We start from the raw sequence: 1153433 nt of genomic DNA, 5'->3' as shown, positions 1-1153433 counted from the left end.
GTGATTCTAGATTTTAGTGATTCCAAATTTGAAGTAGGGATAGAAGAATGTAAGACAGGAGGTCTGGGAGGAAAGGGGCTGTGGCACACAAGGCAAGCACTAAGTGGTGTGAGATGCTGGATGCAGTGTGTGATGAAGAGAGGGGAGAATACGTAAGAAGCTTTTAAGCAGTGATTATTGAAAAATACATAAATAAAGCAAAGGAATTTTAAAAAGTAATAGCATGGATTACAAATTGGATCTTTTAAACAGTGTTCTCTAAGAGAGAAGACTAAAGGTGGATATATGTTTTAAAACTATTAACCTTGCCACCTGTCCTGTTTGTTTAATGAGAAACCGCACTAGTACTAGATTGTATGTGACTAGGGAATTATTCTGGTTACAACAAGTAACATATTTTTACTTCAAAACACACACTCTTTGTTATACCAGTCATAATTACTCACGTAGTGAATTAGGAAATTATACAACCAGGGAAAAGTAGAGCAAAACTCTTCATGCATTACTTCAATTGAAAAAATAAAAAAATAATTTCAAAGCCTAAAAAGCAATAAATGTCGTGAGTCAGCTCAAAGAGCAATGAGACCCTGTTTTCACCTAACAAATTAGTAAATATTTTGGAAAGTATTGACATGTGTTAAGTGAATTTATTACAAGTTTTTAATGTCTGATATGGTTTGGCTGTGTCCCCACCCAAATCTCATCTTGAATTGTAGCTCCCATAATTCCCACATGTTGCAGGAGGGACCCAGTGAAAGATAATTGAATCATGGAGGTGGTTTCCCCCATACTGTTCTCATGGTAGTAAGTCTCACGAGATCTGATGGTTTTATAAGGGGAAACTCTTTTGCTTGGTCCTAATTTTCATTCTTGCCTGCTGCCATGTAAGATGTGCCTTTTGCCTTCCACCGTGATTGTGAGACCTCCCCAGCCACATGGAACTGTAAGTCCATTAAACCTCTTTTTCTTTATAAATTACTCAGTCTTGGGTATGTCTTTGTCAGCAGTGTGAAAACAGACTAATACAATGCCCAGCCCAAAAAAGAAAATTAAAAGTCCATATATTACTGGCAGGATTACTAATTGAATCAAAATTTATGGAAAATAATCTGGTAATGTATAGTAAGCTACTTAAAACTATTTGTACCCTTTGGTGGAATAAGTATACTAAAGCAGTAATCAAAAATTGAAACAGAATATGAAATATTATACAGCCATTAAGAATCAGGTTTTAATGAATATATAAATATTCATATATATGTGTATATATGTGTATCTACATATTATATGACTTCAATTCTGTAGAAATATGCATACTCATACAACAACATGCCTGAAAGGAGATGCTCTAAATGTCAGGTTTTATTGGACTGTTAGAATTATGGGTGAATTTTTTTCTTGCTTTTAAAAACAAAATTTGTATGGGTGGGTATGGCTTTAATATTATAACACAAATAAACATTTTTTGGAAAAAAAAAAAAAAAACTAGTTCATGACCTAAGCCAGTCTCATTTACTTTGCCTAACAAAGGATTCTGTTAAATTTTCTAAAATCAAAAACAAAAACAAAACCCCTTGACATGCAGACCTAGCAAAGAGATTTGTCACTGTCTCTTCAAAGCAGGAAATTCTGTTTCAAATTCATCCTTAACTCAAAGTAGCTAATTTGATTTTATCAGTCATCAGCAAAGCCCTTAGATTACATAATTTATGAATTTCTAGGCTCCATCCCTACAGGGCAAAATTCAATATTTAATGGAAACCATTACACTGTTAGATTTCTAGAGCTCCTCTAACATGTTGGCTTGGAGAAGCCTCCAGTCTGAAGTATTGAGTGGTCATCTAGAGCATATCTGTTTGGTCTAACAGCACTAGAGAGAAATGCAGAGGTGGAAACAAGATGAGGAAGTTAGGGTGCACACGTTAGCCCTGGGACAGGACGCCTGGAGAAATGACCCCAGGACACAGGTGGCAAAAGTAGGTGCAAAGATGATTCTACAATGAACTTCTAGGGATTGATGTTTTCATGAAAAATTATCTAGTTGTCAGAAGCAGAGGGACCTCTCCTGGCTGTAAGACATTCCCAGACCAGCCTCCTTTTCCTGGGCATCTGCTGTCTGAAAAAGCTTTGCATATCTGTTTTGCATTAACAGTGTAACTCATCTTCAGCCTTATCCAAAATTGGACCTGGACTTGCTCTTCTGCACCTCTTCACTTTGCTTTCCTTCTGTTGCCGGTGTTAGAACAGAATTTAATTTGTTCATCCTTAAAGGCTTTTCCATCACTAGATTTCTCAGGAAGTTCTGACACTGGTATTTATTCCCCTGACAAGTAGGCTTTGAGGATGAATCGCATGTAACTTGTCAGGTGCATTGAAAACAAATCTGGCAATAAGGGAGTTGCTATGAATGGTGTTCTGGCTCTGTTTCAGGAGGTAGTGTGATTCTGGGACAAGTAGTGCAATTGTGGAGCCATTTTATTTTTAGAAATATCATTCTCAGTCTCATGTCTGTTGGCAAGAGTAATAACAGTGAACACATTGCAAGGATGCCTTTGGAAGTAGAGGGGCTACAAGTATTCAGGTAACGGTCTGTAGTAAGAGAGATTGTGGGATGCTGGGATAAAATGCCTTTCTCCAGAGATGACAGAAAGGAAAAGGATTCCATAGTCATCTCTTGGGTTCATGTGCAGTCTGCTTTTTGCCCTTTCACAAGAAAGCATAAAAGTAGAGGGTGAAGTCCAATGTTCCATGCCTTTGGTCTAGCTGAGAGATGCAGAGAAGGTAGGCCACAACCTCCTGAGCAGCCCACCTCTGACATTCTTTCCAGAAGTCATGCTGTATGCAGAACAACCTGAATACAGATCCTGAGAATATAGATCTTTTGGTTACAGAAATTCTCAAATTTCTGGCATCTTACAGGTGTTCCCCAAATTGACGGTCCATTCAGACTTCCCTTTGTCTTGGTCACTGGTGATGCGTTATCCTCCATCAGCCATGTTCCTGCTCTAGCTGTAGACACTTGGCAGCGCTGATGTTGTGCTCACCCCTACTCACTACAGCTTCATCCAGGGAGACCAGGCCAGGTGCATATGTTGTCAACTTATAGCATGTCCCATCCATTCCTTCATTCATTTGTTTAGGGTAGGAATGAAAGGATAGGTGATGTCAACTTATTCCTCTCTTCCTTCTACTTCTCCTTCTCCTTCTTCCCCTCCTCCCTCCTTCTTCTCTCTCCTCATCCTCCTTGTTCTACTCCTCCTTCTTCTTCCTCTTTACTTTACCTGTGCCACGGATTTAGATCAGGTAAATATGTGATTTGGGTTCCCCAGTGAGCTAAGCTTCCTATCAGTGTTACTAAAACATACCCCATTACTATGGCCATCACTCCTAGTAAGTAGCATTCCTCAGCTTACATACCAGTGCAGAATCTTTCTCTAGCTTTAGTGTGTATCCAGGTCAATGCTTGTTAAAAAGGATCTGAATCAGGGTGCAGGGATCTCACTTTTAATAAAGTTCCCAGGTGATTCTTCTGCAGGTCATCTCTTTGGTTAGCTAGATGAAACGTGGTGCCGTGCATGACCCATTTTATGGCTAGATGGGGTCAAAATGCACCCAGTTCATGATACGCAGTTGAGGTCACATGGTGACTTGATGGCCCATAGTCAAACGTTCAGTTTCCACAAAAGCCCAGTAATAGGACAAGAGCTGTCTCTCAAAGGGAGAGTAGTTATCTGCAGAGGATGGCAGGGCCTTTCTCCAAAATCCTTGTGGCCTCCACTGTGATTTACCTATGGGAGCCTGCCAAAGGCTCGAAACAGCATCCCTATCTGCCACTGACACCTCAAGCACCATTGGATCTGCTGGGTCATATGGCCCAAGTGGCAGAGCAGCTTGCACAGCAGCCTGAACTTGTTGCAGAGCTTTCTCCTGTTCTGGACCACACTCAAAACTGGCAGCCTTTCAGGTCACTCAGTAAATGGGCCAGAGTAACACATCCAAATGAGGAATGTGTTGCCTTCAAAATCCAAATAGGCCCACTAGGCATTGTGCCTCTTTCTTGGTTGTAGGAGGAGCCAAACGCAGCAACTTAGCCTTTACCTTAGAGGGACTATCTCAACAGGCCTCACACCACTGGACCCCTAGAAATTTTACTGAGGTAGAAGCTCCCTGAATTTTTGTCAGACTTATTTCCCATCCTCTGGCATGCAAATGTCTCACCAATAAGTCCGGTGTGTTTGCTACTTCTTGCTCACTGAATCCAATCAGCATAATGTCATCAACGTAATGGACCAGTGTGATATCTTAGGGAAGTGAAAAAGCAATCAAGGTCTCTCTGAATAAGATTATGACACAAAGTTGGAGAGTTGATATACCCCTGAGGTAGGACAGTAAAGGTATATTGCTGGCCTTGCCAGCTGAAGGCAATTGCTTCTGGTGAGCCTTATGGACAGGAATGAAGAAAAAGGCACTCGTCAAGTCAATGGCTGCATAGTAGGTACCAGGAGATGTGTTAATTTGCTCAAGCAATGAAACCACATTTGGTATAGCAGCTGCAATTGTAGTCACCACTTGGTTAAGCTTATGATAATCCACTGTCATTCTCCAAGATTCACAAGCCAAATAGGAGAGTTGAATCGGGATATGGTGGGAATCACCGCCCCTGCATCTTTCAAGTCCTTGATGGTGGCACTAGTCCCTGCAATCCCTCCAGGGATGTGATACTGTTTTCAGTTGATTATTGTTCTAGGTAGAGTCAGCTCTAATGTCTTCCATTTGGCCTTTCCTACTATCATAGCCATCACCCTGCCAATCAGGGAGCCAATGTGAGGTTCTGCCAGCTGCTAAGTATGTCTATGCCAATTATCCATTCTGGCACTGAGGAAGTGACCACAGGATGAGTCCAGGGACCCACTGTAAGTCAGATCTGAGCTAAAACTCCATTAATTACCTGACCCCCATAAACCCCTACTTTAATTGGAGGACCACAATGACATTTTGTGTCCCCTGGAATCAACGTCAGCTCAGAGCCAGTGTCCGGTAGTCCCTGAAATGTCAGATCATTTCCCTTTCCTCAATGCACAGTTACCCTGGTAAAAGGCTGGAGGTCTTCTTGGGGAAGGATGGGGGAAAGATTCACTGCATAAATTGTCAGTAATGTAGTGGGGTCCTTCCTCAAGGGTATCTGGCCTCCTCTTCATTCAAGGGGTTCTGGGTCTGTAAACTGGCTCAAGTCCAGAAATTGATTGAAGGGCTGTGATTCTCTGTTTTTATAATTCAAATTAGTCTTTTGTCCATTCGACCTAGAAGTTTTCTGTTTGTATAATTTAAGTAGGAATGCTGTAGGCTTCTATCAATTTCACTTCTAGAAACACCATGATTAATTAGCCAATGCCAAAGCTCTACACAAGTCAGACTATTCTGATTGCCACTTTGCCTCTGCTGTCCATTATGGTAGCTACACCCACCTTGCCTTTGATGGTTGAGCGATGCCACTTGGCCCCTGCCACCTCAGGATCCAATTATTCCCATTGTATTTAAATTGTGTGGTTGAGTGACTGCGGTTCCCACCATTAGATCTGACATTTCTCTACAGGAGAAGAGCAATTACAGGGCCCTTCAAAGATGCAGATGCTGCCCTCACAAATCTATTTAACAAGACATTGGTCAAGGGTATATCTTCTGGACCCTCCCAGCTGGGATGAGTAGGTCTAATGTGACTAATCCACTCCACCATCCCAATCTCCCTAAGCCTTTTGATCCCTTCCTCTACATTCAACTAAGGGAGATAAGGCATTTCCAGCTTGCTCACAGTGGGCCATCTTTTAATCCATATTTCAGCTAACCAAGCAAATAAACTATTAGAACATGCTGCAACATTAAATGCAGAGTCCCAACTTAGTAGGCACAAATCAGTAAATTCAGCCTGATCCAACTCAATGTTCCTTCCACCATTGTCCCATACCCTTAATACCCATTCCCATGGCTGTTCTCCAGATTGCTATTTATATAAATTAGAAAACTCAAACAGTTATTTTCAAGTGTAGTGCACCTCCTCATGGGTCACACTATCAACCTCACCTCCAGGGGCCCACCAGGACTTTAGTCTAGTTATAGGTCTAGAAGCAAATGGGGGTGTTAGAGGTAGCTTCTGAGGAGAATCAACATTATCTTGCCTGGCAAGTGCCTCAGGGGAGGCCATCACTGTTGCCTCAGGCAGCACAGGGTTTATCTCCTCAGACAAAGGTGGAAAGGCTGATGGCACCATGGGTCAGGGAAGGGAAGTTGCCACTACTGGGGATTGGGAAGCTGTTCCTTCTGGCAAAAAAGGTTCATCAGAATTTACAAACTCAGTGTCCCCAGCTTCTTCAGGGTCCTCCCACATGTCCCCAGTCCAAGTTTCAGGGTCCCATTCTTTTCCAATCAATGCCCTCACTTTAGCAGTAGACACCTGGCGAGGCTGTGCATACATCTTTCATTGCAGATCAGCCACTCGCATAAGAGTTTGTGTCTGTTTTTCCACAATTTCAGCTCTTTCTTTACAGGAGGTAAGACTCTCGCTCAGGGGCAATCTTAGCAGATTTGAGACTCAGTATCTACTTCTAAAGCTAAGAGACAGAATCCCTGAGTTTATCATTTTCTTTCATCACTTTATCCACCAAACTTAGGAGCAACCAAACAGCTTCATTATGTTCCTTGGTTCTCCACATATGGTCAAAGGTAGCATAGAGTCATTAAACTCCTTGCCTTTCACAACAGGTGAATCAGGAGTGTCAAATGCATTTATTTTGCATAACTCTCTAAACAGCTCATGCCAAGGACTATCAGTGTTTTCTATACTATTAGAAGTAGAGTCCTTAGCATTTTTGGGTCTAATCATATTAAGCAGCAAACTCCAGAAACCCCAAAATCAATTAAAAACCCTGTGCTTAATATTCTGTTCCTCTAGAACCACTCCTGGCACCAAAATCTGCATTAGTCAGAGTTCTCTTAGAGGTATAGAACTAATAGATAGATAGATAGATAGAATGTATTATATATATATATATATATATATAATATATATGAAGGGGAGTTTATTAAGTATTAACTTACACAATCACAAGGCCCCACAATAGGTTGTCTGCAAGCTGAGGAGCAAGGAGAGCCAGTCCGAGTCCCCAGACTGAAGAACTTGGAGTCCAGTATTCGAGGGCAGGAAGCATCCAGCATGGGAGAAAGATGTAGGCTGGTAGGCTAGACCCATCTCCCTTTTCACGTTTTTCTGCCTGCTTTATGATTGCGAGAAGCCAATTAGATTGTGCCCAGCAGATTAAGGGTGGATCTGCCTTCCCCAGCCCACAGACTCAAATATTAATCTCTTTTGGCAACACTCTCACAGACACACCCAGGATTAATATTGCATCCTTCATTCCAATCAAGTTGATGCTCAGTATTAATCATCGCAGATGTGATGGTTACAAAAAGTAGTTTTTAAATCAAAGAACAAGGGATCTGTTTTCCACTATTCTATTTTATTCCAAGAGCATTTCTCCCATTCATGTCTTGGGTGCCTTTGTTCTACTCATCTCTCAGGGATATTGCCATGCACCCCTTAGCCCCCAGGAATAACTCGTTACATAAATGATCGGAATCAGGGTGCAGGGATCTCACTTTTAACAAAGTTCTCAGGTGATTCTGCCACAGGCCATCTCTTTGATTCACTATATGAAACATTGGCACAATGGTTAGAAAAGTAATTTTTAAGTCAAAGAACAAGGGATCCATTTTCCACTATTCTGACTATTTTATTCCTGCTCATGTCTTGGGTGCCTCTGTTCTTCTCATCTCACAGGGACACTTTTCTGCAGTCGCCGGCACCTCAGCCCCCAGGAATAACTCATTACGTTTCTTCCCATTTGCACATGGGTATTTCTTAACATAGACAGTGCCCTGCATTTTCTTTCTATTATACCATAGAACTTGAGATTTCTTGCATTAAATGTGAGAAAACTAGGATCAGAGACTTCTGACTTCAAAACTCAGCTCTTCTACTTTCTATCCATGTGACTTATACAAGTTAACCTCTTTCAGTCTTATCTGTAAAATGGGAATTAATAACATTATTTACCTTCTACGGTTGGAAGGAACTATAAAAGCTAGTGTATGCTAATATAGGTTAAATGAATGAAAACTTAGCTCAGTGAAGAAGCCAATATAATATTTTAATTAGGGACGGTTTTGCTCTGTCATCCAGGTTGGAGTGCAGTGGCACAATAATAGCTCATTGCAGCCTTAAACTCCTGGTCTCAAGTGATCCTTCCACCTCAGCCTCCCTAGTAGCTAGGACTACAGGTGTGTGCCACCATGCCTGGGTAATTTATTTTTATTTATTTATTTTTTTGTAGAGTTGGTATCTTGCTGTGTTGACCAGGCTGGTCTTGAACTCCTGTGCTTAAGCAAGCTTCTGCCTTGGCCTCCCAAAATGCTGGGATTACAGGTGTGAGCCACCATGCCAGGCCAATATGTTAATAAATTATCTTCAATATTCTTGCTTAATTCTGCTGGTGTTTTCTTTAACTATTATTATCCTCATGATTGTTTTTGAATCACCCATTAGGGGAATTTTTTCATTTTCTTGCCAGACTTGTCTTTAGCCTGCATTAACATTTCCTCTTTGCCTTAATGCCTCCCTTTGGATCATTGTAAGCTGTTTTCATCTTGTCTTATAGCTTTCCCTTTAAGCTATTTTGCTAGTATTTTGCTGTTTCTCTTCCAATCCAGAACGTCCCACTTCTTGCTACAGGTGCTGGAAAGAGAACAGGAACCTTTAATAAGCAAGTGGCTGGCGTGTACAGTGTACACGCTATCCTTTCAACGAAAAGGCACTCAGCTAGGACCTCCTAATAGGAAGGTAAATCAGCACATTTCTAGGAGAAAAAAGAATAGTTCCCCCTAAATTCTAGTTGCATTTTCTCTCTCCCAGGTTCATATATGTTGACTGCCACTTTCTTTTGTGCTATCCTGTGCTTAGGTAATTTTTTTCCCCTTTTATCACTGTTACCTTCTCTATTGATTTAAATTAAGCTTGGTTTGTATTTCTTTGAAAAGAAAACACAACCTTGCTGGGTTGGGAGGTTTTTCTAAGGCCTCTGTGCTCTAGTAAAACCCTACGTATGTAGGTCCTGCAAACCAACATTATTTTTGCTGTAAAAACACCACGTGCATGTTCTGAGACATGGGCCCTCTGTGTAAGATCCCTTCACACATGCAAACACAGCTGACATTTCAACACTTCCATAGAGTGAGAGCAAAAGGATCCTGGTTCAGAAAGGTCAAGGCTGTCCTACAGGGCAGGGGGCATGGCTTCCTTTGACCTTCATCTCTAGCATGAGCAATACACTGGCAAATGTTCCAATTTTATACCTTCTCATACAAAGCTTGTTTCCAGAGATGTGCCTCAAATTTGAATTCCCTCAATGGAACAATGTTTAGTTTTCTATTTTTATGTAGTGATATTACTACAAACTTCGTGGCTTAAAACAAAAAAAACAACATACATTTATTATCTCACAATTTCATTGGGTCGGGAGTTCAATCATGGCTCAACTGGGTCCTCTGCTTAGAGTCTCACATGTCTATCAAAGCTTTGGCTGGGGTTGTAGTCTCACTTGAGGCTTGAATGGGTAAGGATTTATTTCTAAACTCACTTAGGTTGTTGGCAGAAGTCAGTTTCTTGCAAGTAGGATGAGGGCTTCTTTCTGACTGTCATCAGATGCTACAGGCTGCCTCATAGTTCTGTGCCACTGTGGGGGTTCCCCAGCATGGTTTCTTGACTCCTCAAAGTTAGCAAAGATGGGAGAGAGGAAGGGGGAGGGAAAGAAAAAGAGAATGCATGTGCAATACAGGTGCTGCAATCTAATGTAACATAATCACATAATCATGTACACATAGTGACTTACATCTTGCCATCATTACCACATTCTGTAGGTTAGAAGCAAGTCGTGAATCCTTCCTTCCCACAGTCAAGGATAAGGAATTATACAGGGCATGAACACCAGGAGACAGAGATTGTGGGGTTGCTACCATAAGAATCTATCTGCCACAAAAATGTACATGTACTTTCTTCCTTAATTTCTTCCTTTTTTTGTTTTGTTTTGTTTTTGGAACAGTCTTGGTCTGTTACATAAGCTGGAGTGCAGTGGCACAATTGTAGCTCACTGCAGCCTGGAACCCCTGGGCTGAAATGATCCTCCCACCTCAGCCTCCCTAGTAGCTAGGACTACAGGTGTGCACCACCATGCCCTGCTATGTTTAATTTCTTTTTTTTTTTTTTTGAGACAGAGTCTCACAATGTTGCACAGGCTTGTCTCAAACTTCTGGCCTCAATGCTCCTCCTACCTCAGCCTCTCAAAGTCCTGGGATCACTGGAATGAGTCTTACTATTTTTTATTTTAAAAGATGGAGAAAAAGTTTACCATGAACTTGACCTTTCTTAGAGGTGGCCCAATGATTTTGATGAAATGTTAGGTCTTATTGATTTCTTTTCCCTGTTAACATGCAGCACAAAAACCTTCTTCTCAGATTCTTACTTACCTAATTCTCATGAATTGGTTAGAATAACATCTCAAGATGTTATTTCTATTCCATGTGTCCAAGGTCATTTTAGAATGATTGAGTTTCAGACCTACAGTTACTTCCTAAGGAAGAGAATTGTAAGTGACCCTAAGGAAGGGTTTCTAGATGAGTTCCCAAAAGTGTATACCAATGAGATCATTAGTTCACCCATTATCATAGCATTTCTGCTTTCTCTGGATTTTGCACATTCATGAGTGACTTGATACTCAATTTTTTCCATAGAATCAGTCAATAAGCAATTTTCAGCATATATTAGGAGTATAGCATTCTGTTAAGTGTGTTGCAGCTGTCTCAAACAGTAGAATGCATACTTACTGCCTTTACAGAATTTATATGAGTTTCATGAGATGCAACATCAATGGCAGATGGGGACCACGAAGCAGAATAGCTCTGGAGTCAGACCACCTACGTTAAAAATGCTTTCACTACTTGCCTGCTGCAAAATCTGTTATATAACCTTGGGCAAGTAACCTAAGCTCACCTAGTCTCAGTTTCTCTTTAAAGTGGGGACATTCATAATATCTACACCCTGGGTTGCCATAAGGATTCCATGAGACGATCCATGTCAAGTGCTTAGCAGAACGTTCAACAATACTGCCATGTGACAAAGCTGCGGGGACCCTCACTCATATCAGTACAGGACAAGTGGCATCCCCGGGGGTTGTCAATTGGGCAGCCCTGAGCAGGTGCTTAGTAAACATTCTTGCCTGCCTCTACTGTTAAAATTATTAAATGTGAAATAGCAAACACAAATACTTAACAGGTCATGGTATGATCAATTTCCATCTGAATTATGTACAATTATTGTCACTACTTTTTTTTTCCTGGTCACTTGAATCCATGAGCTCCTCTCTGCGTTCTAGTCTTCATGCTCCCTACTTCTGTATTACACCACCTATGCCCACGTCTGTCCTCATGCCTGGCTCTTTCTAATCCTTCAGTCTCTGCTCAAATGACCCTTTCTTAGAAAGCCTGCTCTAACCGTGTTATCTAAAGTCATTCTCCCAGCAATTCACCACTTTCTAACACATCACTCTAGTTTATATTCTTCATTGCACTAATTTTCATTCAGTTTATATTTCTAACTTTTGTTTTCTGCTTCCCTAAAGAGAATGCATGCCACACAAAGGAAAGCAGGGATTTTGTCTGTCTTGAATATACAGTATTTTCATCTCTTAGCATGAGGTCTGGAACATAATAAGCACTCCAAAAAGACATGAGTGAGGGAGGGAATGAATGGAGATCCATTTGGGTTGTGTCTTCAGGGACAGCCCTGTGGAGAAGGTGGGTGTTTTTCTCAAAAAAAAAAAAAAAAAAGGAAGAGAGACATAAGTTGTATGGTAACAGAAGAGGGGAGGCTTTTAGAAAACAAGGTTTGGCCATTTTCTTGAATATCAGGCTCTACAGCAGAAGGAAGTTTGAGAATTTAACTTATACTGTCTAAGGTGTATGTCTGCATTACAGATTGAAAGATAATAATGCCTGGCTTACAGGGATTCTGTGATAAATAATAAGATAGTTGAAAGTCTTTTGTCAACTATGTAAATCACCTTAAGATATGAGTAGTTATTTCCATGCTTAGAGGCTAGAGGGAATAAGGTTTATTCATTTAAAAGAGAGATCTATGTAAAGAAATAAATATTTTAAATTACATAACATAGCAATTCAATTCATTCTGTTTGTAAAACGTTCAAATATTCTAGACAAAGTTAAAGTTCTCTTGACGACCATCTCTAGTCCTAGGCCTTCTGCAGAGGTAAACATTGTGGTCAATGAGCTGTAAGTTTTTTTACATTTAAAAATCTGCGCATTTATTTCCAGATTACCATAAAAGTGCTTTAAGAATATTTCTAAAATCTGCACTAAAAAGTAAGCCCTATTAGTCCCTGGATATGTTTTTCTATGCTTTCCATTATCAAAATCTGAGTTAATTTAATTAATTAGCTCTTTGGATATTTCTTATTTCTTTCTGCTAACATAGCATATTTTGTCCTTTAATAAAATACTAATTTAAGAATTCTTATAAACTTCTGGGGTTATATCATAAGGAAATAATTACCAAAATAGCAACAATTTATGTATAAAGATATGTATCACAGCATTGTTTATGATATTGAATGATTGAAGCAATGCACCTGTCCAACAAAGAAATTTATCTTTAAATAATCACACAACCACAAAACTGGAATATTATAAAGACATCAAAACTGGTATCTATAAAATGTGTTTTAATGTATAGGAATATGTTAATGTGTTAGTAATATAATGTCAAATAGTAAAAGGAGCCTACAAAACTTAAATGCTGTGAGCTCATCAAAGTGTGTTTAGCCAGAAAGAAAATAAGACTAGAAGATCATATGTGTGAGTACTAACAGTGGTTATGTCTCGGTGGTAGATTACAAATGATTTTTGTTTTCATCTTTATACTTTATTTTCCAAATGTTTCTAATAAACGTGCAATAGATTTGCATTTTAGTTTAATTTTTTAAAAATCAAAGTAATAGACATACACAGTTTAAAAAGGCAAATAGCAGCAAGGCTTTCAGATAAGGGTTTCAGATAAAAGCAGCAGTTCTCTGCAGCTCCCCTCCTCACCCCTGCATCCCCTTCCCACAAAGATGATTTCTTCTGGTGTTCTACATAATATACATATACTGCTATTGCTTGACTTTTTTAGTTTTACATATTATTGATTGACTTTCTATAACAGAAAAAGAATTCGTTCACCTTCCATTTTCACCCCATTCTATACATGAACTTTTTCCTCTCTCCAATGTCCCAATATAGTAATGTAATAATGTATGGTTAAATATTTTTAAAGTTATAATTGTAAGTGCTGTTCATTCATGACATTTATAGTACTACGAATATACAATGTTTTCTTTTCTTTTTTTGTTTCTGTTTTGTTTGTTTGTTTGTTTGTTTGAGATAGAGTCTCCCAGGCTGGAGTGTGGAGTGCAGCAGCATGTTCTCGGCTCACTGTAAACTCCACCTTCTGGGTTCAAGTGATTCTCCTGCGTCAGCCTCCTGAGTAGCTGGGATTACAGGTGTGCGCCATCATGCCTGGCTAATTTTTGTTTTGTAGTAGAGAGGGGGTTTCACCATGTTGGCCGGGCTGGTCTTGAACTCCTAACCTCAGGTGATGGGCTGCCTGGGCTTCCCAACGTGCTGGGATTACAGGTGTGAGTCACCATACCCTGTCAATTATATGACTTTTTCTATACAACTTTTCAGTTTTCTTGAAATTGATAATTGCCTCACATTTTCCTATCTTTAGACTTCCATCTACCAAGCAATAATTTATTCCCAAACTTTCCAAGAGAACTATTTACCTTATCTCAACGTGGTCACATATGTCAGCAACGCTAAATTGTTGTCTAATCTCCCAGTGCTGCTTTTGGAAGACCAATGCCATTTTGAACCCCAATCCTTTATAAAATACTCATTTTTCTCTCCACAGGCTTTTGGGAAATTGTTTTTTGTTTGTTTGTTTTGTTTTATTTTGTTTTGTTTTGTTTTATATAGTGGTGTTCTGAAACTTTTTATGATAATATACCTAGTTTTGGGTAATTTTGTACTCATTTTGCTGGAAGCTTGATGCCTCCTTCAATCTGAAAACTCATGACCTACTGAACTAAGATATTTTTCTTATTATATCCTTGAAAATTTTGTCCTCTAATTTCTCTTATCAATAGACCTTTAAGAATTTTTGTTTGGTTGGTTGACTTAGCTTAGTTGGTTGGTTTTTCTGTTTTTCACTCTTGCAGAAATGCTACCACAAAAGTCTTTGAGTATACTATCTTATGCTCATTCGTAAGTCTTTCTGCACCATAAATACTTTGCACTAAATACTGAGATGCAAAATAGAATTGCTACATCATAGTATATGTGTATTTTCAAACTTTATGCATGAAATACATGCTTCCAGTATGGACAAAAGCCCCACCATCATTGGATAATTGTTTTCAGTGCTCAATCACAATTTATCTACATTCCTGTTTCACATTTGCTCTTCATAGTGTTCACAACTTTATTTTTAACACCCCACTACCACCCAGCCAATCTCTGACTCTCTCTTCCACGAAGAGAGATCCAATCTCTGACTCTCTCTTCTACGAAGGATCCAGTTCCACTCCCTAGCAGCAAGAACCTGTCTGAACTTCAATGTTTTCCTATGTAAAATGGAAATAACATCTACTTCCCAGGGCTATTGAAGGATTAAATGAGATACATCTAGCATAGTGTCTAGCAAACAAAAGATATTTAAAATATACTAGCTCATTTTCCTTAATTATCAAAGCTCTGCATTTGAGGATAACATAATTAACACGTATGGTTCAGAGATACAACTTAATTTCACACAATAACTGTAATTGGGATCTACAATGATCCTTACTACAGCCAAATCTACATGTGAAAATCCAGATATTCCCCATAGATCAACTAAGACCCACACCCAAACCTCTCCCAAAGAATAGGGCCTGGACAAGTCCCTTTAGAATGAACATTCCACTTTGCATGTTCTGTCACCCTCCTTCTTCCCCAGAGGGGTTTAGGATTGTTCCTCTTTTACCCTGACAAAGTTTCATATATTTTAGATGCAGAATAGGGGCCCATGGTAAGGGAGAATAGCTTCTATTCCATAATGCCTTTCTCTGTCTCATTATCCAATCCAGTTTTATGAAACCTCATGGCATAAAATGACAATTAGCTCAATAATTATTGCTTATTTGAATGTATCACAACTCAGATAACAATTACCTATTAAGCACCTGCTATTTTGAAAGTACTGTGACAGGCTCTCGGGGGACACATCTCTCAGTAAGGAATGGTCCTCGCCTTCAAAGAGTTTATGGCATACAAAGTGTTAAAAACTTGGTTGATAACAATCAGCCAAAACTATAAGGTCATATGACTAAGTGTGCCTCATAAGTATGAGACAGTGAGAGGCAGGGTCACAGATGAGTGGGGAGAAAAGTGTGGGAGAAAGAGTGACTACCCAGGTGAGGGTGTCAGTATCACTGAACTTTCTATGAGAGCAACACAGAGCAATGAGAGAGCCCTGGCTTTGGGAACAGGTAGACATGAGTTGAACCCAACGCTTGTCTGACTTGGGCTTCTTGTGCAGTCTCCATTTACTCACGCGTTTGGAGTGGGACAATACCTTCCTGACAACTGAGTGTGTAGGACATACAACAGGTGCATAAAAATGTTTTAGTGATAGCCTGGCTTTGTAAAGGTAAGTTTGTTTCCTCCCTCTTCCCTTCCCTTCTTTCTGGTATTGAATGGTGTGCAAATTTATCTTCATGGTCTTCTAAAGAGTAGCCCTTGCTTTACCTCTGGCTGCTGTCCCATGCCAGTGGCAGGGGATGGCGTGGAGAACATGGTGGCATCTTGCCTCTGTTTATTGCTTATACCTCTACATCTTTCCCTTGACCTTATCATCCCAGAATGTTCACATGGGATCTGGAAAGGAAACCAGCTACCCTAGCTGCATGCCATACTTTCATTCATGACTGTTACAGATCCTCCTGTGCTGATGGGGTGCCCTCTGACATAAACAGGCCAAACCAAAGCAGTATCTGTAGGGGTTCTAGGCAAGGGTACAGGTCAGGTACGAATTAAGAGGCATGTATAGTGACAATCTAGAATCAATCTGATTATATCCTGTATTCTAGAATGTCTATTTATATATCTTGGCCTAACAGACCCAGAGAGATAATCAAATTATTTCTACTCGGTATTTCAGAAAATGGTTGGAAAAATGGCTTGGTAAGTGAAGCTGAGTCCCAGCTCACTATATTAAGGAGCTGTTCTGCATGATTTATAACTTGGGAAAAATTTATTGAGTATCTACTATATATCAGGCACTGTGTGTGGGATAGGAGACCCTTGTCTTCTCCCTAACTCCCTTCTCAAGTCCCACAGTCATGCCTATTTCTGTTGTAGTGGTAAAGATTTAAATTCTATTAACTTCTATTACAAAATAATAAAAGTTATTGAGCATTTCTGACATTCTGGATACTATGCCAAATGCTTTGCCTATTTAATATGTATTACCTCATTTAAGCCTCATTTAAACCTCTTGAGGTACATACTTATATCATCTCCATTTTAACAGATGCAGAAACTGGGGTAGAGAGGTTAGATGACTTGCCCACAGCCTCATGGGTAGGAAGCAGTGATGTCAGGATGCGGGCTAGGAAATCTGCCTCTAGTCTGTGCCTGTAACAACCACCTGCCTCTCTCCTGCCTCATAAACACCCAGCATCAGGCATCCTATTTCCCTTGCACACTGAAACTATGAGGATCCTACTTAACCTTATGGATTCTCACCTTTTTCCAGGTTCCACTTGAGAGATACATTTCTCTCAGAATCTCTACTTCCCTTTTTCATGTGGCAGCCAACTTTGCCCAGGTTACTTTTCTTCTCCCACCTACTATTCCCCCAAACATGAAGCCAGGCCCATCTCTCATTTCCCTGACACACAGCTAAGTTCAGACCATGTCATTTAACAAGAGATTACTAAAGCCTTTGGAAAACAGAAGGGGATTAAAGTGCACACAGCACAACCCATCCACAGACTTCCTAGGGTCCCCCGTCACTGACTTCCTGCAAGTCACCATGTTGAATGAGCCAGCACATCTCAGCTATTGGGAGGCACCTCTACCCTGAACCCGTACTCTGCTAAAACCCATGTCAAACAAAATCACGCCAAAATCTTCTTCTAAAAGGAAGCATAATCTGTTCCTATAACTTCATCTCCAAAGGAAGTTTGACATTGTTATGCACAGGCCCCATGCGGTCTCTAAACATCCTACATCTGATGCAGAGCTCAGTTTTTTTTTGCGGAACCAAAATGCCCTTTAGAAGGCTTATACACTGTTAGTGAGAGTGTAAATGAGTACAACCTTTGTGGAAGACAGTGTGGTGATTCCTCAAAGACCTAAAGACAGAAATACCATTTGACCCAGCAATCTCATTACTGTGTATATACCCAAAGGAATATAAATCATTCTATCATAAAGATCCATGCATGTGTATGTTCACTGCAACACTATTCATAATAGCAAGGACATAGAATCAACCTAAATGCCCATCAATGATAGACTGGATAAAGAAAATGTGGTACATACACACAATGGAGTATGATGCAGCCAAACAAAGAAATGAGATCATGTCCTGTGCAGGGACATGGATGGAGCTGGAGGCCATTATCCTCAGCAAACTAATGCAGGAACAGAAAAACAAATACCGCATGTTCTCACTTAAAGGTGAGAGCTAAATGATGAGAACACATGGACACACAGAGGATAAAAACACACACTGGGACCTGTTGGAGAGCAGAGGGTGGGAGGAGGGAAAGGATCAAGAAAAATAACTAATGGGTACTAGGCTTAATACGTGGGTGATGAAATAATCTGTACAACAAACCCCGATGACACGTTTACCTATGTCACGAAACCTGCACATGTACCCCCGAACTTAAAATTTTTAAAAAGTGCCCTTTAAACAATTGTTCATGCTACCTCCTATACCCAGACAAAGATGAATTTAAGCCTACTGTCTGTGAACTTGGGGATAGTAACAGGGATCCAGCGTGAAGCTTTAAAAAGGCCACTTTCCCCCATTTCTACCCATCAAGCTTTGAAAAATATCAGGGCTGAGTCTTATTTAGGCTGCCTAGTTTGCAGTCATAAAGCATCTCAGTTTTTTTTTTTTTTTCTTCCTGCTGTTGTTTTTTTTTTTTTTTTTTTTGGAGATGGAGTCTTGCTCTGTTGCCCAGGCTGGAGTGCAGTGACGAGATCTTGGCTCACTGCAACCTCTGCCTCCCAGGTTCAAGTGATTCTCCTGCCTCAGACTCCCAAGTAGCTGGGATTGCAGATGCGTGCCACCACACCTGGCTGATTTTTGTATTTTTAGTAGAGATGGGGTTTCACCATGCTGAGCAGGCTGGTCTCAAACTCCTGACCTCAGGTCATCTGCCCACCTTGGCGTCCCAAAGTGCTGGGATTACAGGTGTGAGCCACTGCACCTGGCTGCATCTCAGTTTTTAAAACCATCTCCCACCTTCATTATCTTCTTGTACCTGAGACATCAGCTCTCATTCCTGGGGAGAACATTCAGAGTTTTCTCATGCCCTAACCCTACACTGATACTAAGCTCAGAGTACAGTCTTGGGCCTGACCTTGCTTCCCTGTGTTCCTGGGTATTTTCCTGAACTCTTTTCCTGTCTTGAGTTCTTTCTCTTCCAAACCTCCTTGCTGAAGCTGGATGTTGGACTGGTTTTGGTAACTAAAGGGAAACCATATTCTTTTTTTTTTTTTTTTTGAGACAGAGTCTTGCTCTGTCGCCCAGGCTGGAGTGCAGTGGTGCTATCTCAGCTCACTGCAAGCTCCGTCTCCCAGGTTCATGCCATTTTCCTGCCTCAGCCTCCCGAGTAGCTGGGACCACAGGTGCCCGCCACCACACCCAGCTAATTTTTTGTATTTTTAGTAGAGATGGGGTTTCACCACGTTAGCCAGGATGGTCTCGCTCTCCTGACCTTGTGATCCACCTGTTTTGGCCTCCCAAAGTGTTGGGATTACAGGGGTGACCCACCGTGCCCGGCCTGGGGAATCACATTCTTAACAAAAACCATGACGCTTCTTGATACAGGATTTCCAGGAACTGACCAACATTCTTTGCTAATAAACTTTTCAACCACAACTGGTTCTGTGCAGGTGTGCATTTTTAAACAATGAACCAGTAGTTCAAAACAAGTTTAAACCAAATCCCACACAAACAAGCACAGTTTTACAGACCAAGATCATTCTGTTGTTTGCCCTCGTTGCCTTGTGTAGAGCAAAAAGGCATTCAGAACCTCAAGCTTGGAGTGTTTCAATAAATCACCCTCACACAAAAGGATCACAATTAAAAATCACTCCTGTTCTTCTTGATCTTCTCCATCCTTTCAAGATAAAGATAAGGAAAAAGGAGGAGGAAACAAATCATTGTTGATTCATTGACCTGTTTCAAGGCATGCAAGCAGAAAGGCCAAGCTAGTCTCATTGCTACGTGTGGGACATAGTAAATCTGAAGCATTAAAATGCTGATAAATCTGCATTAAATCTGATGAAGTGTCACATGTGAGCCTCTCAGCCATTCATGAAGAACATGGCCCATCTAGATATGCCCCAGAAGGTGCATAAACTCAGGCCAAAAGCAACAGGAAGTATTTTATAAAGATCTAATTTTTTCTTCTTAAACATGAATATAACCTAAACAAAAAAAGGAAAAGAAACAGAAACCATACAGACAACAATAACAACAAAGCTAGCAATTGTTTACTCTATGGTCCCAGCTTCATTAATCTGTGGGACAGTTTGAAGATGAGGGCAGGTTTTGCCTCATCATTCATATACAAGCCACTGTGTTTATTATGTTCATTATTAATCCAGTTTTAATGTATTTGTCCATGGCCACAGAGCCTGTCACTGTCTCTAATAACCCTTGTTGATCTGAGATCAGGCATCTCATTTCAAACCTTAGCATTATCCTCTACATACTATATAGGAAGAATAGATGTAGTCTTTGGGAGTTAGCAGCATAATAAAGTTTCCAAAGAGAATGTGAGTGAACACACACACACACACACACACACACACACACACACATACACGTATGAATAAAGTGATTCTCTCCATCCAATAGCATAACATCTTGGTTTAATGTTACCCATGTAGAGAAACAGGAAAGAAATTAATGGATGAATTTATTATCACAGTTATTATCAAGTAACCGCAAGCCAGGTCTCATTTCATGACCAGCACTAAATCTACACTTGGCAGGATTTCATCACCAATGGGAAATCTGACAAGCAGGCAGAGAAACCAATAGGATTTTAAAATGTTTTTTGAATTACCCTTTCAATAATCAAAAACCAGTTTATCTAAAACATAGCAAATCTTATCTTCTGTGCAAACTTGTACTCACAGCTTATTTCCCATACACGTGGTAAATTACCAAAGCAGCTCTAAATTTGCTGACCTTTGATAAAGATAAATTCTCCAGGGAGATGGGAACCAGCTTTCCTTTTAAAATCCATTCCTGGATTTCTTCTGGTCTGAAATCCAAACTGGGTGCCTCTCACGTTTACATGTAATTGTGTGTGAGGACCTCTAATCAAGAAAATAAATCAAAGAAGGCAGTCTTAAATCTGTGTAAAGAGAGCCTCAAATTTGAATAATACAGTACTGGTTAGAAAAGAAAAACATATTTTTCATAATTTTCTTCATATATATATATATATATATATATATATATATATTTTTTTTTTTTTTTTTTTTTTTTCCTTCCCCAGCAAAGTCTGGCTAAAAGATCTTCTTACACATTAAGTGAATCCAGTGGGGAATTAGTCTGGCTGGAATGCTTGCTGGAGTTTTGATAATGAAACCACTGCTGTGGCTGCATTTTGTGAGTTTCATGTTGAGTCTTCAAACTTACAACAAGCGAATTCACCTAGAGAAAGAACCATAGTGCTATTACAGCTCAATAAGTGAAGGGCTCCCAAAAGGACTCAGCTTGAAATGGGCAGGATATATTTGCATTCATTTATTTCAGTTTCATGTCAGTTCTGTGATGTAGATGCCACAGGAATCGATCTCTATGTTTTACAAGGGGCAGGGGGCTTGGGGGGAACTGCTGGAAAGAGGGAGGGTGACTTGCTCCGGACTAACTGTGTACGTCACTGCTAGGACCTTGATCTCACCTCACCGATGCTTCAGACACACACAAGAGGTCTTTGGAATCCAGCAAGAAGAAACAGTCATTTGTCTAATTCATCTCAGCATCCCCAGCTTTTAGTCTGGAATGGGAGCTAAGAAAATAGCTATGAAATAAATTAAAGCACCAACAAGTTGCAAAGAGGAGAATAAACAAGTTATGGCTATGGTGTGTCACATTCTTAGGTCTCTCCCCAACCTACCGCAGCCTCACCCATTGTCACCCACATGGCCAGTTGTGGGAAAGCTTGACATGTGATGGTCTTTGTCATAAGACACAGACCTGCTGTTTGGAAACTCTCTTCCATGGAGTCCAGTTCTCAGGCTTCAGGCATCTGCTCATTCGTGTGTACTATATGTGAACCGACAGTGACATGATCCAAGCTGGAAGCTGTAATACTCATTAGCGGTTACTTCCACAGCATTTGCATTCAGCCAAACAGAAGTGCTAAAACACATTTGCACCTCAGTGACTATAGGTCCATCAGTTAAACATCAACAGGAAGTATCAGACAGGGATTAACGTATTATAGACTCTAAGCAAAAAATCATTCAGATTTCATGAGGCTTCAAGATGGGAGAGACAAGAGCTATACCCTGTTCTTATTTATTGCTCAACAATGTACACTCTGTGGTGCCATTTCTCAAAAGGGCCACAGTCAAACAGTCTAGAAACTGAACTGTGTGCTGTAGGTACTATATTGGGCTGGTATTTTCATTGTTCATATATTTCACATGGCAGGATGGAAGTTTGAAGGTCTTTACCTGACGCTGGTTCCATTTTCATTTAGTGCATTGCTAACCCCATTACCCAAAGGTAATACTATTAGGTAATGAACCATATGTTTAAGGTGGGTTGTACAAATAAAGAAAGCCGTCTAAGATGATTTAGTCCCCTACTGAAATACAAAATGAAACAATCCATTTCTTTTGTTTAACCTCTAGACCATAGTAAAAAATGTTTTTAAGTGACTTGTGACAAGGATTATTTTAAATAGACATGTCCTTGCTCGATAGTCTGAAGCTTTGGCTATGCCACCCATGCATGCCATGCCCCAAATTCCAAGCATGAGCTAAGCATATTATAACACACACAAACCTCTGCCTTGCCCACCATTAGAATTTTAAGTCCCAGGTTGAGACTAGGTCTCTAGTTGCGTACAAATTTCAGTGGGATTTGGAAAAATCCTTTAAATAGATTTTTACTAGTTTTTAAGAACAGGGTTATTTTGTGTTAATAATGGGCATACATTAGGCTTTAGATAATTGCTTTATGTAACTTAGAGTTTTGGCTTTCAGCTAAATAAACACTCTGTGTGTTCACAGGTGTATTGTCCTCAAGGGCACTCTGCTTTTAAGGGTGGCAGCTGTTGCCAAGGTGTTGCTGATACAGTTCTGCGTATAATTTATTGGAAACAGGTGCTGGCTCATGATGAAGATAGACAGGAAACTAAAGCAGACAACATGTTTAACCACCATTTAAGAAGTTCAGGTTCAGAGAGACAATGTGTCTGAGATGTTTGGGGGATGTTGCCAGCATCCCAGTGCAAGTTTAAAAACTCCTGCAGATCACCATAAGGAAGAAATTGTACATGAATTTCAAGCAGCCCAGCCTAATGAGTGCCTGATGCTATGCTGCCAGATTTAATTGATTATATGAGAAATTTCTAGTTTGTGTAAGGCTAGCAAAAAATTATAAAATACTTTCCTAAGCTAATTGTTAAAAATTACTTTCAAATGAGGTAATAACTGCTAGTTTTCAGTGATCTGAACAGTGGATTCAGCTCTAATGTGTTTTCTTACATGCTCAAAGTATTTGCTACAGATTCTGTCCGTAGGTCGTTCAGTGTAGGGAAGAGCCCAGGATTAGTGTTCACAGGGCATCGGTACAAGTTAAGGTACTGAGACAAAGATGAGAGGCCTGGATGTTCACCCTTTCCCTTTCAATGTTGCCCTGCTAGGGAACTGGCCAGCAGGTTCGGCGACGGCTGTCATGGTCAGGGTTTTCTGGCACTAAGGAGGAGTGAAAATGGGCTGGTGCCTCCGCACTCACTGATCCCTCAGCCCGACTCCTTAGTCCCCAGTAAAAACAAGGAGACATATCAGCTCAGACTCCTCGAAGAAGTCCTCCCTGTGAACAGGCGTTTGTATATTTTCCCAACTAATCTTGAGTCTAATCGGCATACCACATACTACATGTGTGCAGTAAATATGCATACTAAATACAGCTGAAAAAGTTGTGAAAAGTGCATGCACAGTTTTTCAACCTCAAAAACCTAAATATCTTGGCCATTTACATGTTGAAAAAAAAATACCCAAAGGCATTAGACCACATTATGGACTAATGGCCTGCCAAATTTCATTTTTTTGGGGAAAGAATGCACATTTGAGTTATAACACACGAGTGTAAAAAAAGCAACTGAAACAACAAAATTTGGTTAAAAGCACTTTTTGACCCCCAGGCTCAGACCCCATGTGCCAAAAATGTTGACAAAACTTTCTATCAACACCAGCAGGCATGCACAGTTTAATATCTGCTTTATGTGAAAAATCATTGACAATTTAATGCTTGCATTAATTTGAAAGAATTTTATGCAGTAGGTAGAAACCTTTACATTACCATTCCTAATCTCTACCAGCCGTCTTGTTCCCTTCTCAAAGAGAAAGTGACTGACAGGGCTGAAAAAAACCAAATCTACTGAAGGGCCCGTGCAGCTGCTTTTATCACCCTTCCAATAGCCCCATCCTGGCCTGAAAGGCAGGAATTTGGTTTGCATGCGGCTCAGAGCCTTCAGCGGAGGTTTAGCATAGGAAAGCAAATAGCTGATGTAAAAATAAACCTTTTATTTGAAAAAAAAAACTTTATAAGGCCCCTTTCTTTAGAGGGAGACTCACTCAAATAAATACACCGTTAACAAACTTATATAATGAATAATAATATATACTGTAGCAAGTGATGAAATGGAATCCCACAAAACAAGTGCTGAAATCTGATGACTGATTATCAAACCTATAGGATAAATAAACCTTCTCCAATTAATAGCTAGTCTTGGGGATGGGTTTCTATAGAAATACCCCATGAGGAAAAACATCAACTGCAGAGGTTCAGGGGGATTCAAATTGTGAATTTAGCAGGACTGGGCTTAAACACAACACTCTTTCCAGTGTAGTTATGGGTTAGTTATGAGTCTGGAGGTCATGGCAAGATGAGTCCAACTTACTGATGGAGAAATGTGCTTTCTCCATCTGAGCTAATGAATTATCCTGGCCATTTGGGGCCCACGTGTCTAAGTATCAGAAGAAGCTATTTTTAATTTATTAAAAAGGGAATTGAGAACCAACCTGGTTTCCTTGAATGTGTTTCTTGCCAACAGACGAATGAAAGCACCCATTCAGAGATTTTTATTTTCTAGCTTTGGTTAGCATCCTTATTCTTTTCTCTGAGTCAATGCGGATCCCTGGTCAAAAGTTTCTTATTGATTTTGGAAAAGAACTGACTTTGTGTTTATAACCAGCAGTGCTCTGATGTCTGGGAGGCAGACTTATGGGGAATAACGACTAATGGGCAATCCTAGAGGGGCAGCTGCATGCTGACAACTCTCCCCGCACATCATTTAGCAGGGTCTTCGTTTTGGAGCAATGGATGAAATGCCTGTCCTGCATCCCATGAAGGCTGCTTTGTGACTGTGTTTTATCCCTCATCTTGAAATAGGAGGTGCTCTCTGAAACAATCATACCTGTTAAACTTGTGATGAACATCAGGGACGATAAACCTTTATAGTTGTTGGTGCATTGATCCATCCATCCATCCATCCATCCATCCATCCATCCATCCATCCATGCATCCATCCATCCATCTATGCATCCATCCATCCATCCTTATTGTGTACTCTCTGCTTGTTTCTTCTTATAAGGACACCCATAATTCTACTCTCTTCAAGGGTGGTGCATTAAGCATGTATTTTATTTTGATATTTTGACATCTTGGGGCCTTGTTGAAACTGGAAAAAACTGCACCTCTCAGGGTTAGTTAATTCCTACAGATAGCAAACATCACCCCCAGGAGAACATCTTCCATACACGAACCAACCTAACACAACCACTTCCTTTATCAGGCTGTCACTGAGTTCTCAAACTTGGGCCATTACCCTGTTACCCTAATCTCCCTAGGTCCAGGTACCAGGGTACCAAGAGATAGTCCCCAGAGCCTATCAAAATTATTTAAGTCAGCCAGTGCTAAACCTGCTTAACCTGCCTCCCACATTCCTTCCTCCAAAAGCCACACTAGAGATTCTTGCCCATATTTTCCGCTTGCTCCTTCTGCCTCTTGATGGACCCTGGTGCTTCCTGTGTGGCCCTGTGTGGTGTAGCATGTCCCACCTCTTAAGAACTGTGAGTAACAAACTATCTTTTCAATGGCTGTCCACTTGTGTTCTGTTGGCCCCTCCATACCAATAATAATAAAACCTACCTTTAAAAACAGGTGGAATAAATATACCTTCCTTCAGAGCCTCAACACAGATCTGGTAGAATGGACGTGGCCCTGAGATTGGAGGTCAAGAAACCCAGTCCTGACTGTACCAGATGCATAATGAGTGGTTTTGTCCAAACCATTTGATGTTGCTAGGGTTACCTTTCCACTTCCATCAACATGGACAATTTTCATTTCGAGGTTTTGCAATAAAAGTTACATGGGTTTGCATACATGAAATACTTAGCATGTGTTAGGAAGGAAATTAAATCTGATGTTACTTCCCTTAAGCATCTTGTTCTTCCTTACTCGAGTTTTATAAATCCCACTCGAGTTTTATAAATCCCACCAAGGGCCTTGGTTTCCTGATTTGTAAAATGGGGATAACTCCCTTCTTCATAGGATTGTTCTGAAGATGAAGTAGGACACTTAGAAAGTCGTGCGTGTTCTGTGGATGTCAATGAGTAGGGGTACTCAAGGAGTACTTCAAGGAGTGTTCAAGGAACACTGCAAGGAGACTTCCTGTATCACTACAGACTCACTCCTGCACCTCTCATGATTGTAAATCCCAAGGAACCATCATAATATACCTCTACTGTTTTTTTTTTTTAACTTTTAAGTTCAAAGGTACATATACAGGATGTGCAGGTTTGTTACACAGGTAAACATGCGTTATGGGGGTTTGTTGTATAGATTCTTTCATCACCCAGGTATTAACCCTAGTATCCATTCGTTATTTTTCCTGGTCCCTCCCTCCTCCCACCCTCTACCCTCCAACAGGCCCCAGTGTGTGTTGTTCCCCTCTATGTGTCCATGTGTTCTCATCATTTAGCTCTCACTTATACCTAAGAACATGTGGTATTTGGTTTTCTGTTCCTGTGTTAGTTTGCTAAGGATAATGGCCTCCAGCTACATCCACATCCCTTAAAAGGAAATGATCTTGTTCTTTGTTGTGGCTGCATAGTATCCCATGTTGTATATGTACCACATTTTCTTTATTCAGTCTATCATTGATGAGCATTTGGGTTGATTCCTTGTCATTACTGTTGTGAACAGTGCTGTAATGAACATACACTTGCATGTGTCTTTATCATAGAATGATTTATATTCCTTTGGGTATATACCCAGCAGTGGGATTGCTGGGTTGAATGATATTTCTGTCTTTTGGTCTTTGAGGAATTGCCACACTGTGTTCCACAAAGGTTGAACTGATTTACACTCCCACCAAGAGTGTATAGCATTCCTTTTTCTCCACAACCTCACCAGCATCTGTTATTAATAATAACCATTCTGACTTGTGTTAGATAGTATCTCATTGTGGTTTGATTTGCATTTCTCTAATGATCAGTGATGTTGAACTTTCTGTCATGTGCTTGTTGGCCACATGTATGTCTTCTTTTGAGAAGTATCTGTTCATGTCCTTTGCCTACTTTTTAATGGGGTTGTGTGGTTTTTTTTTTTTTTTTTTGTAAATTTCTTTAGGTTCCTTATAGATGCTGGATATTAGACCTTTGTCAGATACATAGTTTGCAAAAATTTTCTCCTATTCCATAGGCTGCTCGTTTACTCTGTTGATAGTTTCTTTCATGCGCAGAAGCTCTTTAGTTTAGATTCCACTTGTCAATTTTGCTTTTGTTCTAATTGCTTTTGGCATCTGTATCATGAAATCTTTGCTCATGCCTATGTCCAGAATGGTATTGCCTAGGTTGCCTTCCAGGACTTTTATAGTTTTAGAACATCACCCTACTGTCAACAAGATGCCATTTCTCTGATCAACTACTTTCTAGAGAATGGAGCAGCTGGTTTAACCAGGCTACTTTTGACCTAAACATGACATACCTTAGCTAAATCTCAAGCAAGAACTCAAATATTATATGTTGATAGATCTTCAAGCCAAAACAATTTTACTGTTACAAATGAGATTTTTACTACCAATACCCAATCCTGCAGGTTTATGAAATGACTACACTGGAATATCTGAACTGATTTTAAACAACCTGATTTCAACTGATGCCACTTAAGTATCCTGCCAGCCAATCAGAGATGAGCAGCTTCTTTACTGCCTGCAGCTTAATTCCTTTTCCCCTCAAGAAGCCTTCTCCTGATGATTGTTTTCAAAGTATGATGGACAATCGGGCCATGTGTGGTGGCTCACACCTGTGATCCCAGCACTTTGGGAGGCTGAGACCAGAAGTTCAAGACCAACTGGCCAACATAGTGAGACTCCCCCAACTCTAAAAAACAAGAAAAGAAAGGCTGGGTGCAGTGACTCATGCCTGTAATCCCAGCACTTTGGGAGGCTGAGGTCAGCGGATCACAAGGTCAGGAGATTGAGACCATCCTGGTCAACATGGTGAAACCCTGTCTCTACTAAAATACAAAAAAATTAGCCAGGCAAGGTGGCACGCACCTGTAGTCCCAGCTACTTGGGAGACTGAGGCAGGGGAATCACTTGAACCCAGGAGGCGGAGGTTGCAGTGAGCTGAGATCGTGCCACTGCACTCCAGCCTGGCAACAGAGCAAGACTCTGTCTCAAAAAAAAAAAAAAAAAAAATGATGGAAAATAATGATAAATAGATCTCATTAGTACTGAAATAATAACTAATGGATAAATGATTAAAACATGTAAGCACAGAGTCAGTCCAACCCTCATTGGAATTTAAACTCTAGTACTTGTACAAGACATTTACCTTCTCAGAATCTTGTTTGTTCAACTGTAGAATGCTAGTGGTAAATTGACCTTGCAGGGTTAAAAATGCTGGTAACGCAGTAATAGCAACCATGACCGTTAGTATCTATAGAGCACTTACCACTTGCTAGGCATTATATTAATTCATTTTTGACTCAAGCAATAGCCCTACAAGGTGGTTATTATGATCACAGTTTATAGTTGAAGATTCTCTGAGGCACAGAGAAGTAATTTGATACTTGGATAGTTGGAGCCAGCACTGGCACCCAGGATGCCTGATTTGGAGGCTGTGGCCTTAACTGCTACATTATGTGGTCTCCCCGTAATATTTCAGCAGTTATCAACGCACATTTTTCTTGATTTCAGGTTGCTTTGAGGCCTCTGGGACAAGGAATGTCAAGACCCCTCTCACAGCTCAACTGCCCACCCACTCTCACTGCCAAGCCCCTTCTGTCACCAGCTCATATCTCTCAAAACGCAACACTCCCTCCACTGCCAAATTCAGGCTTCGGGAGCTGGTAGGAATGGGGGAGTCCAAAAGGCCAGGGTGGGGGCCAGGCTGCCTCGAGAAGGGGCCCAAGGAAACTTGGAAGCAGGGCCAGAATGAGTCAATCAGTCAGCAAGTATTTATTTAGTGCTAGGCAGCTTGGGGGATACAGAGAATTATAAGACGCCATCCAGTCCCTGGCTGGATTTCTGGCGAGATTTCCCCACGTAAGAACCAAGCCTGGAGCTGGGGCCCGCCCAGCCTGTGGAAGGCTGCCATGGCTGTGAAAGTGGCTGCCTGGCCTCTGCGGAGCAGCAGGGAGAGGCAGGGAGGCAAAGGAGCTGGGAATGGGCAGGCCGAGCTCATGTCCCAGCAATGCCACATGCCACAAGTGAGTCACATCACCATTCTGAGCCTCGGTGTCCATGGATGTACAATGGGAATAATAGCAGTGCTTGCCCAGGTATTGACTTGCTCAGTGTGGAAAGTGTTTAGTCCGGGCTTGGTATGCTTAAAAAATGCAGGTGCTTTTTAAAACGCAATGATTTTGTTAGACAGTAAAGAAAGGTGTGTTCTGGAAGCCCTTTGTGTCCAGCCCCAGATCCTTTTGACCACACAATAATCCAGTCACTGCTGTGGCAGCCATGCAACACAGGTGTAGTTGAGACCACTCTCACATGCTGCCTGCTGGGAGCTCCTGCACACAGCCTTCATGGACGCTCCCTTCACTGGGAGGAAGTTAACACCGATGGGTAACCTATGGGTATCCCTTAACCAGCAGAAGACAGAGCTGGAGGATAAATACTCCCCTCCTTTGTCCTTCAGGCATACAATTCTGAGATGCTGTCTACACACTCCTCAGAAGCCCCGGCTACATGTGGGCAAGCCCCACTGTGGAGGCCAGCTTGAACCTACCCTCTCCCTGTGGCACTCTCCCCACTCCTCCTACCTGTTTCCTGGGACCACTCCCCACAATAACCACACTCTTGGTATGTGTGTGGAAGGAAGTTCCCCAGGGAAAACGTGGTACAACAAAATGCCCAAGAGCTTGCTCAGACTTGGGTTGGAACCCAAGATCTCCCGGGTGTTGGCTGTGAGATGGAAATGTTACCAAATGTCTCTGAACCTGTGTTTCACCATCAGTAAAGTGAGGATACTTTGTGGTATAGGCTATATGCGATGGAGAAAATAATGCCTAGAAAGTGTTTCATCTCCTAGATTTGATAAACAAATTTGGTAAAGTCTCAGGTTACAAAATCAGTGTACACAAACCAGCAGCACTGCTGTACACCAATAATGATTAAGCTGAGAATCAAATCAAGAGCTCAGTTCCTTTTACAACAGCTACAAGAGAAAAAGAAAGAAAGAAAAAAGAAACCTAGGAATAAACTTAACCAAGGAGATGAAAGATCTCTACAAGGAGAACTATAAAACACTGCTGAAAGAAATCATAGGAGGCACAAATGGAAGCACATCCCATGCTCATGGATTGGAAGAATCAATCTTGTGAAAATGACCATACTGCCCAAAGCAATGTACAGATTCAATGCAATTCCTATCAAAATACCAACATTGTTTTTCACAGAATGAGAAAAAACAATCCCGAAATTCATATGAAAGCAAAAAAGAACCTCAATAGCTAAAGAAATCCTAAGCAAAAAGAACAAATCTGAAGGCATTACATTATCAGACTTCAGGTTATACTACAAGGCTATGGTTACCAAAACAGCATGGTACTGGTATAAAAGTAGGTACACAGACCAATGGAACAGAATAGGGAACCCAAAAATAAAACCAAATATTTATGACCAACTGATCTTTGACAAAGCATACAAAGTATAAACTGGGGAAAGGAAAATCTATTTAATAAATGGTGCTGGGAAAACCGACTAGCCACATGAAGAAAGAAACTGGATATCTCTCACATTTTTGTTTATACAAAAATAAACTCAAGATGGATCAAAGTCTTAAATCTGAGACCCAAAAACCATAAAAATTCTAGAAGATAACCTTGGAAAAATGCTTCTGACATTGGCCCAGGCAAAGAATTCCAGAATTCATGACTAAGACCCCAAAAGCCAATGCAACAGAAACAAAAATAAATAAATGGGACCTGATCAAATTAAAAAGCTTCTGCACAGCAAAAGAAATAATCACAAGTAAACAGACAACCCACAGAATGGGAGAAAATATTTGCAAACTGTGCATCTAACAAAAGACTAGTATCCAGCATCTACAAGGAATTGAAGCAAATCAGCAAGAAAGAAACAATCCCATCAAAAAGTAGGCAACTGACATAAGTAGATATTTCTCAAAAGAAAATATACAAATAGCCAACAAATATATGAAAAAATGCTCAACATCACTAATCATCAGGGAAATGCAAATTAAAACCACAATGAGACACCACGTTAGTCTTCCAAGAATGGCTATTACTAAAAGTCAAAAAACAATAGATGTTAGCATGGGTATGGTGAAAGCGAAACACTTAAGTACTGCTGGTGGGAATGCAAATTAGTACAACCCCTGTGAAAAGTAGTAAGGCTATTCCTTAAAGAATTAAAACTAGATCTATCATTCAATCCAGCAACCCCACTACTGGGTATCTACCGAAGGGGAAAGAAGTCATTATATGAAAAAGATACCTGCAGAAGCATGTTTATAGCAGCACAATTTGCAATTGCAAAGATATGGAATCAACCTAAGTGCCCATTGACCAATGAGTAGATAAAGACTATGTGGTATATATACACCAGGGAATACTACTCAGCCATAAAAAGGAACAAGATAATGTCTTTTGTGGCAACTTGGATAGAGCTGGAGGCCATTATTCTAAGGGAAGTATATTATTCAAGGATGGAAAACCAAACACGGTATGTTCTTACTTATAAGTGGGAGCTAAGCTATGAATATGTAAAAGCATACATAGTGATATAATGGACTTTGAAGACTCAGGAGGGGGATAGTGGGAGGAGGATGTGGGATAAAAAAAAACTACATATTTGGTACAACATGCACTACTTCGGTAACAAATGCCCTAAAATCTCAGCATTCGCCACTATCCCCCATGTAATTCTTCCGTGTAATCAAAAACCACTTATACCCCAAAAGCCATTGAAATTTTTAAAATTCTAAAAATTAAAAGACTTTAAAAAAAAAATAGAAAGTGCTTAATCTGTGCCTGGTGCCCAGAGCTGAGTTCTCCAGAAGAAGAACCTGAGGCCAGGATTCATGGGAAAGAGATTTATTGGGAATTGATCCCAGGAAAAGCCAGAGGAAGGGAAGCCAGAAATAAGGGAAGCAAAGATATCAAGAAAGTCACACCAAAAATGACTTTGGCTGAATCCCCCAGGGAGCTCTGGAAACAATGCAGACCCAGCTCAGGGGGAGGTGGCTCGTTAAGGGCTGTCCCTGGGGGATATAAACTCCCAGACACCTTGGCTCTTAGTACATTCAGGCAAGGTAGACTCCAGCAGGCTCACCTATAAAGACATTCAGGTTCAGGTTGCTTGGAGTGAATGCACACTGGGAATGGAGTGTGAGAAAATGATGAGCAGAGATAACAGGCCCTGAGAAATCCAGGCACGGCACTGACCTTCTCTGCCACAGCATGTTAGTGTTGTTGTTCACAGTTAGTGTGCTATTTTTTAAGAGGCTTCTGGAATAATAGAAAAGCAAGGCTCTAGAGCATTCAAAGCACCCGTTTCCCCAGTTCCCTTGAGACTTTCCTTCTTAGAACTCATCTTCACTAAACATCATGTGATGATCACCTCTCCTCTGAAAACCAGCCTCCTGAGTGGGCCTGCTGCCATTTGTCAACAGCCAGTCAAGGGTTTTCCCAGTCCCCCAAGGCACCCTGAGGGGAGCAGTAGTAATGTGCTCTCACTGTTTTTCTCCCTCCCTCTTCACCCTCATCCCCCTCTTTCTCTCTGAAGGTTCACATACCCAAGATCCCTCCAGATCTCTGGTGGAGACTAGCCTGGAGATGGGGGAGCCACAGGCACCACAGAGAGGCCTGGTTGGGAGCAGAGGTGATTGGAGTCTTCCAGGTGAGGGGAGGTAGTGTTCTCAACGCAGGAAGAGGAAGAGGCAGGGCGTCAAGCGGGCAGTTTGGAAGTTATTTGGTGACAGTTGGATACGGGGAGGTGAGGCAGACAGGAGGCACTGAGGATCCCTGGCCAGGTTTCCCACTTGGGCAAATGGGTAGATGGTGGAGACATTTACTGGAATGGCAAAGCAGAGGAGAAGCAGGCTTAGTGGTGAAAGACAAGCCCAATGTAATATCTTTTCTATTTGAAATCTACAAAAGACAGGCAAATAAAACTGTCATTAGGCAGAAGGCTGTTTGAGTCTGCAGCCCAGGAAAGCTAGCTTGGTGAAGCTATAAATTGAAGATCTAGCAAAATGAAGCGAGTGAGGACCTATCATTGATGAAGAGCGGGCCTGTGCTGTCCTGTGGCCTATCGGCTGGGACTTGGAGATGAACACATGGAAAAGGCACGTCTGGCTCCTGTCTCTGTAGCAGAGAGCACAGGCTTGCTCTCATGCCACTTCCCCTCATGTTCTTCCATCAACCTCGATGCTCCTGGCAATGCAGTGTTTAAAATGTTTTGTTGAAAAAACATATTTTTGGAGAATGTGCTGAGCGGGATTGGGGCTATTATTCTCCTGACTACGCGGTTTCTCCCACTCCAGCCTCTGCACTGACACTGCTGGGGGAGTGGCCCTTTCTGGATCTCTCTGGCAAAGAGGGCTAAGGTACTGCTGCTGCCCTCAGCTCTGGCCTGCCTCTTTTTTCTAACACTCCTGGCCCTGTCCCATCCCTGTCAGAGCAGGTGCATCACTGTCTGTCAAGGAAATGCATTCTGGAAAAAAGCTCCAGGTTGCAGAAGCTCTGCCACCTGACATAGAACTATTGCAGGGACCATACAGGCACAACTGCAATGGGCCCCTGTGTTAGTCAGGGTTCTTTTGAGGGACAAAAATGATAGGATAGATGTGCGTGTGAAAGGGAGTTTATTAAGGAGAATTGACTCACACGATCACAAGATGAAGTCCCACAATAGGCCGTCTGTAAGCTGAGGAGCAAGGAAGGCAATAGTGGCTCGGTCTGAGTCCTAAAGCTTTAAAAGTAGGGAAGCCAATGGTGCAGCCTCCATTCTGTGACCAAAGACCTGAGAACCCCTGGCAGACCACTGGTGTAAGTCCAAGAGTCCAAAGGCCAAAGAATCTGGAGTCTGATATTCAAGAGCAGGAAGCAGCTAGCACAGAAAAAGATAAAAGCCAGAAAACTCTGCAGTCCAGCTTATTTCACCCTCTTCTGCCTGCTTTTTCTAGCCACACTGGCAGCCAAATGGATGATGCCCACCTACATTGAAGGTGGGTCTTCCTCTCCCAGTCCACTGAGTCAAATGTCAATCTCCTCTGGCGATACTGTCACAACACTTTGCATCCTTCAATCCAATCAGGTTAACACCTAATATTAACCATCACAGCACCTTCTTCCCTTTCCTGGAGAGGAATCTGTAGCTCCTCAATCAGCACCCCAGGCCTCCTCCCTGCTTTGAGAACATCTCAGAGCTGACCCTACCCTCAGTTGGCTCCCTTACTCTCAGGTGTATGCCACAGACCTCTCTCTGGGTTGAGGACACTGGAGGTCTTGGGCATCAGGAAATGAGCTCCCTAGGGAGAATCTGGTGGTCTCTTTTGTTCATCAGAGTCCACACTCAATAGATATGTGAAAGGGACAAGGGACACCTTACCCGGAACTGGGGATCAGTGAAATCCTCCTGAAGGAAGTGATGTCCCTTGTGAGTTTTGACCAGGTGAGTAGGATTACCCAGATTCAGAGAGGCTGGGGAAAAAAGACCATTCCAGGCAGAGGGAATTGCATAAACCAGGTCCAGAGGACAGAAGGAAGGAGCCCATCCAGGGATTCCCTTTGGTTGTAGCATGAATTCACAAAGAAGAAAATGAGATGTCTGTCCCAGGAAGTTAAGGCAGGCCAGGTCATGCAGACCCCTCATACAAGGGAGGTGGGTGCTGGGGAGGAAAGGTGGGTTCTGGAAAGGCAGGGATGCAGACTTTGAAGGGGTTTGAGCAAGGAACTAATCTGATCATATTTGAACGTTAGAAGGTAGTTTTGGCTACCAAGTGGAGAATGGATTGAGGCTCACTTTCGGAAACAGAGCAATGGGGATGGAAGAAGAGGAGTCAGCTATTGATGTCCAAGTGAGAGATGAGTGCAATCTCACCAGGGTGGTGGACAGGGATGAAGAGAAGTGGATGGATTTCAAAAGTGTTCAAGAACTATAGTCTATTGAATCTGGCAACTGAATAGATGTGAGTGGCAAGTTACAGGGAGGAGTCAAGGACGTCACCGAGAGTTTTGATCTGGATTACTGTGAGGGGGTGGGACTATCCACTGCAATAGAAAGTCAGGAAGCAGGTGAGAGTGGGGTGGGACATGACCTTGCATTTCTACCAACTGAGTTAGCCATCTGATCTTCATGTGTGCCGATAGCCAGTTGGTGCTTGCAGCTTGCAGTTTGCAGCTTGCTCTCATGCTGCTTCCTCCAGTGTCCTTTCATCTGTCTGAGTGTTCCTGTTTAAAACATTTGGTTGAAAGGGCTGGAGTGAATTTGTTCAGCCCAACCCACACTCTCCCATCCTCATCACTCAAGGCACATAGACTCAACTCAACTCTCAATAGCCAACACCTGTATTGCCGTGCCTGATGCTTTCCTCTTGCTGGAATTAACATATTCCAGGAGCACCTCCTAACCAATGATGTCTAATGGTCTGTAGTTGTGTTTAAATACCCCGGTTCCCTCACCTCTCAGGCAGGATCACTCTGAAGGGTGTGTTCTCCACCCTATCCCAGAGATCCTCAGCAGAATTAACTCTACTCACTTACTGGGAAGCCGGCCTAGAATGTACTAGTTATTGACTATCTTCCCTTCCCAGCTCTCTTCTCCACAGTCATGTTGTCTTCATTTCCTGATCAGGGCCTATTTGGGGAATAATTCAAACCAAGACATTAGCCCATGGATGAGAACAACTGTGGGACAGAGTGGGGTTGTCCCACTGTCTCCAATGGACACAGTGGAGTACATAAAGAAAAAGAGAATCTATTAAACAGGGTGCAAGAGAAGGTCAACAACTAAAGGTTGGGCTGAGACACTCCTTGAAAGGAACCCAAGAAGACTCAGTCTAGGAAGTGGGAGAAGGGAATCTCAGGAGGTGACGGTGGGCAGCATTGTCTGATTCCACCCAGCCATGCAGTCACGTGAGATAAGAACTGAACTGCTCCTACCAAGGTAAGCATTATGGAGGTCACTGATGAACTGGGTGGCAGCAGTCTCAGAAAAGCGATGTAGAAGAATTCAAGCTGTGGTAAGTTGAGGGATGTGAGCAAATATAGATGCTCACCTTGTTTTCTCCTCCTCTCACTACTCATCAACTCCTTCCCCTCTTTGACCCCAGAGAGAACTCCCTTTTCCTCCCAGTTCTTTGTGCCCTTCCACCACAGGGCCTTTGCACATTTTTGTTCCTCTGCCTGGAATGACTTCTCCATCCCACTGCTCTTCCTTCAAATTCTTTAGAATTTTCCTGATGCCCAAGACATGATTAGCTTCCTTTACTAGTTCTCTAAAGTTATTACTTTTCTTAAAAGCGTTTATCTCAGATTGCACTTTCCTTCTTCTCATTCTTTATCCATCTTGTCCTCTCAATTTTAAGCTCTGCTATGCTCACCATTACATCCCCCAGTGCCTTGCCTGGTGCTCTCTGACATAATGGAAATTCAATAAATATTTATTGAATGAATGAGTCCTCCTCCTGGTTGACATCCCCAATCTTGATAACCCTGGACCCTGAACTGAAAACAAGGATCTTCAACAATATGCACCATCCTTTTTTATTCTTCTAATTATTAGATTGGTGCAAATGTAATTGCAGTTTTTGCCATTAAAAGTAATTGCAAAAACTGCAATCACATTTGCACTAACCCAGTAGAATCATATGCAAAGCCTGTAATGATTCTCTCCCCAGTCTCCCTGCTTTTATGTGCCATTTTATTGTGGTTTCCAGCATGTCCAGTTTCCTGTTGGACAAGGTCTACCTCTCCTTGGCTAGGATTATGAAGCCAGTGGGCTCTCTTAGTAGATTTGGCTATGGATAGTCGAAACCAATCTACTGCTCAGCTGTCAGAATCTGAGGAAACTTTAATTACAGAAAACATGGATATCACAGGAGACATTTCTAAGCTTTTCAAACTGTAGGACCCATCTGGACAATTTAAAAAAGATTAGCCACGTGGTATGTTCCATGTTACATAACCCATGCTTAATACTCCTGCTTGTGTTCCCAGACATTACCAAAAAAAATGTCAGGACACTTTTACCCCAACATATCTAGAGACCTTATAGAAAGCTCCTCAAAATGTTCATGTTTATGCCCAGGTTCAACATGTGAATCCTTCCATCACTTTCCTCTTTGAACACTCATGAGGGAATAGGGTCTTGTGCTCTCTTAAGATTCCTTTTAGTCTTTGGCCTGCCCCCATGTCAGGTGGTAATTGCCACTTTAAAACATTGAGATTAGTGCAGTAAAAAAGATTTATGAATATTAATTCTTTTTATAGCAGGTCATAATGTGAGCCGGAGAACAAACAGAGTATGGTTTCATTCCAATGCCTTGCTGCAAACAAGAATGGGGGTTGCACACTGTGGAAAATATTAGTTGGAGATGCTAGTTTGAAAACCAATTTATTGAGAATGGCTTTGGCCATAACTCGCCAGACACCCTGAATTTGTGAAGAATCTGTTCTGGAGAGTAAGGATCAGGAATTTTATAACTGTTATATTGTTCATAATCAATAGCATTATCTAAAAAATTTTAAAAATATACTATTACAATGCAAACCCCAAAACACTACAGTGGCTTATATTAAGAAGAAAGATGCCCGTCTCTACTAAAAATACAAAAAATTAGCCGGGCGTGGTGGCGGGTGCCTGTAGTCCCAGCTACTCGGGAGGCTGAGGCAGGAGAATGGCGTGAACCTGGGAGGCAGAGCTTGCAGTGAGCCGAGATCATGCCACTGCACTACAGCCTGGGTGACAGAGCAAGACTCCATCTCAAAAAAAAAAAAAAAAAAAGAAAAGAAAAAGATGAGTCCTTTTTAAACTTTCTACAGTTGGAGTTTACAAGGCTGAGTATTGGGGGAACCTGCCCCCAATATTTCAACATAGGTTCTTTCTATTTTCCAAAAGTATTGGCCGGCTGAGAAAGAGAGACAGTACAAAGAGAGGAATTTTACAACTGGGCCGCAGGGGTGACATCACATATCAGTAGGACCGTGATGCCCACCTGAGCCTCAAAACCAGCAAGTTTTTATTAAAGGTTTCAAAGGGGGAGGGAGTGTAAGAACAAGAAGTAGGTACAAAGATCACATGCTTCAAAGGCAAAAGCAGAACTAACAAAGACCACACGCTTCTGAGGGAACAGGACAAAAGACAAAAGCAGAACTACTGATAAGGGTCCAATAAAGATCACAAGGCAAAGGGCAAAAGCAGAACTGCTGATAAGGGTCTATGTTCAGCGGTGCACATATTGTGTTAATAAACATCTTAAACAACAGAAAACGGTTCGAGAGCAGAGAACTGGTCTGACCACAAATTTACCAGGGAGGAGTTTTTCCCCACCCTAGTAAGCCTGAGGGTACTGCAGGAGACCAGGACGTATCTTAGTCCTTATCTCAACCACATAAGACAGACATTCCCACACTGGCTGTTTGTAGACCTCCCCCCAGGAATGCATTCCTTTCCAAGGGTATTAATATTAATATCCCTTGCTAGGAAAATAATTTAGTGATATCTCTCCTACTTGCACATCCGTTTATAGGCTCTCTGCAAGAAGAAAAATATGGTTCTTTTTTCCCGACCATGTAGGCAGTCAGACCTTATGGTTGTCTTCCCTAAAAATCACTGTTATTCTGTTCTTTTTTAAGGTGCACTGATTTCATATTGTTCAAACACACATGTTTTACAATCAATTTGTACAGTTAACACAATTATCACAGTGGTACTGAGGTGACGTACATCCTCAGCTTATGAACATAACAAGATTAAGAGATTAAAGTAAAGATGGGCATAAGAAATTATAAAAGTATTATTTGGGAACTGATAAGTGTCCATGAAATCTTCACAATTTATGTTCCTCTGCCACAGCTCCAGCTGGTCCCTCCATTTGGGGTCCCTGACTTCCCACAACAGTTGAGTTTTCTCACTGGCTGATCATTTCCCTACAAGCCCAGTATAGCCTTCATCTTTGCCCCTCCCTGAAACGATGTTTTCAGAAATCACTGGAGTATTCAATTCAATAGCCTCTCCTTGCTATCTTTGCAGTATTCTAACATCGTTGACCCTTTCTTCCCTGACATTGTCTCTTCCTTTGACCTCAGCAAGAAAAATCCCAGAATCCCAGAAGGTTATGTAACTAGAGTTAAGGGCACAGATTGGATTCAGCCAGGTTATCAGGGTTCCAATCTCAGCGCTATACTTAACTAGCAGTGGGACTTTGGGAGAGTTAATTAACTTCATTGTCCTCATCTATAAAGTGGGAGCAAGGGTAGTACTCACCTCCTGGAGTGGCTGTCTGTCCCCTGGCTGTTAACTTGGTTACCTTTGAGAGCCAATGTTTAATTTTGATGCCTGAGCTAAGTCATTGGTTTCTCTCTTTAGAATTTATATTTTGGAGTCTTAAGAAATCCTTTCCTATTCCAAAGTCATGAAGATATTGTCTACACTTTCTTCATTAATTCTATACTTTTAACTTTTACATTTAATTCTTATTCCATATAGAGTTTATTTTTTATTTGAAGGGAGGTAGCAATTAAATTTTATTTTGCCATAGAGTGAAGTTATTTACCAAATAATCAGTTCTTTCTCTCATTGATTTGTGATGCCATTTTTGTAATATGCCAAGTTCCTGGAGGTACCCAGGAGTCCACATGATATTCTGATCTGCTCTTTTTGTCTTTCATCCTGCCCTTATTTTATTGCCATACTATCCTAATTACTACTGCTTTTTAATATTTCTTAATACCTGGCAGGAAAAATCTTTGTGCTCTTCTCTTTCAAAGCATTATTTAATATCTATAGACCTTTATTTAGCCATACATATTTTATAATCTATTTTAAAAAAAAAAACCTTGAATTTTAATTGAGATTGATTTAATTTTCAACTTAGTTTGGGACATACTGATAACATTCTAATGTTGAATTAACCCAACCCTGGGCATGATCATTATGTAGGCCTTCTTTTATGTCCTAGAATAAAATGTAACATTTTTCATAAAGATCCTGTGTAGTCTTTATTAAGTTAGCTAAGAGATAATTCCAGTTTAGTTGATAATTCAAGGTAGATTTTTTTTTTTTTTTGAGACAGAGTCTCATTCTGTTGCCCAGGCTGGAGTGCAGTGGCACAATCTTAGCTAACTGCAACCCCTGTCTCCTGGGTTCAAGTGATTCTCCTGCCTCAGCCTCCCAAGTAGCTGGGATTACAGGTGCCACCACCATGCCCAGCTAAATTTGTTTGTATTTTATTTTAGTAGAGACAGAGTTTCACAATGTTGGTCAGACTGGGCTTGAACTCCTGACTCAGGTGATCCACCTGCATCAGTCTCCCAAAGTGCTGGGATTACAGACATGAGCCACTGGACCCAGCCACAAGGTAGAAAATTTGACAATTCATATTTTCTTATTATACTTTTGAATAGAAATTTGCTTTAGTAGGTGCACATTAGTGGTTTTTATAACTTATTCTTGTTTGTGTCAAGCTTGCCAAACTCCTTTATTAATTCTAAGGGTTTTCTCCTGATTCCTGTGGATTTCTATGTAATGAATATTTTTGCTATTGATTTTTATTCTCTTATTGCTTTCCAAATTTTTTTGTTTTTTTTTTGTTTTTGTTTTTGTTTTTGTTTTGAGACAGAGTCTCACTGACTTTGTCACCCAGGCTGGAGTGCAGTGGCATGATGATCTTGGCTCACTGTAACCTTAGCCTTCCTGGTTCAGGCAATTCTCCTGCTTCAGCCTCCCTAGTAGCTGGGATTACAGGTGTGTACCACCACTAACAGCTAAATTTTATATTTTTAGTAGAGACGGGATTTCACCACATTGGCTGGGTTGGTCCCAAACTTCTGACCTCAAGTGATTCACCCACTTTGACCTCCCAAACTGCTGGGATTAAAGGCATGAGCCACCATGCAGCCCCAGATGTTTTGAATAATTGTTGTTATGGTGGTAATTCTTTTCTTGGTCCTGACCTGAAAAGAAATGCTTCTAAAATCTTCTAAATCTTATTCATTAAAATGATGTTTTCAATGAATTTTGATAGATAAACTTTATTAGATTAAGGAAATTCCTTTACAATCTAGTTTTCTAAAGTTTTTTTTTTTTTCCAGAAATGGATGTTGAACTTATTTTTTACTTTTTTAAATTTTTTAAGTTTTAATTTTAACTTGTATGGGTACATAGTAGGTGTATATTTTTATGGGGGACATGAGATGTTTTGATATAGGTATGCAATGTGAAAGAATCACATCATATAACATGGTGTATCCATCCCCTCAAGTATTTATCCTTTGTGTTACAAACAATCCATTTATACTCTTTTAGTTATTTTTAAATGTATAATTAAATTATTATTTACCATAGTCACCCTGTTGTGCTATCAAATACTAGGTATTATACATTCTTTCTAACTATTAATATTTTTTGTACCCATTAACCATCCTCATTTCCCCATGTTGAAATTTACCACATGCTTTCTCTATCACTATTGTGACCTTAAACTCTATTAGTCTATTAAAAAGAAGCTGAATTATATTGCTAGGTTTTCTTATTTTAAGTCATCCTTGAGTCATGATCATTTTAATATACTTTCAGAAATAAATAGGATGTATTTTATTGAAGATTTTAAAAATTAAGTTTAGAAGTTGACTTGTACTATTATTTTTGTCAAGTACTTGTTTCATGTAACTTGGCTATTAGAATTATACTAGCCTCAGTCAGGTGCTGTGGCTCACACCTATAATCCTATCACCTTGGGAGGCCGAGGCAGCTGGATTGTCTGAGCTCCGGAGTTCAAGACCAGCCTCGGCAACACAGCAAAATCCCGTCTCTACTAAAATACAAAAAGTTAGCCGGGCATGGCAGTGTGCACCTGTAATCCCAGCTACTCGGGAGGCTGAGGCAGGAAAATTGCTAGAAGTCTGGAGGCGGAGGTTGCAATGAACCGATATTGTGCCACTGCACTCCAGCCTGGGCAACAGAGTGAGACTCTGTCTCTTGAAAACAAACAAAAAAAAAGAATTATACTATCCTCACAAAATAATCTGTCTGGACTTCATCATTTTTTACTTTTTAGGACAATATGTATAACAACTGCATATTCCTTACTTCATCTCTAAAACCCTCTATGCGTGTCATTTTGGAGTATAAGTGAATTGATTATCACTTTAATTTATTTAAATCATACAGGTTTATGTACATTTTAACATTTTTATAAGCTTTTTTTTCTAGGTTTGCAAATATATTAGAATATGACTGATATTATTTAACTTGCCCCTATTTTTATTCTGTATTCTTTATTTCATCTCCTTTTTTCCCTATTTTTTGAAAAAAACTGATACCAGAGAGGGTTATTTATTAGTCATCTAAAAAGTCTGACTTTTATTTGTTAATATCTGTATTTGCTTATTGTTATACTCATCTCCATTTTATCAATTTATGTCTTTATCTTCATATTGCCGTATTTCTTATTTGGGGAAGCTTGCTCTATTTTCCTTTTTCTACCATCTTTAAATAACCACTTAGCTTATTAATTTTCAATCTTTATTTTAAGAATATATTCAAAGCTATAAACTGTCCTCTGAGAACTGTGTTAGCTACATCCCACAAATGCTGACACAAACGGCTTTCATTGTCATGAAGCGAGAAGTCTGCTGCAATTCCTCCTTTTGTTTTCTATTTTACCCAAGGTCTACCTGGTAGTGGATTTTGTTTTGTTTTGCTTTTTCTTAGTTTTCAGGCACATAAATCTTTTTTTCAGTTAACTCTATTAATTTTAGATTGTATTACATTGAAGTTAGAGAATATTGTCTAGAAATCAGACAATAGGAATATATTGAGACTTTCCTTGGTCTGTAGCATATGATCTGTTTCTGTGACTGATAAATTTATTCTAGAACAAAAATGTATATTCTGTGTTTGGCTGCAAAGTTCTATATAAATTTGTGTGTAGGATTTAGTAATTATTTTATTGTCATCTCCATTTTAGTTTATGTTGATTGGATATAGTATATCAGTTTCTGAGAGCAATGATTTAAAATCTCCAATAACTTTTTACTTCTTGGCCGGGCGCGGTGGCTCAAGCCTGTAATCCCAGCACTTTGGGAGGCCGAGACGGGCGGATCACGAGGTCAGGAGATCGAGACCATCCTGGCTAACACGGTGAAACCCCGTCTCTACTAAAAAATACAAAAAACTAGCCGGGCGAGGTGGCGGGCACCTGTAGTCCCAGCTACTCGGGAGGCTGAGGCAGGAGAATGGCGGGAACCCAGGAGGCGGAGCTTGCAGTGAGCTGAGATCCGGCCACTGCACTCCAGCCTGGGCGACAGAGCGAGACTCCGTCTCAAAAACAAAACAAAGAAAAAAACTTTTTACTTCTCTCTCTTGTTTCTGTCATACATTGCTTTATGTATTTTGCTCTCAAAACTGTGAATGCTTGTAGATTGTTTTTTAAATTTAAATGCAGCATCTCTCTTCATTCCTTGAAATTTTTTAAATTTTGCATATCTGAAATGCTCTTTTGATTCATATTTGTGTGGCATGTCTTCTTCTATCCTTTATTTTTCTTGATTCTCTGTCCTTTTACTTGAAGTGTATCTTTTTCCAACATTATATAGCTGGGTCGTATTTTGATTTTTGTTTTAATTTAATTTAAGAATCTCTGTCTTCTGAACAGTATGTTTATTTTATTTGTATTATTTATAATATTGAATTAATTGAGGCACATTTCTTCCATTTAACATGATTCTTAAATGTATCTTTTTAAATTTTTATTTTAAAGATCATTTCTTATTTTTCATTAGAAGCTTATTTATTAAGTTGCTAACTATATTTCTGTAAGCCTCAAACATTTTAGGACTCATACTTTTACTTATTTTTTCTCACAATGCTTCAAGCTTATAAATATTTATATCTTCTCCTTTACAAATGACTAATATCCCCTTACCTACTTTAATCTCCCTCAATTCCTATTTTTATATCACCCCTGTAGGAAATTTCGACTTAAGAATTTTGTTAATTTTCAATTTATAAGGTACAATATATCCCTTTAGACTCATCTAAGTATATAAGAGAAAAGATCTTCTCTTTAATATTCCTTTACAGTTTATTCATTTATTATATCTGCTTAATAAAATTTCCTATGAGGATAAAGTAAGAAAATTCATATAAATTGTTTAGAACAACTCCTGAATTCCAGCAAGTTTTCTTATAATTGCTTTCTGGTCTCAAGAAATTTGTATAATATTTAAAAGCATAAAATGATATAATTCAAAGGTCTCTTGGACAACAAATAATAGAGAAGTTTCTAACCTAATGATTCACTATGAATCCTGCAAAATTTTATGTAACACTATGTGTACATGTTATATATTTGGACAGGCATGCAACATATTTCTGAAGAACATGGCTTTAATCATACTCTCAATGGATTTAATAACCCAAAACAGATTCTAGTTTAACCCATCAACCTCATTTTAAAGATTTTAAACTGGAAGAAAAAGAAAAAAAAAAAGACAGATTTATCTAGGATGTCACAGGAAGTTGTTGGCAGAGCTCAAAAGTACACAGTGCTAGACTTTTAGGTACAGAAGAGCAGTGACTATCTGGCCATCTCAAAGTTGAATCTCAAGAATCTACCATAGAGCTGAGCACAAAATGGACGCTCAGTACATACTGGTTTGAGGAAGATATATTCAAATGAAAGACTAGCACCAGAATCACGATATAGCTGAATTACTTAAATCCCAGGATGTATTTTTATCTCAGCACTAAAAACTGCCCTTTTAAATTTAGCCATCAGAACTCAGAAAAAAGATTCTAGAATAAAAAGTAAGTCCTTCGTTGCATGTTAAAATTAAAGAAATTAGAGACATAGCATTTAAGTTTACAAAATCATCTTACAGCTAAGTTTTTATTCAAATTGGTTTTGTTTTCCAGTTTAGTTTCACCATGTGCATTTAAGTGACCCATCCATTTGGCAAAGCAAATATTTATTTTAGAACAAACCAGGAGACTTTCACTTCCAGGAAAAAAGAATAGACATACTTTTCATTATTTCCCCAATTAAGTCAAATAAAAACTGAATATAAAATAAGCATAAGGTGAAGATAAGAAGACAAACCAGCTGGAGACCTTGGGTCTCAAATGGCAGTGAGTTCCCTGGGTTTTCTCTTTGTCTCATTTATCCTGGAGTTGAAGCTGAAGAAACTAGCAGCATAGAAACATCAATAATCAATAGACACAGATCAAAATTAAAAAATAAAAAATTCTAAACAGAAGCCCCATTTTCTAACCAAGATATCACAAAAGGGACAGCCAGCCTACCAAGACAGAATACTTTAAGACAATAACTGTTCTACTCTAGCCAAACATCAGAGTAAAAACAGAGACCCCAACCCCACTCTTGCTAGGAAAGACTGAGTAGGGACTCCAGATGTTTACCAGGATGTGACAAGGCATCTCAACACCCTTGCTGAAGTGAAGTCAGAGAAGAGTGAGTAGGAAGCCAGAACTCATGCCAGTGACACCTTCCTTCTTCCCTGCTATGATGTCAAAGAAAACATTGTAATGAAGCACCTCTACTTTTCCACTAGAGTGGTATCAGAGAAGGCCTAGGGGGGAATCAGGACATTCACCATCACTCAGCAGCAAGGAGGTCACTCTCCCATAATGTCAGTGGAGGGCACATGGGGAGCAATAGTGAAGCACTCTTGCTCCTTTCACCAGGATGGCCTGGTGAGGAGCCAGGAGCAGTCATAAGGGGACCTTACTTCCTCAGGTGACAACAGAGGCTAAGTAGGAAATCTTGATGCCTACCCAACCTTGCACAAAGAAGACAGTCCCTTTCTACCTCTGCTGAAGTGGCATCACACACACACACACCACACAGCTAAAACAGAAGGTTTAAATAAAGTCCAGAATCATAATACCCAAAATGACCTTGTTTCAATAAAATATTATTCAGCATACTAAGAACTGAGAAAATCTCAACTATAATGAAGAAAGACAATCAATAGAGATATGAATATGACAGAAATATTAGAATTATTATCTGACAAGGATTTTAAAGCAGTCATAATAAAAATGCTTCAAAGAGCAATTAAAAATGCTCTTAAAACAATTTTTTAAAGTAAAATGAAAAGTCCCAGTGAAGAAATAGAAAAGTCTCAGAAAAGAAATATAAAGAAGAACCAAATGGAACTTCTGGAACTGAAAAATACAATAACTGAAATTTTCAAACAACAAAAATTTCAATGGATGGGCTTAATAGCAAAATAGGGGGCACAGAAGAAAGAATCAGCAAATTTAAGGATAGAACAATATAAGTCACTTAATCTGGACAATGGAGAAAAAATAAGCTTAAAACAAATGAACTTCAGGAACCTGTGAGACTGTAACAAAAGATCTATTTGTGTCATCAGAGTCCCAGAAGGACAAGACAATAGAGCAAGACTTAAAAAGTACTCCAAGAAATTATGATCAATAACTTTCTAATTTGGCATTAGACATATGCCTATAGTTTCAAAAATTAAGAGAATCCCACAGAGAATGAACCCAAAGAAATCCAAGACACATCAAACTTCTGAAAACTAAGACCAAAAAAACTGTAGAAGCTGCAATAAAGAAACACCATCTTACCTACAGAGTAAAAACCATTTAGATGACTGTAAATTCTATCAGAAACTATGGAGGATGTTAGGATGTGGCACCAAATATTCCAAGTGCTGGAAGAAAATAAATACCAATATAGATTTATATATCCAGCAAAAATACTCTTCCAGGAATGGAAAGGAAATCATGTCATTTTCATAGGAAGGCAGAATTAAGAGAATTTTGTCACCAAAAGACCTAGTCTAAAATAATAACTAGAGAAAATTCTCTTAACAGAAAGGAAATGATAAGAGACGTTTCCAAACATGAAGAAAAAAGAAAGAACAACTGCATGAGTAAAAATATGGATAAATTTTCCTTCTCCTCTTGGATTTATGAATTATGCTTTGACAGAAAAGCAAAAATTCTAACAGTATTCAATGCAGTTCTAAATGTATGTATAGGAAATATTTAAGACATTTTATATTAAGACAATTTTATTATAAAAGAGGAGGTAAAGGGGGTAGGATTTCTATATTCCACTAGAACTGTTACAATGATTGCAATAAGTTATGTACATATAATGTAAAACTTCAGGAAACCACTCAAAGCTATACAAAAATATACATTTAAAACAAAGATAAATCATCATGTTATTTTAAAAATGTCAACTAATCCACAGGAAGGCATTTTAGAAAAAGAGAAATGAAATACAGAACAAACAGAAAACAAAAAATTAAATAGCAGACTTAGACTCTAACATATCAATAATTACATTAAATGTGAATAGCCTGCAAAACAGAAACTGAAAGACAGAAATTGTCAGGGTGGATTAAAAATGATAACATATCTGAATGATTAAAGAACAAGACCCAAGTATATGCTGCCAACAAGAGACTCACCTCACCTGAAGGACACATAGACTGAAACTAAAGGGATGGAAAAAGATACCTCATGCAAATGGAAAACAAAAGAGAGTAGCAGTAATTATGTTTATATCAGATAAAATAGGCTTTAAGTCAAAAACTGTAGAAAGAGACAAAGAAGGTATTTATATAATAATCATAAATTGGTCAATCCAGCAAAAGGATACAATTGTAAATATATATGCACCCAACACTGAAGCATCAAATATATAAAGCAAATAGTAATAGATGTAAAGGGAGAAATAGATTGCAATACAATATTAGTTGGGGACTTTAACACCCACACTTTCAGCAATCAACAAATCATCCAGGCAGAAAACCAACAAAGAAACATCAGAGTTAAATTACATTCTAGACCAAATGGACCTAACCAACATTTACTGAACATTTAATCCAACAGCTGCAGAAAACACATTCTACTAATTAGCACATGGAACATTCTCCTGAATACAGCATATGTCAGACCACAAAGCAAGTCTTAACAAATTTTTAAAAATCAGTTGTATCAAGTATCCTTTCTGATCAAGTTAGAATAAACTAAAAATATGTAACAAAAGGAATTTTGGAAACTGTACAAACACATGGAAATTTAACAGCATGTTCTTGAACAACCAATGGGCAATAAATTAAGAAGGAAATTTAAATAATTTCTTGAAACAAATAAAAATGAAAACACAGCATACCAAGACCTATGGGATATAGCAAAAGCAGTACTAAGAGGGAAGTTATAGCAATGAATGCCTGCATCAAAAAAAGTATTGGAAATAAACAACCGAACAATGCAACTCAAGAAATGAAAAAAGTAAGAACAAACCAGACTCAAGCTAAATAGAAGGAGAAAACAAAATAAAGATCAGAGCAGAACTAAACAAAATAGAGACTAACACAACCCCAAAGAATCAGTGATATGAAAGTTGGTTTTCTTAAAAGATAAACAAGATTGACAAACCTTTAGGTAGACTAAGATAAAAAAGTGGACCTAAATAAATAAGATCAGAGACTATAATGGAGACTTTACAATCAATACCACAGAAATACAAATGATTGTTAGAGACTATTATGAACAACTATATGCAAAAAATTAGAACACATAGAAGAAAAGGACAAATTCCTGTATGCATACAACCTGAACAGACTAATAACGAGTTATGAGATTGAATCAGTAATAAAAAGACTCCCAACAAAGAAAAGTTCAGGACTGGATGGTGTTGCTACTGAATTCCACCAAATTTTAGAATTAATATTAATTCTTCTCAAACTTTTCCAAAAAATGAAAGGAAGGAAATTCTAAGCACACTCTGTGAGGCCAGCATTACCCTGATCTCAAAACCAGAGAAGGACAAACAAAGGTAGCCACAGGCCAATATCACTGATGAACATAGACACAAAAGTTCTAAAAAAAAATACTAGCAAATCAAATCCAACAGACATCAAAAAGATTATACACCATGATAAAATATGATTTATTCCAGGGATGGAAGGATGATTTAACATACATAAGTCAATAAATGTGATAGATCATATCAACAGAATGAAGGACAATAATCATATGATCTTCTCAATAGACAAAGGAAAAGCATTTAATAAAATTCAAAACCTTTTCTTGATAAAAACTGAACAAATTAAGCGTAGAACAAACATACCTCAAAACAATAAAAGTCACAAATGGCAAACCCACAGCTAACATCATACTGAAAGAGGAAATTTTGAAAGCCTTTCCTCTGAGATCTGGAAGAAGACAAGAATGCCCACTTTTGCCACTTTTATTCAATATAGTACTGAAACTCCTATTCAGAGCAATTAGGCAAGAGAAATAAATTAGGGTCATTCAAATAGAAAATGAGGAAATAAACTTATCCCTGTTTGCAGACAACATAATCTTATGTTTAGAAAAACCTAAAGACTCCACCAAAATCTGTTTGACCTGATAAACAAATTCAGTAAAGCTACAGAATAGAAAATCAACACACAAAAGTCAGTAGCAATTCTATACACCAATTGCAAACCATCTGAAAAAAAAATCAAGAAAGCCATCCCATTTACAATAGGTGCAAAAAATTTACCTATGTATAAATTTAACCAAAGAGGTGAAAGATCTCTTCAGTGAAAACTATAAGACACTGATGAAAGAAATTGAAGAGGACACCAAAAATTGAAAGCTATCCTATGGTCAAGGATTGGAAGAATTAATATTGTTAAAATATCCATACTAGCCAAAGAAAACTACACATTTAATGCAATCACTATCAAAATAACAATAATATTCTTCACAGAAATAGAAAAAACAATCCTAAAATTTATATGAAATCAGAAGAGACCCCAAATAGACAAAGCAATTTGAGCTAAAAGGACAAAGCTGTAGGCACCACACACAAAATGTACTACAAAGCTATAGTAACCAAACCAGCATGATACTGGTATAAAAACAGACACATAGCCCAACTGAACAGAATAGAGAACCCAGAAATGAATTTACATATTTACAGCCAAATGATTTTTTGACAAAGCCACCAAGAACATACAATGGAGAAAGGACAGTTTCTTCAATAAGTGGTGCTGGGGAAACTGGATATTCATATGCAGAAGAAGGAAACTAGATCCCTATTTCTCACCATTACAAAAATCAACTTGATGTGATTAAAGACTTAAATGTAAGACCCCAAACTATGAAATTATAAGAAGAAAATATAAGGAAAATGCTTTAGGACATTGGTCTAGGCCAAGACTTTCTAGATGAGATCTCAAAAGCACAGGCATCAAAAGCAAAATTAGACAAATGGGGTTATGTCAAACTAAAATGCTTCTTCATGGCAAAGGAAACAACAAAGTGAAGAGACAACCTACAGGATGGGAGAAAATATTTACAAACTACCCATCCAACAGGGGATTAGCATTCAGAATGTATAAGGAACTCAAATAACTCAACAACAGCAACAAAAAAATCCAATTTTAAAACAGACAAATGATATGAATAGATATTTCTCAAAGAAGACATACAAACGGCAACAAATACATGAAAAAATGCCCAACATCACTAATTATCATGGAAATGCGAATCAACACCACAATGAGATATCATAGCATCCCAGTTAAAATGACTATTATGAAAACATAAAAGTTTGCAAGTGCTGGTGATGGAGAGAAAGCAGAAGTCTTATACACCATTGATGGGAATGTAAACTAGTACAACCATTATGGAAAACAGTATGGAAGTTACTCAAGCAACTAAAAATATAAATACCATGTCACCCAGCAATTCTACCACTGGGCATATATCCAAAGGAAAGGATATTAATATGTCAAAAAGATATCATGTTTATTGCAGCAGTACTCATAATAATCAAGATATGGAATCAACCTAGTTGCCCATCAATAGAACAATGAACAAATGAAATGTGGTATGTATACACAATGGAATATTATCCAACCGTAAAAAAGAATGAAATCTTGTCATTTGTGGTAACATGGATGAGCCTGAAGGACATTATGTTAAGTGAAATAAATTAGACACAGAAAGACAAATACCATGTGTTCTAACATATGTGGGAGCCAAAAAGGGTTGATCTGCTAGAAGCATAGAGTGAAATAGTAGTTATAAGAAGCTGGGAAGTATAGAGGGATAAGTAGGTGTAGGGAGGGGTTGGTTAATGGGTTCAAAATTGCAGTTAGGAGGAAAAGTTCTAGTGTTCTGTAGCACAGCAGGGTTGACTACAATTAACAATAATTTACTCTATATTTCAGAATAGCTAGAAGAGAATTTTTAATGTTTTCACACAAAGAAATAGTATTTGAGGCTGAGTACAGTGACTCACGCCTATAATCCCAGCACTTTGGGAGGCCAAGACAGGTGGATCACCTGAGGTCAGGAGTTCGAGACCAGCCTGATCAACATGGAGAAACCCTATCTCTACTAAAAATACAAAATTAGCTGGGCCTGGTGGTGCATGTCTATAATCTCAGCTACTCGGGAGGGTGAGGCAGGAGAATCACTTGAACCCAGGAGGCAGAGGTTGCTGTGAGCCGAGATTGCACTCCAGCCTGGACAACAAGAGCAAAACTCCATCTCAAAAGAAAAAGAAAAAGAAATAGTATTTGAGATAATGAATATATCAATTATCCTAGTTGTATTATTACACATTATCTGTATGTATTAAAATATCACATACTCCACAAATATGTATAATTATCTTAAAATTAAACATGAAAAATTATGACCCAGTTATATGCTCTCTACAAAAAACTTCAAACATAACAATCTAAGTAGGTTGAAATTAAAAGGATGAAAAAAGATATTATGAAAACGTTTATCAAAAGAAGCAGAAGTATCTTCTTCAATTCTATTAATATCTGATAGAGTATTTATCAGATATTAACATCTGATAAAGTAGCCTTCAGGGCAAATAAAATTACCAGAGACAAAGAAGAATGTTATATGATAATAAAGGAGTTAGCCCACAAAGAAGACATAGCAATTCTAATTGTGCATCCACCAAACAACATAGCTGCAATATGTGAGCAAGAAACTGACAGAGCTGAAAGGAGAAATAGACACATCTACAATTATGGTTGGAAACTTCAACACCTCCTCTGTCAGCATTTAATAGAACACTAGACCAAAAATCAGCAGAGATATAGAATAATTTAGCAACAATCAGTTAATACGACCTAATTGACATGTATAGAACACCCCACCCATTAACAATAGAATACACATTCTTTTTAAACACTTATGGAATATATACCAAGAGACATCATACTGTGGAAGATAAAACAAGCTTTAACAATTTGAAGATAATTGAAACAATACATAGTTTATTTTCTGGCCACAATGGACTAAAACTAAAAATCAATAACAGAAGGATAACAGGAAAATCTCCAAACACTTGGAAACTAACCAACTTACTTCTAAATAATTCATGGGTCAAAGAGGAAGTCTCAAGGGAATTTTTTTAAAACACTAAATAAAAATGAAAACACAACACATCAAAATTTGTATATCACAGCTAAAACAGTGCTGAGAAGAAAATTTATAGAACTAGATACTTAATTTAGAAAACAAGAAACCTCTAAACAATTTGAACTCCCAAATGTAAAAATTGAAGAGCAAAACAACCCAGAGCAAACAGAAAGAGAGAAATAATATAGATAAGAGCAGAAATCAATGAACTAAAAAACACTGATGAAATAAATCAAAAAAATTTAAATAAAAGAGGAGAGAGATCATGCTCATGAATTAAAAAACTAAATAGTAAAAATGTCAATACTCTCCAAAGTTATATGCATGTTTAATTCATATTTAATGAATTTAAATATGTTTAATGTTAAGCTTAATTCAAAATCCCAACAAGATTTTCTGTAGATAATAGACAATATTACTCTAATATTTACATGAAAAGGCAAAGGAGCTAGAATATCCAAAACAATTTTGAGCAGATAGAGTACAGTAGGAAGTATCAGTCTACTCAATTTCAAAACTTATAGATATAGGAATCAAGACTGGTAGTATTCATAAAGGAATAAACATATAGATTGATGGAACAGAATAGAGAACCCAGAAATAGATCCATATAAGTACAATGTACTCATTTTTAAGAAAGATGTAAATACAATTCAATGGAGGAGGAATCGTCTTGTCAACAAATGGTACTGGAGCAATTGAATATCCACAGGCAAACAACAAAAACAAAACCTTGATGTAAACCACACACATTATGCAAAAGTTTATTCAAAATGGATCACAGACTTAAATGTAAAATGTAAAACTGTAAAACTTTCAGAATAGAAGCATAGGAGAAAATCTTCAAGATCTAGGACTAGGCAAAACATTTTTAGATTGAACACTGAAAGCATAATATATAAAAGGAAAATATTGATAAATTGAGCTTCATCACTTTCTTTCTTCAAAAGACCCTCTTAAAAGAATGAAAATACAAGATATGGATTTGGATAAAATATTTGCAATCTACATATCCACTAAATGACTGGCATCCAGAATATATTAAAAACGCTAAAAACATAAAATTCAATTAGAAAATGGGCAAAATATATTCAAAGACACTTTATTGAAGAATATATGCAAATGTCACATAAGCCCATAAAACAATGGTCAGCATCATTTGCCATAAGGAAAACACAAAACCACAACGAAATATCACAACCTACCTATCAGAATCGGCAAAATAAAAAATAGTGCTGAAATCAAATGCTGTTGAATATATAGACAAACTGAGTCACATATAGACGACTGGAGGGAATGTAAAATGTTACCACCACCTGGGAAACAGTTGTCAGTTTTTTTAGAAACTAAACATGTAACTGCCATTGACCCACGAATTGTACTCCTGGGCTTTTATCCCAGAATAATCAAAACTTAAGTTGACACTAAAACCTGTGCATGAATGTTTATAGCATTCTTATTCATAGTAAAAATCCCAAACTGGAAATAACCCCAATGTCCTTCAATGGTTTAAACAAACTAGGGCATATCCATATCATACCAGCAATTAAAAGGAATTAACTATCAACACACAGAACTTGGATGACTCCCCAGAGAATTATGCTGAGTAGAAGGAAAAAAAAAGCCAATCTCAAAAGTTTACAAATTGTATGACTCCATTTCTATAACATTCATAAAATGACAAAATGGTAGAAATAGAGAACAGATTAGTAGTTGCCAGGGAATAGCAAAGAAGGAAGTGAGGCTAGGAAAAGGACAATGTGAGGGATTCTTGTAGTGATGTAAGTATTCTACATCTAGTCTGTATCAATGTCAGTATCCTGCTTTTTTGTACTGCTGTTTTGCAAGATGTCACCAGTGGGGGAAACTGGGCAAAGGGTACTAAAATAACTGTGTATTATTTCTTACAACTACTTGTGAATCTATAATTATTTCGAAATTAAAAGCTTGAAACAACAAAAAACACAATAGACACTTCACATCAAAATATTAATAGAACTTTTATTGCTTGTTTTCCTAAATTAGTGTTACTAAATAATTTCTCTGAACTGAGTTGGTCAGTGAAGACATCTGGTTTCCTCCAGATTTGCTGCATTTCCCCCTATCCCTCCATCCTCACCCTAGACCCTTTCAGGAAAAACTTACCTGAGCACTTTCAGTCCTCCCCTGCTCAGTAGGCCTGGTCAGACTTCCAGACTCAGTTCTCAGAGCCTTCTTCCCTTATCATTCAGCCCTGGAGGGCATTCTTGAGACCACCTGTCTACTAAAATTAAGGGAATTAAGGAAACAGACATAATCCAGTTTCATTCATTTGAAATGGTGACACAGTCAGCAGTCATACATTCTCAATAGAGATGAAATACCACAAATAGAGAAGTATTAATTTAGCAGAGACGGATATGGAAGACTAGTAAAATTAAGAGAAAATGCAAAAGCAGTAATAATTTCTTAAAAACTGTTGTTTGGTGAGATATCAATGTCTGGGGCTCACCATTAGAGTGGAGAACCTTCAGCCGCATCTATACAGAGCAGCCACTTGTGGCTGGAAGGGGTGGGCTCCATGAAATGTGCCATATATTCCTTGGGTGTCTGGTTGCTGCCTCCTGAAGTTAGCCTTTCATAGTACCCTGGACCTTATATCCCTTCTTAATTGTTTCAGATTCATTTTGCTGTAAGCGTGAGACCCATTTCATGCAGAGTTTTTATTGAAACCTTACTGGTGCACAACTAGCCATTTACTGGTAGATCTAGTGGGCAGATTTTCTCAACCACAGCACAAAGTTAGCTTTGAAGGGCTGCAAAGATAACTCCAAGCGAATTTTAATATATTAATATATTAGTATTTATTGCCAGTGTTTTGTTTGTAAAAATTAAATAGGTTTCCCAAAGCACCTACCTTCTGACCCCACTCCATTAACAGAGGCTTAATTATTTACATGTGTCTAAAGTTTGATATTACAAAAAGGAATTTTTATATATTTTTAAATACTAAGATGTAATATCAATTGATGATAATTTCAATACATACACAAATTATTTATTGACCTAGTATCTGTATTTCCTTATAAAGACAAACTGAGTTCTAATAAATGCTATACCTTGACCTTGTTATCATCATAATTTGTTTTTATTGTTAGGAAAACCTATATATCACATGACATGTGTAAGAAAGGGAGGAGGGAAGAAGCTGATTTATGTGCTCTCCAACAAATCATATTCACCTTCTTCCTTGGAGGCCACTTGACCTCTGCAAACCCATATGTTATCCATCTCTCTGTCCTCTAAGCATGTGGTCACTGGTTGTGGGTGGGTTCTACACTCTGGGTTTGTTTTGATAAATGAAGAGCTGACTCAAATACCATGTGTGACCTGCCCAAGACTGAGTCTCAGGTTTCTGACATGTAAAGCCGCCACGGAGGTTTTGGTGAGTGTAGAGAGAAATGGCCACGAATTTGAAGAAGTTGTCTATCCTGAGAGCTGGTGTTATTCAGTCACGTTGGGCAGATTTTGTTTTCTGAAGGGTGAAGAATGATGGAGATGGGGTTATTCTTGAATGCTGCTGATTCTTTGGAGTTTGCTGAGTTGCTTTAGGAAACAAGAAATGAATTGGAGGCCCAGGTAGTTCCTCACTGCCTCCAGGACCCAGCACCACTGGGTCACCCTAGGGAGCAACGATAAAGAGAACATTAGGGACAACATCCCTGGCCTGGACTCTGGTCACCTAAGAAGGGGCACCCTTGACAGTGACGATGAAAGAGAGAAAAATGTGGCGGATACTGCCTGATGAGGATCCCACCTGCAGATGTTCTCAGATCATTTTGTGAACACACAGGAGAGAGCAATTAGGGAAATACAGAGAAAACTTTATGGTATTTGGAAAGGTAGAACTACCACACTACTCAGAATTAGGATCCTGGACATTTGGGAGTTAAACATAAACATGACCCCATTTTATCATCACTGGCCGAGGAGGCTTACTAATTTGGTATATGACTATATCTGCATTTATTACTTTTCAGTAACTACTGTATTTCCCGAACTTTACATGCGGTAACTTAGTTCTTTAAAAAGCCTTGCCAGGCAGATATTGTCCCCATTTGACTTATAGGATTAGTGAGGCTCAGAGTGTTGAGTAATTTGCACAGTGTCACTCAACTGCTTGAATGGTAGGTATGTCTGTTCTCAAAGGCTGGGCTACATTTCCTCACTAGCTGTATCCCCAATTTCCAATCCTGAGCTTGATCCCAAAGAATACAGGAGTCCTGTGGAAGGATAGGCAGGCTACACCTTGAATCCCATTTAGAAGTTCACCTGAGGGATGGCTCTTGACCATGACTGGGCCAGTCATCACACCTCATCCTGTAGGGAGAAGGGGTAGAGCACATGGATAGAGGGAAGGAGGAGGAGTTTCCTAAGGGCAGTTGTGTTCCAGCCCAACAAATCCACAGTGTCCACTATATCTCCCTATCTGAGGAAGCGATGTATCACTTGCGGGGAGGGAGATCAAATGGGTGAGGAAGGTTGCATCACACAGAACAGAAGCTTCAAGGGCTTGCCTCACAAATGATTCATTGCAATTATCTCCAGAGCCTGAACCCCTGGGATCCAGGCCATCATCTCCCTGACAGGAACAGATAACAAACTTGTTTCTCCCCAAACCGGATGCCTGAAACCAGACTGCTCACCTCTTCCCTGGAAAACAGTCCTCATAGATGAGTAACAAGATTGTCAATTCTGAGGGCACCAATTCTAATCTGTCTTGTCAGGTCAACCCAAACAGATTTCTTTCTCAGAAAATTGATTTATTCAAACAATTATATGGCAAGCATTTGCTGTTCCCTTAAGAGATGGACACAATAACAGAAAAGAAGCTAGAACATAGTATCCATATAATTTTTATACCCTGTGTTGCAGACTGAGACAGAGATTAGGCTGGGTGACATGCAGTGTGTATCACCCACATAGAAGTGGCAAAATTTATTTAGCTTGAAATAAACGGTTACCATGTATAATTAAAACTTTCAAAGAGTTGCCCATTGATCGAAAAACATTATCCCTTGCTCTTGTTTCCAGCTGTATGTGGAGCTGATTGGCTCATTGAGGGGCAATATGCCTTTGATATTTGAGTCCGTTGTTCACTTTAACTTTAAACAGACAGGCTGGAGAGAGGAAGCTGGGCTGGTGATGTGCTAATTCTTGTTTGTGATTTACCCCGGAGGAACTATAAGAAACCTGCAACTTATTGTACATTAACAACTGAAACTGGAGACAACCACATCTGGTTTGTTGGTTGGTCCTCCCCCACCCCTCCCTCTGCTTTTTTTAAAAAAAATAACACAGCAACCCAAAATGCTTGAGCTAGATAGTTTGATTATAATGGTTAATTTATCAGGGATAAAAGGTTGGAGGATAAATTGCCCCAGAGAGAAAGGTTGAGTCATTTTGCAAGACGGGTTATAAGCATCAGTAAATAAAAGCAATTTTTTTAGCCTATTATGGAATTTCTCAAAAACATTGTGTAAAGAATGTGTGGTAAAGCTTTTAAAATGCCTTCAAGTTTTGCAGTTGGAGGGCCAAGTGGCTCTGACCCACTGGAGTACTTTGTCTGGTACCAGTTTTGGTCTATCATGGAGGCCTATAGTCCTGAGGAAGAAGATGGGGTGTGGGTTGGTTTGAGGTAGGAAGCAATCAGCTTAATAAGGGGTGCCTTTGTCCATTAAAAATATTAAAAATGTATTTTATGATTGCATTGGTGTGAAGAAAAATATATTAATATTATATATGAAAACATTTTAAACTCTCCCCCCAACTCCTCCTCTCCCCTTCCCTCTTCTCTGCTTCCCTCTTCCCCCACTCTGCCCCTCTATTTCCGCCTGCTTTCCTGTCCATTCCTTTCCTTGTTTCTGGGTTTGCCTGTCCACAACTCTCTCCATAGTCTCTTATCCCGGCCACTGCAATGTCTCGCCTGCTGTTTTTCTGACTCACCTTTGAAATATTCCTTTGACTTTAATTAAACTCAAGGGCCTGGAAAACTTATTCAATCCTGTCTTTTAAAAAAAAAATAGACAAGCATAATTTCCAGGCTGTTTTCTTCATTTTGAGTTCCTACACTTTTTTCAGCTCTCAACAACTGTAATCTCCTCTTTCACACAATACTTTCTTTTCCCAGAGTCAACCAACTTGGCCTCATGTCAACTGAGCATTGATTTTTTTTTTTTTTTTTTTTTTAAGAAAAGGCTACAATAAAGAGGCTAGCACAATGAAAAAGATCCAGTGGCAATTGGAATGAATGGCCCTATATTTTTAAGACTTATGAAAATGATTTTTCATTTAAGAAATGCTTTTGACTCTAGTCCAGACCAAAACAAAGAAGGGTCAAATTTTCCTGAGAATCACAATGTAGTGACGCCTGGGATTTATCAAGAAAATCTTTCATGATGAGATTTCCAGTTCATATTTCCAGGTGTGGAAAGTGTTTTCCCAGAAGTTTAATGAGAGCACCAACAGGGTAGGTACTTGCCTGATTCAAACAGGTAAATAGATTCGTGGTCTTCCCATCACAAGTGGGTTTTATCGATTCCACCGCTGTTAGTTACATGGGATTAAGATGATGTTGAAATGAACTCACCATGCTCAGGTCCTAGAGAGAAAATCCGTGACTCACATGGATGAGTCTTAGTGAATGAGCTTGACTAGAGGATTGTGTGTCTCTTGGGAACTTCAAAGCTCAGAAAAGAAGCTGTTTCTTAAAACTAGACAGTAAAACCATTTATGAAAACTCCAACCATGATTTCAGAGTACATGAGAGGATGGTGAGGAAATGAGAAACCAAATGAAATGCCAAGGAAAGAAGTTACCATTTTCTGAGCTTCCACTGTGTTCTGGACACATCACAGACAACATCTCATTTCATCCCTCTCAAGAGACCCAGCAGGAAAGTATTCTCTGTGAGGAACCCCACTGCAACCACCACCCATTTCACCGGTGAAGAAACAAAGGTGGAGGGTCTAAACAACTTGCCCAGGTTTACGTACGGTTGGTGTATAAGCCCTTTTGTGATTCTTTTGTCTTTGAAGAAGCCATTCTTCAAGCATCTTCCAGTATCTCCAGCCATTCTTCCAGCATATTCCAGTATCTCCAGCCATTCTTCTAGCATCTCTTCTTGGAGACTTAAGAGTAGAAGCCATTTTTATTAGGGCTTCCAGAAAAGTGATGTTGTTATTTATAAAGAAAATATTAGCATGTTGTTGGAAGCTCCAAAGCTCCTATGGTAGGACAGGAATCCAGCTGGGGGTGAGGAACTTGGGGGCTGGGGAGAGTGGGCATGCACCAGCGAGGAGCCAGCCATCAGCCAGCTGCTCTGGGCACTTTATGTGGTTCCTTCACCCTTTCAGGCACCACATTACACCTGTCACAGCAAAGTCCTTCAGGGCGATGTGATACAAAGATGACATTCCCATTTATCACTCCTTAAACGAAAATAAACAGAGGGAGATTATTAAATATTGCAATATCGCATATGTTGTGTCTAATTTAGAATTCACCATAGACTAAAATCATCACTGTTTACAAAAATACTGTCTGAGTGCTGGGTACTTTCAACGAGATTCCCTACGTGCAAGGAAAGCACAATAAGCATGTTTTCTATTTGAATGCCAAACTCGGAGAGGTTACCTTACTAAAAACCCTAGTTCCTTTGTTTATATAAATGCCAGCTGTTTTTAGAAAATATCGTAGTTCATAAATACTGCATCCCCTCAGATCATCTCCTCCTCAGCCTCTGTCTTCAACATGGTACCAGGAAAAGTGTCAGAACTTGCAAAACCACTTTGAATCCACAAATAAAGTGTGGGTATTAAACAAAAATTCAATGCATAAACCCCTGGGAATAACGGAGACAAGCCAAAGAAATGGACTTGTCTTTTTAGGAGCTCCCAGAAAGGAGAAAAATCCTCCAGAGAGGCTCCTAACTGGGTGGAAAAAGGCTCAAAATGGAACCAAAGTTTAATTGCCTCTCCAGGAGCCAAGCCAGGCCTGGAGGGAAAATGGGAGACAGGTCTTTGATTCAGTGCATCTGTACCGAAAAAGCCTCACCATGTGCAGGCCGGCATGATCCTCCCCCTCCTGGAATATGTTCACACTTCCTGTGTCCTTCCCCATACACACTAATGCACCTATGGGGTGGGGAAGGGGTGAGGAAGGGGCCAAGACAAGCTTGGGCCCCAAGAAAGAAATTACATAACATGAAAGTCATTCTGGGTTTGTCTCATTAACCTATAAATTAAGCTGATCCTGTAGGCCAGAGTAGAAAGGAGTTTGCAGATATTTTGAACATCAATCTAGTCCAGTGGTTCTCAAAGTGTGGTCCCTGGACCAGCAGCAGCCATCAACATCATCTGGGAATTTGTTAGAAGTGCAAATTCTCAGACCCCACCTCAGGCTCACTGTATCAGAAGGTCTTGGGGAGGGCCTAGCATCCTGTGCTGTAACATGTCCTCCAAAGGATGCTGGTGCTGATGTGGGTGCATCCTGTATTTTCAAAACCATTGGCCTGGTTTACTGGGTAATGGTAACCCCCAGGGCTATGCCTTCCTGATTTTATGCTTCTGATAATTGAATGCTTACTATCCTTTAATTTAAGCATTCCCACAACCTTTTGTGGTTGGTACTAATGTTTTTCCCATTTTACAAATGAGGAAACAGATATTCATAGACATTGAAGAGTACTCAAAACACTGACCTAGTCAGTGTGAGAATAAGGTTTAAATCCACAGACAACACTGTTGACATGCATTAGGATTCTCCACATTGGAACTCCTCTCCTATCAGAAATATCTGACTTGTGAAAGGAGACTGTAAGAATCAATAAGACCTAACACAGAACTTCAGACTGTAGGCTTGCAAGAAATGTTAGAATCCACCTTTCAACTTACATATAAATTCTCTACAGTAATGTTCCCTGAAGGGTGTTCCAGGGACCACTAGTTTCACAGAATATCAACAGGCAGGTACACATTGAGTTCCACAGCCACATAAGTTTGGAAAGTGCTGGCTTAAACTTTGCTGAGTTAATTTCCTAGCAGCAGGACTTCTCAGTGCTGTTGATGAACGTGATGAGGCATGAGGCGACCCCCCACAGGTACTGAGCATACCATATGTCTCAAGTTTAATTGACTACAGAACTGTTTGCTCCCAGAGCATTTCTGGATTTTGTAAGACTGTAGAATAAGATTTTGGAAGCCCTCACCTGCAATTTGCTTTGGAAGGCAGGATCCAGACTGTGGGTGAAGATCTCCAGTCTTAGCACACTTCCTGCTCTCCAGGCAGCCCAAGCTGTGAGCAGATATGCCTGCCTGCTTGGAAGTTCTGTGTGTTGAGTGGAAACCTCCTCAATAGCTTCCTGCCACTGCCACTTATTCTTTCCTGGGCAAGACTGAGGGTAAGTCTAGTAAGTCCCTCTTTCACATCCAAGCTCCTTGGAGATGAGAACGCAAGCACGCTATTCCTTCCTAAGACTTGTTTCTCCAGGACTCAGCTCTCCAGGCCTTCCAGCCTTTGCTCAGTGCTATTGTCATCCCCTTTCATCTGGATTATTGCAGTAGCCTCATAGCTGGCCTTCGATATTTTGACTCCTCTAATGCCCATGGCAGCCAAAGCAGAAAATATAAATAATTCTATCTTGTCCCTTCTTGAAACACTTCAGTGGTTCTTCATTGAACTTGGATTGAAACCCAACTCTCTAAACTGGCCTAATGCCCTGCGACATCCTCCTCCTCCCTACCTGAAAATTTAACAGTGCCTTTTCTTCACGAAGCTCCGGCTACACTCTCCTTTCCATTCCCAACTGGCTCTTTCCCACCTCCAGGCCTCTGTCCTTGCTGTTCCCTCTTCCTGAAATGCTCTTCCTCCACTTACTGAGAGGCTGCCTCCCACTGACCTCTTAGGTCTTAGTTTAAACTGTCCCCTTCTCAGAGGCCTTTCCAGACAACCAATCTCTCTTAGGGTTCCTATTACCCCCTGCCTCAGCACTCTGCCCCTTCCCTTATTATACAGCCCATGCTTCCTAATTCTATGCTTGTGTGAGGATTGGTTTAATATCTGTATCCCCTGCTCAAAAGGAAAATCGTTTGCATATCCAATAAAGACCCTTATGCCTTGCATATAGCCTGCTCTCAAAATTTTGGGATGAATGGACAATTGTTGGTCTCCAGACCCCTCACATCCTTCACCTCCACCTTCTCAACTGCTAATTCCTAGAACTTACACACACAATAGGTGTGCTCTGCCTCATGAAGTTATTGTCTCCTATGCCCTGGATACCATATCTCAATTCACACCAGAGACCAAATTACCTTTTCCAGTGGCTCACACTAGACTAACATTAAGTCTTCAAACACTCTCAGCTCTTTCCACATGTGCTGCCCTGCAGTATGACTTGCCTGGGCTAAAAATATGCTACAAATTCCCAGGCCTCAGCACAGATCTTCTGTCTTAACATCTGTTGACTGCTTCTCTTTTTTCAAGCATGAAGTCATCTCATTCTTATCGTAGTCACTGATATCTTGCACGGAGCTAGGGTGAGGAGTGAAGACTAAGTCCTGTGACTCAGACCCGCAGCGGCTTCCCACTAGATTGGCACCCTCCTTTGTTGACAGTGTGTCCTTCAGTTGAAGGGCTAATGGTGGCACTTCAGGTGCTGTGTCACCCAGGGAAAGGCACGCTATTTGGGGAGCCCATGCACCTGAACTGACAGTGAAGGTAGCCCTGTTGGAGCAGAGAAATCGATCCCTCCATTCTCACAAGTACTTTTATTCCCCCCATTTGGGATCCCATATCTCTTTTTCTTCTCCCCACCTTTGGGGGCACCTACCCTTCTATGTTGTGGACCTGTCTGAGCTAAGTAAATTTCCTTCTTCCACAGAGTCATTTTGAAATTTAAAATGCTCTCTGGCTGGCCAGGCATGGTGGCTCACACCTGTAATCCCAGCGCTTTGGGTTACCGAGGCAGGTGGATCACTTGAGGTCAGGAGTTCGAGACCAGCCTGGCCAACATGGTGAAACCCCATCTCTACTAAAAATACAAAAAATTAGCTGGGTGTAGTGGCAGGTGCCTATAATCCCAGCTGCTCGGGAGGCTGAGGCAGGAGAATTTCTTGAACCTGGGAGGCAGAGGTTGCAGTGAGCTGAGATCACACCAGTGAACTCCAACCTGGGTGACAGAGCAAGACTCTGTCTCAAACATACATACATACATGCTCTCTGTTTTCACCTTCAGTATTTACTGTAGAGATTGAATTAAGCTTAAGAGGAGGAATATAATGTAATGATTAAGGATTAATAATTAAAATCATGGTCTTCAGATGCAGACGGAATTGGGTTATAATCTTGGCTTCATCAATCACTAAATGTCACCTCAGGAAAGTTGTTAAGGGCCCTCAGGATCCTCACAAAACAGACCATTCAAATGCACCTTCCAGAATGTAGCAAGAATCTAATTGGCACTATGGCTGCCATGGGTAAAAGGGGGCTGGAGTTGTCATTTCTTCTTGTTGTTCAGTCTCTGTCATGTCTGTTTTCCATATCTAGTTGCTCTAAAGGTGGAGATTAGCAAACTTTTTCTGTGGAGATCAAGACAGTAAAGATTTTAGGTCTCATGCTGTATAGTCTCTGTTGAAACCACTCAGCTCTGTCATTGTAGTGCAAAGACATACACAAACAACCTAGGAACAAATGAGCATGTCTGTGTTTAAAAAAAAAAAAAAAAAAAACCTTAATTTGTAGATGACTGTTTGATGGCTTTGGAAACTCTGAGCTCCTGGCTTCCATGCGACTTGACTTCTGGCCTGAAAGATAAGCAGGAATCTGTGCCACTATGATCATGTAAGTTTTAGTTTTGCCAGATGAATCTCTGTGCTATTTGTGGGAAATTCTGCAGGTCGTCCAGGAAGAATGACCTCAGTCAGCCAAGAAAATCTGTCTCCTTGGGAAATGTCTTGGTGGTGACAAAATCAGTTTGTACAAAGAGGAAAAGATACTTGTCCAATCTATGGAAATGACAAAGCTAAGTTCCTGCATCAAATGCCACATTAGAAGAGATTCTAATAAGTAGTAATCTGTGAAGAGGAAGGAATCAAATGTAGCCTGATGGGTTTCCTGGTTGGCTCTAAATTCTCTTTATTAACTAGAATTGCATTTGGCTGCTTGCAGCTAAAATCTGACTGTAGTGGCTGAATCAAATAGATTTAATATTGGTAACCTAATAGGAAGTCTTTCAAAGACCATGGTTCCTCCCAGCTCCCTGTCCTGTTATCCTTCTAGGGTCTCTCTTGACTTCACAGCCACAAGATGGCTGCTCTGAGTCCAGGCATCGGGTGCGAAATTTAGGCTAGAACAAGAAAAAAATGATAAGCAACAAAGCCCTCTCCAGAGTCATCTGCCCCGGGAGCCTTTCACAGTGGACTTTGCACTTACATTTCACTGGCCAGATGAGGGTCACATGACTACTCTGAGCTTCAGGGGAGTCTGGGGAAATGAGTTTCTTTAACTGGGCACATTGATACCTCAAACAAATCTGGAGTTCTCTTATTGAGAAAAAAAGGAGACTGGATTTTGAGGTAGGCAATAGCAAGGTCTGTCACATTATCCAAAATGGCAAGTGTGTGCTGCACAGTGGTTGGAAACGGGACTCTAAAATTGGACTGACTCGGCCAGGGTTCCTCATTTCTGAAGGAGAATCATGCAACCTCTCTCAGGGTTGTTGCTATGATTGGATAAAATAATCCATGTAAAGTGCCAGACATTAACAGACATCGCTACTGTTTACTATTGCTACTCTTCTTCCTCCTCGCCCCTTGAAAACTGCGTGGGTTTTTTTTTTTGTTTGTTTGTTTTGTTTTTTATGAAGTAAATTCCATTTCTTTGAAGTATATAAATGAGAGAATGCTTGGAAGATTTGAATAATTCTGTTTGAAGGAGTCCCAAGAGGGTCTTTGAACTAGGTTCTGAAAAATGAGTAGGAATTTGCCAGGCAAAAAAGAGGGAACCACGAAGGGCATTCCAGGAAAAGGGAACAGCAAATGCAAAAGGGTGTCAAAAAAGAGCATTTAGCCTCATCACATCACCTAGTAGTGATTCTCTCTAACTGCAGAGATATCGGGGGAACGTTTCCTAGGGTCTAAGGAGCATGACTAGAGATTAAGAGGCAATTGCTGTGGCTCCTCTATCAAGCACAAGCTCTTCATAAAGTGTTTATGTTCGTTAAATGGAAACAACCAAAAATGTAGAATTGTCTGTTCAGAAACTGTTGGACTACATTTTATTCTGCACTTGCTATGCCTGTCCTGGACTCAGTACTTTACATTCAGTAGCATGTGCACCATTCTGGTAACTTTATGAAGTAATTGTTATAATCCCCATTTCATGCATGAGCAAACTGGAGTTCAGGCAGGTTAAACAAGATGTTCAGCCAAGTTCACCCAAGCAAGGGCCAGAGCTCTTAATGGCGACTCTGTCATCTCTCCAGGCAAGCCATCTACCTCCTCCATTATCATCCTTATTATATATTTTTTTGAAATAGAGTCTTGCTCTGTCACCCAGGCTAGAGTGCAGTGGCGCGATCTTGGCTCACTGCAACCTCCGCCTCCCAGGTTCAAGCGATTCTCCTGCCTCAGCCTCCCGAGTGGTTGGGATTATAGGCATGCGCCACTGCACCTGGCTAATTTTGTATTTTTAGTAGAGACGAGGTTTCACCATGTTGGCCAGGCTGGCCTCGAACTCCTGACCTCAGGTGATCCGCCTGCCTCAACCTCCCAAATCGTTGGGATTACAAGTGTGAGCTACCACACCCAGCCTCCATCACCGTCTTTAGATCATCTTTATGTAGGAGACTATAGCAATGTTCCTCAAGGCTTAGAATCTTAGGGTTGGAAGAGATTAGAGCTGTGTGTTCCAATACAGCAACTACTAGTCACATGTGACTATCAAGCCTTTGAAACGTAGCCATACAAATGTAGCCTTGAAATGTAAGGCTAGTGAAACTGATGAATTGAATTTTAAATTTTATTTAACATTAATTTTAGTTCAAAAATTAATACTAAATTATATATTGGAAAGCTTTAAATATGTTTGGAATAACTTGGGTATGGGGATATATCTTTTTGCCTGTAAATTTTCTGAAATCTAAATACAGATCAGATGTCTGATGAAAACTTAGCATCTGAATTGAGAGGTACTTTAAGAGTAAGACACTCTCTGGATTTCAAAGATGGAGTACAAAAATAATGTGTAATATGTCATCAATAAATGTTGTATTGATTATATGTTGAAATGGTAGTATTTTAGGTATATTGGATTTAATAGAACATATTTTTACACTTCATTTCACCTGTTTCTTTTTACATTTTAAAATATGACTACTAGAGAATTTAAAATTACTTATGTAACTCACACTGTATTTCTACTGAACTGTACTGCTGTAGAGAACACATTTTACTTTTCAGATGGGAAAAGCTGGCTTCTCTCTGTCTTGAAGAGAAGTTGATTGCTGGATGGGGACAGATCCCATTCACACTTTTGTCTCAAATGGCACAAACTTGGACAAGTCACCACGTTTCCATGGATCAAGTTCTAAAAAACTGTAAAACTGTGAAACTACTACAAGAAAACATTGGAGAAACTCTCTAGGCCATTGGTATGGGCCAAAAAATTCTTGAGCAATACCCTACAAACACAGGCAACCAAAGCAAAAATGAACAAATGGAATCACATCAAGTTAAAAAGCTTCTGCATAACCAAGGAAACAAAAAACAGAGTGAAGAGACAACCCGCAAAATAGGAGAAAATATTTACAAACTACCTATCTGACAAGGGATTAATAACCAGAATATATAAGAAACTCAACAACTCTATAGTAAAAAATCTAATAATTCAATTTGAAAAGGGGAAAGATATTTGAATAGACATTTCTCAAAAGAAGACATAAGTAGCCAATAGACACATGAAAAGATGCTCAACGTCACTGATCATCAGAGAAATGCAAATCAAAACTACAAAGAGATATCATCTAACCCCAGTTAAAATGGCTTATATCCAAAAGCCAGGCAATAACAAATGCTGATGAGGATGTGGAGAAGGGGGAACCCTCGTACACTGTTGGTGGGAATGTAAATTAGTACAACCACTATAGAGAACAGTTTGGAGGTTCCTCAAAAAACTGAAAACAGAGCTACCATATGATTCAGCATTCCCACTGCTGGGTATGTACCCCAGAGAAAGGAAATCAGTGTATTGAAGAGACATCTGTACTCCCACGTTTGTTGCAGCACTGTTGGCAATAGCCAAGATTTGGAAGCAACCTAAGTGTCCATCAACAGATGAATGGATAAAGAAAATATCATGCTTACACACAATGGAGTACTATTCAGTCATAAAAAAGGAATGAGATCTTGTCATTTGCAACAACATGGATGGAACTGGAAGTCATTATGCTAACTGAAATAAGCCCGGCATAGAAAGACATTGCTTGTCCTCATTTATTTGTGGGATCTAAACATCACAACAACTGAACTCATGGAAACAGAGAGTAGAAGAATGGTTACCAGAGGCTGGGAAGGGTGGTGAGAGGATGCCAGGGAGATGGAGATGGTTAATGGGTACAAAAAAAAAAAAAAATAGAAAGAATAAGCTCTAGTATTTGATAGCACAACAGGGTGACTATAGCCAATAGTAATTTAATTGTACATTTTCAGATAGCTAAAATAGTATAATTGGATTGATGGTAACACAAAGAATAAATGCTTGAGAAGATTGATACCCTATTTTACATAATATGATTATTGTGCATTACATGCCCATATCAAAACACCTCATGTACCCCATAAATATACACAGCTACTATGTACCCACAAAAATTAAAATATAGAAATTATTACTAAATGCCCCAAAAAAAACAGGTAAACTTCTTTTACATTCCAGGTTTCTATGATCCTGTTGAAATCTCCAGTTTCAAATACATTAATTATCATAGTTTCATATCAAGAGGAAAACTGGAGTTTTGTTTTGTTTTTTTTTTTCAGACGGAGTCTCACTCTGTTGCCCAGGCTGGAGTGTAATGGCGTGATTTTGGCTCACTGCAACCCCTGCCTCCCAGGTTCAAGCGATTCTCCTGCCTCAGCCTCCTGAGTAGCTGGGATTACAGGCGCACGCCACCACATCTGGCTCATTTTTGTATTTTTAGTAGAGATGGGGTTTCACCACATTGGAAAACTGGAGTTTTACATCTAGTGTAGGAAACTATCTGGTAATGAGTTATGCTTCTGTAATGGTATTTTAGACTTGATTCAAAAGCATAACAGATTAATAATTATCCTTACTGGATAATGTGTAGTATATGTGTGTGTGGTTATATATATATGTATATATATGCACGAACACACACACACATATATATACATACACACATACACATACTTGTATATACACACACACAAGTTACTATTCTTATTTCAATATTTCAGACAGGAAAACTGATTAAATAACTCATCCAAATTCACTTTGCTAGTAGTAAAGGGTAGAACTGGGACTCACGTTGTAGTCTGTGCGATCCCAATGTCTACACAAATATCCACTTCCCTATAATATCAGTGCCCATGCCCAGCCCCTTCAGAGTGCCCTCTCCTTTTAGTCATCAGCTGTATACCCAGGAGCCACAACTGAGTCTGTGCTGAAATGGGAAGGAGTTCAGAGTCTGGGTGCCCTGAAATCTATAAAAGGTTCAGGGAACTTTGAGGTGGGAGGTTATGAATTAGCCTCCCAGACCAAAGGGAGTGCTGCTCATTTGTTAATTTGGTTTTGTTTAGGTTACTGAGCCATGATTCATCCTTAATTGCATTGTTTCAAATGACTAAATGGTCTAAGTATTAACAGACTGCTGAGTGGTTGCCCAGCTTTGATTTAACTGGGACATCTTCAGCTTAGGAGTCATTAAAATCAAAACACTGTTGGGCTTCCAGTGGGGTATTGGGTCATCTGCTCACTAAAAGATGGTCCTGGTGCCTGGTGGAACTCCAGAAAATGGAGAATGTACCCCTTTTGTCCCTGTTGCCTGTGTGGGAATTGGACCTCCCACTTCATGTGGGGTTGAAAGTTCCCATAGATGGAATGCTAGAGGACAGACTAATCTGATTCAATAGACAGACCTTCCTCCTGACTGTGGACCTTAGCAAGGCACTCCACCAGAAAGGTTTTGAATTTTTTTTTTTTTTAAGATGGAGTTTCACTCTTGTTGCCCAGGCTGGATTGCAGTGGTGCGATCTCAGCTCACTGCAGCCTCCGCCTCCCGGGTTCAAGTGATTCTCCTGCCTCAGCCTTCCAAGTAGCTGGGATTACAGGCATGTGCCACCACGTCCGGCTAATTTTTGTATTTTTATATTTATTTTTTTTTAGTAGAGACAGGGTTTCATCATGTTGGCCAGGCTGGTCTTGAATTCCTGACCTCAGGTGATCCACCCGCCATACCCAGTCTGAAGTCTGATAATGCATAGGAAGGTTTCCAGATTAAAATTATTATTCTCAGAACATGTTCTACTGAGCCTCAGATTCCTTTTATATCAAATGGGAGCAATGTCAGCTCTACCCTTTACTCCACTGAGTGAGCAGAGAAAATGACATGATCTGTTATAATAAGCTTTAGAAACATTTTTCAAACAGCTTATCAAAATGTAAAATACTGTTGGTTGAAAATAAATCTTTTTCAGCACATTTGTGGGTGTCATGAGTCTTTGACTATGGAATGTATTTACGTTTAATTCCATACCATATTCCCAGCCCTATATTTTAAACTAGTAATTCTGAAGTATCCCGGCAGCTTGTAAAAGACTGTCAGGAGCTGAGAAAGGATGTGAACTTGGGCTTCATTCATGGTTAAGTTTCTAAAACATACAGGTTGGACGTGAAAGAGGCTGTCATGGCCATGACTGTATCAGGGCGATGGGCAAGTTTGGTTTGAACCATAGTTTGAGGGTATGACAAACTCCACATTCTAGATTGATGCTTCTCACACTTTAGCATTCATAAAACCACCTGGAGAGCTTGTTAAAAATACAGATTCCTGGGTCTGATGCTTGAAGACTCTGATTCAGGGGATCTGGGATGAAACCAGAGACGACATTTCTATCCTAGTCCTGGTTGATGCTGGTGCTGCTGGTCCACAGTCCATAGTTCGGGTACAGCTGTTCTAGGTGAATCCTGTGTAGGATTGCAGCTGCTAGGACAGGTCTAACCAGTCCCAGACCCTTCATCTACCAGGACAGCTGGCGAATGCCCCCGAGGAACTCTCCCATCTCAGGAACTGCCAAGCCAAACTGCCCCACTTTCCATTCATTCTGAGAGAGTGAATGGCTCCGGGAGTAATCTCACTGTCTCAGAACACTCTTGTGACCACACATAAATTTACTTTAAAATAAGCAAGGCGTGAACATATAAGAATCCACTTAACATGAAGACTGACAGATTTCAGAATAATGTCCTTGTACTACAAATACCCCCACCCCAGAATGGATTGCAGAGGGCTTAGAAAAGAAAGCCTAGACAGATATCCACATCTGTGAGTGAGACAGAGAGACAGGCTCAGTCACTCTATCCTCCTCATAGCCTTTCCCTGTTCTTTGGGAAAGGGGCAGTGAACAATGGATCTATGAAAAGAGACCTTTTGACTCTCTCTACATACTAAGCTCCTGAATCAGGCTGGTGTGCTTCAGACATAGCAACACTCTTTAAGGCGGAACATCTGGACAGGGCAAGAAAGGGATTGGCCACATGGACTGTTGGCCAGCTCCAGATGTCTCAAAGGAATAAAGACATTCCCTTGTACAACATCAGAACCATCTGAGCATGCTACAAAATGTGTTTAATTTTGAATCTGAATATAGATTAAAATGTCCATGATTTAAGTCAACAGCAGGAAGACCTGACACTGAGGGACTATGACAATAAAAATTCCTAAGGACACTGACTTGGAGGAGACATTTGCAGTAAATTACAACCATGTTAGGAACATCAGGCTCATAGTTGGTGGAGCATTTGGCTGTGGGTTGTATTAATTTAGCTAAATACTAATATGCATATCTAAGTTCATTCACTCTCCAGATCAGCACAGTATTGTAACAGCCTAATATAGCATTAGCCTAATTTGATATGCAAGTATTAACATCAAAGGGGATCCCTTTCGTGACAAGGTATTATTTCTATAGCAATTTAATATTTTATTGGTTTGAGACAATCCAGTGCCAATTTGCTTCCCTCCCCAAATACAGCCTAATAAACATGGGCTTCTTTGTTGTAGCTGTGGTTTAAGGACAGCCACAGTACGGACAGGGCATGAAGTTTTATTCCCCTGCTCCCCACATCAAACCTCTGTGTCTTCCTCACCATCAGAGGCCCATCGGCACTGTTGATGGTCTGTTTGCATACTTTTCTTTCTTGCCCAAGGGAAGTCAGATGGGATGTTTAAGATCCTCCCCAACTTCCAGATTCTAGGATTGAAAACAGAGCAATAATGTGCCTGCTGTATCCTAAGGCGGGAGATGACTTCACCTTTCCAGACTCCCTGGAATCCCCATGGAGCTGGGCTTGCATCTTATTTAAATGGAAAAGTACAGCCATGACTAAAAAGGAAAATGTCGGTCAGGGTCATGTTGGTGTCAAGGTGCTAGGAAAAAGATAAAGGTCAGCATATTTTTCTCAGAACAGAAGCCTGCTGACCTGTTCCCCCAGAGCAAGATCGCTTGCCCTCCTGCCCCCTACTGAAGCACAGTGTAGGTCTGGGACTGAGAGAGAGACCCTGCTGGCCTGGAACACAAGAGGTGTTCTAGGGCTGCCACTGCTGCCCTAGCTTCCTGTCCCACAGGGGCATGTGCCCAACCTCCTCTTTCTAGAGCCTCTGACCCTGACCTTGTTCAAGCCCTCCTTACCTCTTGCAGTAGACTTTAAATTGAATTTCCTTGTCTCCAGGGTTTCTCCTGCTAATCCAGCTTCCACCCCGCTGCACAATAATCATTTAATAGAACAGTTCTGAGTAAGACACTCCTCTGCTTCAAAGATTTCCATAGGTCCCCATTGCCTAGAGCGTAAAATTCAAATTCTTGTAGTTCTTAAGGTTCTGGCTATGTTTGCAGCTCCCTCTTCCACCTTCGTCGTCCCTCCAAGACTTCACTCTTTTCTTCTGCTGCTTCAGCAAATTCAGGACTCCAAATGTACCATGACCTTCTCCATCTCAGGGCCTTTGCTCATCTGGGTTCCTGCTGCTCCTTCCCTTATGCCTTTTGGACCACTATTCAACCTTTAAAGCCAAGTTCTGATTCCCTCCTTTCCAGAACATTTTCCCCATGCCACCTTAGTCCATTTTTGTTACTATAACACGAAATGTAAGACTGTATAATCTCTAAAGAAAAGAGGCTTATTTCATTCATGGTTCTGGAGGTTGGGAAGTCCAAGATCTGGCAGCCCATCTGGTGAGGGCCTCAAGCTGCTTCAACTCATGGCAGAAAGCAGAAGAAAGGAGAAGCTCTGTCTTTCATGAGAACAAATCAATTCCCAGGAAAACTAACCCAGCCTCTCAAGAAATCCATCTTAAAAACCTAATCACTGGCTGGGCTTGGTGGTTCATGCCTGTAATTCCAGTACTTTGGGAGGTCGAGGTGGGCGGATCATGAGGTCAAGAGATTGAGAACATCCTGGCCAACATGGTGAAACCCTGTCTCTACTAAAAATACAAAAATTAGCCAGGTGTGGTGGCATGCACCTGCAGTCCCAGCTATTTGGGAGGCTGAGGCCAGAGAATCGCTTGAACCCGGGAGGCAGAGGCTGCAGTGAGCTGAGATCACACCACTGCACTCCAGCCTGGAGACAGAGACTCTGTCTCAAAAAAACAAATAAAACAAAAAACAAAAACCAAACCAAAACAAAAAAAACCTAATCACCTCTTAAAGGTACCACCTCCCAACAGCACTACATGGGCCATTAAATTTCAACATGAGTTTTGGCAGGGACAAACCACATCCAAACCTACTTAGAATTAGTCACTTTTGGACCCCTGTATTTGGTCTTCTAGTCTATTTAGTTATGTGCCTTATTGGCCTCCGCAGTAGACTCAGCAGTCTTAAAGAAAGGGCTTGGTCACTAATTTTCTATAATCTGCCATCTTTGATATCCTTATATCTTTGAAAAAGTATCTATTATTTCTAGATGAAAATTCTGTCTATGTAGACTCATAGGACGTGTGAGTCAGAGGGATGTTATCAACTATTGGTGAGGGCAAGTCATTGCATCCGGGCCTATATCCCGCTCTGTAGCTAAGTCAGACAGTGATCATCAATCATGGTGCTCTTTCCAATGACCCCAGATGCAACTTTCTGATCCTTCCCACCCAGTGCTCCTAGCAGCAACCATTAATCAATCAGAGTTGATATTTACTTGCCATCCCCTATCTAGTTTCTTAGCCCTTATTTTCCAATTTCCTTCCTCTTCTCCTTTATAGCTGGTATTGCACAGAAGTCTTACTGGAAGCCCTAAAGGAAATTCATGCTGTAAAAGTTGAAATTTTCTATTCTTTTAAAAGCCTCCAGCAATGAGGTAGGTCAGAGTTTGGGCAGAAATCTGAGATGCTCTTCTCTTGGGAAGATTCGCCCGGCTCTCCTTTAACTCAAAGGAAACTCAGTGCAAAGTCTAGTTCAGCCAATTAGCTACACTGGTTGGTTAAAGCTAAAAGAAGACGATCAGGGTTCATGTTTAACTTTATAATATTGATCTAGAACCCATAAATGCCACCTCAGTTGTTCAACATTGAAGAATAGGCAACAGAGTTTTCTCCTTTGAAATGAAACTACTATATTTCTAATAAAGAAAGGAGCCACATTTAGGCGAATTTTACAAAAACGTTTCTTATCTTTTTCAACAAGTCTCTCTCCATTGGAGGAAAAGCCTGGTGATATTAAAGAACCCACTGACACCTCCACAGGTGTGTTCACCCACCTAAGGCAGGGCCACCAACAGGACTGGATACACTCATTGGCCTGTGGCCTCTGAAATTCATCCTGATGCCAAACTCTTTTTAGGCAACATGACAAGATCAAGGCCAAAAACAGACATTCCCCTCAAGTAGGGGTTTTAATTACTTCCTGTGGTACCAGAATAGAAAATTGTAGAGAATTCTTTCCCTTTACTTCAGTAAACTCGGCAACAATGAATTCAAACTAAAGGAAATCACATTTTGACTGTACTCGGTGGATAAACTTCCACATTTATATTTACTGACACCCATTCAGAGCCAGATGTGGTTGTCTATCCTGGAGTTATAGCAGTGATTTACCTTGGAGAAAGCCTGGTCCATGGAGAACTTCCATCCACTATACAAATGCATGCTGCAAATGACATTCACCTTCACAATTTCCAGAAAAGGACAAAGAAGTACAACTTATGCTGTGCAAGCAAACAAAACAATAACACTGGTCACAACTGGTCAAACATTATTTCCCATTGATGTGACTATTGGACTTCCTCTACATGTGCCCCAGCTTAGCTCCTCCCCTTGTCCCTTCCCTTGATAACTCCTGTCCACCTGTAAGAGTTCCTGCACTTACTGCCATGTTCGAGTGTCCCCCTCTGTTACCTTCTGCCTCCCAAACTTGATGAGTGAGCCCTCTCCATCTCTGTACTGCCCTCTTATTTTCAAACTCCCCTGCAACACTGATAATGCCTAGGAAGATTTCCAGATTAAAATTATTATTGTCAGAACATGTTATTCTGGGCCTCATATTCCTTTTCTATCAAATGTCCTTCAAACTGTACCTGTCCTATTGATTATTGTTACTTCTCTCACCAATATATTGCTGGAGCATTACAATTGTTGAAGAAATGCTTATTGAGGGAATGTGTTTAATGAAGCTGTTAATATTTAGAGAAACCTTTCTTTAAAATAAGAAAAATGGCTGAGTTGAAAATCACTGAACTATCACTCAATTCCATTTTCCTGTTAAAGATGGACAGACAGCACAACACACACACACACACACACACACACACACACACACACACACACACAACATAGAAATAGTTCTTTCCATGAAGTTTCTTTAGAACTTTACTGTATGAATCTCATTCTATTGACTGTGGTCAGAATTATGTTTTCATCTTATGCAATTTATCTAGTCTTCTGTACCAGGCTGTGTATTCTTCATGGGCGAGGACTGGGTATTTCATTTCACCCACAGCACCCTCTAAGTAGAATTACCATGTGTCTTCTTGCTACAGAGTTCTCTCTCTTTTCTCTCTCTCTCTCTCTGGATCTCATTTAAAACACACACACACACACAACAAATAAAACGTGAGCTTTCCATACTTTGGCTGGGTTAGTTGACTATGTGGTGCCAAGGAAATGGCTTGGTGGTTTTTTTAGTTTTGTTTGTCCTTTGTTCTCTGAATTTAGCATCATGCAAAGACAGAGTATAGCCTAAAGGTGTATTTAAAATGTCGTCCTGTTTCTAAGCTTACTCAGACAGGCAACAGAAAATGGAATTCTTGATAATTAATGCCCTTACAGAAATTCAGCACAGGCTAGCAACTGTAAACAATAAGTTATTAGTCAGGGGAGGTGCTTGCAACATGAGCACGGAAATTCCCATGGATCTTCATAGGACAGACATGAAAGGGAAGATTCAAGATGCTCTGGATAATTTCATTACTGTGTTTGCTTGATCATTTTATACTTAAGTATACTGTTCATTACCATCATCTCAACCTCTTTTGCTATCTTAAATTCCTCTTAATTCATTTATAAAACAAAATTAGAACGTTTGCAACCTATAAAATAAGTCCACATCTTTGTTTAATTATAGATGCTATATACACTATTTTAGCATTACTGAAGGTATGTAAAGAAGGAATAAAAGAAGATTATTATTCTGTTAAATTGCCAGCTAAAAACAAACAACAATTTTTTAAATGTGCATTTATATCATGGCAAGAGACTGTGTTTAAAATCCCCAAACTCCTGAAGCTGTTTGAGAATTATGCCAATGCACTGCAGAAAAAAAAAAAAAAAAAAAAAAAAAGACAAAACTGGTTGAACATAAGACATGAGTAGTTGAAATATGGTTTAATTTTTTTCCTTCTGATTCTTTTTCCCTCCTTTGGAAACTGATAAAATATTTTGTATTTTTTTAAAAATCGACCTCATTTTTAGTTTATTTTCTAAAAGTGGAGATGTCTTTACATGTGTTCAAAAGTATGTCTGTCAAACCTTTGGAGGACTTCTCAGAATGAAGAAATCTACAATGCATATCTTACCAAATTGTTTGGGGATTTTCCACTTTTATGTGTTTGGGCATTTTTCCCTCTTAAACATCAAAACCTAATAATCGTGGCAGAAGGTTAAATATTTTCCATACTTTGTTTTTGAAATTTGTTCCTTTCAAAGAACGAACATATGGGGGAAAGAAATCTACACACCCAATCTATTATGATGGCTACCTCTGGGGTTAGGGAGTAGAACCACAAAGTGGGGGCAATGAGGGGGCTCTCACTTCTTTCACCATTTTATTTACAATGAAAATGTATCCATGTGCCACTTGTACAATGTTCATAGTTACTTAAAGAAAAAAATCATATTTAGAGAAGAAAAATATCGATTTGAGTAACTATAAATGTTTTATGGTATCCCAAGTGTGAAGATTACACATAGGATTGCAAAAAGGAAGAAATAGGGAGGAATTCCTGTTTGCTTGGCTGGTAGCATCCACTCTTTAAAGCATTTCTGTACAGAAAGAGAAATAAAAGAATTGGTACTTTGATTAGTTACATCAAGATTACGTTGAATTCATTTTCTCTAAAGCCAGTTTGCTTTAACTTAATATCCCTTAAAAAAATCCATGCCCTCATGACATCATCAGTTCATGCATTATTTCTTGGGGCATTAAAATAGAAACTTAAAGTTTACGTGTAACAACCGAATTCAATAGAGTACCTTATTTAAATTTCCAAATCTCTTAGGGGCTAGGAATGAAATATAATGCTAATCTAATTTAGTAATTTGTTCTCTTTTCACCAAAATGCACAATCACTGCTTGTGAAAGTCTCAATCCCATCCCCATCCCCAACTTTCTTTTTCCATAAGGCTGGGATGGAATTGTAGGCTGATTTGGAGCACAAAGTCCAGTTGCATCCCAGACCCCGGTCTCTAAACATCCAGTGCCACGGGATGTTTCATGACCACAGCATGTCCATCATGTTACTCTCCAAATGCAGGGATGAGGGTTGAATGGAGTGGAGCTTTTTAGTCTTCAAGGATTTAAAACTATGTACACACAATGCAAGCAGCTGGCAGGAGTCCTTTGTAAGAGTGTGTGTGTGTGTGTGTGTGTGTGTGTGTGTGTGTGTGTGTGTGTGTGTTGGAGAAAGAGTTGGATCAAATGAGTGGTTTCCTGTTCAGAGCAGGACATAAGTTTCCTTCCATGAAAGGAGATATAATTAATTCCACTTCCATCAGCACATCAAGAGGATGATGGGTAACTCAGCTCCTACCAGCCCTGGCTGCAAGGGAGATGTAGCCCAAGGGAAGTGACCCTTTATTAGGCCTGGGCTGGTCTCTGGCTTGTCAGGGAAAGCACACACCTCCACACTCCCAGACCCCTCCAGGTCCCCCTGGAGACTGTCAAGTGTTTGAGTTCTGTCCTTTTTCCACTCTTGGGAGAACAACAATGTGTCTCCAGGTCCTGCAGTCTGGGTTTGATTAAATAATTATAAACTCCCAGCAGCAGGTCTATCATTTATGTCCTGAAACATGCCAGCATGTGTCTTTTGTGGCCATGCCAGCCAATCATAAAGCCACTCTCCTTATTGTCACTGAGAACACAGTGGTTCAATGTTTGTGCTTGTTCCTGGATTTTGGCTATAGAATGTTGCCCAGCAGTTTGCTGTTGGTGCCAACATCACTACAGAACTTCATAATAAATCCTTTCTATATTTATTCAGTCCACTGGTCTGACACTGAAATTGCCTTTTATGAGCATATGATCAGAGGCTTCCATTTTCCACTTCTAACTCTGGGCGATTATATATTCTAACAGAAAAGACCTCAAGGCCTGTTGTCCATACATGCAACATGGCATGGGGACTGCCGACTGGCTGGGGGAAGGTAGGAGATTGGAAGTGAGTGAGAGATTGACCTTTTACCCCAGGCAAAGGAAGCACAGAGGTGGTCTCTTTAATCCGTTTGGTTAGAATGTTTAAAATTTTCCACTTCCTCCACAACTAAAGCCCAAAATAAAGTTGCCAAAGCAAGGCAGTAATATTTCATAGTAACATGCCATCTCCCACAAAAGGGCAAGGGGAGAAGGAGGAGATAGGAATACCCTTTAATTGAGTTCAAGGAACTTTTAAAGAAATGTTTTTCATTCTTGCCTTAATTGAGTCACAAGTGATCTCTAAATGGCTCCAATGTTAAGTATATCATATCAACTAAAACTAGGAAAGCGACTGAAATACCTGAATGGGAAGCCTTTTTCTATTTTTTGCGTACATGAAAAATCTCACAATAATTCAAATGGCCAGAATGACCTTCTGCTAATGACAATTTAAGAAGAGGTCTCTAGAAATTATGATGTATAAAAATTTAGCAATGAAACACAGCTATGTTTCGGAAAGAGAAAGATGTGTTCTCTTTTCTTTGGCATAGTTCTGTCCAGGTTCAGAAAAATATGAGTATACATGGCCTATGTACATTTTCATTTTTGAAAAATGATCAAAACCACTCATTTATTGAAGGGAATACAATACGCAAAACGAGGTAACAAAGCTTAGTGAAAATAAGCTGCGTAAACTGGAGGAAGAGTACTAGAATAACAAAATAAAACCCAGCAGTCGCTCATTTTTCATTACTATCTTTTGTTTGTGTTTACATTTCCTGAAATGCCGTGGCATCATATCAGTCTGCAGATGAAATGTGAATCTCAAAAGAAGAGTTACTTTATACAAAGGTGGAATCAGTTGAAGGTTGCGTGTTTTGTTTTTACTGCATCCTTCAAAAGGATCATTAAAATGTTTCCACTCAATGCAGAAAACAATAATTATCATTACAGCAAAGGCTTCAGATATTACATTTCATTTTTAAGAAAATGGATTTTAGAATAAATATTAATTAAATATATTTAAAATGTATACAGTTTGACATTATTTTTCAAAATAAAAATATCATATATTTTTAAAAACTGTAAGTTGAGTTTTTGTTGCTTTGTTTTTAAGATTTGAGAACTAACTTCTTTCAGTATTATAATTCCTGGTGACATCACATTTGCTCCAACAGTATTCAAATTGTACATGTATTTTTGAAAATGAAGCCAGTTATTGTTTTAAATAAACATATATTCAAATAAATTATTTTCAAATGTATCAACTTAAAGCTATACTACTATTCTAGTGAGACTAACTTAAGTTGGAGAAAAGTTATTAATAAAGACATTTCAGCATGAAATATGTAGTAATATACTGTGCCTACACATTTCTTTGGGTGACTATTACTGGGGAAAATAGTTAGAAAAAAGAAAAAGTTTAAAATAGACCAAGTAGTCAAGAAGATAGACAGAGAAATACAGTTTTGCCCTCCTTTAGCTTTATCTAGGAACTACTTATGCTTGTAAACATGAGAAAGACGAAGAATTCTTAGACTAAATGTTTCAAATGTAGAACTTTTTAGACATTTGTGAGAAAAACTGGTTTCTTAAAAAAAGGGTGCTTTTAACAAATACTGCTTAAACAGAAATGCAGCCGTGTATAGGATTGTTTTTAGTTAAAAATTTTCAACGTGCCAACCAAAAAGCGATGTAATCGGTAACTCACCACTAGGGGGCCTTCCTATTGGTTCCTTCTTATAAGGACAGTAATTAATAAACAAACTGCAAAGATGTACTCCAATATTTTCTATCATACACATAGAAATAGCTGATTAGGAAGCGACAAGAGTCTAGTTATCCTGTCATTTGGTTATTTAGATAGTATAAAACCACTGATCAATTTTTTGCTTCTTCACTAAAACAGACTTTAAAAAAAATCAACTGCTATTATTTTGGGGTTTTAGTTCAATAATGGTTGTTTTATCTGCTTCTCATAATCTTCTTTTGTTTTATTGATTTTCCCCAGAGATGAAAATAAGGAACTTAATTTAATCCAACCAGTACATTGATTCAGTCTGTTTACTCAGATTAACCTAAACAGATATGCCAGCTTGTCAGAGCCTGTGTTCGTCATCTCTTTTGACAGCTCTCCAAACTGTGGTCATGTTGAGAGCCAGTGGCGCCATGGTGTGGTCTTCAATCAGCAAACCTTCGTTGAGCATTTACTATATACCGGATGCTGTGCTTGGCGCTGGGCTACAGGTGGAAACCAAGTTGGTGTCATGGTCCTCACAGACACAGCAAGGAACAAGGTGAGAAAGGAAAGGGGTTTTGAGGAGATTCCATTTGGACAGAATCCTGAATGGTACCAGGGAGAAAGCCATGGGAGTGTGATAGTCCAGAAGGGGGGATTTGGGATTTATTATTAGGAGGTCTGGGGTCAGGTCCTGTCTCCTTTACTCAACAGCTGATTATGAACCTGGACACTTTGTGTCCAAGTGACACTTCATGGGCACTCTCTGACTTTGCTGTCTCACCAAGAATGTTAACAGTTCTGGCTCTATTCCCTGCAACTGTGTCTGCACCTCCTCCCTCACCAGATTTTGGGAGGATCAAATGAAGTGAGTGATTTGAGATTACAAATGATTTTTATTGAGTGAATTTTCAACTAGAGAACTTTGATAAACAGGATGCCTTCTTGTCTCCAAGTTTTAAAATATTTGATAATCAATAACACGAAAAATGTTCCAATACATTAAGTTAAAATTGTTTCTGAAAAATATCATTTTTATTGTGAATACATACATGCATAAGAGGGTTAGCAAAAACATAATCCAAAATAATTATTTCTGGTTAAATTATGAATACTTTCATTTTTTCCTCTTTGCTTTTTGTACTTTCTGATTTTCTGCAGTGGCCATGAAATGTTTCACAATAAAATAATATTATACTAATTAAACAAAATCATAAAGAAAAAAGATATTGATAGAGTGGGTGGAAAAATTCCAGTTTCAACCAAGACAAAATTTCTCTTTGTAGATGTTTTGTTAAGTATTCATGGGGAGAGATTTTCATCAAAATCTTTTGACAATTTTCAAATCCCCACAAAAACCATTAACATCAAATTTTTTAACACTTAAGTTGAATTTTCCTTTTATAGTCTAAATCTCTTTCACCTGCTTATTAAATTCCAAAAAGGAAATGTATTTCAAAAATGAAAATTATTTTTCAATATAAATACACATCTATGTTAACTTCTGTTTAAACGTGTTCCTTTAAGATTTGTTTTTAAAATAAGTGACTCCTTCAAATGCCACTACTTTTGCATTTGCTGTGCATTAGGGTGACTTCTGCTAATTTATACCACCTTTCAGAGTACATTAGAACAAGATGCATTTGAAAAATGCCCCAACATTATCCTTTCCACGGCACTCTGATTTTATGCATTTCCACCTTGCTTTCATAAACTGTGTAACATTGACCTATCTACTTATTTTTTCTGAATTCTCTTAGTGATAAGAAATTTGTTATACCTCCTTTTTTCGTTTTGCTTACTTTTAGGAACACAAGTCCTGAATTAATAAATTTTGGTTGTTAAAAACACAAAGGCCAGATGAAGTTCAAAGTCCGTCCTCTCCTAGAGGCTGCCGTCAGTGCGTTGGATAGCATTCCTGTTGTTGCTGCTTTTCTAATACATCTGCATCCAGAGATACAGACCTAAGGAACAAATAGTTTGGCGTTGCTTCTCTTTTAAACAACATAATCCAAATCATATGATGAAAGTATCATTCCATACTTTCTTTTCCTCAAGAGCTCTTAGAGATCTATCTGCATCAGGATGCATAGATCTACGTCGTTTAAAAGTAATCTATTTCAAAGATGTATCCTCAGCCCTCTTTGGATGCTTAAGGTTTGTAAGGAACTTAACTATTAAGTGATCCAAATGTGTGATTTCAAGTCAGATCAGAATATGCTAGACCCCTACTTTAAGCCTAGCACTGTGGATCCTGAGAGGAATGAGATTATTACCCCTGCTCTGAAAGAGAATGTCAGATATTTCTTGAAAGGGGGAAGGAGGTAATAAATTCAAGGACTATTAACTCTTCTGCTGTATCACACATTTAATGTTTTAGAAATAAGCTGTTCCACTTTAAGAACAAAATAATTTAAACTCTAGAACCAAGATCTAGAAGCTGGAAGGAACCTCGGGAAGTCATCTCTTTGTCTGTCTTCTACCTTTAGACATTTAACTCAGGATGCAAAATTGAGTTGCAGGGAAAATGAACACTCAATTGAAACTGCGTACATGCCCAGAAAGAATCTAATGCTGCCTCAGAATCTGTTATTCTGATGTAGCTATTTCATTCCTCGGTGTGTGTTTGGTATCTTGAATTTTCTTTATTATTTAACTAAGGAGTTGTCGCCTCATGTTTTCAAATAAAAGGCTTGATCAGTTTACTAACCTGTAACAGGGAGGTGGACAGTGAGTTTGTGGAAATATCTGTTAAGAGGTAGAAGCTTTTTCATTGAGGAGCCAGGCAGGGCAGATGTTTGCACAGTTCTGAGACCGGCCTTATCAGTGATGCTGCTAAATACTGCCACAGTTTTAGGGATGGTGAAGAGGAACCCCCACTCATTCCTTTGTACCCATCTTCCCTTCATACAGGTGCTCACATTTCTCTGAACTCTATGCTTGAGTTTCTAAGATTGCCAAAAAGGGTCGAACTGTGGGGGTATGTTTGGTGTTCTACACTGGTTTGGTAGGAATGGGATAGGATACACGTAGGATTCCAGCTGAGGCAGAAGATGCAGAGCAGAACTAAACTCTCCCAGACATTGAAAACCAGCCTGTAAGAAGCAGGCAGTCTTCTCTGTGCAGTTACAGCTCTACCGGCCCTAGGTCCCAGCAGACAGGCAAGAGCCTGCACTGCAAGGTACAAGCCGGGTTGATCTATCAGAATCCTTATCCTGTCTCCAACAAACACTGAGCTGTCACAGAACAGTTGTTGGAATGTAAGGAGAAAGAGTTTTCTCTCTGAGACAAGGAAGGCAATTTTAAAAATAGATTGAACTATCAGAGATGTAGAGAAATAATTGTTGATAATGCAACGTTTGACTGAAAACACCCAAAGTACATAAGCTTAAGCAGGACATTTGTGTCTTAAATAAGTTTATTTTAGATACAAGAAAATGAGTTTTAAAAAAATCACAATATATATCAGAAACTAATGATTAACCTCACAGAAAGATCTGCCATGGCTAGCTTTAACATACAATATCCCAATGATGCACTTGGATATTTATCTATTTATTCTTAAAACATGCTCTTTTTTGGTTGTTTTTAGGAAACAAATTGTTTTTGGATTCTTGAATCATAAAATGTTAGAGCTTCATGTTCACGTAGCTGAGTTCTCCCAGCTAATGTCACAGGCATGTGAAAAGATATCTTAATAGTACTAGGAATTTTAAATGGTTTGTTAAAACCTGCATCAACTGATAAAAATAAGGCAGAATCCATCTATGACTGAGAAAATTGTCTGCAAATTCAACTTGTTTTCTTTTGTTTTAATTTGGACTTTTTAATATGCAAGCAATATTTTAGGTCAATGCAATTCGATTTGTAGGCATAAGTGTATTTTCCTCTTACACCACAGACATAGGAAATACTAATAAAAACGTGCTGTGGAGCTTGCCAAGGTGATCTTCTTTATGATGGCCCTGATTTCTGAGTGCAGAAATCACGTAGATATATTCCTAGCCTCTAGACAAAGTATACATTACATGTCTTGTCAAAATCAAATACTCTGATCTAGTAACAGCAGTATTTTTCGTTTTAATTGACGAAGAGATGGTATTTATTAATTAATTATTAATAATTTATTAATAATTTTATGCAAATAGAGTGTCACTGAAATTTTACTCCATGGAAAAAACAATTCTCTGAGTCAGAAAACTTTTACCAAAATAATGTCAGATAACTTTGTTGGACACTATGGCCATTCTTTCTGATATTACAGTTGGAGAAACAAAGGTTTGGTGGGTTTTTTTGTTGTTTTTTTGTTTGTTTTGTTTTTTGTTTTTTGGTTTTGGTTTTGGTTTTGGTTTTGGTTTTGAGATGGAGTCTTGCTCTGTCACCCAGGTTGGAGTGCAGTGGCACAATCTAGGCTCACTGCAACCTCTGCCTCCCGGGGTCAAGCTATTCTTGTGCCTCAGCCTCCCAAGTAGCTGAGACTTTCAGGTGCATGCCACCACACCCAGCTAATTTTTGTATTTTAGTCAAGAGACAGGGTTTCACCATGTTGGCCAGGCAGGTCTTGAACTCCTGACCTCAAGCGATCCACTCACCTTGGCCTCTCAGAGTGCTGGGATTACAGGCGTGAGCCACCATGCCCAGTCAAGCTGAGGAAACTAAGGTTTGAATGAGTTAAGTAAGCAGCCCCAGCTCATGTAGCTAGAAATGCAGAGTCAAATGTCAGGTCAAAATGTCTAGATCCAAGAAATGTGTTCTGACCCACAACACCATGAGAGACAGGCTAACATTAGCTGAGACCAGGGACTGTGAGCTGGACTGGATCCCCAAAAGCTTCCATCACTTGCACACTGCAAACGTGCCAAGCAACAGAGCTTCTCTGTGCTTGTCCCACATGGAAAATCAGAGATGATAATGGGATCTGTCTCATGGTGCTTCTGTGAGGATCAAATGGTAATATTTGTTAACTCAGAACAGCGCTTGGTAAGAATTAGGTAACTATTTAAGAGTGCTCTTAGTATTATCTTAGAACTTATACTCTGCAATGATATGGACTGAAGCAAAATTTAATCAATACATATAAATTACTTACCTCTACATAGTAACTACCCAACAAATAATTCCTTCTAGGAGATTTTGTGCTAAGTATGAGGCATGGTTTAGGTCCTAGTGAGGTGCAGATCACAGGGCCCAGGACCACCTACTGTGGAGCTCACAGTCTAATGGAAGGAAAAGAACAGTTTTAGTTTTCTTTTCTCCAGGGGATCAGAAAGTTCTGTCTTTAAGCAGGCAGATTTCTCACCTGCCTGTAATAATACTCATGCGATAGGATAAATGGATTAAGGAGTATTCCCAGGCTCATCTTTTCTCCCCTAGCCTAGTAGAGAGAATCCTACGGGTACAGGCTCCATTTCTACCTCTTAGCCACCATCGGCAGGATGACTGAATCTGACATAAAGGGTGGGAGAAACTGAGTCAATCTCCACAATAAGACATCAAGTGAAAAAGGAGGGGGGAAAGCAAAGTGCCATCTTCAGAACACAGCAAGGGCATGCAAATATGTGCATGTAGGGTGTGTATGTTGGATATACATGCATGTGTGTGTTTTGTGAGTGTGTGCTGTGTGCGTGTAAGTGTATGTATTGGGGGCTGGGGTGGTTCCAGTGTAACTTCAGGGTTTAGGGAAGGTCTAAGACAAGAAATGAGATTGAAGTAAGTATTGCAAGGATCTGTATCTTCTTTCTTATTGCCAAAATACAGGAGTAAAAGAACTCTATTCCTCTAGTATTACTTTTGGCTCACTGATTGTGTTTGTGTAAATCATGCTCCTTGGAGACCAAACAACCATGTGGTTTTATGGGGTATGGAACACCTATTTGCCAGGAGCCTTCCTGGCCCATTTGTTCAAGAGAGACTGTCAAGTTCTGTCTGTCCTTGATCATGACCCTAAAGCAAATAAGATTTCAAGGTTGCTTCAATCTTGGAGAGCCCAACCACATGATTACTTGGGCATCAGTGGTTTCTTTGTCTAGTCTCAGAGCCTTCAATGCAGAGTATGCAGGTATGCATCATTTTCCAATCTTAGACCACCATGGCCTCTCTAACATTAGCAAGAACTATTGCAATCACAGGGGACAGATTCCATAAACACTAATGTACGGCAGTTTTCCAAACTTCCCTGATGGTGAAAAAATTGATTCCTGGGATCAACCTAGTGATACTGAAGCAGAAATTCTAGAGGAAAGGTCCAGAAATCTGGAATTTTGACCAATATCACAGGCAACTTTTAGCAGTAAAGTCTAGAACAATGGTGTGGATGTTTCCAGCACTGCCAAAACTCCCTACTCCATGAAGAAGAAGCCAGGTGTCTTTCATGACTGGTGTACTAGCCACCTACGGTAACTAAAGTTGAGGATGAGAGATGAGGACCCATTTCCCCACACCCAACTTACTTAGCAGCACCAAAGATCATTATCTTTTTTTTTTTTTTTTTTTTTTTTTTGAGATGGAGTCTCACTCTGTCGCCCAGGCTGGAGTGCAGTGGCGCAATCTCAGCTCACTGCAAGCTCCGCCTCCTGGGTTCACGCCATTCTCCTGCCTCAGCCTCCCGAGTAGCTGGGACTACAGGTGCCCGCCACCTCGCCCGGCTAGTTTTTTGTATTTTTTAGTAGAGACAGGGTTTCACCGGGTTAGCCAGGATGGTCTCGATCTCCTGACCTTGTGATCCGCCCGCCTTGGCCTCCCAAAGTGCTGGGATTACAGGCTTGAGCCACCGCGCCCGGCCCAAAGATCATTATCTTTAAGGGCACAATTAGTTCAGGTAGAGCAAAGCTACACTGTAGACACAGTTGTAGATGTCTGCTTGCCCTTCCTCACCTGCTCTTCTCACATTCCTCTCTGAGCCACTCACCTGCTGTCTCTGGGCTCACTACTCTTGAATTCCTGAGGTCAACATCTTAAATATGATACCTTAAAGCCCCCAGATGAGCTCACCTCTAGATCTTCTGAGAGTAAGTTTCTCAATAGAATATATCAGTATCCTGGCAGCAGCTGGAGGATCAAAGTTAAATATCCTAAACTGTATAAGTGGAGATTCCCTGCCTAGGGCTTGGGACACCCCTTCAACTGCTGTTGGGTATAGCTACCATGCCTTCCTTTGACCATCTAGAACAGTGTGACCTGGATTCAGAGGTTGCCATACAAGTTTTTACTGAGAACCTGTGAATCTTCTCAGAGTATTTTTATTTGAAAAGTATTGTGGAATTGTATTAGTTTTCTATTATTGTGTAACAGTATTACCACAGACTTGACCACTCAAAGCAGCACACATTTATTATCTCACAATTTCTGTAAGTCAGAAGTCCAGAAACTGTTTAACTGGGTCCACTGCCTAGAGTCTCATAAAACTGCAATCAAGGAATTGGCTGGGGCTATGGTCTCATCTGAGTCTTGACTGGGGAAGAATCTGTTTTCTAACTAATTGAGGTTGTTGAGAGAATTTAGTTTCTTGAAGCTGTAGAACTGAGAACTTCCATTTTTTATGGCTGTTGACCGGAGGCCACCCTTAATTTCTTGACATGGAGGGTCTTCCAACATGATCACCTGGCACATCAAAGCAAGCAAGTTGGGGAAAGACCCCAGCAAGACTGGTGCTACAATCTTATATAATTATATACATGTAATCATATATATTTTGTCCCCTTTGTCATGCTCTATTGATTAAAAGAAAATCACAGGGCTGGGCGTGGTGGCTCATGCCTGTAATCCCAGCACTTTGGGAGGCCAAGGTGGGCAGATTGCCTGAGGTCAGGAGTTCGAGACCAGTCTGGCCAACATGGTAAAATCCCGTCTATACTAAAAATACAAAAATAATTATCCAGGTGTGGTGGCATGCACCTGTAATCCCAGCTGTTGGGAGGCTGAGGCAGGGGAATTGCTTGAATCAGGGAGGCGGAGGTTGCAGTGACCTGAGATCGTGCCACTGCACTCCAGCAACAGAGCAAGGCTCCATCTCAAAAAAAAAAAAAAAAAAAAAAAAATCACAGGTCTTGCCTACATTCAAGGGCATGAACACCAGCAGATGACCCTGAGGGGGATTACCTTAATGAGTTTGTCTGTGAAAGCAGTGATCACTAATTAGAGTGTCTGCTCAACCCCAAAAACAACACTACTTCTCTAAGACATGGGTTAACTATGACAGCCATGTGTGTGCTGTGGGACTCCACACCTTGACCAAAGTTGATTGATGGGCAGGCAAAGACCCAACCCAAAGTGAAGCAATCAGATTCTGCCTTCCAGGATTTGGGCACTGGAATTTACAAACAGCTGATTAGTCTGGGCTATTTTCCTTCACAGAAGAGAAGACAACTATTTGTTGGGTGATCTTTTTCCAAAATGTACATGTGGGACAGAGAGAACAAAACTGGGGCACAGAGAACAATGAAGGTGATCTGCAGGGGAAAAAAAATGAAAATTACGGATGGAGAAAACAATTCACTTGGGTTTCCAGGGGCGATCTACTTTATGGTTCCAGGTTCTTTGGTAACACATTGATGATTTAGTTCCAGAGCTCTTTCAATATCCTGTCAGTAAATCTTCCATTTTGCTTAAGCTTGCTCAAGTTGGCTCCTGTTCCTTATCAAGGTAAAGAATTCTGATTAAGTTGAGATGTCAAAGCGGGCCTTATCTGTTCCTCACTTATAACCTCTCCAACCTTCATTCACCTGCCCACACGTCCATCCACCTAATAGACATTTCTCTACTCCCTCATATGGCCCCTGCACTGTCCTGGATGCTAGGATACAACAGCAAACAAGACTTTAGCTCCCCACCCTCACCACCTCACAGTCTATGGACATGCCAGGCAGGTAAACAGAGTCCCAGGTGGGAGGTGCTGAGGAGCACAGAAGAGAAGCAGGAACCTGAGCCTGGGGAGGAGGTCTCTAGGAAGGCTTCCAAGAGGAAGTGGCTAAGCTGAGATATAGGAAGCAAGTCAGGACTAACCAAATGAAGGGGATGGCAGAGACAATTGTGCCAGACAATGGGAACAGCATATGAGGAGGGGACGAGGTAAATCTTAAAAATTAGCTTTCCATTAAGGATTTATTAATTTAAAAGTATGTGTTAGGGAATCTTATTTACTTTTTCACTTGTATAAATTAAAATTCACTCTTTTCAATGTAGAGATCTATGATCTCTGACAATGCATGCAGCTATATAACCACCCCCCTTACCAAGATAGAGGATAGTTTCTTCACTCAAAAAACTTCCCTCAAGCTGCTGTTTTATGGTCAACCCCTCTCCCCACTCCCTGCCCTTGCTAATATTCTATATGGTCAGTATTTTATTTAATCTTCATATCCACCTATGCAATATAGATAGTAGTATTGTTGTCTTCCTTCTTTCCCTGGCTTCATTCTAGAATCGAGTGACTGCTGTATCTGTGAAGATAAGGGGCCTGTTCCCTCAGATCACGAAGTAAGGCACTCTCATTTGTCAGGTCACACACAAGAAAACATCACATCAGTTCAGAAAATTGCACCTTGTTTTCTAAGACTTGAGCTCTGTGCTGAAAGGATATAAGAACAGAAAACTGGCATTATCTCTGGGTCAGATCTGCGTTTCCTGGCCTTCTGCTGTGGGGCTGAAGGCATGCATTTCATGAAGTCGATAAAATGCACCTTATTCTCAAGAAATGTTACGACAGCTGGCTTCCAGATCCTCTGATTGTTATGTCTTTTTTGAGAAGTATCCGTTAATTACTTTTAATCATCTCTTGATTTTACCAGGAAGGTCATTATTTCTACAGGGAGCTTACGGATAGATTTGGGAGTGTTTTCATGTTGTTTTTTTCCTGTGGTGTGGTGTAACTTTCTTTGTCATCAATACATACGTCAAAGCAGGCTAACCAGAGTATTTCCCCAGCCACAGCATATGGTTGGGTCATGCAAACAACCATCGTAAATCCTTCTTGACAATGGCCTAAAATGATATCGTGACCTGGTCCCGGTGGAATCCAGATTTATGAAGATCTGAATGTGAGAACTGAGTGTTAGGAGCGTGGGTTTTTGAAAATGTGCCACATGAATACGTCCGTCTATTTATATGGCTACTTGCCTCCATATGTGGCCAGTGAATGAAAAATATGTGCAGAGGTATTTGAAAAATTCTTGAGGTGCCTGAATAAGCTTGCCTGGTCCCTGGCGCAGAATCAGCACCCAATAAATATTTCCTGAGTGAGTGAGTGAATGGATGGATGAAGGAAGTGGAATTTGGTGAATTACAAGGCATCTCATTTTTCTAGAAAGTAGCTCACTACTATAAGGGTATACTTGATTACCTTTTCTACTTCTGAATGCACCCAATTTTGTTCAGGAAACCTCTGTATCCCCAGTCCCAGCGGTAACTCTTAGTCTAAGCCAATCAGAACACGGCATTTTCTCATGGTGCTGTGATTGGTCTGGGAAGATGCAATGTGACCTCTGTTGGCCCAGTCAGATGGAAAGGGATGAGTTTTAAGTTCATGGCATGGGAAGAAGTTTTTCATTTTTTTCTCTGGGGAAAGACAAGGGATGTCACCCTATTTGCTGCTCTGGGGCTTTTCCTTTCCATGCCAAGATCCTGCCGGGGCTGCCCTATTTACCTTATGACCTTGAGGGGAACCAGTTTGGGTTTGAGCCTAGTACGGTGCAAAACAGAGAGCAGAAAACAGTTTTATTCTTGATGACATAGTTGAGCTCCCGGACATTCCTGGAGAAGACCAGGATGCTGGACCAGATTTCACTCTTGTTGTTTGACAGAGCAATTTCCTTCTGGTTACCTTATGTTGGAATTTTTGTTGCTTTCTCCTGAAAACAAAAAGCTAAGGTGAAAGTCTGAAGTTGAGAAGAGAATAAGGAAGAAAGAGCTCAGTTATTTTGTGTTGTTTCGATCAACAATAAGAGCAACTTCTGCATGTAGTATACCCATGAAGATCAGTGTTAGATCCTGTCTTTCATCGTATGTATACACACCCCTGGGAGATGAGTACTGTTATGCTGGTTTTACTCACCTCCTTCAGGTAAGATTTGCCCACCTGGAAAAGAAGTTTTCCTCCTTTTCTAGTGAAATTGTGAGTCTATTTCTTTCCCCTTATTAGTTTTTGCACTGGTTTCCCTGGCAACAAAGAGAAAAAGAGGTTTCCATTATTATGTTCTCTGCAATCTGTTATGTCTTCATCCATTCATACTGTTGTCCCTCTCACTGGTTCATGAAATTTAGAAAATGGCTTAGCAGTTATTCCTTTTGCAGTTACTATAAGCAGGGTGTAGGCACAGAAGAAAGAGAAGAGGAATAGCATGGTCTGATTTGCTTAGGTAAGTTTTACAAAGAAACATGAAAACATTCTTGCCTACAAAGATCTTATCCTCTAATTGGGGCACCAGGGCAGGGCATTTCAGATGGTCATAGGAGACTTGAATAAATAGAAATACAAAACTGTGTTAGCCATCAAAAACTAGCATGTCATTAATTCTTGGATAAGAGGAACATAATAATAACTTTCAAATCCAGACTTTGTTTTTTTTTTTTTTGGTCTCTTCCTCCACCATCGTCTTTTGCCTGGAGAGCTGCGGTGGCTTCCAGATCTGCTTCCACCCTGTCTACTCTCTGATTGATTCTTCACACAGAAACTAGAGAGATTTTGCGGAGAAGCAAAGCAGACCATGTCATTCCTCTGCTCTTTCTTGCATGCCTACAAGATTCTGCCCGGGGCATTCCTCCAACCACTACAGCCTGGTCTTATGCCATGCCCCATCCAATTCTTTCTGTTGCTTTCCTTTTGGGAAATTTCCAGCCCCATCAAGCAAAGGCCTTTGCATATGCTGTTCCCTCTGTCTGGAACACCTTTTTCTCTTCTCTTCAGTTAATCAACACCTATTTATCTTCCTTCCAATCTCACTTCAAACATGCCACCCTCAGCAAAGCCTTCTTTGATCTCCTTGTGTCAGATAAAACCTAAAACAGGCTCTCATAGCACTAAGGATCTTTCCTTTGGACTTGTCCCAGTTGTAGCTCTACAGTTTGTGTCACCATTTAAGATACACCTCCAGACAGGGAGGGATCTTATCCATGTTTAGTCACTATTGGATCTCCAGAGCTTGACAAAGCAGCTGGCATATGGTAGATTCTCAGTAAATATTTATTGAAGAAAGAATGAGTAAATAAACATGCAATCCATGCTCACTTTGTGCCAGAAACCATGCTATGAACCTAACCATATTGTCATTTACTTATTAGAATTCTTCAGTTACTTTCTATGAGAGAAGCACTATTGTTGTCATTTCCATTTTATACTTAAGAGCACTGCGGCTTAGAGAGATGAAAGGTGTCCAAGGTTACACACCAAGTAAGTGAGAGAGCTGGGATTCCAGCTAGGCACACGGCTTCACATACTGAACTCTTAACTACTGGCCTCTGCCACATCTCATAGAGGAAAGAAAGTTCTGGAAGGTCAGAGGAAGGAGAAGCTTTGTAAGCAAGCAGGAACTTGGGCTAGTCCCAAAAGGCATGCTGGCTTCATCCAGAGAGGGGATAAGAAGGAGGGGTGGTACAGAGGCACACTGCTATCCTAAAGGCACCTTAGAGCAAGTTTCCCTTCTGGGTGGGTGAATTAGAAAAAGATGCCTTGTCCTTCCTGCAAGAGCTGGCTTAATTTCAACTTCCACTTTCTGGCTCTCTGGGCCACCCCCACCACTTTTTTTTTTTTTTTTTTTTTTTTGCAATGCACAAACCACTCAGCCGTATGCAGCACTCTGCAGGCATGAAGACTTACAGGCAAAAAAGCAAGAAGTGAAAAACTCCATTTGGCTAGAGTGGAGGCTTTCTGAAGCAGATATAGAAGTCTAAGCCTTGTGCTGTCCGATATAGTAGCCACTAACCACACGTGGCTATTAAATTTCAATGAATTAAAATTCAATGCAATTAAAACACCTGTTCCTCTATTATATTATCTACTTTTTAAGTACTCAATAGCTACCTGCAGTTGATGGCTGCCAGAGTGGAAATCATAGATAAAAAACATTTCCATTGTTGTGGAGAGTTCTATTGGACAGCTCTGGTCTAGAAAGCAAGGTGGAGCCATTGACTGTAAAAAGTTGCTCACCCTTTATGCATGCCATGGGCTGTGAGGAGTCACAAAAAGGGTTTTAAGCAGGGAAGTGGTGTGAAAGAAGTCTAGTGCTAAGAGAAGTAATAATATCGTTTATTGAGGGGTAAGTTGTTAAGTACCTCACAAGCATGATTGCATTTCAGGCAGGTAGTATCATATCCCCATTCTACAGACGAGGAAATTGTGGCACAGTGAAGTTAAATAACTTGTACAGCTCCAGGTCTGTCTGATCCCAAAAGGTTCTACCTTATACCATGCTCCTAGTCTGTACTCTAATCAACATGACGATGAGAGTGTATTCTTCAAAAAAGCAGAGCTCAAGTTTAGAGAGGCCTGTTTGGCAGCCCTAGTAGGCATGAAATAATAATGACTTCAACTAGGGGGTCAAGAGCTCCCTTTGTAGCAAGCTTCAGAGGTTTCTTCTTCTTTGTTCCTGCCCTATAGTTTCCTCCCTTCCTCCCTAACCATTAATCGCAATCGCTTTCATTTTCTTTGGAATCATCTTTGCTTATTCTTTTGCTCCTCTTGTTGGTGTTTCCAGAGAAAATTGTGTTTGCATTAGGTTTTATCCTAATAAATTTTTATCCCTGGGAGGACGTCTCCTGCCTCATCCTGCTGCTAGGCCTCTTCCTAGAGATCCCAGGACACAGCTGGAGAGCTTGTGTGGGCCCCACCATGAGCCAAGCCCACAAATCCCATCTGGAAATATGCGTGGAAGAAGCTTTCCCTCTCCTTCCAGTTCTCCTGGCAAATGGAAATGCACCAGTGTGTCCCATTTCCTGCTGGGACATGGGGCCTTTTTCTTTCTTTAGCCTCCCGGTGCTGAAGGTAAACTTTCCTGGGGAGTACTTCTAGCTTCATTATATGGTCCAGCAAACTTTAGTTTGTGACTATTTCAGCTTTAGGTGAGGTCTGTCAAGCAATGGAGGTGGATTGGCCTTCCCTGGATCTTACAAAGAGAACTGGTTTCTAGTATTTGGTTTCTTAGAATATGGACAAACAGATCCCCATTACTCTCCCCAATACCCCCAAGGAAGTCTGTGAGAGAAACCCTTGAATGCTGATCTATGTGTGACAGCTGGGGAAATTGAGGCATCGAAGGAGGAGAGAATTCCACATGCATCAAAATCAAAGAACTAGAAAGAAAACTATGACATCCAGGTTGCCTGGTCATGCTTTAACCACAAACCGCACTTGCCTATTTAGTTACAACAAACACAAAAGAGATAAACATAGATGTAAGTTAGTCTAAACACCAAATTTTAGAAGTTTTTCCTCTGATGTCTAGTCAGCCATCCTGACCTTTATTGGAGGATAAACCAACTTGCAACAGCTGTGGATAATTATTTACCGTAAAAGACCAAAGGGCTTGGATAATGAAGTGAATTCAGCATTAGAAGGAGAGAGATGTGCTTTAGCACCAGAAAGTTACCTTTTAAGTTGATTCCTGAATTTCAAAGATCAAGAGGTACCAAGTTCACTATCTAAGAGATGCTGGAAAAGCCCAGGATGTGCCGGGCGGTGGACTTTGTTCACATGTGAGGGGTTTTACAAAAATGTACAGCCACACCTGGCCCTTCCTCAACCTGGAATCATCCAAGAAGATACTTTGTGCAGATGCTACTGAGATGACACATCCCTTGCCGTCCATAAAAGTGATCTACAACTGGCTGTGGAGTTACCCAGCCATCTTGGCTACTCAATGAGAAACAGATTTGGATTCCCTCACTCAGGCTGTCAGATTTTACAGCTGTCTGAGGGTCTCTGGCAGTGTGGCCTCTCAACAAGACACTGCTGAAGGGGGGCTCAAACATTTGGCAGTCAAGAGAGGGACAAAAGCTTTGCATAATTTGGGAGTGAGTTCAAAGCCAATAACATTTACACTCCAGGACAAGAAAGCATTGTAAAGCCAGTGAGGTGTCTCTAAGCCAATAAGGTGTTATTACCTTTAAGCACATCCTTTTTGCCTTTGATAATAAGTGTTGTTTTAAAGTATTTGGAAATACCATTCACAATGTAAAACAGGATATATCACCTCCACACTTTGAACATCCAAAAAGAAAAAGAAGCCTTGATTGACGTTTATGGACTTCCATTATGGACAATCCTCCAAACACAAGACAAGATATACACACACATGCACACTTCCTCATCCTCACCTGTGCTGCAAAAGAATAGAATCTGGCCACCCCACATGTGGCAAGAGGAGTAGTGAGGCCAATCAAGTTCCTCTCCAGGAGCCCCATTCCTGAAGGCCAGCCTATGGTACAGGGAAATATTTGCTGCAAGCGTTCCCATGCCTTGCATAAGGTTCAGTCCCCAGGATGCTTTCCAGAGCAAGACCTCTGCTGAGAACTCTGTGTTCTAGAATTTTAATTAAACAGACCACAAAACCCACTTGCTCCCAAGTTAAATTCTAAGTCTAAACTTGAAAACAACAGAAAGTAGGGAAATGTGATCACTGGCCTGGGCAAAATGGTTGAGCACAGAATAGAGACAGTATAAGGCAAAAACTAAGAGTACAGAGTCTAGAGCTAGACAGCTTAGGCTCAAATCCTGGTTCTGCTACTCCTTGGCTGTGTGACCTTGGGCCCATTACTTATCTTATGAGGTTAGTGAATCCCTGTAACTTGGAATCATGACTCACAACTGGGGGTAACCTTGAAGACCCTTTTGTTCAACTGTTATCCCATTAGACTCAGCTGTGATGATGAATGAGGAGACCCAAGAATTCCCAGTTCTCAGCCCTTCACCATCAGAATGGACCAGTGGCAGAAGAAGAGGAAGGCAGATGGTCTTCCAAATCTTTTGCCAAACACCTTAGCCTAAACTGGAAAATATCTGAGGGTTGCTGGATGGACAACAGAGCTGAAAGCTCTATGTGAACCTTAGGAGGCTGATGGATAGCTAAGAAACTGCTTCTTATCCATCTCCCTCCTTCCAGGATTCAGTCTCTAGTTTCTGGAGTGAGAACTACCATGCTACATTCCATTATTTCCTGTCTGAAGCATATAGTTAACCATGGAATACACAGTCCTTTTCCAGCTGTCCTACTCGTCCAGTCTCAATTCCCATCCCACACATCCCCTCTGTCTGACCACACTGACCATCTGCTGCCTAACACGTCACACATATGCATGACTCCAGGCCTAGACATGGTTTTCCCTCTACTTATAATGTTCTTCTCCCTTTTCAAGTTCCTACTCATTCTTCAAGATTAAGATCAATGTTACTTCTTCTGTAAGGTTTTCCTAGACAGAATCACTAATTCTAATCATAGAGAAGTTAAGTACTGCGCTGAACCCTTTTTGTGATTAACTCATTTGTTCACTGAATCCTCACTACAATCCAATGAAGCAGATTCTACTATAATCCCCATTTTATTTTATTTTATTTTATTTTATTTTATTTTATTTTTATTTATTTAATTTTTTGGTTAATATGTGTGTGTGTGTGTGTGTGTGTGTGTGTGTGTGTGTGTGTGTGTGTATATATATATATATATTTTTTTTTTTTTTTTTTTTTTTGAGATGGAGTCTTTGCTCTGTCACCCAGGCTGGAGTGCAGTGGCGCGATCTCGGCTCCCTGCAAGCTCTGCCTCCTGGGTTCACGCCATTCTCACGCCTCAGCCTCCCAAGTAGCTGGAACTACAGGTGCCCGCTACCACGCCCGGCTAGTTTTTTGTATTTTTAGTAGAGACGGGGTTTCACCGTGTTAGCCAGGATAGTCTCGATCTCCTGACCTTGTGATCCACCCATCTCGGCCTCCCAAAGTGCTGGGATTACAGGCGTGAGCTGCCGAGCCCGGCCGTATGTATATTTTTAATTATACTTTAAGTTCTAGGATACATGTGCACAACGTGCAAGTTTGTTACATATGTATATATGTGCCATGTTGGTGTGCCACACCCACAAACTCATCATTTACATTAGGTATATCTCCTAATGCTATCCCTCCCCACTCCCCCCACCCCACGACAGGCCCCGGTGTGTGATGTTCCCCACCCTGTGTCCAAGTGTTCTCATTGTTCAATTCCCACCTATGAGTGAGAACATGTGGTGTTTGGTTTTCTGTCCTTGTGATAGTTTACTGAGAATGATGGTTTCCAGCTTCATCCATGTCCCTGCAAAGGACATTAACTCACCCTTTTTTATGGCTGCATGGTATTCCATGGTATATATGTGCCACATTTTCTTAATCCAGTCTGTCACTGATGGACATTTGGGTTGGTTCCAAGTCTTTGCTATTGTGAATAGTGCCGCAATAAACATACGTGTGCATGTGTCTTTATAGCAGCATGATTTATAATCCTTTGGGTATATACCCAGTAATTATAATCCCTATTTTAAGATGAGGAAACCAAGGCTCACAGGAGTTAAGTAATGCCCAAGGTCACACAGCTAGTTAGGGAGACAGCCAGTTTCAAGCCCAGCTCTAATTATTCTAGAAGCAAATTCTTCCCCCATGTGTCTCCCAGTGAACTTTATTGACTCTCCCAGTGAACTTTACTTATACTTTGGTTACATCATTTTCCCAGTTTAACTTTCTCTCCCCTACAAGATTAAAAATCAAGTTGGATGTTAGACTTATTTTTATCTCTAATACTTAGCTCACTGCTTGGCCCACAGTAGATACTTGACATAAATGTGAAAAATGTGTTAATGGAGAAATGAATGAATAGATGAAAGGATAGAAGAGTAGAAGGAAGGAAGGAAGGAAGAAAGGAAGGAAGGAAGAAAGGAATCAAGGAATAAATATATTTGACTTGCTCGGAGGTACATATTATAAAACAAAGTAGCCTTTTCCAAGTACATCAAACATTATGTTCCATAGAGAATAATTTTAATATTGCCTGAAAAAATGTGCCTAGATATTCAATACATATTTTATATTGACCCTGGGCCTTATTAATGGCAGGAAATTCAAAGGAAGCCAAGTCTATACGGTATGCATCTAAGGCTAGAGATGAGGAGCCTACAAATGTTGGACAAAGAGAAAAACATCTGGGCCTGGCCATGACCTTGAAGAATGGAGATATTATGCTCTCTGAGCTTAGTCTTTTTGCTTGGAATAAAACCAAAACTAAAACCAAAAACCCCACCTTTATGTACTTCTCATGATTTGAATGCCTTGCCTTTTGCTATGTCCTCCCTGGGAGAAGTCTCATCAACAGACTTCCAACAGGTAAGCTTGCAGCTGCTACACATTCAAGTGTTTAGACTACATCTAAACTTGCTTTTTTACAACATCTTGCTTATTAGGGATGCATAAATAGATCTAGAGAAAATGAGAACAGATCTTATCTTTGGGTAAAAATATGTAAGGCACCAAACAGACTCATTAGAGAAGGTTCAGAAGTCAGTGCCTGTGGCTCAGAGTTCAAATTGGCCTAGCCAGAGCAAGCCTCCTCCCAGAACAGAGGAGTCAGTGTGTTTATCACTCAGTGTTTTCAAAGTGTAAAGGATGCAACCTGAGAGGCAAATGTGAGTTTTCAGATAGGGAGAGAGGGAGAATCAGGATTATGAGTGACACGTTAAAATATAATCTCGTGGTCTCCAAGGCCTAAATGCTTTGGGCAGTGTTGTGTCTGGAATTTCTGTGGGACAAGCCGTGTCCAGCTATGAAGTCATTCCTAGTGGGTTTGTGACAGGAGTGTAACCCAGGGCCTTGCCTTGGTGTGCCCTAAATGTGGAGAGGCTGACCACTTGCCTAACTGGAGGCAGATGGGAGGTTGCAAAGCTGGGTAAAGAAGAAGCTTTCTGACAATTGTCTTTGACCCAAAAGGGGATAAACTCAGACCACATTTTAAAAAGACCCCCTGAATGATTTACGTTTAGCAATTCCTATAGATATCTTAGCAAAGATTTTGCTTCAGTTCTAAGTACACATCCTTGCTTTGAGTGGATATCTGAAACTGTTTTCTGTCTTAACTTTGTCTAGTTCCTTTTTGGAAGAAGAGACATTTATAAAGTAGACAATGTCCTGTACATGCCCCCACATCCTAAATACGAGAAATAATCACAGCTTCCACTTACAGAGTGTTAATTACATGTGAGAGACTCTGACAAGTGCTTGATATGACATTGTCTCATTTGGTCTTCACAAGCAGCCCTGAGAGGCAGAGGTGCTTGTTCATCCGTTTTATGGATGCACATAAGGAGACATCCAGTTATTCAGTAGCAGAAAGGAGACTTGTATTCAGGACTTGGTTTAAGGCTAAGCTCCAGTCATTCTTACCATAATGCAATTCTCCCCAGCTTTTCATATATTTGTTGAAATCTCCCCTAGGTTCTAGATGCCCTTCTATGGGCATCACACAGTGCAATGTACATACTGACAGCTAAATGCATTGATGAAACCTTTTCTTTTTCTTAATGAAAAAGACAGATACTAAATTTTTCAGATGGTGAGTGTGATCCATGCATGAAGTGGGACAGAAATGGATCAAGAAAGAAGTTATGTCAACACATATCTTGTCACACATCTTGTCAACACAAGAATGAAAGACTCCTGGTTGGGTTTGTTGTTGAAGGTACCATCTTACATCACAGAGGTCGTGAAACTGGGAGCCAAACAAAAGGGCATTTGTTGCTGGACGATAGATGTTCTGCTCACTCAGGAACCAAGACCACTTCAAAGTTTGCTTGGCTTGGTGGGAAGCTGTTGCCAAGGAGAAGAGTCCCTGTGTCCCAACTGCCCATAAATATGTCTTCAAACAGCAGGAAGGAGTTGTATAAAATGGCTGTAGTAGCTGGAGCAGGGGGGTGGAGACTTGGGAAACGGATGTGTCTCCTTCCACAGCACTGACTGAGCCAGGAAGGATTCCACATTCCAACTGGCCAAGACAAACACAGTCCATATCTGGTGGGAAGGCAGCTATCGGGGAACAGCTGAACCACCATGGTCATCCAGCCTCTCAAAGACTGTCACCGCAAGAGTGGAGCCAGAGCCTGCGGTTTCCTGTCATCCTCTCTGGGACACAGCTCAGTCTTCCAATGACTCATGGCCAGTGGCGTGCAAAGATTTCATGTCCCATCTCCAACAGAGCCCAACCTGTGCAGAGCCACGGCCATTCCCACTGCTTCTTCCTCATGGGTTGCTTAATGAGGGGATTAACGATGACTAGGAGGTGAGTGGACGTCTTCACATGAGCAGCCCGGCTGTAAAATTGGCCGTGCACAAGCAAGCAGAAACAAAGCAGGGGGTGGGTAACGCTCAGCAGCACTGCACCAAGGCTTCTGTGTCTCAAGTCTTCTGGTCATATGGGGAGAGGAGAGGAAACTGAAATTTATTAACTTCAGGCCTCTAGAGAGATGGTGAGGCTCAGTGGTTAAGAGTGTGGGTGTCAAATTGCATCCGGCCGCATCACTTCCTAGTGGCTTAGTGATCTTGGGAAGTTCCTCAACCCCTCTGAACCTCAATATTTTCATTCATTCTGAATGAAAATCATTTCATTCAGAAAATGATAGTAGTATCTATTGCACTAGGTGGTTTTGAAGATCAAACGGAGATTTATAAATTTAAACTTTGGTAGATGTAAGCTTTTGTCATTGTTATTTTCACCACCGTTGATACTCAAGTTTAGTTGGTGGGGAGCTGAAGAACAGTGGAAATTATTTCTGAGGGAATTAAAAGCAGTTATAGAGTAGACACTTTGTGGAAGTTGAACACTGGACTTCAGTTATTAATTGGAAGAGAACCTTGCTCCTAATACCAGCTGTGTTCTGTGAATGATTAAGCCTAAAGACCTTTTGGGATCTGTGATAACTCAGGAATAGACTGGCCAGGGTGACATTCTCACTTCCCACTTGTAAACACTATGAATAATCCAACCCCCAACCATACCCAAGCTTGCTGTTCAGTTCTACTAAAATTTGTTGAAGGCTTGTCACGTGCCAGGCACTACTGGCATAGTGCGGAGGTGGGGACATGAATATAACAGAGAGGTGTAACACATGGGCCCTGTATTCAAGATGTGAACAGGTGAGATGAATACATGTACACTCAAGTGACACCGTGCAATAAATCATCTCTACAGTACTGAGACAAACTACATGCAGAGCACATGGGGAGAGACTGATTCTGAGTGGGGATAAGGAGACACTGATTCTGAGTGGGAATATCTGTGAAGTCTTCTTGGAGGATGTGTGTTTTGAGATGAACCTCAAATGTCGATGTGAAGAGGAGGTAAACAATGTAGATAAAGGGATCATCTTTTGCAATAGTAGTAGCCTAGAGTAGACTAAAGGGATAAACTGGAAGAGAAAGTTGGGGGGAAGGTTGGAGAAGACCATATTCTGTAGAGTTTTGATGGTCAGTCTGAAAGATGTGGATTTTGTTATTTATATTGGGAGACAATATGCCTTGGGAATAGAAGCTCAGGCATTGACTCTGAAATGTATTTGAGTCATGGCTCTACTTTGTGCACATGGCGTGACCTGAGAAAAACATTTCACCCTCTGGACCGCAGTCTCCCTACTAGAAAGAGGGGCTCACAGCAGTGGTTCACTCACAGGGCTGTGGATGTGCACAGGCTGCTCAGCACTGTTCCTCAACATGGTACAGTCTTTTAAATATTAGCCATTGCTGTCATCATCAGCAATCAAGAGGCTGTTGCAATAGCTTAGGGAGAAATGATGAGCATCTGGGGTAGGACAGTGCCAAGCAAAAAGGAGGAATGCATGTACCTTTCAGAGGCAGAATAGGGAAGTGAATAGGGGGCTATTGGGCATGAGAAGTGAGAAGGGAGCAAGGATGACTTAAGGATTTGAACCTGGTGACCAGCAGTTTTGAAATGGTGTTACCAAGTTCAGGTTATGGAAAATGTCTCAATTTGGGCGGTATTGAACCAAAGGTGGCTGGTAAATCCTTCAGGTTGGTCTTTTGCCTGGGGATTTCATAGGCAAAGGTCCAAATTTCAGTAGAATTTTTAGGATAAGAGACTTAGACTGGCGGGTCAGGCATTTAGAAGTGAAAGTCAAGCCTTGGGAATGAAAGGGTCTTTATGGGCAATAATGTTGCTGAGGAATGGACATTATTAAATGTCTATTTATATGAGAGGACAGAGGGAAAAAAATGGAAGAACCAGGCAGTTACTATGTTTCTAAAACCAAGTGATGGATGTGTCAAACAGGCTGTGGTAGTCAGCTCAGCAGACAAAAATGATGTCATTAGCTTGATTATGCCTTCCATGAACATCTCAGGAGAGTATAGGGAAGAAGCTAGTTTGTAAGGCATTAAAGAGAAAATAATGGGGAAATGTGGTGTGTGCTTCATTGTGAAGAAGTTCGGAAGTTAAAGGAATGTAAGAGAGAAAGGTAAGGACGTTGAAACAAACGTGACACAAGGCAGGAGTAATTTTGAGGTGGAAACGATTTGAACAGTTTTGTAGAATAGAGGAAACATCCGCTGGAGAAAAATTAAAGATGCACCGAGGAAAGAGGTTATTGTTGATCTAAGGAGAGTCAGGAAAGTGTGTGAATTACAGATTTATAAGGATGTTCGTTTCAGAGCAAACAAAGACCTCATCTTATGTGGATTCCAGAGCAAGGAAGAAAGATTAGGTTTAAAAGCAAACAAAAAAAATTATTTTGGTAGCCGATGGAGTTCATGTTGGCATACCTTTGTCTTCTAATAAACTATGGATTTTCCTTTAATAATTTAATGAGATTTCATGTTTTTATAAGTGTAGAGGAATTTTTCTCCCTTAATTCTCTTGAGAGGTGGAGTAGTGGAGCAGGAATAACCACAAGAGTGGTTTAGAAGTCAGAAGTTCAGACTAGTCATAACCTCATTAAATCTCAGTGATCTCACCCACAAACGGAGAATGCCCACCAAGAGGATGAACTGTGGTTTAAATGAGATAATACATGTGTCTGCCTTTGTAAAATTGATCTGTAACTAACTATACTTTATTTTTATTTGTCATATTTATCATATTTTGTTCTTAAAGCTGTTTTGTTTTTTGTTTTTTGTTTTCGTTTTTAGAATTGGTTCAATACTTGAAGAGAATGATGCCTGGGACATGAGCAAAATGGAAAGTTTGTGCGTGCCTGATTTATGCTGTAGATAGTGTGTGATGCAGAGGAAAGCGAGGCATATTTAGAAGCCAATTCCTGTCAAATACTCAGAGAAGTGCCACTACAACGCTGTGGGGGGACTTCACAGATTTTCCACTAAAAGAGTCCCCTTCTCCCCCAACGTTTTTCCAGTGATGTCTCCAACATGGTTTTGAATGACTCAAGCTTTGGGATGCATACCACTTCCTTGGTTATACACGTTTGCCATTTCCCAGATTTCATCATTAGGGCATTTCCTGAAATTCAGCCCAACATGTTCCTTTTTTCTGATTTCAAAAAGGATTCTGTTTCAAGCCTCTGCTGTCAAATGGGGAACCCAACTGTGAAGGGTAGCGCATTTGACTGTGACATCAGAGTTTCCAATGGGAATGCCTCTTTCCACCCGGATATCAAATTCTCCCTTTGATTCAGGGTTTGAGAATAATGCACGAGTTTATACAGACCACACCGAGGTGCTACTGTGGGACCAATAGCAGCAGGACCCCAAATTGCCTTTGCGGTTGGCAGCCCACAAGAACCGTCTGCCAAGAACCCCCTTGGAAACTCATCACCTTTCCAAGACCCTGTTTTCAAGTAGATCAAAGTATTTTCCTCATCCTGGTGAAAGCCAGAGGTTCAGGTCAAAGTGAATGAGTGTGGGATTCTGAAGGAAGCTGGCAGAACATCAAAGACAATTGGGTGGGACCTATCTTTTCTTTGAAAACTCTTTTCTATTGTTTCCCAGACTTTTTCAGTCTGACACATCATTGAACTTGCCCCTCTGCTCCCACCCCAATCTCTACAACCCCTATTCAACTTCCATTAGTTCCATCATCTGATCCTGAAATTCCTTACGTGTTTATGTGTTCCAAAAGCAAGTGACCATGCATAGGTACTGACCTATACATATGAATAAGTGCCCGTATCCACCTGCACTTACCTTATCCTAAGCAATAAACCCATAATTAAATTTTATTTTCTTTTATTCTGAAAGTGCTTTTTTGTAACCAGAACACTTAATACACAGTTCTGTGTCTCCCCATTAGACTGCACACTCCCTGAGGACAGCAGTCTTCTCTGTGCCCTTTCTCAGACCAGCACAGAGCCTGCCACACTTTAAAAATTTGATAAACGGTTAACCATCACTCTAGGTAATCTTAACCTTCCTCCTAATTTTAATAATTATCCATTTATGCTACAGCAAGGAATTTGGGGGATCTGAATTGTCACTCTTGTTGCTCCTGAAAAAATATATTTGAGATCATCGTTTTCTAATTTAGGTCGTAACAAAACAAGCAGTCCTTACGGATATAATAAATACCATAATAATTATAGCCATCCTAGGTCATATTCATTGAACACTGACTCTGTGTCATGCATATGCAACATGTGCTCTGCCATGTGTTATTTCCTTTGGCTCTTAATGTTGGAGTGCCCTGGGCTCAGCCCTTGGTCTTCACCTCTTCTCCCCCTATACTCTTCTTGATGGTCCCATGTCAGCTATATACCACCAACCCCCGTTTTCACAAGACCAGAGTTCTTTCCCAAACTCCAAACTTATATATCCACTGCCTCCACTTGGAAGTCTAATAGACTTCACAAGTTCAATATGTCCAATACTTACTCTTGATCTTTCTGAAAAAGCTGCTCTACCTGCTGTCTTTCCCAGCTCAGTTGATGGCAACACCCTCATTCCAGCAGCTCAGGCCAAAATCCTTACAATCTTCTACATTCTACTTCTTCTCTCCTACATCCAACCCATAAAAAATCCTGCTGACTTTATCTTCAAAATATATCCAGCATTCAGCCATTTCTCACCACTTCCCTTGCTCCAATTCCAGTCTAATCCATGCTCACCTCATTCCTAAGTTAGAGCTGTACCCTCCTGATAGAGCTCTGTGCTGCTTCTGCTCATGCCTTATGGAATGGTCTCAGGAAAACAACACAAAATACATAGTATATATATAATTTATTTTTTGAGACAGAGTCTCACTCAGTTGCCCAGGCTGGAGTGTTTGTTTCGAGGAGGGGAGATGTAAGAGAATTCCAGAGTCTGTATAAACCAGAGTAGCTGGGACTACAGGCATACACCACCACGCCCGGCTAATTTTTGTATTTTGGTAGAGATGGTGTTTCACCATATTGGCCAGGCTGATATTGAACCCCTGACCTCAAATGATCTGCCCCCCTTGGCCTCCCAAAATACTGGGATTACAGGCAAGAGCCACCATGCCTGACTTCAGGATACATATTTTATCAGATTTTGACCCTCCGTTGATTCCCAGTTTCACTACAAGGAAAAGCCAGATTCTTTCCAAGGCCTGGCATGATTTGGGGTCCACTTGTCCTCTGACTTTATGTGTTGGTACTCCTCCCATTACTCCCTGTCCTCCTTGCTATTCAGTGAACGTGCCAGGCAGGCTCCCACCTTCGAATCTTGGCTTCAGCACTTCTCTCTGCCTACTGTGTTTCTCCTGCAAATGCTACTTGGCTAATTCGTCACCCTTCCAAGTCTCAATGAGGTTTGCTCAAACCATCTTCCTCATGCCACCACTTGCCCACCTGCCAACACCCCTCTTCTACTCAGTCTGCACTGCATTTTTGTTTTTTCATAGTGTTTCTCACCTCTTAGCATAGTGTAGAAAGTTACTTGTATATTATACTATTTGGTTATCTTTCTTTCCCTTGTATAATGCAAGCTACATGAGGATACAATTTTTGTCTCTTTTGTTTGGAAAAGTGTCTGGCTCACGTTGTAGATACTCAGTAAACATTGTTGAATGAGTGGGTAAGAAATGACAGATGCTCCTAGAATCAAGATACTCAGGTCTCAGAGCTCCAAGTGGCCTCAATGCCCTGAGCATCAGCACATTCTTACACTCTTCATGCTCCATCTCACACTCAAAAGCCCGACACACACCCCACACCCTAAATCCCCTAAATTCACTTCTGCAGCCTGAATTTCTATCTGGAGAAACTACTTCTGTCTGCCAGAGAGTGGCAAGGCTTCATTTCATTTGCCTGGAACCAAATTCAGTGAAGGACAGGAGCTTCTTTGTCACAAGTGACTGCTTGGTGGGTGAAAACTAACAAAATGTAACCAACATGGGCAGCTCCCTTGGCAAATTGTTCCTTGAAGAGAGACTTGCAGCCTGCACAATTCCTGCTAAGTGATTATCTTCTTCTGCTCTTGATGCTTACTGAGAAGAGTGCTAGGCATGGACTGTCAAATCTACAAGGGTAGTGATGGGAAAAGAGGCTTATTTTCAAGGCAAACAGGAATGTCTTCCATCTCTCTAGAAGAGAGACTATCTCCTGTTTTATTAACTATAGTTCCATTACTTGGCTACCGTCTTTTACAGGGTACAGGTTAAGGAATACAAACTCAACTCAAAGGCTTTCAATTCATTCAGGAGCAGAGTCTGGGAAATTTTCCATGAGCATCAGTAGAAATTAGCAGCCAAATTTTAGGATGAGGAAGTGCCAGGCTGCAGGTAGCAAACTTCCCAGGCATCTTCTTCTTCTTTTTCTTCTTCCTTTAAGACACCCAAGCACTGGGTGTTATCATCCCAGTATTTTTCCTGAGCTTTGATAAAAAAAGAGACTTGTTTAGGCTTTCTGAAGCATTCTGAGGCAGAAATAACATAGAATCCCAGAGAGAATATACCTGATCCTTGACATTTCCATGAGAAACACCAAAGAGAAAGTGATTGACAAAGTAAGTTCATTGAACAAGGGGGCCATAAGGCCACCTTTCCCATACAAACACACCCAGACATTCATCTTTTCTATTTCTTCATATTCAACTCATTGTCTTAGCTCGAGTGTGATTTTTTTTAAACTACAAACTGCATAGCTTTTAAACAATGTAACTTTATTTCTCACAGATCTGGGAGCTGAGAAGTCCAAGGTCAAGGCACTGGCAGTTTTAATTTCATGTCTGGAGAGGGCCCGCTTTCTGGTTCATACATGGCACTTTCTTGCTGTGTCCTCACCTAACAGAAGGGAGGAAGTGAGCTCTTTCGGAACTCTTATAAAGATAGTAATCTCATTCATGTGGCCTCAACCCTCATGACCTCATCTATTCCTAATTACCTCCCAAAGACCCCACCTCTTAACATCACATTAGGGCATAAGATTTCAACATAAGAATCTGGAGAGCACACAACATTCAGTCCACAATACTCATTATGTGCTCTACAGTGTATAGGATAAGCATTGGTTCCATTAAATCTCTTCCACCTAAGATCAGTTGTTCATTGCAATCCTACTATTATTTTACATGTCTCTCCCAGACTCCACATTTTTTTTTTTTCATGCTTAATGTACTTAGCAACAGACTCAGGTCTATTCTATAAGGCATTTTATCTCTCCCTTGATCATCTCCTGTTCATTATCATCTTATTTTTATCATATTACATTCTCAATTTATTATCTATTATATTACATGCCTGGAGGGTGGGATTTGTTTCGAGGAGGGGAAGTGTGAGAGAATTCCATACTGATTTCTCTTCTGTCTTTATGGCACCCTGTAATTTCAGGCACTTGCCATTTCTACGCATCCACCCCGGCCTCCCATACATCTCCTCTCCACACAATAACCAGAGTGACATTTTGAAAGCTCAGATATGCTTACATTACCCTCATTGCTAAAAATTCTTCCGAGATTCCCATTGCTCTGACGCTCAAGCTCCATATCTCCAGTGTGGCCTCTGTGGTCCTGGGCACTCTGACTTCTGTGGGTTGCTGGTCTCCTCTTACCCTTCTCCAATGCATGTTCTCACTGCTCCAGCCACCTTCATACTTACATTCATGAATAATCCAGACTCTGGACCCCAAAAAGCTTTTATTGGGTATTCCATTTGTCTAGGATGCTCCCTCTGCCTTCACCTCCACATCTGCCTCCTCTACCTAGCTAACTCACCTTAAGATTTCAGCTCAGCCATTGCCTACTCAGGAAACTCCTTTGCTGGCCAAAACTCTGTCTTCCCAACCTGGCCCCTGCATCGGTGCCGCTGTATTGCCATCATGGTGTTGTGTGCTGCTCCTGTGTAGCACCACTTCCCTTGTCTTTTCTTCTGCTTTCTTTGTCTACATTTCATCCTCTTTTCCTAGTAGACACTGAGCTATATCAAAAGTTTTTACCGCTATTGTATCCTCAGTACATAGCATGTTCCCAAGAATAGTATGTATTTAATAAACAACCCATTCATTGAATAAACAAGTAAATGAGTAAATGAATAAAAGAAAATCTAATTAAGGCACCTCTTATTTCGTAATTGAAATTAAATGTGATTAGATATTGACCTTGCAGAGAACATGATCTAGTAATATATTAGTCAGGCTAGGTTATGCTGCAGTAACAAAAAACCGCAAAATTTTGGGACTCAAACAACAAAGCTTCTGTTGGGAATGTAAAATGGCACAGCAAGGCAATTTCTTACTAAAAACTAAACCTGTGCTTACCATATGACCCAGCAATTGCACTCCTGGGCATTTATCCCAGAGAAGTGAAAACTTATGTTCATGCAAAATTCTGTGCATAAATGTTCATAGCAGCTTCATTCATAATAGTCCTAAACTGGAAACAACTCAGATGTCTTTCAGTGGGCAGATGGTTAAACAAACTGTGATGTATCTGTACCATGGAACACTACTAAACAAGAAAAATGGATGAACTATCTATACACACAACAACTTCAATTTATCTCAAGGGAATTGTGCCAAGTGGAAAAAAAGGTTACATATTTTATTGCACAACATTGTGAATATAATTAATGCCACTGAACAGTATCCTTAAAAATGGTTAGAATGATGACCGGGTGTGGTGGCTCACGCCAGTAATCCCAGCACTTTGGGAGGCCGAGGCAGGCAGATCACCTAAGGTCAGGACCAGCCTGGCCAACATAGTAAAACCCGTCTCTACTAAAACTACAAAAAATTAGCTGGGCATGGTGGCGGGTACCTGTAATCTCAGATACTTCGGAAGCTGAGGCAAGAGAATCGCTCGAACCCGGAAAGTGGTGGTAGCAGCAAGCTGAGATCATGCCATTGCACTCCAGCCTGGGCAATAAGAGTGAAACCCCGCCTCAAAAAAAAAAAAGTTAGTTTTTTTTGTTGTATATATTTTACTACAATAAAAAATTTCAAAGTCACATACTGTATGATTCTATTGATCTGTTCTTGAAATGGCAAACAGGTAGCTATGGAGAACAGATTAGTTGTTGCCAGGAGTCGGGGAGAGGGAAGAAGGGAGGCAGGTGGCTGTGACTACTAAAGGGTAGCACTTGGGATCCTGTGGGGGGACTGCTTTGCTCTTTATTACACATGTGATAACATTTCAGGGAACTAAGTACACACAAGCTCACATGCACAAAAGAGTACATGTAAAACTTGTGACATGTGAATAAAGTCAGTGGGTTTTATCAACGTCTATTTTCTGTTTGCTGTTTTATAGTTATGCAAGATGTTATCATTGAGGAAAACGGGATAAAAAGTAATAGGATCTCCTTGCATATGATCATATAAGTATCTCACAAAAGAAGTTAAGCAACAACAACAATACAGATTTACTCCCTACTCAAGCTCCATGTCCTCCTTGGTGTGGCTGGGGGTCCAGCCCATGAAAATAACACAGCCATTGGAGCTTCTGCCATCTGGAACTTCACCAGTCACCTTGTCAGGGGAAGGAGATTTGGCAAATCTCAGTCAGCCCTCTATATCTACGGGTTCCACATCCACCAACTCAACCAACCACAGATGGAAAATATTAAAAAATGATAACAGCAATGGAAATAATACAAATTTTAAAATAAGATAGGGTAGACACAGTGGCTCACGCCTGTAATCCCAGCACTTTGGGAGGCCGAGGCGGGCAGATCACCTGAGGTCAGGAGTTTGACACCAGCCTGGCCAACGTGGTGAAACCCTGTCTCTACTAAAAATACAAAAATTAGCCGGGTGTGGTGGTACATGCCTGTAATCCCAGCTACTAGGAAGACTGAGGCAGGAGAATCGCTTGAACCTGGGAGATGTGGGTTGCAATGAGCTGAGATCACATCTTTGTACTCCAGCCTGGGTGACAGAGTGAGACTCTGTGTCAAAATAAATAAATAAATAAATAAATAAAATAAGATAAGATAACACCTACTTACATACCATTTACATTGTATTAGGTATTATAGGTAATCTAGAGTTGATTTTAAATATTGGGGAGGATATGCATGCGTTATATGCAAATACAGCCCCATTTCATATGAGCACCTTAACCATTCATGGATTTTGGTTTCAGCAGGGGTTTCTGGAATCAATCCTCTGTGGATACTGAAGGACGACTGCATTCCCTGACTCTTAAAGGCTTCCAGCCATAAGCAACATACATCATTTCCACTCATGTTTCATTGGCCAAAGCAAATCCTCTGACTTTACTAACGTCTAGGAAGCAGGGAAGTTTGGCCTTGCCATGTGTCTGAAAATAAAATAATCAAAATATTGATAAAAGCACCACAGTCACAGCTTTTGATTAAGATTATATAAATGGTTAAAATACTTACAAAGCATTTAACATTTATGCCATTATCGTGTGACCAATTAAATAAGCATCTTCCATTTAGCCATAAATTAAATGTAGGGAAATACAAAAATAAATTACACTGGTCACAGTGAATAAAACTTCACACTGGGCCTGAGTTTCACTCTTCAGAAAAAATGAAATGCTAAAATATAAGTTAAAATGCACCTGTGTAACAAAGACAGTTTCTCCTTTTGCCCATTAAATTTTCATGGAAGTAGTGCTTACATGTGGCTTTTCTACCTGAAGGCATAAGTAGTCAAAGCTTACCTGTAGCCCTTCTATCTGAAGGCATAAGTAGTCAATTTAAAATGAAACTGATGGGTGTGAAAAAGTCTGTGCATGTTCAGGGAGGCTGTGTAGAAGGCGTTGGGATGGGTGAGCATACATGGATCAGATTGATAAATTTGGAAGATCATAGGTGCAGGACAAACAACAGACAAGCCAGGAGTTTGCTAAGAAAAGAAACATAATACCACTAATCAAGAAATAACCAGAAAACTCTGAGAATAACCAACTGCATGTTGTAGTTGTAAGAAATTAAATCAAATATTTTGCTATGTAGAAACATATCTAGGATGTATTTTTAACATGCACCTTGTATGTATTTAATAAACACCATGTATGTATTTAAGAACACAATTATATTGATCAGAGTTGCTTAGGATAGGAACAACAGGAAACTCATGCTTAATGAGCATCCAGTGAGTGTCGTCACTGTCTGTGGCACCCAATTTTAACCTGCACGATGCTCTCACATCTTTACTAGCACCCTATTTTACAAGTGCATCAAGAGTCAGAAAAATGATAGTATGTCTCCAGAGCTGCCATTTGCATCTAGGACTGCCTGCCCACTGAGTCTGGTAGACTATGCTGTACCCCCTTACTCATCATCAGTTCCCTGGGATGGCACCACATACAAGGGCTGCTGTGACTGATTTCAGCCTCCTTTTCCAAACTCTGTTCACTGCTTCTTTCTGTGGTCTCCAATTTCCAGCCGAAGGACATCTCTCACATTTCCTCAAGACCAGCCTTCAAAATGTAGCCTCTGCCTCTGCAAATGCGGTTCCCCCTGCCCTTTCTTTCTTACCTCTTTATCCCAAATTTTATCAATTTTGCAGATCCTAGCTCATATGCTACCTCCTCCAAGTCTTTCATCATCATGCCTTAAAACCTTTCAGATACAAAGCAAGAAATTAATGAATGGATGAATGAATGAAGAGATAGACAAATGGTGCTTTCCCCTAAAAGCCATGTTCTGTCCCCCAATTCTTTCCCAAGCATTTTGTGGTTGTTATATTCTATTGGCTATTAAGTAGCTATTTGAATTCAACTCAGAAGACATTAATCGGGATTTTATTATTGCAAAGTTCCGTGCTGAGTAGGGAGGGGAACACAACAGGGGATAAGACCCAGTCCAGTCTCTGCACTTTACGTTTTCACAAACCCTTTTGGTGAAATCACCTCTAATGCATTCGAGCTCCCTTGTCAGACTCGCAGATCCTGGAAAGAGAAAGTACATTTACAGAGTGGGAATGCTACTTCATGCTTTTTCTAAGAGAATTCTGACTTACATCAACATCCTTCATCAAGAGCAAAGCTCAATGTAGAATAACTCCATTCCTGGCCAAGTCAAGACCCGCCAGGCTCTGGGATGCATGGCCTCATCGCTCAGGATCGCAAATAGCCTATTGCGGCTTCAGCTGGTTTGAAATGATAAGGTTAGGAAAACCAAACAGTATTGCCCCGAGTGTTCATAAAAATAAGCAGAAATTAGAGAAGCCTTAGCATTCTTAAGAGTTATCATTTATTATGATAACCTTGCTTATTTCAAGAGTGATCCCGGAATAGTAAAAAGAGATTAAAATAAGATGGCAACATAATACTACTACTTAAAATAAAATCATAGATTAATACCAGAAAACTTCAGACAATTCCATTTAACTTCATGTAGGGGAGTCTGCAAAATTAAGTTAAGTGACTCCGGCTTTTTATTTACAGGAACAACTTGGATGTTGCTCTGAGAAGTGAGATAAAGTTTTCAAATAAGCTCAAGTCATTGAATTGTAAATAATGAAGAACAATGTGGATGGAAAATAAATATTTTAAGTACCCTAATTGATAGGAGAAGCATTTCATATTAGATAAAACCTAATAAAAATATTTAAAGACAGGATGCAAAAGTTATACACACACACACACACACACACACACACACACACACACACACACACATATAATCATGAAACCTGCATCACCATTTCGTACCCCGAGGGAAAACAAGAAGAAAAAAATAAAATGGAAAAATTGTATTGCTATTAAAAAAAAAAAAGTAAATTTCCTCCTGCTCGTTCCACAAGAATCTTGGAACTAAAGTGTGGGGCACAGACTGGCTGAGGACCCAGCTGGCCAACAGCAGTCCCTAGTCTGCATTAGCAAAAGGCACACCCTCTGGGTGGATTCAGCACTTTGAACGTGTGGTTTGACATCCGAAGGGTCGGTTTCAGCTAAGGAAAGGTGTCTGCCTCCCAGGAAATGCAGCCCTGCATAAATGCTGGACTGTAGCTCCCAGGTCCCCTTGCAGTAGGACATAAATTTCACAAGGGACCCCACCAGCCCCCCTAGAATTCTGCATAAAATGTCTGGGAGAAAGGCATTGGATTGTAGTCCCCATTCTAATTTTTGAACTAAACTACACCTCTCTGAGCTCAGTTTCTTCCCCTGCAAATTGAGAAGGTGGTGCCCGTCAGACCTACTCCAATGGGAAGGGTCAGATGAGCTTACTCATGGGGAAAGGCTGGGTTAATTGCCCACCATCATGCAGGAGTAAAACCCTCCATGTTGAATCAGCCATCCCTCATTTATGTTTCAGAGAATAAAATGTTTTCCCATTTTACATCCTAATGTATTCTTCTTTTGACATTTTAAAGTGCATTTATTTTCCTATTTTGTTCATTTGGATTTGTTTCTTCAAGTAAATTAATAATTATAATAAATTGAAACATGATAATGATTACCATTTACTGACCACGTTTCCATGCACCAGGCATTGTATCAAGCACTTCTAACATCTTTGTGGTCTCATGTCATCCTCCCAAGGTGGGAGTGTTACTCCCTCCATTATACAGATGCAAAAACTAAGACACAAAAATTAAGTAACAAAAAAAAAAGCACATATAGGGTTTAAATGAACATCTTTGTGATCCACAGCTTTTCCTCCCAAAATTTCATTATGGAAAATTTGAAACAGAGATAAACAGTAATCACTCTACGCTATCACCTCACTTTTGGAGTAATGCTGTTCATCCTCCTTATATTATTCTAATATTGTAGGAGGATTTCTTTTCATTAAAGGGTGGATAGAATAGACAGAGGATTTTTTATACAGTTGAGGTACAGCTATTAATAGTTGGCCTCCACCGCCAGTTCAGGAAGATGGGAGAAAAACTAATGTTGTCTGCATTGTAATAGTTTTCTTTTTTTTAAGCTTCTGCAAGTGCTAATTTAATTCCTAACATCATTCCTAGAATCATTTATTATTGCTAATAATTACAGCAAAAACAATTCAGAATCTCTGCAGCTTTGGCAAAGGTGGTCAAGAAAATAAACATTGTATTTGATTAAGTCTCTGTTGAGAGTAAGTGGAAGGTGCTTAATTATGTTCAGTGAGCCTCTAACTACACTCTCTTATCAGGACTCCACTCAGGACACTCTGCAGCTTCTTACAACTGACAGGCCACAAATCATGCCCTGGACCGCACCACTGATTCCTTTGAAAAATATCACCTGCAACTTGTGCACGTCATGCCTCCAAATATTAGACTCTATTTATGGAACCCATCCTGTACAAATCATCCTGACTTTAGAAAACCTTCCCAGTATCAAAACATAGGCATCCCTATTGGGCTCAAAATATCTGATTCCCATAGGCTTGAGCAATGCAGAGTTGCTCATTCAAAAGCCCAGCTGCTTCCCCAGGTTTCTGGTTTGGTGATAATCAAGAGAACTTTTGAGCAATTACTGTGTGTCAAATAGTGAACTGGGCACTTAAGAATTATCTCTTTTAACGTTAAGAACAATCCTATGAGGTAGTTAACATTCTCATTTTATAAATACGGAACCAATCTTAAGGTGATTATTTGTCCAGGGTTCTCTTTTTTCTGAGCACATGAGAATCCTAGTTGGCTTGACACTAGCTCAGTTTTAACCACACATGATAATAACTCCCAGGCTAGGCATGGCTCCAAGGAGACTATGAGGCTCTATCTCATTTCTCTCCATTGTAAGCCCTCCAGCTGCAGTGAGTCAAAAAACAGCACTCTCTCATATAGAACCAGGATTAGTCTACCGGTCGAGTCCACGTATTAATATTTTACCATTCCAGATCTGAGCCACAATCCACTCCTCCATGCCATGCTCTGGAAGCAATTCAGGAAGTAAAAGAAGATTCACAGAGCCATTGCGATCAACCCAACATGGTTCGTTGAAGAATTTAAGGACCTGGAAATCACAGTTCCTTTGCTTACCCTCTTTTATGGTTATATGCTCCTTAGGAACAACACCAGAGAGTAGGTGTCCCCCAGGCATACGTTTTCACCCACACACATCAGAATAAGCTTCTGTTGCATCCTCACTTGAGCTAATCTCAAAGGAGACAATTTGGGGAATTTCGATCATGCTCGCCTGGTGTCACAGCCCTCCCAGCAGCAAGCAATGCTTGGATCCTTGTGGGAAATTTAAGTGCTCACAATTCCAGCTGTGCAACGGATGTCATTCTCACTTTGTCTTCCACTGGTGTGGGGCAGCTGCGGAAATGCTACATTTGTCAGCCTTACTTTCAAGAAAAAAATGTCTCTATTACAAGGCTATCTATAGTTTTTCCAATGTTTTTGCAAAGAAGGGGAAAAGAGGATGTGTTGAAAGACATGGCTGCCTGTGGACACTGCTGAGTAAATTTTGGCTAGTGTGGTGTAGTCATGATGCTCCAAAAATATATTTTTTTTCCTGGTTCGAAAGGGAAGGGAACAGTTCCCCGCTGCACTAGAAAAGTGCTAGGACTTGACAGACAAAGACAAAACCTACTCTTGCCGCTTTTCTCTAAAGTGTTTCCATAAGCCCAAATTTCTGGGTGGTTACAAGTAATTTGCTTCAACTTAATTTCTTTCATTCAAGTTTTTGGGAAAAAAAAAAAAAAATCTGTCACAGGCAATGGAAAATAATTAAGACATTAGCCCAGTGTTGGATGTTCAGACAGCAAGCTGCATTAGCCTACATGTCAATGTTGAATTACAATGTTACCAAACATACAGAGGGGACAGAAAGTCAAGGAATGAGAGAAACAAATGAGCCCTGGTCATATTCCACTTGTTAAGTTCCTTGCCTTTCTGCTCTGGCCATCATCTTCTCCAGTCCTCTGCTGCTATCTCTTGAACGAATTGACTCTGCCAACTTCGAGGATCCTCCTTAGTAATCCATTCAATATGTGCATTCCCTTTGGAAGGAATACAGTAGTCTGGTGTGCGTTTCCTATCTGCTCCTAATTTCCTATCCCGTGAATTATGTCATCTAGTTTTTGTGCTTTTGCCAGTGGGAAAAGGCTGTCTAGATCAATTTGGTCGGACCACCTCATATCCCTAGGAACACCAATTAGATCACCACAAAGCTGACTCATGCTTAGGAAGACCACCCTCAGGTTCCTCTACTGTCCCTTAGTTTAAACAGCCTCAGGAAGGCTCTCGGAGATGTCATCTGACACACAGTGCTTCTGCCCAATCCAGTCCTATAGTGGGTCAGGTTTGTACACATCTTGCAAAAGCCACAGACATATGCTGAGATATTCAATCTACAAAGAGACGTATTCTGGCTATGGAGGGTAGATTTTGATCCAGGAAGTGAGATTTTTTTTTTCCCGCCCTCCTGAATTTCATCAGAGCAGCTACAGAGGATGTGGGAAGCTCTTATGATTTCCAGATTGACGTTATTAGATTAGAATGTAAGGGGTAATGCAATGCTGACGTCTACACAAACGGCAAAGAATGAAAAGAACTTCACATCAAATTACCTGGATCATTGTTTCCATTGTTTAGTTTGATGTCCATGGCAAAACACATAATCGGAAAATTTTGTTAAGTATTTTAACCCAATCTTGTCTTCTTGGCCGAATCCATTTAAAGGGATGGAAGATTGATCTCCATGTCATCCTCTGAACCTAAGATCCCAAGACGTGTCACCCATAATCTGGTCACACCATCCAAAAGAAACCCTGAAGGCACAGGTAATTAACATGAAATGTTCAAACGTACTTTGAAGACAAAGCGTATTTCTTCTTGTTGTCTTCTCTACTCTGTGTTAATCATTTGGTTAATGGATACAGGTCCACTAAAAATTGGACTTGTATTTAGAAGTCATTAAAGGGAAAAAGGGAGAAATTTGTTTGGCTGTCCAGCAGGACTCTGAAAGCTGGCACCTGCCAGGTCTGTCTGGAAAGAAGAGGCATGAATGTGACCTTTTGGGTAGAACACAAATAGCCAGCATTCCTTATGCTTGTGGCTCCAAGGGCCCCAGGGCTGAGAACCAGTCAATTTCTGTCCCTGGAAATTGATTATAAAAGCTCTTGTCAGTGTCCTGGCCTCTGAAGCCAAATCTAATTAGAGATGAGCAACCACAGCCCCATTCTTTCGTGGCTAGAATCTGCTTTCCTCTGAACCAATCAGACTGTAGCTGTACCTGCATGGAGGAGAAAAGAACTTGTTCCTGGACTATGTTCCTGTGTTATAATGAATAAGACCAAGGGCTGGGTTATTTTGCTTGGTTGTCCCAAATACTTGACTCTATGCACCCTCTGCTCTGGCTGTCATAGTCCCTTTGCTGCCACCAGTGATAAAAACACTTGTTGGTTAAAATAGAATAATTCCAGAACCATCACAGATAACTAGCTACATATTCCAGATGCCCGTAAGATGGGAGGTGTCCTCAATCAGAAACATCACAACCACAGGTTTTGTTTGTTCGTTTTACATAAATAAGCAGCTGGTTTCTCAATTTCCTCCACCAAAGTCAATACTCACAAGGAAACATTTTTATAGATCACAGAAGTATTAATTGCCTGGAAATCCCTAAGTTGGAATAAGATTCTTTTTAGAGCAAGATCTGATATTGTATTATTTTATTATAATCGTATTACATGACTATTCTATTGTTTCAAGTCATACAGGGGTACAGGAAATATAATAAAAAGATTCCCTTCAAACACTGCCATTCTCCGTATACACAAACATGGAGCCCCTCTATTTCCATGAAGACATTGCTGTTGGCAGTTTTTGACATACCCTTCCAGAATGTTTTCAATTAAACTAAATATTTATGTTTTTATTTTTCTGTTTCATATAGTTATAGCTTACATATATCAGGTTGACTTTTTAAAAAATTTAATATGCCTTGAAGTCTTTTCCATGTAAGCATATATAAATTTTATTGCATTCCTTTTAATTGGGAATCTATCTCCTGGTCTCTTTCCCAATATTAGGGGAAATGTTTCCAATATCTCACCATTTAGCATGATGACTCCCGCAGGTCTTTGTAGATTTTTTTCTATCCAGTCAAGGAAGTTCCTTCTATTCTTAGTTTGCAGAGAGTTTTTCATGTTGAATAGATGTTAAACTTTGTCAAATGTTTTTCCATACATTCCATACATCTATGGAGATGATGATTAAATTAGTTTTTACTTTCTGTTTATGTGCTGAACTACATTGATTTATTTTCAAATGTTAAAATACTCTTGCATATGTGGAATAAACCCCACTTGGTCATGCTATATTATCCTTTCATATACTGCTAGATTCTATTTGCTAATATTTTGTAACATTTTTATATTTATATGAAGGAAAGAGTTTGTCGTTTTTCTTTCTTACAACTCCTTAGGTTTTGGAATCAGTTTATGCTGGCCTCACAAAAAGAATTAGGCAAGAGTCTCTTTTTTTCTACTTTCTAGAAACCTTTGTGCAAGATTAGTTTACCTTTTCCTGAAATTTGGAAAAAGGCACCAATGAAGTCTTCTGTGCCTGGAGTTTTGTTGGTGGAGAGGTTTTTTAATAATGAATTCCATTTCTTTAGTAGATACCAAACCGTTCATATTTCTGTTTCTTCTTTTGTCAGTTTACATAATTTGCATATCTCATGGCATGGGTCCATTTCAACCAAATTTCCAAATGTATTGGCCCAAGGCTGTTTGTTGTATCATACTATTTGCTTTTTAATATCTGTAGGGTCTGTGGTGAAATTTTTCTCTTTCTTGTTAGTTTCCCTTTCTTTTTCAAAGCTCTTCTTAGTAGCAGTTTATCAATCTTCTGAAGGAAATATTTTAGGATTTTAAAATTCTATTGTGCTTGTTGTTTTTCTATTTAATTCATTTATCATATAGTACAAGAAAATTCTGGTCTCTGCCTGTGATAGGCAGAATAAGGGTCCCTCAAAAATATCCACATCCTAATCCCCGGAATCTGTGAATATGTTACCATACATGGCAAACAGAACTTTGCAGATGCGATTACGGTTTTGGTCCTTTAGATGAGGAGATTATCCTGGATTTTCCAAGTGGGCTGAATCTAATCACAATGCCCTTAAGAGTAGAGAACCTGTCTCAGCTTCACACAGGGAAACAGAACATGAAAAGGATTCAACCTGCTATTTCTGGCATTGAAATGCGAGAATGGGACCACCAGCCAAGGAATTTGGTCGTCTCTAAAAACTGAGAATAGGCCCGGGCATAGTGGCTCGTGCCTATAATCCCAGTGCTTTGGCAAGCCAAGGTAGGAGGACTGCTTGAGGCCAAGAGTTTGAGGCCAGCCTGAGCAACATGGTAAGGCTCTTTCTCTACAAAAATATAAATAAAATTAGCCAGGCATGGTGGTGTGGGTCTGTAGTCCTAGCTACTTGGGAAGCTGAGGCAGGAGAATCACTTGAGCCCAGGAGGTCGAGGCTGCAGTGAGCCATAATTGTGCTCCTGCCTGAATGACAGGAAGGGACCCTGTGTATAGGAAAAAAAAAAAAAAAAAAACTGAGAATGCCCTTCAATTTATAGCCAGCAACTGATCCTACAACCTCAAGGAACTGGATTCTGCCAACAACCCAAATGAGTAAGAGACAGACTGAGCCTCCAGAAAATAAGGCAACCCTGCTTCCACCTTGATTTTAGCCCAGTGAGATCCATGCAAACTTTCTGACCTGCAGAACTATAAGATAGTAGATTTATGTTGTTTTAAACCACTAAGTCTGTGGTAATTTATTACAACAGCAATAGAAAATGAATACGCCACCCTGCATAGCTTAGAGTCCAAAGAGGGAGCAAGAACATACATCGCCCACGACAAATTAGCAGGGTATGACTGTGGGATGGGGGAGGAGGAGTAAGTGATTTAACCCTGGCTTCACCCTCAAAAAGAGCCTCAAATTTAAATTTGACCTTACTGGCAAATGCCCATATATGTACATATGATCATTGTAATATGAGTACATCCGTGTGTATGAAATAATCCAACTTGTTAAATTAAACATTTAAATGCTGTGATTTTTGTCACCCTTTTGAAACATTTCTTCATTTTTCCATGTATTGTAGATCTCAAAGACAGTGGTGGTCTGAGCCTCTTTCACGTGAAAGAAGGCAGGACTGAGTAGAGCTGGGTGGAGCTGCATTGATAGTGTGTTCTGTAAGGAAGGAACTATGTGTGCAAAACCCAGTAATGAAGATAGAAATCATGGGCACAGAGAACCTGAGAGGAAACCACAGAGTCTGACACAATGATGGGGCTGCAGGTGGCATAAGGTGGTAATGGAGAAGCAGGCAGGACCTGCTAGTGTAGAGTACATAGGGCTGTGCTGGGAGTTTGGACTTCATCCAAAGGGCAATGATGAGCTATGAAAGGTTTGAAGGTGAAGGGAGCTCACACTTAACTGTGTTCTCTCTGACAGCATTCCCTGGTTATAACACAGATATAATAGGTTCCCCATCCCACTCTACATCTTGACCTTCTTCTGGGAAGAAGAGCACCCAGCCAAGGTGGAATGGTGGGTAGGAGATTCATGTGGCCCTAAGGTTACAAGCAAGGAAGGAAGTTCTAATTTGGGACTCCAGAGTTTGCTCATGGCAATTGTAAATATTTCCTGTGAAAGGCAAAAGAAAAGCTGAACTGACAGATGATCCCCCTTCTTCATGGACTCTGCACCCAGTCAATGTCACTACCTCCTCCTCTGTGAGGAAGACTCTTGGCAGAGCTGCCCGCACTTTTCTTATACTTTTCTCTTACACTTTTCCACACTTTTTTTTTTTTTTTACTTCTGATACATTTTCTCAAACAGAAAAGTTGAGCATGATATTGCTCGCACTCACAGACCATTTCCTCTAACAATTGTTAACATTTTACCATGTTTGATTCATCTAATTTTTGTTCCGTAGTATGTTGCAGTAAATTACAGACATCAAGATATTTTATCCTAAAACGGTTAAGTATGAATCCTGGAGGATTGTTCAATATGCCACAGATCAGTATAATTCCTAAGAAGATTAACAGTTGCCTAATATCATCTAAGCCAAGTCTATCTTCCCATTTCCCCCACTGTCCCCAAATGTCTTTGCAACTGCTTTGTTCCATTTAAGACTCAGTCAAAGTCGTATATTTTATTAGATTATTGTTTCTCTTGAGTTTCTTTTAATGGCAACAGATCCTCACCACCACCCTTATTTATTTATTTATTTATTTATTTATTTATTTATTTATTTATTTATTTATTTGACATGGAGTCTCGCTCTGTCACCCAGGCTGGAGTACAGTGGTGTGATCTCGGCTCACTGCAACCTCCACCTCCTGAGTTCAAGAGATTCTCCTGCCTCAGCTTCCTGAGTAGCTGGTATTACAGGTGTCTGCCACCAAGCCTGGCTAATTTTTGTAATTTTTAGTAGAGACGGGGTTTTGCCATGTTGGCCAGGCTAGTCTCGAACTCCTGACCTCAGGTGATCCACACACCTCGGCCTCCCAAAGTGCTAGGATTACAGGCATGAGCCACCGCACCTGGCTCTTTACTTCATTTTTCCAAGACATTTTAATTTGTTAAAGGGGCCAGGCCAACTGTCCTATAGACCAGTGGTCCCCAACCTTTGTGGCACCAGGAACAGTTTTTGTAGAAGGCAATTTTTCCAGGGATAGGGGCGGGTAGAGGGGTTGGAGGGACAAGGTGTTGAGGGGGATGGTTTTAGGATGAAACTTCTACCTCACATTGTCAGACATTAGTTAGATTCTCATAAGAAACACACAACCTAGATCCCTGGCACGCACAGTTCACAATAGGGTTCCTGCTCCTATGAGAATCTAGTGCTATGGCTGATCTGGCAGGAGGTGGAACTCAGCTGGTAATGCTAGCTGGCCCATCACTCACCTCCTGCTGTGCAACCCAGTTCCTAACAGGCCACGGACTGGTATCAGGCCACAGCTCAGGGGTTGGGGACCCCTGCTGTAGACTGTCCCACCTTCTGGATTTGTTTAATTCCTCATGGTATTGATAAACTTGTTCCTCTGCCCCCTTATCTCTATTTCCAATAAGCTGGAGGTTAAATATAAAGGCTTGATTAGAATCCCTTTAGCATTTTCAGTATGCTCATTTTATAAGTGATGTCAGGTACTTCATACTGCATCTTGCTGGAGCATGTCATATTTGGTGGCCCCACCATGACATATGTCAAGATTAATCTCTACTTAAGACAGTGACAGTGAGAGGTTTTCTTCTTATGAGATGCAAGTCTATGGAATAATTCATTGGCGCCATGTGTATACCTAGTTCTCCACTAATGGTTTGCCTAAAGGTTTTTATGTCTATTTTTATTTGTATTTGAACAGGGTTATTTCACAGATTGCAAAATGATCGTGTGCTTTTTGATCCAGAGATGGGCTAAACCATGAGAATGATCCTACTCTTTTGTTTGGAGGGCCAGCTAACCTCTACTGTCCCCTGTTTTCTTACAGTCCTGCTTCTCTGGGTGTTGTCTGGAAGGGGCATACTCGAGGCTGTCAGACCTCTGTTCTCTGCAGCCCATGCATATGCACACATGTACCTAGCCAACAACTGAGGTTGTCTTTCAGCTATTGACAGAATTGTAGCCAGACAGCCAACTGGTGTCCGAGGTGGCAGGAAACATAAGGCCTCCATGGGGTCCCCTTTCACATGCATGGCCTTGTCACAAGGGCAGTCAATTGCGCATCTCCTGTTTGTTTTATGGGGAGCACCCAGCTGAGGAGGAATGGTGGGTAGAAGATTCATGTGGCCCTAAGGTTACGGGCAAGGAAGGAAGTTCTAATTTGGGACTCCAGAGTTTGCTTGTGGCAACTGAAAATATTTCCCGTGAAAGGCAAAAATAAAAGCTGAACTGACAGATGATCCCTCTTCTTTATGGACTCTGCACCCAGTCAATGTCACTGCCTCCTCCTCTGTGAGGAAGACTTTTGGCAGAGCTGCCCCACACTATCCTTTTGAATGAAGACTCTATTAATTAAATACCACTGTGCTTCCAGGAGACATTTTCTTTTTTTTTTTTTTCTTTTTAGATGGAGTCTCGCTCTCTCGCCCAGGCTGGAGTGCAGTGGCACAATCTTGGCTCACTGCAAGCTCCGCTCCAGGAGACATTTTCTAGGCAATTATTGATTCCGATTCAACTCGATGGAAATGTTTCCCACATTCTTGGGAGGATTCCTTGAGATGGTAACCTTTCCCCAATCTTTTTTTTTTTTTTTTTAAATTTACTATTTTTGAAGATTCCTTGTACATTTGGAAATTATATAATCCTCTAATAAAACCAAAATGAATATAATTTGGTTCTTCAGTGGATTCAAGTATTTGTTCATTTCCAAAAGTGGAGAGATTTTATCATTTTGGTTGCTTTTATCCCCTCTGTAAATTTAGCTTGGATACCTATTGGCTGTTATTTTCTCCACTTTCCCAACCACAAAACAGTTAGAAATACGGGGGATGCAGCTCAGGGGGCTTTCATGTGGCTCTTTTCTCTGGAAAACCACTGGCTTGGCATCCCTTGGCTTAGTATGTTAGTCTAATATTCTGCCTGCAAAGGTAACATTGTGGTTTAGCAAAGGGAAGGAAAAAAAACACAGGGAAAGTGGAGTACCAAACTATGGTGTAAAAGACTTGTTTTGAAAATCATTAAAGATACATCAGAGTCTACAGGGTCATTGATTTCAGGACCATGAATGGGGGTCAGATGGCTCACACACTCCTTGACATCATAAGCACCGTTTTGTGGGTCTCTGCACTTGTGCATTTTCCTGGGGAGAAGGGTCACGACTTTCACCAGATCCGTAAAGAGTTCAGTGACCCAACAAACTAATGTGATTTTCAGTGCCCAGGAAGGCACAGCCAGACACACTAAATGGAAAGGAACCGAAACACAAAATAAACCTCACCATGTGACCTCCTCAGATGACAGCCTTGGTTTAGCCTCCTGTCCCAGTGGAATGAATAACACATTATTTTACCCTCCAAAAGGTACTCATTTGGATGGGTTCCCTGTTTATAACCCTGGTTCCTACTCTGTTGGGATAAGGTTCCCACTCCTCTCTGCAAATCACCAATAGCATCCTTTTCCCAGTCCATCTGCTTAATGGGACTTTCTACTAAAACAGATCATGTCTTTTTGGCTAAAGCTGTCCTAGAAATGGTGATAATGCTCCAGATTATCAGATCATAAAACCCTGCGGGGTACATCAGGCACAGGGCCTGGGTCAAAGGCAGGCCTCTGGGAAGACTGTTCTATAGGATTGAGCTGCTCTAAAACTCCCTTTAGGTGGAGTCCAAGTCAGTCTCCCTACCTCTGTCATGGGGCAGGTCAGGGGCAGTGGGAGAACAGAGAGGGATGAGGACTTGGGCTCACATCTCATAGTCATAAAGCATAATGCATTTAGAGTTTTGCCACCATAGACACATACAACCTCACAGCTAGGGAGGAGGATGCAGGAGATTTTATGAAAAGTTCTTGGGTACCATGACATCTTCTCAACCTTTTCACTATTTAAGGAATCTGAAAAAAAAATGAAAACACTCCAGCTCACTCTCAATCTCGGGAAAGCCTTGGACCCAAGGTATTTATTCAGTCCATCATTCAACAAATATTATTAAACACGTACAACGTGCCAGGCAAAAGGATTCACTGTATACAAAGCAGATGTTGGTCCTTGCCCTCCCAGAACTCCCAGTTTGGGCTAGCACAGGGTGTAAAGAGGTGCTTTGGAGATGCTGCCAGCTGCCAAGCCCCCAGCACATTGTAGTCATTCAAAAAAAATGGTCATTATTAATGTTATTCATTTCTGACATTAGTACAGACTGGCTCTTGATTTTGAACAAACTGGTTAATATTGTTTCTCTTTTTTTTTTCTTATGACCAGTAAATAATTGGTATTTGACTACTGATGCTCATTTATAAGATGAGAATCATTAGGCTATCATTTTTTTTTATTTGCTGTTGCTACGCTGATACATTTAACAGGCTAGTTTTCATCCTATGAATATTTGATAGATAAATTAAGGAATTACTCATTCTGTTCTATAATTTTATTCATTCCTAATAGATAGGAATTAAGGAATTAAATTTAATTAATTTAATTGGTTTTGGGAGTCTTGTTACATACATACATATACATCCAAAAGTCAGCTACACATACATAAAGCCATAGAAAAGAAGAAAAGATAAATATCCATACACCTTTGTTAAAAAATATATTAATAATGGAGATTGTTTTTTTCTTTACTTTTATTTATTTATTTATTTGAAACGGAGTCTTGCTCTGTCACCCAGGCTGGAGTGCAATGGCGCTATCTCGGCTCACTGCAAGCTCTGCCTCCTGGGTTCAAGTGATTCTTTTGCCTCAGCCTCCCAAGTAGCTGGGATTACAGGCATGCTCCACCACGCCCAGCTAATTTTTTATATTTTCAGTAGAGACAGGGTTTCACCACATTGGCTAGGCTGGTCTCAAACCCCTGACCTCAGGTGACCTGCCCACCTCAGCCTCCCAAACTGCTGGGACTACAGGTGTGAGCCACTATGCCCAGCCTGTTTGTTCTTTTAAAAAGTTAGCATTACTTAAAGAACTTAACAATTACTATCATTACATAAAATAATTCATGCATTTTCTTTTTTTTCTCTCTAATTTTTTTTTTTTTTTTTTATACTTTAAGTTCTAGGGTACATGTGCATAACGTGCAGGTTTGTTACATATATACTTGTGCCTGGACTCAGGAAGGGGAACATCACACACCGGGGCCTATCATGGGGAGCGGGGAGGGTGAAGGGATTGCATTGGGAATTCATGCATTTTCATTTGATTTTATTAGCAGTAACAGGAGTTGCTTCATTAGCTCTTCCCTTTAAACCAGAGTGTCATTTTGGAAAATGGATGGAAAATGTTTTTGAGAGTGTTATTCCCTGCAATTTGTCTTTCTCTTTGGAAATAGTCACTTCAATAATAAACCCGATCTGAAATGCACTGTCTGCACTTGGTGAAAGCACTTGGGGGTCATGGATTTCACAACTCTCTAATCTCTGCAAACTGCAAGATCTTTCCCAGCCCAGTGTGATAAATCAAATTAATGTGTCCAATTACAGTCCAGGAAAACAAGAGACAATTGGTTCAGAATGAGCTGGCCACTTTGCAAATCATGACCTTTTTATTTATTGTGTATATCATGCCCGCCTTTTAGGCATTTTTATTTGAGGTATCTGTAGTTAATGATATGGTTCATTAGCTGGAGGATGGCTCATGCAGCTTAGCAACACAGTAGTTCACAGCATTGTGGGGCTTAACTGATTCCATATGGCCCGGAATAGTTTCCTAATAGGGCTTTAGCAGGAATATTTTGATGTGTACATAGCAAATGACATATTTCCAACCAAGAGTACACAGCGGAGGTGTGGCACACTGAACAATGTTATTTTTGGCTGGTACACAATTAATATCGCTGGCTGTTTCTATTACTCAGATGTTTTTCCCCCTTCGACTTCCATCAGACTAAAGTGATTGCATTTTTGGGCATTGATTAGAATGTTTTTGTGGTTGAATTACTCAGCGTAAACTGAACACCCACATCAGTGTGAGAAGTTTAAGTTAATTGTTTTTCTTTGTACTAAATGCAGCCCAGCCAGCAGAGGAGGCAACAACAACAACCACAACAACAACAAAAAACAGTTCCTGTGCTGTGGGAGATCCACTTTTTCTCATGCATAAAATCAGTGGATCCAGCACTGGCTATATGTGAGAAACACCTGGGTATTGATCTAAGAACACTGGCCCTATCTCAGAGATCCCAATTTAATCGGTTAAGGGAAGGTCCCAGGCATCAGTATTTTTTAAAAAATCTCCCCAAAGTTGAGAGCCTCTGATAGTTCTTGTCCTCTGAGCCATCTTTTTAAACTATCAGTTGGATTAACCCTTGGTGGCTTTCCATTGTGTTTACAGGGCATCTAAGCCTCTTATGCTCTTGAGACCCTGAATGACCCAGCGCCTGACCTCTCTCCCACTCTTCCCTTCCGCCCCTACTGCCCTGGCTGCATGGTTTCCATTGTTACTTCAACTCACAGAACTCTAGTCTGCCTAAGACCTCCCTCCGCTCCTGCCATTGCCTCACCCTCAGTGTTCTCCCACCCTCTCTTTGCCAGACTTGTTCTTGTTCATGGCTCAAGTCCCAGCCAAAATATCACCTGGGACCTGGGCAACCTCTCCTCAAATTTAAACTCTGTCCCTGTGATTCTCTCTGCAGCCTGGGACTTTCCTCCTTAGCTGCTAGCACTGCTGGTCCTCGGGCATCTGTTTGTGTAACTCTTGGTATAACATTGTCTCTCTTGGGAGAATGTAGACTCTGTAGGGCCAGTGCTTGGATTTGCCTGGCGTCTGCTCTGCTCCTCTAATCATTACTTCACATGACAAAGAGAAGATGCTTGCTTAGCACTGATGGAATGAATTAATGCCTGAATGAATGGCTAATAAAATTGCATCAGATAACATAGGATTTAGAGAGATTGAACCTATGCCATTGAAAAAAGTACACACTTAGCACGAGTAGTGACAACATGGCTTAAATGGTGACTCATTTACAAACATCCTGCTTTCTCTAGAGTAAGATTTACTCTCAGAGACCCGAATGGAAGGAAAACTCTGATAGCTTAGAAAATTAATTGAATGTTAACATCTCAAAGTTTGGAGAAATTTGAATGTAGTTGTTAGAGTCTCAGCATTTCAAACATGAGAAAGAAAAACAAAGCTTTTGGGGAGAATGGTGTTTTCAGTGTATTTATCTTTCAGGAACCTCCCAAATCAAAAAACACGTCAAAACATCTGTCTGAGTAGTTAGTTGTCCCTCCCAGTGATCTTGCTGAGCATTCTACGTTTCAACCTTAACCGTCCTCCATCCTCCAAATGGAAATATAATGATAAAGCACCCACAAGAAGAAAGAAGAATTAATTTAATGCAAACCAAAAACATCTAACTCTAAGGCTTTGGCACTTCATTGGGAACAAGTTTACTTATTTTCCATTTTTATTTTAGATTCGGGGGTACATGTGTGAGGTTTGAGATACAAATGATCCCATCACCCAGGTACTGAATTAGAAGTTTTCAACCCTTCCCCTCTTCCTCCCTTCCCCGCTAGTAGTCTCCAGTTTCTTTTTTTTGTTTGTTTGTTTTCTTTTTTCTTTCTTTTTTTTTTTTTTCTGAGACAGAGTCTAGCTCCGTCGCCAGGCTGGAGTGCTGTGGTGCCATCTCGGCTCACTGCAACCTCCGCCTCCCTGGTTCAAAGGATTCTCCTGCCTCAGCCTCCCAAGTAGCTGGGATTACAGGCACGTGTCACCACGCCCAACTAATTTTTGTATTTTTAGTAGAGACGGGGTTTCACCATGTTGGCCAGGATGGTCTTGATCTCCTGACTTCGTGATCCACCCACTTTGGCCTCCCAAAGTGCTGGGATTACAGGCATGAGCCACCGTGCCCAACCTCCAGTTTCTGTTGTTGCCATTTTTATGTCCATGAGAACCTGATGTTTAGATCCCACTTAGAAGTGAGAACATGTGGTATTTGGTATTCTGTTTCTGAATTAATTTGCTTAGGATAATGGCCTTCAGCTGCATCTAAGTTGCTGCAAAGGACATGATTTTGTTCTTTTATTGACTGCATAGTATTCTATGGTGTATATGTACCACATCTTCTTTATCCAGTCCACCATTGATGAGCACCTTGGTTGAGTCTGTGTCTTTGCTATTGTGAATAGTGCTGTGAGGAACATGCAAGTGCGTGTGTCTTCTTGGTAGAATGATTTCCGTTCTTTTGAGTACATACCCAGTAAGAGATTGCAGGGTCAAATGGTAGTTCTGTTTTAAGTTCTTTGAGACATCTCCAAACAGCTTTCCACAGTGGCTGAACTAATTTATATTCCCACCAACAGCGTATAAGTGTTCCCTTTTCCTCACAGCCTTGCCAGCATCTTTTTTTTTTTTTTTTTTTTTTTTTTTTTTTTTTTTTTGAGACGGAGTCTTGCTCTGTCGTCCAGGCTGGAGTGCAGTGGCCGGATCTCAGCTCACTGCAAGCTCCGCCTCCTGGGTTTACGCCATTCTCCTGCCTCAGCCTCCCAAGTAGCTGGGACTACAGGCGCCCACCACCTCGCCCGGCTAGTTTTTTTTTTGTATTTTTTAGTAGAGACGGGGTTTCACCATATTCTCCAGGATGGTCTCGATCTCCTGACCTCGTGATCTGCCCGTCTCAGCCTCCCAAAGTGCTGGGATTACAGGCTTGAGCTACCGCGCCCGGCCGCATCTATTGTTTTATGACTTTTTAGTAACAGTCTGACTGATGTGAGACAGTATCTCATTGTGGTTTTGATTCACATTTCTCTGATAATTAGTGAGGTCCAGTATTTTTTCATGTTTATTGGTTGCTTGTATGTCTTCTTTTGAGAAGTGTCTGGGGAACACGTTTTTTAAAATGAATGCTTATACTTGTTACAGTAAGATATAATAGCTGTACCTTTCATGTGAATTCTGGAGAAGGCTGATAATTTCGTAGAGATTCTGCATTCTAGTCTGGGATCTGTTAGTGAACAGATACATATTTGGACCAGTGTTTTTTGTCCTACCACGGATGAAGGGAGGTAGACATAGTGACTATCAAATCTATTTCTGCATCATGAAGTTCGTGTTATTCTTTGAGATAATTGGCCTACCATGAGAAAAGAAGAAATCTCAGCTCTTCTGTTTCTAATAAACGTCAAGAATAGACCAGAATAGGATGAGGAGAGGGAAGTCCTTGTCCTAGAACCAGTCCTTGTCCTAGAACCAGTCCTTGTTTAGCCCCTGGTTAGCATGCACTCAAGTCAACCATCTGCTGAGACCCACGGGGGTCGACCCATCAGGGAAATGTCCTTCTGTATCACTTGGTGGCAAAATGCCTTCAAGAGCTAGCCCCTCCTTGCATGCCTGTCCCCAGTGAGCCTAAAGGAAACACTGGAATTATTTTGTTGAAGTCAAAACTGAACATTTTTCACATCATGGGAAGGCCATTGAATCTCATGTTGTATGCACATATTTTGGCTGTACCAAATGCACCTTCTAGAATTTTAGAAAAATAAAAATGATTGATATCAGCTATCCCAGCGATTTCAGACTTGATTCCTTATTGTTAAATTTACTTACATAATTTCCTTAATCTCCACAAACAAGCATGAAAGGCTGCAGACAGAATATTCTTCTAATTTATATTTGAGGAAACTGAAATCTCAGCTTACTAGTCACCCCTTCAGGAAGACCAGCCTCTCTAGAGTATCCCTATCCATCCCCACCAATGATTCCCCTTTTCAGACCCTTGTTTTTCCATATTGGCATAACTCACTACATGCACTTGTTTTGAAAGTGTCCTTATTTTTTGTCCATATTCTCTCTAGACCTGTGTTGTGCAATGTGGCTATTGAGCATTGGGAATGTGCCTGGTCTACATTGGGATGTGCTATAAGTGCAAAATGCAAACTGGACTTTGAAGAGCTACTAGCAAAATATATAATATACTATATTAAACATTCTTATATTGATTATATATTGAAATGATAGTATTTTGTACATTTGGAGGTAAATAAAATATATTCTTAAAATTAATTTATCTTGTTTGTTTTTGCTTTTTAACTTAAAATTGCCTGGTAGGAGGCTTGCATTTGTGGCCTGCAGTTTATTTCTATTGGACAGTGCTGGTTTGGAAGGCAAGCTTTATGAAGTCAGGGACCAAGTCTGCATTATTTATGCCAGTTCTTGCACACCAGTTCTTACACACTTGTTATACACCAGTTCTAAGCACAAAGTGTGATACACACCTGATTCCCTCCACTGCCAAAACAAAATACTGCAGAATTAAATAAACGATGTGAGGCCAGGCACCTTGGCTCACATGTGTAACCCCAGCATTTTGGGACACCGAGGCGGAAGTATGGCTTGAGCACAGAAGTTTGAGACTGGCCTGGGCAACGTGGTGAAACCCATCTCTACAAAAAATATAAAAATTAGCTGGGCATTGTGGTGCACCTGTGGTCCCAGCTGCTCAGGAGGCTGAGGTGGGAGAATCACCTGAGTCTGGGAGGTGTAGGCTAGAGTGAGCCATGATCACACAACTGCATTCCAGCCTGGGCTACAAAGTGAGACTCTGCCTCAATGAATCAATCCATCAATCAAGTAAGCAAGCAAGCAAGCACAACCATGTCAAAAACTTTGTAGAAATTCCAACATGAATCTGAATCTAAAATGTGCAAGCAGTTCATTTAAGACAGAAAACCTTTATACTATTTTTTGAGTTCATTTGGAAGTCCGGCTATCAGATCAGATCACCAATTGTTTGAAGCCTGTTCCATGGCATCTCAGAGCATCCATCTATGGTGGTGTTCAAAGAATGCAGCCAGAAAACAAATGGTTTCCAGGCTCTCTGTGCATTTCTCTGTGCTCTTCTGAAAGTAGCCACAGGTGACTGAGAACGTTAAGAGTCTAAGAGTCTCACTGTAGCCTGATTATAGTCTGGGAGTCTTGATGGGTCATTGCTGTGCCAGTATCATAAACTACTAGCCAGAAGGCTCGATTCTTTTACTAATTTTTTGTCCCTTGGGCTCGAAACCTCAGCAAGCCACGGACCCTTGGTATGCTCTGCTTTCTTCCACTGTAAAGGATGTATACAAATTTTTTTTTTTTTTTTGAGACGGAGTCTTGCTGTGTTGCCCAGGCTGGAGTGCAGTGCGCGATCTCGGCTCACTGCAAGCTCCGCCTCCCGGGTTCACGCCATTCTCCCGCCTCAGCCTCCGAGTAGCTGGGACTACAGGCTCCCGCCACCACGCCCGGCTAGTTTTTTGTATTTTTAGTAGAGACGGGGTTTCACCATGTTGACCGGATGGTCTTGATCTCCTGACCTCGTGATCCACCTGCCTCGGCCTCTCAAAGTGCTGGGATTACAGGCTTGAGCCACCGCGCCCGGCCGTATACAAATATTTGAGCTAGGTTCTTCATTGGGTTACTGTAAAACTCTCATGAAATGATGACCAGGATAAGGATTTCTAGAAATAATTGACATTTGTAGGAAAGCAACAAAAAAGGCAGAGAAAATAAATGTACCTCATTTTTTTCAATAGTAACCCAGAACCTTTGCGCATACAGGGAGAGTGTTTGGAAACTTTTTCTCAGAGATAAAAGCACAACTCCTTCCTTTAAGGGAGTCTCACTCCCTTAAAGCATGTGGTTTCTTTCCCCATGCTTTCAAGAAAATGCCTTTGAAGTTAGTAGTGTCAGAAATGCTCACCAGACAACTCTTGAGGGACACTGGCAAGGAAGGGAGTTGGCTAGTGTTGATCTAGATGAGACTGTGGGAGAACCGTTCATCCCAGCAGCCCCTTCAACCAATGACCACCCTGCAGGGAAAGTCACCCAGGCGATTTAGACTTGGAGTTCTCCACCTTCAGCCCATTATATTTATTTTAAATATAACTCAGCAATGTTTAATAAACAAGACTGTTCATTGCCTCGATGTTTGTTCTTTACAATTCATTTAAAATACATCAAGATATAAATTCATGAAGAAATATTGGGTATAATTTGAAGTACCCAGATTTTTCAAGCAAAATTGCAAACGTAAAGATTGGTGTGCTTTGCCTATGTACACAAGTTCAATTTGGCAATAGAGGCTGTTTCCAAGATCTTCAACATGTGTGGCAATCTTTTTCTAGTCTTAAAGCCAAATAAAAAATCAGGAAGGGAGGATATATATAATATATATATATAAATAATATATGTTTTTATAATATATATTCTATATTACCTCCCTGATTTTTATAATATATATAATATATAATTTATATATTATAAATAATTTATATATTATATATTATATATAATATATATGTGTATATATATATAATTTTCCCATCATGTAGATTTTTTTTGGGGGTCAGGTTGTTTGTTAGTGTAGATGTAATCTTCCCAGGTCTTCCACAAAAGAAAATACTTGATTTATATCGCTATAGCTTTGAAGAAATGTTTGCCCTCCACCCAGGTATCTGTGCAGTCTTAAGTCTACCTAACTTACTCCAGTAAGAATAGGAATTATTTTTCCTAAGAATCCACAGCTAGGTTAGAAAGAAAGTTTAGACACTTTTCATTTGTGGATTTCAGATGTTTTAATTAGTTGGTTTGTTCTGGTTTGTTCTGGTGGATTTCACCTAAAGTGCTTGAGTAACTAGCAATGTTATCTTTGTCAGCTAATGATGTTGGAGTAGCGCTGATGTTGTGTTGCAATATCCCAGCCTTTATCTGGGCCACCTAACACATGTGACTATGACTATTTTGATGGTTTTAGATCCCTGCCTGGACCTTTTTCTTTAGCAAAGGTCTTAAAGAAAACCTAAATGATTCTAAAATAATTGAGATGATAAAAAGGGTCCATTCCAAGTCAGATGAGCAGGCATGTGGATTAGACTCGAGGATTTTCCAAGCCCCAGTGGCAAAAAGATTGTGAATGAACGTTTTTAATACAAATATTACTGTTCATTGGGTGGTATGTCAGTAATGTGCACTAGGAAATATGACAGGAGTGAATGTTTGGGGGTTATATAAAGCTCCAATCAAACTGACTTCAGATTCTCAGCCCTTTATTTCTATGATTGCGTTGTTCTTAATATAAAACTTTATATAAAGACAAGAAATATCTCAGTGAATATTTATTCTGTGGGTGAATATAAATGCATTATTTTTCCTCTGAGCTGGTACCCAGAGGCCAATACAATACTGACTTCATGTGAGCCATTCACTACTTTCTAGTCATGTTGTGAACAAGTGATAAACAGACTTTGAGCTTGCCCAACTGGGAAGGAATGAGCATCCCTAAATCTGATCTTTTCTTTTAGGCAGCTGACTCAACCATTGATTCTTATGTAATGTTTATTTTCCAGATTTGAAATCTGGAATGCCTCTGAATTCTTGTCCTTGGCATGGTAAACAAGATTTTTTTTCTCACATACCCCAGTTTGTATGATGTGCCTAGACCTAGACCTACATAGACTCCTATTTCATGTTTTCTCTTGGCTTATTCCATGATACTTCCAGAGCTGCTTCCCAGGCGTTGTTAACGTCAATTAACTGCCATGGTTCCTGCGTCATTTTGGATCCATTGGCCCTAGCTGAATCCCTCATTAATTCTTGGCCCTGTCTTTTTAGAGAACAGTTCTGCCTCTATTGTCCCCTTGGGCATGGCTTTATGAACTTGTGAGAAAACTAGTTTTCTCTTAACCCTTATACTGAAGACTTTCTCTTGGGGTGACTGCAATCCTATGATGAATATCTTCCTTTTGCTGAAGAAAGCTGGCTTCTGGGCATGTAACATTTGTCTCTGTTTCAATGTTTCACACCCCCTTTGCAGTCGTCTTTTCCAACTGAATTGGCAATGCTCTTATCGTCAATGAAAACAATCAAGATTAATTATTGGCCCCTTCATGGGCTTTGGTAGATCATTAATCAACTGAGCCTCTGCATTGTGTAGCATCATTGGACCCAATCTACCTATTTCCATGGGACAGATCAATCATTACTGCTTAGTGAGGGTACACTCACCCTTCCCTAACAGCAAGATGCACTGAGCCATCTGCTTGGGGCCTGACCCTAATCTGAACAATTTCTTTCATATAATCCTTTAATTGCTATGTGATATGGAAAGTTCATGCTTTAGGAATGAATTAATGAGACGCATTCAATAGTGCCTGGCACATACTGATCTAATGTGGATCTGAATTAGAGTATGTGTCATCTATGCTTAGGGTTGAAGTCTACTTAACTTTAGGCTAATTATATTATTTCTAATAATAAGAGTTAAAAGAGCTTGTATTAAAGGGGGGTTTGTGACTTGCTTTTTCTGTAATTATGCATATTACATTCACTTTGTTTCCCCTCCCCCCCACCCCTTTTTGAGATGGAGACTCACTCTGTCACCCAGGTGGGAGTGCAGTGGCGCAATCTCAGCTCCCTGCAACCTCCACCTTCCGAGTTCAAGTTATTCTCCTGCCTCAGCCTTCTGAATAGCTGGGATTACAGGCACATACCACCATGCCCGGCTAAGTTTTTGTATGTTTAGTAGAAACAGGGTTTCACCATGTTGCTCAGGCTGGTCTTGATCTCCTGACCTCAAGTGATCTGCCCGCCTCAGCCTCCCAAAGTGCTGGGTTTACAGATGTGTGCCACCGTGCCCGGCCTACATTCACATTTTTGTCTGTGCTTCACAGTGGTTCTCTGAGGTATTAGTACCATCACTGTGTCCATTTTGCAGACGAAGAAGTTAAAATGATGAAGAGGCAAAGTGATTTGCTCAAAATCATAGAATTAACAGTGCTGTATCTGAGTGTTATTGAAGCAGTAGTAATTCCCAAGACATTTACAATGGAACATGGACCTTCCATGGATTAAACTATCTGGTTATGGCAGTCATATTTTTCTCACATGCTCCCGCCCTCCAGGCCCTCCTTCCTTTCTGAAACTCATCAAATTGGCTCTTTAGTCTTCCCATTGGTCTTGATGGATATCACCTTTCTCAGATAACAATACTAAGGCAGTTAACTCCAAGCCATCTGCTCTTCAAATTGTATGTATTACAGTGGCCACTAACTTATGCACACCATTTCTCAGTACTCAGCGAATGTAGAAATGTTTCTTGTTTCATAGGATATAATCAGTTTTGAGGGCCATCTAGAGCATCTTAGACCAAATCATTTATGTACAACTAACACTTGAAATAGCCAGCCCATGAGTGCAGAAAAGTCACAAAGATGCTTGTGTGGGTTTCTTTATCCCTTTTCCACCAATAAAAGTTTTCGTCTCTGATTAGTTTAATACCGTATTTTTTGGCTTGTTTTCAAAGTAAAACTGGTAATAAAAAGCTGAAATGTCATCCGGACAGTATACTCTGTGGGCAGTCTTCAAAATCACCCAATAAGTTACAGAAGCAGTTCATGTACTAAACAGACTGTAGGAAGTCGACATAAATGAAGCTTCAGCATTTTGTTTTAACTTTAAACAATATTACTCAGGCTGTGAGCACCCAGGAAAGAAAACAGCCTGGTAGGGTCCGTTCTTTACCGGCTCTTATACAGACCCCGCCTCCCAGGATAACTTAATTAAAGTCTCCTGTGTTACTTTCACCTATGCCGCCTCCACTCTGGCTCTGTTGAAAGAAGTCCTGCCCCAGCGATGGATCAAGGCATGAGTAGGCATGAATTAAATGGTAAGCCAGCAGCTCCAGGTCAGAATGGGGGACCTTGGCCCCCACATGCCTTTCACCTCTGAGAATCCTGAGAGGCACCCTTAGCCTTTCTTTTTTTCTAGTTCAGAAACCAAAGCCAGCTGTGATGGCAAGAAGGGCATGAGAAGTGGTGTGTAAAGCTGAGAACTGTGGCTCAGCTGGCCACTTCTATGTCACCCCAGGAGCCACGTGTGGGGGAGGAGAGACATCCTTCTCCATGATATTCCCTTAAAGCTGGGGATGGCACCCGGGAACCCTGCTGGAAAGCCAAAGTTGTCCTTCCTTGTTCATTTCGAAGGCATCTTGAAATTGCATTAGAAAACTGGCTGGGACCAACTACTGAGGATCTGTATTTTTGATTTAATATTTACTGTATTTCACAAATAATTCCTTCATTGTTGAAAAACTAGAAAGCTCAGTAGTACCTCAAGTCCTGGCTCCCTACTCTCCTCACCACTGAGAGATAACCTCTATCCTCATTTTGTTGAATGCTTTCAGATCTGTTTGCTTTTAAATGGGGAGCAAATACACATTCCCCCAAATATATCTGTACTCATTTTCATACTCCTCTCCCCACACAAATTGGATCACATGTTTTAGATCCTTTTCCCTTCGATATAACTTAAAAGCTCTTTCCATGTCAATTAGTATACTTTGCTACTAACCTTTGTTAAAATGGAATTGGGATGAGCAGGCCTACCCTTAACATTTGTGAATCTGCAACCTGGTCGAAGAGTACAAGTGAAGGCTGACATAGCATGGGTCTAAATATTTTAAAGTTACAAAGTCACCTATAAGCCATTAAGTGAAAAAACATTTTATTGTCCAACCATGATAATCATGACTCTATTCTCGGGAGGGCTGGGTTCAAATTTAGACTCTTTGGACCCCTTGAGCTCTGTGCCAGAACATGGCAAGGTGGCCCTGACCCCTGCACCTGCTTCCCAGCCTCAGCTCATCCGGTGCAATGAGGGGCCTCTCAAGGACATGTGTGAATCTCCAGGCCACAGGTTCAAATTCTGTCTACACAGCCTCCTAACAGCTACCTCATAGGCTGAATGCCCTCGGGAGATGGATCTGGGAGCTCAGAGACAATTCCAGGCCCTGCGAACTTGAAGTGTGGTCTCTAGAGGGAGGGGTACAGGCTCTAGGCAGGCACAACTCCTTGATATGAGGCTTCCTCACCCTGACAAGAAGGGCAAGGCTGCTGGAGGAGGGCCAGGAGAGCCCCTAATGTATGAAGCCATGTCAGGGTGGTCCTGGTGATCAGCATCCTTGTGTGTGTATATTTGTACACTTAGCCAATTTTTTCTGCAGCTTAAAAGTCCATTGGTTGAATCCAAAACCAATGAGCATTGTAAGGCTTTGGAGTCATATTTGTGAAAGATCTTTCTGAAAGCAGGCTCCGTGTTACATCCCCCAACAGTGCAGGAAAGTGCCTGTAAGCAAATGCCAAGTGCACACCTACACTGAATAACAGGAAATCTTTTCCATTGTCACCAATCCAATAAATAAAAATGATATATTACAATTGAACTCATATCTCATTGTTTAATGAGAGGAACCCTTTTTCATATAGGTTTGATTATTTGTATTTCATATTCTGTGAATTAATTAATTATATCTTTTTTATTAGGTGGTTTAATTTCTTCTATTTGGTCTCTTGGTTCCTTGAATATTGATCCTTTGGCATATCCAGAAACAAACTTTATTCTTGAATTAGGTAAATTCTTTTTGTTCCCATTATTCTGTTATGAATCTATCACTCCTCAAGAGTGAGTTCTAAAAACAAACCATTTTAAGAATTTAATAATGCTAAATTCAGTGGTCTGATTATATGGATCAATTCAATTGACCATATTATTCACCTATTCATCACCTACATGTGCTAAGCAAAATGACAGAACTCTACAATTGCATCAAAAATGTTTGAGGGTCAATATTAAAACAGGATAGAGTGCGAACACTTCTGAATTCTCCACAACCCCTCACTCACCACTAAGGAGAAGATGTTGTCTAGAGGCAGAGAGTCATCCGTATAGATGCCTAGATACACAAAATAATTATACTTCCTGTTTGGTACCCAAAGCCATGTGTGCTACAGCTTCTTGGGGATCTAAAATATTTTAAAAGATAGTTTCAATTACATGCATGATTCACTTTGTACAATGGGGTGAGCTCTGGGCTGTTGCAACACCACCCAACAAAAATCATTTTGAGAAAAGCAATAATAATAGAGACAATGTCATCACATTCGAGGACACAGAAAAGAAATGTATTGACTCTTATTTACAGGGAAACACAGAGTCCCCGTGAGAAGCTCTGTCTTGAGAGAAAGGTATTCAGGCAGTTAGAAAATAATGAATATTTATTCAGTGTGATTGGGATACTGTTCACCATGCTAAGTGAATTGTACTGCATTGTTTAATCTTTGCAACACTTCTTTTATGAGGTTGGTGCCTTTATAGAATGTGATCCTCCCTGTTCTACCAATGAGGAAACAGGCAAGGAAAGATTAAGTAACTTGTAAGAGGTGGCATATTTATAGCAAGAGGTTGACCAAGGATTTGTTCTCCTGGGCTCCGGGTCTCATCTCTATTACCTCCCGTGAGAGCGCATGACGTTCTAGGTAAAGTAGGCACCTGGAGGGAAGGTGTAGAGATGAGGGGATGCAGAGTGTGTTTGAGAAATGAGCCTATGAATCTAGAAGATGATGTCAGATACCTGGCACTGAGCTGCCACAAGCCCTTTCAAGGCACATGCTGTTCCTTCTGACAAGCAAGAGCCTTCAAGTCCCTCTCAGAATTGCCCTCCATATAGCCAGTGCCAATCAGGAGACGTTATGATGTCTTAGCACTACAACAGAAGTTCTTTACCAGAGGCCCAAGGATTTCCTGGGTCCATGTTTACAGGTCTTGAAAGAGTGTGTACCTGTACAAATGTGTACCTTCTCTGGGTAGGCAGTTCATAGCTTTCATCAGATTATCAATAGGATCTTTGACTCAAGAAAGACCAAAAACTGCTGGTTAAGATAGAAGAAAATCCAAGAGTATATCAACAGACAGCTGCAACTAAAGGTGGGAAACAAATGCTGGGGGTGTTTAATTCAACAAATAGTTATTAAACATATGCCATGTGATAATCCTTGTGCAGGACACTGGTTGTTGCCAACACTTGGGGAACATTTGAGTAGCTCAAAGTTTACTGGAGGCTGAGAAATTGGAGTTTTATTCACATGCAGAAAAAAGGATGGTTTTGTTGTATGGTTTTGCTATGTTGTGTGATGTTGTTATGTTATGCTGTATAGTTTCTGTGTGTCTCTGCTATGTAAGATACATTAGCAATGGCCCATTCCCATAAAAACATTTTCCAAAAGTTCAGGGCATATGTTTTGATTTACATCTAGGACATAGCAATGGTTTTTTTTTTTTTTTTTTTTTTCTTTTCTTTTCTTTGAGATGGAGTCTCGCTCTGTCACCCAGGCTGGAGTGCAGTGGCACGATCTCAGCTCACTGCAACCTCCGCCTCCTGAGTATAAGCAACTCTCTTGCCTCAGCCTCCTGAGTAGCTGGGACTACAGACATGTGCCACCACTCCTGGCTAATTTTTATTTATTTATTTATTTATTTTTATTTTTATTTTTAGTAGAGACGGGGTTTCACCATGTTGCTCAGGCTGATCTCGAACTCCTTACCTCAAGTGATCTGCCCACCTCGGCCTCCCAGAGTGCTGGGATTACAGATGTGAGCCACCGCACCTGGCCCCAATGGTTTCGTTAAATGGGATAAGGAACCACCCCACATTGAACCTAAGTAAGGACTATAGAGGCAGAGAACTCTCTACTTCCTGAGCCAAAGTGGTCTCTCATTCTTATCTGTAGCGAGGTATTTGAACCCATATTCATCTGGGCTTATCAAAGAGAATGGAGACACAGTTATCTGTAAATAAATCAGCTATTGTCTAACTCTTTTATTGTCTACATTGAGAAACTGGGGGGAAAAGTGGGGTAGAAGCATAAGGAAGTCAACAATCAGGCTGGGACTGTAACCTGGAGCTCTTAATTCTCATCACAATAATAAGAATCCCTTTTATAATTTATAAATTATATTCACATTCTTAGAGTCCGTTAATACAGATGCTATCTTCTTGTAAAGGCCTATGATCAGTGCTTTCAAAGCAGGAGGGCATGGAATTGCCCCTTATCCAGAGGTATGAATCTCTGTGACTTCAAACTGGGTTCTGTGCACCCTTGAAGTACACAAGTTTTTCCCAAGTGGTATGTATATGCGCAGCGAGTTTTAGGAGAATCTACTTCCCCAGCTTCCACTGTACTCTTTGCTAAAAGTGATACACTTGATCACTGCTATGGAGGCAGGTGAGCTCTCAAGTTCTCCCGTCAATGGATGCAGAAACCAAGATTCTAGTGCAAGTAGTCAATTTGGACGGCGATCCTGGGAAACACTGTATTGGAGTGGGACCTGAGATGGAGAAGGAAGAGGAAGCATATGAAAGGTGTGTTCTTGATCTCTCATTCTGTTGGGGGGACTCTGGGATCCCATGTAGGGTGTGTATGGGGAAGGAAATGCAAATGTGGGCTGTGTGGCCTAGCAGGCTCCAGGCGAAGAGAAAGCATCAGGTGAAGCCATGGAGCCATGGAGGGCAGTTCTCATAAAAGACACCATACCAGTGTACCTTTCCCAGCTGCCCCTGTGCAGTAATTCTTCTGCTCCATTACAAAGAAAGGGCCTGTCTTTTGCCAGCATCTGTTCCTGCCATGGTGCACCAACCAAGGTGTAGTGTTCCAGGGTGCCAAAGGAACAGCTCAAGGTGCTCTAATTTCATGCCCATAGAGTCTTCTTTAATGAATGTCCCATAAACCTACCCCTATGCGTTTCATTAAGAGATGAAATGACCATAAAATTTTACATTTTTGTCTGATAATGTACTGAAATTTATATTTATGTTTGTATCAATTATGTATTAGTAATTCATAATGATAATTCAACCCAGAAGAATTTTATTTTTAAGTTTAAGGTCACAGGAAATCCAGGAAATTCTGAATTCTAGTTTATATGCATATTTACGTCACGAATTATGATAGGTCAGTAAGAGCATTTTAAACACAGAAACATAGTACATTAGTGTAAAATTTCATAGGAAGGTGAGTAGAATGCAATTTCAAGGAAAAATACAAAATTTCTTGTTCATATTTCTATTCCATTGGATGTATTTTAGAATGATAAAACATCTTTATGCTAAAATGTTAATAGTTCTAATATGCTGAAACTATTTTAACATGTTGAGAAATGTTAGTTGTCAGATTAAGAAGGTAAAAGATTATATGTAGGCTTTCAAAGTTCTTGCCGGGAGGGGTATAAGAGCAAGTTAAGAAATCTCTTGGTCTAGAACACTTTTCAAATTCTTTGTGTCAATTTAGGCCAATGGTTCTCATCCATACGATATTGGTGACTTATTTGTAACATTTTCATAGTGAAATGTAATAAATACAGAAGAGTGTCTAATTGGAAATGCCAGATTGCTGATTTATCACTAAGCACAATCCCAGGTAGCCATTACCACACCTAAAAACAGAACATTTCAAGCTCCCAGAGGCCCACCTCATGCCTTCCTTCTTCCTGTCCCAGGGGAAACTTCTATCTTGGCCTTTATGGAAATCTTTTCCTTTTCTCCCTTTATGGTTTTATCAGTTAAACATGCATTGCTAAATGATGTAATTTTTCCTGTTGTTCCACCTTTAAATAAGCTCACCCACACAGTATATATTCTCTTGGGTCAAGCTTCTTTCACTCATCATTGTGTTTCAGATAGTCATTCGTGTTGATTCATTTTAATTGATATAGGTAATTGCTTGTGTTTGTTCTAAGCCAGTATTTCATTTTAGAAATACACCACAGTTTGTTTATGCATCTTAATGTTGATCTACTTTCTTGGGTTGTTTCTATCTCTGAGCATACATGAAATACTTCTGTGAGCATTCCTGCACGTGCCTCAGGTGCACACTCACACTTTTATGGAGTGTATGCTGAGGGATGGAATTACTGGGTCATATAGTAAGTGTATGATAAAGTATAGTAATCAATGCCAAATGGTTTTTCAAAATTGTTGTATTAATTTATACTCCCACAGACAGCACCTGAGAGTTCCCATTGGTTATCATCCATTCTAACACTTGCTACTATATGAATTCTGAATTTTAGCCATTGTGATGGATTGTGTCATGGAAACTTATTGTGATTTTAATTAATATTTTCCTGTTTACAAAGAAGGTTGAGCACATCTCTGTGTGTTTGTTGACCACTTTGATATTCTCTTTGATGAGGTAGAGGTTTTGGGCTATTTTTCTATCAGGCAATCTTATTCTTTTTAAAGATTTCTTTATGTATTGTCAAAACATACATTGTCAATTATATGTTGTTAATACTTTGTATTTTGTTACATTTTCATTCTTATAAGGGTGGCTTTTGATGGACTACATTTTATCATTTTTTGTCTTTGTGATTAATGCCTTTTGTGTCCTGTTTAAATAACTTTTCCCTACTCCAGGGTCATGAAGACATTCTATATATAGAATGTCTGTGTATACTGTATTTTAGAAGCTATATTGTGTTGTTTACTGTTTTACTTTTTGCTTTACAATCCACCTAATATTGATTTTTGTGTATGATGTTTTATAGTGTTTAATTTCTTTTTTTTTTTAAATAAGGAAAGCAAACCGACCCAGCACAACTTATTGGACAACGTATAACTTTTTATGTAGAAAACAAAGTTGACCCAGCACAAATGATTGAACTGACTCTCTGCACTGATTTGCAGTGCCACTATGTCATGAGTCAAGTGTCCACACATGTAGGGCTCTGTTTCTGCACTCTCTTTTCTGCTGTTGGCCAATTTGGCTGTCCTAGTGCCATTGCCACCCTGTCTTGTGGACTGTACACTTAACTTTTGTAGAGCAAATCTTCCCACTTTTTTCATCAGCATTGTCTTAGCTTATCTTTGCCCTTTGCATTTCCACATAAATTTTAGAATCAGTTTGTCAATTTTCACAAAAGTGGATGGGATTTTGATTAGGATTGCATTGACTGTATGGATCACTGGAATCAATCTCTGTAAATATTAAGTCTTCTGATCTATGAAGACTACACATGTTTGTGTAGTCCTCAAGTTATTTAGATCTCCTTTAATTTAACTCCCAACGTTTTATGATTTTCTGCATGGATGTCTTACACATGATTTGTTTGAATTTTTTTTCCCCCTAGGTATTTGATGCTTTAAATTCTATTATAAATGGTAAAGTTTTGAATTATGTTGGGTAACTGTCAATTGTTGATAGAAAAGCAAGAAATTCCTTCCATATTATCCTTGCATCTAGGAATCTTGATAAATTCATTCTAATAGTTTATAGATTCTTTTGGATTCCATACATGTATATCTATTTTACCTATAAATAATAATAAAATCGCCTTTTATTTCCTTTTACTCATTTAAATTGCATTTATTTACCTTTCCTCTTTGTGCTGACTATGATACTTAGGACAATGTAGAATTAAGTGGTACTAACGGGTCTTCCTGTCTCTTTTCCCATCGCAGAAGGAAAGCTTTTAACATTTTGCCATTGATGATAATATATCTTATATGTTTCATGTAGATACTTTGATTAGATGACAGTAGTTACATTCTATTCCTAGATTACTAAGAGTTGTTAATCATGAATGGGTGCTGAAATTTATTAAGCACTTTAGAAATATATATTGAGGTGCTTATTTTTTCCCTTTTATACTGCTAATACAATGACTTACATTGATTGATTTTTTTTAAGCTCTGTCACCCTGGCTGGAGTGCAGAGGTGCAATCTCAACTCACTGCAACCTCTGCCTCCCAGGTTCAAGCAATTCTCCTGCCTCAGCCCCCTGAGTAGCTGGGACTACAGGTGTGTGTCACCATAGCCAGCTAATTTTCATACTTTTTGTAGAGATGGGGTTTTGCCATGTTGGCCAGGCTGGTCTTGAACTCCTGGGCTCAAGTGGTCTGCCAGCTTCAGCCTCCTAAAGTGCTGGGATTATACACGTGAGTCACTGTGCCTGGCCTGATTTTCAAATGTTAAAACACCCATAAATCCCTAGAACAAACCCAAGTTGGCTGTGATGTGTTATCCTTCCCATAACTCAGTAGATTTGGTTTACTTAAGATTTCTGCATCTATGTTCAGGAGAAAGACTGGCTTATAATTTTCTTTCCAATAATGCTCTTGTTGGGTATTGATATTAAGACTATTTTAGCCTCACAGAATGCACTAGTAAACATTCTCTCTTTCTGTTCTCTGGTGGAATTTACATTCCATTTTTCTATCTCTCCAGGCATCATTGTAGTTATCTTGCTTAGATCTTCCACTTCACTTTTCAGTTGTGTCTAAAACGCAGTTTAACTGTTCATTTCAGTTACTTTATAGTTGAGTTTTAGAGTTTCCATTTGATTCTATTTTATAATTTCCTGTTGCCTGCTAAAATTTTTGATATTATCTTTTTGAATAAAAGCCCATGTCTAAGAATCCCATTATCTAATGCTCTCTGGATTTGTTTTTATTGTCTATTATTTCTCCTGGATATTGGTTCCATAGTCCTGTCTCTTTGCCTGGGAATTAGAGTCAGAGTAAGTTACAAGATTAGCCCAGATTCATGAAATGGAGAACTAGGCTCTACTGCTTGATGAGAAGGCTGCAAGCACATTATACAGGACAAGGATAAGATAGATATAAAGGGATGGGAAAGATACAATCAATCTACCTCTTTGCCTGATTAATTCCTAGTCACCTTATCACTGGGTCACATTTCCCAATTATCCACTGTCATATTACCTTTTTTCTCTTCTTTACAACACTTATCACTGTTAGAAATTTTAGATGTATATGGGTGATTCATTGATTAATATGCATGTTCAGTATGATCTTGATGCATTAATAGCATTCTTAAAAAGTTTCAAGGTATAAGGAGGCAGAAGCTGGACCATGTGGCCTACTCTGTACCCCTTCTCCTAGATCAGTGCATGACACATGCTGGGTATAGTAAGTATCAACAAAGCATAAAATAGAAATGGATATACAGCCAACTAAGTGAGGAAGGTACTTCTTTCTTTTTTTTTTTTTTTTATACCTTAAGTTCTAGGGTACATGTGCACAACATGCAGGTTTGTTACATATGTATACTTGTGCCATGTTGGTGTGCTGCACCCATCAACTCATCAGCACCCATCAACTCATCATTTACATCAGGTATAACTCCCAATGCAATCCCTCCCCCCTCCCCCCTCCCCATGATAGGCCCCGGTGTGTGATGTTCCCCTTCCCAAGTCCAAGTGATCTCATTGTTTAGTTCCCACCTATGAGTGAGAACATGCGGTGTTTGGTTTTCTCTTCTTGTGATAGTTTGCTAAGAATGATGGTTTCCAGCTGCATCCGTGTCCCTACAAAGGACACAAACTCATCCTTTTTTATGGCTGCATAGTATTCCATGGTGTATATGTGCCACATTTTCTTAATCCAGTCTGTCACAGATGGACATTTGGGTTGATTCCAAGTCTTTGCTATTGTGAATAGTGCCGCAATAAACATACGTGTGCACGTGTCTTTATAGCAGCATGATTTATTATCCTTTGGGTATATACCCAGTAATGGGATGGCTGGGTCATATGGGTCATATGGTACATCTAGTTCTAGATCCTTGAGGAATCGCCATACTGTTTTCCATAATGGTTGAACTAGTTTACAATCCCACTAACAGTGTAAAAGGGTTCCTATTTCTCCACATCCTCTCCAGAACCTATTGTTTCCTGACTTTTGAATGATTGCCATTCTAACTGGTGTGAGATGGTATCTCATTGTGGTTTTGATTTGCATTTCTCTGATGGCGAGTGATGATGAGCATTTTTTCATGTGTCTGTTGGCTGCATGAATGTCTTCTTTTGAGAAATGTCTGTTCATATCCTTTGCCCACTTTTTGATGGGGTTGTTTGTTTTTCTCTTGTAAATTTGTTTGAGTTCTTTGTAGGTTCTGGATATTAGCCCTTTGTCAGATGAGTAGGTTGCAAAAATTTTCTCCCATTCTGTAGGTTGCCTGTTCACTCTGATGGTAGTTTCTTTTGCTGTGCAGAAGCTCTTTAGTTTAATTAGATCCCATTTAATCAATTTTGGCTTTTGCTGCCATTGCTTTTGGTGTTTTAGACATGAAGTCCTTGCCCATGCCTATGTCCTGAATGGTACTACCTAGGTTTTCTTCTAGGGTTTTTATGGTATTAGGTCTAACATTTAAGTCTCTAATCCATCTTGAATTAATCTTCGTATAAGGGGTAAGGAAAGGATCCAGTTTCAGCTTTCTACTTATGGCTAGCCACTTTTCCCAGCACCATTTATTAAATAGGGAATCCTTTCCCCATTTCTTGTTTCTCTCAGGTTTGTCAAAGATCAGATGGCTGTAGATGTGTGGTATTATTTCTGAGGACTCTGTTCTGTTCCATTGGTCTATATCTCTGTTTTGGTACCAGTACCATGCTGTTTTGGCTACTGTAGCCTTGTAGTATAGTTTGAAGTCAGGTAGCGTGATGCCTCCAGCTTTGTTCTTTTGACGTAGGATTGTCTTGGCAATGCGGGCTCTTTTTTGGTTCCATATGAACTTTAAAGCAGTTTTTTCCAATTCTGTGAAGAAACTCATTGGTAGCTTGATGGGGATGGCATTGAATCTATAAATAACCTTGGGCAGTATGGCCATTTTCATGATATTGATTCTTCCTATCCATGAGCATGGTATGTTCTTCCATTTGTTTGTGTCCTCTTTGATTTCACTGAGCAGTGGTTTGTAGTTCTCCTTGAAGAGGTCCTTGACATCCCTTGTAAGTTGGATTCCTAGGTATTTTATTCTCTTTGAAGCAATTGTGAATGGAAGTTCATTCCTGATTTGGCTCTCTGTTTGTCTGTTACTGGTGTATAAGAATGCTTGTGATTTTTGCACATTAATTTTGTATCCTGAGACTTTGCTGAAGTTGCTTATCAGCTTAAGGAGATTTTGGGCTGAGACAATGGGGTTTTCTAAATATACAATCATGTCATCTGCAAACAGGGACAATTTGACTTCCTCTTTTCCTAACTGAATACCCTTGATTTCTTTCTCTTGCCTGATTGCCCTAGTCAGAACTTCCAACGCTATGTTGAATAGGAGTGGTGAGAGAGGGCATCCCTGTCTTGTGCCAGATTTCAAAGGGAATTTTTCCAGTTTTTGCCCATTCAGTATGATATTAGCTGTGGGTTTGTCATAAATAGCTCTTATTATTTTGAGGTACGTTCCCTCAATACCGAATTTATTGAGTGTTTTTAGCATGAAGGGCTGTTGAATTTTGTCAAAAGCCTTTTCTGCATCTATTGAGATAATCATGTGGTTCTTGTCTTTGGTTCTGTTTATATGCTGGATTACGTTTATTGATTTGTAAATGTTGAACCAGCCTTGCATCCCAGGGATGAAGCCCACTTGATCATGGTGGATAAGCTTTTTGATGTGCTGCTGAATCCAGTTTGCCAGTATTTTATTGAGGATTTCTGCATCCATGTTCATCAGGGATATTGGTCTAAAATTCTCTTTTTTGTTGTGTCTCTGCCAGGCTTTGGTATCAGGATGATGTTGGCCTCATAAAATGAGTTAGGGAGGATTCCCTCTTTTTCTATTGATTGGAATAGTTTCAGAAGGAATGGTACCAGCTCCTCCTTGTACCTCTGATAGAATTCAGCTGTGAATCCATCTGGTCCTGGACTTTTTTTGGTTGGTAGGCTATTAATTATTGCCTCAATTACAGAGCCTGCTATCGGTCTATTAAGGGATTCAACTTCTTCCTGGTTTAGTCTTGGAAGAGTGTAAGTGTCCAGGAAATTATCCATTTCTTCTAGATTTTCCAGTTTATTTGCGTAGAGGTGTTTATAGTATTCTCTGATGGTAGTTTGTATTTCTGTGGGGTCGGTGGTGATATCCCCTTTATCATTTTTTATTGCGTCTATTTGATTCCTCTCTCTTTTCTTCTTTATTAGTCTTGCTAGCGGTCTGTCAATTTTGTTGATCTTTTCAAAAAACCAACTCCTGGATTCATTGATTTTTTGGAGGGTTTTTTGTGTCTCTATCTCCTTCAGTTCTGCTCTGATCTTAGTTATTTCTTGCCTTCTGCTAGCTTTTGAATGTGTTTGCTCTTGCCTCTCTAGTTCTTTTAATTGTGATGTTAGAGTGTCAATTTTAGATCTTTCCAGCTTTCTCTTGTGGGCATTTAGTGCTATAAATTTCCCTCTACACACTGCTTAAATGTGTCCCAGAGATTCTGGTATGTTGTATCTTTGTTCTCATTGATTTCAAAGAACATCTTTATTTCTGCTTTCATTTCGTTATGTACCCAGTAGTCATTCAGGAGCAGGTTGTTCAGTTTCCATGTAGTTGAGCGGTTTTGATTGGGTTTCTTAGTCGTGAGTTCTAGTTTGATTGCACTGTGGTCTGAGAGACAGTTTGTTATAATTTCTGTTCTTGTACATTTGCTGAGGAGTGCTTTACTTCCAATTATGTGGTCAGTTTTGGAATAAGTGTGATGTGGTGCTGAGATGAATGTATATTCTGTTGATTTGGGGTGGAGAGTTCTATAGATGTCTATTAGGTCTGCTTGCTGCAGAGATGAGTTCAATTCCTGGATATCCTTGTTAACTTTCTGTCTCGTTGATCTGTCTAATGTTGACAGTGGGGTGTTGAAGTCTCCCATTATTATTGTATGGGAGTCTAAGTCTCTTTGTGAGTCTCTAAGGACTTGCTTTATGAATCTGGGTGCTCCTGTATTGGGTGCATATATATTTAGGATAGTTAGCTCTTCCTATTGAATTAATCCCTTTACCATTATGTAATGGCCTTCTTTGTCTCTTTTGATCTTTGATGGTTTAAAGTCTCTTTTATGAGAGACTAAGATTGCAACCCCTGCTTTTTTTGTTCTCCATTTGCTTGGTAGATCTTTCTCCATCCCTTTATTTTGAGCCTATGTATGTCTCTGCATGTGAGATGGGTCTCCTGAATACAGCAGACTGATGGGTCTTGACTCTTTGTCCAGTTTGCCAGTCTGTGTCTTTTAATTGGAGCATTTAGTCCATTTACATTTAAGGTTAATATTGTTATGTGTGAACTTGATCCTGCCATTATGATATTAACTGGTTATTTTGCTCGTTAGTTGATGCAGTTTCTTCTTAGCCTCGATGGTCTTTACATTTTGACATGTTTTTGCAATGGCTGGTACCGGTCGTTCCTTTCCATGTTTAGTGCTTCCTTCAGGGTCTCTTGTAAGGCAGGCCTGGTGGTGACAAAATCTCTAAGCATTTGCTTATCTGTAAAGGATTTTATTTCTCCTTCACTTATGAAACTTAGTTTGGCTGGATATGAAATTCTGGGTTTAAAATTCTTTTCTTTAAGAATGTTGAATATTGGCCCCCACTCTCTTCTGGCTTGTAGAGTTTCTGCTGAGAGATCTGCTGTTAGTCTGATGGGCTTCCCTTTGTGGGTAACCCAACCTTTCTCTCTGGCTGCCCTTAAGATTATTTCCTTCATTTCAACTTTGGTGAATCTGGCAATTATGTGTCTTGGAGTTGCTCTTCTGGGGGAGTATCTTTGTGGCGTTCTCTGTATTTCCTGAATTTGAATGTTGGCCTGCCCTACTAGGTTGGGGAAGTTCTCCTGGATGATATCCTGAAGAGTGTTTTCCAACTTGGTTCCATTTTCCCCCTCACTTTCAGGCACCCCAATCAGACATAGATTTGGTCTTTTTACATAATCCCATACTTCTTGCAGGCTTTGTTCATTTCTTTTTCTTCTTTTTTCTTTTGGTTTCTCTTCTCGCTTCATTTCATTCATTTCATCCTCAGTCGCTGATACTCTTTCTTCCAGTTGATCGAGTCAGTTACTGAAGCTTGTGGATTTGTCACGTATTTCTCGTGTCATGGTTTTCATCTCTGTCATTTCGTTTATGACCTTCTCTGCATTAATTATTCTAGCTATCAATTCTTCTACTCTTTTTTCAAGATTTTTAGTTTCCTTGCGCTGGGTACGTAATTCCTCCTTTAGCTCTGAGAAGTTTGATGGACTGAAGCCTTCTTCTCTCATCTCGTCAAAGTCATTCTCCATCCAGCTTTGATCCGTTGCTGGCGATGAGCTGCGCTCCTTTGCAGGGGGAGATGCGCTCTTATTTTTTGAATTTCCAGCTTTTCTGCCCTGCTTTTTCCCCATCTTTGTGGTTTTATCTGCCTTTGGTTTATCTACCTTTATCTGTCTTTGATGATGGTGACATACTGATGGGGTTTTGGTATAGGTGTCCTTCCTGTTTGATAGTTTTCCTTCTAACAGTCAGGACCCTCAGCTGTAGGTCTGTTGGAGATTGCTTGAGGTCCACTCCAGACCCTGTTTGCCTGGGTATCAGCAGCAGAGGCTGCAGAAGATAGAATATTGCTGAACAGCGAGTGTACCTGTCTGATTCTTACTTTGAAGCTTCCTCTCAGGGGTGTACTCCACCCTGTGAGGTGTTGGGTGTCAGACTGCCCCTAGTGGGGGATGTCTCCCAGTTAGGCTACTCAGGGGTCAGGGATCCACTTGAGCAGGCAGTCTGTCCCTTCTCAGATCTCAACCTCCTTGTTGGGAGATCCACTGCTCTCTTCAAAGCTGTCAGACAGGGTCGTTTGCATCTGCAGAGGTTTCTGCTCCTTTTTTGTTGTTGTTGTTGTTGTTGTTGTTGTTGTTCAGCTGTGCCCTGTCCCCAGAGGTGGAGTCTACAGAGACAGGCAGGTTTCCTTGAGCTGCTGTGAGCTCCACCCAGTTCGAACTTCCCAGCAGCTTTGTTTACCTACTTAAGCCTCAGCAATGGTGGGCGCCCCTCCCCCAGCCTCACTGCTGCCTTGCTGTTAGATTGCAGACTCCTGTGCTAGCAATGAGGGAGGCTCCATGGGCATGGGACCCTCCCGGCCAGGTGTGGGATATAATCTCCTGGTGTGCCCTTTTGCTTAAAGTGCAGTATTGGTGTGGGAGTTACCCGATTTTCCAGGTGTTGTGTGTCTCAGTTCCCCTGGCTAGGAAAAGGTATTCCCTTCCCCCTTGTGCTTCCCAGGTGAGGCGATGCCTCGCCCTGCTTCAGCTCTCACTGGTCGGGCTGCAGCAGCTGACCAGCACTGATTGTCCGGCACTCCCTAGTGAGATGACCCCAGTACCTCAGTTGAAAATGCAGAAATCACCGGTCTTCTGTGTCGCTCGCACTGGGAGTTGGAGACTGGAGCTGTTCCTATTCAGCTGGAAGGTACTTCTACCTATGTCCATTTTACAGATGATGAATTGGAGGCCCAGGGAGATCACAGAGCTGGTGAGTGATAGCTCTGCAGTCTATCTGATTGTAAAATCAGTGCTCTTGACCACTGTACCCTGCTGCCATGAAAGTAACTATGGGCTGTCTATTTGGTAACACTAAGGTCCCACCACCCATAGTAGGTTCAAATGTGAATTGGATCTTTTTGGAAAACAAGAGTTTTGAACTTCTACTGGCCTAACAACCATTACACAAGCCGTTGAAATACTTAGTCTTGTCTCTAGCAGGCAACACCAACTGAGAGATCAACTGGATTTATTACCTTTGTGACACAGGAGCAAAAATGGCTAAGATGACAAATCTTTGTTCATTTTGACTCCTGAATAGATTGCCAGCAGCAGAAGGCAGTACATTTAGAAATGTCCCTTTTATACCTGTCCGGTCAGTTTCTCAGAGTCATTAATCCCTACAGACCCCCAGTAGACACAGAGCTGGCTGCTCATTCAGTCTGTCCTCAGGATAGTCAGAGGGGGTCAGAGTGAAGATGACCACAGTATGTCCCAGTCAGCCAGTCAGACATTGACACAGCAGCTGCCTGACACAGGCTTGATCCTAAAGAAGACTGGTATAGAAAGCAGCCTTGGCTATGTTTTCACTGAGGTTTTCTTTGGAGTTGAAAGAACAAGTGTGACCTGTGGCCATGGTTTTTATCAACTGGGAGAACTTGGGGAAATGTAATATTTCTGAACCTTCATTTTGTCATCTGTAATGTGGGGATAGATGATACCTAATACATCAACTGTAGAGGGTTAAGTACAGAATCAAAAAAATTAAGCTTCCTGATCTAAAGGAGTGTTGTTTTAGCCTGATCAGCATAGATTCCCTTTCTTCTTTAGGGAACAGTAGCCCACATTTCCTTTGGAGAAACACTATTCCTTGACACTCAGGTTATGCGTTTTGGGTTGGCCTCCATCATGGCTCCAGGAATGGAACTCATGATCCAGGCCTGGCGAATCAGGATATTCTATCACCCTGACCACAGTACCACAGGGATTGACTTGCAGATGGGCATATGTCCCAATATAATCAGAGTAGTTCCTGGAGTTAAACCCAAAAAGATGTAGGTAGGGAGCTGCTATTTGTTTACTTTGCCATCACATGGAGCCAGAACATGAAACCAGCAGAGATGACACAGAACCTGAAGATGAATAGCATGAGGTCTTGCTGATATCATTTAAATTCCCTGATTAAGCCATACCGGAAGGCTATACCTGGCCTGTTCTATTAGTTAAATCAATGAACACCCTTTTCATTTTTTATTAAGTAATACTAGCTGAAATTTTTAAAGGGAAACTCTTCATATAGTTTCCCCATTTTACAGAAAATTGAGGTTCAGAAACAAGTAGTAAAACCTGTCTAAACATTGAGTAAAATGTAAACTCCCTGCAGGCCAGGCACAGTGGCTCACACCTGTAATCCTAGCACTTTGGGAGGCCAAGGCAGACAGATTACCTGAGGTCAAGAGTTCAAGACTAGCCTGGCCAACATAGCAAAACCCTGTCTCTACTGAAAATACAAAAATTAGCCAGGCCTGGTGATGCACGCCTGTAATCCCAGCTACTTGGGAGTCTGAGGCAAGAGAATTGCTTGAACCCAAGAGGTGGAGGTTGCAGTGAGCGGAGATCATGCTACTGCATTGCAGCCAGGGTGACAGAGCAAGACTTTGTCACAAAAACAAAACAAAACAAACAGTAAACTCTCTTCAGGATCACGGACGTTGTCATTGTCAGGCTCTCTTCTCTGCATCTTCGGTTACTCTGGTTTCCTGCCTGATTTCCTTTTCCCTTCATTCCACCCAATGACATCCACCCAATCTTCCAAGTTCTGCTCAAGTCCTTTCGTCTCAGGATGTCCTCGCTGAGTTTACTTCATCACATGTCCAACACAGGTCAGCCTATTCCACAAATGCACAGCTTTCTCTCTGACCCGTTCATGTCTCAAGAAGACTGCTCAGAGGTATGAAAGGTGTCTGAACACTGTAACTCTTTGCTCTTCATGTTCACAGGGACACCCTTTCTTGCTGATGGATCAAATTGTGTCAATCCCCATTGCTGAAGTGATTTTTAGCAAGACAATGAATTAACAGTTAATTCATTCAGGGCACAACATCTTAGTACAATACAGAAGACATTTTCGGTCTAGTCTCTTTTGCATTTGTATCATGATAGGTTGTCTTTTTGCTGCCAGAAAAAGAGAGATTTGAACACTATCTTACCTTTCTTGATCAATAGTTTTATAAATTATAAGATATCTTGCCTTTTTTACTCTTTAAAAATATAAATGACAAAAATAAGATCCAACTGATTAGTATAAAGTGTAAAAAAGGAAACATTTTAAAAATTGGAAGTAATTAAAGCTACCCTCTGCCTCTGGGATGGAGAAAACCTTTCTCAGCATAGGAGCAAACACAAAAACCATGAAGAAATGTAGAATTATAAAGATATATTTATATAAACTTGGTACATAAAAAATCACTACAAGCAGAAACAAATGACAATGACAAATGTATGTGATGGGTGAATACTATAATTTTCCATGCAACAACTTATTTTCCCAATAGAAAATAAACAAAACCTTGAATAAGAACTTTTCAATAAGGAGACTATTGATGGCTAATCCACACAGTTAAAGCATGTTTATCTTCATGTGGAATCGGATAAGCCAGTTAGAAAAACAGTATCATTTCGCTTCCAAAATTGAAAAAAAAAACATGAAAATTGCATATTGTGTGTATCAGAATGCAAAAAAGAAAGAACCCAGATATATTCCTGGTACCAAGTGTGAGTGACTGCTGACGGAACAGTAAATGTCAAATCAGAAACGTGTATTCCCTTTACAAATTTATCCGGAGGAAATACTCAGAAAAGATTACTGTACAGGAATTTTTTTGAATTAGCCCCTTTGTAATACTGTAAAATTGAAAACAACTTACATGTCGAATGATTGTACATTAGTTAATTAAATTAAAATAAATAATATATCCACATGATAGAATTACCAAAAATGATGATATAGATCTATATTTATTGATTTAGAAAAATGTTCCCAATATATAGACAAGTGAAAAAAATCAAAGCCACAAAGTCTTCAAGGTCACTTTTTTTTTTTTTTTTATTATACGTTAAGTTCTAGGGTACATGTGCATAACGTGCAGGTTTGTTACATATGTATACTTGTGCCATGTTGGTGTGCTGCACCCATCAACTCGTCAGCACCCATCAAGTCATCATTTATATCATGTATAACTCCCCAATGCAATTCCTCCCCCCTCCCCCCTCCCCATGATAGGCCCCAATGTGTGATGTTCCCCTTCCCGAGTCCAAGTTTCCTCATTGTTCAGTTCCCACCTATGAGTGAGAACATGCGGTGTTTGGTTTTCTCTTCTTGTGATAGTTTGCTAAGAATGATGGTTTCCAGCTGCATCCATGTCCCTACAAAGGACGCAAACTCATCCTTTTTTATGGCTGCATAGTATTCCATGGTGTATATGTGCCACATTTTCTTAATCCAGTCTGTCACAGATGGACATTTGGGTTGATTCCAAGTCTTTGCTATTGTGAATAGTGCTGCAATAAACATACGTGTGCATGTGTCTTTGTAGTAGAATAATTTATAATCCTTTGGGTATATACCCAGTAGTGGGATGGCTGGGTCATATGGTACATCTAGTTCTAGATCCTTGAGGAATTGCCATACTGTTTTCCATAATGGTTGAACTAGTTTACAATCCCACCAACAGTGTAAAAGTGTTCCTATTTCTCCACATCCTCTCCAACACCTGTTGTTTCCTGATTTTTTAATGATTGCCATTCTAACTGGTGTGAGATGGTATCTCATTGTAGTTTTGATTTGCATTTCTCTGATGGCGAGTGATGATGAGCATTTTTTCATGTGTCTGTTGGCTGTATGAATGTCTTCTTTTGAGAAATGCTTGTTCATATCCTTTGCCCACTTTTTGATGGGGTTGTTTGTTTTTTTCTTGTATATTTTTTTGAGTTCTTTGTAGATTCTGGATATTAGCCCTTTGTCAGATGAGTAGGTTGCAAAAATTTTCTCCCATTCTGTAGGTTGCCTGTTCACTCTGATGGTAGTTTCTTTTGCTGTGCAGAAGCTCTTTAGTTTAATGAGATCCAATTTGTCAATTTTGGCTTTTGCTGCCGTTGCTTTTGGTGTTTTAGACATGAAGTCCTTGCCCATGCCTATGTCCTGAATGGTACTACCTAGGTTTTCTTCTAGGGTTTTTATGGTATTAGGTCTAACATTTAAGTCTCTAATCCATCTTGAATTAATCTTCGTATAAGGAGTAAGGAAAGGATCCAGTTTCAGCTTTCTACTTATGGCTAGCCAATTTTCCCAGCACCATTTATTAAATAGGGAATCCTTTCCCCATTTCTTGTTTCTCTCAGGTTTGTCAAAGATCAGATGGCTGTAGATGTGTGGTATTATTTCTGAGGACTCTGTTCTGTTCCATTGGTCTATATCTCTGTTTTGGTACCAGTACCATGCTGTTTTGGCTACTGTAGCCTTGTAGTATAGTTTGAAGTCAGGTAGCGTGACACCTCCAGCTTTGTCCTTTTGACTTAGGATTGTCTTGGCAATGCGGGCTCTTTTTTGGTTCCATATGATCTTTAAAGCCGTTTTTTCCAATTCTGTGAAGAAACTCATTGGTAGCTTGATGGGGATGGCATTGAATCTATAAATAACCTTGGGCAGTATGGCCATTTTCATGATATTGATTCTTCCTATCCATGAGCATGGTATGTTCTTCCATTTGTTTGTGTCCTCTTTGATTTCACTGAGCAGTGGTTTGTAGTTCTCCTTGAAGAGGTCCTTGACATCCCTTGTAAGTTGGATTCCTAGGTATTTTATTCTCTTTGAAGCAATTGTGAATGGAAGTTCATTCCTGATTTGGCTCTCTGTTTGTCTGTTACTGGTGTATAAGAATGCTTGTGATTTTTGCACATTAATTTTGTATCCTGAGACTTTGCTGAAGTTGCTTATCAGCTTAAGGAGATTTTGGGCTGAGACAATGGGGTTTTCTAAATATACAATCATGTCATCTGCAAACAGGGACAATTTGACTTCTTCTTTTCCTAATTGGATACCCTTGATTTCTTTCTCTTGCCTGATTGCCCTAGCCAGAACTTCCAACGCTATGTTGAATAGGAGTGGTGAGAGAGGGCATCCCTGTCTTGTGCCAGATTTCAAAGGGAATTTTTCCAGTTTTTGCCCATTCAGTATGATATTAGCTGTGGGTTTGTCATAAATAGCTCTTATTATTTTGAGGTACGTTCCCTCAATACCGAATTTATTGAGTGTTTTTAGCATGAAGGGCTGTTGAATTTTGTCAAAAGCCTTTTCTGCATCTATTGAGATAATCATGTGGTTCTTGTCTTTGGTTCTGTTTATATGCTGGATTACGTTTATTGATTTGCAAATGTTGAACCAGCCTTGCATCCCAGGGATGAAGCCCACTTGATCATGGTGGATAAGCTTTTTGATGTGCTGCTGAATCCAGTTTGCTAGTATTTTATTGAGGATTTTTGCATCGATGTTCATCAGGGATATCGGTCTAAAATTCTCTTTTTTGTTGTGTCTCTGCCAGGCTTTGGTATCAGGATGATGTTGGCCTCATAAAATGAGTTAGGGAGGATTCCCTCTTTTTCAATTGATTGGAATAGTTTCAGAAGGAATGGTACCAGCTCCTCCTTGTACCTCTGGTAGAATTCAGCTGTGAATCCATCTGGTCCTGCACTTTTTTTTGGTGGGTAGGCTATTAATTGGTTCCTCAATTTCAGAGCCTACTATTGGTCTATTCAGGGATTCAACTTCTTCCTGGTTTAGTCTTGGAAGAGTGTAAGTGTCCAGGAAATTATCCATTTCTTCTAGATTTTCTAGTTGATTTGCGTAGAGGTGTTTATAGTATTCTCTGATGGTAGTTTGTATTTCTGTGGCGTCGGTGGTGATATCCCCTTTATCATTTTTTATTGCGTCTATTTGATTCCTCTCTCTTTTCTTCTTTATTAGTCTTGCTAGCGGTCTGTCAATTTTGTTGATCTTTTCAAAAAACCAACTCCTGGATTCATTGATTTTTTGGAGGGTTTTTTGTGTCTCTATCTCCTTCAGTTCTGCTCTGATCTTAGTTATTTCTTGCCTTCTGCTAGCTTTTGAATGTGTTTGCTCTTGCCTCTCTAGTTCTTTTAATTGTGATGTTAGAGTGTCAATTTCAGATCTTTCCAGCTTTCTCTTGTGGGCATTTAGTGCTATAAATTTCCCTCTACACACTGCTTTAAATGTGTCCCAGAGATTCTGGTATGTTGTATCTTTGTTCTCATTGGTTTCAAAGAACATCTTTATTTCTGCTTTCATTTCGTTATGTACCCAGTAGTCATTCAGGAGCAGGTTGTTCAGTTTCCATGTAGTTGAGCGGTTTTGATTGGGTTTCTTAGTCGTGAGTTCTAGTTTGATTGCACTGTGGTCTGAGAGACAGTTTGTTATAATTTCTGTTCTTGTACATTTGTTGAGGAGTGCTTTACTTCCAATTATGTGGTCAATTTTGGAATAAGTGTGATGTGGTGCTGAGAAGAATGTATATTCTGTTGATTTGGGGTGGAGAGTTCTATAGATGTCTTTTAGGTCCACTTGGTGCAGAGATGAGTTCAATTCCTGGATATCCTTGTTAACTTTCTGTCTTGTTGATCTGTCTAATGTTGACAGTGGAGTGTTGAAGTCTCCCATTATTATTGTATGGGAGTCTAAGTCCCTTTGTAAGTCTCTAAGGACTTGCTTTATGAATCTGGGTGCTCCTGTATTGGGTGCATATATATTTAAGATAGTTAGCTCTTCCTGTTGAATTGATCCCTTTACCATTATGTAATGGCCTTCTTTGTCTCTTTTGATCTTTGATGGTTTAAAGTCTGTTTTATCAGAGACTAGGATTGCAACCCTGCTTTTTTTTTTGTTCTCCATTTGCTTGGTAGATCTTTCTCCATCCCTTTATTTTGAGCCTATGTGTGTCTCTGCGTGTGAGATGGGTCTCCTGAATACAGCAGACTGATGGGTCTTGACTCTTTATCCAGTTTGCCAGTCTGTGTCTTTTAATTGGAGCATTTAGTCCATTAACATTTAAGGTTAATATTGTTATGTGTGAACTTGATCCTGCCATTATGATATTAACTGGTTATTTTGCTCGTTAGTTGATGCAGTTTCTTCTTAGCCTCGATGGTCTTTACATTTTGACATGTTTTTGCAATGGCTGGTACCGGTTGTTCCTTTCCATGTTTAGGGCTTCCTTCAGGGTCTCTTGTAAGGCAGGCCTGGTGGTGACAAAATCTCTAAGCATTTGCTTATCTGTAAAGGATTTTATTTCTCCTTCACTTATGAAACTTAGTTTGGCTGGATATGAAATTCTGGGTTTAAAATTCTTTTCTTTAAGAACGTTGAATATTGGCCCCCACTCTCCTCTGGCTTGTAGAGTTTCTGCTGAGAGATCTGCTGTTAGTCTGATGGGCTTCCCTTTGTGGGTAACCCAACCTTTCTCTCTGGCTGCCCTTAAGATTATTTCCTTCATTTCAACTTTGGTGAATCTGGCAATTATGTGTCTTGGAGTTGCTCTTCTGGAGGAGTATCTTTGTGGCGTTCTCTGTATTTCCTGAATTTGAATGTTGGCCTGCCCTACTAGGTTGGGGAAGTTCTCCTGGATGATATCCTCAAGAGTGTTTTCCAACTTGGTTCCATTTTCCCCCTCACTTTCAGGCACCCCAATCAGACATAGATTTGGTCTTTTTACATAATCCCATACTTCTTGCAGGCTTTGTTCTTTTCTTTTTCTTCTTTTTTCTTTTGGTTTCTCTTCTCGCTTCATTTCATCCATTTGATCCTCAATCGCTCATACTCTTTCTTCCAGTTGATCGAGTCAGTTACTGAAGCTTGTGCATTTGTCACGTATTTCTCGTGTCATGGTTTTCATCTCTGTCATTTCGTTTATGACCTTCTCTGCATTAATTAGTCCAGCTGTCAATTCTTCCACTCTTTTTTCAAGATTTTTAGTTTCTTTGCACTGGGTACGTAACTCCTCCTTTAGCTCTGAGAAGTTTGATGGACTGAAGCCTTCTTCTCTCATCTCGTCAAAGTCATTCTCTGACCAGCTTCGATCCATTGCTGGCGATGGGCTGCGCTCCTTTGCAGGGGGAGATGCGCTCTTATTTTTTGAATTTCCAGCTTTTCTGCCCTGCTTTTTCCCCATTTTTGTGGTTTTATCTGTCTCTGGTCTTTGATGATGGTGACGTACTGATGGGGTTTTGGTATAGGTGTCCTTCCTGTTTGATAGTTTTCCTTCTGACAGTCAGGACCCTCAGCTATAGGTCTGTTGGAGATTGCTTGAGGTTCACTCCAGACCCTGTTTGCCTGGGTATCAGCAGCAGAGTTTGCAGAAGATAGAATATTGCTGAACAGCGAGTGTACCTGTCTGATTCTTACTTTGGACGCTTCCTCTCAGGGGTGTACTCCACCCTGTGAAGTGTGGGGTGTCAGACTGCCCCTAGTGGGGGATGTCTCCCAGTTAGGCTACTCAGGGGTCAGGGACCCACTTCAGCAAGCAGTCTGTCCATTCTTAGATCTCAACCTCCGTGTTGGGAGATCCACTGCTCTCTTCAAAGCTGTCAGACAGAGTCGTTCGCGTCTGCACAGGCCTCTGCTGCTTCCCCTGTTGTGCCCTGTCCCCAGAGGTGGAGTCTACAGAGACAGGCAGGTTTCCTTGAGCTGCTGTGAGCTCCACCCAGTTCGAGCTTCCCAGCAGCTTTGTTTCCCTTCTTAAGCCTCAGCAATGGTGGGCGCCCCTCCCCCTGTCTCCCTGTTGCCTTGGGGATAGATCCCCGCAGACTGCTGTGTTAGCAATGAGGGAGGCTCCGTGGGCGTGGGACCCTCCCGGCCACTTGTGGGATATATTCTCCTGGTGTGCCAATTGGCTTAAAGTGCAGTATTGGGGTGGGAGTTACCCGATTTTCCAGGTGTTGTGTGTCTCAGTTCCCCTGGCTAGGAAAAGGGATTCCCTTCCCCCTTGCGCTTCTCAGGTGAGGCGATGCCTCGCCCTGCTTCAGCTCTCGCTGGTCAGGCTGCAGCCGCTGACCAGCACCGATTGTCCGACACTCCCTAGTGAGATGACCCCAGTACCTCAGTTGAAAATGCAGAAATCACTGGTCTTCTGTGTCGCTCGCGCTGGGAGTTGGAGACGAGCTGTTCCTATTCGGCCATCTTGCTCCGCCCCCCAAGGTCACATTTTTTTAAATGCTTGTATTAAACACTTGGAGAATAATACAAACATATATAACAAGACGATAATAGGTTGATCCCTGGATTCCAAGATAGCGGGTGATTTTTCTTGGTTTCGTTTTTCTGTAGTTTTCAAATTTCTGTAATAAACATGTTACTTATTAAAATTAGAAATATTTTTAAAATACAAGCAGCATGCCTTTGCATTTATTTTTGCTCATGCAACTGGTGCCTGTGCCTGATAGATAGCACCTAATAAGGCAATAAGGATTTACATGTCATTGGGCTTCCATCATATGGAAGAGTCAGGGGCGATTTGCCCAGCATATGGGCCAGTGGACCTCTTCTTTTTCTCTTTTTAACCAAGACTGGTATTTTCAGGCACAGAGAGAGATTTGCTCATTACCCACTCCGTCCATCCACCAACTGGGCACAGGAGCCATAAACATTGTCATTTCCCAAATGGAAGAAGGTATGACTTTGAAGAGCAGAGCCTTTAATCAGACAAAACATCTCACTTTGCCCTAGTCATTAAACTGACTTCAGAGACAAAGGCCCAAGGCCCTGCATATGTTCAGTTTGTGTAAAGACAGTCAGCTGATGCCGAACACTGGGCATACCGGGTGTTTATATCAGAAGTAATGAACTAAAAGCCGGGCATCTAATCCTTTCCCTAGCCAGGAGGTACTTCCAAAATTTTAAAAGTCTTTTTTTTAAAGAGTAATAGAACTTTATAAGCATATTGGTCCTTTCATCTCCCTGAAAGTATATTCAAGGCATAATTTAGACCTTCACATTAGATCATATTAAGCCTAATTTGGTTCTTCAGCTCAGCAAAGAGCCTGAGGGCCTTTAGGAAGTTGTAAGAGTCATAGAAGTTAAAGAACCTGACTTTTTAAACAAACATGCATCTTTCCCATATGATAGTGAATGCGTTTGAATGTATAGCCTGGGGGTCTTGCCAACATATTGGAGGATTTACCTCAATGAAGGGTGGGTCACTCCAGCAACAAAGGGATGTGGGGACAAGAGTACAACCCTGCTGGTAACTCCCTACTCTCATCCCATCGTCCTCCTTTTAAGTTTCTAAGCAGCAGTCATGCTGAGGCTGTTTTTGGTGAGCCAAGGGTATGTGGCAACTGATGGCCTCCAAATTCCCTACTGGCTTGCTCCAGGGACCTCACATTTGACTTCCACATTAGGATGACTTTCATAATTTTGTTTTTCAGCCACATCTGAGATCTCAGGTGGTGGTAGTGATTCAATTCTTTTTTTAAAAAACTGACAGCATTAACCTCACTAATTGAGGTATGACGCTTGTGGCATAATAGAGAGGGCATGGACTCTGGTGATAGACCCGGATTCAAATCGTAGCTCTCCCATTACCTATCTATGTGTTCTGGGGCTCATCACTTAGCCTCTCTGAGCCTCAATTTCTTAGTCTCTGAGGGGACAGAGAGATAGCAATACATGGTCATTCTACCTCACAGAGTTGGGACAGATGAAATCATGAATATGGAAACACTTTGTGAACTGTAAAAAGCTTGTATCAGAGCTGTAATGCCAAATTTTGCTGTTTTGCTAGCTTCACGTGGAGTCAGGTCTCAGGTGTCAGAGGCTGGAAGCGTAGCCATGGGTGAGTGACAGAGGTGCTCAGATCTGAGTCGGGGAGCCTTCAAGAAGTGTCTCTCAGTCCAATGCAAACCCAAATCCTTGTTGTGTGGAGTTAGAAGTCACTTTCCACGGCAGCAAGCTCTAGGACCATATGCCTGCTTTGATAACCTAGAGTTTTGTTATGATGACTATTGCTCAAGTTCACAAAAGTTGGCTGCTCTCTGGGACAAGAAAATCTTTTCAAGGAGACTCTGTTGGCTAGTGGGATCTTCTGAAGGGGACTTGGCCAGCAGCCACCCTCATTCACTCCCCCTTCCCAGGCTGACTCTGCATCTATTAGCATGAAAAATGAGGAACTGATTGGGTTTATATCATCTGTAAGTTAGCTTAGCTGAATCAAGATCATTTGTCTAGTGCACATATTCCCAAGGCTGAGGAGGGTTGTCATTCTGTTTTCCAGTGAGGTCATCCTCCATGTCTGCAGCGTTGACATCCAGCTAACCACAGGCTGCATGTTAGCAGACGACTTAGCCTTTCATCCAGGAGTGACAGGCCAACTTTGGAGTTTCCTTTCTTTGCTATGTTCCATTCTTTTCTGTTTTCTTGTGTTACCATCTCTTCTTCGTCTAGTTGATAAGACCCTTAAACATCAAACAGAGGTGTCTAGCTTGACCATGAAATGTTCTTCCCATGCCATCCAGGAACACATTTTCCTTTACAACTCATTTTGAAGCTATTTTTCATGTGGCGTGGCATGCAGAATGCTTTTCTTTCATTGATGGGGCCTGCTTATGGCTCTCAAATGCAAACACGAAAGGGATGGTCAGCCGTGGGCCCTCTGGTTGCACCACATTCAGGAAACCAAATGTGCCTAAAGTAACAGTAAAGCTCATGATGTCGGAAAACTTTGAAAATCTCAGGTGCTGATCTCACTGTGCCAGCTCCCATGTTGGAGGGGAGATTTATGATCTTCTAACTAGGTGCCATGGTATGCTGATGCCCATTTGTAATCTTTACAATAACCCTCTTGTGGGCACTGCCATTCCCACTTTGGAGGTGAGGAATCTAAAGCCCAGAGAAGTGAAGTAGCTCACCTAGGAACACACAGCCAGGAAATGCAAAGCCAGACAGGCAGAGCCTCACAGCACACACTCTTTGCACAGCTCTCAAATATTGTCAAGGAAAGGTTGACAATGAAAGTCAAGGAAAGATTGAGCAACTTTTCCAGACTAAAGAAACGTGACAACTAAATCTAATATGTGATTCTGAAATGGATCAGTTTGTCATAATTGGCATTATTGGGACTACTGGTGAAACTTGAATGGGATCTGAGGATTAGATGGTAGTGAGATATCCTTGTTAGTTTCCTGCTTTCAATGGTTTTGTTGTAGTTATGTAAGAGAGCATCCTTAATACTAGGAAAGCCACTGCATGGCAACAGGACATCAGACAACTTACTCACAAATGGTTCAGAGAAAAAACTCTTTGTACCTTATTTGTAACTCTGTAACTTGTGATTGCTTCCAAATTTCAAAACAATAAATTAAGAAAAAACATTAAAAATATAGCTCTCATGTCCTCAGATCCAGAATCAAGTTGAATCTTAAATTCAAATCAATTAGAGTTTGAATGTCCTTTTCCCTTCTTTGTAGGCTGGTGGGATTTGTCTTTTGATGGCAGAATCGTCACTTCAGGAGGCTGGGCGTGGTGGCTCATGCTTGTAATCCCAGCATTTTGGGAGGCTGAGGCGGGCAGATTATAAGGTCAAGAGGTCAAGACCAGTCTGGCCAACATGGTGAAACCCCATCTCTACTAAAAATACAAAAATTAGCTTGGCATGTTGGCACATGCCTGTAATCCCAGCTACTCTGGAGGCTGAGGCAGGAGAATCTCTTGACCTGGGAGATGGAGGTTGCAGTGAGTGGAGATCCCGCCACTGCACTCCAGCCTGGTGACAGAGCAAGACTCCATCTCAAAAAACAAAACAAAACAAAAAAAAAACATTGTCACTTCAGGAGTACCTGCTTGCCATCTTTCCATGATTTTTATCTTATCCCCTAGATTGGAGTTTCCCTTACCTCCAAAGTAAGCTAAAATTTAAAAGGAGTTGCTTATGAAGTCATGATTTGATGAGGATTGTGAGCTGTGGATAAAGGCTGAGAAATATATTAGTAAATCTTAACATTCAGACAATTATCTCAGGGAAACAGAAAAAGATTTATAACTTTCTAAACCAGCTTTCTAAAACTCACTCCAGGAATGTGGAATAAAGCCCCTAGAGAAGTAGATAATGATTTTGTAGCTGTGGAGAGGATTTCCTCTGAGAAGAAAAAATAGTCAACTATTGTCTTGGGACAACTGTATAAAAATGAGAATTAGATTCTCAGTCTTTTGATAATTGTGGATTTTAAAGAATTACAAAGGAAGAACTTTTGACAACATTTACAGTATCTACACCTAAATGAAAAAGAAAATAAGCACAACACAACCAACCCCTTCCTTCCTTAAGTTAAAAAAAAAAAGAAAAATCCTTCCACAGGGAATGGTTCTTTGACATTTGTATCTTCAGTATCCAGATAACTACGGTTAACTTTAAGTATTTTATAATTACTTTTTAAATTGCATTGAATTCTGTTAAATTATTTACATGTGTTGAATACATATCCCTATAAAATAGAAAAGTTATTGAATCTAAAAAAATATTTAGAGGTTTCCTTAGAATATTATCTGGCCCAGGGATCTCCAGATTTTGAGATTTCATGAAGGAGAAACAATTGGATGACTTAAATCGGAAAGAACTATAGAAAGTTTATGATTTCTACTTTAATCAATTAAGAGCATAAAATACAAATAAAATAAACATTATCCTTATACTTTTATAGTCTCATAATAAAGGGTGGTCCTTTAAATAAAATACATTTAACTTTATGAAAACTTACAGCCATTCCTTATGTTTCTTTCAAAACTGAGGACTGGTAGACATGTTTTCATTGACCAGCCTGGTCTGCCTGACTAGAGTTTAGCAAATCCTGTTCTACTCCAGCTACTTCATTTGCAAGTGCTGGGTTCAGAGTAGAGAAGGGACTTCCCTAACTAATGCTGCCATTTAAGGGAAGGGTGAGACCTTGCACTCGGGTTTCTGGAGTCTTAAGTCAGCGTGCTTGTCACTGCACCCAGCAGTTAGCTTTATATAGGTCTATCAGCTAGATTTCTTTAGGCTATAATCAACAGAAAACTAAGTTAAATTGGATTAAACAATAAAAGGATTTATTGGCTCAGGTAATGGAAAAGTTCAAAGTATAGCTTCAGGCAAGGCTTAATCCAGGTGGCCAAAGCATGTCATTCCCAGGATCTGATTTCCTTTATAGAGTCATTAGCCACAGTCACCCTCCTAGCCGTTATAGGGAGTCCATATGTAGCAGCAAAAACTTCTGACCTCATGTCCTTAAACCATGAACTTCATAGGAACAGACATTGTTGCTGCATAACTACTGCACATCCTGGAAGTAATTCTCTCACTCATCAGGTGAGTCTGGGCTGCACAGCCTTACATAATTGCATTCAACTGGCTTCTTAAGTCACAGGCTTCTCCTTAAATCTATCATTGTTGCTACTATAAGTTGGGGAGATTGATGGCTTAAGCCAATCAGGGCTTGAACCTGTCTCAGTCTGCTCAGGCTGCTATAACAAAATACACTAAACTGGGTAGGTTTTAAACAACAGAAATTTATTTCTTACAGTTTTAGACACTGGTAAGTCTAAGATCAAGGTGCTGTCAAAATCAGTGTCTGGCGAATCCCCGATCTCTGATTCACAGGTGGCACCTTCTCTCTGGTTCCTCACATAGTAGAAGGGAAGGCAGCTCTCTGGGGCCTCTTTTATAAGAGTACTAATCTGTTCATCTAATCAGCCACCAAAGGCTGCACTTCCTTAAACTATCACATTGGGAATTAGATTTCAACATTTTAGGTGGAAACAAACATTCAGACATCACTTCTTGGAGCTTGGAGTGGGTCAATTCCCCATAAACTACCCAGCTGATGATGAGAAAGAAGTGGTTTCTGAGTGAGGAGTGAGAAATCACAATAGTGTTTTATTAGAAGAAGGGTGAATAAAAGCTGGGCAAAAAGATAAACACAGGTGTATATTACTACTCTCAAAGAGTTTATTGCAGAGCCAAGTCTGGGCCGCATGGCCTTACACAGTTGGATTCAACTATTTTTATTTCCTTGGGACATTTTGGATGGTTTTCTTTAGAAGAACCACATCAAAGCCGCATCGGGGAGGTTTTTCCAAGAATACAGCATGGATATGTTCTGCCATCTGTTCCCATAGGAAGGCCAGAGGAAGACGTCTATGGGGGAAAGCGTCCACCTGTTCTTCCAGGAACTCAGAAATACCTTCTTTTGAGTATGCTGGTGCTGAAGAATAGGGCACATCTTTGAAGCAAAGGGAAACACAGAGACATGTTGAACAGTTCACCTGGACTTATTTTTCTGTCGCTTCCATCACCTGATCATCAGGAAACTCCAACACAACCCAACAGGCCAATGAGGCCCACATATCCTCATGCTTTTGGACAGGGCCAAGCAAGACAATGTGTTCCACTTTGCTGCCTAGGACATCTGAGTCATTAAACCTTCTTCTTAAGTAAAACCCCAACGAGGAATGTATGCCCCTTCTAATCTGAAACAGCTTTGCCTCAAGGCTTCCATCTTGAGAAGAAATGTTTTGGTGCTCCCAGCATCCTTGGCTGGGGCTAGTCTTCTTGAGAGTGCTTTTGAGCCTCACTGCTGCTAAGTGCTTCTTGTAAAATATGGTAAATGTAGGGCTTCAGAAATGCTTTCCTTGGGGGAGGGAAGAAGAAAGAGTTGTGCAAGATAGACAGCTGAGCACACGTAATGATTGCCATATGTCAAAGGATTTTGGGACTTTAAAATGGACTTGGGCAGTGCTTTGCTAAGTGTTCCCATAAAACAACGGTTTTTATAGGTTTCTGAGGTCTTAGCAATGGAAAATACGGATTTCTGATCTTTCTGTATCTTGTTTAGTTTTACCATTCCTTTGTTCCACGGACTTAGAGACTATCTCCCTTTGGCACCAACCAGAACTTGATTTGGATCACCCAGTATGGCTCATGAATTACTTTTCTCATGATATTCCCAATGTTCATTAGCCTTTAGAAAAGTAGGAAAAATTGCCCTTGAAGTAAACCTTACAAACCTTGGAGCAGAAGTTGACAAAAATCATGACCCATGAGTCCCATACCGCTTCTCCTATCCCTCTTCTCCTTCAGTGGCAAAATAAGATAATTAATTTGATAATAAGGGAAAAATTCTTAGGTCAAAGGAATGTACATAAATTAATAACTTCCTTTGTATTTAATCTCTAATATTTGAAATCTTTCTGTGAAGCTCTCCCCATAGTCTAAAATATCTCAGTTGGTTTCTATATAGGAGGAAGAAGCAAAGATTCTTCCAATGGACCCAAGGAAAAGATTTGATTAAATTCTTCAAATCAGGGAGTCTGGGTGCTCTGCTCCTAAGCTCTTCCCATACAGCTCTTTGCAAATTGTAAATTGCATCTTTCCACTTAGCAAAGTTTAAGATGGGCTTTGCGTGTTTGAAGGAGGATTCAACAAAGCTCTTGCTTTTCTGAAACATACCCTGGACTCAGAGACAGAAATAAAAAAGTAAACAAGATCTCTATTTATTTTATTAAATGCTGTTAAGGAGATAAGCAGAAGAGTGTGCAAAAGAGTGACTGAGGGGAATATTGCCTTTTGAAGTGCAGCGGTCCGCAGAAGTCTTCCAAGAAGTTGATAGTGAACTGCACCTGAAGGATGAGAGTTGATGATGGGAAAGGTGTTCAAGATAGAAGGAACAGGCCAGATGCGGTGGCTCAGACCTGTAATCCCAGCACTTTGGGAGGCCAAGGGGGGTGGATCGCGAGGTCAGGAGATGGAGACCATCCTGGCTAACACGGTGAAACCCCGACTCTACTAAAAATATAAAAATTAGCTGGGTGTGGTGGTGCACACCTGCAGTCCCAGCTACTCAGGAGGCTGAGGCAAGAGAATCACTTGAACCTGGGAGGCAGAGGTTTCAGTGAGAGAGAAGGAACAAACAGGGTGGAAGTCTAGAGGCCAGAAAGGGCTTAGCAAGGAATAAAGAAGACCAGTGTGGCTGCAGCAGAGTGAGCAAGGGGCAAAGCATGTGATGAGGATAAAGATGCAGAATCGAGGGGCTGTGAAACCCAGCTGGGCCTTGTTGGTCATGGAAACAAGCTTGGATTTCAGCAAACTCTACGTAATATGAAGGCCTTCAGGGTAACCTGAGTTCAGAATGGATCTTTGTGCCTGGGATTTGGAAAGCCATATGCCATTAAAGGGAGAGTCACGTCAGAAGTGCCAAAAGTATGAGTTCGCATAAGAAAGCAAAGGCATAGCACATTTAAAATACTAATCATTAAAATGGTCCCCTCTCACACAGCCCTCTCCATTCAACACCGTTTCCTGTCTCAACCCATCGGTCAACATCTTTGTTGGTTTGTCTCATGGTGGTGATTGTATAATGTAAGTATCAGACAACACAATGTAAATACAAGGCAAATTCAAAAATTGAATTGCCAACTTTGACGCTGTAGATCTCGGAGTCCCTCAGAGTTGAAGAATCAAATTAGCTATACCCAAAGCCATGCACCAAGGAAGATTAGTTAGGGTTAAACCAAAAGAGAAAATCAACCAGATTTGAGGATATAATTGGGGCTTTAAAGGAGAATGATTTGAATACCAAAGGTTAAGATTAAGAGAAGCCTTCAGGAAAATTTATGAAATCTTTGAATAATTTTGGAAAAGAGAGAGAGAGGGAGACAGAGAGAGAGAAGGAGACTGATGGAGAGACAGAGACTTTATGATAATATCACAAAAGTTCAAGGCAAATTGAATTTTCCTGTTATAAAATTTTGTCAGAAAACGGGAAAAAAAAAAAAAAACACTCAATTCTTGTGTATTTTCTAAGACAGCAGAATTATAATCTAGCCCTGTATTTTGTTAAATAAATAAACTTGTTTTCATAATTGCCAGCTTTGTGTTTCAAGTTAAAGTCCCAAGTAACTGTCTTTTACCATTTATTTTGGAAATGTAGTCCCAAGTTTTGATGGACTCATGTTAATTCGCAGTTTTCCAGCACCAATTATCTTCAGATAATGAAGACCTCCTGTGCTCACAGTTAAGAATGTGCTGCCTCGGCATGTGAAGATGGTGGCCCTGAGTTACTCATCAATTCCTGAATACCTAGTTACGTCTCAAAGAGAAAGACGGCTCTTCTGACTGCTCATACCCTCCCCTAGTCCCTCACCATATGTAAGGAGCTGTCTGGGAAAAGAAGAAAGTTGGGTCTAAGACCCATTGACTTCAGCCAAATGAGTTAATCAACTGTAGTCTAGCCAGCAAAGGAAGACACTTACCCCCAAGAAGAATTATATTTCTGTTAAGCAAGAACTTTCAGAAGCTACATTTACAATTTAATAGTCCCAGGAATTTTCAGATGTCTGGATAATAGTGTAAAGACTTCCCAGATGGAAGATGTATTCTTCTGTTCAGGAATTATAAACATGAAACAAGCACTGGAAATTCTTTCCCACACTGCTTTTGAGAATGTCTGTCTGTGGATACCTCTTCAGAAATTTCCCGAGGCAGGGCCAAGAGCTTAGGACTTGGAAAGCAAGAGAACTGGGGACCATTTCCAGGGTTCTCCTCTTCCTCATTGTATGATCTTGGACAACAGGCTTACCCTCTCATTTTTCTCAACTCTGAAGCTGGGCATAGCAATTCAGAGAATCAAGAATTAAGGTGGCAGTACATAGAAAATGCTTGCTACTCTAACCCATTAGCACATGTTCACTAGTGGTAGTAGTACAACAGTACCTGGAAAGCAGTTAGACCTGACAATTCTAAACTCAGTGTTACATTTTGAAAAGGGAAGATATAAAACTGCTCTAAGGATTTTGTTAGTCATGGTAACTTCTTCTTAGCTCATACTGCAAATCATGGAAGGTTCACAATGCCTTATGTACCAAGCAAAACATTCCAACTTTATTCTGTAGGTTAGAAAAAAAAAAAAAAGAAAACTTTGGAAAATATTTAATTCATAGTTTTTTTTTTTTAAAAAAAAACTAATTATTATAATAATATTAGCTCACATTTACATGTTTATTTCACACAAAGCACTGTTCATAGCATTTTCATATAATAATTCATTTAATCCTAACACAACCCTGTATTATCATTTCTCATTTTACAGATGGGAAATTGAGATACAGAGAAGTTAAATAGTAGAGCCAAGACTTAAAGTAAGGAAGTATGACTTCAGACCCCATGCTTGTAACTGTTAGCCTATAGTGTGCCACTGAAGTATCATCTTTGTATTTGCATTTAGAAGGGGCCCAAATGGAGACAAAGCTGTGAATGAGGCTGTTGAAAAAGTTCGGAAGAACGATGATGAAAACATGACCTACTTTCACAGTAGATGTAGCAGAATGCACAATTTCAAAGACATGAATGCAGGCAGAAATTAAACAACACTACTTGGTGTTTGACAGAATTTGGGGGGGTTGGGGGTGGGAGGCTATTTGAAGGGGAGAGATGAAAAGAAAGAAGAATTAGGAGGAATTAGTGTCTGTCTTGGTTGGCCAATTGGCTGAATAGATAAGATTTACAAGAAAGTAGTTCTAGAAATAGAAAGGAGGATAAGAAGTTCAGTTATGGACACCAGAGGTTTGAAGTTCTTGAAAACATCCACAGAGAAACATTAAAGGGTTATTTAAGCCAGAGAGTTGCTAGAAATCCTAAGAAGGAAGCAACAGAGTTTAATATTTTTAAAAAATTAAGTAAATCCACAGAATGGGAGAAAATATTTATAAATTTTAAATCTGAGAAGGGACTTATATCTAGGATATATAAAGAACTGCTACAACTCAACAGTAAAAAGAAAAATAGCCCTTTTTTTTAAGTGGGCAATGAGTCTGAACAGACCTTACTCCAAAGAAAATAAACAATGGCCAATGAGCACATGAAAAGGTGCCCAACATCATTAGCCATTAGGGAAACGCGAATCAAAACCACAATAAAATGCCACTTGATGCCTCCTAGGATGGCTATAATGAAAATGATATCGATAATAACAAGTAACAGCAAGGATGTGAAGAAATTGAAAAACTCACACAATGCTAGTGGGAATGTAAAATGGTGCAGCCGCTTTGAAAAACAGTTTGGCAGTTTCTCAAAATGTTAAATATGGTGTTGCCATATGATCTTGCAATTCTATTCCTAAGCATCTGTCCAAGAGAAATGAAAACATGTCTGCACAAAAACTTGTACACAAATGTTCATAGCAGCATTGTTCATAATAGTCAAAAAGCAGCAACTCAAATTTCCATGAACTGATGGATAAATGGATAAATGGGGTTGAGTCACACAATAGAATATTATTCAACAATAACAAAAGGAAAGAAATACAGTTACATGCTTCAACATGAATGAACCTGGGAAACATTATGCTAAGTGAAAGATACCAGACATTTCAGAACAGGCAAATCTATAGAGGCAAGAAGTTGATTAGTGGCTGTCTAGGGCTGGGGATCGGGGGTGGAGAGGAGGAGGGAAATGGGAGTGACTGCTAACGGATATGGGGTTTCTTTTTGGGAACATACAACAACTATTGAACTGTACACTTTAAATGAGTGAATTGTGTGGTATGTGAATTGTATCTTAATAAAGCTATTTTCAAAAATTAGGTACAATAATATAACTAAATACAGCAGTCTACATCTATAAATTATGGTGTTTAGACTGAAAAGTTTAGGCCAGGCGTGGTAGCTCATGCCTATAATCACAGCATTTTGGGAGGCCGAGGTGGGTGGATCACCTGAGGTCAGGAGTTTGAGACCAGCCTAGGTAGTATGGTGGAACCCTGTCTCTACTAAAAATACAAAAATTAGCCGGGTGTGGTGGTGCGCGACTATAGTCCCGGCTACTCGGGAGGCTGAGGCAGAAGAATCACTTGAACCCAGGAGGTGGAGGTTGCAGTGAGCCGAGATTGTGCCACTGTACTCTAGCCTGGGTGACAGAATGAGGCTCTATCTCAAAAAAAAAAAGGCTGGGAAGTTTACCTGACACAACAGGAGCATATTTTATTGTGTCTTTTTTTCCCCCTTTCTCTATTATTATTTACTAATAATATTTTCAGCAGTGGATTCACCAAGTTCCTCTCTATTTTTTTCCAAATGAATTCTATAAAAGACTCATGAGTGATATATATGATTACAGAAAAACTCCAACTCTCATAAGTTACACCCAACCAGCAAACAAATGAATCAAATTAATCTTAAACTGGCAATTTCAAATATTTATAAAGTCTGTCTTTTAATTCCTACCGTGTTTGAAAGTGGCATTCTGAAGGACATACTGAGTCATGATTGCATAATGGGCCCAAGCATTAGGTTACTGGTAACTGGAAAGGATTCAACTCAAATTAATTCTAAACCCATAATCTTATGAGTTTACAAACAAAGGCTGCACTTTAATTCTGGTGGGTTTAGAAGTTTTCTTCCAAAACGTTATCCTTTCATATTCTTGTTATTCTACAGCACCTATCACCTCCCGACACCAGACGGTTTTCCATCATCAGACCTTGGAATAATTTCATTCTTTCTAAAACCAAAAAGCAGTCCCAGTTTCAAACTGCAATTCATTAGGTGAGTTCCGTGGTGTTTGTCAGGCCTCCTGCCACATGCTTTCACCAAAACGGTTTTCATACATGTCCATGGGGCAATGGTCTGCATCCACTTATGATGCCTACCATGTGGTTGGGAATTTTTATTGCTGATTTGGAAAGGGGCAGTGTGAGGCTCAGACAAGAACCTCGCTGCTCAAACTGGAGTCTGTGGGCGACACGGAGGGGATGCACGAGAGCTGGTTCTGCAGGAGTTCTGGGAGGGTAAGATGAGTCAGAGTCAGAACATGGCTACAAGCTAAGGTCTTGAGGCTTTTTTTTTTTTTTTTTTTTTTTTTTTTTTGAAACAGAGTTTCACTCTTTTGCCCAGGCTGGAGTGCAGTAAGGCGATCTTGGCTCACAGCAACCTCTGTGCCCCGGGTTCAAGCGATTCTCCTGCCTCAGCCTCCCGAATAGCTGGGACTACAGGCATGCATCACCACACCTGGCTAATTTTTTGTATTTTTGGTAGAGACAGAGGTCTCGCTATGTTTCCCAGGCTGGTCTCAAACTCCTGGCCTCAAGCGATCCGTCTGCTTTGGCCTCCCAAAGTGCTAGGATTACAGGAGTAAGCCACCACGCCCAGGGGACTTTGAGCTTTATTTGTTAGACACAGGGAACCCTTTGAGGTTTTTAACAGGAACACGAGATAATCTAAGATGTCTGTGAGTAAAACGTATTTCTATTGCATAGTATCCATACCTCGGCTGCAAATAATGGGTTGTGTTAGCGAGTGCTTCCTGTGTGTCAGACACCATCTTTACACTTGACCTACTTTCTGTCCTTTACTCTTCGCAATCATCCTGTAGTGAGGCCTTCTGTTAACCCTGTTTATAGGTGAGAAGACAGCAGTATCTCAGGTAGGTTAAGGAATTGAGCCAAAGCTACACTGTTTATGAATCACAAAGCCAGGGCTCAAATTCCCATCTATCTAACTTAAAGATTTATTCCCACCTCTGAGGGCGGGGTATGGCACTGGAGGCTGTCCCTTCAGTGAGGAGGTGGGGGGATGGTAAGGGAGGAGCTGGACAGGGGAGGTGGGCAAGGGAGGGATGGATTTGAGTGGGTGGTTGCCTGAAGATCTTTCTGTCCCAGCCACTGTGTAAGTCACAGGAATACGGAAGCAAGGGTCTTCCCCTCACCTCAAGGGACTTCCTCTCTAGCATAGTCAGGCAACATCAGTGCTGCATTCACTGCACTGGAGAGATGACACAGGCTGGAAGGGCAGGGCTCTGAGTTCCTGCTGCAAAGCTGGTGTTGGAGGTGAGTAAGGTGCTGGGTTTTGAAATAAGGCTAACTGCTTCACACCCTGCCGGGCCATTACATTGGCCACTGGGCACAGTCAGACTGTTTAGTGACATCCTGGATACATTAGAAGCACATAACAAACATCACTTCCTGTTATTCTTCTTACTCCTGTCACCATTATTCTTTCCAGGCCTGGGCAGATTTTCTTTTCCTTCACGCTAATCCAGGGCTGTCCTTCTAAACGTTCAGATTTACTGGATCCTGAACGCTCTTAGGAAAGAGTCTTCATTTCACACAAAACATTGATGACTTTGCAGAAGGTGTTTTGGATGTTTCCTATTGCTGAGCCCCAATGGCGTGTGTTGTATAGATAGGTTAAAGCAAGAGTCAAGATGCAATGGCTCATGCCTGTAATCCCAGCACTTTAGGAGACTGAGGCGGGAGGATCACTTGAGCCCGGGAGTTTGAAACCAATCTGAGCAACATGGCAAAATGCTGTCTCTACAAAAGATACAAAATTAACCTGGCCTGGTGGTATGTGCCTGTCGTCCCAGCTACTTGGGAGGCTGAGGTGGGAGGATCACTTGAGCCCAGCAGGTCAAGGCTGCAGTGAGCTGAGATCACACCACGGCACTCCAGCCTGGGTGGCAGGGCAAGACCTTGTCTTAAAAAAAAAAAAAAAAAAAAGGAGTATTTCCAAGAAAGGAATGAACAGGCCAGGCAAAGGCAATCAGTGGAGGACCCTGAGATGGTGTAGCTAAAACCAGGGAAGAAGGAAATGGTGTGTATGCCTTGGCATCCACACTTCCATGCTTGGTAGCAGATCACAGTGGGAAGCTGAGTGTAGAGGTTACCAAGACGAACAGCAGGATATGAACACTGCTCTGCTGCTGACTGGCTCTGGGACCTTGGGCCCCGGATTTTATCTCCACATGCCTTAACTTTCTCTTCAGTAAAATGGGAACAATATCAACCTCACAGGGACCTTTTGAGGCTAAATTAAATGTTGGCATGGTGCCTGGCATATGATAAACTGTGTAACAAATGGAAATGACCAAATAAACTATTTCGAATGCAAGCCCTGGAATTTCTCAGTAATGATGTAGGTACTGACATCCTTGCTTTGCAAACAAGGAGACTGGGGTTTACGTCTCCTTGTTTGAGGTTACGCTTCTTGTGTAAAACGAGGATGTTTATACTTGCTTCATAGTGGCAGCTGTTGTGACAATTACTTATTCACAGACATATAGTGAGTACTGGGGCACAAGAGTAATTAAAGACCAAACTCTTGTTTTTCGTCTTTTAATAGAACTTATATTTTCATTGTTAAAGACAGATGATGAAGATAGGAAAAGGCAGGGAATGGTAAGTGCTCCAATGAAAATAAAATAGTCATGTGATAGGAAGAAACCGGGGAGATACTGAGCTTCGGCGGCCAAGAAAGTGCTTCTTTACAAGGTGACATATCAGTTGAGACCTGAACAACAAAAGGTGCCATCCAGGATGAGGCCCTGGGGAAGAGCGTTCCAGGCAGAAGAACAGCCAGTGCCAAGGACCTGGGGCAGGAACAAGGCTGGCGTGGTGAAGGCTGGAACAAAGCCCGCTGCAGATGAAGGGCGGTGGCTGCTGGGGGGTTGGACAGGAAGGCAGGAGAAGCGCCTACAGATTTTCAAAGTCCAGGGAAACAACTTGTATTTTTTTTTTTTTCTTAAGTACAATGGGAAGATTTGTTTTAAAGTTTGTTTACTCAGAATTTTATTATGAAAAATTTTCAAATATACAAAAGAATTGAAATAATTTTACAATTGAACTCCCGTATATTTATCACCTAAATTCACAACATTTGACTGAATTTTCTTTACCATATACCCAGCCATCTTTTGACTCACCCATTGATCCATCTTATGTTTTTTTCCTCTTTTCAAAGCACAAAGCTGGAAGATGTGCCAAGTGACACAGCATATCTGTTATTCATGAGGAAGATGACTTCAGGGACAAAAGTGGGGCAGTGAGAGCAGCCCAGAGAACCTTGATTAGGCTGCTGGGGTTGGGGGGAATCTCATGGCTTCTACTAAGGCTAGTGGTGGAGTTAGAATGTAGCAGAACAATTCTGAATGTGTTCTGGAGGTCAGTAGGACTTTCTGGGAGTTTGGATGTGGGGTGAGGAAGAGAGGAGTCAAAGGTGATTCATAATCATTTGGCTTATTCTACGAGGTGATGGTGCTGGGGCTGGTGGAGCTGTTTACTGAGATGAGAAAATAGGGAGAAGCTGGATAGGAGGAGAAAATACAGAAAACAGGAGTGTGTTAAGCTTGAGACACCTCTGGCTGGGTGCAGTGGCTCACACCTGTAATCCTAGCACTTTGGGAGGCTGAGGCAGGCAGATCATGAGGTCAGGAGCTCAAGACCAGCCTGGCCAAAATGATGAAACCCCATCTCTACTAAAAATACAAAAATTAACTGGGCATGGTGATGTGCATCTGTAATCCCAGCTACTTGGGAGGCTGAGGCAGGAGAATCGCTTGAACGCGGGAGGCAGATGTTTCAGTGAGCCAAGATCACACCACTGCACTCCAGCCTGGGCAACAAAGCAAGACTCCATCTAAAAAAAAAAAAAAAAAAAGGATTGAGACACCTCTAGTATATGCATGTGGGTAAGTAAAGTAACAGCAGGATCTGTGACTCTGGAGCTCAGTGGAGGAGTTTGGCTGCAGTGGTAAACTTGGGAGTCATCAGCACGTAGGTGACTTACGAAGGGAGGGCAGTGGAGAGAGAAGGGGGTCTCAGGACCAAGTGCTAGGGCATGCCAAGATGGAAGATGGTGGGGAGAGGAGGAATCACCAGCTAGGAGGGAGAAGGAGCACCCATGAGGTAATAGGAAACCGAGGGAGCCAGGGGTGCAGGAGAGCTAAGAGAATGGGTTTCAAGAACTCATGGTTGGGATAATCAGTAAGATGAGAGTGGGAGGGCAGACATCTGACTTGGCCTCACGAAGGCTCCTGGTGGCCTCAAGAAGAGCCCTCTTGTGGTGGGGAAGGAATCCACCCTGGTGTCTGTTTAGGAAAGAATGTCACTAGAAAGCATAATCTGGGAGCACTGGAGAGTAACTGAAGGAGTTTTACTGTGCAGGACAGGAGGAAAAAAGTGAGTGATGTTCAGAGGATGAGACTCGAGAGAGAGGGTCTTTTAAAATAAAAGCATTAAGGATTTCCTGTGTGCTCAGCAATGATCCCATAGAGGGGAAAGGACTACTGATGCAAGAGAGGGAGGTATCAACTCTATAAACTTGGGAGCAAAGTCCTTGAGGAGCTGAGAGGGGGCAGGAGGGGGCACATGGAGAAGGACTGCCTTTGACAGCACAGGGACACTGCCTGAGGGCATCAGAGGAGGGGACTGAGAGAGGAAGTACAGATGAGGCAGGTCAGTAGGTTTTGTGGGAAGATGGCGGCACCCCTGTGTGATGCTGGTGAAGCTATGAGTGCATGCACTGAAGAGATAGGGTCATGAGCTGAAGAGGTGGAGAGGGAAGGTATAACGTAGGTGTTTTGGAGATTAAGAAAGTGACATACAGTGGAAGTGGAGTGAGAGCATCAGGTCGTGGGTAGTGCCCATTTGAAACAGATGTGCCATCATGAATTCAAATGTGACTAGTGAGCTAGTTGTGTGTTTTGCTCCAACCATGTTTAGCTGCTTGGAGGGAGGCAGAGAGTAAACAAAAATCTGCCTTTAACCAGAAGTTGAGGCTTAGTCAGCTGGGTGTGATTAAGGGCGGAAGGGAGTTTGTACATGATTTTAATATTGTAAGGATGAGCAGTGGAAAAGGCAGTGCCGCGGGATCCCAGTCCACAAGTGGCTAAGCGCAAAGGAGGGTTGAGAGGCATACTTGGGGTGTCACTTCCTTAGGCTATTAGCACCTGTGCTGGCCAAACCTGGTGTGAGGGGATCACTGGCTTGACCTTTTTACATCACCACCCTGGCAAACGAAAAGACACTTGCAGCCACTTAGAAATCTACCCAAATTATGCTGCCCAAGTAACTACAGCAAGGAAGCTCCTTTCCCCTCTACAGCTAAGACAGGTGGAAAGATCGATCTAGTCCAAATCAGACTCTGTTTCACTGTACAGCAGGAAAGATGTAGCATTCTTTTTAAGGTCATGGAAGCTTCCTAGATCTCCACCTGACACACTCAGCCCAGCCTTGAGTTGAAGAAGTCAGTACCCAACTCAGGATCCAGTTAGTAAACTTCATAAGTGAGCAGAGGGCTCCTCAAGAATTATATACTCTCTGAAGAAGAAAACTATGGAATGCACATATCCTAGCGGGCTGGAACATCATTTGGCCTTTGAAGGCTGCAACGCTATTTTTTTTTTTTTTTTTTTTTTTTTTTGAGACGGAGTCTCGCTCTGTCGCCCAGGCTGGAGTGCAGTGGCCGGATCTTAGCTCACTGCAAGCTCCGCCTCCTGGGTTCCTGCCATTCTCCTGCCTCAGCCTCCCGAGTAGCTGGGAATACAGGCGCCCGCCACCTCGCCCGGCTAGTTTTTTGTATTGTTAGTAGAGACGGGGGTTTCACCGTGTTAACCAGGATGGTCTCGATCTCCTGACCTCGTGATCTGCCCGTCTCGGCCTCCCAAAGTGCTGGGATTACAGGCTTGAGCCACCGCGCCCGGCCAACCCTATTTCAATTGACAAATTTGTAAGGAGCTAGTTGGATTGAGGCATCATTTATTTATGTACTTCTTGTCCAAAATGGGAATTAGTCTGGCTCAGCAGGAAGGAATAGTGGCAGTGTAAGTATGGTACGAGATGCAGTTGTTCAGAGCAAGGGCCGCTGGAACAGGTTCAGCCTTTTGACTTCCAACAACTTGCTTATCCTCTGTGTGCCTTGGCACCCTTTGTGAAATGGAAAGAATTGTAGTGTCTTTCTCAAAGACTTGTGATGATTATGTGTGTTAAGTACTTAGCACTGTGTTTAGCACATATTAAGCTCTGTGCTTAATAGCATTGTTTCTTCAACCTCCTCCCACTCCTCATTATTATCATTATTACTGTTATTTTGACTACCATTGAATTGTTACTACATGAATATCAAAGTAACTCTGATAAAAGTGCAATTCACTGATGCACATGCATGATCACTCTAGGGGACAGACATGTTGACTGATGGGACTGATCTTCCAGAACGGGGTTTGGGAAGGTTTCTGAGTGTGTAGAGAGAAGAGAATTCTCAAGGAATGGCTCTTGCTAATGAAAGGTGTTATGAACTGAATGTAGCCCCTCCTTCAATTTATATGTTGAAGCCCTAACCCCCATGTGTATTGGAGATTGGGCATTCAAGGAAGTGATTAAAGTGAAGTGAGGTCTTAAGTTTGGAGCCCTGATCTGATAGAACTGAGCTGAAAGTGGCCTTATACAGGAGCAAGAGACACTAGATGTGGTTTGCTCTCTCCACCATGTGAGGACACTGCGAGAAAGCGGCCATCTGCAAACCAGGAAGAGAGCCCTTATCAGAAATGGACACTGTTGGACCTGAATCTGGAGCTTCTTGCCTCCAGAAGTGTGAGAAACTCATCTACTGTTTAAGCCACCCAGTTTATAGCATTTTGTTGTAGCAGCCCCAGCAGAATAATCCAGGGCTCCCCTCAGTGCCCATCCCAGGTACTCTGCACCCTCACAAGATGGATGACCAAATAAGGAAAGGAAGCGTGTGGTTATGTTGTGTAAATGTCATGTTGGCACTGGAAGAGAGCACTTGCAGATTATTGCCTTTAGTATGTCTTAACTGGGTCTGTATTATTAATTGAGTTAATTAATCCCCATCACCCTTACTGACCTGTCACATTTTGAGAGAGGTGAATTAAGGTCTCTCCATGCTGTGATCTTTATAATCTGCTTTATTCCCTATACTTATGCTTTAGACATTTTGATGGCTTTCTTTGCTAATAAGTTGTGCCCATTTTGCTGCTTTTGCTTTGAATTCAATCTTGTATATTTTTAACATTATGCACCAGCCTTCTTCTCTCTCACTCTCTCCCTCACACTCTCACTTTCCTGGCATGTTTTTTGGTTGCTGAAATAAGAGCTTTCTGTCATAGCTCCCTGCAGCTGAGGATCATCATGATATAACTTTAAGCATGTACTTTATGCCACAAAGAGCACAGGTGACCTGAGGAGGTATCTTGGCTCCAGACTCACCAGCTGTGCAACCTTTTCCAGTTACTTAACTCTTTAGCTTCAATTTTGTTTTTGATTTCGTTTGTTTTGAATCTGTGAAATGGAGCAACGTCTGTGTCACAAGTTCACTGTGAGAACTTGTGCGATCACAGATGTAGAGCCCCAGTTTAGTGGTCAATAGTAGCGACTGGTATTGTGTGGTCTTGAGAAAACACCTACCCATCTGGGAAGCATGCATGCCTTTATTATCAGAAATATTATTTTACCTAATTCATTTGCATATATACATTATTTTTACCTATCATCCATCATTAAATAAATTAAGAAAATGTGGGAAATTTGAAATTATATGTCAACTTGGGAGTACTTATAAGAAAAAATAATTGCTTTAAAGAATTCAACAGTTTATAAAATGAAGAGACAAAATGTTTTGTCCAGTATCGATTGTGTCATGAATTAACCGAGAACTTTGTAAGTGAAGTGTATTTCCTCCGCACCTCCCACTGCCTTTTCAACTCTAATTGTAATCACCCCTCCACCTCCTACGTACTAAACTCTTACTGCACTGAGACTGTTAGCAAGCCCAGGGACAGGTTTCATTCAGTAGATCGAGGGTGAGGCTTAGAAATGGAACAGCCCAGGCCGTGCGCGGTGGCTCACACCTGTCATTCCAGCACTTTGGGAGGCCGAGGCAGGTGGATCACCTGAAGTCAGGAGTTTGAGACCAACCTGGCCAATATGGTGAAACCCTGTCTCTACTAAAAATAAAAAAGCCAGGTGTGGTGGCATACTCCTGTAAACCCAGCTACTCGGGAGGCTGAGGCAGGAGAATCGCTTGAACCTGGGATGGGAAGATTGCAGTGAGCCGAAATTTTGCCATTACACTCCAGCCTGGACAACAAGAGTGAAACTCTGTCCAAAAAAAAAGAAATGGAACAGCCCAGACTTCATCACTGTGCAATATAACCATGTAACAAAAATGTACTCATATCCTCTACATTTATACAAAAAAAGAGAAATGTATATTCTTAGAAGGTTCTTCAAATGTTCTTGAAATCCCTGAAATGTTAGTGCAAAGTATGATGTGTCTCATGTCTCCAGGGAGCTGTAGCTTTCTTTAGATTCTCAAAGGGGTTCTTGACCCCAAAAAGGTTAAGAACACTTGTTATAAGCCACTGGTTCTCCAACTTTACAGCTATCTTAGTAGTTTTAAAGCAGAAGAGAGGAGGGGAGTTCAGTATAGCATAAGAGGATATAGTAACTTTGTTTTTAAAAAATTGGTCCAAATACCTGTAATTGGATATATATGTGTGTGTGTGTCTGTGTTTAGTGATATTGTTTCTAAGTAATTTGGTAGTAATATTATTACCAGAATGAGTATGAGGTATTAAAATAATAGTAAAAATGATTAAAAGAGTACCAGCTAAAAATTATTGAACTTACTGTATACCACATCCTGGTATCTTGTGCAACTAGAACTGCTACCTGATTTAGATATATTGTTCCATTTAAACCTCAGAACGAGATGAGTTCTGTTATTAACCCCATAATACAGATGAGAAAACTGAAGGTTAAATCTACCAGATATTTTGACAAAATCATTCAAGGAGTAAGTCGTGAAGCTGTGACTGAAACAAGACTTTGCATTTATATAATATTCATTATATTCTTTTTGGCAGTGTTAGAGCAGTATGTCGAACATGACATATTGTAGTATAACAACACTAAAACTAAAAATAATACTAATACGAACTAAAATAACACCAAAATTATTAGCAGATCTATTGTTGTTATTGCTACAAGTTAAGGAAAGGTGTACGTTATATTTTAGTATATATTGTCTAGCAGCAAGCAGATGATGAATAATTACAATATAGCTAGCTCCATTAATGTAATTGTTGCCATCCATTTTGGAGATCTCAATTCTTTATGGCATCACTGTTGTGTCTAAAATGATAAAAATAAAATGTTGTTCACATCACTCTTTACCTTGGTATTAGAGAAAGCATATTATAATGGAGCATGATAATATTCCTGCTAATAATGCAAACAATGTAGATTGCTCTGCACAGCACACTATTCATGTATTATTGCACTTGTCTATATGCATTATATTTTTTGCGCTATATTATGGTAAAAAATAATAACATGTTTGATGACAAATACAGACAGCAGAGCATACAATACTGGTATAAATCTATAAATTATAAATATTGGGACTCTTATGTGTATTCAATCAGAAACTAAACTAAAATGCATTATCATTTCAGTATATATTGGAATAGTACCAATTCAGTACATACTTGAGTAGTATCTCTCTTCAGAAAATACTTGCTATGTAAGTATTAGCATGGTTGTGTTAGTATTTTTGCTGAAATTATAGATACGACACACTGGTTATTATACTGACAGAACTGCTTCCATTTTGAAAGTAAGTATGACGTGGCTTAGAGGTAATATCATCACAAATGCTAACATCATAGGACCATCATATAGAATGGTATAGCAAAAGGATTGCTTCTACTATCAGAGATGGCACAGAACCTGAGAGATTCCTGTGTGTCTGGCCATTTGCATGTAAAAATGGAGAAATCTCAGTCCAAAGTCCTACTTTTGAAGAGTAATGATGCTTCTTTATTTCCCTGTAAAACTGCAGTCACAAAGGTGGTTTCTCAGATCCAATATACACTGAGTATAGACCAGTGGGCTCCATAATTGCACTTTTGTTGTTGCTACTAAAACTACAGGTGGCATTAGCATAGCAGCTGTATTGTTCTCATAACTAGAAGTAAGGTAGGATTATGTACAAGGGAGGGTAGTGTTATTGTTTAAAAATGTATATGGAATATAATAATGCTATTGCTGCAGAAATAGATGATAGAGTGGCATTGGGGCACTATGTTGTGGATTGGCAATATTGCTGATCTATCTGTTAAAACAGTATATGGAATAATACACTAGTAATGATGGTACAGGTTGAGTATTCCCTGTCAGAAATGCTTAGGACCAGAAGTGCTTCAGATTTCACATTAAAAAAAAAAAATTTGGAATATTTACATTATACTTACCAGTTCAGCATCCCTATTCCAAAAATCTGAAACCCGAAATGCTCCAGTGAGGATTTCCTTTGAGCATCATGACACCACTCAAAAATTTTCGGATTTTGGAGTTTGGATTTTTGGATTTGGAATTCTTAATCTGGACCAGTATTATAGACAGTACACTTGAATATGACTGAATGGAATTGCTGTTTCCTGAGTCTTGATGACAGCACATGGCATGAAAAGAAAGTGATGTAGAGAAAGTTGACAGGTGGCTAACTGAATAGAACACATGCTCTGGGACCAGTAGGCTGGCTTCAAATTCTAGCTTTGTCCATCACCGCCTCTGTGACTTGGCCAAGTTGGGTAACCTCTCGGAACCTTAGACCTATCATCTGCAACGCATGCCTTCTCATGGCTTGAGCCAGCTTTGACTGTGAGGAATTATGTCACATAATGATTGTGAAGTGCTTTCCACAGTCAGCACTCAACAAATGCCCCCATCTCTGCCTTGCAATGATTGCTAGAGCTTGAAGATTGTGTGGTGGCATAACTAAATAGCATGCTCAAGGACAATATCGAATCGTTTCTCAATATAAGGACAATATGACTGTAATTTAGGACTCTTCTTGATGCTCTGGCTAGTAGGGGCATATTACACCATGGGTGACAGTATCTTATTTATTTATTTATTTATTTATTTATTTATTTATTTATTTTTGAGACGGAGTCTCGCTCTGTCGCCCAGGCTGGAGTGCAGTGGCCGGATCTCAGCTCACTGCAAGCTCCGCCTCCTGGGTTCCCACCATTCTCCTGCCTCAGCCTCCCTAGTAGCTGGGACTACAGGCACCCGCCACCTCGCCCGGCTAGTTTTTTTTTGTATTTTTTTAGTAGAGATGGGGTGTCACCGTGTTAGCCAGGATGGTCTTGATCTCCTGACCTCGTGATCCGCCCGTCTCGGCCTCCTAAATTGCTGGGATTACAGGCTTGAGCCACCGCGCCTGGCTGACAGTATCTTATTTAAAAGATGCCAAATATTCCTCTCTCTTTACTAGTTTATTGCTGACCATTTGGAGCTAGGATAATTAAAACATGGGTTGTTTAGTATAGGATCTTGTGGTAGAATTTTTATAACAAGATTTTGACAACCTACCCATTGTAGGATATAGCGGTAATATTACACACAATACTATGGTTTAGGACCACACGTTACAGCATAGTCTAAAGAAAGTAAGTGCTTTGAGGTGGCCAATGCTGGCAGAAGCACTGTGATTTTATGCTTCACTTTATTATATATAATTGTGGGAACAGAAATAAGATACTGTACTGAACTGCATTATGTCAACCTATACCTTTTGCCCTACAATTCAAGTAGCAGTAACACTAGCACACTATAGTGAATTATGTTGTTTATATTAAAAATTATATGAATATAAGTCATTAGATTATACTAGGGTACTTTCAGCGTTTGAAATAATGCTACTTTTTATGATGTTAAAGTACTACATTTGTAGTACAGTACTTCCAATATCCATAGTACTGACACTATTCTAGTGTACACATCTGTAATGTTGCAAGGATGTTCCTAACTCATCATGAGAGCTTCAAAAATTGGCAGCAGCGATATTCTAAATCAGGAGATTGACAGATTAGGCCTCACATATCAGATCTGTCCTGCTGCCTCTTTTCTATAGCTCACAGAATAACAGTGGTGTTTACATTTTTGAATACTTGCAAAAGAAAAAAAACAACCTCAAAGGAATAATAGTTTTGGCATATAAAAATATATGAAATTTGAATTTCAGTGTCCTTAAGTATAGTTTTATTAGAACATAGCTGCTTTGGAGCTGTAATGGCAGAGTTAAATAGTTGCATCAGAGACAATAAGGCCCACCAAGTCGAAACCAGTTACTCTGGTTTTTTAAGAAAAATGTTTGCTGATCCCTGGTTTAAACAACCCTACATTGCCTGTAATGTGCATAAGAGTGGAAAGTATTGTATTTTGAATGTAGTAAAAATGAAGCCATCATGTCATATTACAATATGCTGTTTCTAATAATAGGCAACACAAGTATTGATATAATCTACTATTTTATATGCCTTTACAATGTCCAAATGCTGCTGAATTATTCCTGAGTCTTGATGATAGCACGTCACATGAAAAGAAAGTGATGTGGGGAAGCTGACAGGTGGCTAAGTGAATAGAACACATGCTCTGGGACCATTAGCAGTATATTAGCATTAGTGCATAGTATAATATCCTAAACTAGAAAGTACTGGTATCTTGACTTACTACCTAGAAGAGGGAACTGGTGTCTGATAAAAGACGGGACTATGGTACCCAGCTGCATATTGTTATGGTTAAGGGTAAAAGTGTGGAGTAAGGCCCTGTTTCTCATCGGCCCTAGTATCTTTGGGTAACTTGCTTGTTGAGACTGAGTGCATCCAAGATTTAGTGGTCCCAAGATTTACATGAAATGTTGTAAAGGGCTCTGCATAGTACCTTGTAAACAGAAGGTTTTGATAAATAATATCGTGTGGATGGTTTATTCATTCACTCAGCTAATGCTTTCTGGGTGTCACTGAAGTTGGGAAGTTACTCCAAGCATTGAGGATACAACAGTCAACACAGATGAGTCCCTGCCACATAGGGTATGAGGAGGGGACTCTGGCAGTAAATGAGAAAATGACAGATCCGAGTGAGTACTGTGGTGTGAATGAAACAGCAGGCAGTGAGAGAGCATTCCTGGGTGTTCGGTGGAAAACTGCTGAGGCCTGGATAACAAGGAGGCTGCCACCTGAATAGTTTAAGATATAATGTAGCTAGATTGCTATTTTATTGAATCTGTAGTTTACTCTCTTACACTATGGAAGAGATTCCCAACATTGATACAGTCAACCTCCACAATTTAGATGTCAATGGGGATCCTGAAGGTTAATGGCCTCTATTAATTTGTAAAGACAAAATCCCTGATAATCCTTAAGGATTAGAGTAGGGTTCCTCAACATTGGCACTGTTGAAATATTTGGCCGAACAATTCTTTGTTGTCGGGGGCTGTCCTGGGCTTTGTAGGATGTTAGCAGCATCCCTGGCCTCTGTCCACTAGAAGCCAGTAGCACTGCCCCTTCCCCTACAATGTGTCTTCTGCCATTGCCAAATGACCCCCACGGGGCAATGTTGTCTAGGTCTGTAACCACTGGATTAAGGGAAACGATGCCTGCAAAGTCCCCAGCAGGAATTTTGGTCACTAGAAGCTGCATGTGTGTGATGAAGTCATATTAGTAGAAATGCCTCCAGCGGACTCTCCAGCAAATATGTGCCAATTAGAGACATCTTTGCAAAGCTTCCAAATTGCAGACACTGCAAATGGCCCTCAGGGGCCTCTTAAATTATTATGACCTCCAATATTGATAGTAATAAAGCTGTGTTCTTTCTGCCTATAATTTTAATATTTTACTAAACTATACAGTCTCCTATAACAAGAGCTATATTATTATCCTCTACAGTGCTGCTGTACTGTTCATAATTTAAATAATAATGTACATTTCCTCATCCTAAACTACTTCACACATGAAATAGCAGTTTTTACCAACACCATTACAATCCTATTTTAGTGTGCTACGTTATTCTAATTCTGTGTTCCTTTCGATACTGCTCCTAAAAGGACAGCACATGGAGCTGGCCAGTCTTTAATTTTAGGACACATGGAGGTATCATTGCATTGTCTTGTCTATGCTGCATTTTAGTATTCTACCCTCAATAAATATTGCAATTGTTCTACTATAATTTTATGAATTTTACCTAGTATATACATACAATGACTTTTATAATTATACATGTATATACATACATATATGAAATATTTCTATATTTTAGGAAGAATGTCGCTACACTATGATTAGCTATAGATGCCTTCTGAATCTGTTACAAACTATATTGAATATCACAGCCTATAACTTTAGTAACTGTGCTATATAATGCTCTATTACACTATATCGCATTAATTAGTGGTACACTGTACATTTTAATACAAAGTTCTCTGATAAGTTACCTTTGGATATGTTTGGTATCAATCATATTAATATTGCATACAGAAATCTCCTACTGCAAATTTTAGCAAGACAACATACTCTAGAATAGCCTAAAGAGAGGGAAGAAACTATGAAATATTTGTTGGGGACAGTGGGATAGAAGTCGACTCAGGAAAGAATATGTCTCAGGGTGCTTACTGGTCTGACCAGGTATGCTAGGCAGCCCACATGTGCCCAGGTAGCCATAAAAGTGCCATTGTGGCTTGTGTGTTCTAAGTGAGATTATGTGGAGAAATGAAGACAGGGGAGGGCTGCTGGGCAGCAGACAATGGCCTGGAAGTGGGAGGACAGGAATAGCTGCCGCACTCAGGGAGGTGAGTTGGCAGGCTGGTATTAGAGAGCAGGGAGTTGAGGCCAAGCAGTTTGGAGAGACGGCAATAAGATCAGTGGGTAGGAGATGCGGATATGTCATAGTACAAAGTTATTGGCAATTCATTCATCCATTCAAAGTGGTTGAGTGCCTTGACTTGGAAGCAAAATTGCCTGGTTTCTAATCCCAATTCTGCTCCTTTCCAACCATGTGACCTTTGGGAGCATTACTTTCCCCCTTGTGCCTCCATTTCTCCATCTGTATATTGAGGATCAGAATCACATCTACTTCCTAAGTGTGCTGTGAAAATCCCATGAGTTAAACAAGGAAGTCACTTCAAATGGCACCAGGCAGAGAGTGAGATCACAGTAAACAGTAAGTGCTAGCTTTTGCCATTGTTATTGGTGGTTTTAGTTGTATTATAGGCCAGGCACTGTTCTGGGAGTTGGAGATGAAATCACAAATGACAGAGGAGTCCTTGACCTTACGGAGCTGGAATACAGTAGTTGAAACTGAAAACAAAATGATTCCAGATACTGATATAAAGGAAAAGTAAAACCAGAAGAGTGGGGCTAGGGGAGAAGAGCAGCTGTACCAGGGGTCTCTGAGGAAGGAATTTTTGACGGGATCATGGATGTTGGGACGGAGCAGCTGCATGAAGACCAGGGTCTAGAGCCCTCCAGGCAGAGGGCACAGGAAGAACAAAAGTGCTGAGTGGGGACCATGCTGGCATTTTCAAAGGCTTGGAGGTAGAGCCGTGGAGCACAGTGGGTCTGGGGCAGAGCGGCACAGGATGGCATGGGAAAGGGAGGAAGAGTCCAGAGCCAAGGCCCTGTAGGCCCCATAGCTCAGTGGATGCAAACCTGGCTTCATATTAACATCACCTGGGGAGTTTTAACAAAAACTGAAATGCCTGGGTTCTGCCCCAGAGTTTTTGTTTGTTTGAGATGGAGTCTCACTCTGTCACCCAGGCTGGAGTGCAGTGGCACGATCTCGGCTCACTGCTACCTCCTCCTCCCAGGTTCAAGCGATTCTCCTGCCTCAGCCTCCCGAGTAGCTGGGATTACAGGCACCCGCCACCATGCCCGGCTAATTTTTTACTTTTAGTAGAGACAGGGTTTCACCATATTGGCCAGGCTGGTCTCCAACTCCTGACCTCAGGTGATCTGCCCACCTCAGCTTCCCAAAGTGCTGGGATTACAGGCATGAGCCACCATGCCCAGCCTGCCCCAGAGATTTTTGAAAGGTCCCTGAGTCATTCAAACACGCAGAAGACTTGGAGAGCCCCTGCTGTGGACTACAGTAAGGGATGTGCATGTTTTTCTAATTGCACTGGGCAAGGCTAGGATCAGATATTTGTTTCCGAAAAACTACTCTGGTTGTTGTGTGGAGAACCAACCGTGGAGTGGGACTGGGTGTTCGCTGACAGTGGAAGACAGGATACCAATGAGGACATAGGTCTTCAGAGACCCAGGACAGAGGGTAGTGACTGGGAAGAGGATGGCAGCAGTGAAGGGCTGGGAAAAGTGGTGGTCAGGTTTGGTGTTTGAAGGGCAGAGCTCGTGAGACTTGATGCAAGGCGGGCTGTGGGGGAAAGCGCAAATAGGGTGGCCCCAAGGTTTGGGGTTGGAGTTGAGTCAGTGGGAAGAAAAAACTTTAATGGAGGGGGATCATGAGTTGTGCTTAGGACACATTAAGTTGGAGAAAATTATTCAATTTCCAAGTAGATAAATAGAATGTCCAGTTGCTTGGAGCTCTTGTGAGAACAGCAAACAGAGGTGCCTGGTGGGTCAGTTACACGAATGTAATCCCTGATAAGGGCATGAGGCACAGTGTGACTCAAGGATGCTATATTTATGCCATAAACAGTTTAACAAAAATGATGTTACTCCATCGTTTAAAATGAGACTGGGAGTGGAATTATACGCAATTATATTACACGTATTTTGCATCATTTGCATTAAATTATGAGCATTATATCACAATACACTTGACTTATTGTTGCCAGTTTTTAAGAACTGTAATGGAGAATCATAGGTTATGTCATGTTATTTTTGTTAAAATTTAATTAGAATATGATTTCTCTCTCTTATAAATCCCCGAACTTGCTCTTTTTTAAAATCACCTAAATTTTTCTATAAATCACCTAGATCTGTGATAAATTCATCTTTCTTAGTATTAAGCGCAATTTTCCTCTGGCCATCACCTTAGGCATAAATAGAATGTCTTTATACGTGTGACTTTATAGGTTTAGAGTCTTATCATTCCAGTTTAATAAATTGTGGCTCTTTATCTGATATCAATATATCAGTGTAAATGTAATATATCTTTATATTTGTATGAGCAACAAATGAATTTATTCATTTACCACATGCACTGATTGAATAATATCAATTGTCACAATTCCATAGCCCCACGGCTGTTGAAAGTTTGGCAAGTTTGCCTGTTACAGTATTGTTATGTTAAGAACAAACAGCACTGGAGGCATAGTGATTTTAAAAGTTACAACAATGTTGTGGAATCCTTTTAGTATAAAGCAGTACAGTGACATCAGTTTTTCTAAACTGTCAAGAGGATAATGTGCCCCTTTTAAAAAGAATTTAAGTAGGATTCTCTGGATAACTTTTAGATGTCTGTCCTATAAAGTAAGGCATTCTCTACTCTGCCTAGGCATGGAAATTATTCCATTTTATTTAGTAATCATGATCCAGTGAAATCTGTTTTCTTTGGGTCAAGAGCCAGTGTTTAGAAATGCTTACATGTCTGGGTAGTTTCATCTCTTATAATACTTGAGATCTAATTTCATATCTTGTTTATGGGGAAAGCCAGAAGCCAAATTTATAATCATTGTACTTTTCCTCCTTCAAGTCTCCTCAGACCGAATTCCTAGGATTTATGACTTCTTTATTTCTATTCCCAAATAATTCACCACTTGAATATGATGAAAGCTTGTGTTCGCATCCAAATTATGATTTTCATTGAAGTTTAGTTCAACAAAATTCAGGGTTCTATGTAATAAACTCTTCCCATGTAGATGATATTTTGATTTACTTCTATAAATATTTTTATAACTGAGAGTGAAGCATCTAAACAATTGTTAAATATGTGCCTAGAATCTGCTTTAGAACGAAGGCTCTGCCAACAGCCATCATTTCCTGGTTTCTAGAATGGGGACCTTTTTCCCCATGCATTGTTTTCAGTTGGTATTCTTAGCAATAAAGTGATGATCAAATCCAAACATGGAGACTATGATTTTCATATACTTTATTTAAAAAGTACACGGTTTTAAATTGGTTTCAATAGGTTTCAAGCAGAAGGGACACTGCCTATCACTTGCGGTCCCATTTCTGATGAAGGGTGATTATCATGTGGCAAACTCACATTTGCATGACTGGCAAAGTAAAAAGATAACTTTTGTCAACATATCTTAAGAGTTTATATCACGCACAGTTTAAAATCATGATGAGATGCTGATGGTTGGACTATATTCATGTCTCGTATGTTGCACCATATTTTGGTTCACAGTTTATCCATGATTTAGCATGCCAAGAGAACATCTCAGTCAGTGTCACCTTGAGAAGAGCATCAAAAGCAGAGGGAGCAGAAGAAGGACTGTCTGGGCCCGGAGACTCGGCGCACCCCCACACTCCCTTGCATTCTCCTACAGGGAAAGGCAGGGGTTGGTTAGACGCAAATGGACTCCAGGACACCTTCAACTTTCCAACCATGTGGATTCCCCAGACCTCTCTCCCCTCTCTAATGTAAGAACAAAGTCTTCTGGGACCTAGATGATGTGCGGACTCAGTTTACTGAAAAGGATTATTTTCTCATGAGTACACTTTTCAGCTGTAGTTCTTTGACCAGTGTGAGACTCTCATGGTGATTCTGATGGGAAAAGGAAACAGGAACAGTTCTCAGACTTACCTCAGGATGGAAGCCATGACAAGATTCTGGGCGTCTTCTGATCTTCTGGGCCTTTAGACGTTCACACTTAAGGGATTCATTATGTTGACTGTAGTCAAGGCATGTTTCCAAGGATTGCTTTTTTCTACTCTGCATTTCAGAGGTCAAAACTTGGTAATGACAACTCTCTTAACTACTCTCTCTCTCCAACAGTGGAAAGGATGTAATTTTCCTTCTCTAATATTTCTCCCCCAGGTTTCCTTACTATTGATCCCCCTTACTGGTTTCTGTGGTAGTGACTGGACCTGCACACAAAAGGATATACCTGATTTCAATGGGCGCCATGGTGATGGGGGCCACAGATTCACAGAGGCAGCTGCTGTCCACCACCACCATGAACAGGTTGCTGCTTGGGATTTGCTGGATGACAAAGGATCTGTTGGAACAAGAGGTAGTGAGACAGTCATCTACTATCCGTCAATTAAAGAGTCAAGAGGAAGACTTCTCTCCTGGGTGGTAGCAACTACCATATTTTGTAAAGCAAATTTTGGAGACTGTTTTACTACTAATGTTACCTTTTTCCATGAGGCTCTTCACTTATAAATACCTAGCTTCACTAGGAAAACAATAGCTATAATGACATGCGGCTCATACAACTCACCTTGGAAAGATTGAAATGCTGTATGTACAAAACACAAGAGTCAGAGTTGGCTGAATCACCTGTTTCCAAAGTTTAAGAGGTCAGACTTTCAAAGACTGATTTCCTTCTCCCAGAGCCTACACATTACCCCAAGTTACATTTGATGTTCCTCTAAGTGGCATTTTCTCTCCTCTTTCCCTCAAGGATAGAGTGAAACTATGTCATACCAATGGCAAAAGAGGTAGTGAACTTCTTAGAGCCTTCCTTATACTGCTTTGCACAATGTCTGCCCAGGATACAGGAACAGTGTTTCGAATGAGATTAATGCTGGTCATTTATGAGGTCCCACACTTCCCAGAGCACAAGTTCTGTAAGAACCAAGGCTGTATCGCTGCTCTGACCTTCTGATCCATCAGTACAGTTAGTCCAATTTAAGCAAGCTTGGCAGTGGCTCCTTCTCACACTGCCCAACGTGGTGAAGTGACAAAGACACTATAAAATAATCCTTTAACACAAAACACTACTGACTCTTTGGAGGAACAAATGAGGGATCAAAATCTCATATTCTTCCAGAACCAACAGATTAGCTAAATAATTTTAACTCCAGGCTTAGAACCCCTATCACATAACTTTTCATAATATTTCATTAAATTCAGTTTAATAGATTTTAACTTAACAAATGGACATTGACAAAATTGTCAGTCTCTCCAAAGGTTTTATCTTCATTTGCCTTTCTCGCAATAAATGTGTTCCATTCTTTTGAGTATATCACCATGGTGAACTAAAATCATGCAATGAAGAAAAGTTCTTCTGCTTTACGGGACATTATAAAGAAGGGAAAGGAACTCCCCCCTTTTTAACCTGTTGTCACCTCCTATGTTGAATGATCCATGAATGCCTCTGAGACTGCAACACAATTGACTTCTTTTCTATAAATGCCCAATGCCCATCTAATATCCCACAGTTATGTTCATTTTCTTCATCTGTAGTAGGGAACAGGGCTTGCCACGGTGCAAAGATGTCTCCTCAATGCCTTAACCACTATCTACACTGGGACACCTACTCTCTGCCCTTCCCACTCTTGTCTAGAACTATATCTGGCTTCAGAAAAATATTCGATCTTGATGACTGTTTTGCTAATTAATTCCATCTATATCCATATCTATCTATATCTATATCTGCTTTATCTTCCCTCTTTAACACTAGACTCTCGCCTATGCAAGAATGTTACTCCAGCAATTGGCCTCTTCTGAATGGATTTTACCCATCAACATAAATATATTCTACCTGAGATACCTCTCTTCAGAGAGCTCACAATTTCTACCCTGGAGGTGGCAGGTTAATAGAGTCTCAAAGAAAACCACAAAACCAAGATCACAAAACACTCAGAAGAACAAATGGCTGACTAGAAGATTAAGCCAAGTGTGTCTGCCAGATGAACAATAAGGGAGAAGAGATGAAAATATGACGTAAAAGATCCAAAGGGAGAAAATATTTTTTGCACTGAAAAAACAAATCCAATTCTTTTCAATGAATGGCCCCACTGAAACATGAGTAAAACACTTCCTATCCTCAAAGATACAGACCAATTCTAAAAGCTTCCCTAGAAACAAATTACTTAGAATGAGAATAAAACCAGTTTCTCAGTGGGAGTACTGAAGATGAAGAAACAGAGTAATATACTTAAAGTTTTGAGGAAAAAAGAGAGTCAAAGGTATGTCATGTCCAGAGAAAAATAGATTCTAAATTTCCGTAGACATTTATAGAAAATTATATTTTCAAATTAGGAATAATCATTGAAAAAATATTTAAAAGTATTTAAAACCTGATAAATCTGGATAGCACGAGAAATTAAACACCCCCCTACACACACATGACTGCTAGTATAAACCTAAAATTATTACCAATCACAATAACTGTGAGGTTGTTAGATTCACATATTAAAAGGCAAAGACTCTTAAATTGGGTTTACAAACATGATGCTGTTTGCCACAAACACTCCAAAAACAGAATGACATAGGAGGAGGGAAAAATATATCAAAAATATGCTAACAAAAAAGAAACAGGTTCAGGTTTAGTAGTAATATACAAATATTCAGAGTAAAAAATCATTAAAATGTAATAAATAAAACAGTTCATACCAAAAAGAATTATAATCCACTAGCAAGATAAAACATGATTATTTATTCACATAATGATAATAGTATACAAAGTGAAAGAAATAACGAAAGGGCTTTCTGAAAGCATGACCTATTAAAAATATGGACCCAAAACTCTTCAGATATAAACACAGAATACAAATTATTTTCAAACACAGGGAACTGCAACACATTCCCAAGAACCTATAGTATTGATTACACCCTCTTCTTTTATGGTAGAGTACAATTAGAAATTAATACCAAAAAGATACAAACAGTGAAAATTAAAAGTTAAAAAATACCTTTCATCAATCCTTGAGATTTGATAATAGCCCAGATTCAAATTTGTGCAGTATAATCTTAGACATTTTCATCAGAAAAAATAAAGGTTGCAAAAATTGACTAAGTTTTCAAATCAAGAAGCTGGAAAAATAAGAAAATAAACCTGCACCTGTGCCCTATACATTGTCTTCCTCCTTGTCCACTGGATTGAGTATTAATGTCCCTCTGCAAAGCCTATCTCTCAGGCTTCTTCAAGGATGTGACTGGTGGAAAAGAAGAGACAAGTGACGGCTGCACAAATAGTTCCCCTCATCTACTAGCCCTTCCTGGAGGTTGGCAAACATGCTGTCACATCTCCCAGCTCAGGAAAAACAAAACTGTCTCTTAACCCTCCCTCCTGTGACCATCCCGTTTCTCTATCTTTCCTTATACCGTAAGTCCTAAAAATAATTATCTATTATCCTTCTCTCTCTCCCCGCAACTCTCTCTCTTCATACCTCTCTCTCCTTCACAAATTGTATTCCAACAAGGTTGTAGTCCTCACCACTCCAACTGAATCAGTTCTTGCCAAGGACACCAATGACCTCAAAACTTTCCTTCTGTATCTTTCTCCTTTCTTGTTTACTGTCTGCCCCTCATAAAAGACTGTAGTTTCCAAAGTAACAAGTCTGCATCTAACTGCCTGAGGTTATTAGTTACCTCTAGCACCTAGAGTTGTGCCTGGGACACAGCAACTTCTCAGTAAATATTTGTTGAATCAATGACAGAACTTGAAATGATAAAGGCAGAAGAATAAAATAAAAATTAAAATGTGAAGATAACCAACAGAATCAAACTCTGGTTTAAAAGCTTACTGACATAAATCAACTTTGGCACTCCTGATCAAGAAATTAAGTCACAAAGTATCATTATAACCTGAAAGATACGCGAGCATTTTAAACATTTTTTGGTGACTATTCTGTATAGCACTGTAAACAATCTGAGAACTCAGAGGAAACACGCCTTTGGGGATAAAGCATAAATTATCTACATTTGGCCAAGCTATAAAAATCATGAGCAGACCAATTGCCATGAACCAAACTGAAATGCTCATTGAGAATCTACCCCCAGGTGAATTCGACCCAATCACCCAAAGAACAGATATTGCTGTGTTCGTAGAAAACCCACATGAACCCAATGACCAACTATTAGAACTAATAAAAGAACTCAGCAAGCTGGCTAGTTCCATAATCAGCATATAAAACCACAGCCTGACACTGGCAATAACCAATGAAAAATATTTGTGAAATAAAGAACCATTGATAGTATCAATAATCACTATAAAATGCCCAAGAATAAATCGAGTAAAACATACGCCTTTATGAAGAAAATGATGCAAATTTACTGAGGAACATAAAAACACAAGCTAAAAATTGGAGGGAAGTACAATGGTGGTGGAAAGGAACACTCATACTTTAAATATGTCACTTCTCTCTTAATTAAGTTTTTAATTCAAAGCAATTTCAATAAAAATGTCAATAGGTTTTTTTATGGAATTTGAGAACATGATTCTAAGATTCTTTCAGAAGAGTAAATATAGAGAATAGTCTGGACAATTATAAAAAATTGAATTTTATAAAAAAGGGAAGGGCAGTTGCTTGCCATACTCAATATCGAAATTCTGAGACAATTCATAGAAGAGAAAACACAGATGAGTAACAAATAGGTAAAAGGGGGTTCAATCTCACTAAAAATTAGAGAAGTATAAGTGAAAGTAATGATTTGATTAGGACACAGGTAAAAATTAAAATCTATGATAATATCAAATAATGGAGAAAGTCTGAAGAAATGAATACTGTTCTATACCACGGGTGGGAAAGTGAACTTTTATAGCTACTATGAGGACAATTTGTTATTATTATAGTGGAAATCTTTTACACCTATTTTCTCTGTAGTTTTACTTCTCATTAAAATAAACTCTTGTTCAGAACCCAAGAAGTCATGTACAAAGATGCTCTTGGTAGCAATGTTCACTGAAATGGAAAAAAAGCAAAACAAACAAACAAACAAAAAAAACCCCAAAACAAACAAACAAACTCCACCTAAATGTCCAACAATGGGGCAATGATTGAATAAGCAAGAATATGTCCACTCGGTGGTCTTCTTGGCACCAGGTGGCAGGGTAAAGAGGATCTCTATTTACTGTCATGAAAGGAGACCCAAGATGGTGAGTGGGAAAATAATGTGAAACTATACATGAAGTACAAGTATTTAAGAATATTTAGGACTATTTATTTAAGAACATTTAATTCTGCTACAGAGAAACAAGAAAAATAAATGAGACGGATAAAACTTATAAGATGTGTTAGGTATAGATAGCACATAAGTGACCCATGACTCATGTTAGATTAGAGTAAATGGACTCAACAAGTAGAGCGTATGCAAGTTGAACAGAAATAGTAAAGGAAGAACATATGAAGTATCTTCCTATAGAGAAGAAGGAAGGGAAGGACCACGTAAAATTAAATGCACTCAATTCTTAAGGCACAGACCTTGTCATCTCTAGGTTGATAGCTCTCTCCTGGGTCATCCTTAAATTAACTCACTGGCAACATCCATTCTCTGCCTGAGACACACTGATAAATGCCGTGGCTGCTCAGGAGGTTACAGGCAAGCTACACACTTGTCCTTGTACCTCTCCAATAAGGCAAGTGTGTGTTGGCTGCAGGCACCTTCTGCCTGCTGAGGCCCTGTTCCAGACTGAGAATCCTCAAGTGTGGTCCTCCTCGCTACACCATCAGTGGGAGAGAGAGCAGGAGAGGGTGGAGACAAGGGAAGGGAAAGGAAGGGAAGATGGGAGAGAGAAGAGGAGAACAGAGGAACAGTGCATAACACAGGATACAGGGAGGGAGGTCTTCTGCCCTCTTTCCCCTTGCTTCTAGCCATATGCTTTAAATGAATTCAATCAGCCAAGGGATTTGAGCATCTTAATTTTTTGGTAAGCCTTTTTGTTTTGTAACCTCTAGGATTACTTGCCTGGTAAGTACTTGGCATTTATACATAAAGTGAGTACAAAAAAAAGATACATTTCTATAAATTCTTTATATGTCTGTCTGTCTATCTATCTATCTATCTATCTATCTATCTATCTATCTATCTATCTATCTATCTATCTACCTACCTACCTACCTACCTATCTACCTACCTACCTACCTACCTACCTAATGCATGGATGTATAAATAAAGGTCAGGAAGGTTACACACCACACCAGCAACAGTGGTTACCTCTGAAGAAAGGACCATGACAGGGAGTAACTGTCAAGAGAGGCTTGAACTCCATTTGTAACCCTGAAGTTCTCTACAAGGAGAATGTATTAATGTCTTCTTAAAACAATTATAAAGTGAACTGTGAGGGTCAAGCCCATTTTACAAAAGAGAAAACTGAAACTCAACGAGGATAAGTAAACTTTTACCACAGCTATATGAATAAGACAAAATTATGCCCATTTTACAGATGGGGAAACAAAAAATTAAGTACCTAGAGTAACTGGGGCAGAGCAGAGGTTCAAGCACAATGCTGCAGCCCTCCAGAGCCCAGGCTAGTGCGGTTCTTCTGCCATAGGCAGCAGACTTGTCTGTCTCGTGCTGGAATGATTAGAGCTCAAACTCCTTGAGGACAGACCCAGAGTGATCCCTCAATGCAGATGCTTGCTTAATGACAGCAAATGCAAGATATTATTGTTTTTAAAGCCCCACAGCCAACTTTGCTTCTTTCCTTCCCAAATCCTAGGAGTTGAAAAGCCCTGCAAGCAGCTACACTGAGAGGAGAAAAGACACCCCCTACAAAAGATTTGCCAGCGGAAAGATTAACTACTTTTCCATATTTTAAAGACTTACTGTCTGCTTATTAACATGGTGCTTCGGAGGGGCCTGGGCAATGTTAGCTGTACATTTATGTGTACAATGTGTATTTATGGCCAAGGGTGCAGGGTTGAACTTCATAAAACACACCTCCATCCAGCTGGGCCCAGCAGCCAGGCTGACATCATAGTCAGAGGGGCTGTGGCCTGGTGGGTTTGCCTGGGGGCCAAAAAAGGCGAGGAGGGAAATGCCTCAGCAGAGAATCACAGCGGTTGTTTCTAAGCAGGGATAGGTCAAAATGCGTGAAATAAATTAGGTCCTCCAGGGAAAGGGAGTTGGGAGAGGGAAGCAATTTTGATGTATCCATTGCCAGAACTGAAATAATCCAGTCCTCCCTTTCCCATTCACTACAGACCGAGAAAGAACTGGAGGGAAAAAGATGATGCGATTTCAAGACAGCCTACCCCGACAAGACAGAGTATTTGCCGCACACTATCTTCCTAGAGGGGCTTTCCTGACCAAATGATGAAAGTGATCACCATGCCTCCCTCGTACTCCCTCCGAACAAGCAGGCAGGATGGGGAGGAACGCAGGGATAAGATCCCCCGAGGACCACAGGATTGCACATGTGGAGAGCTTGTTTGGCTTGCCTTTCATTAAATGGGTACAAAACTGTGGCTTGAAAAATATTTGGTCAGGATAGAATCTTAAAACGTTTTGACCCTAGACTGATGTATTTCACCCTTTATAGATTTTTACCCTTTATATAGATTCTCCAGATTTTATCCAAAGATAAAATGAAAGTCAATGAGTCGGTCCCAGGGAGCTAATGAATTTGGCACTGCCCTGTTCATAGTGTCCTGTTCCCCAGCTGAATGCAGCACGTGACTGTGGCTCTCCATCAGGATCCTGTTCTCCTTGGAGGTGGAAAGTGGCCCTATCCCCCACCTGCCCTGTCCCAGCAAGCACCAGGTTTCTCTACATGGGCCCGGGCCCGTAAGTTGAAAGCAAACATTTGGTGACTGTTTAAATTCAAAGGAAAACTTAATTATTTTGTAAGTGTTCTAGCATAACTTGATAGCCATATTATGAGACAGTAGGAGGGAGGTGGACAGGAAGAGAAATACACAAATAATTTCTCCTTATGATTATTGATGCAATGATGTTAAATGAAATGTAGTAACTAAACTTCAGAGGGACATTGAAAAAGCAATATAGCATGCTGCGGTGAGGATTGGCCTAGAAATGCAAATGAACAAGATTATTGAGTGGTCCCAGCTTAATAAAAATAGAAACAAGAGACAGTTCTTTTTTTTCTCTTTCTTCTCTCTTTCCTTTCCTTCCTTTCCTTCCCTTCCCTTCTTTCCCTTCCTTCCCCTCCCTTCCCTTCCTTCTCCCTCTCCCTCTCCCTCTCTCTCTCCCTCTCCCTCCCTCTTCCTCTCTCTCTCTTTCTCTCTTCTTTCTTTCAACATGGTCTTGCTCTGTCGTCTAGGCTGGAGTGTAGTGGTGTGATCATAGCTAACTGCAGCCTTGAATTCCTGGGCTCAAGCAATCCTTCCCACTCAGTCTCCTGAGGAGCTGGGACCACAGGAACATAACCCATGCCTAAGGGTAAAAGTACCTGGTGGAGGGAAATACCTCTTTCCATGAATACTGACATTCTTGTTGGATAGGCCCTGATCAGTGTCCACATGGTAGACAAAAGGCAGGCCCATGTTCTAACCCAAATAAGCTTGGAGTGGGAGTAGGGGGTTGGGGGAGGATTTCCAACTCTAAATTAGTGCCAACCAACTCTAGAACTTGTGGCACATGGTGTCACCTTGTCCTCCCCTAAATCTGGGACTACAAAAATTCCCCACTTGACATCCAGTTCACATTCCGGAAAATCTATTAATGTAAGACACCCTATACAGCATTGGAAAACAGCCAGTGCTGTGGGATCTGTTCAATAGGTGCCTAAAAGACACTGGACACAAATCCCATCCCTGAAAAAAATTCTTAAAAGAACAGAAGAAAGCACCCATTTGTGAATCAAATTTAGCATCATGCTTAGGATAAAACACTCAGAGCAGGCTAATTAGAGTCAGAAGAAGGCAAGGAGGCTCACTTTCCTCTCTTATTTATTCTTGTTCTAAAAGTGCCCGCCTATGCAATTAAATCAGAGAAAAGACAGATGATTCTCTGTTGGAACAAAGGAAGTGCTCTCCGGTCCCTAAAGCTTGCCCCTGTCCCCATTCCCATAATCATTTCTCCCGTTTCCCTATATATCTTAATGGTGTCACCCTCTATGCAGTCATACAGCCAGAGATCTCCAATGAACTCTCAACATGTTCCTCCCTGAACATTGCCATGCCCTGGTTTGATTATGTCCTTAATGTCTCTCAAATCCATCCTTCCATCTCCATCCTGCGGGGCCAGCTTTACGGGTGCAACCAGTGTAGTTGCAGAGGGGCCTACTAACAGAAGGGCTGGTCACTTGGAGTTGAGTGTTCTGCAGGCATGGCTGTCTTAAAATTCTTAATTTTATCTCTGAATTTGTGTTATATAAGTAAAGTCCAGAGGCCAATGGGGCATGCATAGGATTAGAGAGAGGAGGGCTGTGAGGAGGGGGTGGTTGAGGCTTTGCTCATATACAGTTACACTCTCCTCCATCTCCCCAGGGTGTTCCCAGCTACCTATTCCCCTCCTGCACTCAGCCCAGCAACTAGAGCCCTGCCCCCCACCTCACCTGCACCTGGCTGGGCCTGGGCCAGGCATACAGAGGGTCAAGGCTTCGGAGTGACTGGCAGTGCCACAGCATGTTCAGTGGGTGACTTAGCAGGGGCAAACCTCCTGCCCACCCTGATCCAGGTACCCAAGTATTTGGTATCTGATGCAAAGATTGAAATCCCTTGGGGACTGGCTGTCCCGCATGAGTAAGGACAGCGAGCCCCTGGCAAGGGGAGATTCAGTCCCCTCCTCCAGCCAGGACATGGCACCTCCGTCCTGTGGCTAGTGGGAGGGAGAAGCCCTGCGGCCGCTGAGCCGCACACCCTGTCAGGTAACTGGGCAGGACTCCTTAAGCATTTGGCCAATGAGCAGCCCTGTGTCTGAAGGAGCACAATATTAAAATGGCAAATTAAAAAATATCATGAGCAGTCAAGAGAGACCAGAGAAAGAAGAAAAAGTTTTAACCTTTCATACCTTTAAGAACACATTTTTCTTGCTTTCTAAACAAGCAGCCCACACTTTTATTTGCACTTGGCCTGGCCAATTATGAAGCCAACCCTGCTAATCCGCAAAATGTTAGGTTCATCTTCCATCCGGTCTCCCTGCCATGACCCATTCTTGAGGTGGTCCTTCCCAAGTGCAAGGCTGACACCCTATCCCTCTTTTCTCACCTTTCTACAGCCCCTGTCATCTACCCGATGGTCTGCATTGAGTGAAGCAAACAGGCCCTTTATGTTCTACCTGGCTCTCTCTCCAGCCTGATGTGTTCAAGCATCCCAGCCCCAAAGCCACCTTCCTGTCCAACATCCAGGCTGCTGACCTACCCACGGGCCCCTGAGTGCACCATGCTGCTTCTCTCACAGTGCTGAGACCCAGACGGAGCTCTAATTCTTACCTTGGTTGCTCGCTGGAATCACCTGAAGAACATTTTGTTTTCTTTCATTTTGCATTTTTTTCCTACTGATGGCCACACCTAAAATAAATTATATTGGAATCCCTGCAAAGACCAAGGCATGCATATATATATGTATGTATTTTTTTTTCTTCTTTAAGCTCCTGGAGTGATTCCAACGTCCTTCAAGGCTGAGACTGACTGGTCTAGAATTGTGCTTCTCAAGCTGAGAATGCTTATAGATGACCTGAGAATCTTGCTGAAATACCAGTTTCTGTTCAGTGGGTCTAGGGTAGGGCCCATGATTCTGCCTTTCTCACCTTCTACTAGGCAATGCTGATGCTGCTGGTTCAGGGACCAGCAAAGCCTCTGACTGTTGAAGCCACCTCCTCCCATACCTCTGGAGAACCCCAATTCAGTTCTAAAAGTCTTATTAAATGTCACTTTCTCCATGAAGCCCTCCTTCTCAAAGGGAAGTATATCCTCCTCCATTCTCCCATGACATGGTGTAGGTACCTGTATCACCCACATAAAATCCACAGCCTTCTATATGCGTGTGGAATTAAATGCTCACAGTGATTTTGCCATCCTTGTACTGCTACATTGGAAATGACTAGGACAGACACCAGCACTCTAGGCTACATAAAGGATAGTCTCAAAACTGTAAGCTTTGGAGTGTGTAGAAAATTCTCTTTTGGTAACTCAGGAAAACAAATGGAAGAGTTACCTTCTAGGGCAGTTAAAAGTGAGATCAACAAGAGGCTTCTGTAAATGTCAGATGGGAGGCAGAGGTCACACACATTAAGAAGCCATAAATGAAACAAATAAGAAAACAAATGGTTTCCCAATAGGAACTCAAATCAAAAGTCAGAAGGAAAGATGCCTCCAATTCTACAGGTTGGTGGCAGTAGGAATTGATTTAATCATCAATACAGTATATTGAGTAGGCCAGCTAGTATCTTCCTTCCCTCCATCTTTCTCTAGGTAACCAGGCAGACAGCTATTAATATTTTGTTTTTTAATTTGGGTAATTTTGTTTCCTACTAGACTTCTGAGAACAAAGCAGAGATCTCCTTTATTTTTGCTTTCTACATGTCATTGAATAACAATGGAAAATGAGTAAAAGATATAGCCAGGTGTGGTGGCTCATGCTTGTAATCCCGGCACTTTGAGAGGCCAAGGAAGGAGGGTCGCTTAACCCCAGGAGTTTGAGACCAGCCTGGGAAACCCATAGTGAGGCTCTGTGTTAAAAAAAAAAAAAAAAAAAAAAAAAAAAGACAGGTATGATGATGTGTGCCTATAGTCCCAGCTACTCAGAAGGCTACGGCAGGAGGATCACTTGAGCCTAGGAGTTTGAGGCTGCACTGAGCTATGATCATGCCACTGCACTCCAGCCTGGGCAACAGAGCAAGACACTGTCTCAAAAAACAAACAAACAAAAAATGAAAGATAAAAATATAATTCAAAGTAGCACAAGCTCTTTGGCAAACGAGTTTCACAGAATATAGTACGAGGTTTAAGCAGCCCAGAATTTTTGTTTATTCTCACCACTCTTCAAGGTCCACAACCACTTTCAGAAAACAAAGAGCCTTGTCTGACCTTCTATAGAAGTTTCTCTTTGATATCCAATCTCCCTTCTTTTGGTAAAAATATCTTCCTCCTGGGAAGGACTGCACCCTTCCCTCAGGCAGCCCAGGTGCTTCTGAGGAGCCAGCCCTGTCCAGGCATGCTGTCTAGACCTAAGCGGATTGGTACAATTCCTTCTCCTGGAGAAAGCAATGGATTCAGAGTTGGGTACTGAACCTAAGTTATTTCAATCAGTCTGAAATGCAGAGTTCTTATCTGTACTCCAAACACATGAAAACAAAGACATTTTCAGCCTCAGGAGCCACTGGCAGCTTTCCTGTGCTCATGAATGGAAGTGCCGGCTGGGAAATGCATACAGAAAACCTGGATCTTGGTCTTAACCTTTGGGAAACTTAAGTAAGCCCTACCTGAAGCTTACATCTCAACTTTTCCCTGTATTGTTTAAGCTTGTCTGAGTTGAGCCTCCGTCATTTGTAAACAAAAGGATATTAAGTGGTAAGCTCTTAAATTCCGTATCATCGCCACTACATCGCCTAATCACCCTGCAGTTGGAAAATCTAGGCTTTAGGGAGCTGCCCTAGAAGCCATAAGCATGGCTCACACCAGGTTTACCCTGGATGGCCTGCCAAGAACCAAGCTGGTATAGGCCTCTTCTGCTCCATTTCACGAGTGTGGGAAATGTGCTGTGTTTTCATAGTTAAGTGCTAAGATTAAATTGGACCAGCATATTCTCTTTGTTATACTTATTTATTCAAAAATGTATACAATAGATACATTATGGCATTCCATTTGTGACTTGCTGATGGGGAAGGCACACAAAAAGCCAGAAAGATGCTTTGCCTGAAGGGTGGTGTCCCATGGTGGTATTTATTCTATTGTAGACAGAACGCATCAGTAAGAGCCATGATAATGACTTCCACTCATCCTCAGCCCACCGAGGATTTATTGAGATTTATGGTGCCTATCCACATCTTGAAAACAACCTGGGCAGGAGGTTCTTTGGCATTGTCAGCCCAAGACAGATGGCAAGGAATGGTATTTTGTGTTTGAAATATGGGGGAGAAAGCCCCATGGAATGAAAGGAGAGGGGCCCAGTTTTCTTTTCTTATCCCAGAGGAAGGGAATCTCAAAAGAGCTAACAACAAAGGATATTTTTAAAACTTGGTTATCATTTTAGCTTTTCAAATTTTTTTTTTTTTCTTTGTACTAGGGTCTTCAGTAAATCTTCTTAATTATGACATGAACCATTTTTCTTCTAATCCGCTTAAGAAGAGTAAGGAGTTTGTTAACTATTTTCACTGAAACAATGTCTTTTCTTATAAATAATGACAATAATAGCTAACATTTATGGAGTGTTTACTTAATGCCAAATGCTTTTCTAAGCAGTTCCCCTTTAATCTTCACACCAACTCAAAGAAATATCATTTTCTCCATTTTATAGATGAAGACATTCAAGCATTGAGAAGTTAAACAACTTTACCAAATCCTAAAAAAACATCAAATCTCAAAGTATTGAAACTCTACAAAGCTAGGCCTGCTTGCTGCTAACCTTTGTTTCATCCCTTACACTCTATATAACTAATCAGCACCATCATCACGATCCTCATCACCTAAAAAAACATCAAATCTCAAAGTATCGAAAACTCTACAAAGCTAGGCCTGCTTGATGCTAACCTTTGTTTCATCCCTTACACTCTACATAACTAATCACCACCATCATCACGATCCTCATCACCATCACCATCACCACCAACATCATCTACCACTTACTGAGCACTTACCCTATATAGGCACTGTGTGATGGTCTTTACCTAAAATGGACTCATTTCACAACTCTGCAAGGAACTTCAATAATTAGACCTCATTTTGCTTTAAGATAGCACAGGTAATAGGTATGATCTGGATTCCAGCTATCAGACAATAGAGCTTGCCATCTCACCCATCACACGGATATGGACAGGAGGCAAGGAAATACTGGGAAGGAAATGGCAGGTCCCTGGCAAAGGCCCCACCCTCAAGCTTGGAAACTGGCAACTCTAAATGGGAACAGTTATTCCTGTTTTTGCACCCAAATGTTGCCTTTTGATCCACCATGCCCCCCCTATTCTGTACCCATATAAACCCCAAGCCCCAGGCTCCACAAGCAGATGAGCAGATAAACAGAAGAGCAGCCTGGCAGAGGAGAGAAGAAAAGGAGCATCTGAATGTTGAGAGGATTATGGCTGAGGACAGCTGGAGAGGAGAGTGGGTGTGGGACACCTGAACTCCAGGGGAAGATCATCTTCCCACTCCATCCCCTTTCCAGCTCCCCATCCATCCCACTAAGCGCCACTTCTATCACCAAATAAAATCCCCATATCCACCATCCTTCAAGTCTGTATGTGACCTGATTCTTCCTGGATGCTGGACAAGAATCTGGGTACCAAGAGGGCACTAAGCTGGTTAATACTTAAGCCGTCTGTGGACAGCAGAGCTAAAAGAGCACTATAGCATGCCCACTGGGGCTTTCAGAGTCACAGGCACACAACCTTAGATGCCACCGTGGGGCTGGAGCCTAAAAGCACTCACCCCAGCTCCTGCATCTGCTTGTCAGAATGCTCCCTGTCCCATAAGGGGTTTGAGCAGCAGCTGCAGCCAGAACAGACAAGCCACAACCCTGCTGCACTTCCTGCGAGGGGGGGGGGTCAGAGAACTCTCCTGTTTCAATACAACAACATCTCATGTGGAAATGTGTTTGGGCAATAGTAATGTAATGATTCTCTGGTAAACAGAGAAAAGAGAATCTGTCCCTACATCGAAGGGATAATTTAACATTACCTAGAACTCTCAGTTCTAATCTTTTATTTTATATCTTTATACTGTCTTTCACAATCTCCATGTGAATTGTAGGGTTCATTTAGCAAAACAGAATAGCCTCAGAATGAATCATCAGGAAGCCTGAATAACAGTGTACACTTTAAAAGTATAAAGAATTCACTGGGAAGTTAAACATCTCCCTTTAAGTGATCTGGCAAAGTCAAATTGTGATCATTGAGAATTACTTTATAAAAGGTTGGATATAAATGTAATGGTTCAGTGTACTATGTTAACGGTAAGAAAACAATGGAACTAAATATGAAGCCAGTTTTGCATATAAAAAAAGAGCGGGGGGAAATATCACATCATTTAAATCCTTCTACTTATCCTGATTTTACAGATGAGGGAACAGCTCAAAGTTACGGAGCTAATAAGATGTGGAGCTGGGACTCAAACCCCAGCCATTTGGCCTCAGAGCCTGAGCATGCAACTTAGTTTTGAGTAATGAGCTGGCATGTGATTTTTGCTTTATTTTTTACACTATTCTCTATTTTTCAATTTTCTGCAATGAGTAGGAATCACATTTTAATAAGAACCAAGAACCATGTATAGTCTCAGTTGCTGACCACCAGGAAAACTAAAACCAGGGTGACACTTTTCCAGGATCATTAATTGAAAGAACAATGAAATCCCTCCTTAGTGGCCCTGCTGTCTTCTTCTACGTACTCATTTTTACCATATATCCTTGGGGTGAGTTCTCCCCAGAACAAATCCTCTTTGAATCTCTCTATAACATCAGCTGTATCACTGCCTGGTCTACGATTGGAGCTTGATAAACTTTTGCTGATTAAAATAAAAGCTGAATTCATGCCTTCCTACTTTGACTCTATCTAAGGTTTCTGAATAATATATCTTGTAGCTTTGAATTAATATCCCATGGAAATAACTAAACAAATCATGTAGTCTGCTATACTTTGGGTTCTGACTTCTGAAGTCAATGCTGCCAAAAATTCCCATCCCTATTCAACTGTCCCTTATCACAATATGGCATGATTATTCACTTTGAATAGTGTAAGCACCGTGGTAGAGACCTATAGCCAGGGAAAAGTTTGAAGAGAGACAGATGTATTCCAGAAACAGTGGATGAAAGGCAATGTTTTAGACTTTTAAATTAGTGTTCCTAAGGTGTTTTTTTTTTTTTTTTTTTTTTTTTTTTGTGATTTGTCAAAATTTTGGTCATTGAGAATTGCTTTATAAAAGATTGGACATCTTTCATTACATGAACAAAGGATTTTGTTCATTTTGCATGACATGAACAAAGCATTTTGTATTCTAAATATGAAAAAAAATCTTACAAGAAAAATGAGAACTATTCTCTCATTCAGTGTATACTTGATCCACACAGCATGGAATAAAGGGGAAGAAAAAAATGGAGGTGGGAGATAGCCTCCCAGAAAGCCGACTGGTTCAGAAGCTAATGGACTTGAATTGAACTCCCATTGTGAAATTAATAGGCAAATCACCATGAGAAGTGTTTTGTTCCTTCCCTCTTCTTAGTTTTCCTACCTCAAAAGTGATTTCCAAGATCCCTTCCCAATATAACACTAAAATATTTGGCTTTCACATCACTGCTTCCACCTTACAAAAAAAGCCTCACATTTCTCCAGGTTGTTAACAGACTTTAGTTAGTTATTGCCATTATCTTCTTCCACAAGCTCTCTCTATTGCTAACCCTCTTTTTTGGCGGGGTGGGGGGAATCTTGACCTTATAATTTAAAAAATTATTTTATTGTAAATTGACAATTTATAATGGCATATATTCATGGGACATGAAGTGATGTTATAATTTATGAATAAAATGTGGAATGATTAAGATTATCTACATATCTGTATTATTCTCATGCTGCTAGTAAAGATATACCTGAGACTGGGAAATTTATAAAAGAAAAAGGTTTAATTGACTCACAGTTCCACGTGGCTGGGGAGGCCTCACAATCATGGCAGAAGACAAAGGAGGAGCAAAGGGACGTCTTACATAGCGGCTATTCACTATCATGACAGCGGCACAGGAAAGACCCACCCCTATGATTCAATTATCTCCCACCGGGTCCCTCACATGACACACGGAAATTATGGGAGCTACAATTCAAGATGAGATTTGGGCAGGGACACAGCCAAATCATATCAAAATCCATCACCTCAAATACCATGTTTCATGGTAAGAGCATTCGAGATTTATTATCTTAGCAATTTTGAAATGTACAATACACTATTATTAACTATACTCACCATGCTGTGCAACAGAACTCCAGAAAAAATCCTCATTCTTCCTGTGTGAGATTTTGTTCCCTTCAAACATCATCTCCCCATTCCTCCCTCTACCTCAGCCTCTGTTCCTACCATGCTACTCTGTTTCTATGAGTTCAGTTGTTTCAGATTCCACATATAAGTGGGATCATGCAGTATTTGTCTTCCTGTGTCTAGCTTATTTCATATAGTATAATGTTTTCCCATTCCATCCAGGATGTTGTAAATGACAGAATTTTCTTCTTTTTTAATGCCAAATAGTATTCCATTGGGCATTTATTCTGCAATTTCCTTACCCATTCATCTATTGATGAACACTTAGGTTGATTACATAACTTAGCTATTATGAAAGTGCTGCAATAAAGATGGGAGTGCAGACATCTCTTTAAAAAAATTGATTTCAAATCTTTTGGGTAAATATCCAGAAGTAGGATGGCTACATCTTACGGTAATTCTATTTTCAGTTTTTAAGGAAACTCCATATACAGTTTTCTATAATAGCTATACTAATTTACATTCCCACCAATAGTGTACAAAGGTTTGCTTTTCTCCACATCCTTGTCAACACTTGTTATCTTTCATCTTTTTAATAAGAGCTAGTCTGGCAGGTGTGAAATGATATCTCATTGTTGTTTTAATTTGTTTATCCCTGATGATTACTGATATTGAACATGTTTTTCATAGATTTATTGGCCATTTCTATGTCTTCATTTGAAAAGTGTTGATTCAGGTCCCTTGTCCACTTTTTAACTGGGTTTTTTTGTATTGTTTTGCTTTCTTGCTGTTGAGTTGTTTGAATTCCTTATAATATTTTGATACTGACCCTTTTTCTGGTATATGGCTTACAAATATTTTCTCTCAATCTGTAGATTGTCTATTCACACTGTTAATTGTTTCCTTTGCTGTGAAGAAGCTTTTCAGTTTGATATAATCTCATTTGTCTATTTTTGCTTTTGCTGCCTATGCTTTTGGGGTTAAACTCAAAAAACCATTGCCCAGACCAATGTGTAGTTTTTAGCATTTCTGTACACTAACAATGAACTATACAAAAAAGAAATCAGGAGAACAATTCCATTTATAATAGCTACAAAAAAAGCTTAGGAGTGAATTTAACCAAGGAGGTCAAAGACCTGTACACTTAAAACTATTAAACATTGATGAAAGAAACTAAAGCTACAAAAAATTGAAAATATCCTGTATTTGTAGATTGGAAAAATCAATATTGCTAAGACGTCCATCCAACCCAAAGTGATCCACAGATTAAATGCAATCTCTATCACAATTCCAATTTCATTTTCCAAAGAAATAGAAAAAAATTCCAAAATTCATATGAAATCACCACAAGTCCCTAATAGCCAAGGCCATCATAAGTAAAAATCAATGAAGCTGGAGACACCATACTACATAATTTCAAACTATACTACAAAGCTATAGTAATTTAAACAGCATGATTCTGGCAAAAAAATAAACACGTCTATTAATGGAACAGAATAAAGAGCCCAGAAATGAACCTACACATACATGGCCAATTGATTTTTACTGGAATACACACTGAGAAAAGGATAGTCTGTTCAATACATGGTGTGGGATAACTGGATATCCACTTGCAAGAGAATGAAACTGGACTTTATCTCACATCATGTACAAAAATCAACCCAAAACAGATTAAAGACTTACATGTAAGACCAGAAACTATAAAACTACTAGCAGAAAACACAGGCGAAAAATTATGCAGCATTGGTTTGAGCAATGATTCTTTTGGATTGACACCAACTCTCTTTAATCAGCATGTTTCTTAAATAAAAAAGAGTTATTTAAAAGTTAAAATTCAAAAATTCAGAAATGTATCACCTGTATGTCATTACTAATTAGTACAGATAAATTCTGTACATGATAAAGGAGAAAAGTTTTAAGAACTAAATACCATATTCCAGAGCTAGAGGCAAAAATGAAACAAAATCACCGTCTGAAGCCTAAAAACAGGCCACCAAAAGAGCAAGGAGATATACTGGTAATTTAAATGCATGCTACAATAAAACTCAACATTCTCTAGAGGAATATAACAGAATCCAGGACATCTACAATGTACCATCCACAATATTCAAAGTACAAAACTGACTATACATGTGAAGAAACTTGTACAGTAATTGTGTCACATAGTAAAATGTGACAAAATAGTCAACAGAAAAAATCAATCTAAAGATAGACCAACATCTCGCCCAGGTATTAGAGCTAGTAGATAATGGTAATATATTATATTTTATAATATATTAATATATTTATATGTTAATTAAACTTTAAAAAGTGGATATATTGAGGTATGAAATGGGTGAATTCCAGCAGAAACATGGAAACTATATAAAGAAACCAAATGCAAATCTTAAAACAGGATGAAATATTTTAAATCCAAAATTCACTGAATGGTATTCAAGGCAGACTGAATACAACAGAAGATAGGATCAGTACACTTGAAGTCAAGTCAATAGAAATCATTCAAATTGGAGAACAAAGAGAAAAACAAGGTTAAAACACAAATGAACAGAAGCTTAATAAGCAGTAAAGTAGTACCAAGCAGTCTAACAAAGTATTTAGAATCCCAGAGTTGAGTCAAGAGAAAATGAGTCAAAAAATAGATTGAAGAAATACTGACTGGGCTAAAATGACAGACAGGAATTGGGATTATATTATCCTAAGGTAAGAGCAGTTTAATATTATTTGAAGACAGACAATGAGCAATTAAAGATGTATATCGTAAACCTTAGTACAATCAATACAAAAAAAAAGCTTAAAAGTATATAAATAATAAGCCAATAGCAGGAAAAAAACTGGAATCATAAAATAGTCAATATAAAAGGAGATAGAAAAAAAAGAGGACGAACAAGCAGAAATCAACTAGAAAAGTGCTAGATTTCAAGCCAATAATATCAGTAACTGCATTAAAAATAAATGGCCTATATGGAAGACCAAATGCTTTTACCTTAAGGTCAGAAACAGAAAAGCATGTCTGATTTTACCATTTCTCCTTAACATTATACTTTAAGTTACAGCCTGTGCAGTAAGGCAAGAAAGGAAATAAAATTCATCCAGATTTTAAAGAAAGGAAGAAATTATCTTTATTTGATGACTGTATGTTCATATTTGTAGGAAATGTAATCAAACCAACCAAAAACTACTAGAAATGATAAGGAAGCTTAGAAAGGTTGCAGGATATAACATTCAGTATAGATAAGCAAATTGGATTTTTTGGTAGCAAAAAGCAGTTTGAAAATGAAGTAATACTACTTAAATAGCAAAAAATATTACAGATTTAGAGGTAAATCTTACAACAGATGTGCAGGAACTATATACTACCAAAAACCGTGAATCATTGCTATTAGAATTTGAAGGAAGCTTGAGTATGAGCTTAGGCTAGAAGTCCCAGTGTTGTTAAGATGTCAGTTCTCTCTATATTGATTTCTATATTTTATATACAAAAGGCAATATTAATCAAATCCTATCAGAGTAAGGAATAAACTGTTAACTATATAACACAGTGAATCTCAAAATAATTAAATGGTATTTAAGAAGCTGGACCAAAAAAGAATACGTACTGTATGATTCCATTTACATAACATTATAGAAAATACAAGCTCATCGATAGTGATAAAAAGAAAATCAGTAATAACTTGGGATAGAATTAGGTGGAGAGAAACCAGTGGGAGGGATTACAAAGAGGAAGAAAAAAATTTTTAGAGATAATGGATATACTCATCTTGTTTGTGGTGATAGTTTCATGGATATAGACATTGGTTAAAAATTTTCTAAATGTACATTTTAAATATGGTCAGTATATTCTACATTAAATATATGGCAAGTTGTTTAAAAATAAATGGCCCAAATGTACCAATTGAAAGGTAGATTGATATACTGGATTAAAAAGTGAAACCCAATTATGTCCTATCTATAAGAACATACATTAACTATAAGCATATTGAAAAGACTAAAGCTAAAAGATGGGGAAAGATTCCATGAAAATGTTAGTCACAAGGAACTTGCAGTAGTCATATTAATATTAGACAAAGTGTACTTCAGAACAAGGAATATTACAAGTGTAAAAAGCGACATCACAAAATGACAGAGGAGTCAATTCACTAAAAAGGCATAACAATCCTAAATATGTATGTATCTAATGACCAAACCTCAAATAAATGAGAACAAAAATGAATACACATTGAAAGAGAAATAAGCTCATCTACAATTACAGTTGGAGACTTCAACACTCCTCTCTTGGTAATGAATAGAAAAAGTAGAATAGGTAGAAAATCTGTAAGAATAGGGGCGGAGCAAGATGGCCGAATAGGAACAGCTCCAGTCTCCAACTCCCAGCGTGAGCGACACAGAAGACCGGTGATTTCTGCATTTTCAACTGAGGTACTGGGGTCATCTCACTAGGGAGTGCCGGACAATTGGTGCTGGTCAGCTGCTGCAGCCTGACCAGCGAGAGCTGAAGCAGGGCGAGGCATCGCCTCACCTGGAAGCGCAAGGGGGAAGGGGATCCGTTTTCCTAGCCAGGGGAACTGAGACACACAACACCTGGAAAATCGGGTAACTCCCACCCCAATACTGTGCTGTAAGCATACAGGCACACCAGGAGAACATATCCCACACCTGGCCGGGAGGGTCCCACGCCCACGAAGCCTCCCTCACTGCTAACACAGCAGTCTGCCGCGATCTATCCGCAAGGCAGCAGCGAGGCTGGGGGAGGGGCGCCCGCCATTGCTGAGGCTTAAGTAGGTAAACAAAGCCCCTGGGAAGCTCGAACTGGGTGGAGCTCACAGCAGCTCAAGGAAGCCTGCCTGTCTCTGTAGTCTCCACCTCTGGGGACAGCGCACAGCTGAAGACCAACAGGGGAAGTAGCGGGAGCCTGTGCAGACGCGAACGACTCTGTCTGACAGCTTTGGGGAGAGCCGTGGATCTCCCAACGCGGAGGTTGAGATCTGAGAACGGACAGACTGCCTGCTCAGGTGTGTCCCTGACCCCTGAGTAGCCTAGCTGGGAGAAATCCCCCACTAGGGGCAGTCTGACACCCCACACCTCACAGGGTGGAGTACACCCCTGAGAGGAAACTTCCAAAGGAAGAATCAGACAGGTACACTCGCTGTTCAGCAATATTCTATCTTCGGCAACCTCTGCTGCTGATACCCAGGCAAACAGGGTCTGGAGTGGACCTCAAGCAATCTCCAACAGACCAACAGACAGTCCTTCTGACTGTCAGAAGGAAAACTATCAAACAGGAAGGACACCTATACCAAAACCCCATCAGTACGTCACCACCATCAAAGACCAGAGACAGATAAAACCACAAAGATGGGGAAGAAGCAGGGCAGAAAAGCTGGAAATTCAAAAAATAAGAGTGCATCTCCCCCTGCAAAGGAGCGCAGCCCATCGCCAGCAACGGATCAAAGCTGGTCAGAGAATGACTTGGACGAGAGGAGAGAAGAAGGCTTCAGTCCATCAAACTTCTCAGAGCTAAAGGAGGAATTACGTACCCAGCGCAAAGAAACTAAAAATCTTGAAAAAAGAGTGGAAGAATTGACAGCTAGACTAATTAATGCAGAGAAGATCATAAACGAAATGACAGAGATGAAAACCATGACACGAGAAATACGTGACAAATGCACAAGCTTCAGTAACCGACTCGATCAACTGGAAGAAAGAGTATCAGCGATTGAAGATCAAATGAATGAAATGAAGCGAGAAGAGAAACCAAAAGAAAAAAGAAGAAAAAGAAATGAGCAAAGCCTGCAAGAAGTATGGGATTACGTAAAAAGACCAAATCTACGTCTGATTGGGGTGCCTGAAAGTGAGGGGGAAAATGGAACGAAGTTGGAAAACACTCTTCAGGATATCATCCAGGAGAACTTCCCCAACCTAGTAGGGCAGGCCAACATTCAAATTCAGGAAATACAGAGAACGCCACAAAGATACTCCTCCAGAAGAGCAACTCCAAGACACATAATTGCCAGATTCACCAAAGTTGAAATGAAGGAAAAAATCTTAAGGGCAGCCAGAGAGAAAGGTCGGGTTACCCACAAAGGGAAGCCCATCAGACTAACAGCAGATCTCTCGGCAGAAACTCTACAAGCCAGAAGAGAGTGGGGGCCAATATTCAACGTTCTTAAAGAAAAGAATTTTAAACCCAGAATTTCATATCCAGCCAAACTAAGTTTCATAAGTGAAGGAGAAATAAAATCCTTTACAGATAAGCAAATGCTTAGAGATTTTGTCACCACCAGGCCTGCCTTACAAGAGACCCTGAAGGAAGCCCTAAACATGGAAAGGAACAACCGGTACCAGCCATCGCAAAAACATGCCAAAATGTAAAGACCATCGAGGCTAGGAAGAAACTGCATCAACTAACGAGCAAAATAACCAGTTAATATCATAATGGCAGGATCAAGTTCACACATAACAATATTAACCTTAAATGTTAATGGACTAAATGCTCCAATTAAAAGACACAGACTGGCAAACTGGATAAAGAGTCAAGACCCATCAGTCTGCTGTATTCAGGAGACCCATCTCACATGCAGAGACATACATAGGCTCAAAATAAAGGGATGGAGGAAGATCTACCAAGCAAATGGAGAACAAAAAAAAGCAGGGGTTGCAATCCTTGTCTCTGATAAAACAGACTTTAAACCATCAAAGATCAAAAGAGACAAAGAAGGCCATTACATAATGGTAAAGGGATCAATTCAACAGGAAGAGCTAACTCTCCTAAATATATATGCACCCAATACAGGAGCACCCAGATTCATAAAGCAAGTCCTTAGAGACTTACAAAGAGACTTAGACTCCCATACAATAATAATGGGAGACTTCAACACCCCACTGTCAACATTAGACAGATCAACGAGACAGAAAGTTAACAAGGATATCCAGGAATTGAACTCATCTCTGCACCAAGCGGACCTAATAGACATCTATAGAACTCTCCACCCCAAATCAACAGAATATACATTCTTCTCAGCACCACATCGCATTTATTCCAAAATTGACCACATAATTGGAAGTAAAGCACTCCTCAGCAAATGTACAAGAACAGAAATTATAACAAACTGTCTCTCAGACCACAATGCAATCAAACTAGAACTCAGGACTAAGAAACTCAATCAAAACCGCTCAACTACATGGAAACTGAACAACCTGCTCCTGAATGACTACTGGGTACATAACGAAATGAAAGCAGAAATAAAGATGTTCTTTGAAACCAATGAGAACAAAGATACAACATACCAGAATCTCTGGGACACATTTAAAGCAGTGTGTAGAGGGAAATTTATAGCACTAAATGCCCACAAGAGAAAGCAGGAAAGATCTAAAATTGACACTCTAACATCACAATTAAAAGAACTAGAGAGGCAAGAGCAAACACATTCAAAAGCTAGCAGAAGGCAAGAAATAACTAAGATCAGAGCCGAACTGAAGGAGATAGAGACACAAAAAACCCTCCAAAAAATCAATGAATCCAGGAGTTGGTTTTTTGAAAAGATCAACAAAATTGACAGACCGCTAGCAAGACTAATAAAGAAGAAAAGAGAGAGGAATCAAATAGATGCAATAAAAAATGATAAAGGGGATATCACCACTGACCCCACAGAAATACAAACTACCATCAGAGAATACTATAAACGCCTCTACCCAAATCAACTAGAAAATCTAGAAGAAATGGATAATTTCCTGGACACTTACACTCTCCCAAGGCTAAACCAGGAAGAAGTTGAATCCCTGAATAGACCAATAGCAGGCTCTGAAATTGAGGCAACAATTAATAGCCTACCCACCAAAAAAAGTCCAGGACCAGATGGATTCACAGCTGAATTCTACCAGAGGTACAAGGAGGAGCTGGTACTATTCCTTCTGAAACTATTCCAATCAACAGAAAAAGAGGGAATCCTCCCTAACTCATTTTATGAGGCCAACATCATCTTGATACCAAAGCCTGGCAGGGACACAACAAAAAAAGAGAATTTTAGACCAATATCCCTGATGAACATTGATGCAAAAATTCTCAATAAAATACTGGCAAACCGGATTCAGCAGCACATCAAAAAGCTTATCCACCATGATCAAGTGGGCTTCATCCCTGGGATGCAAGGCTGGTTCAACATTCGCAAATCAATAAACGTAATCCAGCATATAAAAAGAACCAAAGACAAGAACCACATGATTGTCTCAATAGATGCAGAAAAGGCTTTTGACAAAATTCAACAGCCCTTCATGCTAAAAACGCTCAATAAATTCGGTATTGATGGAACGTACCTCAAAATAATAAGAGCTATTTATGACAAACCCACAGCTAATATCATACTGAATGGGCAAAAACTGGAAAAATTCCCTTTGAAAACTGGCACAAGACAGGGATGCCCTCTCTCACCACTCCTATTCAACATAGTGTTGGAAGTTCTGGCTAGGGCAATCAGGCAAGAGAAAGAAATCAAGGGTATCCAGTTAGGAAAAGAAGAAGTCAAATTGTCCCTGTTTGCAGATGACATGATTGTATATTTAGAAAACCCCATCGTCTCAGCCCAAAATCTCCTTAAGCTGATAAGCAACTTCAGCAAAGTCTCAGGATACAAAATTAATGTGCAAAAATCACAAGCATTCTTATACACCAGTAACAGACAAGCAGAGAGCCAAATCAGGAATGAACTTCCATTCACAATTGCTTCAAAGAGAATAAAATACCTAGGAATCCAGCTTACAAGGGATGTCAAGGACCTCTTCAAGGAGAACTACAAACCACTGCTCAGTGAAATCAAAGAGGACACAAACAAATGGAAGAACATACCATGCTCATGGATAGGAAGAATCAATATCGTGAAAATGGCCATACTGCCCAAGGTTATTTATAGATTCAATGCCATCCCCATCAAGCTACCAATGAGTTTCTTCACAGAATTGGAAAAAACTGCTTTAAAGTTCATATGGAACCAAAAAAGAGCCCGCATTGCCAAGACAATCCTAAGTCAAAAGGACAAAGCTGGAGGCGTCACGCTACCTGACTTCAAACTATACTACAAGGCTACAGTAACCAAAACAGCATGGTACTGGTACCAAAACAGAGATATAGACCAATGGAACAGAACAGAGTCCTCAGAAATAATACCGCACATCTACAGCCATCTGATCTTTGACAAACCTGAGAGAAACAAGAAATGGGGAAACGATTCCCTATTTAATAAATGGTGCTGGGAAAATTGGCTAGACATAAGTAGAAAGCTGAAACTGGATCCTTTCCTTACCCCTTATACGAAGATTAATTCAAGATGGATTAGAGACTTAAATGTTAGACCTAATACCATAAAAACCCTAGAAGAAAACCTAGGTAGTACCATTCAGGACATAGGCATGGGCAAGGACTTCATGTCTAAAACACCAAAAGCAACGGCAGCAAAAGCCAAAATTGACAAATGGGATCTAATTAAAATAAAGAGCTTTTGCACAGCAAAAGAAACTACCATCAGAGTGAACAGGCAACCTACAGAATGGGAGAAAATTTTTGCAACCTACTCATCTGACAAAGGGCTAATATCCAGAATCTACAAAGAACTCAAACAAATATACAAGAAAAAAACAAACAACCCCATCAAAAATTGGGCAAAGGATATGAACAGACATTTCTCAAAAGAAGATATTCATACAGCCAACAGATACATGAAAAAATGCTCATCATCACTCGCCATCAGAGAAATGCAAATCAAAACCACAATGAGATACCATCTCACACCAGTTAGAATGGCAATCATTAAGAAGTCAGGAAACAACAGGTGTTGGAGAGGATGTGGAGAAATAGGAACACTTTTACACTGTTGGTGGGATTGTAAACTAGTTCAACCATTATGGAAAACAGTATGGCAATTCCTCAAGGATCTAGAACTAGATGTACCATATGACCCAGCCATCCCACTACTGGGTATATACCCAAAGGATTATAAATTATTCTACTACAAAGACACATGTACTCATATGTTTATTGCGGCACTATTCACAATAGCAAAGACTTGGAATCAACCGAAATGTCCATCTGTGACAGACTGGATTAAGAAAATGTGGCATATATACACCATGGAATACTATGCAGCCATAAAAAAGGATGAGTTTGCGTCCTTTGTAGGGACATGGATGCAGCTGGAAACCATCATTCTTAGCAAACTATCACAAGAAGAGAAAACCAAACACCGCATGTTCTCACTCATAGGTGGGAACTGAACAATGAGATCACTTGGACTCGGGAAGGGGAACATCACGCAATGGGGCCTATCATGGGGAGGGGGGAGGGGGGAGGAGGGAGGGATTGCATTGGGGAGTTATACATGATATAAATGATGAATTGATGGGTGCTGACGAGTTGATGGGTGCAGCACACCAACATGGCATAGGTATACATATGTAACAAACCTGCACGTTATGCACATGTACCCTAGAACTTAAAGTATAATAAAAAAAAAAAAAAAAAGAAAATCTGTAAGAATATAGAAACCAACTTTACCTAATTAACATTTATAGAAAACTTTGACAACACCATATACATATACACACACATGTATATACATATATGTGTATATATATATACACACACACATATATGGAACATATATATATGTTCGTATGGAATATTCACAAAGTTAGATCATGCTTTGGATCACAAAGCAAATTTTTACAATAAAAAAATTAAAATTATACAAAGAACGCGCCCAAACCATAATAAATTTGAACTCCAAATCAATAACAGAAAAGTTTCTGGAAAACTCTCAAATATTTTGAAATGAACTATACAGCTTTAAATAACCTCAAGGTCAAAGAGGAAGCCACAAGGAAAATGAGAAAATATTTTGAATTTAATGAAAAGTGTGACATAAAACATATCAAAATTTTTAGGATACAGTTAAAGAAGTACTTCAGAGAAAATTTCTAATATTAAATGTTTATATTAGAAATAATAAAGGCCTCAAATCAATATTCTGAGTTTCTACTATAAGAAATTAGAAAAAAGAAGAGTAGAATTCAAAGCAAGGAGGACAAAGAAAACAATGAAGAAGAGAATACTAAAATTAAGAATAGAAAACAATAGAGAAATCAAACTAACAGCTGGTTCTTTTAAATGATCACTAAAACTAACAAACCTTTAGACTGTTTTATCTATTACAAAGTAAAAAGAGAAAAGACATAAACTAAAACTATTAGTAAGAAAGAAAGGACATTACTACAGATTCTACAGACACTAAAAAGCAATAAGGAAATACAAAACAATCAACTCTATGCTCAGAAATTCATAACTTAGATTAACTAAAGAAATTCCTTGAAAGACACAAACTACCAAAGCTCACTCAAGAAAAAATAGCTAATTTCAATGATCATAAATAAAGGTATTGAATTCACAGTTAAAACTTTTTCTACAATGAAATCTCTAAGTTCAGATGTCTTCACTGGGGAATTCTACTAAACATTTAAGGAAGAAATAGTACAGATTTGACACAAAATCTTCTAGAATACAAAAGAGGAGAGAACACTTCACAAGTGTTTTTATAAGGCTAGCATCATCCTGACATCAAAACCAGATGACAGCATTATAAAAAGAACACTATAGGCTGGGCGCGGTGGCTGCCGCCTGTAATCCCAGCACTTTGGGAGGCCAAGGCGGGTGGATCACCTGAGGTCAGGAGTTCAAGACCAGCCTGGCCAACATGGTGAAACTCCATCTCTACTAAAAATACAAAAAGTTAGCCGGGCATGGTGGCAGACGCCTGTAATCCCAGCTACTTGGGAGGCTGAAGCAAGAGAATCACTTGAACCCAGGAGGCGGAGGCTGCAGTGAGCCGAGATCATTCCACTGCATGCCAGCCTGGGCAACAAGAATGAAACTCTGTCTCAAAAACAAAAAGCACAAAACACTATACATCAATAGACCAAAAAAGCCACAACATAATATTAGCAATTTGAATATAGTAATATAAAATAGAACAATATATCATGACCAAGTATGGTTTACCCCAAGAATCCAAGACAAGTTCAAGATACAAAAATTATCTAAAGACTAAAGAAGTCCATATGATTATTTCAAATGATGAGAAAAAATATTTGACAAACTTTAGCAATCTTTCATGATAAGAGAAAAATAAATCTCCAGAAACTAGGAACAGAAGGAACTCCCCTAACTTGATAAAGGATGTCAAAATAAACAAACAGCTAACATTAGACTTAATGATAAAATTTTAACAGCTTTCCCCCTCTAAAATCGGGAACATGGCCAGAGTGTCTGCTGGCACTCTCCTCCTATTCACCATCACACCCTGGAGGTTCCAGTCAGTGCAATAAGACAGAAAAAAAAAGAAAAGAAAAGAAAAGAAAAGAAAAGAAAAGAAATAAAAGGCATACAGATTGGAAAGGAAGAAATATAACCATCTCAATGCACATACAATATAATTTGTCTACATAGAATAGTCTAAGAAGCTATAAAAAAGCAAGTGTTAATACATTAGAAAAGTTCAGAAACAAATATAGAAAAACCAACCATGTTTCTAAATACTAGCAATGAACAGTTCGTAATTGAAATGAGAAAGTATCATTTATAATAGTACCAAAGGTACAAGAAATAAGTATCACTTTTTTAAAAACTGGAAAAATTGTTATATTGAAAACTATACAATACTGATGAAAAAACAAAGAAGACCTAAATAAATGGACAGTTATGCCATGATTATGGATTGGAAGACCTGGTTGTGTTAAGATGTCAGGTCTCCCCAGCTAAGCTATATAATTAACCCAGTTTCAAACAAAATCCCAGCAGACTTCTCAAAATATTTCTAGACAAGCTTATTCTAAAATTTACATGGAAAGGCAAATGTACTAGAATAGCGAAAGGCATTTTGAAAAAGAAAGGATTCTTCTTACTTGATTTCAAGACTTAATATAATGCTATAATAATCAAGACAGTTTTATATTAGAGAAAAGATAGACACATAGACAAATTAAAATGTGTTCAATCAGATGTAAACATACACAGTCACTGGAATTTCAACAAAGGTTTAAAGGCAATTCAGTGGAGAAATGACAGTCTTTTCAACAAATGATAATGGAATAATCGGATATCCATAATGTTAAATAAATAAAAATCTTAATCTGTACCTCACACCATGTATAAAAATTAATTCCAAATGAATCACAGACCTAAATATAAAGCTGATGAGTATAAAATTTATAGAAGAAAGCATAGAAGAAAAACTTTTGTGACCTTGGGTGAGGCAAAGATTTCTTAGATATGAAACAAAAGCATAATCCATTAAAAAGTCAAACAGTGGGATTTCAATGAAATAAAATACTTTCTGCCCTGTGCAAGATACTATTAAGAGAATGAAAAGACAAGCTGCAGGCCATGTTTTTACAAAGGATATTTTGTATATAGAATATACAAAAAATTTGCAACAGTAAAAAACTCAATAAAAAGAAAACAAACTACCTATTTTTTTTTAAATGAGCAAAACATTTGAACAGATATTTTATTGAATAAGATGTAGATCACAAGAAATTACATGAAAAGATTCTTAAAATCATTATTCATCATGGAAGTGCAAAACCACAATGAGATGCCACTATGGTACCCTTAAGAATGGCAACAAAGAATGAAAGAAAGAGAGAGAGAGAGGGAGGGAGGGAGGGAAGGAGGAAAGAAGGAAGGGAGGGAGGGAGGGAGGAATGAAGGAAGGAAGGAAGGAAAGAAGGAAGGAAGGAAGCAAGGAAGGAAGGAAAGGAGGGAGGGAGGGAGGGAGGGAGGAAGGAAGGAAGGAAGGAAGGAAGGAAGGAAGGAAGGAAGGAAGGAAGAAAGAAAGGAAAGAAGGAAGGAAATGATAATACCAAGAGCTGGCAAGGATAAGGAGCACCTGGAACTCCCCTACAGCACTGACAAGAAGGCAAAATGGTACAGATACTATTAAAACAGTTTGGAGGTTAGTTTCTTCTACAATTAAACACACATTTCCCACACAATCCAACAACCCCACTCCCAGGTTCATTCAGGTGAAATGACAACCTATGTTCATACAAACACCTATATGTGACTCCAAAGGGTCCAAATGTCCTTCTACTGGATAATGGATAAACAAAATATGATACATCTATACAGCGAATACCAGCAATAATATGAATAAATCTCAAATGCATTATGCTGATATAAGAAGTCAGATTTTAAAGGCTATATTCTGTATGATTCTACTTATATGACATTCTGGAAAAGGCCAAATTGTAGGGTCACAAAAACATCATGGTTTCCGATGAGCTGTGGTTGGGGGAATTGATTGACTGGGAATAGACTGACCTCGAATGCACGTAAGGATAATTTTCTCAGATGATAAAACTGCTATATCTTGACTGTGTTGGCAAATATACAACTGTAAGTATTTGTCAAAACTCAGAAGTCTATATCAAAAGGAGCCAATTTTATAACAAGTACATTAAAAATGTAAATAAAAATACAGTAAAATATACCATAATCAATAACAACTAAAAAGAAAGACCAAAACATATGCTGTTTCAAAGAGGTGAACTTAAATATAAAGACACAGATAAGTGGAAGGTAAAAAGATGGCAAAAGATGTAACATGCACATTCTAAGCAGAAGAAAGTTGATTTGGCTAAATTAAGATCAGACAAAGACAAAGGATGTCACCAGAGATAAAGATGGCCATATTCTAACAGTGAAAATAAGATAGAAAATAAGATAATCAAGAAGACATAAAAATTCTAGGTGTGTATGCACCTAATAACAGAATTTCAAAATAATGAAACAAAAATTTACAGACTAAAGGGAGAGATATGAAGATCCACAATTGTAGTTGGAGATTTTAACAAATCTCTCTTGGTACTTTATCAAACATTTAGGCCATAAATAAATTAGAATATAGAAGATTTCAACAATGCTATGTCTTGACCTAATTGACATTTATAGACTATTTCAACTAACAACTAGCAAATATACATTCTTTTAAAATGCACATGGAATATTTACCAAAATAGCAATATTCTTGACTATAAAATTAATCTAAAAAACATTAAAATACTGACATCATGCAGAATGTGATTTCCAACCACAATAGAGTTGAAGTAGGAATAAAATATATTAAGGTATCTAGAAATTCTTCAAAAATATTTAGAAAATTAAGCAATATACTTATAAATAACACATGTCAAAAGAAATCACAAAGCAGATTAGAAAATATTTAAACTACAAGACAGTAAAAGGCAACATATCAAAACCTGTGGAATATCACCATTCCTAGAGGGAACTGTATAGATTTAAATGTTTATTAGAGAATAAAAATGATCTAAAAATAATGATCAAAGCTTTTACCTTAAGAAACTAGAAAAAAGCAAATAAAACCAAAGAAAATAGAAGAAATTATAAAGATCAAAACAATAGGCAATGAAATAGAAAATGAACAATAAAGACATACTTTTTAAACACCAAAGAATGATTTTTTGAAAAAAGCAAAGCTTTAGAAAATCATTTGCAACACATTTCATTACAAAGAATTATTTCTAATACATGTAAAAACAACTGCACTCTCACTTCTAATAAGATAAATGAAAATTGGAACTACAATAACTTAGCATTTTTTTTAATCTACTGTAGATTGGAAAAAAAATCCAAGGGTTTGATAATGCTCCCACTGCTAAGTCTAAAGAGTAACAGGTACTTGCATACATTACCAGAAGAAATGCAAAATGATACAACTTCCATGGAGGAGAATTTGGCAATATCCAGAACAAGTATATATGTGTTTACCCTTTCACCCAGCAATCCCATGTCTACGAATCTATTCCAAAATGTTAAATTATATAAGCATTAAGCTATTCATTGCAAGATCATGTGTAATAAGACAAGGCTGGAAATAACCTGAATGTCAATGAGTAGGAGACTGAGTAAGCAATTGTATATCTATACAATGGAGTACTATGCAGCTGTTAAATAGAATGAGGGAAATCTCATTTGTAAAACCTGTAAGGAGAGATCAGTGGCATATAATATAATATGAAGAAAGGCATGGTGCTGAAGAGTGTATGATCTGCTTTATTTTGTGAAAGAAATGAAAAAAATGGATACATTTCAATTTTTCTTATATTTTAACAACAGCTAAATAAAAGGCTAAACCAACTAACACAACTGATTACCTATTAGGAGAGAGAGAACATAGGATGAAGGATTGGGAAATGGAAGTGATGCTGCTCTAAATTACCTCATTCTGTGGTTGTGGCATTGATACCATGTGTATGCACATTTTAAATAACTGAAAAAGCACTCCTCAAATCCAAAATAACAACAAAGAACCCGCCTGTATAAGAAATTGTTGGAGTAACCCCACAAAGCAAAAGTATTTCAAATGGCTTTTTTATTATTAGAGATGAGGTCTCACTATGTTGCCCAGGTTGGAGCACAGTGGCATGATCATTGCTCACTGCAGCCTCAAACTCCTGGGCTCAAGTCATCCTCCCACCTTAGTTAGCCTCCTGAGTAGCTGGGACTACGGGTGTGTGCCACTGTACTCAGCTTTACATTACTTTAAAACACAGTTGTTTTTTTTTTTTTTCAAACTATTTCCATCGTGCGATTTAGCCTAGAAATAAAAAAGACCACAAAGAATTCTTAAACAATACTGAGTATTTTTGCTACTGTTAGCAACAACATTGATATTGACATTTGAAAATTATTTTTGTATGTTGTAGCTTAAATAATTATTATGCTAATATGGTTAGGAACTGAGATTTTTAGTGTAAGAGAAAAAAGAGATATACTATGGGTTGAATTGTATTCCACCCAGTCATATGTTGAAACTCTTACCGGCAATGTGATGGGCTTTAGAGACAGGGCCTTTGGGAGGTAATTAGCTTTAGACGAGGTCATAAGGGTAGAGCCCTGGTGGTGGAACTCACGTTCTCCTAAGAAGAGACCAGAGATGAACCTGTTCCCTCTATCATGGGAGGATGCAGCAAGAAGGCCATTCACTAACTAAAGAAGAGAGCCCTTACCTGAACCTGACCATGCTGGCACCCTGATCTAGGACCTCCCAGCCTCCAAAAATGTGGGAAATAAATGTCTACTATTTAATCCATCCAGCCTATGGTATGTTTTTAAAAATAGCAGCCAGAGTAGACGTAAACAAGGTACAAGTGTGAATCAAAGAAGCTGATTAAAAATCACACAATTTTGATTTGGAGTAGAACTATTAGCATGAGCACTTGATTGATTGTCTCTTTCTAAACAAAAATATTATTTCCCAGCTTTGACTCCTAAAAAGACTTAAAAGATTTTGGCAAAGCCATTAGCAATGAATACTTAGGCCCAGATTGTGGTCTCTAAGTAACATTTCCCAATAAACAAAACCAAGGCTCCCTTGAAAATGGCTGATTCCAGATCTGAGGCAGAAAATGTACAAAACAAGCCTGTAATATCGTGTTATGCAGAACCCAAGGAAATTATAAAGACTAGTATCAAAGACTAATGAGGTACTGTCAAAAGGTCACAAGGACCAAGTTGAAGTGGCTTCCACAGGCCAAAGACGAGAAAGTTATCAAATAAATTATATCTTCAAGATAAAACACTGACAATTGTTGAAGCTGCATATGGGTACACAGGTTCATTTCACTGTTCTTCCTAATTTTGTATGTCTGCCACACTACCACAGAAAACTTTTCACAATTAATCTTTTCCAATGACCATTAAAAAGTCAAAAAGAGATCTGTGCATCAATTTGTTTTTTCTGAATTCTCACTCTTCTGCATCTTTTCCCTGTAGTCAATTTCTGAATTATCATTTGGGATAAGACAATAGCATAGTGCTGCAGGCTGGGGGCATTTTCTGAAGATGAACATCATAAAGTCCTGGCATGGGACTCGCTGTTCGTTGGTTTCCACAGGTGGAGAAATGAGTGCTTCTGCCTCTTTTAAGTTTTTCTATTTCAAGAAATATGTTTTGTGAAGATGCTAGAATGATCTTTCAGGGTAGCCAACATGTACTTCCTTTCTGGTTCTTGTAACCAAAGTTGCAGGGCAGCATCTCTGCTTCACAATCCCAGTTCCATGGCTGATGACGCCCTTCTTTTTGGCACACAGCTCTAGTCTAGCCCATCCCCCCAACCTCCTAGCTTAATAATCACACCAATAGGTTAATATTTATATCTTCAGTATATACATACAGCATCCTGGCTACTTCACTTATCTTAGCATTATTTCCAAGGCATTTACTATCTTATAACTATCTCAAGAGCCATGACTGACTTTTATCTCATCCATTCTATATTATTCGCCTGAGTGCCTCTCAAGGTGGGTTTTATGGAACTATTCCGCGTTTTATATTGATTACATGTTTGGTGAATTCCTGGTTAAAAAGAGTTCAACATGTTTCTTCACTGCAGGACTTCTCAGAGTCTTCAATAGGCTACCATCAATTGTAACTTTCTAAGAAGAATAAGGAATAACAGTGTTATGTATCTGTCAGTGCATATTAATATGTGCATATACCACATTTCATGCTTTTATATGTATATATAGCACTTACGTTCAAAGCTGTAGATGCAACTTCAAAGGTGCATCTACAGCATTTGATGCCTGTGAATGCATGTTCATACATTGATATACAACACATTTCAAATGTGTTTGGCTCCATGGCCCTAACTACTTCAGGCATTTGGTGATGCTATTATTCCATAGAAAACCCATTGGAAAAATGGGTCTCCTGCGTGAAAACTGCAGGATGAAATATGCTAACTGTTATGTTCACCTTAATAATCTAAGGAGGAGAAAATAAAAGGTTTAAATGAAAATAGACACATGCATGGGCCTTAGCATGGATTTCAATCTGCTTGTTCTAGGTACCACAACCAAATTTTCCAACTATTACAGACTTTGGTTGCTTGAGGATTTCATGTCTATCTGAATAAAATAGCACAACTTTTAGAAGCAATTGCTTTATCATGGATGTTAGCGAAAGAGACAGAGAGTCCTAAATTTAAGGCAAAATAAGTTGTTAGGAAAATACAGTGACTTCTCAGGAAGGTTATACAACTAGATTGCAGACTCAAGGGCAAGACCCCGATTTATCTGATTTTGAATCCCTGGTGCTTACTGCAGTATTTGTCTTCACATGTGTTCACAGGGAGCAGAAACCTGCATAAATGAATACATTTAATAAAATATATTTACTTTCATCTAAAAGCAGCAGGGTTGTACCTTACACTTTTTTGCTTTTAAAAATATGGTTAATGCCAGGGAAAGCAAACGAACTTATTGCTTCAGAGGGGAGAAGTGACATCACAGAGGGCAATTTATAAAAAGAAATAAAACATACACTAAAATGAGAGGGAAGATGTATGTCGTGATACCGTAAACCATTAATTTGTCTCATCCTTTAAAAATCACAGAGGTGGTGATCTGGAGAAATCCATTGCTGTTTACTCTCTACCCTCTCTAAATTGATGGTGATGGCAGACTTCTGCAACTTGGCTTTGGTTTATCTTGGGCCCACTGTCTTGCAGGGAGGTATTATCTGCTTTCTCCAAGACCCTAGGACAAAAGTTCTGAAATTCGTCCTCTCAAAAGTACCACTGATGTCTGAGGGAGTTGGTTGAGGTTTTCCTGAAGCCCTGATTCCCAGCTCAATTATGATTACTCATCCCATTTTAACTGCCACTCATTTTCCATACATTCAACTTTAAGCTCTAGGTTCGCCATCTTTCTTTCAGCCAGTTGTGTTTTAACCACATCTCCTAATTGTGGCCCAGAACACGCCACGGTGGTGCATCACTTCAAACAACTTTTAGATCTCTGAAGAGGGTGGGGAGAAAATAAAACTTTTAGTATAACTTTATCCTTAGTTTCTTCTTCTTTTGTCTGATTTGTTCACTTTTTCCTAGTTTATGCAAAAGAGAAAGAGTCTAGCTTTAGGTAATGAAATCCAGGAAATTACTGTCATGCCCTGTTGTGCTACACACGAGGAGATCCTGCAGAGGTTTCCCAGCCTGGCCATGCATCAGAATCACCTGGGAAACCTGGCCAAAGTGCAGATTCCCAGACTCTCCTCCTGGCCAATGGGAATCAGGTGGTCCGGGCTGAGACCCAGGATCACACACTTCTATAGGCACCCCAGATGATTCTGGGGAGCCTAGTCATGTATTTAGGAACTACTGCTAAATATTCTGAAAGAAAAAAATAAAAAAAGTATCATTTTTTAAAGTGAAAAGTCAAATTCCTTTGCTCATAGTGACTGTCTTAAAAATAAAACATGGCTGGGTGCAGTGGCTCACATCTGTAATCCCAGCACTTTGGGAGGCCAAGGTGGGTGGATCACAAAGTCAGGAGTTCAAGACCAGCCTGGCCAATATGGTGAAACCCTGTCTCTACTAAAAATACAAAAATTAGCTGGGCTTAGTGGCACACGCCTGTAATCCCACCTACTCGGGAGGCTGAAGCAGGAGAATTGTTTGAACCCAGGAGGCGCAGGTTGCAGTGAGAGGAGATGGTGCCACTACACTCCAGCCTGGGTGACAGAGTGACTCCGTATCAAAAAAATAAAAAATAGGCTGGGCGCGGTGGCTCACGCCTGTAATCCCAGCACTTTGGGAGGCTGAGGTGGGCAGATCACGAGGTCAGGCGATCGAGACCATCCCGGCTAACACAGTGAAACCCTGTCTCTACCAAAAATACAAAAAAAAATTAGCTGGCCATGGTGGCAGGTGCCTGTAGTCCCAGCTACTCGGGAGGTTGAGGCAGGAGAATGGCATGAACCCAGGGGGCGAAGGTTGCAGTGAGCCAAGATCATGCCACTGTACTTCAGCCTGGGCAACAGAGTACGACTCCGTCTCAGAAAAATAATAATAAAAATAAAAATAAAAAATAAATAAAATAAATAAAAATAAAAATAAAACACAAGGGTTTTGTGTGTGTGGCTTGGTGCTATCTCAACTCACTGCAACCTCCGTCTCCCAGGTTCAAGTGATTCTCCTGCGTCAGCCACCCAAGTAGCTGGGATTACAGGTGCGTGCCATCATGTCCGGCTAATTTTGGTATTTTTAGTAGAGAGAGAGTTTCACCATGTTGGCCAGGCTGGTCTCAAACTCCTGACCTTAAGTGATCTACCCACCCTGGCCTCCCAAAATGCTGAGATTACAGGCGTGAGCCACCGCAGCTGGTCAAGGGTGTTTTCATTTTATGGTTAATAGTCTATGCCAAGTGTTTTAATGAAGTCACCCACAGGTACAGGTGCCCTTGGCACAGTCATTAACTTTACCCTGTCGAACTTTACTTGTTAACACAACATCAGACCACTGTACAGGCAACACCCGGTGGAACTGATGTTGTTTCTACACAGTAAAGGGCATAGAGCATCCAAGTTAACGTGTATTCAAGACCTTTCTCTTGAATCATCTACATCGCTGGGGCTACCACATTTTAATATCCATCCTCATTCATGAATTACTAGACAGTCTGTCTGAATTCACCACTTCACATAACATATAGAACCACAGCCTGAAAGCATTTTTAGAATTAACCTAAATACCCTGACCATTCAACTCTTTTTATTTCCTACCCTGCTCAGTTTCCAAACACAGCAAACAAGATTGTCTATTACTTGTTTTGCCTCCTTTCTTAAATACTAATTCAATTTTCGGAGCTTGATAAGCATGCATTTGAAGCCCATATCCTTTATAATGGAGAAATGACATAAAAAAAGATAAACAGGCCAGTCAGGAAATGGTTAGAATCAACAGTATTAGCATAATTCATTTGAGAGATTTACTGTGAACTGGAATACGCATTCTGGAACACATGGACCTGCTCAGAGAACTGTGTGACTTTATATGTCCTGAGCACTTTATCCTGTTTTAATCAGGGTCCATTAATCTCAACAATTTTTCATGTTGCTTTAATTTTCCTGATTAGTTGTACTTATAGCCATGCTCACACATTCACAACGTATTTCTGAAGCTCGTTTTTCTGCAACTCCCTCCACGGGCCTGTGTAATGTCATTTCAATGTTGCTCATTATTAAGCTGAAATAATTAACTCGGCACCCTGCTAGAAAAGTCAATACCTTTTCTTTTATAGTATCAGGAGGTTTGTAAATAATTACTAACAAAAGCATTACATGTATAAACATGTCTATCACTACTGTATTTTCTGTTTTTCTTACAATTTAAATTACAAACAAGCTTCTCCTAGCACCTTAATATGAGAAATAAAAGCTGAGGCCTTTTAGGCGCCATTCTCGGTTGGCACTACATCTTCCTGGAGAAGGGTTCTGGCAAATAATCTCCACCTAATACCTGTTCTTTATAAAAGTTATATCTTATGTCCCCAAATAGGTAACAGAGAAAGAAATTAAAAAAAAAAAAAAAAATGACATTCATGTCTGTACTTTGTAACTAACTCTGATGGAGATTTATCTTAATAAAGAATGGTTCCAAACTATTTTACTTCTAGGAATTGATACTTGAAGGAGTCACTACATAAATATACAGAGTTTTCAGAGTAAAGACATTCATCTATGATGGCATTGCTTACATTGCCAAATACTAAGAGCCTAAGTGGTGTTGGTTAAAGAAACTAGTAAATCCACATACTGTGTGGTTATTTTTTGAAGAAATTATGTTGCAGAAATATTTAGAGGCAATGAAATATGCTTATGACATTTCAAGTTTAGAAAGGCTTGTTACAAAATAGTATTTACAATATTGTTCTATTTCTGAAAAAAATCCCAGAAAACATGAATGGAAGCAAGTACACCAAAATTTTATCAGTAGTTTTACTGCTGAATGATGAGACTAGAGATAATTCTCTAACACTATCATAAGCCAGTACTACTTTTGTATTTGGAAAATAATTATGATGAGCTATGCTTTTAATGCAATATATAGGAAAAATGGTTAATTTTCTTACGATATAAACCCAATAGAAAAGTCTAGCACCTTAAAAGAAAAGACTAACAACTTAAGACTTAACAACTTAAGGGACAAAGAGAGGTAAGAACATAATCAGAGAGTACACAGAAATGGAAATATAAATAATCTTAAAACATATGACATGTGTTCAAATCTGGTCATAAAAAGAAAAGTGAAGACAACAATGATATTCCATCTTTCATCTATCAGACTGGAAAAAAGCAAAACATTTCGTAACACACCACGTTGGTATGAGTATTCTCATAAATTCTCATAAATCGGTAGAAGAACAATTTGGTTTCACACCTCCAGGGTGCATTTTTTCCCCAAGGATCTATCAAAATTATAAACATGCATACCCTTTGACTCATCAATTCTTCTAGTAATTTAATGCATAGATAAATTGCATCTTATACAAAGATATTCCCTTCTGCTTAGAGTTAAGTAGCCAATGCTTTGGAACAACATAAAGTCCAATCTGGATTAAATGAAAACATTCCCCAAAATGGAACCTCATACAACCTTAAATATATATATATATAGTTTTTATATAATATTAAATATGTATATACACTTTTTATATAATATTAAATATATATATTATATATTTTAAGGGTATATATACACATTTCAGGTACTTCAAAGATAGATATATATATACACACACACACACATATAAATGACATGATAGTTTCAGAAAAATCAAGGGAAATAAAAGGTAAGGTACAATACATACACAATGTTATCATTCCTATAAAAAAGTTAGTTGCAAAACATTTAATATACCTAAGCGCCTGTATGTGCATAAGCCATCTATGCAAGGAGAGCATACACCAGGTCTTGCAAACAATGGTTACTCCTCTAGAGGAGAGAACTCAGGGGGTTATGGGTGGCAGAGACTTAATTCTTATTGCATATCCTATGTACTGTATTAGTTACTTACCATGTTTATCCTACTTCATACAAATATTTATTTACATATTTTGTTAGTTAACAGTTATTTGAAAATTATCAGCTATGGAGATGCAATGATGTGAAGAAAGATTCGTAAGCATCGGGACTATCTACTGGGCTTCGAGTCTGGTAACATCAGGAGCTTCCTCCCTATAGGACCTCAGGCAAGCCCCCTCCCTTCTCTGGACCACCTTCTCTTTTCCTAAGGAAAATCACAAAGTTGCCTTTCAGCTCTTGGGAATCTGAGCTTCTAGTTGTTTTCAAAACAGATACTTGTTTTTAAATATCACACAAAATAACAGGTGTCTCAGCTACTAGAATTACAACCCCTCCCTACCTCCCCCGCTCACCCCCCATCACACTTTACAAGGTTATTCTCTTGGGAAACCTCGTCTCAATCAACAGCTTTCTGAGCACTACTTTATACACAAGGTCCTATGTTAAGTGCTAGGAATACAGGAATTAACATGACATGTTCCTGTCTACAATGAATTAAATATAAGACCTCTCAGCTATTGAGCGCCAAATAATGCCAGGCACCAGTTTTTCTGTAACACCTTGTAATATTTACATCAAGCCAATCCCCTGTTGGTGCTATTAGCATCTTCATTTTACAGAGGCGCAGATGGCAACTAACAGGGGAAATGATTTGCTGACAAAGGTTGCCCAATTAGGAACTGATGGCACTGAGATCTGAAACCCAGGTCTTCATGATGCCAAAGCCAGTATTTTTTGCTACTATTTCAACATACCTCATTTGGTTTGATGGGGGAGGAAGACTAAGAAAGAGATGATTAAATAGTAATGTGGAAAGTGTTGTGAGAGAACCCCGGGTACACCTAATGGAGATTTGCATGAAACTGGGATTGAGAAGTGTATGGCTCCTGTCAAACTGGATGCTTGTAGATTTCTTCCCTTAGATCAAGTGGATCAGAGAATTTTCAGTTTCCAAAGCAAACCCTGATTTTGAGATGAACTCAATCTGAGATGTGGCTACATAGATGACTAGTATCATGACAGAGAGGCATTCACGTGGATGCCAACAGGAATTCTTTGTCAGCTTTCAGTCAGGCAGATCCAGACTTAATTCAACTCCAGCATGTATTGGCTCTGTTATATTGGTCAGGAGAGTTTACTCCTCTGGGCCTCAAGTTCCTCCTTGGTGAAAGGCAGATGAAGTGGAAAAAATGGAAAAAACAATAAATGTGGAAATGAACACAAAACTCTTTGTGAAAAGTAGGCATTCGATAAACAGTAATCACACATGAATTCTCATATAGGCTTAGATCTACTGAAATAATCCAAGATTGCAGGGGCAACCTACTTCAATAGAAATGGAATCACCCATGAAATATATAATTTGTTTTCTAAAAGTCAGTACAGCAATGTTTTCAGATACATCTGATATAATGATTTTATCCTGATAATTTCTCCCACATCCTACTGACTTTGATCATCTACACCTCTAATTATTCTGGATCATAGGTGATTCTGATCCTCATCTTGTACCCTCTCCACCCATTTTCTTTCAGATGCACTAAGAAGCTTCATCATTAGCCGGTTAAGCATCTTGGGCTACATCTTCCAAGGCATGAACAAAATACTGAAATTAATGACTGTCTCCACCCTGGGGTGCCAAGTGGTCTTCTTGTCAAAATCATGAGAGATGCTCCAAAAGGTGGGCGGTCACTAAAGAGAAAGAAAAAATTCAAGTCCCAAAGAAGAGTTGATCATCAAAAAATGAATTTTCTTTTTGAGTATACAGGATGTCCCTTGAAAAAGTAGTTTGTGTCTAGAAACTTCGTATCTATATTCAACATGCTGCATTTCAGACAGCATTTCTGCTTTGATCCTTTGAGCTCCTTTAATACATCAGATGGGTCTTTAATACCCATAGGAATATATAAACTCTTTCCAAGCTAAACAAATGGAGGGCAAGCTGGAGAGTTAATAAACACACATCTATAGGCTTTTGGCAACTTGCTAAGCCACTTCAGGTGCAGTACTGGGCAGAGCAAGGGGGGAACACAGACTGCTCTTTGAGGTAGGGATGGAGGGAGTCACAGCACAAACAACCACCAGGATGCAGACAATGCACCGCAGAAATGCAACTTGCAAATGTCAATAGTGTGGATACAGCTCTGCACGCTTCTATTCCCCATGCAAATAAACATTCTAAAAATATTCCTTGGCTCTGCTGGTCTCCTACCCTCCGGCATGGAAGAGGAAAGCCTCACTGTGTTGTGAGCCCAGCCAAACTTCCATGTGCTCCCACCCCTCTTCCCCACACATTAAGAAATGTACAAATGAGAAATTGTTTGTGAGACTAATTCATGTCAGGTAGAAACCTGCCTAGTCATTATAGACATGCGCCCCTCTCATTTTATATCATGGACTCAGGAGGGAAAACAGTAATTTATAACATTTCCTGTACTAAAACCCTCCAAACACTGCTTATCAAAGAGCAAGTAAAGATAGCAACACCTACACAACAACATCCATTCTATCTGGATCCTCAAAGTTGTAATCATCCTTGAGTCTGGAAAGAGGGCACTTTTTCCTCTGAGCATCTGAGAAAAAAAATCAGGGAAACCCTGTCCCCAGTAAAATGCTTCATTGAACTGAGATTTGGAAGGATAGGTAGAAAAACTGATCAGAGGTTTTAATCCCAATTATTATAGTACCTTTGGACCCCACTTTCATCTTATGGCACTTTTTCAACAATTCAAAATAAAGTGCCCAGGATAAGCATTTACCTCTTCCTCCCCTTTTTAAAATTTAAAGCCAAGATGATTTTAGCAACCATAAACATATAGCACTCATTGGGATATTCATTGTAAGAGCTAGCATTGAATTATTCAAACCTGGCCCCGTACCCATAATATAAAAAGAAGGCAGACTTGTATTAAAGAGTGATTAGCACAGCCTCAAGATTATATGACAAATCATTGAAAAACTTTTGAATGTGATAGTCATGTTTTAAATTTTTAATGCTGGAAAGAAATTGTTTTTAGGATGCAGAAGTTACTTCTACCATGTTTCTGAGATGCAGAAAAGGAGGCAAGAAAATACAGGGAGGATGCGGCTGGTTTTCCTCTACTGCTGCTTGGGCGTGACTGTGTAGAATTGACATAGGAACTATTTTGACTTGGGTAATTCACAGTTTTGTGCATTACCACCCAACGTGGCAAGATATAAAGAAGTAAAGACACAAGGGAAACTTGGGAAAAATAAGATGCAGAGCCCTCAACCTCCAAAGGGAAGAATATGACCATTGGCGCTACTCTCACTGTAGAGTGGAAAGTTTTCATGGGAAACCGAATCATATTGATTCACATGTTTTAAACAAGATGGGAGTATGGTAGTTTGGCAAGAATCTATAGAGCAGGAGATACAAAAATATTTCAACAAATTAGCATATGCTTGCAAGTTAAGTGGTTAAAAAACTTACATTTTAACGCCTACAAATTATATTATTCATGACACTAATGTACTCCCACTGGCAAAGTCTGTATCTAATTTGTGTAATGAAGGATCTGGTCACTGTTGAGTATGTGTATTCCCAGATCCAGAATTCCAAATTTCTTGTCAACCAAGAGCTCAAGTAGACCCAGGAAGTGGAAAAAATCCAAGAGCTATTTTATCTAGGACAGTCTCATCAGAGCAAAAAAACCTCACCATCTACTTTTCCTGACTGAAACTATTAGTTTTACCTTCAAGGCTGAGAAGGAGTCCTGTGGTTTTCCTGCATCCCTGTCAACACAGATGGGTTTGTGGACTGTGCTAAGTATGAAAGTAATACATCTTCTTTTAAACCCACACATAGATCCTAAGAGGCATGGACTATGCTTATACCCCTCTTGGAGATGAGCTAACTGAGGGTCAGGGCATTTAAATAATATGTTAAGATCTTTGCACTAGTAAGTGTGGTAGCCCAGACCATAGTTCAGTCCCAGAGGCCACCTTCTTAGCCTTTACTCAAGGAAAACGCGGTGTCCCTATTGTGCAATGGATCCATTATACAGGTCATTTCCAGAAGCCTCACTTGGTAGAAACACCTGCAGGGCACTCACTGAGAACAGTCTAAAGACTTGTGGTAAATCGCCCACCCAGCTTGAGGCCTCAACAGGAAATTGGAGTCGTTCGTTGGAAAATGGAATCCCTGAACTATGGTTTTCTGAACTGTAGCCCACGAAACATGTCAACACAGCTTCGAGACCAATTACTTTCTTTCAGCTTAGCGGATAAATGAAAGGCGCGTGGGGAGAAGCGATGAGAGAAGAAAACTGTAGCCACAGCTTTTGGGGTTTCCAGGAAGATGAGCAAAGCTTGTATACAGATCTCAAAGCAAAACCGATGGCAATATAATTTTTATGAGAAGTGATGAGTGATACTAACAAAAAAAGCACACACTAAAAAACAAAAACAAAAATCTAATTTACCTTAGAAATTAATATTTTGCCAACATTGAAATGTTGAAATGAAAATGTTACACGTGTTTAAAGTTTTATTTTTGGTTAATTATTTTTCTTAACCAGTTCTAACTATTTATTTTGCAACTGATTCTAAGCAAATCTTTGTGAATCTCTTTCTTGGCAAAGGGGGCTGGGTAATCAAGAAGGAAAGAAACATACTGGAAAATAGTAAAACATTACATCCTTTCTAGATTCCAATTTTGTCCAACTTGTTGACAGTCACAAATGCCCAGAAAATATGGGCTGAGTTGTTTTCGATTGCTGTTTGAATAACAGATTAATTTAATAATCAGTGGGGTATTGGATGACAAAAATTATTGGTTAGAGCGGCCAAACCACCAACCCTAATGACATTCTTATGTAAATTCTTATTTTCTTTTAGGCTCCTGCATTCTTAATAAACCCTATATTTTTGAAAATCCCTTTAAAAACACTACATACTGTCCCTCTATGTTATAATAGATCTGTCTATGCTATAGACACATAAATGTCCACTTGCGGAGTTGCCAATTTGAAGGTTTCTATTTAGAGCAACTGAGTCACCTCTTGATGTATTTTCCATACGAAACCATCTAATGATTCTGGAAACAGGACACAGAAATGGAGTAGGACGCAGCTCAACTTTGCTCTTCAAAGATTTCTGAAGACCGAAAAGACTTCTGCTATATGGGTAGAACCACCTGACATGATTTACTTAGTTCTAGCACAATGTTTAGATACCAGGATCAGTGGATCTCTTCTAAGAGATGGGCAGATTGTTAATGACAGTCCAAAAGCAAACTGCAGCTGAGGCCTGTTCCCGTGGGAAGTGCTCAGTTCTTTGGGATTGTTGCTCTATGGTTTGCCATTGCTTGTGGAGGAAAGTAATCGCTGCCTTGAGACTAGTTTGTAATGGACACGGTTCTGTATGTTCCACTGCGGAAGGCGAGATGTTTTCCTATGAAAAAGATCTTACTGCATAATTTCTGAAATACTATAATTTTCACCAAACTCAATTTCCAGCGCACTCCTGGCCAAACGCTACAGAATTGTGTTATTTTTGAACGTCATTGCCCCTGACCTGAAGTTACCTACAAAGTTGGTCAAAAATTAGTAATTGTCTTAGAGAACTAGACCTGAAAAATTTCATTCCTTCCAGGGAAAGGTTGATAAATTTATTTGCAAATTAGATATAAAGCAGAGGTACAGATTCAGCTTTCTGGATACCATCAATCATGCTGGCTATTGTACATCTATGGGTCATCAAGAAGAGGAAGACAACAAAAATCAAATACCATTATTTTCCTCTTTAATAGATTGCATTCTGAGAATACAAAGCTCAAATAAAATGCCAAACAATAGCTTCATAAATACTTTGATAAATACTCAACTATATCTTCTAATAAACTGTATTTCATAAAATGGAGCAAGGAGGGATAAAGAGAAAAGAATATGCAAAAGACAAGAATAAAAGGTTCCACTCTTCAAAAGCACTCAACAAAACTGGTTATGGCTCCTTTTTTATATTGTATAAACATTAAATCATAATTTTATAATAAAGATTCACAAAGATTTTTGGATTAGGAAAAAAAGTAGTCTTGAATTGATTTCTCATCCAACTAGCTACCCCAGTGATCTGTCAATTTCTAATCTCTAAAAAGAAGAGGAGGAGGAAGAGAAACAAGTGAGTTGTTTGCTGTTAGGAGCAGTGTGTGCGTGTGTGTGCGCGCATGTGCGTGCTTAGTGGTGAGAGAGAAGGAAGTGACAAAGGGGTAGCAAATGGCTGTCTGAATGAGGAGTTTCTGTTTCAAGAGGCCACCATGTCATTTTTCCCATCATCTGGAATCTGATCATTTTTACTCTTTTCCTTGAAACCTTTCGGTGGTTCCATACTGGTGTCAGGGTAGTTAGCATTTGAAGTCCTTCAAAGGGCTAGTTCTCTTCGACAGGATCAAAAGGGCAACAAGCCTTAGGCCTTGATCAGCCCTTGACCCCTCTGTCATCTGTCCTTACCCACAATTCTCTATTCAGCTTCCTGGAACGTCTAACAATGTGTTGACCAAACCACAAGTTCTCTCATCTCCACAATGCTCCCCTCTCTGCCTGGGTGTGCGTACTCAACTCCTCCTCACCCTGGTGGCGTTGTGTTAGGTGCTATTTCTTCCAGGAAGCTTTTCTTGACTACCTAAGCCTTCCTTCTGTGACCCCATGTAACATTTACTCTCTAATCATGGCACTAACCATGGAGTATTGGCATTGCCTGGTTACTCGTCTGCAAACTCCGTGAGGGCAAGAATTTTGTGTGTCTCATTCACCACTGCCTCCTCAAAGTGCATCCCAGTGTCTGGGATGCAACCAGATGATCAAGAAATGTTTACTGAAGTCCTCAGCTATCTTTACATTTTCTTCCTATGACCCTATTTTGTTTTCTGAGTGAATTCCTTAGAGACTTCCTTCAAGATCATTAATAAATCAGCCCTCATATCTTATCTACCAAATTGCCATCTCACAAGTTAGCAATATAAGAAACAGGCAAAACCAATCCATGATGTTAGAAATCAAGAGAGTGGTTATCCTGTGGTCAGTGAGGTTACCCTTAGAGGAGGGCAGGTGTGGGGGTCGGTGCTTCTGAGGAGCTTGTAATGTTATTTCACTTCCTAACCAGGGTGCTGGTTACACAGGAATACTCACTTTATGCAAATTAATCAAGCTGCAAAGTTACAGGTCGGACACTTTCCTGTAGGTGTTATGCTTCAATCAAATGTTTACTAAAAAAAAAAAAAAAAAAAAAAAGGAAAAATAGGAAAAGCCCAAGTCCTCATTTCTCTCCCCACCCAGACTCCTGGGGCTTTATTGTTATGCTTCTGCAGTATGTGACTGAGCTGCCAGGTGGTGGTCTTGAAATAAAGCTTAGAAAGGAAAATCCTCCAATGCCTACAGTGTCTTTTCACTGCTGCTAGCACACTGTGTAAGGCCTTACTCCATTTACTACCCAATCTCCTGTGAGTCTTCAACTCAGCGTGTTATTAGAGAGTTGAAACAAACTAGTCATGACTGATATAAATCTCTTCAACTTCAACTTTTTTTCTTTTTCTTTTTTTTTTTTTTTTTGACATAGAGTCTCATTCTGTCACCCAGACTGGAGTGCAGTGGTGCAATCTGAGCTCACTGCAACCTCCGTCTCCTGTGTTCAAGCAATTCTTGGGCCTCAGCTCCCGAGCAGTCGGGATTACAGGCGTGCACCACCCTGCCTGGCTAATTTTTGTATTGTTAGTAGAGACAGAGTTTCACCATATTGGCCAGGCTGGTCTCGAACTCCTGACCTCAAGTGATACGCCCACCTCAGCCTCCCAAAGTGCTGGGATTACAGACATGAGCCACTGCACCCAGCCTTCACTTTTGTATCTTATCCATCTTGGCATTCCCCAAAGCACCAGCACAGTTTCTAGATCACAGCAGGAATGCAATGACCTCCTATTCCTACTGAATGAAAGGTAGTCATTTCTTTAGTTTGAAATCTTTTGGTCACTTTCTTTAATCCAGCTGCATCTATTTCTTTATTTTCTAATTATGATTTCTAACAAGGAAAAATACTGCTGGCTCTAGCAACGTCCTATCTTAGTTCTATTGGTTTTCTCACTTAGAATAGAAATAAGAACCCTAACTTGCTCTACTAAATATGATTGTGCTCATGATTCACTAAGGGATACTGGCTACCTCATAGAGTTTGTAGTTATGATGACTGAGGGTATAGTATCCATTTGGTCAAAAAGGTTCTCAATCATTATAAAACCAGCGGCATCTACCTCACAAAACCATAGAGTTATGAATTGTCAACAACCCTTGCATCACACATGGCCTGTGATCATATCTGAGACATATATGTTATACCTTTTTATACAGAGAATTCTACGGTAGTGAAATAACATTAGACAGTGGAAAGAAATATTCACATTTTAGTAGAATGGTTTACAGGTGTTAAAACCTTTTTATATATTTGGTGTTATGCGTTTCCACCTATTCAGGCTGCTATAACAAAATACCTCAGAGTGGGTAATTTATAAACAACAGAAATTTATTGCTCACAGTTTTGGAGGCTGGGAATCCCAAGACCAAGACACCAGTAGACTTACTGTTTAGTGAGGGCTTGTTTTCTGACTCAATGATAACACCTTTTTAGCTGTGTCTTTACATGATGGAAGGTCAAACAGACCCTCTCAAACTTATTTTATAAGGGCACTAATACTATTCATAAGGGCAGAGACCTCATGATCTAATCATCTCCTAAAGGCCTCACTTCTTAATACTATCACATCGGGGATTAGGTTCCAACATGTAGATTTTGGAGGTCACCAACATTCAGACCATAGCTTTACGCACATGTTACATGTGACTGTTTACTGAGTACTTAATCTGATTCAGGCATTATGCTAAATTCACAACATACATTTTCTCACTTTACCTCCTATAACAAGCCATGATATGCTTACTACTCTAATCCCCCCAAATCACCCAGGAATAAGCAGAACTTCATGGAGTTAAGGTTTTCGTCCAAGGTCACAGAGTTAGTCATTAGTGAAGTCAGAACTCACATTCTGAACCCATTGCTTCCACGGCTCCTGCACTGAACTATACACTTCAGTACTTTCTTGTGGTGGATCTAGAATGCCCCCAGTCAGAAGAATAAACTATAACATGGTAGACTGGGCAAATGTGGAAGCCATCCTGCTCTAAACACTCAGACACACTAGATGAAATAGTACAACAAAACAAACATGTTTAAATACAAAAGATCTTACAAGAGAAGACAGTAAAAGCTAACTTGTAAATTTACTGCTAAGTGAAAAAACATGGATAATCTGGTACTCTCTGAGGCTCTGAATAAGAAAACCAATATTGCCCATGAGAAATCAAACGTCAAGTCTAAACTACATGCTGCTTAGGAAAAATATGTGCTCTAATTATATGGTACACAAATTCCTAAATACAAAAAACTTACACAACAATTATTCCCAGGCCGTCATTACTAATAGGATACATGATAGAAGCCAAAATGCAAATATATAGTGAAGAGAAACTCAAATTCTATTCTGTTCCCAGATAAATAATACTTAATAGTAAAGATCAATTCACAGTTAAAAATGACAAAATACACGAGCCAATAATCTAACATGGAAAAACGCAGAAAGAAGAAAAAAGAGGATTGATACTCCTAAAATTTAAACTATTAGAACAATCTTAAAAGGTTTTTTATAATTTGGTACCGATAACCTAAGACTAAGACTGTATAAAAGAAACATATAGTTTTAAGAGAAGCAAATGAAACGTCTAGAAATGAAAAGCTCAATAGATTGTTTCAGCGGCAGACCAGACAGGATCAAAAGGAAATTAGTGAACTGGAATATAAGTTTAAAGAAATTATCCAGAATAAAGCACATAAAAAATAGAAATGAATTTATATCTGGAATCACGTCAGTGAAACCTCAGAACATTCGAGAGAGACTGAACACTATAAAAGCCATCAGAGAAGGGGAAGAGGTTAGACTACCTACAAAGGTACAAGGATAAAAGTGAGAAGACAATGGAATATCTTCAAAATATTTTAATTTTGATGCTATGGAGATAAATCATCACTGTTGAGTACGTACTAAATTAGGGATTTTAGACAAAGAATGAGATAATTTATCACTCTCAGATCATTCTTGGAAAAACTTCTAAAGCACTGTAAAACAAAAAGCAATTTTTTTTAAAAATCAAAAAGTGACTATAAACATATAAAAATGCAGGTAAACATGTTATTTACTATAGGCAGCAACAACAGTAATAGTTATTTCATGGGTTAAAAACATAGTAGAACTAGAAGGTTAGAAAATATTATATGAAAGAGATGGGAGGTAATTCAACTTAACAAAATCTAAGCTTTTGTTTGCTCTGGAGGAGGGAGGAGAGCCTCACCAATTGAAACATGTTAAAAAGGCAAAGAGTAACTACTAAAGGAATAGTGTGTACTTTACATAGAATACAAAAAAAGAAGGAGAAAACCCAATCAATCCAACTGAAAGGAAAGAAAGGAAGAAAAGAGAGAGAGAGAAGGAGAGAGAGGAAGGAAGGAGGGAAGGAAGGAGGAAGGAGGAAGGGAGGGAGGGAGGGAGGGAAGGAAGGAAGGAAAGAAGGAAAAGAAGGAAGGAAGGAAAGAAAGAAGGAAGAAAGGAACAAAGAAAAAACATGAGGAATACAGAGCATATAAAATGATGGTAGAAATATTCCAAACTTATTGGTAAGCACCATAAATTTTAAAAGATTAAACTATCAGATAACAGAAATAATAGAAACTTTGAATCCAGCTATATTCTGTTTATAAAACAAAATCTTAGTGCAAAATAATGAAAAAGGGTTGAAAATGGAGGGAAAGGGGAAAATATGGCTAGCAATTATTACCAAAATAGAGCTAATGTACCTCTGCTATTAACAAAACAAATAGACATTAAGGCATAAAGCACTTTCATGTATAAAGAGGGTTATTACATAGTGATAACAGGAATGATTTCTTAGGCAGCTATAATAATCATGAACAGGGATGTCCATGGTAACATAACTTCAAAATATAGAAAGCAAAATGAATTGAATGGCACAAAAACGTCCATAAGCCTGGTGAGAAATTAACTGACATCTAAAATAGACTGAAAATAAAGATAAGTTTGAAACACAATTGTATACTTTGTCCAAAGGACACACATTGATCCCTAAGCCCAGCTATTAGATAATGTAACTTGCTTTCAAAAACATGTGGACAAGGACTGGAAATACAAAGCAAGTTTCCACAAATACTAAAATAGATGTGTTATACAGACCACAAGGCCATTTAATTAGACTTCAATAATAAAAAGGATGGCCTCAAATCGCATATATTCAGACATTTTAAAACATGATTTAAGCATTGACAGATCAAAAAATGGTAAAAACTAGAAACTTGTTAGAGATGAGTAAGAATGAAGGCCTTATATACATATTAAATTTAGAGATGCACTGGAATGCAGAGAGAAATGTATACCTAGACATATATATGCTTATAGGTATATCTATATACATATAAAATGAACCTGAAAAGCTAAGCATCAAATACAAAATATTAGAAAATAAAAAACAATGTAAACTCAAGAATCCTAGAAGAAAGATAGAACAAACATCTCTGGCAGTATGAAAAGGGAGAGAGAGAGGGAAGGAGGCAAGAGGAAAGGGAGCAAGAGGGAGGATCAATTAAAAGCTTTAAAAGGGGGCAAAATCACAAACATAGTAACAGTTTTAATCAAAAGAAAACACTATCAACAATGCCTGCAATAATCTGGAAAAATGAGGTGAAATAGGCAGTTTTCTAAGAAATATAATCACCAAAACCATTTCAAAAGGAAAAAGAAAATCCAGAAATATCTAACCACAAAAGAAACTAATTTCATAGTTGTAAATTTATACACACACAAAAAAACACACACATACAAATCCCACCAGTCACTAATAGTTTTATAAGTTTTACCAAATCTTCAAGAAACAGATACTGGATTTCATCTTATATAAAATGCTACAGGTATTACAGAAAGAGGGAAACTGTAAGTAATTTTGTGGCAATAAAATGACCTTAATAGGAAAGCCAAATGACAGTGCAAGGAAGAAAAAGTATTGCCACTCTCCTTTTTGAGCATAAAAACAAAAAGTTCACGGTGTAAGTAAATTGAATTCAGCAATATGTGTGAAATATTATTACTTTTTTTTTTTCTGAGACGGAGTCTAGCTCTGTTGCCAGGCTGGAGTGCAGTGCCAAGGTAACGGCTTACTGCAACCTTCACCTCCCGAGTTTAAGCAATTCTCTTGCCTCAACCTCCCGAGTAGCTGGGATTGCAGGTGCCCACCACCACGCCTGGCTAATTTTTGTATTTTTTAGTAGAGGCAGGGTTTCACCATGTTGGCCAGGCTGGTCTCCAACTCCCGACCTCAGGTGATAACACCCGCCTTGGCCTCCCAAAGTGCTGAGATTACAGGCATGAGCCACCGCGCCTGGCCTGTTTATGACAATGAAGGTCCATCCTGAAAAAGCAAGTATATTTTCACATTACACATTCTATATACTATTAATATATAATATACACTACATATAAAGTATGTAATATATACATACTATACATATGTAATATATACTACATATATTATGTATAATACATACACATATGCATTATATATTTATTTCATGAAAATAAAATCATGACATATACACGATCATAGATATCATGAAATATACAAACAATACATATATATGATATGTACATATAATACATATATTATACATATCAAAACCCTATCAGAATTCATAGAAATTAATAGCTATTTCCAAAATTAATATGCAAGAGTAGAGTCAAGAATAACCAAGAAAACTTAGAAGTATTTTATATGTATATATATATATTTCATGATTTAAAATTTTAAAAATATTAATGTAACTTAACATGTTAACAAATTAAGGAAAATTTTTTTGTAATGGATGTAGAACTTTCTTATGAAATTCAACATCCATTTAGATTTCAACAATAACAATGGCAACAAAAACTCTTACAAAAGTTTTCTTTAGCCTCATAAATTGTTACTACTAAAAATCTACAGCAATTATGGAATTAACAGTGATGGTTGCACAACATTGTGAATATACTTAATGATCCTGAATTATACACTTTAAAATGGTTCAATGGTAAATTTTATATTCTTTATATTGTATGACAATAAAAAAGTCCTTTAGCAAACATATTTAACATGTAATTATTGGAGGCACTTCCTTTAAATCAGGAATGAGACATGGTTGCCTAATCTCATTGCTTCTATTTAACGATGTGTCAGAAGTATAGTGCAATAAAACAGAAAACAATAATTAAGTATGGAGATTAGAAAGCAAACGTTTCACAAATGATATTACGGTCTATGCAAAAAGTCCAATCCAAGAGCATCCATACACAAACAAGTCGATCTCAAACAGCATTTAGCAGTGTGTTGGATACAATATTCAATATACAGAAATCAGTGATATGTTCATATACTAGTACTTACAAATTAGAAAAGTAGTTTTAAATATATACTATTTATGACAGAAGAAAAACTATGGGGTATGTAGGTATAAATATATAGTTATAAAATTGTATTAAAAGGCATAGAAAAGGCATATAACTAAAGAGATATACTTAGTTTATTAATGGGAAGTCCAATTATTATAAAAAATAGCAATTATCTTTAAATTGACCTATCACTTACAGAAATTTTAATCAAAACCTTATCAAAATTCATGGAAATGAGCCAGGCGCGGTGGCTCATGGCTGTAATCCCAGGACTTTGGGAGGCCGAGACAGGTGGATCATGACGTCAGGAGATCGAGACCATCCTGGCTAACAAGGTGAAACCCCGTCTCTACTAAAAAATACAAAAAAAATTAACCAGGCGTGGTGGCGGGTGTCTGTAATCCCAGCTACCCAGGAGGCTGAGGCCAGAGAATGGCGAGAACCCAGGAGGCGGAGCTTGCAGTGAGCTGAGATTGCGCCACTGTGCTCCCAGCCTGGGCAACTGAGCGAGACTCTGTCTCAAAAAAAAAAAAAAAAAATTTGTGGAAATTAACAAGCTAGTTCCAAAATAAGTATGCAAGAGTAAAGAGCCAAGAATAATTAAGAAAACTTATAAGAAGAATAAGGAAAGGAGCTTGTTCTCCTAAATACCAAGTCATATTATAAAGCTTTAATAATTTAAAAGATATGGTATTATATATAGGTATTAACAAACCATAAGATCTGGAAACAGATCTGCATATAGATGGGAACTCAGCCCATGACTAGACTTATTTAAACAAAAAAGAAAGAAAGAAAATTTCTGTGCATTGTGTGCCTGTAGTCCCAGCTACTTGGGAGGCTGAGATAGGAGGATTTCTTGAGCCCAGGAGTTTGAGATTAGCCCAGGCAACATAGTAAGACCTGTCTCAAAAAAAAAAGAAAAATAAAAAAGGCATCTGTAAAGAGTCAAACCACGGAATAGGAAGACCCACATACAATGCATACGATTGTAAAGAAATAGTATCCGAAAGAGAAAGAACACCCAAATCAATAAGAACAGATCTAACCACCCATTCGGGAACTGCCCAGTTGGAATAAAGAGGTCAGAAACCTGAAATAACCAATAAAACCATTAAAAGAGGCTCAATCTTATTAGCAATCAGGGAAATGCATACTCAATCACCAAGAAACATTTCCAAATTATCAGGTTTGGGTAAATCCTGAAGGCTTGTGCCTTCAGTAAAGATACGTAAGGACATTCTCGAACACACAGTTCAAACTGCCAACTGTCAATTGAGAAAGCACCAACAAGAACTTTCCCAAAACATGAACAAACTGACTACACATCTCCTATACTGCAGGATGTATTTTCATGCATTCTGAATGCTTCCCAGCGTCTAGAATATCTTATAAAGCCAAGTGGTGTTTCTTCTAAGCTGATAGAAATACTTCCTTACACAAGAGGGCAGCCATGTTTTCTATTGGTGTAACTGTGCCTGCAAGTCACACAGACCTATCTGGGAAAGTTCTGTGCTGAGCAGAAAGGTGTAGGGGGTTAGAGGGTCGGGGGATGGCTTACTTGGAGCAGTCTTCACAAGCAATATTCCCTGTGGTCTCCTTGATGGTGCGCTCAGAGACAAATGCTGGATATTCAGTATCACAAGGCTCCAGGGTCTGTTTCAATTTCTGGGCTGTAGGGATAGGGGGAAAAAAAAAGGTAAAGAATGCAAGGCACAGGCTCAATATTGTGACTGGCAGCCCACAGCAACCCAGAACACAGTTCCGCTTCTGCTGCTCTGTGATTTTTCTAGCACAGCATAATGCATTATTTTCTAATTAGTCAAGTGATTTCATCTGCCAAGCAACTCTATAAGCTATAATTCCTCCAACAGTTGTGTTGGCTTGATCAGCTATCATTTATGCATCACAAGAATTCAAATTTCTGGGACAACATCAGTCACAGGGTCTGTGACCTCAGACTTACTCAAACTCAGCAACAACACATATGTATATCTGAATAAATGTATAAAATATAAGTTATACCATATTATTCAGGGTGAGACAAAGGTCATGATACAATTGCATGGTTTTATTATAGAAAGAAAATTGAAATATGAAATAGTAAAATACGTAATGTCTTTGAAGCACAGCCATGAACCAAATCCTACTATTATGAAGCTCTTTGTCCAATAATATACCATGTCAATTTTAAAGCACTAAATAACCCTGGTACGTGGATGAGCACACAGTAGGCACTCGGTAGAGGCTTGGCAGTTGATTGTCCAGTGGGCAAGATCCAAAACCTCACTAGGTCTCAATTTTCTTATTTGTAAATCGAGGATAATCAAGTTCTATCAGAGGTTGATGTGAGAAGTACATAAAACAATGTTATGTTGAAACATAATGAGTGTTCAGTAAATGTCAAATAATGATAATAATAATAGCAACAATAACAAAGATAACAGTATCATTCTAATGAAGCCATTGTGACATTATAACGATGACAATAATGATAGACACTACAGCATAGTGGTTAAGGGTGAAGGCTCTGAAGTAAGAGAAGTTTGGAGTACGAATCCCTGCTCTGCTACTTCTAGTGAATCCTCACTGTTCTCATCTGTAAAATGGGGATGCTAGTAGTACAGGTACTCTTCACAGGAGGTCTACTTGTTAGCATTTCCCCCAAGAGAATGCTTACAGATTTCCAATACCACAGTTTGTACAAAGCCTTCAGTTATTGTTTTCGTAGGAAAAAAAATCGTATTTACATTTACAATTCCAAAATTCAATAGGATTTTAACAAAACTGTGTGTGAACAAAGTCTCATGTTACATTCCAAATATAACTGGTTGGTGGGCAGAACTACAGGGAGATGTTTTGTCCACTGTCCATGTGGGATGCTGCTGGCACTAAGTGAGCCGTCAGTGCTACTGCACAAAAAAACAACTGTTGGGTAACAACCAAACACTTGTGGGGTGATCAGGAAGCGATTCTAAGCATCTGTAGTATCCTAACATGATGCTTTCTTATATGTAGGCTTTTCACTGAGGTTTAACTATTTTGAGGAAATTGGTTGAGGGTTTGGGGTTGGAGCACAATGCATTTAATCTTTATTATTTAAAACAAAAGGAAGTAGACTCTTCATCAGCTCTTTCACTCAGAATATAGAATTTTCAGTAACTGATCGCTGACCTTAAGGGGAAATGTCTATAGTAACCTCACAGGATCGTTCTGAGGAATAAATGAACAAAAGCATGTACAGCTCTTAGCAGAGTGAAGCATGCATGCACTTTTGCCCACCTACATGCATACACACAGCCTTCATGAAATGCTACTCATTAGCAAGTGTTACCATCCATAGGCCAGAGGCTGGCTAGTTATGCAGTAGCTAAAAGCACCAATTCCAGGCAATGAATCCTGCCACTGCTGTGTGACAGCAGGTGAGCTTTTAACCGTTTTACACCTTAGTGTCCTCATCAGCTAAATGGGAATAGCAGTACCAAGCTTGTGTGGTTGTTTGAGAATCAAATGAATTACATGGACAGTAGCTGTCATGCTGTGAGTGCTGCTCAAGTGTATGTTTTTACCACCATCGTGACTCCTGCTGTACTTGTGCTATTTCATGGAGTCAGGCGTTTTTGGTAGAAAAGGCAAGTAAATGGCTGCCTCTCTGACTCCTGACTCCACTGATTGTACAGTGCTGGTAGTCATTCTCAAGAAAGGCCAGGTTCCAAACACTATCCCTTTGTCCCCAAGATGCTAGCTCATTGGAGGGAACATTAAATGCCTGCTGAATACAAGAATGACTCTCCTGAATAGTGTTTTCAAACATAAAATAGGATACAATGGGCCAAAAAATGTGAGACTCTCCGTCCCTTATGACACATTTCTTTCTTGCCTTTGGAGGGTAAGGTGAATTTTAGGTGTTCCAGGCCCAATAGTAACAACACAGAAGAGCCACGTGGTGGTAACATCATTCTCTTTCCTAATCTTTTTCGGTGCCTCTGTTTTGTAAGGAGGACATCTTTGTTTGACAGTAGGGAGTTTCCACCACCTTTCTATCTTTTACACTCCTTTCTTTCATTTGCTCTCCTCTCCCTTTAAGCTGAAGAGACCAAACACAAAGCTCATAGGATCTGGCTAAAATTTGGTAACACTTTTTATTTTCATGGTTCTTATTTTTACAACTGATTTCTCTGTATGGCAAATCATTCCGGTTTTCAGTTTATAAAACTTTCTTTTCATAGTTAAATTATTTGAATTTAAAAAACTGAGTCCCTTGAAATGAAATAAAGATTTAAGTATACAATAGCTTAGGTTATAAGTGGAAGCGGCACAAGCATGCAGATGGAATATAAAAACCTAATGATGGCATAACAGCTAAATTTATGGAGAAATTGCTGTGTTCCAGATGCTGTCCTGCTTAATATGTATTAATTTATTTCATAGTAAAACATGACAAAATTAAAAAATAAACTATGAGGTATGAACAGTTGTTATCTGTTTTGCAGATTGTGAATGGAGGAAAAAGAACGAGGGTAAATTGCCCAAATTCATCCACTGAGTATGTGGCAGAACCAAAATTTGACCTTGGGCTGTCTGGCTCCAGCATGTATATGTTTCACTGCTCTGTGAAGTTCGGCCAATGAAAAAAAATAAGAAAGGTCTTTGGGTCAGGCTGAGATAGGCAGCACACATGATTTGAATAAGCCTGATAATTGCACCATCTCTAATTCTAATTGTCTGGGCCCAGTTACAATGGAATGAGTCCAGTACTCTCAATGGTGAGACTCATTTGGCTCTGATCCTTTCTGGAGATGAAATTCTTTTTCCTTTGACAATTGTAGGGCACTCCATCCTGATATAGTGATAAACCGTTGGGTCTATTTGCAGCACGACTATTGGCTGGAAGTTGCTTGATGTGCAAACGTGAATTATCGTATAAAGCCATGGCCACATTTAATTTAAATAACATGGCTAGAACTTACTTTGTCTAGAGTGCTATGGAAAACACCACATATATGTGCAGTCACTATTATTTATCTATGGAGTTTCAAACCAGTAACTGGGGCTGCTTGCAATCTACTGGATACTGTTTTTGTTGTTGTTGTTGGAGACAGAGTCTCACTCTGTCGCCCAGTCTGGAGTACAGTGGTGTGATCTCGGCTCACTGTAACCTCTGCCTCCCGGGTTCAAATGATTGTCTTGCCTTAGCCTCCCAAGTAGCTGGGATTACAGGCATGCAGCACCATGCTTGGCTAGTTTTTTTGTATTTTTAGTAGAGATGGGGGTTTCACCATCTTGGCCAGGCTGGTCTCGAACTCCTGGCCTCAGTGATCCGCCCACCTTGGCCTCCCAAAGTGCTGGGATTACAGGTGTGAGCCACCGTGCCTGGCCCTATTGGATACTGTTTTAACTCTTAGGCACTCAGAACTCTCATCTTACAAAGCTGTAGGTAGTCAAGGATCACTGAGCTTAGTTTGGCTGACTCCTTCTTTTTCCAGAAGGGAAGAATGAGGTTCCAGAAGCAGACACTGCCTGCCGTGGGTCCCACAGAGAGTGACTCATCACAATCATCATTAACTCACACAGCAAACCACCAACACCTTCACCATCAATCTTAACTATGTACTTACCACATGCCAAACCCTGTGCCAGGCCCTTAGCACGGGCAGAATCCTCATCACCACAGAATAAGCAAGCCCTTGCTACTGTCCCATTCTGCAGATGAAGAAACTAAAGCTCAGAAATGAAGATACTTGCCCAAGGTCACACTGCAATGAGTGATGGGGTCCAGATGTGAGCCTGGCCCTCACATCCCGGAGCCCACACTGCTGTGCCTCCTGTCCCAGTTACGCCGATGTCACCACCACCTAGCACCCACTCACAATGAAGCACCCAAGGGAGCATCCGCACAATTGAATTTCTTTACTTTTCCCTTAGCAACAAATGTCCCTGATGAGAATAACTGACTTGGGTTCACAGTAATTATGTGCAGACAATTGGGAATGAATAGATTTGCCATTTGAAAAGCCTTCCTCTTCTTTTGTTTCTGTGAATGCACCCCTGTTCACAACCGGGTGCCAGCAAGCTCTGTTCTCTTTGTGCAACTTCACCAAAATGATACCTTTGTGATAATCAAGCAGAAATGGGCTTCCACAGTCCCCTTCATTAAGGAAATGGAGCAGATAAACAGTGTAATTATGGATTCCATTTTTAGCTAAAACAAAGATGTATGTCTCAGCTCAGGGTCTTTATCTAGTGAGGAAATGGTAAATTTAGAATGAAGAAACCTTGCAAGCCAATAGCATATGGTGCCTGAAACGTTTCCCTCCTTATGCCGGGTCTGGGATTTATATTTACATTTAATAAGATATCCCAATGACAGCAATCCTGTGGATGAATGAGTTCACCTTTACTTCTTTTCATTTCTTCATCCATAAAATGGAAAAAGTCATATGATGCCCAGCAGAGGGCTGTCGGCTGGAATGAGACAATTCCAGTGCAGTAGCTGCGGCTCTCGCTGTCATCATTAGCTGAGGGAGGTCTTGGCTTAGGTCTGAGTCCATTGCCTCTTAGCTGTCTGACTTAGGTGCTTCAGAGAGGCTTGGCAGGAAATTCTAGCAGTCCCCACCTCTCAGGTATGTTGAACAGATCTGAAGATAATCTATGTGCCAGCTCTCTGGAAATGGCAAAGCACTTATGTAGCAGCACACCATGCATCAACGATGCAATTATGTGACAAGGTCTCTCTGTAGTCTGTGGAAAGGAGGTCTCACAGTCTGGCAGTGGAGTCAGAGGACATGCTGAAATGATCTATTCAGGGTCCTTTCTACAAAGCTCCTTAAGACAGAAAATAGAGAACTAAAGCACCATATTATTCCTTTCAGCTGAAAATTGGACCACTTTTGGTCCAGCTGGGGTGGGGGTGGCGAAAATGCAGAATGGGAGCCTTCACAAGTATCTCTCAACATCGTGGGTGCAGAGATCATAGCCTGCTCCCTCAGTCACTGTCCCCTACTCTGCACCCCTCAGTCGGGGCCAGGGTTTCTCAACAGTGGCACTATTGATATTTTGAGTGGGATATTTCTTTGTTATGGGGGCTGTCTTGTGTGTTGCAGGATATTTAGCTGCATCCCTGGCCTCTAGCTACCAGATTCTAATAAAAACCCTCCCTCCCATGCTGTGACAGCAAACATGTCTCCAGTCATTCCCCTGGGAGGCAAAACTGCCCCCATTTGAAAACCACTGTTCTAGGCAAAGATCATAGTGAATGGCATTCAGTAAAACTCTAGAATCCATAGGACCAAAATAACAGTATGGCTAGATGTCTGTGGTGGTCGGTCACGGAAAAGGGAAACAGGTCAAGGTGAGGATGAGGGAAGTGGGAGTGAACACAGACATGAAGAGAAGGGAACGTCCTCACTAGGTATGAAGAAGAATGCCAAAAAGTGAACCACTGAAAACAAGCTTGCTGCCCTCAGCCCTGTGTAAACTCCTAAGAAATAACCAGACATCTCAGTTAAAAAAAACCACCGCCACCACCCAAAGCATGAGCGCCCACCCACCAGGCATGGAGTACTTGCACAAGGGCTTGGCATACATTGCTTAATTCACTTCTCACAGCCACATTATGTCTATTGTTTTCTCTGCTGACAAATGGAACCAAAGCCGAGAGAGACCAAGTGACTTGCCCAGAACCTCACAGCAAGCAAGAAGCAGAGAAAGGCTACCCAGAGTTCCTAACCACTAAGTTCAAAAGCTGCTCTGGCCTCTGAGAGCTCATAGTCTGATTCAGAGGGAGAGGGGATTTGTCTCCAGGTCACTGGTGCCACAGAGAGAGCAGCCATTTAACCAACTTGCAACCCATTTTCTTGGCCTCTATTAATTTTCTTATTTTTAAAAAATATCATTTATCTCTCTTCACTCCTATTAGTAAGACTGTGGAAAAGTGAGTCCAATAAGAAAAGCAAATGGTAAAAATAGCCAAGTGCCCATTTAGTAGGTCCCTCCTCGTCTTTCAAATCATGTGCAATTTCAACAAAAGCAAGTTGACACTACAGGTAAAATTTCCTTTCGGGGACAAGACAGTCCTCTTCGCCTAGCTCATACGTTGGTGTTTGTTTATTGACTCCCTATTTCCCATACCAACTGCTGACCCCAATTAGCTCCCTATCTCCTTCCTCCCACCATTTTATGTGTTTTTGTGTATATACGGTTTTGTATCTTGGGTTTTGTCTTGTTTTGTTATAATTTCATGAGCATTTCTTAATTTCATCAAAAAGTTTTCAGAAACAGAAAAAATGCTCTTTCTGTGGATGGGTTGCAATTTATTTTAAAATGGCCTTTATTGTTAGACATTTAAAGAGTTACCAGTATTTATAATTATAAATTCCCTGGTGATGATCATCCTATCATAGAAACCTTTGTTCCCATCCAGGTTTATGTCCTCAGGCTAATTTATACAAGTGGGATTTGGGGCAGTCACTGTCACTCAGTACCCAACCCAGCAGGGAGGAGCAAGAACTGAGTCCAAGCCCTGGGGGTCACCAGACCAATGTGTGTGTGTGGGGATGCAAGCAGAGCACAGGGGCCCTGCTCCACTGGGCTGTCAGTGTCCCAGGGCAGAGCCAAGCCTGGACAGGCATGGATTAGGCTCCCAGTTATCAGAGAGTGAACTATGCGGGCATCAGCAGGGGCAGGACTCACTCAGCAGATTCTGCTCCATCTCATGTTCTAAGCAGAAATCAGAGAGTTCTTGGATTCCAGCAAAATGAGCCTATTTGTAAGTTACAAAGCCATGACTATAGTGACCCTAATGGTCATGCTTAGCACCAGAAAGATTTGTTAGGATATTGAATCAGCAAAGATAAAGCACCTACTGTGTGCTCAGCACCAGTTAGGTGTTAAGAGAGAACAATATTTAAAACATAGCTCCTACCATCAAGAAATGCTAGGTTAGCGTAAAACACACACAGTGAGGCAATAATGTTAAAGAAGAGATAGGATAACGCATGAGCTGACTGGGGCAGGAACAAGAAGAAAATGTTCATTCTGCCTGAGGGAACTGAGGGAATCCTCACAGGCTGGGATCTTAAGAGAAAGGAAAGGGAATGTTAGATTAAAATAGATCTAGCATCTGGGGAAATGCTGATACGTGACTAATCAATCTCTTTTTTAAAAGACAGATAGTTAGAAATAATAAGAATGGTAATAGCCTGCTAGTCCCTGGCCTCCCAGGTGGGAAAATGAACATGAATGCATGAAGGCAAGAAAGAACAGAGTGTATCTGAGAAATAGCATGTGAGTGGGCAGGCCTGGGGCAGACTGCTGGAGCCAGCATTCATTAAGGATCACTGGATTTGTAGGCAATCATCATCACTGTCATGGTCATAGTGTCACCACCGTTATAATTACAGATACGTTCTTTTATATATTGATTTTCCTTCCAACTTTTATTGTAGGTGTGGAGGGTACATGTGCAGGTTTTTTATATGGGTCAACTGCATGTCTCGAGGGTTTGGTGTACAGATTATTTCAGCATCCTGGTAGTCAGCGTAGTACCCAATGGGTAGCTTTTTCCATCCTCACCCTCCTCCCACCCTCCACCTCAATTAGGCCTCAGTGTCTGTTTTCCCTTCTTTGTATCCATGTTTACTCAATGTTTACCTTACTTATACGTGAGAACATGCGGTATTGCTACTATTTTTTGAGGACTTCTGTTTCAGTCACTGTGGTCAGCACGTAACATGATTTCTCATAGCATTAAACACACATGCACACAGACACACAGACACACAGACTCACTTCCTAAGATAAATATTATTTTCCCCCCTGTGCTTAGCAAAGGGAAACTGAGCCTTGGAGACAGATCAGCTGACATGCCCAAGGTCAACCCTGAGCCGGGACTGAAACCTATTCTGATCTAACTCCACAACCCATGCCTCCAAGAGTCTCTACTAATTACACCCTCCTTAAATCATCAAAGATATTTGAGAAGGAAGAGGAATGTCATCAGATTTATGTTCTATGAGGGTAACTGTGAAAATGAAAATAGAATGGCTAATCATTCATTTAGCCTGAGACACAGGCAGTGTGTCTGTCTCTCTTCTATTTCCGCATTGCCCATGAGCTTTCTGAAGAATTTACCTGTGCAATGTATGACCTCAAAGCCTTAGTTAAGGAAACAGGTCAAGATATACATTCAAAATGGGCTGAATGAAGCCTGTGGAATTCTGCGTCAGACTAGATAGCACAGCACTTAGCATAAAGGGTGTCTTTTTGTTGACAGAGCTGAAAAATCATCACTTTGTCCTGGGGAATTTTCTGAGCCAGCACATCCCTGATGAAAAGTAGCCAGTGAACCCAGCGCTCATCCCTCCAAGCTGGGAAACAGAAACCAGTTGCTGCTCACCTTTAGCTGTCATATCGGAGTGCCACCAACTGCAGAGGTTAAACTCCACCAGGAACCTAAACAGATCGTGGAAAAGCCCAATGTTACTTTGTCATCCATGCCTGTATCACAGAACAGTGACTTTCTGTATTCTTCAGCATCGCTTACCTCATTTGAGAACATCACAATTTGCAGATATCAACACAGCTGGCTGAGTTATCACTGAATATTCACTGGGGTTTATCTTTCTTGTGAAAGGCTATTTTATCCCCAAAGCCAGGTTCACCTGGACTCAAAGATTCCTAGATGAGGAATAACCTGCTGTATAGGCTGAAATACTTTCCTCGTTATTGTTCACCAGTTATTCAATCTTAATATCATCTAATTTGATTCCACAGTAAAAAGCCAATTTCTAATGAGCTTCTCCTCCCTTAGTTCAGAAATACAGATAGAATATTCTCCTCTGCCAAGACTATGATCTGTAGTAATGAAAGATGCTTTCAAAATGAATACTGCTACTTGAACTTGTTTAAGCCCCCTCCACGTGTGTGTGTATAGAGGGAGGTAGAACAGACTTCTCTCTATGAAATTATGTCACAATGCAACTTCATAAAAATCAACATTTCTCAATGGCTGGTAAAGAATACAAAAATAATATAAATTATCCTCCAAATAGATGAAGAGAGATCAAAATTTGGTCATTTGTTTTTCAGGCTTATGACTACTATTCCTAGCAGCTGTCTCTCAATCTAAATCCCACTATTATCTGTTAATGTTCTTTCTCTGCCTCATGTGTATATGGAGAATTTACTTCCCATTTGAATTCACAAACTGTATTAAATTAATAGAGGTTACATTAAATTAAGAGGACAGTGACTATCCATCAAATGGCATGAAATTTGCCTCAAATCCACAGAAGTGGAGTCTAAGCAGGGGAAATAAGAATGAGAGAGTTTGGTGCAACTTACACAATCTTGTTTACATGTTCATCTATGAACTTCTTCCCTTTTGTGTGACACAGTGTTTCTGTAATGTGTCTAATATCTAGTCCGAAAGTCAAGACTTTCATCTTTGTGCCATTTCAAGTGTTACTTAAGTCATAGATGCAACGAGCACCTCCAAACAAGACCATAGTTTGACAGGAAAAACAATGAAATCACACCTGAGGAAGCCCCCAGCCCTAGCTGACAATCTCACACATCTACCATTCCTGCACAGGCCAAGGCAGCCAAAGTAGCATGGTAGACAGTCACAGCAGTGTGCTCTTCTGACCACAGCCCACCCAGGCTGCAGTCACATCAGCCAGACATCCATGTGAAATTGAACAGTAACCACAATAAGTAAATTTAGTTGTATATTGCAAACTGTTAATCTGCTAAAGTATGACATAATAGCCAAAGGAGTGATCATGAATCACTTAATAAAAGATCATTTTTGGTCTCTGTGTTCAATATTTTGAGATGTTCAATGAAGGTATCTCAGAGCACTAGGAATCTAACGGTTATTGAAAGCATGACTCACAATCTCTAAGTTCACTTTATGATACAAAAAGGAAAATATTAATCCTTTTCAAAAATGCAGCAGATTTTACTTACAAGACAAGTTCTGTCATGATCCATTTTACTGCAGAGAGGAAGGCATTATAAGGCTGAAGAGAAGAATTCAGTACATTAAAAACAATGTATTGCACACAAAATTTGTAGCTTAATTTAGGGCTTTACATAAGGACAATGTTATTCTTCTAGAGAGATTGATATCATGTTAAAAAACAGTGGCGTTCTAGCTAAGGGAAGAAAATTGTTGGATACTGTATCCTAAAACTAACATTTTAAAACTTTGAACTCCACTCCAGTGAGATGTGATTTACAAGTAAAATAAACCTGATCTAATACAAGGGTTATCAGTAGGAGGAAAAAGGAAGTTCAGCACCCGATGCTTAAACCTTTACCCTCTAGAGGCTAATATTTTGAAGCTTAATGCTGAGGGGGCTGGAATCATATAACCAATTTCAAATGGTAATTTACAGGGCAGCCTCTTGGAAAGGTGATTCCCTGTTCTCCATCACTGTATGTCATTCATTCAAATAAGCAAAATTGCATACACCTGATTTTAATGCCGTCCATGAATTATGTAGGATTTAAGCTGCCTTTTTTCACACTTACATATTTGGACTTGAAAAAAATGATAACCATATAAATATGTGATTTTATCCTTGCTGAAAATCCCCTTCACCCTATAAAAGAAGGCATTGAAAGCCTAATCTTTATTTCAGAATATTTTAATTAAAAAAAGCAGTTGGATTGCTTACACTGTGATATTTCCTATGTGGATAATTCAATTTCCTGAATTCTGGAAAATACCAAGTCTCCCCCTCAGTTGGTTCTTTGTACCTAGCTATGCCAGTTATGTGACTGGGGCGTGGACTTGAGAGACAGGCAATGACACTAGTAAATCCCGGGCTCTGGGCCCCAGATGTCAGGTCCAGAAGAATCTCAGAACCTTCTGTGGTTGCCTTTAGATATCAGAGAATTGAAATGCATGCCAAATCCTGGCTCTGCAGCTAGAGCTGCTTAATCCCACCTTCTGAGCATTTTAATTATAAGAACTAGAAGTGAGAATGGAGGAATTATCCAGTTTTAAACGAAACAAGAACAAATTTACATGCCCCCAATCATTTTCAAAACTTTCCCAGTCCGGCCAGAAAGTAAATGTGCAGAACAACAACAACAACAATGCTGAGGCTCTTCCAAGCCCACCCAGATTTCAGACTTGGTGTCTCTCTTGCTCTGATTCGACTGAGTGCTTCCATATCATTCCTTGAACCACAGGGTTCTGGGCCGCCAGGATTAGGGTCAGATAAGGATGTGAACTTTCAACAGTTTCCTGAAACCACACTTTGCAGTCCTGCGGTTCTGCCATTACATTTTATGGCTTGAAAAATAATCATCTTGCTTTCAAAAAGACCGGGGTGGTCAGACTATGGGACAATGTTGTGTCTTTGTACCTGCTGGGATGGGTAATGTGGGTCAGGGGGAGGAGAGAGTAAATAAAAGGATTAAGGAAGCTTTGGAGGTTGAGGGGAAAGAGGGCAGTAGCAGTGGCAGCTCGCTCTGAGGCCAGGGAAAGGCACTCAGGCATTCCGTGCCAGGCATTGGCTCAATATATGAGTAAACAAAGGCATTATGCAAATACGGGATTAAAAAAATTTAAATGCACATTATCATTTAAAAGCAAAAAGCCACTAAGCTTCTAAATCTAATGATGAAAACACACCTTGGGAACGTTTAACGTCTGGAACTATTCATGCTAAGGTTAGGGGAGTTGGGTTTAGAAAGACATAGTGAGTCTCACTAAAAAGCTGTATTTTTCAAAATATTCATCCCTTTAGCTGCCTCTCACAAATTTGCCAGCTCTGAATCATTTCTTGCTCCCTCAGTGTAGGAGAACTGTGTTAATTATTCGGTTTTTAAATAACCCCCTTGTAACATCTTACATCTGCAAATTAGAAAGTATATATATTTTAAAGCCAAAATAGCTTTTAAATGTTGTGTTTCAAACAAAATTTTAGGTTAATTTTTGGTATTTACAAAACAATAGCATTGTAAGGGTTATATTTAAACACATATGACAGACTATCCAGAGGTACACTATATCTTTTTTTTTCTGTGTTTTTAGGTGTTGCTGGCCAAATTTACATTGTCTATGCATTGTAAATTACATTTTTAATTTGGGAGTAAGTGATAACAGTTAATTTCTGGCCATCTGAAAGCCAGTTTCTAATGGCACAATAGCTATGCTGATTGATCCTCATCTGTGATATCACCAAGGAATCAGCTCCAGGGAAAACGATGCCGAAACCCGGTGGTATGATTAGCGGAGAGGGAGTCGTATCTGTGATCAAAATGGGAATTAGAACACAAGCTCACAACTCCATTACAAACTAAAAGGACAAGTTCTGTTGAACAAAACCAAGTTATTTTATATACAAATGGGAGAATTAACAAAACTTCTCCCTTTTTCTGTCCATCACAAGGGGGTTGCTGCATTAATCCATCAAAGGCTTTAGATCCATTTTTCATTCATATAATCACTGGATTTGAGTTGAAATAGCAGTGACTTTTTTAATTTTAATTTTTTTTTTTTTTTTTTTTTTTTTTTTGAGAGGCAGGCTTGCTCTGTTGCCCAGGCTGGAGTGCAGTGGCATGATCTTGCCTCACTGCAACCTCTGCCTCCTGGGTTCAAGCAGTTCTCCTGCCTCAGCCTCCTGAGTAGCTGGGATTATAAGTGCATGCCACCATGCCTGGCTAATTTTTGTATTTGTAGTAGAGACAGGGTTTCACTATGTTGGCAAAGGTGGTCTCAAACTCCTGACCCCAAGTGATTCGGCCACCTCAGCCTCCCAAAGTGCTGGGATAGCAGGCGTTAGCTACTGTGGCTGGGCCTGAAGTGTTTTTTTTTTTTTTTTAAATGAGTAAAGTCAAAATGTTCATGATTTTGCAAAAAGATAAACTTGATTACTCCAAAGAGGAAGATAACACTCAGATAACACTCAAACAGGGAGAAAGACAGAAATGTGCAGCTGTTTTCTGGGTGACAGCATAGTACTTACATCCAGGAGGCCATGGGCGCCATCGCTGCTTTCCTTGTTGGCTCTACACATGGCTTGGTAGTCATAAAGGGTAATTCTACAGGAGAAAAATGGAAGGGAGCTTTGCTAAATGAGAAAACATGGGAACCAATTGATGCTATGTACTACAAGGTGAGCAGTCACTATCATCAAGGGCAACAGTGACAAACACCACGCAGCTCTAACATGGATAACGAATAAGGAGCCCAGAAAAGGCCAGTGCTGGAGGCACAGTCACATTATCACTTGGAATTTGAAGAACAAAGGGAACGAAGGTGTCGGGAAGGGTAGAAGGGGATGAGGACCCACCTAACTTGATGTAACAGTCATTTGGTCTGAAGAAGGATGGTCTGCATTGAGCAAGATATTCCAAAGGGAATGTGCTATTCTGAACTGGATTCTAAGACCCGGATGGAATTTACTTGGGCCATGTCTCCAAGGGACAGGAGAACTAAGAAGAGCCACTTTGGGATAAAACATGGCAGGATTCTGTGTTTCTCAAGCACCAGGAAGCAGGTTTGGACCAGGATAAGCCCTGCACATTGACAATGTGTGGGAAACCAGTGGCTTACTAATTGTAATCCCTACTCCTTGTTGTCACCACCATAAGAGTGAATGTATCTTATTTTGAAAACAGCATAGCTTATGAAACAAAAACAAAGTGGACATTTTTTTCCTACATTAGTGATAAAAGTAAAGCTTTCCTCCCAATTATGACCTTTACACAGTTGCAAAAATGTTTTACTTTAACATTATTCAACGTACTTTAATTCCCCCACCAACAACTCTACAAAGGAAAGGTGAATGGCAATTTCTGGTAGCATGTGTTGGGACTCAGAAACCATTACCCTAAAATATGGTGCTTCGACATGAAGCAGTCCCAAGGTTTCTCCGACCTTGCTCCCTGTCTCCCTTACTCCACAGTCTCTTAATCCTCTGTCTCTCCCAAACCACAGGATGAAGCTGTTCTCTGAAGTTCCCTTATCTACCTAAAAGCCAGATCTGCCAAAGAGGGATACAATTGCCTTTCCTGACATTTCATTCACCAGAGAAGAGAAGATCACAACTCGTATTACAGAGGAAGAGACTGAAAATTAAACACCACACCTAGAGCCCAGACCAACTTCTCCCCAACCATTGTCAGCTCTCCATCCCATTCAACTTCCATTGAAATTATTTACTAACCATTGTCTGAGCAGTAGGCCCACTCGTTTCCCCCTCAAAATCATTTATTATCCCTCAAGTAGCCATATTTCCCCCTCTCCCCTCCCTCTATGAAGATGGGCATTTAAGCATCTGTACCCCACTGGGTTACTGGGTAACCATTCTACTATGATTCCCTGTGTTGTCCATATTAAAATACATTTTGTGTGCCTTTTTATCCTATTCACCTGCCCTTTGTCAGTTCATTTTCAGCAAACTTTCGGGGGGTGATGGGGCAAGCTCTCCCTCTTTGCCCCTACACATGTTCCAGTATTTAGATGGCGTGAACACCTTATCCCATGCTTGAAAGGTATAGCCAAAGGAGTCTGGCATTCCCACCCTTCCCTTCGGCATCCCCTCCCACCATGCCTAGCAGCCCGAAGGAGAGACACGTAAAGTCCAGCCTGAGTTACATAACAACTGCCAGATGAGATTTTAAACACTTTAATACATGTGCTTCTACATGACCGGATGAAATTCTCCCCACAGGAATTCCTTCCTAGAATAGTACAATGGTTAATGTTGAGTGCCCTTACTGCTGTGTTGGAAAGACCTCTAGATGTAAAAGCTCCATGCAGCAGGATTGGTGTTGGCTCTGTTTCACACCTACCTCTGGCACCTAGTACAGCACCCAGCATACAGAAGGCATTCAGTTTTAAAAGGGTGAATGCATAAATGATTGCTTGATTGCACGAATGTTACACAGATGACGACACAACTGAGAACAAAGGGGCCAACTGCAAAATGTGATCTGGAGGCCTCCTTATCTCGACAGTAAGTTACGGATATTCCTGATAAATGGATTAAATACAGTCGTTTGTGGCTAATTAATACAAATTAGCCACAAATGTGGCCAAGCAGAAAACCAGCCACATTTGACCAAATGGAAGATGAAAGCCAGCTCCTAACCAGCAGCAGCACACAGCACTCCTTGGGCAGCAAAGCCCAAGGGGATACCAGTGGTCACGTAGCCAGTCCTCAAGGTCTTTTCTTCATCAGAGTATTTCTTCACCGTCCTCTGGCTTTTTTCCTTACACAGATGCAAGCAAGAAGCTTTGAAGCTTTGTTTATACAAATAGAAACGAAGACCACAAATCAGCCAAAAATTAGGCTTGGGGATGTTCCCACACAAACTTCTCACAGAAATCCTCTCACCATTGACACAGCCCTAGCACTAACCCAGACACCGGGATATGTCACAGAATCAACTGCAGACCACAATGGACAACTCTAATTGGTCCCTGACTGGCCCGCCATGCCACGATCTCCATCCTCACTCAGGAGATTTCCACAGGTACCCCTGCAAGGACTTTCTAGCATTTGGCAAGAATTGGTATTGACTTATCCTTTTTCCATTGCCCAGCGCTGTCTCTACAGCTAAAACATGTGCCAGAGCCAGGTGAGAGGCAGCATGGGGTTGAGAGGAACATGCATGTGCTTGGAGTCTCATAGCCACGGATGCAGAATGGCCATCAAAAGTTGGCCCTGCCGTACATTCAGGGTGCATTCTCTCTCTCTTTTTTTTTTTTTTTGAGATGAAGTCTCACTCTCTGTCACCCAGGTTGGAGTGCATTGGTGTGGTTTCGACTCACTGCAACCTCTGCCTCCCAGGTTCAAGCGATTCTCCCACCTCAGCCTCCGGAGTAGTTGGGATTACAGGCACATGCCACCACACCCAGCTAATTTTGTAGTTTTAGTAGAGATGGGGTTTCACTATGTTGGCCAGGCTGGTCTCGAACTCCTGACCTTGTGATCCGCCTGCCTCGGCCTCCCAGAATGCTGGGATTACAGGCATGAGCCACCACACTCGGTCACCAGGGTGCATTGTTGAGCAGCTTGCTGATACTCTTCAAAGGCTTCGTTTCCTGACTTATTCAACAGTTACAGAGACATTCTGAGATCTAAATAACCAGCTGTGTAGAAGTACACTGAAAAATGCTCTAAGTATGCCAACTTTGTTAAGATTCTTACAACAGAGACTGATTTTATTCTTTGTTAGAGTTTGGGCTCTTAAAGCTGCGCTGTTCCCAAAGGCTCAAAGGAAGGCAGTGTGACACAGTGAAAATGCCATCTTTGAAGTCAGTAATACCTGAGCTCAAATCCTAACTCATCCACTTATAACAATGTCCTTTTAACCCTCTTGGTGCCTCAGTTTCCTATCTGTGAAATGGTGAGAATAATGTCTACCTTATAGGGTGGTCATAGGGTTAAAGAAAGTTATCTATGTGTTACATTCAGCACAGTGCCTGCTAGACAGGAAGTATTCAACAGGAAGCACAGCTATAGCTGCTGTTATAATTACTGGTATCTTTTCATTGCCACTACTAATTAATGGGCTGGTGTTTAATGCAATGGGAATTGACGCAGGCACTACCCAGCTGGCTGAAAAATGAACAAGGCTCCTGGTGTTCTTAGCTCACTGGCACAGACAATGCAGAGTAAAATCCATGCTTGCTACTGCAATACAAGGACACCATCAGAAGCTGTGCTGGTGTTACCAAGAGATGATGCAGGAACTTCTGTCCATGGGTTTCTTAGCGGAGGGCAGTGATAGCAACAGCTGATGTCTACTGAACTCTGTTTAGCAACCAAAAGCCAGGTACTCCTCTATATACATCCCTACGAGATAGATTATAATCATCTCCGTTTTACAGAGGGGAAAACCAAGTCTTAGCCAGCCTAAATAAATATGCCCAAGTTCACATAGATCACTGGTGACACAGCCAGATTTAGTAGGGGGCCAAGCTGAGTCTACTTCCTTTTGCTCTCTGCTCAGAAGCTGGCTCTGGTAGAGTCTAAGAAATGCTTAGACTTCAGACCTGTTCCCCAGCCCAGGGTCTTGTTGGAATGTCACAAGAAACGCTGCCCAAGATAAGGTCTCATAACCAATGTCCAGAATCAACTTTCAACCCAAGCTGAAGGGTTGATGAGGAGTCACCAGGCCAGACTGGACCAGTTGGCTGCGCTTGTGAATACCTCTTACCATGGTAACTACTCTGACACATGGCAGGAAACTCAGGATTCTCCTTGGATCATTTTCAAAGGCTCTAGTTTACATGTTGGGGCTAAACTAAATTGCTCCGGGGCAGCCCCCAGGCCAAGGTTCCTGTCTTTTATTTATTTATTTATTTTTAAATATTACTTTAAGTTATAGGATACCTGTGCAGAACGTGCAGGTTTGTTACACAGGAATACATGTGCCATGGTGGTTTGCTGCACCTATCAACCCATCATCTAGGTTTTAAGCCCCATGTGCATTAGGTATTTGTCCTAAGGCTCTCCCTCCCCTTGTCCCCCACTCTTCTATTTCAAAAGGAGGCTTTCCCGATACTATTGCCATTGACGAGGTTACAAAATAAGCCTTCCCTGTCTTCTCCACACTTGGACACTTTAACTAGATGTTGCAGAAAGAGACTTCCAGATTATTACCCTTTTTGAAGTGATTTTGTTACTGTTTTAAATAACTCCATTTTGCGGCTACCTGTATCCTGTTCGGCTGATTATAGTTAAAGAACATGATAATTGCCTGCTTTCATTTGACTCTAAAATCAGCTCGGAGAATCATGCCCAGCCCAAGGCTGGTGCTGTGTGCAGCTACACTCAGCAGTGGGGGTGTATTCTTATTACAGATAACATGCCTTAATCCCCATGACATCACCACCAGGCCACTCCAACCGACCTTATCATTAGCATCACTGTGTGCCCACACGGATGGGTGGAACTTTGAAACTTTAAACTTTCACAGAAGGCAGATACGGCCTCTGAAGAAGCAGCTCAAAGCAACGCAAACAAAGCCTGGTAGCCCTGCACCCATGCTGGGTAGAGCCTTGGATGACAAACTCTTGACATTAAGACATGTTTAAAGCCATTTTGCTGATCCTGTTCTTTTCCAACTAGACAAAAATCCTGACCAAGAAAAATATTTGCTCTAAGAATTAGCAGGCTGCATTTTAACAGCATAAGCTCAGCTAATTTAGGCTGGCTAATTTAGGCTGGTTAGCAACTGTGGGGCTCAACATTTATTAAACACCTACTATGTACCATGAGGCCAGGTAATTTTCCTGTAATGATTCATCAAATTAGTTCACTTTGGCTAAACAACTGGCCTAAAAACAATCTTGAAACAGCTTAATGTCTGCAAATACAGCCCTAAAAACAGGACAAGGGAGGCATTTGACATAGAGATCCATCATGGGACATAATTAAGCAATTCCGAATTGAAAAGTCTGAGAAGCACAATGACTCACTAAGGTAGCATGTAAAAATATATCTTCTTTTTTTGCGCTATAAAATGTGTCCTCTGGGGGCAGCTTTCAACTTGCAATTGAAAAGGCATGGGGCAGGAACATAGGAAATTCTTCACAAACAGACTGTCGCCATGGGAAGCCCTTACTCATTCTTACATCTCAGAAAGCCAGGAAAGTAGAAAGCTCAACCTGTTGATAGGAATGCAAATAGAAGATCCAAAATGTGCTCTCCCTTCTCTCCTGCTTGTATCAGTCATCATCTCATCCCACAGCAACTTCTTGCAGAGATGGCACTGTTCTTTAAGATCAGTGCAGTGTCTCTAACGCAGCAGAGGCAGTGAATCTACAAAACCCCGGTCTTACTGCCTTTGACCCTCCAACTGGAAATAAGTTAAACAACTTTAGCTAATGAGCACCCATCATTAGCCAAGAATAAACCTCACACAGGCTATCAGGACCTCTCAAGGTTCACTGCTGAACACTGAATGGGGAGCAACAAGAAAGCGTCACTCATTTGGTAGATTAAGCAGAGGATCTGTTGGCACCAAATCAATACCTTTTATCAATGGGAGTTGATAAAGAGAAACAAAGTTGTAGATACTGAGATATTAATCCCATCAGCATTTTACCCAGGTAATAAGAACAGTAACCATAAGAATTAATTGATTAAAGGCCAGGTGTGGTGGCTTATGCCTGTAATCCCAGAACTTTGGGAAGCCAAGGTGGGCCAATCACTTGAGGTCAGGAGTTCAAGACCAGCCTGGCCAACATGGTGAAACCCCATCTCTATTAAAAATACAAATTAGCCTGGCGTGGTGGCACACACCTATAGTCCCAGCTACTCAGCAGATATCTTGCTCCTTAGGCATCTCATGGGGATGAGGCCTCATCAGAAGAATCTGGAAAATGGGATGTAAACTCGCTCTCAATTCCTAAGGCATACATATTGGCATTTGTTTAAAACAGTGATTCTCAACTTTGGCTGCCTTTTAGAATCACCTGGGAAACTTCAAATACATTTTCTTTTCTTTTCTCTTTTGAGATGGGGTATTGTTCTGTCACCCAGGCTTCAGTGCAGTGGCATGATCATAGCTCACTGTAGCCTCCAACTCCTCAGTTCAAGCGATCCTCCTGCCTCAGCCTCCTGGATACCTACGACTATAGGTGCATGTCACCACACCTAGCTAATTCTTTTTTTTTTTAAAGAGATGAGGTCTCATGTGCTGGAGGTGGTTGCCCAAGCCGCTCTCGAACTCCTGAGCTCAAGCACTTCCCCCACCTCGGCCTCCCAAAGTGCTAGGATTACAGGCATCTGTCATTGAGCTGGGCCAAAGTAATTTTTTATACATGATGATACCTGAGCATCTCACCTATCTGCAATATTTCATTAGTCTGGGTTGGGGATCTGGTATAAGTTATTTTTTAAGCTCCCCAAGGAATTCTAATGTGCAAACAGGTTTGCCAGCCATGAATTTTAGAATGTGATATATCTCACTGGCATTTTCTTGTGTTGTTTCTTCCTCTCTCACCTTAACTGTAAGTAGTTTGTAGGCAGGAACTGGACTTTATTTATTTTATTTTTTGTTTTACTATACTTTAAGTTCTGGGATACATGTGCAGAATGCACAGGTTTGTTACCTAGGTATATATGTGCCATGGTGGTTTGCTGCACCCATCAACCCATCATCTACATTAGGTATTTCTCCTAATGCTACCCCTCCCCTAGTTCCCCACACCCTGACAGGCCCTGGTGTGTAATGTTCCCCTCCCTGTATCCATGTATTCTCATTGTTCAACTCTCAATTATGAGTGAGAACACGCGGTGTTTGGTTTTCTGTTCTTGTGTTAGTTTGCTGAGAATGACGGTTTCCAGCTTCATCCATGTCCCTGCAAAGGACATGAACTCATCCTTTTATATGACTGCATAGTATTCCATGGTGTATATGTGCCACATTTTCTTTATCCAGTCTGTCATTGATGGACATTTGGGTTGGTTCCACTTTAAAACCCAGACACATCCTCCCAGGGCTTAGTACCAGTCTGGACATATTCAGGGGTACTTCCTTGACTCACCAAATAGGAGGTGCCACCTGCAAACCTTAAGGATGAACAGAGTTTTCCATTGTCCTGGAGAGCAGCACTGATTTGATAAACAAGTATAAGTGCTCCAGAGCCAAGAAGAGAGGGTCCTCTGAAAGAAGGGGGCTCTGGGGAGACTAACAACCTTCCAGCATCAAGATAGTCCCTGACCCCAGTCAGAGCGGAGTTGTTCTACCAACCGCATTTGCTTTGCTCCTGGTGCAAGGAATCAAATTCATGGGTGCCCAGGAAATGTACCCAGCTGCCAGCTGGTTTGCCCATTCACACAGCCCCTCCCATGGAAATTAGCTTCACTTATTAAACTGATGGGGAAAATGGAATCACAATTAATTCAATATTGAAAATATTAAATTTCTTTTGCCTTCTTAGAAGGAAAAAGCTGAATTCTGCTTTGGGAATGAGTTAATGCAAAACCCATTTGAAGCAAGAGAGCTAATTCTGAGGGACCACCCTTGGGCTCTGCCACATTGGTGAAGCCAGGTCTACATTTCATAGCAACTACACTATAATGATGCCTGTACTGCACTTGGCAGTGTGGGGCATGTCATTGAGGCTTAATAAATGTCAGTACCTCTGAGTATTGGTATTGCTGCTGTCATGATTATTATTAGTAAAACCCAACAGGTATTATTGAGTGTTCCTACTTCTATTGTCTGGGGTTAGGCAGGCACATGGACAGGTGGTTAGAGGGTGGCTATGATAATTTGTGTTCAGGACTGCATTGGGCATGTGGGTTTGGGGTGGGGGAGACTAAGAGTTATGAATACTGCCCCATCACTCAAGGATTTCCAAAGGGGTTATCAGAGGAAGCCAGAGGACTCGTATGGTTTGAAGCAAACTGGGGCCTGCTGGATGTGGTAGAGACTATCAGTAGTTTCACAATAACTACTCTCCTCTTCTGGTGAGCAGAACTCTAACTTTTCAATACACACATTACCCAGGTTCTTTTGGAGTGAGGTGAGGCCAAGTGATTAAGCACAAGTATTATCCTGGAGGCTGCTTAATACATTAAAAATCTTATTTAAAGCATTTATTAAAATAAATGTTAATTAAGTAATTTGAAACTTGGCCTTCTGGACCTTTTGGAACTCCCTGAACTCTTCTTTTGCAAGCCTGAATTGCAGATGTGATGTCTGGGGCTCAGCAGCTACACTGAACCATGAGGTAACCTTGAGCTTAAAAGCCATCTTGGAGAAAGGTAGAAGAAAAAGTTGTGGTCCTGAGTCTATAACATGAGGGTCCCAAATTAGTATTTTCAGACTTCCTTACCATAAGAGATGAAAACAACCTCCTATGTTCTTTAAGTCCCTGTTAATTTGGATTTTCCTGTTATTTGTGGCTGGACCAATTCCTAACTAATACACTGGACTCCAAGTTTGATTAAAAGACTTTCTTCGGCACAATGGCTCAAACCTGTAATCCCAGCACTTTGGGAGGCTGAGGCAGTTGGATCACCTGAGGTCAGGAGTTCAAGACCAGCCTGACCAACATGGCAAAACCCCGTCTCTACTAAAAATACAGAAATTATCTGGGCATGGTGGTGGGCACCTGTAATCCCAGCTACTTGGGAGGTGGAGGCAGGAAAATTGCTTGAACCCGGGAGGCGGAGGTTGCAGTAAGCCAAGATCGCACCATTGCACTCTAGCCTGGGTGACAAGAGTGAAACTCCGTCTCAAGGAAAAAAAAAAAAGAAAGAGAGAAAGAAAGACTTTCTTTTACTATCTCTTAAGGCAGAGCAAATATGAACGTAAAAAGAAAAATCTCTGTAGAAGATACGCTAGTCTGCTCCAACTATGGAGTAGTTATTTCATGGAATTGTGATGGGGATTAATTAAGGTAATGCATGTTAACTGCTTGGAATAATGCCTTGCCTATAGTTAACATCCAACAAATGAGACGGACTGCATGATGAAGATGAGGGCAGTTAATGTTATTGCTATAATTGGGGATGCTTGAGCAGCAGCTTTTGGATTTTAAAGAGTGGTTGATTGGAAACTCCATGTTTCTGCATTCCAGAAAGTTTGGCCCAGAAATACACTTGTCCAAGCCAATCTGTCTCCTTGTTCCTTTCAATGACAAAGCATAATTCTGAGGACATGGTCAGGTCAGCAGGAAGCCAAGAAGCCATTACACTCATTACATGAGTTGTTTTTTTTTTTTTTTTTTTTTTTGAGGCGGAGTCTCGCTCTGTCGCCCGGACTGGAGTGCAGTGGCCGGATCTCAGCTCACTGCAAGCTCCGCCTCCCGGGTTTACGCCATTCTCCTGCCTCAGCCTCCCGAGTAGCTGGGACTACAGGCGCCCGCCACCTCGCCCGGCTAGTTTTTTGTATTTTTAGTAGAGACGGGGTTTCACTGTGTTAGCCAGGATGGTCTCGATCTCCTGACCTCGTGATCCGCCCGTCTCGGCCTCCCAAAGTGCTGGGATTACAGGCTTGAGCCACCGCGCCCGGCCTACATGAGTTGTTGAGTATTAGACATCAGTGGGGCAGTTGGCCTTAAAGGTGAGCAGCCATCCAAACATAACAGAATTCTCCTTTAACACTCTCTACACTCCAAGGCCAGGGCACTCGCCGAAGTGTAATGTGATTACCAAAGACAGGGAAAAGCTCCCAAGTCCCACTACACAGAGACAGGAGTAGAAATGATAAGAAATGATATGGGTCTTGGATTCTACCTGGATGTGTCACCTTTTAGAAAGGTGATTTAAATAGCAGAAGAAGCTGCCACAGGGAATTCCATACAAGCCAGCCATATTAATGAACATTTGTGGGGTGGAGTGACAAGGACATTTGCCAGATCCCTTAGGGAAAATATGAATGGCCTTGGAGGGGTAAAAGCTGAAGTGTGTTGCACCAAGCACAGCAGAAAAACAAACAAGAAAAACTATGCAAAACAATACACACACACACACACACACACACACACACTAGCAGTTGCAACCAAAAAAAAAAAAAAAAAAAAAAGGGGGGAGAGACAGGTAAGACAATGGCCATGAAAGACAGGTACTACTGGTGGCTCAAAAGCAAAAACGAAAACAAGTTATTCGAGAGCAGTCCATTTTCCAGCAAGCCAAGGGCCAGGTATGCTCCACTGGACTTTCTGACCTTGAGCATAATCAGATAGACAAAGAACAAGGGAAGAGTCTTTGGTCTTTCCAGAAATCACAAGGATGTTGGTAAAAGCAAAAAACCCAGGGTAAACCCTCAAGTTCTGGATATTTGATAACAGCCACATTTTCATCCTTCAGTGAAGATTTCTTTCTTTACCTGTTTTTTGAAGGCTCTTGCTCTTTCCTTGGGCTCCATATTGAACTCATTCCAACTTTCCCTTCAGTCTCCCTGGCTCAAATGTCCTAAAAGTCATATTTGTGCCTCTTATCTAACAAATGGCACTTCATATCCAGGTTGGTGCCCAGCTATGTGGAACTCAGGCAAGACGTATTACATTACTTACAGGGGGAAGGGAGGAGAGGAATTGGACAACAGTGGAAGAGCCTTTGTTTTTTCATGTCTTACTAGCAATCTACTAGATATTTTGCTGGAGCAAGGTGCCCTACCTGAGATTAACCCAGAGTGTTATCCTTGCTGTCTATATGCTTAGTGTTTTGCCCTAGCATCAGTAGTTCCAGTCCCCGCCTTGGGCCTCTAGGAAGAGATGGATTCAGACATTGCTTAGAAGTCTAGAAAGAGGAGAAAGAACAGAGGAAACAGAGAAAGGTGGAAGTCGTGGATCAGAGAGGACCCCCAGGAGCTCTCACTTTGTTGCAGAGATCAGGTGACTCCTAAGAGCATAGTAGCTAGACTGGTGCCATGCTTTTAACCTGGTGTCTTAATGCTGGCTGTACATGAGAATCACAGAGAAGCTTTTAAAGAGCACAAGTGCCTGGGCACTATCCCCAAATCAACTTAATATATAATTTCTTGGGCTGCAGCTTGAACTTAGGGGTGTTTTTAAAGGTTCCCAGGGGATGCTAACGCACAAGATAGTTCAGGTCCATGAATTCACTCCAATGCTGTGCTGTAAAGGTAACTGCTATGTAGTAACTATCCTTTGGGGATTATTCATGATAAAATAAGACAAACAAAACAAAACAGGAGAAAATTGGAAAATAAGAATAACGCAGACATATGGAACTCTACTCAAAAGATATTCTTATCTCCTGTTTGCAATGGCTTTGCAATTTGAAAAGTATTTTAACATATTGTATTTTAGTTAATTCTCAGAAAATCCATTGAGGTCCCTATTTTGGTAATGAAGAAACAGCTCAGAAAGGCTGAAGACACTGTCCATGAACACAGAGTGGAGAATCTTGTGCTCAACCTGAAGTCTTCTTATTTCAAGTCCAGAGTATGACAAAGGCCCCGTCAGGAACCTTGAAAGAAGAAGACTCCTATGGCAGGCTGTATTTTCCCCCTTTTCCCTGGATACATGACAACACTGAATTTGCATTACCGGGGGTAAACAAGTTCTAATGAAAGGATTTTGAGACTAGATTTTCTCTTAATAGTTGCAAGAGGCCAGGCATGGTGACTCATGGGATTACAGCAAGCAAAGTGCTGTAATCCCAGCACTTTGGGAGGCCAAGTTGGGGGGATCACCTGAGGTCAGGAGTTCAAGACCAGTCTAGCCAACATGGTGAAACCCATCTCTACTAAAAATACAAAAATTAGCTGGGCATGGTGGCGCACGCCTATAGCCCCAGCTACTCGGGAGGCTGAGGCAGGAGAATCGCTTGAACCCAGAAGGCGGTGGTTGCAGTGAGCCAAGATTACACCACTGCACTCCAGCCTGGGCAACAGAGCGAGCGAGACTGTCTCAAAAAAAAAAACAAAAAAACTCTTGACAGTTTTTGAACATGAGGCCCCACATTTTTATTTTGCACTGGGCCCTGCAAATTATGCAACTGGTCCTATTTATGCCTGTCTCAGAGTTACTGGAAAGCTCGCAAAGAGGTAAGATCTGTCAAGGACAGCCCAAGCCTGGAGTCTGGTGGGTGCTCAGGAAGGCAGCCATGATTATTACTGTCATGCTGCTGAAGCTATTGTTCTGTGAGTTGGCTCCTGGATACTAGGTCATATGTAAGCTGGCTAGATAGACTCAGGTCAAAGAGTCAACTAAAGTGCCCAAGAGCAGCCAGTTTTGCCTCTTAGATGGTTTCACACGCTGCTGTGAGACTTTCTCAAAATTCTTTCAAGTTGTTAATTTGTTCACATAAATCAGTGGTTTTCCTTCCGCCTGCACTACAGACCCAGAAGTGGACGTTTTTTCCCTCTAATGGCACTTTCAGGTAGAACAGCCAATGGGTCACGAGGTGAGTGGTCAGAGTAGTCAGGGGAAAGGTCTGCTGTCACCTAGGCTTGCTTCCCAAGCATCGCCTTGCTTCCCTGGAGAGAGGCAGCAAAGTGACCAAGGGAGAGAAACAAAGGGGAGGTTATGAAGGGTGGTAGTGCTCTCCTCTTGGAGCTCTGTCTTTCTGGAGAAGATGGTTTGTGGGGCTCTTGTGCATTAAACTTATTTCTTTCTTTTTTTTTTTTTCTTTTAGATGGAGTCTCGCTCTGTCACCCAGGCTGAAGTGCAGCAGCATGACCTCGGCTTATTGCAATCTCTGCCTCCCAGGTTCAAGCAATTCTCCTGCCTCAGCCTCCCAATTAGCTACGATTATGGGCACACATCACCACGCCCAAAAAATTTTTGTGTTTTTAGTAGAGACAGTGTTTCACCTTGTTGGCCAGGCTGGTCTTGAACTCCTGACCTCAAGTGATCCACCCACCTCTGCCTCCCAAAGTCCTGGGGGATTACAGGTGTGAGTCACTGCATCCGGCCTGAAATTTGTTTCTTTAGGACTGGGTACAAGCCTAAGATAAAGAAACTGAGGGCCAGCCCAATACTGTCCAAGATGCTGAGATGAGGGGTCAGCACAGTAAACTGATCTCGAGTTTCACCTGGTCTAACCACAGCACCAAAGCAACGCAGCCTCATGTAACCCATGTTTGGGGGTGGGTACATGACTTCTGACCCAGAGTGCTGTCAGTTACAGCCAACTATATCCTTTCACTGCTTCTGAAATATAGATCTTCTCTGAATGACAGGACTGTCAACCTTATGCCCTGAGCAAGCACTGCGTACTGGGAAGGGCAAGGGCACGAATGTGTGATTGCAAGGACTATGGTCCTCCGACACTAGAGACCCATCATACAGTGTCACAGGAAGCCGTTAGGGAGAGAAATGTAGATGAAGCAATATTTGGTGCCAAGTGGAAAGCAAATTCAAGACAGAGCAAGGTTCTACAACAAAAATCACGGCTGCAGTTCACAACTAACTGAGCTCTTCATACGTGCCAAGTTCTGTGCTAAGAACTTTATGCTTATTATGATATTACTAGCTCTGACAGCAACTCTTGGAAGTAATTATTGTCATCTTCATTTTCCATGTAGAGAAACCAGTGTTTGGAGAGGCAATCTGACTAAATCAAGCAGCTGGTAATGTCAGAGCCTAGATTTGACCCCAGTGTGTCTGACTCCAAAACTCAAAGTCTCAACGCTCTACTGGCCCCAGTGAGGAGGTCCTTCAAAGAAGCCCAGGAGGTTTGTCAGCTAGCTCCTGGATGACAGCAGTTGCTGTAACGAGTTCCCAATCCTTCCTTTTTCTCAAATATGTTGGCTACTCTTATTGTAAAAGGAAGTTCTAGATGCATGCCAACTGTACTTCACCCACATGAAGGAGAAGACCAGAGGTTCAAAATTCCATTACAGCCTTTCTCTTTCTCCCACCGAACAGTTTGAAAGGAGTATCCAAAAGGAAGAGGAAAAAATAGGTTTGTTAAAGAAGCTGAAAAATGTGCTTTCAAATGAGAAACACGTGTGCGATTATTCTTCATCTTTTGTCTCCTCCCCCCACCAAGTTGAAAACAAGTTAATATGATACAAATGCACACATCCACATAAAGATAGGAAGAGTGAGCGGTGCCCTGGATGGCAGGCCAGGAGCTGCTGCAGGAAGCTTGAAGAAGTGGTGGAAAACTCCACAGCCACTCCAGCCCAGATCCAAGCAGAGTTTTCAAGCATGTGTACAATGACTCCTGGCAAAGAGGAAAACTGTACTTGAATTTTTTTTTAAAGGGAGGGGAGCAGGAGGGGACGATCTGCTACAGGCAGGCCTGAGAGCAAGCAAGTGTGTCAAAATTGCAGAAGTGCTGGCGCTAGGCCAGTTTTTTATATCATTTCTTTTTTTTTTTCCCTCCCTTCTGGCACAAACAAGCTATGGAATTTCAAAAACTGGGTCATCATTTTTGAATTCCCTGCTTTCAGCAAAGTGCTCAGTTGGTCTTGTTGACTAGCTTAAACATCTGATTTCCTGAGCTAACACTTCCTAGCCATTCAGCTGCAGGGGACTAATAAACCAGGGGCCGATGTGCAATGGATCTCTCAGGGAAGCTGGAGGGCCATCCTTGGATTTCCTGCCATTACATATTTAATAGCATCAAATATGCCCATTAAAGCACCACTTCAAAGGCTAACATTCTTCCCGGTAGGCCAAGGGAAGGGAGACAGCACAAACTCCCAGGGAGACATTCTAACACCTGATCTCATGGGATGATGGCTTTTCCCAGAAGTTTAGGTGTTCCCAAAAGCATGGCTGGCCTGCCCATGAGGGACATGGGGCTGTAAGGAAGCTGTTCTACACAAGTTTTATTCAGGATCAGTGAGAGTTCTTACACCTGGATGAGTAGTCAGTATCTGCCACCTATGGAATTTGGCACCATCTAGGTTTTCTTGCAGAAGCAGACTTAAACTTACCTCCATCAAGAGCAGGTTTTGACAATTTTCACTTGATTTTCTAAAACAACATCAAGAAGTCTCTAAATACCACCTTTCATACCCAAGTTCCAGATTTCTAGGAAGCTTCCCAGGTTCATCAATGGGAGACAAAATACACTCCACCCTTCTGGCCAGGTGAAAACCTTTCCTACTTCTTCGCAGTGACTTGCTTCAGACTGACACAATCACATCACAGTGCAGCCTCCTACTTCAATATTGGCCTCCAATAAATGCTCTGCTGGGTGAACAGGAAACTCATTGTGAGCTGAGTTTCTAAGACTCTAACACTTGTGCAAGAGGCATCGAATTTCGGCGAGATCTTTTGGAGCATGAACACAAGTAAAAACCAGCTACGGGGTCAAGTCTGGGCTTGCTTATTTGACCTTGGTTTGTTTGATTTTATTTAGGAAAACTTTTGGGGGGAATGCAGTGGACCATAAAACCCTTACCTTTTAAAGGAGCCCATTGTTAGCAATTTGTTCATCACAGCTCCCTCGATCTCACCAAAAAAGTCTCCAGTCTATGGGGAAGAAGACATAGGAGGAGGTGTAGATAAATAATGTGCCCAAACAGGAGAGAAGAAATGAAAAGGGACACAGTCTGTGTCCTGGAACTGACAGAAGCAAAAGGCAGGTTTTCAGGACAGTGGAAACGGTTTTAACAGTCATGAGAAGTTAGGGGATTATACAGCAAACGAGTGAGCAGATGTGAATGCTTCCATGATACATGGGAGGGGGCTGCATAACCCATGCGGAATGCTGAAATTAAAACATGCATGCACACACATGTGCACACACACACACCCACTACCCTTGGATGGAGTAGGTAGTAATCTGCACATAATCCCTTGTGATTAAAATACTACTTCATATAGGCAGAAACAGGCTATGAGAGGGCTTCCTACGCACTAATAAAAAGAATTGTTTATAATTCCTGGATGACCTGTTTAGGGAAATACAGCAGTCCACTTCATTAGCCCTATAAATTTCCTGCAGTTGAGAATCCGTCCTTTCTCAGAATCACTTTTTGAGGATCACTTTCATTTTGTCATAGGCAGTTGACATGTTGACCAAGAGTAAGACTATCCAGTCCCTTGAGGAGACGGCATGGCCAATCAGACTTCTAATGGCTTACCCCCATACCTGAGGCTGTCTTAAGGTCATTCGAAGCTTTGCAGTCATTCCCCACCACCAGGCTGATGTTTTTGTAAGTCTACTTCTTGGTGCTGGCCAAGATTTGCAAACTTAGAATGGTGGAATGAAGAATTAACATCCTCATGCATGCCCTCTGAACTTCTGGAGCCACTATCATGCAAGGTGTCCCATGGGGGAGGGCGTATGCAGTGCATGGAACAGAGCCTGCAGCAACGGCCTTCTGTCAACACGCTGAAATGAGCCAGTGTTGACCAGCAGAGAAGTCCCATCTCTACTCTGCGTGCTCTGAAGATTTGTAGCTTGTGAGTGGGTGGGTGGGTGGAGGGCACTGCAATAAGAATCCAAATGACATAAATTCCTTAGGCTTTGTATTAACTAAACGCCAATTCCATTGCAACTAACTGAATGACCTCAGCCACACTCCTGGGAGTTTTCAGGCAGCAAGACATATATATATAAACTTTGGCAAAATGTAAAGGGGGAGAAAAGGAGGAAGAAGGAAACAACATTTCTCTGACTGAATATTGAGCACTTCCTTTTTCACTACAGGGAAACTTGGAAACTTTTGCAAACTCTGTGGGCGTGTACTACTGCTAGGAGCAAGAAGGACATTTGTATTTTGTGCGTGTAATATGCCAGTTTCAATGAAACTGGTTGTTAGATGAAGAAGAATTATCCTAATTGGGGCGCAGGAAGTCAGACAACATCAAACAAGTCCAGGCTGAGCAGGCTGGCAGGCTCACTGGGTCTATTGCAGGTCTATTCCATGGAGAGAAAGAGCAGAGAATCTGTAGTGGCCGTGGCTGCTCATGGCTGAAACAGGGTCACTGTTTCCTTCATTTGTTGACTGGTCCAGGACTCACCCCTGGAAGACATCCACTGCATCCTTCCTGAGCCCCGGGATCATTCCTATCTCAGCCCTACATGAGTAGAGCAGAAGATGAGAGCTCCTCCTTCCAGGCAACTAATTTGCATTCTTGCTCCATAGATTCTTGAAAGCCTATGTTCCTCCTCCCAGTCAAAAGGGCATATAACTATGGGTCAAAGGACTTTCCTGCTGTCTCAGGGACTGGCCTTGGTTCATGGGCCCATTCATCCTATCTAATGTCCATCGACTGTCCCATGTCTAGTGATGTTCAGCATCAGCAGAGACCGGGAATGGGCATTTTGAGTCTCAATAGTGCAACCAAGGTGCATTGAAAACTCCTACAACATTCTCGTAAAATAAGACAGGAAATGAAAGCACAATTCCTCAAGTTTCCTGGAGCCCCTGTTTATAAATCACCAAACCATTCATTTCAGACCCTAAGAAGCCACACTTAAGGACAATTAACTAATTGATAAGCAGTGAACCTATCATACTGCTGACTACTAAAGAATTTTAAATGATTTAAAAGAGACTTCATTATAATGTATTAGTATACTCAAATATTTGAGTTAGAAGAAATCTTACATAGTCAACCATCCTCATTGTACAGAGTCTATCTAGAGGTCTAGACAAGTTAAGGAACTTGCTGATGATCCCAAAACTAGTTAAGGAAGAGAGCTAACATCAGAAACCACCTTCTTCCTCTGATGGTGTTACTTTATTATATGCACTGTTGAACTTGTTTATATTCTACCTTTTTCTATATGTTAATGTAATTTCTAATTGCAGGAAAAGTTTTAATGCAGAAAATTTGAATGGAAAAACCTGTTTGTTTTTCTATTAGAGTACCATTGACTTTAACTCTTATTTTGAGTTCCAGGTAGATTGGAGATTTCTGTGCTCAAGCCCACAGCTTGGTTTCTTTTCATCTCTCTCCCTCCCACCCCTACACTGCACGTGGTGCAGTCAAATGAACAATATTCCTCTTCCATCTCTGGATCCTTGTCCCTTGGTGTTCAGAGCCCAACTTGTTAATCCTTGAACTCAGATAACTGATTTTTAAAAAGCAAAAAACCAGAAAGAAAGCCATAAGCAATAATTATGTAGAAACATACGTGTATGTGTGTGCACACATATGAAGATGAAATATCGGAAGGAAAAAAACCTTACAGTTGCCCAAACTATTTAAGGCACCCCACCCTCGAGGCAAAAGTTCTTTATGTGGCACAGACAACTCTTTGGCTAAGAGTTCTATAAATTGAACATTTTATGAGTGAGAGAACAGACCCTGGCACTGTCACCCCCCTTCGCCCCCCACTGGGAGGTAAAAACTCTTTGGGGCCTGCTGAGAAGCAGACTGTGGCATTCTTAGAGGGATGGAAATAAGGTTTTATAATCTCCTGCTATTACCTCCTAAATAAAGATCATTGTCTCAAGGTTTTAACACCATAATTTGTTCCCCCTGACCCAAGCACATTCTGAGCTCCTTACTTTGAGTTGGTAGAAAATTTTCACTCACCTGTGTGTAGTCTTCAGACACCAAAATAAATCCATTATTGTCTATGAGGTAACAGTTCACAGTCTAGAACATTAAAAAAAAAAAAACAGCTTCAACTTCGGGCCATCACACTGCTTTTAAACAGAATGACACACTTCCAACCTGAGATACACTTATTTTTTTTGGAAGACAATTGTTTTTAGGCAATTGCAAAAGCCTGCTGGCTCTAGGCGTTAAGGCCATGGTTAAGATAACCCTGGTGTTTACTTTGCAAAACTAACAAACAAAAATAAAACACTGAACAAGTCTTGAATGATCCAGATTCGGATAAAAAGCATATGCATTAAAAAATGATGAATTACAGTTTGTCTTCCTTTTTTTTTTTCTTTATATGACCTGAATAGTATTTCCCAGGAACAAAGTGCTCAGAAGCCCCTGAGCCTGTATTGGCAGTTGAAGTGCAGGCTGCTTTGAAAGCAAAACGCCAGCACAATGTCATTACTCTAATGATGTATTAATGAAAACACCGTGTCAGCTCAGAGGACCATCAGGGGACCAGGTAATATTTTTTAATTTGTTCATAGACTGAGGCAGGGGGGAAGGGGCAGACTTCTGTTAAAGGGGCCCCTCAGGCCTCCTAAAGGTTTTTAAACTGTGTTTTTAATTGGGAGCTGGATTTGGGGGCAGGGCTGTTAGCTTTTGGTAGCTCAGACTTATAAATTGTAGAAAGCAAGGTAAGCCCAAACCTCTGCTTCCCCCACACTACTTTAATCTCAAGTGAATGATTTGCTACAGGCTAAGTTTTAATTACAGTGCTGTGGAGTTTAAACTTAAGGTTTAATTCCGTCCTTGATGTAACTCAGTTTCTATTTATTGCAGCTTTACATACCAACTGCAACATTTAATTTGTAACATATCTTTACTCTGAGCTAAATTCCGCCCAGCTCCAGGCCACCACGGGGCTGATGTTTTCTGGGACATTTGCCTATCCACAGGGGTGGTTTTGGTTAGGCACAAAAGGGCAGCAGTGAGTTGGTCAGAAAAGTCTGTCCTTTATTACTAGACAGTGACTGTGCAAAATCAACAGAAAATTAAAAGCCCTGCTAGCACCTTTTATAAAAGAGTTGGCTGCTCTGGTGAACAGCAGAGTTTCTCACGGTTATACAAAGGGATCAGATGAATTACTTGAGTAACCTGTTCACAGCCTTGCTATTTGAAGAAGCTCTTGGCCTCAGGGACACTACCTTGGTCCTGGAGGGAGTCTTGATAAACCTTCTCCATTGTCAGGAGATAGCATTATGGAAGCAATCTCATAGAGCTGTGTTTCCAATATGGTAGCCACCAGCCTTATATAAATTTAAATTTAATTTCAACTTAATTAAAATTAATGCAACTAAAAATTCAGTTCCTTAGTCACACAAGTCACATTTCAAGGGTTCCACAGCTACTTCTGGTTAGTGACTACACTTCTGGACATTTCCATCATGGTGGAAAGTTCTTTTGGACAGCAATGCCTTAGATTATACTAGTACTACAATGAGTTTTAACCTAGTCTACACTGGGTCATAACAGACCACTCTGTAACCTTGCTGATCTGAATGTCATTGTCAGAAGCATTTGAACCAGAGCAATTCCATCTTTAGGGGCTGGAGAAAATGAGGCTGAGACCTACTGGGCTGCATTCCCAGAAAGTTAAGGCATTCTAAGTCACAGGCTGAGATAGGATGTTGGCATAAGATACAGGTCATAAAGACCTTGCTGATACAACAGGTTGCAGTAAAGAAGCTGGCTAAAACCCACGGAAACCAAAATGGCAATGAGTGTGACCTCTGGTCGTCTTCACTGCCATACTCCCACAAGCGCCATGACAGTGTATAAATGTCATGGCAATGTCAAGAAGTTACCCTATTGGTCTAAAAAAGGGAGGCATGAATAATCCACCCATTGTTTACCTTATAATTTTAAAACACCATGAAAATGGGCAACCAGCAGCCCTTAGGGATGCTCTGCCTACGGCGTAGCCATTCTTGGTCCCTTTACTTTCCTAATAAACTTGTTTTCACTTTACTCTATATACTTGCCCTGAATTCTTTCTTACATGAGATCCAAGAACCCTCTCTTGGGGTCTGGATCAGGACCCCTTTCCAGCAACATCTTTCTGGTGAATCTCAAAGGGATGATACTGAAGAGACCCCCGACCCAAAGGAAAATCATCTGCATGCACCAATTGACTGACTTTGGGTAAGTGGGGTGCATGTAACTGGATAAAGGATGGGACTGGGTTAGAGGCCCAACTTAGGGGAGTTAGAGTCTCTCCCACGGCAGGGTGGGTTAAAGGCTCCTATTAATGAAAGGCAACGACGCTTGATCAAACTTGGGTTCAAGGCTCAACTTAGGAAGGTTAGAGTCATTCCTAGGATTTAGGGGTTAGAGGTCCCTCTCAGTAAAGTCTCACTCAGCTAAGAATGGGTTTGGCACTATGGAATGTTAACTACTATTCTCTTTGGATTAATCTGTCTTGCACTTGTTGCTAAGGGCTATGGGTGACAGGATTAGGCATGTACAGGACCACAGGACGTGGGGAGATTTTTCCTCCCCACAAAAAGGGAAACTTGAGAGCTGATGGGACTGCCAGAAAAGATGTCTTCACTACTGACAAGTAGCCACCTGAACTTTTCAACTTCGCTGCAATAGGCGGGTCTTTCTCTGGCCTCCCTGAGCTCTTCACTTTCCCCACCCTGCCACAGGCAATGCTTTGCTCTCTGTGCTTTCCCTTTCTTATCTTTTCTGTTACCCAGGGCCATCATCTTGCCCAGAGCCAACAAGTTGAAACTCCTTGTCAGAGACTGGATTAACAATGATGGCGTCCAATGGGGGACAAGTATGAGCCTTGCCAGTTTGATACTGGGTGCTAAGCAGAGGGGCTAATGTCTGTGTTTTGTCACATGTATTTTGCTCTGGTCAGAATGGAAAATCATTTTCCTTTGTGTTGCAGCTTGGCTCCCAAGGCTGTGGTCCAGCCAGCCCAGTCACTAGGGCCGCTCAGGGAAAGGAAACCTAGAATCCTGGGATGCCAAGAAAATGGTAAAAATTTCTTACCAGTCAGACTTCTATCCTCTTTTTCTCTCTCTCCCCACCCTACTTTCTCTCTCTCGCCTTCTCCCAACAAGTTGAATGAATGGTAAAAAATCACTGTTTAGGTACAAATCCTCTGTAAAGGATTTATCCTCTGTTAGGTAAAAATCCTCTGTAAAGTTTTGATTAGTGGGAAAAAGGATTTGTGAGGCTAGTCTTAAACTGTGGTGAATCTGGTGTGTTGTGTGTGTCTTCCTATATTGTTCTGTCACAAAAGAGGGAAAGAGGGGTACTCTAGGATAGAGTGCGAGCCTAGGACTCCTATAAGCCCACTGTTTAAGAGGGCGCAGCAAACTGGTCAGTTAAAACTTTGCTGCACATCCCTGAAAAAAAAATAAAACAAAACTGGATGACATTTCCGTATTGTCTTGCATATCCTTGGAAACATGACTTCATAATCATGTGACTGTGCTTCTCTTTTCCCAGTGGCAGCATGGGTTCAAGGTTCAATTCCTGCTTTAGGAAATGAGTTCTTTATCTTCTGCCTGTCTGTGTATTTATATGTGTTGTATGTGTAATACAAAAGAGCTTTGATTCATTGGCTTACAAATAATAGGTGCTTAAATCAAGTATTGTCCAAAAAGTAAAAAGTGTAATGTCTTTTAGTTCAGGTGACTTTAGTAATCTTTGGAAAATAAAGACAGTTTTGAAGATTATTGATAAAATAAAAATATCTTCAAAAATACAAACATCTGGTCTAAATTATGCAAGTCAGATACTAGCTTTGCTAAATATTTTGAGGTCATAAACTGCTTCCTTGACTTTTGAAAATTGTTCAGCTTACCAATTTTGGAGCATGAGATTCTAGATAAGTCCTGGGGACATGTGGAGAGTCATGCCCTCCAGCTATGCTGGAAACAGTCAGACCTTCTGGTGTCCTAGGCTCAGCACCTAGTACATAATTAAAATCCCTTGCTTACCAAGGTTTTTACCGAAAGTAAAAGTTGCTAAGAGTTAACACTGTAACGTGTATTTGAGACTACCAAGGAAACAGTTCTACACGCAAGGTGTGTAAGAAAAGTAGAATATACTTTTGGTAAAAAGATTGTAAGAAGTCATAGGAATGTGGATCTTTCTGCCTAGATTAAAGGGTTAAAGGACTGTTTTAAGTTAGGATAAAGCTAAAAGTTTGAATGACTTGTGGAAGGTTTGTAAAAAATTAATTGTAAAAGAAATTCTGTGTGTGGACATTGACTAAAGTTAAAGAGGTATTATTCAGTTTTTCTGTAAATTAAACATTGGAACAAAAGCACAACAGGTTTTTCTCAGAACACTAAACTGCTCTTTCACAAAAAAAGTAAAGGGTTATACAAGGTTTATGAAAATCTTACCTTATGGTCAAACTGATTAAGATTGAATACATTTGTCTATAAAGTTTTATTAAGAATTGGATTTAACATTAATAGTACACTAATGCAAAGGTAAAACTTGGCTTATTTGGTATAAAAATCATCCAGGAAGCATTATCAAATGTGAAATAGTGTTTGGCTTTCTTTGGGATATATTTGTATAGTTGTGTTATTGGTATGTGTTCCAAAATTATAAGAAGCTCCTATAATTCTAACATAGCTTAGGGTATGTTGTTAATAGTTACAATTGTTATGTAAAATTTGGATGCCACAGAAGTAATCAAATTTCCTTATCAACTGTGACTTTAATGGTGGCTGTCCTAAGACTTTTTATCATCCACAGACAATTGTTGTCTTGTTTTAATCTTCTTCAAAAGATGGTTTATAATCAACTATAGAACTCTGACAGGTGCTATTGAATGCAGGTTTCTGATAACGTTGGGGATTGTGACATTAGAGGAAGAAACTTTCAGGACTCTCACAAAGAGCTGAAATGTTCATGACAGAACAGGAGTTCTGTTCAATCAGTACAGGAGTCAACTGCATGAACTGAACTAATAAAAAACTGAAGTAATATTTTTTCTTTTACTTTTTTGCTTAAAATATTGTTGATCCTTTTTGTTTTCCAGGGCCAAGAAAACTTTTCTTTTGAGTTATTTACAGCTTTTAACAATTGAGTAAACTATACTTCTGTGAAAAAAATTTAGAGCATATTTGTTTCTCTCTACCTGGTTTCACCAGAATTTGGCAACTATTTGAGAGTATCTTAACTTATGGCAATATAGTTATTTGCATAAGTGCAGTAAGAATCTGTTTTCTTTTCTAATAGAATACAACTGGAGAAACTGGTTATTTTACCAAGGCTTTGACGGGAATGGTGTGTTTACCAAGGAATCAAACTTGACTTAAAGAGCCAAGAAAAGCCCCTTGAAAAAAACTAGCCTTATACCTTGTCTACACAGTCCCTGTACAGGGTTCCTGACCTGTGGTAAGAAAAGAATGTCACCTTCTGAAAGGTCCAGGAGCCTCAAGTTATCTTGGGACCTCAAAAGGAGAGGAATTTACTCAACTCATAGGTATTTGGGGTACAAACCCATGGCTAGGCTTGGCTTTAAAAAAGTCTTATCTGAGATCCCCTCTGTGGAACAAAATTTCGTCAAAGACAAATTTAAAAGCCTATGTGAAAAATAATTATTCTTGCTGTACTTTATACAAATAATCAGGCCAAGTATAATAAAGCAAATTAGTCTTACCATGATTTGCCTCTAGTAAAAATGGGAAACTAAAGAGAGAAAAATTACGTTTCAAGAATTGTGGTGGGCCGGGCGCGGTGGCTCACGCCTGTAATCTCAGCACTTTGGGAGGCCGAGGCGGGCGGATCACAAGTCAGGACATCGAGACCACGGTGAAACCCCGTCTCTACTAAAAATACAAAAAATTAGCTGGGCGCGGTGGCGGGTGCCTGTAGTCCCAGCTACTCAGGAGGCTGAGGCAGGAGAATGGCCTGAACCTGGGAGGCGGAGCTTGCAGTGTGCCAAGATCGCGCCACTGCACTCCAGCCTGGGCGACAGAGTGAGACTCCGTCTCAAAAAAAAAAAAAAAAAAAAAAAAAAAAAAAAAAAAAAAATTGTGGTATACCTGTTATTAAGTTCTAGTCTCATCAGTTGATTTTAAGTTTTTTTCCATAATTTAGGCTAACCCTGTTCATTCTTGTGAACTAACCAGTGATCTCTTGACTGCTGCTCAGAAGAAACAAGAGGGATGGGTAATGTAAAAATTTGGATCAATATTCTAATTCTGGGCATGTATTGGAATCAACTAGCAACCCCGTATCAGCTTGGTTCCAATATTTGCCCAGTTCATGGAATGCCTTATTTAGTTTACTTGGGATAATTTTACTTATTTTGTTTTACTGTTTTGGAATACATTGCTATTGTACTCTTTGTGTAGAAATGCTGGACAAGCTTACTAAATGTTTGCTTAGACTGAGCACTTTTTAGTCTTCTAGATATCATCTTTTGTCAGAACTCAGAGTTATGAACGGCCCTTGCCATACCAATGCTTTCTGATTGAGCTCCTCTCTACTCTGAAGGCAAGAGACCCAATAGTTAGGCAGGAATGGTATTGCCCCTATTCAGCATGAAGAAGTTACAGAAGATGCATCTTTATCCCTCTGCAACCCTTAGGATTAAGGGTTTTCTTATAAAGGGGTGGGGGGAATGTTAGAGGTGTTTGAACCAGAGCAACTCCATCTTGAATAGGGGCTGGGTAAAATGAGGCTGAGACCTACTGGGCTGCATTCCCAGATGGTTAGGGCATTCTGTGTCACAGGATGAGTTAGGAGGTCAGCACAAGATACAGGTCATAAAGATCTTGCTGATAAACAGGTTGCAGTAAAGAAGCTGGCTAAAACCCACCCAAACCAAGATGGTGATGAGAGTGACCTCTGGTCATTCTCACTGCTACACTCCCACCAGTGCCACGACAGTTTACAAATGCCATGGCAACGTCAGGAAGATACCTTATATGGTCTAAAAAGGAGAGGCACGAATAATCCACCCATTGTTTAGCATATCATCAAGAAATAACGACAAAAATGGGCAACCAGCAGCCCTCAGGGCTGCTCTGCCTATGGAGTAGCCATTCTTTTATTCCTTTATGTTCTTAATAAACTTGTTTTCACTTTACTCTGTGGACTTTCCCTGAATTCTTTCTTGTGTGAGGTCCAAGAACCCTCTCTTGGGATCTGGACTGGGATCCCTTTCCAGTAACATCATGATGCTCATTCTGCGGATACAGACACTGAGGCAAGGGGAGGCTAACCTCTGTTGAATCAGTAAATACTGTTGAGTACAGAAGTTGCCTCCATATTCAGATATTGTCAATATTCAAATCCCCACAGTTGCATATAATGCCACAAATCATCAATCATCATAACCTCTACTCCTAATTATAAACTTAGTCCCTATTCCAACATCTCTAACTAATTAATACTCTTGCTATTAGACCTACATCTTTGGTCAGTATCTTTCTGTTTGCCTAATATTGTAAATATTGAGCAATGCAATACAGGTACAAGGCAAATAGATTATAAAGTCAATTGAACATCTTGAGAAAGAGGCAAGATTTCATGAAGTCCATAAAAGTAATGTTGAACAGCTCCAATCACACAGGAAGCCATTGGTACATCAGAATTTGTCAGAGGCAGAAAGATGAAAAAATACTTGCCACAAAGAAGACATAAGACGTACTTCCAAAGAGAATAATTTCAACAGCAAAGGACTAAGAAAAGTACCTGGGAAAATTGATCAAATTCTTTACTGTATTTGACCCTTTTTGTGCTCATTCCAAGAAAAATCAAATGTAAAGTGAAGGACTTCATACTGTGGTATTTTATCATCTTATCAGAAACACTAAACTCTTGGCCCCTAAACCCCATTTGTTTCTGTGGAAAATTAGAGTACAGTTGCAAATATAATCTAAATTTATTTAGAAAATAAGCCCAGTTTCATACTTTCCACTTTATTTAGAGAAAAATATTCAAAATAATGTTTTATTATTTTCTGTAAATATTTGGTTCTTTTTCTGACCTTTCTTCTTAGAACGAGGCCCTCCTTATGATGCTCCTCATAACAGCCAGCAGCAGTAGAAGGGAGATCAGAAGATTCACTTCTCAGGCGTCTGCCCTGCTCCCTCCCACTCCTGCTTCTGGTGTGGAAGCAACAGAGCTGAGAGCTCTGGAGCAGCGGCAAACACTGTTTTAACTCAGAACTTGGAAAACCAAGCTGCAAAAATAGGGGAGTGGCCACCTTGGGAGAATACCAGATGAAAACTATCACACAAAGAGGTTTTTCATAAAACATGACTGTCACTAATAATAATAACAATAAGAATGTAAGAAGAAGAATAGGAGGATGGCAGCTACAGGAGGACATCAACTCATGAAAACCTCACTTCACAGTGTCAAGCAGGGGATTTTTCTCTTGGAAAGAAGAGAAAACTGAGCCCCAGAGGTGTTCTCTTCTCCAAGGTCACATACACACAAGTGAGACTTGAGTCCATTACTATGGGACTCCAAAGCCCACACTCCTTCTACTGGCTGACCCCCACCCTTACTTTCTAAAAGACAGCAGGACACAGTTAGGGTCTAGGGATGCTGCCTGCTCAAGAAAGGCTTTCCTTGTTTGAAAAAAGCAATCCCTTTATATAATGTGTATGTGTGTATCTATATCTATATCTATATCTATATCTATATCTATATCTATATCTATATCTAAACTCTATGGATATCTAAGACAGACTTTGGCTGACACCTGCTACCAAAGGAAACCACAACAAATGGCAGAAAAATCAATGTACCAAATATCTGGGGTGTTATTATTGTGGCTGAAAGCAAGTAAAAACAATAAAAGAGACTGACATCTGGGTCAGTTAGGTCAAGTGGTATCAACCCCAATTATAGGTTCCTAGACTCCCTAGGCATAGCAATTCTTAAGCTAATATCTGAACCAAGACAAAGCTTAGGGGGATTTTTCTATCCGTATCTGCAACTTGCTATGGAATAATCTATGGAAGAAAAAAATAAGTCCATTATAGGCTAGAGTCTAAAAATACACTTAACGAACCACTCATTTTGGTAAGATTGCTCTACATCGTAGCAGACAATGATGGGAAGAGGAACAAGGCGGAGAACTGGCCAGGGCTCCTGAAGGACAACATGCCCAAGCTTCCATTTCCACCAAAGGGGGCCACTTACTTTTTTCTTTTTCTTTTTCTTTTTTTGAGACCGAGTCTTACTCTGTTGCCCAGGCTGGAGTGCAATGGTGTGATCTTAGCTCACTGCAACCTCTGCCTCCCGGGTTCAAGTGATTCTCCTGCCTCAGCCTCCTGAGTAGCTGGGATTACAGGCATATGCTGCCACATCCAGCTATTTTTTGTGTATTTTTAAAATAGAGACAGGGTTTCACCATGTTGCCCAGGCTGGTCTTGAACTCTTGGCCTCAAGTGATCCTCCTGCCTTGGCCTCCCAAAGTGCTGGGATTACAGGCGTGAGCCACTGTGCCTGGCCTGGGCCTCACATCTTCCCCAGCAAAGTAGCCACATTTCCTGTGCATGGGCTGGGGAACAGCATTTATTTCTTCTACACTGAGTACCAGTTGGTATTTATTTCTTGTATCATGCTTCTATTTAACACTATTTTAAGTCAACTTTTCCCTCTTATATTAAGATTCCAGGACAGAAATTTGGCAGCAGAGAAGATGCCTTACCATACTTGTTTATGGCTAACTTGGAATTTCAAGGTCACACTGAGTATAAAAAGACTTGTACACCATATCAAGCAAGAAACAGGTACTGCCGACATTGGGATTTACAAATCACTGAGGAAAATTACACGTCCAAGGCAGGGTGCTGTGTCATCGACATAGACCTTGGTCACTGAATCTGAAAGGTGCCACTGCAATTTTTTTTTGAGATGGAGTCTCACTCTGTCACCCAGGCTGGAGTGCAGTGGCGTGATCTCAGCTCACTGCAACCTCTGCCTCCCAAGTTCAAGTGATTCTCCTGCCTCAGCCTCCTCAGTAGCTGAGACTACAGGTGTACACCCCAATGCCTGGCTAATTTTTGTATGTTTAGTAAAGATGGGATTTCATCATGTTGGCCAGGCTGCTCTCAAACTCCTGACCTCAAGTGATCCACCTGCCTTGACCTCCCAAAGTGCTGGGATTACAGGTGTGAGCCACATTTTCTTTATAGACACTGCTGTTACTTTGTCTAACTGTAAACATTAAAAGGCAAATTGAGTGACAAGATGACTTTCTAAACAGACCTCCCTGTCAATGACCACTTGGATTAAAATATTATTGAGAAGTAGAGTGGAGTGGAGTAAGCCCATTGGAGTTAGGGAGTCAGAGTGCTGGGTTTATGGATAAATCAGGACAGAATTAGCTAGAATCCAGTCTGATCAATTGTTTTTTCCATGTCACTTTACAATAAATAATATTCACTTGCCATCTCCATATGACCTGTCCAATAAAAGGAAACAGGGGAACTATTTTCTCAGCTTTCCCTCACTGTGCTACCCTTTTCTCCCAAATTAAGCCCAACATCTTAGAAGATGTCTATCTGTCACCCTGCCCCAAGGGTGCACTAAGAAGTTGAAGAGCCTGGAGAAATTAGGAGCTCAAACAGACACATGTAAGCACCTACTCCACAAATACCTTTGGCAAAACATCTGGGGATGAGGTTGTTTTAAAAATGCAGCACTAAAGGCTGGGGTGGAGAGCACAGAGGGAAGTTGATGTTTTAAAAAAGGCATCTTCCTGCAACTATTCGGATGGCTCAGTATTACTCAGAGAAGTCTGATTCTTAGTCACAGAGGTGGATCAGGTAGATACCTGAAGTTAAAGCCTAAACCCAGGCCATGGCAATTGGGCAGTCACAGATTGGAAGGGTAGGGTGCCTGGGAGTGACAAATGGCAGTACTAACCTTGCGTACCTGGAAGGGGTACTAGCCTAACGGCTAAGACAACAGTTTGAGAATCAGAGACTATGACATTTGCTATGGGTGTGACCTCGAACAAAGTCTTTCTAACACTTGGAATCTGTTTTCTGATCTGAAAGATGGAGATAGCAGCAACTATTTCATAATGTTGCTGAGAAGATTAAATGGGAGGGTGCATGTGAAGTACGGAGCATAGTACCTAGTGCATAGTAAGTCCTCCAAGAACACAGGCTTCCATCTGCTCAGCAAATGTTTATTGGTCACCTACGATGTATCATTTTTACAAGTATCCTAATGCTACAACTTCACAGTTTTTCAGAAAGGGAAGTTGTTACATAGTTTATAGCAGGAGGTCCTGGTCATGGGCTGATCTTTGTTGCTTTTTGCCTTCTGTTTGGAAGGATGCCTTTTGTTTGTTTTGATTGGTGAAACAACTCACTTAGAAACCTGGTATTGTCCTGCCTGCTGTCTTCATTTGTGGTGAGAGACGGTGAGAGAAACACACACACACACATTAGGTTCTTGCATCTGAGAGTGGGACCTGAATCTCTGTACCTCAGGCACAGGAAGGTGCCGCTCCTTGCTACTTTTCTCCAGGTCTCATGATCCAATCCCTAATATTTCCATTGTGGAATACGCTTGACACTTATTTCACATCATTTGCTCTATCTTTGCATTAACTAATGATCATATCAAAAACACTGTCTTTTGAAAAAATGTATTGCAGAGGGATCACTTGGGAAAGATGTGCTTGGTAGGGGCCACCTGTGCCCCCCTGTCCTCTGTCGCTATTCAAATGATCCTCAAACCCACCCTCTGGTTGAGCTGGGCGGTCCAACATGCAGGCAGGCGCCTGGCTGCCTGGAGGCAGCCCTTCTCGTCGCCCTGTCACATAATTCAAGCCGGTTTTCTGATGCCAGAGGAAATGCCTACAAGGCCTCAAAAAGTCTTAGAGATTTTTTAATAGGGGTTATTAGCTTCTATTCCTTTGGAACAAGAAAGGGTAGAGCTGATTTTGATCATGAAGTTTTCGATCCTCTCACTGCCCTCACACCTCTTCCAATGCCTCAGTAGGAGACACCTTCTCACCTTCCACCGTCTTTGCCAACTCCTGGTACTCTCATCAGGCGATGAGAAGTGTTGCACAGGTGAGTGGAAGAAGATACTGGATGCAGTGAGGAAACACTAGCACCTACAGGTCACACTGAGATCAGAGATGAACATGACCCTCATTCCTCCCTTCTGTCCCGAATGCTAACTGTGTTTTCCTTGACCACAGTGACCCTTTGCCACTTTGGTGCCTCTACAGTGGTGTTCTCTGCTTGCAAAGCTCTTCTCAGGCTTCAGGAATTGTCTTCAATGTCATCTCCTTCTTCATTTGACTTAAATGTTACCCCCTCAGAGAAGCCTTCTCTGACTACTGCATGTCGGTTTACTCTGCAGGACTTATCACAATTGCTGATCATATAAGTTTATCTCTTCTGCTAACCAGTAAGCTCCAGGAGAGCAGGGCATTTTCTGACTTTGCTTCCCGTTGCCTGCCCAGTGCTCAGCCAGGCACCAGGTGCCTAAGAAGGGCTTGGTAAAGATGCCTTGAAGGAAGGAGTGAGTGTGTAAACTGTTGCCTCGATGGCTCAGAAGTTAACATTCACCCTGGGTGAAATGGAGCTCCTTAAAAGTCAGCCCCATAGCCAGGCCCTCCAAGTCACATGGCTCAGGTTCTGACTGGACCAACCAAAGATGCACCTCTACAAGATGGCAGAGCATCTGGCACACTGGCTCCACCTACCAGCCAGGGCACTCCTGCCAAGGCCCAGAGAGCGCATTGATGGGGGAGACAAAGGGGTTGGAGTGGATCTAAGGCTATGCCTGTCTGATAAGCCTGAGGGAGTTGGGCAGGTCATAAGTGCAATGGAGAAGCCAGAAGCACTGAACTTAATGAGCCCCCACAGCTGTTTTTAATGGGGACCTGATCATTCGAGGGCAGTTGGGGGAGAGGAGGAATATGGTCTCATATGCCTAATTAAAAGTTACAAAAAAGAGAATAAAACATGGCAAGAGTCTGCTGAAACAATGGAGAGGGGCCTTGCTGAGAAGGCAGGGCTGACTTTTCTATTTAAAACAGTATCAATTGGTTGCCTGGAGCCAAAATTTAAGAGTCAAACAGGACAATGGATGACAGCTTCAAAGTACAAACTCAGGACATTTGAGCATCAGATCAAGTTCAGAAATCAGGGCAACTTCAAGGCTTCATTTTCAAAGCATGTGAACCTTTAAATGACATTTGAATTGGGGTTTATCCCAACGGTTGCTAAAAAGAATATTGTTAGTAGTGAGCAAGAGGTCACAGCCCGTGCTCACTATGCCCAGGGGAAATTGTCACTTGCCTAAAGTGTATATACCATTGCTGTCTGAGGTTTTAAATCCAGCAACCTGAAACCACAACATGGAAGAAAACATCTTCAGAGTTTTTTTTTTTTTTTTTTTTAAATTTATAACCAACGTTTATTGAATGCTTATCATTTCCAGGAGCCATACCATGCATTGTTCATATCTTATCTCTTCATTCTTCACCATTACTCTGTGAGGTGGATATTGCTATTCCCATTGTATAGCTGAGAAAACTGAGGCATGGAAAGATTTGGAAACTTGCCCAAGGTCACTTATTTTATTACTGTCAGACTCACAACTCGAAGCTAGTCAGTGTAAATAGTTTTGCCTTTAACCACCAGGTTAGACCACCTGTGAAAGCAGTCATTGAATAATGGACATATATTAGATATTTCCAACTCTAAGCGGAAATCCATTTCTACTTGTTTTTATATGAGGATGCACTGAGGCAGTGTGGGTTCTGGGAAGATTACTGTCTCTGGCTTTAATTATAAAATTGTTTAACCAACTATCCAACTGTCTATCCAATCAACCAACCAACTACCTAACCAACCAACCAATGAGCCAACCAACCATCCAAGCTACTGCCCTAACCATCAGCCACTTGTCCAACCATCTGTACAATCAGCCAACTAACCAACTAACCATCCTCATTCCTCTTACTGTAAAATTGGATTCATAATTATACCCACTGTGCAAGTGAAGAGCTTAACATAGGGCCTCAAGACACTGATCAATCACTATTACTATTGAGTTGTGTTGTTCTTGAGCTGAGCATTCCAGTAAGACAATAAATGTCTCAAAGACATGGGAGAGGCTTGAGGCCCACTCCACTATCCTACGAAAATTATCCCTGAACTTGCTGAAAAGGGTGTGGACCATACAACTTTACAGAGTGTTCTTTCCTAAGGGGAAATTAGTTTTGATCTGATGATCACAAAAACTTGGGCTTCTGCAGAAAACTTTGCTGACTGGCCTCTTTTTTTTTTTTTTTTTTTTTTTTTTTTTTTTTTTTTTTTTTTTTTTTTTGATACTGTGACTCATACAATGATTATGATTTTCTAACCAGCAGCCAGATCTTCTGGGACCTAGCATTTTGTTTTAACTTCATCCTGGACTTCCTTTTATATTTCCTTACTTGTTTTTCCTTTGTCCACTTTTTTGAAATCTACTTCCTAATCTATGTTTTCTGGGTTGAAATTGTTTGGTTAGGATTTCTTAAGTCCTCGTGATAACCAGAAGGAATATAAATATGTGACTATTTATAAGGTCTGGTTTACATATTGACTGCTGTTTCGCTGATGCAGAGAGAGAAAGGCTACCTCAGGAGAAGTGAAGTGAAAAGGCCACCATGCTTCTGCCTGCTCCATGGGGCAGAGGGTATGGGATGGGATGGTACAAAAACACAAGGCAGATGGAAGCACTTTGGGTAGTGGCACAGGTTCTTCTTCCATTGTGCATGTGTAGGATTAAAATCCCTCCTCCTAAAAGACAGAGAGAGAAAGAAGAGAGGAGAGAAGAGGGGAGGGGAGAAGAGGGGAGGGAAGAGGAAGGGTGGGGAGAGGAGGGGAAGGGAGAGGAGGGGAGGGGAGGAGAGGGGTGTGGAGGAGAGGAGAGGAGAAGAGAAGAGGAGACAGAGAGAGAGAGGACAGGAGAGGAGAAAGAAAGAGAGAAAAGAAAACAGGAGAAAAGCGTTGTAGGAGAGAAGCAGTATACTAGAAAGAAAAATTCTGAGTTTCAAAGTTTTTAACTCCTAGATTTTTTGTTTGCTTATTACATGAAGTTAGCTGAGTCACTTAATTTCTCTGATCCTCAGTTTTTCTTATCTGTAAGATGGGTCAACAAGTCCTACCTATTTCACGGGTTGTTACAAGGATGGAAAGAGATTAAGGCATGTAGAAAAAGGTCTGAGAAGTGTAATGTGAGCTTCAAACAGTAGGAGTTTGTATTATTTCCTACAAAATGTCAAAATTCCAATAGTGCTGTCCATGAGACATTTAAAGCACATTTCCAGCTGTCATAAACTGCTGGGAGGTGGGGAATGACAACAAAAAAGAAACAAAGCAAATAAAGCAAATGATTATTTTTTTTAGATTGGCCCAGTGCAATGTGTCAACCTGGCCCTGTTTATAAGGGCATTCCCTCAGTCATAAAGCACCATCTGTCACCTTCTCTCCACAGGGGTAGAAACAGGACCAGGAGGCCATCTTACCTCATCATCGCAGCTGATGGAGCATTTGCCATCCAGGGAGGCACACTGTGAAGGCAAAAAGCAGAGGGAAATGTGTTACTATGTTCCTTGGGCATCCCAGTGTCTGCTGTGGCTGCCACTGAGCTACTTAAGGACAAGCTATCCAAGTCATGGGCTAGAATTCAAATACCCAATTTCATTGAAAAGGAATGCTCCATGATGTGTCTGGTCTACCATCTCTGGAATCAATATCAATTCCAAATAGTAATGTAAAATAAAAGATGTATGAAACAGTTGGTGGGGGGGGGGCAGGCGCTCACACCTGTAATCCCTGCACTTTGGGAGGCAAAGGCGGGCGGATCACTTGAGGTCAGGAGTTTGAGACCAGCCTGGCCAACATGGTGAAACCCCGTCTCTACTAAAACATACAAAAACTACCCTAGTGTGGTGGCAGGTGCCTGTAATCCCAGCTACTTAGGAGGCTGAGGCAGGAGAATCACTTGAACCAGGGAGGTGGAGGGTGCAGTGAGCTGAGATCGCACCAGTGCACTCCAGCCTGGGCAACAGAGCAGGACTGTCTCAAAAAAAAAAAAAAAAAAAAAAAAAAATTGAGGGGGAAGTTGGCTCTTTTTTATCTACTTTATGTTGTCATTAAATAGTAATGACATCTTTTGAAGATCTCAAATCTTTTGGTAACTAAAAATATAATTATGTAATTATTTAATATAAATTCATTAATTCTCAATGACTTTAAAAAACCCCTGTCTGTCTGCTTAGTTTATAGTTTCCTAAAGTATTTTAATTTAAGGGATGATAAACGATTCTAACATTTATTCTTGGGCAGATGGAAGCAACTTATCAGTGGCCCTTTCTACCAAATTACTCAACAAATACCACCGAGATGACTTAGCACAGAGAGCACAGCAAAAAGAAAAAAATGTTCCCAGGTTCTCCAAGGTAGACCCTGTGAACAAAGAAGTCAGATATATGTTTTGGAGAAACTAGTTATGTAAAGGGTTTCACAATTTTGATAATGAGATTCATAAGTAAGTAACCAGGCACGACCATACGATTAGGAGAAAGTCAGTATGAAAATCACACAAAAGGCCCCAATACTTAAAAGAAAAACTCCTTTGGAAGGTCACTATCTTGATCCCACAATTAAAGCTGTTCCTAGGAGCAAATTCCCTGCTTTGCTCAGCATGTGGTGTCTAACATGCTGACAGCCCTTTATTTTGCAGTGAAATGAAAGGTAATCTGAGCAGCCGGCAGTTCTTTTTACAAACATTCATCGGAAATCTGGCACTTTTAGGCTCCAGGTACCCAAATGTGAACACCTGTATAATAACAGTGTCACTAATGCTTCAAGATGCCGATTATAACTTACCTGTCTGCTGGCAGTCCAGAACTTCCTTTGGAAAAATTCAAGTTTCATCTGAATGCCTACAGCTGGGACAAGTTATAAATAAAACAAGGCATTAGTGATCCCTTTACACAATTATTTAAGATTATCATTGAAAATTATCCATCATGGCAAGAAGCTGATATAAGCATATAAAATAAAATGTACAGTGAAGCATACAACTAAAACATTTTATCTCTCAGGTAAAGAATTCTCAAGTTTACCTGCACTCATAGAACTCTCGATACAAAACAAACAGCACAGTGTAGATGGCTCTAAGGAGACATGTTACTTTGGCGTTTCTAAAATTCATATACTTGCACCCCTGCCCCATCCCCACCCCAACACAACCTGAGAAGAGGAAAGAAAAAAATTCAAAAGATCACTATTACGTCAGTTCCTGTATCAGCTATTACTGTTTGAACTTGCATGTCTAAAATGTGTACTCTGCATGTATTTTTGAGACGTAACATTTGAAAAGCAGTTGTCATGAGGCTGGTATTCAGAAGTGAGTCACTTCACTATAATGTGACTTAGTTTAACTGGCCTCCTAGAGTCCACATCTCAAGGTTCTTCTCTCCCATGGAACTTTGGTAAAATTATGTAATTTTTTCTTTGTCTGTGAAAAGCTTCCTAAAGCAACAGCGAATGCTAGTTCTAGTGACAGAAACAGCCAAAAAGAGAAGAGGTTAAGAATGTGACTTGGAACTTAGGGAAGTGAAATTTAGTGGAACCTCAAAACTATAACATGAGGAAGTTCATCTTATTTTTCTCCACGAAGCCCAAACCACTTGAAAGACTTGAAACCATCTCAGGAGGTAAAATGGAAAAACGGCAAAATGCTCCTCAGTTGGTGGGAAAACTTGAGAGGCGTTCGGCAGAGTGAGACTACAGGAAATACTGAATTCCCTGGAGCACGTCATTTACCCCAGCGCAGTTTTGCAAACTTTAGTCTGCTGCACATAACCTCCCAATTTTTGCCATATCTGCATACCACCAATACTCTTATCTATTTTTCCACATTTCTTTCTTTTGCTTAAAGACCTACAGTAATTCAACCTAAATAACACTGGAACACCCATCAAAAGAAATACACAATTGTAAGGAAAAAAATCACTTAAATACTCTTAAAATTTTGCGTGCCACTATATTGGACCTCCTATTTGGGTAATCATAGTTGTGCTGGCTTCAGGAACTTGGAGATTCATAAAGGTCTCGGGCTGTTGTTACCCTGATAACTATCAAGGGCATTTCTACTTCCTAAAGAAATTGTTGAAGCAAGCCCTGAGAGTAAAGGTTAACTGGGTGTGTACCTTGGGAGAGATTTGCCATCTGTGTTTGGACTTAGAATTTCAGACTCTAGGATAAAGACTAGAGCAGTGCATGGCTGTAATGTGCAGAATATGAAAAGCTTCTGAAATGCACCATGTCGGTGTCCCAGGATCATTCTGCTCTGCCCTTAGTGTCCTTTGTTCTCTGGAACACAACTTCCCCAAGAATGAGGATCTGTTCTTGCTCCCTGCTGGACCCCTGCCCCCAGCAAGATGCTGACTACACAGATGACCCATCAGTATATGCTTGCTTTTTAAAAAAGCTTCCAAGTGATATTATAGTCAGCAGTTAGAGAGAAATATAGAAGAATAACAGCTGTGTGAATTGTTTGTTTGTTTGAGACAGAGTCTCACTCTGTTGTCCAGGCTAGGGTGCAGTGGTATGATCTCAGCTCACCACTGAGAAAATTTTTCTTTTGTTTTCATGGAGAAAAATAAGATGAACCTCTGCTTCCTGGATTCAAGTGATTCTCATGACTCAGCCTCCCTAGTAGCTGGGATTACAGGCGTGCACCACCACACCTGGCTAATTTTTGTATTTTTTGTAGAGATGAAGTTTCACCATGTTGGCCAGGCTGATCTCTAACTCCTGGGCTCAAGTGACCTGCCTGCCTCAAACTCCCAAAGTGCTGGGATTACAGGTGTGAGCCATGTGGCTAGCTTGGGTACGTTTCATAAGTGTCCCAGATGATTCCCACGCACAGCCAAGGTGGAGGATGGCTTTAGTAAATCAGCTGTTGGGGATCTACTGTGATGCAGGCCACTTGGCCAGACTATACAACACAAGCTGTTCTTCCCGGCATTGGAGGACGTTTCAGAGAATGCCTGAAGGAAGCTGATCTTCACTCTGATGGCGGTTGGCTGCATTTCAAATAAATCTCATCTTCCAAATGCCTGACAGGCCAGGGTGCAGGATGCGAAACAGGGTCCGGGCTGAACTCTGATCAGATGCACTGGCAGGCGGGGGTGAGTGCTGGGCTTGGAACAAGTATCTCCGGTTTCACCAAAGACAGGCAGGGGCTGGCTGAAAACTGACTTCAGAGGAGAGGCCTCGAAATTGTTGTGACAACCAATAACTGGTATCTAAGAGGAGGGTGGGAAATGAGTTCATGTGTCCTCCTCTGTGTGCCTCTTTACAGCTCCCCTCCCGCAGTGCTCCCCGGCCAGCCCCCACCAGGCTGTCAGGCAGAGAGTAAGGCTAAGGCCACATCTCAGAGCCAAGGGCAAGCTGCAAGGCCTTACAGGGTAGAGCATCAGGACTGCATGAAAGAGTCACTCCAGGGTAGCCTTTCCATGGTGCTTCTCCCTCCAACAGCCCAGAGCTATCTTGGGCCCACCTGTCATCTCTTGAGCTTCCATGAGTCTCCCGATGCCCTTTTGGAGACCCCCACCCCTGTTCTCTGGTTGAGCCCTCATCTTCACCTCCCTGATGAAGCCAGCTGCTCCCCTCTGGGTGTTTATCCATCTCACATACTTGCAGCCTGCTCTCATCTGCCCCTGTCGGTCACTCTACCCCAGCTCCTTGGGGTGCTTTCATCTTTTCTCATGAGTCAGTCCCTCCATCCCATTAATCATGCAGGCTGCTTCTCTCTGATCTCTCTCCAGCAGGCTGCATCCTCGTCCTGGTCCTGATGCCCTGAACTAGACACTGCTTCCCTCCCTCCTCACTCACACCCCCGCCTGTGCCATGAAGTTGTTGCCCAAAGGCTCCTGGATAGTCCCGGCTGCAATTGTTCTGCTAGTTTTGACCTAGCTGTGCTCCTGCTGGCTGACCTCATCCCCTTTCCAGTAACACTGGCCCCTGGCTTCCTGTGGCATATCTGGGGTTTGCAGTGTTTTACCCATAAGTTAACATACTCTCCTATGATTAAGAGACTCACAATTTCATTGATGGATCAACTTCACGACCATTTGTTCAGTGGGTACTAACCTCTACACTGGGTACTAAGCTCCCTCCCTGTCCAGTTGAGGAGTAGATCCATTGTAAAAGCTACACTAGAGGCATAAAGAACCAGAGCATGCAAAGAATGGGGCTGACTTGGCCTGGGGGGCACTGGTGAGAGCTTTGTGTAAGGTGAGGCATGGAGAGCCCACTCACAGAACAGTAGGAAGCTAGGGAAGATGGCAATCCAAATGGAGGAAACACGAAGGGAGGGAAAGGGAGAGAACCTTTTTAAAGACCATCATTTGTTCAGAGGCTTGAGAAGAATGGGAACGGGACCCAGTTGCTCAGGCTGAGGTCAAATGGCAAAAGGTCTTGAATGTCAGGCCAAAGCTTCAAGAGTATCATGTAGGCCAGAGATTGGTCCAATGGGCAAATCCAGCCTCTTTTTGTAAATAAAGTTTTCTTGCAGCACAGTCACACTAATTGGTTTGCATACTGTCTATGACTCCAATGGCAGAGCTGAGTAGTTTTAATTGAGACTGCATGGCCCACAAAACCTCAGTTATTTACTATTGGTCCTTTACAGAAAAAGTATTCTGACATCTGCTATTGGTGCCATTGAAGGTCTTTAGTATCGAAGTGGCAGGACCAGGTTTATATTTTTAGAAAGTCCACTCTGAAAGCTTGCAGAGGAAGTGCTAGGGAAAGGGTCTGTAAAATGGGAAATGGGAGAATGAGTGTAAGGGATCGAGAGTAATGGGATTGAGCTAATTATTTCTTAAGAGTGAAAATGATTTAAAGTGCAAAAAACAAGGCAACAAAAAAATAAGAATACCCCTCTCCCCCAACAGACAAGCAAATAAACAAAAATACTTAAGGGAATCCTATGGCCAGCTATATTTAGAAAAACAAATATATCACCTGCCACAAACAGAAGTGTAGCTTCCTTTCACTATTTTCCTTTGTTTTGGTCCACATTTTTCTTTTTCGACCTTTATCAGAGAAAACACGACTACTTCAGTGAGTCCCACTCTCTCCTTTCAGCTCCCACATAACCTAAATGGAACCTGAGACATTTGTCAAGCCCATCTATTTTGTTCTTTCAGCAACATTTCAAGCCGTAACAGTACATTGATTTAAGTTATCCTTGCTAATTTAATAAGGAAAACAAAGACAGCAAATGCTTTTGTGAAACTCAAGTCCCAAGGAGAGTTACAGAAAATAAAATCACCATTCCTGAGGTTTGTAATATTTTAGACAGTCTAGAAAATCATCAACATATTTCCCTGGAGGTCACAGTGCTCCTTCAATCTGATTACAGATGCCCCAGGGCTCCCTCCCTGCTGGGAATCTTCATCACATAGATAGAGACAAAGTCCCTTTACACAACTGCATCTGTTGATATCTTACACACCACCCAGGAACACAACCAATCCAGAAAATATTATCCCATAGGATCCTTCCCAATGTGTCAGTATGGGGTGAGCCTCCTAGGACAGTGACCCCAAGATGCTGGGAAGGTCTTTGGAAATCAACAAAACAGCAAAATTATTGTTATAAGAATTGTCATCTCAAAGAGCCCAGAATCTTTTCATATGAAATATTCAGGCATCTGAAGCACTGACGTCTCTTTTGAACTATCCATGTGACTGTTCTCACAACTCCTCTCAATACTCTAAGAAGGCTTGACTACAGATATCGAAACTTCAATAAAGGATCTTCCTTCCAGACTTCCTCTTTTCCCAACTGTTTAACTTCCTTCCTATCTACTTTTACCCTCCCTTCTTCCAGTCCTTTCTCTCATGTTTATCAGAAACCCAGTATATGCTGGGTGATAGGTGTATTGACAAAAAGATGTGAGAGACACAACCGCCAGGGGTAGAGGCCTGGGGAGAGCAGTGAAATCACCGAAGAGAGATTCACACTTCAGCATCCCCAGAGCTGACAGAAATGAACGCAGGGCATCATCCAAGCTCCAAAATACATAGACCATTTGATTTGTAGAATGCCAGTGATCAGCATATTTGAATCTAGGGACAGGCTAGAATGCTCTGATCCTGTGCTGTCCAAATTGGTGGCCGTTAGTTACATGTGGCTATTTAAATAAAAATTAATTAAAATTAAATAATAGTCATAATTCAGTTCCTTAGTTAACACTAGTTAGATGTCAAGTGCTCAACAGCCACAGGGGGCTAGAGGCTATGGTACTGGACCATGCAGATCTAGAACATTTCCATCATTGCAGAGACTTTTATTGGATGATGACCAGTGATCCTAGAAGGAACCATAGAAAAGAACTGGACCATAGCACTCCTTAAGGATAGAAGGTACAGTTCTCCACAAACCTGTTCATACTACCACTCCCCAGAGGTAGAAGAAATGAGATGACTTAGGTATAGGGGGTTTAGAGCAAACAGGACTGCCAGCATGAGACAACCTGGACTTACAAGGGGAAGTTGGTAATGAGTTTGAACGAACCCTAAAGAAATCAATGCAACAACCACCCTCAAGATTTATTTATTTTGCTTTATAAAACTTGAGACTACAAATTACATTTGCAGTGCTATTATGTTTAATGCATTCAAGATGAAATCATGCATGCATCTCATATCATGTTAATAGACATGCATTCAAGTGTAATCTGAAACTCACGAAATAACAATGTTACATATAAAATTAGAAATAAAACAACTTTTTTCATATTGTATTCATTTAGAAATAATTTTCCCTGGGGTTGGCCTCAACTTGCAACATACTGGAGGGGCACAGATCCGGTTTGTAAAATAGTGCTCACTATACCTGGCACACAAGCTCACCCAAACACCCCTATTTCCATTTGTCCAGCCCTCCAAGTCCATACAGTATATTCACATACACACAGAGAGCTCATCCAAAAGGCAGAAAAACAATCCTGCCACCATCAGTGAACTCCAATCAGGAATTGTTTTGCTGGGAGAACTGATTGCAAACCCTATTTTTAAGATCACTGCTGTGTCCCCTTGGGTATGTCACTTTACCTCTCTGTCTCCACCAATAGAGTTGCACCAGCTCTAGCTTCTGAGCAGAACTTTTGTGGGACAAAAATCAATGAGAGTAAATAAAATCATGGGTATTAAAACACTCTAACTAGTTGATAGCGTTGTCATCATTCATGTTGTGATTTGCTCCTAGAGCTTTTATTCTTTATTCTTGTGTTTCATGGCTAATATATCTTTCATGCCAATCATGTTGAGAGTGAGCAGAAAATTCACCTATGACCAAGGCAAACTGTCCACTACTAGAAATGTTCCTTAGAGTGTTGTATCAGTGAGTAAATGCATTACAAAGTCATGCTATCAGCCAAGCAGGCTCTTACAGAATGAATCTTTTTCCTTCAGGATTAAGGAAAAGTGTGCTACACCATTCAAAACCTGTGCTATGGTTTGAATGCTGCTCTTCTCTGAAACTCACGTTGAAATTTGACCCCTAATGCAGCAGTATTACGAGGTGGCACCTTTAAGAGGTGATTGGGTCCTGAGGACTCTGCCCTCATGAAAGGATTAATCTATTAATAGATTAATGGGTTAACAGATTAATGAGTCATTATGAGAGTGAGACTGGTGGCTTTACAGGAAGAGGGAGAGAGACCTGAGTGAGCACACTCAGTCCCCTCACCATGCGATGCCCTGTGCCTCTCTGGGACTCTGCAGAGCCCCCACCAGCAAGGCCCTCACCACGGGGGGCCCCTTGAACTTGGACTTCTCAGCCTCTGAGAAGAGGCTTTAAGAAGTGAATTCCCTTTCTTTACAAGTTACCCTGTTTCTACCACTCTGTTAAAAGCAAATGAAAACAGAAGAAGACGCCCTGTCACTCACCCCTTCTGGAATTGTGATCACTCATGCATACTCAGGACAAGGTTAGAAAGGTCGGGGTACAGAACTCAAGAAGACTGCTGTCCATGATACTGGTGCCATCAGCTTCCTGTGCACATCAATCAGACCACCTGCCCACAAAACTTCTCAATGACCTGGCTACTGCTGGACAATTGCAAATGTGGACAATTATTTCACTGTGGTGTCCAGGCAGAGAAACAGATTCAAGAGCTGCCTTGCATTGCCTTGTTCTACAAACAGGATATTTTCTTCCAACAGATTCCATGGGTAGGAATATAGTAGAAAATTGTAGCTTCATTAGAGGAAATACAACTACAACAAGTTAATAATACATAAAATACCTGCTAAGGATTTCCCATGTATTTCAGCTCTTAGGAGTCAAGTGACTTTTCCCAAAACCCGAATTATACAAATAAATGCTCATCCAGATCATCAGCCTCCTAGGTGGTCATATTTCTTAATCAGGGCACTGGGTATTTTTACATGTCTTGGTTAATATCTCTTACCCAGTCTCACCCCCACTTTGACAGTCTCTAAATTTTTATTTCTTTGTGCACCATGGCAAAGATTGCTAGCAGTGATAGTAACAAGGCCTGGCATGTTTGGATTCCAACTTGTCTTAGTTAACGGTCAATGGTAATAGCCATTACCCAAGCCACGTTTGCTTAAATGTTTTCTTCTGTTTGTTTTCAAAACAGTTAATTGCGAATAGAACTAACAATGAATCTGAATGTCATTTTTTGGGAATATTTCACTATTAACCCAGGGTTTGGAATAAGGCCACTGTTCTGGAGCATCAAGGAAAATAACTCCAACCTTCTTTACATCAAATATGAGCCCACTCCAGAGGTCTGTTGGTGTCCAAGATAAATGACTTACCACATGAATAACAATTTAAAACTGCAATGTGAATTAGGACATAACTCATCTGTTAAATATTTCATGTGAAGATGTTAATGAATTGCATGATGGAATGTTGGACAAAAAAGACAACTGAAATCCTGGGACTAATTTGGGCAAAACTGAGAACAGAGTATCCTCGGGAAGATGAGGGGGAAGGAAGGGAAGGCAGCTACACTCTTTTCCCCCTGGGGATCAGGCTGGCAAATTCAAAAGCTTTCTTAGAATATTATAGGCAAGGGAGAATGATCAGCAACAACCTTTGGAGAAATATTTAGATCAAAGCAATATGCATTTGTTGTAATCTTGGTAAAGCCTGAACATTAATCTCCAAGCTACGGTATTATTTCAGAAATTAGAAAAAAAAAAATTCTCAGAGCAGCAGAAACACCTCATTATTTTAGCCTAGTCTAAGTGAAGAAATATAATGATAAAAGGGGAGGAGGTATTTTAAATGTAACCCCTAAAAGATTGCATATTTCACTTCTGAAGCATTCCCTGTGGTATGAGGGGTTGGTAATCTTTCTTATACATGCTTTTAAATAACAAAGAGCTCCATGATATATGTCTGTGGTGACAGAGATGGAGGAGAAATAGCTCACATTATCACTCCATTGACAAGGCTATAGCAGAAGATTTTCTCTGCTGAGGAGGCCTATTTTAATCTGTAACCATCCCTACCTGCTGCCTGTGACTGGCTTCTGGGAATGTGTGTAGGAAGGCCTGATCCATTTGGCCACACATTTCTTTCATAATCACTTTATTTTTTTTTTTTTCTGTCCTGTCAGAGCTTCTCAAAACAGTCACCTTTGGTAAGTGGAGTAAATGACAATTATAAATGTTTCCTCCATTTGGGTTCTAATTACTTGACTGGATTGATGTTGAAAAGAATTAGCAGGGTTGTGGAATGGAATAATAATTTTCTTTTCACCCCTGAGGTAATCTGGAAGCATTTTTCCAGACTTCATCTGAAGAAACCTATATTCCCTCAGCTTTCCCAGGCTGCCGGAGCTAGCATCAAATAGTTTTTGTCAAATCATTCTATGCTCACAAAGCTTTTCAAATAATATTATTTCAATAAAATTTTCAAGCCAATACATTTTTAGAGTCAATTCCCACCCTTTCAACCTTTCAGAACAAAACATTTAAGCCTCAGGCTTCATTGTATTTTAATCAGGGCTGCACAAATCAATGTCCTTTAAAAAATTATAAGCTTCCAAGTTATAGCTCCCTAGTTAATAATTTCTTATTAGGTCACCACCTAATAACAGTTACCAAAGAGACCATAACAAAATTGGGGGTCAAGTTTCTAAACATTTCCAAACCAATAATAGAACAGCCACATATAGTTGCCAAACATCTCTGAGTTGGATGTTTATGACTGTATTTAATATAAAATAGCACTAAAATCTCCACGTGGGCAGTCCACAGAGCTGGAGGGATGCCTGCAAACCCTCTGATTGTCAGGCTCATGTTACAGGGCACGGAGATGGAGAAGAACTTGTCCAAGCACACCCAGCTCCCTGGAGGGACCTGAGTCCCCTGTGGAGCTCCCAAACTCAAATTCCCTCCAGAGCTGAGAGGGAACTGTGGTGAACTGAACACCACCCTGTGTCGCAGTCTCCAGGGAACTGCAGAGCTCAGCTTGGCTCAACTAGTACCTTGTGAAACACAAGACTCAATATATAGACAGTTCATTTGAAAAACTGACAACACTCTAATAGGATTGCCAGATAAAGAGTTTTTTTGTTGATGCAAGATCTTGCTCTGTTGCCCAGGCTGGAGTGCAGTGGCGTGATCATGGCTCACTGCAGCCTCGACCTCCCAGGCTCAGGCGATTATCCCACCATAGTCTCCCAAGTAGCTAGGACTACAGGCATGTCGATTAATTTTTGTGTTTTTTGTAAAGACAGGGTTTTGCCATGTTGCCTAGGCAGGTCTCTAACTCCTGGGTTCAAGCAATCCTCCCACCTTGGCCTCCCAAAGTGCTGAGATTACAAGTGTGAGCCACCATGCCAGGCAGATAAAATATTTTTGGTTTACTAAATCTGGCAGCTCCAGGCTGGGGGTCATACAGAACATCCCCAGGCAATGACCTGGGGTGATCTCTGTTGTGTACTTAGCCCTGAGAGAATTGAGACAGTTTGCGTCCTGCAGCTTAACTGTTAGGACTGGGGACCAAAGCCACCTCCATCAACATGACTTTCATGACTTTGCTATTAGTTCTAGAAAATTCTTGCCCAGAAAGATAATAACTATTGCTTTACTCAGGAGAGGTCCCAATCCCAACAAGATCCCTACATTGGAAGACCTGCCCATCCAGACTCCAAAATGCTGTAAATATCCACCTGGCTTCCCCTTTCTGAGACACTTCTACGACTATCAAGGTTGTATTCTCCCTTACTGCTGTAGGGAATAAACTGACTTTGAGCTAAAAATATTCTTTAAAAAAATAGAGGTAGGGTCTTGCTCTGTCACCCAGGCTGGAATGCAGCAGCACAACCATAGCTCCAACTGCAGCCTCCAACTCCTGGGCTCAGGCAGTCCTCCTGCCTCAGCCTCCCGAGCAGCTGGGATTATAGGTTGGAGCCACCACACCCATCCGATACATGGAATACTCTGCTGGTTTTCTTGTCAGCAGTTAAACCTGCTTCTTCATAGTATTTATCAATATTTGACATAAAGTGATATTTTATATTATTTATTTATTGTGTTTCATCCCCATCCAACTAGAGGTTGAGGCTCTTTGTTTACTGCTGTATTCCCTGTACCTAGAGAAGCTCCCAGCGTAGGCAGGCACTTGTGAAACACACGGGGTGGTTGCATGTGATGTGGATGGAGATATCAATTATTCTCAGGGAGTTTGGTCTCTCCAGAGATCTACCTCTGCCATCCATGTGGTCTGGACTCTGTCCCAAGAGCAAGAGAGAGCAATGAAAAAGTTCTCATCAGGGGAAGGAAGGATTTGAGACAAAAACAGATTTGTGCTTTGGGAAAATCTACAGGGGAAGTTGCTGGGATGCATGGTTTGTGTCTGGGAGACTGCATAGGGGTCAAGAGTGCTCATCCTACCAGGTGAGAGATGACAGATGGACTTGCATGGAGCAATGGGTACTGGGGATGGAGAAGTATGATCTTGTTTCTAACCCCTCCTGACTGGGTGAAGCCTGGAACCCCTGAGTTTGCCAAAGACCCATCAGTTGCATCTGAATCTGGCCAGATACAGCACTTCCCCACCAGCCCTTCCTAACACACACACCAGACCTCAAGGCTCTGTCATATTAATTTGATAAATTTGAACATGCTTTTGCTTCCAAATAAATTATTTAATGAAGCATACTTCTCTGCTCACCAGGTATGTCTCGAAATTACCTAAGACTTATTCCATGATGAAAATCATTTTAGGGTTGGGTGTGGCAGTTCACACCTGTAATCCCAGCACTTTAGGAGGCTGAGATGGGAGGATTGCTTGAAGTTAGGAGTTCAAGACCAGCCTGAGCAACAGAATGAGACCACATCTCTACAAAAAAATTTTTTAAAATTAGCTGGGTGCAGTGGCGTACACCTATCGTCTAAGTTCCGCAGGAAGAATACCTGAGCCCAGGAGTTTGAGGCTGCATTGAGCTATGATTGTGCCACTGAATTCCAGTCTGGGGTATAGAAACCCTGTCTCTCTAAAAAAAAAAAAAGAAAATTATTTTATAACGTGATTCATAGGAATATCACATAGTAATAATAGCAGTAGTAATAATAATTATTAATCCCATTTATGAAGCCCTCTAGTATGTGCCAGGTGTCTGCTAGAAGCTTAAAAAACTTTATTGCTAATCCTAATAACACCCTGCAAACTTGATATTGGAGAAGAGCAAGGGTCATAGAAGAAAGTTATGGGCCTCAAGTCTCCTACTAAGAAGTTACCTTCACCCCTGTTTTCAACCTATACAGCAAAGGCAAAGAGGTTTCCATAACTGTAAGATGTAGTGTGCTCCCGGTGTTCTTTTCTGTCAGATAAAATGCAAACTGGAGGTATCAGGGTAAGTCATTTACTACCTAAACACTGTAGAATATTTGCACCAATTAATGCATCTAAATATTCAAATTGGTTCTGTCTTCCCCTAGGTAATGATGACTGATTTGCTTACGTGATTAGGCTATTACCTTAAGATTACTCTGAGAACTAATTACCTAAACTGGAGGTAGAGTTAAAGAACTCTCCACTAAGAAATAGGAACACTTTTACACTGTTGGTGGGATTGTAAACTATTTCAACCATTATGGAAAACAGTATGGCGATTCCTCAGGGATCTAGAACTAGAAGTACCATATGACCCAGCCATCCCACTACTGGGCATATACCCAAAGGATTGTAAATCATGCTGCTATAAAGACACATGTACATGTATGTTCATTGCGGCACTATTCACAATAGCAAAGACTTGGAATCAACCCAAATGTCCATCAGTGACAGACTGGATTAAGAAAATGTGGCACATACACACCGTGGAATACTATGCAGCCATAAAAAAGGATGAGTTTGTGTCCTTTGTAGGGACATGGATGCAGCTGGAAACCATCATTCTTAGCAAACTATCACAAGAACAGAAAACCAAATACCGCATGTTCTCACTCATAGGTGGGAACTGAACAATGAGATCACTTGGACTCGGGAAGGGGAACATCACACAATGGGGCCCATTATGGGGAGGGGGGAGTGGGGAGGGATTGCATTGGGAGTTATACCTGATGTAAATGACGAGTTGATGGGTGCTGACGAGTTGATGGGTGCAGCACACCAACATGGCACAAGTATACATATGTAACAAACCTGCACGTTATGCACATGTACCCTAGAACTTAAAGTATAAAAAAAAAACAACTCTCTACTAAAGAGACAGGGTCTGTAGGATGAGCAGGAATTTATGACAGCCTAAGACCAGTTGAAGAGGGAGGGTGGAGAAAGCATTTTTAGCTGTGCACAAAATCCTAGGTTGGTAATGAGTTTGAAGAGGTTGAGAACATTAAGACCATGTGGCCCATGCAAGTTAGGAAGCTGAACTTCCTGGCCTTTAAAAGACAAAGACAGGAAGGTTAAAACAAAAACTGGTGATTATTCTGGGGATAGCCTGCCACAGCAAAATTGTCCCCTTGGTGGTGGGTCAACAAGACCATCACTTTCTTTTCCGACAATCTCCAACTCATTGAACATGGAAAGGATGGCTACACCAGGAACAGCCAAGGGAAGACCATGCACTTATGAGTCTGCTCATGCAGTAAAACAGCCTGGCAAGGCAAGCCACTGGGCTTGGTTCCCTCTGGCCAGGGAGATACCCACTTCAAAGTCAAACACCTGGGTGGCAGATGTTACCAGCTGTAGCAGACCTGGCCCAATGCAGATCCTCTCAGAAGAGCTGCACACGAGGTGATTATGAGTAGGGAGGGGAGGGAGGAGACAGGGAAACATTAAGGAGGGGCAGATGGCACTCCGGAGTAATCAAACGCTTTTCCCCTCTCATTTCCTGGAATCTCAGGACCTTAGAATATGTGGAAGTCAGCCCTAGAGTGAAGAATACCAATTTTGTCCCTTCATCAGGCAGATGGTGAGGCTGGAAAAGCCATCTTCTGTTGTTAAGCGACTGCTCCTTGACTCTCATCTGGTTTCGTGAGCGGGTTGAGCTGGTCAGGTCTCCTGAGGGTGGGCTGCGAGGTGGGGCTGGCACTTTCCTGTCTGATTTGGCAGGCCAAGTCCAACTCCTTCTCAGCAGGGCCAACACCCAAAAGAGCCCCCTCAGTAGACAGAGGCCTCAGGGGAGAGCCAGGCTGTCTGATCTCAGTGTCCCTCAATTTACACATTTCTCCATTCCACCAACATTCTGTTAGGACTCAAAGAATGATATCCCAAAGACTGGAGCTTTGACATGCTGAAAGACCTTAGAAGCTTCCTCAGAATCAAGGTTCCTCTAGCTTAGTCTTGTTCCCCCTCTTATCCTAAGTGCAGGGAGGGACTCTCTTTGGAATATCCTCATCTGACCAAGAGAGCTTTTTTTTTTCTTTTTTTTTTCCAAAAGAAATGTAATTGTCTTAAACCCCTGCCCTAGAAATCTCATCAAATAACCAGGAAAGACCAATGACCAGAGAAGAGAGTGGGAGTCATCACCGGCCCAGACAGACTTTTCAGCTATTCTTCTCAGAGCAGCTCCAAGAGATTACCTGGGGGACATTATCTGCATAATAAGACAACCTTGGTTCCTGTGCAGCTCTGCCCCTCACCTTCCCTAATGTCCACCCGTCTCCTCCAGTGTGGGTCCCCATCTCCCCTGTCCCCATGAAAAATGTATATTCAATATGTAAGCTTCTGTACCACACTGGGTTGGTTATTGGATAATCATTCTCCTGTGATTCCCCACGTTACATACGTTCGAATATATTTTGTATGTCTTTTCTCCTACTAATCTGTCTTTTGTCAGTTGATTTTCAGCAAAACTTCAGAAGGTGAAGGGGAAGTTTTCTCTTCACCTCTCATATTCCCTAAGCATAGGTGGTGCCCAGAAAGCATTCAATAAAAGCTAGATGAGTAAATGAATGAGCAAATGCACTGTGGTCCAGACACAAGGAGGTTAATCAGCGCCTCTCATGCTCTCTGAGAAATAAGTCTGAAACCCAGTTGTACTTCTTCCCGGAGATTCCTGGCACCCCCTGGCTTTTCTCCATTCCCTCAGCTAAAGCATTCCATGCTTAAGGCCTCAGGGAAGGGAGGACACATAGGAATCCAGAGAACAAAGAAGCAGATTCTGGATTTTTGACTCTCAAAAGCTGAGGCCTGGGGAATCTCAGGGTAGGAAGAAAAACAGGGGAACTGCCTGGGCCAGTTTGTCCTATCTGTACCCTGTCTTCTCCACACCCTACCTCCAGCCCCCTGAATAAGCTGCCCAGGAAAGATGATTTGGATGGGAAAGGGAAGAGAATCAAAGGGAAGCCGAGGGGCTGGTAGACCCCAAGAGAAAGAGGTACACCATGATGTCCGGGCAGGCATCAGCCTTCCTACCTTGGGTCTAACTCTGGAAACTCCCAGAGCAGACAGGAGTATTCTGCTCCACACAGTCCTTTTTCTCCTACTGCTGGGAAGAATCCGAGAGCATCCCTGCTCTAAGCCTTGCTACTGCCAGAAAGGAGACAGCCTCCCAGAGGCCACAGACAGACAACTCAGCGGGGGAAGGGTTCCCTGCTCCCGCAGGCTCTTCAGAGTGAGGCCCAGGGAGCTGCCGACTGACTCCAAAGTGACCTTCTCTTGGAATGAGGAGGCCATAGCACTGACCTGTGCCTGGACTGATGATAGAAGACCAGATGGGACTGGGTGACTCAGGAAATGCCTGCATGATGACATGCTTAAATAACCCCCTCTCTCTTCAGCCTCAGGTAAACCCTGGGAATAGGCAGAGAGACACTGAATTCAGGGAAAGTTCTTGCCTACTAGGATAATGAAGACTTCTGAAGGAAATTAGGTTGAATTCAAATAAAACCGCATTGATGGCACTCCTGAAATCTGTGGGCTGAAATCTGTGGCCTCTGCTTGTTCATGACACAAAAACATAAACAATGGAGCACTTAGCAAAAGGGGGTGACCTCAAGAGGCTGCTCAGACTCCAAGTCCCAGGCCTTTCCTCAGGTCTGCTTGGGGCTGATCCTGGAAGAGAACCTAGGGTTGTGGGCACTGAGTTCCAGTGCACCCCCACTCCCAGTGATTCCCACAGCCTGTCAAGCTGGTAGGGGCAGGAGCCCGAGGCTGCCCCAAGTGTTCATGGTCGGGGGGAAACAACCAGCACAACGGCTTAATCCTCACCTTCTTCCCAGCTCCTGGGCAAGTGGACCTTTTAGCACAGACAAAAGCCTTTAAAATAGAAAGGATCGTGGACGTCCAAGTATTGCAAGAAGTGGCTTTGAGAGAATGAGGACTTCTGAGGCCCCGTTGTAATGACTGGTACTTTTTCTCTATGCATAGCATAGGCCATCTGACCACCACGCGTGAGGGCTTCAGTTGTGTCCCATGATCTTGGCCCAGTGTTCTCTGTACTGAGGGTGGGGAATTTCGCGAGTCTCACCTCTATAGGTAATAAGCCATAGTGTTACTGAGAGACAGGACTAGCTGGATTTCCTAGGCCAACTAAGAATCCCTAAGCCTAGCTGAGAAGGTGACCGCATCCACCTTTAAACACCGGGCTTGCAACTTAGCTCACACCCAACCAATCAGAGAGCTCACTAAAATGCTAATTAGGCAAAAACAGGAGGTAAAGAAATAGCCAATCATCTATTGCCTGAGAGCACAGCGAGAGGGACAAGGATCGGGATATAAACCCAGGCATTTGAACTGGCAATGGCAACCCCCTTTGGGTCCCCTCCCTTGCTATGGGAGCTCTGTTTTCACTCTATTAAATCTTGCAACTGCACTCTTCTGGTCCATGTTTGTTACGGCTCAAGCTGAGCTTTCGCTTGCAGTCCATCACTACTGTTTGCCTCCGTCGCAGACCCTCCGCTGACTTCCATCTCTCCAGAACCAGCAGGGTGTCCACTGTGCTCCTGACCCAGCGAGGCGCCCATTGCCACTCCTGATCAGGCTAGAGGCTTGCCATTGTTCCTGCACGGCTACGTGTCTGGGTTCGTCCTAATCGAGCTGAACACTAGTCACTGGGTTCCATGGTTCTCTTCCGTGACCCACGGCTTCTAGCAGAGCTGTAACACTCACCACATGGCCCCAGATTCCATTCCTTGGAATCTATGAGGCCAAGAACCCCAGGTCAGAGAACACAAGGCTTGCCACTATCTTGGAAGCGGCTCGCCACCATCTAGGGAGCTCTGTGAGCGAGGATCCCCTGGTAACATAACCAGGCCCCACCACTTTAGCAGTTTCTTAGTTACTATCTGTGTCTGCTTCCTTCCCAGATTGGAAAATTTCAAACAAACTTAGGTCAGAGTCCTGCCTGTTTCATGTACATGCAGCATGCCTTCAGAGTCAGTTTTCTCGTCTGCACAATGGGAACAGGAGTGATGCACATCTTATAGGTTTGGGCCTTAACTGAGCTAATGTATGTCATGAGCCTAGCACAGTGCCAGGTACATAGTAAATATTCAATAAATGTCACCCATACATACACACAGCAACGGGTATGTACATTAAATACATGCATTAATCCATATCCTGGTTTCCTCCCCTGTAGGTGAGTCTCCATACAGTTTTTCCAAGACTGGAGAATGACCCCTGCTCAACAATCCATCCACTAAAGAGCTAAGATCCCTCCACCAGAGGTCCCAGATCCATTTCATCAACCGGCCTGTTTCTCAGGTTCCTTCTAAGTCTCGCAGACTCCATATCACCTTCAAAAACATTAGGCTTCAAATCCCTGTGAAAAGTTTCCTCCTTTATTGCTGGAAGACAGGTAAGCCAGACCTAGTGTCATCTCAACCACCCAGAACATTCCCAACTCTTCTGAGTTTGTAAAACATCCAAAGAGCACGTGGAATCCTCACAGACAGATACTGTCATTGTCCCTTTGTTCTACAGTTGAGCGCATGGAGGTTTCGGAGTGGCTGGGCTGGAAAACAGATGATAGAGGTTTCCCATCTGGAAGCTGGGGGGAACTATGCTGGCACCAGAATTTGAACCCAGATCTTTCTGACTTCAGAATAGAAGCAGAAAATAAACCACTATAATGAATGAGCCAAAGGGACTCACCTAAAATTACTTCAAAAATGAATGACCCTGCCCTGTAGAAAAGATGGACATTCCATCTGCTTAATATGAGATTGTTAAGTCCACGTGTTTTCTGGCAAGTTTTTGCCTCATGTTTTATTTTTTCTTTCCTATATCTGTGAACTGATCTGTTTCTGAGAGCCCAAAAAGAGCTCCTAAGATGCTCACCACATCTTCTAGAGCTTCCAGACCCTTCATGTTTGTGGCCTCACTCTGAAGAAATAAGACAATTAGGGAGGCTCCTGGGAAACTAGGCAGGGCCCCAAAGAGATCAGAGCCCTGGGGGGCTTAGTTTCTGGGAAACCCATGCCCACAGGGATGCTGCAGAGTGCAAAGCCAACATCCTTTGTCTCTAAGGAGGTGGTTACAGAGGGAAGAAATAGTATAGGACCTACAGGGGTGCAGGAGGCAGTTTATAAATACAGCTGGCCAGCTGGGCCCAGTGGCTCACATGTGTAATCCCAGCACTTTGTGAGGCTGAGGCAGGCAGGTCACTTGAGGCCATGAGTTTGTGACCAGCTGGCCAACATGGTGAAATGCCATCTCTACTAAAAACACAAAAATTAGCCGGGTATGGTGGCAGGTGCCTGTAGTCCCAGCTACTTGGGAGGCTGAGGCAGGAGAATCACTTGAACTTGGATGGGGAGGTTGCAGTGAGCTGAGATCGCGTCACTGCACTCCAGCCTGGGTAATGGAGTGAGACTCTGTCTCCAAAAAATTGAAATTAAAATAAAATAATAACCACAGCTGATCCTAAGAAGACAGAAAATAGAACTACTGAGGGCCCACTCTGGGCCAGGTACCCACCCTGTGTTATCTTAACTCTTCAGCCATCCTGCGAGGGAGAAGATGTTTTCTCCATTAAAGAAAAGGTACAGGGCGGTTAGTAACTTAACCAGGGCTGTGCAGTTGCTAGGACGTCTTGGAGCTGGGACTGGAGCCCTGCATGCCTGACTCAGAGCCAGCCGCCCTGTGGCTCCCAGGCTCTCCCATGGTTCTCAGTGGGGCTGCGTCACCCCCTAGGGGTCTGTTCTGGAAGTCTGTAGAGATGCTTCGAAGTTCCACAGGACAGCAACTCCCGCCCACCTCCCCCGCCCCTGGGCCCCGCACCAAAGAACAGTTCCGTGTCCCTAATGGTATCGCTTGCTTGGGAAGCATAATCCATATCTGGTCTTGAGCCGAATTCTGTTTTATATGCAAATACAAAGTATGTCTTGCACATGGAATTTTCTAGAAACATTACTATAGTTCTGTGAAAGAGAGAGATGGGTCTCCTTTATCTTGTCTGCCGCCTGGCTATTTCAGAGGTATCCCCCAACTAAGGGGGCAGGATTTGTGGGTGAGATATCTACACAGTGGCCACTGCATTGACAGATCTTGTACCAAAGTGCAGCACAAGCATCTAGCTACTTTACTCTGTATTATCTTGTAGTTGTGCCCCAAAATTTATGTATTACAATATATATTTTCCTATTATAAACAACTCTCAACTAGTTCTTGATATTATCGTTGGAACGCTCTGTAGATTTTTTTGGCAGCATATAGGAAAACAAGTTACATTTTCTATGAATTTCATTTGGAGAAAGTAAAGGGGATATTACAAATGATTATTAAAAAGGAGCCTTGGGTGTGAGAGGACTGAGGACTGTTCTGGCTTCAGCTTCCCCTCTGCCACTGAGCGCAGTGAGTATCCTCTTTTTTCTCCCTCTCACCCCATCTTGTCTGTGGCTCTCCTCCCCTGCTCTTGCCTTGAAAGCACAGACTTGGCTCAGGCAAAGCTCACATGTCACCATGCTTCCTCTGTGCGGCCCTTCCCGTTTATTTTGGCCCCAATCAAGGTGCAAGATATTGGTATCTGAGGCTCAGCTCAACTGATGGATTTCCCATCTCACAGCCGAGCAGTAAAAGAATGGGCTTCTTTCGTGAGTAGAGAACTCAGATCCCAGATAAGGTAAAGCTTCTCTTGAGGCTGCCCTGCCACAGCCTGGAGCTGTGCAGGTCCACTCTCCTGTTGGCATATTTTCTTTGATCAAGCAGCATTGTCTTTGAATTGCTGGTAGGCTGGGAAACAGGATGAAGCATTGCAAACTGCTTCTTCTTGCACAAAGCATCTTAATTATAATTATTGTCAGCATTATATCGCTGCCTTGCAAGATGAAGAGGGAAGGAAGGAACACTGCAATTTCACAGCATATACAGGTTCCCTAAAATGAGGAGGGGGTTGCAAAGAGTAAAAGAGCAGGGAACAGAGCCCTCAGTAGATTAAAAGGGGCCTTTGTAGTGGCTGCATCTGTACATTAAAATAAATCTCTTCCAGCACTAAAATAACATCTACATTCATTTGGGCCAGTGCCACATTCAGCATTTAAGAAATTTGACAAAACATTGCTTGAGCATGTTGAAGTTTGCCAGTTCAGAACAAAACAAGAAAGCTACCTCAGCTGTATGGAAATAGTTCTCCCAGTTCCCTACTTTCACTTGACTCCCATTTTCCAGCTGCACTTAAAAGAAAAAGACTTTGCCCTTTTTTCAGGTGCCAACCACTTAGCGTGGCCCTGAAATGCGCAGCAAATTGCCATTGGAGGTGGTAGACTTCAAGAGGAATCTTTTTCTTTTCCCCTAAAGGAAACTACTAGAGACTCTGCATGCCTGATGAAGCCTTTAATAGCTAGAGAAACATTATTTGGGGTGGCCCTCAGGTAGACCAGACATGAATAATGCCTCATAAAAATAATTACTTCTACCCAGAGCACAGCATGCCAGATGAGCTTGGCAGGGGCCCAGTTTGCAGAAAGAATCACAGGCTAAAAAAAGCTTCCATCCAGGAGCCTAAGGATGCATCTATCTGTGGCAGAGACCAGTCACTTCTGTGGAGCATGCCCCTGCAAAACCAGTTCTGAATTTTTCTGAGACTGTGACCAGCAATATTGGGAGGTTTTTCAGGCTACTGTTTGCAACACAATGAGGCCTGAAATAAGTGACCAATGCGCCTGAGAATGTTGATAATGTGCCCTGATTCCAGTGCTGCCCCTTGGGTATGGCATCAATGGGCAGATGTACACAAGCTCAGAGCCAGAATGGTGGAGTGGGCCATTGAACCCAACCTACTTATTTCATAAACCAATAATGAGCGGTCCAAAGAGGCTAGCAACTTGCCTGACATGATTCATAGATGGCTCAAACTAATTTGAACTCCAGCTGAGCTGGAATAATGGACAGCTGTTACTCTTGCCAGTTGAGCATGCATGTCCCCTTTTTCCAGCAGCAGAAACCCTCCCTCCTTATCCACACACACACCATTCCCTTTGTGGAGCTGTCATGACTCCAATTCCAGTCTATGTGGTTTGTGTAGGCTTATCCCTCCACCCACTAGGCATAGGGATGCATCCTATGCTCCTGTGCCAAAGTGATAGGCAATGACCTAAACTATACCAAGGAGAGCAAGTCCCAGGACATTGAACTGAAACTTTTAGGAAAGAGGGGGTTTATTTCCATTGAGTTTGTCAATCTGCTCAGATGAATACTGGGGGCACTGGATGAGGAAGGTCTGCTTGAGAACAGGGTTGACACACAAAAAAAATAAAACAGGAGACTGAGAAACTTGGGGATTTCAGCTGAACCCCTGATTCAACTGTACCTAAAGCCAGTTATAACTATGGAGTTTTTACTTACGAGACAATGAATTTCCAACCATCCCAACTAATCAAATAATCAACTTCTTTAATTTACTGATTTTGCTTAAGCTAATTTGATTGTTGCCTGCATTAAACAGCTCCTGACAGATGCAACTGTAGTCTAGGTTGGTAGGAGATGTGCAAATTATCTTCATGTATAGAGATCCATCACATAAGCACCTCCATGCAGACAGTCAAATACAATAGCTGACAACAGCATGGGCATGAAAGGCAAATCTGTGGCATGAATGGTGCCCTTCCCTACTTCATGTCAAGTGTCTCTCATGAAGCCTAGTATTCCTTTCAAGGACCCTCATCATCCTTCCAGCATAGTGTGCCTTGCAACCATAACCATCATCCAGTTGTACCAAGTTACCTGATCATGCAGAGATGCTCATGGTGAAACCATTGCAGGAAGATGCTACCTTTGCCCATACTAGTTAAATGTACATAGGCCCTTGAACTGCTCTTAGTAATCAAGTTCTGGACAATGAAGAAGGCAAACACATGTATGTCCATGAAGAGCCTAGTTGCTAACCTCTTGGGAGTGTTTTAATTTCTTTCTAATGACAATTAACAAGAATCTTCCAGTTTTTACTGAGGTCGGGTGTGAGGTGATATAGTGAGAGAATTACTCATCTGGATGGGCTCTTAAGAAGTCACCTGGAATAGACCTTGGGCTCACACCACACATACTTTCCCAGGCAAAAAGTTTCCTATCTCATTCCCTAGTCAAGATAACCAGGCGGAAGTGGGCTGGGGGTGAAAGGAGAAGTAGAAATAGAATGTCATTGTAATTTGAGGTCATAGGAAGGCCAAAAGCACTTGATGGGTGATATTCAACTACATCACCACCTCCAGTCAAGACAACCAGGTGGAAGTGGGCTGGGGGTGAAAGGAGAAATAGAATGTCATGTAATTTGAGGTCATAGGAAGGCTGAGAGCACTTGATGGGTGATATTCAACTGTACATCACCACCTCCTCCTTAGAAGGTCTGCCCTGTATTGAAGGAGAGAGGCCAAGATTGCATTTCCTGGAAACTCCCCCATGTGTGGTTCCAGATGAGCATTTGCCAATAAGGAGCTAGCGCTAGATTTAGAAGGCAGCAAAGAGACAGAGGCCATGTTGCTCTGGAGGCAGTTGCAGGCAAATTTGTTGGCAGATGTGAGGTTTGAAGCAGCTCCCAAGTGAGTGCTAGAGAACCATTTACATGGATGCTTCCTGACCCACATCTCCCCATATTGCAATGATTATAAAAGCTTCTAGTTCCCATAGGGCTAGCATCCAAGCCCTTAATATTTGGAATACATAGGGTAACTTCTGTTCCCAAGACCAAGTCCTGACTGATAGAGTCAGGACCTCTTATTTTCATGGGGTATAGCCAGAGCAAAAATTTCCTTTGCATGCTACTAAGTCTCCACTATCTCCATACTATAGTCAGGCCTATTCCCAGGGCACCAGGCCATTGTGGGGACATCTAGCACTCAAAATGTTGTGGATATATGCTGTTAACCCACAGACTCAACAGTATAGGTTCTCCTGCTGGTACACAGGAGAATGCTTCACTGCCTCCTGAGAAGTCCTATCCTGCACTAGCAGATGCTAGCTGAGATCACCTGGAATCCTGGTATTCTTTTTCTTTCTCCCTGCTCAGCAAGTCCTAACTACAGCCTCTTATATACTTTGTTTTCTGTCTCTTAGGTTTGCATTAGCATGGCTTGGAAGATTATTCCACCCTTTCCTTCTGTTTATCGGTCTACTGAAAAAGTCAACAGGCAGCATAGAGTAAAGGTGGGCTCAGAGTTAGGATCCAGTGATCCCACTTACCTGCTGTGGCAGGGATTTAGGCAAGTTACTTAACCTGTCTCTGCTCAGTCTTTAAGATTATGATGATGAACATTAGATCAAGCAGAGTGTCTGGGACACAGTAAGAGCTCAATAATTGTTAGTTTTGGTATTATGGTATTTTCCTAGAATGGAACATCACTTTCACTATGGGGTTCCAGAAAAGATTAATGATGACCCGATTCCTTGCCTAAGGCTCTCCAGGTAATTCTAATAATCTTAAATGCACTATGGTCACAGGCAGATTAATTTTTCACAATACTTAACTATTTTTTATCGACACAGTGCTATAATCACAGATAAAGATCATTCACACTACAGCTCCATGCCTTAAGAGTACTCTCAGTTAGGGACTAAATGGTCCCATGATTTTTTTTTTTTTTTTATAAACCACATCTACTTCAAAAGTTGTATGTCTTACCTTTCATTTCTTCCATGACTTCGGGTGTTTAAGAAAGGACTGGATTCTTTTCATCCAGTGGAGAAGAGAGCAAAGCAACATACTTTTCCAAGATTGGGCAAAATGCTAGCTCCCCCCAGGTTTGCAGCCAGCTCCCATGAAAGGATGGTTCTCCTGTCATTATTTGGCATTTTGGAACAAGGCCGTGGTGAAAGCAAACCTACTCTTGTTCTTCGTTAAGTCAAACTTTTAGTTTTTCTTATCCACTGGAAGGGCTGTTCCTAACAGGCTTTCTCTTCTTTCCTGCTGGTAATGGCCCTCACATCCCCTCTCCTTTCATTTTCTTCCCCTTTCTATATTCTCTTCATCCAACAAATACTGACTGAGGATCTCTGTGCTGGGGACACAGTGAAGGATGCGACAGCTCAGGTGTTTCCTGGCTAAAATCTCTGAAGGCACACAGATATTATGCAACCAATAACCACTGTGGTGGTCTGAAGACATGTACAGGATGGTACAGGAGTATAGGAGGGGATACTCAACCAAGTCCTGGGGATCGGGGGAGAAAAGGTTTTTAATCTGCAGCCTGAAGCTAGGGGTGGGAGGTAAGCATTAACAAGCAAAGTGAGGGGCAGGGAAAGAACACGAGAGGCTAAGATATTGATGTGGAATTCCACAGAACTGAGAGGCTTTCAGTACAGGCACATCAATGCATACTGCTTTTTATTCCTTTAGAAGCTTCCACTTCTACTGATGGCATCTTAGAACCAAGGAAATGTGATCATTGAGACAGGGTACCTGTTTTCCTGCTGTTTGGAAGGAGCTGGGCAAATAAGTGTGGCAAAGAACTCTTGTGAAGAGCAGGAGCTGGGGCAGAGGTCAGGCCTCCTCCTTCATTCCAATGAGGATGGCCCCCGCCATCTACCACCCTACCTACACCTGGCATTACCCCAGCTTTGCTGTATTGCCCACTGACTACCTGGCAGAAGTAACTTCTCTGCATGCTGCAAACCCTGCCTGGTCCCTGCCTGACTCCCAACATACAATGTCCCAGGACACCTATAATCTTGAGAAAAGCAAGGGTGCCTATAGACACCTAATGGGGTAGTGATAGGGAACCAATGTCAAACCTGCACTTGGTGGGGATGGGGAGTGATTGCACTAGATAAGCCTGAGATTCCATTGGGTGGGCTAAGAGGCAGTGACACTAAAGTTTGAAGAACTTACATAACTTGCCCCAGGTTATGGTGCTAATAAGTGGGAGGGCATGGAAAGAAGTCCAGGCCTCCTCAAAGTCTGTATTTCCTATGGGTAGGCACCCAAAGGACATTGTTCTTGCTCTGGAGACATTCATAGGCACCTAGGGAAAAAGAGATACATGCCTGGGCTGGATACAGGAGACAGAGGTCAAAAAAGATATGGCATTTGATGACAGGGACAACTGGCCCTACTTGGCCACTTTCAAGGCCAAGATACTACAGAGTAAGGCTCGGAGAGCCAGATCCCCTGGCAATTCTAATCACTGCCACAGGCAGACTGGAGGGCAGAATACTAGCAGGTATCAACACCATGTATTCTGCTGCACATGCCACAGATACCAACTTATATATTCCTGAAAAAGTGCTAATGTTCAGATGAGGTAGGGAGGAGGGGCTGAACTGGGAAAATGAATACCTGCGTGCTAATTGATGGAAATTCCTAACCTTCCTTTCCCTGACCAGCTCTCAGATGCTGACAAACAAGCTTATATCCCCTAAACAAGCCCTAGAATTACTGTCATCTTCCCCATTCTCCAGTTTGGCTGAGTTTTCATTGATTCACCCAACAGTAAAGTCTATTTGTGGAGAAACTTTTAATCTGCATTTTAGTGCCTCACTCTTAAATGTGAACTAGGCTACAGATATTTGGGGAGAGCCTTAACCTTGAAAAAAGAAAGAAAAACTAACAGACAAATAAATGAGTTAGTGTTACAGCAGAGACAGCAAACACACACACACACACACACACACACACACACACACACACACACACACACACACACACACACATATACACCCAGCTCTAGCTACAGTCAATATACTCAGAGATAGAAGAAGTTATTGTGTCTTTGAAACAAGAAAAGGCTGCTGTAAAAAATAACTCTGGGAGGCTGGGTACAGTGGCTCAGGCCTGTAATCCCAGCACTTTGGGAGGCCGAGGAGGGTGGGTCACGAGGTCAGGAGATCAGGACCATCCGGGCTAACATGGTGAAACCCTGTCTCTACTAAAAACACAAAAAAATTATCCAAGCAGGGTGGCGGGCACCTGTAGTCCCAGCTACTCGGGAGGCTGAGGCAGGAGAATGGCGTGAATCCAGGAGGCAGAGCTTGCAGTGAGCCGAGATCACGACACTGCACTCCAGCCTGGGCAACACAGCGAGACTCTGTCTCAAATAAATAAATAAATAAATACTCCAGGAAATTTAAAATAAAAGTCAAAATATACAAATGAATTTAAAAGTAGAAAGATATATCTTGGGAAAAGAAAACCTGGCAGATAATAAAACAAAAAGACCTAAAAAGTAATCTAAGAAAATTTCCTAGAACTGAAGGATATGCACTTCTAAAGCAAGAGTTCGTAGCTCCTCAGCACAATGAATGAAGTGAACTCACAGCCTCTTGGCATAATGAACATGCAGAAAGCTTCTAGGGTGGAGGTTGGGCAAATCTGTTCCTACCAAAGGATGTGGAAATGGTATGATACCAGACTTCCTAAACAACACAGGAAGTCAAAAGAAAACGGAGCAATGCCTTCAAAATTCAAAATGATTTTCAGCCAGGAATTCTATGTCCAGTCAAATGGTTAGTTAGGAAATGAAGGCATGGAATCAAGACCTTTTCAGAGTTACAAGGTCGGAGGAAATTTCACTACCCTTTCTTAGTAAACTACTGGTAAATGTTCATCACCTAAATGAGAAATTAAGTTAAAAAAGGAAGGCATGAGGGTTTAGGAGGAAGGGGAAGATTATAGAGAAAAACAGGGAGGAGAAGTATTAGGTGCCTGCATGCCCAGCAGACCTAGAGAGCTATTAGTCTGGACTGAAATAGGATGACACAGAGAGGGAGTTCTCACCAAAGCAAGAGGAAATAGGCAGAAACACCAAACATTTAGAAAATAGTAATAATACATATTTGAGATATCTGATTAAATACATGGGGGAAAAATTTGAGATGGGTAGAAAGAAAAACTAAGCATAAGAAGACAAGGGGATTTTCTAATCCAGGGAAAAATATCATAAAAAAGAAAACACATACCATGCTATTAACCCAATAGAGAATGTACATAGATGGTCCTAATAATATATTCACTGACTAATTAATCACAAACAATGAAATGGGCATACAACCACGTTAATGGAATAGGGAGAGGGCAGGATGAGCTGGTGTAAAAAGTCCAAAGCACCATTTTTAAAGGAAGTAAATACACAATGTCTAAAATTAACTAAAAAACAGCAATCTTAACTTGCCAGTGACAAATAGAGACACTAAGAGAGTTGGAAGTGGTGGCCTCTAGGAAGTGAGACTAGGGGTTGGGAATGATGGATCAGGGTGATTGTTTTTGTTTTTAAAAAACACTGTTATTATTCTCATTTACTTTTTAGAGAGAGAGCATGTTGCTATTGCCCAGGCTGGAGTCAAGTGGCATGATCATAGTCCACTGTAGCCTCGAACTCCTGGGTTCAAGTGATCCTCTTGCCTCAGTCTCCCTAGTAACTGGGACCACAGGCACCTACTACCACACCTGGTTAATTTTGAATTTTTATTTTATTATTATTTTTGAGATGGAGTGTCACTCTGTCACCTAGGCTGCAGTGCAGTGGCACAATCTCAGCTCACTGCAACCTCCGCCTCCCGGGTTCAAGCGATTCTCCTGCCTCAGCCTCCTGAGTAGCTGGGACTACAGGTGTGTGCCACCAAGCCTGGCTAATTTTTTGTATTTTTAGTGGAGACAGGGTTTCACCGTGTTAGCGAGGATGGTCTCGATCTTCTGACCTCATGATCCGCCTGCCTCGGCCTCCCAAAGTGCTGGGATTACATGCGTGAGCCACTGCACCTGGCCTGATGTTTTATTTTTTAAGAGATGGAGCCTCACTATGCTGCCCGGGCTGGTCTCAAACTCCTGTCCTCAAATGATCCTCCTGGCTTAGTCTCCCAAATTGCTGGGATTACAGGCGTGAACCACTATGCCTGGCTTCTGGTTTTTTTTTTTTTTTGCTTTTCAAAACATCTTTAGCACGACTTAAATTTTAGAAACTGCATTCATATATTAGTTCGCTCTAAAACCGAGTTACTTAGAAATAGAGATGCATTAAGAGGAGCATATAATCATCACATTCAAGGTCCCAGCACCAAGATTCAGGCCTAAAACTATTTCCCTCTTTGCTTATTCCTCCCTGTGCCCACATCAGAAGGTGTGCATGCACTTGTGGAGGCTGCTGCCACTGTGGGAGGGGATGGCAGAACTCAGGGGAGAGGTCAGCCCCTATTTCTTGGGCCAGACTCTGAATCTTTGAGCTTTGACTGACTCTGCCTGTCCAGAAGGTGAGTCTTAGCTATGCTGGGACCTTCAAGGGACCATGGACTGGTATGAAAAGCACTGACACACCTGTGCAGAGATACACGGTTGTATCACTTCCCTGTTGCAGAAGTCATTCTGCAGATGCTCTGGGATGCCATGGCTAAGGTACAAAGGATTGCCAGGCTCTAGCCAATACTGGCTTGGTAAATCCTATTTGAAGTTCCTGCGTGACTGAGGACACATTTCTGCAAGAAGGAAACTGATCCCAAGAATACCACTTGTGATGATCTCTGGATGGAATGATTTTCAAATAAATCAAGTAGGTTTACTGAAAGGCAGCTGTCTTTGCCATTTTACCAGGCTGAAGTTTACCCCATGGCGAGCAGTTTCCATTTTTACTACAGCTGAGACAGGTGCACACAAAGCTGCACCATTGAGTGGCAGGGAGAAGGCCAATGAACGTCCCTGAAGCCTCTCCCCAGACCCAAGGGACTCACCCTAGCCTTTGACTTAATGTCCCATGTGAACCACCGCGGTTAGGATTCTACCAAGATCCCATTAGCAGGAAGAAATTATTACTTTAATAAAACTTAAACTTGTAACATCCCACAAACCATTAAATATTATGGGTTGTCTTGTCACAAAAGACAATGAAAACAATATGGGGCATTGTGAGGGGAGCAATGATAGATATTGAAAAACCCAAATGTCGTTAAGATTTTATTTACTGCTCACCCACATAATCCTGGCATTATAAAAACGATGAACAATGAATGGAGGGGAAGAAAACGACAGACAAAACTAGAGTCTTAAAGCCCCATCCCTGGGCCAGTAAGAAGTTTGAAAATAGCGTCCGTCAGGACCCATATGTTTTCTGCATGTGTAAGAATACTCTCACACAGGGGGCTTACTTCATAACTGAGATTCTTTTTCATTTAATTCAGTCATATTAGATTATGGGGTTGATTATGATCATATCCACAAATCAGTATTTTAACAGAGTTTCCATGGAAACACTATATGCCCCTGTTTTTTTACTTTTTGGACAAGGCTTTGCCTGTTTAACAACTTGAACAAGTTTGACGAAGACAACATGTTTTGTTTAAGTTACACTAACTGGGGCCAATATTTCCTAATTGCATTACCAGGAGAAACATTCACGGCATTACTCGTACCATGGAAAACCTCCCCTAGTCCAGTGTTCGATTTGCTTTAATCACTGGAGAACAGGAAACATACCAGGATTGCCTTGTCTTATCAAGTTTTAAATGTGTTAACTGGTTTTAAATCTATGAAATCATCTCCCTTATTAAATGACAAAGTTAGTCTTGTTAAAAGGATCGGCATTTATGGCTATATCTATTTATTTTTCAAGATGCAAACGTACAGATACCTTTGGCTCCATGCTAGGGAGGTGAGCTCATTGTCCATAAACATAAACCCTTTTTTGCATATGGGTTTCAGAAAAATTCCACCAAAAAAAGCCCCCTTCCCCTGCAAAAATAAACTGAATAATATCAAGCACAGAATAAATGCAAAGGAAATGTCCAGAGTACAAAGACTTTTCATACAACAGTCTTTTTTTTTGTGGGGGGAAGCTTGTTTTTGGTCCTTTTGGGCATTCACACCCAGAAAACTAGAGATGTTTACTTCCAATAGTGACAATTTGGGAGTAGCCTGTAGCAAGGTTTTTGAAAATGCTGCATTATATGAAGACATGGGGAGAGGAGGGCTTTACGGACTGGTGTCAGAGTTCACCCTGACAGCAAATAAAACATATGGCCCGAAGCTCTGTGAAATGTCTGTGTCTGAACTGTTGGTGGAGCTTAATAAAATATCAGTGAGGAATAGTTTAATTTTACAGCATTAGGCACCGAGGCAGTAACTTGAGTGGGATGAGCTGTATTTTAATACATCAAAGTATACTATACTACAGGGAAGTTGAATATATTTTTAGAAGACAGTTGCTCCCTATTCAGAATTACTTGACTCGAAAGCCTTCCTTTCTCAAGGAGGATAAGTAGAAAACAGTTGCAGTCTCCCAAGAGCTACCCATCTTACTTTTAAAACTGTGCACATATCTCAAAAGTTAGCTAATCTGTCTCCAGGCAAACGCTTCTTATTGGGAGTGTGGGGCTGTGGTCTGAGACTGGACACCAATGTGGTGAGTGTGTGGTTCTTTCCTGATTACAGAAGTTTGAGCTGTCCAGTGGGAAGGCTGTAAGGTCAGCTCCACCTTCTCCATCTTCCGCCCCTCTTTTTGAGATGCTCATCTGCTCAGATGGGAGTCCTAGAGACATCCTGTCCTCTGCATTATGACCTAGAATTCCAGCATGGAAAGGGAGCGGTCCTTCCACTTCCACTTTCTTACAGGGCATGCTCTATCTTCAGACTCTGGATTCTCTAAAGCAAGCATGGCCCAGCGGCTTTTGTTCATGTGGTTGTCCAAACAATCGTGTGGGCCAAGGGGCAGGAGCAGGCCCACGAAATGCCATGCTTCTCCTGCTACTGGTCCATAGATCAAAGGGAGTTCTCTCCCTCCTGCCCAGCAATGAAGAGAGGGTGGGCCTGCAGGGGTGGCTTCTGAATAGGGAAACAGCCATGACAAATGTGTCCCAGATCTGACTGATAGCTCCGCTCTGGGGGATGGACCAGATTATTGCTAGCTCTCTGCACAACATGCCTTGCTTTCCCCACCTCTGGCCCCAGCACACTTTGCCCAATCCCTGGCCACAGCAGACAGACAGCAGGCTCCCCTCTTCCCTTTGGCCCTGCCCCCCTGAAGAAATGGGCAGCAGAAACCTACAAGGGCGAATGTCTTGACCCTTCTTTCGTTTTTCTCCACATGCCAGGGGAAGGGACTGGGAAGAATAAGATGAGATAAAAACGCAGAGTAGTTCAAAGGCTTTGAAGTCAGGCAGATGAGGGTTCAAGTTCCAGCTCTGCCCCTTAGAAATTGAGTCTCAGGCAAGTGAGTCAGTCTCATCAATTTCAATTTTCTCTTTAGTAAGATGTAGAAGATAATAGTTCCTACCTTGCAATGGTGGAGAAATAACATGATCATTTCCACATAAAGCACCCTGTGTCTGAGACCTTCTGGAATTTAAGGATGCACTGTGTCCAACAAATTGGATTTCTAGACAGAGGAAAAACTAACCAAATAATAAGCTGCTAAATAACAGTGCCTCATTATCCCAAATGGAGAGGTAGCATCACAGTCTCCTCTTGGTCTCAGTTTGCTGTCGAATGTGTGCTACCCTTTTCAGATCAACTTCCTTTGGACTAAGCACTTCAATTCTGCAGGCCAATGCACATACTCTCCTGGGACAGCTTTGGTGGGACAGCATATCCACTGCCCATGGCACACTAATGGGGATCGTCCATGTGCCCAAACTCAACCCCGACTTCTCTAGAATCATATTTCTAGCACAAGCCATGGGTTTCCTGTGCAAATGCAGACCATAACAACTTTTTCAAATGCTCTCAAATTATGTGTTTCACTTGAAAGACATTTTAAAAAATAAAAACTTATTTTTATCACTGTAGAAAAATTACCATGGTCACAGGACAAGGAAAAGGACACTGAGTCTACATCAAGATGTAGAATTTGGGGGTGGGGGTAAGTAAGGGGGCTTGGTCAATAGCTTCCCAGGGAATGATTAAAATTTTCCCCTCAGCAAAATGACACTTGGCTTTGTATTATATACTTTAGGGGCATTTGGGCTAGTCAAACTTGCAAATGGCAAGGATCTATACCACAGGAACACCAACTAGGATTACGTTAGCATGGTACCACCAGTTGGCTATCTAATCCTGTCTGCTTCAAGCACTGGACTAGAAAGGATTCTGAGGCCATGGATGGCCCCATGGGCTGCTGAGCAAGTCTGCCATGAGACCACAAAGCAGGTAGCTGCAGGACATAAATACTCATTTGCCACTTCTGGTCTGCTGGAGTGTTTGCATCTGCACTAACATATACACAAACTCACAGGAGGAAATGTTATGTCCCATCCAGGCAGCATCGGAGCCCCAGCAGGGCTGCTTCTTCCTTGACCGCACTGGGCCCAGGCGCTGATGTGATGAGAATGCAACTCTTCCATTCTGCTGCCCCTTAGACACATGCAGAAAGGATTTGCCCACAACTGCAAACTCTACATCAAAGCTCAGGATCTGAGAAATGTGTACGAGGATTTCATAATGCTTGTGAAATCAACATCCTCTCTACATCCTCCAAGAAGCATACAGAAAACAGCAAGAGGCATTTCTCTGGTTATGGTCAGATGGTGGAGCTGCCAAAGAATATTACCTCTGAATGACAATGCCTCCCAAAGCACATCGCAAGGTGCACTTCAGGGCTCTAATCGTGACCTGAACAGCAGACAGTGGTAGTCTTGCGAAAGTGTATGTGTGTGTGAGACAAGGCTTTTCAATATTAATAATAAAGTGACTGAGAGATGAGATGGGGGACAGCAACCAGCCTCTCACCCCTTCTCCAGCACCTGCTTGCCCAAGCTCCTCCCTCACCCTCTGTGCTGTGACCATGTCCGCCTTCTGCTAGCCCCTAAGGTGCTGTGCCATCTCACTGGCCTCTCAGCATAACACATGCCATGTCTTTACCTGGAATGGCCCTTGTCCCTTCCCCTCTCTGCGGTAAATTCTGGGTCGTACTTCAGATTTCAGCCTGGTTATAACATCCATTGGGGATGCCTGCCCTAACCTCTCAGGCTGAATTGCCAGACTGCATTCTCTTACGGAACCATGTACCTCTTTTTCCTTGCACTTTTAATGGCTGTACTTTTTCATATACAGCTGACCCTTGCACAACACGAGTCTGAACTGCACAGGTCCACTAATACACAGATTGGAAAATACATAATTTACGGAATGTGAAACCTGGATACTTGGAAGGTTGACGTTTCCTATAAGCGGGTTCCACAGGGCCAGTTGCAGGACTGGTGCAAGCACAGATTTTGGTATATGTGGGGGTGCTGGAACCAATCCCCATCTCATACTGAGGGACGACTGTATTTGCATAGCGGTATAATGAGTTTCTGTCCCTTTCTACACTGTAGTGGCCATTTGGACTGTAGGTCCATTCATTGAGCTGTGTCTTATTTTGATGCCCATGACACTCCCAAACACAGAGTTTTGTAGGTAGGGAACACTCAGTAGCTACTTCTTTCATAAAGAAAGAATACACACAAAGGGGTCCAGAATGAGAGTCCCTTGAGCACACCTTATTTTTAAGTAAGGGTGTTTTCACCTTCAGGAGAAGTGGAAAGCACCAAAAATAGAGAAACACCAGTCTCTAAGGGGTGAACACGGGTACTGCTCTCACTCAGCAAACCTAACCACCTTAGCACCTCCTCACACACAGCGGCACTCAGCTGTCTTTCCAGATGCCTTCGTGGTAGGAGCAACTAGAGGCCATGGATAGGAACTTATAAACATCAGCCATAGCAGTGAGAGCCTTACACGAAGTTTATTTTCTCCTCAGCCCTCATTAGAATCACAAATGAAATGTTGACAACACATGAAGGAGCTTGCTTGTTGAACACAATGTTTCCACTCCTATCAACCTCAAAACTCTGATAGTCATGCTTCATGATGAAAGCTAAGCAGCCCTGGGGAGATGACTACATGCTTTCTCTAATTATGCAAGGATGGGAAAGAGGGCCTCCTACCAGCGACAGGCTGACTAGAGACAAGGTCCACAGGGAAGCCTTAAACAATTACAGCACGAGCATGCAGCAGGTAGCCCAAAATGGGACTTTTGAAATAAAAAGAAAAGATGAGAACATCACTATTGCACCAGAAGGGGAAGTTGCCCATTATAAACCTGAACGGAGGCTGCAGTAAAGTCAAGGCAGGACCTTTATTTTGCTAACAAACATCCCACATGAAAGTGGTAGTTGCATGATACTAACAACCAACTTTCCTTTGTGGAGCGATTTTGATGACAAGCAGAGATATGTAGAGCACAAATTCACTGAGATTGCACTTGATTCTAGGCACACATACAAAGGCTTTATAATATGAAAAGATGGGAGCTCTGTCCACAGGCAGAATACTCCTTTGCATTTAACTTGCCTGTTTTTGTGCCAAGCAGATTAGTACAAGCAGATACAATCTAAGTACCTAGTTGATACCTATAGACACAATAATAGAAGATACTAGCTAATGTATATTACTATGTGCAAAGCATTTTTTTTTGCTATGATTCTCGTGATAAAAAAAACTGTTTAACTCTTCCTGTAAATCTGCAAGCTGAGTTCCTTTGCACAGATGACAAAGTTGAAGACCAGAGAGGTTAAGTAACTCATTCAAGGTCACACAGCCAGTAAATGTTGGAGGCAGCATTTGAGCCTAGATGATTTCACTTCAGATTCCATGTGTTTAGCAGGAACACTGTTCTAAAATGAAATGATTGGACTCACAAAGGGGATTCCTGAAGTTCAGGATGTGTAATGTGGGCTACAATCTAAGTCCTCCTTAAGACAAACTGTTTTCCAGAGTATTTCCAAGCTATATATCAAAGAACTCATATAGAACAAACCTTAAAGAGAAAAAAACATAACACAGACTTGTTATTGCTTCGTGATATACATACAGTAAGTTATAATTTAAAAATATGAAACGTGCATTGGAATCTATTACAGAAACTGAACTATCATGTTATAGTAAAAGTACAAAAGCAAAGAAAAATCCAACAAGAACTGCAAAAAACACTCATTTTCTGTGTTAACATGAGCAAACAATCAAACATGAAAATGAATTTGATTCCAATTTATATTCTTGGGGCACAGACAAAAGTAGCCAATCAAAAGATTTAAGTAAAACAACATGTCAGTGTGAGGCTTTGGCCAGGCTTCCTAAGCTGCCATGTTTCTTGATCCATTTGTTTCTTTCATTAACTTTATGTCAACCAGCATCTGCCTATGTTTATTCCACCAGCCGCATGAGCTCACTAATTACCTTTAATCATACTTATCTGAAATGCATCTTTATCTTCACACATGTCCCAAGTGCAGGAAAACTGAACACTGGAAGGCTGACATTGGGAAGATACTGGAATGGCAAGTCTGTATTTCCTCTAACCCTGACAGTGTAGGGAGGATTAACCCCCAAAATGCAAGTCTACCCCAGAGGTAGACTTAGATAGCTGAACTGGTTCCCTGAGAGTTAGACAGCGACAGGGAAATCCTACCTTGTTCAAACAAAATCATGTGCAGTCTTCTCATGGAAAACAGGTTCAAGGTGATGAGAAAACTGCTAAATAGCACCCTCCAGACTTGGGTGCTGCGGCTCATGCCTGTAGTCCCAGCACTTTGGGAGGCCAAGACGGGTGGATCACGCGGGTGGATCACTTGAGGTCAGGAGTTTGAGACCAGCCTGGCCAACATTGTGAAACCCCTGTCTCTACTAAAAAATAAATACAGAAATCAGCTGGGCATGGTGGTGCTTGCCTGTAATCCCAGCTACTCGGGAGGCTGAGGCACGAGAATCGCTTGAACAGGCGTGAGCCACCGTGCCCATCCAAGACGTTACTATTACTTTTAATATAAATTACAAAACAGGGACAGAGAAGGTAAAAACTTGCTCAAAGTTTCCCACGTATTTGTTGCGAACACATGGATTGTGAGTACCAATGATGGAACTCACATCATTGGTTGTGAGTTGCAACTTGCAGTGAGCTATGATAGCACCACTGCATTCCAGCCTGGGCAACAGAGCGACACTGTTAAAAACAAAAACAAAAAAACAAAACAAAACAGACTGGTAAGCTCTATGAAGACCAGGAACCAGTATGTTATGCCTTTTCTAGTCCACACAGAACCGGGCTAAGTCTTAGGCTCTGTGGACATGTGAATGCTGAAAAGAAACATTTTGGCCACTGTCTTTCTTAGCTTTAGGGAGGCTGGAGGCATACATATCAAACCCACTACTCTACTAATTTTATCAGGCAACTCAAGGCCTGCTAAAGGGAGTTCAAACTCCACTGATATTCATATGCAGTAAACGGAATAACCCTAGGCGTTCCTTGAACCTGAATTCTTACCTTATCAAAAGGGCAAGAAAAACAAGGAGATGAACATATCCTCCCCACTTTCTTACTAGAGAAAACATATGGTAGCCTTGGTTCTCCACTGAACGGCGCAAGAGGGAACTGTGTCCTCACCTCCTGAATCAGAGCTTCCAGACAATTAAATTTGACATCTTAATGTCAAAACAACGGGTTGTATAAAAAATGACCTTAGGGCATAAAACAAATACAACTATAGGTTCCCTTAATGTTGTACCAAACGTTGGTACTCACAATCCATGTGTTTGCAACAAATACGTGGGAAACTTTGGGCAAGTTTTTACCTTCTCTGTCCCTGTTTTGTAATTTATATTAAAAGTAATAGTAACATCTTGGATGGGCACGGTGGCTCACGCCTGTTATTCCAGCACTTTGGGAAGTCGAGGCAGGTGGACCACCCGAGGTCAGGAGTTAGAGACCAGCCTGACCAACATGGCGAAACCCCGTCTCTACCAAAAATACAAAATAATTAGCTGGGCATGGTGGTGTGTGCCTATAATCCCAGCTACTTCAGAGGCTGAGGCAGGAGAATTGCTTGAACTCAGGAGGTAGAGGTTGCAGTAAGCCGAGACCAGGCCACTGCAATTCAGCCTGGATGACAAAGTGAGACTTGGTCTCAAAAAAAAAAAAAAAAAAATAGTAACATCTTAATTCATTCATTCACCATTTACTTAATAAACCTATTATGTGGGTTTTGAAGAAAGTATGGGAAACAAAGAGGTCATTTGAAACTTAATGTCTAGTGAGTTGTTTGTTACTTTAAAGTGAGATAATGCAATAAAGTGTGCAGGCAGAAACTACTATGATCTTCAACAGCTATGCCTCCTCTTCTTCCAAGACACACTGCTAGACAACATTTCCCAGCATCTCTTGCTGTTAGACATGGTCATGTGATTTAATTCTGGCTAACAGAATGTGAGCAGAAGTGGTAAGTACCTTTTCCAACTGATGGAGAGGGCTCTGAGAGCCAAGAAGAGGTCACAGCCACAAGATGGAAGACGCCTGGGTTCCTGAATGACAGCATGGAGCCCAGGTCCCTGTCAACCTGAACTAGACTGTGATAAGAGAAATAAATGAGCTATTCTGTTAAACCACTGAGATTTCGGTGTTATTTGTTAAAATAGCATAATTTTAATACAAATTATTAGCCATATGTGCCCCATTGTAAGCACTAAATACGTGATTGATAGGATTGTCATTTTAAAATATATTCCTAGTTTTCTATGTTTCTTATTTGTATATGTCTTATAGGATAGTAAATCCAAAGGCAGAGGTCCAGGAAGAAGGGAGGGAGGAAGGGAGAGAGGGAGGGATGGAAGACAATAATAAAACTCTAAAATAGCTCTGTATAAACTGTGTACCTGGGTGCCATCTGGTCATCCACAATTCCTAGGAAACTATTTTCACTATTATCTATGTGCCTCCAAAGTCAAACTTTCTTCCTAACCAAATGAAATTTCTGCATGGATTTGTGGTGCCAAGGGCCTCCTCCCCACTATTCCTGGCTGCAGCTGTCACTAGGCCTGGCTGCTTTCCCCGGCATTAGATCACCATACCACATGGTTTGGATGGGGAGCCTGTTGACAGGGATGGAGGAGCACTTGGCCATGACTTTACCAAGGCAGACCTTACAACTGGGAGAAATGCTCATATTTGTTATAAGGGCTCATCACACATAGAGGCCCTTGGCAGAGAAAGACAGATGTTACTTCTGGGGCTAACCCTTTTGATGAGAGAGGAGGCAAACTCTAGGCATGCTATATTTATACAGATAATTCAGCTAGTCACTGGAAGATAAGACATCTCAAATATTCCAGTAAAGGAAATGTGCCTTTACTTGCTTCTTAGACATAATTTTTATTGTAGCGAGTTGAATATACAGAAGTATAAGCAGAAAATGTTTATTTTCCCCTCTTTTTCTTTAGTCTCCCCTCCAAGTAATCAGCATTATCAGTCTGGTGACTGACCTTTCCCACTTATTCCATTTTCAGACAAACCAATGCATATTTATAGGGTTAATTCCTCCATCTCTAATACTTTTTTGAATATAAATGGGATTATACAATATGCTTCCTATTCCAATTGCTTTATTTTGCCTCACATTTTATTATGAATATTCTCCCAGATGGGTATATTTAGTTGTAATTGTTCTTATTTGTTTATTATTATTATTTGTTGAGATAGGGTCTCACTCTGTTGCCCAGGCTAGTGTACTGGTGTGATCTCGGCTCACCGCAGTTTTCACCTCCTGGGCTCAGGTGATCCCCCTACCTCAGCCTCCCAAGTAGCTCAGACTATAGGTGCTCACCACTATGCCTGGCTAATTTTTTGTATTTTTGGTAGAGATGGAGTTTTACCATGTTACTCAGGTTGGCTTTGAACTCGTGGACTCAAGTGATCCACCCACCTAAGCCTCCCAAAGTGCTAGGATTTTAGCGTGAACCACTAAGCCTGGCCTTTATTCTTTAAATATCTATATAAGGTTGCCTGGGAGAAAGAGCTATTACATACTGGATTTCAAGACACTGTCAATTTTATTTCAGGGTTAATAATCATTGATTTGTCATTTCAGGGAAATTAAATGGTAAATAGACTAACATATTAGAAACATTCTGGTTTAAAAAGGGCAAAAGAATATGTCTCAGAAGCTTGGAAATTCTTGAAATCTCAGTGTGATCATAAACACAGTTTTACTCTAAGGGTGCATCTGCAGCTAGCTCCCATGTGGGAAACTGGGGTTCTGGTAGGTCTTGGGGCCAGGAGCCCCTCATAGTACAGTTCTCCTCTTTAGGGAGTGGCTCTGGCCTGAGCTGACATTCAGCATCTCTCCTTGGTTCCTCTTTTTGCAAGCATGGCTGTCTTGCCACCTCTTGGATTTGCTCACCACGGGAGGGAGGGAGGGAGGGAGAGAGAGAAGGCACTGCCCAGTATTAGCATGCATATCACACACCCTCCCTTTGTTCTCTTGGCTGAGGTCAGATGGAATAAATTAATCAGCCTCCACATCCAAGTGTCCCAGGGGGCAGTGCAGGCCATGTGTGCATTGTCCATCTTTTAACCCCCAATTGGGGTCAGCATGAATAAACCAGAACCAAAAAACCCCCTGGGCAGTAAGCAGATGTTGCCAGGAACCCATCAACTCCGGGGCTTCTCTACGAGTTTCCTGGATATTTGTGTTTTAGGTGGGAGCAGCCAGCTCAGACTCTTTGAGGTCTATAAATCCATCCTGCTAATAGGAGATGCCACTTTGTTTTTTGTTTTGTTTCGAGAAGGAGTCTCACTCTGTCATCCAGGCTGGAGTGAAGTGGCATGATCTTGGCTCACTGCAACCTCTGCCTCCTGTGTTCAAGCGATTCTCCTGCCTCAGCCTCCTGAGTAGCTGAAATTACAGAAGGCCGCCATAATGTCCAGCTAATTTTTGTATTTTAGTAGAGATGGGGTTTCACCTTGTTGGCCAGGCTGGTCTCGAAGTCCTGTCCTCAATTTATCCACGCGCCTCAGCCTCTCAAAGTATTGTGATTACAGCCATGAGCCACCATGCCTGGCCAAGATGCCACTTTGGATCTCTTGCTGTACCAGATATGTGTTAGGCACTTAAGTATCACTTGATCCTCCCTGCCTCCGGTGAGGTAGGTATTATCTACATTCTCAGATAGAATGCTGATGCTCAGAGAGCCTGGGATTTTCCCAGGACCACACAACTTTAGGGAATAAACAGCACGAAAATGTGCTTCTTCATTTAGCTTTTAACCAGAAGTGGCCTTGACTGCCTTTGGTTCTCTGTCAGGGTCTTGACCACCAACATCCAATTGTGCTGTCAATAGATTCATCTTTTTCAGGCCCCCAAGTCTAAGATATCTGGATCCCAGTTGGGCCTTATACACACAGCTAAATATCTCCACTATAACCTAAAGAGGTATTTAAATTCTCTGCCCAAGCCCCCTTAAAGTTGGTAAGTATAGTGCCTTTCAATCCCATTCATGCTTTTTGACCAGAATGACAAGGTTCTGGACATAAGAAGGCCTTAAAGATCATCTTACCCAATTCTCTCATTTGATAGATGAGGCAACAGGAGAGTGGATAAGTTTGCCTGGGTGGTGGGAGTTGGGGGTGGGTGACAGGTGGGGCAGTGGACTAGTGAGAGCAGTGGCCAGAGGATGGGATAACCAGAGTTTGCAGATCACAGCCTGTGGGCCATCTATGCCTCTACCTGTTTTTGTAAATAAAGTTTTATTGGAATGCAGGCACACCCATTGATTTATGTATTGTCTTTGGCTGTTTCCAAACTATAACAGCAGAGTCCAATAACTGCAATGGAGACTGATGGCCCTTTAGGTCTAAAATATTTACTATCTGACCTTCATAAAAAAATGTTTCTGATCCCAGGGAAAGACAGAGGCACACAGGTAGATATGAGTTATTATTAACTTCCTAGTTCTTAGAGGGAGCGTTAAGTTCACAAGTGTTTGTTGTGTTATGAATTAATGATTGAATGCTAATGGGGGCCATTGATGGTTATGTATTTATTTCCATTAATAATGGAAATTATTATCATTAAATGCTGTGCACTTGAAACAGATAGATAGGAAGGAGGGACTGGAAAGAAGGAGGGAAGACTATCATTGAGTTCTTAAGATTTAAGTGGCTCTTCATCACCTGACTTGCTTTGTCACCTACACCTGACTTTTCCCCTTTGTATCTCCGATGCTCAAAAACATGCTGGAGAGAAGGACAAAAGATGGCAGGTTGGGTAAAGTGGGCTTTCTGGAAGAGGCAGGATGAATATACTGGGTTCTATGGGGTCAGAAGGGGCTTGGCCAAATGATGGAAGAGTCCACAAAGTACAGGTTGTTGAAAATCATCAAAATTTGATTTTTTCATCTTCCATTCACAACGGGCCTCTTTCCTCTGTACCTGCAGAGTGGCATGAGGGGCCAGGTTCCATGGCCCTCTGTCAGGACCTCCCTCAGGACATCCCTCCTGCTGACCAGTCCAGGTTGTCCTCAGATGCTAGCAGCATGCAAGTCCTGGAAGCGTTTCTCACGGGAAATTGTGAACACTTATGAAGACAACTTGGGGCCATGATGTGTACTGCCATATTTAATCCCGGGCATGGCCTGGCAAAGTAAGGGCTATTGTTGTCCCCATGTCAGAGATGGGGCTCTGGGTAGGCAAGTCACTTGCCTGGAGATAGACAGCTGGTGATGGTGGAGCCAAACTGACTCTGGACCCACCTGATTCCAGAGCCCAAACCCAATGGCTCAATTATACTTCCTGGAGCCCAGGATTGCGCTTCATGCTGCCTCCATAAAAGCGTACACACAGTGACACACAGTTAGAACATTTTGTTTTATCTAGAAGAGCAGCTTCAGGCATTGAAACCCCACCTCAGCAAATGGCAGGGGATTTGCACATTCAGTGAAACGGTTCCAGGCCCCGGTGGGAAAGTTCCCTGCAGCTTCAATTAGAGAACAGTCACAGCTGACTGACGCCTGATGCTCACAGGGGCGGCTTTATTGTTTCCTATGTGAAAAATGAGGGCAGGGCCAGGACCTCAGCATCAGGGAAACGAAGAAAGATTAAGAAGTATTTGTAAAGTCACACTAACCAAAAGGTCAATTCAACTGGGGGGCTGGGGAATGGGCGGGCTGTGGGGGCAGCGAACAAGCAAGCAAGCAGCTGAGAAGTATTTGTGGCACCAGAAGGAAGGTTGTGATGTCCACTAAAGGAAACCATGGCTATGAATTTCAGGGCATCAAGACCCTGTCAACACAGCTAATCCCCACAGATGTTGGCTGAATAAGCCTTCGATGACCAAAGAAGTGCACTGTGCAAACCGTGTCAGCCTCTAGCAGGCCAATTTGTCCTCATATTACACACTCTGCGGGCTCTGCTGCTTGACCCCCAGGTCGAGGGTCCCATCCGGCTCCCCCAACCCAATGAGGGGTGACCCAGCATGGTTAATAAGTCAACAGAATTCAGAAGCCACGGCCGGATTAAGAAGGCAGCTTTATTTTGGTGCCCTGTACTTCAAGCAGATTAAATAATCAAAAAGGTCGAGCCATTGGGGTCAGTTTGAATGCTACAGCTGTTCACCAAGGTTTGACAAACATTCTTTATGCGGCTCATCATCTGAATGGGAAAGGCAGGGATGATCCTGGGGAGGCCAACATTTTAAGAAAGAAGAGGGGCATGATCCCAAGATCCTCTTATGGAAACTGATCCCAGCCAGATGGAGACAAGGGGAAGGGCTGCTTAAATAAGTGGGCTTTTGAAAGCAACAACTGTTTTCTGCATTGAAGGAAAGCAAGGGTAGGGTTCAGAAAGACTGAATGTAAAGCTCCAAGTCTGCCATGCCCTTCGTGTGTTGCTCTGCACATTAATTAAGGGGTCTACGAGGTCAGCAAGGACGCCCGAGAAGACTCAGTCATGAAAGGTGAGCCCTGATCAATTCCCATTGGAAAAGTTCTTGTCTGGGAGAAAGACGGGATCCCCTCACAAAGGTATCTACGGGAAATCTATTTTCAAGTCGTCTGTCTTAAAAGACTGGACAGATATGAAAAATGTCTCTGCATGGGAGGATTTATGTTTGTGCATGTTGGGTGCAGAGGAAGAGGGTGGAAAGAAATGTATGCAGCCATGACATGAATATGCAGTTGGCATGTCACGGGCCATTTCATAGAAAACATGGTGCTTGGAGTTGGAGTTCATATATTATTCCTTTGAGGGGAACAGTGGAACCAAAGAAAGAATGAACAAATTGGCTACAATCTCAGAGAGGCAAGCCTTTCATTAATAGATTAGTGGATCCTGCGGCAAACATATTCTCTGGTTTAAGAATTAATTTCCTGCAACTAATTAATACCTGAGCCCTACAGCTAAAAGTGAGGGGTGTCCGTTCATTACTGAGGGGAAGACGTTTTGGCTTTGAAAGGAGTCATTTAGATTATTTGCAAAATTATAGAAAGGAAAACAGTGGTTTTGCTCTTTGATATTCTGGAAAGGGGAAGGAGACTGTGATGTTCTGCATCCCTTGAACTAAATTAAACTGAGAAGAATCTCTTTCAGAAGGCTCTCTAAACATCTTCCCTATTGCCCTAGAGCACTGTTAACCTCACTAGAGAATTTAAGGAAGAAAGGGGAAAAGGCTCAAGTGCATGACAGCCACACTGTGTTTCCCCAGTTAAGACCCAAAGCAAGCAAGCAAGCAAACATGCAAGCAAGCAAGCGAGCAAACAAAGCCCCTTTCAAGAGCTTCAACTATGAGTAGATAACTATTTTGAGTTTTGAATATTATTGTGTGGCCTAACGAATTCCTCTACCGCTTTATAATAAAATGCCCTTGACAGATGTTTGCCATATTTTCAAATTCAAGTCTCAGAAAAAAAAAGCAGAAGGGAGTGTTATAGCTACTTTGGTGAATGACAGAGCAGTATCTAAGAAAATGTGAACTTAACCTCCTCTCTGAGCCCTGCAAGAAGATTTCTTTGGATTCCAGAGACCCTCTCCCAGTTCCTGCACAGCCAAGGCAGTCTGAACAAGGATGCTATTTTGCAGCATCATTTAGAATGAAGAAAAAAACTGCAAGAGCTCAACTACCCCTCATAAGAGTGGGGGTAAATATTAATACTAAATGTGGCATGGTCTCACCATGGAATATGCTACAGCAGTTAAAAGGAATGAATTAGCTTTCCACGTATCAATGTGGATAGATCAGTTTTGAGCGAACAGAGCAAATTGCAGACCGAGACATGTTGATGATTACATTTATTTGGATTTTTAAAAAGTTATGCAAAACAGTGTGTGTGTGTGTGTGTGTGTGTGTGTGTGTGTGTGTGTATTTGACAGGCAGTAGAACACAGCAGATAAGAACTCTGACAGACTCTGGAGGGAGGAAGATAGCCCTGGTCCTTATCACAGCTCTGCTATAATATTTATTCTCCGTGTGAACTTGGGCAAGTGATTCAGCTTTTCTGTGCCTAGCTTCCTCATCTTTCAAAAGGGGGTAATAATGGAACCATATTTACAAGGTTATGAGGATTAATTAATATACATATTTATAAAGCACTTAGAATGGTAGTTGCATGCTATATAGTTATTTGCTATTTTTGTCATTACTAACGATTGTTTTTAAACTGTCTGGAGAGATACATCAGTAATGGTATGAGGAAAGGGGCTTATGCTGGAAAATAGAAATTAGGCATGAATCAAAGTAAGTTCAACTGCATAAGTCATGCATTGCTCTTTTGAGTTAAAAGGAAAAAGAATCAAGGAAGTATGATAACCCATGAATGACTTGCAGAACTATTATAGAAAAGGGGTATTTATTAATTATTCTTAATGCTTTTCTATATTTTTATAATCTTGAATAAAAAAGCAGCAGACACTATCCTTGTTCACGGAATTACAATGGCAAAAATGGATATCAATATGTAGCAGTGTTTTAGATCTGCCTTATCCAATACAGTAACCATTAGCCACATGTGGCTATTTTTGTTTAAAATAGTTAAAATGAAATACAAATAAAAATTCAGTCTCTTGGTTGCAGTAGTGCCATCTCAAGAGCTCGATAGCCACACATGGCTATTGGCTCCCATACTGGACAGCAGATGCAGGACACTTCTATCATCACAGAACGTTGTATTAGACAGCACTGTTCTGCCGCCTACTTTACAGCAATGTGGATATCTGAAATCCTCTATCACTCTTTTACATATCTGGCCCCACATAATTCTGCTGTGGCCTACAAAGGGCATATATCCCCCAAATATTTTTTTCACTCTTCTAGTTGATATCACTAAGTCCTCCATCTTCTGAATCAGGAGACACTGAGAGAGTACTTTTCTCAAGGCTTCCAACAATAGTTGGCACAAAGATTGCAGTAGTTACTGACACTGGGGATGTACTCTGTCCAGCCCGGCTCTACTAAAGATGGTGAGTGACAGAACCTCTCTTCCAGGTTGTAGAAGGTCTTACCTGGCTGGAAAGCACATTACCTGTAAATTCAAAGGCGAAAAAGTGTTGATACCACACCTCACAAACTGGTTCCTATCCCAATTTCTTTCTGTTTGTTGTAGGTGAACTGCTCCTGTTTTCCGGTGTGATTGTCCTGCTCCAGGTGGTATATGGCTGCCCAGACAAGTGCCGATGTCACTCATCTACAAATTTTGTAGACTGCAGCCAGCAGGGTCTGGCTGAAATTCCTTCCCATTTACCTCGTCAGACTCGAACACTGCATTTACAAGATAATCAGATACACCATCTTCCTGCTTTTGCATTTAGGTCAGTCCCATGGCTCACGGCCTTAAATTTGTCCAACAATTCCCTTTCAGATCTGGCCCCTGGAGCTTTCCATGGGCTTCAGCACTTGCAGGTTTTAAACCTAACCCAGAATTCACTTATTTCCCTGGAAAGCAGACTTTTCCATTCCCTCCCTCAGCTGAGGGAGCTTGATTTGTCATCAAACAACATAAGCCACCTTCCCACATCCCTGGGAGAGACGTGGGAGAACCTAACTATACTTGCGGTTCAACAAAACCAGCTTCAGCAGCTTGATCGAGCGCTCCTGGAATCCATGCCCAGTGTGAGGCTTTTATTTCTCAAGGACAACCTCTGGAAATGCAATTGCCACTTGCTTGGCCTTAAACTCTGGTTGGAGAAATTTATCTATAAAGGTGAGTCATGTCTATTTGGAACCCCCCCCCCATCTGTGTGTTACCAGCCTAGGATGAATCTCATCTGTTCTCTGCATTAGAAAGAATGTGGAGGAGTGTGTAAGGGGTGGATTTGGGCTTTTACACATCGGTGCCATTTCACAGTATGGCAAAAGAGTCAAGTGAGTCATCAGAAGGTGTTTAAATTCAGGATCTAAATTAATCTACAAATATGTTACATGGAGATAACTTTCACTTGTTTAATTAATACAACATGAAGTTACTTATCTGGGGGTATGCTGTTAGAAGGAGGACATTCAATCACCACCTGAATAACTGCTCAACCCCAAATAGCACTAAACTCTTATTTTCAAGTGTGTTCCAATTATGGGTATGGTTCTCTCTCTCTGGGATATTTTTCTCTCTTTGTCTGCTTCTACCCATTTGACAACTGTAATTCTCTAAAATTATCCTTTCTGCTTTAGCAAACACCACTGTCACTGAAATTGGGTGCAACAGGGCCTCTCTCTAAAGTTACTCACAATTTCTTTAACACGATGACAAGAGTAAAGCAAGAGATCTCAGACTATTAAAGATGAGGGGCTCTGGAAACCACCCAGGGTTAGCAAACTACAGCCCCAGGGCCACAGTCCATCTCCTGTTTCTATAAATAAAGTTTTATTGGTACACAGCCATGCCCATTCATTATATACTAAGTGAGTGGTTGCTTTGCACTATAAAAGCAGAGTAGTTGTGACAGGGGCTGTGCTGTCTATCTGGCTCTTTACAGAAAAGTTTGCCAATCCTTGTTGTCAATAGGCAACAGAGTCCCAGAGAGGTTCAGTGACTTGCCCAAGATCACAGAGCGGAAGCCCAGGTGAGAACAGAATGCACGGCTTTTGGGTCTTGACCCGACATTCTTTCCTCCACTTCACAGTGCTTCTTTCCTCCTAGCTCTCAGCATGATTCATTCATTCCTATATTTGCATGCCTTTTGTACGTCAGGCACTGAGAAGATGGCAGTGCCTAACCATCATAGAGATTTCATGCTGGTAGTAGAAACAGATGTTAAATAAGATGATAAATGAAGATACATGTTTAGAATAGTAATTAGTGCTAAGAAACAATGAGGCAGGGGAAGGGGACAGTGATAGAATGGGTCTCATTTTTGATAGGATGGATGGGAAGATGTCTCCAAGGAGGTGACATGGCTGAGCAGAGCCCAAAGACTGCGGAGGAATGAGCCATGAGGTAATTGGGGGAAGGAATAGTGAGCACAAAGGGCTTGATGAGGGGGAAAACTTGGCTTGGCTGTGGGACAAAAAGAGAGACAAGACAGTGGCTAGTGCAGAGGAAGGGAGTGAGTGGACACAGACAAGACAACACCAGTACTTGCGGGCCAGATCATGCAGAAGTGTGCAGAGAAGTCCAAGATGCCTGGACTTTAAGTGAGATGGAAAGCTCTTGAAGAGTTTTAGTCAAGGGAACAATATGATCTGATTACAATGTAAAAGGTCACTCTGTAGACTCTTGGGAGAACTGACCAAAGGCTGCAGAAGAAGAACCAGGGAGATGAGGGAGAAGGTGATTTCAGTCAGCCAGCGAAGATGATGGTGGCCCAAACCAGGGTGGCGAGACATGATCAATGCTGGGAGATACTTGGAATACTGAACTGACAGACATTGCTAATGGGTTGGAGTGGGTAATTAAGAGAAGACCCTAATTATGGGAACGTCTATTTTGATTTGTCCTGCAGTGATAACCAGGTAAATGGTGATGCCTTCAGCTGACAAGGGGCAAAGAGGAGACTGGGGGGAGCGAGTGAGTGTGTTGGGGAGTGAGTGAGTGTGTTGGGGAGGTATTCAATTAGGACTTCAGCTTGGGGCATGTCAAGTTTGAGATGTCCTGTACATATCCATGGGGAATGGTTGAGTTGGAGGTTATATATTTAAGCCTGAAGCTCAGGAAGATGTTGGAGCTACAGACATGAATTAGGGAATCAACAGTGTCTGCATGGTTGCAGCGGTTCTCGGCAGGAATGAGGTTAGGGTGAATACAACATAGGTTCAAACGTATGATATTGAATAAATCCTTCTCAACAATGTAACAGCAAACTACATAATCAATAACCAGTCGGCATTCAAGCCAACCAGCAACAGGAGCCACATACTATGGCAACATCTTTCTTATAAGAGGTTGCAAATAAAATTGTTTACATCTACAGGTAAAGTGGCTAAAGTTCCCAGGACTAGGGCACTGGAAGCAACCTGGGATGGGATGCATTCTGCCCTACTCTGCCACAAACTTGCTGCTGGTCTTTGGGAAAATTAGGACACTTCACTAGCACTCAGTGTCACCAGAGGGAAACTGACAGTTTTAAGCCAGGGAGTTCCTACGGCCCACTCCAGTCCTCAGATTCTGTGATGCAGTTCAACACTCCCTCACAACAGAGCTGCATGAGCACAGATCACAGCTTTTCTTCAGAGAGAAGCAAAAATTGATTTGGGGTAATAAGACCTGGATGTCTCAACATAACTAGGAAAAATCCAAATACGTGCCAAACACGGGAGGCAGTCGGATTATAGACATATTGAATACAGGCAAAATAAGGGAACAGGTATTAGTCAAGATCTTCTTTTTAAAAAAGATATATAAACAAATGCAAACACTACAGGTATTAGACAGGGCAGGCTAATTGACATAGCAGACTAGCCCAGACTTTAGTTATATATGCAATAAAATCTGTTGCTCATTCATGTCATAGTTCAAGGGAAATGGAGGCAGAGTCTGCATTCCATGCAGCCATTTAGGGATATAAGCCCCCTCCAGCTTGTGATGCCACCAACTTTATCACGTGGCCTCTAAGGTCATCCCCAAGTGGCAACAAAATGCATGGCGGATTACACTGGGGTTTTATGGCCTGGAGGTGGCATTAATTGGTTCCATTGTTCAGAATTCAATCACATGGCCCCAAATGGACCACAAAAAGTGGGAAAATTTAGTCTTTCTGCTGGCCTAAGAGCAAAAAGATGTGCTTTGGTGAATACATAATAATATCTCCTCCACAGAAATATGCACACAGATTGTATGATTCCTCTCTATTTATCTATTCCTCTCTATTTACTAGTAAACAAGTCATCTTCACTTCATTAAACATTTACTCTGAGCTAGGTATTATGCTAAATACTTGACATATTTTATCCAACTGAGTCCTCAGAGCAATCTTGGGAAGTGAATTTTAATTATCCTCGTCTCCCACTCTCCAGATGAGCAAGCAGAGGCACGATGTGGTCAAGGAAGGTTTTCAGGGCTGCACAGCTAAGTAATGTTCAGACTCAAGATTTGAATCTAGTTTCTCCCAGGACAGAGGTGAAGAGCTACTAGTGATCAGATAGAGAACAATGAGCGCTTGGCAAGCTGGAGCTTCCTGCATTGTCAGTTACATGCATCTAGAAGGACGTGGGACCCTCCGGCTGTAATCAGCAGATTTGGCTAGGAGGTCACGGCCCATGACATGGTGGGGAGTGGGAGTTGCATCCTGGCTGAGGATCACCTGCACAGGAGAAGACCATAGAGCATTCGGCAGCCATAGCCCCTGCCTTCCAGCTATGTCCCAGGCTCTAGTCTGGGTATTTCCTTGGCTCTGGGTCCAGAGGCTGTGGCTCCCACCCTAATACTGAACAGCAGAAAGTCTGGAACTGGAGAGAAACAGTTCTTAAGTCTGGGGTGATTGGGTAAATCACCCTAGTCAAGGTGGAAGTCAGCTGATGAACCTGTCCATCCCCCTGGCAGGTGGCCTTGCTTCCCCTGATAGAAGTCTCCATGCTCTCTGGCTGGATTAAATATCATGACTACTTCTCAATGCCTCATCACTTCATTTCTGTCTCTCTGACCTTTTTGTCCTGCAACCAACTTCCTCGAAGAGGCTCTTATGGTCAGGTGCAGAGGAATGAAATGGTCCATGAGGTAAGAATCCTTAATCTCAATGGCACTTTGGACTCATCTGGAGCAGCTGCTCTGAACCTCTGGCCTCATGAAAATCAGGGGCTCAAAAAAGGAAGAAATTCCCTTTTTATCTTTCTGCTTTAGGGTGGGGACTGTTACCTCAGAGGATTGCTAGAGAAGCCAGGAGGAATCCAAGAGACTCTGGTGGTAGGTGATTCAGTTTTAAGCAGTGGCAGCAAAAAGGACATGGGTTGAATTTTGCCACTGCCACTCACCCTGGTGTGTTGGGGCCACCTGATAATCCTTGCACTGCAAGATAGGCCCTATGTACTTACAGGGCCACTTAGAACTTATCTTGTAGGCTTAGAGAGAATACATGTGAAAGCATTCCTAGAACTCTGAAGTGCTATGCAATGGAGGGTGCTAATAATGTTGAAGTGATGCCCTCTGCATATGTCTTTCTGGTATAATTTCATATTTCATTTAATGTGTGTACTGAGAATCTCCTCCAATCTAACTTTGCTAACGGCGTGCCAATCTTTTCAGCTGGCTTAGGGGAGGCGCTTATGGCAGCCTGAAAGGGCCGACGCACAGGTTATGGGGCAGTTCTGTCCAGTCAAAGGCTTCCTAGTAGACAGTGCCGAGGGCCATCCTGCCCACTCCTCTGACCTCACAACGCTCCTGAGAGGAGGAAGTGGCGAGGCAGTGAGTGCAGTGGAAAAAACTTGGACGGAGCATGGAGAATTGCATTTGGGTGTTGTTTCATCCACTCATGACCTCTGTGAGTCTGGACAAGAGTTACCTACAAGAGCGGAGTATTACGACTTATCTAACAGGGCTTTGTAAACCATCAAGTTGGATACAAATAGGATGTTTTCATGGCAGAAAATTTAGTCAGCGAAGTGCATTTTCCCAAAGTCAAAGAGAAAATCAGTGGTCACACTAGACTAGACTTCAGTCTGCTACCTCAGCGCTCAGAGGAAAGAATGCCTGACCACCCAAATTCCCCCTGACCAACAGCAGTCTACACACCTGAGGATATCCATCACCTTGCAGGGAATGGACACTGGGTTTAATAACCCATTAGAAAGTTCAGTACTCAAAGCCGTAAACGTTCTGAGGCCTGAGGAGACACATTCATGATACCTAATTCCAGGAACTAAATTTCCAGTATTGTCAAATCCACAGGTCACTCCAAGACCACTCCATCTCTCCATCTGGCATCACTGAACAGTGTTGAGACACATAGGATCTTTGTAATAAACACCTAACAGCACAACAATGCACATTTGTTTTATTTTTTCCTTAGATTTTCAATAGGAATCTGGTACACGAAAGATTTCTCGTCTGCGGGGCTCACTGGGGCCGTGAGTGGCAGGAATGCAGTGGGCAGCTGTGCTCACCACTGGCCCCCAGCGTGCCTTCTTGTCAGCTTTTGCATTGTTTTCTCTGAGCATTTGCAGAACACGAAGGTTACTGGGCTTCTAACGAATTCTTGGTCATAAGTAATTGCCAATTTAGTGTGTGGCATTTTTAGTATTTAGCCAATTTAGGAATCTTAAAATCATAAAATATGGTTGTTAAATTCTTTGACTCCAGGATTTAAAAAAAAAATGGTACTTCATAAATTCCATCTGCCTAAGTTTTTGTAGGCAGAGGATTTTGGAACTCTGTTGTATCAAGGTTCTGTTATTGTCCTTTGCTTTTGTCTTTTAAAGGGGGAATAACAGACGGTGTCATCTGTGGATCACCAGACACCTGGAAGGGAAAGGACCTCCTTAGGATCCCTCATGAGCTGTACCAGCCCTGCCCTCTTGCTGCTCCTGATCCAGAGTCCTCGCAGCCTCAGCGGCCCGGCTCTACCCATGGTGTGGTCCTGAGGCCTCCTGAGAACCACAACTCGGGGGAGCGAGACCTCTTGGAGTGCGAGCTCAAACCCAAGCCAAGGCCTGCCAACCTGCGTCATGCTATTGCCACCGTCATCATCACTGGGGTTGTGTGTGGGATTGTGTGTCTCATGATGTTGGCAGCTGCCATCTATGGCTGCACCTATGCGGCAATCACAGCCCAGTACCATGGGGGACCCTTGGCGCAAACCAATGATCCTGGGAAGGTGGAAGAAAAAGAGCGACTTGACAGCTCACCAGCCTGAGAGCTTTTGTCTCAAATAGGATTGGTTCATTGCAGGCCAGAAGATAGTGTCTGAGTAGGGCTGATGTGTTTATTGTTAGTCTCATTTTGCTTTTGCCAAAAGAAAAAAAAAAAAAAAAAGATGTGTCTGTAAAAAATATTTCTGGGGAGGAATTTATGTTGTGATTTAAAAAATAACATGATGATACTTGTGCTCTGGGCCTGAGAAGTTATTATGGTGATTCTATGTGGGGGTAAAACACACAGAGAAAGGGAAGATGCCATCTCTTCCAGGTACTCTTCTATGGATTAAGTTCCTTTTACAGAGCAACAGAAATTCAAACACACATGCCAGTCAGCATTCCTGGGAGCTTTATGGTCCACTGGAAAACTGCCCGATTTTGAGTGCCTGGGAAGAGGCTGCTGATCTTACCCGAGGGGCATTGAATGCCTCTATAATTCAAGTTCATGCTAGATCAGTGATACTTTCAGATGTTGTATATGTTATATATTTAATGGGAGCGTCTATTGGTTGGGAATTTCATAGCTTGCCCCAAGAGTCAAAGTCTATTTCATTTTCTAAATCAGAAAATCATTTGGGGCTTTGTAGGCCTCAGAGGAAGAGGAAGATTGCATGTCTGGATAATAGGACTCAGGCCCCGAGTCTCGGGAATTTTTCTGATGCAAGGGTAAATAACATATAAACAAACACAAAGAGGATGGGGAGCCAGAATTTGGGGCAGATATTACCCAAAGGCCATATCCACCAAGGGATTGGAACCTTCCATTTAGAACTCTTACAGCAGGAATGAATTTAGGTTGGGCTGAGAGCAAGATAATGACTTTTGTGTATCTGTATCTGCATACATAGCACACAGAGTGCACAGAGTTGTACAACCACACCCACATATAAACATACTCAGAGCAATCAGTTTACCCACTAATGAAATGCAGCCGTGTCAGGGTGGAAGCCAGCAGCTGTTGTCCACCACCCAGATTGTCTACTCCCCACGCTGGGATAGGAGTAAGAAGGAAGACTGCAGAGAGTGGGAATTACCAAGAGACTCAAGATAGGTGGCGGCAGCTATCTTCAATGTTATTTAGGCCATGGTTTTAAAAAATCAGGTGTGGCTGTCTTTACTCCACAGACATGGTCTTGAAGAGTTGCATGCAAAGTGAATTTTTGTAAACTGAATCATCATTTTAATGCAGTAGGGGAGCTGGCTATTTAAAGGAACCTTTCATGGAATCTTTCTGTAATAGAAATAATTGGCTCCAGATTTATCCATTTTGTAAATTTGCATTTTTTCATGCTAGGTTTTCTTAAAGTGGAATCTACCTGTTCTCTCTCATGATGCTCACAGTCACCTGTTAGTATTAAAATCGTTTTACACAAGAAGAGAGGACAGAGGAGTTATGGACATGTTAAAAGCAGAGAATGGCAAATATAGGGCCAGTTTTTTCTCCAGAGGCCATGACAGACATTGCTAATCAATCCCAGCACTCCTTCTAGCTCAGCCTCACAGATGCCTTCTTAAGACAGTACTGTAGGCAACCAGAACTAATCAACTGGAGTTGGTTCAAAGGATAAAACACATTTGCCATTCAGGGTACTGGCTCTACATTCACTCCGTAAGGCCACGTAATGATTGGTTTGGATCCTAACTCAGTAGTCCATTCTCTAACTGAAATGTGAATGGAAGGTTCACATGTATCTATCACATCTATCATATGGGACAGACGCAGGGAAACGGGTGAACCTACCACATCCTACTGTGCAGGTCTACACTGACGCACCTCTAATAATCGCAGAGACAATCTACACCTGCCATGGTGCTTCATAGCTAGTGTAGGCCCCACACACTCAAGGCTAAAGATGGACCACCTTTCTGGAGCAGCAATTTTGCTAGATGATTTTTCTAGGGGACGAAGTTTAAATTTTGATGGTGATTTTTTTTCCTGAATATCAAAAGAAACTGAAATACCTTAGACTGTAGATCAAAGAAAGACCCCAAGGAAAGCCTGCCGATCCATCAGCTCTGTCCCAGGCCCTGGCACCTCCTCTCCATGGGTCACTCAGTGGACATGGCTCAACATCCTTCTTTATGGAAGTAGTGACTACTTTCCAAGTGAAAAAAAACCTTTCTTTCCATGGCTCTGGACTGAGGATGGTTGGCCAAGAAGGCAGTGTGAGAAAGGAATTGTATATGTTTTTATACGCCGTCCCAGTTTCACCAGATGTTTCTAGAGCTCACACTGTGCACCGTGTACCAGGCATGGTGCAAGGCATTCTTGTGTAATGCTAACACCCATGAGCCACTTGAACAGATACTACATTAGCTGAGAGCTACTAAGGCCAATAACGCATGCTTCCTTTTACTGCAGTGATTTCAATCTGCAGGTGCACTGGGCCCTGCCAGAGGTTTGGTGACAGCAGAGGTCAACCCAGTCCCCCTACCCACAGAGATTACATGAGGGAGTTTCTGATCCACCACAGAAAACCCTGAATGTGACTAGAATCCTTGCTTGTCAACATTCATATCCTTTTAGATTTCTAAGTACAGATGATAACTCAGGCAAACAGACTTCCTGCTTTATGGGCGGTCTTTAAGGAAAATGATTAAAATGATGCATACTTATATTCAGATTTCTATCTTTTGCCTACAGTCACCACAAACAGCAGTTGGCAATGAAAATAATTACTTACCCTGAAATGTCAACAGCTTCTCAGCACAGAAAAAAATATAAATCAAATTGTTTAGATTAACAAATGCAGAGTTATCATTTGTTAATATGAGAAATGAAATGTTTTAACTGTGAAAAACATTGCAGATGAAAGACCCAATTTGCAGGGTATTCTGTGAGAACCACAAATTATCTTTCACAACCACTACAGCTCATGAGGGGTAATTTGCAAACGCCTCATAGATTATTTTCAGCTGTTTATTGCTGCTGTCATATTCATAGAGTCCCTTATAAAAATGTCCTTCTGTCATAGAGCCTGGCTGAGGGCACACTATGGACAAAAATCACGTTTAGTGTTGATTGTTTCTGAGAAAACTAAAAATATAGTTCTTTCATCATATTTAGTAGAACAGTATGATTCCAGATGGGTGATTTTTGCCTTGCCAGGGATCATAAACTCACAAACAGATATTGTTGCTGTCTGTAGTGAGGCATAATAAAAGGGGGCATGAAAAATGTACTCTGACATAGAAATTTTGGAGAAAGAAGACCCAGAATCAACTCTATATCTGAAAAGCTTTTACAAATACGGCAAATATCCCTGACCCTACAGGTAGAATCTTTTGCTTAAGATTATAAAATGCCAGTGCATCACTAAGGGTTTCATTTTTCCTTACAAAGATAGCAAGGCTAAAAAGTGATGCACACACAGATTTCTTCCTGAAGGTTCGTGCAAATTGAATCTCCTTGCTTGAGTTAATTAAGTACCCCTGAAACAAGATACCTTTATCTTAGATCCTAAATATCAAAGGAAGTGGTTAAATCAATTTCTAAAATAATCTATCTGTAGCATACATTCACATAATTATCCAACAACTGTTAGAAACCTATAGCTTTCTATTACAGGTCAGGAAATTACTGTTTCCAGTTTGGGAAAACCCATCCGTGTATCCATTGCTAAATGCTATTGACAGAAACCTACACAAAATGATATTCCAACTCCACCTGGCATCGCTGGGCTATGATTTGCATGCATGACTTTAGGGAACCATCCTGTTTGTTCTTTCGATTAAAATGCTTTATTTTTTAGACTCAAATTGCAATGCAGTCTCAAAGAAACCCCTACCCCATTCAGAGAAGCAGCTGCCTAATCAACCACTTCCATTTCAGATTCTTTTTTAAAAATTTTTATTTGTTTTTACTGATATATGATCCCTTTCAGATTCTTAACTGAACTACTTGTATCTACGTTTTACTCCAATGACACTGAATATTCATTTGGGTGGACAGGATAGGATGTCAGCCAACTACAACGGCCCATCAAGAAGATCTTGATAATGAATCAGAGGACTGGGGATCTGAGAAGGGTCTTAGAGAGCATTTAGTCCAGGTCTGGAGAATTTCAGAATAGTTGCCACCAGCCTTTCTATCCATTGCAGACATTGCTAATAGATTATGACAAAGTTATCTGCTGAGCCCAGACAAGACCACAGAATTTTTTTTTTTTAATATGCTTTCCAGGTACCCACTACTGATCAACTGGAGTTGACATAAGAGATTAAACCTATTTGCTACTCTGATATAGTTTCATGTCCTTATTTTACAGAGGAAATGGAAGCATGGAAAGGAAAGCAACATTACAAAAGTCATGCACAGTATTAATTGCAAGCTTATAAATGCAGTTGCAGGAGATGGGGTTAGCATAGATAACACAACCTGATCCTCACCATTCTTTGTTCATTTTGTGGTGAACCACAATATCAAAACTACGACATTATTACTCTAAGTATTTGGATAATGACAATTACGGCACCATTATCAGCATTTACTGAGCACTCAATTTCATGCCAGGTATTTTCCAAGCATAATACTTAATTTTCTCTAAGCCTTACAGTAACCAAAACATGTGGGTATTGTACTGCCACATTACATACGAAGACACAGACGGCTTAGGTCATTTGCTTAACGTCACACCACTAGTAAATGGTGGAGTGGGAATCTGGATGCAAGGCTTCCCAAGGCCAACACCCAAGCACTTCTCAGGACCTGACAGGTTCGAAGAATTCAGAGTTAGGATCCTTTCCTGGCGCTGCCAACACTTACCTTAAAGCATGGCAGGAAAAAGAAACCCAACCACCAACCAGTACGACACTGCCAGAGCTCTGGTCCCACCAAAACCAGAAGGACAGCTGAAGGAGCCAAGGCAAAATGGGGAAATAAGAACCCTTTCATCATCTATGGCTCTGCTGGGCTGGAAAAGACAGTCTCCGAATGAGAGGGAAAGAAACTCAGTCACACTCTCTTGAAAGTATTTGAGAAAAATGAGAAATTCAGAGTCCAGATTAAGATGCTAGCCATTAAGTGTTTCCCATTGAAATACAAATTAATGCACAGAAGATGAGAAAAGTTATGAGGGCCCCAGAAATTAGGAATACTGTTCAAGGATAGCTAAGTCTCCAGGAGGAATATCTACTATCTAAAGCAGAGGTGCAGCCTTGGCAACATGGTAAAACCCCGTTTCTAGAAAAAATGCAAAAATCAATCAGATGTGGTGGTGCATGCCTATGATCCCAGCTACATGGGAGCCTGAGAAGGGAGGATTGCTTGAGTTCCGGAGATTAAGGCTGCGGTGATTCACTCCAGTCACTGCACTCCAGTCTGAGTGACTAAGTGAGATCCTGTCTCAAAAAAACAAAACAAAACAAAACAAAACAAAACAGAGCAGAGGTATGACCTTGAAACAGATGAGTGGGGTGTCAAGGACGAGAGCAATAGTCTGCACTGCCCATCCTATGCTGATATGCCTTCCACTGAGACACTGAGTTTAAAAAAAAATGAGAGAGAAATCACCCTTTCCTGTATGTAGTGTATCTGAGGACATTTAACTTCTACAATACCTCCCATTGAGACCCCACTGTCTTCATTCATTAAAGATGAAGACTGTCTACAATGTAGCATATAGTAGGATGTTCTCCTTTTCCAAGTATTAAGGATAAAGGAGTGAACAAGAAATATAAAATGTCTGTCCCATGAAACTTAACATCTAGCAGAGGGAGAAGATAAAGAAATACAAATCATATCAGGTGGTGAACAAGCAGATGTGAGGAGGAGAAAACACTGGGGATATGGAGGAGGAAGAGTTTTTATTTTACAGGTGGTGATCAGGAAAGTCCCTGCTGAGAAAATACTTGAGCAGAGACCTGAAGGAAATGATGGATCCAGTGGTGAAGGTATCTAGAGGAAAAACGTCCCATGGAAAAGGCATGGCAGGTGCAAAGGCCCTGAGGTAGCAGCAAGGTTGGTGTGACTGAAGAACAAGGAGGCAGTGTGGCTGTGGTTGAGTGGGTAAAGGGGAAGTAGAAGGAGTTGAGGTTAGAGAGTAATAGGGGTCAAATCATGTAGGACTTACAGGTTGTGGCAGGTGCTTTTAGGATAACTCTCAATGAGTCCTGCCTCCTGGTACTCATGCTCTCTCCTTGACTGTGGGCTGGACCTAGTGACTTGCTTCAAACAGAATATGGGAAAAGTTATAAGATATCCATTCCAAGATTAAGTTACAAAAAACTCTGGCTTCTATCTTGCTCGCTCTCTCTTGCTTGTCCTGTTCGAAGTGAACTAGCTCACTATGAGCTCCCCTGTGGAGAAGCCTATGTGGCAAGGAGGTAAGAGAGGTCTCTGACCAACAATGAGTGAAGAACTGAGTCTCTCTGCCCAACAAACCACGAGGAGCTAACTGAATCCTGCTAATGATCTCATGAGTGAGTGACGGTGAAAGCATTTCCTCTGTTGAGCCTTCAGATGAGTCTGCAACCCTCAACAACACTTTCATTTCAGCCTCATGGAAGATCCTGAGCCAGAGGACTCAGCTAAGCTGCACCCAGAGTCCTGACTCACAGATGCTGTACAATAGTAAATGTTGGTAGCTACAAGGTCTATAGCTTTAAGGCATTAAGCTTTGGCATAAGGTAACTAATACCTGGACCTCTGTGAGAATTTTGGTTTTTAACTCTGAGTAAATTAGGAAGTCGACAGAGAGTTTTGGATAGAAGAGTGATGTGATATTACTTATGTTTAACATGATTTCTGTGGCTCCTATGAAGAATAAAATGAAGGGGCGAAGGTTGGGAGAAGACAGGGGAAGCAGTAGAAACTGCTGCATCTACAACAATCCATGGCAGAGATGAAAGTGGAGCGGCCCACTGAGGGAGCAGTGGAAGTGCTGAGAAGTGGTCAGACTCTGTACATAACTGAAAGAAATAACAGGATTTATAGGCAGATTGGTTGTAGGCAGGAGGAAAAGGAAAGAGTCAAAAATGACTTCGAGATCCTGGTTCAAAGCCAGGCACAGGGGCACATGCATGTAGTTCCAGCTGCTCAAGAGGCTGAGGCAGGAGGATCACTCGAGCCCAGGAGTTCAAGACCAGTCTGGGGAAAAATGCGTGACCCCATCTCAAAAAAAAAAAAAAAAGGACGATGACGGAGGAGGAGGAGGAGGAGACAGGGAGGGGGAGACAGAGGGAGAAGAGGAAGAGGAAGAAGAGAAAAAGAAGAAGAGGAAGAAGATCCTGATTCAAACAAATTGTAAAAAGTAAATAGCATTTTTGAGACAACTAGAATTTACATTCTGACTAGGTAACAGATTTAGGAATTATTATTTTTAGGTACAGTAATTGTATTACTATATTAAAATACAAAGAAGTCCTTATCTTTTAAAGATGTAGGCTGACATATTTATGAATGAAACGATGTAATGACTAAGATTTGATTTAAAATAATATGGGAGGGGTGGTTGTGGATTGGCAAATTGAAGGACACAGTGGCCAAGGGTTGATGGCTACTGGGATTGGGCACAAGATATGTGGAATTTCATTACATTTTTTTCTGTCTACTTTTGAGTACATTCAATATTATCCATGATGACATGCATTTTTAAAAAAAGAAATGAATGACTCCAAAGTTTTTGGACTAATTAGATAATGAGAATTATTGAGTTGGATTTTAAATTATCAGGGATATGGAGAAAAGGTGGAGGGGGAGGGTGTGAATGCAATCAGGACTTCAGCCTGGAATCTATTGAATTTGATAGACCTATTAGTGAAAGAGTAAGGACACTGAATAAGCAAGTGTGGTCAAGTAAGAGAAGTCTAGCTTGGGAATTACCAGTTTATGAATAGTGTTCAAAGCCTTGAGAGTAAATAGGAGCACAGGTGGAGAACCCTGGGGCCCTCCAACATTTCCTAGTCAGGGAGATGAGTGAATCAGCTAACGAGACCTAGGAGGGTTGGACAGTGAGGTCAGCTAAGAACCAAGTAAAGGAAGACTTCAAGGAGAAGTGATCAACATGGTGAAGCACTGCTAATAGGCTAAGACAAAAGAACAATGGAAGTTACTGAAATTACTGGTGACCTTCATGAGGAATATTTCCTTGTGGAGTAGGTTCCAGAGAAAATGGGAAACAGCAAGGGAGAGGAGCATATAGCATAAAAGAATGAGTAATGCATCACACAAATAAAATAATGTAACAAAATACTTTTCACGTAAAAACCTGACTATATCACATAAAATCTGAAAGTTGGTGGAAAAATAGTAAAGCATATACTATGACCATACACTATGTTTTCATTCTGAAATTTTATTTTGAAAGACAATTACCTACTACCATCTGCCTGAGCTGTGTCACGTATAACTGTGTATTTTGGCCTCGAGGTAAGAATGACATTCAGGCATTTATCCTAACTTCATGCAGATCTTCTCACCCAGAAGAGAACCCAGGAGTTGTTGGTAAGTGCAAACTTTGGGAGACATTGGGAATAAAAAGCTTTGATCAGCACTGTCCCTTTTCCACCAGAGACTGATCAAAGCATTTTCCTTAGGCAAGAAAGTCCATGTACTGGACTTTCAGTCAAGTCAAAGGGTTTAGCCAGGGGTGTCCAATCTTTTGGCTACCATGGGCCACACTGGAAGAAGAAGAATTGTCTTCTTCACCACCTTTATCACTTTCTCCTTGAAGTCTCCCTTTACTTGGTTCTCAGCTGACCTCACTGTTCAACCCTCCTAGGTCTCATTTGCTGATTCACTCATCTCCCTGACTTGTAAATGCTGGAGGGCCCCAGGGTTCTCCACCTGTGCCGCACATAAAATACACTAACACTAATGATAGCTGATGAGCTAAAACACACACACACACACACACACACACACACACACACACACACACACAAATAAAAACTCATAATGTTTTAAGAAAGTTTATGAATTTGTGCCGAGCTACATTTGAAGCTGCACAGCCCGTGGGCCACAAGTTGGACAAGCTTGGACTCTTCTGCTGCAGATTCTGCTCATGCCCGTCCCTTTCTTCCCAGGCGAGGGAAATTCATGGCAGCTTGTCTATCCTCTGTGGGCCCTTTACTTAGCATGAGTCATATATATTCTAGTCTTAACTGAGATCAAAATCCCAACAGGGTCACTAGGAGATTTGCTTGGATAAAGGTGGTTAAATAAATCCCCAAATCTCTCATGAGCCATGTTGGGAAAAAAAAAAAATCCCATAAACTGTTTTCCACCAAAGCATGTGAGGGCATTTTCAATGTTCCACCAAGCATTATGCTGATTGCACTGTTCAGAGATTTATAAGCTAGAGTGAAGATTAACTAAATCACTGTCTTGACTTATAATGAAAACATATATTTTTAGAAAGCTTAGGATCTTTGATTGGAATTTCTGTGTAACCACATAGACAAAAACATTAGGCACAACCAATGGACAACCTCTGATACACGAAGCTCTGTCTTCAGCATCCACTTACATAACCTCTGATTTAAATATCAACTTAATTTGTATAGAAACATGTTGAAAAAGGTGAGTGAACAAATCAGCCTTTTTCGTTGTTCTTTTAAATAGACAGTGTGACATATTTTCATGTGAAGTTGAGTTTGGCAGGCTTTTTCTGTAAAGGAGCAGGTAGAGGATATTTTTGGCTTTGTAGTTTCCATGGTCTCTACCCCTCCATCTACTCAGCTCTGCCATTTTAGCAAGAAGGTATTCACAGACAATATGGGCATGGCTGCATTTCAATACTACTTCACCTACAAAAACAGGCACTGGAGAGCTCACAAGATTTTTTGCTTTTTCTTTTTTGTTTTGAGACAGGGTGTCACTCTGTCACCCAGGGCTGAAGTATAATGGCATGATCTCAGCTCACTGCTGCCTCGACCTACCTGGCTCAAGCTATCCTCCCACTTTAGCTTCCTGAGTAACTGCGACTACAGGTGGCTGCCAGGCTGCCCAGCTAATTTTTGTATTTTTTTGTAGAGGTGGTGTTTCACCATGTTGCCCAGGCTGGTCTTGAACTCCTAGGTTCAAGCAATCCACCTGACTCAGCCTCCCAAAGCACTGGGATTACAGGCGTGAGCCACCACACCCGGCCTGACAAGGTATTTATACCCAGAATATATGAACAACTCTTACAGCTCAACAATATGAAGACAACCTAATTTAATTTAAATATGGGCAAAGGATCTGAATAGACCTTTCTCTAAAGAAAATATACACATGGTAAACAACACATGAAAAGATGCTCGGTCATTAGGAAAGTGGAAATCACTTCACACCCACTAGGATGGCTAACATAGAAAAAGACAGATGGTAAGTATTAGAAAGGATGCAGAAAAACTGGAATGTTCATACGTTGCTGGTGGTGTTGTAAAATGGTGCAGGCGCTTTAGAAAACAGTCTTGCAGTTCTTCAAAATACCAAACGTAGAGTCACCATATGACCCAACAATTCTACTTTTAGGTGTGTACCCAAGAGAATATAAAAACATAGGTCTGCAAAAAAACATGTACATCGATGCTTGTATCAACATTACTAACAGCTAAAAAAGCATCCATCAACTTATGAATGGATATGCTAAATGTTGTCTATTCATACAAGGGAATATTATATGGCAATTTAAAAATGAAGTACTAATACAGGCTACAATGTGGATGGATCATAAAAACATTAAGTGAAGGAAGCTGGTCACAAAAGGGCACATATTATATTATTCCATTTATCTGGAACATCCAAAAATAGACAAATCCATAGAGAAAGTACATGAGTGGTTTCCTAGAGCTGTAGTTTGCGAACCTCAGCTCTGAGGCACAGGTATGTGAAAGTGTGAGTTTCAAAGTTTTAATACAGAACATGTCAAGATACTATTAATATAATCTTCCGATATGCAAGTTTTCAGAAAAAAATAACATAAAACAGGAAACAGCACTGACTAGTGAGCAGTAATGGGCGTAACATATGGTAATTCCTAATGAAGAGAGCGACAATAATTTAGCAGCTAATGATTACTGCCCACCCATATGTAAGTGTTTACAAAAAAACTTTATATACATAAAAACTTATTTATTTCTCTCAATGGGAATCAGAGGCTTCCCCAAAAGCAAGACTGAATCTTGGTATGAGACATATTCCAGTATTGGTTAATTCCTTTCCTTTTCTCTCATGGTAAAATACATGTCCACCTTTAAAAAATGAGGTAGTTAGAAATCCAACCTCAGCACCAAACAACCTCCACTTACACCTGTGTAAAGGAAGGCACAGGGGTGAGGCCTGGGGAAGGGGATGGCCTGCGCTCACTCATAAATACTCAGCTCATATTGTCTTTAATGTTCACATCCCATCATGACCTCTAAAAGAAGTGGCCAATTTAGAACACACAAGTAGGTATGAGGATGTGTCGCCCCAAAATTCTGCTGCTCATTTTTGAGTGGAGGGCCCGCTGGGGCTTTTGAGGAGTTTAGAAAGGGACAGTAACTCTTGGGCGCAAGTGTCCTGGAGAGTGAGCACAGAGGATCCAGTTTCTCAAAACCCTGGGCTATTTTTATTCCTGGGGCAATAATCCTCAACATGCCCTTGTCACTGGCTACTCTGTGGTATGCAGAGCAGCTGCTCTAATGTCCAGCTCTCACTCTCAAACTCTGCTGCAGACTTTAAAAAAAGCGTGACCTATAGCTACCTCACTAACCTCACTAACTATAAAGTTTGCTGTTGTCAGTCCTACTGGCTTAGACCTGCTTCTGTCCCTGCATAGTATTCATTTGTTAGCTTAATAAAAATGTCAAACAAACACACAAAAAGTCCCACCTCATAGCTGACATTCAGAGCAAAGATGTGCCTTGGGTTTCCCACTTTTCCCTGGGTCAGCTACCCACCTACTTATCAGCTCTGGTTGTAGATCCTGGTAACTACCCCCAAAACCCAAGAGACTCATTCAGGTCTCACAGCACCCACGTGGAACACGGACACATGGATGACGAATCTCATTCTAGGTTCCTGGAGGCGTTAGTTCCCACTGCCTAGAATGCTCTTCCTATATAGCTTTGCATGGTGACTGCAGTCTGCATCTCATGATTCAGACTTCCATTCTTGTCACCTCACCAGGGAGGCCTTCTCGAACCACCCCCCAACCTGGAAAGGCACTGCCCCACCGCACACCATGTGCACATGGCTGTGTACTTCTTCTCCCCTCTGCCACTGCCAACCATATTTCATCTCTTAATCCTGCTCCATTTTCTAGAGAGCGTTTACCGCTACTAGAAATCCTTCCTTCCTTCCTTCCTTCCTTCCTTCCTTCCTTCCTTCCTTCCTTCCTTCCTTCCTTCCTTCCTTCCTTCCTTCCTCCCTCCCTCCCTCCCTCCCTCCTCCTACCCTTTCATTTCTTCACTTCTTCTCTCTCATTCCTGCAATACTTGTCTGTATCTGCCACACAAATGGAAGCTCTCCATTGGCAGCAACCTGGCCATGCTCAGCATTCTCAGAGGGTGCTGCAGCATTTGTGTGGAACAATCCTTCATTGGGAAGCTGGCATCCCAGTCTCTGGACATTGATGCCAACAGTGCCCTTATTATCAATGGACAATCCCCCAATGCCCTCCATAGTGCCTTCTGGGGTACTTGTTCACAGCTGTATCCCCAGTGCTAGGAACATTGTAGGTGCAATATATATATATTTATTGAATGAGTTAATTAAAAATAAAGAAATGAATCAAGACTGTTAGTCTACAAGGGAAAACACTGAATTCAAAAGCACTGAGTTGAAGTTTACCTGTCAGTTTAACCCAACAGCTCTCAATCTCAGCACTACTGGCACGTGAACCAGATAATTCTTTGTTGTGGAGGCTGTCCTGTGCTTTGTAAGATGTTTAGCACCATTCCTGACCTCTACCCACTAGATGCCAGGAGCACCCTCCTAACCGGTGGTGCCAATCAGAAATGGGTTTTGATGGTGCCAAATGTCCTCTGGGGGCAAAACCGCCCCTGGTTGGAAACTACTGGTTTAATCAGTAAGTTTTCATTTTTGCCAAAATAAAATAGTTCCCTTGCTCAGATATTTAAAACTAGAGGTTTATCCAGGCCGACTTGATACACACTTTCTGACATACTAGTTAACTCCTACATACCAAATATGTGAGATCCCACCAAAGGAATGCTGACAAGTTAAATTTTTACCTGGAGCACTTTGCCAGCATTATTCACCTAACTCTAATGAAGGGCCCATAGTAAATACTGCGTTCAGATTAAATGCCACGTACTTGGCAACAGTTCATGATCGCTGATGTTAATCAGCCCCTTTCCTAATTAGCTGGTTAAATGGGATCTTCCCCTTCATTACACTGCCCTGAGTTATGCAAATGAGACCACGTATCCCACATTTTCAAATTTCCCCGATAACAGATCTAGTGTTCTGTGTTTCTTGCAAATCAATTCCCAAACTTACTAAAATTCATTGAATTTTATAAATTTAAAAAGGTATATGGCTGTTTAAAAAGAGCAGTTTCTATAAGAAACCAATGTCTCTGGTGTCTATACTCCTTTGTCTCTGCTGATGTAATCAGATTAGCTATTCTAAGCATCACCTTAGATGCCTGGACCTCAGAAAAGACTTCTACTGATGCAGAGATTACTGGTCCAACAAGAGTGCTTTTGGGATGGGACACAAAACAATTTTCTATTCCTTAAAATATTCATATTGATCAATATAATATTACTATAGTATGGACTGGAGTTTTAGCTACTGAGGGATTATCTGTCTTAGAGTTTTAGCCAAGTACTATGTTTCCACTCTCTGGTCAATAAATAGGTACCTACATATGGGAGGTGAAAATGAAGCCTGTCTTCCCTGAATCATTTATTTATCCAATATCTCTCCCACATGGACCATGTTAGCCCTTGTACTTGGCACTTGGAATAAAAAGATAATTGGGTCTTTGCCCTTAAAGAGTTCAAAACTATCTAAGAAATCAAAATGAAACATTTTTAGGAGCAATTTTAGATTTTGGTATGTTAAAAGGTACACTTTAAAGCAAGTGCACATAACTCAGATTTCATTATTCAATATTTTAAACATCTCTAGAAGTCTGAAATCATTAACAAATATTGGGATTGGGTATTTCGTATTTGTCAGAGGGAGGGTCCAGAAGATAAACAGGGAAGTCAGACAAACAATTTGGGAAGGGGAAGAAGTCTCCTGCAGGGCCACACCTTCCCTCTTGCTTCAATTCTGCCTCCCTGCATTTCTTCTTACCAGGTCATTTCCACCCTGATATGGTAGATGCAGTGCCTATGACTGTTGGGCTAGTGGGCTGGGTCTCTCTAGGGAGAACAAAGTAAAGAATCACCACTACGAGCAGCGTAGTTTATAAAACTCAAGTCAACAATAAGTAAGTTAAGGCAAAATAGGTTTTGCCCTTTCTCCTCTGTTGTGTGTGCTGTCTTCCCCTTCTACCTTCCGCCCTCTGCCATAAGATGACACAGCACGAAGGCTCTTGCCAGATGTGGACACCTGGATCTTGGGGTTCACAGCCTCCAAAGCTATAAGAAAAAAATTTCTTTTCTGTATAAATTACCCATTCCGTGGGAGAAAATTTTTGCAAACTAAGCATCTGACAAAAGTCTAATGTCCAGTATCTATAAGGAACTTAAACAAATTTACCAGAAAAAAACAAATAGCCCCATTAAAAAGTGGGCAAAGGACATGAATGGACACTTCTCAGAAGAAGACACACATGTGGCTCACAAGCATATGAAAAAAAGCTCAACATCACTGATTGTTAGAGAAATGCAAATCAAAACCACAGTGAGATACCATCTCACACCAGTCAGAATGGTTATTACTAAAAAGTCAAAAAAATAACAGATGCTGGTGAAGTTGTAGAGAAAAAGGAATGCTTATACACTGTTGGTGGGAGTGTAAATTAGTTCAGCCATTGTAGAAAACTGTTGCGATTCCTTAAAGAGCTGGAAACAGAACTACCATCCTACTCAGCAATCCCATTACTGGGTATATACCCGAAGGAATATAAATCTTTCTATCATAAAGACACCTCCATGTGTATGCTCACTGTAGCACTATTCACAATAGCAAAGACATGGAATCAACCTAAATGCCCATCAATGACAGACTGGATAAAGAAAATGTGGTACATATATACCATGGAATACTACACAGCCATAAAAAAGAATGAGATCATGTCCTTTGCAGCAACATGGGTAGAATTGCAGGCCATTATCCTTAGCAAACTAATGCAGGAACAGAAAACCAAATACTGCATGTTCTCACCCATAAGTAGGAGCTAAATGATGAGAACACATGTACACAGAGAGGGGAACAACACACACTAGGGACTAATGGAGGGTGGAGGGTGGAGGGTGTGAGGAGGGAGCGGATTGGGAAAAATAACTAATGGGTACTAGGCTTAACAGCTGTGCCATAAAATAATCTGTACAACAAGCCCCCATAACACAGTTTACCTATGTAACAAACCTACGCATGTACCCGTGAACTTAAAAATTAAATTAAAAAAATTACTCATTGTGTGGTATATAACAAAACAAAATGGACTAAGACACTGGTTATTATTTCTTTATAGCTAGAGTGCCTGGCAAAAGCAGGGGCTCAGGAAATATTTATTTATTGAAAGAATGAATATGCCACCAACTTTCAGATAAAAACGGGTTATCCTAAATTCTAGCATTTTTATTCTTCTTTCTTATCCAATAATTTTCTTGTTTGTTTTCTCATTTTATCCCTGAATTGACACAGGGGAAGGCAAGGGAGGTAATAATCCCAAGCCTATTTTAGATAGACTTTTAGAGACCCAAGACTGCATATTTTGCAAGTTATAGAGTGAGTGATAAACTGTGTGGACCTTACAGTCCAAGATCTGCATTTCCAGTCACAATAATATAATGGATGAGGGACCTGACACAACAGAAGGTTCCAGGGCTAGAAGGAGACTTGGTAGGCCAAAGGGAGAGTCCCACCACTTCTTCCTGTGCAGTGGGAAAGCAATTAAGAAAACGCAGCACTCTGGTGGCAGCTGGAGAGTTGGCAGGCTTCTCAAGAGAAGGACTGTAAGCAATGTCATAGGCCGGGAAGATGGATGGGGCCCGTTTATGCACCAAGGCTGGCGTACAAATGGAATCTTGCCCAGTCTGACCGGCCTTTCTTCAAAGGTGTCATTGACAGATGAGTATCTAAATGTTTTTGTTTTAAAAACACAGAAAAAGAAAGAAGAGAATAAAACAAAAAACAAGAAAATAAAACAAAAAAACCTCTTTCTACCCCAGACATACACAGCCAATGAACATGAGATGACCAGGTCAGGCCTGGGAGTGAGGCTGGCCTTTCCAAGGAGTCCTCGATAATTATTTGCATAGTTGTACACCTCTTCTTTCAGAGGAGTTCCACTTTAACACAAGGATTTCATTGAAACCTAACATTCCTGCAAGTCGACTGTCTCCCATCTGCTGTTGGGACACATTGATGGGAGAAAAGCCTGCTCACATATTCATCTTCATCTGCCAAAACAAGGCTTCTTCCCCAGTTAAAAAGCTGCCTTTTTAATTTTAGAGTGGTAAACAGTGTCTACTTAATTTGAGGAAAATACACAGAGGAAAGTTACCAAACCTAATCACACAGTGACATGATGGTTGAGTCAGAGTCAGGAAAACTTGGGGCGGGGGTGCTGAAGAGGCCACTCTGTTTTTGGAGACAGAGAGGTCTTCTTGAGGTCACTGCCTTTGTGGGGCTGCATCCACAGCAGGCTTCAACATCAACACCAAGCAATTTTGTTTTATGTCTACCAAACAAAGTTTAAAAAAGGTTAATAATCACCAATTCTAAAAGGTAAGGACTAAATACAGTTCTTTAAATGACCTTGCTTCTTGGCCTTGCTCTGTAATTGTCTTCTGAAAATGGGGACCATTTGACATACACAGAGAAGCAGTAAATAGGAGGGTGCCTTCTTCACCCACTCAGGGTGGACCAAACTGTGTCTTGTGACCTGCCTGTGGTCTACGGCCGGTGATGCAACTCGACAATAGACTGGCATAGCATTTGGAAAGTGCACTTTCTTCTCTAGACTGGATACACAGTGTTCAGGCTCAGACCACGTTTCACCCATACTCAGCCAAATAGGCACTTATGAAATGGAAGGCATTTGGAAACATGTGAGCATAGTTTGTAAACTTGGACAGAGGTGGCTGGTACAGGCACAGTGACCTTAGGGCTCATCCTTCATGATGACTGAACTAGAAACCCAAAGAAAGGGCTTTAAAAAGAAATTGCAAACAGACGACCAGATATTCTGGCCAGACCATGTCTTTGACAGCCGCTGCATGTGGCCTCAGCTCCCGGGAGATAACATGCCTTCAGAATTAGCTCGCTGGACCAGCCTGGAGGTAAGCAAGTCTGACCTCCTGTAAGCATAAATAAATCTTGTTAAGTTAAATGATCCTGTCTCCCACTTTCCTCAAGGAACATGAGACATTAAGTGACAAAATCTGAAGACAGCAACTGTGAATCCTCAGAGCCCGTATCTCCTGGCTGATTAAGAATAGGTCTGCTTAGTTCAAGACGAGCCACAGGTCAGACACATAAGGCTGTCATCCTTGTCATACCCAGTAACTCAGGAATAACCAGGGCAACTATCCCCAGATCTTTCAACCCTACTAATACAATTATACATAGGCCAAGTCAGAAATAAAGTTGGGGAGGGGGAGGTAGTATTTCCTCGCCAAAGAACAACCACTTCAAATGGGTCTCCTCCATCTGCGCCATCTGCACTCCTTCCCACAAATATTCAGTATGTGAAGACACAGAAGTAGATGTTCAAAGTCATCCTAAAGTACAACTTATTGAGGGAGACTGCTGGAAAACAAAAATCGCTCTCTTTAGTAAACCCAGCCAATACCAGGACGGTGCTTGGAGCATATCATCCACCCATCAACCAATGGCTCCAAAGTGATCAGAATAAACCATGTGCCAGGCACACCCTCGGGCCTTGTTTTTGTATCAGCATTTGTCTTCAAAGAGGGCTTTTTGGTAGTTGTCAGCCCTTTAGGCCAAATGCCACCAATGAAAGCCCCTGGCCATCCACAGACAACTGCTGACACTCCTCAAAGTGAGAGAAATGGAAAAAGCCAGAAACAGGACTTCTCTGACAATTTGAGACTCTCAGTCATGTAATATTTTGGCTTTCCCCTGGTCCCAAACCCAGCACCTGCAGATACAGCTACCTCTAATTATCCAGGGGGATTAGGGGGATGAAAATCTCAGTCTCTCTGGAGAAGGGCACATTTCAGTTTGTGTTTGCCTAAAACAAACCTGCAATTTCCTTGTATGCCCACTGTCATCCTAATGACACAGAAGCTGGAGATCTGGAGTTTACTTTGAATGAAAATGCTACCTACCATCGAGAAATTCTCCTTGGCACGTACTGACAATTTCTTACTGGCTCAGTTTAAGGATAGAAACCCTGGGAAAGTTTTCTGTTTTCACATCAACCACCACAAGCTGTCAGAGTCTTGGTTTGAAGGAGATGACACCAAGCTGAGAAGGAAGTAATTTAAAATTGTTTTCTCCTTTGAAAACCTTTTTTGGAGGATAAGCGTGCTACGCAGAAGCAGCCCACTGGCCGGATGAATGGACACCATGCTTACTTTGTCTTCATGGATTGAATCCATTATTTACCTGCCACCACAGGAGACTTCCGTTCATCCAAGAGCTGGATGGATGTACTCGCGGTCACCACATTGCTTTTATTGACTGGTCCTGTAAGAAGAAAAAACACCACAACAAAAATGAAGATAATTACAGTCTGCACGTTAAGAGAGTGATCATGTCGGTCCACAGTCACCAACTCTGCAAATTGTTCCGGGGCTCGGTCCCAGACCCCAGAGTCTTCCGGGGTGTGGATGCCTTGCCTACGCTGCCAGGCCATGAGTGCAGTGCTGCGAGTCCTCCCAGCTGAAGGAACCAGCGAGCGGAGTTATGACCACCAGTGCACTGGGGAACATCCAGCCTCTTCACATCGAAACCATTGACAACCATCGAGGGACCACATTTTTTGGTAATCTGTGGTTTCAAATTGCAGTGTTTACTTGTGTCAGTGGTCATATTTACACTGCCTGTCTAAACATAGCCATGAAGAGCTATATGAGGGCTTTGAAATTATTTTACCAGTTGGCGACTTTAGCTCTGATTCATTGGTGAAATCTTTACTGATCTATAAAATTGTAATTTTGAGCTCAGTTTTTCTGGGCAAAATTATTCTAAACAGCGATAGAGCTAGAGCATAATCTTCACTCCAAACTATTATTATTCTGGCAACAATACGGCATTAGTATTAAGAGATTTTCAATTACCAGCAATGGTTCCAATATCCATGAATTTAAAGATACTGAGCACAAATTCTGAATGCCTGGAGTTAATAATTTAGTCCAATGCCCACCTGCTAAAAGGTGCTCAATGCCTCCAATTGAATTGAGAAGCAGGGAAAAGTCAAACCTGAATTTGAATACACTTATGACCAAAGCAATGAGAAATTTTCTCCTGGCCCAAGTTTAAGCAGCAATAAAAACCAGTTTCTTTTCTAGTTTGCACAGGTATTCAATACATAGTAGAGAAAATTGGAGAGAGCTCAACCACAGAGACTTGTAGTTGGTGATTTTTAAGATTTTCCCTGACTCTAAGGGGATTACGAAATGTCCTAAGATGTTACATCATCTGTAACTTTGTCATGAACAAGGTAAAACTCACTTCATTATACCATTACATTGAAAGTCTGGTGAAAATCCCAGTTACCAAAAACCAATCCAACAACAGCTTCAGTTAACTCGATGATTCCAGAATCAGAAGAACAGCAAGCTAAGTTCTCTTTTTTTCTTTAGAGGACTGTAAAAACAAAGTCTTAAGAGATTGCTTGATAGAAGACAATGTTATTATTCATAGGTCTGCAGCAGAATGAAAAAGTTCACTGTCTCTCGATATTTTCAGCAATAAAGTATGGTGCAGACAAGCATAAAGAAAGAGCTTCAGGCCAGGTATGGTCCTAGCACTTTGGGAAGCCCAGGAGGGTGGCTCACTTTAGGTCAGCAGTTAGAGACCAGCGTGGCCAACATGGTGAAAAACCATCTCTACTAAAAATACAAAAATTAGTTGTGTATGGTAATGGGCGCCTGTAATTCCAGCTACTCAGGAGCCTGAAGCAGGAGAATTGCTTGAACCCAGAAGGCAGAGGTTGCAGTGAGCCAAGATCACGCCACTGCACGCCAACCTGGGTGACAGAGCAAGACTCTGTCTCAAAAAAAGACAGAAAGACAGAGAGACAGACAGACAGAAAGAAAGAGAGAGAGAGAGAAAGAAAGACAGAGAAAGAAAGAAAGAAGAAAGAAAGGAAAGAAAGGAAGGAAGGAAGGAAGGAAAGAAAGAACGAACGAAAGAACGAAAGACAGACAGACAAAGAACTTCAGACACCTGGAAGTTTATATTTCAGAAAGCACACATAACTATAGGCAGGCATACATACAGGTCTATTAGCAAAGGAACACAGACCCAAAGAATCTTAGACCTGAAAAGAATCTAAGAGATAAATCTAGTCTGAAATCCCAACCAGCAAAGAATCTAATCAATAACATTCAGTCTCTCCTTAAATATGCCCATTGATGAGGGACTGTCTTCCTTATGAGTCCACTCAACCAATTATATGAGCACTCTTTGTTTTCCACAAATTTCAAAAGCACCCTTTCTGAAAACATTTTCAGTCATGGAAATGAGAAAGCACCAAGCCTTAGGGAGGAGGATTGGGCACAAACACTGGAGAACTTCCCTTAGGATTGAGTTAGGAGTATTTGTAAAAGATTAATATGAAAGGAACTGATATATGTAAAATATAACTACAGACTGAACTTTCCAGAGCAACCCAAGTTTACAGAAGTAGGTTTCATTCATCTCTCAAGTTTCTGCAATAAGCAGTATAGAGTGAGCACCCAAAATACCAGATGCATGAGGCAAGGAAAAAGAAAACAAGGAAAACTTAAGCATTTCCAGTATGCTTTGCTTCTAAAACTAGTCGAAATAAGATAGCATTCAGTTCTTTTTGGAGGCAGGTAACTTTAATTTTTTATACTATCATATCATAAACTCTTAGGACTGAAAAACCAATCAGCTACATGCCTCTCATTGGTGACTGCAGGCTCCTGTCAAGGGAGCACATGGTTATACAAAGTCAGTCCTTAGTCCGGCATATCAATTTAAATCAATTCAGTTCAAATGGGGAACAGTGGACCTCTGCAGGGATGTGACTCACTGAAGGTTCTGGCAAGGGATGCTTGAATTTTCTCTAAGTGGGGCCATGACAACATTTAAAAAAATTGACTGACAAGTTTGTATTAAAATCCTATAGGGTGCAAAACATCAGCCCTCCTTCCTGAAATACATTTACATAATTTGGTAAAGGAAAAACCTTCCTTTTCTTTGAGGCTATTATGCTTACGGAACAGGTCACTGGTTCAAGGCTGACCCAATATTCAGCATTGGCTCTGAGGGTTGAACTTGATTCCTTTCAGCATTCAGGCAGCTCCTCAACACCCTGCACACAATGCCCAGACCCACTGGACCAGACAGACAGAGACCGCCTCCAACAAGGGCACCCACCAGTGCTGAATGGGATCGAGTAGACGAAGCTCCCTGGAATCTGCTCAGCGGCTCTTCGGTACCAGAGAGGGAAATGGTCTGCGTTAAAAATGTTCTCCTTGTCGCCAGCTTTCAGGAAGTCCCTTGAAGTGGAAAAGAATCAGAAGAACGTGCATCACTCAGCAGAGTAAAGGTGGGCCTGGAGCACCCCGACAGCCTTCATCATGTAAAACCAGTGTTCACTTTTAGAACCCCAACTTGCCTTTCTCAGTATACAGGGGGCCTGACTTAACACTGGGCACCCAGATTACTCAAAAATATCTTGCAGAGCTCTGGGAGTCAGACTCTGAGTGGGTAAAGCTTTGTCTGGCTTTAAAACCCAAACATATATACTGATACCCTTGGGAGAATCAACTTTTTTTTTTTTTTTTTTTTTTTTTTGAGACGGAGTCTCGCTCTGTCGCCCAGGCTGGAGTGCAGTGGCACGATCTCGGCTCACTGCAAGCTCCACCTCCTGGGTTCCCGCCATTCTCCTGCCTCAGCCTCCCGAGTAGCTGGGACTACAGGTGGCCGCCACCACGCCTGGCTAATTTTTTTGTATTTTTAGTAGAGACGGGGTTTCACCATGTTAGCCAGGATGGTCTCAATCTCCTGACCTTGTGATCCACCCACTGTCTCCCAAAGTGCTGGGATTACAGGCTTAAGCCACCGTGCCCAGCAGAGAATCAACTTCTTAAGTAGATCTCATTCTTCTTAGAGCAAGTGTAAAGAAGGTAAACCATGCTTCTCAGAAAAAGTGCAAAGGAAGTAAATGTGAGCCCACACTGAGATCTTTACACCCTTCTTCCCTCACCTGCCTCCTCTCTGGACAAACAGGCCTGCTCATGCCCCCTGTGTGCATCCCTGCCCTCTACTGACTCCCTGCCTTCTGCACAGAGAGCTTGTCTATCGGAAAGGCTAGGTGCATTCTTCTTTCCATCTTTTCCTCTCAAAATCACACTCATTTTCAAAGTGCGCCTCATCTACCATCTACCCCATGAATCCACAGAGACACATGCAAGCTGTTGCCACACCCTGGGCCCCCACACTCTTGGTAACTTTCATATAGCCTTTTATTTAATTTTTGGCCTGCACAATCATCATATCCCCTCCCCAGACCTCCCAAGATTTCTGAGGACAGGAGATTTGTTCACATGTGTGCACTCTTCACAGAGCCTTAGGCATACTCAAGTCCCAAGGCATGATTATTGACCTGACATCCTTCCAGAGATTCACATGTGCTCTCCAGGACCTGAAGTGCCTTATCTTAGCTGATACAGTGCAACTCAGGCGGTGGGGGAACGACCGCCTGGTTAGACCACAGTCTGCTGCAGACATTTTTACGGAAGGGAGACCAATCAGGGGTAACGTTTAGGTAGGGAACAGGCCATCAGTTGAAGCAGAAATGGCACCACTTTCAACCCAGCAGTTTGCAGCATAGATTTGGATTGCAAGGACCGTGGAGGGAAATTTTCATGCTAAGTTGTAACTGGTTGGTTTCCTGAACTTGGCACCCAGTTCAGGAAAGCATTCTATAGTTGCAGGGTGTGTCTAACCAGCGTTCCCTTCACCCTTCACCTCTACCAAAGACAGAGTGCCCACTTTTAGAGAAGAGGCCCATGCCATTGGAGGTCACCCTCCAGGTTCGTAGATAGCTCTGGAATCTACCTCCCTATAACTTGTATTAGCATGTCTTTACTCCTTTCTAAGGTCTGGGACCTTCCTTTTCCCAATATTATCAGGGCCTGGCTCTTAGCAGGCACTTGGTATATGCTTAATGATCACAAGATAAATCTAATCTCATCTCCAGATAAGAGCTCCTCCAGTATTAAACACAATTTCCTATATCTTCAAAAATAAAATTTCTTAATTCTTTTAAATTCCTTTGTCTGTATGGCCATCTTTATGAGTGCTCTACTTTGTTAATACTGCTATAAAATTTTGTGCTCCTAGAACTGGTAATTGCAGGTCAAAAATGGTCTGACATAGCATAGCTGCTTGCATTTGATCTTGACTCTTACTGACAAAATGACTCTCCAGAAATTAAAAATGTTTAAAAGAAAATTTTTCAAAAAGCACTCTTCTCTCATTCAGAAGGCCAAGGCCAACTTTGGAGTCATGTGCAAGATTAAGAAAGTGCAGAGATCCCCTGTGCTATCTAGAATGCTGGACGTCAGGACTTCCAGGCTCATCTTGGTAGACAAGCTCTTCCTTAGGCTGCTGTATTCAGTGATAATGTTTCCTGATCTAAAAGTCATCAGACGTCAGGAATACTGAAATTTTAGCCTTTTCATTTCTTTCGCTAGACATGAAATTCTTCATAAACCTGACTTGGACGGTGTGAGGAAGAGCCTCTGTTGCCTGGCCCATGGCAGGATACATTGCTGCTTTCCACACACAGGTGCAGCCACGGCTGATCAGAAGGTGTTCGCACTCCCAGCAGGTCTGTTCAGTGGTCATTACAGCTAAGAGGTGCCCTGTCTATGCAGCACAGGTTAATGGTGCCACAGGGGGCCTTTTTCAAGAGTCATAGTAGATGAGATGGTAGCTCGGTTAGAAGGTGTGAAGTGGTCCTCAGATGGTGACATTCAGGCTTTGTGGGTGGCTGGCAATAGATCTGGAATGCTGCACATCTGGGTGCCCAGTGCCCTGCTGCCCGGGACAGTGCTGGCACCCAGGCCAGCCAGCAGGAGCCTGCAGTACTTGATCCCCATTAGCCCTGGTGTCAATGTGAAAGGACTGAGTTGCCAGGAAACCCTGGAGGCCTCTGCCAAGTACTGGGCAGCGATTCTGGAGGAAACGGGAAGGAGCGACCTGAATTTACAGAATCCCAAAAATGTTCTTCAGGAAGAAAGATCCTTCTGGGTAAGGTGAAAGTCTCCTCCTGGATACTGGGAGCTACTGCAGTGGTGTGTCAGGCTGGTCTAGGTTTTGGGAAGAACTGGGTGACTTTGAGTGAATAATTGAGTCTCTGACCCCCATTTACTCATCTACAAAATGGGAACAATAAAAATGCTGCATTTTACCAGGGTTCTATCAGAATTACATAACACCATATGTGAAAGAGTGTTATGGACACTGAAAACAGGCTCTAACAAATAAATGGGATTCTTAAAGCCAGAGCTTCTTTTGTTCTCAGTGGTTGAAAGGGCAGGGGTAAAGTGGTTACCCTGTAAACTTAGGCCTGTATGCTGTGAAGGCAAACATCACTGGTGATGTGAGAGGTTGTACTGAAGGCACAGAATGTATTATAACTCTTGGGGGTGACAGCCAAGTTTCAGTATGATTGACCTACTTCCAAATGCAGGTGGCAGGGGTATGGGATGAAATCTCAGTGTAGGAGACTGATGATAGTACGAGATAATTGCAGGGTAGCAACTTTATATTATCAAGTTCTCTGCCCAATACTTTAAGCTCTGCCTTTCACGCCCTAGTCAAAAGCAAAAACTAAACCAAAAGTCAGAAATGCTAAAAACTTTCTCAGCCTGGCTTAGAGAGTGTATCCAAATAGCTGGATCTTGACAAATACCATTTGACGGGAGAGGATAGGCAGATAAGATCTTAAGACAATAGATATCAAGGTGCCTCTATATGAAGCAAGGATAGGAGTTTCTTGAAGACAGAAGATTTCATCCATCCAAACTGTCAATGAGTACCCACTCTGTGGGTCACGTAATGCCACAGAGAATAGAACACATAGTTGTAGGAATTTTTAGCTTCCCAAAGAAATTTTTCATCCATAAAAAAAAATTATTTTTGAGAGAGAGTCTCACTCTGCTGCCCAGGCTAGGGTGCAGTGGTGCAATCTCAGCTCACTACAACCTCCACCTCCTGGGTTCAAGTGATTCTCCTACTTCAGTCTCCTGAGTAGCTGGGATTACAGGTGTGCACCACCACGCCTGGCTAATTTTTGTATTTTTAGTAAAGACAGGGTTTTACCATCTTGGCCAGGCTGGTCTTGAACTCCTGACCTCAAGGGATCTGCCTGCCTTGGCCTCCCAAAGTTCTGGGATTAAACGCATGAGCCACTGTGCCCAGCCCATCCATAATTTTTTTCTGATCTTCACAGTAACCAAAAGAGATCATTGCTCTCACTTTTCAGGTGGACAGAATGAAGACACCCAAGTGAGATAAGCCAGGTATACCTCCCAGCATCCTTACTGTGGTCCTTTGTCTTTTAAATCTGTCACAATAACACCGTTGTCAGACCAGCAAGGTGTCATGTTTTATTGTTACTGTTTTGCAGCTTTTCTTGTTTCAGTCTCAATACCAGCAGCAGACTTTCTCATTGAGTATTAGAAAAAGAATTCCCTTGTCTCCTCTTGCCTATCTGGATCCTAACAGGAGAAGGTAACGTGTATCTCAGCACCTCTAGTACCTCCCAGGAACGTGCTCTCTGGAAAAGCAATTGAGGGGGGTAAAATGCTTTAAAAAGGCTTTAAAAATCAAGTTGCAACTATAATCAAACTTCATAGATGATAAATGTGAGTATCAAGAAGGTCAAAGTCCTGGAACAGAATTCAAAGCCAGTCTCTTAAAATATCTAAACATTGACTGATCTGTCATTTACCAGACTTGGTTTTGTAAGGTTATATGGTGGGTGTCAGGGCCTCATTTAGCAGATGCAAACAGCACTGTCAAGTTCCAAGGAAGCACTGCCTCCTCGGACCCCTGATGAGCCAACCCCTCTCAAACTGGCAGCTACCCTGTGGCTTGGTTATTCACCTCCAGGTACCCTGAAGGTTGGGGTAACCTCTGTGGTTAACCCTCTGTGGGGTAACCCTGAAGGCTGTGGTAACCTCTGCACTCACACACACACTTGCAAACCACTCTCAAACTTTCTGAATCTTGGGACCCATTTGTCCATGTCTTCACAATCTCTCTTGCTTCAGAGAAAATAAATTGAAAAAACTTATTAACAGACTCAGGAAAGACTTCACAGTCTACCTACTAGCACTGGTGAAACACCAGTTTGATGCGTTGAAGGCCTGTGGCTCTCTGAAGATACAGGGGCTGAGCATCTGGGTACCAGACCCGGAAACTCTCTGCCCACCATCCATCCAGGTCTCTTTGGAAGTCCAAGGAGACACTGTCAAACCCCAGTGCCCCCAGAGGGCCCACTCCTGGGTGTGGAGCTCTGCAGCCCCTCAGGCTAAGCACAGAGGCACAGAGGTTCATTAGTAAAACATAAACAAACAAACAGGACTTGGAACACTGATTTTTGTACAGGCAGGAGGAATTCCTCAGCATAGCTACAGAACAGCTGAATACCCTGAAGCCATTTGTTACAAGATGAGTGTTTCCTCCCTCTGGCGGCTCCCCTAGCAGCCACACCACCTCCCAGAGTTCTGAAATGACTCATCAGGGCGGGAGAGGACTCCAGGACAGTGGACAGAAGCCAACAAGCGTGAGGAACAAAGGGTGGTGGAAGGACTAACAGGCAGGTGAAAGCACATGCTGGGGCCCCCATGGTAGAACAGAGAAGAAAAATCTCAATAGGCCTGGAGTGGCCTAAATTATGTTTCTACCAGTAGTGGAATCAAGAAATGAAATAAGCTTCCCTTTGAATGTTCCATTTCAGGAGCTCCCTGGGCCCCTGTAGAGGATCCCTCCTACTTACTGATTGGTGAGTTGCTCAGCCCCGACAAACAGGTTGATTCTGGAGAGGCCCGTGCGAGTGCCGAGGAAGGCAACCTCCACGCCCTTGTCAGAATTCCTGAAACAGAACAGCGGACGTCAGAGGAAGGCCTCTAGACAGTAAGCAGATAATGCACTGCATTTTAAGACTCACAGAATGTTTTACCAAATAGTAGTTTTGAAACTTGAACTTTAAAAGAAGTTATAGAAACACACACACACACACACACACACACACAAGCACAGATTGCCAACTTGTATCCCTAACAAAAGTTTTCACAGTAATACTGGCAGGAAAAATGAAGAACTTCCTGCCAACAAAAGCAGCATGTGGAAAAAATCTACTTCCAACCATATACACATCTTTATTTCAAGGTTCTGGGTGCAAGTTCAAAGACATCAGGCTAAGAATGGGAAGGATTAGGGCTTAGAACTAGCTTTTTGCATTAATGCTACCAAGTTTATTCTTGGTCTTGAGATCATTTGTGGAATCTGCCATTAAAGCAACTGAGCCGTGGAACCAAGTTTGCAGCATCCCACAGCCTAGAATTCCACGTGGTTGGAATTGGTTTTGACATCCACACAGTTGTGGGGGCACCCGCCTATCACTTCTACCAGATCACAGGCCTTGTTCTCACCACCAACCCCAAAGAGATGTGTAAAGAAATGGCTTCTTCCGATAGCTCTGTAGGAGGCTACACATAGGAACTCTAAGAACGGCCTTGGCAAGGAAAACTAATATAAAAATTCACTAAATATCATTTTGTTTCAACTTCCAAGGCAAATTTTATATGCTTTAGGAGATTTGCAAGGCATATTTCTCCTGTGCAAAAAGCAAATGGCCTTTCTCCACAAACACATAATTTTCTTTTTTTTTCTTGAGACAGAGTCTGGCTCTGTCGCCCAGGCTGGAGTACAGTGGCACGATCTCGGCTCACTGCAACCTCCGCCTCCTGGGTTCATGCCATTCTCCTGCCTCAGCCTCCCGAGTAGCTTGGACTACAGGGACCCGCCACCACACCCAGCTAATTTTTTGTATTTTTAGTAGAGATGGGGTTTCACCATGTTAGCCAGGATGGTTTCAATCTCCTGAGCTCATGATCTGCCCACCTTGGCCTCCCAAAGTGCTGGGATTATAGGCATGAGCCACCGCGCCCGGCCCACAAACACATAATTTTATCCTACAATAAATGTATGAAGAGAACACCAATTCTTGAGCTTGTTTCTCTGTTCTAAATGCTACTAGCAATTTGATCCAAAGCATTCTCCACATTATCTTCAAAGTAAGGTCATTTGGTTACTTGATCTTTGATGAAAGTCAAAGTGGTGGATGCTACCTTTAAGTATTTAAGGGCTGAATAAAAACCAACACTATGCATTTCTGCTTGTAGCCTACACCAAATTGGAAAGCCAGGCTGTCCAATCAGTTACAGATGTGGACTACAAAGCAAGTTACCATTTTGGAAATCTTTAGTATGTGTTAGGAATGAATCAGCAACCTTTGCTCAAGATTTTGAGTTTCATGAGAGCTGAAAAGAAACACTTCAAGGTTCACTAGAGAAAGAAACCCCAGGATGGGCTCAATTATTTGCCAGCTTCCCGGGAAATAAGATCTATGCCATGAAGGCAAGCCGTCCAAAGACACCCCTAATAATGAAAATGGCAGTCTCTCTGGGGCTCCAGTTTTGCATATTAAACAGCCTACCTGACATCTCCATTTGGGAGACTTTCAGCCATTTTAAGCTCATGATGTCTAGAAGAGAGACTGGCCATGCCCAGCCCTAAACCTGATCCTCCCCCAGTGTCTCTTGGGTTAGCAAATAGCACCATCTGCCCAATAGCTCATGATATAAACCTGGGAATGATCCTTGATGGCTCAACCTCCCTGCCCTCACAAGACAAACCCATCATCAAGTCCTAGGGACCTTGCCTCTGAAGCAAGCCACAAGTGGACCTCTTCTCTCTGTGCCCACTGCCCTGGTCCAAGTCACAAATCCCTGGGAAAACTGTAGGAACCTTTACTATTGTTCTTACTCCATTACCCTCTGTTCTCCACACATAAATAGAGAGATCTTTTTGTAAAATGCAAATCCGATCATTTTCTTCCCCTTCTTAAAATCCTTCGGTGATCTTCCAATGCTCTGAGTATAAAATCCAAAATCCTTAAGCTGACTCCCAAGGTCCTGAGCCATGCAGCCCCTCTGCAGCCTCATCCTCTGACATCTTTCAGTCTATCCTCTATATGTCAGCTGTGTCCACCTTCTTTAAATTCTGCCAATGTGTCAAATACTTTCTCATCTCAGGGCCTTTGTATGTGCTGTTCCTAGAATGCTGCCTGAACCTTGAACTAGTTCCCATCTTCCTTCTCCACTTTAGATCTGTTACACTTTATATGTCTTTACTTTTCCTTCAAAGCAGTTATGATTCTTAATAATACAGTACACTATATACCACAGGTGCCACGATGTTAAGGGCTCTATCTGTGTGGTTTCTCTCTATTTCCCCAACACCTCGCTCAGAGTCTGGCACATAACAGACACACAGTCAAGACTTGATGAGTGAATGAATGAAAATGAAAACAGAATGAATGTCAGGATGGAAGGGAAGATACAATGAGGGAATGAAATACTGAATCGGAAAATGGAGAGAAACATGATGGAAGGGAAGATAAAATGAGGGAATGAACTAAGGAAGAACAGGAAAGTGGAGAGAAATGAATCATGTAACACATGAAGATATAAGAGAAAAGGAATGGTTCTTCCTTTTCTTTTTAATCTTTAATAATCTACTTAAATTAACAATAGTAAAGAAATAATAATAAGCTGCTAAAGCAGTTCTCATCCTAGTCTTTGATATCAACTACCACGGCCTTGCCCGCAGCCCCTCCACCCTCCACTTTAGAAATAAAACCACAGGGTTATATCTGACACCCTATGAAATCAAGCTCTCACTTCTCCGTCCCACTCAACCTAACCTGGCCCAGATCCCAAGCTCCCTCAAGACTGCAAAGTAGAGAGAGCTGTGGCGAGGCAGGAAACGAAGTTCCCTTCTGCCTCCCTCTCTCTCGGAAGTGTCACCCTACCTCAGCGTACCAAATTTCATGTAACGTTAAAACTCAAACAAATTATATGTCAAAGCCAGGAGCTTGCCATCCAAGCCCGAGCCGCTAATCTGCTCTAGCTCTTGTGGTTTGGAGCTTGGGGGAAAATTAAAGAACTTTAACACCAGGCTCCTAAAACAGTTTAGTTCTTTAAACCATAACCATATTTCGGAGTGTTGGTGAGGAAATGGCCATGAAAGGAGGACACGTGCAACCACTTACTCAGATTTGTTGAGGGCCAGGCTGGTCCAATATGCTTCAATGGGGGCACTCACCACGGCATCAAAAAGGACTTCTTGGATCAATTCTTTATCACCTGTTGGGAGGGACAGACAAGAGGACACTTTAGCAGGGCTGGAAGAGGGGCATGAGAGACACTCATGGGCTCATTGTGCAGTGTCTGCAGGCTACTTTCTCATGAGGCGTGTTGCTTTATGAGTTAAGTTCCCACCAGTTGAAAATACGAAACAGTTCTGACACCCGGTATGCCTGCAACACAGGAGCCTCCAAATCATTTGGGCAAGAAAGTAGTCAACTGAGAGGCTTGAGTGTCTCACACTTCTGTTTCCTGCTTTCTCACCCCATCTTGTGCTTCCTGCCATGGACAGCAGGCTGAGTCCCAGATTTGGAGGCCACAGGCCAGTACTCCTTGAACACTTGGCTGTCATCATCCCTATCTCTGTCCTCTCCTAAAACTGAAATCATTGAGCACCCTGAAATTCTCAGCCTGTTGTCACATGGGAAAGAGATACCATAGCTTAATAACCACTGGGATTCTTATTTTGTGCTTCCTTCTATTTAAGAACTGTTTCATTTTATTTTTATTTATTTGCTTATTTTTTTGAGACAGGGTCTCACTCTGTCGCCCAGACTGGAGTGCAGTAGTATGATCTCGGCTCACCACAACCTCCGCCTCCCAGGCTCAAGCCAGTCTCCTACCTCAGCCTTCCAAGTAGCTGGGATTACAGGCACAGGCCACTACCACCTGGCTAATTTTTGTATTTGTAGTAGAGATGGGGTTTTACCATGTTGGCCAGGTTAGTCTCAAACTCCTGACCTCAAATGATCTGCCTGAATCGGCCTCCCAAAGTGGTGGGATTATAGGCATGAGCCAACGCGCCCGGCCAAGAATCGTTTCATTTTAAAGGAGAATGTCTGTTCCCATCCAAAGGGACTCTTGGTAGAGCTCTGTGGAAGAGGCCAAGAAATGAGAGCATATGGTAAGTCTAGGAGAGGCATCCTAGAAGTCTCAAATCACTCTGCAGAGGAGGACAACTAATTATCACATGAGACAGGCCAGTCCTCACCTTGACTGGGGGCAAAAAAAAAAGAGCTTTGCGGAAAAGCAAAAGCTAGAAATAACTTATCATCAGTAAGACAATGAATATAGTAAGTTATGTAGTGGAATTCTATATAGTAATGCAAATAAATGCATTAAAGCTAAATGATCAACACAAATTTCAAAAATATAATGGGTGAAAGTGTAAGTTGTAATACATACATATTTTATGCACATATTGTACATATTATATATAGTAATTCATATAATATACCCATACATATACAGTTTAATATATATTTTAAAATAATAAAATTGATGCTACATATTGTTTATAGATACCTACATTTGTAGGAATAGCATTAAATTATTGAGACTAATGAACAAATACAGAAGGTCATTCTCTTTGGGAGGGAAATGAGGCTGAGCAAGGTCCCAGGGACTTCAACCTTATCTGTAATGTCTCATTCCTTAAAAAGCACCTGGAGTAAGTATGGCAAAATATTAAGACTGCGTAAAGCTGGATGGTGACTACAAATGTATTATTTATATTGTCTCTGTACTTTTGTTTTTTAAATATGTCCTTAAAAAGTCAAAGACAATGACATATTGGGCTCGTAGGATATCCATCTGATCCTTTCTCCACCAGCACATATCCCGAAAAGTAAATCCATTCTATGGAGATGTCATTTAGTAGTTGGATAATCTCCTTACACTTCTCATAGGATTACATATGTAAAGCACTTTTCATGTCACTGAATACATAATGCTTGTTAGATGTGGGGGCAGATATCATGATCAGTTTTGGTGGCTCTCCCCCTGCCCAAACTGTAGCTACTGGAGTTATCCTGTGAGAGTATAGGGTCTGCTCCTGCTTTTGAGGGGCATCCTGGGCTGCTGCTGCTCTTCCTGTCTCTTTTGCACCAGCTGAGAGATTTCTTACTCACTGAGCTCCCCTAGAAGGGGATGCTTGGTAGGTAGGACACTCAGCATGTACCACACTGAGAGGCTATGTGACCCTGTCGTGACCCTATTCTTGGGAGAACCAGGAGACCTAGATACAGCCTTGAATGAGACACATCCTACTTCCAGCCTTGGTTTCTCATTTGCAAAATAAGGGAGATGAGCAAATATTTACAGTCCCTTCCAGTTCTAACATTTCCATCCTATTCAGTTGCTTGACTAAATGGTTCAGAAGGGTTCAAAGCCCAGTGCAAACAATTAAACCAGGATTGGGGATTCTGTGCAATTTTTCATAATCCACATTCTTTCTCCTGTTCCTACAGGAAGCAGATGTTTGATTGGATTTCATGTGACTAATAATCTCTGCCAAAGCAAAGCTTCCCTTAAAAACTGAGGCCAAAAAATAGTTTTGAGTTCATTATCCACCATTACCCCTGAAAACACAACACACTTTTGAAGGCATACTCACACTGGAGCAGAGGTTCTTTGCCTTTGAGGTAGAGCTTAATCGCTTCCAACTGAGACAGATGGCGGTGCTCAGGGTGTAGGTCAGTGTTGCAGTAGGACCTAAGAACATGACATGGCCCAAAAGAAGAGCATGTCAATATTTACAGCATCTGCTTCCTTTGCCTTGGAACCAGGAAAACTGGGCAAGGGAGCACAAACCATGCAGAATCAAAGAGGGCAATGAAGGATGCCATAGTCAAGGAGGGATGGTTTAATTCTTACCATTCATCTGCCAAGGACACATCGGGATGTTCTAAGTCATGCAGGCCTAGGGGTCAAGGAAAAGGGGTTCATGAGTAAGCACCACTCCCCTGATCCTCCTGTGCGCTTCAGATATTCTAGGGTTGGGCTGTGGGGTGGGTTAAGGGTAGACATCAACCCTAAGGGACCTGCCTTGGAGCAGGGACTCTGAGCAAAATAAACAAGTTCCCTTCCAGGCAGGACTCTCTCCCCATCTCCACCTCACTCAGCCAGCACTGCCACCTTCCCTGGCTGTTCATCCCAGGAAAACCTTAACCCCTTGAAGACAGAGGATACACAAATGAGTCTGGAGGGAGAAGCTTAACAGGACTGTTAGAAACACTCACTCTGGTGCTCCATTTAGTCTGAGTTGGGAACCGGGCTAGGCCACTGACCTCCTGTGTGATGTCATCAGGTTACTTTACTTCTCTGAATGTCAGTTTCTTCATGCGAAAAGCAGGAATAATAGTCCCTAATTGATGTGTGGTTGTGAGGGTGAAACTATAGGTTGAACAATATGAAGTCGTCAATACTCAACTGTTTTTGAGCGGCAAAGATTGCTAGTTGTTACACGATCCTAAGTGAAAATGGTCATCCTTTGGGAAGGAAACTAGGGGAGCTGGTGCTTGCAGGGAATCTGGGAGTTTTTAGAGAAGGTTCCAGACCATCCTGTCTCTGCAAGGATAACTGTTTCTTTGCACTTTTAAGTGGCTTGATCTTAATGGGTTATCAGCAGACATACACTTCTGAATGATGACCTCAGGAACTCCCATGATGCTTATAGCCTGTTTTGGGAAGTTAGTTTCTTAAATGACAGATAGCATCTTACTACACTCAGGACTCCAGTTTCCTTCTCAAATACAAATCTATAAAAGAAGTAGCAAAACACTAGACCTATCACACAATTCTGCTTGATTTTACAGAAAACAGAGAATACATTAGAATGAACACCATTGCATATAATCCAAGTGGGCATATCCAGGCTCCAACACGTATAGGCTGAATGACCTTGGGGATGCCATGTCAGCTCTTTGAGTTGTATCTACCATGAGATACAAGTAATACTGCATCACTCACAAGTGCCAGAAAACAGTTAAATGGGATAGGGATTAGTCCCTAGTGCAATCCATCCATCTGTGCAGCCTTTCTTCTTTTTTTCCTTTCCCAACCAAACAACTTTCCTTCCTTCCTTTTGCCCTCCTCCCATTCCTTCCTTTCTTCTATAATTTTACTGAGCATCTGTTATACGCCAGGTATGATTCTAGGCTCTGAGAATATAGCAGTGAATAAAACAAGACAAAAATCACTGCCTTCATTGTATTTAATTTCTAGTGGCAGAAAAGAGATAGTAAATTATATTAAAATTTAACTTGAGAGCATATTAGATGGTGGTGAGGGCTAAAAAGGAAAAAGGAACATGCAACAAGAACAGGGAGGACCAAGAGATAAGGAAGGAGAGAGAGAGAGAGAGGGAGAGAGGGAGAGGGAGAGGGAGGGGGAGGGGGGAGGGGGGAGAGAGAGAGAGAGAGAGAGAGAGAGAGAGAGAGAGAGAGAGAGAGAGAGAGAGATATGTAACTATATGGAGGTCAGGAAAGGCTTCACTGAGAAAGTGACCTGAATGAGGCAAGGAAGAGTCATATAGGTGACAGGGAGGGTGCTCACAGCAGAAGGAATAACAAGTGCAAAGTCCCTGAGGAGGGACTGTACCTTCCCAGAAAACTGGGTTAAGGGTGTCAAGTCTGTTTTTCTAGCTGCAGTTCCCATCCTCCCAACCTCATTCACAAAATCCTCTCTGGCTATATTTCATAGGACCTATAAATGAAACTCAGAAAAGATGAGATCTATCAGGAAGATCTTTTTGACTGCTTCTTCTCTGGGTTCCTAGGGCACCAAGGAAATTTAATTGTTCTCTTATTCTTTCACCTCTGAAGTTGGTCCTTCTGATAAAAATCACATCTACTGATGATTTGAACTGCTGACAATAATGACATAAGCTCTAATTTGTTGAACAATTATCATGTGCAATACATATAAAAGATACAAAGTGGCCAGGCGCAGTGGCTTACGTCTGTAACCCCAGCACTTTGGGAGGCCGAGGAGGGCGGATCACAAGGTCAGGAGTTCGAGACCAGCCTAACCAACATGGTGAAACCCTGTCTCTACTAAAAATACAAAAATTAGCCAGGAGTGGTGGCATGCACCTATAATCCCAGCTACTCAGGTGGCTGAGGCAGGAGAATCACTTGAACCCAGGAGGTGGTGGAGGTTGCAGTGAGCTGAGATCACACCATTGCACTCGAGTCTGAGCGACAGAGCAAGACTCCATCTCAACAACAACAACAACAACAACAACAAAAGATATGAAGTGTTGAAAAAGATTAAAAGATTCATAAAAGAAACAATTTCAGCAGGTAGAACTATAGCCCATACCTTCAATCTCGGTAATGACTTTTTATATTTTTGACCAAAATCTACCTATTTGCCATCTTTGTAATCTCTGGCATTGGCAAAGCATGTGGAAAATTCCTACATTCTGTAGGGAGTTACTCCTTATTGAAGATCCTATAGAAGTGTGGTTGCCAACCCCAAGGAACTCCTTCCCTCTCCAAGAACAGAACAATAATCACACTATGGCTCCTGGAGATGATAAGACCCTCTACTAGTTGGCCCAAGGGGAAGCAGCTTTCTTAAGTTCTATTACTCAGCAAAGCTGGCAGGATTGTCAGGCTTTTTATTTACAGAGGACCAACAGAGAGAGGAAGATATGACCTCATTTGTGTGGATAAGCAGCTACTCTCCCCCTTGCTGAGGATTTGAGCTAATTTCTTGCATAGTGGTTACAGTTAGCTCTGAAATAGTATGTGACCGCTTAGCCTCACAGCTGTGGAACATACAGGAAGAAGACAGTGACTGAAAAAGAATGCAAAAGACAATGCAAAACAACTGTGTGTATCTGTGTCTCCATGCATGTGTGTGTGTGTGTATGTGTGAGAGAGAAAGAGAGAGACAGAGAGAGAGGAAGGGAGGGACAGGCCCACGTATTGAAGACTGACCAAGGGAACAGACCCATGAGAGGCAATTAATCCCTTAATAACCTCTCCTTCTATTGTTCTGATCATAAGTTGTTTCTTCAGTTTGACCTCACATGACTTAGACATGAATTTTCTGGCTTAATGGGCAGTGATGTCCACAGAGCCAACATGGCCCATAGAGCCAGAAAATTCTAGAAGTGAAAACATGGTCCTGAGAACACATCCTGGAGAGCGTCTTGCCCAAGTCAGAGTTGCCTGTGTTCTCTGGTGTGTCTCTGAGAAGAGAGACCACACGGTTAGCTCTTTGGTGGGCACACTCTGGGTCCTGCCCAGCTCACAGTGAGCCCCTCTAATTTCCTTTCTGCCCCCAAACAATCTCACAATCACTTGGGAAGCACAAACGAACATCCCTGAAACAACACGGGCAGGGACCATCGGCAGTAAACCAGAGGCTATCTAGGAGTTTGGTGTCTCAGGGAACATTCACCTCCTTCTTCATGCCGTGTGGCATCACCTGAGAGCGCTGTGGATGGCCCAGCTTCTGGAAGCTCACCACACGCATGTGTAATCAGTTCTGACCAATTAAAACTTGGTTTATAATTGACCTTCCTATTCCTGACTGTCCTCCCTATGGATATCCAGAAAGACTACTGTTCTGGGCCAACTCCTTCTCTGCGGACATGCAAAACCTAATGACCTGTAAGTGAGTCACTCAAGGCAACTCAGGGAGTGGGGCCCTTCAGAAACGATGTCTACCATCCTGTGAGCTCCTAATACTGGGACAGGTAACCTCTCTGAACTACTGGGTAGTTGGGAGAAGAAAAGGATAGCACGTGTGACAGCAATTTTAAAATTTAAAGAGCTATCACAACTGCTCCTGTTTGCTGAGAGTTTACTGTGCCTCTGTGCTTTATGAAGACAAGACAGTCTGGGAACTTCAAGGTGCTACTTACTCCCTCTGACCTATGTAAATCATTTAAATGATCACATTTCTCACAGCAGTCAGGGCTGCCGTGAAACACAAGTGAAATATGTGGCTCAACTGTGTAGGAGAGACTAAGGCTCTCATGTCTCTGTTTTCATGGTTTCCCCTGGGCATGAGTTATTTCATAAATTTGTATTTCTCCCAAGTACCGATTTTTATGTATGAGAAGAATATAGTTGAGGGATGATTCCTATTTACTTATATTCTGCTTTCATCCACAAAGCTGTTAACTATGAGTAACTCACAGTCAATAGCATTGTGGATGAAAGCAGAATAGAAGTAAATTAAATCACAACCCTGAATTAGAATTCCTGCCATTCTGAATTCTAGGCACAACAGGGAAGAAGAAAGGTATTAAGAATACCAAGTAGGCATTTGTTTGAGTGGAATGTCCAAGGGACTGGTCAGAGGTGTGGACAGATGAACAAGTTCTTCAGCTAACTCAATAGCTGGCTCCCGAGCTTTCTTCCCACACCAAAGGATAAGACGAGCCAGGCAGCATCTTACCTTCTTCAATGGTTACATTCCCTCGGAAGAAATATTTCCCATGACCTCTGGAGAGCGCCACACCTAAACTGTGCAGAGAGACAAAGCAGATCTTGAAATCCCTGGCATCAACTCGAACAGACTTGTGGGCTAACATTTTTTAATTTTTCATTTTTCACATTTCCATTTTATAATATGTAAACAATTTTTCCAACCGTTTACTTTCAAAACCCCACTGATTATCACTGGTGTTGGTTTTTCTTAGGTTCAATCAGCTGCTTCAAAGTAATTTCTGATTGGAAATGCCAGCAGCAATTGGCTACTCTTTGTGTTTTCAGAGTTGTGGCAAACTGCTCGCCCTTCCAGCAAGCCCTTCTCTCAGATGCCCTCCCAAGGACTATGCGCCCTGCTCTTTATACACCCTTGCCCTGCATTCAGCCAGAGATGGGTCTCTCCATCCCCTAGAGTTTGGGACTCAGGAAATTGACCCCTTCTCAAGGGTAAAAACAAAAACTTCCTCTACCACATGAGTGTAACTGCATTGGTGTTGCAGGCTTCTTTGCCCAATCCTCTCCCTAGTCTAATAGGTTTTTCACACTCACTGGTTTGATTTAAGATCCATTCTGTTTTTGTCTAAAGCAAGAGACTATGTTTTAAAAACATAGTCTCTTACTTTAGAAAGACTACTTGGCAAACCCACTTAGCAGCTCATGTGTTCCTTGTTTGCTCCTGGTTCCACATGGAATCCACCCATGATCCTTGGCAGTTTAGGACAATAATGCTAGAATTTATTTTTCAGATTATTTTATAGTCAGTAAACTCCTTCTCTCCTTAGCTCTGAGACACCAGTTCAGGAACATGAAGCAGGCCTACTGAAATAAATTTTTACAAAATGAATTACAACACTAAGTTAATAGTAGTGGGAAACTTCAGAATGCTACATACACATCTGAAAGCAGGCAATGAGGCAAAGCCATTTTTCAGGACTGTTACAAAGAGAAACAACAGATTCAAAAGTAGACAAGCACACAAGGACAGTTCAGAGAAATGGAAACAGAGGCACAACATGTAGGGATGGATATGCCAACTCCAGGTTTGAAGGATTGTTTTTTTTTGGTCATGGAAATAAAAGGTGAAATGGAACTCACAAAGCAGCAAGTTCAATGCTTAAGGACCCTGGTAACCCTCTGCACTTGTCTTCACCCTTAGTGGGAACCCCCAAAGCATATTTGCTTGACAATGAGATGCAAAGCCATGGCAGATTGAGTGAGTTCTCCTAGGTGAGCCTGAACCATCTCCCCCCCTTCTGGAAAACAAAAGCAGCCTGGGAAAAGCCCCTTCCTCACTCTTTCCAGCCTTTTGGCAGGGTGTTTGGTTATCTTCAGATGATGAGTTCTGAGAGTGTCAGCAGGTTTTGTACAAACACAACTGATGGGTCTGATGGAATGTCCATGTATTATGGTCAGCTCTACCTGAAAGGAGTACCCTTGATGTCTGTATAATAGTAGTCATTTGTCATCACCAAAACCCGTTTCTAGATTGAAAAAAAAAAAAAAAGTCGTAGAGAAAAGAAAACATGGTTAGTCTGCTAAGTGAAGTCTTCAGAAATAAATAAAAATAAATGGACACACTATGATCAGGTTAACAGTACTACATGAATCTTGTTTGAGATAAGTAAAGACAAGAGAAAAATGATCTCAGCGAAAGATATTTATTCCAGATATAGCTTTCAAAGCTAATTTTTCACAGTGGTTTGTTTTAAATTAAGCGGCAAAAATGTTTGAGAAAAATGTACCCCTTTGTCCACTGTCTTCTTCACCTCCATGGAAAACTTCCCCGTCTTTCGATTCACCATAGCATTTCTCAACTAAAATGATAAAAGAAAAGTGTGTTAGTTCTTCCCTGGTTTATCATGTAATCTGGACACCTTGCATCCTCAGCGTGCAGTGGAGCCTTATACCTCGAAAACAGAGCTGAAGAAAAAACACCCAACTGCTCGTGTACAATGGGAGACAGGCTAACAACAATAAATAAGGGACCTTCATCTTCAATTTGGGGAGCTCGTGTAAACTTCAGGACAATAACAAAAGAGCCTCGACAATACTGATGAATCCCGGGAGTCAGAGAGTGAACTCCTGGAGACCTGCTAAAATGCAGAGCAAGAATGTCTCTGGGGACAAGGTACATTTTCAAAAAGGGTACTGATTTGTCATGGAGAAATCACTTTTCGAAACATAATCGAGTTAAAGACGTTTTCCTACACAGTAGTTAAAAAAAAAAAAAAAAAAAAAGGCCAAGCGTTTGGAAGACAGGGGTTAGCCTTTCCTAAGATGAATCATCTTTAAATGCCCTCTGAGAAATCTGGGTCAATTAATGACCTTGCTGATGAGGCAGTGAACAGGAGCGACCCTGTATCTGATTTTTTGGAGGTCCTGTTTAGGAGCAGTGAGCCTGGCTCTCCTCTCCCACCCCCGGCTGACCTCATCTAATTACATGTGGCCCTTCCATGAGTTCAGAGGAGGACAGCAGACACGGTGATGAAAGATGTGCCATCATGGGCACCAAGGCAAGACGACAGAGAAGGCCAGTTAATGGAATAGGAGCAAACGCTGACATGCCACAGCCTGTCAGGAAAGGTTCTCTCCCCACCCCTCTCTTGTCTTTTTCATCTTTTCCCCTTTTCTCCTTTGAGGAGCTTGAGTAAGATCTGGCCGATAGAAAACTGCAACACTAGCAAGCAACCTAAATTTGATTCGAGGCTGTGTAGATTTGGGTTTGCAATCTCATCTTCAGTGTGAGTGAGTAAAGGCATAATTTTTAGCTGGAGGCATGTATAAAATAAAACATATATTTTACTCTAGATTTTTTTTAACAACACATAATGGGCATTTCTGGAAATATTTTCCCATTTTAACTTTTGTGGTTTTGGACATGGAGAGCTGGTCCTAATTAAGTCTACTTTCTAACTTTTAAGAACGGCTCGATTTATCTTTAACATGGTTTTCATTTTTCCTCTTTCTGGTGCCTGCCTAAAGCCATTTGGGACCTTCTCCTCTCACATTCTCCAGGCAAACTAGAGATGAGGTAAGCCTCTCTGTGTCTCCATGCCACCCCGCCCCCAACTCCCAGTAGCACAGAACAATCAGCATGGGGGTCTGGGAGTGTCCAAGGCCAGGGTCACTGGTGCCTCCTTTAGTCTTGCTCTTTTCTGAAATCATAACGAAAACAGGTTATACTTATTGAACCTACTTGTGAGGCAGGATGGCACTGTAGTTAAGGAATGGACTCTGGAGCCAAAGCTTTACGATCTTTGCTATCTGGATCACTTACCATCTCTGTGACTCTGTTTTCTCTTCTGAAAAATGGAACTAATGCCAGCACTCATCTCATTAAGTTGTAGTGAAGACTGATGAGTCAATATTTAGAAGAGTGCCTGGTGCCTCCTAAGCACTCAATACATGTTAGCTATCCTCCATCATCATCAACACCATAGTCAACAGCATCTTTATCATCGTTATCCTCATTACCCTCTTCCTCATTTTCACTTAGTGTCAGGCACCTTTCAGTAGCTTAAGGCATCAGGATTCGGACTTGAGTTTGCTTGACACAGATGCCCAAGCTCAATGTTTACCTTTCCAAGGTAAACTTTTTGACTTTGAACCATGTAAGAAATACCTCTTACTCTGATGATGCCCCATCTCCTATTTTAGTAGACTTCGTTGCTATGTTGCTTATGAACCACTAAATCGATTTTGTGACCTCTCTTCCAACTCCCCACGTTGAAAATTGCTGCTCTTAACTGCCTGTAGGTTTGCATAGACCAAAACGGAGACAGCCCCAGGTAAACAGGTAAATCACGGTATCAATGTTCAAGTTTTGCCACTGACACAAGCCAGCTGTCCCGTGACCTCTCTGTGGCTCACTTTCTTCCTGTTTCATTCATTCTGTCTAAAGTGTTCATGAGTGAGGACTCCCAGACCCGAGGGATCCTGTCAGGTGCTATAAAAACGGAGGTCATCAGATTCCTATGAAATTCAGATACTACTGAGAGATACTACTTACTGAGCTCTTACTGAGCTCTTACTGTGTGTCAGGCACAGATTTTAAAACCCTCAAACTTATCTGCTGAGGTGCTGTTATTATCCCCATTTTACAGGTGGAGAAAGACACAGATAAGAAGTTTGCCCAGGGTAATGAGGCCTCTGCCTCTTGAGCCCATGCTCTTAACCTCTGCTTCCCAAATCAGAAGAGAAAGCACTTGGACAAAATTAAATATTTTATAGCATTAATATAAAAATCATATATTATTTCTGAGCTTTTAAAAAATCAAATAAAATGTTTTAAAAATTGACCATGTCATAGTCTGAGGTCCTAACTTCCTGGCAGACTCTTCTACAAGCTCTAAGTACTATGATCTAGGGTTGATGGGAAGGTGGTTTTTTCCTCCTTGCCAGAGGAGGAAAGGGAGTTTGATGATTTAATAGACTGTCCTGTGAGAATACAGCATTGTGAGGCTGGATCATTCTAGAAATGTCACTTTTTTATCTTAGGAGGCTGTGGCTTGAGAAAAGGAGCAACTTGCCCAGAATTACAGTCAGTGGCACCCCCAGGTTGTAAGACGGCAGAGGAGTCCTAAACACAGGCCAAAGTGATGGGGAAGAGCAATGCAATCTGTCCCCACCTAGGGCAGGGAAGGTGTGATGTTCACTGCTTTGAACTTGCCACTGCCTGGATTTACGACAGTGAACAACTGGAAAAATGCAAACGGCCTGGCAGAGGAAAATTTCCAAACAAGTTTTGATGTGCCCATATGTTAGCATATTATGTAGTCATTAAAAACCCCATGTGCAGCTGTTCAACTTAACACATAGAGAAAGGCAAATTAAAACATCAGTGGCATACCTTGATTTTTCCATATCAGATATCAAGCATCTGCAAGTGTGATAATGCAGTGGACATTAAAGCAGCTTGTACCACAGTGTACTCAATAAAATAAGAGGTAAAATCTCCTCAGGCTGAAAATACTCATCTGGCGACAGTGATAGCCTCTCTGCTCTCTGGGAACCACCCCTTCCCCTGGGCCCTGCACTGTCCAGTTCAGACGTGCTTCTCCAGAGCCCCTGGTGAATCTGTCTCTCTTCTGCAGTGCTGAAGCTGCAGCTGCTTGGATAACCACTCAAAGCACCCACTTTCCTGCCAACCTCAATACAGCTGGAAGCCATGCTTCCTGTTTCATTGTTAGCCTGCTACTCTGACCAGCCATGTTACAGCTCATTAAAGAAGCTTTCTCCAGAGATTCACTGGCCACCTTAAGTTGTGTGTATGATTATGGAATGATAGCTCATGCTCCTAATGGTTGCTCATTGTCCACATTAGAACATAAGCCTCACCTTTTCTGGTGCACAGGCAGCCTGCATTTCTAAGCCCCTAATGACGTGCAACCACGGACAAGCTGGTGGATTAAAGAGGAAGGGAGACACAGTGGATAAACAGGTCTGTCATTCCCAAGCAAGCATTGAACCGGCGTAGGAAAACAGACTTGAGCATGGAGAACCTGTACAACAGTCTCTCTCTCTCCCTCCTCCCCTGGGTTTGGAGCAGGTGGGTTTGGAGCAGGTGGGGGAGTGTTGTGATTAGTTTGGGTGTCCAGAGCTCAAGCATGAGCTGGAGAGACACTCTGGGAAGGGTATAAAAAAGAATCAAATAAATGGACTAAGGTCTCAGAAATATGCCCCAGGAAAAAGGCTTTTTTGCCTTATAGGGCTTCGGGCAAAAAAGACTCCAGAGAAATTTTCCATCAGAGTCATCATGGGTATGAAGCAATGTAGTTGCCTAGAGGGTAGTAGGGGAAAAAAGGTTCATACCACAACAGAAGGGATTGTAGTTAGATTCAAAGTAGAATCTGTGGGGCAGTATTCAAACAATACCATGCAGACAAACATCTGTTTAGCAGCTACTATGTGCAAGGCACTTCCCATCTTTTATGCACCCCGAAAGGAAGATAACCCATATACTATGCGTCACTGAAATAGAGTCTTCAAGGACTCCTGGACTCAAGGAATTAAGGGCTGTCTCCATGCAATATCCAAGTGTCAAGAGCACGGCTCTGTGGGCCAGGCTGCCTGAGTTGGAATCCACACCCTATGTCCTTAGGCCATTACATCCATTCTCTACCTCAGTTTCTCTACCTGTAAAATGGAGAAAACAAAAACACCCATTTCATAGGTTTACTGTGAGAAATAAATAAGTCCACTCATGTATATCACTTAGAATGGTACTGGTATATAGGCAGAGCTAATATATGGCAGTTATTATTTATATGAGTTTTTTCTATTAATAATCACATTCAATGTGGAAAGCTTGGGAATGACTGAAAGTTAATAGGAACAAAACAAAAAAATCATCCTTAATTCCTTGTGCCATCTCTGAAAATGTATAACCAAAGGATAAACGCTATTTTTAAGGTAAGTTTCCCTTCCCAGAGGGGATCTACACTGGCGATTCAGACTGGGCTATGCATGTCTCAAAATCCTCTGCTGGCACATGGGTACCCCAAAGATCTGCCCTATTTATTGTATTCCTGACCTGATGCCTAACTCACCCTGCAGAGTGGGACAGAAGTCCTGCTCATAGTCCTCTAAATAATTTTAAATTGTTGTCTTTTTTTCTTTTAATTTTAGCCAGTCTATTTTATATGCATTTTAACAGTATATATGAACTTACTTCAGTTTTGGAAGTGTGCAGGTTATAACTGTGGTTATTAAATTCAGGAGCCTACTTCCTAGAGAAGTAGAACTCATCCTCCAATAAGTTCTCTGCATCCGGGCAGACTCCACTGCTTCTTCCTCAGTGAGCTGTGCTTACATGGTATTTCCTAGATTTCGACCTAAACCCTGTCCTCTGCTACTCAGGTGCAAACCCCAAGGCCCAGCACATGGACATGTGAGATTTTGTGCAGACTTCACAACGATGCTTTCTGTAGATTGCAGAATTCTCCAATTAGTGACGTGCAAACCCCCAGGAGAGAAATGGTGGTTTGAGTTTTGCCAAGTCAAATATGTTGATAGAGAAGAAATGCACCATACTCCAAGGTGAAAGAGACTCAAACCAAAGAGATAACCAGAGACCAATTTGTGTGGAACAAAAGCACTGGACTCGTTTGAAACACAGGAACTCTGAAGTTGGACAGACAGAACGCAGTCCTGGGAGTCAGGTGGAGGTGAAGAACACGCATGTGAGTCTGCGAATCCAATGCCTGCGGCTCCAACGAGAAAGGAAAGTAGGATGAGGAGATACAAGGTGTTCCCAAACTGTGATTACTACAGGAGACATTCACTCACTGAAAATTAGCTGGGGCACAGGTGATGACTGGAGTAAGCTGAGTCACACATCTCTTCAAGTAGCATGCAAAAAGGGAGACGATTCAGTGAGGCCACAAACAAGCAAACAAACAAAAATAAATCAACAGCTAAAGTGAAGAAGGAAGAGGAAGGGCAACAATGGAAAGTCCCCTCCAAAGATTTATAGCAACTGTAAATCCATAGGACATTCATTCATGACAGGGTCCCCTGAGTACTGATGAGGTCAGAATACTACTAATAATGGATACCACTTGTAGAATGCTCACTGTGTCCCCAGAACGGTGCAAGTACTTCTCTGTTTTTCAATCTATTAATCCATTTAATCCTCAGAACGGCTCTATGAGGTCGGGACAACGGTCATCACACTCATTTTCTTGGGGAAAAATAAAACAAAGAACACAAAATAAAACTGAAGTCTAGAGAGGCATAATCACCCACCCAAGCCAAACATCTGGCAAGCAGCAAAGGTGGGATTTGAACCTGGCAGGAGTCTAATACCTGAGTGGCACTCCTCACAACTGCGCTAAGCCAGGGTGGGCACATTAGGTGCAGGACAATCCTGAACTGACTGGATCCTTGTGACAGTGTTTAAGCAGCAAGAAGATAGAAAACTCGACCATGCTATTGAGCTGACACTATGTCAGCCCATTGGCTTGTGGGGAAAAGGTATGGAGGACGAAGGAGCTTTTATCAAATGGTAAAGTGATTTTGTCTAAACTTGGGTTTAAGTAGTAGACTTAGTGCGGAGGAAGAAGAAAAGAGGTTACATTTCTAAAACAGGTATGGCTCTCGCATTTTACGGGCAAGGATGAAAATGAGAGATTTATACTAGTTGAGCTGGTGACAAAGTGCAGAGGGTGTGGAAAGAAGGAAAGCTGCAGTGGAAGCACCGTGATGCTGGCCTCATGTTCTGGAAGGCATGAGAATCCAGTCTGGGACTTCAAACGGTTCTCCTCAACATCCCTTTGGAGAGCAGGATGCAGTGAGAGACGGAAACAATGCTAACTCAACAGTGGAACTTAAGAAAGGACCCCAGATGAATCTGGGGGTGGGGAGGGCAGAGAAACGTGGCCTCGGTACAGAGACACCCTAAGAAAAAGTGAAGAGTAGGGACCCACATGGAAACACCTGGGAAGTTACGATTTAATTAAGGAGAGTCCACCTGGATTCACACAAAGGCAGCCGTGTCTAACAAATCTGATTTATTGAGGAAGTACCAAGAAGACTTGACAGGGTTAAGTCATGGGCATAAGGAGAGCTTTTGATAGAGCACGATAGGCTGAATCTATGTGGGAAAAAGCATGGGGTGCAATTGCAGCAAGGCCAGAGCAGAATGAAAGGCTGGGAAGGTACAGGAAATGGGCAGCCTACCAAGAAGGAGGAAAGTGAGCCTGCAGAGCCCTGGGCTGCACTCTGAAAACAAGGGCTGTGCCCATGAGGTTCGGACAGGTGAATTCTTGCTGCACAGGAACCTGCCTGCTTGGCCTGCAGGCACTGACTGCACTGGGAAGAGCCTGCTATTGCCCAGCCAGATTCCACTGAAGATGTCAGGGGCCATCCGCTGCGCTGGGGAGGAGGCTGGAGTCATCAGCTGCAGAGGGGACCGGCGTCCGCCCGGGGATGGTTTTAGTAGACTGCACAAGCAGCTGGGGTGGCGGGTCTGTCTGCAACTGGTCCGACTGACCGGCCGGAGAGTTATAAAACTCCACACATAGTACAAAGGCCCATTGTCTCCACGTCCCTCTGGTGGCCAGGTGTCCCTTCGGTGGGCCTCTTGGCCAACTCCTGGGATTGCCCCAGGTACAGAAGTGGGTACAATGCAGCTCCTTCTCCACGAGGCCTGAAAACAAATCACTTACCACGTCATCTCGGTCTTCCCACTCCACCTCAGAGAGGTCAACGCTACTATAGTTAGGTTTCCTTCGCTTTTTTCCTTCTTCATACTAGCAAGGGGAAGAAAAAAAAGAAAAGAAAAGAAAAACAAAAGTCCGTGAAGTCTTCAGCCAGGGCAATCTTTATCTTCCCAAGTCCTGTTTCACGGACAGGGCTTGGGAGTGGACCGATGTGGATGAGAAGCCCAGCAGGGTGACAGTCCTAGGGACTTTTAATGACAGGAAAGTCAAGGTCAGATGCCTCTAAACATTCGCTCCAAGTTGGGAGAGTAGAAAAGTTAACTCTTTGCTTGATATGAATTTACCCTGTAGACTTCTTGGTTTCCAAAACAAAGTGCAGAGGGTGTGGAAAGAAGGAAAGGAGATGCAAAGGAAAATCTGTCCCCTCCTTGAATGGTGGGTGTGTGTGTGTGTGTGTGTGTGTACACATATATGGTATACATGTAAACAATGTAAATTCTATAAATGATAGCAGACTAGTTAGCAGTTGGATTTGTCTTCTCATTGAATGGTGTGTGTGTGTGTATTCCAAAGCTGCTAAAACTCAATCCATGATACGAGAAAGGGCTTCTTACTTACATTTACCAAAAATCTAGTCATATCCCCCTATACTTTATAATTCTCCCTCCTCTACCTTTTGTTTCAAACCTACCCGTACACCTTAGCTAGGAAGCAAAAGCACTGATCTCCACAGCTGGGGCTGGGCTCAGCATGCTGGTGGCATTTTGGAGACACACAGAACCATCTATTTGTTGTCACACTGGCCACAGCAGTACTGAACTAAGCACGGTTCTTTTACCTGGAGTAGACGAGGGTATTGGGAATCACAGCCAGATTTAATGGCTGTTAGGGCATTTCTCCAGAAAAGCTGATGAGTGCATGAATAACTGGGGAAGTGGTTTTAGTTTTCTCCCCTAAATCACTGGTGTTAGTCACCCTGCAAGCCTACCATTTTATCGACCGGACGTTCTTGTGTCTGGACGTTCTTGTGTCTTGAGGCCTTTCATGCTGGTTGTGGGTATTCATAATGTAGGAAAGTCTGCCCTCTGCTGCAGGCTAAGGATTAGCAACCCCTTTACATGTTCATCAGATATGGTTAATGGCACACTGGAAAAATATATATGCATGCATACTGCTTTCTTTTTCACTTTTCTCTGCAGATTGGTCATCTTTTGATTTAACTGGAAGGTTCTAAGTGAGATACAGGGTCAGTCTAAGTATTTTAAGACCCCAAAACCATAGGTTGCCACTTTGGACACTGATTGGCTACTGTGGAGACAGGTGCTGAGGCCACACTGGGCATGAAGGAGAAAACTGCCACCCATATGTTGAACCAGACAAGTGTAAACTGACCCCCAGTGGGATGAGGGGAGGGCCAGAAGGGATCGATCTTGCACCACTGTAGTGCCAAACAGGGCCAAGTGTCTATGCAGTGCACTCTTTTCTTACCTGTCAACTGCATTTCAGGAACTCTGCGACCTCTCTGGAGACTCCCCCTCCTCACCATTATCTAGAATGGTGCCTAGACTCCTATGGTCAGTGGGCTCTTACCACCCTGATCAATGGTGAGCCCACCCGCTACTCTTAGGTTTTCAATTAACAGACATTCACAGCCAGTTTTATGACATCGGATCCACTCCAGATGAAGGGGAAGGAAAGTGGTTCCCTCAGAAGCTGCTGTAAACAATAGCAGATTAGCAGTTGGATCTTGTTAAGGAAAGTTCCTGTGTGCATGGAAGCCCTGGTCCTTGTGAGATGCAGTCTTGGGCTGAACAGAAAGAACAGGAATGAGATCAACCGGAGTTGTCAGCAGTGGTGCCTTGCCCCTCAGTGTGGAGGAGTGCAGGGAGGGATGGTCATGTCCCCCTGAGGACTTAGAGTCAGACAGTCATTCTGGACCTCTGTTGCCTAAGAACCATTACTGAGAACTATCAGGCACCCCAGAAACTCACACAGCCCAGATCCTGAACTTCACAGGCAGAACTTTCATAATTTCTCGGGTAGCCTGATGCTGGATCTAAACTGTCTCTTCAGAGGAAGTTCTTTCTTTGGTCACTTCAAAGTGCTTCTTTATTCATTTATTCAATGCACATTTATTGCACACCTACTAAGTGCAAGGCACTAAAGATACAAAGTCAATTAAACAGTGCTTCATTCTTTCCCAAGGACTTACTTGTACTTGATCCTTAATTCTGCTTCTTTAAGGTCAATTTATTGCCCATATTGCAGTTGGGAAAACAGGTTCTCACATGTTAAATAAATTAAGTAACAACTTAAATAAGATCGCATAGCTAGTATGGTAGAGGACACTCCACCCACCACCAGCCCCTGTCTAAATTTTCATGTCTAAGCCTCATGTTATTTCAACCACTGTTAAAGAGCTTTGAAAAAAGACTACAAGCTCCAGAGCAACAAATGCTCCTTCGTCCTCAAAAGAAGGGTCCATGTGTCTTTTTCAGAGGAGAAGGTCACAGTAGCTCTGCCATGTCACACCACTCATATCCAGCTACTCCAAGCTGCTTTCCTCAGTTGCAAAATGGGTAAAAACAATAGTACCTCCATGGCAAAGCAGGTGGAGAGTATTAAATGAGATATTGTATGTAAAATGGCAAGCACATTCCCAGACACAGTAAAATCTTTTAATATTCAGCTAGCAAGATTCCTGAGAGTCATGCATTTCGTGGAATGACACAGGCTCATTGATATTAAAATTGGCTAATATCTCATTTTCCTGAAACAAAGAAGACCGTTCAATAATTTTACTGGCCACCATTCTGCAAACCATAGGCAGAGAGAAGCTGTTTGTTGACTATGATGGTGTCAGACAATCACATTCATATGTCTCTACCTGGTGTGTAGCTTACAAGTTTGAACTCAAGACTCTCCTGGCAGAAAAATTCATACTTGTGCTAAAGAACCCAAGTCATTTTAGATGGTATTTGGCAAAGGTGGAATCAGCAGATAATTATTGACTTCTGATCCTCCCCAAGTGTCTTTACTCATTTTTTATAATCTCTCAATAAATACGGGACATTGCACCAAAAAGGTATTCAAGATATTTGGGATGATTAGAGAGTGATGGAATAAAAGATTTCCCATCATACTAGCCCATGAGCCACCATATTCCAGCAAGTCTCTATAATCTAATTTCATGGCAAGCTACAGATAGCGGGTAGGGATACTTCCTCTGAACACTGTTTAAGAACGCCCTTCTACAATGTCTGCTTAGCCAGGTATGTAAAATGGGTCTGAAACACTTTTCATTTGGGTCTTTATTAAAGAATAAGCTCCTTTAGAATATACACAGTCATGCAGCAGAGTGATTAATTTGAGTGAGAAAAGGAAAAGTCAGTGGGCTGTTGCATGGATATAACAGGCCAAGAGCTATGAGATAACTCTAATGTACTAAGCCTAAATCCACCTACCTCTTTTCCCCAACTAAGAAAGTACATTAAAAGGCCAGAGAGTGGCGCTCCATTAGGAAGGTTCCTATGCTTTGTCCTGCCACCACCCATTCCCCCACGTTTTCCAGGTTAATCACCTCAGTTTTCCTGTAGGGAACTCCTTGGGCACCACTCCCATTAAGCATAATTCTAGTGAAGGTACAGTCATGTGGCCTGATCAGCGAAGGAGGTCCACATCACTCCGAGATGTCACTGGTTCAGAGGTGGGTACATAACCTACACAAATTCAAATGAGATTCAATTTGGGATGCACTCCTAGATTTATCCAGAAAAAGAGGTGTTGCTAAGGTACCAGGATGGGAACTTCGAATAGCTCATGGTCATCTCTGCCACTCCTTGGAGACAGTCTTACTGGGCATGAAGCCAGTGCAGGGAAAGCAGAGAAAGGATATGAAGAGAGTCCTGAAAATGTGATATATGCACCTGGATCAGGTTGTACCTGAAAATCTTGGATGTTTTGTACATCAATACTTTATCTCCACATTATCCCCCTTCACTTTTAAAGGCCTTTTTTTTTTTTTTTTTTTTTTTAAGCTGGCTTAGATCTTAAGCATTGAGTAGTCAACAGAATTCCAACTTGTATATATTTAGTGCCTTTATTTTTTCTTTTCAAATAAACTGCTTTTAAAGTACACGTTATGTGAAGTATTCACAAACATTGGTGCTTTCACGATTATTGAGGAACATGTGATTTATAAAATGCCTCACTACTCTCCAAGATACACGACTGTATTTGAGCACAGTTGATCTCTCCTTGCCTACTCCCCCTCGCCCCTCACCCCCATGAGTGACAGAAAAAGAACTAAATTCTCAAATGTCCAACTCCCAGGCCCAGTCTCCCCTCTCCCATGCTGTTTTAAAAGGGGACAAATCCCAGGTCCCTCGGCTCCACGACTCCCTCTTCTTCTGCATAAGGAGTTGGTTACCAGGGCCTAAGCATTATGTATGGCATTTGTTAGTGTATCTATAATCTGTAACTTCCTTTGAAAATGTGATTAACAAATTGCAAATGGTTTCCAAAGGTTTATAAACAGATACTTTGAGAGCCACAGGTAGGTTTGTAGTTTTTGGTGCCTGTTTTATGAAAAAAATCTGTGGGGGAGAATTTAATAAGGAAAGATATTCTGTGCTATGGAATACTTTGAGGTGGAGTTTCAAATAAAGGCCAGATGTGGGGAACACACAAACAAGCCCTTGGCCTAGCAGGATGGGACAAGAGGGTACCCATCCGCGGAGCAAGCTGGAACCAGGACTTGCCTGCAGCACAGAGCCTTCCTGGCCTTATTTAATGGTCTGGATACCAGCACCCTTTTGCGTTACCTACAGACTGACTTTGGAAGCACAACGGGCTGGGCCAAGGCGATGGCCATGTTGATCTAAATAAAACAAAACCCCCTTGCTCTTTCTGTGTTCTTCTGGGAAAGGCCAGAGGAAATCAGCTGTACACATCCATGCAGCCTCTGTGGAACAAACGTTGTGTGTGCTAGTAATTGATAAACTGTATGTGCCACTCCATGCTGCCAACAGGAAGGAAGGGGATAGAAGGAAGGGGAGATCCCCAACGGGACAGGAAGAAACTTTGCCCAAAGCTAATGCCATCTGGACATGGGGTGTGGCCGAGGGCTGACAGCCAGCCATTATCTGGGGCAGATGTTTCTCTCCCAGGCAGCCGCAGTCCTCAGCTGGTGAAGACCTTTACCACGCCCTCTAAAGCCCTGTGTCTTCTCTTCTACCTCAGGCTCAAGGGAGCATTTCAGGTGAAGGGATGTAGGTAGGCCTTACTCCTCTGCATGCAAGAGATGAGGACCAATGGCCACAGGGCACTCCATTCTTTCACTCGCTCATCCATTCTTTCTCTCATTCACTCATTTGTTCACCTACACATTCCAAAATACTGTTGGACACCTAATATTTCTCAGGCTCTGTGCCAGGCCTGGGCAAGCCTTGGACGGCATGGAAAAGGCACCCAGGGAGAATGAGCTCCCACCCTCATGTTGGTGATCCCAATTCACTATCAGTGAATCAGGCTTCATCAAGGGAACCCAGTTAGAAGGGTGCTTAAAACTAGGGCCCTGGAGTCAGACTCGGATTCTAATCAGTTCTACATGCTGTGTGGTCTGGGGCTAGGTGTGCACATCTCTGTGCCTCATTTTCCTCATCTGTAAGATGGAGGTACGGGCACTCAGCTTACAGGGCTGCACTAAGAAGCAAATGGGTATAAACATGGTTTCGCAAGGAATCCAGCACATCCTGTGTCTCAACAAATACGGCCTGAAAACACGCCCACTCGGCCAGTACTAACAACTGCTGATACTGATTGATGAGCAGCTCCTGCCTCCATGCAGCTCACCCCCAGGTAGGGAGTTCCTTCACAGGTAAAGGGGTTCATAACAGTATCTTGTTTAGAAATAGCCCTATTCCTTTAAGGAGGCTGTTCGACCTGACTTGGTGCTGATTTGTCTCAAGGTCAAGGCGAAGGCCAGGGGGTCCTGTGGCAGAGTGAGGGCCTCCTCCCTTTTGATTCCATGTTGCCAACTGCACACCAAGGCCTCTGGCTGCAACAGACTGGGAGGAGGTGGCCACGGGGAAATGCAGCCCCAGTGGCGTCTGTCAGCCCCTACTCCCTTGGGAATCAGTAGCGGGAAGTGGGGGGCATGAAGTCACAATCTAAGTACTTTGAGCGTTTGTTGTTTCCTTACTTTCCCCCTCTTATCCAAGTAATAACTGCTCATTGTTGAAAATTGGGAAAATAATGAAAAGTACACAAAGTGTTTATTGCCCTTACTAACACCATACCGGGGGCGGCACCTGCCATTCTGCTCTTTCCCAAAGGGTAAAAGTACTTTGAATCAGTTACTGTTTTTACTTTTCAAAGTTCATTGTTTCCCTAACAAGGAATTTATAAAATGTAGCAACTAATCTGTTCTGCTTTCCAAGTGACTGCCTTTAGAAAAGAATAAAAAAGTGATTATTCCCCTGCTGGGCAGTTTCCCCCTGCATTTCCCATCATTCATCATATGGGTGAATGTTTCTGGTGCCAGGCTCTGTGCTAACAGCGGTACGTGTCTCGTTTCATTCTCACAACTCCAGGTGAGGGATAACTGCTTCAGAGATGGGAAAACGCAGCACCCAGGAAGGGCGGGTCACGTGGTGACGTGGCTGACAGGCAGCAGCATCGTGGTGCAGCTGGCCTAACCTCGTTTCTGAGCCTGCGGTCTGGTGGTCACCGGCCCTTGGTGCTGCCTCCCCTGAGGTGCTTTTCTCCTGGCTAATGCAGGTCCTTGGTTCAGATGGCAACTGCTGATAGGACTGGACCCAGAAGATCCATTAACAGTCACAGAATCACACTGGCAGTGAAATCCCACTAGCCGGTCTTGTCTCTGTTACCAGCTGACTCATTCGGCCTGCGCTGAAACTGAGCTTGGTGGCCAGGGATAGGCGAATCAGTGTCATATTAAGAACACCTAGGCCGAGGCCAGGCACAGTGGCTCACGCCTGTAATCCCAGCACTTTGGGATGCTGAGGCAGGTCTGGAGTTCGAGACCAGCCTGGCCAACATGGCAAAACCCCATCTCTACCAAAAAACACAAAAATTAGCTGAGCACAGTGTCATGTGCCGTATTCCTAGCTACTCTGGAGGTTGAGGCACAAAAATCGCTTGAACCTGGGAGGTGGAGGTTGCAGTGAGCTGAGATTACACCACTGCACTCCAGCCTGGGCGACAGAGACTGCCTTGGAAACAAAAAAAAAAAAAAAGAGAGAGAACACCTACAATAAACTGAGTGGCTGCAGTGAGTTAAGCAGCAATATGCTGACGCCCAACTTACAATATCTTACTTAATTTCACCAATATCGATCTCAGGGCCTCAGGGAACCCTTGTGGTACAGGAGGATATCATTTCAGCTCGGATTTCCACCAACATGGTGCTGTCTCCTTGGATGTGTGACTCCACGATAGCCCAGACTTCTCTAGACAAGATGCCCAATGGGATGACATAGACATTATGCCAAGAGAAAAATGCCAATAAGCCTCTATTCGGAGATGCAATCTTACATGTCGTGGAAAGATGAGAAGCCCAGATACACTGCAGGGAAAAAGGGTCATGAGGTGTGTTGAAAACCAGCAGGAAGGCGGGAAGGAGGCAACCGGGCATGTCAAGACAACAAGCCCTTTCCTTTTTCTAAAAGGCACTGTGCTTATTAATTAACGTTTTTAAGCGTCTCAAAGATGAAAAGTTGTATGTGCTCTCTTAGTATGATTACAAAATCCTTTTGATCACTGTAAAACTAAAACAGCTTTGGTATTTAAAAAAACAAAAACAAAACAAACAAAAAACAACAACAATTAACAGGCTGCTTTGAAAACCTGAATGACCTTTATCTTAATCAGTGTCCTCTGGGTAGCCATGAGTCACACACAGCACTGTGTGCGGGGAGGAGGCGGCTGAGCCCACCACTGTTTTTGTGGGTCAAACATGCTCACCACACAGGCTGGATTTAAGCTCCCATTCTCAAAAAGCCAGCTGGTCTTGCAATAGCAAGCTAGATACAAAAATCAAAATAGTGCTGAGTAGTTGAGCTGGGAGGAACCTTTTGTGCCAGCAGTGGGACACAGAACAGGGCACTCTGAAAGCAGGGAGGGAGAGTGGCAACTCCAGACCTCTGTTGTAGGTAAAGGAGTGACGCTGAGAAAAGAATCCTCCTCCGCAAAGAAGAAGGAACACACACAGACGGGCGTGCAAAATAAAGATCCATGTGGGCACCCGGGGGCCTCTGCTCTGACGAGTTTGAGCACTTAGAGGCAAACAAAACCCTCTCTAAAGTCTCCTCGACAAAAGTCACATGCAAGACAGCCTCGAAATAAATTTCAGAGAGGGCTGCACTGAGTTCCCGAACATGGATATATGCCTTCTTCCAAAGCCAAGTTCATAAACGTTTTCAGATACTGCTGCGTCATTAGAATATCCAGGGTAAAAAAGAGGACCTCTATAATTTGAAAGTATGTCTGTGACATTTGGCAGGTAACTTTAAAAAAAAAATGGCAGAACTTCTTTTGACATTATTCCTTTGAGCGGCTGACCATATCAAAAGACTCTTGGGTATGTGGAGCCATCAGACTGTTTTGAATATGAGGGACAATTAGGGACAACTAACTGATTCTAGTTTTGAAACTGCAAAAACATTGACTTTCCTTATTCGCTCAAGTAAAATCTCAAAGTAGTATCCATCAACACTACAAAATGTTAGCTTTCGAACGATGCCGCAGCTAACCATCGTGGAAGAGGGAATTCTCTCTGTTGTTGGTTTTCTTCCTGTGGTCAGTAGTTAGGGCCCATTGACTCACATCCTGTCACCCCATTTCCAATGCCTCTCCTTAGCTTAGTCCCCGGGGAGTGAACTCTAGTCTCACCATCTCAGAGATGGCTGAGGAACAGAGAGAGCCTTCAACTTCAGGTTTTTAAGCTAAACGACAAGCAGGGCAGGAAGCTGGCAATGAATGTGCAAGTGAAGTTAATAAAGGGATGCAGGCAAGAGGGAAAGAAATTCTTTCTTCCAAGTCAACTGCCATTACCTGATTTATGCCTGTAATAGCATCAACCAACAACCAACGTCAGAATGCTGAGCCTTCATCAGTGGTGTGTGTGTGTGTGTGTGTGTGTGTGTGTGTGTGTGTGTAATTTTATTTAGGGAGATGCTTGGTTTAATAGCTTTATTTTGTTTTGCTTTTCTTGCTAAAAATTGTTGAAGATACTTATGAAAGAAGAAAAGACATGAAGGGCTCTATCTTTGTGGACACCTTTCGCATGAAAGAAATCTCCCAGATCCTTCCGGCTGAGTCTCTCTCCTTTCTCAACTGGGGTGGCCCTTGTTCTGCAGCCCCTCTGAGGATACTGTGCTTTACAGTATAAATATGCATGTGGCCACTTTGTACACATATGCTCTAAGCCCCAGCTGTGTTCCGACTACCAAACTGAGCTGGTTCTCATCCATCATTGGTCCATTCTCTCCACTGGACAGGTGATCCAGCAAAATACTCAGTTTTGATTTTGTGTGTGTGTGATTCTCAATTACAGTGATACGTCTTTTTAAAAATGTTTCTGGATGCATGCTGGTCTGAATAAACCCAAGAGACCTCTGATGTGATTCATAAGTCAGAGGACAGCCAAATGTCCCCTGCAAGGCTGAGTTCTCTGGGTCTTATATTTGCCTGTGACCATGGAAACACAGGCAGGAGCTGGAATGGGCGAGTATAATCAGAGAAGGTGGCAGTAAGCCAGGCAAAGCAAGCAGGGTCCATTAAGCTACCATGTCCATTGCTTCTATCTTCTAAACGTCTCTTGGAATTGGATCATATCAATCTTGCCATCAGCTTAGTGTCAGCCACTGTGATAGCTCTGCCCTTGATACAAGCAAGCATCCCCTAAGTGGTCTCCCTGCCTGTACTCTAACCCTTCCAATCCATTCTCCACGGTCCAGCCAGAGGGATTCTTTCACAACCCAAATCAGATCATATCACTGCTTGGGCTGGAATCCTCCTAGCTCCTCTTGCCCTAGATGATGGCACCCAACAGCCCAGAATTCCACAAGTCTCTGTCACTTGGCCTCTGCTTGCTGTTCTGGCCTTTCTTGCCACTCCCTGCCTCTCATTGTACTCCCCAGCTGGACTGAGCTGGCTGCTAAAAATGTCATCATCATTATTGCCTTCAGGCCTCTGCACATGCCACCCCATGTGCTCTGAATTCTCTTCACTCCAGCTTAGGGTGGTGGTCAATTTCTGCTAATCCCTCAGGATTTCAATTCCTCTTGGAAGGCTGTCCTGACCTGACCAGGTCAGGCTGTACTGCAAATTATTAGCTTACTTGCCTGCTTCCCCACTAGGTCCTAAGCATCTTTGGTAAAAAGACTATTTCATGTTCATCATTGAACCACATGCCTAGGACAATGCCTGGCAAAGAACAGGTTCCCATGAATATGTGATGAACGAGTGGACTGAGTGAACGAACAAATTAGTCTATGTATTCATTTAATAAACACATGCGTAACAATGACCTATGTTTTTGGCCTGTTCTAGACATTTTGTAAACATTAACTCATTCAGTCCTCATCACAGTCTCATGCAGTAGGCACTATTTCTTTTGTTCTCATTTTTCAGTGGAGGAAACTGAGGTCAGGAAGGTTAAGTAGCTTGAATGAATTTCAGCCCCAGAATCTGACCTCAGAGACAGCTCTGCTCCATAGAGAACCAGGGACTAGTGAGCCTCCCAGTCTGAAGCTGAAATCACTGCCCAGTGCCTACTTGAAATGTATCCTGAGGACGCAGGAAGGGGATGACAGCAAGGTGACCTATAGTCACCATTAACCAGGTACCTAGAATTCCATACTGAGCAAAGGTGAATTTCAAATCATTAACGCTCAAATGAATCTTCCCTTTAAATATATACGATCATAATATTTATATTTGTATTTGAGCCTGGATAAACATGGGCTTCATTAACATGGGAGTCCAACCCCATATTCATGAAAAACCTGCAGCAATCCTGGGAGTCAGATAAAAGTCCTACCCCCTCCCAGTTACTACAAGATCCTCCTCCTGGAGTGCACCTAGAAACTTAGAAACTCTAGGAGAGGCCCTTTGGGAGAAGCAGGCATTTGGAAGAATCAGAATATTTTAACTGGTTGTAATATTCAGGATACATTTCTAAAATCTCTACATTTCTTCACTGTGGAGAGGTAACGATACTCTGTGATGTCTGTCAGCTTCTAAATATTCCAGAAAAATCCTTGCTCTGACTTCTCTCCTCTTTCATCTGTTTCTATTCCCCCTTTCCAAGGAATCCAGCTTAGCTCACTGGGCCATCCTTTCTGCTGGGCCACATTTCTGCCAAGCCAGGTCCCAGTTCCAATTTAAATCCAGCCTGAGTATTCCTTAGCAGAGGGATCCTTGGGCTGCCAATCTAATTTGGAGTGTGTGTGTGTGTGTGCGCGTGTGTATCTACTTTCCAGCTGATGTTCTAAATTTGTCTCTTGAAGACTGGGGCTTCAGCTCTGCCTGGGGTGAATTGCCTGGCTTGATCTTATGGACTTTGGTATTATAGTCATTGTTTCCAAAGGAGAGAAGCCATTGTGGCTGCACTAAATGTCCCCTTGCCTTGCTCCTCAAGAGGCCCTTGCCCTTCCAGGAAGAGACAGGCATCAAAAGCATGGAATTTAAGACCTGAATGTAGAGCCTACCGGGTTGGAGCTGGTAGGTCAGTCTATTGTTTGGGATTTCCATCCTTGGTTAGCTGGCACACAGAAGTGGCCGATCCAATAAAAACCCCAGCAACAGGCCAAAATAATGCTCCCAGCGACAATCCTATCATGCTCCATAATGGAGGGAGGGGGCCACTGGGGCACACATGGGGTAGACTCCATCTCTAGGAGAAAGGGACAAGTGAGGCTGACAAGAACTTTCAGCAAAAACCTTGCTTGGCTTAGCAAAGCTCCTTCCTTGCCTCAAACTTCCAAATGTATTAGCGTTTCCCTTCCTTGCCTCAAACATCCAAATGTGTTAGGATGTATTAGCAACATCCACAGAGAATGTAAAAATGGCACCTGGGAGATGTGTTTGGAAATAGATGTGCCTATCATAAGATGATGAAAGTTCACCTAAGTGTACAATTGTTAGAGCACATTCCTCAAAGAAGTACAATGGTCAGTGCAGTGGTGTGATAGGGATTAAATTATTGTGCCAAAAAGCCCACGGTCTCAACATTTTTATTTGCATTCTTTGGGTCTTATCATTTAGGATTATGTAAAAATGACAGCTGCTTATAATTATTTGGAGGTTTGAGCTGCAGTAATTAAAAACATCTGCCTTTATCTTACTGCTACCAGACTTAACCCTGCGAGGCTGGGTCTACTGAACTTCAAAGAGGGGAGCAAGAAATAAAAGAAAACTCCACACATTACTAACAAATTTCTAGTGATTCATTTAAATGTATAACCAGTTATTCCAACAACCTTCAAACCTTTAATTATCTTTTAAATATATATAATTTGGGACTGCTAATTAGATAGCAATTTAATGCTCTCATGGGGATTCAGATGGAAGGTCTTTCTAAAATGTAAACTCCCAGAGGAATAATCATTGGCATTCAAGTGACTGAATTCTTCAGTTATTCAAATGAATGTGGGCATCTACCCAGTTGGGATCATTTGGATATTCTGCTGTCAGATCCAGCTGTAGGGTTTTACAGGGCCCGCAACAGAGTGAGGGTAAGCCTAGGTTATCTCTCAGTCAAGTCCATCTCCCTGGAAACAAACAAGACGGGCTCTTTGGGAAAGCCTAACATCACTTACGCAGCCCAGTCAAGTCTCCTCTTAGAGGCAGATGGCTCTGTTTCCTATTTTAAGGAGGAACAAACTTTCCTGGAATTTGCAGTTATGAAAGTTCTAATGCAATGCCTGCTTCTCAGGCTTTCTCCAAGCTGTCTGCCTGCTATTGTCTGGGCAGTTAACATTTTAATTAATAACTCTCTCCCCCCAACAGGCTGCCACAGATGGAGGAGGACAGTGTTTCATTCTGCCTTGAGCTCCCACTTCCTGTGTATTCCTACCCCCGATGAGATGGTCCTTTAAATTCTATAAAGATGTGAATCACATGGAGAAAAGCAATTGATCAATTAGATGACAGTGGGCAATGTTAGAAGCCAGCACTCACATCCCAGCCTTGCAATAGGGCTAGGGTCTGCATTCCTGAGCTGAGGCTAGTAGCTAGCAGCTGAGGCTCATTTCCCCCACAAGGGGAAGGAGGTGCAGACAATCTATAGGAATTTTTAAGAGATCGTTATTCAACACTTTGCCTGTAATTACATTTTGATGAGGTTTTTATTGCTAATTCATCATCCAAGATGGGGCATTCTAGATATGAAATTAATCTAGTAGAACAAAGGTCAGAGTGCGTCCAGTGAAAAGAAAAGCCTTTTCCTCATCAAATCCTTTCTTCAAATAATAAAGCAGCAGAGAATCCTATCTCTAAATCAAATTTCCTTAAAGTGCCTACTCTCAGTTATTAATAGCATAAAGCCAAGGCTCTTTGGCACTTCTACAAGCAAATGTGGATTCTCCAAGCAGGCTGGTGTGTTAGGAATACATGCTCAGGGGCCTGAAATAGAATGGGAAGCATGCTCAATGCCATGGTGTTAATATAAAAGCCTATGTGAGTGCACTCAAAACTACTTTTGAAGCTTTAGTCTACAGCAAATCAAGTTTTGCAGAGACATATCACCTGCTGGTGTCTTGGCTTGCATTCTCTCAGAAGAAGTCCCTGGGAACAGGATTCAAGGGCAAAGTTTTTATTTGATAGGGATTTCCAGGAAATACCCACAGGGATATGGCAAAGCGATTCAGAGGTGGGAGGGCAGCCAACCTGGTGCAAGCATGTTACCACTGTGGACAACTGTGGCATAATCCCATGAGGGAACTCCGAGAGCCAGTGTAAAACACACACCTCAGAGACACCCCACCTGAGTGAGGCAGTCTGACTGAGGGATGCTAATTCCTTGTCACGTCTGGTCTGCTGCACGCCTGGGAAGAGAAGACTGCAGAAGCCAGAGAAAGCCTTCACCTAGGTGCTGGCAGGTATGAGCCATGCTACACGTACAGGAATGGTCAGGGCAGAGTAGAGGAAATTGGACAGTACCAGCAACTACTTCAACACGTGCAGCCTCAAATAGGAATTTGTCAACAAAACCTGGGTCACCTACCCTTCTTTGAAAATCTGGCCTAAATCTATGAACAGATTTCAGAACCCAATATATTCACCATCCCCATGCCTCAGGGTTTTTGCACATACGGTTTCTTCCGCCTGGACCAGTCTCCACAGTTTCTCTCATCCCCCAGGACTCAGCTTAATACATCATCCTGGCTAGGCGCAGTGGCTCACGCCTGTAATCCTAACACTTTGGGAGGTCGAGACAGGTGGCTTGCCTGAGCTCAGGAGTTCGAGACCAGCCTGGACAACATGATGAAACCCTGTTTCTACTAAAATACAAAAAGTCATCCAGGCATGGGGGCGGGTGTCTGTAATCCGAGCTACTCAGGAGGCTGAGGCACCAGAATTGCTTGAACCTGGGAGGCAGAGAATGCAGTGAGCCGAGATTGTGCCACTGCACTCCAGCCTGGGCAACAAAGCGAAACTCTGTCTCGAAAACAAAAAACAAACAAACCAAAAAACCATCATCCTTAAGAAAGGGTCTCCCTGACCATCTAACTAAGGCAGGTACCTCTCCCTACTTTTTGTTTTTCTCAGATCTTTGTTTCTTCTGGTGAGCTTATCCAAATTATGTAGTATTTTGTATTTATCAGTTTATTTATGAACGTTAAAAACCCTTATCTTCTCTATGAGAATGAAAACACCAAATAAAGGGACAATTCTATCTGCTTTATTTTATCACTAGATCTTTGGCATCTAATAGGGTGTCTGTCAAATGCCAGGTGTTCAATAGACAAATGCCATGTGAGGGAAAGACAGGAGCGGGTGAGGGAGGGAAAGATGGGAGGAAAAAAGGAAGGGAGGAAGGGTTCCAGTCACACGCAAATGAGCAAGTAACTCATCCAGGTTATCTGAAAGGCCTTCTGCTGCTCCCAGGTGTGCTGGACTGTGGCCTCAAAGTTATAGGTTGTAAGCCAGCCTTCCCTAGCTACCCAGTGCACAGCGAGACACCAGGTCCTTTCATAAATTCTCCTTGTCAGTACTTTCAACCGTGGCGCTTGATAACATATTGTTTCATTGTGTGCTCAATTTCCTATACATGGGTTTTCTCTCGTCATTTATTTGTCATTCCACCTCCTTTGCCAAGTACCTCACCAGGCCCTGGATATACAAATCTGAACAAAACACAGCTTCATCAGTGTCTTCATGCTACTTGCAGCGCAGAGGAGCAGATGTGTTAAGATATTTCTGCAATGTAGTGGGGAGCCCAGACTCAAAGGTGCATGTGAAAAGACTTGAAGAATGGGGACAGACCCCTCTGAGGGTGAAGGGGAGGCTGAGAGGACTACAGTTTTACAAAGGAGGGGTGACAGGGCCACGAGAGGTGGTGTCAGACTATGAGCTACTTGAGAGCAGGGGTCAGAGCCACACCCAGCAGTGGTTCCCAGACTTTGGGATTCATGGTTGGATCAGTCAGGCTGCTCTGGTTGTCAGCAACAGATAACAATTGTTAATCACTTGTGCAGAAGCGGGGGTTATTGGAAGGGAATATGGAAATTCTCCACTCCCACTACAATGGTAGATAAATAATGAATGAATGAATCAATAAAGGAACTGACAGAGGGTCTCTCATTCTTCCTTTTTTCTTTTTCCTTCCTTCCATCTCTTTCTTCCTTCCTCTCTCCCTCCTTTCCTTTTCTTTGCATTCTTCCCTATTTCCTTTCTTCTTTCTCTCTTTCTTTCCTGGCAGAGTAATGACTATAAAAGACAAACCTTCCATGTATTCTCACCTTCGTATCACTCAGGGCCACAGCAGGAAGCACGTGGTATACATGAGCTGGCGAATTAAGGAGGGTTTAGTAAAGAGGCTCTTGGAGAGGCCTGGGCAGGGTGTAGGAAACAACAGGAAATGGTGCAGCACCCTGAAGTTAGAAACAGCGGGGCACTCCCACCCGTCTGCATGAAGGGCCAGAGGGAGAAGCAGGTGCCGGAGCCCAGAGAGAAGGCTTATGTGGCTTTAGACGGGATGCAGCTAGTTCCGGAGGACACAAGAGTAAACATACAGCCTGACTCCCCTTCCCTCTCTCCATTTCCTGTGAGTGCCCCCCACTCAGCAGACTCCAGAGTCACAGCCCAGAGCAGAGGGGCCGCTGCAGGGTTCCATACAGGTGGGTGTCCTGGAGCCAGGGGGATGTTGTCTGGAGAGGTTGATGGAGGCTCTGTAGCCCAACCTGGCATTTTGTCAAAGAACCTGAGGACACAGCTTCAGCATTCAGGGACATTCTTTCAGTTGAATAAGTTTAATTTTATGAAGAAATTACATTGTCCTACAAAGCAGGAGTTCCTTGCTGGCAAGAGGGACCCAGAAGATCCATGGGTGTACAGAGGTGGGTAATTATCTACAGCTGTTTTCTTGGTTTTTCTTCTGAAGACTGACCCGAATTTACTTTCTGATTGACACATTCCTTGGCCTAAGCATCAGGGAATATCTTCTTTGCCCTCCAAATATGTATTTATTAATTTAATTTATTAAATCATATATAGAGCATCTTCATGTACAGTCAACCCCTCTGTGGTGAGCACTCCATGCACGAGGCAATGAGAACTGACCCAGGCAAGGCACCCAGGGTTCTTGGCACAGGGCCTGGCCTGAGATCCGTGGTGAGGGCAGTGTTGTGATTCCTGGTCACCTGGGTGCTGTGGTGCCTGCCACCCAGAGGGGATTCATAAGCACACTGTCCGAAAAAAAAAAAAAAAAAAAAAAAAACCTGTGGAATTGATTCCAAACCCCATCGATCCTTGAGTGTCCAAGCACACACCTAGTCACAATAGCTGTGGGTTTGAGTTTTCGAGGTTTGCAGAAAGGGCATAGCTCCCACCCAACAGAAACCCAGGTACCCGCGGACTTCTTCACCCCTAGGGTCACCAGGTGTTATCCTTCCCCTCAACGCTGCAACGCGTCCAATTGTGTTCAGACCAGGCAGTGCGGACGGTGCCCTCACCAATTCCATCAGGAAGAAAGCACACAAGGCTCTGTTTTCTTTTTCTTTCTTTTTTCTCGCTACGTGGGGTCACAGAGTCTTGTTTATTTTTTCTCAGAGAACGCCCTCCTCTGAGCAGATACACTTACTAAGCCTCTGTTAATTCTTTCTTTGAAACTAAACGAAATGGACTCAGAACAGGCCTAGGTTGCAGTCGCCCGGGCTCCGTTCTGAGAACGTACGCTGGCAGGAGCTGGCTGTGCGTGGGGACCGGGTACTCGGCGGTGCCCGCGCGCCACCTACTGGGCAGTCTCTTTCAATTCAGCAGCAGCCTGAGAGCGGGGGTCCAGGAGGCTGGCAACAGATCCCTGCATTTGGGGACCACCGAAAGTTCTGTGAATAATGCTAGGCTCCCCATCCCCCCACCCCCATAGGCTGTGGCCGGCAGAATGCGTGGTCCTGAGATGAGAGAGAGAAAGTCATGCCTGGTCTAGCCTGAGGTCAGTGATTCTGGGGAGAGTGTAGGGTGTCTGCTGAGTACAGTCCTCCCCCATCTCCTCTGGGAAGCCCTCCTGCATCTCAGGACACCCTTCCTCTAAGGAAAAGCAGACACTTGGTCTGTGAGCCCATAGTTCTTCTTGGTCCCTCTTACCACCGGAGAACCCTTGCTTTGTGTGATGAGCTTGTGGGCAGAGACTCCTTCTACCTGCTTCTGTCTCCATTAGCTAGCACAGTGCTGGACTCAAGCACTTCTGATGAATGCTTGCAGAAAAGCAGGAGGGGATAGGGAGGGGTGGAAAAAAAAGGGGAGCTTAACTAACCACAGTTCTGTTTCTGCACTCCACGTAGCAAGGACTCAACAAATGTTTGGTGAATGAACACGTGTCACCTGCTCTTCTCATTTATTGTAAGAAACTGGTACTCAGACATCTAATCATCAGTATCGGTCAACCATCCTGCAGATCATTCACCAAATATTTACTGACTACCCCCTTTGTGTAGTAGCAAAGTCCCAGCTATTCACAAAGGACCACAGGGGAGAAGTTAAATAATAGACGTTTTCCAAGAGTGGTAAGTGATTCAAGAAAACTAAAGTGGAGGACGTGATGGAGGAGGAGTATGGCTCCTCTGGGTGGGTGTAGGGATGCTTCTCTGAGGTGACATCGAGCTAAGAAGCAGACAGCGAGAAAATGCCAGTAACAGGTGTACCTGGAACAAGATTTCAGGTAAAGAAGACTTGGGCACAAGAATTTGAAGCAGGAAGGAGCTTGGGGTTTCTGAGGAATGAACGAAAGGACCCGCTATTTCCTCAGTTGTGGAACTGCATAGTTAAGAAAAATTCCATTTGAATTTCACATCTAAATTCTTTGGAATTATACAGAATCTCTTCCCATGGCCCACTGCTTGAACCAAGTCAGTTGGACTCAGATAAGGATTCTAGAAGTGCTCCTACCTTTTTAAACCCTTATTTAAACTGATATTTGATATGCACTGTCTAGTTAGCATTTAACATATATTCACATGTGTCCATGGCGGATGTCCAGTTAGTTCCATACAAGAGGACTAAAGTGTGAGAACATTCACACTGATTAGCATGTCCATGTATCAATCCATGGATTTAATAACCTTCCATGACGGCCCATCTATAACCAATGCGCATTAGCAAATGTGAACTGCCCAGGCATCCACAAGAACAAAGAAGCAGAATCCATGTTTGGAATGGGGCAAGGACAGTCCAGAGTGACACAGGGAAAAGCTACTGCCATGCTGGAACCCAGGCTGTGGAGAGCTGGTGGTGGAAACAGCAATATCAAATTCCAGAGGGGGGGGTGTGTGTGAAGACTCTTGGGTTAGGAAGATGATGCAGTTATCTGTAAAATTTAAACTTGTTCAAGAGTTCATCTGAGTTTTCCAGAACAACAGAAATGGCTTTGGCATCAACACATTCTGATTTAGATGACCTAATTGCTCAGGTTCACCCAGTGTGGCTACTGCTTTCCACCCACTGGCTTCCATGACAGTTTGTCTGCGGAAGTCTAGATGGCTTAGGGGTGAAACTACACGGCTAGAATAGCCAGAGTTTCCAGGCCAAACTATGGAGCTCATCTGCCCTGGCAATCAAGTCAAGGCCCCTTGAATTCTGGGCAACCTCCCACTGCCACTCCTGGATGCTGGAGAGGCTACAGCCTGGGAGGGAGGGGTGGTGGCCACACCAGAGGAGGCTAACTGGCCACTGACTCTGGAAGTTGGCCCAGACTTCCAGGATGGCACAGTGAAGGCTGGTGGTGGCAACAGAACCTGCTCTAACCCACTTTAAGGAAAGAGGAGGTCCCATAATCCATTTTATCTAGAAGGGTCCAAAATGTCCGGTCACACTGTAGACCTGTGCTGTCCCTTATGGGGGCCACAGCCACAGGTGGGTCTTGAGGACCTGCAATGTGGTTTGTCTGAATTGAGATGTGCCATGTAGGATACACATCAGATGTCAAAGATTAGCACGAAAATGTAAAATATCACATTAATAATGTCTATATTGATTATATATTGAAACGTTGATATTGTGGATATGCTAGGATAAATAAAATATATTCTTAAATTTAATTTCACTTGTTTCTTTTGTATTCTTTTAGATGTGGCGCCTAGAAAATTTGAAATTATATAGGCAGCTCCTGTTTGTGGCTCACATTATATTCCTACTGGACAGTGTTAAGTCTAGACAGATTCTGACAGTCATCGCCCCATGATTATCTTGGTATTGGTCCATATGGCTGCAGAGACCAGGCATCCCAGTCATTCCCACCCTCCAACCACTCTGCCTCCCATTTCCTGAAGAACCCACACAGCAGAGTGAACTTAGTACATCTAAACTGACTGGGGTTAAGGGTCCGGGTTCTGGTACTTTCTAGCTATGTGATTTGGGAGACGTCACCTTATGACTCAGTGCCTCAGCTTCCTGTCTGTAACATGGGGATATCTACCTTTGTCTTAGGGAAGCCCAGCTGCTCAGCCCAGTACTCACAGTTATCCTCACTTCAACTCCAGGCTGCTGCTAGATGGATCTCCCACCTGGACCTCCCCTCCCTTCATCCTTCCCTTAAGCCTCTAGGCCTTTCCAAGGCACATAGTATCCTAGGCTTGCTATTCAATTAGTCAGTGATCAAAAGCATTAACACATGTGAAACACTTAGAATTGTTCCTGTCCCATAAAAAGGAATCAGTGAATGTTAGAAAAATATACTAATACCACCAACAACAAACAAATCAAAAGTGCCTCTTCTCTACTGTCCACAGTTACTGATACACATATCTTATCTATCCTATTTGAGTTATTTGAGGCAAGGCACACTGTGACCTCTCTGAGCAGCTTGCTGAAGTCTACAACATAGTGAACATCCAGTGTATTCTGAAGGAATGAACGTGAATTTCTCTCCATCATTTTTACTTCCCATCTCATCCACTCCCACATATGTGACCCATGTGACTGGCAGATTTTCTTCCAGAATGAAAACTCTACAGCATTTTTCCCATCTCCTGGGTTTGCAGACACAGAACAAACAGCTTTTGGCCAATTTCAATGCAGGCTTCATGGAAATGAGTCCTAAATCCTGCCTGCCCAAGGCTCCTCGGTGGAACCCTGCCATTGCTGCGGCTGCTGAAAGGGAACCTCCTTTGTGTTCTCCTGTCGGTCTGACCAGGTCCACATTCCAGACCTCCTCTCTGGGGGAAGGAAATCAATTTAGTTGTCCCTTTATTCTAAAAGGTAGGGACAGATGGATGACCAACATCTCAAACCAATCTGCTGTTGGGCAAAAGAAAAGGAGATCTATTCAGGGCTCCACATTCTAAGAAAAACCCATAAAGCTCTCAAATACAAAGGAATTATAAAAAGCAAGAAAACAAAGTCTAGTCTTAACCATATCTGAATGTTTAACGAGTGGTAACGATCAAACAAACAAACATTCCAGGGGCATCATTACAACTCAAAAAGTATTTCTCAGGATCAAAAGCATTTAATCACTCCTGCTGTGCTGTTGTTCCATTCCCCACCTTGAGAACAGGTGTCTGTCCCCATTCATGCTGCAGTCCCCCGGCCCCTTTGAAGGTTACTTTATCAGTCTTCAGTCTAACACAGGACTGAGCCACACCAGGCACAGGGGCAACGCTTGCTGAACCAACATCAGTTAATCTATCAGGAATTCACAAACTGGTGGCGAGGACAGAGAGGTTGAGAAACCCTTGGAGGTGGACTAAGGAGAGCCCAGAGACTGCAGAGAAGCATTGCTTCAGCAGCTTTGCCAGTTAAACCAAAGTGATTCTGCTGAGTAAGGCCCCTATGTCTGAGCTGTTCTTGGAGACACTTCATGATTCACACCCAAATCACACAAGATTAAAGAAAATACTGGATAAAATCAAGCCAAACATTAAATTCAGGGGAAAGATTTTATAGGACAAATTAGAAAAATATTGGTATCGTGCTTCAGAGAAACCCACCTCTTTCCTCTGGCTGGAGGGGCTGAAACAAACTCCATGGCAGATGGAGAGGGAATAGGAGTTATCTTAAGTCAGTTCGTTGTGTCCTTCCCATGCTGGCCACAACCCCACACTCACACCCACCGTGCTAATCTGGTGGCCTTGGCCAGAACTAAGGGGATTGTCCATTTGTAATAAGGATTCTATTAGATGGCTGGGCTTGGGAGGAGACAAACGGAGTTTGAATGCAGGTTCCCTGCCTGAGCTAGTTAGAGAGGCTGCTAGCAGCTGGCTGTTCCTAGCCATGCCTGAGAGCTCTGGCCAGGGTGGATTTATGCCCCATGAAGACACTGGATTTCCAGGGTAAGTTCACAAGTCATTTACACCCTCCAGAAGAATCTAAAGTAAGTAAAAATGAAACTGGTTTTAGAGGATCCCTTCACTTATTCATCTACTGAGTCCCTACTCTTTGCTGAGGGGGCTGGTGGTTAAGGAAGGAGAAGGGGAAAGCAGGGATAAGTGAACAAAACAGAGATGAACAAAGAACTTGTGCATGCCAGAGCCACAGATATTCATGCCGGCTGACTCTCAGCTATCATTCTTTAGCTACTGTGGCTGCTAGTATTATTCTTATTGTTACCTTTAAAACAACCAACCAACCTTGGTTTCTCCACATGGTAGGACTCACATAGAACCTCTAGTACAAGATGTCTGCTTGTCTTCTAGACCACAGTTGGCCAAGCTTGCCATAGAACCAAAAAGAAAACTGAGAGTGTATATACGATCCCTTCCCAATGTCTATCACAAAAACCTGAATAACCTGAATAATCAAAAAGTATTCTTTAGGTTACCTCTTTAAGCATCCATTACCACCATGTTCTTCCAACCTTTACAGAAGCTGAGGACAGAACAATAGAAAACAAACACAAACAAGATGTCCAAATAACCACTACTGCCTCTGAGATATCCTGGGTCCTGCTTTCTGTACCAGGTCCTTTGCTTGCATTATCTCATTTACTCTGACAACAAGCTATGATCTATGCACTATGGTTATGGCAGGATTACAAAAGAAAAGTGCAGCTCAGAGAGCCTGTGTGACTTGCCCGAAGTCACACAGTGTGGATGTAGCGGGACTAGGAGTTGAGCTTCACAGTGTGATGCTGGAATTGAGTCCCTCCCACTTTGCTGCGTCTTCTGCTCAGAAGGAAAATGCAGAACTCAAGTCAGAGTCAACATACACTTATCGACCACATTCAGATGGGCTAATTCATGTAATGCTTAATGGTTGGTATCACCCTAAACTTCTTCTAAGTATCTGATAGCCTCAGGGTGAGAGATAGATGAATGGGACAGATGACCAACTGGTCTGATCATTCCTTATGTTTTTGTCACAGATCAACTGCAACATGGTTCATATGGTTTGGGTTCTCATAAATAGAATATGAGGCATTTGTTTGGGCCACCTCATGTATGGTGTGGCTGAAATCCTAGCAACCACCACCACTTTTCACCCTAGCAACCACTACCACTTTCGATGTGTCAACAGAAGAACAGCAATGGCATGTGTTTACAAGTATCTGTACTCTTAGGAGGTGAACAGCATTGACGGGGTTGGTCTGCTTTCCCAAGAGCCCCAGCTGCCCTCTCAGTGGCCATAGCTCTGGAGAGTGCATCAGATGGACTATTTACAAACACCATTTGCTGCAGGGCCAGGAGATATAAAAGACTGCTAGGCAAATGTTTGTTGGCAAAGCACTGTGGGGACCAGTTCACACTGTGAGTTGACTGTGTGGTGGGCAGCTAATCATTTCCATTGCCACAGAGAGAAGGATGCTACCTTGGTGACTTCTGACATCTGATTCCATTTCATTTTTCCTTTAAATGATAGGAAATGATAAACAGGAAATTAATCCATTTACTGGTAGAAGATTTGCGTTTGATTGTTTCATTGATTCTGTTCCTTTCCAGTTTGGAATAAATACACATTAGGAGCCCAAACTCAGTCACACAAACTTGTAACTCTTCCTACTTCCAACAAATGATGCCAACTGGGCAACCTGGAGATGGGTAATGTGCAAAGAGTTTTAAACTTCAATATGTCTTTGGACTTAAATGTCTTTAAAAAGACAGCCACTTTTTCAATCAGACTTTTCAATAATTCTGAGTTACATTTGGAATTAGCCAACTAGTTAATTCAGTCCTCTTCTGATAAAAAGATTGTTGAAATTGAATATTACCATAAGGCCCATCTTAAAGCATCCATATGGCATCCACATGATGTGGTCATGACTCCATTAATACCAAGGCGATTAGAGTAAAGTTGGATGATGATGGAGCTCTCACATGAACTGTTTCTAAACAATGATGCAAGTGAGAAGTGAACTGGTCCCCACAATGCTTTGCCAACAAACATTTGCATAGCAGGCAATGCCGCTACTTTCTCATTCGGATGAATGGGAAAAGATGGGTGGGGTGGATGGGTATGTATGCATTTGTGTGTGTGCACATAGGTGCATGTGTGCTTGTTGATTGCTAAAGAAAACGATCTATACTTTCTTAACTTTAAAAAACAGTGTTCACTGCATTACTCTTTATAATTCTGTATCTTTTTAAAAAATTTGATAAGCACACACAAACGCAAAGGGATGTCTTTTTTTCAACACACTGCAATTAGTTCAGGAGTGGCAAACATGTGGCACACTCATGGCCAATGCTCCAAGGGCAGCCTTGCCCATGGATGTGGGTTGATGCTATCATGGGCTGTTTTGGATTTGGCCTAACCCTACTCACTTCAGAGACAGTACAAATGATACTATGAGAAAGAAAGTGGTTTACACATCAGTTTACCAAGCAATGCTACTGGATATGACATAGGCAGGAAATAGAGAAACATCTCAGCTGCTTTGATTTAACAAAAAAGCTGTTGAATAGCTTCTATCCACGAAGCACTGGGCTTAAGCAATGTAATGTGGGGGCAAATCCCATTGTAATAAATTTCCAGGGATCTTGGGTCTAATTTATTGTGTCAAATTAGACTTCCAGTAAGTGGGTCTAGAGCTGGAATATGAGTGTCTATGTATTACATAAAGGGACTCATTATGATAGGTTTCATGCTGTCTAGAGTTAAACATTTTTTCCATATGTTGGCAGATGTGAGATAGCTAAATAAATAAATGCATATAGACATATATGGCTTTATATACAAAAGCATCATGGTAAATATATTTATCCAACGTTATTTATATATTATGTGTCAAAATACCAGTTTATAAACTCTATAACGATCTTTACAATGCTATGAATTGAACAGTTTTTGAAAAGTGAAAACTGCAGCAAAGTGTCATCCTTGTTGAATTGAAGGAAATCTTTCAAAATCATAAAAGCAGAAATGCAGAAGTACATAATTTCTCTTACCAGCAGCCTGAGTTCTGGATGCGTCAGGATATATCCATTATTTGTGATTGCAAAGGCATAACCGTGAATCCCTAACTGTAAGAGGAGGCAAGAAAGAAACCTTCATTAGCTTGCTCCCTGGTGAATTCACAAAGCATAAAGCAGCCCGGCATTTAGTAATTTACAGCTTAAACTTGGCATTCATAACCCTTATCAGCACAATATTTCATTAAAATGAATGCAAGGCACTGATCCTTGACATTTGGTGGAAATGAAGACCTGTCACAGGATAAGCTCAACAAATAGCACAATTTAAAATGTCACATCCCCACATTGGCATCCAAGGGGTTTATTTTGATTTATTTAAAACAAAAACAATTACTTTTTTTTTTTTTTTTTTTTTTTTTTTTAAACAAGAAAGTGGCTAATGTTTCTGGAAAGACCCTATGTCCAAGTGCACAGAACCTTACCAATGGAGGTGTCTTCTCTCTGCCTGTAATAAGGAAAGACGGGTCCCCAAGCTGCCTCACTTCTAGACTTCCTATAATTCCATGCCCACAGGGGCCATCTCAAATTGGCGCTCCCCTAGGCTGTCATTTTCCATAATGATTCAAATACAAAATGTCCCCATGCCCCAACCTACACAGGAGCCTGGCAACCCTTTTCATATCCTTCCGTCTTCAAATTGTGTGGTTGCCTAGCTTTTCCATGCATGCTTCCATCAACACAAAGCCTGGCTAATTTTCTATGCAGAGCCTCACTTAATTTATGTTTTCTGACTAAATGGAACTATGGGAAATAGTTTGTGAGCAATGAAATGTTTTATTAGCTTTAAAAAGTATGTAATCAAATTTAACACTGCACTTATTTAAATAATAATCCCGGCTTTTTGACAATATTTCTATTACACAGTTGACTGCACCCATTGGCTACAATAAATTTACCTACAAATCATTCATGTATTAAAACAGCCTCTGGCATAAAACCCATACTGATCTGTCTCTCTGAAGAAAGAAAATGTAACCTAGTTTTGCCAGTGCAGCGAAAGGGGAGAAGAAAAAAGAAATTCTCTATTTTTTTTTCTGAGGAGTTATTTCACAGTTCTGAGCCCCACTGTTAATTTTCTTTAAATTCCCTGCCACTCACATTCTTGAATATGATACTATTAAATGATCCAGACAACAGAGTTTACAAACCAGGAATGACCCTGTCTGCTTGTTAGCTCAACATCAAGGTGATGGGAAATTAACTTCAGAGAATTTAACACTGGCAATTAAAAGTTTCCATCGCATTACATAAAGCAAATACGCACGTGGTAGTCAAGGGCAACAGACATCTTCTCCTGGAGTTACCTTGCACAGCAAGTCTTAATAAGATTCTACTTGACTCTAATGATAAAAGTATATTTCATTATGCTGTGAAAGATAAACCAGAGATTTCCTATCCTTTGAGATGTATATCATCTCTTTCATCTTGTCTCTTGGAAAAATGTCAGACAGTCAACATTGCATTAATTACCATTATTATGTTTCAGTTTCAGATGGACTGGAGGGGTCAAAAAAAAAAACACTCTGAGAGTTGGGCTTTTTCCATTCAAGACAAAAATGGTATTTGATTGGAAATTCAAACTCAAACAAAACAAATAATATTTTATAGTCAGCTCATGTATTCAGCACCTTCTAATATACATTACTTTGGTTCTTGTTTTGTTTGTGAGAAGCAATACTCAAAAGAAGGCAGGATTCTTCTTAATGCCTGTACTCTTCTTTTATAGTACTCATCAAAATTATAATCATCTATCATTTGTGGGGTTGAGTATAAGTAATCAAGACTTGATTATTTCATGCCTGCCTCCCCTACCAGAATGTAAGTTCCATGAGGGCAAAGGTCCTATCATGTGGTTAAAAATATGTGGCAGGGTGGTTGGGACAGAGAGAAGATGAGTAGGGAAAGAAAAAAGAGAAAAAGGTGGAAGTAGGGAAACAATAAAAGAAACTGCATTTAGTGCAGATTCTACATACCTTAGCTAAATTCTCTGCTCCCTCCCCCAGAATGCAGAAGCTGAGCTCATCTTCCCATCCCAATGTCCTGCATTCATTAACCAACTGCCATCTCTGTTTCCTCATTGCCTCTTCGTGCCTCAACCCACTGCACTCTGCTTTTGCCCTCCCTCCACCACCAAATATGCCATGGAAATCCCTTTCTCTATGATTGCCAGGGGCCTCTTCATTGCCAAACCCTACAGGATTTTCTCCCTCAAATCTTCCTACTTTTCTTAGCCCATTGCTTCCTCTTCCTCGACACTATTCCCTCAGTTTCCAGGTCCCACACTCCTGGGCTTCCTCCTCTTCACAGGATCTTTGTCCTTCGCCCATTCCTCAAGTACTCATTTTCCCTAAGATTCTGTCCCCAGGACCCACTGTCTGCCTTAGCTCTCCTCTCTCTCAATAAGCTGCAGTGACCACATCTGTGCTGTTGTTCCCCAGATCCACACTCTGGCCTCGGTCTCTCCCTTCAGTGGCAAACCAAGTATTCAACAGAGTAGTGGTCATCTCTTCTTGGCCATCCCTCTGACACCTCAGACTCATTCAGTCACAGCGGAGTTCTGTAAAGCTGCTCTTCCTCCTCTCTCTCTCAGTAGGCGGCACCACCACCCACACAGACTCCCCAGTTAAAAACTACAGCATCAGTAGTATGAAATCCTACTAACGGTTTTCTCCAGGTTTGCTCCAATTCCATCCTGCTACCCAACTGTCTCACTATTATATTAATTCAATAAATTTCCACAATGGTCTTCACTGTTCTTCCTGCCTCAGAGTTTGACCCCAACAAAACCATCCTCCAGGTTGATCCAAGTCAAAGGTAACTCTGACCATGTTGCTTTCCTTTGTAACAGTCACTAACAACCTCTTCCATGTGTAAGACAGATCCACAGGCTTGTCCATCAGGTCTCCCTGGGATCTGGCCCCTGCCTGAGTACCCAACCCTGCCTCCCTTCACTCACTGCCACTCAAGGCATACGGCAGCAACAATCCCCCTGCAATTTTTTCTCCCAGCCAGACCTTTACTCGCACAGTGTCAGCTACCCAAGGAACCCCTCCTTCTCTCTCCCTGTGGCTAATCCTCACCCAAGGTATAAGCTCATCCTCAGCTCATCTCTTGTAAAAGGGCTCTCCTGACCTGCACTTTGCTTTGTCCTTTCCATACCATCATCACTATGTTTACCCTAGCACCTAAAAATGCTATACTTGGCCAAGCACAGTAGCTCATGCCTGTAATCCCAGCAGTTTGAGAGGGCAAGGCAGGTGGATCACCTGAGGTCAGGAGTTCGAGACCAGCCTGACCAACATGGTGAAACTCCATCTCTACTAAAAATACAAAAATTAGCCAGGTGTGGTGGTGGGCACCTGTAATCCCAGCTAGTTGGGAGGCTGAGGCAGGAGAATCGCTTGAACCCATGAGGCGGAGGTTGCAGTGAGCTGAGATTGCACCATTGCACTCCAGTCTGGGGAACAGAATGAGGCTCAAAAAAAAAAAAAAAAAAAAAAGGGTACACTCACTTTTCTGCCTCTCAACCCTAGGTAGTTCTCTTTCCTTACTCTGATTTGTCCTAGAAAGAACTGGAGGTGTTCAGGCATGGTGGCTCACACCTATAAGCTCAGCACTTTGGGAGGCTGAGGTGGGTGGATCACTTGAGGTTAGGGGTTCGAGACCAGCCTGGCCAACATGGTGAAACCCCATCTCTACTAAAAAATACAAACTACAAAAATTAGCCAGGCATGATGGTGGGTGCCTGTAATCCCAGATACTCTGGAGGCTGAGGCAGGAGAATCGCTTGAACCTGGAAGGCAGAGGTTGCAGTGAGCCCAGATTGCACCATAGGTACTCCAGCCTGGGTGATAGAGCCAGACCCTGTCTCAAAAAAAGAGGAAAGGAAAGGTAAAGGAAAGGAAAAGGAAAGGAAAAAGGAAAGGAAAGGAAAGGAAAGGAAAAAGGAAAGGAAAAAGGAAAGGAAAAAGGAAAGGAAAAAGGAAAGGAAAAAGGAAAGGAAAAAGGAAAGGAAAAAGGAAAGGAAAAGGAAAGGAAAAAGGAAAGGAAAGGAAAGGAAAGGAAAGGAAAGGAAAGGAAAGGAAAGGAAAGGAAAGGAAAGGAAAGGAAAGGAAAGAAAAAGAAAGAAAAGAAAAGAAACAAAGAGAAAAGAAAAGAGAAATAACTGGAGGTAGTACTTCCTCCATCAGAATGAGCTCTTTGTGGGAAAGGGGCCACCTCACTTACCTTTGACTTCTACAGTCCCCTAGCACAAAGTCAGGCACGTGGCAGGCATTCAGTTAGTTTGTGTCTTTAAGATATTTATCATTTTATTCAAATATTACCTAGCTAATCTTGAAAATTCCAACTAGATATTAAAAATGAGCTGGAAAGGAGAAGCCGATTTGCTCCAGCAGATGCACAGCCAGTTCTTCTTAAGCCTGTGCCTGAGAAAGTCTTCCTGATATTCAGAAACTGGTTAAAATCCTCCCCAGGTAAGCATTCTGAGAAAATAACATCGGAATGTTTTGTGTGTTGGTTGATGGCATATAGCTATATCCTAATGTAGATGTAGGAAGGACAGCTCTGACCACATCTCAGAATACAACACATTCTGTGGATGAGTCTCTCAAATACTTAAAAGCTTATATGACAACATCCAGCATTAGTTTTTGGCCACAAATCAATACACTGATGAAATCGCTAATTTTGGTTTCATCGAAAATAGAACCAGTCTTCCCGTCCATTCTAATGCACAGTCCCATGGAGTAATGGAGAACAGATCGGACACAAGGCCTTCCAGTACTTGGGCTTGCCAAAGGGGCCCCGGACCAGAGGCATGTTCTCCTGGAGGCCAGGAGCCGCATGGTCCAACAGCCTGGGGAAAGGAGGCACTTCCCTTCCAACTGGAGAGACTGGGCTAATGAAGTGAACCCAATTATAAAATGGCTCGTTATGTTAACAGAGGTCGTGGTGTCTGGAAATTATTGCTGGGGTGTCTGGAATTCTTAATAAAAATTACAGGAAGTCTGCTTGTGGGAAAATCTATGAAGCTAAGGGAGAAAGAAAGAATTCTATCTTCTGGGAAAACCCCAAGAGCCAAGAGCTGACTCATCTTTATAAGGTGTTAATCAGGAGGGCAAGGTGCGACCTGAACTCCGTTCCCTGGAGCTCTCCTCTCCTGAATGAGAGAGGCACATTTGGCCATGGCTGTTCCTGGCTGACACACACCCCTTTCACAAGGCTCTGTATGGGAACCAGAGGGAAGGGTGCCCTAGGTTAACTTATGCCATATCTACATCTCTGGTTCCCAGCTTGACCCTTGGAAAAGCACAAAACATACATGCCTGCATTTCAAGCACTGCTGGTTAATTTTCTATAGCTGATCTTCTTCCTCTATTCCCTTGTTATGCTTTGTTTCCTTCATCTGTTACTAGCAGAATGATGTTAAGAAAGTTATTTCAAGCATCCTTAAGTAAAAATGAGGTCAAAGGGTCCCCACTTCATGGGAATGTAGTAAGAATTCAATAGGAATAATGCATGTAAGGTACTTTGGATGACACCAACCACACAGTAAGAAGTTCAATAAATGTTTTAGTGTATTTTAGTTATTATTATTATTTTATTTTAATTATTATTATTACAATTGTCATTGCTCTTATTGTTCTTGGTAGTGCTATGGTTACAAAGGTTAAAATCATGGTTCTTGGCCAGGCTCGGTGGCTCACACCTGTAATGCCAGCACTTTGGGAGGCTGAGGCGGGTGGATCACGAAGTCAGGAGTTCAAGACGAGCCTGACCAACATGGTGAAACCCCATCTCTACTAAAGGGACAAATATTAGCCAGGCATGGTGGCGTGCACCTGTAATCCCAGCTACTCAGGAAGCTGAGGCAGAAGAATCGCTTGAACCCAGGAGGCGGAGGTTGCAGTGAGCTGAGATGGTGCCACTGCACTCCAGCCTGGGCCACAGAGCGAGACTCATCTCAAAAAAAAAAAAAAGGGGGGGGGGGAAGTCATGGTTCTCCTGCTTGCAAGGTGTGAGATTTGGCAAGATATTTAAGCTTTCCGTGCCTCAGTTTCTTTAACTATAAAATGGGGGTGACTGTAATGTCTAATTAGTAAGCGAGATAATGCCATAAAGGGCTCTGCACACTGCCTGGTAGAGGAAGCTTGGAGAAACTGACACAAAGGATAATTGTTACTGGTTTCTTGTCATGTTCCTTCTTTCTTGATTTATTGGACATGTATCAAGTAGTGGCCTGGTGCTTAGGTTTCTGAATCTCCTCATGTGAAATAAGAGGCTCAAGAATTGTTTGGAAATGTTCTCTATAGGTGGGATGCCTTTTCTGAAACTGAGCCAGCAGTTCTGGACACCTAGGTCTCGCGATTTCATCAAAAGTAAAGTCCACTATCTTTAGGGGCCTCAAAGTCTGCCCTTATCTCCATCCTTGACTTTCAATTTCTCAGGAACTACAGTTTCCAACATTTATTATGGGTTTGGATCAATGGAATGTCCTTTCATGCCTCTGGGAACTTAACTCCAATTATAAAAGCCCTGGTGGATGAAGCTGGTGGTCACCATCGACAGATGGGGAATGAGGGATAGGAGGGACTTGTCCACACCCAACTCATCAATGATGGAGCCAGGAACCTGCAGAGTCAAGCTCTAACCACTGCCTGCCTCCACCTGAGGCCCAGGAAAGCCCAGGCCCCCTAGGCAGCTGTAGTGAATCAGGCCCCAGTACATCAGGGAGGGTGGTGCTAAGAAAGAAGCCCCTGGCAGCCAATAATTCCTGATTCCTGGGCTCCTTTTAGATGGAGACAAAGAGAACCCTTGTTAATCTGAGTGGGCCAGAAATGGAGACCAGCTAGCCGGTCTGCTTGGTGCTGGGGGATGAGTGGGTGGATGTGGTGTTTGCCCCTGTGCAGGAATCAACCAGATCTGGTGGAGGCTGCTCTCTGATGCCTCTGGCATGCACATGCTCACGCCTACATTCAGAGCACTCTTGGGCAGTGCTGTGTGCCTGGGTTGTGCCTCAAGGGCATCCCCCTCCCACTTTTTGATTTGTTTTTCCAAAGAGTGCCCACCAGGAAATAGGAGAATTTTCTGGATGGGGTCTAAGAACTCTCTGGACTTTCTTTTTAAAAGGCAAACCAGTCATGTCAGTATCGTGTGTGTATCAGAAAAATTCAATGATCACGTCAAAACTTACGATATAACATTGATTCTTTAAACTGAGGTTAGAGGAGATAAACAAGAAAAACAGCAAGTCACTGTAAATTAAAAAAAAAAAAAAAAAAAAACTTTTAAATAACTGTGCAGATGGTAATAAGACAAGCTAACAGGTTGTAATAGTGGTGAGCAAAAACATCGCTCCAAAGTAGAGTTTGAAGCCTGAATTTTGTGAAAACAAAGCTCTGGGTGTCTCTGTTGCTTTGATTTCAGTGATTAGGTCATTCATTACCTTGTATTTGGGGATGGTCTTCAGAAGTTCTTTCACTGGGACATCTGTGCCAACCACTCCCAGGAGAATGCCCTTCGATCTCTGTCGAAAATAAACATTGAATTATAATAACAGTAAGTTAACTTGGCAAAAGAAACAGAATCTCATGAGAAGTCACATACCGTCTGCCTGGTGCCTTCCCCAAACTGACAGAGATTGAGGATTAACCCATATCTCCAAGAACGGTCTCTTCTATCCCCCACCCTCTACCTAAAATGTTACTGGGTAAAATGAGAGCTTCTCAGGCCAACTGTTAACTACCACAGTCCCCAACTCATACTCCTACCAAGACACTATAATAGCTTCCCTCTCTTGTCTTGAAAATTAAACACTGATTTGAAGAAACACAAGAGTTTCAGCAGCTAAGGGCTCTAAACATTCACCAGTTTCTCTCATGAAAGCTTTTTACAGGAAAGACAGCATGTTAACCACTTTCTCCATTTACACTGCCATCTGATGCCCAGGCCAGAGAGACTAAACAGCCAGAGAAATATATAATAACCCTAACACTTTTACCAACTGAGGACCAGGGTGAAGGAATAGGCCTCCAGAGCCCCATTTTCCAAGGCATGTAACCATTGTGATTTGCTAAAACTTTCCAATGTCAGAAAGGCCATTGTTTTTTTTAAGGTTTTATGGTGGGTTGAACAGTGTCCCCCCAAATTCATGTCCACCCAGAACCTGAGAATATAATGCTATTTGGAAATAGCATCTTTGCATATGTAATCATTAAGGATCTTGAGATGAAATCATCCTGGATTTAGGGTGGACCCTAAATCCCATGACTGATTTCCTTTCAAGAGGGAAGGACACAGAGAAACACATAAGAGGAACAGGTCACATGAAAACAGAGGCAGAGATTGGAGTGACACTGCCACAAGCCAAGGAATGAATGCCTGGGGCCCCGAGAAGCTGAAAGAGGCAAGGAGAAATTCTCCCCTAGAACCTTCGGAGGGAGCATGGCCCTGCCTGATATCTTGATTTCAGATTTCCAGCTTCTAGAATTGTGAGAGGAGAAATTTCTATTTTTTAAGCCACCCAGTTTGTGGCACTTCGTTCCCAACAGCCCTAGGAAACTAATAAAAGGCTGGTAACTATAAATGAGAGTGGTCAGTGCACCATAATCAAGGATGGTCTCTGGGGCTTTTTCTCCTCTGGTCCTCTAACACTTAAACTTTGGAAAGGTGCTGCAAACTCTAAAATGACGCCAGCCTGGGTTCCCCTCATCTGTTTTTGATTTGGTGATTCTAACAGCAAGATCAAACAATAAGGAAAAATGACATACATCCTATGCTTAAAAATCAAAAGTCACCAGAGCTGGAATCAGAGGGGGTCTGAGAAAACCACCCTCCTAGCATCAAGCAGGAAGCTCAGCCACTGTACTCACGGTTTCGTTCTGCTTACTAAACACAGGCATGGCTACAGTGGTCATCAGGACGGGGCCCTGATCATCAGTCAGCTGGATGGAAGAGAAAAGCCAGTTACCAGGGAATGGTCTGGAAACCACAGTTCTGGAGGCCGCCCCCCTTGACAATCATGTCCTTTCCAGACCAGGGGCTGTTGAGATGGACCAATGCCCACCCAAGCCTTCAGTGGAGCAGGGAGCACAACGTATCTCCTGGATTTGCAGAGGACAGTCCCAGCCCCCCGCTGGGGAAACAAATCAGCTGTCGTTAGTCACTCCAGCAGATCTGTTCTCTGCTTTCAGCCACTTTGGTTCAAATAGAGCCTTGCTTGGATCTTCCTGATTCTTTTTATTTTATTGGCACAGGTTTATTTTACTATTTTACCTCCCAGACATTTATGTTTCATAAGAGTGCTTCTCCTTAATCTAAATATTGAGGATCAGAAAGCATGTGCATAAAGGGTCTGGTGAGTTGCCCCTGCTAAAAACGACAGAATCTGGAAGCATTTATTTCCCCCAAGGCAGCCAGTCAAGGTCCTTTTACCTCTCTGGGTCTCTGAATGCCAGTCCCAGATGGAAAACAAATAAAACAAAAACAAAATTAAATAATAACTTTATCATCTGACTTCTAAAATCATGATGAAGAAGGTCATCATTTCTCTTATAAGAATGGCCCTTGAGGAAAGGCGTGGTGGCTCATGCCTGTAATCCCAGCACTTTGGGAGGCCAAGGCAGGAGGATCACGAGGTCAGGAGATGGAGACCATCCTGGCTAATATGGTGAAACCCCGTCTCTACTAAAAATACAAAAAATTAGCCAGGTGTGGTGGCAGGCGCCTGTAGTCCCAGCTACTAAGGAGGCTGGGGCAGGAGAATGGTGTGAACCTGGGAGGTGGAGCTTACGGTGAGCCGAGATAGCACCACTGCACTCCAGCCTGGGCAACAGAGCAAGACTCCATCTCAAAAAAAATTAAAAAATAAACATAAATAAATAAATAAATAACAAGAGTGGCCCTTGAAATACAGCATGTGATCCGTGTCTTTAAACCTCTGAATTGGGTTACAGACACATGGAGACACACCATTGCACCTGCTTTTCACACAGTGTTGGGAGATAGGCAAGAACCCCTACTCTGTCCCAAACAAATAGGGAAACAGAGTCTTGGAACATGGTAGGCTTTGGCCCAAGACAAATCTGGTTCTGAATCTCAGCTCTGAATCTTTCCTAACTGCACTAGAGAAGTCTCCACATGCTCATATGAAATAATGCCCACTATTCCCCAGCACTGTTGCCATGAAGACAAAATAGAAAACTGCCCAGCATGGTACCTGGCATATGGAAGTGCTCAAAGGATGCCAGCTTCTTTTCCCTGCCTCCAAGGTCACACAGCTAGTAAGTAACAGAGTCCAAAATGAGATTAAGGCTGGAGGCACCGCTGACGGGCACCAAAATTGACCAGGCAAGTCCTTCTGGCTTCACAGGCTGTTCAAGCCCCCAAGTGAAGCAATCTGTGAACCAGAATCCACTATCTTCAACCTAGTGTGTTTTCTGATGTTTGGACACTTCTCTTCCATAGCTTTAGTTCCACAGAATAATCAGGTGTTGCTCCCTCAGTCTCCTTGGGAAGAGGCATTATAAAGAGAAGATCCTAAAATCTAAACATCTGAAGCCCCCATTGACTGGCTGGTCACTTGAGTAAAGGTCATTAAACTCAGTCTTTCTTTTGCCTTGTTCTTCTAATAGATTATTAGAGCTGTGGGATGTCACTACTTACAGTGCAGTACCCAGGACGGCAGCACCTGTAGCACCTAAATGCTTGTTAGAAATAGTCTCAGGCCCTATACCAAACACTCTGAATGTGAATAATTATTTTAATGATTCGTATGTATATTAAAAATGCAAGAAGCATTGGTATAGGGCAATCCTTTCCACTTCATTTCTATCAATAATCATGACAGCTAAGAGAAGCTGGCAGGTGTTGGGAAAAAACTCCCAACAGGGGTGGAGGGGGCCATGTTTTTATTAGTTTTACATTGATATCAAGATAGGCCTATATTCCTCCATGACAAGTAAAACGAAGCAAGACTCTCCTGGTCTATCTAGGACTGGGAACTCATGGTGATATGGTTAATTTTATGTGTCAGCTTGGCTAGGCCATCATGCTCAGTGGTTTGAGCAACTATCAGTCTAGATTTTGCTAGGAAGGTGTTTTTTAGATGTGACTAACATTTTAATCAGTAGACTTTGAGTAAAGAAGATTATCTTCCATAATGTGGGTGGGTCTCATCCAATCCATTGATGGCCTTAAAATAAAAGACAAGGCCCCCCTCAAAAGAAGGAATTCTCCCTGTAGACTGCCTTCAAACTCAAGAGTGCAACATAAACTCTTGTTGGAATTTCCAGCATGCCAGCCTGCCTGCCTTACAGATTTCAGACTTGCCAGCCCCACAACTGTGTAACCCAATTCCTTAAACTAAATTCTTCCCCACCCTATCTGTATAGCCTATCTCTAGCTCTATAGGATATCTCTAGAGAACCATGACTAATAATATACATACTAATCATGTAAGTGATTATTTTGGGCATCCTAATTTGGGTGTAAGAATATGTAAACAAAATTTAATTCATCAATATAACAACCAAAAAATATTAACTATGAGGTGATGCTGACTGTTAGTGTTGCCATGAACCAAGTCAACCAGTATATACAGTCTATAACAGTTTTGGGGAATATGGTTCTAACATCTTGTTTAAAATACTCAAAGCATACTATGGCCACCATTGGAAGCCTGCAAGGACATTTTCAAAGGCAGAACCAGCCCATGGTAAATAGTTCTCTTAGAATTAGAAGTCTTCCCATATTCTGACTCCTTGATTAATTGTTAATGCTATAAAGAAAACTGATTTGAGCTGATCCATAACCCTGGACAACTTCCACTTTGCAACTCAAATCAAATTTCAAGCAGTGCCAACATGTATCATGGATGAAATCAAAACATATCATTGACAATAATGAGAAATGAAGCCTTTTTCCTCCAACCAGTAAAAATCAGTTATAAATCACTAGTAATTGTCCTGGCACAAAGACAAGATTATGAGAAACTAACTTCAAAATATTAATCCAGAATATAGTATCAACTTCACTCAGGAGCTAATTCCAAATGTAATTACTGCATCATTACTTTAAACAAGAAACCCATAATATTGCATTTGTACTGAAATCATTCATTTGTAACCAGCCCCAGGTAAACAAAGGAAATGCAGTGAGTTCAGTCTGGCAACAGTTCACATATGGGCCAATGATCTCATGGACCTCTCCTAGGGGCAGTTCTGGCCCCAATTTGAATTGGCTTGGCCAGAACCCTCACCCGTAGGCTTTCCTATATATACCAGTTCATCATTATGGCAACAAGGGCTGGCAGGAACACAGAAATACCATTTGCAGAAAATTAAGAATCTCTTCTGTATCCACCAGCTCCATCATTCCCAGTCCTCACAGGTCTGGACTCTGTGAATCTTAAACATTTCCTGGAGAAACACATCAATTTGCAAGTTCATTTATACTGTAAGCACTGTATGATTGAAAGGCATTCTATACTCTTGCCATAGGAAATAGCAGTCAATGGCAAGTTTTTTTTCTTTTTCCCAGACCACCAAGCAGAAGTTATGCACCCAACTATGGCCAGAAACCCTCGGTCTCCCAACACACTAGGGGGTCCCTGCTTTTCTGCGGCCCCCCAACCTGTAGCTGCTACTGAGGCAAGAGCACTGCTTATGATTCATACATCTGGCTTCCAAGAAAAATGCAGATGTAGAGTCAACATTCATTTTCCAAGGGATAGGAGCAGGAGATGGGGGTCACCATGGTCCATCTGGGCAAAATCCCATTAACTCAAGTCCAAATGGGAATCTCAAAATGAACTGCTGTGCACTTACACTTGCCCAGGCTTTGAGCAGGCCTCCGAAATCTGTGGCTGCGGTGCTCTGTTGTATAATAAGTGTATATTATTCCATATCCTTCATTTTCCATGCTACATAATGGGGACCGTTTGAGTATCAAAGGAAATGATGAATAATAATACTGAACATCTGGTTTATAAAACCCAAACTTCTCAACAGATTGACTGCTTCCTGTCAGCTTCCCAAGTTAATCATGCATGTAGGCTCATATGAATATGCATTCAAACTCATGTGCAAGGTCCACGCGGCCATGCCAGGCCTACTCCTTAATGCTTGATTAGTTTCCCACTGATGGCATCAGTTGGCAACATGGCTAGCCCTAGGGCATGACCCTAGAGAGCATAACAACACAAGACTTGTGAATCCATCCATTTTGCTGCTGGCCTGGTCAACTTACTCATTGATTTCCTTAATAAACACTCCTTGAGCATCAGCTTTGTGCCAGGTTCCATGCCATGTGCTGGAAAGACAACTAGGAATAAGGCATGAGTCTTATCCCCAAGGATCCGAGAGTCCGCCAGGGGAGAAAGAAAAGCTAACATGGCAGAGGAAGAACTGGCTGGGGATGGCATGCTGGCTCTCATTCGGCAAGCAGAGAGGCTCTCTTTTCCAGGTCTAGCATGAACTAAAGTGAAAATGCCTGGTGTTTATCAATATCTGTCAGGGTTTATAGGACAGATTCAGAATGCTTCCTGAAAGCCAGTCTAACAAAAGCAGGAGAAAGTAGTCTGCCGCAGGGTGATTTCGTTCCATTGCTTTATGCTTAAGGATACTGGTAAATGGAACAATGCAGGGGTAGACATCTTGTAAACTGCCTGGCACCTTTCTTTTCCTTCTTCTGTAGGTGTCACCTGCTTCCTTTAGGAAAGTCGTCTTCATCCCCTCCAACCACAAGGTTTCTTAGCAGTCAAGCTCTCCTATCCTGAGTGTGGGGATGGACAGCCAACCCAAGCTGTGTTAACCAGAGCACTGCATGCACACAAGTGTGCACGCACACACTCTGTCTGAGCTGCACTGGTAAGTTTATTAATTAGGCATGCAGTTCAGGCTAGGCTACCTGAGATTTTTTTCTTTTTCCGACCTGCAGCAAACGGGAAAGACTCCCTACTCTCCTTTGTGAATGGCTATAAGAACGTCAGCTTGACAGCCATGTCCCCTTGCCACACAGAGAGGCGATGAGACTGAAAAAAACAAACCCACGGAGAGAAGGAGAGATGAATGTGTGTGTGTGTATGTGTGTGTGTGCGCGCGCGCACGCGCATGCTGTGTGTATGATGGAGAAGAGAGAGAGAAAGAGGGAGGGAGGAAAAAAAAGAGGGAAAGGGCGGGAGGGTACCCATCCCTGAATGCCTTCATTCCCAAGATCACTTCCACCAATGCCCTTTTCCATTATTTTGTTGCTTGAGCCAGTAAGTTTTCTCTTTTAGCTCCAATGAGCATGAAATGGATTTGTGACTCTTAGAAGTGCCAATTTGGGCCATAAATGACCTAGGCAGCTCTAGATACCCACTGAGGTGGTCCCAAGTGCCATGTACAATCCACACAAAGGAGAAATTTCTAAGGCCAAAAAGGTCAAAGGGAAAAGGGTACCAACATTCCCAAGATGGGTGGTTGCGTGTCTTTCCCACAAGGGAAGAAATTTAGGTACCTGCAAAGTACCCGAATACTGATGGTAATGACCACTCTTTATGATGGTACAAAAGACTACTGCCACTAGAATTTTATGTCAAGCCTTCACAATGAGTAGAAGTTTGGCTGCTTCCCCAGTGGATCCCCATGGTGGGTAGCAGTTGTGGCTATGTGCTTGCTGCCTGGGCAGCCTCCACCTTTGAAGGACAGCTGTTTGGGTTGCCTTCTTCATATCTCTATTCAGAGAAAGCTTGCCAGGGCTGGTTGCAGAAGCCTCTATTTCTCCTGCAGCTGGAAGCCTCTGGGGGTGAATGCCAAGCTGCAGAGAAAGCAGGCAAGCTGGACCTGGAAGGCATCTGAGCAAGCCAAGGACAGCACTCTTGGCAGCCCATTTGAGGACTGCCAGGTGGTTTTCAGTGGAGCCTCCTGCCAGATCTGCTCAGCCCTGGAGGCTTGGGCTTAAAGGGAAGGTTGTGCACAAATGGTGAACTTGGCTCAGATACAGGACTGGCTCCAAGTCAAGAACAAAAGCTAATCCACTAACTCTCATCAAATATCATATTTCTTCTATATTTTGCTCCTCTTACATTAGTGTTTTGCTTTATTAACATTGATCAACATATTGATTATGTTAGTAAATAATATAATGCATAATACTATAATACATAAATATTTTATATGTGTGTGTATAACTTGTGAGTACGCAGCTGTGTTTCTGCCGTCTTCCTTTCAACACCTGTGAGGAACCTCAACCTGTACTCTATGAAAAGACACTGCCACCATCTAGTGGCCGTCAGCGTAAATTGCCGGCATGAAGTCCTGGACGACAAAAAGCTGTTTCCAGAGTATGGACCTTAACAACAAAAACATATCTTAGGGGCCAGGCGCGGTGACTCACGCCTGTAATCTCAGCACTTTGGGAGGCCAAGGCGGGTGGATCACCTGAGGCTGGCAGTTTGAGACCAACTTGGCCAACGTGGGGAAAATCCGTCTCCACTAAAAATACAAAAATTAGCTGGGCATGGTGGTGGGGCACTCCTATAATTCCAGCTACTCTGGGAGGCTGAGGCAGAGGAACTGCTTCAGCCCAGGAGGTGACCGTTGCAGCAAGCCGAGATCGTGCCATTGTGCAACGCCTGGACGACAGAGTGAGACTCCATCTCAAAAACTAAAAAAAAGGTATTTAAATGCCAGCTGATGCCTTTACCTACCCAACTGAGGCAAAGGCTGGCTGTTATCAATAAGTAGGTCTGATAATAACATTTGCCTTGACAGAAAAGTAGTAGTTCTAAGAGGTGGAAAAACACAGCTGTGCACATCTATAAATCAGATGAGACATTATGAAAAGAGAACCACTGATTCTTTAAGACACCCAGAATCTGGGCTGGGTGCAGTGGCTCACACCTGTAATCCCAGCACTTTGGGAGGCCAAGGCAGGTGGATCATGAGGTCAGGAGTTCAAGATCAGCCTGGCCAAGACAGTGAAACCCCATCTCTACTAAGAATACAAAAAATTAGACAGGCGTGGTGATGGGCACCTGTAATCCCAAGTACCCAGGATTCTAAGGCAGAGAACTGCTTGAACGCAGGAGGCAGAGGAATTGCTTGAACCTGGGAGGCAGAGGTTGCAGTGAGCCAATATCACGCCACTGCACTCCAACCTGGGCGACAGAGTGAAACTCCGTCTCAAAAAAAAAAAAAAAAAAAAAAAAAAAAAAAAAAAAAAAAAAAAAAAAAAAAAAAAAAAGAAGAAGAAGAAGAAGAAGAAGAAAAGATATGCAGAATCTGAGAATGTGACAGGCAAGCACAGCAAAGGAGACGTTCTTTCACACCCACTTTCTCAAATGCAGCTTGAACAAAAGGGACACCAACTCCTTGGCACCTGTGCCTCTCCCCATGAGCTTAAGTTTATCAGTGACTTGGGAATTCTTAAGGGCCATTTTCTGGGTAGCACATAATAGGGTTAACAGGGTGAAGGTAGGAAGAAATGTCACCTATGTCCTGCGGTTTGCACACTCCATGGCAAGGAGAGAGGAAGACAACAGAAAACCATCAGAACAACTCTCTGTATGATTAGTTTGTGAGGACACCAGGGCGAAGAGCAGGGAAACGTACATCTGGAAAAGGGGATGTAAGCAGACTATGTGGCAATTTAGATACCTTCCCCAAACAAAACCTCTGCACCCTTCCCTCCTCCACCAGCCAAAAATGTCTTCTGTACCTAACCTTTCAATGGTCACCTACCTCCACCACTCCCAAATCTCCCACCCCCTTCCATCATCACAACATCTCTTACCCTCAATACTGGGCAGACATGTCAGGGAAAGAATCTAGTAAGATTGTGCTGGGCATGTTCAGGAGGATGTTTTCTCTGGAGACACACCCCCAGTAGAGATACAGACACCCGTTGGAGGAAGAACACAGGTGAAAATCCACTGAAATGTGGGGCAAGGAAATCCTATTCCATCTCATGCCTGGAAAGGGACCACAGTATTGATACTGCCTACTTTGCTAATATTAATATCATCTGACTCCGGCTGTGGATTTTACTCTCATATTCTTTAGATTTCCACTACTGTTAGTGATAATCTTGAGGTTTGCTGATTGTGAGAGGTTTAATTGAGAGACTTTACAATAAGAATAACAAACAAGAATAAGAAGTTAGTAAACCTTTCAAGTAACATGTCCTCTTGTTGTTCATTTGATTGTCTTGGTAAAATGTGTCACTAAATCCTTGAGAATACTACGTAAAAGATATTTTGCTTTTAGCCAAAACATTTTCCCTCTTACTGAATCATTATTCCTTGCATTTGAGATTTGGAGATTCTGTATTCTTCTATGAGATTTCACTGCATTTTAACTTGTTTAAATACAAAAGTAAACAGATTTCCTTCTTTGAACTTTAACTGCATCTTGTATGAGCTAAATTGTTGAATTTGTTTGTTCTCTTTCTCTTCTTAACAAACTGAAGACAACTTTGTGAATATAATGCTGGACAATCTTGGAACATCTATATGAGAATCTAAAAACAGTCCTCTTCTCATAAAATTGTTATTATTCAGGAACATTTTGATATTCTGCCCTTTTGTTCCAGTGATTCTAGGATATGTCATTAAGCAAGGAATATGTTTTATGAGTAAACATCTAGATAGAAGGAGGATACTGCCTTTGACCAGGAACATATATAAATAAAGCCATGGTCATGAAAATATCACTGATTAACATATCTGAAAGCTGTCTTAGAAACTACTTTGTTGGTTTATTTGGGTATAACCTGCTTATTTCAAGAATGCCCAGGACTAATGACAATGAAAATTATCATGAGGCATTGGATTTTGGTCAATATTTATGATGAGCCATGACACATAATTGACCCCCCATGGTGGCCAAATGTTCATATTTTCACAAACGTGGTTCAGACACCTCCAAATAGATGCCTGAAAACACAGGCAACTGTCAGAGCTTTGGGGCCCTAGGACAAAACCTTCTCCTTGTTTAAAGACCCCCTGAAATGCTGCTTCCTCCATAAAACCTTCCCTAAGTGGAAATGAGAACCAGATGTTCTCAAACTTCACTACAAAGATAATCATATTTATTCTACAACCAAAGATACCATCTAGGACCAAAATTTGTGCAAACTATTAATGAAGCAAAGTCACTGAACACGGTGGCTGGAAGAAATACTGGGAATTGTGTAGAGCCTGTGAACTCCAAGGGCAGAAGCTGGGAAAGATTCCTCTTTTCATCCACAGCATTTAGCACAGAGCATGGTACACAAGACATGCTCAGCAAATGGTCCTTACATGAATTTATTCCAACACTATGCTTTAATTTATTTCATAAATGAGGCCCAGGGAGGAAAGAAAGCACAGAAAATCAGTACGGAATTCAGGCAAGACTCTGGGGTTAATGCTCCCTCTTTCACATTATACAGCCTCTCCTTGCTCATGGCTCCTTCACTGAGTATCTTCATGTGTTTTGCCTATATCAATGTGGTTGGACTGAGACTGTAAGGAAGTGCTGAGAAGCTGGTACACAATGTCCAGCTGATGTTACATCCATAAAGGAAAAGGACTTAAAAAAAAACACAGCTTAGTTGAACACTGCAATGTGCTTAGCAGCACGGAGAAGACAAAAAGTAACAAGCAAACGGAAGCAAACAGACCTGCATTAACATGCTGGAGAAGGTTACTCAAACTTGCTGAGTCATTTTTATTGATCTGTCCTTCCATCCTTCCTTCTGTCTATCCATCCACACGCCTACCTTTCCATATCCATTGCCAAATATCATTTGTCACTTGTTACCAAACATTGCTGTGAATGTTCTGCATCTACGTAGCCTTAAATTGAACCCTGACAAAGACCTTCCAAGTGCCTATGCACATTTTACAAGTGAAGGAGTTTAAAAGGCAAAGTACCTTGCTCCAGGTACAGAAAACAGCAGAATAGAGATCTGAGTCTTAGTCTACCTGATGTCAGAGCCCATGTAGTAACCACTCCACCCTCAGTCTCCTGTTTTGGGGTGCAAAGACAAATGCCATGTTTGGTCCTCAGGAGTTTAAAGTGTAATAAAGGAGGTTGCAATCAAGCAAATCATCCTTTAAATAGGAAAAGTCCTTAGAGTTCTTAGAAGCATTAAGTGCATTATAGACATAAAGTGCCTAGCACTGTGCCTGGGACATCTGACAAGTGCAATTAATCTCATAAAGACCATTCCAGACTAGGCCAGAGAAACTCTTATACTTCTTTGAAATCCAAAGATTTGAACTTCATCTGTCTTCTGAACTGCATAAACAAAATAAGAAGACATGTTTCCTTTATCCCATGATCGAATATCTTGGTTTTAACAGTTAAATAATATGAAAGCAGTTGGTGGGGGTGGTTAATTATAATATTATGATCGTAAATATTAAAGGAGATTAGGAAGGATGCACATTGGGAAGGAAGTTGTTATAGAGGAATGGAGTCTGGGAAGGAGGGACAGATGCTTCAGAAGTACCCAGCCTGTAAATCATCTAATGTGTTCCAGGCCTGGGCAAATGTGGATGGGTCCCATCCAAGCACACAGGGCTCATGATTCAGCAAGTGGTTCAATTTCGTGAGTCATTTCTGGAAAAAGAAAATCCATACCATGGCATTAGTCTTTGCTTGACATTTTCTACCTCATGAAACTTGGTTGGGTTTTCCAAAATCCTTCTAGTTAATTTGAAGGGATAAACATCTAACTTTTTGTTTTTTAACTTCTTGGTAGCACTGATGTACAGCATTGCACAACTGCTCCAGTTTACCCCAGAGGGTCATTTCAGTTGAATCCTTTGGCATGAGATGTCTGGCAGCACATCCGGAGCCATTCCTTCAGTTTTCATGGAAGTGGGCTACATTTGGGTTTGTAATGGATATATATCCATTAATTGGGGATGTGACCAGTGAATAACATGACTGGAAAAAGCATCAGGCAGTCGAACATGACCAGACCATTAAATATGTGGCTCAATTTACTAAGAAAAACTGAAAGGCAGTTTCTTCATTAAAATAATTAATTTTTTTAGTTTTAATGTGCACAAACAATACAGGTAGACAAATTTTGTCAGAAAATTAGATTTGTCAAAAAAAATTTTGCCAAAAAGTAAAGAAAAGCTATGCATACGCATGCATGGTATGTGTGTTTTCTCTTGAGTAACTCATCATATTAATCTAGTATATCTTCCACACAGGAAATCCCTTCCTATGAGAACTAATAAAGTCAGATTAAAATCACTGATGATGATTTGACATTGATTTGATACAGACTTATTATATTTTATGTAGATTTGGTTTTCAAATTAGTAACTAAATTGTGTTGAATCTGATTTACCTCAGTGTTAAAATGGTGTTCTTGTGTCATCTTTCTCTAATGCAATCAGAAAATAAAATATATTTATTTCCTGGGTTGCTTAACTCTTTATCTCATTAAGATACTGGCAGCTGTCCTTTAACTTGTTCTTTAGCTGGCCTCTTCCAATGCCTTAGCCGTAAGGTGTGGATTCATGCATTGTTGATTTCAGGAAACACCCCATGTGTCAAGTGATGGATACAGGTGTTCTAAATCTACCAAGAAATACGGAAGAGACCCCAAAATGAAAATCCAACTCATTGAGTTCAAGATCAACTTTGTGTCAATAAAAATGACCTACAGAATTGTATCTAGAAGCAAGGAAACAGAACACTGAGTGTCCTGTGATGTCCTCTTCAAGACCACCCAGGCTAAATATTGGTGATGCTGACATTAATATCATGGTATCCCAATTCAAAGGGCTTTATGAAATAACTTTTCTCAATCCTCTGCCTTCCCTTCTATGTAGAAGGAAGAAGGGTGTTTTTATATCTTTGGGGATGTAAGAATGACTGAGACGAAAACAACTTTTAATATTTCATTGTTTTTACTCAGATGTTTCCTTAACATTCAAAAGAAAAGGCAGTTTCATTGTAGCAATGTTGTGAGTAGAGTTTGTATTGTTTTAGCACCTTAAGAGAGTCATACTTTATAACTGTGCTTGATTTAAATAAATAGAAAAGACTCACATATTTAAATAAATGAGAAGTTTTGAAAGAAGACACTGGATTTCTAAGACACTAAAAATTAAGTCTGAAACTAGAAAGCATTGAGATGTAAGGAACTGTAAAATCAATTTTTGGTTTTCAACTTAACACCAAGTTCTTTTTGCCTATTTTTTAAAGAAACCATTTCTGCTTTTACTTTATCAAATGTGTCTGTATTAAACAAGGTGTAATGCTGCTAGCATTAATAATAATATTACTGCCCCTGCCATGGCCAACACTACCTCTCATTGAGCACGGGGTGTGGATGGATGGGCCCTGAGCAGGTGCTGTTCCTGTACTCTCAGGAAAATCCCACAAGGGACATGTCTGTACCCCAGTAAAACAAGAAAAACCAAGGCTCAGGACGATGGTATCCTGGTCCAAGGTTACCAATGAGAACTGACAGGTGGGGGCCTCCATTCCATGTCCAGCTGACTCAAGTTAGTCTTAAGAGCAATGGGCTTCTTTGCCTCACCTGTAGGAGTGGAATGCATCCCTTCTGCAATGATGAGTGCAATACCAGAGGTTACACAACTTGGTACAACAGTCCCCAAATAGCAAATTGGGCAGATGTCATTTTCACCCTGCTTCATTTTTTCCATTTTTAAACCAAGGTAGCCCTTCCCCCAACCAGAGGTGTGAGGAGGACAGGCAACACCTACCATTTGAGGCTTAGGTAGGGTGGGTGACCTCCATGGTTTAACCACACACCTGCCATTTTTTGTGGATTTTCCATGCTCAGATCAATGTCGCTCTAAGCATCTGACATGGACTGAGCCTTTGATTAAAGATTGGTAGAAAGATTGGTAGATCACCTTTGGTAGAAAATAAGGATTATTGATAAACAAAGGTACTTTTAGACTTGTCCCATGTAAGGCAACCTACTGTTTATAAACCTTTGTCCTTCTGATTATAGCTGTGTGTACCAAGAATCAATGCATGTTATGTATGTGTATTTTTACAACAGAGTTTGGGTTTCCCACTTTTTCATTTGTTTATTTCTTGGGAGAGCTGGGCTTAGCAGACAATTGTTAGGTTAACTCTTGGTAGTCTATTTCATTTAGTGTATTTATGAGTAATACAATTAGTTCAGTACTACAAATATAATCATTTACTTATAAAAATAATACATGCTCATCATACAGAATTTGAAATATGCAAAAATGTATTAAGAAAACAAAATAAATATTTGTTATCCTGCCACTAGGAAATAGCCACTATTAAGTATGGCTATGCATTTCTTTCCAATACAGTTCTGTACATCTGTTTGTACACACACAGGCACACACACAACAGGAGCATAATGTACATAAAATTTTACATTCTGATTTTAAAATAATGTATTTTCTCACATTATTAAATATCCTTTTGAACTATGATTTTGTTTACGGCTTCTTAATATTCTATCTTTTGGAAGTTCAGTGACTTTTTCAACCACTTTCTCATTTCAGGTATTTTAGCTCTTCTTTTCCTCATTACAAATAAAATTGCAAGTCACTGACCAATTTAGGCTAGATTCTGCAAAAGAGGGTTATTGAGTCAAAGGCTGAAAGTGTGCGAGTTATTGGTATGTAGTGGTAATGTTTTATTGAAGGCTTTTATCAATTTTCATGCATAAAAGTGTAAAAGCTAAAAAAACTTTTAAAAAGTTAATAATAAAATGGAATCTTGTGTTTTTACTTTGTTTTTTTTCCTGAATAATCAGGAAAAATAGTATATAAAGCATAAAAATAGTACATAAACACTACAAATGTTCAAATAAATTTGAAAATGGACTAAACCCTGATTTTTCCCTTCACACACAAGTAGACACACACTATGAGGTTGTTTGACATGAACAGATTATTTCTTTTCAAAAAGAAATGCAAATAGCAGGCCAGGCACAGTGGCTCATACCTGAAATCCCAGCACTTTGGGAGGCTGAGGCGGGTCGATCACCTGAGGTTAGGAGATCAGCCTGGCCAACATGATGAAACTCTGTCTCTACTAAAAATATAAAAATTAACTGGGTGTGGCGACAGGTGCCTAAAATCCCAGCTACTCGGGAGGCTGAGGCAAGAGAATCACTTGAACCCGGGAGGCAGAGGTTGCAGCGAGCCGAGATCGCGCAATTGCACTCCAGCGCGGGTAATAAGATCAAATCTCTGTCTAAAAAAAAAAAAAAAAAAAGAAGAAAGAAAGAAATGCAAATAGCATCTTGCTTCCAAACGGAGCTCCATGGCCCCCCAGGAACCCACACATAGCTTCGGCTGGAGTGCCTATGTGCTGCCCTGCTGGCTATCCTGCCATTAGGAAGCCAAGCGCTTTGAATCTGAGGGTCTTGCATTCATTTATTTACGGTCTCAAGTGCAAAGTTGGACAGGGCCATGGAAAAGGGGTCAGCCAAGACTCACATGGGTACACTTGCAAAGTTCACCTCCTTCCTCAGCAGCAGAGCAGCCTGTCTGGGTTGCCACAGACACATTCATACAGAACCATGGCAGAAAACAAAATACTAAGTTATATAACCATTGTTAGCATTGAGCAATATGCCATCACTCAGATTTCCACAGAGCCTCTCACACTGACTATGGGAAAAGCTGAAGTGACTAGACTTGCTCTCTGGTTTCTAGCACCGTGGCTTTATTCACAAAATAGATCCAATAATTTAAACTGTAGCCCATTGTGCTGCTATCATTTTTCAGACTGTAAGTATATCAATCTTAACAGCCCCAGCTTGCGAATGCATATAAAAAGTACCTTACATGTTACTATAAAATAGTAAATGATAAGGAGAAAAACAGGGTTTTCAAAACAAGACATAATAGTTTACATGCAAAGCAAAGTACAGGTGAAAGCAAATGAATCATAAACCAGAACCAAATGTAAACAGTTATCAGTTCTCAGTTTTGTACTTCATTTGCATCAATTTAGATGGTTATATAACTGTAATGAAACACTAAAATCACTAGACCTGCAGTTCTACAAAAACAGCAGCTTTGTAAAGTTTCAATTTTCTATTTTCAATGACAGTCAATTCAACTGTTCGGAGTATAGAAGTCAAATGAGGCAAAGAATGATAAATGATGCCTCGCAATTGCTGAAATCTGATTACCCTGAGATAAGAGCTATGCAAAATTCTACTTGTATAAATTTGTACCTAAGGAATGAGAAAGAGAGAGAGAGAGACAGAGGAAAGAAAGACAGAAAGAAAGAAAGAAAGAAAGAAAGAAAGAAAGAAAGAAAGAAAGAAAGAAAGAAAGAAAGAAAGAAAGAAAGAAAGAAAGGCTCTAGAAAAATGAATGCTTCCATTTATTCCTTCAAAATATAATATAAACAAGGAAACAGAGAAAATGCAAATAGATTCAGGATGCCATTTGCACTCAGGGGGAGAAATTAATAAAACAGTTCCATCCTGAAAGAAAGACCAAAAATCGACCCCCATTTAAGAAGCTAATTTATGCACTCCTGAGTCCTCATACAAGTTAAGCAGCACAGAATATCACAGCAGGCATAGAACAACAGATCTTGAACCCTGCTGTGTTTGTTCAAGGAGGCAAGTTAAGCTATTCCTAACAGGAAACAAAACACGCGGTCGGGCTATTAAATAGGGATCATTTTGCCATACTGCGCAGCCCTGAATGCATCAATTGCTGTTCCAAACAGGATTAGAGATGTGGTTTGCTTTAACTATGGTTTTGTGAAAAATGCTTATGCCTACTCAAAATTCTCAGGCTGATATTAACTAATATGGTGTCAGGAAAGACATAGAGCACCTAGGAAACCTTTAAGAAATGGTCTTTGGTAGATTCCGAAATTGTGTGGATGCAGCAGAAAATGAAGGGAAAGGGTACCAGGATCCGGACACGTTCATCCACATAAATAGCCACATTTGGAATTCCCGGAGGAGTATTTTTGACTTTAAACATTCAAGGCCCACTCTACGTTGATTAAACCTACATTGATTAAATTAATCCTGCAGCGAATAACTGATGTTTAGCTCCTATAGACAGAACCTACGTGAAGAAAAATGCAGCTAGAAAAATGGACTACTTTGTTCAATAGTATTACCATTGAACATACATTTGTAAATGGCTTTGGGTAATTCCGCTATGTTATTATCATAAAATCAGATCTCTTGGACATTTTTGTAGAAGTAAAGAAGAATTTTAAAAAGGCAGACATTTTTTACACATAGACCTCTCTTCACTGTTGAATTCAGGTACAATCAATCCACCAGAGAAACTGGTCCAATTTCTACTCAGAAGAATGAATTTGTGATGCCTTGAAAGTGCTGCATCTGTATTGCTACATTTTTTTTTAGTCAAAACTTCAGGACACTGCCTCCATATTTGGGAAAAATATTTAATATCTATCAGGTTCATCACCAGTTAGTGCCACTCCAATTTTATATCAAGGCTTGACATTTATAGAGTCTAGGAATTATCTTGGAGATGCTTAGGAATCATAGAAAAAATAATATATATTTTTTCAAATTGTTGTTCTAAAACATTGTCATAAAGCACTAGAAGTGAAGTTTTGGAAGACCCTCAAAATATTAGAATCATGAAAACCATAACTTACAGACAACAGTCATTTAATGGCTGCTACACATAAGAGGGACACCCAAATGGGACATTTTTAGTTGCTGATCAGCCAAGAGATTAAAATAAGTATGTTTACAGAGACATAACTATTTAAAATATTTATAGAGAAAATAGTTGCAGATGATACAAAGTCAGATTCCAACAAACACACAGCACAAATGCAGACACCATATGGTCCAATGTATGCACTCATGACCTCATGTGAAAAGTAGGCCAAAGCTGTAGCGGCTGGGGTGCCTCTCTTTCACTCCTGGAACAACAAACTCGGGGGTTTGGAAAGAGCTAATTGGAATCATGGCCACAGATGGGTGAAATCTATGGGTGATGTCAAAGGCATTAGGAAGAAACCTCTCAAAACAATCCTCCCTACATGTTTTTGCTTTGTTTGTATTTCAAGACCAATCTCCATTTCTTTCCGACTACATGAAGAAGGTGCAGTTAGTTCAAGCACAGAGTTTTGTTGTTGTTGTTTTGAGGTGGAGTCTCACCCTGTCACCAGGCTGGAGTGCAATGCGTGATCTTGGCTCACTGCAACCTCCGCCTCCCAGGTTCAAGCAATTCTCCTGCCTCAGCCTCTCGAGTAGCTGGAACTATAGGTGCGTGCCACCACGCCCAGCTAATTTGTGTATTTTTAGTAGAGATGGGGTTTCACCATGTTGGCCAGGATGGTCTCGATCTCCTGACCTCGTGATTCACCTGCCTCAGCCTCCCAAAGTGCTAGGATTACAGGTGTGAGCCACCGTGCCTGGCCCAACCACAGAGTTTCTAATGAAATGGGGGTAGCACCCATACCTGCTGGGCTCTTTTGCCCTCTCCCAGTTATTCATTAGGCTTGAGTCAGAATCACAAAACACTGGGCAGAGGTCCCAGACCACCCCTCACATATGACTGTTCTCTTGATGTGCTCTGAAGCACCAGGGGTCAAGTTAAGTCAAGTGGTAATGAGAACTCTACATTTTGAGGGTCTAGCATATGCTAGGCTCCGTGCAAGGAACAGGTAAGAGAAGTAACTTTCAAAACAAAAGTGGAAAGTTAGTTTATCATTCTCCTTAAATAAATAAAAACATGTAGGCTTAGAGAGGTTAAGTAACTCACCCATGGTAACAAGTGGATGAAGGCTAAAATGGAACCACCACATTCCTTTGCTGGTCAAGCAGCAAGACAGTAAATCTAAGGAAAGTTGACACTTGCAAGAACCTCATTCTTCTAGCAAAGGCCTCTGCAAGTGTCACTGAGGTAATACTGGGGAAGGGGTGGGAAGGAGAGCTGGGGGCAGGGATGCTAGTACAACACCAGGTGGAGACTTGCAGGCTTCGGGAGGATGCCTTCAACCTGTGGTGCACCTCTCCCTCAACTCCTCTTACCCTCCAGTCTAGATACCTGAGGTTTATTTTCAAACTCCTTCTTCAAAGAGCTGAATTTCCCAGAAACTACCCCCAAAGGGTTCTGAAACCATGTCGCATAGATCTCTTAATATTTTGTAAGGTAGCCTTTCTCTATTTTAACAGAAAAAAGACAATTTCTAGCCATGATAGGAAAAGAAGGCAAAGCTATTCCTTTTCACACAGGGCTACACAACAAGTCCCTTGGGATGTCTGACATCATTCGAAGACAGGAAAAAAAAATTAGAAGCCAGCTGAGTCATCTTCCTTGACTCTGGACTTTATATGACCACAATAAAATGTTCCATTTTGCAGGGCATATGATGTGAGTCAATACATGATGATAGAAGAAGCTAATGCAATGAAGTAACTGCTACTGAATAATTACATAGCCCAGCAACACTTGTTCTTCTATATTCTGTGTTGCTTTGTTTTGAACTTCGTTTTAAAATTCTATGGCTGGCTGGGCACGGTGGTTCATGCCTGTAATCCCAGCATTTCGAGGCTGAGGCGGGCAGATCACCTGAGGTCAGGAGTTCAAGATCAGCCTAGCCAACATGGCGAAACCCTGTCTCTACTAAAAATACAAAAATAAGCCATGTGCGGTGGTGCATGTCTGTAGTCCCAGCTATTCGGGAGGCTGAGAAAGGAGAATTGCTTGAACTCGGGAGGTGGAGGTTGCAGTGAGCCGAGATCGCACCATTGCACTCCAGCCTGCATGACACAGCGAGACTCTGTCTCAAAAACTAAAATAAAATAAAATAAAATTCTATGGCTGATGGCACCTCCAATTCATGAAGTTTTTCTGTAACAGGAATACTTTGTATATGCACTGGTGGAAATTTGATGAATAAATGTCAATAAGTGGAAGCTGGTCCATTTTTAGGCACAGAATTTGTGAAGTCTCTCTGTCAAAAAAATTCAAATGTAGGTAATTAAGAAAGCATGTCCTATCAAAGACATTGAGCCTTCCAAACAATCTGAAATTCTGACCATTTATTTACCCTGGAAGCTGTTGTGAGCCTTGAATACTTTAACTTTTAATGAAGTGTTCAGTCCTTTTTTGATGGCATTGAAGTGTAATCAAACATTACCACAAGCCAAGTCACACACTAGCATGTCTTGCCTTGTTTAAATACCTCAAATATATCTGAGTAATTGTGTAATGATTTCTAGGCCTCTGGTTGTCCATATGGTCTGAACAGACTGTCTTTAGTAGAACAGTTGTGCTCTCTCTCAATGAGAAGGAACCAAATCATCTTTGCTCTAAACTGGAGAGCTTAGGAGATGCTGTTTAAATTTCAGGGTGACGTCCTACCTTAACTCTTGAAACACAACATCTGGCCCCCAGAAATTGCTGTCTTCCAGAAGTCTTGCTTATGTTTGTGAAACACACAAGAACAATGCAGCAGGCACTGAGCGACATATTTTATGACATAAATGTCCTTAGGATACGATGACATGCTATGAGGGTGACACAGCAAAGCCATCCCTGCAACCACATGGAGTCTTTCTGGACAGAGAACATTCTAGATGGTGGAACTAGATCATCTCAGACAATGAGGACCAGTGAAAGGGTCTGGCCATTGGCAAGAAATTCGCTCTTATGGTCTCTGGGATGATGAGGCCAGCAAAGGAGCTGCTGATTTTTACAATTAATAAAATCCAAGAAGAGTTTTCAGAGATTTGGCTTAGGAGCCCCGAATTTAAACTTGGTTACCATGCCTTACAAATTACTCACATTATTTGTGTCCCTAAAAATTATCTCAGAGAAGGCCTGGAATGCTATGTTGGAAGGAATGCACCAAACTTATTATTGACCTATTATTTGATAATTCTTAGAGAAACAGTTGGGCATGGATTCACCTCCCAATCACTGGCCACCATAGGGTCCTTTGGAGGGACTAACTCAGCAAAGGAGCAGTGGACAACTGAGTCTGCTGGCCTCTCTGTTCCTGCCCAACTTCAGGTTTCTGAAGCTGTGGAAGAAAACCATTTCACTGGTCATTAACAGTGCCAAATGTACAACACCATGGAGGCATGCACGACTCGTGAGTTCTGGGGGTGACTGGAATGTGACAGAAGAGAATTTACCTTTTGTGCCTGAGGGAGCTGAAGGGGGAAAACAAAACAAAACAAAAAAGAAAAAAGTTGATCATTATACAAGTAATTAAGATTAATGGTAAAACTTCATTTTGTTGCCATTTGCAAATGGAGGAACCAAAATGGGGAGATGAGTATAATAGAGGTAAAGCAAGTTATTTTTCAAAACAAAACTACAGTGCTGATTATTTGACCTGCTTTCTGAATTTGTGGTATCAACAGTTAATCTATGAGCTTTCCAGCATGTGTTTTGGGAATCACCACACCCAAAGCAGCTGATAAGTTCCTATAAAGCTGGAACCAAGGCTCTTCTATCCAATAATCCAAAGGGCACAATTCCATGACCTAGTTCCTTCTTCCTTTGACCAGCAGTTTTCAACTGGACGAGGGCTATCTGGAGACATTTGGGGTGGTCACAACTACGGGGTGAAAGGGAAGGGAGCGAGAGCTGTTGGCCTCTAGAGGGTAGAGGCCAAGGGATACTGTGGAACATCTTACAATGCACAAGACAGTCCCCAACAAAAAGAAATTGCCCAGGCCATATATCCATAGTGCCAAAGTTGAGAAACCCTACTGTATATAAAGGTAAGACTGTTAGAGAAATGCTTGTTTTTAAAGTCAATTTTTCTTGCTTTGTAGCACATTAACTGTTCCCTTTATTGGTGGTTAAGGAAGTATGCACAAGCATTTGTGCATTTAAAGTAAAGCTGATGTTCTAAGAACAAGGAAAAGGCAGTCAGTCAATCCATAAAGTAAGACATAACAGCTTTCCCAGTGGCACAGGCAAGGAACTGAAATTAATAGGTATGTGGAAAAAGATGAACAATTACGAGACATATTTGTCTATATTTCTGTGTTGAGAGTATTAGGCTACGGTTTAACGCCACAGTATTATGACTGCCATTATAGCATGCAGTGTTTTTGAAAAGCATTTTTCTAATCTGGAATGGAATTAACATTATCCATGTATTAAATACTCAATCTAAGAATTACATCATTACCAAGATTTATTTTTCATCATAGGGACTAACATTTATCAAGTATGAACTTGTCACCAGGCACTTTGTTACGTCCTTGTATTATCCCATTAAATCACAGCAACCTAATGCTAGGTATCCCTATTTTACAGAGGAAAACTAAAATGGAACTTAAAGGTTAAGTAATTATACAATGTCCCATAGATAAAGAATTACAGGACTGTGCTGCCCGACTTTAGAACAGACAAATTCAACTCAATTCACACATAAATAAAGACCCCAAATACTTGGGAATTGTGATAGTAAATTTGCTCTCTGTCTCTCTAGAGCTTATGACATCAGAAGTGCTAGAAAATGCAAAGCAACTAAATCAGACATCTTAAGGTCTCCACTTGAATCATCAGACTTTCCCATTCTTTTTACTCTGGGAAGAATGCTTTCTCTTCTGATACACGAAGAACAGGGCTCTCTTAAACTTGTCCTAAACCCCTGCCCCTATGGATGGAGCCCACAAAGAGCAGAACCAAACAAACAAGATATTTTGGATCTCAGAGATGTCTCCAAAATGGTATTGAGAATGTCTATGAAAAGCAGATTCCAACTTCTCCAACACTCAATTTCCAACACTTTTATCTTACACAGGTCTCCCAATTTAAGAAGACAGAAATACGAGGATGTTTTCCTGATTCATTCCTCCTAGTTAAGGCTGAATTATTCAAAAAGGAAGCTCATGAGCTCCTCCAGTGCTTTTCAAGAGTTCAGAAAAAAATGGACCACGAGGTGAGAAACTGAGTTTAAAATGAGGAATCGCTTTAAAAAAAGATTCTCAAATATTAAACATCTTTTCACACAACAGAAAAGAAACCTTGGATACATGAACATTGGGGAAGGAAAAATGTATATTTTCTTAGGAAAGTGTTCGTGCTGAATCACAGCTATGTCCTGTGAAAGCAAGGGGCCATGAGTATGACAAATGTTTGATGGAGTGCAAAATAAATACCAAAGTGAAGCCCTGCACAAACTGCTGGACTTTGCAGGCCTCTTTGACAGGAGAGCTGCCCTTTCTTTCTCTCTCTCTCTCTCTCAATTTTATCTTTGTTGAGCAGGAAACACCTCTTTTTGATTCATCCATTTAAGCACATGGGAAGAAATCCTGGGAAGGAAAATGACAGACCAGGTCTTTGTGGTGATGTCCTTAGTTTAAGACTGCCCTCAACCTCCCCGCAAAACATGTATTTTCCTCAAGCAATAACATAGGAGAACAAAGAGCAACTTTCCTACTGGAGCTTTGAAATAATGTAAATTACAGCTTCTGATGCCCTCAGCTGGCTGGACCTCTCTGAAGGAGTCTCAGTGTAGAATAGTACACATTTACATCAGATCCTCTGTGGCCACAGATGCTGCTGCTGAGAGCTGGCTCTCCAACACATCACCACCCAGCATTTATGACTTGCATGCAGGCCCCTGCCCTAGGGGCCAGATCAGCCAGATACCTGGTCCGCTTTGGCCTCTGGCTCAAGTCTTGAGGCACATGCCTTCCAGCCTGTGGCCAGTGTGCTTGTCTGTAACTTGGATGATGGAGAGAGGGCTGGGGAATGGTCAGGTCTTGGATGGCTGCTAGGTTTTGCCTCAAGAACCAGCTCTGACTAATTAGCAATGGCTAGATGAAAGGCTATGTTGAGAAGGATCCTGAAGTCATGCCTGAGTTTCATTGGAAAGAATTTTATCACTGGCCAGGTGCAGTGGCTTATGCCTGTAATCCCAGTACTTTGGGAAGTCAAGGTGGGCAGATTGCTTGAGTCCAGGAGTTTGAGACCAGCCTAGGCAACATAGTAAAACTCCATCTCTACAAAAAATACAAAAAAATTAGCTGAGAATGGTGGCACATGCCTGTAGTCCCAGCTACTCAGAAGGCTGAGGTGGGGGGAATCACCTGAGCCCAGGATGTTGAGGCTGCAGTGAGCCCTGACAGTGCTACTGCACTCCAGCCTGGGCAACAGAGTGAGATCCTGTCTCAAAAAAAAAAAAAAAAAAAAAAAAAGAAAGGAAGGAAGGAAGGAAGGAAGGAAGGAAGGAAGGAGGAATATTATAACCAGACAGCAGCATTTGCTATAAATAAGAAATGGCAAAACATTTCCTGCGCTTTTTCTCTATAGTTCTGAGCACAACTCTAGTGACTATGCAATTTTTTTCATGTCATGCCCTTCTATCCTGCTAGGTCACAAACTTCAAGAGGGCAGAGAAGGCATCTTCCCCATACGTATGTGTGAAGTCCTCTAACCTGTAACTGGTACTTTCCTTGTTAAATAAGCTACCTTATTACTAGGATAAGCCCAGAGTTGATGCCAAGGAAAGATAATCGGGGTAACTGCCTTGAATCTTTGAATCAACACCCCACCACCATCATGTTAATCACCCAAGCTGATGGCCTTCAAGAGAAAACTATATCTGCTAGAGGAACAGATTTGAAACTTACATTCCCACATGCCTGGTGTAGGTGTCTGTCTATGAGTGACTGTCTCAGTGACTCCTGGATAAGCATAAAACCAGCCTGGGCACTTCTTATCATCATGAGGCCCCAGATGAGGTGACATCTCTTCCTCAACACACGGGGGAGATGTTTTCTTCTTCAAAGCCACCTTGTCAGAGGCATTACCAACCAGGCTCTGCCTTGCTGGGTCTATTTCCTCATTTACTCCATGAAGGGGTCTGGACAGGCAGCATTGGGTTCCTTCCTGGCCCACAATTCAGATTGTAAGATTCTCTGTATAACTGAATACATCCTCAAGTCATTTTTCCAAAAGAAGGATAAAGAAAAAAGTTGTAGTGTGCTGTGTGGGTTTACACACTCCTAAGGAAAAGCTGGGTGCGGGATACATTTCAGGTGACACTTCACATTCAAACATGGAGAGTGTGTATTCAGAAGGGAATGAAGGAGAGGAAATGATGAAGATAAAGGTGACAGCAGTAACAGAAATACTCACTGTTGATTGGATTTTTTCCTTAAACCAGGTACCTGGTTAAATGCTTGATCAGTTTTAGCTCTTTTGCTTTTTGTAGTGAATCTCGGGATTAGATATTTGTATCTTCTCAGTTTATAGGTAAGGAAACAGACAATATTTAGAATGGTGAAGTACCTAACCAAGGTCACCTAGTCAGGAAATGTTCCTGTTGAAAGTTAAGGACAAGGCTCTGTGTGGACCCACATCTGCCCCAACCAGTGCTACTTCTCACACGACCACACAGTAGCAGCACAAACCCACACCCCCAAAGGACTTGGGGACCTCATGGGCCATTCCATCTGGGCAACCCACAAAGGAAAGCAGGGATGAAAAATCCTGGCACCATTCCTTATGGAAGAGTCTGGATGGAGGACAGAGAACCCAGCCACCATGGTTTTCAACATGTGGTGTATCAGGTGAATGGTACAGCACGAAGATTGTCCATGCCCTCTCCGGTCACATACATTTGTTCTGTCCTCTCATCCTGGAACTCTTCCTAAGACTCCTCTCCACTTGCCTGGCAAACACCTATTTCTCTGGTCAGTTTTCTGTGTCTCAAAAAAGACTTGTTTACCCTCTCTTGTCATATGCTCTTTTCGCAGGCCTTCATAGTACCACATACCTGCAATTGGTAGCAAAGTTACTGCCATGCTGCTTTTCTTTTTTGGTACCAGAAACCCCAATTTTAGCCAAGCTCAGCTAAATGACTCTATTAAAGATAGGGGCGGTTAAGTGGGTTCGGTCATGGCCAATGAGATATGCATGGATGTGGCTCTTCCAGATGGTGTCTTTAAAAGGACTCCCTCCATCCTGCTGCCAAGAAGGTGGATGTGATGGCTAGAGCTCTAGCAGTCATTCTGGCCTATGAGGTTATCTTAAGGCTGACAGTAATGCACTAGGACATTGAGGACAGCAGTAATGACAGGTGATTATGATAGCTGTGACATGCTATCCACCATTCGAAGTGCTTTACCTATATTAACTTATTGAAAACTCACAGTAATCTTATTAGGTAAGTTCTATTATTACTCTAATTCTGCAGATGTTCAAACTACAAGATCACAAAGCCAGAGAGCAACAAAGACAGAATTTGAGAAGGAAGACCGGTGAGGAGGCTATTGAATGGTCTAGATAAGAACTGATGGAGGCCGGGTGCGGTGGCTCATGCCAGTGGTCCCAGCACTTTGGGAGACCGAGGTGAGCAGATCACCTGAGGTCAGGAGTTTGAAACCAGCCTGGCCAACATGGCGAAACCCTGTCTCTACTAAAAATACAAAAAAATTAGCTGGGCATGGTGGAGTGTGCCTATAATCCCAGCTACTTGGGAGGCTGAAGGAGAATTGCATGCACCTGGGAGGTGGAGGTTGCAGTGAGCCAAGATCACGCCACTGCACTCCAGTCTGGGTGACAGAGTGAGATGCCATCTCAAAAACAAAACAAAACAAAACAAAACAAATAAGCAAACAAACAAACTGAGGGAGAACAGGATTAGTGCACACTGGTGGCATGGAGGCAGCAGCAGGCAATAAATAGTCTGACCCTAGGTAGAGTTGAGAATCAAGATGATAGCCTGGATGATGATAGGAGAGACATCAAATATGCGACCAAGGTTTGGCCTCGATAAATGCAAAAATGGAGCTGCCATTTACTGAGAAGATGACCACGCGAGAGGCATACTGAGAAGATGAGTATGGGAGAAGCATAGTTGAGGAAAAACACCAAGAATTCAGCTTTGTCTAAAGTTAAGAAAAGTTCAAGATGTCTCTTAGGCTTGCAGGCAGAGGTGTAGGGTAGGCAGCTGGAAATATGAAGCTCATGTCCTGGGAGGAGGCCTGAGCTTGGTTACTGTCTGCATGTAGATGAGGTTACCGAAGAGGTGAATGCAGGCAGAGGAGAGCGAGAGCCCGGAACTCAGTCATGGACATCCCACCAGGGACAGCCCATGTGATGAGGTGGGGCCAATGCACGCAACCTGTGAGGAACAACAGGTGAGGCACAAGGAGATCTGAGGAAGAGCTCTGAGGCCCCGATAAACTTATTTCAAAAACAAAAATACCCACCGAGCAGAGGGACATGTTTTTGTTTTAACTCTCCTAATTCACTTCATTTCCACCTCAGAGTGTCACACAGAGCCATGGGGGTGATCGAGGGGACATCTAGTGCTCTAGCTCAACGACATTCCAAACTTGAGTGGACTCTTTTTCAAATATAAAACTCCAATTAAAGATCTATTGATCAAAACAATACATTTCACCATGAAATATGTAAAGACCAAATAGGAAACAAAGTATTTTCCTGCCAACTGTGTAAAACAAAAAAAGCCTGGCCTACATATGTTTATTCCATTTGTAAAACTGGCCCTTTGCCTCGGGCCTCATGAATGAATGATCAATCCCTGCTTGCTGCTAAGGTTCTGTGTGTTCATTTTTTTCCTTGTGGATGCTTGCACGAATAATCTTCCATTCTTCTTCATTAAGCAATGTGGATAAAGATCCCTACTCTACTACAGAGCAAAGAAAGTTCTGTTAAATGGCTCAAACTCTACAACCTATGCCAAGGGGTCTCTGATGAGCTAAGAATTGGCAGCGCAGGTTCTGTCTCACATCCATCCACTTCTGCCACCCCACACCAAGCCACCACTGCTGCTTATCTGGTCTCTCCAGGTTCACTCCTGCCTTCCAATCTAATCCTTCCTTTACATGGCACCCAGAATAATCTGAAAGTATAAGCCTGGTACTTGGCAGCCTGTTCTTCAAGTCTTACTTGCCTTAAAGCCTTTGTGGGGCTCTTTCATCTGATTGGTTAATGCTCTGTCCCCACAACTCCATGTCAGTTCTCTGACTACCTCACTTACCTGCCTCACTGATTCCCTCCCCATCTGTCAGATCTCAGCTCTGATGGCACCTCTCTTGGCAAGTGTTATTATCTCTACCCCAAGTGTCTTTCTATAACATCATCTTGTTTATTCCTGTCTTAGCATTTGTTGCCCTCTGTAATCTTCCTGTTTACTTGTTTAGGTTTTTTGATGACCTCTCCATATAAGATCTACCAAGGGACTGTATCTACCTCATTCATTGTTGTATTCCTAGGAATCAGACCTATGTCTGGCCCTAGGTAAGAATTAAAGCGTATATTTGTTGAAAAGAAGGAAGGAGGGAAAGAGGGAAATGGGAAAGAAAGAAAAAAAGATCAGGGAGGGAGAGAAAAAGAAAACAGGAAGAGGGGAGAGAAGAAGGAGGAAAGGGAAGGAACGGAGGAAGAGAGGAAGAAAGAAGGAAGGGAGGGAGGGGGAGAAGGGGAGAAAGAGAGAGAGAAAGAGAGAGAAGGAAGGAAGGAAAGAAGGAAGGAGAGGGAAAGAAAGAAAGAAAGAAAAAGAAGGAAGGAAGGAAGGAAGGAAGGAAGGAAGGAAGGAAGGAGAGAGAGGGAGGGAGGAGGGGAGGGAGGGAAAGAGAGAGAGAAAAGAAAAAAAAGAGGGACAGAAAAAGAGAAAGAAAGAAAGAAAAAAAAAGAAAGAAAGAAAGAAAGAGAGAGAAGAAAGAAAAAAGAAAAAGAAAGAAGAAAGAAAGAAAGAAGAAAGAAAGAAAGAAAAAAGAAAGAAAGAAAGAAAAAAAGAAAGAAAAAAAAAGAAAGAAGAAGGGAGGAGGGAGAACGGCTAGGATCGTCCCTCTCCATTTTCCGCAGCCGCTCCACTTATAAGAATCCTTCTCTAAGAAAGAAGAAGCATAAAGCCATAAGGAGGAAACAGTGCCTTGGAGCTTGGTAGACCAGCTTTCAAATACTACCTCTACCACTTAGTAGCCATAAGAACCTGGACAACAATATAGTGTCTCTGAACACTAGAGGTCTCATCTGTAAAACAGTAGTAATAACATTATTTCAAGAGATTAATGTGAGGATTAAACGAGCTAATGCATATTGAGTCTTTACAAAAACAGCTGGCCCATAACAGGTGCTGTTTTTATCCCTTGACTTTGTAACCTCCAGAGTATTTAGGGCTGGCTCCAATCTGAGAGCATATGAGAGGTTACACTAATCACCAACCTCATGATCCACAGGTGATCCTACAGATCTGGTATCAGAACCCCTCTCACTGAGCCATTGCTACATCACAGTGGGTTAGTGAAGAAATGATAGGGTCTGAGCAAGGTATTAGGCAGAGTGTGACTCCTATCTCTAATAATAGTGTTATTACTACAATTTTACAGATGAGAAATCTAGAACATTTGTCTCTTTATGTTCATTATCTAACCCCTTTCCTTCAGAGCATCCCTTGCCCTAGGTAAGAGGCCAAGCCCCATGATGTGGACATTACCCAGAACCAAGCCGTCAACTCATCACTTTCCGTTGGCCACAGCAATTGGCTCAGGGTAGACGTGTGACCTAATCAAGACTTTTCAATTACACTCCTCTCCCATTTTTCCCCTGCTAGCTTTCCTCTTGACTAGAATCTGGGAGGAAAGACCTAGAACTAAACTACTGGGGACAGATCATCAAATAGGCCTGAGAGTGAAGCCAACAGCAGGGAGGGCATGGCAGTGAGATAGCAGAGCTCAGCACCCATGGTGTCTTCTGATCCCACATCCATGGGACCTAGCTTCTAATGGCTTCCAGCTCAGTACAAGCTGTTCGAGCATCTTGAGTGAACTGAATTTTTCTTATTATTTTCATAGAAACCTGCAGTTGGCCATCTCTTAGGTACACACCATGGCAGATCACAACGAGATTTGACTTGTACAAATAAAGGGATTCAACAAAATATTTCCATAACTGTTTGCTCAGCTTCAAAAATACTCAGGAGTAATTTCCTCAAAAGATTTCCAATGTTATGCATGAAATTTCCTTACAAACACATAGGGGATCATATTTCTCCAAAGTCTAGAAGCTATTCTGGTCTTTATAATAATATTGGATAGGTCAAGGAGACAAAAGGTATCTCTCTGAACACCCTTCTCCTTGGAATCTTCTCCCTCCCTATCCCGGCTTTCCCATGAGTGCCAGTGTGCTACTTCCTTCACTCCATATACCTTCTCTAGCTCTTTAAATGTGGGCACCCTGCTGCTCACTCCATAATCCCTAATTGAGTGACCTCCCCCAGCTGCACGGTTTCAGCTAACCCCTTTGCCATTATGGTGATGTTGAAGCAGGAAGAGGAGGACGAAAGAGTAAGAACAGAGGTAGAGAGATAACCCTGCCGGGGGGGGGGGGGGGGGGGGGGGGGAGATAAGATAAAAACAGGGTCAACAAAAGCAAAAAAACATAGCTGACTTTACTACTTTAAAACTATTCATGTCCTCATTCTAATTTTTGCTGCATATCAGTAAGTCCTTCCAATTTTGTTGGAAAGACTTAGGGGTAAAATGGTATCTATGTATTCCAAATTTTGTTGCTTTTATGAATTTGGGTATTATCTTACCAGGACATATATAATTTAAGTGATTTCTCAATCTCTAGTTTGGGGTATGGATGGGACTTCAATTTTTTTTTCTTTTCCAACGGTATGTTTAAAAGCAAGGAAAAGATGAACAGAAAGACCCTTCTTGGCAACACATATACTTCTCTACGTGTTTCTTTTTAAAAATCACACAATGCTATTTTTTTGTAGAAAATTAGATACAAAAGATAGGCCCAAAAAAAGACACTTAAAGCTCCCTATGATGCTAATATCCACCACTGATCTCAATTAATTTCATGCTAAATGACTTCATGATATTTAAATTATTTGCATATGTAATAAGTTACTTACTGAATTCCTTATTATTAGAGATCTAGGCTGTCACTAACATGAATGGCACAGTAATGGACATCCTCGCAGTCAAACTGTTAAGTACCCTCTCAACTTTTCAGGAAGATGAATTATTGGTCAAAGAGTATTGCACATTTCAGTCCAAATACTCTCAAGAAAAGTTGTCCCAAGTTACACTCTGACCAAGGTTCTCTCTTTCTGATGTTCATTGTACCACCCCCCCAAGCCAACACTATGTATTATCATTTTTGAAGATATTCCAGGCGGGGCACGGTGGCTCACGCCTGTAACCTCAGCACTTTGGGAGGCCAACATGGGCAGATCACTTGCGGTCTGGAGTTTGACACCAGCCTGGCCAACATGGCGAAACCCTGTCTCTAATAAAAAATACAAAAATTAGCCATGCTTGCTGCTGGGCGCCTCTAGTCCCAGCTACTCAGGAGGCTGAGGCATTAGAATCTCTTGAGCCTGGGAGGCAGAGGTTACAGTGAGCTGAGATCACACCACTGTACTCCAGCCTGGGTGACAGAGTGAGACTCCAAGAAAAAAAAAAAAAAGATATTCCAGTAATTTTAAAATACAGATTATCTGGATAAGCCTTTCCCAGGGTCTGAAAGAGTTAAAAGGCATAGAGAATATTAAACTTCAAAATTCCTGAATGGCCAAGTGGCTAGTTCTGCTGCAGGTCTATAGAGAGCACCACATCATCCACCACACCAGATTAGTTAGCAGCAATGTGGACTGGTCACTGAAGGTCAGATTTTCAAACTTAATTTTGAATGAAAAGATCTGGAGTTTTTGCTCTAGCAGTATAGCCCTGCCTAGATGAAAGGCAAGCCTGCATAAATTACTCACTTGATGGCAGACATTCTTTGAGATGCTGAAAAATGTGGATTATTAATGGGCAGACCAGAACAAGTCTCACGTTACATATAGCTAAGGAGTATCAGTGGAGGGAAGACCCCAGACATTTTGCTCATTATAATGTCCTGAAAATTCTCACAATAAGAAGTCATTTCTCATCAGGCTTGCACTCTGCATTGTATCTGAAAAATAAGGTTCCAATTAAAATTGTCATTCTTCAGCCTTATTTTGGGTGATCATCCGGCTGAAAAGTGATCTGAATTGGAGTTTTGGTAACGTGGGGGAGCTGGAGGCTCTGCCAGTTCTCTGTGAGAATGCAGACTGGTAGAACCAAACGGAAATTTGGCAAAGTCCAGATAAAACTACAATGAGGATGCATTTGTATTTCCTGCTTGAAAATTATATTGGTCCCCATGGCATGTCCAGGGTCTAAAGACATAAAGGGATTCATCAAAGGCAGCAGTGTAGATTAAGGAGGGTCTGATATGGAAGGAAGCTCTTTTCTGCAGCATTCATTTTGGAAATATCCAAACAGGATGCAAAGCCACTCAGACCTTCTCCTGAACTCCCACCCTACCAGTGTCACTTTTCAACATTGTGACTGCTTCCAGTTGGATGCTCTAAGCTGCTGGTTTTAATTAAAACTTAATTTGCAAAAATGTTTCATAATTTATGCATGTCATGTAATTCCTCTGAGATTGTGAGCTTGGAGCCAATGTAGGTCCATATAAGGAAACACTATGCCGAGAAAGTTAGGGGAGGAAAGGGACAGAGGAAGAGAAGTACCAATGGGGGTGCAGTAGAGGAAGGTACTGATATTTCCTTTCAGCCTCCCGTCACCTGGCTCTGCAGCCACCTGGGACAGACATGGCCTTGCTGTGTGAGGCAGAGAGCCTGTTTGGCAGGTTATAGACATGGAGAACCCAGAGAGTCAATAATGTCCAGAATGGTCCTCCAAGGAAAACCTCACGAGGGGAGATGGGAGCCAAAGAACTTGAAACTCTCTAAAAAGATGAAAGGGTCTTCATATTCCCTACAAAAGGCGGCATGAAAATCCCTCAGAAGAAAATTACTGAAAACCCAAGAGTCTGCAGTGAAGCCATTACTTCACTCAACAGATGTCTTCAAGAGAGAACTTGCAGAGATCTGACAAACTGCTGAACCACAAAGAAATCTGTGTAGCAACTTAACTAGAAATACTGGGCCCCCAAGAATGACAAACAGAAAGAACTTCCCCCAACACATACACTTTGTTCACTGTAAAGTGAACAAAATCTTCAGTCATCCTCCATGTCTGCAGTGGGAAGAGTATATAAACAGTTTTTGTCATAGCAGAAAACATCAAAGGTGGCTGAATCAAGTAAATATGCAGTCTATACACTCTCAAAGCTGGAGGCAAAATGCTGGTGCCATATTTTTTAGCCACAGACCTGGTCTATAATATAAAAACAACAATGAGCGTGAAATAAGTACAACTCCAGGCATTTCTGCTATGATATGATACATATTAGTGAGAAACCTCACCTTCTGTAAAACTGCACACTAAAAACAACAGAACTTATGGGAAAAATAGGATTAGGACAGACAGCTCAAACTCTTAGAAAGTTGGTAACTAGAACACCAAACAAAAACAATCACAACTTTCATAAACTATTAGCACAATTAAAATGACATGTTAAGGTTTTGATTAAAACATTAAATTACTTTATCATTTTTTAAAGAAAGAGTCGATAACCTGAAGGCAGGAGGTTTAAGGAAGCACTGAGGCAGCGTCCTTAAACCAAAAAGATGAAAGGGTCTTCATATTCCCTACAAAAGGCGGCATGAAAATCCCTCAGAAGAAAATTACTGAAAACTCAAGAGTCTGCAGTGAAGCAAGGGCAAAAGGTTCAGGTCTGGGGTGAAACAAACAGGGAACACGTCCAAGACAGAACATGGGACCAGCTGGAGCCCAGAGGAAGAGATTTAAGTGAAAAACTCTGTGTGCTGAAACGTGCCTCTCTGCAGGCTGCTGCTCGCTACTGGGTTGGTGTACTCTGCTTTCACCTGTTGTTTCCTTAGTGGTGCAAAACTCTAGCAGCACAGGAAAAATGTCATATGACCCAGTGCGATTCTGTCTTGTAACATCATTCTCTATTTACCAATTATGTGGGAGCTAATTCACATTACAGAGACACATGCTGTAGTGGAAGAGGTGGTATTCTTCTTGCTAAACTCTGGTCCATTCTTTTTTTTTTTTTTTTTTTTGAGATGGAGTCTCACTCTGTTGAGATGTTTCCTTTGAGATGGAGTCTCTGTTGCCCAGGGTGGAGTGCAGTGGCATGATCTTGACTCACTGAAACCTCTGTCTCTCAGGTTCAAGCGATTCTCCTGCTTCAGCCTCCTGAGTAGCTGGGACTACAGGTGCACACCACCACACCTGGCTAATTTTTTTTTTCTTGTATTTTTTGTGTTTTTAGAGATGGGGTTTCACCATATTGGCCAGGGTGGTCTCAATCTCCTGACCTCATGATCCACCTGCCTCGGCCTCCCAAAGTGCTCGATTACAGACGTGAGCCACCATGCCCGACTAGGTCCATTCTTTTCACAGAAAATGACACTGTGTAAAGACATTGGATAAAATAGCTTTAACATTCTTGGTAGCCATAATGAAGAATTACAAAGTTTGAGAAGTTTAATACTCAAAAAGCAGCAAAGTTATGCATTTGTTAGGACAGATAATATTTGATAACTTTATAATACAGTAGCTGAAGTGAGTAATATTTTAAGTGTCACATTTTTCATGGGATTTTTCAAAGTTGGAGAGGGGCACCTATCAAAGGGATGGGATCTTCTAGGATAAAATATATTATTACAAAGCAGATCTGCCAGATTTCTCAAGCAACTCCCTAGATTCTATATTTGCTTCCTTATTTGGCTTACTTATTTTTACTTAACAATAATAGAGCTTTACATTTGCATAGCAATGTTTTAGTTTGCAAACAGCTTTTTAGATATAAGAGCTCTAATATGAACATCACATAGCCATCAAAAAGTTTATGAGAGTCTTTTTTATTAAGGGAGTCACTGAGAATGACAAAAAGGTGTGCAAAAGCTCTGGAAGTCATCTTTAGAGGAAATTACAAACTCAAGAAATCACACAATCAGTAAGGTGCTTTAAATATTTTTATCATGTTTTGTGTTTTGCTATGTCTCAAGTTAAAAGAATTCAAAAAGAACTTGCAAAAGTGAAATGGCTCAAAAATGGGGGTGGTGGGGGGACCAAAAAAACCATATGATACCACATGACACTATTTTATCTTCCACAACTTTAAATGCTGTCTCAAAAAAAAATAAATAAAAATAAAAATAAAATTAAAAAAAAAAAATAAATGCTGTCCTCAGATTTTATGGCTGAATTGTAAACCTCTCAAAATAGTGGCTTTGTGTACAGAAGCTTCCCTAAAGATAGTTAATCACAGTGATACGGGCTTCTACCACCTACTGAAATTGTACAATAGGAGGTGGCCACAGCAAGGGCAAATGCCAGGTTCATCACTGTATTCTTCTTATCTCCTTGACTGCATGGTTACTGTTAGAACATTCCTGAACAAAGAGAAATACATTTCTGGGAAACACTGTCTCAGTATATTATCAGCCAGGGGAAGAAAGACAGCCCTATGTCTCTTGTTGATCTAGAACTTACCCTAGAAACAAAAGACGCAATGTCACTTTAGCTTGTTCCAGTGTAAATTTACCAATGGCTGCCTTCAAGACAGAGAGCATCATTCAGCAAATCACAAGTGGTCTGATGACAACAGTTCCTCTTCTAGGGTCACTTGAAAGATGATCTTAAAGAATCCCATGTTAAAAAACTGGTTGCTCTAACTAACTGGCTTAGGGGTATAATTCAGAAGACAGCTCTGGAGAAGCGTTTCCAGAAGAATGGGTTCCCTGTTGCTCCTGAAAACAGCTTATACAGCTGATGAAATGATGCCTTTACGAAGCTCTGTGGCAGCAATGATGATTACGTCTATCCCTAACTCTACGTAAACTCAAAGGTTAAATGTTGTCCTTCCATTTCCTTACTCCTATGAAAAATGTAATAAGCTATTAAATAAAAGTAAGTGACTATGTAGCTCTTTTATCCATGAAGTCTGTGTCTCACAGAAGTGAACACAGTAAATGGCAAGTCCAGAGTAGAGGTGTGAGCTGTGGGAGACAGAGAGTCCTCTGTGAGATGCTCCTGATTAGGGAATCCTTCAGGGTACTCTCAGCTCTATGATTCTAGACTGTGAAGAACGCTGTGATTCTAGTCTAAGTGAAGTTCTTTTCTTGGGAAAATCTATGAACATTTCATTATCTTACATATTGTTTTTACCTTGGCCCATCAGTAAATATATTTTATGTTCACTGGGTCAGAGAAAGAACTACCAAAGCCATGTGTTGCCTGATATTAGTTCTCTTTGTGCACATAAGCACTTCTGAAAGTCAAGACTGGATCCAATGGCTAACAATGAGAACTCACTCATGCCGAGTGCTTACTCCACAGCAGGCCAGGTGCTACGTGATCTATGCATCCTCATAGAAAGCCCCCTGAGAACTCTAGGGTTCAAGTACAGTCATTTTCACTCTGCAGATGAGGACACTGAGACTGACTCCAAAGCCTGCTTTTTGATCTGATAGTATCATCAAGTCAAATAGTCTGGCTGGTCTTTCCCTAAAAACTTAAAGTAATCTGTTAATGCATAATGAAGGGAATACAAGGTAAAAGTAAAAATGAAGTGGTCTGCTTGTAGACTACAGAGAGCTTTGTTCTCCACTCAAGCCTGTTCACACACTGACAACCATACCACAGGCTTATTTTGGTCCTGTGTGAAAGGGAGGTCTGTTAATATGCTGGGATTGCTGATTCTCTCAAACTACATTTTGCTCCCCAGCCCCCAAGTCTGGGGTTTGGAAATCTTCAAGCACACTCTGCCAAACACATGTTCCTATAATTTTGAAATCTATGTATATTTTCAGTGGAGTTTTTCATGCTGTTGATTAATTTACAATTAAATCATGAAATAGAGTGACTCTTATCAAATATCAGTATTTCCCAGTGGCTGTTTGCAATTCAATGGGAGTTTTTTTCTGTTAGTATAGAAAGTCAGGTCTTATCAGTGACTCTTAGGCCCAAACCTCAAAGAGGCAGATTTGCTTCTGAAGTTCACATTTAAAAACTAGAGAAATTCAAATGCCAATTGGATTAGCAATAATTGAGTAACAAAATGGTTGCCTTAGAGTGAAAGATATGCCATACCCACCTAATCAAAGCTTAGAAACAAGCTTTGTAAGGGCCAAGGTGACATATAGGTAAGTTAACTGACTGCCACAACAAAACTCAACATTCCTTTAAAATAGACAAAATCCAGACACTCATAACCATAATGCCCACCATCACAATGTCATTATGCTCATCATCTGTTCAAAAATTACTATGTATAGAAACAGGAAAAGGTGACTCATAAGTGGTAAAACAATCAATAAGTAACATATACACAGAAATGATAAAATTCACAAGCACAGTCTTTAAATTAGCTGCTAAAATATAATAAAAGATTTAAAAGGAAACATGAACACAATAAAGGAATAAATAAAAATTAAAAGCCAAATCAGAAACCAATAAAAACCAAAACCTAATGGAACTCCTAAAGTTTAAAAACACAATACTTAAAATTTTTAAGAAGTCATTGCATGGGTATAACAAAAGATTAGACAAGGCAGAAGAAGTAATCAGCCTGAAGACACAGCAATAGAAACAATAAGAAATGAAGCACACAGAGAAAAGGTGAAAAATAACTTCAGTAACTAGTAGAATAACATCAAGCAGATGAATACATGTGCAATTGATGGTCCAGGATGGTTTTGGAGCAGTGGAAGAACAAATAAAATATGTGAAGAAATAATGACTATCTTTAATTTGATAAAAATTATAAACCCACCAATCCAAGAAGGTTCATGAACCTCAAGAAACATAAACAAAAAGAAAACCATACCAAGGCACTGTGTAATATTGCTGAAAACATATCATAACAACAAAATCTTAAGCAGCTAATAAAATAAAGGCACATAGGTTTAGGGGATGAAGAGTAAGAATTATCAGTGACTTCCCATCAAAAACAATGCAAGCCAAACGATCCTAGAGCAGCCACTTTGAAGCATTATAAGAAAACAACTGTAAACTAGAATTCTGTATCTAGTGAAAATAACACTCTAAAAGAAGGCAAAATAGAAATGCTTTCATACCAAAAAAAAAAAAAAAATCTGAGAGAACTCACGCCAGCAGAGCTGAACTATAGGAAAAATTAAAGGAAATTCTTCAGACTGAAGAAAAATTATTCCAATTGGAAGTTTGAGTATATCCAAAAGAATAAATAGCACCAGAAATGAAAAACATGTGGATAAATATAAGATTCCTTCCTCACTTTATTAACTATTTTAAGCAAAATAAAAACAATGTATTGTGGGGTTTATAACATATGTGGAAGTAAAAAGTATCTTAATAATAGCATGTAGTATGAAAGGGGGGCATTGCAGGTATACTCTTGTAAGTTTCTTTCACTATAAGTAAGGTAGACTGTGAGAAGTTAGAGGTACAAATAACTAACAACAGAACAACCACTCAAAAGAAACAACTAAGAGGTGTAGCTATTAGGTCAGAAGTGGAGATAAAATGGAAGTTAAAACATTCAATTCAAAATAACGTAGAAAAAGAATAAAAACATAATACATAGATACATGCATGTATATATGTGTGATCATTATATATAAAATTTGCTCTTATATATTAGGGAAAGAGGAGTTATCACCATAGATCTTGAAGACATTAAAAGAAATCTGAGAATATTATGAACATCTTTATGCCAATAAATCAGTAACTCAGATGAAATGAACAAACTCCTTGTAACACAAATAAGAACAACTGATATTAAGAAATAAAAAAAATCTAAATAGCCCTATATCTACAAAAGAAAGTGAGTTTGGAAAGAGGAACTTCCCCATAAAGAAAGCTCCAGGCTCAAATAATTTCAATAATGAATTCTAACAAACATTCAAGAAGAAATATTGTAATCTTACAAAAACATTTTTTAGAAACTAAAGAAGGAAATACATCTCAACTCATTTTATTACATCAATATTATTAAAACCTGACAAACAAATACAACCCAGCTTTCTCTACAAAGCCACTGCACTACACTGACCTAGACAAAGGGAGCTGTGTGGAGGATGGCCTCATCCTTTGGCATTCTAGCTGAGGGCTGTAAGAGGCTTTTGCCCCATCATCAACAAGAGTGGTTGCTGCTCTAACCTGGCCCCCTGTTACTCTGTCTCTCTCTCTGAAAGACATTTGAGATTAAGATTTGGCATGCCTGGGCCACACAGGCCAAACCATCTAACTTTATTAAACCTTTCGCACAGATATATCCCCATTGCCTACATTTGAAAAGCTTAAGTAGCTCAAACAGCCATGAATTCTGGGCATTTATACAGAAGTTGTTTGAAATAAGAGCTTAAAGAACGCTTGCCAAACAGTTGCACGGAGCACAGGAAGTAGAGGGATAAAACTTGTTACAGTCTTGGCTCTCACTTCACTTATCACAGGAGATATCGGGTGGTAAACCAACAAGTATTTAAGATGACAGGAAAAAATATAATTTATTCATTTCCTTCCTAGAAAGATGACTGAACTTTGGATGGTTGAGATGGGTTGGCATTTTCTATTTTCTGTCATCTTCTCCTCTACTCTCCCTCACTCCCCAGTCCTTTTCCCCTTTACACAAACATCAGTTTCTTTTCTTCAGAGGTATAGGTCTTCCATCACTGGACTTAAACAAAATCTCCATGCAGAAGAAAAGTAACAGGATTTGCTTAGACTCATAGGATGTTCTATCTAAAATGAGTCTGTAGAAAACAGCAGTGTTTTGCCTGCACAGAACCTGTCCCTCCTTTTGGCAACAGCACTCTGACTTTCCTTTGAGGTAAAACCCAGCCCCTACTCTCAGATTTTGCAGTTGGAAGGAGCTGACTCCACCTTCCCTTAAATCCAAGGGTGGACACGTCAGTGACTCCTGCCTGGCCAATTAGAACTCTCCACCTTGCTGACCACATGACTGGTTCAGTTAGAGACGAGCAGGTGGTAGAAGCCCTGAGTGTGGGCACCAGGGCTTTAGCTGGAACCATGAGGAAAGAGATTTCTTTCTTCTGAGGGCAGAGGGCTACACTAGTAGGATAAAAATCTGGAGCTGCTGATGACGATCTTGACTGCGCACAGGGGAAAAAGCCTCATCTGAAAATAAAACCACACAAGAGGAAAACAGAGCCAAGAGATGGCAAGAGGCAGATTCCTGAACAGCATTTGGGCACCTAGAGCTAGCCATACCTGAAGATAGTGCTATACTTTGACATTTCAGTTTTATGATTCCACTGATTCTCCTTAATCACACAAGTCTGGCCAACCTGGAATTCTGTCACAGCCATCACACAAGTCTGGCCAACCTGGAATTCTGTCACAGCCAAAGAAGCCTGATTCGCTATGTCAACATATTATAAATGATCTATTCCAGTGGTTCATGAACTCTGCTCTAAGGAGTCCCACAATTCTGCATGCCACATGTGAACCAAAGGGACTGAGTGAGAGGGCCCTCTGATCCCAATTCAATCAGAATTACTCTAACACTGTTGATATTACAGCAAAGGAGGGCCAACCATAGACCTCAGGCATCAGTTGCCTGCTCACCCTTCAGTGCAGAGCTATACACCTGCCATGCTCTGGGAAAACACTCAGGTGTCACACTCCCCAGGAGCTGTCACGAACCATGGATATTCAGGGAACTAACCAGTAAGCAAAAGATAATAATATCCTGAAAATACAGATGACTTCTTTGGAAAAGCCTCTTTACCATAGTGAATGGTGTAACCTACAGAAGCACCAAGCAGGTTCATTGTTTTTGCATTCTTTACAGATCACAGTAGGGGAGAGCTTTGCTTAGAACCATCTTCTCTGATTGCTGCTGGGCTCATGTGAAAAGTCCTACATGCTTGCCAGGAAACAAACTTATTTTTATACTGACTGTCCATCAGAGTAAAGGGTAAAAACTTCAGAGCTCTAAAATGGTGATTTGGTCTTTGAAAAGTCTTTTGGAATCTGTCTTCTTTAAATTTTTTTTTAAAGCAAAATCTGGTTACTTTTGAGACAACTTAATTAAGTTCCATCTGTCTCAATGTGACTGCCCTCTATTTTGAAGTGGAAAAAAAGAGAGAGAATCCAAACTGGCAATAATACCCTTTTAATTGAATAAACCAACAGTTTTCTCATTCTAATGAGCATAAACTGTTTACAGAAAAGATTTTATTTAAATTACCCAGAGTGATTACTTTAAATGCACAGTTTGGTTAAAAGCTAGAGTCATAAATAATTAATTTTTCTTTTTAAAAGAATTATGCAAATATAAGCCATGAGGCTAAAAATGGAAAGTGTCTAATCACATATGAACTTAGCTTGCATTTCTCTTCCTTGTTATTTTGCCTCCATATTTCTGTCCTTGCATCTGCTCTGAATACATCTGCCCTTGCTTCTCATGGTCTAAGGTGGTTCTCACACCCTCTGGCAACCCTTTATATTCCTACTGAGCATTGAGAAAGAATAATAAATGGGTGTTACCCAGCTCTGTATCAGTCTTCATATAATGTCATATGCACATGGACGTTAGCAAATTCCTGGTGATGGACCTAAGACAGAATCAATTGATTAGGACATGTTTCCTAGGCATCTGTCATGTGGAGGCGTTCTGCTGAGAGAGCAGAGCTCAGAGAAAGAAACTCTTCTTGGAGAAACATCCATAGACCACCCATAACAGAAAGTTAAATAAAAATACAAAGAAGCTGCCAAAATCAAACAGGGAAATCCAGTACCAATAGGCAAATAGGCTGGTTAATAGTGTACAGCAGGAGATACCACAGAAGTGAGAATTTCTGACTGTGGAGACGGTGCTTTTCAGGCCAAACTCAACCTGAGACTCCACAATCCCTTCCACCTTGACTGACACTGCCTGGCAAGAGTGACACCCCTGAGCATGGCCAAGAAAGAAAAGCCTCTTCTGGGTGGTGGACTGTAGGAGGGCACACGGTGGCGGTGCCAGCTCAGTGAATCACTAGGGGCTCAGGCTCGAGCATGATCAGGCTCCAGAGGTGCAAGTGACAATGAACTTGGAAGGTGAGCTCTAGGTATAGAGAGATTGCGATGTGTTCTGCTCCTATTCTAGCTGTTGAAGTTCTGGAGTACAGGAAAAGGTGTGAGTGGCATAATCAGGCATCAGGAATTCCCAGCACCCCGCAGGGGCACCTAAAGGGTTTCATTTGGCCCTAGCTGTTTTTAAAGTTTGTGAAACAAATACCTTTAGATGACACCTGCATGCTATATACAGGTCACATACACCCTTACCCCAGTTTTCTCTGCACACTTACTTCACCAGCTGGGCTCATGGGAACGTTTTCCTTTTCACATGGATGCTAAACAATATGTACATGTTAGACTGTTACCTTGCAATAACAGCAGGCAACCCTACTTTGGCTGCCACAGCACATGCAGATGAGAGGGGAGAAGGCAGGTCCCCAGGAGAGGACACTACACCAGTTACCCTGAAAACAAGCAAGCCACGCAGTATCTATCATTATCTCCCTTTTGTATGTGATAAAAGGCACAGAAGGGTTATGCAAGCAGTCTCAGATGGCACAGCTGCTAAGTGGCAAAGCAAGCATTTGAAACCAGGTTCTCTGGCTCCAGGGCCTGTGTTCCTAACTACTCTAGTACACTCCAGACAGGAAACTGTAATCCAGGAATCACTCCATAAGTGACATAAAATACCTAAGTAGGAAGGAAAGTGAAATCCTTTTTCATTATACAAGAGGTTTATTTGACTCTTTATCCAATCGCTCCATATTGCAATTCTTTGGGAGAACACAGAGGGTCAATCTTAAAACAGAGGAACGGGCTCTGGCCCCTGAAACAGACTGTGTCACCTTAACTTGCTCTGCCTAACCTGGAGACCCCTCAAGCCCCAGCTCACTTTAGGCTCGGGCTCACTTTAGATGTGAGCCAAACTGGCATCACTGAACACTGCCACAATCCATTTTTGGTTTAGAGAAGTTTTAGAGAAAGCTCTGACAACTCATATACCTAGAATTAAATAGCAGTTTAATGAGTAATGAGTAAATGAAACAGAGACATAGACGAACTTCCCATCCAAATAACCCTGGGTTCACAATTAAGAGCAGAGAAAGCAAGCTTGGCAAAACAGTTTGATTTTGGAAGTAGCTTCATGGATTTTCCCAGCCTACTTTCTGAATATGGCCGTGCACACAGATCTGAGAAGAATTCGGGCCTTGGCTGTGTTCATAAACTTTATTCAGCACCAAGCCCATGATCATACCTTTACAGTGTCAGGAATCTCCACTTGGTTATCATAAAGGAATTCCAACATCGTGCTACTCAAAGTTGCAGCAAAGGACAAGCCAGGGAAAGGGCAAACGTCTTAATGCTCCAATAACTTAACTGTTTTATTTTTAAACATTTGCAGTCTATTCAGAAAAGACAGGGTTGTTTTTTTAAACAAGTATCTTGGAATAGATATTTGGGAAAGTAATTCAATTATTCAATGCCTCAGTTTTATCATCTGAAAATAGGGATAACAATAATACGTATCTCATAAGACTGTTATATATTTACACTTAATGCTATGTTTATATTTAAATGAATTATTAATGTTACCTTCATTTAGAAATATTCTTGACATATAGTTATGTGTTAATCTCTTTAAACTTTGCCTGGCCAACCATGAGTATTCAGTAAATGTAGCTGCAATTTTTTTTTCGTTATTTTTGGTCGCTCAATCAACAATGCATGAACCCAGGGAAAGGTAAGGTTTTTTTTCACTCAACAGAACTTATTAAATGTCTCCTACATAACAGGTAGTGAGAATTTCTGGAGAAACATTTCAGAAGTGAATATCTAAGAATACTTAGAGTAGGCAAATTCAACCCACTGAGTCATTACTGCAATGATTATCTTCACATGAATATTTTAAATATTCACAGTATCACCACTTTAACTTTGTTATACAATATAAATTATATAGCACCTGACCCAATGAAGTAGAGAAACTTAGACCCAGAAAAAGGAAGTGATTTATATAAGGGCACATGGCAGAGCAAACGCTGGAGCCTCAGTCTTCAAACTTCTTTCATCAATGTCCATTGAGTTGTCAAGGAGGCTCAGAAATTCTGGGTTGTGGTCACTGATAGCACCGAGTTGAAAGGGACAAAGGTCAGTTCCTCAGTATCCCCAGGCTTTCCACTCCTCCTCATTTGGGGAGTTTCAAAAGTGATTTTTTGAGACACCTCCGACGGGCTCCTTGAATGGATATTAAGAGGAAGGTAATTACCGCAAAGAAGACGTCTAGAGACTTCAGGCACAAGGTGTCTGGGTACCCTGACAGATCTTCCCCCACACTTATTCACAGACTGGTGGTGAGACTTCTTGAACAATCAGGCAAGGAATATTAGACAAAACCAGTTAGGGAAAACAGTCAAACATGTTCACCTCAACAGGCTATATTGAGGAGCAGCCTTCCTTAAGATTACCATGTCCAACACAGGTACAAAAAACGTAAAAGGTTTTCAAACCCTTACGACCCACAGTAATATCATGACTGACAGATGAGATTACTCAGTTAAAAGATAAAAGAAAATATGAAGTCACAGCATACAGCAGGATGCCCATTAATAAGGAAATTTATATAAATGCAGTAACAGTACTGGGGACAGAGCAGTATAAAATGGGGGCCATCAGAAGCCAACAGCAAGGAGTAGGAAGTCGCTAATAAGTGGAAGACTATAAACAGTGACAGGGATGAGAATACACTACCCCAAAATATGCCCCTTTGTCATAAAGATTATTTTCAGCTGAAGGCAACTGAAAAACAGCAGATGCAGGAGGAACTCTGTGTCCTTTCCCTTTTCTGCCTAAAATTTGGACACAGATTTCTTTTTGTGAAGGTGTTTGCCTTTCCCTCTCCTGTACCAGGAAGAGGCAATCACTCTTATCACTGGAAACAGCACTAACTTTAGTCTGCATAGCAAACTTTACTAAATAATCCTTATCATCCATTTGTTTTCCCTATCTGTTTACCTTCCCACAATGTGCCACCCGTAGAACCCTAAACCCCCTTTCCTTTGTCTTGTCACTTCTCCATAATTTATTACCCTTTGCTAAAATAGTATATAAACTCAAAGGCCTAACTAAGTTTAAAGTTTCCACTTCTTTTCTGTGTGGCCCCCCACGTGCATATGAAATAAACCTTTCTCCTAATAATCTGTTTTTGTCAGTTTAATTAATCAGCTTTGGTCACTGAATCTAAGAGGGTAGATGAAAAGTTTTCTTTCTCCCCTAGAACAGCTACCTTCCAGTTTCATGTGAAGAAATTAATCGTGCTTCTGGTCCAGATTCTTAAGAGAAATGAAAGATACATCGTGATTTAGATTTTTAAAAAAATCCTAACGGTGATCTAAGTTAATACATGAGGGGGCTTAAATGATTTTATGAAGCAATTAATTTTGACTGATAAGGTGGTTTACACCAACAGAATCAGACTGTATTGTTATCTGGATAGCTTGTCACCCATCACTAAAGCAAATGAGCTATTTCAGAATTCAATTGCTCTAAAACTCAAAGCAATTGTCTTTAAATGTGTTATGAGTACTAAATATTCCCTCAAATATGTGTGTTCAGGAAACACGCACAAGAAGAGAAAAGCTCTGAAACATGTGGGAATGGTAAAATTTGGTCGTTTTCATCTTTCATTTTGTTGCTAACTAAAATTAATGAGTAACAAACACAGAGTTATTTCAAATAACAATGACTTCCATATCTCCATGTTGGGAAATTTGAAAATGTAATATCAAAAGCGATAGCAAGTTGAAGTCATATATTCATGCACTCATTCACTCACACGACAAACATTGATAGGAGTATTGGGTATGTGGGCCACATGCAAAGATAAATAAGATGCAGGCTCTCTGAGGTGTCACTGTATGTGCTCCCAGTTTCAACATTCCATATGTAAAATCAGTTGTGTGTTTTTTTTAAGCATGGATAAATCAGATGAGTGTGAAATTACATACTGTTTATCAACTAAGTTATAGCTGAGTGATAAATGCATGACATTTACATTTTTTTAAGATTTAAACTTATCAGGACTAATAATATAGTTCTTTGCTATGTATTTACCTACTAAACATCTATAAAGCCTGGGCCAAGGAAGAGTATGGACATGAGAGACTTGGGCATGACTCAGTCCTGGGATGCTTACAAAGTGAAGAGACACAGTAGTAAATAAAGATAACCATACTGTATAATATAATAACTGGCCCATGGAACCAGTGTAGGGAGGGACTCCAGAAGAGGGAGTACTCAAAAAGAGGCTTAAAGGACTGCAGAAGCATTAGGTAAATAGATTCAACTATAACAAGAATAAAATCATGTTCTCCCAAGTGGACACTATTTTACCATTCATTCATTCATTCATATTACCATCTGTATGTTACTGTGTTAGGTACTGGGAACAGAGTGGTAAACAAAAAAAATGTCAGTTAGTGACCCAGACTTTATTTTAGTGACCCTTACTCTAGAGTTACCATGCATAACTTAAAAATACTCCAAGCAATATGTAATAATAATAAGCTGTGCTAAGTGCTACCAAGAACAAGAAGTGGTTCTATGAGAGAGTAATAGGTGGTCCCTTTCTATTTGAGGACTTAGGGAAGGGATTTGTAATTTGAAACAGAAAGATTAGGTGAGTGTTAGCCAGGAAATGAGAGGACCATGATGGCAGAGGGTGGCTGGGTGCTCACCTCCCAGGAACTAAAATAGTGGCAGGGAGAAAGCTGGAAGTGTAAGAGTGAACCCAAAAGACCACTTAGAAGTCTTCAGGGATGTTCCAGGCAGGAGACAGGGTAGATGGCACATTGCTAATGGTAAGAAGGGAAAATATTTGAGAGGTATACTGAGAGTGGAATCAATAGGACTTGTGTCTCAAAGTGAGACACAAGTGACATAGTGTTTGCCTCATTTACCAGGAATAAGATATAACAAGGCTCTGGGCCACTATCCTTTGGTACCAACCAAGGCTGTCTTCAGTGGATTTGTCTCTCTCCTAAGTCACTGACATTTCTGTACAATAAGACATGTCATGCAGGATTTGCATTCAGGCTTGTTGGCTTCTGAATTTCCCTACAACAAATATTTCATGTATTTTGCTTGTCATTTAGGTAGACAAAGAGAAGCAATTTACAACAAAAGAAAACAAGAGAGGCCCATATAGCTAGACTAAGCCTAAGAGATCTGCTCCCATAGTTCTTAACATTTTGGAGAATGACAGCCTCCCCTACCAAAAAAAAAAAAAAAAAGAAAGAAAGAAAGAATAAGACATGCGCATGTACAAGTTTTGATGGGAGGGATCACAGACTGCTTGAAATTCACACATGGCTGGAGGTCAGATTTTTGAGATCTCCTAATGCAGACCAATCTTCCCATTCTTCAACTGGAGAAGCTGAGGAGCAGATGTTATGTAACATAATAGGAGAGAAAAAAAATCAAAACGGACATCTTCTGACCCTTTTTAAAATTACTGCATTTTATAACCTATTGAACATGTGGCAGAAACATATCTTTCAGCCAAGATATTCTAACAATGGGACTAACAGTAACTTATCCCAACCAATCTCATGTAGGAAGAAGCTCCATGGCTCTGTTGATGGCTACTGGGGTCCTAGGGGAAGGATGGTGTTTACAGGTGTGCAGCTACTCTGGTTCTGAGCTCCTGCTAGATTTGTTGTTTGTAAACTACCTCACCATCCTAATGCACACTCCCTGGCCCCCTTCCCAAGAATGTAGAGAGGTACAAAACTAAAACTTCCCATGATATCCTCCAAAAACCACTCTTGGAGGCCTTTGTGAAAATGTGGTGGACTTTTAGTAAGATGCAGAGGTTTACACTGTAGCAGAACAAATAGCATGAAATTAAACAGGAGCTATCTTTGCTCTTGAAAAGATCCTGTCACTTTGCCCATCTGGGGTTAGGTGCCCTGCATGCTCACGAAGTCTGCTGCTTCCTCTTCTCTCAGGAGGCAAACTTGCTCTTTTCACTTGTCCCATCTTCTTCTACGGAACATTTCGGTTCTTCCCCTTTCATTGCAACTGTGCACTGGACTCCCTATGCCTTTCACATCTTGATGGCCCCAATTCCTTTCCTGCAGAAGTTTGGTACTATGTTTGAATATAAGACTGATTTGGAGGTGAATATTCGCAAATAATTGTGCATGGAGGAATGTGGTTACATTTGATCATCTCTTATTTAATAAGACAAAGTGACTATTTGGGGGGAGCAAAACAGAGTTCAGTTATAAAAAAAAAAAAAAAAACAGTCTGACAATGTCGTGGCTTCTCCTTCCGGCCCCCATCTAGAGTAGTCTGGGTATAGAAGTTCAGACCAGAGGCAAGGTTTCTGAAAGATATCAACTCTTAGCCCCAAGGTTAATTGGCCTGCTTCCTGGAAGGCCTCCGGCATGAGCCGCAGATCACTGCTGCACTCTGCGATGCAGGGGTTCCCAGGCTGCTAAACTTGCTTCCGTTCAGAGGTCTCTCTGCCCTGGCCTGCCTTCTGGACACCTTGGCTTGTTCAACTGAGTATATGAAGCTTTGATCTACGTATTAATCCACTGCTTGACTTGCCGGACTACCCTTCACAGTGGACACACTTGCCATACAAAGTCACTAAAAATGGAATTTTGATTCAGGAATTTGATTCAGGACCCTCAATTTCCTTCAGGAGAGAAGTTGTGTGCAACAGGAATAGCATTTCGTGATTTTTGACATACTGACAGCAGTTGGCGTTATATAAATTATAGGATGTGATTACAGTATTTGCTGTGATAACACCATCAAAATCCTTTTGTGATGTATAACACATTCAAAATGCAAATTCCAAGATATTTAAAAGCCCATCAAATAGAATTGTTATGACTCAACATTTAAACCTAGGAATGCTGTGGTTTCTTTTACAAGTGTGATGAGCTGAGTTTTCCTTCTGTCATTTAATATAGCACAGAGAACTCTCCATGTAAGAGATATGTGTTGCAAAATTTAAAATTTCCTATCTTGGGTTGCCAAGGCTATGGGAAACATAATTCAGGATAAGTTAGGTTCCAGTGTTTTCATTATTTATTTTTATTTTATTTATTTTATTTGTCTATTTATTTGTCGCCCAGGCTGGAGTGCAGTGGTGCGATCTTGGCTCACAGCAACCTCCACCTCCTGGGTTCAAGTGATTCTCCTGCCTCAGCCTCCCAAGTAGCTGGGATTACAGGCACACGGCACCATGCCTGGCTAATTTTTGTATTTTTAGCAGAGACGGGGTTTCGTCATGTTGGCCAGGCTGGTTTTGAACTCCTGACCTCAAGTGATCCGCCTGTCTTGGCCTCCCAAAGTGCTGAGATTACAGGTGTGAGCCACTGCGCCCGGCCGGCTGCAGTGTTTTCATATCTCAAAGTGGGTACCATGGGTTTTTTTTTTAATTCAGTAGAGGTAATATAACTCAAACTTTTGGAAACTGGAACAACATTTCTAATCCCCCATTAGGCATTCTAAAGACTTTGGCAATTCCTTAAAGCAGCCTCAGAGGACACACACATATGCAGGAGACCTTCTTACATGTAACATGGAATCTGAGAATACAGTCTCACACCCGGGCACAAGACTCAGGGCTGAATTCCATTTGCTTCACGAATTATCCCATTTCCTTAGGCAAAATCTTCAATTTCTCTAAACCTCAGCTTCCTCATCAAGTAAATGGAGATAATAGGGTCTACCTGACACATGCAAAAGCTCTTAGCACAGGGTTTGGTGTATGTTTTACCTGCCCTGTAATGGCAGCTCTTAGTACCCCAGTTTTTCTTGGTGCGCTACTCAGATGACACCTGCCCTGCTCCACCATTGGGAAGGATGCTTCTGAAGTGCATCATCAATTTGCACAGCTCAGCCTTTCCTCTCAAGCTTCTTGGTTCTTACTTTAGTCATTTCTAAGTGATACAGTCATAAAGTCTTTTGAGACAAGGAGAGGTGATGGCTTCAGTAGAATTATTTCTTTTTCTCAAGCATGGCATCATGCTTTTAGGCAGGACAAGATAGACATGACCTACAGCAGGGGTCTTGACTGCAAAGAGTGAAGGCGACTCTGAATGCCCTTCTGCTGGGAAGGGAAACACATGCATGGCCCCTTCTCTTTTGGAGAGTGTCAGAACTTGGCAAGTCCAAAATAAAAGGAAGGAAGAATTCACTCCACAAAAACTCTGTATGAAATAGTTTCTACATAATAATGATTAGCACTTATTGAGCACTTAACATGGGCGAGGCATAGTGCTAAACAATATTATGTTTTTAAATCTTCACAACTCTATGAGATCACCACCACTATTCTTTCCATTTCACAAAAGAAACCTTAACAGTCAACAATACAGCACTGTTATATGCTATGCAATTTACTGTAGAATACTTCAGTGTAGATGTTTTGATAAAAATGTCAATGCTAATTTTAGTCTATATATCAAAAATGGTCAATTGACCTCATTAGGAATATACCTTCCAGCTAGTATTTAACCAAATGGCTACATGTGCTATGACTATTGATCTCTGACCAACACCAAAAATTTTCTCAATGACCACAACGGATATTAGAAGTGAACTCTTACTGGTAAAATTGGACATGTCCACTCTGTGGATTGGTTCAATATGCTGCAGGAACCTTGCCTTTCTCTGCAAGCACCCACATAAGTACTTTGGGAGCTCTATCTTTAGAAATAGTGCCCCTGGCCAGATTTTTAAACAGTCTTGCCTTCAGCCACTGACTCAGGCCTCTCAGTTACCTGACTCCAAATAGAATGTTAGCTGACTCTTGCAAATAATGCATTTGCCCTGATGCAAGGGGCCATCAGAACACCTAAAGGATAAAGAGCTGCAACCTCCCTGAGCTTTAAAACAGTTGGCTTTTGTGCATACTTGGTAATAAATATCTGCATAGATGGCAGAATTGGCCTGAGACTTGTTACAGCCTCACTGCTAAATATTGGAGGATGCCAATAACTACTAAAAATATTTTAACGTGTACAAATTATCTAATTGGCTTGGATTGTTCACTGCAAGGACTTAAGCTGTATTTCCTAGAAATGAAAACTTATCCTATCGGCCAGCCTAGGGACTAATCTTTAGCTCAGTGGATGTCTTGTATCAATGAATTAGGTAACTTTACATCTGGTTCTGCAAGTGTCCCTAGAACACTGATGGCCAAAGAGTAGACTCTCCTGTTTGCTGACCACCTACAGACAGAGAAGGGCAATCCAGCTTAATAAGAGAACCATCAAGCCCATACATTCTGAGTGTTCCTAATTCAGTGCTATGTTGGATTATCATCTCCAGAGAAATGGGAAATTGGCAGCCTTAATCTAGATTCCATGAAGTCTGGGGAAATCACCAGACCTTACAAAAATGTCTGGCTCTGCTAATATAGCAAAGGGCCTCTGTGAATGTATGTACTGTGGCCAAGGCACAGCCCTTGCTGTGTCTCTGCATTCCCAGTCACTAATCGTCTTTTCCAAGTTTGTTCCTGTTTGCATTCAGTTGTACTTGCTTGAAAATCTGTTCTTAATAACATTAATAGTTAAAATTAAGATTATTTTAACCTTTAAATAACTTATATTTAACAAAACCACATTTTCTAAATAAAAAGACCTACACATTTTAGTAACCAAATAGTAAAATCATTTTAAAAAGAAAGTTTTCTCAATACAATACAGTTTTGTTATATATGTATTGTCATACAGTGATCAATACTTCTTGAGAATTTCATGCTTTTACATACCAGAAAACTAAATAAGAAGCAGATTGTCAAGTGCTATGATGGCAAACAGCTGTCAAAGATCTATGATTCCAATCCCCCCATTCCTTTAGTATACTGTTACAAAAGTTGAAATGCTAATTCATTAAGGATTTCTTAGCATCTTCTTCAGGAAACTCACTACCATTCCATCAAGATATCAGGCTTTCTGGGAATTTTCCTTTCCAGTCTGGCCCAGAGCAATTAGCTTGGCTTGAATAAGGATTGTAATTAAAAGCAGAGAGCATTGACAATATGATGAAGAACTGAGGGCTAATGCTAAAGAAGCTTCATGGACCTGCATATTTTTCCTGGCCTCTCCCAATATCAAGTTTCTCTGGAGTCCACCTAAATCATGATGATGTCCCACCAAAAAATCACATTCCACACTTCCCCATAAACCATATCTTTAGCAAGAAAACCACTGTTAGGAACTTTTCCATCAGACCCAAGTAATACAGTGTAAACAATATGCCTTAAGCAATCAACCCTCTCCCCAACATATTGCATTTAGCAACATGCACAGAAAAGGAGCACTGCAGAAATCTTGTTCATCCCCCAAATGTCCCTGTTCTTCCTTCAAAATCAGTAACTGCTGCTTAGATGAAGGTGGCATCCATAAAAACCAGTTGCTTCAGACCTAAACTTGATCATTCAGCTAGGTTTTCAAAAGGAAAGACAAATATGACACATGCATTTTGGAGACAATATTTTAGACTCTCTCTTAGTACCACCATCCACGTTGTAGCAATATTCTTTATATTGTTTCTTCTGTAATTCTTGGGGTCTCATCATACCATTTTAGGAAAAGTATAGTGTAGACAGGGAGAAACAAAGAAACTGTAGTGCACAGTCAAGACTGGTGGTAGGACTGAGAGCAAGCCACTTAGCCTCTCTGAATTCATCCTGGCTACTTACTCTGTGCTAGGCACAGTATCAGGTTATAGAGACACACCATAGACTGCCCTGGTCCTTATGTTACAGTTCATGAGATAGACAAAACAAGAATTTTTAAAGAGAAGGAAAATTCAAAGCACCTAATTAAGATAATTCTAGATGATTATACTTTTTATGAAGAAAATCTATAGGGGACCTGAGATGGAAAGGCAATGGACACATTTTAGCTGAGACAAGAAACATGGGAAAAAGCCTCTTCCCCAGTAGAGGAGCAGAGCAGCAGGGCAGTCTTTCCAGTTCAGAAGGAGAAGAATGTTCAAAAGCCCAGGAGAGGAAGGCAGTTTGGGTTGTTCAGGCAACTAAAAAGTGACCAGCACAGCTGATGTTCTGAGAGTGAGGGAGAATGGCCAGAAATGGTGAGGCATTATTGACCATGGTAAGAACTTGGGGGAAATACAAAGAAAAGCACATTAAAAGCACAACTGTAAGGGATTATTTTCAAAGATTTCTTGAATGCCCATTATATACTCGACAGCCAGATTTGATTCCGATCTTGCCAAAAACTTGTTCAAAAATTCCATTCTGGGCCAGGAGTGGTGGCTAACACCTGTAATCTCAGCACTTTGGGAGGCCAAGGTGGGTGGATCACCTAAGGTGAGGAGTTCAAGACCAGCCTGTTGAACATGGTGAAAGCTCATCTTTACTAAAAATACAAAAATTAGCTGGGTGTAGTGGCACATGCCTTGTAGTCCCAACTACTTGGGAGGCTGAGGCAGGAGAATCACTTGAACCTGGGAGGTGGAGGTTGCAGTGAGCTGAGATTGTGCCACTGAACTCCAGCCTGGGCAACAGAAGGAGACTCTGTTTTTAAAAAAGAAAAAAAAAAAAGCCCTTCTGTTATAACAGTGGGCAAAAGTAACATCAATTTTATCTTAATAATGACAGAGCTGATATGTCAGAATGCCATTATCCTAGCTCCTCAAACCATGAACACATGAATTCAGACCTTTTTGATGAATGTGGCAAAATCTTTGTTGGATTGGTGGTGCTGGGTACCTGAGAGAGAAGCCCAGTCGCATGGTGCATCCAATCATCACATGCCTAATGAAGACGGCCTTGAGCAAGGATGCTACATGCTGAGTGAAATGTTGGAGATGACGCCATGCTTATCTAACAGCTATCAAATGTAGATATTTTCACATGCCCTCCAACCTTTGGATCTCTGAGTCTATGAGATTTATACACCTGATTCTATACATATACCTACTATGTGCCTCATCATATACCGAGGATGCGACAATGAACCAGACACCATCTCTCCCCTCAAGGAATTTAAAGTTCAGTGGGAAAAAGTTAATTTGGACTTCTTAATATAATAGTACAAGAAGTTCTAGGATGGTGCTACATGCTTTGGAAACACGCCATCAATGCCCCACACTAAACTGGAGGTTCATCCAAGGAGGTCAGAGGAGATGATGAAACTGAGACCAAAGGATAAGCCCAGAGGCTTCTGAATGGTGTGGGAGGAAGAGACCACTTTCTGCAGAGAGAACAGCAGATGCAGTGGTCTAGGTGTGAGAGAATACAGGGTTGGTTCTAGAGACTATAAATGTGTGAGTAGGGTAAGGCTGGAATGGGGAATGGGGAAAGGCCCCATTCAAGTTGTAACCCCCAATGTTGGAGAAGGGGCCTACTAGGAGGTGACTGGATCACGGGTGCAGACGTCCCCCCTTGCTATTCTCCTGACAGTGAGTGAGTGCTCACAAGATCTGGTTATTTAAAAATGTATAGCACCTCCCCACTCTCTCTCTTGTTCCTGCTTCAGCCATGTAGGATGTGCCTATTTCCCCCTTGCCTTCTGCCATGTTGGAAGAGAAGACTGAGACGTTCACTGCAGTCAGGTCATCAAGGGCTTCAAATGCTTTGAATTTAGGCTCCCCTGGAGGGTTTTAAGCCAGTGGTGATCCTACGTAAGCCAGCAGTGAGCCTTTATATTCTCTAACTTATTAGTTGACAATTAAAATAGCTCAATTATTTATGAAACCTTTTCAAATTGGGTCTTCAAATATTTTCCAGAGGCAGACAGAAAAAGTCATCTAATGTGGTCTCAAGATGTCCCTGCCCTTATAAGGTGTGTGGACAGTGTTTCCCACTGGTCCCTGCTATTGGAATACCATGAGGGTCCACTGAACCTCATGTTCCTCAAAGGAAGGATCTTTCCATGGAAACAACTGCTCCTTGCACAGTTGGCTAAGTGACAGAGAAACAGACTGTAGGATGAGTACTCCAGTCTTGCTTCATCTTGGGCTGCCTTTAATTTGATCACTTCAGAAGAGAAATCAATGACAAGAGTGTTTAATAGTTGTTTCTATCAACCAGAAAAGATGTTGATGTTCCAGATTTTTAGATTAAACATAATGAAAATTGATTTAAAACCATGTTCCTTCTGCCTGAATAAACTACTGGCTTTGCTTTTCCTTTCTTTGTTCAGAAAAAGAGAGAAATTTCCCTTAAGGACCTTGCACTGAGAGACAGACTGAGTCATGTCTGCTCTGTACATCTAATAAGAGCATGTGTCACCAACAGAGTAAGGTTAGGAGGAGCCCTCAATGGCCACCTCACTCACAAGTGGGTGTGAAAGGTCATGAAGGCAGGGGAGGCAAGAGTGATTCTCTGCTACTTTTAAATAGAAGCAGGCTAAGAGGCCAAGTCAGGTGAAATGTTCTTACCTATGGTGTCTTTGTGCCATGGCCTCACAGATAATACATTTATATTTGGCACATTGATTCTTATGGAGTAAAGGTGAAAGAATGAAACCTTTCGCATGGAGAAAATCCTGTGTACAGTAACAGAAGAGAAACTGGCAGCTGGTATCAAACCACAGGCTGATTCTCTGGGATTATTTTAATTGTTCTTCATGCTGGTAATAAGAGGAATGTGTTCATTTTAGTCTAAACCATGTCAAAGCATGAGAATCAGCTCTGAGAACTTAAGTTACCCAAATATCTGGGCCATGAAGTGGGGGAAAAGCAGTACAAATTTGGTTGTGTTGGCCAAAATATCTTCCTCAGCTCTCAGAAGGCACAAGGGAGGGGGCTTCCCACCACCCACACAGCAGGGATAGTGTATGGAGGAAGGGCAGCATCCTCTAGGATGTGGGGCCAGGGGGAGGCTGCGGGGACACTTGGGTCCACTGGGGCTGAAAGGAGGATGTGAGCCTGGGGCTCAGAGAATAGGAAAGAAGACCGACTCCTGAGAGTTAGGATCAGAGCCCAGCTAGGCTGTAACTTACAGAAACCTCAGACAGAAAGACAGAGGTCTAGAAATGCCAGCTCCTTCAGACTCTAGGCATTTCCTCCTATCCAGGCCTCTTTTGTTGTTGTTACTATTTTGTTTTATTTTGCTGTTTTGTTTTTGTTTGGTTGCTGTTTTGTTTTGTTTTTAAATTGGAGACAGGGTCTCACTCTGTTGCCCAGGCTAGAGTGCAGTCGTACAGTCATGGCTCACTGCAGCCTTGATCTCCGGGACTCAAGTGATCCTCCCACGTCAGCCTTCGGAGTAGCTGGGACCACAGGCACATTCCACTGTGCTTGATTGATTTCTTCAATTTATTTTTTGTAGTGATGGGGTGTCTCACTATGTTGCCCAGGCTCATCTCCAACTCCTAGGCTCAAGCAATTCTCCTGCCTAAGCCTCTCTAAGTGCTGGAATTACAGGTATAAGCCACTGCAGCCAGCCTCCAGACCTCCTTCTTAGAAAATGTTATCCATAGCCCTGGCTGATCTGTTTCTATCCCTTGGCCTTCTGGGCCATAACTGATTGCATAAATGATGGATATCTGACCTCAATGGAACCAAGGGCTAGAGTGAGTTGTATATATAATTCGCTAAGAAATGTAAACTCAGATACACACACATACTGATTTCATCCCTACTGGATTTGAACTGGGGCATTATGTAAAGCCAGGACTTGGAGGAGACCAGGAGACCGTGTTTCACCCATGATTTGGGGGTGGCAGGTAGGAGGGACATGAAGAAAGAACAAAGGAAGAAGGAAGAAAAAACAAAAAGAGTAGTCATTGGCTCTTGGTGGCTTCTTGCTCTTGATGGTCCTTGTCCCTCCTGGGGCTGCCCCTTTGCCATCCAGTAAATTTCTCCCAGCTTGAGTGGGTTCTCTTGCCTAGAGCCAATGCTTTCTAAGAGGTGACAGAAGTACAATGAGCCAGTGTTTGATCATCAGAAGTGATGAAGAAAAATAAGGCCAAAAATATGATAATATAGTCATATTACTATAATAACTTCCTCAATTTGATCTTTAAATACAGACACAACCTCCCAATTCCCACAGCCATCTTTCCTAACTGGACTCAACCCAGCACTCTGTTGTAAACTCAAGGGCACAACAGAGAATCTACAGCAGAAAATCCTATACTACTATTCTCAGAGGTTGACACCTGATTACTTAGAATACTACCTAGGCTCTGCAGTGCCAGGAAAGATGAAAACAATGCTTCAGAGCCTCCGTGGGATGTGGCCAAGCAACTGGGCTTCCTGTCTGCATTTCCCAATACCTACCAGAGGACCTCTGCTTCTATGTGCTTTATATGAAAGGGTCCACAAAGACATTTAACTAAAGGGCTCTATAGCTTAACAATATGGTATCATAATTAATACCCTGCTGATATGGTACATGATTTTAGACATGGATTGGTTTCAGATTCTACCAACAAGTTCTGTGCAGGACTCTGGTACTTCTCAGTCTTCCCAGGATGTTTCTTTTTGGATTGATTTATCCTCACTCCGTGAGATTCAGGCCATTAAGTCAAAGGTCCATCTTATCTCTCAATGTTTGGCTGTGACTGAAACAGGACTATCTATCATAGGCTCAATATAAATGCTGAAAGGCAAATAAATTAAGGGTTAAAAATGTAATGAAAGTTAACATTACGTTAGATACCAAAAACAGTAGAGCCATTTTTGGCACCATATAGAGCAATCCTGTCTGGGAATTAAGCCAGTAAGAGTCAAAGAACACTGGCCAGGAGCAGTGGCTCACACCTGTAATCCCAGCACTTTGGGAGGCTGAGGCAGGCAGATCATAAGCTCAGGAGTTCGAGACCAGCCTGGCCAATATGGTGAAACCCTGTCTCTACCAAAAATACAAAAAGTTAGCCAGGTGTTGTGGCAGGCGCCTGCAATTCCAGCTACTCAGGAGGCTGAGGCAGGAGAAACACTTGAACCCAGGAGGCAGAGGTTGCAGTGAGCCAAGATTGTGCCATTGCACTCCAGCGTGGGCGACAGTGAGACTCCATTAAAAAAAAAAAAAGAGTCAAAGAGCAAGTCAAAATAATATTGGGATTAACCCCTGATACGGTTTGGGTCTATGTACCCGCCCAAATCTTATGTCAAATTGTAACCCCCAATGTTGGAGAAGGGGCATGCTGGGAGGTGACTGACATCCCCCCCTTGCTGTTCTCCTGAAAGTGAGTCAGTGCTCACAAGATCTGGTTGCTTAAAAGTGTGTAGCACCTCCCCACTCTCTCTGTTCCTCCTATCCAGCCATGCAGGATGTGTCTGCTTCCCCTTTGCCTTCCGCCATGACTGTAAGTTTCCTGAGGCCTCCTCAGCCATGCTTTCTATATAAGCCATGCTTTCTGGAGCCTGAGTCAATTAAACCTCTTTTCTTTATAAATTACCCAGTCTCAGTCTCGGGTAGTTATTTATATTAATAGCAATGTGAGATGAAACCAATACAATCCCTGAATCTAGTCACGCCTCAAGACAGAACTGCATAGACATCCTGGTTCCAAGAATCATCAAATTGCCTTTTTGACCACTGCCACTTTGCACTGGAAGCTGTGACTTGTAAACAAAGAGTGCTGAATAATCTATCATGCTGTATGATTATTCAGGCTAGATGCTCTTATCCATCCATTTGTATATGGCAGAGGATAGCGGCTAGTCTTTCATTACCAACAGATGCAAATCATTAATCCATAAAAGTAGAAACAACAATAAACACCTGAAATCTAGAAATCATTTTCATTTTTAGCCCTAAGCTTTTCTACTAGTTGACAGTCATACATATGGAGTGTTACAACATCTTTTCTAAAGATAATATTTTTATATCGTCAATTCATAGTTTTATAATACCAACTCAAAATAAAAAACATGGTTGAGCTCCAAAAAAAAATTTGTTTAATAGAAAACTCTAGAATCAAATGGAAGAGGAAAATATTTGGATGGATATAAGTGGTACCAAAAATCAGGAATACACTCATATTTTTAACATCTCCTGGAAAAAATACTCATAATAGTAATCTGTTTCAATGGAAATAAAGTACTGTAATATTTATAGTCTGTGCCAGAGTTATAATGACTGTGGGGCCAGAAGTGAAGTGTCACAGCATGCTCCACATGTTTTTAACACGGTTTCTAAAGGCTCTGGAGGCTATTAAATTTAATGAACCCATCTGCTATGAAATAGAGGTCCCAACATAATCAGTTTCCTCCTTGCCATGTAATGCAGATGGCATTCTCTGTTCCACAACCCAGCAGGATGGTTTATGTTTCTCTTTACATGTGTCTCTTTGTTTTGACGATTTGAACTTCTTTGATATGCAGCAGTGTCTTGGAAAAATACTGTAAATTCCATTTCCAAGCCCAACAACATCCTTAATATGGCTTTGACCCTGTTTAATTGCTTCTAGGCAGTAAGAGTAAGAGTAAGAGCTTAATCACCCAAACGACTCCTAAATGGCCTAGGTGCCATTCCTAGATGGGAAACTGAAACAAATGTGCTATTTATCAAATGCAAAGTGTTTTCTCCAAGTTGAACTTAGTGGGGGGTGAGGAGGAGGGATACAGGTCCAATTTGCAAATGCAACTAAATTGGTTTGAAAAGTTCCTACAAATTGCCTACTGAATTGCATTACCAGCAAATAGGAGGGGCAAGAGGGCTTGATAATGAATTCTCATTATTTTAAATGGTCACATTCCCACTGTTTCTAAAACATTTCTTTGCTTCCCTTCTGCGTGTCACCGTGGGTCTGTGTAAACTCCCCTGGAGGGGCTGATCAGGATTGCTGATGCTTCCTTGATTTGATACTGGTTCTACCCTGCACAGCAAGTTGAATAGCATTCCCAAGCTGATTAAGACCCAACTCCAAAGCACAAGTCATTTGCTTTTAAAATGGAACAAATTCCATTGTTAATGACTTTTTGCTCTGCACCTAAGAGATAATGACTATGCATGACTTGTATTCAGATGAGAGGCCTATGAATTTCAGAACTCTGGTGTTTGCTGTTTTGTCAATTAATACATGAGATCTTATTAGATTAAACATAATTAATGTTGTTAACATTAAGTCATTTATTTGGGTTTCACCAGGAAAACAAATTGAACAGAACAGCCAAGCAGGAAACAGAATATTTAATCAGACTGGTAGCAACAAGCAGGGAGAATGGGCCCTGAAAGGAAGTTTTGTCAGTTTCTGATTCCAGAATTGGTTAAATGCAATGGCTGGCTCTCATGTGCAAGAACCCAAACTCAGCTTCTGTTCACAGTTAAACTTTTATCTTGAACTTGTCCAGAACCTAAACTATGAATCAATGTATAATAGGGAAAGCACCATACTCATGGGTCATTTTTAAGCTATTTATTTAAGCATTAAATCAGTTTTATAATTATATGTATTGTTGCTGGGGTTTCAGCCACAAAAACTGATGAGTCAAGCAAAGAGGAATTCCTTTTCCTTAACTACCCAGATAATTACAGAGAAAGAAGAGTCAGACCATATTAAGCCATCTTTTGGGTACAAGTGTCCAAACGTACTAGATAATCAACAAATACTTACCCACTTCCTTAGTATTTAGTAGAAATAATATACATCAGCAGGGTCACAGGTCTTCTGATTCCTAAAGGAATCACAGTTCCTTTCAGACTGCAATATAACAAAGAGAACCAGGCTCCTCTGGGAAACATCAGTGCTAAGTAGAAATGTTATGATGAAGAATGGACATAGCTATCCTAAAACCTTCCCTTGACAGCTTGCAGGAGATATGGTTGCATATCCTTCCGGCATTATCTTTCCCTCTCAGACCACAGCGCATGGACAGAGGCTATTGGGGTAGGCAAGACTCAAAAATAGCCCCCAAGATTTCTGCCCCAAGTACATGCCCCATCAAATTCCCTTTCCTTGAGTGTGAGCTGATGGGATATCCCTGATATAATTAGATTACCAATCAATTGACTTGGAGTTAATTAAAAAAGAAATGATCCTGAGTCAGCCTGACTTAATGGAAGAAGCTTTTAAGGGAAGGTGAAGCATTGGAGAGATGTATTTTTGCTGGGCTGGAGGAAAACAAACAGCATGTGTGACAGGCTACAGGGGCCATGTGGCAAGGAACTTTGGGTGGCCTCTGGGAGCTGGGAGTGGTCCCCAGCTGACAGCAAGCAAGAAAATGGGAACTCAGTCCTATGAGGGCACAGAACTGAATTCTGTCAACAAGCTGAATGAGCTTAGAGGAGGCCCCTGAGTTGCAGATGAGACCTGCAGTGCAGCCAACACTTCCTTGCAGCCTTGTGAGTGCCTGAGCTGAGGATCCACCTAGCTTGTGCTGAGACTTTTGATCCATGGCAACCTGGAGATGATACACTTGTGTTGTTTAAAGCCACTGACTGTGCTGATTTGTTAAAGGGCAGTAGAGAACTAGCAGAGCCATACAGGCAATGCTGACCCACACAACGGGAGTGTGTTGGTTGTTTCTAGCTGGAAATCACAGCTGCTCACACACCAATTAGTGGCCCCTCTCTGTGTCTGGAAAGATCTGTTCTCCTTCTTGGAGTACACAGCTGCCCGAGGCACTAAGAGACAATAAGACAAAAAGCAGACACTAACCCAGCCCTCAGATCCACCACATCAACCAAGGATGACACAAACAAATCAAGGAAAATTACCCTATAGAAAGAAAGAAAGAAAAATTAAGTATCAATTTTCTCTGAATGCAGGGAAGATGTTTTTTTTCCTCCTGAGTTTTTTATGGTTGCTTTGCCCATATTCAGCACAGTGGTAATTTTTTAGAAACTTTCTTTAGAGTCTTTCCAAGGCATTCATTTACAGATTCATAGAAGCAATGACTTTCTTTTCATACTTAAAATGTGTTGGTTTAAATAATATTTAATTCATTTATACAATTATGATAAAATTACCACTGGCATCAATAGGTTTGGGAATGAAGACAACTGACTTCAAGTAAGCTTTTGCAACTCAAGCATGGGGAACAGACATATGCTTCGTGCACCAGAATGGCCTTCCAGATCACATGTCCAGGGTGCTGTGGGCGACACGCACAAATGGTTGCATTCAAGGGTGCTTAACTGACACTGAGCCAGTTTAAGCTGTGGCCAATTAACCCTTTTCCCGTTTAGGAAAAAAAAAAAAGTGTAGCTCGCTGCCAGCACTAATTTAATTTTGCATAAACACGGTTTTTGGGGTTGAGGAAAATCTGACTGATTTTCAATGTGAAAATAAAATATAAAAACTGTTCTTGGAATTATTTCTAAAACAGAACTAACATCAGAATTGTCTGAATCATCAGAATCGCTTATTTTGGAAAAATCAGATTCATCAAATGAATCTTCGGCCAACAACTGTTCGAGAATGATGTTAACGTCGTGTGTAGGAATGCAACATTCTCTAGGATTTGACATTTTTAGCGATCAAGAATTACTATATTTTGTAAACATAAATACCACTACTAAAAACAGAATGTTTTGGGAAACAAAAGACATCATTCTCCTTATAGAATATTTATAGAAAAATAATAATAAAAGTGAGATACTTCGTGATAAAGTTATCTCAGGTTACCCGCTGCAGCCACAACTGTCAGCAGCAAGTATTTTTGGGGCAAATGGGCAAAGGGTGAAGAGGGCTGCTACCATATTTCCCTTTCCTTGTGTAATTCAGCAAGGGCTCTCCTCAGTAAGGGTGTTAGGGGTGAAAGGTTCTGCCTGGCTAGTGCAGCACAATCTCAATGTTTTCTGGGGACACTGACCCAGGCACCAACCCCCAGACATTAGTGCCTGGCTCACAGCACATAATTACAGCCAAATGAATTCCAAAGAATTAAAGAGTATCTTTAAACAAACAATGTTTTCCAAGATACTCATCATACTTAACTACCAAGTTCTATTATGAATATGGTATCAATCATGTTGTAGTTACTATGTGAGACCCAGCTCAAAGAAAGTCAGGTCGTATTCTTATCTTAGAAATGAGGAAAACTATACTTAAAGAGGCTAAGTAACTGGCTGAAAGTCACAGAGCGAATATGGAGAGGGCATGCAACTCAAACCTGGGATGTTGTTCTAATCTAAATCCAGTGCCCTTAGTAAATAAACTAAGGTAGATGATAACTATGCTTAAATAAAAAAAAAAAAAAATTCCAGCACTACCAATACCAACACAACATCAGGTTACTAAAATGGAGTCAATCACCAGCCCTAATGCCAAGTGCTCCTGAAGTCTAGTCTCTTTCATTACTGCAAGCTGGGTCACCTTAGGGTAATGCTGGCTTGGAACTGTCCTGGATGTGTCAGGACAGTCATGAATTCAAAATTGCTCATCTCCCCTTTGATCTTCTGGGTGGTTCCACAGTTGGTGAGCATCTCAGAATTTAGACTCTGCAGATGAGTTCACCATGTGAATCATATTTTGATCCCGTATAAATGATGGGGTTTTTTTGGTTGTTGTTGTTTGTTTGTGTCCTGGCAGAATCCAGGTCCAGATGAAGAGCTGGAAGAAACTGCTGCTTCCTGGTAAAAAGTACCTGTTGAAGCAGCAGCTGCCTTCTCTTCACCCAGCAGACCTAAGAAAGGGGAAGACAGACTCCCCAGTATCCTTCCTGGCCTGACAGGTTGCTCAACACCACGAAGAGGAGAAGGAACCCTTAGAACATTCTACCAGGAGATCTATTTATCAGGGCAATTTGCAAAGATACAGCAACAGAACCTTGGGAAGCATAGCAACAATGTTGGCTATCATTTTAGGGATAACCTGATTCTGTGGGTTTAGTTTTATGAACCTCAAAGAGTTCTTTAAGAAGTAGAATAAATGAGCTTTGTCATCTTGGCATACAAAGTTTACTTAACAATGGACCACTTGAAATATTAGTTTATTTTAAAGTAAATAAGAATGACTATGGCACAGAATGTAAATTTTATGCAAATGTTTAAGATAAAGCAAAAGACTTCAGAGACTTTCCTCTATAACTACATGCCCAGATCTGCCTCAGACCATCTACTTTGGCTCTGTGGTCACAAAAGTTCTTTAGTGCAAAAGCCTGAGTAGCAATGGGTTCTCCCTCTAACTTCCTATATCTGTATGTAATTAGCAAATCTAATACAACGACCGATTTAAGTGATGAACATTACCTAAAGCAAGACATCATATTAATGCAAAGCTGTATCTGCTTCATGAGCTTATATCTGCCATGAGCATCAGGTTATGTGTCCCTGGTCAAAACAATACATGAGTGTGATGTGTCTTTCTCTGCAGGCACAGCAGTGTCTATCTGCTTCTCATTGGTGATGCCAATTTTGAGGGCCTACTCAAAATGTTGCTGAGATTCATCCAATATATAGTATACTAAGACAGTGTATATAGTATCCCACTGTTCAGGTGCTACTTTTCCCCCCTCATGACTAATGAAAAGTCTAGGGAAGCATTTTGAGATCATAAAAATACCCTGCTCATCATCAAACTTTCCCCCTAGATTTAGCATCCACTGATAGACCTTTGCCCTAACTGGTCTTTACCAAAATGGTTGCAAAATAGTGATTTTCAAACTCCATCACTCCCTCCTCATTTACCAGTCAGCACTCCATCGTACACTGGATCCTTCTCACCCACTTACTTACCTATCTGGTTCATCTGTTTGGGATTTGTTTAGTTATTTATTATCCATAAGGACACGTGGATTTCTGTTTTATTCAACAAGTTACAAGCCATTATTGTCATTCCTTATTTTGAGGCTCAAATTGTCCCAGATTTGACCAATGAGAGCCTCTTCATGCTGATCCTGTGTCCTTTTGACATGACCACATAATTGTTTTGAGCACTTCCTTAGTTTCTGGCATAAAATATGCCAGGCTTATCATTATTATAGTCATCATCATTATTACTATTTGGTACCTTCCCTGCTGCAGCCCTGGAATAAGCAATTACTCTAAGGGTCCCTGGCTCCTCTTAGTGGGGATTGTTTTTTAGAAGTCAGAATCTGGGTACTGGATGGGCTCATTGCTACTTGGGTGCCACTGCTTGCAGGTCCTTTCGAAGGACAGAGTTGGGATTTTTCAATCAAGTCTAATTCCATAGGCAGATCTCCTGTCTTCAGCATTTACACATTTGCCCAATCCCACCATACTCACGAAATAGTTTCAGAATTGCTGTAACCATTTTACCACAAATGACACCAAATGGAGTTTAGAATTTATTTGCAGTTCTTTTTTCCTCCCTAGATTGAGGGGTAGATAGTGAAAGTATTGTGTTCAAAATTTAATATTGTGTGTACTACTATATTCTAAAGCTTTTTTTCTCCCTTTCTGAGAAATTTTGTTATTCACTTGAAATATTATTGGATTCATTTTCTTCTGTTTGAATTCACTTTTCATTTTCCCCCAGTCTTGTTTAATTTTTGAATACATAGAACATTAATATGCTTTCAAAAGTCAAAACTGTGCAAAAAGGTATACTTAGACGTGTGTCATTTTTCCCCCAAGCCCTGCACCACCTCCCACATCCTAACAAGATGTAGGGCAAAGGTCTGCCAATGGATGCTAACAAGATGTGGGAGGTGGTGCAGAGGAGATGGCTTGGGAAGGGAATGATAGTTCCGTTGGTAACTAGTTCTGTTGGTTTGTGGTTTATTCTGTTTCTTGTTTTTGCTTTTTTTTTTTTTTTTTTGTAAAGTAAGTAATTACACATCTATCTTCTTTTTTCATTTCTTATATAAAAGGTAGTATGCCATATATAATTCTTGCAAAAAGTAGTATGCTATATATGATTTTGCTCATTTTACTTAGAAGTATACTCTGCAAACCACTCTCTATCAACTAATGCAGGTCATTCTCATTCTTGCTTTTAATATTGACTCCATTAGGTGTAGGTACCATAGTCTATTCAATCTCCTATGTTTGGGCATTGAAGTAACTTCCAATATTTTGAAATTACAAGCTATTCTGCAATGAACAAATGTATGCATATATATTTTTGTGCTGTTAGAGGTTCATCTACAGGGCTGAATTCTTAGAATTTTGCTGGGTCAAAGGGTAAATGCAAATTAACCTCCATAGAGATTGCCCCATTTTGCATTCCCACAATCAGTGAATAAGACTGTCCCTTTTCCCATAGCCTCACCAACAGAGTGCATGGTTAAGCTTTTAGTTTTTGCCACTCTGATGGGTGAGAAATGGTATCTCATTATAGTTTAATTTGCATTTTTCTTATTATGAAGTTGTACATCTTATGTTTAAAAGTCATTTTTTATTCTTTTTTGTGAATTGTCAGTTTTTTTGCTCATTTTGTTCCTATAGCAATTTTGGGGGGTTCTCCTCAATTTAAAAGAAGTTATTTATATATTAGAGATTATTAATTCTTAATGTGTGCTATATGTCACAAATATTTTCTCCTATTTTATCATTTGTCTTTTGGCTTTGCTTATGATGTGTTTTTGGCTTACAAAAGTTTTTGTGTTGTTATTCTTATTTTAAGTAGTCAAACTTATTTATCTTTCTCCTTATTGCCTGTAGATTTTGCAGTCATTATTAGAAAGTCTTCCCAGAATCCAGGTCACAAAGGAATTTACCCAGGTTTTCTTCTAGTGCTTCTTATGGTTTCATGTTTTACAATTTAGGCATCTGATCCACTTGGATTTCTTCCTTGGGTATGATGTGAAGACTGAACTAATTCTATTTTTCTCTAAATGGCTATCTGATTTTCCCAAAAGCATCTGTTACAAAGCCCATCTTAGCCCCACTGATCTGAGACGTCGCTTCTATTATATACTATATCCCTATATGTAGTTGATTTTGTTGGACCTTCTACCCTACTGATCTGTCTATCCAGGTGCTACTACCACATGTTTTAATTATAGAAAATGTGTCTTATATATTTTTTAAATTGATGAAACAAACAAAATGACTGATCAAACTGGCTCTTTGGGGTTTGTACACAAAACCACTGAGTGATTTGGTTACTTTAATACTAGCTAGCCACACTCCTCCTCCTCCTTACTCCTATTTTTCCTGCCTTACCCAACAACATATAAGAAGAGATGAAGTTATCACCATGGCTGCTATTGTTAATACGGTGCCAACATAAATGGGGCAGCTTATTTTGTTTCCATGATTTAAAACCAAACTGAGGACAGACTCAAGCTGGTAAAAGCTCACAGTCTCCCTGGCATCGGAGAAGGCTTTTCAGATCAACATCCATCTTTATTCAAGATGACTTTTCCTGGGGAAGGAGTCTCCCTTTTTGACAAGGAGATACATTCATATTTCCAGGGCTGCATTGCATACTTTAAGACTGAGACGGGGCAGGCTGCTGTGGCCTGGCCTGTGTCATGGTGTCCCCTGAAATGAGTTCCCACATGCTTTTCCTGCCCTGAGTTTGCCTGCAGCTGCCAGAAGTGCAGCAGGAATGAGAGAGCCCAGGGAGAAAAAAGCTGACCCATGACAGCCATCGAGATCACTCTGGAGGACAGCTGTGTCTGGGTTACAGTGATTAATGTGATGTTAATCCCAACAAAAATGACTGGAGAGAGGCCCTGTAAGAACATTTACAATCAATAAATGAAAAACACCACTCCCATCAGACTCATTATCACTATGAAAAATCACCCTGAGATTACATAAGAAACCCGGCCATTGAGCCATTACTTGATGACTGGCAAAGCTCCTCCTTTTCAGCTAATTCGGCATCAGAATCTGATGCTTAGAATTCGGCTTTAGAATGGGACCATGGCCAGAGTTCAAAGAACAATCGAGTGCCTACTGAACCACCATTCAAGCATATTCTCACTTATGCATGGGAAGAAAATGCAACTGCAGCCTCCATGGTGGCCCCAATTCATTATTAGAGCTGAGCTTTGGTTACATTCCCAATTGAGACACAAAGATTCATTGCCAGGACTAGGGCTCACATATGGTGAGGACGGAATCTAAGAATGCTTGTAATCATTGCTACACTGACAGAATTTGAACACATGTGAAAAAGCAGGATAGAAGTAACTAGAAAAGACACAAGCAAAACGTGATTTCTTTTGCACAGACCAGCTACCTTTCTGAAGTATATGTCATACTTTCTAGTACATTATGATTATTCACCAACTTTGCTTGTCAAGGTGATCAACACTATATACAATCAAGAAAAGTGTCACTGAACCCAAAAAATACAAGTGATACAGTTGCTATTTTCTGGAATTAACACAATTTGGGGATGGGGGTAAAGCTCAGCCTCTTTCCCAGGGCCCCGTGGACTCACAGTGCTGTCGATGTAAGCTTCGGTCCACACCACATCATGCTCCTGGTCGATGACTTTGGGCCGGCTGAGCACATGAAGATATTCCATGACATTCTCCTGCACATCAGCCAAGGTGGAGATCTGAGTAAAAAATCCTGCCAAAACCCAAAGGAGGGCCAAATTTAGTAACAGACCGAAAGATCTGCAACTGGGAATATGCGTATGCCACGCCTTCTTGCCCTCTAGCTAGTTTCTTTCTTTTTTCTTTTCAATGTTAGCTCCTCTCCCCCATTTTTCTTTTCAACGATAGCTCCTCTCCCCCATCACCTACTTTATGAGTAGTAAGGTCATGTTAGAAAATACAGTCAAGCAAACGTAATAAAATTAAAATCAACCACAAACTCATCTCCCAGAGGAAGTTCCTGTTAATTCTTTGGAGAATATCCTCCCAGACTCTATATGCACACCACCCAGCCTCATATATACATATATATACACACACAGAGTATATGTTTACACACACATTGTGTGTGTGTGTGTGTGTATTCCCTGGCAGAAATGAGAGTCCTTTCTACATGATATTTTGTAACCTTATTTTTTCACTTTTGTGAGTCTATTTCCAAGGGAAAAACTAGGAGCCACAAAAATTAAAGGCTATTTCATTTCTATAAACATAACAATAGTTATGATTAATTTTTGAGTGCTAAGTGCCGTGAAATTTGCTAAACACTTGATCAGTGTTGTTTTCTTTGTGACAACACGTTAAAGTGCAGATGACTGTGCCCATTTTAAAGATAAGATAACTGATGCAGACGGGAATATACTTTTTGCCTATGCTCTCTCAGGCATCAAGTAGCAAATACAGATGATGAGTCCAGGTTTGTAAGTCTCTTAATTTGTCCCTTTTACTTCTGAATTTTGCCCTTTGTATGTTTGAGGCTGAAATTTCAGCTCATATCATGATATGGTCCCCAGCGCTGCCTTTTTTTTTTTTTTTTTTTGAGATGGAGCCTCGCTCTCTCACCCAGGCTGGAGTGCGGTGGCACGATCTCGGTTCATGGCAAGCTCCGCCTCCCAGGTTCACACCATTCTTCTGTCTCAGCCTCCCTGACTAGCTGGGACTACAGGCGTCCGTCACCATGCCCGGCTAATATTTTGTATTTTTAGTAGAGACGGGGTTTCACCATGTTAGCTAGGACGGTGTCAATCTCCTGACCTCGTGATCTGCCTGCCTCGGCCTCCCAAAGTGCTGGGATTACAGGCGTGAGCCACTGCGCCCAGCCAGGTAGACATGATTTCTAAGCAACAGAAACATTCTCAGCATGCTGTTGTCTTATGATTGGGTACACCATTTTGATCTTGAGTTCCAGGGCACTGCTATGTTCCTGCACTAATGAAGAGTTCGGGGTCACATAAGCTTTGCTATGGGTTAGGAGATGTTAAAAGGGAAAGAGTGAATTGAACACAGGCCTGGATCCCTTGGAGTGAGCCCTTCATTCACACATTGATTGAAGGTTTTCTTGGTGTTTAGCATTGAAGAAGCAGCGATTAACAAGGTGAGCAAGACCCCTGCCCTCCTGGGGCCTGGCAGTTCTGAGTAAACAATTACAAAATGGTACATTCAACATTAAGCTAAAACACAACAGGTACGGCCAATCAAATGTGGTTACCCTGAGCAAGGGTCAGTGTAGCTGGAACCTTAAGGATGAGGACCAGTTAGCCAAAGGAAGAGGGATTAAAGATAGTGTCCAGCAAAACAAGGAGTATAAATAAGGACCCAGAATCAGAGAGAATCAGGCCCCTTCTAGGACCTAAAAATAGCTCAGAATGGCTGGAGTTAAGGAGTTGGTAGAGAGAGCGTAGAGACAGGATGACATAAGATGACAGAAATGGGCAGGAAGACTGTCACACAGAACTTGGGAAAGTTTAGACTTTATCCTGTAGACAGGTAGTCAGGGAAGGATTTCAAGCAGGGGATGGACACAGATTCTTGTTTCCTCCCTGTGCCTCTAAATAAGGATCTTAGGCTCATACCAGCTTCTACTCGCCAAACAAATTAAAGAGAGTATGTGTGCCTCTGAGGCCAGCTCCATCTCAGCACTAGCTCCAGAGTTTATAGAATCTCTTAGTGACTAAAACAGGGCTCAGGATAAGGAAATACCAGCCTTTCTGTTGTCCAGAAAGGGTCGGGATGCACCCAGAGGATTTCCAAACAAAGGCCAGCTGGTTTGAATTTGGTGTGCTGACCCCAAACCAGGTTGGGCCTATGTGGCTTCTGGGTTCTTGATGACAGCTCTGCATAGTGCTAATTAGCATGCATTGTCACTCCTGCCTGCCCCACCCTCCTGGCCTGGGCCAGAGCCTTTCCCATCCCAGGGGAAACAGGGCCCCAAAGGAATAGGCTGTGAGTTTCTGTCCTAGTTTGAGACCTGGGAGCAGGGCCTATGTTCACCTCTCTCAGCCATCAGGCACCATAGTTAAGGAGACCCATTTGGGATGCTGCTCTAGCAATGCTCCTACGTGGTTCCTCTTAGAGGCATGGTTGGAAAGGACAGGTTTTAAAAAGGTTTGCCAGAGGACAGGGAACACACCACACCCATAGTTATCATCTCTCCAAGCATGGAGGCTGCACTCAGCATTTGACAAGAAAGAAAATATTTCACCTCTTCTTTAGTAGGCAAATCTTGGTCTCTACATAAAGGGTCTTGACACAGAGGACAAGTTAAGAGGGGTGCTACCATGTTGAAGGAGGGGGACACAGCTCAATAGCTCTGGACCTTTAGGATACAGGGATGAGCACTTTACAGTGTCAAACAATTCTGTTTAGGCACCTGTGCTCCCGGGCCCAGACAGCATCTTGTAGGAGTTCTTCTTGGTTGTCTGTATTCACATCTAATCCTCAAAGCCAGCAGTAAAGCTCCGATTTGGGTTTTCCAAAACAGTGTCAAGGGAAGAAAGATGAATTTAAGGAGGAGGGTGGGAGGGACAGGTCATTAGCATAGAGAAGGAGTTGGGGAAAAACAATCATACATTTGGAAAAGGACAGGGCTGAGAAATCATCCCCACTTGGTCTTGCTTATCACAGCCAAGGTTCTGAAAGATTACAGAAAGCTGACTTCTGTCTCCAGAGTGATAGACCCATGGCCAACTGTATACCCGACACCTCTACAGGGATAACTAGCAGGATTCTCAGGCTGAACTCATCCAAAGCCAACTCCTGACTTCCGTTCCCAAATCCATTCCTCTCCCAGTTGGTCATTCCCATCTCAGAAAATGCACCACTGCCCAGAGGGGCCAAAACATAATTATCCTCGATATCCATCCTTTCCTCACCCCACCCTATATGTAATCCACCAGCATGTTCTTCTGATCCTATCTCTAAAATAGATCTAAGCTCACTTCCCAATCTCCACTGCTTCACTACTCCAAGATGCCATCATCTCTCACCCAGAGTCCACAAGAGTCTCCCCACAAATCCCTCTCCTCCTTGTCTAACCTCCTCACAGCCATCAGAGACTGTCTGAAAGGTCGCAGCAGATCATCATCTTCCTGGTTGAAATCCTACAATAGCTTCTATTTAGAGTTAAAATAAAATCCAGATGTCTTACCCTGACCTCCAAAACCCTCCCTGAATTGGCTCCACCTACCTGGGTGACCTCATCCCTGCCATCTCCCTCTTGCTCACTGTTCAGGCTTGCTGGCCTTCTTTCCCCGCCTCTCACATGCCAACCACGTTCCCCCCTTCAGGGCCTGTGCACTTGCTGCCCTCCGCCTGGGACACCCTTTATCCCATTTTTCAAGTTTGGTTCCTTTTTGTCACTCAGGGATCAGCTCAGAGAGGCCCTCCCTGACATTCCTGTCTGAAGTCACTTCCTCTCCCTTCACCCTGCATCAGTTCCTTCAGAGGACTCATCCATCATTGGATTCTCACTTGCTTATTGTGTTCTCTCTAACTGGAATATCAGCTCCATGAAATGATTCAAAAATCCCCACCTTGTTGAGAGCAGTATTCCCAGAACAGGGAGGGCAGGTATGCCGGAGCCATTAGTAAGGCAGGAACATTCACTGAGGTCTTACTGGGATCCACCTTGCCTTTCTGCATGTGGGGCTCACGATGGCCCAACGCATATGCTCACCGTGTAGGGGAAGAAACACAAACTCAGAGTCAGTAACCTGTCCTGGATGAATTCGAATCCAGGTTCATTTGATTCCAAAGCCTTTGCTCTGAACCACTGAAGACACTGCGTCTTTCGCTGTTGGGAAGGGACAGGAGAGATTCTCCGAGCTCCTGCCCCAGGAGGGTAACTCTAATGGGCTATTTGTGTATTGTAGCTGGGGAACTTTTGAGGATGGCGATGGGGCAATATATGACTGTCCTCTGAGGTTTCAGCAATGAGTAATAACAAAGTTCTACTCAAAGCCCAGTCTATAGTTCCAACTTATACTTCACTATGTAGACCAGGGATGCAGATGTATAAAAAGGTAAGAAAAGATAAAATTTTTAAAATAATATTAACAATAACAATGTATGCTGCAAAGCTTATGCACATTTGATTCCAACCCATTAAAATTTAAAATTTTTCTGAGTCTTTTTTTTTTTTTTTAAATGTCTTAGTATAAGTTTTAGTTAACAAATGATTGATAATAGGAAATCGCTAAGGGCTGGAATCTGGCTGTAACCATAGACACTTCCCTCGTTTTCCCTCTGTATTCTCTCAGCTGGCCACTTTCCCTTCCCTTTCCCTCTGTTTTTTTCCTGTTAAATTCTAGGTCTTGAATGTTTATTCTCTTTTTTAATGTGCTTTTTCGAACTTCATATATCATGTAAGAAAACAGAATCAGCAATCATTCGGTAATTACCAAGGAGCAATTAATGCTGAAATTAGCCACCTATTACAAATGGTCTGCTCATTTTTCTCTATAACATCAATTTATTTACCTTATTCCCTTGCAGAGCTCCTTCTGTGAACTCTGGGTTACAAATACTGCATGTGATAAACCATATGCAGTGCAGTGCTTTGTGTTTCTGAGATATTACCACCCTTCCTTGGGGATTTTTAGAGTCTTTTGCCTCAAAGCTGCCTGAGCACAAGAAGCTCCTGTGGTGAATCATTAAATACTCCACTTTGCAATGACCAGATCTGAGGGTACCAGGAGTCTGTCCTTGGAGGGCAGATCCTAGCTGCTAACCTCATATAGTGAGGTCTTCCTTCCATCTTTGGATGATGGGTGTAGCTTCCTTTGAGTCCTTTGAGTCTTTGAGTCTTTCTAAAGACTCTTCCCACCTTAAGCAAGGCAGGCTGAAAACCTCAGAGCCAGTACCAAAATTTCAGTCTTCAGAGGGTGCCGAGGTAAGAGTGAGATTTAGGAGGGCAGTGAAGGTGATGCTGTGGCTTCCCTGGTTTGCATTCCCTATGAGCAACAGTGTTCTTGGAAGACGCTCCCAATACTGTGTTCTGTTTCATCTTCCTCCTCCTCCCTGTCAAGATCACACACTACTGAAAAAAAAAACACTTATTTCTATAGAAAAATGTTTAATTTATAAACAGCTTCCTACCTCCCTGTCTTCTTTGACTTCACAAAAAACAAGCAAGAGGCCTGTTGAGTGCTGAGAGCAGAAGAGCCCATATTCATGGTATTGGAGAGAATGCATATCAAGGGCAAGGAGCCTACTGGCCTTGGTGGGAGAACTGCACTCCTGAGCAGAGCTCTCAAAATCAGCTTCAGCCTCAGAGTAAGGGACATATCTTTTCCTTTGTGACTATGACTACGTTTTAATTTCTAACTCCAAGTTAAAAATAAAAGAGAAAGAAGAAAATAATCTAAAGGTACACTCTGGGGAAATAAGAATGCTGTCTCTTTCCTATAGCTCTGTGACTGCACCCATCACACTTTGCCATGGTTTCTCCTGGTCTCATCTTATCTACAGCCATAATGTCCTCAACTCTGAAACATCAGGACCTGAACCATACCACTGTGCAAGCTGAAGCAGTGCCATTTCCAGCACATACAGGTTGGGCATAAATCCCAGCTCTGGCCTTTGTTAATTATAGCACATTGAAGTCCTTTCTCACCCTCTAGTTTTCTTTTCCTAGATTACCTCAAATGAAGAGAGATATGTAAGAGTTCTCTATGAATCACAGCTTTCTCCTCTCCAAAGAGAAGCAGCCTCACATCTGGTGAAAAGTTCAGGCTGGGGCTTTGGATCAGCTGGGTCTGAATCCTAGCTCTACCGCCTGCTGGCTGGTAATTTGGAACAAGATGCTAGTCTCGCTCAGCCTTAGTTTCCTTCTCTGTAGACAAAAATAATGATAATAGTACCTCAAGAGCCTTTGGCAGGATCAAAAGAGGTAATGCACAGATATATTCTTTTCTATGCCTGGCACTTAGTGAGCAGCCTGCCATTCTTAGTTGCTGTTTTACAATAACAGCAAGCATCACCATCTTCATCACCACTCAAAATCTCTGATTCTAAGGAATGTGTGTAACGAACTATGAAAAGGTTTTTAAATAGCTGCTGTTTGTGCCTTCCTTCACCTGTCTTGAAATAGCAAAATATTTTAATTGTCACTTTTCTCCTGCCCCCGCCTATGACCATTCCGGCCTCATAAATGTGAAGCTATCTTTTGGGGGACACTACATGTGGAAAGATATAATGAGATTAAGAATCTTTTTATTGAAAAAAGATTGGGAGCTGGACCTTCCAGGAAGTCTCAAGCCACCAGTTTTCTTTCAAGTAAGGAGAGAATGACCTTTAGCCCACAGGAAAGGGGTAAGCTAAGCAGACGACAACACATGTGGCATTTCCATTGGACCCGATGATGACTGATCGGTTGAGAACCCAAACATGGAGGCCCTTCTTTATTTGCACAGCTGGAAAACACTCATTAACTGTGATTTTTGAAGGAGAATCAGCCAGTGCTTATTTAAAATCTTGGCATACTGAATGTTAGAGAAGGTCACCATGGCTTTGTGAAATATCTGAGCCAGTCAGTAGTCGGCCCTCTTTTCTGTGTTCCAGTTCACTTGTTTTTGAAATAGTGTGAACACAGAACTTTAAATTCCACCAGCCATTCTACAGTGGCAATGATTGTTTTAATGTATTTAAAATGGCTTGCTGCTTTGTCTCATTAGGGTTGGTTCCCTCAAGACAGGACCTACTTATGCATAAAATGAAATAAACTCACAAGCTCCAGGCCTCCCTGGATTTTGCTGGTAGACTGGAGGAGGCAGAGAACTATTGCAAGGGGGGTATGAATGTCCCCAGACATTTGTTTCCAGAGGAAAGTGTCTGAGATCTGCTGGCTAAGAACTGTCTCCATGGCTACCAGACTCCCAAGGAAGAAGTCCTGCACTGATAGCAGGTCCTCGACCACTAACTCAGGAACAATGTGAGAGCCCTCATGATTCTTGCTCCCTCCCAGGGTCATTCTGTGGTCAGGCCCAGCGGGTTAGTTCTGCTCCTTGGACTCTCCTTGGGTCTGCTCTGGTCCCTGAATGCTAATGCTTCATTTCACTGCAGAACTTGGCCGAGTCAGGTTGAAAATATGTAAGGGGGCCCTCTGGACCTCATGACACTTGAGATGAAAAATGTTATGCTGCCTCCATACTATAACAATCTGAGACTATAAACAATGATTTAATTAATGACCATAGAAGAATACTTGCTCACCGATGTTACGTGGTCCAAAACCCCTTAACTGACGCAACGTGAAGCCAATGTTTATATGGGCACAGATGACTGGAATATCACATTTTGATGGCATTGCTACTTTGAAGAGCGGCAAACAGTGACATTCCCAAGGCTCTTTACATAGAAGCAGAATGAGGAAGGTGAAACTATCGAGAGGGGCTAACTCTGGTAGCAAGGGAAATAACTGGATGTGGACAGGAAGGGAAGGAGAATTATCATGGAATCCACAGCCTGTCCAGCCAAGCAGCTACTATTACCTCCTTGGATTTTCTGCATTGCTGTACTCATAACTTGTAAATCCTAAAGGCTATATTCTATAGCCGGGCCGTAAAATACTCTGAGTTGACTAAACTGTCTTCAAAAGGATGCCTCAAAGACTCTTATAAACAATGACTAAAACTAAATTATGGTGTAATATTAGTTGATTAAGACAAGACTTCAATTTGAGTAATTTTCATCAGCTGGACACAGACAGTGGTAAAAACAATAACCCATGACTAAATGCATACTAGCTGATGGAAGAATTGGAATCTGATGTGGCAAGAAATAACAGGAAATTTTAAAAAAAAAATTAAAAAATGGAAAGAAACTTTTTTCAAGACCACAGAATAAAGGAAAAAATGGGAAAAGTATAGCTAACTCAAGGTTTTTAAATGTCAACAAAGCTCCAAAACTAATTTCAAGAAAGGCCTCTTCACTCAGAGGAAATCTGGGATCTACTCGGCCTCCATCTCCTCTGCCTGTGTTCTTCCTATAGTTCTCCCTGAAATGAGGCCAAATGTATAACTCTGAGACAAGTAGAATTATTGACACCTTTCAGTGAAGCAAGCCACACAATGAAGGAAAACAATTGTAGAATGTGTTATTTTAGAGCTTCAAGGATATGTTAAAAACTTCCATGCAGCCCTTCCTTTTTTAGATGAGGAAATTGAGCCTTGCTTAAAAGACTGTTCAAATAGAAGCAGATAATTAAAGAAAATGCCAAGCAAAGGGAAAGATGGGTGCAGGTTTAAGAGCCTGCCTGTTCACCTATTCTTAGGGAACTTTCCCACACTTCCATCCACAGTGCTGAGTCCCCCAGAGCACTTATTTCTCCATGGGCTTCCTCTGCCCACACCCAATTCAGCAGGGAGAAAGAACTGGCCCAAGCTGGGTACCATAATCTCTTCACAGGGGTGAGGGGATGAGGGAGGACATGAAATTAGACTTTAGATTTGCTAGTCAGCCTCGAATGGAAAAGATATACATTCTCCTTTCTTATATTGTGCCTTGCCCACAGTATTGTTGTGTGGATGGATGGGCATACATAGTATGGGGTGGCCATTCCTGGCTATATGCATGCCATAGTAGGGAAGATCTACCTACAGAGAAGTAAGAATGCCATGGACATGTCAGAAGAAACTGAGAAGGAATAGAAAAACAAAAACATGTCTTCCTTCTCCCTTGTGAGACCCAAGCTTCCCTTCCCACCAGGGTTCTGAGTCACTCCCCTCTCTCTCCAAAATGCCCTTTTTTTAATTTCAGGGAACAACTTTGGTGGCTTGCACCTAAAACAACTTTGTCTTAGGTCATGAAAACTGGAGCGAAGACCCACAAACTCCTCGGTCCTCTTTTCTCCACTAAAGTCCAAACACTGGAACTTTTATGAAGCATGGCTTGGGAGACCCATTTAAAGCAGACCACTGAAATCCATCAATCCCAATCTACTGTACAACAGGACCTACCTTCCTTTATTAGGATTTAGAGTCAATCTACTGTGCAACAGGGCCTACCTTCCTTTATTAGGATTTAGAGTCGACTTACCTATTTTTTCAAACATCAAAGGAGCACACACTGTGGTACGAGGTTGGGCTCTGTCAGAGCACCCAAGATGAAATCAGAGTCAAAGGCTGCTCTCATGGAGCTTGTAACCTCAGAAGAGAGGCAAACAGGACCCAGAGATCAACATAACATGAGAGAATAACTCAGGGTACTTACATACCAGAGACCAAGCTACCAACTTTATTTATATGGCATCATGTCATGCCCACAACATGCTTGAGGAGAAGGTATTGTCACCACCTCTGCTCTGTAGATGACATGACTCAGACCTACCCAGCTAGGTTTGGTAACTTGCATATAGTTGGTGGAGAGTGATTGCTCAATTTGGATACAAGGGGTCTGGACTCTCCCACCTATTAACTTGCTATGCTTTGCCTTCTTGGCTGCGTATAAAATGAAAAGAAGGCCTTCACAGACTGGGCAGCCCTATTACTTACTTTCCAGTGCTGTCCCCAAACTATTTGTTTCTGACATGCAACAGGGGATTGGTAATCAATTAACCTTTTGAATATAAAAAAGCTAATGATTACTGAGCACTTCTTATGTCCTAGTATTGAACGAGGCACTTAATATGCACCATTTCATTAATAAGAATCAAAGGAAGAACTGGATACAAACTTTCAGTTAGACAGAAGGAATGAGTTCAAGAGATATATAATATAACATAGTGACCATAGTTAATAACGATGTGTTATACACTTGAAAGTTGCTAAGAGAATAGATTTTAGGTATTCTCATCACAAATAAATTATAAAGATGTAAGGCAATACATACGTTAATTAGCTTGATGTAGTCATTACACAATGTACTTATACTTCAAAACATCATGTTGTATGCCATAAATATAAATAATTTTGTTAGTTAAAAAAATTAAAGGAAGAATTATTATTACCGTTACCATTTTGAGTGTTTGAACATTGAGGCAAGTTAAAGTTGACCAACTTAATTAGTAATATAGGTAAAGTTATGCTATAAGAACATATCAAACTAAAAATCTCAGTGGCTCAACACAAAAGTTTATTTGTTATGAACACTATTTATAATCCAGTGTGGGTTGGCAGAGGCAAGGGGCAGTGAAAGTCATCTGCTCCATGTGTTCACTCAGCGACCCAGGCTAATGAAGGCTGCTGCATCTCGTGACTGTTCTGTCTGGACCATGTACCTTCAGAGTTCACTAGAACAGAAGAGAGTACCAACACCACCACACTAGCTCTCAAATGCTTTAGCCCAGAAATGACTCAGGTTGATTTCACTCACGCCCTATTGGCCAGAACCAGTCTTGAAGTCCCCACCTATATGCAAGAAGGCTGCGAATGATAAGAGAGTATATGGATATTTGATGCACAGTAAATGTCTCTGCCATAGTAATTCTCCCAAGGCTACTCATCTACTAATCAGAAGAATGGAAAGACTTAACCACTCCACTTGACTATGTCCTCAAAATTTGGCACTGGGCGTAGTGGCTCATGCCTGTAATGAGGCCACTTTGGCGGGCAGATCACTTGAGCTCCAGAGTTTGAGACCAGCTTGGCTAACATGGCAAAACCCTGTCTCTACTAAAAATACAAAAATTAACTGGGCATTGTGGGGCACACCTGTAATCCCAGCTACTCGGGAGGCTGAGGCACAAGAACCACTTGAACTCAGGGGGCAGAGTCTGAAACGAGCTGAGATCGCGTTACTGCACTCCAGCCTGGGCAACAGAGCAAGACTCTGTCCACAAAAAAATAAAAAACAAAAAAAAACCATAATTTGGAAGAAACCATTACAGGTCTATCAGTAATCACTTAGATACACCCAGACTTTATCTTAGAATTATTAGAACTCTCTACTTTCTCATGAATATTCCTAATTCTGCAAAAGTAGGTGGAAGTTATTCAGAGCCAAGCACATTGGGAAGACCCACCTTTGTTGGCACAGGCCATCCACTTTAGATTGTCTGCAAATGCAGCCTCTCGTCCAATGAGGTACGTGAAGATGCGAACCTGAAAGACAAACGCATGGCTGAGTGGCATTCACTTTTTGCCATCCTGCGCAGATCACATGCATGGCTCACACACATGTGGCTTACCTCTTTAATGCTCCATGCTTCCCATCTGCAGGAACATATTTAAGACATCTGAAGTATAGTCAGCTAAAATTGTATTCAAAATGGGGGCCTTTGATCTTTTAAACCATATGGCACTGGTGGTGGCTGTTTTTCGGTGTGCAAATCATGACAGAGAAGAATAACTGGGAAGGGGAGACTGGCAGCCTCACGGGCCTGGGCTTGCTCCACACATATGGACAAGTATCATCTAAGTCTGGACCAAATCCCTAACCATTTTCCCCACTCACACAGGAAATGCAGAGTGTGCTCTTCTTGGGAATAAAAATGCCCCTGAAAGACCCTCAACATTTCCCTCCAATGGTGAGGACAGGCTGCAGACACTCTCTTACCATCTGTGGTGTCTGGCATGATATTAGAAGATAATTAACTGAGATGAGAGACACAGCTTGTGGCCAGGAGACCTATGGGGAATCTTTCTAGTCTTCCTAAGCTTTTGGTTCCTGAAGAGCAAAGAACATATGTAAAAACTTGGCTTTCTTATTTTCTATTGGTTTCTCAACCCTCTCTTATGAGGTCAGAACTCTTTGAAACAAAGCATGACCTACCTGCCAGATGGTATTTAAGGTTAAATGAAAAAAATATAAGGAATGAAAAGGTTAAAATCCTTTAATTCAATTTAAAATGGTATGTGGGTCAACGCTACACAGTCCAAACAAAACCCTTCTGATGGGCCATGTGCAGCCTGTGGCCACCTCTTTGTGACTGAGGTCAATGAAGACATGGCATTAGATGAATGACACTCATCAGGTGGTATCAAAGGCTTTACCAGGTGATGTCCTTCCAGCTCCTCTAGTCTGGTGGGTCAAGTGCTCCTACTGCTCCTCCCAATGCCTTTGCTACAATTGTGGTTAGCTAGTATTTTGTGTAGCTGGTCTGTGAAGTCAATCTGCTCGCTAGGGTATCCACTTGACGAGGGAAGGAAGGGATGCCTCCTTTACCTGGCTGGGCCCTGATGGAGCACTGAACATCAATACTCAATACATGGAGACATAAAAAGATATAAATGCTTACAGTGGATTGTAAAAATGAATATTGTGTTTTAATTATGCATATCCTCGAATCTGGGCATTATAATTTTAAGGCTAGTTACGAGGTAATGGTTTCTTCCCAACTTAAAGAGATATGTAAATGCATGTTATTATTATGGAATGTCAGTCTGTGCTCATCTGTGCTTGGTAAGGCCATTATTTATCATAGCTCCTGCAAGGGGGCTTTCTGGGTGGATGGGCAGGCAGACAGACCTCTCTCCAGTCCTCTGGCTCTTCTCCACACCATTCCCATCAGAGTCACATTTGGGAGTGAGGATATGGTTGTTTTGTTTTGTTTTTTTAAATTGGGAGATTCTGGCTTCTCTTGGGGGGAACAGAAAGCAAAGATCCAGTTGGGCACAGTGGCTCACACCTGTAATCCCAGTACTTTGGGAGGCCGAGGTGGGCAGATCATGAGGTCAGGAGATTGAGACCATCTGGCCAACAAGGTGAAATCCCATCTCTACTAAAAATACAAAACAATTAGCTGTGCATGGTGGCATGCATTTGTGGTCCCAGCTATGCAGGAGGCTGAGGCAGGAGAATTGCTTGAACCCTAAGGCAGAGGTTGCAGTGAGCCGAGTTTGCGCCACTGCACTCCAGACTGGTGATAGAGTGAGGCCCCGTCTCAAAAAAAAAAAAAAAAAAAAAAAAAAAAGAAAGAAAAGCAAAGATCCAGCCTCATATTGCCAAAAGTGATTACCATTGACCCTCATTCATATAGCTGCACCCCCTGTTCACTTTCTCTGCCTGTCCACTGTCAGCACTTAACTGAGAATCTCTGATTGAGGGGAGAAACTGAGGCCCAGTTAAGTAAAGTGTTTTGCTTAATTTCACCAAAGTTTCATCTCATGAGAGAGGACTTCTCTCAGGATAGCACTGGTATCTGTTTTCAACCTTTGGGAGATGCTGGTTTGGTCAATACAGAAGATCCCAACCAGCTCCAAGGCCCAGAGCCAGCACACACAGAATCCAGGACGAACTAGAATCAAGTCTCTTGAGACCAGACCCATGCTTTCTCATAAATCTTTGTCTTTAATTTCAAATTTAAGCTCTTAAACTAGAACAATAAAAACTTGTATCCCCACTGGCTCCTTGGCAAGCAAGAAAGCATAAGAGATGCCTCTGTGGAAATGAAGCAATGAGTCTATCTTTATAAACAAAGACCCAACACAGAACAACCCATATTTTTGAGCAAAGGTGGCTGTGAGTACCAGCCTCCTCTGCTGTCTAGATGAAGAACCTTTATATAAACTGAGTTCTCTTGGAGACATAGTTAAAACTCCAGAACAATACTGTGAATCACTAGCGAAACTTCTATAACTCCTCATTTAAAAGAGGGAATCCTATTTGGAAAACCAGTAGGATCACGCCAAACTTCAGATCAGACATGGCTGCTTAAGAATAATTGTGCTAACAATAACCACAATAATGAAAACCATCACCACGTCCCCTACCTCACCAGCACAGTCCTACCATGACTACCACCACCACGGTGGCTGCTACAATCAGCACCAACCCCTGGGTCAGGTAATGTGCTGAGGGGTTTATGGGTATTATATTTGTTTTGTTGGTTTATATGTTATTTTATTGCTTATGAAAGAAAATCAGGGCCGGGCGCGGTGGCTCAAGCCTGTAATCCCAGCGCTTTGGGAGGCCGAGACGGGTGGATCACGAGGTCAGAAGATCGAGACCATCCTGGCTAACATGGTGAAACCCCGTCTCTACTAAAAAATACAAAAAACTAGCCGGGCGAGGTGGCGGGCGCCTGTAGTCCCAGCTACTCGGGAGGCTGAGGCAGGAGAATGGCGTAAACCCGGGAGGCGGAGCTTGCAGTGAGCTGAAATCCGGCCACTGCACTCCAGCCCGGGCGACAGAGCGAGACTCCGTCTCAAAAAAAAAAAAAAAAAAAAAAAAAAAAAAAAATCAGAACAATGTTCAATATTTCCATTGATTTGTAGTCGTTGGCTCCCAGTACACTGACCTCCTTATCTGAGCAGAAATGGCGTGAAAATGACTTGTTGCATGCCTGCCTACAAAATAAACATAATCAAAGGATGCTGGGTTCACACCCTACATCTCTCACAATAATGCCTTTCAACTGACCACAGAAGAAAAGAGATTTTACTTTAAAGTAGTTTAAAGTAGGAAATATTTTGGAGAGAAATTTAATAATAGCATTTTATATTTGTGTATTTTTTTTACACAGTAATTCCACCCCTAAGCATTTATCTTATAGCTGGAACAACAAATAAAATGCTTACGGGGACTAAGAGACAACAAAAATGACAGAAGTTGTAGAAGAGAGTACATATTTTCTGGAAGCCCTAGAATTCAGATTTAGACATTTTCAAAAATACACAATTAAAAGTACACGGATGTTCACCTTCATTACTTGTAAAGGTCAAAAACTGTTAAATTCTAAGTCTTTCTTGATAGCTGACTGGCTAAAAGTTCATGGTACATTCGTGTAGTAGGCTATCCGGCAGCTATGTCCTCATCCATGATGCACTGGTAAAAGTGAAAAGGAAGTTGTGGGTTTTGTGTAGCACAAAATTCTATTTTTTTCTAAAAGTGGCCTCACACTTTTTATTTCATAAATTTTATACCATTTTACAAATAAACTAGCATTGCTTGAATAATTAAAGATCATTTTAAGTGAAAAGAAAGTAATGACATTGCTATTTCCTGAACAATTCTGTTAGCACACAGGAAGAATAAACGTTGCAGTGAAAATCAAACACAAAAAGAGATGACATGTGGAAATGACGTCCTGGCCTTGCATATTCCAGTCAGTGCTGCCTTACGCTACTGCTCATTTAACTGAGTGCAAAACCTCTGTGAACAACAGTCAAATCGCTCCTAATTTCCATTGTTAACAGATTCTATACCCTAATGGATCTTATTTCCAACAACTGGAGTTTCTTCCCTAGGAAGCACCACATAACAAACTTTCAGTGGTCTGCCTTGAGCCCAGCTACTTTTCTGATGCAATGAGTGTGAAGCAGAGCCAGATCTGGGGTGGTCCTGAAGGCCAGGTACATGGCACAGACAACCATGGGAAGGTGCTGTGGCATAGTTCTGTGGCATACAACCTGAGCTCTCTGGAAAGCCAGGCTTTCATGCTCATCATCTGCAGGCATGGAGCGCAACACTTTCATTAATGCAGCTCAAAGGCAGGGGTAAAAAGAAGTCTGCATCAGCCTATTTGCTCATTTTGATCTCCCACTTAAGTTTGGATGGTCTTTAAATGTTCTACAAACCCAATTAAGCTTAATAAAACGTTAAGATGTAGACTTTCAAAGTTCAAAGTCACTTACTTTAATCTACTTAGTATAAAATTTCCCCAATGGAACAAACAAAAAACTCATCCAGATTTTTCAAAAAAGCAAAAATGCTTTTTACTCACATAGATGCAATCCCCATCAGAAACTGAGAGGGGTACCCTTCTTCTTAACCTTTGGGGAAGATAGATAGTGACTTTGTAAAGATAATGAATCAAATTTTCTCCTTTCTGCAGCCATTAAAATTAGGGGAGGGAAGTGGCTACCAGGAGAGTTATATGGGGCAATTGCACAGACAGAAAATAGGCTGCTGCTGCCTGCAGATCTCCCTTCAATAATGAAGAAAGCCTTGTGCTTCCGAGAGAGTCCAAGAGTAGCAGTTTGTCATCTATCACGTGTAACTCATGAGTGCCTACCACGTGCCAGGGATCATTCTTGGTGCCAAGGCTACCATGGATAAACAAAACAAACTCTGCCCTCAGAGACTTCACATTTTCTTGGGAGGGAAACATAACAAATGGCAAATTCATATAGAATGTTTATGTATTTGTTGGATTAAATGCTGATAAAGAAAATAATGCAAAGTAAGGTTATGGAGAGTGATAGGGGGCTGCATTTTTAGAAAAGGAAGACAGGAAGGTCTTCCTGATAAGATGATATTTGATCAGAGATCTAGGCAAAATGGAGTGGGGGAGAAGGAACAAGCCACATAGCTAATGGGAAAGAGCATTCCAGGTGAAGGGAACAAAAGGTACAAGGTCGCTGTGACAGGGAAGCTCCAGGGATATTGAAGGGGCTTGTGTTAATGGAATACAGTCACCTAGCAGAGGTTGCAGGAAATTAACTTGGAAATACAATGGGTGCCACATCACATGGACCCTTGCGAGTCACTTTTTCTTTTTTTTCAGGAGGCACTGAGTGGAAGTCTGACATGAGCTGATACATAATGTAAAAGGATCATTCTGGCTGCAGGGTAGAGCATAGGCCATGAACGGGTTCATGAGCCAAAGGAAAGCATAGGTTCATGAACATGAACTCAACCTGACGGCCCATTCCATTATCCTATGATAATCTTGTAATTCTGAATGCCCATGTCCCATCCATAGCCATAGAGAGTAAGGGTAGAAACAGAGGTAGTAAGTAGGAGGCCACTGCAATGTTCCAGGTGAGAGATGACAGTGGCTCTGGCCAGGGCAGTGGGAGTCCTCAGACTTCACAAGGCATCAGTATCACCAGGGGCCTGGAATCACATGTTGAAGTTGGAGTCTTAGCACCCACCCTCCTGAGGTTCAGAATGAAGTAGGCCCAGGGATACACATTTTTTAAAATGCCCATGGTGGGTCTGACACAGGTGGGCTAAGGCCAACACTTTTAAAAAATGCCACCAAGCAGATGAGGTCTAAGTGAGACCAAACATTAAGAAATCACTGGAGCCATTTCCAGGAAAGCTATTCCTACAGTTTACTAAGGATTGAGGCAAAACTTTAAGGAGTTTACAATCCAGTGGGTGGTTAAAAAAAAAATAGAGAAGCTGGATCAAAACGACATTTTTAAAAAAGCTTGTGTCAACCAAAGAAGGCAGGATCATGAGATATCAGCTGGACTTGGCAAGCAGGATTAGCTAACTACACTTTCCTCTTTCCCCAAGAAAGGGCAGATTTGTATCCTGTTGTCTGTAGCTGCTGAGCTGGGTCTTCACAATCTTTGGAATTACAATAATTCCACTCTTGCTCCCAGATGCAGAGGAAAGGAAGGTTTGGAGACCGAGCACTTATGAGCCTCAAAAAACAGTCTATACTTTTATAGAAAAAAGAAGGTAATCTTTTATTTTAAAAAACATTTAACTATAAATCCATTCCTTTTACCTTTAAACGCAAGCAATTTATATGAATCATTTATGTCAATGTCATTTGCTATCGAATCTGTTCATTACCTATGGATTCCCACATTCATGGGTTCTAAATTTTCATGTAGCTAAGTGGCAGCCTCTGTATTAGGCATGCCTTCCTGTCTCTTCTGCCTTCCTGTCATCTTCCTGTCCTCTCACCTGCTCATGTCCTTTTGGACTCACTGCCCAACTCAGTTATTCCCTTAAATACTTCCAGGATTTCTCAAAATGATGAATGACTTCGCTTTAGAAAGGGGTCTCCTTTATGTTTTAAAGTCAATTTGCAGCTAATGAATATGTTCTTAATCTATATCTTCACAAAAGATATTACTAATGAACTTTCATAGTTATTTGCTCATTTCTGTGATTTCTGGTACAGAGAAGCATTTCTGAATAAAATCTTCAATCTTTAAGAAGACGATAAGGGTTGGAACCTGATTACTCACATAAATGCTTCATAAATCATTGCCAATATTTATCTTCACGAAAATTCTACAAGAGTAGAGATGGGCTCAGAGAAGGTTGACTCCAAAGGAAACAGTTATATTGAGCAGGCTGTTTTAATCTAGAAGCCATCATGCTCATAATAAAAAAAGAAACATCCTTATCCAGAAGGAAGAGAAAGGCAACCATGGTAACGCTACCCTGAACAAGCAATAAAATGGGATAAATTGAATTAAATTACAAAAGTAATAAAATTTCAACAAACGAATATCATAGATCATTATGAAAAATGGACTGTCACCTTGGGAACGCTCTAAGAGTCTATATAATCTCCTTTTTCCCAAGCACGAGTGCCTGATACCTCATGTGTGGGAAAAAAAAAAAATTCCAATTCAGAAAAAAAAATTGTTATTTGTAATCTTCTGGCCAAAGGGATAAAAGTCTAGTTTTATGGCCATGTGTTTTGTCAAGGTGAAGGAGACAGGTGTTTCTTGGCCACCCAGAGACTATGACCTGGAGTTGGTACAATGGAACACAAGAGATTACACACAGCTCCATGGAGCAGTAAGAAGTCAAGCTGCAAACATCCTCAAAGGTGTGTGATGCAATTTATTAGACTGTCCAGCTTCACTGAATTCATTCAGGGGACAGAGCCAGTATATTAACCATGTCTTTGGATTTTCTGTACTATTATTGCTCTGATGTCTGAGGCCTTATAACCTTGGAGGGACTGTCCCTCCTAGGGTTAGCTAATTCCTGGAGATAGTAAGCAACTGGCCTGCAAGTGCATTTCTGATACACAAATCAACCAATCCACACAGCCCACGCCTCCAATCACCTACCTCCATCAGGCTCTCACACTCGAGGTCATACCACCTGCCCTAATCACCCCAGGACCAGGTAGCAGACAACTAGGGGCAGCCCTTCTACCCCAGTGCCCACTGAGATGATTGACTACCTAATGCTAAGCCTGGTTGGCCTGCTTTGCCTCTTTCTTCCCATGGAAAACACAATAAAGGCTTCTGCCCTCTAGATCTCTCTCTGCCCACTCATCTTGCCTTGGCGCTTCCCTGTGTGGGCCTTCATGGCATGGCATGCCTTCTGCTTCTAGGAAACTATGGATACAATATACTTCTTCCTTCATGACAATCATTTCTGTGTCTGTGTACCTTGTTATACCTGACTAAAACAAATTCCAGGTATTCTTAAAACAACCAAGTATTATTTGTTCCAGGTGGGTCCAATGCTGCACTTACTGACTTGGTGATCTTGAGTGAAGTATTTAAACCTACTGAGCTGTACTTGCACCTCCCCCAACGTGGGGATCCTCCACCCACCCACCTCACATTGGTGATCAACAGCAAATGAGACAGTGGAAGCAAGGACAGGTCAGAAGTATCAAATCCCATTCAGTTAGAGTTGCATCCCACTCGCATTTCAGATAACTTGATGCAGTGAAACTAAACAAAGGGAGCCAAGGAAAGCCAAGTCTTCCATCCATAGATACTTCCCTCATCCTGCCCAGAAGTTTGGTTGAAGAGGAGGCTGACTCCTGTGGGTGAAGAATGGGATTTTTCACAGGGGTGGGTTTTGACAAACTATCACTGATGTTTGTCAATACCAAGGATAACGGGGTTGACAGTTTCTAACATAATCAGGAACAGTAGAGCTATAATAACAATTACAACTTTTATAACCCTTGGAGAGTCAAAGGATCCACTGAGAACTTGGCAGGGGCTATAAACCTTCTCCTACCCCTTACTCCCTCCCCGCAAAATCCAAAGGCTATATACTCACAATTTCAGATAAAATTCATGAGGGCTGGGGCATTTCCTCCACCAAAACCCAGATCTGGATTGTCTAGGAACACCTGGCTCCCAGGTTAAGAACCCCTGTCTTATAAATCTCTCGTATTTTGCACTACAAATTCCTTAAAATCAAAATGGTTTCTTTGGGTGATCAAGATGGGCCCTCTTAGTGGATATGCCCACCAAATTGAGAAAGAAGTTCATCTGGTCATTTACATGCCCATTCTGTGACAGTTTTGTGCCGACCAGATATCAGCTATTCACATTCAGATCCAGAAAAGTCATATCAGAAGTGAGTCCTCTACATGGAGGGACATTGTGGAGAAATCAGGAGCCCTGAGACAGAATAGGCATCACTGTGGACCTTGGGTTTTTATGATGCACATCACACCATGAAGCCTTTGCATGACCACATGTAAAGGAGCAGGGATAGAAGGGACAGACAGACAGAACTGAGTCTGTAGAATCCAGCACAGTGCTTGGCACAGGGCCAGCACTCAAACACTTGTTGATTGGCCAACACCATAAAATCCCTGTCTACTGATACTAGGGATCCTGAAAGAAACCTGTCTCCAAGCTTCAGGCTGCTGGACACTACATGGCCTAGGATTTATATGGCTCAGAAGCCCCATTCTGCTTCCTTGCCCTCCGAAACCCTGAGAGATCAAGTGGTGACAGCCATTTGTTCGTAGGTATGCCCCATCTTTCAAGAAGGACGACAGATTCAATACCATGAACAAAAAGGCAACTAACACATGTAAATCCATCAAGTTAACCAAAAACAGATCAGAAAATTGACTTATGTCAAAGGGGAATAAATTGTTCCACAAATTGGGATGGCGATGGTTATGTTCATAAAACATCATGGGGCTGTGTCACTCTCTAGCTTAAAGCCCTCCAGTGCCATCCCATTGTACTTGGAATACATTCTAAACTCCTAACACCACAGCTAAGATGCCCTGGAAGGTCCAGAAACATGACCAACTCCTTCTGGCTTTCTAGTTTTTCAATCTACCTCTCCCACTGCCTGGAGTGCCCCTCACCTCCTGTTTGCATGGCTAAACCCTCTTTCACCCCAGCTACCCTCATCCTCATCACCCCTTTAGTTTCCTTCATGATACTCAGTATATTCTTAAGTTACATTAATGATTTATTAGTTTACTTATGTTTGTTTCTACTTCCAAACCGAAACATAGATGTGAGAGCAGAAGGAGGCACCTGTGCCCAATTCAGTACCTGGCATGGAGTATTCTCAACGAATATTAGTTACCCACCTTTTCTATCCTTCTTTTCACAAATTTGGGAAATGAAAGGAAGTCAGCATGGGACATAGTTGAATTTATCAGCATAGAGCTCATTCCTTCATTGCGACCCCATTTTCAATACTTTTCTATTTTTCCAGACTGATCTGTTATCAAGCAGTTGAGATTTTACTTTCTCTATGCTCAATTCCCATGATTTCTTTTTCTCCTGAAGCTCAGCAATAACATATGAGGAAATGGAAGTATGAAAAAGGTCTGGTCTTTGTTATTACAGCCTCATAGTCAGGGACCAGAAAAATGGTATCTTATGCAAGGCCTCCCATGGATGGATGATCAGTATTATAATATTTCTTCTTAGGTGCCTGCCTCTTGATTCTAGATGGAAGCCATGCAAAGATTGAAGCCAACTGTATCTTAAATAACTGCCTGCTTCAGGGATTCCCTAGTGGGGAAAAGATCCCATCTTAAAATAGCAATGCGATGGTTGCTATTCCAAGCAGCTTTCAGTGGAAATTTCTCCTTTTCCCTACACTCTGTAAGAGTGGACAGATGGCATCATTTCATGGAAGCCAGAGCTGAGTGGGTGGACAAGTTGGCAGAAAGCAGTGGTTACCAAACAGGGCTAAGAATTGGATACCCCCATATTCAGAATCTGAGTCTTCCCTCAAATGAGCTGTGAGGCCTTGGGGTAAATTACTTGATTATTTATTTATTTATTTATTATTTTTGAGACACAGTCTTACTCTGCCGCCCAGACTGGAGTGCAGTGGCTCGATCTCAGCTCACTGCAACCTCTGCCTCCCAGGTTCAAGCAATTCTCATGACTCAGCCTCCCAAGTAGCTGGGACTACAGGCATGCACCATCACATTGGCTAATTTTTGTATTTTGAGTAGGGATGGGGTTTTGCCATGTTGGCCAGGCTGGTCTTGAACTCCTGGGCTCAAAAGATCAACTCACCTCGACTTCCCAAAGTGCTGGGATTACAGGCATGAGCCACCGCACCCGGCCCCAGTGCTGTTTAAAGTCGAGGCAGACAGACTGCTTGAGCCCACAAGTTTGAGACCAGCCTGGGCAACATGGCAAGACCTCATTTCTACAAAAAATACAAAAATTAGCCAGGTGTGGTGGTGTGCACCTGTAGTCCTAGCTACTTGGGAGACTGAGTTGTCGGGGGCAGCAGTCAAGGTTGCACTGAGCCGAGATCCACTACTGCACTCCAGCCTGGGTGACAGACAGAGACCTTGTCTCCAAAAAAAAAATTAAAAAATAAAATAAATTTATATGAAAATACAAAGGAATGAGAATATCCAAAAACTCTCCTTAAAAAAATAGGAACAAGGCAGGATAATTACCTCACTGTCTATCAAGGTTTATTATAAAGTATGGTAATTAAGGCAGTGTGGCTTTAGCGTACAAATACAAAAATCATCCAATGGACCAGCAAAGAAAACTCCAAAGCAGACCAACACATACATGGATCCCTGATTTGCAACGAAGAGGGCATTTTCAGAGCCTGGTGAAAGAACAGTCTTATTTTTTAATTTTTCTTATTTTTTTTTCTTTGGATGGGGTTTCACCATGTTGCCCAGGCTGGTCTTGAACTCTTGAGCTCAAGCTATCCACCCACCTCAGCTTTCCAGGGTGCTGGGATTATAGGCGTGAGCCACCTTGCCCAGCAAGTTACTTGATCTTTGTAAGTCTCATTTTCCTTACTTGTAAATTGGTCAACATCATAGAACCAGAATGATGTTGTTAAATGGCTGTTGTGAAATGGATCAAATAGAGTAAAATGTTTAGGACTTGAGGGGCAGGGGAGGATTAATTCTGCAAAGGAAGAGGGGTCTTCTAAGAGGAGATCTCCAAACGTGCTCTTTGCCTAGACCCTAAAGAGAGAAAAATAGAACAGAGAAACAGGGAAAGGTCTGAGTGTGAAGCCTGATGACATGACCTGGGTGTGTCTCTCTAGGCCGTAGAGAAATCTCTTCCTTTAATGCTCTCCCTTCCCGCCATCCACCCCTACCCTGAGTTTGTCTCCCTTTGCCTCCCCCTGCGTCTGGATCAGTGAGACCCCGAGGGCCCACATCAGGGTACACGACCAAGACCCACTTGGTTTTGGGCGCAGCTGGAGTCCTCGTGATGTTCTCATTGGGATTTGGGGCCAAAGCCCCACAGTAAGAAGCCGCATGCATCTGCACAGTGTCCCCTCTCGTGCCACCCTGGAGAAGTAGCACAGCAGCAGGTTACAGGTCGAGGAGTCAGGAGTTTTGGATTCTGCCCAAATCATTCTCAGACTCATTAAAACCAACAGCTGTTGTGAATTCAAAGCTAGCACAGTTGCCTTTTCCCAAGATTCTTGTCATTTATATTTTCCCAACCCATCCTCCCTGTCACTAGGAATTAGTCCAAAATAGCAGTTTCCCCTGTCACCTCACCTACTGCCTTCTGGGACTTCTGTCAGTAAGAAAAGTCAAGGACTCGTCAGACAACTGCAAGGATATTGCTGAGGACAGTGTTCACTCTGTTTTGCCTCTGATTCTCCAAAAGGCAGACAGGTAGGGACATGGCTCCCTGTGGAAGGGGGAAGGACAGATCAGAATGACTCATGGGTTTTTGGTGATCTGTACAAGCTCACTCTCTGTATACCAACCTCTTGCCCTTCCAGGGGTTCTACTAACCCAAGATCCTCAACTCCCACTATGGAAGCATGCCCCCCTGGCTGAAGACCCTACTGTAGGAAGCTGCCAGTAGGACTTCAGTGAGCAGTAGCCTCAGGTGAATGGGGTGGCAAGGCAAGTCAATGTTCCTGAGAATTTGGGGCAACCATTATTTTCTTTTTGAGAAGCCCCAGGGAAAGTTTATTTCTTACCTTCAGTCAGTATGAGTTGTATTTTATCCAAAGCAATCATTACATCTTAATCTCTCAGACCGTGATTTGTACAGCTGTCCTGGTTCCCTCTTTGCATATGCAAACTGGCTCAAGCAGAGGGCTCAAATACCCCATCAGAGACCAGGTGTTCTGTGGCTCCCCTGTCTTTGGTGTCCTTTTCTCCTTGCTACTGACAACTGACTTGTGTTACCTTTTCTGTTTTATGTTTCCCATCCACCTACCCTCCCACCTAGCCTTCCATCCATTAAGTATTAACTGGAAATACCTGCTAGATACTAAACATCCTGCTCCATGCTGGAGGCACAATGGGGAGGAAAAAATCCATATGGTCTCTGCCCTTGTGGAATTTGTAAGCTCTTGAAATACTTTTTATAGAATGGGGAAGACAAAGGAATATGAAGAAAATATATGTATTTCTTTATACATATATAAAACTATATGTAAATAGTTCTGTCATTCCAGAACTGGGTCACTACTGCACCCTCCCCACAAAGAGCTTGGTTTCCCTGAATAGGACATATGCAATCTTGGACTCTATGGCCCCAGCTCCAGTTGATAAGGAGGATCATGTAAATGCAAAGTCATCCTATTCCTTTTCTAAGCATAGTGCACTGGTAAGATGAATATTTGAGGCCAAAAGAATCCCAATGACTTCTCCAACTGTTTGTTCCTAGAAATAACCTTGCAGGCCCTCTCCATGGTTTTTGTTTGTTTGCTTGTTTTTTGAGAAGGACTCCTACTCTATCACCCAGGCTGGAGTGCAGTGGTGCGATCCTGGCTCACTGCAACCTCTGCCTCCCAGGTTCAAGCAATTCTTCTGCCTTGGCCTCCCAAGCAGCTGTGATTACAGGCCCACACCACCATGCCCAGTTAATTTTTATATGTTTAGTAGAGATGGAGTTTTGCCACGTTGGCCAGGCTGGTCTCGAAATCTTGACCTCAGGTGATCCACTCGCCTTGGCCTCCCCAAGTGCCTCCATATTCCTTTCTTCCATCTCTGCCAAGTCTTTTTTTCCTATTGAGATGGTCTGTCACTCAGGGTGGAGTGCAGTGGCATGATCTCGGCTCGCTGCAGCCTAAAGCAAATCCTCCCATCTCAACTCCCAAGAAGCTGGGACTATAGGCGTGTGCCACCACACATGGCCAATTTTTGTATGTTTTGTAGTGATGAGGTCTTACCATATTGCCTAGGCTGGTCTTAAACTCCTGGGCTCAAGACAGCCTCCCGCCTTGGCCGCCCAAAGTGTTGGGATTGCACATGTGAGCCACTGTGCCAGCCCCAAGTCTTACATGTAAGAGAAAAGCAAGAAAAGTTAAGTAGTACTGGTCATACAATAATGGGAGAAAAAGGCATTGTGACAGATAAGGGCTGAAGAAGGTGGGATCATATGGGATCCTAGATCATTCTTGTCTTCAAAGAGCTTCCTGTCAGTAGAGAAGCTATAAACCCATAGGCAGAACTTACATGGAAATGTACAGGGATGATGGCAAAGGGTGCTCTGCAAGGGAGCAAACAAATCAGGGAAATCCAAACCAAGAGGAACAATGTATTTTAAGAGAGAATAAAGTAAACGGTCTTGAGAGCTGGCCTCTATCTTGTTTCCTCACCCTCATAGTCTTGTTTATTTGCTTGTTTGTTGTTTTTCTAGGGTCAGCATTTTTCATGGGGATCAAGAGAGGAGAAAGATACCATGTGCTGTAACTCAGCTGACTTTTTCAAAATACGTTTCCTTCAGTTGGGAGTCTAGAGACTGGTCAAAGCCAATGGCTCTTGTGGACTGCAGGAAGTTCTACAATCTTTCATTTTAAACATGGGTTTTTGGGAGACTAGAGCTTTTCCTGAAGAGTACATTTGAGGACATGTCACCAGTACCCTACCACACTGAAGAGAGGAACCAGATTATCTGCCACCTGGAAACTCACTCTTTCAGAGCACTGGGCAATTTCTAATGACAGCCGGTGTTAAAAATGGTCCTACTGAACAACACGGAGTGGAGAAAGAACTTATTTGGAACCTTCTTGCTAAAATACAATTCTGCGACTTCTATCTCCTCTACTAATTTCTTAGTCCAAGCCACCAGTGCCTCTCACTTGGAGAACCAGGTGGAATTCTTACCTGAGCTCTTCCACTGCTATCCTGCCCCAGAGAGAGCTTGTTGTAACGGGAATAAGATAGAGTCCCTCTGGCCGGGCGTGGTGGCTCATACCTGTAATTCCAGCACTTTGGGAGGCTGAGACGGGTGGATCACCTGAGGTCAGGAGTTCAAGACCAGCCTGGCCAACATGGCAAAACCCCACCTCTACTAAAAATACAAACAATTAGCTGAGAGTGGTGGTGCATGCCTATAATCCCAGCTACTCAGGAGGCTGAGGCAAGAGAATCGGTTGAACCCAGGAGGTGGAGGCTGCAGTGAGCCAAGACTGTACCACTGCACTCCAGCCTGGGCAATAGAGTGACACTCCATCTCAAAAAAAAAAGGATAGAGACCCCCCCTTTGCTCACAGCTCTACAGAGGCCTTCCCGTATTTAAAATAAAAGGCAAAATGCACTGGCCCCTTCCCTGTTTCGTAATCTCACCTCCATTTGCCCCCCTACTCAGCCCCAGTTGCCAAATTCCCAATCACCCTCCCTCTTCTTCCCAGACTAGACTTGTAAAAAATTCCTCTGACACCTAAAGTTCTCTCCCGCCACAGGGCCTTTGCACATATTGCCCACCTGCCTGCTCTGCACTAGAATATTTTAACACAACTATCTCCTTCCTATTTTTTTAGGTCTTATCATTGAACTTTCCATCTCCAAAAGACCCTTTCCTCTCTCCTTAAATCATAAGTTCCCCTTTTTAGTCTCTGTCTTAGCCTCTGTTGGTTTTCTGCATAGCACATGGTGTAATTTACACTTATTTTGTCTGTCCTCTTGTTATATTCTGTTCCCTACACACACACACACACACACACACACACGAATATAAGCTTCATGATGGAGATACATTAGTTTTGTTCACTGTTGTTTTCCCAACTGCCAATCCACAGCAAAAACCCCAAAAATGAGTAAGGTTACTGCATACAATTAAGCTAAGTGGGGATAATCCAACATGGTATAAAGAGTAAGAACATGCTAAAAGAAATAGAGGGATTAAATGAGGGCTGAAGTACGAAAACCTAGCATGTTGAACATCAGCCCCAAACCTGGTACCATACACGGTACGACTGCATTGAGGTGGTCACTGTCATTCTTATTTAACAGTTGAACAAACCAAGGATTACAAAGGGTGAGAATCTGTCCCAGGTCACACAGCAGGCAAATGATAGCTACTGGACCTTTTCAAGGCATGTGGGACCCCAAAGCTCATTTTCTTAATTGCTACATTATGACATGAGAACACAATAACAGGGCAAAGTGCATGAACCAGCAGATCCCAGAAGTACTACCTATGGCAACAAAAACAAACAAAAGACAGAACAAGATGTCCAAGCTCACTTTTAAGCACAAATACAAATACAAGGTTTAAAGTATTTTTGTTTGTTTTTGCCTATCAAATTGAAAATGATGTGTTAACAACCAGGGTATTGGGAAATATCCTTTCTGCTGAGGGGAATGTAAATTGGCATAAGTTTTCTGAAAATAACTTGGCCACATCTATTAAATATTTTAAATGTGCATAACCTTTGACACAGCAATTCCACTTCTAGGAAATCAACACAAGGAAACAATCTCCTAAATGAAGATTTAGCAGAAAGAATATATGTTGCAGTACTGTTCACATTAGAGAAAAATTACAACAACCTAAATATATCACAGAAGGGGATTAAATTATAGTACATTTAATCATGAACTTTCACGAAACCATCACAAATAATGGGAAAGCTGATTGCTAATGACTTGGAAAGACATCAATAAATGAACAAAAGAGGTTCCAAAATGCCCCATATACAGTCTGATCCCATTTATGTGTATGTGTATACACACACACACACACACAAATATATATATACATGCATAGAAAAATAATGGGAAGATATATGCAAAAAGTGTCTAGTGCCATAATCTCTAGAGGGCGGATAACAAGTGATCCCTGTTTCATTCCCAGTATCTGCTTTTTAATGTTTTTTTACAAATTTTCTCGAATATTTTTTAATATTTTATGTTTTAGGGTACATGTGCACAACGTGCAGGTTTGTTACATATGTATACACGTGCCATGTTGGTGTGCTGTACCCATTAACTCGTCATTTACATTAGGTATATCTCCTAATGCTATCCCTCCCCCCTCCACCCACCCCACAACAGGCCCTGGTGTGTGATGTTCCCCTTCCCGAGTCCAAGTGATCTCATTGTTCAGTTCCCACCTATGAGTGAGAACATGCGGTGTTTGGTTTTCTGTTCTTGTGATAGTTTGCTAAGAATGATGGTTTCCAGCTGCATCCATGTCCCTACAAAGGACACAAACTCATCCTTTTTTATGGCTGCATAGTATCCATGGTGTATATGTGCCACATTTTCTTAATGCAGTCTTTCACTGATGGACATTTGGGTTGATTCCAAGTCTTTGCTATTGTGAATAGTGCCACAATAAACATACGTGTGCATGTGTCTTTATAGCAGCATGATTTATGATCCTTTGGGTATATACCCAGTAATGGGATGGCTGGGTCATATGGTACATCTAGTTCTAGATCCTTGAGGAATCGCCATACTTTTTTCCATAATGGTTGAACTAGTTTACAATCCCACCAACAGTGTAAAAGTGTTCCTATTTCTCCACATCCTCTCCAGCACCTGTTGTTTCCTGACTTTTGAATGATTGCCATTCTAACTGGTGTGAGATGGTATCTCATTGTGGTTTTGATTTGCATTTCTCTGATGGCCAGTGATGATGAGCATTTTTCATGTGTCTGTTGGCTGTATGAATGTCTTCTTTTGAGAAATGTCTGTTCATATCCTTTGCCCACTTTTTGATGGGGTTGTTTGTTTTTTTCTTGTAAATTTGTTTGAGTTCTTTGTAGGTTCTGGATATCAGCCCTTTGTCAGATGAGTAGATTGCAAAAATTTTCTCCCATTCTGTAGGTTGCCTGTTCACCCTGATGGTAGTTTCTTTTGCTGTGCAGAACTCTTTAGTTTAATTAGATCCTATTTGTCAATTTTGGCTTTTGTTGCCATTGCTTTTGGTGTTTTAGACATGAAGTCCTTGCCCATGCCTATATCCTGAATGGTATTGCCTAGGTTTTCTTCTAGGGTTTTTATGATTTTAGTCTAACATTTAAGTCTCTAATCCATCTTGAATTAATTTTCGTATAAGGAGTAAGGAAGGGATCCAGTTTCAGCTTTCTACTTATGGCTAGCCAGTTTTCCGAGCACCATTTAATACATAGGGAATCCTTTCCCCATTTGTTGTTTTTGTCAGGTTTGTCCAAGATCAGATGGTTGTAGATGTGTGGTATAATTTCTGAGGGCTCTGTTCTGTTCCCTTGGTCTATATCTCTGTTTTGGTACTAGTACCATGCTGTTTTGATTACTGTAGCCTTGTAGTATAGTTTGAAGTCAGGTAGTGTAATGCCTCCAGCTTTGTTCTTTTGGCTTAGGACTGTCTTGGCAATGTGGGGTCTTTTTTGGTTCCATATGAACTTTAAAGTATTTTTTTCCAATTCTGTGAAGAAACTCATTGGTAGCTTAATGGGGATGGCATTGAATCTATAAATTAACTTGGGCAGTATGGCCATTTTCACTATATTGATTCTTCCTATCCATGAGCATGGAATGTTCTTCCATTTGTTCGTGTCCTCTTTTATTTCATTGAGCAGTAGTTTGTAGTTCTCTTTGAAGAGGTCCTTCACATCCCTTGTAAGTTGGATTCCTAGGTATTTTACTCTCTTTGAAGCAATTGTGAATGAGAGTTCACTCATGATTTGGCCCTCTGTTTCTCTGTTATTGGTGTATAAGAATGCTTGTGATTTTTGCACATTGATTTTGTATCCCGAGACTTTGCTGAAGTTGCTTATCAGCTTAAGGAGATTTTGGGCTGAGACGATGGGGTTTTCTAAATATACAATCACGTCATCTGCAAACAGGGACAATTTGACTTCCTCTTTTCCTAATTGAATACCCATTATTTCTTTCTCTTGCCTGATTGCCCTGGCCAGAACTTCCAACACTATGCTGAATAGGAGTGGTGAGAGAGGGTATCCCTGTCTTGTGCCAGTTTCCAAGGGGAATGCTTCCAGTTTTTGCCCATTCAGTATGAGATTGGCTGTGAGTCTGTCATAAATAGCTCTTATTATCTTGAGATATGTTCTATCGATACCAAATTTATTGAGAGTTTTTAGCATGAAGGGCTGTTGAATTTTGTCAAAGGCCTTTTCTGAATCTGTTGAGATAATCATGTGGTTTTGGTCTTTGGTTCTGTTTACATGCTGGATTACGTTTATTGATTTGCATATGTTGAACCAGCCTTGCATCCCAGGGATGAAGCCCACTGATCATGGTAGATAAGCTTTTTGATGTGCTGCTGGATTCGGTTTGCCAGTATTTTATTGAGGATTTTTGCATCAATGTTCATCAGGGATATTGGTCTAAAATTCTTTTGTTGTTGTTGTTTCTCTGCCAGGCTTTGGTATCAGGATGATGTTGGCTTTATAAAATGAGTTAGGGAGGATTTTCTCTTTTTCTATTGATTGGAGTAATTTCAGAAGGAATGGTACCAGCTCCTCTTTGTACCTCTGGTAGAATTCAGCTGTGAATCCATCTGGTCCTGGACTTTTTTTGGTTAATAGGCTATTAATTATTGCCTCAATTTCAGAACCTGTTATTGGTCTATTCAGGGATTCAGCTTATTCCTGGTTTAGTCTTGGGAGGGTGTATGTGTCCAGGAAATAATCCATTTCTTCTAGGTTTTCTAGTTTATTTGCATAGAGGTGTTTATAGTATTCTCTGATGGTAGTTTGTATTTCTGTGGGGTCAGTGGTGATATTCCCTTTATCATTTTTTATTGCGTCTATTTGATTCTTTTCTATGTTCTTCTTTATTAGTCTTGCTAGCAGTTTATCAATTTTGTTGATCTTTTCAAAAAACCAGCTCCAGGATTCACTGATTTTTTTGAGGGGTTTTTTGTGTCCCTATCTCCTTCAGTTCTGCTTTGATCTTAGTTATTTCTTGCCCTCTGCTAGCTTTTGAATGTGTTTGCTCTTGCTTCTCTAGTTCTTTTAATTGTGATGTTAGAGTGTGAATTTTAGATCTTTCCAGCTTTCTCTTGTGGGCATTTAGTGCTATAAATTTCCCTCTATACACTGCTTTAAATGTGTCCTAGAGATTCTGGTATGTTGTATCTTTGTTCTCATTGGTTTCAGAGAACATCTTTATTTCTGGTTCATTTCATTATGTACCCAGTAGTCATTCAGGAGCAGGTTGTTCAGTTTTCATGTAGTTGAGCAGTTTTGAGTGAGTTTCTTAATCCTGAGTTCTAGTTTGATTGCACTGTGGTCTGAGAGACAGTCTGTTATAATTTCTGTTCTCTTACATTTGCTGAGGAGTGCTCTACTTCCAACTATGTGGTCAATTTTGGAATAGGTGCAACGTGGTGCTAAGAAGAATGTATATTCTGTTGATTTGGGGTGCAGAGTTCTGTAGATGTCTTTTAGGTCCACTTGGTGTAGAGCTGAGTTCAATTCCTGGATATCCTTGTTAACTTTCTGTCTCGTGGATCTGTCTAATATTAACAGTGAGGTCTTAAAGCCTCCCATTATTATTGTGTGGGAGTCTAAGTCTCTTTGTAAGTCTCTAAGGACTTGCATTATGAATCTGGGTGCCCCTGTATTGGGTGCATATATATTTAGGAGAGTTAGCTCTTCTTGTTGAATTGATCCCTTTACCATTATGTAATGCCCTTCTTTGTCTCTTTTGATCTTTGTTGGTTTGACGTCTGTTTTATCAGAGACTAGGATTGCAATCCCTGCCTTTTTTTGTTTTCTGTTTGCTTGGTACATCTTCCTCCATCCCTTTATTTTGAGCCTATGTGTGTCTCTGCATGTGAGATGGGTCTCCTGAGTACAGCAAACTGATGGGTCTTGACTCTATTCAATTTGCCAGTCTGTGTCTTTTAATTGGAGCATTTAGCCCATTTACATTTAAGGTTAATATTGTTATGTGTGAAGTTGATGCTGTCATTATTATGTTAGCTGGTTATTTTGCACATTAGTTGATGCAGTTTCTTCCTAGCATTGACGGTCTTTACAATTTGGCATGTTTTTGCAGTGGCTGGTACTGGTTGATCCTTTCCATGTTTAGTGCTTCCTTCAGGAGCTCTTGTAAGGCAGGCCTGGTAGTGACAAAATCTCTCAGCATTTGTTTATCTGTAAAGGATGTTATTTATCCTTCACGTATGAAGCTTAGTTTGGCTGGATATGAAATTCTGGGTTGAAAACAGAATGTTGAATATTGGCCCCCACTGTCTTCTAGCTTGTGGAGTTTCTGCCAAGAGATCCGCTGTTAGTCTGATGGGCTTCCTTTTGTGGGTAACCCAACCTTTTTCTCTGGCTGCCCTTAACATTTTTTTCTTCATTTCAATTTTGATGAATCTGACAATTATGTGTCTTAGAGTTGCTCTTCTCAAGGAGTATCTTTGTGCACTGTTCTCTGTATTTCCTGAATTTGAATGTTGGCCTGCCTTGGTAGGTTGGGGAAGTTCTCCTGGATGATATCCTGCAGAGTGTTTTCCAACTTGGTTCCATTCTCCCCATCACTTTCTGGTACACCAATCAGACGTAGATTTGGTCTTTCCACATAGTCCCATATTTCTTGGAGGCTTTGTTCATTTCTTTTCATTCTTTTTTCTCTAAACTTCTCTTCTCACTTCATTTCATTCATTTGATCTTCAATCACTGATACCCTTTCTTCCAGTTGATCGAGTCAGTTACTAAGGTTGTGCATTTGTCACGAAGTTCTTGTGTCATGGTTTTCAGCTCCATCAGGTCGTTTAAGGACTTCTCTACATTAGTTATTCTAGTCAGTCATTCGTTAAATCTTTTTTCAAGGTTTTTAGTTTCTCTGCGCTGAGTTTGTAATTCCTCCTTTATCTCTGAGAAGTTTGATTGTTTGAAGCCTTCTTCTCTCAACTCATCAAAGTCATTCTCCGTCCAGCTTTGTTCCATTGCTGCCAAGGAGCTGCATTCCTCTGGAGGGGGAGAGGCACTCTGATTTTTAGAATTTCCAGCTTTTCTGCACTGCTTTTTCCCCATCTTTGTGGTTTTACCTACCTTTGGTCTTTGATGATGGTGACATACAGATGGGGTTTTGGTGTGGATGTCCTTTCTGTTTGTTAGTTTTCCTTCTAACAGTCAGGACCCTCAACTGTAGGTCTGTTGGAGTTTGCTCGAGGTCCACTCCAGACCATTTGCCTTGGTATCAGCAGCGGAGGCTGCAGTAGAGTGAATATTGCTGAACAGCAATTGTTGCTGTCTGATCGTTCCTCTGGAAGCTTCGTCGCAGAGGTGTACTCAGCCATGTGAGGTGTCAGTCTGCCCCTAGTGGGGGATGTCTCCGAGTTAGGCTACTCGGGGGTCAGGGACCCACTTGAGCAGACAGTCTTTCCCTTCTCAGATCTCAAACTCCATGCTGGGAGAACCACTACTCTCTTCAAAGCTGTCAGACAGGGACATTTACATCTGCAGAGGTTTCTGCTGCCTTTTGTTTGGCTATGCCCTGTCCCCAGAGGTGGAGTCTACAGAGGCAGGCAGGCCTCCTTGAGCTGTGGTGGGCTCCACCCAGTCCGAGCTTCCCAGCTGCTTTGTTTACCTACTTAAGCCTCAGTAATGGCAGGTGCTCCTCCCCCAGCCTCGCTGCCACCTTGCAGTTAGATATCAGACTGCTGTGCTAGCAATGAGGGAGGCTCCGTGGGCGTCCGACCCTCCAAGCCAGGCGCAGGATATAATCTCCTCGTGTGCCATTTGCTATGACCCTTAGTATAGCACAGTATTAGGGTGGGAGTGACCCGATTTTCCAGGTGTTGTGTGTCACAGTTTCTCTTGGCTAGGAAAGGGAATTCCCTTCCCCCTTGCGCTTCCCGGTTGAGGCGGTGCCTCGCCCTGCTTCAGCTCTCACTTGTTGGGCTGCACCCACTGTCCTGTTCCCACTGTCTGACACACCCCAGTGAGATGAACCTGGTACCTCAGTTGGAAATGCAGAAATCACCCGTCTTGTGTGCCACTCATGCTGGGAGCTGGAGGCTGGAGCTGTTCCTATTCAGCCATCTTGGCACCACTATATAAAATTTTCTAGAATTAACATGTAATGCTGTTTTCTATAAGAAAAGTATTTTTAAGAAAAAAATTCCACTCAATTCCACTTACTAAACATTTACAGAGGATCTCCTATGTGGCTCTGAGTGAGGTACTAGGAATATAATGCTGACCCAATCCCCAACTTCATATAGATGATATCCAGGTAGCAAATACGTCATGCATGTCTTAAGTATAGATGCTTAAGAGTTGAAGCATAGATTATAGAGGTAATGTGCTATTAAAAGGGTCTCACAGGCATAAAGATGTTCTACTGAAAATTAATTAGAAGTACTACCATCCTGCAGTTTATCTCAACAATGGATTAGACCAACAGTAATGTGAAGGGTCATCCAAAGCTGCTGAGAACTGGCAAGTCCTCATTTATCTGTGTGTTTGCAGTGGAAAGCTTATTTCCAAGGGACTTCAACCTTCATTTCGTTTCATGCTTTGCCCCTTTGGAAAACTTCTGACCCAAAATGTGTCCTGAGCTCAATGTGATGTGTAAATGCTAGGAGTAATTGTGGGTGTATGTGATGTGGGGACAGAGCTTCCCAGAGGTGATGGTTTCTGAAGGCTCACCATTCATCTCTATTGTCCCAAGGGTACCAGGGAACAGAATCTAGACCCTGAAAGTGCTAGGAGGATCCACTACATCCTGTGACTGTAGAAGACTGCCTAAGCAGCAGTTCTGCCATCAAGAAGTCGAGGAAATGTGTAAATTCATTGTCAATACAGCTTTGCTGCTACTCTGGTTAACATGGTATATTTTGATTTTCTTCAGTGGCTGAAGAACAGAGAAGAAATGCTGGTGTGCTTCCTGTCTGTCTCCATGCTAGGGTAGAGAAGGACTGAAGGTAATGCCTTAATGGTTACACTCAAACCTTGCATCCCCAGGCCTGAGGCCAGTCTCCTGCTTCAGCAGATAATGAGTTTGGCAATTTCTGATAGTCTTTTCGGGATGCTAATCCCCATCACAGAACTTCTATAATTCATGATATAATTTAATACACCTGGCAGACTCACCACCAGTTCATTCTTTTGTTATATAATAGCCCAGAGTGAAGCCGAGGACGGTTAATGCTCTGACAACCAGTTATTATCCCCCAATAACAGGCATTTCCAAAGATTACTGCTCTCAGAAACCATTTTGTAATAACTGGCAACTGGAAGACAATGTAGCAAAATCAGATGGTCTTTGTGAGTTGCCATTTATTTCCTACAGATCTGCAAAGATGCTTCGAGCATCCGCAAATGAAACAACCAGAGTAGTGACGGGGTGTCACACACCAAGATAAATCAGGGAAGTTAGAGGGACGTACACCTTAGAGTTACTTTTTAGAGTCTTTCTATTTTTATTAGCCTTTTCATCTTTTCCCCACATCTTTGCCCTTTTTGTATTATGCTGGCCTCCTAAAAGTCTGCTTCCAGGGAAGTTGCAGTAGTCCTGAGAGCTTTCCTGTGAACTGACTTCACTGTGAAGATGTTCTACCCTTGTGTGAGGCCCTGAGGGAAAAGCAGTCATGGGGTGGATTTCTTTCTGATATGCATGTCCTGACTTAACTGAGTCCCGCTTTAGGAAGATCATTTGAGTTGGGTATGACAAGAGAAGAATGACTAACTGTCCTCAGCATGCAACAGTTTAGGTATCAGTCTGTGGCAAAGTCAGACTTTACTCAACACAATGCTACCCCGTTGCTAAGCCTGCCCAGCCTCTTGGGGAACAATTTCCTTCCAGGGAACAGTTTCGCCAGACACAAATCCTCTCTTTTAAAAATGCCTATGAATGAGATATCTTCCTTAGGACAGTTCCCCCAAACTGTTATCCAAATGATATGCCCTCACAGCATCCAAACTCAAACTCCAAATTCTGAAACATCAAGAAGGCGCTTTTTTTTTTTTTTTTATGTCACTGCTACAATAAAAATCGAGTTCTTTGTACTTTGTGCAGATGGCATAAATCCCAGCCGTTTGAACTTGGGCAACATGTTCACTGATGAAATTAAATCGACATCATCTTCCTTTATCTTGACGGTTCAGACCGCTGGAGGCAACTGCCGCTCTGGCTGTCAGGTTAGGGTAGTCAGTGCTAAAATTATTATACTGCCTTTAAGTTTATCTTTGATTAAAAATTAAATTTAACTTCCCTTTATCATTTTCCATACCCCAACAACATGCATGTGTTCTCTAAGTTAAATCAAGATGGACTAAATATTTAATACCCTGCTCTAATTAGCTACAACTGTTACCTGATTTCTCTCTGTAAATGAATGTGAAAGCGCCCAGGAGGCCTACCGTTAACCTTCATCCACTCTCGTTATAGGAGAGAAATTACAGGCTCTAATTAGCTGCTTCAAATTGCAAAGAAATAGAATTTTCATAACCAGTTTATTAAAATCCTAGGGCCCCTTTGGGATAGGGCAAATTGCTTCTACCCTGATCTGCTTATCCTGGTACAACACCATACAGAAGACTTGTGTTGTCTGCCTTATACAGCTCATATTTCTCCCAAATTAATGAGTACTCAAATCATTCCAGCTGCCCTCTTGGCACAAGGAAAAATTGAAAATCTATGACTGCCAAGTGACGTGGGCAACTCAGCTGCTAAATAAAATCCGCTTAAGGGGACACAGCTGCTGAGGTGCCTGTTTACATTAAGATTACTCAATCCATGAACACAGAACAAAAGTCCAGAGATAGTTAAGTAGTGTTCAACACTTGGGTTAACCCTTTTATTCGTCCAAGGCCCTCAAGGTGCAAGTGTCCCACCTAGGCGAAACATGAGGTTTCTACCAAATGACTTCTTCCCGCTAGGACGGATGCCTAAGCATTACCGTGGGAGAACCTGTGGGGATGGTTCCCAGTGAGTTTCCACTTTAGAAGTTCTGATCAGTTTTACTTCCGCCGACGTCTAAGTACAAGCCAGTCAAAGCTGTCATTCTTGCTGAAATTAAACTAGATTTTAGATTTGTTAAATTTTGACATTTCATAAATCTTCATTAGGATTCTTTCTTCTGTGCTCTGACCTTCTGACTTTTTCAAGGGTCCACATAAAACTTTGATGACCATGATGTGGAAGCCTTAGGAAATGATGCCCCAAACGTTAGCAGTCGGTGAACGGTATCTCAAATAGAAGTGCTCAGCCATTCAGTGGGACTTCCTAAGGAGGCTCTGAATAATCACTTCAGACTGAGAGAATGACAGAATATTGGGAAATCAATAAAGAACGACGAGGCAGAGGGGAAATGGCTTACATATATATTTATTCACTGAACACTAACACAAAATTAATATGACCTTCCATTGCTATCCCCAAATTCCAGATGCAAGGAGATTTTATTTAAATGTCTCCAAAATCTCTATTATCAATGACCTAGTCCCATTAAATTCTTAACCCAGAGTTCAAAAGCTGAACTCTCACCCCAGACCCGTGTCTTGTCCACACACAAGCCTTCAAACCAAACAGCCCTTAAAGTCAGTCTTGGGCCACCAAAGAACATATTAGCAAGGACAGTCTTCTCTCATTGGATCTGTAAGTGTACGTGCGTGTTTTCAACAAGGATCGCAAGTTGTAGCCTGGGTTCCCTGGCTAATTACAAAAACATGTTCTCTTTGCCGTCCTGAACATTCTGCCCTGTGTGCTTCACACTGTCCAAATCATGTAAAATTACAGAGTGATGTCATCAAATGCATCAGGCTCAAGGGAAACAGATGAAGATTCTATAAACACTTTTCACCCTTAAACACGTAGCCTAAACAGAATACTTCCTCTCCCTGTAAGAGAAAAACGGCAACAAATGAGATTTAAAAAACAGAATGAGGACATGTGAACATCAACCCACAAACATTTGAAGATGATTAAGGAAGCACAGGCATAAATGAAGATAAGAGGGAAAATGTTGCTCTCAGAAAGAAAAAAAGGGCCTTGGCACTAAAGGAACCCAATACAAAGTCAGTTTCAATTACACGGTGATGCTTTTGATCCACGCCATTGCCCTATACATTTCTGCTTGTTCTGAAGTGTTTGTCTAAATACCTGTCTGCACTGAAGACATTACCTGCCTTTGAACAGTACTGCCTCATTTAAAATCGGAGAACTCAGACATTTTAACACACAGTTACAGAATCCCGGGTGCCGCTAAGAACCGAAATTTTGGAAGGGTGGAATTTGTAGGTATTTCCTTAAGACGGGGGTTACTCTGCCCCAGTAAAGACAGAATTCTCTCAAATCCTTCACCATTACTTTCATCATGACACTTCTGACTCTTCCAGGGCCAAGATGAGCCCTGGACATGTTCTGGACCAAATGCGAAATCAGCACACAGCGTGACCTTGAAGAGAGAGCCGATGATGTAAATAACTGTGACCTGGAAAAGCATGCTTACATTTTATTTTGCTTTTGACACTTTAATGTACACAAGTGATCATCAACAACTTTTGGGGTACGCAGAATCTTTAAAAACAGCTCAATGTATGAGGGTCAGAAGAACCTACTGAATGAGAAAGATCGAGTCAAGGGTCAATTATCCATGCCAATAACAGGAATAGTCACGTGCTTGGTATAAAATGTCAAAGATCCTAAGTGTCCATTTCAGAAGGCAGTATGACTTTGCATAATATCTTTCCTAATTATTGAGAAGAAATGTGAGTCTGAGAATGTGAAAAAAGTATGTACATACAGGTGTGTGTCTATGCCTGTATATACAATCATTTTGATCTGTAACTACATAAAATCACAAGACAGATTTATATGCCATCACTGACTGACTCTTCAGACTCTTCTTTTTTTGGCAAGTTCACTTTTTTAGGGTAATTACCAACCTAGTTCTGTGTGGTAGATCAAATGGGCTGACAGTCTTTAAAGCACAGTTCCCCATCTTTCTCATTATGATGACATTGTTACTTGATCTCTCGACAGTTTCAAATTAGAAAATCAACCCAAAAGATGTGTTTAAAGAGAATTTAAATTAATTTTGTTTCGGTAATGCAGCAACACTTGTTGAAAGGTGTGTGATATATGGCCAAGAGTCATACTCACTGTGCTATGTTAAATAATTCTGTTTCAGCCCGGCACAGTGGCTCACTCCTGTAATCCCAGCACTTTGGGAGGCCAAGGTGGGTGGATCACCTGAGGTCAGGAGTTCGAGACCAGCCTGACCAACATCGTGAAATCCCATCTCTATTAAAAATACAAAAATTAGCTGGGCGTGGTGATGTGTGCCTGTAATTCCAGCTACTTGGTAGGTGGAGACAGGAGAATTGCTTGAGCCCACGAGGTGGAGGTTGCAGTGGGCCAAGATCACACCACTACACTCAAGCCTGGGCAATACAATGAGACTCCATCTCAAGAAAAAAAAAAAAAGAAAAGAAAATCCTATTTCAATCTAACTTGTTCCCCCAGAGAAGGCAAAACACTCCAAAGTGACCATTTTCATTAGTCAGGCTTCCATATCTGCATGCTCTAGCTAGCCTTTCCAACAGAGCCAGCGACTACTGGAAGCAGAAGTAAGGCCCAGTGTTGTCTATAGAGACAAATTTAACTCAGGGTTTCACAAACGTGTCTTCTGTGCATGGATATGGGTGCAACCAGGGTTGATTCTCTGGGCAATTTCAGTAGCCCCAGTGGATATTTTGTGTCTTGTTCATTACTATGCTCTCAGTACCTGGACAGCAAAGTTGAACATGTAAGTATCAAAGACGCAGGTCTATGGCTTTAGTATGCTAATAAAGTGCAGTGTAAATTTTTTAAGTGGGACTATGGCTTTCTAAACTTCCATCACATACTTGGTAAAAGAATAATAAAATTAAATGAAAATAAAAAGGCCTCCATAAACACTATTTTTTTTTTTTTTGAGATGGAGTCTCGCTCTGTTGTCCAGGCTGGAGTGCAGTGGTGTGATCTCGGCTCACTGCAAGCTCTGTCTCCCAGGTTCATGCCATTCTCCTGCCTCAGCCTCCCAAGTAGCTAGGACTACAGGCACCTGCCACCACGCCCAGCTTATTTTTTGTATTTTTAGTAGAGATGGCATTTCAATGTGTTAGCCAGGATGGTCTCGATCTCCCGACCTCGTGATCCACCCGCCACGGCCTCCCAAAGTGCTGGGATTACAGGCGTGAGCCACCATGCCCGGCCCATAAACACTGATTTTTAAAACATAGAGTACCATTAATAATTAGCATTCAGAGAACTTCATACCCCAGGAAGAACCACTTTAGGACTGAATGGAGACAAAAGCAATACTCTTATTGATAACACTCGAATGGAGGAAAGCTGGCATTCCTGTGCTATTTCACCGACAAAGCTGCATCCAGATGTCTGCCACCACCCAATGACTGTGCACAATCAGTGAGAACCAACTGAGCCCAGCTTCCGGAATGAAGCAATCTTACAAATAAATTTAATAGTATTAATTGGAGACATTCTGCTTCTAGCTATGATGGACTATGTACTGTCAGATGAATCCTAATACTGAGAACATCTATTAAGATTGGACAAACTACAAAAAAGAAAAAGGGCAATGAGGGCTTGAAGGTGCCACCAGATCCTACAGTGAAAATAATTACAAGGAGTAAAGACCTATCTATATTCACTCCCATTCCCCTCTCATAGCATTTGCCAATTCATAGGGAAGAATATGAGGCTGGGTGCAGTGGCTCACACCTATAATCCCAGCACTTTGGGAGGCCGAGGCAGGTGGATTACATGAGGCCAGGAGTTAGAGTTCATAGGGAAGGGCATGAAAGCCAAACAGAACACAACAATCTAGAATCAGTGGCAGCCTCGCTAGAAGATGAAGACAAAAAAATCGGTTCAGGCTACAGAAAAAGCCATAACATGAGAGAAAAAAATCCGGAAGAAAAGAGAACTCTAGGGAAGTAAGTCCATGTTCTGCAGACAATTTCTCCTTCATGTATTTGATAATGACTAAGTTATGCATGTCTTAGGTAAGACTCAATAAAACCAAGTAGAAAGCAGCTGCTAAAAGACTGTAATGTTAAGCAGAGAACCTGACCATCATAAAGTGGTGGGAAATCAAATTTTAAAGTTAAGCCCTCACCAAGGAGGAGAGAGCACATGTAGAAACTACAAACTTTCACCTGAAACCTCTGAAATGGCTAAGCCTGCAGAGTCAGGACAAATTATAAATAAACAAGTTGTAATTAGATCAAGATACTTTGCCTGTATTCTATTTGCCCGCCACAGGATTTATTCTTTCTAAGAGGAAGAAAAGAACATCCAAAGCCAACAATTTTTCATATACACTATCAGGGAAGCAATCGAGAATTGTTGGGCATGCCAAGAAACAGAGCCAGATAACTGAAAGTCAAGAGAAAAAAAAAAGCAAAGACATAATAGACTTACAGGTAATTCAGATATTACAGAAATCAGGCATAGACTCTAAAATAACCATGATCAAAATATTGAAGAAAATAGATGAAAGGATAAAGCATAAATAAGAATTGTATGAAATTCCTAGAATTGAAAATATTGACTAAAATTAAGAATTCATCGTATCTATTTAATAGAAGATTAGACACTACAGAAGAGAAGATTAATGAAGTGGAGAAGTCAGTAGAAATATCCAGCTTGAACTGTATAGAGAAAAAAATAGAAAACAAAGAAGAAGCGGCCGGGCACGGTGGCTCAAGCCTGTAATCCTAGCACTTTGGGAGGCTGAGACGGGCAGATCACGAGGTCAGGAGATCAAGACCATCCTGGCTAACACGGTGAAACCCCGTCTCTACTAAAAAATACAAAAAACGAGCCAGGCGAGGTGGCGGGCACCTGTACTCACAGCTACTCGGGAGGCTGAGGCAGGAGAATGGCATAAACCCAGGGGGCGGAGCTTGCAGCGAGCTGAGATCCGGCCACTGCACTCCAGCCCGGGCGACAGAGCTAGACTCTGTCTCAAAAAAAAAAAAAAAAAAAAAAAAGAAGAAGAAGCAAAAAATAAAAATGGAATCTAGTCAAAAGATCTGATATGTAATTGGAATTCTTAAAGAATTTTAAAAAGGAATGGGGCAAGGGAAATATTTGGAGAAAGTGAGACAAAAATTTTATAAAACTGATGACAAACTTCCAGCCACAGATTCAAGAAGATATACATGCTCCAAGTAAAACAAATGCAAAAGAAAACATTCTTACACATATCATAATACAAATTCTAAATAGTATATAAAAATCTTAAAGTCAGCTAAAGAAAAAAACATACTAAAAAGCAATGAACAATTGAACATCTCAAAAGAAATAAGAAAGGCCTAAAATGACAGAACATAACTTTTTTTTAATATACTTTAAGTTCTGGGGTACATGTGCAGAACATGCAGTTTTGTTACATAGGTATACATGTGTCATGGTGGTTTGCTGCACCCATCCACCTGTCACCTACATTAGGTATTTCTCCTAATGTTATCCCTTCCCTGCCCCTGCACCCACTGACAGGCCCCATGTGTGATGTTCCCCTCCCAATGTCCATTTGTTCTCATTGTTCACCTCATTGAGTGAGAACATACAGTGTTTGGTTTTCTGTTCTTGTGATAGTTTGCTTAAAATGATGGTTCCTAGCTTCATCCATGTCACTGCAAAGGACATTAACTTATTCTTTTTTACAGCTGCATAGTATTTCATGGTGTATATGTGCCACATTTTCTTTATCCAGTCTATTATTGATAGACATTTGGGTTGGTTCCAAGTCTTTGCTATTGTGAATAGTGCTACAATAAACATATGTGTGCATGTGTCTTTATAGAATGATTTATAATCCCTTGGGTATATACCCAGTAATGGGATTGCTGGGTCAAATGGTATTTCTAGTTCTAGCTCCTTGAGGAATCGCCACACTGTCTTCCACAATGGTTGAACTAATTTACACTCCCACTAACAGTGTAAGAGCGTTCCTATTTCTCCACAGCCTCTGGCGCATCTGTGGTTTCCCAACTTTTTAATGATCTCCATTCTAATTGGCATGAGATGCTATCTCATTGAGGTTTTGATTTGCATTTCTCTAATGACCAGTGATGATGAGCATTTTTTCATATGTCTGTTGGCTGCATAAATGTCTTCTTTTGAGAACTGTCTGTTCATATCCCTTGCCCACTTTTTGATGGGCTTGTTTTTCTCTTATAAATTTGTTTAAGTTCTTTGTAGATTCCGGATATTAGCCCTTTGTCAGATGGACAGATTGCAAAAATTTTCTCCCATTCTGTAGGTTGCCTGTTCACTCTGATGATAGTTTCTTTTGTTTTGCAGAAGCTCTTTAGTTTAATTCGATCCCATTTCTCAATTTTGGCTTTTGTTGCCATTGCTTTTGGTGTTTTGGACATGAAGTCTTTGCCCATGACTACATCCTGAATGGTATTGCCCACGTTTCCTTACAGGATTTTTATGGTCCTAGGTTTTACGTTCAAGTCTTTGATCCATCTTCAGTTGATTTTTGTATAAGGTATAAGGGAGGGGTCCAGTTTCAGTTTTCTGCATATAGCTAGCCAGTTTTACCAACAACATTTATTAAATGTGTAATATTTTCCCCATTACTTGTTTGTGTCAGGTTTTTCAAAGATCAGATGGTTGTAGATGCGTGGTGTTATTTCTGAGGCCTCTGTTCTGTTCTATTGGTCTATATGTCTCTTTTGGTACCAGTACCATGCTGTTTTGGTTACTGTAGTCTTGTAGCATAGTTTGAAGTCAGGTAGTGTGATGCCTCCAGCTTTGTTCTTCTTGCCCAGGATTGTCTTGGCTATGCAGGCTCTTTTTTGGTTGCCTATGAAGTTTAAAGTAGTTTTTTCCAATTCTGTGAAGAAAGTCAGCGGTAGTTTGATGGGGACAGCATTGAATGTATAAATTACTTTGGGCAGTATGGCCGTTTTTCACCATATTGATTCTTCCTATCCTTGAGCATGGAATGTTTTCCCATTTGTTTGTGTCCTCTCTGATTTCCTTGAGCAGTGGTTTGTAGTTCTCCTTGAAAAGGTCCTTCACATCCCTTGTAAGTTGTATTCCTATTTTATTCTGTTAGTAGCAATTGTGAATGGGAGTTCACTCATGATTTGGCTCTCTGTTTGTCTATTATTGGTGTATAGGAATGCTTGTGATTTCTGCACACTGATTTTTGTATCCTGAGGCTTTGCTGAAGTTGCTTATCAGCCTAAGGAGATTCTGGACTGAGACGATGTGGTTTTCTAAATATACAATCATGTCATCTGCAAACAGAGACAATTTGACTTCCTCTCTTCCCATATGAATACCCTTTATTTCTTTCTCTTGCCTGATTGTCCTGGCTAGAACTTCCAATACTATGTTGAATAGGAATGGTGAGAGAGGGTACCCTTTTCTTGTGCCAGCTGTCAAAGGGAATGCTTCCAGTTTTTGCCCATTCAGTATGATATTGGATGTGGGTTTATCATAAATAGCTCTTATTATTTTGAGATACATTCCATTGATACCCAGTTTATTAAGAGCTTTTGGCATGAAGGGGTGTTGAATTTTGACAAAGGCCTTTTCCGCATCTATTGAGATAATCATGTGGTTTTTGTGATTGGTTCTATTTTGTGATGGATCACATTTATTGATCTGCGTATGCTGAATCAACCTTGCATCACAGGTATGAAGCTGACTTGATCGTGGTGGATAAGCTTTTTGATGTGCTGCTGGATTTGATTTGCCAGTATTTTATTGAAGATTTTCATATCAATGTTAATGAGGGATATTGACCTAAAATTTTCTTTTTTTGTTGTGTCTCTGCTAGGTTTTGGTATCAGGATGATGCTGGCCTCATAAAAAGAGTTAGGGAGGATTCCCTCTTTTTCTAATGTTTGGAATAGTTTCAGAAGGAATGGTACCAGCTCCTCTTTGTACCTCTGGTAGAATTCGCTGTGAATCCATCTGGTCCTGGACTTGTTTTGGTTGGTAGGCTATTAATTACTGCTTCAATTTCAGAACTTGTTTTTGGTTTATTCAGGGATTTGACTTCTTCCTGTTTTAGACTTGGGAGGGTGTATGTGTCCAGGAATTTATGTATTTCTTCTAGATTTTCTAGTTTATTTGTGTAGAGGTGTTTATAGTATTCTCTGATGGTTGTTTGTATTTCTGTGGGTTCAGTGATGATATCCCCTATATCATTTTTTATTGCATCTATTTGATTCTTCTCTCTTTTCTTCTTTATTAGTCTGGCTAGCAGTCTATTTTGTTGATCTTTTCTAAAAACCTTCCTGGATTCATTAATTTTTTGAAGTGTTTTTCGTGTCTCTATCTCCTTCAGTTTTGCTCTGATCTTAATTATTTCTTGTCTTATGCTAGATTTTAAATTTGTTTGCTGTTGCTTGTTCTTTTAATTTTGATATTAGGGTGTCAATTTTAGATCTTTCCTGCTTTCTCTTGTGGGCATTTAGTGCCATCAATTTCCCCTACACACTGCTTTAAATGTGTCCCAGATATTCTGGTACATTGTGTCTTCATCCTCATTGGTTTTAAAGAACATCTTTGTTTCTGCCTTCATTTCCTTATTTACCCAGTAGTCATTTAGGAGCAGGTTGTTCAGTTTCCATGTAGTTGTGTGGTTTTGAGTGAGTTTCTTAATCCTGAGTTCTAGTTTGATTGTACTGTGGTCTGAGAGACTGTTTGTTATGATTTCCATTCTTTTGCACTTGCTGAGGTTTTACTTCCAATTATGTGGTCCATTTTAGAGTAAGTGCAATGAGGTGCTGAAAAGAATGTATATTCTGTTTATTTGGGAGGGAGAGTTCTGTAGATATCTGTTAGGTCCTCTTGGTCCAGAGCTGAGTTCAAGTCCTGAATATCCTTGTTAATTTTCTGTCTCGCTGATCCGTCTAATATTGACAGTGGGGTGTTAAAGTCTCCCACTAATATTGCGTGGAAGTCTTAAGTCTCTTTGTAGGTCTCTAAGAACTTGTTGTATGAATCTGGGTGCTCCTGCATTTGGTGTATATATATTTAGGATAGTTAGCTCTTCTTGCTGCACTGATCCCTTTACCATTATGTAATGCCCTTCTTTGTCTCTTTTTATCTTTGTTGGTTTAAAGTCTGTTTTATCAGAGATCAGGATCGCAACTTTTGCCATTTTTTGCTTTCCATTTTCTTGATAAATAGTCTTCCATCCCTTTATTTTGAGCCTATGTATGTCTGCACATGAGATGGGTCTCCTGAATATAGCACAATGATGGGTCTTGACTCTTTATCCAATTTGCCAGTCTGTGTCTTTTAATTCGGGCATTTAGCCCATTTACATTTAAGGTTAATATTGTTACATGTGAATTTAATCCTGTCATTATGATGCTAGCTGGTTATTTTGCCTGTTAGTTGATGCAGTTTCTTCATAGTGCAAGATGGCTGAATAGGAACAGCTCCGGTCTGCAGCTCCCAGCGAGATCGACGCAGAAGTTGGGTGATTTCTGCATTTCCAACTGAGGTACCTGGTTCATCTCATTAGGAATGGTTGGACAGTGGGTGCAGCCCACAGAGGGTGAGCTGAAGCAGGGTGGAGTGTCACCTCACCCTGGAAGTGAAAGGGGTCAGGGAATTTTCTCCCCAACCCAAGGGAAGCCGTGAGGGACTGAGCCTGAGGAACTCTGGCACAGATACTGCACTTGTCCCACTATTTTTGCAACCTGCAAACCAGGAGATTCCCTCCGGTGCCTACTCCACCAGGGCCCTGGGTTTCAAGCATAAAACTGGGCGGCCATTTGGGCAGATACCAAACTAGCTGCAGAAGTTTTTTCCATACCCCAGTGGTGCCTGGAATGCCAGCAAGACAGAACGATTCACTCCCTTGGAAAGGGGTGTTGAAGTCAGAGAGCCAAGTGGACTGGCTTGGCGGGTCCCACCCCCATGGAACCCAGCAAACTAAGATCCACTGGTTTGAAATTCTCACTGCCAGCACAGCAGCAGTCTGAGATCCACCTGGGATGCTGTAGCTTGCTGGGAGGAGGGGCGTCTGCCATTGCTGAGGCTTGAGTAGGGGGTTTTACACTCACAGTGTAAACAAGGCCGCTGGGAAGTTTGAACTGGGTGGAGTCCACTGCCACATAGCAAGGCTGCTATGGCCAGACTGCCAGATTTCCCTTCTCTGAGCAGGGCATCTCTGAAAAAAAGGCAGCAGCCCCAGTCAGGGACTTAGAGATAAAACCCCCATCTCCCTGGAACAGAGCACCTAGGAGAAGGGGTGGCTGTGGGTGCAGCTTCAGCAGACTTAAACGTCCCTGCCTGATGGCTCTAAAGACAGCAGTGGACCTCCCAGTACAGCATTTGAGCTCTGCTAAGGGTCTGACTGTCTCCTCAAGTCGGTCCCTGACCCCCATGTATCCTGACTGGGAGACACCTCTCAGTAGGGGCCGACAGATGCCTCACACAGGAGAGCTCTGGCTGGCATCTGGCAGGTGTCCCTCTGGGACAAAGCTTCCAGAGGAAAGATCAGGCAGAAATCTTTGCTGTTCTGCAGCCTCTGCTGGTGATACCCAAGCAAACGGGATCAGGAGTGGACCTCCAGCAAACTACAGCAGACCAGCAGCTGAGGGGCCTGACTGTCGGAAGGAAAACTAACAAACAGAAAGGAATAGCATGTCCACTCAAAGACCCCATTCAAAGGTCACCAACATCAAAGACCAAAGGTAGATAAATCCACAAAGATAGGAAGAAACCAGCACAAAAAGGCTGAAATTTCCAAAAACCAGAATACTTCTTCTCCTCCAAAGGATCGCAACTCCTCACCAACAAGGGAACAAAACTGGACAGAGAATGAGTTTGACAAGTTGACAGAAGTAGGCTTCAGAAGGTGGGTAACAACAAACTCCTCCAAGCTAAAGGAGCCTGTTCTAACCCAATGCAAGGAAGCTAAGAACCTTGAAAAAAGGTTAGACGAATCGCTAACTAGAATAACCAGTGTAGAGAAGAACATAAATGACCTGATGGAGGTGAAAAACACAGCACGAGAACTTTGTGAAGCATACACAAGTTTGAATAGCTGAATTGATCATGCGGAAGAAAGGATATCAGTGATTGAAAATAAACTTAATGAAATAAAGCAAGAAGACAAGATTAGAGAAAAAAGAATGAAAAGGAATAAACAAAGCCTCCAAGAAATATGGGACTATGTGAAAAGACCAAATCTACGTTTGATTGATGTACCTGAAAGTGACGAGAAGAATGGAACCAAGTTGGAAAACGCTCTTCAGGATATTATCCAGGAGAACTTCCCCAACCTAGCAAGACAGGCCAACATTCAAATTCAGGAAATACAGAGAACACCACAAAGATACTCCTCGAGAAGAGCAACCCCAAGACACATAAACGTCAGATTCACCAAGGCTGAAATGAAGGAAAAATGTTAAGGGCAGCCAGAGAGGAAGGTCGAGTTACCCACAGAGGGAAGTCCATTTTTTTTTTTTTTTTTTGAGATGGAGTTTTGCTCTTTGTTGCCCAGACTGGAGTGCAGTGGTGTGATCTCAGCTCACTGCAACCTCCACCTCCCGGGTTCAAGTCATTCTCTGGTCTCAGCCTCCCGAGCAGCTGGGATTACAGGCGCCCACCACCATGCCCAGCTAATTTTTGTATTTTTTGTAGAGACAGGGTTTCACCATGTTGGCCAGGCTGGTCTCGAACTCCTGACCTCAGGTAATCCACCTGCCTCAGCCTCCCAGAGTGCTGGGATTACAGGCATGAGCCACCGTGCCCAGTCAACAGAACATATCTTTAAAGAGCTGAAAAAATGTAAGCCTCAGAATTCTGTACCCCATTAAAAACATTCTTTAAAATGAGAGCAAAATTAAAATATTTTTAGACACATTTATCAGCAGAATTTAAAGAAATAATTCAGGCAGAAGAATAATGATCCCAGGAGGTAGTATGGTAATGTAGGTAGAAATTAGTAACACAGAAAAGGGGGGGGGGGGAACTATATGAGTCACTCTCATTAAATATTCTCTATTTAAAATGACAATAATCATGGCTTGGAGGATTGCTATGGCACCAAGAACAGGTGAGCTTAAATAGAGGTAAACTGTTCTAAGGTATGTGCATTATTATCTGGAAAGTGGAAAAAGTGCTAATATAATATAGACTCTAGCAAATTGAGGATAAATGTTATAACCTCTAGGGTAATCACTAAAGTAAATAATAAAATAATGTTTACTAACAAGCTAATAGATGACAAAACTGAATAACAGAAATATTTTGCCGTTTTTAGATTAATCAACTAGAAACAGATAAGAAAAATAGCAAGATGATAGGTAAGATTAAATTATACAATAATTACATTGAATAGCCACTATTTTTTAGTATACCTTGCCCTTTCTTTTTACTTTCAAACCGTGTAAAGCACAATGTAATTATAAATGATACTATGTTTTAACAGATGTAATAATAAAAGAGCTGATTTGACAGAAAAATATGACACCCTTAAATCTGTATAGTGATAATAACACACGCAACAACATATAAAACCAAAAAGCTGAAATGTTCAGCAGAGCTAAAATGAGACAGAGAGAAATACAACATCATAGTGGGGAATTCCAAATGATAGAATAAGCAAACAGAGCAATCAGTAGAGACTAGATCTGAATATTACAATTAGTCAATTTGATCACATTGACATATATGGAACACCGCATTCATCAAGTGCTGAATGCATTTTTTTTTTACAAGTGCTCAAGGATCATTAACCAAAACACACCATATGATCATCTGTAAAGCAAGTCTAAATGTATTTGAAAGGATGGACATAATATAGAAGGTATTCAACATTTCAGTGGAATAAACTAAAAATCATAATATTTTAACTAGAAAATTTGAAATTTGAATTGTTTCAGAATTAAATAATACACTTTAAATAAAGTTCAAAATAAAAATTAGAAAATAGTTGGAGTTCAATGATAATGAAAAAATATGATATCTAAAAGTGAACTATTACTAAAACAACTACAGGGAAGTTGGTATCTCTAAATGCATACGATAAAAAAGGAAGGCCGAAAACCAATGATCTAAGGTTCCATTTTAGCAAGCTAAAAAAAGGTCAAATTTAACCCAAAGACAGTGGAAGAAAGGAAATAAAAAAATAAGAATAGAAATCGATGACACAGAAAACAGATGTACAACGCCAAAAAGTTACTTCTTGAAAATCCATAAAATTGATAAATCCCTAGGCAAGATGGATTAGAAAAAAATGAGTGAAAACACAAATTAATCATATTGGAAATGGACAAAAGAAGAACCCTACAGATCTTTTACATGTGAAAAAGGAAGTAAGGGGACTTTATAAACAACTTTAGGCCAATAAACATGAAAAATTATAGGAAATGGACACATTCCTCAAAAAGCACAACTTACTAAAACTGAATCAAGATGAAATGTTAAAGTCAGAATAGCCTTACATCTATTAAAGTGATTGAATCTATAATGAAAAATCTTCCCTCAAAGTAAACTACAGTCCCTTGTGGCTTCACTATTGAATTCTTCCATACAATTAAGGAAGAAATAACAATCTTACACAAATCCTTCCAGAGAATATAAAAAGAAGAAACTCTGCCCAACTCATTTTGGGGCCAGCATACCCTAATAAAAAAAGCTGAAAACAGCATTACAAAAAAGGGAATTTTCAGACCAATATCTGTCTTGACATAGACACAAAGATCTTAAAATTGCAGAAAGTTAAATGCAGTGAAATATAAAAGTTTAATATATTATGACAAAGTTGGATTTATACCATGAATGTAAAGTTACTTTATCATTTGAAAACCAAACAATGTAATCCATGACATTAAAAAAAGAAGAAGAAATTATATAATTTTAATCAGTCCAGAAGCACTCGATAAAATTCAACATCCATTCACATCCATTTTTACCACACTAGGAACAGAATAGCACTTCTTTAACCTTAAAAAGAATATGTATGAAAATCAAAAGCAGCATAAGACTTAATGGTAAAAACAGTAAAAGCATTCATCCTGAGATCATGAAAGAGGTAAGAATATGTGCTTATCCTTATTCTTTCAACATTGTCTGGTGGTGTAACAAGATTAAAAAAGAAAGAAAGAAAGAAATCCAGTGTAACATGGTAAGAAAAAGAAATAAAAGGTATATGGATTGGAAAAGTAGAAATATAGCAGCCACTATTCAAACACAGTATGATTATATACACAGAAAATCAAAAAAGATATAGTCATCATTAACCCTTTTTAGTAAGTGAACTTGGCAAAATCAGTGTACACAAGATCAATATAAAATTGATGGCTTTCATATATTAGAAAACAAAAAATTAAGAAACTCTGTCTTATATAATTGCAGGAAAGCCTTTCAAATACCTGGTAATAAACCTTAGGAAAAATGTGTAAGACATCTAATACAAAAACTGCAAAATATTACAGAAAGAAAATAAGTGAAGGGATAGACTGTTAATGTAAGACTCAACAGTATAAAGATATGTCAATCCTTCTTCAGTTGATTTTTATATTCAACTCAATCACAACTGAAGTCTCAGCAGATTATTTTGTAGAAATCAACAAATTGACTCTAAAATTTGTATGGAAATGCAAAGAACCAAGAAGAGCAAAGACAATTTTGAAGAATTAAAATGATATTGGAAGACTTATACTACCAAATATTAGGACTTACATAAAACTCAAGTAATTAAAACAGAGTACAAACATAAATAGACCAATAGCATAACAACAGAGTATCTAAGAAAAAAACCTAATTTTTAAAAAGTACTACTATAATCCAATGAGAAAAAGTTTCTTTCATAAATTGTGCTGTATCAACTGACTATGGGGAGAAAAATAAGCCATAATTAATTCCAGATGGATTTTAATAATAAAGTTTAATAGTGAAGCTTAATAATTAAGCTTCTAAAATATAATATTGTGGACTATCATCCACCATTGGGTGGGGTAGGAAAATATGTCTTAAACTGTATATAAAAGAGCACTGTCCATAAAGGAAAAGATCAATACACTGAAATTTACCAACATTTTAAAAAACTTCTGTTCATCAAAAGATAGCATTAAAAGAAAGAGCAAACTACAGGGTGGGAGAAGATATTTTCAGTCTAAATATCCGATAAAGGAGTGGTATCTGGAATACAGAAAGAATGATTACAAATCAATAAGTTAAAAAAGCAGATCATGAGATTTTTTAAATTGTCAAAAATCTTGAACACTTCACAAAAATTACATAGGCATAGCCAATATACAAATAAATATCTGTATTTCATATACATTTCTATATACATATGAAAAACTGATCAACATTAGTGATCACAGGGATGGCAATTAAGATGATAAATACTAAAACACCCACATGCAGAACACACACACGCACACACACATCACACACACACATGCACACATGCATACACACACCACACATACCACACACACATGCACACGCACACACACACCACACACAATGCATGCACACACACATACAAACACACACACACATACCAGAAAGGTGAAAATTAAGAACATTTAGGACTGCAAACGTTGGCAAAGAGAAACTAAAATGTCCTTTGTCACCACTACTTTGGAAAGGTGTTTGGCAGAATTTTCTTATGCAGAACACATGTATACCTTTTGAGGTGGTAATTTGACTCCTGGATATTCCCTAACAGAAATGTATACACAAGTGTGCAATAGAAGATGTGGAAGAATTTTCACAGCAGTATAATCTGAAACAGCCGAAACTGGAAAGAGTCTACAGGTCCATCTACACTAAATGAGATAAGTAATGACACGTCCATACCAGAGGACTACACAACAATGATAAAAACAAACCCTTGGCTCACACAACATCTCAAAGACATGTCACTGAGTGAAAGAAACCAGACACCAGAGAGTATGTAACATAAGGTTCAGGTGCAATAACAGGTAAAAGTAACCCATGGAGATAGAAGTCAGAAAAGTAGTTACTGTAGGGGACAGAATGACTAGAAGGAGGCATGATGAAGGAAGCTTGAAGGTCCTAGCAGGTTCTGTTTTGACGCTATGATTTAACATGGGAGAGGGAATTTGTTTAAAAAAAAAAGTGCCATACACTTAAGTTTTGTATTCCTTATCACATGCATTTTTGAAATGCTCCACACAGTCTTTAAAACATTAATTTATTATGCTATGTGAAAGGAAAATAAAATCTTGGGACCCCCAATTCCTATGCCCAAAGGGAAAAGTTTAGCTTGGAGGCTGAGACATGGAAAAACAAAACCCAAAAACTCCTTTATTTTTGTTCCTAAACTGATAGCTACAGATAGAAGTTCTCACAACTCGAAAAGTACCGCCCTAACAACTTAAATTAACAGCTCACAGGTAGAGGACAGGAGGAGACCAGAAATCCTCCCCCACCCACCCAGAGATGAATGTACATATTTGACAGCTTCCTGTACTCTGTTTACTTTCCCTTACGTAAAGTGCAGATTTACTGAGTGTAAGATGAACACATAATTGACTGTAACGTCTACCCCCTCCTTTTCACATGCAAATATGGATTCACGAGATTGTGAACACATCTTCCCTCCTTTTTTTAAACTTTCCCCTCCTGCCCACTTTTCCCCTTTAAATACTGAAGCCCTCAAAATCCTCTTCATAAAAAGTATGGGCCACACACACTACTGTGGCCTGTGTCTCTTTTTCCTGGGTGTATCCTCAACCTTAGCAAAATAAACCTCCAAACGGTATGAGATCGGTTTACATAATTTTTGGTTTGCACTTACAGAAGACTGTATCAGTAGTGGGCAAATTGGGGAAGGGTACATGGGAACACAGTATTATTTTTGCATTTCTTGTTAGTCTAAAATTATTTCAAAATAAAGTTTGTGTTTTTATTTTAAAATATTTAATTGACAAAGATGGAATATATTCAAGATACGCAATGTGATGATTTGATATAAATATACATGTTGTAATGATTATTATAATCAAATTAATTAACACATCTATCACCATCCCTGCTGTATATCAGACACCCAGAACTTATTAATCTTCTAACTGCAAGTTTGTACTCTGATCAACATGACTTCAATTCCCCTACTTGCCAGCCCCTGGCAACCACTTGTTTGTATGTGAGATTAAACATACTTGTCTTTCTGTGTTTGGCTTAGCATAATGTTCTCCAGGTTTATCCATGTTGTCACAACGGCAGGGTTTCCCTCTTTTATATGGCTGAATAATATTCCATTACACATCTGCTGCTGTGATACCGTAAAATATATATTTGGTCTTCCTCCCTGTTTCCTGACACAGAGCTCACAAAATACTTGGATCTCTAGTGACAGGAGTGTCTTTTGTATGCAAATGAGATGACTTGTGGCTGAGGGTCCTTAGATAGCCTCAGGATGGAGGCTGGTTGCCAAGGGAACCAACCATATGATTAGAGGACTAGACCTTTCAAGTCTCCTCTCTACCTCCCCCTGCCCCCCCATATTCTGGGGAGGGTAAGGGAGCTGAATGTTGAGTTGATGAACAAGTGGACATAATGAATCTTCCATAAAAAACTCGGTCTCAAAGAGACTGAGTTCTGAGAGGTTTCAGACAGCTGAACATGGGAGGTTCTTAGAGTGTGGTGCATCCAGAGAGGGCATGGGAGCTCCATGGTGCCCCTTCTCCCATACCTCACCCTATGCATCTCTACCATCTGGCTGTTGAACTGTATCCTTTGTAATATCCTTTATAATAAATGTGTACATTTATTATAAGTAAAGTGTTTCCCTGAGTTCTGTGACCCACTCTAGAAAGTTAATAGATCTCAAGGATGAGGTTGTGGGAACCCCCCAATTCACAGCTGGTCGATCAGAAGTATAGGTGACAATCTACTACTTGCAACTGTCCTCTGAAGTAGGGGCAGTATTGAGGGACAGAGTCCTCAACCTGTCTCCAGGTGGATAGTGTCAGAAATGAATTGATTTAGAGGACACCCAGCTGGTATCCACTGGAGAACCTGCTAGACAATTGATTGCTTGGTGTGTGAAGAAAAAACTCAGACATCCAGGATCACAGAAGTGTTCCGTGTTGTAAAAGTATATAAGAGAAACTGAGTCTGGATTTTCCTATATCACTAAAACTCAATTTCTGTATCCACTCATCCACAGGTTGATGGATACTTAGATGGTTTCTATACTTTGGCTATTGTGAATAAGGCATCAATAAACATGGGAATGCAGTTATCTCTTTGCTATCAATTTCATTTCCTTTTAACACAGTGCTATCATCATCCTTGTGACTGTGAGTGTAGATGATCCATAGGCAAAGAGGTGGTCTAGTGAGGAAAGAGTCTATGACTGTAAAATTTTTGTCAAGAGTATAAACATTCATGAAACAAACTGGAAGAGTTGGGCTGAATCACAGTAGCTCTAAGTGAAACCCACTGACCTTACCAATTTCCACTTTCCAAGCATGGCCATTGCTCTCACCATTGGGAATCTGAAGAGTCTTGGGGTATATCAAGTCCATGAAGGAATCCTGAGAGTGGCTATGGGACTGAAAAAGCTGAATCTTAAGGCTTGTTCTCTGAGTAAAACATCCTATGAAGATAACTCACACTGAAGGATGCCCTGGCCCCAGAGCACTCCCCCTCCATCCCAGAGGTACAACGTGCTCCACAAATGAAAGGGCTTCAGTTTTGATGACTTTGCTTCTGAACTGTAATCTTGAATAAATTAATGCCATTGCTAATCTCTCACAGATGAATAAAGGCTGTCTGCAAACAATAGCACCCTTGTTTCCAGGCCCAGTGACATTAAAATATCATCTTGTCTTTCATCATCTTTGTCTTTATCTTTAGTTATTCCCGCTGTGGGATGAAAACAGCCCAAGACAAGATATAACTCCTGCGGAGCCCAGGACCTGCAACATATTTCTTTCCGACCAAGAAATCCCAGCTTTCGGCTGTCTGTCCCTCTGCCCACTTGTCACAATCCACCTCAACCAACAAATCTAACCTCCTCCCCACCAAGAAGATTCAAAAACCATCATCAGTTATGTGAAACTTGAACAATGGCTACATTCTCCACACAATATTTTCATCTTGTAATTACATATGATGCAATCTGGAGGGAAAGTTTATTGGAATAAACATTCAGTCTAAGATTTAACTGTATGAGAGTAGGATTTTGAACATAATACTCTAAGGCTACAGACTCCTTAGCCCCAGCCAGGCAGGAGAGCGGCTCTCTCAACTTTAATTATTTGCAATGAGACCCTTACTATGTACGAAACATCCCAGAGTTTTCTCTGACCTAGCACTTTCTGCTAGGCCCTCCTTGTGCCAAGCACTTAGGTTGTGTGAACTTATCCAGACCTCATCTCATCCTGAGGTAGAAACTATTTTTATCCCCATTTTACAAATGAGGAAGCTAAGGCTTGAGGTCATCCAGACAAGGAGAAGAAAAGAAGAATTTCAACTCCACCGTCCATTATCTTAACTACACTCCTTCTCTTACACGGGCTATACAATATGATCCAGGAAAGGGTGGCTCTTAACCTCTTTCTATTGGCCACTTTTCTGTGAGGATAATGTTATCTGCTTGGATCTTACCCAGTTTGTTTCATTCTTGTTACTCATAAAATTGGCTTTGCCCAAACCACGTGTTTTCTGTGGAGAATCACATACTTCCAAAGAGAGCTCAGACCTTGAGCTTTGGCTTTAGAAAGCAAGAAGGAGTTGGCTCTCACTAAGATCTCTGTCCTTCTATCATCACTTCTAGCAGTGAGCAAAGTAGCATCAGATGCTTCCTCAAGACAGAACCCCCAATAGCCTGTTTCCCTATAAAACAAACTCATGAAATGATAAGACATAATGGGGTCACGAAGGACAATTACTGAACATTTGCTTATGTGACTGACACTATTCTAAACCATCACAGAAGTCATCTCACCTAATCATCACAGCATTCCTATGGGTAGTATGGTGGGCAGAATACTATGGTCCCCCACTCCTGTCCCCATGATGTCTAGAAGTTTGTGATTATGTGATGTTACATGACAAAGGGGAATTAAGGTTGGAGATGGAATTAAGATTGCTAATCAGATGATGTTAAAATAGGGCCAGTTATCCCATGGGGCCAATGCAACCACAGGGCTGTTTAAAGCGGAAGAGAGTTTCAGAGTTTGTGCTGCCGTGCAAGGCAGACTAAGCTGGCTGTGGCTGGGCTTTGCAGATGAAAGGGCCTATGGGCCAAGAAACGCAGACAGCCTCTGGAAAATGGAAAAAGCAAGAAAACACATTCTCTTTATATTAGTCTGTTTACATGCTTCTGATAAAGACATACCCAAGACTGGGCAATTTACAAAATAGAGAGGTTTAATCAACTCACAGTTCCAAATGGCTGGGGAGGCCTGACAATCATGGTGGAAGGTGAAAAGCACATCTCACATGGTGGCAGACAAGAGAATAGAGCTTGTGCAGGGAAACGCCCCCTTATAAAACCATCAGATCTCAAGACTTACTCACTATCACGAGAATTGCACAGGAAAGGCCTGACACCAGGATTCAATTACTTCCCACCAGGTCCCTCCCACAACACATGGGAATTGTGGGAGTTACAACTCGAGATGGGTGGGGACACAGCCAAACCATGTCACTCTCCTTGCATCTCCAGAAAGGAATACAGTCCAGCTGACACCTTCACTTTAACCCAGTGAGACCCTCATCTGATCTCTGACTCAAAGAACTGTCAGATAGTAAATGGAGTTGTTTAAGCCACTACATTTGTGGTAATCTGTTACAACATAAACAGGAAATGAATACAGGTAGGCTTTATCAAGATGATAATCTCCATTTTTACAGATGAAGAAACTAGCATTGAGAGCTTTACACTCTTGCCTGAGGTCACCTAACAAGTAAGTTGTAGAGTTAGAATTTTAACCAGGCTGTCTAGAGCCCTCTTATAACAGTAGGCCTTCTCCCCAAGGCAGCTCCTCCTCCTACTCAAAATTGTCTCTATTATTTCTTGCATTAAAACAGAGGCTGTATTTAGTAAGTTTAATATTCACCACATAGCATTTAAAGGGAAGGGAGGGATGGGGAGGAAGACAACCTTTATCTAGCTTTCGGCATTTTATATTTGTCTGCAGAAAGCTATGAGGGAGCTACTCCAAGTGGCAAGCATGTCGGAGAGCTTAGGTGGTCTGGTAGCAGCAGATGAGGAAGGGCAGGTACTGCCAACTGTCTGCCTAACATCATCCCTATTTCTCCTTATTTCCGTCCCAACTTTGTCCAGATATCCACTCGTCTATGTTCAGAGATGAGGCTTCCTCCCAAGTCCCAGTGTGGAGTCAGGATTGCTCTATGTTAATCATGGCAATCCCATCTCTTTTGCCATTGATTGGTTCCGGCATAAGCATGTGACCCATTTCTGGCCAATGGGATCTACAGAGGTGCCTGTGTGGGGATAGGGAAGAACTCCCTCTTTTATAAGATAAAAAGAGATATAGAAAAGTCTACTGGTGTCTCCTCAAACTGCTGCCATCACCTGAGGGTATGATGGTGTCATTGTTTACACGTTGAGAATGGCAGAGAGTATCGCTATAAAAATTACTTTGAGCTGCTGAATTAGCCAGCTCCAGAGCCGCTCTGTCTCCGGGTGACAGATGTTTGAAGTTGGCTCATCCTAACCGGTGCAATAGATCTTTCTTGAGGGTGCTGTTCCCTGTATGTCATTTAGTAAGGCAATGTGGAGTGCTGAGGCACAGTCTTACGTACATGGTATCCAGTGAACAGTGGCTATTACTCTTCTTTTTTATGTGAGAGAAAGATGGCTCAGAGAGGTAAGCTGGCTTGAAAAAAATCACGTTATTTTATGGCACAATTAGGATAAGAGTTCAGCCCTCTGTGAGTCCAAAGTTTGGCCTTTGCCCACCAATCAAACAGTCTCTCCCCTGTTTGTTATTTGATGGCAAGAGTTCAATTACTGTCTATCAAAATATGCTACGTAGCCATGGATGAATGACAGTTACACTGGTTGTTCCGTTTACCCAGACTGTAATTAAATTGCCTCTTCAGCTGGGCCTCTGACTTTTTAACATTTTCAATTGTAGGTAAGGAGATTTAATTAAATATTCTAAGTAATATCCTCCCAACTGGTAGCAAATCTATAGTAATGATTATAAGGTCTCTAAACATACTTAAAATGTAATGTACTCCCATTACACTCAATGTGGCTAACAATTAATATTCTAATTATCAGTTAAACATCATTTCTACAGGGAGAGCCTCTTGGAGCCTCTGGTCTAAATGAAATCTTCCATTAAAATCAAGATGTTCACCAATCCCATTTTCTCTTCTTATGTACTCAGGAGGACTGTGTTTCCCAGTTTTCCTGGTAGTCATGTTGGTGGGTCCATGTAGCTAAATTCTGGACAATGGAATATGCACAGAAATGATATACCCACTTCCCAGCTGGCTAAAAACCTGCCTGTGCAATTTGCCTCAATCTTTCTCTCCCTCTTGCCATAATTGTCAAGACCACACATTAAAGTTGGTGGCGCCAATGACAGAAGGACACTGGACCCTCAAATCCCAATAGAACTACTCAATCTGCATCATATTGGAATGTGAGAAGAAATAAATCTTCATTTTTGTTAAGTCGTTTAGATTTCATATTCATTATTATTGTTACAGCAACACAGATCAGCCTAGCCTCATTAATACAAATCTCTCTTCAAGCCACTGATTTTCCCTTCATCATACTTACCACAATTTGCCATTAAATATTTTATTTAGGGTTTATTTCCTGACTCCTCAGGAACCACTGTTCACCTGTGCTATTCATAGGTGCTAATTCAATGCCTGGTACACAATAGGTGCTCCACAAATACTTGCTCAATGCCTGAACAAATGAATATTTAGCAAACGAATGAGTCCATTCTCTGATTTTTGACTCCCACCTCTCTCCCTATGTGTGTGTGAAAACAAAAGATATTTTTTTGTTGTTGGTTTGGAAAATAGTACCTCTACCAGGTAGTAAGCAACTGATTTTATTTTATTTTTATTTTAGAGACAGGGTATTGCTCTTTCACCCAGGCTAGAGTACAGTGGCAATCCATAGTTCACTGCAGACTCAAACTCCTAGGCTCAAGCAATCTTCCCACCTCAGTCTCCTGAGTAGCTGGAACTATTGGCACATGCCCTCATTTCCAGCTAATTTTTAAATTTTTCTGTAGGGACAGGGTCTCATTATGTTGCCCAGGCTGGTCTTGAACTACTGGTCACAAGCAACCATCCCACTTTGGCCTCCCAAAATGCTGTCATTATAGGTGTGAGTCACCATGTCTGGCAAGTGATGGATTTTAAAAGATAAGACTTCCAAGGCAGGAGGATCACTTGAGGTCAGGAGTTCAAGACAAGTCTAGGTAACATACTGAGACCCTGTCTCTACAAAAAAATTAAAAAATTATCTCAGCATAGTGGTGCGCACCTGCAGTCCCAACTACTCGGGAGGCTGAGTGGGAGGATCACTTGAACCCAGGAGGCTAAGCCTTTAGTGAATCGAGATCATGCCACTCCCCTCCAGTCTGGGCAACAGAGGGAGTCTCTCTCTTTAAAAAACAAAAAGAAAAGAGAGAGAGAGAGAGACGACATTAAGCAGTCTGCAACTAGAGTTTAAAAATGAAGGCTGGGTGCAGTGGCTCACACATGTAATCCTAGCACTTTGGGACACTGAGGTGGGTGGATCACTTGAGGTCAGGAATTCGAGACCAGCCTGGCCAATATGGTGAAACTCCATCTCTACTAAAAACATAAAAAAAAAATTAGTCAGGCATGGTGGCATGCACCTGTAGTCCCAGTTACTCGGGAGGCTGAGGCAGGAGAATTGCTTGAACCCGGGAAGCGGAGGTTGCAGTGAGCCGAGATTGAGCCATTGTACTCCAGCCTAAGCAACAGGGCAAGACTCCATCTTGAAAAAAAAATGAAGATGGGTATAGAATTAGGTTTTATGGTTGATGAGCAGATGTAAAGAACAGTTATTTAAAATTGGCCTCACCTTATTGTACCAGAATTAGTGGAAAACCAAAAGGAAAAAAAATTGTCTCATCAATCAATAGCATTACAGAAAAAGAGAGAAACTTAAGAACCAAGATTTAAGTCAAAACCAAACTGGTCTGGTGAAAAATAAATGAATGCCTAAAAGTCTGTCAAGGCTTGTCAGGGTCTCACCCCTCCACCATGAATTCAGGTGTTGGAGGAAATTCTGGAGCCGCCTAGGATTTGGTCATTTAAATTATGGCTTAACTTACAAATATGCATTCAAAAGCATTCTTCTCTAAAAGATTTAATTATCTGTCTCTTTTCCAAATAGTCCCAACTCTCTACCTCCTGCATACTTGGGCCAAGGCTAGGGGTATTCAATGCTAAGATTCCAGCTTTGTCTCTGCTCAATCAACACATACCTATTATAAACAAACAATCTGGCAGTAATCACAAGGTCTGCAACCAAAAGGATCCTGTTCAACTCCATCCTTTCAAAGAAGTGTTTATTAGGGTTATTTTTCTGTCACTTTGTCTTTGGTAGCTCTACAGAGTGGGACAGACAGCTAGTAATCTAAACCTTAAAATTTATTTCACTGACTTGAAACTTCCATGTTTTATTAGAACATGCAGGCAAAACAGTTTTGGCCTGCCATCAAATTTGATAACACCTTTGTATATATCATGTGATACCACTCAGCTACTTCTCATTCTCAGAGATTAAAGACCAGTGAATTATAATGGATTATTCAGTTAGAAATCCAGAAAAGTTTCACTGGATGGTTTTATATGTTCTTGGATCGACTCGAGGCCAGGAATATAAGGCCCCTGAGTTCTTTAAATTATGTCTCCCATATCTCTGACTTTGGTTTCAAATAAACAATTACCTTGCCAGACCATAACCTTCATTCATTGTTCAGCACTTGAAAGCTTTAAACAATGCATATCTCTAGCCTCTGTGGATATAGGTGGACTTAAAGTCACATAACCCAGTCTTGATTATTATAAAGGGGGTCTAACTCCAACTCCAACGGGCAAAAGGAAATGAAAACAGGATTTGGAAGGGCCTTTCCATCAGATAAACAGCTCCTTCTACACACAAACTCAATGTGCTACTTACTTTTCTCACTCCTCTGCCGAAGTGAAACAAGCAAATAAAAACTCAGGCAACCACTGCCCCAGAATCTCCCTCTCCCTCAAGCTACCCCACATAGTGAAATTCTTGGATGGGCAGACCATGGAAATTCAACAGTCAGCAAAAGCTTATGGACAGCCCAAGTCACTCAAAGGCTTTATCATCATACGGCTTCCAGGTAAAGCTTTGGAGACATTAGCCACACTCTGATACTGGGACTACAAAGAAAATTCCACAGATGAAAGTCAGGATCTCTTTCCAACCAACAAAACCAATGTCAATCTGAAACCATCACTCACATTCGAGGCGTCCTTCCCACTCAAATCCTAGGTTGCCCTGTGAATCCCTTTCATGTATTGGGACAAGGGTGTGAATGTCTTTTGCACTGAGGCATTGGATTGATGGCAGGATGAGCCAGGGTTGAATAATTTATCTAACCTTTGTCCAGAACTAATAAGCCAATGGGAACATCCAATGAACATAATGAACTTAAATATAACATGTGGGAAACATACATAACAAACTTCAAATCAAACCTCTCTTCTGACCTCCAAAATGCCAAGAATGTCCCTTAGAACTAGACTGGACCATGGCCAATTAGATCTGAATTCATTACATATGTTTTGGGGGATGGGGCTTTTGCCTGGACTCACCCTAATGAATTGTTCGGCCTTCATGGAAATGCTCTAATGACAATAATTTTCAGGAAGTAGCTGGCTCTTGCCTTCTTTCACTTGCTACCCATTAATACACCTTCTATGCATTACTTAGATTAAGGACTTTGTAAAGGAGGCCTTTGTAAGAAAAATAACTTGGGCAGCAGTGCAGCAGAGCATGAAATCCCAATCTGGATGGTTGGCTGCTTCATAAAATGTGACCAGGAATGGAGAAGCCAAAAACAGAGGTAGGGAACAGAGTGATAGATCTCACAGTAGCTGATGGAAACTTTCCCAACCATATCATGACAGTTGGCCTATGCAGGGCCCCAAATGAAATCCATTATATTGGCCACAGAGCATGGGATTCTGGCACAGTCAGTGCAAAAGTGTTTCCCTCTGTGAGCTTTAAATGTGATCAGAAGCCTCCCACTGCTCCTCACCCTGAGCGTGAGAGCCGAAAGCTGGAGAGCGTTGATTCTCACAATGGCCTTGACAATCAGTTACAAGATCATTTTTTAAGACAACCAAACTCACAGCACTTCAGTAAAAGTTACAGTCTACTGAGGTGTTGTTATTCAAGGACAGCTAGTCTCAAAGGCAACATGTCACTCATGAAAGTCCAAGCACTAAAGTCTGAGGATAGATACCATTTTTAACAAATAAAGACAGATGCTAATCATTCTACTAATATGTCACCCATCCACTTGCATTCTAAAGGATGTTCCTGAATGAAAGAGAAAGGGGTGACTGAGGCATAACCCTAGGCAAGCACTGGCATGGTGGCTTCATGCATTGTTAATGTCATGTGAACAACACTATTAAGAACTGTCGCTGGGCGCGGTGGCTCACGCCTGTAATCCCAGCACTTTGGGAGGCCGAGACGGGTGGATCACGAGGTCAGGAGATCGAGACCATCCTGACTAACTCAGTGAAACCCCGTCTCTACTAAAAAATACAAAAAACTAGCCAAGAGAGGTGGCAGGCGCCTGTAGTCCCAGCTACTTGGGAGGCTGAGGCTGGAGAATGGCGTAAACCCGGGAGGCGGAGCTTGCAGTGAGCTGAGATCCGGCCACTGCACTCCAGCCTGGGCGACAGAGCGAGACTCCGTCTCAAAAAAAAAAAAAAAAAAAAAAAAAAAGAACTGTCACTACTTTGGGAAGAAAATGTTGGGATAAAGCCCCTAGGCTAACCTTCTATTGAAATGTCAATCCCCAGAGCAGAACAGGATGCATGGCTATCCCCAAACTCCATCTTAGCTGAAGAAAATGCAAGAAGGTATCTCCTTATGTTAAAAGATGATTTTACTTGGATACATCAAAATAGTGCATTGCTAGGTCTTCATGAAAATGCTTCTAGTCAAAGGAATGCTGGATCCATGGAAGAACTGGACTTCTATGTGGGAATGAGGCGGCTCTAGTTGATTTGGCCTTATGATGTGTGAACAGGATGGTTCTTAAACCATATGGGCTAGTGATGCTGCCTCAAAGGAGCACAGAAGCCAGACAGATCACTCTATTATTTTATGAGAACTATACGAGGAGAAGAGGGGCCATGCACAGCATCTCCATCATCACTTTATGATCCATGACAGTCAGTGTCACTGAACTGCTTGTCTCAGACGAAGTCTGGTTTCTAGTATGAAAGAGACAAAAGGCTTCAGACATATCCGCATAGCAAATCAAAATTCATTAAGTTAGGATCAGCACATTATTTGAAGCAACTTATACTCTTCTAACCAGGAAGATGCCCTATTATGTTATAATCATATCAGATATCAAACAGGGTTAATTCAAAGCTTTTAGTTATAGGAACATTGGGAGGCCCAAACTGTTGAATTAAATTACTCTACAATTCTGTGCTAAAATACTCATTAAAAGTATTGAATCTCAATAAGAAGAAAGGCTGTCAATGTGTTATCTATAACCCTTGAGTCCTTGGATTTTTCTACTGTGAAGTCATCCCTTCACTCAAAACAAAGGAGCAAATAAGAACAACAACAAAAAACCTGTGAGAACCAACTGCAGCACTGGCATGTTACTGAGGCTGGGGACGATGTCTTTACAAAGGCCAAGTTTTTCTTCTCAACAAGTGAGGAATCTAGAATGGGCTACAGATAAGTTACCTTATAATTTGAGTTCAATGATATAACTCCTAAGACACTGACACAAACAATATAATTTGGCAACACCAAGAGCTGACTTTGCTGGGAAAGGAAATAATGTGACCCCTAGAGAAGGAGAAAGGAAGTGAGGATTTAAAATAAGGCCAAAGAGTTGAAATTGATATGGCAAAATGTGAATATTTGCTAAATCCAGATAGTGGATATTCAGTACATTTGAAATATTTCACAAATTAAAAACAATGAACTTAATCTTTTGGAGACTGAGCCATGTTTGGAAATAATCAGGCAGGAAGACCCATGCAGATGCCAGTGCAGGGGCTGGGCCAGCTACACTCCATGGTCCACGGTAGCTCTGTACCCAGCGGAGCTCCGAGAATGCAGAAAGCCCCACAAGAAAGTCCATTACTTTGATTTCAATGCACTCTCCACTCTCTACGGGGTTGTTTCCCTGTAGAAATGGGGGTGGGGGGTGGAAAATCTCCCATTTGGGTCAGGGAAGTAACAGTGTTGGGTAGGAGGGAGGTAGGGGTAGAAAACTGCCATGCACACCAACAATATGGGCTTGGATCATATCTTTCAAAAGATCATGAAATAATAGACTTTGAACAATAGGAAGGAGTCCCACATCTGAGTCACTGCCTCATGTTAGATGGGGTATATTAATATTTGTGTCTCTTGGCCTAAACACCTCTTGTTAAAGGGATTCCACCCCCATACAGCTGTGCTGTTCTAATCACCAATGTCTGAGTGATCAGGAATACTATTCTCTGGCAAGTCAAAAAACAAAATGACTAGCTCAACAAATTTTTATCAAGACATGCAGCTCACAGAGATCCCTGAGCCTGCAGCCATCAACACAGGGCAAAGGCAAAAACCTATTACCCAGGTATTTAAAAAACAGGGAAAAATAAAGAAATGGAAACTATGTATGAACTGGGGATCCAGCATCCCCCCAGTAGAAGGTTTTAGCTGTCCTTACAAGTCAGTTAAAAATGTTTAAGGAACATACTTAAACTGCAGCATTTCTAATGTGGCTGTCACACTACATTTAATGCAGAAAAAATGTATTTTTAAATGATCCGGTTACTCCAAGGGCTTTGGCTTATAAAAGCCTTTTTTATTGAGATTCTAAATTCCAGTCTGAATAACCTTTCAATTTGTTCCAGTAATTTTTCCCCTCCTGCATTTGCATTGGCAATACAGCTGGAGTCATTTCAAAGCCTGGGCCCTGAGCACCGAGCCTTTTGTACCAAGTCTTCCCCTTCAGCATAGACTGTGGGTGCCAGATTCGACATTTCTATGAAGCTGTTTGCACAAGAAAAACCACTTGCTTTTCAAAGATCAAGATTAAAGAGAGCTTAGGAAAAGAAAGAGAGCATGTAGTATTTTTCATCACCTCTGTGATTACCTGGGGGTAGAGGTAGGGGTCTGAACTACAAATTAAAGTCACTTCAAGATTCCTTGAGTAGTTAAAAGTGCTGCAAACAAATGTGGCTCTCTGTTAATATCTCTGCTTAAATCCCAAAGCCCTTGTTTCATTATCTAACCATTGCTTTCCTTTGGGCTCTACTGTGAGTCTGCCGACATTTTGCAACCTGGCGCTTGGGTGACACTCATGATAAAACATCAGTGTGAAGGTATGAACAAGGTTTAAACTCGACAGCTTTTCACGTGACACCTTCTTCCTAAACACTGAAAGGAAGATGAGATCTTGCAAAGATGGGATAATTGTGGGGGGATTTTAGGTCATTCCAATCAAAACCTGGTAGGAGGATAGCCAATGTTTATTGAATCTTCACTATCTGGCCAGCGCTGAGCAAGATGCTTTCAGGAATACTTTCGTCCAAAACTAAACATATGAATAACAAAAGGTGGCCACCATTCCAATTGTAGGGGCACTAGTTATCCTTAAAAAAATGTAATATCACCCAAGAATCTAGAAACTACTTTTACATTTAGTTTGAGTAGGATTAGGCCTGTAAAATTCTTATAGGTAAATTCTAGCTCCAAATGGATAAAATGAATCACATGTAGGTTACTATAAATAAACTCTGTGGCACCTTGTCCAACCTAAAACTTTTGTTTTGTTTTTTTTTTTAATCCTTTTTTTTTTCTTCCAACTTTTAATTTAAGTTCAGGGGGTACATGTACAGGTTTGTTACATGAGTAAATTTCATGTCACTGGAGTTTGGTGTACGAATGATTTCATCACCCCAGTAGTGAGCACAATACCGGGAGGATAGTTTTTTGATCCTCATCCTCCTCCCACCCTCCACCCTCATGTAAGCCCCGGTGTCTATCGTTCCCCTCTTTGTGTCCCTGTGAACTCAATGTTTAGCTCCCACTTATAAATTAAAACATGCAGTATTTGGTTTTCTGTTCCTATATTAATTTGCTCAGGATAATGGCTTCCAGCTGCATCCATGTTGCTGCAAAGGATGTGATTTCATTCTTTTTATGGCTATGTAGTATTCCACGATGTGTATGTATCACATTTTCTTTATCCAATCCACCATTTACAGGCATCTAGATTGATTACACGTCTTTGCTCTTGTCAAAAGGAGTACACATGCAAGCATGTGTCTTTTTGGCAGAATGATTTATATTCTTTTGGGTATACTTCCAGTACTTTGATTGCTGTGTTGAATAGCAGTTCTGTTCTAAATTCTCTGAGAAATCTCCAACTGCTTTCCACAATGGCTAAACTAATTTACATTCACACCAGTAGTGTATAAGCATTCCCTTTTCCTCTGCAACCTCTCTAACATTTGTTACTTTTTAACTTTTTAATGACAGCCATTCCGACTGGTGAGATGGTATCTCATTGTGGTTTTGATTTACATTTCTGTAGTCATTAGTAATGTTGAGCATTTTTTCATATGCTTGTTGGCCACGTGTATGTCTTTTTTTGAGAAGTGTCTGTTCATGTTCTTTGCTCATTTTTTAATGGGGTGGTTTAAGTTCCTTAAGTTACTTATAGATACCCTGGATATTAGACTTTGTCAGATGCACAGTTTACAAATACTTTCTCCCATTCTGTCTGTTTACTTTGCTGATAGTTTCTTTTGCTGTGCAGAAGCACTTCAGTTTAGTTAGGTCCCACTTGTCAATGTTATTGTTGCAATTGCTTTTGAGAGTTTTCCTCACGAATTCTTTGCCAAGGCCTATGTCCAGAATGGTTATTTCTTAGGTTTTCTTCTAGGGTTTTTACAATTTGAGGTTTTACTTTCAAGTCTTTAATTCATCTTGAGTTGATTTTTGTATAAGGTGAAAAGAAGGGGCCCAGTTTCAATCTTTTGCATACAAATAGCCAATTATCCCAGCACCATTTATTGAATAGGGAGTCCTTTCCCCATTGCTTGTTATTGTCAACTTGGTTGAAGATCAGATGGTTGTGGGTGTGTGGCTTTATTTCTAGGTTCTCTGACCTATTCCATTGGTCTATGTGCCTGCTTTTGTATCAACACCATGCTGTTTTGGTTACCGTAGCCTTTGTAGTTTAGTTTGAAGTCTACACTACAGTGTGATGTAGTGTGATGTCTTGGGCTTTATTCTTTTGGCTTAAGATTGCTTTGGCTATTCAGACTCATTTTTGGTTCCATGTAAATTTTACAATAGTTTTCTCTAGTTCTGTGAAAAATGACATTAGTAATTTGATAGGGATAGCATTGAATCTATAAATTGCTTTGGGTGGTATGGCCATTTTAACAATATTGATTCTTCCTATCCATGAGCATAAAATGTTTTGCCATTTGTTTGCTGTTGTCTCTGATTTCTTTCAGCAGCGTTTTGTAATTCATGTTGTAGAGGTATTTCACCTCCCTAGGTAGTTGTATTCCTACAACTTAAAACTTTTAAATGACCTTTTGTAGGGAATAAACATTTATAACACATATTTACATCTTTCAAGCACATCTTGTGAACAGTAGCTAGGTATATTAGGTATAGAGAGGATGCTGGGGGGAAAACCTCAGTAGACTCCTTGAAATTCCTTACAAACAACTATTAGGCTTCCTGTACATGGTAGGGTTGATTTTACTTTCATTAAGATCACTAGTTTTCAAAGCTTTAATGACACAAACCAGTTTCTCATATAATTTGCTTCTGATTCACTTTCAAACATTAGATGATATTTTTTGGTGGGGTGCACACATCTTACTTGGTAGAAATAAAGACAACTTATAGGATTAGAGATGACTTGTAAAGCCTAGAAAGAAACTTCAGATCAGTGGCCAAATTGGTTTCTTGTAGGAATCAGAGGCATTTGACAAGCACTCATGAAAAGAACCTGATTCCTTTCATCCAGTATGGCCCAGTTCCATTTAAATTTAGAACAGAGAATTCTGTAGCCTCTGCTTTTAGAATAATTACTGATAGCTCTTACTTTTTGAGAATATGCTGGGACTCTCAAGGGGAGGCAGTGCAATGGCTAAGGCTATAGCTCTGGAGTCTAAGGAATTGGTGTTAGGTCTTCGTTTTTTCCCTGAACAGTTCTGAGACTTGGGCAAGTAATTTTCCAGCCCTATACAAAGGGACTAGTGATAGCTCCTGTCTCACAGGGCTGCCATGACAATTACATGAGGCAGCTCCTGGAAAGCACTTTGCACAGAGCCCAATGCATAGGATAAACTCAACTAAATAAAAACTTAATATTTCTATAGTATAACTATTTAACATTCTTCTACCAACTGGTTATTTATTCAAGTATCATAAATTATAAAATTCTAAGGGTATAACGATACATGTTAAAAATAAAAATAAAAACTTGACGTCTTGAGTGTTACTTATTTGAGACATCCTCTGAAGAAACAATGTCCAACAGAACTTTCTTCAATGATGAAAATATTATATATTTGTGCTGATATGGTTGTCACCAGCTAATGGGACTATTAAAACCCTTGAAATTTGGCTGGTGCAACCAAGGAACTGAATTTTTTATTTTAATTTTAATTAAATTAAATGTGAATTTTAAGCGGCCAAAAGTGGCTGATGGCCACCATGTTGGGCAGCTCAGTCAGCTCTGGAATATGAGGAAAATAGACAGGAGAGCATAAATAAACAAAGAAATCAGTATCAGTGGGAAAAGCCACATTTGGATGAGAATGATTACTTAGCACTCACCCAGCAAATACTTGAGATGTTCCATGAGTATGAAGGTGAAAGTGAGCTGGGAGTTATTATAGACTGTCCTGAATTCAAATTCTGGATCTATCACTTACACGTTGTAATAGCTAGTTGAATCTGTTAGCTTCTTCTTAGCCAGGGGCTCTGACTAGGTAGTGCAGGTAGATAACAAATGCTAGAAGTGGATTCTGCTCCCTAAGGAAACCCAGAAGGGACAACCTTGTGTGTACCTGTGTCACACACAGGTTAAAAGCACATCAGCACCCACACAAACACAAGATTTAATCTCATGGTTAATATGGTTGTTTGGGTTATTCATTTAGTAAGAATATAAACTGTCCAGTAAGCACCCTTACTGTGTGGTGAGGCCCAAAGGGATAGAGGAAAAACCAAACTAATATTATTTAGCACATATTAAGTACTTTCCATTTAATCTCACAGCAGCCAGGATGAAGTCAACATTACTATCTTCATTTTATGTAGACTACAAACTGAGGCATAGAGTGGTTAAATCACTCACCCAAAGGAACACAGCAGAGCTGGAACAAAAATTCAGTCTGATAAAGTCCCAATTCAGAAGAACCACTGCTGAGAAATATAACAATAAATGGGGTGTGCCCTTATATTAAAATGCTGCTAGTCTCATGGAGAAGGTAAGACATATACAAAAGGCAGCAGGACGCAAAACCAAGACTGAGACATAGATTGTCACAGGGGAGAGGAGAAGGGGCCAGAAGGAAACACTGGCTTCTGAGCAACTTGTTAGTGACTAGGTGGGAAGCAGGCTGTTTCCCAAAGGAGGGAAAGACTTTGCTTAATCATGACAAGCGTGGGACACTCTTCTGCCTCATTAGAGAACTAGCTTAGCAGATGCCTGGGACTGGAGAGACGAGCCTCCCTCTGCCCTCCAGCCCCTTCCCCCTTGCTCCTCCAGCATCCCGTGCAGGCTTCTTCCTCCTCCTGATCCTCTCTTGCCTGCTATGTCTCCCAAGCATCCTATCAGAGAGAGGCTGGCATGGGGCCAAAGGAACAGTTTTTGAAACTGGAAACCAGATGCCACCAGCTCCCTATAACTTGAGTTCTGTCATGCCTTGATGCCTTGGTCTTATTTTCGTCTTAAGACTTCTGAGCAGGTTCAGGGTCTTCCTCTATGTTTTCAATGAAGCACACTGTCAGCACCAGTAATCACTAAATAAGAACAGTAATTACACCCTTCTTACCTAAATGCCTCCTATGATTTCAATAATTCCATTTGAAAATCCTTGCAGGGCTGCCTGCATTCACATGGTTGTTAGTGATTTGTACAAGCTTTAGCTCGCTCTCCCATACGTCCTTGTATGTCTATAAATGGTTATATTTGGGGAAAACACACAGGGTGGGAGATAAACACATAGGCATGCCATTGCCCAGGCACCAATTTATAAAATGCATCATAAGAGATGAAAAGTGTTAGGCAAATGTGTTTGTTATTTCTATGTTGTTCACATTTCCCTCAGTCACATCACATCTCCTTTTCCAAATGTTCTAATCCTGTTTTATTCCGACTGTAAGAATTCCGCTTACTCGAATGTTCTCATCTCTTCAAAGATGACGTCAAGCAGGAGGCAGAGATTGAGTTTTAATCCCTTGCTTGCCCTTCCGAATGTCAAGTATTTGTGGTGTTCAGCGTTTTCAAAATCAATGGGGACAAAAAACATATCAAACTGAGTATCAAGATCATTCAGAGCAGAATATTAAATGTGCCTTATGTTTTTCTAAGGCAAGTTTTAAAAACAGGACTGGCAACAAAGCAAGTTCAAAGTTTATGAAAACAGACAACTCTAGCTGTATTCCATTTCCCTTTGTCTGGAAGCCAGTTCTCTTGAAAAAGTTCAAAGAAAACTGAACTGTGACTCCCTTTCTAAACAAACAACATCATCCCTGTGTGTCAATAAGTTAACCATCCCCCAGTCCCTGATGTCCAAACCTACACCCCCAATTTGCTATTCACATTCCTGAGACTACCCCTTGGTTACAAATCTGCTATTGTTGTTCTTTAATTCTACACTGACAGGCAGTTTCCTGGGAAGCACCCATAAGTAGTCAATTGTCACTAGGATCTGAAAATAGCTTGAAAATATTATTTGGATTGTTTGCAGTTCATTGTTTTAAATGAAAGTGAGGAGAGAGAGCAGCAAAAATGACAATAGAGAGCTAAAAAAAATGGGCAATAAACCTTATTTTCTGTTTGTGCAAAGTGTTGCTAAGATAACATATTGTGCATAATTTTAAAAACAAGAGTGAATGACAGGCCAACAGTGAAGATACCATGCCCACCGGCGAAATGAGACTGGAAGAAAAAAAAATAAGTCTGGCTAAAGGAAAACTAAATTAACTGCTCCCTCTTCAAGATATTTAGCCAAGCTTCTTCCTCCTCACATCTCCTACCCTCTTCCCAGCAGCAGCTTTAGCATCCATTAAAATGGGTGATTTGAATGCATAGAAGGTAGTTAGAAAAGGACTAGAAGTATCTTGCCTATAACACTCTTGCTCCAACTCCCTCTCTCTGGAATGCATGAAAAATCAGTTAAGTGTGCACATGGCTCCATTCCTTCCAGACCACAGGAGTGCGGGGCACCTTACAGCCAGGGGGAAGGAAGAAACAGGAAAGAGGAAAAGAACTGGAGAAAAGGCAGTGAACATGTATTCTTGGGACTGAGGATTCCATCAAAATGGTCAGATAGGGATTTCTGCTTGTCCTTGGAAACTGTAGGTTTAGAAAAGCTGATGCTCTAAAGTTTGTTCAGCCAAATGAAGGGGGTTCCCTAAGGCAGTGGTCCTCAAACTTTACTGTGGATAAAAGTCACCTTGGGTGCTTGTTGACATGCAGATACCTGGGTCTGACCCCAGACCCAGAGTTAGAAACTTCAGAAACAGAGCTAGGAATCTGACGTTTTTGTTTGCTTGTTTTTGTTTTTTTGAGATGGGGTCTCTGTCATCCAGGCTGGAGTACAGTGGTACAGTCTCAGCTCACTGCAACCTCTGCTGCCTGGGCTCAAGTGATCCTCCTACCTTAGCCTCCTGAGTAGCTGGGACCACAAGCATGGACCACCATGCCTGGCTAATATTTTGTATTTTTGGTAGAGACAGGGTTTTGCCATGTTGCCTGGGCTGGTCTTGAACTCCCAAGCTCAAGTGATCGGCCTGCCTCAGCCTCCCAAAGTGCTTGAATTACAGGCATGAGTCATAGAGTCTGACCAAGAATCTGATTTTTTTAAGAAAGCTCCAGAGTGCTAAAGCTAGGGACCCCCAAATCTTGTAAACAAACAACAAGATCAAAAACACTGCTTCTCACTACTGGGTTCCCCAAACAAAAAACTCTGTGCATACTCTTGGACTTGTAAGAAGCAGGCCGAGAGACAATGGGAAGTAAGCAAGGATGATTTTTAACATAATACTGCTGGCTAATTTATGAGCTTACCCCCATTTTAGCATTCTTTAAAATGTCTTCTGGAGGGTTCAGTGCTGCAGCAGAGAATAGGGTCTTCCATGAAGTGGAACCACAGGACAAATGGGTTTGCTAAGTGATATGTTGATGGTAGGTGCACATACAGCCACCAACCACGAGCAAGAAGAAAGGTGAGTGGGGGACAGTGGAACTGTGCCATTCTTTCCTCCGTGTACTCACTACCACCATATTCCCTGACCACATACCTCTCTGATGATAACCACATCCTGAACAAGAGAAATAAAACCCTCTTCTAAGGAAACATCCTATGACAAGGAAAAGCAAACAAAGTGAAAATCAAAATCAGTTGATGAAGGAAGTCAAACTCATTTCCATGCATTGTAAATAGCATCAGGCCTCAGAGGCATTTCAAAATAGTTTCCCAATGTCAGTGTAGTAGGAAGCAGACTCCTCCTCCCCTGCCATGCAGAAAATCACAGCTGCTAGAATGGGGGAACCGTCCAGCCTACCATCTTGAGATGAAATGTGAAGGCTGCAGGAAGCCCTCTCTGCGAACCTAGGGAGCCCCTGGTCCAAATAATACCAGCAATTATTTGTGAAGTTACAACTGTTGGCAACTGTAATGGAAGCTACTAAGAAGATTTTTATCTGAATATAATGGTGGAGTTACTAGAAGTCAGACAGGAACACAACCCACTCCTTGAACCTGGTCATGCCTCCCACCTCTCTCCCAGTCTCTAGGACCACAGTCGGGGAGAGAAGTGAAGAGACAGATGAGAATAAGATGTAGAAAGAAGGGAAAACAAGAAAACCAAGGCCTTTTCAGGAACAGTAGTCAATGCAAAAGCCATAAAAAAGAATATCTGATCATCTGACTTCACAACATTTTTAAACTTTGACATGGCAAAACCACCATAAAAATCAGAAGGCAAATAACAGAGAAAAGTATTTGTGAACAATGACCAAAGTTAATATCCATCTATAAAAAGACTTCTTGCAAATCAATAAGGAGAAAGATGTATTATTCAATTTAAAACAAATGGAGGCAAAAGGCTTGAGTCATTCACAGAGAAGAAAATATGAATGACTATAAAATCTTACTGGTAATGAAAGAACTGCAAATTAAGAAGAGGTTCCACTTATTCTGTTATCATGTTGGCTAAAGTTTTTTAAAAGTTCATCTCTAGCAACAACTAGCAGGCAAGGGGAAGACAGCACTGGTACATTGCTGGTGGGGATGTGCATTAATAGAACTCTCCTTGAGGGCCATTCGCAAACAGGTATCCATAGCTTTAAAATACTCTTAACTTTGGAACCACTCATGCATTTGTATGTATGCGTCCTAGAAACAACTTGCGATATGCACAAAGATGATGGTTTGAAAAAAAAAAAAAGGTAATGAGAAATAAAAAAAAAAAACTGAACTTGAATGCTGTTCAGCCACTGAAATCAAGTTTTTATAAAATATTTTAAACCAGGTGTGGTGGCTCATGCCTGTAATACCAGTACTTTGGAAGGCTGTAGCAGGTGGATTGCCTGAGGTCAGGAGTTCAAGACCAGCCTGGCCAACATGGTAAAACTCCATCTCTACTAAAAATGCAAAAATTAGCTGGGCATGGTGGTGGGCACCTGTAATCCCAGCTACTCGGGAGGCTGAGGCAGGAGAATCACTTGAACCCAGGAGGCAGAGGTTGCAGCGAGCTGAGATCGTGCCATTGCACTCCAGCCTGGGTGACAAGAGCAAAACTCCGTCTCAAAAAACAAAAAATGTTACGATATGACAAAGTGGTAATGACATGACAGACTGGGAAGAAGGATCAAGACACAAAGTTATGTAGAATGATTCTCACTTTGTGAAAAGCATTTATAGAAAAAAGGCTAGAAATTAATACATTGGGATTTTAGCTATGCATTCCCTGTGAAATACATTCATAGGAAAACTTTATTTTTCGCCTTATATTTTTCTATTATTTCTGAAAAGAAAAAGAATACAACAAAGGTATCAGAAAACACAAAAGAAGAAAGGGGAATGAAAACAGAGGAGGGGGTAAGCATGTGGATCCTCTTACAGGGAAGGAACCCAGATACAGCCAGCAATACCTCCGGCCCTTTTTCAAAAGAGCTACTTGAGAATTCAAGTTTTAGTATTTTGTGTATGCTGAATGCAAAGCATCCACAAGCTGTCTTATCACCGGATTTGAGCAGTGGGTGGACTGAATAGTCCTGTTAACTGTTCCTGAGGCCACCAAATGCCAACAGGCAGAGCAGCCCATCTAGGAGAGCATGCCTTCACCAGCCCAAGGCAAAATGAGGAAAATCCGTGTGTCCAGTATTTTACATAAAGTTACATGTACATTTATGTGTCACTTAACAACAAGGATACTATATTCTAAAAAATGTGTTATTACAATATTTCGTTGTGTGACACCATAGAGTGTATTTACACATACCTAGCGTGTGTACATAGCATAGGCTGCTACACACCTAGGCTATATGGGACAGCCCAGGGCTCCTAGGGTACAAACCTATACAACATATGACTACTGAATACTGTAGGCAACTGTAACACAATGGTATTTATGTATCTAAACATATCTAAACACAGAAAATATATCGGAAAGTATGCTATAAAAGATTAAAAATGGAACTCCTATATAGGGCACTAATCATGAATGGAGCTTGCAGGACTGGAAGTTGCCCTAGGTGAGTCAGTGAGTGAGTGGTGAGTGAATGGGAAGGCCTAGGATATTCCTGTACACTTTATAAGTACTATACACTTAGGCTACACTAAATTTATTTTTTAAAATGTATTTCTTCAATAATAAATATCTAACCTAACTATGACTTTTATTTTATAAAATTTTAATTTTTTAACTTTTTGATTCTTCTGTGGTAACACGACTTAAAATACAAACACATCGTACAGCTGTACAAAAATTCTTTCTTTATATCTTTATTAGCATTTTTCTATTTTTAAAATTTTTATTTTTTTTTACTTTTTAAACTTTTTTGTTAAAAACGAAGACACAAACACACACACACACATTAGCCTAGACCTATACAGGGTCAGGATTATCAATATCCCCATCTTCTACCTCCACCTCTTGTCCCACTGGAAGGTCTTCAGAGGCAATAACAGGCAGGAGCTGTCATCTCCTATGATAGCAATGCCTTCTTCTAGACACCTCCTGAAGGACCTGCCTGAGGCTGTTTTATAGCTAAATTTTATTTTCAATAAGTAGAAGGACTACACTCTAAAATCACATTAAAAGTACAGTACAGTAAATAAACCAGTAACATAATTGTTTATCATCAAGTATTTTATACTGTACATAACTGTGTGTGCTATACTTTTATATGACTATAGGTGCCAGCCTTGTTTACACCAGCATCACCACAAACACGAGTAATCTGTTGCACTAACATGTCAGGATGGCTGCAGCCTCACTAGTGGCAGGAATATTTTAGCTTCATTATAATCTTATGGAAACACTGTTGTAGATGTGGTTCATTGTTGACTGGAACATCGTTATGCAGAGCATGACTGTATTTCATTCAAAGGATTATTTTTTATTCCTATAATGACCTTCCCACATTTTAGTGTTAAGATGCCCATTTTTCTATGAGATGATGAGATAATAAATAATAGTTGTTCTGTTTTGGTTTTCTTAACATCTTGACCAAGCAAAATTAAAACCTGCAGCTTTGTGTTACTACACAACTTTGGGGTTTTTTTGTTTTTTGTTTTTGTTTTTTACATTTTACTGGCCCATGAAATCCAGGTATCTGATATCCAACTCTTCAATCCCTAAGCCTCACCTCAAAAGAGTTAGCCATTTCATGTGTGGAAGCAAAAACTAAACGGCTTTTTTTTTTTTGTCAGGCACTTGCTGGGTAAATTCTCAGCAGAGGATGACATTACTACATTTGAGTTGAACAGAAACGTCAAGGCAGAGACATCTGTAGAATACAAGCATTCTTTCCAAAAAGGCTGCTAGAGACACACACATCTACCCACAGAATGAAGGAAACCTGTAACTGGTCTACAGCCCATCCTGCCTTTTGGTGAGTTGATATAGGTAACTGGGCACGCATCCATTTTGCTTGTTGATGGGTCGTGTCCAGAGAACTGAGGCTTGAGAATTTCTAAGAAATTTGGGTAGGATCCAGACTTCAATGGAAGTTCAGTTGTAGCTAGTGTCTTGAGAGTCACCAGACTCTGAACACAAAAGAAAGAAAGTAAAAGAAAAGAATAGAAAAGAAAAGCAAGCAATCAAGCAGGGAGCATGTGAGCCCAGAGCTGGGCACCCAGGCCCTGAGTCTGTCACACAAGTTCATGGGCCCCTGCTCCCTTTGCAGGCACAGTGTCCAGAAATGTGGTGGACTAAGGAGAGGGGATGTGGGGTGGCATTCTGCTGAAATGCTCTCCTGACCTGAAGGGGCATGACTTAAAAGGAATTCTTAGTGGAGGGAAGAGAAAAACAAGTCTGATGAATCAATAGAAATTAATATTACTGGCTGGGTGTGGTGGCTCACACACGCCTATAATCCTAGCACTTTGGGAGGCCAGAGTGGGTGGATCACTTGAGATCAGGAGTTTGAGACCAGTCTGGCCAACATGGTGAAACCCTGTCACTACTAAGAATACAAAAATTAGCTGGGCATGGTGGCGCATGCCTGTAGTCCCAGCTACTTGGGAGGCTGAGGTGGGAGAATCGCTGGAACCCAGGGGTGAGGTTGCAGTGGGCTGAGGTCATGCCACTGTACTCTAGCCTGGGCAATACAGCGAGACTCTGTCTAAAAAAAAAAAAAAAAAAAAAAAAAAAAAAAGTAAGAAATAAATAAATAAATATTACTCATTACTTTAACTAGTTATCAGCAGTTTGTAATAAATGGCATTGTGATAACTTGAGGGCTATTCACAGAGTCAAAATTAAAAGAGAAAGAACAATTAGTGGAGGCATCCACTGCATTCTCTTTAAGCTTCTGAAGCTGAAAAGACAAATAAATGAAATACTGCACATGTGAACATCTTACTAAAAACACAGTAGATAAATTAAAAACTATGTCCTACAGGAAAAGACAGCAACACATCCTCACTCACAAAGGCCCCAGAGCTGGCTCCCCTCCAAGCCACTGAGGTCTGAAGGAATTCAGCAGTTGCTCATTTTCATGTTAATAAACTAAGGATTTTGAATTAGAGATTATTATAATTACTTTTCTTTCCAAGCTGTCTGCTGGCAATATACTTTAGGCACCTTTTTTTTTTTTTTTTCTGGCATTCTGATAACCTCCTCTAGGCAAGTGATTTAAATACGGTCAGTCTTCCATCACTGCCCCTCTCTTTCTCTCCTCATTGAATATCGCCTGGATGTGCAGGTGGAAACTAGGCAAGTGAGTCACCATAATATGTTCCTTTGTTGATTACACATATCAGCTGTTTGCATGGAGTCTTCGAGCCATTGGGAAGTCTCCTGGTAGCAAAGGGCCTGGCTGCTGCTGAAATTTGACCAGAATATTTTGGGGAGGGGAGCAGAAGAGTCATTGCAGTGTAGGCCCACACTGTTAGCCAAGAGAAAGGCTATTTCCATGGCCTCAGTGTTTCAAAGGCACATAAAACTCTGCAGTGCAGCTTCGTTTTCTCTCACACAGGGGTGAGCCATTATGGGTGGTAGAAGGCTTTGGCGGGTTGGGAACCAGTTCTCTTCTCCTAAGAACTGACAAAGCCCAACCCCATTAGAGTAGACAGCTAACATCTTCTAAAGGCATCCTCAAACACACACACACACACACACACACACACACACACACACACACAACCAGAGAAAAGCTCAACCAAAAAACTTCATACTTCCTTGCCATTTGTAGGCCACACACCACCATAAAATAGAATAATAGAATAATAAATCATAGGGTAAGGGGGAAGGACAGCCCTCAATTGAGTGCACTACCTCTCAGAGGTAACTTTCCTGGAAGATTAGCCTAAATCCTCCTAGCATGAGCGTAAGGTTATCAAATCACAGGCCACCAGATTAAAAGGATACTTAGTCTAGTTAATCGTCCAAAAACTATAGCTATTCAATACTAATACCACTAGCCAGATAACATACTCCATGGAATATATAGGCAAAAATAAGCAGTTCACACCAATGAGATGATAAAAGTAATGATGATGATGATAATGATTCATTCAGCAGATATTTATTGAACATTTACTTTGCGCTGGGCCCTGTTATGAGTAGTTAGGACTTAATCCGTGAATAAGCTACAAAGATCCCCATCCCTGTGTGCAAACAGTCTATTGGAGAGGAATATTGAACACTATAAATAAGTAAACTATAAAGTATGTAAGAAAGTAGTAAGTAAAATTACTATGGGAGAAAAAAATTAAGCAAATTGAGAAGTATTTGGAGTTTTAGAACCAGAGTCAATGGAGAGAACTAGAGTTAGTGGAGGGGAGAGAAAAATAAATCTGATGACAGGATCAATAGAAATTAATATTACTGGCTGGGCGCAGTGGGTCATCATGGTAGATGTTACAGAGAAAGTGACAAGTGGGCAGACTTAAAGGAGATGAGATAGTTGGATATGCAGATATCTAGGGGAAAATGTCACAAGCAGATGATACAACCAGTGCAAAGTTGTAGAGGCAGGAGAGTGCCTGGCTTGTCTCAGGAGCAGTAAGGAGGCTGGCCAGGCTGGAGACACATGAATGAAGGGAAAGAGTCATGGGTTCTTTCTAAGGAACTAGCTTCTACTCAGAGAAAATGGAAGCCACCAGAGGACTGAGTAGAGGAGAAACAGGAGCTAACATGCATTTTAAACCAATCACTCTGGCTGTTGTACTGAAAACAGATGATAGGGGAAGGGGTATCAAGGAGGCAGGGAGACCAGTTAGGAGGCTAGTGTAGTGTTCATGTGACCGGACCAGTGGGTAGGGGGTGTGTGTGTGTGTGTGTGTGTGTGTCAGAGTCAGTATATCTCGAGATAGAGCCACGAGGATTGACTAATTCACTGGCTGAGGATTAAGAGAGAAAGAGGCTTCAAGGATGACTTCAAGCTGCCGATCTGTGCAGCAAGAAGGAGGGTGTTACTCTCAAACACACTGCGTGTGGCTGAGGGAAGAACCATTTGGGGAGGTAGATGAGGAGCTGAACTTTGGACACGAGAAGTCTGAGATGACCATTAGACATCCAGGCAGAGATGCGGGAAAGCAATTTGATGTGCAAGTCTGAGCTTCAGGAAAGAGGTCTGTCCTGGAGATACACATTTGGGGGCTGTCAACATATATATGGAATTGAAAGAAATGGGCCTGGATCAGATCACACCATCCCCGGGAATAAATGTGGATAGAGGAGAAAGTAGCAACAAGCACTGTGCCTGGAGCATGTGGGGTGGAAGAACTGAGAGGGAACCAAAAGAAGGCTGAGAAGAAGAGGCTCATTAGAAGAGTGAAGTCAAGAGGCCTCAGTATCCTGGCAGCCAAGTAAATCGAGGAGAGGACGAGATCGATTGTGTTAAATGCTGCTGCTAAGTGAAGCAGAAGAAAGGCTGAAAATGAACTGCTGGTTTCAGCGACTATCACTACAACTATTAGCATGAATAATTGCAGCTATGGCTTTTGAGCTCTTTCTCTGTGTCAGGCACCATGTCACGTGTCTTATGTATATGACCTCATTCACTCTTTTTTTTTTTTTTTTTTTTGAGATGCAGTCTCACTCTGTTGCCTAGGCTGGAGCGCAATGGCGCAATCTCAGCTCACTGCAAACTCCTCTTCCTGAGTTCAAGCAATTCGCCTGCCTTAGCCTCCAGAGTAGCTGTGATTACAGGTGCACAACACCACGCGTGGCTAATTTTTGTATTTTTAGTAGAGTTGGGGTTTCACCATGTTGGGTCAGGCTGGTATTGAATCCCTGACCTTGAGATCCTACCACCTCGGCCTCCCAAAGCGCTGGGATTACGGGTGTGAGCCACCACACCCAGCCTTACAATTATTAGCGTTAAAAATTGCAGCTATGGCTTTTGAGCTCTTTCTCTGTATCAGGAACCACATCACGTGCTTTATGTATATGATCTCATTCACTCTTTATGACTGTCCTCAGAGCCCATTTTACTGTCATCATAAATGCAGACCTAAACATTGAGGTTTGGCGAAGTAAAGTATACTCAGCCAAGCAGGAGAAAGGATGCAAATGGAAACCTCACTGAATAATCTACCTTTCTCCTCCTTTCCTTCCCTCCCTCATTTGTTCATTCATTCCTTCCCTCCCTTCATCCTTACTTCCTGTCCTTCCATAACATTCATAGGAAAAAAGACACAAGAAAAGGCAAAAGTGAAAAAGGTAACAAATAAAAAATGAGTATGGAGACAAGGAAAAAAAGGAAATAAATTAGGGACTCCTTATGGATACAAATGGTTTCTATTTGAGCTAGTATCAATAGGTAATTTGGGAGACACAGGACATTTATAATGAATATCTGAACAATTAATACTAAGTAAGAAATAAGAGCTCTGTGCTCTTGGGGACAAAAAGTCATGTTTGCTACTCACCTGCTAATTCTTTTCATCTGTTTTTAAAGGCCATTGTGATTCTTTTAAATAATTAAACATATGATGTTGCTTATACAACATGAAAGATAATAAAACCAGGAGAAGGAAATAATATCACTAAGTAAGACCATTCTGGTTAATAATGATGCAAAGACAAGTAGATTCACAGAGTTCTACTCATGAGTTAAAAAAAAAAAAAAAAAAAAAAAACAAAAAACAAAAAAAAAAACCCTGTTGGCTAAGGTGTCTCTGAGACAAAGGGTACCTGTCTGAAGTCTGTATTCAGAAGAATAATTCTTAGTAATAAAGTCATTCTAGTGACAGGGTATATCTAACACCAATGTGATTTATTAGGAAGAGCTTGCAAAGCTCTGCACTCAACACCTCCTTTGAAAATCAAATTCAGCCAGATACGGGACTCACAAGGGTTTAGAAAACCGAGTTGCTCTGTCAAAATGATTCTTTCCATGATTCCTGCAAACACATCCCTCTCTGTTCAGTGTTGTGTTGCCAACATGCAATAAATGTTCAATTATCCTTTACTGAAATAACTAAACCCAAATGAATCCTTTTGGTTTAGTCTATTCCAAAACGTTTGGGCTTATCAACCACCTACCTTTCAGAATATCAATTTCCTGTTTCCCCTTCTATCTACTAGAAGTTGTATCTCCTTAAAAAATACTTAGAAAAATTTGTCCCAAGAAAAGAAAAAATTTGCCTGGGTATGGTGGCTCATGCCTGTAATCCCGGCACGTTGGGAGGCCGAGGCAGGCAGATCACAAGGTCAGGAGTTCTAGACCAGTCTGGCCAACATAGTGAAACCCCATCTCTATTAAAGGTGCAAAAAAAAAAAAAAAAAAAAAAAATGAGCCGGGTGTGGTGGCGCATGCTTGTAATCCCAGCTACTCGGGAGGCTGAGGCAGAGGCTGCAGTGAACCAAGATGGCGCCACTGTGCTCCAGCCTGGGTGTCAGGGTGAGGCTCAGTCTCAAAAAAAAAAAAAAGAAAGAAAGAAAAATCCGACTTGAATAACAGAATACTTTGAGTGCTTCTTCTTAGCACTCAGGTATGCCACCTATAAAGACCATATATCAAAGCTTCCAAATTTTTCTTGATTTACAATGACTCGGGGTCAAAAGAAATATCTAATAGCCCTTTTTATTAAGTAGTATGCCCTGACAACTCAATAGGCATTTGAAAAAGTAAGGTGTTTGAAAAAGTAACAATATGTTATATCACCCTTAAACAACCATATTTACACCTGATAGATCAGGCAAAAATTCTCGAGCCTTGAAATCAGACTGGACACCAACCCTCATTTCCTATTCCACATTAATTTTATATAATACTTTTTTTTTAATCACAGCAATTGCCAAAAACCCATCTTCACAAAGCTATGACATCACTAAAAGGAGAAAGCATAATCCACTGAAATTACTAATTCATGAGATGTCAAATAGTGTTGCTATGCTGTACTTTCATTGGAAATGTAAAATATTCTGCAGAGCCCAGTGATTGTGCTGCATACCACAGGGCACCTCGGCCCACAGTTTGGGAAACATAGCCATGTACTAAGCCTAAATTATACAGTACCTAAAACCTAATACAGGCACAGCTAAACAACAACAACAAAAAAAGCAGCAGAAACCTCTGCAGACGCAAACGACTCTGTCTGACAGCTTTGAAGAGAGCAGTGGATCTCCCAACACGGAGGTTGAGATCTGAGAAGGGACAGACTGCCTGCTCAAGTAGGTCCCTGACCCCTGAGTAGCCTAATTGGGAGACATCCCCCACTAGGGGCAGTCTGACACCCCACACCTCACAGGGTGGAGTACACCCCTGAGAGGAAGTTCCAAAGTAAGAATCAGACAGGTACACTCGCTGTTCAGCAATATTCTATCTTCTGCAGCCTCTGCTGCTGATACCCAGGCAAACAGGGTCTGGAGTGGACCTCAAGCAATCTCCAACAGACCTACAGATGAGGGTCCTGACTGTTAGAAGGAAAACTATCAAAAAGGAAAGACACCTACACCAAAACCCCATCGGTACGTCACCATCATCAAAGACCAGAGGCAGATAAAACCACAAAGATGGGGAAAAAGCGGGCAGAAAACCTGGAAATTCAAAAAATAAGAGCGCATCTCCCCCTGCAAAGGAGTGCAGCTCATCGCCGGCAACGGATCGAAGCTGGTCAGAGAATGACTTTGAGGAGATGAGAAAAGAAGTCTTCAGTCCATCAAACTTCTCAGAGCTAAAGGAGGAATTATGTACCCAGCACAAAGAAACTAAAAATCTTGAAAAAAGAGTGGAAGAATTGACAGCTAGACTAATTAATGCAGAAAAGGTCATAAACGAAATGACAGAGATGAAAACCATGACACGAAAAATACGTGACAAATGCACAAGCTTCAGTAACCGACTCGATCAACTGGAAGAAAGAGTATCAGCGATTGAGGATCAAATGAATGAAACGAAGCGAGAAGAGAAACCAAAAGAAAAAAGAAGAAAAAGAAATGAACAAAGCCTGCAAGAAGTATGGGATTATGTAAAAAGACCAAATCTACGTCTGATTGGGGTTCCTGAAAGTGAGGGGGAAAATGGAACCAAGTTGGAAAACACTCTTCAGGATATCATCCAGGAGAACTTCCCCAACCTAGTAGGGCAGGCCAACATTCAAATTCAGGAAATACAGAGAATGCCACAAAGATACTCCTCGAGAAGAGCAACTCCAAGACACATAATTGCCAGATTCACCAAAGTTGAAATGAAGGAAAAAACCTTAACGGCAGCCAGAGAGAAAGGTTGGGTTACCCACAAAGGGAAGCCCATCAGACTAACAGCAGATCTCTCAGCAGAAACCCTACAAGACAGAAGAGAGTGGGGGCCAATATTCAACATTCTTAAAGAAAAGAATTTTAAACCCAGAATTTCATATCCAGCCAAACTAAGTTTCATAAGTGAAGGAGAAATAAAATCCTTTACAGATAAGCAAATGCTTAGAGATTTTGTCACCACCAGGTCTGCCTTACAAAAGAACCTGAAGGAAGCCCTAAACATGGAAAGGAACAACCGGTACCAGCCATTGCAAAAACATGCCAAAATGTAAAGACCATTGAGGCTAGGAAGAAACTGCATCAACTAATGAGCAAAATAATCGGTTAATATCATAATGGCAGGATCAAGTTCACACATAACAGTATTAACCTTAAATGTAAATGGACTAAATGCTCCAATTAAAAGACACAGACTGGCAAACTGGATAAAGAGTCAAGACCCATCAGTCTGCTGTATTCAGGAGACCCATCTCACATGCAGAGACATACATAGGCTCAAAATAAAGGGATGGAGAAAGATCTACCAAGCAAATGGAGAACAAAAAAAAAGCAGGGGTTGCAATCCTAGTCTCTGATAAAACAGACTTTAAACCATCAAAGATCAAAAGAGACAAAGAAGGCCATTACATAATGGTAAAGGGATCAATTCAACAGGAAGAGCTAACTATCCTAAATATATATGCACCCAATACAGGAGCACCCAGATTCATAAAGCAAGTCCTTAGAGACTTACAAAGAGACTTAGACTCCCATACAATAATAATGGGAGACTTCAACACTCCACTGTCAACATTAGACAGATCAACGAGACAGAAAGTTAACAAGGATATCCAGGAATCGAACTCATCTCTGCACCAAGCGGACCTAATAGACCTCTATAGAACTCTCCACCCCAAATCAACAGAATATACATTCTTCTCAGCACCACATCGCACTTATTCCAAAATTGACCACATAATTGGAAGTAAAGCACTCCTCAGCAAATGTACAAGAACAGAAATTATAACACACTGTCTCTCAGACCACAGTGCAATCAAACTAGAACTCAGGACTAAGAAACTCAATCAAAACCGCTCAACTACATGGAAACTGAACAACCTGCTCCTGAATGACTACTGGGTACATAACGAAATGAAGGCAGAAATAAAGATGTTCTTTGAAACCAATGAGAACAAAGATACAACATACCAGAATCTCTGGGACACATTTAAAGCAGTGTGTAGAGGGAAATTTATAGCACTAAATGCCCACAAGAGAAAGCTGGAAAGATCTAAAATTCACACTCTAACATTACAATTAAAAGAACTAGAGAGGCAAGAGCAAACACATTCAAAAGCTAGCAGAAGGCAAGAAATAACAAAGATCAGAGCAGAACTGAAGGAGACAGAGACACAAAAAACCCTCCAAAAAATCAATGAATCCAGGAGTTGGTTTTTTGAAAAGATCAACAAAATTGACAGACCGCTAGCAAGACTAATAAAGAAGAAAAGAGAGAAGAATCAAATAGACGCAATAAAAAATGATAAAGGGGATATTACCACCAACCCCACAGAAATACAAACTACCATCAGAGAATACTATAAACACCTCTACGCAAATCAACTAGAAAATCTAGAAGAAATAGATAATTTCCTGGACACTTACACTCTTCCAAGACTAAACCAGGAAGAAGTTGAATCCCTGAATAGACCAATAGCAGGCTCTGAAATTGAGGCAATAATTAATAGCCTACCAACCAAAAAAAGGCCAGGACCAGATGGATTCACAGCTGAATTCTACCAGAGGTACAAGGAGGAGCTGGTACCATTCCTTCTGAAACTATTCCAATCAATAGAAAAAGAGGGAATCTTCCCTAACTCATTTTATGAGGCCAACATCATCCTGATACCAAAGCCTGGCAGAGACACAACAAAAAAAGAGAATTTGAGACCCATATCCCTGATGAACATTGATGCAAAAATCCTCAATAAAATACTGGCAAACTGGATTCAGCAGCACATCAAAAAGCTTATCCACCATGATCAAGTGGGCTTCATCCCTGGGATGCAAGGCTGGTTCAACATTCACAAATCAATAAACGTAATCCAGCATATAAACAGAACCAGAGACAAGAACCACATGATTATCTCAATAGATGCAGAAAAGGCTTTTGACAAAATTCAACAGCCCTTCATGCTAAAAACGCTCAAGAAATTCGGTATTGATGGAACGTACCTCAAAATAATAAGAGCTATTTATGACAAACCCACAGCCAATATCATACTGAATGGGCAAAAACTGGAAAAATTCCCTTTGAAAACTGCCACAAGACAGGGATGCCCTCTCTCACCACTCCTATTCAACATAGTGTTGGAAGTTCTGACTAGGGCAATCAGGCAAGAGAAAGAAATCAAGGGTATTCAGTTAGGAAAAGAAGAAGTCAAATTGTCCCTGTTTGCAGATGACATGATTCTATATTTAGAATACCCCATTGTCTCAGCTCAAAATCTCCTTAAGCTGATAAGCAACTTCAGCAAAGTCTCAGGATACAAAATTAATGTGCAAAAATCACAAGCATTCTTATACACCAGTAACAGACAAGCAGAGAGCCAAGTCAGGAATGAACTTCCATTCACAATTGCTTCAAAGAGAATAAAATACCTAGGAATCCAACTTACAAGGGATGTCAAGGACCTCTTCAAGGAGAACTACAAACCACTGCTCAGTGAAATCAAAGAGGACACAAACAAATGGAAGAACATACCATGCTCATGGATAGGAAGAAGCAATATTGTGAAAATGGCCATACTGCCCAAGGTTATTTATAGATTCAATGTCATCCCCATTAAGCTACCAATGAGTTTCTTCACAGAATTGGAAAAAACTGCTTTAAAGTTCATATGGAACCAAAAAAGAGCCCGCATTGCCAAGGCAATCCTGAGTCAAAAGAACAAAGCTGGAGGCATCATGCTACCTGACTTCAAACTATACTACAAGGCTACAGTAACCAAAACAGTATGGTACTGGTACCAAAACAGAGATATAGACCAATGGAACAGAACAGAGTCCTCAGAAATAATACCAAACATCTACAGCCATCTGATCTTTGACAAACCTGACAAAAACAAGAAATGGGGAAAGGATTCCCTATTTAATAAATGGTGCTGGGAAAATTGGCTAGCCATAAGTAGAAAGCTGAAATTGGATCCTTTCCTTACTCCTTATACGAAAATTAATTCAAGATGGATTAGAGACTTAAATGTTAGACCTAATACCATAAAAACCCTAGAAGAAAACCTAGGTAGTACCATTCAGGACATAGGCATGGGCAAGGACTTCTTGTCTAAAACACCAAAAGCAACGGCAACAAAAGCCAAAATTGACAAATGGGATCTAATTAAACTAAAGAGCTTCTGCACAGCAAAAGAAACTACCATCACAGTGAACAGGCAACCTACAGAATGGGAGAAAATTTTTGCAATCTACTCATCTGACAAAGGGCTGATATCCAGAACCTACAAAGAACTCAAACAAATTTACAAGAAAAAAACAAACAACCCCATCAAAAAGTGGGCAAAGGATATGAACAGACATTTCTCAAAAGAAGACATTCATACAGCCAACAGACACATGAAAAAATGCTCGTCATCACTCGCCATCAGAGAAATGCAAATCAAAACCACAATGAGATACCATCTCACACCAGTTAGAATGGCAATCATTCAAAAGTCAGGAAACAACAGGTGCTGGAGAGGATGTGGAGAAATAGGAACACTTTTACACTGTTGGTGGGATTGTAAACTAGTTCAACCATTATGGAAAACAGTATGGCGATTCCTCAAGGATCTAGATCTAGATGTACCATATGACCCAGCCATCCCACTACTGGGTATATACCCAAAGGATTATAAATCATGCTGCTATAAAGACACAGGCACACATATGTTTATTGCGGCACTATTCACAATAGCAAAGACTTGGAACTTGGAATCAACCCAAATGTCCATCTGTGACAGACTGGATTAAGAAAATGTGGCACATATACACCATGGAATACTATGCAGCCATAAAAAAGAATGAGTTTGCATCCTTTGTAGGGACATGGATGCAGCTGGAAACCATCATTCTTAGCAAACTATCACAAGAACAGAAAACCAAACACCGCATGTTCTCACTCATAGGTGGGAACTGAACAATGAGAGCACTTGGACTCGGGAAGGGGAACATCACACACCGGGGCCTATCATGGGGAGGGGGGAGGCATTGGGAGTTATACTTGATATAAATGACGAATTGATGGGTGCTGACGAGTTGATGGGTGCAGCACACCAACAAGGCACAAGTATACATATGTAACAAACCTGCACGTTATGCACATGTACCCTAGAACTTAAAGTATAATAATGATAATAAAATAAAAAATAAATAAGTAAATAAAACCTAATACAATGTAAATTGGTAAGACATTCAAACTCACACCTGGTTTCTATCTCCTACCTCCTGTTGTTTTGTAGATTCAATCTTAACATTACTTTAACCTTTGACCATGAATCTTGAGATAGACTAAAAAATTTATATCCTTCCTGCAAAAATCTGAACCATCTGCACTTTAATGACAAGTGCTACTCAGAGTACTATTGAAGAGGTTGTAAGCTCAGGGGTCAGCTAACATATATTATGTATATATGTAAATATATATATATGTAACATATATGTAAATATTTTAGGCTTTGTGCAGCATTCGGTCTCTGTTGCAACTATTCAACTCAGCCACATAGTGAAAAAGCAGTCACAGACAATATGTAAATGAATGGGCATGGCTGTGTTCCAATAAAACTTTATTTATATCAATAGGCAGCAGGCCAGACTTGGCCCATAGGTTGTATTTTAGCAAACTGTGGTCTAGCTAGATAGGGAGATTGCTCTGTTTCATTATTTGAATTAACACAGTCCTGCTATGAGAATCGAGACAATTCAAATTGCAATGGTAAAAGTATTTCTGTAAAAGCCATGTAATGCAGCAAGCACCTACTGATCTCCTTTCAGGGCAGGTGCAGGAATAGCGTACAGATGCATCAGCGTAGTCCTTGCCCACGAGCACCCCACAGTCTACAAGGAGGCACATGTGTATGTAAGTTAATGGTTATCGCAGGAAAACACAGATGAGAGAGTGATGATTTTCACCTGATGAGGTGGAGGAAAGAAATCAGGTGACAGTCAAAGAAAACAACTCCCAAAACACAAAATGACCAGGGGTGGTCTCTGCAGTGTCTTACTAAGCTAGCCATGAACAATAATAGTAGGACAATGTCACACCATGCTCTATAGGTGTCTATTTCCAGATAGACACAGGGTGATTACATGTTAGGCCGGGCGCGGTGCTCAACTGTAATCAGCACTTTGGGAGCGAGCGGCGGATCAAGTCAGATCAAGACATCTGGTAACAGGTGAAACCCTCTCTACTAAAAATGTCGCCTGCCGCCAGGATGCTGAGCAGGAGCACATGGCGTGATAGGTGGTGAGCAGATCCCCGCACTCCAGCCTGGGAGACAAGCGAGACTCCGTCTAAAAAAAAAAAAAAAAAAAAAAAAAAAAAAAAAAAAAAAAAAAAAAAAAAAAAAAAGATTACATTGCTAGTCAAGAGCAATAGCAGGATTTGAAGAGGGGTGTTTTCCCCCAGGATCTGTTTCTTAATCATTGTAATATACAGCTTCTAGAAAAAGGCATTCAGAAGGAAAGTAATCAGATTGACGGATTCACTCCAGGGGTTGGCAAACTATAGCCCACAAGCCAAATCTGGCCCACTGCCAGTTTTTGCAAATAAAGTTTTATTGGAAAACTGCTATGCCCATTCATTTACATGTTGTCTATGACTGCTTTAATGCGACAGTAGCAGACTGAAGTAGCTGCAACACAGACTGCAATGACCTGTAAAGCCTAAAACACTATCTGGCACTTTGCGGAAAAACTTTGAGGACCTCTGATTCATTCATTCAGTTGAAGGGTTTTTCTTTTTGTTGTTGTCGATTTCATTCGTTCTCATTTTCAGAGCTAGTCCATGTCCTTCTGGCCTCAGGAAGTCCATCACTCTGCACTTTTCAGCTGCTGAACCACCCTCAGAAACATGCCCCACAGGCTTTTGTTCTCTGGAGCCTCGTCATTTTCCATATTTGTCCCAGCTGCCAAGACACACATGCAGGAGTTGATAGACTGTAAGGTGACATTTAATCAAAGTCAGGGTTTTCATGTCTTGCTGAATTTGAAGGTAAACAGATGTTTCTACAGTTTCCTGCACTCCAAGCAGTGGGATGCATGCATTAAGAAAACAAGACTGAAGAGGGAGGTGACTTTGTAGACCCTCCTTTTATCTGACTAAGAATCACACCAGCCAGCTAACCTTGAACCTGCTGGACCCACTGGGCTGCTCTCACAATTTCTGTGATCACCTGAGAACTTCTTAACATGGGATATCTTAACATGGGATAAATATTTGAACATGACAAATATTTAATAATGGTTTTTAATTTTGTATGCTGTCTCCTGGGCTTCACAAGAAATGTGAAAGGTAAGAGTGTCTCTTGCCATTTGAACAGATAACTACACTATCTATTCAAACTGCACCAAGGGAAATGCACTAAGGGAAAATAAGACAGAACAAGCCCAATGAAGTAATCAACAAGCAAATGTTAGCACTGTCTGCAGTGTCTACTCAGTGGTGGAGAGGAGAAGACACAGCAGCTGGCTAAACAGGTAACTTCAGATGATGTGCTTGATCCAGAATGAAGCCAAGACTCCCTCCAGCCTAAAAGAAAGGTGGTGTTTGCTGTTGGCTGAATTGTGTCTACCAAAAAGATATGTTGAAGTCTTAATCCCCAGTACCTGTAAATGTGGACTTAGTTGGAAACAGGGTCTTTGCAGATATAGTCAAGATGAGGATGTACTGGGTTAGGTGGTCGCTGATCCAATGACTGGTATCCTCATAAAAAGATGGAAATTTTGGCCAGGCATGGTGGCTTACAACTGTAATCCCAGCACTTTGGGAGGCCAAGGCAGGCAGATCACATGAGGCCAGGAGTTCAAGACCAGCCTGGCCAACATGGTGAAACCCCCTCTCTACTAAAAATACAAAAATTAGCCCGGCATGGCGGTGTATGCCTGTAATCCCAGCCGCTCGGGAGGCTGAGGCAGGAGAATCGCTTGAACCTGGGGGACAGAGGTTGCAGTGAGCCGAGATGGCGCCAGTGCACTCCAGCTTGGGCTACATGAGGGAAACTCTGTCTCAAAAAAAAAAAAAAAAGGAAATTTGGGCACAGACACACAGAGGAAGATGGCCATGTGAAAAAGGGCAAGGATTGGAGTTATGCTGCCACAATCCAAGGAACACCAAGGGTTACTAGCAACCACTAGAAGCTAGGAGCAAGGCATGGAACAAACGCTTCTCTAGAGTTTTCAGAGAGACCATGGCCCTGCCAACACCTTGATTTCAGACTTCTAGCTTCCAAAACTGTGAGAGAATAAATGTCTATCGTTTTAGGCCATCTAGTTTGTGACACCTTTTAAGGCATCCCTGAGAAACATAGTATTGGTGGCAACAGTGCTCCTAAGACTGGAAGAAGGGGAAGCGTGACAGTGAATACCAAGGGGTCATGCTGTGTTTGTTGTGTGCATCATTTCAATGCTCGCCACCTTTGACATAAGTATTGGTAATTTCCATTTTACAGTCAAGAAACTACTCCTGGAGAGCTTGTCCACTGTCACAGGGCTAACAAGTAGCGAGGCCTGGAATCAAATGCTGGTGCATTGAACTCCAAATCCACGCTTGCAATCACTACTTCCTACTGCTGACCAAGCCCACATTGCAAGCTTTTGTCTGTATATCTGCTTTTGTGTTTTTATTTCCAGACATAGCAAGGCAGTCTACACAGAGAAGCTAGCTCCAAGACCTCCTACCCAGGGAAAGAGAGAACTCAGACCTCTATCTGTGGGGAGCTGCCATCTCAGGCAAGTTCTCTCCTAGTAACTTGAGGCTGCAGAAGAATGGTGGCATTTATGAAGTTCATTACTACTGTGATGCTGAGTGTTCTGTTTCAGAAGTGAATTTCTAGTTCTGTCTCATTCCTTTTTATTCCTATCAGTGAGAAACTTTGTAGAAAGGATGTGAATGAAGGGGAAGAGTCTACAATCTATATTGGTTTGTTTATGAGAACCTTTATGTAGTTGCTTTTGCAAGATAAGCAAGATTCAGTTTTTGCTTTTCCTATTTTCACTGTGCTGTTATGTCATAAAACTTAATCAACTCAGAAGTTAAAATTAATAGCTCAGCTTCAGAGATGTCATCAAGACTGACTCGGCTTCAGAGAAGGCAGTGGGCGGTGGAATGGTAAGAACACACCAAGTCTCCACTTGATCTCTCCAAGCAGTGCTCAGCCCAAGCCTACTGCTTGGGAATCACACTGATGACCTTGTGGGAAGATTAGATTGTAATCTTCCTTTCCAGATGTATTTATCTGTAGCTTTCCAGATGTATTTATAAAATAGGGTTTACTTAAAGGCCATTCTGAAGGCATTCACTATATTCACTTTTTGAACTTGTAATTCTTTAATTCTATTCCTTATTAATTTCTTTTTTCTTTTTTTGAGTCAGAGCTTGACTCTGTCATCCAGGCTGGAGTGCAGTGGCACCATCTCAGCTCACTGCAGCTCAAGCAATTCTTGTGCCTCGGCCTCCCAAGTAGCTGGGATTACAGGCCTGCACCACCATACCTGGCTAATTTTTATATTTTTAGTAGAGACAGGGTTTTGTCATGTTGACCAGGCTGGTCTCAAACTCCTGGCCTCAAATGATCCACCCGCCTCGGCCTCCCAAAGTGCTGGGATAACAGGCATGAGCCACCAAACCCGGGCTAATTCTATTCCTTATTGATTTCACTCTCAATGTTCTAACGACATACAACATAAAGAAGAACTTTAAGTCTGCATATAATTATGCCTCTGTTTCCTTCTCATATTTATATTTAAATACTTTTATTTGTTATCATGACATTACTAGGGTTTTGTGGTGTGTGTGTGTGGTGTTGTTTTGTATAAATGAGACACAAAAGGAGGCAGCCAGAACACAGTATAAACATCACACTTTGCAATCATGCACACATGATTCAAATTCCAAGTCCCCCTCATATTTGTTTTTGGACAGGTCACTTATTTTCTCTGAGCCTAAGTTGTCCACCAATTAAAAGCCTGCATCAGGGACTGGGCATGGTGACTCATGCCTATAACCCCAGCACTTTAAGAGGTAGAGGCAGGCGGATCACTTGAGGCCAAAAGTTTGAAACTGGCCTGGCCAACTTGGTGAAACCCCATCTTTACTAAAAATAAGAAAGTTAGCCATTGTGGTGGCGCATGCCTGTAATCTCAGCTCCTTGGGAAGCAGAGGCATGAGAATCACTTGACCCCAGGAGGCAGAGGTTGCAGTGGGCCGACATTGCATCACACCAGCCTGGGTGACAGAGCAAGACTCTGTCTTAAAAGGGGGAAAAAAACAAACTTGCATCGCATAGACATTTAAATGTTAAAATACTTTTCTCCACAGATCCGACCTTCTATCTTCCCCTATATGTCATCATGTTCACCTCTATTTAATATTTTCACTATTCTTTCTTTCTTTTACTTTTTTTGAGATGGAGTCTCACTCTGTCACCCAGGCTGGAGTGCAGTGAATGCGATCTTGGCCCACTGCAACCTCTGCCTCCTGGGTTTGAGTGATTCTCTTGCCTCATCCTCCCAAGTAGCTGGGACTACAGGCATGCACCACCACGCTTGGCTATTTTTTTTTTTTTTTTTTGTAATTTTAGTACAGACGTGGTTTCACCATGTTGGTCAGGCTGGTCTCGAACTCCTGACCTCAAATGATCTGCCTACCTCAGCCTCCCAAAGTGCTGAGATTACAGGTGTGAGCCACCATGCCTGGTCTCACTATTCTTTCTATCCGCACACATGATGACATGGTATAGCAGACTTGAGAGATATGGTCACAAGCCAGGGTGTTGTCTACTTTTTCTCTCCTGTCCTCTCCTCCCCTCCCCTCCCCTCCCCTCCCCTCCCCTTCTCTCTCTCTCTCTCTCTCTCTCTCTCTCCCCCCCCCCTTAGATAATAACACAGAGGAAAATTTAAAAAATGGGAACTATGTATAGCTATCAGATTTTAGGGAAAAAAGTCATTACATAATTAATGAAAAAGCCATGTTCTCTCTCTTAACAGAGTTCTCACACTTCAAATCAACATTACATGACTCAAGAAAAGTGTCTACCTCTACCCTGGGTTGTCAGCCCCGGGACCAGCCCCACACTTGGCACACAGAGCAAGTGCTCACTCTACTCCTGGAGAATAACTGGGGCTCAGAGGAAGGGCTCTTTCACTTCTACCCATTATTGATTATAACTCCATTTTCAAAATGTAGCAATATAGCTATAACCCCGATAAACCTCCCAAGCATCCAAAGGTCTTGAATGCAATCGGAAAGTAAACAGTGTCTCTGTACAGGATGGCACAATGGGAGTACTCAGGGAGGACAGCCTCTCCTGGGTCAATTCTTACATCAAAGGAGAAGACCAACAACACTGAGTCCAGCAGCTCACAATCCTCCCACTACATTCACAAATGCCATTTTTCCCCTTTGCAAATATCTTAATTATAGTAGCATATGGAGGCACAGGCCAGGGAAACCCTGAGGATATCCAGACAGTAGAATAAGTCTCTCCTCAGGCAAGACCCAGGCCGGGGGTAGGGGGCATGTTGAAGAAGCTTAAGCGCATTTTTACTATCTGAAAGCTACATAAAAATTCAATAAAAACTCCATTCATCAGCACAGCCTCAGAAACTTGCAAACATATAAACACACCCGGAAAAATGAAAAACATCTGGGTAGCCAAGAGAACAAAACCTTAGAACAAAAAGGAAGTGCTGTTGAGCTGAGCAAGATTATCAGCTTCTCCTTTTCCACAATTAGGTGAATGTATATTCTTTGGAAGTATCTACACATTTGATCCAGGGACATAGCTGGTGATTGTTTTTCCCTAGTAAACCATTTCTTTTTTTAGCTTCTCAATGAATTTGAAGGCTATTTTACAATTCCAACCTCCCCCAATCATGCCCTACAATCCTCCCTTACAAAAGTTGTTTGTGTGAGGGAATTGTATTTTGCTCACATGGGAAAGAAGAAGAACTAAAAGTATCTCTTTCCGCTGTTACTGGTTTTCATAAAGTACAGGTTTTAGAATTTAAATTAACAGCAACAAAAATGTTCACTCAGATCTGTCACACTGGTTCAAGCAATAAAACCATTTGCATTTTAAAAGTGTCAAACTTTGAATTAATTTGCAAATTTGGCAATTGCCAAAAAGGTAATTTTATTCACGATGGAAAATATTCACAGTAGCTCTGCCATTTTATTTTAAAATAAAAAATGATTTTGCCTTTGGACCCCACATTCACCTACTCAACACTGATCAGGTCTGACATTTTGCTGACCTTGAACCCACTGGGAAGCATGTTTTCAAAGAATGGTCTGCATGGTCCTGAATCTATTTCCTATGTCAGCAACTGCCAGAGACAAAGGCACTTCTGAGCAGGGCTATGAAGGATGAGTAAGAGTGTGACACAGAGATAAGGGGTCATCTCAGGCAGAGGGTATATGACATTGCACAAAGAATGGAGGCCTATCACAATCTGGAAAACTGCAAGCAGCTTGACCATGTGTGGACCCCTTGCTGTCCCAGCTCTCCCAGGGATCGAGGCACACAGAGAGGATATGGAGTGCTCGGTCTCTGCCTCAGTAGGCCCTGAACTTTTTCCTATTCTTTCAGCCTCTCTGGCATCTATCTGAGGCGAGATAAGAAAAGGATGCTTTGAGTAGACTTGGGAAGAGAGAGAGCCTCTATGAATATGTAATACCCAAGAATATGCCTAGAGCAGGCTAGGTCTTCGCAGCCCTAAAGGGCTAATTATTTTGCAGTTGTTACACCCAGGGCATTCAAAAGTCACACAGCCCCTCCCCTTCCAGCATGGAGCCTAAGGGAGCCCTAAGGAGGCTAAGGAAAGGGACCAATGGGACCGCAGAGGAAGGGAACTCAGAGAGAGAGGAGTTTGGATCTTAAAGGGCAAGAGAGGGGCGGCCTGGCTGACAAGTAATTCTTGAACCATGTTCTCCATCTTCTGGACTCTGCGTTCTTAGGCTAACCAAATGGAAGGGTCTTTAATCATTCCTTGTGAGCAAATTCCAACAGACCTGCAGCTGAGCGTCCTGACTGTTAGAAGGAAAATCAACAAACAGAAAGGACATCCACACCAAAACCCCATCTGTACATCACCATCATCAAAGACCAAAGGTAGATAAAACCACAAAGATGGGGAGAACCCAGAGCAGAAAAGCTGAAAATTCTAAAAATCAGAGCGCCTCTTCTCCTCCAAAGGAACGCAGCTCCTCGCCACCAATGGAACAAAGCTGGATGGAGAATGACTTTGACCAGTTGAGAGAAGGCGACTTCAGATGATCTGTAATAACAAGCTTCTCCAAGCTAAAGGAGGATGTTCGAACCCATTGCAAAGAAACTAAAAACCTTGAAAAAAGATTAGACGAATGGCTAACTAGAATAAACAGTGTAGAGAAGACCTTAAATGACCTGATGGAGCTGAAAAAGCTGAAAACCATGGCACGAGAACTACATGATGCATGCACAAGCTTTAATAGCTGATTTGATCAAGTGAAAGAAAGGGTATCAGTGATTGAAGATCAAATGAATGAAATGAAGCGAGAAGAGAATTTTAGAGAAAAAAGAGTAAAAAGAAATGAACAAAGCCTCCAAGAAATATGGGACTATGTGAAAAGACCAAATCTACGTCTGATTGGTGTGACAGGGAGAATGGAACCAAGTTGGAAAACACTCTGCAGGATATCATCCAGGAGAACTTCCCCAACCTACCAAGGCAGGCCAACATTCAAATTCAGGAAATACAGAGAACACCACAAAGATAATCCTTGAGAAGAGCAACTCCAAGACACATAATTGTCAGATTCACCAAAATTGAAATGAAGAAAAAAATGTTAAGGGCAGCCAGAGAGAAAGGTCAGGTTACCCACAAAGGGAAGCCCATCTGACTAACAACAGATCTCTCAGCAGAAACTCTACAAGCCAGAAGAGAGTGGGGGCCAATATTCAACATTCTGTTTTCAACCCAGAATTTCATATCCAGCCAAACTAAGCTTCGTAAGTGAAGGATAAATAAAATCCTTTACAGATAAACAACTGCTGAGAGATTCTGTCACTACCCGGCCTGCCTTACAAGAGCTCCTGAAGGCAGCACTAAACATGGAAATGAACGAGTACCAGTCACTGCAAAAACATGCCAAATTGTAAAGACCATCAATGCTAGGAAGACAAGCAAAATAACCAGCTAACATTATAATGACAGGATCAAATTCACACATAACAATATTAACCTTAAATGTAAATGGACTAAATGCTCCAATTAAAAGACACAGACTGGCAAATTGGATAAAGAGTCAAGACCCATCAGTGTGCTATATTCAGGAAGACCCATCTCACATGCAGAGACACACATAGGCTCAAAATAAAAGGATGGAGGAAGAGCTACCAAGCAAATGGAAAACAAAAAAAAGCAGGGGTTGCAATCCTAATCTCTGATAAAACGGACTTTAAACCAACAAAGATCAAAAGAGACAAGGGCATTACATAATGGTAAAGGGATCAGTTCAACAAGAAGAGCTAACTGTCCTAAATATATATGCACCCAATACAGGAGCACCCAGATTCATAAAGCAAGTCCTTAGAGACTTACAAAGAGACTCAGACCCCCACACAATAATAATGGGAGACTTCAACACCCCACTGTCAACATTAGACAGATCAAGACAGAAAGTTAACAAGGATATCCAGGAATTGAACTCACCTCTGCACCAAGTGGACCTAATAGACATCTATAGAACTCTCCACCCCAAATCAACAGAATATACATTCTTCTCACCACCACATCACACTTATTCCAAAATTGACCACATAGTTGGAAGTAAAGCACTCCTCAGCAAATGTAAAAGAACAGAAATTATAACAAACTGTCTCTCAGACCACAGTGCAATCAAACTAGAACTCAGGATTAAGAAATTCACTCAAAACCACTCAACTACATGGAAACTGAACAACCTGCTCCTGAATGACTACTGGGTACATAACAAAATGAAGGCAGAAATAAAGATGTTCTTTGAAACCAATTAACAAAGACACAACATACCAGAATCTCTGGGACACATTTAAAGCAACGTGTAAAGGAAATTTATAGCACTAAAAAATGCCCATAAGACAAAGCAGGAAAGATCTAAAATTGACACCCTAACATCTAATTAAAAGAACTAGAGAAACAAGAGGAAACACATTCAAAAGCTAGCAGAAGGCAAGAAATAACTAAGATCAAAGCAGAACTGAAGGAGATAGAGAAACAAAAAACCTTTCAAAAAATCAGTGAATCCAGGAGCTAGTTTTTTTGAAAAGATCACTCTCCACAAAGAAGAAACCTATTCCTGAATTTTGAAATATTGTGTTATAGAAACCAAAATTCCTTAGGATTCCAAATCAGACCATTCATTGAGCTACCACTGCTACACTTGCCTAATCATCATGCCAATGTTTCTGTCTTTAATCCATTGTCATTTAATTTTCAAACCTGAGAAAAAAAGCAAATTTTACCAAACAAAGAAATGTTTATGCAGTTAATTAACTTGATCATCTACTTGTATTTATTTATTTATTTATTTTATTTATTTATTTTTGAGACCAAGTCTTGCTCTGTCACCCAGGCTGGAGTGCAAACTGCATGATCTCGGTTCACCGTCAGCTGACTGCAACCTCTGCCTCCTGGGTTCAAGTGATTCGTCTGCCTCAGCCTCCCAACTGGCTGGGACTACAGGTGTTTGCCACTATGCCCGGCTAATTTTTGCATTTTTAGTAGAGATGGGGTGTCACCATATTGGCCAGGCTGGCCTCAAACTCCTGACCTTGTGATCTGCTCTTCTTGGCCTCCCAAAATGCTGGGATTACAGGCATGAGCTACCACACTCGGCCAATCATCTACTTATTGTGCTCTTTTCCCTCAGGTGTGGTTAGATTTTCAGGATTTCCTCTATGTCCAATCTTTCCTATTAAACTCTCTCTTGTCTTCAATTTGCATTCCCCCTTCTTGTCAGCTTCTATGTAAACAGCAGACCTGAAATCATACAATTACCAGCTCTTAAAGCAGAAGGCACTTTAATTTCTCCATAACCACACCATTACTTCTCTCTTGGAAACATCAAGCTAAATTATTATAGAAAGGCTTGTCTAAAATAGAGGGCAAACCTACTGCCTAGAAATTCCTTCCCTTCCCAGGGATGTAAGCTCCTGAAACTTTTTCCAGACCCCTTAGGTTCAGATCATTCTATTCAAAAGAAGTCTCCAAAAACAAGACCCATCTACTACTCTCTCCATCATTTCCTTGTGCCTTTTTAAAAAAATCGACATTTTTGTTCTACGAATTTTTCACCTCTTGCTTCATTTCTCTCTCTCATCACACATGTATCCCTCAAGACTCTAAAGGTAACTCAACTTTCCCTCCTAAATAGTGTGGTCTATTGCCCTTTCTTTGTCTCTGATGAGTATCTATTTTTAAGATTAAAATTACTCTCTCTTCTCCTCCCACAGCTTAATCAATCAAACTTTAATCCTATGGTCACTACAACAAGATTCCAATACTCTCTTTGGTTCAGAGACTTGACTCTGTTCCCACCCAAATAATGAATCAACTGGGGCAAAGATAGTAATATTTCATAATAATAAAACATGATTTATAACATTTTCCTGGTTATAGAGACTAGAAGAGTAAGTATGTTGGCCACAGAAAAAAAAAAAGGCCAGGCGTGGTGGCTCAAGCCTGTAATCCCAGCACTTTGGGAGGCCTAGACGGGCCGATCACAAGGTCAGGAGATCAAGACCATCCTGGCTAAAACGGTGAAACCCCATCTCTACTAAAAAATACAAAAAACTAGCCAGGCGAGGAAGCTGAGGCAGGAGAATGGCATGAACCTGGGAGGCGGAGCTTGCAGTGAGCTGAGATCTGGCCACTGCACTCCAGCCTGGGCGACAGAGCGAGACTCCATCTAAAAAAAAAAAAAAAAAAAATTTCAAATATAATTGTTTCAAGCATTAATAGAATTTTCATCTACTCATTCTATATATCCATAATCAATACATTGCTTTCAAAGGAATGTTAAATCACAATGCTTATTTGAAGAGAACTTCAATCCGTTTGTCTTGAAATAAAGACTTGTTCTTTTTACTGAAAAGTACCATTTGTAAGTTCAGGTGATGATAGCTTATTTTTGCCTTAGTTCAAATATCGACTAAATCTTGCCATTTAAGTGAAAAAAATAGAAAACTTAGAATACATCACATATGCTTAGGTCTGCCTTTCCTTTTTATTTTCCCTCTTCCTGCAGAACTACCAAAACCAGACTCTCTTGCATAAAATAAGCCAGCTGAGTTTACCTTCTAGTAAATGGGTATAAGGCTCATGGTGCCAAGTACTGTTACGACAGTTTTAAGTTTAGCACGTAAAGTTACATATTTGGGGGCACAAAAAAAGAAAACAAGCTTGTAAAGTCAATCAGGTAAGTTCTGTTCCAGGGATATCTATTTATTAAACACTGGGAGATTGTGCTCAACGGCACGTACATATCAATTCCTTTCTGAATCTCAAATGCCACACATCATTTGAGTTTAAAGAGAGATTTTTAAAAGGCTGTAACTAATTACCAACTCCCTGAATGTGCTGAACCAGAACTAATGCAGTATGGACATCTGACTCCCTACTTGGTACCAAAAAATTCTTTTACCCCAGTTGTTTTGGGGGGTCAAAGTTAAATGTGAGGGAGATGACCTCAAAATTCTTAGCCCAGGTCAATCTATCTTTCTTCTGCCTACAAGAACAATTTAAATTGAAGTTTATTTTTAGGTTTAATTAAGCCACTCTCCCCTCTCGTTGGCAGGCAGCTGACAGTGCACCTCTGACCTTCCCCAACTGATAGAACTTCAGGAGTGCTCCTTAGGGAAAGTGGATTGAGTGCTCATTGGGATTCCTGCCAGCCCATGGGAAGCACAGTTCCAATGATCTGGATACCAAGATGCAGCAGAAGGGCATTTTTCCAGATGCCATCTCACTGGCTCATTTATCTGAACCCTTCTGCTCTGTACACAGACCAGCAGGTAGGGGCCCAGCACACACCCCTGCATACAACCCTATAATAAATGTCCTGTAACAGGAGGGTTTGAGCAACCCAACAGTCCCCGGGTACCTAGTCAGAGCCTACAGAGGTCTTACGGAGACCAAGGCACCGTGCTAAGTGCTGGGAGAGACACGAGACATGTCCACCAGGTGTAAACAGCTGGCAATAAAACCATTCTTTGAGTCAGCTCTGTTATATGTAAAGAGCATGGCTCCTTTAACATGGAGCTTGCCATTTAAGTTTCAATGTCTGGATACACAAGGAACTGCTGGGAAAGGGGAAGAAAGGGGCTAAGGTTTATTAAGGACCTGCTATAAGCCAAGCATCGTGTTGTCTTTCACCTGCGTTAATGCATGATTCCCACAACAACCATGCGTGGTCGATGTTACCAAAGATGAGGAACTGGAAGCTCAGGGAAGTAAGGGGTGGTCAGCTCGTGATCACACTGAAATGAAAACCCAGCACTTACACAAGCATGTTCCAAAGAAGGCTACCTCTGCAGAATATCAAAGGGATTCTGGGGAAGACATAAAATGATGCCAGGGCAAGGATATAACCATGGCAGTAGGCAGTGAAAGTGGTGTGCAGGACACCATCTTGGAAGGGATGGTGTTCAGGAATGGAGAGGCCAGGTTTGGGAAATGCTGAGGCAAACAAAGCTGAACAGACCTGCCTGCTGTAGGTCTCTCAGAGACTTTACTTTTGTCATTCTTCAGAGGGGTGCACTGGTGCACTCCCAAACTTCTTTGACTATTGAGACTTTTTACTCATAGTTTACCTCAAGCACAACTATGGGGGTGAATTTACACAGACTGCAATGTGAGTGGCACCCCAGGAATGTACAGCAGCACAATGGCCTTCATCCTCTGGGGTTCCTCCCTCTGCCTCAGCATTGTAGTGAGTAGAAATGAGTCCTAGACTCATCCCTGCCCACTGCCTAAGCCATGAACTTCAGGAAGAGAAGATGAAGAAGACTGACTGACCACCCTTCCCTAGAGGCCAGGAGAGGCTTTCACCACTTTTTTCCTCTGTCAACAGAAAAGGTCAGGCCCTTCAGGTCAGCCCTCAACACCCAGATCCTTATCCCCACATGACTGCCTCTGTCCAGCCCTTCCTCTGTTGTCCCAAACTCCTTGTGTGTGTCCTCTGTCATTCCTGGTTCAGTATCAGCAAAATCCACCTTATCTTCTACCTCTACCCTCAACTTCATTTTCACCTTCATGATCCATCTGGCTGTCCATGTCTGTCTGTCCTTAGAAAACTCTGCTTCCTCCATTCCTATCAAGTGATGTCCCTATCTCCCAAACCCTGCATACCATGCAGCCTGTAAATTCAAGGGAGTATCTTCTCTGCTACTTATTGCCAAATCCGAAAATGTCTCTTTCCTCCTGTGAAAAAGGCCAGATCCTGTGGTGCACTTTTTGTCAGGCTAAACTCACCATGGCCCTTTTGCTGCTGCTGTCTCCTGACCTCCTAATCACTCATGAATACTTCAGCAGTGGGCTCACTGACTCTTTCTATTCTCTTCCTGTTGTCATTGTTAGTGATAATAAAATCCTAGCCTCTGAGTTCCTTAACACCACCTCTCTCAATAATGGTGTCCTCTACGCCACTCCCACTGCCTACTCCCATGGTTATAGCCGAGGCATTGTCACTGTCAATATTGCATTTCCTGCAAAATCTTAATTTTCTGAACTCAGCTATCAGACCATCAGCTCACTTCCCATACACTGGGACCTCAAAATAGTTGATCCTCCACTGTCTACCACCTCTCTCTTATCCTCACTTCCTTTTTACCCACCTCAGATTCCAAGGCTCACTCCTTTTGAATCTACGCCCAATTCTATTAACTCTCCTTCCATCCAACTTGAACCCCAACCCTTTAAACCCAACTTTCTACTTCCTTCGTACCTGTACCCAAGCAGCTAAATATGGCTAGAGAAAAACACACAACCCTGTTGGCCAATCCCATTTAAAATTTATAATTAAAAATCTCCAGGGGTTCCTCCCCACTGCTGGTCATTCTTCTACTTTTCCCTGCTCAATTATCTTCCCAGGTCTACTAAGACAACAATTATACCTGTTTCTCTCCTCAAACTTCCATCCTCCTTTCCCTTCTCACTCTAACTTTCTACACGCTCCCCTCTTTTAACTCCTTCATGAATGAATGAATGAATGAACGAATGTGTCTCAGGTTCTGTGGGGCCCCTTTGAAAAAATATTGCTCCGTATCATCAGCAGAATAAAGGAACCCTGGAGACTGTATTTGTGTTCCAAGCATCTTCAAAGCTTTTGCTGGCTAAAAGAGAACAATTACCCAAAGTTATTCTAGAGTGTTATTACTGCTCCCAAATAGTTTCAACAGCCTTCAGGGATGACAGCTGACAAATGCCATGCAAAGTAAAATGTTATCTATTACTATTAATGACAAATGAGAAATCAACACAAACCTGGAGATTCCTAGGCTATCCTGGCTGCCTCCCTTGCTCTGCTTCATCAGCCATGGAAGACACAGCTGCTGGCGGTTTAAATCTAGAGACACACAAGGCTTTCCTCTGCCTCTTAGGCAGGCTGGCAGGTGAAGGCGCAGCTGGATTCCAGGGTGGAGAGGATAGAGTGAAGGGCCTTTCACCTCACACGTCCTCACTGCACCCTAGTCCAGAGAGGAAGGTCAAACATTGAGAAACTTTTTAGCAAAAGGGTGTGCCAAACTCATCAGAATAACTTGCACTTGAAGCTGAGATTCAGGATGGTTTATAAATGTCGAGGATTAGTGTCCTACCAGATACTACCTTTGATATTTTTCAAAGTTGTTTCAAATAATAAAAGATTGTAATTTAAGTGTGCCCTGAAAGGAGTTTCATTTTTGATAACATGTGAAAAGGTCATGATGAGGCAGTACAGTCATTAACTCTAATCTTTTGAGACTTACAGATTTCACTAATTTGGAGAGAAAAATAGATCCTGAAAATCATCTTTCTCCAAATCCATTCTGTGTAACACTAGCCTCATGAGTTGTGCTTTGCAAAACAAATGTTTTCCTGATCAGGTAAATTTGGGAAAAATGACATATTCTCTTGGAATTTTCGAGCACACTAAAGGTACTGAGAAGTCCTGTAATGAAGAAACCTGCCTTAACTTGTTCTGTTACAGCATTTCCAAAACCTACTCAAATAATCTTTTCTACACCCATCCCCAACACCTTTTAACATTTGGCTGAATACTTCCAAGAAAAATGATGTGGTCCAAATTTCCCATTATATGGATTTTTAAAACTAGACTCTAAGAGAGGTGAATTTACCCCAGATTACACAGCTGTTGAAGACAGAAGTATGTGTGACATCACCCTTGATTCCATCTCCAAAGACAAATATCCCTAAAGGACTTCAGCACTCTCCCTGAGCCCATGTGTAGGCTCAGAATCTTGTACAACACAGTCGCCCCATCAACAGAAGTTGGCATGTGAGATTAAATTTACTTGTCACTCCTGAACTAGCTTCCATGTGTTTGGAGTCTGGGTTTCCAAAGTAACGATGTCGATGTCGGTATCATCATCATAATCGTTGTCATTGGTATCACAGCAGTCATCTACTGAGGATTTACTCGTGCCAGCCACCATGCTATGGGCTTGCAGGCACTATCTGCTTTAATCCTTGCAACCACTCTAAAAGAGAGTGAACACAACCATTCCTAACTCACACACGGGAAAGCTGAAGCACAGATCCCTTATGTTTCTTTGACTTATGAGATTTACATTTTTCTCCAATGAAATGAGACCCCCGCTACTAGATACAAAGGAAACGATTAATATATGTTAACTTCCAAAATGGAGGATGGGCCTTCTTGTGAAAATACGTGAAAATACAAGGTCACCTAATTTGAAAGTGGCTTAGCTGACATCTTGGCAAAGCCAAACAAGTTGCTCTCAGGACATTTCCTCAGTCCTGACTAATCCATAGATGTGATGCTGAGTTAAACAACCAACGTATTCAGGTCCACAAGGGCACAAAATATTCCCAACAAATCCATTTCATCTTTAGTTTTCATTCTGGAAACGACCCCTAAAATGAGGCCACAGTCCTCATCAGCACACTTTAGAGAAGTATGGATACAAGAACCATTTCTGACATCTACCCATGATCTCAGAGAAAGAAAAAGGACAACGTGAGGTTAGAACTTGCAGGGTAGGATTAGAATACGGCACTGAGGGTCTGGGGCACTGAACTCAGACCCTCTGGTTGTTTTCTCAGCTTGGCCTCATCCTCTGAGACATACAGCATTCCTGCTTTCCCTCTAAATTCTCTTTCCAAAAACTGCAAAGCAGCCAGCCTGATTAAGAAACTCCAACCAATAAAAGCACCGCTTGATCCAACAGCAAAGGTGCTAATTACCTGTTATGGCTCAACCAGTTTCAAATGGAAACCTTAAAAAAGCAGCTGTGTGTGTTCAACATCCTGTACCAAATGAGGTCTCCTGATACTCACATGCTCAACCCCAGAGCAAAAATCTCAAGCAGGGCAAGTACCTCCTTCGGTTCTTGGATCTTGATAAAGTAGGACAATGGGGAACTTTCAGAGTACACCTGGAGAATCCCTTTGAAGGGCAGACTCTTTCCCTTGGCAGAGCACAATCATCTCAGTTAACACATTGCTGTGCTTTTGTGACCCCATCAAGTCTCACTGACTTTCTCATTACAGCAGGGGCAGATGTGGGCAGACCCGCTTGTGGTCAATTACTTAACTCCTCCAGGATTCTACTTTAACCCCTGAGTCTTAGGGTGCTAGGTCTTGGCAACTTCCCAATTTGCAAGCACCACTTGGCTTTGAGTCTACATTTCCAGGGCTGCTTCATCTAGGGAATGACTTTGTCCCCTCCCTCCACGGACTATTGCGTAATTCTGCTGGGAGACAGCCCAAAAGATCCCCCATTCCTGCCCTGGAGCAGCTGTATTTCCCTGCAGAGACCACGAACCTCACCTGGCCATCTGCTGGGCGAAACACTGGAAGGAAAGGTGTTATATAAATAGGAAGGTAGCTGAGGGCTGATAGAGGAGCTCTGTTCTCCTTGTCACTTTTGATAAATCATGTACTCCCTCGCTTGCTTTCTCCTCTGCCTTCCCAACAGCAAAGTGATTACTGAAGAGGCACCAGCCAAGCCTTTACAGAATAGAAATAGGTCTGGCTGGATATATTTCACTCTCACGGGCTCCCAGGAGCCTCTCTATGAGCACAACCAAGCAGCCCAAGTGTCTCTGAAGCTCCCCTTCAGCCCTGCAAAGAGCAGGAGTGCAGAGCAGCTGGATTGGAAATGGAGGGAAACAATCAGATAGTTTCTTTGACTTATGAGATTTACATTTTTCTCCAATGAAATGAGACCCCCTGCTACTAGATACAAAGGAAACGATTAATATATGTTAACTTCCAAAATGGAGGATGGGCCTTCTTGTGAAAATACGTGAAGCACCAAAAACAAATTTTTGCTTCTTTCTAGGTGCGGTTTTTAAAATGATTTATGTTTTTTGTGTGTTTGTTTACAACTGGTAAACCTCCACTAGACAAGTTGATTTCCTAACTCAAAAAATACATTTCTGTCCACCACCAGATTATTAATAATAATTTCCATATTAACTTTGCTTTCCTCTCACATGCCTTCACATGGGTGAAGGAAGGCAGGGAGAGAGAAGCTGGTCTGGGGTTCATGGGCAGATTCCCCTCACTCTGCTCAGGAGCCATTCCCAGTGAGCCAGGAATGCGTCTTATCAAGGTAATAAAACAGAAATCAAAGTGAGCAGGTCCACATCCCATGCTGAGGGTGTGTGTCTGCTTGCGCTATTTGCAAGACAACAAACAGGTCTGAAAATTAAATGTGAAAAATCAGCAAAGACCAAGACCTATCACAGGAAGAAAGAACAGGACCCTGACAGTCCAGCTAATGCCTATAATCACAGTGATAAAGGCTCATAAATGGCTTCATTCCGCCTTGTCACTCAGCCCTAGCTGCCTCCCCTCACTCCTGCTACCTGGGATGACCTTTTGTCATGCTTGAGAAAACAGCTTCCCCCTGTGAGTTCTCTCTTACAGAGTGGCCAGATGGGGCGGTTTTGCTCCATTATTTGTGCCTATAAAGGGAAAATGCCAACAGAAAGATTCATTATGGTCCAGCCCATCTCTGCAAAGCTTCTCTGATTTATTAGGGCATAAACTGCTGTACGGGCTGTAATGAGACATAAATGTTCTGGAAGGCCTATGAACTCCAGGAGGAAACGCCTTGCCAACACACTTCTGTGCACCTAATTTATTAACAGCTTGTGCCGACACAGCCTGGAAAATCCTGCCAACTTCACAATCTGCGGCAGTCACCTTTTGGGCGGGCAGGGGAGAATGGGAAAATGTATGTCCAAATCAGACAAGTGACAGAAAACGTATGGGCACGCTGCATAGAACTGCGAAGGCTTGCAGTTCCTCCATGAACTCTACAGCAGACTTTTTGGCCAAGCTTCCTGTGGGGGAGAGCAAGGTTTCCCCAGCTAAATGATGGGGAAATCAAACTGGACATTTTGTTGTTTCAGTGTTTCATTGGTCCTCAATTAATACAATGGAAAACACATTTTGCATTTCAGAAGATCCCCAGCCATTAGGATGGGCATGGTGGCTCATGCCTGTCATCCCAGCACTTTGGGAGGCTGAGGAGGGTAGACAGCTTGACCCCAGGAGTTCAAGACCAGCCTGGGAACAAGGTGAAACCCCATCTCTACCAAAAATGCAAAAATTAGCCCGTCTCATAACCTGGTCTCAAAATAAATAAATAGATTAAAATTTAAAAATAAAATTAAAAGTTAAAAAAAAAAAGAAGAGCCCCAGTCACTGTCCCAACTTCCTCTGTCATTTGAGGGATACTTTCTCTAATGCAGTATTTGCCCCAGCTCATTAGTATCTAGCACTCTTTATAAGATGATTAACATTTTTGCTCTCTAAACATCATCCTTTAGGTTCTAAATATAGAACAAAAAATTAACAACAGACCAGTCCACTTTTATACTTCCTATAGTTTGCAACCAATTCTTTTTCTTAGATCATAATATGCAAGTCTCTTTAATTCAATTTTGGCTGCATTTGCCAAACTTTATGAAAACAATGAGATTAAGTCGTGACCCACCAGGAAAACATGTAACATCCTGACTTGATATTAGGTATTAGAGATTTTATGCTTCATGCCCTCATGAAAAGAGATCATCTTTTGTCACTGAAACATTCCTTTACACAATGCTCCATGAGCACACACCATGTGCTGGAGATCCAACAGAAGTGGACATGGCCCCAACCCAGGACTGACTATGTGGTTTGCAAAATGAAATTGTGAAAAGTAACAAGGATTTCAAGATGAAAATAGCAGAGCATGAAGCCAAGCATGAGGCTCTTCTGAATGTGGAACCCTGTGTAACTGCACGGTAGCATGCTCATGAAGCCAGCCCTGACTCTTCGGCTGTGGAGCTCACAGTTTCAGGAAGGAGCCAAACAATCAGACATCTCTAATGAGAATATAAGAATCAGAGGTAAATGCCAAGAAGGAAAGGAATATAATCCCATGTGAAAACATGAAAAAGGAACATGACCTAGGCTATTGAAATCTGGAAGGTGTATGTGTCCAGTTGAGTAACAGGAACTTTGTGGGGGGCGGAGCAGCATCAAAAAATGCCATCTCACAGAAGGCACTTGTGCCTTGGCGCAGGAAAAGCCCACGTTTGAGGTGAGCCCTGACAGACACTAGATGCCTGGACACTGTAGGGCCTTGCAGGCTGCATGACCACTGCCATCTTGAAGGAACATTTGCAGAAACCACAGAATTGACTGGTTCCCACAGGGTCCTTGTCCCCTGTGTGAAGTGGCTGAAGTAACAAACCCATCTACCACTATGGCAATCCCTGCAGGTTTGGTGAAGATATTTACATTTGTAACACCAGAAGGTATGGGATGAATGTAATTTTAATTCAAGAGACTAAGAACTCCCTGATACAAAGCAAATGCCAAAAGTGAGCCTAGAGTGCATTTCCACACCTGAGCAATAAGCCTGTGTAAACAGTGACTGAGATTTTGCCACTGTAATTAAACACAGCAAAAGGCCACGGATGCTTCCTTGAACAATGGCGGAGGTGAACCCCCATGTCAGCTTCATTGTTTTTGGTCCCTAGAGTATTAGACCCATCATCCTAGCTCTAGCAGCACTCCTGAACTCTGCAGGGCTGCTTGCACTTGATTAAATGCTATTGTACATATGGAGAATGAAGGCTCAGGTCTTTTGCCTCTCAGACATACTCTAATGACTCAGTGTGGAGAAAAGAGAAAAAACTCAAAGCACTGTACATCTGATTAACCCAATTTTTAAAATTAGGCCAACTTCTTACTAATATTTAAGGCATTCTCTCCCATGCTCAGAGGATTTGCTTCTTTATTTTAGTCTTATATCCCAAGGCCTACTGATATTTGCTCTTAAAATAGTTTTTCTTAAACACAGCAAAGTTACAATAAATAGCCTTCTGAATTTTTGAATAAGAAAATTCTTTTTGTCAAATCTGCTTCTTTGCCATTGAATGTTGACATAAAATTCAAATATAAAAATGTCTATTTTGACTTCGTTTTTTTTTTTTTTTTTTGAGACGGGGTCTCATTCTGTTGCCCAGGCAGGAGTGCAGTGGTGTAATTATGGCTCACTGCAGCCTTGACCTCCCAGGCTCAGGTGATCCTCCCACCTCAGCCTCTCAAGTAGCTGGGAGAACAGGCATGCACCACCATGTCTGGCTTTAAAAAAAAATTATTTGTAGGGACTGGGTCTCCCTATGTTACCCAGGTTGATCTTGAAGTCCTAGGCTCAAGCGATTTCCTTAGCTCAGCTTCCCAAAACGCTAGGATTACAGGCGTGAGCCACGGCACCTGACCTTATTTTGACTCTTTTAATATGTGGTCCAAATATTCATCACCATTTTCCAACAAACTAGACTGTGTCCTTTCTTTAACTCAGCAGAAGGCGGTCTGTGTGATGACAGGCAATGCATCAGTTTTCAAGGTTCAATACCCTGGCTTGAGTGATGGTAGGGATGCTGTCTCAATAAAATCAAACTCTGTTTATCTAACCATGGCAAGCAGACGTATCCACTACAAATGGCATCTGACCTTCTTCTTGCCACTTCCTTCCAGCCTCTGCCTTGGAAGGTGGTTACGGATTATGGATCCAACATGCATAAAACTGACCTGCAGGTGTCATAAGTCAGTCTTGAAAACCAATTCATATAGTTCACTCTTATATGTTTTCTTCAAATCCTGAGGTCCTACGGTTCCAACATTATATTTGAAAAAAAATAGTTCAAGGTGGGGTCCTTTTTATGTGAATGTCTTATAAATGATCCAATCAGCAGGGTCTTCAAACAGTGTTCATGCACCAGTTATGCTGTGCCAGCCAGAATACAGATGAGTAACTAACATGAGAAGACCTGATCTTTGGGAATTTAAGCTAGAGTGAGCTGCTTCTGCTAAAAATATGAAGGAACTAACTTTCTGGTCAACAGAGTTCCTGAATGGCTCTTTTGATAGGAGGAAAATCCAATCCTAGAGCCAGAGAACTGCCCTCAAACGTTCCACTAGAATTCAGCAGCCATCCACCTGGGCAGAGTCTTGAAAGGATTCTTCTGCCCCAGGTGACAAGCCAGACAGAGGAGTTTGATAGCACAAAGTATTTCCTACCATGCAAGGGACAATACAGGTCCAAGTTCCCCTCACACTACCAGGTAATCCCCCAGTCACCCTGAATCACATGCCACAAAATAAGACTGATCTTTTGTCTTAGAAAAACGTGGTTTAACATCTTTTAAGGTCTTTCTTTCTATATATATTTTAAAGGACAAATCTGGAGAGGAAGTGACTTCACAGTAAAAAATGTCTTTGGTACCTGCAGCCATCAGAGATTAATGAGTCCTTACATTAGAGGAGGGAAATTAATAGGCATCCCTGACTTTTCTTTATCGCTATGTCAGCAATGGGGTTGGACAGATCTCTGCACACAGAGCGTCTTCATTTTTAAATATAGAAACTGAGGCAGTAAAACTCCATGAACGCCATTCTGAATGGTTCCTTCTTGGCTTGGGTTCCATTCACTAATATGTTATGGAACAATCTACTGCTAAGAGAAATTTAGGCAGAGCTTTGTTCTAAGTGTGTTAGGTCACCAATGACTTGTTTATAAAGAATATATTTTTATTTTATACTTTATCTCATATTTTAAGCTGTTAGAATATGACTATCTTTGAAGACATTTCTTCTATTTTCCTCCAAGTCAACTTTTCCTACATCTCTTTGCTGTTACCTTTTAAAGTTGTTGGTCGAGAAATTAAAAGATTCTTGAGTTTCCCTTTTATAAATAAGGAATTATTAGGGAGCAAACCCTCTTTTTCCTCATCATTTTCTCTAGCAATCAAATACTGGATAATATATCCAAAGGTAGATTTTTCTGAATTAGTTCTATTCCATCTATACTCCTCCCTGATTATTCATCCAACCATTCAAATACTTATTCTCAGCCTGGGCAACATGGTGAGACTCCATTCCTACAAAAACATCAGCTGGGCATGGTGGCACATCCCTGTAGTCTCAGCTACTTAGGAGGCTGAGGTAGGAGTATGGCTTGAACCTGGGAGTTTGAGGCTGCAGTGAGCCGTGATTGTGCAGTGATTCACTGCACTCTGGCCTGGGTGGCAGAGCAAACCCTGTCTCAAAAAAAAAAACCCATCCTCTCCCCCATCCATCCATGTACCCACCCACCCAGTAATACTCCTACTGAGTATTAATGTTACAGTTCATAAAATTTGGGGCCAAAGAACTCTTTCCTTTTGGCCCCTGTCAGTAGTCTCTTCCTATCTCTGGCCGGTTTTGTGGTATTATGAGCCGTCTAATGCATTCAGGAGCAGAAATCTTTATGTTTTGGGATTAGTGCAGTTACTGTACATGTGGTCATTTAACAGCATATGGAGCTGAGGAAAACTGTTTTTCCTAATGGAAATAAACAATAAGTACACTATAAAATAACTTTGTATTTCATTTCCAAGTTCTGTGGCTGTAAATAAAGCTTCGCTCGTTGAGCGAGAAGGCAAACCCTGGAGAACTGACTCGGCACTCCACGCTATGCGACAGACGGCTTTGCCAGAAAGACGAATGCATTTCATTATCTTGAGCTTATTCCATAGGCATAATTAGAACTCCTTTGAGAAGTCAACTAATTGTGTAATATCCAGCAAAGTATGTGAGGATTTCATTTTGGCATTAAGCGGAATCTATCAAGCTCCCTTTTAATTTACAATTCCCTGCTAGAAGGGAACCAAACAGGACATGTCGTTTCCACAGCAATGGTTTCTGATTAGTACCCCTGGATAATATAAAGGTGGAGTATATATCTTCCCCTTGGGGCACTGCTGGAGAAAAGGCAGCTTAGGTCAGCCCGATATATTATTAGATGTCCCCATTGTCCTACAGAAACACAGCTGCAGGTATATTATTTCTGGCTGGAACAATGGTAATACGAAGGAACAGCAGAAACATCAAATGAACCTTTACTAGCTGGCTCATTTTTCCCTCTCTACATAGCTTGCAGGGAGCAGGGCAATCTGGTCCCAGAATCAGAGATTCCAGCTAAAGCCCCATATGTACCAACACACTGCCAGCACCTCCACCTCCAGCCACAGGTTTACCCCATGCTCCCTCCTTGATGAGCTCCCGCAACCTTGCTTCCTAGAGAAAGCACCAGCCTGTGAGTCCCCCTACTCAGCCCTTTCCCATCTACAGGCGGTCTCACCACCCAGTCTTAGGCCCATGAAATGGTTTTGGCACCTGCCAAAGACTTTCTCAAGTTTGTGAAAAGAAAGGCAAAAATATGGTGGAACGAAGACATTTTTCACCAAGAGGAAAATGAGAGGTACAACCAGGTGGTTTCATTTGCAGTTAACTTATAAAATAAAATGTGACATTTCCCCACAAAAACCAAGTTACTCCTGGATAAATTAGCTTCAGATGATGCTGAAAAGGGGGAGGTGGTGGTGAGGAGTAAGCAATCCAGCTGCTGTGTAGCTGCCAAGCAGCCAAAATAGGGTTCAACAGATTTCTGAAAATTTCAAATGACAGAGTATTTTGGAACATGTAGATATGGCCTTCCGAGTTCAGAAATGCAAGGTCAAGCATCCAGGATATAAAGAGACCTTGGGGAAACGGATGGTAAACCCATTGTCCAAGGGCCACTACTGGCCTTACCCATGGCACAGGGCCACCATTGTCCTTGCTGTGCAGGGCAGATTATATTCACTAGTCCCTTTACTGGCCAGACTGCCTCTGAAAAGTCTATCCAAGATAGCACTCCAGAAAGCTACCCCAGAAGGCCTGAAGTTGGCCCTTGGGAATGCAACCTCTTTGCCATCTCCAATTCGGCTCAGCACAGCTGGAGTTAATGAAAGAGTTAATGTGATTTTCCACTCTCCCCACTTGCTTTGAGGGACTCTGGTGAGAACTGAGCCTGCTCAAATCACCTTTAGGGAATGGAAAAATCTAACTCACCACACATGAAGGTGAGCACAGAAAGGAATGCTGGAGATGAACCAAGGACAGGCTGAACATGACTGCACCATCGGGACGCAAGAAGGGAAAACACAGGCAGGAGAAGGTGGCAGTGAAGTAGCCATCTTCCACACTGCATGCAGACGACCCCCTCTCTCACACATCCAAGCCCTAGTCCTCAGGGTGCTGGGTTCCAGGACTGGTGTGCACATGGCAAAGAAGGGGCTCAGCCCCCATCCGCTGGTGCATCTCAACAGATGTGTCAGCTGGTATGAGTTAGTCAGGCAGTGACCACATTTTGGGGAGAAATCATCCATTGATTTATCACAGGGGGCATAAATCATAAATGCATTTAGTTGTCTTCATCGCCTTTCTTGTCATCCTGCCCCTCTGAAGTGAAATTAAGAGGCAGATGTCTTATCTGGGATCAATTCCAGATCCCATTTGTGTTTTAAAAAAGAAAACCAGGAAGGGTTTCACACAAACCTCCTGACTCAGGTGGATCAAAGTCTTGGTGCCTGGAAGGCCAAGTCACCACATAGATAACTGAGAGGCCCAGGGCCATGAGGGCATGAGGGGTGGACACCTCGGCTCACACTACCCCTGGGCTCCAGACAGGGCTGAAGACAACAGGAGGTGCCACACTGCCTCTAGAATAAGCCAAACCCCCTCTCTGGCTCAAAGACACCAACGTCCACAGAGCTTCCCACACAACTAGAGAGAGGCTAGTCAGTTCTGGCTGTAAATTCTACAACTAAGTCACTGAAAACATCAGCTGCAGCAATGACAGAGAGGGATCCTTCCAGAGAGCTCTGGAGGGTTCCTCTGAAGCACTTTCACATTCTGAGGCCTCACGTCCCATCAAGGTCTTTTTGGGGGTGTCCTGACTCATTCACCTTATTCTCTCTCAAGAATGTTATCCCATTTCCCTCACTGGTTCCTGTACCGAAAGGTACTGACTGCCACATGCTATTGCTCATTTGGTTCCTGCCACAAAACTGAGAAGGAGCCACTATCAGCAAGGCTGTTTTACAAATTAGAAGCCCAGAGAAATTGAGTGGCTTGTTTGAGATCACACAGTACAAGCCTAAGTTGGTCATCAAACTCAGCTTCTCTGACCTTCAAATGTAAGACTCTCCAACTCCTGGTTATTCCTACTGAATTTCCTCTTCCACATTAACATTGAGAAGATATTTCCCTTTCCTGTCACTTCTAAGTACACTTACACTTCCCACCAACAGCACCAGCCAGGTGGACCTAAACAGCCCTGGAGTCCAGGAGAGAAGCAAGTGCAGCAAGATCCTTGAGACCATGAGGCAAGCCCAGCAGACACACTTGCTGGCCTGAGGCTGAGGGAGCAGGAAGGGGCTCGGATGTGGAGGAGGTGAGGGCCTTTGGAGGACGAGGTATGGACAGGGCCACCAATAGTACCTTAAGGGAATTCTTAGCTGTTCCTGAGCAGGTCTTCCTAAACCCTTCACAGTCCTCAAAGTCAGGCACTTGGTGCCTAAACCCTGCTGGACTGAATGCCATCTATTAGGACTGTGGCTAGTCCTAATAGATTAGTCACTTTAGACTCTCCCTTGTTTTGGTCAACAAGGCTAGCCTTCCAGGGATCACAGGTAGGCCAGTCCAGGGAGTGTCAGGCTCCATCCATGAAAGTTTGAGTTATTTCAACACTGCAAGCACATGCTTTGTGTTCAGTCTGCAGTAGCACAGAGGCTCCCAGCACCCCCACCAATCCATCTATAAAACACACACACACACACACACACACACACACACACACAAACACACACACAGAAGCAACTTCATATCAGGCAGCTATTATGTGCTAACAAACTGAGCATTGGGCATCCACTGGTGACCCAGAGGAACATGATATCCACCCTTATGTAATTTATGATGCATAGAGTTGATAATCAGAGAAACCCCAAAATTAATATCTAATTTTAACTACAAATGATGGTGTCATTAAGGGAAATATTAATAGCAGATACTATGAAAGCCTATAGCAGGAAAAGAATTGGTGATCGAGGGAGGTATTTCACTGAAGATGTGGAGTTATATTTTTTACACACACACACACACACACACACCTGTGAGATGTCTGTGTGAACCATAGGGCCGTTCCTCTGGGATTTTCTTGAGAGCCTGGAGAGACTGCTAAGTCAGCCTTTTACCACCTCTGGTGAATCTACTGCAGCAACAGGAAACTGGGAATCTTTAAGTGTTCTGCTTACAAGAGGTGGAAGCAGAGATCCACACCCTTCAAATGTACTACACTACACCCTTTTCCTGATGTTAGCGAGCCAGCTGTCAAACCCTAGCTTAAGATGACTCTCTCTGGATTTTTTTAATGTACCTGTAAGTTTTGTTTAATGAAAAGAGCACATAGCCCCTTTCCTAAGTCGAGAGGAAGGGAAAGGGTCAATACTTTAGGAGGGTTAAGGTAATTACTCTGTGGAGACAAAACACATTTCAATAAGTATGTCCTTGGCTCACGCAGACAACCTTCCATTTGGAGTTATGAACCGGAACAGTCTTCTTTGAATTCTAAAGCCATCAGTTTTTTGTTTCTGTCCCATCGAGGCACAGAAACACATCATGTGAAAGCAAAATTAAAGTGATCCAAATCTTTAAAACCCTATAGTTTTCATGGGCTTTGAGGGTCAGATTCATAGAAGCAAGGGTTGAAAGGGCTAAAATTCAGGCTTTGACCTAGAAGGCTCTAGACACTTGTCTCCCCAGCCGGGTTGACCCTCTCCAGATCCAAGTACACCTTGGAAATCTGTTCCAGGGGTCTGGCAGGGCCTCAGAAGGCTTCCCGGCCATTTGGCTAATCCTCCCTCGACACCTCACTTTCAGTTCACATTCCAGCACGGATTTCCACACGGGCCTCTTTGCTTCCCAGTAAGGCTCAGCAGGCGGCAGGCAGCAGGATTCACTCTGGACAGTTAACATGCAGCTCATACAAGCCTGCCCCAAAGAGGCCCATTAGTCACCAACCTCAGCTGTTTTCTTTTCTAGATAGGAATCCCCAAGGAGTGAGCAGACTAGAACAAAATCTATTTTCACACTAGGAAAAAGCAAACAATGAACCGAGCTTGGCTTTCACACGAAGGTCTTAGGAGGGAGGGAGCATAAAGGCTCTTGTGGGAGGCTCTGGGCTGAGGGAAGGGTCTGAGAGGAGCCAGGGCCTGGCGCTCTAGGCTGCAGTCATGGACCATGTTCACTAAGCCCTATAAATCTCCTCCCTTCATATTTTTATGGAACTGATTAAGGTAAGGTAAGTAGGGCAGATAATCAGTTGATGGCCAAAACCATTTGGCATTGGGAGTCTCAGGTTTTATCTCCAGATGTTTGAAGAGAGAATGTAAGGGCCAGCCTATGGAGAATACAGGATTTCCCAAAATCTACTGGAACAAGGAGCTTCATTTATGAGGTGTAAATGTGATTTATTTACCAATAAAGTTAGCTTAGAAAGCAGCCGGGCACAGTGGCTCACACCTGTAATCCCAGCACTTTGGGAGGCCAAGATGGATGGATCACAAGGTCAGGAGATCAAGACCATCCTGGCTAACACGGTGAAACCCTGTCTCTACTAAAAATACAAAAAATTAGCCGGGCGTGGTGGCAGGTGCCTGTAGTTCTAGCTACTTGGGAGGCTGAGGCAGGAGAATGGCAAGAACCCAGGAGGCGGAGTTTTCAGTGAGCAGAGATTGCGCCACTGCACTCCAGCCTGGGCGACAGAGCAAGACTCCGTTTCAAAAAAAGAGAAAGCAAAAGGCTCTTCTGTAATGAGGACCCAATGACATGGAAAAAGTAATCAGTACTAGGTCAGGTTTTGAGTTGGGAATCATTCCCCTTGGGTTGTCAGGATCAAATTCAAAGGGTAAGTCAGTATTTTGTTGGCCTATGCCATTAAATACACAAGGCAGCTGGGGATTTGCAGGGAGGATGCAGACACCATGCTTTGACCTAAATCTGCTTGTTCTGATCTCCTTCCACAAATGTTTACTGAGCACCACCTAGGCATCTAGCATTGTGCCAGGTACTAAGCTCTGGGGGAGAACAAAACAGGAACTGATCTTGTTGTTTACTAGAGAAGACAAACACTGCAGAGATAACGAGAGCAATCATCACCACTGCTTTACGTACTATAAAGATGTTCAAGATGCTAGGAAATACTACCACCTGAAAGCTTTTCCTGTCCGAGGTCACCCTCTCTGTCCCCGTGGCAGTTTTCCTGAAAGTGCATCCAGCACCATTCAAAATTCAGGACACGTTTCTTGGCAATGCTCCCCAGGTCCCTGGACGCTTTCTGTATTCCCAAGGAAGCTCAACATGGAAGTCGTAGGCAGACTTCTAGGATCTCTGTCTACTCCCAGAGTCTCAGATCAGGAGGAGGGACTGGGGATCAGGTGAAAGGTATGGGCTTTGGAGTCAAGTTACTTAACCTGCTCTCAACTCAGTTTCCTTACCTACAAAAGGGACACACTATAAATATCTATATCATAAAAGTGCTGGGAGGATCAATGAAGTGATGCTCATGGGAAACACGGGAAAGTGCTCAGCAGGCATTCACACCCTCCTGCCAAAGGCTCTCTGAACGCACACTGTGTGCCAGGCACCGCTCTGGGCACTTTGGAGAAAACAAACATAGTGCCCAGCTCACAAAGTGTTCCACTTCTAGCAGACGACACAACAAAAATTTACTTCCTTGTGTTATTCATCTAATTTTTTACAAGATGAAAAGTATTTTCTTTTACTAGCAGTAAAAGAAAAGCAGTGACTAAGATAGCTGGAGATCAGGGGACAGGGGACAACTTTAAATCTAGTAGGGTAGATCTCATTGAAAAAGTGGTACCTAAGCGAAAGACATGAAGGAAGTTAGAGTAAGTCAATGTGGCAATCTGGAGGCAAAGTGCCCCAGACAGAGGGAACAGGAAGCACAAAGACCCCAAAGTAGTTGTGTATCTTGCACGCCTGAGAACAGTGGGCTGCGCAGAGGGCATGAGGCGGTAGCAGTTGAGAGGAAGGCAGGGAACAGGAACCCATCACACCAGGCCTTGCTGACTCCCACTGAGACTTTGACTTCAACTCCGCACTGAGCGGGGAGTCACTGGAGGTTTGAGGGGGATCTTTGGTATCAGAAGCTCCAGTTTTCAAAGCATCTTTCTCCCATCCCATAGGTTTTCTCTTTACTCTGTGGATTGTATCCGTTGCTGTGCAGAAGCTTCTTAGTTTGGTGTAGTCCCATTTATCTATTTTTTGCTTCTGTTGCTTATGCTTCTGGTATCATCTCCAAGAAATCATTTATAAACCATTTATCTGACACGGGGTTAATTTCCATTAACATAAGAGATTCCTAAAACTCAATAGCAAACAACCTGATTTTAAAAATGGGCTAAGAACCTGAATAGGCATTTCTCTAGAGAAGATATATAAATGGTCAACAGGTAAATGGAAAGATGCTCAACACTGTTCGTCGTCAGGGAAATGCAAATCAAAACCACAATGAGATACCATCTGACACTTGTTAGGATGGCTATTACCAAAAAGACAAAATATAACAAGTGTTGGTGAGAAAAAGAAACACTTGTGCACTGTTGGTGAAATGTAAGTTGGTACAGCCATTATGAAAAACAGTATGGAGATTCCTCAAAAAATTAAAAAATAAAACTGCCATATAATCCAGCAACCCCACTTCTTAGTATATGTCCAAATAAAATAAAATCATTGTCTCGAAGAGGTATCTGTACACCCATGTTCACTGCAGCACCATTCACAACAGCCCAGATATGGAAACAATGCAATGTCCACTGGCAAATGAATGGATAAAGAAAATGTAGTGTATACATACAATAGAATTTTTTTTTCTTTTTTCAGACGGTGTCTCACTCACTCTGTTGCTCAGGCTGGAGTGCAGTGGCACAATCTCAGCTCACTACAACTTCCTCCTCCCAGTCTCCCGCCTGAGCCTCCTGAGTAGCTGGGATTACAGGCATGCACCACCATGCCGGGCTAATTTTTATATTTTTAGTAGAGATGGGGTTTAACCATGTTGGCCAGGCTGGTCTCGAACTCCTGACCTCAAATGATCCACCTGCCTTGGCCTCCCAAAATGCTGGAATTACAGGTGTGAGTCACTGTGCCTGACCTTATATACATACAATGGAATCTCATCCAGCCTTGGAAAGAAGGAAATCCTGCCATTTACAACATGGATGGACCTGGAAGACACTATGCGAAGTGAAATAAGTTAGTCACAGGACAAATATTGCGGAATTTCTCATCTACGTGGCATCTAAAACAGTCAGAGGTATACAAGTAGATAACAAAATGGTGACTACTAGGGGCCGGTGGGGAGAGAGATGGGGGAGCTGTTGTTGAATGTGTATAAAGTTACAGTTACACAAGATGAGAAAGTTCCAGTGATCTGCTGTACAACATTGTGCCTATAGTTAACAACATGGTACTATGCACCCAAAAAATTGGTAAGAGATTAGATCTCCTGTTAAGTGTTCTAATCACAAAAACAAAACAAAAAAGAAGGGACATAAGGAAATTTTTGGAGGTGATAAATGTGTTTATCACCTGGGCTGTGATCATAACATGAGCATATACATACATCCACATGCACCAACTGTATAATTATGTGCAATTTTTGTGTACCAATTTTAACTGGGGAAGGGGGGAAGGGTTTCTCTGCTGCTCTGTGGAGAACAGGCCAGGGTGCCTGCCTCCTTCTGGTGAAACAAATCCGTCTGAGAATTGAGAAGTCATTCAATTTGATTGCACCTTATGTGAACGTATCAGGGAGTGGGGAAGCACAGCTGGCTGCCAGGCCTGTGGGCCCTTAATTTTCTGCACACTGGGCACTCTTCCTATCTGGGAGAGGCTGCCCTGCCCTCTTCTCAATGCTGCTCAGTTCCCCTCCTTGGACTATCCTACAAAGGAAATGGCAGGAAAGTGGGCATAGCTCACCTAATGAGTTCATGGACAAGCAGGATGGGGCTCAGCCAGGATGGGGCTCAGCCAGGCTGGCTTTCCTGGTATGCCACTGGGCAGTTTCTGATTGCCACAGACAAGGAGCCTCTGATGGAGGGGACCACCATTCACTGGGGTCCCAGTCAGTTCACAGTCTATGGTCTCTCACAAACAGGCTGCAGGGAGGCTTCCCATCCAACCACTTACTGGGAGAGTTTTGCCAAGGGAGTGAATGAGGTAAGAAAATAATGCAAGGTCACTTAGGAGAATTAAGTGCTTTGAAACCCACTCATCAGACCATACACATTCCCAAATCTACCATATCAAGTCTGTATCCTCTCTGTGTTCACAGCAGCACAGGCTGCCTGAGGATGCCTACTCAGAGGCACCTGCTGATCCTGGTCCAGCATCTCCAGGGCCATAATCTTCTCCATTGCTAAGTTCACCGTGCACTTGCCTCCCCACAAGGACTCAGTAGACACTGGGCACTACTAATCTGCCCAAAAACAACCCTGCAAGATGGGGGCATGGTTCTTGTCCCCTATTTTCTAGATGAGGGAACTACAGCACAAGGAGATGAAATCACTTGCCTGAAGTCACTCAGATCAGAAACAGTAAAGCCTAGATACCCACCCAGGTAGTGTGAGCCTTGACCACTACTCTAGAAAATTGACAAATAATATAAAAGTGACACTACCTTTCAAACCTCCTTTTTATATTTCACTAATACAGACAGGCTCTTGTTTCTTGAAACTCATTTGAATTGACTGAACATTAGCTATTACTTATCATTAATTAATGATACCGAATGGTCAAATATTTCTCAGTATATTTTGATAGATACCAGGAGTTTAGGTAAAATGGATACTGCACATATATTTATTCACGAAACAGGTGAAAAAGAAAAACCTGGGTATGTTTTGGAAATGCAGTAGAATACTTTAATCTTCTTCTAAGTCAACCAAAACACCGCATAAGACTAATCCATATTCAGGGATAAAAGAGCACCTTCTATTTCCCACATCCAAATCCATGCAGTACAACTATGTTTTAACTACAGCAGACAGATTTTAACAATTTGAGCTATTGAAAATTATGGTAACGATGATGATGATATAGCCATCGTGGACTGTGCCTGCTGTGTGCCCAGCACTGAGCTTGGGGGCGCATCATTTTGTTTAATTCTTAACAATACTGCCAGGTGTGTATAATTAGCCCCATTTTACAGATGGAGAAATTGTCAGCATCCAGACACTACCCTTTTTCCACTAGGCAGCACTGCCTTCCCACCCATACCCCCAAGAGCCCTACTCAATAGTCCAAGAGAAATAAAAACCTAGGAAATAAGAACTTGACATATCAGTAGATTGCAAATAATACAGAATTCATGCAGCAAGCGTCCAGTCATTACTGGATATTCCAGCCAGTAAGCTAACATGCCCAGCACCAAGCACATGTTGGACTGGGCTCTGTGAGGCTGGCCCTCCGGTTTGGGGCTGGCACTGGGGCTCCGCAAACCACGTTTCTGCTTTGCCAGCTATTCCTGGCTAGGGTCTGCCTGGTCCGGCCAATAAGGTCAATAGGAGGATATTGCATCCATGGAGGAAGGAGAGGGACCTTTCTGTTTGCTTCCCATTGGATTCTCATTCCGAACACCTTCATCTTAGCAGGGTGTCTTCACTCCAGCATGGACAGCTCATTCCAGTAGCAGTAAATTAATCTAGTTGGTAGCTCTCCCAACACTCACAAAATCAGTCTCATTGCATCTCCTTCAGAGACCCCAGAACTCCCTCCTAAAAAGTATAATTCACACCCTCACAGGACCCTCCTCTGAGCTCAGAGACCTTAGCACTTGCCAGCCGGCATGCCCTTCTGAGAGGTCTGGGTCCCAGCCTGATAGAGCTTCTCCTCCAAGCTTCTAAATTTTAATAACCTCTTTCTTTCCTCTGCCCCTCCTCCCATACCAACTATTGAGGTGGTGGCTGTTGCCTGCAGTTGCTACTTCCAAGATAACCTAGAGTTCTCTTTTGTCCTTTCATCTCATCAAAACTTGATTTGCAATTTTTAACATTACATTCTCTGTGTTCAAATAACTGGTAGGTACCTGTCCCTAATTGGACCCTGCCCAATTCACTGGAAATATAACCACACTGAATGGCATTTCTGGACATGCTCCGGCTTGGACAAACACTCTTTGCCAAGTCCCAGAAGGCATCCTAACTCCCTCATAACCCTAAAATATGGTCTATGAGCCACCTATGAACACAGATTCTGGAGTCCTGTCTACAGAAAATGGAGCCCACGAATCACTTTTGGCAAGTCCCCCCACTGCCAACCCCTCGGTGACTCAACGTGCTACAATTTGAGAGTAGTGGATATGGAGACAGCTGGATATGGACATGAAACTGGAGACTTCCAGTTTCATTGCTGTGAGCTCAGTGGCAAGGGACTTAAACCCTCTGAGCTCCCTCATGTGCAAAATAAGAATGCTACTGGAAGTGCTCCCCATTGGGTGGGGCTAAGCATTACAAAGTGAGCTAAAGCAACAGAGTGTTTGACTCTCCCCCAACACCAGGAGAGGAGGAGGCTTCCCTTAAGAGTGGCTACCTAGATAGCCATTTACTAGAGGATGGTAGGTGTCACCTGAAGAGAATGCACACTGTCCTCCCACCTTCTTTCTGAGGTCAGCGGCACCTGGATGGAGCCCAAGGCCCCAATGCCAAGCCCAGGAAGAGAAACCGCATTAGCCACGACAGGGGAAGTACCATGTGTCTGTCTTGGGCCCCTGACATGAAGCGATTTTTCAATGGCTGGCAGCAGCCGTGCATCAGTGGCTTCATTCCTAACTTGTCATGTACTTCTTGCTGGAGTCACAAGATGTCTAATATCAGCAGAAGTAATTAAAAATAAACCGGAGACAACGAACCACTTCAACTCCCCCTTCAGCTGCAGGGAGGACCTGCATGAGCTCTCACCACAGCAACTGAAAATGCCTTTTCCTGTCATGCCGTTGACTGACCATGAGAAATGAGTGTTCCTATTTTCTTGAGACAGCTTTAGGATTTATCACCCTTGAAAAAACACAGCTATGACACAAACTCACTCAAAACTTTTGGACCAAATGTGACTTCAGCCAGGGAAGGAGAAAGAAAGAGGAAGAGGAAAGGAGGGAAAAAGAGAAGAGAGAAACGTCAGTACCCAAGAGACTCCCGGAATGAAACAGCAGTGAGAAATAGGAGCATCTTGGAGCATTCACAGAAGTGAAAAGGGTCTACCACCTACACTCCTCACCCTTTTTAATCAATTGTGATGAGGAGAGTTAATACCATCGGTACATGCAGCCCAAGTCCATGTCTCCTATGCCAACTCCCTATACAATTGCCAGAGAGCACTTCTGAAAACAGTCAGTTCACTCCTCTCCATTCAAAAGCCTCCCATATGTCAGGCACGGTGGCTCACTCCTGTAATCCCAGCACTTTGGGAGGCCGAGGCAGGTGGATCACTTGAGGTCAGGAGTTCAAGACCAGCCTGACCAACATGATGAAACCCTGTCTCTACTAAAAATACAAAAATTAGCTGGGTGTGGAGGTGTGTGCCTATAATCCGAGCTACTTGGGAGGCTGAGACAGGAGAATCGCTTGACTCTGGGAGGCGGAGGTTGCAGTGAGCCATCATTACGTGACTACACTCCAGCCAGGATGACACAGTGAAACTTGGTCTCAAAAAAAAAAAAAAAAAAGCCTCCCATGGCTCCTCACTGACCCCTTGGATCACATCCCAACATTTCATTGTGCTCACTGAAGCCCAGAGAAGTTGGCTGCTGCCTGTGCTGCCAGCCTCCCTATCACCCTGTTCCCATGTCCACTGGGCTCCAGCCATTTGCACTTCCTCCTGCTCCTCATACCCATCCACCTTACTGTTCCCTCTGCCATGAATACCTTCCCCGTCCAGCTCCTCTCCCTCACACACGCTCTCCTCCAAGAGGCTTGTCTTGACCACCCTGTCTAGGAGAGCTGCCATTATCCATTCTCTGTCTCAGGTTCTTGTTTGTCTTGTTCAGAAGACTTATGATTAAATGATTTGGTCTTTTCACTTGCTGGTTACCTGTGATCTGTTATTTGTCCTATGTGATCTCATGGGAGGTATCTTAGCCCCCTACTTCTGGGCTCCATTACAATGGATGCAAGACACAGAGGGCCCTCAATAAATACTTGTTGCATGAATGTATTACCCTAAGATGGCTACCTCCTTCCCTTTTTTCCCTCTGCCAGCAAAGAAAATGCTATGTAAAACGATTTGAAAGTCAGAGAAGAGAACAATGCAGTTTAATGGGGGAGAAAGAACAAAGCCTTCCTCCCAAATTGCTTAAGATGATTGAAAGGTTGGGTTCTTAAAAGAATAACCCCTGAATCAGCTCAGGAACTCTGGCCCTTAGAATGGTACATGCCCCATGGAAAGATCAGGAGAGAAGGGATTCCTGAAACTTTAGAAAACAACGTCAGAGGCACCAAGGCAGAGCTAAGCCTTCCAGCACCCCAGAGGCCACTAGGGCAAGGCTGGATTGAGGCTTTATCCTCCAAGTTATACCATGGGGGAGGCTTGGGGCACAAAACCCCCAAGTCAGCTCCTCCTCGGAGATGCACGTGACACCAGCCCAAAGGACAGTCACTTCCAACAGAGTTCCAAAAGTGCTCCAAGCCAGGTCCCCCAAGCCATTCCATGATCAAGGGCATCCCTTTATCCTCAAACCAAGAGTTGCTTCTGCCCTCCTTGCAGTCTCCACCAGGTCACCAAGGGATCCTCCAGCAGCCCTGAGCCTCTCACATGGCCTCAAAGCTACCATCCTTGCCTTTTTATTTTTTTTCTCGAGATAACTGAAAATAAAACGCACAGTACACAGCACTGAAATCGCATTCACCTTTGACATTCTCCTGTCCTTTTAGAAGAGAAAAATCATTTAATCACATCTAGAGAGCCTCATCCTGAGGCCCCACAATTTGCTGTCTGACTGTAGCCCCAGTGGGTTCTGAGATCACCAAGTTCCTGACATTCTGCAGACCCTCCTGTACTTGGGGGCGGGAGGCCAAAGAAATGGACTTACTGTCCCGATGACAATGTATAGAGTGTGGACAGCTCTTCCTCTGACCTATGGTCATTTTACCTTGTTTAGCTCTCAAGATGTCTGCATCCTGCTTAAGGGTCTAGGCTCAGCATTTGAGTGCTGGAGTGGTCATTTCAGGTCCACCAAATGCAAGTCAGGGAATTCTGAATGTAACCTCTTCATGCCTCAGTTTCCTCAACTGTGAAAGGTGATAACGACAGTATACCTCTCATGAGGTTTCTGTGAGAATTAGATACATATGGAGCATTTAGAACAGTCTCTGACACTCAGCATTCAGTAGGAATTAGCTATCATTAGTATTGTTTCATAAAGTGGGGTATAAGAAATTGGTTTAAAACATTCTCTCATTGAAGGCCAGGCACAGTGGCTCAGGCCTGTAATCCCAGCACCTGGGGAGGCTAGGCAGGTGAAACACTTGAGACCAGGAGTTCGAAACCAGCCTGGCCAACATGGTGAAATCCCATCTCTATAAAAAATATAAAAAGTAGGCCTGGTGTGATGGCTCACGCCTATAATTACAGCACTTTGGGAGGCCGAGGCAGGTGGATCACTTGAGGTCAGGAGTTCAAGACCAGCCTGACCAATATGGTGAAACTCCATCCCTACTAAAAAATATAAAAATTAGCTGGGTGTGGTGGCACACACCTGTAATCCCAGCTACTGAGGAGGCTGAGGCAGGAGAATCACCTGAACCCAGGAGGTGGAGGTTGCAGTGAGTCAAGAACATGTTGCCACTACACTCTAGCTTGAGCAACAGAGCAAGACTCTGTTTAAAAAAAAAAAAAAAATAGCTCATTGAGGAAAATTCAGGTTCAGGGAAATGAAGAGGAAGTAGGTAGAACATTCTAGTACTGCTTCTGTGGCTCAAATCAGAAGCAGGTGAGGGTCAGTTCATGCAGTGAAATCTAACAGGTGTGGATGGGTCACCATCCACCTGCACACCTAGGCAGTATGTCATTATTTTACCTACAGTAGAAACAAGTTAGGATGTGCTCTGTTATTTGACAGTTACAGGCCAAATCCTCACTCTCTACCGTGTAACACAAGGCAAAATAAGGGTTATTAATTTATGGATAGCTCAACTCTGCCCCCATAGTAATAGACAGTGTTATAGACTGAATGTGTCTCCCAAAGATTCGTATGTTGAAAACCTAGCCTGCATGATTATGGTATTAGGAGTTGGGGCTTTGGGGAAGTAATTAGGATTAGATGAGGTCATAAGGGTGGAGCCCTCATGAATGGGATTAGCGTCCTTATAAGACTCATAAGAGAGCTTGCTTCCTCATTCAACTCAATGCCATGTGAGGATACCACAAGAAGGCAGTGGTCTGCAACCCAAAAGAGGGGCCTCAAAAAGAACTTGACCATGCTGGCAACCTGATCTCAGACTTCCAGCCTCCAGGACTGTGAGCAATAAATTCCTGTTGTTTATAAGCCACCCAGTCATTGATATTTTGTCATAGCAGCCCAAGCTGACTGAGATAGGTAGTCTCTGATTTCCCAAGCCTCTGCAGAGAAAGCCTAATTCTTTCCAGGGTGTTTGTTCACTGTTACCACAGTGACCTGAAAGCTGTGAAATTCTGTCCTGTGTCCATGTCACAACCAAAACCGGGTTCACGGGGCAGTCAAGTCTAGCATTTATAAAGACCCTACATTCCAACGTTCCAGGCCAAGGCTGAGCAGCCTTGCAGCCTACTCTACCTCTAATCAACCCCATTACCATGTAAGATATTCCAGTCTTGATGGTAGCATTGATAGAGAAGCAAGGAGAGAGTGAAAGAAAAGAGAACTACTCATTACAGAAAAGGAGAAAGGGCTGCTAAACATTTTGGTAAGAGAAGCTACAGCATGAAAAGGAGTATTCGGCATCAAGTCTCCCAGCCCTCCACCATTTATTTTCTGGCTAGTGTAACTGATATAGTTTGTATGTTTGCCCCCTACAAATCTCATGTTGGAATTTGACCACCAATGCTGGATGTGAGACCTGGTCGGAGGCGTTTGGGTCATGGGGGTGGATCCTCCATGATTGGCTTGGTGCTGCCCCATGGTAATGACTGAGTTCTCATTCTAATAGTTCATGCGAGAGCCAATTGTTAAAAACAGCCTGGCCCCACCCCTTTTCTCTCTCTTGCCTCCTCCTTTCTCACCATGTGACATACTTGCTCCTCCTTCACCTTCTGCCATTAGTGGAAACAGCATGAGGCCCTCACCAGAAGCAGAGCAGGTGCTGGCACCATACTTCTTGTACATCCAGCAGAACCATGTGCCATATGCACCACTTTTCTTTACAAATTACAACAACCGCGGGTGTTCCTTTATGCTAATGCAGAATAGACTAACATAATCGTGTATTCAAGTAGAAAAAGCAGTGGAAAAATAGGGAGAAACCGTCATTACCATCTTCTGTTGAATTCAGCAGAGTCATGAAATTCTAAGGGTATCTCAATGACTTTCAGCAATACACTGGTTGGTCTAAATTTTTCAAAGGCTCCTTTAGATCAGTGGTGGGAAAACATACTATTAAAGGGCTTGATAGTAAATTTTTTAGGCTTCACGGGCCATCTGGTTTTTGTCACAACTACTCAATTCTGCCATCAGCCATAGAAAATAGTAAACAAATGGGTGTGACTATGTCAAAATAATACCTTACTTATGGATGCTGAAATTTGAATTCTATATAATGTTCTCATGTCATGAAATATTGTTTCTTTGAACATTTAAAAATGTGAAAATCATTCATAACTCATAAGCTGCAAAAGCAGGCAATGGGCCAGATTTGGCACATGGACCACAGTTTGCCAACCTCTCCTTTAAATAACCTGGCTAATCATTTTCTTACCTATCCGCCTGCTGCTTCTCTGTCTTGTGCATTAGGGGGAAGTAATGATAAACAATTCCATGACTTTTCCTTTTTTTAGTTCACTTGGAAGAGCAACTACATAGATGGTGGGCATAGCCATTTTTCTAATTTAAGTAAATGCAGCTTTATTTCTTGAGCAGGTCCTGGAACGAGTTCCTCTCATATTGGAGTTCATATTTTATTCCAAGTGTGTAAGAGCTGCTGTTAAGTCATAACCAATGGATATTAGGCAAAAGTAAATGGCATCCAATAAATGAATAAATAGCTCCTCATTTCTGTTCTCAGAAATGAAATACTGGCAAGGGACACATTGCATAAGCAATCATGATGCTGCCTTCATAGGCTCACAGTTAAATCACCAATAATGCATTCCTTCTTCCAACTCACTCTAAAATGCTTTATTAAGCAGTTGCTTGGAGCACGGCCCTGTTGGATGGTAAGCGGCTTTTACAAATGACACTCACAAATGCTCCCCTGGTCTGTTCACCAACTTCTTCTGCTTTCCCTTTCTTGGAACCCAGCTGCTACACTGTAAAGTAATCCAGGCTACTGTACTGAGGACAGTGGACACACAGGGTTGCCCTGGAGAATGAAACACCACATGGAGAGAAAGTCCATGGAGAGGAGAACTGAGGCAGACAGTCAAGCTCCTAGCTTCACCAGGTACCCCATCTCACACCATGTGAAATAGAACCACCATCTAGTTAACCCACAGAATCACAAGAAATAATAAATTATTGTTATTTTAAGCCGCTCGATTTGGGGATGCTTTATAGCATTGCTATGTAAGTTATTTCCTTCCCTTTCTCCGTTTTCCTTGCTTCTTGTATTAGTTTTCTACTGCTACATAACAAATGACCACAAATGTAGTGGCTTAAAACAGCACAGTTATTATTATCTCACAGTTTCTGTGGGTCAGGAGTTGGGGCACAAACAAGCTGGGTCCTCTGCTCACGATCCTAGAAGTCTGCAATCAAGGTGCTAACTGGGCTGTGTTTTCATCTGCAGGCTTGACTGGGGAAGAATTTGCCTCCAAACTCACCTAGATTATTGGCAGAATTCATTTCTTTTTGCTACAAGACTGAGGGTCCAGGCTTTTTCTGGCTGTCAGCTGGACACCAATCTCACATTCGAGGCTGCCTATAGTATCACACCATCAGGGAGAGTCTCTTTGCCCTTGTGGAGGGTCCAGTTCCTCTTTCCAGGATTCTCAATTAAATAAGTCCCACCCAGGAGTGTAAATTAGTTCAACCATTGTGGAAGACAGTGTGGTGATTCCTCAAAGACCTAGAGGCAGAAATACCATTTGACCCAGCAATTCCATTACTGGGTATATGCCCAAAGGAATATAAATCATTCCATTATAAAGATACAAGCATGGGTATGTTCACTGCAGCACTATTTACAATAGCAAAGTCATGGAATTGACCTAAATGCCCATCAGTGATAGACTGGATAAGGAAAATGTGGCACATATACCACTGTGCAGCCATAAAAAGGAACAAGATCACATCTTTTGGAGGGATATGGTTAGAGTTGGAAGCCATTATCCTCAGCAAACTAATGCAGGAACAGAAAACCAAACACCTCATGTTCCCACTTACAAGTGGGACCTGAATGATGAGAACACATAGACACATGGAGGCAAACAACACATACTAGGCATCTTTGTGGGGTGGGAGAGCATCAGGAAGAATTGCTAATGGATGCTGGGCTTAATGCCTGGGTAACAGAATGATCTGTACAGTAAACCACCATGGCACACGTTTACCTATGTAAAAAACCTGCACAACCTGAACATATACCCCAGAACTTAAAAGATTAAGAGAGAGAGAGAAAAAAGAAAGAAAGCACACCCAAGATAATATCCCTTCTGATTAACTAAAAAATCAGCTGACTTGAAACAAAACCCTTCACCTATATGAGATTCCATCGGTTAAAAGCCACAGATCCTGTAGATTTAAAAACAATCCACAGGTCCTGCCCACACAGAAGGTGAACAGATTACACAGGACATAAACACTAGGGGGAAGGGCTCAGGCAGGTACCCTAGGCCCTGTACGCCACACTTCTTGGCAGGATGGGATATAGTGAAAGATAGCAGAATTGCTCAGAAGTAGAGAACCTGCTCTCTTGGACTCACCAAAGAATGAAGATGAAAGACAGGTCCAGAAACAATTATCGTATCGGACACAAAGCTATACTTCCTTAAGACAGTTCCTAGGGAGTTTTGAGTTTAGGGCTCAGGCAAGGACAAATGGCCTCTGGCTGGAGGAGAAGAGGGAAGGCTCAGGGCAAAGCTAAGAGAAGGGAACAAATCCCCAGAGGCTGGGGAACAGCAAGTACCTGTTCCCCTAGAGCAGTGGTCAGGAACTCCACACCTGTGGGAGGGAAACCATATGAGTGAAGTGGGCTGAGAGGAAATGAAGAGTGGTGATGAGGGTCACGTCCAAAGGAAGCATGCATTTGCTGCCTAATGGGGACAGCTGCTGCTCAGTTCCATCAGCAGCCCTGTCACATAGGAATGTTGGCCCCAAAGTGGCAGGTGTAACCCATTATGAGAGAAACTACAACTTTAAATTGTTATAGCATAATGATATGGTTTGGCTCTGTGTCCCCACCCAAATCTCATCTTGAATTGTAATCCCCAGATGTTGAGTGAGTTACCTGGTGGGAGGTGATGAGATCATGGGAGTGGTTTCCCCCATGCAGTTCTCATGATAGTGAGTGAATTCTCATGAGATTTGATGGTTTTATAAGAGGCTCTTCCCCCTTCACTCACTCTCTCGCCTGCCACCATGTAAGATGTGCCTGCTTCCCCTTCTGCCATGATTGTAAGTTTCCTGAGGCCTCTCCAGTCATGCACAACTGTGAGTCAAGTAAACCTCTTTTCTTTATAAATTACCCACTCTCAGGCAGTTCTTCACAGCAGTGTGAAAATGGACTAATACAAATATCTTGACTTTTAATATTGATTGGTAATTGACAGTTTTTAAGACAGAATATGAACCAAGAAACACACACCTGTGCACTGAATTCAGCTGAGGAAATGGGTCCTTGTAAAAGTCAATAGACGGCAGCAATATGGCAAAGCCTGCTGAGTATCCAAACCCTCCTCTTTGGGCTATTTCTTGTGGCAGTAGTTCCACAAGCGTGGTTTCCCACCAGTAGCCTCGGCAGCACTCAGGAACTAGTTAGAAATGCAAACTCTCAGCCTCACTCAGATCTACTGCATCAGAAGTCGTAGAGGAACAAGTCCTCTGGGTGATCCTGAAGCTCACTCAAGTTTGATAACTACTGTTTTATGGGAATCACATTCGAGCCTTGAGATCATTTTTCTCTCTCCTGAATCCATTTCCCGATTTTACAGTCTTGAAGATTGTCAATTACAGCATGGTACAACTCTCTACTGAATAGCTAACATTCAAAATAATGGAGAAAGATGACTGCTCAGACATTGCTCATCATCTCACTTTAACAGGATGCTGAATCGTATTGGGTTTTTATGTGAGTTTATTACCTGCACCCTCACATGGAAGTTCATAAAGAAGAGAATGTATATGTGTAAGAATGTCGTGGAACTCTCCAGACAAGTTCTGACAATGGTGGGGAATAGCAGTGGGGGATAGAGAGAAGTTTCTGGGTGGTAATGGGGGCCGTGGGAGGAACTGTACAAACACATTATGTAAAGGAGAGGCCTGTAGGGCTATTATGGCCGATTTTACCATTCTATTCTGCATGTGGGGCCCAACATGCAGCTCTGCCTCGAAGGAAAATAAACATAAAAAAAAGCACAGCCCAATATGGATGAAGCACACTTCACAATGCATCTTTTCACGGAATACATCCCATATGTCTTCATAAGTTTCTTCTCTCCTCCAAAAGTTTCATTTTTGAAAACAAGAAAAGCCAGTATTCAGTTTTGGTCAACCAAAAAACACAAGGCTGAGAAACCATAGATCATTATGAGATTAAGTCTACATGGGGCAAATGTTCATGGACAAGCTAGAGATTACAGTAAGGATTCTCAATGGAGTCCACTGCACAGACAGGATCAGCATCAACTTACCTTTCGATCTGGCCAATTGTATTTTGCAAAGATTGTATCATAGGTGTCCACCGCCCCATCAGTTATGAGCATGATGGCCTGACTGCAGATACTTCCTTGTCCCGTGTGGTTGAACTAGGGAAAGAAATAAGTTCAAAATGGTATACACATCAGATAATTCTATGTATCAGTGAAAAATCAGAGACATGAGGCCTTGGGCTAAAGAAGGCTTTTAAAATCAGAGCACACTGTGCACCACCAAAACAACCTACACAAAAAGTCTTTCCACACAGATCACCATATTTGCTCAAATTGGATCTTTAAGCCAAAAATAAAATTCTAAGCCCTCCAACCAACCGAACAGACCTTACTGTTGGCCAAGGGAATCCCAAAGAAATCTGAACAAGTACTTCAGGCCTTGCCAGGAAGTGGGGGATGGGTCAGACATGCCTGGCTATACCCCCTCCCTTTGGGGTTCTGGGAGAACTGATCAGCACTAATGTTAAAATCACAATCATAAGACTGACAAAACAGACCCTTTGTAGCAATAATATACAAAATTCCAATCTGACTCTGGCATAGCATTGAAAGGCAGATAGCAGGCCCTGAAGGAAATCAAGGTATTTTACTCCAAAATATATTTATTTAACTTATTTGGAAATGACCCTATAAAGTCTTCTCCTGGGGAGGTATTTGCATTCTCTAGAGAATCTCCTTCCCTTTCTAGGTCTTTTCCTAATCCAGGAGAGATTTAACTAAGAGTTTAACACTTTTTAAGGTCTGAAAAGAGATACTTGCCATCTATTCTCTCTGAAACCTGCCACTTAGAGGCTTCATCTACATAACAAAACGCTGGCTTCCACACTCCTCTTAACTCAAGGATTTCTTAATTCTTTCAACCAACTGCCAGTCAGATATCTCTGAATCCACCTATGACCTGTAAGTGCCCCCTACCCCTTTGAAATGTCTTGCCTTTCCAGGCTGAACCAATGTATACCTCACACATATTATATCTTTGCCTGTAACTTCTGTCTCCCTTAAATGTATAAAACCAAGCTGTAACATGACCACAACTTAGGCATATGTTCTCAGGAACTCTTGAGGCTGTACCCCAGGACATGGTCATTCATATTTGACTCAGAATAAACATCTTTAATACTTTATGGAGCTTGGCCTCCCCCGCCCCAATAGATCTAAATACAAATCACAGGGGGATTTCAAAAAAGACACGAGGTGGGAAAGAAGAGTCTAGGATTGCACAACATCTCTTACCTCAGGCATGGGCTCTGTTTTAGGAAATAAGCCCAAAGGAGTTGGCACAGAAATGTTTTAGGGACACATTATACAAGCAACAGGCTACCTCAGAGGCAGCATCTCTTTCAAAAATCTAAAAGAGGCTAGTTTGAGTGGATCTGATGAGTACAGAATGCAGCATATAATAAAATCTAGGAGGTTTAGGCATATAAAGTCAGTAACATGACAATTCACTTGAGAAGCCCAAGTATTTTCTTAATAAGGGTTCATTTCAAATTTATATTGTTGGCATGTAAACTTATGTATTAGTTTATATGTTGGTATGCATGGCATGCTGAAGTTCTAAGATTATGCTCACTGGTATGTAAAGCCCTGGACTTCCTCAACTTTCAGCTTTATATAAGATTTTAGAAGCTCTCAGTCTTTGTGAGTGGTAGGCAGCTAGAGTGACTGAATATGGTTGCCAGAGCAGAATGTCTTTCCCTGGAATCGGGGTGAAAAATTCCCTTAATGAATGCTATTAATGATGCAAATTGAAAGTAACACCAAGTCTTTTAAAAACCCCACAATTACATGTCAATGCTGAGAGATGTGAAACACACAAAAAATCTTCAACCTTCAGTAAGTAAAAACCTTCTCTATTAAAATCTGCAAAGTGTATTCATTCGTCCTAAAATTATTTGCTAAGTGCCCACACAGCACTAGGAATGAAACATACAAAAATCCCTTCCTCATGTAGCTTCGTATTTTCTTTGGGAAGACATACAAATACAAGGTAAATAAGTAAAATACGTTATATGTTTGATAATGGTGATGTTAAGGGTGGGGAAAGAAAAAAGCAAAGAAGGATAGGAAATGGAATGGGGCAATTCTAGAAACCGTAGTCAGGGAAGACCACTGAGAAGGTGACATTTGAATTATACCTGAAGGATGTGAGTATCTGAGGGAAAGATACTCCAGGAAGGGCAAACGTTAAGTGCAAAGGCACTGAGTGGGAGTGTGCCTGGCAGGTTCAATCTACTAAACCATGACACTGGAGAGGGATGGTGGCTACTCTTGGCTTTGCAGGCTGGCCACTGGTGAATGAGAGCTGATAAAGCATTCAAATTAAAGATATCTAGATAGATAGATAGATAGATAGATAGATAGATAGATAGATAGATAGATATAGTTATAGATACTTTTTTATTTTTTGAGACGGAGTCTCGCTTTGTCACCAGGCTGGAGTACAGTGGCATGTTCTTGGCTCACTGCAACCTCTGCCTCCTGGGTTCAAGCAATTCTCCTGCCTCAGCCTCGCGAGTAGCTGAGACTACAGGCAAGCGCCACCATGCCCAGCTAATTTTTGTACTTTTAGTAGAGACAGAGTTTCACCATGTTGGCCAGAATGGTCTCAATCTCTTGACCTCATGATCTGCCCGCCTCGGCCTCCCAAAGTGCTGGGATTACAGGCGTGAGCCACCGCGCCCGGCCTCAAATTAAAGATATTAATGCCTAGTCTTCATGCACTTAGACGTCTGATGTGGAGTCTGAAGTTGCAGTAACTTGAGAGAAGACCATACATAACTGGATAGATGAATAAATAGATAAATGGATGAATGGAATTTCCTTACGGCCATACTGAGACACAGCAAAGCCAACTCAAATCATGCATGGGGTACCAGGGCATAGGGGAAAGCACTCGGTGTCATCTCAGCAACACAGCTGTGTGCCTAGGATAAGTTTCCTTCCTGGGCTTTCATTCTTCCACAGACAAGATAATAACAACATCCTTACGTGGTTGGTACACCACAGGTTAAACGTTCAATGTTTGCTCTATGCCAGGCTACATGTGTTAACACAAACTTACTTAATTCTTACTAGCCTCTGAGGTAGGTACTATTGAGACAGCCAGGTGGGAGGGGGTCCTTGGCAAAATTCCAACCAGCCTGCACACTAGGAGGAATGCGCACTGGGATGGAGCCACAGAAGTGTGAGTGATTTGCAGCGGGGTGGAGCCTGGTCCCTCCTCTTCCTGTGAGGAACCTGGAATTCAATCTGCGAGGTGGGAAGAAGCATGTACTAGCAGGACTAGTACCTGTTTCCCTTTTTTCCCTTTTTGCCCAATAAATCCCAATTTTCTTACTCTTCAAACTTCTGCAAGCCTAAATTTTCGGGGTCATGTGATAAGGATCCTGTCTTTAGCTGAGCTAAGGAAAAGTCTTGCAACACTATCGTTATCTTTATTTTATAGGTAGGAAACTAAGGCACAGAGAGATTAGCTAACTTGCTCCAGGTGACACAGCTACTATCTGACATAGCTGGGATTTGAATCCAGACCATCAAGCTCTAGAATCTACTCTCCAATTTAGCACACAATATGGCCTTTTAGTAATACAGGAACGTCAGTGAGCAAATGGATAGGTGGTGGGGTTCCAAAAGTGTTCATCTCCTCCTCCTGCCTCTACTTCCTCTATCCCTTTTAGGGTTTCAGGATCACAGGGGAGTCAGCAGGGCCGTGATCCTGAGGGTGCGTGCTCCTTACATGTGGTGCCCCAGACACTTTCCTCATGTTAGTCCTGGCCCTGGGAGCCACCCCTGCAACTCTGACTGCACATGTGCAATTGAGTTAATGAGCAGACACAGCCCATGACACTGTCGTGTTAGTAGGTAGAAACACCTGGAAACTCCACTTATTGCACCACAAAGCTTTCCACGCGACCACTGTTCTACTGTCTTTATCAGCGTAACTTACTATTTCAGAAAATGCTCACCCAGGAAGTTCAAACTCGCAAATAACCTCATTGCTTATTCCAGGAACTTCTTGAAAGACCCATCAATTCTTCAACAGAAAGCATCAAAGGACAATTTACACCCTAAGACTGAACCCCTGACCTCAAAATCTCTCCCTTGCTATGTTCACCAACCCTCAACAAATGATTTGGATTCTTACCTGATCCTAGCCAAGCCCCCTCCCTCCTCTCCCATTAAAAGGTCCATCTTCAACCAAACTTCAGTGTCAATAAATATGTGGACTCTGTCCTTCCAACTCTGGGAATCTGCTAAGACTCTGTCCTTACTGCAGAATTAAAAACAGCCTTGTAGCCTGGTCTTATCAACAGGTTGTTCTGGAGATGTTCTGGGGAAACTGTATTAAACACAGCCTTCACACCATTAAATAAATCCAGCAACAAGCCAATGCACAAAAGTAATCTATACTTCAGGTCACAGAAGCTTCAGAGGGGGAAAAAAAAAACAGAATGCTCTAGGGCCATCATTGTTCGTGAACTCATTTGAAAACATCCTGGAAAAATTTTCCCAAACACATGGAAAGAAAGAGAGGGAAAAAGAAGCTATCTGAATAATGTGGACTCAAATAAAGAGCTGCCAGGAGCTGTTTATTTAAAAACATTACTTTCCTCTCTGGTTGAGTCCCTGGTATTCTCTGCTGCAATCTGTAGTTGGTGAATTTTGAAGAATGCAATTAAATTCAAATGCTTTGATGAGTAATATCTTTTCTCTTCATATTTGTCTAAAACTTTTTTTTTATTGAATAGCGAGAGTGATGAAAGTGTTTTCCATAATAATAACAATGACAAGGGCCTGATGATGAACTACAATTAGCTCAGTGATTCATCAGTTAGCAGTGAAATTTTCAATGCATCCTGACATTTAGAGCATTTGGTTGTGATTAACAGTCTTTGAAATGTCACCGAATTTTATTTAATTGGCTAAGAAAAAATTTTAAAAGGTAATCACTGCAAAGATCACATTCATCGCCAAAAACGATAATTGCACTTGTCACATGACAAGGTAGATGCTAACTACTGTAGCAAACTGGCTCTGTGTTCTTACAGAATCTAATGAATGCAGCAGAGATCAATAGCTCGAAGGGGCTTAGAAGTTTATTTGAATGCTCCTTTCAAAGCCATTTGTATCAACAACTGCAAGCCTTTAAGTCATCTAAGCAAATACCGAAACTGAAATGCAGGTAACTGTAAGACAGAATTAACTCCATTTAATTATAGTAACCTCTGAACCATTCTAAGCTCCAGCCACAATCACAATTTTAAGCACGTGCACGTGTGTGTGCGTGTGCATGTGTGTTAGAGAAATTACTTTTTATTTCATATTGACTTGCAAAGGCAGGCATAATACATGGGAAGATAATAATATCACTTAAAGGTCATATTGATGAAGTAGAAAATATTAATAGATAAAGCTTCATTTTCATGGGAGATTAACCACCTCTGTGGTTGTCAAAGAGTTTAGCTATTTAAAAGCCCACTGGCAAGAGATGATATGAAATGTTTTGCCCTATGAGATAAATGTGCACTCAAACAAATATAGTGCTAACCGCCAACCAATCTCAAGCAGTGACATTTTGTAACATTTATCGTTGTGTTCTTTTTTTTTTTTGATGGAGTCTCACTCCGTCACCCAGGCTGGAATGCAGTGGCATGATCCCGGCTCACTGCAACCTCTGCCTCCCAGGTTCAAGCGATTCTCCTGCCTCAGCCTCCCGAATAGCTGGGATTACAGGCGCCTGCCACCACGCCTGACTCATTTTTTTGTATTTTTACTAGAGACGGGATTTCACCATGTTGGCCAGGCTGGTCTCGAACCCCTGACCTCTGGTGATACACCCACCTCGACCTCCCAAAGTGCTGGGATTACAGGTGCGAGCCATCAGGCCTGGCCTATTGTTGTGTTTTTTAAAAAACATTTATTCTGCTTTTTGCTTTCCAAGATCTACATTCAGCTTATCTGGTTATCTGACCAGACTCCAGAGGTGTTTTTACAAGGGTATGGAGGGTTTTCCTGTTCAAAAATGCTTCCTTCACAAAGATTCAGGGTAAAAAACGTCCACTAGGTGTTGGTGATTTCTCTCGGTCTTAGTAGTCCCTGTGAAAGTGTGAATACACCTTCTTGGAGTATACAATGATATTATGCCCCAAAATATGGCTGGTGAGCTGTAACTTCTAGAAGATGCCAATATGGAGATGATGATATGATATAAAGTGTTCCTGGGTTAGTAAGTGTGGGTAAACACATTTTTAAAGGTTTGTTCACTGCAGGACTTCTCAAGGCCTTTGATATGCGCAAGTATCTTGTGAGTCTGCAAGAGGAGGATAGCATCTCCCCACCTTGACCACAACCCCCATGTGGGAGTACCTTGGCAGGGCAGCATTAAACTGGGCATGCTATGGGAAATAGTGTCTTAGAGGGGTCTGAGAACAAAGGTGATAGATGGAAAGGATAGACAGAGAAAGGGTACCAGGGCAAGGAACAGAAAACAGAGGAAGATGAAGGGCAGCAGACACTCCTTAGGACTTGGGCAAGGAGAACCAAAGCATTTGTAGTGGGAACTGTGTCTAGAGACCTGGGGTCTCAGTGGTCACAGTGGGCACTTCTCACCCAGCCCAGCACTGCTGAACGGGATCCAGGTCCTGCCTCATCAGGCTGATTCTCAACCCCACGAGAAAGGGACCACCAGGCCCGCCTCATGGGTGTGTGACATGCATAGCTGCACAAGATCACATTGAGACAGCTCCACACGTGGTTCAACATTTTGCTGCCATTAAAATTCTCAATCACTTTCAACAAGAAATCCTGCATTTTCATTTTGCATGGGGCCTTGCAATTTACATGGCCAGTGCAGGGTAATTTCTATCCCCATTATACAGATGAAGAAAATAAGGGTGAGACTGAACCACACTTATTTGCCACACAGCAAACTCTGGCTGAGTCGGGCTTCTCAGCCCAGCCTGCCTTACTCCAGGGGCCACAGACTTAACCATACAACCATCTCCTAACCCCTTCTCTTTCACCACTTAGGCCAGAGAACAGGGAAACAGAAATTCACTGCAGGGCAGCCTTCCAAACAAGGGACTCCACAGGTCAGAGAAGTCTCCCCCGGCTCTGACCACTAGGTTTTTGAGATAAAATGAGAGTGATTTTTCAAATTGTGACAAGTTTTTTCAATATCACTACCTGGAGAGAGCCTGCTGAGATGCAGAGACCCAAGCCCTAAGAAGGCACCTGCCCAGGTTTCAAACCAGAATTTGAAGTGCAGCCTAGTCCTCTGTCCTGGCCAGCTGTGTCACTAAAACTATTACTTTGCTGTCAACAGAGACGTACTGTCCAAAACACGGACTCTTACATAAGTGTTTACATCTTGTAGCCAACAGCTCCTTGGAGCTCATGAGGTGACAGGGGCTTTGAATTTGTACTGAGGAAGTTGACTTGGCACCTTCTCTCCTTATTTTTCTCTTCTCCCCTGCAGTCATGACACTGGCTCAGGACTGAGATCTAAATAGTCATCTTCATGGCAACAGGTATTATTGGTAAAACAGAGTCTAGAAATTAGGGCCTAGCCTTTCTTGAGAGGCCAGAATAGCTGAGAAGTAAAAACTCAAGTTTTGGAGTCAGGTGTAACTAACCCACAATACAAGTTATGCACTGTGGAGTGAATGACTCACCTGGCTGGGCCTCTGCTTGCTCACCTGCAAAATGACAACAGCCTGACCTACAGAGCTGCCTGGAGACCAACAGCAGCAAGGCCTTGGTAGCCTCTGCTGGTCTCCCAGCTCCTGCTTGACACCTCAAAGTGATGTTCCTCCATTTAGTGCCTGTTTGTTCTCAGACTATCCCATGCCTTCTTCCTGCAAACCACAGCTCTCAAGCTCCCCAACAGTTTTGACAAGGATCATATAAAGGTGAAAGGAAGCAAGGAAGGAATCAAGGTATTTCTAAGCAATTTCTCTACACTCTCAGGGGATAGGCATTTTCTGGCTATAACTGTGTCTCCTCCATAGTTCCAGCTTCCACAGGTCAGATCCTTCCCTCTATGGTCACAGTTCTTCTTGGGTAGCCTCCTCCCCAGTTCTGTTCCCATCTGAATGGCCACAGTGACTCGGCTCTGATGTCACCCCTCCTGCCTGTTGTACCCCCCGCCCTAGAGAGGAGATGCCTCCTGCTGATGCTAATCTGTGGATTGTTTCATTCTCTGGTTTCTCAGCTTTTCCATCCCTTAGGCCATCGATTGCCTGAATTAAACTCCTACTATTTAAAATACCTTGAGTGGTTTTTATTTTTCTGCTTCTTAACAACTTCATTGCTCTCTCCCTAGTCCAAGTCACCATTTTCTTTACCCAGATAACTTAATGTCCTTGCTCTCCTATAGTTGCTTCTAAATACAGCAGCCTGAAAAATGCTATTGAGTTCAAGATTATGTCATTCTCTGCCTAGACCCTCCAATGGCTTTCCACTCCACACAGAGTCAAAGCCCTCATTAGTGTCTCCATGACGCTACTCAATTTGGCTCCTGCTGCTTCCATGGTTTCATACCCTAGCACTCTCTCTTCCCCATTCTGCTCTGGTTTGACCTCACTGGCTGGCATCTGGTTCCCTAGATGACTTAAATGGCCAGTCAATCTCACTCTCCCATCCCATGCCTGTAGATCTGCTCAGTGTCAGCCACACCTGGCCCACATTTTTTTTTTTTTTTTTTTTTTTTTTTTTTTTGAGACGGAGTCTCCCTCTGTGGCCCAGGCTGGAGTGCAGTGGCACAATCTCGGCTCACTGCAAACTCTGCCTCCCGAGTTCACACTCCTGCCTCAGCCTCCTGAGTAGCTGGGACTATAGGCATCTGCTACCATGCCCAGCTAATTTTTTGTATTTTTAGAAGAGACGGGGTTTCATTGTGTTAACCAGGATGGTCTCGATCTCCTGACCTCGTGATCCACCCACCTCGGCCTCCCAAAGTGCTGGGATTACAAGCCTGAGCCACAGCGCCCAGCCTGGCCCACAATTTTTTAAAACAACACCCATCTATTCTCCAGGGGATGGGAAAGGCAAATCAAAGAGGAGCTTACATCACTCAGAATGCTGAAGGCCTCATTCAGAGCTATATCCAACATTCCAATTCCTTTGGCAAAAAGTTTGTCCAGATGCTCCCTGAAGTGCTGAAACAACAAAGCAGAAAATCCATTAGTGTCTGTCCTGTTATGTGAAACACCAACCTTGAATGAATTAGATGTATGCCATGGTAAGACCAATGATTCTCAGATTCAACCAGTCATAATTTACTTTTTCCTTCTACATTCAAAATATAAGAACTTACTCAATGTAAAATTCACCTTCAATATTCATGGTTTAGCTTCAGTTACAGTTTAGGAAGAAAATCAGTTGAATTCTGGTGAAAAGTATTTAATTCACCTAAAATTGCCACTTTCCTCTCCAGTTTCATTGTTGGTGACTCTTTTCCTCTCCTACCCCTACTCTCCCACTCCTGATCACATTTAGGACTCTGCATATGCACCCCTCCACTGGGAACCCACTCTCAATCCATTCTCTGGCTCTCCTGCCACACTTTCTCCCATCCACTTTTCAAGTCTCATATGGCTATAACCCTCTTCTCAGACCACCAGCCTCTGCGACTAGCCTAGAATGCTTCCTTTGTGACTCCATGCTGTCATCAGGTACTCAGATCCACCTTTCACTGAGCACTGCATAATTAAACTCTGTCCCCACCCAAGACTGTGACATTTCTTAAGACACAGCATTACTCTGTCTTCATGTCTACCATAGTATGATACACACAGAAAGTTCTCAGTAGATAGCTCTAAGAAGCAACGATAAAGACTGGATGACAACATGAAAACTGTGATTATAACGAGAGAGACACAGGCTAGAAATCCAGAAGAGCTCCAAGGAATAAAGAGAACGGGAGTGAGGTTCTTCCAGAGTAGGCCCTAAGACCCTTCTGGCTCTGCAGAAGCTCAGCATCAGCTGGAGATTAAAGGGGACAAAAGAAAGTAAATGCGAAACCCCACACATTTCTGTTTCTTGACAAAGGGGCAAGAGCGAATTCAGGCTCATGCCCAGGAACAGGTCAGTGCACACAATGCATGTCCAGGAATACATGCATGTATGAGTGACCCAAAAGCTCACACCCAAAGCCCACACCCACGGCCTGGCTTTGCTTTCCAGTCACTACATTCTGAACCCCTTGCTTTTTCTATTGAAAAGGATTATTCTCTCCCCAAAGGCATCCCCACTTTTGTCCACTGGGGAAACTGGCTGGAGGAGTCACCAGGAGGGAGAGGAGCAGGAAGAATGAGCTCATGGAAAATATCCACCTATGATTTACTTGCTAAGAAGGGCTTTCTTTCTCTTACCACGCCCTAAGACCCAACAATGCCCCAAGCATGCCATCAGCACTCAGATGGTGAAACCCATTCATGATGTGTCTAACTGGACACACTGCCTTAGGACCCCCAAAATGATCATGGATCAAAATGGATCATAGACACAAATCTTAGGGCATGCTGATTGTTCTAAAATGCTGTTCTGTCTCTCCCTGGGTCCCCTTAGAAGCAGTAGGAGCCCCCAGTCATTGAGATGGACAGAAGATCTGCTGGCAAGATGGTGCCAATATGAACTCCAAAGTTTGGGTGGGTTCTTCATGGTAAAAAGGTTTGAATGACACCTGGGCCTAACATGAATCGAGGCTGAATTTGAAACTAGTGGCTCACCTCAGGCACATATACAACCCACAAGACCCTCTTCCCTGGCCTGATCCACTTTCATAGCAACCTTGCTTGCCCTCTGGCCCATCAGAGCAGCCACCATTATTGAAGCCTACCTGGTGTTAGGCCCTTAAAAAAATACAGTGCAACTGAGTCTTCATGACAATCATGTGAGGTTCCATCATCCCACTTTACAGATAGAGAGACTGAGGCTGAAAACTGTTTCCAAATACACACACCACCTAGTTGCCTGGCCCAGGTTTCAATCCAGGTCAGCTTCACCTACTCTAATGCCCTTCCTCGTTCTGCTATATACCTGTTGTTTCTCTAAATTAGCAAAATAAAAGTTTGGTTTTTTTTGTTTTTTTTTTTTTTGTTTTTTTGAGCATCTTGTATGCCAGGCACTTGCCATGGGCTTGACATGTACCTGGGCAGTCTGGCTCCAGAATGCTCACTTTAATCTCCGCTCCTGGGTGGGAGCTAAGTCTTCAGGGGATGATCAAATGGCTTGAGTGATGGGGGAGAAGAATGCTGAGGGCCAGGGAACTAGGCAAACCTCAGGGCCAGGAGCCAAGCTTTGTGCTTCTCTTTTCTTCCTGCCCTGTTCTCAAGGCCCATCAGGATGCCAAGTGCATGGCGGGTCCTCCAGGAATGCTTGGTGAACAAATCTAGGCAATTAACCGAGTCTAAGAAAGCCAGGCGTCCCAGCTGCAGTTGGGCAGGAGGGGAGTCTGCCTTCATCAACAACTATCCCCCCGTGGAAATCAGGATTGTGACCACCATAGGGACTTAGGCTCTGAAAGTGTCAACTCGCGGTGGTCCCCACACCCTCCTGCACCCACCTAGGGATACGGAGCATGATGAAACACCCATCACACAGCTCACTGAGAGGTTGGTCATTAACTGGCCCTAGATTCACAAAGCTGTGGCCAGACTCTGCCTTTACAAGTTCATTCTACTTGCCTGATGTCATTTCTGCCAAATGCCTTTAATTGTACTCAGTCACGCAAGTTAACACAGCATTTTTTCTTTTTTTGAGACAAAATAGTCTCGCTCTGTCACCCAAGCTGGAGTGCAGTGGCATGATCTCGACTCATTGCAAGCTCTGCCTCACGGGTTCACGCCATCTTCCTGCCTCAGCCTTCCGAGTAGCTGGGACTACAGGCGCCCACCACCACGCCTGGCTAATTTTTTGTATTTTTAGTAGAGATGGGGTTTCACCGTGTTGGCCAGGATGGTCTCAATCTCCTGACCTTATAATCCGCCTGCCTCGGCCTCCCAAAGTGCTGGGATTATAGGCATGAGCCACCAGGCCCAGGCTACACAGCATTTTTTAAAATAACCTGCACAAAATTTAATTTTTCTTTTCATCTATATGTAGCTTATATGGCACTTCAGGCAATGGTTGATTTTTTACAGTTGGACATTTAGATCAAATGTAACAACATGTTACAGAGTTCCCCTTAATTCGCTTTTATAACAATGTCAGTTGTGAATTTGATTCTTCCTGGTACAAATTCTTCCTGGTCCATATATTAGATGGAAAAACTATTTTCTCAAGTTAAGGACTCCCAAATGATGCCACCAATAAAGGACTCTTTGTGTTTCTTTCTCCCTCCTCTCTCTCTCTCTCATGTCCAAACTCCCTCTTCTCCTCCTCCACACCCTGACCCAGATCACCAACCTCATCTTCGGAGCTGCATTTAGCCCTCTGCCCAACTCTCCTACACAAAACCAGCTCTTGTCTCCCAGGGAACTATCTCCCATGATGTGTCCTCCATTAAGAGCTGCTCTGTCCAGTTAGGTAGCCTTGAGCCACACGTAGAATTTAGATTTAAATTTAATTATCAATAAAATTACCTAACATTAAAAATACAGTTCCTCAGTAGTGCTAACCTCATTTCAAGTGCTCATTAGCCACATTTGGCTGGTGGCTACTGCACTGGACACTGCCAATTAATGAACATGGCCATCACTGCAGAAAGTGTGACTGGACAGCACTGACCCAGAGACAGGGGTTAAAATGGACCTTCCTTCCCTCAAGCCATGGACTAATGGTGACTCAGAGGAAGGTCTAAGGCCTGGACCCAGGGACATGTGCGAGTTTTGTCTGCCCAGCAACAATTCCCCTTCTTCTGATTTTCCTTCTCTTCCACCAACCCATAATTCACATGATTTGAGAGAAGCTAATGTTTCTCTCCCTCCCACCCTCCCAGATCAAGGAGTGGGACAATTTATCAGACCTTTCCAGTCTATGAATTCCACCCCAAGGGCCACAGTCGTGCATGGGCAGTGAGCCAATTCCTGGACTTCTGCTGGCATGTGGGAGGAAGGACTCTCTCTTTCCACGCGGACTGCTGAGAGGAAGCCTAGGGCTGCCAGCAATCATCCTGCCACCGCACAGGAGGTGCTCACCTGAATGAAGGTAACAGCCGCCGAGAGCGAAGCCCACATGGAGGAGCCAGGACAGGATGGCGACAACAAGGCTTGAGCCCCTAGATCCAGGCATGCCTGGCCTTTTAGGTAAGTGAACCAATACCTTTGCTCCTCTGCTTAACCAGTTTTAGCTGATGTAGGCCACTTAATTGAAAAGATCCCTTATGATTACCACAACCAAACCAATGACCCTAGCTGCCAAAACCATACCTCATGAAAGCTTCCCCTGCATTAAAATGATCTTCCTCTTCTCCTCTATGCCCCTCTTCCCCTTCTTAATCACAGCCATTATACGGTGCGATCCATTTACCGCACCTGTGATAGACTGAACACAGCACTTTATACACAGCAGACTCTCAGTGCTCAAGGCTTTAACAGCCGGTGCTTTGACGACCCATGGCACAGAGAAATTTGTGATTTTGCTGATGATCAATCCCAACCGCATGCACCCCAAGGGTCGTGTCTGGAAGCGAAGGAAGGGGCCTGGCTGACAGCCCTGTATTGTCTTCATTACTACAGATTTCTTTTTCTCTGCTCCCAGTTGTGGTCATTGTAAGATCCAGAAATTGTTATGTTTACTGCCATCATATCATTGCTATTGTGTGGAGGCAATTGGTGTACACGCCCTATGAACTCAGGTTTAAAAAAAAAAAAAAACTGGTCGGCGCGGTGGCTCATGCCTATAATCTCAGCACTTTGGGAGGCCGAGGCAGGCAGATCATGAGGTTAAAAGATCGCAACCAGCCTGGCTAATACAGTGAAACCCCATCTCTACCAAAAATACAAAAAAAAATTAGCCAGGCGTGGTAGCGGGCGGCTGTTGTCCCAGCTACTCGGGAGGCTGAGGCAGGAGAATGTCATGAACCCATGAGGCGGAGCTTGCAGTGAGCCGAGATTGAACCACTGCATTCCAGCCTGGGTGACAGAGTGAGAGTCCATCTCAAAACAAACAAACAAACAAACAACTGAACTGGGGGTCAGGAGACTGAATTCTAGTGCTGGTGATACCATTTACCAACTGAACCCCCAAGACAAGTGGCTTTAGTTCTCTGGCTTCAATTTTGCCTGCTGTGAAATGGGGATGGGAAAGAACCCGAGTAGTGGGTGGGGTAGTGAGAGCATCAGTGCCTCAGAACAGCAGGCAGGACTTCCTTCCAATTCCTCCTCTGACATTCACCCTCTCTACAAGTCTGAGTAAGACACTGTCTTATCTGTGCCTTCATTTCCCTCTGATACTTGGGGATACTGGGTTGACTTCTCCCTGGGGAACCTGAAAAAAGAAGTCATCTGAAAGAATTTTGGTGACAGAAAAAAAAGTGAGACTTTCATTTCATATTCACTAAAAGAAAGGACTGTCTTCAACATGTGAAAATTAAAACAGACTACATCTCCAGCATTCTCTATGGCCACTTCTTGGGTTGCAACTTTATAATCTAATAGACCTTAGAAAAGGACTTATTTTGCCTTTCAAGGGCCAGGTTTGCTTAAATGGATAGAGACATGTAGCTGACTTCACTGACCCCAGGACCCGAGTACCTCAAGGGCACAGCTACAGAACAGAAGGCTCCAGATCACCCAAGTCAGGGAGACGCTCAACAGCTGTGTACCAAAAGGTGGCCAGTTCTCATTATTTTTCTCAATTAAAATAAACTGTTTATTGGAAATGGTGACAGTCCCATTTTATTATTAAACCTCAATAAAGGAGGAGGAGGGTGGCTCTTTATCTTTGCTTCAGGTGACACATGCAGCATATGCTGCTGCCCAGGAAAAACCCTTGTTTCCAAAGCAATTAGTGCAGCTTAACGCCTGGGGAGATGAGCCCATGCTGACGCCACCATTCCCTGTGCCCAAATGACAGCAGCACAGCCACATCCGCTTATCTCTGACAAACAGCCACAACGTTCAGGCCAGCGGAGGATCCCGGTAAAATAAGCCTCTACTTCACCGGCATTCAGTTTAGTTGAATCATACTGATGACTCTCTGTGATCATAGCAATCATGTTTTTTCCTGTCTATGTAATTATAACAAACGTTTGAGTCCTTCCAATCAAGAGCAAGGTGTCAAACGGACATCAGTGGACAAAACAAGCCCTTGAGAGCTGGTGGTCCTGGCTGGGAGTACAGCCGCTATTTGGAAGGAAGGCTAATGGCCATCTATCAATGACACCCATCAGGATCATTCAAATACTGCAGACATGAATTTCGTACCCATTAGGAGTGGACAAAGGTTGCTGCAGCAACTCCCCCATGGGAAGACTTTAGAAATCGCCTCACCAAGTCCTCCAAGGGCAGCCAATACTGGCAGAGTGACAACTGTATGCTAGGCACCTCATGCTTTTTATACATTACTTTGCTTGATCCTCCTAACACCCCTAAAAGAGAGGTACTATTACATTCTTATTTTACATGTAGGCCAAGGACACTAGAAAGCTCAAGACAGCAGACTGGGTTTCAAAGTGCTGAGTCCCATATCTGAACTCCTATGCAATAGGGCCCCTTCCCAGCACCCAGGGCCCAGCTTTCTATGTCCCTGATAAAGTACAGCATGCAGGTGGGTGCAGAGACTTTAGGTTCGTGTGCAAAGCTAAGATCCCGTGCAGGGCTGGTTTTGAGGGGATGTGACATATGCAGTGGCCCAGGGTCCCATTTTCAGAAGGATTCAGTGTTTGATTTAATGCTTTGCTACTGTTGTCCTGAAATTCTTTATAATTGTATTTTTGAATCTGTGATTTGTAAGTGAAATCCAATGGAGCAATGGAGCCTGCCTGTGAGCAGAGGAGATACCTGAAAGATGGTGACTGTGGCTGCTTGCTGCCCTGTTCGCATGCAGCACAGAATTCTGGTGTGCTGCTACAGTGCAGGTGTCTCAAATGGACTTCACTTTAATAGATCACTTTGCACTGTTGCTGTCAGGTAGCTCAAGCTCACTGTAAAATTAAAATTAAGGCACTAAAGGTTAAGAGTATTCTGTAGAGCCTCTTTGATTTTCAGTTCTATCAGTAAACAGATACAGGATTGCCTGCTTTCTCCTAAAACAGAGATGTGGCTCCTATCAGCCTAAATGATGAGCAGGATCCCAACAGCCATGTCTACCCTATTCTGATGCCAAACTACTCAGTGAGACTTCCAGATAAGGCTCACAGGGTTCTGTGGTCCCACTACTACTCTGTTCCAAGCCCAAAGTGCAGAAGCCCATTTTTTCAGAGGCTCAAAGAGTGCCCACACCTGTCCTCCCCGCTGATTTGGATATTATACCACAAGATTATCTGATATAAATCTGGACACCTCCTCTTGATCTAATTCCTCCTGACAACACATGCACACCCAACCCTAACCTCAACCCGGGACGAGTCTCCCATATACCTGTTTAGTCTGAGAACTCCCTTGGCTGACTTTTAGAGCCTCTTTGGGGCAAATCTCTCAGGGATGTTAGGGTGATGCAGAACCAATATATTTTATAGATAAGGCACCTATCTTATGACATGGCTACCACCAAGCCTGGCTTCCAGTAAATCAGACTGTCATTTGATTCCCATGGGAAGAAGTGACATGGTATTTCTCAAAGAAGAAAACAAAATGGCTGAAGAAAGCTGGTAGGAAGGAGGCAGGCCCAGTTGTTTGCAATTTGGGGGAGACAGTACAGACACCGATAGAACGACATCTGAGCCATTCCCCATTTCTCCTTCACGTGTGTGTAACAAATTGATGTGTCTGAAGGTAGCAGCTGTTTAATGCCAGTGCCAAATTAGAGAAAAGATAGATCTCCTGTGTGAACAATGAACGTTATTTCATCCAGGTAGTCAGATTAGCTACATCCTCATTTCAATGGCAAAAGCACTAATTATTTCATGCAGATGATGGTGATGAGCTCAGAATTAGCAATTCTCTACAACTGGGAAATACCTAAAGTGGAACAGCCCCTCCACCAAAGCAGAGCATATTTCCAAGTAACTGCTGAGAAGGAGGGACATGATGATTACCATGCTCGTGAGCAAGGCCAGCTCCAAGAGGAGCCATATTACAAGAGCTCATCGTCCTTCTTGTGAGGTCACACGGACTTGTCGGTGTATCTTAGGGAACTAGGCTTTGTGAACCCTTGAAAGCCTGGGAAAAGCTGAAGCCCAGTGCTGCATGGACAGGACGCCTGTGTTGTGTCTCTGCATGGCATGGCAGTGTGTGTACACAGTAGGCCTCACCCTTCATGTCTCTCTGACATTTCCGAAGGTCTCCATTTATCCTTTATGAACTTCATGAAAATCTTGACTTGATTCAAATGTGTCTCTTGGAGGAAGAATGTTTTCAGTGGCTGCGGCGTGCCAGGGTAGACAGAAGTCAGTTTCAGTTCATTACAAACACAGTGCCAGCTCTGAGGATGCTTCAGCTCAGAAGAGGTATGCATTGATAACCAGCACCCAGGGGGAATGTGATGCAGACCAGTGCTGTGGGTGCCAGCGTACTCATCTGCATCAAACCATCACCTCACAGTCACACCTACAGTTCTTTGCACTCAATGCAAAGCTACGGCCCAGGATCGGGGAGCAGTGTGTGCTGAGACACAGGTTAGGAGTCATACTGCCCACTCAGTGGTTGCTACATTCATTTCTGGGACAGCTCAGCAAAGAAATGTGACCCCAGGGACAACTAAATTTGGACATTTTCTGTATGAGCACTTGGAAGATTTGTAGAGTTTATAAAACTTGTATTCAATTAAAATGTGTTTGTTTCAATGATCTCTGTATTTTGCCAAGCTTAATTACATATGGGTATTAAACTTAATTGTCTGAATTTTTTCCACTCTAATTCAAGTCTCTGAGTAAACAAATAAGGCACTGTGTGTGTGTGTGTGTGCGCATATACATATATATGTATGTATGTATGTATCAACATAAATTTGACCAGTCCTCTACCAGTGAAAACTTAAATTTTCAGTATTTCATGTTTTCAACATTACTACAGTAAACATCTTTGTACTCACATTATAGTGCATATGTGTAGTAAGATAATTATAACAACCTCATGGAAGACAAATAATTGAGCCAAAAATTTCTTCATTTTTACCATGCAGAGTGACTATGAGGACTTAATGAGATAATGTAGACAGAGTGCTTCATACAGAGATCAGTATATAGTAGGCACTCAGTAAACACTAAATCTTATTAGTAGGGCACCTGTGGCTTGCAATGCCTTATAGCACTGTATTTTTAGTCTATTAAAAAACCCTAACTCTACCTACAGTAAAAGGAAAGTAATTGGCTCCTAGAAGGAGAAGACTGGAAGTACAGCTGCCTCAGTGAAGGAAGGGACAGGGGACCCAGTGAGGGCCTCAGGGAGCAGTCTCTCTTCTCTATTATATCTCCTGGCTCTACTTGGTTTCACTCCCCCAGCAAGCTCTTGAGCACACAGCTGTCTACATCAGTGGTCTCACATCCTCCTAGCTCAGCCTGCCCACTGGCAAGAGCTAGGGTTGCCAGATAAATATAGGATGCCCAATTAACTTTGAATTTTGGATACATAACAGTGAATATAATAAAAATATATTCTTTGCTTATTTGAAATTTAAAGTTGAGTGCCCTGTTTGTTTTGCAAAATCTGGCAACTTTGCCCAAGAGCAGTTTCAGCAATATTGCTATCAGAAAAGTCCCCAGAAATACTCTGATCAGGCCAACTTAGGTTGTGTGTCTGGGTCTGAGCCAATCAGGTGGCCAGAGAATGGGACCTCTGACTTATTCAGGTCTGGATCACATGGCCACATCTGAACTTGAGGTTGTGGTGGGAAGAAATGGGGAAAGTCCTACCTGACTTCACCAAATGGGTTTTCTAAGGACAGAGGGATTTCATGGAAAGGAGGGGAGAAAGGAGTGTTGGACAGCTAAGAACAGTCGACTTATAAGCAGCTTCTCAGAAGAGGTACAGCCTTTTAGTGACAGTAGCAAGGTCCATATTCAAGAAAAACATGCAGATACAGGCCAGGGGAGCAGATGTGTCCCCAAGCACGTGCACTTCCACATGCACACTCACACTGCACTCATTTCCTCCGTAGCAGCATGTGGGGGCAGACATATATGTAGTGAGAAGATCAGATAAAGAAAAAATGGTAGCTTTTCCCAGGGAAAATCACAATATACTTCTTAAAAGTTAGAAAAAAAGCGTTTCTAGAAAATAGGTGGTCCAGGGATGTTTTCAGGCCCAGCAGAAAGACAGTGCCCAAGACAGAAGGGAAGAGACTGCTACCTTCAACTAATATTCTCCGGGTCCCCTCTACACACCAGCCTTCGCTCTGAGCACTCATCAGTTCAATCCTCACAACAATCCCCAGACAGAAGGTAGATACTCTTATTACCCTCCTTTTAAGAATGAGAGAATGAATTCACATCACTTGACTAGGTCTCACAGATAATAAATGGTAGAGCTGGGACTTACATCCAAGCATTTGGTCTCTAAAAAAGTTTTTTTTTTTTTTTTTTTTTACCAGAAACTTTTTATATTATAAAATTTTAATCATCAATTTACAGTCAATCTTGTTTTATCAATACCCTGGCACCATCTACATCAACGTCCCTTTTGGCAGCCAACCTCCAAAATGGCCTCCAAAGATTCTCACCCACTGATACGCAGACCCTTGTGTTGGGCCGTCTTACATTACACCAGGGTTGGTCTCTGCAACCAAGAGAATATCGTAGAAATGATGGTATGCCACCTGCAAGATTAGGTTGTAAGTAACACTACGGCTTCTATCACAGTTGCTTGTCTGATCTCTCTTGGATACTTCCCTCTAGAGGAAGCCAACTGCTTTGCTGGAAGCAGCCCTGGGGAGGTACCATGGAGTAAGAAACTGAAGCTTCCAACCAACAGCTGTTAGGGAACTGAAGTCTCTTTCCAAGAGCCATTTGGATTAGCTTAGACATGGATCTTCCATCCTAGCCAACCCTCGGAAGACCAGCCCCCAGCCTACATCCCGAATGCAACCTCACTAGAGACTCTGAGCCAGAACAACCCAGCCAGGCTACTCCTGGGTTCTTGAGTCCAGGAACTATATGAGATAATAAATGTTTGTTGTTGTAAGCCTATGGTCCCCAATCTTTTTGGCACCAGAGACTGGTTTCATGGAAGACAATTTGTTCAAGGACAGGGGTGTGGGGAGGTAGCAGGGGGATGGTAGCAGGGGAGTGAAACTGTTCCACCTCAGATCATCAGGCATTACTTAGATTCTCATAAGGGGTGCACAACATAGATCCCTTGTATGCATAGTTCACAATAAGGTTTGCACTCCTGGGGAGAATCCAATGCTGCTGGCTGGCAGATCTGAGGCAGAGCTTAGGTGGTAATGCTTGCTCACTCACCCACTACTTATCTCCTGCTGTGCAGCCTGGTTCCTAACAAACCAGAGACCAGCCTGTGGGTTAGGGACCACTGTTTTAGCTATTAATTTTAGGGGTAATTTGTTCCACTAGAGCAGATAACTAATATACTCATCTAGATTACTGTGAAGCACATCCCAGATATCATATTATTTCATCTGTAAACATTTTAAAAACAAACCACAATACATGTTTCACTTTATGTCAGAGTTACCCAGTTTGAATGAGGATTCACATAAGATCTACTCATTGTGATTGGTTGAGATATCTCTTAAGTCTCTTATTCTAGAGTTCCCACTCCATTACTTTTCTCACAGGTTTTGTTGAAATAACTTGTTGGTCATAAAGAGCATTCCAGAATCCAGATTTTACTGATTGTATTCCTGAGGTGTCATTTAACATGTTCTTCTGTCCCTCTATTTTAGTAAATTGATAGTGAGATTGAGCAGTTTGATGGGATTCAGATTTGACTACATATTTAATTATTTATTTGATATTATTTATTTATTTAGTATTTGGTATTCATTCATGATGTTTTTACTTCCCTCCAACAAATGAGTAGTAGTCTCCTTGCAATGGTGGTAGTCATCAATGCCCAGATTCATTAATTTATCAGAAGCTGCACCATAGTGATATTTTAATTTCATCATCTCTCTTCATTTATTAGATAACCAATTTCTGCAAAGAAGTGCTTCCTCTTTTGCACTATTAAGTCAGCTGAAGAACCACTTGTAGAAGAAAATTGGATAAACATTAGCTGCCCTTCATTTCTTTATTGGTTTTCAAAATAAAGATTGTTCTGAAGGTGATCAATGAGAATCTCCCACACCCTTTTTTTTTTTTTTTTTAGTATCATCAATGGCTTTTCTGCTTCACCATTCTAGTATCAGCATGGGTCGTAACATGTATGTTTCTAAATGTTGACGATTTTTGTGTGTTTTTTTTTGGGAGGGGTGGAGGGATGTTTAATTTATCCCATCTTTGGTCAGTGGGAGCTGCTTCACTTCAGGCTTGATACCAAGTCCCCATACAGTAGTTGATAGCTTCCTGCTACCACAATAAGCAAGAGGTTACAGGCTCATCTTGTTCATCTTCTGCCCCTAACCTAGAATTGGCCATTTCTCTAAGGAACCAAGAAATTCACCATTCTTAACCATTTACACTCTATTACCTCTGTATTTTCCTTGAGCATACACCTGGGGAATGAGGAGGAATAGAAAAAATAACTGAAGAGGGCCAAGTAAACGGGCAAAGAAGAAAAGTGATAATATGGCCAGCTAAGAAGCTTACACAAAACGTGGTGCAAATCTTACTCCAAAAATCTGACAGGCAAAGTGACAAGTAAACACAGTGGGGAAGCACTTGCTAGACCCTGGTCTGGAATTTACTCCAAGAACAGGAAACATGGTGAGGGATAGATTGGCATTAGAACAATTTGATGAAATAGGCAGGAGTTTCATGCTTGAGTGAGACAGGCTCTGCCCTGGGCCAGTACCACAGTGAGAATTCAAATTCTATCCTCAGCAATGGAAGGGGCCTCCAAGGACACCCATTAGGTACAACATCCTCTGGTCTAAGTGAAGTGAAGTCTGCCTATGCTAGCCCCACATCTTTGCTACCAAAGACTCTCCTTCCCTTTCCTCATGGTACACATTTTATCCCAATATCCTTGCAGCATTCACTGAGTCACCAAATGGTTATTAAGAAGCCATGCTGTGCTTGATCAATCGAACAAGAGGAGACCCGGTCTCTTCCTGTAGAGTTCACAGGCCAGTGGAGACAGATCCCAATCAATAAGCACACAGCTACATGGAGTAGCAAGTACCATCAGGGAGAGGCTCATGGTGATTTGGTAGTATATTTGGTAGTATAAAACAGAGGCACTAAAGGAGGGCCTGGAAGTAAAGGCAGGGCTGCTAGAGAATGAGATTTGTAGGTGGAGATATAGTGTTTGTAGGTACCAAGGCGCTTGGGTAGGAGGAAACAGAGCATATACAAGTAATTGTAACAAAGTCATGGAATCCAGAGCAAAGAAAGGAAAAAGGAACACAGCACACCATGAGTCTGGAAATGCAGCAAGGAGCCAGACTCAGCAGGAACTTCCAGGCATTTAATGTGTTCACTAAGTTATTGGCTGGAGTGGTTGTTTAAGGATCAAGAGGCCTTAAGACTCAGAGGTAAGATGGAATGACAGGCTGTAGGTTCATAATATGGGATAGAAAGCCTTCTCAGGGACCCTTAGATTAGCAGCAGTGGACCATGAGTAAACAGAAACATAGACCTCAAGGAACAAGACAAGAGAGGCCCAGAGTCATTCACAGGCTATAAAACCAAACAGCTGTAATTCACAAGAAATGGAAACATGGATTTTCATCCTCAGGACATGAAATGAGTGCTCCCATTACAGAAAATTAAGGTTCAGTCACTACCAAGGGAAACAAAACAGCAGAGAAATCTCTGCAACAAAGACTTTTATGATACACCAATACAAGAAACTTTTTTCTTTTTTGAATTCACTGTTGGAAGATTAAAGATATAGCTTGTTAAAATATCCAAGTCATTTTTCTGAAACAAAACACCTCTTTGCAAATGTACAGTCTACCTGGCAGGTAAAAATGCAAATTAATAAACATAGCGTCCACTGTAAGATGTCTGTGGCTGTAAGTCACAGGTCAACTAAACATCCCACTGTGACCCTGATCCACTTAGTGGAGATAGTCTCATGACATTTATTGTTTGTATCCACCTGTGAATGTGGCCAGGCTGCTTGTCATGTCTAGTCATGGGAGTGGTCCATTTTCACAGCAGTTCACCAAAACCCTTCCCTGTATCCCTAAGCCCCAGGAAATACAGGGGCCCCTCCTCTGCACAGACTGCTTATCCCAGCAATGCAGGACTGTGGGGGTAATAAGGCGGTCCAGTCTTATCTGCCACTACGGACTGGTAGGTCATTTCAGCTGGCTGAAAAACTAAGTTTTAAATGGGGTGATCAGCAGGTAGCCATCCTCAGATTCATCAGCTGGTCTTATCCCTTCCCAGAGCTGGCTCTTTCTCAGTTATCAGGGCTTCTTCCTAGCGTCCTTATCTACTTTTCAGCCTGGTAGGCGATAGATTTCATGAGTATAATTAACATATCTCTACTCAACTCTAATTGAATTTAAAGGAAGTTTAGAAAGAAATCGTTATTCCCATCACAGAGAGATCAGCAAAATATGCTAATCATCTGAGATCTGGACAATACTCTTCACAAAGATAATAAATGTGGGAGCTAGAGAAGGTCCTTCACTTGGGGTTCAGGCCTTCCACGGGCCTCCCTGACTTTACTTCCATAAAACCAACTTGGCCTTTTCCTCTGTTGCTCACAGTCCTTGGGCTGCTTCTGATTCCAGGTAGACTACGATTATGAGTCTAGAAAAAAATGATTAATGTCAGAGCAACAGCTGGGAGAATCCATGAGACGGTTTCCCCAGTCAATCAGGAGAAGGCCCTGAAGCCAGCCCAGATCAAAGATGTCTGACCAGGAAACACCAGGCCATTTAGGGAAAAGAAATTCTCCTCCAACAGGGCGTGCTCTATGGAACAAACCTTATCAGCTCTGCTGATTTTCAGCTGTAAGCCCTCACTTCCCTCTCTTCCTCACTTCCTTCCCCTTCCTCTTCCCAAGGGGAGCAGAGGAAGGGGAAGGAAGCCAACCCTGGGACAGCCAACTAGCAGAATGAACAGAACTGGTGTGAATCTCAACTCCTGGGATAGACTATGGGGGCACTGACATTCTTTCTTTAAATCTCTTCCTTTTAATATAGTCCTTGTGTGAATGTGTACGGCACCAGGAACAAGTTAATATGATGCATGATCTTTTTCAAAAGATAAAACAAACATCCCTTTAACAGTATGTATGCTGAATTCATTTATTTAAAACAGAAAATGCCACATAACTCCAATATGTGATTCTGGAATAGGCACTGAATTTTTTTTCACTCTTCTCTCTCCACATCCTGCCAAAATCTGAATTTTCAAGGTGGTGTCACATATTAAAGATGGCAATTCTTATCCAAGTTTGAAAAGATTCTTCTCTGCACTCTACCCCCTTTCTGAGACCAAGTCAGCAAAGACCCTGGATAGTCCTGGACCCCAGGCCTCATCATTCCATATTTCTCATTTTATGGAAACTCCTCATTTGAGCACAAAAGCAGGCAAACTAAATTAACAAAATGGCCCTTCCAGTTGGCATTTTAGAAGAAAAATGATTCCACTGCCGAATGATTATAAGTGACACACCGAGGATCTTGCAGACAAAGACAAAAGAGCACCTGGCTAAGGTGACCCTATCTGTGGAGAGAAGTCATTCACAGTCTGAGTCTTTGGAAGTGGGACATAAATTGACATGTAGAAATTGAAAGAGAGTTATTTGAAAGCTGCTTAGCAAAGATCATTCGAATAACCTCCTGAAGCACAAATACAGTCTGAGAAAGGGTTGACAATTAGAAACATGTGACTCAAAAACATAGCTAAGCCCTATGCATCCCCACACACAGAACCACATGCACAGAGTACAGTCAGGTGTAACATGTATTTCAGTCCAGCTAGGCTGTATTCACACTTTGCTCAGGTGGAGCTCTGACTTTGACACAAACTCTCAAAGGTTATTTCTGCACGAGGCTTGGCTGAGTCCCTCAATTAGGACAAACCCCCAGATATAGCACTCACAGACACATTCTCTCCTGGATTCTGGGATAAGACTGAGACATGAATGCTGCCTACAAACTTGCAAAGGGGGTGATACTACATTTGGTGAAAAAAAGTCAGGGATTAGAGAAGAGGTGTTTGAAAAAAAAAAAATCCAGGCCAGGTGTGGTGGCTCACTCCTGTAATCTCAGCATTTTGGAAGGCCAGGGAGGGTGGATCACCTGACGTCAGGAGTTCGAGACCAGCCTGGCCAACACGGTGAAACCTCTTCTCTACTAACAATACAAAATTAGTCAGGCATGGTGGCACATATCTGTAATCCCAGCTACTTGGGAGGCTGAGGCAGGAAAATCACTTGAACCTGGGATTCGGAGGTTGCAGTGAGTCGAGATCATGTCACTGCACTCCAGTCTGGGTGACAAGAGTGAAACTCCGTCTCAAAAAAAAAAAAAAAAGGAAAGTAAAAAAGATCCAAAACACGGGTCCTGGAAAATTCTGAAATACAGAAGCCAGATATAGTCAGAGCTAGTCTGTCAGATGCTTCAGTTTTCAAACAAACCTGCATTAACACCCATCACCCAGCTCCCACCAGATCAGAGTCTTGAAGTGGGTAGGGCATTGAAATGGGATTTTTTTTTTTTAAAGCATTGTGATTCTATTGCTACACTGCAAATTAAAATCCTCTGCTTTAAGGAGTATAAAATTAAAAGGAGCCACTTATCCTGAAAGAAGCAAAAATGAAAGATAACCAAGTAAAAATTTAAGGCATGTATCCCAATCATTGCAAAGTACTTGGCAGGTGTTTTGGGTTAAATTGTGTTCTACAAAAGACATGTTGAAGTCCAAACCCCCAGTACCTTAGAACGTGATCTTATTTAGGACAGGGCCATTGCTAACATAATTAATTAATATGAAGTCACTGGGATGGGCCCCTTATCTAGTATGACTGGCATTTTTATAAGAGACACACAGCCACACACAGGGAGAATATGACCATATGAAGACAGAGACAGAGACTGCAGTGATGCATCTAGAGACCAAGGAAGGCCAAGGATTGATGGCCACCAACAAAGGCTAGAAGAGGCAAGGAAGGAATCTCCCTTGCAGGCTTCCAAGGAAGCATGACCTGCCCACACCTTGGTTTCAAACTTCTAGCCTCCAGAACTGTAAGACAATATATTTCTGTTGTTTTAAGCCACCAAGTTTGTTGTACTTTGTTATGGCAGTCCAAGAAAACGTACACAACAACATTTCCCAAATCACCACCTACAAAACTTACTTGATTAAATGGTGTTCCTAGAAAAAGCTTTGCAAATGCCATAAAATAAATTATTTAACTCTTGGAGAGAGGCATAATATACATGACCATTTTAAAAGCTCTGAGAAGTCCTGCAGTGAAGAAGCATATTTAAAATTTGTTTCATTTGTCATTTTAAGCTTTCTTTGACCACAAAACCCCCTGTACTCTGTTCCCTATTAGCAGACGTGTTAACATCACATCATAGAACTACTGTTTCTTCAAGCACATTTTTGAGAAACACCTGCTTTGCCAATAAAGAAAGAGAAGCATGCTATGAACTTGCTCTTTCTAAGAAACATAGTTGGATGCCAGGTTTCCACAGTCATCCCTGTCACTTGATGGGCAAGCAGGACCTGAGATTTTTCCAACACGATTACATTCTATCTCAGTTTCCCTCTGCATTAGTTTGCCAGAGCTACCATAACAAAATATCATCAACTGAGTGGCTTAAACAACAGAGCTATATTTTCTCACAGTTTTAGAGGTTAGAAGTCTAAGGTAAAGGTGTCGGCAGTTTTGGTTTCTCCTGAGGACTCCTTCCTTGGTATACAGATGGCCACCTTATCGCTGGGTCTTTTAGTGACCTTTTCTCTGTGCATGTGTATCTCTGATGCGTCTTTTTCTAATAAGAACAGCTACCATATTGGCTCACAGCCACACACTTATGACCTCATTTAACCTTAACTGTCTCTTTAAAGACCCCATCTCCAAATATACATTAAAGATTAGGGCTTAAACCTACAATTGTTGGGGTGACATGATTCAGTCCATAACACCGCCTCAATTGCTCAGTCAGGGGGCATAGGTCTTTGGGTTGTAGTTAAAAAAAAAAAACAGATGAAAAAGGTTAAGTTCCTCAAGGTCTCTAGCAAGTATTGACTCCAGATCACAACTCAATGGCCTCAGCCTCATGGGTTCCATTCACCTCCCCACACTACTTAGCCTCTATCCCCTGCAAGCCTCTTCTATGGCAAGAAGGTCCCCAGTTACACATTTCTTCAATAGATTATGCATTCTTTTAAACACAGTCTTACTACTTTATTGTGCAAAGAAATTTGGCCATGACACTTTTTTTTTTTTTTTTCGAGATGGAGTCTCGCTCTGTCGCCCTGGTTGGAGTGCAGTGGCACAATCTCGGCTCACTGCAAGCTCTGCCTCCCGGGTTTACGCCATTCTCCTGCCTCAGCCTCCCAAGTAGCTGGGACTACAGGCGCCCGCCACCTTGCCTGCCTAGTTTTTTTGTATATTTTAGTAGAGATGGGGTTTCACCATGTTAGCCAGGATGGTCTCGATCTCCTGACCTCGTGATCCGCCCGTCTTGGCCTCCCAAAGTGCTGGGATTACAGGCTTGAGCCACCATGCCCAGCCGGGCCATGACACTTTTAAATCTGCAAGAGTCACGTTCATCATGGCAAGCATCAACAATGAAAGCCACATCATTCAGCACTACTACTGAGATTTCAAGCAAAGTGATCTACACACAGCATGGTCTACACTAGTCTTTGTATCTCAAAGCTTGGTAAGGGAGGAAAAACCTTACAGTGGTTAAACACACAAATTCTGGAGCCAAGCCAAGTGCATGCAAAACCTAGCCATACTACTCTTTATTGTGTGTGTGATTTTTGTAAAATCTCTTCCTCCATAAAATGGGCAAAACAGAATGAACCAGACAAAGCTGTTGGGAAGATCAAATGAGATAAGCAAAGGGCCAGACTGAGCAAAGGGCTGGAAACTAGCAAATATTCAGGAATTATTAGCTGCTATTAGGGGAATTTCTAAAGCCTTTTAAAAAATAATTATAGACCGATATAAAAGTTGCAAAGCTAGTATGAGAAAGTTCCGTACCCTTCACCTAGCTTCCCCCAATGATAACATCTTTATTGTAGTACAATAATCAAAGCCAGGAAATTGACAGTGGTATAATACTGTTAACCTAATTACAGACTTCATTTGGATTTCACCAGTTTTCACATTCATTTTTTTGGTTGTATCTACAATTTTATGAAATTTTATCACAATAATAGACTTGTGTCACAACCACCACAATCAGGATTCAGAACTGTTCTATCACCATAAAGAAACTCCCTTGCAATAACCCTTTATCGCCCTATACTCCCTCCACTCCTAGTCCCAGGAAACCACCGATCATTTTCTATCACTATAATTTTACTTTGAGAATGTCATATAAATGGAGTCCTACAGTATGTAACTTCTTGAGACTGGCTTTTAAATTAGTAGTTCTTCCTTTTTGTTCCACTGTATGGATGTACCACACTCTGTGAATTCATTCCCCTGCGGAAGGAAACTTGGGTTGTTTCCAGTTTGGGTGGTTACAATGAAAGCTGCTGGGAACATTCATGTGCAAGTCTTTGTGTAGACATAATTTTTCATTCCTTTTGATAAACATCCAGGAATGGGATTGCTGGGTCATAGGTAAGGTCATACAGTTTCCATAGGTTTAATTTATGAGAAAATTGCCAAACTATTTTCCAGAATGGCTGCACTATTTTACTTTCCCACCAACAACCTATGAGAGACCCAATTGCTCTGTGTCCTAGTCCGCATTTGGTACTGTCAGTATTACTTTACTTTGGCCGTTCTGTGTAGCAGCACTACAGGAATTTCTCATCACTTGGAGAGTGTTGCTGGGGGATATATGAGGGGATAGCAACAACGCAGGGAGTCCGGCCTCATCGGCAGGAGAATTGCTTGAACCCAGGAGGTGGAGGTTGCAGTGAGCCAAGATGGCACCACTGCACTCCAGCCTGGGCGACAGAGAGTGAGACTCTGCCTCAAAAAACAAAACAAAACAAAACAAAACACCCAGCCACATGGAGAGCCATTCCACAGTCAGAAACTATAGTGCTGCATGTCCTCTGGGACAGGAGGTGGGGACAAACAGATCTAGGGGGACATGAACATGCCCTCTGGAGATACAGAAAGTATGTCCTTCCCTTGCACAGTACCAATTCCTCTGCCCAGGGGCTCCCCCAATGTTGTTCATTCTTAGTGGCAAAATACTATTTAAATGGAAACCTTAAAATTGGGTTTTTGTCCACTTACTGCTTCTCTGGCTCCAAGGACTACATGGAAAAGATTTTCAACTCCACTTCTGAGGCAAACTAAAAATATGTTTCCCAAAAACTCATATGAAGTAGTGAAGAGCATCTGAAGAGACCCAGAGGAATATGCAGGCAAGCACGAAGTGAATATCTGCAGCACAGGACTGGGAGATAGGTGCATTTTGCTTAAAAGGTTGTGGAAACTATGATTATGTTAATTTAGACTTTTACAACAGAGTTGAGCAAAGAGGGATTAGAGAGGGGGTGAAAAGAAGTGGAGCCTTCAGGCCATGTCTTCTTCTTGTCCATGGATCCAGGGATACAGTGCTCCAGTGTGTGTGCACAGGACTACATTTACAGGGCTGCAGCATCACAAATGCAGGCTGGAATGGAGCCAGCGGGAGCCTCTGTGAATTCAACTCGCTTTATGTGCTTTGGGGTCCTTGTGCTGAAAGAGACTTCCTCTGTCGACTATTCCCACCTTCTCACAGTATTGAAAATAACTCCTTCAACCCTAGAAAGGCTGCTCTCCAGCCCCTGAAAGTATTAAACAAGAAGCCCACAGGAGGAATGCATTGGTTGTTATTATGTGATTAATAGATGATACATATATATATATATATATAAAGTTACATTACATGGTCAAGTGAAAATAGTACCTGATTCTAATGCAATTTGATAAGCCCCCTTCCCCTGATTCATTGCTACGTTCTGCCTTCAAATAAAGAGAAAGGAAGAATAGTTCATCTAAGCTACAGAATTGGATCAGACTCAGTACTCATCTCAGAATTAAAGTTCAATTTACTCTGCTAGTAAAGGACTCTGCATCGTAATCTGAAGGCATTACGGAAAAAAAGTCACTCAAATGAGCTGGAGCAAATATCATCAAATTCATATGAAATGATTTATCCTATAGATTATTTATACATGACACACAGCTGTCAATCAGTTCCTGTCTGCATTCAGTACAAACTCACTTATCTAATTCTGACACACACTAGGATTCACAATAATGTTCATGGAAGGACTGGCACACACTTTTCTGGGATCTACATACTGGAAAATGACAGAAAGTCTCTGGTCTCATAGAACTTACATACTAGTGGGTGGGGGCAATAGTGGGGAGAGACACCAAATAAATTTAAAAACGTTTAAGGGAAAATAGCTTAACAATAAGAAGCAAGTGTTCTGTATGGTGGGTTGGGTGAGAAAGAGTGAAGTAGGGAGCACGGGCTGCTGTGGTTGGGTGGTCACAGTGGTGCCACTATGAAGACAGGTAGCATTCGAGGCATAGCAGAGCAAGTCCTCGGCTGGAAAAGTCGTAGCATGTCTGCAATGGTGGTAAACAATAAAGACTGGGAATGGATGGGGTTAGAAGGTGAGTCCACAATAGGATAAGGGCCACCTCATGCATGGTGAGGAGCTTGAAACTTCTTAGAACCACCATAGGCATGTGGGTTTCAACCAGTGCTTGGGTTGAATTGTGTCCCCCACAAAAGATACACTGAAGCCCTAATCCTCAGTCCTAGGAGGACTGGAAGGGTTGTTGTAGATGTAATTAGCTGCATTAAGATGAAGTCACATTGGAGTAGGTTGGATCCCTAATGCAGTATGACTGGTGTCTTTAGAAAAGATGACCAGGTGAAGACAGACACATAGAATGCCACGTGAAGCCAGAGGACAGGAATGAAGCATATGCAAGCCAGAGAACACCAAAGATTTCAGGCAAACCACCAAAACTAGAAGCAGGCCAAAAAAGATTCCTCTACAGGTTTCAGGGGAATCTTGACTGTGCTGATATTTTGATTTTCAGACTGTCAGCCTCCAGAACTGTGAGACAATACATTTCTGCTGTTTTAAGCCACCCACTTTGTGGTACTTCATCACAGCAGCCCTTGCAAACTACTACAGCAGTACGGCCTTCATGGGATGTTGACTACACAAGGGACGTGATTTGATGTTTACATTAACAAGGCACACAGCACTCTGTCTCCTGCGTGAATAGGCTGGATGCTGGGTAGCAAGTGGGAGCTGAGGAAGGTAGAGGTAGGGCAACCAGTTAGGAGGTTACTGCCAAGATTCAGGAAACAGAGGATGGTGGCTTAGCCCAGGGTGAGAGTGGTGGAGTGGGTAAAGCGTGGCCAGATGCTGGCTCTCTTGAAGGCACAGGTGACAGGACTTGCTGGCTATTGGGATGTGGGTTCCAGGAAGAAGAGACAAGGGTGATGCTAGGATTTGGGGTCTGAGTCTTGGAAGGGAGGACTGCCATTTGCTGAGATGAGGAAGACTAGGAGAAGGTGTGATTTGGGGAGGTAAGGCCAAGAGTTTGGTTTTGGGTACAAGTAACTTACACTCCTGATTAACATCCCAAAGGACCCCTGAGTAGGCAGGGCTGAGATCAGGGATGTCAGTGTGAGTGTTGTCATCACTGGGGTCTAAAGTCTGGATCTAACAATACTTTGATTATTATCTGTCTTCTTCCACCCGAACTTAGTATCTCCGTGGGAGAAGGGACTTCATCACTCTTGCTCACCATTATACTCCTAAAGTCCTAATGGTGCTTAGCCTAAGGCAGACAAGCACTCAAATATTTGTTGAATGAACAGGCAAATCAATACACATAAAAGGTTTTACATGTGGGCAAAAGTTAAATACCATTTGACTCAATTTCAGGCCCATATCCTAAGGAATTAAACAAATCCAAATATTAATATACTGATGCTCATCATAGCATTGTTTATAACAGCAAAAAAATGAAAAATAAAAAACCCTGGAAGTAAGCTATATTTTCAATAATAAGGAGGTTGGAATGCTATGTAGCCAACTAAAATACAGTAGGATATTTCACGGTCTGTAAGGGCGATCCCAATTTACTCTTATTTTAAAAAGACATTTAGATAAGTTAAAATTTAACTTTTCTTTTGTTAAAGCATGCATATCTGATAAAATGATGGCCTTGCAGATAAACACAAAATACTAGAGTTGGTTCTTTGTGACAACGAACTACATGCAACTTATAATTCTCTTGCTTTTGCTTGTCCACATTCTCGATTGTTTTGTGTTGTAAGAAATTGGTGGGCTTTTGGAACATGAGAAAACATCATTCCACAGACAAAGCATCATTGCTGTGGATGTGCTCCTCTTTCCAGCATGTCTGTATTTGTGAAAGTATTCCACATTTTGAAATCTTAGCCTTGAAGCCACCATCTAACTTGCCAGCTTGGTCCATACAATGAACAGCCTGCCCCAGGTCAGGAACAGTGAAGACATGGACGAAAAGATAGTTCCTCCCTTCAAGAAAGCTAGACTAATGCTGAGACACAGTCATAAAGGAAGGAAGTTGAGTCAGGACTTGTCTTCTGGGAGCCAGAGAGACCTCTAAGGATACTCTAGAGGGGTAGCTCTTGAAAGAAAGAAAGGGGTTGGACAGATGTGTTTGAGAGAGCCTGGCAGGTAGTAGGAACTCTTGGAAAATACAAGAACTGAAAACAATTGAGCACTTTTGGGCAACTCAGCAGTCCTGGAGGCTTATTTAGGAGGAGAAGGGGGGCACAGCGCTTCCTCCTCTCCTGTGGAGCCTCACACTGGCTCCCCCTGCCCAGCAGGCCGCAGGGCCAGTGCCCTCTGAGCCCAGCTTCCTAATTGATTCTGCCTGTGCTCCAATGCAACTGACTCACCAATTAAGGCATGGCTGATTGAAGCTCGCCCGCATCTCCGGTTATTTCTTCTTTCCACACATTTGTTGATAGTGACACCAGACAGAGACCACCCAAAAAACCCTCCAGCTTTAGACAACGAGAATGTCTAAATAACAGCAGACACTGCACTGCTTCAACCTGAGTTTGCAATTGAAGATTATGAGGCGGGTGTTTCTGAAAGGATCCCATTCCAGGTCCTTTCTGGAATGTGAGGAGTGTGAGTAAAGAAGTTGCCTCTTCTAGTGGTCAAACTTTCACATCATTGCACATGAAGTGGAAATAAATTGAAAGCTGGTTTAAAAAATAGTAAAGACAGGCTGCCCTAAAATTCAGTCTCCTTACTTCAAAAACCTTTATCATAATTCAGGACTCTTATTATGTCAGTACTCTTTTGAAGGCATCCCATGAACAAGTAGAAAAGAGAACATATTTATTGTCAGAGCTAAGAAATTTGAGTTCAAATGCAGGGTTAGCTTCATGGGTGTGTGACCTGTATAATCACACATGCTCTGTGCCCAGAAGCCTCTGCCCTTGGTTTAATGCTCTGCTGTTGCTATCTTTTTTTTTTTTTTTTTGAGACAGACTCTCGCTGTCACCCAGGCTGGACTGCAGTGGCGTGATCTCGGCTTACTGCAACCTCCACCTCCCAGGTACAAGTGATTCTCCTGCCTCAGCCTCCTGAGTAGCTGGGACTACAGGTGCTCGCCACCATGCCCAGCTAATTTTTGTACTGTTTGTAGAGATGGGGTTTCGCCATCTTGGCCAGGCTGGTCTCCAACTCCTGACCTCAGGTGATCCGCCTGCCTTGGCCTCCCAAAATGCTAGGATTACAGGCATGAGCCATCATGCCTGGCCTTGCTGTTGGCCATCTTGAAGCTCATAATAATTTTTGAACAAGAAGCCCTGCATTTTTATTTTGTACTGGATCTTGAAAATTATGTAGTCAGTCCTGATGGCAACTATGGCTTGGTGCAGACACAGGGACAGGAACCAGGCACTGTGGTGGAGGACTGTGTGCATTTGTGGACACTTTTTTCTCTACATAAATGCCTACCATTGTTTATCAGTGCCTGGTTTTATTTCCCAGTGTCCTTAAAAGCTTAACTAAGGAAATGGTATTTTTTTTCTTTAACTGGCAACTGGGCACAGAGTCTTTCACAACTATTAGTTTGACGTGCTAGCTATTAAAATTAGCCAGGGTCAAACATCATGTTTGACATCTAAACATGTTTAGAAGGTATATCATACCATGAAATTATTTAATATTTTAACTCCAAAAATGAGTCAAACATTTAAATCAGACTCCAGAAGCATATGCTCATGAAGTTTCATGTAATGACATTCAAACAAATCCAAGCAGAATTGCTAGAGTTTCTTACAAGTGACTGGGGTATAAGATTTGGGGTTGTGCTAGATCCCAATAGTGTCTAATAGTATGTTGGTGGACAGACTGCAAGAGACTGATTCCCTTGGAAGCTTGTTAAAAACATCCTAGGCCTCCAGGCTGAGAGGTTCTGATCCAGTAGCCTTTGGGTGGGCCCAGAAATTATACTTTTAAAAATCGTATCCAGGGCATGGTGGCTTATGCCTGTAATCCTAGCACTTAGGGAGGCTGAGGCAGGAGGATCACTTGAGCCCAGGAGTTAGAGACCAGCTTGGGCAATGGAGCAAGACCCCATTTCTATAAAAAATCCAAAAATTACCCTGGAGTGGTGGCAAACACCTGTAGTCCCAACTACTCAGGAGACTGACTGAGGCAGGAGGATCCCTTGAGACCAGGACTTTGAGACTGTAGTGAGCTATGATCATGACACTGCACTCCAGCCTGAATAACACAGTGAGATACTATCTCTACAAAGAAAACCAAAACAAAACAATGTTGTCTTTAAGATTCTTAGGCCCAGCCAAGTTTTGGTCATCCACCACCTTGATAACCAGAATGGGATTTCAGAAAGTAAATAAGTCAAAATGCATAGTCAAATGTCAACCAAGTCTCCTGCAGCACAGTGTGTCTAACAATGGAAATGTGGCAAGAGTGTGGTCTTGGTTAGCCACTCTGGATCACACGATTCCGACTGCAAGACTTTGGGCACATGATCCGGACGTCACGAGAAAACCCAAAACAAAACATCTGATATCCATGAAAGTGAGTCGAAAGTGAAGAAATGTCTGGGCAACAAGATCAAGTGCAGGTTCAGGGAGTGTAGTGACAGGGATGGCTCCAGAAGCTAGGTCCGGGCTGCACTGGTGAAATCTTTGCTCCCTCCCACGGTTTCCACTCCCGGCTCATTAGACGCTTACATAATGAAGCCAGAGCGCAGCAGGCTCATCACAACTGGGGAGGAAGAAAAGCCAAAAACAAGTACAGCAGGAGGCTCTCTATATAAGCCAGCTCCCTCAGTGCCTCACAGCACACCACATTATCTTGGTTACTCAGCAATCGGCAGATCCCCAAAGTGGTCCTTGAGGAGAAGCCAGTAACTCGGCTTCTGACCCCCGAGTGGAATGCTAATGAGAACTCAGCACCAACCGGGGCATACTGATCTGTGCCGCACGTTCTCCTGCAAGACCCAGCTGGCTGTTCAATGAAGTCAATCCAGCTTGACCCAGCAAGAGTTTGTAGCAAATACCCACGAAAGCTGCTAGACTCAAGGCTAATCTTTTAAGTGTTACTGATGGAGGATCATCTTCTCCCTCTAAGGATAAGAAAGAGGCAGTTACACAAGCAGAAATACCTTCTGCTTTGTGCAGTGGATGAATTTAACGGAGAAGAGACTGCTCCTGAATTAGCAACATGACCCAGAGTGAGGGAAACTCAGAGGGTTTAGGCTGGTGGGAGTAAAGCTGCCAGAGGTGTCTTCCACTATTTTTCAGACCTTCTACCCAAGCCATTTCACCTCCCCCGACCCCACGAAGGTGAGTCGAACACTGCTTGAAACCACAGAACCGGCAATGTTCTGGCAAGACAACAGCTCCTTCCTGGGAAATGCCTTCAGCTCCAACCTCCAGTCCGAAAGTGTTTCAGGCAAAAAAATGAAAACTCTGGGGCCATGCACAAGTTGTGCCAGCAGACTTATGCCGCCAGCGTCCTTGGCCAGCAGAGCACAGGGCCTGGCATCTGGATGGTCCTCCCCAGGCTCAGTGATCACAGCTGAGGCAGAGACCCTGGCAGCCACCCACCTTCTCCCCCAAGGGTCTGCCCGTGTGCCTGGCAGGCTCAGATGTCCTGGCACTGAGACCCACACCTAAGGAACGAGCAGAGTGAAGCCACACGGCACTAAAAGCTTCAGTGATTTCTCAAAGCTCATTTTAACCAGCTTTGGCAAAAGCAACAGTTTAATCCGCAGAAATAATTAAGTTCGAGGGCAGGAAACAAGGCTGCTTTTCCCACATTGATGGGGTAATCTGCATGTGAAAGCCCACTGTTTTGCCTACCAGAGGTTGTTTTTCTCCCCCTCCCCTTATTAATTAGTTATTTTATTTATTTACGTGAAGCACAGGCAAGAAAAAACAGAAACTCATGTATGCTCATGCTCAACTCCCTATTAATGGAATTCACAATACAAATTGGGGAGCACGTGGGTTAATGTGTTACGCCTGAGGTCACTGTCCAATTAAAGGGCCTAGCCATAGTAACACCTAATAGAAACGCGGAGTTGTCAGGCTGTATTCACATGAAATTGCTGACATTTGACCATTTTTTGATCTACAAAAATAGCAATTTAATATGGTTCCTATAAGTAGCTTTTTTATTCTGAGCAAGTCTTTCTGGATTCATTTCATCTAATATAAAATATAAGATCCAAGGGTTTGATTTCCTCTCCCTCAGAGTATGTGACGAACAAATGAAAGGCAAGATAAGATGAGGCTTTGGAAAGTCAGGAGTGGCAACCCGAGCGTAAGGGGATGGCGTGACTGTATTCCTGTTATCCTGATCACATTCGCAATGTTCCAGTCAGTTATAAATAGAACAGCCAAGGGGGCCGCACCTGCAAGCAACTCAATAGGGCGCAATTTTAAAATGCATGGTGGGACCTCTTGCTAGTTGCATTTTCTTTCATCTCTTCCTATCATTGTCACCTGCCATAAAAATAACATCAATTTTAGTATAAAACCATAAATCTTTGGACATTAGATGCTGGCCACGAAAACCCAGAGCTTCACAAACGGTGTTTTGTTAACATGTCTCTGGAGCGGTCTGCAGAGTGGTCCAGGTACTTTGGGTAATTTCGTCACATTTTACCCAGAGACTATGTTGACTAATGGCCAAGGACACGAGCGTGAATCAAAGTGTGGACCTGTTTCTGTGCCATATTCTAAAATCCCCATTATCATTAGCTAAATATTTGTGAAATCATGAACAGGACATTCTAACTTGATGGTCTAGGTGTTTCCATTAAAAATGTTGAAAGGTAGAGGACTTGGTAGTCAGGTATGCACATGAGAGCTCCCTACAGAAGGACTCATCTTCCTGGGAGAGATGTCCTGGGAAAGGCTTGTTCTGATACTGCACTGTATCCTTTATATCCTCTGTCTTTCTGTATGCGAACCATCTGGGATGTAAACACCTCTCAATAAAGCATTCATCATCATTATTACTTAAGCAAATAATTACATTTGTTAAGATGCTGGGCACTGGGCAAAATGTTCTAAAAGCTGTTATCCCCTTTAGTAACAGAGTCCCACTGGGACATGTATCTGAAGCCAAAGTAGATTTTTTTCTGCGTTTTGTGTGTGTGTGTGTGTGTGTGTGTGTGTGTGTGTGTGAGATGGAGTCTCACTCTGTTGCCCAGGCTGGAGTGTGGTGGCACGATCTCGGCTCACTGCAACCTCCGCCTTCCAGGTTCAAGCAACTCTCCTGCCTCAGCCGCCTAAGTAGCTGAAATTAGAGACACGCATGACCATGTCCATCTTTTTTTTGTTTTTTGTTTTTTTTTTTTGCATTTTTTTTTAGTAGGGATAGGGTTTCACCATGTTGACCAGGCTGGTCTCAAATTCCTGACCTCAAGTGATCTGCCCACTTCAGCATCCCAAAGTGCTGGGATTACAGGCGTGAGCCACTGCACCTGGCTCCCAGGTGGTATTGATCCTCGCTCTACAGATGGGAAAGGGCAGCTCACAGGGGTGTGATGTGACACAACCAGTGCCCACGGCTGGTCACCATGGCTAGGACTCAAAGCTGTAGTAACGTAAATCTTAACCATCAGTCATTTCCATTTCTAAAATTACCTTCTCCCACCAAAACAGAGACTACTGATGAGAATTTAAATTCACCCCAAAGACTAAAAATTGTCGTGCTGAACAGTAACTGCAATGGGATATATGTGTGTTGCTACAACACAGCAAAACCCTAGACAACTCGGGATCTAGGGTTCTGAGTTTTCTTGGTTGTTTTATCTATGGTTTTATTTTTCTCCTTTTCCCCAAACACCAGACTATCAGCTCCTACTCTTTCAGCTGTCAGTTTTCCCACCCATCACTCTTGCTTTTATCCTCAAGACCATTTTAAACTATAGCAGGAAAAGAAATCTAATATTTCTTTATCCATTCACTTACCTATGTGGTCAGTAATACTTAAGCCCATTCTATGGGCTAAACACCCTTTTAACAGATGCAGCAGAGAAAACACAAAGTACAAGTGCCCACTGAGACTTTCAGGTTGCGGTGAAGATGGGAGAGAGAGGTCAAAGAGCAAGTGGAAAAAAAAGAAAGAAAGAAATGCCTCTTCTTAGGGCTCCCAAGATTCAGGGCAAGGTGAGAGGGAGAAGGGGAGACAGGGAAGATGACCTTGCAGCTGCGACCTCACAAGGTGCTGAGGCCCTAAGGAGGTGGGAAAGGGTGTGGGGTGCCCAGAGTGGGAAAAGATCATGGACTGGCTAGTAGAGAGAGAGGCAGAAAGGCCTCATCCTAATGAAGAAAGGCCTCACTCTAATGAAAGAAGGCTTCACCCTAATGATAGAAGGCCTAATCCTAATGAAAGAAGGCCTCACCCGAATGAAAGAAGGTTAGATTTCACCTCAGGTGGAAAGGGAAAACCTTGGAGTAGGGGATGAGGTTGGCCAGGAGACTGATTGGCTGGGATGTGCTTCTTTCTTTCCTCATTCAGTTCTATTTATGGAGAGCCTGGCCCTACGCTGTGTGCCATGGAGACAGTGGTGACCACAATGTTGTCCATGAGATGCTGGCCAGTGGGGAGGGCAGTGAGAAACCAGGTCACATGTGGCCTCATAGGAAGACTACAGGGACCACTGAGCCCCTTGTTAGGCAGGAAGGGAAGATTTTCTAAAGGGGATGTTATTTTATCTGAGATCAGAAAATGAGAGTTAACCAGGCAAAGTAGGAGTGTGGGAGAACAGGAAGGAGAGAAACAGCATGTTCCAGACAGGGGAAAAGAACACATGCAATGGCCTGGTTTTAAGAGGATGCATGACGAAGTCAAGAATAGAGGAATTTTTATTTGGCTGGATCAGGAAAGAGGAAGAGAGAAAGCTGGTGGAGACCAGGGGTGGGAAGAGGTCATACTAGCAAGAGATGAGAACGCACATGCAAAAGGCACATCATGCAAGGCTTGACGAGGGGGCCCAATGATCCAACCATCCAAGCTGGGAGGCTTCTGAGAGTGAAAGGCAGTGTTTTTTACTAACTAGTCCTTGACAGCCCACACATATGGAGACTAACCCCTGGGCAAACAGGGATGTATCTCCTTCTAGGTACTAATAGGGAGTTTGCCATTGTGCTAACAACAAGGGGAATGTGATGAAGAAATGCAAGCAGGGGAGTCCTCTAAGCAGCTGTGCTTCCCCAGGCCTATCTGCTTCATGTGGAAGCACATGCACTGGAGGTCAGGACCAGCGGGATGGAACTCTGCCCAAGGCTAAAGCTGAGATGCTGGGAGAAGACAATGATGACAGTAACTGTGGAGGACCAGCTAGACTAGAGATGTGGGGGAGACTGGAGATTACTGGGGAGGGAGAATCAATGGACTTGGAGACTGCAGAAGGGACCTAAAATGGCTTGTAGGTATAGGTTTTGGCATCTGGATCCACGGTGGCACCATGCCTGGGATGAGGAGTGCTGAAAGAGAAAGCTGTCTCTGGATACTTCTTCCCCCTCCCTCCTCACCTAATTGCTTTCCCTTCATCGTTAATAGCCAAATTGGTTAAAACTGTGTACCAAGAGTAAATGGGCTCTGAGTGAGCATTCAAGGAGCCTTCTATAGAGTAAACAGCTTTGCTCCTCTGTAGTAGTCCCAGTAGTGAATGGATGAGTGAGTTCTGGGTATGTGAGGTGTGAACATGTATGACAAGGTATAAGTGTATCTGGGAATATACTACTCCCGAGTCTCAGGATTTGATCAGTTTCAAATCAACCAAATCAGTTTTAGTGCTATGTTTATTATTGATATTATTTCTTATATCTACCTCTGTTTCACTAATGCTACCCCAAAGCTCCACAAAACTGATATCAAGACAGGGTACCAGGGAAGAAGCCTCAGGAAGAGGGCAGGCTATGTGGTCAACAGGATGCTCAGGTGAGGCATGGGTGCTGCTGGGACCCAAGCGGTTGTCACAGGCAAAGAAAGGCATGGGCACTGAAAGCAGGGGGACCAGATGACAAGGTTTACAAGCAGCAGTCTCAGTCTCCATAGAGTCTCCTTGGTAGGAACTGGGGAGAAACAGCAGGGGCACAACTACCAGGTCACTGCCAGGCCACAGTAAGCCAGCTTTTCACTTCATTAGTCTCCTTGGCTAAGTGGCAGAACCAAGGAGTATGGACACCCATCCATATCGACAACCACACACACACACACACACACACACACACACACACACACACAGAGCTTTCAGCAGACCTGTCTATGTACAGCCACAGAGAATTCCAAGATAAAGCAACCTCGAGAGATTCCCAGATGGGTAGAAATAAAGGACGAACTAACAATTGTATTAGTCTTCACTTTACACTTCATATAAATAAGCAGTTGTGCCCTTTCTACTAAGATGGCCATCACAGCTCCATAAGGATACATTATCACATAAATGTTCCAACACATCATATTCATTGATACTCTTTCAAAACACAAATCTGAATTAGAATTTACTCTATAGGACAAGACTTTAGAAGAATGACGTGGGGTCGAACCATGCCGCAAAGGTAACTCTACCTGCTCAGATAGTGAAGATAATAGGATAGTATTTGACATCTTCAGATGAGTGAGTATTCATGATGTGGTTGGGCACTTACTGATTGTGTATACCTGCATGTGTCTCTTAAACTCTCTCAGCTTCTCCGTCTATCCAATCACCTGTCAACTCAGTCGACAAATACATCTGGGCCCAGGACCTCAGGTGTTAAGATTGGAAATGACACTGGTAATAATCATAATAATCCAATAAGAAGTATTTTCTAAATTGCAAAATGCTATATTTACTACTGATATTATTTCTTATCTCTACCTCTATTTACAACATATATCCAAGTCTTCTTGCCCTCCAGTTAAATACTGATGAACAGAGAAATCAGAAATTGGTTAATTGGTAAGTTTATTCAACGTAGAAAGACAGTCTAAGGAAAGATCCAGCCCAAATCCTCATTTGCCAAAAGAGTTGAAATGAGAAGAGTAAAGGAATATTACCCAATCTAGTCATGCTGTCAACTACCAATTCCCATGTTCACCTTTCAGAAAGATTTTAACCTGATGCTAATGTGTGTTATTTATTTAATAACAGACTTCTGCTAGTGTTGTCCACAGTCTAGACCAGGGATTGGCGAACTAACTCATGGGCCATATTTTGCCTGCCACTTATTTTTTTAAATAAAGTTTTATTGGAACATAGCCATACCCACTGATTTACACATTACCCATGGCTGCCTTCATGCTACAATTGTAAAGCTGAGTAGTTAGAGCAGAAATCATATGGCCCATGAAACCTAGAATATTTACTATCAGGCCCTTAACAAAAAATTTTGCTAACATCTAGGCTCATACAAGGAATTCACAACTAGCACACTATAATGAAGTGGAAATTAATGAAAAATGTTTGTATCATATTAATGGTTTTAATCCAAACAATTTATTGGCATATATTGGCTAATCTTATTAGTTCCCCAGTAGTATCCTGGCTATTTTCAAACAAATGAATTTCATCAAATTGATATAAGTATATAGGATAATATAAAAAAAGAATTGAGCATAGTTTCTGCACTACATCTTACATAGAAACAGTCCCTAGATCATTTGTGTAGCCTTAAATCTACAAAGCTACTACACAGGAATTGGGAATTACTTTGCATTATGCATCATTTGAATCACTGTGAGATAGCTACATTATGATTTATTTAAATCAGTAAGGTGATATGGATTTAAAATGTAGCTGTATCTCTTACCTGTGCTTATCAAGGTTACGGTAAGCACAAATCAGCTCATGTGCAAAGGAGGAAACCTACCTGGAAATCAGCAGAAGTTATATCCTCACAATCACAGGGAAACAACTGGTATTTACAGACCCACAAAAATCGTTTCTTTTAAATATTTTTGTTAATTTCAGTATTAGGAAACTACTTATTTAAAATATTTTATTTATGATTGTGAAAGGATTTGAGGTTCATTGTAAAGACATTCTAACAGTGCAAAATATATCAAGTGTACCTCCTGAATGAATCCTTCATCTTCCTTCCCTCCCTCTGTTCCTTTATTCTTCCCTCCCTTCTTTCCTCTCCTCTCCTCCCCTCCCCTCCCCTGTCCTCCCCTCCTCTCCTCTCCTTCTGTCTTTAAGCAAACAAAATAGAAGCCATGAACCATACTATTCTGAAATTTATATTTGTTTCTTTATCTAACCATATATGATTATCACTCTTTTGTGGTGATATACATAAACCTACTTTATTCTTATAATTTAGAGTCATATTATGTTAAATTATATTGAATCTAGAATTTATTTACATGTAGGTTGTTCTCAACTTTTCTCTATGTAAGTTATTTTTAATGTCTTTTTAAATGTCATGAGACATTTCTTACTATCTTTTATTAGTTTTGAATTGAATAAAAGCAGGTATCTGTTCTCTCTGCAAACTTCATCTCCCTAGGCGTTTTGGCAGGCAACATGTGCCCACGTGCAGAAGGGCTACTTTCTGCTTATGATTCATAACATACCCCTTACCCCAGTATCACTCACAAACTGTATATTCTATACCTATAAGGCCAGAGGAGGTAGGAAGTTTTAGAATCCAGGGTGCCTCCATTGACAAATCTCAGGCTAAAAGAAAAGTACAGGGGAAAATCCAGCAACTCCGGCACGTACTTTTGTTAGATTATGGAGTTTTAGTGACTTCTGACCCCATAAGAAAAGATCAAAACCGCCAAAGAAGATGAGAGTTACACGGGTTTCTAAGATGGGCTGATTTTGCAACAAATATTCACAAATCAATCTTAAACAGAGCCATGAAATTCAGTGGATTTCAGGACATCTTCATTATAAAATCAGAGAAAAACCGTATCACTCTCCTTCCTCCCTCCCTTCCCCTGCGATCCCCCAAGAGAGACCACAGGAGGTTCATTTTAAGGTCTAATGAATGGTTCAGAAGGTCTGAAGTAGATTAGGATGAGAGTTTACTCATTCAAATTCTATATTTGAACTCCAGGCTCACCCAATTTGTTATGGTTTCTTTTTCCTTAAAGGAAAAAAAAAAAAAAGTCAGTTATTTGGTACATAAAACAGTAAAGCAAAACTCTCTCCAGACAGTAAACAATAGCTTTAAAGCACAAAACCAAAAACCTAACAGAATTTTAAGACCCCCTTTTCAGGGATGGTGTGCTGTGGGCTATTTCAAGCAAAATCTCAGGAAATCTATGTTCCAGGACAACTCAGTTTGATCAAGGTCAGCACAGCACTTTTACCCTAACCTTTTCCTCTGTTTTAAGATTCACCGAGATCCTCTCACTACACCCTCAATATTTTTAAATGGAGTTTATCAAAGGCTGTTATAATTTAAATAATCTACTTCTGACTTCTCAGGGGGTCACCTGAGTATTGAGTGAAACCTGAATTGGCTGTCGGTGCACAACATCATAATCCCAGCTATCACCTTCTAGAAGCCTCTTCACGCCCTTTCATTAACTTGAAGTAACACTGCAGTGGCCACCAGGGAAACAATCCTAAGATACAAAAGGTATGGGCAGGAAAGAATCTTGGGTATTTGGCTGTCATAAGAACTTGTCAGGATGCACATGAATATTTTGATTAAAGAATGAAACACCCCAAAGGATTTGGCACATTCTAGTCAGACTCATTTAACTCTGGACAGAAGACTAGCATCGATGATCACACTGCCAGTTCTATCCATGTTTATACAGAAGGTCATAATTCTCCATCCCCATTACACAAAGAATGTGAGAAAATGGCCTCAAAGCTCCATTCAGGGTGTTTAGACAGAATGAGACAGTGAGAACTGCCAACCCTAGACTCAGATAATTTCACCCACAATCTCATTCTGATGGCCCTGATTATATTACAATGTAATGAGTTTGATGCTTTTGTTTCAAATGTTTTGTGGATGTTCTAGTGATGTGAAAAAAACCTTTTCTCAACCACAATCCGCTCCCAGGTGGCTTCTCTACTCAAATTCATTCATTCATTCATTCATTCATACTTCCATGGAACATCTATCTCACAGGCACTGCCATGGTTGCCCATAATATTTTCCTTCTGGAAAACCAGGCACGTCTGCCCAGCAAAGGCCTGCCTCTCAGCCATGGGTATAAGCACCTGAACTGGGCTGCTGACTAGGCTGCCCCACCCCTTGAGATTCAATCATGGCTCCAGAATGGGCACCTGATTTAGCAGAACCAATCAGAGTTCACAGAAGACACCTAGAGGAGATAGCTGGGGAGAGGGGATGACTCCTGACATCCAGTTTGTAAGGTTTTGGGTGCAGACTTTTCCACCCCAGGAATTTGGTGCTAGGGAAGCTGATGTAAATTTCCATTTTGCTTTTCATGAATTAGGTACTCTCTGTCACATGCAATTAAGTAAGTCCTAATGAACATGACCTAACAGTAAATTTATGGTAAAAATGGAAACTGGTTTAAAGTTTCATGCAATGAAGCTCAGCATTATTTACACATATCCCCAGATACTAATGAAAAAATAAATGCTTTGTCATCTGAGCTTTTCTCCAAATAAAAAGACCCATAAGGTAAGTATATCAAAACTTCCTGCCATTAGAAAGTGAACCACAATCAGTACTTTTTTTGTATAACTAAAGCAACCTAACACACATTATATAACTGTTCACATTAATTTGATAAAGCTTCTCTTCAAGAATTCCTCACCTACTTCAGATTTTTTTAAATTATACTTTCTATTTTGAAGTAATCATAGATCCACATGTAACTGTAAGAAATAATAAAGAGGCCAAGTGTGGTGGCTCACACCTGTAATCCCAGCACTTTGGGAGGTGGAGACAGTAGGATCACTTGAGCCCAGGAGCTCAAGACCAACCTGAGCAACACAGCAAGACCCCGTGTCTTACAAATAAAATAATAATTTTTTTTGTGTGTAGATTCTTTGAGATTTTCTACACACACAATCATGTTATCTGAAAATAGGAAGTTTTACTTATTCCTTTGTAACCCATATGCCTTTTACTTCTTTTCCTGGCCTGACTAAAACTTATACTTTGTCAAATGTCAGTGTGGACATCCTTACCTGTTCCTGATCTTAAGAGGAAAACCTTTCAAACTTTCACTGTTAAGTTTGATGTTACCTGTAGGTTTCTGTAGATGGTTTCTATCAATTTGGAGAAGTTACTTCCCATTCCCAGTGCACTGAGTAGTTTTGCATTCTAAAAATTATAAATGGTTTTTTTTTAATCAAATGCTTTTTCTAAGTCAATTAATATGATCATATGAGTTATCATTTTCAGCCTGATATAGCAGATTACATTGATTCGAGATGGATGTTACATTGGCTTTGCATATCTAAAATAATCCTACTTGGAGGTGGCATATTATTGTTTATATACATCATTGGGTTTGAAGTGCTAAAATTTTGTTGAGGATTCTTGCATGTAAGTTCCTGAGAAATATTGTTCTTTTTCTGCACTATCTTTGGTTTGTCAGGGAAATGCTAGCCTCATAAAATGAGCTGGGGTGATTTCTTTATTCTTCTATTTTTCTGGAAGAGATTGTGTAAAATTGACATGAATTCTTCTTTAAATGTTTGGTAGAATTCTCCAGTGAAAGCATCTAGACCCGAAAATGTTTTTTTTATGGGGAGAGGGGGCTTTTAAATTATCAGTTCAATTTCTTTAATAGTTGTAGGATTATTCCAGCTATCTACTTCATCTTGGTTGAATTTTGGTAGTTTGCGGCTTTGAGAATTTGATCAATTTTTTTTCTAAGTCGTTAATTCATGAGTGTAAAGTTGTTTATAATAGTATTTTATTATCCTTTTAATGACTGTAGGTTCAGTACTGGCGTATCTTGTCTCATTCCTGATATTGGTGATTTGTCTTCTCTATTTATTTTTACTTTTTGTTTTTTGAGACAGAGTCTTGCTCTGTCGCCAGGCTGGAATGCAGTGGCCCCATCTCAGCTTACTGCAACCTCTGCCTCCCGGGTTCAAGCGATTCTCCTGCCTCAACCTCCTGAGTAGCTGGGACTATAGGCACGCGTCACCACACCCAGTTAATTTCTGCATTTTCAGTAGAGACGGGTTTTCACAATGTTGGCCAGGATGGTCTCTAACTCCTGACCTCAGGTGATCCGCCTGCCTCGCCCTCAAAAAGTGCTGGGATTACAGGCTTGAGCCACTGCGCCTGCCCCTCTCTTTTTATTTTTATCAGTCTTGGTAGAGTTTTATCAGTTTTACTGATTTATTTTTAAAGAACCAGCTTTTGGTGTCACTGATTTTTCTCGACTGTTTTCCTATTTCAATTTAGTTGACTTTGGCTCTTTATGATTTTCTCTTCTGCTTGCTTTAGTTTTATTTTGCACGATTTTTTCTAATTTCTTGAGGTAGAAACTCCAAATATCAGAGAACTTAAATATGTAAGTATATAGTGCTACAAATTTCTCCCCAACATTGCTATAGCTTTGTTCCACCTCTTTTGATATGTAGTCTTTGTTTTCATTCAGATTTACATTTTTTTAAAATTTCTTTTAAGACTTCTTCTTTGACCCAAGTATTTTTTTAGTAGTATACTGTTTAATTTCTAAGTGTTTGGGGATTTTTCTGCTGTCTTTCTGTTATGAATTTCCTGTTGTATTCCATTTTCATCAAAATTTATATTCTACAATTTTAAAGATTTAATTGTAAGGTTTCTATTATGACTCAGGATATGTTTTATCTTGCTTAATGTTCCATGGGTCCTTGAGAGGAACGTGTATTCTGCTGTTATTTAGATAGAGTGCTCTATAAATGTCATCTCAATCTCACTGGTTGATGGTACTGTTCAGTTCTTCTATATCCTTGCTGACTTTTTGTACAGTAGCCTATCAATTGGTGACTGTGGAATGTACAAGTCCCAACTATAATTGTAAATCTGTCTATTTCTATCCTCAGCTCTAACAGTTTCTGCTTTGTGTATTTTGAAACTGTATTTTGGTCCAAGGCCGGGCGCGGTGGCTCAAGCCTGTAATCCAAGCACTTTGGGAGGCCGAGACGGGCGGATCACGAGGTCAGGAGATCGAGACCATCCTGGCTAACACGGTGAAACCCCGTCTCTACTAAAAAATACAAAAAACTAGCCGGGTGAGGTGGCGGGCGCCTGTAGTCCCAGCTATGCGGGAGGCTGAGGCAGGAGAATGGCAGGAACCCGGGAGGCGGAGCTTGCAGTGAGCTGAGATCCGGCCACTGCACTCTAGCCTGGGCGACAGAGCGAGACTCCGTCTCAAAAAAAAAAAAAAAAAAAAAAAAAAGAGAAACTGTATTTTGGTCCAAACACACTTAGGATTGTAATGTTTTTCTATGGGAGTGATCCTTTTCTCATTATGAAATATCCCTTTCTTTGTCTCTAGTAATTTTCTTTGCCCTGAAGAAGACTTTATATGATATTAATATGATCACTCCTACTTTAAAATTAATGTTAGCACTGTACATATTTTTCCCATTTTTTTACTTTCAACATATCTATCATTGTATTTCAAGTGAGTTTCTTTTCTTTTCTTTTTTTTTTTTTTTTTTTTGAGATGGATCTCGCTCTATTGCCCAGGCTGGAGTGCAATGGTGCAATTTTAGCTCACTGCAACCTCCGCCTCCCAGGTACAAGTGATTTTCCTGCCTCAGCCTGCCAAGTAGCTGAGACTACAGGCATGTGCCATCACGTCTAGCTAATTTTTTGTATTTTTAGTAGAGACAGGATTTCACCATGACTGCCAGGATGGTCTCGATCTCCTGACCTCGTGATTCACCCACCTCGGCCTCCCAAAGTACTGAGATTACAGGCATGAGTCACTGCGCCCGGCCTCAGGTGAGTTTCTTATAGTCATCATATGGTCATATGGTTGGATCATGTTTGTTTGAGTTTTTTTAATCCACTCAAACAATCTCTGCCTTTACATTGGTGGTCTTCAGAACACTTAAATTTCAGGTGATATGTTTTGGTTGTTTCTCACCCACATCTCATCCTGAATTTGAGCTCCCATAATCCCCACATGTCACTGGAGGGACCCAGTGGGAGTTAATTAAATCATGAAGGCGGGTTTTTCCCATGCTGTTCTCATGATACTGAACAGATCTCATGAGATCTGATGGTTTTATAAAGGGCAGTTCCTCTGCACATGCTCTCTTGCCTGCCGCCATGTAAGACGTGCCTTTGCTCTTTCTTTGCTTTCTGCCATGATTGTGAGGCCTCCCCAGCTATGTGGAATTTGGGTCCATTAAACCTCTTTTTCTTTATAAATTAACCAGTCTCAGGTATGTCTTTATTAACAGAGTGGGAACAGACTAATACATAAGGTGATTAATGATATATTAAAACTTGAGTCTGCCAATTTATTTTTTCCTATTCTTCCTCTTTCTAATTCCTCTGTTTCTCATTTCTTACCTTCATATGAGTTGCTTTTTAAGAATAACTCTCTGTATTGTTTTCTTAGTGGTTGCTCTAGGTATTAAGATATAAATATGTAATTTATTACTGTCTACTCATATCAGTATTTACCATTTCCACTGAAGTATAGAAACCTTCTATTTAGGTCCCTCTACCCTTCACACTTTTAAAATACAATTGTCTTAAGTATTCCATCCATAAACATTGGGTATCACACGAGATGGTATTACAGTTTTGCTTCAACTATCAAACATAATTTAAGAATTGCCTGATAATTAGGATACTCTAATTGTAATTTTCTTACTCATTCCAATGTTCTTCTCTCCTTTCTGAATTTCCAAGCTTTCTTTTCTTATTTCCTTTCTGTTTAAAGAATTCCCTTTAGACATTATTTAAGGGTAGGTTTTACAAGCAACAGTTTTACAGTTTTACTTCCATTGAGAATGCATTTATTTCTCCTTCATTCCTGACAAATATTTTCACTAGATATAGAATCCTGGGTTGGGAGTTCTTTTCTTTCAGTATTTGAAAAATGCTATGCTACTTACCTCTTGTCTTCATGATTTCATATGAGAAATCTATGTAATTCAAATTCGTGTTCCATATAAGCAATGTGTCCTTTCTCTCTGGCTGTTTCAATATTTTTTTCTTGTCTAATTATATTTTTGATGTGTCTTGGCATGGATTTACATAGGTTTATTCTATTTGGAGTTTGCATTACCTCTTGAATATGTATGCTTATGCCTTTCACCCAGTTTGGGAGAGTTTCCAGACAATACATCTTTAAATACCTCTTCAGTACCATTCTCTCTCTCCTCTGACTTCGATGTAATTAATGTTACATCTTTTGTTATTGTCCCTCAAGTCCCTGAGACTGTTCATTTTTTTCCAGTCTATTTTCTCTCTGTTGCTCAACTTGGGTAATTTCTATTGATCTGTCCTGAAATTCACTGATTTTATCTGCTGTCATCTTCACTTTATTGAGCTGATCACTGAGCTTTTATTTGGTGGTTGTATTTCTCAGTTCAATAATTTCCATTTGGCTCTATTTTATAACTTCTATTTCTTTGGGAGATTTTCTACTGTTTCATTTGTTGCAAGAGAATTCCTAATTGCTTGTTAAAACAATTTTGTAATTCCAACATCCAATTCATGTAAATACTGGCTTCTGTTGATTGTTTTTTTCTCATTCATGTTGTGATTTTCCTGGTTCTTGGCATTTTAATTGCATTCTGGGCATTATGGATTTTATATTACGAGACTCCGGATCCAATTTCATCTTTTCTGTTAGCAGTCATTCTAGGTGGGAGAAGGACCAAGGGGGTATGCGTGGGGCAAAAGATCAACTTCTAATTTGGCCCCACTGAAACTATGTAGGATTGGTTGTTCCATTGATGTTCAGCTGGAGTAGAAAAAGTGTTGTCACAAAGATTTTCTGTGGTCCTTTGGCTAGAAGGAACAAGATTTTCTGGGACTTTTTTTTTTTTTTAATCTGTGCCTATTGTTGGTCCAGGTGAGAAGATTCTGGAATGCTCTATTCAGGATATATGGGAGTCAAACAGGGAAATCAAGGAACTTCCCTTTTGTCTTTAAGACCCAAAGCCCCTAGACATTTCATTTTCTCCTTTTCAAGTCTTCTTATACAGATTAAGCATTTTTAATCCAAAAATCCAAGATCCAAATACGAAATTCTCCAAAATCTGAAACTTTTTGAGCACCAATATAATGCTCAAAGGTCATACCCAAAGGAAATGCTCATTGGAGCATTTTGGATTTCAGATTTTCAGATTAGGGATGCTAAACCACTAAGAATAATGCAAATATTCCAAAATCTGAAAAATCAGAAACACTTCTCGTCCCAACCATTTTAGATAAGGAATACTCAACCTATACTTGTTTGTTGCGTTATGTCTAGGGCTTCTTAGTTATAAAGGTGAGGACCTCATTGGAATATGGTTATTCCATATTGGCAGAATAAGAAGTCCAGATTAGTTTTTAAATTCAAAAGTATTCCAGTCTTCAATATCCATAAATTCAAGGACAATTTAAGATAATTTCTTAGCCCATTTCCTCTAATGATTTTTTTTCATTCATAAAACTTCCAGTTTCCAAAGAGCATACTGTCCTTTGTTCCTCTGGGAAGCAATCTGAAGGAAGGCTTTGATCATTTAGGTGTCTGTTCTGTTTAACACTGCAAGCACCAGGACTGAACACCTATTTGAGGCTCTGGAGGATATTACAATATTACAATATTGGAATAGGGATGAGATCTTCACCTACACAATGGTCAAACAACAGGAAATTCTCTAGAAAAATGTGGCTATAGACTTAAGTCACTTTTCCTACCTTAGTCTAGACAATAACCACGAATGAGCATTCTCAGGTTACACTTGTTCTTTGAACTTCAATGTACTTGGTTCCTCCCTCCTAAATATGAAGCTTATCATGGTGCTTCTTCCCCCTCAAACTGAAGTCCAGCTATTAACTCTAGTATATTTTTTACTTTATACTTTGTGTTCCAACTGGAATGAATTTCTCCCAATCCTCTGTTGTTCACTTCCTCAAAGATACCCAAATTAAGTGCTTCTACTACCTGCATCTAAGATAGATCAATACAGTACGAGCCAGGGGATTTTCTCCAGCAGATAGAATGTGCCTCACAAAAGCCTACCCTGGCCATTGCCCCCAGCTACCTCATGCAGGTCTGCTCTCCAGGGGAAGAGCAGCTCTGTGTGTCAGGTACAGAAAATCAACATGGCAATGGCAGCTGTGAGTCCCAGAAGCTGTGACATGGCTGCAGCCACAGCTATACCTTCAAGTGAAATTTTCAACTGGCCCTGCAGTGGTGGTATAGTGGTGGTTGCTGTAGCTGTACCGACAAATTTAAAGGTAGCTAAAGGGAAACAGGATTTATTTTACAGAAATCTACTTTATAAATTTTCCTAGGATGCTCCAAAACTGGAGGAGAAAACCTCTATCCCACAGTGTAAGATTCTCCTTTAACATATCTTCCTTTTGTTCCACAATATTGATGGAACAGGAAATGCTCGGCACATTGAGGATACAGTAGGGAGCAGACGGCATTCCTATCCTTGTAAGGCTTACCCTTAATAGCAGGCAAGTTACCCGAACAGTTATGCCAATGACCATTTAACCAACTGTGAGAAGGACAAGGGAAATAACAAGTGCGTTCCATTTTCTTTGAAATCTCAGCAAGAGCCATATTCTTTTAAGAGTGTCAAAGTAAGCATCAAGCACACCATAGCATTGTGTTTATTAGAGTACAAGGACAAAAAGTGGATGCAATTGTTTCAGAACTAGTAAGCCTCTGAATTCAATGTAATTATTTTAGTGCCATGATTTTCTTTGTGCCTCTTAATAAATATTCTACACATGGGGGCTCCAAGGGCCTCAGTGAAAAGGCAGTGCATTTGATTAAGACAGATTTATTGTAAAACAATCACTATGAGGGAGTCGGGGTGTACCATGACTGGAATGCTCCCCGCAGCTGCCCCTACCTCTTTGTTTGTCCTGTCGGCTTGCACCAAAGTTCCATTCAGGCAAGGTTCCACATAGTGAAGCTCCTCATTATACTGCAAAGGAAAAGAGTCAAGAAGGAACACTTAATTAAGAATTGCAGGGTACTTCTTAATAATTTAAGGAGATACGCACCCAAAAAAGCGGCACAATCACAGGCTATATTTATTCACATAAGGTTTTCCTCTAGACAACTATGATTATGTGCTACAGACAGACTTTATTCTTTTCTTGTTGAAGGAGAAACTTCTAGAGCACATGCTGGTAGATGGCAGGGTTCAGGGTGCACCCTGTTAACTGACCATTCTTTGGGGTTGCCTCCAAACATTGGCAGTTCCCTGAGCATGGCTAACAGCCCATGGTCCTGGTGGGAGCTGAAGAGCATCCCAGAGTTGTGTGGATACAGCTCCAGCTACTGTCTTTGGGTTCATGGAACCAACGGACACATGTGTGGCTTACACATGAGTGGGGACAGAATAAGCCTTGATGTTCCCTGGTCACTCTGCAAGGGTATGTAGGTGCTGATCAGGGCACTGTCCATGCACAATTTCCCATACATTGCCAACACCAGCACTCCCATCACTTCAATCCCAGAATATCCAGAATAGGACCTCCCCACTTTTTTTTGCCCAAAGCTCACCACCAGGCAGCAAAAATGTGAGTAGTCTCATCTTAATTTCTCTCAGCAAGCCTGCTTCTCTGCCCTGCAGGGAGGCTGGTCCTCACACATTCGATCATGTTGCCTCCTGTCAATCCCATTTACAGCTCCCATTGCTGTGCAGATGAATGTTCCCAGGGCTTTGCAAGGCTCTGGACCCTTGGTCCTGCTGACACTCTAGCATCTTTACTCATCAGCCTTCCCCTAAAACTTGTCCTGGCCAGCCATTATTCCCCTGCTGTCCTCTGACATGTCTCTTCTTTTCCTTCAGGCCCTCCAATGCTGGGACCCCTGTTTTGAGCTATCACTCTGGCACCTCTTCTCTCTGGCTGACTCCTGTTCATCTCCTGGGTCAGATTATTCCCACCTCCTCTGGGAAGCAGCCTCTGGTGCAGGCTAGGCACCGGGTTAGGTCCCTCTTCTATATAATCCCTGTAAATTCTAATTATCTGTTGGTCAGATTCCCCACCACAAAGTGGAATGACACCATTAGGGCCCATGCCTGGTCCTTCAGTGTATTTTCTGCAACAAGCACAGGGCTGGACCCACAGTAGGTGCTTGAGGACCATTTGATTGATGACAGTGTCATGGTATACCTACTTTAGCAGTCAGAGAGGCCCAGAGCTCCTGAAGGAAGAGAACAGAACCATCTCTCCCAGACCCAGCTAACTCTTGAGCAAAGTTGGCCTAGGGAGTTTGCACTTTAAAACTAAAATCAGCGAGGACCATGCAGGGCTGTGAGCAAGGGAGTGAGTGAAATAAAGAGATGAGCTTGAGAAATCCCTCTGGATACACTGCAGGGACAGGTCGAAGAGGGGCTAGACCTAAAGCTGCTCAAGAACAACTGGGATGTATCAGGTTTCCCATGGAGAGAGCCTCACAAAGCAAGCAGGAGTGGTGATCACACTGACCTTGGCAATTAACTGTTATTGAGCACTTACTGCATCCAGGCAGCAGGTAAACTTCATCTGCAGGTCATCTTAGCATCATTTGGCAAGCACCTCCAATCACTCTCCTTTTACAGGTGGGGAAACTGAGGCACGGCAAAAATGATCGACTTGCCCAAAGACACCAGAGAGTAAGTGAGGGGTGGTACAGTCCAGATTCAAATCCAGGCAGTCTGACCTCACAGCCACTGAAAACAGGACCTCAATGCCCCCAACTTATCGTCTCCGGCCCCCAAGCCTCCAGATCTCCCCATCAGTCAAGCTTGTGCCCTCTCTTTCATCTTTGCTTTTAGTCATATAAAAAGCATTTGAAAAAATACCCAATGGTTTGAGGGCTTAAATATCCTCTAACGAGGCATGGAGAAAAAAATATATTTATGACGTTAGCCATTGAGAAATGGAAGTATGACTTTTAGTCAACAAACAGAACATCATCTCAGGATCCAAGAAGCAACTGCACAGTTCACCATGAAGGAAAACTCCTCCAGAGCTCTCAATCTCTGTTGGACTGACCCTGGAAGTTGCTGAGAAAACAGCCATTCCCTTCTCCTTCACTTCCCTTGCTGACTCATTTGATTTAGGGTGACAGTACACTGATTTCTAAGGCCTGAACCTCAAAGGATCTTAGCCAGCCACAGCCATCCAGTTCCCCCTGCTGGACACAACCTCTCATAGCCTGCCTTGTAGTTAGGGGCAAATGACCATGACATAAGGGAAAGTTTGATGGGCAGATTCAATGAAATGTTTTCCTGCCATTAAGGGAAAACTCATCTATACGCACTCTTTTCTTCCTGCTTGGGATGCTATTGTGGAGGTGCTGCAGCCATTTTGCAACTATGAGGTTACAAGACAAAGAATGGAATGCAAAGCCCAAGGAAGACAGAGCAGGAAGATGGAGCCAGTGTGGGCCCCCGAAGATAACATTGAGCTACTGTGCAAAAGCTGCAGCTACCCTCCTCCAGGTTTCTTACATGACATTATCAGATGCTTGTATGCTGAACCAACCTTTCCTCACCTGTTCTGTAACCTAGAGCCCAAAACTTTCCTAACTGAGGTTCCCACTGTGGTTTTACTTCCTCTCATTCTTCCATTTTGCAGGTAAATTGAATCACTTCATTGACATTCTACCTAATACACACTCTCAAAGTTGATTCCTGGGGTTGTACAGTGTGAGCTGGGAGTCACGTCACTTGGGTCCAAGTCCTGTCTCTACCATGTACTCACTGTGTGGCCTTGGGGAAGTTGCTAAGCCACTCTGATCCCAGAATCTTATGCATAAGAAGATACTAATCCACCTTCTAGTCTCCCTCTGGGGGCCCCTGCAGAAACTGAGTGAGGCAACAGACCTGAAACTGCCTTGCTAATATAAAAGTCTATACTTGTGGGGGCTCCAGAGGGGATTTAAAAGTCAAGAAGAGCAAGGAGTTCTTGACCTCATCAGGGAGGTACATGTGCAGTAATCAAAACCATGCTTGCCATCACTGTGTGCGCTATGGCCTCAGTGGAGGAATCCACTCTTCTGAATCCCAGCCAGCTTGTTAGTGGCATCATCCAAGCTTGCAGTTGACTAATTTCCCTTGACTGCATCAGGATAAAGCTATGCCGAGCAATCTGGTCTGTATCACCAGAGGGAGCCGGGCTCAGCCATGTGTGTAAGGGAACTGCACACCAGGCAGCTGTACCAAGGAGGCCTGCTAGCTGTGCATGCTCCTCTCACTACCCAACAGCTCCTCCCAAGGAGGACCCCAAGGATGCCCTGTACACGGAACTGCTTCCAGACTCCTCACAGTCCTTTATTTGGAAATCTTTCAGCTTCTGCATTTTTATGTATGTTCTCTAGATTTCTATTTTGTGAAACGATGATGTGGAAGGGCCATACATATTTACAACTCAAGATTTGGTCACCTCTTGCCCTAAGACATAACAGCCTTATAAATAGCTCTCCTTGATCCCTAATGAAATAATCTGATATCAATAGTCTAAGGAAGAAAAGGATACAATGTACATCATCACCAGTTAGATGCCATTTCCTTCTACAATTTGCTTTTACTCCCCTGCACTACCAGGATTGAACCCTAAAGAAGCACTTAACCTTTCCCCTTCCTGCCCAAGTGGTTAGTCCTTCTTACAAATTTCTGGGAAATGGGAAGAGTCTCTTAGGGAGAGAGGAGTGGACGCAGGCTGCCCTGGAAATGGGTCCAGTCCAGCCCACCAAGCACATGGTGAGGAAATGGACACACGGCTTTCACCCTTCAAAGAGCTTAGAAGCTGCCACATAGCACACAGGGACTCGGACGCTGTAGGCTTTCTTCTCCCTGCTTCCTTCCTGGTTGGTTTTCCTTTCCTGATTCTCACAAGGGTAGAACAGTAGAGCTAAAGCAACTGAGGCAGGCAGGCCTGGGTTCAAATCCTGACCCTGCCACACGCTTGCTGGGTGACCTTGGCCTCAGCTTTTGTGTTGGGGAAACAGGTATTCTAACTGCACCTCTCTCATGAGCTCACTGTGAGGATGAAATAACAGTCAACACAGAACCTGGCACATAAGAATGAGAAAGGCATCTAGGCGCACAGGCACAAATGCACAAAAAAGAAAGAAAATATATGTGTGAGTGTGATGTGTGCTACATAGAGGGAAAGGCCAACAGATAACACCCTGCACCCAGAGCTGGAGCTTGCTATGAAGGAAGAAGGTGATGTCAGTGATGCAAAGTGACCCTCTCTTTGGAACAGGGACATGTGTCCTTGGCCTTCTCTGGAGAGCAGGGATCTGCATTTGTTGGAGAAAAGATGCCATGTCATCAGGCACATGTCACTGTCTACATACCCAAGACAAGCCCATGATGTCTGGCCACACACTGTCCCACTCTAAGCCACCCTCTGAATCCTCCCAGGGACCGGGGTCTTTGGCAGACAGGGAGCCAAGATGGTGCAGCCAGCTTACTGGCAAATCCCCACGTAGGAAGGCATCTGCCACAGAATTCTTCATGTCTTTATTTGCTCACTGAATTTACCCTAAGCACCTACTGTGTGCTGGGGACATAAAACACTGGCTAAGTTTGCTCATGACCATCATTGTAGAGTGACAACCGTTTTTTCTTACTTTTCTTAGTAAAAGAGTATGTTCATTCCATCTGAACATAAGGTCTCTTTTTCCTTTTGTTTGTTTTTGTTTGTTTGTTTTTGAGATGGGGGTCTCATTCAGGTATCACCCAGGCTGGAGTGCAGTGGTGTGATCACAGCTCACTGCAGCCTCCACCTCCCAGGGTCAAGCAATCCTCCTGACTCAGCCTCCCAAATAACTTAGACCACAGGCACATGCCACCACATCCAGCTAGTTTTTTTATTATCATTTGCAGAGAGAAGGTCTCCCTATGTTGCCCAGGCTGGTCTCGAACTCCTGGGCTCAAGCAATCCTCCTGCCTCAGCCTCCCAAAGTACTAGGATTACAGGCATGAGTCACTGCACCTGGCCCTGGCTTTCCTTTTTATGATAAATAGTGCTTATCTGTGATGCTGCAACAGTCCCTCCAAAAATAACAACAGGTTTGAGACAAACCCACAATCTTCCTCAGGTATTAGACTACATCCCACAACTCTTGCTGAGGAAACTGTCCCTTTGTCTCCATTCAACCTCCAAAGTCTCCACTCTGAAGGCAAGGGACACATTACATGCCTCTTCTTTCCTTTTGCCCAGTGTCTGTGCGCATTCCCTACATCTCCCCTTTTACAGACACAGCAAAGTGATCAATGAGAATCTTAATGATGATCTAAAATAGGAAAGGCAACTTTCATTAAATGAAGGGCCAGAATGTTCTGCAGAAGGATCTAAAAGCAATGCAAATGGGCTAGACCCTCTCACCAAGGTTCATAGGAGCTTCCAAATTAGTGTAGAATTCCAGCACACATTGGCTCAGGTGAATCACAGCCCAAAAGCCAGAGAGCCAAGGACAACTGACTTTGGGCTCTGGATAATAGTGAGGAATCCACCTAATGTCAGAAACTGAACTTGACAGATGAAAGCAATTTCGCTTTCAGGTCTAACAGAAGGTTATCAGTCACCTAGAGAAGAGGATGAGGAAAGAACCTCCCTAAGCAGGGAGCGGCTTTAGGGAGCATCTCAACACCCTGCCCTGAAGCTGAGACTCATTTTTGTGCCTCTCCACTGCCTCCATGGGTTGTCCCAATTCCTCCACCTGGCTGACCAGACTGGTTCGATCTGGCTTGCCTCTCTCCATCCAGTCTCATTCATTTCACCGTCACTCACCGGATCCACTCACCTCCACATTCACCTGTACTCCCATGTGATCCAGACACACCCATGTGATCCAGAGCTCCTTCTTGGGGGTTGGGGTGGGGTCTTACACCTGCAAATGGCACTTTCTTTCTCAGCTATTGATTCCTTCCTCCTTTTCTCCCTGCTCTGTCCCACCACGTTTGCCTATGTCTGGCTAGCCTACTTATCTTCAAGTGTCCACTCAGTCACTACTTCTTCTGATAAGCCACCACAGAGCAGGCGGCATATACCCCAGCTGTAGACACCCAGTCCCCCAACTACTCTCTCTCCAAGACTGCACTGGCCACACTGGGTTGTGACACCTGCTTCCCAGTAGCCCCCACACAAGGATCACATACAGAAAACCTAAATCTATGAGAGCAGACACCTTGCCTGAAGTCAGCCCCAACGCTTAATGCAGAGCACTCAGTACTATTTGTTGACTGAATCAATAGAACAAAGAAACAAAAAGGCGAAATTGCAGAGATTTTGCCTTTTGGACGTGGTGGCATGTGCCTGTGGTCCGAGCTATTTGGGAGGCTGAGTCAGGAGGATTGCTTGACCCTGGAAGGTGGAGGCTGCAGTGAGCTGCGATCACACCACTGCACTCCAGCCTGGGTGATACCTGAATGAGACCTCCACCTCAAAAACAAACAAACAAAAGGAAAAAGAGACCTTATGTTCAGATGGAATGAACATACTCTTTTACTAAGAAAAGTAAGAATGCCTGATGGAAAGGACTAGGAACAAAGCCAGGAAAAAAAAAAAAATTGGCACAGAAACAAAAAATAAGATGAGAATCTCTAACCCTTTCAAAAAACAGGTAAATAAACAAAAAGTAAAGGAAGTAAGTGGCTACGTTTTAAAGAATCCAAAGTTCGGCAAAAACAAACAAACAAACAAACAAACAAAAAAAAACCCATAGAATTAAATGCTGCCATGCTCATGTAATGCAAGAAACTGATGCAGAATTGCTGGGACTCCATTAAATATTTTTATAGTTTTACTGGTGCACTTTTGATTAAATAACCTTTGAATGAAAATGTGTAGGGATTATGTAATAAACCAGATGAAAACACAACATTTTCACCAACACAAGCCATCCTAGGGATCTTTTGCATTACAAAAGCATCTTATGTAATTTGAAACACAACTGGACACAATTAGTAGTACAGAACAAATGAGCACTGAAAGAAAATACTATCCTCATACTTTTAATACGGAATCGATTACTTTAAAAAGCAAATCCACAGCAGACAAAGCATTGGAGAAACCGTTCTAAAGAAAATCTGCAAATTAAAACCAGGGCATCAGAAAGTTCTTGCTTGAACTAACAAATGATGCTCTTCTTAATTTAAGTCTGCACAAATATGGGCTACAGGAGGCATTTAAACTGATTTAACAAAATCTGCCCAGTTAATACTATGTTCGTTTAAGACATGGCTTGAGCTTCTGTAAAGTCATTTTTCAAATTTCAACATCGGACAGAATTAGCACCCTCATTTTTATGATAATATTGTTAATTTAATGCATGGCTTGAAGTTAGACTTCAAAGTGAATCAGAAAAATATGCCTTTTCTCTTGTCAGAGACATCTCTCTTCATGCACCAGTGGTTTGACCTTAAAATTTTAACTTCAACTGCACAAAATTACTCTCATATTTCAACTATTCTTTCATAATTCAATCAGTTAGTTTGTCCATTTTAGATAGATCTTGCAATACCTTGCCCATGCAAGCTAAAACAAGTTTTAACATTATCTTTTTACGTTTATACTCTGGATAGATCAAGATCAGAAACTTTTCAGTATAATATTAAACATGCCGTTCACAATGAACTTAATAAAACATGCAAAACCGAAAGACGAACTTCAGTAGCCAAGGGAAGTCTTTCCCACTATTTAAATCTCTTTCCTCCGTCCTCCACTATGGCACTGAAAAATCAAGTGGCAATGATGAATTAGATTTGCACAAACAAAAACCTACAGTACACGAGGGCTTCCAGCACTGAAAATATTGTATTCTTTACTCTTCCTCTAAAACACTGAACTATCTCCACAAACGTCTACCCGGCAAGCAAAGGACGGCTGACAATGTAATGGAGGGTGAAATGATAATGTCCTCTTTCGTAAATGGAATCCAGCCGACGATAACAATACACTCACACAGATTCGCAGGGCATTCTGGACGGCGTTTCAAATACCTCATCCCCCTGCACTTTAAGAACCTGCAGTTGGGTCGCCCTTTACACAGGAGACAAGTGACCATTTTAAACAGACGGAGGGAAAACCTACACCATACTACCAGAGCAATTATGTCAGGGCTGAAATAGGAGGCGGTGATGGAGGCAAAAAAAAAAAAAAAAAAAGAATTCAACAAGGCAAAATTCGCAGAACACATTTAGGATTGGGAGAGACAATTCAAGGGAATGCAAATGAAAATTTGCCAGCTATGAATCTCCTATTAATTAGAAGCCTCAAACTGTTGGTAAGTATGTAAACATTATGCCCTGCTTGGTAGACATTCTGGTAGGTGCCTGTATGCATACCCGTTGGTGCAGCAATTTCACTTCTAGGTTTTATTCAATAGAAGCACACCCAACCTTGCAAAAATATATGCATTCCATTCAGTGCATTGCACGCGCTGCCCTCACTGTAGCACTTCTGAGTAAAAAATGTGATGGAATGCTCTGTTATTCATATACATTTGATTGAAAGAAGAGCTGCTGAATATTCTGTAAAATATGAATCTATTTTTGTGAAAAGACAGTGTGCTCACATACACAGAAACATTTAGGATATGTGCCAAATGAAAGAGAAACGAGAACATTACTGAATTGTTTAAAATTTTTACATATGTTGCCTGCATTAAAAAGCAATGAATCTATAAATATTACTGTTAATTAATGGTTCTTTTATGACCTTGGCCTTCTAATATAAACTCACTAACATATCTGATACATTCTCTTATCCATTAGAGGAACAAAGTTCATGATTTTACTATAAAGGCTTCAAATAAAGAAGTTCAGAGTGTCTTTCTAGTTGTTGAAATAATTATGTAAATAGTGTTGAAGCTGATTATTTATATTGAAAATTAACAAACAGATGTACAGTGAGAATTAATGGGATCTTTAATGGGTTTCTTTATATAAAGGGACAATTTGGGGCAAAAATTTTTTTTCCTAACTGTTCTATAATAACTGGCATGTCTACTTTTAATTATCTTAATCACCCTCTCTTCTTTATTGAGTTGACACTGTTTGTATATCTTAATGAACTTACATAGATTATTTCAATCGATTGGTTTTGTTAACAGAACAATAAATCCTGACTGATAAAGAATGCAGGATGTAATTAGTTAGCTCTTCTTATTATGTGAATTTCTGATTCTTCTGTAATGAGTAATTAAAGATTAATAAGAAAGATAGTCTCAAATTAGCTGCTTCTTATCTGTAAATGCTTCAGGATGTGTGGGGATCAAGCCACATTTGCATTCTCACCACTAGGCTGGCAACTATAGTAACTTGGCAGCAAACCCAAAGTTCTAACTATCTGAAAGTCTTCTTCCAAAGAACTATGCCTCGAGGCCACATAATTTCATGATAAGATGGCTGAGTGGATCAACTACATCCTCTTCACTTCTGCTCAGAAAACAGTGCAAGGTGAAGCCGGACCATGTTTGAGTCTTTACCGTGCCACCTTTTCTGGCTGTGTAACTCAATGCGGCTTCATGCCTCTGTCTCCATGCTACACGGCACAGGGCTGGGGTGAGGATTCAATGAGATAATCCACACAGGACACTTAGCAATGGACTTGCACACAGTGAGCACTCTATGGGAGGCAGTTGTGGTGATTATTCATTCAACAAATATTTAAACTCCTGCTATTTGCCAAGCACTGCCTAGGTGCTGGGAATACATGCATGAATGAACAAGACTAACCCCTGCTCCCAAGGAATTTAGTATTCTCTTTCTTTTCCCTTTCGTCTTTAGGATTTCTTAAAATCAGAACCTTTTGTTCTGAGAGTCTGATCAGAAGAGGCCTGTATAGGCAGGGTACTAGTTCAGGCAATCCCCTCGGCTATCTTCATTTCACTTAGAGGGAGGACCAGGCCCTCTGCCTGCAGAACACAAGTGGGTCTCAAGCCCATGCAGAAGGCAGCCCAGTCATAAGGCTCCATTGGTAATATACTCTCCTCAGGGGTTTAGGGGAGCCATGCAGACCACAGTAAGCATTCTGGGAGCACCCTCTTTTTTTGTATCCCATCACCGGCTGAGGAGCCCTGTGCACCAGCTTGACTCTGGTGCATCAACTCAGATGATCCCAGTAGCAACCCTGTGGGCAAGGTGAGTACACCCACTTCACAGCTGAGAGGGCTGATGTCCAGACTAAAGTAATTAGCCCCAAGACACACAGCATATGTGTGTGAATGGGATTCAAAACAGCCCAACTCCAAAACCCAGGCTCTGCCCCCGTCACACCATGCTGCCTCCACTGCCCACAGCAACTACTCCACCTCCCAAATAGATGTGATGTGTGTTATTTTCATGCAAAAGAACAAGTGTCCGCCACACATGCACTTGGCTAAGTGCTCAAGGACTCAGAAATCAGGCTCACTGTGACGAGCCTTTGGAAAGAGAACGAGAGGAACGTAAGGGGCATGATGAAAATCATACCAAGTAATAAGTGGGAAGAAGAAAAAGAACTGGAGAATGTAAACCAAAAATAAAATTCTAAGACCCCCACCCACCCATGTGAATGGACTTCCTACTCTACACAGGAGACAGGGGCTCTTTTAAAATTTAATCTGAGAGACTGTTTCAGACCGTGATGGGAAACAGGGGGCGAACATGCCTCCTTACACCTCTCTGGCATGAACATCAATACGGACTTTAAGTCTGATAAGAAACATTTTACAACCTATTCTCTCCGAAGCCTAGGACGTGAAGGCTTCCTCTGCAAATAAGAACTTGGGCATCCACTAACCTTTATCTTAACCCAGACATTCCTTTCTATTCACCTCAGCTCTTTAGAGAAACTCAACCAATTGTCAACCAGAAAATTTTAAAATCTGCCTATAAGCTGGAAGCCCCTGCTTTGAGTTGTCCTGCCTTTCTGGACCAAACCAATGTATTTCTTAAATGTATTTGACTGAAGTCTCATGTCTCCCTAAAATGTAGAAAACCAAGCTGCACTGGTGAACCAAGCTGAACAGATGCCCAATCACCTTGGGTGCATGTTCTTAGGACCTCCTGAGGGCTGTGTCACAGGTCATGGTCACTCATATTTGGCTCAGAATAAATCTCTTCAAATATTTTGCAGAGTTTGACTCTTTTCATTGACAAGACAGAGACCTGAATAAGTGGTCATTTCCAGGCTACACGACTGCCCTGTCTCAGGCTTGGTTCCCTGATCTCCCACTTGTCAGCTTTGTGACCTCGACAAGTTACTGACACTCTTCCAATCTCAGCACCTTCATTTGAGAATGTGCCCAAACTACCCCCTACCTCCTAGAGTTGCTGTGAAAAACCAAGATAATAAAAATATGAAGAGTAAGGCATATATTAAAAGCAGGCATTTAATAAATGCCACTTTTTTTTCCAGAAGTTGAAATAAAGTGTTCTATGAGCCATAAACCGCTCTCCATATTTTAGTTGCTTCATTGCCATTATTATTATTATTATTATTAATTATTATCATCATCAATATCATCAGGCTAACCTAGCTGGAAGTTAATTTCCATGTGAGAAATTCTAGTGGTTTGGTGAAAATCTTGCTAAGTCTGTTTTCCAAGAATCTGAAAATGTCAGCTCCTCAGGAATACATCTGGTGTGCCATTCTCTCAGATGGTGTGGCTATGTGGTAGGTTAAGACAGGCAATGTGTTCAACCGCATTTCCAAAGGCCCTTCCACTGTCCATGACTCTGTGAACTTTCATGAGACTAAACAGGTCTCACGTTCTGGCATCTAGGTGCTCTGGATCTAACAGTCAGAGCAATGTTAACTACTCACTGCCAAAAGATCAAATGAACCCAAGTGCAAAGAAGGCACAAAACAGCTGCACTCACAGCAATTATGTTGAAGAAGTCATCATCCCCAAGTGTATCCAAAATGGATGAGACTGTTTGCTTCGCGATAGTCAGACGGAGTCCTTTCATGCTGCCACTGACGTCAACTAAAATGACCACGTCTTTCGGAGAAGTTGCTGCCTGGATGTACCTAGGTCAAGGGGAAAATTAAGTAAAAATTAATCCTGACTTCTCTTCAAGATATCTCTTTGAGAAATAACGAAGAGGTCTGACCACTGCCTACCATTTTCGGTTCCTGCAGTCAAAGGCAATGACTCCATTCTCATCTGGTTCCCATTTAATCCCTAGAAGAAAAATGGGGTTATGAGAAACCCAGAAACTTCAAATATTTATTCATAGCATTTCAAGGCTGCTCTACTTTGCTGATTGAATGGACAGGGTGAAAAATCACATGCAAAGACCAACTCCGGAGCTCATCACATGCTCCATCGCCAAATCCAGGCGGGAGCTTTCGGGTCATAACCCTATAGCAAACACAGCACTAGCTCAGCTGCTCCAAAGGCCTGCAGAGAGTAGAGATGTTTTTAGGACTGTGGTGTCCATCGAGAGAGTATGCGACTCCAGCTCCTTCCCTTGGCTAGGGATCAAGGTAGCGAAGGTCATTTCTTACTGTCCAGAAAGTTGTTGGACCTGGGGGAATCATCCATAGATCTCTGGGCAGAGTCTGGCCCCATCCCTGGACCAGGTGACGTAATGTCTATAGCGGGGGGTTGAAAGCATGGATACAATGTTTTCAACTAAGGATATACACAGGTCTGTTCCATCCTCACTCCTGTTTTTAAAATCAGAAATTTTGGCCTGGCTTTCCACACTGAAATGAAATAAAATGGCTCTCATTACGCTGCATAATAAAGTTTGAATTTCAGCTCCTGAAGCCTGGGGAGTTTTCCCCGTGTGTAAAATCAGATCCAACATCCTTAGTCTTGTGGTTTGCAGCCTAGTCAGGATATATCCCACTTAGCTTTTAAGAATAAAATAATCATTTGAAAAGAAAGGCATTGGCTGCTTAAAAGTAAGACAGAAAATCACTGTTTTCAACCACCAGTTCTGCTCAGGGATGGAGGATTTGCAACAGAGACTTTGGAGATAGGAAAATAAAAACAGAGATACCATTTTCACAGGAGAGAATCCTGACTCAGCTGGTGGCATCAAGATTCTTTTTTCTGATTAACAATGGCCAGCTTTCTAAAGGACCACACTGGGCTAATAATAGGCATCTGCTGAAGATAACATCCCCAAATTATCACCCAGATAACCTTGAGACAGTAGTCTGTAATCCAAAGAGATATTGGGTTCTGTCCTTCTTGTACCTACATTTCCCATTGCACATGTGTCTAATTTAAAAACACTCCCCATAAGAAATCAGAAAACAGAAGTGTAAGAAGCTACTGACAAATTGGAGGTCATTAGGTAATAAAGATAAAATACAACTAACATGATGTTGTATACTAAGGGACAAGAATGCAATTAATTAAAAAAAAATCTGACACACTGCTTTGTATAAAGCCAGGTACCATTAGGATGGCACAGTCTTGACAAACAGTGAAGTTATATCCCTGGTGAGGCTAGGCAATGCTCCAATTTATAATTCCACAAATAACTGGCTTGAGTGGGATATAAAGAGAAAGTTTTATTTTTTGTTTTTTAAATGTGTTGACCCATGGGAGGTGTTCAGTGGATGTTTCTTGAACTGAACTGCGGTGAGTGACCTTAGACCACGGACATCCCTGCCGATACTGCTGATCGTCCACCAACATTTTCCGGCTCTGGCATCCTTCCCCAGATTACAGCCCTATCACTGTGTGCTCCATGGGGAGCAGAAAGTATTTCATTATCTTCGACTGTCCCAACACTTAGGCTGAAACCATTTCCTTGCATATGGGCTTGTTTCTTATTCCAGGCACGCTGAAGCTTGGTGCTTTTTTTTTTCTCCTCCCCAGGATGGAGTTTCACTCTGTTGGCTGGAGTGCAGTGGTGTGATCTTGGCTCACTGTATCCTCAGCCTCACCACTTCAAGTGACTCTCCTGCCTCAGCCTCCTGAGTAGCTGGGATTACAGGCACCCATCACCACACTTGGCTACTTTTAATTTTTTTTAATTTTTAGTAGAGATGGGGTTTCACCATGTTGCCCAGGCTGATCTCGAACTTTTGGGCTCACCTCAGCCTCTCAAAGTGCTAAAATTACAGGCGCAAGCCACCACGCTCAGCCACTCAGTGCTTTTTGAAAAGCTGACATGAAATTAGTCTGCTGGGAAAACCAACAAAGAATATAATTCCAGTATGAAAGTGGATCGGACGGGACAACCTCAGAGCATCTTGTCTACTAATCACAATTTTCATCCAAGTGGCAAGCCCTCTGCCAGTCAGTGGACACACAGCAGTGATGGAGAAAGAGGGACTTGGCTCCTGCCTGCCCTCAGGAAGCCTCATAGCTAGTAAGGAAGCAGATACTGGATGAGAAATCGCAGGTATTGGAGATGTCATAGAGGAGAAATACCTGATGCATGTTAGTAGATAAAGGCGACCCTAATCCCTAACGTCAGAAAGACATCTTTGAGCTGAGAGTGAGAATGATGATGCACTGCTGTGCTAGGGCTGCTGTAACAAATTACCTTTGTCCCTTGGTGGCCATGGGGCATTTGCTTCAGAACCCCCACCCTCGGTCTGTGGATGTTCATGTCCCTGATACAAAGTGGTATAATATTTGCATATAACCTATGTGCATCTTCCCATATACTTTAAATCATCTCTAGATTTCTTACAACACCTAACACACATCAACAGTTGTTATACTGTATTGCTTTTATTTGTATTATTTTTTATTGTAATTTTTTTCTTGAATATTTCCCATTCATGGTTGATTGAATCCATAGATGCAGAATCCACAGGTATGGAGGACCAAATGAACTACAAAGTAAGTGGCAGAACAGAAAGTTCTGTTTTGGAGGCTAGAAGTTCAAACTCAAGGTGTCAACAGAGCCAAGCTCCATCTAAAGGTTCTAGCCTCTTCCTAGCTTCTGGTAGCTCCTGGTAATGCCTGGTGCTCGTCAATTTAGAGCTGTGTCACTCCAACCTCTGCCTCCATCTTCCCATGGCTGCCTTCCCTCTGTGTCTATGTATCCTCTCTTTCTTATATAAGGGCATCCATCCTATTAGATTTAGGGTCACCCTAAACCAGTATAATAACCTTATCTCAACTTACCTACCTACATCTGCAAAGGCCCTATAGCCAAGTAAGGTCAAATTCTCAGGCTCCTGGTGGACATGAATTTTGAGAGGACACTACTGAACCCACTATATATGGGTAGGATTTGTTAAACAAAAGCAGGTGACAAGGTGGAGAAGAACATCCCAGGCAGAGAGAACAATGTATGCAAAGGCCCTGAGGCTGAGAAGACATGTCCTGTTCAAGGAACTGAAGGAAGGTTGGTGTGGCTGTGTGTAGGGGACGTCCCTGCCAGAGGAAAGGAGCCTGGGTGGCAGCAAGAACGGTGAGTTCTGCGCCCTTTGTGCTCAGGATATGAGATACACATTGGGCAGGGATGAAGATGGTACCTCAAGGCAGTTCCAGGCATAGCTGCCCTGCAGGTAACAATAAACATCATACTTTGACTCCGAGTTAGGGCTGAATGAGTCTGTGGCAGGGGAGCGGAGTGTCATTTTGCCCAAACCCGACATTTGTGCCAAAATCTTCAGATTTTCCTGAGGTGTCCTGTTAAGACTAAGATGGGCTCTCCCAATTCTCAAGCCATTGTTCTCTTCCTTGCGAAAGCATTTCCATAGTGCGTTTTGTGAGGAGTTCTACAGGATGCTAACAAGTGTTCAGTGAATCAAAGCAAAACTGGTTTCTACATGATGGAAGGAACAGCTCAGGGCCTTTAACCTGCTCAAGTGCATCTTGAATGTCTATGACAGAGACCCTAGTGGTAGCATTTACCAAGATGATTTGACCATGGAGTCCTTCCTCCTCCAAAAATCTCACAGGAAAATGTTTTAAAAAACGAACTTGAGAAAACCCTGCCCCAGGTGGCACTGTCTCCCCTAGGATGTATCACCTTTTTAGTATGTCATTGTTGGTCCACACAGATATTTTGAAAACATTCAGGTAACTTCAAAACTCAGATGAATAACAGTTGGCTCATCTTAAATCTGTGAGATCCAAGGAATTATCACTTAAGCAAGAAGCACCCCCACGAGCCACATCATTTCGCAAAGTGCCAGTATGCCTTTTGGAATCCCGCTCAGATAGGATGGGGTGGGAAACCCGAGACAAGAGGAATGCTACAGTTCGGGGGCAGAGGAGACTGCCACTCCACCTGCTCCAAAAGGGCTTTCTCGGCTTCATCGTCAGCATCAGTGATTGCCAGCCAGCCTTCCTCAGCTTTCAGAGGACAAGGTCCTCAGCATGTACACAAATCCCTACGTGAAACTGAAAATAATGTCAAAATCTCTGCTACAGATTCAAACGCTCAAATTTGAGTGAATTTGAATCATTGTGCAACACTGCTATATCCCACGGTTTCTCTCCCACAGGCATTACAAACTATCATTGGAGGAAAATTCATTTCATTTAAGACAACCTATGACTTCCTGTTCTCTTTTAGCTTGTGAAAATAAACAGTAGGGCCAAGAGAACAGAGACTAATACAAGACTGAAGGTCAAGCCACATGTTCCCAACATAATTCTGTGTGGCAGTGAGGTTTGAGACTGTGTAATGGAACTATGAAGGACTACAACAAATAGCACAATAAAAATCTGAATATCTTTTTGCCCTGTCATTTTATTTCTGTTCCATGTTCTCCTTTTCTCTCCACTTTAAGAAAAGGCATCTTCATCCATTGCTTCCCTTGTCTTTAAAGCACGGTGTTTTCCATAAAACATCAGTGGCACTGCCAACAACATTCAAACCATCTCCAGCCAGGCGTGGCGACTCACACCTACAATCCCAGCACTTTGGGAGGCCAAGGTGGGTGGATCATGAGGTAAGGAGTTCAAGACTAGCCTGGCCAAGATGGTGAAGTCCCATCTCTACTAAAACCACAAAAATTAGCCAGGTGTGCTGGCAGGCACCTGTAATCCCAGCTACTTGGCAGGCTGAGGCAGAAGAATTGCTTGAACTTGGGCGGCAGAGGTTGCAGTGAGCCAAGATTGTGCCACTGCACTCCAGCCTGGGTGACAGAGTAAGACTCCTTCTCGAAAAAACGAAAAAACAAAAACAAACAAACAAAAAAACTATCTCCACCTGAACAGATACTGCCTATCTTACTGAAACATGGCATTTGTCTTCCCTATTTGAAAGCAAAAAGTCCAGAAAGATGTGGAAAGAAGGAAAATCAAGAGGTGGAAGATATTGGTTTATCCCTAAGTTCTGCCCAATTCCTTCCTCAAAAAAATATTTAGTACTTGGCCCATAATTTAAAGTTGAAACACATACCTTCCAGTTAACTTTAGATCTAAAATATCTGGTCAAAAATACATGCTGGCTTCTAATGTGAGTCAAGCTGCAGTCAAATTTGGCTTTAAAATGTCTTCTGAGAAGCTGCTTATGCATTTCTCTAAAAAGAGCTCCTTTATTCAACCAGATGCCATGTCTCTTGAGAGATTACGCACCATAAAAATGAGGAAGTAGCAAGACAATTACTATGAAAATTGTAAATTATGGTGCTCTATGATCATCTTTACTGGGGCAGTCCTGTTGAGCTAGCCAAGGAAGAGAACCCTGATATCAATCACACTCTCCCCATTGCTAAACCTGAGCCTGGTGAGGAAGGTATGCAAGGGAAGAAACAAAAAGTAATGCTGAGCACAGAACCTAAACTTGATACTAGCAAACAGCATGGATGAGTCCAAACTTAAGGAGAGCTCTTTACTTAGCTGTCCAGCTCCCTCATGGTGGCTGTAGCCATGAATCAGCTTTCACCTTCCTATGGCAGCCAAATCACAGTGCGAAGATAAGACAATCACTGCCCTTTGTAATTACCAAGACTTCTACAGGAACAAACTGCCCTGTGTGTGGCTATAGAAAGGTGACAGTCTGATGTTGGGGAAGGGCCTGGGGCTTCTTATAATCATGCATGAACCTAACTGATGTCCTGTGTTTGGTTAGACAGTGACCTGTCTGTGATGTATAGACACAGTTTTCTTTATGTAGGTAAGAGTACATGGGTAGGTACTGTCAGCCAGCCATATCATTTTAAATAAAGCTAAGAACTGGCCAGAACAGGAAGAACAGATCAGTTACTGGTGGCCTCAGCCAATAACCAGGTAGAAAACGGGTCCCACAGAGGGCTGAAAAAGATGAACTTGTCAAGGCTCACAGGAAAAGGGATGACTGTGAAGCCCTATGATTCTCTGCCTCCTGGGAGATGGGGAGCCTGGAGAACACTACTCACTAGATGAGATGGTCATAAAGCTTCAGGAGGAAATAGCCAACAGATGGGCATGCCCAGTGTCCAGGACATGGTGGGTAGTGGGGTGGAAAGGGCAGGTACTAGGAAGACTTGGAGGAGAGCGATCAATGAGAACATAAAGGGACTATGGCTCTGTACTGCATTTGTGCCAGTTCCTTGCTGAGTCATCAAGTCTCTACCAGACTGCAGCTGGGGACCAGCTCTCCAAAGAGGCAATAGCTCTATTCTGTCTGAAAAGAGAGGGCCGCTGCCACTGGTGTAGTGGGAGACAACAGATCTGGTGGAGTTTGATCTAACAGGTGATTCATTCATTCAACAAACACATATTGAGCACCGACTATGTGTTATTCTTGCTGCTGGTGACAGAGTAATGGACAAAACAAATGATTCTGTCCTCTCAGGGGCAAATATTCTAGCAGAGGAGACAGTGATTGAAAGCCTGATGGTCCAAGATTTCAGGGTAGAGTTCCCATTTTATAAAGTAAGAACTATACAGCCTAATGAAGTCCTGTTCAGTAAGACCTTTTTGCAATGCAAGCCTTGAGAGATAAGGCTGGTCCCTTGGAAACTGGGTATCAGTCTCAAAAGTCTCTTCCTACAGCATTATGTTATTCAACATGGTAACTACCAACCATGTGTGGCTATTTAATTATTTTAATTTTAAATAAAGTTAAATAACATTTAAATTTCAGTTCCTCAGCCTCACTAGGCACACTTCAAGTACTCACTACCCCTGTGTGGCCAATGACATTAGTGATATTAGATAGGATACAGAACATTTCCACCATCTCATAAAGTCCTTTTGAGAGACACAAGAGAGTTACCACATGCCCTTAGGACATAAATTGAATTGGTGAAGGCCTACGTGTGAAACCATGCAGAAACAGACATCATCATCACACCAAGGCTTTCAGGCTAATGCTTCTCAAAATTCTCCTTCCCAGGACTCTTTCCTCTCATCCCAAGAGTTGGAGTTGGTGATCCTTCTCAGTGATCACCCAGCCTCTTCTATTTCCCTTAGCTTAGCATGAAACACACTGTACCATGATGATCTGTTTGCCTGTCTACCTCCCCATGGTGGTCACTGATGCCCCTTCTTTGGGAAATCCAGTCGAGGTAAAGCCACAATAGTCCTGACTAGTCCCCAGGGTTTTGGATGGCTGACCTTACCCACCGTTCTTCAGGCATCAGTGGTGGGTAGACATGTGACTCAGACCAGGCTAATTCTTGGACTTTCATCCAAGCTCCTGGGGCAGATGCCCTCTCCTCCCCTGGAACACCCACTGAGAATTCCTTCCAGGCCTGTTCCCCATTATGAGGAGATCACCTGCCAGTGAGACAAGGTTAGAATGGAAGAAGACAGAAATGAGAGCTGAAAGGAAGGATTCAAATTCCAAATGACTTTGCTCCAGTCTCTCATTGCTGAGTACTGAAATCCAGCTGTCGCCCAAATGGCACATTCCCTAGATTTCATATTACATAAGCCAGTAAGTGTGCTTCTAAGTGGAGGTAGTTGGAATTGTGTTTCTGTCACTTGCAACCAAAATCCACGACAAACGCATGTCCCCACAAGAGGGAGCTGGATGAGGGCAGAGACCTCTTCTGTCTAGTTCATGATTTTATCCTCAGGGCCTCATACAGGGTTTGGTACAATGCCAGAACTCAGTAAGACTGAAGAAAGACTCCTTCTGCTTAAGAACATGCACACTTACCACTGATTCACACCACTCTAACAATGGAAAGAAGCATCCTGAAAAGAAAAACATCCTGGCAAAATGCTCATGATCACTCTTTGACTCATGTGTCCAGGAGGCAAGAGGCATGCTCTGTGTTTAGAACCAAGCACAGAGTTGAGTGGCCACATGACATTTATCAAGGCATTGAAACACCTTGGTAGACTGCGGCCCATGTCTTCACTAACATAGAAATTATGCAGGCATTTTACAGAGCCACATCCTGCCCAAAATGTCCTAAAACAACAGTAAGCATGGCTGAACCAATTGTTCTGACTGATAAAAACCTTGTATGTAAATTAATCTCCCCTATTACACAAACCTTTTATGAGGATTCCCTTTATTTTCAAATGTCCTAGTGACCATAGATTAAGGACTCCCTGTTGACGGAGACAACAGGTGATTTGTGGTTTCTACGTATCTGTCTTGCCCTCTTCACAATGCCACATAGTGAGAGGGGTGGACACCCAGGGGCTTCCCAAGCAGAGCAACCTCTCTGCCAGGCTCTGATTTCAGCCATATCTGCATCAGATTTGCTCTCTGCCAAGTGTATCAAGGCAGATTGCAATTTGGTGGCACTGGAACTTTAATCATCCACTGTTTATTAGGGCATTATCTTTAACATGATGCTTATTGTTTACATTTCTGTGAGCTCTGGGAGGAAGCACGGGTGCTATGCTGAACATGACTCTTGGGAAATGTTTTGTAATCTGGTGAAGCAGAGACCCGGCAGGCAATTCTCGGGGCACAGATGCTGTGCACGGGGCAAACAACTCCACAAGGCGGAGGCCAGCAGTCTCTGTGCCTCAAAGTGGGAAGACATCAGGTGCCTAGTCTTACTTAATGAAAACATAAAAGACTTCACTTAATTGCTCCAAGATTATGCAGGGTGGGTTTTTTTCCGCCTTCTTTTAGGTTGAGCTTGTTAATTTCTACAGCTGTGATGTTGGCACAATTGCAGCCCCGAGTCCTGTTTTCACAACTTGTAAGCAAAATTAAAACTTCCCTTTTTAATTAGAATTCAAACCAAGCCAGAATTAAAATCCTATCACAAAGCAGAGGCCTGAGAAGGCTCCAGAAGGAACACCTGTTCCAAAGGCATGAGGGACAGCCTCTGAGATACGCAGCGCTGGGGTTGCCGGGGGCGCCCTCTGCGGAGGGTTGTTGCTGCCAGCTGTGCTTGGGCCATTTCAACATCTTCCTGCAAGGGGAGTCAGCTCTGGGGTGGACAAATCCGTTCAAATTCTCTATTTCTTATGCCTGTTAGTGAGAATTCAATTGCCCAAGTATGAATTGCTCTTTTCCCCAATAATAATAATTACAGCAATAATAGCAGGTATTAGTAATAAGGCCAAACTCTTGTTCAGAAGTATTAAATAAGGTACAGTTCACACCACAGTTCTTCACATGTGGTGACAGCTCTGTGAATTATTCTACTGAGAAAGGTGCAGATCCAGAGAGTTCTGTGATCACGTCCTACGTGTGTGCATGCCCATGTGGATGCCACCTTGCCACTCCTGTCCTGCACCCTGACAACAGGTTTGTACTTCATCTTTCATTTTCTTCTAAGAGAAGGTAGAAAAGTTTTAACGTTGAACTCTAAAGAAAAATATCTCATTACCAGATATCATTAATCTGAGTCATAATTGTCAATGCAGGGATACTCACCCGGATACTGCCTAAAAAAGCCCTTTGCACTTCCGAAGTACTGCCATATGAGAGACGGGTCACGGTCAAAGTTATCTACAAACACTTTGTTTAGGGATTCAGACCAATAAACCCCATTGACAATTGCAGGGTCTGTAAAAAAGAAAGAGAAAGAGAGGGGTGTATTAGAAAACAAAGTGAAATAAAATTCCTTTTATTTCCCACACCGCTTGGCAGATACTGGCATGAGGTACTCCATCTTGCAGGAGGCTATGAAGAAAGTTATAGCCTCAAAAACATTTAACTCCCAGGGATTCCACAAGCTGGGGATTCCCCTCCTGCCTAAGCCCTCCTCGTCTCCCAGGAGACTCTAACTGATGGTTCCTTACTTAAAAGACACTTCCTTTTATTTGTACCTTTCAATGTCACATATCCCATAGAGAAAATCACATAATCCTCTTTAAGAAAGCAGAGACAGACCTTATTAGCATTATTTTCCTGCTTTTCCCCCTACTGAGCCAGAACTTGGTATTAAAAATAGGAAAACTGTATTTTCTCTCACTCTAATCACCTCAGCCACCAACATAGCCCTATTCTATTTCTCTTTGCCCTCACTTAGAAGTTTGCTTTTTAAAAAAATAAATAAATAAATTGAAATTACATAACTAAATCTCTCTACTTCTGCTGTTCAGCAGAATGTGAGCTCTGTGAAAGTACAGACTACCTCTTGTTGGTCTTTTGCTGTACCCTTTGACCAGCACATGGCAGAAGCTCCAAAACTCTTGTAGAGGAATAGAAGGAAGGATGGATGGATGGTGATACGATTTGGCTATGTCCCCACCCAAATCTCATCTTAAATTGTAGCTCCCATAATTCCCATGTATTGTGGAAGGGACCTGGTGGGAGACAATTGAATCATGAGGGTGGGGTAGGTCTTTCCTGTGCTGTTCTCATGATAGTGAATAAGTCTCACAAGATCTGAGACTTTTTTTGAAGGAGTTTTATAAAGGGGCACTCCCCTGCATATGCTCTCTTGCCTGTTGCCATGTAAGATGTGCCTTTGCTCCTCCTTCACCTTCTGCCATGATTGTGAGGCCCTCCCCAACCATGTGGAACTATGAGTCAATTAAACCTCTTTCCTTTATAAATTATCAAGTCTTAGGTATGTCTTTATTACCAGCATGGGAACAGGCTAATACAGAAGGACAACACAAAGATTGTTCTCCAGATACTAGGCAATCATTCACTCTTCTGCCATGGAATCCCATGAGCAAATCTCTTTTCCTCACCTATGGTAGCCCAAAGATAACTCCTTGCCTTCAGTTCAGAGATTTAAAAAAATAACGGTGAATTCCTACTCAACACAATATTGGAAGTCCTGGTCAGGGCAATCAGGCAAGAGAAAGGAATAAAGGGCATTCAAATAGGAATAAAGGAAGTCAAATTATCCCTGTTTACAGAAGACATGATCCTATACCTAAAAAACCCCATAGTCCCAGCCCAAAAGCTTCTTAAGCTCATAAACAACTTCAGCAAAGTCTCAGGATACAAAATCAATGTGGAAAATATCACTAGTATTCCTATACACCAACAACAGTGAAGCCAAAAAGCCAAATCATGAATGAATTCCCAATCACAACTGCCACAAAAAGAAAAAAGTACCTAGGAATATAGCTAACTAGGGAGGTGAAAGATCACTATAAAGAGAACTACAAACCACTGCTCCAAGCAATCAGAGATAACACAAACAAATGGAAGATGTTGCATGCTCATGGATAAGAAGAATCAATATTGTTAAAATGGTCATATTGCCCAAAGCAATTCATAGATTCAATGCTATTCCTAATAAACCACCATCGAGATTCTTCACAGAACTAGAAAAAACTATTTTAAAATTCATATGGAACTAAAAAAGAGCCTGAATAGCCAAGGCAACCCTAAGCAAAACGAACAAAGCTGGAGGCATCACAGTACCTGTCTTCAAACTATATTACAGGGCTACAGTAACCAAAACAGCATGGTACTGGTATGAGAACAGACATATAGACCAATGGTACCAAACAGACAGCAAAGAAATAAGACTGTATGCCTACAACTATCTTACCTTAGACAAATCTGACAAAAACAAGCAATGGGGAAAGAATTCCCTATTCAATAAATGATGCTGGAATATCTGGCTAGCCACATGCAGAATATTAAAACTGGACCGCTTCCTTATACTGTATACAAAAATTAACACAAGATGGATTAAAGACATAAATGTAAAACCCAAAACTATAAAAACCCTGGAATACAACCTAAACAATACCATTCAGGACACAGGCACAGGCAAATATTTCATGATGAAGACACCAAAAGCAATTTCAACAAAAGCAAAAATTGACAAATGGGATCTAATTAAACCAGAGAGCTACCGCATAACAAAAGAAACTATCAACAGAGTAAACAGACAACCTACAAAATAGGAGAAAATTTTTGCAAATTATGCATCTGACAAAGTTCTAATATCTAGTATCTATAAGGAACTTAAACAAATTTGCAAGAAAAACAACCCCATTAAAAAGTGGACAAAGGACATAAACAGACATTTCTCAAAAGATGGCATACATGCAGACAACAATCATATTTTAAAAAGCTCAACATCACTGATCATTAGAGAAATGCAAATCAAAACCACAATGAGATACCGTCTCATACCAGTCAGAATGGCTGTTATTAAAAAGTCAAAAAGTAACAGATGCTGGTGAGGTTGTGTAGAAAAAGCAACACTTGTATACTGTTGATGGGGGTGTAAATTAGTTCAACCATTATGGAAGACAGTGTAGCGACTCCTCAAAGACCTAAAGACAGAAATACCATTAGACTCAGCAATCCCATTACTGGGCATACACTCAAAGGAGTATAAATCAGTCTATTATAAAGATATACCCATGCATATGTTCAGTGCTGCACTATTCACAATAGTAAAAACATGGAATCAACCTAAATGTCCATCAATGACAGACTGGATAAAGAAAATGTGGTACATATATACCATGGAATACTATGCAGCCATAAAGAACAATGAGATCATGTCCTTTGCAGGGACATGGACGGAACTGCAAGCCATTATCCTTAGCAAACTAACACAGGAACAGAAAACCAAATACTGCATGTTCTCACTTATAAGTGGGAGCTAAATGATGAGAACACATGGACACAGAGAGGGGAATAACACATGCTGGGCCTTTTAGAGGGTGAAGGTTTGGAGGAGGGAGGGGATTAGGAAAAATAACTAATATGTACTAGGTTTAATACCTAAGTGATGAAATAATCTGTACAACAAATTCCCATGACACAAGTGTGTCTATATAACAAACCTGCACATGTACCCCTGAACTTAAAAATAAAAGTTGAAGTCGGGCGTGGTGGCTCACACCTGTAATGCCAGCACTTTGGGAGGCTGAGGCAGGCGGATCACTTCAGGTCAGGAGTTCAAGGCCAGCCTGGCCAACATGGTGAAAGCCTATCTCTACTAAAAATAGAAAAACTAGCCAGGCGTGGTGGCGGGCGTCTGTAGTCCCAGCTACTCGGGAGGCTGAGACAGGAAAATAGCTTGAACCTGGGAGGCAGAGGTTGCAGTGAGCCAAGATTGCACCACTGCACTCCAGCCTGGGCAACAGAGCAAGACTCCGTCTCAAAAAAATAAAATAAAAGTTGGGAAAAAAATAAGGGTGAAGACAAAGAAGGAGAATAATCAAGTATTTCCTGTACACTGGCTGAAGCAATGTGGGTCACTGAGGATGCTCTGTGATGGTTCGCTTTTTCTTTTTTAACCTCTGAAGACCCTGTTTCAAAATGATGTCACATTAAGCAACACTCCATTCTTAGAGGAGAAATAGCTGTCAAGTGTCAGGATGAAAAGTTTGAGAATGATTACATGAGTTATTAATGATGAGGAAGAGGAGGAGGAGGAGAAACTTTCACTGAGTCCTTCCTGGGGTATAGGCATGGTGCTTACTTTATCTCCTATCCCCCCTCAGCAGCCCAGCCCTCCAAGGCAGGCTGGATCCTTTGTTCTCCTCCACTCTCCAGCAGTGGAAACTACAGCACCAGGAAATGAGGTACTTTCCTAAAAACATCCAGCTACTAAGGGCCAAAGCCTCTGATCTGAGGTTTCCTTATTTGTAAAATGGCAAAATAATACCCACCCTATACATATGCACCATGGAATAATACATGGTCCCAAAAAAGAATGAGATTATATACTTTGCAGTGACATGGGTGGAGCCAGAGGTCATTATCCTGAGTGTATTAATGCAGGAACAGAAAATTAAACAGCCTATGTTCTCACTTATAAGTAGGAGATAAAACATTGAGTACACATGGACACAAAGAAGGGAACAGACACTGGGGTCTACTTGAGGGTGGAGGGTGGGAGGAGGGTGAGGATCAAAAAATTACCAATTGAGTACTATGTTTATTACCTGGGTGATCATCTGTACACCAACTCCCTGCGACATGCAATTTACTCATATAACAAACCTGCACACGTACCTCCTGAACCTAAAATAAAAGACGGAAAGAAAAAAAAAATACCCACCCTAGAGACCTGTTTAGAAAGTTAAACAAATCAACAGAAAACAGCTAATGGCCAGAGGCACTCACGCAGCCATCAATGGGGCTGTTCCCTTGGCCTAGAGCCCTGTACCCTCACCAGAGTTCCCTGCTGGACGCTGAGTCACGCAATCCCACTGTGACATCCTCATTCCAGAGATTCATCAATATCATACAGACAGGAGGGGTGAGGATGGATTAGGTTACTCCAGTCGTCAAGTTGCAGAGGAAACAATGAGCAACATGATGCTAGAAATGGTCACATGAGTCAGGTCCACTTACAAGGGCACTCAGGAATGGTCCCAGTGCACCTCCCCTCCTCCACAGCTGCCTACCCCTTTCCAGCGGCAGCCCCAGGACATCCACCTGCACAGCTCTAGAGTCCACAAAATGGCACCAGGGCCAGTGGGCAGACACGATGTCCTGGCTTGTTGTGTCACCTCTGCCCTGCCTTATTCATTGAGATCACTGAGGTAACTGGGATTCTGAATTCCATCTCAAGGGTAAATGCTCTAACTCTTGTAAATTGCAATAAACCCCATCATAGCCTGGGGGTGTGAAAATGACCCAATCAGCCTTTTACCACAAAGTAATTTTAGGAGGACTTTGTCCTCACAATCCTGGAAAATGGAGCTCCTTCTTTTTCCTGTCTAAGCTTGATAACAATTACCGTGACTCACCCCTAGCGGCAAAACCCACTTAAATTAATCCACAAAGATGCAAATACAATAATGACACTGAAAAATCCATGGTTCTTGCCTCCATCAATGGCCTCAATTATGTCGGTGTCATAAAAACCTTCCACAAAAAGAAGTGAAAATTCCATTTCCTTAGCTCACTGTCTCAACATGTTAAGGAGTCAGTTTCTAGTTAGACAATTATTTTTTCTTAAGTGTGGCAACTGGGATTTGCCCAGTTTTGACAATTCTTTTTTCTTAAGTGTGGTTTCTTTGGTGCCCAGACCTCCAGGTGGTCCTAGAAATCTAAGATTGCCCCCTGAGGAACTGTGAGCATCTTCAGAAATACAAAGCAAACTAAGGATGTTTCATTCACTTCATTTGGACACCAAATCTTGCTCTAAAATTATGCCACTGCAAGAAGAGGGGACTTCGATTTTTCCAAGGGCATGGTGAACAACTGCAAATAGAACCACTAAAAAAATATAATCTACCTAAAATGGGGGCTGTGTTGTACACACCCATTTGATCAAATATTTGAAATAACACTTATCTTGGCTTGTAACATCATCACAGTATATTGATTTCACAAGCTTGCTTAGCAAGCAATGTTAATAGAATGGGAAATCTTAAATAGCTGTCTATTGTGACAGTCATTTAAAAGATAGGGAAAGAAAAAACAGAAAAAATAGACGGAGCCTTCATCTGAGTATTTAAGTTTAAAAAAAAATAGACAAGTTAAATATGATTTTCCCAACATCACTGACAGAGAGTGGAAATGAAGTAACCCACGGGACAGTCAATGCTGCCCATGACCCACATATACTCAGGTCCCCTGGTCCTTCCATCGTCCCATGGGGAGCAGGCAAATGTCATGTTGGGGTGTGGACCAGAGCTCAGCCTCATGTTCCCTCGATGGTGGCTGAGCTGGTTTGTTTTCTTATGGTCACTTGTGAAAATGACAGCAACCTGTGGAGTAGCAGACGAACCATTTTGTTTCAAATTCTGTTTAAAAGACCCCTTTGCTTCACTTAGGGTTCTTCAGGCATCACATTTATCTGAGCCTCAACTTGTACCTCCACCTTTCATCTTTTTAGAGGTTTAAGGTACTGAATTAGCTTTCTGTGGCAGCTGCAGCAAAATACTGCCAACTGGATGGCTTAAAGACAACGGAGATTGATTCTCTCACAATTCGGGATAGAAGAAGTTAAAAACCAAGCTGCCAGCAGGGTTGCTTCCTTCTGGAGGTTCTAAGAGAGTCTGTTCCATGCCCCTCTCCTAATCTCTGGTGCTTACCTGCCATCTTTGATACTCCTTGGCTTGTAGCCTCATTATTTCCACTCTACCTCCATCTTCACATGGCCTTCCCCTCTGTGTGTCTATGTTAAATCTCTCTCTCTACTTTGTCTCAGAAGGACTGGTCACTGGGTTTAGGCACTACCCTAAATTCAGGATGGTCTCATCTCAAGATCCTTAAATTAATTATGTCTGCAAAGACCCTATTTTCAAATAAAACCACATTTGCAGGTACTGGAGATTAGAATGTGAACATATCTTTTTGGGACCACTGTTCAACCCAGTATCTTCTGAATTATCCTACACAATATGGTTTGTATGTATTCTTTTAAAAATCTGAGTTTAATAAGAGCAGGGCTTCTACTCAGCGAAGGATATTTCAAGGCCTTCACCCTTTTCTTCTTGTAGGAACAATTCAGATTTTCATGTCCATATTATATTTTCCTAAGTGAACCATTCTTCCTGACCTCTGTCAATGGGTCCTACCTGTAATGCACTAAGTTGGATTAAAATCACTTTCCTGAATGTCTAGTGTATGTATCAATGCCCAGAACTCTGCTCAATAAAGTGAATTCCAGGATAACATGGTCATGTTCTCCAACATTCCTATCCAATCCACATTAACTTATTATTCATGTTGGTCAATATATAATCCAGGAATAGCAGTTCTGTTTCCTCTACCTTCTGAGACATGAAATTACCCCCAGTGCCAGTCAAGAATCTATTAGATGTTCAGCTTTTACTAAAACAGACTACTAGCAGATGTCTGCGGAGTAAGAGTTCCACACCACCTTTGAGATAAATTTATAATTTGTATTTGAAGAGCACCTCCCACAACCCTGATCTGTCTTTGTAATGCATCATATAACCTAACAGCAAACTCCTTTTGTAGTTTTCTTTTTTCATTTTCACCCAGATAACTGCTCTGGCCTGTGGTGTGCATGTTGCTACATAGGGTCTTCTTAGTGTGGCACATGGCTAACGTTCTCTCTGCACACACCTACACACTCTCGCATACCTTTCCAGATTAGTTTTGCATCTTTGAATAAGGTGCTCCCTCTTATTACTATATTTTAGTTATACGTTCCATCCTGAGCAGTGCCTGAGATGGTCAGCCCGCATGGATCCAAGCAAATTAATGGATGTAAAGCACTTAGCACAGCAACTGGCACATACAAAATGCTTCATAAATACTGGTTGTTATTTACTCCATTCATTAGAAAATAAACAAATAAGGTCTTGGCTGGGCCCGTTGGCTCACACCTATAATCTCAGTACTTTGGGAGGTCGAGGCGGATGGATCACTTGAGCTCAGAAGTTTGAGACCAGTCTGGCCAACATGGCAAAACTGCATCTCTACAGAAAATACAAAACAGTAGACAGGCATGGTGGTGTGAGCCTGTAATCCCAGCTACTCAAGAAGCCGAGGTGAAAGGATCGCTTGAAACTGGGAAGTCAAGGCTGCAACGAACCAAGATTGCACTACTGGGCTCCAGACTGAGTGACAGAGTGAGACCTTGTCTCGAAAAAAAAAAAAAAAAAAAAGAGAGAGAGAGAAGAAAAGAAAGAAATAAGGTCTCAAGAGGAGCTCCCAACTTTCACCATGTTCTCCACATCAGGGTTGCTGGGCAGCACCTCAACAGCAGCACGGCAGTCAGGACTCTGGCCCCGGAGCTTGCGTCCGAGGTCTGAGATCTCACTTATCACTGGTTAGCTAATGGCCTTGGGCTTGTGACTTAATGTTCCTCAGTCCCCAGTGCCTTCATCTGTAGAAGCCAGATGAGAGTGGCTCTTCCTCAAAGGCGTCTAAGACAAGGCACAGAACTTGCTGTGTGGTGGGAGGACTGCATACGCCACCAGCGCCCATCACTAGTACCAGAACAGTGGAAGCCCCCAACTCCCCACCCGCAGCAGTTCAGCTGTCCTGAGAGTATCCAGGACAGACGTTAGGCAAGTCTCTTTCTCTCTTCCTTAAATTATCAGGGCAAGGTACTGTGATGACGCTTTCATTCATTTGTTTACTCAACAAACATTGATTGAGTACCTACTATATCAGACATTCAACAGTATACCAGACAATGAAGTTGACATTTCAGTCTGAGGAGGAGAGAAACAATGGCAAATAAATGAGAATTTCAAGTAGAAATAGGTGTAATGAAAACAAAATGGGATAAGCCAGAGAGTTACTGTCTGTGGAAAGTGGGGCGGGGGGTTACCCAAATTGGGTGGTCAAAGATGACCTCCCAGAGGTCATACAGATGACCTGAACGCTGAGATAGCACCAGCTCCCAAATGCCTAGGCTAGCAAGAGCTTTGTACACAGAGTGAATAAGCAAGATCAAAAACCCTGAGTTGGGAAGAATCTGGTGTTTTGGGGAGAGGTACTGGATAAGCCTGGAGAGGTGGGGAGGCCGCGGCAAGGATTTTAGCAGATATGTAAGTTTCCTGCCAAGAATGCATTTTGTAGCAGACATAATCTGTGTTCCACTCATGCCAAGGTCCATCATGCCCTCATTCATGGCTCCAAAATCAAACTTATTTTCCAAAATCTGTAGCAAGCATGGCCTACTTCCTCTTCCCAGGACAGGCAATCAGAAACTTCATGGATGCCTTAGTGCTTGAGTTTCCTCTCCAGACCTCAGTCATCTGATATACACTTGATTTTTCCCTCAATACCATTTATTCTCCAGTGATTTAGCAGAACTGTATTAATTTAAACTTGCCATTTTCTACCACAAAATATGGGTCAACTTCTAGGGAATCTGAGTGAGGACAAACAATTATAAGCTAACACAGAATTAGAGACAAACTACATTTACCCAAAAACCACTGATGGAAGGGAAGGGACTCCGCTCAGAATCAACAGGATTTTTAAAGTGTGGCCCTTGTGCAGATGCCTGCCTTGAACAAGGCTGGAGGAAGCATCTCTGTCTTTCCTAAATGCCTTCAAAGCTGTGCACCTCCCAGCTATGAAATTATAGTGGGCAGGGGAGCCTGGGGATGAAGCCCATGCAGGAGTTTTCTTCTGTGTGGTGTGTTGGACCAAATTCAAGATGAGAATGGTTGGATAGTTTTCATGTCTCCCACTTCAGCAAGTAAATGACATCTCTCCCATTCATTCTAAGTAGATGATAGATTAAATAATGAATAGTTTTGATGCTAATTATCAAGTACTTTATATCTATTGGAAAATAGTCCTTAATATGTGCTGAATTATAAAATAGGTTTATTTGTCAAACAGTTTACCCTTCCTCTAAACTTAGTGATATGCTAGACATGAAATGCAGGTTGCTCTTCACAAAGCTGGAGCCAATTTCTGGCAGCCCTGGGACCAGAGGGACAAGGAGGATTCATGGCCCAGTGCTGAACCACTCGGGATGGAGCTGGGAAGCAAACGGCTTGGCAAATGCCAGAGAATGCTTTAGTCTCCCTCAGCCTGTTGCCTCGGTATGCTACACGTCAGGCTTCATTCCCCTGTGAGAGTTCGTGTGAATGATTAGAATTTTGTTTTCCCATAAATATATCAACTTTAAATAGTCTTTCTCCCTTCATATATTTTAAATTTTGTGGAGAAACTTGCATTTTTCTTCTTCCTCATTCTCCTGGAATAAACCATTCACAAGTCTCTTTTAGAGATGTTAAGAAGAAAATTGTATCACAGAAATCATGATGGTGCTGATAATGATAGCGGCAGAGATGACCACTTAGGGGGCACTTACAATGTGCCACACACTATGTATGGCCCTTTCCAGGCTGTCAAGCAGTACTTTTCCTAGCCACATTTTACAGATGAGGAAATCTATCCCCAAAGTTTTGAAGTCCATTGCTATAGTATATTACCTTGCTCAAGGTGGAAGTTAGCTAAATTCCTGTAAAAACTCCTAGATAACAGAAGACTTGACCTTTATTTACTGGCTACCAGACAGTACAGAAGGGGTGGGGGAAAGCAAGGGCAGGGAAGGCGCAGTCCACAGACCAGGGTAACACGTGGTTCAGAGGAGGCTGCCTTCCCCTAGCCATCATCAAATAAGTAGGTGACCCCTAGAAGAGGGGGCTCCCTCAGGCTTTCTTGGGGCCCTGACAGGGCATCTTAGTACTTAATACTCGGGATATATGCGTACATTCAAGAGGACAGGATGGATGAAGATAAGAGTAGTACTGGGTACCAATTTGGAGTCCCCCTCCGAGAGTTCTCGAATGCATCCACCCCAGGTTCTCTGCTGCAAAGCAGGCCAATGAGGCTACTGCATCACTACCAGCATTTGGATTTGAGGTCTGCTGGTAGAGGGGACATCTACAAGGCATAAAATCATGGCTATAATACCATAGAGTGAACTTAAGCACATTCTAGGAGGCTTCTGATTCTAAAATGGCATTTGATTGACTGTAGTTAAGCTAATATTCACTAATTTAAAACACTTCCTTTGATACATGATACTTCCCCATCACTACATCACCTTTTCATATAACAAAATGCTGATGAACTCACTCCTTCCTGAGGTTTGGCTCTGGCTGGAAAGGAAATAAAGCTCATTTTGGAAAGGTTCAGAAATGGGGTGAGCACAGAATCCCCCTTTTCCCACCAGCAAATACTAGAACAATGCCAGTGTTGCAAAACTGTCACAGCAGTTCTTTGGAACTCAAGCATTTTGCTTGAAAATCTGTACTGAACACCACGGCCAGAGCACCCACCCTGCTCCAGAAGCATCAGTAGTTTTTGAAAACTCATCACAGAGAGATTAATCCCACTGCCTGAGGCTTCACACCATTCTGATCTGGCCCAGGACCCCTTTTGAAAATAAATCCACTTTCCCTCCAGCTCCCAACATACACCCACATCTGCAATGGTCAAGCTCACTGAGCCTTTCTCTTTCACATTGTCTGATTGTTTCCTTCATGGTAACTGTTACAACTATTAAACAACTCACCCAAAGAGTATTAAATCATGTCATATTTTCTAATATCCCCCAAAGTATTTAGCATGCATACTGGATATAGTATGCATTTATTTATTCATTCACTCAGAAAATATTTACTGAATGCCTACTGTGTGCCAGGCACCTGCTAGGATTTGGAGACAAAGCATTGGGCAAAACCAGACATGGCCTTTGACCTAGTGGAGTGCACAGCCCAGTGGGGGAAAATGGAATCTGCAAAATGGAATCTGTAGAATGCACAGGCATGAGGTGGGCGGGTTGAAGAGTGGTCCTGGCAGAGCCAAAGGAAGTCTAAGTGCCTGGAATGCAGGAAATAAAAAGGAGGCTGGGGTGGGAAATGGGGACGGGGGAACCAAGCAGGGCTTTGTAGACCTGGGTCTGCAGTCTGTCTTCAATCTCAAGAGCAGTGGAGACCTCCTTTGCCATTTAGAGAGCAACCAAGTGGTAGAGCAGGGAGGGGGTGGTGCAGGCTGGAAGGGTAGAGGGGAGTGTTTAGAGGCTCCTGCAGTCATCCATGGGGTACATGAGGGCGCCTCTACGAGGGTGGTAGAGGGAGAGAAGCCAGTGGGACACAGAGAGGATGTGCTTGCTAAACATGTGTTGGTCCAGGTTTTGCACTGAAGGCAGGTGCTGTGCCAGCTGTTGAAGCTCTCTTCTGCACTGTCCCAGCATCCATGTGGGGAATCCCCCACAGCAGGAAGCCAGGACAATCATGCTGCAGAATCACTACACCATGGGAAATGAGCCAAGGGGAGGGGGCATGCCCCTTAGATCACACACAAATGGGAAATTCTGTTGACTGCAACAGGGAAACGTGTCCCCAAAAAGCTGTCTCGTCATAGATTTGCGGACTGGACTATGATTTCCCTGTTGAAACTGTCTTCAAAATGCAATCCCTTCAAGCCATTCTTCCTGTCTGTCTCCGATAGACAGAACTATATCATCAGCAGTGTGAAAGAGTGGAAACCACAGGGAAGTGGTATCCTTGACCACCCACATTTAGGGGTGTGAAACCTCCAGGGGGGGCTTCCTTGGGAGGAGCCACTGCGCCACACGGTGCCAGCTGCTCTGCCCCCTCACGCTCCATCACGCTCACTGCTCCGGGGAAGGCCCAGACTATTTCTGGAGGATGAGGGAACCGAGGCCCAGCAAGCAAACACCACACAGCCAGTGAGGAACATGGGTTCTGCTCTCATGGCCCCCTCAGCAGAGGGGATGCAGGGGATGGGGGATGCAGGATGGGGTGGGTTCAGAGCCACTTAACCCTTGGCCTCTGTCCTAAACCCTCCTCATAAAGTAAAGCCAAATAAACTCTTAGCCATTCCATCACCCAGAACTTAAAAAAAAAAACCTATGGGAATTGAAGCCTTGTCCTATGCTCTGTGGGGGTGGGGGGGACAAAAGAAACAATTCTGGAAAGAACTGACAGATGACAAGTCATTTACAATAAAGGACAACATCCAGTTAGAGAGTACACAGCTGTCATCATTTAGCAAGAACCCATTCCTGATAGTCACTGAGGAAAGTCTCTTCTCATTTTAACCTTTCAGAAGAGAAAAAGAAATTTAAACATTCCTTCCTTCCATCTTCCAGACAGGCCTGGCTCCCAGTAAAATATGATTTTGTGAGCCTGCCATCTAGGCTGATGCTATCAGCTTTTTATTGATATTTAATATAAACACAGCCCCAAGGCTAGCAGGTACCCTGACAGGGTCTGAAATATAATTGCCAGGGAATGATACAAATGCGTGTAGCAATTAAGGAGCTGTCAGGGATATTGCTGGAGCGAAGACATAGAAGCCGCAGACTGGACAAAGAAAGGCTGGGGCTGCAGCTGGGGGCATGTGGGCAGCAGAGGGCTGTGGGAAAGGAACGGGGAGCAGCATCACATGTCACTACATAGTCAGAGCTGCTGTGGGCCCAGACACTGCACCCAGGGAGATAAGGGAATTATGGACATTTGAGAAAGAGAACAGGGGCAAGTTCAGGTTTGTTGTTTGTTTTTAACAGCAAAAGGCCAAGCGCTGACTCTCCTGCCTCTAATACGAGATTTATATTGGAGAGACAATATGCATCCGTGAGCCTGCTTCTAAGGGAGGTCTAGATGGGGAGCCAAATTCCTTTGCCCTGTTTGTTAAACAGTTTTACTGAGGTATAGTTGGAATTTGCATTATGTGCTGCTTTTAACGTCCGTCACAGTGTCACCAGCCTGAAAACCTGGCTTGGGGTGAGGAACATCAGATGAATTAGGAGGACAAGTCAGCTCTGAGTGAGTAAGAAGAGAAGAGGGAACACTGCAGGGCCAGGTCCAGCACAGCAGGAATTTGAGGTGGGCCTTGAGGAGGGTAAAGGAATGCCTTTGTGCCGTGTTGCACTTGCAAGTCCTGCCCACAGGTCTGTTGTCACCGGTTTAACAGGCACCATGGTGGTAGTGGTAGTAGGAATGGAGATGGTCATGGTGACGTGGTGTAGACACAGTCTTTTCCCTGGATCAGGATCCCCTGTCCCCTGTCATCCTTTGAAATGCTGGGGAGCCTTGGTTTTTGTAACTAAAAGAGGTGGGGTGAGGAAGAAGGTGGTGTCTACTGAACATACTGGGTTTGGGGATCAAAATGGCCAGGTCTGGCAATAGAGGCATCTGTCCCTTAATTTGCTTTTAAATGCCTAGGAAAGGAGCTAGTGCTACAGGTCTGAGCTTCAAATAGCCAGTGGGGTAGTAGAATAAAGAAATCTTGATCTCTTGCTTGAACCAGGGGTGGAAAAAGGCTCCTCCCTCCTGTGTCAGTGATTTCTGGTAGAACACAGAACCTTTTAAAGATTTTAGTAGTTATATATTTCTTGATGTTGGAGAAATTTTAACCAATACATCTAACTTGTAATACTCAAAATCCCTTGCTCCTAATGTGGCTACATTTATTTAGATGAAAATAAAGAGTAAGTCATTTAGAGAAAAGCTTAATCACTCAGGTGTTGGGCAGGACTGGAGATGTCCTCAGTGTGGCCCATGACCTGCTGGGACTGGGGAAATATGGTTCCCATGGCTCAGAGCAGCAAAGCTTCTCAGCTCCTCCCAGTTCCCCTCCTCAGTCACTCCACACCAAGGTCTTAACAGTGTCCAGAATAATGTGTGGGGGCGCAGGTGGTATATGAACACACCACTTCAATGAAGAAAATGAGCTTTTAGGCTGGGTGCAGTGGCTCATGGCTGTAATCCAAGTGCTTTGGAAGGCCAAGGCAGGAGAATCATTTGAGGTCAGGAGTTTGAGACCAGCCTGCGTAATATAGCCAAGAGTCCATCTCTACATTTATTACTATTTTTTAGAAAACTAGCTGGGTGCAGTGATGGATCCCTGCAGTCCTAGCTACTAGGGAGGCTGAGGTGGGAGGACTGCTTGAGCCCAGGGGTTTGAGGTTGCAGTGAGTCATGCTTGTGCCACTACACTTCAGTCTGGGCAGAAAGGCAAGACTCTGTCTCTCTTAAAAAAAAAAAAAAAGGGGGGGGGGGTTGGGGGAGGTTCTTCTTTAAAATATAATATAAATACATCCTATATGTCTTCCTGCTCTGCAATTGACAAATTGCTGAATCCATTCAGCCCCCAAAACAAAAAACTGTAGATGTGACCACGTAACAAAGGGCATTTCTAGCTCTCTCCCCACGTGAGAGTGTAAGCAGGAGTCAGAAATAGGCCTGAGAAAGTTCAGAAAGATGTTCCAGGAAGTGGGCGATATCGTCTGCGAGCGAATCTCACACGAGATCTGGCCCCTCCCAGAGTTCCAGGGAGGAAGCCAATTTTGTGCTGAGGTGGTTTTGATGGACATGGTGCCAGGGACCCGGGTTCTCAAGGCGAGAACATTGTAAGTACATGCCCAATTTCATGCAAAGATCTACAGGATGTAAACCTCCCTGAACTATACCACTGGAAGTTTAAACTGCTTCCAAAGGGTATGGTACACGCTAGGAATTATGCCAACTTCCAGTAATGTTAGCCAAGAACTATTAACAAGGAAACTCCAGCCATCTTTGTGCTGGACCTCATTCACCCTATAAATTCTTTTATCAACTATTTATTTGGCTTGTTGAACAACAGCAGTGGAGCCAAATTAAATGAGACCGAATGACTCAGTTTATGGACCTGTGTAGCTCCTATATACTAACTCCTAACTCCTGAGTGGCAAGGACAAGTGGCAAGGACAAGCCTCCTCTTGTCATATAAACGGCTCATTAAAAATAATCAAAGAGTACAAATTTAATTCTATTAAGCTACTTACAACCAGGATGACTGTTTGATCATCCAAACTGGACCACTTTTGAGAATAAGTAGGAGTCTTTTAATTAACACATAAAAACAAAGAGTACAAATTAGGCTTATCCTGAGCAAACCAAGATGAATGGGCATTCCATTTATAATCCACTCCACTCCATAAAGAATGAAACTGGTGGACTGTGTCTGTGTGTGTGTGTTTGTGTGTGTGCGTGTGTTGATGTTGGTTGGTTAACCAAAAAAGATTATAGCAAGGAGTCATTTTCAAAAAACATTAAACACCTTCTTTTAATAATTAGCCAGCCTTCACATGCAGGATCATGACCTTTTGAGTCTTGGGAGAGCTTTACCAGCTGCAGGCATTCTGCATGCTCTAGACACCAGCCCTCCAAAGTGTTTTATCAATGGGAGAAGAAAGGAAGAACATTAATTAATACACTAAGTTGCTTAGGTGGAGGCTACTTATGCGTTTCTACTGTAATTATGTCAGTGCTTGCTACTTCTTCAAGTTAGGGGTCTTCCCAACGTAAGCAACCAAACACACCCTACTCGAAATACCTTTAAAAATATTAGCCCAAGGAACTACAAAAATGAGGGGTAAAAATGGCTTGGTGGAGAAAATGATCCAGAGATTGCCCATGGCTTTACCGGAGACCTGGTTTCTGTCTTTATTTCTTTTCTGCATCCTGCAGGGCTGCCTCCATGCTCAGGTTCTTCCTTTCACACATCCAGGCCCTTCACCCCACCCCTATTGTCCAGCATCTCCAGCCTTTCCCCTTATAGGACCACAAAATTGCCACAGCACTTACAGTCATCACATCTTTTCCTAACTCTATCGAGACAGAATAGGGGATCTTCAGATGTCTTCTGACTGCATGGACTGTGACCACTGTATGCCCATCCCTGAACTAGTCAGCACAGGAGGGTGATGGGGCATGCCAACCTGCTTAAACCTATTAAGCCTTGGATCTGAATGCAAGCCCAGCAGCCCTGAAACATTGGTTCCTGAAAGAAATTCAGGGTGCCAGAATAAAGACCGCAGGGAAGAATAAGATAAGGTCAACAAACATAAACATCTCTTCCAAGTTTCCAGTATTGTCACAAACACCCAAAGAGTCATCTCAGAGGTCATATAACCCAAGGGACCTAGGGCTTAACCAAGCCACTAATTCAGTTAAGGGATTTAAATTGGTCAGGATCATTCCCCAAGTGAAGCACTTCCATATCATATTGGTGTACAGGAAATTTGTTAGCATTCTAAAACCACATGGCAGATAAAAGAAACTGTATCAGTCAACATCAAGGAAAGTTTAATGCAAGACACAGATCTCTTGGGATGCAAAGAAAAAAAACAAAGAAAGAAGTACTTCGTGGGAAATAATGTTGCAAGTCCAGCAGATTACATGCTACAAATAACAATGAAAAAGAGGAAAATGTTACTGCTACTAAAATAAAACCCAGCAAGCCATACATATTTAACAGGAAGTACACCAAGAGTGGAATAAGCCAGCTGCTACAAAAATGATATATGACAAGGACAGGCCTTCAGAAATGGAAGTTGAGCTTCAAGAATCTTCAAGGACAGAACTACTTAGACATTTTAGCTGAAATTGTTTTAAAAAGAACATGCTTTAAAGTCAAGAGTTGGAAACACTTTTTAAAATTTTGAGTAGTTCAAACTTTATTATTTTCAAATTTGAAAAAATAAGCTAATTCAGAAAGATCTTCTAGCAATACAGGCGCTAAAACTTGTATATCATGATGTTCTATTTTATCAGTTTGTTAGTTTGGAACATATTTTAAACGACCAGAAGTACACAGCACATCAAACCTTGGTAACATTTCAGAGTCCAAACACATTTGATGCTAATTTTATTACAGCAAGTAACTAGAAACAAGACATGCTATCTATGCAGCAAATATCCAATTCACCTTTTGTATTTAATCCTCCACAATTTTACCATTTGATCTATTTGATGATTATTTTTAAACAGCTTGGTTTTATTTTGTACATGAATTAATGGGCATGCCAATTTAAAGTTGCTATTTCAATAGCATTTACATAATTAAAATATAATAATTTTTTTAATAACTGAAAACTCTGTTACTCATGGAATGTCTCAAAGCAAGGACTATCCATGACGCCAGGTCAAGGGCTACAAAGTAAAAAATTTTAAAGCTAGCTTGAGGCCAGGCATAATGGCTCATGCCTGTAATCCCAATGCTATGTGAGGACTGCTTGAAGCCAGGAGTTTGAGACCAGTCTGGGCAATATAGTGAGACCCCCACCTCTACAAAAATTTAGAAACTTAGCTAGGCACAGTGGTGCATACCTATACTCCTAGCTACTTGGGAGGCTAAAGCGGGAGGATCCCTTGAGCTCAAGAGTTGGAGGTTGCAGTGGGCTATGATCATGTCACTCTTGGTAACAGAATAAGAATCAATGCCAGTCTTGGTAACCGAATAAGAATCTGTATCTTCAAAAACATAAAAAACAAAAAGGCTAGTTTGGTCACTGTAAGGTCAGAAGACTGGAGGAGTGAACAACAACAGTAACAAAAGATGTAAAGATAGAATACTAAAGCCTGTTTCAAAATAATAGCCCACCATAAAAGGTAGAATTATTTAAGAGCAAACATGTCACTTAAACCAGATATTTAATTCAATATTAAGTTATTCAATATTTGCTCTCTAAAATGTATTATGTACTTACCATTTATATATGGAGATATTATCTCTTTCAATTGAATTACAGATAAGACATAGTTAATTAGCATATGGGATCAGTAAAAATTCATACCAGAGGGTCAATTCAATCCTCTTGAATATCCCAAAGCCTATTTATAAAGAAAAGAAGGACAAAGAAAAACAAGACCTTTTGTTTTGAAAGCAGCTAACTACACAGTACAATGAGGGAAACAAAAAAAAATTAGTAACTTTCTAGGTCCTTAACTTTCTCCAGACATTGTCTTTAAAGCAAGAAAAAAAAAAGGTTCAAATGTTTTAAATCTCTCCAAAACTATTAGCAAAAACAATATGAAAATATATAACAGATGCACGAAGGCATCTTGGGGTGAATATATTAAGGACCCACAACTGCAAATTCTAAAATCTGTTTAATTGTGCCAAAGAGAATGACAAGAAAGACCTTTTGATAAAGAAAACGCAAAGAGTATTTTTAAAAAAAATTGAGCTCCTGAGCCAAGGACTATTCCTCAGTGGGGTCCTCTAGCCTGACAGGACCACCAAAACACAAGCTGTGCTGTCACACTGGCCACCTCCAAGAACAGGGACAGAGGCCAAGCCTCAGCCCCAAAATGGCAGGAGAGTGGAATAATAAAAAGAGTTCTGCAGTAAGTCTTCACTTAGTGCTTTTTATCTTAAACCAGACATACAGCTCTTTTTGGAGGGGCAGGAAGTAGAAATCACCCTTTAAAAATAGTTTCATTCAGCCGGGCGCGGTGGCTCAAGCCTGTAATCCCAGCACTTTGGGAGGCCGAGACGGGCGGATCACGAGGTCAGGAGATCGAGACCATCCTGGCTAACATGGTGAAACCCCGTCTCTACTAAAAATACAAAAAACTAGCCGGGCGAGGTGGCGGCGCCTGTAGTCCCAGCTACTCGGGAGGCTGAGGCAGGAGAATGGCGTGAACCCAGGAGGCGGAGCTTGCAGTGAGCTGAGAACCGGCCACTGCACTCCAGCCTGGGCGACAGAGCAAGACTCCGTCTCAAAAAAAAAAAAAAAAATAGTTTCATTCTTTCCCTTAAAAGATAAATTCTTAATTGTTAACAAAAATATCCACTGTTAAAAAAATCAAATGATCAGAAAGAAAATTAAAGTCACCCTATGCAATTGAGAACCACTGTTAAAATCCTGATGTAAAACAGCTTACTTCCTCCTCTATCGATGGAAAGACATTTTGTTTATACTAAGATGGGATTATTACAACCTAACACCACCCTCTGACCTTTTTGTTCCATTTATCAATTTCCCAAGCCATGTGCCTATCTCTCTGATCTGTCACAGCAGTACAGCATTCCATTTCAAGTAGGGAGAATTAGAAGGGTCTGTTTTCATGAGTGAGATTTTTAGTATCCAGCGTATTTGAAGGGAACTGTATTAATCACAATAAATGTAACTTCCTCACAAATGTAAAGAGAAAAGAGCTGGAACGGACAGGTGAAGCCTGTGTCTTCACTATAAAAGTGGACACACGAGGTGTTAGCTTCTCAAGGTAATTCCAATGAATATGACCAAGATAATTCCCCAAAACTTCATTCTCTCTTGTCTTTTTCCTATAAATAAATAGAAATACTGTTTCAAATTTTTGTTATGAAATAATTTTGTGATAGTTAACATTCAGTGTCAACTTGACTGGACTGAAGGATGCAAAGTATTGTTCCTGGGTGTGACTGTGAGGGTGTTGGCAAACAAGAAGATGAACATTTTGAGTCAGTGGTCTGGGAGAGGCAGACCCATCCTCCATTTGGGTGGCACCATCTAATCAGCTGCCAGTGTGACTAAAATAAACCAGGCAGGAAAAGGTAGAAAAGTGGACTCGCTGAGGCCGCCGGCCTTCATTTTTCTCCTGTGCTGGATACTTCCTGCCCTCCAACCTCAGACTCCATGTTTTTCAGTTTTTGGATTCTTGGGCTTACACCAGTGGTTTTCCAGGGGCTCTCCAGCCTTTGGCTACAGACTGAAGACTGCGCTGTTGGCTTCCCTACTTTTGAGGTTTTGGGACTCGGACTGATCCACCACGGGCTTCCTTACTCCTCAACCTGCAGATGGTCTATTGTGGGACTTTACCTTGTGATTGTGTGAGTTAATTCTCCTCAATAAACTCCCTTTCAGGCCGGGCGTGGTGGCTCACACCTGTAATCTCAGCACTTTGGGAGGCCAAGGTGGGCGGATCACAAGGTCAGGAGATTGAGACCATCCTGGTCAATATGGTAAAACCCCATCTCTACTAAAAATACAAAAATTAGCTGGGTGTGGTGGTGCATGCCTGTAATACCAGCTACTTGGGGGGCTGAGGCAGGAGAGTCACTTGAACCAGGGAGTTGGAGGTTGCAGTGAGCCGAGATCGCGCCACTGCACTCCAGCCTGGAGACAGAGAGAGACTCTGTCTCAAAAAACAACAACAACAACAACCAAAAAAACCTCTCGTTCACATATACATATATGCCTATTAGTTCTGTCCCTCTAGAGAACCCTGACTAATACACATTTCAAACATTTAAAAAGTTGCAAAAATTATAAAACAAAACAAAACAAACAAACAAAAAAACCAAACCCCACACACACCCTTTCCTAAATGTTAACCTCTTACTTAACCACAGCCAGGAATCAAAGCCACAACATTGCTACTGCTATGAAACCATCACCTAAATCTACAGATCTTATTTAAATTTCATCAATGTCCTTAGTCTGGGCCTGCCTTCAATCCAGGACTACACATTGCCTGCCTCTCTAGTCTCTAATTCAGGACAGATCGTCAGTCTTTCTTCATCCTTCATGATCTTTCTTGATGCTTTCCACTTCCTCCGGCAGTACCGTGTGATGATAACTTGAGAAACGGCCTAACAAGACTCAGAAGAGCCCTGGCTAGTTATTTTGTAGCATGTCTGAATCAGTGTCTAAGGGCTGCCACAACAAAGCTACCACCATCAGGGTGGCTTAGAACAACACAAACTTACTCCTCAGTTCTGGAGGCCAGAAGGCTGGAGTAAAGCTGTTTGCAGAGTTGCTTCCTTTTGGAGGCTGTCAAGGAGAAACTGTCCTAATCCCCTCTCCTAGCTTCTCATGGTTGCTGGCAGTCCTTGTTGCTTGGTTTGTAAATGCATGACTCCCATTTCTGCCTCCATCTTTATATGACCATCTTCTCTATGTGCCTCTGTGTGTCTTTCCCTTTTTTTTTTTTTTTTTTGAGACACAGTCTCAATCTGTTGCCCAGGCTGGAGTGCAATGGTGCGATCTCGGCTCACTGCAAGCTCCACCTCCCGGGTTCACACCATTCACCTGCTTCAGCCTCCTGAGTTGCTGAGACTACAGGCACCCGCCACCATGCCTGGCTAATTTTTTGTATTTTTAGTAGAGATGGGGTTTCACCGTGTTAGCCAGGATGGTCTCAATCTCCTGACCTCGTGATCTGCCCACCTCGGCCTCCCAAAGTGCTGGGATTACAGGTGTGAGCCACCGCGCCCGGCCTCCCTTTTCTTAAAAGGACACCTGTTATTACATTTAGGACCCAATCTAAATCCAGTATGACTTCATCTCAAGATCCTTAACTAGTTACTTCTGCAAAGGCCCTATTTTTCATATAAGCTCACTGCTATGGAATGAATGTTTATGTCCCCACAGGATTCATAGATTGTGGGGATACCTACAATAATCCCCAATTCCCAATGTGGTAGTACTAGGAGATGGGGTCTTTGGGTGGTAATAAAATCATAAGAGTCTATAGAACACTCATGATGAAATTAGTGCCTTTAAAAAAAGAGACATGGCCGGGCGCGGTGGCTCAAGCCTGTAATCCCAGCACTTTGGGAGGCCGAGATGGGCGGATCACGAGGTCAGGAGATGGAGACCATCCTGGCGAACACGGTGAAACCCCGTCTCTACCAAAAAATACAAAAAACTAGCCGGGCGAGGTGGCGGCGCCTGTAGTCCCAGCTACTTGGGAGGCTGAGGCAGGAGAATGGCATAAACCCGGGAGGCAGAGCTTGCAGTGAGCTGAGATCTGGCCACTGCACTCCAGTCTGGGCAACAGAGTGTGACTCCGTCTCAAAAAAAAAAAAAAAAAAAGAGAGACATAAGAGAGCCTGCTTCCTGTCTGCTTGTTTACCGCTATCTGAGGACACAGGAAGAAAACAGCCATCTGCAAACTAGGAAAAGAGCCCTACCAGAACCCAACCACTACATACTTACCTGACCATTATATATATATATATCCGACCAATGCATACTATGGAACAGTGACTGGCTTACGAGTCCTGTTTGATGATTTCTCATGTTACCCTAACATGAGACAACATTAGCAGATGAAAATGATTATTTATTTCTGAAAAATAATATCAAATTCAAAATGCCCATGGTATCTTGGGGAAGATAATGGCAAATTATATTTAACTTTATATTTGATACTTCAATTATTTAAAAAAAGCTTAGCAGCAGCCTCGCAGTTCACTGTTGTTTCTTACTTGAGGTGAACATTTACCAGTCATCAGTCTGTTAGCCAGGGGAGAAACTCTGTTATCCAGGGAGGCATCTGGGTTTGAGGATGCCACTGAATTGGAAGTTCTTGTAGGAGATCATTATTTCCATGAACTGTCAAGACTCTAGCTCTGCCTCACAGGCCAAGTGAAAGGGACACTGAGGACAATCATCACGTTCAATAGCCCGGCCACCACTTGATCAGAGGAGATGAGGCTCACTTGGTAGGATTTGTTCTTTGCAGAAATTCACTTGGGGAGAAACAACAGCTTGTCTCTTCCAAGACAGCTGCAAACTGAGCTGGTGATTATTTCGCTCCTACCCATAGACTTTCCAGGCTCACCTGTTTTTCTCCTTTTAGGGAAAATGGACGGCGGTTCCTCTCTTCCACCCCAGGAGCAGGGCCTGCTCATCAGCAGCTTTGCAAAACTGCTCCGAAAATACCTGGCCACAAACTGGCTGGCTCGGCGAATACTTTCTGACACATCTCACCAGTCTCCCAGTTAAACACATTTCTTCAGAAATTTCTTTAATCAAGCAGAGGAGCCTCTCACACTCACCATTTGTGAGCTGCCTGCCCCAGCCTTTGAGCTTCCCAACTTTGAAAACATAACGTTTTGAAAACAGAGATGACTATTCAGAACATATTCTCACCCTTAACTTCTGTGAGCATGTCTGTGTCCACAAGGACCTGGTCAACTGAAATTGACATGACTTTGGTCAGGAAAGCTAAAGTAGAGGAAGGCAAAGAGATGCAGCCTTTCACATGGAAATACGGTACACAACACACAAATGCCCCAAAGCAAAAGAAAACATTTAGCGCGCGCGCGCGCGCGCGCGCACACACACACACACACCCCCCTTCAAAATGCAACAGAATACTGATGGTTCTAGGCAAGGTACCATTAACTATTCACTAGGCTGCATCTGAATTAAGAAATAACACAGGAGAAGGAAAAATAGGGGCACTTTCAATAACAAATCTCCCTAAAAAATAACACTGGTCATGTATGCAGCACTTTCCATTTGCCCAGCTAAGCACTTTCATGCTGTGGCTCACTTAAGCCTCTGTGATAAAGGTCCTATTATGCACACTTACAAATGAGGAAACTGAGGCCATAGAAAGCTTAAGTAATTTGCCCAAGGTGACACCACTAGCAGCTAGTGGAACATGAACACGGCCGACACGACTGAGCATTCAGGATGTGTCAAGGAGCTATCCTAAGACAGTTATGGATGTTAACATTTAATCAAAACAACTCTACGGTGAGTACTAATGCAATTGTCATTTTACAGATGGGGAAACTGAACATAAGCCACCAGGTAACACGTCCAAGGTCACACAGTTAGCAGCATAGCCACGAGATAAGTCCTCTTGACCACATTTTATTGACGGAAACCAATGTAAACAGAGAATAAGTAAATTATTGGAGCCATATTTCCAAAGTTCAAAACTAAGACAAATTCATACATATAGTATGGACTCTTCTGGTCCCACCCACTTAAGAGAGGTGGGCCTGGGATCTCTCATGCACATGGATGCATCTTGTACAGAACCCAATGGAGCACCCCCAGAATTCTCTGCACCTTTGCACCAGGGCCAAAGGCAATGAAGACAAGGCAGCATGGGAGGACAGTGAATCCCTCAGAACATGGCTAAGTCTGTTAGGAGAAAGCTGGTCTTCCCTTGAAGTAGCCCCCGTGAATGCCCAGAAGCTTGGCATCCTCTCTCCCTGCTTCCCTGAATCCTCAAATCCCCCTTGTGTTGTCAGAGGAGCATTACAGCCCACAAGGCCAGGGGGAGAGGCTGTGAAGGGGCCTGGGTGCTCTCTCTCTTCTCTTAGCCATGAGGACATGCCTAACACAGCTTCCTTCATGAATGGATGAGGACTCCCCCAACAGATGCTGGAGGAGACGGAGGAAAGAGAGACTGAGAAACAGAACACGACACAACACGATACAATACAACACAATACAACACAACACAACAGAGCTGTCCAGTGTCCTGGGAAGGCATTCATAGCAGGCTGGTATGGGATTCATCAGCTGATAGTATGGTGACATTTGATTAAACGTCCACATCATTTAACTTGCCAAAATTGCTCTCTCAGTCAAGCAACCTCGGGGTGCTAAGGAGCAGCCCATGGGGTGGACAGTGGCAGGGTTGGCAGATCCTTGAATAATCTAAAAGGCCTGAGGAGGTGATGTGACTTGTCCAAAGCTGGTTCTCAGCAGGTTTGATACCAGAGCCCAGATCACCTCCTGAGTTCTACTCCCCAGGTGGACACTCACGTGACTCTGCACAGTGGAGCACTCCTGAGTGAAAAACCTTAGTGAATGAAGAGCACACAGCCACGGTCCCAGTGTGGGTCACAGAGAGGGGCCAAGAGCCCGCTCAGATGTCTGCATGGAGGATGACAGCAACCAACAGGGGTATCTCAGCCAGGTACTAGTCTGGGCCAGAAACAAAGGCAAAGGTGTAGCTTTCCCACAGATATGGTGCCCAGCTCAGGTCCGGAGTGAGCCGCTAGTACTCTTCCTAAGCACTGTCTCACACAGTTTGTGTAGGTGCTGCCTAACCACAGGGAGTGAGGACCTCAAGGCAAGCAAACAGCCAGATTCAAATCCCTGCTTGACCATGCCCCAGTGGCCATGAGCAGGTAGCAACCCTCTGAGTCCCTGTAAAATGGTGCATCCCATGTCTTCTTCCCACTGTGACCTGAGTATCAGGGTAACTTAGTAGAAATGGTGCTCAGCATAGGGCCTGGCTCCAGTGGGCACTCAAAACATAATTGCTGCCATGATTCTGCTTGGATACAACCATGGTGGAGCTGTTCCCCTGCAAGTGCATGGCCCATAGTAAGTGTTCACTGAATGTTTGTTAAATAAGTGATTCCAATGAGGGAGTGCTATTACACCCCCACTTCACAGAGAGGCAAGCAAGGGATGGGGTATGTGTGTTTGAAACATGTCCTCCAAGGTCCTACAGCATGAAGAGGTAAGGGCAAGAATTTCACCATGCCCTCTAGTCCAGAGCTCACTTGCTTCACCACCACACAATGTGCCTCTGCCCTCAGAGTCAGTGTGCAAGTTCCAGGACAAGTTAACCCTAATTGCACACATGGCCAAAGAGGAGCTCTTCGTGAGATGATCAACATGCCTGCATCCTCTGCTCTGTGTGTCTCTGTTCCTGTCTGTCCCTCCCTTCTTCCATCTCCCTCTCTCTCTCTCTGCCTCAGTTTCCTTATCTGTAAAATGAGGATAACAATACTTACCTGATGGGACTGAGAGAGAGTCACTGTTATTGACAGGAGTGACAGCCATTTATTGAGCATTTATTCATGTGCAACAGTCTGCCGGCCGCCTGGCACTGCATCTCCCCCACCGAGGTGAGGTGGGGATGGCCACATTTCACAAGTGGGAGAGGGGAAGGGGCTTCTCCAAAGGTGACACAGCGCTGGGCATCCATGAACACCTGATGCGTGGCAGCTGCTCTAACAGTAACAAGAGAATAGGCTTCAGCTATTCTATCACAGTGAGAGAAGAGAATGAGAGAAAGAGACAGAGCAAAGATCCTTTTCAGAAATGCCCAGGGTCCTCATCTCACCCCATTCTTGGCTAGGATCGCTCCCCCAGCACATGGCATTCTCTGCTTTTGGGGCCTGCTGGTTATGGCCCAGGGCCAGTCTGTTCACTGGCCACCTACCCAGAGCTGGCTCACAGAGCAGCAGAAAAGTGAGCCATGGAAGTAAGAGTGACACGGGGACATGCGGCCACCCTGTGGAGGCCACATTTGCCCATTACTGGGCTGCTGGCCTGGCTGGTTTCTGGAGGAGTTCCCATCAGAGGAGCATGGATAATCCCTTGTGGGGTGGGTCCCCATTGTCCTTGAGATTGTCCTCCTCCCTCTCTGCAAATCTCAATTCATAAACAAATGGAAAGTGTTCCAACCTAACCATGAATATTTCAAACACATCCAGAAAAATGTTCACAGCATAAGATGCAGAAAGTGCAGGAAGAGAGAAGGAAAAGGGCAACCTATAATCCAATGACCCAGGACGACCACCTTCACATGGATAAATGCCAGTCTATTTTATCACCCCCTACCCCCTACATATAATGACCTGTTTCGTGTATGAGGCATGCCAACATCAGCCCGGCAGTTTTTCACTAGCTCTCTGTCATAGGATTAGAGGTCAAGGCTGAACACTGGATGTTTTTAATAACTTTTTGCTGCTTTAGGGTGATTCAAGTGGAAAGCCCACATTTTTAGATAGAATACATACAGCACAACCACAAACAGTCACGTCTAAATAGCTCTTAGCAGTGAAATCTCCAAGAGATCCTCTGTGAGTTGAAACTTCTAATTTTCCAACAAATAACCTTTTAGCCTCTTTTATTTTGGGTCATTCTACCTGGTGGCCACTTCATCTGTTTTCCAGACAAGAATGAGTTCAAAGCTGACACTGACAAATTGACCAGCACAGGCTCTAGTCACATCAGACATTATTCAGCCTCCTGACAGGTGACCTGTCCATCTTGCAGCTTCTACTTTTAGCTGGACAATGTGTCCTGATGTCAACTCCAGCTTGGGCCAGTTTGCCAGCTCAGGACACAGCCTGCTATCATATATTCTCTTAATAAATATTCAACAGCATAAAGTGATACCTCTATAATTATTAATAATTCAGAGTTCTCAATATTCTGTTTTCTCAATTACAGCCATTATTGGAAATGTAAATCAAGGATATAACAGCTTAACATCCACATAAAACAAAGGAGATTGTAGGCACAGAGAGAATAAAAATAGAAGTCATATTTTAACCTTGAATCCTCACAAAGTCCAAAACTGACACATGAACATTGTTATAATGAAGAACTTATGCTTTTATAGAATAAAATGATAAGTTTATGAATCAAGAAAACAAAAAAATAGACAATGTGACACAAAAGGACACTGAATATTTGCTTATTCATTTAAATATTTCCTAGAACTTACTTTATTTGAGGCACTATTTTAAAGCAGTGAGTCCCAAATTTTAAAATGCATCAGAATCTACCGGAGGACTTGTAAAAAACAGATTGCTGGGCACTCTCTTAAGAGTATTTGATTCAGTAGATCTGGGGGAGGACCCAGAAATTTTCATTTCTAACAAGTTCCCAGATGAGACTGATGCTGTTGTTCTGGGGCCACAATATGTGAGCCACTGTTCCAGGCTATAAAAATACAGCAAAGAACAAATCAAAGCCCTTCCCCCGTGGAGCTTGCATTCTGCTGGAATGACAAGCATAAAACAATTTCAGTAGTGGCAAATGGGTCATTTCTACCACAAAAAAATAAAGTCAGAGAAGAATTGAGAATGATAGAGAGGAATCATTTATTTTATTTATATTGTTAATTTTTGATACAGGGTCTGGCTCTGTCACCCAGGCTGGAGCGCGGTGGTGCAATCTCATCTCACTGCAGCCTCAACTTCCCTAGCTCAAGCGATTCTCCCACCACAGCCTCTTGAGTAGCTGGGACTACAGGGGTCTACCACCATACCTAGCTAATTTTTCTATTTTTGGTAAAGACAATGTTTTGTCATGTTGCCCAGGCTGCTCTTTAAGTCCTGGGCTCAAGTGATCCTCTAGCCTTGGCCTCCCAAAGTGTTGAGATTATAAGCGTGAGCCACCATGCCCAGTCAGATTCTTTTTTTTTTTTTTTTTAAGAAGTTGGTCAGAGATAGCATTTCTGAGGAGGTAGCATTTAAACAAATGGAGTGAATGAACGGAGAGAGGCCATATACCATTATAGCAAGAAAGGCTTCCAGGCAGATGGAGCATCACATGGGAAGATCCCCATGTGGTGATGAGCTTCACATGTTGAAGAACAGCACAGAGTGAGCACGGGAGGAAATGAGCTCTGAGAAGGCAGGAGGGCAGGGAAGCTCTTCTATCAGAAGGTTACAGTTGTGAGTGGAGACGTGATGCAATCTGATGCATGTTTTAAAAAGACCACCTTGAACTATACACAATTATTATTTGCCAATTTTAACATTTTTAACAAAAGAAGAATTAAAAACTACCCATAATTCTGCAACCAATAAAGACTGCCCTGGCTATTTTGAGATGTGGAGAAAAGACTGTCCAGAAACAGAGATGCAAGCAAGAAGAACTGTCACTCAAGAGGCAATCAGAGCCAGCCAGGTGAGAGAAGACGGCAGCCTGGACCAGGGTGGTCACCAGGAGAGCGTGAAAGGAGGGTGGCAATGGAAGCTGTCCTGCAGAGGGAGCTGACAGACTTCTGGTGGGACAGGATGTGGGTGTGTGCAAAAGAGGGCTCCAGGATGACCACAGTGGTTAATAAATACATTTTTATTTCGAAACATTCACAAATGCACAGAAAATCTTCAAGAATAAAAGCAGCACAAAGAACACCTCTGTATTTTTCTCCTAGATTGTCCTATTTTCAACACTTTATCCCACTTGCTTCAACATTTACACACCCTCCCTATTAACACACACACACACACACACACACACAATTTTCCATTTCAAACCACTGGAAGACAAACTGTACACACCATGACCCTTCCTCCCTAAAGACCTCAGAGCACCAATATTTCAAGCCTGGTACATCCTGTTGTATTTATGCAGTGCCTCTTTTGAGTGAGCATGATGCTTGACAGAAAACACATCAGATGCTCGAGTGCTGTGGCTCACACCTGTAATCCCAGCAGTTTGGGAAGCTGAGTCAGGCAGATCACCTGAGGTCAGGAGTTCGAGACTAGCCTGGCCAACATGGCAACACCCCATCTCTATTAAAAATACAAAAATTAGCCAGGTATGGTAGCATGCGCCTGTAATCCCAGCTACTTGGGAGGCTGAAGCAGGAGAATCGCTTGAACCTGGGAGATGGAGGTTGCAGTGAGCCTGGATCATGCCACTGCACTCCAGCCTGAGTGACAGAATGAGACTCTGTCTCAAAAAAAAAAAAAAAAAGAAAAAAGAAAATATGTTAGCCCACGGTACAACCTAGCTAGGAACCAGCACACTCAGAACAATGCAAGAAAGTCAGTAAACCACAGACTGCATCATTCCACCACCAATTTCTGTAAGAGCTCTAAAGTTGACAGGATTTCAGAAGCTTTCAGGAATGAGGCTAGGTGGCTTTGAAAGCAGACAGGGTTTAGACAGACAGGAGATAGGACAGATGGGATGTCAGGCAGGGAGGAGGGCAAGTCTGCTGAAACCCTGAGGAGGAAATGGGCATAGCCACTAATCATCAGAGAAATGCAAATTAAACCCACAACGTGACACCATCTTACACTAGTAAGAATGGCCATTATCAAAACGTCAAAAAAATGAGGTCAGGATTAGCTAGGCATAGTGGCGGATGCCTGTAGTCCCAGCTACTTGGGAGGCTGAGGCAGGAGAATGGCGCAAAGTCGGGAGGCAGAGCTCTCAAAAAAAAAAAAAAAAAAGAAGTAAAATAAATAAATAAAAAGATGATGGTGAAGATGCAGAGAAAAGGGCTTATTCCACTCTTGGTGGGAACGTAAACTAGTACAACCTCTATGGAAAACAGTAGGAAAATTTCTCAAAGACCTGAAAATAGAGCTATCATTCAATCCAACAATCCCACTGCTGGGGATACACCCAAAGGAAAAGAAGCCAGTATACCAAAAAGATACGTGCATCCAAATGTTTATTGCAGCACTATTAACAATAGCAAAGATATGGAATCAACCTAAGTGTCCATCAATGGATGACGGGATAAAGAAAATGTGGTATGTATGCCATGGAATACTACTCAGCCACAAAAAGAATGAACTCATGTCTTTGGCAGCAATGTGGATGGAATTAGAGGCCATTATCTTCAGTGGAATAACTCAGAAGCAGAAAGTGAAACAGTGCATGTCCTCATTTACAAATGATAGCTAAATGATGCATACATAGACACTGGAAACATTGGAGTGGGGGGAGGGATGAGAAATTCCTTATTGGGTATAATGTACACTATTCAGGTGATGGTTATACTACAAGCCCAGACTTCACTACTCCATGTATCTAAGCGGCAAAACTGTACTTGTTAACATACTGTTAACAAGGCACATCCTACACAGTCCTAAATCCCTTAAACCTTGATTCAATGCAGCACACGTTTCTGTGAGCACAGGATTGGGGCTAAAGTTACAGATTACCAGCATCTCAAAGCAGAACAATTTTTCTATGTACAGATCAAAATGGAGTTTCTTATGTCTTCCTTTTTCTACGTAGACACAGTAACAATCTGATCTCTCTTTTCCCCACACTTTTGCCCCCTACATTGATACAAATAAAAAAAGAAAATGGGCAGGGCATCCACAGGGTCAGGTAGAAAGCCACGCTCTACTGTAGAGACTTGATGGCAAGTGATAGAAAATGAGGTCAGAGAGGCAGGGTGGGCACACGGAGAAGGAAGACACCGACTGCCAGGCCAAGGGTGAAATGAGAAAGGCAGCTGCTCTGCTTGCTCCAGGCACTCTGACCATCCCCAGCGGGAATTTTATGTTTAGAACAGGAAGACTGACCTGACTGGTGCAGTGACAACAGGGCAAATGAACAGACAAAAATCCCTTTCTTATTTCTGCCAATGTTGCAAATTTCTAAAATTATCTCCTCTGCCTCAAAGTCCTCTTGGTCAGGGTTCCACCCAAGCAATTCAAGTTTCTCAGGAACTAGCCAATCCCTCTGACTTGGAATGATGACTTCTGAGGTTCCGAACTTGGGACGTCACAGAAACATAATTAACTTTGCTTCTCCTGGACTCTGCCACACGGCAAGAGATGCAGCCCTCACCAGAATGACATTTCCATAGCCAGGCTCTCATTGCCAGGCTCAGAGACAAGCTTATTCACTGCAAGCTGATAAATGCAGACAGAAATCAAAAGTTCTGCTTGCAGAAGGGGAAAAAATCTTCTGAAGGTATAGAGGCAGCTTAAAACGAGATTGAAACATGATGAACCTCAGCCATTTTTTTGATTAAGTGGGTTTTTTCAATTTGCCACTTAAAGGGAGCTATGAATATCCTTCTGTCATACTTCCCTATCAACTTCCTCCAAGAGGCAGCTGGGCCAGGACTACTTGCAATTCTGAAACACTGGAAGTCCCAGCCCAAGTTTATCCCCAACAGGTGTGCAGACATGATAATCTACAATCAGTAGGTATGTAAAAATCCTCTTCTGTAAGCAGGAAATGCAGAAACAAGATTCAGACAAATTGCTAGAGCATGTCAGCTGTTCCCACAGCTTCGGATAATTCATCCTCGACCACACACAAGACAGAGCAAACCGTCACATCTTAAAAGCCATGGCAGTTGCCAGCCCAAGTTTCTGCAGGCTTTTAAAGGGCTTATTCCGGGTGTCCTGAACTCTGTGTTGTTTAAACCAAAAGAAGATTCATCTCCTCAAAACTACAGCATGGGAGGAAAGTATTCTCTGGTCTGCTCAGCCCACCTGAGCCCTGAGAAACGTCTGGGCCAGTCTCAGTGGTGCCGATGTGTCTGACTCAGGGAGAGAGCACAACAGGACACAGCTTTTCTCAGCTCTGCCAACAAAGCACAATCTCCCAGATACTCATTTCCTACAAAGGATTTCACATTCAGGCAATATTGCATATGGTTGAGCATATAAATGAGCTGTGTGACCCTCAGCTAGTTACACAAGGTCTCTGAGTTCCCTTCTTCATTTATAAAATGAGGGGGGATGAAACAGAGCTGATCTTCAGAGGGCTGCTGTGAGAATTGAAGGAGATAATATATTTAAAGCACTTAGCCCAGTGTCTGGTGTATAATGAGTCCTTCAAAAATAGTAATGTTACATTAGTTGAGTCCAATTTTCCTATCTTACTTTGAAGATATGTGGTGCCAAGTCTGGGCTGGTCTTGCGAGGAAGTGAAGGAAAAATTTCCCCATGTTTGCTTCTGATTAGCTCTATACACAAATGTGCTCAGTGCCCTTCAGAGCGGGAAAAACACAGTCCTTTCCCATTCCCTCTCAACTTAATCACAGGTACAGAGTGTCAGCTTCTCTGGCTCCAAGGGGCTCATCAAATCTACTTGCATCTTTCAACCAGCAACTATGGAGCACCCACCAAGTGCCAGGCCAGGGGAGCTCCAGCAGCAGTGTGGGCAGACCTGTCCCAGCAGCGACAACATATGGTATAGTGCATGCAAGAACAGGGCACTGGAGGTAACATGGATGGCACCCATAGTCTCATCAGCATCACTGAAGGAAGCAACAAAGAAACTGAACTGTGCTAAAGAATCCCAAGAAGTGAAGGCTTCCGGGAGGGACCACTGGCCTAAGATGTTCACATCCCCCATGACGTTGCCCTGGGCACTATCACCTCTTCCCTGCAAGCTGCTTAGAATCTAGGACCTCACCCAATACTGAAGGACTGGGTCTACAGTGGACTGCAAAGGGAGCCTGGCAGCCAGCTCCCTCCATTTCTAACACAGACTCCTACAGCCACAGAAGCTGTCTGCTTGCCCACCCCTACCCTAAATACACCTGCCCAAATACACACTCCTAAAATTCCTGATGGCCACTTGCAAAATCTAAAATATCCAAAGTAAAGCAATAAAAAAATTATATCACTGAACATCCCAAACTGGATAAAAAAACAACAAAAATAATAAGAATTACAAAGAAAGATAATGACAAGAATACGGCCATTTGTTTTTCTTTAAGCTCAACATTTGCCAAATTCAAAGACCAGTTGTACTCTACAGCAAGTGACTGGGCCTGCCTCAGAGCAGTCCACCTGTAAACCTCTGCCAGGGAGGAGCCTCTCCAGAACAACCTGAGTGCGAACAACCTGAGTGCTCACAGCAACATGGGAGGAATGTCATCCCCACTTCACAGGTAAGGAAACCAAAGGCCAGACAGGTGGGATGAATCTTCCAGGTCCACCCAGCTGATGGCAGCCTGCTCAGGGGTCAAATCCAAGTCTTTGGGGCTTCAAAGCCAGATTTGTAATGGCTGTAGCACAGTGCCTCCTGGTCCTGGCCCCCATAGCTCAGGGACCCAGAATGACTTGTCCGAGGCATACAGGTTGTGGGTGACAGGTACAGAACCCCACCTGGAGCCTGCCTGCACCCAAGACTGGCACCCTTGCCTCTATTTGGCAGGGCACAGAGAGAATGACAAGTTGAAGACCACGAATACGAACACCTACTGTTAAGAAAAGGGTATGCATACCACACTAGCCTACTTTTATACAAAAAAAAAAGGTGTGGAAGGACATCTATGAATAAGATAACTAGAGGTAGCTTGGCAGGTGACACATCATGGTGTGTCATCATGGTGGCACCCCAGTGCTGTCATTTCAGAGGACTGAGTTCCATCATTGTGCTGGCTCACTGAACTTTCCTTCTGGAACTTTTGCTGCCCTGGTATAATGAAACCACAAAAGGTATGAATCAGTAGCGGGTTAAAGATGTTTTTCCTTTTCTAATCAGGTTGGTGATTCTAGGCCTGCTCTCCCTGACACAAGCAAGACTCCCTCCCACCAGCATGGCCACATGGGATCATGCCATTTAAGTCCCCACACTAATATCCATTAATAAGACTTTGAGCTACAATGGCGGAAAAGCCTTTTAGTAAGTCACATCTTTCTTCATTAGGGCTCTGAGCTACGGGCTGCTCCATCTGAATTTGCATGTTTAAGGGGCAATTACACAAGGACAGAAATGTCAGCCCACAAGCTGATACCTGCTTGATAATCTCACAAATTCCTGGACAGGAATAATTACAGGAAAGGTTCACACATATTTGGCATTAAAAAAAATGCGTGTTCGAGGCCGGGCGCAGTGGCTCAAGCCTGTAATCCCAGCACTTTGGGAGGCCGAGACGGGTGGATCACGAGGTCAGGAGATCGAGACCATCCTGGCTAACACGGTGAAACCCCGTCTCTACTAAAAAATACCAAAAACTAGCCGAGAGAGTTGGCGGGCGCCTGTAGTCCCAGCTACTCGGGAGGCTGAGGCAGGAGAATGGCATGAACCCGGGAGGCGGAGCTTGCAGTGAGCTGAGATCCGGCCACTGCACTCCAGCCTGGGTGACGGAGCAAGACTCCGTCTCAAAAAAAAAAAAAAAAAAAAAAAAAAAAAGTGTGTTCGCCCAGCCCCACTGACCCTTCCAAAAAAGAAATAAGTAAGGTTCATTCTGGGACAAATCAAAAGAAATAAGTAAGGTTTGGTGTTTCAATCATAAAGGAAAATACGGGGCAGGATAAATACAGATACAAGAGGGGCATTTCCTCTGGGCTTTTATGTGATACTAAAGGACACCAGAACATCCAAGTTGTGGTTAGAATTGAAGAATAACCCAATATATAAAGACTACATCTACATAATCATCATCATTTTATTAGCATGTGACACATTGTTATATATTGTAATATTTAATATTTTCTTCTTTAAGTGTTAGCTCACTTAATCCTCACAACAACCTTCTGGGGTAGAAACTATTCTCATACCCATTTTTTTTTTTTTGTCTTTTTATCTGTAATTGATTCTGTGCCCAATATTGCAAACTGTTAGGTATCAGGGCTGTGACTCATATACAAAGCCTATGCTTTCACTCATATTACAGTAGTAACCGTAACCCTGGCTGCACACCAACATCTCCTAGGTTTTTCCAAGCCTTATCTACATCTTAAATTTTCTGACTTTCCACAGTGGGGAAGGGTAAGTGCATGTTTAAGAAGCTTCTTGAGAACTTAAACATTTCTGGCACAACAATGTGAGGAGCTCCACAGACCTGTTCCATAGTGAAACTGGTGAAAGTTACTTAAAAAACACAACAATTTATAGTATCTGAAATTGATCCTAAGGGCATATAGCAAATGAATAAACATTTATTCAAGAAAACCTACTAAAACTCAGTAAGAACAGCAAGACACTACGGTGTTGGAACAAAGACCTGCCCTCTCCCTCTCTCATCCAAGTTTGGCAAGACACAAACTGCACTCTAGGCTGATACAGCTAAGAACACAGGGCGCTCTCTCCCCAACGTTCACAGCTGGAGGGCATTCACCCCAGGAGGGACAGGGCATCAGCATTTCTCATCCTGCCACCAGCTGCCTGTTGCTGAGGCTAAGTTCTGGGCGAGTACAGCTGAGAGGTGGGGGCTCTCTTTGTCCATAACGCCTGAACTCAAAGGCTTTATTTTGGGCATGACTTTCTGAGAAGACCGGGACCCTGATTGCTCTTGCCCAAACTTGAAGGGCGAACGCTCCACACTAGGAGAGGCAAGTTGAGAGGACTTGAGGTACTACTCCCCTTCACTGAGCTAAGTACTTAACTTCTAAACACACATGTCACTAAGAGAGAATCATGCCATTCTCCCCACCCCCAGCTCCAAAACTGTGGCTCAGAGATTGTGCCTATGGGAGGCTGGGAGAAAGCAGGCCATAAAACAGATAGTTCGAAATTTCTTCCCAACTGAACTGACTTCAGTTGCAACTGAGTGTGGATAAGTTCAAGCCTAAGGACACTCTGGAAAACAGTGGAGGTTGTAGTGGAAAACAATTGGGAAGGGACAGATAGATTCATTGGAGATATAATCTGAACTGTAGGCTGGTAAGTTTGCTGGAGATCTAGAGGAAGAGACAGCTGGGAGGAGGACATATCTCAAATACTGGCCTTGGGAAATATCCCTTCAGAAGAGCAAGGATTTGATTAAAGCAGACTGTGGAGCAATTTATGCCCCAGGGCAAAATCAACCCAAATGTCCATCTGTGACAGACTGGATTAAGAAAATGTGGCACATATACACCATGGAATACTATGCAGCCATAAAAAAGGATGAGTTTGCGTGTAGGGACATGGATGCAGCTGGAAACCATCATTCTTAGCAAACTATCACAAGAAGAGAAAACCAAACACCGCATGTTCTCACTCATAGGTGGGAACTGAACAATGAGATCACTTGGACTCGGGAAGGGGAACATCACACACTGGGGCCTATCATGGGGGGGGGGGGGAGGGGGGAGGGATTGCAATGGGAGTTATACCTGATATAAATGACGAATTGATGGGTGCTGACGAGTTGATGGGTGCAGCACACCAACATGGCACAAGTATACATATGTAACAAACCTGCACGTTGTGCACATGTACCCTAGAACTTAAAGTATAATAATAAAAAAATAAAAAATTTTAAAAAAAAGAACAGTCAACAATTGGGGGTGCCTGGTCCCCAGCAGTGACTCACGCCTATAATCCCAGCTCTTTAGGAGGCTGATGTGGGCAGATCGCCTGAGGTCAGGAATTCAAGACCAGCCTAACCAACATGGCGAAACCCCATCCCTACTAAAAATACAAAAATTAGTTAGGCATGGTGATGGTACTTGTAATTCCAGCTACTTGGGAGGTTGATGCAGGAGAATCGCTTGAACCCAGTAGGTGGAGTTTGCAGTGAGCCGGGATCGTGCCACTGAACTCCAGCCTGGGCAACAGAGCAAGACTCCATCTCAAAAAAACAAAAACAAACAATTGTGGGTACCTAAGGGTTAGTGTGGCCAGGGAAAAAGACCAAGCTCATGTTTACTGTGCTCCACTGAAGGCATTACCCTCTGAAAAGCAAAAGCAGCATCCAGGGCTTCATACTGGGAAGGTGGGCAGAGAAGGGAATAAACTTCACTAAAATAATCCAGCCAGTCACTAAAAACAAATAACAGTAACGAACCCCAGAGGATGAAACCAGTACCCAGGGTTGCTAAAATATATTATCTAAAATGTCCGGTTTCTAATAAAAATTATAAGACATGCAAAAAATAGGAAAACATGACACATACACAAAGAAAAAAACAAGCAGGCAACAGAAACTGCCTGTGAGAGTGACCAGAAATTATTCTTTGTTTAATAGACAAAGACTTCAAAGTAGCTATTAAAAATATGTTCAAAGAATTAAAGAAAACCATAATTAAAGAGGTAAAGATGGATATTATGACATCACATCAAATAGAGAAATAAATAAAAAGATAGAAATTATAAAAAGAACCAAATGGAAATTCTGGGCTTAAAAACATAATAATTGAAATAAAAAATCCTTTAGAGGGATACAACAGCATATTTGAACTGGAAGAAGAATTAACACACTTGAAGATAGATTAATAGAGATTATGCAATAAAAAAAAAAAAAAAGAAAAAATGAACAGAGCCTCAGATGTGAGACACCATTACATTCATCAACAGAGGGTGATGGGAATACAAGAAGGAAAGAACAAAGAGAAAAAACAGGAAAAGATATTGAAGGATATTGAATGAATATAAACTTTCTAAAATTATTGAAAAATAATAACCTGTACATCCAGGAAGCTCAATGAACTCCAATTCATATAAATGCAAATAGATAAACAAAAAGACACATCATAGAAAAAAAAGCTGAAGTCCAAAGACAAGGAAAAAATATTGAAAGCAGACAAGAAAACAATGACGCATCACAAGAATATTACAAGTGAAACTGCGTAACATTAAAAGCTGAATTCTTAGTAGAAACAATAAAGGTCATCAAAACAATGAAATAACATATTCAAAGTGTCAAAAAACAATACTGTCAACCAAAAATCCTATATCCAGCATAGCTATTTTAAAAAATGAATATAGAATAAAGATATTAACAGATAAAGAAAAACTGAGAGAATTTAGTGCTAGCAGACCTGGCTTACAAGAAATACTAAAAGAAGTTTTGCATGCTGAGAGCAAATAACCCAACATGGTAATTCAAAGTCACAAGACAAAAATCAAGATCACCAAAAAGGTGAATATGTAACTATGAAAAACAAAATGAATGTCCATGTCTTCGCCTTTCTTAATTGATTAAATAACAACTGTATAAGGCAATATTATGCAATGTATGGCTGGGTCTATAACATATAGAGATGTAATATATTTACCAAAAACAGCATGAAGGAAGTGGTTGAGTACAGAGATATATGCGGCTAAGAAATCCAGATGGTAACTGAAATCCACAAGAATAAGTTAAAATATTAAGAAATATGTTTTTAAATAAGGTTAACACAATGAAGCTATAAATATATACCTTATGAACTAAAACATATATGCCATTATATGTATATATGTGATATACTACATATTTCTTTAATATACTATAGACTATACCACATATGTGCTATAGCTATATGAATATATGCTATGCTAACATCATACTTAATAATAAATGTGAATGAATTAAAAAATCCAAGAGGCAGAGATTTTTCAGACTAGATTTTTACAAAATGCACCAATTACACATTATCTATAAGAGAAACACTTTAGATTCAAAGATACAAACAGGCTAAAAGCAAAATGAAAAGAAGTGTATTATGGAAACAGCAACCTTTCTTGTTCTATTAACAAGAAAGCTGGAATGGTTAGAATAATATGAGACAAAAAGATTTTAAAACAAAAAAAAAATGTTACTGGAGATAAAGAGAAACATTTTAGAAAGATAAAAGAGTAAACCTATTGGGAGGATATAACAATTATACACATATACACACCTACACATAGAGCACCAAATTTCATGAAGCAAAAACTGACAGAGATGAAAAAAGAAATAGGCAATAAAACAATGACTGGTGAGGACTTCAATATTTCACTTTGAATACAGAGTAGAACAACTAGGCAGAAGATTAATATGGAAATAAAAGACTCCAAAACACTATAAACCACCTAGACGCAACAGACACTCCACCCAACATTACATTACACATTCTTCTCACATGCACGTGGGACATTCTCTAGGACAGACCATAGGATAAGCAATAAAACAAACCTCAATAAATTTTAAAGGGTGGAAATAATCAAAAGTGTATGTTCTGACCACAATGCAACAAAATTAGAAATCAGTAATAGGAAGAAATTTGGGGAATTCACAACTACATGAAAGTAAGCAACACACTCCTAAATAACCAGTGCATCAAAGAAGAAATCAAATGACAAATAACAAAATATTTTGAGATAAATGAAAACAAACATACAAGAGACCAAAACTTTTGTAGTGCAGTTACAGCAGTGCTTAGAGAAAAATTTATAGCTGCAAATGCCTCTATTAAGAAAGAAGAAAAAGCTCAAAGCAATAGTCTAAGCTTCCACCCTAATACACTGGAAAAAGAACAACAAAGTAAAGCTAAAGCAGAAGAAGGAAAGAAATAATAAAGACTAGAATGAAAATTAGTAAAATTGAGAATAGAAATAAATATTTGAGAAAATCAATGAAACCAAAAGATGATTCACTAAGAAGATAAGAAAATTGACAAAACTTTAGCTAGATTAAACAACAAAAAGAAAGAAAAATTCAAATTACCAGAATCTGAAATGAAAGAGGGCACATTACTAACAACTTTACAGAAATAAAAAAGGATTATAAAGGAATGCTATAAACAATTGTATGCCAATAAAATAAATAACTTAGATGAAATGGACCAATTCCTACAAAGGCACAAACCACGAAAACCAACCCAAAAAGAAATAGATAATCTGAAAACAAAGAATAAAGAGATTGAATTATTAACTTTAAAAAGCTATCCAAAAAGAAAAGCCAGGGCCACTGGTAAATTCTATCAAACATTTAAGGAATACCAATTCTTCACAAACTCTTCCAAAATTATAAAAAAGGAGAACAATTCCCAATACGTTCTATAAGCCCAATAATACTCTGATACCAAAATGTCAAAGACATCACAAGAAAACTATAGAGCTATCTTGTATAAATATGACTGCAAAAATCTCATACCAACAAACCAAATCCGGCAACACTTAAGAAGAATTATACACCATAACCAAATAAGATTTATCCCTAGAATGCAAGGTTGTTTTAACATCTGGAAATCAATTAATGTAATATACCAAATCAGTAGAATAAAAAACAAAAGCCATCTAAGCATCTAAGCAGATGCAGCAAAAGCATTTGACAAAACCCAAACCCTTTCATGATTTTAAAAAACCCTCAATAAACTAGGAATAGAAGGTGAATTCCTCAACTTTATAGAGGATGTCTCCAAAATAGTAATAATAATAATAATAACCTCCCACTTAATGGTGAAATATTAAATGCTTTCTCTAAGATCAGGAAGAAGAAAAGAAGTACCTGCTCTTAACACTTTTACTAGAAACAACAAGGGCCATCAAAACAATGAAATAACATATTCAAAGTGTCAAAGAACAAAACTGTCACTATACTGGAAGTTCTAGCCAGAACAATAGGTAGGTCAGTGAGTAAATAAATAAATAAACAAATAAATAAATAAATAAATAAATGGTGCTTTGGTTTGAATGTGTCCCCCAAGTTCATGTGTTGGAAACTTAGTCCCCAATACAACAGTGTTGAGACATGAGACCTATAAGAGTGGACTAGGTCATGAGGGCTGTGCCCTCATGAATGGATTAATGCCATTATCAAAATAGTGGTTTGCTACAGGAGTGAGTTCCTGAAAACAGAAATAAGCTTGGCTCCCTCCCTTTCTCACTTTCACCCTCTCTTGCCCTTCAGCCTCCTGCCATGAGATGATGCAGCACAAAGTCCCTTGTTGCATGCCAATGACACGATCTTGGACTTCCCAGTCTCTGGAACTATGAGCCAAATAAATTCCTGTTCAATATAAAGTACTCACTCTATGGTATTCTGTTATAGCAACATAAAATAGATTAAGGCAATGGCATTTGGATTTGAAAGAAAGAAGTAAAATTATCTCTATTCACAAATTACATAAGTTTGTACATAGAAATTCCAAGAAACCCAGTAGAAAACTATTACAACTAATAAACAAGTCAGAAGATTGCAGAATACAAATACATAAAAATCAACTGTATTTCTATACACTTGCCATAAATAACCCAACCATGAAATTAAGAAAACAATTTCATTTATAATATCATTAAAAAGAATAAACATTTTGAAATAATTTAATAAATTTAACAAAGAGTTTGAAAACTACAAAACTGGAGAAAAATTAAAGATCCAAGTAATATGAAAAAAATATATATCTCATGTTCATGGATTTAAAACCTTAACATTGTTAAAATGGCAATACTCTCCAAAAAAAAGCTATAGATTCAATTCAATCTCTATCAGAATCCCAGGTGACCTCTTGGTAGAAATTGACAAACTGATTCTAAAATACATGTAGAATTCCAAGGGACCTGGAATAGCCAAAACACTCTTGAAAAATAGGAACAAAATTGGAGGACTCAAACTTGCTGATGTCAAATTTTACTACAAAATAATAACAATCAGGACTAGCATAAAAATAGATCAAATAAATAGATATGAGAGTCCAGAAATAAGGTTGTGTATCCATGGTAAACTGATTTTCTGCAAGGGAATTGTGACTCGCTTCAATGGGGGAAAGAACAGTCTCTTCAACAAACCGTGCTGAGACAACTGGAGACAACACATGCAAAAGAATGAAGCTGGACTCTTACCTCACATTATATACAAAAAACTCAAATACAGCACAAGCCTAAATATAAGAGCTAAAACTATACAACTCTTACAAGAAAACACAGGAATACATTTTCATGACCTTAGCTTTGGCAACAGATTCTTAGATATGACACCAAAAGTATGAGTAACAAAATTTAAAAATAGGTAAATTGGACTTCATCAAAATTAAAACCTTCTGTTCTTCAAAGAGCATCATCCAGAAAGTAAAAAGACAACCCACAGAATGGGAGAAAATATTTGCAAATCATATATCTTGGTAAGGGACTTGTATCTGGAATATATAAAAAACTCTTACAACACCTTAATAAAAAGACAACCCCATTAAAGATGAACAAAGGATCTAAAGAGACATTTCTCCAAAGAACATATTCAAATGGCCAATAAGCACATAAAAAGAAGCTTGAAATCATTAATCATCACAGAAATACAAATCAAAACCACTTCTCACCCTTCTGACAAAAAGTCAGATAAGAAATCAGAACCTACATACATTACTGGTGAGAGTCAAAAACGATGCAGCCACTTTGGTAGTTTTTCAAACAGTAAAACACAGAGTTACAATTTGATCCAGCAACTCCATTTCTAGGTATACACCCCAGAGAAATGAAAACATGTATCCACACAAAAATGTGGGTGTTCTTAGCAGCATTATTCATAATAGGCAAAACGTTAGAAGCAACCCAAGTGTCCATCAACAGATGAATGGATAAACCAAACGTAGTATTTATGTACAATGGAATATTATTCTGCCATAAAAAGAAATGAATACTGATATATGATACAAATGGAAAAACCTTGAACACATTGTGCTAAGTGAAATAAGCCAGTCACGAAAGCTCACATATAATATGATTACTGTTATCTAAAATATCCAGAAAAGGTAAAGCTATAGGGACAGAAAGATCAGTCGTTGCTTAGGGGTGGGTGAATGTTGGGACAGGGGAACAACAGCCAAAGAGCACAGGGTTTCTTTGTGTGGTGATGAAAATGCTCTAAAATTTAGTGGTGATTGATGGCTGCAAGTGTCTGTGAATACTCTAAAACCACTGAATTGTACACTTGAAACAGGCAAATTGTATGCTATGTGAATTGTATCTCAATAAAGGGGTTAGGAAAAATTACAGCAGTTCTCTGAGTGATTTTGATCAGTAAGTGACTGAGATGAGAGCTTCTGCTCCAATCTCTGGTGTCCAGAGGCTCCCCAGGTTGTCTCTCTACAGCACAAAAGGTTACTCCTTCCTGATGCTGTCCGTGGACTGAGTCAGTTCTAGGTTTTGAGAATTGCTGTTTTGTTTGGGACAAATATATTGAGTATCATCCAGAAATTAGTTGTGTGATGACCCAGCTTCATCTGCTTCTCAGATTAAACACTAAAGCCAGCCTCCCACTGCTGGGCCAAGACACTCTTCCTTTGGCTCTCAGGAAAGGAGATGGTGCTGGTCCAGTACTTCTGACAGAGTTGCCTCATCTTGGTTCCCCAGAGTGTTATAATGTGAGAAAGGCCAGGAAGAACTGCACTAGGACACTCACTAAATATCAGTCTTTGCACATGTAATGAACTTCAGTCCGAAGTATCTATATAGAAGGATACTGGAACCATCAGGCGTAACTTGTCCTTTTGTAAGAGCAGCTTTGTCTCCACTGGCCACTTTAGTTTCCACAATATTGCAAGCTGCCATCTTAAGAGGTTTTATTCTTAATGCAGACACAGCTTGACATAATAGGTGTGTTCAAACTCTGCTTCACTTCTTGGCTGGCACTGCTCTGGCCCCAGTGGCCTTAACGTAGCCATTCAGGGCCAGCATAATGTTGTACTTTTCAACCAGCCAAGTTAATACTTGCTGCCCATTTAAAATCAGATCTTGGTCTCCATCCTTTGTCAACAGGACATCTGACTTAGCTTTCTGTCAGCTGAACTAGTATAAACCACATCCCTTCAGACACAGAGTATGAAACAATTCCTCCTAAGTTGGCCGTCCATTATACAGAAATATATGCCACAGGCCTGGAAATGGGAGATAAGGCTCTTTCTGGCACAACTTGAAAGTATATTACATATCTCCTATGACTAAGCTATTTATTAGGGAAAGGCACTGCTTAGAATAGGAAAAGATATTATCATTGCCGCTGTGTTGCCTGAAAAGGAGGCAAGGCTCAGAAAATACTCCCTACCACACTGTTGAAAGGTCTGACTTCTTCATCTCCAATTCACTCTGGAGTGAGGCTGTTAGTCTACAGATTTTGATTATATGAAAAGAGTCATCCCTGCCTCTCAAACGCTGGTGTCACCCAGAGCACTGTGAGATGGTGGAGGGTGAATGGGATCAGAGTGGCCCCCAGATTGCATTTGGGCTGGAAGGCAGTTAGGGCCTACTCATATCTCTGTGAACCCTGCTTTCTTACAGCCCTTGCCTTGCTAAGAGTCATTACTGTTAACACCAGGACACTGACCTCTCATCTTAGAAACCGGTCCCTGGGGAGCCCCTTTCTCAGTGCTGAACTCCACAGGTGTGAAATGGCTGGCTTTCACAACACTCAGCAGATTTCACATGTGTAGGCATTTCATATCTCCTCAAATGGCACCCATCTGTCAACTGATGACAGTTGGCACCTAGAGGCCCCTCCCTGCAGGCAGACATGTACACAGCATGTTCGTCACCACGCCTTCCGTGTGCAGGTGGCACTCGGGCCCCCACACCCTGTGAGGTTCTTAGGTTTCCACCCTCATTCCCTGAGTCCCTTTTTTCCCCTCACTTTCTCAAGGGACATGCACTTGTTAACTCCTCACATTAGCTACTAAATGTCAATTTCAAATATTCTATACAGAATCCACATTTATAGGCTGAAGATGGCTTTTCCTGTATAAGTAAAACAAATGACCACCAAATCCCAAGTCTTCTTTCCTGTTTTATTAACTTGAGTGACACCTGGGAGGGGGAAAATGGTTGAAAAATGTCAAAAGATATTTCATATCTTGACAGTTGAAACAACTTCTGGTAGTATCTCCTTCATCGAACTCCTTAGAATGAGCTACAGAGGAAAAGAAACCCAAAACTCTAGAATAAAATGTGTCAGGATAAGCAGAGAGCATTTCTGGAATCAGGTTATCAAGAATACCAGGCACAAAAACGAGTCGGGTGGCTGAGGCCGAGAGGAGCCTACAGCTGGTCCCAGATGAGTGGCCCAGGTCACACAGGTGCCGGGTGCATGAAGAAGACTCCAGGACTCTGTGTGACCTCATCTCGGTGCTTCTCAGAGGCGCACTTCTCAGACATGGGGGAACCCCAGGTGCTCGCTCTTGCTCTCCCTCTCTCTCTCTCCCCCACTTCCTCATCCCTCACTTCCCCCACCCTCTCTCTACCATTCCTCATCACTCTTTCTCTCAGGTAGCTTCTCCCCATCATGCGATAGGGGTCTCAGGCCTTACAGAACTCTTACAGGAGTTAACTAACTTGTCCAGTCTGACGGCCAGGAAAGGGAGGAGCGGGGATGGGACCCAGACCCTCACACGTAACCACCCTGACACACAGTGTTAGTCCCGCCTCTGCATTTAGCAGGGGAAAATTCCACCCCCATCCCCAAACCTGTTTTAATGTAAAGAAGCCTCTGCAGATGTGGTCAGTCCCTGAAAATACTCCGTTCACGATACTTATGGGAGCCCACTGTGCTTTGTTAGAAAGACACCAGGAAAGCCCAGCCCCAGAATGCCTCCCTCAAGCACCAGGGGTTCTGAGGGCTACGAAGCTGAAGCAGATGGCTGACCTCTTGTGCTACGATGCCCAGGGCAACTTTAGGCTCATTCCTTATCCCAGTGGGGTCCTGGTCCACTGGCTATGAGACAGCCCCGGAAGCCTGGTCAGCCAGCTTCCAAGGGCATGCAGACCAAGGAGGGAGGCAGGGCTGGAGCAACAGGAAGGTGAGCCCAAGGCAAGGCAGCCATGGCGGCATCAGGAGACAGGAGCTGAGGCCTGGATGCCCTGTGAGGCTCAGGAGTCCCCTCAGAGAAGAGGCAGAACCCCTGTAGGGCATGAAGAGAAGACGCACATTTACCTACTGCTGAGCTCACTGTCAGTAAGCCACATTATGTTGTAGCTGAAGGAATGCAACAGCTCTACACATGGGTGATACTCAGTGTTTATGCCTGTGCGGCAGGTGGGCACAGCCTGTGATCTGCGATGCTGACTCCTCGGTTGTGGGGAGGGGCTGGGGTGGACAAGAGGCCCTGGGGAGAGGGTCTTGGAGCTATGTCATTTACCAATCACACACATTGTTTCAATATCTGAACCACTAGCATACCCACACCAATGCTTCCTAGCTGAGGTCAGCCTGGGCTGCAGGAACTGTCATTAAGAACTAGTCATGGCTACACTCTAATCTGGCTTTGACCAGGGGGATCCAAGAAAACCTTTCCTCTTCATCAGTGAGGAACAGCCTCGGGGCTGGGCTTCTGCCAAGCAACTGCTCGAGGGGAGTCTCTTCTTGCTCACTAAGCAAGGCAGCTAGGACGACAGGCAGACCTGGATCCAAATTCACACTTGAGAGAAGTAACTAACCTTCTTGAGCCTCAGTCTTCTCATCTGTAAAGTGGTTTGTGGAAAAGCAAATCACCACCACCCAATTCCGCGTGATCCTTAGAAGGGACTACTGCAAAGTGGTTTGTGAAAAAGCAAATCACCACCACCCAACTCTGCCTTTTCTGGGGCTCCCACTCCTGCAGAGGGAACCTTCCACTATCTCGCTAGTGCTGGTCTATCACAGGTGCCCCGACTGGTCCTGAGCCTGGAGCCCCAACAGACAGCCCTTCAGCATCTCTTCATCTGGGTTTCAGGGGCACTTTGTTCTGCTAATTCCCCTCCTCCCACTCTGCCTTTGATAGCAGTGAGTAGAGAACATGAAAACCTACCCTACCCCAGAAAAGTCTCTGAAACTCAGGTTTGATCCAATTTCCCCACATCCAGCCTGGGACTTGAATAAGGTAGACACGGGTGAAGATGTGGCCACGTGGATTCAACCGCTGGGGCTCTGCTTCAAAGCACTAGTGGGCAACCAGACTTGGAACCCAGAGACTTTTAATTCCAGTCTGAGAATTATGCACCCTCAATCTCTCTAGGCCATTTTACTGATCTCTAAGATGTAGATCAGTCCACCTGCCAGACGGTAAAGTGACAGCGTGTTGCATCTCTATGCCTGTGGAGACATGCAAATATCTACATGTGTGGGCATGAAACAGCACAGCAGCAGTTGTTGAAGTAGAAACTACTCGACTACCACCATGAAGTGAGGGTGGAAAAAAGAAAAACATCAGAAATGTACAGAAATACCTCTGTCACTTAAGAATGAAGGGAGAGTTCAGACGGTGGCACTTTGGAGATGATGAAATGGCACTGCCACACAGGGCAGCCTGTGATGTCTTCAGAAATAAGAAAGGCCATCAAGTCATTTATACTAGAAACCCACCTATCTGAGGTGTGAACTTTCAAATGTCATCTTAAGGAACTGGTGGTCCTGTGCAGAGAACATCCCTAAGAGAGGGTACCTTACCCCCAAAGTCCACCTGTGCTGTTGCCAGGCATTCATCAGGTAGTGAAGATGGCCTACAAAGAACCCCTGGCCGAGAACCCCGATGACATATGTCCCTGATGCAAGTCAGGCTCCAGGATGTGGCCTTTAACAATGGGACTAAGCAGAGGAAACTGGCTGCTGCACCAACTTAGCCCTGGGTCTCCATCAAGCCCCTCCCTCCTGTCTCAAGGGTCCACTGAGGTCCAGGGACAGGCGCTTCACAAAGTCCTCTTGAAAGTTCTCTGTTATGTCAGTGAGAGAACAAATGGGACTGCACAGTCACTTCTTGAGACAAGAAAATTTCACTTCTAATCCCAGTTTCCATTGTGACCCTTGGAAGCACTGACATATCTTTTTCCCAAGTGCAGAATGTTCTTCATATTTGAGACAGGGCATTCCCATGTCTGTGGCACCCATCAGTGGATGATTAGAGTATCACAGAATCATTTTAGAGGGAAACTATTTCTCTTTTCCCAGGCCAACATCATTCATCTTAAAATAACTATTGCCACCATAAGGACACAGTATGACACTTAACACAATCTCCTGCAAAGGTAGCATCTGCACTGACTGCCAGAAACAACTTACTTGGGCATTCTCCTACCTCTAACAAAACCACTGTTGGCCATTTTCACCACAAAGCAGATAAAGCTAGCACCTGGGAAACCAGTAACAATATACACGCAGGTGTATTTCCTTTTATCAGATACCTGTGTCCTCTGAACAATTAACCTGTAGATGGGTAGCTTTGTAACTCAACTTCTTTAGCTCTTTCATTTTCAACTACTAAAAAAGCAGCACATGTTCCTCATAAAATATTCAAACTGAACAGAAGGGTAGAAAGTGGTAAGTCAGCACTATTAATTTCCTGAACATCTCTCCAGAAATCTTCTGCATATACAACCACTTATATCCTCTCTCTCTCTCTCTCACACACACACACACACACACACACACACACACACACACACACACTCACACGGATTTTACTATGTATTTTCTTCTGCATCTTTGTCACTTTCTGGGCACCTCTGGGACCTTTCTCTTGAGCACAGGGAGTTCCAGCTCAGCAGAACCTCTTGGTCCCAGGAAACACCCATACCTTCTGAGACGTTCCATGATAAAAAGGATGCTGTAATCAAATAAGAGCGAAAAGCTGATGCATCCAATTGAACGGCTTTTTCTACAGTGAAAATTCATATTCCTTGAACATCTCAGGCACATAGTGGAATGCCACGAGTGGTAGATTCTCCAAGGCATCACCCTCCCTTATTTCATCCCAAAACATTTTGTGAAGGACTACTTACCAATAGCTTGTGTGGTGTGTTCTCTCCCATTGCAATATTCTCCACCTCTCACCCCACCCCAGCCCCTAGCTAAATTATTTCCTACCCATCCTTCAGATGGCAGCAGAGCCAAATGTCCTCTGCCCATGGCCACCTCCACCTTCCCAGTTCAGCCCAGGCTGAGCTGCTGTGGGATACACTCTGACTGTACCACAACCCTTTCCTCCACAGCATTTCCTCCGGGTACATCATATGCCCAGCTGTGTGCTGACTTCCCGCCAGCCTTCCCACTGACCAATAAGCTCCAAGAGAGCATGGGCAGAGTCTGCTCATCTCTCACCACACCTGCTCACACCCACGCAGTGTCTGGCATGCTAGAGGTGCTCCACGAATATTTATTAAATCAATAGAAGGTGGCAGGGTCCCACAGAACCCAGCTTTGCAAATGCCATTCCAGTTGCTACAGTGGAGGAATTCACTTCTCCTAAACACACTGCAGTGAACTTTCTGGCAAGGAGAAGAGCCTTTTTGCATTCTGAATCATCATCACCTCCTTACTCACTTCTCTTAGACATATTTTGGTATGGCAAGTTTGCAGGATTAAATGTGGAACTGTCTCATTCCCAACAGAAATATCCCCTATGTGTGAGCAGTTGGTATCCATTGGCATTCTGATGCAGAATTTGCCTCCCATTTTTAAAACGACTCTTTGCTGCAACATTATTTTCATAAAGGGAAGAAATTGGAAGTGTTTATGTAAAATAAGACTAGTTTTCATTTATGATGGATTTTCATATGCTTAGATGAAAATAGCACAATTTGACAAAAACAGGGCCTTCCACTTGCCGCACATATAAAGTGTGCATATAAACAGGCATGATGGCCGGGTATGGTGGCTCACGCCTATAATCTCAGCACTTTGAGAGCCCAAGGTGGGTGGATCACTTGAGGTCAGGAGTTCAAGACCAGCCTGGCCAACATGGTGTCTCTACTAAAAATACAAAATTTAGCTGGGCGTGGTGATGTGCACCTGTAAACCCAGCTACTTTGGAGGCTAACGCAGTAGAATCGCTTGAACCTGGGAGGCAGAGGTTGCAATGACCTGAGATTGCACCACTGCACTCCAGCATAGGTGACAGAGCGAGACTCCATCTCAAAACAAACAAACAAACAAAAAACAAACCAAAACAAAAAACAGGCATGACACAGCTAGCTGAAAACTCAGCCATCAGGATGGTGGAGATGCACAGTATAGAGAGGCAGTGTGGAGCCTGGGTGGTTCTAAAGCCAAAGCATTGGGCTTGCATGCTGATTGCCCACTTTGCTAGCCAAGTGATTCTGAGCAAGTCCCTAAGCCTCAGTTTTCTCACCTCTAAAGTGGGAATTAATAATGGTTTCTGCTTCAATAAGTTGTGGGTAGGATTGCATTGTATGAGATCATATTGTGCCTGGAACATAGTAAGCACCATAAAAATGTTACCTGAAGGAAAAGAAACTGATGGAGGCATCAGTTGACTAACACACAGGTGAGTGTCTCTAAGGTCAATGAGTAGATAGTGTGTTCTGGACAGAAGTTTCCATCAGCTGGGATTTGGGAAGAATAAAAGAGTGTAAAAAATGAAAAGATTGTCTTTATGTCCCTGGAAGCTATTGCTTCTAAACAGCTGAGGGCCCCCAGGTCCTTCTAAGAGTCCCCAACAAAAGGAAAGCAGAGCATTACTTGAAGTCTGATATAGTTTGGCTGTGTCCCCACCCAAATCTCATCTTGAATTCCCACATGTTGTGGGAGGGACCTGGAGGGAGGTAACTGAATCATGGGGCAGGTTTTTCCCATGCTGTGCTCCTGATAGTGAATAAATCTCATGAGAGCTCACAGTTTTATAAGGAGGAGTTTCCCTGCACAAGCTCTCTCTTTGCCTGCTGCCATCCATGTAAGATGTGACTTGCTCCTCCTTGCCTTCCGCCCATGATTGTGACGCCTCCCTAGCCATGTGGAACTATAAGTCCATTAAATCTCTTTTTCTTCCCAGTCTCAGCTATGTCTTTATCAGCAGTGTGAAAATGGACTAATACAAAGCCCTACAGCCTTTCATTGATACAGACACCAAGCTTCCTGGGAGCAAAGTGACCCAAGAAGTAGGACATGGACACACAGAGGTTCACCACATCTGTGCATGATGAGCAGGTGGGTGGAGAGCAGGTGCAGGTATCAAAGACTGAGCCACCCGCCAGGGTGCTTGTCGGCCTCTGACCCTGCAACTCTACCTCCACATTGTCCTCTCTTCACTGAATTTCTTGATGTACAACTGCCATGAATAAAAGGGTTTCCAAGGTGCAGGAGAAAAAGGAAGGCTACCTGGCTCAGGATCAGAGATACTCCCAGGCATAAGCCATGCCACTGTGAGGGACCCAGTGTCACTATCATCATTCTTACAACAATACTAACAATTGAGGCTCTCAGTAAACCTTTGTCACATAGTAGACTGAAATGCTCAACATCTATTGTTTCATTGTATCTTCACAAAGTCCCCACGAGACAGGTGCTATCATTATCTTTGCACAGATAAGCAAGAAGCATGGTCTGAGCCTTTCGTGGGAGTAAGGTCAGCATAGAGGCAGCAAGGATATATTATATTCACACTCCTACCACACACCCTGAGCAAGCCCGATAGATGGCCAGGGCACCTGGCTAGCATTCCTGAGGAGGCCTGGGAGCCACCTGAGACCATTTACTGGTCTCTACTGTACTTACATCCTGGAAGTCTAGCCTGCATTTCCCTCAGCAAGGCAATCCCTTTCTCCAACAGGAGGACCTATGGCATATATAACTAACTGAGTCAGCCCAGGGACAGTGGCTCTTAATCTCTTTCCCCCACTGGAACACACTTGACTGCCACCCCAGGCTGCAACACTTGCTGCTGCAATTTTCATGGTGCTGAAGGTGGCTCCACCCTTCTCCTTCCCAGACAAAACACAGAAAGCAAGTGTTTGATCGTGAAGTTATCATAGAAATGAGCTTGAAACCTGTCTAAGCCATTTTTTTAAAGTAAATCACCTACAAACTCCAGCTCCCTACTACTACTGTAACCTCTCACAAATGCCGGGGCACCAGGGTGAAATAAAACACTATTAGGAATCATTCCCGCTCTCCCATTGTCCTTCACTGCTCCTGGCACCACCTTTCAGAATTTCTCTAGCCTAGGCGCCGCTCCTACCCAACGGCAAGACTCCATCTGGATTCCCATTCCTTTGAAAAAAGAGATTAAAAATACAAACACATGAGAAGATCCTGAAAGTAATTTCTTCATCAGGTATACATCGAAAATTACTGTCTTCAGAAACAAACAAGAATCAAAATTTAAATACAAGCAGAAGTGACAGAACCAACACGCAGCTAAAACAACCATTTGTGATGGCCTGTAATAAGAGGATTCAGCTCAATTCAACGACATCCTTGGAAGCACTTTTCTATTCCAGGTTCTCTGCTATGGTCCCAAGGGAATGAAAAAAAACACAGCCCCTGCCCCCAAGTTCAAGGCAGGAGAGTGCAGTGAAAAAGAAACTGCTGAACAATGTGATGAATAATCTAACAGAAGGAGAGACAAAACCGTCACAGGGGGGCATAAATGAGGGGGCAGAGGATGGTTCTGGAGAGGAGGTCTAGGGCCAGAGGGAAAGGCACAGTAGCTGTGGAGCTGGGCTCTTGGGAAAGGACAGGTCTTTCCAGAATGGAGAAAGGACAGTACCCTCAGCAGGAGGTCAGAGCCTAAGCAAAGGTCTTCAGAGAGTCTGGAGTCCTGGGGTCTAGCATGACCAGGAAGAGGGGGAATAGGGTAGCCAGGACAAGAGAGCAGTAAACCAGAGCTGGTTTGTAAGCGTGTTTGCACTTCATTCTACAAACAGGGCTGAAGGGAAGGGGTCTGGGCTTGGGGATGAGCATCCCCTGCATGTTTTTGGCAGGGCAGTGAGGGTAATCCATCTGGTTTGCTAGGAGCTGAGTCTGTGTGAGGAATCAATATGTATCAAATGCCTCCGTGTGCCAGGTGTTCTGCTGGATGCTGCACCTTCACTTTCTTTAATGCTCAAAATGACAACTTACATCTTACAGACGAAGAAACAGAGGCCCCAAGTGTGAAATGCTCTTTCTAGTCCACCAGGTTGATACTCATAGCATTGGATGCAAGTACAGGCCTATCACTCTCCAAAGACTCCTTGACAGATCTGGGAAGAGCTCCATGGTAGACAAGAACAGAGATGATGGGGATGGCACAGGACAGTGGCCCAGGTGAAAAGGGGACCAGGAGACAGGAGCAGTGTTTCAGAGAGCCTTAGGCAGGAAGCATAAACTCTTTTCTCACTTGGATTTTGGGAAAGAATCACCTGTACCTAAAGTGATGCCTTTGAGCTTTGCCCCAGGTAACTTCTCTGGTCCTGACTGTAGAACAGAGGCTGTGGAAGAATTGCCTTGGAGAATGGTGGTCTCCACTGCTGCCTATAACACATGGGGTCACTGTAAATGAGATAATGCACTGAAAGTCCTCACTACAGAGCATGGTTGTTGGTAAGTAATCCACTCATCCACTCATCCAACCATCCATCCATCCATCCATCCACTCACCCATCCACCCTTCATCTATTCATCCATCCATTTATCTATCCATCCATCCGTCCATCTACCTATCCATGTATCCATCCATCTATTCATCCATCCATCCATTTATCCATCCATCCATCCACCTACTCATTCATCAAGTGCAACTTCCAGGCTAAACATAAGACTAAGCGTAGGACTGAGGGGCCACAAAGGGACACATCACACCTTCCTTCTACTAACACAACTTCTGAGAAAATACAGACACAAACCTATGCATGCACACATATACATCTCTGCAGACCTATGTTTATGTGCATGTGTGCCACATACACATGCAGAAGTATGGAGGCATTGCCAATAGAATTTGAACTCAGCCACTCAACTTGTGAATTTTAAGTCAGGGATAGTTATTCTGCAATATAAAAATATAATCTCCAAACTAGAAGAGAAAAACTATGAGTAGTTTGGCACGACAGCTGTGGAGTTACTTCAGTGGCACTATCTTGTATGTTTCTTACCAAATGCCTTAGTCCCATTATGCTCATATGCTGTAACAGGGGTTCCTGGAATCCAAACTACATCTTGGGAAAGTTTCCTGGGCCTTGCTGAGGACTGTAGGTACCAACAAACCATGCAGGAGGAGGTTCTTGAGTGTTATTTCTCCAGGTCCGGAGCAATGTGCTCTGGTGCAATTCCTCTGATCTTGACTCCCAATATCAAGTTATGGCCACATCACCATCACATTCCATTAGAGCTGGGAGACAACGAGGAAGCAAGATTGGAGCCTAATCCAAACGCTTCAGTTCAGAATCCCGAGAAGAAAATCCATTTCGAGTTGGAATTTGTTTCTGACATCCTGGGGTCAGTCAGTCTTGTTCACTTACGTGCGTGTGCTCTCTCTCTCCCTCTCTCTCTCTCTCTCTCTCTCTCTCTCTCACACACACACACACACACACACACACACGAAGGGAAAAGAAACAAAGGGAAAGGAAAAAATTTTAAACAGCTTTTTCTAAGGTTTATGAGCCTTCTTGCACATCAAATAGCTCTTGGAAAACAACATTTTAATGATTTCCGTATAAACGAATCAGAAACATATGGATTAAATTTCCCTTAAAATATACACATGTAATTAAGGGGAAAAGTGCTTGGCAAAATGCATTTTGTGTTTTATCAAGCTCAACATTTGAAAAATAGGTTGAGACATCTGACAAATCCAAATTCAGCAACCCTGCCCATCCCTCCAGCAGCCTGTATACTCTGCTCCTAAGCAGGGGACCCAATCCCATCTCATCAGACTTTTGTTCTTTTTTTGGGCTTTTTAGAAGAACCTACTGGATTGTAACAGACAGATTGATTTCTCATGCTCTGCAGTGGTGGTTACAGGTCTTCCCTTTCCTGGAGCTCTTTACATTTTCAGGGGCTGGACCCTGAGCACAGTGTAGCTTTGCAGCCCAGTTTTCCCAGCCTGACTGGGTGCCCTGCTGGGGTAGTCTAAAGGATGAAGGAGTGGTCTAGCCTGTGTCCTGTAATTCACACGTACTCTTCACCTCTGCCACTTCAGCCTACTTCTCCCGGATGTCCTCCGTTACTGGGGGAAGAGGAGGAATTGAGATTGGGTTACTTCCTATGTCTTTTCTTCCTCTGTGCAAGAACAAAGTGAAAAGAGTGTTTCAATTGTAATCTATATTCATTACCTTACCTTGCAACAAGTATTTATTGAGCATCTACCATGTGCTGGGTATCATGCTGGTGTTCCCGCCTTCATGGGGCTGATATGCTCACTGGAGCTTGCTCTCTAGGGCCCCAGGCCCAAGGGCTCTCACATTAGCCATCCAGTCTTGGCCCACGTGCCATTCTTCTCTGGATTTTCTCCAAACCAGGCCCTGGATGCCACCTCCCTCTCCCTCTTCTACAGTGTGATTGGGAACCAGTATTCTTCAGTGGCTCTCTTCCTGGCAAAGCTGTCAGCCATATTTTACCTGTCACTGTCATGTTCATGACCAACTGATGGCTTCCACAGCCTCTCACCACCTGGCCAGCCCTCCCAGGCTCCATAACTGCCTTTCTGACTTCCACAAAGGAGCAGTTGTTCCCACTGCTGCTGCCACTTCAGCTGGGATCTGCCCAACTTGCCCTATTCCACAGCCCACTTGGACAACAAGCTCCCTCAGTCTTGGAGTTACAGTACCTACTCACCTGCTAAAGACCCCCCTTCTAATGCCATCACCTGGGTGATTAGGTTTTAACATACAAATTTTGGAAGGACACAAACATTCAGACCACAGCACTTGAGTCCTGGATGGACACCATGTGCCATGCAGCCCTCTAAGTGTTTAATCCTCAGCACAACCCCCGAGGCAACTCACTATGATTGTCATCTCCAGCTTATGGATGAGGAAAACGAGGCACAGGTATTGTATGCAGTCACAGATGTGAGAGTGGGGCAACCCTGGGGGCAGTGGGTCCTTGTCAGGTTGGATCTGGGTGTGACTCTGGCTCTAGTCTCCCTCCATTCCCAGACGTTTCCAGGCCTTATTCTCTAGCTTTCCTGAAGAGTCTGTGGGCCACCCAGTCTCCTCTCAAAAAGTTTCTTTGCTATTTACATCAGCCAGGTTCTGTTTCTGTTGCTTATAAGAACCATGAAAACACCACAGCCCTGGATGACGTCTCCTAGCTCAGGAGACACAGGCGCCAGCGGTCTCCACGCCAACCAACATCTGGGAAAAACTCAACTGTAAAGAGCAAGGGCGGGGTAAAGGGGGCACAAGGCTGCATCTGCAGGGTCCTCTGCCCTCAGAGAACCTGAAGTAGAGAAGGAAAGACTGCATGCTCTGCGTTCACAAAACAGTGCATTGCTAGAGCAGAGGAATAAACAAAAGTCCCTTCCATCACACAAGACAAAAGGAATTAAGGAGGTTATATTTGAGCTGGTTTCTAAGAATGGGCATTAGGACAAGCAGGAAAGGAGGGACAGGGATAATAGGAATAAAAACAGTGAAATAAAATACAATGAAAGAAAGAGGAAGGTGTGTTCAGTGAACAAAAGCGGGGTCTCACCTGGGTGGACAGAGGTGGAAAGTGGAAATGAAGGAATAGGTTGAGAACATAGCATTTTCTTTCACACACATTCACATATTTACAAACACACATGCACAGACCTGCCCATATAGAGAAACATGCACATACATATAAGGTATATGTGTATATGTACTTGTATGTGTGTGTGTATGTGTGTGTGTGTGTGTGTGTGTGTGTATATATATATATATATATATATATATATATATATATATAAAATTCACAGCACTTCAGTCGAGAAAGTCCTTAAAAGAGTTCAGCTTTATCTGAATTCTCTGCCAGATCATCAGCAGTTCTCACAAAAGCATCCTGCGTCTTGCTTTACTCATAGAGGATACAGAGTCATCTACGGCTCTAAAGGTATCAGCCATTCATCTTCACAGTCTCCGAAATAGTAAGACTCACAGGCTGGGGATGCCAGAGCAGCCACTCAGCAAACATCTGCTGAAGGAGTTTCATTAAAAAAGCTGCTGCATCATGCACCCTGAGGGCCCTGAGATGCATTTCTCAAGACTCTATGAATATGCCTCTTTGAGTTCCCATGGGCACAGCTTGCCCACTGCAGTCTCCTTCAGTGCTCAAGAGAAAGGCGCCTCAGCCAAAGAGGAAAGCACGAACCTGCCTGAGCTGCCTAGTTGCCAGGCCCGCCCACGGAGGCAGAAAGCAGAGTGTAGAAAACAGAGTTTACCAGCTAGCTTCATCTAGGACTAAAAATGATACCCCAGAACATAGATCACAGAAGCTTCTAGGCAAGTATCAAACCACTTTGTATATGCCCACAGAAGTCCAAGCAGCAAGGAGAGAATGACCTTGTATTGGTTTTCTTTGTTGGGGGTAAGATTTCCAACCCAAAAACAGCACAGCCAGTGACCAAGCTCTGAGCATTTGTTTTGAGTACATGTCATCAATAACTAGATCTGAGCTGGAGGGCCTTCTAAACATAAAATATATTTCTGCAGCTTGAAAAGAAAAAAAAAGGCTGTTAGGGGCTGGTTTGAATTAGGTAGAGTGGAGACAGGAATTTGCCTGAAATCCCTGCCTCTCCTCTGCCCTTGGGCAGTGATTCACTGCCTGGCTGAGACAAGATAGAACACCTGGTTGACCCTGGTCCATGCCCTGCAGCCTGGCTGGGTGACAATGGACTGGGCAGAGGTGATGGGCAGATCCCAGGAGGGCTGCTGAGGATGACTTTGAATATCATTATCTATCTCCCATGGCTCAAGAAATCTGACTATCTCTGAAGATTCTGTCTAGGGATCATTACAAGCATGATTCTATAGCCTGTGTGACAAGCAGTGGTGCGGGTCCCTTACGTGTTACTACCATTAAAGGCACAATTATGCCTTGAAAGCTAGAGGTGCAATTCAATCTCTATAATGGTGTTAATGGCTCAAGCAACCTTGAAGCAGCCATCATATTTTAAAAGATCATTCTGAATTGTTTTATGTCTGAAATTGCTCTGTAAAATCGTGTTAATTTTTCATCTTCAGTTGGGAATATATTTAATGCCAAGAAGATGGCTTTCTTCTGGCCACACTGCACAAAAAGGGACAGTTTCATTTAGGATTTCATCTGCCGACAGGATCATTCTGGAGAACTAAACTCCACTGAACGAAGCTGAGCTCAGCCCTCTACGTCTTGGTTCCATTTGTTTCTAAGGAAGAGTCCAAAGTAAAGAGTAGGGTAGAGGATATGGCCCAGTCCAGAGCGCTCTGGGATTTGTTTAGATTGGCATCACTTTCTCCAAGAGGAAAAGAGAAAAAAAGATGAACTGTGGTCCTGCCCATGTGAACAAGTAGACAGGTCCCATCCTTGGCACTCCCACTGCCCCCTGGCTGTCCACACTATGGCCAATATGTGATACATTGTGTTCTAATTATCTCATTATTTGTCTGTTCCCCAAATGAACTGTGAACCCCTTGAGGGAGGGGCTGCATCTGATTCACCTTAGTATCCCCAGTAACTATCAGAACAGTTAATGAATGGGGTACTGCCTCCACTGACTCTTAAGGATGGATAACAGGTAAACCAGGGAAAGGAGACATTAGGTATCCAACCACAAAGAACACACATAGGAAAAATGTTTTAGAGACAGTTAGTTGGAATCTCTTTAATCACCGACCAAGCTCCTTAAATAGTGACTTAGAACATTTCAGAAGTGCAATTGGTATTCATGTTATTTTCCAATAAAAACAACGACAGCTAAAATGCACTGTGCACTTTCTGTATGGTACTGCTGTACTAAGGGCTACACATACATCATTTCATATCCTCTCACTAACCCTCTGAGGGAGGCAGTATCATTATCCCTATTTCACAAATAGGGAAACTGAGGTTCAGAAAGGCAAAGTTGCTTGCTTCAGATCACACAGCCTACAAGAGGAAGAACAGGACTTAAACCCATAGTCCTTGCTCTTGACTACTGAGCTCTTGTGTATGATCTGGAAACTGGATGCTGTGATAGAAACTGGCCCCTGATATCTTTGAAACCTTGATGGGAAACAATGTGGCACATTTTTTACTTTGAAGATCCCATGACTTTCTGGCTTATTTTTCTAGGAAGATAGTTCTTTGTTTAGAAGGTTTTTAGGTATGACCAAGCAGAGCAAACTACTACTCAATAACAATAGGATAAAGATGCTGAGAACAACTTAAACCCTTTATAAACGTCATCCCATTCAACCCTCACAACCACCCCCATGAGGTAGATATGATTATTATTCACATTGTAAGATGAGAAAATTCAGACCTAAAAAGATGGGGTGATATGCCCAAGGTCACAGCCAGAAAGAAGTAGAACACACTGTCTGACCAGAGTCCATCCGATGTCAGAGTCCAGTCCTTGGCTACTATAATCCCAACTGGAATCAGCAGACGGGAACTTTGGGAAAAATAAACTCTAGAGTTTATGTGAAGACTGGATTTGAGGCACACAAACCTAGAAATAAGGAATTCTGTTAAGGTCCATGTTCCTTCCTACTCTGAGAAAAGACCGCAGCTGTTTCCATTGCACCCCTAGGAGCTCTCCAGTCCTTAAATGCCATTCCACAAATTGGAAGAAGAAAACAAAGGTACCACATCAGGGGTCAGCAGACTATAGCCCGCAGGTTACATCCAGCCATCTATTTTTGTAGATAAATTTTACTGGAACACAGTCATGCCCACGATTTACATTTGGCTGCTTTTGTGCCTGAACAGCAGAGCTGAGTCGTTGCAACACAGAATTTATAGCTGGTAAAGCCTAAGATATTTACTATCTGGTCCTTTATAGAAACTGCCAACCCCTGGACTACATGTTAGAGAGCCTGATGTAAACAACCAGCCAGAGAAACAGCAAGCCCAGAAGCTCCAGGCAGAACAGGTACATGCTTCACCTCTCCAGTTGATACCTGACACACTCAGCTTATAACTGTGCTTTTCAAAAATACGAAACAAAACAAAACTATATCCCAAACCAGTCAGCCCCTGCTTCTCAACCCCCTGACTCTTCACCTTCTAAAAGGAGCAGTGGCTGGGAGTCTTACCTTTGTTGTACATGTTCGTTGGTACTTGGACGTCACTTAGACTGATGTTCACAGGCAAATTATTAAAATGGTCATTTGGGGCTAAGATGAATTCCTTTCCCAGCTCCAAAAAATTCCCGTCTTTGTCCCTTTCATTTATCAGCACAGCATTGAAGTATTCATACTGAAAGACAAAGTCAACAAACATTACATGTGGCTTAGGGAAGAGGGCTGTGAACTCACTTAGACCTGGGCACAGGCCATGTGCCATCCCCTACACTGTGGACTCTGATCTGCTCACATAATCTTTTTATGTCTTATGTACTGTCCATGGCTGCTTTTGCATAGGTGAGATAGCATTATATAAATATTTTCCAATGTCACTAAATATTCCTAGAAAACATAAATGTCAAGGGGCAACCCAGTACTTCCTTATGTGCATATAGAGAAAACTGCCCTAAAAATGTTTTAATTCTTTAAATGTTGAAGAGAGACCCTGACTTTATGCAGCCTATATCAAGTTAAAGGAGGCTGAAAATCAACAACAACAACAAAATAACAGGTAAATATATGTCAGATCATCATGCTTGCTCTGGAAAAATAATACAGCAGGGTAAGGGGATTAGCAGCTTCAGAAGGACTGTGTGTTTACACATGGCATTTGAGAAGGTCTCACTGCAATGGCAACACTCCCATAGAGATTAAACGAGGGGAGAAATCCAGTGGCGTGAGCATCAGGGAAGCATCCAAGAAAGAACAGCAAGGGGAAAGCCCTCAAATGGGAGTGTGCTGGCATGATTTACAAATGGCTATATCATCATCATCTCACTTATACAGAAGGCTTACTTTGTATCAGAAATTACTCTAAGTGCTTTTCATGTGTTAACTCCTTTGATTCACCTAACAATGTTATGAGGTGGATTTTATGAATATTCCTACTTCACAAATGAGGACACTTAGGAATAGAGAATTTATGCATCCTGCAAAAAATTACACAGCTGATAAGGAGAGCCAGAATTCAAATACAGGCAATCTATCTTGAGTCTGTGCTTAAATCTACTGCATAAGATGGCCGATGGCAGGTGTGGGTGGAATTAACAGAGCAGAACCTTAAAATAACTACAATTAATATGCTCCAGAGGCTACTGGAAAAAGTGGATAACATGCAACAACAGATGGGTAATATAAGCAGGGAGGTGGATATTCTATGAAAGAATCAAGTGAAATGCTAGAAATCAAAAACATTATAACAGAAATGAAGAATACCTTTGCTGGTTCATTAGTAGACTGGACACAGTGAAGGAAATAATCAAGAGGATGAAGATGTGTCAAAAGAAACTCCCCAAAAAGAAACACAAAAAGAAGAGAAAATAAAAAGGGAACAGAATATCCAAGAATTGTGAGACAATCACAAAAGGTGTAACATATGTATAATGGGATACCAGACTGAGAAGAATGGAAACTGAAATATTTGAAATAATAATGGCTGAGTATTTTCCAAAATTAATGACAAAAATCAAGCTACAGATCAAGGAAGTTCAGAGAATACTGAACGCAATTAATATTACAAAGATTTACATCTTGTAATACATATTGTATTCAAACTGTATAAAATCAAAGAAAAAGAGAAAATCTTGAAAGAAACCAGAAAGGGCCGGGCGCGGTGGCTCACGCCTGTAATCCCAGCACTTTGGGAGGCCGAGGCGGGCGGATCACAAGGTCAGGAGATCGAGACCACAGGTGAAACCCCATCTCTACTAAAAATACAAAAAAATTAGCCGGGCGCGGTGGCGGGCGCCTGTCATCCCAGCTACTCAGGAGGCTGAGGCAGGAGAATGGTGTGAACCCAAGAAACAGAGCTTGCAGTGAGCCGAGATCGCGCCACTGCACTCCAGCCTGGGTGACAGAGCAAGACTCCATCTCAAAAAAAAAAAAAAAAAGAAACCAGAAAGAGGGTGGGATAGTCTTACCTGTAGGGGAACATGGATAATGATTACATCATACTTCTCTTCAGAAGCCATGCAGGCAAGAAGAGAATGGAGTGAAACACTTAAAAAGTGTTCAAAGAAAGAACCATCGACCTAGAATTCTGTATCCCATGAAACTACCCTTCACAAGTAAAGGAGAAATAAAGACCTTTTCAGGCAAACAAAAATGAAGGAATCTGTTGCCAGTAGACTTGCGTTGCAAGAATTGTTAGAAGTTCTTAAGAAAGAAGGAAAATGATAGAGTTTAGAAATTGTCATCTGCAATAAGAAAGGAAGAGTGTTTGGCCAGGCACAGTGGCTCCTACTTGTAATCCCAGAACTCTGGGAAACCAAGGCAGGAGGATTGCTTGAGCCCAGGAGTTCGAGACCAGCCTGGGCAACATGGTAAAACTCTGTCTCCACAAAAAAAAAAAAAAAAAAAAAAAAAAAAAATTCGTCGGGCAAATTAGTCGGGCGTGGCGGCACCCACCTGTAGTCCCAGCTACTTAGCAGGCTGAACCAGGAGGATCACCAGAGCCTGAGTCATGATTGTTGTGCCAGTGCCCCCTAGCCTGGGTGACAGAGACATGTCTTATAAAAAAAAAAATGTATTAGAGCAGGAATAAATGAAGGTAGATATTTTGTTATTCTTAACTAATCTAACATATAACAGCTTGTTCAAAATAATAATAGTAATATATTACTGTCTATGGACAAGTGAAATGAATAATAGCAGTGTTATAAGAAACTGGAGGGAGGAACATGGAATACTCTGTACTATGATTTGAATGTGTTCCCTCCAAAATTCAGGTGTTCCAATGTGACCATAGTAAGTGGTGTGGTCATTAAGAGATGAATAGGCCATGAGGGCTCCTCCCTCATGAATAGGATTAGATATCCTTATAAAAGGGATTGAGACAGAAGGTCTGTCCCTTTTGCCATTCTATCTTCTACCAGGTGAGGAAACAACACTCTTCCCTTCAAGAGGATACAGTATCAGTGCACCATATTGGAAGCAGAGCAGCCCACACCAGACACCAAACACGCCAGCACCTTGATCTTGGGCTTTTCAGCATGCAGAATTGTGAGAAAATAAATTTCTTTTCTTTATAAATTAAGAAGAATTTATAAAGTCTCAGGTATTCTGTTGTAGCAGCACAAATGGGCCAAGACACTCAGTTATAAGATACCTGCACTACACATGAAGTAGTGTACGGTTATTTGAAGTGAACTTAAATAAGTTGTAAATGCAGACTGCAAACTTTAAGGCAACTACTGAAATAACTGTAAAAGGAAGCATAATTTATATGCTAAGAGAGGAGAGAAAATTAAGTCACATAATATGTTCAATTAAAACTAGAGAAGGCAGAAAAAGAGTAGAAGAAAGAAAAGTAAGAGACAGAAGGAAGGAAGGAAGGAAGGAAGGAAGGAAGGAAGGAAGGAAGGAAGGAAGGAAGGAAGGAAGGAAGGAAGGAAGGAAGGAAGGCAGGCAGGCAGGCAGGAGAGACAGCACGCGAGCGAGAGACCTGGGGTAGTGAATAGAAAACTGTTACAAATATGGTACATATAAATCCAACTACATCAATAATCACCTTGAATGTGCATGGTATAAATACATCAATCAAAAGACAGAGGCTGTCAGAGTAGATTAAAATACAAGACCTAACTATATTTTGTCCATAAGAAGCCCACTTTAAACATAAAGACACAGACATATCAAAAGTAAAGAGATGAAGAAAGATATACCATGCTAACATTAATCAAAAGAAAGTGAGGGTAGTTGGTTTAATTTCAGACAAAAAAGACTTCAGAGCAGGGAAAATGATCAAGGAATAAGATGGGCAGGCATTATTTAATGATAAAGAGGTCAATTCTCTAAGAAGACAAAGCAATCCTTAATGTAGTATGCATCTAACAGCAGAGTGTTAAAATACATGAAACAAAGACTGATATAACTGCAAGGAGAAACAGATGAACTAGCTATCATAGTTAAAGACTTATATGCCCCTGTATCAGTAATTGACAGACTCAGGAGACAAAACATTGGTAAGAATATAGTTGAAATGAACAACACCATCAATTGGATCTAATTTACATTTACAGAATACTTCATCCAACAAGAGCAGAATACACATTCTTCTTAAGCATGTAAAGATGCTTGCTTGGAACATTCAAGATAGACCACATTAGGGGCCCTAAAACACATCTTCACAAACTTAAAATAATGGAAATCATACAGTGTCTGCTCTCAGACTACAGTGAAATTAAACTAGAAATCAATAACAAAAAAACATAGCTGAAAAAAATCCCAAAATATTTGGAGATTAGACAACATACTTTCAAAAGAATTCCCAAGATATTTTTCTAAAAATTAAAATGAAAATACAGCCTATCAAAAGGTGTGGGATGTAGCAAAAGCAAAGCTTACAGGTAAATTTATAGCACTGAACACATGTATCAGAAGAGAAAAGAAGATCTAGAAGCAATCATTTAAGCTTCTACTTTAGGAAACTAGAAAAAGAAGAGCATATCAAATCTAAAGTAAGCAGAAAAAATGTATATTTTTTATTTTGCAAAGCAGAAACCAATGAAATTAAAAACAGAAAATCAGTAGAATCAATGAAACCAAAAGTTTGTTCTTTTTAGAGATTATTGTAGTACAACGACTCAAATAAAAATTAACAAAGGGTACATAAGGCAAAGTCCTGATGAATTCAGGTGCAAGCTTCCAAGAGTTCTGCCCCAGTGCAATCACACAGATTATACTTAATTCTTCTAATAATGAGTTGTAATAAAACATTGGAAGTGGTATCTAACAGAGACTCAGCACTCAGGATTTTACTGGGGGTTGGTCCTGTAGCAATACTACTTTCAAACTTAACCTAGTTAACAATTATGGAATTCCATACCTAACAACTGCAGAGCGCACATTCTTTTCTAGATCATATATTGGGCCATCAAATGAGTCTCAATAACTTTAAAATGACTGAAATCCACATATTACGTTCTCTGATAATAATGGGCTAAATTTAGAAATCAATGTATGACATTGATATGAAAAATATCACTGATATCTATATTTTAATAAAAGATGATACCTGGAAATGGCCTAAAGATGTGGATATTAAACAAAATGCTTATTAATAATACATATGTCAAGGAAAAAAATGACATGGGAAATTGGAAAATGTTTTGAAATTAATCATAATGAAAACAACATACAATATTTGTGAGATGCAGCTAAAGTAGAGCTTAGAGAAAAAGTTACACATTTAAAAGCTTATAATATAAAAAGAAAAAAATTTCAAGATAGTCTAACCTTAAGATTCTACCTTAACAAGGTATTAAAAAGATGAATAAATGAAACTCAAAAGAAGGAATAAAGTAATAGAGGTAAGTACAGAAATTTAAAACTAAATAAATAACAGGGAAAAATAATAATACCAAAATTTGGTTCTTTAAAATAATTAACAAAATTATGAAATTCTAGTTAGACTGACTAAGAAAAAAAGTAAGAAAGCGGAAAATACCAGTATCTGGGATGAAAGAAGAAACATTACTCTAGATCTTGCAGACAATGAAAGGATAAAGGAATATTACAAACAACTTTATGCCAATAAGTTCAATAATGTAGGTTAAATGTCAAACTCCTTGGGAAACAGAAATTATTAAAACAGACACAAGAAGAAATACAAAATATAACTGGTCCTAGAAATATTTCACTATTAATAGCCATGATAAAACTAACAAATAACTCTAGGTTTACATGCCTTAACTGATGGATTCTATCAAATATATGAGAAAAAATAAAAACAATCTTTATATAGACTCTTTTGGAAAATTAGAGGAGAGAAAACTTCCCATCTAATTTAATGAGGGTAGCCTAACCTTGACACCAAACCAAACAAGAACATTAAAAGAAAAAGAAAAAGAAAAAGAGGCCGGGCGCGGTGGCTCAAGCCTGTAATCCCAGCACTTTGGGAGGCCGAGACGGGCGGATCACAAGGTCAGGAGATCGAGACCATCCTGGCTAACACGGTGAAACCCCGTCTCTACTAAAAAATATAAAAAAACTAGCCGGGCGAGGTGGCGGCCGCTTGTAGTCCCAGCTACTCGGGAGGCTGAGGCAGGAGAATGGCGTAAACCCGGGAGGCGGAGCTTGCAGTGAGCTGAGATCCAGCCACTACACTCCAGCCTGGGCGACAGAGCGAGACTCCGTCTCAAAAAAAAAAAAAAAAAAAAGAAAGAAAAAAAAGAAAAAGAAAAAAACTGTACGCCAATATCCCTCATAAGCCTAGATACAAAAATCTTAACAAAATTTTAAATCAAATCCACCTATAAATAAAAGGATAATACATCACGACCAAATGGTATTAATCCCAGGAATTCCAGGTTGGTTTAATACTTGATTAATCAACATAATTCACCACATCAACAGAACAAAGAAGAAAAATCATACCATCAAATAGATAAGGAAAAAGCATGTGATAGAATTCAATTTTTGTTCATCATAAAAACCCTCAGGAAATTTGAAATAAAGAAAAATATCTTCAACCTAATGAAAAGCATTTACAAAAAAACCTGTATCTGACATTATACTGATAATGAAGCACTGAACGTTTTCTCCCTAAGATCAGGAACAAGGCAAGGTTGTCTTACCACTTCTATTCAACACTGTAATGGTGGTCCTGGCAAATACTGTAAGACAAATAAATAAATAAAAGCCATAGGTATTGAAAACGGAAAAAACCTATCTCTGCTTTTCTATATAGATTTTGTCTATATAGAAAATCCTAAGGAATTCACATAATATAACTTAAAAGAGAGTTAACAAGTTCACAGTATACAAAATAAATACACAAAATCCATTTTATTTCAACATACTAACATAAAACAGTTGGAAATTGAAGTTGAAAATAATAGCATTTATGATAGCATAGAATAACATAGGTATAAATTAAACTACAATAGGTGTATATTAAACTATGCGAAATGCCTGTATACTACAAAGTACTAAAACCCACAAAATATTTCTGTTTGAACTTAAAGAAGACTTATATAAATGGAGAGAGATAGCTTGCTCAAAAATTGGAGAATTCTATTTTATGATGCAAGTTCTTCCCAAAGTGATCTATAAATTCAGTGAAATCCCAATCAAAATATATATGACTTTTTAATAGAAATTGAAAAGCTGATTTTAAATTTTACATATAAATAAAACAAACCTCGATTTTCAAAAGAATTTTTAAAAAGAAGAAAAAAGCCCAAGGACTCACATTTTCTGATTTTAGGCCTTCCTCTAAATCAAATTAATCAAAGTAGTATGGTATTAGCATTAGAATAGACAAACAGATCACTGAAACAAAGGAGAGTCCAGAAATAAAGCTGCACATACACAGTCAATGGACATCCAATAAAGGTGCTTAGGTAATTCAGTGGGGATAGTATTTTCAACAAACTGTGCTGAAACAAATGACTAAAAACTACATTCTCTAACTCACATCATACACATATGAATTTGAGATGGATGATAGACTTAAATGTAAAAACTAAATCTGTAATATTTCTAGAACAAAAGGAAAGTATACTTTCATGGCCTCCAGGAAGGCACTGATTTCTTGGGCTACATAGAAGGTACTTACCATTTTAAAAATGGATAATTTGGAATTTATGAAAACTCAAAACTTCTGGTCATCAAATTCACCAGTAATAAAACAAAAATGAAAGCCACTGTTCAGGAAAAACTATTCGTAATATACACACCTGAAAAATGACCTGTGCCAAAATATGTAAAAAACTCCTGTAACTCAACTGAAAATATTAATCACAATATGGGCAAAAGATTTGAACAGACATTTTACAAAGGAAAGTATGTGAATGGTCAATCTGCAGACCAACATGTGCTTAATGCCATTAGTCATCAGGGAAATACAAAATAAAATTCCAATCAGATGCCATTTTATACCCACTAGAAGTGCTAACATTAAACATTCTGGTAATATTGAACATTGCCAAGGATGTGGAGCAACCAAAAATCTCATATATTGCTTGTGGAAATATAAAATGGTATGAACACTTTGGAAAAACATTTTGCAGCTTCTTATAAAGTTAAACATATATCTACCACATGACCCAGCAATTCCACTCCTAGGTATTTACCTAAGGGAAATGAGAACATATGCCCACAAAAATATTTGTGGGAATATTCATGGAAACCCCATTCATAATAGCTCCAAACTAGAAATAATCCAAATATCCATTAACAGGTAAAAGAATTAACAAATCTGTGATATATTCATGTAACGGATTACTACTTAACAACCACTTACTGATATATTCAAAAGATAAATGAATCTCACAAACACTCTGAGTAAAAGAAACCAGAGACAAAAGAATACATATGCATGATTCCATACATATGAAGTTCTAATACAGGCAAAATTATCTTCAATAGTGATGGCACTCAGGAGTTGCTTCTGGGAGGGAGAGAGAGAGTCAACTAGAGAGGTACACAAGAGAGCTTCCTGGCGTCCTGGAAATTTCCCTATCTGGTTGATTGTTTGTCTGTTTGTTTGTTTTGAGATGGAGTCTCACTCTGTCACCCAGGCTGGAATGCAGTGGCCTGATCTTGGCTCACTGAATCCTCTGCCTCCTGGGTTCAAGTGATTCTCCTGCCTTACCCTCCCAAGTGACTGGGATTACAAGTGTGCGCCACCACGCCCTGCTAATTTTTGTATTTTTAGTAGAGATGGGGTTTCACCATGTTGGCTAGGCTGGTTTTGAACTCTTGGCCTCAAGTGATCTGCCCTCCTCGGCCTCCCAAAATGCTGGGATTACAGGTGTGAGCTACTGCACCTGGCCAAATTTCCCTATCTCAGTGATGCATGGGTTACTCAGGTGTATTCATTTGTCAGTACTCACTGAATTGCATGCTAAAGAATTGTGCATTTTTCCATATAGAAATTCATGCCTCAATAAAAAAAATTAAAGTCAAAAAAGACCTTTCAATTCTTTTTTTTTTTTTTTTTTGGCTTTTTTTTTTTATTATTATACTTTAAGTCCTAGGGTACATGTGCATAACGTGCAGGTTTGTTACATATGTATACTTGTGCCATGTTGGTGTGCTGCACCCATCAACTCGTCAGCACCCATCAATTCGTCATTTATATCAGGTATAACTCCCAATGCAATCCCTCCCCCCTCCCCCCTCCCCATGATAGGCCCCGATGTGTGATGTTCCCCTTCCCGAGTCCAAGTGATGTCATTGTTCAGTTCCCACCTATGAGTGAGAACATGCGGTGTTTGGTTTTCTCTTCTTGTGATAGTTTGCTAAGAATGATGGTTTCCAGCTGCATCCATGTCCCTACAAAGGACGCAAACTCATCCTTTTTTATGGCTGCATAATATTCCATGGTGTATATGTGCCACATTTTCTTAATCCAGTCTGTCACAGATGGACATTTGGGTTGATTCCAAGTCTTTGCTATTGTGAATAGTGCCGCAATAAACATACGTGTGCATGTGTCTTTATAGCAGCATGATTTATAATCCTTTGGGTATATACCCAGTAGTGGGATGGCTGGGTCATATGGTACATCTAGTTCTAGATCCTTGAGGAATCGCCATACTGTTTTCCATAATGGTTGAACTAGTTTGATTAATTCAAAAAGTTTGCAGAAACAGAACACAAGTTAATAAATTCCATCCCTAACCATTTTTTAAAGCAAAATTCACTGCAAGATGCCACCCAGAAACAAAAGAAATCAAACTTTTCTGCTGAAAGACCAATCAATAGCACTCTGTACTGTGCAGAAATACCTTGACCAGCCCATGAACCGCTCAATGCCAACGGGAAGGACACCTTCTTTTAAGCAGTCTGCTTTCTAGGAAACAAATCAGCAGCACTTCTTCCCACAGCACCTGATATGGTTTGGCTCTATGTCCCCACCCAAACCTCATCTTGAATTGTAATCCAAATTGTAATTCACAGGTGTCAAGGGAGGGACCTGGTGGGAGGCGATTGGATCATGGGGGCAGTTTCCCCTGCTGTTCTCATGACAGTGAGTGAACTCTCATGAGATCTGGATGTTTGATAAGTGTGCCCCTTCATGCTTGCTCTGTCTCCCTCTCCCTCTCGCCTGCCACCACGTAAGATGGGCCTGCTTCCCCTTCTGCCATGATTGTAAGTTTCCTGAGGCCTCCCCAGCCATGTGGAACTGTGAGTCAATTAAACCTCTTTCCTTTATAAATTACCCAGCCTCAGGTATTCTTTATAGCAGCGTGAAAATGGACTAATCCAGCACCCTGTTAAAGGAAGTCTTAATCTTCCATAGACCCAAGAGCTTCACAGGTTATCTACCTTTTCCAAACTCAAGCCTTCACTCCATCGTTTCATAGAACTGGAAGTTATTTAAAACAGCAAAATGAAGCCTCAGCCTGCTTGACAAAGAACAATGCAATAATGGTTCCCGCACAGGCTCTCTGAAAGCAGCTTCAAAACTGCCATTTAATTGAATAATCTGTGCTGCCCAGAATGCAAATGAAATAGGGATGAAAGCCTAAGCATGATTTTGTTCAATGGCGCTCATCATTTACCAGGGACGATTGTGTGTTCTGCTTCTCCTCCCCAAACCCATTTGTCTGTTCTGTATTGATTTTGAAAAGGCTGATTCAGTACAAACAAGAAGAATCATTTCTCAGTCCTTGGAATGCATTGCTCTAATTATGAGGCTCAGTGGTTTTGTCCATATGATCAATGCAGGAAAAGACGTGTTTAGTCCAAGTCACCTCAGTATTTCTGAATGCTTGTTCCCCATGGCATTGGAGTAAATTTAATTCTTTTGTGGGTGTGTCTGATGACCTACTAAGTGTGATGGGGGCACAACAGAACTAATCCAGGGGCACAAAATGTGGCATATAAAATACCAAAGACAAAGTACTGGGTATGCTGTTCACCAGATACTGGCCCAGGCCCAGGCTCAGAAGGTGGTTCAATGAGTAAGTATTCAAAAGTAAATAGGGCAGGGGCCAGCAAACTTTTTCTGTCAAGGGTCAGACAGTAAAGATTTTGGGCTTCAGAGTCTTTGTTGCAGCTCTTCACCTGTACTGTTGTGGCATGACAGCTGCCATAGATAATACATAAGCAAACAGGGCTGGCTGTGCTCCAGTCATTTACCAGAAAATTACAAAGTTGCAAAAAAGATTTGGCCTTCAGGCTATAGTTGGTCGACCCAGGCAGCAGGATGCTGGGAGATATTCAAGGGACAGAAATTATTAAAAACTTCTCTGACTGGAAGGGATTTTCAGCAAAGATGCACGAGGCTGGGCCTTGAAAATTGGAAGACTAGGACATGCCAAGATAAGGAGGGAGACAGGAGAAGTTAAGGCACAGGAGCTGGTAACTAGGGAAGGGAATAGGACATATCTCAGATTGGCTGAATGAGAGGGTGGTAATGGGGAGTTCAGAGACAAAAATAGGTGGAGACCAGGGCAGAGAAGGTCCTGAATACTGGAATAAGCACCTGGACATTGTTTTCTGGACCAGCGATTCCAAACATTTTTGATCAAGCATTCGTTTCACTAAAAGGTTCTTGAGGCTATGTGCGGTGGCTCACGCCTGGAATCCTAACACTTTGGGAGGTCGAGATGGGTTGATTGCCTGAGCTCTGGAGTTCAAGACCAGCCTGGGCAACACAGTGAAACCCTGTCTCTACTAAAATACAAAAATTAACCGGGCGTGGCAGCATGCACCTGTAGTCCCTCCCTACTCGGGAGGCTGAGGCAGGAGAATTGCTTGAACCCGGCAGGCGGAGGTTGCAGTGAGCGGAGATAGCGCCACTGCGCTCCAGCCTGGGTGACAGAGCCAGACTCTGTCTCCAAAAAAACAAACAAACAAACAAAAAGTTTTGAGCAATTATCTCCCACATACGTATTTATTTATAACTCATATGTACCACCTGCCATTATCTTAATAAAAGAAACTACAAAAATGCCATTAAATGTAAATGGAAATTAAAGTAGCATATTCTCTCTGGGCATTTCATTCTCTCTAGGCTCCCTCCATGCAGCCCCAGGTGCAGCATGTCCAGAGAATGAGCTGTACAACAGGAAGTCGTTCTACAGCATACTCACAAGGAAACAGGTTTTTTTCTTTTTCAATAAACAAAGTTTGGCAAATACAGGGAGAGCTGAGTTTAAGGAAAGGCAAAGAGGTTTATTCATTGAAGGACCTATCAGAGTCTTTAACTCTTTCTGAGAATGTATGATGTACACTTTGAATATTTGGGGTTTGGGATCACATGGAGCACTCCCAAAATGTAGCATGTAGCTATCCATTTCAGTAACATGAGGCTCACTTTACCGGTACTTGTGTGATTCCTTTATCCATACACAACTGCCCCATGACACAAGTTCTACAACTTCAGGAACCATGTCTGTGTTTGCTCACTGCTGTATTCCTAGTCCCTGGTGCGGTGACAACTGGTAATCAGTTGTTGGTGGACTGACCAAATGAAAGTGTCAAAATCCATTTGATCCACAGGCCTCTCACAGGACCTGCACTCCACAGAACTGCCTCCACAATCAACTCTTCAGGCCGGGTGAGGCCCGGGGAAAGCTGCTCAGAGGTGAGGAAGATCATGCTGTAAGTAATGGCTCCCATAGCCTGGGGTAAGGGAAAGCTGTAGGAGGCCTTGGTCCTATCGTTGCACGGCCTCTGTCACAAATTTGGACAGAGGAGTCGGTCCAGAGTAGTAGGGTAAAGGTAACTCCAAAAGTGTCCAGAATTGGTAGTCTGTGCCATCACCACAGGAGGACAAGACTCCTGCCTTTGTGATACCTTGATAGTTCTGCAGCTTCCCTAAGGGCCACCTGGGCATCCCTCTTGCCTACAGAGTTCCTCTCCTTGAATGCCACTGTCACAGAAAGTGGCAATTTTCAGCTCTGATAGAGGTGCCACCAGAGAAAGGAATCCACTGCTCCAGCCCTCTGCCCCTGTAGAATCCAGCTGCTCTGACCTAATCACCAGTTCATCTAGGCTCCTGTCGCCATATAGAGCAAAGCTTCAGATTCTACAGGAAGAACTCCTAGACAGCAAAAAGGCTCCGTTTGAGTGTCCTCACTGGTGGGCTGGCAGTGACTGCCTGTGTGTGCTGAGAAAGTTTCTGAGTCTGTATCTCAACCAGAGGAAAGGGTGCTACCTTCTCACTGGTGGCCCAGCCTCTCCTACACCACCTACATCCTCCGAAACACATTACTCTCCAGTTTAGAGGCTGGCAAACTTTTTCTGCGAAGAACCCCCAGATAGTAAATATTTTAGGTTTTACAGGCCAGACAAGGCTCTGTTGCAACATTCAATTTTGCTGTTTTAGTAAAAACAGCCAAATGTAATACATTTTAAAAATGGGTGTGGCTGTGTTCCAATAAAACTTTCTTTATAAAAACAGGCAGCTACCAGGATATGGCCTGCAAGCCCTCATTTCCTGAACCCTGCTCCGGTTCCCTCTTTCCAGGTGAGAGCACCTAATCTCAGAAATCAAGGTGTCCTAAGACAGTGCTTCTCAACTCTGGCCAAATTTCAGAACAACGAACTCTGAATCCCTGGACAGGGGTCCAAGCAGCAGGATTGTTTCAGTCTCCCCAAGTGAGTTCAATGTGCAGCCCAGGCTGAGACACTGTGTTTTCAAGGGTGGCTTCTCCTTCCCTTTCCTGTAGGGTAAGTTGCATAACAAAAATGCAAGGTGCCACCGCAAAGGGCTTGTTTCCTAGGCAGGCAGTCTGCTCCACACATTTTGACGTGGAAATTAAATTCTTCCTGCAGCTTGTCGCATTGTTTCCTGTATGCCTGCTGTAGAGCCAACTGGCTGCAAACTCCCTAAGAGGTGCATCTGAGCTTCTCTCACAGCGATGCACCACTGAACCGAAGAACAAGTCCTACTCCTAAAATCCAGCCTGGCAGATAGATCTAGAATACATGATCATCAGCAAAGCCAGTGCCCACTCAGTAAGTGACTATTAGTCAAGGTTCTCCAAAGAAACAGAACCAATAGGAGAGAGAGAGAGAGAGAACATAGAATATAGATAGGATAATGAGATATGTATATATTCCTTATACAAGCCTCAGTCTCCTCATCTGTAAAGTGGAGTAACTGTGAACTCCTTCACAGCTGTATGCCCAGGTCCAGGTCCTATCACAGAATCCAGCACAGGGAAGAGAAGTAAGAACTCAGTACCAGGAATCCATAGTGATGGGCTCCATCACACCTGCAGGGCTCAAGGGTCTCCCACTCTCCCTGAAGCCTTCCCCCTTCCCAGCAACCCCGCTTCCTCTGAACTCTTCTCCCCATGGGGGAAATTGGTGGGTTCTTTGGACCTTTCCTTCATGGTATTCACTCCACTGGTGAGCTCCCTAAGGACAGGCAGCTACCTATGCATCCCTGGTTTCCTGGAGCATCTGTCCTTCCCAGCATCTGTGGAGGAGCCTTTCTCACCTCCACGGTCCTGGCGTCAGGCACAGTGCCCAGAGGTCCTCAGTGAAAGGCATGAGGATGAGTGAACAGACATGGCTGTCTTTGTCTGTACTATTTAGGGAAACATTTTTGTGTTTTACCTCCAGCTAGGAAGAGCCTTCCCACTCTCTCCCTGGCAAGTTAGATCAAGCCAGGGGAAGAATTAGGTGGACCTCCTGATTCTGTTGACACCTTCCTCTGCCTGGATTCAACCCTGCATTCCATTCGTGAAGTGGGAACCCGCCTGGTGTGGCCCGGAGAGCCAGGGCATGGGAGCCTATTGCGCAGGGATGGAACGGTGCTTACTTCTGAGTCTTGGACTGTTTCTCTTTCTGTGAAGTGGGACCTCCTCAGGTCTTTCTGTGATCGAATGGGATACAATGTACAAAAGTCAGCACACAGTGCCTGCAGCAGGTTCCTAATGTGTTTTGGTTTTCTCCTTTTTTCCTTATTGTTTTCTTCTTCCCAGCTCTGGGATGATGGCCAACTTTTTACAACTTAGATAAAAAAATAAAAATTAGTAGGAATACTAGTTCTACATGAGCCAAGCAAACACCAGCTCCCAGTGTATGTGTCCTCTGGGGAAGTGACATACATTACTACTAAGTCATGCCCCTCTCCAAAGGTTTAGTGCCGTCTGGTTATTACTCAATAATCTCATTTTCTTCTCATACATGAAAATTGATTTTTTTAATGATCTGTTCCAGAATATTTCTAAGTATTAACATTGCATTAACTCATTTATAATCCCCCAAGTGTCACAGTTCCTTTAAAAAAAAAAAATAGATAATGAATATCCCTCTCCCAGCCATCTGGAATCTCCAGCCTGAGAAAATTCAAATACAAGTATTAATGGCCTACTTAACAAGCCACTTACGAAGACCTTCCAGTGCAGCTTTCTGCAGGCCTAGCCGGCCACTGGGCATTTCACTCTAAAAGCCACGGAGTGAAGTGTTTAACTCCAGTACACTGAGTTCCAACCCCAGCTCTGCTGCTTATCTACAGCCTCTCAGCTCCGCATCCATAAAATGAGTTTATAACCACCCATATTATGGTCAAGTTTCCTAGAGGAAAAAATGGAGAAAGAGTCAAAAGCACTCAGTTCGGTGCCTGGCACACAATATTAGATTGAACTGTATAAAACTACCCTCTTGTGAGTTAAAAAAGTGTCGAATACCAGCAAGTTCATGTGGTCCTACCTACAAGGGTTCCAACAAATGGCAGTAGCCACTATTGCAGTGGAGCTGGCTGACAGGCGGAGGACAAAGGGAAATGCTGAAAGGCAGGGTGAAGACACAGTCATCTCCCACATCTGATCCCTCAGCAACCACTTTGAGTCCCTCAATATCATCTCCTTATGGCAGAGTGAGCTTCCAGAAATACCAACCTGAGTGGGCCATCTCCCCGCATGCAATTCTTCAGGGACTTTTCACTGCTCTTAGGACACAAGACAAGATCCTTAGCATGGCAGACGAGGCCCTGCCCACTCTGGCCTCTACCCTCCTGGCCAGCCACACCAGCATCACCTCCCCTCTGTCCCCTCCATTCAGCCTCCCTGGTCTCTGCTGGTAGCTCCAATGCACCATGATTCTCTATGCATGTGGTCTCTGTCCATGCTTGTCTCCCTGCCCAGGACACCTGCTCCACCTTCTGCTCACACAATCCTGGTTCCTCCTTGGATTCAGTTCAGTTATCATGTGCCCAGGGCAGCTGCCTCTGAACTCCTTGACTCGGGATCTTGGAGCCTCACGAGCCTGTCCCATATAGTACTTATCCCAGGGGTCATTGCACACTTATCTGAAGGGGTCATCGCACACTTATCTGAGTGATTACTCATTTGATAGGGCCTCTACTCTACAGTGTGAGATACATGTTTGCAGGAATCATAGCTGTTTCTTCCTGTGCCACTGTAATCTCAGTATCTAATACAATACACAGTACAGAACAGGTACTCAGTAGAGACTGCTGAAGGAATGTGAAGAAAGACAGAAGGGAGAGTCTCAGCTCAGCAATGTCCTACAGTGGCCTGAGGACATGGCAGGGGCTCAGAGGGGCTAAGGGCAGCCATTAGTAAGCCAAGATATAACCTAGAGAGTCAGGATGAACTGTTAGGGGAACTGTGTAGAGTCCAAGGGCCTGGGCTCTTGTGAGGCTAGTCAGGCTGCTGTGCAGTCTAATGCCATGATGGGGGGTGGGGTTCATGAGGTAGCTAGGAACCCCCATGAGGGCTCCATCATGACCCAAAAAGCCCTCATAAGAAGACATCAGACTAATGGACACCCCAGCCTGGCAGGGCCTTTCATCAGTTCTTTCATTCATCAGTTGGTTTCTGAAGGCCTCCTATGTGCTCCTTCTACCCTTGCTTCCCTCTGCCCCGTAGCAGCCAGAATGATCCTTTTAAAATGAAATAAAACTACCTTGCTTAAGCAACCCATCCCATTGGTATGGAATAACCAAGGTCATGCTTGATCTAGCTCTTTCCTGCCTCTCCTACTCATTCAGATGCACAGGCCGTCTTTGGATCTTCAAATAGACAAAGCTCATTACCATTTCAGAGTGTTTGCCTTTACTGTTCATCCTGCCTGGAAGCCTATTCCCCCAAGACCTTGGTACGGGTGGCTTCAGGTCTTAGCACAAATGCTGGCTCCACAGGAAGACCTTTCCTAAACACACTCTCCTGTACCTTTCCTGCACTGCCAAGCCCAGCCCCATCCGACAGCACTTTGTATGATGATGGGCATGTTCTGCACCTGCACTGTCTGATACAACAGCCACCAGCCACGTATGGTCACTGAGCATGTGGAAAGGTCACCAGACTGAATAACTGATTTTTTACTTTTATTTCATTTTAATTACTTTTACTTTAAATAGCCACCCATGGCTTGTGGTTACCACACTGAACAACAGGCCCACGACCCTAGATATTTTTCTTTATGGCATTCAATACCTAAAGTGCTAAAAATTGTTCCTAAGCTTTCTGTCCATCTCCTCCATTAGAAACTTGAGCTTCCTATGAAGAGAAATTTTTTTATCTTGTTCATAGTTGGAACTCTAGGGCCTGGCTGTTGGGAGACCCTCAAATGTGATTTGAATAAGTAGGCTTGTGTCAAAAACTGTGTCAACATACTTATCCTAATAATATGGATCCAAGAGCAGAGGTCTCCACTCCAGGACTTGTCCCCAAGCAATAGTAAGATGTGCCATGCTTGTTGCTACTAATGACAGAAGTACATTTGCAAAGGACTGTCTTTTTATTCCCTCTTTGATACAGGGTCTCGCTCTGTCACCCAAGCAGGAGTGCAGTGGCACAATTTCAGTCCACCGCAGCCTCAACCTCCTGGGCTCAAGCATTCCTCCCAACTCAGCCTCCAAAGTAGCTGGGACTACAGGTGCATGCCACCATTCCCAGCTAATTTTGTTCATTTTTTGTAAAGATGGGGTCTTGCTATGTTGCCCAGGCCGGTCTCAAACTCCTGGGCTCTCCCACTTTGGCCTCTCAAAGTGCAGGACTGTCTTTTTGAATCATAGTGGGTATAAGGTTATGTGAATAATAAGTTCATCCCCAGTCATCTGTATCAAGACTTATTTTCTAGAGTAGGAGGAAAAGGAGGTGACTAATACTTAAGGAGAAAAACAGCATGTGGAAGTGCGTCACCCATGTAAGCAGCATTTCTCTCTCTAATCAGGTAGAAAAATAGGCAAATGCTGTGAATAAGGTTGCTTTGGCCTGCTCAGCATCTCTTCTCCCTTGTTTCAGAACCAGAATTCCCATTCTCCACTATAGGAGGGACTATCAATCAAGAGGGCCCTGTCAGCCACACTCCACTCAAGAGCACGTGACCCAGGCTGGCCCATTAGAGCCCTTTTCCAGGGAATGTTGGGGATGCTGGGAGACTGAGGTCCCTGCACCCTGTGTCAAGGGTCACAAGATGTGGTGCTGCTGCTGCTTTGGGCTGCCAGTGGCCATCTTGCCCCACACAGAGATCATTCTTCTGAGAACAAAGCCTAACAGAAACAGAGTCATGAGCTGGCAAGGAAGAGTGAAGTTCTATCAAATGATTCTGGTGAAATCCTTGACAAGTCATAGTGAAAGGCAGTCATATCTTAGAACGCCTAGATAAGTGAGTCAATCAATTCCCTTTTTGTTTTTTATTCTAATTGAACTTGGGTTGCTGGAGTCCTGATAAAGTGTTCAGCACCACTGCAGTGAACACTTGCAATTAGGTTGGCTTCCCTGAATCTCAGTTTTCCTCCCATAAGAAAAAGCATCAACAACATCTACTCATTTTAGTTAAGACATTTCTTTGGAAGTGATGGAATTTATCTTAAAGATATGGAAGTGCTTGATGGAATTCAAAAGACTACATGCAACTAGCTGTCAGGAAGGGCCTGGAACCAGAATCAAAAAAGCCATCCAACTCCTGGGCAAAATTCTCTCACCTCTCCTTTCTACTTCTCTCCAGATGTTTGCACCAGTCTTCTCTTTATAGACTGGCTTACTTAGCCCATTCGTTTATAGAACAAAAGAGAACTACTCACTCACAGCTTCTCCCTGTCTATGTCTTTCTGTTCAGAGAGTAGCCCGGAATAGGCTGAAATTTTTTGTGCAATTCCCAAATCTTAGGAAAGGAATGCAGGTGGCACGGACAGGACAGGAAGCAATGGAGTCAAGTCATACATAGTTATTGGGGCCCACCCTCATGAATGAAGGGGCTGTTGGAGGGTCATTGTTAGTCTGTCAGAGACTTTAAAAGGTGTATATTGGCCGGGCACTCACACCTGTAATCCCAGAACTTTGGGAGGCCGAGGCAGGTCAATCAATTGAGGTCAGGAGTTCAAGACCAGCCTGGGCAACATGGTGAAACCCCGTTTCTACTAAAAACATAAAACTTGGCTGAGCGTGGTGGTGCACATCCGTAGTTCCAGCTACTCAGGAGGCTGAGGTGGAAGAATCGCCTGAACCCAGGAGACAGAGGTGGCAGTGAGCCGAGATCGCACCACTGCAGTCCAGCCTGGAAGACAGGGCGACTCTGTCTCAAAAAAAAAAAAAAAAAAAAAAAAAAAAAAAAAAGTGTCTATTATCCCATGCTATAGAGAGTTTTCATAAGGACTTTCTGAGTTAACATACCATATATAACATCATCAGTGTAAATGACATTGATTGCTACATGGCTCACACTCAAGAACCATAAGTTGAATCTGAACATGTGGCTTGCAGGTCCAAACCAGAAAGCCAGCTTACAAGACCAACCATCCTATAGTGAGTTCCTTTAGTGTCCGATAACTAGACTTCCTTGGTTCAAGTTAAAAAATTCTCCCATGAATCTGAATCCAAAACTGAGTGGTAAAATGTGAAAGAACAGGGCTCAACCGGGGTACTTGGGTTTTAGAGCATAATACTTCATGCATAATGATAACCCTTGACTCTAAGCCAAATCCATATTTTTGGTGTTGCCTATTAGTAGTAGTAAATTCTATTTAAAATCAATTATCTAAGTGGGCTGGGCATGGTGGCTCACACCTGTAATCCCAGTACTTTGGGAGGCCGAGGTGGGCAAATCATGAGGTTAGGAGTTCGAGACCAGTCTGGCCAACATAGTGAAACCCCATCTCTACTAAAATTACAAAAATTAGCTGGGTGTAGTGGCAGGCGCCTGTAATCCCAGCCATTGGAGAGGCTGAGGCAGGAGAACTGCTTGAACAAAAAAAAAAATCTACCTAGATGGTTCTTCTTTAAAGGAACTCTCACACTTTTATAATTCACAACAGACTAAAAAGGGTTTCTGCACAACGTCCAATTTAAGTAAGAGATAAATCACTTCCTAGTTTCCACATCATAATAACTTCACCATTTCCCCTTAGAAGAGTTAAGAAGCAATTAAAAGATAGACATAGAATATGTAGCCTCATTATCATGATTATTATTGCCGTTTAGAATGTTCTCACACGTAATATCACAGTGGTCCAGTTGCCCCGGTGATGTACTCTCACATTTTTCACAGGATGTTAATTAGGGCAAGAGACTACCAAGGCCACAGCATGCATATCACAAAAGGTCATGATGCCCATCCCCGGTGACCAAGGTAACACATTTTCCTAATGTCTTTTCCAGTTACCACCTAGCGTCTTCAACACAGAGCTGCCTCTCTGATTAAAGGGGAAAAAAAGTGATAATTCAACAAGTAAACTTACTACTGGTGTGCCTAATGTATAGTGCTGGATTTCCAACAGGCTATACCTGATGCAGTTTGCGGGGAGGGGGTCATGAAGAATAGGAAGGAGAATGGAACAGAAAGAAAATTTTTTCTAGACATATTCAGAGTTTTCCAAAATCTGAAAAAAAAATATGTTACGTAGTTCCTGTGTCATTTTTTTTAAATGGCCATGTTATTTAAAGTTACATTAAGGGTGATATTCTGGGAGTACCATAGTGTTTCTTTGCTTAGGGTCTCTTGAGGTCTTACTGAAACCCTCCTACCCATCGCACACCATAAGGAAACTGCAGCACAATGTGATTACATAACCATCTGAAGGTCCTGTAGGTGACAGAATCTATGCTTGAAATCTGATGTGAACAATTTCAGTGCTTACTCTAGGTGGGTTGCTCTGGGCTACTTTCCAGAACTTCAACTTAACAGTATCTCATAGAAAAGCAGTCATTTATTACAATATACCTATAGCATACATTGTCTTCTATTTAGTAGGTGTTCTGAATATGTTTGAATGAGTTGACCTATGATCTGAATTATAATAAGTTACAGAAATGAGATATCATAAGTCAAGGAAACAAAAATTAGAAATTACAATGCAATGACATTCCTTAGGGGTTTTTCAACAACTACTAAGAAACAAGGTGAAAGATGGCCAGACTGTGATATTTTTCTCTGTCAGACTTCACTATTTATTTTGGTGGTTGTTGTTTTAACTTCATATGACAATAAATAAATAGGATAAAAAATTAAACATCAAAATAAAAAATAATACAAGAAGGTAAATCCATTTAGTGCCTTGACACTTCATTTGAGACAATGCTCTGGAGAAAATGAATAAACTCATCTGTGCCGACAATACAGATCGGGGAACTGCTGTGTGGCAAGAGAAAACAACTTCAATTTTGTCTTGTCAATGGAGGTTAACCTTCTATGTAACCTTAACAAGGTCCGTTCCCACCATGCACCCTGTGAAGGTTAAGAAACACTTCCACCTAATCAACTGCAAGATGCTATTTGCTTTATAAGCCTTTAGGATCAAAAACAAAATTTTTTTAGGCTCTGTGCATCAGGACCTCAAAAAAAAAAAATCATTGTGTGGCATTTAGACTTACACAACAAGCTCTTACAGCAAATGCATACAAAAAGTGCAAACGTATGCAAAAAGCCCTCAAGGTTAATATTCCTCCAGCAATTTTCAATCCTTTTTCAAGTAATTTAAAATAGCAATAGTATGCTCTCAATGCCAAGCCATTTAAAAGGATTCATCTTTCATTCACTCATTCATTCATTCATTCTCCCAATTAGCATTTGCTAGGCCCCTATGACATGTTAAGGTGGAGGGAACAGTAATGCTCACAGAGTGTCTCATGCACTCTGCTACATTTCCCAGCATCCCTTGTAATTGGTATTGGGCATGTGACTGGTTTGGCCAATGGGTTGTGAGCAGAAGTGGTGTGTGTCACTTCCCATCTAAAGTACATGAGAGGGGGCTATGAGTCTCCCACATTCTCTCTTCCTCTTGTAGTAATTCCAGAAGCTACATTTTCTAAATGACATGACTATAGGATGAAAGGTGACTAGGTCCCTGAGTCACTCCTTGGAAAGGAACTGCCTGGAGAGCTCCCAGACCCAGGACATTTACATAAGCAAGAAATAAACTTCTATGTGTGAATCCCCTGAGGTTTCTGGTTTGTTTGTTATCAGAGCTATTGTGACTAATGCAGTTGGGCACTGGGTGAGGCATGTGAAAAGAAGACAAATAATATAAATCCCTGCCCTAATGTATTCAAATCAAAGAAAACTGAAAATAAACATAAATTATGGGTATTAGTCTTTTATAAAAATGTTTCCTTAAATTGGTTTAAACCACCTCAATTCACATTCAGATCTCCCTGCTTGCTAGTAATGAAGGCATTCTACTTGGTTGAAAGCCTTCCATTAGTTTAAAAGCTCCAATTGTTGAACTATCAAAGTCTGTAAGAGTGTAATAAAGGATAGAATAACTAAGTGTTATGGAAGCGGAAGCTATAGTCATATTAACATTCATGAGTTTACTCACCACAGTTCCATTCCTAATCATTTACAGATAAAAATACAATAACAAAAATTTCAACTTACAGAAAAGCCAAATGCTTCTCACTGCCCCTCGTCCACTCCCAAGAAACAACTACGTCTGCAGTATCAGTTTCAGTTATGACATCTCAATTCTTCTCTAATTACTATGGGAAGAAACACTGTTAGAGAGTTACCAAATACAGCAAATGTAATTTGTTGGGAATTTGAGTTGTTATATACATACTTCTTGATGCATATTTCTTCCAAGTGTTACCTTTAAGAAGGAAAACATATTTGTGTGCCAATAAAACCCAAAGGAACATAAATATCTGGCTGTTCAAAAGGAAAAATCATTGTAGAAATCCCCATATGTATATTTTCACATCACTTAATGAAATTTTTGTATAAACTAATAGAGCCAATATGGTAACGTGGTGTGAGTACATTTGCACCCATAAAGATTCATTTATATAAACTAACACAGACATCGCTTAACCTCTCAAAGCATATCTTCCCCCTCCTCAGAAAGCTCCACATTAATTCAAATTTATTCACTTCATAAGGCCTAAGCAAATGGAATTCAGACAAACTCATCTAGCAATAGAGTTGCCTGTAGTAAGGGGTGGAATAAAATGAGAATGTCTATTAGTTTTTCAACCGCTCTGGAGAATGAAGGCCGTGTACACTTTTTGGAAAAAGATGTAAAGCCTGGGCTTGCAAGGACAAATAGCTGTGGAAGAACTGAGCGCAGTTACCAATCATTTCACACACTCCAACTGTTTTGAAGTCTTTGATCTTTGCCAGAGAAGCCACGGAAGCCAGGTCACTGAGAAGTCACCCCAAATTCTAGGGCCATTGTGGAATATTCGCCACAGGTTTTCCAGAGACTAGAAATGGAGATCACACAAACTAACCATTTGCTTGAGGCTTCCAAGAAATCCTGAAGGCATCCCAGGAACACACTGGAAACACAACTCCATTTTAACTGTGCAAATGAAACATCAGAGGGGAGTGAAGGTTTGAGGGAAGCTGGTGAGTGTCCGAAAGCTTTGGAAGACAAAATACATGTGTGGCTTCTCACCAAACATTCTTCCTGTTTCCTTACCTAGAGGCAGCCTAGCCACAGGCCACTCTTTCATATTTGATCTCTACATTCCCCTTCTTAGAAGCACTAGCAGAAGTGCAGTCAGTCCATCTCCATGGAATTCAGGGCCCTCAGGAGGCAGGAATCTCCAAACCTTGCTGGTTCTCCCCAACAGAGACAAAGACATACAGAATTATAAAGTGTCCTGGGACCCAGGGACTCCTGTGGTCATCATAGAGAGGAATGACCTCAGGCGTATTAGTGAGAAGGCTTGGACATTCTTCTATGGATTATTTTCTTTTTCTGAATGAATCTTCAACTTTCTAGACCTCTGTTTCCGCATCTGTCAAAAACGAATTTCCACTAGATGACCCCAGGGGTTCCCTCTCAGCTTTCAGACATTTCAGATTCTGGAGTCTGTTCCCAGGCTTTCTAGGAATTTAACACCATCCAGTACAGTGGTAAATGGAAATACAAACCCATGTGTTACACCAAAAGAACCCCCAAATGGAGAGGAAACAGAAATATCTCTAGAAATTAGGAGGCAGCCCAAGTTGGCCAGCCACTATCATTACATTGTGGAAAGGCCCATGTTTCAATTAAAAACTTCCTACGTATTTTATATTCTTTAAATTGTTTGTGACCCCTGCTTTTATGATTTTTCTTATTACAAGACCGTCATTTCAGTAACTGAAACTAAAAATCACGTTGGTGATGACCCAAGGCAGTAAAATATGATGAGAAAACACAATGAAGTGATCTAAGAAGTAGAGAACTTGTGACTGTAGGGTGTAGGGTGAGGGGCTGCAGCTCCATATGGCTCTGTACCAAGGAACCATCTCAGCAATGGTATGTTCCCTCCAGACCCCAGGAAAAGGCATGATGAAAAATCAAAGACATACATCCTGAGGGTCAGTGATTTCAGTGCAATTATTTGAGGAGGAACACCTGTAGCATATCTTTAGCATTCAGGAAGAAGTTTTCTTTCTTTCTTTCTTTCTTTCTTTCTTTCTTTCTTTCTTTCTTTCTTTCTTCTTTCTTTCTTTCTTTTCTTTCTTTCTTTCTTTTTCTTTTCTTTTCTTTTCTTTCTCTCTCTCTCTCTCTCTCTCTCTCTCTCTCTCTCCCCCCTCTCTCTCTTTCTCTTTCTTTCCTTCTTTCCTTCTTTCTTTCTCTCTTTCTCTCTTTCTTTCTTTCCTTCTTTCTTTCTTTCTTTCTTTCTTTTTCTTTTTGGAGAGACAGGGTCTCACTATGTTGCCCAGGCTGGTCTCAAACTCCTGGGCTCAAGTGATCCTCCTGCCTCGGATTCCCAAAGTGCTGCGACAGGAGAGTTTTAAGTCCTATTACAGACTCAATTTGTGTAAGCCTGTGCAGGTACATGGACTTTGGGGATGAGCAGTTTCCCACAATTCCCATATTTTGGCTAAAGATTGAGAGGAGAAGAAATTCTCCTGGATTTTTACAGAATCAACTCCAAAAGGATAAAACAGGCTGCTAAGTTGAGCTGGATTTCCCAGATTCAAAAGATGGTATGATTTTGATTAAATGAATACCTATAAAAATTTGACTAATAGCTGCCCACTGAGCATGCATTACTATAAGATATTTAAATACATCATTTAATCATTTGCTTTCAAGTGTTTGGCCACATATTTGATAACTGCTTAAATAACTTCTTTCCATGAAACTGTAGAGCAAAATTGTGTCTGTCATGATATTTCTATGGCTGCAGGACACACAGACTAATGTTTAGGCTTCTCTCTTATAGGTTTCTTATGTCTCCAAGAAGGGAGGGAGAAAAAGGTGGGAGCCACTGCCAAGCTCAGGACTTCATCGTTTTCAGTAGCAATTTAAAACAAGGGAAATACGGAAGAGTTAATGTTGGCAACACAAGCAGGAAGCAGGCTCCAGAAAGGCCTATAATTAGGGTTTCCAAAACTTCAGTATTTCTTCTGCTATGATCAATTTTTGCTGTGAAGTAGTCTTCCATTATCCTCAGGGGATATGTTGCAAGACTCCCAGCAAATGCCTGAAATCACAGACAGTACTGAACCCTATTTTATTAGTATTAGTATTAGTTGTATTGTATTAGTTCATTCTCACGCTGCTAAATAAGACATACTTGAGACTGGGTAATTTATAAAGGAAAGAGGTTTAATTGACTCGCAGTTCAGCTTGGCTGGAGAGGCCTCAGGAAACATACAATCATGGTGGAAGGGAAAGCAAACATGTCCTTCTTCACATGGCTGCAGGAAGGAGAAGTGCTGAGCAAAGGGGTAAAAGCTTCTTATAAAACCATCAGATCTCATGAGAACTCACTATCATGAGAATAGCATGGAGTTAACCGTTCCATAATTCAGTTGCCTCCCACTGGGTCCCTCCCAAAACACATGGAGATTACAGTAACTACAATTCAAGGTGAGATTTGGGTGGGGATATAGCCAAACCATATCACCCGTCATATGATGGGTTTTTAATATATACATACCAATGATAAAGTTTAATTTTTAAATTAGGCAATGTAAGAGATTAACAAGTAATAATTAAGTAATTATTAGTGAAGCATTATTAAGTAAAGTAAGAGTTATTTGAACATAAGTACTGCCATACCACAACAGCACATCTGATAACTCAGCTGCCTACTGACTAATGGGTGAGTAGTGTAGACAGCGTGGATACACATGACAAAGTGAAGATTCACATTGGACGATGCGAGATTCATCACACTGCCTAGAATGACATGAAATATATATATAGATAGAGAGAGAGAGAGAGAGAGAGAGAGAGAGAGATTTTTTTTTCCTTCAGACGGAGTCTCGCTCTGTCACCCAGGCTGGAGTGCAGTGGTGCGATCTCGGCTCACTGCAAGCTCCATCTCCCGGGTTCACACCATTCTCCTGCCTCAGCCTCTCGAGTAGCTGGGACTACAGGCACCTGCCACCACATCCAGCTAATTTTTTGTATTTTTAGTAGAGACAGGGTTTCACTGTGTTAGCCAGGATGGTCTCAATCTCCTGACCTTGTGATCTGCCTGCCTTGGCCTCCCAAAGTGCTGGAATTACATGCATGAGCCACCGCACCTGGCCGCAGTTTTAAACTTATGAATTATTTCTGGAATTTGCCAAGCAATATTTTCAGACCGTGGTTGACCTCAGATAACGGAGACTGCCAATACAAAGAGGGTTACCATATTATATCACTTGCTCTATTCATTAATTAAAATTTTTTATTATGCTGTTATTTTTAAACTTAAATATACTCCTTCTAAAAGATAACTTTGTAGCATTCCCAGAAAATGGAAAACTTGTATTATGTGCCATAAAGTAAGAAGATATCATAAAACTAGAATAAAAATAAGCAGTGACATTAAATTTTAGCTAACTATAGCTGCCTGCTCTGTCTTGGTTAAAAATGGAGATAAGCAAAAATGAGAACAATGTTGAAGACATATTAATAGTGAATGAAGATTTTCCTCCTGAGGTTGTCAGAGGCGTTAATTGAAAGACAGTAACTGTTAGTTCAACATCCCAAGTGAATATCCTGCCCAAACTCCTCTCTACCACCCATGAAATGATCAAATACAAGAGGGTATACCATGGGAAAAACTGCTCCAGCCATGGACGGAGGATCCACCAGGAGTTTTAACCTCAGTAAGGGTCAGGTGTGAAGTCGAAAAATTTCTCTAGGAGAAATCTGATCTCCGTGTGAAGATCAGGTTGGAAGACAAGACACCTGGAGTCAGAGGACAAGCCAGGAGAGGGAGGCAGAGATTCATGGAGGAGATGATGATGACTTAAATCAAGATAGTGGACTTGGAGCTGGAGAGAAATGGATGGATGAGAGAGAGAATGGGGATGTAACAATGGACAAAACTCGGGGAATGATTAATGTGGGGACCCAGGGAGATGGCAAGTCAAAGACGCTCCCCAAATTTCTGGTTTGTGTCAGTGAGTGGGTGCTGGGGCTGTTCTTAGAGAGAGGAAACACAAGAAGAGAAGCAGGCTGGGGTGGAGGAAGCGATAACTTGCTTTCAAGTGTTTGGCCACATATTTGATAACTGCTTAAATAACTTCTTTCCATGAAACTGTAGAGCAAAATTGTGTCTGTCATGATATTTCTATGGCTGCAGGACACACAGACTAATGTTTAGGCTTCTCTCTTATCGGTTTCTTATGTCTCCAAGAAGGGAGGGAGACATACACATAAGTTTTAAATACACTTAATGGGAGGCAGTCTGCTCTGGAGGATAAATATCCAGGCCCTAGATTCACATTGCATGGCTTCCAATCACTGCTTGCTTGGCCACTTACTAAGTTTTCCCACAACAACCTTGGCCAAGCTGTTAATTCATTATGTGCCTCATTTACCCCATCTGAAAAAAATAAGGATGGTTCTTTTCTCTTAGGTTGTAGGTACTCTATGCGAGATACCCATCTCATCACTTTACAAATGAGCTAATACCCCATGAGAATTATCTATTGGTATCATTCCTACAAGCCCAAGTTATCTTGATAGTATTTACTGGTCAACAAGTATCTCCACAGTGACTAGTATGAGTCATGCCTAAGGCTGGTCTCTGCTGACTTTCCCTAGAAAGCCCAAGCCTCCTCTCTGTACCCACTGATGAGGGTATCCAGCCATGAAACTACCATGGTATCTACTGCTTCTTTACAACCAGCTATGAAACAGGGGTCCATGGTCTACCACACTAGGGACTTGGACCTTTAACAGAAAATAAAGTTATCGATGTCTCAGAAATTTGTGAAACTGCCTTCAAATCCACACAAAATTATTTGTAAACCATATATTCAATAAGGAGTTAACACCCAAGATATACAAGAAACTCATATCAACTCAATAGCAAGAAAACAAATAACCTAGTTAAAAAATGGGCAAACGACCTGAACAGACATGTGTCCAAAGAAGACATACTAATGGCCATCAGGTATATGGAAAGGTGATCAACATCACTAATCACCAGGGAAATGCAAATCAAAACCACAAAGAGATAACATCTCATACCTGTTAGAATGATTAGTATCAAAAAGTCAAAAGGTAAGAAGTGTTGGCGAGGAGGGGGAGAAAAGGGACCCTTGTATACTGTTGGTAGGAATGTAAGTTAGTACAGCCATTATGGAGAACAGTGTGGTGGTTCCTCAAAAACACAGAACTAGAACTACCATATGATCCCGCAGTCTCACTTCTGGATGTATATCAAAAGGGAATAAATCACTGTCTCAAAGAGATAGCTGCACACCCACGATCACTGCAGCATTATTCACAGTAGCCAAGATATGGAAATAACCTAAGTGTGCACTGGCAGGTGACTGGATAAAGAAAATGTGATATATATACACATACACAGGAATATTATATAATATTAATACAATTAATATAATAATATTCATATATATGAACATTATTCAGCCTTTAAAAAGAAAGAAATGCTACCATTTGAGATAGCATGGATGGACCAGGAGGACATTATGCTAAGTTTCATAAGCCAGGCACAGAAAGACAAATACTGCATGATCTCACCATTATGTGAAATATAAAAAAAAAAAAAAAAATCAAACTTGCGGGAACACAGAATGATGGTTGCCAGGGGCTGAGAGTGGAGAAAAGGGGGAGATGTTGGTCAAAGGATACACACTTCCAGTTATGATGAATAAGTTCTGCAGAACTAATTTACAGCATGGAGATAATAGTTAATAATAACGCACTGAATACTTGAAATGTGTTGAGATCGTCAGTGTTTTCCTCTCTCTCTCTGTCACACACACACACACACACACACACACACACACACACACACAGTAACCATGTGAGAAGATGGGTATGTTATTTGTAATGTATATGTATATCAAAACATCACTTTGTATACCTTAAATATATACAATTTTTATTAGTTATGTCTCAATAAAGCTGGGAGAGGGAAGCATAACTTGGCAAACAGTTTAATTGTAAACAATAAAGCCCTAACTAAAAACTTTGGTTTGACTCTTAGGGCAAGGTTGATTGTAGACAGCATTATAGGCAGAGACTAATAGTTGATCTTGGGGGAAGGGAACTTCAGCAGCTCTTCCATGATCCCAAGAAGAGCACAAAGAAACTGATGAGACCTCCCAAGTATGTTGACTAACTTTCTTAAAAGAAGATTTCTTCATTTGTTCTAAATAAATGGAATTCAGTACCAAAAACTCAACACAAAACAAAGCAAAACAGTCCCTTATTCTTGTTTTTCCTCTTGCTGCAATTGAGTCTTTCCATGCCATTTGCAATTTTGCCCAGGGAGATAATTCAATTATTTTATTCTCCAACAAGCAGATCACTGGCGAAGCTAGGAGATTTTCTGCCCCGGATTAAATCAGGACTCTTTGTTGCACACAGAGAATGTTCCTTCCTTTGCAGCTCACACAAGGGACAGCTATGGTGGTAGAGAATTCACCAGCAAAGCTCGGTGGTGAGACCAAAGCACACTCTCAGCCTTTAGTCTCAGGTCTCAGGCTCCACCAGGGTAATTTCTGTTGCCGAAGTTGCTTCATTCATCCCTGACTTGCCCCACTGTGCAAGGTAATCTCTTACTTAGATTTCAGTTCTCCCAAGAGTCTGTGCTCAGTCAGGGTGAAAAGTTTGATGCTAACACCTTCGGTGTAGAATAAATTTACAAATAAAAAGACTAGTGGCTATAAAATGATTTCCTAGCCCTCACTAATATCACCACTGGATTACAGAGGCATTCTGGAAGCTACTTTGGCCCAATATCCAAAGCTTCAACCAAATGATATAAAAACTCAGCATCACAGAGGGAAGTATGCAACAGAGAGTGTATATCCGAAAACTCAACTTCACTTGAACAATGAAAAGGTTCGATTCAAACTTGATTTATTTTTCTAAGCGCACTGAATCCTGGTGACCTAGACCAGCCTCCTTCTTCTGTTTGCTCCTGATGGTCTCATTTTCCCTCTTCCCCTTCTTTCTTATTTATCTCTCTCTTAATCTTTCCTTCTTCCTTTTTTAATGAAGCTTCTTCTTCAATTATAGCCAACATTTGCTAAGTACTTGCATGCCAGGTGGTCTACTACATGCTTTTTAAAGTTATTATTACACTTTAAGTTCTGGAATACATGTGCAGAACGTGAAGGTTTGTTACATAGGTGTACACGTGCCATAGTGGTTTGCTGTATCCATCAATCCATCATCTACACTAGGTATTTCTCCTAATGAAATCGCTCCCCTAGGCACCCCCCCCCCCACCCCACCGACAGGCCTCGGTGTGTGATGTTCCCCCCAGCTGTGCACAGGTGTTCTCATTGTTCAACTCCCACTTACGAGTGAAAACATGTGGTGTATGGTTTTCGGTTCCTGTGTTAGTTTGCTGAGACTGATGGTTTCCAGCTTCATCCATGTCCCTGCAAAGGACATGAACTCATCCTTTTTTATGGCTGCATAGTATTCCATGGTGTATATGTGCCACATTCTCTTTATCCAGTACATCATTGATGGGCACTTGGGTTGGTTCCAAGTCTTTGCTATTGTGGAATAGTGCTGTAATAAACATACATGTGCATATGTCTGTATAGGAGAATGATTTATAATCCTTTGGGTATATACCCAGTAATGGGATGGCTGGGTCAAATGGTATTTCTGGTTCTAGATCCTTGAGGAATCACCACACTGTCTTCCACAATGGTTGAACTAATTTACACTCCCACCAACAGTGTAAAAGCATTCCTATTTCTCCACATCCTCTCCAGCATCTGTTGTTTCCTGACTTTTTAATAATCACCATTCTAACTGCAGTGAGATGGTATCTCATTGTGGTTTTGATTTGCGTTTCTCTAATGACCAGTGACGATGAGTTTTTTTCATGTTTCTTGACTGCATAAGTGTCTTCTTTTGAGAAGTATCTGTTCATTTCCTTGACCCACTTTTTGAATGGTTTTTTTTTTTTCTTGTAAATTTAAGTTCTTTGTAGATTCTGGATATTAGTCCTTTGTCAGATGGATACACTGCAAAAAATTTTCTCCCATTCTGTAGGTTGCCCGTTCACTCCGAAGACACTTTCTTTTTCTGTGTAGAAACTCTTTAGTTTAATTAGTTCCCATTTATCAATTTTGGCTTTTGTTGCCATTGCTTCTGGTGTTTTAGTCATGAAGTCTTTGCCCATGCCTATGTCCTGAATGGTATTGCCTAGGATTTCTTCTAGGGTTTTTATGGTTGTAGGTCTTATGTTTAAGTCCTCAATCCATCTTGAGTTAATTTTTGTATAAGGTGTAAGGAAGGGGTCCAGTTTCAGTTTTCTGCATATGGTTAGCCAGTTTTCCCAACACCAAAATAGGGAATCCTTTCCCCATTGCTTATTTTTGTCAGGTTTGTCAAAGATCAGATGGTTCAAGATGTGTGGCATTATTTCTGAGGCCCCAGTTCTGTTCCATTGGTCTATATATCTGTTTTGATACCAGTCCCATGCTGTTTTGGTTACTGTAGCCTTGTAGTAAAGTTAAGGTAGTGTGAGGCCTGCAGTTTTCTTTTTGCTTAGGATTGACTTGGCTATAGGGGCTCTTTTTGGTTCCACACAAAATTTAAAGTAGTTTTTTCTAATTCTGTGAAGAAAGTCAATGGTAGCTTGATGGGGATAGCATTGAATCTATAAATTACTTTGGGCATTATGGCCATTTTCACAATATTGATTCTTCCTATCCATGAGCATGAAATGTTTTTCTATTTGTTTGTGTCCTCTTTGATTTCCTTGAGCAGCGGTTTGTAGTTCTCCTTGAAGAGGTCCTTCATATCCCTTGTAAGCTGTATACCTAGGTGTTTTATTCTCTTTGTAGCAATTGTGAGTGGGAGTTCACTCATGATTTGGCTCTCTGTTTATCTATTATTGGTGTACAGGAATGTCTGTGATTTTTGCACATTCATTTTGTATCCTGAGACTTTGCTGAAGTTGCTTATCAGCTTAAGGAGATTTTGGGCTGAGATGGTGGGGTTTTCTAAATATACAATCATGTCATTTGCAAACAGAGACAATTTGACTTACCCTCTTCCTATTTGAATACCCTTTATTTCTTTATCTTGCCTGATTGCTCTAGTCAGAATTTCCAATACTATGTTGAATAGGAGTGGTAAGAGAGGGCATCCCTGTCTTGTGCCAGTTTTCAAAGGGAATGCTTCCAGCTTTTGCCCATTCAGTATGATATTGGGTGTGGGTTTGTCATAAATAGTTCTTATTATTTTGAGATACATTCCATCAATACCTAGTTTATTGACAGTTTTAGCATGAAGGGGTGTTGAATTTTATCGGAGGTCTTTTCTGCATCTATTGAGATAATCATGTGTTTTGTCATTGGTTCTGTTTATGTGATGGATTACATTTATTGATTTGTGTATGTTGAACCAGCCTTGCATCCCAGGGATGAAGCTGACTTGATCGTGTTGGATAAGCTTTTTGATGTGCTGCTGGATTTGGTTTGCCAGTATTTTATTGAGGATTTTTGCATTGATGATCATCAGGGATATTGGCCTGAAATTTTTTTTTTCTTGCGTCTCTGCCAGGTTTTGGTATCAGGATGATGCTGGCCTCATAAAATGAGTTAGGGAGAAGTCCCTCTTTTTCTGTTGTTTGGAGTACTTTCAGAAGGAATGGTACCAGCTCCTCTTTGTACCTGTGGTAGAATTCGGCTGTGAATTCATCTGATCCTAAACTTTTTTTGGTTGGGGGACTATTAATTACTGTCTCAATTTCAGAACTTCAGTTTCTGAAACTCAATTTCAGAATACTGGTCTATTCAGGGATTCGACTTCTTCCTGGTTTAGCCTTGGAAAGGTGTATGTGTCCAGGAATTTATCCATTTCTTCTAGATTTTCTAGTTTATTTGTGTAGAGGTGTTTCTAGTATTATCTGATGGTAGTTTGTATTTCTGTAGGATCAGTGGTGGTATCCCCTTTATCATTTTTTATTGTGTCTACTCGATTCTTCTCTTTTCTTATTTATTAGTCTGGCTAGTGGTCTAGCTATTTTGTTAATCTTTGCAAAAAAAAAAAAAAAAAAAAAAAAAAAACAGCTCCTGGATTCATTAATCTTTTGAAGGGTTTTCCTGTTTCTATCTCCTTCAGTTCTGCTCCGATCTTACTTATGTCTTGTCTTCTGCTAGCTTTTGAATGTGTTTGCTCTTGCTTCTCTAGTCCTTTTAATTGTGATGTTAGGGTGTTGATTTTAGATCTTTCCTCCTTTCTCCTGTGGGCATTTAGTGCTATAACTTTCCCTCTACACACTGCTTTAAATGTGTCCCAGAGATTCTGGTACGTTGTATCTTTGTTCTCATTGGTTTCAAACAACTTATTTATTTCTGCCTTAATTTCGTTATTTACCCAGTAAATATTTATTCAGGAGTAGGTTGTTCAGTTTCCATGCAGTTGTGTGGTTTTGAGTGAGTTTCTTAATCCTGAATTCTAATTTGATTACACTGTGGTCTGAGAAACCGTTATGATTTCCGTTCTTTAGCAGTTGCTGAGGCGTGTTTTACTTCCAATTATGTAGTCAATTTTAGAATAAGGGTGAAGTGGTGCTGAGAAGAAAGTATGTTCTGTTTATTTGGGGTGGAGATTTCTGTAGATGTCTACTAGGACTGCTTGTTCCAGAGTTGAGTTCAAGTCCTGAATATCTTTGTTAATTTTCTGCCTCACTGATCTGTCTAATATTGACAGTGGCATGTTAAAGTCTCCCATTATTATTGTGTGGCAGTCTAAGTCTCTTTGTAGGTCTCTAAGAACTTGCTTTATGAATCTAGATGCTCCTAGATTGGGTGCACATATATTTAGGATAGTTAGCTCTTCTTGTTGCATTGATCCCTTTACCATTATGTAATGCCCTTATTTGTCTTTTTTAATCTTTGCTGGTTTAAAGTCTGTTTTATCAGAGACTAGGATTGCAATCTCTCTCTTTTTTTTTTTTTTTTTTTTTTTTTGCTTTCCATTTGCTTGGTAAATATTCCTCCATCCCTTTATTTTGAGCCTATGTGTGCCTTTGAATATAGCACACTGATGGGTCTTGACTCTTTATCCAATTTGCCAGTCTGTGTCTTTTAATTGGGGTATTTAGCCCATTTACATTTAAAGTTATTATTGTTATATATGAATTTGATCTTGTCATTATGATTCTAGCTGGTTATTTTGCCCATTAATTGATGCAGTTTCTTCATAGTGTTGATATTCTTTACAACTTAGTATGTTTTTCCAGTGGTTAGTACCAGTTTTTCTTTTCCATATTTAGTGCTTCCTTCAGCAGCTCTTGGAAGGCAGGTCTGGTGGTGACAAAATCTCTCACCATTTGCTTGTCTGTAAAGGATTTTATTTCTCCTTCGCTTATGAAGCTTAGTTTGGCCGGATATGAAATTCTCTGTTGAAAATTCTTTTCTTTAAGAATGTTGAATATTGGCTCCCACTCTATTCTGGCTTTTAGGGTTTCTGCAGAGAGATCTGCTGTTAGTCTGATGGGCTTCCCTTTGTGGGTAACCCGACCTTTCTCTCTGGCTGCCCTTAACATTTCCTTTCAACCTTGGTGAATTTAACAATTGTGTGCCTTGGGGTTGCTCTTCTTGAGAAGTATCTTTGTGATGTTCTCTGTATTTCCTAAATTTGAATATTGGCCTGTCTTGCTAGGTTGGGGAAGTTCTCCTGGATGATATCCTGAAGAGTGTTTTCCAACTGGGCTCCATTCTCTGCATCACTTTCAGGTACATCAATCAAATGTAGGTTTGGTCTTTTCACATAGTCCCATTTTTCTTGGAAGCTTTGTCCTTTTTCATTCTTTTTTCTCTAATCTTGTCTTTATGCTTTATTTCATTAAGTTGATCTTCAATCTCTGATATCCTTTCTTCCACTTGAACAACTTGGCTATTGATACATGTGTATGCTTCACGAAGTTCTCGTGCTGTGTTTTTCAGCTCCATCAGGTCATTTATGTTCTTCTCTAAACTAGTTCCTGTAGTTAGCAGTTCCTCTAACCTTTTGTCAAGGGTCTTAGCTTCCTTATATTGGGTTAGAACATGCTCCTTTAGCTCAAAGGAGTTTGTTATTACCCACTTTCTGAAACCCACTTCTGTCAATTTCATCAAACTCATTCTCCATCCAGTTTTGTTCCCTTGCTGGCAAGGAGTTGTGATCCTTTGGAGGAGAAGAGGCATTCTGGTTTTCGGAATTTTCAGCCTTTTTGTGCTGGTTTTTCCTCATCTTCGTGGATTTATCAACCTTTGGTCTTTGATGCTGGTGACATTCGGATGGGGTTTTTGTGTGGACATCCTTTTTGTTGATGTTAATGCTATTCCTTTCTGTTTGTTAGTTTTCCTTCTAACGGTCAGGTCCCTCTGCTGCAGGTCTGCTGGAGTTTGCTGGAGGTCCACTCCAGACCCTGTTTGCCTGGGTATCACCAGCAGAGGCTGCAGAACAGCAAAGATTGCTGCCTATTCCTTCCTCTGGAAGCTTAGTCCCAGAGGGGCACCCACCAGATGCCAGCCAGAGCTCTCCTGTATGAGGTGGCTGCTGACCCCTGCTGGGAGGCGTCTCCCAGTCAGGGGTCACAGGGTTCAGGGACCCACTTGAAGAGGCAGTCTGTCCCTTAGCAGAGCTTGAGCACTGTGCTGGGAGATCTGCTGTTCTCTTCAGAGCCAGCAGGTGGGAACGTCTGCTGAAGCTGTACCCACAGCCAACCCATTCCCCAAGGTGCTCTTTCCCAGGGAGATGGGAGTTTGATCTATAAGCCCCTGACTGGGGCTGCTGCCTTTCTTTCAGAGATGCCCTACCCAGAAAGGAGGCATCTAGAGAGGCAGTCTGGCTACAGCGGCTTTGCCGAGCTGTGGTGGGCTCAACCCAGTTCGAACTTCCCAGCAGCTTTGTTTATACTGTGAGCAGAAAACCCTCTACTCAGTAATAGCAGACACCCCTCCCCCCACCAAGCTTGAGCATCCCAGGTAGACTTCAGACTGCTGGGCTGGCAGCAAGAATTTCAAGCCAGTGGATCTTAGCTTGCTGGACTCCATGGGGGTGGAATCTGCTGAGCTAGACCACTTGGCTTCCTGACTTCAGCCCCTTTCCAGGGGAATAAACGGTTCTGTCTTGCTGGCATTCCAGGCGCCACTGGGTATGAAAAAAAACTCCTGCAGCTAGCCTGGTGTCTGCCCAAACAGCCGCCCCATTTTGTGCTTGAAACCCAGGGCCCTGGTGGCCTAGGCACCCAAGGGAATCTCCTGGTCTACAGGTTGCAAAGACTGTGGGAAAAGCATAGTATCTGGCTGGAATGCACCGTTCCTCACAGCACAGTTCCTCACGGCTTGCCTTGGCTAGTGGAGGGAGTTCTCCAACCTCCTGCACTTCCGGGGTAAGGTGACGCCCTACCCTGTTTCAGCTCACCCTCCATGGGCTGCACCCACTGTCCAACCAGTCCCAATGAGATGAGCTGGTCCCTCAGTTGGAAATGCAGAAATCACCCGCCTTCTGTGTTGATCTCGCTGGGGGCTGCAGACTGGAGTTGTTCCTATTCAGCCATCTTGCCAGCCACCTCCAAGAGAATCTGCTACATGCTTTTTATGTATCACTTCACAGAAACATCCAAAGGCCTAGGCAGTACTTCTATTATTATCATCTCCATTTTTTGTCTCTTTTTTTTTAAAATGTACAATTGACACATAATAATTGTACATTATTTACACAACAGAATGTGATGTTTTGATACATGCATACATTGTGTAATGATCAAATCAGCATAATTAGCATATCCATCACCTCAAACATTCATCATTTCTTTGTGATAAGAACTTTCAAAACCTCTCTTCTAGCTACTTTGAAATATAGAATACATTATTCTCAATTCTAATCATCCTACTATGCAATAGAACATAAGCATTTATTCTTCCTAACTGTAGTTTGTACCTATCAACCAATCTCTTCCCACTTGTCCTTCCCCTGCACCCTCCCCATCCTCTGGTAACCACTATTCTTCTCTCTACTTCTTTTTTTTTTTTTTTTTTTTCTTTTTTTTTTTTTTTTTTATACTTTAAGTTCTGGGGTACATGTGCATAACGTGCAGGTTTGTTACATATGTATATTTGTGCCATGTTGGTGTGCTGCACCCTCTCCTCTCTACTTCTATGAGAACAACTTTTTACATTCCACATATGACTGAAATCATGGAGTATTTTTCCTTATGTGCCTGGCTTATTTCATTTAATATAATGTCATCTGGATTCAGCTATGTTGCTGTAAATGACAGGATATTATCTCTATTTTGCAGATGAGGACACCAGACTCACAGAGATGAGGCAACTTGCCCCAAGTCTCACAATGGCTTGCCCAAGTCTCATTCAAGCTAAGACTTGAGACCCATCATTGCCGACTCCCTATCTGTTACCCGGCAATCCCTGAGCTTCTCTTTTTCCTTTACTGTGTCCTTTCCACTTCCACAAGCCTAAGTGGGTTCAGGCAGCACTAATGTATTTCCAATACTCTTCCCAGTTCCCTGGTCACACTTTACAGTTCACAGCACAGAAGGGAGCCCATGTGGGCTGTCAAGGGCAGCCCACAGAGTTGGTGCCTCTTGCCAGTCCCAGTTGGTTAGACCCACATTCAGACACCATTTGATGCTTTGCTTTGAACTTATTTTCCTGGAGATAGATCAACTGAGGCAATGATATATATCCTTTTGCCAGCCAGGACCCCTATTGTTGTTTATTTGATATGGAAAAAATCCCACCCTGGTCTTCTCACTCAAAGCATACCAAAAAAAATTTACTTTTAAGTTTAAAAGTAACTTTAAGTTGATTCTTACTATTGAGAACTGAATGGTACTTACAGCAAGTAGGCTACAAGCCACAGTACAGCAGAACTCAGCAGGACCGTCTGAACTTTTCTTTTTAAATGATCTTTGTTTTTCAACCCAAAGACAACACCACAAAATGATGAAGCAAACCTTTCAACACTGGATTGCCTACAAAATCCCAACCAACTGTACCAAAGTTTTGAAGGACACCCACTTTTCTAGCTATACTTATAATTATACAGTGTTGGACAACTAGCAAAACTCAACGCAGCCTAGAAATCACAACATTATAATGAGATTGGTCGCTTTTTACAACTCTTTTGTATCAGTCATACTAAGCTTCTTCTTTTAAACTTTTCCACATGTTTAAGTCCATTTTTCTTTCTTTAAAAAGTAAGAAACTTTGTTGCCCAGGCCCCCGAAAGAAATAAACACGATATATGAATAACACTTGTAATGTTACTGAGCAGCGCCAGACATCGAGGGGAAAATCTTGGCTCAGATCAGCAAATTTTCCTTCCTTCCAAAAATAAAAAAGGCAACAACATCAGCATAATTACTGTTTTGTTTTCCTTTTCTCTGTTAGCTTGTGGGTTTCTTTACAACAATGGGTGGTATAACCAGCATAACAGTGATATCATATAGAAAGAATCCTGAATTTAACAGTGTAAAACTCAATTAATTTGAGACTTCTTTCAGTATCTTTTTTCCAATTCTCTCCTTGATTCAACACCAAAAAAAAAAAAAAAAAAAAAAAAAAATTTAAACAACACCCACACCCACTGTGGTAGTCAGAATTCTTGAAAATGACCCCATCCAAGATTCCTATCCCTTGATTACTCAAACACTAATCTAGGGGTATTTTGCAGATGAAATTAAAGTCTTGAGTCAGTTGACCTTAAAATGCGGAGATGTGAACCCAATTCAAAAGCAGAGTTTTCCCTGGCTGTCGGCAGAAAAGAAGGTCAGAGAGATTCAAAACACAAGAAGGAGTCAACACACGGTTGATGGTTTTGAAGGTGGAGGGGACAAGCAAGGGACAAGGACAACCAGCAAGGCAGGGGGGACTTCATTCCCATAACCATATGAAGCTGAATTCTTCCAACAGCCTCAGTGAACTAGGAAGTGAATCTTTCCAGATCTCCAGATTAAGAGCCCAGCTAGCACCTTACCTTCAGCCTTGTGAGATCCAGAGCAGAAAATCAGCCAAGCCCACCCAGACTTCTGACTTACAGAATTGTGAAACAATGAATCAGTGTTATCTGAAACTACTTGACAAGTTATGTAACAATAGAAAAGTAGTACATCTCTAGATTGATGCAAAAGTAATTGCGGTTTTGGCCATTTCTTTCAATGGCAGTTACTTTTGCACCAACGTATAGGCATGGCTCTGTGCTAGAGTATTCCAAAATGGAGTGTGTGCACTTGGATGTGGTCATAACTGAGCAGTTTACCTCCCAGAACATAAACTAAGAATACAGTAGACCACTCTTATCCACAGAGATACGTTCCAAGACTCCCAGTGGATGCCTGAAACCACAATGGTACTGAACCCTGTATACACTATGGTTTTCCTACATATACATACATATGATAAGGTTTAATTTATATATTAGGCACAGTAAGAGATTAACAATAACTAATAAAAAGAACAATTATAGTGATTACTGTAATAAAGTAATGTGAATGTGTCTGCTTGTTAGCTTTCTCTCTCTAATTCAAAAATAATGATCTTAAGGAAACTCAGTGAGATATAAAATAATCAAACAGGGAACTCTATAAAATCAGGAAAACATGATCTGAAGGAAGCACTCAACAGTGATTTAGATTTCATTTAAAAAATCTTGGAAATGAAGAATTCAATTAATGAAATAAAAATTGCAATTGAATTTAACGACAGACTAGATGAAGTGGAAAAACAACATCTGAATGTGTAGACAGATCTTTTGAAATAACCCAGGCAGATCATAAAAAAGGAGAAAAAGAAAAGAAAAAAAATTAAAGAATGAAGAAAGCCTACAGGACTTATGGGATACCATAAAGTGAATAAATGTTCACATTAGGGAAGTTCAAAAAGGAGAAGAGATGGGAAAAGGCATAGAAAATATATTTAAGGAAATAACATTTTAAAACATCCCAAATCTTGAGAGACAGATAAACATCCAGATCCAGGAAGCTCAAAAACCTCCAATAGATTGAACTCTCTGAGGCACACTATAGTCAATTTGTCAAAAGTCAAAGACAAAGAGAGAATTCTAAACACAGCAAGAGAAAAACGTCAAATCACATATAAAGGAATCCTTATTAGACTAACAGTAGATTTCTCAGCAGAAACCTTACAGGCCAGGAAAGAATTGGATGATATATTCAAAGTAGTAAAAGGAAAAAAAAAAAAAAAAACTGCTAGCAAAGAATGCTATACCCAAAAGCTATATTTCAGAAATGAAAGATAAAGTTTTCTCAGACAACCAAAACCTGAGGAAATTCATCATCACTAGACCAACCTTACAAAACAATGTTTACAGGAGTGCTACACATGGAAGTGAAATGTCAATAACTATCATAATGAAAACACATGAAAGTACAAAATTCACTGGTGGAGCAAATACACATAGAAGAAAGAGAAAAGAATCAAACATTATCACTACAGAAAACTACCAAACTGCAATGATAAGCAATGAGAGAAAGAAAGGATCTGAGGATATAAAAAACTTACCAAAAACCAATTAACAAAATGACAGGAGTAAGTTCTCACCTACAAATAATAACTTTGAATGTAAATGAATTAAATTTCCCAATTAAAAGATACAGGCTGGCAGAATGGATACAAAATACAGCCCAACTATATGCTGCCTACAGGAAATTTACTTTGCATGTAAAGACCTACAGACTTAAAGGAATAGAAAAATGATATCCATACAAATAGAAACTAAAAGTGAGCAGGAGTACCTATACTTATATATTTTTAAAAAGACCTTTAAGTCAAAGGCTATAAGAAGAGACAAGAAAGTCATTATATAACGACAAAGGGATCACTCAGTGAGAGGATATAAAAATTGTAAATACGTATGTATCCAACACGAGAGCACATGTATATATGGTTGTGTGCATATGTATTTATGTGTAAAGCAAATATTATTAGATCTAAAAGGATATATAGATGCCAATACAATAAAATTTGGGGACTTTAAAACCCCACTCTCAGCACTGGACAGATCTATACAGAAAATCAATAAAGAACCACCCAATATAAGCTGTGCTATAGACCAAGTACACCTATAGACATTTACAGAACATTTCATCCAACAGCTGCAGAAGACACATTCTTTTCATCAGCATATGTGACACTCTCCAGGACTGACCATACGTTAGATCATAAAACAAGTCTCAACAAGTTTTTAAAAATCAAAATCATATCAAGTATATTTTCTTTTTTTTTTTTTTTTTTTTTTTATTTTATTTTTTTATTATACTTTAAGTTCTAGGGTACATGTGCATAACGTGCAGGTTTGTTACATATGTATACTTATGCCATGTTGGTGTGCTGCACCCATCAACTCGTCAGCACCCATCAATTCATCATTTATATCTTGTATAACTCCCCAATGCAAGCCCTCCCTCCTCCCCCCTCCCCCCTCCCCATGATAGGCCCCAGTGCGTGATGTTCCCCTTCCCGAGTCCAAGTGATCTCATTGTTCAGTTCCCACCTATGAGTGAGAACATGCGGTGTTTGGTTTTCTGTTCTTGTGATAGTTTGCTAAGAATGATGGTTTCCAGCTGCATCCATGTCCCTACAAAGGACGCAAACTCATCATTTTTTATGGCTGCATAGTATTCCATGGTGTATATGTGCCACATTTTCTTAATCCAGTCTGTCACAGATGGACATTTGGGTTGATTCCAAGTCTTTGCTATTGTGAATAGTGCCGCAATAAACATACGTGTGCATGTGTCTTTGTAGTAGAATAATTTATAATCCTTTGGGTATATACCCAGTAGTGGGATGGCTGGGTCATATGGTACATCTAGTTCTAGATCCTTGAGGAATTGCCATACTGTTTTCCATAATGGTTGAACTAGTTTACAATCCCACCAACAGTGTAAAAGTGTTCCTATTTCTCCACATCCTCTCCAACACCTGTTGTTTCCTGACTTCTTAATGATTGCCATTCTAACTGGTGTGAGATGGTATCTCATTGTGGTTTTGATTTGCATTTCTCTGATGGCGAGTGATGATGAGCATTTTTTCATGTGTCTGTTGGCTGTATGAATATCTTCTTTTGAGAAATGTCATATCCTTTCCCCACTTTTTGATGGGGTTGTTTGTTTTTTTCTCGTATATTTGTTTGAGTTCTTTGTAGATTCTGGATATAAGCCCTTTGTCAGATGAGTAGGTTGCAAAAATTTTCTCCCATTCTGTAGGTTGCCTGTTCACTCTGATGGTAGTTTCTTTTGCTGTGCAAAAGCTCTTTAGTTTAATTAGATCCCATTTGTCAATTTTTGCTTTTGCTGCCGTTGCTTTTGGTGTTTTAGACATGAAGTCCTTGCCCATGCCTATGTCCTGAATGGTACTACCTAGATTTTCTTCTAGGGTTTTTATGGTATTAGGTCTAACATTTAAGTCTCTAATCCATCTTGAATTAATCTTCGTATAAGGGGTAAGGAAAGGATCCAGTTTCAGCTTTCTACTTATGGCTAGCCAATTTTCCCAGCACCATTTATTAAATAGGGAATCCTTTCCCCATTTCTTGTTTCTCTCAGGTTTGTCAAAGATCAGATGGCTGTAGATGTGTGGTATTATTTCTGAGGACTCTGTTCTGTTCCATTGATCTATATCTCTGTTTTGGTACCAGTACCATGCTGTTTTGGTGACTGTAGCCTTGTAGTATAGTTTGAAGTCAGGTAGCGTGACGCCTCCAGCTTTGTCCTTTTGACTTAGGATTGTCTTGGCAATGCGGGCCCTTTTTTGGTTCCATATGAACTTTAAAGCAGTTTTTTCCAATTCTGTGAAGAAACTCATTGGTAGCTTGATGGGGATGGCATTGAATCTATAAATAACCTTGGGCAGTATGGCCATTTTCACGATATTGATTCTTCCTATCCATGAGCATGGTATGTTCTTCCATTTGTTTGTGTCCTCTTTTATTTCGCTGAGCAGTGGTTTGTAGTTCTCCTTGAAGAGGTCCTTTACATCCCTTGTAAGCTGGATTCCTAGGTATTTTATTCTCTTTGAAGCAATTGTGAATGGAAGTTCATTCCTGATTTGGCTCTCTGCTTGTCTGTTACTGGTGTATAAGAATGCTTGTGATTTTTGCACATTAATTTTGTATCCTGAGACTTTGCTGAAGTTGCTTATCAGCTTAAGGAGATTTTGGGCTGAGACGATGGGGTTTTCTAAATATACAATCATGTCATCTGCAAACAGGGACAATTTGACTTCTTCTTTTCCTAACTGGATACCCTTGATTTCTTTCTCTTGCCTGATTGCCCTAGCCAGAACTTCCAACACTATGTTGAATAGGAGTGGTGAGAGAGGGCATCCCTGTCTTGTGCCAGTTTTCAAAGGGAATTTTTCCAGTTTTTGCCCATTCAGTATGATATTAGCTGTGGGTTTGTCATAAATAGCTCTTATTATTTTGAGGTACGTTCCATCAATACCGAATTTATTGAGCGTTTTTAGCATGAAGGGCTGTTGAATTTTGTCAAAAGCCTTTTCTGCATCTATTGAGACAATCATGTGGTTCTTGTCTTTGGTTCTGTTTATGTGCTGGATTACGTTTATTGATTTGCGAATGTTGAACCAGCCTTGCATCCCAGGGATGAAGCCCACTTGATCATGGTGGATAAGCTTTTTGATGTGCTGCTGAATCCGGTTTGCCATCAAGTATATTTTCTAATGACAATGTAATAAAACTAGAAATCAGTAACAAGAAGAACTTTTAGAACTATACAAATGCATGTAAATTAAACAACATGCTCTTGAACAACAAATGGGGCAACATTAAGAAGGAAATTTAAAAATGTATTGAAACAAATGAAAACAGAAACACAATATACCAAAACCTATAAGATACAGCAAAGGCAGTATTAAGAGGGAAGTTTATAACAATAAATGCATACATCAAAAAAACTAGAAAGATTTCAAATAAACAACCTAATTATACACCCCAATGAACTAGAAAAACAAACCAAACCCCAAATTAGTACAAGGAAAGAAATAAATAAAATTGAGACCAACAGAACAAAAAATCAACAAAACGAAAAGTTGGCTTTTCAAAAAGATAAACAAAACTAATAAACCAATAGGTAGACTAATTTTTAAAAAAAAAGACCCAAGTAAGCAAAATGAGAAACAAAAACAAGAATTATGGCTGATACTACAGAAATACAAACAATCATTACAGACCACTATAAGCAACTACAGGCCAAAAAACTGGAAAAAGACTAGAGGAAATGGGTAAATTCCTGGACACATACAACCTATCAAGACTGAGCCAAGAAGAAGTAGAAAACTCAAACAGACCAATAACAAAGAGATTAAAGCTGTAGTTAAAAACCTCCCAATAAAGAAAAGCCTGGGACTGAGTAGCTTCACTGCTCAACTTTTAAAGAAAAACTAACACCAATTCTTCTCAAATTACTTCCAAGAAATGAAGAGGAGGGAACACTTCCAAACTCACTCTATAAGGCCAACGTTACCCTGTTACCAATACCAGACAAGGACACAACAATAACAAAAAGAAAACCATAGGCCAATATCCCTAATGAATACAAACGCAAAAATTCTCAAAAGAATCTGTTTGCAGATGATCTTATATATAGAAAAACCACCTAAAGACTCCACCAAAACTCTTAGAACTGACAAACAATTTTGGTAAAGTTGCAGGATACAAAATCAATATACTAATATAAAAATCAGTAGTATTTCTACACACCAACAACAAACTAGCTAAAAAAAGAAATCAAGAAAGTAATCCTATTTACAATAAGTACCAAAAATAAATAAAATATTTAAGAATAAATTTAACCAAGGAAACAAAAGATCTCTACAAGGAAGGCTATGAACACTGATGAAAGAAATCAAGAAGACACACACAAAAAGATGGAAAGACATCCCAGGCTCGTGAATATACTGAAGAATTACTTGGTTGAAATGACCATACTACCCAAAACAATCTACATATTCAATGCAATCTCTATCAAAATACTAATGACATTCTTCACAGAAACAGAAAAAAAATCCTACAATTTGGATAGAACCATATGCGAGTCTGAATATCCAAAGCAATCCTGAGCAAAAAGAACAAAGCTGGAGGCATCACACTCTCTGACTTCAAAATATAGCACAGTACTGGCATAAAAACAGACACACAAACTAACGGAATAGAACAGAAATCCCCGAAATAAATCCAATTATATGAAGTCAACTGATTTCCCACAAAGGTGCCAAAAACATTCACTAGGGAAAGGACAGTCTCTTTAATAAATGGTGCTGGAAATACTGGATACACATTTGTAGAAGAATGAAACTAAGCCCATATCCCTCACCACATAGAAAAAATCAACTCAAAATGAATAAGAGACTTACATCTTAAACATGAAACTATGAAATGAGTAGAAGAAAACAGGAGAAATGCTTCAGGACATTGATCTGGCAAAGATTTTATGGCACAGACCTTAAAAGCACGGACAACAGAAGCAAAAATAGACAAATGGAATTATATCAAACTAAAATACTTCTGCACAGCAAAGGAAACAATCAATAGAGTGAAGAGACAACCACCAGAATGGAAAAAATAGTATCTGCAAACTACTCATCTAAAAATGGATTAACATTCAGAATATACAAAAAACTCAGACATCAGAAATACAAATAATCTCATTAAAAATGGGCAAATGATCTGAGTGGACATCTCTCAAAAGAAGACATACAAATGGTCAGTGTGTTAAAAAAAAAAAATGCTCAACATCACTAATCAACAGGAAAATACAAATCCAAACCACAATATCATCTCACTTCAGGATGGTTATCATCAAAAAGACAAAAAATAACAAACGAGGAGGCAGAGAAAGGGGAACTCTCATACACTGTTGGTGGGAATATAAATTCGTACAGCCATTATGGAAAACAATACAGAGGCTCCTCAAAAAAACTCAAAATAGAGCTATCATATGATCCAGCAATCCCCCTACTGGGTATATATCCAAAGGAAAGGAAGTCAGTATGTTGAAGAGATACCTGCACTCCCATGTTTATGGCAGCACTATTCGCAACAGCCAAGATAGGGAAGCAACCCGTGCTCACCAACAGATGAATGAAAAGGGAAAATGTGGAATGTATACACATTTACACACAAGTCAGCCTTAAAAAAGAACGAAATTATGTCACTTGCTGAAACATGGATGAGCTTGAAGGACATTATGTTAAATGAAATAAGCCAGGCACAGAAAGACAAATGCTGTGTATTCTCATCCATATGTAGAAGCTAAAAAAGTTGATCTCATATAAGCAGAGGGTAGAATAATGGTTACTAGAGGTGGGGAAAGAGGGAGGTGGATAGCCAAAGGTTGGTTAATGGATACAAACATACAACCATATAGGAGGAATAAGTTCTAATGTTCCATAGCACTGTAAGGTGTCTATAATTAACAATTTATTGTGTATTTTTAAATAGCTGGAAGAGAGGATTTTGAATGTTTCCAACATGAACAAATGATACATGTTTGAGGTGATGGATGTGCTGATTATCCAGATTTAATCATTGCACATTGTACACATGTATTGAAATATCACATGGTGCCCCCTAAATATGTACAATTATTATGTGTCAATTATAACTGATAATTTTTGAAATACCATATGCAAAACTATAATAAAAGCCAATCAGTGGTTGCCAGGAGTGAGGCAGTGGGGTGAGAAGACTGACTACACAGGGGTACAAGAGAACTTCTGTGGGTGAGGGAGGGAAATGTCCTTTGTAACGATTTTGGTGTTGGCTAAATAAAGGAATGCATCTGTCAAAACTCATCAAATTGTACACTTAAAGTGTATGAATTTTATTCATGCAAATTATACTTTACTAAGTTGAGTCCTCAAAAAATAAATTTAAAAAGAAACATCTTATGAAATAGTGTTTCACTGATCAGTTAAGGCTACTACATATAATTACTTGGCCAAGAATCAGTGGAGGGTGCCTGCAGATTCACAGCACTGTTAGAACCCATATTAGAGACCTACTAGTTCAACCCTTCCAACCTAAGAATTTAGAAGGACATCTGTGCTAGCCTGCCCAGTAGGCTCTCCCCCTTCTTTCACTAACTATACCCTAATTTACACGATTTCAGCTCATGTGGTTTGAGTATCACTGACTGCACCTCTGGATAGAGTAGAGAACATGTGACTTATGCATAAACCACACAATAAAATCGATCTCCCCAACAAGAGGGGACAGGTACTTTGCACAGCTGGAGCTAGAAACAGGAGGGCCAGGACTTTTGTGCAAATAATATCACAACACAGGTCCTTTTCTCTGGCATATAAGCAGTTGAGAAACTAGTGGCGACAACCACATGGACACAACTAACATAAGAGTAAAGTCAAGACAGAGGAAAAAGGAATTGAGAGAGTAAGAGAGAGAGCAACAGCAAGACATTGTTTGAATCCTTGGACTGGGCCATGTCTGAAATCTGAACTACCCATGAATATTTCAGTTATGAGAGCCAAACAGGCTCGTTTTGCCTAAGCTAGTTTGAGTTGTGTTTCTGTCAATCACAACCAAAAAGATAACTGTTTGCATGAATGTGGACATGGAAAGTCCTCAGAGGGATGGTGGTTTAGGTTCAATTAAGTCCCCTCAAAAGATATGTTGAAGTCCTAACCGCAGGTACCTGTGATTGTGACCTTATTTGGAAACTGGGTCTTTGCAGATGTAAAAAGTCAATTAAAGGTCATAGTGGATTACGGTGAGCCCTAAATCCAATATAACTGCTGTCCTTATAAGAAAAGGAGGTTGGGGGTGGGGGCTCATGCCTGTAATCCCAGCACTTGGGGAGGTTAAACAGGGCAGGCAGATAACTTGAGCCCAGAAATTCAAGGCCAGCATGGACAACATAGAAAGACTCCATCTGTAGAAAAAAATACAAAAAATTAGCTGGGTGTGGTGGTGCATACTTATGGTCCCAGCAACTTGGGAAGCTCAGGTAAGAAGACTGCTTAAGCCCAGGAGGTTGAGGCTACAGACAGCCATGATCATGCCACTGCACTCCAGCCTCGGTGACAGGGAGAGACCCTGTCAGAAAGAAAGGAGAAAGAGAGAAGGAAAAAGAGAGAGGGAAAGAAAAAGAGAGAGAAAGAGAGAAAAAAGAAGAAGACACAGAGACACAGACAAAAACAGAGGGAAGATGACCACATGGAGAGGGAGGTAGAGATGAGAGTAATGCAGCAGGAAGCCAAGGCATGCCAAGGACAGCCAGCAACCACCAGAAGCCAGAAGAGGCAAGGGATAATTTTTCCCAAGAACTTCAGAGGGAGCATCACCCTGCTGACATCTCAATTTCAGACATCTAGCCTCCAGAACCATGAAATAAATTCCTGTTGTTTTAAGCCACAACTTTGTGGTACTTTGTTACAGAAGCCCTGGGAAATTAATACAGATTTTGGTACTAGGAAGTGAAGTGCTGCTGTGACAAGTACCTAAACATGTGGCAGTGGCTTTGGATTGAGTAATGGAATAATTTTGAGATGCAAGACAGAAAAAGCCTAGGTTGCTTTAAAGAGACTGCTGGGAGAAATACAGACATTAAAGAAAATTCCAGTGTGAGCAGAAAGAAAACTGTAGAAAGAGCTACTATCATCTTACAGAAGACACATATGATATGGTTTGGCTGTGTCCCCACCCAAATCTCACCTTGAATTGTAATAATCCCCATGTGTCAAGGGCAGAGCCAGGTGGAGATAATTCAATCATTGGGGCAATTTCCCCCATACTGTTCCCATGGCGGTGAATAAGTCTCATGAGATCTGATGGTTTTATAAACGGGAGTTCCCCTGCACAAGCTCTCTTGCCTGCTGCCATGTAAGATGTGCCTTTGTTTCTCCTTTGCCTTCCACCATGATTGTGAAGCCTCTCCAGTCATGCTAAACTGTGATTCCACCAAACTTCTTTCCTTTATAAATTGCCAGTCTCAGGTATGTCTTTATTGGCAGCATGAGAACAGACTAATACAATATATTTTCATGAACAGAATGCTGCTAGAAAAAGGAAGTTTAAAGGTACTTCTAATGAAGCCTTAAAAGGAAATGATGAACATGTTATTGAACACTGGAGGAAAGGTTGTTAGACACTGGAGGATGCACGAGGAAAGGGCACTGGAGGTAATCCTAGAGCTTATGTGTATGTATTTATTGAGATACAGAGTGGCATAAAATTGGCCTTGGTATCAAACTGGTAGAAAACTTGGCTGAGTTATGTTCTACCACTGGGTAGAAAGTAGAACTTACAAGTGATGAACTTGAAGGCGATTTGAAAGCCAAGTACAGAAGGTATGGCCTAGTTTTTCCTTGCTGCTTATAGTGATATGTGAGAGGAAAGTGATAAATGGAGGATGGCATTGTTAATCAAAAAGAAATTCACACTCAGTGATTTTGCAAATTTTCAGCCTATCCAGTTAGCAAAAAATGCGATAGCATACTCTGGAGCGAATACCAAGAGTGTGACTGTACACACTTCCTCTGGAGAGATTAGGCATGTGACTTGTGAACTCAATCAATCACCTAAAGAGAAGCCAGGAATAGAGATGGGATTATCCAGGAAAAATCTGTGAAGAATCTTTTTGTCTAATGGCATGAATCCACTTGACATTTGTAGAAGACTGACAAGGTTTTAAAAATACAAAAATTAGCTGAGCGTGGTGGTACGTGCCTGTAGTCCCAGCTACTTGGGAAGCTCAGGCGGGAAAATCTCTTGAACCTGGGAGGTGGAGGTTGCAGTGAGCCAAGATCGCACCACTGTACTCCAGCCTGGAGACAGAGCAAGACTCCATCTCCAAAAAAAAAAAAAGAAGAGATTATTATATCAGCAGAAATGCTGTCAGCCCAGACTGAAAGGGACAGAGATAGGATAAAATGAAGGAAGAATGACTCTGAAGTCAGGGGCACAGATTCAGAAGCCAGAGAAGGCAGAGCCAAGAGGTTGAGGTTGCTGCCTGGTACCCAAAAGGTGGAGCCGTGACCACAGAGAATTATTCTCAGGCCTTAAAACCTAGTAGAGCTTGTTCTACTGGGCTGTGAACATACTTAGTATCCATGACTCTTTTATTCCTTCCAATTCCTCCCATTTGGAGTAGGAATGTCTATCCTATGCCAGTTCCACCATTGTATTTCAAAAGCAGATAACTTGTTTCTCAGATCCACAGATGGAGAGGAATTTTGTCCCAGGATGCACCACACCGAGTCTCCCTAACACCTGAATAAACGAGTTAGAAGATGAGATGTGGGACCTTTTGAGTTGATTGTAATTACATGAGATTGTCTTAGTCTACTTACTGTTGCTATAAAGGAATACCCGAGGCTGGGTAATTTATAAAGAAGAGGTTCCTCAGGCTCCTTCCACTATGGTGGAAGGTGAAGGGGAGCCAGCGTGTGCAGCGACCACATGCTGAGAGAGGAAGCAAGAGAGAGAGGGTTGGGGAGGTGCCAGGCGCCTTTAACAACCAGTACTCACCAGAACTAATAATGAGAACTCATTCCCTCCCCTGAACCAGGGAAAGCATTAATCTATTCATAAAGGATCCTCTCCTATGGCCCCAACACCTCCCATTAGGCCCCATGTCCAACATTGGGGATCAAATTTCAATATGAGATTCATAGGGGACAGACATTCAAACTAGAGCAGAGACTTTGGACTTCAGAGTCGATGTTGGAATGGGTTAAGATTTGAAGAGATGTTGGGAGTGAATGTGCTTTGCACATAGGAAGGAAATGAATTTTGGGAGGCCGAAGGCAATACGTTGTAGGCTAAATTGTGTCTGCTCAAAAAGACATGTGGAAGTCTTAACCCTAGGTACCTGTGAATGTGAATTCTATCCTTTAGAACCATGAAATGATCAATTCCTGTTGTTTTTAAGCCACTGTGTCTGTGGCACTTTGTTATGAAGGCCCCAGGAAGCTAATAATAGGCAGAGATTCGCCTATTAGTGGCAAACTGTGAACCAATCAGTGGCAAACTGTGAACTATGAACCTGATTTGTAGATTGACTTAGCTTACAAAGGGTGAGAAAAGGATTACATTGGTTAAATATTATAATTATTTCTTCCAAAAACAACTGGTGTTTCCAGTTATTACATTTATATAAAAAATGTCCAAAAGAGAGGACAAATAGTAGAGCTTGTGGACATGTATTTATTTAGAAACAAAGGGTATTAGTCTATTCTCACATTGCTATGAATACCTGACACTGGGTAAGTTATAAGAAAAGAGGTTTAAATGGTCCTTGCTTCTCTACAGACTGTACAGGAAGCATAGTGGACATTTTTTTTATCCTTCCAGCTTCTGCTTCTGGAGAGGCCTTGGGAAACTTACAATCATGGTGGAAGGCAAAAGGGGAGTGAGGCATCTTACATGGCAGAGCAGGAACCAGAAGGTAGGCGGAGGTGCCGCCTACTTGTAAACAACCAGATCCCATGAGAACTATCTCAACAATAGCACCAAGGGGGATGGTATTAAACCATGAGAAACCTCCCCCATGATCCAATCACCTCCCACCAATTTCCAACATTGGGGATTATGATTGAATATGAGATTTGGGTGGGACCACAGATCCAAACCATATCACAGAATGACTTAAAATTGGCAAATGAGGTTGTATTTTAATTAACGTAAAGAAAACCGCATTTGAAACAAAACTTAAAACACCAAATTAGCAAATATTTTTCATTGAAAACATGAAGTGAACACACCATGTTCTTAAACGGAGTAAACTTGTCTTAACCCTAAATATTCAGCTACACATAGAGATAAATTCCTGTATTTAGCCAATTCTTCAATATTAGTCAACAAGAGCAATTCTCTTCCTTTTATGCTGTTTGTATCAAATGAAGCCAGAGCGCTCTCTCTCTGGTGGTTTGTTCATTCACTCTATAAGAGGTATTAACGGAGTGTGATTAGTGGCAGAACACATGTTGATTCTTGGATCCAGCTTCTTTACTCCATATTATTGCAACCTAGCCTACAGAACTGAAGATTCAAAACTACAGTTCAATGATGACATTAAAAAGTAGTTTGCGATTTCTTGTCTTTCACTGAGGGTGGATTGAATGACATTGACCATTCTAAAATAAATAAATTCAAGACAAAGTCTTATATGGTTCCATTTTTTGATTTATCTTGAGTCAATCCAAGACATGAAGAGACACAAAATAACAGATGAACCTATCTCTGCACAAACGATTTATGGCTCTCCTGCCAAATGTTCTTCTGCAATGTGCCTTGCAGTTGTGGAAATGAGACGCTGTAATGATAAAATAATGCATAAGTGGAGCACCTGTCACAAAGACCAGAGTTCTGGACAACAGAGACAGCTGGGTCCACTGGGTTCACAAGCACAATAGAGGTCTGGAATGGTTTAATTATGGGGTATTGGTGCCCACAGAGGGGGAGACAGAGGACACTGGTGAAAACATGAAGCTCTACTTACTCGTTTTTCCACTTGTTAGTACATTGACACTTTTTTGTAAGGGACACGTACAGATTTGGGTTTTCTGGCATCCCTCATCTGTTTTATCCTCCAGTATTTTGGGTGAAACCAGATCTCTCTTACTTTCATTTGGGGAACTGATGGGAACATAACTTATCTGAAACCCAGGGGAGGAAGAAACAGAGACAGAGAGAGAGTGCTCAGGTCCTGATGACGTTGTTTGGATTCCTGGATCAAATAGGGTCTAAAACACGGGACTAGAGGAGATGGCTCCTCCTCCTGCTCTTGATACAGGCCTCAGCAGCCAGTACTCACCTACTCACTCCCACTAGCTCTGAGCTTCACATATGTCTTAGATAATTTTTCAGGCCATTCAGAGGCAATGAGCCTCAGTTTGGAGACCCTTGTGTGAAGCTGCCAGGGAGGCAGATGCTTCTTTCCCACTGGGCTTAGATCTGGAAGGATGTGAGGCTGGCACTGCAACACCTCAGCTTGTTTGAGAATGGACAAGCCCAGGAAGATGGGACTGAACTATGGATGCAGAAAAGTAGCATTCTGGTGTCATCTGAGCCCCTGGATTCATCGTTAACTGAAGCCAGATGTCTCCTTGAACCTTTTCATAAATTCCCTTGTGGTTGTGCTACTTTGTGTGGAATTTTCTGTCACTTCCCACTGATATTATCACCAAATAAGGGTTTTTCTATTGTTAGTTCTTTCTGGAACTCTCTCCAAAAAGTATTATTGAAGAACATAAATCCATTACCAAGACTCCAAGGACAAGATTAAAATTACCATCCTGGAATGGCCAGAAATGTCATCTAAAAAAGCCCAAAGGTTGGCTCACAGCAATACATGTCAAGACAAGACTAATCCTTGTAGCTTTCTTCCCCCACTGCCAAAGCATCACTTTTAAAAGCACAGGAAAGTCAGGCTCTCTGGCCTGTATTTGCTTTGACGTGTAACTGTGGCCTAACAGAACCAGTGGTCCCTGCCTGAATGTCAGCAGGAGCAACAGATGACTGTCCTCCTGCCATCATTCGAGGCCAAAAAAATCTAAATAAACAAAAGTTCTGCCTGGCTCCAAGGCCACAGAGGCCCTGCCACACCACATGAGACCACTTCTGTGGTCTGGCCTCCAAGCCCTGTGTATACTACATTTGACTGACACAAAAACAAAACACTGGAAATAGTTTAGTTTCTGGAAACTTCCTCTCACAGACATTTGAGGTTCTTAGACTTGAACCAGTCCTGAAATAGCCTTGAAACTCCTGATGTTTGCCTCAGACAACTTGCTTTTCCAGGATTTTTCTTCTTTTTTCTTTTCGTACATTCCCAATTTTAATCTTCTTGGCAACAAATTCATCGTTAATACTTTCACCCATCACAATATAATTTCTCAGACTTTCTTTACTTAAAATAGATAATTTTTAAGAAAAGCAAAAACCTGCAGCTGCCATGCATGTGGTGGTTTTCATCTATTTTGAATTGAAACAGATTAGCACTCAGAAAAGTTGTGTAACACTGATCAAAGGAAGCTGAGCTCATAACGCCTGGTCCACAACATTTGAAAACACGGACAGTTTCCTTGGCTGAAAAAAGTGCCTATGATGTAGCTAACAAGATGTCAATGCTTCATTTAAAAAATGCTCCTTCTAGGGTACCCTCGTCTGGGATCCCACCTTGAAGATGTGCAGTATGGAAAAGGCCTTGTCAGAGATTTGGAAAGTTCAGAGACACTCACTTGGTGCCCATATACTAACTGCCTCAGAAATTCCAGCAGAGTCAGAGGGGCGGAGAATTCAGTGGGGAGCAGGGGGAGGCCAGGGAAGGGCATGCTGGGGCAGATACATCAGATATCATGCACTGCCAGCGCTGTAGGGAGATGAAAATGCCATCCTCAGGCTAGATTCTGAGAGGGATTAGACACCGTGGTCATGAGGCTTGCTTAAATGTCATTTAGGAATCCCATCATTAGCACTATACACCAAATATGATTTGGTCAAAAAGAGGCAGTACTCCTTAAGGGAACAAAAGGACACAAAAAAAGCAAAAATGATAAAAGGTGAATACCCATTAATTCTGGGTGGTAATCTTGATGTTCGTTATATTATTCGTTGTTCTTTTCTGAAAAGTTTTTAAAGAAAAAGCAGCAGAGTAGTGCCAGATACCTCACTTCTTTTCTTCCCTCTGCCCCTCACCACCTGTGGGTCCTTATCTAAGCAAATCCCTTAGGAGGCTTCAGTAGCCCCATCTGTGCAGAGAGAGGTCCTCCCTCTCTATGCTCTGTGGATTTTCCCCCATGAAAGTTCTTGACCAAATTGGCCAACATTTGAAAACTGAGAACCTGAACACATAAAGGCACTGATTCTGATCACATATGGATGTTAAAGGAAGACAGCATATCAGTCAGGAGACATGAAGGTTGTTGAAATTGAAGCCTCTTGTAAAAGTACAGGTTAGGAAAGACATCTTCCAGCAAAACACGAAAAGACATCTTCCCAAAAACATATTCTCCTCTTCCATGAACATGTGTGGATGCAACCCTCAGGCAGTCCAACCTGCTCCTGGATTCCTCATTGCCAAAGCTATGTACACCTGCTTCATCCATTCTTTCAGGCCACTCAGCCCACACTCCAACAGTCACCTATATGCTAGGGCATCTTTTAGGACAGGCACTGGAGAGACCACAGGAATAAAGCAGTTCCTCTTTCAGGGAGCTCTGAGACAAGTCCATGAGAGTTCTTATAAACATCTACCCTCCTAGAACAAGGGAGTGGCTGGAAGTAACCGCATAAGCACAGAACTGCTGGCCCATCCCCTCCTTTCTGTTTTTGTTGGATGGATCCTTTCTGTTTTTCCTGACTACCAAAATAAGGTATGTCTATAACTAAAAACTCACACATTATAGAAATGTGATGCAAAAACTGGAAGTCCCCAACACTCCCTACCTCCTCCCCTCCTAGATACAATCACTGGCAATAAAGATATGAATGCTCCATTTTCTCCTTCTTCACATCATATGAATGTGTGTGTGTGTGTGTGTGTGTGTACGTGTGTGTGTGTAGATATGTATACATAGAAATAAAGAGTATACACAGAATAAGTGTATGAACATGTATATACATATGTACATAAACATATTTATTTATTCTATGAATGCTCTCTTACAAGTTGCTTTTATCTATCAATTAATACAGCTCAGAACTGGTTTCCTGACAGTATTCAAGTTCAAGAATTCTTGAGACTCCAGGCTGAATTCAGGTTGCAGGAATGGTTTGCTCGGCCTAAGTAGTGAAGTTTGCGTGCACGGTGTTTTAACTTTCAATTCACTGTCAACATTTTTTAAAGAAATGAGATGGTTTGTTTCCAAATCTGGGTTTCCAGCTGTGGCAACAGTGGACCTAGCTTTCCACAAGATGGCTAAAGGAGAGCCATGGTGGCCCACCTTAGAGGGGGGTTGTCTCAGGCCCATCCCCTGCCTATATCCCTGAGCCAAGGCTCATAGTCACTACCATTTGTCATTGGACACCTGGTTGACTTGACCTGCATCTGCTACCTGCCCATTACAAGTGGGCTTTGGAGTCTGCATTCTCTGGTGCATGTAGTTCAGACTAAGACTCCCTCATGGCAGGCAGAGGTTCACTCTATTTAAGGGGGTTAGGAGAGGGTAGAAATGAGGAGAAAATGGCTTCATGGAGGGTGGAGAATTTTAGCTGCACTTGGAAAGGTAGAGCCTTCTCCAAGAAAGAGGATGTTTATCTCTAAAGCAATAGTAAAAGGAATTTGGTTTTCTAGTAAGGAAATTCTAAAAGCAGTACTGAGTGATGAGCCAAGTTCTGAGTAAGGACTCATAAGCTCCTATAGTCTTGTTATTCAGAAGTAGACAGCTCTGAGGGCCTCAAAATTCAGACCAACCATTAACTTAAAACTGAGAAAAGTGAGAGCTACATGCTGCTGGCAGCTCTGAGTGTGCCTCTAGAGAGGAGAAGTTAGGCATGATATGGCCCTAATGCATGTTATGCGGTCTCCTTGATTTCTTTATCAGATCAGGAGGTAGTCATCCATGGGCAAAATGAGAGAAAAGTACAAGAAACCAAAAACAGACCGGTTTATGAAAAGGCCCACTGCATCACCAGGGTTCTTTGGTTGCAAGCAAAAGACACTAATTATAGCAACTTAAACTAAGAGGGAATGTTTTAAAAACACACAGGAGACCTCACAGAATCAACAAAGCTGGAGAACCAAGACTTGAGAAATAAGGGACTAGGGCCACCCTGAATTTCCAAGTAAGCAAGAATCGTTCATTAACGTGGTAAGGAAGATGCTAGAAAAAAAGATGTCTGGGACATTTTCCTCAAATTAAAGTCCTGGGAGAGTCTAACAGGCCAGGTTTGGATCACAGGGCCTTTCTGGCTAGGAGAAAGCTGGGCACCTTGGTTAATATTTTCAACCAAGGAAATTCAGTGACAAGTGCTCAAAGGAAGAAGGAAATAGATAAGGGGGAAATGCAGTGTCATACCCTTTGCCTTTGATAAACTAAATGTGGCCTGGGTCTCCACTCCTTCCTTGCCTTGCTGGGATATGGCGGCCATCCCCTGGTGCTTTCAAGTTCACTGCAAATGTTGAGCAACACAATGAAGAAGTCCAGAAGCAAAGAGAATCAGAGTAAATAAAAGCCAAATCCTCCCCCTGCTCTTCCCAACAAAACAAAACAGCAGCATGTTTTGCAATAGCACTATAAAGTAAAGATGACTTTGTGGTCACTTTGATCTATGACCGATGACTCAAATCAAAGGAAGAAACTGTGAACGTTGTTTTCCTTCCCAAGTTTTTCTATCTGCATTCAAGACAAGACATGGCAAGAGACAAATGTGAAGGCTGAACACAATGTAGCCGACCCGGTGAGGAAGGAATGCCAAATCCCCGCCGGCATGTCTGCAGATGGGAAGCAGAGCACGAAGCCAGGCTGGTCGGCCAAGGATCTGTCTCTGCTTCTCCAGGAAAATACTTGGCGGACATGTCAGGTGAGAGGAAGAAAGCATCCCAAATCCAGGAGGTCCTGTCCCCCTCCGATCTCCCTAATTCTTCCTAGTGAAGAAACCCAAAAGAATTAACAGCTATGGGCAAGGAGCAACTTACGTGGGGATCCAAATACACAGAAACTGCAGCCTGCCAATCATGAGTTTTACAACAAATGTACCACAATCTAAGACGCCGCCTAAAGGGAATTTTGCCTCATTACTGTGCCCGCCCTACCCACCACCCCACCACACACAGACACGCATACACTTCATATGACAAAACTAAACAACCACAGGAAAAGGCAAATGGCTGACCGTGTGGAACAATTCCAGGTCTAGCCTGAATTCCCCAGAGGCTGCTTCTGGCATATAAAGCTGCCCCTTATCCCCCGACTGTATGTTGTCTCTTTCACCAATACAATAAGAGAAGTTCATTCAGGGTGTTGTTCTGCAAGAGTTTCCCTTTGCTACTTTCTCCATTAACTTTACTCAGCACCTACTGTGAGCCAGGAGTTTCCTGTATATCACACCTTTACATGTTCCATTTAGCCCTCTCTTATAAGTAGGTATTAACAGCCATTTCTACAGACAAGGCAGACCCAGAGAGATGTGGGGCATAAATTCCCAAGAGGCTACCAAATGGTGGAATGGGTTTCATAAGCGATCAAAATCTTGAGTTTTGTCCCCATTTAGTCTCTGACCCTCATCTCAATAGCAACTTGTGAAGAGGCTGGTGACGGGTACGACGGGACCCCTCTGTTGCTCAGAAGACCTTGCTGAGTGCTGTACATAGGGAGGACCCTTGGCCTGTTCACACATATTGAATGGACACATCGATGGTTGATTGGATTAATGAATGAGTAAAGGCTAACTTAGGGAGCAACTGAATTAAGCTACACGAACCACACATCATGAATTCTTATCACTCTTCAGCTAAAGATCTGACGCTGCTATGTGAACGTCAGTCCATTGACGGCGCATTCAGCTGCAAGGAGCACAAAAGCCACCCCACCATGGCTTAAACAAGTAAGACCATTGTTTTTCTCATGGATAATGATGTTCAGAAGTGGGCAGTTAAGGGAAGGTGGAGCTGGTGAAGAACATCACTGAGGTACCAGTTTCCATCTTCCTAGTCCACCATCTTTAGTCTGTGGCTTTCATCTTCATAGTAGCAGATGGCTGCTACATATGCAAGCACAGCGTCTGTGCTCCAGGCCAAAAGAAGGGAGAAGGAGTAAAGAGCCCTCTTTATAAAATGAATGCTTTTATGTGATGGAAGAAGCATTCTCTAGAAGCTTCTGCCAACGCCTCATTGGCCAGAACTAGGCCACATGAGCATTCAGAGATGCAAGGGAGGCTGAGAGATCAAGGGGAAGGAGGCAAGGGAGAAGGGGGTTGGAAAGGGTACTGTGAATTATCCTACAGAGATCACTAGGTGTGGCCACCACTTAAGTCCATATCAATAATTTAAGCATATGAGCTGGACATGGTGGTGCACATCTATAGTCCTTGCTACTCAGGAGGAAGAGGCAGGAGGATTGCTTGATCCCAGGTGTTCCAGAGCAGCCTGGGCAACACAGTAGTAAGACTCCCATCTCTAAAAAAAAAGTTTTAAATTATTTAAGCATATTTGAGCAAAGGGAACAGGTCTTTGTGGTTTTCTTTGTTCAAGAGCCAGTATAAAACCATGCATAAGTAGAGACTTGAAAGTAACAGTTTCTGTGTCATTTCCATGCCAATCAAATATATCATTCTTCATTATTCATTCAGCCCATGGGCCCTTGTTGGGTAATGGATAATCTTTTCAATGAATGATATCTGGCACATAAAAGGCACTTAGAAATGTTTTTTGAATTGAACTAGATCACATTTGTCTAATGATGAAGAAATGAGTGTTGAGTGCAGTGAGTTTAAAGAAATAGAAGACACCATTCCTACCCTTGAAAAGTTTGCAATTCAGAAAGGGAGCTCAGGACAACCAGTACATCTTACAGAATAGTTGTTTGCTAATAAAAGCAGTTTGAAGATAGAAAAGAAGAACACGGTTAGGGTGGGCTTCCTCAGGTGGGTGAGTTTCATCTGAGCCTTAAAGAAAAACAACTACTACTGCTTATATCTTTCCTAACACAGCTGTCAGCCCACAGGAGAAAGGTCAGAGCTTCGTGGCATTTATACTAATCCTTTAAGGTAGGTATAATCATTCCTACATTACAGGGCTAACCCCGGGTCCGCTGGGCTTGGCTGGATCTCCTTTACTAGAGAGGGGAGAGATCAGGGCATCCCAGTCAAGGAATGGGTAAGGGTGTGGGTAAGGAAAGGGTGAGGGCACAACAAGCCAGCCCTGCTGGGTGCTGTGATGGTCCAGAGGGGACTGAATGTGAGGCTGGCCAGGCGAGGTCAGAGAAACATCTGAATGCAAGCAGGACATTTGGATTTGTGGGTATCAGAGTACCAAAACAACCACAGCTTATTAAATGTGATGGTGACACAATATAAATGTCTCATTGGAGAAGCACTTCAGACAGTTGTGGGGCAGGGAAGAGGAGAGAGGGTAGATGGGACGGAAGGAAAACAGTGAGGGCTGGTTCCTCCTTTCCTAATGTGTGGGAAGGACTCGGTCTCCCATCAGGAGGAAAGGGTATTTCCCAGAGGTCACCGGCAAGCCTCCTCTGTGACTGCCTCCCCCAAGGCATGTTTTATAACACAAGCCTGTCCCCGGCCACGGCTGCTTGAACCAGGGGTGGTAGCACGACGAAAACACAGTCAGCCACTGTTTCTCTCTCCTAAAAATCTGGGAGTGGGACTCACATCCTCCAGCCCACGGGCTGCCAGCACTGGCCTCAAAAAGGCACAGAAATTCAGGGGGCGGGAGTCACATTCCTGGCACGGCAGAGAAACCAGGTCTGCAAAGAGGCTGAAAGGAAAGCCACAGGTGCTCATGGGTGAGAGAGATTGCCTTGGTTGCTAAGAACTCTCTTCTTCCCTGCCCAAAGTCCTCAGGAGGCCTGATTATTCTGCTGCCCTTGAGATCCATGAGCTAACTCTCTATCTATACACACACACACACACACACACACACACACACACACACACACACACCCTCCTTTATGTAGGCTAGCTTGAGTGGGTTTCCTTAATTTGTAAGCACAGTAACCTCAAAGGAGACAAAAATATTTCAAAAGAAGACATGAGACAAGCTGGACAAACGTGGCTCTAGGCTGCTAGCTGTGATATCCTGAAGATGGGAGGTGGGCACCCCCAACTGCCATAGGATCAGTGGGATAGGGACACTGAGGAGGGCAGTGAGGCTGCTTTTATAGCTGCTGATCTTCAGACAACGGCAAGACTTCTCAACATGGCAAGTGGAAATGTGGACCCATCCAGCCAAGGGGATCAATCCACACCTGGTCCACTGATTGGGCACTTGTACTCCCACATATCTTCTGCAAAGTTACAGGAGGCACAAAATGGATGCTTGCTCATTCATTCCAATCTTCAATTCTTACCAGAAGCCTCCAGAAAACTAAAACAAAATGCATATTCTACCAAAGTAAAAATGGCAGATTAATCTTCTTGGTGTTATATACAGCTTAGATCAAGTACGTCATTTGTAAAGATGATCACCAATCTATTAGTGCCTCCCTTAATGATTGCTAAATTACCCCTTTAATGGATAATTAATGCACTTAATGTCTCTCACTATTATGATTACTTTTATGCAAATTTAGAGTGATAACAGCTGACAAATACAATACTCCCTTTATCATAATTTAGTCACCTAAATGCCCTTGCTACAAAAGACAGGCCACCTTATATGCTTTTAATAATAATTCAATTCAGTCATTCCTTTAAACAAAGAAGTGTGCATTAATTACACTGTGATTTCTCAAAGAGCTTTTCCATCTCCCAGGGAGCTGCTCTGAAATCTGCCATAAGAGGTCATCTTGATTTCCCAAAGCAACACTTTTGCAGAAAGGTTTCTGGAACTGACAATTATTTGTAAAAGTCTTCGTGGTCCTTATTTGGGTCAGTAAAGGTAAATCACCCATCCTAACGCATATCATGAAATACAAATTAGTAACTAAAACCCCTTACACATCAGCTTCTAAATTATTTCACTATGTAATTCTATTACAATTATTACATATCATTTTAAAATGAATTATTTCATATGTAGGAAGTAGCCCACAAGGGAGCTATAAGAAAGATTCACTTAGAAACCAACCAATTTTGGTCGGGCGCGGTGGCTCAAGCCTGTTATCTCAGCACTTTGGGAGGCCGAGACGGGCGGATCACGAGGTCAGGAGATCGAGACCATCCTGGCTAACCCGGTGAAACTCCATCTCTACTAAAAAATACAAAAAACTAGCCGGGTGAGGTGGCGGGCACTTGTAGTCCCAGCTACTTGGGAGGCTGAGGCTGGAGAATGGCGTAAACCTGGGAGGCGGAGCTTGCAGTGAGATGAGATCCGGCCACTGCACACCAGCCTGAGTAGCAGAGCAAGACTCCGTCTCAAAAAAAAAAAAAAAGAAAGAAAAGAAAAAAGAAACCAACCAATTTTCCTCATGCAAAGAGTATTATAGTAATAATAAAGGAGTGACTCTTCCCCGCTTCTATAACCCTTCTCATGGAGTTAACAAGCCTTCATCTTCAGAGAAACTTTAGTGAGCCATTCAATCATTACTCTTTATGACTCTAGTTGTTTCTAATATTTGCATTAAAACAAGCCTCTACAGAACTCGTATATACACTGTGTAAAGATCTCTATCTATGCATCATCCCCCTACCTCATTAATGAACTGCTAAGCATCCATACTGCCCGCCCACCCCCAGCCACGTGACGGTGCACCAACTGCAAACACTCTCAGTCAATGAGTGTCTGTCTTCCTTGTTACCTGACTGCAGTGTTGGCACCTCTGGTCACCATCCACTTGGTTTCCTAACCATCATGGTTGACCAGAGAAGTGCAAGAGTTCATGTTCAACCACGTTGCAATGAATACAGAGAGTAAAGTAAGGAAGACGGTAAAAAAGTAAATTTCCTTGTGGCCCCAGGCATCCTCAAGGATATGGATCAGTAGGTAATCAGGGCTCCTTGGACATTATGAAAAGATTTCTCGAACACCCTTGAAGTCTAGGAGGAATGACTGGCAATATCGGGACCCCTTGGCTGAAGGCCTACCATGATGCAGGAATGCATCTGAATCTCTTAGAGCTCACATTTCCAGAAAAGCTATTCCTGCTAAACGGGAGCTGTAAGAATCTGACTTAACAGATGGGCCAGAATGAGCCAAGGAAACAACATAGGGGGAAATACCCAAGGGGTTTTATTTTAATTAGAAAAATTCAAAAACAAAAACACACACATGGAATCAAGGAGCCTCCAACAAGCATGCCCACTGTGCATTGTCTGTAATGGCTTAAGTCTGGGGAAATGTCTTGAAAAAGGGTCTCTCAATAAAGGGACAGAAAAATAAAGTGGTGCATTCGTAGCGAACACAGTCGTTACGAGGGCTCATTGAAAAAACTATTGAATAAAAAAGCAAATTGCAGAATGCCATGTAGAGTACGTAACCATTTAGGTAAAATCCTCACAAGCCAATACTACCCATTTTGGAAGGAATACAAGTGTATTACCATGATTTGAAAAATGCCAAAAAAGAGAACTACCAATCTGAAATAGTGGTTGCTCCAGGTATGACAATATGTATGCATAACTCATTGGAGCCTACTGTTACAGATGTTCCTACCACTTCTAATGAAGTGCAGAAGCCTTACTTGCATTTAGGTCCCTTAAACCTCTCCACTTTTTAAGTATAATTGTCTTGTTTCTTCTGATATGTATACCTTTCATAGGTATACATGTGCCACGGTGGTTTGCTGCACCTATCAATAAAACCATCATCTAGGTTTTAAGCCTCACATGCCTTATGTATTTGTCCTAATGCTCTCCCTCCCCTTGCTCTCTGCCCCTGACAGGCCCCAGGGTGTGATGTTCCCCTCCCTCTATCTATGTGATCTCATTGTTAAACTCCCACTTATGAGTGAGAACATGCAGTGTTTGGTTTTCTGTTCTTGTGATAGTTTGCTGAGAATGACAGGCTTCCAGCTTCAACCATGTCTCTGCAAAGGACATGGACTCATTCTTTTTTATGGTTGCATAGGATTCCATGGTGTATATGTGCCATATTTTCTTTAATCAGTCTACCATTGATGAGCATCTGGGTTGGTTCCAAGTCTTTGCTATTGTAAAAAGTGCTGCAATAAACATATGTGTGCATGTGTTTTTATAGTAGAATGATTTACAATCCTTTGGGTACATACCCAGTAATGGGATTCCTCAGTCAAATGGTATTTCTGGTTCTAGATCCTTGAGGAATCGCCACACTGTCTTCCACAATGGTTGAACTAATTTACACTCCCACCAACAGTGTAAAAACGCTCCTATTTCTCCACAGCCTCACCAGCATCTGTTGTTTCCTGACTTTTTAATAATTGTCATTCTAGCTGGCGTGAGATGGTATCTCGTTGTGGTTTTGATCTGCATTTTTCTAATGACCAGTGATGATGAGTTTTTTTCATATGTTTGTTTAGCCATTATGTTTTTGCATACTTTTTTGGTTTCATTCTCTCCTCTCCTTCTGGATCTCAGATGATGTGAATCTAGTTCTTTTGTTATTATTCCAAAGATCCCTTAGGTCTCTCTGTTTTTCAAACTGAGTAAATTCTAGGATAATTTCTGTTGATCTGTTCTCAATTTCACTGATTCTATCCTCCGTCATTTCCACTCTACTAATGAGTCTATCCCGTGAGGTTTGTTGTTAATTTTGGTGATTGTATTTTTCATTTCTATAATTTCTACTTGGTTCTCTTTTAAATTACTTTTATTTTTGGCTAAGATTTTCTAATTTTCATTTGTTTGCAGAGAATTTATAATTGCTTCTTGAAGTGTTTATATAACAGCTTCTTTAAAATTCTTGTTAGATAATTCCAACATCTGATTCATTACTGATTCATGTGGATTGTCTTTTCTTATTAAAGTTACGAGTTCTCTGGATTCTTGGTATGGTGAGTGATTTTTATTATATCCTGGACATTTTGGACATTACATTATGGGACTCAGATTCTATTTGATCTCTTCATTTTGCAGGCATTCCCCCTGCCAAGGTGTAGCAGAAGGGCTGGGTGGGAGTGTATGTTAGCTTCCCACTGGGCCCTGTCAACACTACCTTAGCAAAAGTGGAGCACTGGGTCACACTGTCTTTATTCCATTTAAATGGGGTAGAAGTTCAGCTCTCCCCTCAGCCCTGCTAACATCTTCCCAGTGAACGTGGGGCTACAATTCACATTCCCTGAGTTGCAGGGGTGTAAGCTCAACTCTCCATTAGAGCTGAGTTCAGGTAAAAGCTCAGCTCCCCATGGGACTCCACTGACACCAGAGACATGACACAGTCTTTGGAGAGATGACACAGTCTTTGTTGGTGCAAAATGCATATGGAAGTTCCTTCTCTCCCGGCAGAACTAAGACCATTGTGAGTTACTGACCCCAAAGGGGAAGGGAGTGGAGTGCTGACTGGTTGTTTCCCACTAACTTGTTCCACTTCACTGATGCCAGGTAGAACGGAAACCCACTGGGTCCCACTCACACTGGGGCTAGGGAGGCTGAGTAGCCCTACCTCCCATCAACTTTATAGTATACTATAAAAGGCACAGTGTGGTTATAGGCTTAATGACAGCCATAGGCCTAATCAAACATCCTGCTGAACTTACACTACATGTCCATTAGAATATGATGAAACCTGGCCTGGGGATTTCCAGCTTAGCCAGGGATTAGTGGGTCTCTATGACAACTGGACCTATAAGTCCTGGTCACCCTAAAGATAAGGCCACCCAGCACAGATGCAACTTTCATAAACCTTAAAACGAGGCTTGCCCTTACTAGAATAGCTTAAACTTTCTTTATGAAAGAAACACCTGCTAACTGACCTGGACTGAATACAAATATAAGAAAGGGGAAGGAATCCCCTAAACTCTGAGAATGGTCTCCAGATGGAGGCCCTCCTGGTTGGGCGGGCCTGACCCCTGACTGTGTCTGACCCAGGCCACCAGCCTGCTACTGCTGAGCATGTTGTCAGAGCACTGCCAGAATAAGCTGCCTGCGCATCAGACGGCAGCACCTAAGACTCACCTCTGATGCAAATCAACCAAGGAAGAAATGTCGTCCTTGGGGAGGCTGGTTAACTAGGACCACCCAAGAGCCCTGAACAAGACAACCTTGATTAGTCTCACTGATGGCAGATGGGTCCCCACTAACACTAGTGGAGGACTGGGAGTGGACCAAAATCAAAATGATAACTACCTCTGCTTTACAACATCCCATTTAGTCTCACTGCTGCTTGGTGTGTGTGAAGGTCCAGCTCCTCACTGGAGTAAGAGAAAGAATGTTGATAGCCCAAACTTTCATTGCCATATTCAGTCTTGTTGATGCTGGGTGGGAGTGTAAGCTCAGCTGACCACTAGAGTGGAAGAAAATAGAAGGCTGACTACCCCCAACTTGCATTGCCTTGTTCAGTCTTGCTGATGCCGGGCAGGGGTGGAGGCTTGTTTCACTAGTGGCCTCCACTGACAGTACTCTGACAGGGGAACAGGAGCACTGCCTACTTCCACCAAGCAGGAAATGGAAGACTGGGTTCCTGCTCAGCCATGCGAACACACCCAGTGGGAGAACCTGAGCACTGCCTGCTTCCATCAGGCAGGGAACAGATTAGCTCCTTGCTCAATTCCGCTGACCCCCACCAGGTGGGGGAATGGAAGCAGTGATGCTTGCTTCTACTAGTTAGGAGCATGCGAAGATCATTTCAGGGGGTTGGTGAATTAGTATTTCCATTGGTACTTGGCTGCTATTGGGTGAATATCACCCAAAAGATTTTACGCTATTAGGTCACCTTTTCCTGGTCCTTTGTCTAGGAGGAACAGGCTTTTCTTGTAGTCTGCACCCAGTAGAGGCCCAGGTGGCAGACTTCTGGAGCACTCTGTTCATAATGTGTAAGAAGTAACAAGGAAACTCAGAGGACCCACGGCCATGCTGTTCCCTCATGTGCAAAGGTCCGCAGGCCATCAGTCTTCTCTCATCTTTCAAAGTCTTCCCATGCTCATATGTTATGTGATGTCTAAGTGTTTTTAGTTACAAGAGGGAGAAGCAAGGAGTAATGGAGATACTCCTCCTTCGCTGGAACTAGAAATATCAGTCATGTTCTAACGTTTTTCAAGGAGGATGGATTCAAGTGTTACTTTATACAATTCAAATTTCAATTTTACAAAAGTCAAAAGAATATTTGATCAAAGGAAAGCTAATTATTGACAGACATATCTGAAGATGAAAGCTCTATTTCCAGAATACATTCATGTATTCAATATTTATTTATTTATCAAATGTCTATTTAGCTGCAGATACCAGCTTGTCCCTGTAGTTACATCAATGAAGAAGACAACAGATGCTGTCTCCATCCCGATCGAGTCTATCCTGGAAAGAGACCTAGACATTGGACAAGTACATAAATCCCCTGCTAGTCATAACTGCAATAAGCAACAGTCATGGTCCCAAATGAGCTACCTGCGCTCCTTCCTCTTCCAACCTCCAGTGTTGGAATGTTGAGCTCAATAGAGAATAATTTTATTATTCATTTGGCAAGTAGATGTGTGTTCATTTTTTGCTTGGAATCATATCATCTCCATAATATTCTGATTAAAATGTATTAGCCTACCCAAATTTAAAACTTTTGAACTTTTTAAAAAAAGAATTTCACCACTTAATTTTTTTTGACCCAAGTCCAAAAGGCATGGTGAAAAAGGCTATGACATCAAAGCAAGATCCAGTTATCCTGGGTCTTCATTTAAACACATGGCGATTGGCACTCAGAAGATACAATGCAGACAGTATGTTAGGGAAACTGTCCAAAGTGTCAACCTTTACTCCATATTCATTTTATATTTTAATTAAAATAAATTGAATCCAGTAGGCTTTCCTAAAATTAATGCCTGCAGGGATTTAGAAAAGAAATATATATATATATGTATATATACAGAGCAGCAGCAATATGCATCTGCTGAAAGCCTCACATTCTTAATGTGTTTGTAGTGTTTCAATAAAACCTTAACAGAATCCTAACCAAGCCTGGGTGGGGAGAAACACATCAAATGGGTCTGCTGGCACTGAACACTTAGAACGCGATATCAGTACTTTTGCTTTCAAGGGAAAAAAACACAGATAATTAGGGAAAGAGCATGTTTTTCGTTTCCTCTTTCTTTAAAATGAATTATAATATTTTGGAGAAAAACATTGTATTCTAGAATTCACCTCATTACAGAAACACATCTGCATTTTTTGTTCTAGTTATATATTGATAACAGCATCTGAAAACACACAGTCGAGATCTGAAATAATAATAATAAGACCTTTGTTTATCCCAGACAGAAAAGAGTTTATTTATTTTCTGATAATAAAAATAACATAAAAATCAGAAGGTTCAGAAGGATCAAAAATGTTGAAATAGCTATAATCCTACTATTCTGGTGATTTATAGGCTTCTAGACGTATATCTATGAACACACACATTAATGAAAATGAGACCACAAAAATACAAAGCATTTTGCAGTTTTGATTGTTTTCATGTTGCCTGAAAACATAGCATGTATATGTTTTCCACCATTACAACCACAGACAGACCCTTACAGTTTTTATGGCTGAAATTTATCTAAGGATAAATTGGATAGATAAATTTATCTAAGGATAAATCTAAGGATAAATTGTCTGTAAATGGACATTAGGTTTAAACAATCAATTTTATCAATGCATTTTATAAGTTCATATTTTGATAAAGCTAGAAATTTATATTTTAATATAGCTATAAATTTGGCCGGGTGCGGTGGCTCATGCCTGTAATCCCAGCACTTTGGGAGGCTGAGGCAGGTGGTTCACTTGAGGACAGGAGTTCAAGACCTAGCCTGGCCAACATAGCTGAAACCCCATCTCTACTAAAAATACAACAATTAGCCAGGCATGATGGCACTGCTTATAAGCCCAGCTACTCTGGAGGCTAAGGCACGAGAATCCACCCAGGAGACGGAGGTTGCAGTGAGCCAAGATCACGCCACTGCACTCCAGCCTGGGCAACACAGCGAGACTGTCTAAAATAAATAAATAAAAATAAAGCCACATTTTCACAACCATAAATTTTTTAAAATATACATACATACAGTTGACCCTTAAACAACATGAGTTTGAACTGAGCAGGTCCACTTATATGTGGATTTTCTTCCATGTCTGCCATCCCCAAGACAGCAAGATCAAGCCTCCTTCTTCCTCCTGATCAGCCTACTAAATGTGAAGACGATGAAGATGAAAACCTTTATGATGATCCACTTTCATTTCATAGCAAATATATTTTACCTTCCTTATGATTTTTTTTTCTTTTCTTTTTTTGAGCCGGAGTCTCACTCTGTTGCCCAGGCCGTAGTGTAGTGGCACAATCTCGGCTCACTGCAATCTCTGCCACCCAGGTTCAAGCGATTCTCCTGCCTCAGTCTCCCAAGTAACTAGGATTACAGGTGCCTGCCATCACGCCTGGCTAATTTTTGTGTTTTTAGTAGAGACGGGGTTTCACTATGTTAGTCAGGATGGTCTCGATCTTCTGACCGGGTGATCCACCCACCTTGGCCTCCCAAAGTGCTGAGATTACAGGCGTGAGCCACCGCGCCCGGCCCCTTACGATTTTTCTTAGTACATTATCTTTTCTCTAGCTAATCTATTCTAAGAATATAGTATATACTACGTATAACACACAAAATATGTGTTAATCGACTCTTTATGTTTATTGGTAAGGCTTCTGGTCAACAGGAGACTAGTAGTAGTAAAGTTTTTGGGGAGTCAGAAATTATACTCAAATTATTTACTGTGCAGGAGTCAGTGCCCCTAAACCCCTGTGTTGTTTAAGGGTCAACTGTTATCAGTTACTGCACTAAAGAATTCGTCATCAAGCAAATTTCCACAATAATAATCAAATGACAAAATCTTCATAAATTTAAGGCACTAACTATAGTCTAAAAGTCAAAGTCATGGCAGGTCTGGAGGAGACTCATGGATACACGTGGTTTGGAGCTTAGTGCAGGGCAGACCCTAGACATATCCGAAGGATCCAGAATACTCAAAACCCATCAAGCAACCAAATCATATCTGGGATTAAGCCAACTTCTGCATACGTTGAGTTGGAAACTTTAATCAAAGATATAAAACTGGTTACTTGATGGTATCAATTCCAAATGTCAGTTCTGGAGACAAAGAGTTATAAACTACAAAAGCCAAATAATCCACTGGCAATCTTCATAATATCCGCACAGAGAATTCTGAACAAGCCCAACAACTCAATGAAAGCTGTATTACTGACTCCAACCTCAATATTTTTAACACTCTGATTGAACGGGAGGGAACATATCAGGAACATTTTTGAAAGTAAAAAATAGCAATACAACATTTTGATAAATCTGCACAGAATAATTTGTATTGAAAGAGACACCTAGCAAATAATAACAAATCTGCATATATAAGCTTATTGTAAAACCTGCTTGGGGCTTGGAAATGTTTTCACATTTTTCCCACAATTTACATAGAAAGTTGTTGCACAGCAAGGACATAATTCGTATTAAATATAATTAATTCATACTATGGTGGAACTCAGAAAGTGTTTTGTGTTTTGATGTGGCATTTTCCCCAATTTCCATCTCCAATATAGTCAAGTACACATTTACAGGGCATTCATTCCCTGTTGTTCTAAACAGATTGTCAGATTATAATCAGAGAATTGGAGCCTTTTTTCCCCAATGACTGGGAAGTCTAACCCTCTTACGATTACGTTATTCTTATTTCATGGATGTTAAATTTTCTGCAGTATAATGAAATCCATAGAAGACTATTTAAAAATTACCTCAAAAATAAAAATAAAACAGAAATTACCTCAAGTGAATGCTATTCCAACATCTGAGAAAAATCTGTGGCAAAAGACAAGTACTTCACATTTTAGGGGGCTTCATACTGCTGGGTACCAAGGGTAGGCATGGGACTTGAGTAGAGTCTGGCAAAGTGCCATTCGCAATCCAGTTGTCTGCAGAGCACCATCACGATGTAACCCCTAGGAAATCTACCAGTCTTTTCAACTCTCACTGAAACCTCAGCCACAGCTGAGAAGCTTAAGACCACTCTTAACAAGGGTGCTACAAATACCAGCATTCTCCTGTGAAAACAGGATCTAGCCCAAATTCACAATCAAATACAGAGACATTCACCTACCCAGTCCCTCCTCGCCAAATCAGGAGATTTGCCATTTGAAAATTAGGAGGGAATAAAGAAAGAAAAGAAGGAAACGAGGAGAAAAGAAATGGAAAGGAAAGGAAAAAACTGCTTGCCATTATAATATTTACAAGAAAACTTTCCATGGGTCTCAAGTTTTTCTGCAAATTAGTTTTATGATTTTTTTTTTTTTTAGTTGATTAAAGCTAATCTTGCTCCCTTTTAACATTCCTTTTTTAAATTTCAGGATCCTATCCCATATTAGCCATGCTCTGGGGGAAAAAAATGTAGCTCATTAAGAGTGGAAATCTATAGCAGCTGCCAGTCTTTCTGCTTTTGTTGTTGCCCAACTGAGAATTTATTCCATATACCAGAGAGGGCTGGCTTTATAACCCCCAACCCAAACCATCACATCTTCCTCCAGGTACATCACACCAGCTTGGGTCTTTAAGCCATAATGGCTGACCCTCCTTGGGCTACAACAGGCATCTGATCTCTCCTAGTGTCAAGAGCAAAGTCCCAACGGTAAGACAGATTTTTCCTTCCTCACAATAAATCAAGCATAAATCTGTAAAAAGGAAAATCAACTTCATTGGATATAGGAACTCTACAGTAACTAGATAAATTATGTTAATATAGAGTAACCAAATGCATCAAGGAAATGACATCTGAGGAGTTTCACAAAAATATCGGAAGAAAGGCAACAGACACAAAGAGTGAGAGGGTTTAAATAAGGCAGACTTTTGTTACCCTCTTTAATTTGTTTTTTGCTAAATTTTGAAAGGTAGAAAGAGATCGTTGATAGCAGAAATATGGCCCATTTGGATGGGCACAAAGAAGATATTTAAAAGTAAAAGGTGAAAAAAAGAAAAAGAAATATATCAAAGTTCCAGATTTTTAAACTCTGGCCCAACATTTTTAAAGACTTTTTTAACATCCATAAGTGGACTCGCAGCTGCACTGGTGCGAATCATCAGCGACATCTAGTGGATGGTCATGTTATGGTGTCTGGCTGTAGCTTAAATTCAAATCAAAGCTCGGACCTCAGTGCCTCATCCTATCTTAACATTTATTGTTTGCAGAAAAAAATAGGTGACCTTCATTTGCTTTAATTCAATAAGTCTGTCTGAGTTTAGTCTAAAGATATGAACATGGAAGAAACTGTTAAGTTGCTTAGTCAACCTGGCAAGTTTCACGCTTACGAAGAACCTGAGAAAGTCTAACTGTTGTGTGCAGCCAAGACCTGGGTTTTATAAAGCCACATTGTTGCTCAGATTGATTTAATTCAAGTGGAAGAAGAAAGGGCTGCATGGTAAACAAACACTGAGGTAGTAATTACGTGACTATGGCCAATGCTATTTCACCCCTGTCAAGCACATTATGCTTCAGACATTTTTCAAAATGACTTGACATTTTTTCTGCCTGACATGTTTTGGGTTTGATACAGTGAAAACAGCTGGTTGCCTCCTGCTGCCTGGAAAATCTAGCAGTGGAGAAATCATGTTGAGGGCTCTTAACTTCCCTGCAGAATCTCTTAAAAGCCTGCAAAAGATGCTCCTTGCTACCACAGTGCTGGTCAGGGAGGAGGATATCACAGAGAGAACAAGGGCTTTGTAGGCAGCTGGATTTCTGGTCCAGGTCCTGATCCCTTGTCCCCCATACCATGTCCTACCTGTCTGACCTTGGCGATGTTATTAACCTGTGAATCCTGTTGTGACATGTTAGATAATCAGCATAGAGCCTGAGGGAATTATGCTTACTAGACTATACACTCCGCACTGGCAGGGAGCATGGCTCATGTGTTTATGACTACAAATGAGGTTGCCAGATTCAGCAAATAAAAATACAGGAGGCACAGTTAAATTTACATTTAAGATTTAACTGTGTGTCCTATATTGTATCTGGCGATCCTACCATTTGCCTAGGGTAATGCTGGCTTCTAACTCTTGTCCAAGAGTAATCATCAATAGCTCCTCTTTCATTTTTAAAAGTATCGTAATTTGAAAATAAATAATCCTGGATCCCTAACTGGGAGTGCACACCAAGCATGATGTCAAGTATATAAGAGGCCCTCCCGGCACATCTTAACCAAATGAACGGCCATTTTCTGGATGGGAGACCCAAGGAGAAGAAGCCTATGTGTCTGAGATGTTTGCTAATTTAAATTCTGCTCTCTGTTAACACATTTCGAAAATTGTGTTTTTTGAAAAATGTTATCCATCAACAGATATGTATAGATAACCTACATGTGCAGGGCTTTCTGGCACTCTACAACACCAAATGACCAGGCAGAGAGCATCCCAGTTCATGCTCAAGTAAACATATACTCAAGTCAACAGTCTTGTTCTTGCCTTCTGGTAATGCAGTCCAAAACACAGAAAGGGTACGCAGAACACAAAGAAAGGAAAGAACTGTGGGTAGAAAAGAGAGAGGGAGGGAAGGAGGAAGAAAGGAAAGAAGAGAGAAGGAGAGAGAAGAGAAAGAAAAAGAAGGAAGGGGTCAAGGAAGACACAAAGGGAGAAACAGTACAAGCAGACACATTAAGAGCCTATTACCTTTGAATCTAGAAAGGATTTTCTGATTTAACAGAATGGAAAGAAATCAAAGGATAAGACTTTATAAACAGACATCACCACCAACTGTGGTTACAAATTACTTTGTAAAATGAAGAAAAATCAAAGAATGCATTTTTACACAAAACTATTAAGAATTCAGATTTGACAGCTGACAAGTTCAGTTGTTCCTCAGGGGACAGACATAGCATCTATCCTCTATTTGTGGCACACACATTTCACTGCTCAACTGATTTCACTTGTGCACACTAATTGGGGCTGGTATTTATGATGGATTAATGACAGAGCCAGTCAGAAATGCTGAAACACTATCATTAATATTGCCAGGAAAGAATAGCTCAGTAGGGAGGTGCATCATAATTAATGTCACCTAAGAAATTATTTTCAGTATTCAAAATATTTAAGAGAATAACTGGTGGTAAATTTAATGTGAGAAACAAAAGCACTGTGTAATTGATTCCAAAATATCCCCACCCATTAAAAGGAGTGGAAAGGCAAATATTATGACACATCTCTAAAGTGCAGTTTATAACAAAGATGGAAGGCTAAAGAACAACAACATAATTTAGAGCTATAAAAATTATTGCTATTTTATGGCATTCTTAAACATATGTATATATTTCAAATTAGCGTTTGGTGCCTGAAGTAAACTTTACAAATATCCTGTACCTTCAGAATAAAATAATAATGTGTCTACCAGCTCTCTCCAACCAGCGAACCTATGATACAGAGGGGCCCTGCCCCTCTTCTCTTGACCACTATACAAGCCAGAGATGACATCTATCTGAAAAATTCTCCAGGATACACACCTGAGTTATAGTTATGAAACTGAACTGTCTGACCAGGAGGAACAACTCAACTCTTATGTAAACCAACCAACTTCCAATGCACCATACAGGTGGCTAATGTCTCTGAGGCTAGGAGTATGCAGATTTTAACTGCCCTGATGAAATCTGGGCCACCAAAGAGCCCATCTGTGTACATCCCCTCTAGGTCTGTGGAAGGTCAACAAGACCACTCATCAAGCCAGACCTCCAAAAGCTTTACTCTGTTGGTCAGAAGGCAGAGCAGTGGGATGCTCCGGGGCAGGGGACTCATCCCTTCTCTAGTCTTAGGGCCTGAGCCAGGGCCTGGTGCTTCAGAGGAGTCTGGAACTCAGTGCTGGTTCACTGACACAAGCAAGACCTGAGCTCCCCGAAAAGTGATCACGAGAGAAAGGTGAGTTCATTGATTTAGCTACATTTCAAAAGAAAACCCGAACCCACTCTGCCTTGGCCATTTCTGGCATCCTCAGGTGTTCAGGTGGGGTAGAGCTGAGGGTTGGAGAGGGGACAACGGGGATACCGTGGAAAATTCCAGAAAAGGAGATGAACAGCAGAGTGGGAAGATGCTTAAACAACTTTAAGCCTAGTGCTTTAGATTCCGTTCTCATTTTATCCTTAACCTGTATATCAGAGGAGTTAGTAACTTGCCTAAGAATTTGCGCAGCTATTAAACGGCCACCTGGCCTTTGACATTAAATCTTTCTTTTTTTTTTTTTTTTTTTTTTTTGAGATGGAGTCTCACTCTTGGCACCCAGGCTGGAGTGCAATGGTGCTATCTTGGCCCACTGCAACTGCCACTTCCCGGTTCAAGCTATTCTCCTGCCTAAGTCTCCTGAGTAGCTGGGATTACAGGTGCCTGCCACCACGCCTGGCTATTTTTTTTTTTTTTTGTATTTTTAGTAAAAGTGGAGTTTCACCATGTTGGCCAGGCTAGTGTCGAACTCCTGATCTCAGGTGATATGCCCGCCTCAGCCTCCCAAAGTGCTGGGATTACAGGCGTGAGCCACCACACCCAGTCCTTTCTGACTTCTAAATCTATGTTCCTTCATTAGCTGAAGCTGCTTCAAGGAAGAGACAGAACAGGTCGGGGGTCCTTCTTCTCTTTTTCTGTACCCCCAGGTCCAGCTCTGTGAGCAAAGCAGACGGGATGCAGAGACACAGGGATGCAGAAACGCTGGGAATCAGAAATATCTGGGGATGCAGGTATGCATACGATGCTGGAATATGGAGAATGCAGGGATGTGGGGATGCAGAGATGAAAGGGATGTGAGAGATGCAGATATGGGAGATATATGATGTGGGGATGGGAGGATGCAGGGATGCAGGGAGAGAATGGCAAGGATAAGCAGAAGCAGTGCGGAGAAATCTAAGTGCAACGGACCACAGTAGACCAAGTGCTGCCTCCTGGTCACTTGCTCCGTCCCCAGAGTGCAGAGCCCACCCCAGGTCCTGGCTCCATCTACAGCTCAGAATCTGACTGGAATGCAAAACAGAGTCTTTCAGCAGAGGATAAAAGCCTCATCATCTCCAGAAGTCACGTAGTAAAGCTTTCCTTCAGAGAGGCTCAGGCCCATCAGGAAATGTGATCGGCTAATGTACGTCCAGGCACAAAAGGAGGAAGTGGTTATTGTCCTCAGGGCAAAAACACCAATAGATTCCATGGCCTCCTTTGAAAAATACGAAAGTCCACGCTGTCATAAAGAGTTCCTTTCGTACCTCAATCAACATCAGCACGTTTTGCTTTTCATGGAGCCAGGAGCTTCTCCTCACAGCTGCACCTGCACCCCAGGGGCTCCTGCCTCCTTTCGCAGCCTGGCTGTGGGGAGGTCCCATAGCTCACTCTAACCAAGACTGGTTACATAATCTATAGGCCGAGTACAAAATGAAATTACAGGGCCCCTTGTTCAAAAATTATTAAACCTGCCTGAGCAACAAAGTGAGACCCTGTCTTTACAAACACACAAACACACACACACACACACACACACACACACACCCCAACAAACAAACAGAAACCCAGAAAACATTAGCTTGTCATGGTGGTGTGCAGCTATAGTACCAGCTATTTGGAAGGCTGAGCTACAAGGCTCCCTTGAGCACAGGGGTTTGAGGCTGAAGTGAGCCGTGATCATGCCACTGCACTCCAGCCTGAGTGACAGAGTGAGACCCTGTCTCAAAAAAAAAAAATTAAGAATTTCAAGATGGCAACAGAAGAGCATTAAACCCAGTATGGCACCCTCCTGAATATGGGGCCTGTGCTCCCGGGCATGTCACAGGCCCATGAAGTGGGCCTAGTTCCTAACGCTCCAGGCAGGTCAGAGAGAAAAGCATCAAGCTGGAAAGGATGGAATCCCCACTGTGACACAGGCTAAGGCATGTTTTACTCAGGAAAACAAGGGAGGCTTGTTTAAAACCAGGGCCTATGTACAGAGTCCATTCTCCAGAATCAGAAGCCAGGGGCCCACCTCTGACTATAAGGCAGATGATGATAACTGATCACTGACACATGCCTGTAACCCACAGTCAACAAAGCACTCCACACAAGCATTGCTCTCCAAGCTCAATATGAATTCAGAGCATAGTGAATCAGTATCAGCTCTGTGCCAGGCATGGTACTAGGGGCTGAGGGTGCAAAGGAGAGGGAGGCACACAGGTCTCAGTTGACTTTCCCCAAAACCCCAGGCAGGATCCTGAGGCCTAAATAAAAAAATACCAGGTTGCAAACTATTGTAAACAAGTTGTAGACACCAATCAATGTTTACCCTCTAATTCATTTCTTCTTTTTGTCTTAAAAATGTTTTAAATTCAATTTTGATTACCCTCAAATAATTTCCTTACACAAATCTAAGCATCCCAGATAAGGCACATATCCCCTTTGGCCCCACTGCTAACTCCAGGCCCTTCCCAGATGTCATCAACAGACTTTTTCCTCTCTCATGATAGACGTATACAGCTATTCACACAAAATATATAAGATCAGTTTCCCTTTTAACTTGCATTATATCATATTGTACAAAAAATTCTGAATCCTGCCTCTGCCCGTTAAAGTTAACAATATTCTCTGGGCATTATCCCAGCCATTACCTGTAGAATTGCTTCATTCTAGAAGGAATAATGCTTCTGCCTGCTGTCCCATTCCATGGAAAGGCCACAGTTGCTTTAGCTTTTCCCACAAAGGCAAACATTTAGGCAGTTAGTCAATTTTTGCTAAATCAAACAACACTGCATTCTGGTGCACATGTGTTAGTGTTTCTGCAGGCAGATTGCAAGGCGTGGAGTTGCTGGTTTGTAGGGTCTGTGCATTTTTAGTTTTAAAAGCTTCTGCAAAACAGATCTGCAGTGTGGCTGTACCAGTAAGAACCCCATTTCCTCAGGCCCTTACCAACATTTGATATCATCATCATCATCATCATCATCATCACCATCTTCATTATTTTGTCAACTGATCAGTAAAATGGTGCTGCCTTAATTTACTTTTCCCTGATTACTAGTGAGATTGAGCATCTTTTCTTTGTCCATATAATTCCACTCCTGTCAACTCACTCTTCGTATCTTTTACCTATTTTTCTACCGTTTCTTTGCAGCAGATTGATACAGATGAGTTTTTATTTTGACGTTGTTATTGATATGGAAGGGGTTCTTTCTATATCCTTCATACTGGTCCTTTGTCTGTTTCCAGTATTCCAAACATTTTCTTAAACATTTCAAAACTGGAAACATGCTCTTCAAATGTCTCTAGCACCAAAGATGCATACAAACTCAGAAAAGGCTACTAACACTACTGCAATTAGGGTCTGTAGTACACAAACTCCAATTTGCTATTACTGTTACCTTTAGAAAAATCTTTAGTGTCACAGCACGTTAGCTGCTGGAAACCACCATGAGGGGTAAAGCCCAGGGACCAGAACCACCCCACGGGACTGCAGGCAATCATCATTACCAGGTTCAATTAACTGCTTTACAAAAGCAGGGCTCGTTCTCTCTCTAACCAGTGAACCCTGACATGCAGACACTACAATTAGACGCAAAGAATAAATTAAAACACGTCCTCTCTGCCACGTGGAATAATGAGCACAAGGGCAGACCTAATCATATTTTTTAAAGCTACAAAAGAATTATAAAAACAAGGACAATGGACAACACTGAGAGGTGATTCATAAGGCTCTCGGTGTGGTGGACCTGCCCACCTGCTGTTGGAAACACAGGGAAGGACAAGGGCTCTTATCCCAACACTTCTTGCACATCTTTTCTTCCATGATGATCTGAAATATACTCCCTTAAATATCTCACCATCCTGAAATGCGCAGTCGCCTAGGGCAATACACTGCTCAGTGGCTTGAATCTCCTCTTCTCATATGTATTCATTAAATTCTTATCGTCAACGTGCCCTGCTTCCCAACCTTCAACAGGATAACCGTGCAGCAGGAAACAGTTACCTCTCCCAGAAAAAGCAAACATGCCAACAACCGCTGCCCCACCCCTCTGTGGAGTCCAGGTCAACTTTTCAAATCCAGAACTGGTTGCTGCCACGCTGGAAGGATATACAGAATCCCATCTGCAGACACTCCCAAGGGACCACTGAGGCGCTCCTGGCTCAGGAGCAGGTGTCACCTGCTCTGCCTTTTTCCCCTCTTTAGTCTATTAAGATGAAAGATAATAGAAAAAAGGGCAGAGGAAGCAAAAGCAAACACAAGAACACAGTGAGTCTGATTGACTGTATCAAGGCACCTCTGACCGTCCAAGTCTCAGGAAAAATATTCTAGAATCTTTCCTCTTCAGGGAAAACATTCTAGAACCTTTCTTTTGCAAGTACATCCAAGAAAACAATAAACAAACAAAGATATTCACCCAAGGAAAGATTTGTTTTCTACAGTAAGAAGCACACAAGCCCCTGGTATAGAAATGCTGCCAATTATAGATACATTCTCACACACGACAAACACATTCACTGCACCAGCATCTGACCATAGGCGCCTCTTGCTTCATCTCAGAGCAAAACTTCCAGGAAAGAGCATCATGCGTATTGTAGAGGGTGACCAGGAAACACAGGAGCAATAGCACTGAATACTACAGGACACCATGCTGTAACCCAATAGAGCAAGAAAACAGAAACACCGCCCACCTGACTCAATTCAACCTGTACCTTTGATAGTCTGTTTTCCAAATTTATTACAACTTCCCATCACTACCAGATCAAAGAAAAATGTGGCAAATATTCATCAACAAAAGCTGCTTTCCAGAAAGCCTAATGTTTACCCACTGGTCACAGGAAACAACAACAACAACAACAAACTCAGCTAATCTCACATCCCAGGTGCAGCACTTCCTCCCCTGTGACTTTGGTAATTTATTTAACTTCTCTGGGTGTCAGTTTCGTCATTTATGAAGTAAGAGCAATAATAGTACGTCTCCTCCCCTGAGATTGGTCTGAGGATTAAATTTAATCGTCATAACCCCTGAATGCTGCCTAACAGTCTAAAGTGTAAGGCACACCTTGTGATTCTGAGCCAAGATTCTGTAACTCCTCTCAAATGATAACCTGAGACTGGAAGTGGACCTGGCAGGGGATGTCACTGAGATTCGAGGTCAAAACCTGCAGCTGAAGTTGGGGCATATGAGACCTGTGAAGTCCAATATAGATGACAGCAAACAAAAGAGAGTTTTGCTGATTTTAATCTGACAGTAATGTTGTCTTTAAAAGCTCAATAGGGGCCGGGTGTGGTGGCTCACACTTGTACTCCCAGCACTTTGGAAGGCCAAGATGGGTGGATCACGAAGTCAAGAGATCGAGACCACCCTGGCCAATATGATGAAACTCCATCTCTACTAAAAATACAAAAATTAGCTGGGTGTAGTGGCGGGTGCCTGTAGTCCCAGCTACTTGGGAGGCTGAGGCAGGAGAATCACTTGAACTCAGGAGGTGGAGGGTGCTGTGAGCCGAGACTGCACCACTGCACTCCAGCCTGGGCGACAGAGCAAGACTCCATCTCAACAAAAGAAAAGAACAAAAAAGAAGAGAAGAGAGAAGAGAAAAAAGCTGATTAGGCCGGGTGCAGTAGCTCATGCCTGTAATCCCAGCACTTTGGGAGGCCTTGGTGGGTGGATCACCTGAGGTCAGGAGTTCGAGACCAGCTTGACCAATATGGTGAAACCCTGTCTCTACTAAAAATACAAAAATTAGCCAGGCATGGTGGCACACACCTGTAGTCCCAGCTACTCGGGAGGCTAAGACAGGAGAATTGCTTGAACCCGGGAGGGAGAGGCTGCAGTGAGCCGAGATTGTGCCACTGCACTCCAGCCTGGGCAAAAGGGTGAGATTCCATCTCAAAAAAACAAAAAATAAAAGTTGAATGAATAAAGCCCCAGATTCCAGACATCTGTAACTGCTAAGCTATGTCTAAGAGCATGGAGGTGCTCCTGGAAACTTCAGTGGGACAGCATGCTCTCAGACTACCTGCTCTACAGTTAAATGTCACTTTTAATTCAGGATGTCCCAGAAAAAACTGGCACACAGAGTCAAAAAGAAGTATAGAATATAATAACTGGTATTTAATAATAAAAGCAGGATACTTGTGGCAATTATAAGAGGGATATCCTTCAAGGCCATTAATGAAATTGGAAGAACAGTATAAAATGTGTCCTAGCAGCAGTCTCTTGTTTGTGTTTCTCTACTCATATATAAAGGTACTTGTGTAAAACAACAAGAAAATGAAACTGAGCAGTTAGCTAGCCTGGTGCTCCAAAACTGGCTGACTGCACAGGGAAACTGTTCCAGGTCTTTTGTTCTCTCTGACTAGTAAGATGGGGGCTTCTATCTGCCACCCACACCCAGGAGGGTATAGGTGTGACTAAGGGTTTGAGCACAGCCCCTCTGTGAACACAGGACACCCCATCCTGTGGGCCACAAGGGTGCAAAGAGGCTTGACATGGCTCAAATTCGAGACTGAACAGCCTTCCTACTGCGGAAGTGACTCCCAATTCTGCTGGCGGTATTGTCACTTTTTCTTTTTGGCAGATGGTATTTTCACTCTCATCCTACTGAGTATCTAACTCTTGAGATGATCCTTCACTTTTTCGTTGAGTCATTCAGTCCTTCAAATATTTATTGAGCGCCAGCTGTGTACTTAAGCTCTGCTGACAGGGCTGAAAGCAGATGTGGTCCCTGGAGGCCACAGTCCACAAAGGAGGTAGAGGTTAAATATGCAATTATAATCAACATCTTTGTATTTCAAGGGTATGGGTCAAAATAATGACCACAATAATGATAAAGGTTACCCAAACCGGGATCATCTTCTCTACCAAAGAGTGTACTAAATATTAATACTTCACGTAGATCAACTGGCCTGTGGGGGCCGGACACCCTGTAGGGAGGGTATCCTCTTCCTAACTATACTAACTGGGCATAAAAGAAATATGCCGGCCGGGCGCGGTGGCTCAAGCCTGTAATCCCAGCACTTTGGGAGGCCGAGACGGGCGGATCACGAGGTCAGGAGATCGAGACCATCTCTGGCTAACACGGTGAAACCCCGTCTCTACTAAAAATACAAAAAGCTAGCTGGGCGAGGTGGCGGCGCCTGTAGTCCCAGCTACTCGGGAGGCTGAGGCAGGAGAATGGCGGGAACCCGGGAGGCGGAGCTTGCAGTGAGCTGAGATCTGGCCACTGCACTCCAGCCTGGGTGACAGAGCGAGACTCCGTCTCAAAACAAAAAAAAAAAAAGAAATATGCCAGTCTCACCACTAGTGAGAAAAAAAGCCAGGTTTCAAATCTGTGTCTTGCTGTCTTTAGAAGACATTTTCTCAGCAGTGAATATCTACCTCATCCAGAACATTAATCAGCAAAGCAGAGGCAGACATCAGGAATCCTCTTTCATTTCCTTGTAATCGAAGAGGCATTCTGACCAGACAAGAGCTGTGTTGTGGCTCATCATTCTTCTTGACCTGGATTTCAAAAAATATTGCCTTTAAGCTATAATTCCTCCCTTTCCTCTGGCCCAGGCTTCCTCCTCTTAATCAGAGTGACCTCTACACTTCAGCCAATCTCAAACAGAACAAGAAGATAAACAGCTTTAAAATACACATACAAAAACATTTCACGGTGAAACTGAAACTTTTGAGGAAGAAGGAGAGATTATGAATACATTGATATGCAGGACAGAATTACTTCCAAGTAAGTCAAAGCAAAGGTTTAATCTGGTTCTGAATATTAATGTCTTCAACTAGACAGCAAACTAACATCTGGAGTAACACAGACATTGCAGTTTGAAAGTTAAGTTCTTAAAATTACCAAAAAAAAAAATCCTTTTATATTATTCAAAAGAACCCTTGGCTGGGTGCAGTGGCTCATGCCTGTGATTTCAGAACTGTGGGAGGCCGAGGCAGATGGATCACTTGAGCCCAGGACCTCAAGACCAGCCTGGGCAACATGGCAAAACCATGTCTCCTACTACAAATGTAAAAATTACCTGGGTGTGCTGGCATGTGCCTATAGTCCCAGCTACTCAGGAGGCTGAGATGGGAGGATCGCCTGAGCCTGGGAGGTCCGGGCTATAGTGAGCCATGATCACACCACTGCACTCCAGCCTGGGTGACAGGAGTAAAACCCTGACGCACACTCACTCACTCACACACACACACACACACACCCCACACCAAATACGACCCCCTGTCATCTAAAATAAAATTATTTGCAGGATCTGTGTGTAAATGATCCAATCAACCTTTCCTTGGAATTTACCTGTTTCAATTTTAAAGTAGAAAGTTTATGTTTATTTGAGGGGATGGGGAGAGAATAGAGAATCTTATTCTTAGACAGTATTTCCCTTAGGATAATGCTATATCTGTAGAAGTTGCCAGATTTCCTAAAAGAATGAGCACACAACCTACAGAAAAATAGTTGCTATCATTTCCATGTAAAAGATCAGAATCTTAAAGACTTGATCATTCTAGATCAGGAAAGAAAATAAACCAGTCCCAACTCGTAGTCTGAAAGAACATATGACTTGCCCAAGTTCACAGAATTGATTGGTAAAACTTCAGAATCTCTGGCTACTAAAGATAATACTCCAAAAAAGAAAATTATTATTTTACCCTCCATTAATAACTACCAGCATAGGAAAGTCTGTTTTGTTTTGCTTTGTGTTCCCAATTGTTTGTTTGTGTGGTTGTTGTTTTATTTTGCTGTAAACAAGTGAAATGTCAGATCTAGGATTTTCCATGAAAGACTGACTCTCATGGCTTTTAAAGGTATTCCAAGATGATAATGTTAGAAGTATACTTTCTAGTTGACACAAGTACTCAAGCAGGACCTCAACACATACACAATTTTTGCTATGAAGTACTCATCCTTAGAAGCCGATTATGCCTCCCTCTGAGTTCCTACCTGTATTTTTAAAGAGACAGTCTGCCAAAGACATACTATGTCTATAGCTCCGAGTATGGGACTGTGGAGATGGGTGGACACCTGCCTGACAGTGGAAACTTGAGTTGTATGAGTATGTTTCCCTTCCAATTTTTTGTTTCCAATTTAAAAAATGTTTTCTTTATAAGCATAGATCTGTTTAATAAAATAACCTGGTAAATATTAATGTAATATAATAGCCATTAAATATAATCAATTACCTTGTTCATAATTGGTATAGTTATATATTTATTATTGCACATAAAGTGGCAGAAAAATATCATCTAGATGAGAAAAACCATCAAACTCATTAATTTATTATCAGTAACAACAAAAGCCAACTGTTTCACTAATGGTCTCCTGTCAGTATATGAAAATGTGTTTGAATTTTACAGCAATAATTGAATCTCATATGATTAAGCTATAAGTATTTTTTTAAAGAAAGAATCAGTTTTTTTTTCTAATTGAAATAAAGAGATGACAACTTCATGAATTACTAACAATTCATAACTCTGATGATAACCAATCACCTGTGGCTTTTAACTGTGTCACCATTATGCATGTAACAGATTCTAACAAACATTTGTGGGCATCATACTAGAAGTCAGGTGCCTACTCTCACAGAGCTTATATTTTGCTGGAGGAGACAGAAAAGGAACAAAAAAAAATCCTATTGGGGGCTCCAGAAATGGAAGGGAATGGGACAGGAGCAGAGCAGACACCACGAGAAAACACTGGAGGTAGCTGCCAATCCACTGCATAATCTTGGGCAAGTGTGCAGAGCTTCACAAGTGACCTGGGAGTTAATATTTTATTCTAAGTGTAAGCAACATGCAAGTGTCAACAACTAAGTGCTTGACCATATTTGTGTTTTAAGAGATCACACGTGCTATGTGGAGAATAGATCCAATTGCCAAATGAGAAACTGTTTCTCTTAAGTATACATTTGTAATAATAATAAAGCAATGTTTAATCATTTTTACTAAATTATTATATCTAGTTTAGAGGGTTTGTTTGTTTGTTTGTTTGTTTGTTTGTTTGTTTCTTCATGTGTTTCTGGGTCAGAATTTACCATTCTAGAAAATTTATTTTTGAATTACTTGACAGACCTTTCAAATAATCCCTAAGTTTCATCTTCAATTTATTTCTTCACAAGATTTTGTCCAGTGAAAAGTAAGGTCAGTGTTACAACCTATGGTCTTGTGAAGCAATATGGCTTACTGGTCTTTGAAGCCAGCAAGATTTGGGTGTGATTCGTCCATCCACTGTTGTATTACCTTGGGTCCATCACTTGGCCTCTCAATCTTTAGTTTATCCCTATGTAAAACAGAGATAATAGTATCTACCCCATAGGATTATATGGAGAAGAATAAATGAAATAATGTCTGTGAAGGACTTATACCACTTCCTGTACTTAATACATTATCAATAATGGTGTCTATTACTCTTATCCTTGTTACTATAGCCTATTAGTATTATTAACCAACAAAGAGAAATACCCTAAAGTTGTTATTCATAAAATAATTTTTAATTGAAAGAAATTAGGATTACCATGCCACAGGCATATGCTTGGAGATATGTATATTATGAAAATCTACATCACAAAATAACCTGAAAGTAGAAAATAATTAATTCTAATTCCTATCAGGTAAATTAACAGACATAAATAAGAGTGGAAAATTTATGGTGAGTTGTTTACTTTCTGGATCACCACCAGATTCAAGGTTTAATTTAAAAATTAAATAGTAGTTGGAAAATCTCTGGATCACAAGATTCTTAGTGAATAATCAACCACCTAAGGGCATCTCCCTGCCAGAGAATTTTCTGGAGAAACATGCTGAGGTAATTTCTGGGGTCTGCCAATGATTTCTGCAGTCAGCCATCTTAATGAGAGAAACACTAAGTTTTATGGAAATATACTGTGGGACTCTGAATATTATAATTAACAGAACCATGAAGGGTTTATCTACCATAATTTTGGATATGCCAAGAACACTCTGGTGTCTCCAGATGCCCCCTTTACAAAATGTCTGACGTCTGAAACACCACAATCACGTTGCGCATGTAAAAACAAGAAAACGAAACTTTAGAAGTAATTGTTCGTTGAAATATTTAATAAAATTGAAATTGTTGACATATTGTTTTTAAAATGAATTATTTAAAACAAATGTGTTTGAAACAACTATTTATTTAAAATAAATATCCCCAGACTTTGAGAAAGCCCAGTTTGGGGAAAAAAAAAAGTTAAAAGAATCATAAAAGAGCCAAAGACTTTGGTAGGAAAGAATTCACTTTCTAAACGAACAATTCAGACTTCTGTAGCCACCATTACCCACAAATTAAGACCTATAGTCACAACAGAAAAAAAATGTTGGAACAAGAAAAATTAGGGCAATGGGGAAAACACATAGGAGTTTTTCCAAGTTGTTCATTATTCATGCAATTAGAAATAAAAAGATCAGAGTTTCTAAACACATAAGCAGCAAAGAAAAAAAGAGGGTTACTAATGTGGACACTTTGCACAGGCAAATAAAAGACAACTTTGGAAGAAGCAAATAATGGTATTTTCTCCCTCTAAATTGTAAAATAAAATGACAGTTCAAACAAAACCTTATCAATTATCGTTGCTGTAAAGTTGTACTTTTTGTCTTTAAACTTGTTAATATCAACACCTTAATACAGATTTAGAACAGGGGATGGCACTAATACAATTAAGTTGTCAAAGTTATAAGGTTTTGAGAAACAATGTTTACATTTTGAGATTCTGTAACAGAAATGCATTTTTCTCTCTCATTTAGCTAGAAGATGACCTTGTGTAGTTCTTTTGGAATGAATAAGTCAATGCTGTTCTCACTGCTGATATACTGTTAGAATGTACAAGATCAAACCACTGGAGGCTGCCTTGCTATGTAGTATATCATTCTCTCCTTTTCATCTCTTTAATAATTGTTTCCTGGTATAAATTTAATTGATTTAAACTATACTATTTCCTAGTATAAATTTAACTGATTCAAACTTACATTACATGGATGAAACTTATAAGTAAATGTATACAAATCAGTAAAACATGTAACACAATGTCTAGTATACTATAAGAAATTACTAGACAAGTGAAGAGGCAAAAAAAAAAAAAAGTGACTTAAAAGGAAAAAAGCAGTCAAAAGAAACAGAAAGGAACTAGATGGTGAAATTACCAGAGAAGGAATTTAAAACAGTTATTGTCAGTATGTTCAAAGACTTAAAAAAAAAAAAATCACTGTATAGATGGAGAATTTCAGCAAAGAAATGGAAACAAAACAAAAAAAAAAAGATTTAATGAAAATCCAGGAACTAAAAATATAATATATGAAATAAAACAGTCACTAAATAATTTAATAATTTTAATGGAAGATTGGAGACTAAAGAAGAAAAAGTTAATAAACTTATAGATAAATTATAGATTGGAAACAAATAAAAAGAGCCACAGTGAGGATATTAAGCAATCTAACATATATGTCATTTAAGTTCCAGAAGGAAATATAAAGAGAAAGGGGCAAGTAAAATTTTGAAGAAATAATTATTTTTAAATTTCCAAATATAGTTAGAATATTTTAAAATGTCAGCAAACTCCAAGCAGAACAAGCACCAAAATATATATATATATATGCATCTAGAAACATCCTTATCACACTGTGTAGTACACTGAAAATCAAACATAATGAGAAAACGCTTGAAAGCAGAAGAAAAAAATGACTCACTGAATACAGAAGAACAAAGATACAAATGTTGGTGGATAATCAAAAACCCTAAAGATCAGAAGAGAATGGAATTACATCCTTAAAATGCTAAAAGAAAAAAAAATTAGCTGTCAACTCACAATTCTATCTCCAGCAAAATTATCCTTCCAAAAATATGAAGATATTTTTAGATAAACAAAAGCTGAGCGGTATTGCTACCAGACTTGCAAAGCAAAAATTAAAAATTGCTGAAAGGGGTTCTTTAAGCTGAAGAGAAATAACAAATGAAAACTCAACTCAATACGAAGGAATGAAGAGTGTCAGAAATGGTAAATATGTAGTAAATATATTACTATGTCTTTACATTAATTTCTTTAGAACACAGCCATTTAAAGCAAAATCAAAAGCAAAACAAAAATAATGTTACATTATGAGAATTATAACATACATAAAAGATATATAATACCAAAAATTAAGGTAGATTTAAAGCCAATAGAGAAAATAAATGATGTGCTAAAAGCACATTCAATTAACTCAAAAGAAGACAGGAAAAGAAATGAACAGCAACAAAAAAGAAAATCAGAGAGAAAGTAAATAGGAAAGGAAATCCAATTATATCAAAAATTACATAAAGTGTAAATGACTAAACCATCCAACTAAAAGGCAGAGGTTGTCAGACTTAAAAAAAAAAAAAAAAAGAACAAGACCAGAATTGCAGACAGGTTATAAGTAAAGGTACAGAAAAAAGATACAGCATATAAAAGCTAGTGCTGCAAAACGAGGAATATCCACACTAATAAGAATATTTCTTAATGATAAAAGATAAAATCTAAAAGATAAAATTATAGCATTAACCAGAAGACAAAGCAATCCTAAATGTGTAACACGTAATAAAAAGAGTTTCAAAATACATGAATGAAAATCCATTAGAACTAAACAAATAAACGAATCCACAATCATATTTGAAGACTTTAATACCACAGGTTAAAAAGGAGCATTAACAAGGAAAATTAGAAGACACTTTTAACTGAAAGATAATGAAAACAGGATATATTAAAATGAGAGAAAGGAGAATGCAGCGAAAGCACTGTTTAGAAGGAAATGTACAGCACCCAATGTTTACATCAGAAAAGAAGAAGGAATTCATCCAACACTGTGGACGAATTTCAGACATCATGATCAATAAAAGAAACCAGACACAAATGACTATGTACTATACTATTATATTTTTATAAAGTTCAAGAATATATCAAACTAATTTATGATGTGAGAAATCACAAGAATGGTTTACTGTGGAGGATAGAAGGAAGCTGAAAGCAAAGAGGGCAGAAAGGAACTCTCCTTACCAAGTTAAACTTCAAGTTTTCAGACCTACACATTGTACTGCATGCAAATTTTACAAAATAAAAAGTAACACTCATCACAACTGTAATTAAGCAGCAGTTTGTGTAACTGTACATCAAACAGGCGATATCCTGGCTCTTTTTTGGTTTTTGTTTCACTTGGATCTTTCTATTGCCTTTGTTTAGCACGATGTCTGGATTATAACAGGTATTCAGTGAATATGAGCATACCTCAGAGATATTGCAGGTTCCAAAATACCATGATAAAGCAAATATTGCAATAAAGCAAATCATATGAATCTTTTTGTTTCTCAGTACATATAAAAGTTATGTTTATACTATACCATAGTCTATTCAGTGTGCAATAGCATTATGTCTAAAAAACAATGTGCCTACCTTAATTTTAAAATAGTTTATTGACACAAAATGCTAAAGACCATCTGAGTCTTCAGTGAGTTGTAATCTTTCTGCTGGTGGAGGGTCTTGCCTCCATGTTGATGGCTGATGACTGATCAGGGTGATGGTTGCTAAAGGTTGGAGTGACTGTGGCAATTTCTTCAAATAAGACAATAACGAAGTTTGCTTCATCAATTCACTCCTCCTTTCACAGAATATTTCTCAGGAGCATGCAATGTTGTTTGATAGCATTTTACCCACAGTAGAACTTTGAAAACTGGAGTCAATCCTTTTAAACCCTGCTGTAGCCTTATCAACTACCTTTGTGAAACGTTCTAAATTCCTCCTTGTCATTTCAACAATGTTTACAGCATCTTCACTGGGAGTAGTTTCCACCTCAAGAAGCCACTTTGTTCATCCATAAGGATCAACTTCTCATTCATTAAAGTTTTATCATGAGATTGTAGCAAATCAATCACATGTTCAGGTTCCATTTCTAATCCTAGTCCTCTTGCTATTTCTACCACATCTACTGTAACTTCCTTTACTAAAGTATTGAACCCCTCAAAGACATCCATGAGGCTTAGAACTCTGACAAATTCTTGTTAATGCTGATATTTGTACTTCCTTTCATGAATCAGAAGTATTCTTAGTGGCATCTAGAGTGGTGAATCCTTTCCAAAAGGTTTTCAATTTACTTTGCCCAGACCAGAGGCATCACTATTTATGGTGGCTACAGCCTTACTAACTGTATTTCTTTTTTTTTTTTTTTTTTTTTGAGACGGAGTCTTGCTCTGTCACCCAGGCTGGAGGGCAGTGGCTGGATCTCCGCTCACTGCAAGCTCCGCCTCCCGGGTTTACGCCATTCTCCTGCCTCAGCCTCCCGAGTAGCTGGGACTACAGGCGCCCGCCACCTCGCCCGGCTAACTGTATTTCTTAAATAATAAGACTTGAAAGTTGAAATTATTCCCTGATCCATGGACTGCAGAATGGATGTTGCATTAGCAGGCATGAAAACAACATTCATCTCCTTGTACATCTCCAACAAAGCACTTAGGTGTGCACTGTCAATGAGATGCAACATTTTGAAAGGAATCCTTTTTCTGAGCAGTGTGTCTCAACAGTAGGCTTAAAATATTCGGTAAACCATGCGGCAAACAGATGTGCAGTCATCCAGGCTTTGTTGCTCCATTTATAGAGTGCAGGTAGAGTAGATTTAGCATAGTTCTTAAGGGCCCTAGGGTTCTTAAGAACTTAAGAATGGTAAGTAAGCATTGGTTTCAACGTAAGGTCACCAGTTGCATTCGCCCCTAATAAGAGAGTCAGCCCGACCTTTGAAGCTCTGAAGCCAGGCACTGACTTCTCTCTTTTTTTCTTTTTCCTGAGACAGAGTCTTGCTCTGTTGCCCAGGCTGGAGTGCAGTGGTGCAACCTCGGCTCACTGCAACCTCTGCCTCCCAGGTTCAAGCAATTCTCCTGCCTCAGCCTCCTGAGTAACTGGGATTACAGGTGCAAGCCACCACGCCTGGCTTTTTTTTTTTTTTTTTTTTTTTTTTTTTTTTTTTTTTGTATTTTTATAGAGATGGGGTTTCACCATGTTGGCCAGGCTGGTCTCAAACTCCTGACCTTTTGATCCATCTGCCTTGGCCTCCCAAAGTGCTAGGATTACAGGTATGAGCCACCACACCCAGCCGACTTCTCCTCTTTAACTAGGAGAGTCCTAGATAGCATCTTCTTCGAATATAAGGCTGTTGCACCAGCCTTACATGTTTTCTATAGTCACCTTCATCAATTATCTTAGATCTTAAACCTTCTGAATAACTTGCTGTACTTTCTACATCAGCACTTGCTGCTTCACCTTGCACTTTTATGTTATAGAGACAGGCTTCCTTCCTTAAACCTCATGAACCAACTCTGCTAGCTTCAAGCTTTTCTTCGGTAGCTTTCTCACTTCTCTCAGCCTTCACAGAACTGAAAAGAGTAAGGGCCTTGCTCCAAGTTAGGCTTTGGCTTAAGGAAGTATTGTGACAGGTCTGATCTATCTAGACCACTAAAATTTCTCCATATCAGCAATAAGGCTGTGTTCACTGCAGCAGCACTTGTAATTTCCTTCAAGACTTTTCCTTTGCATTCACAACTTAGCTAACTGCTTGGTGCAAGAGGCCTAGCTTTTGGCCCATCTCTGCTTTCAACGGGTCTTCCTCACTAAGCTTAATCACTTCTAGTTTTTGATTAAAAGTGAGAGACATGTGACTCTCACTTCAACACTTAGAGGCCACTGTAGAGTTATTAATTGGCCTAATTTCAATGTTCTTGTGTCTCAGGAAATAGGTCTGAAGAGAGGGAGAGAGATGAGAGAATGACTGGTTGGTGGGACAGTCCAACACATACAATATTTATCAATTAAGTTTGTCATCTTATATGGGTATGGTTCATGATGCCCCAAAATAATTACAATAGAAACGTCCAAAGATCACTGGTCACAGGCCACCATAACACATATAGCAATAGGGAAAAAGTCAGAAATATTGTGAGAATTACCAAAGTATGACACAAAGACATGACAAGAGCATGTGCTGCTGGAAAAAATGGCAACAGTAAACTTGTTCAACTCAGGGTTGCTATAAAGCTTTAACTTGTAAAAACACAGCATCTGTGATGGGCAATAGAGTGAAGCACAATAAAATGAAGCATATCTGTATTTATTGAAAGAATACATAAATGAATAAAGGTTGCAGAACAATCAGTCCTACTCTCATGTAGCTCACATGATGCTCTTAATTGGTTAGCTCCTGTTCATGTTATATTATAGCCATTTGCTTACATGCCTATCTAATAGATAGAACTTTCCTAGAGAAGTAGGGTCCCCTCTCAGTTTGTGGGAGTCCCATAACCTATAACTGGACTTAGGTCTGAATAAATGTTAAAGTAAGCAACAAACGGACACTTAGGTGAATAAAATTAACAAGATAGGAAGCAATAAGCATCATTAAAGAAGCAAAAATAAAGTGTAATTAGAGTTGCCAAAAGACAAAATTACAACAAATTTGGTTATAGATTGACTTGGCTTTTATTAATAATTCACAGATCAGGCCAGTCTCCATTCTACAAAATAGAATGAGAGCTCTCACTGGGCAATGGAAGAACAATAAGTTTTGTAAGATGAGAAAAAGGAGAAAGAACAATAGAAAAAAAAGGCAATTGGTTAACATCAGGTTACAACAGGTTACATTTTTGGTAAAAGTTAAAGCAGAGGAGTCTTCCTATTTTTGCTAACTCAGGTAGACTGGAATGTTCTGTTTTCAGGGAAAAAACTGGTCTTTCAAGGTATCTGTCTGATTCCTTAAAGTTTCAGTTTGATTATGTGGCATTTAGCATGACTGACTCCATTTTGGTTTTGCCTGGTCTGTTAGGCAATTTTAATTTTGCACTTGTGGAAAATTAAGATACTATGTGTTTTCTGTGCTTGGAGATACTGAGTGGAGCTCTCAGAAGTTCCACTCAATCCAGACTTGCCCTTTGGGGATTTTCTCCAAGGTACCCTAAACTCTCAAACTAGGTGAGGTCTCCTTGTCATGCACTGTGATAATACCCTGTACTTCTCTTTCATGTCACTTATCACAATTGAAATTTGATTTAAATTGTTTAAATGATTACTTACATCATCATGTCTTTAATATCTGTCTCTCGCATTAGATGGTAAGTTCTAGGAGAAGACAGACAGCATCTCTCTGTCCAGCTCAGGGCCATATTCATAGTACAGTGCCTGATACACAGGAGGCCATTAATAACTATTGGCTGAATGAATCGTAGTATGTGAGGGATGGATGAGATCTTAAGAAATCACCTAGATACTATAAGTGCATCCTCTTACAGATGAGAAAAGAAGCCACAGCAGCAGATTCTTGAGCATGTAAATGGTCCAGCTGGGATTGAAACTACTAGATCCTAAATTTCTTAACCTCCAGGCCAAGGTTCTCCCTATTGGATCAAGCTGAGGTTGCACCCAATGCCCCTTCTTCCACTCTCATTTGACCAATAGTCAAGGCATGAGCATAACATGTGACCACCAAATAACTGGTTAACACAAAGCTCAAAGTCACAACACTGGCCTTATTAACAAGCTATAACGCCTACTCAAATGAAAGGATAGTGTGTGTTTGGATCAGATGTGTGTGTGTAACAACTGAGAAGTAGCTTTGATTTTTAAATCATCACGCTTAAAGATTCCTTGAAAACTACTCATACATCAGTCTTATGAATAAATGACATGTGGCAAGTCCTAAGAAACATCTAAGATCTTAAGATGAAGAAGACACGGTGACCACCTGCCAAGCTGATACACATTAAAAAACAAAAGCAATAGGCATGCTTTCGTCAGTTAGATGATTGTGGGGGTGGTTATTTTAACATAAAAATGTGAAAGTTCCTTCTCTTTTCACTTATTTCTCCTACAGATGTGACCCCTATTTTGTGTACTGCACAAAAGCCAATTCCTTATCTCTGTGAAAAACACCAATTCCAATTCTGGGCCTGGGTTTTCCTTGCATTTTCCCATGGCCCCACAGCTAGGAGCTCAACACCTTGCTCAAAGTGGAGACTGACGGATCGGAGCTTGGTAAGGACTCAGGAAAACCCCCAGTGAGAAGAGTCATTTCCTCCACTCAGGAAGTAGTTCTGCTAAACTCTTCCACTGCTCTTGTTTACAATACACAGGTTTCCCCAAGGCAAAAGCCCTACTTTCCAGCAGAAAAATGCGTATAGGTAGGTGATAGCTCTGCTCTGCAGTTCGCTGTTCCATTGTCCTTTCTTTTTAAAAACATAAATGTTATTGCGTGTATTTAAAGTATTTTATATATATACACACACACACACATATACACAGTAAAATGGTTACTATAGTGGAACACATTAACATATCCATCAGCTCACATAGTTACCTATCCCCCTTCCCAGTGACAAAAGTAGCTATAATCTGTCTACTCACTTAGCAAAAGTCCTGAATACAATACACTATTATTAACGATAGTTCTCATGTTGCACATTAGATCAACTTGCACATCCTACATATTTGCTACTTTGTATTCTTTGACCTACAACTCCCATTTCCTCTCTCCCACCGTGAACATGGTAATGAATGTTTTATTCTCTATCTCTATATATCTAACTTTTTTTGTTTTTTTATATTCCACACATAAGTGAGATCGTGAAATATTTTTCTTTCTGTGTCTGGCTTATTTCACTTAGCTTAATTCCTCCCTGTTTATCCATGCTGTAGCAAATGTTAACACCTCCTCCTTTTTTAAGGTTGAATAATATTCCATTGTATATATGTGTACACACATTGTACAATGTGTGTGTATATACACAATGGAGTATTCTTCAATCTGAAATATATATAGTATATATATACACACACACACACATACACACTATATACATATATATATGCACACAGTGTCTTTATCCATTAGTCCACTGACTGGCACCTAGGTTGTTTCTCTATCTTGGCTATTGTGGAAAATGGTGCAATGAACATATGACTGTGGGTATCTTTATGAGGTGGTGATTTCATTTCCTTTGAGTACATATCCAGAATAGCAATTTCTGGGTTATACAGTAGTTCTATTTTCAATTTGTTTACTAACCTCCATACTGTTTTTCATAATGGCTACACCAATCTATATTCCCACCAACAGCATACAGGAGTTTCCTTTTCTCCACACCCTCAACAACACGTCTTTTCGACAACAGTTATCCTAACAGGTGTGAAGTGATATTGCGCAGTAGTTTTAATGTGTATTTCTCCGATGATTAGTGATGCTGAGCCCCTTTCTGTGTACTTGTGGGCCATTTTTATGTCATCTTTGGAGAAATGTATACTGATGTCCCTTGCACATTGCCAATTGGGTTATTTTTTTTTTTTGCTATTGAGTTGTACGAGTTCTTCATAAATTTTGGATATTAACCATTAGCAGATACACGATTTGTGAATATTTTTCCCAATATGTTTGTTAATTGTTTCCACTGCTGTGCAGAAGCTTTTTAGTTTGATGTAGTCCCATTTATTTATTTTTGCTTTTGTAGACTGAGCTTTTGGTGTGCCATCCAAGAAATCACTGTCAAGGTCACTGTCAAGGAGTTTACCCCCTATATTTTCTTCTAGGAGTTTTATAGTTTCAGGTTTTACCTTTAGGTCTTTTATCCATTTTGAGTTGATTTTTGTATATAAGGGTCCAATTTCATTCTTTTGCACATGGAAATCCAGTTTTCCCAGCACCATTTATTAAAGACACTATTCTTTTCCCCAGTGTGTATTTTTGTTGCCCTTCTCAAAAACTAGTTGAGCACCTATGTTTGGATTTATTTCTGGGCTCTCTATCCTATTCCACAAGTCTACGTGTCTGCTTTACCCCAGGACCATGTTGTTTTGATTATTATATCTTCATAATATACTTTTAAATCAGGAAATGTGATGCCTCCAACTGTTTGTTTGTTTGTTTTTTGTTTTGTTTTGTTTTGTTTTTTACTGAGTAGTACTTTGGCTATTCAGGGTTTAATGTGGTTCCACATAAATGTTAGGTTTTTTTTTTAACATTTCTGTGAAGAATGCCATTGGGATTTTGATAGGGATTGCATTGGATCTATACATATTGCTTTAGGTAGTATAGACATTTTAACAATATTAATTCTTATAATTCATGAGCATGAAATATCTTTCTATTTGTGTCCTCTTCAATTTCTTTCATCAACGTTTTATAGTTTTCAGCGTATGTCTTTTACTTCCTTGGCAAAATTTATTCTTAAGTATTTCATCTGGTTTTATTTTTTATGCTATTGGAAATGAAATTTTTTCTTGAATTTTTCATCTAGGTTGTTATTTGTGTATAGAAATACAAGAGATTTTTGTATCTATATTTTACATCCTGCAACTTTATTGAGATCTAACAGCTTTTTGGTGGAGTCTTTGGGGTTTTCTACATAAAGGATCATGTCTGTAATTAGTGATAATTTTACTTACTTTGTTCCAACTTGAATGCTTTTTATTTCTTTTCTGTCTAATTGCTCTTGCTAATACTTCCAGTACCATGTTGAACAGAAGTGACAAGTGTGGGCATTCTTACCCTACAGGAGATCTTAAAAGAAAAGCTTTCAGTTTCTCCTCATTGATTATGATGCTAGCTGTGGGTTTTTCATAAATGAACTTTATTATGCTGAGAAACCTTCCATCTATACCTAAACTGTTAAGAGTTTTCATCAAGAAAGGATGTTGAACGTTGTTGAAAGCTTTTTCTGCATCAGTTTATATGATCGTGTGGTTTTGTATGTTAATGCAAGTATCACACTGATTAATTTGCATATGCTAAACTAGTCTTGCACGGCCAGGGATATAGCTCAATTCATTGTGATCATAATCTTCTTGATTTATTGCTGAATCTGAGTTGCTAAAATATTACTGATGATTTTTACATCAATATTCATCAGAGGATACTGATATTGACCTGTAGTTTTCTTTTTTTTTTTTGAGACGGAGTCTTGCTCTGCCACCCAGGCTGGAGTGCAGTGGCCGGATCTCAGCTCACTGCAAGCTCCGCCTCCCGGGTTTACGCCATTCTCCTCCCTCAGCCTCCCGAGTACCTGGGACTACAGGCGCCTGCCTCGTCACCTGGCTAGTTTTTTGTATTTTTTTATTTTTATTTTTATTATACTTTAAGTTCTAGGGTACATGTGCATAACGTGCAGGTTTGTTACATATGTATACTTGTGCCATGTTGGTGTGCTGCACCCATCAACTCATCAGCACCCATCAATTCATCATTTTCTATCATGTATAACTCCCCAATGCAATCCCTCCCCCCTCCCCCCTCCCCATGATAGGCCCCAGCGTGTGATGTTCCCCTTGCCGAGTCCAAGTGATCTCATTGTTCAGTTCCCACCTATGAGTGAGAACATGCGGTGTTTGGTTTTCTCTTCTTGTGATAGTTTGCTAAGAATGATGGTTTCCAGCTGCATCCATGTCCCTACAAAGGACGCAAACTCATCCTTTTTTATGGCTGCATAGTATTCCATGGTGTATATGTGCCACATTTTCTTAATCCAGTCTGTCACAGATGGACATTTGGGTTGATTCCAAGTCTTTGCTATTGTGAATAGTGCCACAATAAACATACGTGTGCATGTGTCTTTGTAGTAGAATAATTTATAATCCTTTGGGTATATACCCAGTAGTGGGATGGCTGGGTCATATGGTACATCTAGTTCTAGATCTTTGAGGAATTGCCATACTGTTTTCCATAATGGTTGAACTAGTTTACAATCCCACCAACAGTGTAAAAGTGTTCCTATTTCTCCACATCCTCTCCAACACCTGTTGTTTCCTGATTTTTTAATGATTGCCGTTCTAACTGGTGTGAGATGGTATCTCATTGTGGTTTTGATTTGCATTTCTCTGATGGCGAGTGATGATGAGCATTTTTTCATGTGTCTGTTGGCTGTATGAATGTCTTCTTTTGAGAAATGTCTGTTCATATCCTTTGCCCACTTTTTGATGGGGTTGTTTGTTTTTTTCTTGTATATTTGTTTGAGTTCTTTGTAGATTCTGGATACGAAGATTAATTCAAGATGGATTAGAGACTTAAATGTTAGACCTAATACCATAAAAACCCTAGAAGAAAATCTAGGTAGTACCATTCAGGACATAGGCATGGGCAAGGATTTCATGTCTAAAACACCAAAAGCAATGGCAGCAAAAGCCAAAATTGACAAATGGGATCTAATTAAACTAAAGAGCTTCTGCACAGCAAAAGAAACTACCATCAGAGTGAACAGGCAACCTACAGAATGGGAGAAAATTTTTGCAAAGTTTTCTGTATTTTTAAGTAGAGACAGGGTTTCACCATATTAGCCAGGATGGTCTCGATCTCCTGACCTCGTGATCTGCCCGTCTCGGCCTCCCAAAGTGCTGGGTTTACAGGCTTGAGCCACCGCACCCGGCTTGTAGTTTTCTTTACTGTGGTGTCTTTGGTTTAGGTACCAAGGTGATGCTGGCTTCAGAAAACATGTTAGGAAGTATTCACTCCAGCTCTATTTTTTGGATGAGTTTAAGAAGTTTTGGTAGTAATTCTTCTTTGAAATTGCAGTTTAATTCAGCCGTAAAGCCATCTGGTCCTGGGCTTTTTTTGTTAGGAGGTTTTTAATTACTACTTCAATCCCTTTGTTATTGCTCTATGCGGGCTTTCTATGTCTTCCTGATTCAACCTTGGCAAAACCTTGGTTTTACAAAGAATTTATCCATTTCCTCTAGGTTATCAAATTTCTTGGCATATAATTGTTCACAATAGCTCCTTATGAAGCTTTTTATTTCTGAGGTTTCTGTTATAATGTCTCCACTTTCAGTTCTGATTTCATATATTTGAGTCTTCTCTTTTTTTTCTTAGTCTAAGAGTTTGTTAATTTTGTTTATGTTTTCAAAAAAAAAAAACTCAGTTAATTTTTTCTATGGTTTTTCTATCCCCATTTGATTTATTTCTGTTCTGATTTTTATTATTTCCTTCCTTCTGTTAACTTTGGGTTTAACTTGTTCTTCTTTTTCTAGTTCCTTGAGGTGTAATGTTGGGCTACTTATCTGAGGTGGAAGGCTACTTATTTGAAATCTTTCTTATTACCATATGAACTATTTCTTATTTTTTAATGTAGGCATTTACAGTCATGAACTTCCCTCCCAGAACCACTTTTGTTGCATTCCATAGGTTTTGGTATGTTATGTCTTCACTATCTTTCATCTCAGGATATTTTTATTTATTTATTTTATTTTAGTGTGTGTGTGTGTGTATGTGTTTGAGATAGGGTCTGGGTCTATCACCCAGGCTGGAGTCCAGTGGCACAATCTTGGCTCACTGAAACCTCTGCCTCCCAGGCTTAAGCCACCCTTCCACCTCAGCCTTCTGAATAGCTGGAACTACAGGAACACGCCACCAAGCACGGCTAATATTTTTTATTTTTTGCATATATAGGTCTCACTTGTTGCCCAAGCTGGTCTCAAACTCCTCAAGTGATCTGTCCACCTCCATCTCCCAAAGTGCTGGGATTATAGGTGTGAGCCACTGTGCCTGGCCAAGATATTGTTAAATTTCCGTTTTGATTTTTTCTTTGACCCACTGGGTTGTTCAGGAGCATGTTGTTTAATTTCTGCATATTACTGACTTTTCCAAAAATATTCCTGTTGTTGATTTGCAGTGTCATATAATGGTGGTCATAAACAATATTTGACATGATTCCAATCTTCCTAAGTTTGTTAAGACTTATTTTGTGGCTTACCATATGGTCTGTCCTGGAGAATGTTCCATGTGCCCTGGAGGAGAATGTACATTCTGCTATTATTGGATGGAAAGTTCTGTATATATTTGTTAGGTCCATTTTTTTCTCAAGTGCAGTTCAATTACAGTATTTCCTTATTAATTTTCATCTGTTTGATCTGTCCACTGTTGAAAGTGGGATATTAAAGTCCCTTACTATTATTGTATTGCTATCTATTTCTCCCTTAATGTCAATTAATATTTGTCTTAGGTGCTCTCAGATTGGGTGCATATATATTTACAGATGTTATATCCTCTTGATTAATTAAGCCCTTTATCATTAAATAGTGACCTTGTCTTTTGTGACAGTTTCATACTTAAAATCTATTTTATCAGCATAAGTATAGCCACCCCTGCTCTTTTTTTGGTTACCATTTGCATGGAATATCTTCTTCCACTCCTTTACTTTCAGCCTATGTGTGTCCTTAAGGGTAAAATGGGTCTCTTGTGGGTAGCATATAGTTGGACTTTATTTTTTTAATCAATTTAACCAGTCTATGTCTTTTGATTGGAGAATTTAATCCATTTATATTCATTGTAATTATTGACAGGTAAGGAATTATTACTGCCATTTTATTAACTGTATTCTGGTTGTTTCTTAGATCCTTTGTTCCCTTCTCCCTCTCTTGTTTTCTATCTTTGTAATCTGGTAAGTTTCTGTAGTGCTAAATTTTTATTCTTTTCTCTTTATCATTGGTATACATGCTATAGGTTTTGCTTTGTAGTTCCCATAAGGTTTATGCAAAACCTCATACAGCTATAATAGGATATTTTATGCTGATAACAACTTAATTTCATTCTCATATAAAATCTCTTGACTTTTGCCTTCTCCCAACAATTTATATTTTTGATGTGACAATTTACATCTTTTTATATTAAGCATTTCTTAATTAATGGTAGCTATCATTATTTTTGACTCTTTTGGCTTTTGACCTTTATACTAAAGATATACATGATTTACAAAGTATCATATCAATAATGAAGTATTATGGACTTGACCTTTACCACTGAATTTTGTACTTTCATATGTTGTTATATTAGTAATTCACATCCTTTTGTTTCTACTCAAAGAACTCTCTTAAGTATTTCTTGTTAGGCAGGTTTAGTGGTGATAAATTCTCTCAACTTTTGCTGGCCTAGAAAAGACTTTCGTTTCTCCTTTATTCCTGAAGGACAGCTTTAATGGGTATAGTATTCTTGGCTGATACTCTTTTTCCTTTCGGCAGTTTAAAATTTTCATCCCATTCTCTCCTGGCTTGTAACGTTTCTCTTAAGAAATTCACTGACATTCTAATGATGATTTCCCTTATATGTGACTTGACACTTTTCTCTTGTTCTTTTTAAATTCTCTCTTTGTCATTGACTTTTGATAGTTTAATTATAATGTACCTCAGAGAGAACGACTTCGGGTTGAATCTGTTTGGGGACTTTTGAGTTTCACAGATCTGGATGTCCAAATCTCTTCCAAGAATTTGGAAGCTTTCTGCAATTATTTCATAAGCTTTCTCTTCCTACCTTTGTCCCTTATCCTTCTGCAACTCTCCTAATATGAATCTTTGTTCACTTGATGGCATTTCATAAGTTCTGCAGACTTCACTCCTTCGTTCATTTTTCTTTTTTTTTCCTCTAAGTAATTTCTTTTTTTTTTTTTTTTTTTTTTGAGACAGAGTCTCGCTCTGCCACCCAGGCTGGAGTGCAGTGGCCGGATCTCAGCTCACTGCAAGCTCCGCCTCCCAGGTTTATGCCATTCTCCTGCCTCAGCCTCCCGAGTAGCTGGGACTACAGGCGCCCGCCACCTCGCCTGGCTAGTTTTTTGTATTTTTTTTAGTAGAGATGGCATTTCACCATGTTAGCCAGGATGGTCTCAATCTCTTGACCTCCTGATCCTCCTGTCTCGGCCTCCCAAAGTGCTGGGACTACAGGCTTGAGCCACCACATCCGGCCTGACTAGGTAATTTCAAAAGACCTATCATCAAGTTCAGAGATTTTCTTCTGCTTGATCTAGTCTGCTGTTGAAGTTTTCTATTATAGTTTTTATTTCATTCACTGAATTCTTCAACTCCAAGATTTTTATTTGGTTCTTTTTTTTTTTTTTTTCCAATTACTTTCCCTACTTTTTACATATCCAAAGATATGTGAGAACTTTTTTTTTAAAGATTATTTGGAACAAATGTACATTCAACGAACAAGTATGCAGGTGAAAGAACGTATCTTCTTTAGTTCTATTGATGTGGTTTGTCTATAAGAAAATTATTAAGAGGAGAATAATACTTTATTAATAACAATGCTAAGTAACATTCTTCTGTTTTATTATTTTTTTATTATTATACTTTAAGTTCTACAGTACATGTGCACAACGTGCAGGTTTGTTACATATGTATACATGTGCCATGTTGGTGTGCTGCACCCTTTAACTCGTCATTTACATTAGGTATATCTCCTAATGCTGTCCCTCCTCCCTCCCCCTCCCCACAATAGGCCGCGGTGTGTGATGTTCCGCTTCCTGTGTCCAAGTGATCTCATTGTTCAATTCCCACCTACGAGTGAGAACATGTGGTGTTTGGTTTTCTGTTCTTGCGATAGTTTACTGAGAATGATGGTTTCCAGCTACATTCATGTTTCTCTTCAGATCGAATAAGTCTTTCACCTTTATTTGGTTCTTTTTAATGATATTTATCTCTATTGAGGTTATCATTCAGATCATGAATTTTTTTCTGATTTCACTGAATTGCCTATCTATCTTATCTCAAATCTCACAGAGTTTCCTCACAATCATTACTCTGAATTTCTTCTTAGAAAATTCATAAATTTCCTTTTCTTGGAGTAAGTTACTAAAGAATTATTGTGTTAATTGGGCAATGTCCTATTTCCTTGCTTTTTCATGTTTCTTGTGTCCTAGCATTGATGTCTGCACATCTGGTGAAACAATCACCTCTTCCAAACTTTACAGAGTGGCTTTTATAGGGAAAGACTTTCACTTGCAGATGGGTCTTACTGTGCCAATTGGGTAGGGCATGGTGACTCTAAGTTCCTAGTAGAAGTAGTCGTAAATCCTCTCTGAATCTTCTTCAGCTGCGATCAATGTCAGCAATGACTGTGGGTGTCTGGGTAAACTAGGATGTAGGAGTTTGTGGCAGTGGTGGTGGTAGCAAAGGTTGTCAGGGTCCTTGGTGACAAGGGCTTTGAATGTCCTTCTGTTCTTTCCTTCCATACAATAGTGAGTCTTAGATGAGATCTCTCTTGATGTCAGGGCTGACATAGCCCTCAAGCAGCTGCACCAGTACTGAGTTCCAGGGTACAGGTTCTCAGAATATCCATGGAAAAGGAGTCCTGGGCTCAGGGTTTCATGAGCTTATTTAGCACCTGGGTTCTGAGGTAAAGGTTCACTCTCCAAGGCAGGGTTGGAGGCAGATTGCCTACACACCAGGATCTGTGATTCTGAGGCACAACCAAGCAGCTGAGGCAGGCCCCGGGAGCTGGGTTGTAGTTGTGACTCTGACCCCAGGGGACAGGACACAGAACTGGCCTTTCTCTGAGGAAGAATGGGTGCTCTGACGATTTGAGCCCAGGGAGCAAGGTAAAGCTGCAATTTGGGAACCAGTGCCAACAGCCACAGTGGCAATTCAGGCCCCAGTGAATGAGGTGCCTACCTCATAGTGGTAACTCTGGACCCCCAGATGGTGAGACACAGAAGCATCCCAGACCCTCCCTGTATGGACACATGCAGCAGCAACAAGATACCCAAAATGGCAAAGCCTAGCTGCTGCTTGCATCCTGGAAGGTAGGGAACAGCACAGTGATGACTCTACTCCCCAAGCAGAGGGGTGTCTCATACTCTGCAAGGCTAGTCCAGTTCTAGGGAAGCAGGGTACTACAGTTCTTCAACCAGCAGGGCAAGGTGTCCCAGCTCAACCAACGTCCTGTTTCCCTGGGATGTGGGATACCATGTCAGATCAGCCCAGGGATGTGCAGCTGCTCAGTCTGGCTAAGGCTCCATTTCCCCAGGAGCTGATGTACCTCTTTAGCTCAGACACAGGGAGCCTTACTGCTCTGGGCAGACAAGGCACCGATTCCCCAGGATGCAGGGTGCTGCTTCAGCTTAGGCTCTGAGGGGCGAAGCACAATAGTGACTGGGAGGGGCAGGTAGAGCAGCTCCACACCAGCTTGGCCCCTGGGGTAGAGTGTAACAGCAGCTCAGCTTAGGGATGGTGAGCCAGCAGGTAGGGGTGGTTCGGTGGCAACAAAGCCTCAGGGATGAAAGGGTGCTGTGGCTAACTGCACCAGAGCCAGACACACTCCAGCAGTGGTTCAGGTTCAAAGATGGTGCAGTGCAGTACCCACATGGGTCACAGGGCACAGGACACAGTGTCAGCTGCTTCTCTGGGGAAAGTGCAGCCGGGTGGACACCAGCCAGCTCCCTCAGCTGACCTGAGCCCCTGTGAGGTCAGTAGGAGTCCCCAGTGGAGAGCACTACAAGTGTCCACATCGATGATGTGTGCTTCCGGGAGTCTTCTTGCTCACCTTTTTCCCACAGAGAGAAGCAACTCCTGGTTTTGAACTGATCCCACCTTGGGGATGGGGTAGCAGAAGTGAGGCACTTCCCTCTCTATGTGTCCATGCTGGTTTCTGTGGTCTAAAGGGCATCTGTTACTCCTTTGATGCACTTCAGCCCTGTTTAGTTATTTTCATCAAAATCCAGCCGTTTATTCATTGTTTTGGCTGTCTTTGCAGGGCAGCGGAGGACAAGCATTAAGCGCTTCTAGCCAGTCATCTTGTTGACATCACTCTCATCGTCCTTGCTAATGCTTTTTCCTAGAAAGGCTTTCTTTTCCTAGTGGATGGTGAAAGAAGTTCTACATTGAGTGCTGGGGCTCCTGAGCTGCCCTTTCTCTCCTTTCCTGGGTTTCCTTCAACACAAAGCTCCCATTGTAACAGGTAAGGAGGTAGAGTAAGCTACTCTAGGAAGTATCAGAAGTCATCTTATCTCAGAGGTTTCCCACAAGCAGTCTTTATACCACCTCAACTCCAAAGGCCCCACCCCAACTTTGAAATCAGGCCACTACATTTGCAAGGTGGGCTCTTCCAGCTTGGTGAGGACAGGAGGAAGTATGCTGCCAGCCCCTTTCCCTTCCCATACTTGTTATCCCTCTGAATGTCACCACACTTTTCTTTTTCCCTATTACTTACAAAACAACAAAGAAAAACTATTACAGAAAACTTTGTAACAGAAAAAGCTTCTGCAGGATACACAATTCAAAACCGTATATTTTTTTCTCTCTGTGCACCCGCTCGGTGCAATTGGCACTTATTTGAGACAGTTGCCAAAGAAAATATGTTTGTGGTTCAAAGATAAGCAGGTTTTTAGTAAACTGTCAAAAGGACTTTTTTTTTCTTCTTTACTGCCAGTGGAAAAACTCAAAAAGAAAGAATATGTACGAGGGGGAAGGCATTCTGAATTACACTAGAACATATATAGACTTAATTTTCTGGAAATGCATCAATGGCTAGGTATTCAAAGCTAGGGTCTCCTGCTCCTCCACCTGGAATTGGGTTTTGCCATCAAAATAATAAGGGTGAAACACTAAAATAATCACATGTAATAACTGAGACAAAAGGTATTTTTTTAAACTCTGTTCTCATTGGAACTACCAATCTTTTAATAAAAGTCTATGTTAATTCACAGCACCAAGTAAAAAAGGAGAGAGATGCTATTATAATAAGGCCTCTGTTATCAATTATGACTGAAAATTGACCCAATAAAGATAGCAGGGAATAAAGATCTACACCAACAGAAGGTCAATCTAGAACCCACAGGCCACCAGAAAGAGGGACAAGCCAGAGGGCTGAACTGACACCAGTGTCCACAAGAAAGTTACCCTGCCAGGCTGGGCACGGTGGCTCATACCTTGTAATCCCAGCACTTTGAGAGGCCAAGGCAGGCAGGTCACTTGAGCCCAGGAGTTCAAGACCAGCCTGGCCAACATGGTGAAACCCTGTATCCACAAAAAATACAAAGTAGATGGGTGTCATGGTGCACACCTGTAATCCCAGCTACTCAGGAGGCTGAGGCACGAGAATCACCTGAAGCTGGGAGGTGGAGGTTGTAGTGAGCTGAGATCGCACCACTGCACTCCAGTCCAGTCTGGGTGATAGATTAAGACTCTGTCTCAAAAAAAAAAAAAAAAAAATCAAGCAAGCAAGCTACCCTGCCAATGAAGGTCAAGCACATCTGTTTTCTATGGAGGAGTCTGCATTTTGATTTGTTCACACATCCTATCCTCCAGAAGCTGCATTTTGCCTCTGCCCCAATACAGTTTTTGTTAAGAACTAACAATCTAATGCCGTATTAAGGACTTTACAGAGGGGGCTGTAGATGTCAAAGCCATAAGGTCATGGGGGAAAAGTTAAACCTCTGAAGACACTGCAAGGGAAATTTAAATGGACAATAAAATCGTGATAATAAAGGAGGTATAACTTTTTGTAACTTCTGATTATTTTATCAATGAAAAGCAAATTCTTCACTTTGAAGCACATGAATGTTGCAATGATACAACGTCTCTAGTCTAAAGTGAGAAAAGGGGCAGATCCATCATCTCTTTTCTGTTTTGGGAAGAAGGAAGCTAAGATATATGTGAGTTAAAACTACACAGGTTAGGAAATTTTGCAAAATCTCTTTTTTCTTCCTGTACGAAAACAGACTTCCAGCTCCCTGTACTCCTCCTGAGCTAACAGGGTAGGTTTCTTCTCAGCATTATTTCACAGTGAGCAGATGGCAGTCTGAGATTTTTTTGATAAAAACAATCATCTGCCAGGGGTTGCTGAGAGGTCAGCAGAACCCAGATTAACAATTGATCAGCTCTAATGGACCATGATAGTAATAAATTCAGAGCCGGTACACAGACCTGCTACCTCAGTAATGGCAATAGGGCTGACACCCACGCTGTTAACAGATGTGCACTTAATAGCAGAGAAGCTTCAGTAGCTTCAAAACCTTCATCTAAGCCAAGACAAATTCTTCCACGCACATCTCCTTTATCAAAGGTCTCTCTTTCACAGGTCTCCACCAAAGGGCACGTGGTTTACTTTCACCCATAGAAGAGTTCACTGAGGTCGGAGCACCAGTGTGAATGGCACTGTCATATCGACAGAGTATTTCAACATCTACTCTTCTGTTCAGACCACAATGGTACCCTCGGATGCTTTTGTTGTACATGTACAGAACAGGGGACTGGGGAGGAAAAATTTAGCTCCCTTTCCTTGTTCCCAAGAGAACAAAAACTAGAGACTTCTTTTCTTGGTGCCTGATTTTTTCAAGAGAGATGCCAATGCTGCCTTCACAATCACAGCACCCCCTTTGACAGAGGGAATCACTTGTGCTACACCAGAATTTTACTGTAAAACTGCCGTAACAGGAAATCAGAACACTCTTGGAAAATAACAATAGCTTCAGATGGACAAAAAAAGAATGTCTCTGTGTTAACTGAACTAAAACCACAAAACATTTTTCATCGACTGAAGGATAAGTAATCCCCAAAAGTCAACCACATCATCCCTTCCCATGCCCCATCCCACCAACCCTTATCTCTCAGTAAAACTGACCACATGAGCCATAAATAACAGATTTTACAAAACAGTCATCACTTCCAATAATGTTTCTCACTCTCTCCTACACCCTCACTCCTTCCTGTTGAACCAATGAAGCCAGAAAAAATCAAAGAATGAGGACATTCCTTAACATAATCACAGCACAGGGATGAAAATCCAACAATCCAACATTAATACATCATTGTTTTCTAATGAACCATCCATGTTAAAACTGTGTTTTCTAGTTCAGGATCACACATTGCACGTAGTAGTTATGTGTCCTCATCTCTTTGAATTAGGAGCAAATCCTCAACATTTCTTTCTCCTTCTTGATTTTGGCATTTTTGAAGATGAGTCCAGCCAGTTACTTAGTAGAATGTTCCTCCATCTAGATTTGTCTGATGTTTTATCATGATTACAGTCAGGCTATACATTTGGGGCAAGAATTGTACGTAAGTGTGTTATATTTTTCTGGGTCATCACATCTGGAGGCACGTGATGTCACTTTGTCTCATTATTGGTGACATTAACTTCAATTACTTATTTAAGGTGGTGTCTATCAGGTTTCTGCACAATAAAATTGCTATTTTTCCCTTTGTAATTGATGAGTAACTTGTGGGCAAATAGTTTGAGACCATAAGTGTCCTGTTCTTCACCAAACTTTTGCCAACTAGTTTTAGCATCCACTGAAGATTCTTGCCTCAGTTAATTACCATAATTTTCTAACTCAGTCATTTCTTCTATATGCATTAGTTGCCTTCTAAGACGTTCCCCCTCATTTGTCTATTTTTTTCTTAAGATGGAGTTTCGCTCTCTGTTGCCCAGGCTGGAGTGCACTGGCGTGATCTCGGCTCACGCCAACATCCACCTCCCGGCTTCAAGCAATTCTCCTGTCTCAGCCTCCTGAGTAGCTGGGATTACAGGCGCCTGCCCCCATGCCCGGCTAATTTTTGTATTTTTAGCAGGGTTTCACCATGTTGGCCAGGCTGGTCTCAAAGTCCTGATCTGCCCGCCTTGGCCTACCAAAGTGCTGGGATTACAGGTGGGAGCCACCAGCCTGGCCCATTTGTCTAGTTTTTGATCTATCTATCTGTTTATTTATTATCAGGTAGACTCATGGATTCTTATTTTATTCATTGTTACAAGCTAAGTTGATATGAGTTGAGTTTCTGTCACTTAAAATCAGAATATTCCTGAAAAGCCTTCAGGAACTTCTGAGAAAAGTGAGACAGTTTCCCTGGGCAATGCACTCAAGAGGTCCTTAGAATTTTCACACCTGCCGAAGTGCTTCCTGATGCTGCCATTAAATCCCTTCTGGCCCACTCTACAAGTCCAAACTCTCTGAAAATCAGGCTCAATGAAGACAAATGTGGCCAGTAAATGGCCCCTAGATCTCTGTGGAGCAATCGTGTGAGAAGTGAGTATGGCTTTAGAAGGTGAGGTACTTCTTGCTATATTCAAGGTTCTTCTCACTATGTTCTGTCCCTTCTCAGCAGCTTTGCTCAAAGAGCTGGACCAGCTGCCCACTCTTCTCCCAATGTTTCCAACCATCCTCAGAGCTTCTCCTCATTTCCCTCTTATGCTTAGCTATACCTCTGGCTCTATTTGTTTCAAATGTTGGGTATTATGCCTAAAAAGACTGTGGATGATGGACTTGATGTTTTTTGTTTGCCCCTCCAGAGCCATCTTCAACCTTCCTCACCCAGCTCAATCACTGAACTGAACTACATCTACCATACCAACAGCTGAATTCAGCCAACAGTGAGTACTGGCAAGAAATAAGAAAGCAAGAGAGTACTGGGGTATCATTATCCCAAATTTCACCCTTTCCAGCTCACCATGGGTGGCCATACTCCTCTATCAACTCATTTTTCCATGTAACCATCTTCCCTGAGTTCTGGAAACCCCAGTTTTCCTCTCTTCAGGCCAGAAGTACGGCTAGCTCTGGGGTATGCCACCGCTGCCTGTTGGTTTATTTGAACACCATTGTGTGCTGGTTTCACTTAACCCCGACTACACATTTGAAAATATTTCCTTAATTAAACTTTCCTTGATCACCTCACTTGAATATGCATTGTTTTATTCACAAAGCAAAAGACACAGATGAGGGTGATGATAAGGACACATCTTCAAGTGAGACATGCAGCCGGCGGCCGGCTTTGGTACTGCCATCTTTTTTGTGCTTAATGATTTATGTCTGCCTTTATATTTCCCATATAAATGGAAACATAGGAAAGTAAACACTATTTCCTGTGACCACATGCCATTAAAAGAAATACGTCTAGCAAAGCTCAAACTTTAAGATTTGCTCTTTCTGTTTTCCTAGTGGTGAGGAAAGGTCACAAAACTCACAGTGCTAATTTAGATAAAAGTTCATTCAGGGAGACCCAAAGGAATCTCCAAGTTTTACTTACTTACTTATTTATTTGTTTCATTATTTATTTGAGACAGACTCTCACTCTGTCACCCAGGCTGGAGTACAGTGGCTCCATCTCAGCTCACTGTAACGTCTGCTGCCCAGGTTCAAGCAATTCTCCTGCCTCAGTCTCCCAAGTAGCTGGGATTACAGGCGTCCACCACCATGCCCAGCTAATTTTTGTATTTTTAGTAGAGATGGCATTTCACCATGTTGGCCAGGCTGGTCTCAAACTCCTGGCCTCAAGCAATCCACCTGCCTCAGCCTCCCAAAGTGGTGGAATTACAGGCGTGAGCCACCACACCCAGCTGGAATCTCCAAGTATTATTTAATTCACTTGTTGCCCTTTACGTTTTCTATACAAATCAGTGAATGATTTGATTTCTAAATTTTATTACCAATCAATTCAAGGACAGATCCATCACAGTATTGCTTTCAGTCACTTGCATTCCAAAATGCAGCCAAGCCAAGTGGGGTTTGGATATATTCTGCTATCTTATCAATTTACCATTGAGAGATCTGGTGATTATTGTCAGTTGACCAAGTTAACTCCCCCTAAATTGGGGAATAGTTTATTGAAATCTGATTACACACATGTGAGTGTTTGGCATCACCCATTATAACTGTCATTGTTAGAAAGTGGTTGACGATTGCTTAAGAATCCTGTCAAAGACAGGCACATTTACTGAATTCTATACCATCCTCACAAAAGCCTTTCCCTCCCAATCACTGAAAAATCAGTATTCCTGGTATACTTTGTACTTCTCCTTTGGCAAGAAACACACAAAACAATTTAACTCAAACTATAATCAGTTACCTGTAAGTCTGCATCAAATTCATGTTTCAGGTGTGCTTCTTCTGCAGCCTCCACCAGACGCTAAAAAAAAAAAAAAAAAAAAAAAAACAGAAGACAGCATTAAGGATCAGAATTGTGGCCTGAACCCCATCTCTCCATTGACCAAAAGTGACAGATTATATCATGGTTCATACATTGTGACCTGATGCCTTTGCTCCCATGAAACTGAAAATAATCATATCAGTGTCAACATTTGGTTTCTGCCTTCATCATTCAATCAATAATTCTTCCAATAAACATTTATTGTTATGTACACATTTATACATGCACACGTATTCTGCATCCATTTACATAACAATTCAGATACTGGCCCTTAAGGCCCAATGCAGATCCAAAACCCACCTAGAATAGTGCATTCTTAGGTACAGAAGGCCCTTAGTCAAGATTTATTGCCTTGAATTGAGTCCAACTTTAAGTGGGCTAGCTTTCTTCCCCAATATTTTGGAAAACAGTACTTATTTTAATTCCCTCAATCATTCAAGGTCAATTCTTTCTGTACCCAGTTCTAATATGTAATTATCAGGTGACAGTTACATGCATTTTATGGTCCATCAATGCCACCGTGACCATCTGCAACTCAAGAAAGCAATCACTTATATTAAACGAATACTCAGCACCCACAAGAACACAATTCTTGTTATTCTTCTCAGCCAGTGAAGTTCAACACATTAATAGTCTTATGAAACCCATTTCATGATGCCTTCATTTAGATAATTACTCAACAATCAAAATCATTTTTACTTTAATTTGCATTTGCCAACAAGAAGATATTTCCCACCTTGAAAATACAGGCTAGTGGATATTGCAGAAAACTCATGTGATGAAATAATCACTGAAATTACATCAAACTAAAAGGAAAATCTTAGATCCAAGCAAAAATTGGACCATTTCTATCTTCCCATGGTCACTCTTGTATCCTATGCTGTCTCTAACTTGCTTTCTCTTGACATAATATAGGCCTGAGTTTAATAGGCAACATGTGAAAAATGATGGCATTAATATTAACCTCTAAATGGTCACAAATCGACAGACAAATGTCCCATGAATAATTATTAAATTGGATATGGAAGTGAAGAGGCTGAAATATATTCGGGTAACTTTAAGCAGCAGTATAGAGCACCAAAGCCCACTTTCTCCACAGGACATACAAAGAAAGAGACAGGTCAGCGAGAGACAGTGCTGCCCACAGACAGGAATTTGGGAAGGGTGGAAAATAAGATTTCCCACACTATCTTCAGTTGATCAGAAGGTCAGGAAGGGCTTTTCCTTTACTGGTCAAAGAACAATTCCCAGAAAACATCAGAGGCTAGAGCCAGGAGACCTGGTCCTCATTCTCTTCTGGATGCTAACTCACTACAGGTGTGAAATCTGGAGCAGGACCCTTCCCCTGTCTGAGACTCAATTTCCTTACCTGAAAATACAAAAACTGGCGACCCCAGAGCAGTGCTTCTCAAAGTGCGGTCCCACAATGGCAGGATCAGTTTCACCTGGGAACTTGTAGAAATGCCCATCCCATTTTTTTTCTGGGTTTTTCTGATTCAGAACCGAATCAAAAGTTCTGGAGGTGGGGACCAGCAATCTGGTCTAACAAGCCCTGCAGGTAGTTCTGATGTCACTAAAGTTTGAGAACCACTGGTTCTCAAAATAATAATAATAATAATAATAATAACAATAATAAATAAACAATAAATAAAATAAAAATAACATTCATCCCATTCCTCACCTCACTCCTGATGCTTGATTAAACCTCCAAGGTTTCTCAACTCTTATTTAACTTTGTAAAATCTATGTGCCAGGCATGGTGGGTTCATACCGGTAATCCCAGCACTTTGGGAGGCAGAGGCGGGCAGATCACCTGAGGTCAGGAATTAGAGACAAGCCTGGACGACATGGCAAAAACCCATCTCTACAAAACACATAAAAATTAGCCACGTGTGGTGGCACATGCCTGTAGTCTCAGCTACTCAGGAGGCTGAGGCAGGAGAATCACTTGAACCCAGGAGGCAGAGGCTGCAGTGAGCCAAGATCACACCACTGCACTCCAGCCTGGGCAACAAAGTGAGACTCTGTCTCAAAAACAAAAAACAAAACTTATGTATTCCTACCTAAAATACTGTCACTTTAAGATATAAAATTCTTTACAGAAAAAAAGACATAAGATGGAGGGGATGAGAAACAGAAAAGTAAGAAGAGGAACAATCTACGAAGACCAGGTAAGTGGGCCCCACGCATTCATTGGGTCACTGTCTTCCTAGAATCATCCTAGTCAATGAAGCTTGTCAGCCTTCTGGGATCACATGGTACAATCTGCAAAAATACTGTGGATCCTGACAGATGAGTGACAGGCAGTGATATATAAAAAGAAAGAAAACTATGTGTTTCTGAGAGCATATTCTCTCAATCTTTGTAATAGATTTGGAATTTCTATGCATGTATCATGAAATCACATATATTGAGCTTTACAGAATGTGTATAAATATTATGCATGTCTGACTACTTACATTATCAAAACAAGTCATGCATTTTGAGCATTTATTTATTTCAACACACAAAAGTAGATTTTTAATGGTGTCTACGCACTGAGAATCTAGAGAAAAAAAGTTGATAAAATGTTTAAATGATCAAAAGATAAAGCAAAACTACACAATTAACAAGACAGATAATACTGAAAAAAGTAAAGAATTAGAAAGGTAAAAATAATAATAAAGTCGTGTAGGACCAACAAAAAAAGAGAACAGGATGAAAACAATAGGCAAGTTGAAATCATCACAAAACAGTATGCATGAAATGTATTTCATATATATTGTATTTACATATCTGTGTATGTGCATGTATATGTATACTGTACAGTCATGCAAACTATGTAACATATTCCTATATAACAAAACAAAGTATATTTCAACGATAAACACTGCAATACAAAGTAGGTAACAATACAAGAAGCTAACACTGGAAAGCATCTGATAATATTGAAGTAACTACTAAGAGCAGCCAGAACACTGCATTCTGTGCTGAGTGAAGTAAATACAGGAGAATTTGACCTGCTAGCAAGTTTTTATGTTCATGTTCAAGTTAAATTTGCCGCATGCCTTTTTATTTTATTTTTTCCTAATAGGGAACTCTTCACGAATTTGCATGTCATCCTTGCTAATCTCCTCTGGATTGCTCTCATTTTAGTATATGTGCTGCTGAAGCAAGCACTGCATGCCTTTTTTAAAACTTAATTTACCCCACATATTTCTTTCTCGATCCATGAAGATATTTTTTCCATCATTCTCACTAGAAAGCTTTAGGAAACATGATTCAAGAAATGATAACCAGCAGCTACATGTAATGATTGTTTCTTATGAAGCAAATGGGTATCCCAGAAAAGCGCTCTTCGAATGGATACGCCCTGTACACAGCACCCACCAGGTTGTCCCAACCTGCCCTCTGATGCCAATGGGAGACAGGCCTACATTTTCTGGGTGAACTCAGGGGATGCCCTCTCAAAACAGGCTCAGCTGTTGTGTAAGACAGTCAGGAAAAATGGCACATCATCAAGAACTATGTATCTTGTGGAAAGAACAAAAGACAGTAATCTTTCCTCTGAAAGCACTCTCACGAAGCTAAACAAATTAAAAGAAATATTATTTAAGTAGGAAACCATCTTCCATAGATTTACCTAAAACAGGCTGGGTGTGGTGTAATCCCAGCACTTTGGGAGGCTGAGGCAGGTGGATCGCATGAGCCCAGGACTTCAAAATCAGCCAGGGCAACATGGCAAATCCCCATCTCTACAAAAAATACAAAAATTAGCCAGGCATGGTGGCGCCCACCTGTAGTCCCAACTAGTAGTGAAACTCAGGTGGGAGCATCACTTGAGCCCAGTAGGCAGAGGCTGCAGTGAGCCAAGACTACACTACTGCACTCCAGCCTGGGCAACAGAACAAGACCCTATCTCGGGAAAAAAAAAAAAAAAAAAACTAAAACAGATTCATGGGGACAGAAGTTTCTACTGTTTTTTGTTTTGTTTTGTTTTGTTTTACTTTGTTTTTGAGACAGAGTCTCGGAGTCTCGCTCTGTCGCCCAGACTGGAGTGCAATGGCGTGATCTCGGCTCACTGCAAGCTCCGCCTCCCGGGTTCACACCATTCTCCTGCCTCAGCCTCCTGAGTAGCTGGGATTACAGGCACACGCCATCACCCCCAGTTAATTTTTGTATTTTTTAGCAGAGGTGGCATTTCACCATGTTGGCTAGGCTGGTCTCGAACTCCTGACCTCAGGTGATCTGCCCACCTGGGCCTCCCAAAGTGCTGGGATTACACCCGTAAGTCACTGTGCCTGGCCAAGTTTCTCCAGTTAATAAAATTAAAATACATTGATTCATCATCTAACAAAGTCAAGACCATAGAACTTCAATTTCTGATGCTTGCTAATAGAAAGTAACAGCCTATTATTGACATCTCTTTCCTTAGCAAATGTCATTATAATCATCTAAATCCAATGAAATACGTTTTTAAAACAAATTTGCAGGTAAGAAAAATCCATTAAATTTGCTAATATTTTAGTTATTATATAAGAAGCTGCCAGTGAGCCTGGGGAAAACTGTTACTCTATTATACCTGTTACAAAGGCAGTATACTTTTAATAATAATGTTAATTTTCTTTTATATGAATTCCTTTTTAGGTCCATAGATGGGATTATACAATTGTGAATGTGGTTTTTAATTAAACGTGAACACTGGAAACAAAAATGGCTTTGAAGACTCCAGCCTTCGGAACTGAGCTTTGAGGTAAGAGAAAACAGCAGTATTGTCCACAAATCTTTTGTCCCTTGTTTAATGCCAAAGCTTTTCCTTACTCAATAAAAATGATAACAATATACTGGAATATACATCCTGGACTTGGAACAAAGCACCTATAAGCTAAAAGGTTGTAATTCATGAGTTGATGCACATTTCACTGGCTTTTTATATTTCTATATAATTCATGCCTTTTAGTGAAATAAATACAAACAAGAGCCATCTTTATAAATAGACAATGCTAGAAGCCATAGAACACGGATAGTATTTATAGCTTTGGTGAAGGCGAAGCTGCCAAGGGGAATAGCAGGGATATTAAAGCATTTCATTTAAAATCACATCTCATTTCTTGTTACAATGACCCTATATATATCCACACAACATTACAGAATGCACAGTGTCCCATTTCCTCCCCACAACACTCAAATCAGGACTAGCGTTAAAGACATGGTAGAGGTCAAACTTTCCATCATGGGCCAGAAGGAGAAAACCGGACACTATGTCTAAGTAAAAACTGGATCAGAAAAAGAAAATGATTCTTTTGTCCTCATGTATTTTGTTTTTGTTCCTGGCCATTTTGGCTTAACAAGTGGAGAAAGGAGAGAAAGAAATACGCGGTGAGAGGTGGGAAGGTAATGGAAAATGTTACTATACTACCAAAGTAACTTAACTGCTGGACTCCTGATTTCATCACAATGAACAAATTGTGTACACATAAAGAAAATTTCAAATAAAAATCCCTAAAATGGGGGGAAGGGACAATTATGAATGAAAATCCTCAAAACAAAACAGAAATATAAAAACCATATGGAATCACAATGTAAAAAGTTATTTTTATTTCTTATGTTAAAGCTAAAAAGCTTTGGGTTATAAAATGCTGTTATAATGGGCTGTTGGAATTTAATAAAGATTTCAAAGCACTTAATACATTTAGTGGTTTTTATTTAATGTTTTGCAACAACACACTGAATACTCATACCAGGCTTTTTACTGCCTTTTTTCTGGAATGAATACATAATTCTTTCTCCATTAAGGTTTAAGCTCAAATGAAGGGAACTCAAATCTATAATCATGAACATGGATTTGGGCTACACAAAGGGTTATCTTGGAGTTAGTTATTGAATTGTCATTAATACCAGAGTTAGAGATCACATGACTCTTCCTTTGAATCAACAAGAGTTCAATGTGTAGAAAAATGGCCAGAGCAGTCAAGAAATAGTAGTAATTACCATCACAACCATACCCAGAGCGGCATGGTTGAACTGTTACCCTAGATTCAGTGGCTTTTGCTTTAAGGGCAAGAGTTTGATGGAGAAAGAGTTACACCATTTGTTCATCAGTGTGTGCCTGGGACTAATGCTATCCCAGCAGCGTGTTACACAGCAGGGCTTGAACTTGACATGCTGACAGTCTACAGAAGTGAAGACAGAGGAGATCTAAGTCCTCTCCACAGTCACAGATTTCAAACTCAATCAATCACGGATTAAAATGAAAAATCTCTACCCTCATTAAGGGCACTTAGCACATCAAAAGATGTTTCCAGGAACCCTGGCAAAATGAGATTGATTTGTTTCCCGGACTTATTTCAAACTCTTGTCTTGTACCAAGGGTCAGAAATCATCCATTTAAGAACTGTTACGCTGGAGAAATTAAGTTGTTCAGATTTACATTTTCATTCCTTCTGGTGTTGAGATTCCTTTCCCTCTGTCCTTGGAATAGAGTTTTTTTTATCACTCTGTAACAGTGTAGATTAATCTTTGCTGCTTTGTAGCTAGAGCAATTGGATGAGTATTTCCCGAAGTGTCAGATGGGTACCAACAGTGATCCATGAAAAAAAACATAAGATGGTTTACAGAATGTTGAGGGACACACAAGGAAAATAGCTATTTCAATAAGAAGGGACAAGTGACAAAGAATGCTGTCAGGAAGCCAAGGAAGCCAAGGAAGCTTCCCAGAAGACATGACATTTAAGCTGAGCTCTGAAGGAGTACAGGAAGGATGCAGGAGAAAGAGAAGTGCTGAAAGAACATCCAAGCCAATAGGAACATTTCACACAAAGTTTTGGAGGTATGAAAATGTTCTGGAAACAGCAATTAAGAGAAATATTCTGGAAACAGCTAGTGCTCTGGGACCTACACAGAGGCCACATCAATGACTGGATGACCATCAGGTAATAAACCAAGGCAAAATGAAAAACCTGTAGAAATGGACACAATTAGACAAGAAGAAAGCCAACACACCTTTCCCTGCCACCCTGCAATGCTGCAACTGCAGTTAGAGTCATAGCTGAAACTTTAATAATATTCAGTAATCCTTATTGATACAAATGTTTTTATTTTTCGATTCCAATAGAAATGGCACATATAAATCACCAACTATCAAGATGATCATTTCTTTGGAGAAACACAGCTTTTAAGGAGGCTTCATTATTTCTTTGTTCCTGTAGAAGAAATAAGCTTTGTTGCACATGAATGAACATTTTGTATAAAATGACCTTCTGCCTGAAAGCTGCAAAAATTGCTTCTGCTTTAAAAATGGCAAACATTTCAAAGTGGATTATAAAAGCTAATCTATAAAGTTTCTAGAGAAAGCAGGTAACAGAACAATAGAGAAAACACATCGTGTGTGTATGTGGGGAGCTTTCTTCCCTTCCTTCACTCCTCCCCTTTCCTGTCTCCTACAGATTGTATAAGGCTACACTGGCCTTTTACAAGACAAAATAAGCCTGGAGTTTACATCAGAAGACACGATCACAATCAATAACAAATTATCTTTGTTTCCACAAGAGATACCTGTTATCAATTTGAGGCTGATTAAATTAATACCCATTATCAGTGTGGATGGCCAATTTCCAAACCAAAGCCATCACATTCTACATCTAAGCCTGCATTTGCCAAAGTGCAACATTTGCAGAGCTGCTGAAGATGGAAACACCCAAACTTTATTCAAAGGGCTGCTCGAGGGCCAAGGCAGCTCAGGGAGAGGTAGGAAGAAGAGACAACCTTTGATTTCAGCCCAAGTAATTTTTCCAAATGACCCAGTGTTTTAAATAATGTTCTTCTGCTTACTTAGCTCTCCTGGGAATGTTTTAGAGTTGATTATCAAAATCAAGGCTATTTAACCATGAAACTTAAAAAGTCCCCTCAGGACCCTTCAGTTCTGAGGTAACTGCACTACTTCCTTTGTGGACAATGGAACTATCTTTAACTTCTCAAGGGGATAGTCCACAATGAATGGGGACTATGACATTATGTCATCTGAGGCATGAGTCCCCAAACCCAGCACGGACCAGTACTGGTCGGTGGCCTGTTAGGAACTGGGCCGCACAGCAGGAGGTGAGTGGAGGGTCTCCGAGCATCACTGCCTGAGCTAAGCCTCCTGTCAGATCAGCAGCATCAGACTCTCATAGGAGCACGAACCCTATTGTGAACCACGCATGCAAGGGATCCAGGCTGCACGCTCCTTAAGGGAATCTAACTAATGCCTGATTATCTGAGGTGGAACAGCTTCATCCCAAAGCCATCCCCCATGGAAAAATTGTCTTTCATGAAACCGATCCCTGATGCCAAAAAGGTTGGGGACCGCTGACCTGAAGGATGAACATTTGTTCTCGAAAATGAAAGAAACTTTCCTATCACCGAGGCCTCTGATTGCGGTGAATAAAATTCTGTTCCAGCCCTTAATTATACCTTTCCAGGGCTTACTCAGAAGGTATTGACCAGAACTCACAATGGCAGAGTATTGAAGGTATTGCCCAACTAGCCAAGGAAGGCAGGGACATCTGCCCCAGATAAGTCACAGCCAACATAACAAGGTGTTCGTGCTGGTAAGGAAGTCTGTCCTGCACAGAGTTTCCATTCCTGGTTGTATCACTTTTCTATCACTTCTGTTTAATTCAGCAAGTACTTGTTGAGAACCTATTAGGTAACAAGAACATCACCAAGAACGGAACCTCAATAAATACACAACTGAGTCTTAGGCCTCAAGAAGTTTAAGCTTGGGGTACATTTTGTTACAGTAGAGTCAGAACAGGTCTCAGAAATCAAGGACAAGAGTTTGAATCCAGGTCTTCCTACTCACCGACTCTGGGTAAGTCTTAACTGAGTTCTGGGTTTTCTAATCTGATGGACACAAATAATATAACCTTTAGTCTGTACCTCAGTGTGTGAATCTGGTAAGAACATATATACAAAAATTTCCAAAAGGATTCCACACAACTGTAAAATATTATTAAGACAGGGTAGAGGAAGAGACAAGATTTTCCAGCATAAAACAGCTTGATTGAAACAAGGAAACTTCACAGAGTCGCTGCCTCCCACGGTTGGCTCTCATATGCGGAGAACTTGGAACAGCTCCCCAAGTTCACAGTTACATGGAGGTTATGTGAAAGTTAATTCTGCTGCCAAGAAAAGGACTCCAAATCTTGTGTTCGAAAACACAAGGCTATGCATCTGCTTCTTAAGGGTGAGTTTTCAGAATTCACCACTCTCTTTTTCAGCTCCAGAGGTAAAATCTGTGATCAGTGAGGCTGAAAATGGAATGAAGCAAAGGCCTTTATGAAAGGGTTTGACTGATGTCCTCAGAATGGCACACACACACAGAAATTAAACTGTTTGCCAAAGCAAGCTCCTTTGACAGATGGCACCTGTGAGACACTGGACAGGATGGTAAGTGTGGCAGGCAGCTCCTAGACCCCAGGCCCCAACTATGGCCAGGGAAGACAATTTTTCTTTCTCCTTGAAAATGAAGTAACACTAACAATTTCCATGTCCATTCAGACTTTACCTTTTCAAGATGGATTTTTATATAAATTTGAAGCAGAGAAAAATCTGTTCCAATTCCCTTGTTGTTCTTCCAACTATCCACCCAAATGCTTACCAGGCAACTTTGGTTTGGGAAGGAACATATTGTGTTGGTCCAGGCAACAGCCCCGAGGTCTGACAACCTGAATTCAAATCCTGCCTCCAGCAACTTTATAATACCTCTCTGAGTCAATGTTCTTGGCACAGAGTAAATGTCCACTAATGTTATCTCTTCTTGCTGCTGCTGCTGATGATGATGATGAATTATGTGGGAAGAATTACGCTAGGGGATGATGCTATGAAGATAATGGCATTCTCACACAGTTCAGCTGGGAGGGGAGGCAAATAATTAGATAATGTGGCGTGGGCTAGGAGGGCCACACAAGATGATAATAGCAAGTATTGAGCTTCACACTCCCTGGCCTATGTGTCAAGCTGTCCTACATGCTTTAGTCATCGAATCCCATGAATCCTCACAACTGCTCTATAAAACAAAGCACAGATACCATCCTAACTTTACACCAAAGGGAAACCAAAGAGAAGAGAGGTTATAGCACTGTGAAAACCAAGGGCATAGAGCACCAGTGCAGGAATGCTCATAAATGATGCAACAGTGAGCTGGGGTTAAAGGATGAGTGGAAGTCAGCCAGGTGACCGAGAGAGGTGACGGCGAAGGAGCAGCAAAGCCTCCAGGGTGGGAGCCTCCTCTGCCTAGTCTCTCCTGTCTGCAGAGCTGCAGGTGTGGAATGGGAAGGGGGGAGAGTGCAAAAGGGCAGGCAAGTGGGGCTCAGATAAGCAAGGGTGTTGAGCTAGGCTAAGGAGTACTGTGGCCTGCGTGCAGCGGGAGGTCTCATGGGGCATAGGACCCACGTGATCAGACCTGAACTTTAATTCATCTTCAAAAGTAATCTGGTGGCAGTGCTGAAAAAACTTAGAAGAGGATAAACCTGAAACAGAGACTGAGGCAGACAGACCACTTGCTTTAATGTCATTTATTCCACAAATACCTTAATCTATGAGCAATTCCTGTGGGCTCTCCCTCCAAAATATACCCCATGCTTCACTACTTTTGTCATCCTCTCCCCTGTTATATTCCTAGTAAAGCCACAGCCATCTCTTCCCTGGAAACCCTCAGCATCCTAACAAGTGTCCAGTTTGCACTCAGTGCCCTGGATCCCATTCTCCACATGGTTGCCAGAAAAAGCCTTTTAAAAACAATTCTGATGGCAGTGCTCCCTGTTTGAAACCCACCAGTGACTTCCCACTAATCATGACTATGACCCATAAGGTCATAAGGTCCTTTGATCTGGCCCAGTACCCTCAGATCCTGACTCCCAGCCATCTTTCTGGCCCCAGACCACTATCAACTTGTCTCTGTCATCCTGCTGTTCTCTTGACCAAGGATACTCTTGTCCTAGATCCTTGTATGTTTGGCTGCCCCCATTGGTCACTCTGCAGCTCAAATGACTCCTCCTCAAGGATGTCACCCCCATCCCGTAACAAAACGTTGACACATTTTGTGCTCGAAGCAGCATTGAGCATATGGCTAGTGCTCAAAATGCAGTTGGACAAATTTAAAAATATCTATTACTCACCCTACTGGGTGCCAGGCACTGTTTGTCTGGGAATATAAGGTTTATAAGACACAGCTGTTGCCCTCAAGCACATTAGAGTCCAGGGTGGGAAAGAAACGAGCAGGCAACCGCAACACATGATAAAGGTTCTAGCAAGAGGAAGCAAGGAATTCTACAGAACACCAAGGGAGCAACTAGACCAGGCTTATGGGGTACAAGGAGGCTCCTCACGTATGGTACAAGAAGGCTTCTCATCTACACTGAAACCTGAAAGACAAGAGCCAGCCCAGGAAACAAAGGAAGGGCCTTCCAGGATGAGGGAACTGCAAGTGCAGTGGCAAAAGAAGGCAAAAGAGGGCATGACATGTTCAGGTAATTACGAGTGGCTCGGCGTATGAAGGTTATGTGGAGGGGAGCCTGTGTCGGGGCTGGGGAGCTAGTGAGAAAGGAGGCTGGAGAGTTTTAAGCAGCAAAATATTATTATTGATGTTATCTAGATGTTCTCAAATGAGCAAAAGGTGATCCAAGACAATAAGGAGAAAGATTGAAGACAAAGCATCTGAAAGTTATTGAGGAAGAGGAATCTACAGGACTTGGAGGCCACCAGGATGTAGAGAATAAGGGAAAAGGCAGAGTGACGGAACTATTAGGTGGGTGCAAAGGTAATTACTTTTGCACCAACCTCTAGTTTGGTATCCTTACTCACTACCTGATACTGCCTCCAGGGGGTGTCTAGCAACAGTCAAGAGAAGGAGCTGAGCTCAGGAGGAATGCTGAATGAAAGAAGGGCTAGCAGGTATGATAAAATCTCAGAGTAAGACCAGGCAATACAAGCATAGAACATTTTTAAAAGTGAAGTCCGTTCAATCTTGTGACTACGGGTGTGTGTTGGAGAGTGCCTGCTGACTCTCAGCACCATCTAAGCTGTGCCTTCTACGGTAGGGCTGGAGGCCTACCACCACATGCTCTTGACTCCCTTGCCAGCAGGGCTCCAGGTCAGATTCTTCAGAGGGCTGCAAATTGAAAGAGAAGAAACCAATATTCTCCAGCGGAAGTGATGGGCATGTACATGGGCATCTGCAGATGGCAGGCATCTTTGGTCAGTCATTCAGACACACTCCCACGAATTACCCACTCGTGCTGCAGACACCGGAGATCGGTGGTGGTGGCTTCCTGCGACCGCAGCACTTCCTAGATCTGTCAACTCAGACAGCAGCTTCCCTGACCCTCACTCCCTCAGTTTTTCTAACTATCAAATAAGCCTTTAATTCCCTTTATTAAACCCCTGCCTACTTGAAATGCCTCAAGATATTCCTTAAAAAGTAAAACCTAAAGGGTTTTTGTTTTCTAATCAAACATGATTGAGTGATCCACAGGGTACCTGTGTAAGAACCACTTCAGAGCACAGGAAGGGGCGGGGGCCAAAGTGCACAGAGCAGTGACAGTGGGAGGGATGGAAGTTCGGGACAAAATATCCAGATTTCTATATTGAGAAACCGATTTGGGCCATAGCAGGAAGAAAATGCAAGGTGAAGGAAGGCTTTAAGATGAAAACATGCTCATAGCAATGAAGGTAGTAATAAGAACTGCCCTGGGAAGCTCCCAGAAGACCCAGCTCAGGGCAACTCCAGGATCCTTCCCAGGAATCCGAAAGCCTTTGAGCCCAAGCCTCCAATTCAAAGGACCTTAAACTTAGACTTTCCACATTATTTCCTGAAGGGATTACAGATATAGTCATAAAGATACCACGGCACTGGAAGGAAAAGTTGTTTAAAGTTGCCTCCCTTTCCTGGACCACACAGCCTACAGTGCATTATAATTTCTTTCTACTGTATCCTTAATTTGCTTAGGAAAAGACCAATTACATATATAATATAGGCATGCTTTGTTAAAAAGCAGCAATTTGTGAAATGTATATATTTAAAACATACCACAGTTTTCAACAAAAGCCAAAATTGACAAATGGGATCTAATTAAACTAAAGAGCTTCTGCACAGCGAAAGAAACTACCATCAGAATGAACAGGAAACCTACAGAATGGGAGAAAATTTTTGCAATCTACCCATCTGACAAAGGGCTAATAGCCAGAATCTACAATGAACTTATACAAATTTACAAGAAAAAAACAACCCCATCAAAAAGTGGGCAAAGGATATGAACAGACATTTCTCAAAAGAAGACATTTATGCAGCCAACAGACACATGAAAAAAAGCTCATCATCACTGGTCATCAGAGAAATGCAAATCAAAACCACAATGAGATATCATCTCATACCAGTTAGAATGGCAATCATTAAAAAGTCAGGAAACAACAGGTGCTGGAGAGAATGTGGAGAAATAGGAAGGCTTTTACACTGTTGATGGGACTGTAAACTAGTTCAACCATTGTGGAAGACATTGTGGTGATTCCTCAAGGATCTAGACCTAGAAATACCACTTGACCCAGCCATCCCATTACTGGGTATATATCCAAAGGATTATAAATCATGCTGCTATAAAGATACATGCACATGTATGTTTACTGCGGCACTATTCACAATAGCAAATACTTGGAACCAACCCAAATGTCCATCAATGATAGACTGGATTAAGAAAATGTGGCACATATACACCATGGAATACTATGCAGCCATAAAAAAGGATGAGTTCATGTCCTTTGTAGGGACATGGATGAAGCTGGAAACCATCATTCTGAGCAAACTATCAAAAGAACAGAAAACCAAACACCGCATGTTCTCACTCATAGGTGGGAATTGAACAATGAGATCACTTGGACTTGGGAAGGGGAACATCACACACCGGGGCCTGTTGTGGGGTGTGGTGGGGGAGGGATAGCATTAGGAGATATACCTAATGTAAATGACGAGTTAATGGGTGCAGCACACCAACATGGCACATGTGTACGTATGTAACAAACCTGCACGTTGTGCACAGAACTTAAAGTATATTAAAAAAGAAAAAAAACATAGTTTTCAACTGTTTTGTCATTTGTTCATTCATAACATACCAGGGCCTTGAAAATAAAATCCAAATGACCTGAGTCACCTGATTTCTGAAGGACCCTGTGTAATAGGACCAAGCAGGCTTTTACTTCTCCAAGGGAAAGTCAACCACATGCACTTACATGTGAAGCTGATTCCAAATGAAATCAAGAACAAATAATGAAAAATAAGACTATTCCCCTGACTTTGGTCCCTGAACATTTTACACAAATCCCTGGTTTCTATTAATACCACACTGGTAGCTTCAGGGTCCTCAGAAAAAGCTTTCCTCCCCCAGTGTAGAAATAAAATCCTGAGGCCAAGACTCTAAAATCTGCCCAACACTTTCAAGAGATGACTGTTCCAACTTGAAACATGGGGCAGCAAGGGAATCAGCACTGGCATGATGGGACGCACATGAACTTCTGAGCCCCAGGGGGCTGAGCCAAACAAGGGCCTGTGTTATGAATGAAATGTATGTGCCTGAAACTCACTTTTGTTATTTTTCCATTCTAATTCTCATACACTCCTCTTGAATTCAAGGAATGACATTTTCACCCTCTGGAACCAAACTTAGCATTTTAAATTTCCAAGGATGAGAAGCTAGCTTAAAGGATAAGCTGGCTCTCCCATTTTTAAAGCCCAGGTAATGAACTGAAATTACACACAGGGTTTGAATTTTTATGGAACGTTATTCATACAGTCGACTCTCTCAGCTTCAATTCTTTCTCCTTTGTCAACTCTAATTATAACTTTATTTCAAAATCACAAAGAAATAAGCAGATGTATGAACACGTGAATGATGAAAGATTTGAGGATTTTTTTTTTTAAAGAAAAGACAGAGCTAATGAAGAAGGACTAAACTCATTTTACACAGAAGTAAGCTGACAGTAGAAACTGAAATTCCCTGGTGTCTATACAATGCTCATCTGCACCCCGTGCATGGCTCTGGAGGCCCATCGTGTTTTGCTTGTATTTTCCCCTTCTCACCCTACATCCTGCAGCGGGGACTCTGGCAACTCTCCAAGGCTCTGACATGACCAGAGTGGAGTCTTGGTTCCAGCACAATACTCCATGCTCCCCTCTCTGCCACCCACCCTCTTCTTTCGCTGTGAAAAAGACACACAGAGAAATGGTAAACCCAACAAAAATGCCACTTTGTGAGTTAAAACAGTTGACTATCAGCAATTCCACATAGCTGGAGTTAATTCATAAAATATATTTGAACTTTAGTGGCTTTTAGGTTTTTAAGTTTCCCCTTAACAGTCCAAAGGAGCTGATGGCTTGTTCACTCTGAGGTGCCAGCTAAGAAAACCAAACCCACGCCCACAAGCCCATCTCTGAAACCCTTAGGGCCAGACATGCTACCCTAGGTCAGGATTACTTGGATTTCAGAAAGGTAAAATGATACATATTTGTTACAACTCATCCCCAGAGAGGTCGGCGCCAGCACCCCATCATCAAATATTAACATTTCTATAGTAGACAAATAATTATTCATATTAAATATAATAAATAAAAATTACACATATCCACATGTCAGTTCAGGCCAGGTTTTTTCCACCAAACATGTTATTAAAAACCTTTCAATTTCTTGGAGCTTTCTTGATTTCAAAATTGAAGATATCAGAGTGTGAACCTCCCAATACTTGAGCAAAAAATAAAGTGATAGAAGTTTCTTGATTTTGTGTTTGATGACCACAAAGTTTTCCGAGTCCTTTGGCTCAGCTTCTACTGGGGCTAAAAAATCACAAATTTAAATGAGTATGAATAGATCAAATAAATGTCAATAGGAGGAGAGATCTTACTGGAGTGATGAAAATTGGAGAGAGGAAAACGCATGCAATGTGATGTGCATCCATGACCACAGTGTGGAACAACTTGGTAAATTTACTAAAATCATATATAATTTGGTAAATTTACTAAAATCAATGAATTGTGTACTAAAAATAAGCAAATTGTATTATATATAAACTACATACCTCAATAAAGTTGTTAGAGAAAAAAAATCAATGGAAGACATTCAGAAATGTGACTTAATATAGTAGTCTTCAAATGTAGAAACCCACTGATGTACAATATCATCCTATTTTCTCACAGTAAAGTGTTCTTAATAATGTAAAATGGTATGGTCACTTTGGAAACTTATTCAAAAGGTTAAATACAAGAGTTACCATATGACCCAGCAATTCAACTCCTAGGAAAATGAGAACCTATGTCCACACAAAAACATATACACAAATGTTCAAAGCGGCATCAATCATTACGGCCAAAAAGCGGAAACAACCCAAACATCCAAGAACTGACGAAGGGATCAACAAAATGGAATGTATCCATACAATGGAATATCATTCAGCAATGAAAAGGAGTGGAGTACTGAGATGTGCTACAGTGCAGGTGACTCTTGAAAACCATAGGCTCAGTGAAAGAAATCAAAGAACATAAAAGAGCATGTATTATATTATTTCATTTGCATGAAATGTCCAAACAAGGCAAATCCATAGAAACAGAAAGATTTGTGGATGCCTAGGGCTGGGAGGAATGCTGAGATTGAAGGATAAAGGTTAAAGTGTATTGGTTTTTTTTTTTTTTTTTTTTTTTTTTTTTTTTTTTGAGTCGGGGGTGAGGAAAATATTCTAGAACTGATTGTGGTAATGGTTGTACAACTGTGAATATACAAAAAAAAAAAAAAAAAACCCCACTGAATTATATACTCTAAATGGGAAAATTGTATGGCATGTGAATATTTCCATAAAACTGTTACCAAAAAAGTGTCTTTAGTATATTAGAGTAGAATGTTGTTTGGTGTTCTTTAATGGGTACAATGAGTCCTTGGCCACCAATAACTTAGTGGGTACAATCCACCTCCACAGAATGTGCCACTGTGACAGCCAGTCAACACCAACAGAAGAAAAGTTCTCATCTGCTCACTAGAAGATTAGGCACATCTGTGGAGAGACTGAAATCTCCTTTAAGCATTCCTTATATATGGATTGGATTCTTAATTAGCATCTTTTATGCGTCTTTAGCACAACGACCCATTTCAGATTAACTAGCCGAATTACTGTCATTTGCAATAACTGTGAACAAGAAACGCCAAATAAATATTATTGAGATAAAAGTAAGTTAAACATTTTTTAAATCCTTAGAAGTGTGTTACATTGTGAAGATTCAACTACTGGCATCTAAGATTCAACTAATGCCATCTAAGTCTGATGGCATCTAACAGAATTCTAGGTCAATCCAAAGCTAAAATACAAATACTGCTAATTAAAAGGGTTCTCACTGCTAGGGTAAGTAAATACCAAATGGAGAAAAAGATCATAGATTTGCAACATTTTGAAAGGCTTATAATAATTTATTACTGTTTATAGCCCACCTCATTCCAAAAACGATTTTCCCATTGCTCATATGCTACATGAAGATATGTTTAATTAAGAACATCTAATCTTAAGGGGCATGAAGCTAATTAGTCAGAAAATATTTATTAAGCATCTACTATGCAGAAGAAACATGGCCACACACAGAAGGGAGCTATAAATTACTTATCACAGTCTGCACTGTAGGAATTTATTGTCACATCTAATAATAATAAATATAATAACTATGCCTAATGCTATTGCCAGACTTCAAATAAGAGGTCCAAGTTATTAGGGGTATAAGGGTTGAACAAGAAAGTGATGACTTCCCACTACTGAGGCCAGGAAGACCACAGAAGAGACAGAATCTGAATGAACTTTCAGATGCAGGTTCGGAGGAAAGAAGGCAGATGTCCTAGGTGGGAAAGGCTAACATGCCCTCGGGGAATGGAGGGCATACCTGTCTGGGCAGAGAATGAGATAAGGGTGGAGAGGAGAGCTGGGACCAGCCGGACCATCAGTCTAAGGGCTGAGATTCATCCTAAATAAAATAGGTGTCAGAGGAAAGGTGACCCAGGGTGGTCAGAGGCTGGGGTCCAGTGGGGACAGCAGCGGGACAATGGGAAAGAGATTATGAAGAAGTCAAGGCCCTCACTTGTCCAGTTCCTCAGCCCCGCCAGCGGTCACTTACAGCAGTGTCCACACCACTGAGTACATGCAGGTGGCTTGCCCTGCACAGTCACGGCTCCCTATCACTGTCAAGGCAAATCCCACCCACCAGAAGAATGAACTTAGTCCTATTCTATACCACTGTTTTGTTTTATTTTGTTTTTTATAGGTTTGTGTCATTAAATTATTTTACAGGTTTTTTTTAAGAGGACAATGCTCCTTCATAAAGTCTCAAGCCTGAAACAAACGAAACTCACCAACTCTTACAGTGACCTGTCAGATCCCTGAGACACTAATATATGTATACTTATTGTGATTACTTCAATTATATGAATTAAGTTTTCACTATTTGGGGGGATTGTAAGCAAGGTGATTAACATAGCAAGAAGGATAGCTATAAGAGTACCCTACCTCCAAATATTACCTTGGGGCAGGAGGTATGCTGATTATTAAACTGATTACACTATATATGCCAGTTATATAATAGAAATTCAAGTTTGCATGAAGCAGAAAAGATCAGTGACTTACCTGGGTTTTCTCTCCCTCCCTCTGTGTCTCTGGTCTGTGCTCAGTCTCTTGCTCGCTCTCTCTCTCTCTCTCCTCCTCCTCCTTTCTCTCTCTCCCCCTTTCCTCCTCTCCCCTTCTCTCTCTTTCTTTCTCTCGCATGATAGTTAAGTTCAAACATTATTTATTAAGCAAAGACTAGTAAGATCTCCCTTTGAAGACTGCACAAAAGTAAAGGAGACAAATAGGTAATCAAATAACTACTATTTGTTTTTGAGTTTTGTTTGTTTGCTTGTTTTTGTAGAGACAAGTCCCTATATTGCCTAGGCTGGTCTCAAACTCCTGGGCTCAAGCGATCCTCCCACCTCGGCCTTCCAAAGTGCTGGGATTAGAGGCGTACTTGGTATGACGAATGCTACAGGTAACTCAGATGTGGATTCAAATAAGCATTAAAATAATAACTGTTTTTTAAAAAATAGGTCAAATCCAGAATACCAACTTGCAGCTATGTATTCCCATAATATCTTGTTCCTTATACAATTACCCTCATTTACCAATACTTCATTAAGACAAACCGCCTAATCTATGCTCTCTAATAAGTCACAGCTGCTAAGGTGCAGCTACTCAATGAAAGCCACCAGTAGTGCATTTCTCTTTGCGATAACTAATATTATAAGCCACAGGCAGACAGTGACGGTGAATCACAGGACAGATATACAAAATACGAGAGGTCAAGGTGGGCAAGGCTCTAGGCCATGCAGATGACAGATAACGTTTCACAAGGTCAGGGGCCAGGAAAGAGCAAAGGAGTGTTAAAAAAAATCCAAAGGGGCAGGAGGAAGGAATATGACGCAAAAAACTGGGAAAACATGATGGTGCAGCAAGGTCCTGTCCCAGTTTAAAATAAGTTCATGTGAGAAGGCAAGGAGGACTACCAAAAATCTGGGATGAGCTCTACTGGACACTCAATTAAGGGGCAGAGTTTGTGGTCAGGGCTCTTTCAAGACCCTGTAAGCCTATGCTTCCCTCTTACCTTAACTCCCCCATGGCGGTTTTACCACTCTGATGGGTTTCATTCCTCATGAGTCCTGCACTCCCTTTGAACTAGGGACATCTGACAACCACTTCTCGTGATTAAATAATGGGTGGTCAGAACTAGACCCTTCAGTTTCCCTTTCTCTAAATGCTGGCTTTCTTCCCTCATCCCATAAGGTGGAGAGCACCTGAAAGAAGACAGGGACATTTAAGTGACGATGGCCAGAGGATCCCCATACTCCTAAGGGGGCTAGGGGCAGAGCTGCCATTCACAGGAGTGGTCTGCCTTTTTGTAATTTAACTGAAAAGAAAAGTCTTCCTTAGTGGAGGATCAAGTGAACAAAATTTAGCACACAGAAATATTGGTTAATCCTGTAGTTTAAAAAAAAAAAAAAAACTCTTAAGAAATATGATTGGAAAGCTGTTGGGAGTGGAAAATTATTAGAAAAAAAGGTAAGTTGGTACTAAGAGAATTAGAGTTGGCAGTTTATCAAATGTGAGCGGGCAACGATGGACAGATTTGAAGTCAATAATCACTTTATCACTCCTAACAATTTCCACCTGGCAGGTGCCTGGATTCCCGCCACAACATTTATGTGCAAAATGTGTTTGCTTTGTCTCCCTTGTTTTCTTTGCTCTCTGCTTTGAATGTGGAACACCTTTCCCATTCAAGGTTGCTTTTCTCTTTATAAGCGTTGTAGCCATTTCTAAAAATTTTAACCATTATTGCAGAATCATTTGGGATAATGCAAATATACATGGAATTAAGCAAACAGTTGCCTTTTTCTCATCAAGAAGCATCTGGGCAAAGAAGGAAAAAGAGAAAAGTAAAGAAAAACTGATTTCAAAGTCCAGGAACCATGTCTACTGAATATTTAAGCCAGTGATTTCCAAAGTGAAATGCACAGGCTCTTAAAGATTTCTCTCCTGGTTTTTCAGTTGTATAAAGAAACCCTACTCTAGTTTACGGGCAAAGTGCCTACATCATTTCAAAAAAATAATCTAGTACATATGTGGAGCTGGCACATCTCCTGCGAATCCAATTTAAACTCCTAATCTTTGCATCCTAATGGGTTTAAACATTTTCTGATCAGATAAAAAAATGTATTTTACGTTTGCTTTCCAAGTTTCAGAGTGAACTACTTCCTAGCCCTGGGGACATTAATTCTCAAAAAGAAAGCCTAACTTCTCTTTCATTTCAAGAGGTTTTCTAGATAAAGTATAGAGTAGTGGGAAAAGTCAGTCCCATGCCATCATCATTGAACACTGCATGTTATCCAAACCCACAATAAGCACGTATGTCTTTTCCACATGTGGTGTCTCTGACTAGACTCATTTCATCCCTGCCTGGCAAGCTCCTACTCCTCCTTCAACAACCTAATCAAATATCCCCTGCCCCATGAAAACTTTGCTGAATACTCCAAAGCAGAAAAATGCCTCTTTACTCTGGGGTTCTGGACCTCTTGCATTGCAACATTTGACAAATCTGTATTGAGCTCAGAGAGATGCTTCATCTGTATTATATTGTAAACATCAGCTGCAAAGCAGACCCTTCTCTCCTTCTATCCCTGGATACCTTGGGCTTAGGTGAGTACTGCATGCATACTGGTGCTCCATCAGTGTCTGCTCAACAATGAACACATCTTCCTGTCTTTCCATGGTATATCCCTCTCTTATTGTGCTGAACTCTGGGAGCATAAGCTGTATTTTATTTTATCTTATCTTATCTTATTTTATTTTTGAGATAGAGTCTTGCTCTGTCACCAGGCTGGAGTGCAGTGGCATGATCTTGACTCATTGCAATCTCCGCCTCCCAGTTCAAGCGATTCTCCTGCCTCAGCCTCCCGAGTAGCTGGGATTACAGGCATGTGCCACCACGCCCAGCTAATTTTGTATTTTTAGTAGAAACAGCATTTCTCCATGTTGGTCAGGCTGATCTTAAACTCCCAATCTCAGGTGATCCGCCCGCCCTGGCCTCCCAAAGTGCTGAGATTACAGGCATGAGCCACTGTGCCTGGCTGGATAGACTGTATTATCCACCTGGGTTTCTCCAACCCTTGGCATACAGTCATTACTCAGTGAAAATAGGAGGAATGTAGAAGAAAAAGAGGGAGGGAAGAAGAAAGGGAAGGAGGAAAGGAAAAAGCCAGTGATTCCCCATCTCCATCACACATTCAACATATTTGTTGAATTAATGGCTTCCTCCTCATGACTTCTTTACCTGTGTATTCCTCATGTCACGACACATTTTCTACCTTGAGTTTGAGAGGTTTATAAACACATCTTATCTGCTGGAATAGAAGCCATCTGAAGTCCAGAACTTGTTTGTCTAGGCCACAGAGTGGAGCGTCTTGAGCCCAGAAGTCACTGAAATGTCTGTTGACTAAAGATTCAGCAAAGATGACACAGGACTGCAGGATGTTTGAAGTGGTTCCCACTTCATTTGAAGCAAAAGGTCTAATTTGTGAGTCATGTCAATGGTTCAACAAAGTGAACTGGTGAATTGAGCCAGGTTTGAGGAAACACAAGTTTTACTATCCAATTTCAGATGACAAAACTCAGCGATTGCTGCCAACCATTTCATTTCCCCATTTATCTCCTATCTGACAGAAATAGCATAAAATTTGTCTTCAATCTACCATGGAAAATAAAGAGAATGCATGAGATGGTACATACTAAGAAATCTGAGTTTCTCTGACAAGAGGAGTTCAAAATGTTATTAGTCAAATATAATGCTTCGAAAAGCTAAATATGATTATTTACTTGATGGTTATTCATTGATGTCAAAAATGCTACTTTTCATTCACCTCCTTCCTCTTTCCGCTTCTTTGCACTTGTATTTAGTTTGGAACAAGTGTAGTCAGTGAGTTATGGTCTATATTGCAATAAACAGCTGAAGAGAGTCAGTATAATCAAGTGAAAAGTAATCAATATGGAAAATGCAACGGTCTTACTTCAAAAGTCTAAAATTGTTGTATAATTGGCTTTCTTCCATTTGCCAACCTTTTTTGTTCACAGTTTTTTTAGGCTGAAGGAGTAACTTGACCTACATGTGTTAAGAGGAAAGGAAATCACTTAAGCAGTAGTAAATGAGATACTATTACCACAGCTCGATATAAAATTGCCGTCCAATATTTAAACAATTTGATATGTGGCAGGGACAGGAAATTTCCATAAATGTTCTTAAAGCCTACAAAACATTTTTCAAACTATCAAATTAAGAGGCACAAGAATAATTAGATACTGCTCAAGGTCTTTCTATTCTGAAGGGAGAGATTTTTCAAAGAGATAAAATTATATGTCCCTGTTGTTTTGATATTTGGTCTTAATGAAAACAGCGCCATGTTTCAGACAATGTTTGAGCTACAAAAGTGTCAAAAAGGTCTTTACTCATTATTTTTTTAGGAAGCTAATCAACACACCCTACATGGAGAGAATATTAATGTGTCCTCTACACATTGGTTGGTTTAATGGACATTCTGGGGTCTGCCCAGCACATACCAACCCCTCTATGAGAGCCGGCTAAAAACCCACCTGCAGGGACTCAGGCGCCATAATGCCCTAACCAATCATGTTCTCAAAAGTGGACATCTAACCGAGCCGGTCTCTTCAGATACTCCTCCCTATCTGGAATTGGAGGTTAGAGATGTCCATCAGTCTCTGTGGGATATCTGAAGTAAGGGCAGCCATTGGTAACGGGAGACAGTGGCAGCCATCAGTGATGGTGGTATGCAGAGGCCCAGAGAAAGCCAGTGTGCTAAGAGAAGGAACCCAGTGGGCAGGGCCACTTCCTTAGATCCTGGTCACTCCCTGGACCCAACCTCACTTCATCAGGCTCCATCACACACCTCTGTTACTTCACCATCAAATCCTCATTGTCATAATGCTGCTTCCTGTGGGTTTTGGTGACCTGCCACCCAAACAACCTTGAGACAACTTTGCCAAGCAACTTTGACTGCTTGGCAGACCAGTAAGACAGCTTCTTCATAAACTCAATAAACAATGACACAGTCATGCTCATTGGGGGTTTCTGAATATTCAGATTCAGAGGGTGCTCAAAATCCTGGAAAAATTAGGTTGGAGTGTTTTCAGGCTTGGCCTAACAAGAAAAAAATGTGCAAGATCAACTGATCAGAAAAAGTTATTAAAGACCTCAGCTATTATTTTAACCCAGGAGGCCACTGTGACAATATTCTAATATTCCCCAGGTGGATCATATACTCACTCTAGAGTGCAAGGAACTGGGGCCCCATACGATGACAGTGGCATTGAAAAACTTCTTGACACCAGGACAGCTTGCACTCTAAGTGGTTAAGGAGCAGCTTTTTTTTTTTTTCTGTTCTATTTTGTCCTATTGTGTATGTGTGTGTTTTCCAATGCTCTGTAGTTCAATACTTCCATAAAATGCAGAAGTGATCGATGTCGCACATTGTCATTTTTTTTTTTTTTTTTAGATGGAGTCTTGCTCTGTCACCTGGGCTGGAGGGCAGTGGCGTGATCTTGGCTCACTGCAATCTCCGCCTCCCAGGTTCAAGCAATTCCCCTGCCTCAGCCTCCCAAGTAGCTGGGACTACAGGTGCCCGCCACCATGCCCGGCTGATTTTTTGTATTTTAGTAGATATGAGGTTTCACCATGTTAGCCAGGATGGTCTCGATCTCCTGACCCCGTGATCCACCTGCCTTGGCCTCCCAAAATGCTGGGATTATAGGCATGAGCCACTGCACCCAGCTGCACATTGTCATATTGTTATAAATATTTAACACCTATACTCAATTTCTGTTCCCATCTCATTGCGCTATCAACAGTTCCTGAACTGACACTTGTACATGGTCTACACTTTGAGGAGTTCTGGTCTCTGCTGCAGTTGACTCAAGGCTTGACACACACCACTGTTCAGCTGTCCCCACTCAATGCTTTCAATACTATAAAATGGGGGTGCACCGTGCCTGGAAGTCTGGTAGTAATCAAATCCCTGCTTTGTCGGCACTGGCTTTGTGACTCTAGGCTAGGAATATAACCTCTCCAAATTTCCCCCATAAGCAGAAAGAGGATGTATGGTAGGCAGAATTTTTTTACACGGTCTGCCAAGATCCCCATGTCCCTGGTCAGTATGTGCTACCCCTCCAAGGAGTGTGGGCAGGGCCCGTGAATATGATGGGATAGCCACTCCCTCAATTAGGTGATATTATATAAGATGTTATATAAGCAAAAATGGGAGCCATTGATTCCCTACCATACGGTGAGAGAGCCCCATGACTAGGACTTGAAGATGGCCTCTGAGGGCTGAGACAAAACCCTGGCCAACAGCCAGCAAGAAAATGGGGACCCCAGTCCTATCACCTCAACGGAATGAATTCTGCCAACAACCTGAAGGAGCTTGGAAGAAGACCCTGAGCCTCAGACAAAATCTTTGTCCTCACCGACACTTTGACTTCTGCTTTGTGAGACACAGAGCAGGAAAACCGGCTCTGCTGTGCCTGGACCTCTGAACTAGAGATGATGATAAACCGGCATTGTCTTATGCTGCTAAATGCGTGGTGATTTGTTATGGTGGGTGCCATGCCTACTAACTGTGGTGTTGCTGCAAAGACGAGAAATCAGTTATGGGAAGTGCTGAGCATATCGTAATCACTCAGCTCCCAGGAGCTGTTACGCTCATGTTGGTGGTTAGTTTTCATAACCCACACAGGCCTATCTGCATGCTGAGTAAAGTGTATGCATGTACAAACACACACACACACGCATAAAATGCCACCAGATTTCATGAGTCTTCCTGCAGAGAGGGAGCTGCCTGTCACTTCAAAAACTAGCTTGCATCTCTTAGATCCTCTCCTGTCTCTCTCTTTGGATAACTTTCACAAGCCTAGAAGGCTGGTAAGGCAGCTACTATCATTTCCATTATATCAGACAAAAAACCTGAGGCTTAGACCCCACCCAAAGTCACCAAACCTGTCAGTTCACAGTCAACCACAAGCCTAGTCTTTAAAAATCATCTACAGCTGCCTCATTTTTAAATGTAAAGCTTTCTTTAGCTACAACAGGTGCCTCATACTGTTTAAAAAATCAAATTTTGCAAACATCATGGATGTCGCTGATTGTAATGCAGGTCTCTGCCCATCATGAAATCACAAAGTAAATGGTATTTTCTGATCCTCAAATGAAAAAAAAAATAAAGTGAATATGCTCATAAACAAAATCTGAGAGGCTGAACTGGGCCTAAAATTCATCTTTCTTAGATACTTCCTTTGCAATGAGTATCAAAAACCAGACAGATCGTGCTGGGGATGTTAGGACACACAGTCCACCAGCCTAGCCTGCCTTGTTTGACCTGGGCATGATACCCAGAGCTCCTTAGTCAGGTATGCAGTATCTTCAACCCACTTGACAGGTTCCACACCAACCTGCCCACTTCATTTATGACCACCTATTGGGTATGCTGTGGAATTCTTCCCTTGGTACTTAACCTTCCATAAAAACAACAGTCAACTCATGATTAGATGGTAAACATTTTCACTGGCATGTTTCACAGCTAAGAAATATTACATTTTTATGTTTTGTGTGCAGCTATCTGAAAATATGGAATTTTTTAACACTTGCTACCACAAGTGCAGTGACAAATATTAACCATTCTTAAGGTCTTCTTTTTTGAAATTTTTACTTTATAGACTCTCAAACACTCTAACACCAGTTGAAACGCTGCATTTTCGAATCTTTTAAAGCCATATGGATGAGACATAGAAAAACCAAATAAAACACATTCCGGGTGTTAGGCAGCCAAGATCTTGATTGGACCATATAAATCTGTCTTCTGGGAGTGATGGAGTTGAATGGCCCCTCTCTACTTTTCAGGACAACCACATATTTTATCATCACAAGACTTTACATTATGAATGATATATAAATACATGTGCCCCAAGAAATATGTGTAGAAAGTTACTCTCCAAGGGACAGGGCAGGCACCATCTGCCAGTATCAACAGGTCTAGAGGAAACTGAGCACAGAGGAGCCAAGAACTGCAGCCAGATTCCTACTGGGTCGTGACATAGCCCAGGGTCAGGCCAAAGGTAAAGACTGATAGCTTAAGTGCCCAAAACTCAGGACAAGGTGGCCTCTCGATACCCCTGCAGCCTGAGTCCTGCCACAAGAGGGATAACAGAGCCTACCAGGAATGAAAACAGGTCTTCAGTTCTCTGCAATGTTTAGAGCTGAAAAGACAGATTGACAATCCCAGTCTCTGTCACTTTTATTAAAAATTCAAGTCAGAACTGATTCCTAGAATTTAGTATTTGCGATTTTGTTTGCATACATAGTTTTTCATTCATCTGTCTGAAGAAACTAGAACTGAAAAACACAGAAAATTCTCCTACTCTGGCCTAACTGAAATCAATCCAACCAACTACCTGGAGCAGGGGTCAGCAAATATTTCTATAAAAAGCCAAATGGTAAATATTTTTGGCTTTGCCGACCAACTGTGCAGTTTCAGTGCAAAGATGATACATAAAAGAATAGGTATGGCTGTGTTCCAATAAACATTATTTACAAAAATAGGTGGAGGACCAACCATATTTGGCCCATGGGCCATAGTTTGCTAACACCTGGCCTAGGATGCTGAAAACACACCTGGCATCCTCATAATTTGTTGCCATTGCCTTTTATTCTTATAATGGCATCCTGATACATGTCATTCACCTACTATATCCTCCACCTGTCAACAGAAACTCTACAACAGAGGTCTGAGCGTGACCCTCTTTGCCAAACCTTAGGTGGCCCCATGGCGTGGAGAAGTGCCCCAAAATCTCTTCAGGGAAATTCGCTAGTCCGGAAAATCGTGGGTGATTTACGTGAAACAAAAGGTATATATACTATCTTCAAATACTAAGTGCTTGGGAAGTGCCAGCTTCAGCTTCAACAAAGTTAAGCAGATTCCTTCATTGTAAGACATCTGAGAATTATACACTAATAGATGTCACGCAACTATAATGAAGGAGCAAGAACCACTTCTCAAATACGTTTCACCATGGAACCCTTGATTTCCACTGAGTGTCCCTTGGAACTTGTGTTCCAGAGGAAATATCTTGGAGAACTCCCATATGATACACTGGTTTCTTGAGTGACATAAATTACCCTTTGTCATCCAGGCCTAAGCTATGTGGGGTTCCTAGTGTCAGTCTAGGACACCTGCCAGCTCACTCACTTGACCTGGTCATCACATTGTCAACATGCCAGGGACTTTTCTATCTCTATGCCAAAACACACACTCTGACCTCCACCCATGCCTGACAAATTCATCCTGCAGGGGCCAGTTCAACATGTAAGCAGGCTCTCCCAAAAGTTTATCTCCCAGACCTTTGTTTTCAGAGAATATTTGAAATAATAACTCAATTATCTTCTCGAGTTTAATTTATTCCTACTTGAAGGTGAGCAACATGATCCTAGGGGAAGTGTTACTTCCCATTTGAATTTGGGAGCCTGCACAGACCTATTTTGAGGATAGACCCTGAAGCCATGTTCTGTTTGTTTCTCTAAGCTAGTGCAATACATTTGTTTAATAAAAGGTCCTTTCTCCCATAATGCACAGTTATGAAATACTAAATATACTACCTCATCTCTCCCCGCAGTAAATAATATACATATCCTGCAACATAAAAGGGTGGTTGAGTGGAAGGACGTGGGAAGTGTTTATGGAAGGAAGCAAAGGAGGGCGGAAGGAAAAGAAAATTGTCCTAGGACACAGCCAACTATATATACAGCCAAATATCAAGTATAAACTATTAAAATTAATTATCCTATTTGCTTCCTGGACTTTTCCCTCTATGTTTTGACTTTTAATAACTGAATATTGGCCTTCTAGTTTGCATCTGGTTGATACTCAAGTTGCTGTGTTTTTGATTCATAGACAATTTCCCAAGCTAAGTACCAGAATAGGAATTACAAAACTCCAGGGCTGGAGAAAACAACATGATCATTTTTCAGATAAGAAGCCATGGCCAGCAGGGAAATGCCTCGCCCAGGCAGCTCCCGCTAGGACGTCTCTCAGGCCTGGCAGATTGCTTAAGGGCCTTGAGGCGCCCCAGTTCTCCCTCCACAGACTCTGATTTTAAGTATCCTCAGGCATTATCATCCTAATTTTACAGATGATGAAACCTGGGCATGCAGACATCAAGTGGTTCATTTGAACCCAGTGATTTACTTGAACGCTGAATGTTAAGGCCAAAATGTCACAACCGGACCTCCTTGCAGTCAGAGGGAGGAGGTGTCCTTTCCTTAAACAAAATTGTATATTCTTCTTCACAAAGCAACAACTGGATGAATTCTCAATTAAGACACAAATAATACTTTTTAAATAAATCCAGTGGTTAAAACAAAACAGGCTGTTTCTAAAGCACTTTTTAATTAATTTTATATTTTGGAGAGATTTTAAGTTTACAGAAAAATTGAGAAGAAAATAGAACTCCCATATACCATCTCGTCTCTCCCACCTATTCTTCACATCTTGCATTAATGTAGCACATATGTTACAACTGATGAACCATCACTATTCATTAAAGCCCACAGTTTACATTAGGGCTAACTCTTGGTGTTGTACTTTCTATGGGTTTTGACATGTGTCCAACATTACAGTATCATTCAAAGTAGTTTCATTGCCCTAAAACTTCCCTGTGCTCTATCTATTCCTCTCTGTTTCTCCCCTACCCCTGGAAACCATTGATCTTTTTTCTGTCTCCACAGTTTTCTTTCTCCAGGATGGTATATAGTTGGAATCATGCAGCATGTAGCCTTTTCACACTGGCTTCTTTTACTTAGCAGTATGCATTCAAATTTCCTCCATGTCTTCTCAGAGTTTGGTAGGCCATTTCTTTTTATTGCTGAATAATATTCCACTGTCTGGAGCACCACAGTTTGCCTATCCATTCACCTATTAAATCATATTTTGGTTGCTTCCAAGTTTTGGCAATTGTGAAGAAGTCTGCTATAAACATTTGCTTGCAGGTTTTGGACATACGTTTTCAACTCATTTGGGTAAATACAAAAGACCTCAATTGGCTGGATCATATGGTAAGAATATGTGTAGTCCTATAAGAAACTGCCAAGTCATCTTCCAAAGTGGCTGTTACCGTTTTGCATTTCTGCCAGCAATGAACAAGAGCTCTTACTGCTTCACATCCTCACCAGCAACTGGTGTTAAGCACTTTATATTTCAATAAAAGATGTGAATGTGATCACATCAATTTACGACAGCTTTTTGGGAATGCACTTGTTGTGTTTCAAGAGGCAAGATTTGATATTCAATATGCTCGAGTCGACATAATAATGACTTGTTTATTCTAAACAAGAGCTAACTGTACCCACTGACCATGCCTCATTCATTTAATAGATATGCATTAAGTGCCTCCTATGCTTTGGGCAACATAGTGCCACGGAGAACAGAGTGGCGAACAAGATGCACTTGCAGAGCTCACAGTGTGGCACAGACTAGGGTGTCAACAACCACGATCACATCACACCAAGAGGAACCAAAGCTAAGGGAGGAGCCATGTGTGGTCACCTTTCATGGTGAGCCCCCAGTCATGGCAGCCCACAAGGAGGGGATCCTACATATGTCTCCAAAGTGACAAAACAAAGGCCCTAAGTAAGCTTCATACAACTGTATTTTTGCAAAGTACCAGGAAGAATTTTCCCTGCCAGAAAACCCAGGGAGAAGAGTGACATAGAAGCTAAAATGAGGAAGTGCTGGTAGACAGTCTGAATCAAGAATGTTTATCAGTCCTGAAAGTGTCTTTTAAAAAACACTGATGGCCGGGCGTGGTGGCTCAAGCCTGTAATCCCAGCACTTTGGGAGGCCGAGACGGCCGGATCACGAGGTCAGGAGATCGAGACCATCCTGGGTAACACGGTGAAACCCCGTCTCTACTAAAAATACAAAAAAAAAAAAAAAAACTAGCCGGGCGAGGTGGCGGGCGCCTGTAGTCCCAGCTACTCGGGAGGCTGAGGCAGGAGAATGGCGTAAACCTGGGAGGCAGAGCTTGCAGTGAGCTGAGATCCAGCCACTGCACTCCAGTCCGGGCGACAGAACGAGACTCCGCCTCAAAAAAAAAAAAAAAAAACACTGATGATGGAGGAATGCAAGTTTTTAAAATTAATACCACTGTTACAGACTTTATAGACTCATATGGCCCATTTTCAATAAACCGCACTGACAAAAATTGTTCAGTATTTTTAGAGTGATATTCATCAACACTTAACGCCGAGCACTCCTTATATTTTAAGGCCACCATCCCATCTACTTCCCATTTCTTAAGACTACTCAAAGGCTCTGTGTGCTGGTAGCATCTGTGAGCCAGCCCATATTATTTATAAAGAGTTTCACAGAGACAGGAATGCAGTGCCTAAGAGTGGCTGCCAAGGTATAACTCACCACACTGTGTCAAGGTTAGACCTCGGTGCCAATGAAGATTCATTAGGTACAAAAAACTGAGTCAGCAGTGTCTTTGCAGTGACCTGAGGCCTGCTGTTGGCACAGAACTCTGGAAGTCTCAGCAAAGAGAAAAAGCAATGCTGAAAAACAGTTTTTAATTCATATATAACACAACAACGATGTGTTTCAGATGGACAATAGCAGCCCACACAGAGAGGGCCAAAAAGGATAATTTTGAAACACCACCCCATAAGCTCAACTCCGTTTTCTTCCGTAAGTTCTCTCTTTGGTGAATGAGAACTAACCTACATTGTTGACCCTGGCTCTGTCAAAAGCTGTGCAAATTTCACTGTGGGAGCCGCCCCCACTCTCCCCGCCCCCCCACCAATCGGAACATTGCAGGATTCGCAAGAAAATCAATCCAAGATGTGGTTGGTCCAGACAGTCCTGGGGACCTCCAAATACCCTACTGACCAAGGACTTAGCAGTTTCATGGTCACTGGCCCCATAACCAGCCTTCAGAGCAATCAGTGAAATCAGCAGTGAAAAGCTCGCCTACACATGCACTTGCACTTTGGAGTCTCCAGACTAACTCAAGTTGATGCTGCGAAATGGGCATGCAGTCCAAATGGGCTCTTCTTCCCTCTTCCTGTTTGCAGCCTCTTCCTAGACACATGACTTAATATACCATCCCTACGTCAATCCTCCAAGGCCTCCATCTCCTGCCTCGACTCCTGCCCTGGGCTTAGGCCTCACAGATCCAATGGCATCTTTTACATCTCCAGGTACATGTGTAATAGACATCTCACACGTAACATGGCCAGAGCAGAACTGAAGGCTGTAGAGCAATGTCTAGGAGCATCATTCGTTTCTCTCTTTCCCACACATGCTCCCCCATGGCCAACCTATGAACAATTCCTGATGACTCTGACTTCAAATATATCCTGACCATACCTCTCTCCGTCTCTACTGATGCAACCCCATTTTCAGATCACTTCACTGATGAGTGCCAGAGCCCCTTCGCTGGCCTTTATTTCCAGCCTAGCTCCTGCAGACTGGTCTCTACACAGCAGCCGGAGTGCCCGGATCGGAAATCAGATCACATCTCCTCCTGCTGGAAACACTTCAGTGGCCTCCAGTTGCACTTCAAGTACAATCTACATTCCCAACCTTAGCCTCAAAGCTGTACATAATCCAGCCCTGTCCATCTCCTCAGCCTCGTCCTTCAGGCCATTCAGATCCCACTGTCAAACTGTCACATCTGCAGACAGACGGCCCCTGATCTCCCACTCTAAAGAGGCTACCCCAATCACTCTCTTGTATCATTTCCATTCTCTGAAGCATACTTACCACTTTCCATAAACACACACACACGCCGTAACTATAAAGTTCGTTTACAATGGTATCTCAAGTGCCAAGATATATAAACAGGACAGAGAAAATCCACAATAAATATTTTGTTGAAGGAATAAAAAATGCATAAGCCATCCTTCAATACATCCAACACAGTCATTTTCCTCTCTGGTGTTGCAAAAGGTTTTTGTTTTTATTATTGTCGTTGAGCAAAAGCTGCAGTCATTGGCTTACATTTAGAGACTATGCTGTACAAAATATAGGTATCAGTAAATGCTGGAATCCCACTCAAGCCCAGGGAGAGACACATGAGAACCAAGTAGCCCAAGACATGGTCTTAGATTCCACACTCCAGCCTCAAGGAAGAATGACAAGAGGAATTAAATTGAATACTTAAATCATTTTGCCTGTTTTTTTTTTTTTTTTTCCTTTTGGCTAATTTTGCATTCATTTAATTGGCTTTGCTTGGAAGTGAGAGCACTGACAGAAAACTGACTGCACAAGAAAGAGACCCAGAGACACTGAGGAGGGGCCCTGGGATGAAAACCACCAGAACCTCATTTACCTTGCAGCTCACCACAGCACTGTTTGTCATTTTTTAAATTATACTTGCATTTTTTTCCTTTTTTGGTTTTAGGCCTTAAAAAATCCTTCATACCTTATAAGCTTTAAAGTAACTGAAACACTAGTCCTTGTTGACTTTTGCCCATATCTCAAATTCAATTTAAAGAGATATCATCAGAAGGGCAAAAAGGCCCTGGGCTGTCCTTAAAACAATAGCAAACTGGACCGTGTCTCCTTAATTCCCTGTGCGAGGGTGTTTGCAGCAGACTCAAAAGTGCACACTGATGCCAATAACTCTAAGGAGAAAAATTCCTCTGCTTCCAAGATCTGATCCAAAGCAAACACTGCACAGCACATATGGGTAGGTGTTGAGGGGCTGGAAGGCTGAGATTTATGTGTGAAGTTGAAAGGACCTTGAATGTGTATAGCTTGGCTAAAGAGACATGATAACTGCCCTTAAATATCTGACAGAGTAAACACTAAAGGGGAAAGAAAATAATGGCCAAAGCTATACACAGAAGGCAATTAAGAGTAATGGGAATCTTGGGCAAACATGATAAAAAGCTGTCCTGCCAGGAAGAACTTCTAGATGGAAGAAGAGTTCTCCTTAGTACAGGACCAAACATCACCCTGAGGGGCCTTTCCTGAGGCTTCTGCACCTCTTCTGGAGCAAGGCTGACTGGCTTAACTTTCAGACCAGGACCAGGTGGCAAGAAGTCCAAGTCTGCAGGGAGGTGGCTTGGCCAATTTCTCTGGCATTTCATCTCCTACTCTACTGCCTTCCCTGAAGCCCACGAGGAGACAAGGGAATGTTTCCACAAGGTCGTTTCAGGATGCAGGGCTGAGGCTGGCATTTCCAAACATCACTCTGTGCTACTGCATGACTGGGAAAGAGTAGGGGTGGGTGGGAACTGCTAGATAACTCAGCAGAATGCCTTGCTTTAGAGATGTGGTTCCCAAACGCCAATGATAATCAAAACCACCTGGAAAATACAGAGATAAAAAGTATAAAAAATACTTTTATTAAAAAAAAGTCCTATTCCTGGACCTTCTTATACCCAAACCTGCTGAACCAGGGTCACACTGCTGGTTGGGGACTAAGGTGAGATTCAACCCCACGTTAGTCCAGCTGAGAGATTCCGCACTCAGCTGCTGGTTACAAACCATAAGAAGACATCAACCATTCCCAAGGACTTCACAATTCCATCTCTGCATTTCTTTCAGAGCTACGAAGAAATTCTGCTTCCCTAACTATCCTGCTATTTCTGACTTTGAGAGAATAGCTCTACCAGTAAGACTGCACGACTTGGCCGGGCGCAGTGGCTCAAGCCTGTAATCCCAGCACTTTGGGAGGCCGAGACGGGCGGATCATGAGGTCAGGAGATCGAGACCATCCTGGCTAACACGGTGAAACCCCGTCTCTACTAAAAATACAAAAAAAACTAGCCGGGCGAGGTGGCGGCGCCTGTAGTCCCAGCTACTCGGGAGGCTGAGGCAGGAGAATGGTGTAAACCCGGGAGGCGGAGCTTGCAGTGAGCTGAGATCCGGCCACTGCACTCCAGCCTGGGTGACAGAGCGAGACTCCATCTCAACAAAAAAAAAAAAAAAAAAAAAAAAAAAAACACGACTTCAATAAGGTGACAAGAAAACCACCAAATTGGCTAGTAGGGGAAGTGGGGATGGTTAATGGGTACAAAAAAAAGAAAACAGAGAGAATGGGTAAGATCTATTATTTGACAGCACATCAGGCTGACTATGGTCAATAATGATTATACATTTTAAAACAACTTAAAGAGTATAAATGAATTGTCTGCAGCTCAATGGATAAATGTTTGCAGGGATGGATACCCCATTCTTCATGATGTTCTATTTCACACTGCATGCCTGTATGACAACATCTCGTGTGCCTCATAAATATTTACACCTACTATGTACCCACAAGAATTAAAAATTTTAAACAATTGTTTAAGAAAACCACCAAATTTATTGGTCAGAACTTACCAAGATTTATGACCACGACTGTATCCCAAAACTTCTGGAAGTTAATTGTCGCTAACATTGGTATGTATTTTCCTTGAAAAAAGTAAGCACCACTGCCTGTCTACTCACAGTTGAAGGTGACATTTGGGAGCATGCTGCAATTTGTGGAAGCACCCCAAACTGCCGGGGCTTTGTGCCATCCAGCGTGGGCTCCACTGCTCCCTGGGGGACCAGAAGTGCCTGATCTGATTGGGAAGGGCCTTTCCAAACCTCAGGAGCTGCTCCTGTTATGTCTGTGACTTTTCCACACACTGATTTACTTGTTGTGACCTCTTGAGTTACAACTGACTTTTCCCAGTTGATGTCTGTGATCGGCACAGAGCAAACTGTTAAGGTTCAGTTCACTTTAGCAAGCATTTATTGACTATCTTGCCGGGGTAATAATACTACTACTCCAAGGAGGAGTAATAATACACAACCATCAACACTACACCACTGTCTTACTTGTACCAGTACCCTAGGACTCTGTCCTCACACAAATCCTATGAAGTAGGTGCTACTACCACCTTTATTTTATAAACGACTCAGTAGAGGCTCCCAGGAATAAAGTTAGCTTGCACAGTGATGGACAGAGAGGCAGACCCAGGACTAGAAATCAGGTACACCTGCTATGCTCTGACCCCTTTGCTGTCTGACTTTCCATTGCACCAAGTCCAAGTGGATTATAAGAACAAATAAGAATGCCCTGGCCTATCATCACCTGGGGAAATAACACAAGCAAATGTATCCACGTATCCATGCAGTACAGGTCATCAAAAGCAAAGCGCCAAGAGTCATGAAGACCAGGAGGGAGAATTTGCTGCAGACTCTGAGAGAAGTGCTACAAAGGAGAAATCAGATTCTGCAGAGGAGGTATCCAACTTGGGTTTAGATGAATCTGATGAGTAGCTTCGGACTATTCTGCAGAGACCTTTGAATGCTACGGTTACACATATGCATTTTATTGCATAAGGCACCAGGAGGCCAAGAGACAGCTGAGCAAGGAATGATAAAAATAGGATGCTTTATAAAAGTTACCTGGCAACAGGGCACAGCCCTGCTATTATATGGGGTGGCAGGCAGAGAGGCCAGTGCAGGGGTTCCAAGAACTGTCTTAGCAAAGAGTAATGTGCTTGGTAGTGCAGTGAGTCTAAAGAGGAGGCTACCAACTGGCTTGTAGAAAGGGAGCTTCTCACCTTATGAACACAAAGTGGAACCATATAAACTGCTGAACTGAATGAAGCATGCTTTAAAGTTATTACAACACAACTACCCTTAGTTACTCAGAACCTTCAAACATGGAGACAAAGCTAAGAACAAGAGTTATATGAAGGGCTCTGAGCAGAGAACACAAACACTTTGACTATTAGTTTGAACACCATTCCAACAATCTTGTTTATATGACTTCCCAAGTCACAACACATTTAGATGCAGCAAAATTTAAAATGGCAGCAAGCAGCAGCAGGAAGCCACCAATGGCTGACAAGGAAAAAAGAGACAGAAAAATGTGTAACAATCAGACTCAAGGCTGGGCACAGAGGCTCACACCTGTAATCCCAGCACTTTGGGAGGTCGAGGCAGGCAGATCACTCGAGGTCAGGAGTTCGAGACCAGCCTGGCCAACATGGGGTAACCCCCTCTCTACTAAAAATACAAAAATTAGCCGGGCATGGTGGTGGGTACCTGTAATCCCAGCTACTTGAGAAGCTGAGGCAGGAGAATTGCTTGAGCCCAGGAGGTGGAGGTTGCAGTGAGCTGAGATCGTGCCTCCAGCCTGGGCAGCACAGTGAGACTCCATCTCAAAAAAAAAAAAAAAAAATCAGACTCAAGAGCTCAAAATCCAAGCAGCCTAGAAACATCTGACCCAGAAGCAAACAGCCTCTGCATGCCCTTACCAAGTGACTGTGTCACACATGGATGTTAAAAGCCGTGAGACAGAACCACAAAAGAAATGATAAGTTATAATACCATTCAGGTAAGCAAACAAGTAGAGAACACATTGAAGACATATGTCCCACAAAATTCACAATATTTTACAAGGTTGATGCTTCGAGTATCTGGAAAGCTCACTCTTGTGGGGCATTTGCCTGGGTTGTGAGCAAGAGGATACAATGTGCCTGGTGTTGATAACAGAACAGTTGAGCCCATCATCTTGAAACTTCTAGATGTTTCTAACTATGCTCCAATAAAGCATGCACAAAATGTGAAAGTGTAAACTATTTTGCAGTTAGCTTAGAAGAACCTAAAATAGCCTACATTTTTGTCAGTAAAGCCTCTGAACGCTAATCCTAAAGTAGTCAGTGGTACCTCTCCACTCCCACTGACACTCAGACTTTAAGCCCAGAGAGAGAAAGGCCATTACCTGTCTTCTTCACTTCTCTATCTTGGGACCTGGCATAGAACCTAAAATGCAATAGATGCGTAATATTTTTAAAAAATGAAAAAGTGATTAATCTCCATTAGAAAATATATTATACTTATCTGAAATATCCATTTAAATAAACACATAAGAACTAAAGTAACACTGTGTAACTAGAAACCCATTTGGAGTTCTCAGCAAGAAAATACAGTTATTTTAACAGCTTTTAAATTAAAAAAAAAAAAAAAGAGGAGGAGGCACTCCCCATTCAAATGCCCTCACAATACAAGTTCTGAAAGAACAGAATTTGAACTGGAAGACAGAAGGAAACACTGCCCACTGGGAAGTCAGCGATGTCTTCCATGATCAGCAGCCAGAGTTGAAGGCATAATTGAACTTACCTACTTTGGACATAAAATGTCAAAAGAGGTACCAGTAGCCAAAACACAAGACAAATGCATGACCAGTGTCTGAACCAATGGGCTCTCTGTCCAAGGAATGTGTTTAAGAGAATTTACGTCATGGCAGCAAGCATACCCAGACACGTAGAAGGTGAGCAACCACTCTGAACAATGAGAACAAGAACCCAGATTCCTGATGCTCAGGTACAGGAAAGAGGACTGAGGTCAAACACTGAGTTAAGAACTTGAAGAAGTCATGATCAGATACATCCCCTGAGAAAGCCAAGATGGGCCTGCTCTCATGGGAAGACATGATGGATGCCTAGGGGAGGGGGGAGTGATTTTTCAGGAAGCTTTGTGTACAATGAGGCTTAAACCTAATTAAAAAGAAAAAAGAAGCTTGTGGGAGATTGTATAGATAAGGAAGCAAATAATGAAAAGTTAGACAAACAAAAATTAAAGGAGCATAGTGAAATAAAGATAAACACAGCAATGCTCCGAAAAGATAAGGAGCAAACAGCTTGGCTCAGAGTCAGGGGAGCCATTAAGGGCTGTGGTGAGGAGGTGTGACAGATGGGGCTGGTATTGCTGATGGGCTCGATGAAGTCTTTGCTTCGGAATTCCTAAAAAGAGCTGCCTCTCAGGAATGTCTCATAATGAGAGATTCCTAATGAGAAAGCGCAATGTTCAGAACGAATGGCTGCAGGAGGCCAGGCCAGGACGCATGCAATCCACAGTCTCAGCAGACTCGGGGTGTGTGGGCACCTCTTGCTCTGCTTCATGCCACCCTCCTAAGTCCCTGTTCTTGAATCCCACAGTGTGACTGTGGAGTTGAGAGCTGCAATTGCAAGAACAGCTCAGAAACTCAGCACCCCGTCCCCGAAATACCTTTCTTTAGTTTTCCACCACCCCAGACCCATTTTCTCTCTCCCTCCCTGGGACACAGCCAAGAGTCTCTCACTTTCTACTGCAGGATGCTAATAATAAAAAAAAAATAACAGTCAACCAGGCACGGTGGCTCACGCCCGTAATCCCAGCACTTTGGGAGGCCAAGGTGGGAGAATCACTTAAGATCAGGAGTTCAAGACCAGCCTGACCAACATAATGAAACCCCGTCTCTACTAAAAATACAAAAATCAGGCATGGTGGTGCGTACCTGTAATCCAAGCTACTGGGGAGACTGAGGCACAAGAATCGCTTGAACTGGGAGGCGGAGGCTGCAGTGAGTGGAGATCGTGCCATAGCACTCCAGCCTGGGTGATAGAGCGAGACTCCGTCTCAAAAAATAAAAATAAAAAAGCAGCAGACGCAATTACGTGTGTTTCTGACACAGCGTCTCTCTTCTTGACAGAAAAGAAAGATGAGCAAATAATTTTAGTGCCATTTGCAACAATCCCCAGAATAAGAAAAACTTGAGTTACGGCCAAAGAAACAGCAGTGTTTCTTCTGTGAACAAGAAGAGTCCTGATAGTGTGCTTCGAATTTCCATTTAAAAAGAAATAGATGTCTCTGCTGAGTTCATAGTATCATGCATTTTCTAACTTGAAACATAATATTGTAGACACCAGAACATCAGCAATAACATTATAAGAAAATTACCCATTTTGACTTGAGTATGGAGATTCTGTCAATTAAAAAATATTTTATCTTGCAGTTAAAATGTTTCAATAAATCATGGATCACAGCTCTTTCAGCTACAATACCAGCCAGTGAAATCAAAAAGAACTCCACCAAAACGCATCAATACTTACTCAGGCTGAGAGCAACAAGGGCCAAATTCCAAAAGGAATAATTGACTATGTTGAATCCATTCAAAGGGCAGCAAAGAGGTCTGTGGTTAGAAAACTGGATTACTGTCAAGAAGTGAACATTTATTTCCTATCTGACACCTTGGGTGTTCTGGATTAAACCTATGATGCAATCAACTCATCACTCCAATGAACCCAAGAGCAGAATAATCTCAGACTTTTTTTAAGAAACATTAACTTCTTTGTATTCACATAAATACATAGGAGTCAAATAAATGTATGATGTGGCTTTCTGTATATGGGCCTGCTTTGAAATCATATAGCCCTATACAATTGCATTTATTAAATAAACATTTATTAAGAGCCTATGGTGTACCAAGCCCCATGGGAGGGTCCTGCCTTCTAGGGCCCACAAATAGGTCAGCGAATGGAAGGAAACTGAGGCCATTTGTACATGCACGGTGGGTCCCAGGCAAGGAAGCACCAGTCTATTGGAGATAGGACTGACAGGAGCCTGGAATCATCTCACCAGATCCACAGGGTCACCTGGCAACTGGACTCTAAAGGAGCCTTCTATGAAGAAGGAGCCCATGGTGGTTTTTTTTTTTTTTTTTTTTTTTTTTTAAGTCAACCAACGTAAGTTATTTTGGTCCTGACACAGCACAATCTCATTCTTTTCTCTGTATCCCACAGACATCCGATGTTTAATATAGAAATAAGTAGATTCTGCATTTAGGGTGTTCATTACAAGGCATCCATCAAATCTGATAGAAACATGAGCAGCAGAAAGCTGAGGCATCATCTTAAGTTGCCATCTAAAGAACTTATTAATAAGGCAGACTACAGAACCCCACTTCAGCTGGTCTCCAAAATGAAAGGGAAATCATATTACAGCTCCCCTACACCCCCAAAGAGCATTTAAAACACTTCTTCAAGTCTCCATGCCAGCAGGAAAGTGCACAGGTGAAGAGATGGAAATTTTGGGTTGGGCAGATGGGGGTTTAATCATAGCTTTCCCATTGATGGCCTCAGCCACTCCCGCCCTGCAGCTCCTTCCTATGTGTGAGGGGTGAAGGGGGTAATAACAACATCTGCCTGTCCAGCAGGCATAAGATGCCAACAGGGCCCTTGCACATAAAATATGCAGCACAGTGCTGCCTGTGGTCAAGACTCCATCAACACTGCAATGTGGCCCCCGCTATGAACAATATGTCTGGCTTTGTCATTTTCTTCATCACGTTTGTAACCTTCACAGTTAGCCACTTGCCCAAATCTAAACCCATTAAAAATGCATGTGCATTTGAAACCATATGCTTAAAATTGTATACTCAAAAACTGAATATGGTTAAAATGGTAAACTTTGTTGTATACATTTTATCCGAATTATTTAAAATTATAGGGAAAAAGCAAAACTATAGAGACAGTAAAAGGATCAAAAGTTGCCAAGAGCACAGCAGATTTTTAGGGCAAACTATTCTGTATGATACTGTAATTGACAGATACAGGACATTACACATTTGTTAAAACCCTTAGAACTAAACAACACAAAGAATGAGCCCTAATGGAAATTATAAACTTTGGTTAATAGTATTGTATCAGTATTTGTTTGATTGCAACAAATGTACCAGGTTAATGCAAGATGTTAATAATGCGAGAAACGGGAGGGGTCAGGAAAGAAGTAAATGGGGGTTCTCTGTACTTTCTGCTTAATTTTTCTGTAAACCTAAAACTGTTTCCCCAAGAAGGTATATTAATTTTTAAGACCACATGAGAAGAATAACAGGTAACAATTATGCCATGTCAAACAAATTCCCAGAGATCCCAAATACAATTAACATCGACATATCATGAAGAGGAAACAGGTAACTATGGCAAAGGCTATTTGGTTTTCGAAAGGAGTAATCAATTCCATGTCATTCTCGTGGATGCTGGCTATTCCAATAGCCCAAAAGGATCTCTTCAGACAGCTGTGCTCCCTGGTGCTGAGTTGGACCAGACACTGGATGACAACAGCGGGCCAGGTTGCTCTGGCGGAGACTTCTGTATCCTATCATCCATCTCGTCACCTCCATGTCATGTTTTATGGTCATCTCAAGAAGTGACACTTACAAATGAATCACCAAGAATCAGGTCTGAACTAACAACACCCCAACTTCAAGGCAGGAACATCAAACATCTTGAGCCAGGATATGGCTTCCTCCTGCTTGAGGATGGGAACTTTTTTTCCACCCTCCTCCCTTACCACCAGCCCCCACGCAAGGTCCAGTCAGTCCAGAGGTTCAGGGGCAGCATCCTATAAATCCTGGCATGGGAGGACAGATGCCATGACACAAGTGGGATACTTCCAGCTCCCTGTATTTAACAGAAAACGACACCTGATTTCCCTCAAAACTTTGATTCAGATTCTACACGCGCAATTAAAAAAAGAAAAGAAAAAAGAAAAAGCATCGAGAGAGACCTGGAACTAGTCATGTCCCATCTAAGACTGCAAAGACTTAGAATCTTCCATGGCAAAGGCAGAGGCCAGTGGAGATGATGTTAGGCCTAGAGGTGCTTTGGGGAGTGACAGGAGGTAGTCGCTAGACACCCCATTAAGTGACACTGAGCCTCACAGAGAAAAAAGTCTTCCTTTTCCTGTTCTCCTTGATGCCTCTTAATTGAGACAAGGAAAAACAATGTCTCAGCCTCTCAGGAACTCCGATCCCATCTCCTCTGCCCTCTCACCACAGGTCTCCGATGAAAGCCTTGCAGGCCATGGCAAAGAGCCAAAATTGAGCAAAGCTCTTCGGATTTACTCTCCCTCTTAGGTATCTTCTTCTATGCCCAGCTGGTTTCCCTTCGACAGTAGTGTTTTAAAGCCTGCTTTAAAAACTAAATTGAATAAAAGAAGAAAATGTAAAGAAAAACATTCTGTTAAACATTTCTACAGGTACTACTCAGATAAGGCAAAAATTATGAAGGAAAAAACAGACACAGCTGGAGGTTGTGTTACAGGAAAGGGGTCCCAATCCAGACCCCAGGAGAGGGTTCCTGGATCTCACTCAAGAAAAAATGCAGGGCCAGTCTGCAGTGCAAAGTGAAAGCAAGTTTATTAAGAAAGTAAAGGATAACGAATGGCTACTCCATAGACAGAGCAGCCCCGAGGGCTGCCGGTTGTGCCTTTTTATGGTTATATCTTGATTACACGCTAAACAAGGGGTGGATTATTCATATCCCCCCTTTTTAGACCATATAGGGTAACTTCCTGATGTTGCCATGGCATTTGTAAACTGTCATGGCGCTGGCAGGAGAGCAGCAGTGAGGACGACCAGAGGTCACTCTCGTAGCCATTTTGGTTTTGGTGGGTTTTGGCCGGCTCCTTTACTGTAACCTGTTTTATCAGCGAGGTCTTTATGACCTGCATTTTGTGCTGACCTCCTATCTCATCCTGCAACTTAGAATGCCTTAACCGTCTAGGAAGGCAGCCCTTAGGTTTCAGCCTTATTTTACACAGCTCCTAAGATGGAGTTGCTCTGGTTCACACACCTCTGACAGTTGGGTCACTCCAACTCATTTACTATACTGGTGGGGAAACTGAGACACTCCCTTTCCCCCACCCAAGAGGAGAATCAATTTCTACACAGACGTCACAGAGCTAATAAGCAGCCAAGCTGGAACTCAAGCCAGGTCCTGTGAGTCTGTCTCCATCCAGAGAAAAGTTGTCTGAGGAATATAAACCTTCTGCTTAGATGGCGTATGAGGCAGAAAAGAATTGTATGGGGATAAATGATTTCTCATCACCAGAACACAATTTGCTTAACTTTATGGTTTCCAGCATGTCAAGGACAATGTTAGAAAGCAATGGATAGGTCTCCCTTTCTCCCTCCCTCCCTCATTCAATCAGCAAACATTTGGGGAGCCAGGAGCACTGAGGTGGGAGCAGAGGTGGCAGCAGAGACACAAACGGCACAAAGACATACTGCTCTGCCTTCAAAGAACTCATCATCAAGTCAGAAGTCCAGACACCAGGTGATGAAGCACTCCTTGCTGTAACTGCAGGGTGCCCTGGAACAGAGGAGGAAGCCTACGGGAGAGGTGAGAGAGAGGCTGCAGGAACCTAACTCAGCAGTGCCCTTTAATAATGATGCTTGTTAGTCCCTGATAATAAGTAGACTGTAATACTCTATCACTGCTTCCTCTAATTATCTGTGACATGGTGAGATAATTTGCAGCAAAATAACTCGTAAAAACTTCCTTTAAACTGTCTCTGAATTTTTAAAAATGCATATTTCTATCAGCAAAAAAAGTCAGCATATGCCTACAAATAAGATAGATTTATGTACAATATTATACTGTATAAATGTCATGATTATGGACATTATCATAATATACTATTGCTCTATCATGTATACTCTAAACTTAAACAAAAATAGGCATTTTAAAAGAGATATTTCAATATTTACTCCCCGCAGTGCAGAAATGTATCCTATGTCCTTCTTCAGAAATCACTACTCTGGCTCAAGGCCTCTCTAAATGAGATCCCATGACCTCTTGGGCTGTAGGGGGTGGGGGATTTAAAATTCTAACTCTCCACGGGGCATGGTGGCTCATACCTGTAATCCTAGCACTTTGAGAGGATGAGGCAAGAGGATCTCTTGAGCCCAGAAGTTCAAGACCAGGATGCACAACATAGTAAGACAAAAAAAAAAATGAAGAAATTAGCTTGGTGTGGTGGTGCATGCCTGTAGTCCCAGCACTGTGGGAGGCTAAGACAAGAGAGTGGCTTGAGCTCAGGAGTTTGAGACCAGCCTGGGCCACATGGTGAAATCCCATCTCTACAAAAAATACAAAAAATTAGCTGGGCGTGGGGGTACATGCCTGTAGTACCAACTACTTGGGAGGCTGTGGTGAGAGGATCCCTTGAAACCAGGAGGTCGAGGCTGCAGTGAGCTATGATGGTGCCACCATACTCCAGCCTGGGTGTCACATCTAGACCCTGTCTCTTAACAAAATAAATTTAAAAAAAAATTCCAACTCTCCAGCCCTCCTCTAAGTTTACTGAATCAACTCTCTAGGGTAGGGTCCAGGAATCTGCATTTAATAATCTCCTCCAGGGGAAGCCTTAAACACACTGAAGGCCTAGAAGCACTTCTCTAGGTTAAATAAATTTTCCCAAGAGGGAAAAAAACGTTTAAAAACTTGCTTAATGCAATAAATCTGTTTCAACTGCTCACTATTCAAGAAAAGTCACTTTGGGTAGCAAGGACAGTAAATTGTTTTCAGTGTGTGAGGGTGTCTGCCCACACACTGGCCTGTGATGCAAAGGAGGGGTCTTGGCACAAACGTGCAAACTCTGTGCAGCTACCCAGGGCAGGCCTCCCCGGGCCCCATGCTCCTCTGAGGCTGGTGCTTCCTGCTCAGAGAAGGCTGCCTGCCAGGTCCCACACAGCTCGAGAGCTATGGCTGGGTGGCTACAGCCCAGATCAGGCTTTGGGAAGCATCTCACCACCTCTGCAGGTGGTAAATCACACATCTCATCACCTTCAAACCAGCTGCTGCTGACCACCTTAGACACTCTCATTATTGATGTCAGTTTTATCTCCTGAAACTCAGGAGGTGTTTTCAAAGTTTAAACCAGTCAGTAATTTGTGCAGTGCCATTCTTATCAATGATTTGTCACCTAATCTACTGGTTTGGAGGGAACACAAGACTCCAAGCTCTGAAGCATCAGCTTCACACAGGAAGATGTCCTGCTCCTAAGTCAGCAATCACTCTGTACCTGGGGTGATCTCCCCCACTCCTACCCACCCCACTGTATCCTTCCTGACATTACCAACCAGCCTGCACCTGCCCTCTCCATGCACACACACCAGCATCAATCTCCACCACTTCAACAGAATCTTATGCCTTTGGAATAATACTCAGATCCACTGCCTCATAGGACTGCTTTTTGTGTAGATTTCTATTACTAACTCAACAGTAGGAGTTTCTCTGATCCTGAAGCTGCCTTACTCATCTTTAAATCCCTCTAATGCCTGTATTTACATGCAAGCATGGTCCAATAAATGTCCAGTGGATAAGTGGTCTATGGTGTTCTATTATAAACATTCTAATAAATGTTTAAGTGAGACAGTAACATTATACTACTGCTATAGTACTTTTACATATGATTAAAATAAATATTAAATAGATATTGATGGGCTCAAGTCCAAGCTCACCCACTTGCCAGCTGTGTAATCTTTGGCAAATAACTTAATAGCTCTGTGAATCAGTTTCCTCACCTACGAGATGGAAAGACAGCAACATCTACCCCTGAATGTTGTGAAGACTAAATAAACTTGTACATGTAACAAAATCTGAACCATGCCTGGTCATTGGAAACACTTAATAAATGTTATATATTATTCTACTAATTCAACAAGCACTATCATTATTGACCCAGGCACTACACTAAGTACTTAGAATGCAAAAATACAAACAAACCTCACTCTAGCTTGAAGGAGTGCAGTTAGTTACATACACTATGGAAGTATCATAGTAGGAGCTAAGATAATATAAAGATTTGGATCTACTGTAAGAGTCAGCGGATGGATGAAGTGGGGAAGGTTCCAAATACCTAGTAGCTATCAATCGCTGGAGATGCTACTAATACTTGAGAACCTCTCAGGGTTTTGAGCTCGGAAAGAAGGGGATGCTAGGAGCAGTAATAATGCCAAACTCACGCTCCCAGGCTTTAAATTCTCTGTGTAATGCCATCCTATGTATACCAGATGCCAGGGTGAACCAACCTTCCTGACCCCTTCAGGTCAGAGGAAATGCTGAAGTGCTACAATTTTGAGTTTGTCTCTATGCCAAACCTCCGGATCACATAGTCTCTGGGCACAGCTTCCCAGTAAATCTCCACCAAGTTACCTAGCTGGGAGTAGATGGGCACTAAAGCTTGGAACCGAGTAACTGGCTCAGAGGATCCACCCTGGGAGGCTCTACTATCAGGATGACTGATCAGCCACTGGTAGAGTTTAAGGGTTGAGAAACTTGGAAGATAAAGAGAACAAACACTGAAGGCAGTTTGAACAAATGCAGCATTTTCACCCAGACTTCTTTAATGGAACTCAAAGGTGCTTAAGCAACACAGAAGTATTAGCTCATGTGACGAAAAGGGCCGGAGAGTTATCTTAGCGAAGGTGACCATGGACAGTCTCTTTGAGAACTGACATTTGAACAGAGACCAGAACGAAGTCCAGGGCAAGCCACATGGCCATCTGGAGGAAGAGCAGTCTAGGTGAGGGGACGGCAGGTGCAAAGCTTCAGAGCAGGGAAGTGGGGAGCAGTGAGTAAACGAGAAAATGAAAAGAGATAAGATCAGGTCAGTGACGAGACCAGAGCGGCTCTGGCCCCGTACCCCTGTGGTGAGGAGTGTAGGGACCCTCTGATTAGATAAGCCTCAGCCTCATGCCCACACCTGGATCTGCCCCATCCAAGTTTTGTGGATTGGGGATCAGGAAGGGACAGATCTCCATGGAAAACCAGGAAGTAGAACAGTGAATGCTGTATAGAAAGGGGAAAAAAGGACAGGATCTATTACCAGAGAAACACAGAAATCCAAACGCTCACTTCATTTGGAACAAGCTCCACTTTACCAGTCACATTACATTAAATGTCCATTAGCTGGTGAATGGATAAATACACTACAGTACATCCATACCATGGAACACCACTTGGCAGGACAGCACCATGAACCTTTCTGCTTCCCATTCTTTTGAACTACTGGAAGAAGGTACTTTTTCTGTTTTATTTTGTATTTATTTCTTTTCAAATATATTAGGCTTTTATATCAGCCTGACCTTTACAAAATATGTTTCCTTTTCACGGACAAATGGATTGTTAAAAATACTGTAACAAGTCTGCAACTTACTTTGAAATGCACCAGAAATAAGATATATTAATGGATGGCTAGGAGGATAGAGAGATGGACAGATAAGTGAGAAAATGAGGATACTTAATATCAACGGCAGAAATGAATGGTGGGTATATGGGTGTTTGTGTGGCAAAATTGTTTCAACTGTGTTGCATGTTTGGATATTTTCATAATAAAATGTTGTGGGTAGGAAACATTATCAGCACAAACCTGAAAAATAGCATTGGTAGAAGCAATATTTTTCTAAGTATTTCTTTCAAAAACAATAGGATAAACTTGCCCATAACCTACGTTTTCTAAAATCATCTCTCTTTGAGTACTGTCGCTTTTCTTTGTCCTTTGTCAGCCTGAAAAGTAAGATAACCACTATGACTCATCACCTTTGGAGAAATCTTTTCTCCAAGAAATAAGTCTCCAGCATCTTTAAATCAATGTATGTAAAATTCATAATTATTTATTCAATTAATATTTACTCTTTAAAGTCACAAGAAAATTAGGGTCTGATGATTAAACCTTCTATGACTTTCCACTCTGTAATTAACAGGAGTGAGCGGTACCATTAGCAGTTTTAATTCTACCCACTAGAGTGCATCCTGTAACTCACTCACAAAGAATAGTGCTGTTGCCTAATATTTTAAAAGGCTATTAATTAAAGAAAACTTATTTAAGTTACTCGAGTTTCTAATGCTGTTGTAGGTAAAAGATTCTGATCAGATCTCTGGCACATCAGAAAAACATGGCCAAAAAAAAATGGCCATGTTTTACAGGCCATTCCTTCCTAAAGCCCCAGGAGCCAGGGCAGTCGCTGCTCTCATCTTACAGCGGACAATCTGGAGGCTCAGAGAGAGAAATGACCTTCCCTAAGTCACACAGAGATCAAGAGGCAGAGTCAGGACTTGAACCTAGATCCAGGAGGTCCCACGGCCCATTTTCTCCACCAGTTTTTTTGATGTCTGCATCAGTGCCTGCACTACAGAAGGTACTACCCTGGGTGAACTAAACATACACGGTCCTTCTCCTCACTGGGCTAAAGTTCTAGTGGGAGAGGAAATGAGAGCCAGATATCTTAAAAGGTAATTTTAGATACTGATAAGTTCTATGAAGTAAAGGTATAAACAAGACAACATGAGAGAAAATGATAGGGGAACAGTGGTCGTGGCAAGAGGTGTTAGGGGAGTGAAGGGGGTATTTGGGGTAGGGTGAAAGGGGTTCTACCTTAGGCAAGAGGGCCAAGGAATGAAATGTGCCCCAAAGAGAAGAATCCAAGGGGAACCCTGAATACCAAGGAGGAACCAGATTTTGGTGAAGAAAATTCCACTCAGAGAGAACAGTGCATGCAAGGGCACTCTAGAAGACAGAATAGGCTGGCACGTTCACGGAGCTTGAGGGAGGTCCCCGGGGGAACTCAGCAGAAGAGGGGCTGGGAGAGGCAGGTGTGGCCAGGACCATTCAAGGGCCTTGCCAATGAATTTTGATTTCATTGTAAATAAAGTCAAATATCATGGAGGATGATAAGCGCTCTGCAATAACAAACCGAATTTCCAGAATTAATCCCGGTTGCTTTGATGTATACATTCCGTAGACTGCAAAATAATCCCAGGGTTAGAGAAAATAACCTGGCTACGGGGATGCTGGAATATCTGTGGTGATGCTGCTAATAGCTGTTGTGGCTACACAATGACAACCAGAGAAAAGAATTAATGAGCTTTGGTGTGTGTTCAGAAATGGGATACATGTTTTACAGGCCATTCCTTCCTAAAGCCCCAGGAGCCAGGGCAGTCGCTGCTCTCATCTTACAGCGGACAATCTGGAGGCTCAGAGAGAGAAATGACCTTCCCTAAGTCACACAGAGATCAAGAGGCAGAGTCAGGACTTGAACCTAGATCCAGGAGGTCCCACGGCCCATTTTCTCCACCAATGAATCAAGTGGCCCATAAGCAACAAGCCCTTTGGACGGCATGCTGGGGAATGCCAGAAAGACAGTATCTGTAAGCGATTGATTGCTCAAGACAGGTCTCATTCTCTGGCTCATCTTCTCCTAGTCCATCCTAACCCAAATAGATACACAGACATACACAGGGAGGGGAGATGAAGAGAAGCTATAAAAAGAAGAAAAACATAGCTAAAAGTTGTTTTCAAGTCAAGTGTATCTACACCTTTTCCTGTGGCAACAGCAACATGCTCACAACCTGCTTGGTTCAGAAAAGAAAAAGAGCACACATGTGGCAGTGGGTTAGAGTTCATATTTTCCTTTGTGGCCCATGGTAAACAAGTTATGGTGTTTTATTCCTGTGCACCCATCACCCAAGCCATAGGAGAAAAACATTGTTCCCAAATGTTTTCTTACTGCAGCGCCTTTGTGCGCCAGTGATTGCTGTAATTTAACCTCCATAATAAAACAGAATCATCACTGGATGACAATTTATAGCACAGTTTCAGAATTGTTTACTTCTTCTATAGTGCTCCATAGTGATTAAGATTTACTGGTGTTGTCTGTCCTCCGGGAGCACTCACACAGCCCTGCCAACAGCCATTGAGCCAGACAAGTGAGGCGCTCACTTAAGGCACTCAAATGTTTTGGATGCAAGTGCTAGCCTGTGTCTTAATAACCAAAAAGGGGGTGTCCATGACTTGATCTACCCCTCTGGACAGTGAAATAAACCATAAAGCATTCCAGGTGACTCAGCCACCTCCTGTGGAGTTGTGCATCTTTCTGATAAATCACTTTGAAGATACATACGTGGAATGCCAATGTTATATAACCACCTATTGTAAGAAGGGAGGGTGAAGATGCTGTTTGAAATGAGGCTATTTGACCAGCTGGCTCATTAATGGGGAGGAGGAGGGAATGACATAGGGGTAATGCAGCGAAAGACAAAAAGAAAGAGAGGAAGCAAAAAGACATGGAACTTTAGAGGCACAAAATCAAGTATCAGGAGTGGCAAAGGGGTGGCATCAACAAATCCCCCTCCACTGGAAAACGACCAGTCTAGTCTTCTCAATAGGGCCTACAACTACTGTGGGACAACTCAGTTTTCCACTAATGTAGAGACAGCAGAACTTAAGCAATGCAGGTATTAAAAAAGGGTGTTAAAAGTACATCCATTTTAAAGGAATTCTAAGGCAAAGAAGGCTGTGCAGCCATGTCACTGATGGATCTAGACTCTGGAGTTGAACAGACTGGACCTGCATCTGCTCTGCCAAGCTTTCCCTCTGTGATGCTGGACCTGCTCAGTTTCCTCATCTGTCAAAAGGAGGTAATAATACCATCTACTTCACCAGGTTGTTGAGAAAATGGAATGCAAAGATGTATCTTAGGCACAAGATGGGGAGCCAGGTACAAGGAAAGCAGTTAAGAAAAGTTCACTGTAAATGTTATCTTTCCACCTCTACACTACTGTTCCAACCTCAAACATCAGCATAACACCATCACCATTTGCCATATCTGCCTACCACCGTATGTGCGGATTTCTGTCTGTCTACCTATGTCTTGTTCCATGTCTCTGTGTATACAAAAACTTCAGCTATTCATACTCTTAGCACATCATCATCACTGGTCCATGCAAGGCCCCATCTTGATTTATATTTTCTCCTTCAGCCCTGACCTCTGCTCTTATTCCCCTCCCCCACTTGCACCCACTCTAACGGATTCAATGGACTCCTTAACAGTGCATGTGTTTGTAGAAAATGGATATGGCTGTTTTATATGCTTTTAATTTATACAGATGCTACTGTACTATAAATCTTATGCTATTTCTTATGTATTGTTTCGCTCAAGATCAGTGTGGGTTGCCATGTGATCACTGCTTTTGTGACCACATCCAGCACATCCGAACTGTCCCTTTCCCTAAGGATGGATTCTAGGGAGTCTCTAGCTGCCTTCCAAAACCAGGCTGCAACTGGCCTTCTCATCTCACCTTTACTTACTATGTTTCTTTGAATCAACTTACATAATACACGCATTTGCTTTAAAGGGAAGTTATATTGTTCTAATGTAAATTACATGTAACTGTTAAAATTGTCAGACAGCTGTGAGTGTGTGACCCCTGGGCTCCCAGAGGTACATCACTCCATTAAGGACCGGCCTGAAGCTCACTCACACTGGACACCATCCTGCATTCCACTGACAAGCTGGTGCCAATGCACTCAGGCTACCAATCTAGTTTTCCTCTCTAAACATGCATTTAACCTTCAGCTTTTCCTTCTCTCAAACAAGCAAGGGCAGTGAGAGGACCAAGCAGAGCCTTGGAGCCCCTCCTCTGTACCCAAGGAAGACACTGCAATGCAGGGCCTGTTCCACCCTCACTTTCCTTTCCTCCTCTATCTCAGGGACCCTGCCCACCCGATGTCAGCCCAGATGAGGAAGTCAGCCTGTGCAGAGCAGGAGGGCATCCATGCCCAAGAAGACTACACAGATGGGAGCTCTCCATAACCCACTGGGGCCGCCCTGCAGACAAGTCTCCTGGGATTCCAAGGAGGCAGAGTTTCTTCTAGGTTACCTCCCTGAGATGGTAGGGTCAGAAGCATTTTTTTCTTATTTTGAGACAGAGTCTTGCTCTGTGGCCAGGCTGTAGTGCAGGGGCACGATCTCGGCCCACCGCAAACTCAGTCTCCCAGGTTCAAGCAATTCCCCTGCCTCAGCCTCCTGAGTAGCTGAGACTACAAGCGTGCACCACCACAACTGGTTAATTTTTTGTATTTTAGTAGAGACAGGGTTTCACCATGTTGGCCAGGATGGTCTAGATCTCCTGACCTCACGATCCACCTGCCTCGGCCTCCCAAAGTGCTGGGATTACAGGCGTGAGCCACCGTGCCTGGCCACAACTCCATCTTAAATAGGGGCTGAGTAAAACAAGGCTAAGACCCACTGGGCTGCATTTCCAGACAGTCAGGCATTCTAAGTCACAGGATGAGACAGGAGGTTGGCACAAGATAAAGGTCATAAAGACCTTGCTGATAAAACAGGTTGCAATAAAGAAGCTGGCCAAAACCCATGAAAGCCAAAATGGCCACGAGAGTGACCTCTGGTAGTCTTCACTGCTACAATCCCACCAGCAGCATGACAGTTTACAAACGCCATGGCAATGTCAGGAAGTTACTCCATATGGTCTAAAAAGGAGAGGAATGAATAATCCACCTCTTGTTTAGCATATCATCAAGAAATAACCAAAAAATGAGCAACCAGCAGTACTTGGGGCTGCTCTGTCTATGGAGTAGCCTTTCTTTTATTCCTTTACGTTCTTAATAAACTTACTTTCACTTTACTTTATGGACTAGCCCCGAATTCTTTCCTGAGCGAGATCCAAGAACCCTCTCTTGGGGTCTGGATCGGGACCCCTGTCCTGTAATAGTAGTATTTGCCATAGCTGAATTTTTAAAACCTCTTCAAATATTCCTATTAAGTGTTCTACCATATCCATACTTTCTGTACGATGATATTAATAATTAGACCACAATAGTAGTAACTAGTCTTTAGGAAGTAGAACTATTTGCCAGGCACTGGGCTAAAACACTTTACATCAATGTTCTCATTTGACCCTCAAAATAGCTCCATTAAGTAGGTATTCTAACCCTCATCTTAGAGTTAAGGTTCCTAAAGCTTAGGGAGTTTAAGTAAATTGGGCAAGATTATTCAGCTATTAAATGACTGGGACAGGATCTGAGCTGAGTGAGGCTGGTGCCCGAACCAGAGCCTGTTTCTACTATGCTGGTTGTAAAAGGTACTATTTACATATACAAATAAAAATAAATGACCATTTACAAAGCGTTTGCCATGTAACCTGTGGGCTCAAGCCAGGCCCATGTGTGCTCATTTGATCCTCATGTTAGTTTTGAGGTCACTTGTGTGATTGCTTCCATCTCAAGGAGGGAGCGTGTGACCTGGGCTCAGGGCTGGTCTGAGGCAGCCAGCCTCAAATCCATTCCTGCCATATCCAGAGAGTCACAATCCCTGCAACATGAGAACACGTCCATTTCACAGACAAGAAAACTGAGACTCAAGGAGCTTCAGGTCTCACCGTCAGTGGATAATGGCTAACCTCAGGTCTCACTAGCTCAGAAGCCCAGTTCACTCCCTTCCAAAGTGAACCTGTTTCCCGAGAGATGACTGAACATCTAAGTGCATCAAAGTCTGCATACTAAATAGCCTGTAATCCCAGCACTTTGAGAGGCCAAGGTGGGCGGATCACTTGAGGTCAGGGGTCAAGACCAGCCTGGCCAACATGGTGAAACCCCGTTTCTACCGGAAATACAAAAATTAGCTGGGCATGGTGGTGAGCACCTGTAATTCCAGCTACTTGGGAGGCTGAGGCATGAGAATCACTTGAACCTAGGATTTGGAGGTTGCAGTGAACCGAGATCACACCACTGCACTCCAGCCTGGGTAGCAGAGTGAGACTCTGTCTTCAAAAAAATAAAAATAATTTTTAAAAAGTCTACACATAAAACAAATGGCACAGGCAAAGTCCCTGCACTTCTACTTCTACAAGAAGTAGTAATTTCCATGGCTGGCCTTCTTAAATTGCTGGGGACAATGAAGCAAGCTAAGGGAGTGTGCCTGGAAGTCACTGCCATTGCTGAAAGTAAGCAAAATTATGCACTGTCTCCTTATAACTACCTTCAGAGAGGTGAGACCCAATGGGACACAAGCTCGGAGAATTAACAAGTGACTGTCCCCCTTGGGCTGGCTCCTAGGAGGTCCCCTCCACCCACGAATTGCCCAAATGTTGGGGGAGACTCCCTAAACAGGACAATCCTGAACTGGTCCATCTGCTAAATGTAGCTGAAAATTAAAAAGCAGGCTCTTTGCTTCCATTAAACACAGGCTTCTTGGGCTTTCTCCCAGCACAATAGAGGTGGCTGCACTTCCCAGCACCCTCCTCCTGAGTGCTGCCCGGGGGCTTCACTCTCAGTGGGCTGTTCAAAAGATTTGTGCTCTCCAGTCTCCAGAGCACATTTGGCTGGAAGAGAGGAACAGGCAACAAAAGGAGCCATCACAGGGCACCGCAGCCTATGATCACTGAGAAGGCGACATACTTTCTAAGGGTAGGCAGGTGCATATAAATCAATACCCAGAGAAAAGTGGGGAAAATGGCAGCTTTTCCCCAGACACAAAGGGAAAGGGAGGCGGCCAATGAGCAATGTAGACACAGAAATGCAAACCCTGCCACAGCTTCCTGTATTCTTTTTTTGTTGTTGTTGTTGTTGTTTGTTTTTTTGTTTGTTTGTTTTTGAGATGGAGTCTCGCTCTGTCGCCCAGGCTGGAGTGCAGTGGCCGGATCTCAGCTCACTGCAAGCTCCACCTCCCGGGTTTACACCATTCCCCTGCCTCAGCCTCCCGAGTAGCTGGGAGTACAGGCGCCCGCCACCTCGCCCGGCTAGTTTTTTTTTTTTTTTTTGTACTTTTTAGTAGAGACGGGGTTTCACTGTGTTAGCCAAGATGGTCTCGATCTCCTGACCTAGTGATCCGCCTGTCTCGGCCTCCCAAAGTGCTGGGATTACAGGCTTGAGCCACCGCGCCCGGCCAGCTTCCTGTATTCTTAAAATGACACCCGAACTCTTCCAGTGAACGCCCAGCACCCACCAAGTCAGGTGTGTGAACTGCTCGGGGAAACTTGGGGAGCGGAGTTAAATGGACCAACCACTGGCCTGGGAAGTGGTGAGGAAGACATTCAAATAAACACACGAATCCATCACCTCTATCCCACCACACCACAGGGCCCTCACAGCGGAGCAGGGGGGAACCCCTTGTCTTGCTCTCTCCTCTCCAAACCCTCTCTCCACTCCATCCTCCTCTCAATGCCTTCAACCCACATTCTACTTCCTCTCCAGCTTCACACGTGCTGTTCCTTCTGCTTCTGCCACCTCTCAGGACCTGGTTTGGCTTCACTCCCTGGGTTATCTGGGTGGCATGGCCAGGACTCCCGATTTCAAAGCCTTCCTGTCTCCCCTAATAGCATATAAACTCCATGTGGGGAGGGAGCCAGCTGTAAATCTAGATCTTAACAGTAGCCAACCCGGAGACCCCAGGCTGATACAACTTACAGCCCACAAAGCAGACAGGTGGTCAAGGAAAGACAGGACAGGTGAGGGGAGCATGTTTCCCTACCCACACACTGGCCTTGGACGAATGAAGGTAGCTCAGGACAGGAAGAGAAGGCACATAAATTGCACCCCTACTCTCAAGCTTTTATTTCTCCTCTTTGAAATGACAGGAATTCTCAGAGAAATAAGCACTTCATCCCACTCCCGACAGGCATTAGTTCAAAGCATCACTCCCCCATCCAATTCCCAGCTGTGGTTACCAGATAAATCAGAGAACCTGAACTTGATTTACACATCAGATGTGTTTCAAAGTGGCATATAAGTAAATACACATGCATGCACATATGTCCTCTACATATGTGAATTATATCTCAGTAAAGCTGCTTAAAAACTGCAAGGGTAGCTGGATGCTATGTTTCAAGGTTGTGCCAATAATAAGATAACTGCTTTTTAAATGCTAACAACTCAGTTATTAAGACTAGCTGTATACATGACAAACATCAGAGAGGAGATGTGAGAATCTAATTTAAAATCATTGACTATGCAAATGTGAAATTTCAAAATATGTAAATGCACCACACTGTGATAAAAAGGAAGGATACATGGGGCTAATTTCTTCCTGTTAATTCTGCTAAAATAACTCCTTTATTGTCCCATTCCTGCCATGGTGAGCTCTTTGTGTGGTTGTTGATGAAGGCTTAATGCTCTTTTTTCTAGAACGAAGTTTAATGAATTATTTTTTCTATAAGGTGCCTGCGCAAAGAGATAAGTGCGACATATTCAAATGTAGCCACTTTGAGCATTTTTCATCCCCTTCTCCACGTGACCAATACTGTCTCAGTCCATGCTACAGGAAAGTGTATGCTGGGGACCAGGACGGATTGAGGGAGGGAGGGGATAGCTCTGATTTTTGTTTGTCAATTCTATGAATGGGACCAGACTGGGAATTATTTACATGAATCAAACCTTTTTGAGATTGGGAGAAAACATATAACAAAACAAATAGAACTTTTTATAGGTGAGGGCTGAACAAGAGCTAAACATCCTCAAATGTTAAAGGTGAAGAAAATCTCAGTCTCATTTGGTAGTTCAGGAACTTTAAAAAAGAAAGATTCCATGTCCCCTTATAATGCATACTCTTACCTTAAATCCTTTAAATGGTCTTTCCCCTGCACCCAGCCAAGAATTTTTAAAATCCAATTTCACAAGTATCACTTAAATGAGATAATATATGCAAAGCATAGCAAAGTGGTTTGGCAAGCAAGAAGCACTCAGTAATGTGATAATCATGATGACAACAGAGATGATATCAATGATGAAAACAATGGCAATGACTCCAACTGGCTTTCTGTGGGGAAATTATGAAAGCTATAAGTATGCTGCCTACTTCACATACACAAAGACTCTGCTAACCCTAATCTGACTAACGCAGGGGTTGCAAACTCAATGTTCCTTGGGGCCGGAGTAGCAAATAAATGACTAGGGAGCTGCATGGAAATCAACCAACAGAGACATTCATGCTGATGCTGATTGCTGTTCTATGGACATGGGGGCCCAGGATGGCTACACTTCTCCATTTTGCAAGCTTTAAATCTGGATATTTTAATATCACTACATATGTTTATATGTGATTTCATTTTTCCCCCTTAAAGCCCACACAGACCAAGTAAAAGGTATCTACAACCAGGATTGGCCTGGGGGACCCAGGTTTACAATTCTGATGTGATTAATTCTTTTTTATTTCCCCATCTCCAATGATGAAATTCCCATGAGAATGAATGCTCATGTGTCAACCTCCAACCCCTACACACCTGCCCACCCCCTCCATTATGAACACATGTGTACCCAACATACTTCCCTAGAATAAAATCATCTCTACCACATCTGGTCTCAGAGGCCAACCCTAATTCCCCCATATGGACCACAGCAAGCCTGATGCACTGTCCCCAGACCATGGCCACAGTGACTGCAAAGACAGACTCCCAGCACATCAAGGGAATGGATCCACTGAGCCCTTTGAAGGGAAGTCCTCTTGCAGACAGGCTGCCTGGCTCAAAAGGCATCCTAACAGAGGCCACCCACTGGCTGGCCAAGAGGCTGCCTGCAGGGCTCCGCTCCCCTATGAGTCTGACTGTGCTCCAGTCAGACTTGAGCTGCTTCCATCATCTCTATGCAGCTGGTACCCATCTATTCATGGCTGGGTAAAAGTGCTAAGAGCCAGAATCTTTGCCCAGCCTAGAGTTTTTACTAAGGCAATTCCTGCATTAGTCAAATCAGGGTCGCAACCTGGACTAGGGTTAGCAGTCTTTGAGTGTCTGCAGAGACACCTGCTTGAGGTAGGAAGACTCCTGCTCATTGGCTGGAGTGGGGCTATCTATGAGCAACTCCCAACTGTGACCTGGATGAGGAGTCTGCTTTCTGACATCCATCATGGGCTTTGCAGAGATCCTAGAGAAGTTCCTCTCTATAAATCCCATCAAACAGCCTCACGAAAGGCTCCAGAGTCACTGGCTGCAGTGAGGGGAGGCTCTCTAAGTATATTCCCCAGGATCTGATTTTCCTTCCCAAGTGACACACCACACACACACACACACACACAAATCAATTAAAAAGCACACAAGAACAAAAAATCCACATTTACCCCTGATAGTACAAAGCATTGCATGTTCATCTATTCAGGCTGCCAGTAATCCTGGGATGTGCAATAAATGATACCCCAGCTGATTTTTAACAAAGATTCTGATTACTCGCAAGCGCTGTCATCTCTCCACTAAATGCAGTGTCAATGAAACGCCAATGAATTCCTAACTATCTTTTCATTTTCCCCTCATAACCTAATTTAGAAAATGTAAATAATCTCACTCTGTTTGCAGGACCAGCTGCTCCTCACCTCCATATGGGAAACTGAGTAAAGACCAAAAAAGTACAACCAATGCCACCAACACACCCCTAGTTAAACAGACTAAATATGCATTCAAAATATTTCTGAAACCCTTTAATTTGTTGCTGGTAATTTGTAAAATTACAGACAGTGGTCTTCTATTATCATTATTATTATTACTATGGCTTTCTTCTATCATTTGGATCTACTGATGATGACGCATCAGTAATTCACCCACCGTAATTTCCTCCCACCCACAAACCTTTTAAGATTGCTTTTGCCTGGCCTGAGTATAAATTAAGTGGCATTGTTTTCTACCTGGCCTGGTGTAGAACAACAACAACACTCTGAAAAATCAGAACTGGGACCAACATCTTGGTGCCACACTGCTGTGCCAGGTTCATTCTCTTGGAGCCGACAGTGGAGGATTCTGGAAAGTCCATGAATCTCAGTTGCTTTGCAGTTGGGCTCGAATACTTGGCTTTTTGCCTTTATCACTCAGGAGTTCTCTGGCCAAAGGGAAGGGGTGTAGCCCATACCACCCATATCACTCTCACTTTAAGTTATCCTGACCCCAGGACAAAGGCCTGTGAGTCAATCCACAAACATTTACTAAGCATATAACTATAGTTTGAAGCACTGTAGTAGGCACTGGGGCCAGAGTAAAGGCAAGTTGGGACAAGAAAAGAAATAGTACAGTTAAACAAGGGGAAAGAGTATTACCAGGCAGTGTATGAAAATAAAAAATAAAAATGAAGAAGAAATGGCTAATACACATGTAAAAAGATGGTCAACTTAACTACATAGTACCTTTCAGAAAAGTCAATCAAAGTGACCCTGGTGCTCAGTCTGGGTACTCAGACAATGAGCCAGCTGGGAACAGGGCCCTTTCCCAGTGAGAGGGGCTGCACCAAGCTCCAATTCTCTTGCAACTCCTGACTTTCTCCCTCAGTAACTGAAACATCCTGGGCACCACAGTCCCCGGGTACTGAACCACCAATGCTCCCAGCCGATTCCTCCAAACAGCTGGCACCCCAAAGCCAGGCAGCGTGGTGCTAGTTAGCCTGTCCCTCCTCCCCAGGACTGTTCCTATCATACAGTCCAGAAAGGGAGGGGAAGGGAAGGGCCTCTCCGAGCATGTCCAGCAGAGTGCCTCCACCCACATTCCTCTCTGTGGGAGGTTGGCGATCAGCACCTGGGCCATCTCTCTGTTTTGGCAAGCCCATGCTCTGTGTGACATGGTGTAATTTCCTCAAACCCTGGTTCAGGGCAGATGAGGAGCCAGAGGGACCCACTGTGCCAAACAGTGAGTAATTAAAGAAAATAAAACAACTTGAGGCCAGGCATGGTGGCTCATGCCTGTAATCCCAGCACTTTGGGAGGCTGAGGTGGGCGGATCACCTGAGGTCAGGAGTTCGAGAGCGGCCCGGCAAACATGGTGAAATCCCATCTGTACTAAAAATACAAAAATTAGCCAGGTGTGGTGGCAGATGCCCGTAATCCCAGCTACTCAGGAGGCTGAGGCAGGAGAGTTGCTTGAACCCAGTAGGCGGAGGTTGCAGTGAGCCAAGATTGAGCCACTGCACTCTAGCCTGGGCAACAAGAGTGAAACTGCATCTCAAAACAAACAAACAAACAACAACAACAAAAAAACTTGAGATACTATAGTTGGCCAAAAGACTAATAATAGTCAAATACTAGGGAGGACAATGTGGGAAGAGTTCCCCTCCAACCACACAGGTGGGAACATAGGCAGGCATAGCATTGTCTGTAGGACAGTCTGGCAAGATACACCCAAAGCCTTAATTTCACTTCTAGGAATACACCCTAATAAATGCATCAAATAGATGGACAAAAGTTTCTTTGCAAGAGAGTTTATCATATTATTACTTATAACAGTGAAGCACTACAGATGCCATCAATGTTCACAAAGAGAGAACTGTTTGATTGGAACATCCAGAAAGCAGTGTGAAAAATAATAGAAATCTATATTCATTGACATGTTCCCAACATGTAATTTTTTAAAAAGCTCGTTACAAGAAAGAATAATCCGATGTTTTAAAAGTTTATATATACCCACATATATCTATATACTCATGCACAAATAGAAAAAAAAAAAAAAAAAACCTGTAGGGACAGAAACTAAGATGCTGAAAAACAAAGGTACTGAGAGACATTAAGTACCATCTGATACTTACTTCTTCATGCTGTGATCTTTTCTTTCCCCCTTTTCATTTTCTGCACATTCTTTTTTCTTTTATGATGAATGTGTATTACTTTTATAACAAGTAAGAACAAAAAGCATTAAAAAACACATGGGCGCTTCTATGGTAGACATAGAAAACAAAAACTAAGACTTCCATAAAGCTCTACAAATGGAAAGCGTTTAGTCCAATTATTTGGGAAAGAAACAAATTACCATGAAGTTGAGGAGGGTTTGATGCAACGGTTCTACCCACAAAGAAGAATGCTTTCTACAGGCCAACACCCCCAGAATAAGCAGGAAAGTCACGATACGGTCCACCAAGTCAAGCCAACTTTGAAGATGTGAGGCTGATGGAAAACTGAGAGCTTGAGAGAAGACGAAACTGCACATACAAGTTGTCCAGCGGTTCCCCCTCCTTCCCTTTAGTGGTAAGCATATACCCCCAAGGGGGTGGACAAGTTGCTTCCTCTCATCGTGGGAGGGAGAGCAGTCTTCTGGGCCTAGCTGTGAGGTTCACGTTGGCTCAAACTGAAGCATGTTAGCGGAAACCCCAGGCCCCTTGGGGGTGAAACCCACAAAGACCACGCAGTTCCATGTGGTTTTGTTCTCAGCCATTAACCAAAGATGGTTCGCTGACCTCATTAAAACCGGTGAATGCAGACTGTTGCTCTTTTTTAAGATTCTTCTGGTTTGAGGTTTCTGCTCTAAATTTCCTTACATATATACGTACGATTTTGCAAGCAACCCAGTTTACCAAAAAAAGGGAACAAACAGACCACAAGATACATCAACATAAAAAATTAATAGTCTCCTACCTCTATCTGTGACTCAAAACAGAAAACATTATTGTTTTCTGAAACAAATGTACTGCTCTTTCAAAGTACAAGCCTTGAAATTCTGAGATGAGATCAGAAACGAAAACAAGACAGAAAACAAAAATCTTTTAGATCTATACAGCCATATATACCTCCACTGCCTGAAAACTTAAACTGATCCTGGCACTGTTAGGCTATATTCAGTTCCTAAAACCTCCACAACTTGTTTTGGACTTAACATGTAAAGAAAAGAATCAGTTCTGTCTTAAGAACCTATCCTTAACTTTGAAATGGATAAACAGAATCAATTATTTCATTTCCAATGTAATCCTTTTGAAAGTATGCCTCAAACACAATTTTTACAATGTCTATAGATCAGATGAGTTTTTAAACCAGAAGTATTCATATAGTCCCTAAAGATATTAATTCCTTATACAGCTTATATTTTGGGGATGGAGTATGCTTTACTTGGGTGCATCCTGGTTATCATGCCTCACTGTATATATTTCCATAAAAACACTGATGTATGTTATAGTCATACGTACGTAGACAGGCACCAGTCAAAAAACATCTCAAGAAAGTTGCTTTAATAGTACCCTCTAGCTTTTTGGAAGATTGGCGTAAATCTCTTCTGCAGAGAGAAAAATCCATTTTTCTGAGAAGGTAAATGTTCATTAAATGCAAATACTGATATTCGTTTCCTAGGAAAAATGTCTTGCTGCATGTGGAATTTCTCGATAAAAAGCTTTCAAGTCCCAGGTTTCTTCAGATAAACCCCTATCGGTGAACTGATGCGTGAATGCACTGAAATTGAATTACTGTACAACAGCAATTACTTTCCACAGTACAGCTATAATGGGAATCAGTTCCACAATGAACAGCAGGTAACTATAGGAAAGGGGGAAAATTTAATATAAAATCTAGTCTCCTTTAGCTCTTCCCAACAACCAAAGGTATTTATTTTTAAGTAAAACACTCTTTTCGAGGGCCTGATTTATCATTTTATCAACGTAAATCAAAAAATAAGTGAAACAAGATTAAGTTTATTTACAGGTGTGAGTTTCTGGGTGCTTTCAAAATTTATTAAATATGTTAGCCAAGGTTTGAAAACAATTGGCTCATCATGGAGTGGGTCTAGCTACAACTTGTGTTTTATATCTCTTTACACTCCCCAGAAGAGTTCATTCTTTTAGACATGTCTAATTAATTGTAATGTTTTGCTTGAAATGCTACCACAACAGATACTATCCTATAATCCCCCCAGTGCCCCTTTCCTCTCTGAAACCTGTTGACGTTTGTGGAGGTCTGAAGTCTGCATAGCCTGACATCTAAGGTCATCTGAATCAGTGTCTGGCCATGAAACCAGGAACACCTGGGAAAACAGGAGGAGGTCCTAAGTCCAGCTCAAATCAGTGTGATAAAGGCAGTGTCCACCCCAGAGCTGTTCGGTGCAACCAAAGGCAAAATCCACTCCGAGGAATTCACCTTTAGAAAACCATCCTGGAGAATACTAGTATAAAATTATAAATTCACCAAAGTCCTTTTTCTCATTTCCTGGTTTACCTGCTTTTCTCTTGTGCTGCTCATCTCAGTGATAGGGACCACACCAAAATTACAGGATCACGACATCCCCCTGGCTGTGATGGAACTGGTCCTCAACGTATATCCTTACAGAGATGTCCGTGGTTACGTAGTTACTTCCTACAGATTCTCTTCCCATTTGGCTGTGCCTGCTCAGAGTTCCCTGGAGCCCCAGATGATGCTTCCAGTTGATCGATAGTTTGTGATACTCCCTATGAAGGGCCGGATTTTAAAGACAAAGGAAAGGCTGGGGGCAGCCTGTCCACATAACCAAGGTCATGCAATATAACCCTTCTGCCTTCTCCCTCCCCTCAAATCAGGGTCCATTTCTCAACATCAGCAACTCAGGAGAAAGGGGAGTGGTGTCTCCCCTTTGCCTTCCATCAATATCAAAGATGAGCTCTGACTTGTGACACAGACAAGCATTTCCAGGTGTCACTCAGGAATGGGCTGATGGGAATCCACAGTTGACAGAGGACTGGTCCATACCCTTCCCTCCACGTCTAACATGTGAGATCTCTCCCTTGAAATGCTGATGAACTAAAAGCAAATGGACTCTATTTCTTGTCCATTCATAGGGACTTAAAACTTGACAAATTGCTTAGCAATATTAATTGAGGGCTTGGTAGCATAAATATGTCTGAACAATGAAGGTGAGAGATGGTGCCTAGGGCAAAATTGCTATACACAAAAGCAAGCAGGAGCATGGCCGTATCAAATAACCTATAGCTAGCCTCTGCGTGGGTGTGAAAAAATTACTTAAACCACCAATGGCATTAAAAAGAGTTAGAAAATATTAGTTAAGAAATGCTACCATAATGATGGCATCATTATGTTAATGGAAATTACTGAAGCTAAGGTTATTTATAATTCGCTAGCCTGAAAAAAAAAGTTAGATATAATCCATTACCAATGAGATGACAGGGGTTATGTAATGGGCAGGCCACTTTAGGTTTCACATTTACTTCAGACATCTGACGGGGAGAAAATAGGACTTTCTGTGATAGGATAATTGCATAGTGGAGAGTAATTCAAATAGGAGATGAGGATGATAAAATCACTCTGATTCAACTAATCACTGGGAAAAGTGATGGAGGAAAATGATGAAATCAAGCCAGAAGAGACAGAGAAAGAGATCAACATTGTTTAACAGGCAGGAGATGACAGGCTACATTAAAGGATGGGGTTATTGTAGTACTCCATTTCTTCCCCCCAGCACTAACTGAACCTACTTTCACAGACTACAGGTGTTCTTATTGCAGTTTCCTAAATTGCTACTGCCAGACTCATAAATATTTTATATACATCAATGGAAATGTTAATAAATCAGGGTTGTTTGTGAACCAGGTTTCTCTTACACACGTCCCTCGAGTCACCACTGATTCACACTAGGAAACACAAGGTGGGGCACCTGAACCTGGGACCCAACTCCAACTGCTTGGGAAGTGGGAGGGGGGGCTTGGAAATGGAAGATTCCTAGGTGTGGAGCATCAGAGTGATAGGGCCAAACCTAAAATCTGTTCTGTTTCTGAGCGATTAGAAAAGAGGGGGGTGGGGGCCCAGCACGGTGGCTCACACCTGTAATCCCAGCACTTTGGGAGGCTGAGGCGGGCAGATCACAAGGTCAGGAGATCGCGACCATCCTGGTTAACACGGTGAAACCCCGTCTCTACTAAAAATACAAAAAATTAGCCGGGCGTGGTGGTGGCGCCTATAGTCCCAGCGACTTGGGAGGCTGAGGCAGGAGAATGGCGTGAACCCGGGAGGCGGAGCTTGCAGTGAGCTGAGATCCGGCCACTGCACTCCAGCCTGGGTGACAGAGCAAGACTCCGTCTCAAAAAAAAAAAAAAAAAAAAAAAGGCAAGAGGGAGGTGGAGTCACTGTCGGGTGGGTGGCATGGGAAAGGACCTCACCTTGTTTCACAGTGGTGCATTCCAGTGCAAGGCTACAAATAATGACTCCACTGCAAACCCATGGGCAAATTTGGACCTGAGGTCTTTGCTCTTCAAATGTTCACAAATCTCACAGGCAAACAGCAACTTTTCCTAATGGCGAATCAAGGTATCATTAAAATATGAAAAAAGTCACACTCACTGCTCCCCTGCCTCCAAAGGGACATCTCATTCCAAATGGCATATGGGTCTTGACTGTTAACAAGAGAGCCACATGGCTCACAGTGAGGACCAGGCCCATCTCTACTGTCCCCAGACTAAACCCCTATGTGACGTACAAACTCTATTTAAAGACGGGCATGGGGAAATCCACGTAACACTGGACCAATTAACCAAGATGTTACAGGCTCGAGCATCAAGAGTGATTACAGAAGGCCTGTGCATTTATTTTAAAATACATAGAATACGCATTGCAAGGAATCTGGCTGCCTTTATTCTGGGAACATTTCAATTTAAACAGTGCAACTTATTTTTTCTTCTCAAAGGAACTACACCCACCATATCAAATCGTCTTTTTTTTTTTTTTTTAACTTCACTAATTTAACACAAAAAGGTTTTCAAATTAGGCAATACGAAGACGCTAAACCCAGTTCACGTTCCCTCCTGTCATCATCCAGGTGCTTCCTGAAGCTCCAAGACTACCTCCTATCAGATGTTCACAGGTTGGAAGGCCCTTTAACCAGTTGTAACAGCAAACATTTACAGAACATTTACTGTTTGCCAGACACTGAGCTAAATAAACACCTTACATAAATACAGAGGTGCTGCAACCCCACCACCTAGGTGTAAAAATTAACTCTGCTGAGCCTTCCCTATGTGACCTGGGCAAATGACTTCATCCTGTCAAGCCTGTTTGGTCATTTCTAAGACAACGATAACAACAGTGTCTCACTCCTAGTGTTGATGCAAGAATGAGATGACACATATAAAGTGATTAGCACAAGGGCTGGTGCATCTGAACTCAATAAACGTAAGCATGTATTTATTACATCATTGACTTCTCCTAATGCCGCTAGGCTGATAAATGAGGAAAAAGAGATTCACAGGGGTTACTCAGCTTTGCTCACTGGTCTCCCATCTTGGGGCAGAACTGAGATTCGGGACAGTTCCACTACTTCCAGAGCCCATGTCTCACTGACCACGTGGACCCACTGCCTCAAGGAGGTGAGGTCTAGGTTCTGGTGCTGGCCGGACCTCTGTGTCATGGCAACATGCTGCATGGCCCCCTCCTCCCGCCCCTCCCGATGCTCCCCTAATTCCAGACACCAGGGATACTTTGTCAATTGTGGAAGCAGAACCTAAAGATATTTATGTCTTTTTCTCCTCTAAAATTCTGTGATTCACAAAGAAATGCAAGCTAAAACAATATGTCCCCCTCTCAAATTGACAATGCTGTTACCAGGATTTTTTTTTTTTTTTTTTTTGCAAGGATTTCAGAAAATAAGCACTTGCACACCACTCCCGCTGGAGCAGCTGTGAATTGGCCCAACCTTATCTGGACAGAAATGCTTTCATATGCATAAAGAACCTTGAAGATTGCTTCTGAGCCTCTGAACTGTCTTCTGTGTTCTGGAATTCACATTAAGGAAATACACATACCCTCCAGGATACTGAAGGCAAGGAGGCAGAAAAGAATGTGAACTCTGGGGTTATGATGGCTGGAGCTCTCTCTCACTCTTCACGTGATGTCGGAGAAGCTACTCAACGTCTCCTCTCAGACTCCTCTTTTATAAAATGGGGATAAGAGTAATACCCATCATGGAGGTGTTACAAGGATAATATAAGTGAGTAAATATATAATCCTTAAAGGAACAGTTCACACGTAGTAGGTGCTCGGTTGGTTGGTCCATTATAAATATACAAGAAGATTCACTGCAGCATTATTTACGTCAACACTTGCAAGCAAGCCAGTTCTGGTGGTACATACCTGTAGCCCCAGCTACTCAGGAGACTGAGGTGGGAGGATCACTAGAGTCCAGGAGCTTGAGACCAGCCTGGGCAACATAGCAAGATCACATCTCTTAAATAAAAACTTTCTTTTTTTTTTTGAGTCAGAGTCTCACGCTGTCACCCAGGCTGGAGTGCAGTGGCGTGATCTTGGCTCACTGCAACCTCCGCTTCCTGGGTTCAAGCAATTCTCCTGCCTCAGCCTCCCAAGTAGCTAGGATTACAGGCACCCACCAACACACCTGGCTAATTTTTATATTTTTGGTAGAGACTGGGTTTCACCATGTTGGCCAGGCTGGTCATGAACTCGTGACCTCAGATGATCTGCCTGCCTCGGCCTCCCAAAGTGCTGGGATTACACACGTAAGCCACCGCGCCTGGCCAATAAAAACTTCCATATAACTCAGACATCCAAATATATAGGAACAGTTATACCAATTATGACACACTCATAGATTGAAATGTTATGCAACCATTTGAGAAAATCACTAAACACAGTGACACAAGAAAATGCTCCGACTAGAGCTTAGTTGAACCCTAGTGTACCTCTGAATGGTTTTTGGTCATTAGTGCATGCATCATACACAGTTATAGGCCCATGCTGTATGGCTGTACAATTAGTGGCAACTCGGCTAAAGGCATAAATTTGTCAGAATAAAACTGGCACAGGAACTCTCTATGAAAAGGGCAGTTTTTGCCCCCTAGTGACTGCTTTTTCTGGCTAACCAGACTGTAAAAATAAAAGTATTTACGTAATAGATGAGTGAGTCAACTTTTATCTTTGAGAGATTGGTTCATCAATGCCATCCCCTGAAGCTGCCTTTGTGTCTTCAGGCGATACAGGGCACAAACCAGAGGCACTTACCCTGACTGCCTCAGACTTCTTGTGAAACATCTCTTCCATGTTCTTTGCCAGCTTCTTTACCAGCTGGAGGCCATCGATTTCTTCTATGGCAACGTCTTTCTCATACTCTTTGTATTTCTGTAAGAAGAGAGGGCAATGTTCAAGACACATGATGTAAAACACACCTGTGATTTCACCCATGGTTGACTCAAATTCTCAGTAAAGACAATTTTTCATTTAAAACCCATCACATACCCTGGTAGTTTATCTGTTTAAATGTGCAGTTCTCAAAGTGATCCCTGTGGGTCCCTGAGGCCCTTTCAGGGTCCAAGAAGACCTCATTTTTCCAACAGTATGTCTTTGTGAAGCCAGGTTTTCTTCAGCAACCAATCACAAAAGATTGAACACAGAAGCAGATAAGGGAATACACCTATTTCCTCGTAAGTCAAATATTCAAGAGATTTGCAAAATGAAAAACAGCCACTCCTCTAATTTTTTTATTCTGGAAAGTATTGTGATTTTCCATAAAATATATTATAATACATACGTTAACATGTAATGAGTTTTTTTAACCTTGTATTAATCACTTCTGGAATTTCTTAGTTTTAATTTCTAATATGGTAAACATCAATAGATATAAGTAACCCACATAAACAGAAGCTCTCAGGGGGTCCTCAGGACTCTATAGGAGTGTAAAGGGTCCTGAGACCCAAAAGTTGGTTTAACTAAATATTTAATTTTGATCCTAGTGGAAGGAAATATTGTTTATTAATAGGAAACTTCCAAATGAAGTTTATAACACTTTTAATGTCAACATGAATGCATGACATTTATTTGGTTATCAAAGAGCTGGAGAATTAAAGATGCTGGGGAAGATATATTTATTCTTATTCGTGGGGAAACTCTGAATCAGTTTACTAATTCCTCACCCCAAGCTCTTACCCAGGGAAATTAAGGGGCTCCACATCTCATCTAGGCTCTAGGGACCTTAAGAGTTAGTTGTGAAAACGAAAATGTGTTACATTTTAATGGCAGAATAATTTTTGAGATATAAATTTATATTTTTTCTCCATTCATTCCTCCCATCCTATACCTTCAAAATGTCAACAGGGAGGCTCAGTTTCTCCTTGACTCAAGGATGGGTGTGTGTGTGTGTGTGTGTGTGTGTGTGTGTGTGTGTGTGTGTCACAAAACACTTCCCTTCCTTGCTCAAACGTCCAAGTCTTTTGAGGCAGTAATAACGGGTATCCTGAAATGAGATTACTGTTTGAGGACAAAGGGAGGAACTCTAAGGAAAGCAACGAATGTAAAGAGAGAATTCCTCAGATCCTTAAACTAAAACAAAATCCTCAGAGCCTTGAGATGAGGCTGGAGGCATCTCGCCATGTGTTCTAGGAGCAGCAAGATACCCCTCTCTCCTCCTGGGCAACCTAGTGAGACCCAGTCTCTGCAAATATTTTTGTTTGTTTGTTTTTAATTAGCTAGGTATGGTGGCACATGCCTACAGTCCCACTACTTGGTGAGCTGAAGTGGAAGGATTGTTTGAGCCTGGGAAGTTGAGGCTGCAGTAAGCTATGGTTATCCCACTGTACTCCAGCCTGGGTGACACAGTAAGGCCTTGTCTCGGTTAAAAAAAAAAAAAAAAGATACTCCTCTTACCCTTACAGGCAGGTAGGAACCTAGACATGGACTCCCCAGCACCCACCTATTCACTGGCAGAGGGGAAGTGGGAAGAGATCCTCAAAATGGGCACCAGAGCCTCTGACCTGAATATTAGACCCAAGAGCTTAGAGTTTCTCAGCATTAAGTTGATCCTGGAAAATTTAAGAAGTTGTATTTCTGGACCATGTGAGTCTACACCAAGATTGACATCTGCTACATTGCTTATTAGATGTTTTGAACTGCTTTACATGGTCCTACAATTGATCATGAGCTGTAGTTCCATGTTTCCCCCCACTCTCTGAAAACATCCATAGAAATCTTATGAGTTTCCCTTGCACGTCACTTGAAAAACCATTTATTCCTTCAATCTAGACTTTCCTCTCTCCCCACCAAAGCTATCCTGTTCTCCAACACATAAAGGCTTCATGCTCCACCCCAGCCCTCAAAACCATCTGTGCTCTTGTCTCCTGGCATCATAGACTGTGTGGCCCTGAAAGCAAGGACAGGTCCTTGTGGTTGCTCCCATGGCCCACAGCAGACACAAAAGACTTCTCTGGATGAAGCCTATTGCCCAGTAATTGCAATTTTACAATGCAAGGGAGAAGCAAGGAAGGTCACAGCTGCATTTTCCTACGGTTCTATAAGGCTGCTATGGTTTGAATGTGTCTCCCAAAGTTCATGTGTTGGAATCTTAATCCCCAATACAGCAGTACTGGGAGATGGGGCCTAATAAGAGGTGATGAGGTTATAAAGGCTCTGCCCTCATGAATGGATTAATGTTGTTATTGCAGGAGTAGGTATATTATGGAGAAACTGCATTTGTCACAAAAGCGAGTTTGGGGCCGGGTGCAGTGACTCATGCCTGTAATCCCAGAACTTTGGGAGGCTGAAATGGGTGGATTATCTGAGGTCAGGAGTTTGAGACCAGCCTGGCCAACACGGTGAAACTTTGTCTCTACTAAAAATACAAAAAATTAGTCATGTGTGGTGGTGGGCACCTGTAATCCCAGCTACTGGGGAGGCGGAGGCAGGAGAATCACTTGAACCTGGAAGGCAGAGGTTGCGGTGAGCTGAGGTTGCACCATTGCACTCCAGCCTGGGCAACAAGAGTGAAACTCCATCTCAAAAAAAAAATGTTGCGGTAAGTCAAGGACCCCGAACGGAGAGACCGGCTGAAGCCGCGGCAGAAGAACATAAATTGTGAAGATTTCATGGACATTTATTAGTTCCCCAAATTAATACTTTTATAATTTCTTACGCCTGTCCTTACTGCAATCTCTGAACATAAATTGTGAAGATTTCATGGACACTTATCACTTCCCCAATCAATACCCTTGTGACTTCCTATGCCTGTCTTTAATATCTTAATCTCGTCGTCCTTGTAAACTGAGGAGGATGAATATCGCCTCAGGACCCTCTACAAATTTTTTGTAGAGCATGTGTGTTTGAACAATATGAAATGTGGGCACCTTGAAAAAAGAACAGGATAACAGCAATCTTCAGGGAACAAGGGAGCTAAGACTTGGAGTCTGACTGCCAGTGAGCCGCACGAAACAGAGCCATATTTCTCTTCTTTCAAAGGCAAATAGGAGAAATATTGCTGAATTCTTTTTCTCAGCAAGGAACATCCCTGAGAAAGAGAATATGCCCTGAGGGTAGGTCTATCGATGGCCTCCTAGAGGCAGCCGCCTTTTACGGTCAAAGCCAAAGGGATGAAATAAGCCCCAGTCTCCTGTAGCGCTCCCAGGCTTATTAGGACAAGGAAATTCCCGCCTAATAAATTTTGGTCAGACAGGTTGTCTGTTCTCAAATCCTGTCTCCTGATAAGATGTTATCAATGATAATGAGTGCCTGAAACTTCATTAGCAATTTTAATTTCACCCCATCCTGTGGTCCTGTGACCTCGCCCTGCCTCCACTTGCTTTGTGATATTCTATTACCTTGTGAAGTTTGTGATCTCTGTGCCCCACACCCTGTTTGTGCACTCCCTCCCCTTTCGAAAATCGCTAATAAAAACTTGCTGGTTTTACTGCTCAGGGAGCACCACCGAAGCTGCCGACATGTGATGTCTCCCCCGGACACCCAGCTTTAAATTTCTCTCTCTTGTACTCTTTCCCTTTAATTCTTAAACCAGCTGAGACACTTAGGGAATAGAAAAGAACCCACATTAACCATCAGGGGTGGGTTCTCCCAATAAAAAAAAAAAAGCAAGTTTAGCCCCCTGTTGCCCTCTGGCTGGCCTTGCCCTTCTACCACCCGCCACAGGATGATGAAGCAAGAAGACCCTCGCCAGATTCAGGCCCCCTGACCTTGGACTTCCTAGCCTCCTGAACTGGAAGAAATAGATCTCTTTTCCTGTAAATTACTCAATCTATGGTATTCTATTAGAGCAACAAAAACACAGTAAGGCAAAGAGTGACTTTACCTATCCCTACCTTGGGAGGTTGACTGGATTGACCTGAGAGGTGGGGCTCTGGCCAGACCAACCCTGGCTCAAGCTAACAGCGTGCTCTGGTATGCGAATAAAACTTCAATGACAATCACTGAGACTATCCCTAAGTTCAAAGGGAAGCCAATATCTTTGGAGCTAAAATTCCCAGGAGATCTTTGCTGCCTGCCAGATGTGCTCCAAAAACCAACATTGAAACCCAGCTTATACCCAAGGCTGATTTACCACCAAAAATGCAAAGTTCAAGACTGAGTAAAACAAATGAAACAAATGCAGTCTAATATTTATAATCAGTGAAATGAATGTCTAAATTCTACAATTAAGGTAATCTAGAGACTTAAGATAAAGAAAAATAAAATGGATTTCAAAATTCATCTTTATCTGAAGTTTCTGGTTTTAAACCAGGCCCCAATATTCTGGCCCATATCTGTGACTTGCATGTGTTTCTCTCCCAATAGCCTTCTAGAAGGGAATCGATTTATTTAACTCTGACTTTCCACCAAGTTTTCAATGAGATCTTCCTAATCCCACTTCTGCTGAGTCTGCTCTGTGAACAAAAGCCCCTGGCTTTATGGCAGGTTGTCAGTCTCCCAAGACTACTGGTGTCTGTAACATCACTAACTAATCTGAGCACAAAGCTCTTTGCCAAGCTGTGGATTCCAGATCTGGGATAAGCTGAGCAGTTTAACGGTTCCATTCCTCTTCTAGTCTGAGTACCCACCCTTCAGGCCACATACCAACAGGTGTTCCCTGCAAATGAGCCAAGAATATACTACTTTCTTATCATCCTGGGGAAGTTATCTCATAAGCAAAAAGCACTCTGGCCTTCCAAGACATGCTAATGCCTGCTGGAATCAGGTCAGAATAATATAACGCCTTACACTTTCCAGGAAATTTTCACTTTGCTGGAAACAAAAGATTTTGAAGAACAGAGACCCAGTGATAGTCATTAACCAATCAAAAGCCCTTAGTAACTTAAAATGTTGATATATATCAAAATCATTGAAAAGGTTCCTACAGTAGAAAACCAAGCAATTTGACCTCTAGTAACTGGACAGAGGGAGCTACTCCAGTAAAACAGAATTCTATATAGCCGTCCCAAACTGTGTCAAAGAATACAGGAAACAGTGTCACAATATATGACAGATAGTAACTGCTTACTTTTTGTTTTAAATCACTAATCTCACACACACGTGCACACACACACACACACACACACACACACACACACACACTGCTAGGAGGACATACACCAAGTGTTCACAGCCAGCTGTACAATCACAAATGATTTTTTTCTTTCTTCTTTTGCTTACCTGCGTTTTCTAATTTTTCAATAACTATTTTACATTCAAATATATATATAAGTTGTAGTTATATTTAGAACAGAACACAGGCACCTAATAAACAGATTCCTTTAAGGGAATGTGGTCCCAATTAGACGCTTCGTAGTTAAGTGACATGTCTTCATTACCAGAGTCTAAGAAAGTCAGTAAAATGAGTCCTATGTGTATCACAGGCCCAGGAGGGCGCCAGAAGCTTTTCACCTATTAATTTGTCTAATCCTCACAACCCCCCATGTTGCAGGTGGAGAGCTGAGGCACAGAGAGGGTCAACCAGCACTGAAGGTCAACTCGTTGGAGGGTTTCAAACCTAGCAGGGTCTTTCTTCTAACTGTCCATCTTTTGACCTTGTGGGGAAGGGGAGTGGAGGAGTAGGTGACTGAGGGTCTAAAAATTTGCAAACTTGTTTCAGAGGACCCATTTTACTACCATAAAAGCACTTGTTTTGTTGATTTTGTAGCCAACAGTCACTTGAACTTGGCAAGAGAGGCAAATACCAAAACTTGGAGACATCGGCAGTTAATCAGGGCTGCAGCGGTCTAACGGCTGCTCTAGGCCTCCAGGGCACATTTGAAGTCAGGAGAGTTGATTGCTTCTCCACAGGGCCTCTGCGGGGTGAGCTTGGAGCCTTCCCCCAAGGAGCAGACATAGCTGTCAACAACAAAAATACCTGGAGAGGGAAGAGCAAGCCCATTCATGAAGGCGGCCCTGGAACCTCAATTAGAAATTACTCCATGGCCACATGCAGGCTACCAACTGGCTTCTGTTCCCTAAGGTACCAAGAAAGACCTGGAGGAAAAATACCGAAAATTCTTCCTTCTCCTCCTGGGGTTTGCCCCTCCACAAGGCCGTGCAGGCAATGGGGCTTTTTATTTTCTTTAGCTTCAAGGATGCCACTATAAACTACTTTTGTTTCATGTAAAAGCAGTCATCCTTCAACTGGGAAAAGGAGTTAAGAAAGTATTACAGTTCCCTGTAAACACAAAAGGAAGGCGGAGAGGAAAACAAAAACGGAAGCAATGACTACGGCACCAGGTGAAAGGTTTGAGCCAGGCTGGCCTTGCATCCTGTCTCCAGCACTCCATTCATTTGTTCTGCAAACTACACTTGCTGTCTCTGGCACGCCAGGCAGGGTGCTAGACACCAAGCACTTAATAACGAGTAAAGTGATGTTTAAGAAAGCCTGCTGTCTAAATTCTCAAAAGAAGATACACACAAATAGCCAAGAAACATGAAAAAATGCTCAACATCACTAATGATCAGAAAAATGTAAATCAAAACCACAATGCAATACCACCTTACTCCTGCAAGAATGGCCATAATCAAAAAAATTTTTTTAAAATAGATATTGGTGTAGATGTGGTAAAAAAGGGAACACTTCTACACTACTGGTAAGAACGTAAACTAGTACAACTACTATAGAAAACAGTGTGGAGATTCCCTAAGGATCTAAAAGTAGAACTACCATTTGATCTAGCAATTCCACTATTGGGTATCTACCCAGAGGAAAAGAAGTCATTATATGAAAAAGATACTTGCACACACGTTTATAGTGGCACAATTCACGATTGCAAAAATGTGGAACCAACCCAAATACCCATCAATCAATGAGTGGATAAAGAAACTGTGGTACAGATATACAATGGAATACTATTCAGCCTTAAATAGGAATAAATTAATGGCATTCACATCAATCTGGATGGAATTGGAGACCATTTTTCTAAGTGCAGTAACTCGGGAATGGAAAACCAAACATCATATGTTCTCACTCCTAAGTGGGAGCTAAACTATGAGGATGCAAAGGCATAAGAACGAAATAATGGACTTTTGGGACTCAGGGAGAAAGGGAGTAAGGGTGGGGAGCAGGTGAGGGATAAAAGACTACAAATTGGATTCAGTGTATACTGCTTGGGTGATGGATGCACCAAAATCTCACAAATCACCACTAAAGAACATACTTATGTAACCAAACACTACCTGTTCTCCAAAAACACGTGAAAATTTAAAAAAAAAATTTTTTTTAAAGAAAGCTTTGCTTTCTTTGCTAATGGCTAGGATATTCTGAGGAAAGAGGCAAGGAAGATGCAGCATCAGGGAAAGTGGTGAGGGTAGTCAGGGCAGTGACTCCCATCTTGCAGAACGCTTTGAGGACGACAAGGCTGGGGGTGGGATGGGAGGTGCAACAGGGGATGAAGACGCCAGGAAGAGGGAGCAGCAAGGAGGAAAGTCCAGTGGAGAGATTCCCGGGGCTCAAGGAAGTGCTCACTGTCCCACTGCACTGGGGCATTAATGGCCACGGTAGATGACTTTGGAAAGAGATGAGGCCAGTGAAGTGGGCAGTGGCCAGGTCATCCAGGGTGGTACGCTAGGAGTAAGAATTTGGACCCCATCCTGATGTGGGGAGGTGGGTGGGGCTGTGGGGACAGGCAACAACTGGAGCCACCATTGGGGTTGAGGGTAGAACGCATCCCATCAGTGATCAGGTATGTGCTTTTGAATAACCTCAGTGTGCAGAACAGAGAGAAAGGGGGCAAAACTGGATGGAGACAAGGAAGTCAGAGGCTGCAGTGGCCAGGACTCGAAAGACGGCAATGGGGAGAGGCCACAAGAGGCAGAGGAATGAGAGGCAGGACTCCTCGAGAGACACCAAGGGTTCTGGGGCCCAGACAACAGCAACTCTGTGCCAGCTGGCGGGGTCACTTTAAGGAAGCCATTAACCTCCGGAGCCTCCGGGTCCTCATTCAGAACTCGAGAGATGATGATGTCCGTCATCCAGGGCTGCCCTGCAGTCTTACCAGGAGGACGTCGGTCAAAGCCCCCAGCACAGTGCCTGCACATAATGAACTACCCCCAATCCTAGTGCTGCCTTATTTTTCCCTCTTGACATCTCTGGCTACAGAGGATTCTAGCAAGCATTGTGTTTTCATATTCCTAAACTGAAGCTCTCGATGTAACAGACAAATGCCCACAGGGTGGTGGATGATGTTGAGACACTTTTTTTTTCTTTCTGGCAATACAAATGAACAATTCTAAAGGGGAAAGCAGGCAAACAAACCAAACTCTTTCTTTTTCAACACACCAGCAGTAGAAAGATTTATTGTTGAGTTTCAATCACTGAACTCAGGAGTGAGCTGAGAGCAAGAAAAGTATAGATGTTTCCCATGAAAATTAAAATTATTACATAAAATATAAATCCAGATAGTGTTTTTGCTTCACTACTTTAATATTAGTTACTAACTTTATCTGGTTATAACCTATTTGCTTTGTCCTAACCCTGGCTTGGTGCGGTAGCCAGAGATGCCCCAGCAAGGCAGCCTGTGGATTTAGCCAGGCCCAGGGTCTAGGCAGAACACATTCTGTGTCACATTTGTGACATGGAAGAAAGGCAAGCCTGAGAAACTCTGTATTCTCTCTGTCGCAAAAGAGCCTCTGAAGCTTCTATCCCTTCTGTTAGCAGAATCAGCATTTGGCAAGAAATCCTGTGGTGAGCCAAGAACATTTATCATTTGAGAAGGGAGACACAGAAATGCATTATTTCTGCAGCATCTATTTTGCCAGATCATTTCACACAAACACCACGAAGAGAAAAGCACTACTTCACTGTCAGAACACTTAATGTTGTTCATACGTTTGGGTCGTTTTTTTTTCCTATGTGAGAACTGTGTATCTAAAAGTGAGTCGCCTAGAACAGCCCCCAGAGAGGGAGCTCCAGTCAGGAGACTTCTGGCCAATCAGAATTAATTAGGATAAAAGCCAAACGTGGAAGAGGGGCTCTGGGTGCACTTGGCACCAGGAAAAAAATACCCTCTGCAGAGGACAAATGCAGGAAGCAGCATTAGCCAAAGAGTGGGTGCATGTTAACACAGTCTCTTGGCTAAATTTTCTCATCAAAAACTGAAATTACACCTCTAGAGTCGGCATAATTAAATCACTGCATGAGGATTAACAGAAGGCCCTGGCGGGAGATGACACAGCAAGGACCTGCCCATCCCCAAGTGAAAATGTAGAGCGTTTGCCTTGAAGTCTGCGACCTGAAACAAATGGGCTGCTTCTCTGTCCCTCTCCCAAGCCTCTGGCACTTCCCTTAAATCCTCTAATCCAGATCCTCCAATAACCCTGACACTGGGATAGCAACCCAGAGACAGTCCAAGCCCTTTAAGTTGCTTTGTTATGTAAGAGTGAAAGAAGCCTCACGTTCCCACCCTAAGGTTTTTTGTTTGTTTTTGTTTTTTGTTTTTTTGTCTTTTTATTCCTTCAAGCTCTGAAATAGCCACAGTGCAAGAGATAAATTCATCAACCCAATCATTTAAGATGGGATTATGCCAATACAAAAAAGAAACTTAAACTGCAAATTTGCTATTTTCTTTCATTCAACAAATATTTACAAATCATTTACCATGTGCCAGGTTGTAGGGAGATGGGAGGAATGTGTTGACAAACACATGTGGTTCCCTTGGGGTAAAAGGAGGCTTATTTTTGGTTCATTTTATTTAAAAATAAGTTGACGCAGAGCTGCATGGATCATTTCTATGTAAACCTGCACCCTCATATCCTGCACTGCAGACCAGTGTGCCCTCCAGAGGAGGCACACGGACCAGCTGTGCAGGTATGTTACTTCTGCCAGATGTGCAAGGGTGCTCTGGCCAGGGAAGGAAGGACCGGCCATCACAGTCACCAGGGAGAAAGAGGATCACAGGAAGGGTTGTAAAATGATGGATTAGTCAAAGTTCCCAGAAAAGGGGATGCCTATGCAGCCTATACGATTCCCTGCTTCCTGGAAGATGTAGTCTATGAAGGACCCTAGTAACGTAATGAGATGGTCATAAGTCATTATGAGGCAGGACATCTGGGACCAAGGCTTGATAGAAAGGGGCAGCAAGGAGAGGTGCGGAGGGGAGAAGAGAAACAGGGGACAGTCTCTTTAGGTTACATGTAAGCTGTAAGCTCATCCTATGTCCCTCCAGTGGGGATAGAGTGATGTAGTTCCTACTCTGTCTCCCTCAACTTACTCCTAGTGAAGAGAGCTGACCACGATGGGTCCAGTGGAAAGAATCTGTGTCAGTATTGCTGCTGTGCTACTGACTTGGAGCCTGGTAGCAGCAGCCCGCTTGGCTTAGAATTACTGGCCAGGGTTCAAATCACAGTAGAATCACCAAGGCGCACTTGCTAGGGGCAAGCAGTCCTAACACCAGCTTAAAGTTTGTCATGGTGCCTAGGACCAGGGACTCTCTAGCCAGATGTTCCATGTTCAAGTCCTAATGTTACCATGTACTAGCCACGTAACAAGTTGATCAGCCTCCACCAGGGTCCTTTCCTTGACAGTAAGGTGGATGAGACCAGACCTCCCTCATACTGCTCTTGAGCTGATCAAATGATGGGAAGTGTGTAAAGTACGCAGCAGAGTGCTGAACACAGAGTAAAATACTCACAAATGATGATGGTGATGGGAGAAGGTAATAAATCTCAGTATTTGTTCTAAAATTTCTGGAAAAGGTCATTCTTTTGCCTCAACAATAAGAAGAAACACACAACCAACATTTATAACCTAACAGACCAACTAGCTCCCTATGTTGCTCTGGGCGATGGCATTTTTCTAATACATTCACAAGGTTCCAAGGGCTCTTCAATAATAATTATTTGGTGAGGACTGTATTCTGGCAGAAATTGGTTGCTAGAAGTCCATATTTGTATGTGTGCATTGAGGGGGCAGAGGGAAGACAATTTTTAGATAGGTTGCTAAAGATGTTGCAATAAAAACTAATCTGTAATTTTGCAGTCTCTCCTTATAGACAGTGTCGTTTTCTTATTATGACATAAATGTACTTAGTATTCCTCTCAACCCAATTATTGCATACAAAGGTATCACTTCAAAACACAATACTCCAAAGCAATTATGTTTTCAAGTAAATACACACCCAAATCCTTTAAACTGAAGTTAGGACCACTTCTTCTTAACCATCACAAAAACAAAACTGACATGGAACTCTCAGCCACAGAAGAACACTTTTCTAGTTGAAATGGAAAGTGCCCCATTGTATGAATAATTCTGTTTCACACAGGTATTCCAATCAAGTGTCTCCAAGGTCAAAAACGCCCATTGTTAATGCTGCACTCTTCCGGATCTAGTGAAGTTTGAGGACAATCCTTGAGGAATGCAATTTTTCTGTCAAAGCCACAGGAACAAGAGACAATTTAAATCTGAACCAAAGACTGTTTTAGAAATAATGAAGAGAGATAAGAGGACAGGGCACTGAACTGCAACCCAAAGAGCAAGCAGAGAGGAAGAGGACAGGATGCAGGGAGCAGCTCAGCCCCTACTTCTGCAGGGCTCAATGTGGCAAATGGATCCAGCTTGAGGAATTCAGAATGCGATCTGTAAGCAGCGCCTCCTTGGTGGGGTGAGAAGCATGGAAATGAACCAACACTGAAGGCAACAGAGTTTCCTCAGCGTGCTTTTAAGAACTTCCAGCTAGATGAGAGGAATGGTGCGGTCTAAATGACTTTCCATGGTGCCTTCTGGTACCCCCTCAGGAGAGCACTGTCAGTAGAATGATCGGGGGTCCCAGTCCCAGTGCCCCCAGAGTCCACGCTCCCAACTAGCTCTTTAGAGTACCCAACTAAATCCCAGAGCTCCAGGGAGGCTGTCCCCCAGAGCAGCTGGTTCTGCCATGGGGGGTCTCTGACAGATTTCCACTACTTCCAGATTGTCAGGTTCTGAATTAAAAGATGGCTATCTCTCCTCTCCTGTTTTACTGTCTATACTCAAAAAAATCTTGATAGGTCTCATAAGCTTTTCCTGTTCAACACAGTCAACTAGACAAATGCCTCTGATAAACTGTAGCTCTATGGTATAAAACTGAGTGTGAATACTGCATTACATTCCTGTTTTAGATAAAGGAAATTAAGTCAGAGGCAAGTTACTATACCAGCTATTGATACAACCATCCTTGCCCTCGTATGGGGGCATCACATAATGCTTTAAAACTGGGGAATTAATCTGTCTATTAAACAAAATCCAACAGTCTCAATGCTTATTTTAAAAACTCCAATTCCTGAGTATTCTCTAGATTCCTGCATGGGCATCTGAGGCTCTGAAATGAGAATGTTTATGCTATACATACATCCTCACAACCCCACAAGCCAAAACAATAATTACAAGTCCATGTGTGCTAAACAAGAAATATCTCTTTGTATGCATTTATGAGTGTCTTTTATGCACACCAACAAATTTAACTACAGCCCAAATGTAAATAATAAAATGTTACTGTACAAAGCCTGCACTACTTGATATGGATTGCTTTCTGCAGCCTACTTTTTTCAAACACATTTTTCTGATGCTCCAACTGAAAATAATTCACCTTTCCTGCTCCCAGAAAATCAGAAGGAATTGACCACAATAACAATAATGTATTATTAGTAAGAGCAGCCAGCATTTACTGAGCATTCCCTTTGGGTCGGGGAGACACTATTTCCTTCACTTTATAGGTTAGGGAACTAAGTATAGAGAGACCAAGCAACTTATCCAAAGTTATACCACTAGCAAAGAGTTTATTAGTTAAGGGGATACTAGCCATTATAATAAGAATAACCCCCAAATCTCAGTGGCTTCACACAATAAAAGTTTATTTCTTGCTCATGTAACCATCCATGAGGAAGTTCTTTTCGTCAGGTAGCCTTCCACATAGTGACCCAGGATTCTCCCATCCAACAGCTCTGTTCTCCTCTCAGGCCTTGGAGTCTTCCGCATTCAGCCAGCAGATAGTGGGAGAGGGAGTGGAGAAGGTGTACCTGCTTCTTGAACTCCTTAGCCTGGACGTGACCCTTATCAGTTCTGCTCATGGTCCACTGGCAGTAATTAGACACATAGTCCAATCAGACAAAGGAGGGCCTGAGGAATAGAACCCATGGCTCCAAGTCAACACTATGGAAACAGCAGCTTAAATCACCAGGGGAGCCAGGATTTGAACCCAGGCAGTGCAGCCTCAGAGTTCATGCTCTTAACCACCACACCTTGGTTTAAAAGCTTCATAAACCACAGCCAGATGAAACTCCAGATTAAAACTTGGCTGGGAACAATCTGCAAGATGGATACTTGAGAGCTGGTGCAATCAAGTCACAATCTACAGAAAGAATAACATAACCCAAGCACTTGTATATGTAATTATGGTCAGAATCAGATGTTAAAGGCCAAGATACTGCAACACAGAAAGGAATACATTATAAACAATTCTTAGACCTTTTGTCTGACTTCCTTAATCCCAGCTCAAATAAAACTGCTATTTGAATAACACCAATGACCTTCTCTAGCACACAGTATTAGTTGCCCAGGCGCCACAAAAGTTAATTGGCTTAACTAAAGTCTTCTAAATTCTATATCCAAGATGTCCTGGAAATCGAAGGCCATCAATGAATGAGTCTGCAAGATCCGTAACAAGCTTAAAGCTAATACTATTTGCAGCTGCTCAAGTGGTTTCTGTAGTTACAGAGCCAAAAGTCAGAATGAGAGTCAGGAACCTGCATCTGAATGAATCTTTAACTCTATCACCTCCAAACTGAATGCAGAGTCGCTGGTTTATGGCACAGCTGGACCCTAGCTTTTCATTGGGGAAGCGGTGATAGCTGAGTCTTCCTTCCCATGTTGCGAAGCTTCCTCGGTGAAAATATGGGGAGATTCTGACATAGAATTCCCTACTGCCGATATCAGAGGCTAAGAAAAATGACCTGCAGCATCAGCATCCTTTATGGAAACATTTCGTTGCCTCCCATTTGCCCACAGCAGCCCATGGGTCCTCCAGGAGATTGCAGCAGGTGACCTTGCAATTTGAATCACCATAAACAGTACTAAAAATGAGGGTATTATTATACATCAGAGCCATCCCTATACTGAGATGCAAAAACACCATCATAACCCTCTAAAAATTTCAGTGTCACCAACTTCAGAATCAAATGATTTTTCTGACATATTTCACCAAGCCCCGCACCAGCACTTTCTCCCAACATCTTTAAAATCAGGGTGTTCAAATACAAAAGAACCCAGAAATAATCCATTTCAGACACCACTAACTCAAACGCCTTCAGAGGCCAGACAGGTCATAACAGGTGAGGGAACTGAGCCAGTCTAGAGTTGGCATCAAACGGCAGAGCTTCCGTCGCATCCTAAGAAGTCAGCCACTTCTTGGTTTCTTTAATCTTTGTGTCGGCAGGGCGGGGGGCACACCACGGCTACCCGATCTTCCGTTTGTGACGAGAAGCCAGAAATCTGTGTTTTTATATGAAATCTCCCACTGAGTCCAGTTCTTTGAACCTGCTGGGGCTTAGATACAAAATGTCTCTAAATATCCTCCTTCTCCTGAGGAAATTAACATACACAGTAACACAGCCTCGCATCTCCCAGAAACTACTGATGTGCTGGGCAGCGACCAGGCTGCTTCCAGGCACCACACACTCAGCCTCCAATCAGGCACTGCCACGATCTCCCTCATGAGGTGTGAGGATGAGCCTGAGGCCCTGAGAGGGCAGTGGCCAGCCAGGGCCAATAAGGAACAGATGCCCACCTGGCTCACCAAGATGCCAGCCAACTGAAGCAGAGCCATGGTCCTTCTCACCACTCACAGTTCCTTAGCCACGCAAGGGCTTGGAACTCAAAGCTGCTTTTCCGTACAGACCCCAAGTGTGACCAAAAGCACTTGATTCCTCATACATTTTAGGTTGGTAGTCATGGAAATGGAAACCTGGAGTTGAGGAAGTTAATAGAAGTCCACACATTATTCTCAAGATAAGGACATTTCTATGGTGGTTTGAAGAATCCTAGAATACTAAGAAATTTAACTAATACTTTCTCTCTCTGTGTCTCTCTCATATACACACACATAAAATCACTATGCTACCAATATTTTTCTCTCCTAACATCTACTTAGGAAAATATAAGAAAATTGATCAATTCATCCACATCTTCCTGATTATTATGCTGTAATGTGCCTTTAATGGGGATTTTTGGAGCTTTGGGTGGGGGACGGGGTAGGCCACAGGCTACTCTGGTATCCAGTGAAGCCCATGGGCCCTTCCTCAGAATGATTTTTTTTAATGCGGAAAAGAAGACACATAGGAAAGAAACTCATTTTATTAAAACTCAGTTTTCAAAAGTGTTTAAAACGTACATTTGTGATGCAGAAACACAGGTGTTTCTTCATGGATGCATTAAACAATGAGATCTAGTGGTGAGTCTAGAGTCATAATCACCAGTGTCCAGGATGAGCAACAGCAAGGAGATATCCACATCAACCATGATATCACAGGAAAAGATCTGTGATTTCTGCTGGTGACAAAGTCACAGGCACTGCTGTGGTTTGTCATCTACATTTGAAAGTTAAGAAAGTCATAAATTTTGGTTAGAGGTTAGTGAAAGTAAAATATGTCATTTTTTTCTCATCTATATTTATAGTCCCCTGAATTCTCCCAGGGCCGTAGATACAGGTTAAGCATTTCTGTGCACTTCCAAGAGGTGCTGGAAAAAGTCCTTCAGTGTGTGAACAGTGATCTGCCACTGCTTCCTACATAGTCGGGACAGGCAATGCCTATGGACGAATGCTGGTCTATGTCACTAAGTCATCGTGTGTACTGTCTGATCATTAGCATACATTCATCATGGGATTTAAGGTTTCTGCACGTTAAACATATACATAAAATTTTGGACATTTCCTGAAACAATGCCACTAGACAGTTCTGCTCTCTAAGCATAAATTATAGTGTATGAGTTTCTCTGGGTGTTGTGTCAATAAATGATGATTTCTCAAATGGATTGAGGAAAGGTAAACACTAAGCTGGAAGCAATTTTATTTCAGGCCAGAGGTCACAGAGTAGAATTAATGGGAACTATAATTTTTTTCCCTATGTACCACTAGGTTATTAAAATTCTTCACAAAGAACATAGGTTCATGTATTATTTGTGTGATTAAAAATATATAAAGTGTCAAGTTCAAAGAAATTTAGTAATCACTGTTATAAAAATATAATAACTGTCTTGTCTCATAATGTGCAAAGAGGAGTATAACTGACTCACGTTTATGTTCAAGACATGAATTAAACAGCCCATCAAACAAGCCTGGCCTTTGTCCACAGCTGCTATATTACTATGTCAAAATAAATATTTTAATCAATGTCTATGCAACTATGTTCTGTCACAGAAATCTGCTCATGAAATAATGCTAAGTAAAGATGCAAATTATACAAGTGTGTTGTGTTTATAATTAAAGCCATGTTCAAAAAAAAACCGCAAAAGATGCTTGGAGGAACCACAACAAAATTCTAATCGCGCCTGTGTATGGTGGCAGAATTTTGGATGACTTTTTCCAGTTTTCTAAATTTGTTATGTGACATTGCTTTTAAATTGGAAAACATAAAGCCTAAGATGGAGAAAAATAGAAAAGTAAGGATGTGACTCAAATCCAGGCAGGCTCATTCGATAGCCCATGTCCTGACCTCCCTGATAACTCTCCTAAGACATTGGAAGGTAAAATCAGACTTTTTTCTTCTTACTAAAGCAAAATGTACTCACTGTAGGGAAAACAATCAGATGGTAGATATAATCAAATAGAAGGGGAAAAAATGTTAATCCTCGTTCTCCCAAACACCACAGTTTACTCCTTAATTTATATCTTTACAGATCTTTTTTTAAACGTAAGATTATAAATGTAATTGTTTCTTTACAATCAAAGTGAGGTCATCCTATACATCCCTAAGCGATCTATTTTCAAATTATTTCCCTAGGAAGTTTAAGCACAAAACAGCTCATCCTTCAGCCCACCAAAATACAAATGGGGACATGCAAGGCTCCGACAACCCAGGGCCCTCATACAAACACACTGAGACCCATGGGGTGGGTGTAGTGAAGACAATAAAGCAATGGGCTTCTCCAGGAAGAGAGGAGGTTCATTTAAAGCAACAGCCTTCAACCAGGACCATTCCGTCCTGCAGGGACTCTTGGCAGTGTCTGCAGACATTTTTGGTTTTCACAACTCAGGGGAAGAAAGGGACTTGCCACTGAATCCAGTGGACAGAGGTCAGAGATGCTGCTAAACATCTGCAAAGCACAGAGCAGGCCCCGCCACAAAGGATTATCTGGCCAAACACATCAAGAGTCCAGAGGTTGAGAAAATCTGGGTTGGAGAATCATTTTATACTGAATGCATATAACACAAACCCTGATGACTCAAGCCCAGTGTCCCTCCAGAAGCTGAAATTCTGTCCCAGGCATCTCAAACAGTGGACCCCAGGGCTCTTCCATGGAGAGGTTCTTGCAGCCCCACAAGGCAATCCCTCCCGCTGAGCAGCACTGACTGAGCAATAGAAAAAAAAAAAAAAAAAAAAAAAAACAGAAAAACAGAAAAAAAGTCACTGATGAGGCTGACAGCAGATGCACACCAAATCCATCTTCTAATCGATCATGATAGCAGCTAATAACAGCTGGGCATGTCCTGTGAGCCATGTCTCCCCTAAGTGTTTTCACGCCTCATAGCCTTCTCACAACAGCTCCTGAGACAGGCACAACTCCTGAGAGATGAGAAAACTAAGGCTTGCAGAGTTAACACCCTCGGTGAGGTAACATGCTTTGAAACTTCAGAAAGGCCACCAAACTCACAGACTCCAGTCATAGATTTCATAGCACAGTGCATATGTGCAAACATACTCTGCTGGAAAAAACAGGCTTTTGAAGATGGCTCTAGTGAGAGATCTGATATATGCACTCGTCCAGTTGAACAAGAAACTCTTCTGAATTAATTCCTTCTTAGTAAACAAACCAACAAAACAATTCCCATCACGAAATTAAATACAATTAGAAGAAAATTTTCACTTTCAACAATGCCCTGACATTGTCAGAAAAGACTATAGAATCAAGTCAACCACCGATGTCTTACTCAATAAATAATTCCTAAATACCTACTATGTGCCAGATACTATGCTGAGTGGTAGGACTACTCCAGAGAAGAAAAACAGTGTGTTCTCCATTCACCCAGAGCTTAGAATCTACTGGCGAAATGTCAACTAAATAAAAGCACAGAATACACATGTCATCATACACCATGACAAATAACATCAAGTCCTGTGATTCTAACAAAAATCAAGTTAGATGGAGAGCAAAGTCCTCTCTGAGGAACTGCTGTTACCACGACTGAAAGGATGAGGTCACAGGAGAGGGAAAGACCAGAGATAAGAGACTCCCAGGCATGGAAAATGTCATGTGCCCACACCTTACACTCAGAGGATCCTGGAGTAAAAGTAGCATGAAAATGAATAAGATCACCCTCAATAAGAGAGGGCAAGAGGCAGAAAGATGAGATGAGAGCAGGGAGGAGAGATCACAGGTCCCAGGACCAAAGCCCCAAGCAGATGCCTCCATGTACAACTGGATGGAGGAGGAAGAAGAGAGAAACAGATGAAGGAGGAGTGGACAGACAGGAGAGGGTGAGGTCACAGGGATGGGCAGTAAACGTCAACCCACCTTGAAGCTCAATGGGACATGGGCATGGTTTCCTCACTGCTAATCAGAACCTTTGGGAAAGGCAGTCTCATTTTCAGTGTTTACAATTATTCACAGGCAATTAGGAGGTGAGAGCACGTGGAGAAGGAGTGCATGCTCAGCTGCAGTGATGCTTTCAGCAAACAGTCTGGAAAACCAAACTCCAGATCAAGAATTAGAAGAAGATCCACCAAGCGCTCTTTCCATCTTGTACCTGGGACCTTGCCGAATTTTTCCATGGAAGCTCAGTAACTCATTCACCTGAAAAACACTACCTTCCAAATACCTGAAAGATAAGATGGAAAGTCCCCTCCACAAACAAAGGGTATTTTAAATACAGACCCCTGAGCAACACCAACCACTTCCAAATCTTCAATCCTTAGCAATCACACAGAGACTTAACAATCCTAGAGGCCACACATCAATTTTACTGTACCTGAGAGATGGTGGAATTATTCTGGTGGAGAAATTGCAAGGCAAGAAGCCTTGACTGAAAGATTTTACCAGTGAGAGGAGAATGTGTCATTAAAGTACCTAGCTTTGGTACAAAACTGAAAACAATACTCAGGGTTTTCAGTACATCTCAGCTTGGTGCTGTTACACACCAATGCTAACTTGCAGATGCTAGATCAGGAATCAGAAAAGTGACAACGTGAGGCAAGAACTGTTTAAAGTTTCCTGTATAATTGTCTGACAGGCTTTTGTAGTTCAACTTTAGAGAAGTACTTTATTTTCCCTCTCTTAAATTATATATTCTATAATGTACATCAGACCTACATAAGGTATCTTAAACAATGGTCAGGTGGGAGATACGTATCTGCCTGAGTCATAGGTGTCACTTTTCCAAACACTGGTTAATTTAAAAGCAACACCGTTTCAAGGGAATCATCTACTCTCTTCCTCCTCCCTCCCAAAGAAATCTGGGACAAGTGTGTGTTATGTGTGTGTGTGTCCATGTGTGCACGTGTGCCTACTGTGTTTCACGGGATAGGATAAAATCTGGGAACAAGGAAAACTAGAACCAGTACAGGAAACCACGGACTATTTCAATAGGTAGGATAACTGCATTTTCTTTGGAAAATCCAACTACTAATTGCAACTTTCATAATATTAAATGATTTCCTATTAAAATTATTACATACATGTGTGTTAAATATGTTTCCTTTTTCTTTTTCCTGTCCCTGAATGTAAATCATTGTAATTTATTGTACTTACTTTTTTGAGACAGGGTCTCACTTTGTCACCCGGGCTGGAGGTCAGTGTCATGATCATAGGTCACTGTCATCTCAAACTCCTCAGCTCAAATGATCCGCCTGCCTTGGCCTCCCAAAGTGCTGGGACTACAGGTGTGAGCCGCCATCCCTGGCTTGTTTTTGTTGTTGTTGTTGTTGTTTTTTGTTTTTTCATTTGTTTTGAGACAGGATCTCGCTCTATTGGCCAAGCTGAAATGCAGTGGCTCAGTCATAACTCACTGTAACATCGAACTCCTGGGCTCAAGTGAGCCTCCTGCCTCAGCCTCCTCAGTAGCTGGGACTACAGGTCTGCACCACCATGCCTGGTTAATTTTTATTTTCTTTTGATAGAGAGAAGATCTCACTATGTTGCTCAGGCTTAACTTATCCTTTCTTTTTTCTTTTTCTTTCTTTTTTTTTTTTTTTTAAGGGACAGAGTTCTCACTCTGTCACTAAGGCTAGAGTGTAGTGGCACAATAACAGCTCACTGCAACCTCAAACTCCTGCGCTCAAACGATCGTCTGGTCTCAACCTCCTGAGGAGCTGGGACTATGGATGTATACCACCATGCCCAGTTAATTTTTTAAAACAAATTTTTGGTAGAAATGGGGTCTCGCTTTGCTGCCCAGGCTGGTCTCGAATGACTGGCCTCAAGTGCTCCTCTTACCTCAGTCTCCCAAAGTGCTGGGATTACAGATGTTAGCCACCACACCCAGCATAGTTAAGCTACTTTAAAAAGACCCCACTGATAGGCGGGCGCGGGGGCTCACGCCTATAACCCCAGCACTTTGGGAGGCCAAGGCAGGGGGATCACGAGATCAGGAGATAGAGACCATCCTGGCTAGTACGGTGAAACCCCATCTCTACTAAAAATACAAAAAATTAGCCAGGCAAGGTGGCAGGCACCTGTAGTCCCAGGTACTCAGGAGGCTGAGGCAGGAGAATGGCATGAACTCCGGAGGCAGAGCTTGCAGGGAGCAGAGATCACGCCACTGCACTCCAGCCTAGGCAACAGAGCAAGACTCTTTCTCAAAAATAAACAAATAAACAAATAAAATTTAAAAAAAAAGACCCCACTGACCCAATGGATCATCCAAAATCAGAATCGGTGACAATGACATTATTGGTCATACTTATGCTCTGAAAGCAGCATAGCCAAAAGTCAAACATATTATCAGATATCCACTTCCCATATTAACAGAAGGAAACAGGGAGAAAAAGGCATGAATGAAGACGAATAGTGGACCGGATTAGAATTCAGTCATGGGCTAACACGCTCCACCCCTCTCCGTTCAGCAGCACAGCCTACATCCTGAAGGTGAAGAAGCTATAGTGCATTAGAAAATCAATAATCCTGGCCAGGCGTGGTGGCTCAAGCCTGTAATCCCAGCACTTTGGGAGGCCGAGACGGGTGAATCACGAGGTCAGGAGATCGAGACCATCCTGGCTAACACGGTGAAACCCCGTCTCTACTAAAAAAATACAAAAAAAACTAGCCGGGCGAGGTGGCGGGCGCCTGTAGTCCCAGTTACTCGGGAGGCTGAGGCAGGAGAATGGCGTAAACCCGGGAGGCGGAGCTTGCAGTGAGCTGAGATCCGGCCACTGCACTCCAGCCCGGGCTACAGAGCGAGACTCCGTCTCAAAAAAAAAAAAAAAGAAAAGAAAGAAAGAAAATCAATAATCCTTGTAAATTAATGAGTCAAACAATGCAACCCAACATCCTCTGGAATGGCAAGGGGCCACTTGGGAGAAGAGGCCACGTGGCAGAGACTGCTGGTGGCACTTCTTACATCAAGTTCATCACCTGGTGACAGGGCATCACATCCTATGAAACCTCCACCAGGTAAACTGCCATGTGCTGCTGTCAACCGACAAGATAAGTCCCAAAACACTCCTCTGTGGACAACAAAAATGCTTTCATGGAACTCAGGTGAAGCACAGGAAGCTAAAAAGTTAAAGAAATATCTAATATAAGGCCTTATTAAAAGAAAGAACTTTCCCTGTTTAAAAATAATGATTTTATTTTCTGGTTCCAAATTCTCATTTAACTTTTAAACTAACCTCTTTGATTAGAGAGAAAATCCTTTGAATTACTAAAGAAGGGGAAAAATTCAACTGAGCAGCAAATGCTGAGAGAGAAGGTCTGACAGCATTGTTATGGGGTCTACACCACTCCACGTTAATCAGCCATAAGATTTTCACTACACAGGCACAGATTCACTGGGTAAAAACCAGCAACAAAACGCTTAGAGGTTTCACTTACCAAATATTTATCTTCCAAATAAATCTTGTGTCCCCTAACCCTTACAGAAAATCGATTTGTTAATTCACTTCTATTTCATTCTATAATGTCTCCTTTTGTTAATCCTTTTTCCCTAGGGGACGCTTTTCAAATCTTGTCACTAATCCTTTACTGAAAAAGTTCCCTTTTCTGAATTCAAGGTGAATTCTACTTAATAAAGGAGCCCAGAATTTATCTGCCTTTTCTTGCATTCATTTTGTGTTCCGTGGGCTCTCTCGTTAATTGAATGCTTTTCTAGATGTTCCATTTCCTTGTTATCATTACGCTTCCTTTAATCCATTCATCTTTCATAAAACACCGTGATGGGCTACAAAAGGTTAACTAGAAAAAAAAGGAAAGCAAAAGGAAAAAACTGGAACATCAACCAAACACCAAAAGTGAAAATGAACTTTGAAAATGTGATGTACAGGGCAGCTGAAGAGGCACGTTGACTTGGGCAAACACTCTCCTTGCCAACAGAAGAGAGAGGGGCTAGGCCAGGGGAGTGGGGCTGGCACTCTTTGAGGAGTCCCAGTGCCACGGTACACAGTCCTGGACCAGGAGTGTGGTATGGGGCCCTGTACCCTCCTCCCTGTCTCTGCTATGTTTCAGTTAGGCTACAAAGCACTGGTTTTTTAAAAAATACTGGAACCACACATCTGAAGTTCAAGATGCATGAATTTCGTAACTCCCACTACAAACCAAGCAAGTTCTCACAACAAGCCAGTGAGGTATCAAAAGGTACATCTCACAAATGAAAACTTAAGAGACTGCAGAGGCGACGAAGTGGCCCACGTTTCTTCTTGCAAATGGCAGACTGTGGATCCAGACTAGATGGAAGATTTCAAAGGCCATCCATACTCTTTCCTCTTTCCTCTTTTTTTCCTTTTTTTTTTTTTTTTAAAGAAACAGAGTCTTGCTCTGTCGCTCAGGCTGGAGTGCAGTGGTGCAATCAGCTCACTGCAGCCTCGACCTTCTGGATTCAAGCAATCCTCCCACCTAGTCTCCTGAGTAGCAGGTTTGAATCACTGCACCTGGCCTCCACTTTCCTTCTAGGCCAGAGTGCAGTGGCATGATCACGGCTCACTGCAGCCTCAACCTTCCTGGGCTTGGGTGATCCCCCCACCTCAGCCTCCTGGGTAGCTGCAGCTGGAACTACAAGCATGCACCACCACGCCTGGCTAATTTTTGTACTTTTTTGTAGAGACAAGGTTTTGCCATGATACCCAGGCTGGTCTTGAACTTCTGGGCTCAAATGATCCACCCACCTCGACCTCCCAAAATGCTGGGATTATAGGCATGAGCCACTACGCCTGGCCTACTCTTTCCTTCTTAATCCTAAGGAATTAATCTGAAAGTTGAGCAAACTCATTGCAAAGTACTAATAACTATTGTCTGTCAGTTTTATGAATCTGCAGTTCACATATAAGAATTTTGGAAACAAAGCACTTCTGCATTGTTCAAAACTATTTCTCATAACGCGGCACATGTCCTGTGTGAGCGCTGGAAAAGATCCTGGAAGCCATAAATACTAAGCTGAGAAAAGTAAAAGCAGGTCACAGTATTTTGCCACCACTGGCTTTGTACCTCCAATTCTTTCGTGTAGAAGTCTATCTTTCTATTTGCCCTTACTCTCCCCTCTTCCTAGTCAACTCCCACTCATCCATCAGTACCCAGATCAAGGGTCATTGCCTGAGGCGACACTTTGGTCTACCTCGCTGGTATATACTCTTTGGCTTACACTGGTACATCTTCCCAGTGGGAGTGAGATATCCTAGAGTTTGGTATGTTTTAATATGCATATGAATCTCCGGGGGGCTTTGTTAAAATTTGGATTCTGATCCAGATGTAGGGTGGTGGGGATTTGGCATTTCTAACAACTTCTGTGTGATACTAATGCTAGTGGTCCATGGACCACAATGTGAGTTTAAAAGGAAAGACTTGTGGGTCTCATCTCCATATCCCCCGTGCACCAGGCAGCTGGAAATGGGGGTAAGGGGACACTCACTGAGAGAGTGAGGAAGAAGAATTCCTGCCTAGGGAGGTCAGGAAAGCTGCTTAGTGGTGTTACCATTTCTTCAGCCTTTTTTTTTTGGCGGGGGAGGGAGGAGCCAACATTAAAACACAAAGCAGTTTTAATGTTTTAATGAGAAAGTGGAACAGGTTATGAACCAAGGTCTCAGTCTAAATTCAAAGCTATTTGCCACCATATTCAGCAGACTCAAAATAGGAACCATCTCCAGGATCTCACGGAGCTCAGAAGTTAAAAACAGGTGAGAAAACATGGCATTCTGGGGAAATATAAACGAGGTTGTCAATGCTCTCTGTAATTTATGGCCCCTGCATGCCGACTTGCTTTTCCTAACTGCGGGTTGGGTTATGAAGTAACAATCCTGCATGTGTCCTACATTCCCCACCAGGACTCTCCTTCAGGGGCTAATCATAATAAGAAGGATAACAGCCACAGCAGCTGCAGCAGCCCTAAGCTTAAGTGAGCATTCACCCCGACCCATGAACTGTCCCAAGCCCTTCCCGTAAAAACGAAGTAGTTTAGTCCCACAACAACCCGTGAAGTAGCTACTATTATCAGCTCCATTTTACCAAAGGACAACCGGGGGCTACAGGGAATGGCAGGCTTTGCCCAAGGTCACAGAGCTGACTTGCAGAAGGGAAAGATTTATATCCAGGCTGTCTGACGCCTAAGAGTGCATGTTTAAAAGATATGCTGCCAAGGTCATTTCAAGGTAAAGTGAAGCGAAAGGTGACCCTAGAGACAAATTCTGAGACCTGGATGAAAAGCGCTAGGTAGGAAGTGGAGGAAGTATTCCCTGAGGTATACAGAAAGGTCCCCCTGACCTCCAAAGATGCTGAGCTCAATCAGACACAAGCCCAGCTCTGCCAAACTCAGCTTGAACATCAGGGTGTCCACTAATCTCCCGTTTTATTCATTTGCCCCTTACTTCGCATGAACACATTTCTCTCCTTTTTCCCACAATACAATTTGTCTCCTTCTCTCAGTTGGCTTTTTAGCTAAAAACAAGAGAGATGAAGCTTGAAACCTAATTAAGGAAATGGCCCGTGTACAAAGAAAACAGCCAGGGATCATTATTCAAATGGCAGCCTCTCTTTTTATTTTTGAGGGAAAGCTAATGACTACTCTGCAGCCCAGTGGCCTCTATATCATATCATATACACATCCCGTTATTAGAGGATAATGTGGGCAATTGGAAAACACAGTGAATAAAAGCGAGCACGGATCCCTGTTCTCGCTTAAATGCTGTTTTGACGATTTAAAATAAAGACAAATGTTATCCTGGGAAATGCAGAACTCCTTGTGGCCAAACTCATTCATCTTAGGTTAGTAAGTTTACCTCTCCAACAGACCTAGGTCTACGTGATGGGAGCCAAGGGTGAGAAATGAGAAAGCAACAAGTCCAATTGTACCTTCCTACATAACCAACGTATCAGGGTGGCTGGGAGAGAGAAAAGGACAAGGGAGAGGAAGAAAGCAAAAGTCATCCTCTGGAAAAGGCCTGGTTGGTTCTCCCAGTGGATTTCACTGAAATCTACTGACCTCTGACCATTCCAACCGCCAAGTTCAATTCACATCCATCTCTTACCCCAGTGCCCAGGCGTCTTCCAAATGTCATCCCAGCCTTGCCATTGTCCAGTCTTCACTCCATAAAGCCACTGGGGCGTGCACCCAAAAGTTCATCCCCTTCCAAGGCTGGGCAAAGGCAGACACAGCCCGAGGGACATCCTCCAACTGAACCCTGCCAACCTCTCCTCATGCTCCAGGCACCCTGGACTCCCTCCCCTTTTATCAAAGCCCAGTCATTCCTTGAACTTGGGAAGGGAGGTATGAAAGGAAAACAAATCTTAGGACCCCGGAATCACTAAGCCAAAGGGAAAAGTGAAGCTGCGAGCTGCACTGGGCACACCTGTCTCCCATTCTATTCCTAAATATGATAACTACAAAGATTTATAGAAAGCTACAGATCCCTCACAGCTTTCTCACAAGAAAATTCTTTGCAGACAAAGGACAGGCACAACTCAAAGTCATCCCTCTGCTCCCATGAGGCAAATGCATATCTGATTGCTTCCTTTGCCTTACTATTCCACTAAGCTAGACTAACTAAAACACAAGTGACTATTCCTGTAAATTGTGCATTCAGTGAAAGGCTAATCAGAAACTCAAAAGAATGCAACCGTTTGTCTCTTACCTACCTATGACCTGGAAGCCTCCTCCCCACTTCGAACTGTCCCGCCTTTCCAGACTGAACCAAGGTACATCTTACATATATTTGACTGATCTTTCATGTCTCCCTAAAATGTATAAAACCAAGCTGTGCCCCCGACTACCTTGGGCACACGCCGTCAGGACCTTCTGAGGCTGTGTCACGGGCACGTCCTTAACCTTGGCAAAATAAACTTTCTAAATTGACTGAGACCTGTTTCAGATACCTTTGGTTTACAGAGGCCCCACAGAGTTCACGGCATCTGGAAAGCTCTCCATGCTCCACAGTCCCTCATCTCCTACCTGTCTCCTACAAGTCAGGTCTACCCTCTTGAACCCCCAGCCTCGAAGACCGCACCTCACCACCTCCATGCACCTTTGGCATCCCCAACTCTTCTCAGCATAGCTCTCGCCACACTTGCAGGGTTTTCTAATCACCTCTTCTCGGTGTGTCTCCACTGAAGATGTGTCTCATTCTGTTCCTCATTCCCCTTCATCATCCATACAGCCTTTGACTGGCACAAAACGGATTTATTTCTTCAAAAGACTTGCTGAGTGAATATGTAGATGAGAATGAATAGGTAGACAAACAGGAAAAAAAGGTGGAAGCAAGGCAATGATCTGGTGTAGCTTCACTCAAAGTAGGAGAAAAAGCCACATGCAGTCTCTCCCCACATTTCAAACCCCTGACTTCTCTAAAGCAAGAGAAGCCACAAAGGCCACCAGCCACTTAGCAAGAGCCAGTGATCACCATGCTCCACAGCAGGAGTCCAGGTAATCTCCAGCTCTATCTACTGGGTGGATTTATTTGTTTTTTCCCTAAACTAGCACCACCCTGCACGGGAAATGTCCGTCAAGGTGATGTGAGGGAGAGAAAGCTAGGGTGACAGAAAATCTATAAAATGACCAAGGCCTGGAACCTCACATGTGTGTTGTTTTTAGATTTGATCACAGACTTCATGCAAAGCATGGGAACAAGTCCACACACTCCCCACACCACCAGCTTCATGCACAAAGGCAAGATTTCTCCTGGCATTTTTCCTTGTCTATTCTTTTTCCTCCCACAGTGGCTCCAGCAGCAAATGAAAGGGAAGAATGAGCAACCACTCGAAGGAGAGGACAAGCAGAGAGCTGGTGGTCAGGAGGACAGCTCATGGGGACAGCACAGACGTCTTCTCGTCACCAGCGGGCCTAAACTGAACCTGTTCCCTCAACATGCCTTGTTGCATACCAATTTGTTACGCGAGGCTTCTTTGGAAAGCAGCAGAAATACTTTCCTTGATCCTTGGACAAGACCAAGTGCAAATGGGCCCCCAAAAAGACGGTATCTAAAATGACAGCTCAGGGTGGCAGAGATGGTCACTGTGGGGCAACTGTTACTTGGTTTTTCTTACTCATCATTTCCCAAAGCACTGGCGAATATCAGGGTTTCCCTTGTTAGAAAGTACAAAAACCCAGTTTCTTTATTCTGCCATTTTATACTGCTTCCAAATTACGGGATCAGCTTTATCATAATGTAAATAAGTTTTCAAAACATTTAGTTTTTAAAATAAAAATTTCTCCTTCTCCCCCTCCTTTCTGGGGGCCTTCCTCTACCCCAAGCATGCATTTAAATGTTTTAGGCATGCAGTCTTTGGGGTGTGCAATTGTGTGTGCTTTGATAAATGCAGAGTTGTGTAACCACCACCACAATCAAGATGCAGAACCATTTCATCACTCCAGAAAATTCCCTCAAGGAGCCCCTTTGCAATCAATCATTCCCCAACTCCAACCTCTGGCAATCACAGATCTTTACTCTGTCCTAACAGCTCTGCCTCTTCCAGAATGTCATATAAATAAAAATAAATGTGGCCCTTTGAGTCTGGCTTCTTTCACTCGGTATGATGCATTCAAGATTCATCTGTGGTGTTGTGTATGCCTCTAGCTTGTTCCTTTTTATTACTGAATAGTATTCCACTGCATGGATGTGATAATATATAATGGACTACTACTCAGCCATGAAAAGGAATGAAGTAATGGCATTCGCAGCAACCTGGATGGAACTGGAGACCATTATTCTAAGTGAAGTAACTCAGGAATAGAAAACCAAACTTGGCATGTTCTAACTCATAAATGGGAGCTAAGTTATGAGGACAGAAAGGCGTAAGAATGATATAATATGAATGAAAATCAAAGGAGCAGGTAAAAAGAGGATGCATGTCAAGAAAAACTAACCTTAAGGGTTACTTTTACGGGAAAAAATTTAGACAATATTTACATATGGACATACCATTTTAATTGCCTATCTGAGAAAAAGATATTAATGATTTCTGTAACTGCTTTTTAAATTTGTGTGGTGATGGTGGGGATGCTAATTTTTATTTTTTTCTTCATTAAACAAGTAATACCTGTTCGTGATAGGTAAAGTAGGAAACCGACATAAGCAAAACATAAATAACGATCACTCATAACTCACAAGCTAGTTACAAGCAACAATTTGTATTTTGGTATGCAACCTGCCACGATGTTTTCCATACATCCTGTGTATGTAGGTACATATTTATATACTCCTTTATGACATACTTTTCCACATATCGAAAGCACTACTGATGTCAAATATATTGGACACCATCATTGTTATTGCTTTACAGCATTCCAGGACACTGAAGGGGTGTCATTTATTTAGCCAATCCCTTATTTAAGAATATCTTTTATTCTTGTAAACAATGCTGCAATGAATATCCTACTCTGGTCCTGATTTTAAGAAAATTATTGCAGCAGGTAATCTGATGACTATTTTTATTAAGAAGTACTGGTACCGAAGGAGCTCTCTTCCAACAAAATTCATTTTTTACCATTTATTCTCACACTGTTCATCAAGACAGAGATGTTTACTGCTCAGAGTATATTAGATATCATCCTTAAAATTAAGACATTTTAATAAAATTTTTCCTTCAGCAGATAGATTTTGAAATAATTCCAGATTTACAGAAAAGCTGCAAAGGGAATAGAGTTCCCATATACCCTTCACCCAACTTCTCCTCAAGTTAACATTGTATGTTACTGTGGTGTATTTGTCAACGTAACAAATACAAAACTAACAATATAACAAATATACAATTAAAACTAAGCTACATAACTAAAAGATTAACATTGGTACAAAACTTAATTGTACCATTTTAAATATTTAACCATTTCAAAGGGAAAAATGTTTTAATATGTAAGTACATATATCAGAGTAGTAGTTTTGTTTTGTTTTTATTTTTTGTTTTTTGTTTTTTGAGATGGAGTCTCACTGTGTCACCCAGGCTGGAGTGCAGTGGTGCAATCTCGGCTCAATGCAACCTTCCCCTGGGTTCAAACAATTCTCGTGTCTCAGCCTCCTGAGTAACTGGGACTACAGACACACGCTACACACTTGGCTAATTTTTGTATTTTTAGTGGAGATGGGGTTTCACCATGTTGACCAGGATGGTCTCGAACTCCTGACCTCAAGTGAGTCACCTTCCTCGGCCTTCCAAAGTGCTGGGACAGAGTAGTAGTTTAAAAAAAAATCAGCAGCCTCTTCCTCTGTCTACACAGAGAAACACCTTTGGTGTCAGAAGGTCATGAACAACACTGTCATTATCAGGTTTCGAGTGGACAAAGGGAATGTGATTCACCAGTGATATATCCCAACTCGTGCAATTACACACATACACACACACATTGCACTTGCTTTCTGACCTCACCGATTACATCACATCCCCAGAATATCACTCTACAATGAAAGCCAGAAACACAGAGTAAGCCTCTAAAGCCATTTCCTTCTCTTGTTGTTAATACTTCCTGAAGAATTTTATCTGCTCTTACTGTTAGGTATCTAAGCTCAAAACATTTGCCCATTAAATGTCTTGTTCTGATGTCTAATATTTTGATAAAAGAGAGCAGAAATGCAACTTCACATTATATTCTGTGACCAAAAACATTTCACAGCATCATGAGATATCCATGGAGGGAGGACCCTTAAAGTCTCTCTCTTCCCATTTAGAAAAAGAGTTCTGACCCTAGAGAGGGGAGGGATTTTACCCCAGGGCAGTCCACAGCTGGTGTCCCTGCCAGGATCAGAAAGTAGAACTTGGTACAATAGGACTGGCGTCTTTTCTACTTCATTGACACCACCTTCCCTATCAATTCTCTTTGGACAACATTACTTCTCACTAAAATTCTGCAATTTGTAGCCTATAATTATAATCACATTTCAAAGTCCTGCTGGCTCAAAACTCAAATCAATCTCTCTTTCTTGTTTTTCAAGTAAAAATTCTTTTAGGATCATGTAAAGCACAAAACTGCTTCATCAAAAACGAAATGTACCCTCAAGAATAAAGACCTATTTCTCATGTATTTCTTCCTATTGATAACAGACTTTTATTATTCACAAGCACAAACAATGCTAACTACTATGATAGGGTTTGTGATTCAACCAATAATGATTGTATTTGATGAAAAAAAAAAAAAAGCCAAAACTAAAAGTTTATGTTCTTCTTAGAGGGCTAATTCCTAGAGAAAGTGATGTATTTTATTCTCTCACATTGAAACCTGTGCTCTTTCTCATAATACTTATCACAACTTGTAAAACACTTAATATATTTATCTGCTTTAATGTCGTCTTACTACACTGTAAATTCATGAAGCTCACTGCATACATACCCAGAGCCCAGCACATAGACTGGTGACTTCATAATCACAAGGACAGTAACATCACTCAATACAGTCTCTTCTTTTCCTAGATCAGGCTAGATGTCTAGAAATGTACATGATAGTAACATGAAGACTTCTAAGTTTCCATTCCTCAACTCCTCAAGCACATGTAATCACTCATGAGGGTGCTGGAGAGCCAGCATGATCCACATAGCACTCTGGTGTCCCTACCTTGACACATCTGTCTTCACACCTAATGGTTTGTTGTTTAGCTAATGGCTACTATCCAAGGGCCTGTTAGCATGTCAACTTAGTCTTATAAAGTGGCATCATAAGCTTATAGTTATTCAATTCCAAAGCATCTATATACCTGTTAATTTATTACAAAACTTAATAAATATTCATGGAAAAACATTACAGATATTTGAAATAGAAAATTCAGTGACAATTCCACCAACTCTCCATTCCCACCTACCCCACAAAACCCCCAGCTTAATATTTTTTTCTCAACGTTGGACATATATTTTAATAAATTGGAATTCTGTCATATGTTTACCATTTTATGAAGAAGTACCTTTTACAAATTATGTGATGAAAAGCCTTCTATGTCAGTACATACTTTGTTGTCATCACTGCTCTGGTTGGTCATGCTTTGATTTGCTGAGACCACTTAAGCAATAAACTCCCTTTTTAATATTATAAATATTGGGAGAGAGGGAGCAATGAACAGTTTGCTTTAACACACATAAGGAAGCCTCCACTCTGTGTTATTTGCTGAGCAGTGTTAACTCCTGTCAGTACAATGCAGTGGAACCTCCTGTCAACTGGTCACATCAAACCCACAGAGACTGAACATCCATTCGTAACTGCTAGGAAATGCCACTGATTCAGATCCAGCTCACCTCCTAATATTCTGCATGAATACAGAGTTTAAGCTGTATCATTTTCAGCTTTAATTCTATACAATAAAATATAATTTATTTATTCGCAGCAAGAATGTGCAGAGGCAGGAAGACATCAATAAAACATAACCGCACCAACTGGCCGTTCTGTGGCTCTCTGAGGTGTTCCACGTGACGATGGTGGGCACACATCTGTTCGCACAGTTCTCGCTCAGCAGTTTAAGGAATGAAGGATTACCTCATTACAGAGCTGCCATGTTTGAGTGCGCTCTGGAGTCTGCCTGCACCCCTCAGAGCCCATCACCTCCTCCCCTCATGATCCGCTATGCCACCAGGAGGGTTTACCAGGCCTCTATGCCCAGCTCCCACCTGCTCTGACACAGGCAGGTAGCCTTGTGTTTTTTGGCAATGTGGATACACAGCGGAAAAGACAGTGAGTCATAAAATGAGCAAGAATCTACATAGAAATATAGTGATGACTTCCTGTGTCATAAATCATGGCTTCCAAGTGGCAAGGGAGGGCAGGGGCCCTGTTCCTGATACCGTTTTGCTCAACATCACCTTATGCCTAATGGAGATGAGTGAATCACCTGCGGACACTGTCCGCTTCCCACACTTCCCTATGGCGCTACCCTCCTCCTCCCTACTCCAGGTTGTTTAGGAGCCAGGGCCTCGGCCAGCACTGATTTGCACATGAAGCCATTCAATAAACACAAACTAGTGTGCCAGCCTCTAGGGTGGATGCTGGAGACAGAGAAATGAACAAAATAGCCACAGTCCTTGGTCTCTGGGAGTTCACAGCCTCATAAAGGAATAAAGCAAGAAAGTAATGTGCTCAACAGCACAGCAAGGGAAGTATAGAGTCTGTGGGCAGTTTCCAGGAGTGGACTCCATCCTAGACTTGGGCATTAAAGGCATTTCCCAGAGGAAGGGATGCCTAAACTGAGACCCAAAAAGGAGGAGGAATCGTTAGCTAAGAAAGGTGATGGCAAGAGGGAATGAACGATGCTGAGGGAATAGCAATGCAAAGGCTCAAAGGCAAGAGATCAAAGTGCACAAGAGAGAACAGGGTCTGGGAGGGTAGTTATTGCTAAACTCGAGAGGGAAACTGTATGAGGCTGCGTGGCAGGCATGCTCCAAATCGTGGCGGAGAATCAAGTCTAGGCTTTCGTGTCACCTCCTCCCTGAGGCCTGCCCTGACTATACTCCTTTACTCTCCCTCTTTTAGTACAGTGTTTAGCCCCTCACACTTCTGTCTCCCCTACACTATATTAGAACTTTAATGAACACAGGAACTTTTATGGGTTTCTGCCTACTCCCCACCAGCAAAGAGCTTGGGTCTAAGACTCGTAGGTGCTTAATAAATACGTATTAAATGAATGAACAAGTCATCCTTGTTGGTTTCACTTATGCCTAGTTGTATCAAAGAAATCACTACTGGAATTCTCTATAGGTGGAACCAGCCTAGGCTTGCCTCTACCGCTGAAAACTCAGGGTATAAAATGCAGTTTAGGGAACCTTTACATCATATAAAAATGATGCAGGCTAGACCAAAACCAACCACGAAACCAATACCTCATGTCCTATACTGATCACAGTCTACCAACCACATGGGGTTGAGGCAGCTACTCAAAGCCCGAACCCTCAAGACAAGGCCCTCCATTCTCATTTTGAGGACAGAGAGAGCTCTGTGCACAAGATGCTAGAACTGAAAATGGTTTCAATTATCAGGAGTAACCCAGAGCTCTGCTCAGACACACGTGCCTGTAGGTACAGGGCTGCTGGCACTATATACTGCTCTCTAGTAACAGACAGGGGGACAGAGATGGAAAGTTCTTGAAAATCCAACCTTCCTGTGCCATAGGCAGACAAGGCATTTAAGTGAAAGCTCCATTTTCAAAGTGCAAGCTAAGTGCAGTCTCAGCGTAACCAAGGTCATCTGTGGGAAGAGCATAGTACCAGAGAGAGACAGAGAGGGAGTTTGTCAGGATTCCAGTATTTAATAAATCCTCAGTCCCTAGGGAAATTACTCAGCTCTCCTTGGGCATACATTCTAGTAGGGCCATCCCATTTGGTCCTCACTCCCACACACACAGTGAAGGTCACTGCTGCCCACCTGCCTGCAGCCATGAGTGGCAGAAAGGTGTCACTGAATTCACCTGTAATGTTTCGATTCTCTCCATCTGTTAGTCAGAATCCGCACCCCACCCCTGCTTGGACTTGTGTATTCCACTCATGCAACTGGGAATCAAATGAGTCATCAAAGTGACACAGCCAATCTCTCCATCGCTGGAGGCTCACAAAGGCGCAGCAAAGCTCTGGGGAATGAGGAAACAAGTCCATTTATAGCAGTGAATTAGGTATCGTTGCAGGATCCGTGTACACTGAAGAATGCTAATTTGATTCTTGTCAGCTCTGTAGCTGGGCTATCAATACTGGCATTTTTGTGTGTGTGGTGTATATATATGTGTGTGTGTGTGTGTGTATATATACACTTTAAGTTCTGGAATACATGTGCAGAAAATGCAGGTTTGTTACATAGGTATACACGTGCCATGGTGGTTTGCTGCACCCATCAACCCGTTATCTACATTAGGTATTTCTCCTAATGCTCTCCCTCCCCTTGCCCCCAACCCCGCAACAGGCCCCAGTGTGTGATGTTCCCCTCCCTATGTCCATGTGTTCTCATTGTTCAACTCCCACTTATGAGTGAGAACATGCGGTATTTGGTTTTCATTTCCTGTGTTAGTTTGCTGAGAATGGTGGTTTCCAGCTTCATCCATGTCCCTGCAAAGGACATGAATTCATCCTTTTTTATGGTTGCATAGTATTCCATGGTATATATGTGCCACATTTTCTTTATCCAGTCTATTACTGACAAACATCTGGGTTGGTTCCAAGTCTTTGCTATTGTAAATTGTGCTGCAATAAACATATGTGTGCACATGTCTTTATAGTAGAATGATTTATAATCCTTTGGGTATACAACCAGTAATTGGATTGCTGGGTGAAATGGTATTTCTGGCTCTAGATCCTTGAGGAATCACCACACTGTCTTCCACAATGGTTGAATTAATTTACACTGCCACCAACAGTGTAAAAGTGTTCCTATTTCTCCACATTCCCTCCAGCATCTGTTGTTTCCTCACTTTTTAATGATCACCATTCTAACTGGTGTGAGATGGTATCACATTGTGGTTTTGATTTGCATTTCTCTAATGACCAGTGATAATGAGCTTTCTTTCATATGTTTGTTGGCTGCATAAATGTCTTCTTTTGAGAAATGTCTGTTCATATCCTTTGCCCACTTTTTGATGCTTTTTTTTCTTGTAAATTTGTTTAACTTCCTTGTAGATTCTAGATATTACCCTTTGTCAGATGGATAGAATGCAAAATTTTTCTCCCATTCTGTATGTTGCCTGTTCACTCTGATGACAGTTTCTTTTGCTATGCAAAAGCTCCTTTAGTTTAATTAGATCCCATTTGCCAATTTTGGCTTTTGTTGCCATTGCTTTTGGTGTTTTAAGCATGCCTATACACCAGTAACAGACAGCCAAATCATGAGTGAACTCCCATTCACAATTGCTACAAAGAGAATAAAATACCTAGGAATACAACTTACAAGGGATGTGAAGGATCTCTTCAAGGAGAACTACAAAGCATCGCTCAAGAAAATAAAAGGGACACCAACAAATGGAAAAACATTCCATGCTCATGGGAATCAAAATCGTGAAAATGGCCACACTGCTCAAAGTAATTTATAGATTCAATACTATCCCCATCAAGTTACCATTGACTTTCTTCACAGAATTAGAAAAAAAACTACTTTAAATTTCATATGGAACCAAAAAAAGCCCGTAGAGCCAAGGCAATCCTAAGCAAAAAGAACAAAGCTGGAGGCATCACACTTCCTGACTTTAAACTATACTGCAAGGCTACAGAAACCAAAACAGCATGGTACTGGTACCAAAACAGATATATAGACCAATGGAACAGAACAGAGGCCTCAGAAATAACACCACACATCTACAACCATCTGATCTTTTACAAACCTGACAAAAACAAGCAATCAGGAAAGGATTCCCTATTTAATAAATGGTGTTGGGAAAACTGGTTAGCCATATGCAGAAAATTGAAACTGGATCCCTTCCTTATACAATATACAAAAATTAACTCAATATAGATTAAAGGCTTAAACATAAGACCTAAAACCATAAAAACCCTAGAAGAAAACCTAGGCAATATCATTCAGGACATAGGCACTGGGAGGATTTTAAAAAGGGAGAAAAGGGCAGATGTTCATGCGAATGGCAGCAGCCCAGTCCTGCAGGGCAGCGTGTGGGGGTCTCTCTGGCCCAGGCCTGAAGGATAGGATGGTACACTGGGTCTGTGTCATTATGTGCCACCTCCATGCCATGGACCAGGGCCCAGTAATACAGCATCTGAAGAAAGATAGACCCTGAATTTGAAAACTGGAGATGTACAACAAGAAGCAGCATGCCTGCGGTGGGCCATAGCTCATCAACCCCCATCTACATAAACAACCACAGTGTACAGTCATCAGTCATCTGTCATTGGTCATCGGTGGGCAATTCAATCAAGGAAACCTGCCTCAAGGTATAGCTCTAGATGAGAGATGGGTTTAGACAACAGTTGGGTAGCCAGAAAATAAACAATTTGGATCTTTACCTTAAACCGGAAGAAATGCACACAGGAAAACTTCTTTACCATCCTCTCCCACACCAGCCCTGCTGCTCTGCTTCTTCCTCTCATCCCCTCCCCAATTCCTCCTTTCCCTGCCTCAAAATACCAAACTTCTCTTGTACAATCAGCATGGACTCTCTCTAACGGCTCTCCCTTTCTTCCTTTTTTTTTTTTTTTTTTTTTTTGCGATGGAGTCTTGCTCTCTCGCCCAGGCTGGAGTGCAGTGGTGTGATCTTGGCTCACTGCAACCTCCACCTCCCAAGTTCAAGCAATTCTCCTGCCTGAGCCTCCCGAGTAGCTGAGATTACAGGCAGGTGCCACGACGCCTAGCTAGTTTTTGTGGGTTTTTTTTAGTAGAGACAGGGTTTCGCCATGGTGGCCAGGCTGGTGTTGAACTCCTGGTCTCAAGTGATCTGCCTGTCTCAGCCTCTCAAAGGGCTGGGATTACAGGCATGAACCAGAGCATCTGGCCTCTTTCTTCTCTCATCCCATCTCCATCTTTCCAGTGTGAACCCTGCTGACTGTTCACTCCTCAACAAGGGGGCGGTGGGAGAGGGCCCAGGGCACATTCATTTGGGAAGAGTAGAGGGCTCAGGGGTACAGTGGGCAGCCAACCCATCCCTGCAGGGAGGGGCATTCAATCAGGGGTTCAGGATGTCAGAGAAAGAATCCAACCTTGATTTTTAATAACCTTTCACTGAATTGTAGTATTTCCTTGAATTTTGAGTTTTTAAAGTAAACAAATAAAATTAGTATTAAAAGAACCTGCAACTTTAAATAAAATTAGCATTAAAAGAACCTGCAACTTTATCCCCAGTAGAAATCAGATACTTTCCAGCTGGGCGCAGTGGCTCACACCTATAGTCCCAGCACTTTGGGAGGCCGAGGCAGGCAGATCACCTGAGGTCAGGATTTCAAGACCAGCCTGGCCAACATGGTGAAACCTCATCTCTACTAAAAACATAAAAATTAGCCAGGTGCCTGTAATCGCAGCTACTTGGGAGGCTGAGGCAGGAGAACTGCTTGAACCCGGGAGGCGGAGGTTGCAGTGAGCCGAGATCATGCCACTGTACTCCAGCCTGGGTGACAGAGTGAGACTTCATCTCAAAAGAAATCAGATACCTTCCTATCACTTTTTAGTGCCTGTCAGTATCTCAAAACAGCATTCATCCTCATCACTATTTTGAAATTAAGACTGTTGCACATCTTGCTATTTAAGGTGTTACTAAAGAAGCACATATATTATTATATCACAGATCTGGGTTTTTTATATTTTGATAATTGCATTTCATTATAATCGAGTTTCCTTATAATTCTATAATTCTATGCCTTTTAAATTTTTTTTTGAACTTGAATTTTTTTTCTAAGAAAGAAATCTAAGTTTTAGACTGTCAAAGTGGTTGATGGCATAAAAGAGGTCAAGACGTACTCCCTGCCTAGGGGAGGGGTGCACACCCTGAGACCTGAAGGCGTGAGATGACTTATCCAGCAAAGGCACAGAGGTGGGCGGGGGCAGAGGCTGCTAAGAGGAGGGTGCATGCTATGAGAGACAAAAGAGGGAACAGCAAAGTGGGTTTCTGAGTGCCCATCAGGCACAAGATACACGATCTCAGTAGACATATAAAGACAAGGCAGGGCTCTGCCCAAGACGGCATGCAGTCCACTGCAGGCTCACAAGCAGGATTGTCTGTGGCAGGCAACTTCTTGGATGGACCCCGGTGATCCCTGCCTCCTGGTCTTTATGCCTTTGTGCAACCCCCTTCCCATGAGTGTGGGTTAGACCCGGTGACTTCTTCCGAATGAATAAAATACGACAGAAGTGAAGCAATGTCACCTCAGATCAGATTACAAAAAGGTTCTCTTGCTGTCTCCCCTGGTCACTCTGCTGGAAGTCAGCTACCATGCAGTGAGTTGCTCAACAGAGAGGCCCATGTGGCAAAGGTCTGAGGGAGCCAGCAAGGCCTGGAAGCCCTCAGACCATGCGTGAGCCTGCATGCAGTTCCCCTCCTAGCCAAGCCTTCAGGTGAGACTGCAGTCTGCTGACACCTTGAGTGCAGCCTGTCAGAGATCCTGGACAGAGGACCTAGTAAAGCTGGATACAGACTCCTGACCCACAGAAACTGTGTGATAATAAATGGCTGCTGTTTTAAGCCACTATTTTGCAATAGTAACTTTTGCAATACAACAACAGATAATTTTGGGGGTAATTTGCAATACAATAGATAACTAATACAATGACCCCAAATGCACAGTGATGAGCAGGAGCACTAAAATTCTAGGGGTACTGAGAAAGACACTATCTCTTTTGACTAGGAATAATTATATTAAAAGGTGTCTGAGGAGACTTGCACTTGAAGTGGGTCTCAAGGATCTCTCATCATATCAGAGAGTTGCAAGAAAGAAGAGAAAATGAAAGAAAGAAAGAAAAATAATCTATGAGAATGAATCAGAATGATTACAGCCAGGTGATAAAGTTATGGGGTTTTGCTTTCTACTTTATACATTTCTGTATTTCTTATACATATCTATATGCATAGAAATCATTCTACAAATGGATAAATATATATTTGTATATTTTCCAGGTTTTCTGTTTGTAAATATTGCTTTATAGTAGACTTTTTTTTTAAAGAATGGGGTAAATGTTAGAGTCATAAGAGAAGGTCATTTCCAGTAGACTAACACAAAGACACACTATAGTATACTATGAGAGATACCATGGCTATAAGATTAATGACAGTCATACACCGACTCAAACATCTCACAGGACCTACACACTTAGCAGTATGATGCAACCTGACCTGGGATTTCCAACCCTCGCCCAGGGATTACTGGGTCTCTATGACAACTGGACCCCAAAATCCTAGTTGCCCTAAAGATAAGGCCATCTAGCACAGATGCAACTTCCACAAACCTTAAAACAATGCTCACCCTTACCAGAGTAGCTTAAAGCCCCATTATGAAAGAAACACCTGGGAACTGACCTGGCCTAAGTACAGGTGTAAGAAAGGAGGAAGAATCCCTCAAACTCCAAGAACGGTCGCCAGATGGAGACCCTCCCAGTCAGGTGGTCATCTGGCCCTTGGGTTTGGCCACCAGCCTGTTCCTGCTGTCTGGTTGTGAGAGTGCTGCCAGAGTAAACTGCCTGCACTTCAGACAGTGTCCAAGTCTCACCTTTAATGTGAATCACACCAAAGGGGAAATGTCGCCCTACGAAAGCTGGTTAACTAGGACCACCCAAGAGCCAGAATGCAAGGAACAGAAAATGGTTTAGTTTATCTGTGATTGGTGCATTAAAGCAATCAGTGGGAAATAAAGCAGGGAAGCTAGAATGGGATCAGAGGATGGAGGGTGTGTGCGTTGCAGACAGAAGACAGAGACAAAGAGAAAGCGAAGGAGAGGGAGAAAAAAATATATACTTTCCCACTTCTAAACAGCCGACAAAGGAAGAAGGGCCCAGCAGCCAAGAGTAACGAGACGAATCCAAACCCTTCTCTCCAGCCAGTAAGCACAGCTGGATGAGAGGAAAGAACAAATTCAGGGCCTTCACACATTCCCCAACAAGTTTCCTCATCAAACGATATCCTTGCACCGGGCACATGGCACCGCATAAATCCGCCTTCCCTTCTCCAGTGACGCATTTACCATGAGCAAAACAGGGGAAGAGCTGGATGTGCAGCTGAAGCCGAGTGACAATCTGCTCACCAGGAACAGTGACAACCTGTCCTCACGGCCCATGACAGGACTCAGAACAAGGGGGTCCAAGGCATGGCTTTTAATGTTGTCAAGCACCGGGCTCTGGGAGAGACAAAGCCTGGGAAGAATGGGGTCCAATGTGGCCAGAGCCATTTGGTCCCACTCATCAGCTCACAAGTGCCCACCAGTGCCCCAGTGGTGAGAGACAGTCTACCCAGACTGGAAACACCAGAGGTCTTTGTGCCTCTGTGCAATCCCCTTTTCAGGAGTGTGGGTTGGGTTAGAACTGGTGCCTTCTTTCTGATGAATAAAATATGACAGAAGTAAAGCAATGTCGCAAAAATGAAGCAATATCACAAAAGTGAAGCAATGTCATAAGCACAGGGCTCGGGGAGAGTTCTCGGGGGAAGCCGAGGAGCCAGACCCAGCTGTGTCTGAGACAAGCATTTGTGGGAAGGAGCCCTGCATCCTCATCACCCATCCCTGGGAGGGCAATAGGAGAACCCCACGATAGGTTTAACGAACCTGAAAACAGGGATCACCTGCACCTTCTGTTCTCCAAGCAGGGTAGGAAGCCAGTAAGGTCCCATGGTCCTCCCACAACCGGCACATTTGATGATGAAGACATGCATGTGGAATAGGTGGCCTAAAGAACCATTGATGGCCCCACAGCTTCCCCAAGCCCAGAAGGTCCAGGAAGAATGGAAAGTTTCTCTCATTGGCTGCAGGCAGTTGGAATGAAGCACACAGAGCTAGCAAACATGCTCCAGCCTTGAGGTAGGTGACGCGAAATGTAGAAGAAAACAAAGTGGCTCAAAATGAATCAACTGTGGAAGTGACTGGTAATGCCCACCTAACATGTCACTCCCAACACACCGGCTTCCTTGTGGGCAGGGGGTGGGGGGCCCATGTCCAGCTGTAGTCCATGGATGTGGGAAGGTATGTGTCCCATCCAGACCCAGCACCTAAGAGCCACTCAAGAAACTCCCAGTCCTCTCTTCCCTGTCTGGGTGTCTAGAAGCTTCACACTGAAACAAGATGAAAACAGCTAGCTCCCTGATCACTATCTATATAAACAACTCCCAGGAGAATTGCCCCAGCCACTGGGGACTTTGCCTAAGCAACAAAGTAACTTTTATATTTGCTACAGAGCTTTTGGGGTGAATTTGTTACTTAGCACAGCCCAGTTTCTTCTAGACAAAATCAAAGGTGACTGGGAGCAAGGGTGTCTCCATAGACACCATCACTGACAGGTGACAGCAGAGCACCAGGAGCCCTCCACCACCATGCCTTGGCTCTACGTGGGTCCTCGGAACTGCATACAACTCCATGGAGAGCCAGAGAGAGCACCACAAATCCATGGATTTCACTTCAACAACTTGGCAGAACAAGGGCTCAAACTAGAAATTAAGTTCGATTAGAAGAAAGTGACTTTTTCTGCACACCTCAATTTGTGGCTTGAAAACTGAACCCACTCCCCAGATGACAAGCAAAGGAAAGGCCAACTGGCTCTTCTATAGATGTCTTTTTGGCCAAAGAAGATGATAATTTCTCATTTCGAGAATCACAGCATCTAGGATGAAACGGGCCCTTCGAGCATTGGGATGACACACAGGTTTCATCTCCTGTGCCAACTCCAGTGGGTTGGTGGTGACTTCCTGAAGGGCCATGTCAAAAGGATTCTAGGACTGCATCCAGGCTCAGCAGGGAACAGAGGACGGTTGATGAGCAAGGTCTCTGAGGGGAAGGCAGAGTGAGAGCACATGAACAAGAGAAAAAAAAAATAAAGAAAAGAAAAGAAAAACAGTATGACTCCAAGAGCCCAGCTGTCTCATTTTATAGGTGGTGAAATCAAGGCCCAGAAAATGTGCCCACTGCTCTCCAGACACATGGTCCCAAAATCAGGGCTTGAACCTTCATCTCTCAATTCCAGTTCACTGTCATACTGTTACCACCAGCTGTCACTTAGAAATAATTCCTTCTAAAAATGCAAATGAGATGCAGCCCTCCTGCCTCTTTCCAACATCTCTTGGAAACTTACTGTTCCTGATTTTATATAAAAATAATACATAAAACAAATCTCTTAAAAACAGAGAGCTTTCTCCAACGGGTGACAAAAAGGGAAATCAGAGAAAGCTGAAGCTTGAGAGGGACTCAATGTACTGTTTTGAAGATGGATGGCGGCTGTGTCAAAAGGAACGAGGGCAGCCTGAAGGAGCTGCAAGATGCCCGGGACTGAGTGCCAACAAAGAAATAGAAACCTCAGTCCTACAGCTGCAAGGAACTGAGATCAGCCAACAACTTGAATGAACATGGAAGAGTATTCCCAGAGCATGCAGATAAGAGCCAACTTAGATGGCACCTTGGTTTCAGCCTTGTGCTAATGATGATCATAGAATTCAGCAGAGCCCACCCAGGTTTCCAATCTGCGGAACTGTAGGATAATAAATGGCAGCTGTTTAAAGCCACACGCTTTCTCCTAAATTGTTATGCAGGAGTAGAAATACCATCAGCAGCTGGAATGGGTCTCCTATGGATGGCTGACAAAGCTATGGTTCAAGAACGAAGACTGTCAACATCTTGTTGAATGGTGGCAATGGTGGAAGCCAACTTGTGGGGTACATTCAAGAGCAGTGTCAAGCAAATGGGTAAAGCAGGTCAATTCCTGCAACACTCGCTATACAGTATTTCTGTTCTATATTTATATAAGGCAAGGCTTGTAAGATTAAAACAATAGCCAAAGCTAAATAATCTCCAAAATGAAATTATGAAACAGTGTTGTCTGTTAAAACAGAGAAAAGAAACTTTTTCTCTTCTATATTTACAAATTCAACATACAGATAAGTTCGCTAAAGGCTACTTTAACAATTTAACAATTGAGGAAAATGCTGAACATGAGAAGAATTTAAAAAACGCTTTCACGCTCAAGCATCACAAGATCTGAATGAGATGGTGTTCATGGATGGCTCTGCCCATGCTCAAACCCAGACTAGCTGCTTCAGCTTCCGGTACAACAAGCCAAGGAAAGCTTTTATTTGTCTGTTGCCCAGGGCCAAAATCTGCTAAATGTTATTATGATTACTGCTAAATAATGACAACACAACAGAGACCATGTATTAAGGTTTTTCCTCAAGTGTCAGACACTTCAGGTATTTTAAGTATTTTTAAGTGTCTTTGATCAATCAAATTCATGAAACAAACAACAAAAAACAAGTGATTTCCATCCCTAACACTGTTCCATGAAGCTGCTTTAAAAAACTCATCTATCTCCTTTTTGCCAAGATAACTCCCATTCATCTCTGGACACCTGGTCCAGACAGCACCTCCTTCCCCACATCTTCCCTGGTCACTGTCTGCATCTCCAGCCTAGGTGCCCAGGCTCCTCTACTCCTTGCAGGATTTTCTTTATGTGCTTTACACAATGATGGTGGCTGGTACTCTTGCCATCACAGCACAGCAATCACGTGTGGGCACATCTGCCTCACATTTGGAATGTGCAGTCCCAAAGGTGGGGTCCACAATGTTTAGCTTTGCATCCCCAGCTCCTAGTATGCAGCACATAGTAGGTGCTCTTTTCTTTATTTTACTCCTCATTAAAACACAGGAAGACAGGCATGCAACAAAGGGATGGAAGAAAGAGAAAACTCACACCAGAACAAAATAAATCAGGAAAAGGCTGCAAGAGATGGAGAAATGCTAAATCATAAAAGAGGGGCCCACACACATGGAGATCCAGCAATATTTCCTCCCCTCTGACATCCACAGAATTCCAAGATGGGATGGCAGCCCTGAAATAGAAAAGGCTCCACTAGTGGAATTCAAATCCAGGTGGGGCCTCTTTCACCTGTACATGTACCGATCATTCAAACCCAAATTGTGGTTTGGCTGTTCCAGTCACCGCTGTTTTCCTTGTTCAGCAGAGCATGGGGTCAGTGGATCCCAAAGGCAAAGAACCAAACCGAGCAACAGGAACTCTTCTCTCCAGGTCAGGTACTCCTGGCCCAAAAATAACAAGGAGAGCAACGTAATCCCATTCCATGGGATTCTACATCCTTCTACATCCACTGCTTTCCCTTCTGAAGCCACAAACTTCAGAAGATTCTTACGCTACTAAGTTTCAGAGCCAAACTTAGTCTGCCTTCAAGGTGACTGTTCCCACGTGCTCTGCTTCCTATTTCCTATGACATAATGGTTAGAAGACAAGGGGAGGGCTGGGTTCAAGTCCCACCTCTGCCACTTACTAGCTGGGTGACCTTGAACAAGTCCCTTTCCTTCTCCAGGCCTCAGTTTTCTCATATCTAAAATAGTGGCAGCTGGGCACAGTGGCTCACGCCTGTAATCCCAGCACTTTGGGAGGCCAAGCGGGTAGAACACCTGAGGTCAGGAGTTCAAGACCACCCTGGCCAACATGATGAAACCCCATATCTACTAAAAATCTAGAAATTAGCCAGCTGTGGTGGTGGGCACCTATAATCCCAGCTACACAGGAGGCTGAGGCAGGAGAATAGCTTGAACCCAGGAGGCAGAGGTTGCAGTGAGCCAACATTGTGCCACTGCACTCCAGCCTGGACGACAAGAGTGAAACTCCGTCTCAATAAATAAAACATAAATAAAATGGTGACAAATAATTGCCCCTAATTCACAGAGCCTCAGTGAGGGCAAAATGAGATTGGGTCCACCCCTCAGGGCAGTGGCCAGCGGGTGGTAACAGCGCACAACGGCGGCCAGTGGACATGCTGTCGGCAGAGCTGGAATAACTCCTGAATGGCCATCACACGAAGGCTGTATGACCCAGAACAGACAAGCAGTTCTTTCACGTGGGCAGCAGCTTCTTTCCCATTAAAAATGTGTCATATGAGCTGCTTCTGTAAACCTCTTTTTCAAATTTCCATGCCACCGCTCAGAATATTAATATTCCCAATTGCCAAAACCAGCACGCTGTTCTGATTCTGAATATGAACCACATACCAACCATAGGTTTCAGACCATTAACTTCTTTGCTTTTCCTTCTTTATTTTTTCATCAGTTCTAACTCAGAGCAACCAAAGGGATTCATATTTTAAACATTACAAAAAAACACCCCCAAAACATCACTTGCTCCCAGGCTGAAATGTTTTAGTGCCATTAGCTTAAGCCCAGAAATCATTATATGGATGAATTGCAATTCCCTGAAAAATCATCCCAGCACTTTGGGAGGCTGAGACGGGCGGATCACGAGGTCAGGAGATCGAGACCATCCTGGCTAACACAGTGAAACCCCGTCTCTACTAAAAATACAAAAACTAGCTGGACGAGGTGGCGGGCGCCTGTAGTCCCAGCTACTCGGGAGGCTGAGGCAGGAGAATGGCATAAACCCGGGAAGCGGAGCTTGCAGTGAGATGAGATCTGGCCACTGCACTCCAGTCCGGGCAACAGAGCGAGACTCCGCCTCAAAAAAAAACAAAACAAACAAAAAAAAAATCATAAGTGTTTAGGATGTAAAAAATAACTCAGCAGTGGGCTCTGGAAAAATCACTTAAGAGGGGCGGAGCAAGATAGCCGAATAGGAACAGCTCCAGTCTCCAACTCCCAGCGCGAGCGACACAGAAGACCAGTGATTTCTGCATTTTCAACTGAGGTACTGGGGTCATCTCACTGGGGAGTGCTGGACAATCGGTGCTGGTCAGCTGCTGCAGCCCGACCAGCGAGAGCTGAAGCAGGGCGAGGCATTGCCTCACCTGGGAAGCGCAAGGGGAAGGGAATCCCTTTTCCTAGCCAGGCGAACTGAGACACACAACACCTGGAAAATCGGGAAATTCCCACCCGAATACTGTGCTTTAAGCAAACGGGCACACCAGGAGATTATACCCACACCTGGCCGGGAGGGTCCCACGGCCACGGAGCCTCCCTCATTGCTAGCACAGCAGTCTGCGATCTAACCGAAACTGCAGCAGCGAGGCTGGGGGAGGGGCACCCGCCATTGCTGAGGCTTAAGTAGGTAAACAAAGCCGCTGGGAAGCTCGAACTGGGTGGAGCTCACAGCAGATCAAGGAAACCTGCCTGTCTCTGTAGACTCCACCTCTGGGGACAGGGCACAGCTAAATAACAACAGGGGAAGCAGCAGAGGCCTGAGCAGACCCGAATGACTCTGTCTGACAGCTTTGAAGAGAGCAGTGGATCTCCCAACACGGAGGCTGAGATCTGAGAACGGACAGACTGCCTGCTCAAGTGGGTCCCTGACCCCTGAGTAGCCTAACTGGGAGACATCCCCCACTAGGGGCAGTCTGACACCCCACACCTCACAGGGTGGAGTACACCCCTGAGAGGAAGCTTCCAAAGTAAGAATCAGACAGGTACACTCGCTGTTCAGCAATATTCTATCTTCTGCAACCTCTGCTGCTGATTCCCAGGCAAACAGGGTCTGGAGTGGACCTCAAGCAATCTCCAACAGACCTACAGCTGAGGGTCCTGACTATTAGAAGGAAAACTATCAAACAGGAAGAACACCTATACCAAAACCCCATCAGTACGTCACCATCATCAAAGACCAGAGGCAGATAAAACCACAAAGATGGGGAAAATGCAGGGCAGAAAAGCTGGAAATTCAAAAAATAAGAGGGCATCTCCCCCTGCAAAGGAGTGCAGCTCATTGTCAGCAACAGATCAAAGCTGGTCAGAGAATGACTTTGACGAGATGAGAGAAGAAGGCTTCAGTCCATCAAACTTCTCAGAGCTAAGAGGGAAACACCTACCCAGCGCAAAGAAACTAAAAATCTTGAAAAAAGAGTGGAAGAATTGATAGCTAGAATAATTAATGCAGAGAAGGTCATAAACGAAATGACAGAGATGAAAACCATGACACGAGAAATACGTGACAAATCCACAAGCTTCAGTAACTGACTTGACCAACTGGAAGAAAGAGTATCAGCGATTGAGGATCAAATGAATGAAATGAAGCGAGAAGAGAAACCAAAAGAAAAAAGAAGAAAAAGAAATGAACAAAGCCTGCAAGAAGTATGGGATTATATAAAAAGACCAAATCTACGTCTGATTGGGGTGCCTGAAAGTGAGGGGGAAAATGGAACCAAGTTGGAAAACACTCTTCAGGATATCATCCAGGAGAACTTCCCCAACCTAGTAGGGCAGGCCAACATTCAAATTCAGGAAATACAGAGAACACCACAAAGATACTCCTCGAGAAGAGCAACTCCAAGACACATAATTGCCAGATTCACCAAAGTTGAAATGAAGGAAAAAATCTTAAGGGCAGCCAGAGAGAAAGGTCGGGTTACCCACAAAGGGAAGCCCATCAGACTAACAGCAGACCTCTCGGCAGAAACTCTGCAAGCCAGAAGAGAGTGGGGCCCAATATTCAACATTCTTAAAGAAAAGAATTTTCAACCCAGAATTTCACATCCAGCCAACTAAGTTTCATCAGTGAAGGAGAAATAAAATCCTTTACAGATACGCAAATGCTTAGAGATTTTGTCACCACCAGGCCTGCCTTACAAGAGACCCTGAAGGAAGCCCTAAACATGGAAAGGAACAACCGGTACCAGCCATTGCAAAAACATGCCAAAATGTAAAGACCATTGAGGCTAGGAAGAAACTGCATCAACTAACGAGCAAAATAACTAGTTAATATCATAATGGCAGGATCAAGTTCACACATAACAATATTAACCTTAAATGTTAATGGACTAAATGTTCCAATTAAAAGACACAGACTGGCAAACTGGATAAAGAGTCAAGACCCATCAGTCTGCTGTATTCAGGAGACCCATCTCACATGCAGAGACATACATAGGCTCAAATAAAGGGATGGAGGAAGATCTACCAAGCAAATGGAGAACAAAAAAAAGCAGGGGTTGCAATCCTAGTCTCTGATAAAATAGACTTTAAACCATCAAAGATCAAAAGAGACAAAGAAGGCCATTACCTAATGGTAAAGGGATCAATTCAACAGGAAGAGCTAACTATCCTAAATATATATGCACCCAATACAGGAGCACCCAAATTCATAAAGCAAGTCCTTAGAGACTTACAAAGAGACTTAGACTCCCATACAATAATAATGGGAGATTTTAACACTCCACTGTCAACATTAGACAGATCAACGAGACAGAAAGTTAACAAGGATATCCAGGAATTGAACTCATCTCTGCACCAAGCAGACCTAGTAGACATCTATAGAACTCTCCACCCCAAATCAACAGAATATACATTCTTCTCACCACCACGTCTCACTTATTCCAAAATTGACCACATAATTGGAAGTAAAGCACTCCTCAGCAAATGTAAAAGAACAGAAATTATAACAAACTGTCTCTCAGACCACAGTGCAATCAAACTAGAACTCAGGACTAAGAAACTCAATCAAAACCGCTCAACTACATGGAAACTGAACAACCTGCTCCTGAATGACTACTGGGTACATAACGAAATGAAGGCAGAAATAAAGATGTTCTTTGAAACCAATGAGAACAAAGATACAACATATCAGAATCTCTGGGACACATTTAAAGCAGTGTGTAGAGGGAAATTTATAGCACTAAATGCCCACAAGAGAAAGCAGGAAAGATCTAACATTGACACTCTAACATCACAATTAAAAGAACTAGAGAAGCAAGAGCAAACACATTCAAAAGCTAGCAGAAGGCAAGAAATAAATAAGATCAGAGCAGAACTGAAGGAGATAGGGACACAAAAAACCCTCCAAAAAATCAATGAATCCAGGAGTTGGTTTTTTGAAAAGATCAACAAAATTGACAGACCGCTAGCAAGACTAATAAAGAAGAAAAGAGACAGCAATCAAATAGACGCAATAAAAAATGATAAAGGGGATATCACCACAGACCCCACAGAAATACAGACTACCATCAGAGAATACTATAAACACCTCTACGCAAATCAACTAGAAAATCTAGAAGAAATGGATAATTTCCTGGACACTTACACTCTCCCAAGACTAAACCAGGAAGAAGTTGAATCCCTGAATAGACCAATAGCAGGCTCTGAAATTGAGGCAATAATTAATAGCCTACCAACCAAAAAAAGGCCAGGATCAGATGGATTCACAGCTGAATTCTACCAGAGGTACAAGGAAGAGCTGGTACCATTCCTTCTGAAACTATTCCAATCAATTGAAAAAGAGGGAATCCTCCCTAACTCATTTTATGAGGCCAACATCATCCTGATACCAAAGCCTGGCAGAGACACAACAAAAAAAGAGAATTTTAGACCAATATCCCTGATGAACATCGATGCAAAAATCCTCAATAAAATACTGGCAAACCGGATTCAGCAGCACATCAAAAAGCTTATCCACCATGATCAAGTGGGCTTCATCCCTGGGATGCAAGGCTGGTTCAACATTCACAAATCAATAAACGTAATCCAGCATATAAACAGAACCAAGAACAAGAACCACATGATTATCTCAATAGATGCAGAAAAGGCTTTTGAAAAAATTCAACAGCTCTTCATGCTAAAAACACTCAAGAAATTCGGTGTTGATGGAACGTACCTCAAAATAATAAGAGCTATTTATGACAAACCCACAGCCAATATCATACTGAATGGGCAAAAACTGGAAAAATTCCCTTTGAAAACTGGCACAAGACAGGGATGCCCTCTCTCACTACTCCTGTTCAACATAGTGTTGGAAGTTCTGGCCAGGGCAATCAGGCAAGAGAAAGAAATCAAGGGTATCCAGTTAGGAAAAGAAGAAGTCAAATTGTCCCTGTTTGCAGATGACATGATTGTATATTTAGAAAACCCCATGGTCTCAGCCCAAAATCTCCTTAAGCTGATAAGCAACTTCAGCAAAGTCTCAGGATACAAAATTAATGTGCAAAAATCACAAGCATTCTTATACACCAGTAACAGACAAACAGAGAGCCAAATCATGAATGAACTCCCATTCACAATTGCTTCAAAGAGAATAAAATACCTAGGAATCCAACTTACAAGGGATGTCAAGGACCTCTTCAAGGAGAACTACAAACCACTGCTCAGTGAAATAAAAGTGGACAGTAACAAATGGAAGAACATACCATGCTCATGGATAGGAAGAATCAATATCGTGAAAATGGCCATACTGCCCAAGGTTATTTATAGATTCAATGCCATCCCCATCAAGCTACCAATGAGTTTCTTCACAGAACTGGAAAAAACGACTTTAAAGTTCATATGGAACCAAAAAAGAGCCCGCATTGCCAAGACAATCCTAAGTCAAAAGAACAAAGCTGGAGGCATCACGCTACCTGACTTCAAACTATACTACAAGGCTACAGTAACCAAAACAGCATGGTACTGGTACCAAAACAGAGATATAGACCAATGGAACAGAACAGAGTCCTCAGAAATAATACCACACATCTACAGCCATCTGATCTTTGACAAACCTGAGAGAAACAAGAAATGGGGAAAGGACTCCCTATTTAATAAATGGTGCTGGGAAAAGTGGCTCGCCATAAGTAGAAAGCTGAAACTGGATCCTTTCCTTACTCCTTATATGAAAATTAATTCAAGATGGATTAGAGACTTAAATGTTAGACCTAATACCATAAAAACCCTAGAAGAAAACCTAGGTAGTACCATTCAGGACATTGGCATGGGCAAGGACTTCATGTCTAAAACACCAAAAGCAACGGCAGCAAAAGCCAAAATTGACAAATGGGATATGATTAAACTAAAGAGCTTCTGCACAGCAAAAGAAACTACCATCAGAGTGAACAGGCAACCTACAGAATGGGAGAAAAGTTTTGCAATCTACTCATCTGACAAAGGGCTAATATCCAGAATCTACAAAGAACTCAAACAAATTTACAAGAAAAAAAAAACAACCCCATCAAAAAGTGGGCAAAGGATATGAACAGACATTTCTCAAAAGAAGACATTCATACAGCCAACAGACACATGAAAAAATGCTCATCATCACTCGCCATCAGAGAAATGCAAATCAAAACCACAATGAGATACCATCTCACACCAGTTAGAATAGCAATCATTAAAAAGTCAGGAAACAACAGGTGCTGGAGAGGATGTGGAGAAATAGGAACACTTTTACACTGTTGGTGGGATTGTAAACTAGTTCAACCATTATGGAAAACAGTATGGCGATTCCTCAAGGATCTAGAACTAGATGTACCATACGACCCAGCCATCCCACTACTGGGTATATACCCAAAGGATTATAAATCATGCTGCTATAAAGACACATGCACACGTATGTTTATTGCGGCACTATTCACAATAGCAAAGACTTGGAATCAACCCAAATGTCCATCTGTGACAGACTGGATTAAGAAAATGTGGCACATATACACCATGGAATATTATGCAGCCATAAAAAAGGATGAGTTTGCGTCCTTTGTAGGGACATGGATGCAGCTGGAAACCATCATTCTGAGCAAACTATCACAAGAACAGAAAACTAAACACCGCATGTTCTCACTCATAGGTGGGAACTGAACAATGACATCACTTGGACTCAGAAAGGGGAACATCACACATCGGGGCCTATCATGGGGAGGGGGGAGGAGGGAGGGATTTCATTAGGAGTTATACCTGATATAAATGACGAATTGATGGGTGCTGACGAGTTGATGGGTGCAGCACACCAACAAGGCACAAGTATACATATGTAACAAACCTGCACGTTATGCACATGTACCCTAGAACTTAAAGTATAATAAAAAAAATTTTAAATTAAAAAAAATCACTTAGAATATCCTGTCCCACAGCCACCAAAACATCACAGATACCTCATCTTCTATATTTCACTTAGGAAATATCTTCTAAGTTTTCAGTCATATATAGCACAAGAAAAGCTTAAAACAGCCAGGGATTGGGTGCTCTTTTACCTTAACATCAGCCTGCAGTATGAAAAGCATCAAACGAATTTAGACTTACATCCAACTCTGAGGTTCTGAAAAACAATGACTAACTTCTGTCTGGTTCAGAAAGGATACTTTTCACTCCCTTAAAAGAAAAAGATGAAGTACTGGGTATCTACTACACAGTAACCACGTTTCTGAAACTTGATGAGCACCCATCTCACTGACTGGAAGTGAGAATCTAGCCTGCACCTCCAATGCAGAACGTATTATCTCTCTAAACCCATGTATTTAAATTGTAACGAGTTACCCAGAACAGGAGGTTCTGGTTTGTCATAGCCTCCTTTGCAGCTTCAGCAAGTCACTTTCACTAAAGAGCATTCATAAAGGGTTACTTAAGGAGGCTGAGTACGTTTTCCATACCTCAAACATCACATTGCAAGACACAATCTGTCAATTGTAAAAGGTAGAAACACACTAAGTACAAATGAGTACACAAAAGTAGTGTTTCTCAAACTTCTATTATTTGAGTCCCACTGTAACACTTGGAAATGTCTAAACACTATCTGCAATATTTGCTTTTTAATAAAACTCATATTTCTTCTCACTGCCTCATCCTTAAGACCCAGTGACTAAAATAACATCCTGGTTATGCTAGTTATACCCTCCCCCCATTTCGCAGTAAAATATATACAAACTGCCCAGCTCCATGCTCAGGGCACACCAAGGTAAAGTCAACAAAAGACAGGGAAGTGCTGTGAAAAATAAAAGCCACTGTTCTCTCCAAGCTCTTCCTAAGAGGGCCTGCTTTGCCTGCTCCTGTAAACCACTGACATGTGCCCAAGCTTCTGCCGACTGGGTGCCAAGGGCCACCTGAGTGATGGTGGAGCCAGTCTCTAGCAACCAAGAGCTGGCAGAGACCTGGCAGATGCTGACACCCAGTGTCAGCACCTTGCCCTTCTGCCAGTGGGGCCCTTCCCAAATTGGAATCTAAAGTAAGAAAGGGCATACACCACCTGCTGAGGTCACTCCCTCTGGCCTTGAATTCTCTCCTTCTGCATGAACTAGGCTGCTACTGAAATCATTCATTCATCTAGTCACCCACTCATCAGCAAATACGAATACATGAAAGACCTTGGTGTGAACATGGACACCCTAATGCCAGCCAGGTCGGGGCCTGTGTTCCTAAGATACCCGTGCAACAAGAGGGCCCTGTGTTCTCCACAACCATAGCCCAACACCTTTCTCTTTCCACAGGGCAGAGTTCACTTCAGGCAACACAAAACTCCAAAATCCAAAACACATGAACTCAAAAAATCAGAGTTCTTAAATGATTCCTTGATGCCCCATCATATTTCTCTTAACCTTATTTTCCATTTCAGTTGTCTGAGATAACAACTAGAAAAATATCTGTACATTTATTATGGATGGCAGGTAACACACTACCCAATTCCAATTCTAAGAAGCATCACTAAGATCTCATGTTCCAACATCCCTCATGTTAGTTTCATGCACAGTGGAAATGGCTAAAGGACTTTTCACTTCTTCAGGGCAAACCAGGCATTTTCTGGGTTTGGCAACAACCAAAAACTTCCAAGTCACTGATTTAAGTCCCTAGACCTAAGAACTTTTTCCACTGCTTTTAAATGTGATTATATAAAGAAAAAATTGGCCCATATTTTTCTAATCCTTGTGTCCTTCATCCATCAAATGCTTTCTTTGAAAGCTATTTGATACCCAAGTAGGCTTTTGAGCATTTTATAAGTCTTAAAATGCTCCTCCCTCTTTGAACTAGGAAACTGCCTGTTCTGCTTGTGGCACACTAAACTTGAACCTCAAAAGGCTTTAAGACCGTCTGAAATTTAAAACTCCTTCAAGTAGTGGGTTCTAACTAGAAAAAAAAAGATATACTTTGTTTCCTTTTTTTTGTTTATTTGCCTTCACATGCATACCAAAATGTAAAAGTGTTATTTAAAAGGACAGTGCACGCATATCTCTCTCTCTCTCTCTCTCTCTCTCTCTCTCTCTCTCTCTCTCTCTCTCTCTCTCTTTCTACTCTCTGTCTCTCTCTCTGTATGTGTGTGTGTATATATATATATGAAGCTCTGGGGTACATGTGCAGAATGTGCAGGTTTGTTACATAGGTATACACATGCCAAGGTGGTTTGCTGCACCCACCAACCCGTCATCTACATTAGGTATTTCCCTAATGCTCTCCCTCCCCTATACCCCAACCCCAACAGGCCCCGGTGTGTGATGTTCCCCTCCCTGTGTCCATGTGTTCTCATTGTTCAACTTCCACTTATGAGTGAGAACATGCAGTGTTTGGTTTTCTGTTCCTGTGTTAGAATAGTGATCATTAAAAAGTCAGGAAACAACAGATGCTGGAGAGGATGTGGAGAAACAGGAACGCTTTCACACTGTTGGTGGGAGTGTCAATTAGTTCAACATTGTGGAAGACAGTGTGGCGATTCCTCAAGGATCTAGAACCAGAAATACCATTTGACCCAGCAATCCCATTACTGGGTATATACCCAAAGGATTATAAATCATTCTAGTATAAAGACACATGCACACATGTTTATTGCAGCACTATTCACAATACCAAAGACTTGTAACCAATCCAAATGTCCATCAATGGTAGACTGGATAAAGAAAATGTGGCACATATACACCATGGAATGCTATGCAACCGTAAAAAAGGATGAGTTCATGTCCTTTGCAGGGACATGAATGAAGCTGGAAACCATCATTCTCAGCAAACTATCACAAGAACAGAAAAACCAAATGCATCTCTTAAAATGTGGTTTTTCTGGCAATGAAAGAAAACTTGGTAGTGTTTGGTTCAACTGACTAAAAAGTAAAAGGCTATAATGTAATTTACCTAAGTGTTTCCAAAATAAATAATACATAAATAAGAACCACGTACCTCTAGCAGCAGCTAATATAAAACCACCAGCTGCACTGAGTCTATTACAAACCTAAATACTGGATAAAAAGTCTGGCCAACATCATCGATGTCTCCCTTTCTATTTTACTGTTAATAGCCAAGAAAAAATTAAAGAAAAAGAAACGAAGGAGACATTAAACCTCTTCCAGTGCTAAGCTGGAAGATTACTCTAGGTCCAAAGAAGAAGAAAAGATGAGCACGCTCCCTTGATCTGAGCCTTCAGGAAAACGAATGCAGCTTAGAGTTCAAAGCCGAGTGACTTACACTTCCTTCTGTCCTTAACCAGTCTCCTGATTTTGAAAGAAAAAAATCACAGACACTGTGCTTAACTTTCAACACTACACAAGACACATTAAATATAAGAGAACCTTTCCATGACTTCGTTTTTCAACACAAGAGCAGAAAAATCAGCCCACAGAAGTGATACAAGGACAGGAAGTAAGAGCAGTTTCCCAAAATGCTGGGCTGCAATCTTTGTAATCAGCCGAGGACACCACCCACCACATCTGGGTGGGCACCAGAACCGATTATGCTAATTATGATTGGGCTGGATGAATAGCAAATTTGCCATATTGTGGCTGGGCAGCAAGTGGGGATAAAACACTGGCATTCAAGACATGCTGCTGGGTCTCTTCCTTCTGCCTGTTTAGACATAACACAGAAGGCAACATTGTCACTACAAGATGGCATATTTTCCTCCAACCATGCCAACAGACCCCTATTAATAATACAGCTTAACAAATGCCATCTAAAATGCAAGGGGAAAAAACAAAACATAGGCCAAAAACCATATAAGGCCACAGGGGACGAGATTCTAGCCCTGCCAGGTACAGACATCATGTGTGCCTTATGTAGATGGTATTCAGCATTATCATCGTTCACTGTGAGTTTCATGGGGCAAGGCTGTGTGTTCCATCTCATTGCTGTGTTGCTGGGGACTAGCAGAGACTCCATCACACCAAAGGTGCGCAACACGTGTTTGCTGTATCAATAAAGTGAGAAACCCACAACCCAGCCCAGTTGGCCCCTCAGTGAATCACATACCATCCTGTCACACACTGCTTCATATATTGAATTTAACATCTAAAATCCCAGAAATCGTAGGTATTAAGAGAACCAACAGATCTTGGGCTCTGGCACTGCGCCACCTCACTTCAAATCTTGGCATCACTTCCTCACTGTGTGACCCTGGGCAAGTTATTTTATTTTTTCATGCCTCAGACTCCCTCTTCTGTAAAATCATAATAAAAATAGCCTTTACTCCACTGAGGTGCTTTCATAATTAAATGATACAATCCATGTGAGAGACTTAGAATACTATCTGGTAAACAGTAAGCACTTAATACATGTACACTATTTCTATCATTAATTTTTACTATTCCAAGTCTCTACACAGTAGCCACCATACAAGCTTCCAAATAGGACTGTGAATAAGCACAACTTTCAGTAATTAAAAGTTAACCAACTACCTTAATAGGTATCAACAAAAACTAATATAAAAAGGTACTAGGCAATAAAATAAGCAAGTTGCACAATAATAGATGCATAGCATGTGCTTCATTTGTATTAGAACAGTGGTAGAAGCTGTCTATGGGTACACACACACACACACACACACACACCCCACATGTAGAAGTATAACAAAATTTCTCTGCAAAGTCACACTATAAATCCATCGTAGAGATTACCTGGGGTGGGGGAATCGACAAGAGCCGAATCCTGATCTGTAAAGTTCTAATTATCAGCAAGCAGATTCCTGAATTATTTACTTAAATAATTATTAAAAATTTAAAGCAAACTTGTAAAAGGTATACTGAAAATAAGAACAAAAAGGAAATGAAAAAAGAAACATCGTCTCCACTCCCATCACTGGGAGGTGGCTTGCCATGCGGCTGCTGGAAGGAGAAAACCATAATTACTTGAGTAATGGCTTCTCCTTGGCTGGACCACAGGTTCCACTTGGCCAGGAACCATCTGCCTTTTCACTACCCCAGTGTCCCCCAGCTCCAATCATAGTGCTAATCACACGACGGATGCTCAGCAAATGTCTGCAGATTGAATGAACGGATTTAAAAAAAAAAAATCAAAATTCTTTAAGCAATGTGGTAAGGTCTTTCATTTTTCTGTATCTCTTTTGAAAAACACTGAGCATATTTAGTTACATAACTTTGAAACGATGGGGAAAAAATCCCAAAGTCCGAGTTTTAACCAGCATGTTTAAATTAAAGATATTTGTGATGCAGAGGAATAAATGCCTGCCTTCGACCTTGAGCTTTCCTCTTGTGGGTTCATCATGGGAGGAAATGTTTTCTTTCATCTTTCCACTTTCCCCACTTTGGGACATCTCTCTGCCTCAATGGTGTTTCTTTTATGACTCCTCCATCTCACATCACGACCCTGGAGACACAATAAATAGCTTTCCTTGCCCTGTCCCACCACAGCCTGAGTTTGTGATACGATATGCAGACATGGTCTACCAAGCCCTGCCGCCAAAGCAAACACATCAGCAAAAATCTACCCATCCTTGCTATAGATTTATGTCGGTCCAGCAATTCTGTAGCCTGTCATGGGTTCTGGGAATGTGCTAAAGTGAAATATGGAAGAATGCCTTAGAGAGCAGCAGCAAAAAATCAAAACTCCTGCTCCCTCCCCCACACCCCCTATCCCCAACTGCATTCACAGCCCCCAGGAGACACATGTGGGGCTGCAAAGAGCCTCCTGCCTTGACTGGCTTATTAGGATGGGACATAGTCAGGCACCATGGGGGAATCTGTGCAATTCTAGTGCGGGAAGTATGGGGACCACGCATCCCACGTTTTCCAGGACTGACCTGATTTCAAACACGCTAGCATATTGTCCTTCAAAGTACAACTGTATATTTTGGATCATAATCCTACCTTTCCCCTCTACACACCAAGGGTAGTAAGAGGTAGAATGTGACTTTGTATCCCTGAACACACAAGACCAGAGATCTTTATGAACTTGAGCTGCCAGTGCTAAGGGTGTGAACGACTTTATGTCTCCTTCTATCCCTTCAATGGCACATGTGAATGAGGAATTTTAGTGTTCTTCCAGCCATGGGGAAGCATATATTTGTTCAGATAGCGAGATTCTGTGGCTCCAAAATCCCTTGCCCAGACCAGGCAGGATAAGGAGTTCCGCCCTCAGGATTACCCCCAACACCTTGAGCACCCACTGCATGCCAAGCACTCTGCCAGGCTGGAAGCATTCAGCAGTTAATAAAAGCAGTCCTAGGACCAAGACTAAGTGTCTGGTAGAGGAAGAAGATAGTCAATACATAATTACAAATTTAGTTCCTCCCCATGGTAACAGGTGCCAAGAAGGAATCTGGGTGCCAGAAAATAAAACTGGACACCAGATGTGGAGAGAAGATGGGCTTGAGTATTCTCAGTTCCTACAGGTTTTGTAAGGATGAAATGAGAATCAAAGCATCCATGTGAATATTCCATTCCACTTACCCTGTATAATAGAGAAGATGAAGAGAGACGCTAAAATAAATAAATCAACTTACTTAAATGGTGCCATGGCTCTGAGGAATGGGTAGGCTCTTTAGACATTTATTCTTAATAGAAAAAAAACTGAGCATCTACTATGCGCCAGGACATCGGTGTCAAAGATACAGCAGTGAATAACACAGACTATTCCCTCATTCTTATGATGTTTATATTCTAGTGGGGAGAAAGAGGGCACAAACAGGAAATGAATTCAGAGTTCAGACAAGCTGAACTGGAGGAAATGAGGCGGAGTCACATGATACAGAGTTACTGGGCAAAAGACTTTAGATTACCTGGTTGCTGCAAGCTCTTCTAATGGAGATGATATCTGAGCTGAAACCGGAGTGATGAGCCAGGTGTGCAAAGAAGTGGGGAAGAAGCACTCAAGGCAGAGGGATTGTGAGATTCAAGCTCCTGAGCAGAAAGGGGTTGGCATGTTTAAGGAAAAAAGAAAGAACACCAGCATGGCCGCAGCCTTGCTGAGCACTAGGGAGAACAGTAGGAGACATGAGGGGAAGGAGACTGCTATGATTTAAATGTGTCCCCCGAAGCTCATGTGTTGGAAATGTAATCCACATGTTCATATGTTGCTGGTATTTGGAGGTGAAACCTTTGAGAAGTAATTAGGATTAGACAAGGTCATCAAGACGGGACCTTCATGATACGACTGGTGGCTTTACAAGAAAAGGAAGAGAGACCTGAACTGACATGCTCCCTCTGTCTTGCCGCATGCTGCCTTCTGCCATGTTAGGACACAGTCAGAAGGCCCTTGCCAGGTGCAGCCCTTTGACCTTGGACTTCCCAGCCTCCAAAACCATAAAAAATAAGTTTATTTTCTTTATAAATTACCCAGTCTCATGTATTCTGTTTATAGCAACAGAAAATAGATTAAGACAGAGACACATCCTTGGGGCCTTGAAAACCAAGGTAAGAATTTGAGGCAGGCAATTCTCGGGGTTTAGTTCCTAGAGAAAAAAGAGATCAGTAGAAGAGGCTCCAAAGCGTGACATCTCTGCACGATACAACAAATACAGTGTCTGTTTAGAAAGTAGACAAATTTGTCACATCTTGTCCCATTTGACAAATGGTTCAAGTGGCTAAGTAAATAGCTGACTCCACGTCTATAAACATCAAACATTGTTTGGTTTAATTCTTAGAAGTTAGGGCTAAAGATTCTGAATTCCCAAGGAGGAAGAGGAGGAGGAAACATATTTATTCAAGTTTCCTCTGCCCATACATTACGGAATCTTAGCAGAGCAGCTGGTCCATAAACATGCCTGAAAATTCCTGAGCACTGCAAAAGCCAACGGCTAGAATGCAGGGCTTTGCTTCAGCAGCTGCAAATTCTGTCGCTCTTCTCAGAAATCCCTATTTTGCAGCCACATAAATGTATTGGCAGGCTTCTGTTTCAACTAAATAGACATTTAATTTTGTATGTTTCCTACATGGAAAGTCTTTATGATATATATTTACAACGCTGTCATCATAAAAGTTACTTAAGGGGATCTTCCAGTCATGATAAGTGTGCTTCCAGAGATGATGCTATGAGCCTCATGAGTCCTAGGAACAAGCGGCTTGGTTTTTGGCTCAGCTGTACCCTTCTGGAAGAGTTCTTTTCAATCCCACTGCATGGTAAAAGCATTTCTATCTGGCTCTCCATCCAGCAGAAATGAAATCTCACCAGTGTGGCTTAATTAAGTGGAAGTACATCTCAAATTTTCTTTTTTTGAGGGTTTTTTTTTTTTTCCTATTAAATCTGTATACTTGTTTAAACAAGCAAACCTAAAGAATTAAGAACTCACAACTGTGGATCAGAGCTGCACCTGCTGTGTTTGTTTTTCTCTTTATCAAAACTCTCAGCTCTGCCTGACTTCCTTTCATCAGCAGCCATCCCAGAAGCCAGTTAGGTCCATGTCACCATGCCAGACTCTCATCCTATCAGCTTAGCCAACCTGGTGGAAATAACATCTTTCCCACTAGCTCCTGGAGGGAAGTCAGGGAAGGCTCTGATTGGCCTAGCCTGAGTCACAAGCCCATTTTTTAGCCAACTCTATCTCCAGGGTAACGTCAGACATTGGTGGGCCAAGCTTGGGCCCCTGCCCATATTGTGGCTGAAGCTTATGGGACCCCAGCATCAAATGGAAGGAGAAAAAGTTTCCCCCAAAGAAACTGGAAAATGGGAGATAGGAAAGTATGATGATCAGGTTAATACTTCAGCTACCTCAGTCCAGCATGGCAGAGACATGAGTTAACAAGGTTATGTGCTGTATCTAATCACATGCAACTGAGTAATACAGAATCTTCCTCCCTAGCCAGCACTGTCTGGGGCTTTAAAATTCTCTGAGTTTTGCTATCATAGGTTATTTATTATTAATCACTTCTGATCCCTTCAGGTGTTATGAAAGTGTTCAATCAATACTTTCAAACACTTACATGACCAAGCAGAAATAGAATCACTTACCTCTAAAACCATCCCCAACATTCTCAGCGAGGTATTTTATGCTGGATCTTTTTCCTGCACTGAAGGCTGAGAGCATCAAATCTCTTCCTTCCAAAGTGTAAAGGAAAGCTCTGCTGCTAGAACATCTCAAAGACAAACTAAGTTTAATGGTAAAGATGGCTTCAGGCTTATGAACCGGGTTGAAGTCAAATCTGCCTTCCTTACTCTTACTTGAACTTCATTCTCCAACATCAGACAAGGTTGCCATCCTCTGCCATCCACCATCCCTAACGCTATCTGACACTGCCTTACAGATTTGGGTATACAGTTACTGTTTGTCTTCTCAAGCTTTTCATGAGAAGGTAAACTTCAGGGGTTCAGAGTCTCATTTACTTGGGTCACCCCCAGGACCTAAACAGTGCTTACACACAGCAAGCACTCAATAAATACTGGTTGGATATGGAATTTACTGTCCACAGAATCCCTTTTTCCATAATCAATTCTCACAGGGCCCAACTTCGAAATGCTATAATAAATAAATATTAAAACAAAAAGTATTAGCATTCCTAGAAGTACTGGTGTACGGGAAAGCCCCGCCTCCACTAGGATAGCCATCTAACCCAGGGTTTCAGAAAGCCCCTGAGGCCATGATGGTTACTATGCTTTGATGCTCCTCTGTTTCTACAGCCCTTTTATCTTCCAGCACCAGGTATGAACTTGTATTTACTTATAAAAATACCTTAAAACACTTCTCTCAAGTTCTATTGGGATCTTGATTTTATCCAACGTAATGGTCAATGACCAGGAACTATTGGACTATCTCCATTTTCTGATTTCTTCGATTGTCCTTCTTAACTTCCTACCTGGATTTCCCTCATTATTTCTCCATCAACAAGCTTATGAAGGCAACTGTATTCGGAAGATGCTCAGCCAGACGATCACACCTTCTAACTTAGCGTATTGCAACCATGGAAGAACAGGGGGCCCACTGTCCTTTGCCCAGTTATTTTTTTATACTCATTGAAACACTCTTAAGGTTTTCTTGCTTTAATGTTGGCCAGTGAACTCCCTCTTTCACAAATAAGCTTTTCAGATGAAAAAAATTTACTCTGTCTGCAATCAACCTTTCTAGAAGAAAACGATCCTCTCTGACATGACAAGACCTACAAAAAACAACAACGGCAGGAACAGCAGCTGTGCAACACTGCTGACACCTAAAAGCGTAGGGGAAAAAAACAGCTGGTAGGGGAAAAAATAAGTCCATAAACATTGCAGAGAGGCAAAGCTCCCCCAGCTCTCACGCTACATGCAGCAACCAATTACTCTCTCAAAAGAAGAATGCAGGTCTTACATGAAGTGGAACAATTAATTTCACGCTTGTCATCCTGGCCTCAATAGTAAGTTGATTTGAATCAGATATTTGCCGTACATTACAGCTTGCAGGGGACAGTTCTGGTGCCTCCTGAGCTGACAGACTGCTCTGATGGCTACCATTGTAAAACAATCCATCAATAAGAGTAATTATGGTATTGATCAAAGCCATTGGCTGCTTCAGATTGGAATCAATTCTCAGGAGTTGCTAGGAACAGAAATGTCTAATGGACTATTCCATCACTAGTCACTGCAGCAAGTGAAACAGCTAATATTCTGGAAAGTTCTTAATAATTACTCATTGAATCTGCATTTCTGCTTCACTGGTCATAACTAGACCCTGCTTACTGTACCCTGAAAGTCAGTCCAAGTGGATGAAGGAAGGGCCAAACGCAGATTTATAAAGTGCCAACACTGACCCAAAAAGTGTGACAAATAATGTGGAAAACTACCCTCCATAATTTTATTGTGTCCTGTTAATCAGAGAGGTTCCTTATTTTTTTCTACAGACCCTCTGGATAAGAAAGTGCACTGGAAAGAAGACAGCTTATTTTGTAGAGGCTGTTCTTACAGTGGTCGTTTTTGGTTTTTTTGGTGTTTTCTTTTTTGAGACAGAGCCTAGCTCCTTACAGTGGTCTTGACAAGAGAAGAACATTCTTTATTTCAGTGCTGATGGTGTCAGTAACAGAGAACACAATGCCATTAATGTGAACTTCTCGGGTGTGTGCCGTTCATCATATTCTAGTGCGTACAGAAAAATCTGGACTCTCTGCGAAGCAGCATAAACTTGGGGAGACCTACAATAGTACACAACCCAAATAAACCTGCTTTCTTTTTACCTCACTCAAATGCCTACTGATTTATAATCAAGGTCTGCCATATCTAGGACAGACACTATACAGCATGAGATCACAAAAGCTGCCCATATTCCTCATCACACGGCCCTAGCCCATTTATGCCTGAGGATGCAATTTTTTGAATTCTGAAAATCAGATCTTGGTGATGACCTTGAGCAGTAGGATAGAAATAATTCCTGCATGCTTAGCGTTCCAATAATGGAACGCTAGGCATATTAATCAGCAGTCAGAGAAAGGGGAGGCATTCAATCCTGAGGACTTCCTCTTCTAGGCACAACAAGACTTCACATAGCACTTTTGACCACACCACACACCTTCCTAGTGACAAGATTTCAGGTCCCCCAGAAAAAGTGTCACCAATTTCAGGTTCAAGAACCTTCCCTGTCCAAGATCCTGTGTATACAACCTTTTCTCAGGTTACAGTCCAGTGGTTCATTTCTCACAAAGCCAATTTTTTGTCCCTAAATTTAACAATGACATCCTTTTTCCAACTATGCTTTTGCATTTTTTATCATTATGTGTCTCATTGCCCACCCCAACTCTGACACTTACTGGATCTGTGACCTTGCATAAGTTACTTAACCTCGTTAACCTCATGTATCCATTTCTATACAGGGGGGTAAAATGATTAATTCTGGAAGTAACGTGTTTAGAAAAGACTTTACTGGAAGACATTTGAGATGATTTGAGAGATTCCCAGAGTACGTGGCAGCAGAGGTGAAGAAGAGGCTCTTAGGTAGAATAAATAATATAAGCAAAGGCCTGAAGCAGGGAATATGGGGAGAACAATAAAGTAGGATGGGAAGTAGACAGGGAAGGACCTGGAATACAAAGGCCCAGAGATTGAACTTTTGTTACCAGCAATGGGAGTCTCATGCTGGACTTATAAGCAAAGGACTGAGCTGATGGGAAGAGTTTTAGGAAAGGTAGCCCAGGAATTGTGAAAGATGGACCAGTTAGGAGGTGAATGCAATCATTCAGAGGAGAGAGGATGATGATACACCAAATTCTTTCAAAATAAATCTTCTGTAATTGGGACCTTACTTTAAGTAGCAAGTAGATTAATACTTGTGTGGACATTTGCCAGTGCAAATCTTTATGCTGCATTTCATTCTGTTCTTTGCAGGCTGCAAGAGTGGTCCCACGTTGTTAGGAATTTACAGGATCATTACTGTCACCCTCTGATGTATCAAAGCTCTGTAAGATGCCTGAGTGAATTCCAGGTTCAGTTTGGAAAGTTTCAAGATAACAACAATATATTTATTTAAAGGCTTAGACAGTTTTAACGCCAGAATGACTCTTAACTCTCCTTAGCTCTATAAACATTGCCGTAAAATCAAACATGATTCCATTTTTAAAAGAGGAAAATCGGGTTTCAACAGTTTTTAACCTGACAGAAAAATGTGTGCAATAGAAACCAAACAGCCAGTCCACACGGGAAATGTTACAGATGTTTGTCTCTCCCCTCAGCAACCAAATATTAATTTCACTGATGGTGAGATTAAGGAGGTAGACAATAGTCAACTGAGGTTACTCCAGTGCTTTTATCTGCATTTGGCAGCACCTTTGAGCTCGGGCTGGAGGACAGGAAGATGTCCTATTAATGCTCTTCACAGTAGATTCCACTGATAAAGCCTCCATGTTGCAGATAAGGACTGCGCTCATCCCAGAAATTGCACCGACTCCCTTAGAGTGTACACGCTGCTGTGCACAGCGTTTTCCCATATCTGCCTTGTTGATTCCTATGAATTTCTGACAAGGAAGAGTTTTACTTTGATTCAAATAGGTTGGTAACAATAATAAAAACAACAATAATACTCATAACAGCTAGCTCTCATATAGCACTTACGACATGCTAAGTGTTATTCTTAGCATTTAGCATTTAATCCTTGGAAGAACCCTATGTATTAGGCATTATTATCTCCATCTTCATACTTGGAAACTGAAGCTCAGAAAGGTTAGGTAATTTGTCCATGTCCCTATCTTCACCCATCAATACAGGCAGGCACACAAACATAACCACAAAGAAGCTACCGGAAGATTGCATTTGGTGGATACCTCATTGCACTCCTACAGAGTTAATATAATGTATTGTTCTGAAAAGAAACAACAATTTATCAGAAGCTAACTGACTGAGTTCTCACTGGTCCCTAGGCCAGCCCCCTTGAAAGGGAAATGGACGGGTAGGGAGGAAGCGCTAGATTGTGAGATAATGAACCACTCTGTCTTCAGTACCCTATCTGGAAACAGAAGATGATCCTCCAGAGATCAAACACACCACTGGCAAACCCAAAGCTGCCATCTGATGGGAGAGCATCCCTTCCCAAAGCAGTGCTTCTCAAGTGGTCTCTATGAGCATCAACATTCTCTAGGGAAATGGAAAAAATACATATTTTTGAGCCCATCCAACACCTAAACCAGCTGCTCACTATAAGAAACACAGGAAATCAGCCGGGCACAGTGGCTCACGCCTGTAATCCCAGCACTTTGGGAGGCCAAGACAGATGGATCACGAGGTCAGGAGTTCAAAACCAGCCTGGCCAACAAAACCCCGTCTCTACTGAAAATGCAAACATTAGCCAGGCACGGTGGTGGGCACCTATAATCTCAGCTACTCAGGCGGCTGAGGCAGGAGAATCACTTAAACCGAGGTGGCAGAGGTTGCAGTGAACCAAGATGGCACCAGTGCACTCCAGCCTAGGCAATAGAGTGAGACTCTGTCTCAAAAAAAAAAAACAGGGAATGACATAGTCCTTGGATTAGAGGGTAGATTATCCTAATTTCACTACCCATGAAGTCTTCCAAAAGGCACACATGTATACACAAACTCACAAAGACTTCCTCCAAATCAAAACATATATAACAGGAATAGACATTGATATAGTTTGGATCTATGTCCCACCGAAATCTCATGTCCAGTTGTCATCCCCAATGTTGCAGGTGGGCCCTGGTGGAAGGTGATTGGATCATGGGGGTGGATTTCTCATGAATGGTTTAGTACCATCCCTTGGGTGGTGTTCTCGCAATAGTGAATTCTTGTGAGCTCTGGTCATTTGAAAGTGTGTGGCACCTCCCCCTTCACTCTCTTTCTTGCTCCTGCTCCAGCCATGTGACCTGCCCGCTCCCCTTTTACCTTCTGCTATGACTGTAAATTTCCTGAGGCCTTCCCAGAAACCAAGCAGAATCTGCTATGCTTCCTGTAAAACCTACAGAAGCATAAGCCGATTAAACCTCTTTTCTTTACAAATGACTCAGTCTCAGGTATTTCTTTATAGCAAGGTGAGAACACACTAATAGAGACCCACCCATACTCTCTTGCTCTCAGAAAGAATTAACACCACAAGACTCATTAATTAATAATACAGTGTCATTATAGTATTTTAAAATGAAGATGATCTGAGCAAAAGAAAGAGTTGGTTAAACTCAGGGCAGTTTTGAATCTTTAATACTAAAGGGCCAATTTCAGAGCCACATGTAAACAAAATGGGCACAGAATGATTCAGTAAGAATATTAAATCAAACACTGACCTTAAAAGACCGGGAAAGTCTCTGAAAGTATGGGCAGGTTGCTAAAGCCAGGAAATGATTTAAGATGAAGACCAAGACTGATGAAAGCAAAGATGGCCTATGTTTCCTGGGGACTTAATCCTCCTGCTGCATTTCTCTTTCTGCTACCTCTGTACTTCCCAACCTCAACACCCCTCTCACGGTGCCCTTGGTCAACCGCAGGTTCTAGGATGGTAGGAGCACAGGAAGCATGCTGCGGGCTTTCACCAGATGCCCAACCACAAACAACCTGGGGGGACACAGGGAGATGGCAGGGGAGCTATAGCATATGGCTGGTCCCTGGGGAGAACAGAGCAGTAGAGCACACAAAGGCAGTTCCATGTGCCAGGGGAGGCAGCCTGCAGAGACCAGAAACAGAAGAGAGACAACCGAAGTCCTCACACAGAGTGTGCACAAGTCTAATTTTAAGGGACTGCAACTGAGTCCTAGTGACATAATCACTGACCAGTTAAAGTCTTTACAGAAGTCCCTAAAACACTTCTAAAACAAAGGAAAGAATGAGTAAAAATAAAACCTACTGGACGTGAGCTAAGACACCAGCCTACTTTCCTTGGCCACAGAAATGAGACACAACTGATCCCATGCTCCCATGACATTTCTGTAATGAGTAGCGCTGCTGTTTTCTACAGGTAAGTCCATGTATATCCATAGTATGACCAAATTATTATAAATAATTTCTGGTATGAAATCCAGTACAAAAAGCCCAACCTAAATCTAGGACTAGACTTCTGACAATCTCATCACCAGCCCATCCTGCAAGAAAACAAAGATTTTTCCTTCAAGGATCTACCTGTGTTTCAGCAAACCAGTACAAAGGGAATGGGAGAGACAGAGAGAGCATTGTACCAAAAAAAAAAAAAAGTAGCTCTGCAAAAAGAGAAATTGGAACCACTGGAATCCAGATACTTAACATAGTGGTATCTTGAGAGCTCAATTAAGGAGAATTTCTAAAAAAAGATTACTGCATGAATAAAAAATTACATAAACATATAAATACTAGAACCAAGCAGATTTCAACAGGCAAGCTGGAACAGTAAAACACCAGGACCTCGCTATAACCCAGCAGGTCTTCAAGTTTTACACTATCACGCTGTCTTATAAGTGAAATTGTTGTATGGCAGTATCATTTTGATATTTATCTAACTAGCCCCTGGGAACCAGGTCACTTATTACTAATGCTGCTCTATGTCAGTTCTTACTCTTGTTCCAAGGTAACTATTTATTTAGATTCAAGTGAGAAGATACAGATGTCAAGGGCCAGAAGTAAACACTGTTTAGGAAGGCAATGAAGTTTACACCATTTGTGAAATTACTATAGGAGCTAGACGAGATGGAACTGGTATAGAGGAGATGGCTCCTAGAGCCCTTCTGACCAAAATAGGTTGACATTTCAGATTCCCACTCATTCTCACTCACTACAATGCCACAGTCTGCACATCCTCAAAAAACAGTGGCAGATGACAGTAATAATGTTTCCAAAAGGAATCCTGGGTTTGTCATCTTCTTCGAAACAAAATCATCTATGGCTTCAAATTAAGACAGTTATACAGATATACTTGTTATCTGTTAACTGTAAAATACAAATACATAGACTTTAATAAAAGAGTTGGAGATGCCCTGCAACTATGATAGAGACTGACTCTGTTTCTCCCACCTCCAGCAACATGGCCTTAGTCTACCCTTGCGGAAGACTCTTTCTTGTAAAAGACTCTTCACTGCTCTCCTGCTTCCTCTCTCACCCCATCTCATCCCATCCCTCTTTTCAAAACACTGGAGCAAGATCAGTGTCAAGCAGGCACTAAACCCAACTGAACTTCCTCCTGACCTCCCTACTTGATCTGACCCTGCCTAAGTCACTTGCGTACCCCTGACCACTCTCCCCTGAGAGTCTATGGCTGAGATTATCAGTGCTCATAGCCTGTAGGCTAGTGCTACCACGAGGGCTTTGCACCAGCTGCTTCTCCTACCAAGAATGCTCTTTACTCAGATCTTTACTCCTTCCTGTCATTGGCCTTCAGATTAAATGCCACCTTCACTGAACACTCAAACCAAGTCACTACCCAGCTGCTGTCTGGCATATTGCCTCTTTCTCTGCCCAGCTCTTACCACTGTCTGATATTTTCTTGTTCATTTGCTTCTTGTCTTTCCTCTTCTAGATTGTAAGCCCCCTAGGAGTTGCATGCTTACCACCTTTGTAAATACAATGAATTTATTGTTCTTTTTTAAAATTATTTATTTTAGGTAAGCCCAGCACTTTGGGCAACCATGGAGGGAAGACTGCTTGAGCCCAGAAGTTTGAGACCAGCCAGGGCAACAAGTCTAGACTCCATCTCTACAAAAAAATTCAAAAATTAGCCAAGTATGGTGGCATGCGCCTATAGTCCCAGCTACATGGGAGGGTGAGGTGAGAGGATTGCTTGAGCCCAGGAGTTTGAGGCTACAGTGAGCTATAATCATGTCACTACACTCCAGTCTGGGTGACAAAGCAAGTCCTTGCTCCTTTAAAAAAAAAAAAAAAAGTATTTAATTTTTAAGTAAAAAGTTGTATACATTTATGGGGTATAACATGGTGTTTTGATAAAGATATATATAATTAGAATATATAATTAACAGACATTACCTCACATAATCATCACTTTTTTGTGGTGAAAACACTTAAAATCTACTCTCTCATCAATTATCCAGTAGATAATACATTGCCAGATTTATTGTTCTGTGTTTGTCACTTATCAACCACATGTTCACCACTGACCACAAAATCAAGATTTTGCCTGGAAATCCCAGCATGTACATTAGAACAAAGTCAACCAGCCCTGAAATCAAGGAGGAGAGAAAACTGTGGCAATGACACTAAATGGACTAGTTGATCACAGCTACTTTCCATCAAGTCTATCAGACTTCACATGAATAGTGTATCCCAAAAGCACATAATGATTCAGAGAAAAACAGTGTTCTCTGGAGAACCCTACCAAATGAATTTGCCCACTACATTTTCAGAGGACTCTTGGCTGCTCTACCACCCACTGAAAGCACAGGGGAGACCATGATAGCAAAAGTTTCATCATGACATAGTTTTCAAACAAAAAGGTAACTAAAGAGTTGTCTATAGTTATCGAGGGTCATAATGAACCACTTTGATATTATTAAAAGGCAAAAAAGGAAATAGTCCCACTCACACCAAAAAAAAATAGAATTTTGGTAGAGAATGTTGAATATTGTGTATTAGGGTTGAACCAGAACCAACAGGATGAGGGTGTGTGTGTGTGTGTGTGTGCATATACGTAAAAAGAGAGATTTATTCTAAGGAACTGGTTCTCACAACTACTGAGACTGGCAAGTCCAAATGTGGCCTGGCAGCCTGGAGACCCAGGAGAGCCACTGATGCGGACAAAGTTCAAAGACAGTCTGCTGGAGAAGTCCTTCTCACTCTGGGATGTCAGATTTTTTATTCTACTCAGGACCTTTAATGGATTAGACAAGACCCACCACATTATAGGGGGCAATCTGTTTACTCAATGTTCACCAATTTAAATATTAATCTCATCCAAGAACGTCCTGTAATTTGGCATATAAAGTTAACCATCACAAGTCCTTGTCAACCTGGCACCCACACGCATCTCTGTAAACCATGCTTAATCTCCAAATGGAAACAACAACAACGTCATACTTCTTCCTAGTATGATAAAAACTAACCTGTGTACAACCAAAAACAACACCAGAAAGGGATGCAAAGTCATTGCATGCAGTTTATTCTTCTCCTTGATATCCCGTAACTTAAATACTATGATATAAAGTTAATACATCTTACATTACATGACAAGAGGATAACAGAGGGAGGAAACCAAAGATATTTGCCTTGCACACACACATATTCATAACCAAATATAAAAATATTCATGACAATTGCAGTCCTCATTTCTGTAACTGATCACGTGGTCACAGTTAGTAACAACTACCTTCTTCCACTACCCATTCTGTATTCCTTTTGCCTTCAGCAAGCACCTCAACTAGTCAACTAGTCATAGTTCTTTATCTACTAGAGTGACCCAAACCTTAAAATCTGTATTAGTCAGTTAGGTCTGCCATAACAAGGTACCACAGACTTGGGGGCTTAAACAACAGAAATACATTTTCCCACAATTCTGGAGACTGAGAAGTCCAACATCAAGATGCCAGCAGGGTTGGTTTCTGATGGCCTCTCTCCTTGGCTTGCTGCCGCCTTGTTGCTGTGTCCTCACATGGTCTTTTCTCTGCACCTGTGGATTTCTGGTATTTCTTCCTCTTCTTATAAGGACATTGGTCCTATTAGATTAGGATTAGGGCCACTATGCACCATGCATGGTACTAGGCACGGCAGATATAAACAGTGATCAAATGAAACAAGGCTGGAGTACATCTTGGGTGCTGGGCATTGTGGGTCACTATTCTCAGATGTGACATCCCAATGTGGAATTTCAAATCCTTTCCATTCCAGGCGATTTCTCTTGAACTGTAGATCAAGTACTAGTTGTGGTTTCCTGCTTTAGTTTTCTTTTTCAGGGGTGCCTAGTAGTCATATGTCAAGCTCTCCTCTGCCTGTCTTCAATAGCATGTCCCTTTCTCTTGAATTATTTGTCTATTTTTTATATTTACAATGTTCCTAATGTTTACCTTCTACTTATTTTAAGGCATTATCTGTTGTGTTTATTTGCTCTTGTGTTCCTTCTAGTTTAATCTTTATTTCTAAAATATATTTTATTTCCAATGCTTTCCTCACTTCTGTCACCTCATTTCTGAGATTCTTCTGTTTTGATTTATATTGTTCTCTCATATCTTGTATCACTTTCTTAACGTTTTAGTTCATTTTCACAATAGTGGGATATGGTTTTATTTTATTTTTATTTTTTATTTGTTTGAGATGGAGTCTTGCTCTGTTGCCCAGGCAGGAGTGCAATGGTGTGATCTTGGCTCACTGCAACCTCCGCCTCCAGGGTTCAAGCAATTATCCTGCCTCAGCCTCCCAAGTAACTGGGATTACAGGCATGTGTCACCATATCCAGCTAATCTTTATATTTTTAGTAAAGACAAGGTTTCACCATGTTGGCCATGCTGATCTTGAACTCCTGACCTCAGGTGATCCGCCCACCTGGGCCTCCCAAAGTGCTGGGACTACAGGCGTGAACCACCACACCCGGAGCAGGGTATGGTTTTAATCTGTTCTGTGGGTATGTCTTTTTGTTGTGCTGATGTAGAGAGGTTAGTCTGCTCATTCTTCCTTCCAACTCACTTTGTCTTTGTGTGGTGTTTCACACACCTCCATTCCTTTATACACTTTGTTGTTATGTGAAATTAATTTTCCTAAACATTTAGGAACAAGGCTGGTTCACAGCAGCTTTTCTCACTTCAGAGCTCCCTCTTCTGTTGTTCTCATGTAGTGTTAAAAAATTTATGAGAGTTGCTTTCTGAGATATCCTGGCTCTCTTTCTTTTGTCTTTTTCTTTTTTTTTTTTTTTTTTTTTTTTTTTTGAGACAGTTTGTTTCTTGTTGCCCAGGCTGGAGTTGAATGGCGCAATCTCAGCTCACTACAACCTCCACCTCCCAGGTTCAAGCAATTATCCTGCCTCAGTCTCTCAAGTGGCTGGGATTACAGGCACCCGCCACCAAGCCCGGCTAATTTTTGTATTTTTAGTAGAGATGGAGTTTCACCAAGATGGCCAGGCTGGTCTCAACCTCCTGACCTCAGGTGATCCACCCTCTTCGGCCTCCCAAAGTGCTGGGATTACAGGCGTGAACACCCGGCCCCCATGTCCATTTTTATTACTAAACCTTAAAGAGAAGGAAAAACTGTTTGAGCATCTAGGCAAAAAGAACATGTGACTTATAAGGGAAAAAATATGATAATCAGACTTTAAAAAATAATGTAAGCAAAAAGAAAACAGAGGAATCTATCTAAGATCCTCAAGGAAAGAAAATATGAGCCATGGACTTTTTAATTAATTTCAAGAACAGGCAAAGGGCACAGGCAACATGTAAGAACTCAGGGAATACTGTTCCTTCAAACTGTTTCTTAGGAATACACTAGAGAGTAAGCTTCAAAACAACCAAAACTGCTGAACAACAGAGGTTATGTCTGGTGGTGATCAACAAATATATAGATGCTTGTAACATTAAGACTAAATGAGGATTATAAGGGAGAGTATAGTATGTAATAGCTACATGCTCTCATAATGTAGATAGGCAGCGGCTCACGCCTGTAATCCCAGCACTCAGGGAGGCCTAAGTGGGCAGACTGCTTGGAACTCCAGGGAATACCAGATGACAATGATGATAGAGAAGCAAACTCCAAATTAATCTTGACAATACATTCTTTTAAAAATAATCATTCTTGCATTGCATTTTCATTTGAAGATGAGACAAGGGGTAAGGGCACTGGTGACAATGTTTAATGTTTAGATGAGCCTATTTTCCATAATCAGTATTCATTCATGATGACACTGGTGAGAGACTAGGAGAGACTGTGTGACCTTCCCAAAGGCAGGCCTTCTGAACAGATGCTGTGTTTCTCGAACCCTGCATTATACCAAGCAACAACTGCACTATGTCAAGGGTCCAAAGCTGACTGATGGAACCCATGCTCTAGCCCAAGGTGCTTTCAGTGCCAGTGCCAAGTCTGTGAAGTGGAAGGCAGTCCAGAACACCAAGCTCTGGATGGATGGTGGGAGAGCAGGCCTGGCCTCAGATCAAACGCCTCAACCCTTGAACATGAGCCACCATCGTGAGAGCCAGGACTGTTTTCTCTGTTCAGGAAAAGCCACCTTTTGATGGGTCCAGGCAGGGGGTCCCCCAGGGAATAATCATTCTCATTCTCTCTCGCTCTCTCTCAATCTCTCTCTCTCTCTCTCTCTCTCACACACACACACACACCCATACATACCCCCATACACATACACAATTGCATACAATGTTAAAAAATAAAAATAAAAAGACATCCTAGAACTTAAAATTAAATTTTAAAAAAATTTAAAAAGATTAAAAGATTGTGTTCTATTCCAATCCAGCTATTAATACTTGCAGGCTATGACCATGTACTTGTGGGCCATGACAATGACCATATAATATATTGTCCAAAGACACTGTTGAGATTGAAAGGGAGTGACATTAAAAATTATGACAACAGGTATAAACTGACACTGTCCTGGGTAAATCAGAACAAAAGAGTACCCTAGCTATAACCCACCCAACACATTTTAAGCTGCTCAAATGTCATCTAAATTTTTCTTGAGTTCTTGTTGTGGCCTCCACATAAAAGGCAAAAGTATATAATTACTAGAACTTCTGTGGATCCCAGAGGGTATGAACAAGAGGATTTTAGGAGTTACATGGACAAGCATGACCTTTTAATTGTATTGTTAAATATTTATATGCGGCTTAAACCTATGTATAGATAGTACTGTAAACACAGCTTCCAAATATATTATTGCTTACAATGAAGCTAAAGTCTTGCAAATTGCTGGCTGATTTAAATACTAAAATGTTTGGTAAACACCTCTACACGTGATCTCATACACACCAGACTGGATATTGGATGTGGACACTTACTTTTGAAAATTACTGGCATATTCAATGCATGCTTCCTTTTGTGTTTTCCTTCAGCCAATCAGTCAACAAACCCTGAGCCCTTACCTATGAGCCAGGCATTATCCCAGACCAAGGGGCCACAGTGGGAACCCTGGCTCCTGCCACAGGGAACTCCTCAGCCAGCGAGTCTGCAGCACGAATGATGTCATTTTTAAAGCTAATAAGGCATTTGACATTTTGATTTAATAACAACAAATATTACTGTGTTTCATAGATGACAGTTTGCACATATGCAGTCTCATTCAACTAATTGCTATTAGTTTAAAGTCTAGGGGGAAATGTCCTTTTTCAAGATCACCTCCAACCCCAGCTACTTGCAGTTCCTCAGCTGCTCTTCCCAGGCCACAGATTCGGGGCACTTCCTCACACCAACCCAGACTAGTTTTGCTCATCTATAGCCATGGGGCCACTTCTACCAAAAGAAAGTGGGAGGAGACTGTCAAGGCTGGGCGCTCCAAGGCCTCACTGCTGTGGTACTTGGACACCGGGACTTCTCCAATTCCTCCCAACATCGCTCTATGTTGAGAAGGACTAGGGGGCATTACTAGGCTCTGAGGAAGAAGGTGCTATCATCAGGTGGTCAGGTCTGTTTCCAGCAGAGGACAGGGGAGCAGGACTCCTGTATCTGCCAGGACACTCCCCGTATATCTGTATTCCCTACAGACTAGCATTCTGCAATTCAGAAAGGGCCTGCAGATGCATTCTAATTTCCATCTCCGTATTCATCCAGTGAGGAAAGCACGCTGGTGTCACTACCCACTCCCAGCGAAGGGGAATGAGGCTCAGAGGGATCCGTGGCTTTTCTGAAGTCACACTGCTAGCAATTGGCAGGGCTGGGTCAGAGCACGGGTGCTTTTTTGCCCAGTTGTTTTAAGTCTGGAGCCTGGAGCCAGATAATTGGCCAGCCTCCTCCGAGGCGCTGTATGTGTAGCAGGGAGGGGATATTTTGTTTTGTTTTGTTTTTGTTCGTTTGTTTGATTTTCCTCTTTTGATTCTTAACAACTAATCTGTTTTACTAAGAACTATCAAATGCTTCACGGGCCTTAAGAATGAGTGTAACAAAGGGAATATTATCATTTGTGCTGCAAAGTTAAAGACACATGAACAATAGCCGAACCCACATGGTTTCCAAGCTGTGGAGGTGGGTCACTAACTGGGCTTTGAGATCAGGAAAGTCATGAATAGCTAAGGACCAAAAACAAAACAAAAGAGTGCTGAAAATAATTTGGAAACATGTGAATTTACAGAAGACTACACACTAAATATAATCAAGGGCACCCATTCCATTTTTGGCCGATTCTTCTGGCATCAGCTGCTGTTTGGCAAACATTTGACAGCCCACGCAATCGCGGGTCTTCCATAACACCCCTTGTCTGTCTGGGTAGTTTCCAGCCTTGGGTTTCCAGGACTCCACAAGAACACAGGATGAAGTGAAATGCACATGGGAGCTGGGGAATGGGGACAGAGGGTACAATCTTGGAGGAGATCTGGAATCAAGGGACACATGGTTTATGATCTGAAATTTGAGATTGAGGCTAACTATTGAGGCTGACTGTGCAATTCACCCAGACCCAAATCTCCTCCTGTATCTCTGCTATTGAGAAGAGTAATTTCTACAGAGCTCTTCCATATTTTCACAAGTAGTTAAAGGTACTTTACTGTCAGTCATCTTCAAAATTCCCTGCTTGCCTGAGCAGCAACAGCAAAACAAAAGCAACCACCTCCACCATCCAACTGACCATGTTCCAAGCCTTGTGCTAATATGTCTTCTTAGTAGTCCCCCTTATCCATGGTTTTGCTTTCTGTGGTTTCAACCTGCAGTCAACCTCAGACCAAAAATATTACATGGGAAATTCCAAAATAAACAATTCATACATTTTAAATTGTGCGCTATTCCGAGTTGCATGAGGAAATCCCACCCAGGACCTGAATTGTCCCTTTGTCCGGCATAGTCACACTGTACATGCTACCCACCCATTTGTCACTCAGTAGCTGCCTGGGCAAGCAGATTGACTATTGAGGTGTCGCAGTGCCTGTGTTCAAGTAACCCTTATTTTACTTCATAATGGCCCCAAAGTGCGAGAGTAGTGGTGCTTTTATTTTATTTTGTTATCTTATCTTATCTTATTATCTTATCTTATCTTATCTTATCTTATCTTATCTTATCTTGCCTTATTTTAGACTGAGTCTCACTCTGTCCCCCAGGCTGGAGTGCAGTGGCGTGATCTCAGCTTGCCACAACCTCCGCCTCCCAGGTTCAAGCAATTATCCTGCCTCAGCCTTCTGAGTAGCTGGGCTTACAGACGCCCATCACCACGCCTGCCTTTTTTTTTTTTTTTTTTTTTTTGTATTTTTAATAGAGCTGGGATTTCACCATGTAGGCCAGGCAGGTCTGGAACTCCTGACCTCAGGTGATCTACCCGTCTCAGCCTCCCAAAGTGCTGGGATTATAGGCGTGAGCCACTGTGCCCAGCATGTTCTATTTTATTATTATTGTCAGTCTCTTATTGTGCCTAATTTATAAATTCAACTTTATCATGAGTATGTATGTAGGTACAGGAAAACACAGTGTATATAGGTTTTGGTACTATCCACTTTTCAGGAATCCACTGGGGGTCCTGGAACACATTCCCTTTGGATAAAGAGGGACTACTATACAAACTCTCACTGAATCCTCACAGCAGCCCTGTGTCACAGACCTTATCATCATATTTTAGATAGAAAAACTGAGGCTTAGGAAGTTGAAGTAACTTACCCAAGATCACACAGAAAGCAACTGTGTTGGAACTATGTACCAGTTACCACCACCAACACACTCAGCACTGGAAGCTGGGTGACTGGTGACTGGTGACTGTGGCCCTAGAGGCCAAGCTCTTAATCCCTATCCTCCACTGGCAACCTATGCCACAGGAGCTTCCCTGATATTGCCAGTCTGGCATCCACCCCTCCACTTCCCACCTCCATGTGACTATAGCCATGTGAGCCAGTATGCAGGCCACATACCAGTCAATAGTCTCTTGTGTGCAATTTGAGTTGGGCATACCTGAATTGGTCTCCAGAAGACCCGGTTTGCACAGATTCTGCTCCGAAGGCTGTGTCTTCATCTCAAAGTTAGCAGAGAGTCCTTTTGCTGATTAATACGCTTTCTTAGACTGTGGACTCCGGAGGCAGCCAGATGGCCTAGGTATGAATCCCAGCTCCGCCCAGCTCACTGTGCTAGCTTTTCTCTTCTCTAACAGAGGTACTCATGATACTAATAGAACCCACTGCTCTGTAGGCTATGAGGATTATATACAGCTCTGCTCAGGAAGTGCTTACAACAGCGCCCAACAGGCAGGGAGCCCCCAGTCATGTGCAGGCCAGTACTGAGATTTTTCCTTTTTTTTTGAGACGGAGTCTTGCTCTGTCACCCAGGCTGGAGTGTAGTGGCGCAATCTCGGCTCCAGGTTCACACCATTCTCCTGCCTCAGCCTTCCCAGCAGCTGGGACTACAGGCGCACGCCACAACGCCCAGCTAATTTTTTTTGTATTTTTAGTAGAGACGGGGTTTCACCGTGTTAGCCAGGATGGTCTCAATCTCCTGACCTCATGATACGCCCACCTCAGCTTCCCGAAGTGCTGGGATTACAGGCTTGAGCCACTGTGCCCGCCCAGCACTGAGATTTTTCTAGTTAAGTGTTTATATTTCTCTTAGAAACTGAATGTTTGGCACCAAATAAAAGCAAAGATACAGACTGACCCCAAGAGGGCTCTTGGCTATTGGGCCAATTTGCCACTGGATTCAAGTTCTATTTTGAGGGCACCCAAAAGAAAGCAAAAGTAGACAAAAGTATAAAGACTCTAGCCAGGCGCGGTGGCTCACGCCTGTAATCCCAGCATTTTCAGAGACTGAGGTGAGTGGATCACTTGAGGTCAGGAGTTCGAGTCCAGCCTGGCCAACATGGTGAAACCCGTCTCTACTAAAAATACAAAAATTAGCCAGGCATGTAATCCCAGTTACTCGGGAGGCTGACAGGAGAATCACTTGAACCTGGGAGGTGGAAGTGGCAGTGAGCCGCGATCACACCACTGCACTCCAGACTGGGAGATAGAGGGGGACCCTGTCTCAAAACAATAAAACAAAACTCCAAACTTTATTTTTAGATAGTTTTTTCAGTGAATTGGATGATAACATATTTTATTTTGATCTCACTGGCACTGGGTCCTAAGGTATGTTTTGCCTTGGTAAATATTTTTTTAACCAAGATATTTCCAAGTACCTGCATGACAACATCTCCAAAATTTCTTGAAATACTAACTTTCCCTCTTGGGAAAAGCCAGCCTTCACTTTTCTGTGGTCCCTCCAAGCATCTCTTTACAAAACCAGCGGACGAGAAGAATTAAGAGCCTGAAATCAATTTGGGGAATCACATCATGAACCATGAACAGACAAGTCAAATAAATTCTTCCTCCTCCTCCTTTCTCTCATCCTCACTTACTAGGGGAAAATGCAGGCAGTGTTGGATGCTGATCCACATCCCTTTTACTTTGCCTAGTTAGCATTCCAAGTAGGTGCCTCTCACAAGGAAAATCATCCTGCAACTTCTGTCTCTCTGATTATGCTGAAGCAGCAGAGGGTTTTCAGTAACCGCCTTTGACAAGCATTATTATATCTAGTAATTACTGTTCTCTTGGGTAGGTTGGAAGGAAACAGACTTGCTTATCATCCCTGATCTTTCAACCCAAATGCTGGGATTTTGACCTCCAAAAACCAACCAATGGGATCTGCCAGCCCCTTTGGTGGCTCCTATCTGGGATGTTTTCACTTCAACAACAACAACAAAAATACACCTAATATGACCATCACCAATTAATTCTTTTCTCCTATCTTGATGGGTTAACCATTCCTAACTCCCTCTTACGTAGAGGGCCCCTTTAACACTTTGGACCACCCCAGATGCTGTTGTCATAAATGCCAAAATGATATTTCACATTAGAAATTAAGTTATTTAACTATATTCTTCTATTCCCTATGCAAACTTTATTCCTGGCCTGAAATAAGATTCCACAGGTGTCGTTTGCAGTGATTATTACAGCGGCTGATACTTAGCAAGACTTTACCAAGTGTCTAGCCTAGTGTAAAGTGATTTTATTTTAAAAGTATTATCTGATTTTATTCTCATAGAAACTAGGTTGATAGTTATTGTAGTCATTTTATTTTTTAACCATAACTATTTTAATGATGAGTAAAGAGAAAATTAGAAACTAAGATAAATAAGTTGCCCAAAATCCCACATAAGATTGACTTGTGTGAAGCCATGATATTTACCCACTACACTCTTATTATCTCTCATGCTAGTATGTTTTTGAGCCAAACTCAGATTGTCTGCTTTTTAGGAAGTGAAATAATGATTCTGAACCATGGCACCCAGTAGAACCATATTTGTTCCTCCTGAACCCCCTTAGCACACAATGATCTCCCTTCTTCTGACCCAACACTTTTGGCTTGGACACCTCATGTGGCAACAAGCATCACAACAGATGTAACAGAGCTTTTCAAATACAGTTACTGAAAATCTTGAGCTGCTTCAGCATTCCCTGATTCTCAAATTGACATTAAACTTTGTCCATGAATTTATATCTTGTCTCTCCACCTGAATTATAAAATTTCTAAAGGCTAAAAAGGTTAGGCTCATTGCTCTATACCCTTCCTTTGGGATAGTGGTTAACCTTATAAATATTTACTGATTTATTTCCACATTTAACCAATACAATAACTGCATTCTTGTTTATAGAGTTGAAAGCAAAGCAACTCAAAAAGTCAATGCCTAACTTTTCCTGTTCTTCAAGAGCCTTTGAAAGGCCCTGGCAATTCTTCAAGCCAAGTCCTACCCCAGAGCTGGGACTTAGTTGACTCAATAATTACTGTACAATACTGATTATATCCTATATTCTAGCCACAGGGCCAGACACCCACTTCTTTTTACATATGAAATAATAATATTTTGACAATCATTAGGAAGAATGATACATTTATGGACATCACTTCCACAGTATGGTTACATTTTACAACAATAAACTCATCTGTTGGTTTATATGTTGCTAATAAATAAAATATTCAAAACAATCTGAAGCCCTCAAATGAATTTATTAGTGCTATGGTTTATGGTTTTAGTCAACAGCACTTTTGGAGGCAGGAGCAAATTAATTTCCTTGACCCACAGGGGGAAAGAGAGAGGATGTGAATCACTGTACCATGTCTCAGTTGGCCCCATCACGGGCACTTTAAACTGCATTAGGGAGATAACTGCCTTCTGCTTAGGGGTCTTCATAGCAGCTCTTGCAAAGCCTCTCTTTTACATTATTTAGACTTAAATTGGAAATGACCTTTTGTGTCATCTGTCCTTTTCTCAGGAAAAACAGGGTATATTTGCTTAATTGTATCCACTTCTCTGCCAGGTACTGTCACATATAAAAACTGACAACCTAAAAACTAGATAACTTGAGATTTACTGCTTTCTCCCCAATCATAAGAAGCTCTGTGATGACAGAAGGAAAATGCCTTAGCAAGTGCATTAATCTCTCAAGTTTTTCTGTTAAAATAAGCCCACATAGTGGGACTGCCATAAAAAGCAATTATAGGAGCCAAATTGGATGTGTTTTTGCATAATCATTGAGGTGATTTGCTCTACCTTGGGGTTCAGCCACAATTTGCTTCTGCCTCCTTAATATGCACAGGTGATTGACAACTCACTAATAAATCAATGCCAATATAGGAGATTATGTGACTAAAATAAAACCCAAGGTTTCACAGAGGCACAGCCATGCTATTAAAAAAGTCACAAACATATACTGAGGCAGTGAGGAAGAATGATACGGAGAAAAAATTTAATAACATGTAAATTATGCTGCAGACAATGTGGGGACATAGAAAGGCAAGTCTGATGAATGTGAAGAAATTGGAAAAATGTATGGAGCAGTGTTTTTCAAGTATGCACCTCAGAACACTAATCCCGCTGCATCAAGGGCTGCTGCAAGAAAACAGGTTTCATGGAATTGGGAGATGAGCCATACCACACCACTCCCAGAGACTCAAAGCACGTCAGCAAAACCAAGGCTCTGAAAAGTCCTGCAGTAAAGAAGCCTGCTTAACTTGGTTTCGCATTTCCTAAACTTATTTACCCATGGAACTATTTTTTCCCCTAAACTTCTCTACCCATGGAACTTGTAGAACTCACAAAACTTTGAAGAAATCCTGCAACAGAAAAGTGAAAAGATGAAAACTGCAGCCAAGGGGAAATTGAGCCTGAGTCAGCATGCAGAGGTGCAGCACACGCTGACAACACAAGCACTTGGATTTTCAATCTGGGTAAATGAAACTGATGTAATAATTCCTGAGATGCAGAAAAAAGGCAATTAAAAAGTTGAGCACATTAAACGAAGTCTTGGTGGGTCAGCTAACATTCCTCTTCATAAAAGCCAAGTCCCAGGGATCCAGCTGCTTGGGTAAAGATTCATCTTTACCATGTAAATCTACAAAAATGCTTTGGACCTGTATTTCATTTGTACAAGTCAGATAAATCCAAACTGCGTGGATACTTAGCTTAGCAGGAAGTATACAATACTAATTTTTCTTAGATAAAGAGCAACAGGGCCATCCTTAGGTAGATCTAGGTGGGTCTGGGAAGTAAACTAAGTTTTACCCTCTCCTCTGAACCCCTTTCTCCCTCTCCAAGCCTCTGCCGTACCTGTTTCAAGGCTCCCCTGCACGGCAAACCGTATAAGCCGCTTCACACTGGATGTGCTATTCCTTCTAGGGACATGAGCAACTTGAAAGAGACATGGTCATATTTAACACAAATTATTTAGCAGTTAATTCTTCAAGAGGGAACTGCAAGAGATGTTAATAACAGACACTTTGTAGGGGAAGAATGTCCTCCTACCCTTGAAATTAAACCAAGGTAGCCACGGGCATCATCTACTGCCATTAAGCAGAGTCATTAGACTTGTCTTAATGGAATGTGTTTTGCATGTTAAAAAAAAAAAAAAAAAGACGTTTCGGGGGACAACGCTGCACTTTAGGGAACAGCTAATGAGTACCAACTACTGTGCTGAGTGCTCTACAGACACTATCACCCGCATTTTAATCTTGACACTGCCAATGGCATGATATACTATGATATTCATGTTATCAATGAGGAAACTAAAGTTCAGGGTGTAAACTACTTGTACAAAAATATCTTGGCAGTTATGGCGCAGGGCTGGAATAAACCCAGGGCAGCATGGCTTGACCACTATGTTGTGTGGCTTGTTTGGTTTGGCCCCCTTGGAACAATGGTATTTCAAATGAGCTCTGCATTATTTGAAGAGTCACCCGATGACCCCGGCAAGAATTTTCTACATCTTTGACAACATCCATGCACAGAGTTGTTACATGTTGAGCTAAGATCTTTTAACCCACGCCTCAATCTTCATCCACAGAACACATATTGGCATGTTGACTTGGAGTCCTGCTGTGAAGTCAAGTGACGAGAATTCCAGAGTTCAGTATGTATTTTTCAATAAACTTTTTTTTAATCTTAAAAGTTTTAGATTTACAGAATAATTGCTAGGACCGTACAAGGTAGTTCCATATATCCCATACCCAGTGTCCTCTGTGATTATCCACTTACATTTATTGGTACGTTTGTCGCAACTAATGAATCAATATTAATACATGACTATTAATTAACGTTCATGCTTTATTCAGATAGCCTTCATTTTTTCCTCATGTCATTTTTCTGTTCCAAGATCACATATAGGATATCACATTACACTTAATTGTCATGTCTCCTTAGCCTCCTGTTGTCTGTGACAGTTTCTATGAGACTTTGCTTGCTTTGAGCAGTACTGTTTTGAGAAGTACTGGTCAGGTATTTTGTGGAGTAGTTCTCAAATGGGAATGGTCTGATGGTTTTCTCATGAGACTGAGGTTACAGCTTTTGGGGTGGAAGACCACAGAGGTAAAGTGTCACTCTTATCACACCTTATCAAGGGTGCATGCTATAAACATGACTTCTCACTATAAATGTTAACTCTGATCACCTGGCTGAGGTGGTGGCTGTCATGTTTCTCCACTGTCAAGTCACTCTTTACCCCTTCCTTTCCATGCTGCACTCTTTGGAAGAAAGTCACTGTGCACAGCCAACACTTGAGGAGTGGGAGTTATACTCTACCTCCTCGAGGCCAGAGCATCTACTTAAATTATTTGCAATTCCTTGTCTGCTATCCCCCTATTTATACATATCATGAGTATTTACTTTATAATTTGGGTTACAATCTAATACCACTTAATTTTGTTGCTCAAACTTTGACCACTGGGAGCTGACATGGTTTGTATCTCTGTACCCACCAAATCTCATGTTGAATTATAATCCCCAGTATTGGAGATGGGGCCTGAGGGGAGGGGACTGGATCACAGGGGTGGATTTCTTTTTGTTTTTTGTTTGAGACAGAGTCTCACTCTGTCGCCCAGGCTGGGGTGCAGTGGTATGATCTCGGCTCACTGCAAGCTCCGCCTCCCAGGTTCACGCCATTCTCCTGCCTCAGCCTCCCAAGTAGCTGGGACCACAGGCGCCCGCCGCCACGCCCGGCTAATTTTTTGCATTTTTAGTAGAGATGGGGTTTCACTGTGTTAGCCAGGATGGTCTCGATCTCCTGACCTTGTGATCTGCTCACCTCGGCCTCCCAAAGTGCTGGCATTACAGGAGTGAGGATTTCTAATGAATGGTTTAGTACCATCCCCTTGGTGCTGTTCTTGTGATAGTGAGTGAGTGCTCACAAGGTCTGCTTGTTTAAAAGTACATGGCACCTCCCCCATCTCTCTCTTTTGCTCCTGCTCCCACCACGTGAAGTCCTGGCTCCCCCTTTGCCTTCTGCTGTGATTGTAAGTTTCCTGAGGCCTCCCCAGAGGCTGAACAGATGCAGCATCATTCTTCCTGCACAGCATGTGGAATTGTAAGCCAATAAAATCTCTTTTCTTTATAAAGTATCCAGTCTCAGGTATCTCTTTATAGCAATGTGAAAATGGACTAACACAGGATCCTTCTCAGTTGACTCCTCTGTCCCTCTAGTACACACTAATCATTGTGTTTGCTTGGTTTGCTGAGCACATCTTTACTTTAGGACACTATGAATGCCCCAGACTCATAAATTCCCTGCCCTCATCCTAGAGTCAGCCATTTCTCCAAGTAGTCCTGGTTCCTTTTATTGGGAAATGGTATTAGAAACCAAGATCTGGAAGACCAGAATTTTTTTAACTTTTATTTTACGTTTAGGGGTACATGTGAAGGTTTGTTACACAGGCAAACACATGTCATGGGGGTTTGTTGTACATATTATTTCATCACCCAGGTATGAAGCCCAGTGCCCAATAGTTATCTTTGCTGCTCCTCTTCCTCCTGTCACCCTCCCCACTCAAGGAGGTTCCAGTATCTGTTGTTCCCTTCTTTGTGTTAGTAGGTTCTCATCATTCAGCTCCAACTTACAAGTGAGAACATGTGGTATCTGGTTTTCTGTTCCTGTGTTAGTTTGCTAAGACTAATAACCTCCTGCTCCACTCATGTTCCTGCAAAGGACATGATCTCATTCTTTTATATGGCTGCCTAGTATTCCATGGTGTATATGTACCACATTTTCTTTATCCAATCCGTCATTGATGGGCACGCAGGTTAATTCCGTGTCTTTGCTATTGTGAATAGCGCTGCAGTGAACATTTGCATGCATGTGTCTTTATGGCAGAATAATTTATATTCCTCTGGATACTCAGTAAATGGGACTGCTGGGTCGAATGGTTGTTCTGTTTTTAGCTCTTTGAGGAATTGCCATACTACTTTCCACAAGAGTTGAACTAATTTACACTCCCATCAACAGTGCATAAATGTTTCCTTTTCTCCAAAACCTCACCAGCATCTGGTTTTTTTGTTTGTTTGTTTCGTTTTGTTTGTTTTTTGGCTTTTTAATAATAGCTATTCTGACTGGTGTAAGATGGTATCTGTGGTTTTGATTTGCATTTCTCTAATATCAGCGATACTGAGCTATTTTTCATGTTTGTTGGTTGCATGTATGTCTTCTTTTGAGAAGTGTCTGTTCACACCTTGCTAATGGGATTTTTTCTTGTAAATGTAAGATCCTTATAGATGCTGGATATTAGACTCCTGTCAGATGCAAAGCTTGTCAATATTTTCCTCTATTCTGCAGTTTGTCTGTTTACTCTTTTGATAGTTTATTTTGCTGTGCAGAAGTTCTTCAGTTTAATTAGACCTACTTCTCCATTTTCGCTATTGCTCTTCGTCATGAAATTTGTCCATTCCTATGTCCAGGACGAAGGCCCGGGCTGCCTTCCAGGTTATACTTTTTCAATGTTCATGAAAACTTATTTGGTTTTATTGTTGACCAACATTCAGTATCCTTTGTCTTCTAGATGAAATCATTCCTAATGCAGCCCTACAAGACAATTGAAAACAAACTGTATGATGACCAAATAGAAACTTTAAACCTTCCATGCTTAAGGATCCCCAACTTCTCTTTGACCTGTGAAGGGATTCAGATTTCTTGCTTGCAGGTAACTCCTCCTTGGATTAGAATGCCAAGTATTTCAGATTGCTCATTTCCCTAATGCTGTAAGAGTTTAGTCCCAAAGAATGAATGTTCCTATACTCCTTCAGAAAGTGAGGCACAAAGCGTCACTGTGCCACTTCACCAGTGCTATGTCCTTGGATGTGTTTCCAATGGTGTGGAAGGCCACAGAAGCCAAAAAGGCAAGGCAGCCTTTAAAAATATGTGCTCGGGACGCATCCACTTACGGTGCCTGGAGGCTCTATGCGTTCGGATAAACTGTCCCGATGGCATTCACTGGCTCTCTGTGACCTCTGTGTGGTGCTCACCCTTGCCTAACTGGTAACCCTTTCTATGCAGCCCACAGTCTGTGGGTGACTGTTCTGTGGCTCCCAGTTAATGGCTCCATCTATCATTCATTCATTCCACATCATGCCAGCCTGACCCAGGCCCTGGTGATACCAGAGTAAATGATAACAGACTAAGCCCCTGTTTGCACAGAATTGATATTCTGGGGATGGAAGGGAGTGGAAGACAAAAGTATCAGATGGTGTTAAGTGCTAAGAAGAAAAGCGGAGTGAATGAAGAAAGAACACCCAGTTTCTACTCAATTGCCTCCCTCTCAGAGGGGCCTTCCTGAACACACCCAACCACTCTTCCTCTCCTTAGCCCACCATATTTGTCATATTTGTCTTTTCTGATACTGTCAGAGCATTCACCTTATTGTGTATAACTATTTGTCTGGCTGGCTGTCTCCACAGTAGACTGACAACTCCTTGGGAGTAGAGATGGGTTAAACTAATCATGCCAGTACAACATTTTGCAGACAGCCAGCACCCAGTGGAGATCAATCAAACTCCAAGGCAAGTGATGGGCGTGAGATTTTGCAAGCAATAAGGGCATAGTTTACAATATGGCTTTCTACTCTAATTACATAATTTGAAGTTTGTAACTTTGTTATAGATTCCTGTGCCACCATAAATCAAAATGTTCATGTGTTCTACAGCTGCAGTTCAAGGAATGGGCTATCCAATATTAGGAAAAGACTTACAAAGAGCCACACAGGGAAAAACCTAAACTGGTAAGAAAGGAGCAGACCCTGGAAGCATGGTGGAGTTGGGGAACGTGTTCAAAGGAGGGGTGTGGCTCAGGACGCTCTTTCAACCAAAGCAAGGCAACAAAAACCCTCATGCAAGTCACATGTTTCCTTTTGAGTTTAAAAACTCACTTCATAGGTGTGTTATTAAAATGAGTATTATGCACATGACGTTCTTAGCCCAGGGCCCAGTATAGTAATCCTACAATAAGTGGCGTTGACATGAGAGCAGTGACAACTGACACTCACACTCTTACAAATACTACCACCCAACCCACTCCAAACCCTTGTGAGTACAACCCATTTAATGCTCACAATAACCCTATAAACTAGGTACTATCATCACCTCCCTGTAGCTGAAAACCCCCAAGCTTCAAGGGATTCATTAACTATTCCGAGAGCATAAAGCCAGCAATAGTGACTGATCCAGGATGGGAAAATCTGCAGCTGAGCTCTTCATGTTAGACACACACACACACAGTACACCTGTGTATCATATATATAAAGTATATGCACACATACACATGTGTTTACACAGCTGGGGCTGCCCCCAAGGCCACAGAGGAGGTCATTCCTGTGAAACATGCCTATGCTTAAATAACGAGACAATGGACTCCAGAGTCTGGGGCTGAGCCAAGCCATACCATGTGGGAACAAGCAATGGAAGCTGCGCCAAGGGCCAGTGCAATAGCCTTGGCCCTGCTGCCTGGGTTCCTGTGAACTCCCCTCCCACCCTGCCGCAGGACCACCCCTTCCATTCACCATGCAGCTGCTGGACAGTAAGCAGCTGTCTCCCTCTATGGAGTGGAATATGACGAACATGAAACCAATAACCTTGGCCTTGACAAGACCATGTGTTATTTATTGTAATACTTGTGAAAACCATTCATTCATTCATTCATTCAACAAATTTTTATAAAATTACCTAATAATAGTTTATTACACACTAGAAATATATGGGTGAGCAAACTGGGCAAAAATCCCTTTCAGCTCCAAGGTGGCATTCTAGCAGCACCTCAAAGCATCCTTATGGCATGACTAAACATAGTTATGTACGTGTGTGAGCCTAATGCTCATAAGGCTGGCCCAGGACAGGGCCTGTTTCTTTGGCAGATGCTCAGAGAGTATCTGATGAATTTACCAACATATTAACTAATACATTGCTTTAGGTTTTTCAAGGAACTCTAACAATCATCACTTCAAAGAGCACCTCACATTTACCCTGAAAGAGAGAAATAAGTAACACTGCCCCATCTTGCAGATATGGTGGATCTGTGCTTCCATGCAATTAGCTGGCAGAGTGAGGACCAGAAGGTAGGCTTTGTAACTCCTGCTTAAGAACTTCTACCCAGCCAAGGTGCTCCCCTGGATTTCACCAAACAGAAACACTCAGACATGTGGCAGTAATAACATCTGAGCCACCCACTTCCTAGAGATCCTATCCCCAGCCCCAAAGCACCGCTCTCATCCTCTCCCTGGAGCACCCTAAGGACATGGCAGCAAACTGCTGACGACCACAAACCCTGGCTCACATGTTAGCAGAGGGGATATTTTTTGTAAACCACAGCCTGTGGCCAACACACTCAGGCACAACCCAGAAATGGAGTCCATCCAAGTCACTGTGTGTCCCCATCATCATCTATCATGTTTACCAGGGCTGGATATCTTTTGGCAATAGACCCCATTTACACAATTAAAAAAAAACTTGGAAATTTTTGATAATTTAATTAATCTTTATGTATTTTGTCCTATTGAGCAGCAGAGAAAATGTTTACAGCTCAATTTAACAAATTAGCATTTGTAATTCCTCCTTTTGTAAAGAGATTTATCTACATCTACCTATATAAAATATTGTTGAAATAAAAATGTCAAATCTAGATTCCTTGGCAAAATAAAAGGAATTTTATAAGACTGTGGAGGTGACATGTGGCCTGAATAATCTCTCACACAAATTACTGCATTTCTTGAGCTGTAAGTATAACACGCTTAATGAAGCTCAGCATTTGCAACCTGTCTCCCACAGAGTCCAACAGAATTTGCCTTTAGAATCCCCTGTGTCTAACTCTGGCTCAGAAACTATGCACGTGCTGAGATGAGCCTTTTATTCATAGATCATATTCTCTTCGAAATTATCTACAGAAATTATTATGCCTTTTCAGAAATTAATGACCCTCACAATTTACCAATTCAAACATGTATTACCTTACATAATTCTTATGAGGTTTGCGAAACATCTTCTTGGATACGGGTAAGGTAAGTTGAGAAGAAGAATTACACAAACTTTAAATCTTCATCTTTAGGAAGCTTAAATAAGAAGCTAGGAAATACTCTGCTGGCAAGAACAAAGAAAAAAACGAAATCTGGCATAATTGCCCTGTAATAAAACTATGCTGCCTTTTAAATTCATGTCTGCTTTTAGAACCAGAAACTAGGAATGCTAATGGCTTTAAAATACTTAAAACACAGAAGGAAAAAGAAAAACAAACAAAAAAAAAAATTAAATGACTTAATAGCACTGTGCGTAAGTCTATTTTTTCTTTTTGTTTTACTTTTTTCCTTTTTTGCTTAAACTTAAAATTACCTTTGGCAACGCTTCCTACTTGCATAACATTTTCCCATGGCTGATTCTTCTCCTGCCCTGGGTTATTTAGAAGCATCGTATGTTGCGGTGGCAAAAACACCGATGACAAGAAGTTACAACAAGATAAGAAGGGAAGTAAGCCCTCTGTAACCTGCAGGTGTCCAAATATTAAAATTTCCCTTTCTACTGAAATGAGTGGTCTGAACAAGACATAACAAAACAGGCCCCAGAACAGTAAATTTGGTGCATTACATAAAAAGCTTGCCAAGACAACAGATACTCTAGGGGGAAACTGGGGAACTGCCGTGTGAGCAAAACAGAGTAAGAGAAGAAAAAAAGGGGGACCAAATAGCAAATTCCATACAGGTTTCTTAACCTATCAGAAACTTTTGGCTGGGCGTGGTGATTCATGCCTATAATCCCAGTGCTCTGGGAGGCCTAGGTGAGAGGATCACTTGAGGCCAGCCTAGGCAACATGGCAAGACCCTGTCTCTACTAAAAATAAAAAATAAAAAATTTAATTAGCTGAAATACATTCAAGTTCACAGAAACCAGGAGCCCTAGAGGCCTTACAAAGATCAGGGGAAATAGAATAACCATTGTAGAACAAAGCACCCAAACAAGACAGAAAGAAAATCAAGCCTTCCCCCACTGGATCCCAGCAGTGTTGTTGGTTTAGGAAACATCTGCATTCATTCCTGAATCTTCCACACAGCACAAAGGAAGCTCTGACTCCATGGGAGACACACAGCGCCCTGAAGGTATCTAAGACACACAGATGCGCTGATGCAACTGGCCTCGGGAAAGATCTCAGGGTCTTCCATGGAAACAAATGTGAGCTGCTCGTGCAGAGAAGAGCGGCAGGGCACTGTGTTGCTCTGGCACGTCTGAAGCCCAAACTGAAAACCCAGACTCCATGCTTGACAATATAGGCGGTAATGCTCCTCTGTGAAACAGTGATTCTGTCATCTCCCAATTCAGACTGAGGCTATTATCTAGTTTCCATAGTGCACACCTTGGTGGAGATCAGGAGGTGCCTGCTGAGAGCAATAATGGGAGAAAGAATAAAGCTGCAGATAAAATCGGTCACAAGTCCTTGTTCTCAGGGTTCTGACTTCAAGGTCTGAATTTCATGTGTGAAATAAAAGACTAGAATCCCCAATAACTTGCTAAAGAGATGACTGCTAGACTGTGGCCACCTCCTCAAAGACAGGGCCCATGTTCCCACCCCAGTCTGGCAAGTCAATAAACATTTGTTTAATCTTTTTAGCACCAGTTAGTGGTGCCCAGCCTAGGTGATTCATATGCATTCTGTGTAATTCTCATTGACAGGCAGGTATCATTCTCATCCTTCTCATTATTCTTGTACAGGCCATACAATCAAAACTCACTCGGAGGCTAGATGTCTCTATAAGACTGCGCACAGTTAGGTGGCACATTCAGGATCTGATTCCAGGTTTCTGCTATACCATCCTGTGAAGGCAGCCAAACTGAACCTTTGAACAGGCCTCAGTTTTCTAATCTATAAAATCAGGAGAATGGACCAAGTCTCTGGCAGTTCTGAAAGTCCACTATTCTACTGTCCCTAGTGTCTAAGCTACAAGGCAGAAATTTGGTCTTGGAAAGGGTCACACAACATCCCTTAAACACATAAATGTTAAACTGAAACAGAAGAGGATCCACAGAGCTCTGCTGGACAGAGACCATGCAAAGAACATGGTAGGACAAAGTACTCAACCAAGAAAGGAGTTCCACTTGCTTTCTAATGCAAGTCAGTTCCGCTTCAGATGAGCTTGGGTAGCTCAGAAGAACAGCTTCTGTCAAGCTTGGTGAAAGGGAGCAGGGAGGTGACCAAAAGAGACGTGGACAGGCCGGGTATGGTGGCTCACACCTGTAATCCCAGCACCTTGGGAGGCCAAGGAGGGTGGATCATGAGGTCAGGAGATCAAGACCATCCTGGCCAACATGGTGAAACCTCGTCTCCACGAAAATACAAAACTTAGCCAGGAGTGGTGGTGCACACTTGTAACCCCAGCTACTCGGGAGGCCACGTTAATAAGAATTGCTTGAACCCAGGAGGCGGAGGTTGCAGTGAGCCAAGATCACACCACTGCACTCCACCCTAGGCGACACAGAAAGACTCTGCTCCCCCCCCCAAAAAAAAAGCCATGGACAATAGCTGAAATGCTTGGCTCTGTCTTGTCCCCTTGCAAAATTTCTCCATTCTTCACTCTCCGGAGGAACACCAAAAAACAAAATTTCAATCTTTTAAAAGACTAAAAATTTGTCATTTTTTCTTCTATCCCTAAGTAAATAACTTCATGGACAAATGAAACACTGTGAGCTGGGTAAACTAGTGAACTTTAGGAGGCTACTAAATGTGGCCTAATAGCTTATCCCCAGGAAGCACACAAAAAGGGGCCTAGCACATAGCAAAATCCCGGTGCCGGACATTTTTCCCGGTTCCAAACACCCAGATCCTGAATGCGAAAACACAGCCCCTACACAGCAACATACTTTTAACCCCAAGACCTTGGTTAATTTTCAACTGTGAGTTCCGTAACATTTGTACTGTTCTATTCATGTTGCTAGCAGATTTTACATATCATCATGTTCTGCCATCTTCACAATGACCCTGCAGGTCTGCCAGGACAAAGGAGATTCATTCTGTGTTTAACTTGAGCTCAGAGCTCTCTCTACAAAACATAGCTGCTTCCTACTAAAAGTAAAAGCTATCCCTGAATTTTGCTTACTGCAATGATGGACTAGATTACAGCAGACAAACATTCCTACTGAGAATAATTAGAAATGCTAGATCAAGTACAGATAATATGTATTTGGAGGAACTGTAGACCTATCAAGGCAGCCAGGAGTTGAGAGGCCAAATTTCTGGGAAAAAAAAAAAAAACAGACATTTCCTGAGGTGAACCCAACATTCTACACTTTTCTCCTCTTTGAGGCACTGGATAAATCAAAAGCCACGTGGCTGAAGACTGAGAAGCTGAACAGAGCTTTCAGCAGTGTTACAGGACTAGCAGGGTTGGAAGATGGGAATTAGAGTTCAGAGCTACCAAGGCAGCCAGGGATCAAGGGGCAAATATCCTAAAAAGAAGGGAACTGCAGGCCAGGCATGGTGGCTCATGTCTGTAATCCCAACACTTTGGGAGGCAGAAGTGGGAGGACTGTTTGAGGCCAGGAGTTTGAGACCAGCTTCGGCAACATATCAAGACCCTTGTCTCAACAAAAAATAAAAAATTAGCTGGACACGGTGGCACATGCCTATGGTCCCAGCTACTCCACAGGCTGTGGTGGGAGAACTGCTTGAACCCGGGAGGTTGCAGAGTTGTGATAATGCCACTGCATTCCAGCCTGGGTAACAGAGCAACTGTCTCCAAAAAAAAAAAAAAAAAAAAGCATCAGGGGCGGGAGGCGGGAAATTGCAGACAGGATAACCTCACAGTCTGAGCCATTTCCCTCTTCCTGGGATTTGATACTTACCTGAGACAAGCATCATGGTTAGAGAGGCAGCACAGCTTAACTGAGAGTAGCTATCAAGAGGCAGAAAACTGAAACAGACCTATCATCAGTCTCACTATGCCGGGGAGAAAAACAATGGAGTTCAGTGCCAATAACACTGAGAAACCCTGGTAAATGCTCCAGGCTTTCCGTCTGGACTACTGAAGAATTACACCCTACCAGTAAGGGCAAATCAGAAGCAGACCAGCCATACAAAGATTGACACTCAGGCTCCTGTCAGTTCAGTCCCCAATCCAGTGAAGGTGAACTCACTGCTCCTACTCCAAGTGCTTTCCGGAAGTTAAAGAAAATAATCTCTGGAGAAATATCAATGCAGCGACCCTGGCCTCTACAAGTTTCCAAGTACAGTGTCCACCATTCAGTCTGAAATTGCTGAGCATATCAATACACAGGGCCAAGAGGGGGAAAAAAAAAGCATAATAGAAACAGAACCCCAGTGATACAGGTTTGAGGTCATCAGACACAGACTTTAAAATAACTATAATTAATAGGTTCAAAAAAATAAGATTGTAAATTTCGCCAAATAATTGTTGTAAGAAAAACCAAGTGAATATTCTGGAACTGAGAAATTAAGAGGTTTCAAACACAACAGATGTGTTTAACAGTAAATCAGAATGTCAGTGCACTAAAAGATAAGTCAACAGAAAATATTCAGATTAACACACAATAAAAATAACATACGGAACACATACAGAAAACCGCAAAACAGATACAGAGGATATTGTGAAAAGGTTTAACCTCATGGAGTCCCACAAGGGAAAACGAGAAAGAGAACCGGTAGGAAGCACTTTTTAAAACCACAGTGGTTAGGAAACTTCAAAAGGTGATAAAAGACATTCAGTCACAAATTCAGGAAGCTTCGGGAATCTAAGCAGGGCAGATTTTTTTTTAACTGACATAAGTACCACCATAGAAATTTGCAGAAAATTATCTATCCCTTATGAAAATCTGAAACATGAGAAAGAATAAAGAACAATCAAAAAGGTATTATGTGTAGGTGAATCTAAACACACTTCATATGAAATAAGAATAATTATATCTTAAAGTTTAATATCTAATAGGAATTTAAAACAAGAGAGACCTGACATACATGACAACAACACGAAAGACAAGAGACAGGCAAAGAAAGTGAAAGTGTTCCAAGGTTCCTGACATATTCATATACAGTCATGCCCTGCATAACAACGTTTTAGTCAACAAGAGATGGCATATATGATGGTGGTCTCATAAGATTATAATGGAGTTGGAATATTCCTATCAGTTAGTGACGTCCCAGGTGTTGTAACATTGTAGTGCAATTCATTTCTCACCTGTCTGTGGTTAAGCTGATGTAAACAAAGCTATTGTACTGCCAATCACATAGAAGTACAGCACATACAGCTACATACAGTACATAATACTTGATAATGGTAATAAATAATGATGTTAGTGGTTTATGTATGTACTATACAATTTTAATGTTATTTTAGAGTGTACTTCTTCTACTTAGTTTAAAAAAAAAAAGTTAAATGGAAAACATCTTCAGGCACGTCCTTCAGGAGGTTTCCAGAAGAAGGCATCATCATCACAGGAGAGGACAGCCCTCCAGGTGTTACTGCCCGTGAAGGCCTTCCTTATTCCAGTGGGATAAGGTGTGGAGGTGAAAGACAGTGATCTTGATGATCCTGACTCCATGTTGATTTAGGCTAATGTGTGTGTTTATGTCTTAGTTTTTAAACCAAAAAATGTTTTAAGTAAAAAAAAATTAATAGAAAAAAGCATATACAGTAAGGATATAAAAAGGAAAATATTTTTTACAGCTGTACAATAGGTTTGTGTTTTAAGCTGTTATTACAAGAGTCAAAAAGCTTTAAACATTTAAGTTTTTAAGAGGTTACAGTAAGCTAAGGCTAATTTACTATTAAAGGTAGAAAGATTTTTTTTTTTTTTTTGAGACACAGTATCGCTGTGTCACCCAGGCTGGAGTGCAGTGGTGTGACTTTGGCTCACTGCAACCTCCGCCTCCCGGGTTCAAGCAATTCTCCTGCCTTAGCCTCCTGCGTAGCTGGAATTACAGCACATGTCATTATGCCCGGCAAATTTCTGTATTTTTAGTAGAGACTAGGTTTCACCATGTTGGTCAGGCTGGTCTCGAACTCCTGACCCACCTTGGCCTCCCAAAGTGCTGGGATTACAGTGCTAGGATTACCGCACCTGGCCGAAAAATAATTTTGTATAAAATGTACAGTATTTATAAAGTCTAAAGTAGTATGCAGTAATGTCCTACGCATTCACATTCACTCACTCCTCACCCCACTGCCTCGTTCCAGTCCTGCAAGCTCCATTTATACTTTTCCTATACATGTGTACCATCTCTGCCTTTAATGCCATATTTTATAGTACCTTTTCTACATTTAGATATGTTCAGATATTCAAAAACTTATCATTGCGTTACAATTGCCTACAATATTCAATACAGCAACGTGCTATACAAGTTTGTCGCCTAGGAGCAATAGACTATAGCCTACTGTGCAGCAGGTTCTACCGTCTAGGTTTAGTACACTCTATAATGTTTGCACAATGACAAAATCACCTAACGACACAATTCTCAGAACATATGCCCATTGTTGAACAACATATGAGTACAGTGGTAAAAGTACCTTAAACTAGTTAAATATGCACTCTACAATATCTAGGGTAAGCATCAAAAGAATAAAATAAGAAGATTTAATTAACAAGGTGGTAAAGGTAAACAAATCTGAAAAATGTAATACTTAATCCAAAACAAAGCAAGAATGGAGAGGAAAAAGCAACATAGAACATACGGGACAAATGAAAAACAATAATACGACATTTAAACTCAAACATATCATTAATTCCATTAAATATAAGTACATTAACTTTTCTAAAAGTTAAAAATATTATAGATTTCTTAAAAATCAACACTTAACCATGTACTGCTTAAAACAAAAAACATAAACATAGGGACTCAGAAAAGTTGTCACTAAGCTATTCATTTACATCATAATTTCACAAAGTTCAAAGGATTGAAATCAGAATAAATTCTGATCAGAGTGATATTAAGGTAGCAATCAATAACTTACGAAACAGAAAATTCCCCAAATGCTTAGAAATTGAGTGTTATAAACGACCCTAAGGTCAATAAAGACATTGCAGTGGGATTAGAAACAATTTTGTGATAGTTAGTTTTATATGTCTACTTGACTGGGACACAGAGTACCCAGATATTTGATCAAGCATTATTATCAGTGTGTCTGTGAGGGTTTCTAGATGAAATTAACATTCGACTCAGTAGACTCAGTAAAGAAGACTGCCCTCCCTAATGTACATAGGCCTCATCCAATCAGTTGAAGGCCTCAATAGAACAAAAAGGCTGAATAAGAGAAAACTCCTCCTGCCTGACTGCCTTGAGCTGGGACACTGGTTTATTCCTGCCTTCAGGACACTGGCTTATTCCTGCCTTCACACTTGAACTGAAACATCAACTCCTCCTGGGTCTCAAGCCTACTAGTATTCAGAAAGAAATACATCAACAGCTCTCCTAGTTCTGGGGCCTTCAGACTCAGACTGGAACTACACCATCAGCTATCCTGGATTCCCAGCTTGCTTACTGCAGATCTTGGAACTTCTCAGCATCCATAATTGCATAAGCCCGTTCCTTATATTGGTTCTGCGTATCTGGAAAACTCTCACAAATACAAAGGTTTAACTAAATAATAAGTAAGTATAATACAATCAGCCCTCTGTATCTGCAAGTTTGGCATCCGTGAGTTCAACCAACTACTGATAAAAAATATTGAGGGCCGGGTACAGTGGTTAACGCCTGTTATCCCAACACTTTGGGAGGCTGAGGCAAGAGGATAACTTGAGCCTAGGAGTTCAAGGCTGCAGTGAACTATGATTGCACCACTGCACTCCAGCTGGATGACAGAGGAATGCCTCATCTCAAAAAAACTGTAGTTTTTTCAGAAAAAAAATAAAAAGTAATAGTATAATAATTTTAAAAACAAGCTAAAAAATATAATGTATCAACTATTTGCACAGTATTTACATTCCATTAGTTATTATAAGTAATCTAGAAATGACTTTAAAAGTATATGGTGATTTTATGAGGCCAACATTATGCTGATACCAAAGCCTGGCAGAGACACAACCAAAAAAGAGAATTTCAGACGAATATCCCTGATGAACATCGATGCAAAAATCCTCAATAAAATACTGGCAAACCAAATCCAGCAGCACATCAAAAATCTTATCCACAATGATCAAATGGGCTTCATCCCTGGGATGCAAGGCTGGTTCAACATACGCAAATCAATAAACGTAATCCAGCATATAAACAGAACCAAAGACAAAAACCACACGATTAACTCAATATGTACAGAAAAGGCCTTTGACAAAATTCAACAGCCCTTCATGCTAAAAACGCTCAATAAATTCAGTATTGATGGAACACACCTCAAAATAATAAGAGCTATTTATGACAAACCCATAGCCAATATCATACTGAATGGGCAAAAACTGGAAGCATTCCCCTTAAAAACTGGCAAAAGACAGGGATGTCCTCTCTCACCACTCCTATTCAACATAGTGTTGGAGGTTCTGGCCAGGGTAATCAGACAAGAGAAAGAAATAAAGGGTATTCAATTAGGAAAAGAAGAAGTCAAACTGTCCCTGTTTGCAGATGACATGACTGTCTATTTAGAAAACCCCATCGTCTCAGCCCAAAATCTCCTCAAGCTGATAAACAACCTCAGCAAAGTCTCAGGATACAAAATCAATGTGCAAAAATCACAAGCATTCCTATACACCAATAACAGACAAACACAGTGCCAAATCATGAATGAACTCCCATTCACAAATGCTTCAAAGAGAGTAAAATACCTAGGAATGCAACTTACAAGGGATGTGAAGGAACTCTTCAAGGAGAACTACAAACCACTGCTCAATGAAATAAAAGAGAACACAAACAAATGGAAGAACATTCCATGCTCATGGATAGGAAGAATCAATATCGTGAAAATGGCCATACTGCCCAAGGTCATTTACCAATTCAATGCCATCCCCATTAAGCTACCAATGACTTTCTTCACAGAATTGGAAAAAACTAAAGTTCATATGAAACCAAAAAAGAGCCCGCATTGCCAAGACAATCCTAAGTCAAAAGAACAAAGCTGGAGGCATCATGCTACCTGACTTCAAACTATACTACAAGGCTACAGTAACCAAAACAGCATGGTACTGGTACCAAAACAGAGATATAGACCAATGGAACAGAACACAGTCCTCAGAAATAATACCGCACATCTACAACCATCTGATCTTTGACAAACCTGACAAAAACGAGAAATGGGGAAAGGATTCCCTATGTAATAAATGGTGCTGGGAAAACTGGCTAGCCATAAGTAGAAAACTGAAACTGGATCCCTTCCTTGTTTTATACAAAAATTAATTCAAGATGGATTAGAGACTTAAATGTCAGACCTAAAACCATAAAAACCCTAGAACAAAACCTAGGTAATACCATTCAGGACATAGTCATGGGCAAGGACTTCATGACTAAAACACCAAAAGCAATGGCAACAAAAGCCAAAATTGACAAATGGGATCTAATTAAACTAAAGAGCTTCTGCACAGCGAAAGAAACTACCATCAGAGTGAACAGGCAACCTACAGAATAGGAGAAAATTTTTGCAATCTACTCATCTGACAAAGGGCTAATATCCAGAACCTACAAAGAACTCAAACAAATTTACAAGAAAAAAAAAAACAACTCCATTAAAAAGTGGGCAAAGGATATGAACAGACACTTCTCAAAAGAAGACATTTATGCAGCCAACAGACACATGAAAAAATGCTCATCATCACTAGCCATCAGAGAAATGCAAATCAAAACCACAATGAGATACCATCTCACACCAGTTAGAATGGCAATCGTTAAAAAGTCAGGAAACAACAGGTGCTGGAGAAGATGTGGAGAAATAGGAACGCTTTTACACTATTGGTGGGACTGTAAACTAGTTCAACCATTGTGGAAGACAGTGTGGCGATTCCTCAAGGATCTAGAATTAGAAGTACCATTTGACCCAGCCATCCCATTACTGGGTATATACCCAAAGGATTATAAATCATGCTGCTATAAAGACACATGCACGCGTATGTTTACTGCAGCACTATTCACAATATCAAAGACTTGGAACCAACCCAAATGTCCATCAGTGACAGACTGGATTAAGAAAATGTGGCACATATACACCATGGAATGCCATGCAGCCATAAAAAAGGATGAGTTCATGTCCTTTGTAGGGACATGGATGCAGCCGGAAACCATCATTCTCAGCAAACTATCACAAGGACAGAAAACCAAACACCGCATGTTCTCTCACTCATACGTGGGAACTGAACAATGAGATCACTTGGACACAGGAGGGGAACATCACACACCGGGGCCTGTTGTGGGGTGGGGGCAGGAGGGAGGGATAGTATTAGGAGATATACCTAATGTAAATGACGAGTTAATGGGTACAGCACACCAACATGGCACATGTATACACATGTAACAAACCTGCACGTTGTGCACATGTACCCTAGAACATAAAGTATAATAAAAAGAAAAAAGAAAAAAAAAGTATATGGGACAAGGTACATACATTATATACAAATATAACACCAATTCGTATGAAAGACTATATAGCATCTGGGAATTTGGGTATTGGCATGGGAATTTAAAAATTACAAAAATCTCGCTAGTAAAACTTCCCCAAAACAATGACCTAATCTATAATATGTTAATTTAATAATTAATGCATTTCATCAGATTTCAATTTGGATTAACTCTCTTAGAGATGTAATGTTGACATTTGGAACAACCGCAAATGGTTCTTGTTAAAGGCAAGCTACCAAGTTAGATATTCAAAATTATGACAGTACCTAGTGAAAATAATTGTGAAAGAGGCTGAATTAACCAACTTTAAATATCCAAAGTAGAATAAACTATAATCATAAAATATGCTGGTAATCTGAAATGGAAACTAAATAATTGGAATTCTTAGTCATGGTGGTACCATTCTCACAATCCCACCTTCTCACCTCTAACATTTGAACGTTTTAGAGCATGTGCTGCATGAGGTCAAGGACTCATGGATTTTAATTACTGTATCTCCAGCACTCAACAAAATGCCTGCCACAGGGAGATGCTAATATCTACAGCATAAATTAAAGGTTACCTCTTGGGGTGGTTGTGAAAATGAAATGCAGAAATGCACTCAAAGCGTTTTGGCTGTGCCTGGCATGGAGGAGACAGGATAAATGTCTGCTGGTTGAACAGCAAATTCTTCCTCACGTCCAGCCAGCCACCCACTTTCTCACTCCCTCTATTCCCACCCAAGGCCTCATAGGCAAATTCAGCACAATACCTCAGCATCTTAGATGAGCCTAGGGTCAGCAGCAGGAAAGGCAGGAAGCCACTCAGTCACGCACTCTATGAATGATCCCTAAGAACCTACTCTGGGCTAAACACTGTGCTGGGCTCAACAGCACAGCTGAGCAGGACACCCTCAGCCCCGGCTCTAGAGAAAAGACAGGGAAGAATAGGTGACAGCCCAAATGTGTCATGGTTGTAACCAGAGCTACAGGAGGAGACAAGTGGTTCAGTGGCCAGGGAAGGTTTCCTGGGACAGCGATGATGGAGGCTGAGACCTGCAGCCAGAGGAAGGGCCTCATGCAGAAGCAGCAGCATGTGTGGGGCTGCTGAGGCTCCAGGCTGCCCAGCCTGGAAGAGGCTGCTGGGATGGTGGGAAAAGCACTAAGGCAGAAGTCCACATGCTGAGCCCTGCTAGTCCTCCAACTAGAGAGCCCTTTTGGACCCTGCTGTCACATTGGAGTGTGGCTTCATTTTCTAAGCTGATCATCTGTCATTCTTTTAGTGCTACATTAGCATCTGAGCTTTTGTAAATTCAGTCATATGTTGGTCAATTTTCATTTTTTAAAAGCTTTTTTTAACAAACTTTCTCTATACAGGGAATGTTAGATAATAATCACACAATTAATGAGACTTGACTAAAAACCTAACTGATAAGAGCAATTATGTCTCAAACACACTTGCATCCATGTGAGAAAAATACTGGTCCTATCAGAGCGGCCGGACTGAAATGAAGTTGGAAGACACCTTCTTAGCACGCACCAAGAAACAATTAACCAATTATTGACACAAAAGGAAAAACTGCGATTTTTTTCATATTTTAAATAGTCCTTTGTATGGAAGTTCTCAATCAAAATGTTGCTTGAAATTCCATTAAGAAAGAGAAGAGCAAACACAATTTTAGAGATTCAAAAGGCACAGTTGGCACAATAAAATGCCAAGTGCAAAAACAGGCTCGAAGTTTTCATTGAAGATTTATTCTACAAGTATCTCTCGGTTAGTAAGGAAAGAGAGTGTTTTTTTTTTAATTAAGAAGAATTCTTAATTAATTGCCACCACCTTGTTAGCATGTTTCAAGATATACCCTATTCTACCAGGCTCTGGAGATGATGAGTGAGCACAACCACCAAGCTTTCAACAGGACTGCATCCACCACACAAATGCACCAACACACATCTATCCACGTCAAAACACGGAGAGGGATATGGAAGGTCTCCTAACATTGAAATATACAGGAAATAAGCCCCAAATGCTTATGCAGGGTCGTCATCTGCTGAAAGCCAGTACATAAGGAACACTTCCCTTGTACAAGAAAAAAAAAAAAAGATTGTAATGCCAAGTAGAAATGAGCAAAAATCCCCCAGCTTCCTTTGAAGGAAGGGAAACCCAAGGGGTACATGGTTCACTATCCAAACCTACAGAATTCAGGCGGATGTCAATAAAGGTCTCCAAAAGGAGGCATCCATAATGCTTCTAAGACATCCACATTCATCTCCCCAAACATGAGATAGCAGTCCCTAGAAAAACAGAGCAGATATCCCAAAAGGCAGGAATCCCAGCCCAAATGAATAGGTGCAAGTCAATGGCGTCCAGCTCTTCCAGGTTAAAGAACTGGGGGAGGGGTAGGAAGCCCTGAACCATAGCATTTGCTGATTTCCAAGGTGTAAAGAGTTTCCCTCTGGCCACCTTCAAGCTACTGACATGAAGTCACTTCACTGAACGTGTCACTTCACTGAACGCAAAACTGGGAAAAGATAAGCACAATCAGCTCTTGAGAGCTGGTACGAGGCAGCTCCAGCACCCACTGAAGTGGGTAAGAGGGAGACACGGCAGCCATAAGAGGCTTTCATATGCAGGGCATGAGATCTATAGGAAAACATGGGTCACTAACTGTGGAGAGAACCATATACCCCCAAAGATGTCCATGTCCTAACCCCCAGAACTGGTGAATATGTAAGTAATATTACCTGAAAAAACAGACTTTGCAAATGGGATCAAGGATCTTGAGATGGGGAGATTATCCTGGATTATCTGGGTAGGCTCAATGTAGTCACAAGGTCCTTATAAGAGAGAGGGAGATGATAGTGAAGGAGAGAGAAGCAGAGGCTGGTGTAATGCCACTGTTGGAAGAGGCCACAAGCCAAGGACAGCCTCTAGAAGCTAGAAAAAGCAAGGAATATATTTTTCCCTAGAGCTTCCAGAAGGAGCAGAGATCTGCTGACATTTTGATTTTAGTCCTTATATAAAATCAATTTTGGACTTCTCACCTTTAGAACTACTAAATAATAAATTTATGTTGCTTCAAGCCACTAAGTTCGTGATATTTGTTACAGCTGCAAAAAGAAACTAACACACTGACTAAAATCCTATTCCAAGTCATACAAATGTGTTGGGGGTAGGGGTTAATAGGCTAACATCTAGGAGAAATAAAAACTGTAAGACAGAAGTTACAAAACAGAACACTTCACCTCACCCTAGGGTCAAATTGGACCTGCAGATTTAAAAACTTAAGCCAGCTTTCAGTACCAAGACAGGTCATGTTTTAAAACAAATCATATTTTTTCAGGCTTGTCTGAGAAAACTAGACATCTGACCCCACTGGTCCCACATCCCACAGGGCAGCATCCGCTGAGAGGGATGCAGATGCCCTATGCATGTGCCAGTCTAGGTGGTCACAGTCCACCTGTGTACCACCCTCATCCACAAGGGGTGGCCAGTCTAGTCCCTCGGATGTGACAGTGGGAGATCCCCGCTGTAAGCCAGGCTTGGTTGGAGCATAAAGAGGGGAGATGTGAAGGGGACAGTCCCACAAAGTGGGAGGGTGGTCTCCATCACCCTTGGGCTTTCCAGGAGTTTGGGGAGTCAAACCTCTCTTTCTAACGCACCTCTCTCTCTAATGCACCTCTCTCTCTAACACACACCTCTCTCTCTCCCTAACACACCTCTCTAACATCCCTCTCTCTCTCTAAAACACCCCAACACACCTCTCTCTCTAACAGACCTCTCTCTCTAACACATCTCTTTCTCTCTAACACACCTCTCTCCCTCTCTAACACCTCTCTCTCTCTCTCTCTGGCCTATATTAATTTCCTAGGGCTGCTGTAACAAATTACCACAAACTGTTCACGTAAAACAACAGAAACTTCTTCTCTCCCCGTTCTGAGGGCCATGCATCTTAGATCAACATGTCAGCAGGGCCACATTCCTTCCAAAGGCTCCCTCCAAAGGAGCATCCATTCCTCGCCCCTTCCAGCTTCTGGTGGCTGCTGGCATACCTGCTGCTCCTCTGCTGGAGTCACTTCGCTCCGATCTCGGCCTCTGTCTTCACATCCCTTTCTTCTCCGTGTGTCTGCATCTCCCTCTGCCTCTCTTTTACAAGGATACTTGTGAGAGCATTTAGGGCCCATCTAAATAATCCAGGGTCATCTCCTCATTTCACAATATTTAGTAACACCTGCAAAGACACTTTTTCTAAATAAGATAACCTTTACAAATCCCAGGGATTAGGACGTAGTATCTCCAGGTGGTCATGTCCAGCCTACTACAGTGTCCATCATCTCCTTAGCCCAGGGCAAGGTGGGAGGCAGCTCAGACAGAACCCAGGGGAAGGGACACTGCCCCTGGCTGAGGCTGCAGGGAGGAGGAGGCAGGAGAGGCTCCCAAGCAAGCCCCCCTGGGCCCAGACACCCTGCCTGTCCCCATAAGGTCACTGCTCTGCTGAACACACCTCTGGCTGCTTTGCCATCACACCAGAAGTGCACTCCTGCCTCCCTCCCAGGCCCTATCTGCAGTCCTCTCCCTTGCTCACTGCACACTGTGCCTTGCTCACTGCTCACCTGGGCTGCTCCTGTCTCTCAGTTTCCGTGGGCCTTCCTCAGTCAGGGAGTTGCCTCTCACCACCCCGCACCGTCTAACAGCTCTCACTGCCTCAGTTTACCTTCTCCTTGCACTTGTCACCACCTGGAATCACTCTGAGTTCCACTTAGTTCTTCTTTATCTCCCTTCACCAAACAGAAGCTCCACAAAACAAGGGGCCCTGGCTGAACTTGGCCCCACAGCATCCTCAAAGCACACACAAGCAGGTGCTCTAAAAAATAAGAGTTAGATGGCTTGTTTCCTGATTTCTCCTTACTAGGATGGTTTAAGTTCTGGCTGAGGAGTCCTGTCTTCCACCTGGGCTTATTTTTGACAAAAACAAAACAGTTAATGCATTACTCCTGAGTGTCCTTCAAGTGTGCTCAGTTAAATCATTGATGGTAAAAAGCTTTCTAACTCCAATTATGCTGTGCCACCTTCCAGCTGGAGGGCAAGAAGCCATCATGCCTTCTTTGAAATGCTTTTTCCTCATCTAATTAGTTTAAAATGTGAATATTACTCTATCAGTTCCACCACAGGCCTCGCACTTTGGTGCTCACAGCCCATCCCTAACACACCTGGTGGACAGCTGGATGGCAACTGGATGACAACCCGTCCATGCAAACTTTAAAAAGCACCAGATTTCAACCAGTATGCAAGTATTGGCTTTTGTTTATTATTACAGAAAACACACATATACCTGGAATACTTAAAGATCATCAAAACATGCACTTTTAAACATCATTGAAACATGAAGTATTATTGCAAGAAGACTAATACCAAAAAGCTTGGTAGTTCAGAATACAAAGATTCCATCTCTCAAAGCCTGTGCTTCCTTAGTTGTAAAATACCCTCTGCAAAGAGTGGGTGTCAGGCTTCTCAAGCTGTGCTTCTGCCTGGTCGCTCCCCCCCCCCCCCCGCTCCCCCCCACACACACACATTCAACTACAATTGCAGGCTGAGTGTCAGAGGATACATAGGAACAGAGCACACAGCTCTCAAAGGGCTCAGCCATTCAAGAGCAGTGAAGACCACCTAATTTGGGGGAGCAACACAGGACTGCTGGGTTTTTATTTAACAAACTAAGAACATTAAAGAGGACACACATATACACATACACACGCATACCTTCCACAATCATGATCGTTCCATAAGAGAAAGGATATTTGAAGTCACCAAAAAAAAAAAAAAAAAAAAAAAAAAGTAAGCTCAGAATAAAGAGCTTAGCCCTTGAATGGGATATGTTTCCAGGCATGAATGCCTCCCTGCGTTATCCTTACTTCTCTTCCGGCAACTGAGAACAGAGGAAATAAATTTCACACCCAGGGGCACTAGGGTGATTTTGTGAGCCGGTGACTTTGGAAATTCCATGTGAAAGCCTGTTCTAAGTACTGAGGCTGAGTGACAGATGAAAAAGTAAAGGATGCATGGCCCCACCTCCCACCCTCACCAGCTCTGTTCACTTGGAAAAGAGGACATTTCCTGAGCAATGCATGGCAAACCCAGACAACAAAGACAAGCCAGATCTTGGCTTCTAAAATCAAAAGGCCAAACCCACATGTGCATAATAATTTTAATAGGTAATGAGGGGATTGGTACACAGTCAAAAGATTCAAAGTTTCAGTTAAGACGAACAAATTCTGGAGATCTACTGCACAGAATAGCTACTATAGTTAATAATACTGTATTGTATGCTTTAAAAACACTGTAACAGTAGATCTTAAATGTTTTCACCACAAAAAAAATGAGAAGTACGTGAGGTGATGGAGATGTTAATGAGCTTGCTTTAATCATTTCATAATGTACACATAGATTAATCAAAACATCACATTGTGTACCATAAATATATACAATTTTGTCAATTATACCTTAATAAAGCCGGGGGGTAGGATATTTGAATGAAGATAAAATGCGGACAGAACTTTTCTCTCTCTCCTCAACCCAAGAGGCCCTAGGCTCCCATGGCTACTCTCCTGAGAAGCTGACATCAACTTGGAGAGTGTGGACAATAGGGCCCGGGAGAGGACAGGATGAGGTAGGTCACAGCCACATCTCAGCTGACTGATGCCTGGAAGATGTCACATCTGAGGACCCCTACTCCGGGGTATTGTGCTTTATTCAAGACTGTCTTCCCCTATCAGGCTTACTGGAAAGACTCCAGCCAAAGGGCAAAGGGCCTGGGTGTTGTATCTCAGCCCTTGCTGCTCTCAACCTCTGAGCTCCAAATGGGAAGAACCATGGTGAGCACTTCTCACTCTGCCCTTACTACCAGTATTTTGGTGTGACGAGACATAAAAACACCAGTGTTGCCATTTTGGTCTGACGTTGTCACTTCTAGACACTGGCATGGGACAGTGATATATCAAAGCTGCCTCTTCCTGGCTGTGCTGGGGCATCCTCTCCACACCCGGGCAGGATGCCTCAGCACCTAACTGAGCTGTTTAAAACAACAGGAGCACCAACCACACCTCTCTGTCAGTTCCTCATGCGACCTGCAGCAAAAAGCACCGAATCACCAGTGATGAGGGCCACAGGAGATAAAATCTATTCACTTCTTCAACCTACCTTTAGGGACAGCCCACTGTGTACTAACCAGGTCCTGCCCTTTGGCTCCAGATCTTGTCCCTTAGGGGCCAGGGAGAAGGGGCCTCTGCTTGTCTCCCTCGAAGGTTGTAATGCAAAGATCAATTTTAGAGCTCCTCTGTGTGTTTACCAATCAAAAGAAAGGTCTTGAAAATATTAAGAACGTGGTATGTGGAAATACTTGTAACTGACAAAATGTATACTGCTGGATATTGAGGCATGGTCAGTGGTGGATCTAATAAACTGATTAATTCAGTGAGAGTCATCTGGAATATGAGAATTTGCCAGCTTTGTTCCTGTCAGAGGGGTCTCTGGTCTTTATGAGTCCCCAGGAGATGCTCTGCAGGCCCCATGCCAATAAGACCTGACCTCCAGCATCTAAGGGATCTCAGCAAGTGCCTTCATCCCCATATTTCCACTTAAAAATGCCAAGGTTCAGGGCATCCCCACTATGGTAGGGTTAACCCAGTGGTGGACCAGCCACTCAGCTGACTCCTGGGCCTCTCTCCTCCCCGTATTTTCCTACTGAATGGGCTCTATCAGCAAGGTGTTCAAGAGGGACTCCAGGCCAGAGGTATCAATGCCATAAGCTTTCTCCCCAAGAATCTAAGTGAACATAATCTCCCTCATTTGATTAATTTTTACTTCCATCCCCGTCATTCTGCATTATGAATCCCCATATTTATCTTTTCCCATTCTTAGAAGAAAACCTGACAATTGCACAATATGCTATTTTACTCTGTACCCTGTGATGTCAAATGAGACCAGTGGGTCCACATCTCATCCCTGCATTCACCAACCTGAAAGTGGCAGGCCACAAGGAATTCCTTAATTCAGCCACCATCCCTTGAGCAATGCAAGGAAATGCATGCTCCTTGGGTGAGGACCACAGGAAAAAAAAAAAAGAAGAAGGAACTGTTATCTTCCCCAGACAGACACTGATGGAGACATCCAGTAAAGGATGATGGAACCGCAACCAAGGAAGAATATTCAGGGAGCAATTGTTCCTGTATTATCGATGTTCCCTGGGGGTTGAGGCAGGAGGGGTGGCCTTTAATGGCTCAAAGTCATACTGGTGAATAGCCACATTAACATTATAGAAATATACTAATTAAAACAACCAGAGAAGGCCTGGAGAAAAAAGGTTTTCTTATTTCTATTTAAACTATCCCATTAACATGTCTTTCAAAAAAGGTTAAAAAAATAAACTAGGTTTTCAGGAAGCAAATTACCTGGGCATTTTCCAAAAGAAAAGAAATTTGACCCAGTTTCAGTGATCAAGAGCCATTTGTGGAAGCGTTCGTTAGCTCCAGGCCCCTTCCCAGTCACTTACAGGGGGTCATCTGGTTTATTGGTCACAATAAACAATTGACAGTGGAGATTCTGACCTTGGCTCATCAGCTCAGGAGCCCACCTGATGTGCACAGATTAAAGGCTACTTGTGAGGAACCACGGAAATATATGAGCTCACATACAGAGAAGGGCAATTAGGAGCCCTGAAGGGCCTCCAGAGGCCAGGAATGTAAACGCCACATGCCAGCATCATCTCATTAATCCTCTAAAATGTCCTGTGGGGCAAGTCTTGTCAGCATCCCCAGTTCATACTTGAGGAAACTGAAGCCTGAAGGCAAAAGCTGAACCCTCCTTTCCCTCTATCAGCTCTGAGTACAGGACAGACATTCCTAATCTGTAAACCAAAAATAAAATTCTAAGGTGTCCCCATCTCCAACCATCTAAATGGATCCCTCCCCTCTCAGCCAAGGGCATTCCAAAGTTAACCTGAAAACCTAATTCAGGCCCTGATGGCAAGTGGGGGTCCACCTCATTATACCCTCCTACCTTTTGGAATTCAGGAAAAGCCAACCAGCATTAACATCAAAAGAGACTTCTGATAAGAAACATTTACAATATATTCTCTCTGAAGCCTACTTGGAGGCTTCATCTGCATGGCAAAACTTTGGTCTCCACAATTCCTTATCATTATAACCCAGACAATCCTTTCTGTCAATTCCAGGGCTTTAGATAATAACAAGTCTTTAAACCAATTGCCAATCAGAAAATGTTTTAATCTACCTATAACCTGGAAGCTCCCTCCCCACACCACTTCAAGTTGTCCCACCACTTCGAGTTGCCTTGCTCATCCAGATAGAACCAGTGTACATCTTACAGGTATTGGCTGATGTATTATGTCTCCCTAAAAGGTGTAGAAGCAAGCTGTACCCCGAGCAGCTTTGGCATATGTCATCAGGACCTCCTGAGGCTGTGTCACAGGTGTGTCCTTATCTTTGGCAACATAAATTTTCTAAATTGACTCAGACCTGTCTCAGATACTTTTGGGTTCGCAATTCTAAACTAGTCTAGAGATATTGGTCAAGATTTTTCTTCCATTTCCTGAGCCTTAAGTTCCTCAAGGTGTCTCAGGGTTTCTTGGCAAGAGAGAGGTGGGTAAAGTTGAGATTTCTGTACCTTCCTCCAGTCTTACTAGCTAAATAAACTCATCTTGTTTCAATTGTGCCTTTGCTTCATTGTGCACCTTGCTCTCCATTTTTTAAACAATTCTAATACCTAAAATATAAAAAACTAAGGAAAGTGAAAGTTACATTTTATACTATATTTTTATAAAATGACTCTTACATATCTTTAAATAACAGTTTCCCTTTCACAAAGCATTAATTCATAGATTTCTATGTACACTGGTAAAGCAGCCAACGACAGAGAACAATAAAATGAAAGTATTGAGTCCTTGTCAACTAAGGACAGCAATTAAGAATAGTAGGAAGAAAGTATTCAGTTTATAAAAAATATGAGTCTAAGTTCTGCATTAAAGAATACACGTAGTAAGGAGCAGGTCATGGTGTCATTCAGGGGTAAGGTTCCAAAGTAAGGGTATTAACTGGTACAACCCATCTAAGAGTCAGTTTAGTCAATCGATCAAAATTACCAACACACACAACCTTTATCCCTACATTTCCACTTCCAGGAATCTATCCTAAAATAAAAGTGCCCACAGGTGAAATGATGTATATGCAGGGTATTCATGGCAGCACTGTGGATTACAGCACAAGACAGGACTCTCAAAGGGACCTGGTTAAAATTGTAACAACCATTCACACAATGTCCTACTGTGCAGCTATAAAAAGAACCAAGGAAGTGTTTGCTTTGATATTGGAAGACTTCCAAATGTATTCTTAAATGGAAAAAAAGCAAAGCTTGTAGCAACATGTATAGTGTGCTGGGGGGAAATAAGAATATATATTAGTAGTGGCTTATTTTGCATATACATATATCCAGAAGGATAAACAAACTAATATCAATTATTACCGATCTGGATGGAGAACGAGACCTGGACAAAGGGAAAAGAGGTGAGAGATGAGCTTTCTGTGTTCCCTTTCCTAACTGTTTGATGCTTAAAATATATATATACTACCTCTTTTAAAAGTTAAATAATATTCATGTACACCCTGTCATTATATATCCAGTCCAGTTAACATATCCATTAAAACATGCATACCCAGTCCCCCTTCTCAGGATGCAGCCTGGAGTGTTTTACACATTACCAAGGACTACCAGAAGTCACCACCTCTCTCTGCCTGACTCAGTCTCAGCACAGGTGAGGGAGGCACAAGGGTAAACCTGGATGGCAGACCCTTCAGGGGAGCAATGAACAACAGAAAGCTGAGGAGACCACATCCCCACACACTTAGTAAACTCTCCCAAGGGCTTGTAAGAATTATTGCCAATCCCAGGAAACTTCTTCCGGGACATGATGACCCGCATTTCACTGTCTTTCCAAGTCCGTTACCTCATCTACTCTTCCAGCACCCAGTCCTTGTCTGACACATGAGGAAACTAAGTCTGCGGAAGTCCGGTGGCCTTACCAAGTTCACACATAATCCCAGATTTTTAAACATATTTTTTCTTACATCAGTATGAACTATCTTACACATATATATACATACATACACACAAACACACACACACACAACTTTGCACAGTGTATAGATTTTTAAAGTAGATTTGCTAATTTCCTACAAGGACGTACACTAGGCAATCTTATTAACTAAGAACTGTTTGGTTAAACTTACTGGACAGTGTTTTGTTTTTTTTTTTTAAAGAAGGCCACCTCATTGTTCCCAAACCTTAGATGTAATTTCTCTTCATCCTAGTTTGACATGATAGAAAGTCACAGCTCACAGGCTGGACCACAGGTGCCACCTCTAGGCTCATACACCCCTCTCCCCACCACCCCACATCCTCCTTACTGCTCTACTTTTTTCCCTATCACTTATCACCTTCTAACAAATGCTGTGTTTTCTCACTTATCATGCTTCTTGCCTTCTCCTCACTGAATAAAAGCCCCGCCAAGGTATGGATCTTCTTTTCTGTTCTGTGAGAGATCCTGAAGGCCTGGAACAGTATATAGTATATGTCCTATAAATATGTGTAAAATCTACCTCAAATCCATTCTCAAAAATCCCCATAAACTAAAAGAGATACACATGCAACACTCGTCTCTAAAGGAATTCTGATTTCTAAACAAACTGCTTAGATATCTGATGACATGGTGGTGGCAAAAAGAGCACAGAAAATTTACACAGCAAAATAATAAAAAGTTTAAGATCAAAGACATTTCGAGAGAGCCAACGTGTACTTTAGAACATCCTCTGGAGAAGGCTATTAAGGTTATGTTCCATTAATGTAATCCAAGGGAACTGCTTGAGTCCAGGTTTTGAAAAATCTTTATTCTTGGAGCAGACAATGAGATGAGAGATTCCACCATTACTGACTACCGCTTCTGTCTTTCTTCCATCAGAGTTAAAAGCCTTTCACATTATGCTTTTCTTTAAATAAAGTTGTAAAGGAGCATACATTTGGAACAGAACACTGAAAATGTAATTTAATGCGTGAACTCCTTTCAGCCTCACTCCGTACAGAATCAGTACAGAGATAATTACTTTTGACCTCTATTTTCATTAGCTAAAAGTTCTGTGGAAAGTTTTCTCACATCTATAAGCCCCAGCCCCAGTTAGACTGTGAGTCTGCAGCAAGATCATCAGACACAAAGGGCCAGGAGGGTGAGGCTGGCTGGACAACTGACTTTATTGAAAAACTCTTCTAAGGACACAAATGACCTCCCAATCTTGTTTTGTTACATCCTCTGGGGTCTCCAATTATTTCAATGCATATCTTGAAATCCTGTAAAAATCGTGTGAGTCCTTGGTTCCAGCGAACTGATCACATTCTGAGACTTCCCTTCTGAGATGATTTGGCCGGGTCCCCACCCAAATCTCATTTTAAACTGTAGCTCCCATAATTCCCCCATGTTGTGGGAGGGATCCTGTGGGAGATAACTGAATCATGGGGGTAGCTCCCCCCATACTGTTGTCATGGTAGTGAGTAAGTCTCACACGATCTGATGGTTTTATAAGGGGAAACCCTTTTCATCTGGTTCTCATTCTTTCTTGTCTGCCACCACGTAAGATGTGCCTTTCGTCTTCCACCATGTTTGTGAGTTCTCCCTAGCCACAAGGAACTGTGAGTCCATTAAACCTCTTTTTCTTTACAAATTACCCAATCTCAGGTATGTCTTTATCAGCAGCGTGAAAACTGACTAATATACCTACTCACCACATTCTCAACACCAAATATATTGTGACAATTGAAAAAAAAAGTTTTTTAATGACCACCTACACAGTGATGCTCTAAAACAAGGAAAGCAGACCCGTATAGACCAGAACTGGATATGCCTGTCCAAAACAAAAGCAGCATGGCTATACTCCATCAAGAAGAGAGACACCTGAGAGTGACAAGGGGCTGGCACCAGCAAGGCTACACAGGGACTAGGCCTGGACACCCACTACCTGGTGAAAATGGGGTGGGGAGTGGGAGAAGTGCCTCCCTAGTCTCTTATCAGAACTGCAGGCTCTCCAGGGCCAAAGCAGAAGCCACTCAGAGACCGACAATTCCATACCATAAGTGCCCTCTAGCCCAGGGCTATTGGAAACTAGCTCTACCAGGGAGGTACCTGAAGCAAACCCACATCTTGAAATGCAGTTCTGGCTGGGTGTGGTGGCTCACACCTGTAATCTTGGCACCTTGGGAGGCCGAGGTAGGTGGATCACTTGAGGTCAGGAGTTCAAGACCAGCCTTACCAATATGGGGAAACCTCATCTCTACTAAAAATACAAAAAAATTAGCCAGGCATGGTGGCAGGAGCCTATAATCCCAGCTACTCAGGAGGCTGAGGCAGGAGAATCACTTGAACCCAGGAGACGAAGGCTGCAGTGAGCTGAGATCATACCATTGCACTCCGTCTGGGAAACAAGAGCAAAACTCCATCTCAAAAAAAAAAAGGCAGTTCCATAAACAAGATCAAACAACAAACAGAGCACCAGAACACACTCACTACTCACCCATTTTAGAAGAAAGTAAGAAACGTATCACAAAATCAAATCGACAACACTGAGCTGTTCAAACTTCCAAAGGGGCCATGAATCACTGGACTCGAGTGGCAGGGGATATAGGAAGTAGGATTCACACCGAGGCAGTCACTCAGCCAGCTGGGCTGTAGATCACTTTTCCGGATAATGGATAAGTATCATGAGAACAGATGCATCGAGAAAGCTAATCCAAAGTAATCTTGTGGAAATGCTAGCTGACAAGTGGCCCTATCTCACGGCTCCCATGATGAAATGACAGAGAGAAGAGATTCATCACTTTCCCCTCCTGCCATAAGCACCCTCCTCACTGCCTAGTGACCACGCTCCATGGCCCACTCCCCATATGGTAGAATGTGCACAGAGCCCGGTCCCTGACATTCCTGAGGTAACTCAGACAAATGCACGTTTCTGCTCTCTGCTGGCTTGGAAGACTGCTACCAGGAATCTTACACCAACATCCATTCATCCAGGAAGGTTAGCAGCACATTTGTGCAAGGGACGGAAATGTATCGCTCCAAGCCTCAGATACAAGATGAAAAAAAATCTACCAATAGGTCCAAGAGAGATTTTCAACTTGGTCTTAAATGCTCTTAAAAGCATAATGTATCCGCCCAGGTTACAGTGGTGTCAAATCACATAGAGTACACAGTGGTTCCAGGTCACGGGCAAGCCCAGCTCTGCCACTTGTTAGCTGTGTGACCTTGGCAAGTGGCAATATCTCTGAGCTTCACTTTTCTGATGAGGAAGATGAAGACTCTGGCATGCGTCTCCCAGCATTAATGAGACTGTACATGTAAACCAGTTTGTTGCCATGCATACAATGAGCACTCAGCACATATTAGCTCTTGTGGCAGACACTGCCTAGATGGCCCATTCTATCTGAGCACCCAAGAAGACTACATTTCCCAACCTCCTTTGCAGTGAAGTTAAGGCCAGATGAAGGGATTCTGGCCAGTGAGTGGCAGTAGAAGCAGGCCTGGCTCCTACCACATTATCACCTACCCTGTGTCTAGTCACTGTTCATGGCTGACTGGCAGAGTATACCCTGTCAGGGACTATAGGAAGTCCCTAGGGAAGAATGGAGCCTACAGATGAGAGGGGCCCAGGTCCCCAAGTTGCTCCTTGGAAGAGAACTGCACCAGATGGCCATGAGCAAGAAATAAATCTGTATTATGTTAAGTTCCTGAAATTTAGGGGTTACTTGTTTCAACAGTCAGAGTTAATTACCCAGACTAATTCAGCTATTATATGAATCTTCTTTTATCAGAAGTAGCCAAATCCCTAAATAAAGGAAAAAGGAAAAGGAAATGTAGGAAGGAAATAAAAACCCCAAGCTTACTGGTATAGCTTACTGGCATAAAAGTAAGCCTACTAGTGTAACTTACTGGTATACCAAACTAAGCTTACTGGCATAGCTTAGTGTAACATGGCTGCTACATAACTTAGCATTAGCCTCACCCTCTCAAGGCTGGGTCGTGGCAGGGTTTCACTGTTTGAGTTTTTAAGGCTGATCAATATGCCTCAGGAGAATGCGTGTAGGGAGAGAACCATTATAATTTGGAAAAGCCAGTAGTAATCAGACCTTCCTCCCAGGACACAGAGTCTCTAGTACTCTTTTAAACACTATCTCAATAGAGTTTTATCTTCTAACCTTATAGTAATCTGAGCTTAGCTCAAAATTTTCCCCTGGGTTAAACCTGTTTGACCTCACCTCCCAGTATACAGAGAGAGCCACCATTTCTCAATGCCTCATAGCCTCAGCACCCCAAGCCAGCACTATCATTGCTCAGAATTTCTAGGACTCTTTCTTTACTTTTACATTAATATATACTTGGCGCAGAACATTTATAGAAATGTGAAAAGAGAATTTGAGACCACTCCTCTTTCCCAATGAAATACCCCAGAAGTGCCCACAATTAAGATACATCATCTTCGAGCCTTTTCTATGTATAAATAATTATACATTCTATTTATTTCCATCAAGGTAATACATACATATAACACAGGCTTGCCAAATTTATTAAGCAACTAATACAGGATGCCCAGTTACATTTTAACTTCAAATAAACACCAGATATATTTTTAATGTAAGTACATCTCAAATATCAAATGAGCATACTTAAATTTTAAAAATATTCACTGTTTATCTGAAGTTCAAACTTAACTGGTCATCCTACACCTTACCTGACAACCCTAACGTAACTACGTTGACATCCTCCACCCCAACCCTTTCTTACCTCCCTTTCTGTGCCCTCCTCCCCCGACTCAGCATCACCCCATTCCCGCCCCAGAGGGACTACTTTCAACTCCTTCAGCTCCTTACCTTGGTGTTTGCCTCCAAGTTGCTAAATATCATGAATATTAATATGGCATATCACCAATTATAGGCATTATCAAGTAATGCCTGTTGTGGTAAATGAAGGTTTAGCTCTCACGACAACGCCCTACTTCCTCTCCTGCCATCTCCCCAACAGAGTTATCATAATTTTCAAAACATCCCATGATGTAAACACTGGCCACAAACACAGTTTCATTGCTAAGCCAGGGAGTATGCCATAGTTACATTTCCTTTCTTGTACAACTTTGTTTTTCCTAGTGTTATGAGCTGCTTTATATTTTCACTTGCATCTGGGCGCAGTGGCTCACACCTGTAATCCCAGCATTTTGGGAGGCCAAGGCGGGTGGATGCCATAGTTACATTTCCTTTCTTGTACAACTTTGTTTTTCCTAGTGTTGTGAGCTGCTTTATATTTTCACTTGCATCTGGGCGCAGTGGCTCACACCTGTAATCCCAGCATTTTGGGAGGCCAAGGCGGGTGGATCACCTGAGGTCAGGAGTTCGAGACCAACCTGGTCAACATAGCGAAACCCCATCTCTACTAAAGATACAAAAAATTAGCCGGCATGGCCGGGCGCGGTGGCTCAAGCCTGTAATCCCAGCACTTTGGGAGGCCGAGACGGGCGGATCACGAGGTCAGGAGATCGAGACCATCCTGGCTAACACGGTGAAACCCCGTCTCTACTAAAAAGACAAAAAACTAGCCGGGCGAGGTGGCGGCGCCTGTAGTCCCAGCTACTTGGGAGGCTGAGGCAGGAGAATGGCGTGAACCCGGGAGGCGGAGCTTGCAGTGAGCTGAGATCTGGCCACTGCACTCCAGTCTGGGTGACAGAGCGAGACTCCGTCTCAAAAAAAAAAAAAAAAAAAAAAAAAAAAAATTAGCCGGCATGGTGGTGCACGCCTGTAATGCCAGCCACTTGGGAAGCTGAGGCAGGAGAATTGTTTGAACCTGGGAGGCAGAGGCTGCAGTGAGCCAAGATCACGCCACTGCACTCCAGCCTGGGTGACAGAACAAGACTCCATCTCAAAAAAAAAATCTGTATCTATATTTATATTTTTTCACTTGCTAAATTATGTTCTTATCACTAATTCTTCTGTAACAAATCTATTTAAAACCTAGAAATATCACTGCCCAAATATATCAGATGATCTACCAGCTACGTTTCCTTTTTCCTGGAGACTTCATTCTGGTTCCTTCCTTCCTCCTGTTCTACCCAGAATGGAGTCTACTGCCCAGCTGTCTTTCTGGGGGCTTCCCAGGGCATACACTGGATTATCTGTGTCCTAGATCCAATGTCCTTCACTCAATAAAAAGAAAAAGGAGAAGGATCCCATGCTCCAGTTGGCTCATTACTCTTCCCCTGCTCTTGACTGAGAGTCTCAGGATGCAGAAGTCTAGATTGGACAATACCCTCCTAGATTTTCTCTTAGCTCCAGCATACTGTCAAAAACTTTAATGCCAATCCAATTCCTGATTCTTTATCTGCAAGTTTCAAGATTGTCTTCCTATCCCTGGTGTTCTGAATCTCACTACTAAATACAGGGGCTACCCACCCAATCCCATCCCTCATTACACTAGGTGAGTGCTCCCCATCCTGACATTCCATCAGTTCTGGAAGGCTGTTTTTTCTATTTGTGATAACTTTCCCCCTCTATTGTTGTCCACATGTAGCCGTGGTTACTCAGGTGTCATGCCACCTGGATCAATCTCCTGGCTTCCTATTCATCTTTTACCTAATTCCACGTCTTTGTTATTTTATTCTACTTATGGGGAATGTTCTTAACTTTATCTCCAGACCATCTATTGGATTTTTTATAATATAGCAGTCACTTTTCATTTCCAAGTCCTTTTTTTTATTCTCTATGTTTTTTTTTAAATAGCTTTCTGTTCTTGTTTTTTACCTGCAATACATTCTTTCATCTTTGAGATGGTTTTTCCAATTTTTTCTTCTTTTCCATGTCTCCATTTCTTTTGTTTTATTTTTTCTTTCTTTCTTTTTTTTTTTTTTTTTTTTCAAAACAGTGTCTTGTTCTGTCACCCAGGCTGGAGTGCAATGGTGCAATCTCAGCTCACTGCAACCTCCGCCTCCCAGTTTCAAGTGATTCTCCTGCCTCAGCCTCCCAAGTGTCTGGGATTACAGGCGCGTGCCACTACATCCAGCTAATTTTTTGTATTTTTAGTAGAGACAGGATTTCACCATATTGGCCAGGCTGGTCTCGAACTCCTGACCTCGTGATCCGCCCACCTTGGCCTCCCAAAGTTCTGGGATTACAGGCGTGAGCCACCGTGCCCGGCCCCATGTCTCCATTTCTCTGGAATTCCTTATTTCTGGTTGTTCTGACCTCTCTCTTTCACATTGGTGGCTTTCCTTAAGGTCTGGTTATCCTTGATGTTTGTGCACATAGGACTGGGCACCTACATTAGCCAAGGTTCTCCAGAAAACAGAAACAGAGCCATATACATATGGTGATATATATGGTATATACACACCACATATAATATTTCCATACATATGTGAACGTGTGTGTATGTGTATATGTGTGTGTGTGTGTGTGTGTGTAGATATATATACATACAGAGAGAGAGAGAGAGAGAGAGAGAGAGAGAGATTTATTATGAGGGATTGGCTCATGTGATTATGGAGGCTGAGAAGTCCCACAATCTGCCGTCTATAAAGCAGAGTCCCAGAAAACCTGGTGGGGTAATTCAGACCAAGTCTGGAGGCCTGAGAACCAGAGGACCCTATGGTAGAAATCCCAATCCACAGGCCAAAGAAAATGATATGAGATGTCTCAGCTCAAACAGTGAGGCAAGAAAAAAGGGGTGAGTTCCTCCTTATTCTGCCTTTTTGATACGAGAGGGGCAGGGAAGTGCAGAGGAGAGAAGGGCGGGTCCCTGGCTAGGGTTCCACTCCCACGGACCTAGGTGAGGATAGGTACTCCTGCTTTCACGTCCAAATATTGCATTTTCTAAGATGACCCTGGCCCGCCATACTCCCATCATGGGCCTACAAAAATCTGAGACCCTAGCAAGCAGACACGCAGGCGACCAGACATTGAGAGGCACATCAGCAGAAGAAGACACAAGTGGCTAGACAGCGAGAGGACATCAAGGAAGTAAGTCGGCAGAACAGCACACCGACAGATGCCAGCACACGGGCAGGCCATTGACCAGTGGGATGAGGCGGAGTTGGCCTGGGCAGTTGAAGAACTGGGCCCACCCAGCAGCCCAACTCCAGGGGAAAACCATCTCCCTTCTGGCTGCCCCATCAGCGGAGAGCTACTTTCACTCAATAAAACTTTGCTCTCATTCTCCAAGTCCATGTATGATCAGATTCTTCCGGTACACCAAGGCAAGAACCCGGGATAAAGAAAGCCCTTTGTCCTTGTGACAAGGTAGAGGGTCTAATTGAGCTAACACAAGCTGCCTATAGATGGTAAACTAAAGGAGCACCCTGCAACACATGCCCACCGGGGCTTCGGCTGTAAACATTCACCCCTAGATACTAACATGAGGTCGGAGCCCTACAGCCTGCCTGTCTGTATGCTCCCCTAGCGGTCTGAGCAGTGGGGCACTGAAGAAGCGAGCCACACCCCCATCATACGCCCTGCGAGGGGGACAAGGGGACCTTTCCCATTTCATTTTGTTCTGTTCAGGCATACAAAGGATTGGATGGTGCCCACCCACATTGGGGAGAGCCACCTACTTTACTGAGTTCACTGATTCAAATGCTAATCTCATCCAAAAATTCTGTCAAAGACACATGCAGAAATAAACATAAATACAATATAAATAAAATAAAGACACATGCTTATCTGGGTACCACATGGTCGACATGCAGCATTGGCCATCACAGCAGCCAAAGTTGACTAGAAGCTCTACATGTGTGTCAGCAGCCATGATCCCCAGACGCAGTCGCTTTCTCCAGAGAAAAATCCTCCCAACCCTGACCCAGCGAGTTCACTTTCTGTACTTAATATCCACGCTCCCCTAAGCCTCGCTGACAGCAGAATTTCCTGTCCAAACATGGACTCTTTGGAGAGTCAAGTAGTGGGGAGAGGAGGGACACTACTGATAATTACAATTAATAACTTTTTTTTTTTTTTTTTGAGACGGAGTCTTGCTCTGTCGCCCATGCTGGAGTGCAGTGGCCGGATCTCAGCTCACTGCAAGCTCCGCCTCCCGGGTTTTACGCCATTCTCCTGCCTCAGCCTCCGGGGTAGCTGGGACTACAGGCGCCCGCCACCTCGCCCGGCTAGGTTTTTTTTTTTGTATTTTTAGTAGAGACGGGGTTTCACCGTGTTAGCCAAGATGGTCTCGATCTCCTGACCTCGTGATCCGCCCGTCTCGGCCTTATTAATAACTTTCAGGACATCAGACATAAACTGGGACTCTCCTGGGACATATATAGTCTTCTTACCTATGACTATTATCCCCGGTTTTCTGAGATTTTTTGCCAACAACTGAGAAATCAACGGAACTCTCACTTTGTATATATTGTTTCTCTTTCAACCAAAATGAATCCATGCATTAACTGATAATTAAAATATGTGTCCTGATTAAGGCTGCCTTTCTATTAATCATAGTAAATAGACCACAAGCACTTTTCTCCTCTCCCTAAAATGACATTTTAAAAAACGGTGAAGGAAGAAAGTGGGTATATCAACTCACAGTATAAGGAATGGGGAAGCAACTGCAGCAAACAAGATGCATGCATTTTAGAAGATGGCATGAAGAAGACATGGTAACTGGGACTTGGGACTGGATTCTTCCAGTCTAATTGCCTGCAGCATGAGAGAGCCAGATGACCTCACAGAATCCTCAACAGGCTTAGGACACAGAGGTGCCCCACATTTCAGAAGCCAGCAGTGAGTTGCAGGGTCAAAGGGGACAATTGGTTGAAAGCCTATTTTTCAGGGCAGCTGGTCCCAGGTCCCTCCTGCACCAAGTACAGTCACATGACTACTCAACTCCCACGCTTCCCTTCCCATTCTGCACATTGTAGGGTGGATTCCCAGGCTAGGGGTGCCAGATAAAACACAGGAGCCCAATTACATGTGACTTTCATATACACAATAGTATTTTCTAGTAAGAGTATGTCCCAAATATTGCATGACACATGTTTATATCCAAAATGATTTGCTGTTTATCTGAAATTCAAATGTAACTGAGTGCCCCATAGTTGAATGTGTTTAATCTGGCAACTCCATTAATGAACAGAAAGCTGGCAGGAATAAGTTCATTTGAATTCACAGAGTTCTGATGTGCATTAAATGTCATTTTCTGAACTGTATACTGGTCAAGGGGTCAGGAATTGCTGGGATGAGTTCTCTGTTTTTATACCTTTGTCCAACTTATTTTATCAAATTTCTTTTCAAGAATAAAACTTGATTTCTGTGTTGTCAATTCAATGTTTTCCTTTATAATTTCTTCTATTGCTTGTAAATTGAAAATCAAATACACATTTGGCTAGATGATGATACAGTCTTTCAACAATTTCATTCCTTACATTTATTTTCTTAATCTATCTGGAATTTATTTGGGGTATAATATAAAATGAGGCTCAAACGCAAATCTTCTACCAAACAGTCAGTTGTAGACTATTTACTAAATAATCTTACAATTCCCTGTAAGCGATTTGAGGACACCTCAAGGTGTAAACATTTACTGAACACGACCCGTAAGTGTTGGAGTCTACACGAAATGTTCTTTCCATCAGTCAACAGTTCTTGAGTTAATGCTATGTTTCTTTTGTTACCGTAACTTCCAACATTAGAGCAATATTCTTATTCAAATAAGCCAAGCTTTCCCATCATGGCTCTAATTGTTTAAAATTTCTTTAATTATCTCATCTCAATACTCAGCACTTTTCAAAGTATATATAATGCTAACTATAATGTGCAATTTTAAATTTTCTGGTAGCTGCTTTAAAAGGTAAAAGGAAATAGGTGCAAATAATTCCAATGATATATGTGGTTTAATCCAACATATACAATGTGATCATTTTAACATATAATCAATATTCCAAAATTATGAAAGATTTCACATTCATTTTGCTGTACTATGTCACCAAAACCCAGTGTTCATTTAACATTTACAGAGCGTCTCATTTCAGAGTAGCCACACACACTTCAGGGGCTCAGTAGCGTTATGTGTGGCTCTGTGGCTATCGCATTGGACAATGTCATTCTAAGTAAGCCACAGAATCATTTTAGCAAGTTGCTTCTCCCACAAAATATAAGAATAACAATTTTGAACCATAAATAAAGAAACATTTTCGTCTTAAAATCTCAACAACAAAAAAGTTTCTATTTTCCCCAAGCACTTGTCTAAAATGTTTAGAAAATAGGGAAACAGGAGACAAGTCTACAGGGTCAATATAATCTCAAAGCTATTCAATCCTAAGTAATCAAATGCTATGAAACAAAATACCCTAGAACAGTTCTCCCTGCAGCTTTGTTTCTACTCTGGCAATTACGGCAGGAATGGATACTGAAATGAGAAAATCACAAATATATGCTAGAGATCGTTTGCATTTTATTTTACCTAGATGCTTTCCTCCCAGCTGGATATCCACCACTAAAGCTGGAGATAGAATTGATACCACAGAGAAAAATCAGCTCAGCATTCTATGTTAGGAGGCGCTCGGTGTATTTTATTTGATAGTAAATTTTTCCACTTCACAAATATCCTCCTTACTTCTTTGAAATTACTTTTCTCCTAGTTGGTGTAATAATTTAAGGGGCTGGGGCAACAGAAACTTAATACAAAGCATTTTGTGAGAAATTACTGAAAACTACAAATTGTTTCTGCTCTGGAACAGCTACCCAGCATGAAGTCTAAACCCAATCTGCAACACTCAGAGATATTAGCACAGAGTCTGGGGCATGGCACTAGGGACTTCAGGATGGACCCAGTCACCCACTGGCTGTGTAACCAGGGGCAACCTCCTCCCTTGCCTGGATCTCAGCTACATCAGCTACAAAGCAAGAGGATGGGTCTGATTGGGATTTTTCAGACTTCAGCCACTGATGTGCCAAGGTCATGATACCTGCTCTGTCCACATACCTCCTATGCCATAGGTAAACCTTTTCCTGTAAAGGGCCAGACAGTAAATAGTTTCTACTTTGTAGGCCAATCTCCATCCCACTGCTCAACTCTGCCAGGATAGCACAAAAGCAGTCATACACAGTTCACACACAAATGAGAGGCTGTGTTCCAATAAAACTTTATTTACTAAAATAGAGGCAGTGGGCTGGATTTGACCGTGAGATCACAGTTTTCTGACCCTGGCAAATATTGTATTTATCATATATTTTTATTTTAAAATTGATTCCCTTTCTTTACCTATCTTTACCTTTACATCATATATGGAATAGCAACATAATTTGCCATAAAATCGAGTATATTCAGGGAAACAAATACAAAATACTATTTTTAACTATTGCATGCTATTACCTCAAGTGCTGCACTTGGATAAATGTTCTTTCAACGACCATTAAGGGCCTCTGAAGAGCAAAGGCTCTAGGATGTTCTCCCTTAAGATTCTCTCATCTAAAAAAGAAGAAAACAGGAGTTCTAGGCCAGCCTGAGGAACAGGGCAAAATCCTGTCTCCACAAAAAAAATTTAAAAAATTAGTAGGGGGGCCGGGCACAGTGGCTCAAGCCTGTAATCCCAGCACTTTGGGAGGCTGAGACGGGCGGATCACGAGGTCAGGAGATCGAGACCATCCTGGCTAACATGGTGAAACCCCGTCTCTACTAAAACATACAAAAAACTAGCCGGGCGAGGTGGCGGGCGCCTGTAGTCCCAGCTACTTGGGAGGCTGAGGCAGGAGAATGGCATAAACCGGGGAGGCGGAGCTTGCAGTGAGCTGAGATCCGGCCACTGCACTCCAGCCCGGGCGACAGAGAGAGACTCCGTCTCAAAAAAAAAAAAAATTAGTAGGGGGAGGCTAAGGGGGTAGGAAGCACATGCCTGTGGTCTCGGCTACTCAGGAGGCTGGGGATCACTTGAGCCTGGTGGGGGTTGCAGTGATCCAAGACCACGCCACTGCACTCCAGTCTGGGTGACAGTAAGACCCTGTCTCAAAAATAAACAAAAATTTTACAAAGAGAAAGCAAGAAAGAGTCCTCTTTCAGAGAGGTAGACTGAAGTATTGAGAGATAAGATGACAAGATGCCTTACGACTGCTTCCAAACTATACAGGGACAGGGTAGGAGAGCAGTCGGGATACAGATGGAACCAGATTTGCCAAGGAGTTAGTAACTATTGAATTTGGGTGTTTTATTGGTCCATATTTTGTATATGTTTAAAGATATAATAAAATAAAAATGGTTGAAACAAAAATTATACTGAAATAGGGCATACAATTATTAGCCTTGGGAGAAGGAGAGTCAAGGAGAAGGTGAAGAAGGAAAACAAGAAGTGAAGGCCAGAAATAAGGGGTTTACAAGGAAGAAATTATGAGAAAAGAAGAGACAGGGACAGGAAGAAAACAAATGGAATAAATGTCCTCAGGCCAGCAGCCTTCTTTTTCACAACAAATGTAAGGAGCAAGATATCAAGGAACTCCAGGCCACAGCCATCACTCAGTCCAGAAAAATCCATGGAAGAACAAAGGCTTCTGAGAATGGCCTGTGCCGACCAGACCTGTGCACTCAGCGTCTAGCTGCAGGGAGGTCCGGCTAAAGCCTGGGGCTGCAAGGACGTGACCAGGCAAACCTAGAGAGGCAGTAACCCCCCGGGCCCTGAGGGGCAGTGGCATGGCCTAGAATCCACAGATAGGAAACCTTGAATCTCACAGTGCTCCCAAGCTGAGTGTCTTCCTTTTAAACAATTCCACATGAGGCTCAGTGCCAAAGCAGGAGAACAAAGTCGTTTAATGTGCTAAAAATTGACCAATTTAATTTCATTGTCCAAACATACAGGAACTGAAGCATAAAATGTGGGCAAATGGCATAAATTAACAGAACCCCACAGAGCGGCTGGCCCATCAATACTCTGTTGAGGTAACCTGGCCAAAAGATCCCAGCTGGTTTACGGAAATATTCGGGGCCACAGGAAGCCAGAAGCTCTGGCCCCACATCAGGCTGTTGTCCCTAGGTGGCTCCTAGGAAGAAGGTTCAAGATACATGAAACTGCCCTTAGAAAGCTCAAGTTGGCACACAGGAGTCAGGCCTTGCAGGCAATGGCGGGCTCACTGCGTCAGGCCTTGTCCTCAGATTGGCAGAGCCACAAGGAGCCTGTTAGAGGATGGGGGCTCTTTTAGGTATTACAAAGACAAGACACACAAAGACAGTGGTTTGCTCCCATCCTTGTTATGCACAAGTAAAGAACAGAACCAGCCTTTTAGCTCTTTTAAGGTGAAAAAAGCAAACTCTGATAAGAACGAGGCAGCAATCTGGCCTCTGACTCTCACTTTCCTTGGAACTTCACACATGCTGTTTTTACTTTCATCACGTCCAAAGACACATACAACATCACCTTCCTAATCAAAGCCCCAGCAGAGATGCTTCACCTCACAGAGAAAGCAGCTTCCAAGTAGTCTCTAACACCCAAAGGCTAGAAACTTTTAACTTCAGGTTGGAGATAGGAAATGGGGAAGGAGGAATTTCAAACATAGCCTTCAAAGGATGTGCAGAAAACCAAAAAATGGAGAGAAGAATATGGAAAGGATCGGCGACTGTTCCACTCAGTTCCCCTCACAGCCTGTAACAGCTCACAGGACAGCAGCTCCCAGCTGCCTGCAGATCAAAGGCGCTCACACGCAGAAGTAGTTCCCAAAAGGTGCCAAGTTCCTAAACAAGTGTGAGATATTATGATGACTGGCTGTGAGAAACCAACACACACAGCTCAGGGAAGGAATTTTACCTGCAAGTACATCCTCCCGGCTTCCCTCAAGAGATCAATACCAAACCAGAGAAAGAAGATGGTATCAAAAATAAAAATCAAAACACACTTCAGATAAGTTTTGCTACTATAAAGATGCCAGAGGTGGACCCACACTGAAGTCAGGCAGTACAGTTTCCTGAGAACTGAAAGGAGAGGAGGACTTGAAGCGGGCCATCAACATCTTCCTTCAGATGCTTAAATATTATGGCAGCAGACTTGAGATCACGAGGAAGACATTTCCTGCCACCTGCCAAGCCTCGCGAGACTTCTCCAAGGCCCTTCTCAGGCCCACCCAATACATGTCCCATGACATTTTCCATAGTTCCGCTTTTCTGCTTGAAGAGCTGATGAAAGGAGATAGGGACAGCTGAGACTAGAACAGTCTTTTAAAACTTGGCCCTTTCCTGCTCTGGAGGATGAGGCAGGAGCATTGCATTACTTGGCCTCAGGAGCTCAAAACCAGCCTGGGCAACAAAGGGAGATGCCATCTCTTTTTAAAATTTGAAGATAAAATTTAAGAAAAACTTTGTCCCTTTAGGTAATAAATTTTAAAATTGTTTAGTAAAAGTCCTACTATAGCTTTTATATAAACATTAGTGGGGGAAAGTAAAACACATTTCACATTGGATCTCATAAATAATGCAAAAGGTCTAATTTACCATAATCATGTCTGGCATTTATCTTCCATCGATAATGTATTGGACGCATGCAGTATTTTACATAGAAGCAATTGCAGGGCAGCAGAACCACATCTGCGTTTGGAATTCAGTAAATTCCAATGCCCCTTGAGCCCATGTGCAAAAACTGCCATCTCCAAAGACATTCACCTAGGCAAAGGCTGGAAATATCATTATTTTCTATGTGAAATTAAGTGGGAAATTACAGAAAACGCAATTTAAATGAGGATTTTTTTCTGAAACATAAATATTCATAACTTGCAAACTGACAAAGCCCTGCAGATACCATAGGAACCACTTTATAAGAAGAGCTGATTCTTCCAGATTCCGTTTGTCAGTGACAAGATAATTTTCATATCAACAAATTAACATCTCAAAGAGAAATGAGAGGGCTGTGACATGCTGGCAGGAGGCAAGCTGGGGGCTAGCAAAGGCATTCCAGACTCAAGTTTTAACTTAACAGCTTCCCTGTGAAGATCCAACCATCCAGGTGTCTTTCCAGGTGGAAAGACATCCAGGTCTCTTTCCCAGAACTCACTGCCCTCCTGCCCCTTAAGAGGCCTTATTTTGTACAGAGTGGTTCTTCATCTGATGAAGACTGCCTTTTTAACCAATCACTTTGTGACATCTTCTTTACTATCCTGAAATGAAAGATAATATCAACATATAATTTTTTTAATCAATAGTATGTCCAACCTATTATATAAAAGAGAATCAAAGGCAAATGGTTTAGAATAAAGTAATAGGTATTTCAGTAGACAAATGCTTAGACATAACAATACTGAAAGCCATGACGAAACAGTCAGATGCTTCTACCTCTACAGAGCATCAGGAAAATTCAACAGCTACAAATGCAAATCACACAAGCATATCTTGATGGTCACCAATATTGTCCTCGGTGATGTGACTCCTCCAACACCCTAACTCAATGATCAATGGCAGATGGCAGTTGTGTTCCTGGAAAATTCAGTGTTTATTAAAAATATGAAATTCTAAAATGTGTGTTTAGATTAGGTTCTAGATTCAAATAATTATGAACAGGGTTTTCACTTGCATAAATGTCCAGCAGGATCTCTGCTACTCATAAGGGGTGTAGGACAATTCTCCACAAGCAGGGCTGCTGTACACACTGAAGGATGCTTGGCATCCCTAAGCCTGGACAACAGTGTGCACCAAACCTGTGAAAACCCAAGACTGCACCACAAAAGTTCAAAGAAAGGTTGCCACCACCACCATCCCCACCTCTCCCTAGACCTGGACTACCTGAGCAGCTTCTTCAGCTCACTAGCCCCATAGGACCTTGGGCAACTTACTCAACCTCCTTGTACTCCACTTTCCACAGTTACAAAAGTAGGGACTATAACTGTATCAGCTTCACAGGGCTATGAGAAGGTAGTGTCTTAATACTTGTAAAAGTTTTGACCACCACACCTATACCTTCAGTAAATATTAGACAATATGATGTTTGTGTCTATCATTGCATCTCCGTGTCAGGCTCTCTTTGAGCTAAAGCTTAACACAGAGAAGCCAGGTGTAAAGGAAAGTAGAGATAGGTGGGAGTGAGCTTAGGACAGAGCTGGTGGTCTAGCAAAGGCACAGACACAGAAATAAGCCAGGGTGGGGAGGCATGTTAAGGAACTTGGACTTGATTCTCAGGAGTCAGAGTTTTCCTCCAGATCACATGCATCAGAATGCCCTGAGACAACGGCCAGACAGCTGATTCCTGGGCCTAACCAAGACCAAATGATTTGGACCCCTGGGAGGTGGGACTCCAGAATGTGCATATTAGGAAACTTCCCTCAAACAATTTGGATGTCCTCCAAGGTTCAAGGGCTGGCTGTAATTGACAGGGTATCGTGTAAGACTTAGCATGAGAGTGACCAAGTTGGATGGGTGGCCATATGAGAAAGATCAGAGTAGGTACAACCAGTGAGAGAAAAGCCAGGCAGGAGGCCCTTTCACAGAAGACCTAAGTGTTGAGGGTTCTACTATGATCTAAATGTGTCCCCCCAAATCCATGTATTGGAATGTAATGGCCACTGTGATAGTATTAAGAGGTGGGCACTTTAGGAGGTGATTAAATCATGAGGGCTTTGCCCTCATAGGATGGGATGAGAGCCCTTATAAAAGGGCTTGAGGGAGTGGGTTCACTTTCTTCCACATTTCCACCATGTGAGGACACCCAGTCAGTGCCATCTATGAGGAATGCATCTTCACGAGAAACCAAATCTGCCAGTGCCTTAATCTTGGACTTCCCAGCCTCCAGAACTATAAGAAAATAAATTTCTGTTCTTTATAAATTACCCAGACTCAGGCATTTTGTTATAGCAGCAGAGCCAGACTAAGACAGGCCCCATCCACATGGTAATCAAGAGGAGAGTAAGGAAGAGCCAGGAGGAAGATTCCAGAGAGAATTTTGGAAAGACAAGGAGGTGGGAGACAGGCAGGAGGGAGATCTGGGGCTGGTTTCTGACTTTGGCCATTAGGAAATGGTCCCATCATCATGTCCCTGCTTCTTAATTATGACTCTTTTTTTACCATTTTTAATTGATACGTCATATTTACACATTTTATGGGATAAATATGACATTTTGTTCCGTGCATAGAATGTGTAAGGATCAGGTCAGGGTATTAGGGGTATCCATCATCTTGCATATTTATTATTTCTATGTGTTGGGAACATTTCAAGCCCTATCTTCTAGCTATTCTGAAATATACAACACATTGTTGTTAAATATAGTCACCCTACTCTCCTAACATTAGAACATACTCCTTTTAACTGTATGTTTGTACCCATTAACCAACCTCTCTTTATCCCCCACCACCACTCACACACCCTTCCTGCCCCCTAGTATCTACCATTCTACTCTCTACCTCCACGAGATCAATTTTTTTTAGCTTCCATATATGACTGAGAACATGCAATATTTGTTTTTCTGACAGCTTCCATGTTTGAGAACCAACTATGGGCCAGACCCTGAGCTCTCAACATCCCACTGGGGTAGACAAAATGCTCTCCCCATTTTGCAGGTAAGAAAATTGAGGCACAGAGAAGCAATGACTTGCCCACTGCCACAAGGGCCATAAGTTAAGGAAATGAATTAGAACCTAGGTCTCTCAGGCCATAGAGCTGACACTCTCAACAACACATTGTAATTCAGCCTCGAAGGAGAATATTCTTCCTGCAACAAGCTCATTCAAGCTCATCCTTCCTGAGACTGGCACAGCCTAGTGGTCATCGGTGAGTGCTCTAGGGATAGGCTGCCTAGGTTAGACAGCCACCCACTGGTCCCAAGACCTCAGGCAAGTAACTCCTTTAACTAGGAATAATCATGGTGCCTGCTTAATAGGGCAGTTACAAAGATTAAAGGAGATAATATTTGAAAATATTTTAGCAAGCACCTGGAAATTAGGATTCAAATATTTACTATTATCATAGTATCCAATGCCACTGTCAGAGACAGAGGAGAAGCCCTAACTAATTCCAGAAAAACCTGAACACTGGGAAAAGAACTGGCTACAACATGCAATTTGCAAGAAAATGAGCAAAAAGCCCTTCTGCCTGCTTTTGCTCACTGAATAATTGGTCACAGCACGACTCTGCCGCTGGGTCACCTGGAGCAGCCTCAATCGTCCCACAGCCATAGTCATGGACTGTAAGGAATAGGGACATAAAGTCCTACCACCTGGGCTGAAGCCAGGTTCCAACTCACCACATAACCGGGGAGTGTCACTTCACCATGAAAGCCTCATGCCTTCACCTGTAAAAGGGGTTCAATAACAAAAGTTCCCTTCTCCAAGGGTTCTTGTGAGGATTAAGTGAATTACTTGGCAGAGTGTCTGGCCAAGGTTACATGCTGAAAAACTATAATCGTGAACAGCCTCCTCATCCCAGGCATGGGGGAAAAGACATTTGAAGGATAGCCTGTGCAGTCAAATAGGGCTGCAGTTAACATTATTTCACTGCTGTCGTAATTCTTAAATTCTTCCTCCCTGTCATGGGTCTCCCACATGATCTGATTGTCCCTGAGGAATGAGCAGCTCTGCTAGCTCCATGATACCTGCTCCATTTGAAGTCGCTTTCCCTTGCACCAGCTGCAGTGCCATTAGTAACCCCTGTTTCGTTTGCTGGGCTGAATTACCTGGAGAGCAGCATCGATTGTGCCCAGAGAACAATCTACAGCCAGCATGGCATGAATACAAACACACACACACATACACACACCACATATGGGAAAAGCATGTAGGGAGTTAAGACTGCTTCACGGCTCTTGTGTTCATTCTCTGCTCCAACCAAGACCCTGAACCTCCAGTGCTCTACAGCATATACTCTCTGTGGACAACTACCTTCTCCCTTAGGTGTCTGAGTTTTCAATAACCCAAGAGTCTGTTTGGCTACTTCTATGGTTTCCACGTTTATACCACAGAATACTGTGCATGTCACACCACTCCTGTCTCAATTATATGTTGTCACCTGCATGTTGCATGGTGAAACTCAAGTATCAATGCCCTGTTTGCAGAAAGAAAGGCAAGCTCCATTTGTAACTGCAAGCACTTCCCCTTTAGCATAAACTCTCCACAGTGATATATTCTTGTCAAAACACATCACTTGTGCTAAAAATAAAAGTCTTCTCCTCCACCCCCAAGCAGTCATTAAAAGAACTTTCTGGAAGTGGGAGGATGAAGGGCCACCCACTCTTGATTCAGTTGGCACTGCTGACTGACAGGGAATTAAAAAGGAAAAAAAAAAAAAGCACTGCATCCCAGGTTTCCTCATTATTGATGGCACAAGACATTCTAAAGAAAACTTGCAGGGAGACCATGAATGTGCTAGAAGGCAGCTGGCAGGTCCCAAATAAACCCAAACCTCCTCCAAACAAACCGCCTCAATGCCAAGGCATCCTCAGAACCCCCCACCCACTTCCCGGTTCAGGGGAGACACGGTGGATTTGGTGTTGTTATGCAATACAATCAACAACAGCAACAGTTAACACTTTCGGGGCCCTTCATCGACTATCAGATCTGGGTTCTGTGTACATTCTCTCTTCACAGCAGCCCTGTGGAGGTAGGGCTCATTATCTATCATTATTCCCAAATATTAGAAAAGAAAGGCCAGAAGAAGTTACAGAACTCGCCCCAATTGCATGGCCCTGACACCCAAACCCAGCCCTGCCTAACACCAAGCTCAACTCTTCAAAGCCAGACTGTCCATGAGGGAGGCTGAATATGCCACTCCTAGCACCAGGCACACGCATGAGAAGAGACTGTATTACCGATTTCCATGTACTCAGTTGGTTCAACTTGAAAACACAGACAAAAAACAGCCCATGGCATTCCAAGGCACTCCCTGGGTACTAGATTACAAATCCATTTAAGGGTTTGGACTGCTCAGCATGGGTATGAAACTGAAAACACTAACTTAGATATGATGATGATGATGATGATGATGATGATGATGATGATGCTGTTGATGATGTTTTAAAAGAAAAGGCATTAGAACATTAAATATGGCCAGAAGGCAGAAACATACTCATTTTAAAATCATTATTCTGATGTGATCTGCCATCACAAAAAGTCACTGAAGATTACATGCTTGTCCCAGAACATTGTCCCCGCTTGTTGAGGCCATTCCAGTTCTGCTTCTCTTTTAGTAAATGGAAAAGGCTGCTCTATCTAAGCTTCAGGGTTAATCTCCATTTCCCTAGAGCAGGAATGTGTTTTGGCCTCATACGAGTTCTTCCAAACTTTGAGTGGGTTCATCGTGCATGACTGATTAAAACAAATCCAACTCAAGAAAGGCACTTTTTTTTTTTTTTTTTTTTTTTTTTGCTTCCACCTACAGTGATCAAGCAGCAACTCAACACCATATATGACGGCAGGTCCCGGTATTATCCCACTTGATTTTTATGACAGTTCTTGGGGGCGGGGGGGTCCTTTATTCTTTTGTTTCCTGACAGATATCCCCATTTTACAGATGAGAAAACAGAGGTCCAAAGAGGTTTGGTCCAAGATCATATGGCCACTAGGGAGCAGAGTCAGAATTAGAATTCAGCTCTACAGACCCCAACCCTGTGTTCTGTCCAGTGGATCTCAACACTTCTGCAGTTGCAACTAATGCTTGTAAAATGTATCTAGAGTATTTTACTTATAATCTTATAAGGAGAGATTGAAAAAAGATATTTACTTTCTCTGCAAGCAAAATGGCTCACTACCAATGGCGTCACTGTGAAAGAGATAGGAAGGCACAACAGCAGGAGTACTTTAAGATTCATGTTCAAAGGTCTCTATAGACAGAAACTCTGATAGTGGCATGCTTACAGATTTCAGCTGGGGCTAAAAATCAAAGGCACAATGATGTAAGGTTTTAAAACTCTCAATTCGGGGGAAGTGGAAAGTGGTGTGTGTGCTGGTGGCAGGGTGAGACACCACTCACCTAGAGCACAACCTTTTAGCCACCATCAGTAGGTCCTAAACTTGTGTTCTTCCATTATCTCTCCCCTCTATAGACGAAAGCAGATTTAAGAAACATTCACCCTGGCCGGGCGCGGTGGCTCAAGCCTGTAATCCCAGCACTTTGGGAGGCCGAGACGGGCGGATCACGAGGTCAGGAGATCGAGACCATCCTGGCTAACATGGTGAAATCCCGTCTCTACTAAAAATACAAAAAAACTAGCCGGGCGAGGTGGCGGGCGCCTGTAGTCCCAGCTACTCCGGAGGCTGAGGCGGGAGAATGGCGTAAACCCGGGAGGCGGAGCTTGCAGTGAGCTGAGATCCGGCCACTGCACTCCAGCCCGGGCGACAGAGCAAGACTCCGTCTCAAAAAAAAGAAAAAAAAAAAAAAAAAAAAAGAAACATTCACCCTTTCTGGTTACCTCACCTCACCTGCCATTGACACATTCTAATAACCCTGCTTCCAGTAACGAATACTGTAGCATGGCCTAAATGTCTGTGTGCCCCCAAAATTCATGTCAAATTCCTTACTCCCAAGGTGATGGTATTGGGAAGTAGGGCCTTTGGAGGATGATTAGATCATGAGGGCTCCACTCATAGGAATAAAATCAGTGCCCTTATAAAAGAGGCCCCGAAGAGCTAGCTCATTCCTTCCACAGTGTGAGGACACAACTAGAAAGCTCCATACTAGGAAACAGGCCCTCCCTTGATCTTGGACTTTCAGAACTGGGACAAATAAATTTCTGTTGTTTATAAGCTACTCAGTCTGTGGCATTTTGTTACAGCAGCCCACATAGACTAAGACAACTGGGCAAACAGCATTTATGAGGATGGGTTGTGACGCTTAAAATTTTTAAAGTAGAAACTTATGTGTACCCACTAACTTTAATGACATAAGAAAAAAACTCCTGTTGTAAACAATCTAAGGTGAAGGCACAACAAGTTTGAATGGTAGCTGATGGGGAAGACAGGCCTGTGTGTGGGATTTGACTGCTGAGACCAGGCCTCTGGTGAATGGTGCCCAATCCAGTGGGAAGGAACTCCCAGCAGACCTCTCCAAACTATCAGAACTCCAGACAACTTTCTCTGGAAGCTAGGCAACAAGCATCCCTCATCCCAGCAATTTGCCAACCCTATATCCCGAGAAGCCCAGCCTGCCAGTCTGTCCCACCTCACGCAGCATATTCAACTAGCACCACACGGTGATGACCCCACCATCCTACCTCCTGGGCTCTAGACCTCAAAGGACAAGGAAGGATGGTATCGGAAGGAATAAACTTGTCTGGAGAGTCACAAGACCACTTTCTGTCTTTGTGTTTGACTTTGGTCCTGTCCCTAAATGGTCTTAAGACTATCTACCATGGAAGAGAGTTATGCACCTTCATTAATGGATGCAACACCCAAGCCCTTTCACAATCAGAGATGCCACACACAGTATCAGTGGGCTGGTTTCATGGGAAGCCTCTTCTTAAATCCTTTCAGCTATGACTATCCAAGCAAATATGACTCCCTACACTGGGTCCCGCTAGGAACTAAGTTCTTACATAAAAGCTTGCTGGTCAATACCCTGGCCAAGTAGAAATGAAAAGATTGGGATTTATAACCACAAAGTCCAAGAATTGCTTCAATAAATTCCAGCCCTCATTTCCCTCAAGCAGGGGTTACTTTAGCTCATGCTTGTAATAAAATATGCAGAGTTGTGCCTGAGGCTTAGATCCCATGGCTTCACTTTTGACTCAGGCTAGATGCAATGCAGGAGTGAGGTGGGGAAAATTCCATGAACTTGTCAAAGTCAGTCAAAGGCCGAATCCATTATCCTGAGATGCTGGGGACAAACACCACAAATGGTATCAGAGGGGTCTGCCAAGTACTAAATGAGTGACACTCTATATTCCACAGAATTTGGCAGCTAATATCACCACCAATGCCATTCTAATGATAAGCAAAATATGTATATCCATTTGGAAGTTTGGGGTTTGTGGATCTATTAGAGAAGGGGTCCAGTGTTCATTATCTTTGACCTGAAAAATGCATGAAAATCTCTCCTAAAGGAGCTGAGAGTAAACTACAGCCATGAAGCAATTCTCTGTCAGGAAACCCAGCCAATATGGCCTCCCATTTGCTCCAGCAGCAGAAGCAACCCTATGGTTGGATTCCAACTCCACGTAGTCTATCACAGGAATACATGGACTCTGAGGCACTTGGCCACTAGTCAAGAGGCATCGTAGCCTAGGCTGGTCAAGCGTGGCATGGGTGCAGTCTTAAGGACATCATGAACACAGACTCTGCCGACAACGCCATTCTTACCACATTCAGCACCCACGAACCACCAAGGAAAGATTTACCAGGTCCTGATGCTGGACAGGTTGCGTGTCGCTGTCCTTGGTGCTGAATCACTACAGCTCTCCTCGGCTGTGCTATCCCTACAGGGTAATTTCTGCACAGCCTCTCCTGCTACTCGGTTGTTTTTATTTTTTATTATTATTTTTTTAAGTTTCTAAATTGATAACAGTGAGTTGCAATAGAAAAGATGGAAAAAGCACAACCATGACCTACGCTTAACAGTCTATACAATGAGTTCTGTGTACGTATGTTCCACAGCTAGATTGGAGTGTTTTGAGCAGCTGGTTGGTGGAGTACATACCCATGTTGATCCCCTGATGCTCTGTCTGGGGACCTGACAGTTATTTGGGAGTTCAACTCTCTTTGATCAGAATGCCTGGCACCCTCCATCCCTGTATGATAAACATCGGGTCATCCTTAAACATCCAACCCCTGGACCATGGACCAGTACTGGTCTGTGGCCTGTCAGGAACCAGGCCACAGAGCAGGGGCAAGCGAGCATTACCACCTGAGCTCCACCTCTGTCACATCAGCGGCAGCGGCGGCATTAGATTCTCACAGGAGCATGAGCCCTATTGTGAACTGTGTGTGTGAGGGATCCAGGTTGCAAGCTCCTTATGAGAATCTAACTAATGCCTGATGATCTGAGATGGAACAGTTTCATCCCGAAACCATCCCTGCACCCTTCTAACCCTGCAAAATTTTTCCTCCACAACACTGGTCCCTGGTGCCAAAAAGGTTGGGGACTGCTGCCCTAGTCAATCATTACCTCACCCAGGAAGCCCTTCCTGACTGCCAGTCCCCATTCAAGACAGACAATTAGTGATGCCTTCCTCCACACTCCACAGTGCTTCCTAGATCCCATTACCCTCCAGCCCTGCAGTTCTGGGTTTGTGTGGCTACTTCCTTTATTCAGATGTGCTCTCCTTGAAGAAAGGGACTGTATTTTAACAAAATTAAGAACACAAGTGTGGTGTTCAATTATTTCAATTGTCAAGCCTTTAAAATCTCTGTAGTTTCTGTCTACCCAGTTGCTATAAGATCAAAGCAAGAGACAGACATGGTGGTATTCAACTGACTATATGAAGTTTTATTTGCTAACATCTAAGAGAGCCCAGGAGGCCTATCAATCCCTCCAGACACAGAAAGAGTCATCTGAAGGCTGAAGGCCAAGATGTCAGGTGACTCTTCCAAGGTCACTCCATTCATCAGCAATGGCATCAACATAGGACCTGCTCTCCCTGCAAGACTCTAAAAGTCACCAGGTCCTGCAGCACTCCCACGGACAGCAGCAGCAGGAGCCCAAAATGCTGAGAGATTATCCGATTCCCAGCAGCAGACTTAGAAAAAGTGGTCACAGTGTCTCTTGTAGATGAATGGCATTCAGACCTCTGGGAACATCAGGGCAGCCTTTCCTTTCCCTCCTCACTAGGCCAACTCAGGGTCACGGCCACACCTAGAGCTTGGCAGGGCTTCCCATCACGGAGGAAGGCAGGAGCAAGGCTGTCCTGGCTTCAGAGATGGAGAGTCCTGCCGTTGGTGAGCATCTGGGTTGGATCTGAGATTTTAAAGGCTCATTCCCTTTTAATTTACCTACTTTATTTTAATATTAACTCAGTTAATATTTTTTTTCAGAAGACATAAGGAAGGAGAGATATCATAAATCCAGATACAGCAGAGAGCACATTAAAAATGCAGTTCTATTATCTTAAAACTAGACATGTAATTAGAGCAGTCATGTAGTATGAAGAGAAATTACCAGAAAAAAATATTTTAAAGGCCTGGGTGAAAAGAGAAAAAGGTCTATATCATTTAATCTCTAATACATAAAGAAAGAAGGAGAAAAATACGCCTTCAGATCTTTCAAATACTTCCCCAATGCCCCCTAAAATATCATTTTCACCCAGCTTTTCTGTTTTACATGCATAATTTACCACAGTGCACACTAGCCTCATTTCTTCCTTTCTTCACCCAAGATGCATATATTTTGGGAGGATGTGGAATTCATCCCTAGATTCACCCAACCGATTGTGTCTTTGGGGATACTTGAAATTACTATTTGAAAAGAACACTTCCTGCTGTTATACTTACTATTAACTCTAAAATTTCATCCAAACAAAACACAACACTGTATCAAGTTATTGCAACATCATATTCATTCGCCAAGCTCACAGTAAGTATCTGCGACTTGCTGGGTACACCAGCCTCACCCTCATTCCCATCCTCAGGGCTGGAGATACAGACTAGTAATAAGATCTCTGCCCTCCAAGAGCTCAAAGCTGGTGCCAGCGCTGGTAAGAAAAGGACTGATGGAAGCACCGTTGCTTAGGGTTGGAACAGAGGATACAATAGAGACCTGGGGGAGGACGGGAGAGCAAACCACATTCTGTCCTGGAATGCAAGAAGACCTCTGAGGGAGGGATGCTTGAGGCAACTTAGGGAGGCTGAGTAAGGGTTATTGAATCAAAGAGGAGGTGTGCATTACATCCAGAGGAACAGCATGGAATATGCAGCAGTGTGATCAGCAGACCAAGTCATCAGATCTAACACAGGACTGGCAAACTATGACCTGCAAGCCATATCCAACTGCTGCTTGTTTTTGTAAATAAAGTTTTATTAGAACACAGCCATGTCCATCATTTAGTATTGTCTATGGCTGCTTTCACACAACAACAGCAGAGTTAGGTATTTGCAACAGAGACTTTGTGACCCACAGAGCCCAAAATATTTACTATCTGGCCCTTTAATGAAAAAGTGTGTTGATCCCTTGGTCTACAGGATTTAGTGTTGAATCTATAGAATAATATGTTCATGAATAAACATAATTTAACCTTTAGATGTCATGTTACTGACCTCTAAAAATCTAAAGCCCCAGTCTAGAAGTGTGCTGCAGACAAATTAAAATTTTAGATATTAAGTAAGTTTGGAAGATGCCAGGGTAAAATTAAGCAGGCTTCTTTTTAAGGACTTCTAAGAGCCCTTAATATGCAAATACTTGGGAAAAAATTAAAGTAGAATTTCTCAAAATTCTTTGCTCCAAAAACTGTTTGTGCTCAAAAACTCCTCTTCTGGCCAGGCGTGGTGGCTCAAGCCTGTAATCCCAGCACTTTGGGAGGCCGAGACGGGCGGATCACGAGGTCAGCAGATCGAGACCATCCTGGCTAACACAGTGAAACCCCGTCTCTACTAAAAATACAAAAAACTAGCCGGGCAAGGTGGCGGGCGCCTGTAGTCCCAGCTACTCGGGAGGCTGAGGCAGGAGAATGGCGTAAACCCGGGAGGCGGAGCTTGCAGTGAGCTGAGATCCGGCCACTGCACTCCAGCCTGGGCGACAGAGCGAGACTCCGTCTCAACAACAACAAAAAACAAAAAACAAAAAACAAACAAAAAAAAAAAAACCTCCTCTTCTGCCAGAAGAAAAATTCTATTCTGATGTAAGTATTTCTTTTTATACCCTAAAGAGCTTATGTGTCAGGGCAAAGCAGAGCTTGGGAACTTCTATAAGCCATTTAGAAGAACTGCAATCTGAAAAGTACAACAGTCACAACTTATGGTATTGAAACAGGTTTTTCCATTACTTCACCTTCTAACCAATGGGTTCATTACTGTCCTGTCAACAGAAGAATTTCAGCATTTATGAACAGAACTTACGGGAAACATACACAAACCCCTTCCACTTGTAAGACACAGCGCCTTTGCCTCAGACCTTTGGGGTAGTCACACAACACCAAATGAATCCTCCCATAAGGGCTTCCCTACCTAGCCTATGTCCCTAGTCACTGAGAAGCCATCACTCTCGCTAATACTAGAAATGGTTGGGGTTCTCACCTCAGAATGTTGCTGACCGAGATAAACATTGCAACATTCCACTGGTCGCTCCAGAAAACTCCAGAATTTCAGTTCCAGAGGAAACCTCCCTCCATTTCACCCACATTCACTACTCTGAATCAAAGAAAAAACAAAGAAATGCAAACCAACAAGAGATGAGAACTCAAGAAGCTCATGTCCCCAAATGGATTCAATGCCATCGAGTATGATAATAACCCACATTAGGCCGGGCGCGGTGGCTCAAGCCTGTAATCCCAGCACTTTGGGAGGCCGAGACGGGCGGATCATGAGGTCAGGAGATCGAGATCATCCTGGCGAACACGGTGAAACCCCGTCTCTACTAAAAAATACAAAAAACTAGCCGGGTGAGGTGGCGGGCTCCTGTAGTCCCAGCCACTCGGGAGGCTGAGGCAGGAGAATGGCGTGAACCTGGGAGGCGGAGCTTGCAGTGAGCTGAGATCTGGCCACTGCACTCCAGCCTGGGCGACAGAGCGAGACTCCGCCTCAAAAAAAAAAAATAAAAATAGATAATAACCCACATAAACCATAAAGTACTTCCCCATGGGATGGCCCATTTCATGTGTCAGCCAGCCATGAAGGCAAGGGAAAGATTAGGTGGGGACTGCACCAAGGCCTATGTATGCTCTGGGGGTGGGGGAGACAAATGTCCTTTTCTCCTGTAGCCAATGCTAAGCACAGCCTAGGTTCAAACCCAGACTTCAGGACTATAAGCTCATGATCTTGGGCAAGTGACCCAGGCTCTCTAATACTTCATTTCTATGCCTCTAAAATTGGTGATGGGAGGACGTGGGAGGGCTTAAGGTCTTAGCACAGAGTAAGTGAACAAACATAGGAAGTGGTTACTATTCACTCAATTATATAAACATTGCCTACCTGTAGTCTGGGGCTGCAGCAATGACCAGAGGCAGCGCACACCTGAAGGGTTTGTCAAGTGTGCGCCAAATGTTCAGACAGAACCCCCAGGGCTCCAGCTTTCCCCAATCAACCTGAATCTCTGATCACTCTGTTTTCCCAGCTCTGTAACAGTACTTATTTCCTGCACTCAAAGAGATAGAAAACAACATGCTCTTGTGCTCATGACAATTACCCTGCCTTCAAGCTTGACCTGGGACAGCTGTGTCTCATTCAAAACGACCATCACAAACGCACAGGAATGTGTAACCTGGAAAAAGCAGGTGATTCCTGCTTTTTGATTCCACAGTCAAGGCAATTCCACTTTCCTTCAAATAAAAGAAAGTAAGTATCTTTTTTTCTTTTCTTTTTTTTTTTTTTTTTGAGACAGAGTTTCGCTTTTGTTGCTGAGGCAGGAGTGCAGTGGCACAATCTCGGCTCACTGCAAACTCTGCCTCCCAGGTTCAAGTGATTCTCCTGCCTCAGCCTCCCGAGTGGCTGGGATTACAGGCATGCGCCACCATGTTCGGCTAATTTTTGTATTTTTAGTAGAGACAGGGTTTCACCATGTTGGCCAGACGGGTCTCGAACTACTGACCTCAGGTGATCTGCCCGCCTCAGCCTCCCAAAGTGCTGGGATTACAAGCTTGAGCCACCGTACCCGGCCAGGCTCTTCTTAAACTCAGGCAAATGTGAACCTAGAAATTGAGAGAACACAATACACAGATTTTCTTTTTTAATCTATAGGCTTCCTGAAAGTAAAAGTTTTAGAGAGGAAAAAGGTACATTGGCAAAAAGCACCCAAGTATATGGGCCAGGATGCAGATCTTACCCTGCCACCAATCAGCTATGTGACACTAAACATGTCACCTCTTCTTCAGAGGCCCCAGTTCCCACTCAGCCTGCAAGGGGGCAGGCCACCACAAACCCCGACAGCTGCCTACCACTCCAAATGCTAAAACCCTATCAACCAGGATTAGGTGCAAACTACTATGGAATTTCAAAGTCTCTCTGCATTTCTTTCAATATGTTTTCTGAATAGCAAAAAATAAAAAAATTTAAAAAAAGATTTTCTTTATGCCCCGATTCTCCCAAACTGAATTCCACTTTCTTACCTACTGGTAATTGTGATGGGTTTTATTCCAATTTTGTTGGGGTCAAGTAAATTACATTTCATAGCATGAAAAATATTTGGTGGGGGGAGAACGTGGTCAACTTCAGAGATGACAAATACAGTAAAGCCTTGTCTCTGATTATTTCCCACAGGAATATGTAGATTATATCTTTTACATGGGGACGAGTTGTGATTTAAAGAAATGCTGTCATAATGTGCTGTGAAATAAACTCAGAAATAGACTTTCCATCCAATGCCTGATAGATTAGTTCCTCTGCTTGTTAACTGAATTTGTGCATCGGCTTCTATTCACGGCTCTGATTGTTATTTTCAAATTGTCACTTGAGCTATATGGCGCTTCTAGGATTTATTTTCCAGCCTGTGGCATGATAAGCAGTTTCTGCCATCCCAGTGGAAACCCACAGAGAGGAAGTGATCGCCCAGGGCCCACTTTCCCAACCACTAACCACAGCAAGTGTAGAGCACTCAGCCACAGCAAAGTAAAACCCAACCAAATTAACTGGTAGAGTTATCTAATGTAGTCACTCTAAATCAAACAATGTAGTAACATTTGTTTCAGACTACAGAAGAAATATTAGATGTGAAAATAAAGCCATTCATTGGATATTTCGAAGGAATGGAAATCACAGTTTTATAAACTTAGAATCAACATCCTGTTCCCGTCTGCCCAATAAGGAGGAATGCATTTATTTATGCCAGTGACGAGTGGACTCCCGGCATCTGATTTTATTTATTACAGTACCACACTGCAGAAAGCCATTTGTTACCTCTTCTTTATGCTTACAATAAAGGGTGACGATATTTATCAAAAAACTCATTATCAAGTGAGACAAAAAGCTAAAATTGGATTTCCAAAATAAAAATACCAATCAAGCAAAATCTCACTTAAAGCCAAAGGATTTTTCCATTCTGACAGGATTCCTGAATGCTGATGAGTTCTCGCTGAGTGCTGAACAAGGCTGCACTGCTAAGTGGCTTACCCAAAACACTGTCATTTTTCATGAGTCCTAGCACAGACAACACAAGTCTTTGCATTAAAATTACTTCGTAACTTCAGCTCCGGGGCAATCTAAAACCTAACTTTGATAAACATTGTTGCCTGTAAATACATTTCCAGAAGGGTGTATGTATCGACATTTCAAGCCCACCGGATTATTAAAAGTATCAAAACCAGTTTCCAAATTTAGGTATTTGCTTCAAACCATTATGAATATAATTTTAAAAACAGCTCATGTGTTCTGACAGCTTATTATGTGTCAGGCTCTCCCAGGACACCCATGGTTTCATTTCTCCCTTACAATCATGCCATGAGGGGGTCCTATCACAAGAAAACTGGGCCAAAACAGGGAATCAATTCCAAAGCCTATGTCAAACAGTGACCCATTACTTCTTCAATAAGAAGCATGTGCAATCTGGCCAGCTCACAAGAATTGTTTAAAAAGGAAATGAAATAATTTATGTTAAAGCACCTCAAAAAAAATTTTAAGTATAGGTGATGGGCTCAAATCCTGGCTGCCCCTGTCAGCTGTGAAAATGAAGCAAGTCACATAACTCTCTGAGCTCTTAAAAAAATCTTTAAATTTTCTAATGGAGGTCTATATTAGGATAGATTTTAATAGTCACATACATTTTAAACCCAAGAAAATATTTGGAATTAATTGAAAATAATTAGTAATGTCTCCCTATGTTATGCCTACCCACAACTATTGCCTGAATGCAGGGTTATTACTAACTTTTCTACAAGTCTGTTTGTAAGTAGCCAATGTTCATAATGAGAGGTTAATCACTGAATGGTACAATTCATCCTTGGGAAAGTTTACTTACTTTTACAACCCCTCACGGTTGTTGTTACTGCTAAATATGAATATCTTGATTAATAACAGCAACATAATTGGTGTCCAATATCTATTCATCACCACAGCTCAATTTCTTTATAAAGTACCTCCTTATATAATAAATAAGACCTTCATGTTCTACCTGACAGCTTGATTAATGACCCTGCAACCAAACCCTTTTTCACAATAAGTGAAGGGTGAATACTCTCAGTGTCAGCTGTTTCTACTCAGGCTAGAACCATCCACCCGTCACAGAGAAGAGGGAAGCCTCCTGTTATATATGGTGGGGGGCAGGAACCCTAAGAAGCCTTTGTTATTCATCATGACAAGGGCAACCAGATGGTCGACCAGCTCAAAGATATCTACTGAAAGTTAACATTTATCAGGTAGCCTCCTTCTGCAAGTGTTTACTGAGCACCCACTGGATGTAGAGAGCAAGACATAGCCCTTACCCTCAAAAGCTGCCCAGGGTGGAAGGTTGAGCAGGCAAGTACAGGCTTAGTGCACGCAATATGCCCAACTCTACTGACCAAGTACATCCCAGGACATCAGCAGGACAACAGCCAGGCCTGTTAGGGCAGAAGAGAGGTATGGTTCTTAGAAGACTCAAAAGAAGAGGCAATATATGACCTGGGCCTCCAAGGAAGACAAGACAGAAACTGACTAAGACATCTCCGAAAATTCTTCAGCAGGGTCTGTGGGTTGAACCCCTTTGTGGCCAGGGCTATCAGTGTCTATGCCTTGGAATTTCTTAACCTTAGCTTCTGAGAAGGTTTCTTTTTTTCTTCTTTTTTTAATTTTTGCATTTTATGTCTTAGCTAATGTTCTTTTTTTGGTTTTCTTTTGTCTTTTGCCTTTTTTGTTAAATCTTAGTAGACATATAGCTACTAACCATGACTGGGGTTGGGGGCAGTGGCTGGCAGTTGGGAGAAGTGACTAATCCCAGCTCTGTGGCCTGGGCCTCGTTGGACTAAGGGAAGTCCAAGTAGGACTTTAGCTTCAGCAGTAGGTTCATGTATCTCAGTGATGTTGGGTATGGGATTTGGGGTTCATAGAGCTGAGCTGACATCGGACATGACCCTCAGATTCCTATCTGTGAAATGCAGATGGTAGCACACATTCACTCAGTCAACAGATCTTTGTTGTGTGCCCACTCTAGGTCTCCCTCCTCAGGTTGTTGTAAGGACAAAGCAAGGTCATGCACTTGGTGTCACACATGGCACACAGCAAGTGCACAGCAGATGGGCCTGAGCATGGTTCCCACCTGGTCAACTGAGAGCCTCACGTACTCCACTCACCTCCTGGCACTGTTGGGCAAGGGTTTCAGAAATGTAGAGTCACTACATCAAGCTAAGGTCATTCATCATATTACACTCACATTTCTCGAACATTTTCCTTTTCTTTCCAAATAAGATTTAACAAAAAAGGCAAAAGACAAAAGAAAACCAAAAAAGGAACATTAGCTAAGACATAAAATGCAAAAATTTAAAAAAGAGGAAAAAAAGAAACCTTCTCAGAAGCTAAGGCTAAGAAATTCCAAGGCATAGACACTGATAGCCCTGGCCACAAAGGGTGATCAACCCACAGACCCTGCTGAAGAATTTTCGGAGATATCTTAGTCAGTTTCTGCTGCCATAACAAAATACCATAGACTAGGTGGCTTAAAACACACATATACTTCTCAGTTCTGGAGGCTCAAAGTCCAAGATCAAGTCGCTGGTCAGTTCTGTTCCTGGTGAGGACTCACTTCCGGGTTTATAGACAGTCATCGTCTCATTGTGTCCTCACAGATCTCTCTTCTTATAAGGGTACTAATCCCACCATGAAGTCTCCACCTTCCTGACCTAATTAGCTCCCAAAGGCTTCATCTCCAACTACCATCACATTGAGGATTAGACTTTAACATATGAATACAAATTTGGTTGCAACATATAAATATGAATTAAGCTTCAACATACGAATTTTGAGGGAACATAAGCATTCAGTCCCTTGCAGGGAATCCCAGCAAAATTCCCCCAATTATGTGTTTCCTCTACCACTGGGCAGGAGGCATGAGGATGTAGACAGCTGCCTTAGAACATCTCAGCCAAACACCAAGAGACCCAAGAATCTAGCTGGGTCATGGGGGAAACGTTTCCCAAGAGTAGCAACAGAGTTTCTGCAGAAGCAGCTTCTTCTGGGAGAGCCAGAAGAGAGCAAGACTGCCCAAAGGCCCAGCCTTCCAGATCCTTCTGCATGTCAGTAACCCACAGGCAACTTCTGAGGTATTGACAGACGATGCAAGTGGTCACATTAATACTTTGAGTCAAATAGTTTAATCTTCAGCAAAGTCACGGCTGTTTCTCTTTCCCATTTTTCCTCTTTCAAAATCAAAAAGGTACTGGGCCTCTGAAAAGGGTCACAGGACCTTCTCAGGATGAGCTATGTACAGTCTCTCAAGGTAGGGCTTCAAGCCACTACTAACCCCTTTCCTCCCAAAAAGGTTGATGGTGTGGGCAGAGGCAGTGCTGGGTACCATCAGCCACCAACTCAAATCAATATAGATGCTAAATTTAAAGAAACGTGTTTGCTATGCAAATGAAGCTTCAAGGCTGTCACCTATAGTGCCTTCCAAACAGAGGCTTTCCACAGATCTGAAAACCAACTCCTCACTAGGCGGCCTCATCTGTTTGTGTCCCAGACTCTGCCCCTCTGTAGCCCAGAACCAAAAGCCCCGGATCCAAAGGAAGAAAATCCCATTCATCCATCCCATACCATCATTATTTATTTTAAAACTGCTTTCTTCAAAGGACATCAGTTTTTTATTTTGACAGATTATTTCTGTTAATGGTATCAATTAGCCGGCATCTGACCAACTGTTCTGTTAAAGATGCAGACTGGCTGGATTTAAGTTAAAGCATAAAGCCAATTTCATAATTTCCAGGCAAACAACCAAGACAGCCCTCAGAAACAGCAAAGCACAGTTCAGTTGGTGATGATGCCACTCAGCTTTGCCTTTTTCTTCGTGTATCTGCTTACTAAAGCAGACAGAAAATCCAAAAGCTTCTGCCAGTGTGGAGACTCAGGGAGGCTGACTCTCTGGGTAGGCAAAAGCTGGCTTCTATCTTCCTGTCCACCTTGGGAGACCAGGGTTACCAAAATCGCTAGGCAATCAATACCTGATTGTCTCAACTGCCTTGGAGACAACTCCAGAAACGAGGCCAGGGCAGGTACCCAGGAGGGGTAAAGCCGTATCTAAAGGCAACTCTAAAAGATAAAAAAAAAAAAAAAAACAGTGGAGAACAGCAGAGCTTCTCATCTTAAAGCACAGGCTATTTTCTGAGTACTAACCCCTGGGCTTTCAGCAAGTCTTAGCATCACTGAGGGTTCATGACCAAACTGACCATACAGTAACGTCCAGAGAAGGGTCTGGACAGCTCCTCTCTGCAGGGCAGCTCTCCAGCTTACTACTTTACAGACTCCTTTTCACCTTGTCTTCTGCTAGTTTTGCTTCCATCTCTATGGAAACTGGAGTGGGGATCAGGAGCCAGCCTTGAAAATGATCGTCAGAAGCCATCTCCTAATTCTATTTCCATGGAAACAGATGACAGATCCGTGGAAATAAGGTAATATTTTTGAACAAGGTAATCCTTTTTAAAAAATTATCCTTACCTCATTTTCTACCAATTTCACAGAGCTGGAATTCAAGAGTGTACATTGCTCATGAACGACAAAGGCAGCAACATTCACTTGAGGTTAAAGATAAATATAGGGGACAAAGAAGTAGGAAACCAACCACACAGAAACCAGTGAAATTAAGAAAACGTCGCCTCAGCAGCAATCAGAAGAGCATGAAGTAGAGCACTCCGCACCCATCACACAGCATTTGTCTCAGGCCCTTGATCAACTTTTGAAACAGCATCATCACCATATATGATGGTTTTCACTAAAGAAGACGTTTCCTAAAAATGAAACTCGTAAGGAAGCTTTATAACAGCAGGATACAAGTGTGGGGGCAGGATACTTCGCCAGAGCCAACAGTCTTCCAAAGTGAACTACTCCATTAAAAAAGCCCAAGCAGTTGGCTTTTTGAGAGGATAAAACCCCTCCTGGATGGGGAGCAACCTAGTCCTGAAATGTGACTGTTCCACCTACCATTTCTTACTAGGAGTGAAACTGAGGAAACTGAAGACGTCCTGCCAAATTCTTCTTATAAAATAACGTCGGTCCAAGACCCAAAATAACGAGCCACAGATAAAAAAACCCTGAATTTGAAGGCTGAAATTGTAACGAGTCACAGCATTTTAGGTCAAAAATAGCTTGAGCTCATGAAAACTGGCATAGTTAGACGGTATTTATGCTTAAGGAGCTGGGAGAGGTGGAGTTTGTAGGGAGAGACTCATGCTGTGGAGCAGATACAATGGATTTACCCACCTTTTCCTTGGCATCATGTTAACAGCTACCATTTATGGGGGACTCACTCTTTGGAAGGCATAAGCTCAACATTTCACACGCATTTGATACAGCTGCCTCCCAGTAACCTACTATCATCCGCAAGTTGCAGAGAAGGAGCCTGAGATTCTGGGCCACCCAGCCAGGATGTGTGGGGCTATACTGGAAACCCCGGCCCTTCTAACTTTTGACTCCAGCTCTCTAATCCCACACTGGACTGCCTGAAATAATCACCACCAACACCTCCAGAGCACTCCCCCAATCCCAACCAAACGAGAAAGCAACACTTCCTGGCGGCAGGTTAGGCAAAGTTCATGGACTGCTAAAAGCCAAGGTTTAAAAAAAAAATCAACAAAGGAAGGCTTTAAATTACCTGGTAATAAATAAATACAGGGTAGTTTTGAAACTGGATATAAATATGCCAAAAGAAAATGTTTTTGTATTGCTAACAGTGAGATGACAATGACATCAAAAAGCTACACAAGCTAATGACACCACAATATACAGACTCGTGCGGGAAACAGATTTTAAGGCTAAATCAGAACAACTCAGGTGTGCATACCATTTGTTTCCAGCATCAGCTTTAGTAAAAGCACACGTGAATTAACACATTATAAAATGCACAAATTGGCCACCATCATTATCCCTTCAAAAGAAATCAGAAAATAAGATAACAGCAAGGAATTGCTGCCACACAAAAAGAAAAGCTTCAAGGATGTGAAAAGAAATACATCGAAGGCAGAATGAGTCAGGGCATTCATGGCTGTGGTCCAGGAGAACCGTTTGTTCCTTAAACACATAAAAGGGAAATTTGAAACTAAGCAAACCATTTGGAAAAACAGAATCCTGGATCAAGTAAAGAAGAAAAGCCAATAATCTGGTTGGATGTTCACACGTAGAACAAATGAACTCCACAGCCATTGTAACACAATAGAACACGAAAAAGTGTGTTGGGGTTCAGAAACGGACACCCCGAAATACAGTACTTTGTGCAAGCTGAACTGAAAAGGACCCCCAAAGCTAGGCAATGCACAGCATTCTCTGAAGTTCCTTATCGGCCTAAAGTTTGGATATACCAAAGAAGAAAACAACTCCCTCCAGTTCCTTCCTTGAGTTTTCATTAACTGAACCCGTATCTCAGGAAGGAAGACTACAGTCTGCCAACATACCTGGACAGACTTCTATATCAAACAACGGTCCACTCTTTGGGCCCAAAAGACTTTGTCCCAGACACTGTGTGCTCTTCAAGCCCACTGACTTCTCTCTAGTAATCATTTACTGCACCACAACAAATTTCCTCTTCTTCCCCTCCAGTGACCTGTTTTGCCAAGCCTCTATCTTTTCTGTAACCTCAAGATGGTATATCAGCTTCTGCACCCCAGTGGGGGCTGGGTCTTCATTCCAAGGGCTCCTATATAACATAAAACAATGATGAAATAAATGTGTATGCACTTTCTCCAATTAATCTGCCTCTTTTTTTTTTTTTGAGACAGAGTCTCACTCTGTCGCCCAGGCTGGAGTGCAGTGGCATGATCTCGGTTCACTGCAAGCTCCGCCTCCTGGGTTCACACCATTCTCCTGCCTCAGCCTCCCAAGTAGCTGGGACTACAGGTGCCTGCCACCATGTCCAGCTAATTTTTTTTTTTTTTTTTTTTTGTATTTTTAGTAGAGACAGAGTCTCACTGTGTTAGCCAGGATGGTCTCAATCTCCTGACCTCATGATCCGCCCGTCTCAGCCTCCCAAAGTGCTGGGATTACAGCCATGAGCCACCACGCCGGCCCCTAATCTGCCTCTTGAGAGTTGATTTCTCAGCAAATCTTCAGAGGGCCAGAGGAAACATCCCCCGTGGCCCCTCCAAGTCCATTTGCTAATGTTAACTATGAACACTTACACAACGGGGCCCTCTTTCACTTCAAAAGCATTTTAAAAGCAATGAAAAACCAGCTACAATATGTATGACACAGTCAGTGCTACGGTGTCACTTGAAAATGGCAAGGAAAACTTAAGTCACTGAATTGTCTGAACTCTCAAAGAAGACTTTCAATGTCCTGGGAAGTTAGAGGATAGATACAAATCCAACTGTGCGAATGGAGCTGGGTGTGCCTCACCTCAACGTCCCTAGCCCCAGACACGGCAGAAGCTCAACCAAAAGGCCCATAGCAGCAAATGAGGCAGAAACCAAGGGAACAATACCTCGAAAATCAATGCCTCCACCAACACTGCCACTACCAAATGTCCATCTCCTCGTTTCAGAAAAACCTGAGATTTGTCTTCAAAATAGTTCAAGTTCAGGCCGGGTGCGGTGGCTCACGCCTCTAATCCCTTGGGAGGCCAAGGCAGGTGGATCATGAGGTCAGGAGATCAAGACCATCCTGGCTAACATGGTGAAATCCAATCTCTACTAAAAATACAAAAAATTAGCCAGGCTTGGTGGCAGGTGCCTGTAGTCCCAGCTACTTGGGAGGCTGAGACAGGAGAATGGCATGAGCCCGGGAGGCGGAGCTTGCAGTGAGCGGAGATCACACCACTGCACTCCAGCCTGGGCGACAGAGCAAGACTCTGTCTCAAAAAAAAAAAAAAAAAAAAAAAAAAAAAAAGATAGTTCAAGTTCATCATTCTACTTTTGTAATAACCCCAAACCAGGAAATCACCTCATCCACAATTAAGAAAGGTGGCAAGAAGATCCCAACCCACTTAAAACCCATCTCAGCAACTGTGGTTATCAGAATGGTTTGCCATACAATTGTTCGAAACTGCCTCCCCTCACCCAGCAAAGGCATCTTCTCTTTTTGCCTGTCATTGGGTAGGACTGAAGGGGGAGTCTGTGTGGGTGGCTGGCTTTTAACACAAATACTTGTGAAAACGGAAGTCCCAACAACTAGGCAGCACTTAGCACATCCTACAGCAAGGATCAGCCAACTATGGCCAAATTCCTCCATTGGGCCATAGTTTCCTACAATTGCCTGTTTTTGTTCATGAAGTTGTACTGGAACACAGGCATGTCCCTGCCTTTATGTACTGTCTCTGGCTGCTGTCATGCTACAAAGATACAGACTTGCAAAGCCTAAACTATTTATCATCCATCTCTTTACAGAAAATGTTTACCGATACCTAACCTAGAGCAAGAACCAGCTCCAATTAGCTAGCATCAAACGCATTTGGACAGTTTGTTAAGCAATCAAATTCCAAAACCATCCCCCAGTGGGTCCAGAGAGAGGCCCAGGAATCTGCATTTTAACAAGCTCACAGGGGTTGACAAACCACGCTGACATGCTATAAGCTTAGGAGAGATCTTTAAAATTTTAAATTAGACAATTACCATTATATTAAAGGATGATTTCCCTTTGTAAAGTAAGTAAAGACTCAAAGCCTGAGCTTCCTCAGCTCTTTCTAAATTAAAATTTTCTGGGGCTGCAAAGTGCAAAGGCCAAACAACACCTGTTCAGTCTTTCAGATGTACCTGTGCTTTGCAAAGATTAACCATTTCCACTAAGGTTTGCTCAGCCATGTTCTCTAATTATTAGCAAGGTGCTGTTCTCAGATGGGGAGACTGTTTCCGTTTCCATAACAACTTACTTCTGCCTTTGGTGCAAAAAATGCACTTGCAGAAAGAGTGAGCAACCAGCCTGGTTCTGTGTGTGTCAGCCAGAAAAAAAGCAGCCTTGTGGGAACTCATAACCCTCCACAGCACATTAGCAACCTTCTGAAAAACCTTTTAAAATTGCATTACTATTAAATTTCTTGTGATGGGCTATTTTAATACTAATTGTTGCCCAAGTCATGAATAAGGCTAATAATACAAGGTAATAATGTGCACTTTAGGATAGAGAGTGATGTAATTTTTCCCCAAAGGACAAAGAGGGGAGGACCCAAAGATGTTCACAAGATGTTAAGCACAAAAAAGGTTCCAAGATCAAATAAGTCAGAGAAATTCTGGTTAAACAAATTAAACAGTTTTCTCCACTATGAGACTTCACAGAGCTTTTATATTGCTGATGTACTTCCTGCCTCTCCCAAGGTGGAGGAATGGGCTTCATTTCAGGTCACAGAGCTGTTATTTTTACAAAAAGCCATAAATGCCCCCATCCCTTAGTGTGAACTGGTCCCAGTTCTTTTAGTGCCCAGGACTTTCAGTGTTAAAACTGGGATAGTTCTGGGCAAACCAGGATAGCTGGTCACCCCATCCTGCCCTCAGCACTCTCAGAGAGGCCCTTCCTGAAGCACCTGACGTATTTTGGATTTGGTTGAGTGTTGGTCTTCCTGGCTAGAGAGAAGGAAAGAAACTTGATTTATCTTTGTAATCCCAATACCTACTAAAATGTTCAGCATAGAAAATATGATCAATAGATGTGCTTTGAATAAATGAATAAATAAAACAGAAAGCAAAGAGTTACTGTAAACAATGTCCACCCTGCATTCTAGTCATTCAATACTAGTAGGTTGAATCATATGAAATGGTCAGTTTTGTTAAGTCAAAAATGACCAAATATCAAGAGTTTCATGTTTCAATCTAATTCACATACTTTTATTCTAGAACTAAGGTTTTACTCTATAAAATATGTTATATAGAATTAGCAGTCACCTTCTCCACATACTTAGTGTTGAGTTCTAGGCCTGCACTTGCCCAACTGGGTTTACATCATCTTCACCTACAAGTAGTGGGCCATTCAGGAAGTGAGACCACCTTTTAATGCACAACAAAGGGAGAGGGAGTCTTTAGATTTAGGGAGAGTCTACATTTCCAGAGGGGGGAAAAGCCCACAATACTGTCACATCCAAGCAGCTTGCAGCAGTGCTGTGTGTAGCAACCAGGGCTTGCCAAAGACTACATGTCAAAGGCTCAACCGAAAACAAGTGCACAGGCCTAATATGAATAACACGTTTTCTGCCAAATCAAATGAACACCTTTCAATGTGGATTTACATTGGCAGCCCATGGAGAGTAAACAGCATTGTTGGGTTTGGAAGGGGAGAATGGAGTGGTGAATGCCTGAAGGAGGCACTGGCAGGGCAGACCTGCAGGGCAAACATTACAAAGGACTGCTCGGCTGTGCAAAGGAGCGCTGGCAAGGAAAATGCTCGACAGCTCCATGGTCAGGCCATCCGTGGAAATGAGAGCTTTCTCTATGGCCATTTAGAGGAGATGGCCAGAGATCGGGAGAAGAGGAAGGAGTGAGTGTGATCTTCGTAGGCTCCAGGTGAGGAAAGAAGGACATCCAGAGACAGGAATGAATGTTGGAGAGGCAGACAGATAGAAGGACAGAAGATAGAGGAAAATGGCCAGAAGAAGCAGGTAGACAGACACGGGGAGAGACAGGGATCAAGGAATTCAGCCTTGAATAATCCAAAGTTCAGTGGGAAGATATCCCATGGAAGTGGCATGCCATTTGAGCCACAGAACATGGTCCTGGAGAAGCAGACCTCCGGCTAGCTAAACATTCTGAACTGAGCCAGAACTCTGCGGCTCACACTCTGGCTGGTAGCTTGAACGGTTTAAGCCTTTGAGCTTTTTGTGAGTCACACCTTACCTAATCATCTGTGCTTCTCAGTGTCAAGAGACATCTGAGTTGTTTTAACTAATCATCATTTTAGATTATAATTTTTTCCAATAGTGTTGGAGATAAAACATTTCATATCTGGAATCTGGGTGTTTGTAAACAACCTGCCCTTCCTCAGTGACAGTGATTTACTTAGGGCAGCATGACCTCCAATGGCTCTGAATGCATTCCAGAGTGAATCATGCCACCACCAGAGGTCAGCCCTGCCACCCAAGAAAACTGCAACCACAAAGACTGCAGGGCCTGCCAGAATGTACCTGACAGCACTCGAGTATTCGGTTTAAAAATCATCAAAGCTCTTCCTTGGGCTCCTCTCACAGTAACCCATCAAGATCACTTTGGCACAGCAAAGTAACTGATGTCTCATGACAAAGCCTCAGTAAGCAACTTCCCCGATCATCTAGGCATTCCAAAAAAAAAAAAAAAAAAGTCATCATCTTTAAAATGTAAACAGAAGGCCCATGAAACTTCCGTGAAAGTACCTAAAATAGGGAATCCTCAAAGTTCCAGATGTGTAAGGTCCTTCAGGAACATTTGGTCCACATGCTTTCTCCTCCCCCACTTAGATGGTCGGGCCCCTGTCCAGGCTCTCTCCATCAATACATAAGGCCTCTGATGATTCAGTGTAAGGGTCATAAAAATTACTCGTCATTTTTTTTTAGTTTAAAACATCTGACAAAGCCTAGAGAATGACTGGAATCTATTGACATGGCAAAATAATAAAATCTACTCATCTTTCCAGCTGAGTTCAAGTTTGATGAAAATTTGGTTTCTTAAACAGAATAGAAGCTTTAAAATGCACACTTGCCAGACTTCATATAAAAAGCTTTTACTGAACAAAATTGATTCCAATAGAAGAAGGGTTTACTCACTGATCTGCCCTTGGCTGATACTGCTGAACTGAAAGGAAGAAGGAAGGAAGAAGGGAGGGAGGGAGGGAGGGAGGCAGTCAGGAAGGAAGGGAGATTTCTTGGCCCTCCTAAGGGCAAAATGATAGACACAGAGGAGGTCTACAGCAGCAATATTTTGGCATTCCAAACCATGCTTCCGAGTGGCCCTAAATCTGGCCATTAAGACTTGTCTGAATCAAGACTATGTTTATCATATACATTGATTGTTAATTATATGTTGACATTTACTCAGTGATTTATTTTGTACTGGGAATCCACAAACTTCTGCTCCTATTGGGTCTGATGTGGAAGCCTCTCTCTGAAGGTCAACTGGGCCCAAGGGCGAATTATCCTGGTCTTCTCTGGGTCTCTTGGCAGAGCCGCCTGGGTACCTATCACTGGAATGGCCTATTCCCAGGCAATCCTTTCCTCTTTGCTTTTTTTTTTTTTTTTTTTTTTTTGAGACAGAGGCTCACCCTCTGGAGTGCAACTGCACAATCTCGGCTCACTGCAACCTCCGTGCCTTCCAGGTTCAAGTGATTCTCCTGCCTCAGCCTCCCAAGTAGTTGGGATTACAGACACCCACCACCTCACCCAGCTAATTTTTGTATTTTTAGTAGGATGGGGACCTCAGGAGATCTGCCCACTTCGGCCTCCCAAAGTGCGGAGATTACAGACGTGAGCCACCACGCTCAACCATTTCCCTCTCACTCGACCTGGAAAAATCATTATTATTCAGATTTTGGCTGAAATGTGTCCTCTTCAAAGAGACGCCTTTCTTCTCCACTTTATATAGGAAGTGTTTCCCTGATCCATCACCACCACCTACATACACACACACACACACACGTGCGCCCACTTGCACACACACACGCACACACACATACATGTACAAGCACACACACACAAGCACGTTTGCACGCATGCACACTACTCTCTATCACTGTTCTCTGTTGTCTTTATTGCATGAGTCACCATTTAATATTTACTTATTTATTTATTTACTTTCTGTTTTTCCTACTAGACTGTGAGCTCCATGAGGGCAATTGTCTGTGTGCAGTTGAACTGCAGTAATAAATTGTAAAATAAATGCATGAAACAGAATCAAAACGAAGAGTCCATGGCCCATCGAGCAAAATGTAACTCGGTTCCCAATCCCTTTCCATGGACCATGAAGCTTTATTTTCAAATCTCTGGAGTCCAAAACAAAAGGACTATATCCAAAACAAATCCCTTTACATGAGCTGAGTGGGTCTGTGGGCACAGGCCACAGCCCTGTGGTAGGCATGGACCCGACTCACACAGGCTGTCACTTTCTTTGCAGGTTCGAGACCAGACACTGAATCTATTTCAGCCTTGATACTTTTGAAGAAATTTGAAAAGCTGTTTGTTTGTTTTCTTCTGTAGTTTTTCAGTTTTGTGCTTTTAAAACCAGTGACCCTTGGGGTCTCTCGTGTCACAACTAACACAGCTCACAAGCAGACGCAGGATAAGCAACATTTCCCTGCCAGTTTTGATGGCATGTTTCATATTCTCAGTGTCCTCAAACATCCATTTCAATCTCACCGTTTTGAGCACCATGCAATACAGAATAAAACCAAGAAAGATAAAATGGTGCAGCAAAGGAATTTCAGGCCCGTACACAGAAGTTCTTCCACGTAGGACAGTGAGAGTTCAGAACGGAACCCTCGGGATGTGGCACCTACAGGTCAGCTTTCCCAGCACTGAATGTTGAAACAGATGAGACCCTGCAAATTGGTTCGGCTGAGCCTTTGGACTCCGTGGAATGCTGGCCCGGACCACCTAAAGAGGTCTTTCATCTCTCCCATCTGCATCAATCGTGAATTCATTTGCATAAACAAACTTCAGAGAGTCAACAAGCCTGCCCTAATGGTGTGGCCTGGTCCCATGCTCCTACGCCAGCCACAGTAACAGTGGCAGGAATGCTGAGAAGTCGGCTGACCTTGGCAAACACTCTGGGAATCTCATTTGGACTATAAATAGAATTAATCCAGGTCTCCTAAGGTGGCTCCTCAGTACCCACAGCATCATGGGAAGCGAATTCCAAATCTGGGCTCCCCATTTAAAATTGCGAAAAACCCCCACCCCAAAATCACCCTAACTTATTCAACATCACTGCGGGGCTGTTCACTTATCTTCACATTTTAAAAGATAAACACTCCAATCAGGTAGAAACTTCCAATGATATTTTTACAGGAATTACCAAACACAACCTACTCACCACTATGCAAATATGAAATCATGTTAGCCCAGGCGAATGGAAGTTACAAACTCATTCATTCCATTAGCATTTCTGGAGAACCTAGTGTCCCAGATTCTGTGCAGAGGCTCCCACTGACCTCATTTCCACCAGTCACTTTACTGTTCCTCTTCTCAAGATCTCTTCCTTCAGTCACAAGGAGTCAAATAGAACAGCCCTGTGCTGGCTCTACTGAAGGGCTCACTAACAAGTCAAATATAGGAAAGGAAAGAGAGAAAAATGTAGACAAAAATAGAGCAGAAAGGAGTGAAGGAAAGTGCTTAGGGCAAAAATGAGAAGACAGTGGACTGAAGAAGCGGAACCTATGGGGAAAAAAATGACAAGGAAGGGACTGTCATTTATGGAGAAAAAAGGAAAAGCTAAGAAGAATCTGTAAACACTGCGCTCACCCTTGAATTAGACAAAATAAGAATCTACAGGAAGCCCTTTAAGATCTTCTGCTCCAATGCTCCCTTAAGTCTGCCTTGTCCTAAGACTTAAAGCCTCCTACAACAGTCACCACCAAATGGACTTCCATTCCACTTCCGCCGGAGCCTCTCCAGTTTCCCAGCAGGCAGCTCTGTCCATCTTAACTACATTGGGTATCCATTCCTCTGTACCCCAAGTAATGAAGGTGATAAACAAGATGACCTCTAGACCCCAACCCCTCCTCTCATATTCTCTGATTCTAAAAGTTGGCTTTGCACCAAATCAAAGACCCAAAAATCCAAATGTGGTTCTCCTTGACCTCACCAAGACTCCACGGGAGCTGGTGAAGTTGAACACATTATCTCCCAAGCCTGAGCTTAGTCATTACAAATTCCCAGGTTCTGCAGTGTATGGCAATGACAAATGGTAGAGGGGTGTAAGGAACCCACTGGAAGATGCTATGTCTTGGTGAGAGAGAAGCAGAAGGCTGGGGAGGCATTAATCAGAGTCGGAGGGTATCAGGTCCAATCAGTGCCTTTGCAGGGCTAGCAAAATCATACATGTTTCCATTGAACACAGCTTGACTGACAACAATTTACTGTGGGTCAACTGTATACCTGGTTGGGGAATATCTAAACACCCCAGGAGAGCTTAGGACCTAGTGGGGAACACAGCTGTCTCAATAACTCGACAGAATAACTCAGTAACTCAGTAAGAATGCGAGATTGAGGGAACTAAGTGCAAGCAGAGGAATCAGCAGGACACTCTGTACACAGAAATTCTTATTCCACAAAGGGAGTAAGATGCTTCCCCCAAGGCCTGAAGACAAGTGGAATCCTTTTCCCTAAAACAATCTCAAGGGACTTTTTTATGTAATTCAAGAAAACTGTAATCCAGGTAATATAACTCATAAAATCTTCCCCAAAATATTAACTTTCATCAGGATATCTTTGATAGGAAAAATGACCTGAAATCTGTCATCAGTCCAATGTAAATAAAGATGTCATAATGTTTCAGACCATGAAGTCTGCAATCTTCATCTCTCCACATCCAAGAGATACGCAGAATATTGTTACGGAAGTCTCATAAAAACTCATTTAAAATGTTCCAAAAAGTTCACAAAATTATGTGATAAGTGCAACAAACTCTTCAAAATTCATTTCCTATAAATTAAGCACCACACAGGCAATAGCACCACTAACATCTTTTTACCTAAGATGATTGTGATTAAAGTTACTGGGGAAGAAAAGAAAATCTTCCCCCACATTATCTTCTCCACATTACCAAATTTAAGTAATTTAATTAAATGAACATCGAAGGATAAAATAAAAATAAAAAGGGGGCAACAAACCCTTATATCTTGAAGTTAATGACACTCTCTGTATTCTTCTACCACATATTCAATTAACAAGGGACTCTGGATACGAGGGTAATTTTCTTCTTTATTCAAAGGATTTCAAGGTGAGCAGCTAATAACTTGCAGTAAGTTGCTTGCTTAAGATTAATGGTATTCAGCAAGGAGCATTATAATTTAGAGCTGTCAGCTTCGGGAGAATAAATGGGAAAGGAACATGATGGACTTAGGTTGCCAGTGGTCTTCAGGACCACCAAGCAACTGCTGGAAAAGAAAAGTCCCCAAGAGTTACATCTCCAACCTTGGATTTCCTCTTTAAAATACTGAAACAGTATGAAAGGAAACACAGCCAGCTCGACATGGATAGTCACAGCGAAGCCCAACCATCTCAACAAAGCCCCCACCTACCTCATGGGTTCCTGGCACACAGGGTAACAAGAATTTCAGGCACACAGCTGTCCTTTCCCCATGTGTGGGCTCCTCTCTTACTGGCATGCCTAAGGCACCTCCCTTTGAGACTCCTTTCTCTGGATGGCACACTTCAGGTTACACCACGGGAGGTCAAATGTGTATTTCTGGTGACCATATGGTCGCCTGTACACCATCCCATGGTATCACATAATAATAATAAGATGTGACCAGGGGACAAAGAGGGATCCGGAGCACAAGATCAGCTTTGTTTCTTCATTTGTTGTTGCTGTTGTTGTTTTTAGAGACAAAGTCTCGCTCTGTTTCCCAAGCTGGAGTGCAGTAGCATGTGCATGGCTCACTGCAGCCTCAAACTCCTGGGCTCAAGCAATCCTCCCACCTCAGCCTCCAGAGTAGCTGGGACCACAGATGTGCACCACCACACCTGGCTAATCTTTTTTTCTTTTTTTTTGTTTTAGAGATGGGGGTCTCACTATGTTGCCTGGCTAGTCTCAAGCTCCTGGCCTCAAGCAATCCTCCCAACTGGCTTTCCCAAAGGGGGATTACAGGCATGAGCCTGTGCCCAGCCTGTTTCTTCATTTGTTAGAAACCCCTTCCTTCCTCAATATGTGGAGGTCAAGAAGCTTCTAATTCAGAGGAAGTGAAGCTGTCCCAACATCACAGGAGCAGAGGGCCCTGTTGAACTGATCCCTGTCTACCTGCTCCACTGCGTCCTCACTCTTCCACGCACACAGGACATCAGAGCAGGAGTGAAGTTTAGGGTAAGCTAGTTCAGTGGTCCTCAAGGGACAGTTCCACCACCAACCCATAGGGACATGGAGAAATACTTGGTAGAGGGTGACATTTGGGTTGTAACAATGGGTGGGGGATAACTGGCATTTAGTGTGCACAGTCCCACACAAAGAACTGTCCCCCTACACACCATTCAAGTCCCCATTAAAAAAAGAACAATTCCGTTCATTCATCTTGTTTGACAGAAAAAAAAATGAGATTCAGAGAAGTCAAGCATCCTGCCCACGTTTACTTAGCTACTTAAGAGGCAGAGCTGGGGCTAAAACCCAAGTTTTCTGGCTCCTTCTCTCTTTTCCACAAGGAAAGGCGAAAGCAGCAGTAACAGAGGTGGCAGAAACTGCTTACTGATCCCCTAGCATGGCCCAGGCCCTGGGTTAAGAGCTTTGCAGACTTTCTTCTGTTGAGTTTGCACAAGGAGCCTGAGAGGAATCTAAATCACGAAAGGGAAACTAACTTGGTCAAGGCCACACAGCCTGGAAGTGTCAGGCCTGGGGCTCTCACTGAGGAGTGTCCTGCTCAGGGGGGCAGTACTGTATATGCCAGTATATGCCACACAGAGGAAGAGCAGGCAGGAGCAGGCAGAGGGTAGTGGGTGAGGACAGACACACCAAGCCATCCTTCCCCTATCCCCGCTGGTCACAAAGCGCCCCCTCCAAAGGCCTTTAAGGGATGCAGCAAGGCCTGGAAAAACAGTGACTCTACCCTCCCACCCTGAACTTGATAACGGCCTAAAAAGGGATCAGAGGAAAAGGTTCCTCCCAAGGCTTAAGAGCTGTCTGGACAAAAAGACCAGAGATAAGTAAGATCAGAGGAAACACAGGGGTTGAGAAAGTAAAATGACAAAGGTAATTCCAGGGGAGTCCCCTGAGGAGGAGAATGTGGAGCTCAGGGCAGCTGTGACCACTCACTCAGTGTGTGAACAGCTACCTTGCCACCGCAGGGAACTGTTGATCCCACCCTGCAGCAGCAGAGGGAGGATTCTCAAGGTGAGACTCACAGATTTCATGCCAGTGGAATCAAGACCCAGGTAGAGACTCAGAACTCCTGGAGGGTTTGGGGAGAGGGGGTACGTGCAGCCAGGCCCCACAGGAAAGTCAGGGGACAGCTGGGCCTACCCTCTGATTTCCCTCACACACAGAAATAGTGACAGAAAGCCGTTCTCCCCTGAGAGTCTTTGCAGGTACAGGTCACTCAGCCAGGAGTGGCCTCCCCCTGTCTCCCCAGCATCTCCTCTTCACCTGGCTACCTGCTACTTGATGTTCAATCTCCACCGAGGGGCTGGCCATCTCCTTCCCTGACCTTCCTGACTGTGTTAGGTACCCGCAGTGGGCTGCTTGGCCCCTGGGCTGATCCCTCTCCCTTTCCAGGAACCAACCACACTGTACTGAAATGAGCCGTTCCCTAGGTCTTGTCCCTGACAAGACCATGTGGTCTGTGTGAGAAGGGGTGCACCTCCTGCAGCACCTGACATCATGCCTGGTGTGCTGGAGGTAGATGCATTGACGCCTCGGCATGTCATCACTCTGGGGACCAAGGCACCATGGCCCTCTCCCTCTTCACTGTCCTTTTAGCTGCAGTGTGACATTTGTTTTCTGCATGGGATATTCTGCAAATGCAAACTAGGTTATGTCATTACCCACACTCAAAAGCCTCCACTGGCTCACAGGTAGAGGGTGTTGCTTGCACCTAACTAATTTCTACCCCTCCCTGTGAGAGAATTAATCACCCCCACTCCGCTGCTATCAGGCAGCGGACTTATTTTCACCAATGAAATGCAAGCAGGAAGTGAAACACACATTTCAAAACAGCAACTTTAGAAGCCATTATGGATTCCACCATCGCCCTTTCCTTCTGCTACAAGGACAGCAGTCTCCCAGAGAATGGCACGGCCTTCAGCCAGAGTCCTGGGATGAAAGGGATGTGGAAAAGAGTCATGGCCAACTCATGAAGGTCATGCAACCATGTGGGTCTTGGTTAAAAGGTGGACTGTAGGTAGCCATTCCTTAAGGTTTCCCTTGAGATTTTCCTTCATAGTACTTATCACAATTAGCTGTTGTCGGACACTGAGATTTGGTTGTTACTGCAGTATAACTCAGCAAAAGCTGGCTCTTATAAGCACTTAGTGTCAAATCCAAAGTCATCACCACAACCTGCACAGCCCTACATCATCTGACCCCTTGATGCTTCTCCAACCTCATTTTCAATCACTCCTCCTCACTGGCTTTGCTCCAGCCACACTGGTCTTCTGACCATTTCTCAAATATGCCAAGAATATTTCTGTTTCTGGACCTTGCACTTGCTTTTCCCTTTGCCTAGAATGTAACCAATCAGTGAGGCTTCTCTAACTGCGCTGAGGCAGCACTTCCTACCATTCTCTATCCCCTTACCCTATTTATTGTTCTTCATACCACTTACTACCTGAAATTACATTATATATTAATTTCATTGCTCCTCATCCATTTCTGTACCAGTAGGCAAGCTCCATGGTCAGGGATTCCATCTGTCTTACGTATCTCTGAATCCTTAGGACAGAATCTGGCACATTACAGGTGCTCAACAGATACCTGTTGAGGGATCTGGAGCAGGACTGTCCTCCCTACTAGGTTACTAGTTCCGTAAGGGCAGAATATGGGATGCTTTGAGATTCAATTTTTTTCCTAAATGGGCGCAATATTTCCCATTCTACATGTTAGTTTTAAACTCATACCACTTCCCTACCTTGAATTTAGGTGGTATTCTACAGACTCAACCAGGATGGCAGAAGTGATGCCAAGTGATTTTTGAAGCGAGCTCTTCTTCCTTGTTCTCTAGGGATGCTTACTCTTGGATCCCACCCACCACATTATGAGGAAGCCCAAACCATCCTAGACAGAGACTATATGGAAAGGCCCCACATAGGGTTCCAGCCAACAGCCCAGCTGAGGTTCCAGTACACGCATGTGAGCAAAGCTGTCTCTAGATGATTCCAATCCCCAGCCATCAAGTCATCCTCAGCCTTCATCATCCCAGATGAGGTCCCAGCAGACACAGGCCACCCCTCCTGTGTCCAAATTCCTGACCCCAGAATCCATGAGCACAACAAAATGGTTGTTTTTCACAACGAAGTTTGGGGGCGTGTTGTTACTCAGCAAGAGTGACTGAAACATACCTATCCCCAACACACAACCCAAACCTGGCACAGAGCAGGCACTCAAATGTCCTTGAGTGAAAGACAGGCTCCGGCCCAGTGTCCTTGCCTTCAGACTGAGGCTAAATTCCATCTCTTGCCTTGTCTCAAACAGGTCATGGGGAAGAGCACTGCCCATGACCCAAGCCCCTCTAGGATTCATGGGGCTCCATACATCTCCGAAATGGCAAAGACCAGGAATGTGAAACCAGATTATGAGCTGCTAAACCTTGGCACATATGGCTGGGAAGGCGTAAATGCACACAGTGGTCATTCCCCAAGGAGCAATTGTTGCTGTTTTGTGTCAGAAAATGAGGAGACTCAGAACCGTAACTAGGCTGGCTTCTGTTCAGCTTTTGCTATATTTCCTAAAGGACTCTCTTGTCAAGGTACACAACGGAAAGAGGATGGCAACCTAAGAGTGATGCTTTTCATATCATGATATTGAACAGGTTGTGAAGCTGCTACCTAAAAAAGCAACACTCATTTCAAATACAATGAACATGGTGGCAAGGGCACACAAGTTTTGTACTGCTTTCTAAGGTTCTTGGCCTAGAACTTTGTCATCAGCAACTCTTTTGTTGTCACTTAAGCCTGAGCTTTGCCAGCACACTATGTCATTCAGTTACTAATTCATACACAGAAGCAAAGGTGGGTTAACTGTGACACTAAAAACACTCACAGTTCAGGGATCCTCCCTGGTAGGCGCCCCTCCAAGGGGACCTAACATGTGTTCACAGGCATATGTTTTTGTAAAATTAACAAAAGTAAGGTATTTTAATCTCAACTGGCTAAGACTGCTGTCTCCTTTACCCCAACTTGCCCGTCGTGCTTCTCTTTTGAGCAGGTGGCACTGGTATGGCCATGGCAGTGTAAGGATCTGGCAAAGGAGAAGCTCAGTGGAGATGGGTTGGGTTTGGGTGCAGAGGGCTATCTGTACAATTTACTTCCCTGTATGGTCATTGCTGGTTAGTAATATTGGCGGAGGTGGGATTCACACAGCTCTTACGTGTGTGAAGGGAATAATCTCAACATGGCATGACACTGTCTTTCATGAACAGACTGTTCCCTTACTAAACACTTGCCAGCACACGGCCCTTTCCCACCTGCACACAGGCTCCCCTTTCGACGGCATCTCCGCAGCTGCAAACCTGGCACCTGGTTGCCTCCCCACACTGGACTCGCCTGCTGGACTTCGCCTTTGTTCATGTTCTTCTTTCGGCAAAATGGTCTTATCCAATCCCATTTCTTCAGGAAATTTAATTTCTTACTCCTTTGATACAAAATACTGATCTCAATGAAAAATAACATAAAACTTATAAAATATCCAGAAAATGAGGACACATTACAAATTGGTTAATGAGTGTCTTCCATTCAAAGAACATTTAAGATTAGTTACTGCACAGAAAACTTGAAACAATGTAAAGTCTCACAGCCTACTTCTGAAAGAAATTGGAGAGAGGTTTTCCCAGATTTGACAAGCCTAAAAACATATATGACAATGCCAGTAACAAGTAGTGAAGCTAAAAGAAACTTTTCTAAACCACCAATAATAAAAATCAAACTTGCATCACCCATTCTAGAGCTGGGGTTCTGACTGATGCCAGGGTCTCAGCAATTCCCTTTTTTTTTTTTTTTTTTTTTAGACAGAGTTACCCTCTGTTGCCCAGGCTGGAGTACAGTGGCACAATCTTGGCTCACTGCAACCTCTGCTTCCTGGGTTCAAGCAATTCTTCTGCCTCAGCCCCCCGAGTAGCTGGAATTGCAGGCGCCCGCCACCATGTCCAGCTAATTTTTTATATTTTTAGTAGAGATGGGGTTTTGCCATGTTGACCATGTTGACCATGGCTGGTCTCGAACTCCTGACCTCAGGTGATCCACCCACCTCGGCCTCCCAAAGTGCTGGATTACAGGCATGAGCCACTGCACCCAGCCCCAGCACTTCTGATTTAATGGGCCTAGGGAGCATCTGAACATTAGGATTCTTAAAAGTTCCCAAAATATTCTCCTGTGCAAACCATGTGGAAAACCACTGCCAGAAGAGAATGAATCATCCTCCTATTCTCTCCATAGAAAACGATATTACAAAATCATCATCATATGAAGAGTAGATCAACAAGCATTCAGCCAAAAACTAGAAGAAAGAAACAAGATTACAGAGCTTGCCAGGCAGTTAATTAAAACAATTTATAAAATAATAATAATTGTATGCTATTTTCTGGATGTTTGTAGTATGTTTGCTATATAAATGATACTTTTATCTTTTAGATTAAATAATGTGTTGTGATTTCTTTCCTATTCATAATTTTGTCTTTTTTGTAATAAAGTCTATCTCCCCCAAATTGCAAAAGCTTGAATCCTCTCCAGGGAAAAGATCAATCTTTTGTGTATTAGTTTTCAAAAGGGGAAAATTTCATTGGTCAAATTAGATTTTTAAAAAATTTCGTGGGTAACAAATCCAACCAAATCCAAGAGGATTAGATACAGAATCAACATTTACCAGTGTTAAGCCCAAGGGACCTTGATGGTTCTGTCATAATTGCTTCTGTATCTTGCACCCAACACAAGCCTGGCACACGGGAGGCACTGGAGAAAGGTTCACTGAATTTGTTTTTCTTTATTTACCCCCTCCTCTACCACAGGATATATTTCAGCTATGCAGAATATAATTTTTATGATATTAAAGTTTAGATTTTTTTTCCTTAAACTGCATCATTTATTATACAGTTATTAAAAGGGACCCTTATGATGTGTAATAATACCATGTAAAATATAATGTTCATGAGAAAGCACCTAAAATTGTACATACCAAATGATTGCAACCAAATTAAAGCACAAGGTACTGAGCAAGGAAAAGTCAAGAAGGAAAAAAAAATGACCACATGTCAGTATCAGTGATGTTTGGGTATAAAACTATGGATTTTTTTTTCTTAAACTTATTTCTACATCCCCACTTTCTACATTATCTTGAAAAATCATGTTCTGTTTTTATGATGACTGAATCAATCAAAATCCAACAGCAAATAAATGATACAGGCAAACAAGAATAATTTAAAGAGGGTTTGATTCAAAAGGATGATTTAAACTGGAGGGGAGGCAAAGCTTCTAGCATTTGAAACAACACAATTGCTGGGCAGTGTGAACAGACACGTGACTCTTAGAGGCTTCTTCCAGGAGATAAAACAGATCACCCCCACTCATATTCCACTGGCCAAAGTAAGTCATACGACAATACTTAATTTCAGCAGGGCAGGGAGTTCAATTTCATGTGCACAGAGGTAGGACAAATGAAATATTTGTAAACTTATGATCATCACAGAAGAAGGACCCAGAGAGCCTATTTCTTTTGCATATATGCAGATGGGCATACGAAGTTTCAAGCAAAACAGGATCAAAAGTGCTTGCTAAGTGAACAACTGAAAATCATCTTCCCAAGAGGAAATGCTCTCTCTCCACTACCTCAAACAACACAGAAACAAGCACTGTGGGTGAAGTCCATGTGGGAACATGACCATGGAAAAAAACAGTTATTAGCCATGAAAAAGTATCTACGGTATTCTTTGTTATTCAAGAGATTCGATTTTATGTAAAACGGAAAAGTCGGTTGATCCTGGAGAGAAGACACATGGCATAATTCTGCCTGGGGTGGGCTGGACACAGGAAGCTCACCTCATACTGTTCTGCCTGGGGTGGGCCGGACACAGGAAGCTCACCTCATACTGTTCTGCCTGGGGTGGGCCGGACACAGGAAGCTCACCTCATACTGTTCTGCCTGGGGTGGGCCGGACACAGGAAGCTCACCTCATACTGTTCTGCCTGGGGTGGGCCGGACACAGGAGGCTCACCTCATACTGTTCTGCCTGGGGTGGGCCGGACACAGGAGGCTCACCTCATACTGTTCTGCCTGGGGTGGGTTGGACACAGGAAGCTCACCTCATACTGTTCTGAATGGGGTGGGCTGGACACAGGAGGCTCACCTCATACTGTTCTGCCTGGGGTGGGTTGGACACAGGAAGCTCACCTCATACTGTTCTGAATGGGGTGGGCTGGACACAGGAAGCTCATGCTGTTCTTAAAGCTCAAGATGAGCTCCTCTTTTCCCCACAAGTGGCAAACCCTGGTTATATTGTTCAAAGAGAGAATCGATACTGAAAACATTTTCAAGTCAGCCTGGAACAAAATTTCCACAGAAGGCATCTGAAATAAAATAGCTCACAGAAGGAGCTAAATTAGCAGGTATGGGGATCTGGCTGCACCCAGGGTGACCTCATAGCTGCTGCTCGAAAATACACCCCCTAGAGAGGACAAATAAAATGCCACAGCAATACAGGGCCAGGGGCTCCTAATGCCTCCCAGCCCCTGCTAAAGAAACAAAAGGCTCTAAGTAGCCAGACTGCAGGAACTAAGGCCAGAGATTACAGGCAACACAGGAGACAGGGCAATCTTCAGTGCTTCCAGCACCAGGAAGCTGCAATGCCTCCCACCTTAGGTGGCAATTTCCTTCTGAAATAGTGCAGCTCCTTTTAAAATTATATCTTGTTTCTTGCTTCTCCTACCTCCCCCAAAGAACTTCTGCATGTAATCATTACAAGGAAGCTGCTCACTAAAAGAGTCTTTGCACAGATAATTTATCCCTGTTCCTTCTTTTGGTTTGTTTTGTTTCATTTTTTTTAGACAGAGTTTTCGCTCTTGTTGCCCAGGCTGGAGTGCAATGGCGCCATCTTGGCTCAACCCAACCTCCACCTCCCAGGTTCAAAGGATCCTCCTGCCTCAGCCTCCCAAGTAGCGAGGATTACAGGCATGCACCACCATGCTCTGCTAATTTTGTATTTTTTTAGTAGAGATGGAGATTCTCCATATTGGTCAGGTTGGTCTCGAACTCCCGACCTCAGAGATCTGCCCACCTAGTCCTCCCAAAGTGCTGTGAGTACAAGCGTGAACCACTGCGCCCGACCCGTTTCTTCTTTATGTTCCCACCAAAGTCACATTTTTGTTTGACTTGTTACCCCTCACTTAAAGAGGAAGTCACCCAAGCACAGGGGCTGGAGACCTCTGTTGACTTCCAAAACATGCAAGACTTTGGTGAGCATTATGGGATATATTGCGTCCCCCTACACACACTCCAAAATTCATACACTGAAGCCCTAACCCCCAGTGGTAATGGAGGTGGGGCCTTTGAGAAGGTTATTAAGTTTAAATGGAGTCATAAAGTTGGGGCCCTAAGCTGTCTACTGGTACTGGTGTCTTATAAGAACAAGAAGAGACACCAGAGAGCTCTCTTTCTACCTGCAAACATAGGAAAGACCATGTAAGGACACAAAAAGGTGGTGGCTGTCTGCAGGCCAGAAAGAGAGCCCTCACCAGAAACCAATCCTGAGGGCACCTTGACCTTGGACTTCCAGCCTCCAGAACTGTGAGAGAATAAATTTCTAGTTGCTTAAGCCACCCAGTCTATGGCAGTTTGTTACAGCAGTTCTGGCAGACTAATACAGTTAATGTACTATCTATTACTGTACAGCAAGTCACTCCAAAAACTAGTAGCTTAAAAAAATAATGATCATTTCTCATCTCACATGGTTTCTGTGGGTCAGGAATTGGGGAAGGGCTCAGCTGAGCAGTTCTCACGTTGGGTATCTCATGTGGTTGCCTCAGCTAGGAGCACCATCAACTAAAGCCTAAATGAGGTTGGAGGATCTACTTCCAAAGTGGCTCCCTCATGTGGCTAGCAGTTAGTGCTGACAGTTGGCTAGGGCTTCAGCTTCTAACCACATGAGCCTCTCATGACATGGTGGCTGGCTCCACGAAGGCAAAGACAAAGACTGAGAAGTCAGACATCATCACTTCAGCCAGGAAGGACCAGCCCTGATTCAGAGTGGGAGAGGACAATACAAGAACATGAAGACCAGGAGAGAATGAGGGCCATTGTGGATTCTGGCGCCCAGGGAGTCAAAAAAACTGACCTATAGGCACTACGGGTGTAGCAGATGCAATTGGTGCTCCACTCCACATCTGCTCACCTTCCAGGTGGTCAGGAAGTTCTGAGGAATATCCTCCTAGGAGCAGCTCTCATCCAGTGACTGGTGGCATTAGTGTATGAAGGCCCCAGCTCCCTTCTCCATAGGTGGGATAATTCCATGGTGTATATGCTACAGGGGCTCCCAGAGTTCCCTATAAAATGACAATTCCAGTTGTCCACAACAATAACTGGCTTGATAGCATATGCTTTACTGATGTCCTTCTTGTCCCTGTCTCACTTCCCCACTTACCTGCTGGTGTTTCGTGGGTTCGCCTTGTAAATAAACTATTTGCACCCAGATCACCAATTCAGGATCTACTGCTGGTGACTGAGCCCCTGGGCAATTTGAAGGCTGAAGGGTTTCCTATACTCATGAAGCTTTCTTCTAGCTGGGGAGATCTAACATTTGCACATGAACCAGGCTATAGCCTCAAAAAACAAAATTAGCATGTTCCTAAAGAGAATAACGTGTTTGGTAAAACCTCAGTTGGCAAGGCCAAGATCACATGAAAACCATAAAAGTGACAGTCTATGCATCTTTAAACCATGGTAAATCAAAGTTCTGGGAGGTATCCCTTTCCAAAACAAACAAAATTTGTTCAGATTGAAGTTTTGTTCCAGGAAGTTGCCCTGCTCCTGAATGACCTTCCTCAATGGCGCCATGGTCACAGGTTTGGTGCTGGCACCTGCTAAAGCACAGATTCCTGCAGATTGAACATGAGAGCTGATGGCAAATAGTTATCAGGCCCAACACTAAATAACATGCATCCACACCATGAGGGAGTTTTCCTCTTTATAATTTGTTTTCAATGCTTTTGCTTATGTTAAGAGAAAAATGCAAAACAAAAAAAAAGAATCAAAATAAAACAAAATCTCGATGTTGTATTTAAGGTTACCTTTAACAAAATACTCACGTGTTCTTTATTCCTCAGCGTTGTCCCTTCGCATTAGACCTATGCCATACAGACGTGAGCAGAAGTTAGGTGGTCCCTTCTGAGCCAAGGCAGGTAAAGATGGTGCATTCTCACCCTCTCCTCCCTTTCTGCAGCCACCAGACAAGCTGTACGATGTGGTGATGGAGCCAGAATGAATACAGCCTGTAGCCTTAAGTGGAGATTCAGGATGGACACGACCCTGGAGAGTACTCTGAGCCCGGCAGGCTTTGTGTGACCCATAGGAAAAGCTTTGTTGGGGTAAGTCACAAGATTTCAATGTTGTACTTATTACCACAGCATAGCCTAGCATACTGACCACTAAACCATGGACCACTAAACCCAGACCACTATAACCACCTCTCCAACATTCCATTTTACAGAGAGGACAGACCTCGAACTAATGGCTATCAGCAGGCAAACAAAACCAGCTAGGATTTAATGTTCTCGTTTTGTTTTCATAGCAATTACTTCTACCATGGAAGGTGATAATGGTTATGTCATTTATTTATAGTACTGATTCAAGGTTTTCATTTAAATAATTTTATTGAAGTTTTCTTAAGTAAGTCAATTTATAGAAAAATAATAAGTATCAGGTAAAACCATGAAAGTAAAACCAAATGACTGAAAAGTAGGAAACATGACACTGACTTCACAGAAGGAGAAAGAGGCAATTGCAGCTGGCAGGTTTTTTGTTTGTTTGTTTGACGGAACAGAATTGTACATCTGCAACAAGATCACGGATTTTTTAAAGGTGGCTGTACAACATCACACCATGTTATCTCACAATCTGGTTGGACAAAACCTCACTTGGCCAGACTCTACAAGGGCAGACTGGGTAAATCTGCCCAGAGGATGGATCAAAGCAGAGGTGCTCAGACACTGATGCCTGTCCTTGGGACAAGCTACCTGCAAAAGAAAAAATTAAACAGGCATATTATGGCTATAATTGGGGAAACAATAATCATTCAAGGGGGGGAAAAGAGTAAGGGGCGTTTCCGGCATGGAAAAGATTGTTTTAACCTATGTGTTAGCAAGGCCCACAATTTAAAAACACAGGTTCCTAAGCTCGAGACCTCTGGATTCAAATGTAACTCCATCACTTGACCTTGGGCCCATTAATTAACCTCCATGAACCTTGGTTCTCATTTGTAAAATGGAAATACTAAGAGAACCTCCCTAATCAGGTTATTGTATTTAACGAGTTATTACATGGAAGTGCTGAGATTAGTACCTTGAACATAACAAATAGTAGACAAGCATTGGCTATGTTTTTTCTTTTTAAGAAGACCTGATACACAGTAGGACCTTAGTAAAAGGTGTTCGAGTTTGAAAGAAAGAAAATAAGCATCTGGATGTAAAAGAGCATTAAAATTAGCTAGAGAGAGTCATTTTGTCCACTTATTATTGGGAGTTAAAAATATGCATATAAATCCTAGCAATCATGCCAATACAAATGCCTATATTTTGCAGCTAAAAAGCTAGGACTAGGTCTAGAATTAAATTACTGATTATAGTCTACCACCTTATTCAGACTCTAATTCTTCAGGGAGTGAATGCTACCCAAAATGGAAGCTCTGAAGGGTTTTACATTGCATTTCACTTTATCAGAAGTGCACCAACGGAACTGCGGCAGGAAAGGTTAAGAATTGTTCTTCAGGCCGGGCGCAGTGGCTCAAGCCTGTAATCCCAGCACTTTGGGAGGCCGAGACGGGTGGATCACGAGGTCAGGAGATCGAGACCATCCTGGCTAACATGGTGAAACCCCGTCTCTACTAAAAAAATACAAAAATCTAGCGGGGCGAAGTGGCGGGCGCCTGTAGTCCCAGCTACTCGAGAAGCTGAGGCAGGAGAATGGCGTGAACCTGGGAGGCGGAGCTTGCAGTGAGCTGAGATCCGGCCACTGCACTCCAGCCTGGGAGACAGAGCGAGACTCCGTCTCAAAAAACAAAAAAAAAAAAGAATTGTTCTTCAGGGCTGGGCGCGGTGGCTCGTGCCTGTAATCCCAGCACTTTGGGAGGCCGAGGCGGGCAGATCACGAGGTCAGGAGATCGAGACCGTCCTGGCTAACACGGTGAAACCCCGTCTCTACTAAAAATACAAAAAATTAGCCAGGCGTAGTGGCAGGCACCTGTAGTCCAAGCTACCCGGGAGGCTGTGGCAGAAGAATGGTGTGAACCTAGGATGCGGAGCTTACAGTGAGCCAAGATCTCACCACTGCACTGCAGCTTGGGCGACAGAGTAGGAACCCGTCTCAAAAAAAAAAGAAGAATTGTTCTTCGGAAGCTTTTAGACTGCAAGTGGCAACCCAACAATAGGCAATAGAATTAATTTAGTGGGTTGGAACTTCCATTTAAAAAATAATAAAATAAAAATACTAGTGCAATGCCCATACAAGGAAAAACCATTGCTACACACATGCACACACACACCAGTTTTCTATGCAAATATACTTCTTGTGAGTCATGTTTAAAAGTTCATGAGATGGGCCACAGCTCCTTTAAGGTTTCTCTTCATCAGCCATACATTTGTTCTCTTATTTCTTCAGCATCTATCCATCCAGTCCTCCTCCCAAACTCAACTGCTTGAGGCCGTATTTGTCTTGTTCAACATTCATAAACAATAACATGAGCACGGTACCTAACACATGGCAGATACTCAACAAATGTTAACTGAATAAATGAGGTTTGAGTTATTCCACAAGCCCACAAGCCCAGGGGTCACCCATTTCTCAGTTAGATATTTATTCTTGCTGCAAAATAAATGAGTGCATTTCTCCTTTCCTGTCTCCTTTCACTGTCTTCAAGTAAAGGATTCAGGTAGACTGCTGACATTGACTTTTTCCTCTAACAATTGCTGTCGTCAGAGCTTTCACATATGATCTTACCTTTCCCCAGGAGATCACTGTCGGGTTTTTTGCAGACGTGGACACTCAGGCCCAGAACAGTGACTTAACCTACCCAAGGTCACAGAGCTACCAACTGTCTCTATAACCTGATACCCTGTGCCCTGCATGTTCTGCACCATGGGTCCTCAATATAGAAGAATCTGTCTGCATTGTTCTCCAAAAAGAGACTGGGGTCTCAGTGGGCCTGTGGCTCATTTACACAATACAATGAGGAAGCAAGTGTGATAAAGCTCTCCCAAGCCCTGGATTCCTGCCCACATCACAGTGTCACCTGCATGCATCCAACTTAGAGAAAGCTCCTTCCCAGGGGACCTCTCTTGCTTTCCAGAAGTTCAAAAAGCAAGAGGGGCTGCCCTGGCAATCTTCTCACAAAGATTAAGCCCTGAGTCACACAGCCACAGAGTTTTTCTCTCACACTTAATACAAATTCTTCTGGTATTAAAAAGATCAATCATAAGTCATACTTTAAAATATCTATAAATGTCTCTAAAATATTTCCCCATGTGTTACTGTCCCATAAACACTATTAAAAATTAAGAAGGGAAGATAGGACAATTGCATCCTGTGGTTTCATTTTGCCTTTGCCTCTCCCTCTCTGGGGCCTCGATTGATTCACTTACCACTCAGTGCGTCCATCTCCCAGCCCACTGCTCCCTGGACCATGAGCTGGACAAATGAACGGCTTCTGAGAAAAATCCATTTATTCCTTTAGAAATATCTGAGGCACCTACTATTTGCTTGACTGTGCAAGACGGGCTCACGTGCATTGAATTAAAGATTTTGAAGAGAAGACAAAGTCACTCATGGATTTTTTTTTAAGTGAGCATCATTTTAAAGCCCTATCAAACAAGAAGATCTGCCAACAGAAATGCAGCTTTTAAAGAAACAGGCACACACCCAATGATCGAAATCCACAGGTGTGGCATGTAGTATAAACTCAGCCACAGCACAATGTCCCCGCTTCTGAGATGAGAATGTTCTGGGATATTAACTACTACATGTTGATGCCAGGCTACATGGGAGACAGAGCTGAAGCAGAGAGTCCCTGACCTCTAGGAAGGAGCTCAGTGTCCCAAGAGAGACCAAAGGGTGCAGATAACCAAACACAAGTCAATCTTGGATCAACATTCTGAAGAGCCTGTGGGAATGGTGTAGACCAGGATCACAGTAGCATAAACATGTTTCTATTCCTAACCCCTTCAAGGAGCTTAGCAAAGGCTTCATAGAAAAGGTGGCATTTGAGCAGGACCTGCAAAGGTACTTGAAATAGTAACAGCTCTGCATGGATTTAGCAGGGAACAGTATGGGCAATAATGAGGAGGCAGTAAAGAGGATGGCTGAGAAAATAGGGTTTCTCCCTGGGGGCAGGGAGAGATAAAGGCAGAGGGATGGAGATAGAGTCCAGAAAAGGTGGCTGAAGGTAACTTTGTGTATGACTACACAGGAAGGGCTTAAGGAGCAGGCAGCACAGCACGGATCACAGAAGAATAAGTATGCCAAGTGCTGGGGCAAGTATGTTCCTGGGTCCATGGACACATCATTCTCTCAGCACTGTTCCAACAAAACATCCCTCTTAATGGGGGTCACACTGCCCCCAGGTACCCTGGTGACCTTGCTCACTGCCCCAGCACTGGTAAAGCAAGTAGATATACGGACTTAGGTGAGGAGGTAGAAGAACTGCCCAGGAGAACAGCCAATAATTTTCCAAGGCTCCTGAGAGCAGAAAAACACAGTTATTTGAAGTCTCTCCATTTGGAAATTCATTCACCCATCCCTTTCTTCCTCCCTCCCCCAACCATCAATCCCTCTACCTATTCATCCATCTACTCATCCGCCTATCCATTCCATTCATTCACCCAACTATCCATCCATTAATCCATCTCTACATTCATCTATTCATCTATCTATCCATCCACCCACCCATCTTCCCATCCATTAATCCATCCCTACATCCATTCATTCATCTATTTATCCACCCATCCATCCATTCACCCATCCATCCATTATCCACCCCTACATCCATTCATTCATCTATTTATCCACCCATCCATCCATTCACCCATCCATCCATTATCCACCCCTACATCCATTCATTCATCTATTTACCCACCCATCCATCCATTAATCCATCCCTACATCCATTCATTAATCTACTTATCCACCCATCCATCCATCCACCCATCCATCCATCCATCCATTCACCCATCCATCCATCCCTACATCCATTCATTCCTCTATCTATCCACCCACCCATCCATTCATCCATCCATCCAACCCATTCACTCATCTCTCTGTCCCTTTCTCCATTCACCCCCACTCATCCATCCATCCATCACGTATTAAGCACCAATTCTACAGCTACACCAAGAGTTACCTCCTCTTAGAATACATCCCAATCCTCCTGGCTCAATTATAATTATCATTTTGTTTATTCCTCTGCAGTATTTTTGTTTTCACGTATGACTTATGCCTCTCCCAGGGTAATCTGACCATGGCTCTACCATTTAAAGGAATTAAATTATAGTAATTATAATAATAGAAATAATAATGACATTACCATTTATTGAGGATTTACCATATCCCAAGTTATTTGGTGAGCCCTCATAATGGCTCCCAGAGATACCAGTATGTCCCGAAGCTTAGACTGCATAGGTATACTGGTAAAGAAGCAAGACAGGAATGAGGTGTCTAGGCCTGTGGAGCCCCTGCCCTTCTCAGGAGAGGGAAAGGGGCTGAGGAGAGGCACTTGGGTTTCATTCATTTCCATACTCCTGCCCCTGGAATGAAAAGATTCCATTGTGCCTTTCATTTTCATATATTTTTCCTTCAAAATCCCCAAAGTATTTCCTGAAGTTTACTTAGACCTTTCACATCTAAAGTAGAAACTGAAAAGGAAAAACTAGAAAATGACAAATTCAGTTCCCAGCAGGCAAACTGCATCCTAAAACTGGAGTTCTAGGGGCTTTTCATCTTTTTTATTTTGTTTTGTCTCCCTAGAGACCACCAGAAGTTTTGGGGTTTTTTTTTTTCTTCTATGGAGGAAAGCAAATCCCCAAAACTGAACTTTCCCAGAGAAGGTCAAATCTGTTACCAGTCCTTGTGTGGGCTTGCATATGTTTCCATATGACACAGAAAGAGAGACAGAGACAAAGAGATAGAGAGAAACAGAGCAGAAGGGGAGGGAGGAAGGGAGAGAGAGACAGAGACAGAGAGAGATCCTTCAGGAGAGCCCTCTCTGCTACTAAAATAGTACACAGTGCAGCACTCATTCAAGAGCCAGACACTGTCCATCTTCCCCCTAACCAAACTTCTTTAAATCCCAGAGAACCTGGAGGTACACGGCTGTGGGTACCCAAAACACATCACGTTGGGGACCAAGCTTGCTGTCCTCGCCCTACAAGCTACTCCTCATCATGTGTTCCTTGTTTGGATGATGAGACCACCCAGCCACTGAAGGCCCTGCTCTGGGCTCCAGGCATCAGAGGGTCTTCCTGTCTCCTTCCTCCAGCCACACCCTCTCAAAGAGAGGAGGAATCTGTGGGCCAAGGGGACATGCCAACCCGGAACCCACACTCTTCCCCATCTATGCCTCACTCCAAGTACTTTCAGGGATCCTGAAAGTCCCTAACCAAATGTTTGCCTTGAGCTTGCTTCTAGGACTTGTGTGGGCCCCTTTCCCAGGTGGTCCTCCTGAGGGCAGACAACACTGCCTATGTGTGCAACCCTAGGCCCAAGGTAGCCAAGAGGTGGCTTGTGGTGGTAGCATAGATATATGCAGGCTGAGAGCGCCACACGTACGTGTGTGTGTGTGTGTGTGTGTACATGGGACCCCTTGCTATAGTGATTAGGGCAAAGAGGATGGCCAAGAAAGGGGTTGAGCCACAGGTTGATGACATCTCGATTTTGCTCCCTCCCTGAGGCCACAAATGTCAGGGACAAGTATGAATTCTACCTCCAGAACATCTCCCCAGTGCCCATTCTGCCAGTTCTCATTGTCCTGGTATAAAAACTTCACCACTGGATTGTCTGGCTCACCTCAGGATCCCTCACTTCTCCCTTTGATCTGTACTGGTTGGTGCTTGAGTTGTCTTTTTTTTTTTTTTTTTTTTAATTTAAGATGGAGTCTTGCTCTGTCAGCCAGGGTGGAGTACAATGGCGTGATCTTGACTCACTGCAACCTCTGCCTCCCAGGTTCAAGTGATCTTCCTGCCTCAGTCTCCTGTGTAGCTGGGATTACAGGTGCCCATCACCACACCCAGCTAATTTTTGTATTTTTAGTAGAGACGGGGTTTCACCATGTTGGTCAGGCTGGTCTCAAACTCCTGACCTCAAGTGATCCACCTGCCTCGGCCTCCCAAAATGCTGGGAATACAGGTATGAGCCAGCGCGCCCGGCCTGAGTTGTCTTCTTAAGGCACAAAACTGGTCAGATCCTACCTTTATCCTCCACCCAATCCATGGTGAAAGCTTCTTATCTGACATGGAAACACAGCCACCTGTGGCCCACTGGTTCCTGCCCTGCTGGCCAACGCCATCTTCTTTTTACTGCACCTATATAAGGGCTCAGACCATACTGACTCTGTGAGCCTGCAAACCCCCACCCCCTGCCACATGCTAGTGTCCAAGCTGCCTTCCAGTGGGGAACACGTTCTTCACTTGGCAAGCCCATTCCAGCACCAAGTTCTGATTCCATAGTCACCTCCTTTTTGAGGTCTCCTGCACCCGGATGCCTCCCAAAATTTAACCAACTGGCTCCTCTTCCTAGGTCTGCAGCCTGTACTGGGAGGTGTTTCTGACCATTCTGAAGTCTGATTCTGTGTCTACCTGTCCCTCCACATTGTGAGCCCTTCAAGGGAGGGACTGCAGCTGGGTCTCTGCATCCCAGCACTGTGTGTAGCATATGGAAGGGTAGCAAGAATGAAGGAGACATCTGGAGCTAAGAGCCTGTGGGCATCTCAAGGAGCATGTTTGGGCCATCATGGAAGCCAGTGGCATAAAGACCTTTCCATCAGCTGGGCGCAGTGGCTCACGCCTGTAATCCCAGCACTTTGGGAGGCCGAGGCGGGTGGATCACGAGGTCAGGAGTTCAAAACCAGCCTGGCCAGCATGCTGAAACCCTGTCTCTACTAAAAATACAAAAATTAGCTGGGTGTGGTGGTGCACGCCTGTAGTCCCAGCTACTCAGGGGGCCAAGACAGGAGAATCACTTGAACCCAGGAGGTGGAGGTTGTGGTGAGCCGAGATGGCACCACTGCACTCCAGCTGGGCAATAGAGTGAGACTCTGTCTCAAAAACAAACAAACCAAAAAAAAAAAAAACTTCCCATCATAACTATTTCTGAAGCCTTTGGAAAAGCCCACCTTGGCTCTCAAACACAGAGTCAAGCAGGACAATAAAAGCAAATAGTAATACAGTGCTTACCACGTTCCAGGTTTTATCTACACTAACACTGTAATCCTCACCAAAATCTCACAAGCGTCCCCATTTTACAGAGGAGGAAACAGAGGTACAGAGAGGTTACATAACTTGCCCAATGTCACACAGAGTATGGAAGAGTCAGACTCTGACCCAGGTCGTTTGGAGCCAAAGTTTGTCATCATTTCTACCATGGGATACCACTGACAACAGCAAAGAAGGAATGAAGGAAGGAAAGGAGGGAAGAAGAAAGCGGTCTGTTTTGGTCCCTCCTTTACCAGAGATTAGTGGGAAATTCTCCAAGCAAGGGCTCCTCTGATTCCTTTCGTCTGCTAATTCCATATATGCTAAATACTGGTTTTTAAAGTCAGAAAAGCCACTGCTTCCTCTGTGCCAAGCTGATGGCCTTAGACATTCAAGGTCTTTACTTCGCACGTCAGCCTCACTACTTGGATGTGACTGGTCTCCTCATTTTACAGATGGGGACACCAAGGCCCAGAAAAGCAAATCCACACGCCCAAGTGACAGCCAGCAGGCAGTGCAGGGGGAATTCCCAGCTGTCCCCTCACCCCCAGCTCTCATTCTGACATTTACTTTTCATCTTTTTTGGTAGGCGTGCACTGTTCCTCTGAAAAAGGTATGGTTTCTGATGCAGAAAAGGCTAATTGGAAACCAAGGGATACTATCAGCCTCATTCACTGAAAGGGGAAATTTTCCCTCTTCACTGAACCATTCATGCAGGTAAGAAAAGGCCTTCAGCCACAGCCTTGGCCAAGACATCTGTCCACAGCTCCAGGAGGGCTGGGCATGCAGCCTGGCAGTGGCCACAGCAGTGACAGAGCCCTGTGCAGCCTCCGCGTCTGCCTCTTGCTGCCACCCTGTGACAAAATGTGGCAATAGCAGGCGGGATACAGGGCCCAGGAGCTGGTGGGGATAGAGGGGCCCTAACGCTGACACCTCGCAGACTGCCTCAGGGTCTACCCCTAAGACATTCTGTGCACATGTGGCTCAGAAAGACCACACTCCCTTGTAGCTTCCATGGGCCCAGCTGGATGTGTTGGGAACTTTATGGAGCTCACTCATCAAAGAGACACACTAGGCCACCCTCCCCTTCCCCACATTTCTATGTCAGCCCATGGAATGGAAACATGCACCAACCTCTGCAGAGGAAGAGGGAGAGACTGGACACAAACACTGCTCCCCTGCCAGTGAACTTGTATGGGCAGGGCTGGGCAAATCCAGCTGATCAGCTGCAGCTAAGCATCCTGCTCTCCTGGCAGTGGCAAACAGAACAGCATTGTTCCCAGAAGGCCTGCCTTTGTCCCCACTATCCCTGGATGTACCAAGCCAGTCTCAGCATCAGGCCCTGTGCTCGGGGACTAGAGGCCAAGGTCACCTAGAGTGTAGTGGAGGTCACAGACTGGAAGGAAGTTAGCCAACAAATTCATAACACAGTTACACCCAGGGACCAGTGCCTTCCAGAAAGTCCCAGGAGCAGCAGTACTGGATACAAGGCCTAGGGCTAGGGTTCAACACCAGGTCAAGGGCAGAAGTCAAGGCTGCAGGAATGAGGATAGCCAGGAAGAGGACTGTCCCATCCTGAACAGAGAACCAAGATAAAAGGCCTATTTAAATAACACAATAACAACCATAATAGAAATTATAGAAGTGAAAACTATAAGAGGTTTTAAAAAATATAGAAACAAGTAAAAATAGTGAGATTACGCCCACCTGAAGAAAAATTAGATGAAAAAAGGCAAATTGATGAAACCCCTCAAAATGCAGTGCAGAAAGATAAAGAGAAAATATGAAGGCGATGTTAAGAAATTAATAGAAATAGAAACCATAATAGAAATTATAGAAATTATAGAAGTGAAAAATATAATAGATTTTAAAAAATATAGAAACAAGTAAAAATAGTGAGATTACGCCCACCTGAAGAAAAATTAGGTGAAAAAAGGCTAATTGATGAAACCCCTCAAAATGCAGTGCAGAAAGATAAAGAGAAAATATGAAAGCGATGTTAAGAGACACGGAGGCTAAAATGAAAAGCCCCAACATCCATCTAGGAGAGAAGAGAGGGAATGATGAAGCAATGCTGAAAAAGATGAAAGTGGAGACTCTTCCATAACTGAAAGCAGACAGGGGTCTCCCTATTGAAAAGTTGCCTGTTGGTCTACTTCACTTGTCGACTTCATGCAGTCTCTGGAAGCTGCGCCCTGCATTGGGTGCTGAGGATGACCAGTGCCAGAGACGGGCACAGGGCAGACTCAGCCTGGAGAAACCTAGATCCTGGAGCCCCCAGGATGTGGGTATATGCCATGCAGGGCTAGGCTCTGCTGCGTACAACAAGCTTGCCATTCAGAAAGTACCTGAAATCCTTCTTTCTTAGACATCTTAGTGATATTAAATGGCTGAGAGGGACACTTCCCTAAAAGAAAAAAACTACAATTCTTTACAGTGTCTAGAGCGCTCCATTTTTCAACCTAGCAGCAAACAGCTTGCGGTTTGGCAACCAGGCTCCAAACATCCACACACACGCATCCAGGGTGCTTCCAATATCAATACACCCTGGTCCCCTAACACTGCGCAGTGCAACCTCGCATCTTCAAATATCTCCATGTACTCCAGGGTTTAGACACCATTACATAATTGGCAACTTACCGCATTTTAATTAGCTGTTGTTAATTCCTATTATTACTGTTACCCTTAATTTATGAGACTGCTAAAACAACTGCATTTCAGAGCTTAAGGAGACAGCTTGCTCTGTCCCAGCCAACACTTAGATCTTGGTCTATCTTTTTAATGCCAATCTTCTAGGGGAGATGCCAATCTAAAATCTAAAAGTCTTTCAGGGATCCTATAAAGCGATATTTAAAGTGAAGCCTGACACCCTAACACCTCTCCCTAAACCACAGCGAGTAGTTAAACACACAACTAATCTCTAGAATATTTTAAAATTCTGTTTGTTAAAAACAGCAGTCGTTTTTTTAAATGAATGGAATTCCTATAGTCCTAAAGCCTGAAGGTTGGAATAAACAGTAAAAATAATAAAAATAACATTTGGCATTATTGAGCCCTGTGTGTTCAATTATCTGCTAAGCACTTGACATATATTATTTCACTTAATCCTCGTAACTCCATAAGTGCGTATTATTTTTCCCTTAGCAAACTAAAACTCAAGTAAGTTGAGTACTTTGCTCAAATCCACACAGCTAGTAAGCAGCAAAGCCAGCATTGGAATCCAGGTATGCCTGGCTCCAGAGCCTGGCTTTGCACCTTATGTTGATTATCTTGCATATATAAGGAAGAGTAAAGGCCATTTGATCCAACCAAATCTGTCTGGTCTCCCAGGCAAGCCTGTGCCAGGCACAGAGCTGGATACGATGGGAGAAACAAAAAGGAGAATTTCACATACGCACATGCAATGCACACACACAAAGGGCAGTAAGAATGGAGAGCACTGATGAAGTCCACACCTTTGGCACAGTGAATCCCCTTATGAGGATGCTCTGAGGGGCATAATCAGGAATCAAATTGACAGAGACAGAAAAGATGTTCATCAGAGTACTGTTTACACCGGGGGAAACCTGGGCAACAGCCTTCATGCTCCACACTGGGGCAAGGGGACACAGCCACACAACATCCCCAGGGGGAAATGTTTTGCAGCCAGAACACAAATCATTTTGGAAAATAGTGATAGGGGATATGCTCATAAGATAAAGTTGGGGTAAAATGCAAAATAACTTTATGTTGACAATCTGATTTCAGTTTTCAGCAGCCTAAAAGAAATGCTGCAAAATTTTAATGTGAATATTCCTGCATCTTCAGATTTGGAAAGTTTTTTCTTTTTGTATCATCTGGTACATTCCAATTTTTCAAAGAAAAGGATGAATTTTTTCTATCATATGAAAAAGAAGTATTTTATGTGGTCCCTACAGTACTGCCTGAATCTGCTTTAAAATATCTTGCCATTATAACATAGCTGATACAATATGATCCCATTTATGCAAAGTACATATACATATATGCAAATACACACACACTTAAGCAAAGGAAAAAAGACTCACAGAAATGTATCAAAATATTAACAATCGGTCAGGCACTGTGTGGCTCATGCCTGTAATCCCAGCACTTTGGGAGGCCAAAGCGGGTGGATCACGAGGTCAGGAAATCGAGACTATCCTGGCTAACACGGTGAAACCCTATCTCTACTAAAAATACAAAAAATTAGCTGGGCATGATGGCGGGCACCTGTAGTCCCAGCTACTTGGAAGGACTGAGGCAGGAGAATGGTGTGAACCCGGAAGGCAGAGCTTGCAGTGAGCCAAGATTGCGCCAGTGCACTCCAGCCTGGGCGACAGAGCAAGACTCTGTCTCAGGCCGGGCGCAGTGGCTCAAGCCTGTAATCCCAGCACTTTGCCGAGACGGGTGGATCACAAGGTCAGGAGATCGAGACCATCCTGGCTTACACGGTGAAACCCCATCTCTACTAAAAAATACAAAAAACTAGCCAGGCGAGGTGGTGGGCGCCTGTAGTCCCAGCTACTCGGGAGGCTGAGGCAGGAGAATGGCGTAAACCCGGGAGGCGGAGCTTGCAGTGAGCTGAGATCCGGCCACTGCACTCCAGCCTGGGCGACAGAGCGAGACTCCATCTCAACAACAACAAAAAACAAAAAAAAAAAAAAAACAAAAAAAAAAAAAAAGACTCTGTCTCAAAAATATAAAAAGAAAAATAATAAAAATTAACAATGACAAGGCCAGAATAATGGAATAGCAGTTTGTTGTTACTTGCTTTTTTATTTATCCATTATTTCCAAAATTTTCCATAGTGAATAGGCAATGCTTTATAATTTTAAAAGCTTCAAGTTGATCATAGTTATTATTTCTTTCCAGCGGTCATCCAGCATTTATACATGAACACAAGGAAATTCTTGTCTCTAGCACTTCTGAAGCCCGTGCCATCACACAAAGAATCCACACCTGCAATAATGAACTCAGCATTTGTGTTGAGGGGAAGCCACTTACATGACAACTGGCCTGGGAGCTTCTTCAATCCTGGAAAGAAAAGCAACTAGGACAAAAGAATTTGGCCAGAACCAAGCAGTTGTTGCTGGTATAATCGGTGTGTGCCTCAGCCTTGCTACCTACTTCCTGTGATGGGAACAAATTCTGGAGCAAAGAAACCTAGTCACAACCTGCTTTTCACTGTACTTGGAGGACCAGTGTTAGCTAGTTACTCCTTACCACTCAGGGTTGTTGTACCTGTGCACACTCAGGGAGAGGGATGGCTTATATCTGTTCCTAACTAGCACAATCATTTTCACAGATACAGCTCCACAAATGCAGGCCATGAGAGAAAGGAAGTATAGTATAGTGGTTACAGACACAGACACTGGGGTCAAAATGCCCAGTGTGGAATCGCGGCTCTATCGCTTCCTAGCCAAGTAGCTTTGGGAAAGCTAATTAACATACTCCATGCCTCAGCTTCTTCATCAGTTAAATATGGATGGTAATAGAGTAGCATGCTCACAGGGTTGTGAGGATTTAGTGAGGTAGTATGTCTTAGGTATTCTGAATGCCATCTGGGCTTACTTTAAATGTTCAACAAGTAGTAGTCTATCATCATCATTATCGTCATCATCATCATCATTACCATCATCAGGTTTTGCCCTAAGGAGCCACAAGGAAAACAAAGACTAGAAAAGGGCCTCAAAACACTTGTGGAACTGAGGAAAGGGCCCAAGGATAGTACAACAGTAACTAGAAATTAAGGTCAGCTACAATCAATATAGTGAGGTACAAAGAGGAAGAGGGTGGAAAAGGCTTCCTGAAGGCAGTAGCAACTGAGAGCCCAGCACTGAGCCCATGGCATAGCAGGAACTGAAAAGTTCTTTGCTGAACTAAAGAATCAGGCCAGCAAGATTGAGAATTTAACAAGCTGCTATAGGGGCAAGGGAGGGAGTCTGGGGCAGTAGCAACAAGAGAACAAAGGGCCAAGAAGAAAGTACAGGATAAGTTCCTGAACTCACACAAGGAGGAGCAGTGAGGGTGAGGCTGGGCCAGGACAGGAAAGGGTCACAGGACCACAAAGGGTCCAGGGACCCCTCTTCCACCTTTCTGTCACAGTAATTCCTCATCCCTCTGGTCTCAGTAGAGGATCATGCTCTTGGTAAGCCTCCTCTGAACCCAGACCAGAGCAGGTCTTCAGGTCATGAGCTATCAGCATTCCTTCATGGAACTGCAAGGAGACTTGCATGCATTAGTCTAATTCTTTGAGATACGTCTGATTCCCACATGAGATTTTAATCTCCACGAGGGTGCAGTCTTATTTTGCTTGTCCTTGTAATCCAAGAGCTGGCATGATACCTGGACAGAGTAGCAAGATGCAAAAATGTTTGCTGAATAAACCAATGAATGAATGGATAAAATTATCAAATTCAGGTTGTTTTCTCGTGCTTCTGACAGGGACCAAGGCAGTAACATTCTCTCTGGAGATGCTCTCCAGTTCCTCCCTACAAGTGAAGTGGAGAAATGGAAAAAGAATGTGTTATTGATGTATTTTGACATCCTGGATTAAAAGCTGCTACACAAGAAGCAAAGTATTAATAGCCATCATCTCTCAAATTTATACTGCACTATTGAAGGACTGAGTTCAAGGACTTTTTAAAAAAGAACACAAAGTGCTCTTCTTCACACTTCAGCCCCTCTGCCTCTCCTTCTCTTCCTCTCTTAACCCAGCATTCTTGCCCACAAAACAGGACCTGAGAAAGGAGATGAGCAGCAAAGTTTCATAGCCCACTGCCTTCGGAAAACGAAGGTTTTGGACAGGTTGGCTGGGAGGCTTAAGTCACTACTGCAATAAACAAGGCAAAGATGATACATACACAGGCAGCTCAATGGGAAACACTTTCCCTCACTAAGTCCCAGAAAAAGCACTTTGAATGGAGCCTTGGGTATGGGCTGTTTCGACATCCTAGAGGGACTCTGTGGTTAATTCAGCACGTAAGAGCTTTTAGGGAACATTTTCCCCCAAAGAGAGAAGGGTTACCAGTATGCCATTTCACCCAAGAATGAGAACTGATCATCTAAACAACCATGAGTCTACATCTAATATGACACATCTGCTCAGGCATGCACGTACGCGCACGCGCACACACACACACAGGTTTCACCTGCAGATCACTGACAGTGTTTCTCTTGGAAATTTAGATAACACCACAGAGAGGCGCCAACGAGCCCCCCACTAGCTGAGGGTCATGGCTGAGGACCAGGCAGACCTTTGTTTTGTCTCTTGATCTCACTGACCTCTCTGAGCCTCAGTTTTCTCAGCTGGTAAAGTGTTCATTCATTCTTCACACTCACTCATTCATTTATGCCACAAATATTTTCTGACAGAGACTATTACAGGAGCCAAAAATCCGAAGGCAGTAGCAACTGAGAGCCTAGGACCAACCAAACAAAGGTCCTGCTCTAGGGAACCAACATTCTCTGTGTGAGGCAGTACCACTGACATCAGAAGGTGGGTGTGCAACTCAGGGAGGTGACGTGACTTGCCTAAGGCCACACAGCTAATAAGTGGTGGCATTGATTTGTGAATCCAGGGCTGTCTGAACATGAAGCCTGGACTCTCAACTGCACTTGCATTTGCCTCTTCCTTTGCTAGCAGTCACTTTAGTTGGTACCAAGTGTTAGCACTGGGCAATGCAATGTGAAAGGCCCAGATAGAGGAAATTTGGGAGTGGCATGCTGGGCAGCAATGGAGAGCAAATGTGAGAGAAAGTGGGGAGAGTGGAAGAGGGCAGTCTGTGAAGCCCAGGGAGAGCAGTGGTCTTCAGAACACCTGGCATTTTGCTGAGCACTGGAGAACCTACAGTGTTTTTGCATCTCTGTTATAGTGGCTGCCTTCTCCTTAGAGCACCCACTGCATCCGGTATTTGTTTTTGTACCTGCTGGACAAATACTTGTTTTCACATCTCCTTCTCTGACCAGGGGTCATCTTTTAGAGGCCAGGAATGATGGCATGCCAGGACCTGGCCCAAGGAGATGTCTCACCTTTGATGCCAAGAATTAAAATAATAGTTGCTGCCATTCATTGAATTCCTACGGCAGCCAGACACTGAGATAAAGTCTATATTCATGATCCAATTTAATCCTCGTGACAATCCAATGAAATAGGAATCATTTAAGGAAGAGGAAAATGGGAAGTAGAGAAGCTAAGAAATTGCTTTAAAGCCACTGGTGGAGCCAAGATTCAAACCCATGACCAGCTTCAGTTTCAGGAACCTCACTCCTCAGCTCCATTGCTTATGTCTGGCCCAAGCAGCCAGTGTTGCTGAGATGTGCGTTTCCCCTCTCCTAAGCCTCTCAGGTTACATCTCAGCCCTCCCTCCCCAGAAAGAACTCAGTTCTCCTCCCTGCCTCCAGTCTGGGCTGTGAACACACCACACTTGTTGAATGAATGCTGGCTTTTTTTTTTAATTTGGCAGTTTAAAGCAATTAACGTCATTTAGTCAGGCATGTTATTAAGTCAACATTCAAGGGAGGGTGGATCAGGGGAAATGAATATACCAGGTTATATAAATACCAATTTACTCACTGTCTAAAATATCATAGAACTTCATCATATGTCAAACATTTTAGTCCCTTTTATTTTTGCCTTTTACATTCAAGGATGACTCCATACCCATACACAACTCTAAGAATGAGGCTATGGTACAAGGGCTCCTGGGAGATAATGTCAGCAAAAATGCAGAGAAGAATTTGCCAAAATGCTATGTCATGTCTCCCTGCTCTGACATGAATGTGACTTTAGTCTTCTCTTGGCCATTCAGCTAAGTCTGCCTTGTCTGCACAACGTGGGCAGGTGTGAGTCTGCTGCGCCTGCTGGACAGCACCCCAAGGTGGGGACAGCAGCCCGTGCATGACTCCCTCCACTCACAGAGACACCTGATGCAGACAGCTGCAGGGCAACAGGTGTGGGTGGGATGGGGGCACAACTGGGACAAAGTGAAAAGAAGAAAGCCAGAACCAAGTGCCACCCATCTCATGGTGGAACACACTGGGAAATGAGGTTGGTTCTGCCGTCCTCTGGAACTGTGCTGACTTTTGAGCTCTACTGCAGGCAAGCCCAGGGAGAGGCAACGAGCTGCCCCAGATCCCCCAGCTCAGCAGAGTCAGGCCAGAGCTAGAACCTGGACGTCCAGACGCCAGGCCAGACTCCTGCCCTCTCCAGCCCAGTGACTCTCTGGTCCAGCCACATCCTGTCCAAACAACAAAAAGAAAAGGGATCAAATACAGAAAACCAGATCCAGATGGTAAGAGGAGAAATCCTCAGGAGGAGGTGGAAGAAGACAAAATTAATCTTCAGAAAACAAAAAACAAACACATGCAAATATAATAGTCACCTTTTCACCTGGGATGGTGGTCCTTCACCTGGCTCTCCTATCACTAACTTCATGATCTTGGGCTCAATTTCCCCAAATGCAGAATGAGGATAGAATATGACTCTTGGGCTAGTTACGAGGATTAACTTAAAGGATGTCCTCATACACTCACTCAGTCACCAAACCCCAGTGACATCTCCTTGGGCCAGGTCCTGGCATCCCAAGAAGTACAAGCCATCATTTCTGGCCTCAAAACGATGACCCCTGGTCAAAGAAGGAGATGTGAAAACAAGTATTTGTCCAGCAAGTACAGTGACAAACACCAGATGCAGTGGGTGCTTTAGGCAGGAGGCAGCCACTATAACAGAGATGCAAAAACACTGCAGGTTCTCTAGGTGCTAGAGACAAAATACCAGATGCTCTGAGGACCACCGCTCACCCCAGGCTTCACAGACTGCCCTCTTTCACTCTCCACGCTTTCTCTCACATTTCCTCCCCATTGCTCCCCAGCACGCCATCTCCAAATTTCCTCTTTCTGGCCTTCCACATTGCACAGCCCAGTGCTAACACTTGGAACCAATTAAAGTGGCTGCTGGCAAAGGAAGAGGCAAATGCAAGTGCAGTTGAAAGTCCAGGCTTCATGTTCAGACAGCCCTGGATTCACAAATCGAAGCCACCACTTATTAGCTGTGTTGCCTTGGGCAAGTCACATTACCTCCGTGAACTCGTGTCTTCCTCTGGAAAATGATGCCATCAGAGCACCTGTCCCATGGGATTGTTGCAGAGGTGAAATGAAATTTATACCAACAGCATAGCACTGTGACTGGCTGATAAGCATTAGCTATCACCACTGATCATTATTACTGGGGACAACATAGCTCGGGTCTCAAAGATCAACGCTACACCTCCCACGATCACTGAACTGACTTATAATTTACCCCGGTAACATTTAGAGCATGGGTTTTTCTAACACATTTATTATGTTGTGAGATCAATTTATAGGTCAGAGTCAGCCTTCTAAAATAAACAGAATAGAAAACAGAGTAGAGTAGAATAGTATAGAATAGAGTACAACAGAGTCCAGTCTAGTCGACTTGCGTTGAATAGAATAGAATAAAGTACAAAATACCAGTCTGCACTGCAAAGAATAAGGCTAAGTGATGTTTCATGAAACATGTTTCATATGTGAGGTTGTAACGGGTTGCAATGTAACATGTATTCTTTACCGCGGGCCACAGTTTAAGAAGTTTGAAAGGCACTGCCTTAGAAAAAAACATAGTTTTGTGCCCAAAAGGCCCCTGAGGGAGCAATTCTTGCACCAGGGAGATTAGGAGCAGGCTTTTATAGGAAGCAGATGGCGTCTTTCAAACTGATGTTCACTAAACAATTTTCTGTTAAAGGGCTAGTAACCACAGGTCCCGGTAACCTATTTGGTAAGAAGAAAAGCCATCGGTGACAGGTCAACAAATTTCTCTCCATCTCACAAATTGGAGAATGGCCACTCAACTGTGCTCAGTGATTTCTAAATAAACTGCTTCAACAAGCACACATGTACCTGGGTACCTTTGGACTTAAAAGATAAAATGTATGACTTGCTCCAAAGCCCTCACTACTATGGCAGGGAAAATCTCCATTCATGCCACCCACATTGAGGAAGGCTATATCCTGTGCCAGCCCATGCTTCAGACCTGGCTCAGGGGAAGAGCAGCTCCAGCCTCTGGCCCAGGACAACACAGCCTGCAAGCACACGGATTTGTACAAAATCACAGAGGGAAGATGTGCACAGGCCGGGAGGGAAGAGGTGCACAGGCCAGAATCAAGATGTGCATAGGCCAGAATGGAAGGGAGGGAATGACTGAGTCTCTTTAGGGAAAGCCAGAAGCCTTCCCAGAGACAACATGTAAACAATCTCTCTCAAAGCGTGGTCCATGGACCACCAAATGAGAGTCACCTGAGATGTCTGTTCACATGCAGGTTCTGGGGCTCCGGGCCAAGCTTACTGGGCCAGGGTCTCTTGGAGTAGGCTCCTGAAATAATGCATCTTAACAAGCTCCCCAGGTAACATTTCTACAGCCTGACATCCTGTAGAATTGAGGCTCAGAAGCCAGACAAGGAGAGCAGTGTTGGCAGTGTAACAGGACAATGGCACGGGCATGGGCACAGAGGCGTGACACAGCCGGATGTGTGCAGGGAACTCAAGCAGTGTGCTGTCACTGAAGCACTCAGGGTGAGGATGGGAAAGGTGGATGCAGCGGCGAAGGGATTTGGGTGCCCAACGTAGCTCTGCACACCTCATTGAGTATTCAATGGATGTTTGTTGAAGCAAGAAGGAAAGAAGTGAGAGAAGGAAAGAAGAAAAGGATGTCCAACATTTAGACAAAAACAAACGTATGCTTGGAAGTCTGTTAAGATTGCTACAGATTCCCCTAAAACCATGATATTCGATCCAAAACAAACCATTTGATGATCTGAACCTCAACTGAGGAAAAGGAGAAGGTTGGAGGCTTCAGGTTTCCAGAGAGGTTATTAGTGTTCAATAAACGCTTGACTAATCGTTCTGTCTCCTTTCGGCTTCACTTATACAGATAATGTTAATAAAGGGAATGTGCCCTAATGACACACTGGGACAAAATATTTGGGCTGTTAAAAATAGATGCATTGGAGGAACATTTTCTCTAGGTGAAATTCAGGCTCAAATGCAATTGAATCTGAGGAGAGTTCACAAACACACCTTTTTGCATAAACTAGAACAGATTTCCAGTGGAGACCAGCTGGGTAGTTTTGAAAGGCATGGGACAGGGAGCAGACAAGCCATGAGGCTCAGGGCTACCTCCCCCTGTCCTCCAAGAAGCCCACTGTGGGACGTGAAACCCTTCTTCCATCTGTGGCCTTAATACACTGGCCTGAACCCAAGCCTGGTAGTCAGGACTTCAGCATTCGAGACCCGGCCCATTTCTGATTCACTGTGAGACCAGGGGCAGACCACTGAGCCCCGACACACACTCACAGAGGAAGGGGCCGTTTCCCACCTGCCCCTCTCCGAAGTCCTCTCATCCCCTTCTAAATGAGTAGGTCAGGCTCAGGAGGAAGGTGCAAGGTGGGCATCAGATCCTGCTCACTCAGGGCACACAATGCTCTGCTTAGCAGAAGTCACAGCTCCATGGAGGAGTCACATCCCAGGGAGGCGCTGGAGGCAAGACTCTTCCAAAAGCCTCACAACACAATATTCTATTCGGTCCTGATATCTCAAGGTGACAGAGGCTGAAGTGAAATGTCTTTTGGCAAAACTGATCCCCATTAAATCCATATAATTCCCACTTCCCAGCAGCTGTCTCCCCTCATCTCAGGGGGTGCATTGCTGCAGGCTCTTAGCACATCCAAGGGCTGGGCCTGGGGAAGAGAGCAGACCACTGCCTGCAACAGGATGCAAATGCAAATAAAAACAACCCAAACTCACTTGATGGCCACTCTTAAAGATTTCCTCCTGCGTGAAGGTGCCTGACAGGCCCCACACAGGGTGCAGCAGTGAGATCACCCAAGGAACGTTCTGTGGATGATGCAGGTATGTTGCAGTGGGCAGATTATGCAGCTCCCAGTAACCTCCAAAGCACAGACTCAGAAATTCAGCCCCGGTGATGTAAACAACAAATAAACAAACAAATTAAAGAAGCACCTCCCTGAGCAGGTGAGATCATAGCAAACACCACGCACACATCTTGATGCTGGCAGGGCCTCGACCCCATGTGAAGGCGAAGGGAACAGAAATTAAAATTCAAATTTCTCCCTGATATCAGTGGTAATGTGGTGCTCGAGCACTTTATGGAATTAGCTGCAGCAGCTTCCTAATTGCCTTTGCCGAGTTGCCTCCCCCAGGTTGATGGTGGCGGCTGCAGCGGCCCCATCAGTCTCGCTTGGTGCTCCTCGTGCACCCGCCCAGCACTGCGGTGCTCCCGCAGCAGCTGCTCAGCTTGGTACTGCAGAGGCGCCTGGACCCCTCAGCCCAACTGGATGCTTCTGGGGGAGACTCTACCAAGTCTCCAGCGTGGTGACCCAGGTGGGCAGGGATGCGCCCAGGGGCAAGGAGGGGGTCGGCCAGCTAGGAGAACCGAGGACCAGCTTGTTCTGTTGTCTGGCAGTCCCTGCTGGCACTGCAAGGGTTGTGGGCAAGGGACCTGCCTGCAGGGCTTTGGGGCTGGATTGTTGTAGCTGGAAGGCAGCCCCCACTTTTCGCAGCATCCATGCCTGATGCTGGGACTCATAAAACCCTGGCATTGGAGAGTAAATAGGGAAAGGGCTGTGAAGGACCTGGTGATCTGCCTGTGCTCTACAGTGCTCTGATTTCCATCACTAGCGTGCAAGGACAGGGAAAAGGCTGGGCGGCTATTCCTCCCTTTGTTTATCCGTACCTTCGTGCTGGCCACATACAAACAACCCCTGAAGCCCACCCCATAGACAGCTCTGTGCTAAGTGCCGCAGGGGGACCCTCTCCAGGTCAGAAAGAGCAAACATGCCCTGGGGAAATTTAAGGTCTAGTTTACCAGCCTTCCCCTCACCCCTTCCCACTCACCACCAAAGGAGATAAGGGGTTCACAGGATATCACACAACCCAGAACCCCAGACGTGCCAGAGGCACAGAAGGCCCTGCAAGGCTCATTCCAAGCAAAATGAAATCGACCCTAGTGAGTCCAGGGCTGTGGCTTTCAAGCTAGCTGTCGATTGTACAGAAAAACAGAACTGTGGCTTTATCAAGAGAAAAAAAAAAAGCACCAATAAACATTTAGGAAAGACAGACAAAGAACAGGAATAACAAAAACAGAGGAGCTAAAATTCACTGGGCACTTCCTGGGTATACAGTTCTGTGCTAAGACCGTCACATGCCTCCGTACCTAATCCTCCCTATCATGACCCCCATTTTACAGGTAAGGAATTTGAGGACCTGAACACTAAGAATCCAGCCAGATCTCAAAGACAGATCCATCTGGTCTCAGAGTTTTAGAGCCCACACTGGCTTTCCTATACCATCATCAATTACCATAATGGGGAATACACAAAGGAAAACTTAACCAAATTCAATCAGATTCTCAGAAAGGCATCTTAGGAGTCAGAACACATAAGGGGAGGGCTGACCCTCAAGGGCAACTAAAAGATAAGCAGCATCAGTTTATTATGACAAAAAGGGAGAAGTATGGAAAGCTAGAGGGTTCACCAGCCCTCCTCTTGCCCAGTTTTAAGGGTCCAGTTCTTGCCCCTTTTAAGTTCTGCATTATGAAAGCAAATGACAAGGACCAAGCAACAAGACTACGAATTCCAAAGGGGACAATTTTAAGGGCAGGGGAGAAGTTTCCACCAAATGCTCTGATGAGCCAATACCACACTAAGGCCAATGCAAAGGATAAATGGTTGGTCCTAGAAATCCCCCAAATACCTTTCCTCTGACCCCACAACAACCCAAGCACGTGAACTGGGATTCACATGCTGCGGACTCAGTCTGCCTTTGCCTCATGGAGCCATGTAGCCTTGGACAAAGTTACACCCTCTGTCTTACATGTTAAAGACGTTTCTGCATCTCTAAAACCGATGCAGATGACAACAGATCTAACCTCAGGGGTTGCTACGAGAAATTAAATGATATGCCATAAAGCACACGTCATAAAACACAAATAAAACACCTGCATCATTGTTATTATTATTATTATTATTGCCTAAAATCCCTTGTAGAGCTGAGTCATAGGCAGCTTTGATGGAGGTCTCAAAACAAGGCCTCCAGATGGTCTGGCATTAACAACCCCCAAAGTGGACAAACTACTGTCTTAAGCAACCAACACTTGCCGGTATGTAGAAGCAACTCCTTGAGAATAGTAACAACAACAAGAGTCTACCTTTTCTATACACTTCCCATGAGTCACTTATTGCCAAGCGTCCTGCATGCATCTTCCCATTTGGGCCTCTCAACTCACCCTAGAAGTTAGTACCATTGTGCCCATTTGAGAGATGTGAACACTGAGGCTCAGCAACTGACTTGTCAGGGTCATATGACCAGGCAGCAGCAGCATCTCGATTCAAACCCAGATTGTCGTCACTCAGATTCAGACCCTCAACTCTACACAGTTCTGCCTTCCCCAGACCATCCACTTCCCTTAAAACTAGATTTCTGAAAGTCAATCCTCTGCTTTCTTTCTAAGTCTATATATTTTTCCTATCATTCATAAAGCATTTGTTTCAAGCAAAGAACTGAATCCAGCTATGGCTCTATAATTCTGAAATTCCCATTCTGGGAAATGTGTACTGTTGGCTTTTTCGAAAGATTAGTGAGCTGTGAGCCCTCTCCTGAGAGGATTACATCTTACTCCAGGGCGACCAGGTGGCTCCTGATGTTCTGAAATACTCGAACTTGGCCACGCACTCTGAGATTTTTAATTAGTTACCAGTATTTACTAACAAAGGGAAACAACCCATGTATATAAAACACACATACGCACGCACACAAACACCCTTTATTGGTTGCCAGATAATGATTTGTCTCAAGTGTGTTGTCTGAGTTGGTGTGTGAATTCTGTATTATAAAGGCAGATGACGATAGCATTCCAACAGGGGCCCAGGCCAAAGTCAAGAGGAAAGAATATCCAAACTTGGCATTAGCATTCCAGAAGTCAAATGGCTATTATTATGTCAGTGGGGCAAAAGCCTATGCCCATTGAGCTGTTTGTACACGACGCGGTCATGTTGCACTAATAGACATTTCACTAATAATGAAAACCAGTAGGAGGCTGAGAGTAAAGCTGGATGTTATGACTCGCGCCTGAAGATTACCTGCATCCAGCGAATTTAATGTCTCCCACATCTATTGTTCTTTTTACAATATTGTTCCACCTCTGCCTCAAACAATACAATGGAAAAGGCGTCATGGATGGCACATGTACAAAGAGTCAAACGCCTGCCCTATATTTCCAACTTTCACCTTGCTTCACAAATTATAGCACAATGTTACAGCAACAGCAAATTTTAATCTTACAGCTGCCCGCTTCTGCTGTGCAAGGGACAAGATTAGGAGGATTTGGGAAAGAAAGCAAAAAAAAAAAATCCACCTCCCTGGGGACATAATAAATGCATTTGTCACTGTGCCCCTGCCACATTAAATGTGCATAACATACACTGCCTTAATTTTATGAACTAATTATGGGATCAAAGTGACAAAAATTCCAAGTCTCTCTTGTTCATTAATAACGAAATGGGACAGTATGAATGAGAGGATAGCCTGAGAACCAAGGCTTCCCATGTGCCACACGTCATCCTAAACAACTGAAATGTTGCCCAAGGGGGCATCGGGATTAGAGGTCATCTGCAGCTGGCTTCTGAACACGCTCCCACAGCAGGGGAAATGGCTGGGTATACTGGGATCTCCCTTGGCATAAGGACCTCACTCTGGGCTGTGAGGCAGATGTGGCAACCCCAATTCCTTGGGTGATGCGCTTTCTCTGGACATCTCCCCCCACGCTCAGGGAGAAGGGAGCTGATCTCAAGGGGAAGGGTGCATATCTTGACAGAGGCCACCACCACTGCAGCCTTCCTCCTGCTCTGAAGTACTCTCATCAGGGGTCAGCTGGGGATCACCTGCCTACATGCCAATGCCTGGCACCCATTCACGCACTTGCTCATTCACCAAGTCCACAGGTATGTATGCAGCCAGGCCCCACAGAAGCTCAATGAAGATTATCTGAAGAGCTTGTATTTGTATATTGCAACTAGGAATGACAACAACAACTCACTGGCAGGAGGCAATGTGCCAGGCACGGTGCTAAGTGCTTTGCATATTTTATTTCATTTAACCTTCATCACAGCCTATACGATAGAAGGTACTGGTCTGGTCTCCTTTCTCATTTAAGGGTATAGGTTCAGAAATGTTAAACTACAAGGCAATGCAGAAAAGAAAATGTCAGATCTGGGACTCAAATCCAAGCCCATCTGACTCCAAGGCTATGCCGTCTCAGCTGTTAACCCACGCTTTAATTGTTTCTGAATTAATATCCCAGATGTTTCTCATTTAATCCTTCCAAACACCTGTGAGATCGAAAACACAGGTATTATGCACATTCTTTTCAAATAGGAACTGAGGTCAAAAAGGATCACGCAAAGACAAGAAAATACAGCACTGTGGCCAGATGTGTAGACCCTGGAAGCCCAGCTCAGTCACCTTGGAGAGGCTGCTTCAGTTGTGCAAGCCTCGGCTTCTCAATCTGTAAAACGGGGTGAATGGCAGTCCCTGCCTCATTAGGTTGCTGGGAGAATTTAACGGGATGTCATATGTAAAGGACTTATCACAGTACCTGGAATGCAGAAACTACAGCGTGAGTGCTACCTGTTTTTACTATTAGATTAAGCAATTTGCCCAGGGCCACATTGGAAATGCACACAGAAAAGATAAAAAGAGAGATGCCACCGCTTAAGGCCAATGACCCTTCCTTTAACAACACAGCATCTCCAAAGATGTGAATCTTTGAAAATGCTCCAAGCTCTCGACCTGTTACTCATAAAATGAGAAAATGATTTCATTGGAGATGGAACAAAGGTGGGCAAAGGAAGCCTCCTAGAATGAATACAGCTGAGAGGGTGAGCTATCCAGCAGGAAAAAGAGAAAGCCAAAACGAGGACAGCCTGTCCCACAGGAGGCTTAGCCAGGGCCCCGCACTTCATCTGAGGCTCTGCTGCCACATCCTGGAATTCTTAAATAATTTTTTAACAAGGGATTCTGCATTTTGCACTGGGGACCACAAATTACGTAGCCAGTTCTGATCTCAGCAAGTCCTCAGATTCCAACTGCCTACAAAATCCCAGAAGCTGAACAAATCCATGCCTGTTGGACTGGGTGACTCAGTTCTGTCCTACTGCCCTGGTTCATTCTCTCAAGTCAGCCTCTCTAACACCCAAGGGGACAAGAACAATCTTCCCCATCAGCAAGCATTATCTGGCACGTTCCGTGATGAACAGCATCCATTTTTATTCACACGGGCACGTGCACATACACACACTTAGTAAGTATTATGGTAATAGCATGTGCAGGCCCCAAATATCGACTGGCAGTTGTTTCACCTAAAATGGAAAACTTGACGTCTGTTTTGTGAACCCACAGCATTTACAGCCTTGCCCACCTTGCCTGTCTAGATCATTTACATGCATAACAGCCCTTTTAACCTTGGGAGGGTACTGTTTTCCAATAACAGTGCCAAGATAAATACTCTGAAGTGCACAAAGTGAAGGAACAGCCATCCATTTCTTGTGAAAAGATAATGCTTTCCTTTCCAATATGGCCTTGAAATGTGTACTAATAGTTTGGTTTCTGAGTTGTTTATTTTCATAATGTTGACTTGGGGAAACTGGAAAGCTATGCAACATATAAATTTAATACACCTTATAAATTTAATGCCTTAAGCAGCCTTGGAATGAGCACCCAATGAGTGTTGTTCAAAGCAAATGGAAGTTGAAATGTTTACCATTTATTAGAAATGAACTGGACTCTTTTCAAATATGTATTTGTAAAAAACAATTCCCTTCTGAAAAGTAGACATGCTGGCTATGCACAAAGAAATCCCCTAAAACACGTCAGTTATACAAATGCCTAATCTGCCAAGGGTGAGTTGTAAGCACAGGCCAAAGTGCTGGGCTGTCGAGGGGCCTTAGAGTCCAGCTTTACAGTTACAGAACAACCACCTCAGACAGAGTCTGTTGGTCACTAAATACTTAGTAAAATCACAAAAAAACAAGCATCCTCCTCTTCCTCATATCATTTTCTTCCTTTAAAGGAGAAGCAAAATTTTGTTTAATGGACCAAAAAGGGCTGGTAAGGATTCTGCCAGTTTTACCAGAAGCCTGACATTAGGAACTTTTCCTTTCATTGAATGATACACGAAAGCTTCACTGCAGTCACTCGAGATGAAACCTAGGCCGTGATGTCTCTTGTATAAAAATTACATTTAAAGGGGAAAAAAAATCTCATATGCTAATTCATAGGCTGGCATTTTATAACATCTGTTTTATTTTTTTTCTCAGTTTTGGTCACAGCAAACCTCTAAGTCAAATCACAGTGTCCCAGGGAATACACAATCTGCTAATACTCCCTGTGTAGAAGATGCTGTGGTCTCAACCCGAAGACTGTGCCAACAAGCACTGTGATGAAAAAAAGATGGTGGGATCCCTGAAAGAGCTGCTGCTCACATCTGACAGGGGAGATGTGCTGGGGTGAAGAAAAAGCCCATTTGTTGGCATCATAGCATCTATGATGGTAAATCAGGATTCACGATAGGCCTGAAATAGACTCCTTTGTGAAAATGTACACTTCTTTAGGTAGGCCCAACGCACCAAACCATGGACTGATCAATGTAAGTCAGAACACTCAACACCAAGTGGAGATCAATCCAAGGCTGATGAAGGCTAGAATCCCAAACCTGCACCTCCAAGAATATGTGCGTCAAACTTTAGGGCAATGACATACCTGGAAGGGCCACAGGTGCTGGGGGTGATGGTTTCGCATTTCTTTTACTTTTGCTCATGCTGACACATGGCTATGTCTTCATCAAAAACTGGAAACAATAACTGTGTCGGCTCAGGCCCAATGGATTTCACAATTATCGGGTGGTTTGGTATTCATGTATTTGCCTAAAAATTGCACTAGTGTTAGAATTAATTAATTAAAATCAGCATGAGATCATCATGCTAATCAATCAAAATTATAACCACATGGGAATAAAAAGCTGATGTTTGCCTCTGACCAGAAAACCATGCCTATATTTTCATTTTCCCTTAATTTTGAGTAGCATCTGTCAATCTCCTGAGTAACACAGGCCGCAGCAGTTCCTAATGGGAGCAAAGGCAAAGTAGAAATGTATCTGGCAGAAAAGAACTTTTAAGGAGAAAAAAAACAAGGAAAGAAAAAGAAAAAAAAAGAGTAAAAGAGGCTTAGACAGTTAGCAAGTGGCCATGAGTAACTCTACAAGTGCAATGAGATATATGCATAAGAGGCACAATATCATTGGTTTGCCCTGCTCTGCTACTGTCTGGGTGATTGTGTTAGTGAGACCAATAAACTGCCCTGAACGATTAAAAACTGTCATTTCAGAGATTTCAAGACTTTTAAAAATAACCTGCTAAGCAAAAGTCCAGTATTTGAAGTAATGCTATGAATTACAGCATCAGCAGCATAGGTTGAATGCGTTTATCATTCAGGACGCCAAGTAACTGTGTTTATTCAACAAAAAAATGTTAGCAAAACAGGGCCTCCCCCACAAGAGCAAGCTGAAGAGTGCCGGGTTTCCCACGAGCAGCACTGCTACCTAATTCCTGATAAGTGAATACACCTATTCAATTATTTAAAAGTCCATCGATTTCCACATTGATGAAAAGTCATAACTATAAAAATGGCTTAAAGCACCAACCTTTTACTTTGCTGACTCTGTCCTGTGGAAAAGAGATATCAACTTCATATATTAAAGCTGCCCTCTCAATAAATAGTTGATAATGCAAAAAACGAATTGCGCATTCCAAGATGTGCGTGTTTGGTAAGTGCTCCAAGAGGCGTCCAAGGTAAATGTCAATTCTTTTCCAGCGTTACTGGCAGAGACACACATTACCTGTATTTCCATTGTGTATTTATCATCATGATTCTGGAAAATGTAACTGGAACCCTTCATTCCTGTGAACATTGGTTCCCCGAATGCAGGTCTAAATAGAATGAAAAACCCAGTTCCTATCCAATTATCCCTGAGGAGGATGAAATGAGAATCAGCCAGTTTAATGCCTTTGATTGTGATTGTTAGAGGTGTGGAGACTGAGTTTAACAGCCTAGGTTCCCAGACCTACTAGAATGCTTCTCACTGAATCCCAAAATACAGCGGTAATGAAACTATGCCTCCCCAAAAGAACCAAACAAAGTCCATTCTTTGGGGAAAATGAAGCAAGATAGAGGCAGCTGAATACCGACTGGCATGGATATGTCAAATCGGAAACTTAATTAAAAGTTGAAGTGAATGGAAACCCCTGCAGTATCTGCCAGCTTAGCTATGCCTGTGTCACACCAGCACGGTCCTCCAGGGGCCTGCTATTCTCTCTCAGCATCTAAAACCCCTCAAGATGAACTCCAGCACCCAAAGACAAGTCCCACAGTCTTCCACTCTGTACTGAAAACAAATTTCCTAAAAGATGGCTTACTGCGTTTTATAAAATCAAAACTATCCTATTTCTAAGGACCTAACAGGTTGCTACTCCTGTGCTCAGTAAAGACAGAAGAAGAAAATATAGGGGATGTCTGGCACTGAATACCTAATATATTATAATAGACTAAAGTGGCAAAAGCCATGGTATTAAACACAGAAACAAATGATAAAATACTCTTATTTCTGAAGCCATGACAAGGTCCATTGCTAAATGTTTGTGTTTACATTGATGAAGTCAGTAACAATACTGCTACCTCAAATTAGATCACCTAATAAAAACATGTTACCAAAATGGCAGTTTTCCCAGTCTCTAAACACCTTAAAATAGATGCATGGCCAATTATTATTTAACTTATATTCACAATAACTATTTTGTAAAGTGTATGCCTTAGTGCAAAAATGACTAAACTTCCATTCTAAAAATGAACATATATTGATTCACAACATGAAGTGTCAATCAGTGAAACTACACAAAATACATAAAATTATATGGTGGTATACAGTACACCTTACTTAACTGAAAATCAAGTTTAAACATCCATGCCTTAAAAGAGCAATTACACTCTATTATACAACATAGTATTGCCATCTTTGAGTCCCCTTAATACAGTGTTAATGTATTTTCCAGCCAAATTTTCTAACTCATTTTGAAAGCATCTTAATTGTTAAGGACACAGTGATACGATGGCAGCGTGCACAGAGTTCTGACTTTGAGGAGTAATTCCTCATGCAAATGGCCAGAAACTTGAGAATTAGCAAAAGAGAAGCAATTATCCCCTTGTTTTTCCAAACGATGTTATGTCACCTACACTCTGAGCACTCAGATCTATTCCCATTCATACTCTAAACTCTCTAAACCAATGTTCTTTGCTAATTTTAAAAATACAGAAACATTTGCGGGGGCTGGTGGACCAAAACAGCCAAAAGATAGCTGAAAAATGCTCCCCGAGGTGTCTAACATGCTCCCCCATCACTTATGGAAAGTCCCTGCCAAGTAACCCAAAGCCGTGAGTATTTCAGGACCCCCAGAGCAGATTCCAAAGCAAGGACTAGGGTGGACACCCACCCCGGAACGCAATGCCAAGCAACACCTCACCTTTCCCTCGCATCAGATTACAAAATGCCAGGCAGCAGCAAGAAATGATAACAAAGCCATAAACAGCTGGAAATAATTACACAATTGTCAAGCTGCAAACATGACAAAAGCAAAGCAAGGCTGGTGAATTCAATATCAGAAAGGATGCTGATGAGAAGGTAAGAGAAGCATTTCAGCTTTTTCCAATTTGCTGTTATAGAGTACCAAATAATAGGGTTGATGGAGTTTTGTGCAGTGTGTGTGTGTGTGTGTGTGTGTGTGTGTGTGTGTAACTTCAAAGAGAAAGAAAAAAACATATTTTGTGTGTTCCTAGAAAATTTGAGATAAAAGATATGAAAGCACAAACAAAAAATATTAACAGGCTCTGAAGGGATTCTTTTAGAATTGCTACAACTACAACATGCAGATGAGAAATATTTCTTTAAAGTTATATAAAATGTTATCTTCTTTAAAAGCATAAGAAAAATATACAGGCAATGCTACAGTCCAGAATTCATCACATCAAACATCTGACAAGTGGGCAAAATGCCAAAACAGAAGACAGACTTGTCCAGATTAAAAGAGTACTAGGGAAAGAGGCAATTCCTATGCAATTCCTGTAAGTGCTGAGATGGGCCACAGGTATGTAAATTCTCATCTTCCAGAAGGGCATTTCATAGCCTCAACTGTTTACCAGCTGCCTATAATTCAAGAACACCTTCCCAAACAACAGAGTTGAGCAAACAATCTTTCAATGAATAAGGTTTCAATGAATAAGCCTATTGGTGATTTTTAAACCAGAAAAACTTTTGTCATTCCATGGTGGGCCAACGCTTTATTACGATATTTGGATTTCATGTGGCAAACTGTTTCACACGCTGTCCCCAAAAATGCTACTCTCTGAAGGGGAATGCCATAAATAAAATACGTACTTGGTTACCAGGCAGCATGCATAACACATATGGCACATTGGCCCAAAAATCATATTTTAAAATGTTTAAAAGTTAACAATTTAAGCTATTTGAACCCATTTTCAGAGAATTATTCCCTAAAGACCAATTTTATTTTCTATCATCAAGAGAATATTTTGATTAATCCTGTTGATCTGCAAACTTGAAATTCTTTGAACTCCTCTAATCTCTCCTCCCCGGCCCTTTTTTTTTTTTTTTTTTCTTTATTTCCTGAAGGGGAGAATGAAGGACCATGTATCTCACAATGTAATTTTAAGCTTATGCTTAAAATGCTGCCTGTTGAATTAAAATTGATGCAGCTTCTGATAAGAACCTAATAATTCTCCATTCTCATTACTCTCCAGAATTACATGGATGCAGACCCATTTCTTAAGTTTGTGGACTACTCTCATAGGTTATTACCCGGCAGTGCAGCTGAGTGGAAAGATAACCACATTCATTCTCCTTATCTGTAATGATGTAATGCATCCCAGCCCTGGGTCTAGATGATTGGGGAATAATGGGATTGTACAACTGCAGGGATGACAAACAATAGTGCAACGTCTTTCTCTGATACACTGAACCCCACGCCTCCAGTGCAAGGTGAAAGGCATCACAAAATAGGCACTGAGTCTGCCCCTTGGATGAAGTTAGCATTTTTTGGCCCGAGGAGCATCTGCTCTGGCACTGAAACAGCAATACCGACACAGAGACGAGAGCCATGCAAAAACACTCAGTTTCCGAGCCCCAGGCAGGACAGTGCGAGTGAGTATTCTGCTTTTCTTTGTGTTTAGAATCAAGTGTCATCTAAAAATAACCGGTTGGTAGGAAGAAATCACTGTACAGTACAATGCCAAGAAACCCGGGATCAGAGACTCCTCTGATAACTGATGCTGCTCGGGGCTCACGTTTGTTTGGAAAACTAAATCTGCCTCCATTTTCTGTGCCGGAAAAAATCATCGCTTCCTGCCACCACAGAAACCTTACCTTTTGCAGAAGCTGGGAACCGGAGTACTTAGCAGCAATGGATTTTATCTCCCCACCAAAAGCCGAGGCCCAGAGCTTCACCCTACAGGGAGAAGGGGCACAGGAAAAAATGTAACACCCGTGTCACAGTCAACACGCACGCACACGCACACATGCGGCTATGGCTGAAGGAGCAGGGCGATGTAACATTTTTTAAAAGAAGAAAAGATAAAAAAGCGCTTTGGTAGAAACTGCCAGCACCAAACTGCAAAGCGCAGCGAGGGAGGGGGCCCAAGGGGGGTCGCGGAGTTAAGAATACACAAAGTCTCCCAGGCTCTCTAAAAAGACCACTGAGTTTCATTTGAAGCATTGCCCGAGGACTCGACCCCCTAAACTGGGCATTACCTGGCAAACAGCAGTCAGAAGAAATCCACCCATCCCCCCTCCCAAAAAAGAAGTGGGGCGGCGGGAGAGCAAAGGGGGGAAATTCAGCGGCCCATGGAAGTTGGATTCGGTAACCAAGCTCCAAAGTTGGTGCCGTCACTTGAGGTGAGCATCTCCAGATCTCACTCGCCAACCTGCAGGCAGGGGCCAGAGCATCCCACCCGGTCTCGCCGCCCGACGCGGGTCCCGAAAGGCAGGTGCGCGCGGCGAGGCCGACGCCCGCGGCGGGTCCTGCCCAGCCGCACCTGCAGGCGCCCAAACTTGGGCACAGTGGGTCGCAGGCGGAAGGGTCCCCTCCCCGGGCGGCGCAGGAGCCGGCACTTACACGGAGAGCGGTATCTGCTGCTCCGAGCGCACCACGTCCCCCAGCGCGGCGTAGAGAAGCGCGGCGGCGAGAAGCGCCGAGGCCCCCCGGGACGCGCGGCGAGGCGAGCCCGGCCCGGCCATGCTGGGCTCCCTCCGACGCGCCCGCTGCGGAGGAGACGAGAGCGGCCGCGGGGAGCTGCGCGGAGCGGGCGGTGGGCGAGCGCGCGGGGCTGCCTGCTCCGCTCCGCGCCGCCCCGCCTGCCTCTCGCGCGCCCGGCTCACTTGGGGAGCAGAAAAAGGAGCGGGTGGGGGGGCGGGGAGGGCGGAGAGGAGGAGGGAGGGAGGGAGGAGGAGAGGGAGGCGGGCGGGGGAGGAGGCAGCGAGACGCGCCTCTAGCAGCGGCGGCCGCCCGGCCCCGCCTCGGCAGCCCCGGGGAGTCCGGCGGGCCGCGGCGGGAGGGCGGCTGGGCGGGAGGCGCCGCGCGGGCGGGGACTTGCAAACTCCAGTGTCCTTGGCCGCGGCGGAGCGCGCCCTGCCCCGCCCGGGCCACTGCGGCCACTGAGTTCTTTACAACTCCGCAGTCCGCCACCGCGGGCGCGACTCTCGGGCTGGCCCCGGGCCGGGGAGACCCTAGCCAGGGTGGGGGTTGGGGACGCAGGAGGGAGGCCAAGGGCAGGGCGTGGCGCTCCGCACTTTGCGGGCGGCTGCTAAGAGCGGGCGTCGCGCGCCCAGTCCGCCCCTGGGCCGGGCGGGTCGGGGGCAGCGGAGCCTAGAGGGGGCGCGCCCTCCGCCCCCACCGCGCGATTTTCCTGCGGGGAGGGACCTAGGGAAAAAGCAGAAATCTGAGGAAGGAGACGGGCACGCGGGGCGGAGCGGGCCGAGGATGGGACTGGGTGGGAGCTCGGGGCTCTGGCTAGGGCTGCGCTGCGTGACCGCCCGCAGCTGCTCCTCGGGCCGCGGCGCCGAACGGAAGGCGCGGAGGGCGGTGCTACCAGCGCGGGGCTCCCGGCACCTGGCCGCAGCGCAGCCGTCCCCTGCGCGCCCGACCCAGGCCCCGGGGCTCCCTAGCGGCTGCTGCCGTGGGAGTCTGCCTGGCTGCGGCGACTGGCGGGGACTGGGATATCAGGGCTGGGAGGAAGCCAACGCGACGCCGAGTTAATCCTGACCTGGGGACACCCTGAATTTCGGGATAAAAGATTTCTCCGAGCCTGGGGGATTGCCTGCTCCCCACTCCGGTGCCCACCTCACCGGGCAGGAAGCAGTGAGCGCCGGAGGAGGCGCCTTCTCGCCGCCCGCAGAGGCAGGGGGGAGGAGAAAGGAAGCCGGGGAAACCCCTGCGCGTCCGAGGAAGCAGGCTTCCCCCCGCCTCTCTCGCCGCTGCCCCCACCCCAGGACCTAGCTTGCAAAACCTCTCTCCCCCGTGCGAGGTCTGGGGTGTGATTGGGAACTTTGTGGAGCCCTCGCGCAGGCTGGCGGTAAAGACCGACCTAAGTGAGGCTGAGTCATCCTTGCCGGGCCAAGCGCAACTCGGGTGACCCCAGCAAGGAGCGCGCGCTCCTAACTTAGCCGGGGCTCCCAGCGCACCAGACGCCTGGGTTCTTATTTGCATGCCTTTCTGCAATCGGGGCCTTGCTTTCTGCCCCGTCACCCGCCCTCGGCCTCAGCACCCTCAGGTTGCAGGGAAGTAAGGGCAGGCTCCAACTTCCGCCAGGTGGTGTCCGGCTAGGATCCAGGCCGGCTCTCCTTTCCAGTTCTCCCTGGAAAAAGTTACCCCTGCAGATGTTGGGCTTGATCTCAGAGTTGGCAGCGAGGGAGAAGGACTGTTACCGAGAGGCTCTTGGTGCTTTTCCCGAGTGCGGGCAGACTGGACCTCCCCTGGGCTCTAGCAGGTCTCACTCCCACCTTGGGGGGCGACGCAGGGAACAGGCCCCACTCCAGGAGCGCCAGGTGCGCCCCGCCCACGGCAGTGTCTACAGCCTCTCTGGATGACTAACCGGTTATAATGAACTCTCTGCTTCTGTGCATACTCTCCGCCTGAGGAAGCACGCCAGCCCTTTCCAAACCGAGCCAAGCGCGGCCTGACTCCCGAGGCAAGGGGTCCCAGGAATTAGACCCTCAAATTGGGGGTTAGGAGAAAAAGTGTTTTCCTGTCAGAAAGCGGGATCGTTCTTCCTAAATGAAAGCATAGTGAATGAACCAGTGAGTGAGTGCATGCTCTTAGTAAGACCATCCGTTTCCTACGTGTTTTCTATATGATGACAGCCCTTCATGCCTTCACTCATTCATGCAGTCAATAACTGTCAATCAGCTTCTATTACTAGGTACAGTAGGACATACTGGGAAGCCAGTAGTGAACAAATCAGGTGACCTGCCCTCACCGAGTTTATACACTACAAGGACAGCCTTTACTACAAAAACCATAATGGTAAGTGTACAATTATACACTTCGACAAGGGAAAAAAAATACTGTGTATGAAGAAGTACCTGTGACACCCATACTATTGTTATGCCTATTAACTGATGAGAACATTGAGGCACGGCAAAATCATACAGCTTAGTCATATTTAAGCAACCGCTTGACTGCTGGACTATATACTGAAGACCACTTGGGCACCAAGGTCATGAAGACATTTCGTAATAAAGTCACTGTGCATTGCCAGCCTGACACAGGTGAATTTCGCAGTTGTTTCAGGGCAACTAGATAGTAGGGATGAGAGGCCAGGCACAGGAAGTCACAGTCCCGGGAGGACAGTGTTTTGAGCATTTGTAACACAGGCTATCTTAGGGAGAACATTATGCACATTACGTTTAAGATGGATCCTGCTAACCATTTCC

At 41.9% G+C, this 1153433-nt stretch overlaps 2 protein-coding genes and 2 long non-coding RNA genes across 5 annotated transcripts; 2 read left to right on the top strand and 2 right to left on the bottom strand.

Moving 5' to 3' along the window:
* Nucleotides 1-72850: 72850 nt before the first annotated feature.
* On the bottom strand, nucleotides 72851-83719 carry LOC115899499. The gene is made up of 3 exons (XR_004059196.1): nucleotides 83476-83719; nucleotides 75217-75326; nucleotides 72851-72969 (listed from the first exon to the last, which is right to left on the bottom strand). It is a non-coding gene; the product is annotated as an uncharacterized LOC115899499 (long non-coding RNA).
* Nucleotides 83720-192560: 108841 nt separating this feature from the next.
* CACNA2D3 (calcium voltage-gated channel auxiliary subunit alpha2delta 3) lies at nucleotides 192561-1150895 on the bottom strand. Of its 2 annotated transcripts, XM_030926087.1 has the most exons (38): nucleotides 1150618-1150895; nucleotides 1149870-1149951; nucleotides 947400-947516; nucleotides 879606-879665; nucleotides 768515-768677; nucleotides 708028-708159; nucleotides 698438-698498; nucleotides 698194-698344; nucleotides 686233-686307; nucleotides 642472-642561; nucleotides 633383-633496; nucleotides 510541-510619; nucleotides 499142-499275; nucleotides 452100-452117; nucleotides 431852-431923; nucleotides 430426-430506; nucleotides 422952-423026; nucleotides 397894-397977; nucleotides 390469-390540; nucleotides 390146-390207; nucleotides 388695-388762; nucleotides 384153-384198; nucleotides 383893-383990; nucleotides 381404-381497; nucleotides 378065-378160; nucleotides 372427-372548; nucleotides 369463-369543; nucleotides 298722-298783; nucleotides 297356-297400; nucleotides 281788-281850; nucleotides 278696-278766; nucleotides 262862-262937; nucleotides 259848-259900; nucleotides 258274-258329; nucleotides 249439-249550; nucleotides 193540-193652; nucleotides 193238-193320; nucleotides 192561-192974 (listed from the first exon to the last, which is right to left on the bottom strand). In XM_030926087.1, the coding sequence occupies exons 1-38, from the start codon at nucleotides 1150737-1150739 to the stop codon at nucleotides 192882-192884; spliced, it is 3276 nt and encodes a 1091-aa protein (XP_030781947.1). In that variant the 5' UTR covers nucleotides 1150740-1150895; the 3' UTR covers nucleotides 192561-192881. The 2 variants fall into 2 exon arrangements, with proteins under 2 accessions (XP_030781947.1, XP_030781991.1); XM_030926131.1 differs by lacking the exon at nucleotides 452100-452117 and having other exon boundaries at nucleotides 1150618-1150739.
* Nucleotides 341313-350879, top strand: LRTM1 (leucine rich repeats and transmembrane domains 1). Its single transcript, XM_010363192.2, has 3 exons — nucleotides 341313-341462; nucleotides 344104-344700; nucleotides 350343-350879. Exons 1-3 carry the CDS (start codon nucleotides 341456-341458, stop codon nucleotides 350774-350776), a joined length of 1038 nt encoding a protein of 345 aa, XP_010361494.1. The 5' UTR covers nucleotides 341313-341455; the 3' UTR covers nucleotides 350777-350879.
* On the top strand, nucleotides 368075-394931 carry LOC115895564. The gene is made up of 7 exons (XR_004055796.1): nucleotides 368075-368171; nucleotides 372339-372631; nucleotides 374751-374887; nucleotides 390614-390854; nucleotides 392384-392522; nucleotides 393224-393266; nucleotides 393820-394931. It is a non-coding gene; the product is annotated as an uncharacterized LOC115895564 (long non-coding RNA).
* Nucleotides 1150896-1153433: the final 2538 nt, after the last annotated feature.

The sequence above is a fragment of the Rhinopithecus roxellana genome, chromosome 1, assembly GCF_007565055.1.
Source record: "Rhinopithecus roxellana isolate Shanxi Qingling chromosome 1, ASM756505v1, whole genome shotgun sequence".
Taxonomy (NCBI): Eukaryota; Metazoa; Chordata; class Mammalia; order Primates; family Cercopithecidae; genus Rhinopithecus; species Rhinopithecus roxellana.
The sequence above is the reverse complement of the archived record's forward strand: the minus strand, read 5'-3'. Positions and strand labels throughout refer to the sequence as shown.

Excerpts from the sequence above, each read along its gene's own strand:
- LRTM1 (XM_010363192.2), top strand. Across the intron at positions 344,701-350,342 it reads GGAGAAATTTATCTATAAAG|GGGGAATAACAGACGGTGTC; the intron begins GTGAGTCATGTC and ends TGTCTTTTAAAG.
- CACNA2D3 (XM_030926087.1), bottom strand. The coding sequence starts at position 1,150,739 with ATGGCCGGGCCGGGCTCGCCTCGCCGCGCGTCCCGGGGGGCCTCGGCG. Across the intron at positions 390,541-397,893 it reads GGGAAGACCGAGATGACGTG|TTGAGAAATGCTATGGTGAA; the intron begins GTAAGTGATTTG and ends TTATCATTTTAG. Across the intron at positions 372,549-378,064 it reads GCTGAGCAACTCACCAATCA|GGACTTCCTGAAAGCTGGCG; the intron begins GTAAGTAGGAGG and ends TTCCACTTCAAG.